The sequence below is a fragment of the Choloepus didactylus genome, chromosome 4 (assembly GCF_015220235.1).
Source record: "Choloepus didactylus isolate mChoDid1 chromosome 4, mChoDid1.pri, whole genome shotgun sequence".
NCBI lineage: Eukaryota > Metazoa > Chordata > Mammalia > Pilosa > Megalonychidae > Choloepus > Choloepus didactylus.
This window is the reverse complement of record NC_051310.1, coordinates 165,802,990-166,956,422: the sequence shown is the minus strand read 5'-3', so window position 1 is coordinate 166,956,422 and position 1,153,433 is coordinate 165,802,990. Positions and strand designations below refer to the sequence as shown.

The window sequence follows — 1,153,433 nt, the reverse complement described above, 5'->3', positions numbered from 1 at the left end:
TTCTTTTTCTTCATCCTCTTTCTTTTCCTCTTCCATTTCCTCTTCCTCTCCTCCTCCTCCTCCCCATCCTCCTTCTTTTTATCAGCTTCTGGCAATCAAGGAAAACTCTGGCATAATACTAGCTGGATACAAGCTTAAGAAACAGATGTCTTAGAGTCTAAATTCCAGCAACAACACGTTAATATATCTAATGTCCATGTTTCAACAAAAGGTTACAAAACATACAAAGAAACAGGAAAAGATATCCCAGGCAAAGGAGAAGATTAAAGCATTAGAAACCATCAATGAGGAGGACCAGGTCTGTAACATACCAGACAAAGACTTTAAAATAATGGTCCTAAGTTTGCTGAAAAAGCTAAAGGAAAATATGGACAAAGAACTAAAAGAAATTAGGAAAACTGCAGATGAACACAAAGAGAACACAATAGAGAGATGGAAATTACAAAAAGGAACCAAACAGAACTGAAGTCCATAGTAACAGAAATTTAAAATTCCCTAGGGGGATTCAACAGAAGATTAGAGCTGGCAAAAGAAAGAATCAGAGAACTTGATGATAAGACAATTGAAATCATTAAGTTGGAACAGCAAAAGAAAAATGAATGAAGAAAAGTAAACAGAACACGAGGAAACTGTAGGACACCATCAAGTGTACCAATATATGCACTGTGGGGGTGCCAGAAGGAGAAGAAAGAGAGAAAGAGGCAGAAAGAATATTCAAAGAAATTATGGCTGTAAACTTCCAAAATCTAACAACAGACATGAATATGCACATCCAAGATGCTCAATGAACTCCAAATAAACCCATGCTACAGCATATCAGAACCAAACTGTTAGAGATAAAAAGAGAATTTTGAAAGCCACAGAGAGAAGCAAAATCTCACAAACAGGGGATCCTCAATAAGATTAAATGCCAATTTCTCACTGGAAACCATGAAGGCAAGAAGGCAGTAGGATAACATATTTAAAGTGCCGAAAGCAAAAGATTACCAACCAAGAATTCTATATCCAGCAAAACTGTCTTTCAAATTTGAAGGAGAAATTAAGACACTCCCAGATAAACAAAAGCTGAGGGAATTCATTGCCACTAATCCTGCCCTACAAGACATGCTAAAGAGAGTTCTGCAGGCCAAAAGCAAAGGACAATAGCTAATAGATCATAACCACATGAAGAAATAAAGATCTCTGATGAGGGTAATGACGTAGGTAAGTATAAATGCCAGTATTATTGTAGCTTTGATTTGTAACTCCATTTGATACTTCCTACAGGATCTAAAAGGCAAATGCATAAAATGTTATGAGAAATCAGTGATTTTGGACTCATAAGGTATAAACATGAAATCTGTAACAAAAACTACATAAAGGTGGGGGTGAAGGAGTATGGGAATACAATGTGTATATACTATTGAAGTTAAGTTGGTATTAAAGCAAACAAGATTGTTATGGTTTGGGGATGCTAAATTTAACACTCTTGGTAACTACAAAGAAAATATCAGAATGTGCAAGTTTATAGTGACAGAAATTGGAGTACAGGTTCCCAGGGGAGGAGGGGCAAAGGGAATGGGGAGGATAATGCATAATTGGTGTGGGGGTTCTGTTTAGGGAGATGGGAAAATTTTAGAAATGGAAAGTGATGACGGTTCTGTAATATTGTGAGTGTGATTAATCCCACTGAATGGTATGTCTGGAAGTGATTGAGTTGGGAAAGTTTGTTTTATATATGTTCCCCCACTTAAAAAAAAAAAAGAAAAAAGAAAAAAAAAAAAGATAGAGCAACTAAAGTGACAAAGATAGTTAAATGCAATACATGATCCTGTATTGAACAGGATCTAGCAAGAAGGGAAAAAAAGGCTTAAAGGGACATTATTGGGACACATGAAAAAATTGGAATGTAGACTGTAAACTTTATATCAATGTTAAATTGTTCTACCTTGTAACTGCACTTACGGTTATTAGGAAATGTACATGGCAGTATTAAGTGTTCAAGGAGCATGATGTATAAAACCTTCACTCAAGTGTTCAGAAAATGAATTGATAGGAGACAAGAAGACTGATAAGATTAATGATGATGACGACAGAAAGATAGAAAGACAGACTGAGAGAGATAAAGAGATGATAGAATAATATGGCAAATGTGGTAAAATGATAAAATTGGTGGAACTGGGCATCTGGGGGAGTAAGGATATGTTGAAGTTCTCTGTATTGGGTTTGTATTATTTTTGTAACTGTTCTGTAAGTTGGAAAGTATTTCAAAATAAAAAGTAAAGTATAATAATAGGAGTGGGGATCCTGGCAAGCCCAGGAGAGGAGTCACCGCTGCCACTGGAGGAGCCAGAGGAAGAGGGTAGAGGCCTGGAGGACACCAACTTGAATAAGCTGAAATCATCACAGAAGGATAAAGTTTGTCATTTTATGATCTTCACAGAATCTAATAAAAAAACAGCATTGAGCTATTGATCCCAAAATTACTGGAAGACAGATGTTGCAATAGACAATTTTTTTTCAAAATCCTGAACTTTATATACAAGAGAGTATAAAAGGATCATTGGACAGAAAGAAGTTAGAACAACTGTATGACAGATACAAAAGATCCCCAAGATGAAAATAAAACTGAAATGGATGGTATACAACAGTTCTGTGATGACTGGGACTTAATCTCACCAGCATTAGGATGTTGATCATTGCTTGGAAGTTCAGAGAAGCAACACAGTGTGAGTTCTTCAAACAGGAAAGCATGGACAGCATGACAGAATTAGGATGTGACAGCACAGAAAAACCAAATGGACTTCCGAGAAGATGGTGGATTAGGAGAATCAGAGCAAAATTCTTCTCCATGAAAAAGATGAGATAAAGGGCAGAAAGCACTCCAGAACAGCAGCTCCAGGGTGCCACCAGCCAGGCAAGGACTTCTAACACCACATAGTGGGGACTTAGCCGGAGAGGCAGAGAGACTGCATTTGGAAGGACAGGGTATGTTCGGCCTGGACCAACACCAGGAACAGGAGGCTGGAGTTGGCTGGCAAGCACAGGAGGGAGCAGATTTCCACACTCCATACACCCATCTCAGCAATTGGCCAAGAGCTCTCATACCAGGGACTGGTGGTTGGAGCCAGCCACCAAGTGTGGGAGGGAGCAGCTTTCCATACCCCATACACTCTTCTCAGAAGTTGGCTGAGGAGATAACCCTTTATAGAGCTCCCATGAGGGAACTCAGAATTCAGTGGACTTGTGGTGACTGCATTCACTCTTCTTCCATGGAAGATCATGGTGAGCACAGCTGAGAGGCAAGGGTGCTGCACAAAAGTACCAGGAACCCCTCACCAATCCCAGGGACTCGTGGCACATGGCAGACAGGGACTACAGTGCATCCGAGCTGGAGGGCAAGATGTGCAGCTCCATAGCCCCAGAGTGGTCCACTCACAGCCCCAGGAACTGCTGGGACCACTGTGCCCTAGAGTGGACTCCCTGAAAAACTGCACAGAGCCCACCCCCCTCCCACAGGGCTGGCAGTCACAAATGCACACAGAAAACTGGTGCACTGATTGGATTTCTACACAGGTTGGATCCCACCTAGTGCACAAGTGATGTTGAGGTGAGAGCTGTGCTGAGAGTAAGAGGTGGTTCAAGAGTGCCATCTGCGTGTAGGACAGGGAAGTGCACTCCACCAAGCTGTAGCTCTGTCAAATTATAGATAAATGTTCAAATAATCCTGGATATTCCAAAATAAACCTTATCAAGATAAGCAAATGCCTTAGATCAAAACGCACATGAAGGATCTAGAAGATATGGACAACCAAAATGACCAAATTAAAAAGCTGGAGGAGACACAGAACTTGTAGCAATTAATCAAAGAAGCACACACAAATCTCCAAAACAACATCAATGTGTTGACTAAGGACATAAAGGACATCAAGAAGACTCTAGAAGAACATAAAGAAGAATTTTAAAAACTAAATAAGAAAATAGATCCTATTTAAATGAAAGATATGTAGATCAAATTAAAAATATACTTGAGACACATAACAGCAGATTTGAAGAGGCAGAAGAAACAATAAGTGAAATAGAGGACAGAGAAATTGAATGTGAATGCAAAAAAGAACAAATGGTGAAAAAAAATTGAAAAATTTGAAATGGATCTCAGGGAAATGATGGACAACATGAAACACACAAATATATGAATCTTTGGTGCCCAAGAAGGTGAAGAGAAGAATAAAGGGCTAGGAAGAGTATTTGAAAACATAGTTGGGGAAAACACCCCAACCCCTTTAAATGACATAAATATGCAAATCAAAGATGCCCAAGAAACTCCAAATAGAATAAATCCAAATAAACCCACTCCAAGACCTATAATAATCAGATTGACAAATGCTGAAGAGACAGAGAAACTCCTGAAGGCAGCAAGAGAGAATCGATTCACCACATACAAGGGAAACCACATAAGACTAAGTACTGACTACTTAGTCAAGAGGCAAGAGGGTAGTGGTATGACATTAAGACTGTGAAAGAGGAAAAATTGCCAGTCAATAATTCTTTATCCAGCAAATTTCTTCTTTAAAATTGAGGGAGAGTTTAAAATTTTCACAAACAAATGCAAAGAGAACCTGTTAATAAATTAGAGACCTGCCCTGCAATAAATATTAAAGGGAGTTCCACTGGCTGAGAATAAAAAGACAGGAGAGAGAGGTCTGGAGAATGGGATATTACTGAAGAGTATTAGTAAGAGAAAATTAAAAGGAAAAAAGGGGAGGGGACAGATCTGACAAATAAAAACCAAAAAATAAGATGGCTGATTCAAGAACTGCTTTCAGTAATAACATTGAATGTGAATGGATTAAACGCCCCAATTAAAAGATATAGATTGGCAGAATGGATCAAAAAATATGAACCATCAACATGTTGCATACAAGAGACTCATCTTAGACACACGGACACAAAGAAATTGAAAGTGAAAAGATGGAAAAAATATGTCATGCAAGCTACAGCCAAAAGAAAGCAGGGATAGCAATACTGATTGATCAGACAAAACAGACTTTAAACACAAAGATGTGATAAGAGATAAAGAAGGACACTATATATTAATAAAAGGGACAATTCATCTAGAAGAAACAACAATCATAAATGCTTATGCACCCAATCAAGGTGCTTCAAAGTACATGAGATAAACATTGTCAAAACTAAAAGAAGTGGAGGGTGGGGCAAGACGGTGGAGTGGTGAGGTGTGGGTTTTAGTTACTCCTCCAGGGTAGCTGGTAGAAAGACAGGAACTGCGTGGACCAGACACCGCAGAACAATTTGACTTTGGGCATTCATACAGCACTTACAAACACATGGAACAGCTGAGATCAGCGAAATCTGTAAGTTCTGGTGGCCAGGGGACCCACACCCTTTCCTGCCAGGCACAGTCCCATGGGAGGAGGGGCCGTTGGTGCTGGGAACCAGAAGGGAGAACTACAGTTGCAGCTCTGACTAGAAACTCAGACTGCTGATCAAAAACTCCAAACATAGATAGACTGAGACCAGACACCAGAGAATCTGGGAGCAGTCAGCCCGGCAGAGGGTAGATAGGGCTAGCAAAAACAGCAAAAAAAAATAAAATAAAATAAAATAAAAAACAGACTTTTTGGAGTTCAGGTGAACATAATATGGAAAAGGGCAGGGCTCAAACAGAATCAGTCGCATATGCAAATCCAGAGGGGGAGGACCCTTGTCTGAAGAGCTGGTTTCTTTGTTTTCTTGATTGTTCCTTAATGGCCCTCAACTCGTCTCTTAGCATTTCAATAGCCCATTAGATCTGCAAGGAGGGCCCCTCTTTTCCTTTTTCTTTTACCCTTTTTTTTAAATCTTTTTCTCTTTTTCTAAAACAATTACTCTAAGAAGCCCATTACAGAAAGCCTCAAAGACTTGCAATTTGGACCCAGGCAAAAGCAGAGCTAATATAGCTCTGAGAGACAAAGCAATAAGTCTAGTGGCTGAGAAAATTCTCTAAATACTAGAACTTCCCAAGAAATGGGGGGCATCCCCTCACAGCCATCTTCCCAGCAGGCTGCAAACACTCCTGCCTGGTGCCAGCGCCACAGCCCAGAGCTGCATCAAACAAACCAGTGTGACGGGAACTGTTTCCAGCAACAGTGCACATGCCACAATATCTAGCATGGACAATAGCCTTTTGTGCACCCACAGCTAACTGTCCTGGAGCTGGGAAGGTGGAGCTGTGTGAAAAGGGGGAAATTAACACACCCCATACAGCCATCCTTTCAGCAGGCTGGGAACGCCTCTACACAGCCCTGTGGCCCAGAACTTCCCTTGCAGGATAGTGGTCACTTGTGACGTAGCACAGTCTTCCCTCAGCAGAGGCCCTAGGAGGGCATGACTTGGAAAAGGGACCAACTCACAAGTCACAGGGACCATACACCAATACCAAGGACTTGTGGGTCAGTGGCAGACACAAACTGTGGCGAAACTGAACTGAAGGATTAGACTATTGCAACAGCTTTAAATCTCCAGGAACACCTGGGTGATTTTATTATTAAAGTGACCCTCCCTCCCTAACTACACAGACACATGCCCCAAATTCAGGGCAGGAAGCACCAACTACACACCCAAACTTGGTGCCCCAATTGGACCCCCACAAGACTCAGACCCCCACTCACCACAAAGACAAAGTTGGGGAGAACAGGCTTGAGGGGAATAGGTGGCTCACACTGGTTAGTTAGAGAAAGTGTACTCCACCAAGCTGTAGATCTCACAAATTAGAGATAAGTGTTTGAATCAGTCTGTATATCCTAAAAGAATCCTATCAAGTTAAGCAAATGCCAAGAGGCCAAAACAAAAGAAAAATTTAAAGCATATGAAAAAAACAGACAATATGGATAACTCAAACAGTACTTAGAGCAATTAATCAAAGAACTAAAGACAAACAATGAGAGCATGGCACAGGATATAAAGGACATGAAGAAGACCCTCAAAGAGCATAAAGAAGAAATTGCAAGGGTAAATAAAAAAATAGACATCTTACAGAAATAAAAGAAACTGTTGACCAAATTAAAAAGACTCTGGATACTCATAGTACAAGACTAGAGGAAGCTGAACAATGAATCAGTGAACTCGAGGACGACAGAATGGAAAATGAAAGAACAGAAGAAAGAATGGGGAAAAAATTGAAAAAATCGAAATGGACCTAAGGGATATGACAGATAAAATAAAACATCCAAATATAAGAGTCATTGGTGTTCCAGAGGGGAAGAGAAGGGTAAAGGTCTAGGAAGAAATTGTTGGGGAAAACTTCCCAAACCTTCTAAACAACATAAATACACAAATCATAACTGCCCAGTGAACTCCAAATAGAACAAATCCAAATAAACCCACTCCGAGACATATTCTGATCAGGTTGTCAAATACTGAAGAGAAAGAGCAAGTTCTGAAAGCAGCAAGAGAAAAGCAATTCACCACTTACAAAAGAAACAGCATAACACTAAGTAGTGACTACTCAGCAGCCACCATGGAGGTGAGAAGGCAGTGGTATGACATTTAAAATTCTGAGAGAGAAAAATTTCCAACCAAGAATACTTTATCCAGCAAAACTCTCCTTCAAATTTGAGGGAAAGATTAAATTTTTCACAGACAAACAAATGCTGAGAGAATTTGCTAACAAGAGACCTGCCCTACTTGAGATACTAAAGGGAGCCCTAACAACAAAGAAACAAAGAAAGGAGAGAGAGAGATGGAGAAAGGTTCAGTACTAAAGAGATTCAATATGGGTATGTTAAAGGACATTAAGAGAGAAAGGGAAAAATTATATCTGACAAACATAAACCAAAGGATAGGATGGCTGATACAAGAAATGCCTTCACAGTAATAACATTGAATGTAAATGGATTAAACTCCCCAATTAAAAGATATAGATTGGCAAAATGGATCAAAAAAATATGAACCATCAATATGTTGCATACAAGAGACTCATCTTAGACACACGGACACAAAGAAATTGAAAGTGAAAGGACGGAAAAAACATTTCATGCAAGCTACAGCCAAAAGAAAGCAGGAGTAGCAATATTAATCTCAGATAAAATAGATTTTAAATGCAAGGACGTTAGGAGAGACAAAGAAGGCCACTACATACTAATATAGGGACAATTCAACAAGAGGAAATAACAATCATAAATGTTTATGCACCCAATCAAGGTGCCACAAAATACATGAGACAAACACTGGCAAAACTAAAGGACGCAATGGATGTTTCTACAATAATTGTGGGAGATTTCAATACATCACTCTCTCCTATAGATAGACCAACCAGAAGAAGACCAATAAGGAAATTGAAAACCTAAACAATCTGATAAATGAATTTGAGTTAACAGACACATATAGAACATCACATCCCGAATCACCAGGATACACATTCTTCTCTAGTGCTCATGGAACTTTCTCCAGAATAGATCATATGTGGGACATAAACAAGCCTCAATAAATTTTAAAAAATTGAAATTATTCAAAGCACATTCTCTGACCACAATGGAATACAATTAGAAGTCAATCATCATCAGAGACTTAGAAAATTCAAAAATACCTGGAGGTTAAACAACACACTCCTAAACAATCAGTGGGTTAAAGAAGAAATAGCAAGAGAAATTGCTAAATATATAGAGATGAATGAAAATGAGAACACAACATAACAAAACCTATGGGAGGCAGCAAAAGCGGTACTGAGGGGGAAATTTATAGCACTAAATGCATACACCAAAAAGGAAGAAAGAGCTAAAACCAAAGAACTAATGGAGCAGCTGAAGAAGCTAGAAAATGAACAGCAAACCAATCCTAAATCAAGCAGAAGAAAAGAAATAACAAGGGTTAAAGCAGAAATAAATGACATAGAGAACAAAAAAACAATAGAGAGAATAAATAACACCAAAAGTTGGTTCTTTGAGAAGATCAACAAGATTGACAAGCCCCTAGCTAGACTGACAAAATCAAAAAGAGAGAAGACCCATATAAACAAAATAATGAATGAGAAAGGTGAGATTACTATGGATCTCGAAGAAATTTTAAAAATTGTAACAGGATACTATGAACAACTCTATGCCAACAAACTGGATAATGTAGAGGAAATGGACAATTTCCTGGAAACATATGAACAACCCAGACTGATCAGAGAAGAAACAGAAGAACTCAACCAACCAATCATAAGCAAAGAGGTCCAAACACTCAACAAAAAATTTCCCACAAATAAATGCCCAGGGCCAGATGGGTTCACAGGGGAATTCTACCAAACTTTCCAAAAAGAACTGACACCAATCTTACTTAAACTCTTTCAAAACATCAAGGAAAATGGAATACTACCTAACACATTTTATGAAGCTAACATCAATCTAATACCAAAACCAGGCAAAGATGCTACAAACAACGAAAACTACAGGCCAATCTCCCTAAGGAATACAGATGCAAAAATTCTCAGAAAAATACTTGCAAATCGAATCCAAAGACACATTGAAAAAATCATACATCATGACCAAGTGGGGTTCATTCCAGGCATGCAAGGATGGCTCAACATAAGAAAATCAATCAATGTATTACAACACATTAACAAATGAAAAGAGGAAAATCAAATGATCATCTCAGTAGATGCTGAAGAAGCATTCAACAAAATCCAACATCCCTTTTTGATAAAATCCCTTCAAAAGGTAGGAATTGAAGGAAACTTCCTCAATATGATAAAGAGCATATATGAAAAACCCACAGTCAGCATAGTTCTCAATGGTAAGAGACTGAAAGCCTTCCCTCTAAGATTAGGAATGAGACAAGGATGCCTGTGGTCACCACTATTATTCAATATTGCACTAGAAGTGCTAGCCAGGACAATCCAGCAAGACAAAGAAATAAGAGGCATCCAAATTGGAAAGGAAGAAGTAAAACTGTCATTATTTGCAGATGATAAGATCTTGTATCTGGAAAACCCTGAGAAATCAACGACACAGCTACTAGAGCTAATGAACAAATTTAGCAAAGTAGCGGGATACAAGATTAATGCACATAAGTCAGTAACATTTCTATACACTAGAAATGACCAAACTGAAGAGACACTCAAGAAAAAGATACCATTTTCAGTAGCAACTAAAAAAATCAAGTGCCTAGGAATAAACTTAACCAAAGATGTAAAAGACCTACACAAAGAAAACTGCATATCTCTACTAAAAGAAATAGAAAGGGACCTTAAAAGATGGAAAAATATTTCATGTTTGTGGATAGGAAGGCTAAATGTCATTAAGGTGTCAATTCTATCCAAATTCATCTACAGATTCAATGCAATCCCTATCAAAATTCCAACAATCTACTTTGCAGACTTGGAAAAGCTAGTTATCAAATTTATTTGGAAAGGGAAGATGCCTCGAATTGCTAGAAACACTCTAAAAAAGAAAAACAAAGTGGGAGGACTTACACTCCCTGACTTTGAGACTTATTATAAAGCCAAAGTAGTCAAAACAGCATGGCACTGGCACAAAGACAGACATATTGATCAATGGAATCAAACTGAGAATTCAGAAATAGACTCCCAGATCTATGGCTGACTGATCTTCGATAAGGCCCCCAAAGCCACTGAACTGGGACATAACAGTCTTTTCAACAAATGGGGCTGGAAGAGTTGGATATCAAAAAGAATGAAAGAGGACCCTACCTCACACCCTACACAAAAATTAACTCAAAGTAGATAAAAGACCTCAATATAAAAGTACCATAAAACTCCTAGAAGATAATGTAGGGAAACATCTTAAGACCTTGTATTAGGTGATCACTTCCTAGACCATACACCCAAAGCACAAGCAAAAAAAGAAAAAATAGATAAACGGGAACTCCTCAAGCTTAGAAGTTTCTGTACCTCAAAGGAATTTGTCAAAAAGGTGAAGAGGCAGCCAACTCAATGGGAAAACATTTTTGGAAACCACATATCTGACAAAACTGATATCTTGCATATATAAAGAAATCCTACAACTCAATGACAATAGTACAAACAGCCCAATTATAAAATGGGCAGAAGATATGAAAAGACAGTTCTCTGAAGAGGAAATACAAATGGCCAAGAAACACATGAAAAAATGTTCAGCTTCACTAGCTGTTAGATAGATGTAAATCAAGACCACAATGAGATACCATCTCATACCAATCAGAATGGCTGCTGTTAAACAAACAGGAAACTACAAATGCTGGAATGGATGTGGAGGAATTGGAACTCTTATTCATTGTTGGTGGGGCTGTATAATGGTTCAACCACTCTGGAAGACAGTCTGGCAGTTCCTTAGAAAACTAGATATAGAGTTTCCCTTCAATCCAGCAATTCCACTTCTCGTTATATACCCGGAAGAACTGAAAGCAGTGACACGAACAGATATCTGCACGCCAATGTTCATAGCAGCATTATTCACAATTGCCAGGAGATGGAAACAACCCAAATGTCCTTCAACAAATGAGTGAATAAATAAAATGTGGTATACACACAATGGAATACTACATGGCAGTAAAAAGGAATGATGTCATGAAACATATGACAACAAGGATAAAACTTGAAGACATAATGCTGAGTGAAATAAGCCAGGCATAAAAAGAGAAATATTATATGCTACCACTAATGTGAACATTGAGAAATTGTAAAATAAATGGTTTATAACATAGAATGTAGGGGAACTAGTGGTAGAGAGCAATTAATGAAGGGTAACGATAAGCCAGTAAGAACAGAAAAGCTATCATGGGTAAATTTAATGTTCTGGGAATGCCCAGGAATGACCATGGTTTGTTAATTTCTGGTGGGTATTGTAGGAACAAGTTCACAGAAATGTTGCTATATTAGGTTCTTTTCTTGGGGTAGAGTAGGAACATGTTGGAAGTAAAGTAGTTATTTTAGGTTAGTTGTCTTTTTCTTACTCCCTTGTGATGGCTTGTTTGAAATTTTTTTTATTGTATGTTTTTTTTTTTAATTTTTTTTGATATAGTTAATTTTTTAAAAAATAGTTAATTTAAGAAAAAAAACAATGAAAAAAATATGCAGAGCTCCCCTGAGGAGCTGGTGGAGAATGCAGGGGTATTGGGCTTCCCCACCTCAATGGTTGCTGATGTGCTCACAGACATTGGGGACTGACAGTTTGATGGGCTGAGCCCTCTACCATGGGACTTGTCCTTGGGATGACTGCTGCCACAAAGGAGAGGCTAGGCCTGCCTATAATTTTGCCTAAGAGTCTCCTCCTGAATGCCTCTTTATTGCTCAGATGTGGCCCTCTCTCTCTAGCTAAGCCAACTTGGGAGGTGAAATCACTGCCCTCCCCGCTACATGGGATCTGACACCCAGTGGGGAGGAATCTAGACCCAGCATCATGGGATGGAGAACATCTTCTTGACCGAAAGGGGGATGTGAAAGGAAATATTTCAAGTTTCAGTGGCAGAGAGATTCCAAAAGAAGCTGAGGTCACTATGGTGATTCTTACACACAATATAAATAACCCTTTTTAGGTTCTAATGAATTGGAATAGCTAGTAGTAAATACCTGAAACTATCAAATTACAACCCAGAACCCTTGAATCTTAAAGATGATTATATAAAAATGTAGCTTATGAGGGGTGACAATGTGATTGGGAAAACCATATGGACCACACTCCCCTTTGTCCAGTGTAACGATGGATAAGTAGAAAAGTGGGGGCAAAAAAAAAAAAGAAGGTACCCAATGTTCTTCTTTACTTTAATTGTTCTTTTTCACTTTAATTTTTATTCTTATTATTTTTGTGTGTGTGTGGTAATGAAAATGTTCAAAATAATTTTGGTGATGAACGCACAACTATATAACGGTACAGTGAACAATTGATTGTACACTTTATATGACTGCATGGTATGTGAATATATCTCAATAAAATTGAATTAAAAAAGGAAATATATCAAGATCAAGGATAAAATGTATATATTCAGAATAAGATGAATAAATATACCTGACAACACGAAGTAATGTATACCAAAAAAAAAAAAAAAAAAAAAACTGAAGGAAGCAATAGATGTTTCTACAATAATAGTAGGAGATTTCAGTACACCACTCTCTTCTATAGATAGAAAACCAGAAAGAGGACTAATAAGAAAATTGAGAACTTAATGAGATAAACGTATTATCAGACATATATAGAGCATTACATCCCAAATTAGCAATATATACATTCATCTCTAGCACTCATGGAATGTTCTCCAGGATAGATCATATGCTGGGGTATAAAACAAGCCTCAATAAATTCAAAAAGATTGAAATTATTCAAAGCACATTCTCTGACCATAATGGAATGCAACTAGAAGTCAATACCCATCAAAGAACCAGAACTTTCACAAACATGTGGAGGTTAAACAACACATTCCTAAACAATCAGTGGGTCAAAGAAGATACTGCAAGAGAAATTGCTAAATATCTAGAGATGAATGAAAACAAGAACACAACATATCAAAACCTATGGGATGCAGCAAAGGTGGTGCTGAGGAGGAAATTTATAGCTCTAAATGTGTACATTTAAAAGGAAGAAAGAGCTAAAATCAAAGAACTAATGGAACAACTGAAGAAGCTAGACAATTATCAGCAAACAAACTCTAAAGTAAGTAGAAAAAAAGAAATAACAAGGATTAAATCAGAAACAAATGACATGAAGAAACAAAAAACAATAGAATAAATAAAACCAAAAGTTGGTTCTTTGAGAAGATCAACAAGATTGACAAACTCTTAGTAAAAAAGAGAGAAGACTCAAATAAACAAAATCATAAATGAGAGGGGGGACATTACTGTAGATCCTGAAGAAATTTTTAAAATCATAAGAGGATACTATGAATAACTGTTTGCCAACAAACTTGACAATTTAGAGGAAATGGATAATTTCCTGGAAACACATGAACAGCCTAGACTGACCAGAGAAGAAATAAAAGAACTCAACAAACCAATCACAAGTAAACAGATACAATCAGTTATCAAAAAGCTTCCTACAAAAAAAAAAAAAAAAAAAGCCCAGAGCCCGATGGCTTCAGAGGGGAATTCTACCAAACTTTCCAAAAAGAACTGATCCCATGCCTGCTCAAACTCTTTCAAAAAACTGAAGAAAATGGAACACTACCTTACTCATTTTATGACGCTAACATCACTCTAATACCAAAAACATAAAAATGGTACAAAAAAGAAAAACTACAGGCCAATCTCCCTAATGAATATAGATGCAAAAATTCTCAACAAAATACTTGCAAATCATATCCAAAGACACATTAAAAGACTCATACACCATGACCAAGTGGGGTTCATCCCAGGCATGCAAGGGTGGTTCAACGTAAGAAAATCAATCAATGTAAAACAACACATTGACAAATCAAAGGGAAAATCTAATGATCACCTCAACAGATGCAGAAAAAGCATTCGACAAAATTCAGCATCCTTTCTTGATAAAATCCCTTCAAAAGGTAGGAATTGAAGGAAACTTCCTCAATATGATAAAGGGCACATATGAAAAACCTACAGCCAGCATAGTACTCAATGGTGAGAGACTGAAAGCCTTCCCCATAAGATCAGGAATGAGACAATGGTGCCTGTTTTCACCACTATCAGTCAAAATTGTGTTAGAATTCTAGCCAAAGCAATCCGGCAAGATGAAGAAATAAAAGGCATCCAAATTGGAAAAGAAGAAGTAAAATTGTCATTATTTGCAGATGATATGATCACATATTTGGAAAATCCTGAGAAACTGATGGCACAGCTATTTGAACTAATAAACAAATTCAGCAAACTGGGGGGATACAATATTAATGCACAAAAGTAAGTAATGTTCCTATACACTAGCAATGACCTAACTCAAGAGACACTCAAGAAAAATATTCTATTCACAATATCAAATAAAAAAATCAAGTACCTAGGAATAAACTTAACCAAGGACATGAAAGACCTCCACACAGGCAATTACATAACTTTACTAAAGGAAATCAAGGATATTCTGTGTTCACAGATAGGAAGACTAAGCATTGTTAAGATGTCAATTCTACCCAAACTGATCTACAGATTCAGTGTAATTCCAATGAAAATTCCAACAACATATTTTGCAGACTTGAAAAATCTAGTCGTCAAATTTATTTGGAAGGGAAAGAGGCCTCAAATTGCTAAAAACATTCTTAAAAAGAATGAAGTGAGAGGACTTACACTTCCTCACTTTGAAGCCTACTATAAAATCACAGTAGTCAAAACAGCATGGTACTATCACAAAGACAGACATATTGACCAAGGGAAATGAATTGAGTGTTCAGAAATAGACCCCCAGATCTAGGGTCGACTGAATTTTGATAAGGCCCCCAAATCCACAGAACAGTCTCTTAAACAACTGGGGCTGGGAGAACTGGATATCTATATCCAAAAGAATAAAAGAGGACCCCCATCTCACACCCCATACAAAAATTAATTCAAAGCAGATCAAACACCTCAATATAAAAGACAGTACCATAAAACTCCTAGAAGATAATATAGGGAAACATCTTCAAGACCTAGAATTAGAAGGTTTCTTCTTAGACCTTACACCCAAAGCACAAGCAATGAAAGAAAAAATAGATGAATGGGAACTCCTCAAAACCAAAAGCTTCTGTACCTCAAAGGAATTTGTCAAAAAGGTGAAGAGGCAGCCAATTCAATGGGAGAAAATATTTGGAAACCATATATCTGATAAGAGACTTATATCCTGCATATATAAAGAAATCCTATCACTCAATGACAATAGTACAAACAGCCCAATTATAAAATGGGCAAAAGATATGAAAAGACATTTTTCCAAAGAGGAAATACAAATGGCTAAAAAACATGAAAAAAGTTCATCTTCACTAGCTGTTAGGAAAATGTACATAAAACCACAATGAGATATCATCTCACACCAATAAGAATGAGTGCCAATAAACAAACAAGAAACTACAAATCTTGGAGAGGATGTGGAGAAATTGGAACTCTTATTCATTGCTGGTGGGAATGTATAATGGTACAGCCACTCTGGAAGACAGTTTGGCAGTTCCTCAGAAAACTAGATATCGAATTACCCTATGATGTGGCAATTTCACTTCTCAGTATATACCCAGAAGATCTAAGAGCAGTGACATGAACAGACATTTGCACACTGATGTTCATAATGGCATTGTTCACAATTGCCAAGAGATGGGAACAATCTAAGTGTACTTCAGCAGATGAGTGGAGAAACAAAATGGGGTATATACATACAATGGAATACTATGCAGCAGTAAGAAGGAACGAGGTCCTGAAACATATGACAACATGGATGAACCTTGAAGACATAATGATGAGTGAAATAAGCCTGGCACAAAAGATGAGACAGAGTATGTTACCACTAATGTGAACTCCCTGAACAATGTAAAATGAGTGTCTTATAATGTAGAATACAGGGAACCTAGAGATAAACAGAAGCTAGGGAAGGAGGAATGATAACCTAATATGTACAGATATGATAATGAGGGTGAACTTAAAGGTATGGGAATGGACAAGAGTGATGATTGTACATTAATGAGATTATAAGTATCAGTGCAACATTGAGTGAACATGATTGAAAGTGTTGTTTAAAGGCATGTAACCCACAGATTAGCACTACAAATATAAGTAAGTGTTTGCATGATGTACTTCTAAGGTATGACACTGGTACAAAGAGTTAACAACAGAGCTGTATATGGAAAAACTACCCATTACATACTACAGACTATATTTAATAGGAATACCTTACCAGCACTATACTAATACTAGGGATGAATAATTAATGGCTGATAAGAGCTCTGGGATGTTTTGTGTTATGAAAATTGTTTAAAATTGATAGTGATGATGCTTGTACAACTAAGTGAAGATAATGTGAGACAATGATTGTTTATCCTGGACAGAATATATGCTATATGAAATTAGGAATCCCCTTCTTAATAAGTCAAGCCCTCAATCATGAGGCTTGCTCTTGTGAAACTTAAGGCTGTAAATGAGAAGTTAAACCTTCCTATAATTATGCCTAAGAGGCACCTCCAGAGAACCTCTTGTGTTGCTCAGATATAGCTTTCTCTTTTTAAGCCCAACTCGGCAAATAAATTCATTAACCTCCCCCCTACATATGACATGTCTCCCAGGGCAGTGAATCTCCCTGGCAATGTGGGACACAACTCCCAGGAATGAGACTGGCCCTGGCATCGAGGGATTGAAAATACCTTCTTGACCAAAAGTGGGAAAATAAAGGTAACAAAATAAGGTTACAGTGGTAAGAGATTTCAAATAGAGTCAAGAGGCTATCCTGGAGGTTACTCTTAATGCAAGCTCCAGTTAGACATCTCAAATGGCCACAGTATGCCAAGCCCTAACCAATACTAGTCCTGAAATACCTAGGTCCCTATCTGAGACTCTATAAAATTTTGACTCACCAAGTTTCTCTCTCAGAAACTTAAATCCACCTGAGTGTTCCTATGCTAGACAAGTTCTAAAATCCAGAGGCAATAGCCTCTTTAAGAACAATAATCTGATGCAGCCCCCTTCCCCGTAACGTTGACACCTCTTTTCAATATGAACAGGTTAGGGTGGTCACTGCCTAGATACCCCTGAAGATCAAGAAAGTGATTAGATGGGAGGAAGGGGTAGCAACAGACAAGATAGGATTTAACAAAGGATTACAAAAACTGAATGTTTATATAAATTTTTTTAGATGCTAGGGTATTAGAATAGCTAGAAGGAAATAATTGAATTGGTGGAAATGTAACCCATAATATTCTTTGAAATTTGCTCTGTAGCTACTCATTAAATTGTACTTTGAAAGTTATCACCTTTCTGTATGTATCTTACATTTTGCAATAAGGAAAGAACTGAAACTGTGGAACTATAACCCATACATTCTTTGAAATTACCTGTACAATTGTTAAATCACCTGTACAACTGTTAAATTGTACTTTAAAGTTATCATCTTTCTGTATACATCTTATATTTCACAACAAGGAATTAACTGAAATTGTGGAACTGTAAACCATAGCATTCTTTAAAATTTGCTATTTGTTAAATCGTACTTTGAAAGTTATCACTGTTATGTACATAAGTTAAACTTCACAATAAAAAATGTATTAAAAAAAATAATGATAAAATAAGGAGATGACTCTGGTTTGTCCAAGTAGGCCCCATGTAATCACATGGGTCCTTAAAATGGAAGAAGGGAACAGATGTGGAGAGTCAGGGGGAGATGTGACTGTAGAAGAAAGGCCCAGAGAGATGTAACATTGTTGGCTTTGAAGATGGAGGAAGGGCATCAAAAGCCAAGGAATATGGGTGACCTCTAGGACCTCTATGACTAGAAGATGCAAAGAAATGGATTCTCTCCTGGAGCTTCCCTGCTGACACCTTGATACGTGAAACCCATATAAGACTTCTGACATACAAAACTGTAGGGTAATAAATGTATGTTGTTTTAAGCCACTAAGTTATAATGATTCATTATAGCAGCAGTAGAAAATGAATATAGCCCTATTTACAGTGCTGATACACTTGAATTCCAGAAATCAGTGGTAGAAATAGAGAGTAGGAGAGATTTGACCTACTGCTGGGGTCTTAGTTGACCGAAACGTAGTGTTCAAAATGATTACTAAAACAATTGTTAGACCACATTACTAGCCCAGAGTAACACTTCCACTAAACTATGCACTTATGGATTGCTTTGTACTGTTTTGAGTATCATGTTTGAAGAGGAATGCTTCCAAATTAGAGTGCTCATGTGAAACCCTAGAAAGAGCCAAGAGCCCTATAGGAGACATGAAGGAAGGTGGTAATATCTTCAAAACTTATGAGGCTGTAATGTGAAAGTGGAACTGAGACTGTTCTCCACATGACAGATTAGAACCTGTGGGTAGAAACAGAGAAATAAAAGTTAATCACAATATATAGAAGATCTTTTTATCATTCAGAGATAATCATCATTTATATGAGTTTCCTAGTTGTTAAAACAAATACCATACAATGGTTTGGCTTAAAAATGGGAATTTACTGTCTCACGGTTTTGAGGCTAAAAAAAGTCCAAAGTCAAGGCATCAGCAAGGTGATGCTTTCTCCGTGAAGACTATGGTGTTCTGGGGTTGGCTGCAGGCAATCCTTGGTCCTTGACTCTTCTGGCACATGGCGATGCACATGGTAGTATATTCCTTCTCTTCCAGGTTCTGTTAATTTCCAGCTTCTCGCAACTTCCCATGGCTTCCTCTATAAGGACTTTAGTAATAGAATTAACAATCATCCTGATGCAGTTGGATCATACCTTAACTGAAATAACACCATCAAAAGGTCCTATTTACAATGGGTTCATATCCACAGGAATGGATTAAGATTAAGAACATGGTTTTCTGGGACCCATAACTCCAAGCCACCACAGAATTAAAGGGTACTGCCTTTGCAAGTAGAGAGCTTGGTTTCACTGGAAGAGATTCCTAGATAGAATGGATCTCAATCACCTCTTCTAAAATCCCTTCTAAATCTAAGGCTTTATTGATTTTTTTTTAAATTTTAAATTAACTTTATCAAATAAAAAACATTTCCAAACAAAACAAAGCAAAGCAATGGGAAAAACAAATATCCTGAAATAACTTCATTCCTTCCTTCCAATGGGGTTTTAAAGAGTAGCACAGTGTCTAGCATAAAGTAGGCATTCAATAAATATTTGTTGAATGATTGAGGTAGACTTCAAGGCATAAGTCACAGATTGCAAAATTCCTTTCCGTCACAGCATGCCTATGCTGTGTAAGACTTCTCTGGCCTCTATAAACAGGTCTGAAAACACTGGCAGCTCAATTATCATTAGCAGTTCTTACTCCAGTCTTTCCACATCTCACAGAGAGCAACAGAGCTTATTTTGTTGCTCCTCAGGTGTTTTCAAATCAGTAGGTCACACATCATTTGTAGCTATTCATTATTCCATGCAATCCTCCAGTAAAAACAAAACTAAACAATGAATTGCTTAACAAGTAGTATTTGGTGATGATGAGGTTGAATAGTATCTTTGTATTTGCACCAATGTTAGAACCCTTTTCAAGCCTGCCATCTGGGGCTAAACTAAATGACAATGTGGATTTCTTGACTGCTCTACTCTCTGTGTCTTGTTTTGCCTTTTTAGTTTCTCTGATATCTAACCCAAAGCTTTTCCAACTCAGAGTCAAAATAAAATCTTTACCACAAAGATTTCTTTTTTTTTCTTTTGGCCCAGGCACCATTCTTATTTCCCTTGGACTATACAATACATTACACTTTACTATTTTTCTTTAAAAATGTCTACAGTTCCAGTTTTGGGGCAAGGGAGCAGTGGGAGAGGAACACATGGTCTGCTTTTCCTAGGTCTGGAGAAACTGGGGCCTGAGAGCTTTAGGCATTGAAAGGGGGAAAAGAGAAAAAGCTGGGAAGTAAGAAAACAAAGACACACTACATTACTCAGAGCCTTGGGGAGCACTAGGTATCTCCTGTGGTGTTGCAATAGACTGGGCAACAAATTTTCAAACAAATTTGGCTATGAGAAAACTCGAGAAACCCCTTGAGTGGACTCTCCTTAACTGTCTGCTTTCCTCAAAGTGGTGGATCTTGATCCTGGAGCCATTTTGTACAGTGGCAATCTGTCCCTTGATTGGACCAAGAATAGGCATGAAGTCTAAGCTGGACGAATCAGAGTCCACTTACCAATATTTCAATTAGAGTAGGAAGGGAAGTGAATACAGGAGAGACAGAGAGACAGTTTGGCTTAGTTTCTAGGGATGGCTCATTCAGTCAGCATAAATATAAGCTTCAGACCTGTAGGCTGGACATCTTCCACTTGCCAGGCAGATCAAAAAAGCAGAGGAAACAGGCATAGAGAGAGAATGAAGCAGCCATGCTGAGGGGCAACAATGAGAGTATCAGGTCCTCTCGAGGTCTGGCTACATTCCTGCTTGGGGTTACTTGAATTACTACTATACCTTGCAAATAAATTATTTTTTTCTTAGCTAATTTGAGTTGGAGTTTGTTGCTTGCCACCAAAAGATCACACTAGTACACACCCATAACAGCTTTGTAATGTATCAACTTGGCTAAGCAGAACCACATTTCCCAGAATTCCCTTTCCTGCATGTTCCTGATGAGGGTCAGCCCCAAGAAGTCCTTGAGAGATGTGATGGGCAGATATGATGCAGCAGCCATTTTGTAGCTCCCACAGGTTACTGCTTATCTCTGCTGGCTCACCTCATTGGCATGAGGCAGCAGCTGGACTGCTCTACCTTCCCTTGGATCTGCTTTCAGCATCTCCAATTCCTGGGCCAGGTATGCATGTTTAGTTTTGTGATGAATAACTCTAAAGAGTGCTTTTATCCATATATTATTTCATCCTGTTGATATCAGGCCCATCTTCCCTATTGTGATCATTTTGATTATCTGGCACCCTGCACATTAGCTACCTAAGCCTTGTTGTAGCTACAATCTGACCCCTAGCTCTCCTTCCCACACCCTTCTTACTAACATTCCCCAGGGCCCTTCCATCTTCCAGAAATGTATTAAAGGAATTAGGCAAAATGGAATAAGGTCTAGTATATTAATGTGCTGTACCTTTCCCATACATTTAAACAAGTGTTTCTGAAAATAATGACAACCCAAAAGAATGACTTTTGCAGAAATAGAAATTTCAGTTACTGGATCAGATTTCTGACAGAGATATCTGGAGGCAAAATAAAGTCTGCCTATTCTGACTACTCCCAGGGTGAACCTTGGCAATCACACCAGGAAATAGGAATTCCCAGTTTCTCCCATCTCTTACACATGGTGACAGTCCTTACTCTATCCTTTTCCTTTCTTGGAGAACTGTAAGAGGTCAAGAAAAGTATTTGTCCTGTTCCCAGCCTTATCCTCATATCCTACACGTGCCTAGCACAAGCAGGTGTTCAGTAGTATTTGGTGATCTCTGCTGCATAAGCTTGCACAAAGCCCACACTGACACTGAGGACTCAGGAAATCCTAGACAACCCAGAAAAACTGCAGCACCATTCTCCAAGTCCATAACAGCACACACATTCCTGGCACTGACTCGTAGCAATATTTGGCAGGAAGAAAAGAAAGATGGGATTTACTTCTTTCTATCCAACTCACAATTCCAACTTAAAGCCAGAGGCTAGCCAAATATTTTATCATCCTTAAGCCCTTTTAATTCTGAGTTTTTTAAAAATTAATTTAAACTAAAATGCATCCCCTGGGAAAAGCATATATAGTGTTTTAGTTTCCTTGGCTGGTCAAGCAAATACCATGCAGTGAGTTGGCATAAACAATGGGAATTTATTAGCACACGGTTTTGAGGCTGAAAGAGAGTTCAAATCAAGGTGTCATCAAAGACATGCTTTCTTCCCAAAGACTGGTACTCTGGGGCTGGCTGCCAGCAATCCTCGGTCCTAGGCTCCTCTGTCACATGGCAATGCACATGGCAGCCTCTCCTACGCCTCTCTGTTCTCGTCTGGGTTCTGCTGAATTTCAGCATCTGGCTGCTTCCTCTATGGCTTTCTCTCTGTCTGCATGAATTTCATTCTGCTTATAAAGGACTACAGCAATAGGATTAAGATCCATCCTGATTGAGGTGGGCTACACCTTAACTGAAGTAACTACATCAAGAGGTCCTACTTACAGTGGGTTCACATCCACAGGAATGGATAAAATTTGAGAACATGTATTTCTGGAGAACACACAGTTCCAAACCACTACACATAGTATTACTGTTTATCTAAGAAGGGAGAGAAAGGTATGAGAGAGGGATAGAGGGAGGGAGGGAAGGAGATGATGACAGATGATAGATAGACAGAGTTAGACGTCAAAATATAAAAAATGGCTATCTATAGGGGGAGGGAAGGAATAGGGTAGAAAGGTCAAAGATAAAAAGTTAGACTTCTTTGCATGTACTTTGTTCTATTGACTATGGACTCATGTAAATATTTTATATCCATTATAAAACAAAATTAAAATTTAAAAAGCAATCCCTTAGTGCTGAGAGGTCAGACTGAAAAAGCTATATACTATATGACTCCATTTAGATGATATTCTAGAAGAAGCAAAACTACAGGGAGGGAAAACAGATCAGTGGTTGCTAGGGATTGGAGAGTAGAAAGAGGGGCTGACTACAAAGGAACTAGGGATAATTTTTGGAGGTGATTAAATTGTTCTATATCTTGATTTTGGTGGAGGTTACATGACTTTATGCATCTGTCACAACATGTATGACTGTACACTAAAAAGAATGGATCTTATGGTATGTAAATTATAACAATAAAAACAGTGCAAAAAAGCAATTCCTAATAATAAAAAGTAGAGTGAAAAAGATGAATCTAAATATATGTCCAGTTGGTGACATGACCACCAGAAACAAATCATTCCAAGTGATTTAACTTTAAAATACAGACTTTTTCTGGTAATTCCTTTTGGGATATACTCTAATTATAAAAAGAACTACAAAACTTTAAGCTTTTTAAACTAATCATATTGTTGGGAGTACTGTTAGTAATATTATTCTCAGATTACTGTGTGCTTAGTATGGGATAGGAAAGTAAATAATTATACTGGTGTTATTAAGAACAGAGATTCTGATGAAGTAGGAAGACATGGATGTAAGATCAATGAAATTAAGTGAAACCTCTAAAGTCATGACTTTTAATTAGAGAAATTAGTATGAATTCATGATATATTTTATCTTAAAACAAGTTTCCTAGCTTTGTCCATTGGAAAGACCTAGAAATAATGACCAAGTCAAGAAACAATAAGCACTAAGTACCAATAGCACACCCATATAGTGGTCTCTAAATACTTCAGGGCTCCTTAGAGAAATGGCGGATTCAGACCTGGGGCAGGAAATGTAAAAGACGAACCTGGAACAACTTGTCATACCGGAAAGTAAGGAAGTTATTAAAGACTACTAAAGGACTCGGGAGCCAACTTGAATTAAGTTCTCACTGGTCAAAAGAGGGAAAATGTATGCACCAATAAGGATAAAAACTGCAATGGTCTGAAACACCTCACGTGTGTTTAAATCCATAAGTTCATAATGACACTAAAAAAAGTGTTGGTCATCATTGGAGAATGCTAGGGAACTACTTCATATTTGTTAAATGGTCAATAAACCGAAAGAATCGAGCATTTCTCCTGCCTTTCCTTTATGAACTGTACCTCAGGGAACCCTAGCAGTTGTCAAAGGAAAGTTTCCCTTTAGCTGGAAATCTTCCAGCTAATAAAGGAAGAAGTAAAACAGAATGTCGCCTTTTAGAATACCTTATGATGAATTAATGGATCTAGGAAATAATCATCAGTGGCTGATAATATCCCTGAAAGGGAGAAAACAAGATATTATGAACTTCCTGCTAGAGTACACAACAAAGCCTCTGACACAGTCTTGCCAAAATAGATTAAATCTAACTCTGATCAACTACTAAATTTAACTACCAATTTGCAGGAAAAACAAGGCACAGAGGAACGCATTGATCAACACCATGAAGATGCAATCCACAGAATACAGACTGCAAAAAACTCCGCAAGCCTTATTACTTCAACAAAAAAAAATTGCAAGGGTAAAACAAGAGATGGAAATGGAACTATATATCAAAAAACCTTAAGAAATACTATTTCAATGATTAAACTTTATTGGGATCCAGATTCTAACAAAGTGCTTTATATAACCAGTCAAGGAAACATGTGAACACTGGATATTTGATGGTATTCAATACTATTGTTAATTTTATTGTTTAATTATTAATATTTTATAAGAATGTATAAGAATGATATTGTGGTATCTTTATATTAAAAAGAAATGCTATCTTTGATGTTTCTAAAAAATAAATCTTGTCTTTTAATATTTACAGATGAAATGATATAATATATAGGATTGGTTCTAAAATAATTGCACGGGGGGTAGGGAGTAGGTAGGTCTAGATGAGACAAGATTGTCTATGAGTTGATAATTATTGAAGCTAGGTGATGGACATGTGGAGTTTCATTAAACTATTCTATTTTTGTATGTATTTGGAATATTTAGCTAGAAATAAATAACTTTGTATACTATTAAAATTATACCACCTAAACTTACACTATTTACTGCTCCACAAATGGTGCAGGTTGAGCTTTATCCCTCATAAGGAACAACACGATCTGGATTTATTTTGAAACTTGAAGAAACCAGAACAGATTCTATCAGGAGAAAGTGTAATCATCATTCAGAGGAATCGGCCTGATTTCTGAGGTAAAGGGAAAAAACTTAGGAGATAGAAAAGACACAACAACATTTTTCAGAAATAAGCACTTCATGATGAAGTAGTACCAATCACAGAAAGTAAATAGATTTTAAAGATGATATTTAATGTGAGGAATAATTATTTTTCTTGAGTCTTTGTTGCTCAAGGTGCGGAGAGTCCTTTTTAAAAGAGGACAAATTGTTTTATACTTCAAAAAATATAAAGTGAATGCTTCTTTCAGGGGGATAGTGCAATCCAGTTCTCAGGAACAAGAGGCATATTTAAGAATGTATCCTACAAAAAAATTAAAGAGCATGAGAAGATAGAGCAGGTATGTCTTTGGTCTTATTTTGATTGGTAATTTGACTCCTAGGCATTATGTTGAATAAAAACTTTTATTACCTAAAACTGGTTTTCTATCAGATAGTGTCAGAATAAGTAAATGGCTCCTAAACTTAACCAAAAAAAAGATAGGTAGGTGATGGATGGATGGATGGATGGATAGACGGATGGACAGATGGACAGATGGATGGATAAGAAATGTTTAAAAGCATGCGCGTGTGTGCTTTTAAACATTTCTTATTAAAGTTGAAACTGAGGAGTCTGAGCCTTTTATGGAAAGGAGAAACCACCAAAGTCTTCAACATGACTAGAGAAGAGAATTCTGCAAGCATCATTACAGTGTTCTGGTGTGCTAAGAGACAGGAAAAGACTTAGGGAGAAATTTCTAATTAAATTTTTTTGGAAAATCTAAAAGATTGAAATTAACTGGAAGAAGGTAAGTTGTCTAATTCAGATAAATTGATGAAACAAAAGCAAGCATCCCAAAACCACTTGATTATGACATTTTGAATGTGGTAGTTAACAAAGTAAGCCTCTCTATCATAAGAATATAGAGTAAGCCATCTGATACCCCAAAAGAGGAGGCAAACCCTGGAAAATCACAATTTTCAGAAGTGACTGCTTATATACTACTAAAGCAAAACTAGAAAATGGAATTTAATAAAATGAACCTACCAAAGGCACAGAGAGGGAGAGATGTTGGGAGCATTTTCCTAGAGTAAGAGGAGAAATCTGACATTTTGTCTTGGAATCATTCTTCCAATTGGCCAAAGATAAGTCAGAAAGAGGAAGGTTTTGTATCTTGCAGGAAGAAGACAAAAAAGTGAAAGGTGAAAGGAGAATGAAATGGAACTAAAATAAACAACCAGAAATGTGAAAATAGTAAAAGAGTAATGACAATCTTTCTTAGGAACATAACATGTATAGTTCTTTGAAATCTATTGAAAGACTTCTCCCACACAGAAAATTAGTGAAACCAAAAATATTTTGAGAGGTAAATTAACCATATTTCAGAGGGAAGAAAGAAAAGCGAAAATAGTGACACATTTGAACAGAAAGACCAAAGAAGACCAAAAAAAAAAAAAAAAAAAAAAATTAGAGTAGAGGAATCTGAGAATAACTTGATCTACTCAAAGGAATATTGAAGTGAGCTTTTAGAGTTTTTAAAAAGCAAGCTAGTTCAAATACAGAAAACAAATGTGGAAATGTCACAAAATGGTAGGACAATGAAATTTCTTATAGATTAAGAAAATGTTTTGAGAAACTGTCTTGAAAAAGAGAAGGAAAAAACATGATTGAAGAATATCACATTAAGGAGGAAGGGAGCTTGTCTTCTTTAGGGAAAAATGGAGAAATGAATAAAAATGGAGAATTTGGTATTTTAAAGAAATAATAATTATCATGTAGAGGTGGGAATATAGGTGTTTTTTTCTCAAAAGTGAAATCCTAACAATGTTTATTCTTTTTTTTTTTTTTAATTCAGTTTTATTGAAATATATTCACAAACCATACAGTCATCCATGGTATACAATCAACTGTTCACAGTATGATCATATAGTTATGCGTTCATCACCACAATCTATTTCTGAACATTTTCCTTACATCAGAAAGAATCAGAATAAGAATAAAAAATAAAAGTGAAAAGAGAATACCCAAACCATCCCCCCATCCCACCCTATTTGTCATTTAGTTTTTACTCCCATTTTTCTACTGATTTTTCTTCAATTTTTTAACTTTGTTTATCAAAAAATTAAAAACAAACAGGCAAACAACAACCAAAAAAACCCCACAACATTTCAAACAAAGCAATGGATTAAGGAAAACAAATAACCTAAAATAACTACTTTGCTTCCAATATGTTCCTACCATACCCCAAGAAAATTAATAAACCATGTCCAAACAGAGGAGTAAGAAAAACAAATAATCTAAAATAACTACATTGCTTCCAACATGTTCCTACCATACCCCAAGAAAATTAACAACCCCTAAGAAAACAAAGGAATAAGAGAAAAAAAAAACCTAAAATAACTCTATTGCTTCCAACATGATCTTACTATATCCAAGAAAGTTTACAAACCATAATCATTCCTGAGCATTCCCATAACATTGAGATTACCCTCCATAGTTTATCTGTTCTTATTAGATTATCATTCCCCCTCCACTAATTGGTATCTCTAGGTCCCCTACATTCTACAGTATAAAACATTGTACATTTTTCACAGAATTCACATTAGTGGTAACATACAATATGTCTCTTTTTGTGCCTGGCTTATTTTGCTCAGCATTATGTCTTTTTTTTTTTTTTTTTTTTTAATCTTCATTTTATTGAGATATATTCATATACCACGCAGTCATACAAAACAAATCGTACTTTCGATTGTTCACAGTACCATTACATAGTTGTACATTCATCACCTAAATCAATCCCTGACACCTTCATTAGCACACACACAAGAATAACAAGAATAATAATTAGAGTGAAAAGGAGCAATTGAAGTAAAAAAAGAACACTGGGTACCTTTGTCTGTTTGTTTCCTTCCCCTATTTTTCTACTCATCCATCCATAAACTAGACAAAGTGGAGTGTGGTCCTTATGGCTTTCCCAATCCCCTTGTCACCCCTCATAAGCTACATTTTTATACAACTGTCTTCGAGATTCATGGGTTCTGGATTGTAGTTTGATAGTTTCAGGTATCCACCACCAGCTACCCCAATTCTTTAGAACCTAAAAAGGGTTGTCTAAAGTGTGCGTAAGAGTGCCCACCAGAGTGACCTCTCGGCTCCTTTTGGGTTCTCTCTGCCACTGAAGCTTATTTCATTTCCTTTCACATCCCCCTTTTGGTCAAGAAGATGTTCTCCGTCCCACGATGCCAGGTCTACATTCCTCCCCGGGAGTCATATTCCACGTTGCCAGGGAGATTCACTCCCCTGGGTGTCTGATCCCACGTAGCGGGGAGGGCAGTGATTTCACCTTTCAAGTTGGCTTAGCTAGAGAGACAGGGCCACATCTGAGCAACAAAGAGGCATTCGGGAGGAGGCTCTTAGGCACAATCATAGGGAGGCCTAGCCTCTCCTTTGCAGCAACCGTCTTCCCAAGGGTAAAACCTCTGGTAGAGGGCTCAACCCATCAAACCACCAGTCCCCTATGTCTGTGGTCATGTTAGCAACCATGGAGGTGGGGTAGGCGAATACCCCTGCATTCTCCACAGGCTCCTGAAGGGGGCACTGCATCTTTTTTTTTTTCCTTGTTTTTTTTTTTTTTTAACTTTCCCTTCTTTTTTAAATCAACTGTATGAAAAAAAAGTTAAAAAGAAAACAAACATACAATAAAAGAACATTTTAAAGAGACCATAACAAGGGAGTAAGAAAAAGACAACTAACCTAAGATAACTGCTTAACTTCCAACATGTTCCTACTTTACCCCAAGAAAGTTACCTAATATAGCAACATTTCTGTGAACTTGCTCCTACTATATCCATCAGAAATTAACAGACGATAGTCATTCCTGGGCATCCCCAGAACGTTAAATAGCTTATCTGTTCTTCTTGGATTATTGTTCCCCCTTCCTTAATTGCTCTCTATTGCTAGTTCCCCTACATTCTACATTATAAGCCATTTGTTTTATATTTTTCAAAGTTCACATTAGTGATAGCATATAATATTTCTCTTTTTGTGCCTGGCTTATTTCGCTCAGCATTATGTCTTCAAGGTTCATCCATTTTGTCATATGTTTCACGAGATCGTTCCTTCTTACTGCCGCGTAGTATTCCATCGTGTGTATATACCACATTTTATTTATCCACTCATCTGTTGAAGGACATTTGGGTTGTTTCCATCTTTTGGCAATTGTGAATAATGCTGCTATGAACATTGGCGTGCAGATATCTGTTCATGTCACTGCTTTCCGATCTTCCGGGTATATACCGAGAAGTGCAATCGCTGGGTCGAATGGTAACTCTATATCTAGTTTTCTAAGGAACTGCCAGACTGACTTCCAGAGTGGCTGAACCATTATACAGTCCCACCAACAGTGAATAAGAGTTCCAATTTCTCCACATCCCCTCCAGCATTTGTAGTTTCCTGTTTGTTTAATGGCAGCCATTCTAACCGGTGTTAGATGGTATCTCATTGTGGTCTTAATTTGCATCTCTCTAATAGCTAGTGAAGCTGAACATTTTTTCATGTGTTTCTTGGCCATTTGTATTTCCTCTTCAGAGAACTGTCTTTTCATATCTTTTGCCCATTTTATAATTGGGCCAACTGTACTATTGTCATTGAGTTGTAGGATTTCTTTATACATGCAAGATATCAGTCTTTTGTCAGATACATGGTTTCCAAAAATTTTTTCCCATTGAGTTGGCTGCCTCTTTACCTTTTTGAGAAATTCCTTTGAGGTGCAGAAACTTCTAAGCTTGAGGAGTTCCCATTTATCTATTTTCTCTTTTGTTGCTTGTGCTTTGGGTGTAAAGTCTAGGAAGTGGCCGCCTAATACAAGGTCTTGAAGATGTTTTCCTACATTATCTTCTAGGAGTTTTATGGTACTTTCTTTTATATTGAGATCTTTGGTCCATTTTGAGTTAATTTTTGTGTAGGGGGTGAGGAAGGGGTCCTCTTTCATTCTTCTGGATATGGATATCCAACTCTCCCAGCCCCATTTGTTGAAAAGACCATTATGACTCAGTTCAGTGACTTTGGGGGCCTTATCAAAGATCAGTCGGCCATAGATCTGAGGGTCTATCTCCGAATTCTCAATTCGATTCCATTGATCTATATGTCTATCTTTGTGCCAGTACCATGCTGTTTTGGCAACTGTGGCTTTATAATAAGCTTCAAAGTCAGGGAGTGTAAGTCCTCCCACTTCGTTTTTCTTTTTTAGAGTGTCTTTAGCAATTCGAGGCATCTTCCCTTTCCAAATAAATTTGATAACTAGCTTTTCCAAGTCTGCAAAGTAGGTTGTTGGAATTTTGATTGGGATTGCATTGAATCTGTAGATGAGTTTGGGTAGAATTGACATCTTAATGACATTTAGTCTTCCTATCCATGAACATGGAATATTTTTCCATCTTTTAAGGTCCCCTTCTATTTCTTTTAGAAGAGTTATGTAGTTTTCTTTGTATAGGTCTTTTACATCTTTGGTTAAGTTTATTCCTAGGTACTTGATTTTTTTAGTTGCTATTGAAAATGGTATCTTTTTCTTGAGTGTCTCTTCAGTTTGTTCATTTCTACAATATGGAAACATTACTGACTTATGTGCATTAACCTTGTATCCCGCTACTTTGCTAAATTTGTTTATTAGCTCTAGTAGCTGTATCGTCGATTTCTCAGGGTTTTCTAGATATAAGATCATATCATCTGCAAACAATGACAGTTTTACTTCTTTTCCAATTTGGATGCCTTTTATTTCTTTGTCTTGCCGGATTGCCCTGGCTAGCACTTCCAGCACAATGTTGAATAACAGTGGTGACAGCGGGCATCCTTGTCTTGTTCCTGATCTTAGAGGGAAGGCTTTCAGTCTCTCTCCATTGAGTACTATGCTGGCTGTGGGTTTTTCATATATGCTCTTTATCATGTTGAGAAGTTTCCTTCAATTCCTACCTTTTAAAGTGTTTTTATCAAAAAGGGATGTTGGATTTTGTCAAATGCTTTTTCAGCATCTACTGAGATGATCAATTGATTTTTCCCTTTTGACTTGTTAATGTGTTGTAATACATTGATTGATTGTCTTATGTTGAACCATCCTTGCATGCCTGGAATAAACCCCTCTTGGTCATGGTGTATGATTTTTTTAATGTGTCTTTGGATTCGATTTGCAAGTATTTTGTTGAGGATTTCTGCATCTATATTCATTAGGGAGATTGGCCGGTAGTTTTCCTTTTTTGTAACATCTTTGCCTGGTTTTGGTATTAGATTGATGTTAGCTTCATAAAATGAGTTAGGTAGTGTTCCATTTTCTTCAATGTTTTGAAAGAGTTTGCGTAAGATTGGTGTCAGTTCTTTCTGGAAAGTTTGGTAGAATTCCCCTGTGAAGCCATCTGGCCCTGGGCATTTATTTGTGGGAAGATTTTTGATGACTGATTGGATCTCTTTGCTTGTGATGGGTTGGTTGAGGTCTTCTATTTCTTCTCTGGTCAGTCTAGGTTGTTCATATCTTTCCAGGAAATTGTCCATTTCCTCTACATTATCCAGTTTGTTGCCATACAGTTGTTCATAGTATCCTCTTATAATTTTTTATATTTCTTCAGGATCTGCAGTTATTTCACCTTTTTCATTCATTATTTTGTTTATATGGGTCTTCTCTCTTTTTTATTTTGTCAGTCTAGCTAGGGGCTTGTCAATCTTGTTGATCTTCTCAAAGAACCAACTTTTGGTGATATTTATCCTCTCTATTGTTTTTTTGTTCTCTATGTCATTTATTTCTGCTTTAATCCTTGTTAGTTCTTTTCTTCTACTTGGTTTAGGATTGGTTTGCTGTTCATTTTCTAGCTTCTTCAGTTGATCCATTAGTTCTTTGATTTTGGCTCTTTCTTCCTTTTTAATATATGCGTTTAGTGCTATAAATTTCCCCCTTAGCACTGCTTTTGCTGCATCCCATAGGTTTTGGTATGTTGTGTTCTCATTTTCATTCGTCTCTATATATTTAGCAATTTCTCTTGCTATTTCTTCTTTAACCCACTGATTGTTTAGGAGTGTGTTGTTTAACCTCCAGGTATTTGTGAATTTTCTAAGTCTCTGATGGTTATTGACTTCTAATTGTATTCCATTGTGGTCAGAGAATGTGCTTTAAATAATTTCAATCTTTTTAAATTTATTGAGGCTTGTTTTATGTCCCAGCATATGATCTATTCTGGAGAAAGTTCCATGAGCACTAGAAAAGTATGTGTATCCTGGTGATTTGGGATGTAATGTCCTGTATATGTCTGTTAAATCTAATTCATTTATCAGATTGTTTAGGTTTTCAATTTCCTTATTGGGCTTCTGTCTGGTTGATCTATCTATAGGAGAGAGTGATGTGTTGAAGTCTCCCACAATTATTGTGGAAACATCAATTGCTTCCTTTAGTTTTGCCAGTGTTTCTCTCATGTATTTTGTGGCACCTTGGTTGGGTGCATAGACATTTACAATTGTTATTTCTTCTTGCTGAATTGCCCCTTTTATTAGTACGTAGTGGCCTTCTTTGTCTCTCAAAACATCCCTGCATTTGAAGTCTATTTTATCTGAGATTAATATTGCTACACCTGCTTTCTTTTGGCTGTAGCTTGCATGAAATATTTTTTTCCATCCTTTCACTTTCAGTTTCTTTGTGTCCCTGTGTCTAAGATGAGTCTCTTGTATGCAACATATTGATGGTTCATTTTTTTTGATCCATTCTGCAAATCTATATCTTTTAATTGGGGAGTTTAATCCATTTACATTCAACGTTAAAACCGTGAAGGCATTTCTTGAATCGGCCATCTTATCCTTTGGATTATGTTTGCCATATTTTTACCTCTCTCTATTAATATCCTTTATTGTACCCATACCGAATCTCTTTAGTACTGAACCTTTCTCCAGGTCTCTCTGTCCTGTCTTTGTTTCTCTGTCTGTAGGGCTCCCTTGAGTATCTCCAGTAGGGCAGGTCTCTTGTTAGCAAATTCTCTCAGCATTTCTTTGTCTGTGAAAAATTTAAGCTCTCCCTCAAATTTGAAGGAGAGCTTTGCTGGATAAAGTATTCTTGGCTGGAAATTTTTCTCACTCAGAATTTTAAATATATCGTGCCACTGCCTTAGCAGCCACCATGGAGGCTGCTGAGTAGTCACTACTTAGTCTTATGCTGTTTCCTTTGTATGTGGTGAATTGCTTTTCTCTTGCTGCTTTCAGAACTTGCTCCTTCTCTTCTGTGTTTGATAGTGTGATCAGTATATGTCTCGGAGTGGGTTTATTTGGATTTATTCTATTTGGAGTTCGCTGAGCATTTATGATTTGTGTATTTATGTTGTTTAGAAGATTTGGGAAGTTTTCCCCAACAATTTCTTTGAATACTCTTCCTAGACCTTTACCCTTTTCTTCCCCTTCTGGGACACCAATGAGTCTTATATTTGGACGTTTCATATTATCTATCATATCCCTGAGGTCCATTTCGATTTTTTCAATTTTTTTCCCCATTCTTTCTTTTATGCTTTCATTTTCCATTCTGTCATCTTCCAGGTCACTGATTCATTGTTCAACTTCCTCTAGTCTTGTACTATGAGTGTCCAGAATCTTTTTAATTTGGTCAACAGTTTCTTTAATTTCCATAAGATCATCCATTTTTTTATTTAGTCTTGCAATGTCTTCTTTATGCTCTTCTAGGGTCTTCTTGATTTCCTTTATCTCCCGTACTATGGTCTCATTGTTCATCTTTAGTTCTTTGAGTAGCTGCTCTAGGTGCTGTGTCTCTTCTAGTCTTTTGATTTGGGTGCTTGGGCTTGGGTTATCCATATCGTCTGGTTTTTTCACATGCTTTATAATTTTCTGTTGTTTATGGCCTCGTGGCATTTGCTGAACTTGATAGGGTTCTTTTAGGATTTGTAGACCAATTGAAGTCCTTATCTCTAATTTATCAGATCTACAGCTTCGTGGAGTACACTTTCTCTAACTAACCAGCAGGTGGCGTCCACGAGCCACCTGTTCTCCACAAGCCAGTTCTCCCCTGCTTAGCCTTTTTGGTGAGTGGGGGAGTGAGTCTTGTGGGGTCCAATTGGTGTACCAAGCTTGCGTGTGTAGTTGGTGTTGCCTGCCCTGTATATGGGGCGTGTTTCTGAACAGTCAGGGAGGGGGGGGTGGCTCTAACAATCAAATCTCCCTGGTGATCCTAGAGTTTTAAAGCTGCTGCTATAGTCTAATCCTTCAGTTCAGTCCTGCCACAGTTTGTCTCTGCCACTGACCCACAAGTCCTTGGTATTGGCGTATGGCTCCTGAGACTTGCAAGTGGGCCCCTCTTCCAGGCCGTGCACCCCGGGTCCTCTGTTGAGGGATGACTGTGCTATGTCACAGGTGAGTGCCGTCCCCCCAGGGCAGTTCTGGGCTGCTGGGCTGTGTAGGGAGGCTCCCAGTCTGCTGAAATGATGGCTGAATGGGGCTTTGTTAATTCACACTGCTCTACCTTCCTAACTATGGGACAATCAGCTGAGGTTGCAGGGAAGGCTAATGTCCACGCCCAGTTTTGTGGTGTGTGCCTGTTATTTGAAGCACTTCCGTCACACTGGGTTGTCTGGGGCAGCTCTGGGCTATGGGGCTGGCGATGGGCAGGAGTGTTTCCTGTCCACCAGGATGATGGCTGTGAGTGGACACCCCCCTTTTCTTGGGAAGTTGTGGTGTTTAGTGAATTTTCTCAGCCACTGGATTATTGCGTTTTGTCTCAGAGCTCTCCTAGTTCTGCTCTTGACTTGACCTGCCCAAATAGCAAGTCTTTGAAGCTTTCTGTATTGGGCTTCTTAGAGTAATTGTTTTAGAAAAAGAAAAAAGGATTAAAAAAAACAAAAACAAAAACAAAAACAAAAACAAAAACAAAAAAAAAAACGGGCCCTCCTCAGAGATCTAATGGGTTATTGAAATGCTAAGAGACAAAGCAACCAGGGCCATTAAGGAAAGGTCCACAGGGCAGAGAGATCAGCTTTTCTTCGGGATTTGCATATGCGCCTCAGGGCCCTTCCCCTTTCTATGTTCACCAGAACTCCAAAAATCCTCCGCTTTTATTTTGGAGTTTTTCGTGTTGTTTTTTTTCTATGCCTGTCTCCTCTCTGCTGGGCTGGCTGCTCTCAGATTCTCTGGTGTCTGGTCTCAGTCTATCTATGGTTGGAGTTTGAATCAGTAGAATGAGTTTCTGATAAGGGCTGCCACTGCAGTTCTCCCTTCTCCTTCCCGGAGCTGACAGCCCCTCCTCCCCCGGGAGTGAGCCTGGCAGGGAGGGGCGCGGGTCCCCTGGCCGCAAAAACTTACAGATTTCGCTGATCTCAGCAGTTCCACCTTTTCATGAGTGTTGTATGAAGTATGCCCAAAGTCAGATTGCTCTGTGGTGTCCAGTCCACGCAGTTCCTGGCTTTCTACCTACTTTCCTGGAGGAGTAACTAAAACATACAGCTCACCAGTCTGCCATGTTGCCCCGCCTCTTCCTATTCTTTTTTCATTCAATTATATACATGGCTTTTTCCCTCTTGCAGACTAAGAATTGTCATCCAAAAGATGTATGAAAACTATTTTCCCTCAAAGTCACTGCAATTAATATAAGGTAGATACCTCCATCTATCTCTGCCCTGTTCCAGAGAAATCTGAGAGTTATCTCCATAAAATGGAAAGAATACTCATCTTTATAAGCTAGACTAGTGTATAGTAGGAAATCAACAAATATTGAATATATGATGAAATGAAAGAACAGGAACACAGACATGCACCCAAAACCCTGTTTTCCTTGGTGTCTAAGTCACATCAAAGACACAACAGCAAGAGCTATTTAAAAAAAAAAGTCAACTAAAGAAAAATAATTCAGTCAAACAAAGCGCAAAGCTTCTCAGAGTTGGATTCACTTTTCAAACATTATTTCTTGACATTATAAAAAGAAATTTCAGACAATTAAAATTTTGGCTACTACTGGATTAGACTATAAATACCTATTTTCTTTCCTATGATTGCAAATAGGTTACCACCTAATTTATTTTTTCTTTCATTATATTTACCAGCTTAGTTCAATTCTGTTTAGAGGCTTCTTTTCATGTAATGCTGCCAGCAGCAATTTTTATTTACAAATTTTCATGAAATCGGCATGGAGGTAATTAGGATTAGTCAGAAGCTTGTGTAATGACCATAATTTTTATTAATAGAAATGTCTTTACATTCTTAAATAAGTTAAGAAGAGCTAATAAGAGCAAAAAATGACATCTTTTTCATCTAGAAATCTATACTATTTGGTTAGATACAGAGTTTGGGAGGGAAGATTTTAATTCTAAGTATGATACCTGAAATAGGTTTCTACTGCATCTCAAATAAAGCCTGCTTGGACTAAATGAAAACAAGCGAAATCTACCTGGCCCTGTTACCACTCACTAGTTACCTTGCTTACCTCTAATATAAAAAAAGGATGACAAAAAGATAAGGTAGGACATGCATTTGTCTGCCTCCAGCCACAGAACTGAGTTTTTGAAGACACACTCTAAATAAACACGATTCCTCCTTAATCCTGTACCTGACATAGGATGCTTTTAATATATATTAGGTGAATGAATATTGGTTGAGATTCAACCAGATATTCAACTGTAGGTGGATTTGTACTACCAACCTATGGGATTAACATTCCCCTTAGTTTCCTATTCCAAAAAGCCCATTCCTTCATCCAGCAAATGCTAAGCATCTTTTAGGAACTAATCATAGCACTTGAGATACATCAGAGAATTAAAAAAAAACAAATCCCTTCCCCTCAGAACCTACACTATAGCAGAGGGAGAGAGAAAATAAGAAATAATTATAATAAGTAATTTATACCTTATATTAGGTGATAAATTCTACAGAAAAAGAAAATTATAGAGCAGGTTAAAGGGGATAGGTGTGCAGAGAGGAGAGTGGTTGCAGTTTAAAATAGGGTGGGCAGAGTAGGCTTCATTGAGAAGGGTACGTCTAAACAAAGACTTGGAAGCCGTGAGAGAATGAGCCATGTAGGGGGAGGGCAGACAGAGGTTTTTTGCACAGGCCCTTACAGGGCAGAGAACTTGGCCTACTTAGAGATTAACAAGTAGGCAGCCATAGCCAGGTGAGCAAGGGGAGAGTGTTAGGAATTGGGGTCCAAGATGGTAGGTGAGGAGGCACCTACAATGTGGGCCTTTGTAAAAACTTCGGATTTTACTCTTAAATGGAAATCCTCTGGATGATTTTGAGTTATAGAGTGGCATAATCTGATTTACGTTAAATGGATCATTCTTACTGCTCTGTTGGAAGAGGCTGCAGGGGAGCAAGGGAAGAAGAGAGAACAATGGGGAGGCTCTTGCAGTAATCCAAGTGAGAGAAGGTAGCAGAGACCAGCAAGGGTCGTGGAGGTAGTGAGAGGTGGTCAGTTCTAGATCAGATCTGAAGGTTTGGACATAGGTTATCTTGGCCGATTGAATGTGGGAAATGTAAACAAGACAAGAATAAAAGATAACTCCATGATTTTGGCCTAAGACACAAGAGAAGTTGTCATTAACTGAGATCTGGAAGATGACAGGCCAAGGATGTGGCAGACGAGGTGCTGTCCGATCTCCCACTGAGAGGCCAGTAGTTAACTGGCAGTCTCCAGCAGAGGCACTGTCGGGCTCTGCCTCAGCCCTGAGGCCAAGGCTACAGACTCCCTGGACTGCTCCTAGTCAATGACTGAACACAGCAGTGGGACTAGAGCTCACACTGGACTCTTGTAAAGGCACTCTTAGCTCTGGCTCCTCATAAGCCTGGAAGAGACTTTTTCAGAGCTGCACTGAGTCTGAGGCTCTTCCTACCACCTCCTCCTCTCTACTTTCTCTCTTTTCATAGGGTCAGACTGGCAGAGTCATCTAAAGGCTCCCTTCTACTAGTGTCTCTTCTCCCCTTTATCCTTCACAGGCATTTCCTCCAATAAATCCCTTGCACTTCTAATTTCATCCTGGCATCTCCTTCTAAAGAACATGAACTGACACGGTGGTACCAGAGTGGTCTGAGAAAGCAAGCAATAAGATAGGATTTTCAGACTGGATCATCCACCACTTATCTTGCAAAAAGGACCATGCCCCAAGTAGTAAATGGATTACAGTAGTCCCTGCACAAGGTAATGGGCCAGTTGCTGAAGATTTCAATGGTAGTTATTTGAGAGCACATTCAAAGTAAGGGAATGCCCTTGTTGGTAAGTTACAGGCTTTTCAAAGCTATGGGGGAAAAATGCATAAAAGGACAGTGGAATTGGCTGGTTCTTACTAAGTTGTGTGGACAATGAGAAACTTAAGAGCACTTAGTAACAGTTAAAGGCTAAGTGTGATAATCAGAAAGCCTTTTTGGTACTTTACAAAGAGGCCCTTATCTGCACAGCGGAAGAGTAGACATCGTATTCTGCCCAGGGCAGAATAGTCAAAAAGTTTCAGAAACATTTATAAGGCTCAGCCAAGGCAGGTCTAGCATACTAAAATTCTACCTGGAAAAATCTGGAACTCTGGAATATGAGATGGGAACATTTGAGTCAATGCCCCTGAGGATTATGGCTCTACAAAGTCCCCTGAACTCTCAGGTCCTAAAGAGATGGTCCACCACTCCCTATTAAGAACTGGCACATCACCCTTGCAGGAAGATGCTACTGAGTCCTCTCCCCCACAAGGCAACAGGTGCCATCTTCAGGAGCTGCCCCATCTTGTCCCCTGGCTAGCAAGTTAGGGGTGATAAAGGAGGAAAGAGATTACACCCCAAAGTAGCTGCAAGAAATAGTCAGTACATACTGACAGGATCCAGGGAAAGACCTCTGGGTGCTTCATCAAGGGGAGAGGAATGCAAGACTAGATAAGCAAGAATATATTGACTTGGGGGTACTCTCTTGGAACATGGAATTTAACATCCTGGCAACATCTAAGGAAACTGGGTGACGCTCACTGCTAGGATGGCTCCAGAAGCCTGGAGAAAACAATAGCCTATGCCAAACAAATGGAAATTCTTGAGTTGTCACAGCAAGAAGTAGAGAAAGGGATAAAGAAGCAGAGGGAAGTGGGTATACTGGAATGAATGTACCATATAACATGAGATGACCCAACTTAGGATTATGTTTCACAGGAGAGCCAAGAGGACACTTCATTCATCAAGGTTATCAGGAATTTGCTGATGAGGGGGTCACCAGCATCACTTAAGACTTCAGTGGTAGCCTCCTCTGCAGACCAACACTTATAGCAAGACTTGTTGATAAAGATGGAGTGGTGATGTCCAAAGCAATAGAGGAAAGATGGCAGCAGTTGATTGCCAGAATCCAGGAGGCCATGATTACTGCAATGACTGGCAAGGGTAAAGGGGAAGCCACTTGGTCAGATGACTGAAAGAAAAAATACCAGAAAATCAGAGACAAAAAGTTGCATATGATATGAATAGACATATGGTCATGAGCAAGAAGTGTGAAGATTTTTTTAAAGTAGTTGTATTCACACACCATACAATCCATACAACATGTACTATCAATCGCTCTCAGTATAATCACAGAGTTGTACTTTCATCAGCACAGTATTTTAGAGCATTTTCGTTTCTCTAAAAAGAAAAACCCCATACCTTTTATTGACACTTAGCATTGATCTGGTACCCTTGTTACAACTGATGGAAGAATATTATAATACTACTGTTAACTATAGTCCATAGTTTGCATTAGGTGTATTTTCCCCATATTCCACCCTATTATTAACACCTTGTAATGGTGACATATGTTTGTTCTCATTCATTGAAGAACATTCTTATATATGTACTGTTAACCACCTTTGTGGTCCACAACAGCATTCACTGTTATACAGTCCCATGTTTCACCCTCTAGCTTTCCTTCTAGTGACATACATGACCTTAAACTTCCCCTTTCAACCACAGTCACACACACAATTCAGCACTATTAATGACACTCATAATAATGTGTTGCTATCACCTCTATCCATTTCCAAACCATTTATTTAGATCTTCATTGATTTCTTTTAGCAACATTTTGTAGTTTTCTAACACAGGTCCTTTACATCCTTCATTACATTTAATCCTAGATATTTGATTCTTTTAGACGCTATTGTAAATAGAATTTTTTTCTTGGTTTTCTCCTCAGATTGCTAATTACTAGTGTATAGAAATAATACTGATTTTTGTGTGTTGAGCTTGTATCCTGTCACTTTGCTGAACTCATTTATTAGCTCCAGTAGCTTTGTTGTAGATTTTTCTAAATATAGGATCATGTCATCTGCAATAATAATAAAAGTTGTACTTCTTCCTTTCCAATGTGGTTGTTCTTTTATTTCTTTTTCATGACTAACTGCTTTAGCTAGAACTTCTATCACAATTTTGAATAACAGGATTGACAGTGCACATCCTTGACTTCTTCCAGATCTTAGAGGGAAAACTTTCAGTCCCTCACTGCTGAGTATAATGCTAGCTGTGGGTTTTTCATATATGCCCTTTATTGTGTGAGGAATTTTCCTTTGATTCCTTTCTTTTGAAGTATTTTTAGCAGGAAAGGATGCTGGATTTTGTCAAATGCCTTTTCTGCATCAATTGAGATAATCGTGATTTTTTGCTTTTTATTTGTTAATATGGTGTATTACATCAATTTTCTTGTGTTGAATCAACTTTGCATGCCTGGGATAAAATCCACTTGATCGTGGAGTATAATTCTTTCAATGTGTTGTTGCATTCAATTTGCAATATTTCGTTGAGGATGTTTGCATCCATATTCATCAGAGAAATTGGTCTGTAATTTTCTTGTAGTATCTTTATCTGGCATTGGTATGAGGGTGATACTGGCTTAAAAGAATGAATTAGGTAGTGTTCCCTCATCTTCAATTTTCTGGAAGAGTTTGAGCAGGATTGGAATTAATTCTTCTTGGAATGATTGGTAGAATTTACCTGGGAAGCCATCTTGTCCTGGACTTTTCTTTGTTAGTAGGTTTTTGATGACTGATTTAATATCTCTACCTGTGATTTGTTTGTTGAGCTCTTTTACTTCTTCTAGAGTCAATGTAGGTTGTTTGTGTGTTTCTAGGAAATTGTCCATTTCATCTAAATTGTCTAATTTGTTGGCATACCGCTGTTCATAGTATTGTCTTATGATCTTTTTTATTTCTGTGGGGACAGTAGTAATGTCCCCTTCTCATTTCTGATTTTATTTATTTGCATCTTTTCTCTTTGTCTTTGTCAGTCTAGCTAAGGGTTTGTCAATTTTATTGATCTTCTCCAAGAACCAACTTTTGGTTTTGCTGATTCTCTCTATTGCCTTTTTTGTTGTTGTTGTTCTTGATTTCATTTCTTTCTGCTCTAATATTTGTTATTTCTTTTCTTTGCCTGCTTTGGGATTTTTCGTTGTTCTTTTTCTAGTTCCTTCAGGTGTGCAGTTAGGTCTTTGATTTTATCTCACTCTTCCTTCTTAATGTAGGCATTTAGGGCTATAAATTTCCCTCAGCACTGCCTTCACTGCATCCTACAAGTTTTGATACGTTGTGTTCTCATTTTCATTCATTTCAAAGTATTTACTCATTTCTCTTGCAATTTCTACTTTGACCCACTGATTGTTTAGGAGTGTGTTGTTTAACCTCCATATATTTATGAATGTTCCCATTCTCCTCCTGTTTTGATTTCCAGCTTCATTCCACTATGATCAAAGTGCTTTGTATGATTTCAGTTTTTTAGAATTTATTGGGACCTGTTCTGTGACCCAATATGTGATCTATCCTCGAGAATGAACCATAAGCAACTGAAAAGAATGCATATCCTGCTGTTTTGGGGTGCAATGTTCTGTATATGTCTGTTAGGTCTAGTTCATTTATCACATTATTCAAATTTTCTGTTTCCTTAATGTCTTCTGTACAAATGTTCTACGGATTGATGACTGTCGTGTTGAAGTTTGCCAGTGTTTCCTTCATATACTTGGGGTGCTCTGGTTAAGTGCATAAATATTTATGATTGTTATTCCTTCTTGGTGGATTGCCCCCTTTATTAATATATAATGTCCTTCTTTGTATCTTAGAACAGTTTTGCATTTCAAGTCTATTTTGTCTGATGTTAGTAGAGCTAAACTAGCTATTTTTTGGTTACTGTTTGTGTGGAATATTTTTTTTTTTCCAGCCTTTCTCCTTTAGGAAGATTTGTTTGAACATTTTTGATTAGCTGATACAAATTTTACATCTCCTCCAACTCAATACTGGGCTGTGTCCCACTTTGTTCTTGGGAAGGAGGGTTTCCGTGGCCCTCCCAGTTCACAGAAGCCCACCAGGTATGGACCAGACTAACCTGAAGCTATGTGCCTCAAAGGTAGGGGATGGTGCCAGAAGCCTCAGCCATGTGAGTTACAGTTCTTCACCGCAATTTCTGTCTCTTGGGCCCACTCTTCCCTGGATGTTGTTTAGGACTCCCTTGGTCTCCAGAGCCCCAGAACTGTTATTTCAGACAGTTTCTTCCTGTCTGTTAGCTGTTTGGGGGAGAAGAGTGAGCCCTGAAACTCCCTATTCTGCTGTCTTTCCAGAAATCACTGTGAAGATTTTTGTATCACATGTTAATATCCACTAGAAGGCATCCATTATGTAATAGGAACCAAACAACCAAATATGCAAAATGACTTGGTCAGTTGACATGAGTCAGCCTTTGTCATCAACCACTCAGAACTAACAAGACAGGCACAAGACCACAGTGTCAAAAGTGGAGGCTGGACCCAACAGCATGATTCCCATTTGCCAAGGCTGATCTAGCTACTGCCATCTCTGAACTTTCAACTTCCAGGACCAATGCTGAGTGCCCCATATGGCATTGTTCCTTGAGGAGACCAGCCAACCACTTGGTGGCAAGTTGATGACATTGCATCCCTTCCATTCCAGAAGGGCCAATGATTTATCCTTATGGGAATAGATACCTATTCCAGGAATGGGATTGCCTTTACTATCTGCAGATCTTCAGGAATCACAGTGTGCCTCTTCCATGGTATGTAATCCCACAAAACATAGCATCCAACAAGGGAACCCCCATCATAATGAACGAGATGTGGAGTGGGCCCATAATCATGGACTACATTGGTCATATCACATATTACACCATCCAGAAGTGACTGGCCTGATAGAGCTCTGAAATGTCTTGTTGAAGGTGGAGCTAAAGTGCCAGCTTGGAAGCAATTATCTACAAGGATGGAATGCTCTCTTTAGGATGCAGTATTGGTACTGAATCTATACAGTGCTGTGTCCCAATAGGAAGAATTCACAAGTCTGGGAATCAAGAGGTGGAAACAGGAATGGTCCCACTTACTAAATTCAAGGAGAATTTAGGATTCATCCACATTATGGTAGTATTTGAAGCCACAGACTGAGAGATCACCAAGAGAGTGAGTGTAGATAAAGATATCCAAGGACTGAGTCCTGGGTATACCAAGTTAGGAGTCCAAGGAGAATAGGAACAATCAGCAAAAGTCATCATTCCCAGTGACCCACTATAGGAGTCTTTGTGCTTCCTGTCCTCATTACTGTGGGCTCTGTAGGGTTAGAGGTCCTGATCTCCAAAAGGGGTGTACTCTACCAAGGAACACAGCAAAGATCCCTTTGAACTACTAGCTATGGCTGCCACAAGGGAACTTTGGACTCCAGGAACCAGCAATTAAGAAGAGAAGTCACCACATTTGTAGGAGTAAGGCCCTGATGAGCAGAAAGAAGTAGGGCTGCTTTTATGTAATGATGCCTCATGGGTGCCTCTCAATAGTTCCTTGCCCAGTTGTAACTTTGAGTGGACACATGCAGCAGTCCTGGCTTGAGAAAGAAAGTTTGCCTGGGGCTCAGACCCTTCAGAAATTAAATTTTGCATTACATCATCAGGTAAGACATTAAGAACTGCAAAGGTAGTATCTGGGGATGAAGGGTATGAGTGGATAGTGACAGAGGAAGACAATCAGTACTAACTGTGGCCCTAAGAACAACTGCAGTGACTGCAGCTGTAGTTTGTCCTACTATCATCCCATTTATAAATGTCTCTTCAGGAAGAGAGGCCCCAATGGGTAATACGGATATGTGTAAAGAAGTAGAGCTCTATGGCCTAATGGGTGGACTGTGACAGCCATGCAGGTATGTCACTCAGCTGCAAGGCATGCAATAGGCTGACAGACTCCTGCAAACACATTTTTGGGATTCACTACAGTGGTCATGCCAAGGCTTCCACTAGTCAGTGACTAAGCACAGCAGAGGGATCAAAACCAAGCCATTTTGACCCAATGTGGAACTTCTCTAACAGGCAATTTTTGTTCTGAAACTCCTCACTTGCCCGGCTTAGGTTTCCTCAGAGCTGCCATACAATCTAAGGCTCTTTCTACCCAGTCTTTTTACCCAATCCTCCTTCCTTCTTTCTCTTCTTTCATAGCTGTCAGACTGGCAATGTTGTCTGAAAGGTTCTTCTTGGCTACCACTCCCCCTTTGCTTTATCTTTCATAGGTTTATTTCCCCCAGTAAATCCCTTGCACTTCTAATTCCATCTTGCCATCTACTTCCCCAGAGGATCTGAACTGACATAGGAAAAGAGAGAAGGAATTCAGTTTTTGACATGGTAATTTTGAGGGGTCTATTAGACATCCAAGTAGATATGTCAACTCTACAAGTAGACTTAAGGAGTGAGGTCTTGGCTGGAGACAAAAATTTAGGATTCATCCACATTTATGTAGTATTTGAAGCCACAAGACTGAAATATCACCAAGAGAGTAAGTATAGATAAAAATATCCAAGGACTGAGTCCTGAGTATACCAGTTTAGGAGTCCAAGTAGAATAGGATGATCAGCAAAAGCAACCAAAAGAATGACTAGTGAGGAATGTTGTGTCCTGGAAACCAAGTGAAGAAAGCATATCAAGGAAAACAGGAATCAACCACATCAAATGCAGCTGATTGGTCAAACTAAATGACAACAAGAACTGACCATCAGTTTTAACAAATTAGGGATTACTTGTGATCTTGGCAAGAGCAGTTTCAGTAGAAAGAGCAATTTAGGAGAGAAGACCAGGAGGAATTAGAGACAGCATTATAGACAATATTTTCAAGGAGTTTTGCTAAACAGGGAGCAGAAAAATCGGGTGATGCTAGAAGGGAAAGTGGGTCAAAAAAAGAATTTTTAAGATGGGAGACAAGTTTGTGTGCTGAAGAAAATACCCCAGTAGAGAGGGGGAAATTGATAATATAGGAATGAAAGGAGAATTTCTGGAACCATATTCTTGACTAGGTGAGAGGAAGCAGTATCTACTACAAAAGTGGAGTTCATGACTTTTGACAAGAGCATGGATAGTTTATAATAACAAAAGAGAAAGCCAAGTACATGGGTATAGGTGTTGATAGGTGGATGAATGGGAGAATGGTAGTCTGTGGATGACCTCTACTGATTTCCTCAATGTTCTCAGTGAAGAAAGACACAAAGTCATGAACCCAAAGTGAGGATGAGGGGGGGAATGTTAGCAGTTTGAAGAAAAGGTGTGAATCTTGTTCCATTAAGAATATATGAAATGTATAACAAACAGTATCCAAAGTACTCTTACCTTGTTCTGTATATATATCCTTAAATTCTCTTGCTTGTAAGGGCCTTTCTATTTTGTATGAATACTCAAAAGGACTAGATTATACATTTAGTACCATCTGAGGTCCCATCCCGTAGACAACCCTGGAAACCATTTATCTTACAACAGTGCTGCTAGAAGGGGGCTTTATTAGTAGACTTAAATATGGCTATTCTGCTATTCTCGGAAATTCTGAGATGTTTTCTTTTCCTGCTCATCCCTGGCATTTTGAAGTCCTCAGGGCGCCAGGTTAGTGACAACAATAATGACTGACGTATGACCTTAAGAAATCCTGAAGGTGTGTGTGTATGTGTGTGTGTGTGTGTGTGTATGTGTGTGTGCGTGTATGAATGCCCAGTTGATATAGGGCCTATCACTCCCTACTGTCTTACACATGGGCTGGTCCACTAATATGCCATCTGCCTGGTCCATGAAGATACTTAAATTTGCATCCCTTCTTTCAAAGTAAAGCAAAGGGAGTTAAGAACTAAATATTCTTAATTTTAATATAAATCTCAGCATATTTAATATTTGGTTTTGACTATTGTATTGTTCTGGTGTTAACAACCTACTCTACCTCACTGAAATATCATCATACATTCCAGCCCAACATTGTCTCCTTTCATCTTCCTTCCAATGTATCCATCCTCTTGCTCAGTGTCAACCTGATCTGTTCACATCTTGATTCCATGCTGGTAGCTTTCTTTGATATCATATGAACCTGCTAATTGCAGAGCCCCTCATATTACTCCTCGATTTGTGGTTTAAGACACAGGCAAACTACCACCAACTATACTTCCACAGCTCATTATTGGATAATATGTGCAATGCAGAAATCACATGTTTGAAGTCCCTTGTGCATCTTGTTCAACCACTACTTCATAAAATGTTTGGGGCAAAAAAGATTATCCTCTGGTTTTCATGCACACGTCTCAAAAAAACTGCCTTGTTTCTTAAACTGCCTTCCTCAAGGGCTGTTTCCTGTAGAAGTCCTAGTTTAGTGAGAGATCAAACGAACCACCTACTATCTGGGGCCAGGTCTGAGTTGGTTGATGAGTCACGGCTTGTCTATTGAACTCTTTCCAATCTGCCAGATATGACTGACAGTATCTCCCTCTTAGGAAACAGAAGAGTAAACATTGCATTACAATGAACATCTCAGACCACACTTGTAAAATAATGAGTATTTGCTGTAATTAATGTTAGAAATCATGTTCTTAATATATAGAGGCTAAAATCAGTTTTTCTGTAGTGAACTAGAAAGTGAGATTTTTTTTTATCCTTACAGGAGAAAGAAGGCAGCATTCTGACCTCACTCTTCCTCCTCTAAAACTCCTAGAGCACCTGTGATATTTTGTCATGGTAGGTAGCTAAGATATTTGAAGCATTGAGGCATGGGGAAAATTTAAGAGTTAAATTTCAATAGCTCACAGAACCAAAAAGAAAGAGAAATAGAAATCTTAGATATCTTTTCTTCTTCCAATATAAACATCACACAGTCAGGCATTTAAGAAACCTTCCTGTAAGGTAAATTTTTGCATAAACAGGGTCCAGAGTATGTGTGTTGTACAAAATTACCCCTTCTAGAAAACTCATGATCACGAAGGCAAAAAGTTCCTTCGTGATCATGTTTGTGAATCCTACTAGGATTCACAGTGCTAGTCCAAAAAGCATGCCCTTCTTAGGATAAACTGTACACCAAAATAGAATTTCTTAGTACAGGCTTGGAGTCTGAATAAGAAGGGCTATGTTTCCAACAATAAATGGGTTAAAAGCTGTGGAGTCCAAATGATACCCCCCAGGTTGCCATTTATTTGGCTTCAGGAACATTGAGTTTTTGAGTCAGAGCTATAACTATGATGTGAAAGAGACAGTTGTTGGTTTTAAGATCCTTCAGCTGAATATGAATTTCCTGGAATGCCAAGGGAAGAAAGTTGAGGCCAACCCAGCCAGTCTTTTCTGTGAGACTGCCAAACCCTAGTGACGATCTGATTTGGAAGCCAAGTCTTAGTTTTGATCTTCTGTAAGGAAAAGCTGAGATTCTGCCCAAATCAACAGCAAAGGCCAGGGTGGGAACGAAGACCATGAGATGTTGCCTGCCTACACACTGAGCAGGCGTGTCCAGTTTGAGGTCTCCTGCTTGCCTTCTTAGTTCTTAGGCAATTACTGAACTATTTACTGGGCCTTTACTCAAAGAGTATACTCATTTCTGCTTCTCTGTCATGCTGTTTTAAAACATCTTAGAAAGGTATCTTTCCAGTGACAGATGAGCTAGAGGGTAGGACCCTGTTGCTTCCCCAGCACCCTTTCTTAGGAGGTCTAAATCAACTCCTTGCTTCTCTGGATGCTGGTCATAGAGGAGACTAATAGGATAACTGGTCTGGGAGCCCAGTAATAGACAGCTGGGTTCAATTGGCTTGTGGAAGGTGGTTTTCCTATAGAGAATTACTGGAGAGGCAGTATGGTGTAATGGTTTCAAACATGGGCTATGAAGTCAGAACTGGGTCACTTTCCAGTTCTGCCACTTACTTACTGGCTGTGTAGATTCCAGTAAGTTTCTTAATCTCTGTAAGCCACTATTTCCTCAACATAAAAAACAGGAATATACCTACCTCCCAAAAAATGAAATAATATATGTTACATGAAATATATGGAAGTTTATGTTAAGGATAACAGTATCCTTGTTACCAACAGAACAATAGATTGAGGAAAAGGAAGCTAGGGAATTGATTCCTCATCTGTGACTTTGTTCCTCAAGCTGTAAAATAGAGGCATGATTACTATATCCATTTACCTTAAGGGATATTTGAAAGGCCAGTGAAATAACAGGCATGAACCCCCTTGGGAAAGAAGTACAAGATGGTGTCACTAACAACAGAAGCCTGTTTCCTGAGGAAACTGGTGCTTGGACTTGAAGTTTGATTGCTCCCCTTTTGGGAGTATTATTCCTAAACTCTACCTTTCTGTTTTCTAATTCCTTACTACATAGGAAAATTCACATTTTCAATTGTTGAGTCACATATTGAGATTTTTAAGATGCCGTGTGATGTTGAAATCACATAAGCTCTTTAAGGCCAAAAAAAAAAAAGTTTTTAAGAAAAAGAAAATACTAACAAGAGATGAAAAATGAAGCTGCCATATGACAAGACCTTACTGCATTAACAGGCAAACAGCAGCAAACTTTGACCAGGTCACCTTTAATGGAAGGTAACTAAAACTGACCTAATTCCATTAGAAATAAAAAAACTTTTTTTCCCCCTGGGTGGCAGGGAGGTATGGGGGGGAGAAAACAATTTATACTCTTAACAAAATTCTACTTCAAAAAGCTAACAATCCTGCAGTGTTTTGTTTTTGTTGGAGAAAAAATAAAGTTTCTACAGTTTATTGCCTTTCATTGAAGATAATATACACAAAGTCCTAAATATTTACCAGATGATACCGAATGCCAGGGTTTTCAGCCAAGTTTCAAAAGTTTTATGAAATCACTTTCTGGACATATTTCCAACAATGCGAGCAATGAAAATTTAACTGGGGGAGGATTTTTCCACCTTCTTCACATGGCCTTTAGGTCATAGCCTCTGTGTGTGTCCATAAGAAACCCATCCCCTGCAATCCTGAATGTCCTTGCTTGTTCAGAAGCAGTTGTTATAGATAGATAAATATGCAAAAAGAGTTTATTCTTTGGGAACATCTATTCCCAGTAAAGACACCATGTATTCTGGCTTCAGTACAAACTTATTTTCCCAGCCTCCACCTACGCTAACAATGATCTGCCCTCTTTAACTAAATATCTTCTCAAAAATACATTTTAATTCGGGTTTTCTACACTAGCAATTTTCAATTGAGGTTCTACAGGGCCAACCACCAAACTTGCCTCAATCAGAAAAGCTCCACTTTTTTTTCTTTACTCTTTTGTCATTTGTTTGAATAAAGGCTTTTTAAAAGTTTGTTAAAAAATCACACTCTTCTGTAATTATAACTGTTAACAAAGAAGTAAGTCAGTTTCATTACTTCAGTTGCTAAAATTTTTTAACTTAATAGGTATTAAAATGTCATGTTCCCATTTAAAGTCTTTCAAAAGTACTGTTTGCCTCTGAGAAATTTCAAAAAGGAGGCTGGGCTGCCACATCCTGTCCCTGCTGCCTTGAGGGTCTGTCTGCCAAAAATTCAAGTCTTCCCCCTGGGAGTCCCACACACACATCCAGCCAGGAAGGTCACATCCCATCCAGAACTCCAGAGGAAGAAAATGATCCGAAGAAGTGTGAAATCAGGCCACACATTTACTACAGACCAAAATTCATCTTTAAAGCTGCGACCCAGTTACCAAAGACACAATATCCTCATTCTACCATGCTATTATTTTTGTGTTTCTATGTGGGTCACAGCACAGAAAAATCCATGGAGAATTTGCCAGGGAAATATGGAAGTTACAATTGAGGATTGTTGACCCCACTTTTCCAGTCAAGTTGGCACATGAAAGGAAAGGTGAGACCACAGGGAATAGCAAACTGCATTTGCTCAGACTTCGGGATTTCAGAGACAGGAAAATATTTTCAAAGAATTAGGGAACTGACGGTTGCTAACTTTTTCTTTTGCTACACAAATATATATTAAAAGCGATAACTCTCATCTATCACCAGCATTTTGTAAAAGGCCCCCTTACACCGACATCACAACAAAGGCAGCCACCCTGCCCCCCACTTTGGATCTAACATTTGTTTCACTTTAGACCAGTGAAAAGTACTTCAGGGCAATCCCAGTCAACATACTGGAGTACTCAGAGGAAGGAGGCCAGAGGATGATGTGATCCAGGCTCCCAAAGCAATGTGGGACTGGGGGTGAGTGGCCATGAGCTCAGCAGGCTTATTGGAAATCCTTGGGATAATTCTAGCTGGGGTTAAGGCAATCCAACGGAAAACTAAGTGCACTGTGGCATTTTATGAGCTTTGCTGTACTTGCCCCAGCCCTGTGACTGGGAGTGCATACCCTGCTCCTTTTTGCCGGTCAGCTTTCCAAGTTTGGTGAACCTTTTCCAGCAGGTGGCAGAACACACACACAGAGAACTCCAAAGCCACGCAAGCTTTCAGCTTCTCAGTTGGTCCTTGGTGTTATTTCTTTAAAAGCCATCTGTAGGATGAAATTTTGCAAGTAAACTATCCCACCCATAGTCCATCCCAGAATCCTGTTTACACTGTACCTTGGTCTTCACAAAGAGGCTGAAACTCTTTACAAAGAAAAGGACCACAAATAAAGTCTGGCCAATAAACAGACTGCCATTCTTAGACCAGGAAAATAGACCAGGAAAAATATCTTCTAGTGTTATAGAGGCCAGCACATAACTCTTGCATTTTTTTTTTAGTTAAATTTTTAAACCTAACTAAAGCTTTCACTATCCTTCATCAAATGCACCTACAAAGGTATACTTATGAATTGTCTTATCTAAAGAAGTCCTCGGATTTTAAAGTGCCTCCTTCCACGAAGAGAAGTCATGCGGTATCCAAAGTTACACAATAGGTAAGGAGAACAGCCAAGAAAACCAGTCAGATGTCTCTCTATCAGAGTACATTTTCACAAAAGCAAAATCAGGTTTAAAGCTGAAAAAGTATTTCCTAAAATATACCCTAATTGAATATTTCAGGCACAATAGTAAGTAGGTCACTTGCTCTCTAGGATTCAAAGACTATCACCTGCTGTACTCTGTTCCTGCCCTGAACAGGAAAATTAAAGGGAAAACATTACACACAACAAGAAAATCCATACCACACAGCTCTTTACAGCTGCAGCTACAGCTTGGGGGTCAGGTCTATGACCATGTGCTCTTTGTAGATAATTTTTCAAACTCATTTGACCTGCAAAATATAATGAATTGGACTTCCCAAAAAATCTGTAACAAGTATACCCCCACTACCACCCTCCCTGCTAGGAAATTTCTAGTCAGAAATTGAACCCAGGAATAAATGCCCTAGAAACATTTTTTAAATAGCCCAGATTTGGCTGTCAAATTCTCCATCTCTCTTCATGCTCCCCCTTCTGTTTTCAGTATCCAGCCTGGCCCTGTCCCTACCCCCAAACAATTTTCCAGGGTTCCCAAGGGTGCCCATGCTCTGTACATTCTCTGATGCTGTCTGCCATCCAAAAATAGAATGTTAGAGCTGGAAGGGATCTGACAGAGGAATTAATGCAGCTGCTTCCATAGATGAGGAAACCTTAGCCTGGAGAAACACACTTCCCAAGTCCATCACTTGCCAGCCCCAGTGTTATAACTCCATCCCTCAGTGTCCCGGGTCCTCTAGGTCTTACAGGGTGATCATTTTCACCACACAATAATTCTGTGGGGCCAGAGTAACTGACTGCTTTATTACTCCTCTCAAGAAAAGAGATTTTTAACAAACAAGGGGTTTGGGTTTGGAAATTTCAGGAACATGTGTTGGCGGACACCACTTTGAACAGTGGATGATTTCCTAAGTCCACAAATCACCTTCTTCCTAAAAATAAACCACACTTTTAAGATGTACACCTCAAGTACTGAGCTATGGGTGACCTGCCATTGGCAACTGTAAAGAATGGAAACTCCATGAGGCACGGACTGTGTTCTATTCACATCTGCATCCCCAGTACCTAGAACAGAAGCTGGCACGGAATATCAGCTCAACAACAAATATTTGTTGGATGAATTAAATGAAGAAAGGAAGCATCCTTCTTCCCTTGTTTTTAAGTCTAAATCCACCCCCCTTTTTGCACCCTCTTCAACTTACTATTCTTCTTTTAACACAGACCTTGTTATCAGGATAAGATCATTCATTTATACCACAGAAGCCTTTAAGTCACTACTTGGAGTGCTTGGAATTTCAGTTTCACCTCTGAAAAAAGGCTTTGGCCATTGTTGCAGAAATCTCCAGTCTCAGCAATGGAAAGCCTTTGTGGACCAGTCCTGTAAATACTCCTCTCTGTGTATATGGCCAAGTTTTAAATTCTTGGGAAGAACGGCAAATTGTTCATAAGGAACAGCTCCCTTCCCTGGTGGCCTCCTGATTCCCTCCCATGGTTCTCCTTAGCTCTTGTCTTTGTGAAGTAATCTAAAACCCTTTCTTCCACCTGTCTCTATCTTCCTTTCTGAGCTGTCAAAATGTAGAAGACATGCTGCTGTTGCATATTTAGGCTCAGCTAAACTGTTTAATGCCAAGTTGTCTGTTTCCCACAGTAAATTGTGTGAAGCGAGGATACCTCAGCAACCAGGAGACCATCCCCATCCTATCACACACTAGGGGGTGCTATTGCTATATCCAGAACCAAGGAACTCAGAGACGGAGAAAAAGGAAGTGCACAGGAGCTTTCAGAGAGATTTCTAGCCGTGCCTCTCTCTGCACAACCCCTCCACCACTTCCTCAGCACCAAGGGCCATTACACCTACGAAGTCCCATAATTCCAGGATGAAGCTCACAAACGGTGCAATAAAAGGGAAGGCTGAAAGATCTCCAAACTAAAACTTTTATTGTAAAGGTCATTTAGGTGCACGGGCTCACACAATCGTATTTCTGATGACTGCTGGACATGAATAATTAATCCTCACTCTCCATAGGAAAAGAAAATTCTGTTTAGACAGACAAGTGGCAAACACTGTCAGGCAGAATTAGATGTATCAAAGACAATCAGAACAGCTGGGAAACACTTGAGTTTGTCCCTGCTTTTCATAATCATCTTTCTTGGTATGTGATGTCTAAGACTTGGGTAATGAAAGCTTCATGCCCAATGAATATCAGCCTCTTTCAGCCCCCAGCTTGGCTATTACACAAAGCTTTTAGCTGCCTGAGAAGCCTTCCTGGCCTCAGTTAACTCTTTGCTTGAAAGACTGGGTGAACCTGCCTGGCAAGGAAAACTCTCACATATCAGAAACGCTTTTAAAATTTCTGAACAAGTCATTAAGAAAGTATTGTGGGGCGGAGGGGAGGGGAATGCTGTGAACTTTTAAAGGTAAGTTGAGAAGAAATGTGTATTTAAAAAAAAATTCTCTGAATAAGAGTCTCACCTAACAATGTGAACATTAAACATTCCCACACAGAGAAGAATGGATCTGCACCAAGGGAAATAATTCTGGTATTAATCCAAGAAGAAACAATCCCACTAACCCTACCCCCTCCACAAGCTAGGGTTTCACACCCTTTGTTGGTGTGATTTGGGTACTCCTCACAAATGCTAATGAGCAACAACTCACTAATGCTAATGATTAGAATTCTTTTGGCTCTGAAAGCAACCCAGCCAACCTAAAGACTTGAAGAATCCCAAAGTGGTTTAAGAGGGACTCAGCCGGAGGTGCCATTTTAGGGCCAATCTTACAAAGAATGGCTTCCTTTTTGTTCTGAACTCCACCCCTAAAAGGGACAGAAGCTGCATCAAACTTTCAAACAAACTGCAAGGAACTTCTAGTCCCAGATGTTTCACAACAACTAGATTGACATTTCCACATAGAGATCTCAAGACAAGGATAAATATACCAAACTTAATAGAGTGTGTGGGGGGGAGGGGGGTTTTTTAAAGTGGTTCTCAACATAATTTCTGCCCAAAAGATACACTCTCATCAATTACCATGGCTGACTACTACAGTGTTACTTAACTGAGGCCCATGCTAACCTAGGGAGCAGAACAGAATATGGGGGGTTAAGGATGTGGGGGGTAGAAGGAGATGTAGTTTGAAAAAGCCCTGCAGTTAACTGTGAATAGCTCCCTAGGGCATTCTGCTCAACCTCACTGGAAATCACGAAAGTTAAAATAATAATAAGTCAAGAGTGGGTAATCCCAATATACTTACAGTTTATGGTAATGATTACAGGTGGGTGAACATTTCCAGTCCAAGTACCATGAAGTTTTATTCCTTAAAGTGAACAATGAAAATAAAGACAAAACCTTATAGCTATTGCTGCCCAAAACCCTTCATAGGCAAAACATTGATTGGTTCGAAAAAGTAACAGCAGAGAGCAAGTTTTAATTTAATGTAGTCAACTATATCAAAAAGAAAATTTTTAAGAGTCATTCATGTGATTTCCTAATCCAAACAGTGAAGTCAAAAAGTCTTGTCTCCATAGAAAATTCAGCAGTGACTCTCAACCCTGGTTTGCCCATTAGATTCACCTGGAAAGATATCTTTTAAAATACCTTTGCTTTGACCGCAGCCCAAGGAATTATCATTTTTAATTGGTGGGGTCAAACCTGGACATAAGTATTTTTCAAAACTCCTCAGGTGGACAGGCAAGTTGAGTACAACTGAACTGGTGTATACAGGCCTACCACCTCAACATAAATAACTGCCTTCTTTGAACTTCCCCATACTTGAATCTTATTCTGCAAAGTAAAGTTCCTTATGGGTCCTTCCTCTCATCTGAGTATGGTGAAGATAAGACTTATTACAAAGAACTTTGAGATAATGAAAAAAGAAAAAAAAGGAAGTGGTTACTGTTCTCTGGATATTTGAAACCCAATTGTGAGCACTGCTAACAATGAAGTCACAAGATTTTGATGGGATGGTGAGATTATATAGCAAATAAATAGCAAATCTGTAATTGTGAGGTAGAGATACACTGGATCTACCTATCAAAGAATGTATTGCATTGTAGACTTTACCATTAAATTCAAGGAAGCAGTAGATGCACAGAGAGAAGAAAGGGATGTGAGAAGCTTGGACCATGTAAATTCTATACTTGGAGCTGGATGAGGGGGGAGGAGACGTTCAAACCCCAAGTTGTGAGCTTCAAACACAGCAAAGTCATCTGAGGAAGAAGTCCTTAGTGCCCAGGCCTGCCTGTCCTTTGCCTTCTCTTCTCCTCTCACACCTCCCTACAAGGTTGTTGAGCCTAGTGGGGCTCCTGACTGAGACCACCCCTTTATATCCCTCTGCCCTGAACAGTCAGCCCATGTCAGCTGGCAGAGCTTAGAAGGGAACAAAGACCCCTCAGGGCCTAAAACATCACCCAGCACGAAATCAGATGTCCTGAGTGAGACTCGTTAGACTAAACCCTAGAAATCAGGACTTTCTAAGCCCAAAAGAGCTTCCAATGAAGTGGCCAGATACACAAGCTCTGCACCAGCAAATCTCACTTTTTCTGAGAATGAGAATCACAGAGCCTCTTGGCCAGAAGAGCTTGACCAGCAGAGGGTGGCACATCCTCACACCCCCACATCTGCAGCATCACCATGACAGTTACACAGCTGACTACAGAAGAACAAAAACGTGTGAAGCACTTTACATAATCAGAGATCCGCAGAAAGATGACGTGCATGGACCTGTGCTGGAATTTTACTTGGCAAAAGTCTACAGCTCCTTCCAATGTATTTTTAATGACCAAATGTGGTCAGGACTTTAGTGACACAGCTTTGTACAAGCACCAAGTGACTTCGCAATCCCTTCCTGCAACGTACCCACAGTTCTGGTTTTGATTTTTCTCTCTTGTCTTCCCAGTTATGGTGTGGGGTTTTCAGTTTCCTAATTAGGGCCTGGACCACTGCAATGATTCTTCTTACAGTCACCATCTTGTCTAACTCTTGCTTCTGGGCAACTGAAGCAGGCTTCTAATAGCCACCACTTATCAAGGACATACTGTGGTCTACGTACTTCTCTCACTGAATTTCATCTTTACAACAATCCCATAAGGCAGGTATAGTATTATACAGATAAGGAAAATGAAAAGCAGAAAAATTTAATAACTTCTGTCCAAGGTCTTACAGTTAGTACAGTGGAGTGGGCTTTGAACTCAGGTTTGTCTGATCCTAACCCTGTACTCTTTAAAATAATAATGGTGGCTCAAAATAAAACTTTAAAATTAAAAGAAAAATAATAATGGTGGGTTCTTTCATAGCACCATGTGCCAGGCATTGTTCCAAATGCTCTTATACTAGCTTACTTAATCCTCACAACAATCCTAGGAAAGAGGCCCTATTTTTACCACTGCCATTATTTAGACAGATGAGGAAACTGAGGAACGGAGAGAGTTGGCAACTCTCTTAGAGTTGCAGAATTCATAACTGACAGCTTCAGATTCGAACCCAGGCAGACCGGCTCTAGGATCTAGGCATTAATCACTTCACATTACCCCCTATTTCTCCTTATAACTTAGTTCCTTCTATATTCATTCATTCAAATATTGCTTAGCCTCTACTACGCACCTAACATCTTACCAAGCATTGTAGAAGGATAACCAGCATTGACAGATTCCATCCCTCAAAGAGTAGTGATCTTGGATGAAATCAGTGGAACAATATAAGAAAGGAGGCAGTTAGCAGAATGTGAGGCCAGACCATAAGGGCTCCAGCCTGAGGAGGACTCAAGAACTGAGACAGGTAGGAAGACTTCACTGAATACTAAAGGATGAGTTGAATTTGGAGAAGTGGAGACGAGGGTCCAGAAAGTGAGGATAACATGAACCCAGGTGAAAATGCAGAGAAGGACTCTGTACAGAGGAAGGTACCAACACATCCCTGTGCCAGACTCTGTACTGCTGTTTTTATAAGTATTCCCTCATTTAATCCTCATACTGGCCTATGAGGCATCCCCATTTAACAGATAGAGAAAATGAGATGCAGAAAAGTCCAACTCACTCACAGTTACACAATGACCAACTGACAGAGCTAGGTCTGGCTGCCTCCAACACCCTTTCTCTAAACTTGGGGCCTCTTCACACTTGTAAATACCAACTGATGAAGCCGAGGTATGGGGCAAAGCAGAATCTAACTATTCTGATTTCTAGACCCCTCTGAAGCAACTAGGGCTCTGTGTCTTCCTTCCCTACCCCAGAGGGGTACATGCATTTTAAACATAAATGCCTCTTCCTATGGCATTCCCACTCCAAATAAGCTCCCTCTCTACAGACTAACATATCCTGACTTGCCTTGTCCAAATATAGAGCAGCCCTCCCAAGCCAGCCAAGCTTGTGAGGGAAGGCCCTGACTGTGGAGGAGCCCTCTCTGCCCTGGCCCTGCAGTGAGGCCAGCTGGTAGGGACACAGGGCTAGGCATGGGGAGACTGCACGGGTTGTTCATCCAGGTCCCTTCTGTTAGGAAGGAAAAAAAAATGAGGCCCTGAGAGGAGAATGAGTCACTACAGGCTGCACATTTCCCCACTCCACCACCACCACCCCCCCCAAAAAAAAAAAAATTCTGAGCTCCATGGTGCTTTGGCAAGCAGAGGTCTGAAATTCCTGCAACAGCTGGGGGAGGAGGTAACTAAGGATGTATCTGCCTTCCCACAGAGTCCGTCTTTAGACTCTAGCGCTGCTAAGATTAAAAAGAGCAAATCTGTTTTCTTAGCAAGATTCGAGCTTAACTCAAATTCTGTATTGTCAGGAAGGGTATGGGGGCCGAGTTGCGGGGTGTGAGGCAGCTAAATGTGGATCATCGGCTCTTAATCAGCAGCCTGGGGAGTGGGATGTTCTGGTGAAGAGCTCTTTCTTAAGTCCTTGGATTCACTCTCTTCCCTCTGCAGAGCAAGTAGGCCCTGATGTCACCTGATAAAGGTCATGCCTTTTAAAGCATCCTCTGTTTAAAACAGGGATATAGGTGACCAGAGGCCTGCCTTGCACCCTCAGATGTCCTCTACACAGGCTTGAAGTAGCAAGCCTGATCACAGCCAAGAAGAATCTGCTGGTCACAGAGGAAAAGCAGCACCCATTACTTCATTGTCATAATGCTTAAAATGTCTATCAGGGTCATAACTCATCAAACTTTCCCTTTAGGAACAGATATAGCACATTGCTCTTTCAAAGGCCAATGAACTGTATGCTACCTTCCATTAATATTTCCTGTCACTCTTCAATTCCACTTTCACCAATCATCCTATTAGACCACAGCCAAAAGACATTACTTTTTTTAAAAATGTACTTACCTTAATATGCTCAGAGTATTTATAGGTGGTTTCCCTGCAGGCTAGTTTTGGTATAATTGTATAGTGTATAAAGGGTATTTCTTCTCATCTTCTTTAGCATTTGGTAAAATCCTCAGAGGAAGCAGAATCTAGATTTTTTTAAAATAAAATAGATGAATGATCCTGAGCTAATGAATGATAATTCATACAGAAATGGTTTGGCATGCAGTTTTGTTGTTGTTGTTTTGTTTGTTTGTTTGTTTGTTTTTCCCTAATCCAGCATTTATTGACCAAAAGTAATTTGAAATATTTGGAAATCTAGAGACTGGATGACCTAAAGGTGAGGAAGTTGGGCCATTCCCTCTTTTTTGAAGTTCTCTCTTTTCCCCTATGCATGCCTCTCTCTGCTTGCCTCCTCTGACCACCCCTAGTAACATTATTTTGTGGCCCGTCTCCCCCTGCCAAGCTCTAAATGTTCACATTTCCCTGAACAAACTCATCTATATACTGTACCCCCAAGTCTGTCTATTTATCCAACTGCCTACTACACATCTCTGGGATGTTCCACAAGCTCCTCAGATTCAACATATAGAAAACTGAACTCATTGTCTTCTCTCTCTACCCTCCCTCCCCACATCCATTTCTCTTCCTACATTCCCTGCACCACCTTCCACTATTGCTTAAGTCAGACTGGGGTCATGTCTGTCTGTCTGTCTGTCTCTCTTTCTCTCTCTCTCATTTCTTTTTCCCTTCCCCTAGAAACAATGAAGCAAAGAAAGAGAAAGGCAGGGGAAGGGAGAAGGGTGCCAGGGCAAACAAACTAGCCCACCAGGGGTCCTTGTAGTCAGCATCCTTAACTCTTTGCTCCTCCTCACCAAAATCATAATTACCCTAAATTGCTTTAACAGCCTCCCAACTGGTTCCCCTTTCCTTACTGATAGTTGAGCTCTTCCAATCCATTCTTCATGCTGCATCCAGTGATCTTTCTAATGTATATATCTAATCATGTCACAACCCTGGCTAAAAGCCCTTCTGTAGCTCCACTCTGCTTTTAGGATAAAGTCCAAAAGCCTTAATCTGCTGAAGAGATCCTGCCTAACTCTGCCTCCATTTACCTCCCTACCCTCATTTCTCACCAGAATTCCTCCACATTCCAACTCTCATACACAATCTCTTTCAGATTCTCAGGTCTGCCACTTTCTCTCTCACCTCCTGGGCCTCCAAGAATCAAAGAATTGTATAGATGAAATGGAATGAAAGACACAAAAATCAGTGCTTTCCATCAGCCTGCTCCTCATCTTCAGAAAATTCAATCCAATTCCATAAATTGTAACTGGGTGCCCACCAAGGGTAACTACCTTAGTAACTGCGAAAATATTAAAAGAGTAAGACACGATCCATGCCTATAGAGCTTAAAATTTCATTATTCCATTAAGCCTGAGTTTAAAAGTTCAAGTTCCTAAAAAACAGTTCTCTTCCTTGAATCCAAATTCAAGCCTAAGAAACTACCCATCCCTGACACAATTGACTTGTTATTGCCTTGTGCCTAAATTTACTTTTATCAGAATATTTCCCCACTTCTCTGTGTATGTAGGGCCCATATCTCCTCCCAATCTCTACGTCTCAAGGAAGCTTTCCTCTGTCCCACCCTCCCACCTGCTATTTATACCTATAGTAGTAAATGCTAAGGTTTTGTTGGCTTTCTCAGCTGTTCCTTAAGGCACTCCAATTGGCAACGATCACCAGGGATTTCCAGAAGCTGGACACACTGCATTTAAAAACTAGATAGTATTTTTGAGTTTAAATTTATAGGGCCCTGGGCAGAAGTAAAGGGAAGAGCCATCCAGAAGAAAGTTAATAGCCAGTATTTCTGAATTGCTCCTGGTCACACACAGAGCAAAAGGATGGAGTCAGACAAGGAACACCTATCTGGAATCAAGATACTATTTTCTAAGTTTTCACTGAGTCAGGAATGTGGTTTGATAACAGAGACATGGCTCTTGGTGATAGTTTTCCTTGTTCTTTGATGGAAGATAACCAGAAAGCATGGTATTACTACAATTGGAAAAAGGCACATGTTCTGGGCAGACAAATGACAAAAAGTCTCCCCCTTCCTCTGGCTGACTGAGGGTGAGGGCACATGCTTAGAGGTGGGCTTTGTGCACAGCACACACTACATGTCCATACGTGTTTGGCCCTGTATGACACCTCTTTACCTTCCAAATTCATGGCTTTTGTTGCATACCTGGGGGATACTAACTCAAGCTTCTCGCCGACTTTCCCTGAACAAGTGGGTGCCTACATCCCAGATAAAGTGGTATATAATACATTTGGGATACTTCTTCTCTATTTGGAAACTCATTTGAAGTTCTCTAAGGCATTGAACTTTCATCACCTGTTTACAAAGGCCAATCCTGACCCCCTGTCAGCAAGACAGAAATTTGGACTGTTCTCAAAATACACCATAGAGACTCCCAGGGGTGTAAATCTCCCTGGCAAAGCGGGACATGACTCCCGGGGATGAGACTGGACCCAGCATCGTGGGATTGAGAAAGTCTTCTTGACGAAAAGGGGGAAGAGAAATGAAACAAAATAAAGATTCAGTGGCTGAGAGATTTCAAATGCAGTCAAGAAGTCATTCTGGAAGTTATTCTTATGCATTATATAGATATCCCTTTTTAGCTTTTAGTGTATTAGAATAGCTAGAAGGAAATACCTGGAACTGTTGTACTACAATCCAGTAGCCTTGATTCTTGAAGACGATTACATAACTATATAGCTTTTAATGTGTGACCCTGTGATTGTGAAAACCTTGTGGCTCATGCTCCCTTTACCCAGTGTATGGGCAGATAAGAAAAATGGGGACAAAGAAATAAATTAATAATGGGGGGTTGACGGAATGGATGTTTTTGTTGTTCTTTTTTACTTTTATTTTCATTTTTTTTTTTGGAGTAATAAAAATGTTCAAAAATTGATTGTGGTGATGAATGAGCAAACTATATGATGATACTATGAAAAATTGATTGTACACTTTGGGTGACTGTACGGTACCTGACTATATGTCAATAAAATTGCAGGAAAAAAAAATTTTTAACTACACCATGGATAGAATTCCTGGCAACCAGAGTTTCTTGGACACCCAAACTCAGAAGTAGAGATGAAGCATAATAATCCCTGGCTAACCAGAAGCTCAATGACTATTAATGGAGAAATGCAATATAAAGGTGTCAAAAAGGGTAGAGAATATGCTACAGCTGGGTTGAAACATTAAAGAATTAGGAATAGGAAGTAGAGAATCAAGTGGCCATTTGTTCTATGCCTTACTCCCTCTGCACTATTAGGCTGGATTGATTCTGTCCAGATCAAGGTGGGGCACATCCTAGCCTACGTTTTGGAGCCAGCCTGGGGTTCTGGATGCTCCTTTTAAACCAGGCTCAGGACCTAGTTTAGCTGAGTATTCCTGGGTCCAGGATATCCTTCCCTTCCATCCATTAGAAAGTGAGCTTGTGTGCATATGTCAGTCAACATTAAGAGATTTATTATAGGAATTGGCTCATGCAACCACAGGGATTAGCAAATCTAAATTTCACAGGGCAGGCCACAAGTTGGAAACTCCAGTGAAGGCTTCAATGAATTCCCCAAGAGAAACTGGCTGGCTGAGGTAGAGAGAGAAATTCTTCCTGACTGCTGAAATCACCACTTCTCCCTCTAAAGCCTTCAGCTGATTGGATGAGATGTCTCTCATTACTGTTTGTTGATTGTAGATGTAATCAGTCATCGATGCAATCATCTGACTACTGACTGAAATACAAGAAGTATCCTCACAGTAACAATAAGACTAGTGCTTGCTTGACCAAACAACTGGACACCATAACCTAGCCAAGTTGACATATGAATTTAAACATCACAAGCAGTGAGCCATACACTGAAAATATTGACATGGCACCAACTCCAGGTTTCACCTGTATCCCTAGAGGACTAAAGATTCTGCATCTGGGGCAGCAAAACTTCCCCACAGGATTGCACACAGCATGATCTTCACACAGAGAGTTACCTTCACACCTGCCACAACCTTGGCATAGTCTCATGGCTCAATGAATATTAAACCATTCTAAGAACCTTTTGACGAGTCTTTCAGTCCAAAGGAAGAATAGAATAAGGGAATTACTGATTTGTGGGTCTTTTGCCAAGACATTTTATTTGGTAACATTTATCAAGTACTTGCTCGGTAGTAAACAATGAAATTAGCACTAGGATGAAGATGAAAACAAGCCTGAATGATGGCAAAGACCCAAGAATCTTCCCCTTAAAGGAATTAAAAAGGCAGAAATGGACATGTACACAAATAAATAAAACAAAGGAGGGACAGAATCCAATTGTCTTGGATTGTGATTACTGAAAGAGAATCAAATTGGGAACTTGCCATAGCCATTAACACCTTTTAAATATTTTTCATTCCTCCAGAGTAAAAACTTATCATATCTGCCAAGGAGAGAAACTACAATAAAAAGAAATATGCTCCTAGGAGAGGATTTGTCTATATGCCTATGCTGTCCCCCTTTGGCCTATTTTCAAGTTGATTTGGTTGTGATGTTATGAAAGACTTAGTAAGATAGCAAAATAGCCAGATAAATCAAAAGAATTAGTGAGACCCTCTGAAACAAGATTATGATCCATCTACCAGTAGGTTCCTGGGCTCCACAGCAGTGCTGGAGGAACATAGACCAACTGATCCAGCAGGCCATCACAACTGTGCCCCAAGGCTCTGTCAGCCCTTTACACCCTGGGGAGACAATAATTGTGGTCTTAGAAGGAGGACCTGGGAAACTAACTTGAGATCTCCCTAGCAAACTGCATTAAAAGCCATCAAAATAGGAGGCTTTGCTGATAAAAGCAGCAGAACACTAGAAAAAGCAACTCAGGATACTGAAAATCGTCAGCCAGACCCACTTCAGCTTGATTGTAATTCTTGACTCCAGGCCTATCTCTGAAAGACATCAAACAGAAAAGAAAGAAAAAAAAAAAAAAAAAAAAAAAGTCTGAGAAAAACCACAACTTATTCCATTTGGAGAAGCGAGAATGAGATATGTAACAGATGGAATAGGGAAGGGCAAAGGGCTTAATAAGATTCACTACAGGATTAGGCATTCATTTGATTAAAAGCAGCATAGGCAGAGACAGAAGCCGAACAAAATCACCCCGCTCTGACTCATCACGCTCTGAAGTAGGCAGCCACCACTGTGCAGGCAAAACCAGGGCCAAGCCTCATACGCACAAGCCCGGGTAAGAAGCATCCTAACTGCTGAACTGAACCATGAAGGTTTTGCTTTGCTCTTCAGCATCATGAAAGTCTGGGTCTATGAAAGAACAGCTCAACTAGGACAGAAACAGAAGAGGTCAGTTGTGTATCCTCAGCGCCTAGCACAGTGCCACACACATCAGTGCTTAATAACTGTATTTTGAATAACTGAAGGTCTAACCTCGTAGTTCTTTCCATGAGGTCTGGGAACGTGTATAGGTATAATGAGTGACCATATGTCTTGATTTGCCTGGCAGTCCCAGCTTACAGCTGTTCTATCAGCATAATCATTAGTGCACCCTTTCACTTGCAAAAGCATTTTGATTTGGACAGCAAATTATATTTTACCTTACGCATAATCCATCACCAAAATGGATGTCTTTCCATTGATCAGATGATCCCAAATACACACAGGGCCCTTTACTTTTTCCATCAAGTCACTTTTCAGTGCTTGCATAGCCCATCATGGGTGGGTGTTCCACTTTGCTAATGCTGCTGTTATGCAAAACATCAGAAATGGATTAGCTTTTATAAAGGACGTTTATTTGGTTACAAATTTACAGTTTGAAGGCCATGAAAATGTCCAAATGAAGGCATCAACACAAGTATACCTTCACCGAAGGAAGGCCAATGGCATCTGGAAAACCTCTGTTAGCTGGGAAGGCACATGATTTCCCAGGTTGTGTTCTAGCTCCACTCTCAGCTCCTGTGTATTCTTCAAAGTTTCTCTCTTAGCTGCAGCACTAAGTTCCTTCTGTTTGTTAGCTCTTTTATATGCTCCAGTGATTAAATCAAGACCCACCCTGAATGGGTGGGATCCATATCTTTATGGAAATAATCCAATTAAATGTTTCACTCACAGTTGATTGAGTCACATCTCCATGGAAACAATCAAAGGATTCCAACCCAGTCAACACTAATACATCTGCCCCCACAAGATTGCATCAAAGAACATGGCATTTTGGGGGACATAATACATTCAAACTGGCACAGTGTGCTTCTGTGAGACCCTTTTCTCTCCAGGCTTCCTTTTGTTTCTCTCCACCCATATCTTCTTCATTGTTTCTTCCATCCCTGTCTTTCTTCCAAGGGTCTTGGCTCCACCCCTTGGGAAGGAAGATGGAGAATCAGCTTCTCTGTGACCTGTGAGTCCTCCCTGCAGGCATTTTTAAGTCCTTCAGAGTCTTGGAAGGACACTACTTACACTACCATCTTTCCTTGCTAATATGCACCATCATTCTTGGCATGGCTTCAATACAACATTGGCTGACAGAGTCTCTCTTTTCTCTAACTTACCAAAGACGCTTCCTGAGAATGAGTGATAGAGAAGAGAAGGAAAGAAGGGAACAAAGGAGGAAGAAAACTCTCTCTTGCTATAAATTAATAAATGGACAAATAGCTTGAGTGAGGTCCTACATGTGGGCAAACAGTTAGACTCTTAGCCCTATGGATTTTTCTTACCTTCCAGAATGAAGGGACTGGATTACATGCTTGCCTTTTAAGCACACAGTCTGATTTATTCCTGGGACTTGTATCTATTTCCACTTATTTGGCTTAGAGTTTACACCAGCAGGATTGAACAAAGAATTCAATTTTGTTCAAGACAAATCATCATTCACTCCAGGAAGCCAAAAGCTGTCACAAAGATAAAGAAGTATAAGGAAAAAGTAATATTAGTGAGAATTGGATCCATTAATGAGATAGGGATTTTGATATTCCCTACATTTTATTTTTTATGCAAAGTGTCTCCAACTTTCCCTCAGACTGTAAGAGGGAGTTTTTACTCTGGTCCATAAACTTCTTGCAAGCTCTCGGTATCATTGCTAATAAGGAAATAATAATGAATCTATATCCTATTCCTTTATAAAAGCAAGCAAGAAATTCACTTGATCGGATCAGATGCAGGACTGCATTCGGAACCTTAAAAAAATAAACTCCAGCATAGTGTGATGTAAAATTAGAGTCTGAAGGCATGAATTCAGCTTTGTCCCTTCCTAGCTGTGTGGCCTTGGGCAAGTCTCTTACAGCCTCTCTGTTTCTCAACTGTACAATGATGAGCTTGTTTGCTAAAGCTCTATGCATCACTGAAGCTCTGCGAATCTGTGAGTTGATCTTTTGGTCAGGGAGAATTCCTCTTCCCCATGGGTCCTATGAGAAGGATAGCAAATGTTCCACTCTATCTCCTACTCCCACATTCTACCACTCATGTTCTAATACCCCTAATAGAAGACCCTGGTCTCTCTATGCTCCCTCACTGCACCCATCCATCTCCATTCTGATGCTCTAGATTTACATAACTTAATCAGGGTGATGTCTGGTCAATGAAAACCTCTATGCTCACAATGCCTGATTGTCTTTAGGTGGAAAACAGTTTGAATAACCAAATTTGCTAAAAATTGGCTGGCTCGGTCCATCACTGAGAAATCAATTGCTCAACCTTCCACATCGACTGAACCAGTGTATGTTCAGTAGACTCTACTATATAGCAATTTAGACACATGCTCCTCCTTGGCAAGGAATGTTATTTCTTTACACCTTGCCAGAAAAGTTCCAACATTCTCTGACTTGCTATCAACACCATTTGAGTCAAACCCTACTCTAGATATGTTTGGTCATTAAAAAGAGCCTAAGGAAAGCATATATTACTGATTTCCCCTTAGAGGGAGAAGATCTTGCAAGAAGGGTGCAGTAATCCTGGCCAACCTAGTTTAAAACAAGTGGTCACAATTTGCTAGTTCCTCTGTTCCTATGAGATTGGAACACCTTTACATAGTCAGAGCCAGGGGTTTTAAACCTCATTTGAAGATTTCCTCAAAGACCCTTATAATACTACTGTATAGAATTACTGGAACCATGAAATGAGATCATACATGTGAAGTGGATGTTTTTTTTTCCAGGGGGCGAAAAGCACCATTTCAGAAAGAAAGGCAGCATTTCAGAAGCTCTTTTAACAATGGTAGGGAAAGATTACCATGAGTAAGTAAAAATGGTATGGATAGGAGAAAAGGAATGGATACATACATAGATAGGAAAATGAAATGGATGTGGAGTAAACTGACCACCATCTGGGAAAATTCCCCAGATTCTGCCTTCTCAGCATCCCAAATGGTCACACTTATGAATACCTAGTTCTCTAGTGGTTCTCAGATTCCATCTTCATCACAAAGCTGTAATCCACCTACCAGGTTAACTTTCCCTTCCTGCCTTCTGAATGCAAGGGCCAAAAGACTCACTCTCTGCTTCCCATTTGTGCCAGTTTGGATGTATTATGTTCCCCAAAAATGCCATGTTCTTTGATGCAATCTTGTGGGGGCACTTGTATTAGAGTTGATTAGATTGGAATCCTTTAATTGAATGTTTCCATGGAGATGTGACTCAATCAACTGTGAGTGAAAGGTTTAATCGGATAATTTCCATGGAGGGTTACCCCGCCCATTCAGGCTGGGTGTTAGCTGTTTCACTGGAGTCATATAAAGGAACTCACAGACAGAAGGAACTCAGAGCAACTGAGCTGCAGCTAAGAGAGGACAAAACATCCCAAGAGCAACACTTTGGAGAACGCCATTTTGAAACGCAACCTGGGAGCAAGTGGATGCCAGCTACATGCCTTCCCAGCTAACAGAGGTGTTCCAGATGCCAATGGCCATCGTTCAGTTAAGGTACCCCATTGCTGATGCCTTACCTTGGACATTTTATGGCCTTAAGACCGTAATTTTCTAACCAAATAAACCCCTTTATAAAAGCCAAAACATTTCTGGTGTTTTGCAAAACAGCAGCATTAGCAAACCGGAAAACTCTTCTTATGTACAATTCCTACATCTCCCACATGGTATCAATACCATTCACATCTGTATGTTTGATTTCTGTGGTCTGAGTGGAAACAGGCACCTCAGATGTTTTACAGGTAATTTGATAAATCCTACAATGTTGGGATCCAGGCCCATTTAATTCACTGGGAATTGTATCCACCACTGTTCTGCTGCATTCAAGAGCCCTTGGTTTATATATTCTTTATAATAATCATGAAGGCATACATAGACTTCCAAAACTTCTCAGTGCCTAGCTGAAAACAGCTTCCCACCCAAGAAAGGACTGTCCTGATCCAAATGTCAATGCTACCCAGCTCCTTGTTTGTCTAGCCAATAAAATGCCACCCAGAAAAGAAATCTACCAAACGCCTACATGATTTCAAGCTTTATCCCTGCTAGGCTGTAAGACAATTCCTCATTTCCTGTCTCCCATTCCCATGTCCCTAGAGGCTGGTTTCAGGGACAGTGGCTGGCACAAGATATTCTTGACCTGAGACTTCCAAGTTTAATCTGCCAACCACAATGTGAAAAACTCCAATTGGACTCATTTCCAGTTTATTTTCCTTGATTTTATTTTTCTAGCTTCCTTTGTCCTTCTCATAATTACTGCTTGTCGTCCTCATTGCAAATGAGCCTTTCCTTGCTTCTATTATCTGCTAAATCTCCCTAAAGGAATTCTCTGGCAAGTTCTAGCAACTATAAAAATAGAAAGGATGCTGAAGACCAGTATAAAAAAAATGAAAGGAAGCATGCTTTTGGCTCTGGAAACCATATGTATTTATGCTATCTTAGGCACTAGCACAGAGGAGTCCCTTGAGAAGGAGACAGGCTATAATATTACCTAATATTGAGTATCTATGCATCACTACAAGGTGATATTTACCTTGACTTTCCTTACCTGGGGACCTGGATTTCTAACAACTCCTTCCCCGGGGCCAACTGCTAATAGTTTTATGGCCAGAAATTGCTACACAACTGTAAGGAACAGGAATTAGATCCAGGCCTCAAATGCTAGTGGCACTGTATACAAAAACCTGACCCCTCAAGGAAATACAGGCTAAGAGTACCTCTGGCCAATTGACAGTCTGAGCGAGTCACTAGTTGGAGACAATGTCTGAGGCCTAACCCTACTGAAAGGGGATGCTGGCACCTCAGCTGCCAGCTCTACAATGACATAAGACAGCAAACCCATCCTCTGGAGCTTCTTCCAGCAGCTGGTAGGGTAACATGACAACCTGGTGTTAGGCCCTAACCCTCTCTTTACCAGACCTTCAGTAGAAAAACAGCCCCAATATGAGGTTCAGTAGCATTCTTTCTATAAGAGTGACAAATAGGGGGTTACAGCCTGACCATATTGTCCAAGGTGAATAGAAATCTGGACCAGGACAGTCAAAGTTTCCTTGAATCACCACCACAGCCTAACTGACATCTATGTGACTTAGATGCTCTCACTCTGGGTAGACGCACCACCATGGGTGCACAACTTAGGTGGAACGCAGGATGGAATTCAGTTGCCACTGCTTCCTGTGCTTGGAATCAATGCACGAAGCACAGCCATATAGAGCTGCCTTAGCTCAGGGCCTAGAAATAAATTAGATTTCAGGCAGATTGTCAGAAAGGACAGCAGATGTCATGCTTGAGTCACCTAGGTCAAAATACAGACCCTTCACGTGCCTTTGCATGCTAGAGCATCAGTTTGTGCCTGGTTAGATGAGGAGAGAGGGAGTTAGGAAGAGCAAGGGTGGGGGAAGCACAGCGGCACTGCCAGGGCTCACACTCATGCCAGCTACCTCCTAACCTCAATTTGACACAACCACTGGAACCCAGTGCAATCCCATCATTAAGTACAATTATCACCTCAAGACTGATCAGTCTGTACACAGCCACAAAAGGATTAAGAAATAGGAAAATGGTCCTGAGAACATACCACCGAAAAGGAAGGTATGAACGAGCAGTTAAGAGACATGAAGAATATATGGAGAGAATGGCAATGGTAGCACAACACTGTGAATGTAATTAACACCACTAAATTATATATTTGAATGTGGTTAAAGGGAGAAATTTTAGGTTGTATATATGTGTATTAGTTAGGGTTCTCTAGGGAAACAGAACCAACAAGAGATATCTGTAAATACAAGATTTTATAAAAGTGTCTCACACAACTGTGGGGATGCACAAGTCCAAATTTCATAGGGCAGGCAGAGAATTGGCAACTCCAATGAAGGCAGTCAATGAACTCCTCAGGAAATGCCTCCCTGGCTAGCCGAAGAAGAAGTGAAGGTCCTCTCTCTTTCTCTCTTAAAAGTCTTCAACAGATTGGATTAAGTACAGCTTATTGAATTCTCTCACTGCAGAAGACAAGCCCTTTATTGATGTAATCAATCACAGGTGCAGGCAATTGACTGATGATTCAATACACCAGACTTCTGGTTTATTAATCAGCCACAAATGTCCTTGCAGTAATGGTTAGGCCAGTGCTTGCTTGACCAGATACCTAGACATCATCACTTTCCCAAGTTGACGCATGAACCTAGCCATCACAGTCCTCCCCTTGTCAACTTGGCAGTTATACACATCACCTTAAACCATACTTTATCTCTAAGTAGAGCAAAATAACAGACATATATTTCACCTAACAGTACTCAGCTGTCCTGCGTACAACCGGAAATGCACTAAATCTCTCCAGAATAGGTGCAAGTCCTTGGGTGACACTGACTCTTAAACTTTATTTCCTTTAACTTAAATACTGTGAAATGAACAATACAGCTTATGTCATATGACAAGGGCATAAGATAGAGAAAAAAAGGTTTTGCTTTATGGACAAATACAAACATACTCATAACAAAACAAGGAGGAAATATTCATGCCATCATACTCCTCGTTTCTGTAACTGGTAATAGATCATATTTATCACTACCTTCTCCAACTACCCATTCCATGTTCCCTTTACCCTCAGCAAGCACTTCAGCTGGCCATCGTTCTTTGCCTGGTGGGGTGACCCAAACCTTCATTCCTGAAGTTTCTTGGCCATAGGTAGTCCTGCCTGGATTGGGTTGTTGCAATTTTCCATTGACTTTAATCACAGGGCATGGCAGTGCTAAGAGATGCCCTAGGGATCTCCTGTATTCCAGGAAAACTCTTCTTTACCTCCATTGTGTAGCTGCAGTGCTATTTCCCATTGATCGTCAGGATCAATCACCCCAGCCAGTACAGTAATCCCCTTCCTTGCCTGTTGATTCAGAGGCATAAGAAGACCAAAGTGGCCAGGTGGCCATCTTAAATTCCAGTTCAATGGAATTATTGTTGTGCCTCCTGGTGGAAGCACTCATCCTTTTGGAACTAAGACTTGTAGAACAGCAGAGCTTAAGGTTTCAGGGACAGGAAGCAAAAATTTTCCTAGTGGATCACTAAGAGTGACAGTGAGTGGTGCCACTCCTGTTTCCAACCCTTGATTCCTGGACCCGTGAATCCTGGCTATGGGAGAAACAGCACCATAGAGTGGACACTGATTCAGAGCATACACAGCCTCCTGAAGAACACTGCCCCAGCCCTGCAAAGTACTGCCACCTAGTTGGCACCGTAACTGAGTCTTCAAAAGGCCATTCCACCGTTCTGTCAACCCAGCTGCCTCTGGATGATGAGGAACATGGTAAGACCAGAGAATTCCACGAGCATGTGCCCATTCCCTCACTTCATTTGCTGTGAAGTGGATTCCTTGGTCCGAAGCAATGCTGTGTGGAATACCATGACAGTGGATAAGGCATTCCGTAAGTCCATGGATGGTAATTTTGGCAAAAGCACTGCGTGCAGGGAAGGCAAGCCCATATCTGGAGTATGTGTCTATTCCATGATGGAAGTGGTCCAATGTAAGCAACCTGCCACCAGGTAACAGGCTGATCACCTTGGGGAATGGTGCAATATCGGGGACTGAGTGTGAGTCTCTGCTGCTGGCAAATTGAGCATTCAACAGTGGCTGTGGCCAGGTCACCTTTGGAGAGTGGAAGTCCATGTTGCTGAGCCCAGGCATAACCTCCATCTGTACCACTATGACCACTTTGTTCATGAGCCTATTGGACAATGACAAGAGTGGCTGGGGAAAGAGGGTGACTAGTAGCCACCGAACGGATCATCTTACCCACTTGAAAATTAAAGTCTTCCTCTGCTGAAGTCACCCTCTGGTGAGCATTCACATGGGACACAAATATCTTCATGTTTTTTGCCCACTCAGGAAGGTCTATCCACATACCTCTTCCCCAGACTTCCTTGTCACCAGTTTCCCAGTCGTGTTCCTTCCAAGTCCCTGACCATCCAGCCAAACCATTAGCAACAACCCATGAATCAGTATACAAACGCACCTCTGGCCAATTCTCCTTTCAAGCAAAATGAACAACCAGTTGCACTGCTCAAAGTTCTGCCCACTGGGAGGATTTCCCCTAATCACTGTCCCTCAGGGACATCCCAGAAAGGGGCTGCAGTGCTGCAGCTGTCCACTTCCAGGTGGTGCCTGCATATCACGCAGAACCATCTATAACTCAGGCCTGAGTTTTCTCTTCCTCAGGCAACTGATTATAAGGAACTCCCCAAGATGCCATAGTTGTGGGCTGGAAAAGAGAAGGTAAGATGGAAGGAGGGGGGCCAAGGGCATTTGGGCCACTTCCTCATGTAACTTACTTGTGTCTTCAGACCTGCTCAAGCTCTATCTCGTATATACCATTTCCATTTTATGATGGAGTGCTGCTGTGCATGCCCAAATTTATGGCTTGGCAGGTCAGACAACACTCAGCTCATGATAGGTAACTCAGGTCACACGGTAACTTGGTAGCCCATGGTTAAGTGTTCTGTCTCTACTAAGGCCCAATAGCAGGCCAAAAACTGTTTCTCAAATGTAGAGTAGTTATCTGCCTAGAATGATAAGGCTTTATTCCAAAATCCTAAGGGCCTGCATTGTGATTCTCCTACAGGAGCCTGCCAAAGGCATCAATCAGCATCTCTATTTGCCACTGACATGTCCAGCACCATTGGATCAGCTGGATCATATGGTCCAAGCGGCAGAGCAGCTTGCTCAGCAGCCTAGACCAGTCTCAGAGCCTAATCTTGTTCCGGTACACACTCAAAACTAGAAGCTTTTCTGGTCACTTGGTAAATGAGCTGGAGTAGCACACCCAAATGAGGAATATGTTGTCTCCAAAATCCAAAGAGGACAACTAGGCATTGTGCCTCTTTTTTGGTCGTAGGAGGGGCCAGATGCAACAGCTTATCCTTCACCTTAGAAGAGATGTCTCGACATGCCCCACACCACTGGACACCCAGAAATTTTACTGAAGTGGAGGGCCCCTATATTTTTGTTGGATTTATCTCCCATCCTCTGACACTCAAATACGTTACCAACACATCTAGAGTAGTTGCTACTTCTTGCTCACTAGGTCCAATCAACATGATATCATCAATATAATGGACCAATATGATGTCTTGTGGGAGGGAAAAATGATCAAGAACCCTGTGGACAATATTATGACACAGGGCTTGAGAGTTGATATACCCGTGAGGTAGCACAGTGAAGGTATATTGCTGGCCTTGCCAGCTGAATGCAAACTATTTCTGGTGGTCCTTACTAACAGTTATTGAGAATAAAGCATTTGCCAAATCAATAGCTGCATACCAGGTACCAGGGGATGTGCTGATTTGATCAAGTAATGATACCACATCTGGAACAGCAGCTGAAATTGGAGTCACCACCTGGTTAAGCTTACAACAATCCACTGCCATCCTCCAAGACCCATCTGTTTCCTGCACAGGCCAAATAGGAGAGCTGAATGGGGATGTGATGGGAACCACCACCCCTGCATCTTTCAAGTCCTTAAGAGTGGCAGTAATCTCTGCAATCTCTCCAGGAATCCAGTATTGCTTCTGGTTTACTATTTCGCTAGACAGGAGCAATTTTAGTGGCTTCCACTTGGCCTCTCCTACCATAATAGCCCTCACTCCATGAGTCAGGAAACCAATGTGAGGATTCTGCCAGTTGCTGAGTATGTCTATCCCAATTATGCCTTCCAGAACTGGGGAAATAACCAAAGAACGGGTATGGGGATCCCATTGGACCCACTTTGAGATGGACCCAAGCTAAAACTACATCGATCACCTGACCTCCATAAGCTCCAACTCTGGTAGACCAGAGTGATGTTTTGCATCTCCTGGAATTAATGTCAATTCTGAACCAGTGTCTAATAATCCCCAAAATATCTAATCATTTCCTTTCCCCAATGCACAGTTACCCTGGTAAAAGGCCACAGGTCTGCCTGGGGAAGTCTAGGAGGAAAATTAACAGTTTAAATTTTTGGCAGTGTAACAGGGTCCTTCCCCAAGGGTACCTGGCCTTCCCCTTATTCATGGGTCTCTGGGTCAGTAAACCTTCTCAAGTCTGGGAATTGATTAAGGGGCTGTCTTTTTTTTTTTTTTTGTAATTCAAGGTAAACTTTTGTTCATTTGACCTAGAATTCTGCTTGTAGAGATCAAACAAGAATTTAGAAGACTGCCCATCTATTTTACTTCTAGGTATTCCATGATCTACTAGCCAATGCCTAAGTCTCTGCAAGTCAGATTATTTTGACTGCTGCTTTGAGCCTGTTTTCCATTATGGTAGCCATGCTCACCTTGTCTTTGGTGATTAACTGCTGCCACATGGCTTCTGCTGACTCAAGATCTGATTATCCCCATTGTGTTTAAGGATTCCAGCTCAGTGATAGCAGTTCCCACAGCAATATCTGACCTACAGAGAATGGTGACTACAGAGCTCTTCAGGGATGATGGAGCTAGTCTCACAAATTTATTCTTCACAGTCCTGGTAAAAGGTGTGTCCTCTGGATATTCCAGGGGTGTGTGAGCAGGTCTTCTATGATAACAATGTGATAGCAATGTGGTATCATTGCTTGATCAAATCAACACATTCCAATCTCTCTAAGCTTTTGAATCCCCTCCTCTACATTATACCAGGGCAGTTTTGGAATTTCAAGCTCAGGTAATGTCAGCCACCTTTTGATTCGTGTTTCAGCCAATCACCCAAATTGTTAACACCCTTTCTAACCCTTCAAGCTACAACACTGAATGCAGAATCTCTGCTTAGTGGGCCCATATCAATAAATTCAGCCAGATCCAACTTTATATTCCTTCCACCATTATCCCACACCCTTCATATCCATTCCCACATATATTCCCCTGATTTCTGTCTATAGAAATTGGAAAACTCATGCAGTTCTTTAGGAGTATAGCATACTTCCCCATGGGTCATACTTTGTACCTCACCCTATGGGGTCTGTTGGGACTTTAGTTATAGGTCTTGAAGCAAACACTAGTGGTGAAGGTGGGTCATGAAAAGAATCAGAAGTATCCCTTAAGCCATTTAACTCAGGACATTCCATTACAGTTTCATCTTGTGAAACAGGAATAATCTTTCCAGACAGAGGAGTAAGGGTTGCTTCCTCAGGGGAGGTGGTTATAGCTTTAGCAGGTACTTAAGGGTTAATCTCTTTAGGTGGAGGTTGGATGGCAGGGTCCTCACGGCAGACTGGAGGTTAGGAAGCTGTTACCTCAAAGCAGGCTGGAGGTTGGGTAGCTGTCTCCTCGGGGCAGACTGGAGATGGGGGGGATGTTTCCTCAGGGCAGATCATTACAGGTATATCTAGGAAAGACTCAGCAGAATCCAGGGTTCCAATTTCCTCACTGCCATTATTATCAATCCATAAGTTCCCATCCCAAGTATCAGGATCCCATTCTCTTCCAATCAATGCCTTTACTGTAACAGCAGACATCCTGTGAGGTTGAGATTTGAGTTTACATTGTAAATCTGCCACTCACACAATAAAACTCTGGGTCTGGTTTTCAGAAACCTCAAGTCTGCAGCCACAGGAAATAATATTTTCTTTCAGGGCACACAAAGAAACCTTTACATCTGTCATACAGCACTTAAGTTTCATATTTGAGGCCTTTAATTCATCCCTTTCTCTTAAAACTTTATCCATCATATCTGAGAGCAACCAGCCAACATCATTATATCTCTTAACTTCACAAAACTCTGTTAAGGTGTCAAAAACACTGTCACTCAGAGCTTTGCTTTGTACACGAATATGATTAGGAGAATCAAATGGTGATATTTTGTGTATCTCCATTGCCAGCTCACACCATGGACTGTCAGTGCCAATTTGATTACTGGAAATAGTGTCATTAGTGCTTTTGAATCTGATCAAAGTAGAAAACCAATTGTAAAAGCTCATTTTAAGATTCTGTTTCTCAAGAACCACTCCTGGTACCAAGCTGTATTAGTTAGGGTTTTCTAGGGAAACAGAACCAACAAGAGATATCTGTAAATATAAGATTTTACGAAAGCATCTCACACAACTGTGGGGATGTACGAGTCCAAACTCAATAGGGCAGGATGCATGAGTCCAAATTCCAAAGGGAAGGCAGCGAACTAGCAACTCTGATGAAGGCCACCAATGAACTCCTCAGGAAACGCTTCACTGGCTAGCTGAAAAAGTGAAGGTCCTCTCTCTTTCTCCCTTGAAAGTCTTCAACAGATTTGATTAAATCCAACTAATTGAATTCTCTCATTGTGGAAGACAAGCCCTTTGTTGATGTAATCAATCACAGAAGCAGTCAATTGACTGATGATTTAATAAAAACCAGCCTTCTGGTTTATTAACCAGCCACAAATGTTCTTGCAGTAATAGTTAGGCCAGTGCTTGCTTGACCAGACACCTGAACATCATCAGCTTGCCAAGGTGACATATGAACCTAATCATCACCATATGTTACTAAAATAAAAATAATTTTTTTAAAAAACCCATAGTATAGGTCCGGGAGGAAGATGGCGGATTAAGAGAGACAGGGCAAAGAAATGTCTCCATGAAACATACTAGATAAAACACAGGAAGTGCTCCAGAATACCAGTTCCAGTGATGCACTGGCTGGTCAAGGTCTGCTAAATCCACAGGGACCATGCACTTGGTGAAACCCACAGTCTGCATTCTGAAATGAGTGAGTGAGCCTGCTGGAGAACCAGCAGCCATGTCATGGTCGGGAGAACCCAGGGGTTGGCATTCGCACATGGATGAGTTTAAAAACCCCAAAGTGGCTGCGGATCTGACAGCAAGAGCCACACAACCAGCAGAGCAAGTAGTCCTTCCCACAAATCATGCACACTCCTCAGTAGCTGGCATGGACAATAGCTTTTAACACACCTGAAGCTAATTGTCCTGGAACTAGAAAGGTGGAGGTCCACAAAAAAGAGGGAAATTGCCACACCCCATGCAGCCATCTTCTCAGCAAGCTGGGAACGCCCCTGCAGGGTGCCGCGGGCCAGAGCCACGCCGCACAGCCCAGTGCCGCAAAAGTGCTCCCCCAAAACTGCAGACACGCCACAGTATTTGGTGTGGGCAATAGCCTTTCACACACCCATAGCTAACTGTCCCAGTCTCAGGAAGGTGGAAGTCCATGAAAAAGGGGGAAATTGCCATGCCCCACACAGCCATCTTTTCAGCAGGCTGGGAACACCCCTGAGTGATGCACTGGCCCAGTGATTCCCTTGTGGACTGTGCTCACCTGGGACGTTGCTCTGTCTTTCCCCCATTGAGGCCTTTGGAGGCAGGACCCACATGGAAGTCCCAGGGACCATACACCAATACCAGGGACTTGTGGGTTAGTGGCAGGGACAGACTGTGAGGAGACTGAACCAAAAGTCTGGACCCCTAGAACAGCTATAAGTCACCAGGAACATCTGGGAGATTTGATTATTAAAGCTGCCCTCCCTTCCTAACCGCTCAGACACACCCCCCACATTCAGGGCAGGCAGCACCAACTACACATGGAAATTTGGTGCACCAATTAGACTGCCACAAGATTCAGATCCCCACTCACCACAAAGACAAAGTTGGGGAGAACTGGCTTGAGAGGAATAGGTGGCTTGCGAACACCACCTGCTGGTTAGTCGGAGAAAGTGTACTCCATCAAGTTGTAGCTCTGACAAATTAGAGATAATTGTTCAAATAAGACTACATATCCTAAAAGAACCCTATCAAGATAAGCAAATGCCAAAAGGCCAAAAACAACAGAAAATTTTAACACATATGAAGAAACCAGAAGATACGGATAACCCAAACCCAAACACCCAAATCAGATCAGAGGAGACAAAGTACTTGGAGCAATTGATCAAAGAACTAATGACAAGCAACCAGATCATGGCACAGGATATAAAGGACATAAAAAAGACCCTCAAAGATCATAAAGAAGAATTTGCAAGAGTAAATAAAAAATAGACAATCTTATGGAAATAAAAGAGACTGTTCATCATATTAAAAAGATTCTGGATGTTCACAGTACCATATTGGAGGAAGCTGAGCAGCAAATCAGTGACCTCAAAGAAGACAGAATGGAGAGTGAAAGAACAAAAGAAAGAATGGGGAAAAAAACTCAAAAAAATAAAAATGGATCTCAGGGATATGATGGACAATATAAAACACAAAAATATAAGAATCATTGGTGTTCCAGAAGGGGAAGAGAAGAGTAAAGGTCTAGGAAGAGTTTTCAAAGAAATTATGGGAGAAAACTTTCCAAACCTTCTAAACAACATAAATATACAAATCATAGATGCCCAATGAATTCCAAACAGAATAAATCCAAATAAATCCACTCCAAGACAATTCTGATTAGATTGTCAAATGCTGAAGAGAAGGAGAAAGTTCTGAAAGCAGCAAGAGAGAAACAATTCACCATTTACAAGGGAAACAGCATAAGACTAAGCAGTGACTACTCAGTGGCCACCATGGAAGTGAGAAGGCAGTGGCATGACATATTTAAAATTCTGAGAGAGAAAAAATGCCAACCAAGGATTCTTTATCTAGCAAAGCTCTCCTTCAAATGAGGGACAGCTTAAATTTTTCACAAACAAATGCTGAGATAATTTGCTAACAAGAGACCTGCCCTACTTGAGATACTAAAGGGAGCCCTACTAACAGAGAAACAAAGAAAGGAGAGAGAGATATGGAGAAAGGTTCAGAATTAAAGACATTCAGTATAGATATGTTAAAAGACATTAATAGAGAGAGGGGAAAAATATATACAACAAATATAAGCTGAAGGATAGGGTGGCTGATTCAAGAAATGCCTTCACAGTAATAACATTGAATGTAAATGGATTAAACTCCCCAATTGAAAGATATAGATTGGCAGAACAGATCAAAAAATATGAACCATCAATATGTTGCGTACAAGGGACTCATCTTAGACACACGGACACAAAGAAATTGAAAGTGAAAGGAAGGAAAAAATATTTCATGCAAGCGACAGCCAAAAGAAAGCAGCAGTAGCAACATTAATCTCAGATAAAATAGACCTTAAATGCAAGGATATTATGAGAGACAAAGAAGGTCACTACATACTAATAGAAGGGGCAATTCAACAAGAAGAAATAACAATCATAAATGTTTATGTACCTAATCAAGGTACCAAAAAATACATGAGAAAAACATTGACAAAACTAAAGGAAGCAATAGATGTTTCCACAATAATTATGGGAGACTTCAATACATCACTCTCTCCTATAGATAGATCAACCAGACAGAAGACTAATAAGAAAACTGAAAACCTAAACAATCTGAGAAATGAATTTGAATTAACAGACATATATAGAACATTACATCAGAAATCACCAGGATACACATTCTTACCTAGTGCCCACAGAACTTTCTCCAGAATAGATCATATGCTAGGCCATAAAAAAGCCTCAATAAATTTTTTAAAAAATTGAAATTATTCAAAGCACACTCTCTGATCACAATGGAATACAATTAGAAGTCAATAACCATCAGAGACAAAGAAATTCACAAATTCTGGAGGTTAAACAACACATTCCTAAACAATCAGTGGCTTAAAGAAGAAATAGCAAGAGAAACTGCTAAATATATAGAGATGAATGAAAATGAGAACACAACATATCAAAACCTACGGAATGCAGCAAAAGCAGTACTGAGGGGGAAATTTATAGCTCTAAATGCATACATTAAAAAATGAAGAAAGAGCTAAAACTGAAGAACTAATGGAGCAACTGAAGAAGCTAGAAAACAAAGAACACACTAACCCTAAACCAAGCAGAAGAAAAGAAATAACAAGGATTAAACAGAAATAAATGATATCGAGAACAAAATAACAATAGAATAAAAAACACAAAAAGTTGGTTCTTTGAGAAGATCAACAAGCCTCTAGCTAGACTGACAAAATCAAAGAGAGAGAAGACCCAAATAAACAAAATAATGAATGAGAGAGGTGAGATTACTGCGGATCCCGAAGAAATTTAAAAAATTATATGAGGATACTGTGAACAAACTTGCATGTATATTCATTAGAATATATAGGAAAATGTAGAGGAAATGGATAATTTCCTACAAACACATGAACAACCCAGACTTACCATAGAAGAAATAGGAGACTTAACCAACCAATCACAAGCAAAGAGATCCAATCACTCATCAAAAAGCCATGAATAAATGCCCAGGGCCAGATTGCTTCACAGGGGAAGTCTACCAAACTTTCCAAAAAGAACTGACACCAATCTTACGTAAACTCTTTCAAAACACTGAGAAAAATGGAACACTATCTAACGCATTTTATGAAGCTAACATCAATCTAATCCCAAAACCAGGTAAAGATGCTACAAGAAAGGAAAACCACAGGCCAATCTCCCTAATGAATATAGATACAAAAATTCTCAACAAAATACTTGCAAATCGAATCCAAAGACACATTAAAAAAATCATACACCATGACCAAGTGGGGTTCATTCCAGGCATGCAAGGATGGTTCAACATAAGAAAATCAATCAATGTATTACAACACATTAACAAATCAAAGGGAAAAATCAAATGATCATCTCAATAGACGCTGAAAAAGCATTCAACAAAACCCAATATCTCTTCTTGATAAAAATACTTCAAAAGATAGGAATTGAAGGGAAATTCCTCATTATGATAAAGAGCATTTATGAAAAAACAACAGCCAGCACAGTACTCAATGGCGAGAAACTGAAAGCCCTTCTTCTAAGATCAGGAACAAGACAAGGATGCCTGCTATCACCACTGATATTCAACATTGTGCTAGAAGTGCTAGCCAGGGCAATCCAGCAAGACAAAGAAATAAAAGGCATCCAAATTGGAAAGGAAGAAGTAAAACTGCCCTCATTTGCAGATGATACAATCTTTTATCTGGAAAGCCCTGAGAAATCAATGTCACAGCTACTACTACTAACAAATTTAGCAAAGTAGCGGGATACAAGATGAATGCACATAAGTAAGTAATGTTCCTTTACACTAGAAATGACTGAACTGAAGAGACAATCAAGAAAAACATGCCATTTTCAATAGCAACTAAAAAAATCAAGTACCTAGGAATAAACTTAACCAAAGATGTAAAAGACCTATACAAAGACAACTATATAACTCTACTAAAAGAAATAGAAAGGGACCTAAAAAAATGGAAAAATATTCCATGTTTGTGCATAGGAAGGCTAAATGTCACTAAGATGTCAATTCTACCCAAACCCATCTACAGATTCAATGCAATCCCTATCAAAATTCCAACAACCTACTTCACAGATTTGGAAAAGCTAGTTATCAATTTATTTGGAGGGAGAAGATGCCTCGAATTCCTAAAAACATTCTAAAAAAGAGAAACAAAGTGGGAGGACTTACACTCCCTGACTATGAAATTATTATAAAGCTACAGTAGTCAAAACAGCATGGTACTGGCAAAAAGACAGACATATTGATCAATGGAATCAAATTGAGAATTCAGAGCTAAAACCCCAGATCTATGGTCAACCCATCTTTGATAAGGCCCCAAAAGCCACTGAACTGGAACAGAACAGTCTTTTCAACAAATGGAGCTGAGAGAGCTGGATATCCATATCCAAAAGAATGAAAGAGGACCCCTACCTCACATCCTACACAAAAATTAACTCAAAATGAATTAAAGACCTCAACATAAGAGACAGTACCATAAAACTCCTAGAAGATAATGTAGGGAAACATCTTCAGGACCTTGTATTAGGAAGTCACTTCTAAACCTTATACCAAAGCACAAGCAACAAAAGAAAAAACAGATAAATGGGAACTTCTCAAACTTAAAAGCTCTGTCCTCAAAGGAATTTGTCAAAAAGGTGAAGAGGCTGTCAACTCAATGGGAAAAAATATTTGGAAACCATGTATCCGACAAAAGACTAATATCTCGCATATATATAAATAAATCCTACAACTCAATGACAGTATGGACAGCCCAATTATAAAATGGGCAAAAGATATGAAAAGACAGTTCTCTGAAGAGGAAATACAAATTGCCAAAAAACACATGAAAAAATATTCAGTTTCACTAGCTATTAAAGTGATGCAAATTAAGATCACAACAAGATACCATCTCACACCAATTAGAATGACTGCATTAAACAAACAGGTAACTACAAATGCTGGAGAGGATGTGGAGAAACTGGAACCCTTATTCATTGTTAATGGGACTATATAATGGTACAGCCACTCTGGAAGACAGGCCGGTGGTTCCTTAGAAAACTAGATATAGATTTACCCTTCGATCCAGCAATTGCACTTCTCGGTATACCTGAAAGATCTGAAAGTAGTGACACGAACAGATATCTGCACACCAATGTTCATAGCAGCAGTATTCACAATTGCCAAGGGATGGAAAAAACCCAAATGTCCTTCAACAGATGAGTGGATAAATAAAATGTGGTATATTCACACAATGGAATACTACATAGCAGTAAGAAGGAATGACATCATGAAACATATGACAACATGGATGAATCTTGAAGACATAATGCTGAGCAAAATAAGCCAGGCACAAAAAGAGAAATGCTATATGTTACCACTAATGCAAACACTGAAAAATGTAAAATAAATGGTTAATAATGTAATAATGTAGAATGTAGGGGACCTAGTGACACATAGCAATTAATGAAGGTGTAATGACAATCTAATAAGAACAGATAAGTTATTGTGGGTAAATTTAACATTCTGGGAATGCTCAGGAATGACCATGGTTTGTTAATTTCTGGTGGGCATGGTAGGAACAAGATCACAGAAATGTAGTTATATTACGTTTTCTGTTTTTCTTATTCCTTTCCTAGGATATAGTCTGTATATTTTCTTGGGGCAGAATAGGAACATGTTGGAAGTAATGTAGTTATTCTACGATATTTGTTTTTTCTTATTCCTTTGTTTCGGTTTTGTTGAAATGGTTTTTTACTGTCTGTTTTTTTAATTTTTTGATAAAGTTAATTTAAAAAAATTAAAAATGAAAAAAATATGCAGAGCCCCCCTGAGGAACTGGGGGAAAATGCAGCGGTATTGGGCTTCCTCAGCTAGATGGTTGCTAATGTTCTCACAAACACTGAGGGCTGGAGGGTTGATGTGTTAAGAAGCTGTTACTGCAACGGAGAAGCTAGGACTGCTTATAATTGTGCCTAAGAGTCTCCCCCTGAATCCCTCTTTGTTGCTCAGATGTGTCCCTCTCTAACTAAGACACCTTGGCAAGTGATCTCACTGCCCTCCCCCCTATATGGGACCTAACTCCCAGGGGTATAAATTTCTCTGGCAACACAGGAAAAGACCCCTGGGGATGAATCTGGACCTGGCATTGTGGGATTGAGAACATCTTCTTGACGAAAAGGGGGATGCAAAATGAAATGAAATAAAGCTTCAGTGGCTGAGAGAATTCAAATGGAGTCGAGAGGTCACTCTGGTGGACATTCTTACACACTACATAGATAACACATTTTAGGTTTTTAATGTATTCAAAAAGCTAGAAGTAAATACCTGAAACTATCAAACTCCACCCCAGGGGCCTTGATTCTTGAAGACGATTGTATGACAATGTAGCTTACAAAGGGTGACAGTGTGATTGTGAAAACCTTGTGGATCGCACTCCCTTTATCCAGTGTATGGACAGATGAGTAGAAAATGGGCAAAAAACTAAAGGAAAAATAGGGTGGGAAGTGGGGGATGATTTGGGTCTTCCTTTTTCACTACTATTTTTTTATTCTTATTATCACTTTTTCTGGTACAAGGAAAATGTTAAAAAAAATAGATTGGGGTGATGAATGAACAGCTATATGATGGTAATGTGATGATTATATATTTTGGATGATTGTATGGTGTGTGCATAAATCTTAATAAAAAATATAAAATAAGGAAAAAAAAAACCCATAGTATTATACAACACAAATAGCGAACTCTAATGTAAATCATGTACTATAGTTAACAGTGTAAGTATGAAAATATTCTTTTATAAATTGTAACAAATATACCACACTAATTCAAGTTGTTAATAATAGGGGGTGATATATGGGAATTCTCTATTTTCTGCATGATTTTTCATGATTTTACAGCTTCTCTAATGAAAAAAAATATATTTAAAAAAATAATACATGGAGAAACTTCTACATCTAGTCAATTCTAGAAGAAGAAAAGAGAGCTAATGGAAGAGAAGCAATGTTCAGAGTTAGTGGCCAATAATTTTTGAGAATTGAAGAAATATAAGTCCACAGACTGAAAATGCACTCTAAGAGGCAGGATGAGTAGACAAAAATAAATCCACAACCCAAGTGTATTGTCCAACCATAGAACATTGTAAAAGCTACTAGGGAAAAAAGACAGATTCCTATGAAGAAATGATAAGCTAACAATAGATTTGTCATGAGCAACAATCAATGTCAAAAGAAAATGGAGTAATATCTTCCAGGAACTGAGAAAAAATAATTATCCACCTTGAAATCTATACTCAGCTATTCCGGTACGACAGACTGAGTCTACCATCCAAGGCTCTCACTGAAAAAAATAACTGAAAAATGCACATCAGCAAGAAGGAATCCGGACGACAATGAGCATAGAAATTGATTAAAAATATAATAAGGTATATTTAATTCTTAACCACAAAAATAACTATTTTGTGGTTTTTTAAGCTGAAATAAACCCTAGATAACAAGACAAAGAGAGTTATGTGGAGTGTCTTTGGTGGGGGTGGGGTGGAGGAGAGAGGGTAGAACAGGAGATACTTATCTTACTCCAAAGGAGAAAAAATATATTGAACAACTATAGGCTTTATAGAAATTTTTCAGTTAAATATATATGTTAAAACTGTAAGAACAACCACTTAATCAAGAGAAATACATCACAGAAATTCCAAGCCACAAAAGGAATAAAGGGGATTAGAGAAAAAAACTATCAATCCCATAAAAGGCAGAAAATAATTATAATAGCAGCAAAACATTTGGTTTCCAGTCATCAAGATGGTGGAGTAAAGCCACTCCAGGCTTCCATTCACCTACAGAAGCTTTAAGCAACAAATAAGAGCTGGCAGAACCATCTTTCTCAAAGTTCTAGGAGACAGTTAAAGGGCTGTAGTAACAGGCAAGTGCTGAATCAAGAAAAAGACAACTTAAAACCAGTAGGATCTAGTAGTACCCCTCTCCCATTCTCTCACCAGCTCAGCATGGAGCCAGCCCATGTTCCCAACACTGGTACTTGGTCCTGGTTCTAGAGGGAGCACAGCAACCCTCATGTACATACAGAGATCACATATGTCTGTGCAAATCTGTCTGGTGGCAATATGAAGGACAGAACTAGACACTCACCACAGGCTTCGTGTCCCAGAACTTGCCCTGTGTGTAGAGGCAGTTCACAGAGCTCTCTTACAGAAAGCTGTAGGAGAACAGTCAAATTTCAACTGCCTGGAGCAAAGGTTTGCTGGCTGTGGGACATACTATGTAGTGCCCAAGACTGTGAGGAAACACCATTTCCTAGGGGAAATGGGACATTTGGATCCATGTAAACAGGGAGATGTCAAGGGCCATGCATGCATGCCCAGGATAAGAAGCATAGGCAGAAAGGAGAAAGGAGGACCTACTCTTTTGCCTGGAGCTATACTCTAAACTTATTGTTAGGACAGCTAAACTCTACAGGAGAGCACTCACACAAGCCAATTTGCAAAGACTGAGAATCTTTGTTGTCGTTAGCTCCTGGCATTTAAGAAAATCTCTGTCAAAACACAAGTTGGATAGAAGCTTAAGGAACAGATGCCTCTTATCTAAATTGCAGAACAAAGTACCTTAAAATATCAAAATGTCAGGTTGCAAAAAAAAAAAATTACAAAATATACAAGGTAACAAGAAGCAATGGCCCATGCAAAGGAGATTAAAGCATTAGGAAACATCAATGAGGAGGACAAGACTTGGGACATACCAGATAAAGACTTTTTTAAAATGGTCCTAAACATGCTCAAATAGCTAAAGGAAAGCACGGACAAAGAACTAAAGGAAATCAGATAAACAACAGATGAACACAAACAGAATGTCAAAAAGACATAGAAATCGTGAAAAGGAACCAAACAAAGCTGAAGACCACAGCAACAAAAACAATAAATCCCTAGATGTGGTTCAATGACAGATTGGAAACAGAAGAAGAAAGAATCAGCGAACTTGAAGGTAAGACAATTGAAAATATTCAATATGAGAAAGAGAAAGAAAAAAGAATGAAGAAAAGTGAACAGAGCCTGAGAGAACTGTGAGACACTATCAAGAACACCAAAATACACATTATGAGAGTCCCAGAAAGAGAAGAAAAAAAAGGGACAAAAGGAATATTCAAAGAAATAATGGCTGAAAACTTCCCAACTCTAACGTAAGACATGAATATACACATTCAAGAAGCTCAACAAACTTCAAACAGAATGTATTAGTTAGGATTCTCTAGGGAAACAGAATCAACAAGAGATATCTGTAAATACAAGATTTTATAAAAGTCTCTCACAGAACTGTGGGGATGCACGAGTCCAAATTCCATAGGGCAGGCAGCGAACTGGCAACTGTGATGAAGGCGGTCGATGAACTCCTCAGGAAACGCTTCACTGGCTAGCCGAAAAAGAAGTGAAGTTCCTTTCGCTCTCTTCTTTAAAAGCCTTTAACTGATTGCATTAAATCCAGCTGATCAAATTCTCTCATTGCAGAAGACATGACCTTCACTGATGTAATCAGTCACAGGTGCAGTCAAATGACTGATGATTTAGTAAAGCAGCCTTCTGGTTTATTAACCAGCCATAAATGTCCTTGTAATAACAGTTAGGACAGTGCGTGCCTGACTAGACACCTGGACACCATCATCTGGGCAAGTTGACACATAAACCTAACCAATCACACAGGATAAAACCAAGGAGATTCACACTGAGACATATCATAATCAACCTATTCAATGCCAAAGATAAAAGAGAATTCTGAAAGCCAGAAAAGAGAAGCAAGTATAATGGATATAAAGTCATATACAATGGATCCTCAGTAAGACTAAGTGCCAATTTCTCATCAGAAACCATGGAGACAGAAAGGCAGTGGGAGGACTTATTTAAGTGCTGAAAGCAAAGAACTGCCAACCAAGAATTCTATATCCAGCAAAACTCTTTCAAAATAAAGGGAGAGATTAAGACATCCTCAGATAAACAAAGGCTGAGGGAGTTTGTTACCACTAGACTGGCCCTACAAGAAATGTTAAAGGGAGTAATGTAGGTTGAAAGGAAAGTCATTAGACAATAGACCAAAGTCGTGTAAAGAAAGAAAGCTCTCCAGTAAAGGTAATAACATAGGTAAATACGAATGCCAGAACTATTATATTTTTAAGTGTAACCCCACTTTTTACTTCCTACAGGGTCTAAAATACAAATGCAAAAAAGTAATGATAAATTAGTGGTTTTGGACTTATAATGGATAAATATGTAATTTGTGACAAGAACTAAATAAAGGTGGGGATTGGAGGAGTATGGGAATATAGTGTCAATGCTATTGAAGTTAAGTTAGCATCAAACCAAACAATACCATTATAGCATTAAGATGTTAAATTTAAACCCATGGTAAACACAAAGAAAATACTGGAAAAATATGCACATAAAAGAAATGAGAAGGGATTCTAAAGAGTTCACTACAAAAAGAAGCAAAGGATTGAAAAGACATTTCTCAAAAGAAAATATACAGTGGTCAATGAACACATTTTAAAAATGCTCAATAACATTATCCATTAGGGAAACACAAATCAAAACCACAATGAGATACTACCTCACACCCACTAGAACAGTTATTTAAAAAAACAGAAAATGACAAGTGTGGTGAGGATATGGAGAAATAGGAACCTTACTACACTGTTGGTGGGAATGTAAAAATGTGCAGCCACTGTGGAAAACAGTTTGGCAGTTCATCAAAAACTTAAACACAGAAACTACCACATGCCCTACCCATTCCACTTCTAGGTATATAACCAAAAGAATTAAAAGCAGGGAACTGAACAGATATTTGTACACCATTGTCCATAGCAGCATTATTTACAATAGCCAAAAGACAGAAGCAAACCAAATGCTCCTCAGCATATGAATGGATAAACAAAATGTGATATATACATACAATGGAATATTACTCAGCACTAAAACAATGGAGTTCTGATACATGCTACTACGTGGATGAACCCTGAAGATTCATGCTAAGTGAAGTAAGTCAGATACAATCCTTCCTTTTCTATGGTAATCTTGGAGGCCAAATGATGACCAGGGCAGAGCCACAAGATGGAACATGCCTGGGTGCCTGAATGACTTTGTGGGGCAAACGATCTTCTCTGTGTCACTGGTTGGATTTTACATGAACAAAATATATATTTCTATTATGTTAAGTCACTAAGGTTCCATGGTTCAACTCTGTAACCTCAGTTTGCATTGCCCTAAGTAACACAGATGGCAAACAAAACAAAACAAAAAAAAACACAAAATAAGATAATAGAAATAAGTCTAAATATATCATCAATCACAAAAATGAAAATGAATTAAACCAGGTGTTGGCGAACTACAGGCAGCAAACCAAATCCAGTCATGTCCATTTATTTATGCATTTTCTATGACTACTATTGTGCTACAACGGCAGTGTTGTATAGCTGTGACAGAGACGTATGGCCCACACAGGAAAAATATATACTATCTGGACCTTTACAGAAAAATTTTGCCAACCCCTGGATTGAACTCACCTATCAAAAGAATGAGATAAGAAATTGGATCAAACTTTCTAGATTCAAATAATACTATTTGCAAGAAACATAATTTTTAAAAACCAGACCAAAAGTCTGAAAGCAGAGATGGAAAAAGATATGTCAAGTCAATATTAACAAAAAGAAACCATACTTAGCAATAGTAATATCAGATAGCATAAAATGTATGGAACACTATTAATAGGGATAAAGAAGTATACTACATAAAGATAGAAAGAAACACCCCAAGAAGATTTAACAATTCTGAACTTATAAGCACCTAATCATATAAAGTAATAAAAAAAAGGAAAATTTTTCAGAACCATAAATAAGACGTAAATTTGACCACAATTCTTTCAGAAACAGATAAAGCAAACCAATACATTTTAGTTATATTAAAGGAACCATTCAGAGATTTGAAAGCTGTGATTCCCAATGGAGAATGGAGTAGGGGGTATCAGAAGCAACTGAGGAACTTTTTCAAATAACACATACACTGCCAACCTTTGCCAGAGAGAGAACAAGGGGAGAGGACCTTTGAGAATAATTCATTTATAGTAATGCCCTTTGCTACTGTCAGGCAGAGGGGTATCCGTCAGGGGGTTGTCGAGGTGAAGAAAGGTTGAGAACCGTATCTTTTGCAAGGGGTGGACACTGGCCAACCTTGGTGCTAAGTGCTTGGAAAAGAAACATACTATGGTTTACCAAGTACTTCAACCATTTCCAAATTGAGCCTCTTTGCAGCTACATCAAGGATATTGACGAATGGGAATAAAAACAGCAAAAAATCTGTTGTGATAGTGACCACCTGAACTTCTGGATAATTTTCAAAAATTTCAGAACATGTCAAAGCGTTATCTTAGTACATAGAGTTTAACTAAAAGCAAAAATACTCAGGACGGCAAGTGTTAGACGTCTAAGTTGCTTGAAACAATCTATACACCAACTTAAAATCTGGCCATCCAGTTTTAGGGAAATTTTGCCAACAGAGAATGTATTGAAAGGTGGTTTGCCAACTTGAAAAGTTCCAGGTCCCCATTTCCATTCCTACCCAGCTGACATGAAATTTTGTTGACTTTCTGGAGAGGGCAAGATTACTGGGCAATGGTAATAAAAAACTAACTAGAGAAATAACCTAACAAGCAAAGTCCCAGAGATGCTCCAAATATAAAATTAGCAGTTATAGCTGTGAGGGACAGTATTTAGAATATTTCTTAACAGTTTTGTAGATTAAGACTCACCAAATCTCCTACTCAAAGGATTTCTTCATTCATGAGTATAAACAGATGACAGAAGATCATGCTATCTTCATCTTCTACCAGCCAGACAATGCTCCTTTCTGTTCTTTAAACATTCAGGGTCCATCACTGACTTGCAACCTTTTTTTGCTCCTGCTCTTCCAGCACTGAAATATTTTCCCCTGGCTCTTCACTGACTGGATCAATTTCATCCTTTTAGTTATTAGATCTGCAGTAACCTCTAAGTAACTAGCTCACTACCCAGTTTACTTCTTTTATTGGCCATTCCTACCTGTAATTATTGTGTTTATTTATTTACCTTAAAATTTTTTCCCATCTACCAAAACCCTTAGAATATAAGCTCCATGAAAGCAGGGAGCAATACTGTATCTTCAGTGTCTCAGATGGTGCCTGACACATACTAAGTGTACAATATATATTTATTGAATGAATGAATGAATGAATGAATGAAAAAATGAGCAGAGAATTGGAGAAAATTCAATGACGGAAAGACCAAGTTGGACAAAGAGAGCAACTGACTCTAGAAACAGAGTTAATAAATAGAAAAAAGTGTGAATCTTTTTTATCTCTCAAAAATACTATATACACATATATACATCTACATATATATTATATAGATAAGATACTATACATTATTATACTATATATACATATATACTATATGTGTGTGCATGTGAGTGTGTTTGTGTAAAGATATTGCAACCACAAAAAGTTACTTTTGAAAATAAACAATCAGAACAAGAATGAGTTTTCAGAAATTGCAAATATACTTGTAAAAGAATCAATGTAAGGACTGAAAGATAATGCTGAGGAAAAAGTTGAAGAGACACAAAAAAAAACAGAGGGAACATTTAAAAGGAGTGGATCATATCACAGGTACAACAGCCAAGCCAAAAGTTCAAGACAGAACCAAGGAGATTTAGGGGAAGTGATATCAATGAAATTATAGATCTTTCCCTAGCACTAATAAAGGAAAAGAAACATCAAGTTGTGATTACCATCAAATGTGAAGCAAAATAAAGGGGAAAAAATTCCATGCCTGGATAGCTCATGGTAAAATTTTATAGTGCCAAGGATAAAGGTTTTCTAAAGACAGGAGTTTTCTTAAGCAATGTTGTTTATTATCTGAAAAGCAATTAATATACCATATTGATATTGCTGAGAGAAATTAAAGAAGATCTAAATAAATGGTGAGACATTCCATGTTCATGGATTATATGACTTAGTATTTTTAAAATAGTACATTTCCTCCAGATTGATCAGTAATGTGTGTCTGTATCCCAGCAGGCTTCCACCCAACCACCCACCCTCCAGCAGTAATTGACACACTAATCCTCAAATTTAAAGGACCCAGAACATACAAAACAATTTTGGAAGAGAAGAACAAAGGTGACAAACTTAACTTCCCAATTTCAGAATTTACTACAAAGCTAAAATAAATCAAAACAGTGTGGAACTGGCATAGAACAGAAATATTGATCAAAGGAACAGAATATATACTCCAGAAATAAACCCTTATTTCATTTTTTTACAAAGATGCCAAGGTAATTCAATGGGGAAATGATATTCTCATCAACAAATGGTGCTGGGACAACTGGATATCCACAAGGCAAAAAAAGAAAAAAAATTTGCTTGTTACTTCACACCATATACAAAAAATTAACTCAAAATAGTTCATAGACCTCAAAGTACAGTAAAACTATAAAACCTCTAGAAGAAAACACTGAAAATCTTTATGACCTTGGGTTAGGCAGAGTTCTTAGATACACTACAAATAGCACTACTCATACAAGAAAAAACTGATAAATTGGAGCTCATCAATATTCAAAACTTCCATGCTTCAAAAGCAACCATTAAAAAATGAAAGGACAAGCCACAAGGGAGAAGATATTTGCAAATCATATATATGTTAAATAACTAGTATTCAGAATATATAAAGAACTCTTACAATATAAGAAGATAAGCAACCCAATTTTTTAAAAAAATGGGTGAAAGATTTGGATAGACTTTTCATCAAAGAAGATAAATGAATGGCTAATTAGCACATTAAAAGATGATCAACATCATTAGTTATTAGGGAAATGCAAACTAAAACCACAAATTAAAAAAAAGTTCAAGATCAAAGTTCAATGGGTAGGGGAGATCCAATTCAATCTAAGTGAACCACCAAACAGCATTTTAAATCCTTTAAGTAAATGAAATCCTCCTCCAATCAGTCCATTTTGTTTCTGTTTCTGGCAGGGGTGATGGAAAAGTTTCAGTGATAGATGGTGGTGATGATAGCACAATATTGTGAATATAATTAATATCACTGAATTGTATAGTTGAAAGTGGTTTAAAATGGGAAATTTTATGTTGTATATGTGCCACCACAATAAAATTTAAAAATCAGGCTAGCAGTTGGAGAACATGGTGATTCTCAAAGTGTAGCCCACAGAGCATGTAGCCCTGGGCCCCTCTCTAGACCTACAGAATCACAATCTCCAGAGTTGGGGCCGAGGAATTTGGATTAAATAAATTCAGAGAAGGGATAAGGCATGCACGCTGAAGTATGCCCTCCACCATACCAAAGATGTAGATACACACACTCTAGAAGACTAAACCCCGAGTGGCTGAGCTTACTCAGGGCTATCACAGGAAAGCAGGATCCAAGCATTGATTCTTGAGGGTCTCAACAGTTCAGAGTCATGGACAAATGGAAGGATACAGAGAAGGAAGGATACAGAGAATAAATAAGGAGTTTATGGACTTAGTATGAACCAGAATTATACATTATCACAAACATGAGAAGATTTCTGGCAGAAAAACTACATGGTATTTGGATGTTGTGTTTTCCCACTGAAATCCTAGATAATTACATTGGGAAACTCACAGCTGACTAAGAACAAGATTGAGCCTGCTCACATCCATTCTAGACATTACAAAAGACCCATAGGCTAGTGGTAGATACAAGTAGTAAGACTTTTTAAGTATTAACTTCCCCAGCATGACAATGGATTTTCTCTACCTCACTTCATCATGTATTTAACAAGGACATCCCAAATGTATATAGCTTTTGGTGGTTAGAAAAAAATTACTAAGAAACATGTTTAAACAGGTGCCTTATATGTCAAGCTTTCAGGAAATAAAGGCTATTCGCCCAAGAGTGCTTTTCTTTGCAGATACATTGTTTCCTTTCCAATGTTGTTGCTGTCCTTTTTAAATGATCACAGTTTCCAAGGTAATGACAGCCAATGGATTCTGGGTTGTGTTCTTGGCTTAAGAGTTGTACACAGGTGCAATGCAAATACCAAATACTCTTCTTGAATTACAGAATTACCAAGTTAAAAAAAAAAAAAAAAATCAAGCCTCTTCGAGTGACAACAACAATTTACACACCCACATAAGTTTGCAGTGCACAAGCCACTTTGCCAAGCATTTTTCACATTTCTCTTATGGCTTTGAGGTGGGCAGGGCAGATATTATTATTATCACTATTTCAGAAGATGGTGTAAGTTGTCCAAGGTGTAGAGCTGGGGTTTGAACTCTATCAGATCCTAGGATCTTTCCATAATACCCAAAACACACAATTAAAAAGAAATTCCTCTTTAGAAATATATCTCAGAGGCAGATTTGATTGAAAAATGTTTTATTTGCAGTTTATATTATCAAATACTACAACTGGTAGCATCCTCAGTTTTTCTGGTGGACTTCAAGCTTCACTTTCCTGGGAAAACAAAAACCTCCAGCTGTGTGAATGAACAGATGGGGGACGGGGAGTGAAACCACAGTGTGGATGAGGTGATGTGAAATGTAAATGCTTTATGCAGCTGGGGTCTTGGCATAAGAACCTAACTCCTATTCACCTTACAATCTCCTGGGATAGAGAACCATTCCTAGAAGCAAGTTAGGCTAGCCCACGGGGATCCTCTTATATGAGGCCCTGAAGGTCCTCCTGCAGAGGAAGTGACTGGAGGCTCATAATTTGAGTCCAGGGTGAGGGTGTGTGTTTGTCCTCAGACCCATCTTTCTGGAATGATTCAGGGCTAAATCCTAGCCAGATATTGCTGAGCTAAAAAGCGCAAGTTAAAACAAACAACTGTGTTACTAACATCTTCCTGAGACCCTGAGAACCCAAGAACACTGTTCTGTGGTACAAGTTAGGCTGCAGGGCAGGGTGAGAGCACACTGGTGCGCAGAAGTTATTTCTGAAAAGGCTCACATGTGAGCAGAGACCATTGGAACACAGAGTACAGTCATGGAAATATGTTGTTACAATATTTGTGGCTTAAACATTAATTCATCCAGAAAGTATTTATTGAGGTCAGACTTTGTGATACGCATTGGTGTAGGTAGTTGGGATACAGCAGTGAACAAAACAGATGAAGTCTTGTTCTTTGGAAGTTTTATTCTAGTAGGAAAAGATAGAAAACAAACAAATATGTGTGTGGTGGACACAGTCGCCATGGGAAAAAAATTGAAGCAGGATAAAGGGATACGGCTTGGCAAAACACAAGTTGTGTTTCTATTTTAAATCTGTTTCTATAAATCACCAAAAATCCATTTGACTAATATTCATAGTTGTGATAGCTGAGAGACATTTCATAATGGTAAAGGGATCAATTCATCAAGTAAACATAGCGTATAGCAATCTTACATGTGTAAATATGTTAACAACAGAGCTTCAAACTACATGAAGCAAAAACTGACAGATCTCAAAGGTCAAATAGACAATTCCACAATTATAGCTGGAGATTTTAGCAGTGCTCTCTCAATAATTAGTGGAAGAACTACAGAAGACCAGTAAAGATATGCATGATTTGAACATTATCAACTAACTTGACTTATTAATGTTTATAGATCAATCCAGCCAACAACTGCAGAATACACATCTTTCCCTATGCATGTGGAACATACACTAAAACATACCATATCCTGGGCCATCAAACAAGTCTCAATAAATTTAAAATAACTTAAATCATACAGTGTATATTCTCAGACTACAAGGAAATTAGGAAACAAAGTATCTGGAAAATTCCCAAATATCTGGAAATTAAAAACTCACACCTAAATAACCAGTGGGACAAAGAAAAAAGTGAAAGGGAAAGTAAATATTTTGAACTGAATGAAAATAAAATATAAAATAAAAAATAAAATCTGTGGGAAACCACTAAAGCAGTGCTTACAGGCAAATGTGTGACTTTTAATGCTAATATTAGAAAAGAAGGGTCTAAAATCAACAATCCAAGCTTCCATTTTAAAAAACTAGAGAAAAAGAGCAAATTAAACCTAAACTAGCAGAAACAAGGAAATAATAGATTAGAGCAGAAATCAATGACATAAAAAATGAACATACATCTATGAGGTAGAAACAGTAATAGAAAACAAAAAAATGAAAACAAAAACTGTTTTTTTAGAAAATACAATAAAACTGATAAAATTCCAGCCAGACTGTCAAGAAGAAAAGGGAGAAAATACAAATTACTAACATCAGTAATGAAAGAGGCGATCTCATTACAGATACTAGAGAGATTAAAAAAAATAAGAGAATAATATCAAAAGATGGCAGACTGGTGAGCTGTATGTTTTAGTTACTCCTCCAGGAAAGTAGGTAGAAAGCCAGGAACTGCGTGGACTGGACACCACAGAGCAATCTGACTTTGGGCATACTTCATACAACACTCATGAAAACGTGGAACTGCTGAGATCAGCGAAATCTGTAAGTTTTTCCGGCCAGGGGACCCGCGCCCCTCCCTGCCAGGCTCAGTCCCCGGGGAGGAGGGGCTGTCAGCTCCGGGAAGGAGAAGGGAGAACTGCAGTGGCAGCTCTTACCGGAAACTCATTCTACTGATTCAAACTCCAACCATAGATAGACTGAGACCAGACACCAGAGAATCTGAGGGCAGCCAGCCCAGCAGAGACGAGACAGGCATAGAAAAAAAACAACACGAAAAACTCCAAAATAAAAGCAGAGGATTTTTGGAGTTCTGGTGAACATAGAAAGGGGAAGGGCCCTGAGGCGCATATGCAAATCCCGAAGAAAAGCTGATCTCTCTGCCCTGTGGACCTTTCCTTAATGGCCCTAATTGCTTTGTCTCTTAGCATTTCAATAACCCATTAGATCTCTGAGAAGGGCCCTTTTTTTTTTTTAATCCTTTTTTCTTTTTCTAAAACAGTTACTCTAAGAAGCCCAATATAGAAAGCTTCAAAGACTTGCAATTTGGGCAGGTCAAGACAAGAGCAGCACTAAGAGAGCTCTGAGACAAAAGGCAATAATCCAGTGGCTGAGAAAATTCACTAAACACCACAATTTCCCAAGAAAAGGGGGATGTCTGCTCACAGCCATTATCCTGGTGGACAGGAAACACTCCTGCCCGTCGCCAGCCCCATAGCCAGAGCTGCCCCAGACAACCCAGTGTGACGGAAGTGCTTCAAATAACAGGCACACACCACAAAACTGGGTGTGGACATTAGCCTTCTCTGCAACCTCAGCTGACTGTCCCAGAGTTGGGAAGGTGGAGCAGTGTGAATTAACAAAGCCCCATTCAGCCATCATTTCAGCAGACTGGGAGCCTCCCTACACAGCCCAGCAGCCCAGAACCGCCCTGGGGGGGCGGCACTCACCTGTGACATAGCACAGTTATCCCTCAACAGAGGACCCGGGGTGCACAGCCTGGAAGAGGGGCCCACTTGCAAGTCTCAGGAGCTATACGCCAATACCAAGGACTTGTGGGTCAGTGGCAGAGACAAACTGTGGCAGGACTGAACTGAAGGATTAGACTATTGCAGCAGCTTTAAAACTCTAGGATCACCAGGGAGATTTGATTGTTAGAGTCACCCCCCCTCCCTGACTGCCCAGAAACACGCCCCATATACAGGGCAGGCAACACCAACTACACACGCAAGCTTGGTACACCAGTTGGACCCCACAAGACTCACTCCCCCACTCACCAAAAAGGCTAAGCAGGGGAGAACTGGCTTGTGGAGAACAGGTGGCTTGTGGACGCCGCCTGCTGGTTAGTTAGAGAAAGTGTACTCCACGAAGCTGTAGATCTGATAAATTAGAGATAAGGACTTCAATTGGTCTACAAATCCTAAAAGAACCCTATCAATTTCAGCAAATGCCAAGAGGCCAAAAACAACAGAAAATTATAAAGCATATGAAAAAACCAGATGATATGGATAACCCAAGCCCAAGCACCCAAATCAAAAGATCAGAAGAGACACAGCACCTAGAGCAGCTACTCAAAGAACTAAAGATGAACAATGAGACCATAGTACGGGATACAAAGGATATCAAGAAGACCCTAAAAGAGCATAAAGAAGACATTGCAAGACTAAATAAAAAAATGGATGATCTTATGGAAATTAAAGAAACTGTTGACCAAATTAAAAAGATTCTGGACACTCATAGTACAAGACTAGAGGAAGTTGAACAATGAATCAGTGACCTGGAAGATGACAGAATGGAAAATGAAAGCATAAAAGAAAGAATGGGGAAAAAAATTGAAAAAATCGAAATGGACCTCAGGGATATGATAGATAATATGAAACGTCCGAATATAAGACTCATTGGTGTTCCAGAAGGGGAAGAAAAGGGTAAAGGTCTAGGAAGAGTATTCAAAGAAATTGTTGGGGAAAACTTCCCAAATCTTCTAAACAACATAAATACACAAATCATAAATGCTCAGCAAACTCCAAATAGAATAAATCCAAATAAACCCACTCCGAGACATATTCTGATCACACTGTCAAACACAGAAGAGAAGGAGCAAGTTCTGAAAGCAGCAAGAGAAAAGCAATTCACCACATACAAAGGAAACAGCATAAGACTAAGCAGTGACTACTCAGCAGCGACCATGGAGGCGAGAAGCCAGTGGCACGATATATTTAAAATTCTGAGTGAGAAAAATTTCCAGCCAAGAATACTTTATCCAGCAAAGCTCTCCTTCAAATTTGAGGGAGAGCTTAAATTTTTCACAGACAAACAAATGCTGAGAGAATTTGCCAACAAGAGACCTGCCCTACTGGAGAGAATAAAGGGAGTCCTACAGACAGAGAAACAAAGACAGGACAGAGAGACTTGGAGAAAGGTTCAGTACTAAAGAGATTCGGTATGGGTACAATAAAGGATATTAATGGAGAGAGGGGAAAAATATGACAAACATAAACCAAAGGATAAGATGGCTGATTCAAGAAATGCCTTCACGGTTATAAAGTTGAATGTAAATGGATTAAACTCCCCAATTAAAAGATATAGATTCGCAGAATGGATCAAAAAAAATGAACCATCAATATGTTGCATACAAGAGACTCATCTTAGACACAGGGACACAAAGAAACTGAAAGTGAAAGGATGGAAAAAAATATTTCATGCAAGCTACAGCCAAAAGAAAGCAGGTGTAGCAATATTAATCTCAGATAAAATAGACTTTAAATGCAGGGATGTTTTCAGAGACAAAGAAGGCCACTACATACTAATAAAAGGGGAAATTCAACAAGAAGAAATAACAATCATAAATGTCTATGCACCCAATCAAGGTGCCACAAAATACATGAGAGAAACACTGACAAAACTAAAGGAAGCAACTGATGTTTCCACAATAATTGTGGGAGACTTCAACACATCACTCTCTCCTATAGATAGATCAACCAGACAGAAGACCAATAAGGAAATTGAAAACCTAAACAATCTGATAAATGAATTAGATTTAACAGACATATACAGGACATTACATCCCAAATCACCAGGATACACATACTTTTCTAGTGCTCATGGAACTTTCTCCAGAATAGATCATATGCTGGGACATAAAACAAGCCTCAATAAATATAAAAAGATTGAAATTATTCAAAGCACATTCTCTGACCACAGTGGAATACAATTAGAAGTCAATAACCATCAGAGACTTAGAAAATTCACAAATACCTGGAGGTTAAACAACACACTCCTAAACAATCAGTGGGTTAAAGAAGAAATAGCAAGAGAAATTGCTAAATATATAGAGACGAATGAAAATGAGAACACAACATACCAAAACCTATGGGATGCAGCAAAAGCAGTGCTAAGGGGGAAATTTATAGCACTAAACGCATATATTAAAAAGGAAGAAAGAGCCAAAATCAAAGAACTAATGGATCAACTGAAGAAGCTAGAAAATGAACAGCAAACCAATCCTAAACCAAGTAGAAGAAAAGAAATAACAAGGATTAAAGCAGAAATAAATGACATAGAGAACAAAAAAACAATAGAGAGGATAAATACCACCAAAAGTTGGTTCTTTGAGAAGATCAACAAGATTGACAAGCCCCTAGCTAGACTGACAAAATCAAAAAGAGAGAAGACCCATATAAACAAAATAATGAATGAAAAAGGTGACATAACTGCACATCCTGAAGAAATTTAAAAAATTATAAGAGGATACTATGAACAACTGTATGGCAACAAACTGGATAATGTAGAGGAAATGGACAATTTCCTGGAAACATATGAACAACCTAGACTGACCAGAGAAGAAAAAGAAGACCTCAACCAACCCATCACAAGCAAAGAGATCCAATCAGTTATCAAAAATCTTCCCACAAATAAATGCCCAGGGCCAGATGGCTTCACAGGGGAATTCTAGCAAACTTTCCAGAAAGAACTGACACCAATCTTACGCAAACTCTTTCAAAACATTGAAGAAAATGGAACACTACCTAACTCATTTTATGAAGCTAACATCAATCTAATAGCAAAACCAGGCAAAGATGCTACAAAAAAGGAAAACTACCGGCCAATCTCTCTAATGAATATAGATGCAAAAATCCTCAACAAAATACTTGCAAATCGAATCCAAAGACACATTAAAAAAATCATACACCATGACCAAGTGGGGTTCATTCCAGGCATGCAAGGATGGTTCAACATAAGGAAATCAATCAATGTATTACAACACATTAACAAGTCAAAAGGGAAAAATGAATTGATCATCTCAATAGATGCTGAAAAAGCATCTGACAAAATCCAACATCCGTTTTTTACAAAAACACTTCAAAAGGTAGGAATTGAAGGAAACTTCCTCAACATGATAAAGAGCATATATGAAAAACCCACAGCCAGCATAGTACTCAATGGTGAGAGACTGAAAGCCTTCCCTCTAAGATCAGGAACAAGACAATGATGCCCGCTGTCACCACTGTTATTCAACATTGTGCTGGAAGTGCTAGCCAGGGCAATCCGGCAAGACAAAGAAATAAAAGGCATCCAAATTGGAAAAGAAGAAGTAAAACTGTCATTGTTTGCAGATGATATGATCTTATATCTAGAAAACCCTGAGAAATCGACGATACAGCTACTAGAGCTAATAAACAAATTTAGCAAAGTAGCGGGATACAAGATTAATGCACATAAGTCAGTAATGTTTCTATATGCTAGAAATGAACAAACTGAAGAGAAACTCAAGAAAAAGATACCATTTTCAATAGCAACTAAAACAATCAAGTACCTAGGAATAAACTTAACCAAAGATGTAAAAGACCTATACAAAGAAAACTACATAACTCTACTAAAAGAAATACAAGGGGACCTTAAAAGATGGAAAAATATTCCATGTTCATGGATAGGAAGACTAAATGTCATTAAGATGTCAATTCTACCCAAACTCATCTACAGATTCAATGCAATCCCAATCAAAATTCCAACAACCTACTTTGCAGACTTGGAAAAGCTAGTTATCAAATTTGTTTGGAAAGGGAAGATGCCTCGAATTGCCAAAGACACTCTAAAAAAGAAAAACGAAGTGGGAGGACTTACACTCCCTGACTTTGAAGCTTATTATAAAGCCACAGTTGCCAAAACAGCATGGTACTAGCACAAAGATAGACATATAGATCAATGGAATCGAATTGAGAATTCAGAGATAGACCCTCAGATCTATGGCCGACTGATCTTTGATAAGGCCCCCAAAGTCACTGAACTGAGTCATAGTGGTCTTTTCAACAAATGGGGCTGGGAGAGTTGGATATCCATATCCAAAAGAATGAAAGAGGACCCCTACCTCACCTCCTACACAAAAATTAACTCAAAATGGACCAAAGATCTCAATATAAAAGAAAGTACCATAAAACTCCTAGAAGATAATGTAGGAAAACATCTTCAAGACCTTGTATTAGGCGGCCACTTCCTAGACTTTACACCCAAAGCACAAGCAACAAAAGAAAAAATAGATAAATGGGAACTCCTCAAGCCTAGAAGTTTCTGCACCTCAAAGGAATTTCTCAAAAAGGTAAAGAGGCAGCCAACTCAATGGGAAAAAATTTTTGGAAACCATGTATCTGACAAAAGACTGATATCTTGCATATATAAAGAAATCCTACAACTCAATGACAATAGTACAGTTGGCCCAATTATAAAATGGGCAAAAGATATGAAAAGACAGTTCTCTGAAGAGGAAATACAAATGGCCAAGAAACACATGAAAAAATGTTCAGCTTCACTAGCTATTAGAGAGATGCAAATTAAGACCACAATGAGATACCATCTAACACCGATTAGAATGGCTGCCATTAAACAAACAGGAAACTACAAATGCTGGAGGGGATGTGGAGAAGTTGGAACTCTTATTCATTGTTGGTGGGACTGTATAATGGTTCAGCCACTCTGGAAGTCAGTCTGGCAGTTCCTTAGAAAACTAGATATAGAGTTACCATTCGATCCAGCGATTGCACTTCTCGGTATATACCTGGAAGTTCGGAAAGCAGTGACATGAACAGATATCTGCACGCCAATGTTCATAGCAGCATTATTCCCAATTGCCAAGAGATGGAAACAACCCAAATGTCCTTCATCAGATGAGTGGATAAATAAAATGTGGTATATACACACGATGGAATACTACACGGCAGTAAGAAGGAACGATCTCGGGAAACATATGACAACATGGATGAACCTTGAAGACATAATGCTGAGCGAAATAAGCCAGGCACAAAAAGAGAAATATTATATGCTACCACTAATGTGAACTTTGAAAAATGTAAAACAAATGGTTTATAATGTAGAATGTAGGGGAACTAGCAATAGAGAGCAATTAAGAAAGGGGGAACAATAATCCAAGAAGAACAGATAAGCTATTTAACGTTCTGGGGATGCCCAGGAATGACTGTGGTCTGTTAATTTCTGATGGATATAGTAGGAACAAGTTCACAGAAATGTTGCTATATTAGGTAACTTTCTTGGGGTAAAGTAGGAACATGTTGGAAGTTAAGCAGTTATCTTAGGTTAGTTGTCTTTTTCTTCCTCCCTTGTTATGGTCTCTTTGAAATGTTCTTTTATTGTATGTTTGTTTCCTTTTTAACTTTTTTCCATACAGTTGATTTAAAAAGAAGGCAAAGTTAAAAAAAAAAAAAAAAAAAGAAAAACAAGGAAAAAAAGATGTAGTGCCCCCTTGAGGAGCCTGTGGAGAATGCAGGGGTATTGGCCTATCCCACCTCAATGGTTGCTAACATGACCACAGACATAGGGGGCTGGTGGTTTGATGGGTTGAGCCCTCTACCATAGGTTTTACCCTTGGGAAGACGGTTGCTGCAAAGGAGAGGCTAGGCCTCCCTATAATTGTGCCTAAGAGCCTCCTCCCAAATGCTTCTTTGTTGCTCAGATGTGGCCCTCTCTCTCTAGCTAATCCAACTTGAAAGGTGAAATCACTGCCCTCCCCGCTACGTGGGATCAGACACCCAGGGGAGTGAATCTCCCTGGCAACGTGGAATATGACTCCCAGGGAGGAATGCAGACCCGGCATCGTGGGACGGAGAACATCTTCTTGACCAAAAGGGGGATGTGAAAGGAAATGAAATAAGCTTCAGTGGCAGAGAGATTCCAAAAGGAGCCGAGAGGTCACTCTGGTGGGCACTCTTACGCACACTTTAGACAACCCTTTTTAGGTTCTAAAGAATTGGGGTAGCTGGTGGTGTATACCTGAAACTATCAAACTACAACCCAGAGCCCATGAATCTTGAAGACAGTTGTATAAAAATGTAGCTTATGAGGGGTGACAATGGGATTGGGAAAGCCATAAGGACCACACTCCACTTTGTCTAGTTTATGGATGGATGAGTAGAAAAATAGGGGAAGGAAACAAACAGACAAAGGTACCCAGTGTTCTTTTTTACTTCAATTGCTCTTTTTCACTCTAATTATTATTCTTGTTATTTTTGTGTGTGTGCTAATGAAGGTGTCAGGGATTGATTTAGGTGATGAATGTACAACTATGTAATGGTACTGTGAACAATTGAAAGTGCGATTTGTTTTGTATGACTGTGTGGTATGTGAATATATCTCAATAAAATGAAGATTAAAAAAAAAAAAGAATAATATCAAACACTACGCTGCTGCTTTAGACAAGACTGTCTCCCTTGAAAATCAGAAGCACATAAACAGTTATATTTCTCTGAAACTATTGCTTTTGAATGTAGCCTCAAACACTTATAATAATATCCCTTATACAATAATCCCTTATACAACTTCTCAAACTGGCAAAAATGAGCATTTTCATTAATGTGACCCCAAGACATAACCTTTTTTGTAACATATAAAAATTAGAAGCCAAGGCATATAAAGCATATTAGTAATTAATATTTCAGTGTTCCCTCTGACTTAGAAACTAGCTAGATATCCAGTGATTTTCCATTACTTAACCCAATTTAATACTAGTCCAAGGTTTTAAATTACCAATAGATCTTGGAAATTATCTTCAAGCTGACATATTGCATAACATAATTACTGTTGGAATAAAGTTTATTAAAATAACGATTCAACAATTTGGTCAAACATGAATTTATATTTTTTCATAAGCAAGCATTAAGTAAAAGTAATGCTACCTTATTTGATCTGTAAACCTGTGTAAGTTTAGGAGAAACATACTGAAGTATAATGAAATGTACACATGTATTATAAAGAAAAATCAGAGAAGACTTAGCTGTCTTTATTAAACTAAAATTAGTAAACTATAGTCTAGTTTGCCCAAGATTTACCTAAATTAAGTGAACTTGAATTATTAACATGTTTCTGAGATGATTTAAAATACTTTTTGAATCTAGCACATCTAAAGTTTTAGCAGTTCCATTTCTTATTTTCTGGGAATTACAAGAATATTATATAAACATTTATTTATCTCATAAGCCAATCAGAATAGAGCTCCTTTAATGAGGAAACTTTCTATAGGTATAGAAGATGTGCCTGGGCTTTAAGAAGCCCAGGGTTCTGTGAGAAGCATACCTGGTTCTTTTAGATGAATCCATCTGCCATCTCAGTGAAAGAGCACCAAACTATTAAAAGATAATTTTTTAAAAGAGGGAGAGTGATTAGGTAACAACATGCCTCTCATACAGATATAAAATGAACAAATGAGAAAGATTTTACTTAAAGTATTAATAAATGAAGGAGCAGATGTTATAACCAGTTCAAAGGTGGAAACAAAAAGCACAAATTGATACGGAATAAAGGAATGTTAAAATAAATGTGCAAATGGAAGCAAAACTAGCTCCTTCCACAATGGTAAAGAGAAGTCAATTGAACCGCTACTGGACAAGACAGAGTTTGCATGTCTATAGACTAGAATTATTTCACATTGCTATTTGTTCCAGTTTGCTAATGCTGCCAGAATGCAAAACCCCAGAAATGGACTGGCCAGTATAAAGGGGGTTTATTTGGTTACACAGTTACTGTCTTAAGGCCATAAGGTGTCCATCAACAAAGGGCACCTTCACTGGAGAAAGGCCATTGGCATCTGGAAAACCTCTGTTAGCTGGGAAGGCACGTGGCTGGCGTCTGCTTGCTCCCAGGTTGGATTTCAAAATGGCGTTCTCCAAAATGTCTGCATCAGCTTCCACAGGCAGTCTTCAAAATGTCTATGTCAGCTCCAGCTAGCTGTGAGCTCCTTCTGTCTGAGCTTTTATAGAGCTCCAGGGAATCAACCAAGGCCCATACTGAATGGGTAGGGCCACACCTCCATGGAAATTATCCAATCAGAGTAATCACCTACATCTGGGTGGGTCACATCTCCATGGACACAACCTAATTGAAAGGTTCCAACTTAATCAACACTAACATGTCTGCCCCCACAAGACTGCATTAAAGAATATGGCTTTTTCTGGGGGACATAATATATACAAACCAGCACAGTATTGGTTATTTACAATTTACAGAGTTGTAAAATCGCTCCCACAGAATCCGTATCTGATAGACAATGCAGTTTTCCACTGAAGCACAAGTTTTTGCTTTTCAAGGGACACTGCTCCTCTGAGACTAGAAGGGAAGAAATAAGGATGAGTACGAATATAAATAAGTTTGTGGTATGGACAAGAAATTGAGGAAGTTCATCTCTGACAGTCTCTTTTTTTTTCTTCAGTGAAAAAGAACATGAGGTTATTTGCTACAAGTTAAAGGAACTGGTTGCTGTGAAAGGGCTCTATACACAAAAATATCTCACACTAGCCTTACCACAGTGACTTTCATCTTTCATTAAAAATAGTTGTTAAAACACAAATAGGACATTAGGGAGCCTTTGAATGCCTTGGCACAGGCGAATTCTTTGGAGATTGTGAGAGGCGCAGCCTGGGAATCTATCCCTAGGCAATTTAGGAAACACTGCTCTAGGATATTTTAGTTTATGGGGTTAGCTAGCAGAGCCCTGAAGGAATAAAACCCAAGACTGGTGAGTTCTGAAAGATCCTTGGAGTTCTTTCTAGGTGAGACATTTAGGAAAGCTCTAGGGAGCCACTGGATACAACAGGAGGAAAAGGGGATATGATGATTATAAAAGGGAAGGAGTAGCAAAGGAAGGGCCCTGGTGGAGACCTTGAGACCACTTCACCTGGTACACAATGTGTTTGGTGGAAAAGAAAGGAGAGGGAAGAAGGAAGAGTGTTGACAAAGCTGAAAGCAGATCTGCGAAGGCAGGGAGTTCACAGGAGAGAGAGAGAGTATGCAGCAAGAAATCTCTGGGCTCCAGAACAGTGTCTTCTGTAACATATTAGAATTACCAGGAAATGTCACAACTCACAGATGCCAGGCCCTACCCAGAACAATTAAATCAGAATCTCCAAGGAAGGGCTCAGGCACTGGTATTTTAAAAAGCTCTCCCAGTGACTACTAAGCATAGCTAAGTTGAGAACCATTGCTCCTGCAGTTGGAGTTCACCAATTTCACACTACATGAAGCTGGTCATTGAAGCTGTGGTTCTAAGTGACTCAGCCTGCTGAAGAGGATATGAGGATTTTGGTTAAGTTTCTTCTTGTTTTTAATTAGAGCAAAATTCCTAAAGAGGAAATGACCTGACGTTTTTGCCTGTTTCAACTGTGTCACATTACTGAATGTTCCTTTCTGTGAATGAAAAGAAATAAAATAAGTTAGATTTCCTATTATCAGTATATGCTGTCCTGTTGCAGTCAAATGAGCAAAACTCAAAAATGTGGTTGTGAAATGGCAAGTTGGAAGTCTTCATTCTTTATCTCATGTAAACTTTTGCAAATGTTAGGATCTAATGAATAACCCTACAGGTAGTAAGTGGAAAGGAGCAATGGACTTGGCATCAGAAGATGGCAGAACAAATAACAAGATCACCTAGAAAGTCACCATGCTTATCTCAGCCTCAGTTTCCTTCTCTGAAAAATGAGACATCATATCTCTTTGACTCTAAGATGCCATTGATTGTAAGATGTACCACAGCTGTACACACCACTAAGAAAGGAAAGTTTTTATTCCACTGCTAATGAAAATATTTGGAATTATGACAAAATTTATGCCAATACAGTCTAAATGTTACAGAATATAAAAACAAACCTTCTTCTTATTAAAAAGTCTGATAAGCTGAGAAAAATCCCTTAACTCAATCTGTCCTAAAGTCAATTTGTTAATAATGCCTATTGAGACTCATTCTTATTATATGATTCAAATCTTAACTTGTAACACAAAACATTAACTAAAAAGTCACCTACCCATAAATTTCCAAAAGACATGATGAAGAACAGTTTCTCCCCTTAAAAACATGGTTGGAAATTTAGAGGAAATATCTTAAATTAGGGTGAAACACTATTAGAGCAAGAAGTGTTTCTATCAAAATGCAAATGTGGCATCTTAAATATTCTTGAGCTTAGCAAAAGCCAATAGTTTTTTAATGTTGCAAATATGTGGCATGAAGACATGAATGTAATTATAAAGGCATAATAAGGTGAACTGGGTAAACATGATCAGTTAGTGACTGTGGTAGTCTGAAGTTGTATATACCCCAGGAAAAGTCATGCTCTGAGTAGGTGTAGAACTATTGTAGATGGAAAATTTTGATTAGGTTATTTCAATTGAGATATGACGCACTTCATTCAAGTTGGGTCTTAATCCTCTTACTGGAGTCCTTTATAAGAGGACAAAACACCTACAGAAGCTATGAGATAAAATTAAGAGAAGCTCACAGAGAAATACCCAGAGAAGTTTAGAGAAAAAGCCACAGAGAAGCTGAGAGGAAGCCACTGAAGCCAGAAGATGGAAGCAATAAAACCCAGGAGAGAAGGACCAGAAGATGTCACCGTGTGCCTTGCTATCTCACAGAGGAGCCCAAAATCACCAGTGGCTGGTCTTCAGAGAAGGTATCATCCTGTTGATGCCTTAATTTGGACATTTTTCATGGCCTAGGAATTATAAATTTGTAAGCCAATAACTCTCCATTGTTAAAAGCCAGTCCATTTCTGGTATATTGCATTTCATCAGCTTTAGCAAACGAAAACAGTGATTAATACACAAAGTAGATGTGGTGGGGAGAGCAAGACGGGCAGAAGAAGAAACAGGAGGAAAAGACTGTAGGGGAGGACAAGGATTTGTGTTTACAATGACAACTGTGTAGCAGAAATGGAAGAATAGAGTAAGACTATCCAAGATATTAAGTTTGAACAGAACTTGGCCTGTAGCACATTGTCCTTCATAAATGAGCCCCTCAAATAAACACATAGCTTATCAGAAAACAACAATGAGTAAATATCCAGAAAACAACAACAAACAGAGATGGAGGAAGAGGCCAGAAGAAGGAGGGAGCTATTTTCTCTTATCCACTGATTATATGACTGAAAGTATAACTAAAAGTATGGCACACTTTAGTAGAGGTGGGGCCTAGAGACCCAGTGCTCAGGGTCAACATTAAGTAGCTCCAGAAAAACCTCTTAGCAGTGAGGAGACAGAAAGACTTCAATCTAGCCTAAATGTGCCAATTTGTATACATTATGTCCCCCAGAAAAAGCCATATTCTTTAATGCAATCTTGTGAGGGCAGATTGATTAATCTTTGTGGTTAGGTGTGACCTCTTGATTGGATGTTTCCATGGAGATTTGACTCTGCCCATCCAGGGTAGGTCTTGATTAGTTTACTGGATTCCTTTAAAGGGGGCTTGCACAGAGAACAGAGAGATGAAAATGCCCCCAGATATGCTAAGCCAAGACTCAGATGCTTTGCTGATGCTTTGGAGATGCTAGCCCAAAGTTTGCTCTGGAGAAGCTAAGAGAGGACAAAACACCCCAAGAGCAGCTAAGAGAGACCCAGAGACATTTTGGAGAATGCCATTTTGAAACGCAACCTGGGAACAAAGGAACAGCTAACGCCAGCCACATGCCTTCCCAACTGAAAAAAGTGTTCCGGATGCCATCGGCCATTCTTCAGTGAAGGCACCCTCTTGTGGATGCCTTAATGTGAACACTTTCATGGTCTTAGGACTGTAAATCTGTAACTTAACAAATCCCCTTTATAAAAGCCAATCCACTTCTGGTATTTTACATAATTGCAGCATTACCAAACCAGAGCACTAGGTAAGAAAGGTAATTTGTTAACTCATGTAACCAAACCATGGAAAGCACCTGGTCACAGGATGGAATGATCCAGAGACTCAAACCACATAGATACTTTCTTCACCTCTCTTCCTGGTCTTATTCCCCCAGTTCTCTTCCAGGAAGCACAGAACTTGGCCACCAAGAGCCTCAGTTTACAGCTCATGAGCCAGGATTAAAGACAAACCCAAAGCCCACCAGAGCCTCTACCTGGACAGCGTTCATCAGTGATTCTAACATCATTAAGCAAAAGACATATAGGATACTTTATAATGTGGAGGTCAGGCTGCTGACCCCACCCGAACCCACTAGTCAATGTTCTGCATCACTAACACCCACCGGCACTGCCAGCATTAGGTGCCTCATGCTGTGATGCAGAAGACAGCATACTTCTACCAATGAAGCTCACACGTTTAAAAAATTGAACTGGAATCCAAGGATAAATTTTCAAGTGGACAGAGAAACAAGTTAAATGACATTATGAAATCAGCCAAATCCAGGGTGTGACATTCCACGGGGCAAATGTTCTGTTCCCCCAATAAATCAAAGGCCTGAAAAGAAATGGCGGAGAAGACCACTAGAGGATAATAAAGACCTAAGACTCACAGGAACCAAATACAAGTTGGGGCCTTGTTTGGGTTCTGGCGACAATCAACCATGAAAAGGCATCTTTCAAACAACCAAGAGAATCTGAACGTAGACTATGTATTAAGCGACACTAAGGGATTACCTTAACACTTCTAGGTGTGATAATGGCTGGGTGCCCACATCTTTTTAAAGTACTCATCACAGCAAGTGTAAATGGTGAAACGACGTTCTTTAAACGAGTTGCGCCTTGTTTGGCCCGGTCCCCTTCATGAAGCAGCAGCCTCGCGGACCGCGCATCTGCCTCCAGGTCTTCGAAGGCACCACGCGCTGAAGGGCGCGGGCCATGCTAGAAGTTCCCGGCATGCTCCGCGAGCAAAGCGCCGCGGCCGAAGGACTTCCGACCTGGGTCCCGCGACCCTTACCCAAGGTGCCCCGGGCGCTCATTTGCCTATCCCATTGCACCGGTAAACCCGACAGGTCATTCGCGGCCGGGCGCGGCCTAGCGACAAGGGCCCTAAACGTGCGGGCCCCAGGCTGTCGTTCCATTCGATCCAGTTTTCCTAAATGTTCTGAGGTCGATGAAAAGACGGAGATTCGCTCACCATACGTGTGAAAGGCGAGAGGCTGCCGTGGTTTATATATGAGGTAGGAAGCCTAGAAAAACGTGTTCGCTTCGGCAGCACATATACTAAAATTGTGAACGATACAGAGAAGATTAGCATGGCCCCTGCGCAAGGATGACACGCAAATTCGTGAAGCGTTCCATACTTTCGCGCACCTTTGCCGGTTACCGTCGAGGAAATGGTGGAGCTTTCCCGGACATTTCAGATCTCTCCATCCGGTTCTGTAGTTCGAAGGGTGTACCTGCCTCGACTACTGCCCAAGACACGGTGCTAGACAATTATTAAGTCACCTAGGTAATCCTAAATCCATCCGATTTAAATTGGCTTTTCTGAGCTTTCTTAGACGTCTACAAAACCGGTATGACAAAGAAGAGTGCTTCTAACAATTTTCTTTGGATTCTGAACTTCAGAATTGCCAGCCACCGGCAAAAATTATTGATCTCATCCGATAACCAGCCCTTGGAAACAGTCTCTGACTGCAGCTCTGTAAGAGAAAAGACGAGTACGCATCCGAGCCGAAAATAACCGAAGAATGTCACAAAGTAGGCGCAAGAAGAGTTTAATAATAATGCTTTCCTCCTTTATTAACGACTCATCGAGCAACTGTCATGAGCCAGGCAAGTTTGTAGTGAATAAGGGCCAACCAACCCGGATCTCTGGAGTTTGTGTCGATGAATCGGGAGACAGGACCATAAATATTTCAGATGGTTATAGTTCAGTGAGGAAAATACAAGTTGACGTTTCCTCATATCCTAGATACGTGAAAAAGGACATACTCATTTCCTAGATATATTTTTAAAAAAGACATACATGCACGTAAAACCTACGGGCCAGAAACTCACAGCTTTAATATTAGATGCCACAGACGTTATTTTGACACATATCTTTTCCTTAGAGGTAACCAGCAAAGGATCGATGCTCTGGGAGCCGCGCGAAAATATGGAACGCTTCACGAATTTGCGTGTCATCCTTGCGCAGGGGCCATGCTAATCTTCTCTGTATCGTTCCAATTTTAGTATATGTGCTGCCGAAGCGAACACGTTTTCCTAGGCTTTCCACCTCATATATAAACCGCGGCAGCCTCTCGCCTTTCACACGTACGGTGAGCGAATCTCCGTCTTTTCATCGACCCCAGAACATTTAGGAAAACTGGATCGACTGGAACGACAGCCTGGGGCCCGCACGCTTGGGGTCCTGATCGCTAGGCCGCGCCTGGCTGCCAATGACCTGTAGGGTTTACCGGTGCAATGGGATAGGCAAATGAGCGCCCGGGGCACCTTGGGTAAGGGTCGCGGGACCCAGGTCGGAAGTCCTTCGGCCGCGGCGCTTTGCCTGCGGAGAATGCCGGGAGCCGCGAGCACGGCAGACGTCCGTCAGCGAGCGGTGTCCTCGAGGACCCAGGCGAGAGGGAGACGCGCGGCCCGCAAGGCTGCTGCTGCGCGAAGGAAGCCGGTTGGGGCACGACAATAATGAGGTGGCCAGACGGCCCGTCGAGGTCGGCCTGTAACACGCGGTGTTCCCCTAAAGTCTGCGGGGAGTTTGCAAATTGGCTGGCCTGCGGCGTTACCATAGCCTTGGGTCGACGGAGCTTGCCACCGATATTTCACCAGTGTCATAATGGTCTTGCGCCAGTTTCAGAAGGCGCTGCTAAAGCGAGCCCAGCCTCCAGTTCTAGCGGTGGTTGCTCCCAGTGACCCAAGCCGTTCAGCTCAGGAACGGGTGAGACCACACTGAAAGCCACGCAGGACCCAAAATGCATTCGCCCCAGCCTGTTTCAGGGCCTATTCCCTTCTACGCAGGCGCCGGTGGGTCGCGCGTGGAGGAGCGGGGAGGGTGGCCACGCCCCGCCCCTGCCGGTGACTCCAGCATGGCCAACTTGTGGCCTGGCTTGATCACAGTCCGGCTGGCCGAAACACTGAAGGGGTCGCCTAGACCCATCTGTTTGGCCTGAGAGGCGGATTTAAAGAATTAAATCTGTTCACTTAGAGTTGAACTGGCGAATCATTCTTGCACTTCCTTTAACCTTCCCCCACCGTAACCCCAGCCGGTTTATTATACAAACGTGGTGGAGAGGCCTACTGGCGGGAAAAAGTCAAATGATAGTGGTAACTATTCTGAGTTTAACTACAGGAAAAACCATGCTAAGTCATAGCATTGTATATTGTACATACTCAGGAATAAGGGCCAGGGGTCAAAGATTATGGGACTGTGTGGTTTACAGCATTCTATGTAATGAAGTAAAGTGAAGGACAAAGGTTTGCTGCGTTGTGTTAAAACGGTACCCTCAATAAGGAACAGGCATGCGTCCTTTCACTCCTTCTGTGGTCATTCTACATCCCAGTCCCCCAACTGTGATAGGATAGTCAGAAGTAAAAACCTGCTAAAGATAGTAACTTTGTGAAAAGCTTTGAATTGTGCCCAGTTTTCTGATGTGCCAAAAGAAAATACTGTGAAATCATATAAGAGATTTTTACATTGCTTAGACAAGCATAGAGAAGGGAACAGAAAAACCCTCAGTGATTATTGCTAAATCTTTCTGTGTTTGTGGTTATAATTCTTTACTTTCACATCTTGTCAAAAGCAATAAAAGCATTATGTTCTCTACCTTCTCTCCACCTTCCCATCCCACCAAAAAATTAGATGAAAATGACATGTATATTGAGTTAAATTGCCCAATTAGAAATAAATATGCTTTGATACGTCTCTTCTAATGGCTTGTCTTTCCAATAAACCATTTCTGACTTGTCAGCTAATAAGAAATAGTAAATTGAAGTTTAATTTTATGATTTGAAGAATCATATGGAAACCCTTTCATGTTCTCTCTCTCTTTAAAAGCCTTAGAACTATAACAGTTTATTAAAGGGTTAGAGGGATCTATAGTTGGAAGGATGTTCAGAGTTCCAGGGTCATGAATTTGATGTCCTTATACATCATAAGCCCATTTAGAGTCAGACTGTACTTCCAGAGGACCACCTGAAAACCCTTTGTATTCTGAAAAGAAGAAAAATTTTAACACATAGGGAAAAAAATTGGAGGTTGGCAGGAGATCTAGTCCTTGATGGAGATGGGGAATCTTTATAATTGTGCCAAATTTTCAGATGTGTACAGAAAGAGCCAAATTTTAAAAAAACTTAATTTGGGGTAGGACATTAATGAACAATGTGGTGATAAGAGGGCTAGAGCAGAATTTTTCACAGGTGATTTTCATATGGCCCCTTTTAAAACAAGAAATTCTTCTCAGACCTCCATGGTTGCTTAAATTTACTCCTATTATTTGATTATTTAACTATATATAAACACAAAGCTAGGTATAAACTCTTTATTATTAAAGTTGTTATACAACCCTAAAACCAAAGCAGATTTACTAATTAAATACAAAACTACAAAATCAATAAAATTCAAGTTAACATTAAGTTATTGCAGTAGGTGAGGTGTTTTGCTGAAACTGAATCATCATTGTTCAGTTTGATAGTGGAAAGATGTAGCCTCGGGTTCAGTTCTATATTTAATCTGTTATTATGTTTTGACTAATGCAGAAAATACCAACTTGCATAAGTATGTTATAAAAAAACTGAACCTTTATTTACTTCCAAATTGTAGAGCTACTGGAACACACATTTTTTCATATTTTAACATCACTGAAATCAGGATGCATTTAACAATCAATAGTGCTTTACAATCATTATCAGCCATTTTTTCCACATTTTAACATCTTTGAAATCAAGACACACACAATAGATGGAAATGAACTGAGGTAATTTAGGAAACTCATTCCTCTTAAGCAATATTGTTGGTGAGCAATCCTTGAATGACAAAATATTATGTGATAACTCTATAAGGATATATTATTTACTTCACCATGAAGTTACTAAAAGAGTATCAATTAAATATATATGTCTATATATCTATACACACACATATATATACATACACACATATTTTAGCAAAATGAAATCTTGCTGAAATTTAGAACAAGAGAGATTACCTAAAGTTAGTTCTAAGTTATTAGAAATATATTTTTTTCTTAAATTATATATTTAGTTTCACACTGAGGTCATAGACTGTTGAAGTTAAAGAAGGAACCGGCCAAAGGACTGTGGGAAGATGGCAGATTAGGGCGCTCTAGGACTCAGTCCCTCCACCAATACAACTATTAAACAGTCAGGAACTATCTGAAATGATTATTTTGAAACTCCAGAGGCCAGAAGAACACTGTACAACATACAGGGAAGAACAAGAGGAAGCCCGAAAACTTGTAGTAATGAACAGCAAATTTCTCTGTGCAACAGCTACCTGCAACCATCCCACATACAGCAGGCCACCATGAGGTCCAACCCATAGCTAGCTCACTGGTGACAGAAAGAGACAGAAAGAGATCTAAAAATCCTCCTCCTCAAGACCAGGGGTAGGAATAGATCATCACTGATCATGGCTTTTGATTAGTGAATTTGGATTGCTGGGGGCCTGGCTCTGAAGGCAGCCATTGTTTCAACCCTCTCCAGACGGGTTAGAAGGGTGGATACTCAAAGACGCTTTGCTTCCTCAGGGCTGCAGGGGACAGCTGAAAGCCTACAATGGCAGGGCAGGCCAGGAAAGCTGAATTTTGGGAGCTGTCATAGAAGCTCTTGGCACCCTTCCTGATGCCATCTCCAGGGCACTTTGGAACCAGTCTGTGCTTCCTGCATGAGTTCCTGGGCCTGTGTTGGCTTGGAAAGACTAACTTGTGAAAGCCCTCTCTGAGGTGCTCCTCCTCACAGAATTTCCCCCAGGCAAAAGAAGCTTCAGGCAACAAAGGAGTGTAAAAACTCTAGAAGCAAACAGTTTGAGACAAAGTCCTGTTGGCTTAAACACCCTGGAAAGGGAGGTCTCTCTCCTGGGAAAGAGGGGACAACAAAACTCCTATAAACAGGGGAACTCCAAAACAACTAACAAGCAAATGGACAAGACATAGGCCCAGAAAGACAGGGAAAACTGCATTCGCCTTGGGCAGACCTTCCTGATAAGAGAGCTGAAGCTCAAGAAAATCTCTAACCTATCAGCAGCTGGCTACAAAACCAAGAAATACCCATCTCAGAGATTAAATCCCAGAGTTACATTTTAATATTTTAAAATGTACCATGCCCAAAAAGAGAGTACAAGCCAAAGAAACAGGAAATGATGTCCCATCCAAAGAAAGAGAATAAAAGTCCAGAAAACACCAGTGAAAAAAATGAAAATGTGGATAACAAACAAAGCCTTTTTAAAAATGATCTTAAACATGCTCAGGGAAATGAAGGAAAATACAGAGAAAGAAATAAAAGATATCAGGAAGACAATGAATGGACAATATGAGAGGTTTAGTAAAGAGATATAAATTTGAAAAAGGAACCAAAGAGAACTAATGAAGTTGAAGACCACAGTAACTGAAATGAAAAATGCCCAGGAGGATTTCAATGCAGTTGGGAACCAACAGAAGAGAAGACCCAGAGAACTCGAAGACAAGACACTTGAAAGAGTCAGGCTAAGGAGCAGAAAGAAAAAAATAACTATTAAAAGTGAAAATAGGAGGGGGAGGGGGCAAGATGGTGACATAGAAAGGTGTGGAATTTAGTTAGTTCCCTGGAGCAACTAATACCCAGGAACAACTAGTAAATAATCTGGAACAACTTCTTGGGGACAACCATGACTGTCCACACATTGTACACCAACCTGGATTGGGTGGAATGGCTGAGGTCACAGCATAAAATCTGTAAATAAAAACTGTGGACCCGCAGCAGGAGCCCCTCCCCCAACAGCAGGCTTAGCTGCAGGACCTCACTGTGGGAAAAGAGCAGCATTCTGGAGCAAGCAAATATCGCTCAGCCCAGCTCCAACTGGGGTTTTAATTAATAATGTAAACTGCTGAATACAAGTTAGAAACATAGACAAGACAAACCACAGTGGAGAGGAGTGGGGCTGTTGGGAAGAAAAAAAAAAAAAAAAAAGGAAAAATACAGAGGCTTTTAGAGACTGACATTGGAGAGCCAGAAAACACCTGTATCCCAGGAAAGGGAGCCCAGAAGGCCAGATGCTCTATCTAACCAATGGTTGAAATGTGGGGGCCATGGACTGGCTCTGAAAGGGGGCTTTCTTTCTCTTTTTCTCTCTCTTATGTTTGGCAGTGCTCTGACCCAAACAGGGGTGTAGATAACAAAGTCAGAGACACAAAGGAGCTATTCAAATGCACAAGATAACTCCTTAGGGTATATTCCCTAAGCCTGCCCATCAGAACTCAGAACCCAGGGCCTGGGGGAAAACAGTCAAAACAGAAAAAAACTAAGCTAAGAATTGAAGGGGCCATACCTCCTTACACGAGTGGGAAGCAACAGGCTGACAGGTGCCACCTGCTGAGCAGGTTAAGAGAAGCACAGCAGCTAGAGGCCTCACAGGAAAGTCTGTCAATCTTCTAAGGCACACCCTCAGGGAAACTTGACTCTGAATATCTCCCCACTCTGAGATCTGAACCCAGTCTGGTCTGGGAAAATCTGATTGGGGTAACCAAGGAAACCAGATTCCTAGACAACAGAAAACTACAAATTACATTAGGAAAAATGAAGATATGGCCAATCAAAGGAACAAACTTACACCTCAATTAAAATAGGGTTGAGATATTGTTTCACTTTAATGAAACAATGAATTAAAGATTTTCAAAGAAACATGTTAAATAAAATAAAGAACCAAGTCAATGAGTTTAGAGAAGATATGGCAAAAGAGATGAAGTATATTTATATACTTCTTTAGAAAACACTGGGCGAACTTAAGGTAGAATTTGAAAGTTTGAAAAAACTACTGGCAGAATCTATGGAAATGAAAGGCACAACATAAGAGATGAAAAACACAATGGAGACATACAACAGCAGAGTTCAAGAGGCAGAAGAAAATACTCAAGAACTGGAGAACAAGATACCTGAAATCCTACACCCAAAAGAACAGATAGGAAAAAGAATGGAAAAATCTGAGCAACAGCTCAGGGAATTGAATGACACATGAATACTTGAATTACGTGTCATGGTTGTCCCCCCGGAGAAGAGAAGGTGAAAAGTGGCAGAAGCAATAATAAAGAAATAATCTATGAACATTTCCCATCTCTTATGAAAGACATAAAATTACAGAGCCAAGAAGCACAGCATACCCCAAACAGAATAGATCTGAATAGACCTATGCCAAGACAATAATCAGATTATCAAACTTCAAAGACAAAGAGAGAATCCTGAAAGCTGCAAGAGAAAAGCAATCCATCACATACAAAGAAAGCTTGATAAGGCTATGTGCGGATTTCTCAGTAGAAACCATGGAGGCAAGAAGGAAGTGGTGTGATATATTTAAGATACTGAAAGAGAAAAACCACCAACCAAGAATCCTATATCCAGAAAAACTGTCCTTCAAATATGAGGGAGAGTTTAAATATTCTCTGACAGACAATGAGAGAGTTTGTGAACAAGGTACCTGCTCTACAGGAAATACTAAAGGGAGCACTACAGACAGATAGGAAAAGAGATAGGAGTGAGAGGTTTGGAACACAATTTTGGGTGATGGTAGCACAATGTCAGTACACTGAACAAAGATGACTGTGACTATGGTTGAAAGAGGAAGGTTAGGAGCATATGGGACACCAGAAGGAAAGAGGAAAGATAAAGACTGGGACTGTATAACTCAGTGATACATAGAGTGCTCAATGATAAAATGTACAAATATGTTTTTACATGAGGGAGAATAAATGAATGTCAACCTTGCAAGTTGTTAAAAGGGGTGGTATGGTGGGGGTATTGGGGAAAAATACAATTGATGCAAACTAGAGACTATAGTTAACAGAACCATTTTATTATGCTTCCTTTTATGTAACAAAGGCAATACCAAAGCTAAATGCCTATAAGAGGGGGACATAAGGGAGGGGTATGGGACTCTTGGCATTGGTGATGTTGTCTGACTCTTTTATTGTACTTGAGTTTAATTCTATCTTTCCTTGTGTTGCTTTTTAGCTGTCATTTTTTTCTTTTTCTTTTTCTTTTGTCACTCTACCTTCTTTGACTCTTCCTCCTTCTTTGTAGAAAAAATGGAGATGTCCTGATACAGGTAGTGGTGATGGTGGTGAATGCATAAATATGTGATTATACAGGGAACCACTGATTGTTTACTTAGGATGGAATGTATGCTGGCTGAACAAAACCATCTTAAAAAACAAAAAACAAAACAAAAAAAAAATGGGTTGATGAAGAAACCTTGAGGGCACTATACTGAGTGAAATAAGTCAGACACAAAAGGACAAATATTGTATGGTTTCACTGATATGAACTAATTATAATATGTAAACTCACAGACATGAAATAAAAGTTACCAAGATATAGAATAAGACTAAAGAATGGGGAGCGGTTGCTTATTATGAACAGAATGTTAAACTAGGTTGAACTTAACATATCATGAACAGACATGATGGTAGCATGTTATTGTGAGAATAACTAACAGTGCTGAATGGTGTGTGACTATGGTGGAAAGAGGAAGCTTAGAGTCATGTATGTCACCAGAAGGAAAGTTGGGGGTTAAAATATGGGAATGTATAAAACAGTGAATCTTGTGGTGGGCAATGTCCATGGTTAACTGTACAAAAATTAGAAATCTCTTTCATGAACTAGAACAAATGTATGACACTATAACTAGAAGTTAATAATAAAGGGGTATATAGGGAAAATATATACCTATTTTAAAACTATATACTACAGTTAGTAGTATTTTAACATTCTTTCATCAACAGTAACATACTATACCAATACTATGAGTCAGTAATGGGGGGGGTGGTTAGGTGTATAGGAGGATGTGAGTTTTCTTTTTTGTTTTTATTTCTTTTCTAGAATAATGGGTGCATAGGTGTATGATGGTACCATGGGCAATTGATTGTGCAGTTTGGATGATTGTATGGTATGTGAACAATCTCAATAAAATTGAATTTTTTTAAAAAAGTGAAAACATAAGATGCCTCCAAGACACCATCAAGCACAGCACTATATGCATTATGGGCGTCCCAGAAGGAGAAGAAAGAGGCAGAGGGAATATTTGAAGAAATTATGACTTCCCAAACTTAGCAAAAGACGTGAATATGCATATCCAAGAAGCACAGACATCAAACAGGATAAACATGAAGAAAAACACACTCCATCATATGTTGATCATATTATCAAATGCAAAGGACAAGGAAAGAGTTCTGAAAGCTGCAAGAGCAAATCAATGTATTACATACAAGGGAATCCCAATTAGATTTCCTTCTGTTTTCTCACCAGAAATGATGGAGGCAAGAAGACAGTGGGTTGAAATAGTTCAAGTTCTGAAAGAAAACAACTGTCAGCCAAGCATTTTCTATCCAGTGAGACTCTCTTTAAAAAATGAGGGAGAGATTAAAACATGCTCAGATAAAAGCTGAGGGAGTTCATCACCATTTGACCTACCCTACAAACAAAGCTGAATGGAGTTCCTCAGACTGAAAGTAAGATCACTATACAGTGATTCAAAGCAGCATAAAGAAATAAAGACCTACAATAAAGGAAACCATTTGGGTAATTATAAATGCCAGCATTATTGTATTGTATTCTTTAGTATTTAACTCCACTTCTTACTTCCTACAGGTGCTAAAAGTCACATGCATAAAAAGTAATGATAAATCTAGGTTCTTGGACAGTGTTCAAAGATATAAGTGGTAACGAGTAAAAAAAAATAAAGGTGAGGGGGGAGTGGGGGTTATAGGAAAAGTATATGTGCATGGCATTGCAATTAAGTTGGTATCAGACCAATATTTAGGATGTTGAATTTTAACCCCTTGGTAACCACAAGAAAAATAGATGAAAAATATATCCAGATAGATACGATAAGGCACTCAATATGGTACAATACGAAAAATCAAAATAAATATAAAAGTAGGCATTAATAGAAGTGAGGGAGGGACAAAAAAGTATGAGAATTACAAAACCTAAATAGCAAAATGGCAGAAGAAAGTCCTGTGTTATCAATAGTTCAATAGTGACTTAATTGTAAATAGATTAAACTCTCAGTCAAAAGGCAGAGATTCATGGAATGGTTAAAAACTCACGAACAACTATAAGCTGTCTGCAAGAGACTCTCCTTGAAGTCAAAGATACAAGTAGGTTGACAGTGAAAGGATGAAAAAATATACATCCATATGTTCTGGTTTGCTAATGCTGCTGGAATGGATTGGCTTTTATAAAGGGGTTTATTTGGTTACAAATTTAGAGTTGTAAGGCCATGAAAGTGTCCAAACTAAGGCATCAACAAGAGGATACCTTTACTGAAGAATGGCCGATGGCATCTGGAACACTTCTGTCAGCTGAGTAGGCATGTGACTAGCATCTGCTGTTCCTTTGCTCCCAGGTTGCATTTCAAAATGGTGTTCTCCAAAATATCTCTGGGTCTCTCTCAGCTTCTCCAGGGCAAATTCTGGGCTTCATCTCTTAGCACCTCCTAACGTCCTTCTGTCTGCATCTCCAACAATCTCCAAGTGATAGCAAGCATCTGGGTCTGTGTCTGCTCTTAGCTTCTCTCTTAAATATTCTAGTGAACTAATTAAGACCAAACCTGAATGGGCAGGGCCACACCTCTGTGCTGGTTTGAATGTGTTATGTACCCCAAAATGACATTATCTTTGATGCAGTCTTGTGTGGGCAGACTTATTAGTGTTGATTAGATTGTAATTTTTTGACTGTTTCAATGGAGATGTGACCCACCCAACTGTAGGTGATAACTCTGTTTGGGTAATTTCCATAGATGTGTGGCCCTGCCCATTCAGAGCGATTAGTTTACTAGAGCACTATATAAGCTCAGACAGAAGGACTGAGCTTGCTACAGCCAAGAGGGATGCCTTGAAGAATGCACAGGGGCTGAGAGAGGAGATTCAGCTTACAGAGACATTTTGGAGATGGTCTTTGAAAGCAGACTTTTGCTCTGGAGACACTAAGAGAGGACAAACTACCCAAGAGCAACTAAGAGTGACATTTTTGAGGAGCTGAAGCCTAGGGAGGAACATCCTGGGAGAAAGCCATTCTGAAACCAGAACTCTGGAGCAGATGCCAGCCATGTGCCTACCCAGCTAACAGAGGTTTTCCAGACGCCATTGGCCATCCTCCAGTGAAGGTACCCAAAAGTTGATGTGTTACCTTCGAGCTTTTATGGCCTTAAGACTGTAACTGTGTAACCAAATAAACTCCCTTTTATAAAAGCCAATCCATTTCTGGTGTTTTGCATTTTGTCAGCATTAGCAAACTGGAAAAACCTCCATGGAAATAACTAATCAAAAGTATTACCCACAGTTGGTGTTAAGTCACATCTCCATGGAAACACTCAGTCAAAAGTTTCCACCCTAATCAAAGGACTAATAAATCTACCACCAACAGATTGATTAAACTACATGGCTTTTGGTGGGACATATATATCCAAACCAGCACACACCATGCAAGTATTAAACCAAAAGAGAGCTGGGTGGACTATATAGTATTGGATAAAATAGACTTTATGTCAAAAACAGTTACAAGGAAAAATATGGTCATTACATACTGATAAAGGGACAATTCAACAGGTAGATGTGACAATTATAATATAGATGCACCCAACAGCAAAACCCCAAAATATATGAAGCAAACACAGATGTTGAAGGGAGAAGTTGATAGTGCAACATTAATAGAAGATTTAATCTACCACACTCAATAATGATAGAACATCTAGTCAGAGAAGATCATAAGGAAATATAAGATTTGATACTCTAAAACAACTAGACCAACCACAGATACAGAGCACCACTCACCAACAAAACAGAATACACATTTTCTTGAGTTCAATGGATCATTCTCCAGCACAGATCACATGTTGGGTCACAAAACAAGTCTCACTATATACAAAAATACTGAAATTATACAATGTATATCCTCCAACTACAGGGACAAGGAGGAAGGAACCTAGAAATCAATACAAAGGGAGAGGAGAAAGGAAGGAAGAGGAGAAGAATCCTAAATATGTGGAAAATTAAACAATAATTTTTAAACAATCAATGCGCTAAGGAGGATATTGAAAGTGAATGAGGAAATATCTTGAGGCAAATGAAAATGAAATACAATACCAAAACATATGGAATGCAGCAAAGACAGTGCTGAGAAGGAAATTTGTAGCTCTAAATACTTACATTAAAAAAGACGCATTATATGGTATGTGAATATATGTCAATAAAATTGCATTAAAAAAAGAAAAAAAAAAAGAAATGAACAACTGGCTTCCAAATAGAGACGGCAAGTCACTGCCAGAGATAGCCCTTATTTCCTTCCTTCTTCTACCTTCATATAACACTTTCTTCCTTTCATCTAAGAAACATGGTCAAGTCTCCCATACACTTAAGAGCAAACAAGCAAAGACAAAAAATAAAAATAAAAAAGAAGACTTCAAATAAGAGACCTACCTTCAAACTTGAAGAACTAGAAGAATAAGAGCAAACTAATGCAAAGCAAGCAAAGGAAGGAAATAACAAGGATTAGAGCAGAGATAAATGAAATAGAAAACAAAAAAGCAATAGAATCAACAAAACCAGAAGTTGCCTTTTTGAAAAGGTCAATAAAATTGACAAACATTTAGCTAGATTGACAAAGACAAAAAGAGCATAGAAATAACTAAAACCAGAAATGAGAAGGTTGACATTACTACTGACCCTATTGAAATAAAAAGGACTATAAGAAGATATTATGAACAACTGAAACAACAATAAATTAGATAATCTAGATGAAACTGACAAATTCCTAAACACTAACTACTCACATTGACTCAAGAAGAAATAAAAGATCTCAACAAGTTAATTGCTAGTAAAGAGATTGAATCAGTCATCAAAAACCTCCCAACAAAGAAAGCCCAGGACCAGAAGTCTTCACAAGGGAATTCTACCAAACATCAGCAAGAAGACTTAACTAAAATTCTGCTCAAACTCTTACAAAAAAATTGAAGAGGAGGGAACACTCCCTAATTCATTCTATGAGGCAAACATGACCCTCATACAAAAGCCAGATAAAAGATACCACAAGAAAAGAAAACAGTAGACCAATATCTCTCATGAATATAAGTGTAAAAAACTCAACAAAAATATTAGCAGATCCGATCCAACAGCATTTTAAAAGATTTATACACCATGATCAAGTGGAATTTATGCCTGGTATGCAAGGGTGGTCAACATAAGAAAACCAATTATGTAATACACCACATTAACAGAATGAAGGGGAAAAAAAAACACATGATCATCTCCATGATGCAGAAAAGGCATTTTACAATATCCAGCACCACTTCTTGATAAAACACTTGGAACACCAGGAATAGAAGGAAACTTCCTCAACTGATAAAGGGCATTTATGAAAAGCCCACAGCTAACATTCTATATAACAGTGAAAGACTGAAAGCTTCCCTCTAAGATCATGAAACAAGACAAAGATGTCACCACTACCACTGTTATTCAACAGTGTACTGGAAGTTCTTGCCAGAGCAATTAGGCAAGAAAAAGATAAAAAATCCAAATTGGAAGGGATATAAATAAAACTTTCCCTATTTGCAGATGATATAATCCTATATAAAGAAAACCCCGACAATCCACAGCAAAGTTCCTAGAGCTAATAAACAGACTCAGCAAAGTAGCGGGTATAAGATCAACACACAAAAATCAGTACTATTTCTATACATAAGTTGTTTCGGTTTGCTAAAGCTGCATTATGCAAAATGCCAGAAATGGACTGGCTTTTATAAAGGGAATTTATTAGGTTACAAATTTACAGTTTTAAGGCCATTAAAGTTGTCCAACTAAGGCATCGAAAGCGGGTACTTCACTGAAGAAAGACCAATAGCATCCAGAACACCTCTGTAAGCTGGGAAGGCATGTGGCTGGCATTCTGCTGGTCCTTTCCTCCCAGGTTCTAGCTTCAAATGGCTTTCTCTAAAATGTCTCAGGGCTTCTGTCACTTTCAGCTTCTTTCTCTCAGCTCCTGTGCTTCCTTGCTGTTCTCCCAGGGTGTTTCTCTTAAGCATCTGGGGGGTCATCTCTTAGCTTCTCTGGAGCAAACTCTGGGCTTCATCTCTTAGCTTAGCATCTCCAAATGTCTGTCTGTCTGTCTGCATCTCCAAATGTTGGATCTGTGTCAACTCCTGAGCTCTTAAGGACTCCAGTAAACTAATCAAGACCCACCCTGAATGGGCAGGGTCACAACTCCATGGAAATAATTTAATCAAGAGGTGTCCCCCACAGTTAGGTGGGTCACATCTCCATGGAAACAACCTAATTAAAATATCCCATCCTAATATGTCTTCCCCACAAGACTGCATGAAAGAACATAGTCTTTTCTGGGGTACATAACAGTTTCAAACTGGCACACAAGTAATGAACAATCAGAAGAAGAATTCAAGAAACAAATCCATTCAAATAGCAACTAAAGAATAAAATATATAGGAATAAATCTAACCAGGGATGTTTGTAAGGTTTTGTACACCAAAAATTACTAAACATTGCTCAAAGAAATCAAAGAAGACCAAAATAAATGGAAGGATATTCTATTTCATGGATTGGAAGACAAATATTGTTAAGATATCAGTCCTACCCAAGCAAGTTATACATTCAATGAAAACCAATGAACATACCAACAATTTTTTGCAGAAATGGAAAAGCCAATCATCAAATTTATATGGAAAGTTATGGGACCCCAAATAGCTAAAGCCATCTTGAAAAAGAAGATTGAAATGGAGAACTCACACTTCCTGATCCTAAACCTTATTACAAAGCAACAGTAACCAAAACAGCATGGTTTTGGCACAAAGACAGACAATATGACCAATGGAATAAAATTGACAGCTCGGAAATCAGCCCTCACATTTATGAACAACTGATTTTTCACAAGATGGCCAAGACCATTCAATTGGGAAATGACAGCCTACTGGATCTCCATTTGCAAAAAAGAGAAGGAAGATCTTTACCTCACACAATATACAAATGTCAACTAAAGTGGACCAAAACCTTAGTATAAGAGCTGGAACTATCAAACTCCTAGAAGAAAACATAGGGAAGCAGCTTCAGTACCTTGTGGTAGGCAATGATTTCTTAGATTTTAAACCCAAAGCAAAAGCAACAGAAGGAAAAATAGATAAGTGGGACCTCATCAAAATTAAAACCTTTTGTGCCTCAAAGGACTTTATCATGAAAGTAAAATGACAACCTAGACAACGTGAAAATATATTTGGAAACCACATATCTGATAAAGTTTTAATTTCCAGAATATAAAAGAAATCCTTCCACTTAACAACAAAAAGACAAACTCAATTAACAAATGGGCAAAAAAATTGAATAGACATTTCTCCAAAGAAGATATAGATAGCCAGAAACACATGAAAAGATGCTCGACATCATTAGTCATCAGAGAAATGCAATCAGAACCACTATGAGATATTATTCCACACCCATTAGAATGGCTATTATTAAATAAAGAAGAAGAAGAAAATAACAAATGTTGGAGAGGATGCAGAGAAATAGAAACACTCATTCATGCTGGTGGCAATGTAAAATGGTGCAGCCACTGTGGAAGACAGTTGGCAGTTCCTCAGAAAGCTAAGTATAGAACTACCATATGACCCAGCAATCCCTTGCTTGGTTTTTACCCAAAGAATTTTAAGCAGGGACACAAACAGATATTTACACACCTATGTTCATAGTGGCATCAGTCACAGTTGCCAAAGATGGAGTAATCCAAGGTGCCCATCAACTGATGAATAGATAAACAAAATGTGGTGGATATATGCAATAGAAGATATTCAGTGGTAAGAAGAAATGAAGTCCTGAAGCATGTGACAACATGGATGGACCTTGAGCACGTTTTGTTGAATGAATAAGTCAGACACAAAGGAAATATTGTTTCATCTCATTGATTTGAAACAATTAGAATAAGCAACTTCATAGAGTCAAAATCTAGAATATAGGTTCCCAGGAGATGGTGTGGGTATAGGGAATGGGAAGTTAGGCTTAAATATACAGGGTTCCTATTTGGAACGATGGAAATATTTTGGTAATCGATGGTGTGATGGTAGCACAACATTGTGAATGCAATTAACAGCACTGAAATATATATCTGACTGTGATTAAAAGAGGAAATATTAGACTGCATGTATGGTAACAGAAAAAAATTTTTTTAAAAATCCATTGATCTTCACTAGACAAATATTGAACCATAGGTTAAACCGTGGACTTTAATTAATAATACAATTATAAGAATGTGTTCTCATCAATTGTAACAAATGTTCCACACAAATGCAAGGTGTTGGTGGTCGTGTGGTATATGGAAATCCTGTATTTTATGCATGATTGTTTGGTAAACCCACAACTTCTCTAATAAAGAAAAAAAATGAGGGAAACAAAACAACATAGAAAAAATATCCAATCTTGTATTTGACTAAAAAAAACACTGAAGAAATAGGTTTGTAAGTCAGAGATTAGTAATTTTTCAGTACTTGGATGGGTCTAGTCGTACTCTATGTTTTTGAACCAAAACTAAAAATATTGCTAATTTCATCAACGACAACAAAAAAAAGGTAAGAAAGAAAGAGAAGGAACTAGACTTCTCATTATGTTTGATTTATATCTGCTTGTAACTCTATTTGGCCAATATTCCAACAATGCTTCAAAAGAGGAAAGAATTAATGGAGAGAGTCTATGTAATCAAAAATTCCCTTTCAGTCCTAGAACAAGGCAGACAGGTTCCTACAGTGAAACAACTCTGATACAGGTATCACAGATATTGTGGTTGTTCACACAGGCTCAGCAAGTGTCCGGCGCTGCCCCGCTCGGTCCCCGGTTCCCGGCCGGCGAGGGGAAACAGGGAAGGAGAGAGAGAGATGCAGACTGCGCGAACTAACCTGGTCATGAATCACGACTCGAACCACACGGCAGTTGTGAAAGCAAGCCCTTTACTACAGCTAGATGAACATTCTGTGTTACTGGTTCCCACACGGGGCACGGCGCCTCGTGGGAGAGCAGCCTCGATGTGGCCGTCAGGCACGGCTCCTTGTGGGCTGTCTCACCCTACCCCGTCCGGGTAAGACCTTTTATACACAATTAACAACCAATAAGCTTCTAGGCTAGTATCGCGTATACAGGATTTCGATTGGTAGGAGCGGGTGGCGGATACATGCGTCACTATGCGGAAACAGGATGCAGGCGCCATCTTGGCTCACTCGATGGGCGGGGGTAACTCTAGAGCAGGCTGCAGCGCATACGCTAGGCCCGATTCGGGAGGCGGCTTTCCACATCTCCCCCTTTCTTATTTATTTTTGACCCAGTGTCTCCAGTGATGAGCGTGCTCCCGTGAACCCAAATGGTTCACAACCTCTTTGGTGCTTTGGGGAGTCTGGACTAGGCCTCAGCCATCCAGCGGCGGAGCCTCTAGCACCAACCAGAATGCTCACGTCATATGGAGACCGGAGAGTCCGTAAGCTGGAAGCAACGTGACTCTCCCTGCAGTGCTTTGCCTGGCAACTGGGGAACAACGACGGGGGCAGGAACAGCAGTAACCAGAGTCGGGGGTGTCACTAGGTGTCTCTGTGCAATGGCTAGGGTCCAGTCTGGCCACAACTAGGACTCTGCCCTAGAGACCCACCTGAGACAAAATTATGACTACTGGTGTCGCCTTTTACACCCGAGAAACAGCCATGCGATTCGCTACAAATTTTGCTCCAAAGCGCCCCACCTGAGGCGACCAGGAAGGGGTATGGTTAATAAATCGGTCACTATCGGGGGTAACAGAGGTGGGAGTCATAGCCATCATAGTGGTAACACGCAATTGCTGCTGCGCTTGAAACAGGCGTTCTAGCAAACATTTAACAACGACTAATCCCACCAATAATCCCACTGCAATGAGGATCCAATTAGTTAAATTGGGCCAAGAGAACCAGGAAGAAACACTGTGCAATAGTTTCTGTAGAACCTCGCCTAACCCGGAGAGATCGACTTTAACGGGTTTTAACTTGATCCCCCCAATTGTGTCTAAACTAGATTCCACCTGTTGGGAGAGATTAACAAATTCAGGAAAATATGACCTTTTCAGCCAATCAGAGACTCTGGAAATGCTTCCGGTCACGTTGGCCCTGACAGGAGTGACACAGAGTTTAACCGTAAGCCACCGGGTGTCACATGTTTGCTGAAGCACTCTCCAGAGTCCATCTATTTCCAGTCCAAGTTCATCTATCTCCGCTTGGAGTTTCTGAATGGCCTGGAAATTTAAGTTCAGCATCTGATTGTGGCGGCGTAGCACATCTCGGGTAAGGTTGACCAAGCCATTTACCGTTTCCATCGTTATGGCGAGCTGCCGATCTGTCCATGCTTGTAGCACAGCCTGCCCGATCGTTGGGACAAACAAAGAGGAAGCTACACTGGCAGCATTCGATAGCCATTCTTTTATGCCTCTTGGACGCCTAGACTTAGAGAAGAGGATATTGTTAAGTGAAACAACTTGAGAAACAGGGCCAACCCAGTCGGTTGCCTTGACGGGGAGCCAGACATAACTTGGGCGATACACTAGGATAGCGGGGCGGCGAGGCATCCGGGTCTTTGGAACGGTTGCAGACTGTAGGAGCAAGCCCTGGAAGGAAAAGGCACCTTTGAGTCTCCTTTTTACTCAAGATCCCTTCACAAGACTGGCGGCTCTTCCCTGTAACGTTAAGAAATTCAAGCAAGACTCCCTTACTTAACTCGCCATTACCAGTTTCACAAGTAGCATTCGCCGCAACTGTGGTGTTGACAACCTTGACAGAGAGGTTAGCAAAAGAGAGGATCAGTGTGTCATTGGTGAGGGGGAAGGACTCGTTGAAGCTTGTGGAGGAAATATAGTTCCACTAAAAAGAAAAAGGCAGATTAGAAGGATTGCTATAGGAGAGCAAAGAACAGAGTTACCGATCCTCTTTTTGGGCAACCGCGGGGTGGTCAGTCCTACTATTATCGTCTTGTCGGTCGTCGCCATCATCAGCAGGGTCGGAGGCTTGGTCTAATGGTTCAGGTTGTATATTCGTTGGCGTTTCTGACAGCTGTTCCTTGGCTTCTTCAGGTGATGTCACGGTTCTCACCAGTCTTTCCGGAACCCACACTGGTTGACGTCCTGGTTCCTGGGGAAAAACACAAACAGAGCCTCTGGCCCAGCTGAGCACCGGGTCAGGGCCTTTCCACTGCCCCGACAGGACATCCTTCCAACGGACTAGACCTCTATGCGGAGGACTCGGGGTGGTGTGTTGCAGGGCAGGTGTCATTCCTTGTGAATTTTCGTTTAAAAAATTATATGTGAGCAAGGCTACAGACAGTCGAGCTTTTGGGGACAGGCCGTGGCCTATACCCTCTTTCTGTTTTTTAAGCAAGTCTTTGAGAGATCTGTGCGCTCTTTCAATGATTCCTTGCCCCTGAGGGTTATAGGGGATGCCATGTTTTAATTGGACATCCATGTTGTCACAAAATTTTTGGAAGGATTTACTAGTGTAGGCAGGCCCGTTATCCGTCTTTAACGTCTTTGGCTTACCCCAAGCTGCCCATGCAGCAAGGCAGTGTGCAATGACGTGGGAGACTCTTTCTCCTGGTTCAGCAGAGGCAAATAAAACTTGGGAGCATGTGTCCACCGACACATGTAAGTACTTGATCTTACCATACTCTGAATGATGAGTGACATCCATCTGCCAAGTATCCCCTGGGGTGAGACCCCTAGGGTTGACCCCAACCGAGGGGACTGCTCTCTGCTCTGCACAATTGTTGCAGGCTCGGACAATATCTCGAGCAGCTGCACGTGGTATGCTGAACCGCTTAGCTAGGGTACCTGCATTGATGTGAAACTTGGCATGGAATTCTCGGGCTTGTTGATACGGTACCAGCGTCGGAAAGATGTGCAGCTGTCGAGTGGCTACATCTGCGCTATGGTTCCCCTGGGCCATAGGGCCAGGCAAACCTGTGTGGGCTCTAATATGGGTTATGTAAAAAGGGTGTTGCCTGGTCCATATAACCTCCTGTAGTTTGGCAAAGAACGTCCTTACTGTAGAGGAATGTTTAACAATGCCCACCGTTTCTAAAATTTGTACAGAGTTCACAACATAAGCAGAATCCGAGACGACATTTAAGGGCTCGGAAAGGCTTTCCAGGACTGCAATGATAACCTGCAGTTCTACCCATTGAGGCTTTTGTGGTTGGAAGAGCACTGTTTTAGGAGTGTCCCCCTCCACACAATACGCCCCTGTTCCAGAGCTGGAGCCGTCCGTGTATACGGTGGGGGCGCCTGCTAGTGGCCTAGGAGAGGTTACTTTGGGAAAAATCACTGGGTGCCGGGTGACAAACTGCAAGAGAGGAGCCTTAGGGAACTGATTGTTAATGGGACCAAGAAATGTACACCGGAGAATGGCCCATTGATCTATGCATCCGGTGAGTATCTCAAGCTGCTGGGAAGAATAAGGCACCCTGAGATTTTTGGGCTGCTGACCGAAATGCTGCACAGCCCTTTTAATGCATTCTAGGGCCAAGTCTGCAACCGCTGTAGGATAGTGCTCTAGGACTTTTTTGGGGGAAACTCCAGGGTGGACCCAGAGCAGCGGCCCCCGCTGCCACAGTACCGCAGTGGGCTGTAATTCTGTCGGCAGCACGCAGGCTTCAAAAGGCTCATCAGGGTCTATTCCCTTCAATGCAGCGCCACTGAGCGCCTGTTCCACCTGGCATAGTGCTCGCCTTGCCTCTGGAGTGAAGCTTCGAGGTGAGTTTATATTAGAATCCCCCTTCAACAGGTCGAACAAAGGTGTTAGTTTGACATTGGGTATTTTTAGGTATGGACGGATCCAATTGATATCCCCCATGAGTTTTTGTAGATCATTGAGAGTGTGTATATTGTCTAGCCTGAGAGACACCTTTTGGGGGGAAACATGAGTGGGTGCGACTTTCGCCCCCAGGAAAGTGGTAATGTCAGTCATTTGGATTTTTTCAGGGGCAATCTCTAGGTTAGCTTCTCTAAGACTAAGGACTAAATGTGACAAAGCTGTTTTAAGAAGATCTGTGTCTCTATGGGCTAAGAGAATGTCATCCATATAATGGATGATTTTCACTTGAGGGAACTGCTGCCGAGTGCTAGCTAGCTTCGCAGCGACATACAGCTGGCACATGGTAGGACTATTAGCCATGCCTTGGGGCAGGACTGTCCATTCAAAGCGTTGACAGGGCTCCTCTTGATTACTAGAGGGCACAGTAAAGGCAAACTTAGGGGTGTCTTCAGGGTGGAGCGGAATAGAAAAGAAGCAATCTTTCAGATCTATGATGAAAATCGACCAGTGCTCCGGTAATGCCGAGAGGAGGGGCAGTCCCATCTGAACGGGCCCTAAAGGCTCCATGCAATCGTTAATAGCTCTTAGATCATGTAGCAGTCTCCATTTACCAGATTTCTTTTTTATTACGAATATAGGGGTGTTCCACGGTGACGTGGAAGGGGCGATATGGCCCTTTTCTAGTTGTTCTGATACTAGGGCGTGCAACGCTGCAAGTTTTTCCTGTGGCAAGGGCCACTGAGGCACCCACACCGGAGCCTCGGTTTTCCATTTTAGTTTTATAGGTGTGGGTGGGAATCTCTCCTCAGTGGCCCCTATGAAAAACCCAAGCCTCGTCTGTCAGACTTGGGGGCAGCTTGTATAGGCTCCGCACGTCCGTGCAGTGAAGCTCCTAAACCCTTGCCGGGGGTATACCCCATTTCTTTTAGCAGTCGCTTAGAGGTTGGGGAGTAGCCGCTAATTAAAGTAACGACCATTTGGGTCAGAATGTCTCTTCCCCACAAAGACACAGGCAGGGCTAATACATAAGGCTGGAAACTGCCTTGGTGTCCTTCTTCATCGGCCCAATGAAGGGCAGCTGCACTGAGCATGGGCGCTGAAATTTGGCCTATTCCTCTAATGGGCTCTTCCGCCCTGCTCGTTGGCCAGGTGGGGGGCCATTCTTGTTGTCTTATGATAGACCGATCGGCCCCTGTATCGAGCAGGCCCAAGAAAGATCTGCCTTGCACCTTAATGGTTAGCATAGGTCGAGACTCCAGGGACATATGGAGTCCCTCAAAAATCGCTCCACTGGATCCGAACCCTTTTTCCCCTCTCTGTCTGATTCTGCTTGGAAAGACTGCATGTAAGCTGGGTAAGAGCAGGAGCTGCGCCAGCTTATCACCTTCTGCAATGACTAAGGTGCCCCGCTGAGATTGAACCATAACTTGGGCACGGCCTGTGAAATCTGAATCTACAAGTCCTGGTATAACTGTTAATCCTTTCAGGGCCGTGGATGCTCTTCCCAATATGAGCCCTACAGTACCAGCCGGTAAGGGCCCCTTGAAGGAGGTCCCTACTAACTGGACACCCATGGAGGGGGTTAGTACGAGTCTGGAGGTGGCACAGAGGTCCAGTCCTGCTGAGCCGGGGGACGCACGAATTTGATCGGATCCTGTGTTGTCGAATGGCATGCAAGGGGGTCCGTCGAAAGGGCGGACCCCCTCTTCCCGTTTTTTGGAATCTGCTCGGGGCGGCCAGAGAGGCGTCTACCCTGCGCATCGAAAACCGATTTACAGTCTTCTGCGCGGTGGGGGCCTTTGTGGCAACGGCCACACGGCCTGGTTGCTGCACCTGGTTCGCCAAACCGTTGAGTGGCAGGGGGTTGACGTCTATTGGGACAATCTCTCTTAAAGTGCCCTGATTGGCCACAGCCATAGCACCCGTTAGACTTTGCCCCTAAGGTTCTCGGGCTTTTTGTAGCCACCTGTAGGGAGCTGGCTAGCATGGCAGCTAGACCTGCATTAGTTAAAGGGCTGCCGGCATCTCTACAGAGCCTGACCCACTCTGTCAAATTTTTTGCTCTGTTTTGTGCCAGGATAACTTTGCACTCCTTGTTGCACTGCTCAAAAATCATTTGCTTAACCACAGTCTCTGCTACTCCTGGATCTGAGAAGATTCTCTCAGCTGCGGTTTGCATCCTGGCTACAAAATCCGCAAATGGTTCTGTGGGGCCTTGGTGTATATTGCTGAGTGAGGCCTGAGCCTCTCCCTCACCTGTTAGCTTTTTCCAGGCACCCACAAAACAGCGGAAGATCTGGGCATAGACCTCTTGTGGGAAACCCGTTTGGTTCTGGGCATGGGCGCCTCTCCCCAACAGCATGTCAGCATTCCACCCGCCACGTCTCCCCGCCGCATTCCTTGCGGCCTGCTCTTCAGCTAACTCCTCAAACCATGCTTTCCAATCTATGAATCGGCCTGACGGCAAGCAAGCACGGGCTAGCTGAAAAATATCTGCGGGTGTATGATTTAGAGCAGAGAGGTTCTCGATCATGTTCAAGGTATAAGGGGCATTGGGGCCATACTGATGGACGGCCTGCCTCAATTCCCTCAATAGTTTGTAATCATATGATTCGTGCCGATTGCCACCTTGGGGATTGATAATAACCGGGTACATTTCTGAGACTGGCTGCGGCTCAAGTGGCTGGTAGCCACCCAGCATGCCAAAAGGTCTAAATGTTGTGAAAGGGTTCCATCTCCAGAAATGTCTCCCACCACTACCTAATGGCAAAGGGTCCTGAGGGCCTGTATACTCGGGCGGGGGGTACGGCAAAGGTTGCCCCTCCCCTGACCGACCCATCGGGGTTTCCGGGTCTGGCAGCAAAGGATAATTACATTTACTGGGCATGGCCACTAGAGGGAGCTCTCGGCAAGGTCCTTTGGTGGGACCGCCCAAGGCGTCAGTTGGGAGCTGGGGTGTCCCTGGGGGTGCAGCGGTAGACATTGGCGGGGCGGAAGGCCGCACGGGTGTGGCGGGAGGCTCCTCCCACTCAATTAGCGGGGATGCTTCCGCCTTCTCGTCAGTATCGCTATCTGACTCTGAGTCAGAGTCACTGGACTCCGGCGGTTTGCCCTTACAGGAGCCGTCCGCTGACGAAACTGACTGGGTTTCTTGGAGCGCGCACCGTGCTTCTTGCAAGACAGAGGACGGGCTTAGGCCGGTAGCCGATTCTAGTTCAAGGACCGCACGGACGGTCTCCCATATGGGTACTAGAATCGGGTCCATACACACGCCCGTCTGGCGCGCTCGGTCTATGTCGCGACCGAGCTTCATCCAAGAGGGTAGGCTAAGGCTGCCGGTGCAGGCAAACCAAGGGGCAAAAGTATCAACATCATCAAGAAAACGCTGAAGGGAGCTTTTCCTGACCGAGATACCCCGTTGTTTCAAAAGGTTCTTTAAGGGAGCTAAGAGAGGTGAACTTCCGGACTGCCCCATGATTGCAGTCGGCACTATACTTCAGTCACTCGGAGAGCTCTTCCGAGTCCCCCGGGGTCACCTGAAAACCCACGGGCCCTAACTATCATGTAATAAGACGCACTCACCTTCTCGCGTTGATCAGGCGCGGGAAGTCCGCCGTAAGCTCGACGCGCAGCGCTGCTCTCCTCACAGAGGGACCGTCGAGAGCGAGGCAGGAGGAGGAGCTTCCCCGTACGGGCCACCACTTGTCCGGCGCTGCCCCGCTCGGTCCCCGGTTCCCGGCCGGCGAGGGGAAACAGGGAAGGAGAGAGAGAGATGCAGACTGCGCGAACTAACCTGGTCATGAATCACGACTCGAACCACACGGCAGTTGTGAAAGCAAGCCCTTTACTACAGCTAGATGAACATTCTGTGTTACTGGTTCCCACACGGGGCACGGCGCCTCGTGGGAGAGCAGCCTCGATGTGGCCGTCAGGCACGGCTCCTTGTGGGCTGTCTCACCCTACCCCGTCCGGGTAAGACCTTTTATACACAATTAACAACCAATAAGCTTCTAGGCTAGTATCGCGTATACAGGATTTCGATTGGTAGGAGCGGGTGGCGGATACATGCGTCACTATGCGGAAACAGGATGCAGGCGCCATCTTGGCTCACTCGATGGGCGGGGGTAACTCTAGAGCAGGCTGCAGCGCATACGCTAGGCCCGATTCGGGAGGCGGCTTTCCACAAGCAAGCATCATGTTTAATGAATGAAGCTTGAGAATGCAGAATTTCAGAAAAGCCATTAGTAAATACTGGAAGCAACTCATTTAAACCATTTCAAAATTAAATATAAATCAAGTTTATTATTCCCACTCTTTTTTATTTAGAATATTCAAATTACTGTAAAATCTTTATTTGTACAGCATGTTCTGAAAGCATTTGGGTTTTGCTTGATGCAAATACATCATTTACATTATTCAGTCTGCCTCTGTTCATTTCTCATAAACCCCTAAAAGTAGGACTTTACTCAGTGGCATGTCATTTTCACGATATGAATCAAAGCAATGATTCATTAAATAACATAAGAAACTAACCTCTTGGTTACTGAAAATGTTATTTATATGTATTATCACTAGGAAAAAGAAATTTTGCCTTCAAAGACAAAAAATTCAACATGCATATAATGACAGACACTAGCCATTACTGTCATTTAGACAGTAGGACATGCCAACCTACCAGCAGCCAGTTACACACACTTCACATTGATGGCCCCTTAGCTCAGTAACATGACATTGCAAACATAAATGAAAATTCATAGTGAAATCTCATGGCAATTCTTAGTTAGAAAGTGATTATTTAGATGTTTGAGATTGCTTATTTTAATATTTTAAGATCATCCTAATAAAAACATCTAAAAAGAAACCTGTAGAAAACTCTTTGACCCTTAAGAATCTGTTTGAAGACTCCAAGGGGTTTTTAATCCCAGTTTGAGAAACACTGTTTATAGGCTAATTTCTGAAGTATGTATAGCTTTATATGTTCTTTCCTTGAGAGAATAACTCAAGAATTAGAAATAGAAAATGGTTGAGGGTGGGGTGGGATTAACACTTATTGAACACCAACTACTTGACAGGCACTTTACTTGCAAGATTGCATTAAAATTCACAATAATTCCAAGAGGGAGCTATTCCATTTTACAGGTGAGGAAAGTAATGCTCAGAGGAATTATGTGCCTTGCTTAAATTCATGTGAGTATAAAGCTGGGTTGAGGGAGAGATAGCATTCAAACTCAGGAGTCATATCTCATGCTTCTTCTATTACTCTCTGCTTTAATTTAACATTAGAAATGTGCAAATATAGCTTTAACCAGGAAAACCTTTATCTTCTGAAAGTCTTGGGTAGTTAATACATAGAACATGATAAGATGAAAAACTTAAGTCAACTCTAAGTGTTCTATTTCTGGATTCTGAGGGAAAAAAATTCAGTCTCAAACCAGATCCCTTCTATCTTCAAAAAATGCTGCTGGACTAACTTTCTTAGATAACTGATGCTGATTCATGAAATGAAAGGTAACATAATTGTTGTAGTCAGAAAACAAACAAACAAAAAAACCAATAATAAAATGACCCAAACCAGGTCACCTGTGCCCATCTTGTCTTTTTTAAGAACAAGTGATTCAAAATTGCCTGTTAGTGTTAGTTCTTAAATAAAATAACTAAGTAAAAGTTCATTTATTTTAATGCACATTTTATAGACCAACATCAGCTTTCTGTTTTAGTAAATACCTTTGTTTCAATCGAATATTTTTCATCACAGAATCCCAGTAGAGTGAAAGTACTTCCAGCATTTCTGAGAGCCCCTTAAAAAGCTAAATAAAACTCAGGGTTTTTTAAGTGCACAGAAATTAATTCAAGATGGATATTCTAAAAGAAAACACAAGAGAATATTTTTGCTACCTTGGGGTTAGCAAAGATTTCTAAGACAGGACACAAAAGCTGAAACTACTAAAAAAATTGATACGTTGGACTTTTTCAAGAATAAAAGATTCTGCTCATCAAAAGACATCATTTTAAAAAATGAATAGACAAGCCAGAAATAGGGAGAAAATAGTCACAAACAAATATGGGGAAAGGGGCCTGTATGCAGAATACATCAAGAACTCCTACAACTCCAACAATAAAAAAGAGCAGCCCAAATAAAATATGGCTAAAAAACTGGAACACTTCACAAAACAAGAAATACAAATGGAAAATAAACAAATAAAAAGGTGGAAGGAGCCAACCACAAAAGAATGCATATCATATGATTCCATTTGTACAAAGTTCAAGAACAAGCAAAGCTAATCTATAGTGATAGAAATGAGAATAGTGGCTGTTGGGGGGGGGGCAAGAGGGAAGGGGAGAAAGAGGGAAATTGACTAGAAAAAAGGAACACAGGGAACTTTCTGGAATGACGTAAATGTTCTGTATCTTGCTCAAGGTGTGGGTTGCATGGGTATTCATTTGTCAAAACACATCAACTAAACACTTGAGATCTGTACATTTCAGTATTATAAATTATACCACATTTTTAAAAAGGACACCTAAAAAAAGAACGCCTAAAGAACGGAAGTGCTGTTGCTGAACGGTTTGCTGTTTCTAACCAATGTATCACAGTTTCTGGAACTTGATACCATACTCCGCTGAACGTGTATTGACCTCATCTGATAACAAGGCACTTAGTAAAACTGGTAGATATTGCCTTTGTGGAGGCTTCTGTCAAGTTGATTTGGGAAATATATACACATGTTTTTGAAGTAATGCACTGAAGCTTTTTCCATTTATATTAACTCCTTTATTTAATAAATATTTATAAAGCACCAATTATGTACCAGGAAATTCTAGGCACCACGGATACTGCAATGACAAAGACAGACTATACTCCTTTCCTCATGGGATTTCTGCTTGAATGCGGAGGAGACAGACAAAGAAAAAGTATACAAATAAATAAATGAGATAATTTCAGATGGTGATAAACGCAATGAAGAAAATGAAATATTTGACCACATTTTACTTATTTCTGAGAAAGGATGTGTGAATCACATATTTGCATGTCAACTTGCTTGTCAATTTTAGCTCCTCAGACAAATGCTTCTGTTCTCACTACACAGTGAAAAACACGCCTTCAAAATATGAGATCATGAAGCCCTTATTTCATCAGTGCACATTTATGTACATTTTGTTTTCTCACACACTCTTTTTAAAAAGACAGATTGACAATTCACTAGATAATTGCACACAAATTAAGAGTATATGGACTGTGCATTTAAGTATAGCATACTGTTAAGATCCACCATCACCCCTCAATTTAACTGGGAACTCTCACTTTCTTCTCAGAGCTTGAACATTTAAGGAGTTATACTAGCAAGTAACAGGATTTTCAAAAGCCATTGGTTTGAAATGACCCATGAAAATCAGACTACATACCAGCTCCTCATTTATCACATGTACAGCACAGTGTGTAAATGTTTCAGACTCTTAAAGTCCATTAGCACCTACTACATTGGAATCATTTGAGAATCATGCAGTTGAGTCACACAACTTCACCAGTTTAAGCATTTGTTGCCATGCAATATATTGTTATTTTCGATCTTCAGGTTAATTTTGGTTCTCATCAGTGAAAGAACAGAGATTCTAGCCATTTATGTTTAGGTTTCTTTGACATTGATGGAAAGCTAAAGTTGTAGCACTCTCCAACTATGGCAGATCAATTTGTCATAAAACCAGCTTTCTCAAAGCCAGGCAGACCTGTACATGCCAAAAGTTGGATGAGATTATTTCCTACAAGTTTAGTTTCTACAGTGTTTTATACCACTTTCAGAAATGATATCTTTCATTAGAAAATCCTATGAGCATTCCAGGGAAGACAAGGGGTGATGAGCATCCTTAGTTGCTACCTGCTTGGAAATAGAGACACTGCCTGGAGGCAACATAGTCTGCCTAGTGGCTTACTGGTAGAACTGAAATTAAACCAGAGAGTGCCGAGTTATCCATTTTAGACTAATCTTCTAGCATCCCCTCTATGCCACACAACACCTATGAAGACAAACCTTTGCTGATTGTTAGCTGAGTCGAAGCATGATGAAAACCTACATTTATGTTCAAAATGTTGATAACAGCAGTGACAGCTATTGAGAAACCATGGAGTAGGTATTTAAGTGAACACAAGCAATTAAAGAGCAGGAAAACTGAGGCTACAGTCACCTAAACAAAAAGATAATTAGGAATTCAAATAATAATTTAATTAAGTATTAATATAATTAGAATGAAAATAGACCCCTACAGATTGTACAGTGAGGCTGAGTTGCTTGTGTGTGGTTTTCATTTCTATTTCATGAAAATATGTGCTCTCATGAATAATAAAACTCAATTAGTTGTATCTCAAAGGCAGGGATTGAGGAGCTGGTAGAGGCAGGAGGGTGCCTATGGACCAGATCTGTTCAATGTCTTCCAGCTGAAATGCATCACACTCTAGAAAATAATTCCAAATCACTCTTGGACATCAACACATAATGATGTCTGAAGTCATCATAAAATGTTTTATCCTTCTCCATTCTTGATCCTTTCTCATTACTTAGAGATACACAATCACTGTAGATGGCATGGCTCTCAACCTGAGGGGGGTGTTAGGAATACATGCTTTGGGACCCACATACATCTGGATTTGAATTTCAGCTGTGCCATTTACTGGTGTGATCCTAGGTTAGTTCTTTGATTGTGCTTGCCTACCGTTTCCTCGAATTGAGAATGAAACCTACCTCATCACATTACTATAAGACTAAAATAAGGTGATGCCTGAAACATGCCTGGTACAATGCCTGGCACATAAAAGGTACTCAAATAACTATTAGTTTGTTTCCCTGCTGCTTCTTTCATTGTGTATTGCCTTGTATAATTAGTTATCTATGCACTTGTCTTTTATTGCTCATTAGACTATTAACCTCCCTAATGGTGGGGGTGCCATCTTGTTTGTTCAACTTTGGGGCCTTTGAAGCTACCTGCATAGCATTTTAGACAGAGTAGGCACTTGGGAACTAAATATTGTATTTTACTTCTTGTAACTCAGCATATACTCAGCAACTTAATGAACTAAAACCAAACTCAAAGTGCCCAGTTATTTTAGAAGTGTCTTTCTGTAGCATTCATTTAGACTGATGGCCTTTTGTTTTGAGCAGTCTTCCCCGGTTAGATTAGACTGTCAGTTTTTGCTATTCAGTTGAGGCTTTGCTTGTGTCCTGAATGAGTCTGTGATATGCATGTTTAGTTACGTTCTCCAGTGAAATGGGAGGAGTCCTAGAATGTGTGAATCAGCAAAACTATTCCTTCTTTTGTCTATTGAACATGCTTTAGTTGCAATGGCAGATTAAGGGCACTGCTGACCACGTATTTATACCTTTTTAATAAAACTCATAATAATTTTACTGGTCCCAAAATGTGTTCAAAATTCTTTGATCAAAAGAAAAAAAATTTTTAACCTTCTCCAGAGATAAGCCAAATGGCAATTTATAAACACAATTTGAAGAGGCAGAAACAAATAAAAAATCACTCACACTGGGCCATATCTTGTGCATTTTTCCCATGGGGAAAAAGGTAGATAAATTAATAGTCTTGAAAATTTATGGAATGCAACTTTTCTTTCCTTGAGCTCTCCCTTTGGCTCTTTAACCTTAGAGAATCTCAGTTTTCTCATCAGTAAAAGGGGGAGAGTAATAACCTTCTCACTGGCCCTGTTTTAAGAATTAAGTAAGTATGCATAGTGCTCAACAGTTCCTACCACACAGTATAGGCTGGAGTCCTGGCAGTGGGTTCTGTCATTCAAGGCACAGCCCAAGCTGGGCTTCCTGCAGTAGGAGAAAAGGGAGTTCAAACAACAATCCTGTGAGGCACTTACCTCCTGAGCTGAGTCCTGAGCCGAAAGATTTGAAATTCTGTGAGAATTCTGGTCATAGCAAATTTCCTTAAGAATATTACCTTGAAACAAACAAAGAAGAATATTATCTTGACAAAAAAAAGCAAGGAAGCAATTAGCATGGTGGGAGGGGCACATAGGGGTTTTCTGGGAGCTTGAAGTGTTTTGGATCTGGTGGTGGCTACAGGGTTTGTCTTTTTGATAATTAAATGATACATTTATGTTTTGTGCACTTTTCTGTATATGTGTCATATTTCACAATAGAAAAGGCTTAAATGATATGTGCATGTATCTAAAAAAAAAAAAAATACCTTCTTGGATTCTTTTAGAGTATCTTATGCTTCCCAGGATGTTTTCAAACAAATGATACACTGTGAAACAAGTAGAACTTTTTCTATTTGAGGCAAAGTTGATAAATAACTTGTCTGAGGTCACACTGCAAGTTCATGATAGGGCCTATGTTTAGGACTAAGCTGTCCTAAGTTGTTAATGTTCTGTTTCTCCAAACTTTCTTCCAAATCAAGACGGGCACTTTACACCATGTTAATATTGTTAAAAAAAAAAAAAAAAAAAAATAATGAAATATTAAATAATTTTTTATAATTATGAAATATTTCAAACATAAGAAAGTATTGAGAATAATATAAGAAAAAACTGTATATAACATCTTTTGTCAAATCTACTTCAAACTTTTAAAAATAGTAACACTTCACAGATTAAATCTTCGACCTACTGTGTACCCCCCTCAGATTCCATTCTTCTTCCTCTCTCCTTAAATTCCAATTTCCATGAATTTTTAAATTAATTTTCCACATGTGATGTGTATGCATCCATAAACAATGTATAGTATTCATTAGCAGGTATTTAAAAGTTTCTCTATGATATAATTCCAGAAGCTGAATTTCTGGGTTAAAAGGTGAGAGAATTTCCAACGATTCCATATATAGCTAAATTGGTCTCCAGATGATTATTCCAATTTATATGACCACAGGCAGAGTATGAGAATTCCTACTGATTTACTCACTAACCCTTGATATTATCATACTCTTAAGTTTTTGCCAATGTGATTGGTGTGGAATGGTATCTCATTGGAATTTCTTTTGCAATTGAATTTTTGCATTTGCATTTCCATGATTACTTGGCAAGGTAAGCATTTTTCACATATTTATGGTGAATTGTCTATTCATAAACTTTTCCTATTTTACTGTTAGGTTATTGTATTAGTCGGGATTCTCTAGGGAAACAAAACCAACAGGAGATATCTATAAATAGTATGAGATTTTATAACAGTGTCTCATGCAACTGTGGGGATGTGAGTCCAAATTCTGTAGGGCAGGCTGCAAGCTGGCACTCTGATGAAGGTCTTCGATGAATTCCCCAGGAGCCTGAAGGCTGGCCAAAGTAGAAAGGAAAGTTCTCTCTTCTGACTTCTGAAGCTATCACCTCCCCCTGAATAGCCTTCAACTGATTAGATTAAATGTCCCTCACTATGGAAGACACTCCCCTTGGCCGACTGCAGATGCAATCAACATACTAATGATTTAAGTACACGAAATGTCCTCACAGCAACAGGCCAGTGCTTTATTGACCAGACAATTGGGCACCATCACCTGGTCAAGCTGACACATGAACATAACCATCACAGTTGTCTATCTTTTTTTATTGATTTGCAGAAATTCTTTATGTATTCTGAAAGCTAATTCTTTGTAGGTTATGTTAGCTATTAATACATTCTCCTTATATTTCTGAGTCTTGTTTTTTAACTTTGTTTGTAGTGCACAAATATATAGTTTAACATAGTCAAATTTGTCAATTTTTCCTTTATGGATTGTTTTTCTTCCTTTAACAAAAAAGAAAAAACAAAAAAACAAAAAAAAATCTTCCCTATTCTATGGTCAAAGATAATCTCCTATATTTTCTTCTAAAACAAAATAAAATACTTGATGTGAAAAAAACTGCTTATATATCTAGCTAGGTAAAGTAGATAGACAATAGTTACAAACTTCAACCCAGCAGAAGCCTGAAGGAGGGTTTAGAACTAAAAAGGAAATACACTGATGACCTCGACTGGGGGAGTGGGTCAAAACGCAGCCAGATTGCAGCAGGATGTGAAGGACAGATTCAAAGTAGACACTAAATCATTTGTTCAATAAGACTGGCTGTAAAGGGAAGGAAATACATAGAAACAGATAATAAAGTAAAAAGGAGTTTTTTTATTTGTTTTGTTTTGTTTTTAGAGAAACTTGAGCTGAAGTTTATATGCTGAAGAAAAAGAATAGAGAAGAAATTGAAGATTCTGGCACAAGGGGAGATCATTGATGGAGCCATGTTCCTGAGGAGGTCAAAGAGATGGGACACAGAGGTCCAATGACATGGGAAATCCACCTCCACTCTTGCCACAGTCATGTTTTGCCTTGCGTGGGATACCTCTCCTGCTCTCCTCTGCCTCTTATTCTTACAGTCACTTCTGTAGACTTGTCTTGTTCTACTAGAAAATACAAGATTAGAAGCTGAGTGTTAATTCATTATCTTTTGGTTTCCTGAAGGCCTTTGCACATAGTAGGTATTTAATAAATTGCTGAATTGAAATGAAAAATGTTTTAGAACTCTTTTTAAGCAGTTTTAGGCGAACATGCCATCAATTATTACTGATTCACCCTTCTCCACCCACCGGTCCATCCTTTATAATGTCTTAGCATGAGATAACATTCACAAACTGTAAGCAGTTCAGTACTATTGCTTTGGAACATAAGTATTTCTGAACAAATTTGTTTTAATTTTAGAATATTTTTTCTGGGTCCTAGACTGGTATGTTTGTGATCTATGGGTATAATTTTCTCATTTTTAGAAGTCAGAAGCTGCAGCAAAATAATTTCTTTTCAATTGTGAGTATATTAAATTCACCTCCAAAAACCCTACTGAGGAGCCACAGTATCTGTTCATAAGAATAAATATCCTTTATCCTTTACTTAAAAATATGTTCCTATCCACAAAGCAGCAAAGGGACACCTGCTCTATTCTATTGATGTGTATAAATATATAGAAAGATGTTTTTGTGTACTTGCCCGCTGCTCTTGACATAGCTTTGTGTTTTTGTTTGTTTGTTTGTTTGTTTGTTTTTAACTGTGGGATCTATCCTATTAGTATGGTTGTGAAATCACCTACTCAGGAGGAGTAGTCATTTATGATCAATACTAAAAAAGTAGAAAATATTAAAGAGCATTGTGTATAAGAAGTGAACAGATATTTTTTGGTAAACTTTTGCATTTGTGTTATATGCATGAATATGAATGTGTGTGTGACTGTGTGTGCATGTATGCTAGGTCATAATGAAAAATTTATTTCTTAATCTGAGTCTTGGTCAAAATGAGAAAGAAAGCTGCTGTTCCATGTGAACAGGTAGCAAGGTTTGTTCCCCCATGTATGGGACAGAGCAGAGGATAAGAATCCTCTCCTGTGGTTATAAAATCTGAGAGGGGTAAGGGAAAGCCCACAACACACTCCCCCCCCACCCCAGATATGGGAGCAATGGTGCACTTGTAAATGTTTAACAACCTGCTCTCAAGAGGCAAAAAGTGCCCTAATTTTTATTGTTTGCTGATGTTTATGGTATAAAGACTTCCATCATGACTGATTCCAAGCTACCAACATGACATCAATTAGCTTGCAAAATTCCTGCAAATTTAACAAACAGATCCTATATGCTAGTATAAGCCAGCTATAGCACACCACTACCAATGGTGGAAGAGAAGAAAGTAGGATCGGACAGAAGGAGAAGATGGGCTGTCCCATAATCACAAAAAAGTTCCCAGCCAACCCCACCAGGAGTTCTGAAATAGACATGACCCTTCAGAGTTGCCCCATATTGGAGTGGGGGTGCTGGGCCTTTACATACCAATACTGACCAGTCATTGGATGCAGACTATTCCCCAAGGAAAGGGGTCACAGCATTGGACAAAGTAGCTCTTTTAGCCAAGGGTAATTCCCAGAGGGCTGACAACTGAGGCCTGTCATCCAGCATTAGTCTCAGAACTAGAGGATTAAGTATTTCTAATCCTAGCCATCAGGAGACTCTATGTGGCACAGTGTCCACTACAGTCCACCCCTTGGGCAATTCACATCCCCGTCTCCTTGTAGGTTCTACTTATAACCTCCTCTTGGTTTCTGGTAGGCCTCTTTTCCTGGGGAGAACTTGTAAGAAGTTTAATGGGATAAACTATAGTCCCTCTGCTACAGCTGTACTCAAAGCCTCAAATGACAGCCTCCCTCCTCTACATTCCATTCCAGTTTCCCCTCACCCGTAGCTAGTACCTCTGCATCCATGGTTGCATGGCTCACTTTTAACCTTAAAAGTCTGAGCCCCTGCATTTTGCAGACCATAGCTACTACACTTGTCTATTTATTGTCAAAATTAAGCAAGGAGTACCAAGAGATACCCAAGAGCATCACCTAGGTTTCAAATGTATTCCTCCTTGACCCTACCTCCTGATGATTAAAGTTAATTAAACCTGCCAAGATGGTGATTCTTGTCTCTCTTGGCTCAAGAAGTCTTATGTGACTGGTTGGCAGTGATAGGAGAAAATCCAGTAGTACTCTTATTGTATAAGCATTCCTTTATGGGAATGATGACCTCTAAATCCACAGAACCCAGAATTGTGGGCAAAGGAAACATAAATTCCCCCAAAAGGGTCACTGGGAACAACTCTGACTCCTGAACATATATATTCTACCTATTATGGGTGGATCAAACACTCTGTAGCCACCAGATAGTGAATTCATATCCAGAATATGTCTTTCCCAGTCAAAATGAATCACTATCCCTTCAAGAGTGGAAGAGGGAAGAAAATAGTCAATGTGACACCAAGTGGCTGATTATTTTCCTCTTTGTGAGATGGTCTCCTTAAACTAGAGACTTGTTGAATTCTGTTGCTGGAAGTTTGGACAGGTTGGACATTTGGAAATGGCACTAGCTGGCTCAGACTTGCTAAGTGGAAGCTAAGTGGAAACTTGTGCTGTCGGGCCATATCTATATGGCCTGTACCGCCATCCTGGCAACTCTGTGTGCCCACTGTGCCAACACTGCAGTGGCCAGTGACAGAGTCTGACTGATGTTAAACAGCCAGATCAGTTCTAATTTGTTGTTTAGTGCCTCTTCCATGATATATGCTTTCTGGTGGGTATTAACACCCAATATAAAGATCTTCGCATTTGGGCCCACTATACTAAGGGCATCCACATCTTTCTACACCAGACATCCTCATTCTTAATTTCTCAATCATTTTCCTCCAGCCCTTTGATCATTTGCCACTTCTCATGAGTCTATTTATGCCAACCTTGAGTCACTTCTTTTTATTAATGTGGATGACAAGGTGCATCATCTGAAGCTCTGCCCACTGAGAGAATTTCCTCTCACTGCTATCTTTTAAAGGCACCACTCAGTGAAGCTTAGATGTGGCTACAGTCCATTTTTGGTTTATACCCACGTAACAGTCTCCTAGGGCTGCCACAACAAAAGTACCACAAACTGGATGGCTTAAAACAATATAAATTTATTCACACAGTTCTGCAGGCTGGAAGTCTGAAACCAATGTTAGCAGGGCCATGATCACTCTGAAACCTGTCTAGGAGAATCCTTCCTTGCATCTTCCTAGCTACCGGTGGTTTTCTGGCAATCCTTGGCATTCTTTGGCTTGCAGCTGCAGCACTTCAATCTCTGCTTCCAATATCACATGATGTTTTCCCTTCGTGCCTGTCTTCCTGTATCCAAATTTCCCTCTTCTTGTAAGAACACCAGTCATATTGGATTAATTCAGTTTGGCCTCATCTTAATCACAGCTTCAAAGACTTTATCTCCAAATATGATCACATTCATGAGACAGGGGGTTAGGACTTGAATATATGTTTTTAGGGGACACAGTTCAACACATAACAGATGTTAAAGTACACCATTATTGAATGTCCATCTCTTTTGCTCCTATGGTTGCCATATTCTATCAACCATCTTCATAATTTCCAAAATTCTTTCCTTTCTTATTAGGTCCCTTTTCTACTTCTCCTTGTATTTCTAACTTTTTTTTTTTTTTTTTTGCTTTATGTATGGTTAAGACTATGTTATTAGGTGCTTACAAATTTAGAATTGCTGTATCTTCTTCCTGAATTGAACCTTTTATCATTCTCAAGGGTCCTGTATCTTTAGTTGTATTTGTTGCCTTACATTTTACTCAGATAATGGTATGGGAACACTGCTTAGTATTTGCATGATATATCTTTTTATGTAATACTTTTTAATCTATTGACACATAATTTTCTCATTTTGTAAATGTGATGAATTCCATTGGTTGAGTTTTGAAAGGTTAACAAAAAATATTTTCATTGAATACCTTGCTAAATACAAGTATTTTATTTAAGACATTTGCATCTATGTTCATAAATGACATTGGTCCTAATTATGTCCTTAAGTTTGGTTATCAAGTTGATGCTGGCTACATAAAACAGTTAAAAAGTTTCTATTCTACTTAATAATTTATAAGATATGTGTTATTTCTGCCTTAAATATTTAATAAAATTCACACTGCAAAGCCATTTGGGCCTCTGTGTATGAACTTTGAATTTACAAATTCAACTTATTTAATGGATATTTCCTACTTTTAAAATTTAAGTTTTGACAGGTTGTGCTTTTCTTAGAATTTTATTTTTCTCTCAAAATTTCAAATATATTTGTATACATTTCAAGTTATCTTTTTTCCAGATAACTGTTTAATCTTTCTGTGTACTTTCTTACTTTTTTGGTGTGGTCCTTGTAAATAACTTGTGGGTTTGTTGTTGTTTGAATCAAGTCTGGTATCTCTTATCATTTATTTATAGCATTTACTTTAAAAATGCATTTTAATTATTGTTTGAATTTAAAAGTATATTATGTCTTTGTTCTTTTCTTCTCTCCTGTTCTATGTTCCCTTTTCTCTCCTTTTCCCATTTTTGACTAAGAATTTTTTTTCTTTTCCTGAAATTTTATTGAGATATATTCACACACCATACAATTCATCCAAAGTGTATAATCAGTGCCTCACAGTATCATCACATAGTTGTGCATTTATCACCACAATCAATTTCAGAACATTTTCATTACTCCAAAAAAAAAAAATATCTGATACTCCTTATCTCCTCCATCACTGATGTCTAGCATTGGTATGGCACATTTGTTATGGTTGATGAAAGAATATTAAGATATTAGTTAAATATAATCCATAGTTTGCAATAGGTGCATTTTCCCCATATACCACTCTCTTATTAACTCCTTGTAATAGTGTCATAAACTTGTTTTACTTTATGAAATAACTTTTTTATATTTGTACTGTTAATCACAGTCATTGTCCAGCACAAGATTCATTGTGTTATACAGTCCTGTGTTTTGACTTCTAGCTTTCCTTCTGGTGACACACATGACTCTAACTTTCCCCTATCAAAAAAATTCACAGACAATTCAACACTGTTAATTATACTCACAACAGTGTGCTATCATCACCTAAATTCCATTCCCAAACTTTAATTTAACCTAGTTAAAAATTCTGCACATATTAAGCAACTACTTCCCATTCTCTAGTCTCATTCTATTTCCTGATAATCTATGTTCTAGATTTTATGTCTATAAGTTTACATATTATAATTAGTTCATATTCGTGAAATCATACAATATTTGTCCTTTCATGTCTGACTTTTTTCATTCAACATAATGCTGTCTCCTGCTTCATAATTCATAGTAGTATTCTTTCTTACTATTGAATAAGATTCCATTGTATGTAAATACATTTTGTTTATCCATTCATCAGTTGATGGACACTTGGGTTGCTTCCACCTTCTGGCAATTGTGAATAATGCCACTATGAACACTGGTGTGCAAATGTCTGTTCGTGTCCTTGCTTTCAGTTCTGGATGTGGATCTTAGGGCAACTATATACTTAGCTTTCTAAGAAACTGCCAGACTGTCTTCCACAGCAGTTCTACCATTTTACATGCCCACCAGCAGTGACTAAGTGTTCCTATTTCTCCACATCCTCTCCAACACTTGAAGTTTACTGTTTATTTAATAGTAGCCTTTCTAGGAGAGTCTAAACTTGCATGTAATTGTGCCTAAGAGTCTCCCCCTGAGTACCTCTTTGTTGCTCAGATGTGGCCCTCTCTCTCTCTAACTGAGCCATCTCGACAGGTGAACTCGCTGCCCTCCCTGCTACGTGGGACCCGACTCCCAGGGTTGTAAATCTCCCTGGCAATGCAGAATATGACTCCCGGGGATGAATGTGGACCCGGCATTGTGGGACTGAGAGTATCTTCTTGACCAAAAGGGGGATGCAAAATGAGACGAAATAGTTTCAGTGGCTGAGAGATTTCAAACGGACTCGAGAGGTCACTCTGGTGGACATTCTTATGCACTATATAGATAACACATCTTAGGTTTTAATGTATTGGAATAGCTAGAAGTAAATACCTGAAACTACCAAACTCCAACCCAGCAGTCTGGACTCCTGAAGACAATTATATAACAATGTAGATTACAAGGGGTGACAGTGTGATTGTGAAGACCCTGTGGATCACATCCCCTTTATCTAGTGTATGGATGAGTAGAAAAATGGGGATAAAAACTGAAGGACAAATGGGGTGGGATGGGGGGACGATTTGGGTGTTCTTTTTTCACTTTTATTTTTTATTCTTGTTCTGGTTCTTTCTGATGTAAGAAAAATGTTCAGAGATAGATTGTGGTGATGAACGCATAACTATGTTATCATACTGTGGACAGTGGATTGTATACCATGGATGATTGTATGGTGTGTGAATGTATTTCAATAAAACTGAACTTAATAAAAAAAAATAGTAGCCTTTCTAGTAGGTGTGAAATGATATCTCATTGTGGTCTTGATTTGCATTTCCCTGATGGCTAATGATGTTGAGCATCTTTTCGTGTGTGTGTGTTTGTGTGTGTGTGTGTTTAGCTATTTGTATTCCCTCTTTGGAGAAATGTCTATTCAAGTCTTTTGCTCATTTTTAAATTGGTTGTTTGTCTTTTTATTGTTGAGTTGTAGGATTTCTTTATATAAACTGGATATCAAACCCTTATCAGATATGTGGTTTCCAAATATGCTCTGCCTTTGAGTCAGCCGCTTTTTCACCCTTTTGACAAAGTTCCTTGAAGCATAGAAGTATTCAATTTTGAGGGTACCATTTATCTATTTTCTGTTTTGTTGCTTGTGCTTTTCATGTAAGGTCTAAGCATTATCTTTTTCTGGTTTTTGGTATTTGGGTGACATTAGTTTAATAGAAGTGAGTTAGGTAGTGTTCCCTCCTCTTCAATACTTTGTAAGAGTTTGAGCAGAATTGGAATTAATTCTTGGAATTGTTGATAAATTTCACCTGTGAAGCCATATGGTCCTGGGCCTTTCTGTTTGGAGGTTTTTGATGGCTGATTCAATCTCTTTACTTGTGATTGGTTTCTTGGTGTCTTCTATTTCTTCTTCAGTCAGTGTAGGTTGTTTGTCTGTTTCTAGGAAATTTTCCATTTCATATAAGCTATTGAGTTTGTTGGTACAACTGTTCATAGTATCTTCTTATGATCTTTTTTTATTTCTTCAGGTTTCATTGTAATGACCCCTCTCTCATTTCTAATTTTCTTTATTTGAATCCTCTCTTTTTTTCTTTGCCAGTCTAGCTAAGGACTTGTCAATTTTATGGATCTTCTCAAAGAACCAACTTTTAGTTTTATTGATTCTCTCTTGTGTTTTTGTTCTTAAATTTCATTTATTTCTGCTCTAATCTTTGTTATTTCTTTCCTTCTGCTTGCTTTGGGATTAGTTTGCTGTTCTTTTTCTAGTTCTCCAGGTGTGCATTTAGGTCTTTGATTTTAGCTCTTTCTTCCTTTTTAATGTGTTTAAAGCTATAAATTTCCCTCTCAGCCCTGCCTTCTCTGCATCACATCAGTTTTGATATGTTGTATTCTTGATTTAATTCCTCTCAAGATACTTACTGATTTCTCTTGCAATTTCTTCTTTGCTCTACTGACTGCTTTAGAGTATATTGTTTAACCTCCATATATTTGGAATTTTCCAGTTACCTGGTTGCTACTGATTTCCAGCTTCATTCCATTATGATCAGAGAAGCTGTTTTGTACAATTTCAGTCTTTTTAAATTTATTAAGACCTGTTTTGTGCCCCAGCAGGTGGTCTATTCTGGAAAAGGTTCCATGAGCACTTAAGAAAATATATCCTGCTGCTTTGAGGTGTAATGTTTTATATGTCTGTTAGGTCTAGTTCATTTATGATATTACTTAGGTTCTCTGTTTATTGATCCTGTTTAGATGTTCTATCTATTGAAGAGAGTAGTGTGTTGAAATCTCCCACTATTATTGTAGAGATGTCAATTACTCCCTTCAGTTTTCCCAGTGTTTGCCTCATGTGCTTTGGGACACCTTGATTAGATGCATAGATATTTATGATTACTTTTTCTTGGTGATTTGCCCCTTTTATCAATATATGGTGGGCCAGTTTGAAAGAGTCATGGACCCCAGAGCCATGATCCTTTAATCCAATCTTGTGGGATGGGAACTTTTGATTGAATGTTTCCATGGAGAAGGGACCCACCCAACAATGGGTGAGACCTTTTGATTAAATTATTTCCGTGGAGGTGTGAACTTGCCCATTCAGGGTGGGCCTTGATTAATTTACTGGAGTCCTTTAAGAGAATTCATGGAGAGAAGGAGCTCAGAGAAGCTGAGAGAGTCATTTTGGAGAGAAGTTTAGGTAAGTAATCCAGAGTTTGCTCCTGGGAGAAGCTAAGAGCCTACACAGACCCAGATGCTTGGGGACACTGGGAGATGCAGACAGAAGAACGTTTGGAGATGCTAAGAGATGAAGCCCAGAGTTTGCCCTGGAGAAGCTAAGAGAGGACCCCCAGGCACTTAGAGAGAAATGCCCTGGGAGAAAGAAGCAAGGACGTACAGGAGTTGAGACAGAGGAGCTGAAACACAATCCAGATGCCAGCCATGTGCCTTCCCAGCTGATAGAGGTGTTCCAGACACCATCAGCCTTTCTTCAGTGAAGGTATCCTCTTGTTGATGCCTTAGTTTGGACACTTTTGTGGCCTTAGAACTGTAAATTTGTAACCTAATAAATCCCCTTTATAAAAGCCAATCCTTTCCTGGTATTTTGCATAATGGCATCTCTAGCAAACCAGAACATATTGTGTCCTTCATCTCTTAAAAGGTTTTTGCATTTACAGGCTATTTGGTCTGATATTAGTACAGCAACTCCAGCTTTTTTTTAGTTACTGCTTTGTGGAATATCTTTTTCCATCCTTTCACTTTCAACCTATTTGTATCTTTGGGTTTAAAATGAGTCTCTTGTAAACAGCATATAGATAGATCATATTAAAAATCCATTCTGTCAATCCTTTTGACTGGGGAGTTTAATCCATTAACATTCAATGTTATTACTGTAAAATCAGTACTTACTTAAACTATCTTATCTTTTGGCTTTTATTTTTCAAATCTATTTTTTTTCTCTTTTTATACTTTTAGTTACTTTTACTGATAATCTTCATTCCTGTACTCTCCTCCAAGCCTCTCTCTCCTGTCTTTTCTTTTCAGCAGAACTCCCTTTACTATTTCTTGTTAACAAACTCTCTCAGCTTTTGTTTATCTGTCAATATTTTAAGCTCTCCCTCACCTTTGAAGGACAGCTTTACTGGATAAAGAATTATTGGCTAGCAATTTTTCTCTTTCAGTATATTAAGTATATCATACCACTGCCTTCTTGCCTCCATGGTGTCTGATGAGAAGTCAGCACAGAATCTTATGTGGCTTCCCTTATATGTGGTGAATCACTTTTCTCTTGCTCCTTTCAGTATTCTCTCCTTCCTTTGGCATTTGAAAGTCTGATTAGTATCTCCTTGGAGTGGGTCTATATGGATTTACTGTTTGTAATACATTGGGCTTAATTTGCATATTTATGCTTTATAAGTGTTGGGAAAATTTCAGCCATTATTTCCTCAAGTATTCCTCCTGGACTTTTTCCTATCTCTGCTCCTTCTAGGACACACAAGATGAATATTTTTGTATGCTTCATGTTGTCAATAGTTTCCCTGAGACTCAGCTCAAATTTTTCCATTTTTCTCTCCATTTGTTGTTTTGTCTGTTTGAATTTGCTTGTTGTCTTCTAGCTCACTGATTCTTTCTTCTGCCTCTTCAAATCTGCTGTGTCTAGTATATTTTTAATTTCGTCTATAGTGTCTTTCATTTCCATAAGATATTTTTCTATGTATTCTTTCAAATTCTTCATGTTCACCCAGTGTCTTCTTAATATCCTTCATCTCTTTAACCATATTCTTGAATTTGTTTAGGAAATGTGTTTCAACATCTTTTATTTGTTGTTGCATTTTAGTACGGCTTGTGATTTGTTACTGATATCTGGTCAACTGTTTATCTTGATTGGTTTATTCTGAAACCTGATTTCTCTCTCTTGTCTAGGATATCATTGGCTGCTTGCATTTGTGTTAAGGTTCTTCTTTGACAGTTGGATCACGAGAATTACCATGCAAAAATAAGCCTATGTACTCAGGGAGGGGGCATAGACCAGATCCAATGGACTCTGGGATAGGGTCCAAAAAGCCATCTTTTTTTCCTGCAATTTCTGGCCTGCCCAGAAGATAGCATTCTTTGGCTACCTATTTCACCCCTAACTCAGTTATACAGTGCCATCTTTCAGCACCTGACTGGGGGTGGTGGTGACTAAAAATGCAGAGATCCCATGTTCTCAGTTCACTGCCCAATATCTGGCTCAGTGTTGGACTATGACCTCCTCTGCTCTTGGGGTGGAGGACTCCTGTGGCTGTCTCATTCGAGAGACACCCATCAGGAAAGGATCAGCCCCCTGCGGCTGCTTCCCTCAAGGATGGGAGGATGGGCATCAGGATCCAAAAAGGGAATTATGGTCTATGATCATGGTTTCTCATTCTCTTCATCTCACATTTCCTGGGCACTGTACTGTCCTCCCTTGTTCCTTGAATCCCCAAACACTTGATTTGGACAGATAGAAACTCACTGCTCTTGGGAGAGAAGTAGGTTCTGCTGTCCCCTCCCTAGTTTTCCATTTTGGAAGCTACTCCTTGGGGCCCTTTGGTATTCAGCACTCCTCAGTGGCTTGTATCCTGCCCTGGGTCTTTTCAGACTTGGGTCCTTGTGTCTGGATATATGTGGAGATCTATCTCACTGCTGTGTTTTTATACTCTGTGTCCCCAGTGCGATGTGGGAGGTATCCTGGCACTGGAAAAAGTGAGGGGGAGAGAAGAGGACCAGTTGGTCCAGGACAGAAGTTTCCTAACTGATATTTTTCTATTTCTTTGATTTAGCATTTGTGGACTCCTTCTGCAGTCTCTACCTTCCTCCAGAGTGCTAAACAAGTGAGATTTGTTCTTTTTTTTTTTTGCTGAATTTCTTGGCTTAAGCAATTTTTATTATTCCATATATTTTTTTCTGTTGGCTTGGATGTTACACTCTTTTTATTCTTGTTATTATTTTAGTGGTTATCCCAGAAATTACAAAATGCATTCTTAACTTCCTTAACAAAGTCTAACAAATTAGCATTTTTACCCTTTTCTTGGACAAAGGACCTTCCAACATGAACGTCATTTACACTTCTTGCAATTTACATGCCTTAATTCCATATATATTTAAATCCATTGTTGCTTTTGTTTTCATATAAGTCAACATTAAATATATATATTGTTGCTTTTGTTTTCATATAAGTCAACATTAATTTAGACTTACCCACATGCTTACCATTTTCTTTGCATTGACTTCCTTCCTACATAACAACATTCCATCTGTAATAGTTTCCACCTGCCTGAAGTCTTCAGTATCTTTTGGTCAAGAGAATTTTCTATTTTGTTTGCCTGAAAATATCTTTAATCCACCTTATTCTTGTTTGGGATTGATTCATAAACCGGCTTTAATCTGTGCTTGCTGTTTTGACAGATGTGGAAATAGCTCAGCCATTCATTATCTATTCACCTATTACGTCTATTTCTTTCTCTGCTGCCTTTCTGGAGAGTTCATTTAAATGTACTTTATATCTCTTAACTTCTCTATTTTTTATTCTTTCAGTTATCATTACTTTATTCTGTTTTCTTCTATCAAGGCTTTCAGATCCTAAATACAATCTTCAGTTGTGTCTACTCTGCTATAAACCCATTCATTGAGCTCTTAATTTCAGTTAATAATATATTTCTGGGTTCTACAATTTCCATTCAGTACTGTTATATGTTTTCCAAGTATCTGCTGATACTTTCTATCTTGCCATTATTGGGGAATAGTTCTTTATTGGTCTGGAGTTTTTATGTCTTTGAGCAGTGGGCAGTTTGTTCAAGAATGTAAGCACTACACTGCAGTGTTGCTATTCTCTTAAATCAGGTGACTGTGTCATATGGGTCTTGTATCTGGACCCTCTTTTGTTTCCTTGGTTAGTTTTTCTATCCTCCACCAACACCACACTCTATTATAGTGTTTTTGCTTGTTTCTTGTTTTGTTTTGTTTTGCATTTTTAATTGTGAACTTTAACATATATACATAACAGTGATAAATTTCAAAGTACAATTTAACAAGTAGTTAGAGAGCAATTTCAAGGAATGTTATGGGTTACAGTTCCACAATTTCAGTTATTTCCTTATTGTGAAATATAACATATACAGCAAGGGGATAACTTTCAAAGTACAATTTAACAAGTAGATATATAGGTAATTTCAAAAAATGTTATGGGTTACAGTTCCACCCTTTCAGTTATTTTCCTTCCAGCTATTGTAATACCCTAGCAACTAAAAATAAATAAAACAAAAGATAAACATTCATGTAAAGATTCAGTATTCTTAATCCTTTGTTAAATCCTATCTTGTCTGTTGCTACCCCTTCCTCTCATTTAATCATTTTCTCAATCTTCAAGGATGTCTAGGCAGTGACCACCCTAACTTGTTCATATTGAAAAGGGGTGTCAACATTATGGGAAAGAGGGACACATGTGATTGATGTTCTTGAAGAGGCTGTTGCCTCCGGGTTCAATAAATTCTTAATTTTCTTCTAGACAAATGTCACTGTTTATCTGGAGTTATAATTTTAAAACAGGAAATATTGATATCTGTTATAGTAAATACTCCAGGTGTGTTTCAAAATTGTCTTGGCTATTATTGAGCCTTTGAATTTCCATAGATATTTTACAATCAGCTGTCATTTTCTAAAAAGGAAAACAAAAAAAACCTTTAAGATTTTGTTAAATGTAGAGATTAATATTTAAATACATGACAGCTTAATGATATTGCTTCTTCAAATCCACTCTATTTATTAAGATCTTCTTTAACTTCTCTTAATGTTTTGTGGTTTAGAGGACTTCCACAAATTTAATTAGAATAATTACTAGTTATTTGCTTACTTTTTATATTTCAAATGAATTTTATATTTACACTTCATTTTTCTTTGTTCTTGGTATAATTTTTGTATACTGGACTTTTATTCAGTGGTCTTGCTAAATTCTTTAGCTTAATTCTTTTCTTTGTGTGTGTGTTATTTAAATAGTTTTGTTTTTAATTCCTTTCTAAATTTTGGTGAAAATACTAAATGGTATTTTTAAGGAGTATTAACTATCATAAGTTAGTTAGATAGTAACTATCGTAAGTGTTTTTACTTACCCATGTTTGTGTCCATACCTGCCATGAACATATATACTACAATATTAAGATAATATTTAAGGATCATAATTTTGAGTTCTAGATGCTTTTGTAAACACTCAACATTATTTTCTAATTGATTCAAATCTTTGTGTTTAGAACTTCATAAAAAGAATACTAGAATGTGGCCAACATATTATATTTTAATCAACATTAGTACTTACTTATCTATGCAAGTACTGATCTATTGAATTAATCTCACTTCATATTACTTCTTACAAAATTCATCATCCAGCATGCCTGTGTCACTTCACACTGCTACACTGTTAAACTACATAATTTCTATAGTAAGCCTTGTTAAAAATCTTGACTCTACCTCTTTGTTGGTCAGATGTCGCCCTCTCTCCTGCCAAGCCAACCCAGCAGGTGAACTCACTGGCCTCTCCCCTACATGGAACCCAACTCCCAGGGGTGCAAATCTCCCTGGCAATGCAGGATATGACTCCCAGGGATGAACCTGGACCCAGCATCATGGGACTGAGAACATCTTGACCAAAATGGGGATGCAAAATGAAATGAAACAAAGTTTCACTGGCTGAGAGATTCCAAATGGAGTCGAGAGATCACTCTGGTGGACACTCCTATGCACTACATAGACAACACTTTTTAGGTTACTGGAATAGCTAGAAGTAAATACCTGAAACTAGCAAACTCCAACCCAATAGCCTTGACTCTTGAAGATAATTGTATAACAATGTGGCTTACAATGGGTGACAGTGTGATTGTGAAAACCTTGTGGATCGCATTGCCTTTATCCAGTGTACAGATGGATCAGTAGAAAAATGGGGACAAAAACTAAATGAAAAATAGGGTGGGATGGGGGGGATGATTTGGGTGTTCTTTTTTACCTTTATCTTTTACTCTTATTCTTTCTAGTGTAAGGAAGATGTTCAAAAATAGATTGGGGTGATGAATGCATAACTACATGATGGTACTATGAACAGTTGATTGTACACCATGGATGACTGTATGGTATGTGAATGTATCTCAACAAAGTGAATTTAATTTAAAAAATCTTGACTGCTAAAATTTCATACTAAAGGGTCCATATAAAGTATTTCATTTTGCATTATGAATTTTCTGATGTGAAATCAAGCTGCAGGTATTTCTGAATTGACATTGGGATTCTTGTTTATTCAGCATTATAATATTAACGCTAAAGGAATGAGTGACCACTGAAGACATGCCTTCATTCATGACACTAATATGAGTTTTATACAGTGTGAATTTTCATGAATATCATCTCCAGCATGAATTATTTGGCTCTTCCTCAAGGAACTTCATCTTCTGGTCAAGACCTGTCTCTGTATCATTTGGAATAGCAGATGAAAACCCTTCCACCTTCATTAAATGTATATCATGAGGTCTCTCACATTGTATAACATCAGATCTTATCAAAGTCTTTCCTATAAGGTGACATTGACACTGATTCTCCACATTATGAGTCAAGATGACTAAAACTCTACCAGATTAACAAATGGTGTCTTCAGTATGTGAGTTCTCTAGTGTTTAAAGGATAACTCAAACAGCTGAAATCTCTTCTATATTCAAGACACTTGTAGTGTATGAAATGTTATGTAATCTATGTCTGAACACTGAAGCCTTTCATATATATAGCATTGGTAGGGTTCCACTCTAGTTCTCTCATACTGCCTAACTTATAAAAATAAACTAAGGTTTCCACACATAGATGATATTTTTATGGTAATTCTCCTGTGAGTTTTCTCATGTTTATAAAGCCAGAACTATGGGTGAAGTCTTTCCCATATAGATAACTTTTATAAGGTTTCTCTCCAGTGAGTTCTCTTATGTTGTCAAAGGCTAGAATGACAGGTGAATGCTTTCCCACATGAAAGACATTCATACAGTTTCTAAACATTGTGAATTCTCTCATGTGCACTAAAGTTAAAAATTCTATTGAAGGCTTTCCATATAGATGACATTCATAAGGTTTCTCTCCACTGTGAATCACCTAATGTCTTCTAAGGTTAGAATAATTGGTAAAGACTCCCACATAGATGACACTGATAGGTTTCTCTCCAGCATGAAGGCTCTCATGTATTCTAAGATAAGAACAGAGAGTGAAGGCTTTCCCACATAGATGACATTCATAAGGTATCTCTCCAATATTGAGTTCTCTCAAGTTGTCTCAGGTGAACACATTGAGTGAAAGCTTTCCCATACATAAGGCATTTATAGTTTCTCTGTGTGAGTCTTCTCATGTCTTCTAAGGTTAGAATAATTGAAGACTTTCCCACATAGATGACATTGATTAGGTTTCTCTCCAGTGAGTCCTCACATGTTCTTTAAGGGGAGAACATTGAATGAAGGCTTTCCCACATAGATCACATTCATAAGGTTTCTCTCCAGTGTTGAGTTCTTTCATGTTCTCTGAGGGCAGAACATCGAGTGAAGGCTTTGCCACATAGATGGAATTTATAAGGTTTCTCCCCAGTGTGGGTTCTTTCATGATCTGTGAAGGCAGAACATTGAGTGAAGGCTTTCTCACCTAGATGATATTCATAGGGTTTCTTTCCAGTGTGAGTTCCATTGTAATGTGTAAGGCCAGAGCCTTGAATAAAGGATTTACCAATTAGATGACATTCATATGACTTACTTCTAGTGTGAAAATGCTTTTGTTGATTAAAAGACAACTTGTCACAGAGGGCTTTTCCAAATAGATTGCTGAAGTAGGGTGTCTTTCCCTTGTAAGTTAAGACATGATGAGTCACTCTGGAATTGTGAGTTAACATCTGGCAATTCACTATATACAATGCCATTCCTTTGAGAATTCTGCTTCAATGACATGATGTTAGATGTGTCTTTCCTGCAGATATGTTGCATGGATAGCATGTTGTATTTTTAAAGACCAGCTTCTTTGCCTATATTCTGTCTTGGAAAAATACAATTCCATCTTTCCACAGTTCCCCTCCTTGATCCAACTTAGAAGATACATCTGATTTGCAGCCCTGATGTCCCACTTAGAGCAGATGACCGATATTCTCCAGCATCACATCTCTGAACAGCTTTCTATGGGATGTGTCCAGCAGGGTGTACTCTTCCTGGGTGAAGTCTATAACTACATCTTTCAAGTTCACTAACTCCAGTGGCTGCACTGTCAAAAGCTCAGCTGATAACTGTCTTCCACTGGGTTTCCACTCACAACCAGATAAGTGGTAGGTGAGCAAAGCATGTGGATGTGGCCCGAGTACTCCCAGAGCCATGGCTGTCTCCTCTGTGGGTGCCTCTGCCATGGATCCCTCCTCCGGGGGTCTCTCAGGAATCTTAGGTTAATTCTTATAGTTTGTCTCTAGATTACTTTGAATTTTCTATAAACGCAATCATGTCGTAAGTAAACAATGATAGTTTCTTTATTCTCTTCCAATTCTTATGCTTTTTTCCTCTTTGTCACAGTTGATAGGATGTCCAGAGCAATGTTGAAAAGAAGTAGTGATACAAGGCATTCCTTATCTGGTGGGGAGTTTACATTATGACCATATAGTATTATGTTTTTGCTGTAGTTTTTTTTTTTTTGTTTTTTTTTTTTTTGGTAGAAATTCTATATGCAATTAGTATAGCTCTATAGAACTCCTAGTGTATGTTGAATTTTGTAAAATTATTTTTTTTTGCATTTCTGTGAATTACTTTTTTTCTGCTTCTTTTGTTACTATAGAGAATGAGAATCCTTACATTACTGGAATAAATATCAGTTGGTTTTGATGTATTATCACTTTAACATATGAACATATCAATGTACTTATATATTGTTAGATATTTCTGCATCTATATTAATATGAGACTGGTATGTAATTTTTCTCTATACAAATAATCTTAACAGATTAAAAAAAAAAAGACAAAACAAGCTTTATTCACAAACATCACCCCTTACAAAGTTAAAAACAAACACCTTCTTAAAAGTGTTTATAAGAAGGTAACTGATGATTTCACTTAGTTTTTTTTTTTTTTTTTTTAAGTGGAAAATACCATATGGCATATTTAAACCCTATACCAGATTCCTGAAAACTTCTAAGTGGTACATCCAAGGCACAATCCTTAATCAGCTACAGAAAAAGACACCAAGATCCCATTTATGCAAGTTAATAGCCACGTTTCCTCTCTCATGAGAGATCACATCATTTGATTAGTAAAGGAATGATCCAATGGTACATATTCAGATTCCTCAGCCACCTTGAAAAACAGATCTCTCCATCCTCTTTTGCCTAGGCTTGCAAATTTTTTCTTCCCTTTGGACTCCAAATTGAAGGCAGTTTTAGAAAATTCTCTTTTCTTTGGACTTCTGTAAGAATGACCTGGATGTGGGAAAGGTAGCTCACAGGTATCTCAATTTGGTTGTTTAAGATGGTTGAGATGTATAAGATTTTAGTTTTGTCTTGTACAGTATTCCCTGGGAGAATTGCTTCAATGCTGCATTGAGAAACATTGTAGAAAAACTCATGACTCATTTAGATGCATTGTGACAGGGCATTTCCCTCCTAAAAACACTTCATCAGGGTGTGCATAGAGTTTGTCACAAATAATTGCCTTAATCCTGAGCTGGATCCAAGAGGGGCCACAATGTACATGCACTTTCTGGCCTACAGAACTATTCCACATCATGGAAATAAGCAGAAACAGCCACCCAAATGGGAGAAGGCCCTTTATTTGGTCAGCCCCCAAGCCACTCAGGAAATAGGAATTTGTGGGGGTGGCCCTTGACAGATTTTTTTAAATTTTACTTTGAAATAAATTCAAAGTTAAAGGAACAGTTGCAAAAACAATACAAATCCCATACACAGAACTCCAGCATTCCCTGACCCCCCTCCCCCGATAACCCAATCCACCAACTTTAACATCCTGTCACACCATTTCTTTCTTTCCCTCCCTCCCTCCCTATCATCCATTATCTATTGCTCTCCTTGACAGATTTTGATATCAATTTCTGTTGGTCTCACAGAAAGAGGTGGAAAGAGTTGTAATTTTATCTTCTTTTTTGTTTTTTTTTTTTTTTTGTATTCTCTAGAAAACTTTTTTTGTAAGTTTGTCATTATTTCTTCCTTGGTATCTGAAAGAATTCAATAGTAAAGTTATCTGGGTGTGGAATAATATTTGTGGAAAAGCTTTGAATGTTAAACTCAATTACTTCTATATACAGACTATTCAGACATTCCAATTCTTGTCAGTTTTGATGGGCTATATTTTCAAGAAATTTATTAGTTTCATCCAAACTGTCAAATGGATTTGTGCAGTTCATGTTATTACCTGTATTATATATAGTAATATCCTTTTTCATACCTGATATTATAAACTTACTTCATTTCTTTCTTAATCCCACTAAAAGTTTATCTTACTAATTTCAAAGTATTAATTTTTAGTATTTGACTTTGTATACTGTTCGTTTTATAGTTCATTGATTTCTGCTCTCATCCTCATTGTTTCCTTCCATTCTCTTTGATTTGCTGTCTTTTTCTGTCATCTTGAGCTTAAAACCTTGACTTTCAGCCATTCTTCAATATACACATTTAAGCATCTTTGAGGTATAATTAACATGCAATAAACCATAAATATTTAAAGTATACAATTTCATAAATTTCAACACACATATAAACTTGTGACAAAAACACCATGAAGATAATGAACAAATCCATCAGCCAGTTCCAGCACATTCTCATTATTGCTTGGTAGGGGCAGTCTTATTATTAGGTATGTAGTGGTATTTTATTGTTTTTCAACTTGAATTTTCCTGAAGACCAATAATGTTAACAATCATTTGTTTAATTTCCATCTGATTACATTCTTTGGTGAAGGGTCCAAATCTTTCACACATTTCTAAATGAGTGCTTTCTTATTAGCTTGTCTGAGTTATTTATATGTTTTGAATACAAGTCTGCTAAACCAAATTGCAATTCCACTGTCATCCAAAGCAAGTACTGATCTGTTTTCTGTCACTATAGTCTGCTTTTCTCCAGAATTTTATTTAAATTAACTCATACAGTATGCACTTTTTTTTTTCTGGCTTATTTCACACAGTGTAATTATTTTGAGATTCATTTCTGTTGCTGTATGTATTAATAGGTCATTACTTATTATTGTGGAAACAAATTCTATTGTATGGCTATATTACAATTTGTTTACCCATTCACCTGTTGAAGGGCACCTGGGTTGTTTCTAGTTTTCATCCATTACAAATAAAGCTGCTGTTTTAGTTTTCCAGGACTGCTGAAACAAAGTACCATGGACACATTGGCTTCAGAACAACAGGAATTTATTTGCTCATAGTTTCAGGGACTAGAAGTCCAATACCAAGGTCTAAGCAGGAGTATGCATTCTTCAAAGTCTGCAGGGTTCTAGTGGTGGTGTGTTAGCAATCTCTACCTATCAAATGACCATCTGTCTGTCTCCTTGTTTCCTCTTCACTGCTACTACCACTGTGTTCTTTCATTCTTTTGCATGTTCATATCCAGATGTCCCAGCACCATTTGTAGAAGTCTATTCTTATTTTCATTGAGTGAACTTGGCATCCCTATCAAACAACTGGGTGACCATAAACTGATGAGTGGATAAAAAAAGGGGTGTATACATGCAGGGGACTATTCAGCCATAAAAAAGGAATGACATTCTGATAAATGTGACAGCACAGATGAACCCTGAAGACATCATGTCCAGTAAACATAAAAAAATACTGTATGATCTTGCCATGAAAAAATTAGAATAGACCAATTCAGTCAGAAATTGGAATACAGCTCACCAGGGGACAGGTGGGCTGAGGGGAGGTAATGTGTAGTTAATACTTAATTAGTATCGAGTTTCTGTTTGAGGTAATGGAAAATTTTTGGTAACAGATGGTGGTGATGGTAGAACACCATTGTGAATGTAATTAACAGCAATGAATTATATATTTCAATGCAGCTAGAAGGGGAAATTTTAGATTGTATATATGTTAGCAGAATAAAAATTTTCAAAAATGCCTATAGGACTCTATAACACAATCAGTGATCCCTAACGTAAACTATAGACTACAGTTAATCATATAATTATATCATTTCATCAATTGTAACAAAGCTATCAAACTAATGCAAACATTAAAAGTAGGGAAAACTGTGAGTGATGTGGTATATGGGAACGCTTAACGAATGAAAAAAAAAAAAAAAAAATGGCCATAGATGTGAGGGTTTATTTCCGAACTTGCAAATCTATTCTACTGGTCTGTATGTCTGTCCTTGTGCCAGTACTGCAGTGTTTTGATTTCTGTAGCTTTGTTACACTTTTTAAAATCAGGAAGTGTAACTCTTCCAATTTTGACCTTTTCAAAGTTATTTTTCTAGAATGTGTTTCTATTTATTAGTTCTTTAATTTCTTTCAGCAATGTTTGTAGTTTTCCATGTATGGTTCCCTAATCTATGGTTAAATTTATTCCTAAATATTTTAGTTCTACTGTAAATGAAGTTTAAAAATTTCTCCTTCAAATATTTCATTACTAGCATATGGAAAGAAAACTTGAGTTTTGCATGTTGCTCTTGTACCCCACCACCTTGCTGACTTCATTTCTTAGTTGTGGTGGCTTTGTTGTGGACTTTTAGGATTTTCTATATATAGGATCATGTCAACTGTAAATAGAGAACACGTTGCTTCTTTTTGTCCAACTTGGATGCCTTTTATTTCTTTTCCTTACTCAATTGCTCTGGCTAGCACCTCCAGTACAATGCTGATTATCAATGGTGACAGTGGATATCCTTGTCTTGTTCCTGGTCTTAGGAAAAAATTTTCAAGTTTCTCAGCATTATCAAGTTAGATGTGGGTTTTCCTTCTATTCCCTTTATCATGTCAAGGAAGTTCCCTTTTATTCCTGGTATTGAGTGTTTTTATCAAGAAAGTGTCGGATATTTTTAAATGCTCTTCTGCATCCATAGACATGGTCATTTTTTTTTTTCTGTTTCATTCTATTAATGTGGCGTATTTCATATGTTGAATCACCCTTGCATTCCTGGGATAAACCCCCTTTAATCATGTATTATCATTCTTTCTTATATGTGCTGCTGGATCCAGTTTGCTAGCATTTTTAAACGATTTTCACATCTATATTCATGAATTAAATCAGTGGTAACTTTTTGGTGATAGCTCTATTTGGCTTTTGCATTATGGTGATACTAGTCTCATAGAATGAAATAAGATTTTCCCCCTCTTCAGTTTACTGGAAAACTTTGAGCAGGATTGATATTAACTCTTTTTTGAATGTCTTGTAAAATACAAGTGAAGCCATCTGGTAATAGGTATTTCTTTGTTGGGAAGTGTTTATTGACTCATTCTGTATGTTATTGGTCTGTTGAAGCTTTCCGTTTCTTTATTCAGTGTACGTAGTTATTCGGTTTCTAGAAATTTGCCCATTTCATCTAAGTTATCTAATTTGTTGGCATACAACTGCTCACAGTATCCTCTTATTATCTTTTTTATTTCTGTGCAGTTGCTAGTGGTATTAGTTATGTGCATCCTCTTTTATTGGTTTGTCTACATAAAGGATTGTTGATTTCGTTGATCTTTTCAAAGAGCCAAATTTTGGTTTGCTGATTCTGTTGTTTTCTTATTCTCTATTTCATTTATCTCTGCTCTGGTCATTTTTATTTCTTTCCTTCTGCTCACTTTAAATTTAGTTTGCTCTTCTTTTTCTACACCCTCCAGTTGTGAATTTAGGTAAATGATTTGAGACCATTTTCCCTTTTTAATGTAAACATTTAGAGCTATAAATTTCCCTCTGAGTACTGCCTTTTCTGCATCCCTTAAGTTTTGGTATGTTCTATTTTTGTTCTTTCACCCAATATATTTCCTCATTTCCCTTGTGATTTCTTCTTTGACCCACGGGTTGCTCAACAGTGTATTTGTAGAGGATCCAAGATGACTGATTAAGGAGAGGGCTGAACTCACTTCTCTCCCAGAAAAAAACTAGGCAACAGGCATAAACTGTCTAGAGCAATAGTTCTGAAACTCTGGAGATTGGAGGGAGTACTGTGCAACACCAAGGAAACTGTGGTACGGAGATACTGTGGTGAGAGACTGTGAGTAACCCCACTCAGCCCAGGCTCTTTGCGCCCATTCCCCACTCATCGGGCAAAAAACTTTGGGGTCTCTAGTACCTGGCTGGTGGACTCCAGCAGATTGAAAGGGCAATTGAGGTCCCCTCTCCCAAGAACAGGGTGGAACATGGTCTAGCACCGTTCCAGCTTTTGGCCTGAGAATTTGGACTGCTGGAACTGGTGGTTTCAAACCTCCTGCCACGGCACAGTTACGCCATTGTCTGGAGCTGACAGCTAGAAAAAGTTTGCCTTCTGAGGGCTGAGAATAGGTTGTTGAAGAGTACCATCTGTTGGCAAGCGAGGAAAACGCACCTCCAGGAAGACATCCAAAATGATTTTGGATGAAGAGGACCACATGCTGGGCAGGCCAGGAAAACATACCTTTGGGCACTGGATTTAAAAGCTTCTATGGCATCTTTACCTGACCCTGTGGACCTAGTGTGCAGCCCTGCATGGGGCCCTGCCCCAACCCTGGTTGGGTAATGCTGACAAACCAAGCGTCAAGGAAGACCATTAATAAAAACCTAATCAATAACAAAAGGTTTGACAAGAGAGACCAGGACATTCAGTATAAACTCACCAAGAGAATCCATTTCCCAGACATCAGCAAAAAATAAGTCATATCAAAAAATAGAAAGACATAGTCAAAGGAGTAAATGAAAAAGCTGGAGGAGATACAAAATCTGGAATCAATTGAAGATGTTGAAACAAATCTCCTAAACCAATTCAAGGGATGACTAGGTACAAAGGATACTGACAAGACACTGGGTGAGAATAAAGAAGAATTTGAAATCATGCAAAGAAAACAACAGATCTTATGGGAATGAAAGTCACAACAGATGAAATTAAAAATACACTAGAGACACAGAAGAGCAGATTTGAAGAGGCAGAAGGATCAACATGCTAGAAGACAGGGCATCCAAATTTGAACACACAAAAGAACAGATAAAGGAGAAAAACTGAGCAGGGTCTCAGACAATTGAATGACAACATGAAGCAAACCAACATTCACGGTCATGGGTGTCCCAGAAGAGAAGGGACAAGGGGCAGAAGGAATATTTGAGGAATAATAGCTGAGAACTACCCAATCTTATGAAAGGAATCAATATCTAAGTCCAAGAAGCACAACGTACTCCAAAGCAAATAAACTGAAGTAGAACCACTCCACTAATCAGAATGTCAAATGCCAAAGATAGAGAACTCACAATGTAGCAAGACAAAAGCAATTCATTACATACAAGGGATGCCCGATAAGACTGAGCACCAATTTCTCATCAGAAACCATGGAGGCAAGAAGGCAGTGGTATGATATACCTAAGATACTGAAAGAGAAAAACTGCCAGCCAAAATTTCTCTATCTGGAGAAACAGCTGTTCAAAATGAGGTAGAGTTTGAGATATTCACAGATAAGCAGAAGCTGAAAGAGACCTGCCCTATAAGAAAGACTAAAGGCTGAAAGGAAAGGACAGGAAAGGCTTGGAGAAGAGTGTAGAAATGAAGAGTTATCAGTAAAGGTAATGAAAACAGTATAAAGACCAAAATAAGTTCTGACATATAAAAGCCAAAGAATAAAATGGTTGAAGTACTGCCTTTAAAGGAATAACATTGAATGTTAATGGATTAAACTGCCCAATCAAAAGATACAGACTGGCAGAAAGGATTAAAAAATATAATCCATCTATATGCTGTCTACAAGAAACTCATCTTAGACTCATCTTAGATACAAATAGGTTTAAAATGAAAGGCTGGGAGAAAACATTCCATGAGAACAGCATAGGGGGGAAAAAAAAGCTGGGGTTGCTGTATTTATATGAGGCAAAATAGACTTTAAATGCAAAGCTATTACAAGAAACAAAGAAGGATATTATATATTAATAAAAGGGGCAATCCATCAAGAAACAATCATAATTATATTTGCACCTAACCAGGGTGTCCCAAAACACGAGGCAAACATGAGCAAAACTGAAGGGAAAAATAGACGTATCTACAACAGTAGTTGGAGACTTCAATAAACCACTCTCATCTAGATAGAGGATCAATAAGGAAACATAGGACTTGAATAATCTGATAAATGAACTAGACATAACAGACATACACAGAACAATGCACACCAAAACAAGAGAATACAGATTCTTCTCAAGTCCTCATGGATCATTCTCCAGGATAGACTACATGTGGGGTCACAAAACAGGACTTAATAAATTTAAAAGGACTGAAATTTCCAAAACAACTTCTCTGATCATAATGGAATGAAGCTGAAAACATCACGCGGAGGACTGTAAAATCCCAAATTTATGGAAGTTAAACAACACACTATTAAATAATCAGTGGGTCAAAGAAGAAACTGCAAGAGAAATCAGTAAATATCTCAAGATGAATGAAAATACGTCAAAACTTATGGAATGCAGTAAAGATAGTGATCAGAGGGAAATTTATAGGCCTAAATGCCCACATTAAAAAAACAGAGCTAAAACTACACACCTGAAGGAACTAGAAAAAGAATAGCAAACTAATCCCAAAGCAAGCAGAAGGAAAGAAACAACAGATAAGAGCAGAAGAAAATGAAATTGAGAACAACAACAAAAAAAACAGAGAAAATCAACAAAACCAAAAGTTGGTTCTTTGAGAAGATCAATAAAACTGACAAACCCTTAGCTAGACTGGCAAAGAAAAAAAGAGAGAAGATGCAAATAAATAAAATTAGAAATATGAAGGGGACATTACTACTGACCCCAGAGAAAAAGACCATAAGAGGAAACTAAGAACAACTAACTACACCAACAAACTAGACAACTTAGATGTGTTTCCTAGAAACACACGAACAACCTACACTGACTTGAGAAGAAATAGAAGATCTCAACAAACCAAACGCAAAAGATTGAAACAATCATCAAAAACCTGCGAACAAGGAAAAGCTCAGAACCAGATGGCTTCATAGGTGAATTTTAACAATCATTCCAAGAAAAATTAATACCAATGCTGCTCAAACTCTTCCAAACAACTGAAGATGAGAGAACACTACCTAACTCATTCTATGAAGCCAACATCACCCTAATAGCAAAAACCAGGTAAATATACTAAAAGAAAAGAAAATTACAGACCACTTTAATATAGATGCAAAAATCCTCAACAAAATACTTGCAAATTATACCCAACTGCACATTAAAATATTTATTCACCATGATCAAGTGGATTTTATCCCAGGTATGCAAGGGTGGTTCAACAGAAGAAAATCAATTAATGTAATACACCACATTAACAAATAAAAAAGGAAAAACCAAACGATCATCTTGATTGATGCAAAAAAAAGGCATTTGACAAAATGCAGCATCCTTTCTTGATAAACACACTTCGAAAGGTAGAAACAGAAAGAAACTTTCTTAATATGGTGAAGGGCATATCTAAAAAACCCACAGTTAATGTCATATTCAATCATGAAAGACTGAAAGCTTTCCTGTTGACATCAGGAACAAGAAAGGATGCCCACTGTCACCACTGTAATTCAACATTGTTTTAGAAGTTCTAACTAGAAAATTTAGGCAAGAAAAAGGAATAAAAATGATCCAAATCGGAAAGAAAGAAGTAAAACTTCAACTATTTGCAAATGACATGATCCTATACCTAGAAAGTTCTGAAAAATCTACAATAAAGCTACTAGATCTAATAAATGAGTTCAGCAAAGTACTGTGGAATACAAGATTAACACACAAAAAATCAAGTGTTTCTATACACTACTAATGAGCAATATGAGGAGGAAATCAGGAAAAAAATTCCATTCACAAGAACTAAAAGAACCAAATATCAACAAATAAACTCAACCAAGGAAGTAAAGGACCTGTAATCAGAAAACTACAAAGCATTGCTAAAGAAATCAAGACCTAAATACAAGGAAGTTCCATGTTCATGGCCTGGAAGACTAAATGCCTTTAAGATGCCAATAGTACCCAAACTGATTTACAGATTCAATGCAATCCCAATCAAAATTCCAACAGCCTACTTTGCAGTATTTGAAAAGTCACCTACCAAATTTCTTTGTTAGGGTAAGAGGCCCCGGATAGCCAAAAGCATCTTGAGAAAGATAAATGAAGTTGGGAGGACTCTCACTTCCTGACTTGAAGAAAGCATATTACAAAGCTACAGTGGTCAAAACAGCATGGTATTTGCATAAAGAATGACACACCGACCCATGGAATTGAATTGAAAAGTTCAGAAATAGACTTCACATCTATGGTCAACTGATTTTTGGCAAGACTGCCAAGGCCACCCAACCAGGACAAAGTGGTCTCTTTCAACATGTATTGGGGAGAACTGGATATCTGTATTCAAAAGAATGAAAGGGGGTTCCTATCTCATACCTTATACAAAGTAATTAAAACTGCTTCAAATACCTAAATATCAAAGCCAGATCCATAAAACTACTAGAAGAAAATGTAGAGGAGCATCTTCAAGATCTTGTGGTAGGAGGTAGTTTCTTAAACCTTACACCCAAAGCACAAGCAACCAAAGATAAAGTAGATACATGGGATCACATCAAAATTGAATACTTTTGGGACTTTTTCAAGAGGTTGAAAAGATAGCCTACTCAACGGTAGAAAATATTTGGAAACCACATATCTAATAGAGAGATCCTACAACTCAACAATAAACAGACAATCCAATTAAAAATGGGCAAAACACATGAATAGACATTTTTCCAAAGAGGATATACAAATGGCTTAAAAGCACATGAAAAGATGTTCAACATTATTAGCTGTTAGGGAAATGCAAATCAAAACTAAAAGGAGTTATTTCATACCTACTGGACTGGTCACTATTTAAAAAAAAAACAAACAAACTGTAGGTTTGGAGAGAATATGTAGAAATAGGAATACTTACCCACTGTTGCTGGGAATGTAGAGTGGTATAGCTGTTGTGGAAGACAGTTTGGCGGTTCCCAGGAAGCTAAGTATAGAACTGCCTTATGATCTGGCAATCCTGCTACCAGTTATATACTCAGAAGAACTGAAAGCAGGGACATGAACAGACATTTGTACACTGATGTTCACAGCAGCACTATTTACAATTGCAAGATGGAAACAATCCGGGTGTCTATCAACTGATGAATGGATAAACTAAATGTGGTATATACATATGATGGAATATTATGCAGCTGTAAGAAGAAATGAAGTCATGATACATGCAACCACATGGATGAACCCTAAGGACATTATGTTGCATGAAATAAATCAGACACAAAAGGACAAACTGTATGACCTCACTAATATGAACTAAATATTACTAACAAACTCATGGTGTTACTGTCTAGAGCTTAGGTCATCAGAAGATAGAATGAGGGTAGAGAATGGGGAACTGATGCTTAATTTGTGCTGAATACATAGTAAGGTTGAAAGTAAAGGTTTGGAAATGGATAGAAGTGATGGTAGCACATTATAGTGAGTATAATTAACAGAAATATGTGGTTGCAATTGTGGTTGAAAGGTAGTTTAGGGACATATGATCTGGAAGGAAAGCCAGAGGATAAAATATGGGATTGTATAACATCGTGAACCCTATCTTGAGGGTGAAAATGTTCTGGAATTGTATTAATGAATGTACAACTCTGTGAATATAGAAGACATTGATTACACAGTTTAGATGGACTGTATGGTATGTAACTTTATCTCAATAAAATTTCTTTTAAGCATTGCTTATAGGCCAGGTCTATAGGTGATGAACTCCCTCAGCTTTTGTTTATCTGGGAATGTCTTAAACACTCCCTAATTTTTTAAAGAGTTTTCCCAGATAAAAAATTCTTGGATGACAATTATTTTCTTTAAGCACTTTCAATATATCACCCCATTGCCTTACTTCTATGACTTATGATCAGAAAGCAGCATCTAATCTTACTGTGGTTCCCTTGCACATGATACTGCTTTTGTCTTGCAGCTCTGAGAACTCTCTCCTTGCCCCTGGCATTCCGCAGCTTGCTTACCATGTGTCTGGGTATGGTTCAAGTTTTTTTCTGTATGGGGTTCCCTGGGATTCTTGAATGTGCATATTCACTCATTATATTTGCAAAGTTTCCTGCCATTATTCCTTTGAATATTCCTCTGCTCCTTTCCCTCTTCTCCTTCTGGGACTCCCATAATGCATATCTATTGATACACTTTATGCTGTCCTACAGGTCACTACAGGACTGGCCCTACAAAAAATACTAAAGAAGTTCTACAGGTTGAGAGGAAAGCACACAAGACAACACTGAAAGTACATGAAAAAATAAACATCTCCTGTAATAATGATATTGGTATATATAAATACCAGTACTACTGTATTTTTAACTTTTAACTTACAATAGTCATTTTTTAATTAAAGAATTGAACAAAATAGATTTTAGTTTGTATTTTAAAAGTATATTGTTGGAAGTAGTTTCTCTCACATCAAATACAGTAAACCAAAAATATTCAGCAGTTGTGTATGATTGCCAACAAGATGAAAAATCTGGAAATGAAATTCCCAAGAAGCAACTCTGAGAGGCTATCTAAAGACTATACTCTCTCAAAGATCTAGTTTTTTTTTAATGTTTTTACCTACATTTTAAAAAATAACCCAAGTCATATAAAAATAATTAAAAGGGGGACAGTGTGCATTCCTTCTGACTTCACTTATTTTTAGGGAGTTAAAGAAGTATGCTTATGAACACCTAAACTGACAATTATTTTCATAAAATGAAATACTAAGAATATAGAGAAAATAAAGCTGGTAAGATATTTTAAAAACTGATAGAGAATGCCTAGAAGATATTAAATGATAGGAAAAAAGCAGTCATAGTTCAAGGTTATAAGAAAATGATCTGTTGAGCAAGTACTGATACATAATTAAAACTTGGAGTAAATGAATCAATGAATAAATAGTTCAATTGCTAAAACCACATCACATACTGAAATAAAATTTAACATGACACAAATAAATTTGGGGAAAAAAAAAAAAACCCAGGTAAAAAATACGAAAAGAAGCAACTAAACATTAGGCAAACTATTAGAACAAGAGGGCTATTATCAAATTAATCTATAATTTTTTTGCTATTTGAGGCAATTAAAATTGAATACAAATCTGCACTGTGGGAATAAGCAAGTACTAAGTTGTTTCTCAACTACAAATTCTTAAAATACATATTACAGGTGGTAGCCCTCTTAACTACAGCAAAAATGACTAAACTAGAACTGCAACCGCTGCTATACTTTCACGGTTTATAATTTTATATCTTCAATTTAGTGATAAGAAAACGTTAACTTTACTATCACTGATTAACTTTTCAAAATCATTCCGAGCGCCTGCAAAGTTCCTATAAAAGAAAATTTAATTAAGATATGAACCATGCAAGAACTAGGGATCCCCCTCTTACAAAGAAATAAAACGAGCATGGGGGGTAGGGGGAAGAATTGGAATCATGCTCAGTAAAGACTGAATAATAGTTGAATAATCAGGAAATATTCAGGAAATATTCATCAGATTTTAACTGCTTTAAGAAAGACCATGGTACTTGGAACACATCTAATCATTAATGTTGGAATATGAGATGACATTAATGCTTTTACATTCTTACCATCTTTTCAACTACACAGTGATGCTACCATAAAAAAAAAAAATGATTTTGAAGAGTAGTCCCTTCTATTATTGATTCTTAGAAAATTTTATTCTGAGATAATTTGATAACTTGAAAAAATTGCTGAGAACTTCAAGAGTTCAAATACAAAAAAATTAAATATATCCCATATGCAAAAATTTTCAGTATTGAAACAAATCAGAAATTGACCAACTTAAGAATTAAGGTACTTAATAAATTATAGTTAAATTTAAGATAAAGACAAAGATTCAAGTCAGATAGACCTGACCAGAATCATAGAATCTGACAACACCCATAAAGTTTGGCTTACTAATCACAAACTATGAAGAGAAAAGACAAAAATCTTATGTTCTTCAAAGGTAGCAGCCCTGCTGTAACCAGAATAAACTTAAAAATATTTTTAGCATCCCAAAAGAATGTTTAGCCACAGCTCAAATTTCAGATCCAGTTAACATTTGTCTTAGAAATCTATGCTTTATTACCTTGTTTTCTTGACCATTTTTAAAATACAATTTTCATCTGTATATATCCAGAATGAATTTTGGACCTCCTTTCAATGGGTCAGTGAAAGTTCAGAATCTCTCCCTAATAAAGTTTTCTTCATATTGACATAAATTTAAATTTTCATTTTTCACATTTTACTTAAAAATAAAATCAGCTGATTTTTACCACTGAAATGGTAAAAATAGAGGCAACTAGAACTTAAAATTATACAGCTTCTTAAATGTTTTATTCATAGCATTCTTTATACAGAATAAGCTTCACTGATATTTAATTCACTGCAGCATCCTGTGGGTGAAGCACAAAATTACATTAATTATAAACAAAGAAACAAAGCACTTTTGACTTTTAAAAATTATATATATTTATATCCAGTTGACAAATAGCATCACAATTATTACTGTATAAAAAACTAAAATCACCATGGAAGCTAAGGCCTAAGTTTTTATTCCAATTGTTCCCTTCTGTTTACGTCTAAGAGCTTTTAGAAATTAAATCCCAGTACCTCGAAAAAAGGAGTCTTCATTATTTACATACAGTATGGAAAATAAAAGCTGCTTTTCAGTTAGGTTAGATTGCTGTTACCTACAGTATTTACATTGTAAATGCCCAACCAAAAAAAAAAAGCACTAACAAATACCATTTCAAGCTGAAATATATTGCGCCTGGAATTCTGTTCTTAAATTAACTGTATATGTTAATAAGTGTCTGTTGAACAGACCTTGATTTCCAATATATCTACTGAAATTTTGCAACAGAGTACCACTATGTTTCTTTATACTGCTAATCTAGATACTGTTAAGCCCAATAATGTAATAACTACAAGCACTAAACCTTAAATGAAACAATGGCAACATGTGTATAGACGGAATTTTATTCAATATTTTAAAATATAATGTCTTACTGTTTTCCCATAATTATGAGACTATCTAATATTCTTTTAATCCTTTAAGAAGTCTCATATATAATGACCCTAAACAGTGAAACCTTCCAGTAACTTATGAGAAAAAAAATTCATTTGATTATATATTCTGTTCTTAGAATTATTTTTCTAATATTTAAAAACATATCTAAATCCTTGGGAAAAAAAACACAATCAATTCAGTGTAACAGACTGAACTTTAAATTGTACTTTGATTTTCAATAACTGTAACCTTCTGGTTAACTGAACCAAATGTTGAATATTGATGACTCACCATGAAGTGTGTCAAATCAATGATAGAATGCATAGAAAAGTGGAGGTAAGTTTTGGGGAAGATGTAAGGTAGTTAATGTGAAAAATGGTAAATGCTAGTTTTAACACAAAAAATGGGACTATTTGCAATGGAAGTTAAATTAACATAGTATAAAAGAGAATAGCTTAAATAAACTGGGATTCACATATTACAATAGCAAAGTTATGAAAGAATGAACTGAAGACACAAACAGTTCTGAAAATTCTCTTTTCAGCCTACTTCCAAATAGAAATAGTCAGGCTTTTTTCCTGTACATAGTTTGATGCTTTGTCTATACCATAATATAGTAGAAAAATAAATTCTTTAGCAACCTAGAAACAGTTTATAAAACTCTTTAAGTTTAATTTTCTTAGCCAGACATGCCAATGTTAAACTGACAGCTATAAATTAAAGCTATATAGACAATAGGTATAAGTAATATAGAACAAGTTAAGAATACTACATTTACCGGATTTTATTTTTTTAAAAATTACTGTACTTTCTTAATTCCTGTGTGCTTTGCAATAGGAATAATAGGGGCTTTGTTTTCTTAGAAAAGATAATAACATGTAAGATTGTAACACAAATAAGATAATTTATAGTATACATGTACTTCAACAGCAGTCTGGTTTATGTCATCTTAATTTTGAAGTTAAAATTAGAAGTACAATACCTAGGACATTAACAGTCTGGAAAGACAATATTTATTTTAGGAAAAACTTGAGCAAATCAAACTCTTAGGAGCCTCATATCTCAAAATCATCTATTTACTATAAAACACATAAAACAACCTTAAAATTGCATTATGAATGAAGATTACAACATTGACCAAAGAATCTTTCTTTACTATACAAAATATATCCTAGCAATGGAAAACAAGCCATTTTTTCCCTTTCCAGAAAAATATGGCATGGTTTGATAATGAAAGAATTTTGAATAAAGCCTAACAAAACAATTTACCTATGCCACCTATTCTGAGAATTTTGTCCATAATTTAGTGTTCTGGTTGCATCTTCACTAACAAAATGTTTAACCCCAGAAGCAGCAGTCATTTATAGCACATCTGGTACCAAAATCAAAGGAAAAAACTGGTTTAAAAAATGGTGCATGAGTCATTTTGGATTTTAGTACATGTCACAGAAAAGAATATGAATACAAGTTTGTAATTTTATATATACACACACTCCAAAGAGGCTGTCAGTACCCAAAGTATTTTTATTGCTACACTAGCAATGGATTTTTGGATATGTTTTTAAGGGCCACATAAAAATAGATTCAAGGAACAGATTAAATTGAAGTCCTAGATTAAAATGTTTGGTTTAAAGAATTTTCTACAACAAATTTCATGTTTATGTATGAAAAGTTATATAACTTTATATGAAAATGCCATGAACTATTTTTCTACACTATACTAAATGTATTCCCCAAGAGGGAAAAAATTAAAATATCTAAAATATATTAGATTAAGATTACAAGACCATCAAAGATCTTTTGAACATGCATCTGTTAACAGAACTGACAGTATACAAAATGTTCACTTCATTATGGATCATGAAGAAATAAACTGGTGACAACTATCTTTTGCACAACATTATCAACTCACTTTTGCCACAAGCATGTCCTTGGTTTGTATGTGTATACAAGAAATATGTTCATTTACCTCTCATCAAATCATCCACAGGTTTATTTGGAAGTAAAGATGAAGATGAAGAAATGTGAAATACGTTAAGTGGATTTTTTTTCTTTCTTTTAAACAACATCCCAAGCATGGCTGAAGTAGCCTGAAATTATAAAATACTTAACTGGGCTTTTTGTTATCTACACAGACTGCTAGGATGTAAAATAAGTTGCCCCAATTAGCACATTAAATAACAAAACCAGCCATAAAGCAGGCTGAAAAGCATTAAATGTTTCATATATGTGAGTTTTTAAATTATTTAATTTCTATAGAAAAATTTTATTCACAATATAATGTGGCAGAAATTGCCACAGGAATGATATAGTAATTGCAATAAGGTTGCATGCAGCAGCAGCTTTGTTTTTTATAGCTATTTTTGTTTATAAAAATTAAATCTCTCCAGTCATGCTTATCACATGGTCTTAGATCTGTAATGTAAATGAATAAGGAATACCATATAGTTCAAAGAGATGTCTCATCATTTTGAGTTGAATTATCTGTAAGAAACATGAAGTATACTACTGAACCCTGAAACATGCATGTTTAGATTTGCTTTTTGTCCAATTTCAGGCTGTCTGCAATCACTTCCTACTTATATAATACCAAGAGGATCGGTCTGTAATTGTGGTTGTATCAGCTGAGGTTGCAATGGTGGTGGTAACTGAAGTGGTACCATTGGTTCCACCAAATGTCCTGGGTTTGAAGGTGGGGGAGGAGCCACAGTGTTCACAGTTTCTACAATTTCTCCATTGTAAAAGAAAAACTGACACTGTTGAATGAATGTTTCAACAACAGATTGATGGATCTTAGTGGTAGACAGAAACTCGCGATTTTCAAAATCAGGTCTCATCAAGGTTGGCCAAAAACAGATGGATAAGTTGTCTGCTGTCATTAAGTTGGTTTTATTTTGCTGACTAACCCTGAAATTAAGAACGGAAAGAACCACTTAGACGTCAATAAAAACTCATACAATTACAGAAACCTAGAGTTGGACATTATCTCAGATTATTTAGATGTTACTAATTTTATTTTAACTTCAAATTTAAAACATTTTTCTTCCTGTGCAGTCTACATGCAACTACGTTCTAATAACAAGAGGCAGCAGTAAACAAGCATTCCTCATGCAGATCAAAGATAAGTCTTTTTGAACAGTTGCATCTCGGGATTTTATAATTTACATATGGAGCCTTCTTAGTTTGTGCAGGAAAAAAACACTTATTTCTCATGTGACAAATTTTAGCAAATTTCCAGATATAGAAATACTACATTCTGATTGGATACCCAGATTTCTTGACTACTGTGAAGATGAAAAGACTTGATAAACCAGGGTATGCCATCTTTTGCAATCAGCTTTGAAAAAATGACTTCGCCACATCTCCCACCAGGAGAATTTTGAACTTTCAACCAACATTAGGCTTTAGTATTCCAAAAGCAATCTTTTTAATCATTAAGTATCTTGCACACTGTTACAAACTTCATTTGAAAGACAACCCTCCATTCATAAAAACAATCCACCTTGAAATTCTTGTGATTTAACAATAAATAATTTACAAATGATCTTACATTATTAACTAGTTTGAATCCAGTCTTTTAAACGTATGAGCAAGCATCTCTACCATCATCTATAATAAACAAGAAAAATAAGAGGCAAATCTTGGATTATAACCCAAAATCAATTAGAGGGGATCTTAGGAATTTTATCCAACCTCTTCATTACACACTAAAGAAATAGTCCAGAAGTGTTCAGGTAGCAGGAAAATCTTATACTTAAATGTACAGATCAAAAAATTTTTTGATTGAAACCAAAGCACTGAAGCTGAGGTAAAAAAATGTGGGCTAAAAACATACGTTCTGTGGTGAAAGTCATCACTAGTTGTTAAAAGAGCCTAAAAATTAAAATATTCAAAATACAATCAACCTTTTATTGAAATCCACTGGGAAGGTACTAGGCCCAGTTTGTTGTTTCTTGTAGTATTTAAGTGCTACGTTCTGAAAATACTCACAATGTTGAAGGACAAGGGGTATGGGTATCAAGTTTAACTGAAAGTCAAAAACTATAAAGGAAAGGTACTAAACCAATTTGAGATGAAGGTGACAGGAAATGCTTCCTTGAAGAAGTAATTTTTGAGCTGAGTCAAGGATGATGGTCATGGGAAGAATGGTAAAAAGAAGTAATTCAGTCAAAACAGTGATTTACATCAAAACCTCCTGGAAGACTTGTTAAAGCAGATTGGTGGGGCCTACCCAGAGTTTCTGATTATGCCTGGGATGGTGCCTGAAATTTTGCACTCCTAACAAGTTCCCAGGCGATGCTGATGATTTGGGGGCCATATTTTGAGAACCTCTGAGCAGTCATATTAAGATGTGATGAGGGACTAGGCACAACTTGTGTTAATTGCTATTAGTTCAATATAGTTGGAGCTTACTTGGTGTGTATATATACGGTGGTGAGAGGAGGAAAGGAAAGGTAACGGAAAAAGTTAAAACCAAACCACCTAGTGTTAAAAGAGCTGGATACTATCCTGAGAAAATAAGGAGCTATTAATTTAACTGGAAGTGATCTTTACAGAAGGATCTTTCAAGCCTAAGGATCAAGTGAGGATCAGGAGGGAGAAATTGGCAGGGAGAGATCAATTAAGAGTTCCCTAAATGAAAAATAATAAACCCTGAACTAAAGCAATGACAGAAAATGGAAACATAATTAGGAGAAAAAAACTATTTGACATGGTAACTCATAGGATGTGGTAGGTGAGAGAGAATATTAACAAAGAGTAAATAAATGACTAGTTTCGCAATCTTTGCAATTTGTCAATCATCCAGTATACAATTATTTGTTTATAGTTTTTCTCTTATACTAGAAGGTAAGCTCCATGAAGCTTATACTTGGTTCACTTACAAGAATAACGGGGTACAAAGAGGACTTACCCGTCTATGGCTATATGAAGACTACTTTTAAATATATGTCTGATCATGTTAATCCTCTGCTCAACTCTCTAGCAGCTTTCCATATCACTCAGAGTAACAGAATATAAACCAAGCAATACTTCTTTCATTGATAAAATCTTGCTCACCCCTCCCCCCGCCCCCCTAAAAAAGGGCAGCTGAACTCAACAGTGTGCTTAGTGACACAAGTGATTTATATTCTGAAGCAATCTCCTTATCTTGTCAGTGAAACATTCTGAGGACCAAAGCTGGTCAATGGACCACACTCTTGAGTAGTACTGTCCTATATGATCTGACACTGTCCCTTCCCTTTCTGACCTCATCTCTTAAACCCTACCCATCCTGCACTCTGCTCACTCCCAGCTTCTTTACTGCTCCTGAATTCATCAAATGTGCTTTTGTCTGTGCTTGTTGTACCACCAGAACCTATTATAGTTCTGTGACATGGCGTTACATAGTGGGTCAGCACTGTGATCATTTGAACATGCTCTTCCCTCTGAAACCTCTCCCTACCTTGTTTAGTGAAATCCAAATCGTATTTTGGCAGTTTGATAAGAAGAGACAATAATGACATGTTCACAAATCATCCCAACACTCCATATTGGGTAAGGTCTCTTATAGCACCCTATGCACATCTTTATCTTACCACCAACCACTCTCATGGTAGTGTAATTTCAAAAGAGGAAATTCCACTATTTAGACTGCAAAACTATGTATGTTGGTGTTTTTTCAGGGAAGGAGACTTTAAGGAAAAGCTATGAGAAATGCTAGTATGATTATATACTACATGGACAGCAACAATAAAATTTTAAACATTGGTTAATTTTCTTCAAACTTTGTTTGGGCCTTGAGGGTTTATTAGTTTAAAAAAACAAACTTCAGTTCATTAAAATGTCAATAGAAAATATTATGAGTAGACTTTTGAAAAATTAGTGCAAATATCAATAATCCCATTCAGTCCTCAGAAATGAGGTGTTATTCTTTTCATTTTTATAGTTGAGAAAATCAAGATTTGGCAAGGGTAAGTAATGTGCCCAAGGTCATAGAACTAGCGTGATATTTCAAACGCAAGTCAGTATGACTCTAGTCTGAGCTTTTAACCATTATACAATACTGTCTCTCTCTCACTAAAAGTTCTGGAAAGAGAATTTTTTAGAAAAAAGCATGAACATGAAGCTCAACATATTTAGGAATATTAGAATAATACAGGATTAGTGTCCTGCATTTCAGGTACTAGGTTAGATAGTAATATAAATTCAAATTTCTGATAAAATTCCATTGTGTGGAATATCCAAATGAAACAAGAAAGAACACACCAAAGTAACACATAGTAGAAAAAGGAAATCAAACTACTGACCTGGTTTCCAGTCATAAATGTGTCACTTATTAATTGTGTGACTTTGGGCATACTATTTCCCTCTTTAAGCCTCAATTTTCCCAACTCCAAATAAGTTGATTTGGCTAATTATCTAACTGACATTTCATACCAAAAATTCTAAGGTTCTATATAAGAGAAGTGTCAAAGCATAAGTGTGATTAAAAAAAGAAAATGTATATAATCATTACAAATTTAAATATAATCATTATACATAACAAACCAATCATATGTCTTTGAACTATCTGATTTTTTTTTTAATCAAGAAAAAATAATATTATCTGGACTAAGTGTATTACCATTAGTGGACCAAACACTGAATCATATGTTTAAATTAGTGTCCCTTTTTCTACCTTATAATACCCAATTCATAAAATTACATGCTTGAAATGTGTGGTACATTTTCTTGCAAAAAACAAAACAAAGTAAAAATACCTGTTTAGATGTGTAATTACATATCTGAATACGTCATAGTTTACAGGATGGAATTTCTTAACAATTTCTTTCAATGCATGAAGACGTTCTGTTTTATCTGGGGTTTCTGTAAAATTAAAGTAATGAATTCATGAAAATTATAACTTTAAAGTTTAATTTCAGAAATATCTGATGCTTCCTGCTACGCTTACTATGAGAGACCATAAGAGTATGTTTGAAGCGTATTAGGACAGGTAAACAAAAACAAAGAAAATGTTATAAAGAACATACTAAAAATATCTAAATTTAAAAGTAACTTAAACTAACAGAATATGATTGGTTGTCACTATCTATTACACTAGCCTTTTGGTAAGTAATGTCAATCATTAAATATCAAAGTGTCTCAGTGCCAATAAAATGGGAAATGGTATATTATCAATTTTACTTATGCAATTTACATAACTAGATACTGATTTAGAATTAGCTCATGACTTTTAATAAATATTAGGCTCTTAATATTCAAGCTACAGATAGCAAATATTTTAGGTTTTGTGAGCCACATGGTCTCTGTCGCAACTATTCAACACTGCAACTGTAGCATAAAAACAGTCGTAGATAATGGGTAAACAAAGGAATGTGGCTGTGTTCCAATAAAATAAACTATTTATGGTCATTGCAATGTGAATTGCATGTAATTTTCACGTTATGAAATATTATTCTTTTGATTTTGCACAATCATTTACTATTCTTGGTTCACAAAGCTTCCAAAAATAGGTGTCAGGCTGAATTTGGCCTGTAGTCCAGTTTGCTGATATTTGATTTAAAGGATCAACCCTATGTTTATTTATAATCTTACTTTGATTATCAAAAATCTTTCTTTTCAGGCAGTATATACATTGAACTTACTCTCCAAATTTATGCAAATTACGAAACAGGATAAGTGAAATGTGGTACTTCAATAAATGGAAGAGAAGAGAGTGTCTTCCTCCTCTTCCTTATTCATTTCATTCTTCCCGAAGGAAAAACCTGAACATATCAATTCCTTATAGTTGTATAACCAAGTACTAATAAATTCTCATCTGCCAAATATTACTTCTAAATCAGCCCTCAAACCAAATCAATTAAACAATTTCTCCAGTTTACATAAGACAGTATATAAGGCAACTATATCTTGAGACAACATAATGAAATAGTTCTTAATAAAAAACAATTTAACCATGAACTTTGACAGTCAAACTATAAAAAGTAGTTTCACGTTAGAGAAGCCTGATGACCTAAAATCAAAAGGAAATAGTAAATAGAAATATTAAAAAATGACATCAATTTTAGCTATTGACAAATTGAGGATTAACTAGCTACTACAATGTATAATTTCCAAATAGACTGTTTCATTACCTAAATAACAAATGAGTATCTGTTTACTGGAAACATGTGGATGAATGATGGCAAAGTAGGAATAAATACTGAATTAAGTATCCATTTACTGTCTTACTTATTCCAGAAAAAACCTGAGTTAAAAATGTTTAAATACACATGTGTAGACCATATTTGGGTTAATATTTGACTTAAGTACACTACAGATGCATTCATTTGAGGGGTTTATTTAATTTTCTTATAATGTCTTTGATTTCGAATTAAAAGCACAAGTCTCAAACTTCTAAGTACAATGATCCTCAAACTTCTAGGAGCATTTGAGTCACTTAGGAGGTCAGATAAAACTGAATATCCCTGGGTGCCAACCCCAGAGGTTCTGATTTTATTTAGATTTAGAGGAAAATACCATTAAGAAACCAAGTTCTGAAGAGCCGAATTTTTATTCAAGAGTGTGACTAATTTTAACACTTAGCAATCAATATCCAAAAACTGCCACCATCATTCCCCTCCAAAACAGGAGATTTATACTTACTTGCTGCTTCCAATAGCTCTGGATGAAGAGAATAGGGAATTAAAGGATCTGGCAGATCTGCAAAGAAAGCTTTAAGAGCTCCAGCTACAGCATTTACTGTTACTTCCATTGATACTAGATTGATATTATGATCTGTAAGGCAAAAATTAAAAATTGAACTTACAGTCTATATAATAAAATGTTAATTTATTATAGGAAGAATAAGCCAAACAGGTGTTTCTAAGACCCAAAGATATTTAAGTCTTCTTATTGGACATCATTGTTTTACTATGAAGTCTGCTAACAAACCCATAAATTTCAAGTAAACAACACAGATCAGGGAAAACAAAATCAAATTAAGAAGTATTTTCTGTTATAATAAAAACCTTTTAGGCTTATGTATATATGAAAAATTTTAACTTTTAGTAATACCTATACACTTATTTTGTTTACATAAGCTATTTAAAAGAAGCCAAATGGAAACAGAAAACAAAAAGTAGGAATTATACATAAAATTTCTAATTTAGACCTTTGAAACTTTATACTTAAATTTTTCATATCAAACAGTTCAAATTTTAAAAGTTAGCAGCTAAGTTCTGATTTAAAAAAAAAGAATGGAACTGCAGTTGTATCCTAAAGACAAATTTCATATTAAAGTCACTTGTTCTACTTATTGTAAATTTCCCCATCACTCACAGGTAATCATTGTTTACACTTTGGCATGTTTCATTTCAGCCCTTTTCTGTCCATTAAAAATAAAAGCCAAATCATATATACATTTTATATCTGATTCCATTTTTAAACATTATCCAAGGTTCTTATAAACTTCACAAGCAATTTTTTTAAAAGTATTTTGTTTTTGCAGGGTAACATTCCACTGTAATATAATTTCAAACTTGCAGAAATATTCCAACAGCACTAAGAACTCACATTGTTAACCTAGAATTACCAATCAGTAATATTTTGCCATAATAAACAATTTAATAGTTATAAAATATTACCTCAGATGTTACAATTTACAAACACTATTCTATTCTGAACATTTAGATTTATTTCATTTTAAAATATTATAAAGATACTATGATAAACACTTTCAAGTATTAAAGCTTATTTCCTTAGGTTACATTCCTTGTATGAGGTATCATATAGGCATTTTATGTGATAACTCCAACAGAAAATTCTTCATATTTAATATTTCATTATTCCTAAATTACTTTTATCATGCCCATCTAAAGATGAAGAAATTGAGATTTAAAAAGATTAACTCACCTGGAGCAAAAAAACAGTAAGAACCACGAAACAAAAACAGGAAGTCTAATTCAAGAGGCCCTGGTATTAACTACTACTCTGTCTTCAATTACTGGAATTGCACCAATTCAATAACATAAAGTCAAACATTTTTTAACATAATATATACATTTTTAAAAGGCCTATGTATAGCACTCAAACAATACTTCGCCAGTTTTGCCATTTCAATGCACACAAATCTTCATTTGACACAGCTACCTAGTAGTCTACTTACAGACAGAAAAAGTTCCCACTCCCCACCCCTTTTTAAAATTACAAACAATGCTCTATGAATACTCTTGCATATCTTAAGATATATTAAGCATATCTTAATATGCTTCTCAAACATAAAATCATAGCAGTACATTTTCTCTAGTAACTATGTATTATATTCACCAAGTGCCTCTCAAAAGGCACCCCCAAACAAGTGTACAAGACACCTATTTGCCTTTGCCATAACCCAACGAACTTTTTCACTCTGATAGAAACACAATTTTTTTTTTATTTCCAACTGATAGAGGCTGAATATCTTATCATGTATTTGTTAGCTGCTTTCTTCTGACGTGAACTGCTTAATCTAGCATAAGTATTCCATACCCTCCCCAAGTTTATAGTTTGTCTCCTGATTTTGATTATGTTTAACTATCTTCTCATACAGAATTTTTGCATTTTTGGGCAGCCCAGCTTATCATCTAGTTCATGCTTTGTAGGTTTCTCATCAAGTTTAGGCCTTTCCTTACTCCAATATTATAAAAATACTCATTTTTTCCGTAGTAGTTATGGTTTTCACTTTTTATATTTACATTTTTTGACATCGTTAAGAATTTACTTTGAGTAGGGCATCCAGCCTTTTCTTTTCTTTTTTTTTTTTTTAACTCCTAATAGTTTTCCCAATATAAAAAAAAAATATGTTCAAATAAGAATTCCCCATGGCATACAAAGACACTGACTGATCCATTGTTAAGTCCATTTATTGCTTTTCTAATTCTGGTGATGGATTGATGGATTTAGTCACAGTCTGGATTTGTTAGATAGCTTTTTGGGTTATGGATATGAAATACAGGAAGAAACTGAGTAAAAGTCTATGGGCATTAAAATAACTAATCTTGCTCAAAATATTTGTTTTATAATGCTCCCTGCAGTCTCAGGTTAAGAAAGTGTATCATTTCTAAAACAAAACCTATTTGCTGCATTCCATTCCTTCTGGGTCTATGAAGGACTTTGCCTGGATATTGAATATCTTGTTTTTCAGTACTTCATTTTTACACCTATAAAAAATATACAGTATTTTCCAGATTTGACTGCCTCTTCTTGTCATCTTCAATTGCAAACATATTAAAGAAGTTTTGTACTACATACTTCTATTCTGATACTACATACTTCCTATTATCATTTCCTAGTACCCAGACCTAAGTAATCAATGACTCTGTTGCTAGTATAAGGTCCACAGACTTCTACTAGCTCTCAATTTTCCTTGATTGTAATATCTATTCTACATATTACTTCTAATTTCACCCCCAAACTTTCCACCCCTACCATCCACATCTTTAGATTTTCGAATAAAAATTAATTTTCCTACCATGAAATTCCAATAAGGAAAACAATTAAAAAAAGGATTTTATTTTATATAATTATATTCCTACCTTGATCAAACTGCTTTTGAATGTTGTCTTGATCAGTTTTATTTCCACTAACACGGTAGAGTCCTTCAGTACATAACCCTAACAGAATAAAGAAATATACATGTTTTTATACACACACACACACACACACACACACATGACAATTGTACTCAATCTGAAGTACAACTAAGTATAACTTAGTGACTCAGAAAAACATAGTGATAAAATATTTCAAGAATAAATATTTTTTGAGCATTTCATTTCTAAATACATTCTTAATGAACTACTTATACTAGAGCATTTAAGACATCCAGTTCTAGACAATGAGTAGAACATGTCTCCCTACTCCTCCTACCAAGTAAAGCTAAAAACCCTGAACATAATATACAGAAAACAAACATAAGACTGAATCATGAAGACAAGAAGGTAGAATGCCTAGGGACCTTGGGACCTGAAGAATGACACAGCAACGAGTTCCATGGGTTTCCTTTTTGCCTCCAAAAAATCTTGGACTGGGCAATGGACAAGACCACAACCCAGAAACATCCATCGGCATCGAAAAAACAGCAGCAGCAAGAAAAGCCTGATTTCTCTAGTCAAAGGACTGGGAAAAGTGCAGCCTAGCAAGACAAAATTTTTTTGATAATAAACATCCTACTCCAACCAAACACCACGGCCCCAAACATGCCACTGGAGGCCAAGTGGGAAACCTGGACTTCCCTGCTCAGCAGTAACAAGGAGCCCCTCTCCCTGCCAGCAGTGTCAGCAGAAGCTAAGTGGAGGGACTGAGAAATACAATAACAAAAAACAAAAAAACAAAAAACAGAAAACCCACTGAATAGACTTGAGCAGAATGACAGAGGAAAGAATCACTGAACTGAAGATAGATCAATAGAAATTACCCAATCTTTACAAAGAGGAGGAAGAGGGTAAATATAAATGCCAGTATCATTGTATTTTTGGTTTGTAACTCCATTTTTCCTTTTACTCCTATTGCATGTAAAATGCAAATGCATACAAAGTCATGATAAATCAATGGTTTTTGTATTCATGATATATAAAAAAGTGACCCAGTTAAAACTACGTAAAGGTAAAGGTTTAGGAACATAGTTTGTGTATACTATCAAAGTTAAGCTGATATTAACCAAACAAGATTTTAGAGATTTAGGATGTTAACTTCAAGGGTCACGGTAGTAACCACAAAGAAGATACCAGAAAAACATTCAGAGAAGGAAACGGGTAAGGAATTCTAGAAGGTTCACTACAAAAAAATAAACTGAAAGACTTAAATTAGCAGAATGGTTAAAAAGCATGACCCATAACTTTTTTTTTTTTTCCATTTTTATTGAGATTGTTCAGATACCATACAATTATCCAAAGATCCAAAGTGTACAATCACTTGCCCCTGGGTACCCTCATACAGCTGTGCATCCATCACACTTAATTTTTGTTCAATTTTTAGAAACTTTTCATTACTCCAGACAAGAAATAAAGTGAAAGATGAAAAAAGAAAAGGAAACTCTAAACCTCCCCTATCCCTAACCAACCCCCCTCAATTGTTGACTCCTAGTATTGATATAGTACGTTTGTTACTGTTTACGAAAAAATGTTGAAATACTACTAACTGTAGTATATAGTTTGTAATAGGTATATAGTTCTTCCCTATATGCCCCTCTATTATTAACTTCTAATTGTATTGTCATACATTTGTTCTGGTTCATGAAGTGATTTCTAGTATTTGTACAGTTGATCATGGACATTGCCCACCACAGGATTCAGTTTCATACATTTCCATCTTTTGACCTCCAACTTTCCTTCTGGTGACATATATGACTCTAAGCTTCCCCTTTCCACCTCATTCACACACCATTCAGCACTGTTAGTTATTCTCACATCTTGCTACCAACACCCCTGTTCATTTCCAAACATTTAAGTTCATCCTAATTGAACATTCTGCTCATACTAAGCAAGAGCATCTACATTCCTTCCACAAGGCAGGAGGGAGAGTCAAAGAAGGTAGAGAGGCAAAAGAAAGAGGAAACAAAAAAAATGACAGCTAGGAAGCAGCAAAAGGAAAAATAACCTTAAAGTAGAATAAAGAATCAGACAATACCACCAATGTCAAGTGTCTAACATGCCTCCCCTATCCGCCCCCCTTATCCGCATTCACCTTGGTATATCACCTTTGTTACATTAAAGGAAGCATAATACAATGATTCTATTAGTTACAGTCTCTAGTTTATGCTGATTGCATCCCTCCCCCAATGCCTCCCCATTTTTAACACCTTGAAAGGTTGACATTTGCTTGTTCTCCCTCATAAAAGAACATATTTGTACATTTTATCACAATTGTTGAATACTCTAGATTTCACCAAGTTACACAGTCCCAGTCATTATCTTTCCTCCTTTCTTGTGGTGTCTCACATGCTCCCCATCTTTCTCTCTCAACCATATTCATAGTTACCTTTGTTCAGTGTACTTACATTGTTGTGCTACCATATCCCAAAATTGTGTTCCAAACCACACACTCCTGTCTTCTATCACCCTGTAGTGCTCCCTTTAGTATTTCCAGTAGGGCAGGTGTCTTGTTCACAAAGTCTCTCATTGTCTGTCAGAAAATGTTTTGAGCTCTCCCTCATATTTGAAGGACAGCTTTGCTGGATACAGGATTCTTGGTTGGTGGTTTTTCTCTTTCAGTATCTTAAATATATCACACCACTTCCTTCTTGCCTCCATGGTTTCTGCTGAGAGATCCGCACATAGTCTTATTAAGCTTCCTTTGTATGTAATGGATTGCTTTTCTCTTGCTGCTTTCAGGATTCTCTCTTTGTCTTTGACATTTGATAATCTGATTAAGTGTCTTGACGTAGGCCTCTTCATATCTCTTGTGTTTGGAGTACGCTGCGCTTCTTGGATCTGTAATTTTATGTCTTTCATAAGAGATGGGAAGTTTTCATTAATTATTTCCTTTATTATTGCTTCTGCCCCCTTTCCCTTCTCTTCTCCTTCTGGGACACCAATGATACGTACATTATTGTACTTTGTTTCATCCTTGAGTTCCCGGAGACGTTGCTCATATTTTTTTCATTCTTTTCTCCATCTGCTCCTTTGCGTGTAGGCTTTCAGGTGTTTTGTTCTCCAGTTCCTGGGTGTTTTCTTCTGCCTCTTGAGATCTGCTGTTGTATGTTTCCATTGTGTCTTTCATCTCTTGTGTTGTGCCTTTCATTTCCATAGATTCTATTAGCAGGTTTTTTGAACTTTTGATTTCTGCAGTATACATGTCCAGTTCTTCCTTTACAGCCTCTATCTCTTTTGCAGTATCTTCTCTAAACTTTTTGAATTGATTTAGCATTAGTTGTTTAAATTCCTGTATCTCAGTTGAAGTGTATGTTTGTTCCTTTGACTGGGCCATAACTTTGTTTTTCTTAGTGTAGGTTGTAATTTTCTGTTGTCTAGGCATGGTTTCCTTGGTTATCGAAATTGGGTTTTCTCAGACCAGAACAGGCTCAGGTCCCAGAGGGAAGAAATATTCAGTATCTGATTTCCCTGCGGGTGTGTCTTAGAAAACTGCTCCACCCTTTGATGCCTCGGGTCACTGTGCTTTTCTGCCCAGCAGGTGACGCCTGTTAGCCTATAATTCTTGACTGGTGTGAGGAGGTATGGCCCTGCTCCCCCAGGCTCTGGGGTCTGGTTCTGAATGGAAAGGGCCCCACCCCTTCCCTCCTAGAGAAGACAGACCCCCCAGGTGGAGGTCATGAGCATTTCAATGGTCTCGCTCTCTGCTTGTGGAGTCTCCACCCTTCCCAGAGTCACAGCCCTGGAAACTGAAAATGACTGGGGCTTTCTCCACTGAGCCAAAAAAGAAACAGATAGCCCCCTTCAGACCCAGTCCAAGGCAACCCTCCGGCTCTCCCAGGTCAGTCGTCACCCAAAGCCTCTGTCTGTTTTTTGGGGCTGCGTACCTGTAGTGAGCAGTTCACGCTTGCTACTTAAAACCTCAGTTGGAGCTCAGCTGAGCTGTATTCGCTTGCTGGGAGAGAGCTTCTCTGTGGCACCACGCGGCTCCGCAGCTCGGGCTAAGGGGGAGGGGGTCTTACTTACAGATTTTATGCTGTGTTCTCAGGCATTCCTCCCAATTCAGGTTGGTGTATGATGAGTGGATGGTCTCGTTTGTCCCCCCGCAGTTATTCTGGATTATTTACTAGTTGTTTCTGTTTTTTTGTAGTTGTTCCAGGGGGACTACTTAGCTTCCACTCCTCTCTATGCCGCCATCTTGCCCGACTCCCGACCCATTACTTTTTACAAGAGACTCACCTTAAATTCAAAGACACAAGTAGGTTGAAAGTGAAAGAATAGGAAAAAAAAATTCTATTAAAATAGTAATCAAAAGAGTTGGGGTGGCTATATAAATATCAGAGAAAATAGACAAGACAAAAACTGTTAAAAGGGACAAAGGTGAACACTTTTGATAAAAGTGTCAATTCCTCAAGAAGAGGTAACAATTATAAATATATATGCATCTAACAACAGAGCCACAATACAGCTAAACAAGTATCAAGAGATTCGAAGGGAGAAATAAAGAGTTCTATATTGATGGCAAAAGATGCCAACACATGACTTTCAATAAAGGATAAAATATCTAGATAAAAGATCAATAAGAAAACAGAGGACTTGAACAATACTATAAACCAACAATACCTAGTAGACATATATAGAACACTTCATCCAGCAATAGCAGAGAACACATTCTTCTCAAGTGCACATGGATCATTCTCTAAGGTAGGACATACAGTATTCATAAAACAAATGTCAATAAATTTAAAGAATTGAAATCATATCTTCTCTGACCACAAAGGAATGAAACTAGAAATCAGAAACCCAGAGGGACAGCTGGAAAATTCAAATATGTGAAAATTAAACAATGTACTCTTAAACTGACGGGTCAAAGAAAAAAATCAAAAGGGAAATTAGGAACTATATTGAGGAAAAATGAGAATGAACACAATATACCAAAACTTATGGGATGCAACAAAGTGCTCAGAGAGAAATTAATGGCTCTAAATCCTCATATAAAAAAGAAAGAATGATATCAAATCAGTAAGCTAACCTCACACCTGGAGGAACTAGAAAAAGAATAGTATACCAAACCCACAGTGAGCAGAGGGAAAGAAATAATAAAGATTAAAGGAGGGATAAATGAAATACAGAATAGAAAAACAGTAGAGAGAATATATGAAATGATGGTTCTTTAAAAAGATAAAACAGACAAACCTTTACTTAGACTGACAGAAAAAAAGAGAGAGTACACAAATAACAAAAACCAGAAATGAAAGTAGGGACATTACCGTCTATTTTACAGAACAAAAAAGGTTAAGAGGATATCATGAACAACTGCACACCAAGAAAACGGATAACCTACATGAAATGGTCAAATTTCTAAGAAACAGAAAAACTACATACACTGACTCAAGAAGAAATAGAAGATCTCAAAAGACAATAACAAGTGAAGAGATTGAATAGTTATCAAAAGCACCTCCAAGAAAGACAGGACCAGGACCAGAGGGATTCACTAGAAATTTTTAGCAAACATTTAAGAAAAAATTAACATCAATCCTTCTCAAAATTTTCCAAAAAATAATGAAGACGAGGAACTTTTTTTAATGCAATTTTATTGAGATACATTCACATACCAGATAATCATCCAAAGTGTACAATCAGTGGTTCATAATATCATCATATAGCTGTGCATTCATCACCACAATTTTTGAACATTTTTATGACTCCAAAAAAAAAAAAGAATAAAAATAAAAAAAGAACACCCAAAGCATCCCATACTCCTTACTCCCCTCCCCCCATTATTTATTTATTTTTTGTCTTTGTTTCCTTATTCATCTGTCCATACACTGGAAATGAGTGTGTCAGTTGCAAGGTTTTCATAATTACAGTCACACCTTTAAGAGCTATATATAGTTATACAATCATCTTCAAGAATCAAGGCCACTAGATTACAGTTCAGTAGTTTCAGGTATGTCCTTCTAGTTATTCCAATACCTAAAAACTACAAAGGGATATCTATATAATGCATAAGAATAACCTCCAGAATGACCTCTTGACTCCATTTGAAATTTCTCAGCCACTGAAACTCTGTTTCGTTTAATTTCTCTTACCCCTTTTGGTCGAAGAAGGCTTTCTCAATCCCTGTATCCCAGGGCCAGGCTCATCCCTGGAAGTTATGTCCCATGTAGGGGGAAAGGCAGTAGAGATGGCTTAAGAGAGAGAGGCTACAACTGAGCATCAAACGAGGTTCTCTGGGGATGACTCTTGGGCATAATTATAAGTAGTCTTAGCTTCTCCTTTCCAGGAATATGTTTCATAAGGGTAAGTCCCAAGATCAAGGGCTTGGACTATTAAATTGGTAGTCCCCAATGCCTCTGAGAGTATTAGGAATTCCCCAGGTGGGAAAGTTTAATATTTCCACATTTTCCCTTAGTTGGGGACAACTTCTTAATTCATTTTATGAGGACAGCTTCATCATAATACCAAACGCCAATACAGAGATTCACAAGAAAAGAATATTACAGACCAATATTGTATGAACATGGATGCAAAGATCCTCAACAAAATACTAACAAACTGAATCCAACAACAAATCAGTAGAATTATACACTATAATCAAGTAGGATTTATCCTCGGAATATATAAAGTTGGTTCAAAGAAAAGAAATCAATCAGTAGACGACAGCATATAAATAAAACAAAAAAACACATGAAAACAACAAATAGAAAACAAGGAATAGAAGGGCATTTTCTCAACATGATCAAGGGCATATATGAAAAACTCACAGCTACATTATACTCAATGGTGAAAGAATAAAAGCTTTTCCCCTAAAATCAGGACAAGACAAGGATACCCTGCTGTCATCACTGCCATTTAACATTGTATAGGCAGTACTACTTGGAGCAATTAAACAAGAAAAAGAAATAAAAAGCATCCAAATTGGAAGGGACGAAGTAAAACTATACCTATTTACAGATGAGGACTGGTATGTAGAAAATCCAGAGGAATCTACAAAGAAAGCAGTCTTAGAGGTAATAAACATTCAGTAAAAAGGTGGGACCATTATACAAAAATCAGCTGTGTTTCTGTATGCCAGCAACGAACAATCTAAAAAGGAAATCAATGGAAAAAATTCCATTTACAACAGAAACTAGTAAATATGAAATAGCAAATAGAATAAAACAGTAAAAATAGTAAATATAGTAAATATGGAAGAATAAAATAATGGTAATCAAGATTGTAAAGGACTTATGCAGAAAACTATAAATCATTACTGAAAGAAATTAAAGACAGCCTAAATAAATGGAAAGATACTTGGTTTTCAAAGAGTAGAAGACTTAATATTGTCACAATGGTAATTCTACACAAAGGGATTGACAGCTTTAACGCAATCCCAGTAAAAATTCCAACAACTTTTACTGCAGAAATTGAAATCATCAAAGTCATATGGAAAGACAAAGGAATCCAAAAAGTCAAAATTATCTTGAAAAAGAACAGAGTTGGAGGACTTACACTTTCCAATTTCCAAATTTATTATAAAGCTAGAGTAATCAAAACAGAAACCTCTAAGTTTTAGAAATAGTCCATTTCTTTATGACTGACTTGTAATAATGGGGCATTCCAGATTTGCTACATCCACATGCAAATATAATTTTGGCAAAGAGTATTAACTGACCTAGAATTTGGTCATCTGATCACCTCATCATCAGAACTGAAATTAAAAAAAAAAATCCAGGAGGCAAAAAGGATTATGAATAGCCAAAAAGATATTACAAAGCCCTTGCACTAAAATATGTTTCATTTGTATGAGGAGCATCTCAGGTTTTTCTACAGATTCTATTTAACCTAACCAAAAGAACAACTTAAAAGTGGTCTCTGCCATATGGTTTCCTAATTCACAGCAGATTAATAGACACAAAATAGAAAAGCAAAATAAGATTATCAGCAGCAGGAGGTACACTGATGACAAAGCAGGAGACTGAAAAAATACAAAATGCAGAAAAAAGTTCAGAAAGTGTTAAGTCTCTAACATTGGACATATCAACAGATTCTGAAGATAGCACATTTTTTAAAACCAGAGAAGACGGTCCTTAAAATGCCATTCTAAAGATGGCAACACTTCCTAACTCATTCTTTGAGGCCACCATTAGCTGATACCAAAGCCAAAGATACCGCAAAAAAAGAAAAGTACAGACCAATATCTCTTATGAATAATGATATAAATATCCTCAAAAAATACAGCAAACCAAATCCAAGAGCACATTAAAAAGATTATATGCTATAACTAAATAGGATTTATCCCAGAAATGCAAGGGTGGTTCAACATAAGAAAATAAATTAATATAATATACCACTTTAATAGAACAAAAGAAACCACCACACAATCATTTCAACTGATGGAGAAAAAGCATTTGACAAAACCAAACACCCTTTCATGATAAAAACACTGAACAAATTAGATGTAGAAGGGAATTTCTCAACATGATAAACAGCATTTATGAAAAAATATATAGCTAACATCAGACTCAATAGTGAAAGAATGAAAGCTTTCCCTCTATGACCAAGAAGACAAGGATGACCACTTTCATCATTGCAATTCTACATTGTACTGAATGCTCTAACCAGAGCAATGAGGAAAGAAAAAGAAATTTACAGCATCCAAATTGGAAAGGAAGAAGTAAAACTATCTCTATTCACAGATGATTTAAGCCTAGTTACAGAAAAATCCCAAGAAATACACACAAAAAGACTACTAGACATAATAAACAAATGAATTCAGCAAAATAATCAAGTTGGAACCCTTCCTTACACCATACACGAAAATTAACCTAAAAATCGATCACAGACTTAAATATAAGAGCTAAAACTATAAAACTCTTAGAAGAATAGGTGAAAACCTTTTAGATATCAGACTAGGCAAACTTTCTTAGATATGACACCAAACACACAAGTGACAAAATAAAAAATAAACTGGACTTCATCAAAATTTAAAACTTTTGTACTTCTTAAGCCATGACCATCAAGAAAGTGAAAGACAACCCAGCAAATGGGAGAAGATTCTGCACATGATTTCCAAAAAGTACTTGTAACCAGAATATACAAGGAGCTCTTATAATTCAACAAAAGACAAATAACTTAATTTTAAAATGGGTAAAAGGTCTGAATAGACATTTCTCCAAAGAAGATACACAAATAGCCAGTCTCATTAGCCATCAGGGATACACAAATCAAAAACAAGTGTTGGTAAGGATGTTGAGAAACTGGAATTTTCACATGCTGCTGTACAGAATGAAAAATGGTATACCCATTTTAGAAAACATTCTGGTAGTACTTCAAGCATTATACAGAGATATATATAACCCAGCAATTCCACTTCTAGCTGCATACCCTAAGAGAAATGAAAACATACATCCATGCAAAAATTTGTATGTGAATGCTCATAGTAGTGTTATTCACAACAGCTAAAAAGTGGAAATAACCCAAATGTCCATCAGCTGATGAATGGATAAATAAAATAGGGTATATTCATAAAGTTATCAGTAATAAAAAGGAATGAAATACTGACATGCTACAATATGGAAGATCCTTGAAAATTGTATCTAAAAGAAAGAAGCCAGTCACAAAAGGCTATACTATATGACTCTATAGGAAATGTCCAGAAGAGAGAAATTTTAGAGACAGAAAGTAGATTAGTGCTTGCTTGGGGAGGGGGTGGGGGAAGAGGAGTAACTGTTTAATATGATGGGGTTTCTTTTTGGGGTGATGAAAATGTTCTAAAATGGACTGTAGTGATTGTTGCACAACTTTGTGAACATACCAAAATATTAATTAATTGTTCACTTTAAATGGGTTAATGCAATGGTATGTGACTTTTATTTCGATAAAGCTATTATGTATAAAAAAATACATACCCCGGAAAGTATCTTTCAAAATTGAGGGTAAAATAAGACATTATTCAGATAAAAATTGCTGAGAGAATTCATTAGTAGAAACCCTGCACAGGTCAAGAAAAGTGATACCACATGAAAATCTGAATCTAAAAAAAGGAATGAAGAATATATAAAATAATAAATGTGTGGGTAAAACTTTAAGAAAGAAGTGGAACTCAATGAATTAGAAAATGGACAAAAGGACAAAAAAATTAAATGAAACTAAAAGTTGGTTCTTTGAAAAGAGCAATTACAACCTATAAACCTCTAACCAGACTGATGAAGAGAAAGCAAGTGAGAGAGAAGACACAAATCAGTAATATCAGGAAAGAAAGAGAAAATATCACTGCAGATGCTAAAGATATTATAAGGATAGTAATAAATTTATAAACAACCTTATACCAAACTCAGATGAAATGGACAAATTCCCCAAAAGACACAAAAACCAATGCTCACTCAAGAGGAAACTGAAAATCTATAGTCCTATCTATAGCAAAAGAATTTAATTCATAGTTAAAAACATCTCACAAAGAAAATTTCAGGCCCAAATAGTTTCACTGGTGAATTCTACAAAAAATTTAAGGAGCAATATTAGCGATTCTTTACATATTCATTCAGAAAATAAACTCAGCCTATGATGCAGGCTTTACCCTGATACCAAAACCAGACAAAGACAACACAAGAAAATTACAGACCAATATTACAGGAATTCTTAACATTTTAGCAAACTGAACTCAGCAATATATAAAAAGAATAATACATTATGACCAAGTGGGGTTTATCCCAGGAATACAAAATTAGTTTAACATTTGAAAATCAATTAATATAATCCACCATATAAACAGACTAAAAAAGAGCCATATGATCTCAATAGATGGCAGAAAAAAATGTGATAAAACCAATATCCACTTCAGAAAAAAACTCTCATCAAACAAGAAATACAAGGGTACTTTCTCAACCTGATAAAGAACATCTATAGCAAACCAACAGCTAACCTCATACTCAATGATGAAAGATCAGATCTTTCTTCCTAAGAATGGGAACAAGGCAAGGAAGTCTATTCTCTAGCATATCTACTTAACATTGTACTGGAGGTCCTAGGCGCTGCAAGAAGGCAAAAAAAAAGAAACAAAAGGCATACAGATTAGACATTTATAAATGCTAATCTATTATTTTATTATTTTCCAATCTCTAAAGAAAATTATTTTCTAACTGCTCTGTCATATACATAAGGTATAATTATACTACTAGAGAAAAAGAGAATTTAAACCAAAAGCAGGAAGCTAATATTGTAAGAACTTTTGTGTTTCTAACATGTTAGAAAAGATGGAGACAAATATAGGCAATGTATTTGCCTAAACCACATTTTTAAAATATTTGTTGAAAGAAAAAAATAAATGATTATGGGCATATCCAAATGGAGGTTTTATGAATTAATAATTAACAGGGAGAGGATATATGCTATTTCAACTGTACTAGTAGATAGCAAGTATTTCCCCACTATTGCTAAAATAACTACTGAAAGTCAGCATTCCTTGCCAGACAGACAACCCAATATGTATAGAACAATTGAGCTGACCATCTGACTAAAGAGTAAAGAGTACATCTAAATAAAGATAAGAACGATTTTTTAGATAGGACACAGGTAACCTAGTTTAAACAAAACAAAACAAAACAAAACAACAACAAAAAACCCTTGGATATCAAAGAACAATATTAAGAACAAATAAAGCTAAAATGGAATTAGCTCATGTTTTCAAATTACTAAATTCTGTAGTCCATTCAATCACATGAAATCACATCAAGCTGATGTGACTGAGCAAAATAGTAACATCACAAACAGAACAAAATGCCTTTCATAGATCTGTGGAAATCCATATGAAAATGTATTGGACTTTAACAATACTGAAGTCTTCTATATTATAGACTCAGATCATAGCTATCTCTTGATTAAATAGCATAATCTAATAATCAAGTTATTCTAAATTCCAGAAGAAGGTAAGTTTAACATCTTAGCATTCAACTTAGCCACTTTAAGGGTCAAAGAAAAAAACAAAATAGTATTTACTGGCTAACAAAAAAATTTCCAAATATCAGTATGTCAATACTAAAGGCAATCAGTCCAAATAATGACAATAACACAACTCTTTCAAAATTTAGCTTTAACAAATCACAAACATTTGAATAACAGTTAATGCAGCAAATATGAAACTTTAAATAAAATCTCTTGCAATGATACTTCTATCCTACCTGTATCTTCAATAAATTCCACACATTTTTCAACAAATAGTGGTATGGGCTTCTCAGCTGTAACCAGATCTTGGAGGGGCATCCCAAAGTAATTACTTTCCCAATTTCTACGTGTTGGTGGATTGAAGTTCTTAGTTTTCTTTTTCTGCTATAAGAAAACATATTCAAGTTAAAACTACAAAAATTAATTTTCTTCAGAATAACAAATATTAAGAAATGTTAATATATATTTTGGTTCAAAAGAAATATTCGAAAGTCATATTCAACCTAAATATCCATCAATATGGGACTAATTAAATACATTCTGCTACAAGCAGCAACTTGAACAATGGAAAGAGACAAAAGTCAACTGAGAAGAAATGACTGACAACAAGAAAATGTTCCCTTTAGGAAATAAGAAGCTAAGACTGAATAGGTAGGGAAAGATTAGGAAAGGTCATTTTTCAATGCCAACACAAGGGACAAACTAGGAGTAAACAATGTCCAATTCCATTTAGGTATGGTCTATTAATTTTATTTGATCTTTGGAACACGTCCCAGTGAGGTTTTTATGCATATCTATACTTGCAATTATTGATTGCAATTATTCATTAAATAGCATAATTTAATAATCAAGTTATTCCAAATTCCAGAAGAAGGTAAGTTTAACATCTTAGCGTTCAACTTAGCCACTTTAAGGGTCAAAGAAAAAAACAAAATAGTATTTACTGGCCAACAAAAAAATTTCCAAATATCAGTACGTCAATACTAAAGGCAATCAGTCCAAATAATGACAATAACACAACTCTTTCAAAATTTAGCTTTAACAAATCACAAACATTTGAATAACAATTAATGCAGCAAATACAAAATTTTAAATAAAATCTCTTGCAATGATACTTCTATCCTACCTGTATCTTCAATAAATTCCACACATTTTTCAACAAATAGTGGTATGGGCTTCTCATTATGCAACGAGACTATGTAACTCCACTGAATTTTTCATTATGCAATGAGACTACGTAACTCCATTGAATTTTTAGTCCCATCATTTGCCTCTTCACATTTTTCCATTTTCTTCCTATCTACCCCTTAAATGGTAAGATAATATTCATAAATAATATATAACATTTTCATAATATTAAAAACAAAATTAAATTAAAATTTTCAGAATTTAACCTCAATTCTAGTATTGGAGGGAAATGGGTCCTTAAGCAGGTCCTTAAACCTAAGGAAGTTTTTTCTGGAATCCAACCCTTGAGGTGATTTGGATTCAGTCTTTTTGGAGTAGGTTGTAGCAAGCATCTCCATAGATGATTCTATCAAGCATCCTAGTTAAGCATCTCTAAAGAATAAGATGAGAACGTTGTCAGAAACTCAAAGAGAACTTTAGACCACTTTTAAAGACCCTAGAAATGGGCAGCTCTGGTTCATTTTTCAGTATAATTTTATTTCAAACTTTTATTTTCTCTGGTATAAGTAAATCTTAAACCTACTTATATTTGCTGTAAGTATTATTACTGGCTTACAAACAGAACAAAAACATACCATTTCTACTCAGAAAAGTGCATATCTGCATAGGAGAGGGGGATTCAGGCAGTCTTCATCTTAGTTTCCTATTCTTTCTGTTGGAATCTCTCCTTCGGATGGATCCCTCAATGTTTTTTCTTCTAAATCTCTAGTTGACCCAAATACTTAACCAAGTCCCTTCTTAATTTTAATTTCAGGTTGCTCCACCTAGTAGACTGCCAAGCTCATGAAATCCAATGTCTAAATCCTCATATTCTATCCTAATCTACCAACTCAAGTGGTGTGACTCCTTACTCCTTAAAATCATAGCTCCACTATCACCATCAACAAAACAGAACAGTATAGTGGCTGAATTCTCTTTCTCAGGAGCAACAGGGTGCCAACCACTAAGCCGCCCTATCGCTTGACCAGAAAAGTGAAACTGAGGCAAAGATGGATGCTTTTTGTTTAAAGAGATAATAAAGTGGTGAAAAAAATTACTTAGGTAGACTAATGAAAGAGCAATCCCTAGGCTACAGCAGAAACAAAAAGAATGAAGAGATAAAGAGATCTCACCAGCCTGCAACGCCACCTGAGGAACACAAAGCTGTAAACAAACATATTCTAGCTAATTTAGTCCTAACTGCTTCAATCAGCTTTTAAGAACTATTCTTTTTTAATACTGCCCTTTAGAAGCCAATTTAAATACCCGGATGACTAAAATCATTCCACCCTACCCTTGGGGTCCTTTGGAGAGGAAAAAGTGAAATCTAAATATTTGATCCAGGATGTCCTGAATACTTAAAATTAGGGGGTGGGGTAGAAAGAGGGAAGCAGAGTAAAGTAACTCTCTGGCTCATGCTTAGTAAATATTCCCTCAAGTCCATAAAGTTGCAAGGCAAGTTACATCAAGATTCCGGGCTAGGAATCTAAGGTACTGCAAGTTAAGTGGCCTATACCAAAGAATTTCTGGCAAACTCCAGAGGAGCAAGTTACTAACACTGAGCTGCTCTAACAATCAAGTTATATCCAAACATCCAAAGCATGTGTGATTTTGCTAGTTTTTTCTACTAACTAACTGATACTGCTACAAAGGAAAATTCTATGCAGAAAAATAAACACTTTTGGATAGGCACTCCTGTATTAGCTTTTATGATGAATAAAAACATAAATTTTTATTTTAATTAATTTATTTTTTTTGTTATTCAATGGTTCTTAAGCAAGGGTACACATCAGAATCACATCAGGGAGACTTTTAAAACGTGAATTTTGAAAATTTCTCCAAATAATTCTGGATTATAACTACAACCTTACACAAATTCAAAATGACTTAAACAATTTAAAATCTATCTTACAAATTAAGCTAAGACTAGATGATTACAACTGCTATCAGATGAAGGCATTGAGGATCTCTCAAATGTAAGAAAAAAGATGAGGAGTATGGGTATTTTGTGGTTTTTATATATAGGTTCTCATGAACCTTTAGTAAGAAATGGAACCACCAATTAAATAACTGTGCCAAAGGGAAAACAAGATCTAATTCACAGTAATCCAACGTTTGACTCCTTACTACATATACATATACATAAATTTCTGCTTAAGTGCAAATGCCCATGGTCTTGTTTCTGTCCACTTAAGCAAATCTAATATCTGCAAAAGCATACCCATGGTAAAACAAATATTATACTCAAAAGTAATATAGATAATGTTATCAATTAAATATCTAATAGATATTTAGAAATTCTCATCAGTATTAAAGCAGAACCAGAAAGAATATAAATAACTCTTTTTAAAAAATTGCTCTTTTCACTTCAGTAGTACCAGCAACACAACAAGGGGTCATCTAAGCAACAGCCTAAAATACTGTAATCAACAATATTAAAAAAAAAATACCTCAACTGCTTCATTTGTCACCAAAAAATTGAACAAAACTTAAGGAGAGAAAGGCAGTTGACTAGGCTTTCAAAAACCAATACAGAAAACAACATTTAGGATTCTCTTTTCCCTTAAACATAAAAGATGGGATTCTTTAAATAAATTCCCATTATAGAAATGAAAACTTATTTAGAAGCAACAAGAATCAATATGACTGAAAAAATCAGAAGAGAAAAAAAAAAAGGAAAAGATCACAAGAATTCCCCTTTCTACTGTATCATTCCTATCATAAAAAGACATGCTGTTTTGCTCCCATTTAAAAAAGTCTCAATCTTAACCCCCCTGGCTACCTACGACCAAAATGCTACTTGCTTTTGGCTAAAAACTAGCCATCTATTAGTTTCTTCTTCCATTCTCTCTCAAATGCTCCCAAATTAGTCTATCACCCTCACTGCTCCACCAAAACTGATCTTATTAAGGTCAGCAATGACTGTTTTGCAATGATTGGTTCTCAATTCTCATCTTACTTGACATTTCAGCAGTCACTTTCTTCACCAGATTTTCAGGACACCACTCCTATTACCTCACTGGTTCTCCCCTCATTCTCCTTTGCTGGTCCCTCCTCTTCTCTTCAACTTTATAATGTTGTGAATACCCTAGGCCTTAGTCTCCAATTATCTTCTTTTGTCCATCTATACTCACTCCCTTGTTGTCATCCATATGCTGATAATCCAAAGTAATACTTCCAGCTCAGCACTTTCTCCTGAACTCTAGATTCATGTTCAACAGCCAACCCGACAAGTCTACTTTGAACAAGGAGATATTCTTTCTTAACATGTCCAAGCTGAACTCCTAATGCTACCCTCAAAATGTACTCTAACTGTAGACTTCTCGAACATTTCAGTTGTTGGCAATTTATTCCAACCTTTTAGATGCTCAGATTAAAATTCTTGGAGTCATCCTTGATACCTCTTTTTCTCTCTCACACTATTTCCAAACGTTTAACAAAATGTATCAGGTATGGAATCTAATTCTTACTACCTTTACTGCTAACTCCCTGGACCGTATAACCATCATCATTTCTCACATCTGGATTATTGCATCAACAGCTTAACTGTTCCCTCCTGCTTCTGCCACCCCACCCCCCACATGCCAATCTCAACAGGGCAGCCAGAATGATGCTGGTTCACCAAATAATGGCCTACAAAGCCTTATACCATTCTGCATGTCTTTGGACCTACATGATCTCATTTCCCTCTACTATGCTCATCATTTATTCCCTGGCACCCAGCCACACGGCTTTCCTGCTATTTCAGCATGCGAAACATGTGCCAACCTTAAGACTGCTACATTGGCTGTTGCTTTATTTTCTCAATGAGGCCTACACTAACCCCAATGCCTGCCTTCTCCTAAACCATCCTCAGTCAGTACCCAGCATTTTCTCCCCACAACACTAATGATCTTTTAAGGTACGGTATTATTTACTCATCTTTTTTTTTTTTTTTTTAATTATCTCCTTCTGCTACAATTTAAGCTCCACACAAGGGCAGGAGTCTTTACTATCTCAGAAAATTTACTCAGTTGCTTAAACCATAAACCTAGGAGTATGATTTCTCCCTTTCCCTCATTCTCCATAGTGAATTCATCAGAAGCCACTGGGGTATTACTTCCAAAATACTATGTAGAATCATTCCATTTTTTATCTAGCACATTAATAGAAGCAAACAGAACTACAGATAAAAACCAGAAAAAGCTTTTACCACGTAAGATTTCTGTTAATAAGTAAACAAAGCAGTGTTGATTTACCAGTTTATGAAAATAGCTTCATCATATTTAATTTTTTTCATTCATATGGGAATGCTTAAGCATTCCAAAATAATAAAACCAGGACTCACACAAAACAATGATTACTTATAAAATTACAAGATGGACAGCCAATTTCTGTGAATTCATTTGGACATAAAGTGATGTACTTCCAACAGTATATATCAACTGAGCAATTACTGTACGTGTAACATACTAGATATCATGAAGGATACAAAAATCAGTAGATGCATGTAATCTGTTAGGAAGAAAAATACCTCACTACTAGTAAATTAATTAATTTCATTAATGGCACAATAGAAAATAGCATGTGACTGACAAAATAATTAGATGGAAGGCTTAAATCTAGATTTCAAAAGGCTGTGGGATTTATGCAGAAGAAATGAAATAACGCACATTCTGGGAATTTAGAAAGGATCTAGCCTGTAAGTTATTTACTCATCTAAACATTTGAGTGCTTACCATATGTCAGGCTAAGGATTCAGTAATCATTAGAAACTGCCATTTATTGACTACTTACTATACATGAGGCACTGATTAATACTATTTGCATAATCTTAATCTGTGTAATAGCTCTGAGGTAGTTACTATTAATATTATTCATCCAAATTTTACAGATTAGGGAAAAGATACAATCGATTAGACGGTGGGGGTATAAAAGGACAATACAAGGGATCCCTGCGATGGAACTGTTCTGCATGTGGTGGTGGATACACTAACCTATACATGTGATAAAAGTGCATAGAGCTAAATACACACACTCAAATAAGTATATGTAAAACTGGGGAAATGGGAACAAGATTTATGGACTGTACTAAAGTTAATAGCTTGGTTGTTCCACTGTACTATATTTTTGCAAGATATTACCACTGGGGGAAACTGAACAAAGGGTGCATGGGATCCTCTCTTTTAATATTTCTTACAACTGCATGTGAATCCACAATTATCTCAAAATAAAAAGTTTAATTTAAAAACACACGTTCTTGCAGCAATCAAGGTAAGATGTGATCATAACCTCTACTAAACTGTGACAATGGAATGAAAGCAACAAGTTTACAGAAGAATAAAAAGCAGAGTCAAGAATGAAAAATAGCAAGAGCATGTAGCTCTAGCTGAAAATAGCTCCTGTCTGAAAATACATTTTTACCCAATCATGTTGAAGACAGGGAAGTAAAGGCTATGATCTGTGAGGTAAAACCTGCCTTTCCTATTGAGCAGGTACAAACATGCCTTGTATGACTGATTCTAGAACCTCATGGGAATTTCCTCAAAGACTACATTCTGGGTATACCAGGGTTTCTAAACTTCAGCATTATTGACATTTTGGGCTGTGTAATCCTTTGCTGTGGGAGGTTGCCTGGGAATAAATTGTACGATGTTTAGCAGCTATCCCCAGCCTCTAACCACTAGATACCAGCAGCAAGCCCTCCTCCCAACAGGTTGCAACAATTAAAAATGTCTCCAAATGCTGCCAAACGTTCCCTGAAAGGAAAAACTGTCCCTATCTGAAAACCACTGTGCCAGACTAGTAAAAACAAAAACAAAGGAATATTCTGGACCATGAGGAAACTATCCTAGGGAAAGGGGACATACCAAACTGTGTAAATGGGAGAATTCCTACGGTCATACAGGAAGGCCCCTAGAGCCTTGAATTATTCTCATACAACCCATTGTATAGATAAGCCCTGAAGGACAGCACTTGGATAGGTGAATCCCAAACACTGGGCAATGGGAAAGGCATTTTCTTTTTCTTTCCTTTATTTTTTTTTAATGTTAGCTCCTGGCATTCAAGGAAAACTCCATCATAACACTAGCTGGATAAGGAACAGATGCCACAAAGACTACATTTCAGTGATAAAATATTAAAATATCAAAATGTCCAGGTTCAACAAAACATAGGAAGAAACAGGAAATGATGGCCCAGGCAAGGTAGAAGATTAAAGCATTAGAAACCATCAACAAGGAGGACCAGACCTAGGACATACCAGACAAAAACTCTAAAAGCATGGTCCTAGACATGTTCAAAGAGCTAAAGGAAAACATGGACAAAGAACTAAAGAAAATCAGGAAAATGAAAGATGAACACAAAGAGAATATAAATACAGATACAGAAATTATGAAAAGGAACTAACAGCTGAAGACCACAGTAACAGAAATTAAAAATTCCCTAGAGGGGTTCAACAACAGATGGGAGTTGGCAGAAGAAATAACCAGGGAACCTGAAAATAAGACAACTAAAATCAGCCAGTCTGAGAGGCAGGAAGAATAATGAAGAAAAGTAACAAAGCCTGAAGACCTATGGGACACCATCAAGCATACTAATAAATACATTGCTAGAGTCCCAGAAGAAAGCTGCAGAGAAAATATTCGAAGAAATAATGGCTGAAAATTCCCCAAATTTAACAAAAGATGTAAATATGCACATCCAAGGTGCTCAACAAACTCCAAATAGGATAAACACAAATCGACTCACACCACAGCATATTATAATCAAATTGTTGAACGACAAAGAGAGAATTCTGAAAGCTGCAAAAGAAAAGCAATGTGTCATATGCAAGGGACCTCAATAAGATTAAATGCTGATTTCTCATCGGCAACCATAAAGGCAAAAAGGCATGGGATGACATATTTAGAGTGGTGAAAGTCAAAAACTGCCACCCAAGATTCCAATATTTGGCAAAACTGTCTTTCAAATATGAGGAAGAGATTAAGAAATTCCTAAAGCAACAAAAGCTAAGGCAGTTTGTCTCCACTAGACTGGCCCTCTAAGAGATACTAAAAAGAGTTCTGGAGGTTGAAAGTAAAGGACAATAGATCAAAGCCGCGTGAAGAAATAAAAATCTCTGGTGAGAGTAATGACATGGGTAAATATAAATGTCACACTATTGTAGTTTTGGTTTGTAATTCTACTTTTTATTTCCTACAGGAACTAAAAGGGAAATGCGCAAAACGTAATGAGAAATCAGTGCTTTTGGACTCATGATATATAAACGTAATTTGTTACAAGAACCACATAAAGGTGGGGGGACGGTGGGATAGATGAACATAGTTTATTGAAGTTAAGTTGCTATCAAAGCAAATGAGACTGTTACAGATTTAGGAAATTAAATGTAAGCCCCACAGCAACTACAAAGAAAATACTGGAGGATATGCAAGCTCAGAGAGACAGAAATTAAGAGTATAGGATGCCAGGGATGGGGAACAGGCAGAATGAGGAGTTAATGCATAATGCATTTGTTTGGGGGGATAGGAAAGTTTGAATAATGGTGGTGAGAGTACTGCAATATTGTGAATGCTATTAATCCCACTGAATGGTATGCTTGGGAGTGGTTAATAAGATGGGCAAGTTTATATTGTATATATGTTCCCACAATTAAAAAAAAAAAAAAACAGGAAAGAAAGAGCAACTAAAGAGACAATAACAATTAAATGCAACACATGATCCTGGATGGGATATTGCAAGGGAGGAGAAAGGCTCAAAGGGACATTATTGGGATATACAAAAAATGGGAATATAGTCTGTAAGGTTTATATCAATGTTAAATTGCTTGAACTTGATAACTGCACTTAAGGTGGTTACATAAGTGAATATCCTTGTTCTTAGGAAATGTACAAGTGTTAAGTGTTCAAGGAACATATTGTATAAACCCACACTCAAATGTTCAGAAAAGGATAGATAAATATACAAATAAACAGATGAATAGACAGAAAAAAGCAAAAATTTGTAGATCTCGGTATCTGGGTGGGGATGAGTGGGTAAGGGCATGTTGGAATTCTTCTTATGAGGTCGGTATTATATTTTAACTGTCTTATATGTCTGATGTATTTCAAAATTAAAAAGCTAAAAAACAAAAAGACTAAAGAACTCAAGTCTGAGAAATGGCTATAGATATTTATTACTGAGCAGTCTGAGAATTTTTACTTTAGAAAAGGTCCATACATCACTCAAGACTGAGAAACGTGAAGGTACATAAAGAGGAATGATAATCGTAATTGCCCTAAAAAAACTATGTAGTGAGAATAGCTAAAATGTACTAAAATACAGTATAAATTAATTACTTTAGGTTAGGAGGATACAGTAATACACCACAATATAGCACCTCAATGTAAGAAAGAAGCCTTTATTGGGAGGCAGGATATGACGGTTTATTTGATCCTTTCTTTTAAGCTTAAAAAAGCTCTATGTAGGTGCTAGCCAAGAGTCCAAATACACTTCGAGGTATTATAAAGTCACTCTCATACCCTGCAAGCTAACACTAAGTGAAACGAGGGAAAAGAAAACAACTGAGGGTAAATCAATGTCGTTTGGGTTCTTATATACACTAATCAGACAAACCAGTTCTAGCTTTGTTTCAGGAAACTTTATTCTGTAACATGACATTTTCCATTTTAACATGTATTATCTATCTGGCAGATGTTTTATTAATACCATCAACAACTTAGCTAATAAAAAATAAACCACAGAACTGTATGTACACAGAGTGAACACGAATGTAAACTACAGACTTCAGTTACTAAAAATGTATCAATATTAGTCATCAATTGAACAAATGTACCACACTAATGCAAGATGCTAATGGGGAAAAGGTGTACTTGGCGGTGGGGGTATATGAGAACTCTTTTCTGTAATCCTAGAAAATGCTATAAAAATAAAGCATACTATTTAAAAATAAATAAATAAATCTGGAGTCACAAGGAAAGGATCCTAGCAAAACATCCAATTATTTAAGTGAATGGGTGGATTTCTATCCAGCTTCCCCAAATATGTATTATAAGTGTATTCAAATGAAAGTAACATTTCATGTTGTTCTTAGAACTGCTGTTGTTCCCTTTGTTTCCCATCTCATCTGTTCGGGACTTTGTTACTCTAACAGATGCTGACTGGAGCATTAGTAAGGAGAAAAGAAAGGTTTCAGTGTGTCTTCCTCCTCCCTCATATATTACAACAGGGATTCTTAAGGTGGAGTCCAAAAGGCTTTAGGAAGACTGCAAAACCCTTAAAACTCTAGTAAAAAATTTTGTGTGTATTTTTCCAGGAAAAATACCTAAACCTTTCCTTAGATTCTCAAAGGTCAAGAACAATTTCCTCAAAGCTAAGAACAATTACTTTTATACAAAGTATACAAAGGTGTATCTTTTATTAGGACAGTTAAGTTAGATACAATCACTTTTATCACTCTCTTATTTTGCTCTAAGAATTGGAAACATCAAAAAATTAAAAGCATTAGTCCTTTATCCAAATTTTGCTTTAATGACTAAAGCAGCAGTCCTTTCCTCTGGGGTTTCACTTCCTTAAACAGTCATAGATAAACCCCTATTTACTTGAGTACTCATTCACAATACCAGTTAAGATGAGAAGAAAGCATTTCAGAGCTAGATATCATAAAACGATTTCTACTGTAAAAAGAAAAAAAATAGCCCTTCTAGGATTAATTGGGACAATTTACAGTATTATCAAATTGTAGAGTACCTAAAATTGGTAACCCTATGAACTTACCCATGATCTTGCAATAATAACAATTGTCCAATGGTATAATATTATAGTAAGAATACAATATTCTGTGTTATAGGACTTAAGTGCCTCCTTGATACATACTAACTAAACATATTCTAACAATTATGTGCCAGTTTGGATATATTATGTCCCCCCTGAAAAGCTATATTCTTTAATGCAGTCTTGTGGGGGCAGATGTATTAGTGGTGATTAGGTTGAAATCTTTTGATTGTTTCCATGGAGATGTGACTCAATCAACTGTGGGCAAAACATTTGATTAAATTATTTCCATGGAGATATGGGCCCCACCCATTCAAGGAGGCTCTTGATTTAATCACTGGAGTCCTATAAAAGAGCTCAAAAGCAGAAGGAGCTCAGTGCAGCTGAGAGGGACATTTTGGAGAGATACTTGCTGACGCTTGAAGATGTGGACAGAAGGATGTTTGGAGATGCCAAGCTAAAAGATGAAGTCCAGAGTTTGCCCCGGAGAAGCAAAGAGGGGACCCCCAGATGCTTAGAGAGAAACGCTCTGGGAGAAAGAAGCAATGACACATAGGAGCCGAGAGAAAAGAGCTAAGGCAAGAGCCCAGAGACATTTTGGAGAAAGCCATTTTGAAACACAACCTGGGAGCAAAGGACCAGCAGTCACCAGCCACGTGCATTCCCAACCAACAGAGGTATTCCAGACACCACTGGTTATTCTTCAGTATCATCTTGTTGATGCCTCAGTTTGGACACTCGGAACTGTAAATTTGTGGCCAAATAAACCCGCTTATAACAGCCAATCCGTTTCTGGTGTTTTGCATAACAGCAGCATTAACAAATCGGAACTAATTATAATTAATATGCTTCAGGAATAAGTAACTCCAATAACTTGTGCTGTGTCAGTTCTGCTAAACATTCAATAAGCTACTATGAATGCAAACGAACAAAAAAAAGTCTGAATGTAAGTTACACCTAAGAAAATTTACGTTTGCCAAATTACTTTTATATTAGTGAAAACAAGCATACCGTTGATACATTTGTTTTAAATTAAGTCTTACTAAAGCACATAAATCAGAAATAAACTTCATGGTCAAACTGATACCTGAGAACAAATTCAAAGAAACAGCAAATAGTAAAATATGGGCAGAAATACTTGCACATATATTCAGTTGTGTAACATAGAATATTGTATTCTTACTATAAGGGTGAATACTACTAAAGAATCAATTTTAACTTTATGAGAAATTATTGAAATACCTCTCAAACCAATTTAGCCAAAAAGCCAAAAAGAAAACAATAGATATGGTTACAGTAAATGCTTTCCATATATGAGATATGCAAGAACCAGAGGTTTTGCTAAGTATTACTATTTTTGTAGTAAGCTTTACGTATCAATTTTTAGTATAATTTAGATTTAATTAAAATTCCTTCATGAACCTAATTTCTTTCAGATGTGAACACTGACAGTCAATCTAATGGCTGTCAAGTCATTAAGTGATAAACACAAAAATGAAGAGCAAACATACTCTATAACTTATGCATTGTGATATGGACAAACAATTTAATGTAGACATATTTTCATGTATTTCATTGCTTTTATATCTGGGATCAACAAGTTTCCAGATCAAGAGAAAATTCTGGTCACCAATATTTGGTTACCAGTATTTATTTTAAAAAGGAATTTTACTTAATGAAGACTGTGGGGTTCTAGAAGTTAGAGGTCAAATACTTCTAGACCTAAGAATTTACTACCTTCTAAGGATCTATGCTATTAATGGCATAGTATCACTTCACTATTTGCTAATATCAAATTAGTATCTTGTGACTGAATAAACATACTGATATCGTCTTTTCAATTTTTTTTTAATTTAAGAAAACATACCGAAGAGAGACGGGGCAAGATGGCAATGTAGAGAGCTATGGAATTTAGTCATTCCTCTAGAGCAACTAGTAAATAGCCAGCAACAACAAGTAGTCTGGAAAAACTGTTTGGGGGACATCCATGACTGGATACACATCATACACCAGTCCACAATAGGTAGAATTGCTGAGATTGCAGCACAGAACTGTAAGTAAAGCCCCTGCATGGCTGGCACCCCTCCCCATAGGCGCGGCTGAGACGGAACACTTCCCTGTGGGAAAAAGAAGTGGTCTCTGTTGGGAGCAAGAGAAGGTCACTCAACCAAGCTCCAACTGAGTTTTTAAATTAACAAATTTGAACTACTGAATACAAGCTATGAGCACAGATAAACCCAGAGCAAGCAGGAAAGGAACCATGAGGTCTCTCCTGGCAGAAAGGAGGCAGGGCTGATGGAAAATACATACATACATACATACACACATACATAGGCTTTTGGAGTCAGCTGAGCTCAGAATACTGAAAAAGAGCTGTGCCCCAAGAAAAGGGGTACAAAGAACCGGGTACCAACTCCGGCTCTTGACTGGCAAAACTGGGGGCCTGGGAACCGGATCTGAAAAGGGGATTTCTTTCCTTTTTCTTTTTTTTCTCTCATTCTGATGTAGCTCACAACAGAAAGCCTCAGGCATTTTCAGCGGTCAGCACTGACTGAGGCAGGGGTGGAGTTAAGATAGTCAGAGAGATAAAGGAAGAAGTCAAGTGAAGGAGATAATTCCCTAAAGGGCATATCTTCCCTAAGAAAAGGGGGTGGGGGCAGAGCCCAGATGCAAAAATCCTCAACAAAATACTTGCAAACCGAATCCAGCAGCACATTAAAAGAATTATACACCATGACCAAGTGGGATTTATTCCAGATATGCAAGGCTGATTCAACACAAGAAAATCAATTAATGTAATAAAACAAATCAATAAATCGAAGGAAAAAACCACAAGATCATCTCTATTAATGCAGAATAGGCATCTGACAAAATTCAGTATCCTTTCTTGGAAAAAAAAAACTTTGAAAGATGAGAATAGAAGGAAACTTCCTCAAGATTATAAAGGGCACATAAGAAAAACCCACAGCTAACATCATATTCAATGGTGAAAGACTGAAAGCTTTCCCTCTAAGATCTGGAACAAGACAAGGATGCCCAGTGTCACCACTGTTATTCAACACTGTGCTGGAAGTTCTAGCTAGAGCAATTAGGCAAGAAAAAGAAATAAAAGACATCTAAATTGGAAAGGAAGAAGTAAAATTTCCACTGTTTGCAGAGGACATGATCTCATATGTAGAAAGTCCTGAAAAATCTACAATAAAGTTACTAGAGTTAATAAACGAGTTCAGCAAAGGGGCAGGATTCAAGATCAACATACAAAAATCAGTAGTGTTTCTATATACTAGTAATGAGCAATCTGAGGAGGAAATCAATCAAAGAATTCTATTTATAATAGCAACCAAAAGAATCAGATATCTAGAAATAAATTTAACCAAAGACATAAAGAATGTATACAAAGGAACTACAAAACACTGCTAAAACAAATCCAGAGAACTAAATAAATGGAAGGACATACCATGTTCATGGATTGGAAGACTAAATATAGTTAAATGTCAAGTCTACCCAAAATGATTTATAGATTCAATGCAATACCAGTCAAGATCCCAACAACCTACTTTGAAGAAATAGAAAAACCAATAACCAAATTTATTTGGAAGGGCAGGGTGCTCCAAATAGCTAAAAACATCTTGAGAAAGAAAAACAAAGTTGGAGGTCTCACACTACCTGACTTGAAAGCATATTACAACACTATGGAAGTCAAAACAGATGGTACTGGCACAGCTAGATATACTGACCAATGAAATTGAATTGAGATTCAGAAACAGACCCTCTCATCTATGGACAATTGATTTTTGACAATCAATTATGGCCAAGTCCACTCAACTGGGGCAGAAAAGCCTCTTGAACAAATGGTGTTCAGAGAACTGGATATTTACATTCAAAAGAATGAAAGAAGATCCCTATCTCATACCTTATATAAAAAATTAACTCAAAATGGATCAAGGACCTAAACATTAAAGCTAGGACCGTAAAACTCTTACAAGAAAATGTCGAGAAGTATCTTAAAGATCTTGTGATAGGAGGTGATTTCCTAGACCTTACATCCAAAGTGCAAGCAATAAAAGAAGAAACAGATAAATGGGATTTCCTCAGAACTGAATACTTTAGTGCCTCAAAGGACTTCGGCAAGAAAGCAAAAAGGCAGCCTATTCAATGGGAAATAATATTTGGAAACTACTTATCTGACAAGGCTTTAATATCCAGAATATATAAAGAGATCCTACAACTCAACAATAAAAAGACAAAAAACCAATTTTAAAACTGGGCAAAAGAACATGAACAGACACTTTTCTAAAACATATGGAAAGCATATGAAAAGATGCTCAACTTCATTAGCTATCAGGGAAATGCAAATCAAAACCACAATGAGATTCTATCTCATAGCTACTAGAATGGCCATTATTTAAACAAACAACAACAACAACAAAAAAAAAAACAGAAAACTGCAAGTGCTGGAGAGGATGTGGAAAAACAGGTACACTTATTCACTGTTGGTGGGAATGTAGAATAGTGCAGCCATTTTGGAAGGCAGTTTGGTGGTTCTTCAGGAAGCTGAGTATAGAACTCCCATATGATCCAGCAATTCCATCACTAGGTATATATTCAGAAGAACTGAAAGCAGGTTCACGAACAAAGATTTGCACACCAATGTTTACAGTGGCATTATTTGCTACTGCCAATAGATGGAAAAGCCCAAATGTCTATCAACTGACAAGTGGATAAGCAAATTGTGGCATTTACATACGATGGAATATTATGGAGCTGTAAGACAAAATAAAGTTATGATGCATGCAACAACATGAATGAACCCTGAGGACATAATGTTGAGTGAAATAAGCTAGAAACAAAAGGACAATTACTGTATGGTCTCACTAATATGAACTAACTATAAAGAGCAAACTCTGAGAGTAAAATCAGAGAGCACAGGTTATCAGGAAATAGAAAGAGGGCAAAGATTGGGCAACCGATGATTAGAGAATACAAAATAGTCAATCGTATTCTATAAAGGTTTATTGTAAAGGTTTGGAAATGGATAGCACAATACTGTGTGAGGTAACACAATACTCTAAGTGTAATTAATAAAGTTGAGTGTGAGTATGGTTGAAAAAGGAAGGCTAGAGTCATGTATGTCACCAGAAGGAAAGCTAGAGGATAAAAAATAGGATTGTATAACTCAGTGAAACCTAGAGTGGACAATGATGGTGGTTAATTGTATACATATGAGAAAACTAGAACAAGCATACATCCCTATTACATGGTGTTAAAAGGTGATATATGGGAAAAAATGCAATTAATATAAACTCAAGGTCTATAGTTAACAGTAACATTGTAATATTCTTGCATTAATGGTAACAAAGGCACTATATCAAATCTGAATGTCAGTAACAGGGTGATAGAAGTGGTATGGGATTTTTTTCTTTGTAAGAATTGAGAATGTTCTCCTATCAGCTACAGTGGTGAATGCATAACAATGCAATTATACCAAGAGCCATTGCTTGGACACTTAGGATGGATTGTATGGTCTGTGAAAAAAAATAATAATAGGAGAGGATAAAGGGTATCAGTTATTTTGGGTTTTCTTTTTTATTTCTATTTCTTTTTTTGGAGTAATTAAAATGTTCTAAAATTGATTGTGATGAGGAATGCACAACTATGTGATGATACTGCGAGCCACTGATTGTATACTTTGGATGGATTAATGGTGTGCGAATACTCCTCAATAAAACTGCATTTTAAAAATGGGTCGGAAAACTAATTGAGCAAAGGGGACAAAAGACTATTCTGGAAAAAAAAAAAAGAGTATACTGGAATATTTCAGGCCAGATGCACATTGTTAATAGTTAGCATTTACTGATTACTGCTACATGCCAGGCACTTGAAACAAATTATTTCCAATTTCTACCACAACCCCAAGGCTGAGTTACAGGTATAGGAAGCAGCTAAGAAAGGTACTACTCTTATTTCACCAACGGTTCTTAAGGATCACCACGGCTACACGGACATCCAATACCGGCAGTTCCTCAAGGCTCCATGGTAGGCAGTCCTCTGTATTCACTATCTAGCTGATTTCATTCATTGCCATCTTTACTTCACTATCTCCACATACAGATCTACAACCCAGACCTCTCCTCTAAGGACCCATATATCTAACTTCCTACTTGACATTTCCAAAATTTTAATTTCCACTCCTCAACTCCAAACCTAGTCAACTTCTAATAGAAAATCTCATGAACATTATCTTTGCTAACAAAGTTGAACAAGCTAGAAACCGAGGAGATATTTTTCTTACCTCATCATTATCCCTGTCTCACCCCCTTGCCCCAGACACCAACAATAAAATCCTATGGATTTTACCTCCCAAGTATCTCTCAAATTCATCCCATTCTCTCTCCCCAGCCCAACTACTCCAAGCTTTCATCATTGTGTGCTTAGACTGCTGTAACAGTCTGACTGGTCCTCCAATCCTCTCCAGCCCTCATTCCCAACCTATTCTCTACATTGAAACCAAGTGATCTCAAGAAACAAATCTAGTCACTATCTAGTTTCAAATCGGTCTTAGGCTAAACAACAAAAGTCCTATTATTGCCAACAAGGTCTGAGTCTGGCACATATTCTACTCTTAAATCTCTTCTTGTACTACTCTCTCCCCTAGATTAGGGGTCAGCAAACTATGGGCTACAGGCCAAATGCAACCTGTCCCATTTTTGAAAATAGTTTTATGAGAACACAGCTATGCTCATTCATTACCTGCTGTCTATGGTTTCTTTCGTATTATAACAGCACATTGCATAGTTACAACAGAGACCATATCCCTCCCAAGGCTAAAATATTGACTATCTGGCCCTTTATGAAAAAGCATGCCAACAACTGCACTAGAGATCAATGAACCAGCCACAGTGACCTACTTTAAGAATATACCATGTTCCCTCCCACCACCACATGCACATGCTATTCATTCAGCATTAAAAACTCTCCAATCCACCTCAACTTTCCCCTAGTTAATTCCAATCTTTCAGACCTGAACTAAAAAGAATACTTCTGAGGATGACCTTCCCTCACCTCTAGACAGCCCATCTCAATTTAGACTAGCCAGATTTCAAGTGTTTCAGTAGCTGTGGATACCAGCTACCATGCTGAAAAGACAGTTCTAGACCAGGGGTCTATGTGTGTTTCTGGGCTTTCTACTCAATTCTATTGGTCCATATACCCATGCTTATGCCAATGTCACACTATTTCAGTACTGAAGTTTCATATTATCTAACATAATAAGTACACACACCCCACCCCCATCTTTCTTCTTCAGAAGTGTTTTGGCTATTCTAGGTTCTTTCCTCTTCCATAAAATCAGTTGTGAAGTTCCTTGAAAATCCTTGAGATTCTGAATGAAACAGCACTGAATCTACGTATCAGTATGGAGAATAATGACCTCTTTAAGATATGCCATATTCATGGACAGGAAGGCAACAGCTCCATTTATTTATGACTACATTAATATCTTACAATAAATTTTATACTTCTCCCATAGAGGTTTGCACATATGATGTTGTAACTAGGAAATGGATAATCTATGATGCTTTTCAAATGCTATCTTTTATTACTTTCTCATTTTTTGTTGCTTATGTATAGAAATGCAATTGACTGTTTTTCCTTAAACTTTTTATTATGAAATAATTTCAAACTTACAGGACAGCTGCAAAAATATAAAACCCGTACAGAGAACTCCAACACACCCTCAACCCAGATAAACCAAGATCCACCAATAAACATTTTGCCACATTTGCCATATTCTATCTATCCAACTACCAATCTTCTAAACATCTGTAAGTAGGTTGTATCTATCTTAATACTTCCATGTACATTTCTTAAGAAAAAGGATATCCCCCTTAAAAGTATAGTATGTACTTTAAGAAATTTAACATTGACATAAAGCTTATAGTCAACAAGTTAATATTCCAATTTTTCCATATAATGTCCTTTTGAGCCTTTTATCCTCCATTATTAGATCCATTTTATAATCATGTATCGCATTCAATTATCATTGTCCCCTTTTAAGTCACATTTTTAAAAAACTGTGGAAACATATATACAAAATAAACATTTCCATTTCAACCACTGCCAAGCCTATAACTCAGTGGGATCAATCTCATTCACAATGTTGCGCTCCCTTACCACTCTCCACTACCAGAACTTTCCCATCACCCCAAACAGAAACCCTATACTTATTAGGCATTAATTCCCAAATCCTCCATCCCCCACTCCCACCCCTGTACCTATGAACTTGCATATTCTACCTATTTCATGTAAATGGACTCATACAACCTGTCTCTTAGTCTGACTTATTTTACTCAACATGTCATCACAGTTCATCCACTTAGCAGCATATATCAGAACTTCACTCCTTTTTAATGTTGAGTAATATTCCATTGTATGTATATAACACATTTCTCCTTTTGTTTATCCATTCATCTGTTGATGAAGCAATTGACTTTTGACTACTGCTCTTATATCAAGGTAATCTGCTAAACTCTTATTGAAACCAATAATTGACCTGTAGATCTTGTTTTATGTAGCGAATCACATTATCAGCTGATAATACAACTTTGTTTTTTCCTTTCCAATACGCACACTTTTAATTTCTTTGTCTTAGAGCTTTGACTAGGACTTCCATATAATACTAAATAGAAGTGGTGATAGTCTACATATCTTGTCTTGCTCCTGATTGAAAAGGGATTACTTCTAACATTTCCCCACTTAAGGATGACAGAAAATGTTTTCTGTGGATTTTGCCTGTTTCCATGTTTGTAGACACCACTTTCAAGTTAAGAAAGTTCTTATCTGTTCCTAATTTAGTGGTTTTCCCTGTGATTTCTTAAATTTTATCAAGTGCTTTTCCTGTATCTATCATCATGATTCGATTTTTTTTCTCCTTCAGTCTGTTCAAGGAATAAACTAAAAGTACAAATTTTCTGATATTAAGCCTTTGTTGTAATCTGGTACAAACCCAACCTGGGTATGATTTTCCTTTTATATATATATATTGCTGGATTTTTTTTTTTCTCTCATAGGTCTACAATCCTTCATCTATGAGACAAACAAAGTGTTTATCTAAATTGCTATCTTATCTACAACTCTTGGACAAGATATGTTTTAGAACTCAGAAGTTTTTAGTCACTAGCAACAATATACCGCACAAAAATGTGTATTATGTAACAACCCCAGCAGATTGTGTCATCACTGTGTTCTCAAATACAGAGAATGTATGAAATGTATAAATATGCACTATAAGTGAGATAAATAATGATTATAAACAGACTCACATTAGTTCAAGGCAGATTTTGCTGCACATGAAGGCCAGATTAGGTTCTGTCACCAATTTTTGAAAAAGCTTGGTTTATAGGTTACTTGATTTCAAAACTGTAGTTAAGGGTATGCAGACTTCTGTATTATTCAGGATTTTTGCATGCATACTTCTGAGTAAAATGGGACTATAATTTTCTCTTCTTATACTATCCTTGTCGGTTCTGGAATACATCCCCCTGATTTCTAATCTATGGAATAGTTTGTGAAATTGGAATAATTTATTCCTAGAAAAATAACCTGAAAAACTATCTGGGCCTGATATTTTCTTTGTGGGAAGATTTAACTACTACTTAACAATTAATTTAATAGTAACAGAGAAATTCAAGGCTTTCTTATAATTTTCTAGGGATTTGTTCATTTTGTTTAAATTTTCAAATTTGTTGGTATAAAATTATTGATTGTATACCCTATTATCTTCTATCCGATCTATCTATAGTTATGTCTCCCTTTCCATTCACAGTACTTATGCCTTCTTTTTTTTCTGATCAACCTTAACAGAGGTTTGTCTATTTTTCTCATCTTTGCAAATAATTAATTTTTAGCTTTGTTATTTCATTTGGTCAACCCTATCACTTTACAATTGAATGCTACATCTGCTCCTAGTCAGACTATATGGTGCCAATTCTTTCACCTATTTACAACCACAAGTCAAACAAAACTTTTCTTACTGCTTAAATTAACTTTTTGGATTTAAACTAGCTCTTCAGTTTAGCAAACACCCTTACAAATATAATGCTATTTCACAATACCCCAAGTTTAAGGCAGCTTTCTTATCATACCTTACACCTTACTTACAGTTTTATGCCTCTGTACAACAGATTTCCCCTGCCTAAAATACCTTTTCACCTTCTTGAAAACCAACTGCACTGCTAGAAACCGATGAATCACCTTTTTAATGAAGTTTTGTGAAACTAACTTCACACTCTATGGTTATCTTTCCTATGCTTCCAAAACATTTATGTTTGAATTACATTATCACAAAATAGTGTACGTACTTATTTTTTTAGTTAACAGACTATATGTCAGGCATTATTCTAAATATTAACATATTTCTCACAACACCCCTAAGAAGTATAACTATTATCTCCATTTGCTAAATGAGGAAATTTAGGTACAGAGGTTCATAGTTACATAGCTAGTAGATGGTAGACCCTAGATTCAAACCTAGAAGTCCTGCTCTAAACCATGTATTTTTAACTACTACATTATGCTTCTTTCAACTGTTGTGGTAGTACTTTTCTTAACTGTAACACAATCACAAGGTATTGTTTTTCTTCCAAACCATCATTTAAATGTTTTAAGAGATGCTAAGTCTTCAACTTTTTATATACCTCTGTAGCTTTTGTTGTTGTTGTTTTCTCAATAGCTTTTTGTATACACTTAAGTGTTTTGCAGGTTCTTAGTGGATGCTTATTGAATTGAAACATACCACAACTTCAACTACACAAGTCGAGCTTTCACTATGAAAAGAATTTTTAGGCAAACTAACCAGCACAGAAGTGCTCCAGCCATCCTGTAAAACTTGAAGGAAAATTACCATGGATAACTGTTACATAAACAACCTCGGAAAGATCCAAGGCATTTCACTGTGCATACGTAAATTCCAAGCCCTAAAATTTAATTCTGGCACAAACATGATCTATGAAGTTGCACTGTAATCTATGTTTATCTTTTTAAGATCATTGGTTCAGAAACCAAACATACAAGTGACACCAGATTAAAAACTACTTATAGATCTAAAAGCTTCTAAAATATTTCTCCGATTATCTTACAGAGTTCTTGCATAAAACATGAATCTAATAATTACAGCGATGTACATAAAAGCACACACAATTCTGAAACAGCTCTGAAAGTAAAACAACTATGAGACTACTAGGAATTAATCAACTAAAAGTAGATTAAAAGTACAACCCAAAGCCAATTCACCACTTGAACACAAGTGAGGAAAAGACAGACACCAAATAAAGAGAGGTGTACATACAGCGTACTGAATAGAATTAAATATATGAACCATACGCAAGGTGTGGAGGAAGAGAATCTAGGTCTGTTATTAGTTCCCATTTCTCTCTGTGGCTAGGAATAATACTAAAAATTAAAGACAAATTATTGTATTTCAGTGACTCTAAGATGCCAGGGATAGTAAAAGGTATGATTATTTTATGTACCACTTAAAAAGAAGAAAAAAACCCTTTGCCACTTAAACTATGATATGCCATAAAAATTTAAGGATGTAAATACATAAAAAATTGGATTTCAGAATCTGTGAAATACAGTATGTCACTAGGTAGGACAAATCAGATATAAGGGGACTGAATGCAATTCAAGGAATATTAACACCCAATTCAAGGAATATTATCATTAACAAACTAATTGGAATCAGGGCTATACTAAAATTTTGAAATATAAATATCAATTTATCACATTCTTTCTCCTTCAATGTGCTCATGATCAAGAACTTAACACTAGAAGAGCTGTAGTAATGATAAATATTGAGACACTGAAATACTTGTGCCTTTTGAACCAAGAGATTCCATGGTTGTACATTTATTTACCCTAAAGAAATAACCCAAAAGGAACAAATGTTTATGCAAATTGGTCATTGCAATAAAAATGATAGCAAAATTTAAAACCTGGAAACCTAACCATACAATTTGATACATTTGCTAAATGGGAAACTATGTAATAACTAAAATCATAATTTGAAAGACTATGTAGCAACAGAAAAAAATACTAAGTGGAAAAATATGCAGAATATATACACATACTATGACTATAACTAAATAAAAAATAAGGCAGAATTGGGGTTAAGTTATTAAGGACATTACTGGGACAAAATGACAAAATTTGAACATGAACTGTGGATTAAGTAATAGTATTTTACCTGTTAAATTTGATTTTGATAATTTTCTGTGGCTATGTTAAGAGAATGTTCTTGTTCTTAGGAAACACATAAAACTTAGTGGTAAAAGAGTCTGATGTCTCCAACTTATTCTCAAAAGGCTCAGAACAAAATACCAACCAATACATACAGACATACCACATAGCTAAAGCAAATATGGTAAAATCTAAACAACTGGTAAAACTGGTTAAAAGGCATATCAGGAGTTCCTTTTACCACTCTTGCAACTATTCTCTAAGTTGAAATTTATCAAAATATAGTTACCAAACAATTAGGTAGACTTGTTATAAAAAACGGAAACACAAAAAAGGCAATTTAAAAAGGAAAACATGTGGATGCTTTTTTGTTATTAAGTGCTTAGCTAATAATATAAACTTGCTAAGAGAAAAATACTAAAGTCTTTTGGCAGGGAGAAGATATGTAGATAGGACTAGTGATAATAGGGAGAGAAAAGATGTCGAAGATACTTACTCTTAGTAGCATGTGCTGTGAAGTTAAGAGTATATGCTATAAGTCTAGATGACTCTCATTTAAAAACAGTTTACAAACCTAGCCTTATAAGAATAGTTAAGGATAAAAATAAGGAAATACTATAGCTTAGACTTAAAAAGTAAAATGGAGCCTATCCAAAATAGGCAGTTACTATTGTAGGAAAACTATCTAGAATAAGTTTACCCAAAATACGCATATCTTTAATTAGGTATGATAAACAACAGACCGCAGCAGTAAATATATATTGATAATTTATAAGACAACTGATAAAACTGTCTATATGTTAGAAAAAAACCTATTGGATGCTATCTTAATATGATAAAAATTGTTAAATAAAAGTTTGTATACAATCAAGTGTCAAACGGTATTAGATGTGAAATGGTTAAAATAATACTGTGAAAAAGATTTAATAAAAAAATTAAGTACAACTTTAATAGTAAACATATTTAGGCTTCTTATGCTTAACACCATCAGATGAATTATCTATCGAAAATGTAAAACAAAAACTTGCTATTTGTTTAGAATTCTACAATTCAAATTTCAGAAACTTTTCTTAATGCATTCAGGCATGGAGGAAGAAAGAAGCTGCCTGGAAAAGGTAAGAGCTTGTTATTGTTTTATTTTTATTGTTAATATCCTTTAGCGAGATAGGTGAATAAAATTAATATTGCAAAACTGGTAAATCAGCAGGAAAAAACTAATGGAATGTTTATACACAAATAGAAAAAAAGTACAAAACCACTTCATATCTGATTTTCTGCAAACTTAGAACATATCCACCTAGAATTTTTATGCTGAAGAACACAAAATCAAACTTCTACACCAAATAAGGCACAAGTAAGCAAAATGCAATGAAAAAGAGCTGCCAATTATATTTACTGAATTTGACATAAGATAGCCTCCACTCTCATTTACACCAAATCCATTATCTTAAAAAAAATTACGCAGTAAAAAGGCAAAGACAAAATATCTTTATAAATATCTCTGACCATAAATTAAACTTACCTTTTTATCTTCTTTTACTTTGTGGGTTTTCTTCTTCATTTTCTTATCATCTAACTCCTGGTCTGAAGTGATTGCAGGATTATCAATACCACCTTTCCAAGTTTCAACTGGAGAAAGAAGTGGATCTTCTTCACTTCCACGATGTCTTCCCTTTCTTTTTGTTTTAGAAGTGGTGAAAGCCTCATCATCACTCGCATCTGAATGTGTTCTTCTATAGTATGACTTGGCTTTACTAAACAAGGTTTTAGACTTATATTTGTATTTTGAAGGCCTCCGTTCCCCATGACCTTTTGAGGTTCTATCAGAAAATCCATTTTCTTCATCTCCTTGAGTATTATTTACAAATGAGTTTCGAATTTTAGTGATGCGATTCTGACTATCATCTGGGACAACATATATCTCATCAGAGTAGCCCTTCTGCTTGAAAATTGTGTCAATTGGTTCCGCATAGTTATCGGAAGGATCCATATCTTCCGGATGTGCCAAAGGCACCCGGGAAGTCTGTTTCCTTGGATTTTTACCAATACCAGCTTCGATTGTTTTTAAAAGGTTTGGATCTAGTTTCTTCACATTTGTTTTAGGTACAACTGGTTTAGGTTTAATAGGTGGAGGCACTTTATGGTTGCGTTCATGGTCATGACAGTTTGGGGTGCTATGAATAGGATACTCATTTCCTTCCAAATCTAATCTATATCTGGAACGGTCACTAGGTGTTGGAAGTAACTGTACATCATCCCCAATTGGACTATAAGGAGGAGGTGCTTCTGTGTCATCATCTGAATCAGGGTAGTTGTTATAGGGAAAACAGTCTCTGGGAGATGGTAGAAAAACATCTTCACTCTGATGTGTTGATTCCCTTGTATTATAAGATAAATAGGAATTTTCTATCATATTTTTTTTCTCTAGCACATCACTGAAAAACAGAGTAAAGACCTCAGTTTGCCGATGATACTGAGATAAAGAATACAATGCTGTAAATTTAGCAGTGATCTCAGTTGCTATGTGTTCTCCTTCAGTCATTAACTCCTTGATGGCCTCATTTTCAAAAAAATCTGCTTGGCTATCAGTAACTGCTACCAGCTGTACAGGAATGGTGTCCTGAACTTCAGATAGAAATGCTCGAAGCATTCCCATTGATGCTTTCCGTTTGGCAGAGTAAACTAATATATACCCATGAACCAGTTCATCTTTCCTTACTCCAATTGAGGAATGATATGATAATATTGTGATCTGTATTCGCCTCCTCTTTTCACCAATGATTTTATCAAGCATTAAAGAATTATTCTGTCCAGCTTGAGCAGCACTGCAAGAATGAGAATCAAGAAAGGGTGAAAGAATAAGATCCACACTAAATGGATCACCACACATGGCACACATGACAATTCTCAAGTCAGCTTCTGATACATCCTTATTGGGGGGAACTGGGCTCACCACATCTAAATTGTGTTTAACTGATTCCAATACTCCTCTCAAAGCTTGCTTTATTTGAGTTTCATTAAATTTACGAGGATAAGTACCAGCAGGTACATCTACAAAAGGACACTGTAACTTGTTTGCCAATTGCTGCCCTTGGTGTCTGAGAATTGGTAAATTCTTACTAACGGAATCTCTCTGATTAGCCAGAATTAATGTAAATGGAAGATTAGCCATATATTTATCTTTTCTTATCTGAGAAGCTTCAGTTCTTATTTTTCCAATAAATTCCCCAATAAAATTCAGTGACTCAATGGAGTTAAAAACACAGAAGCACCCATGTGGTTTAAAGGCGGCAGTCCATAACTGACTCAAAAAGTAAGGCGATTTGGCATCCACTGGTCGAAGATCGAGTTCATAAATTTTTCCATCTAAGGCATACTCATCATCAGTGGACTGTGTCCTTATCTCATTTGCTAGTTCTTGGGCAAGGCCATCTTTCCCTAAAATGAAAAGGTTAACTTTATCTATATTAGTACTATCATGATACAAGCGCAAACGGCCATGATCCAACTGCAGAAGACTACTAGCAAGTAACTGTTCCACTTTAATGTCTGTGCAATTTTGGCCACTAAGACATGTTTCTTTAGTAGGGTGATAAACAAACCCTATATGCTTAAGTAGAAGAGACTCCCTATCAGGTGCAAGTTTCTGTAAAGCTTTATATCTAGGTTCTTCACTCAAAACTGTATGAATTTCACTCATTTTATCTGAACTAGGTGTTGCATTAAGATCTAAATCATAAAAAAGTTCAGAATGCTCAAAAAGCATTTCCTGAAACTCTTCTTTGGCTTTTTCAACTATTTCTCGCTGATGCCTACCATACACCTCTTTGCTATCAGCCTCAGTGATATATTTGAAGGCTTCATCCTCCATAACAAAGCACATAACTTCCTCCCACGGCTGTCCAGGTGAAATGAACTGAATCTTTTCCAAAGTCTTTTTGAATTTTTCCTTCATTTCTACTCTCCTCTTCTCTGATATTAAATGTTGTACATGGTTTTGATAGACTTTCTCAGCTTCTAAAGTGCTTAGGAGGTCAAATGGAATCCGTCTATCATTTACTTTGTCTATATGGTCAGTTTCATCCCAAGGTGTTTTCTCTAGCACCACAAAACATAACTGGAAATCTGCTCTCTTCTCCATTAACTTCAAAGCTTCTGACCAATTCAAATGTTCAATCTCTTCTAGATTTGGCAAAAGAGTATTAAAAGCTCTTGGTAAAGTATTTATATATTCTTCTCTTCTTTTTCTTATATGTTCCTGTTTAAGTTGTTCTATATGTTTTGAGAATGTATTTCTGGCCTTTCTTGTTCCCTCTAAGTTTATGAATTCTTCATAATCAGGATGATTTTTTAATTTATTACTTACAGTTTTCCAAGTTGCATGATAATCTCTTACAGTCTGCACAAGTTTTTCAAACTTATCTGTTGCTGTGACAACAAGTTGTCTCTGTGTTTTATAAGCATCCAGATAGGGAATGATTTTAGGCTTGCCACGAGTTTTATCCAACATTTGTACCAGTGCAGTGAAACATGTCTCAATGTTGACATTAAATCGGGCTGATGTTTCCACTACAAGAAGGTTCTTTTTGTTTGAAGCAAATGCTTGAACTTCTCTAAGATAATGATCCACACATTCATCACATTTAGTTGCTGCTATTATTACAGGTTTTTTTGATTTTGATAGCTGGACAAAAAGATTATTCACAAATTTCAGTTGATCATCAAACTTCCTATTGCATCCTTGACTTACATCAATGCACAATAAAAATCCATCTACACTGAGCTTCCCTTCAGGCATTTGCTTCTGTTCAAAATCTTGCTCCAAGCCTAGCTGATCAGTGCAAATGTACATTAGTTTTTCTGCTGACTGCAATTTAGAGGCAGCTGCACGTTTTATATATGGTTGCAAATTCGTACTCCGATGAGGCAAAAAAGTCTGGTCATCGATGAACTCTGTCTGCTCAATGACATGAATTTTGCATTCTACTCCATCTTCACCATTTTGTGTTATGTCACCCCAGTATAAAAAGTGATCATTGTTTACTACTCGGCCTCCAAAGTCTATCGTGCTAAGCACAGAAGTATGCTCTGGATAATATTCATCTGCTTTTGAGCGTACAAATCTATTGCACAAACAAGATTTTCCAACTCCACAGTTTCCTTTGTCTTTTTCAGTCCCAGAGAGTCCAACTACACTGATAGTATAGGATGGGGGACGAGGATCTTTGTTTTTTGCCATCATAACACTCTTCTCATGTTTCTACATTCATAAAAGTAACCAGATACACTTCTCATTCTGAAAATAAGATAATCTCAAAACAGATCCCAAATTTCAGAACTATATTTGGTTCTTTGTATTTCCCTCATTTCCATGCAGAAAGGTCTTCACGATCATACGGATCATCTTCCTAGAAAGAGGAAAAAAAGGACAAATCTTAATCATAAAATATATACACTGAGTTACACATATTAAAGATGTTCTTATCTAAGTATCATACATGTTAATAGCTCTCTAACTTTCAGTTACATATATTTTAAGAAACCACCATAAGAATAGTCTCTGATTTACCATTATAAATGCAAGATGAACTGAAAATTCAAGGTAATTCTAACAAAACTGTAAAAATTAAAAGTTAAATACAAAATTTAACATTATGTCTCACAAACTTTAAAATAAACGCCTATTTATGAAATGTGTGTTTTGCCTCTAATTACTGCTTCCTTTTCTCTCCCTTATGTTTTCTGCATTCTGTAAATGGAGGCTGTTTGGTGATAACTAAAATATGCTAGATGCTTTAGCAACTTCCTCACAACTTCTAAAACATAGAACAATCTGCCTTGTATTACAGGGTTCCTCAAAATTTGTTCCCTGAAATGGAGTACCATATGAATTTAACAAGATTTTAAAGTTAAAAAAAAAAAAAATTAAAGACATTTTAACACATGCCTGTGAAAACTATCAAATTCTATGTCCCCAAAGAATATTCAAAAACTTGAGGAAGTAGAAACAAATGAGCAGTTAATACAAATGATAGTATTTAGTGAGAGCATCAAACTATCTATAATGAAGAAGCAACTTTTATTTCAAAACTGCCAGACATAATTGTATAAATATACGAGAGTTTTTACATGTACTAGAATAAATGTAAATCACTAATACAAGATGTTAATACTAGGTTATTATGTAGGTAAAAAAATGCAATTAATGTAAACTAAGGTCTATAGTTAATAACAACATTGTAGTATTCTTGCATTAATGATAACAAAGGCACTTTATGAAAGCTAAATATTGGTAATGGAGATATAAGGGGCATGAGGAAGAAATGAGAATGGTCTCATACTGACCTTAGTGGTGAATGCATAACTGTGATTATACCAAGAGGCACTGATTGTACACTTAGGATGGATTGTATGGTGTATGAATAAAACTGTTAAAAAAAAAAAAAAAGCTGCCAGATTTTATAAAATACAATAAATGAAATAAAAAAAAATAAAATCCAAACTTCAATTTTTTATTAGATTCAACAAACATAAATTTACTGTTAAAATTCTTCCTAAATGCTCTCAATTTCTTGATTTATCTCCTGCTAGTTACAAGAGTTCAGGGACTACATTCTGAGTAGTGTCAAGCAAAATAATTCTAAGGTTATATCTCTGACACAAATCTTTAAGAATTATATGGTATACCAGCATCATTAAAAACCTTTAAGAATTGCATGTAATTTAATTTTGGTATTGACACATAGGCAATGAATCAATCTTTTAGAAAAACTTCATGTGACGATTCTTCACAGTCTTTTGACGCTGAATTAAAAGCAACACACCAATTCTACCATCTTAGTATTTCACAAGATAGAGGAAAAAAACCAAAGTCATGTATATCACCATATGTGAAAATAATCTTCAATCCAGACAAAATCAAAATAAAGAACATTAGGGAAAAATAAGATAAGAAAAACAAGAAATCCCCCCAAATTACCTCACCACTCCACTGACCTCAGCTGCAAATAAACATCTATTTAGATTATACTGTACCTCTCCTATACTAAAAAGCAAATGGTGTGGAGAAACTGTTTTGTACCTTAAAAGTTTTGACTAGTATTTCTCATAAAATTATAGTAATTTTAAAAATTAAATTTCAGATTATTTTTGTATTCCAGAAGTGCTATCCAGTTTCTACCTCAACTGTTAATTTTATCAAGCAGCCACATTCAAACAAAATGTGCATTAGGTTCAAGTCTGTAACAAAGAAAATATTAATATGTTCAAGTAGCAACACAGGAAGTAGAAATCATGCATTGACAGAACTCATTTCAAATCTGACCTCTCCCATTTACTAGTTCTTGACAAAAGTAAAAGCCCTTAACCTCTTGAGACATGGCTCCCTAGTCTATAAAATGAGGCTACATGGCTCCACATATATTAAAGAATGAAATTATTTTTAAAACATGAAATGCCCAGCAAACAAAAGGTAGTTAATAAATGTTAGTTCCATTTCTTAACTTGGTCCACGAGAAGCTGCTGAAGATACATCAAAAATGATGTGATCAGACTTGTAAATTACAAATATTATCTGGTAGCAGCATTACAATAACTAGAAGTAAAGAAAACTGAGGCAGTCCCATTCAATCTTATTAAAAAATCTTAATCTGGTCAAATTGGATATTTGCACCTAGCAATATCTTCAAAGGTCCTATTTACAAATGGGTTCACATGCAAAGGACCAAAGGTTGGGACCTGAATATGACTTTTGTAGGGGACATAATTCAGTCCCCAACACCCCAAGGTAGCTTTTCTGTGCTAAGAACAAAAGAATACCTTCTGTTTGTTTTTTTATGCTCCTACTGATCAACTATATGTGGGCTATCTGATTTAATTTGAAAATTTTCCTTTCAAATATGTTTAATAGTAATATTTGATAGTATCACTCCATGAACATCATTTTTTTGCATCACATAACTCTACTTTTACATAACTTGTCCTCATTGTCTCATAACATCTAGTAGTATGCTGATTTGAAGCTGTCATGTACCCCAGAAAATGCCATGTTCTTTTAATTCATTCCCATGGGTGCAGACCTATTGTGGGTGGGTGTTTCAATTGACATGTGACCCATCCAATTCAAGGTGGGTCTTAATCCTTTATTGGAGTACTTTAAAAGACAGAAAAAGCCCAGAGAGCTCAGAGAGAAACACCCAGAGAGTTTAGAGAGAAAAGCCCTGGAGATGTTAAGAGAAGACGCACAGAAGCTCAGAGAGGTGGTCACTGGAACCAGGAGCTGAAAGCAACAAAACCCATGAGGGAAGAAACAGCAGACACTGGTCATGTGCCTTGCTAGCTAATAGAGGAACCTTGGATGCCAGCAGCCTGTCTTCAGAAAAGGTTATCATCCTGTTAATGCCTTCATTTGGACATTTTCATGCCTTAAAACTGTAAATTTGCAAACTAATAAATCCTCTTTATAAAAGCCAACCCATTTCTAGTACACTGCATTCTGGCAGCTTTAGCAAACTGATATAAATATCATGCTTATTTTTACTGAAGAAGAAACTAAGACTAAAATATCAGTGATCCCACAATTACATGGAACTTTGAATAGGAAGTGAGATATGGTATGTTAGTATAGGTTAGAGTGAAATAGCAACACATCCCAAAGTAATTTGGGTGGAGAATAAAAATATATATGCAGGGCCTCCCTGAGGAATGGGCGGAAAGTAAAGAAGTATTGGACTTCTTCACCTGGATTGTTGCTGATGTTCTTACAAACATCGAGGACTGGTGGTTTGGTATGCCGAGCCCTCTATCTTGGGGCCTGCCCTTATGAAGCTCATTACTGTAAAGGAGAGGCTAAACCTGCTTATAATTGTGCCTAAGAATCTCCCCAAGTGCCTCTCTGTTGCTCAGATGTGGCCCTCTCTCTCTAGCTAAGCCACCTTGGCAGGTGAACTCACTGCCCTCCCCCTACGTGGGACCTGACTCCCAGGGGTGTAAATCACCCTGGCAACGCAGGATATGACTCCAGGGGATGAGTCTGAACCTGGCATTGTTGAGATTGAGAACACCTTCTTGACCAAAAGGGGGATGAGAGATGAAACGATGTGAAACTTCGGTGGCTGAGAGATTTCAAATGGAGTCAAGAGGTCACTTTGGTGGACATTCTTACACGCTATATAGGTAACCCTCTTTAGGTTTTAATGTATTGGAAGAGCTAGAAGTAAATACCTGAAACTAGCAAACTCCAACCCAGTAGCCTTGACTCTTGAAGATGAGCGTACAACAATGTAGCTTACAAGGGGTGACAGTACAATTGTGAAAACCTTGTGGATCGCACTCTCTCTATTCAGTGTATGGATGGATGAGTAGAAAAATGGGGACAAAAACTAAATGAAAAATAGGGTGGGATAGGGGGGTGATTTGGGTGTTCTTTTTTACTTTTATTTTTTATTCTTATTCTGATTCTGGTGTAAGGAAAATGTTCAAAAATAGACTGGGGTGATGAATGCATAACTATACGATGGCATTGTGAACAGTTGACTGTACATCATGGATGACTGTATGGTATGTGAATATATCTCAATAAAACTGAATTTAATAAAAAAAAAATCAGTGAGCTACTCAAAGATAAGGGTAGTGAGGATGAAGGACTCTTGATGCCTGTTCCAGTTTGCAAGAACTGCTGTTATACAAAATACCACAGAAATGGACTGGCTTTTTTGGGGGGATTTGCTTTTATAAAGGGGATTTATTAGGTTACAAAGTTACAGTCCTAAGGCCATAAAAGTGTCCAAACTAAGCCATGAACAAGAGGATACCTTTACTGAAGATCAGCCAATGGCATCCAGAACACTGTCAGCTGGGAAGGCACGTAGTAGATGTCTGCTGATCCTTTGTTTCTGGGTTCTGATTTCAAAATGGCTCTCTCCAAAATGTCTCTGGGCTTGTCTCTCTTAGCTTCTTCAGCTCCTGTGCCTCCAACCATGGGGGGTCCTCTCTTAGTTTCTCCAAAGCAAACTCTGGGCTAGCATCTCCAAGTTTCAGTGTCAATGTCAGCTCTTCGCTTCTCTCCAACCGTCTCTCAGCTGCTCTGAGCTCCTCCTGCCTGTGATCTCTCTTACAGGACTCCAGTGATTTAATTAAGAACCACCCTAAATGGGCAGGGTCCACATCTCCATAGAAATAATTTAATCAAATATTTCCACCCTAATCAACAGACTAATCAGTGTGCCCCCACAAGACTGCATTAAAGAATATGGCTTTCTGGGGGACATCATATATCCAAATTGGCACAATGCCCAATCTTTTATTTTCTTCCCAAGCAATAGTGCTGCTTTTAATAGCCTGCAATGCAGTCCCTCATTTTGCCTTTAAGATAACTGTATAAAATTACATTTTATTTCAAGGAAATATTTACATAAGTATCCTTAAAAAAAGTAATGACATATATATTTGGGTTAAATTGTCCTGTGATTGTCAAAATGAAGCTATATCTGTAAGCTTTCTGAGAAATCTTTACTAGGCCATTCAAACATAACATGTACATTTAATGGAGTTTTAGTAACATGATGTGTGTTTCTACAAAAAAAAACAGTTTTACAGGAACTGAAAACTGAGACAGTAAATTTTTTTAATAATTCAGAATTTAAACTAATTTTAATTTTTAATTTTATACCTTCTCACAAAACTGCTGTATTCATTAATTAAAGCTATAATTATTTAAAATATTTTATGCTTTTAAATGATACTGTTAGGTAACTCATATCAGCCCTATCTTCAAAACATATCCAGAATTTACCACTTCTCACTTCCTTTACTGCTATAATCCTGACTCCATCTACCACCATTTCCAGCTCTAGATTACTCAAAGCCTTAAAAATTGGTCTCCCTGCTTCCACTCCTGTTGTTCTTTCCCAGTCTGTGCATATCTGGGCAGCCAGAGTGCTCCTTTTAAAATATATCAGAGCCTCCCATTCTGCTCAAAACTCTCCAGTCATTCCTAAAAGGAAAAGGCAAGTCCTTTCAATGGCATACTGTAAGATCTGCCTTCTCCATCCCCCTTACCTCTATGACCTTCTCTCCTACTAGTCTCCTCATTCTCATTCTGCTCCATTCACCGAGGAACACTGAACTGTTCCTCAACATGCTCAACATGTGTCTGCCTTTGCACTTACTTTTCCCAAACCACCCAAAAATCCTCACTGCTAACTCCTTACCTTCTTCCTAACTTACTGTACAATTTACTTCTTTATTATCTGTCTTTAAATCTATCCTCTCCATCCCACTGAGGTTTAATAAGAGATCCACAAGGGCTTAGATCTTTTATTTCACTAGTATATCCCAAGAGCCTAAGAGTGCCTCCCACCTAATAGCTACTCAATAAAATACTTGATAAATGCAGAAAACCTGACAAGTATTAAAATCAAAGTGCTCTTAATGCTTTGGCATTAAAAAAAGCCATGATCTTAAAATTAGTCATTTTCATGAATTAGTCTTTAGACAAGAAATATATATATATAATCAGGTGAATGAAAAGAGAACTTCTTAAGAATTTCAACAACATATGTAGTGAATAATAACCTGGATGCATATTTTGGTAGGATCAGGATAAACTCAGTTAGGACAAGGACACTCAGCTCCTAAACTATTAAGCAATCCTGAAGTGACATTTGCAGTCACAATTAATAAAAATCACATATTGCTGTGAGGCAATCAAGTCTAACATAGCAAAATAGCCTTATAAAAAATATTCCATTTTTTTTTTTTTTCCAAGATTTACAGTCTTGTCATCAACACAAACTACAGGTTTATAAACAGTAAGCCTGATAGTTTGCGATGGAAGTACTTCCAGGAGGACCCAGGTAGGCAGCACTCCAGGACCTCCCTAAGCCCTACTCAGTGAGGTTAATTCTTTTACCCACTTTTAGCTTTATTTCAAGCCTCGCTGCTTGAAAATACCTGAAAACCAACAACCTAAACTATTCCCAAACAGGTTAACTGCCTACCCTATTATTTAATCTACACTCTTCCCTGATATGTTATGTTCCTGAGACCATGGTATAAAAATTACTCTAAACTCTTCCTAGTCCATTTCCTTACTCTGTGGTGAAAGACAGAAGAATCAAAGGTCATCTCTATATATCAACCTATGTAAACAACTCATAGTGTTTACTGTGCTTAGGTACTATCTGTTTAGCTTTATGTCAGAGGTTTTATGGGTACAAAGGTATGTAAACGGAAGTCCACTAAGTCACTGCTACTGGTATGTTCACCTCCCTTCCAGAGTCTGTGCTCTTTCTCCCCACTTTGAAAAACTGGAGAGGGAGGGGTGAGGGCATAATTTAACACTCAATATTATAATGTTATTCAAGAAGTGAACCATTATTTTTATTACATGAACTACATGAGGTAAAGTTTAACAATTTTCTTAGTGTTGAGAACACTCAGCAATAGGAACATTAAGAAGTCGAGGAAGAATTTCAAGGAGTATGGACTTAAAACGAGGCATAGATAAAAAAAAAAAATTTAAAGGCTGAAAAACACAACTCACACTATTTTTAAGCAGCTTTATAGTAGCACAGCTGAGGAGACATAGGCAATGTGCTATATTGTGAACCTGATAAATGCAACAGGAATTCAAAGAAATGATAGATCAGTACAGGGTGGAACAGATCAGCATTCAACATAGAAAATATTTTAGGCTTTGTGGGCCACACTGTCTCTGTTGCAACTCAACTCTGCCATTATAGCACAAAAGCAGCCATAGACAATACTTAAGTGTATATGCATGGCTGTGTTCCAATAAACTGTACTTATGGACACTGAAAGTTGAATTTCATGTGTTTTACATATCATGAAATATTAATCTTTAAATTTTTTTCCCAACCATTGTGCAATGTAGAAAGCAAGCCATTACACCAAAATAGCAGCAGGCCACAGATGGTGCATGGGCCATAGATATCAGATGCCTGAAACAGATTAATAGTTTCAAAGAAGAGAAAGGACTTGAGTAAAACTTGAAAAACAGACTGGATTTGGATTATAAAGAGAAGTCATTCCAGGTGTTGATTAGGGTAGAGTAGTTCCGCAGTGTAACCCTGTTGGAAAGCAGGGAGAAATAAGGTTGAAGATGTAAGCTGACTATAAGTCTCTAAGGGCAAAGGAGAGTCAGATCTTGTAAAACTGCAAGCCATTACAGATTAGTCTAGAAGTGGAATGGAAGACTGGATTTGGTGGGGCACAAAGCCCAAGAGATGGACAAATACCAGAGGTCGAAGAACCTGAATTGTCATAGTGGAACTGAAAAGAGTAATCCAAGATGAAGAGTTCGGTGACTAGCTCCTAGATGTAAGAAATAAAGACAAAAGAGTCAATGTTTCTCAATGAAAAACTAATCAGTTTCAGCAACAGGTGGGGTGGGGGTGGGGGTGTTCACCTGAATTTCAGGTGGCAGTATTTCCAAAGACAGATGAAAATTCGGTAGTAAAATGAGGCAAGGTAGTAATACAGAGATCAAACAATCTTAGAACTTTAGAAAATCATCTAAGAGACCATTTGATTTAATATCCTTATTTTATAAAGAAACATCCAAAGAACTACATATCTAGTTAATACAGAATTAAGTAGAAACCTAGGTCTCTCAATTTCCTAAACAGTCAACCAAAAATGAGACCTTATCTTGTCCCTGAAAAGGTTAAGTATGGAAAGAAATGTACAAATTTGGATCTAGAAGAGGACATGATCAGCAGGAAGAAAATGAACAAACTTTAGCATATCAGAAGGCAAGGCAAGAGTTTTTCCAAGACTGTCTGACAATGTCAAAAGCAGCAGTTAGGATGAATAGTAATTCCAACATATTTATGTTTATTTCTCCATAACCCCTTCTAGTACTCCAGTGTTAATACTTTCCCCCAAATCTTTCATTTTGTCTCACATGATAAAACTACATTTACATTTTTACCTTATATTTTCTCCTTACACACCAATCCACTCTGCTCTTCTCTATGCTTTTGGTCCACACTGCCATTAACTTCCTTAAATGTGTTTTCTTCTTCACTTATACCCATCCTACCCAACTTTCAAATGCTATCTCCTTTATCTAAATTCCTTTACATTAATTTTTTTAAAGCAGTATGTACTGCCCGATACATAGCTCTTCTATTCTGTCCTGAACTGGCATTTAACTATTAATAAGGTGCCATGCTCTTTGCCCATCAAAACCATAAGTTCTTTTATAGCAGGGAGCAATATTTTATACTTCTTTGTGTAATTCACAGTGCCTAGCTGCTGAATAAAATACTAGTCCAGGAAAATAGGCTAAATCTCATCTGAAAAACTTACAGAGTAAACTATTTTTCTTAATTTCTAATATGGTTTTTCCTAGTAGTCTAATGAAATGATCGAATGAATCCTCCAAGTTACCAAACAATGGTTCATACTTCATCAGTTTCTTCACAGTTCTTTTAGAAACCAAATTTCCCTGGTATATTTAAAATGTATCTCACAAACATCTTTCAGGAACATGAATATTACTAAAACAGAATATAATGCCTCTTGAGTCAATTATACTATTAGCTATAAAAAAAATAATCATGGCTCTTACAGCCCAAATAAGTAATTTTTGAAATAGTGTCTATGGAAGTTGAAATTGTGACATTTAAAACAATCCACAGCTATCAAGAAAATTTATATTATGCCATTTCATATTTAAGAAGAGAATATTAAAGGCAACCTGCAGTCCTGCCAGTGTGGTGAAAGGAAAAGTTTAGTAGTCTTCATGAGACATAACTTTTCCCTCAATTAAAAAAGTTGTAAAACTATTATTCTAAGCTATTCCACAAATTCATTTACAAACAAGGAATGCAAATAAAATATTTCATTCCTTAAAAATCCTAACTTTCAAAAGGTCAAAATTGTTTCATTTCATTTTTAATTTCTGAAGTAGTTTAAATTGGGAAGAGAAGGTTTTAAAAAATTGACAAAGATACCAGGATTCTGTAACAATTATTTCTTATATTAACATATAACCTACCCCACTTCCTATTGCTATTAATAATTAATGTACAAAGAATAAGACACACTTACTTGGGTTAAAAAATGTAGCCTAAGTATGACAACCAATTCGACTGTTATCACCGCAGCTATCAGGAAAATTTCTATTATGCCATTTCATATTTAAGAAGAGATTATTAAAGGCAACCTGCAGTCCTGCCAGTGTGGAAAAAGGAAAAGTTTAGTATTGTTAAGACTGATTCATCTGTATTGTTCAGACTGATTCTGCTTTAAGTCAATCAGATCAATAGTACTATTCTTTAAAGTTAAAAACCTAGGTAACACAGTCTTTCAATTCAGTATATTTAGTCAAAATTAATTACTTAGTTCTCCTGGAGACACACTTTTGCAAGTTTTTGGTGACCCACACTTAGCGCTCTCTTCCTCTGCTCTTTGTATTATAGATATAAGAAATGTGGGTCAATTACAAAGAATGGATGAAAAAGCCAAAAATGACGAAGTATTTAAAATGGAAGCAAAACCTTAATTTGAAAACTCTCTAGTAGGTTATCTATAGGATCAATAATATGTGTAAAATTACTAAATAAGAGCATTATTACAGTACAAATATACTGGAAATGACAGTAAAATATTTCCACACATTTTAATAATTAATATATCTTATTAAACAAAACGTTTTTCCAAATAGTTGCAACTAAATCAACTTTTTGTGAAAAGAACCAATTTAAATGGATATAGCTATTTTCCTTGACGTGAATGAAATCCTTAATGCACATAAACACCCCCTAATATTCTATTCAAATTTAATATTGGCTTTAGCTTTGTTTTAAGAAGAGCCAGTCTTCCTCCCTCCCCTCCTCAAACACCTGTAGAAGGCAGCATAGGCAAAGACTGATAAATACAGGGACACATTTCAGTTTTACTCCTCAACATTTTTAAAGATGTTGTCATTGTTTCCTACCTGACTACCACAAAGGACAAAGCAAATTATCGATGGGATTTAAACTTCAAAACGCGCGCACACCCATCTGAATGCCTCGTTTTGGTCTAGATTTAAACATTTAAATTCCCATTTATTAAGCATGGTCCAAAACTAGATTTTTAATCATAAAAATAAGTATAAGCATCTCCTCATAACTTTCTCTAATTTTACTAAACGTCTTAATAGTTTGCTCTTACTTCCCTGCACCTTCTAAAGCCTGAGCTACACCCAGAGCCTCCACTTCACTTGCATTTCCAAGAACGCTGTAGAGGAAGGGTGTGAGGGAGCCAGTGTGTGTATTTATGTGTGGATAAGTACGCGCGCGCTCCCGCGCGGTTCCCCACCCCCACCCCGATACTTTTCCTTAGTGGAAAGAGAGGGAGAATCTAGAGGTTATTCTGGAGAAAACTCAATATCAAAGCCTCAGCCCACTCGCAGCCAACCGATATAACTCTGGGATTTGGTTGCGCAGTGCAACTTCTTTCACCTTACCCTAAGCTTTAGCAGTAGAGCTAGGGAAGAGTGGGGGGGATTAGGAAAAAGTGAAAGGGCCGATCCCCTGAAAGGCGTTCAAGTTTGCAACCGAGATTGTGTTTCCGCGAATATGCGCCTACCCCTTCTCCCCCTTCCAGGTGGAACTCGTTAGCAGCAGCAACCCAAAGACACCGCCACCTTCCTCCCCCACGTTATTATACCAGACCAGGACAACTGAGAGCAGCGAACTAGAGCGGTCGCTTGCGGGGGCCGGCGCGATCCCCGGTCACCAGGCCTCCGTCGACCCCGGCCCCGTCACCTGTGGAGAAAGCGTCCCCTCCCCCCGGCCTCTCTGCCCTTCACGCCGACCGTATCACCACCCCCCACCCCCCGCAGCAGCCGCTCCCAGACCGGCCTGCGAAGAGGACGGAGCGCAGCGCCAGGCTCCCCTCGGCGGCCGCGGGGCCCCAACCCCTTGAACTGGTTACAACCGGCGGCGGCGATCGAGTGGGACAGCCGGCGGCTGGAGGGTCGCTGCCAGGGCTGGGAGGGGGCCAGTGGGCAGGCCCGGAAGAGCGGGGGCTCGCAGGGACCTACCTAACACCGTGGGTCTCCTCCGTCTCCTCCTCAACGGCAGCAGTCCCGGCGGTGGCGGCGGCAGCGACATTCCTGGGGAGCGCTCCCGCCGCCGCCGCCTCCTCCTTCACTCTCTGCTCGCCTCTCTTCCCCGGCGCGCTCACCGAGCGCCGCGTCCCTTCAGCAACCTCCCCCCGCCCCCCAACACACACGCCCCGAAACCCCAAGCCCTACGGCTCCCGCAATCTGACAACCCACCCTCCCTCCCTCCCCGCCACCAGTGGCGGCCCCGTCCCTCCCCCTTCCCCTGCGCCCGCCGCCGCACCGAGCTCAGTAATGGCGGCCACTCGGGCTTCCTCGCGCTGACGGATCTCTCTCCCTCTCTCCCGAACTTTACCTCAGCATCTCTCCCGGCGCGCACCGCCGGAACGCACGCGCACGCGCGCGCGCAGCCACACACACCCGACCGGGGGCGGAGCGGCGGCGCAGCCTCGACGGGGCGCGCACGCGCGCCCCCGCGCCGTCCACCCCATAATCCCCCGCCCCCCTCACCTCGCGACGCCTCCCGCGCCGCGCGCCAGTTCGGCCCCGCCCCTACCCTCGTCTCCCGGGAGCCTGGAAAGGCGCGAGCTATCGAGCCGGAGCAAGGGGAGCGAGCGCGCGGAGCTGCGTCTTCGCCCGCGCCCCGGCTCCCACATTGGCTTCTGCCCCTCCCCCTCTTCCTTTGCCTCTCCCACCCATTGGTTCACTTTCCTACTCCATTCCTTCTCACCTTTTCCCTTTTACCCATTGGCGTGAGTATTTTTCCTCAGCTTTCCCCTTTCTGTGTATTCTGCTCCTCCTCCGTCCCATCCTCCACGCTTCGGAAGCTGCATACCGTGCAGCCCGGAGCACGGTCGTCTCTGAACATTCCCTGCTTTCTCCCTTTTCTTCTTTCCGGTTTCTAGCTGTAACTCAGAGCAAATCACAGTACTGTAAAGGAATCTGATACTATGTAAGCCGTTGCAAAACATGGCAGGGGCATTGAGTGCTTCTCGACCCCCCCCACCTCACCCCACCCCCATCTCTAAGCATTAAAGAATTCAAGGGAGGAAAATACGCGCCCAAGCTCTTTCGCAGGGACATGTTCGCGTGTATGCGCTTGTGTGTGCAGCCAGTTTTCTGCCTAGGGATCGCTTGCCAACTAACAGACATCACTCTCCCGGGACCTGGTGCCATACTCACCCAGAAGGCAAAACTCCATCGGGGAGCAAGAAGAGTCCATTTCTCCGTGGACTCGGCAGAAGAATGCAGGCCCTTGATTCAGTCTAAGGGAAGTTGAGCGAGATGCCAAGACTTGGGGCGGGTTTTAGGGCGGCCCCAAAACCCCTACTATCACCACTACCAGTCCAATTATAGGAACTCCGGCCATTTGGGTTTTATTATACTACCTTAAATATATTCAATTTATTTTGAGACTTTATCTCTAGAAATTCCACAAGTTTGAGGGTACACTAGGCTTGCGGTATATTTTTCATCTGGCCATTGATTGAATGGTGGAGCGAGAAAGACTGTAGAAACCACTGCCTTTTGTTTTATAGTTGAAGAAATTGATGTCCTGTGACTTTCCCAAGGTCATAGAATAACACACAGGTCATAAAAAAGTTGCCAGCAAATAAAAGAATGAGCAAAACATAACCATCCGAATTTGTTAAGTCTAGAAGAAGTAATTGGGGGAGAATTTCCCTCTGGGATAAGATTTATTTCTTGCTTTGAAAACAGTTTATCTTCAATAAAGTTAACATATAAAAGGTCTTTTAAATCCAAGTTATTCTTTATTTCTTATATTACATAAGGTACTGAAGTTAGCCAAGGTTGCTTTTTAGCGTTATGATGATGCAGCTGCTGCCAACCAGAAGTACATTTACCGTCTGTCAGTAAAGAAAAACAAAGACTGCCTGTTAGTAAAAATCTGTTGGAAAATATTTTGTCAGTAAATCTGTCACAATATACCAGCAGAAATTCTTTTTGTTTGTCCCATGCCACCCTCCCCCCTCATCCCTCTACTCTTCATATCTTTCAAAGGTAAACTTAATAGACAAAAGCAGAAGTGACATTTCTAATTTCTCTACATACCTTTTACTCCTTAATTTTAAATAGGCACGCAACTAAAATTGTTTACTCCAGCAACTCCCTTGCATCCGAATGTTACTGAGTATAGGTTAGTAAGGTCTATAGGTATACTTCTTTCTCTCAGTAACAAATGGTAAGCAAGAAGGATGCTGAAGAAAACTTGAAGTAATCACAGACAGAGGAGTAAAGGAGACAAAGAGGAGAGGTGGAAATTGGGGAGAGAGGTCAAACCATGAAAATATGGGACTGATGCCATAGGTACCTACACCACTTATATAAGTTGAAAAATTCATACATCAGAAAAAAAGATCTCAAAAATACACAAAGCCAATTCAAAGGTGGAGCTATTTATTGACTGAAATGTTAAGTATTATAGGATGCCTACCCTAAAGATACTCAAAAAATTATTTCCCTAAATAATAAAAAAAAATTATAATTATGGACATGCAGCAACGTAAACCAAAATCAAATAAATCAGGTCTTCTAAAGGAAACACTAATATAAAGAAGGTGTGATTTCCAGTTACAGGACATGATACTGAGAAAAAAAAAAGACTTGAAATCTCATTTTCTCATAATAAAGACACTTAAAAATGGAAAAAAAACCAAGGATTTCAAATGATAATTTTCATAGCTGACATTATTTCCAGTTTTACATCATACATCTTGATTTAGGGACTTTGGAATTTTAGGACTTTGTTCTTCATTAATACTAATAGTCTAAAACTGCTTACCAGTACAAATATGTTCTCACTTTAATCCTTTTTAAATCATTTGCTTTTCTCAAAAAGTAGAGTATACAGTCTGTTATACAAATAGAAATCTGAAAAAGGGAATTGCGGACCAAAGCTATGTGGTTGAAAATGCTTAGAAATCTACAAATAAGAGGCAACAAAGGCAGAAAAATTTTAAAAAAACAACAAAGAATAAGATGGCATCTTTTAAAAATTGATCAGGAGCCATGTCTTCAAGGAAGTAACTTTAAACATCCAAATTTCCAAAGGGGGAAATGCTGAAAAACTAAGGAATTTATTTTATATATATATTACCAAGCCCTCTCAGATCGACTACTTTTCTTATCTAAAATAAAAAATCTAAGTGCTTGTTCTTCTGTGTTGGATAATTAAAATCACCCGAAGCTTTTTTCTTTGCTGGCTTTGAAAAAATTAACAAAATAAGATTTCTGTCAGGCACTTCAGGTTTTTAATTTAAATATTCTTCTCCACAAACTTCTAGTTCTTCAACACAACCTAATGAAGTATTAACATGCATGGTCTTTTAGGATCAAAAGGGAACACGGTCATAAAAAATGTTATCATAAGCCCAGCTTCTACTATCAGCAGTAGAAACTCTAAAACATTCAGATATTTGATGTGATATGACTTCAAAAGAACTTACCCTATAGAAGCAGTTACACCCCCTGCTGGAAATCCCTGATCATAACAAATTTGGCTTTTGTAGTTTCAACCAAGAACATAGGAAAAGCCAAATAAAGGACCTTTCCATCCCTGATAAAATTGACCAGAACTTTTACTTGTCTGATATAAGACAGGATTTTAGAGAACAAACTACGTCATAATAGCACCTTGATTACTGACAAAATACACAAAGAAGTTGGAGAATAATGGCAGCAGATAACAATAACCAAAGCTCTGAAATTTTATTATCTAATTTCCTACTGAATTTGACAATTTATTTCAATCCCCTATCCACAGCTCATCTCCCTGCCTAAATTTCTCTCTCCTTATCTCATACAGTTAGGACTATCATGGGGTGGGAGTAGTGGGGGAGGAGGGTAGAGGCAAGATTGGGTAGTATTCCAGCTAGTAGGCAAATTGTGGTATACCAATAGCCACCAGAGCCATTTGCTGAGTTAAGGTGCTTGAGAGCTTTCCCCAAATTTGTTTTATGGCTCACAATGATATTTTCAATATAAAGAAGAAGTGCTAATTATGTCTTGGCTTTTACCGGAGAAAATATTTTGACAAGAGTTAAGGTAATTGTGAGCATAGGACTGGAACAAGAGGAAAGTAATGCATTGACCTTCCTGGCATTATGTTCCGTAGAGCCATATTCTGTTGATTTTCCAGAATTGTATTTCAGACTGAAATCCCAAAGATGGTATCAGAGTCTAGCTTCAAAATGTCATGCTCTTGCAGCTCTGGTCCTAGGATATACTGAAATAGTGAGAGCAGCACTCTATTTGTGAATAATTAGTATTTTATAAAGATTATTTGTAATGCAGACTCCTTTTAAAGGAATAACAATTCATTCAGGTCCCACCGGCACAAATACTTTAATTAGACAAAAGTCTTCAAGTTATTTCCTCTCACAAAAGGAGGTATTGTTGGGCCATCTGGACACTCCATTGAGTTTTTATGAAAGATCGCAGCTTGAATTTAATCAACCCCAATAAGGTTAACCCCACGAAGCTAAAAAATAATTGCAAAGGTTGCTAACTGAAGGATTTGGATTCCCTCTTTGAAATTACCAGTCATTTGCAAATCACTACAATGGGAAACAGGAACTTAAATTGCTTGACTATTTAACAAGACCATAATTTTTGTGAACTTCCCTTATTCTCTCTTTTCAGACCATATTTAGATTGTGAGCTCCTCTAGATAGAAATCACAAATGAATTTTTGGCCCTATGCAATAACTAGAAGATAAAAGCTCAACAACTGTTTAATGATAATAATATGAAATACTCTAGGTTATGGATTTCTGTGGATTTATGGCTAACAGAAGGCTGTAGATTATACTTTGAAGTGCCAGCTGAGATAATCACTTTAGAAAACACAAATCATTTAAATAAATTGCTGAATTAGCCTGTGAAAGTTGAGTTAGGTGTCCTTCCCCAAGCATAACCCACACTTCTCCATATAACATATATAGTAAGTAAATGTGAGTTACTAGCAACAAATAAAACAATGGGTCTGAAACATCAGGGAACATTCTAAAGGAGTGGCACAGCATAAGAGTTTCTGGAATCAATAATAAGGTGACTAATCACTTCACAATTAAGTTTTGTCAGTTTTCCCTATTATGATAAACTACAATACATGGTAAATGTTTCCTTTGCCAATTAATGCTTCTGCATTTTCTTCAAAAACTTCTCAATTTTTTTTTTCTGTGATTTTTCTGATGGGCACACAGCTTATTTATTTCAAAAACATCTATTACCTGGTTGGGTATAATGGTACTCAACTTTCCCCAACTAGGTTTCCCATGCCCCTTCAGCACAGTCCGGGACAGGGCAGTACTATATATTTCTTTTGTTTCTAGCTCTGGTTCCTATAGGAATGGAAATTAAATAATTATTTTTATTCTTTCCCAGAAAAGCATTTAAATTAGGAATTTTGATATTTTACAAACACAAAACAACATAAAATAGAAGTAGCAAACACTCATAAAAAGCTATATCTATATGTATCTTATAAATGAAATTCTTATAAAATTAAATTTAAATGTAGGCAATTATCCAAAATGACATCTTAAAAATTATTTATTGAGGTGGAAAAATATCCATAATATTTTCTTTGGGAAAAAAAAATCAGGTTATAAAGCAATAAAAGCAGTATGATTCCATTTTTGAAAAAAGAAAATGTTTTGAAAGCAAGACAACAATATTATTGACTAATATGTTCATGGAGAGTTAATCTAGATGATAGGATTATAGCTAATGTCTATTTTTAATTTTTTTTCCATGAAATACTAAAATGATTATTGTTTTAAGCCACCAGATTTTGGGGTCATTTGTATTGCAACAATAGTTCACTTGAACAGGCAGCCAGGAGAGTACAACCTAAGCTGGTCAGTGGTAGATACAGGGTTTTTTTTTCCTTTTTAATTCTGTCTTTTTTTTTTTTTATTAGAGAATTTGTAGTTTCAGAGAAGTTATAGATTTGCAGAAAGTTCATGCAAAAAATACAGAGTTCCCATATAACCCCCCCTCCACATGCACAGTTTTTCCTTTAATTAACATTTTGCATTAGTGTGGACTTTGTTACAATTGATGAAACATTGTTATTATTACACTATTTAACTATAATCTATAGTTTACATTAGGATCTGTTTGTGTTGCACAATCCTATGTTTTTTAAAAACGTTTACTTTAAACATACAGCTAATGTATATTTTATTCTTTCTGCTTTTCTGTATTTTCTCATTTTTCTTGTGTAATGAAAGTTTGAATATAGAGGTGTTAAAAATTGAGGAAGAGAGACAATTGTGTAAAGCAGGCCAAGGTAAACTGTCTTGAAGCATTTCAACCTAACTCATATATCTCTTTATTTTCCTTTTTCTCTGCCCTTGTCTTTTCTCCTTTCTTTTTTCCCTCTTACTCCTACTTTAGATGTTTCTTCCTCTTTCCTTTATGTTTATTTTTTAAACTCTTCATCTTCTTTTCCTTCTCTTTTAATTATCTCTTGGGCCTTTTACAGGCCACCTTGGGCATTGCCTGGTTTCGTTGGAAGCAAATTCTGATGTAATGGAATGAAATGGTCTAGGCAAACGTATTACTGCCACCACTAGATTGTATTGCCCTTAATGCATTTTTTTTTCCAAGTTCTTACAGACCAAAGTCTGAGGCATATACCAAGCAAAAAAAAATACATTTTATTATACAAATGACTATTTTTACCCAGATATATCCACCAGTAGCATTGCCTATATTGCCACTGGTCTCATAGCACAGAGTCTATTTTTAAACTCCATTTTTGCACTGTGACTCTGTTTTTCAAAAACTTTCAGGTATAGACAACAGACAGTTTCTCCAACAGTGATAAAGCTGAGCTCTGGTCTTTCCCTTTGGGACCACAAGGTTTATGATAAAATGAGCTCCTTTTGGATGGTTTTCCATCTGGATTTGCTAACATTTAAGTTACCTTTGGCTTCCACCACTTTAGGGAATTGGAGGCTACTTTTCCAAGTTGGGGCACATCTCGTATAGATCTCTTTCTCCATCATATCCTCCTCAGCACAGCACAATCAATTATAGTTTAAAGAAAAGGTAAAAATGACCTTACTACTGTGCAAAAGAATGCTGGGGCACAAAATATGTGCAAATTAAACAGGGGTAGTGAAAAGACCATGGACTGGAAATTAAGAGACCTGAAATTTTATCTCAGGTTCTGCTTACTGTGTGACCTTGGGAAGTCATTGAATATTCCTGAGCTTAAGTTTCCTCATCCATCAAATGATCATTTTGCCAGTCTAACATTATTTAGTTTGAAGCTATTTTGCAGAGTTAGCACATAGGCCAGACTTCACTTTTTCCTAGTTTACACTTAATATGACATTTACCCACTCCCACCACCAAACCCAGAATGAAGCCATGTTGGCTTTTTCTGGGGTCCTTACTCTACCTCTTCTCTCAAAGAGAAAACAAAAAACAAAAAACAACAATACTTCAAATCTTGTTGAAACCAAGTTGATTTGCACTCCTCCAAACCCCATCCCTAAAATCTATGTCATTAAGTTTGAACCCCTGGCTTTCCTGGAACAGTCCTGCCCCATCCTTATTACAAGGTCAGCAGCTCTGAACCTCCTTTACCAAATGGTTGCCTTGTACTTTCTAAGCCCACAAGTTCCATATACTCCCCAAATTTACTCCTCACTTTGCCTCCTGAGCAATACAATCCAGAGTATCCAGTGGTCTACCCTGGGTCCCCATAACCCTGTTTAATAACCTATTCAGGCTACTCATGGCCTCAGCCATGTCTTTTCTCCCTTGGCCCTTTTACAGTTAGTCCTATTCCCACCCTCAGCCCCAGACAATCACTAATCCACTTTCTGTCTCTAAAGATTTGCCTATTTTGGATATTTCATATAAATGGAATCCTACAATATATAATCTTTTGCATACGGTTTCTTTCAATTAGCATAATCTCTTTGAAGTCCACCCATGTTTTAGTATGTATCGGCAGTTTATTCCTTTTTATTGCTGAATAGCATTACATTGTATGGATATACCACATTTTGTTTACCCATTCAACAGCTAGTGGATATTTAGGTTGTTTCTAGTTTATGAATAATGCTGTTATAAACACTGACATACAAGTCTTTGTGTAGATTGATGTTTAATTTCTTTTGAGTAAATAAATAGCTATGGGAGAACAATGGGCCATATAGCAAATTTATGTTTAGCCTTTATAAGAAATTGGCAAACTATTTTCCAAAGCAACTGTACCATTTTATATTCCCATCAGCAGTGTATGAGGGTTCTAGTTTCTCCACCTCCTGGCGAACACTGTTGTCTGTCTCTTTTTTTATAGTGTATAGCTATAAAGTGGTATCTCATTGTGGTTTGAATTCATTCCCTTAATGACTAAGGTGTTGAGCATTTTCTCATATGCTTATTAGCCATTGCTCTAACTTTTTGGTAAAATATCTAATCAAATCCTTTGTGTGTTTTTTAATTGGGTTGTTAATCTTTTAATAATGAAATTGAGTCCCATTGGATTTTAAAACTCTTTGAATGAATTTTGGAAAAAATTCTTAAGATTTTTATCTTAATGCAACAATGACTTTTATTTTAATATTTTCCCTGCAATACCTCCCAAGAAGCATTTCCTTGAATGTTAGCAGTACTTCTTTTTCCAAACTTGCAAAAATTTGTAAAAGACACAATGTCATTGATTAAAATACTATCTCTTTTTCTCTTCCACGTTTGACCTTCTTACAGCCAGTTTACTTCATTGACATGGCAAGGTTGTTTGGACTTCCTTTCTCCATTCCTCCTTACTCGAACAGGATCACTTCATACCAGATATCCTACTTGATTTTCTGGTAGAAACAGTAACTCATTCTGTCAGAAAATCTGGGTGAAAGACTACTAAATAGCAAGGAATATGCATCCTGATCCAAGACAACTGTGATCGCTATCTCAATAAGAGGAACTTTGGGCATGACTTCTGAAGCATATCTAACCTTCTTGTTCTTGGTGTCTAATTCATTTTCCGTTAGTGTTTTTGAAAGTGAGTTCTTTTAGGCCAAGGGAGTACAATTTCCGAGCACTTCAAAGTGATCTTTTCATTTGATATCTTGAAATAATACCATGACTTTTAATATTTTGCAGTGCAAGGTAACTTGTTGGCCCCAAAGAAATCATGTGCCACAGTGATTTAGGGATTAAAAAGAAAAGAGGCTACTGCAGTGTGGATGCTCACTTCTGATTTACTATGTGTACATCTGCAGTGTGGCCTGCAGGTTCATGTTACTGTGGAATGCATCCCAAGTGTCATTCTAATTCTAATAAAAGAACTCCGGTTTTGACAGTGTTCTGTATGTTTGCTTTGTGATGGAACAGGTTGCTGACATTTCTTTGAATTTACCTGAGGGTAAAACTCTTCACCCTCCCCTATCATCTCATCAGTTAACTCACTGTAATCTACTGCCCACAGCCCTCCATTCAGATATGTTTTGTTAGATAAATCATCACAGTAAGTTTAGCTGTTCACAATAACAGGTATTTTCTGATTAGATTCCGCCATGTCACCTGTAGCTTAGAGGGACTCCTTGCCAATCAAACATAATAAATAAATACTTTGTAAGTTGTTAAAAGGAAAAGTCCTCATTTGAAAATGGAAAGACCTGAATACAAAGTAGAAACATTTTAGGAATGCTGACAGCCTAGAGAGTCCAGGACTCTTCTTAGGCTCTCTATTCCTATTGCATAGACCCAAATCTTTAGTTCTAGTTTTTAGTTTAATTTTATTAAGAACTCATTGTCTAAAAGTGATATGTATTAAGAATAAGCTGGTTATAAGAATAATGATTTTTAATTTACTCTGGAACATTTTATATATGAGATAGATTGGTGATTTTATATATTCTGGAAGTTCAACATGATCTCAGATTTGTACAAATAAAAAACATATATATATTTAAATAGCCTGGAAGAAAATATATTAAGATATTAACAGTGGCTATCTTTGGGTGATAAAATTATAATTTTCTGGAAAAAAAAATACATTCATCATACATACTAACATATCTATAGACTTTCTTAAAATTTTAAAAAGAGGGCATTTTTAAAATACTTCACATACAAATCATGTCTTCTTATTCACAACATTCCTTAAAAATACACTGATTGGCAGAATACAAGCAACTATAGTTTTGGATCTTAATGGACTATCTCTTTGGAGTACTACCTCAAGACACTCTCTCATTCAACAACTATCAGTTTGCACCCACTATGTGCCAAATGCTATGCTCAAGCCAGAAACATAGATGAAAGGCATGATTCCTGCCCACAGTGAGAGCATTTTCATGTCCTAGGATTGAATCTTAACTGAGAAATGGGCCCATAGATGACATCTTTTAGTGAAATGCAAACAAGACTTTCAATTGCTGTTACACTATAATAGCTTCCTCATTTACAATTTCTTGTTTTAAACATGACAAGTATATATAAATTTATTTTTATGGGTATTATCTTATTATACATATTTATATATAATTCTTTTGGAGAGTGAAAAATTTGATTTGAGTGGACAATAAAGTCTCCTTAATCTAACTCACCAGCTAATTTGTTCAAATTACTTTTCTGATTAGGGTATTTTCAGAGCTCACAATCCAAATGTTAGAGGCACTTTAAATCAGCTCAGTCATTTTCTCTTCTATTGTCAAATTTTTAGTCTCTCATTTTTGTTTTTTGCAGTCTTTAGGTTAGCTCCAGGTGACAAAAAGATACAGCAGTCATTCTGAGACCAAATAAAGTCTTGTTTTAACTTGTTTTATTTGGGTTTCTGTGGAATTTGGAAGTCTGCAACTTATCCAAAGCAAGGGCATTCCACAAATTCCACTTCATAAAAGCCATCCCTCTTTCATTTACTGTTTCCATTTCCTTCAATGTAACTAAACTTTTAACAGGACATTCCAAGAACAGTGATGAAAAGAGGTGTTTCAAGACAAGCAAAACAATTCTTACTCAGTGAGTCCTCTTGGTGGTAGTCAATAGTAGTAGCAGTAGGAGCAGTATTGCTAGCAGTAAGGAAAATAATAACCACAATAAGTTCAACACTTATAACATTAACTCTTTTAAACAAGTTCAGAAAATTCCAGAGTTGAAAGCAGCAACATCAGTATTAGTTATATTCAATAAAAATAATATTTATTCGTAATTCTCTAGCAATGTGTGCTATTTCTTGTAGTGTTTAAGAAAAACTAGTTTTTTTCTGGGTTGCCAGACTTTTAGCCTAAAAATCTGAATTTTTCTTTTAAATGCAAAAATACATTGGACTCCAAGCATTTTAAATGTAAAGAGAAATTGCATTCTCTATGCTAGGAGAGGAGTTTTTAAGGAAGAACTGGGCTATATTCTGATGTAAGGTTATACCTGTGGCATCTTGTTTCCTAGGAAATACAGAGACTGGCAGCTCCCCACATATGGGATCAGTCTCTTTTGATGTGCGGGTAAAACTCATTAAAGTTAATGGGGATGAGGTACATACATCAGGGCAAACACTGAATCCACAGCTACAATAGCAGAGGAAACTCTGAGGACATTCTGAGTGTGAATGTTCAGTAGGATTTGCTGAATGGTAATAAGGGTTGTGGTTGCAGGTCCTCACTTCTCTAAGCTTGCCTTTGTGCAGATTCATGGCAGAATATTTCGCTCTAGTGATGTGCTGCTCACCATCCCTTCACGGAGCACAATTTAATGCAAATACTTCTGAGTTTGCTAATTTATGGGAAATAAGCACCTTAAGGGCTGAAGGAACTTGAATTCTTTTGCATTGGAAAATGAAAACTATTATTTTTAAGAATATACAGGGATGCAGTGAAGAATGAACAAAAGGAAATGGGCTTACAACAGCTATAAGACTGTAAAGAAGGAAAAATGTCCTGATGGTCCTGAGTTCAGAAATTAGATACCAGAGGGTTTTGCGGTCTTCTCTAGAGGTGTTTAAAAGCCAGAGAGAGTTAAGTATGGTGCTGTTGCTTAAGTCAGGGTAAAGGACTGGGTGGATATTCCTATGATACTACTCTTGTCAAGTAAAAATGCCATTAAAATAAAATGTTCTGTGTGTCTTAACATAACTATATACAATAAAACTACCTTTCATTTGGTAGATAGTAATAAATAATGCCCCAGTGGCACATTGTACCTACCAATACCAAAGCACTTATCATGTTGTACTGCCTCTGGACGACTTGTCTGAGCCCCAAGTCTCATGTCCATCTTCGCAACAACACTAGTGGCTCTTTGTTTCCACAGCTCATAAATAATAATAATAATAATGAAAATGTATAAGAGATTAAATCATTATCCCTTTCCAATATTTGTGATATTTGAATCATTCAGAGTTTTAATAGGAGAAGGGATAGTGTGCTATGTTCCCAGACTTTTCATATTCACTTCAAAAATGTGAATGATATTTTATATTTTGAGACTCTATTGATGGGACAAATACAAAACAACCAAAAAAACTCCCCCAAATTTCTTATCATTTAAAAATGAGCATATTTTGTTAATCCCAGAGGCGTGTATGTAAATTTGAAAAATAGTAAGTGGGCACTATATGTTAAGTCTCCAAACAATGCTTGGTATGCATATTCAAGGGTCCCTAGTAAAAGTCAGCCTCTCAGGGATCTGGGCCCACAAGCTGGAAACAACTGAGACCTGAATCTGTAGTAACTCATTGAATACATGGGCAAATAACTTTTTCCTAAACCTTAATTTCCTAAACCGTAATATCATCTATAAAATAAGGAGGTTGAACTAGATGCTTTCTTAAAAGCTGTTGAGATCCAAAACTTTTGTGATTATATCAGGTCCTTTATTTAGCAACCATCATGCAACGAGACTTAAACGTCATGTGGATTTAAACATCAATGTACCATAATATTAATATGCTTTTCATGCTATGTAAGTTATTCTTATCAAAAATTGATCAATATTCCTATACATTTATGTTTAGTGAACCCATTATAAATATCCAGCATGGCCATTTTTAAACAATGCTTTATCTTTTATGTTCCATTTAGTCAATTTATTTTTAAAAATTAGGTTTCAACATTTTTCTCCTTATAGAGAGAAACAGTGAAGTCTGTCCATAAGATCATATAGTAAGTCAGTGGCAGAGCTCAGAATGGAGCTCTTATTAGGAGATAATTACTGCTAAGAATGCTAAAAGAATCTGTTTATGTTCTCTTCATAATAATGAGTAAGTTATTGAAATAATTAATCACTGTAGGTGATTTTCCTCCCCCAAATCATCAGTTTCCTAATTACTGATGACTATTAACTCAGTATTTTTCTATTTTATGTGATTTGATTGTAATTGATTTAGATTGTAATGCTGCCAAATCAGGGTCTGTGTATGTTTTTAAATGTTGAAGTTGAACTATACCTTAAAATATTGAATATTAATATTACTGCTTATGTAAATGGTATTTGCAGGAAATTTTTGAGAATGAATGAATTAGTAAGATTCTAATAAGTGCTGTTTTTAGTAAATTTCAATAAATCACTGTGCTGTATAATTTAAAAATAAGTCACATTGTAATTGTAATGTTTATAGACCTATTTGATATCTTTGTTTCTTCAGTAATCTGATTCTAGCATTATCTTCAGCATTATAACTTTTCAGACCACGTTTTCCCTAAAGTGAGTTTATATACAAAAGTAACATGACTTTATACACACACACACACACACACACACACACACACAATCTTTAAATGCCATGAATATATCTTTCTCTTCTTGACTATTTTGAACTCTCGGTGAATATTTTAAGAACCTGCAGGAATAACTTTTATTCATAACTATATCATCATTTTAAAGCCTAATTATAGGAAAACATTTTTGTTTTAAAATACTGGGAGTCTAGAAATAAAGGGATTTCTACTTTAAGAAACTTGGGATAGCTGATGTTTTAAGAGCAACTGAGCACTTAATGTACTAGGGAGAAGAATAGCTTTCAATTTGAAACAATGGAATCACTGTCTAAAATAAATTGGTACCAGTTTAACAAGGGTTTGGTATGTTTACATTTTTCCCAGGTATGAAAATTACACTGAGTAAGAATCTAAGAGAAGCCATGTCAAGATAAGGTATGCATGATAGAGGTCCAGGGGTTTAGCTGGCAGTGGAAACGAGAAAAATATAGCCTAAAACACAAAGAGCTTAAGCCCAGAAAACTTCCCCAAAGCCATGGAGTATGGCTTTGAGGCCACTGTCAGCTCAACCCTTCCTTCTTCTCAACTGTCACACTGCTCAATGAAGTAGAGAAGACTGGGCCACCTTGGACACTCCTGTAAGGTGTTGACAGTAGCTCTGCTGTGTGGATATGGATGTATTCACAGAAACTAACTCTCCAAACTGGAGCGACTATTGCACCCTGGGTAAGTATTTACAGATTCAAGGCTGCTGATCAGTTTCTTCAGGAGGGCATCCCAAGATTGCTTGGTGGGGGAGTGGCAGAGGAAAATCTTCCTCAACAATATACCAAATAGGCAATGGTTCAGACACAAACTGAAAAGTCCTGCATTGAGTAAGTAGGGTCAGCAAAACCTAGACAGAAATTCACGAGTACAAATAGTCCCATCATTGGCCACTGCATTTGGGGAGGATACCAAACGGAATTCAGGACATAGCACAGATAAAAAGTTGAGAACTGCTGCTGTAGCTTTCAAGGATAAAAGGGAAAAAAGTTCAGAAATTAATTTCAGCTTTATATAATCACACAGGAAGCAATTAAATGAAACAAGACAAACTGCTTGTTTAGAAACTAATTTCTATGCTTATCTTGAACCCTAAATTTTTGCTAATCCTGTTTCAGTTTAATCACTTTTACAAAAGCACACACACTTAGCCATGCTTCCCAAATGCCACTATTAAGCAGTTTTACATTATATTTTGTTTTGATTCAGGTCTTATTCTTGCCTTCATCTTAACAGGTAAACCTAATGCAAATAAGCACATAACTTAAACAAGTAAACACAATCACAGACAAATTTTGGAATGCTTCTTGGTACCAATGTCTCAGAAAAATACAAATTTTTAGATTTCAGTTTGGGCCAATCCAATTCATCAGAGAGCCCCCTGCAACAAACCTCTACAATTGTTTCTATAGACTGTCAGAATCCAGTGATTTAACAAATCATGGATGGAAATTGTTGTCATACTGCCTTTGGCACATCAACAATAACCAAATCATGCAGTAGTTATTTTCCAAAGTAAGTTATAATCACCCTTAGCCACAAACTTTAAAGATTCTGAGTAAAATGACTATAGCTAAAATACAGACTCATAAAGTTGAGAGGGACCTCTAACCCATCCTTCTTCCTCTAGAATGGAATATACTTATAACATCTGAGAGAAGACTGTTTGTCCAATTGGTTTATTCAATCATTCATTTATTTTTTCACTTAACCAACATTTACTGAGAGCTAAATGGTGTGCTTGGTGTTGGACATATGGAGATGAAAGGTAAAACCCTCATGTTCACTGTTTAATGGGAAAGGCACACAGAAAAATCACATCAAATTATAGAATAAGCACAACAGAAGAATGTACAAGATTCTGCACTAGTGAGGGTGTGCCGGGTAAGGCCTCTTTGAGGAGATGACAACTGACCACTCTTGAAGAGGAAAAGGAGTGGGAATAGAGTACAGAGTGGGGATGGGCCAAGAAATGGGTACATGCTCAGAGGGTGTGCAGAGAGGGGAGTCGATTAGATTGGAATTTTTTCATTCCATGCTTTCATTATCCATGAATTTTTTTAATGATAAAAAAAATTAGAGAAAGAAACTCAGTAGGAGTCATTTAGAAGGACAGATGGCCTGAGACCGCACTAGAATACAGCTAATAGTTTTCTTGCTTCAGTCTCCAAGGTCTTTGGTCTCTCCTTGGTCTCCAAGGACCCCTTTTCCTCTTTCAAATTTTCTGAGTTTTGAAGCTGTGGCACAGACTTAACAATAAAAGTGATAAAGTCAACTTTCATTTGTGACCATAGCAGACAGGATAGGTGGAGGAGGGTGCAGGGAGAAAAGAGGAAGAAGTCAAGGAGACATGGCCAAATGGCCCATAACTTAAGTCACCATCCTTTCAAAACTCTATGGTCCTGGTTCCCCAATTCTCTTTGAATTGTATTCTACTCTCCTAGTAGTTGTAAATTTTCATTTGCAAGGCTATGATATGTCCTCATTCTTAACACTCTCTATGATCTTTTTAAAACATACTTCAAAACATGACCTATATAATTCTAGCCTAAACTCATTTTCAACACTTAAAAATTCAGAATTCTTAGTTGCTTCTCTTTCTCCAATACAAAGGAAATAATGGAAGCATTTGTACTAAAGAAAAAAAAAAAACGCAGAAAATTACATTAAATTTAGCAGCAATCACTTTGTGAAGTTTCAACAGAACTGGATTGCAATTGTCTAATCCATTGAGATGCATACCATTCCAGATTCATCTGTCCCTTCAAATCCATTCTGTGGAATATATTTTTAATTGACTACTCCATTTAAAAGAACTCCCTTGCATGTGGCTCAAAATAGAATAAATATAAAACAAATTGAACTCAACTTTAAAACAAATCTTGGTTTTGTGAGAACCCAAATATTAAGACATCACTAAAATTTTTATTAGATTAACATAAGAAGCTAAAGCTTCTTTATACTGATATCTCAAGGTATTTGAAGGATCAGTTAACCTGGAGCAGAATTCCAGCCTCAGAACAAACAATAATCAAACAAAAACAGAGTTTTACTAAACTTTGTAAAATATTGTTTTAAATGGCACTCAAAAATGGTATATCCTTTAAAACAGAAAATAAATATATAAGAATGTCTATTGCTGAACTATTTGTATTAAGGAAAAGGGAAAAACAAACTTCATGTTGATTAAAAAAGCAATGATTAATGTGTGCATGCACATGCATATATATTAAGAAGATACAACCAATTATCAAGTAGGGGGAGAAAAAGGAATGGTTAAATAAATTGTTAGAACCATGGTATGAAATACTCTGCAACCACTAGAAAGAATGAGATTTATCTATATGTACTAATGTGAAAAGATTTCCAAGACATATTATTAAGTGAAAAAAGCATTTTACTTAATAAATATATATATATATATAGTTGGATCCCATTTATGTGAAAAAATATATATGCATGTATATATACATATACATCTGTAAATTTAATATATGGGAAAAGGTTTGGAGGAATGCCTACCTGAAGAGGAAGCTGGGTGGGCATGGAGTGCAAGGGAAGAGGATAAGGAGATAACAAAAGGGAATTTGTTACTTCTTATGCTTTTATGCTAAGTTTTCACGATTAAAACTTTTTTTAAAAATTAAAAAAGAAAAAAGTATGCATCAATCCTTAAGCAAAAGAAAAGAAAAGAACCAATAGTCACAAAAAAAGCCTAAAATAAAGAAAGTTAGGGGCCATAGCACACATTGGGTAAGGGGTAATAGAAAGCTATCTGAGAAGACTTAAAACTATCTTGGAGCAGCTGCTTTTTCCTTTCTCAGTATCAGATAAGATATTTCCAAACTCCAAACCATGTAACCCCAAAGCGTAACATCTCCAATTGGTATGCATTGCAACTTTATGCTACACAGGTTGTATCATTTTGTAACGTGTGTCAAGCACGTCACTAAAAAGGCACGAAACATATGCTTTTTACCTGTGATAAATCACCTTGACTAGGTCACAGAGTGAACAGAATGCAGACTGCAGAGTTCTCTAAGTGCCAATATGAGCCCTGAAACATGGTGACATCCCTCTCATTTTGCTGACATAAATGACACACGCCATCAAAATCACTGCACCATCTCACATTTGTTACATTTTTGACAAGCAATTTTCATTCACTGATGCTTGTTCATGTATATTGGCACAAAACAAAAGAAGATGCTTCAGTTTCCTTCATTTCAAAAATACGAAGGCGTATTCAGCTATACTTTTTTTTATAATATTGGTAATTTCTAAGAATTGTTAGAATTAATGTAATAAAACATAAATAACTAAAACACCATAACTTGAATAGATATGGAGTTTTGTTCCATGGTACTCAACTTCACCTAGTGCTTAATTCCCTCCTTCTTTTCCTCCCTCTTCCCTTTCTTCCTTCTTTCTTTCCTCCCATTCTTTCTTCCTGTCTGTCTGCCTGTCTGCCTTTCATAAATTTTTATTAAATACCTATTATGTGTCAAGCAGTGTGCTGGGTACTAGAGATCCAAAGATGAGTATGACATAGTCCCTGCCCTCGATAAGTTCACAGTGCAGAGGGGGTAAAGCCACATGTAAACACATGTAAACAAGTGAAACAGAATAAAACATGGTAAGTGCTTAAACAAAATCTGACGAGAAAATAAATATATATTTTTTGGTATCTACTACATGCCAAGCACCATGTTAGATGTTTTACATCCATTACTCATATAACCTTCATGATTAATCTTCATACCTACACATAGGTATATTTACTCTCATTTTTCATACAAGGAAGCCTAATTGCAGAAAAATTACATAGTGCTAAAAAATTTCAAAGCATCTAAGGAATAATCAGCAGGTTACTAGGACCTGTTTCTGGACTAGAGCGCAAAAGTCTTGCTATCCACTGCCAAAGCTCACCTTTAGATACAGAAAGAAAATGGGCTGCTATAGTTCATTATAATGAAACATAGGGCTTGTTTTTTATCATTTTCTATAAATTTTAAATTTCAACTATAAGAAGACAACAGTATCATTTTATTAACTTAATTTGAATGGAAAAAATTTATAATTAGGCAACTGAATTCTTTTGTAAACAAAACTATTGCCACTATATACAGAAAACATAGGACTCTACAAATGTTATTACACGGCTTACTTGACCTCTATTTTACCAAATTTCTTTAATTTCACAGTTTATATGTATCTTAAAAATAGGAGATACTTTTTCTTTCCTTTTTTTTTGGACAGTATTTGTAGAGTTACTGTATCCAATAAGTATCCAGAGGCTTTAAAGGAATGTGATTTTTTATTTTTGCAGTGAATATGTTTTAAGCTTTGGGGAAGTGGGGGGGGGGGGTGCTTTTTACAGCTGTTGAGACTGAAGATCCAGAGTACTAACAAAAGGGTGAAAGAACAGGCAGTTAATTAGATTATGTTAACTGAGTCCCCCTCATAAATACTTTACAGTTCAACATTTTCTTTTCTGATATAGATGAATGATAGCTTGCTTGCATCCTTTTTTCCTTCCAACAAATACATATTGAATACCTTCTATGTTCCAGGCTTTGTGCTAAGTTCTAGGGATACAAAAATGAAGTAGCCCATAGTCCAACAAAGATATACATGTCAATATATTATTATTATATTATAGTAGTAGAGGTAATGTTCAGCAGCTACCATGTTCCAGGCACTGATGTATGTGCTTTACATGGATGATCTCATTTAATACTTTTAAAAACTCTGTCAGGTAGTTATTAATATTTTTTCCCATTTTACAAATGAAGACACTAAGGCTAATAGACATTAAGTCATGCATCCAAAAAGTGGAGCTGCTAGGTTGAACTGAATTTTGTTTACCACAAAATGCTGCTAGAATAGAGATATAAACAAAGGGCTATAGAAGCCAGAAAGGCAGAAAGGGCAATGACTGACTTGACTTCAGGCAGTCCAGAGAGCTTCTGTAGAGCTTTATCTTGAAAGTAGGAATAGTGGATATTTACCAGGTGGGAGAAGAGTAGAAGGGCATCCTAGGTTGAAGAAAAATAACATATGCAAAGGCATGGAAGTGTAAAAGGGCACGGAAAGGTTGAAGCAACAGTTCAGGACTGGCAAAAAACAAGTCAGCAGACCTAAAGCTAGATGAGGAAGGGTTTGCATGCTTCAACAAGGAGCTTAGGCTTTACCCTGTAGGCAGCAGAAAACTAAGAAGGGAGTGGAGTAAAAGATTGTGTGTATGTGTCTTTAAGATAATATTTGTGGCAATGTAGAGAGTGAGCAGCCTGGAGTACAGAGTCTACCTACAGCTGCAGCAGTGTAGGAGAAAGAAGGGGCTGTCCCGAGGCTCTAATTTTGGGGATGTCCACGTACTCCGGCAGCCTACACAGTACAGGATGGTGAGAAGGTAAATAAGATCAGGTGATAAGGGAAGCAATCGTGTATACACCTTATACTTGCTATGTAATTTGCTAAGCATTTGAAATGTATTATTTTGCTTGCACTTCACAACAGTCCTGAGAAGTCATTACTTCTATCTCAGTTTTACAGAGGAGACCTTTGAATGTTAAAAAACTTACCTAAGGCCACACAGGTGATCATTAGCAGCTCTGGAATCCAAACCACCCCAGTCTATCTCCGTCCAAAGCCCATGGCCTTCCCACATTATTTAGTGGTTCCATTCATCCCAGTTTGCCCTCATTGACTTTAAATAAAATGCCTTTGAAAGCCAAAGCATTAACACAGCAAACAGAGATGAGGAAATAAGAGCTACATAGCAGATCTATAAAATGCAGGCCTACTTAGGGGCTCTTTTTAAAAATACGCTCTATATTCTGCCTTTGTTGGCATACATGCTATTCTCCTAAAAGGGAAATTTCTAGAGATGCATGTGTCATTCGCATTCGTAGTTTTGCAGGCTTCCCAGAAAACTATGATCTGAATTAAAGGATTTAGTATTAAGGCAAAAATTGTACTTAACTTAATACAAATTCCAGAATCAAGGCTATTACCAAAATGATTTGGAGTAGGCTTTGTGCCTATATATATGCATACACACACACAAATGTACATGTGTACGCACATACGTATAATGTCTATTTAGAGACAAGGCTAGCCTGCTGCCCTTGGGACCTGTTAGCAAGATCTCATTCTAGAAACTAACTGCCCTTGATACCATATTTTATCAAATTCTACACCGTTGTGGGAAAGTTCCATTATAATCTTAATATCATTCATTAAGTTTTTCAAGTGAATTGAAAAAGATAATCCATGTGGCATAAAAATGTAAATTGCTGCTGTTGCTGTTGTTACTCATCATAATTATTATTATCACTATTTTTCTAATCTGAGCAGTCACCACCATTATCCACAAGGGGTAGACCCTGAAACCTTGTTTGGATGATCTAGCAGTGGCAGAACTTCAATGCCTTTGACCAAAGAAGTATCTTCTTTTATCTGAAAAGGGCACTTTTCTCAGATTATCAGATTGGCTCTCCTAACCCAATCATCATCATGTGATTTTCCTCTCCCATTTTCTTCTTCTTCTCTTCTTCATTTCCTTTAACAGACATTTACTAACTCTGATGACTAATTCATCTATTTATTCAACAAATATTTACTGAGGGTCTATGCTGTGCCAGACCCTGTTCCAGGTTCTGGGAACAGAGCAGTGGACAAAACAGACAAAAATACCTGCCCTCAAGAAGCTGACACTAGTGGATCAATCATGCCACACATCTCAGCCAGGATATCAGTCTATCCGGGGTCAGTGTCAGACACCCTGTCAGGATTCAGGACTGGAAATAGGCGAAGAGTGGGGAGAAGAAAAGACCAGGCCTCCACACATCCCCCCACCTCCACCCCCACCAGAGTCTGGGTACACACCAGCACTGTTAAGAAACATTCTCCCTCTTTCCACACTCACCTTCCTGTGATCCTTTGGGTTGTTACTACCACTGGAGTATAATAGTTCTTGTAGCTGGGTTATAACTCTTCTTTCCAAACAGCAGATGTCTCATACCAAGCACCTGGGATATAAAGTCTTTGATGAGGAAAAATCTGTAGGAACTGAGGGCATTTTACACTAAAATCAAAAATCCTGACTACTGGCCCTGCATGGGCACATTCTCATTGGTCTGAGAACTTAACTGGGGGGCAACGCACTCCAGGAATCCATCCATCTCCACCGGAGCCCGAAATGCACATCAACAATACCTGAAGGGCATGACCAGGGAGATTGAATTTGACCTACTTCATACTTGGGCTCTTTCTCCGTAGGATATTAATGAATTTTGTTAATCCAAATTTTCTGGGTGTTCCTAAAAACTAAGTAAGGAAACAAGATTCAAAATGATTCATTTAGAAATATGCTTTGATAATGCAATGCTGATTAAAATCACTACTTTTAAATGAGGGCATTTCAAGCAGATGACTACCACTTACCCATTACAAGAGCAGACACAGCAATCTAAAAAACAGGTAAATTAAACTCTCAGAAAACTAAAAAAAAGTGTTATTTTGGCCAGTGATTCAGCTTCTTTCCCTCAAACCAAACCTTTTACTAAAGGGAATAACACATGAGGAAAATGGATGTTTTGAGTTGCATTCCATATTTTCCTTTTCCTCTTTCTGGTGGAGGAGACTAATAAAAAGTGAAATGGGCAAAAGGTAGATAGGAAACACAGAAGTCAGGAGGAGGAGGACAGAAATAATCAACAAATGGATAGCTGGGTCTGAAACAATGTAGAATACATTGACTTTCCACTATAAAAGGTAAAGGAAGAAGCATGGAAAATAATAGTTATATTTGTTTAGGTAATGACAATAATTAATAGTTGCATGCTTTTACTATGCCAGGCCCAGTGCCTGCCAGGTATTTTATATCTGTTATCTCATAGCAGTCCTGCAAGGTTAGCATTTTTATTTTAAAGAAGAAAACTTGGAAGCTCAGAGAGTTAAGTAACTTTCCCAGGCCCACACAGCAAGGTGGTGGAACCTGGATTGGAACCCAAACTCCACACCTTTCCCTTTCACCAAAGGTCTCTTCCATACCACTCCTTTAAATCTACTGAAAAATATTACACATTTATCAAATGGGAATATGTTATGTCATTATGTCATTTTAACACATACTTAATGACATCCTAGTGAAATCTGTCAGATATCATTGGCCTATAAATGCCAAACTTAGTGTATACAAAAATTACCTGGAGACTTGTTTAAATTGCATATTCCTGGGTCCCACTCCTGGAGACTGAGATTCTGTAAGTCTGGGGTAAGGTCCAGGAATCTATGGTTTTAATAAGCACCCAGGTAATTAATCTAGGTAATCCTCAGATCTCACTTTGAGAAACAATGTCACAGACTTTACCCCAATCGCCAATTCTCAATTTATTATTCCCTTACCTACTCATTTGTTTCATTTCATTTTAAGAAATATGGAGCTATACCAATGAGATAGTAGTCTGGTATAGCAGGAAAAAAAATACAGTACTGTTGGGGAGATGCCTGGGTTCTAGTTAAAATTCCATTGCTAACTAGTTGGATGAACTCAAACAATACCCTTAAATTGTGTGGGCCTTTGTTTTCTCATATGGACTATGAAGAATTTCTGAGATTATACATTACACCCAGTTCTATGATTTTATTGGCTGAAGAAAGCCAAATTTTAAATGATAAGGATCTGTAGAGCCTGAACATTTCAATGGCAAAATGTAAGAAGCAGAGTCTTCTTTCTTTAAAAATGTGATAATACCAACACAGTTACTCCAAATTCCATGGGGCTGGGGAAGGAAATGGGAATCTAAAGATGGAAGCAGGTATAACTTAATTTTAATCTTTAAGACCATGCAGTTTTTTGCTTAGCAACTGATTTACTTCAATCAGGGAGTTACATGTGTCCAAGAATGCTTTGAGTATATAGTATTTCAAATCTTAGAAACTGAGTTTTTGCACAATCATTCATTCTAATTTTCAGTAGCATCTTGAAGTTCAATAGCATTTTGAGTTTGTTTTTAAACTACTAAAGAAACCCCTTGATTTAAATCAACACACCCCTGAACAGTGAAAACACAGGTTGATAATTGTTAATTTGCATATTGAATGAAGATGTTGAATGTATGGCATATGGACTGGTTATTGCTTATGGAGGCAAACTTAATAAGTGAAAGCCACACAAATGAAGTCACAGTTACAAAAGAGGAGGAAGACTGCTGGTGGAAGAACCAAGATACTAATGAAAAACTATGGCGGTAATTCAATGAAACCAACTTCAATCATGAAGCGAATTTGCTGCACCTTCAGAAAACTGTATATATATTTACCTCCCTTGAAATATCCCACTTTGCTCTGTGACTTATTAACACCTTCCCTAAGACACTAATTTGCTTCTTCAAACACCCTAATCTAGCCGCAGAATTTGATAACAAAAAGAGACAATGAAAAGGATATATGATTACATAGGAAATCTGAATCACCAGATACAAAAGAAACAATTTGTTCAATTAGGAACTAAGTTGAGATGCACTACTTATAGCAATGTTGAGGGAGACATTAATTTCACATTTTAGATAGTGCATAATATTTTATTCAGCATCTTGCAATGTAATTTAACAGCTCTTATTTAAAAAGGAACTTTTCAACTCAATCGATGCTAGTTTTATCTCCAAAGCTTTCAATTATACCACATTCCCAAAAGCATCATATTAAGTAATCTTAATGCATTCATAATCTTACCTAGCCTGCACAGCACAGTAGAGTCACTTAGGGAAGTATTATGAGATTATTGTATATGGATTGTAAGGATAAATACACTTTTCCTATGTATTTTCTAGCTATTTCCTTAGCAAGATCTCAGAGAGTTCGTAAATTGACTTTGATTTCTCTAGTTTATGATTTTGCAGCATATAAGAAAGATAAAATGTTTTCGGCTGCAGCTAAGGAGTACAATATTGCTACAGTCTACTTACTTATATTGCAAGGTAAGTGCAGAAGTTAAAATAAAAAGTTTCCTTTTTTAGGTCAAGAATTCTAAGGAAAACATTTTAAAAATATATTCCATACTAATTTTTAATAACATCTATGAAAGCTATGAACTAACAAACCAAAGGAACTGTGTTTCTTATTTAGGTTTTAAAAAAATTCCAGCCAATAACCTATAAATCCACACACAACCCAAAATATGAATCCCAAAAGCAAACCACTGATGAGCCACCAAAGACCAGGTGAGCAACAGGCTGTGTGCTTTAGGCTTAAGCACCTTCTCCCTTCACAACATTTGTCTGCATCTTCTAAAATGAAAACAAACAAACAAATAAAAAACAGTATGTGAGGCTGAAAGGGGTTGAAGGAACTACAGAACTCTCTCTACTAAGACAAATGAAGAGAATGACCTCAGCAGGCCAAGAGCTTCTATAATCTTTGACTTTCAGAAATCATCGGAATGCTACTTGGCCTGCAACATTTGCGTTTATTCACCTAATTTCTTAGAGGCTGTGGGCCCACTTACATAACATTGTGTATAATTATGGTCTAAGAATATCCTAGCAATGCTGAAAAGAACACAGAGAGTGATAGGCCTTGGTTGGAATTGTGACTGTTTTGTACTTAAAGAGTAAATAGTTTTTTATAGAATTGTTGTTTAGGCATTCTAAAATCTGACTTATGCTAAATAATTAAAAAAATAATAATTATTATTATAACTATGTAATTCTGGTGTCTGAAAGGCTAGGAGAAGGAATATCAAAGAAGATGAAATGAGTTAATAATAATGGCAGCTAAAACTTATCAATTGTTTGACATGAATGATCTTGATTAATCTTTACAATAATCTTTTGATGTACATATAATTATAGCTTCCATTTTATAGGATGAGGAATTGAGGCACAAGGAAGTTAAATAACTTGCCTAAGGTTCACAGCTGGTAATGGCAGAACCAGAATTTAACCCAAGCACCTGGGGTTCCATATCTGACATGTTTAAACAGTATGATATACTGCCTTCCAAAGGGCCTCTTTTGTTTCCAGAAACTCCAGTCCTGCAACAGTTAGCTTATCTCTGCCTACGTGTCGCAAGATACCAAGGAAATGAGATACTCTCCAAGGTAAGCAGCATAAAAAGTTCCAAGGAGATCTAAAAAAGGAACTTACATTTTTATTTTTGCTACACTGTGTTGCACTGAAGGCAATTTATTCTGTTCAGTACTTCAGGAGCCACACTATTAATTTTGGAATGTATTCTAGAATGGAAGATTTGTCCTGTCCAATCTGTTATTCTTTCCGATGGGAAATTCTCTGGCATTGAGGATAAAAAGTTTAGGTGAATATGCAAAGGAGAGGCTAAACCTGCTTATAATTGTGCCTAAGAGTCTCCCCCCAAGTGCCTCTTTTTGCTCAGATGTAGCCCTCTCTCTCTAGCTAAGCCACCTTGGCAGGTGATCTCACTGCCCCGCCCCCCACGTGGGACTGACTACCAGGACTGTAAATCTCCCTGGCAATGCAGGATATGACTCCCAGGGATGAATCTGGACCTGACATCGTGGGATTGAGAACATCTTCTTGTCTGAAAGGGGGGTGCAAAATGAAACAAAACAAAGCTTCAGTGGCTGAGAGATTTCAAATGGAGTCGAGAGGTCACTCTGGTGGACACACTCTTACGCACTATACAGATAACACTTTTTAGGTTTTAACATATTGGAATAGCTAGAAGTAAATACCTGAAACTGTAACTCCAACCCAGTAGTCTTGACTCTTGAAGACGATTGTTTCACAATGTAGCTTACAAGGGGTGACAGTGTGATTGTGAAAACCTTGTGGATTGTACTCCCTTTATCCGGTGTATGGATGGATGAGTAGATAAATGGGGACAAAAACTAAATGAAAAATAGGGTGGGATGGGGGGGATGATTTGGGTGTTCTTTTTTTATTTTTATGTTTTATTCTTATTCTTATTCTTTCTAGTATAAGGAAAATGTTCAAAAATAGATTGGGGTGATGAATGCACAACTATATGATGGTATTGTGAACAGTTGATTGTACACCATGGATGACTGTATGGTATGTGAATATATCTCAATAAAACTGAATTTAAAAAAAAGTTTAGATGAATAGAATTATGGCCACTGTGAACACATTCCCAAGTCATGAAGCTCCTTGAAAGGGGTTGGGGAAGACTGGATAATGCCCTACTTGAAATTGTGGGAAGTGGCTATAAAACAGATATCATTCTCACTCCAGTCACTTTGACTAGGCAAACCTCACTGCCTTGAGGTGCCCTAGGGAAACCTGTTGCTATCCCTGACCAGAGAGCCTGAAATGTCCCAGCAGTGCCTCTGTAGCGATGGGAACTTTGCAGTCCATCCCTCACTTCTAGGGACCAGCAGGGTTCCTCAGCCCCAATAGAGATTGTACGATATTCCACGAATCCTACACAATTTCTAACACAGGATGCATAGCCAAAGCCACTGTGTTCACCCCAGCCTTTCTATCCTGAATTTTGGGGTTCTGTGTTATCTGTACTCCACACAGATGTTCTGATCTGCACTCACACAGATCACCATGCCTTTGAAAAGTGACATTGACCAAATTCTGTTATCACCAATTCATTCAAAGCCTGTGGGCAAAACAGACAAAGGAATTGCTGGAAAAGTCTGTATGGACTAAGAGGGGTTTGGTAAATTATATAATATATAAAATTGCTGAAAAATAGTAATATCTTTTTAAAAGGCAGTATCCTAATTTGTAATCTCTTTTGTCTAGTCACAAGTTCATTCTATATTTCTTATTTCCTTATCCGGAAATCATCACTCTTGAACCTGTGGTAAGATTAGAAGATTGGGCAGATGCTACTTTCAATTTAAATGGATTTTTATGCCATTAAAAAGAATGTTTGCTCTGCCTAAGAAGAGTATTGACTATAAAAGTCACAGGCTCCAGACCATTCCCTATGGGATTTTTTTCCACTATCCTTCCAATTAGTCAGTCAATATGATGTTTCTCTAAACATGATCATTTATTTTTCTCTGGAGGGTTGCTTTCCATCCCGTTCAAGGAAGATGATCCTTGGAAAATAACGAAAGCTTTTTGTGTACCCAGTGCAATATTTATGATTAATTGCAGCCCCTCATGATGAATGACAAAAGAAAACACATTCAGTTTCCTTGCTTTTCTCACATAAAAAAGCATTTGTTGCAGTTTGATTCCCAGCCAACTTCCATTGTTTAGGCAATAATTAGTCAAATTATACCAATCACCAACAATCATAAGAGAAATTGCATAATTGTAATTTAGACCAATGACCTTAGACTTATGAAAATAGAGTGAAGGGTATTAAATTGCATAATGTGGCACCACAATTCTATATCTATAAATTCAAGGTTTTTATGTTAATTAATTTACAATACCTAAAAATTTCTGAGTGACAAAACTATGTAAGTCATAAAATATCCAAATAGCATCTAATTTCAAACAACCTGATCCATATTTAAAAAAAAATAGATTTCCATTCTCATTTAGATAATTACTTCAGATACCTCAGAACTTTGAATGTACTATGCAGCAAACATATATAAATTCAACTGTTTCAGGGACTTGATCTAGTTTAAAATTTTTGAATGACTAAAACAAATCAACATCTTTCCTAATCAGAGATATGCTGAATCTGTTCAATACCCAGTGTCAGTAGAGTTCACCTTAAGAAACAGAATGGGTTACGCATACAAAAACAAACCTCAAGTTGGATGCTTCACATCAACAGAACGATGAATAAAAGACTCTTCCAGCACAGTAGGCAAATTTCTCCTTTAATAAGCAGCCAGGAAAAAGCAATATTTCAATGTTTGCTTTCTTTCCTCTGAGGGAGAAGATTCACTATGACTTATTTTACTTCCTTTTTATTCTGCCCTATTTTCTTGGCTCTCACAGACAGCTCCAGTAGCAACATGACAAAACCACTTTGCACTTGCCGAAAGCGCCTTTTCTCTAAAACTCTCAGCTGTGGTCTATGCGACAAGAGTGTAAAACAGGGGAAACGATGCAAACACCGAAGTGTATCTTCTCTGCAACATTTTAAGAGACCCAGAATCATCTTAACCCGAGACTGGGAATGAGGGACACCAAAAAACAAAACAAAACAAAACATCCAACTCCCAAAGTTCATACATCGTGTCCTTGAAGCCTGAGACAGGACTTACTATTTTCTGAGCTTTGTGTCTCACATGTAAAATAAAGCAATATCAACTTCCTTAGGAGGACATGAAGAGTAACTAGATAGCATTTTCTAAAGATAATATTAATAATAAAACTTGGAAAAGAAGCAAATTCTTGGAATTTTAAAAATAAGCCTGAAGTGGGTACCTACAGAGTATCAATCTTGAAAGTGTGTTTCTGAGGTAGGCACACTTACATTTCTTTCTTTCTTTCTTCCTTCCTTCCTTTCTTTTTTTTTTTTTTTCATGAGAAGACTTACTTGTCCTGGGAAGAAATTCTTCCAAATAAGAAATACTTCAGAAGAAACCTTATTGGCAGATTATTGATGTTTTTTCTCCACACCTATGTATAGCTGTCTCCATGCCTAAGTATTTTTTAATGGAGCAAAGGAAACTTTCTTTACAAACTTCAGAGCTCCCTGATGTATATTTAAGACTATTTGAAGTTTATATCATAAGATAGAAATTTCAGACTTCCCAGACTCCTTATGAGTGCCTGGATTTCAAAGGTCCATGTTCATCCCATTGCTTTCAGCATTTAGAGTGGCCCTCAAACCTTAGACCAGTTTCCTCTTCACATTTCAGTCAAAGATGCAAATCATTCTTTTCAGAGTTTATCAGCTAATTAGAAGAGTGGTTTCTGTGGGCTGGAAATTTCTCATTCCAGTTTTTCAATCCAATGAACCTGAAACAAAATATGCATGGCAACTATCTACTCCCCTACCAAAAGAAAAAAAGTCTACTGACGTAATTAGAAAAATCTTTTTTTACAAACATGTACAAGAAATGAAATTTTTGCATTTGTAGACAATATGATTGTCTACATAGAAAATCTCAAAGAATCTATAAAAAAGCTACTAAATCAGTGACTTTAGCAAGTTGCAGGATACAAGGCCAATGTTTCAAAATTAATTGCATAGCAGTGAACAATTGGGAATCACATTTTTAAAAAAAGCACCAAAAAAAAAAAAAAAAAAAAAGCCCACCATGAAATACTTAGGTATAAATCAAATCTAACAAAACAAGTACAGGATATGTGCTGAAAACTGAAAAAGACTGATGAAAGAAAACAAAGATAAATGGAGACATATACCATATAAATGGATTAAAAGATTCTATATTGCTAAGATGTCAGTTTTCCCCAAATTGACCTGCAGATTCAATGCAATCCCAATCAAAATCCCAGAAGAATTTTTTGTTAGAAATTAATAAGATGATTCTAAAATGTATATGGAAAGGCAAAAGAACTAGAATAGTCAAAATTTCTTGAAAAAGAAGAAAGCTGAAAGACTCATATTCTCTAATTTCAAGACTTATAAAGTACAGTAATCAAAACATTGTGGTATTAACAAGTGAAAGGATAGACACACATCAGTGGAACAGAATAGAGTCCAAAACAGACCCATAAATGTAAGAAACAATTTTTGACAAAGACATAAAAGGAATTCAATGGAGAAAACAATCTTTTAAAAAAATAGTGCTGGAATTATTGGACATCCATAAGCAAAAAAAATAAACCTTGACCCATACCTCACACCATATACAAAAGCTAACTCAAAATGAATACAAGCCCAGCTCCACTCCTAGAATATACCCCAAATAATTGAAAACAGATATTCAAACAAATCCTTGTACATGAATGCTCATAGCAGCACTATACACAATAGTCAAAAAAGGTGGAAACAGCCCAAATGTCCACATAAAAGAATTGTGGCATATGCATACAATGGAATATTATTCAGCCATAAAAAGGAAAGAAGTATAGGTTCACAATACAGGTGAACCTCAGAAACATTATGCTAAGTGAAAGAAGCCAGACACGAAAGATCACATATTGTATGATTCCATTTACATGAAATATCCAGAATAGGTAAATCCATAGAAACAGAAAGCACATTGGTGGTTGCCAGGACCTTAGAGAAGGGAGGAATGCGATTATCTGCTTAATGGGTACAGGGCTTTATTCTGGAGTGATGAAAATGTTCTGTAATTACCTAGAGGTGGTGGCTGCACAACTATGTGAATGTACTAAATGCCACAGAATTGTACATGCTAATATGATTAATTTTATATTATGTGAATTTCACCTCAATTAAAAAAAGAATCATAGACCTATATGTGAAACCTAAAACTATAAAACATCTAGAAGAAAGCATAGTATATGCTTGGATTAGGCAAAGTTTCATAGGTATTACATAAAAAGCATGATCCATTAAAATTTTTTGATATGCTGGTCTTCATTAAAATTAAATACTTCAGTTCTCTTAAAGTTACTGTTAAGAAAATGAAATGAAAAAAACAAGCTGCAAACTGAAAGAATATACTGGCAAACACATAACCTGATAATGGGCTTGTATCTAGAATATATAAAGAACCCTCAAAATGCAATAATAAAGGAAAAAAAAACCAATTCAATTAAAAATGTGCAAAAGATTTGAACAGATACTTTAGCAAAGGAGATAAATGACTACATGCAAAGATGCTTAACATCATTAGCTATTAAGAAAATGCATACTAAATCCATAATGATATACCACTACATACCTATCAGAATGGCTTTAAAAAAATCACTGACCATAACAAGTGCTGGTCAGGATGTGGAACAACTGAAACTCTCATACTTGCTGGTGAGAAAGCAGAAATGGTATAGCCACTCTGGAGAACAGTTTGGCACTTTCTTATAATGTTAAATGTTTACTTACCATATGATCCAGAAATCGTATTCATAGGTAATTGCCCAAAAGAAATGAAAACTATGTTAATGCCAAAACCTTGATATGATGGTTTATAGTGGCTTTATTCATAATTGCTCAAAACCGAAGACAACCCAAATGTCCTTCAACTTATAAATGGAAACAAACTGCAGCACAGCCATTCAATGAAATCTTACTCATCAATAAAAATAAATCACCTCTGCAAAAACAACAACATTGTCCATGCTAAGTGAAAAAAAGCCAGATTAAAAAGGCTACATCTTGAATGATTCCATTTATATGACATTCCAGAAAACACAAAATAATAGGAACATAAAACAGATGAGTGATTACCAGGGTCTGAGGGTAGGGCAAGAAGAGGGGTTGAGGAAAAAGGAACAGCAAAAGGGAATTTTAGGAAAGTGATGGAACTGTTCTGTATCTTGATTATGGTAATGGTTACATGATGGTATATCTTTGTCAAAACAAAGGTAAACAGAAGAAATTTTAACACACAGAAACACAAAGATAAAAATCATGAAAGATATAGACCAAAATACTAAGGGTGATTATCTTAGATGTGAGATCATAGGTGATTTAATTTGCCTCCTTGTCCTTCTCTAAAATTAAAAAATATCCCCTATCAATAAGCATTACTTTTGTTTCTAGGGGAAAAAGAAGTCGCACTCTTTTCCTCTGTCAAATGTGAGCCTCCAGACCTAGTTCAGACTTGAATTGCCTCCTGGAAGGCTTCCTTCATACCAGGCTCCCACCCCTTCCTCCCTTCAGTCCTTTGCTCTTAATAACAGTTTCAACCTGTCAATCCTCATTTCAAGAAGCTGCAAAGGTTGTCTACTGTGTACTCAGGCAAGCCATAATTTCTTACTGCCTTTGAGTCTATTTCTGATACAATAATAATATTAAGGTTTTATTGAGCCCTTATTATATGCCAAACACTGCTAGCTGCTCTATGTGCAATATCTCATATAATCCTAGCACAGTAATCTTAAATGAGGTAGATATTTTGTTATAGACGTCTATAGTCACATGCTAATAGAGACAGAGGTGGGATGATTCCAGAGTCCAAATTCTTAGCCACTGCAGTAGAATGAGGTGGTTAAGGGGCAGGGCAATTGGAAGAAAGCTGCCTGGCTTCTAAAGCCTGGCTCACTGCTTTCTAACTGTGTTACCCTGGGCAAATTTCTTACCTCTCTGAGTCTGTTTCCTGAGAATAAAATGAGAATAAGACTAGTAACTACTTCATCGGTTGATTGTGAAGATTAATTTGTGTTTTATGTGTGATACACCTGCTATATAATAAGTGATGTCCCCCCACTACACACACAACTGTCCAGTTTTCTTTCCTCTTAGGCTCTAACAGGAATTGTCTGCTCCTGTTAAGGTGATCTCCTAATGTTCAGTAACGGTACCATCCTCTTCCTGCCTCGAGGTCATTTGTTTGTTGTTGCCTCAGTCCAGTATGTCCCCTTTCTCTTTTCCACCTTCTGTTTTACTCTTGTCTACAAGGCTCAGCTCAAGTTTCTCTCCATGCAAGAAAACATTTCTTTATATACCTCCTTATGGGTGGTCACTAATGGTTTTACAGGCATTAACTTTGTCTTTGACTTAAACGGCCATCCAATAAGGTAGTTGCTAGCCTCATGTGGCTATTTAAATGTAAACTAATTAAAATTAAATGAAATTAAAAATTTAGTTCCTCAGTTGTACTAACCACATTTCAAGTGCCCATAGCTACAGGTGGCTAGTGTCAATTGTATTGGATAGTGCCAAAACAGAGCATTTCCATCACCATGGAAAGTTCCATGAAAGAGCATTGTATAAAGTGTAAGCCTTCAGAGGGCAAGGACTATGGCTCAGATACTGTAGTTGACACAATGACCACAAAAGAGGAGCTCAGTTGAGTACTTGTGTTTTGTTTTATTGATTCACCAAGGGCACTCAGATTTGATGGTAATACTACTGCCAGCATGATCACTCAACCTAGGCTACAAAATACTGATTGATTATTCACACAATTTTAACATTAGTTTCAAAAGACCAAATTTCCAAAATATCCAGGTTGTCTTTCCCTCTTTAGGAAAATGGAATAATTATTCAGTCAATGACCTCTTTGTTTAGGAGCTGATCTCCTCCATGGCACATATAATTTTTATACATTTTTTTCACATGTGGAACTGCCTGTGTTTGTTCACAAATAAACAAAAAGCCCATCTTTTGCAAGACTTCTCTAAAATAAATCTCTAAAAATGAAGAGATGTCAGTGTGCTTGGAAAATACTGCCCTGATGACTTGCAGGATTTCAATAAAAGGAAAATGCATAGATTGACCTTATTTTAAAGGTGAAGAATTAAGGTCAAGTGATTTACCCAAGGTCCACATTTCAGTGCTACCACTGGATCCAGTTCCCTCTGACACCTGAGCCCATATCTAATTCTTTCTTCACTGAATCCCAGAGTTCTGTATCGTTCCCACACCCTTAGGGCATTTTACGCCCACTAATGATGCCATTTATTCTGAGTGCCTACAATTTGTAAGCTTTCTGCATAAGCAGCAAAAACTGAGGCTGCTGCAACCCAATCTGATCATGTAAACATCTCAGCTCCATCCCAGCTGAGTCACAGTCACAGAGTAAGGGACTCACAAAAAATCAGAACAAGCTTAAAACATTTCACTAAAACTGCTGCAGAGAAGTAGGTCATTAAGAAATAAAATATAAAATTAGCAAAACAGCCTTTTTTCCACCATATGCTTCAAGGTTTCTCCAAATGATAACATTAACAAAAAATCCATACATCAGATAGGAGAAGAATTGAGAAAGTGGCTTCAGGGATGCGTTGATTGAGATACTCAAGCAAGATGAATTGCTTTTTGATAATTAGATTTGAGGAAATCTTTTTTTTTCTTTTGTCTGACTCCAATGTTTTGTGTATTGCAGACTTAAAATTCCAAGTAGATAAGGTTTTTTCCATATGCTTTGTCTATATCTGAGGCATAATGAGAACATTCATAAAATTTCTCTAATCAGACTTATTTGCCAAATATTTTTAATGTTAAAATGGTTCAGTTTTTCAACCAAACTATGAGACTCGGAGAAAGTTATTCCAGGGCACATCATCAACATTCAAAAAGAATAAAAGGGAGGGATGGATGTGAATTTCAACAAATGAAATTAGCATAATAAACCTGATTTTATATTTTAGGTATTTTCTGATAGCAAAGCTCCTGGAATCATAGCATAAATAATGGCCCCAATTATTAAAACCGAGAAATTTAACAAGGCACAAGATCAAAGTGCATACACACTGGGTTAACCTCACACTCATTCAGTCACAATTACTATAAAATGCTTTCAGCTGGGCTTGCACTTGGAATTGGAGAGGATTTCTTAACCAACAGCAAATTTGCAGCCTCTCCTTATTGCAGCAAATTTGCTTGACTTTTGGTCTTTATGTTGACATTTTGGTAAACTAGTACTCCAGTCCCATCCGAGAAATAGCATGATAATAATCTATGGCAAACACTTGCAAATTAAAAATAAAGAAAAAAAAAAGGAGCAGAGATAGCAGGATAACATAGAACTCTCCTGCATTAGGAAAGATAATCAGCAGTAAGAACAAAAACCTTATGGCAGCCTAGTTGCTTTTGTCCATGTTGAAACACCGCCACCTCTCCATCCCCTGGGATGGTGTGCCGAATCTTTTTCATTAATGGTACTGGGATGGGGAGGAGGGGAGAGACAGAGACAGAAGGACCCAGTGTGATGAAGAGATAGAGAGAAAGGAAGAGACACAGGCAGGGAGACAGACAGAAGCAGAGAGAGGCCATGACAGATGGCATGGTCAGAGGGACAGAGAGAAAACCCAAGCTCTCTAAATTAGAGATAGTTGGTGTTAGGTTGGGAATTGAGTTTAAAGAGTGAAACAAAGGTGGATGTATTCAGCTTAAATTGACTTGCTCAATGGTCCAGTCTTATTTTCCCCGACCTTTCCATCACAATGCACCCCAGTTTGCACTCAGGGGCTTCTTTCTTTTGAGCATCACCTAATCTTAGAGTTTTCACTCAGGCTGTCCCCCAGGGTCAGTTTCCAGAGAGTGGAGAATACTAATTTGTAACCTCCAAGGTATTTGGATTGGGAAGTTATTTTTCATTTGAAACTCAACTGTCAGAGCCACACTCATCCTCTGATACCAGGACACACAGCTGCCCAGGCTGCTCTCAGGTATTGACATTTTATTAATTACCACAAGAGATGATCGCTTCTGACACTTGCATTAGTCAAAGCATCTTCTTAACCAGTGAAGCAGGAGGTAGAGCTATTGTAATTCTGGGGGGATTGGCAATACAAAGTAGGTCTGTGTGATCTGCTCTACATTAGGTGACATTGGCCCCATTATTATACTCACCAGAAGATGCTGAGTATTCTGGTGAACCTCATTTTTAAATGCAGAGTACTAACAGTAACTATGCCAGGGATTCTCAAACTTTAGCATGCATCCACATCACCTGGTCTGGAGATCTTAGAACACAGAGGGGAAGGCTGGAGGGAGAGCTGATAGGTTCATACAGGCAAGGAGGGAAGAGTATGCCTCCATGTAAGACCATTCTTTTCATCTTTAATGTGCATATGAATCACACATGGGCTCTTGTTAAAATGCATAGTCTTGTATGACTGCATGGTATATGAATATATCTCAGTAAAAATGAATTTTTAAAAAGTGCATAATCTGAATGAGTAGGCCTGGGCTGAGTCCTGAGATTCTGCATTTCTAACAAACTCCCAGGTGATGCCTGTGCTGCTGGCCCAAGAATCACAATTTGAGTATCCAGGCTCTGCATTGCCCAGTGCAGTTTCTTAAAGTATATCCTGAGCACCATCTACATGAAAATCACATAGTCGGCTGGGGAGGTGGGGATTGTTTCTAGTGCAGATTCCTAGGAACATCCCTAGACCTACTACATCAGAAGCCCTGGAGGTGGGGCCCAGGAAGCTGCATGTTAAACGAGAGTATCTATGATTCTTATGAATATGTATTCCAGTTTATATACATTCTTCATATAGACAGTACAATGGACTGCGGTGGGGGGCAGTCAACAGGGGGGCAGTCAGATATTTAGGGGTTCGATAGTTCCAGGTACTGACTACCAGGTACTGGTACTGATAGCTATTTTTACTCTTCATTTTACTGCCCATCTTTTGTTGGCGGTTGATGACATTGTCAGAAAAGGCAAATAGGATCCTAAACAAAGGAGTGGAACTTCTAACAATCTATTTTGTTCTACATTAGCCCAAACTTAGTAGCAAAAGAAATTGAAACTATAGGCCATATTTTCTCCATAAATTTAAATTACTCCTGCCTTACCTATCCTCTGTTTCTACAGACAACCACAAATTGTTGTCATAGGCTTCTTTTGTTAGTGGTAAGTGGAAAATGTTTCTGTAATGATTGCTTAATATGTTGCTAAATCCAGGAGACAGAAACTGTCTGCCAGCAAGTGCCATATTGAGGTTTCCTAAACACTACAAAAAATAGAAGTTATTTACAATTAGCATCCAACATTGGCAAACAAGTCATGCTATTAAAGATGTATTTGCATATGTTATATTAAGAGGCATGCAAATGTATGTGTAAAACCAGGCATAATTAATCATTTCCATCAATGATGAGTATCCCATGGCCCATTCTTGCCATCCAATTGCCCTTTCTTTTGAGCACAGACATGTATATTTCTAACCTCCTGGTTCCCAGCATCATGTGTACTCCCTCCCTCAAGTTCTTACCTTAACCTTAAAGGACTGAACCATTAGAAAGTGATTCCATATTCTCACCCAAAGACTAAGAATATAAAGTTTGCATAGCAGGAAATATGGGCAGTTGTTTCTAATCCTGACTGTTATTGTCAGGATCAGCTTTTCACAATTTCAGATTCCCCTAAACACTTTAAGTTTTGGATCCAGTAGGTCTGGTGTGGGGCCAGGACATCTGTAATTTTTTAAAACACCCCAGATGACTCAAATAATGGTTTGGGGACTACTGGCATAAATAAAAGAACATTGGACAGCATTGGGGAGATTTGGTGATACTGTCTTTATTATTCTTTTTGTTAATAATAACACTTATTACTATTTATTGAATTCTTCCTCAGTGAAGAGTTCCTAAGTGTCAGGCATTGTACTAAGAACCTTAGACGTACTATCACTGAATCATCACAAAGACCATAAGAATAGATTCTGTTTTACAGATGAGGAGACTAAGACTTGGAGAGTTTAAGTAATTTGCCTAAAGCCAGAGAGATAGTAAGTGGCAAAGCAAGAATTTGGTTTTATCACTAAGTAGTATGTATGTTACGTGAGTCTTTTAAGTCACAAGTTTTCTCAATTGACACTGAGGGGTTTTGGACTAGACACTAGAGCACACCTGAGGTTCCTCCAAGCTTTCCTGTTTACTTGTGGAATTAAGTTGAACTAGAAAACATGGTTTCTGGCCTCCTGGAGCTCAAGGGACTTTGTCCCTCAGACCAGACATCCGCATACTCCTTCCCATTTAAGGTTTAAAGAGCCCTTCATCTATGGCTCATTTTCCACAGAAAAAATTTCTTTCACCATCAACCCTAATTCTCCTCTTGAACCTCATCTCCCAGCCCCTAGGGCAGACCCCCAACCTCCAGCCCCACTGGACTAAAGGCTTATCTAACCCCAGGCCTTGCTTAGTTTCCTGTCTCAATGCTCTGCTCCTCTTGACTGCTTGATGGAATATTCCTACTTGTCCTTCAAAGCCAACCCATGTATCAACTCCTTTCTGAAGACATCCCTCTTTTCCTAATCAGAATTAATTTATTCTTTTAAGATTTTATTTTGTCTTGGGTAGGTAGAGTGAACTTAAGTTCCTTGTTCTTTGGCAATCTCAGTTTCAAATATTCTGTCATAAGCACACCAGTATTGGAAGTCTTGGTTTAGACAATGTGGCAACTGTAGTAACAGCATATACACCAGTAGGATGTAAATTGTTTTCTCTTTGGTGAGATTCTAGAGGGCAGAGGCTGCATCTAAGTCATCTCTAAAACCCTAATACCTGCCTTGTCTGATTGTCCCTCCATTTATATCCATCCATCCTTCCATCCATCCATCCATCCATCCATCCACCCATTCATCCATATAGCCAACTAACCATCTATCCAGCCATCTGCTCATTTATTTTCATATATCTTGAGCTATATATCCTAAATTTAAATTGCCCCTCCCTCGCACAGAGTAGACAACTTTACTGCATTTATGTAAATCTTTGCTTTGATAAATCCTCTGCAACCAGCTTCTTCTCCACCACTACCTCTGCCAGCTTAGATAAAAACCATTTCTTCTGAGAAGAAAGCACTGAAGTAACAAAAGAATGATATCTACAGAAAATGAATGGAAGGATGAAAATGTTACATTTGTTTAATGCAGGCTATCAGCATAATAAAAGAGACAAAGCTGACATTGTGCTTTGGTTGAAAGACAATGATGAAGGCCAAGCTCTTCAACTGGACCAGTGCCCATAACTGCCTTTGTACCAAGCCTGGAAAAGAATTCAGACAGAATGTAAGCAATGTGACCTGTAAGACTAAGTGAAGGTAACCAAGGAGCCACCACCAGGTCCCAAGGGCCATTTACCCAGCCCACCACAGCATGAGGTGGCAGTATTTGGGGACAAGAAATATGGTAGGCTTTTAAAAGGAGTTTCTGTGCACTTGGACACCAAGAGAATGACAAGCATAAAGGGAAATTTTTATTCAATTCTGAATCCCTTTATTATAAGTTGTTGCTGGGCAACTTGAAGCTTTCACTGACTTCCCAAGGTCTCTCTTCCATGCTCCCAAATCATGAATCTGCTCTATTAACTACCAAACTGCGGTTTCTTATGACTTTCTCTCACACACTAAACCAAACACTCCATGAGGACAAGGTGTAATTCACTTTGGTGCTTCCAAGGCCTGCTAGAGACATGGCAGGTACTCAATATCTGTTTGAAGAATTAATGAAGGGAAAAATTTGCCACCTCTACCTGCCACAGGTAGTTCCTTTTAATGATTCAAGGGAACTTTCAGCTTGGGAAGTATTCTGTTTGTGTCATCCTGAGATTGACTCAGACTAGAAGGAGGTCTTTGACTCTGGAGAGGTCCAAACTTGGTGGAAAGGTGGTAGAAAGGATCAAAGCCTGGGGGTCCTGTTTGGACTAAATTCCTTCCAGAAAAAGACAACACCAGACCTTTACTATCCCACTCATTGCTAGAAAGCAGTTCTGTTTATTCTAGTCAGACAGGCAAATACTTCCATTGTGAGGAAATATTTCTGACTTTGCATACGTATCCACAGAATTCTTATAAAGATAGCAATGGTGTCCCCTTTGTTCAAGATGAGAATTAAGACGTCATTTACTTCCCCATAACCAGGGCCCAGGAATCCTGAATCAATAATTTCAAAGACTAAATGAGATGACCTTTGCTTTATATTATATTTTTCTATCTCCCAATTCACATACTCTGCCCTTTTCTTTTTGTAATCATCTGCAATTTAGTTTTTCATTATGACCATTATCCATTTAGAATAGGGGATGCATTTCCTTTGATCATCTACTTAAATACTGTATATTTACTCCATGTTTGAGGAAAAGTCTGGGCACAGATTACCATATTTTATAGGAAGGCAGGGAACTAGTTTTTGGAATTGCTTGAGGAGTTAGTAGCAAATCATAGAAATCTTGGGGCTTCAACATTCTCCCAATGAAGCATCCAAAACATTCTAAGCCACCTTCACCATGTCTCAGTCAGAAATCAAAGACATGAGATCCTTGCCTCCCCAATAAAATAAGATGATATATTTAGAAACACATGGTATACAGTAAGTTGTCAATACATGTGATTTTCCTGCTTTATCTTCAGTTCCCCTTCCTTTCTCTAATGCATACCCCAAAAAATGACACAAATGAATGTCACTCAATGGAAGTGGGAGGGACAATTCTGCTATAATTTCCTGACATCCTGTTCCTGACATCCTGTTGGTGAGGGTGTGAGTTGTAAAGGGTCAGATGATTAGGGTCCCATCTTTCTGAGATTGATAATCTTGTGTTGTTTTAGTGTTTGTGACTGTTTACTGTGAAAATCTGTAGGAGCAATCTATCTCCCCTTTCTAGTCTTCATATTGTCCTCTTTAGTATATAAAAACAACGGTGTGTGTGGGGCTGTGTGTGTGTGTGTATGTGTGTGTGTATATGTGGGGGGTGTTGTGCGTGTGTGATGTGTTCAACTATGTGGGCATTTTATATAAACTGTAACTCTCCCAACTTTCTTTTGGTTGGGAAGATTTTAAGTCAGATTAGATCTAGATTTAGATCTAATCTAGTAATCTTTCAATGGTAAAAACATCAAAGCATTTAAGAAAGCATAATCTATTTACAAATAGTTCATACTTTCAAAGGATTTTTTTTAACATTCAACGATACTGACTGTTTCAATAGGTTGTAGAAAGTAAAATCCTCTTTTCCCTACTTTATTATTTCAGATATTAAAATATCAGACAAAAGGATCATCAAAATTGTGTCCTGGATATTTAATTTTCTTCAAAGGAAGGTGTCAAGATAAAGTATATGCCTTTCAAATCAGCTTATCACAGACAAGTCACTCCTTAGATTATTAAAGTTGAAAGAAGGTCCACAAACATCATTTACTTTTTATAGAGAAAAAATTTTATTATTATGGTAAGAAGGGAATAATCAGAATTTTTGAGAAGCATAACTCACAAGACACTCTGCAGAGCTCTGCAACACTGTCACCTCTCCATCCTTTGAGTTTCATTCTCCCGTGTGTATATGAGCAAAATCATTTACTACTGCTTGTTTCATTAGAGCTGGAAGGTCTGGTCTGTTGTTTCTCAAACTGGTGTTTTGCAGAACACTGACCTTCAGGCTGATGGAAGACACAATGGAGCAGAGTGGCTAAGACTACCATGGTTATGGGCATGAGCTTCCTGTGGACCAACGAGAAGGTATGTAATGGATCAAGGATACTGATGAATCCGATTCTATGTACCTGATATAAAAAAAAAAAATTAAAGCAGACTTTAATGTAGATATAGTCCTAGTTCTGGCATTTCCTCTTTTATAACTTTAAGTGCCTTTAATTCTCAGTCTCATTATTTGTAAAATACACATGATAAAAATAGTCCCTGTCTCACATGTTGTGAGAATGAGATGATGCATACCAATTTTTTGTTCATGCACCTGTTTACTTGTTTCTTGTTTACCTTCCCCCTACCTCATCCACAAGGTAAAACTCAGGGACCTTGTCTTGTTCCTGGAGCTATCCCCAGGATCATTGTGGTGCCATAGCAGGAGCCCAACAAATAATTTTTGAATAAATGAATGAATTAAAGAATACAGTAGATGTTCTTAGCATGATGCCTGGCAAATAGTAGGTGCTCAATAAATATTAGCATAAAAAGCAACCTAGTTCTGTGAGAGACTTCTCAAATAATGGATCTTGTGCAGTATTTATTATATTTAAAGGCTCTGAGACACCCTTCGGTGAAGAAATTTGTATAACTTTGTTTAGCTCCATTTACCAATTTTATTTGGCCACAAAACCCTTTCTTCCTAGCTATACCTGTTAATATTCTGAATGTTAATATTCTGCAACATTAGCTTATCATTGAACACATTTTGGGAAATAATGAATTAGTTTAATGTTCCTATTTTGGAGATAAAGAAACTGAAGGCCAGATATTGAAAGGTTTGCCCAAGAAAAGTAGCAAGCAGCAGCCATTCCGGAACTAAGGCAAATATCCTGATTCCCAGGCCTGCATTCTTTCCCTCAGGTCAGGTAAGCAGTGGTGTGGGCAGTGGCATTGGACACTGGCATTAGAAACTTTAGGACTCAAATCCTACGTATATTTTCTTGTATTTGGTCTGTGTCAGGCATCACTGGTACCCATCCTCATATTCTCTCTTTCCTTAATGGGGCCTCTCTAATTGAGTGTGATATAGCTGCTGGAACTGGCTCTCATGAACGCAACCTGGAAGTGCAAAGGCTTGAACACCCCACAAAGCAACCCTTGGCCAATGAGAGATGGAAGCCAGTGGGTAAATGCTCTCCCCTCTACCCTAAGGCAGATAATTCTGAGATGTAATCTGTCTCCCTAGAGGGTCCCAGTGGGATCCATCCCAGTTCCCCATATCAGTGACAAACTCCACAACCAGGAAACAGTAGTAAAGGCAAACTCGCCAAATTCCTAGCTTTTGTCTTTTCCAGTCATGCTGCCTTTCCCCAGGTGCGTTACTCTTTTGCTTTCTATTGAAAACAGCTGTGTCATCTCTTGTGGGCCCATTAAACAGGTGCTGTGTTTCACACCAAAGGTGGCTGCAATTCAGCAGGTGGAGGTGTAAAATAGGAAGTGATATCTAAATGTAAGTTGGACTAGAATGAAGGCCTCTAACAGATGAGAGGTGCTACTAGACTCAAAACTTTGTTGTTGTTGTTTTCAAGGATTTTGTGAAGATATGAGAACAATGTGTTTACAAACACACTCTGTGTTTATAACACCTTCTGGTTTTTCAGTTATGCTGGATAAAAAGAGGGAGATGCTCTTGATGTGGGAAAATGCTGCAATCTGAGGCAGTCTCCTTGGTCCTTTAGCAGTGTGTTGGGTAACCTACAGGACACCTGAGAGTTTCAAGCACGAAGACTGTTGTACTGCACTCGACCTCCAAGGCAAGAAAAGGAGGCAGCATGGTTGTTATACACAGACTCTGAAACAAATATACCCCCAATTCTCAGTTTATTTCTTGCTCATGTAATAATACAATACAGGTATTCCTGTTTGGATAGAGGTTTCCTTCCATGCTATGACTCAGGGAGCTAGGCTCTTCCACCTTGTGGCTCTGTTGTTCCCTGGATCCTGGCCACTATCCCCATTCCACTGGCAGAGGAGGAGAGTCTGGAGAAGGCGTGCTCTGCCCACAGGTGACACTCAACACCAAAGCTCCTATTCCATTGGAAAAGCCAGTCACATGACTCCCCAGGAGCAAGGAAGGCTGAGGAAAATGGTGACCAGCTAGGCAGGAACTCCCAGCAAAAACTGTGTTCTATGGAAGGGGAAGCATAAATTTGGGGGCACAGCTAGCCATGTCTGTCATAAAGGTATAACAGCCAAGAATGCCATTTCTAGAATCCGGAGGACTGGATTCAGATCCTAGTTCTTCCACTCATTAGTTGTGTGACCTCGGGCACTATTTTACCTCTCAGAATCCCTTTCTTCATCTGTAAAATGGGGATAATGGAAGAACCTAACTCATAGGATTGTGTGTGGGGTTATACAAGATCGTGTGCATACAACAATTGTCCTAGTGCCTGGCACATATTACTAACTGAAGAAATGTTATCATCTCACTCACTGAGATGTGTTAGTTTCCTTCAGTTTGTAAGAAACAAAGACAAGTTATCTCAGTTAATTTGAATTTATATTTAGAGATGCAGGAAGTCAGAGAGAGCAGGGAACCATTTGAGTAGTCCTATAGCAAGCTTCTTGGCACTGGAACCTGGTTCAGGCGACAAGAAGGGCTCTAATTGTGGGGCAACAGTCTTGGAGGCTCAGGAGGAGCCCTCAGGAGGGGCACTGGCTACCCTATCAGCAGGATTCAGCTCCTGATTGCCTCAGCCTCTTTCCTTCCTGCTGCTTCTGACCAGAATCTCTGCTCTTCTCAGTGCCTCCTGGCTCCTTACACACAGCTTCCGTGGGTTCTCTTTGTGCCTCTTGGCTTCTTTGCCATTGTGTTTTCAGAAGTCTCTCAGACTCCCTGAGGGAATCTCACTATTAAATAGCCCTTGTTAATAAAAGGCACCTGTTTATTGGCCAGAACCATAGACCCAGTCCACTCAGGCTATTGATGGCTGTTTTATTGCCTTGTATGAATCTCTGACTCAATTAGCTACAGCTATGGCAGTGGGAATATATCAAATGAACATAGTGGTCTGGGGGTAAAGAAACACTTGAAGCTATCTTGTCCAGAAAGGAATAGTGGTTGAGAGATTGAGACAGGCACTTGGAATATCAGGAATAGGGGAAATCATTGAAAAAAAAATCCACTGGTTAAAATCTTTGCATGAATTATCTGCCTCCAGTTTGCTATGGATTAACTTGGTTTCCCCTAAATCTTCTTATGAGTGAGGGCTTATGAGTGAAGTATTAAGGTAACTGTCACTAAACTGGTATTACTGGTTGAAGTTTATCTACATCTACCCTTCTTCCATACTGCCATCACAGTTCTTGTCCCAATATGTCTGATTATTTTAATTTCCTGCTTAAAAATCTAAATTTGTTCCCTTCTACCTGTAAGGTAAAGCTCCAACTTATTAGCCTGGCATGTCAGGTCCTCTCTATCCTGCCACCCCTGACTCAACGTTTAGCACTCCCCTTCACTCTTCCACCAGTGCCCCACCACAGTGGATTTTCTCCAACCTCTTTCAAACCTTTGTGACCACAAATATGCTATACACTGCTTGGAATGCCATTTCCTACCCCATCACCACGTTGCAAAAACCCGTTTATCTTTCAAGGCCCAATTCAATATGTATCTTCTCCCTGAAGCTTTCTCTGGATCTGCCATCCCCCCTCCCCGCCATGCCGCTTCTATTCCCATACATTTAGGTGAAATCAATTCCTTTACCTGCTTTCTATAGCTTGTAAACATACCTCTGTGGTGGTGTTTGTTATTTTATATCCTGGTTATCCAAGAGTCAGTATCCCAGGCACAGTTGTGAGCCTCCAAGATAGACCATCTCCTATGTATCTTTTACATTCTCAGGACCCAATAGAGCATCTGTCTTATTTAGCACTCAAAAGTTGTATGTTGAATTTTATTGGAATTCAAAACCCTGATACCACAGAAGAATCTGGAACATGGAAGCAAAATATACTGGTTCTCCTGCATGGAGTCCATGTATGTTTTCTATTATGCAGGAACTTTACATCTAAAAGGTCTTTTTTTTCTTTATTAGAGAAGTTGAGGGTTTACAGAACAATCATGCATAAGAAACAGAATTTCTGTATACCATCCTGCCATCAACACCTTGCACCAGTATGGAACATTTGTTAAAATTGATGACAGCACACTTTTGTAATTAATTAATTACTATTAATTACTATTAATTAAAGTCCATGGTTTAACTAGGGTTCACTGTTTGTGTAGTGTAATTCCATGGATCTTAAAAAAAATTTTGTTACCATATATACAATCTAACATTTCCCCTCTTAATCACATTCAGATATATATTTCAGTGCTGTTAATTGCATTCATAATGTTGTGCTAACATCACCACCATCCATTACCAAAACATTTCCATCATTCCCAATAGGAATCCTGTACATACTAAGCCTTAACTTCCCATTTCCTATCCCCATCCCATACCCTGGTATAACCTATCTTCTGGATTCTGACTCTATGAGTTTGTTCATTCTAATTGTTTCAAATCAGTGAAATCATACAGTGTTTGCCCTTTTGTGTCTGGGTTATTTCAATCAACATGATGTCTTCAAGGATCCATGTTATCGCGTTTACCAGCATTTCAATTTTTTATGGCTGAATAATATTCTATTGTATGTATATACCACATTTTACTTATCCATTCATCAGTTGATGGCTACTCAGGTTGCTTCCATCTTTTGGCAATTGTGAATAATGCAATGAACTTTGGTGTGAAAATATCTGTTTCAGACCTTCCTCTCAATTCTTTTGGGTATATACCCAGTAGTGGGATTGCTGGGTCATAGAATAGTTTTATACTTAGCTTTCTGAGGAACTGCCAAACTGTCTTCCGCAGTGGCTGCACCATTTTGCATTGCCACCAGCAATGAGTGAGTGTTCCTATTTCTCCGCATGCTCTCCAACACTTCTTTTTTTCTGTTTTTTTTTTTTTTTTTGTGATAGCAGCCATTCTAATGAGTGTGAAATGGTATCTTTGATTTGCATTTCCTGATGGCTAATGATGTTGAGCATCTTTTCATGTACTTTCTGGCCATTTCTATATCTTCTTTGGGGAAATGTCTACTCAAGTCTTTTGCCCATTTTTAAATCGAGTTGTTTGTTTTTAGAAATTAAGTTGAAGGGTTTCTTTACATATTCTGGATATTAAACCTTTATCAGACATGTGGTTTCCAAATATTTTATTACATTGTGTGGGCTGTCATTTTACTTTCATGATAAAGTATAGTGAGGTGCAAAAGTTTTATGATGAGGTCCCATTTATCTATTTTTTTCTTTTGCTGCTTGTGTTTTGGGTGTAGAGTCTAAGAAACCATTGCCTAATACAAGGTCCTGAGGATGCTCCCCTGCATTTTCTTCTAGGCATTTGATAGTTCTGCCTCTTATATTAAGGTCTTTGATCCATTTTGAGTTGATTTTTGTATATCATGTGAGTAGAGGTCCTCCTTCTGTTTTTTACAAATGGAGATCCAGTTCCCAGCACCACTTTTTGAAGAGACTATTCTCTCCGAATTGAGAGGTCCTTGCCCCCTTGTCAAAAATCAGTTGGCCATAAATGTGAGGGATAATTTCTGAGCTTTTCAATTCACAATTCAATTCCATTGGTCTATATATTCTGTCCGTGTGCCAGTTTCACGCTGTTTTGATTACTATGTAATAGTCTTAAGATCGGGAAGTGTGAGTCCTCCAACTTCATCCTTCTTTTTCAAGTTAGCTTTGGCTATTCAGGGCACCTTACCCTTCCCTATAAATTTTATGACTGGTTTTTCCATTTCTGCAAAGAAGGTTGTTGGAATGTTGATTGAGATTGCATTGAATCTATAAATTGCTTTGAGTAGTACTGACATCTTAGCAATATTTAGTCTTCCAATCTATGAACACAGAATGTCCTTCCATTTATTTAGGTCTTCTTTGATTTCTTTTAGCAATGGTTTGTAGTTTTCTGTGTACAAGTCCTTTATATCTTTGGTTAGATTTATTCCTAGATATTTGATTCTTTTAGCTGCTATTTTGAATGGAATTTTTTTCTTGATGTCTTCTTCTGATTGTTTGTTGCTTGTTTATAGAAACACTACTGATTTTTGGGTATTGATCTTGTACCCAGCCACTTTGCTGAATTTATTTATTAGCTCTAGGAGCTTTGTTGTGGATTTCTCAGGATTTTCAGTATATAGGATCATATCATCTGCAAATAGGGAAAGTTTTACTTCTTCCTTTCCAATTTGGATGCTTTTATTTCTGAAGAGTCATTTAATCTATTCTATAGAGTATGAAAGAAACAACTCTATGTTTTGCATATTGTTACATGATGAAAGTTTCAATTCTAATTTAATGTCTAGGAAAAGGATGCAACGAAATGTGTATGATTTTTTATAAGCTATGTGATTCTCCAACATTTGCTGTCATGTGTTTTTTCTTTTAATATAAGTTTCATCATCTCGAAGATGATGAAGTTGCCAAGGTGCATTAACTGGAAATGTGGCCAAAATGAGCGAAGCCAGATTTCTCCACATGCAGACCCAGACTTCTCTGGACTTTTGAAAACTAGCCATTTATTGCCAGGATTCCTAACTCCAAATGGGCTTCCCACTTGAGACATTTCAGAGAAGTTGGTGCTTGGAAACCTATGGGAGGTCGGTATGGCTGTCACAATGATTAGGGTGTTCTTCTGGTATTTAATGGAGGCTAAATACCTTGCACTGCATGGGACAGTCATGCAAACTGGATATTGCCCCACCTAAATGCCAACAGCCCCCTAGATGAGAACCACTGATTTAAGAGATATGCTGCCTTAAAGTTTATTTTTTAGAAGAGACAAGAACAAACCACAGGAATCTGAAAGGAAGTTCCTGCTTTAGTTTAAGGACCTTCTATTTAAAGAAAATTCAGTTTTTTTCTTCTAAGTGCAAATATGGGCTTATCATATGGCATTCCCTGGAAACAGGATATTTCTAAAAGAATCAATAAGAGAAAGCATTTAGCATGCCTCCTGCTAGTGAATATAATGCAGAAAAGCAGAATAAAGTGGTCATTCCTTTGAAATGCATTTAATCTAATAAAACATCAAATTAAAGGTAGGACAGTCTCATCCCTATTACAAAATGACCTGTAGAGTTAAAACTGAAGCATGCACAATTTCATTAAGCTTCCATTCATCAAGCATAATGTAGGAAGAATGTCATTTTAACATTCCACTGAACAAGGCTATTTCCATGTCTTAGGAGAGCTTCACATATTAACATTATTTGTCAGTGTGAATTCAGGAAACATTTAGAAGAAGATCTCAGTCATGCAAAGTATTTACAAATCTTTATTCTTTTAATCATCCATATTTTGAGCAAAGATATTGTCCTTTCCATATAGTTTTTTATCTGCTTTGTTACATATTCTTAGCAGCATTTGGAAAAGTGTGTCAGTTTATGCCTTACTTTTCTAAAATGTGAGGATTTTGTTAAATCCTAGCCAAGGGTGTGTAGAATCATAGAACTTTAGAACATCAAAGGTCCTAGAAATAACAGAACTCAGAGATCATGGAGTCCAGTTCCCTATTTTACAGATGGCAATACTGAGGCTCAGGTGGAATAAGGGAGAGTGACTCTCTCCAGGGGCAGACACAGAAAACAGTGGAGCTAGGTAGGATTGTTTTGTAAGCTGTTAGCGTCTTCCAGTTACCGACTGTCTTTGGTGTACCTTTAATTATTTTCTGAATAGATTATGGCAATTCAAAACCTTAATCATTTTATACCATTCTTTAACTGTTAGTACAAATAATACAATAAGCTCCTGACCAAAAATGAGAAAGAAGAATTGGGGGAAAAAACAAATAATAATACAATTTATAAAACTAAAATGTAACCACCTAACTTTTGAAGAACATGTCATGTTTCATTAAGATATTGTGTTTTGCATTCAAATACAATTATTACAGAAGGATGTAGCATCATTTACCTTCTTTGGCTGTAATGTGTTGGACCAAGTCAAGGTCATCTTTTGTTGCCCACCTCTTCCTCCCTCTCCTTCAGGTCATTTGCAAAGGAATCGTACACCTAACATTTGCTTTGTGCAAGTGAATTTTAAACCCAGGGAACAATACAGTATATTTTAGTATATTATAGCAGTAGATTTCAAGTTTGATGAGATTCGGATCTGATGTAGCAATTTGGAAGTTTCTTCAAGCTCATTAAAATGAGATTCTACCAGAGTTCAACAGTAACTCTGGAATGTGACCATGTCTTGTACCCAGAGGCTTTTTTGGGGTATATGTAAAGCAAATTGCCTATGTAACACTATTCCTTCCTTTCCAGAGTTCTATTCTATGACCATTGACACAGGAACAAAAAGTTCCCGTTTGACAGGTATTGTAGCATTTCTGTAATTAGCTTAAACATACAGCTGATTTGTCCTGCTGTTTTCCCTGAGGCAACCAGTATCTGAAAGCTTGTTTTAAAGCCATTCAGCAGGCAGGAAGAACCACACCTGTTGCATCCGATTTCCTCCCTATTAAATCAGGATGAATAATTTAATAAGAACTGCTTATGCACAGACAGACACTCCGGTGTCTAGTTGGAAGATAAGACTGTCAGGCTGCTGGCATTTTTACCATTTCTGGATGGGCTTGAGTGGGCTTGGTGTTTCACCTAATGGTGATAGGCCAAATAGCCCTGTGACCAGAAACTTTCATCTAAGTGCTTAGGGCACCAGAACCTTTCCCCTGTAACAAAGGCCATTGTATCTTTTGCAAGTGTGGCAGACACTGTTGGTTGGCTACTCAACAGACATTCACAACCTCCATCTACCTTATGGTTGAAATAGGCAGATGCTTGTATTTTCAGCCTCTCTTACAACCAGGGTGGTCATGTGATCCAGTCCTAGACAATGAAGTATAAGGTAAAGTCCACTGAGGGGCTTCTGGGAAAGCCTCCTCCCTAACTGAGAAGTGGTTTGGCACTATATAGTTGTAAAGGCTCTGGAGCCAAACTACCAGAGTTTGAATCTTAGCTCCGCCACTTCTTGTCTGTGTGACCCTGAGAAAGTTGATTATTCTCTCTGTGCTTTGTTTTTTCTTATCTGAAAAAGAAGATAATAATAGATATAGCTAATGAGGTTGCTGTGAGAATTGAAACATACATAGTGCTTAGGATAGTGCCTGATATATAGTCAGTGCTCAAAAAATGTTAGCTATTATTATAATTAACAAAAGGAGGAATGTGATGAACACCCTGCTTCCTGCCTTTAGAAATGGTTTTGTGCGGTCATGATACCCAGAGTTGTGGCAACCATTTTGTGACCATGAGGGGAAAGTCAAGAGAATTGTGACCACTCTGGCCCAGTGTCATTGCATTGTGGAGATGCTGACCTAATCCAGGGACTGCCTACTCCAAGATTTTCTTTAAGTAAGCAGTAAATATTCTTACAGTGGATTTCCTGTTACTTTGCTGTGGAACAATCCCATCTGATACACTAAGTGATTATCACAATTAAACCAATTTAATCCCTGCCATCTCTGCCTCCAGCTGCTCTGCTGGCTTTGCTCACCATGTACTGCTTCCTCCTCTGGCCAAAACTTTTAGGTTGCTCTCCCTTAAAAGCCTGAGATTGATCTTTTAATCTGTTCTGGGAGTTCTTTTATATTGACTTCAAGTCTGATAACAGCCTCCTGAGTGGGAATACAGGGATTAATGCAGGGGTTAGGGGGAGGATGGTAGTATTAACCCCTCATTCTACCTCATCTGAACAGGATCTCCTGGCTTCCATAAGGGCTGACTGCAGTGTGCAAACATTTTCTTTAGCTTCAGGGGTCTAAGTTTGGTTATGATTGAGGTGATTGTAGGGGTCCCTTCAACCTCCAGGTGCCACAGCATATAAGCAGTTGGGAATCAACCATGTGTGTGGCTATAGAGGGGATAATTGAGTGGCCCCTGAAGATCACTTGGTGATTCTTTGCTGAGTGCACTGTAAAGCTGCCCCACCTCTGCTCCCTCAGTGTACTTATGTTTCTTCTGACAGTGTTTATTCTCCATATGTCTTTGTTTTCCAGACCACTCCTGGGCAGACTCTTCTGAAAAGTATTGAAGACAATGCTCTTGTAGAATGACAGAGGAAGGAAGAAATACGAAAGTAGACATTCTGGGATTCTTCTCTGGATAACTATCTTCTTCCTGGGTGCCTTACATCTTTGTATCTATAGCCAACATTGATGATAATCCCCTAAGGATTTCTTTCATCTGTTCTTCACTGAAAGCATTGCAAAATTACAGTCAAAACAAGGATAATGAAAAGAAGGTCACTTCATAGCCTATCTGGGTTCTGCAATTAAATCCAGCTCAGGACAGGCATAAGAAGTGAGACTCAGTTATTATCACCTATCATCAGAACTCAATGAAATTATTTTCAATATTTCCAGTGCACTTGTAGATGATTTTTATATTATGTAAACTTCAGAAAGAGAAGGAAGTTTCTCCAGGGAAATTTAAAAGGAAGGCACATTCATCTATTGCCTGAATCTGTTTTCATATTTTTAAAGTATATCAGTGTATTTATTATTTAGGTAAACACTCACAAGATGTAACAAGTAAGGATCAAAACATTGCCATGGGCTACATTCTCAGAAGAGACTGAACCCCTCTAGAAGCTGACATAAATGATTTAGGTCATTAGGGTGGTGTTTAATGAATTGCCCAGTGCTTCAGCACCCTATGTTTTGTGAGAGCTCTCACAACAGTCTTCTAGCTGCCTCCTGGGATGTGCTTACTTGAGGGAAAAATGTACATAATGGAGATATCACCATGCACATTGCTATAGGATGACCCAGGGTTGGACAGAGTCCTGGGTTTGGAGAACTGCTGGAAACAGAGTGATGGAAGTTCCTTCACAGCTTTTCCCACCTCATAGTGTCATACTTGCCTAAGCACCCTTTCCAGCTAAACAAGCCATTTCTTTCCTATGCTTCCTAAGCCCTTAATCCTTTTACTGAGAAGCCAGAAAAAGAGGTCAGTGCAAATGAGTGTTGAAAACAAAAAAACCCTGGGCCTCTTTTAACCAAGAAAAGCAGAATATTTCTGAATTCTCCTTCTGACACAGAAAAGTCCTATCTCTGACTCCCTGCTCATGATGATTACCTGGAGACCTGCTGAAAAGTATTTTGACTAATACTAACTTTCCAGATCACATAACCCAGGAGAAACACTTTAAAGGTATCCAGAACTAGTTTTTTGGGAGTGAGTAGGCCAAGCAGTCTATTATACATTAAGTTTAAATGAGAAGATATATGGAAGGCGGCTTTGAGATCTGTAAAATCTTAGGTTTGTGCCTAGTCCAGTGCCAAGCTCCCTGAAGTTAGATTTGCTATCCTCCAAGAACTTAAAATCTGGGGGGTGGGGGTGGGGGTGAGGGTGGGGTTAGGGGAATGAGGGGTGGAGGATGAGGTGGAGACAAGACCAATCTATGCAAAATAATTAAACAATTGAGTGATGTTAAGTAGGGCTGTGCCAAGTGGGCAAGGGAGGCACAGGGGCTGAAGTTTTCAGGGGATGCTTGATGGAGAAGCCACGATCCCAGTGGCTGGTGCCCCATCAGGGAGATCATGAATTTAGAGATAATTGGGATGGGCCCATTTGTTTTATCCACAAAAGATGTCTGTGTAGGGTCAAGAATGCAATCAGACAACTTATGTTGTTCTGACTCAAACTCTGTGCTTAGTTCAAAGTATGATTTATAGCTCCAAACACTTTTACCTACAAACAGAAAGACAATGCTAACCAATATTGAATATACAAAATAAATATTTGAGGCCTGGTATTACTATAACACATGGCTACATCAGTAAAACTATGTTTGATGGCTCTTTCTTACTATCAAGATGACAAGTCAGGACTTGAGTTTCTAGGAAACAAGCTTTCATAACTTTGATCACCTCCTTGCTAAAGAGACAATAGGAGGAGGGAATGGATTCATTCCACCCATGTATCTCACATTGTCTTGATTACTAAGTAACAAATGAGTTTTTAAGCAGCTGTTGCTGAAGTCTTCTTTGCTTTGTCCTGACATGCAGACTGTTTAAGAGGAAAATCAAGTCAGGGAAGAATTTAGGGGCAAGAGTACAGATGTCTGCAAGTTACTTTGAAACGCAGCAAAAAATAAGATGGATTAATGGACAGATAGAGGATGGGTAGATATGCAGATATCTGATAAGACAAGAATAGTAAAATATTAATGGAAGAATCTGGGTGGTAGGTATAAGGGTGTTCATGTAAAATTCTTTTAACTTTCAACTTTATTATTAAAAATTGCATAATAAAATGGTTGGGAAAAAAGTCAGGGTTTTTTTTTTTTCCTTACTTTTTCTTCTAATAGTAAAAAATCATTATTTTATAGAACATAGAAAAAAATTGCTTGTAATAAGCACTAGACATAAATGAAAAATAAGAGTTGTATATGTGATTTTTTTTAAGGAATTGTCAAATCTACATCTACTAGTCAACTGTCGACACCAGAAATTCCACCATTAGGAACACAGTCCTTTGAGTTAAGGAATAATTCTGTAAAAACTTCCTGTGATTCTTGGAGGGCTACCAGATTAAGCCCCATTAGTCATTAATACTTGAGGGCAAATCAATTTAGTTGATTGTTTCCAAATAATATATAGCTAAAAGGGTTGGAATAAGAGAGAGGGTAAAGAGAACATAAGCACTGAATGTCTAGGAGAGGAATGGAAGATGCTGAAAGGAGCTCTGGAGAGGCATTGACGATTGCCTTCACCTTCTTTGCAAGGTTACGTTGTGCCAACCCAATTCCTGACGTCACTGTTTACTGCTCTTCGATTCCATATAAAGAATTTCTGAAACTCAAATTGTGACAAGCCCAAATATTATTCCTTTAGGGGACGGCTTGTACCATGGGTTGTTCCCCTACGGTTATGTTTAAGCTTTGACTTATGTTCCTTTTGCAGAAAAGAATATTTTCATTTTTGTACATTGCTCTATTCCTCTCTCTTCAGACACACCCCTTGTCACAACCTGATTTCTTCAGGGAGCAGAGACTGAGGCAAGGGTTTATGTGTTAATATTTTATTAGGAAGTTGTTCTAGTTTGCTAATGCTGCCGTTATGCAAAACACCAGAAATGGATTGGCTTTTATAAAGGGGGTTTATTTGGTTACAAATTTAGTCTGAAGGCCGTGAAAATGTCCAAATTAAGGCACCAACAAGAGGGTACCTTCACCAAAGAAAGGCCGATGGTGTCTGGAACACCTCTATTAGCTGGGAAGGCATGTGGCTGGTGTCTGCTGATCTCAGGTCATGTTCCAGCTCCTCTCTCAGCTCCTGTGCATTCTTCAAAATGTTGTTCTTAGGCGTTTCGTCCTCTCTTAGCTTCTCCAGAGCAAACTATAGGCTAGCATCTCCAAAGCGTCAGCACAAGTCTACTTTCAGCGGCCATCTCCAAAATGTCTCTCTCAGCTGCTCTAAGTTCCTTCTGTTTGTGAGCTCTTTTACAGGCCTCCAGTGATTAAATCAAGACCCACCCTGAATGGGTGGGGTCCATATCTCTATGGAAATAATTTAATCAAATTTTCACCCACAGTTGATTGAGTCATATCTCTATGGAAACACTCAATCAAAAGATTCCAACTAATCAACACTAATACATCTGCCCCCACAAGATTGCCTTAAAGAATATGGTTTTAGTGGGACATAATATATCCAAACTGCCACAGAAGTGTACATGAAAGATCCAGAATGAAGGATAAGGGAAATGAGATGGGGAAGGAGATAGTGCCAATGCAAGAACATGTATTGAGCTGGCCACCACTAAGCACAACTTTTGGTTATTATAGGACTGTCTTTCATCAAGCCATATAAACAACATCTCAGAAATGTCCCTCTGGGGAAGAAAGAGGGAAGGATTTATCTCCTGGCACTGGATCCTATTAGTTAAAGTTTCACTCTATAAGGTTATATCTCCTGCTCTTCCAGAATGTGAGGGGTGTTGTGAATTCCTACGTCTTGGTATCAACAGAGAAGTCCCAGAGTTAACAGTTGAGAGGTACACACCGTGGGCATGAGCTAAAGCATGGTCAGAATGTGCTTTTGTGAAACTGCTTGCTGCACGAAGGCTGGAGCAAGAGACAGGTGAAGCTGAGAGCTAAAGTGGTGCAAAAAGCAGTCTAATACAATCCATTCCTTTAACCACTTGGCTCTGCTTGTGCCCTCCATTATATACGGCTCACTGGGTATACTCCGGAGTCTCTATTTTTCTAAGAACAAGATGCCCTCACTTTTTATCTGAAAGGGCAGTATGAGTCTAATCAGTCACAGAGTTCCCCTTAAATGGTGGCAGTTGAAGTTTCTGAAAAGACCTAAGGCAAGAGGGTTAATGAAATAAGATGTAGTCCCACAGTTGCAGCTGGCTAAAAACAATTGACATTCATCATAGATTTCTATCACCTTTGGCCAGCACTTTGCCTCTCATCTCCATTGCCTGCCTAGTAGTATGCTCAAGGGGTATGAGCTATTTATTGCCTTGCCCTTGGGCTAGTGTTGCTACAATTACTAATTTTCCATCATCACTGGGCATGGATACACTAAAATACAGCCTTTTAAATCCTGTAGATTTTTGATATATCCTTCTTTCTCACATTGTGCAGAGTAATCATAGCTCCCAGTGGTATTCAGTACAATAACTCTTTCTTTGCTTGCTGACCCACCAGCATGAGGAGTTCAAAGTGACTAGGTGGTAGTCACAGTTTCAAGTTCAGTAGAAACCTTACTGTGACCTCTGGGATGAGGTCGTCTAAACTTGGAAAATTCTAAGCTTGTTGGAATGGGAAAGAAATTCTGTAAGAAGGTCAAGAAGAGTCATCCTAAGAGAAGCCAAGCCTATTTCCCAGACCCATGTAGTCTAGCTACTGGGGCCATAACACCATGTATTGACTGCTAATTAAGCATATATATTGTATGCCCAGGTAAGAGTGCCCCAAGCTGGTGACTTATCTGAGCCTTTAAAAGTCCATTCTATGCTCAGGAATGACTATGGTTTGTTAATTTTCTTGGGGTATGGTAGGAACATGTTGGAAGCAATGTAGTTATTTTAGGTTATTTTTCTTATTTCTCTGTTTTGCTTTGTTTGAAATGTTTTTTTTTTTTTTTTAATTTTTTTGATAAAGTTAAAGAAAAAAAAAAAGAAAGTCCATTCTACAACAGCTAATTCTGGATGACAGGGTAAGTGGAAGTTCTCATACTTATGTGCCTATTGCCACACCTCTTTTGCTATTGCTATAAAAAGGGTTCTTTTGGTCTAATGTAATGTTGTTCAGGCTACCATATCAATACAATAGGCATTATGTAAGGTTTCAGATGTTGTGCTATAGTAGGCCCTACAAGCAGGGAAAACAGACCTATGTACAGAGTAAGCATCCAGAAAAATGAATTGCTGCCTATCAGGGCAGAAAGGGTCCAATATAATTACTTCGCCATGAAGTAGCTGGCTGGTCCTATTGAGGAATGGTGATGTATTAAGGAAACAATATCAGTCTCTGCTTCTGGCAGTGACAGTAATTAGATCAACTTCAGTGAGCAGCCCATTCTTTTATGCCCATGCACAGGTTCTTTCCTTGCTACCTTGGTCACTCTGTTCATGAGATCATTGCAAAACACTGGGGTAGCTGGGGAGAGGCACTGGCTTATATTGAGAGGATGAATCATTGGTCTACCTGGTAGCTGAAGTCCTCCTCTGTGGTAGACTCTTTGGTGAGCACTGGCATGAGACACAAAGATCTGCACACTCTGTGCCCAGTCCCATAGGTCAATTTACATGCCTCTTTTCCAGACTTCCTGTTCCTGAGCTTTCAAACTTACTCCTTCCAGACCTTGGCCACAGCCAAAACCATTGGCCACTGCCCCAAATATCCATTCTTCAGGCCTCTCTAAATATGGAGGACAAAATATACTACCAGAAGCTCTGCCCACTGGACAGATATCTCTTCACTACAACCTTTCAGAATCACCCCTGTAGTGGAGCAATAGTACAATACCAGTCCATTTTCAGCCAGCACCAACCTATTCTGCCAACTCATCTGTGAACCAGGCCCAGTTCTTTTCTTCTCTTTTGTTTGGTTCTAGAGAATCTTTCATGAGGCCTTGTTGTTAGTTCAGGGTGAGTTCTTATTGCAATAGAGGTGGGTGACACTGGAATCTGGGTTACCTGTTTATATAATTTACTCATATTGTCTGGATCTGCCCAGGACTAATTCTGAATGTATGGTTTCTACTGTACAATGGATTGCCTGTCCAATCTTATAATTCAGTGATTTTAATCACTGAATTAAAGCTCTTGATGAATAGTTAGAAAAGGAAAAGCTGAAGGAAAGGAAAAACTGAAGGAAAGCTCCTGGTGAATAGTTAGGGTTTTAGTCTCTGTGGGCTAAATAGTATGCCAGAAAGAGCCTTTCAAAAGGAGAGTAGTTAGCTCTCTGATGCAGGAACCATGCTTTGCTTTAGAATTCTAGAGGTCTGTGCTGTGCCCTTCCTATTGAAGCTTCCAAAAACTCCACACAGCATTCTTCTCTACCAGGGACACCTTTAACAACATCAAATCTGCTGGATCATATGGTTCAAAGAGATGGACAACTTGTGCCATGGCTTAGGCTGTTGCAGAGCCCTCTCTTCTGTGCACTCTCAATACTGGAAGCCTTCCCAGTCACTCAAGAAATTGGTCAGATTTGTATTCCCAAGTATACGGTGTGTTGCCTCCTAAATTCAAATAGGCCCTCCAAGCACTGTGCGTCTTTCTTTTTACTAGGAGGTGCAAGATGCAGTAAACTATCCTTTACTTTTGAAGGAATGCCCCGATACTTCAGACAAATTGACCCTTAATATTTCACTGACATGGCAGGCCTACGAATCTTCATAGGGTTTATCTCTCCCTCTCTGGTAGGCATGTGGCTTATTAGAGCAAAAAGGGTACTTGCCACTTCCTGGTCATCGGGTTCAATTTTCATAATGTCATCAATACAGTGGACCAGCATAATGTTCTGCAGAATATCAAGACGGACTATGTCAGGGGTTGGAAAACTATGGCCCATGGGCCAAATCCATCCTGTTATCTGTTTTTGTACATGAAGTTTTATTTGCACAAGCCACATCCATTTGTTTATATTTTGTCTATAGCTGCCTTCATACTACAGTGGCAGAGCTGAGTAGTTGCAACAGAGACTGTATTGCTCATAAAATCTAAAATATTTCCTATCTGGCCCTTTACAAAATCTGGACAAGATAGTAGCAGAAAGCACTGCACTGGAGTTAATATAGCCTAAGGTAAAACTGAATGTATTCTGCTTTCTTGGCCATGTGAAAGTGAACTGCTTTTGTTTCTCTCTACTGATGGGAATTGAAAAGAACACATTCACTATCTCAATAGCCACCTACTAAGTACTAGATCTGTTCCAATAAAGAAACCATATCCATCTCAGCAGCTGCAATTGAGGCTACTGCTTGGTTAAGTTTATAGCAGTCCGCTATTATCCACCATAATTCATCTGTTTTTGCAGGGACTAGAGAGGTGCACTGAATAAGGTTATGATGGGAACTATAAATCCTGCAACCTTTACATTTTAGGGAATGTTGCTAATCTTTGGAATACCTCCCAGTATTGCTTCTTATTTACTATCTTGATTGGGAGGCAGAGTTCAGGGGCTTCTCCTTTACACCATTGTACCATAATGACCCTTACTTCACAGGAGAAAAAGCCAAGGTGAGGGTTTTGCTAACTGCTATGTCTGGCACTTCAATTACACATTCACATCTGAGGAAATAACCCCTTAGGATAAAAATCTGGACAAAAATTTCATTTATCACCTTCCTTCCTTAAGCCTCCATTCTTCTGGAGGACCATAAAAGTGGTTTAAGTCCCAAGTATCCGTGTCAGATTATACCTAATGATCCTCTACAATATGTGTGTTCTCTTTCTCCAGGGCACTGTTATCCTAGGAAATGATCACAGGACCTTAGGGGAATATTTATCATAACTACTTGCCATGTAGAGGCAGAGTCCTTCTTGAAGGAAATCAGGTTCAAATCTGGACAGTGGGTTAAGGACTACAATTTTCCACTTGATGGCTAACATCAGTCTTCTGCTTACCAGCTCTCAATTTTTGTTTTGTACAAGTCAAGCAACTTTCCAGGCAGCTATCCACCTATCTTACGTCTAGTAACACTTTGATCTAATAACCATCACCACAGATCCCTAAGACTCAAGGACCCTAATTGCCAATATAACCTGCTATTCATTACATCCACTTTGCCTCTTATTGCTAAGTAGAGGAACCCTAAAAATTAAAACTTGGGGCTTATTTTCAGCATAGTCTACCTGTGACAGGAGGAAATGAGAGGCTCTGTAGGAGCTGCCATAGAGATATTTCGACTTTCAAATTGTGCCTTGAATTTACTATTGGCTGCCTTCAGCCTGTCATTTTATTTTTTCAAGGCTTCCAGTGCAGTTAACTGAAGCCAGCCATCTCCACAATTATTGAAATTATTTCTGCCCACATACTGTTCAAATGCTACTATACCTCCTGCCAATTAAAAATAGGTGAAAGCCTTAGTAATTATGATATCATTGCTTGCTGGGGATTAAAATTACTCTGATGGGATCCTGATTGCCATCCAGCCAATGAGTAATCAAGCCTCAAAATCCCATTCTGAGAATTTGCTTTCTAGGGCCACTTCTTGTCCCAATCTTCTTAGCTTGGGGCATACATATTACTACTTTTTAGGATGTGCAATTCCAGAAATTGGGACTGAGAAACAAAGAAAGCCAAGCTGGGAAGAAGGAAGAGGCAACATAAGGATTGTATTGGCCACTGCTAAGTGCTACTGATTGCTCCATCTGGTGGGATCATCCTCCAAGAAACTAAACTGCATCTCAAAGACTCTGTTGTATTTGGTTGAGGGAAAAAGAGGGAAGAATTTCTGCATCAGCTTCTGTATCCCACTGGTCAAAGTTTTAACCCATGGGATGGTTACCTCTCTTGCATTTCTAGGTTGTTTTGCATGCACAGATATAATATGCGTGTCTTAGTGTCAACAGGGAAGCCCCAGTAAGAAGGTGAAGGGTTTGCAATGAGGCTATGAGGCTAGACAGTGTCAGACTGTGTCTGTGTAACATCCATTGGAGCCCATGCAGAGTTGGTCATTGTTGCAGCAGCCAGAGGAAGACAGGTGAGGCTGAGAATATCTGAAGTGGCACCTAAGTGTTTGATACACTCATCAAAAGCATATTTACAAAGAAATGTGACCCAAATGTCCCCAGGCTTATCCAGGCTGTAGGCATCAGTGACACAATTTTGTCCTTAATGTAGGGTTTTACTGGCTTGTATAACTCCATCTATTTTAGTCTCTCTCCGTAGCCCCTCACCCTGTAGGTATTTTGAAGGTCCCTAGGGAGTGACTCTGGGCCCATGCTGTGACAATGCCTCTGTCTGCGCCCTGTTCTCCACCCCTGCAGCCTCTGCCCTTCAGGTTGACAATCTTGCTGCTGCTGATCCTTCCCTCTGGAGGCAGAGCCTCGTCAAGCACCATGGCCACCTAGCAAACTGCTGCAATAACAGGAAATGATGGTCTGACTTGTGTTATGCTCTGTTTGGGGAGAGGCCTCAACCTATAGTGGAGTTGTTTGGGCTTCACAATGTTACAGAATTTGGTGACATTGCTTTTCCAGTTTTATTTATTCTCTCTAGGGCTAGCACACACCACCAACATAATTGGGCCATGCTGGGTTCAAATAGCAGCCTCCATGCCGAACCAAGGGTCATTACTCTCTTTGATTCTTACATCCTATTTCTAAGCCCAGCTTGCTGTGCCAGAATTTTTCTTCCCCTAAGGATAAATTTTCTCCCAAGGACCCCACAGCTCTTGCAATTTAAATTTAGCATTTGATACATTTCTCCCTCAAATCCCTTTCCTTTAGTTTTCTAGAGGACTGAGTTCAAATTACTTGTCCAAGATGCTCCTGAGGACTCTTGCAAACCAGGGCTATGGAGGAATGGGTGAGTGATGCTTACCAATCTCTCCCACCAGGCATTTCTGACTCTCAGCTTTGTTACAGCCCTTAGGCTCCCTAATCCTTAAGAACAGGAGAGCAGAGAAAACATCTCGTGCACACACACACACACACACACACACAAGTGCACACATACTCATTCTCAGGTTAGAAGCCATTTTTTAAAACTACTAAATTTTCACAAAGCTTGAACCTGCACAGCATCCTTTCCCTTGTGATTACTTTGGTGATCTCTTTCTCACTGGTACTTGGACCCCTCAAGTTAAAAATGTGAACTAATGCAGGCTCACAATTCCAATGTGCAAGAATAGGTAAAGAGTATAGATATGTCTTACTTGATATTTCATTTGTACACACTCTCATGCTTTACAGGTTAGAATATTAGAGCTAGAGGAAATCTGCCAGATATAAAAGCAAAGGCCCAGAAAAATTAAGTGCCTTGCCCAAGGTCATGCATTAGTTAGTAGTAGATCCTGGACTAGAGCCCAGATATCCTAACTCCTATTATGCATTTCCCCCTCTATTCCCTACTCAGTAATGGGGCGTTCTCCTTAGCTGTATTTTCACTACCATGTCATTTGAATATCTCCCATGTTAATTTTGAAGTCCACTGTGCCAGAGGTGAGACAGTCTCGCTTCTTGAGAAAGGCCGCCGAAACCAGTATTTATAATTCCAGGTTTTAGTCATTCTCTGGATTAATGACATCTCTGATGAATTGGTGGAGACCTTGCTGTCTGAAATATTTCCAAGTCAGCAGCCACCTCTTCAATTCACTATGCTAATTTTAAGAGGGCAATATTATTTTGGAAACAATTTGGTTAGAAATGACAAACGGTTTCTCTTCTCTTCCCTTTTATCTTCTTTTTACTCTAGGACTCTCTCTCTCTCTCTCTCTTTCTCAACAATTATTTCTTGCATTGAAGGGGCTGAAAAAGAGCCTGAGAAGTTATTCCGTTTGTTCCCCCTTAGCCATGACTAGACCCATCCATTTCAGATAGAAACAAATTTGGCTCTTTATATAGAGGAATCCTCCCTCAGAAGTGCCCTTTAGTTTCTAATAACCTGCTAGAAGACAGCCCAACATGTGTACATGCCGCACAGACACAAGGCGTGGGCAGCCAAGGGAACTCAGAGAGCAGCTTCCTTAACAGGTAACCCACAGCTACAGTTTCTACACACATATGCTGGTTTTGTTTGTTTGTTTTATCAGGGAGCTTTACCTGGGAGACATGCTCCAACACTTACACCCTCCTAAATGGTCTTACCCAAGGTGTGGCAGAGAGTTGGTACCTGGTGCGAGATTCTCTGGATTCCTCATCCCATCTCTTTATCAAGTAATATTTCTTCTCCTAGCCCTCACAATAAAGGCCATTCCTATCACGTCTCGTTGATCACTGCAAAGATGTAGAAGAGCAGGCAACCACCTCTGTATCACTGTGTCACTGCCCATATCACTGGTGACCCTTAGCTTTCTCTGGGCTTAATCATCATTCCATGAAAGGAATATCTAACCTTTTACCATGATCTGGCAGCTACTGCTATGAAATTCATTCAACAGAGTTTTGTTGAGAGTTTCCTATGTGTCGAGCTTTTAGTTTGTAAAAATATATAATATAGGCCCCGCACTTGAGAAACTTAGAGTTAAGTAGGAAAGATGACAGTATTGATGATGATGGCGATGATGCTTAGGATATGCCAGGCCCTTTACTAACTTACTTAATCTTCACAGCAACCGTATGAAATATTATCTCTAATTTTCATTCATGAAGAAGCTGAGGCTCAGAGAAGTTAAGTGACTGCCCAAAGTCACACAGAAAATTAGTGACAGAGCCAAACTGCCTTTCTCCAAAGTCCACAGTATCAAGTGCTAAGAAGAAAACAAAAACAAAAATAAAAACAAAAAACAGGCAAATTTCAGTAAAAGGTGTTAAGAACAGTAAAAGGGTGTGCACAAGATACCCAGGGAGTACAGAGATGTCACCTTGCTTGGTCTGAGGCTTCCGGGAGGAAATACAACCTGAGCAGCCTCAGGCCTCCAATCCTCAGTCCAGGAACAGAGTCATCAAGGTAACCATAAAAGTCCTTTGCCACCTTTACCTCCCAAGGGCCTATTTGACTCTCCACCCATTTTTCTCTCCTCTGCATCCTGGCTGACCATGATCTGTCCAAACTGTGGTTGGTCCTGGTAACAGACTCTTATTCAGAAAGAATTTAGCCTTATTGTTCTGCAACCTCTCCCCACCCCCAGCCCTCAACTAGGGTTGCTCAATTCCCATATAGTCTAAAGCAAGTAAGCGAATTGGTTGCTGCCTCCCTTTCACCATTAAGTGAACCCCGGGTGGCAGGCGAGGAGAATCAATGCATTGACTCCAAATGTATCTGGGATGGAGTGACTCCATTACAAACTCATTGTGTCATACTTGAACAATATAAGGATTCTTTCCCTCTCTTGGAGAGCTCACAGCTGCAATATTTCTGTGCTGCTTTGCAAACTCTTATCACAGTTTTAATGAAGTGTAGTTGGTTTGAAGTAAAGTCTGTCGGTTTTCATGAAAAGAATTAAATTTTGGTCTTGCACTGTGTATTCAGCTCTAAAGCAGGACTCAGGGCTCATTATTCAGAAAACAGTAAGTTATTTTCATCCCCAAATATTAGTTGTACTGCTGTATTTTCACCTGATAGGATGATGAGCTCATTATTGAGAACAGTTTGCCCATGGGAAATGATTGGTTACAATTATCTAGAAACTGGTTACTCGGAAAGAATTTGAAAGGGTCCGGAATGCTGAAGGGGCCCTTGGCTGGAAAAAGGAAACTACCACGCACAAATAGCAAGACGAACCAGTCTGGCCATTAGGATGTTTGCAACATTTGCACTTTTTGTAGCAATAATAGCTGGTTACAAACATAGCGCTGGGGAATAACACAAGGTCATATAATCTATTCCCTAATCCTCCATTAAGATTATATATCTAGATGGCGAGACTATTTCTCTCTCTCAGCTTAAAGATTGCCAGTATTTTTAATCTCAGGACTCTGGCACAAAGTAGCTGGTCAATAAATACTTGTTGAATGAATAAACAAATCTGAGAGCCTGTTCTTGACTTTCCTAGCCCTCCCAGAAGTGATTTCCAGTCAGGCTTTCTGTTGCAGATTCCAAGAAGCAATATAATTTTTCCAACCGTGGCTTTGGAAGGTGTTGCAGAAAAAAATCTGCAGAGAGCATGGCTCAGAAGGAAACAGAAAGAAAGAAAAAAGCAAAGCTATCAGGAGATGAGAGGAACAGAATAGTAAAGGAGGATGTAAAGAAGCAGGAGGGGCAGAGGAGACTGCCTACATAAAAGGAGGGTAGTAAGGTAGTCAAGCTGGAGGGAAGAGGATGGAGAGGAGAGCAGGAGTCTAGTAAAGTAGTTAATGGCCTAATCACAGCTTTAAATAGCTCTGGGTTAATAGAAAACAAGTGACATGTCTTGGTAGTCTCAATAAATGGGAGGCAAAAATAGCCCCCAGGGAAGAATTTGTGTCTCTGGTAGTTTAACAGACTAAATAAAAAGAGAGAGAGAGAGAGGAAGGAAGGAAGGAAGGAAGGAAAGAAGGAAGGAAGGAAAGAAAGAAAGAAAGAAAGGAGAAAGAAAGAAAAGAAAGAAACCCTCTCAGCTTAAAAAAAAAAATCTATATTCTTCCTAGAACTGTCAGCGAGTTCATATTCACTGTGATGAATAAGGCACTAGTTTGCATAAAGGGAATTTTCTGGGGAGAAACCCTAAAATAATTGCTAAGCCCATAGTTTAGAGTGCTGTCTGTGGACAAATGAAGACTGCTTATACCAGAAAATAGACCTAATTTATTTAAATACTATACACTCCTTTCTTGTGGGAAATTTGGTTCACATCACCACTTCCTATACTGTCCAAAGCCAAGATTATGGTTTTACCTACCCTGCTCAGCAACTTAAAATGCTCATGATCAGCAGTTCTTCATTATGTCTAACTTATATCTCTCTTGCTTTAATACAAGTTCCTTTTTAAAAATCTCTTCAGCCTCAATAGAAAAGACTAATTAATGCCTATCTTCCGTACAGTACATTCATTCATGTTCTTTATTCTTAGGTCATTCATTAGCCATCTCCTCCTAAGGCTTGAAAAATAACTAAATCGATAACAAGATGTGTTCTTGCTACCTTTCCCTAAGACATCCTAATATACAGCATCATAAACCTACCAATAAGAATATTTCAGATTGAGGATTAACTGCACATTTCTTTAGCATTTGACATAGATTATCACCCAAACGTTATACTCTTATAAACATATAAGACTCATATGGGGCAGGGATTATCACCTCCACATGAGGGAAGAAACTGGAGCTGCTTTTCCCCAGCAGGTTATCAGCACAGCCAGGAAAAACCTCCAGTATCTGGGTTAAACTCTATTGCCCTGTCCTCTGGTTCAAACTGTCCTTAAGAATGAAAATTCACTTTCAAAATAAATGTCTTGAAGTTAAAAATCTCAAGGAAAATCCAGGAACCACAGTCATGAGGAAGCGCTCGTTTCTGGTCTCTGCCATCCTAACGCTTCCCGGGACCTCCCGAATCATCCTCTGGCCATGCCAGGATTTTCACCCTGAAATTCTCTTTCTCCAGAGAAGAGCCTTGCAGGAAATGCTCCAGCCATTCGGTTCACATAGACAACTATCTGAAAAATTTCCATTAGGCACTGGTTGCTCTTTAAGTCAAAATGAAGAGAAAGGTCATCACTATCTTTCTCACTGCTTAAACTGGAGCAATACTCAGAAGACAAACAGGGAAGAGATGGCATTAATATCCCCATTATTTTTTAATGTCCCATGTGGTACTGGTGGCCCGACATAATGAGACTCAGGACTAAAGTAAGTCTATCTTTCTTTACATAACTGCTTTATCTTTGCACAGACTCCCTAATTCCCCCGGACAAGCAGGTGCCTATAGAAAAGGCACCGCATTCCCTTTCCCTCATTCTAGACAAAAACCCACCGGTCACTACTAACTTGCCCTGGGGTCAAGGAAGCAGATGGCCAGTCCCTGGTCAGAGCACTATGGGGCAGTAGGTGTGGAGCTGAGGGCATGGGGTGGGGGGCAGACCATTTCATGCTCCGGTTGTCTGGTGGGGACTGAGGGGGGATGGGAGGTCCTATCTCCAAACTGACACTCCCTCCCTGGCTCAATAGCATCTGTGAAATTCCGTCTTTAAAGGTTCCTTGCTCTTGTCCCGGGAGAAGACAACTAAACCACACAATGAATCATTAACAAGTCAGTGGGAATTCATTTATCAGATCACTCTCTCTGGAAGGAGGACTGGAGGTAGCAGGAGCTCCCAGGTGCCTGAGCTGCTGGGAGTGGGGAAAAGGAAGGTAGGAGGGCATGCAAACAGACTCTTCTGTTAACAGTGTCTCCCCAAGCCCCATCTCAGAGGATGCTAACTAGGACTACGTAAGGGGTGGGAGCAGGCAGTCCAGTTTCTCTCCTTTGCCCAGCCAGTGGTTTTTAAGACTCTGCCTTAGTTTTCTAGAGCTTCTGTAACAAATACCAAAAACTAGGTGGCTGAAAACAACAGAAATTTATTGTCTCACAGTTCTGGAGGCTAGAAGTCCAAAATCAAGTTATCACGCTTCCCCTAAAACCTGTCAGGGAAAACCCTTCCATGCCTCTTTCTAGCTTCTGATGGTTTTGCTGGCAATCCTTGGTGTTCCTTGGCTTGCAGCTTCAATTTCTGCTTCTACTGTCACATGGCCTTCTCCCCTGTGTCTGTCAGCTGTGTGTCCAAACTTCCCGCTTCTTATAAGGACACCCGGCATATTGGATTAAGGCCTACCCAATTCAGTGTGACCTCATCTTAACTAAACACAACTTCAAAGACCCTGTTTCCTAATAACGTCACCTTCCTACGACCAGGGGTCAGGGTGTGGACACATCTTTTACCAGAGACACAATTCAAGCCGTAACTGACTCCATGACTAACTTCCACTCACTGGCCTGCTAGCCCACTTTTTATAGCCACACTCAGAACAGTACTGCTCTCAGAATGGACCCCTCACAAACTTGACCTAGAGCCCTAGGTTTTCAGGATGGGTTTTCCTAGGCATAATATCAAGTTAGGTCAATAGTATCTCAGTATTGATACCCTAGCAATTCTGTCTGAGGGTAAAGGCTTGGTTTAAAACAAGAAAAAAGAAAAGTTGATACCTTTGTGTGAGAAGGAACTATTCACTGTGTAAAATGTTAGGAGGCCCCTGCCCACTCTATACTGAACAGGCTGTAAGGGCCAGGAGCGTTCTTTGTACCTCAAATCCCCAATAAGATAGTATCCCATTGGTGACTTCCAGAACACAGGATGTGAACGCTCTCTTCCCAGTTTTAAGACTGGAATTTCAGAAGTGATTTCAAGTTTGAGTGCTCAGTTCTCATTTTCTATGGATTTTGGCCAGCCAGTTGCCCATGACAGCATTTTTATCTGCCAGCCCCTATCCTCACTGGTGCCCATTTCAAACTGAAGTGATCTCATCCTGAGCCATGAGATCTCTTGCTTCATTTGAAAGAGCAAGTCTTCCAGGAATCACTCTGCAGCCACTCTTCTGGGTTAAAAGATAACAATTCCCCCCCAGCTTTGGCAGGTACTGTTATTGCCTCTCAAGCAGGGTATCTCCCACACAAAAATGTATTCTCAACCTCTTGTGACATGCCCCCCAGATTTTGCTGTGTGGCTCAAGTGACATTTCCAACCAGAGAGGAGGAGAGTAATAGAATGAGAAACACAATCATAATTATTTTCTTTGGCAATCAAGTTTTTTGAGGGATTGGCCAGTTATTCTTCTGGCTATGGCATGTCTTAAACAGGTTGTATTCACCTTCTTTGTGTGGGGCAAACTCTCAACATCTCAAATGAGGTATTTATCTGGACCATTCTGGTAAAATCTCACTAGCATCCTAATCATTTAGGTTAATTGAGGAACAGGCTAGAAATTTACCTAGATACTTGTCTCCATATTCTGTTTTACTTTGGACACCAGGCTTTTTAGATCTAACCGGAGTCTCTCAAGTCTTTCTTGCATGGATTACCTGATCCCAAAGGGTCACATTATGAAGTTAAGAAGGGACTGGGTTTTTGGTTCTTTTACTTTACTTTCTTCTTGGTTTCTACCCTATTTTAGGAGAGATGGAAGTTATGTGTCTTCTTTTATGCCCGTAATTTCCACTCCAAAGTGAAAAAAGAGGAAGTTAATGACCAAACACTTTTGATCATCTCTGTCTGAGAGCTTCCTTATTTCCAGAGAGGACAGAGGCTATGCTGATTCTGTCTGTGAAAGACTGAGACAAGTGGGTTTAAATAATGCATAGGTTTTCAATCCATTAAGGAGGTGGCTATGTGACTGTTTATCATAACTAAATGACTGAGAACTGTCAGAAGCTGACATTCAAATGACACCAGGATGAGGACACGGGATGGAAAGGAGGAGTGGTACTGGTGGGGGTGTGCCAGAACGATGAGTCATTAAACACTTGACTCCCAGTCCCAGCACATACAAGGCGCTACTGTTGGTATGGCTCCTCATTTTCATTATGCTCTATTTCTCAAACCAAAACACACACACACACACCTCTGGAGAATATGTAGCTACGTGTCAGGTACTGGGAGCTAAGAGACAAACAAGGTCCATCTTCCTGAAATATGAATTTTTTGTTAAAGATTTGGGGGTTGGGGACTACAAAGTAATTTAACTGGAAATTTAAATCATTTTGTCTTAAAAAATATATTATTGGGTAGAATACAATATTATAATATACATATATTTTTTACCTTGGAGCCTCTTTATTTTTGTTTGTGCTGAGTAGAAATGTGAAACAATTAACATTCTTAACGGGTAATTTGCTTACTATATAGACACGAATTTTGTTTTTTATTCCATTTTTTGTTTAACTCATGTGGTAGTGATGTCCTATGTATTTTTTTTAATTAAATTCAATTTTATTGAGATATATTCACATACCATAAAATCATCTGTGGTGTACAATCCACTGTTCACAGTACCATCATATAGTTATGCCTTCATCACCCCAATCTATTTTTGACCCCTTTCCTTACACCAAAAAGAATCAGAAAAAGAAATAAAAGTATAAAAGAACACCCAAATCATCCCCCCCATCCCACCCTATTTTTCATTCAGTCTTTGTCCCCAGTCTTCTATTCTAATATATTTATAACACAAAGGGGGAGAGTGCAACCAAATTTTCCAAGCATAGTGAGTATTTTGCTAAGTGCCACTTCCACGGAGATGCATTTTCTCACTCCTGCGGGAAGAGTTCTTTGTCAGGAACATTTGGGAAGCACATTCTGCCATATCTAACAAAGGCTACCCACTGGATGGGTGTTCTTAGGCTGTTCAGCAGTTGGGGGTCTGTTGGACAAGCCTGACCTACACACGCTGCAGTGTGGGATGGTTGTATGGGGCTAGGGCCAAAATGAGAAATTCCAACCCACTGCTCTAAATAAATCCCCAGTGTCTGACTATTGCTTTTGCTTCTCACTTGACAGTAGCTATGAGGCCATTAGTAGAAAAAAAGAATCTGCTCTTTCCCCATCTGCATATTGGACAAGTCCTGCACTATTTAGCTTGTGAGGCCTGATAAAAAGCCAGCACAATCTGCCCATTGACTGCTGGCCTTCTTTTCCAGTCCCAAGTACCAGAGCCTCCTGGCTTAGACTCTTATTTTGCATGTCTCTAGTTGTCTCTAATTGAATGCTTTTCAGTTGCACCTGCATGGTACTTGTAAGAGAAAAGATGGTCTTTGAGCTAATTCAAACTTGGGACCCTCACGCTTGTTCCACTCTTGTGTATCTTGGAGATCTCTGATTTGAGACTCAAACATGTTTAAAGAATGCTGTTTTCATGCCTCTACAATGTACTATTTATTTTGATCCATACTCCTATGAACACAGTGGGCACTGCCCTTGTACATTTTTTTCCCAAAGGAGGAAGCTAAGCAGTAATGACTGAGTTCTTTCTCCTCCTCCTTCTTGATGGCTCTGAGGTCAGCTATGCCTGTACCCAGGCCTTCAGGGAGAGTTCAAAATAATCTCCTCTGGACTTTGCATCTGAAATATCTCTTCTGGTTCTAGTTCTCTCTTTGTTGATTTTAAAGTACAAAAACTTACTTGGGACATGACTAGACCATTGCCATATTCCCATGAGTGCTTTACACATTTGAAATCACTACAATGATGACAGAATATTGGATGCATGATGAACTAGGAAGTTCAGATACCAATTTATAATGTAGTGAGGTTTAAAAAGAATTATTCTCCTAACCGTTGCTACTAGAATTTCTTTTGTAAAGAGTACCAATTGCTAAGTTTCATGAGGGAGGGATTGTATCCCTTTCGCTCCTTTTTGAATGCCCAATAGTTGGCTCAGTGGTAGGCAAATAACAGGTGCTCAATAAATACTTGGTTAAAAAAATGAATGCATAAAAAATATATTGATGGACCATTCAGGTACGAACAGACAGACTGGATACAGAGTCTGGAAGTACAAGGCAGAACAAGGAGAAGCTGAATTGTTATGCATAAGAAAATGGAAGAAATTAGCTTTTTAAAGAGGAGAGAGGAAGGAAGAATGAGAGGGCTGGACAACATTTCAGGAGGCATGAGCAGGGATGTTTAAGCACTGGGGTGTATTAAATTCAGTTTTAAGTTGTTGATGTTTCAGGGGTATAAAAATCTTCCATCCATCTCCCCATATTTATATAAAGTCTGCTCTATGCAAAGGTCTCGAGTCAGGGCTTTTTGCTGCTTTACTTGCTTTGTAGTAAGTAATGAAAGGTGCTGAGTTACTTGTGTGGGAAAATACATGAACAAGGACCGCACACATGGAGGGTCAGATGATCCATAAACTATTTCACCAAAGGAAGGGGCCAAGAGTCAGAGGTGCCAACACTCTCTTCCCCTTCCACCTAAATTCCAGGGAAGTCTGGGAAGCATGGAGGGATTCTGCACTCGAGAGATGTCACTGACATCTAGTCATGTTAAGAAATGACCGTCTTCATTGCTATCGGATGTTGAGCAAGTCTTGCTTTTTTTTTCAAATCTCCCCATTACCCTCCCCTCTCAATCTTTACTATGTCTTGAATAATTTTTGCTACCATTAAAAATGAGGAAAAGGTTCAGCTGAGAACAGAAAAAGAAGAAAAAATGAGAAATATGTTTAGTTATTCCCATAATTTCTCAGAGGCATTCAGGCTAGGAATTATCAGTTATGAAATCTATTATTTCCCTCTGTAATACTCCGCTACTGACTATAATAGGCATCCTTTATCATACCTCTTTATTTAAACTTTAAAAAATAAATTTGATTAAATGTAAATTTGTCAGAAACTTGAATACCAAGAGACAGTTTAAGGTTAGTGTTTTTTGAAATTATTTCAGGCTTTTCTCTAAATACTCCAAAGATATTTTCCTATAACAATATCTTAGGAAGTGAATGTGGAGGGCAGAACCTTGGTATTTGGGAATTTAACACTGGCATACTTGAAATCTGCACTTTCTGTTATTTGGGAATGACCCTGGAGTTCTGTAACATGTAAGAATGTGTCACTTTGAGTCTCATGTCAGTGTGGTGCTACTTGTTCTCTACTGCTTTGGTACTTAACAGCCCTCCAGAACTGATGAGCTCTTTCTATGAAAAATGGCCAATGAATTTCTGGAAAATTGAAAAGGTGGCCAATTCATTGTGTGAAGGAAGGCAAAAGAAACAAGACTTTTGTGGAAATGTGGTTCTATAAAAACCTGGATTTGCTTAAGTAAGGAGAAACAACTGTTTTCCTGTACTAAGGAGTAGTCTCTCCTGATGCTGAGTGAAGGATGAATAATTTTCATGACCAGTTTTAGCTCACACTTTAATATAGAGTCATAGTGTAGCAAAAGTGACATTGTATTCAGATTCTATTTCTCACTCACCCTACAGCCAGCTGTGTGAACTCTGGATAGTCACTTCACCTCTTTGGTCACTGTTGTCATCACCATCATCACTGCCAGCCTTCACTGAGTCCTAACCATGATCTAGGCACCATGCTAGGCTCCCTACATGGATTATCTCATTTAATGCTTACAACAATCTGAAGCAGTAGGTACTATTATTTTCTATAGAAACAAATAATATTGAATAACAACAGCTAACGGTTCCTGAGTGCTTATCATGAGGGGCAAGTGTTTCACATGGATCACCTCATAGAACCCTCATAATAACGAGTTGTGTACTATTAAACCTCTATTTAACAGATAGGAAATGGAGGCTTTGAGAGGTTCATTAATTTGTCCAAGGTCACACAGCTAGGATTTTTTTTTCTTGAACTTCAAACATTTTTTTTTCTTTTTGGGCACAGCTACTATGATGGTATTATAGGATTCAAAGAATACAAACAACAACAAAAAAATCTTTTCTTAAGGACCACTTCCATTCCTTATTTGAAATATAATCAAATCAACGAAACTACACAATTTCCACATAAAAGTACATGTTAGTAAAACAATTCCTCCACGTAGTGTTGCACACAAGCTACAACTCTACCCCAACTATTGTGATCATTACGAGCAGGGATTTTCTGGGATGCAGCAGCACTAGATTGGGCTGTTACTACCTAGCAAGAAAAAAAAATTGCCCACAAACACATGAACTGGGGTCATAGCTGCAATTTTTAAAGAATGTTTAGACAAATCAGATTGTTAGAAGGCAGGCAGAAAAATTAATGTTTGAGTTGCATTATCACCACCATGAACGATCGTATATGCAGGGTTCAAGCATTCTTGGTAAAAACATGGGTGAAGGATCTGTACTATAAATTCACAGTTAGGATTTTGAATGAAAAATTCTCTGATACTGGAGGCCAAGATTTTAACCACTGGGCTCTACTGGGTATGTAAATAAACTAATCATACTGGAAGGAAAAAAAAAAAACAGACATCGGTGTACAGATGTTGAGTTCCTTGTAGTTATGTGAGCACCAAGTATTAGCAACACACTGTCATTTAGTCATTATTTCATAAACATGCTATTTCCCATTGGCAGGGCAGCCTTTGAGCCATTTCCCTTGTAGTGATTTTTATCAAGCCATACTCAGCTCATGTGGCTTTCTGCGTATGATCAATGGCAAACATGAAAGGAAAAAAGGTAGAGGTTTGGGTGGTAGAAACACAGACAGTGAAGCCAGGTTTCATCTCTGTGCTACCCTAGATGGCCCATGAAGGTGGCCTCTGTGCCCTGCTAGCATTAGCATTGAACTTTATCCAAAGACACCAATTGCCCTCATCAAATCTAAGTGTTATCTTGAGCAATTTCATTTTTTGTACCCTGGCACACAGATTTGAAGAATCTTTGTTTCTGAAAATTGAACAAACTTTTATTTTGCATTTCTTGGCTTGCAAGAATAAAGGAATACAAAATGGAAACCTACTGAGATGGGTGGAAGGCAGATTTCTAGTGTAGATTCTCCAAACCCTACTACATACACTCACACAGGCATATGCACACAGAGATACACACAGAAACACACATGCACACACATACACAGAGCCACCAATAGCAGAATAGCAGAGATAATTGCAATTGGTGATTTGTCTATCATGAAAACTCAGTGGGAGGCAGGAAAACTTCATTTTCATGCATTTTCTTTAAGGGATCACAGGTCATCATTTAAACTTTTCATAGAAGACATAGAAACAAATACAATCTGTGAGATTGATTGTAAATCTGAGGAGCAGCCGTATCCAAATTATAGTTATTAATGTTATTTCTGTCTCTGGGGGAATGATAAATTACATTCAAGTCCATTACTTAACAGAGTTATTATGCATGTAGGAACTTAATTTGCGGATAGTTTCGATTTTCTTTGGAAGAGAAAAGGCAGAGTCATCCTTTGGCTGAAGGATTACTATTTTGGGTTCTAGTCAGATATCATCTTCTTGCAAGAGAGACTGACCAAATGTCACTCTTTGCCTTCCCTGGGTGGTGCAGATAGAAAGAGGATGCATATGCAGGGAATTTGTTCTCAGCTTCACAATGATAGTCTTCCTTTATCTGACATTCACTAAAAATAGCATTTGAATGAACAAATTGGATCACCTGGTGACATTTTTGGTAGTAGCAGAATATTAAGGGGAAAGCCTTTTTGTTTTCATGCAGAATTACACAAGTTCAGTATGTTGGGTTTGTAGAAGGCATTTCCAAAGAAAGCTATGGAGATTCCTCATTTGAATCTCTTCAAAGCACAGGAGAAGGGCTGCATTTCTGGGGCAACTTGGGGGCACTCCTTTATGGAAGCAGGGGGTGGAGTAGGTAAGTAAAACTTTAAAGTATTTTTTTTTTTTTCAAACCTGCAATTCTGTATCTTTCTCCATGTGATAAGCCGGCCCCAGGAAGTAAGTGAATCACTTAATGACTTTATCTCTTCTAATGTGTTTCATTTTCCTAGTACAGAAAGTGCAAGCTGCAAATTATTTTAGTGTCAGGTGGCTGGAGTCAAATTTGGAGCCTCTGGAGACAGAAAACACTTGTATCCCAATTCCTGATTCCAGGACTTACCGGGATACCTGGCACAATAAAGGTTGTTGAGTGAATAATAATCTAAAATTTCTTAGAGCCTCTCTGACAATATCTTCTACAGCTTTCACCCTCACTCACACAATCCAGCCACACAGGTCCTCTGATGGATTCCCAGATGCACTTAGCACGCACCTCCCTTTGCAGCTGCTGTAACTTTGGCCTGGAATGCTTTCTCTCTCGTATTTGTAAGACTGGCTCCCCCACCTCCTAAGATTTCTGCTCATATATCACCTTTTCAATGAGGACTTCTGTCATTTCCTTTTTCCCCAGTTCTTCCATTCTTCCATTGCACTGCCTAGTATCTCATAGAGTATATTCACCTGTTTATTTGTTTAGTGTCTTTATCTCCTCACTGGAATGTGAGCTCCATGGGCAGAGACTTTGTCTTTTTCACTGCTGGATCTCCAGAGCTTAGAAATAAATATTGGTTGAATGAATGAACAAATGACTGAATAAATGTTTTAGTTGTGACTCCTCTGGTTTCTAGGATCAGACACCCACTCAAGCAAACTCAAGCAAAGGGTATTTGCCTTTAATAAGAAGGAATCCAAGAATGGAAACCTTGGAAGTTTCCTTGGTAGGGCCAGGCAACCTGGAGGCAGAACTGGAGGGAGCTGCCAGGACTGTAGTGGCAGGGTAGAGATCTTATCCCCAGCACTTCATCATTACCACAGTTCATGACTTCTCTTCTCAGTTCCTTCTTTCCCCATAACTTCAGCTTGTACTATGCCTTAATGACAGCTCCAGCTCTGAGTTTACTGCTTCACCTCTTCATCAGCTCTTTTAATTTTGGTTTACCAACTGAAGAATCCAACAGTCTCAGATCACATTTTCAAGTCAGGCCAACAGTTCCTAAGTATCTGGCTTCTCAGCTGATGGCTGGTGCCTTCCCTGTGTCCACTTCCCTCTGATACGGAGTGGGCATCATGTGGTTTGCTCCCCATTCAGTAGAAGTCATGGGTGTGCCAACTCCTATCCTCCTATATACCCCCTTTAAAGGCAGAGGAGCTTAATTGCACCTTTTAAAAAAAAATGTGTTTTTAATCAGCCAATTGTATGCAAAATTGCCTTTAAAATTATGACATTTGTTAGTTTAAAGACTTACAGTTAATGCACAACCAGAAGTCACACATGTACTCCTTCTGTCTTGAGCATCTTGGGCAGATTAATGATAGAAGGCATCTGACAAATATAGCAGAAATGGCTGGTCCTGCACCATTCCTGGGTTGAGAAGCTCTCACAGACACAGTTGACTAGAAATGTTGTATCTAGGGGACATGATTGACTTACCAGTTAGAAGGAAAACCTGAACTTGGTAAGGGGAATATACCGAGACAGCCAAATTCAAAGCAAAGAGACTGGCAGGAGAAAATTATTTTGTTCTGCTCAAGCGCTGGAGGCTAAGACCCTTGAAAGGTGTGTAATTAATCCCTTACATACCTTCTTTAAATCTCCTCTGAAGCCCAGGATTTGTTTTCCTTTCTGGTCTCAGGTTTTCACAGTTGAGAACCCTGAGTTAAGCATATTGAGAGCCAGCATTGACCTTGGGAGGGAGGCAGTTGCCCTCAGCATTCTAGCAAAGGCAGGTATCCCAGGCCCGGGAAATGAAGAGCGTCACTAAGTTCAGCAGACCTGGGGCCAAGGCCAGTCTCTCCCAGTCACCCCTACTCTGTGAGGCGCAGCAATTTCATGCCTCTTGGAACAGTTTCCTTACCTCCAAGTCTCAGAGTTATGAGGATCAAAATCTAACTGACACAATGTGTGAGAAAATTTCTAGGTTTCCAGCTCCTCAGGTAAGAGACTTTCTCTTTCGGAGCAGGGATCAGCAACTACAGTTCATGAGCCAAATCCAGCCTGCTGTCTATTTTTATATGACCCCGAGCAGAGAGTGGGTTTTCCAAAAAAATCAAAGGAAGAATAATATTTCAATACATCAAAACTGTATGAAGTTCAAATTTCAGTGTTCATAATAAAGTTTTATTGAAACACAGCCTTACTTATTTGTTTGCATAGTTTCTATGGCTACTTGCACATTACAATGGCAGAGTAGTTGTGTCAGAGACTACGTGGCTCACAAAGCCTAAAATATTTCCTTTCTGGTCCTTTACAGAAGAAGATTGGAAATTCCTGTTTTAGAATGTAGAGGCTAAAAGTAACAAACCAGGTCAGACATATCAGGGTTCAAATCATAGTTCCACCCCTTACTAGATTTGTGACCTTGGAAATTTATTTTACCTTTCTAAGCTCCAGTTTTCTCATCTGGAAAATGGAGATGAAGATAGTACTTATCTCTGAGGATTGTTGGGAAGAATCAAATGAGATCATCGTATGAGGCACAAGCATAGATCCTGGCACAACTGAATAAACCAATGCATTATTACTAGTCTCGGTATCCTCAGCATCAAGCACAGTGACTTGCACAAAATAGGCACTAAATACACATTTGTGGAAAAAATAAATGAATAAATTGTAAAGTGTAAATCTGATATTATTTTGGCATATGCTGCATCACCCTGGAGGTGTCGGGGGCTGAGTATCCAAAGAGAGAAGTGGGAAAGACAAGCCAGAAGAGACCCAAGGATGAATCAAGACCAGGCACAGCCAGAACAGCCATGGAGTGTCCCTGTGCCTGCCACTGCTGCCCCTGGGTCAACCAATGCACAGGTGTGTCCCTCACTGGGCACTGAGATTTCTGTTTCTACTCAGATTCATCAATGTACTCCCTTCTGGAATTAGAAGGCATTTACTCACTTGCTCATTCACTCACTCACTCACTCACTCATCTGGAAATCTTGTTGTCTTCACTTTTCAAATATATCCAGAATCCTTCCGTCCTCCCACCCCTGCCCCTGTTCCTCCCACTCTGGTCCAAACCACAATCATCCCTCATCTTGATTATTGCAACAGCCTCCTAATTGGTCTCTTTGCTTCTACCCTTGCACTCCTACAGTCTATTCTTGATACAAATGCCAGAATGATCCTTTTAAAGTAAGTCAGATCATGTCACTTCTCTACTCACACTGCCCAGTAGCTGCCCATCAAGAAGAGTAAATGCCAAAGTCCTTACACTGGCCTACAAGTCCCTATCGGCAATGTGCCACCCCTTACCATTTGAGCTTCTCCGCCTTGCTCACTCTGCTCCAGCTACAAGGCTTCTTCCAAATGTACCAGCAGGCTCCTACCCAAGGGCCTCTGCCCAGTCTGCCCCTTTGATCTGGATGCTCTTCCTTCAGCTATCCCCATGGCTGACTCCCTCATCTCCTTCAAATCTTTCTCAAATTTCACTTCTCAAGAGATTTATCCTAACCATCCTGGTTAATTAATTAATACTATTTAAAATCACTGCCTGGACACTTCCAACTCTCCCAATCCCCCTGACCTTTATCATTTAGTTATTTAGTAAGTCTATTTTTCATTTCCATTAGAATGTAAGCTCCACAAGGGCAGGAATTTTTGTCTTCTTTTGTTTAGTGCTGTATTCTAAGCATCTAGAGCCGTGCTTGGCCTGTAGTAGGCCCTCAACAAAATTTGTTGACTGAGTCAATTAATAATTGAATATTCCAAAATCTAATAATCTTTCCCTAGTCTCAGAATCTGCCTCGCATCGAATCTGCCAGGAATCTGATCACCTCTTTGAAGACAATATCTTTGATTCTATAGAGGAAACTGTGGGGCTTTGTGCTTGATGCCCAGGGAAATCTGAGAGATCCCATGCTGCACCCCAACTTCAGCTGTACCCTCTAAGCCAAGAATGAGGGTAGACAGTCCAGCATTGAACTGTCTAAGGGCTTCCACTTTTTTTTCTTTTCCCTTGTCTTGTGTAAGGTGGCCATTTAAACTAGAGCAAAGGGACGGGAGGGAAGAGACCTAAACCTCCACAGCACTGATTTTCCACCTTGCTGCAGCTCCAGTCAAACATCTGGCAGGAAAAAGAGTTTGAAATATTGGCAAGAATTAGGAGTCTGTGTGTTGAGTTATCCCAGTTACCTCAGATAATGGTGAGATTGTATCATTTCCTCTGAGGAAGATGAAGGAGAATATGAGAAAGGATGCTACATTCTGAGGTTCCATACCCTGCCTGGCATCCCAGGAGCATGTCTTGGGTATTGAATCACAAGAAGGAGACTGTCACTCACTCACAGATACCCAGCTCACAGTTGTCACGGAATGAGAAATCCTGAAAAGATTAACAGGAAACGTCCCCAAGGCTCTAACCCTCTGGTCTACGTTCCATGAAATATAGCTGTGGTCAGAGTCGTCATATAGTGTAAGTAGATCTGAATCATAAATAACAATGAATAAACCACATTATACATTTTGTAGGCTTGTTTCACTGAGATGAGATTTATACCTAGAAATACTGGCAGTGAAGCCTCTCTCTACTCTTTTAAGGCCTTCAGATACTTGGCAATAAGCAAGGAAAGAAAATGGCATGAAGAATTTATTGAGGAAAGTCCTTGACCAGCCACAGTCAGGGGACACTCCTGGTGCTTCTCTCTAAAGAAGGAAGAATAGGCCCCCAAGTAGATGCATGGACCATTTCTTCATCTTCCATGAGTGTTCTTTCACTTTTCAAACTCATATCCAAAGGAAAGGGGCTGGGGGAGGAACACACTCATGGGAGACCGGACAGAGTACAGACCATATTTCTGCGTCTCTTTTTAGAACCTGGAGATTTGAGGTAAAGCTTCATCTGTTCTCTTGAATATACAGCTATTTACTGATGTAGAACAGGCATCTACAATTTTTTCCAACTATCAGTTTTATGGATGTGCTTTTTAAAAATGAAGCCAGGCTCCCACTCCTCCCTGCTCCTGCCCAGTCAGAATTTAAGGAATAAAATAAGTGAAATCAGTGTGCTTGACAAGGACCCTGCAGGAAGTGCTGCCCCTCACCCCAGGCCAATGAGTGAATTGATTTGCAAAGCTAACTTAAGATGAAAAGCGAAGGGGAGTGAACAAGCTGTATTCTTCTCCACTGACGGATATTTTCTGAGTGAAGTTTGAGCAGCCTCAAAATCCTTCACAAACTCAAAAGGAAAAGGCATTAGGTTCCTAAATGGCCTGGATCAGGTTTCCATAGTAGCTTGGTCAGACAACAGATCTTTTTCCAAAGTTATGCAGATCTTGTCAATAATGCTAGTGCACAAACAAGGACGCCAACAATGGGGTCTTGTTCATTTTAAGCTGAGTCATGAAAATAGTACTAAAACCATCCTTGGTGAAAGACCTGATTGGTAAAACAACAGCCACTAAACTTGGAAGGAATTTTCAAAAGGAAAAGCTACCCTCCATATTCTGAAAGCATTCAAAGCAATGAGAGATTTAAGAAAAATAATTTGACCCCACACTTCTCAACCTCATAAAACATTTTAAAAACTAACTCATTATCATAATTTATAGCAGGAATTAGTCTCTTAAGTCTCAATGGACAGTATATCTGACATCATGGTCCCATTTGTATGATTCATTTTTTAAAAAGGCAATCTTGCCAGACCACTAAAAAAATGAAACAATTAATTACTTTTATGATAGTTGGTTGCCTTCTGCCCTCTAGCCTTTCTCTTCATGGGAACATTATCATTTATGCAGTCTTGCCCGATATTTCTCCCAATGCATGCCTGAATGCTACCTGTGCATTACCATAGAACACCAAAGCCTGCAAAATGAGGCCCTTATTTCATTGGCCGTTACAAATGTAATACTGTTCTTGTCTGATGTTGCTTGCAGCATCTGCCTTCTACTCCAGGATCCTTCTATCCAGGATCCTTGAACAAGCAAAGCAATTGTTCAAACTGACCTATACTGCCATTACACCAAATGCCACCATGCATCCCAACAAATAGGAAACCACTAGGATAGGACAGAGCTGTTTCCACTGGTGTTCTTTCAAAGGGGAGAGTGAGAAGTTTGTGTTGATGCGGAGTAATGGATTAAGAAATCATTCCTTCTGAGATTCTTCTTATCTCTAGCTACCTCCAAGAGAAAGTCAGATGCCATCTAAGTCAAAGCAAGGCTGGCTTTCATTTCTCCATTCCCTCCTTGCTCCCCAACATCCTTCATGATTACAGAAAAAGCAGAAAAGCACTTCTCTCTTTAGATTCCCTATTGCTTACTATAATTATTGTGGAAACAGTTGCTAGGTGGATTTGTGATCTCTTATGTTTTCCCACAAAGAAGATATTAACTCCTCTTATGAACATGATTTCACTAATCCTTATAATGATACCCTGATATGAAGCAAGGACCAGCCCTTCAATACTCTGTTTCCTGGAGACTGACGTAAGGTGCTGGGAGGCCACAAGCGTATCCGCCAAGCTGGAATTAACATCTAGTGTTCTGATTCCCATTTTGTGCTGGTGATACCCTAAATGATTCTAATCTTAGAGAATAAGAATAAACACACGAGGATGGTTCTAGTTTGCTAATGCTGCCGTTAAACAAAACACCAGAAATGGATTGGCTTTTATAAAGGGGGTTTATTTGGTTACACAGTTACAGTCTTAAGGCCATAAAGTGTCCAAGGTAAGTCATCAACAATCGGGTACCTTCACTGAAGGATGGCCAATGGTGTCCGGAAAACCTCTGTTAGCTATGAAGACACGTGGCTGGTGTCTGCTCCAGAGTTCTGGTTTCAAAATGGTTTTCTCCCAGGATGGTCTTCTCTAGGCTGCAGTTCCTCAAAAATGTCACTCTTAGTTGCTCTTGGGGCACTTGTCCTCTCTTAGCTTCTCCGGAGTAAAAGTCTCCTTTCATCAGCCATCTCCAAAATGTCTCTTTAAGCTGCAGCTCCTCTCTTGGCTCCTGTGCATTCTTCAAAGTGTAGCAAGCTTGCGCCTTCTGTCTGAGCTTATATAGTGCTCCAGTAAACTAATCAAGGCCAATGCTGAATGGGTGGGGCCACACCTCCATGGAAATTATCTAATCAGAGTTATCACCTACAGTTGGGTGGGTCGCATCTCCATGGAAACACTCAAAGAATTACAATCTAATCAACACTGATACATCTGCCCACATAAGATTGCATCAGAGATAATGGGAGACATAATACATTCAAACTGGCACAAGGATCAGTCAGGATGGGTAAAAATAAAAAGAATTCTTTATATTTGTAATAGCATTTCTGTAACTTTTGACTATAGCTTTTTGCCTAGAATATGATACAAAACCAAAGGATAGTAGGGCATAAAGGAATAAAATTGTGAGACCATTCAAAGAACTAGATAGTTCATCCATTTACACAGGTAGCAAATAGAGGAGAAAGCATCAATACCTGATGGAAACACACTGCAAATTGGTCCTTTTAAGGCATGTGAAGGCCACCTTACTCATACAGTTATTCCTTTGAGATGAATTTCAAGTTCTACCTCCATGAAGCCTTACTTCTTCTGCTACAGCCCAGAGAAATTTCTATCTTGGCTAAACTCCTATAGTACTTTTCATCTAAACCATGATTCTAGTTACAGTGTATTTGGTTACAACTTTTTACTCAAGTAAAAAGGGGGTGATTGAAGGGATACTATGGACTATTACAGAAATTAAATATGAGAAGCACAAAAGAGGACTTAGCTGGAAAGTTCACGTAAGACTCTTTTTTCTCTCAGCTTTTGAAATATTTCTATTTCTGTCTGTACACTTATAGTCTTTCTGCAGGCTGCTCACTCATGTTTCTTGCTTCCCATACCCACAGATTGTCCATGACTTTGGCTTGCCATAATGCTTACTCTATTGCTAACTCTACATAACTTACTGATCAAACATTTCCACCATCAGACTGCAGTGTCTGAGCCTCTTAGTTCAAATTTTTAGAGAGAGATCTCACTGGCTGAGCCCTCTCTATGGAATGTTGTCTTTTGGGTTTGGTGTCCAATCCTGGTCCAGCTCTTGTGTCTTGGGTGTGAAGGAGGTATTATATGTGATGCAGAGGTTTCCCTCCAGCTGGGTTTGTCTCACCTGTGTCTTCCAACCAATCTTAGCACATAATTATATTCTGCCTTGTCTTTTTAACTTTTTTGCATGTGTGACTTGTCTCTCCTGGTATAACAAAAGCTTTTTAATGTTAAGAGTCTGTCTTATTTTCTTGATGCTTCTTTCAGGGTATTGTACATGGATTATCCAATATATTTATTGAACTGATTTGATCTTTCTTTGGTACACACCCAAAACACAATATAGTCACTTCTTAGTTATTTGATAAGTGAACTGATGGTGTTATATTTTCAATTCCAATATTTTTTAACCTTTCACTAAAGAAGATATGAAATACCATATTTTCCCCTACAGAGTTTGGTCTCTCATTGGCAAGCATCACATACAAGCATTTGTTCTTTTGCATATTTCAAAATTCACTTTAAAATGATAACTTCAAAAACCAGCTTCCAGCCATGAGAGAGTAACTGATACCTGACTTGCCTTCCCACTTAAATATATTATAACAGTTAACAAAATATATGAGGCAACTGCTTTCAGGCAAAGAACAACAGACAATATATGACTATAATTCTTAAAAGAAAGGAAACACTAGGTGAGCCTCACAATTGCCCCCAGCTTTCTGCCTGGGGCATGTTCCTGCCATGGCATAGGGAGATGGATCCAAAGCAAAGTGGTGTCCTCACCAAGTTGATGAGGCAGATATTGCATTTCCAGGCTACTAAAGCAGTTGGAATTTGTGAGACTGGGTGCCATAGAAGGAGCAGGCAGAGGGAAGGTCTCAAATTTTGGACTCAAAATAGCTCTTGGCCAAGGGCTGGGCCGGGCTTATACACAGCAGGCCTCCATGAAGCCTAGCAGAGACTGACTGCTGCAAGGCTGAGAGCCTAATGGTAAGACGAGAGGTTGTGCAGTGTTGAGAGATGCTGGAATTCTGGTCTAGAATATGAGACTCCAGAAAGGCTGTGCCTTAAGAATAAGGTCTTGGCCTTAGACGTAAGGACTTTAGGAATAAGGACCATGTCATAGAGTAAGGGCCACACTTAGGATTAAAAACAAAACCAAAATAGAGCTGCCATAACAAAGAACACAGCTGAGCCTGATGGAACAAAAAAGGATTTATTCGCGATTTAAATGCCCACCTGAATAAAGTTCGACACTCTTTAAACTAAAAACACAACAAATAATCCAGAGTTCCTATAATGTATCATTCACAATGACAAGCTACAATAAAAATTTACTAGACATGTAAAGGAACAGGGAAAGTGTGAATCAAACTAAAGAAATAAAGAAAAAAGTAGAAATAGTTCCCAAGATGATTCAGATTTTTGGAATTATCAGACAAGGACTTTATAGCAGCTACTACAAATATGTTCAAGTACTTAGGAAAACATGGTCAGGAAGAATGAGATGGGGAATCTCAGCAGAGAAATAGAACATAGGAAAAAGAACTACATAGAAATTCTAAAACTGAAAAGTAAAATATATGAAATGAAAACTCTATTGGATGGGTTTAGAGCACATTGGAGACCACAGATTAAATAATTAGTAAATCTGAAGAAAAAGAAATGGAAATGAACGAATCTGAAGAGGAGAGACGGGTTGAAAAATGTCCTCAATGATTTATGGGACAATCAAGTGGACTAACATACATGAAATAAAAGCTAAAATTTCCCCAAATCTGGTGAAAAAACATCAACTATTCATCCTACTTGTAAACCCCAAGTAGGATGAATACAAAGAGAGCCAGATCTAGGAACATCAAAATCAAACTGTTGAAAACCAAAGATAAAGAGTCAAAATTAAAAGTAGTCAGAAAAAAATATATATTATATACAGTGTGATATAATATATGATGATTAGCTTCTCATCAGAAATATTAGAGGCCAGAAGACAATGGAATGGCATCCTTAATACCAACTAATACCATCTAATACCAACTAGAATTCTATATCAAGCAAAAACATCCTTCATAAATAGGAATGAAATAAATTTTAAAAATAAGAACTGAGAGAATAGGACACCAGTAGATTTGCACTAAGAAGTAAGGTTAAAGAAAGTTCTTCAGTCTGAAGGGATATGACACTGAATGGAAATTCAGATCTGTAAGAAGGAAGGAATAGCATAAATATGTAGGTAAATTTAAAATGCTGTTTTTTATTTTCTTCTCTTAGTATCTTTGAAAAACCCCAGACTATTTAAAGTGAAAAACATTTATTTTTATCATAGGATTTATGTAATAAGTACATGCAAAATACATGACAAGAATAGCACAAAGGATTGGGATACAGAAAATGGAAATTTACTGTGGTAAGGTTCTCACATCTTACAAGTGGTACAGTGTTACTCCAAAGAGACTGTGATAAATTAAGGATTCATATTGTAATCCCTATAATGACCACTAAGCCAAACAAAATCAAATAAATACACACACACACACAAAGAGGTATAGCTTACAAGTCAACAGAAAAATTAAAATGGAATACCAAAAACTATTCCATTAACCCATAAAAAGTCAGGAGGAAGAAGGGAACAAAAAACAGATAAGGCAACTAGAAAAAAATAGTGGGATGGTAGATTTAAATCCCATAATGACATTAGATGTAAATGGTATAAATTCTCAAAGGGAGAGATTAAAATGTGCAACCCAATGAAACACTGTCTACAAGAGATCTGTTTTAAATATGAAGATGCAGAATGAAAATGAAAGGGAAAATATTACTATTCAAACAATAAGCACAATAAAATTGCTGTGGTTTATTAATATTAAACAACTTTAGGAGTAGTACCACAGATTTAAAATAGGACATTTCTTAATGATAAAAGTGTCAATTCAATCAGAAAGTCATAAAAATTCTCAATGTGTACTTAATTACAGAGCTTCAAAAATACATGAAGAGAGGGCAGAGCTGAGATGGTGGCATAGAGAGGAGTGGAAGCTAGTTAGTCCCCCTGGAACAACTAATCAACAACCAGGAACAACTAGTAAATAACCTGGAATAACTGGAGGGGGACAAACATGACTGTCCACTCATCATACACCAACCTGAATTGGGAGCAATGCCTGAGATCACAGCATAAAATCTGTAAGTAAAACCTGTGGACCTGAGTCAAGAGCCCCCACCCCCATGGCAAACTACAAAGCTTGAGAGCCCCCCCCCCCACAGGGCAAAATGCAAAGCCTTGCTGTGCTAGAGAGCAGCACTCTCCCAGAAAGCGAATATAGCTCAGCTGAGCTCCAACTGGGGTTTTACTTAATAAGCAAGGACTGCTTAATTCAAGCTATGAATCCCCAACAAGCAGACAGAGGCTTTTGGTGATGACTGACCTTGGAGAGCTGGAGGACCTCTCTGGGAGGCAGGGGGAGCCCAGAGGACCAGGTGCTGTCTCAGGCCCATGGGTGAAACTGAGAGTGGTTGCAGACTTGGCCCTGAAGGGGGGATTTCTGTCCTCTTTCAGCTCAGTGGAGAAAGCCTCAGACATTTTCAGTTCCCAGTGCTCTGACCCACAAAAGGGTGGAGATAGCACAGGCAGAGTGACTATTTGAATGTAAATGACCTGTCCCCAGGGGGTGTATCTTCCCTAAGAGGAAAAAGGTGGGGCTAAGCTCTACTACCCCCCTTCCATTCAGAACCAGACCCCAGAGCCTGGGGGAAAACAGCCATGGGCCACACCTCCTTACACCAGTCTGGAGCTTCAGGCTGACAGGCACCACTTGCTGGGAAGAAAAGCACAGTGACTTGAGGCTCACAGGGTGTATCAATCAAAGACACCCTGGGGAAACGGATACTATTGCCTCCTTTTAGATAGACCTGAGCCCATTCTGGTCTGGGAGAACCTGACTGGGGTAACCAAGGAAACCAGATGCCAAGACAACAGAAAACTATAACCTACACTAAGAAAAACAAAGTTATGGCCCAGTCAAAGGAACAAACTTACACTACAACTGAGATACAGGAATTTAAACAACTAATGCTAAATCAATTCAAAAAGCTTAGGGAAGATATGGCAAAAGAGATGAAGCGTATAATGAAAACACTGGGCGAACATAAGGTAGAAATTGAAAGTTCGAAAAAACAACTGGCAGAATCTAAGGAAATGAAAGGCACAACACAAGAGATGAAAGACACAATGGAGACATACAACAGCAGATCTCAGGAGGCAGAAGAAAACACTCAAGAACTGGAGAACAAGACACCTGAAAGCCTACACACAAAAGAACAGATAGAGAAAAGAATGGAAAAATATGAGCAATGTCTCCAGGAACTGAATGACTACACAAATTACAGGAATGTACATGTCATTGGTGTCTCAGAAGGAGAAGAAAAGGGAAAAGGGGCAGAAGCAATAATAGAGGAAATAATCAATGAAAATTCTCCATCTCTTACAAAAGGCATAAAATTATAGATCCAAGAAGTACAGTGTACCCCAAACAGAATAGATCTGAATAGGCCTATGACAAGACACTTAATAATCAGATTATCAAATGTCAAAGATAAAGAGAGAATCCTGAAAGCAGCAAGAGAAAAGTGATCCATCACATACAAAGGAAGCTTGATCAGACTATGTGTGGCTTTCTCAGTAGAAACCATGGAGGCAAGAAGGAAGTGGTATGATATATTTAAGATACTGAAAGAGAAAAACCACCAACCAAGACTCCTATATCTGGCAAAACTGTCCCTCAAATGTGAGGGAGAGCTTAAAATATTCTCTGACAAACAGACAATGACAGAATTTGTGAACCAGATACCTGCCCTACAGGAAACACTAAAGGGAACACTACAGACAGAAAGAAAAAGACAAAGGTGAGAGGTTTGGAACACAGTTTTGGGAGATAGTAGCACAGCAATGTAAGTACACTGAACAAAGGTGACTGAAAGTATGGTTTAAAGAGGAAAGTTAGGAGCATGTGGGACACCAGAAGGAAAGAGGAAAGATAGAGACTGGGACTGTATAACTTAGTGAAACCTAGGGTGCTCAACGATTGTGATAAAAGGTACAAATGTTTTCACATGAGGTAGAACAAATGAATGTCAACATTGCAAGGTGTTAAAAATAGGGTGGGATTGGGGGGAAAATACAATCAATACAAACTAGAGACTATAATTAACAGAAACATTGTATTATGCTTCCTTTAATATAACAAAGGCAATATACCAAAGCTAAATGCATATGGGGGGAGGACATGGGGGAAGGTTATGGGACTCCAGGCATTGGTGATGTTGTCTGACTCTTTATTTTACTTTAGTTTAATGTTACCTTTCCTTTTAGTGCTTCCTAGCTGTTATGTCCCCCCCCCCCTTCTTTCTCTTTTGTCTCTTTACCTTCTTTGACTCTTCTTCCTTCTTTGTGGAAGAAATGGAGATGTCCTTATATAGATAGTGGCAATGGTGGCAAATACATAAATACGTGACTATACCGGGAACGAATGATTGTTTACTTAGGACGGAATGTATGGTGTGTGAACAAAACTGTCTTAACAAAAATGGGTTGATGAAGAAAACTTGAGGACACTATATTGAGTGAAATAAGACAGACACATAAGGACAAATATTTCAGGGTCTCACTGATATGAACTAATTATAATATGTAAACTCATAGACATGAAATATAAGTTTCCAGGATATAGAATGAGACTAAAGAATGGGGAGCAGTTGCTTATTATGAGCAGAACGTTCAACTAAGGAGTACTTAAACATTTGGAAATGGACAGAGGTGATATTAGTTATTGTGAGAATAAGTAAGAGTGCTGAATGGTGTGTGAATGTGGTGGAAAGGGTAAGCTCAGAGTAATGTATGTCACCAGAAGAAACGTTGGAGGTTAAAAGACGGGCAGGTATAAAACAGAATCTTGTGGTGGACAATGTCCATGATTAACTGTACAAATATTAGAAATCTCTCTCATGAACTAGAATAAATGTATGACACTATAACCAGAAGTTAATAATAGAGAGGCATATAGGAAAAAATATACCTATTGCAAACTATATACTACAGTTAGTAGTATTTTAACATTCTTTCATCAACAGTAACAAATGTACTCAATACTATGAATCAATAAAGGAGGGGGTGGTTAGGGGTATGGGAAGATTTGAGTTTCCTTCTTTTGTCTCTAATTATTTTCTGAACTAAGGAATGTATAGAAATTGAATAAAAATCGTGATGATGGATGCACAACTTGTGTGATGGTACTGTTGGCAACTGATTGTACGCTTGGATCTTTGGACAATTGTATGGTATGTGAACAATCTCAACAAAAAAAACTATCAAGAAAAAAATTTCCTCAATTAAGTACACTGCTGCAAATTAAAAAAAATACATGATGAAACAACTAGCAGAATTAAAGGGAGAAATAGACAATCATAGTTGGAGATTTTAACACCTTTTTCTCAGTAATTGATAAAACAGCTAGACAAAAATAAGAATGGATAAGGAGGATTTGAGCAAAACTATCAAACAACATGACCTAATTTCATTTAGAAAACACTATACCCCACAACTGAGAATACACATTCTTCTCAAGAGCACATGAAATGTTCACGAAGATATACCATATGCTGGCCATAAAATAAGTCTCAATAAATTCAAAAGATTGAAATCTTATAGAGCATGCTCTGTGACTACAATGGAATTAAATTAGAAACCTATAAAATAAAGATATCTGTAAACTTCCCAAATATTTGTAATGAAACAATAAAACTGTAAGTAACCTAAAGTAAAAGAATAAAACACAAGGGAAATCACAAAATATTTCCTACTGAATGATAATGACATTATAAGATATCAAAATTATTGTGATGCCTCTAATGCAGTGCTTAGAATGAAATTTAATCTTAAATGCTTATACTAAAAAAGAAGAATGATTTAAATTCACAGGTCTCTGCCTTATAAAAGTAAGAAAAAAAGAGCAAACTGTAAACTCAAAGTAAGTTAAAACAATGAAATATGAAAGATAGCAGAAATCAATGAAATAGAAACAATCAAGAAAAACAGTAAAGCTAAATTTGTTCTTAGAAAAAAATCAATACAATTGATAACATCCTTTGCATGACTGATCAAGAAAAAAGAGAGAAAATAACAATTACCCATCTCAAGAATGAAAGAGAGGGAGTCACTATCAATTCTACAGACATTAAAAGAATAAAAAAGCAATATTATGATTGCTAATAAAGTCAACAATTTATATGTGCTGGACAAATTCTTTGAATAATTCCAACTGCCAAACAGATCAAAAGAAAGAGAAAATCTGACCCTATGTCCATTAAATAAATTGAATTCATATTTAAAACTATCCCACAAAAGAAACTTCAAGAGGCCCAGATAATTTCCTCGGTGATGTCTCTTAAACTTTCAAGGAAGAACTATTACCAGCATCAAGGACTTGGAAGAAGCCGGAGTGGTGATTCCCACCACATACTCATTCAACTTAACTATTTGGCCTGTGCAGAAGTCAGATGGATCTTGAAGAATTATTGCAGCTGCTGTTCCAGATGTGGTTTGTTGTTTAAGCAAATTAATATATCCCCTGGTGTTCTAGTTTGCTAATGTTGCTGTGAAGCAAAATACCAGAAATGGATTGGTTTTTATAAAGGGGATTTATTTGGTTACAAAGTTACAGTCTTAAGGCCATAAAGTGTCCAAGGTAAGTCATCAGCATTTGGGTACCTTCACTGGAGGATGGCCAATGGTGTCCGGAAAACCTCTGTTAGCTGGGAAGGCATGTGGCTGACGTCTGCTCCAGAGTTCTGGTTTCAAAATGGCTTTCTCCCAGGACGTTCCTCTCTAGGCTGCAGGTCCTCAAAAATGTCACTCTTAGTTGCTCTTGGGGCATTTTTATTCTCTTAGCTTCTCCGGAGCAAAAGTCTGCTTTCAAAGGCTGTCTTCAAGCTGTCTCTCATCTGTAGCTCCTCTTCTCAGCTCCTGTGCATTCTTTGAAGTGTCCCTCTTGGTTGTAGCAAAGCTCACTGCTTCTGTCTGAGCTTATATGGTGCTCCAGTAAACTAATCAAGGCCCATGCTGAATGGGTGGGGCCATACCTACATGGAAATTATCCAATGAAAGATCTGGCCCACAGTTCAGTGATCACATCTCCATGGAAACATCCAATCAAAAGTCTGCAATCCAATCAACACCAATACATTCCCTGCCCACAAAAGACTGCATCACAGATAATGGTGTTTGGGGGGACATAATACATCCAAACCAGCACACCTGGTAACTGACATGCAGCTGTTGATCTGGCAAATACTTTTTTCTCAATACTTGTTAGTTAAGGTCACCAGAAGTTTGCTTTCAGCTGGTAAGGCTGGCAATACACTTTCACTATCCTACCTCAGAGGTACATCAATTCTCCAGCTCTATGTCATAATTTAGTCTGTAGACACCTTGTTCATCTTTCCCTTCCACAAGACATCACACTGGTCCATTGCATTGACAATATTATGCTAATTTACCTAATGAGCAAGAAATAGCAACTACTATACACAAAATATTAAGACATCTGTATGACAGAGGGTGGGAAATAAATCTGAAAAAAATTCAGTGGCCTTCCACCTCAGTGAAATTTCTAGGAGTACAGGTATCCCTTCTAAGGTGAAGGATAAGTTGTTTGATCTGGCCCCTCCTAAGAGGCTTCTTTGGATTTTAAAGGCAACATATTCTTCATTGGCTGTGCCACTGCAGCCCATTTACCAAGGTACCTGAAAAGCTACTACTTTTGAACCCCAGAAAAAGAGAAAGTTCTGCAACAGGTCCAGGCTTCCTTGGGCTATATGATTCAGCATATATGATGGTTCTTGAAGTATCAGTGACAGAGACGCTGTTTGGAGGCCCTGATAAGGCCCTATAGATGAATCACAGTACAGATCCTTACGATTTTAGAGCAAAGCCCTGTGTAGATAACTACTCATCCTTGCATAAACAGTTTTTGGCTTGCTACTGGGCCTTAGTAGAGACTGAAGGCTTAACCATGGGCCACCAAGTTACAATGCCATATGAACTGCCCATCATGAACTTGGTGTTGTCTGACACATCAGGCTATAAAGTTGGGTGTGCACAGCAGCACTTCCTTATCAAATTGATATTGTGTATATGACATCAGTCTTGAGAAGACTCTGAATGCACAAGTAAGTTATATGAGGAAGAGGCCCTCATATAATTACCTTCTCCTGCTAAATTACCTTCTCTCTCCCAGCCCATATCTATGGCTTCATGGGAAGTTCCCTATGACCACTTGACTGAAGAAGAGAAAACTCACGTCTGGTTTACAGACAGCTCTGCACAGTATGCAGGCACCACTCAAAAGTGGACAGTTATAGCACTACAGCTCCTTTCTGGGATGCCCCTGAAGGACAGTTGTGAAGGGAAATCCTCCCAATGGGAAGAACTTTGAGCAGTGAGCATGGTTGGTCATTTCTCTTGTTGGGAGAAATGACCAGAGGTATGAGTCCATATCAGTTTATGAGCTGTTTGGCTGGATGATCAGTGACATGGAAGGATTGTGATTGGAAAATTGGCGACACAGTAATCTGGGGAATAGATATGTGGATAGACCCCTCTATTAAATGGGTAAAAAACACGAAGATATTTGTATCCCACGTAAATGTTCACCAGAGGATGACATCAACAGAGGAAGATTTTAATAACCAAGTATATAGGATGACCCATTCTATTGATACCAGTCAGCTTCTTTCCCCAGCCACTCCTGTCATTGCCCAATGGGCTCATGAACAAAGTGGTCATGGTGGTTGTGCATGGCTCAGAAACATGGGCTTCTACTCACCAAAGTCAGCTTGGCTACTGAACTCATAAGTGCCCAATATGCCAGGAGCAGAGACCAACACTGAGTCCCTGATATACCACCATCCCCTGAGGTGATCAGCCAGCTACCTGGTGGCAGATTGATTACACTGGACAACTTCCCATCATGGAAGGGACAGTACTTTGTTCTTACTGGCTTCCAGATATGGATTTACTTTCCCTGCACACAATGGTTCTGTCAAAACTACCATGATGGTATTCCACACAGCAGTTGTTTCTGATCAAGAAACACTTCACAGCAAATGAAGTACAGTAATTGGTCCATCCTCATGGAATTCATTAGTCTTTCCATGTTTTCTAATATCCTAAAGCAACTGGATTGACAGAATGTGGAATAGCCTTTTGAAGACTCAGCAATGTCCTCCAGGAGGCTGTATATGTTATAAATCAGCATCCAATATATGGTACTGTTTCCACCAAAGCTAGGATGCTTGAGTCAAGGAATCAAGGAGTGGACATGGGAGCAGCACAATTCACTATCTCTCCTAGTGTTTCACTAGCAAAATTTTTGCTTCCCGTCCTTGCAACTTTAGGCTCTGCTGGTTTAACTAGAGTCTTAGTTCCAAAGGGAGGAGTGCTTCTGCCAGGAGACACAATGATTCCATTTAACTGGAAGTTAAGACAGCCACCTACCCTCTCCCCTCTGGAGTCCTCAAGCCTCTGAATCAACAGGCAAAAAAGGGAGTTACTGGATTGGCTGGAGTGATTGACATTGATTACCAAGGGAACTTGGGCTGCTATTACACAATGGAGGTAAGGAAAAGTAAAACTGAAATATAGGAGATTCCTTAGGGCATCTCTTAGTATTACCATGCCCTGTGATTAAAGGCAATGGAAAACTACAGCAATCCTACTCAGGATTCTTAATGGCCCTGATCTTTTAGGAATGAAGGCTTGGGTCAATCCACCAGGCAGAGCCACAACCAGCTGAGGTATTTGTTGAGGGCAAAGGGAATATGTAATGGGCAGTGGAAATAGGTAGTTATAAATATCACCTACAACTATATAACCAGTTTCAGAAACAGGGACTGAAATTGTTACAAGTATTTTTCCTTCCTTATTTTGTTATAAATATGCATATACACACACACACACATATAACACACATATTTTTGTTTTCTTCCCTCTCTTATCCCCTTATCATTTAGCATAAGATGTATTAATAATAGTTAAATGTACATCACAGTATTTAAGTTACAGGATAACAAGAATGAACATCTCCCAAGGATTTTGCCTCCTTTTCTGGGGAAAGAGTTAATGTGGTTTTGGTTGTACACAACATAGTTGTATCATGTTAGGTTGAAGTATGATTTTTTTAACTATTTTTTTTTTATTAAATATGATTTACGTTTAGGTATATGGGTGCCAAGGTGACATGGGGTAGACTGTGATGGTAAGTTTATGCGTTGACTTGTCTAAGCTATAGTACCCAGTTATTCAACTAAACACGAATCTAGAAGTTACTGTGAAAGTATTTTATAGATGTAATTAACATCTATGAACAGTTGATTTTAAGTAAGGAGAGTATCTCAATAATCTGGGTGGGCCTTATCCAATCAGTTGAAAGGCATTAAGAGCAGAATCGAGGTTTCCTGAGGAAGAAAAAATTCCACCTGTGGATTCCAGCTTCAGCTCCTACCCTATCCTTCCCAACAACCTGCCCTACAGATTTCAGATTTCAGATTAGCCTATTGGTTCTGTTCCTCTGGTAAAACCCTGGCTGATACACTTTTCAACTTGTTTTATGAGCCAGAATAACCCTGAAGCCAATACTTGACAATAACATACAGGAAATGAAAATTATAGACCAACATCCCTCATGAATATAGATAGAAAAACTCATGATAAAATGTTAGCCAATCAAGTTCAGCAATATAAAAAGGATAATACATCATGACCAAGTAGGGTTTATTCCAGAAATAAAAATTGGTACAGTATTTGAAAATCAGTCACTGAAATTCATCACTTAAACAGAATAAAAGAGAAAAGATGTATCATTATCTCAGTGGAGCAGCAAAAGCATTTGAGAATTTCCACACCCATTTGTGGTAAAAATTCTCAGCAAAAAGAAGACTAGACAGGAACTTCCTGAGCATGATAAAGAATGTCTACAAAAACCTACAGACAAAAAAAATCATACTTATTTGGTAAATATTAGCTTCTTTTCCCCTAGGAATGGAAACAAGGCAAGGATGTTAACTTACCACTTCTGGTCATCCTGAACATAGAGGTCATAAGCAGTGCAATAAAGCAAGAAAAAGAAACACAAAGCATAAAGGTATGAAAAAAAGAAAAGAAAAACTGTCTTTTTAAGAAGGTATGGGAGGCGGGGCAAGATGGCAGACTGGTGAGCTGTATGTTTTAGTTACTCCTCCAGGAAAGTAGGTAGAAAGCCAGGAACTGCGTGGACTGGACACCACAGAGCAATCTGACTTTGGGCATACTTCATACAACACTCATGAAAACGTGGAACTGCTGAGATCAGCGAAATCTGTAAGTTTTTGCGGCCAGGGGACCCGCGCCCCTCCCTGCCAGGCTCAGTCCCGGGGGAGGAGGGGCTGTCAGCTCCGGGAAGGAGAAGGGAGAACTGCAGTGGCAGCCCTTATCGGAAACTCATTCTACTGATACAAACTCCAACCATAGATAGACTGAGACCAGACACCAGAGAATCTGAGAGCAGCCAGCCCAGCAGAGAGGAGACAGGCATAGAAAAAAAACAACACGAAAAACTCCAAAACAAAAGCGGAGGATTTTTGGAGTTCTGGTGAACATAGAAAGGGGAAGGGCCCTGAGGCGCATATGCAAATCCTGAAGAAAAGCTGATCTCTCTGCCCTGTGGACCTTTCCTTAATGGCCCTGGTTGCTTTGTCTCTTAGCATTTCAATAACCCATTAGATCTCTCAGGAGGGCCCGTTTTTTTTTTTTTTTTTTTTTTTTTTTTTTTTTTTTTTAATCCTTTTTTCTTTTTCTAAAACAATTACTCTAAGAAGCCCAATACAGAAAGCTTCAAAGACTTACTATTTGGGCAGGTCAAGTCAAGAGCAGAACTAGGAGAGCTCTGAGACAAAATGCAATAATCCAGTGGCTGAGAAAATTCACTAAACACCACAACTTCCCAAGAAAAGGGGGGTGTCCGCTCACAGCCATCATCCTGGTGGACAGGAAACACTCCTGCCCATCGCCAGCCCCATAGCCCAGAACTGCCCCAGACAACCCAGTGTGACGGAAGTGCTTCAAATAACAGGCACACACCACAAAACTGGGCGTGGACATTAGCCTTCCCTGCAACCTCAGCTGATTGTCCCAGAGTTGGGAAGGTAGAGCAGTGTGAATTAACAAAGCCCCATTCAGCCATCATTTCAGCAGACTGGGAGCCTCCCTACACAGCCCAGCAGCCCAGAACTGCCCTGGGGGGACGGCACTCACCTGTGACATAGCACAGTCATCCCTCAACAGAGGACCCGGGGTGCACGGCCTGGAAGAGGGGCCCACTTGCAAGTCTCAGGAGCCATACGCCAATACCAAGGACTTGTGGGTCAGTGGCAGAGACAAACTGTGGCAGGACTGAACTGAAGGATTAGACTATAGCAGCAGCTTTAAAACTCTAGGATCACCAGGGAGATTTGATTGTTAGAGCCACCCCCCCCTCCCTGACTGCCCAGAAATACGCCCCATATACAGGGAAGGCAACACCAACTACACACGCAAGCTTGGTACACCAATTGGACCCCACAAGACTCACTCCCCCACTCACCAAAAAGGCTAAGCAGGGGAGAACTGGCTTGTGGAGAACAGGTGGCTCGTGGACGCCACCTGCTGGTTAGTTAGAGAAAGTGTACTCCACGAAGCTGTAGATCTGATAAATTAGAGATAAGGACTTCAATTGGTCTACAAATCCTAAAAGAACCCTATCAAGTTAAGCAAATGCCACGAGGCCAAAAACAACAGAAAATTATAAAGCATATGAAAAAACCAGACGATATGGATAACCCAAGCCCAAGCACCCAAATCAAAAGACCAGAAGAGACACAGCACCTAGAGCAGCTACTCAAAGAACTAAAGATGAACAATGAGACCATAGTACGGGATATGAAGGAAATCAACAAGACTCTAGAAGAGCATAAAGAAGACATTGCAAGACTAAATAAAAAAATGGATGATCTTATGGAAATTAAAGAAACTGTTGACCAAACTAAAAAGATTCTGGACACTCATAGTACAAGACTAGAGGAAGTTGAACAACGAATCAGTGACCTGGAAGATGACAGAATGGAAAATGAAAGCATAAAAGAAAGAATGGGGAAAAAAATTGAAAAAATTGAAATGGACCTCAGGGATATGATAGATAATATGAAACGTCCAAATATAAGACTCATTGGTGTCCCAGAAGGGGAAGAAAAGGGTAAAGGTCTAGGAAGAGTATTCAAAGAAATTGTTGGGGAAAACTTCCCAAATCTTCTAAACAACATAAATACACAAATCATAAATGCTCAGCGAACTCCAAATAGAATAAATCCAAATAAACCCACTCCGAGACATATACTGATCACACTGTCAAACACAGAAGAGAAGGAGCAAGTTCTGAAAGCAGCAAGAGAAAAGCAATTCACCACATACAAAGGAAACAGCATAAGACTAAGTAGTGACTACTCAGCAGCCACCATGGAGGCGAGAAGGCAGTGGCACGATATATTTAAAATTCTGAGTGAGAAAAATTTCCAGCCAAGAATACTTTATCCAGCAAAGCTCTCCTTCAAATTTGATGGCGAGCTTAAATTTTTCACAGACAAACAAATGCTGAGAGAATTTGCTAACAAGAGACCTGCCCTACTGGAGATACTCAAGAGAGCCCTACAGACAGAGAAACAAAGAAAGGACAGAGAGACTTGGAGAAAGGTTCAGTACTAAAGAGATTCAGTATGGGTACAATAAAGGATATTAATAGAGAGAGGGGAAAAATATGACAAACATAAACCAAAGGATAAAATGGCTGATTCAAGAAATGCCTTCACGGTTATAACGTTGAATGTAAATGGATTAAACTCCCCAATTAAAAGATACAGATTCGCAGAATGGATCAAAAAAAATGAACCATCAATATGTTGCATACAAGAGACTCATCTTAGACACAGGGACACAAAGAAACTGAAAGTGAAAAGATGGAAAAAAATATTTCATGCAAGCTACAGCCAAAAGAAAGCAGGTGTAGCAATATTAATCTCAGATAAAATAGACTTCAAATGCAGGGATGTTTTGAGAGACAAAGAAGGCCACTACGTACTAATAAAAGGGGCAATTCAGCAAGAAGAAATAACAATCGTAAATATCTATGCACCCAACCAAGGTGCCACAAAATACATGAGAGAAACACTGGCAAAACTAAAGGAAGCAGTTGATGTTTCCACAATAATTGTGGGAGACTTCAACACATCACTCTCTCCTACAGATAGATCAACCAGACAGAAGACCAATAAGGAAATTGAAAACCTAAACAATCTGATAAATGAATTAGATTTAACAGACATATACAGGACATTACATCCCAAATCACCAGGATACACATACTTTTCTAGTGCTCATGGAACTTTCTCCAGAATAGATCATATGCTGGGACATAAAACAAGCCTCAATAAATTTAAAAAGATTGAAATTATTCAAAGCACATTCTCTGACCACAATGGAATACAATTAGAAGTCAATAACCATCAGAGACTTAGAAAATTCACAAATACCTGGAGGTTAAACAACACACTCCTAAACAATCAGTGGGTTAAAGAAGAAATAGCAAGAGAAATTGCTAAATATATAGAGATGAATGAAAATGAGAACACAACATACCAAAACCTATGGGATGCAGCAAAAGCAGTGCTAAGGGGGAAATTTATAGCACTAAACGCATATATTAAAAAGGAAGAAAGAGCCAAAATCAAAGAACTAATGGATCAACTAAAGAAGCTAGAAAATGAACAGCAAACCAATCCTAAACCAAATACAAGAAAAGAAATAAGAAGGATTAAAGCAGAAATAAATGACATAGAGAACAAAACAACAATAGAGAGGATAAATATCACCAAAAGTTGGTTCTTTGAGAAGATCAACAAGATTGACAAGCCCCTAGCTAGACTGACAAAATCAAAAAGAGAGAAGACCCATATCAACAAAATAATGAATGAAAAAGGTGACATAACTGCAGATCCTGAAGAAATTAAAAAAATTATAAGAGGATACTATGAACAACTGTATGGCAACAAACTGGATAATGTAGAGGAAATGGACAATTTCCTGGAAACATATGAACAACCTAGACTGACCAGAGAAGAAATAGAAGACCTCAACCAACCCATCACAAGCAAAGAGATCCAATCAGTCATCAAAAATCTTCCCACAAATAAATGCCCAGGGCCAGATGGCTTCACAGGGGAATTCTACCAAACTTTCCAGAAAGAACTGACACCAATCTTACTCAAACTCTTTCAAAACATTGAAGAAAATGGAACACTACCTAACTTATTTTATGAAGCTAACATCAATCTAATACCAAAACCAGGCAAAGATGTTACAAAAAAGGAAAACTACCGGCCAATCTCCCTAATGAATATAGATGCAAAAATCCTCAACAAAATACTTGCAAATCGAATCCAAAGACACATTAAAAAAATCATACACCATGACCAAGTGGGGTTCATTCCGGGCATGCAAGGATGGTTCAACATAAGAAAATCAATCAATGTATTACAACACATTAACAAGTCAAAAGGGAAAAATCAATTGATCATCTCAATAGATGCTGAAAAAGCATTTGACAAAATCCAACATCCCTTTTTGATAAAAACACTTCAAAAGGTAGGAATTGAAGGAAACTTCCTCAACATGATAAAGAGCATATATGAAAAACCCACAGCCAGCATAGTACTCAATGGTGAGAGACTGAAAGCCTTCCCTCTAAGATCAGGAACAAGACAAGGATGCCCGCTATCACCACTGTTATTCAACATTGTGCTGGAAGTGCTAGCCAGGGCAATCCGGCAAGACAAAGAAATAAAAGGCATCCAAATTGGAAAAGAAGAAGTAAAACTGTCATTGTTTGCAGATGATATGATCTTATATCTAGAAAACCCTGAGAAATCGACGATACAACTACTAGAGCTAATAAACAAATTTAGCAAAGTAGCGGGATACAAGGTTAATGCACATAAGTCAGTAATGTTTCTATATGCTAGAAATGAACAAACTGAAGAGACACTCAAGAAAAAGATACCATTTTCAATAGCAACTAAAAAAATCAAGTACCTAGGAATAAATTTAACCAAAGATGTAAAAGACCTATACAAAGAAAACTACATAACTCTACTAAAAGAAATAGAAGGTGACCTTAAAAGATGGAAAAATATTCCATGTTCATGGATAGGAAGACTAAATGTCATTAAGATGTCAATTCTACCCAAACTCATCTACAGATTCAATGCAATCCCAATCAAAATTCCAACAACCTACTTTGCAGACTTGGAAAAGCTAGTTATCAAATTTATTTGGAAAGGGAAGATTCCTCGAATTGCTAAAGACACTCTAAAAAAGAAAAACGAAGTGAGAGGACTTACACTCCCTGACTTTGAAGCTTATTATAAAGCCACAGTTGCCAAAACAGCATGGTACTGGCACAAAGATAGACATATAGATCAATGGAATCGAATTGAGAATTTGGAGATAGACCCTCAGATCTATGGCCGACTGATCTTTGATAAGGCCCCCAAAGTCACTGAACTGAGTCATAATGGTCTTTTCAACAAATGGGGCTGGGAGAGTTGGATATCCATATCCAAAAGAATGAAAGAGGACCCCTACCTCACCCCCTACACAAAAATTAACTCAAAATGGACCAAAGATCTCAATATAAAAGAAAGTACCATAAAACTCCTAGAAGATAATGTAGGAAAACATCTTCAAGACCTTGTATTAGGCGGCCACTTCCTAGACTTTACACCAAAAGCACAAGCAACAAAAGAGAAAATAGATAAATGGGAACTCCTCAAGCTTAGAAGTTTCTGCACCTCAAAGGAATTTCTCAAAAAGGTAAAGAGGCAGCCAACTCAATGGGAAAAAATTTTTGGAAACCATGTATCTGACAAAAGACTGATATCTTGCATATATAAAGAAATCCTACAACTCAATGACAATAGTACAGTCGGCCCAATTATAAAATGGACAAAAGATATGAAAAGACAGTTCTCTGAAGAGGAAATACAAATGGCCAAGAAACACATGAAAAAATGTTCAGCTTCACTAGCTATTAGAGAGATGCAAATTAAGACCACAATGAGATACCATCTAACACCGATTAGAATGGCTGCCATTAAACAAACAGGAAACTACAAATGCTGGAGGGGATGTGGAGAAATTGGAACTCTTATTCACTGTTGGTGGGACTGTATAATGGTTCAGCCACTCTGGAAGTCAGTCTGGCAGTTCCTTAGAAAACTAGATATAGAGTTACCATTCGATCCAGCGATTGCACTTCTCGGTATATACCCGGAAGATCGGAAAGCAGTGACACGAACAGATATCTGCACGCCAATGTTCATAGCAGCATTATTCACAATTGCCAAAAGATGGAAACAACCCAAATGTCCTTCAACAGATGAGTGGATAAATAAAATGTGGTATATACACACGATGGAATACTACGCGGCAGTAAGAAGGAACGATCTCGTTAAACATATGACAACATGGATGAACCTTGAAGACATAATGCTAAGCGAAATAAGCCAGGCACAAAAAGAGAAATATTATATGCTACCACTAATGTGAACTTTGAAAAATGTAAAACAAATGGCTTATAATGTAGAATGTAGGGGAACTAGCAATAGAGAGCAATTAAGGAAGGGGGAACAATAATCCAAGAAGAACAGATAAGCTATTTAACGTTCTGGTGATGCCCAGGAATGACTATGGTCTGTTAATTTCTGATGGATATAGTAGGAGCAAGTTCACAGAAATGTTGCTATATTAGGTAACTTTCTTGGGGTAAAGTAGGAACATGTTGGAAGTTAAGCAGTTATCTTAGGTTAGTTGTCTTTTTCTTACTCCCTTGTTATGGTCTCTTTGAAATGTTCTTTTATTGTATGTTTGTTTTCTTTTTAACTTTTTTTTCATACAGTTGATTTAAAAAAGAAGGGAAAGTTAAAAAAAAAAACAAGGAAAAAAAAAAAAGATGTAGTGCCCCCTTGAGGAGCCTGTGGAGAATGCAGGGGTATTCGCCTACCCCACCTCCATGGTTGCTAACATGACCACAGACATAGGGGACTGGTGGTTTGATGGGTTGAGCCCTCTACCACAGGTTTTACCCTTGGGAAGACGGTTGCTGCAAAGGAGAGGCTAGGCCTCCCTATGGTTGTGCCTAAGAGCCTCCTCCCGAATGCCTCTTTGTTGGTCAGATGTGGCCCTGTCTCTCTAGCTAAGCCAACTTGAAAGGTGAAATCACTGCCCTCCCCCCTACGTGGGATCAGACACCCAGGGGAGTGAATCTCCCTGGCAACGTGGAATATGACTCCCAGGGAGGAATGTAGACCTGGCATCGTGGGACGGAGAACATCTTCTTGACCAAAAGGGGGATGTGAAAGGAAATGAAATAAGCTTCAGTGGCAGAGAGAACCCAAAAGGAGCCGAGAGATCACTCTGGTGGGCACCCTTATGCACACTTTAGACAACCCTTTTTAGGTTCTAAAGAATTGGGGTAGCTGGTGGTGGATACCTGAAACTATCAAACTACAACCCAGAACCCATGAATCTCGAAGACAGTTGTATAAAAATGTAGCTTATGAGGGGTGACAAGGGGATTGGGAAAGCCATAAGGACCACACTCCACTTTGTCTAGTTTATGGATGGATGAGTAGAAAAATAGGGCAAGGAAACAAACAGACAAAGGTACCCAGTGTTCTTTTTTACTTCAATTGCTCCTTTTCACTCTAATTATTATTCTTGTTATTCTTGTGTGTGTGCTAATGAAGGTGTCAGGGATTGATTTGGGTGATGAATGTCCAACTATGTAATGGTACTGTGAACAATCGAAAGTACGATTTGTTTTGTATGACTGCCTGGTATATGAATATATCTCAATAAAATGAAGATTAAAAAAAAAAAAAAAAAAAAAAAGACATAATGCTGAGCAAAATAAGCCAGGCACAAAAAGAGAGATATTGTATGTTACCACTAATGTGAATTCTGTGAAAAATGTACAATGTTTTATACTGTAGAATGTCGGGGACCTAGAGATACCAATTAGTGGAGGGGGAATGATAATCTAATAAGAACAGATAAACTATGGAGGGTAATCTCAATGTTATGGGAATGCTCAGGAATGATTATGGTTTGTAAACTTTCTTGGATATAGTAAGATCATATTGGAAGCAATAGAGTTATTTTAGGTTTTTTTTTCTCTTATTCCTTTGTTTTCTTAGGGGTTGTTAATTTTCTTGGGGTATGGTAGGAACATGTTGGAAGCAATGTAGTTATTTTAGATTATTTGTTTTTCTTAGTCCTCTGTTTGGACATGGTTTATTAATTTTCTTGGGGTATGGTAGGAACATATTGGAAGCAAAGTAGGTATTTTAGGTTATTTGTTTTCCTTAATCCATTGCTTTGTTTGAAATGTTGTGGGGTTTTTTTGGTTGTTGTTTGCCTGTTTGTTTTTAATTTTTTGATAAACAAAGTTAAAAAATTGAAAAAAAATCAGTAGAAAAATGGGAGTAAAAACTAAATGACAAATAGGGTGGGATGGGGGGATGGTTTGGGTATTCTCTTTTTACTTTTATTTTTTATTCTTATTCTGATTCTTTCTGATGTAAGGAAAATGTTCAGAAATAGATTGTGGTGATGAACGCATAAAAAAAAAAAAAGACTCTTGTGTTGATTTGTCTTACATTTTTGAGTGTTCTTGTAGGTAAGCCACAAAAGACTGGCTTTCAGTGTCTTACAATAAAGAGTTGAAGTGTTTTCTTAAAAAAAAAAAAAAAAAAAAAAAAAGAAGGTATGGCTGCTTATGTTAAATAGTGACTCCACCATTTACTAGCTTTGTGATCTTGGACTAGTTACTCAGCATACATGCCTTAGTTTACTCTGTAAAATATCACTGTAAAATGGTGATATCATGTTATGAGGACAGAATGAAATTATAAACCTAAAGTGCTGAGTACCGTGTCAGATACATGGATCATTAGTATTGATGATGATGGTGGTGGTGGGGGTGATTTGAATAACATAGGACTTTGTCCAGAGTTTTAACATCTCAATGCCTCAATTTCCTTATCTCAGCAGCAATAATATTACCTACCTCATAGGACTTTAAAAGAATTGTAAGCAAATTTATATAAAGTGTTTAGAACAATGCCTGACACATAATAAGTGGTCAATAAGTATTAACTACTTTTATTGTTATCTAATTACGTGTTCCACAACTTAATCTCTTATTTTGTCATTGCCCTCTGAGCATCCACCTTAACAGAGAGAATTTGGGATTCAGTCTTCTTCGTGAGAAATTATAGTGATCTTCGCTGGAACCCTAAAGTAATTAGTAGCCAAAGACATTTAATCAAATTCAATAAGCATTTATTGAATACCAGTCAGTACTAGACATATTTATGTACTTAGTCTCCTTTAATTTTTTTTTTTTTTTTTTTTAATTTTTGACAGCTAGGAGGTAGTTTATTGGTGGGCACAAGTCGGGTGAGGGCAGAACTGGCAAAGCCTTCAGGAGTGCAGGGATCACCACTTATCCAAGGAGCCATGACTGGAGATGTGTTTGACCCTGCAACCATTTGGATGAGGTCAGCAATGTCTTTGAATTCGTCAGCAATATAAACTTGGTGGAGCCCCACTTCTTGGAGATATGGATCTTCTGGCCACCAGGAACTTGAACCTGGCCCTGCACAGTGTCTCAGTCACACGCTCCTTGTTCGAAGCTTAGTGTGGATAGACATGATGACTTGGACCCTGACTTGGACCCTGGCTACAGTACCATGGGGCTTTCCAAAGGCATCTTGAATAACTGTCTGGAGCCTAGATCGGGGATGGCCATGAATCAGACATGATCACCCACAGGAAAGGGCTGTCTCCAAGGTCTCTTAGGGCAACCCATACAAGAAATAGGTTGCTACACTACCAAGGAGGCGTCTATCTGCAGCTATCGCACACTGGTCCCCCATTTCTTTAATTCTTAAATCAATTTTGGGGTGGGTACTACCCTCAAACCCTTTTTTGGGAAACTGGGACACAGAAAAGTTAAATTATTTGCCCAAAACACACTGCTAATCACTGACTGAGTTAAAATATTCCAGGCTCCCAAGTCCAAGCATCCTCACTATTTCTTAGTCATATCCAACACAAATAGCTCTGAACTAACTTCACCAGATTGTGTTTATTCTTTTGTACAGATAAAATTAGTCATCAGCATTTATTCTAAATATCCAAATTAACACTGGAAGTGTGTGTCAAAAGAATCCAAACTGTTGCTGGGGGTGGGGACAGAGGGAGGGAGAAAGTTTCACTCCATTGAAGTGATTTGGAACCACACCAATGTTTCTGCCCCAGCTTTCTAGATTCTATGCTATGAGAAAGGGAAATCTGAGCCTGTAGTGAATGGAGTTTCACCAAACTCATGACCAATTCTTACCAGGAAAAAAAAAAGCGCAGCTAAAAATGTAACCTGTATTGTAGCCTTCATTACTTACTGCTACATGTTGGTCTAAAAGAAATATTTCATTAACTACACTTTTGCTGTAGATTTTATCTAGTTGCCATAGAAACTTTGGAGGAAAAGCTTGTTTTTAACCCTTGGACTAGGTTTGCCACCCAGTTTTATGGCTCTATTTAAAGAGCCCCCATGTTATTTTAAACTCTTCCCCTTCTGCTCGCCTGCTTTTTCCTCCTGTTAGACTGCTGGACAGTACTTGTTCATGGCCTTCAAACTGCCACTTAACATGATTTTCAAGACACAATTTCCGAGGGTAGATGCCTGCAGCCAACAGAGCTTTTCTGGGTTTATCTGTGAGATGGGTTCCAGTTGCAACAGAATTTTTTTTTTAAGCTGAAGTTTCACTTCATCAAAAATAAAAATGAACTGTCTTGTTTCTGTGGCCCCTATTGAGCAAGATTTTCCACCCAAACCAAATCTTTACAGAAGGCATCATGAACTCCCACCCAACTCCCCAGACAGCCTCCATATTGGTTTCTGGATGCTCCCAGTCCTCCTGTCCTCCCACTGGCCCCCTCCTCACTGCTCTTCAAATACTCCATTCGAGCTGTGCCTGCCTGTACAGCTTTCTCGTCCCTGAGGGACATAAACACGTATCTTAGAGGAGGAATCTGGGCTTAGTTTACAGCCAGCGAGCTCTCAGGATGTGAACTCCTGTCTGTCTCCTTACTGGGTAACATCTTTCCAACACTATCCCTTTGTTCTCCTGCCTAGGAGCTCATTTAGCGCATATGGAAATTCTCATCTTGTTACAATTGGTTTTGTTCCACAGGAGAGAGGAAGATGTTAGACAACTAGGTTGTTTAAGGGGATCAGTCAGGGTGGCCTTGCTTTGGTTTGGGAGGAAGGTTGAGAGCCAGATGTTGGGCATTTGCAGAAACTAGAAAATGTAACCTGTGGAGGATAGGAGGATTGCTTCCAAGTTGTTTTAAGTTTTGGTCATAGATGTGGGTGTGGTCAGGAATCATGCCTGAGAACAATTTCTCATAAACAACGTAACTGTCCTGCATAGCCAGACACAGCCTCCCAGAGAAGAAGTGGCAGACGGGATCTCATTTGTCTCCGTGTCATGACTGCCACTCCAGTGGGCTTCACTCCCCAAGGCCAGGATGGAAATGAGGTACAAAAGCCTATCAAGGAGCTTGCAACTGCCAGCTAATGCCAACTCACAGGAGTGCTACCCACTTAGGAGACTGTCTTGGGATGTTCTCACTACCCAGTCTCTGTATTATGGAGTCCCAGAGAAGGGCCTGGATGACTCCCACATGCATGAGGGAAGAAAAAGATTCATTGCAGCCTGTTCTGTTCCTGTGATTACTAACTAACAAGCAAGATAAGCCAGCTCATCAGTGAAATACTCCCCAGAGATAAAAGGGCTTTGGGTTGCCAAGATAGGCTGTATCTCACTGCTGTGAAGTCCAAAGGTAACTACTTTGGCTGAGTAGGTGTTGACAAATATTCTAGGCTGAAAAATATTCTAGGAGAGCCCTAGGCTTGGGCAAGCAGGAGTTTCATTGCATCTCTGGGTCATCTGGAGCTACAGATTCCTTGTTAGCTTCATTTCTGAATGTTTTTCATGCCTCAGACAAAGCCTGGTGCACAGTAGATGCTGAATAAGATTTTGTGAAATGTGAACACACCCCCCCCCTTTTTTGCTATAGATCATAGATTTCTTCTTAAAAAAATAACAGCTTTATTTAGACACAATTCATATACCATGAAATTCATCCTCTAAAATTATACAATTCAGTGGTTTTTATTATAGTCACAGAATTGTGCAAAGATGGCTACTATCTAATTTTATAATATTTTTTCATCTTCCCCCCAAAAACTCTGTACCCATTAGCAGGTGTACCCCATTCTCCATCTCTCCCTACCTTCAAGCCCTTGGCAACCACTAACCTACTTTCTGTCTCTGACTATAGATTTCTGACCACTGCATTCAACAGTTTTATGATTTTCTATATAAGCATACAAAACAAAATTTCCTCCAGGGTCACACTCTTCAAAAAGCATTCCTTGTATTATCCTGGTTCTAGCTAATCCAGTCACATCCTTTCCATCGTTTAAAAGAACAGATGGCTTAAGCCTTTTCCAGGCCAAGGCTGCATCTCTATTTTGCCAAACATGTTGATCAGCACTGAAATTCAGTCCAGAATCACAGTGAAAGCAAATGTGAAATACCTGGACATTGCCAAAGCAAGCACCATTTAGCGACTACACGGGTGACCTATTCTTGTGCAATGATTCTTAGCAGAAATGGAATTTGGGGCATGCTGGGGCAGTGATGGGAGCTCAGACTTGGTCTGGGAAGGCAGGCTTGAGGGCAGGCAGTGCCATCAGGCATGGGAATTTACATAAGGAGCACCAGGAAATATCTTAGGATAAAGCCCCAAACCTGAAGCCCAGGGGTGTGAAGTTCCACTGGAAGTTGGAGGTAGAGCCTAAAGATCTCAAGTCTAGGGCAAGAGGTGGTTCGGGAGCCAGAGTACGCAGCCAAGTACTAAAGACGGGAAACTGTGGGGGCTGCAGGGTGAACAGAGTGGTTCTGAGGACTGTTGCCAAACAGCTTGTTGCTACTTCAGTCAGGTTTATTAGCCCAGTATAGCAGTTTTTATATTTTAAAGGCATGATGGGATCTTTGACACTGGGAACGGAGGATCATTGATGGATAACAACATGGGGGACTTAAGTTCTTCCTTCAACAGCTTAACCACTTTAGAAAAGGAAAGTTGGTGAGAAAACTTTTTCAGTTCCAAGAATATCATGGCTTCCTAGAGAAAGTGGGTTTCATGTTATGTCTGTGGTCGGTTGTTATCAAATGGGTTCTCCAGCCTAGAACGGGAGCTCCTTGCAGGGCGAGTCCTTGTTGTTTGCATTTTTATATCCCTGGTGCTCAGAACAGTGCCTGGCACACGGTAACCACTCAGTAAAGTCATATTTAATGGGTAAATACATTTCTAGTACCTGTCTCCAAAAAGCTATGACCTCATTTCCCCCCCAACTCCTCAAGTATATAGGAAAGAAATAAAAGTAGCAAGGTTTTCCACAGAACTTAGTGGCAAAAATAGTGCCACTCCTACAAAAATCACTGTATTGAGGAAGGGGATTGTGATAAACATATAAGTAGTTTTAAATATGCTACTCTTATCAAGAAAAATGGTACTGCATTTTCAAGGGGGAAAATATGTGAGCTGAACAAAGATTAAAAAACAAAACAAAAAACAGTTGATGCAAGGCCAGAGAAACCAGCTCTTCCTGCTGGAGCAGAGACAGCAAATACCCAGCAAGCATGCTGACCCTCTCCTTTCCATGCCTGTGGCAGACGCTGCTGATCACTTCTAGACTATTCTTTTTCACCAAACTGAGGCTTAGCTGTAGAATACTTGTCAACACTGCATTTCAGGCAATCATTACCAGTTGGTGTCCACCCATGTACTGAAACCCACGAGCCATTCCTCAGCTAGAGTGTAGGAAAGAAAGGGCCCCTGAAAAAGCATGAGGCCATTTAGGGAAGAAGCAAAGGCGGACGTGGAAGGAGCCCGGGAGGACCGGCTGAGATCAGTGGCAAGCTCAAGTCTTCTAAGCAGGCTGCTGGGCAAATGCAGAACAATTGTAGTCTAACTTAAGGAATAGCCCTGAGGCTGGATCTGAGATCTGGACAGAAGAAGGTTCTGTTTTCCCTAGAGACCCAGGGGCTAGAAGTCAAGTGACCTGGCAAAGTCAGTTACCCCAAAGCCTGAGGCTGGAGGAGCAGGCAGCTGACTGGAAAAGGAGTGAAACAGCATGAATTCTGTGCCAGGCCCAGTGCCCAGAAAACTCGCCTCAACTATAACCTGCCTGCACCCTCATATTCCCTCTCCATGAGGAAAATACTAGGAATTACACATGCTGATAGAGCAAACTGCATCTGCATTTGTGTTGGGGGTGCAGATAAAGGAAGGACTTGTTTCAGAAGGAAAAGGAAGCTAGTTTAGAGGAGGGGACAAAAGAAAACGAGGTATAGCTTTGTATTTGGGAGTAGCTTCTTGGCAAACCTAAAATGCTTGCACCTATTAGTCCCATTTTTCTTCATAATTCAGCTATTCAGGGCTTGGAGTTCCAGTTTCTCTTTTTAGATGGGGAATCTAAAACCCAGACAGGTGGCATGACGAATTCTGTGACACACAGGGACTCAGCTGGGATTAGATTTAGGCTCAAGATTGCCTGACCCACTGAACAGTGCTGACTTGTCTAGGCTGACAATACAAAGGCTGCTGAATCTTCCAAAGCATTATGCCCAACAGTACACACAAGGTCATCAAAACAGCCTTGAAGAAAAAAGTGGTAGGGCCTACTATGAGCCTAAATTGTTTGTGTTTTTTTTGTGCGTGGCATTTTTCTTCTGAGAAGCTGGAGGCATTTTCTTGCTTTATTGAGGGACTCAATAAATAAAACAGTTTTTGATGCAGATAACATCTTTCTAACATGCATATTGACAATGGATTGGAAGGATCACCATATGGCTGGCAGTGTGGCATAGGAGAGAAAGTCTGGGTTTGCAGTTAGGAAGACCTTAGTTCAGTGTCTGCACTTACTTAGTACAATTGCTTTCATTCTCTGAGCATCTGAAAATTTAGGAAATTAAGAAGTACTAACATGTATTTAAGGGTTGTCTTTAGAATTAACAATATATATAAATATGTAAATAGCTTAGTACATCATACACAATTAATAATGATAAATCCATCCATCTTAGATAAAGGGGGAGGCTGGTGGTTTTTTCTTATAAAGTAGGCAACATGGGAGAAGTCAGTATAAGAGCTAATTCTGGATGCCTGGGCTTCCAGATGTCCAGGCCAAAGCCCTTCTTCCCTCTTCTCCATTCCTCTGCTGTCTCACTGGCCTGCAGGCTCAGGCTGTGCATGTGGGGAAGGCCCTTAACAGGATGAAGGGACCCTGTGGCTCCCAGGGCCTCGATCCTAAATGGAGGCAGGCAGCTGTACCCTGCCCTCAGGGCTGCTTTTGGGTTTCTTTCAAATGAAGCACAATTTGGAGTGAATTACAATTATTTTGTTGGGAAGTGACAACAGCATGAAAATCTGAGGGGGGAGTTGAAATTAAGGAGAGACTAGTAGGGAGCCATACCACAATGGAGAGACTTCCATCGATGCGTAATGTTCCAAAAGGGCATCTAAGCTGGCTGCTTGAAGAATCCCCTTCCTGACTCAGAAAGCATAAATGTTATCTCAGAGTTCCTTCCCAACCTCCCCCCACTTCCTCATAAGCCTGGGCGCTCCCCTCCACTGGGCTCAGCCTCTGCCAACCTCCTCAGCCAAGCCCCACAGCTTGCCAGGAGGTCAGGTCCAAAACACAATTGCAACAGCAATAGCAAAGGCTGAGCAAACAGCCTCGAAATAATGATGAAAAGCTGAATGGGGGGAGCAGGCAGGCTGTCTGGGAATGACACCAGAATGATAAATCATGGCAACGAGGCCCCAAGTTCTCCAGACCAGAGGCTTAGCTGACGGTGGTGGTGAAAGTGGAATGGTTACTTCTCCTGAGCGTATTCTTTAAAAAGCGGCACTTCTGTTTTTAAAGTAATATGCTGACATGATGGTTGTTAAGACCATGATGATGAGCCATTGGAGGAAGTGGTGAGAAAAACGAGACCACAAGGCCTTAGAGAAAGCAGTGGAAGGCAGGCGTATTTTAAAAAGTAATTCTTCCCCAGCAATCACCAGTACAGGTCCTGCCCACCCCTGCTAGGCCCCTGGAACTCAGCTAAGCCTCCAGCACAGCCTGGTGCTTTCTCCTGGAGGGATTCAAAGCTCTGCAAGGCAGCAGAGGACAACTCTCCTTAAGCCACCTGCTGACAGGAAGAGAAGCCTTCTGTGCTGGAGATGGGGATCCTTGGTGAGGAGGTGGTGAGCAGCAAGTCCACCATGAGCACAGCTCTAGGGAAAGCTGGCCTGCAATGCATGCAACGGGGGTTAGGACACCACTGCCTGTCAGTGTCAAGATTTTCCTCCTCACGGGCCATCCCAGTCTCCAGCTCTGGTCTCTAGGGAGCAGCCACTTGTACACTCAGAGGAATCAGGACCCTCAGGCCCTTAAAGAGTCTCAGGTGTCTGACTGAGGCCAGCCTGCCGTTTCTTTCTTCCAGATGTTTTCCTGGCTCACCCTTTCCTCTTTTCACTGGTGCATCAACCTGACCCAGCCCATGTAGTCTTGTTCTTGGATAATCACAATGGCTACCACTTGCAGTCCTCAGCACAGCTCTCCCTTCTGGTCTTCTCTGTTGTGACCATAAGACCTTCCCAAACTACTTTTCTATCATGAAATTCTCTTACACAAAATTTTGCATCCATGTCCTATTATGCCATCTTAAGCCCGACCCTTCTGCCCGGCTTTCCAAATCCTTCGTAATATAGCTCTGGCTCCTATAATTTGTGGAGAATCTGGACTCTCCATTCCAGCTAAGCTGGTCTCCTGTTGATGCCAGATTCCATCTTTATTCCCCCTTCCTGAAATGCCCTGCTCTCTCTGCCTATTCAAATTCTATCCCTCCTTCATGGCCCAGATGAAGGCTCATTTACTCCTGAAGCCTTACAAAACTTCTTAGGCTCCTGTATTCTGTCAGTCCTCTGAATTTCAGCGAAGTTTCTGATTGTCTCAATTGTCTAGCTAGCAAGCAAGTGCTTTTAGGACACAGCCACTGCCTGTACCTTTTAGTGCCCTCCATAGAACCAGGACAGAGCCTGGTATTCACACATAAGAGGGCTGCAATTCATACTTGTTCATTCTAGAAAGTCTAGGGTAACCTTGAATTAAAGTGAGGTTATTCATTCATTCAACAAATACTTATGAGTACCTGCTACGTACCATATTCTGTGCTGGAGATCAAGGTGTGAAAAAGACAGGTTTAGTCCCTGACCTCAGGGAACACACAAACTAGTGGGAAAGATATGCAGTTAAACAAGCAATTACATTACAGACCAGCGTGACAGATGCTTCAATAGGGAACAAATACCATGCCATGGGAATACATGATAAGAACACTTAGCCTCGTGTTAGGAGATCAGGAAAGGCTTCCCAGAGGAGTAGTTTCTTAAAATGAGACCTTGAGTTAGCTGGTTGAGGGTGCTAGGGAGCATGAAAAAAGGGTGTAACAGTGACTTTTTAAATATAATCTTAAAACTGTAAGCAAGCAGGAAATTGTCAAGTAGCCTTCAAATGTAACCTTCAAAGCTGAAAGCAGACTATAATGGAAGCTTTTATTCTCACAAAGGAGCAACATGTAAATGTAAAGTCTGAAGCAGTATGTAAATGCAAAGTCTGCACCCATATTTGAATAAGCATTCATCTATGGTCCCCAGACCTCCCAGATATGAATGAAGCCTTTTCATCTATCTTCCTGAACACCAGGGGTGGGGGTGGGGGTGGGGGTGGGTGGGTGGGGTGACACCTTTCACAAGTGTCACCTGGTTTCTAAAGGAAATGGGAAATGTCTAGATTGCTGGGATTCTCCAAACCTCTGTTACATGTTAACTAAAATGATTAACTGTCTTTGTCTCTAATGGGTTTTGCCCCAAACCTCCTAAATATAGATAAGCCTTTCATCTATCACTATTGTTACATGTTAATTAAATGATTAACTCTCTTTGTCTCCAATGGGCATAAAAACCAATTGAAGAAACACTTCCGGGGAGGCTGATTTGGGAAAGCTTCCCCTGTCCTCCCACTGTCATAAATAAACCCTCTTTTCCTCTTCAGCCTGGTTCAGTGTGACTTCTATTGGCTGCACTGAGTGACGAATCCAAATTTGGGGAGTGCCTCTTGTATAAGGGTACCTTCAAAGAACTGAAATAAATTCATTGTGGCTTAGTCATTTCCAGGAATGTCATCTTGGTTTCTGCTTTATTTATTTAAAGGACTTTTATGCCATAAATAGTTATTGAGTGAGAATGTAACTATCATCTAATCCCTATCTAGCTGTCTGTCTGTCTGTCTATCTATGTATCTATCTGATCTATGTATTCTCTACCTTGTTCCAAAAGGGGTATAAACTAACTTGAAGATATCTATTGCTTTACTAAAAGTCAATAGGAAAAATGAGTCAAAACAATAAGGGTAGAAGTGTGGAATGGAGACGAGATAAAGTAGCCAAATGTAAGCCATGAAGTCCTACGCATGGGATTCCTTTTTTGTAGGATCTCTGTAGGATTTCATTCTTAGCTTCCTAAGATGTTGGGGATGGTGCTGCTTACAAATGGAGGGTAGAGTAGAAGGGGGAGGAGAGAGGAGAGAGTTGGATGACCACTTACAGCACGTTCTGGTCCACTGGTTCCATGTGCTCTATTGCTATTCATAGTATTCCCTTTTCAACAACATCATGGAAATAATGTGACTGCCAAGCTATTATGGATAAAATGAAGAGGCTGCCCAAGTACAAATCTGTATTCCCCTTCTATGACTGAGAACCAAAGGCTAAGGCCCATCCCAGCTGGGTTTTCACACATGTAGATTAGCAGGGCAATTTGTTTTTTTGCATAGAAAGACAGCAAGATTTACTCAGCACCCATTTCTCAGAATACAGAGTCACAGCCTGGTTGTACCGGTGTTTTATTATGCTGCTTCTGGACTATTTATTTAATATTGCCTCATTAAACTTTAAAGAACACAAGTGGTCTTACAAATAAAACATGAAATGCCAGAGTGCAAAAATGGATGGCTAAATTCAAAAAACATTTTTAAGTTCCTGAAGGAGCTAAAGTATGATGTGTCTGTGTGTTTATGCAGAAGAAAAGATAATAGAGGGTGGACCCAGTCATGTTGTGTCCATGCTTTCTGTGGGCTTGTGAATACAGTGGCATCATGCTGCCTAGCAAACTGAGCTCTGCACCAATCTGTCAGAGCACCACAGCCTTCCATTCCCATGCACAGTAAATGGCCAGACCTCAGCATCTCAAGCCAAGTATTCAGGGCACAGACATAAAACTTGTCTTTGTTTTCCACGGGGATGGCAAAGGGCTGTGAAACACACTCAAGGCCCCACAACTCTATTGACTGGTTTGGAAACAGGAAGGCCCTGGCTGCGATATTCAGTCACATTAAATGACCAGCATTATCTGGAGCCCTGCAACATGAGTTAATTGTGCTTGCCAGGCTTTGACGCTGAGAACACTGAAGAAAGGCTGTGCGTAATTAGGAGCCAGCCTCGTGAAAAGGGCTTTGCTTGCACCACATGCCCAGTTTTTGTCCTCAGAGGAGGGTGCCAATCTGAGAAAGGGTGAGCCACTAGGGAGATAAGTTTATAAAGAATTTGGGGATGTTATCTTGTTATGGTGACTTCAGGGTGAAGAGGAGATTGATTACCAGTCAGAATTTAGGCCATGACACTTGCCATTGATGGAATCTTTGTAGAACTCTGCTATTGACAATTGTGAACAGTGGGCTATGAACTCTACGTTGGGGGACTGAGATGTGTTTTTCTAATAAATTCTTCCCAGTTCAATGTGAATTGTTTCCAGGTACTTAAAGGACTGAATGACTTAATATTTTATAATACTCTGCACAGGAAACATTGACATTATCTCATCCAGGTTGGTTTTAGAGTCTGAAGTGGCATTACTAAATATTACTTATAAGTTATAATAAGTAGCTCACATGGTTCTTAGAAAAGTAGAACCAATCTTTTCAATAGTTTGGAAGAGCCTTGAAATGAGGACAGTACGGACTCAAATGCAATCCCTCTGAATAGGTGGCCTTCTGCCCACATTTGCCAGCTTTCATTTGCTGGACCACAAAGTTCCTTTAGTTTGTAATGTTTTAAATTGCCAAATGTATTCCCTTTCATGAGGATCCCAATAATCTGAACAAGTTAACAAGCTTTATTTCTCTTTCCTTCACATCTAGTGTGGTTGTGATTTCCAAGTGGATTTTCATCTACCTCATCAATTCAGTTCAACTCAGTCTGGCTGGGCAGGCTTAGTTGCGCTGATACCAGCTACTGTTATTTAACCATGAGCAAACTCAGGATCTTAACATTTGAAGGGAACCCGAAAGTTATCTTGTTTAATGTCCTTCCCAGATACTCATCTAGTCTCTATTTGAAGTACTCACTACTTTGTAAGACAGTGTATGTGACATCAATAAATGACTCCCCACCCCATACCCCAGTGGTTCTACCTCTGCCATCCCATTTTCCTTAGATACCCTTCATATAGCCCTCTCTTTAATGATCATAGATAGTTATTTATATCTCTTTCTCTGCTGCGTTCTTGAAGGAAGGGGTCTTTTCTTATTTGTCTTCATATACCCACTGTCCATGATGAGCACTGAAAAGAAATGTCAATGCTTGTAACTTTCCACTTCAGCACTAATTCATCTCACTCTATCAGCCAACCAAACCAAACTATTTCATAATTCAATCCACATTTCTCCAACTTGTGTGAAAGAATATTTTGAAAGTTTCTGTCAAGTAGCCTTCTCAAACCCTAATGTATTTCCCCATTTTTGGGTTTAACGTTTCAATAAAAAATGGAAATGAACTGAGTTTGTGAGGATTTATTTTTAATGAACCCACATCAGAACCTAGTAGTCATGTCTCCTCTTTCTACATGTTCACAAACTGTTTGGTAATCCATTTTAGAAATTTGCTGGTTATGAATGCTAAGATTACCAGTCTGTATTTTGCAGAATCTATCCCTGAAATTTGGAGCAACAATTTTCCCCTCTGATCTGTGCATATTTATTCTTTGTTAACTTGTTCAAAGATTATGTTGTTCCTCAATCATATATATTTAAATGATTTTTATTCCCTAGAAAGTAATGTATCTGGTCCAAGAGACCCGAATGCACTTCAAATGGCTAGCTGCTCTCAATTTCTTTGTAACCGATTGGGGTTTCACCCCACCTTTCCAAGATGTGTCTACATTGATGAAGGGAAACAAAATTCAATTTTTCCTGCTCACTGGGATAGTGTAACTCTTGGGTATGTTGTGTGATGAGATCCTGGAAGATAGCTGCCAGAGCATTCCTGCCAGGTATTGGCAAAGGTGGAATTACTAAGAAGCTAATGAGGCTTGATCTAATTTTTCATTAATTTTGTATTTTTGTCTTAAAAGTACTCCACCAAGTTGTGTAAACTTCAAAGCACAGAAACCTGGATCTGCCCCTGGGTCTTGTGTAAGCTCATGTACTATGTCTCTATCGGAAGTATTGCAACAGTGATCCCATCAAAGCAAGAAACAAAAACGTAGAGGCATATTATGGGCTAATCAGGAAGCCTGAAATACGTAGTGCTGATGCTATCATTTTACCTACATCATGGGGATAACAATTCTTATTTTGATCTTGGCTGACATAAATTCAGTGTCGACCCATTATAAGTGTACCTCACCTTACAACAATTTGAAAACTAAAGTAAATATTTATTGACATATATTTATATAAACAAAAATTAACCTGGCAGCATGAGCATTTACACTACAAATGAATTGATTTAATTAATGAGTACAGAACAAAGAAAAGAATATAAGATTTGCATTCAGGAGAACTGACTTCTGAACACAAGCCAGAAAACAGCAGAAGGTTGAACTCACCTCTTAATCCCTGCAAGTCTTAGTTTCCTTGTCTGGAAAAATGGAAATGACAACACCTTCTCACAAAGATGTTGTGAAAATTGAGACCATATATACTAAAATGCTTTGAAAACTGTGAAGTGATTTATAAATGTATGCTATTATTGCCTTAAACCATCAAAATTATGTTTTGACTTACAAAAATTCAATTTCCACAAAATTTTCTAAATCACATACTGTACATATTATTGGCAGTCCTGCAAGGCATGGGTTAAAAATCTAGTGAATGACAATATACATATCAAATGCTATACAGATAAGTATCAATCTAAAAAATCAACATAATGCACAATCTCAAGAACAAACCACTCTAATCCAGACCATTCAAATCATTTTCCATTCTGCATGGTAGAAACACTAGTGATGTTGGGAGTTATATTGGGAATCTAGGATGATTGGACTTGTCACTTGACCTTATTACAGGATAAACATTCTTCAGTCCCTTCTTTAATGTGGCCTAAAGACCTGGTTATTATCCCCTTTATGTTGATATTCTCCAGCCCCGGAAAACATCTCTCTAGTTTACTGAAGTGCTTGCACATAAGAGTTCTGTCTCCTTTTTTAACCCCATAACATTACACGCTTCCAACCTGAGGATGTCCCACCATCAGGGAAACAACTTTGAACAATAGTTCCAGGTTGTCTGAGATGCTTAAGCTCCTTCATGGCAGAAGGAATTATGCACCTATTTTCATTCAGAGGTTGCTGAAAGACTTGAGGAGTCTCCAAGCTTCTTAGAGATTTCTGAACACCTAGCTTGCAGGCTTAATATGTTGATTTGGAAGGCTATTGCTTGATTTTGCTTTGCACAGTTTAACAGCAATTTAAACAGAGTCCTCTCTTTACAATCTGTTGTTCTATAAGGAAGCCCTCATTTCACAGAGCTCCATGCATAGTGGAGCTTCTAGGCTCAAGAGACAACTGCATTCATTATCTCCAGCCTTAACTTTCAATTCAGAGAGGAATCCTGTTTCAGTTCATTATCTCTCTGAGTTTCAGCTTCATCAGCCTCCATCAGGAAGTACCTTGCCTTTCTGCCAAGAGGCACCGAAGGTGAGTGTCCCAGTTCCCTGCCACAGGTGCCTGCTGCTGGCAGTCTCCTCCTCGCCAAGCACTTCCTCCTCCACCTCAGCCCTGTCTTCGGTAGCCAGAACCCACCTTCTCTCATCAGGGGGAATATGTTTTCTCTTCCAAGATCTCCCTCTATGACATGCAGAGCTGGGTCAGCAGGTTCTTTCTGGAGCTTTCCTTTCCCTTTCATATGTGCAATACAATTTTTCATTCCTGTCATTGAGGGTTAGCTCCCCAAGTCTCTTCTCACCTCTCCAAAATGACCCTGACTGGGTGGTCAGCCCACCTCTCCCAGCAGGCTCCCTTATCATTCACATAAGTAAAAGGGGGAGGGAAATAAAGAAATCAAGGCCAATTGGTGACAGAAGAGGGAGGAAGACAAAGACAAGGATAAATAAAGACATGGAGTGAGAGTCATCGGACACAGGGAGCACTGGACTGTGAATCGGGAACCTCTCAAAGGAGAGCAGAGACCACAGGCCCAAGGACATGACACGTGTTTTTAATTGGCATGAAAAATTCATCTTAGCAATCCATAATTTCATTTAAAATCAAGAAGGTGGAACAGAAGTGTATTTATGTCTGTGCCCTACTGGGATTTTTTTCCCACTTTCACTCTTGACATTTCTTGCTCCTCTCTGAATTTGGGAAGACAAAGTAAAGGAACTGAGACTCTGTTTAACATAAAACACATCATAGCATTGCAGGGATAAAGAATCCATGTGAGCAACAGAACAGCATGTTTGTTTTGTAGACTCTCTGCTCTGAAAGACCTAAAGTCTCCCTCAGCCTTGCACAGGGGGAGGTTAGGAACCAGAACCTGGGAGCATCACGCACCTGATGGAGCAGGCCCTTTTCCCCTCGGCTCTCTCCACCTATTTCATTCACACCATCCTGGGCTGTGCTTTCATTCTCAATGGCCAGCACCTGCTTCTCTTGTTAAAGGACTGCCCTCGGAGCTGCTCACAGACAGCTGGAAGTGATTGGGAAATCCCACATTTGGGGGAGAGGGGAGGTAAGGGGAGCTCTTAACAGTCAACAACTCTTGGTTGCAGGGTGTAAAATACTCCATCTCCTTGCCTACCCCCTTCCTGATGAAAACAATTCTGAGGTGTGAGCTCTTCTGTCTCCAAGAGCTCCTCTGTGGGACTTTACTTGACACCTCTTCCTGATCTCACTTCACCACTCCCCTACCAATTTTTCCTAGGAATGTTTCCTAAGAAGGCACACTCACATGATTCCTCAGCTCAGAGACATCCTCTGGGGAACTGAACTGACGCCATCTTAGAATGGAGCTAAGAGGCTGCAGGGAGGGGAGAGAGACAGAAAAATCCCCAATGGGTGGCAGGGCAATTGTAGGAGGGAAACAAGGAAGAAGGGCTGGATGGACTGAAAGGTGACTCAACAGGGAAAGTAAAGAAACAATTGCACTATCTTTGAGACCCTTATATCTTCTAATAATAAGGTAGGGTGTGTGTGTGTGTGTGTGTGTGTGTGTGTGTGTGTGTGTGTGTCTGTGTGCATGCACAAATGGGTGTATAGTTTTTCCCTTTCTGATAAAGGATGCATTGCATACCCTTCTGATATTATAGGCATAACTAAAGAGTTTCATACTATTTTATTCTAATATATTTTGTTTAAACTTTCCTAATTTTGGTAACAGCAAAATAGCTTTGACAGGAAATAAAATAAATGAAAACACAGTTTAAAGAAATGGCATTAAAGAAGCCTCTAGCAAAGTAACTCCAGGCTCTAAGACAGGAAGAGGATATAGGAATGGAGAGGCACCTCCTTTTGGGTTTTCAGAGGCGCACATTTGGTCCCTCCCTCACCCTTGCCCCTGAGCTCTGTGGTGGGTTTGGGGATCTAGGCTGAATCTCTTAACCTCTGCATCTCCTTTCTCCCTCTGTAATATGAGTGACAGTAATGAAAATAGCAGCCATTTACATCCAGCTTCCTGGATACCACAGCTTTATGGTTATCTCACTTCAGAGATGAGGCAACAAAAAGCAGATAAATAATCTGCTTTACCTATTTCATATAGTTGTGAAGATCAAATAAAATGCATTCACTGTGAAAGTGATTTGACAGTTCTAATGGACCACACACCTGGTGTACAGTATTATCATTACTGTTCATATTATTATTGACCCCATTAATAGTTGCTGTCAGGACCATGGACCTGTCCTTGGTATAGATGCTCTTTCCCTGGAAGTCTTAAAAACAGAAAAGCTGTATCTCTGGCCAAGGGTGCAGTGGAAATGTGTTTACCTACAGTTTACAATGCTCTTTTTGTCTGTAGTGAGGGCCTCACTTTGAATCTAACCTCTCTCTTTCTACTCTAGTAGCTAGTAATTTTAGAAGACTAGTAATGTGGGGTCTCTTGAGGAGGCCCAGGGAAAGAAACTGTAGAGATGTCTATCTCTTTTGGTCCTGCCCTTAACCTCTCAGTGATAAGCTGTCCCCACTCCGAGGCCCTGATGAGAGGACAGGATACCATGTAACTTCCTCCTTTGGGTCAAAGTTCATGGCTGAGGAGGGTGGGAAGCAGATCTGAGCCAAGGGCAACCAATTGGCAGGCTTGCCAGCACTCAGGACTGGTGTGGCCTGGCTCAGAGAGATGATTTGGGCCCATCACACTCCCTCAGGCAATAGGAATTTGTAATGGTGATGCATGCTAAGTTGGAAGACCATGGAAACCCTGGCTTGTGGCTGTCATTTACAGCTGTGTATAAGATGAGTATGTAGAGGAAACTGGTCAAGAGAAAGCAAGGAGAATGGAAAGAGGCAAAGTGGGAGAGGAAGAGGGAGACGGAGAGGGAAAGGTGGTGTTGGAGGGGAAGGAGAGGATGGCTGAGTCCTAGAGCTGTCTTGTTTCTGCCCTTCCTGAAGCCAGCTTTCCCTGGGTTCCCTCACATGCATATCCTTTAATAACCCCCCTCTTCTTTCATCTGGTAACTTTCATCTGTTCTTTCTCTTGCACCTAAAGTAGCCCTGAGTATGACAGCTCAAAAAATCTCAGTCCCTGGAGCAGAGCGAGGCTGAGGAAAGCAGTGACATGGACTTTCTACTTGATTCAGCTACCCATGTTGTCCTGTGTTAATCTGAGAAATAGCAGAGGTGGTGAGTTAATACTCAAGAAAGCTGCTTTATCTAAAAACCCTTAGACACTAGGCTTAGGCACAATGTCTTGGAACCCTGTGACACAGGAGAGAAGTGGTGCAGGGTAGAGAAGGAGTGCATTGGTGGGGCTGAAGCCTGGTGGGGTCATCAGGACCCCACCCCAAAAGGCCTTGTAGGGCATCCTAAGCAGTTTGACCTTTGTCTGGAGTAGGGGAGTGACCCAAACTGATAGGCATTTTAGGAAGATTAAGATATCAGCAGGGTGCAGAAAGGATTAGAGGGGGACAAGATTGGAGGTGGGGAGTGTGATTAAGGGGCTGTTGCAGGAATCCTGGCCATGAGATAGATGATGGCCTCAGATGAAGAGAAAACCCTGGAGGAAGAGTGGGGAAGGGATCAAGTCAAGAGACACGAAGGTGTTAACACTGAGAGGACTTGGCGGATGTGGAGCTGAGGGGAGGAATAGAGGAGGACATCCTCTGTGAGGTGCCTGCAGACAGAGGCCAGCCCCTGGGGCTGAGAACCAAGGAAATTCCAACCTAACAAACCCTTACCACTCTCAGAACCAGTTCCGGACATTTAAGACCTGGGTGCCCCCGGGTGGCCCCTCTCCCTACCGGCTGACAGCATACGCCAGCCCCCAGCAGCAGAAAAGCTGCTCTGCAGGTTGCTGCCTGCTTGGAGCCTCACACTAGAGCTCTGTGTTTACACATTCGGGAGAATCGAATCTCACATAATCATGTATATGGCAAAGGCCTCAGCTATAAGCAACATTAATGAAGACAAATGAATCAGCCAAATGCTGCAGCTTGCACAGCAGCTCCCAGGGAGCTCGCAAGGAGGCTGCTTTGAGGGGGAAGCTCATCTCTGACTGCAGCTCTTGCCTTACCTGATGGAGATGTATGAACCTTCCACCGAGGAGGGCACCTCAGCCTGGACAGCCCCGGCCAGGAGGCAAGCAGTCGCAGGGGGCTTTTGGAGTTTTAAGAAGGTTCTATGAGCATGTGTGCACATTTTTATGAAATGCCTCTTAGGGGAAAAATGCAAGTAGAGATTAGTTGGATACAGTAGTCTGATCCTCTTAAATAAACAAGCTCCCTGCATCCTGGTGGCAGCTGATTGGGAAAGTAGCTATTAGAATATTAATTCCACCCAGTGAGGAATCATGCCTCAAAAGGCATCTAACCATGAATAAGTCCTGTGTCCATGACGGGGTTGGGTTATTAGCTGAATTCCCTTCTTCCCATCCATTTCTCTTTGTGATGAAACAGAAAACATTCAACTTCAGGACCTTTACTCCAATCCCTCCTGAGGGGATCAAGCTCTCACAGCCTCTAGAGAAAAGGAAGGCATCTATAAATCAAGTGGGGTGAGGCTGGAGCTAGTGAACTGGTTGTAGCCCCTGATGGTGGGAGTGGATGGTGAAGAGCACCGGATCCCAACAGGCCATGTTTTGAGGTTTAGAACCAGCTCAGACAACCTCTAGAGGTGGAAAGACAGCAGTGAAATGTGTTTTGATGAGAAGACATAAAAATTCTGCCCCACTAATAGGCAGAAGTGCTTATTGTGCAAGCACTCAATACTGACGGTAGAGAGAATTCCACCATCGCTTCAGTGTTTGCTTCATGTAATTCAAGAGACTGCAGGGAGGAAAACCTCTCACTCCCAAGGGATGTCTCCAACATGACATTTTAAAAATGCCCTTTAACAGAGTCTAAATGAAAACATTCTCAGAAACTTCCCAACACAAATTAGCAAGCCAATTTTATTAGATCGATACAAAGGGGTTTGAAATTAATCAGTGTGTCTAGAGAGCAGCCAATGACAGTGAGACAATGGAATGAAAACTTGGCAAGTTGGTAAGAGGCCTGGGTTCAGACAGTGAAATAACATTCAGTCTCATCCCTCATGGAAGAAATTTCAATTGCTCAGTAAAAGAAAGCAAGTTGGGTGACAAATCTACTGTCACCAGCTATCTTCTTCCAGGATTATCCTCTAAATGACACTAGATTGATCTTCTATTCCTGGGGAGAAGAGAGGGAAGTAGAAGTGATCAGAAAACATAAATATCTTTTAATAAAGCCAGGCAAACTGCTGGAAGAATACATATATACAGAAGATAGAAACAGTAAAAATAATGCATTTGGGAAAGTGAGTTTCTAGCATTAATAGAATGACTATGAGTCAATACAATGTGGAGGATCAGCTTATATTGTTTAGCTAGCAGCCATGCCCTCTTGGTGGAGGCGGAGGGGAACTCCCAGGTAGCCCCTGGTGGCTCATCTCTCAGGTTCCCTTCCTCCTCTCCTAAAACAAAGGAATTGGACCAGAGGGGCTCTAAGATTCCTTCTGTCCTAAAGATGCCACTATTCATTATTATTCCAAAGCTACCCTAAGAGGAGGGCAGGTCAGCATTAAGTGAGAGCTGGTGACAAATGTGCTGTGCGAGAACCAGAATGGGGAGTCTTAAATCACTCTCATTACTTCATTTATCAGATTCTGCTCAGAACATCATCAAATTGTACCATATCATTTTATATTTGCATAAAACCACACCAGCCACTGTGCTAGCTCAAAATGTACCATCTCTCAAGTCTCCTGGAGTGGTGAAAAGCCCTTGGCCTTTGGAGCCAAGAACTGTGTTCAGATCCTTTCTGTGCCACCAGCTCGTTGTAGGATTCTAGACCTACTTACAACACAATACTAAGCAACCATTAGAAAGAATGAGGTGAATCTATACGACTCACAAGGAAAGATGTGCAAAATATATTCTTTAACAGTAAATGGCAGAAGAGTAAGTATAGCATGATCCAATTTTAGTTAAAATTTTTTTTGGATCTTCATATATTGCTGTTGTATGGAGGAATGTCTGGAAGGATACATTCCATGCTGGTTACAGGAATTACTTTGGGGGAGTGGGATTAGGAGTGGGTAATGGAAGATATGATCTCCAAGTTTCATGTGGCTTGAGGCAGGAGCATCTGTGTTAGCTTTTGACAGGGCAATGGCAATAAAGTTTGATTCTCAAAAACCCCTCAGTTTCAAAAGGAAAAAGATACTCATCATTTCTCTGTCATTCCCTCCAGGGACACTGTCTATGGGCTTCCCATTTTTTACCAAATAAAGTCCAAAATCCTTAGCCTGCTATTTCAAACCCTGAACAACTTGGCTTCAACAAGACTCTTATCATTCCCTTGTAGCTGTCAGCATGCACCAATATAGCCACAATTCAATATTCCCTGAGCAGTTTTTCACCTCTGTGACTTTAATCTTGCCATTCTCTCTCTAAACTGTCCTACCCCCAATCTTGCATCTCATCCATTCTCCAAGGACATGGTCTCTGATTCCCTGTGAGGAAATGATTTCTCCTTTCTCTCTCAAGGCAATCATCACATCTACTCTGGTTTTTATTTGTTTGGGTCTACAGTCTTCCTTCATGGACCCCGTGTTCCTTAAGAGACGGGACTGTGCCTTATGCATCTTGTTAATTCCCATGGCGCCTACTACATCATAAATATAGCAATGGCAACAATGATGATGGTGCAAGCACAACTCAGTGCAACCTGCATGACCCTGGGAGTGGGCGCTTCCTGCAATTTTGGACCCCAGGCACCTCACTCACCTCTCCTGGTCCCGATTCTGCTAGCATTCATTGAGCACCTGTGTGCCAAGCACTAGACTGAGAAATGCTATATATCATCTCACTTTATCCTCGCAAGAGTTCTGTGATATAGATGTTATTATGCACATTTTGCAGATGAAGAAACCATAGCTTGCCTAAATAACTTGCCTAGGATCATACTGAAAATCAGTGTCGGGGTGCAGATTCAAATTCAAGGCTGACAGATTCCAAACGTGTGGTCCCAATAACAGAAACAACCTCCCCTAGCCCTTGCACACAAGGTAGGCATTCGATATCTGTGTGTTTAATTGGGGAGAGGGCAGCATGCTGCTGCGAGAACACAATGACTGTTGGGCTAGTGCTGTAACAAACCACATGGTGCTTTGGTCTCCTTTGGCCAGTGTACACACTAGAAATATCAGTTTACTCCTGCTTACAGAATTTGAAAGAAAAGTCCATTCTGGTTCCACCATTCAGTTTAACCACAGTTCACTTTTCCTCAATCATTTTCAGACACCATTTCCCTCCAACAAACCATCATCCTCTTCTAGGGGCTTGGCTCATATTTATAGCTGGGTCAGTCAGTAAAGAAAGAGGAGGTGGCTATGAAAACCTCTCAGACCCAGACGTGAGGATACAAGCCCTGCTGAACTGATTTGGCAGGCTCAACCTTTTGTGCCCTCCAGAAGTGCCAAAGGTGAAGAATGCAGGAAAGATTCTCAGACGCTGAGAACAGATTCCAGGGGATCTAGGAGAGGTGGGAAGGAGGAGCTGCCTGCTGCCAAGCAAAACGGGGACCTCTATGCATCAGCTCTACTTCAGAGGCAGACACCCCAGTAATGGGTATATCGAGACCTGCTCTGTCCAGTATACTAACCACTAGCCCAAAGTGAGATGTGCTATAAGTATAAAACACATACCTGATTTCAAAGACTTAGTATGAAAAAAAGAATGTAAAAATCTCATTAACGATTGTTTACATTGATGATGTTAAAATATCTTAGATATATTAGATTAAGTATATTATTAAAATCAACCTCACCTGTTCCTCTTTTCTCTTTAAAATGTGGCTAGAAAACATGAAATTACATATGTGACACACATTTGTGGCTTGTATTATATATATATTTTTTTTAATCTTCATTTTATTGAGATATAGTCACATACCACGCAGTCATACAAAACAAATCGTACTTTCGATTGTTCACAGTACCATTACATAGTTGTACATTCATCACCCAAATCAATCCCTGACACCTTCATTAGCACACACACAAGAATAACAAGAATAATAATTAGAGTGAAAAAGAGCAATTGAAGTAAAAAAGAACACTGGGTACCTTTGTCTGTTTGTTTCCTTCCCCTATTTTTCTACTCATCCATCCATAAACTAGACGAAGTGGAGTGTGGTCCTTATGGCTTTCCCAATCCCATTGTCACCCCTCATAAGCTACATTTTTATACAACTGTCTTCGAGACTCATGGGTTCTGGGTTGTAGTTTGATAGTTTCAGGTATCCACCACCAGCTACCCCAATTCTTTAGAACCTAGAAAGGGTTGTCTAAAGTGTGCATAAGAGTGCCCACCAGAGTGACCTCTCGGCTCCTTTTGGATTCTCTCTGCCACTGAAGCTTATTTCATTTCCTTTCACATCCCCCTTTTGGTCAAGAAGATGTTCTCCGTCCCACGATGCCAGGTCTACATTCCTTGCCGGGAGTCATATTCCACGTTGCCAGGGAGATTCACTCCCCTGGGTGTCTGATCCCACGTAGGGGGGAGGGCAGTGATTTCACCTTTCAGGTTGGCTTAGCTAGAGAGACAGGGCCACATCTGAGCAACAAACAGGCATTCGGGAGGAGGCTCTTAGGCACAACCATAGGGAGGCCTAGCCTCTCCTTTGCAGCAACCGTCTTCCCAAGGGTAAAACCTGTGGTAGACGGCCCAACCCATCAAACCACCAGTCCCCTATGTCTGTGGTCATGTTAGCAACCATGGAGGTGGGGTAGGCGAATACCCCTGCATTCTCCACAGGCTCCTCAAGGGGGCACTACATCTTTTTTTTTTCCTTGTTTTTTTTTTTTTTTTTAACTTTCCCTTCTTTTTTAAATCAACTGTATGAAAAAAAAGTTAAAAAGAAAACAAACATACAATAAAAGAACATTTCAAAGAGACCATAACAAGGGAGTAAGAAAAAGACAACTAACCTAAGATAACTGCTTAACTTCCAACATGTTCCTACTTTACCCCAAGAAAGTTACCTAATATAGCAACATTTCTGTGAACTTGTTCCTACTATATCCATCAGAAATTAACAGACCATAGTCATTCCTGGGCATCCCCAGAACGTTAAATAGCTTATCTGTTCTTCTTGGATTATTGTTCCCCCTTCCTTAATTGCTCTCTATTGCTAGTTCCCCTACATTCTACATTATAAGCCATTTGTTTTACATTTTTCAAAGTTCACATTAGTGGTAGCATATAATATTTCTCTTTTTGTGCCTGGCTTATTTCGCTTAGCATTATGCCCTCAAGGTTCATCCATGTTGTCATATGTTTCACGAGATCGTTCCTTATTACTGCCGCGTAGTATTCCATCGTGTGTATATACCACATTTTATTTATCCACTCATCTGTTGAAGGACACTTGGGTTGTTTCCATCTTTTGGCAATTGTGAATAATGCTGCTATGAACATTGGCGTGCAGATATCTGTTCGTGTCACCGCTTTCCGATCTTCCGGGTATATACCGAGAAGTGCAATCGCTGGATCGAATGGTAACTCTATATCTAGTTTTCTAAGGAACTGCCAGACTGACTTCCAGAGTGGCTGAACCATTATACAGTCCCACCAACAGTGAATAAGAGTTCCAATTTCTCCACATCCCCTCCAGCATTTGTAGTTTCCTGTTTGTTTAATGGCAGCCATTCTAACTGGTGTTAGATGGTATCTCATTGTGGTCTTAATTTGCATCTCTCTAATAGCTAGTGAAGCTGAACATTTTTTCATGTGTTTCTTGGCCATTTGTATTTCCTCTTCAGAGAACTGTCTTTTCATATCTTTTGCCCATTTTATAATTGGGCCGACTGTACTATTGTCATTGAGTTGTAGGATTTCTTTATATATGCAAGATATCAGTCTTTTGTCAGAAACATGGTTTCCAAAAATTTTTTCCCATTGAGTTGGCTGCCTCTTTACCTTTTTGAGAAATTCCTTTGAGGTGCAGAAACTTCTAAGCTTGAGGAGTTCCCATTTATCTGTTTTCTCTTTTGTTGCTTGTGCTTTGGGTGTAAAGTCTAGGAAGTGGCCGCCTAATACAAGGTCTTGAAGATGTTTTCCTACATTATCTTCTAGGAGTTTTATGGTACTTTCTTTTATATTGAGATCTTTGGTCCATTTTGAGTTAATTTTTGTGTAGGGGGTGAGGTAGGGGTCCTCTTTCATTCTTTTGGATATGGATATCCAACTCTCCCAGCCCCATTTGTTGAAAAGACCATTATGACTCAGTTCAGTGACTTTGGGGGCCTTATCAAAGATCAGTCGGCCATAGATCTGAGGGTCTATCTCCGAATTCTCAATTCGATTCCATTGATCTATATGTCTATCTTTGTGCCAGTACCATGCTGTTTTGGCAACTGTGGCTTTATAATAAGCTTCAAAGTCAGGGAGTGTAAGTCCTCCCACTTCGTTTTTCTTTTTTAGAGTGTCTTTAGCAATTCGAGGCATCTTCCCTTTCCAAATAAATTTGATAACTAGCTTTTCCAAGTCTGCAAAGTAGGTTGTTGGAATTTTGATTGGGATTGCATTGAATCTGTAGATGAGTTTGGGTAGAATTGACATTTTAATGACATTTAGTCTTCCTATCCATGAACATGGAATATTTTTCCATCTTTTAAGGTCCCCTTCTATATCTTTTAGTAGAGTTATGTAGTTTTCTTTGTATAGGTCTTTTACATCTTTGGTTAAGTTTATTCCTAGGTACTTGATTTTTTTAGTTGCTATTGAAAATGGTATCTTTTTCTTGAGTGTCTCTTCAGTTTGTTCATTTCTAGCATATAGAAACATTACTGATTTATGTGCATTAACCTTGTATCCCGCTACTTTGCTAAATTTGTTTATTAGCTCTAGTAGCTGTATCGTCGATTTCTCAGGGTTTTCTAGATATAAGATCATATCATCTGCAAACAATGACAGTTTTACTTCTTCTTTTCCAATTTGGATGCCTTTTATTTCTTTGTCTTGCCAGATTGCCCTGGCTAGTACTTCCAGCACAATGTTGAATAACAGTGGTGATAGCAGGCATCCTTGTCTTGTTCCTGATCTTAGAGGGAAGGCTTTCAGTCTCTCACCATTGAGTACTATGCTGGCTGTGGGTTTTTCATATATGCTCTTTATCATGTTGAGGAAGTTTCCTTCAATTCCTACCTTTTGAAGTGTTTTTATCAAAAAGGGATGTTGGATTTTGTCAAATGCTTTTTCAGCATCTATTGAGATGATCAATTGATTTTTCCCTTTTGACTCGTTAATGTGTTGTAATACATTGATTGATTTTCTTATGTTGAATCATCCTTGCATGCCTGGAATAAACCCCACTTGGTCATGGTGTATGATTTTTTTAATGTGTCTTTGGATTCGATTTGCAAGTATTTTGTTGAGGATTTTTGCATCTATATTCATTAGGGAGATTGGCCAGTAGTTTTCCTTTTTTGTAGCATCTTTGCCTGGTTTTGGTATTAGATTGATGTTAGCTTCATAAAATGAGTTAGGTAGTGTTCCATTTTCTTCAATGTTTTGAAAGAGTTTGAGTAAGATTGGTGTCAGTTCTTTCTGGAAAGTTTGGTAGAATTCCCCTGTGAAGCCATCTGGTCCTGGGCATTTATTTGTGGGAAGATTTTTGATGACTGGATCTCTTTGCTTGTGATGGGTTGGTTGAGGTCTTCTATTTCTTCTCTGGTCAGTCTAGGTTGTTCATATGTTTCCAGGAAATTGTCCATTTCCTCTACATTATCCAGTTTGTTGCCATACAGTAGTTCATAGTATCCTCTTATAATTTTTTTAATTTCTTCAGGATCTGCAGTTATGTCACCTTTTTCATTCATTATTTTGTTTATATGGGTCTTCTGTCTTTTTGATTTTGTCAGTCTAGCTAGGGGCTTGTCAATCTTGTTGATCTTCTCAAAGAACCAACTTTTGGTGATATTTATCCTCTCTATTGTTTTTTTGTTCTCTATGTCATTTATTTCTGCTTTAATCCTTGTTATTTCTTTTCTTGTATTTGGTTTAGGATTGGTTTGCTGTTCATTTTCTAGCTTCTTCAGTTGATCCATTAGTTCTTTGATTTTGGCTCTTTCTTCCTTTTTAATATATGCGTTTAGTGCTATAAATTTCCCCCTTAGCACTGCTTTTGCTGCGTCTCATAGGTTTTGGTATGTTGTGTTCTCATTTTCATTCATCTCTATATATTTAGCAATTTCTCTTGCTATTTCTTCTTTAACCCACTGATTGTTTAGGAGTGTGTTGTTTAACCTCCAGGTATTTGTGAATTTTCTAAGTCTCTGATGGTTATTGACTTCTAATTGTATTCCATTGTGGTCAGAGAATGTGCTTTGAATAATTTCAATCTTTTTAAATTTATTGAGGCTTGTTTTATGTCCCAGCATATGATCTATTCTGGAGAAAGTTCCATGAGCACTAGAAAAGTATGTGTATCCTGGTGATTTGGGATGTAATGTCCTGTATATGTCTGTTAAATCTAATTCATTTATCAGATTGTTTAGGTTTTCAATTTCCTTATTGGTCTTCTGTCTGGTTGATCTATCTATAGGAGAGAGTGATGTGTTGAAGTCTCCCACAATTATTGTGGAAACATCAATTGCTTCCTTTAGTTTTGCCAGTGTTTCTCTCATGTATTTTGTGGCACCTTGATTGGGTGCATAGACATTTACGATTGTTATTTCTTCTTGCTGAATTGCCCCTTTTATTAGTACGTAGTGGCCTTCTTTGTCTCTCAAAACATCCCTGCATTTGAAGTCTATTTTATCTGAGATTAATATTGCTACACCTGCTTTCTTTTGGCTGTAGCTTGCATGAAATATTTTTTTCCATCCTTTCACTTTCAGTTTCTTTGTGTCCCTTTGTCTAAGATGAGTCTCTTGTATGCAACATATTGATGGTTCATTTTTTTTGATCCATTCTGCGAATCTATATCTTTTAATTGGGGAGTTTAATCCATTTACATTCAACGTTATAACCGTGAAAGCATTTCTTGAATCAGCCATCTTATCCTTTGGTTTATGTTTGTCATATTTTTCCCCTCTGTCTATTAATATCCTTTATTGTACCCATACCGAATCTCTTTAGTACTGAACCTTTCTCCAAGTCTCTCTGTCCTGTCTTTGTTTCTCTGTCTGTAGGGCTCCCTTGAGTATCTCCAGTAGGGCAGGTCTCTTGTTAGCAAATTCTCTCAGCGTTTGTTTGTCTGTGAAAAATTTAAGCTCTCCCTCAAATTTGAAGGAGAGCTTTGCTGGATAAAGTATTCTTGGCTGGAAATTTTTCTCACTCAGAATTTTAAATATATCGTGCCACTGCCTTCTCGCCTCCATGGTGGCTGCTGAGTAGTCACTACTTAGTCTTATGCTGTTTCCTTTGTATGTGGTGAATTGCTTTTCTCTTGCTGCTTTCAGAACTTGCTCCTTCTCTTCTGTGTTTGATAGTGTGATCAGTATATGTCTCGGAGTGGGTTTATTTGGATTTATTCTATTTGGAGTTCGCTGAGCATTTATGATTTGTGTATTTATGTTGTTTAGAAGATTTGGGAAGTTTTCCCCAACAATTTCTTTGAATACTCTTCCTAGACCTTTACCCTTTTCTTCCCCTTCTGGGACACCAATGAGTCTTATATTTGGACGTTTCATATTATCTATCATATCCCTGAGGTCCATTTCGATTTTTTCAATCTTTTTCCCCATTCTTTCTTTTATGCTTTCATTTTCCATTCTGTCATCTTCCAGGTCACTGATTCTTTGTTCAACTTCCTCTAGTCTTGTACTATGAGTGTCCAGAATCTTTTTAATTTGGTCAACAGTTTCTTTAATTTCCATAAGATCATCCATTTTTTTATTTAGTCTTGCAATGTCTTCTTTATGCTCTTCTAGGGTCTTCTTGATTTCCTTTATCTCCCGTACTATGGTCTCATTGTTCATCTTTAGTTCTTTGAGTAGTTGCTCTAGGTGCTGTGTCTCTTCTGGTCTTTTGATTTGGGTGCTTGGGCTTGGGTTATCCATATCGTCTGGTTTCTTCATATGCTTTATAATTTTCTGTTATTTTTGGCCTCGTGGCATTTGCTGAACTTGATAGGGTTCTTTTAGGATTTGTAGACCAATTGAAGTCCTTGTCTCTAATTTATCAGATCTACAGCTTCGTGGAGTACACTTTCTCTAACTAACCAGCAGGTGGCGTCCACGAGCCACCTGTTCTCCACAAGCCAGTTCTCCCCTGCTTAGCCTTTTTGGTGAGTGGGGGAGTGAGTCTTGTGGGGTCCAATTGGTGTACCAAGCTTGCGTGTGTAGTTGGTGTTGCCTGCCCTGTATATGGGGCGTGTTTCTGGGCAGTCAGGGAGTGGGGGGGGGTGGCTCTAACAATCAAATCTCCCTGGTGATCCTAGAGTTTTAAAGCTGCTGCAATAGTCTAATCCTTCAGTTCAGTCCTGCCACAGTTTGTCTCTGCCACTGACCCACAAGTCCTTGGTATTGGCGTATGGCTCCTGAGACTTGCAAGTGGGCCCCTCTTCCAGGCCGTGCACCCCGGGTCCTCTGTTGAGGGATGACTGTGCTATGTCACAGGTGAGTGCTGTCCCCCCAGGGCAGTTCTGGGCTGCTGGGCTGTGTAGGGAGGCTCCCAGTCGGCTGAAATGATGGCTGAGTGGGGCTTTGTTAATTCACACTGCTCTACCTTCCCAACTCTGGGACAATCAGCTGAGGTTGCAGGGAAGGCTAATGTCCACACCCAGTTTTGTGGTGTGTGCCTGTTATTTGAAGCACTTCCATCACACTGGGTTGTCTGGGGCAGTTCTGGGCTATGGGGCTGGCGATGGGCAGGAGTGTTTCCTGTCCACCAGGATGATGGCTGTGAGCGGACACCCCCCTTTTCTTGGGAAGTTGTGGTCTTTAGTGAATTTTCTCAGCCACTGGATTATTGCGTTTTGTCTCAGAGCTCTCCTAGTTCTGCTGTTGACTTGACCTGCCCAAATAGCAAGTCTTTGAAGCTTTCTGTATTGGGCTTCTTAGAGTAATTGTTTTAGAAAAAGAAAAAAGGATTAAAAAAAAAAAAACAAAAAAAAACGGGCCCTCCTGAGAGATCTAATGGGTTATTGAAATGCTAAGAGACAAAGCAACCAGGGCCATTAAGGAAAGGTCCACAGGGCAGAGAGATCAGCTTTTCTTCGGGATTTGCATATGCGCCTCAGGGCCCTTCCCCTTTCTATGTTCACCAGAACTCCAAAAATCCTCCGCTTTTGTTTTGGAGTTTTTCGTGTTGTTTTTTTTCTATGCCTGTCTCCTCTCTGCTGGGCTGGCTGCTCTCAGATTCTCTGGTGTCTGGTCTCAGTCTATCTATGGTTGGAGTTTGTATCAGTAGAATGAGTTTCCGATAAGGGCTGCCACTGCAGTTCTCCCTTCTCCTTCCCGGAGCTGACAGCCCCTCCTCCCCCGGGACTGAGCCTGGCAGGGAGGGGCGCGGGTCCCCTGGCCGCAAAAACTTACAGATTTCGCTGATCTCAGCAGTTCCACGTTTTCATGAGTGTTGTATGAAGTATGCCCAAAGTCAGATTGCTCTGTGGTGTCCAGTCCACGCAGTTCCTGGCTTTCTACCTACTTTCCTGGAGGAGTAACTAAAACATACAGCTCACCAGTCCGCCATCTTGCCCCGCCTCCTTGTATTATATTTTTATTGGACAGAGCTGATGCAGAACTCCCTGACTCTGCTTCAGGCCAATGGCTTAACCTACCAAACAGGGCTCTGGCTTCCTGGACTCAGCAAAACCCCAGCGTGGGTTTTCTACACAGTGACACCTATGGGGACGCATATGCTGTAACTGCTGTGACTTCGGGGGTGTCCCTGCCCCTGAAACCAACTGTCGAGTTTGAGAATAAAAAACAGCTGCACCTTCGTGCACTCACTCACATTTCCCTTCCCAGTCCATCTCCCTGGCTTGCTTTCTTTTAGGTCAGCAGTTCTCAAAATGCAGTCCTTGGACCAGCAGAATCAGCATCACCTGAGAACTTGTTAGAACTGCAAATTATGATCACCATCCCAGAAACTCTGAATCAGAGACTCTGGGCTGGGGCCCAGCAATCCATGTTTTAATAAGCCCCTCCCCCACTCCCTCCCCCTCATTATCCTGAGGGATACTAATGTTTGAGAGCCACTGTCTTTGGGTACTGTTTCTGAAACTTTCCTGCCTATTAAAATCACCTGGGGAACTTTTAAAGCTCCCGATACCCATGCCACACCCCACATTGAGTTTCAGAATCTCTGAGGGTGGGGCCCTGGCATAAGTTTTTTTTGAAAACTCTCCATTTGATTCCAACATGCAGCCAGGATTGATTCCCATTGTCTAAGACTAAAGGAATCAAGAACATCAGCTGGCTATTTTCTCCAGAGCTGGGCAGGCTGCAGCTCCTGGGCCGGGCAGCAAGACGCCATACCATAAGGAAAAAACAGTGCTTAAAATGAGGAGACAGACAGGCTGAACTGTGTACGCCTACATTCAGGAGGCTACTTTCTTTAATGTTCAGCCTCTATAATGAAACGGGGCATTGAACCCTAGATTTTCTGAAGTTGAAGTGACAGTGTGGAAAGGGAAGAACTTCTTCCCATGGACTGCAAGGAGGGGACTGGCCAAAGGGCCATTCGGAAGACAAGGGAAGCCTGGGCCATTTCCACTCTCTGAGGCTCTAGATACCTTAAAACAAAGAAGGGCCCAAAGGGGGTTGTGAAAGTTGTAACATATTTTAAAAGTTGACATACATTTAATAAATTAAGACTTTTAACGTGTAAAATTAAAACATATGCACAATGCAATGTAATCATGCTATTTACAAAACAATTACAGGATTTATTCTAAAAATTCATGGGTGTGGTACCAAAATGAGGCGTCAGTTTAAAGTTGTATGATGGTTATTTCCTTCTTTCAGTCCTAGCTTGTGACTACCAAAAAACCTTAGGACATAAAATTTTAAAAATACAATTTTGAGGCCTTCTATGAGTGTGAGATCCCTTCGCCATGTCCCTAGGATAGGCCTGCTGCCCAAGAGGACCCCTGGAAAGAGACCAGAAGTGTGGCCCTGGGACAGCTGCATGGTCAGGCGTGGAGGACAGCCAGCATCTCGGCGCCTTGCAGCAGCCTGCTGGGGGTGGTACAGAGGGGAGGAGCCAGGGCTCTGCAGGATTCCCAGCAGTGCTGCCCCCCCACACACACACAATCAGTGCCCATACCTGTGGCTCACCACCCTCCTGGCCTTGGGTACCACCTTCCTGTTACCTGGTGGCAATAGGAGGTAGGGTAGTGACAGTCACTGTCTTTCACTGTGTTAAGGTGATTCCTCTAGCTTGATAATAGGTATCTGTGCCAGTTTGGATATATTAAGTCCCCCAGAAAAAGCCATAATCTTTTAATCCAATCTCGTGGGATATTGGAATTAGGTTGTTTCCATGGAGATGTGGCCTACCCAACTGCGAGTGTCACCTTTCATTAGTGTGTGACCTCTGATTGAATGTTTCCATGGAGGTGTGGCCCCATCCATTCAGTGTGGGCCTAGACTGGTTACTGGTATACTTTAAAAAGAGCCACACAGGCCCAGATGCTTGCTGCAGTTGAGAGACACATTTTGAAGATGGCTGTTGGAAGCTGACACTGACATTTTGGAGAAGGCCATTTTGAAACACAACCCAGGAGCAAGCAGATACCAGTCACGTGCCTTCCCAGCTAACAGAGGTTTTCAGATGCCAATGGCCTTTCTCCAGTGAAGGTACCCTATTGGTGATGCCTTACCTTGGACACTTTATAGCCTTAAGACTGTAACTTGTAACCAAATAGACCCCTTTATAAAAGCCAATCCATTTCTGGTATTTTGCATTCTGGCAGCATTAGCAAACTGGAACAGTATCCAGGGAGCAAAGGGGAGGAAATGGGGAAACACTTCCTTTGTGTGGCACCTGTACTATTGTGGGTTTATAAAAGCACAAATTCTTCTGTCCCTCAGCTAGGATAAGCTCAGGGATCAGGACTCCATGTGAAATTATGCTTTAGGAAGAAGGAAAAACAATGGCAGATTGGCAACCATAATTGCCTGGTGGCAGGTGCATTAGAGAGGAGCTGCAGTTGATCCCAGCTTTCTCCCTGGAAGCTGGACTCAGAGATATGCCTAAACTAAAAGGACTACTGGCAACAAGTCTCTGAGATCACTTAGGAGGCCCATGGTAAGGTCTGTGGCATCCAAGCTGGGAAGGAGCCTGGACATCAAAGAGCAGAGGGGTGGAATGGGAGTAGTGCAGGATGGAAAGAACATGGAGTAAATAGCAGCCCTTGTTCCCACTGGTTCTGTCTGAATCAATGCCTGCCCAAGGCCGCCTTATTTCCTGGAGACACAACCCTAAACCTCCTATGGTCTTCTCCCTGAGAACTGAGCCTTCTAGGGAAGAAGGGCCACACCCAGGCAGAGGTGGGTGAGGCTGGGTTCAAAGTCCAGGCCCAGCCCTTATATCTCTTAGGCAGAAGGATTTTTTTCTCTAACCCCACAGTGGCCTCAATCAGGGCAAGGTCTGACTTCTCTGTCTCAATTGTCTTATTGCTCTCCCTCTGGTTCAGTAGGTCCCTGAGTTTCTCCAGACTAGGGAAAAATACGAGAAGGAAGGGGAGATGTGGAGGGGGAGGAAGGGCAGAGGGGAAGCAGGGAAAAAAGGAGTACACAGGCTACCCAGCCCATAGCCATATGGCACCAGGGTATAAACACTTGGAGGGAGGCCAGCTGCCTGGCGCCTCGAGTCTTCCCACATCTCCCCAGCCAAGATTCAGACCTATACATTCTGGGCTCTTTCTGCTCCATTTAATCCAGGCTTTAAATTACTCAGCCCTGGGTCTGGCTTATTATGTCCCAAACTTTCCCCTGGAAATCTAGATGGCCATGCGTGGTGTATATTCTCAGAATCAGATTTCTAAGGACTAAATGTGGGAGAGTGTGGATTTAACAGTCTGGTTGCATACCATTTCAGTCAGCCTACCCATGAATACACAATAAGGCACTCATCCCTTCAGCAACACAGGAGACAGCAATAGACCAGGTAAATCAGGACAACCAAACTGGAGCTCAGCTAGTCATAGCTAAAATAAACAGCATTTATTAGGGGAAATAAATGAGATGGCTTGTGGAATCATTCCCAAGGTTGTAGAATTGCTCCCTCATTGGTTGTACAATTACTGGTTCCAACATCCACCCCCTCGATTCTGTAGGAGGGGAGACCATTTAGGAAAGACAATTTGAGCCAAATCCCAGAGAGTCTCGGACCAAGCATTATAATGACAGTGGTAGTGGGAATAATAGTGATAGTTAACATTTGTCACTTGCCAGGAACAGTTCTAATGCTTTCCATGGATTTACTTAGGTAATATGATCTCTGGAGCAAGGTGAGGGTCACCCTCACTCCAAGGTGGCCCTCAGACAGCTACCATAGAGAACAGTCTCTGTCCACTCGCTAGACTTCTGACACAAACCCATTTTGACTCTTCAATTTCAGCATCTGAGTTCAAGTCTTGGCCAGTGGCAGTGCTGGGCCTACTTCTGCATCTTATCACTAAGACTTGGAAAGCGGCCTATGAAGAGTAGCATGCCCTCAACAGTTGCCGCTAAATGAGCTAGGCTTTAAGAGAAACACTGGAAGGAGTGTCTGCAAAAGTCACCAGGGAGCAAGTACTGTTTGTTAACTGCTATTGTTCCCCTAGGATGCCATACAGGGGGTCTCGGTTTGTAAAAAGCCAAAATTAAGATAATTCAGAAAATTATTATTGTCTTTATAAAACAACCTGCTCCAGGGATATATTCTGTACATCCTAGTTCATTTAAAATATAATTTTAAAGTTAGATACTGAAACCTCATCAATCCACATGCATTGCGTGACACACACTGGTGTAAGTACTCTTAAAATGCAAGTTTGCATGAACCTAGCTTTCCTAGAGGAGTGTGTCCTGGGTGTGAAAGGGAAAGAAGGAAGCAAAAATAGCATCATGCAGCTGCAGATTGTGTATCAGCTGCTTGCCTGAGCACTGGGTGCCCTGGGAGCTTTAGCAGCATCATCACATGGGATCCTCATATCACACACATGGAAGAGGCACCATTCGCCCAATTTCAAGATGATGAAACTGAAGCTCAGGAAGGTCAAGCAACAACCTCATTATCACACAGCCAATAATAGCAAAGCTTGGTTGGAACCCAGGCTTGCCTGACTCCAAAGACAAGGTGCAAGGCAAGATAGGGTAAGGATATTCTCCTAATTATGCCCTGTGCATCCCTAATTACAGATGTGATCATAGAATCCTGGCATTTTCTTTCTCTTTGGTCTTTGTCTTCCCAATCAAGTCAGACTGAATTTTAGATCTATCTAAAAGTGGAGTCTCCATTCAGTTATTCAGACACATTGAGCTAACCCAACTGGTAGGTCTGTGAATAACTGTCACTTCTGAACCATTCTCCCACAAGCCCAGCTTGACTAGAAAGACCCAAACGCCTGTACTGGTCCAAAGCAGCCATCACCCAAGGCTGCCTGGTCTGACCAAGAGGAGTCCTTGCTGCAAAATCACTGGCTCTTGCACTGAGATGGAGAAGAGCAGAGCAGGAAGTTGTCCAGGAAGCTTCCCCAAGTTCAGATAAGTTAATCTCTGCATGGATTCAGCATCCGGATGAGCCAACACCAACTCCAGGCCTGGCATGTCTAACAAATGCAGAATTCAAGCTCAAGACACCCAAATTGTTACCTCATGTTAAAAAGGACCTGAAGCTGCAAGCAATTAGCACTACATCTGTGAGACTAGGGAAAGACAACCAAGAGAGAACAGGGGCTTAAAATGACTATTTTAGTCCATATGGAAAAATGGTATGTTGGCTGTGTGGTAAAATCCTTTCAGATATGTTTTTAAACCTCACACTCTTTTAATTGGGGTTTTAAATGTTATTCTAGGAAAAGCAGCATGTTTCTTTTAACATCAGAAGATCTGTAAGTAAACTAAAAATTCATAGCTCTTGGAACCTTGGGTAAAGGAATTAACGCAATGAGTGAACCCTGGCATTAGTGCAAATTAATCAAACTGCGTAAATTTCAACTTTAATCAGTCAGTCATGGAGTTTCAATACTCAAAGGGACCTTAGGAATCATCTGCTCCAAGAGCAAGAATTATGAAAATAAATGGCCAGGTGGAGAAAAAACTCCGGAGTGGAGAGATGCACAAATATAAAAAGGTGGGTAGCAGTATGCATAGTGGTTTGAAGGCTCAGATATTTGCACAGTCAGTCTGGGTTCAAGGCTCATTTCTGCTTCTTGATGGCAGTATGAACCTGGCCGAGTTGTTCAACACTCCTAAGCAACAGTTTGTACTTCTGTAAAATAGGTAGGCACAACATAAGGGTTCCTCTGAGAATTAAGGCAGACCATCAACTTCAATGGCTTAGTATAGTGCCTGGGAGCTGTAGAAAAGGGAGCCCCACAGACAGAATCTCAGTGAGCCAGGAGGGAAAAATGCATATCACTGAGGTCTTTTTCTTTTATCTGTCCATGAAAGAAAAAACAAAATTCAGTAGACCTAAGCACTCAAATTTCAAACCACAAGAGCAGGACAGGGTACCCAAGGTCTTTTCTGTGAAGAAAAAATAAGTGATCTTCATAGTAGGGCCCCAGAGCTCAGCTATGAAAGAAAGAAAATGGACCCGTAGAAATGGTGAATCTCCTCTCTTATAAGGGTAAGTGAAAGCTGCCAGCAAAGATGCAAAGCTCTCCTGATATTATAGAACTCTGGGCAAATTCTTGGCCAAACGAGGTTCATAATGAGCTTCAATGGTATTTTATTTTAGTCTGGAGATGGACCCAGTACTGCATCAACAGTGACTGATGGAGAAAAGTTAAAGGTTGACAAGTAAGATATAACTATATATTTGTATGTCTTCAAATCTTTATATAAACTTAGTTTAGCCTTTAAAATAAAACATTTATTAATTATGCTGAGGGAGGAGAAATAGAATAGTGGGAGAATTGCAGGCTCTGGACCAGAACTGGCAATTGGTAGTGTGAGATCTTGGACAAGAGGCGTGTGCCAGTTTGAATGTATTATGTCCCCCAAAATGCCATTATCTCTGATGCAATCTTGTGTGGGCAGACATATTAGTGTTGATTAGATTGTAATTCTTTGACTGAGTCTTTCCATGGAGACATGACCCACTCATCTGTAGGTGATAACTCTGATTAATTATTTCCATGGAGGCATGGCCCCACCCATTCAGCATGGGCCTTGATTAGTTTACTAGAGCACTATATAAGCTCAAAGGAGCAAGCTTGCTACAGCCAAGAGAGACACTATGAAGAATGCACAGGAGCTGAGAAAGGAACTGCAGTTTACAGAGACATTTTGGAGATGGCCTTTGAAAGCAGACTTTTACTCTGGAGAAGCTAAGAGAGGACAAATGCCCCCAAGAGCAACTGAGAGTGACATTTTGGAGAGAAGCTGCAGCCTAGAGAGGAATGTCCTGGGAAAAAGCCATTTTGAAACCAGAACTCTGGAGCAGTCTCCAGCCACGTGCCTTCCCAGCTAACAGAGGTTTTCTGGATGCCATTGGCCATCCTCCAGCGAAGGTACCCGACTGTTGATGTGTTACCTTGGACACTTTATGGCCTTAAGACTGTAACTTTGTAACCAAATAAACTCCCTTTATAAAAGCTGATCCATTTCTGGTGTTTGCATAACGGGCAGCATTAGCAAACCAGAATAAGGTGTAACCACTTCAAATCTCAGTTTTCTCATAATGTAAAATGGGGATAACTGTCTGACTTTATAGGATTGTTAGGCCTTGACATAGCTGTTCTTAATTAGCATTAATTTCTTCTTTCCATTTCTTTCACCCTTGTTATATTAATAAGCAGCTCTATTTTTGAGTCGAACAAGAGAGTTGTATTTGCTTGACACAGTTTCCCACACGTATAGGAAGTACAGCTGCTCAGACCAAAGACAAGGAATAGACAACATTCTCTATTCTGCAATGATGCATCCGAATTACAGGTGTGGTGTTTGCAAGGGAATTAGCTCTGGAATACTAATTTCCTAAATTCGAACGTAGAGTGGCCGAAAGACCCTTGGACTTGGAGCAAGAGACAGCGTCTTCATCCCATTTCTGCTTCTAGCTAGTTCCTTGACTTTAGGCAAGTCTCTTAACCTCCTATTAAGTTTCGAAGCTGTCTCAGATTCCAAATCTATGAAATGAGGGCTTAGACTGGACAACATCCAAAGTCCCTTAGAGCTCTAAAATTCCATTTATCTATAGTTTGGTTCATGCTATTTGCTGAACTGTGTGACTACATTCTACTCCAAAAACCACAAAGGCCTTGCTCTATGTCCTCCACCTTGGTTCAAGTCATGATTTGTACCTTAAGTTAGTGGCTCCATATAAAAAGCAATTGCACAAACAATCTAAATGAACCAGGATGCCAGCTGTCACCACCATACCTTTTGCTTACTCTGGAGATCAGCTAAAGCCCTGTGAGCTGGGAATAAATGGATCTGCCATGAAGATAGGATTTTACTGTGAAAATGAGTTTTCTGATGAGTTTAAAGCAGCAAAAATATTCTGAAGACTGTTTTATACCTAAATGATGCTACATGAATTAAAAAACAAAACATAACCTCCCATAACTCAGCAGGTTTTAGTTCTCTGTGGCTCATGTAAATTTCACTTAATTCCAATTGATTCCCTACTCTGAACAAATTTGTAGTCAGAATTCAAAGGTGGTGGTGGGACACATGCCAATGAGAGTCATCTAGAGTCAGACCAATGTTAGGAGGAGGGCTTTGATTTTATAGAATGTTAGGATCTCACAAAATTATGAGTTTGATTTTTTCATTATAGCTTTATAGTTTCCCCAATGCTTAGACTGGAGGCTCTTTGAAGGCAGAGACAATATCTCATTCATATCCAACACAGTGTCCTGATATGATAAGTTTTACAACAATAAGCATAAAATGAGTGACTGGCTAGAAGGATGGAAGGATGGAAGGTTGGATGGCTTAATCAGATGGTCAACAAACACTTGATGAATTGAGTATATTTACATAATCATGTGTGGAAATTGGTTTTGCTATAATATCATCCCAAACGTTTTTATAGTACATATTTTAATCCACCCTTACAAGATGTATTTAAAAAATTATTACTCACTAAATACTATCAAGCTAAGAAAAAGTAACCACACCCAGACTTATCAATACCATTTCCCCCATCCTAATCACTCCCATCTTTAATGACTTCCTGTAGTCAAGAGAATATCAGTATTTGCCTACCACAAATAACTCCTACCCTTCCCATGAATACCTAAGCATGTAGAACTTTCACACTAGGGAAACAGGAAGAACTAAGAGAATCATTTTAGTTAGATCTGTTGCCTGAAATTTCATTGTTTGTGCCCATTTTTGTTTGTTTTTAATTGAACCTGGCAGGTAATGTAGTTTCCAGGTGGTTTTAGCTCTCTTAACTCCATTTCAGTGAATAAAGAAATGCCCTATGGAATTATAGGGAAGAAGGAATCTCCCCTCAGATTCACCTGGTCACTTTGAGTGCCTATAACATCTCTGCTGACAAAGAAATTCACAAGCCCACCCTTCATTGCCAACGTTCCTCCTCTGCTTTTCCATCTGGCTGGAGAATGAACCTGTTCATACGTAAAACTACCAAGGTGGGTGGTTGTGGATAAATGTCCGGATGGAGACAGAGAAGTGTCCAAGCTCCTTGCCCTGCCCTGCCATGCTGAGCCATGTTACTGGTTTTAAGTCTGATTCAGAACTCTCCTAGTGCCAGCCTTTGTCACAACAGGAAGTGCCAACAGAGGACACGCCCAGCTCTAATGAATGGACTGTTTGTGGTACAGTTAGAATGAGACTGATTCACTGGTGTCATGGGACCATGTGGGCACTCACTCATTCATTCATTCATCTCTCAATCAACTATTCCTTCCTGGAAATCTTGTTCAGTAGATAAGGTGTGGCTTAAGCTTCCCTTGAAGCAAGTTTGGTAATTAAAAAATTTTCACTATGATTTATGCCAATTATGTGCTCAAAACTAATAACATAGATAAAAGAATAGTGTGAATTCTGTTTAAAAAGTAAATTAGTTATTAAAATTTAAAGACAAATTTGTTGTGGTCCTTTGTTAATGGCAATGATGAATTATCTTGGCTCTGATCCTTGGGCAGATTGACTGCTCTAATCTTAGAATTAGCCTATGTGATTGTTCCTTTGCAGCCTTCTACTGAAGCTTCCCAAGGAGGGAGTATTAATGAATATGTCTATGGATGTCACTAGGGATAATGCTGTTTGATTTTGACTAGATGTATAGAATGGACCCTTGAGGTTCTAGGGCTTCCAAGTTCTTTTCCCAATCCCAGACACCTGGACATTTTTTCTCAGGAACTAATCAAACACCTTCATGTGCTATAAAACTTCTAAACGGGGATTTGAACTAAGTGGTTTCTGACCTTTCTGTCTGCCTGTCTTTTTAAAATGTTCTTTAGCTGTCCTGTTTTAGACATGTTTTATTGTAAATGACTTCACATTAATTTTGAGAGTTGGTGGCATGTAAATCATATTTAAAGAAAAACCTCCAAACCAAGATAATAATCTCAGAGCACATAAAGCTCAGTGAGGAAGGGACGAGACGGAGAGTCGATTCCCCTTGGACCCACCATGCAGGGCTCACTTGTCACTCCCATCGTCTGGCCCTGCCCCCCATAGGCTGAGGCATGATGGAGGGACCATCCAGGGGTGTTAGGAGCTCTCCTCTGCCAAAAGCAGAGCACCTCATTCACTCAAGCCTTGCCCTGCTGGCAATTTTACGTCACAGAGGAACAAGGAGTCAATGAAGAGAGCTGCTGCTTGGAGATACTTTTGGCCAATGAGGGAGAACTAGACAGGATGACAGCATGGAAGTGACTGGCATTTAGAGAGAAAAGGGACCTTGCCATCACACGATCTGAAAGAGCTAAGGAAGGAAATATGAATGGTTTGTGTTCCATAGACTATACAAAAGCAAAACTCCAGATCCAAAGAAAAGACGGTGTGAGTCCATGACTTAGACAAAACCAGAGGATAATGTAATGTGGAGGTTAACGTGCACACTTGGACATCTGGACAGACCTGAGGCTCCTGGATTTGCTCTTACTGCTGTGCAAATGCCATTTCCCCATAGCTCATTTGTCTCATCTGTAATCCAGAATAAGAAGACATACCTTATATGTTGATTAGGAGGATTAAGTGAGATATAAAGTCCTTAGGACACTGCCTGAACCATAGTAAGCACTCCATAATGGTTAGCTGTTGTTGTTACTGTTATTGCAGGCCTTCTCTGAGTGAGGCTCTAGGCTAGACGCTTGATGATCCCATGGTTAGAGACTCTAATCATGTAGAACTTGATTCTAGAAGGATTGGAGGCTCCATATAATATATCTGACTATCTATTCACACATAATTCTGGAGAGGAAGAAGAGAGGGAACAGTCCAAAGAAATCACTGTCTCCAATTAATTTATACTTCACAAGGACACTTATAAGGGCAGGAAGGAGGAATTTGTAGCCAAGAACAGACACAAAGGAGTGACATACAATGAAATAATCAGGGAAGTGGAAGGCCACAGTCAGCTGGGGCTGGGAATTAATGCATACACAGAACAACAATAAGAGCCACTGGCATATGTTTACAAAAAGGAAAAAGAACAAGAGAAGAGATGACCTATTGCTTGGGGGAGATGACACAGTTAACTTGGAGATAGACAGTGAAAGCAGAATTACTCAACCCAGTTTGTTCCATCTTCTTTATCAAGAAGAAACATCTTTGAGCCAGAAAGGAGAGTGAAAACATGGCCAAGAGGAAATTAAAGTCTGAGATAGTAAAGAGATAGGAAGAAAGCACCTGCCACATTTAAGTCTGGCTCAGATGAATTATATCTCAGCATCATCTGTACACGTACCCCCAAATATGGCAACAGGGACAGTAAAACAAATAGGGCTATCCTAGAACCCTAGAGGAATATTCAGCCATGATCACAATATCTGGCAGTATCTGAAAACAATGTCATTATGACAATATATAAGAGTTTATGAACTCTCTAGAAGTTCTCTTTGCTATAATATCATTTACCGAGGGGCAAATGACTCACTTTTTTTTTCTTTTTTTTATGCAATTTTACTGGGATATAATCACATAACATACAATCAAAGTGTACAATCAGTTGTTCACATCGTCATAGAGTTGTGCTTTCATCACCACAAACTGTGAACATTTTCATTACTCCAAAAAATAAAACAAAAATTAAATTAAAATTTAAAAAAATTAAAATGAAAAAGAACATCCATATAATCATCCAAAATATACAATCAATTGATCACATTACCATTATATAGTTTATTCATCACCCTGATCTATTTTTTAACATTTTCCTTGTACCAGAAAAAGTGATAATAAGAATTAAAAAAAAAATAGTGAAAAAAGAACACTCAAATTGTTCCCCCCTCCTGCTCTATTTTCCCTTTAATTTTTTGCCCCCATTTTTCTACTCATCCATCCATACAATGGATAAAAGGAGTACAATCTACAAGGTTTTCCAAATCACCCTGTCACCCCTTGTAAGCTACAATGTCATACAATCATCTTCAAGAATAAAGGCCAGTGAGTTGGGGTTGATAGTTTCATGTATTTACTTCTAGCTATTCCAATACATTAAAACCTAAAAAGGGTTATCTATATAGTGTGTAAGAATGTCCATCAGAGTGACCTCTCGAATACATTTGAAATCTCTCAGCCACTGAAACTTTATTTCGTTTCATTTTCACATCCCCCTTTTGGTCAAGAAGATGTTCTCAATCCCACAGTGCTGGATCCAGATTCATCCCTGGGAGTCATATCTTGCGTTGCCAGGGAGATTTATGCCTCTGGGAGTTAGGTCCCACATAGGGGGAAGGGCAGTGAGATCACCTGCTGGGGTGGCTTAGTTAGAAAGAGAGGGCCACATCTGAGCAACAAAGAGGGATTCATGGGGAGACTTACGCACAGCCAAGCAGGCCTAGCTTCTCCTTTGCAGTAAAAGGCTTCTTAAAGGCAAATCCTGTGATAGAGGGTTCGGCACATAAATCTGCCAGTCCTCAATGTTTGTTAGAACATCAGCAACAATACAGGTGAGGAAGCCCAACACCTCTGCATTTTCCCCCAGCACCTCAGAGGGGCTCTGCATATTTTTTCCCATCATTCCTTTTTTTAAATTAACTTTCTCAAAGAGATTAAGTAAGAGGAAGGGGAAGCAGCAAACAAGATAAGATTTAACAAAGGTCTATGAATGCTGAAACATATATATATATATATATATATATATATATTTTAGATGCTAGGGTGTGGGAATAGCTGGAAGGTGTAGCTGGTGGAACTATAACTTATAACATCCTTTGATATTTGCTCTATAGCTACTCATTGAATCGTGCTTTGAATATCTTCACCTTTCTCTATGTACCCTATACTGCATAACAAGGAAAGAACTGAAACTGTGGAACTGTGACCCAAACAATTTTTGAAATTACCTATATAACTGCTTGTTGAGCTGTACATCAAAAGTTAACACCTTTTTGTATGTATGCTATATTTTACAATAATGGAAATAGCTGAAATTGTAGAATGGTGACCCAAGACATTCTTTGAAATTTGCTGACTACTTATTAAATCATATTTTAAAAATTATCACTGTTACGTATAAATGTTAAAGTTCACAATAAAAAATAATTCAGTAAGTAGCAGAAAAAAATAAATTTTATTAAATCAAAAAAAATTAACTTTCTCAAAAAATTAAAAAAAAACAATAAAAAACCATTTCAAACAAAAACAAAGGAGTAAGAAAAAAACAAATATCCTAAAAGAACAAATATCCTAGAATCACTTCCAACATGTTCCTATTCTACCCCAAGAAAATATAGACTATAACCTAGGAAAGGAATAAGAAAAACAGATAACCTAAGATAACTACATTTCTGTGAACTTGTTCCTACCATACCCACCAGAAATTAGCAAACCATAGTCATTCCTGGGCATTCCCAGAACATTAAATATACCCAAAATAACTTACCTGTTCTTATTAGATTATTGTTCCCCCTTCACTAATTGCTATCTATCGCTAGGTCCCCTACATTCTACACTATGAACCATTTATTTTACATTTTTCAGTGTTCAATTAGTGGTAACGTATAGTATTTCTCTTTTTTGTGCCTGGCTTATTTAGCTCAGCATTATTCTTCAAGGTTCATCCATGTTGTCATTTGTTTGACAACATTGTTCCTACTTACAGCCGCATAGTATTCCATCGTGTGAATATACCACATTTTATTTATCCACTCATCTGTTGAAGGACATTTGGGTTGTTTCCATCTCTTGGCAATTGTGAATATTGCTGCTGTGAACATTGGTGTGCAGATATCTGTTCATGTCACTGCTTTCAGATCTTCTGGGTATATACCAAGAAGTACAATTGCTGGATCAGAAGGTAACTATATCTAGTTTTCTAAGGAACCTCCAGACTGTCTTCCAGAGTGGCTGTACCATTATACAGTCCCACCAACAATAAATAAGAGTTTCAGTTTCTCCACATCCTCTCCAGCATTTGTAGTTTCCTGTTTGTTTAATGGCAGCCATTCTAATTGGTGTGAGATGGTATCTCATTGTGGTCTTAATTTGCATCTCCCTAATAGCTAGTGAAGCTGAACATTTTTTCGTGTGTTTTTTTGGCCATTTGTATTTACTCTTAAGAGAACTTTCTTTTCATATCTTATGCCCATTTTGTAATTGGGCTGTCTGTACTATAGTCTTTGAGTTGTAGGATTTCTTTATATATGCAAGATATCATCTTTTGTCAGATACATGGTTTCCAAATATTTTTTCCCATTCAGTTGGCTGCCTCTTCACCTTTTTGAAAAATTCCTTTGAGGTACAGCAGCTTTTAAGTTTGAGGAGTTCCCATTTATCTATTTTTTCTTTTGTTGCTTGTGCTTTGGGTGTAAGGTCTAGGAAGTGACCTCCTAATACAAGGTCCTGAAGATGTTTCCCTACATTATCTTCTAGGAGTTTTATGTTACTGTCTCTCATGTTGAGGTCTTTAATCCATTTTGAGTTAATTTTGTGTAGGGTGTGAGGTGGGGATCCTCCTTCATTCTTTTGGATATGGATATCCAGCTCTCCAAGCACCATTTGTTGAAAACACTTTTATGTCCCAGTTCAGTGGTTTTGGGGGCCTTATCAAAGATCAATCAACCACAGATCTGGGGGGTTATCTCCAAATCCTCAAATCTATTCCATTGATCAACATGTCTATTTTTGTGCCAGTACCATGCTGTATTGATTACTGCGGCTTTATAATAAGCTTCAAAGTCAGGGAGTGTAAGTCCTCCTGTTTCATTTTTCTTTTAGTATGGTTTTAGCAATACGAGGCATCTTCCCCCTCCAGATAAATTTGATAACTAGCTTTTCCAAGTCTGCGAAGTAGGTTGTTAGAAGTTTGATAGGGATCGCATTGAATCTGTAGATGAGTTTGGGTAGAATTGACATCTTAATGACATTTAGACTTCCTATCCATGAACATGGAATATTTTTCCATCATTTTAGGTCTCTTTCTATTTCTTTTAGTAGAATTAGGTAGTTTTCTTTGTATAGGTCTTTTAAATTTTTGGTTAAGTTTATTCCTAGGTACTTGATTTTTTTAGTTGCTATTGAAAATGGTATCTTTTTCTTGAGTGTCTCTTCAGTTTGGTCATTTCTAGCGTATAGGACTATTACTGACTTACGTGCATTAATCTTGTATCCCACTACTTTGCTAAATTTGTTTATTAGCTCTAGTAGTTGTGTCAATTTCTCAGGGTTTTCCAGATATAAGATTATATCATCTGCAAATAATGACAGTTTTACTTCTTCCTTTCCAATTTGGATGCCTTTTATTTCTTTGTTTTGCTGGATTGCCCTGGCTAGCACTTCTAGCACAATGTTGAATAAGTGGTGACAGCAGGCATCCTTGTCTCGTTCCTGATCTTAGGGGGAAAGCTTTCAGTCTTTCGCCACTGAGTACTATGCTGGCTGTGGGTTTCTCATATATGCTCTTTATCATATTGAGGAAGTTCTCTCAATTCCTACCTTTTAAAGTGTTTTTATCAAGAAGGGATGTTGGATTTTGTCAAATGCTTTCTCAGTATCTATTGAGATGATCATTTGATTTTTCCCTTTTGATTTGTTAATGTGTTGTAATACATTGATCGAGTTTCTTACGTTGAAGCATCCCTGCATGCCTGGGATGAACCCCACTTGGTCATGGTGTATAAGTTTTTTAATGTGTCTTTGGATTCGATTTGCAAGTTTGTTGAGAATTTTTGCATCTATATTCATTAGGGAGTTTGGCCTGTAGTTTTCCTTTCTTGTAGTATCTTTACCTGGTTTTGGTATTAGAGTGATGTTAGCTTCATAAAATGTGTTAGGTAGTTTTCCATTTTCCTCAATGTTTTGAAAGAGTTTAAGTAAAATTGGTGTCAGTTCTTTTCCATGCATTCGGCAAGTCAGCACTAACATCAGTACCATCCAGAAGGGACACCTGGCATGTGATGATGGACTTGGAATCTCCAGCCGCAGGAATGTGGGTGGCAGCCCATTGTGCTTCTTGGAGTCATTCCTTTTCAGCATGCTTACGCATGGACTGATGGCCAAGTGTTCTACGGAAGTTCAGCATTTTTGTCACTGGGCTGGTGTCCGTGGTGCAGTGGCAAAGGGGGCTTGAGGCGCAGGTGACCCCAGGGAGGGATCCCGAGTGGGGCTGAGGAGGGTGCAGCCCCTCGGGAGATGCCAAGAAATGGCAGACAGGAGGTGTATGCCCACCCCGCGCTAATCCCCTCCTCACTTTTAAAAATGGAGACTTTAAACAAAATTCCAGCACAGATTAGGTGCCTTGTGTTGAACCAGGAAGATGAATGAGCCCATGTGAGCTCACAAAGAATGAGGTCATCAGACCCATCTCATCTCCTCTCTGACAGACATTACATAGTTAGGAAATGGCAACAAGCAAGCCTCCACAATCTCTTTGTGGACCATGAAGGAAAATACAGGCTCCATGATAGTATAATTGGGAGAATTCAGAGTGTTTCAACCATAATCCCCAAAGGAGACTGCAGAACAGGAGAGCATCAGTCTTGAAAGGGAATTTTATTGGCACATGACTCTATTTTCAGTGCCTCTCTATAAAGAGAGAGTGTGTGACATGCAAGACAAAGGAATTTTACTGATATCTGCTGGGAGGGAGACTAGGAGTTAGGTGGTAAGATGGAGGAGGGATTATGAATGAATGCTGTGGAATCAGGGAGGTGTGTTTGGATTCCAGCTCCACCACTTACTAATTGTTTGATGTTAAAGAAACTACACTCTCGAACTCAATTTCTCTATCTGGAAATGAGGATGATAATTATATCGACCTCATTAAATAAGTTAATATGTGTGACAACCCCTGGCCTGAGCAAAACAGGCCTGTGGAACTTGTTGTCGCATAGCAGTCTGCATGACCTGGGCAGCTAGTATTTAACCTATCATCTTTGTAAACCAGTAGAGAGAAAATGGTAAATTAACCTTAAAATGTAACTTTAAAACAGGAAATAGGCAGGAGGTGAGAAACTCTTGGTCTCACAAAGGAGCAAGAGGTAAATGGTCTCCAGACCTCCCATGGTCAAGTGTTAATAGCTTACTTCCTTTTTGACAATCTTGTGGTTATCTATTGATCACTACCCCACCCCCACCTGCCACATCACAAGACTCTGTTCCCATGCTTGTACCCTTAGGAATGTCTTTGTCTTAAACCCTTATAACTGGCTTGCCATCCTCTTTAATCTCAGGTCAACTTTCCTGTGAATGTGGTACCTGCCCCGCGTGAGAGAGCTGTTATGATCCCTATACCGACTTCTCATCCTGTAGGTATGCCCTGAATAAAAGTTCACATAACAGAAAATGCCCAGTGTCTTCTTTGGCCTCTGGACTGGCAAAGCCCTCACGGGGCGTGATAATATGTATAAAGCATTTAAAACAGTACCTGATTATAGAAGGATCCCAATCAACTCTGTTGGGCTAAAAAGGTGGTATCTTACAAAAAGATAAAATATTTACAATAAATTATAATTCTCAAAAAGGAAAACAAACTAAATGTATTAACAATAGGGGAGGATTGATAGTACATACAGATGATGGAATGTTACAGCCATCAAAATCATGTTATAGAAGAATGAATCAGAGTAAGAGAAAGGAGAGTGGTGGAGGTCTGTTTTGGTGGAGAGGTTATTTTGGGATATCTGATTGGGGGCTGATATGAGAGGGACTGAGCCATGATGGGGAGAGGGAGGTGCAAAGGTCCTAAAGCAGGAAAGGGCTTGGATTAGAAGGAAGCTAACGGGGCTGGAGCACAGTGAGCAAGGGAAGAGAAGAAGGCAACAAGGTTGGGGGGCTCCATGGTGTATGGCCATGCAGACCAGGGGCAGGACTGGAGTTTTATTTTATGTGATTATGGGAGGCTTTTGGAGGGTTCTGAGCAGGAGAAAGTTATGATTTTAGAGGTTCGCACTGGCTACATTTTGGACAGTAGACTGTATAGGAGCGTAAGAATAAAAGCAAGGAAGCCAATGCCAGGGGATAGTAGTTCAGTAGTTTGGCAAGTAGTTTAGGCAAGAAATTATGGTGGATTAGGCTTGGAGAAAGTGGTGAAAATTGGCAGACTGAGAATATATTTTGAATAGTGTGAGCCTAATTTTGTAAAAAGAAACACACTTACACTGGAAAGATACATATGCAGATATTAATCGTGGTTATCTCTGGGTCATGCTGTTCATGGTGACTTTAATTTCCTTTTTAGCACTTTCCTGCATTTTAAAAAAATTTCCAGAACCAACATATAGTACCTAAGTCATCAGGAAAAAAGCTCCACAAAAACAAGGACATTTTGGAAAAGAAAAAATCAATTCCACAAGGGTAGGCTGAATCAGGTATGAAATGGCAACAGCCTAAGTAAAAGGATGCTGAGGATTTGGCTGACAGCAATTTCAATATCTATTGACAGTGTACATGGCTAACTAAAAAAGTAATACCTCCTAAGACTGCAGGTAATAGGACATCATGCCCTGTGGGAGGGAGGTGATTGCCCCTTGCACTCTGCTTTATTCAACCCTACCTGGTGTATCATGTGCAGTTCTGGGCACCACAGTCTGAGATCTAAGTGAGCTAGAGGAGAACAATCAGGAAAGGCAGGGACTTCAACCCACACACTATAGTAATGGGAGTCATTACCACCCACTGCACAGCCACTCTGTATCAGTTATTTAAAAAATGTAAAGTAGTTAAGATATGAGATGCTTATTTGAATGGAAAGAAAAAGGTGGCAAATGAACATTTTTTTGAGCACTTACAGAGCCACTGTGCTAAACACTTTTTCATACATGATCACAACTAATCCTCTCCATGACATTCTGAGATAATCATTATCTCTGTTTTATCGACCCCAGAGAAGCTGCAATGGGCGATGGGCCCAATGCATTGTATGGGCCCTGGAGCCAGACTGCCTGAGTTCAGATTCTGGCAGCTATGTGGCCTTGGACATGTTAGTAAGCCTTCCTAAGCTTCAGTTTCCTCATCTTTACAAAGGGGACATGGTACCTATCACATGGGATTGTGTGAGGATTAAATTAGTTAATACATCAGAGCACTTACAGTGTCAGACATACAGTGAGCTCAATAAGCATTAGCTACTAATGTTTAGAATGTGCCTAAGATCACTGCCACTGGTAGAACCAGTGGAGAGAAAAAGAATCAGAGGGCTCTTACTTTCTAGTAGGTAAAGGTCTGTTATAAGGAAGAAGCAAAAGACTTGTATTGACTTTAAGGAGAAGAACCAGACACAGTGAACATAAGTATAATGAGGTGTCTGTTGGGTGCAACTTGCTATTAGTTAGCTAGATAACGTCAATCACTTTTCTGCCTAATTGGACATAGTCACACAGGAGTAGATCTTCCTTGTTCAGGGAAGTCATTAAGTGGTCACTCTTACTTAAGATGCTGTAAAGTGCTCATGTCCCTATTGCCCTGGAGGGACAATCTAGTAGAGCGATTTGTGGCCCATGAAGCCTGTCCCAGCAGTCCCCTTGTTATGCAGAGCAGGTCTTTGATGAGAAGTGGAACAATTGCACAGAGATCAAGATTATTAGAATCTCCCTCATGGGTTAGGATAGACCCCATAAGAACCCCTCTGGGAGAAAAGAAGGGTAAAGAACCCAAAAGGGGAACTAACCATGAGGAAAGTGTTGATCACGATTAATGATCTTGGCCTACCAGAAGGAGTGAAATATTATGGAGGGAAGGAGGGGTTGGTTCCAACACAGCCCAAGGCGGAGACAAACCCTTCTGGAAGTGGGTGTAATTTGAGAACAATGAACACCATGAAATGAAAGAGTTATAACCTTGGGGCCCAAGCACAAGGCACTGTGCAGAAGATCTAGGGCAATAAGAGAATCACTGCAATGGGGAAGTGTCTGCTGGACTATGTAGAATCAGTTTTTAACATTGCCAAAGGGTAAGAAGCAGCAACACTGGTGAACCACTCAGACTCCCCAGTTTTTTCACTCTGCCTGGCATTTGGAACTGGGATTGACCCTTTTGGATTGAATTAAGACTACACTGTTCTTGGTATTCTTGTATGATTAGAAGACATGGGAGGTGGTGGGGGCCTTAAGAGAGAGATATGAGACTTCCTGCTAAGGTGAGCAGAAGGATGCTCTAGCATTAATGGGGGAGAGAGAGAGAGAGAGAGATGCTTATTTTTTGTACCCCGAGCTGGTAAAGTGGGTTATATTAGTTATATACATTTCAGAAGACTGATTAAGCTTGACATTAAGGACTTTCTAAAAATCAAGAATTCATAATATTAACAACAATAATAATAACAGTTAATATTTATTCAGTGCTCCCTATATGCCAAACTCTTCACAAGCCTTAGCTCATTAATCCTCACAAAACCCTAAGAAGTGGGGACTGTTTTTATCACCACCTGTAAAAGTGAGGAAACTGAGGCTGGGAGAGGCTAAATTACCCTGTTCAAGGTCACATGGGAGAAACTGGTGGAGCAAGGATTTGATGACAGGAATTGCCTGACTGCAGAATCTATCATTTTCATCACCACACCTTTCCTCCTCCTTGTAAAGGGGAGATGCAAAGCGAAAGGGAAAGGGAGATGCAGTGTGAAATGGTGACACAGTCAATCGGATTGGAGTAGGTGGGTGGTTGGATGAAACACCTGTAATGTCCTTTGCAATGCTGCAACACTGAGATTTTACACTTCCTTGCAACCTCAAGAATCTGTGTGCTTCCTTTATCACAATAGTATTACTATCTAAATGAATTGTTTCTTATGGGTAGAAAACAAATTTAGGAACAAATTGTTAAAGGATATACAGATAAATCACATATCAAGAAGCATTCCAAATCCACAGGTCAAATAGCACAATGACAACTTTGCGAGCAGTACTGCCTGTTTATTTAGAAAATACTTGTTATGTGCCTGCTGTATGTATTGTTCCAAGTTCTTGGGACATAGCAGGGAAATAAAAAAAGAACACTGCCTTTGTGCATTTTACATTCTTGTGGGGGGAGAGAAAACAAGCACTACATATAATAACTAAGTAAATTCTGTCTTATTTTAGAAGACAAGAAGTACTTGATCACAGTTACAGTTTTAAATAAGGTGGGGGGTGGGGGTGGGGACCTCATGGAGAAGGTAACATCTGAGCAAAGACCTGAAAGAAGTGAGGAGTCAGCCACGTAGGCACCTGAAGGAAGAACACTGCAGGCAGAGGAGTATCGCAAAGGCCTGAGGCCGGAGCCTGCCTGGCTTGTTGGACAAGCTGCAAGGAGGCCGTGTGGCTGGGGCAGGGTTATCAGGGGTGAGGGGTAGGAGGGGAGGTCCAAACAGTGAGGGAGAGGTGACAGGCCTTTCTGGGCCTCTGGAAAGACTGGCCTTTTCACTGAGTGAGATGGGGAACCATCGGAGGGGTTGTAAGCAGGGAAGTGACATGATCTGACTTACATTTAACATATTAACAAACATTGTCTTTAATACTGTTTTGACTGGAAAATATTTTTTTTCTCACTGAGATCATTGCTCACGAGGAAATGGAGCTTACACCTAAATGAACGTCAGAAATAGGTGCCAAAACACCAACTCTCACAGAGGTCGCCCCAGTGATTGAAGTGGAAAAGGAGAGAGAGAGCGGAGCTGAGTAAAAATAGTTTTGTCATTTAGTTCAAAGAGCTGCTGGGAGGAATAACTAATAACAATACCAGTAAAGGTCACTGCAAATATTAAGTGCTATCATATGCTAACTACTACTTAAAAATAAAAAGCCTGCCATTATTCTTTGGCCCAGGAGTCAGGACCTCTGGTGGCCTGCACATCCCGGCTTGGCTGTTAACACTTTGCAGCCTTGAAAGGACTTTTCTGTCAGCCTGTGTTAGCTGGTGGCTGTATCTCCCTCCACAGCTCTGGTGGAAGGGAAGGAATCTAGCTGTTTACAGTGTGTACTCTACAACAAAACACAGTCCTGAGGGCAGTAGTTGATGAACATTTGTTAAAAATAATAATAATAATTCTTCAGCTATGCATACAAGACTCCCTGAAAAGCACTGGGCATTTGAGTGAATGACATGGGATAGACGTAAAATGCTCTTGCAATGACTTGTTTACACAAGTCCATCAGGTCATGGAAATTTTGCTTGCGATTCGTTTGTGTGGGAATAACAGTACTAGCTTGCCGGGGCCAGCTTTGAAGCTAGCACAATGAACAGCTATTGTTCTGGCAGAGCATCTGGCAGCTCATGTCTACATACACTGAAGATGACCTTCCTCTTTAAAAATAACTTCCAGTCATTGTATTTTTTTTTTAATTGTAACTGGTGTACCCAATGTTCTAGATGCCAGGGGAGGAGGGGGATAAAAAAAGACAGTTTCAGTTTCTTTCCTAAAAGGATTCCAAAACTCGCCTAAAATGATTCCACAACTTCTCTGTTTTGGTAAGTTGGGTGACCAATATTACTGTGTTCTTAGCATACTGAGATATGTTAAATGAGATCTAAAATAAAGGGAGGAAAATAGAAATAACTTAAACACTTATTAAGTACCGGGCTCTGTCACATCTCCATCACAACCCAGTGAAAATAGATCTTAGCCCTTATTTTGCAGATTAAGTAACTTGCTTAAGAATATACAGTTCATAAGTGTCAGAGCTGGGATTTGAACCTAATTCTGTTGACTCCAAAACCATGCTTTCCCATGTAGAGAACTGCCCTTGACAGGATTGTTATTTAGTAGGTGTGGCAAGACTTACATGCAGAAATTGGAGAAAAACACAAGCCATACATAACTAAATGCTTAATTTATGTGATCAAAACTCTCTACTTCAATTCTGCAAAACAATATAAATGCCTACAAAGAGCAAGGCCCTAACCAAAGAACCTGCAGAGTCATTACTGACATGGAAATGACTAAAGGAAGCATGAGTTTTTTATAAATGCCTTATATGCCTTAGACTCCAAGATGACTGAGAAGATAGGCATATGGTTGCAGGCCCCAGATGACACTGCCCTCCTGACATGCCCAGGCCCACTCACATCTTTCCCCTAAAGTTCCATGGTCTGCAGGATAGTAGATGTAGGGTGGAGAGTGTCAAGGAAAATGCAGTAAGTCCCCAGACATTAAAGAAAATGTGAATTAGCGGTCACAAAGACAGCTAACAACCCCTGTACAAAACTATGAAAACACACCTGGAAGGTGATCACCTACCTATGTTTTAGGGAATATTTAGCTTTTAGGATTTCTACCCCATTTCTTGTCATCCATTGATTGGTGTCTACTCTGGGAAGAGCAATTTAGTAACAAGCTATAATCTCTCAGCTCCAAACTTGCCCTTCTCTTCTCTGCTTTGTGGTTCTGGGCTGAGTCTCTGCAAACCAGCTGGCCAGCTGGCTCCCTCTTAGGTTCTGCCATGGACTGCTAATGGAGACAACCAGGCTAGAGAAGAGAGAAGAGACTTGCTGTTTCCTGTTTGCTTTCTGGTTTTCTTCCTATTTGTTGGCCCCTCTTCAGTTTCACTTATTCACCCTGGCAATGCCAGTTTCATCCCAGGAGCAGCAGCTGGTCCAAAACTCACAGAATCAGCCTCACAGTGCTCATGATCATCTTCCTCCCCCAACAAGCTTCTAAGTTTTGAGTTTTAATAATTCCAACCTTTCTTTTGTTCTTCTAGTCCTAGGGGTAGTAGCTTCCTCCTGCAGTTATTACTATTTCTGTGATAACTTACTGTATGTACCCTCTTTGTCTTTTCAGTTATTCAATACCTAGTTAACAGTTCTTTATGTTAAATTCTTTCTGTTAGAATAACTGATGTGGTTTCTTCTCCTGACTGGTACCTGATGGACAATACACTATTTTATTTATTTATTTTAATTAATTAATTTATTTATTTTTTGGCTTTTATAAAAGGGGATTTATTTGGTTACACAGTTACAGTCTTAAGGCTATAAACTGTCCAAGGTAACGCATCGACAATTGGATACCTTCACTGGAGGATGGCCAATGGCGTCTGGAAAACCTCTGTTAGCTTGGAAGGCACGTGGCTGGTGTCTGCTTGCTCCCAGGTTGCATTCCAAAATGGCATTCTCCAAAATGTCTGCATCAGCTTCCAACGGCTGTCTTCAAAATGTCTATCTCAGCTCCAGCTACTCTCTCAGCTCCTATGCGTTCTTCAGAGTGTCCCTCTTGGCTGTAGCAAGCTCGCTCCTTCTGTCTGAGCTTATATAGTGCTGTAGTAAACCAAACAAGGCTCACGCTGAATGGGAGGGGCCACACCTCCATGGAAATTATCCAGTCAGAGTTACCACCTACAGTTGGGTGGGTCACGTCTCCACGGACACTGAACCAATAGGTTCCAACCCAATCCACACTAATACATCTGCCCCCAGAAGAATGCATTAAAGAATATGGCTTTTTCTGGGGGACATAAATATACAAACCAGTACACCCATCTTTTCCCTTTTAGGTTTCAAAAATGTGTTTGAAATAGGTATTAGCCAGACAGCTTAGCTATTCAAATAAATTTAGTTAATTTATTCAAACAAGAATCATAATTCAGTGGCCCTATGACCTCTGGCCTTGATAAGGCACACAGCTTTCATTCAAAAAATCTCAAAGAATTTTACAATTATAAACTTTGACCACATCCTGTGATGGAAAGGTAAATTATTACAACAATCATCATGCTCTTCAGCTATTCAGAAACAAATTTGTAAAGCCATCAGATGAATTTCCTGATTTCATACAGTGAAACTTTGGAAAATAAGAAACATCTGACTTTTGGACAACCTCTCTCTGTTCACCAAATAATATTTCCTCTTTGGTTGCCAAAGCTAAAATAAAGTAGTGAGGGTTATTTCTTTTCTTTTATTTTTTCCTTTTTTTTTAAATAAGATTTATTCACATACCATACAATCATCCAAAGTATATAATCCATTGATTACATTACCATCATATAGTTGTTCATTCATCACCCCGATCAATTTTTTTTAACATTTTCCTTGTATCAGAAAAAGTGAAAGCAAGAATAAAAAAAAAACAAGAGTAAAAACAGAACACCCAACTTGTGCCTCCCCCCATTCTTCCTTTAGTTTTATTTTAATTGTTTTTTTGCCCCCATTTTTCTACTCATCCATCCATACACTGGACAAAGGGGAGTGTGGTCCATATGGCTTTCCCAATCACTTTGTCACCCCTCATAAGCTATACTGTTATACAATTGTCTTCAAGATTCAAGAGTTCTGGGTTGTAGTTTGATAGTTTCAGGTATTTACTACTAGCTATTCCAATTCATTAGAACCTAAAAAGGGTTGTCTACATTGTGCGTAACAGTGCCCACCAGCGTGACCTCTCGGCTCCATTTGGATTCTCTCAGCCACTGAAATTTATTTCATTTCATTTCACGTCCCCCTTTTGGTCAAGAAGATGTTCTCCATCCCACGATGCTGGGTCTAGATTCCTCCCCAGGAGTCATATTCCATGTTGCCAGGGAAATTTACACCCCTGGGTGTCAGGTCCTACGTAGGAGGGAGGGCAGTGATTTCACCTGCCAAGCTGGCTTAGCTAGAGAGACAGAGGGCCACATCTGAGCAACAAAGAGGCATTCAGGAGGAGACACTTAGGCACAGTTATAAGCAGGCCTAGCCTCTCCTTTGCAGTAACAGTCTTCTCAAGGGCAAGTACTGTGATAGAGGGCTTGGCCCATCAAACTGCCACTCCCCAATGTCTGTGAGCACTTCAGCAACCAGACAATACACTATTAATATCACTGCTAATTTAATTTATACCAAATTTAAAAGCCATTTAATAAATGCTAAAGTCCAAAGCAAATGTTTGGAATAGGAATATTTAATTCATCACTCCATCCACAAGAGGCTGATGGTTCTAAAATGCCAGTCCAGTCTGACTGGGCCCTTGCCTATTTTAAGGCCCTTCAATGGCTCCCCATTGCTAAGTAGATAAAGTCCAAGCTCCTGTCACCAGGCACTCCATGACAGCCTTTGCTCCCCCTCCCAATCCATCATCCCCACCATGTCCCACATACATTTTATCCTGCAGCAAGACCATATGACTTTCAGTGTCCAAACCCACCGTGCTGTTTTTCATACTCCATGCCTTTGCCCAGACTATTCCCTCTACTTAAAATTCATTCTTCAAGGTTTAGTACAGATGCCACCTCTTCCAAGGAGCCTTCCCTGCTTCCACTCTCCCTCGAACAGCTAAATATTCCCTATCCTGAAGCCCCAAGTCTAAATTTACTCTCCTACCAGACTACAAGCTTCTTAAGGTCAAGATAGACATCATATTCTATCATTGTGGTGGCACCTGGCCCAGTGCTGGGTGCTCAGTAGGCCCTTAGTAAATGTTTGATAACTTGGAATTACAGGTTATTTTTGCATTATCCAAGTTTCTCACTACCCACTGAGGCATACAATTAAAAGAGAAAACATCATGTTCAGAGAATTCTAAAATTCATTTCCTTTTCCCTCCTGTGTGGATGGAACATTTCTCCGTGTACAAAACTGTTCTTCTCTCTTTGCATTAGATTAATCCTTAGGAGGTCAGAACATTATAATTCCTTAGGTCAGTGCCAGGGACACACAGCATCACCACAAGGGAAAAACCTGCAGTTGACAAAGGAGTAAAAATGGTCATCCAGGATCTTGGCTAAAAGGAAAGCAGTCCCACTGGCCTGGACAGTTCCTCAGGCCACCACAGAGCTGAGTAGTGCTCACCATAGTCCTCTGAAGTCAAATATAATCCCTGTGGTATAAGAAGTTAAGTGATTTTCCTAATTAGATTCTAGAACTCAGCTCCTCTGAGTTACCGGCTGTGGGGATGAGGAAGTTCTTCCTGGGAGTACCTGGTCTAAGCATCCTAGTGTGGCCAGAGGACCCTCATGGATTAAGGCATAGGCAACTCCCTTAAGGTGACTGTGTCATTAGGGCAATAGGATTTTTGCGGCCTCACATCTCAAAAGCCATTTCTCCCACTGCTAGCTAGACATGTGTGTACTCTACCACCTGGGTGCACCCTTGAAGTCTGAGGTACCACAGGGATGGATGTGGTAATAGAAGGCTGTGGGGACCTGGAGGCAGGTAGCAGCCAGCGCAAACCCAACTCTGACCAAGGCCACTGTGTGCTCTTTTGGAGATGAGACTGGAAAGGAACAAAGGAAGAAAAGAAGCACAGTTTCTCCTTGGCCTATAATCTCTCTATTGATCTATCAATATGTAGATAGTAAGCACAGGCCCTTGCATGGGGAAGGAACATGAGTGGGATTGGTCAGAGACAACCGTGACCTCTCCAAGACAGATAGAATGATCTTACCCACAGAGTTGCTAAGAGAGTTGTATTTTCATGTTGGTAAACATCACAAGTACTCAACTGAATCTTACAGAGAATAAATGATTACATTGCCCTCCCTCAGAAGTCATTACATCTGTCAGAGTTTCTGTTGCTTTATTTTCAGGAATCTCTGCTGAACAATTGCACACCTATTTCTTTTTTATCATCCTAATATTGAAACCTGTGTAAACCTGAATGTGAAAAATCCATTTGAGAGACGCGATGTTGATATGGCACTAATAATAGCATGGAGAATGAAGCTAGTTAACGGAACAAAAAGAAATACATTTCCTAATCCAATGATATATATAAAGAAATAAGCTAAATCATTTTAAATCATCTTCTGCTTGTGGAGTGAAGAGACTGTATGAGAGCCATGTACTATTTTGGAAAATGCCATAGGAGAAAGACAGTGATTAGATGGTGAGCTAGGTGTCTTCCCTTTGCCCCTCCAGATGCATATTCCATCCTTCTTCCCCTGAGGCACGCATGACCTGAGGACCTGATAGAAGGTGTCAATGGACCCCTGTGCTCCCTGGCTTCCCACTGGGTTCTGTCAATGGGGAACTCACAGGAGATGGGAGCCTGCTCCCTGTCTTCAGGGTTGCTTTAGGCTGTGTCCCTCGAACTAAGGGCACTCCTTTCAAGGCAGCCTTCTCTATATTACAGCCACCTCTCCTCTGCCCACAGAGCCCAGGGTGGGGGCAGTTTTGCTGCTCCAAGCCTGGGGTTGCTGCACTATCCCTGTAGTTCCTAGCCCCTCCATATCATTATAAATTGTTCCCTTACAAATGAAATCTCATTACATTACCTTAATTTGAGTGTGCCATCTCTTCCCTGTTAGGACCCTAACTGGATAATGTTATAATGGTCAACTATTAAGGAGTAGAGACATTCCTATACTTTGTTGGAAGCTTGCTTTCCAAGAGAGTTGGATACTGTGCAGAAATGCTATTCAAAATATTTAACAAACACTCTAGGGTTCCTGGAGCCTCTGCTGTACTTGGCATTAACCCTTTAGTTGCTGGATTATAGAAGGTTTTGCCTGGAGGTTCCAGGGAAGGAATCGGTGTAGGCCAGGGCAGATAGCACTTGGAGGTCTCAGGTGCCAGCTATTTACCAACCATCATAGAAGGGTTTAATGTTTTAACAAGTGGTGCATCCCAGCTGAACATTAGCCCAGGTCATATGCCTACTTATCAATTTTCGCCTTTGGGTTAGCAAATTTCAGCCACAAAGTTCATTTCTATGGTTATTGAACACACTCTGAAGGCTGAAATGCAGCCAAAAAATTAGCAGGGAACAGATGTTGCCTTGTACATAAAGTGAACGTAAGAGGCAACAAACTTTGCATTCCCGCACTCCCACCTCAAATGAACCAAGAAAGAATCAATTTTAATCCTCTGGCAGAATGGGTAGTATATTGACAAGCTTAACATATGAATCAAATTTCAAAGGCTGCCCAGTGCTATCAGGCGATTTTTAGAACTGTGACATTTACATCAAAGATTGTGTCTGTGCTAAGCATTTTGCATTCCTTATGATAGCGCTTTCAATTGTGGACTTTGGTTTCCAAACCTATTTGTTGGAGTCTATAGAATATAGTACTGTTTAATCCTTAGCCATACCCAAGAAGGTTCTTGATTCTCTTAGAGCTGATCCTGAGAAATATAATTGGTTATTCTTCCTCTGAAACATAAGTATATCACATATTTTTATATTTCTTTCTGCTGCTTCTATGATGACACCATTTACGTATCACAAGTGATGAATCATGAGAAAGGGCCATATGCTTGTAACATACTATGAGTTTTTAATTCTATTAGCTGAAGCCATGGACAATTAAATAAATTCCTTTCTTATTCGCTATGTTGCACAAGCTGAATAACTAAACTATCTTGGTAATGAAGTATCCAGTTTAAGAAAATGAGACACCTAATGATTTTGGCAGAATTTAAAAGGTGATCTTTTAAATCTTACATGCCACAAACAATGGTTGTTTGTGCAGGGATAACATTTCAAATACCATTATTTCTTCTTTTCCCCATTAGCAACTGGAGGCAACAGGATAACATAACAGAAGTAGGGAGCAGACACAGAATGTTGTGCATCTATGTATGAGGGGCCAACAGATGGATATAGGACAGATTAAAATATTCTGATCACAAATTGTACAGTCTGTAGGTAAGCCCTGTACTTAGTATAAATGTCAATGTCAGTTAATATCTACAGTATAGTTCATAAATTATACTTCTGTTTAGTCTTTTATTCACAGGACTAACTGATCAAGGAAAATATTCTGCCATGATATGGAGGTAGGCTCTTCGAAGTTTATTGGTTGAGTTTGTTTCCTTATGTGGCATGTAAGATTTAAGAAATCAAACATTTGCTCCCATTAAAGAAAAACATTATATCAGCAGAAGCCTCTAACTAAACCTTCACTTCTGGAAACAGAAAGCTAAAAAGAAGTACAATTAATTCACTGTGCTAACTATTCTTCCCTGAGGACATTCACCAGGGTTTCAAGATTTAATTAGAATACCAATGAAACAGAATTATCAAGCTACATCTAGTACTTTTCCATCACATAAAACATTTCCAGAAAAGATGGGCATTGGGTCCAGTTAAATGAGCAAACAAATTCTTCATAGCGTTTCTAAGTAGACAGTATCAAAATTCCCTGAGAACCATGGAAACATCGCCTCATTGTTAGTATCGCCACTATATTCCAAAACCCACCACACACAAGATACCAAGTCATGGAAATAATAAGTAATCTGTTTGGTTTCTAATAAAAAGTTAGTTGTTCTGGGAATAAAACGTACAATTACCCAAACTTCAAGTGGGAAAACTCAATCAACTGCAGTAAAGTGCAATGTAAAACAGGCAGCCAAGTAAGCCCTTGACTTCAAATGCTGCGGACAAGTGGCTGCCAACACCCGCAAGGACAATTACAGAATCCCCCACAACACATTTCCTCAGTCGAGTGAATTCTCACTTACTACTAAGGAGCAGAAGCTATAAATTTTCCTCTAAATGTGCTGCCCTAGCAAATCTGTGACCAGTGGAAGCCAACAACATTGCTTCAGTGAACAGCTTTGGCTCCCTGTCCCACACCACTTCACACCTGGGTCTATCTTTCTGCACTTGCCTTAAGGGACTTGAAGCTGAAGCAGACAACAACCAGTTCAAAAATATAAAGGCATCAAACCAATTCATTCTCCAAGTAAAATAAAATACTGCTGATATTACAGTTTCAAAAAATCCAGATACCAAGCATCGGGAATCTCAGTGTGAACTGCTTACAACTGTAACAGATCATGGAGGCTGGGAAGTTAAAGAGACCTGCAAGGTCTTCTGGTGGGACCACCAACCCCACACTGAGACTGTTTCTGTGTCGTTTCTGGAAGATGATCTGGTCTCTTTGTGATTATGTACGCTTTTCCAAAGTAGTTCATCACTGCTTAGGTCAAAGTGGCAGAAAGTTTTTGTATGATTTAAAACTTCCATCTCTATAATATACATTTGGGTTCTCTTTTTGTTTTTCTCAGGAAGTAGAAAAGAGTCTAATCCTCTTTTCCCTTACAGCTCTGCATGTTGATGTCTGCTATAATGTCTTCTTTGAGCTTTATCTCTTTAATCCAAACGAAGAAATGCTTATTGGCTGCCTCTGTTAGGTTAGGCACAGGGGATTAAAAAATGAGCATGATGCAGTACCAAACATAATTAAACTCAGTACAGTGGGATGGCTGCTAAACCCCCAGTATAAATAAAGTCCTTCAGAAACTGCTTTATGTTAAGTATTTTTTTTTTCTTTTTCCCACAGCAATGCACATTTTTTCTCCACAAAGTCATAAAAAAAACACAATACGTGACTAAGACTGATGCAGAGTTGCTTTGGCTGAAGTTGGGGGGTTGTGGCTCAGAACTTCACCTGCTCAGCCTCCCTCTTTTTCCTTTGGACACTCCAGAAAAATCCCTGTGGAGCCCCCAAGGCCTGTGAAATACAGCTTAAAACTGCTCTAGAAATTCAGAGAAGGACAAAACTAATTTGCTAGTCAGATGTGGAGTGTTGGGGGGTGAAGGTATAAAGAGCAAATGATGGGAAACCTCCCCAGAATAAGTAGCACCTGACCTAGATCTTGAAGGGTGAGTAAGATGAGGCAGTCCAGGAAGAGCAGGCAGCTAAAGCAAAGGCAAGGAAGCTTGGTTTTTTCACTGTACTAGGGAGTGATTATCCCAGAGAGAGAGTGTGAGAGAGTAGTGTGAACCAAAGCTAGAAAAGTAGACTGTGGACAGAGAGAGGCAGGAATTTGTACTTTTCCTAAATAAAAAGTCATCAGCAGATTTTAGACCAGGGAGTAATATGTGAAGATTTGTATTTTAGCAAGTTAAGGATTGTGGTGATATGGAATTTATACCACAGAACAGACTAAAGTGATAGAAATAAAAAAATGAGGTTATTTCAGTTACTCAAGGTGAGATGATGAGAGCTCATTGGCAGGATATTTTGGAGACAATTAATAGATGATTCTGGCTGTTGGATTAGAGGAGAATTCAAAGGTAATGCTAAGGTTTCTTTATTCATTCAACAAACATTATTGAAAACCTGCTATGTAGCAGGAGGAATTGAGAGATGAACAAGAACAGATTTTGCCTTCAAAAATGCTACAGTCTAATCAGCTGAGACAAACAGTTAGTCAATTAAGTCAAACACGAGTGATAAGTATTAACCATGGAACTGCGTACATGATGGTTTGAGAGCACAGGGGAGTGAGAAGCAGATATGCATACTGGCTCCCTCTACTCTATTCCAACCTCCTTCTAGAATGTCTTACTTCAGCCAAACAGAAGCAAAGACTGAAAGATTTGGAACATGGATGTGAATATCCTGAGGTAGAGGCAACTCGTTACTGCTTCCACTGTTTATACTGACAGACACGGTTATAGAGACATTTGATTTTTCAGTGGCAGCATTGCCATGCCTAGTCCCAGCTTCATAGATGTCAAGCTGACACGGATCTTGGCAGAGGCGGTGTGGACCTAGAGCAAGAATTGTGGGGTAGTGTGAGTGAGAAGGCATTGTTGAAAGTGACACTCCATTTTCAGGCTTTGTCAATGAATGAATGAGATGCCATTTCTTAGATATGGAATAAGGAAAGAGGAATATGTTCAGTGGGGAAGATGAAGAGTTCAAATTTGGACATGATAAATTTAAGGAGCCTGTGGCACAACTAGGTAAAATAATAAGTAGGCCTTGGGATAGACAAGTTTGGAGTTCAGAGTTCTGCTTGAGAGTCCTTCCATGAAGGTAGACATTGAAGACTTTGGGGAGAAGGAACGCAGGGAGAATGCATAGCCTAAAAAGGAGGAGAGCTAAGGATAGAATCCTGGGGGAAAGAACCATTTATAAGATAAATATAGAAAAAGAGGGAAAGAAAGGGCCAGAGAGAAAAGAAAATGGTGTCTTGAAATGCCACAGGAGAGGTTTGAAGAAGAAAGAATTGTCCAGTGTGAGAAGTCCCACGGTGGTCAATAAAAGGAAATAAAAAAAAAAAGGTTTTGCAATGCGAGGCCTAAGCAAAAACATTTTAAAGAGAGAGAGTTGCACCAGGCCTATGAAGGAAAAAGACCAAGGACTAGATAGAGCAAGGGGGGGAGATAGCAAAGGCTATTTTTATCTCCAAGAAAGTTCACTGTGAAGGGAAGAGAGATAAGGTAGTTGCTAGGGGAAGACACAAAGATGAAAGTTTTATGTGGTTTTATATACTGGAAGGACTTACAATAATGTATAATTACTACGAACTTGCTATCTATGCCGGGCACTGTTCAATGTGCTTTCCATGCAATTCAGATTATCCTCTCAACCACACTATGAGATAGGTAACATATTCTCCCTGTTTTACAGGAGAGGAAACTGAGCCAGGGCTAGGTTAAGTAACTTGCCCAAGGTCACAGAGTTAAGAAGCAGCAGCATGAGGATCCATACCTGGGCCTTCTAGGCACAGAACTACAAGCATAACCTATGGCTTCACTACCTCTAGAATCTATAGGATAAGCAGAAGAAGTAGAGGGGAGGGAAAGGTTCAAAATGCCGGAGAATGAGGCATTCTCAAAGAGCCCAGATGAGATGGAGTCCTGCAGTGGGAGACAAGAAGTGAGGATGAGTATAAATGAAAAAAAGTCATAGCTGGGGGAGTCAGAAAGTACTAGATTTATTTTTCTAGATTTATTTTGGTTCTCTAAATGGTTTCCCCCTAGGAATACAGCATGCTGGTCAGGCTAATTAGAATGTCTAGTCCATGTAGCAGTCACCTTCTCATTATGAATGAGAGGTTAAGGATATTAATAATTTACTTATTCATTATACTACTGAGGGAATTTGAGTCATTTCCAATTTTTGGCTATTGCACATAAATATTCTTATACATGTCTTTTGGTGAACATGTATTTGCATTTTTATAAAGTATATGCCCAGAAGTAGAATTGCTGAGTCACAGACACACATATGTTCAGTTTTAGCAGATACTGCCAAACTGTTTTTCAAAGTGATTGTACCAATTGACATTCTCAATAGTTGCATCAAGTTTCCAGTTGCTTCACATTTTCACCAATTCTTGGAATCCTCTTTTTCATATCAACCATTTTGATGAGTATGTAGTGGTATCTCATTGTGGTTTTAATTTATATTTCCCTGATTACTAATAAAATTGAGCTCCTTTTAATATGTATTAGTCATTTGGATAGCTTTCTTTTATGAAGTGCCCATTCAAGACTTTTGCCCACTTTTCCATTTCTTTGTCTAACTTTTTCTTATCTGTAGGAGTTATTTATATAAAACAGACACAGGTCTTGTGTCAGTTATATGCATTATAAATATCTCCTACTCTGTGGCTTACCTTTTCTTTCTCTAAATAGTGTCTTTTGATTTACATTCTAAATCTTAATGCAGTTTGATTTATCCATTTTTTCCTTTAATTGTTAGCACATTTTATGTTCTGTTTAAGAAATATTTTCCTATGCAATGGTCATGAAGATATTTAGAAATATAAATTTGGGAATCATTAGCATATGGGATAAGGTCACCTCTGGATTGCCTGTAGAAAGAGAAGAAATCTCTGGACATATCCCCCAGAGTATGCCAATGTTTAGAAACGAAGGATTAGATGGCCAGTATGCTAAGAGGAGTCCTAACAGAGTGGAGTCCCAGAAGTTTTAAGAGAGGTTATTAACACTGATATGTGCTGCTGATAGGTCCAGAATGAGGAGACTCAGAATGGACCACTGGAATGGGCAGTGTGGAGGCTATTGGCGATCCAGGAGGGAGAGAAGAAAAATGAGATGGGAGCTGGAGGGAGCTGTGTGATCTAGGAAGAGAAAGGGTTTTTTTTTTTAATGAAAGATGTTACAGTGAATGTGTAACAGCTGATGTACATACAACTGGTGAGAAAGAGCCAACTGAAACAAGTGAGGAGGAGGTAGGAGTTGAGGAGAAGAGGGGGGAAGGTTAAATGCTAGAACCATGTCCTGGAGTTGGCAAGAAGAGTTGGGATCTAGTGTACAAATGGAGAGAAGATATAGTCACAGATGCAATAGGTTGGTAGATGTGATTGTGGAAGCAGGCAGAAGGTCTCTTCCAATTGTTTTAGTTTTCTCAGTGAAGTAAGAATCAAAGCCATCCCCCAAAGTGAGAAGCAGGAAGGGTTGGTGGTTGTAAAGATACATAACAGAATGGGTTTTGAGTTCAGACTGTGAGCCACGTTACCTGGGTTCATAACCCAGTTCTCCCACCTAACAACTGTGTGACCTTGGGCAAGTTATTTAATGTGTTTCTTCAGCTTCCAAACCTATGAAATGCAAATAATAATGATGCTTTCCTCATCAGGTCACTATGGTGATTAAAGGAGTCAATATATGTAAAGCAAGGTTTTACTTGTATTGCAGACAACATTGAGTTTCCGGACCTATTATTCATGGACCATAGCGAAGTCACCAAATTGGTGCCATAGACATTTAGGCCTTTCCTGGGACACATGCAGGTCAGGGGATAAAGAGGTCCCAGACAACTTGGGAATGCCTCGTGACTATTGTGCACAATGATTCTTAACTCTAGCTGTAAGTAACAGTCTTCTGGGTTGTGTAACAAAAGTACCAATGCCTGGGTCCCACCTTCAGAGATTCTGATTCAGTTGATCTAAGGCAGATCCTAGGCAGTATTTTTGGAAAGCCCCTGAATGAATGTAATGTTTAGTTAGAGTTGATAAGGGCTGGTCTACTAAGTATATTCATGCTGTGGAAATGGGTGCTAGGTCATCCAAGTCGTCTTCTATTAAACATTCCATTCATCAAATAAATTCTGATGCCACATCCACAGAGCAACTTTCTAGATTTATTTTGGTTCTCAGATGGTTCCCCCCTAGGAAGACAGCATGCTGGTCAGGCTAATTAGAATGTCTAGTCCATGTGGCAGTCACCTTTTCATTATAAATGAGTAAAGTGACTGCTGTCATGCAGTGATGTGACTCTCTGGAGGCCCAGACAAGATTGTGTTTCTGACTTACAACAGAAGGCACTGGCCATGGACCATAGGGAAGTCACTAAGGTGATACTATCTCAGATTCATTTGTAGGCACAGGTTATCAGAACTTTCCCTGAAGATACTTCCAACTCCAGGAAGTTAACACCCCAAACTGAACACCACATTTCAGATGTAGTGTGTTAGGAGCAGAAAATGTTCGTTCATCTATCATCTGTATGATTTTGGCAGTAACACGGGATACAATTTCTCACAGCCTCGAGTCGTGTCTTAGTGTATGGCCCATGGACCTGAATCAGAACCACCTGCTAAATTATAGCCTCTGGAGGTAGGCTCTCTTCACACATATTATGCACACTAAAGCAAGAGAACCCAGAGACTTGAACTGATTTTACTGTTCATAAAGATAATACATCAAAAGTCAAATAGTACAAAAGACCTACAATCTATCATCCCCTTCCCCATTCCCAGTTGCACTACCCAATGGCAAACTCTTCTAATATCTCTGTTTATTTTTCTGTAAGTTATTTATCTCCTCTGGATAGTTTGCTAGATAAAGTTCAGAAATATCTTTATTTCTTGATTGATCAACTTTAAGCAATTTTTATTCACTTCTTGATATAAAAGATAAGGATTTTGTTTATATTACCCTATTCCTCTCTCCTCTTCTCAATGTTTTATTATTTAGTTTTTCTATTGATCACCACTGTAACATTAAATATATTTAAACCTTTATTGCTTTTTACATAAAATTTGACCAATCTGTCTCGACTCCCCACCTTTCCTACTCCCCTCCACATTCCACCTTCTGTCAGCTACTTTTGGATGTTATATTAATAGGTTACTTATATTTAAATTCTGTTCTGCAACTACAGGGAGGTCTTCTATATTTTTTCCACAGGATGATGGTAAAAGTAGAAGACCAATTAAAATTATTTACATAGCTATGAAAATAGTGTTCAATGTTGAGCTAGGTAGTTTGATAAGATTACATTTCTTCCTTTTCTGGTACAATGCCCACAACTTCTGAGCTACTTAAAAGGAGAACATTCCTAGTATCATGGTCAAATGAATTATGTTTTCTTATATTCTACTAGTTGCCTAGATTTCTGCCACTTCAGTCTACATCACATTTGGATCCTTATAAATTTTGTTCATTTGCTTGTCTTTTTCAGAAGCTTCTAATTAGCTTTTTTTTTTTTTTTTTTCATTATTTGTATTTATCATAGATTCTGTTTTTTCCAAGTTCTTGATTATACTTTCTGTTCTACAAAATCCTCTGGGTACTTCCTCAGATTCTCTTTACTACCTCTTTGTCTCTCTTGGTTGGTAACCCATCTTTACCAGCTGCCCTTCTACTGCTGGACTAGGGTGAAACACCACACTAGGGGCATATGATTCCCAAGTGTCTGCCAAAAGGCCAGATGATGCAGCTCAGATGTGCAGGAGAGATGGGCTAAATGGGAATAAAGAAGTGGGAGGGAGTAGAGCAGATACATTTCTCCTTCTGTTTTTTTAAGGACTACTCTGAGATGTGGTCTCACCTTGCTTGTCAAGTGAACATATACGTGTTGAATGATCTGCTGTGTCTCTTTTCTGTTTGTTATGATTTGGTAGCCAGCATATAAGCATGATGGTGTGTCACATTGTATTGCTTTATATCTTTCCTTGCCTCACTTTCCTGTTTCCTCATCCTCATTGCCCTCAAATCTCATATCTCATGCTCTTGTCTCTCAAATAGAACATTAATACTTTAATACTTGTCTTAGGCTTTGCTTTCTTGAAAACCCAAAGACCCTTTTTCCCAGAAACCTCCTCACTGGAACCCTTCATTCTCCTACTCCAATGTGGACTGATAAATGCTGCTCAGCTGTCATCCTGGAGTGTCTCTTTACCACTGTCCCAAATAATTTCTACTGTCTCCTAATCATGTCTTCTTTTGTTAATTTATTACATCATTATGCTCCAGTACATCCCCAAGTAACTTTCTAAGTAAGGACTAGTGGGAACAAAAATTTCCCTAATCTGTATAACAAACACTGTCACATCCCATCAGCCCACCTAGATTTCAGTGACAGCTTCAGTGGACAGTTCCCTGAAAATTCATATTCAAGTCACAATGATAGTATCCTATCTCAAGTGCATGCTACGTCTTTCAGCTTTCTGTTCCAAGGCATTCTCTGCCGACACGGGAGTGCACTCTGTCTACATGCAAGGACACCCTGGATTTGACGGGGAATTAACACTCTTGAGGACGACCCTCAACCAATGGAGGGTGGGAACCAGTGATTTAGATAACTGTTCCAGCCTCTACTCCTTCACATGGACGTTTTAGGAGGCATTCTGTATGCATGTATGTGGTCTTGTATTAGTGTGATTATTGTTCTTTTGTAGATAACTAGTTTTTCTGTTTAAAATTTTTTTTTCATTATCCTTCTGTCACCTATCATTTTATTCTCAATTTATTATTTTATTTCTTCAACTTTATTTTCTGGTCTGTCTATTGAATTTTTAAATTTCATAAATATTATTTTTAATTGCTAAGAACTTACCCTTTCTTCAGATTATTCCCTTTTCATAGCATCTTGTTCTTGATCGAAGGCTGTAATACAGCTCAAATCTCTCTGAAATTATTTGAGTGTTTTTGTTCTAGTTTGCATCATATTCTTGATTTAACCTATTTCTGATTGACACATTTGGGTCCATTTCCCACATTGTTTGTATTGTTCATTCTTTTTCATGCTTTTGTTTCCCTTCCTAAACCTAGTACTTCTTGGTTGTCAGTTCATACTCAAGACAAAAAGACTTGGTTGCTATTCAGTAAGTAGATATGGCTAGGTTTCTCTTTTAGGATAGAATTATCACTGGCAGTTCTGTGGGGGGTGAGTGCCTGAGGGCTGGTCAGTTTCGCTTTCAAGTGAGAAGACAGAGAGCTCTCCAAATGACAGAATAATAATTCTATTTTGGAGAACCAATATCCACACCAGAAGCCTTACTTTTTCTTCAAACATTTTGCTACATTGCTTTAGAGAAGAGCTACGGGTGTTACACCAGCTGAAGTGGGCAGATGCAGTTAATCCATACACAGATACGTAGACCTTCAACAGATGCGTCCCAGTACTATTTTCTCCCCATTTTTGGTTTCATTACTCACGCCTGCTTTCCATGGGCACTATCGACTCTCAACCCAATGCCTCCTCCCCGGGGCAGATGGGTCCCTTGTCCCCTGCAACTGGTGCTGGGCTATGGCCTCTCCTTGCCTCTCATCTGTTAACTCACTCTTAACCACTCCTATCTTCCAGAAACTTGTTGAAATTTCTCATTCTTTCGTGAACCCCCATTCCATGCTTTTCCTTGAATTGGGTTTATTCCTTTTGGTACCTCTATAATTTTATTTCAGCTGGATCTTGGTTGTAATAGAAGGTAAATGTGTGTCTAGTCCACCTTCATGAAACAGGTGTCCTGGAACTCATTTTATAAAACAAGGTACTGTACTCTCATAGTTGTTTTGCATCTTATTCAGTTCCAATTCTCTCTTAATTATGTTTCTTCTGTCCTTTCTTATTTGAAGACCATTCTTGATAGAACAATTGTGTCAAGCAATTTTTCTTTTTCTTTGTCATCAGTTTAAACCCTGTTGTTTTTCTTGCATTTTTTTGCACATATGTCAGCTCATCCTAGCTATAATTCTTGGATGTCTGTCCCACTCTTAGGTATTTATATTTGGCCATGTAGCTCTCCTTTAATTTTTGAATCTGACTTTTAAAAAACAAGATAAAACCTAGATTTACAAGTAACTAAAAAAAAAAAAAAAGTAAGTAAAAGCAAAAGGTTGAGTATTTTATTTCCAAAGACAATGACTGTTGCTTTCTAAGCCAATAAGGGAGTCCATTTAAAAATTTTTAATCCTCTGTTGCTGAAGGTATAGCTCTTGCATTAAGATGGTCTGCTCTGGAATAGGACTGCCTATATTGAAATTTTGGCTCTATCATTACTTGGTGTGTAATCTCTAGCAATACCTAACATGGCAGAAATTAATGAGCTGGTCACCAAATCCTTACTCTTTCCTCATCCCAGACTATTTCTTGGCCTCCCCTATGGTTAGGAGGGACCATGTGACTGTGCTTGACTTCTGGCCACTGGAGTATGGGGGGAAATTATATGCATCACTTCCAGGACTGGCCCATAAAAGCTGCACAATCCTCCAAGATCTCAATTACCCTGGCTGCTGATTGGATATAAACATCCAGAGCAAACTTGGAACCCCTGTGTTGAAGGCAGCAGGGTCTTCATCAATGCATGGAGTGGGTCCCCCTAAATCCCTCCTCTGACTGGCAATCCAAATGGGATTCTACATAATTAAGAAATAACCTTTACATGATAAAGGAGTAATCTTCTTGCTAATCCAACTAGATTTCAGTTGTTATAGCAGTCTGTTTTACCCTAATCAATATACTTAACTTCTCTAAACAGCAGTTGCCTCCTCAGGATAAGTCTAGTACCTACCTTCATGGTGTTTTTAAGAGGATTAAAGGAAAAACAATGGATATAAAGTGTGCCTGGCAAATGGTAAGTGCACAGTAAAGATTCCTTATTATCTCTCTATGAAATCTGTTAATTACTGTTGCCTATTTAGTACAATAGAAGGCTCTCACACACAATAAAATGCCCACTCCCTGCTGCCAGAAATTCCACCATTCTTTTTTTGTTAATCAATGCCATCTTCTAATAGTCTTCTTTAAAGAGTATTTTTTCAAACCAGTAATTATAAAATTAACTATATTTATTGCAGAAACAATCTACAAAATACTGTAATGATTACCAAAAACCCATGTCAACAACTGCAGACACTACTGAGACAGTCGGTCCAATTCAATTCTAATTCTAACTGCCCGGGGTTAGGCCAGACCCCACAGGTTAAGGGCTGCCTTCTTCAAGATTGGCCTTCAGGCACCAGTCACAGATTTGAGGGTCCAGGCCACCGGCACTTCTGACCAACTGGCTACCAATTCCCACCACCCCCTTGGTTCCCACCACCCCCTCGAATTGGATAATTTACTAATATGACTCACAGAACTCGCTGAAAATGCCAAAAAGAAGAGACACGTCGGGTAAGGATTGGGAGGGTCTCAAACGCAAGCTTCCGTGTCCTCTCCATGTGAAGTCAGAATGTAACCAAGAAGTTAGGATGTAAGGGATGTTTATGGTTGCTGAATCATTATATAGACATTCCTGTTTGCTTTCTGGTATATTGAAGTAGACAGAGGGAAATACCTGAAATCTTTAAACTGTAATCCAGCAGCTTTGATCTGGACTGATCTACATTGATATAATGATTGTATAGCGTTTATCTTGTGCCTTTGTGATTGTAAAAGCTTTGTGACTGACCTTCACTTGTACCCATTTTATCCATTTTTTTGCCTTGGGAATCTTGTGATTATTAAAGACAGCCCTTAATGTTTATTAACAAAGGACTTTGGGTCAGTCCAAAACTAACCCATCCCAATTCCAAAGTTATCTTGATAACCGAAACTGGATCTAACCAAAATGGGCCCGCCTGACATGTGCAGTTTAGACTTTAACCTAAGTGCCCTATACGTCATTATAATACTAAAAATCATGCTCATCATCATGTTAAGGTCATCATTTTCTTATATACGTTCTGTGACTAAGCATATAATCAATCTGCACATGCTCAATAATTATATCACCTCTAATTACATCATCTGGAGCCACTGTGCTCATTATCCTAAAACCTGTTCTCCTTTAGATACTCTAAAACTATCAGAATTACTGTAGTTCGGGGAGACAGATTTTTGGGCCTGTAGGCCATCTGCTCTCCTCCTTTACACTTAGTAATAAACTCTTACTCTCTTTGAAAGCCGAAGAGAGTCTCAGGTCTCAGGAACTGGTCATTTAAATGCATCAGGCAAACAATCCACTGCCTTTGTCCAGTAACAAGAACGTGTCACCCTTCTGGCACATCCCAGCACAGCAGTGACATATCTTATCCAATCTGAAGGCTCATGGGAGCTTCAAGTGTTCCAAGTTATATGGGGCCTCATTGCATAGGCATTATGGACAAATCACTGTCTACATGTTGAACTCAATCTGCAGTCCCCCATTCCTCCCAGAGGTTGGGAGGTGGAGCTGAAAGTGGCTGTCCCCTCCTTGTTGTCTCATTAGCCTATGAACTACCAGACTTGGTATTGGGTCCAATAAGAACAGAAAACATTCCTATCACAGGAAATTCCAAAGATTCAGAAGTTGGTTCCCAGGAACTAAAGACAAAGACCAGCCAAATTTTTATTATACTGCAAATACAAAACTTATAAAGAACCAAATATTGATCTTCTATAATCCTGTAATGCAGGTATGTAGCATCTGAAGCCATTGTACTCATTATCCCAAAACCTGTCCTCCTTTTGATACTCTAAAACTATCAGAATTACTGTAGTTTGATATATGCCTTCCAATTTTCTATTTGTTAATAACAGGTGATGTGCTGGTTTGAATCTATTATGTACCCCACACAAGCCATGTTTTTTTAATCCTGTCTTGTGGGTACAGACTTATTGTAGGTGGGAGCTTTTGACTAGATTATTTCCAAGAGGACGTGACTCTGCCCATTCAAGGTGGGTCTTAATTAGTTTATTGGAGTCCCTAAGAGAGCTCATGATGAGAGACAGAGATCAGAGCCAACACAGACCAAGACACTTAGAGAGAAAATTCTCAGAGACATTTTGGAGACAGCTGTTGAAACCAGAGCCAGGAGAGAAGCTAAGAGATGAAATCCAGAGTTTGCCCTGGCGAAGCTAAGAGAGGACCCCCAGATGCTTAGAGTGAAATGCCCTGGGAGAAACAAGCAAGGATGCACAGTTGCTGAAAGAGAGAAGCTAAGACAGAAGCCCAGAGACATTTTGGAGAAAGCAACAGAAACCAGAAGCTAACCCTGGGAAAGGACGAGCAAACGTCACCGTATACCTTCCTATGTGACAGAGGAACCCCAGATGCCATCGGCCTGTCTTCAGTGAAGGTATCCAATTTTCTAATTATTAATCATAGGTGATGTGCTGGTTTGAATCTATCATGTACCCCACATGAGTCTTAGTTTGGACACTTTTCTGGCCTTAGAATTGTAAGTTTGCAACCTAATAAATCCCCATAGAAAAAGCCAATCCATTTCTGGTATTTTGCATTTCAGCATCTTTAGCAAACTGGAACTGGTGAGTATATATATACACATACACACACACAATCAAAATGAAAGTAATAGTAAACGTATAGTTATATAACATGCTTTTTTCACCTAATATTTTGTCTTGAACAGTTTCCCATGTGTTCAAATGTACTTTGAAAAGGTGATACTAGTAGTGTGCCTATATAAAAACTTATTTAACTATTGTATGGAAATTCGTGTTATTTAACTATTCTTCTATTGTAGGATATTTTTGCTTCTTTCACTAGAATAATCTATTCAAAAAGCATGCTGGTTTGAAACTGTTATGGACCCCAGAAGAGCCATGATCTTTGAACCCAATCTTCTTGGGTGGAACCTTTTGATTGAGTGTTTCCATGGAGATGTGACTCACCCAACTGTGGGTGAGATCTTTGATTAGATTATTTCCATGGAGATGTGACCTCCCCCATTCTGGGTGGTTCTTGATTAGTTCGCTGGAGTACTTAGAGACGCTAAGAGCCAACACAGACACTGATGCTTGGAGATGCTTGAAGATGCAGACAAAAGGATGTTTGGAGACACTAAGCTAAGAGAGGAAGCCCAGAGTTTGCCCCAAAGAAGCTAAGAGAGGACTCCCAGATGCTGAGAAACACCCTGGAAGAAAGGAGGAAGGACACATAGGATCTGAGAGAGAGGAGCTAAGACAAAAGCTCAGGGACATTTTGGAGAAAGCCATTTTGAAACACAACTGAGGAGCAAAGGACCAGCAGCCAGCCACCTGCTTTCCCAGCTGACAGAGGTGTTCCGGACGCCATTGGCTGTTCTTCAGTGAAGGTATCCTCTGGTTGATGCCTTAGTTTGAATACTTTTATGGCCTTAGAACTTTATATTTGTAACCGAATAAATCCCCTTTATAAAAGCCAATCTATTTCTGGTATTTTGCATAACAGTAGCATTAGCACACCAAAACAAAAGGAAACCTTCTTGTACACAACTCTTTGTCTGCCTCTCTGGTTATTTGTGCTTTTGCATCATTTTCCTTTATTTTGGTCCCTTACAAACAGAATTTAAAACAATAATTTTTGACCCAAACAAAAAGATATAATAATCAATACTTATTTCATCTTGATCTCTATTTTATATGTTTGTTTGCCATTTCTTTTTTTAAAAGAAAAAAAGGCCTTGGAAAAAGTCAGAGGTCTTATCTCTAAAGTAGTCATGCCAATACATTTATCAGATTGTTTTATTTGCAGAAAGAAAAAAAAAACAGGGCTGCATCTAAATCCTAGAAGGTAGAGGTAAAAGTTCTGAGAGGAGAAGTGGAAAAAGAAGTGGAAGTGAGGTTAGTAATAAGAAAAAATTCCCCACCTACTTGTACTTCCACATCGAGTACTGGGGATCCCTCTCCTCATATTGTCCCACAAGTCACTGCTAGATGAACTATTATTATTTCTTCCTTTTATACTCAGTCAGATGCAAAAAGAAAGTGAAACACTAACAAGCTGGGATCATGCTTAATTGAGTTTTTGCTGAGCATATAAATAGCATCAACAATGAAAGTAAGCAATGGCATCAATGAAACATTATCTTTCCATTGGTCCTCCTGTTTATTGAATGACCTGGGTCAGTGTTTTTAGATAAATTGATAATGATTCTGACTTCCTCTGTCTCTGGCAGACAAATCAATGCCCACTCTTCGGCACAAGGCAATGCAATATTCCTCCACTATATGTATCTTTGTAAATATGGTTGAAAATGAATAGGAGCACAGTTTGCAGCTTTCTTTGAAGGTTTCTATGAATCACATTTTATATTCACACAGCTGGAATGGACCATGTGAGCCAGTGACTGGCCTATGCGGAAGAGCCACTATCTCAGGTAAATGACCTTTTCTCTCACTTGCATTTACTTCTGAATTGTTATCTGTCCTCTTGGGTGAAGGTCTAGTCACAGATATTTATTGGAATGACTATGTGGCTCTGCTTTCTCCTCAGGCTTCCATCAAAGTTTAACATTAAAATGATGGACACACATCTGCCTTTCAAAATATCTTGACACAAAGGACGGACACTTTCAACAACATCCTTTTCAAATAAAAAGGGCACCAAGATGAGGTATATTCTGGGTCCCAGCAGTAAGTGGATGGCACACTCAATTTAGGATGATTCAAGGATAGTTTAGTGAAGGGACTATTTACAAAGGAGTGGGCAGGGTGTAGGGAAACTTCAAGTGTAATGCTCCAAGATCAGTAAACAGTGGGGCAGAGACCAGTCCAAAGCCTCAAGGGGCCAGTGGTTGGAGCAATTGCCAGACCTAGAAAGGAAAGAATCATGTGTAGGCCTTGACTTAATTTTGATAAAGGATGTAGCTGGCCCTAGGTGACACTGCGGGGAAGGAGCCCAAGGAATAAACACCCTGACCTCACTCACCTCTCTCCTGCTGGGATCTGCATTGGTTGAATCCAACTAGAAGCCAGAGGGTGGAATAGCCACTCTCCCAAGGCGAAGAGTGGTATGTAGGGGGAAGGTGAAGAGTGGATGTGAAGAGATACATGGACGATAGGTGACAAAGGGGGAAAGACAGAGCTGAGTTTGGGATGTGCTAGATATGAATTGTCTGCCATCAAGAGGAGGTGAGAGATAGGTAGATGGATCTGGTGAAAGGCCTGAACTGGAGATAAACCCTTAGGACTCAGCCTATAGATGCTTTTTAAAGCCACGAGATTGAATGAGATCAGGAAGGGAGGGGGCATGGGTGGAGTAAGGAGGACCAAGAGCAGAGCCCTGAGGCTCTCTAAGCTAAGAAGCTGGAGAGAAGAGAAAGCAGCAAAGTGACTGAAAAGGAGGGAGAGTGTGGTAGCTGGAGGACAAGGGAGCAAAGAGCAAATACCGGAAGGGAACGATCACCTGTGTTACCTGCTGCTCACACGTCGACTTGGATGAAAAGTGAGACACAGAGTCTCTGGTGACCTCAATGTTTGTGGCAGAGTGGTCAGGCCAAGGCTTGGAGTTAGAGAGAATGGGAGCAGAAGGATGGAGACTGTGTGCGTGAACAATTCCTCTGGGGAGTTTTTGCTGCAAAAAGGAGAAAAGAAATGGGAGGGAGTAGCTGGCAGGGGAAGTGGAGTCAAGAAAAGTTTGAATTTCTTGAGGAGGGAGAAATAACATCAAGGTTTGTGTGTTGATGGGAGTAATCCAGGAGAAAGAGAAAAAATGATAATAGAGGAGAGAGAGGGGACTATGCAACCAGGGGCACTTTGTCCCCTAAATTAGGGCACGGCTTCCCCTCAGCCCCAGCCAGTTGTTGCCAGGCCCCTGGTTTCTCAAGAGAAGGCAGAAATTCGCCTTTTTTCATTTTTAAACATGAAGCCTCCTGACATTTAAATGTTGGCAACTAACTTAAAAATTTTTGTTAACTCTCTGAGATTCAAACAAAACTCATGTGCAGGGTGCCAGTTAGCAACTTCTCCTATACTGCAAAGTTTTATCTCATCCATAGTCAGCAGGTGAGGGCTCCTGTTTTAGGAACCTCTGAAGGACACTGGCTGTTTAGTCTCTAAAATCTTTGAACTTGTAAGTGCCCCTGCAGTGGTACTTGTCCAGAGCAGCTAATGATACAGTCATTGTCCCCTTCATAAAGGGCAGCGGAAATGAGGTTGCCAGAGCCGGCCACACATACTATATTTAAGTCCTCACAGTTAATACCTAGGCTTCACATATGCTCTTTACCTCTCCCGCCTCCTCCTCACTAAGGAAACTTACTATTAACTGCAGGCCAATGCAAATAAAGGTCACCAAGAGACACTTTCCAGCCAAACACTGAATGCAGGCATGTGGTAGAAGGGCTGATTGTTTGTAGGCTCCTAGCTAATAAAGGAAATGCCACTCAAAGGGGGCCTTCCGGCCTGGTCTGAAATTCAGAAGGAGCTGTAGCTGACAGCGATGGCCCCAGGCATGAAAGCCTTTGGTTTTCCAACGATATCCCACACCTGCACAGAAAAACTGCAGAGCCTGGCTGGTTGACAGCCCTTCACTGACCTGGGGAGGGCACAGTGCCTGCCAGGCAAGGGGGAGGGAGTGCTGACTTCAAACATATCACCGCCTTCATTCCAGCGGTGGAGCGAGGAGGAAAGCCACAGTGGGTGGGCTTCTATGTTTATATGCTCGTGAGACTGGTCTTTGTAAATAGGGTTAAAATCCTAGACCCCTCCAATTTTCACCACATGAATAAAATATGCTTCTCAGGTCACAATGCTGCTTTTCCTGCTTTGGCTGGAAGGGTAATATCAGCCCCAATAAAGCTGTATTTTGATTGCTTTCCTCCCATTTAAGAATGAATCACCGAGACTCCAGTTAGGATGGAAACAGCTTTCACTCGGAAACACCATGTTCTAATGCACTCTTTGGTTCAGTCCTTCGGAGAGCAAGACAGTAAAAACGTTCCAACCACCCTGTCACACACTGTTAAGCTTTAAAGCATATATATTTTCCCCTCCATACTGCTGAAAACCACCTGGGTAGAATAAGGGAGGGTAAGGAGGGTCTTGAGTAGGTCGAGGAGAAGGGAGCAAGATCTCCTTCAAAAACAGTTTTAAAAGTCTCCACCAGGGAGGCTAACAGCTCTGTCTGCTCTAAGTGAGAAGGAAACTGGGGGAACACTTATCAAAAGTTCCCTGCTAGGGGAAGATTCTGGAAAGACAGCAGTAGTGGCGGCATATTTTTCAATCTCTGCAAATCTCCACATAAAAATAGAATAACAAGATAGCAAAACCAAAAACTTATGGACAATATTTATTAACAAGACTAGATGACAAAGTATCGCCACAAGCCCCAAAATACAATGGACAGAGACAATCTACCAACACTCATAAACCTGCAAGGAGGTTTGTGCAGCAGGAAGAAGAGGAAGCAATGTGACTCTGACTTACAGATCTGAGAACAGAAAAACCACAAAATAGTCAACAGGTATTCACTGGAAAACGTGGAGCACCAGTTTGAGAAAAGCAGCTGAAACTGGGAAGGTTTTTACTCTCCAACAGCAGGTGAATGCAAAGGGCCTGCAGTAAGACTTACTGACTCACTAGGGCTCCCTCTAGAACAGGGTCCACACTGGGGAGAAGCTGTGAGGAGTGGAATCAAAATTAAGCAGAACAGGGACAACAGAGATAAAGGAAATAGAAAGTTTACACCAAAGTGGGGAAGGCTGCCATATTTGAACACTACACATAAACAAAAAAAAGAGAAACCTTTGTGAAGGAATAAAAGCTTTCCTGAAACCTGCCTCATCTCAAGTTCAGAAAAACTAATTTCACTTAAAAATGAACCACACAAAAGCAAGAGTTGGATACCATACTAAGTTATTATAAGAAAAACAAAAAAGGGAATCTGAATAATATTGCACCATTAAAGGAAGCATGCAGGAAAGACATGCCCAGAAAACAGAACAAAATACTTCAAAATGAGTTAAAAGACATTTAAAGAAATGACAAAAGACTTTAAAAAGAATCAAAATTAGAAAACTCAGAAATGAGGTGATAGAATCCATAAAGTATCAGAAATAAAAGAAAATACCATTTGAGAAATGAGTAAACTAGAAGGAACAGAAGAGTAGATATACACAAGAGGAACAAAATGTGCAAAAGAAAAACATTTTAAAAAGAGATCAGCCTTATTGACAATAAGGATCCCTGTAGAAGAGAAACTAAAGTGAGGGAATAGAACAAATACTAAAAACTAAAATTTCTAAAAAACCTTTTCTCAAATTAAAAATATATATTTGAAATTACATAATGAAAAAACCCACACTATATACCTGACAATATCAACCAGAATGACCAATACCAAACCATAATCTAGTAAAATTACTAGACTGTTTAAATATAAGAGAGAGAGAGAAATCCTTTGGGCATCTGGAAAAAGAATATGACTTACGAGGGAAAGAAAATTAGATTGCCATGATTTTTTTTCCACAGCAATGCTCTTTGCCAGAAGGAAATGGAGTAATTTATTTAAAGATACTCAAGGAAAGAAAGTGTGAGGCAAGGATTTTCTATCCAGCAAAACTCACTTTCAAGTATAAAGGCATGAACTTACTAAGGATTCAAGAACTCAAGGAACATTATTCGCAAGGGCCTTTTGTGAGGACAAAATAACTAGGGTGACATTAACCTAAGGATTGGTGGTGGAAATTAAGTATATAGCTATCTGTATAATTAAGACTACAGAAGGGCTAAGACACAATGTCAACAAAGTACAATTATTAAAAATTGAGGGAAGAGCAGATGCAAAAAAAGAAATGTCTTTAGTGTTTTCAGTAATCACATTGGTGGAAGAAAATAAATGCATATATGTGTGTAAACATATACACGCACATATACATTTCCTTGTTCTATCCACTGAAAAGCTCTAGAAACAAAGACTGATCAAGTAGCAATGAACATACCTAACATCAGATATGGCTTTAAAATGCAATTTCTCACTAAAAGAACCTGGGGTTTATTAGAGAAATGGTTGATTCCAGGTGTGGAACAATAAGTATACAAGGCAAACCTAGAAAACCTTGTCAAACCAGAAAGCAAGGAAACTATCAAAAACTACTTGAGATAGAACCCATGATCTTGAAGACGACTGTATACAAATGTAGCTTATCAGGGGTGACAATGTGATTGGGAAAGCCATATGGACCACACTCCCCTTTGTCTAGTTCATGGATGGATGAGAAGAAAAATGGAGGAAGAAAAAAAAAAAAGGCACCCAGTGTTCTTTTTTACTTTAATTGTTCTTTTTCACGTTAATTTTTATTATTATTTTTGTGTGTGTGGTAATGAAACTGTATAATAGTACCATAAACAATTGAATGTATGCTTTGTTTTGTATGACTGCATGGTATGTGAATATATCTCAATAAAAATGAATTAAAAAAAAAAAAACTACTTGAGTCATATTTAAAAATTTAGGAGCCACATTGAAGATGCTTCTACTGACGAAAGATGGGATAATTTGCGCTTCAGAAATGATAATAAAAGTAATGGATTGAAACCAATTAAATGGGTTTAGACCATGAGTTCTTAAATTACCTTTTTAAAAAGAATTGGGGTTTTGTTTGGGGCTCCATGGGATTGTCTGCAGCGCGGTGGGCACCGGGGGGCTACCCCGCACATCGCAGGGGACAGCGGCCAGAAGGATGGGTCCCACTCCCCGCGCCCTTCTAGGACCCGGAGGGTTTCTGCTGGGTCCGCGACAGCCCTGCCGCCGCCTCTCCCGCCTGGTGCGATGGCCGCGGCAGCGCTGCTGGGCCCAGCTGAGGTGCTGGTGACCTTTAAGGACATGGCCGTGACCTTCACCCAGGAGGAGTGGGGACTGCTGGACCTGGCCCAGAGGACCCTGTACCGGGAGGTGATGCTGGAGTCCTGCAGGCTCCTGGCCTGGCTAGGGCATCTGGTTCCCAAGCCAGACTTGATCCATCTATTGGAGCATGGCCAGGAACTATGCATGGTGAAGAGACAGCTCTCCCAAAGCATCTGTCCAGGTGAAAAAGAAAAACAGACCAGAGAACCAACCCAATCTCAGTTGGTCTTGTCAAAGGGAGCCATGTTCCAGGGAAGCTTAACTCAGGAATCTTCAAGGAACTCCAGACTGGGGCAAGCCAGGGGTCAGGAAGGACTTTGGGAAATGCAGAAAAGGCAATTAAAGCCAGAGACAGAGTCCCACAAGGATACTCGTCCTGGGAAAATGAGCCATGAGGACGATGGTTTGGGAAGAGATTACATTCTGCCCTCAAGGGTATTACAGGAGAGGGTCTTTCCAGGATATGTTTTCCACGCCTGGACTCATACAGACCAGGTAAAGACTCCGTGATCCATGAAGGGAAGAATGCCTATGAATGCAAGGAATGCAGAAACGGTTTTAACAGGAAGTGGAAACTTGTTCGACATCAGCGGATTCACACTGGAACGAAGCCCTATGAATGCAATGAGTGTGGGAAGGTCTTTAGCCACAGTTTAACCGTCATTCGGCACTATGTTATTTATACTGGAGAGAAGCCATACAAGTGTACTGAGTGTGGGAAGACCTTCAAAAACAGGTCATGTCTCATGCAGCACCTTCCAATTTACACCGGTGAGAAGCCCTATGAGTGCAGTGAATGCAAAATGGCCTTCACCCATCGCTCTAGTTTTATTCGGCATAATAGGACACACACTGGAGAAAAACCCTTCGAATGCAAAGAATGTGAGAAAGCCTTTAGCAGTAGGGAATACCTAATTCAGCACTACATCATCCACACTGGAGAGAAGCCTTATGATTGTGGGGAGTGTGGGAAGGCCTTCAGATGCAGTTCAGAACTCATGCAGCACCAGTGGATTCACACTGGAGAGAAGCCCTATGAATGCATCCAGTGTGGGAAAGCCTTTCACTGGAGTGCAAACCTCATTCAACACTCTGCATCCATACCAGGGAGACATCTTACAAGTGCATTGAGTGTGGGAAGGCCTTCAGGCACAGGTCACACCTCATACAGCACCATCAGGTTCACACTTGAGAAAAGCCCCGTGAGTGCAGTAATGTGGAAATGCCCTCACCTGCCACTCTGCTTTGGTCTTTCAGAATAGGCTTCACACTGGGGCCAACACTTTTGAGTGCAGAGAATGTGGGAAAGCCTTTTATCACAGCTCTTTCTTAACTGACCATTGAGGAGTCACATGCAGAGAAGCTCTGTGAATGCAGTGAGTGTAAGATAACCTCCAGCCTCAGTTCAGCCCTCAAGAAACTTCAAAAGATTCATATTGGAGAGAAATGTGAGGGTGGCCCTTTACCAGTGGGCCAATATCAGTCAACCTCAGTGAATTCATACTGATGAAATTTCTGAATATAATTGCTAAGGACAATCTATAGCCAGAAGAAGAATCTTATTTGCCATCTGAGAATTCATACTGAAGAGTCATCAATGTCATTGCTGTAAGAAAGCCTTCTGTGATCATGACTTATCATCTAAAGAGTTGTATTAGAATCTGACCGCACTTGGGCTTCGCTCTACTTGTGAGAAAGCATACAGAGACGTAGACCCTGGTTATTATGAACTCATAAATACCTCCAGCCACTGATCTCTCCTTGGTTTATACTGGAAAGCCAACTCAGGAATATTTTTTAGAGAGAGAGGAGGAGGTGATGGTATAGAAGAAAAAAAGTAAAAAAAGCAAATGCTCTCATGAAGGATTCTCAACACCTTTGTTTGACTTTTATGTACCTTCACTCCTACCCTGTGTCAGGGGAGGTGGACAGTTCAAATTTCAACATTTATTGAAAGTCTTCTTTGTTCCAAACCTCATTAACCACGAGGAGCACAATTCTTTGTGAAAAATATGAAGGCTTGAGTCCTGAAGTATTTGAACCCATAAGAAAGTACAATACTGAAAATGCCATCATGGGACACTTAGCTCCTATTTTTTTTTTTTTTTTTTTTTTTTTTAATCATCATTTTATTGAGATATATTCACATACCACGCAGTCATACAAAACAAATTGTACTTTCGATTGTTTACAGTACCATTACATAGTTGTACATTCATCACCTAAATCAATCCCTGACACCTTCATTAGCACACACACAAAAATAACAAGAATAATAATTAGAGTGAAAAGAGCAATTGAAGTAAAAAAGAACACTGGGTACCTTTGTCTGTTTGTTTGCTTCCCCTACTTTTCTACACATCCATCCATAAACTAGACAAAGTGGAGTTTGGTCCTTATGGCATTCCCAATCCCACTGTCACCCCTCATAAGCTACATTTTTATACAACTGTCTTTGAGATTCATGGGTTCTGGGTTGTAGTTTAATAGTTTCAGGTATCCACCACCAGCTACCCCAATTCTTTAGAACCTAAAAAAGGTTGTCTAAAGTGTGCGTAAGAGTGCCCACCAGAGTGATCTCTCGGCTCGTTTTGGAATCTCTCTGCCACTGAAGCTTATTTCATTTCCTTTCACATCCCCCTTTTGGTCAAGAAGATGTTCTCCATCCCACGATGCCGGGTCTACATTCCTCCCCGGGAGTCATATTCCACGTTGCCAGGGAGATTCACTTCCCTGGGTGTCTGATCCCACGTAGGGGGGAGGGCAGTGATTTCACCTTTCAAGTTGGCTTAGCCAGAGAGAGAGGGCCACATCTGAGCAACAAAGAGGCATTCAGGAGGAGACTCTTAGGCACAAATACAGGGAGGCCTAGCCTCTCCTTTGCAGCAACCGTCTTCCCAAGGGTAAAACTTATGGTAGAGGGCTCAACCCATCAAACCACCAGTCCCCTATGTCTGTGGTCATGTTAACTTAGCTCCTATTTTATATCTAAGTAGAGAGGATTCACGTATGGATAGTCACATTTTACTGTGCCACTTAAGAATATTTAAGGCTTGGCTTTTATTAAAAACAAACCACACACACAAAAAAAAGAATTGGTCATATTTAAAGTATGATAGGGAACTAATTCATAATCTTCAGAATTAGTATATAAAGGGAAACAACCAAGTGTTTATCTTTCTTTCCCTACATGAACTATACCATTGATTAATCAATGGCAAATGAAGTATCTCTTTATAAATGTGTTTCAACTAATAAATGGAAAATAAGTGATAGAATTAGAGTAATACCATTTTGCAATCCTAATGAATAAACAGACATTAAGCACCAAAGCTATTACTATCATAAAAAGAGAGACAACCAGATATCATGTGCCTTCTATGGTCTTGCCAAAAGGAGTAAACACGAATCTGATCCAGTTTCTGGACCCGGCTGCCAATTTTCAGGAAATACAGAGGACAGGGGAATTTGTTGGACTGCGCCAAGAGGATACAATCAGCCAAATCCAGACTTTAGGAAATACTGAAGGCCGAATAGCCTGGATTCTTCCACATGTAAATTATAAGGAAAAGAAAGGAATAGACAGGGAATATGTAAATGAAAAGAGGCTTACGATATATTAAAAAAAAAAAAAAAAGAAACCATGGGCAAGACTAAATTATAGTGCTAGAGGTGTACATACAGAGAAAAACACCATAAAAATGCAAGATAGTGGTTACAATAAAGTCAGGATACGGTTACTTTTGCTGGTAGGCAGGGGGCTGTGATAGGATTGGGGCACATGGAAGGGGCTTCTCAGTCAGTGACAAAGTTCTATTTCCTAACTTGATGGTGGTTTCAGAATGGTCTCCTCAAAATAATTCATTAAATCATCCATTTGTTTTGTGTGATTTTCTATATCTGTTTTTTTTATTAAAAATATTTTTAAAATATAATAACAATATTGATTAAAAGTTCCCTGCAGCTTAATAAAATAGTTTGGTCAGAATGGCTGCCAAAAAGGCCTCTAGGATGAGGGTTAACTTTTAAAATTTGACTCTAATATTTGGCAAATAAACAGAGCTGAGGCCCCTCGACTTCCATAAAAGACCGCTAAGACATAGAAACATGGTTCCAAAGGATAAGGAATACAACAGAATATTCCATTTACTCAACAATCATTGGGTAAAGGAAATAATGTAATTCCCTCTATTGTGGGCTAGGGTTTAGCGTGCTTCTAAATGATAAAGTAAAAAGGGATTAAAAAGAGGAAGGGAAAAGAGAAGAAAAGAATCAGCTCTAATTTGGTGCCAGGATGGGCCTCTGCACTCCCACGTGAAGGGGCTTCCCACCCCTGAGGTAGGAGCTGCGACTGGTGTGAAGTCAGGAGATGTGAGCAACTGACCAAAGAGACGATATTGTCTAATCAGGAAGCAGGATGGCCCAGGATGCTAATAAACCTCCAGCATATTCTGTGATTTTCCTCTCCCTGTGGGGAAGACCAACTGAACTCTCCTGAGAGAACTATTAATTAATGCACTGGATAATTATTATTTTTGTATCAGAAGATACACAAGAAGTGCTTTAACTGAGTGAGATAGGTCAAGACAGCACAAAGTAATTTTGCAGACACCCTTTGAAAAGGGTTGTAAGTGGATGAAGACTGGAAAGCATGTGTGTGACTCTGAAAAAAACAGCAGACCTTGTTCCAGCCCTCTCTGTCAAACCCTTGTTTCATCTAGAGCTGTGGTCAAATTAACTGGGTATGCTGTGGTCAAATTAACTGGGTATACCGTGCTACGGTTATCTAATTCTTGATGGTTTAATGGCTTTTAAAAATCTGTAAAACTAAAACAGTTTGTCCAATTACAAAGAAAATTTCCTATCACAAAGGCTAATTAGGGACCAGAATGAATTCCCAAAGGAAGTTCTCTTATCTCCTTCCCATGAGAGCCTAAAGATCCATCTACTCAGAATCCTCTAAGGTGCAGGTGCATGTGGACACAGGTCAGATGTCCATGGGTGTCTCTGAAGGAGACAATGGTTGGGCTGTCCCATCACTGTACAGGTGTGCTAACCTTTCTGGGAAGGAACATGGTGGTTGAAGCACAGACATATGACAGAAAGATGTAAATTAAAATCCTGGCCTTTGTCGCTTACTAGCTCTGTGACCTTGGGCTAAGTAATAAACTTTTCCAAATTTTTGTTTCCTCACTTGTAGATAGTAAGCACACCTATTTCATTAGGTTGTTGTGAGAACTGAATGTCATGATGAGTGTAAAAGGCAAAATACCTAACAATCCATAAGAGCTCATTAAGTGTGAGCTATTCTTCCTATTATTGACATCATTATGGTCACTGAAAAAAGGGGCTTTTAGGGAACAAGAGATTTTAGATCAGTAGTTTTCTGTGTGTGGTCCCTAAACTAGAAACATCTGCATCACCTAGGGGCTTCTTAAAAATGTAATCCCTGCCACCACCACCATCACCATCACCACCCCCACCCCCACGACCTACTGAATCAGAATCTCTGAGGGCAGGCCCAGAAATCTGTATTTTAACAAGCCCGCCAGGTGATTCTGAGGCACTCTAAACATTGAGAATCACTGCTATAGAATGATAAAAATATCATACGTTGAAGCCTCTTACAAACTTTAGTAGCCAAAAAAGTGCTCGAGTTCTTCAGGAAGGCTGATAAAATTTTGCCCTTGTTAATTGACTGAGAATAGTGAACTTGAAATCTAGCCCTGACTTGACCAGCTAGTGATGCTGAAGAGAGTATCCTGTCTGATGCCCCAGTAGGCTTATAAGAACATGTGTTCCCCAGCATCTCAAGCACTGTCTGGCAGGTTGTAGACACTGGATAAATATTCATTGCCTGAACAATGAATGACAAGTCAGGAGAAAGGATGGGGATGACTATTGCATTAAGCCAACAGATAAATTCACATATAAGGTAATCTAATTTAGGATTTTGTTTAAAATACTTGCTTTTTTTGAACCGAGCGACACTCATTTCCTTGGCTTAATCAGCAACTTAAACATATTTTATTAAAATGTATGATTCCAATTGAAATAGGAAAAAAGATTAACAATGATTTTTAAAACCTCAAATAACCAAATCCACAATGAAATTGACTTTGGGACAGTATTCAGCCCTAGGGTAAAGAGCAACCAAACCCAAAACAAAACAAATTGATAGAAAGGATTTTAGTCACTGTTTTAAATGCATTTCTGAGGCTGGGTCCTGGAAATAAAGAGTGAAATTACTTTCACTTTCTCTCTCTCTCTCTCTCTCTCTCTCGATATACACATATATATTTATATATATATTTATATAATAGTAGAAGCACAAATGATTGTTCATATCCTGAAGAGATGAAAAAATCCAGATTAATCAAGGAAAGATACATAAAATACACTGAATATAATTTATTAAGGCAGGGAAATGTGAAAATCTGTTTTAAGAAGATTTCATATTTAGGAAATAGAAGTCATATTATCAAGTACTATACCTTCATATAGAAAAATATCTTTTCCTTTAAGAATTAGCACATAAAACTAACTACTGCTATTCCAGGAGGTATTGGAAAATTAAATGCAGTTTGGCACCCATCCACACTTACAGACAGTATAGAAAAATATTAAAGTAATAAAAAAAGTGCCAGAGGCAGTAATGCCAGGATCATCCATATTTATTTTGCTTCTTATATTTGACAATCTTCAGTGTGAATAGCTGTCAGTAAAAACAAATAGCTTTATCAATACTCTCAGCAAAACATATTTGGTTTCATCAATGTAAGATCTATTGCCACCAACCTTGAAAACTTGGTCTCCTGGCCCAGGGACACTATCTCCCTTGGAAGGCTGACAGAGAGAGTGAATGATAAGCATATATCATCTAGAGAAGCTTTATACATTAGAAAGCAAGAAGAAAAAGAAAACTGGGTGACTGACAACAATTCCTTGGTGGCATCTGATGAAATCGTGCAGAGTTAACTAATTACTTAATAGGGATGCTGGAGTCATAATTTTTAACCTTTGTCTTAGGAGTAAGGGGAAACCCTTCAGGAACTAAAGGAGCACCATGGCATTAATTTAAAAGTAGACCAAAGAGTTTAACTTACTCTCAAGGAGAACTTACTGACTTATTCATTCATTCCTTTTTCTCTAAGGTATATATTTGAATCTATTTTAGTATTTAAAAAGTAGGAAAATTTACTTGTCTCATTTTCATGTATTCTATTCACTTTTGTGGTGATTGCAAATTCTTTAAGAATTTCATCCTTGTAAGACTTTCAGCGGACCTCTGTTCACTCCCCAATTTTCCTGAAATTAACAAAAATAGTTTAAAATATTCCTCTTCTTAAATTTCACAATGTTCTCTTCCTTTATTTTCCCACCAAAAAAGGTTATTTATACTCTATAGCAGCGATGTTCACAATTGTGTGATAATGGAAACAATTGCAATGCTTCTTATTTAAGTCATATACCTGCTGACTCTTTGTAGAGTTAAGGAGTATATAATATTCTAATACTGAAATTAAGGAATTTGGGAGCTGAAGGATGCAACAGGTACCCAAGAAAGAACAAAACGTTTCAACCTCCACCAGCATGTCAAAGACTCCCAAAGCTGCACCCGCAGCCCAGCCTCCCTCTGAGCTTCCAGCCTGTCATGGAGCTGCCTTCTGACACTACAATTCTGATGTAGAATTCTGCAAGGCCTGTTTCAAATGCTCAGCATTCAAGTGCATGTGTTCTCACTCCTGCTCTCTGTTTCTTTATATCTCAGTCTCCCCATGTGCTGGAACGTGTATATACACGTGTGGGCACGCACTTTTGCATTCACGATTTGCCATCAGAAACAGCCTTTTAAGAGTTCACCTTTGTGCAGGAAATGAGTCAGGTTCTCAGTCTAGAGATATACTTGGGAGATGTCTCTGCACAAGTTTTCTTCTGTATCTGTTTCTGATTCCAATCAGTGTTGTAAATGACAGCTTACAATCCCAGACCATCCCAGATGCCTACAATGCAGCTAGGAGCAGTTCTCACTACCTGTTCCTTACTGGCTAGCATTTGAAGCAATTATATCAGATGTTCAGATTAATTGATAAATAGACAGGGTTTTTTTTTTTTTTTTTCTACTTTGATAGACTTACATTTTTTTTTTTTTATTAGAGAAGTTGTAGCTTTACAGAACAATCATGCATAAAATACAGAATTCCCATATACCACCCCACCACCGCTGCCATGCATTGGTATGGGACATTTGTTACAATTAATAGCACACTTTTATACTTGTACTATTAAGTAAAGCATATGGTTTAACTTAGGGTTCTGTTTGTGTAGTACAGTTATTAAATTCTTTTTAAAGTTTTTATTGTCACCATATATACAATCTAACTTTCCCCCTTTAATCACATTCAGATATATATTTCAGTGCTATTAACTACACTCACAGTACTGTGCTACCATCACCCCCATCCATTACCAAAACATTTCCATCATTTATTAAACCTTAATTCCCATTCCCTATCCTCACCCCATCCCCTGGTAACCTATATTCTAGATTCTGACTTTATGAGTTTGTTCATTTTAATTATTTCATATAAGTGAGATCATAGAATATTTGTCCTTTTGTGGCTTATTTCACTCAACATGGTATCTTCAAGGTTCATCCATGTTGCCACATGTATCAGGACTTCATTCCTTTCTATGGCTGAATAATATTCCATTGTATGTTTATACCACATTTTATTTATCCATTCATGAGATGATGGACATCTGTGTTGCTTCCACCTTTAGGCAACTGTGAATAATGTTGCTATGTGCATTGGTATGGAATTATCTGTTTGAGTCCCTGCTTTCAGTTCTTTTGGGTATATACCAAGAAGTGGGATTGTCAGGTCATAGAGTATTTCTATACTTAGCTTTCTGAGGAACTGCCAAACTGTCTTCCACAGTGGCTGCACCATTTTACATTGCCATCAGCAACGACTGAGTGTTCCTATTTCTTTGTATCCTCTCCAACACTTTCATTTTCTGGTTTTTTAATAGCAGCCCGTCTAATGGGTGTGAAGTGGTATTTCATTGTGGTTTTGATTTGCATTTGCCTGATGGCTAATGATGTTGAGCATCTTTTCAAGTGCTTTCTGGCCATAGGTATATCTTCTTTGGAGAGATGACTATTCAAATCTTTTGCCCATTTTTGCATTGCATTGTTTTTTTTGCTGTTAAGTTGAAACATTTCTTTATATATTAAGGATATATATATATAAAGCATATTAAACCTTTATCAGGTATGTGGTTTCCAAGTATTTTATTCCATTGTGTAGGTTGTCATTTTACTTTCATGATAAAGTCCACTGAGGTGCAAAAGTTTTATGAGGAGGTCTCATTCATCTATTTTTTTCTTTTGTTGGCTTGTGTTTTGGGTGTAAAGTCTAAGAAACCATTGCCTAACACAGGTCCTGAAGATGCTTCCCTACATTTTCTTCTAGATGTTTGATAGTTCCGGGCCTTCTCTAAAGGTCATTGATCCATTTTGAGTTGACTTTTGTATATTGTGTGAGGTAGCTCTGAATATGTATCAAGTTAAACTTAGGCATTGCTGTTCTAAAAGTAGCTATGGAAAGAAAGACTGTTCTTGTTCATTTTGTAATGTATGTTTTGCATGTCTGTGCAAAAATGCTTTTACCCAAATTAATCGTTAAAGTTCATTTATTGACCTTTAAAAAAAAAAGGAGATTCAGTTCCTAGAACCATTTGTTGAAGAGACTATTCTTTCCCAATTGAGTGGTCTTTGCCCCCTTTTGCTTCTTCCTTTCCAATTTGGATGCCTTTTACTTCTTTCCTTGCCTAATTGCTCTGGCCAAAACTTCCAGAGCTGACATAAATGTGTGGGTTGATTTCTGAGCTGTCAATTTGAGTCCATTAGTCTCAAATTGTGTGTACTTGTGCCAGTACCAAACTGTTTTTATAACTATGGTTTTGTAGTAAGTTTTAAGATCAGGAAGAATGAGTCATCCAAGTTCATTTTTCTTTTTCAGGATAGCTTTAGCTATTCGGGGCCCCATACTCCTTCACATAAATTTAATAATTGGCTTTTCGATTTCTGCAAAGAAGGTTGTCAGAATGTTGATTGCATTGAATCTATAAATTGCTTTACTTGTACTGATGCCTTACTGATATTTAGTCCTCCAATTCATGAACACAGAATGTCCTTCCATTTATTTAGGTCTTCTTTGATTTCTTTTAGCAATGTTTTTTTTAAAATTCAATTTTACTGAGAGATACTCATATACCATACAATCATCCAAAGTGTACAATCAATTGTTCACAATACCATCATATAGTTGTTCATTCATTACCCAGATCTATTTTTTTGAGTATTTTCCTTGTACTAGAAAAAGTGAAAATAAGAATAAAAAAATAAGAGTAAAAAAAGAACACCCAAATCATCCCCCCTGCTTCCACCCTATTTTTCATTTAGTTTTTTCCCCATTTTTCTACTCATCCATTCATACACTGGATAAAGGGAGTGTGATCCACAAGGCTTTCACAATCACACTATCACCCCTTGTAAGCTACATTTTTATACATACGTCTTCAAGAGTGAAGGCTACTGGGTTGCAGTTTGATAGTTTCAGGTATTTACTTCTAGCTATTCCAATACATTAAAACCTAAGAAGTGTTTATCTATATAGTGCTTAAGAGTGCCCACCAGAATGAACTCTCGACTCTATTTGGAATCTCTCAGCCACTGAAACTTAATTGCATATTATTTCGCATCCCCCTTTTGGTCAAGATGTTCTCAATCCCACCCCCCGGGAGTCATATCCTGCTTTGCCAGGGAGATTTATACCCCTGGGTGTCAGATCCCACGTAGTGGGGAGGGCAGTGATTTCACCCACCAGGTTGGCTTAGCTAGAGAGAGAGGGCCACATCTGAGCAACAAAGAGATATTTGGGGTGAGACTCTTAGGCACAATTATAAGCAGGCCTAGCCTCTCCTTTGCAGTAACAAGCTTCATAAGGGCAATTCCTGTGATAGAAGGGTCGGCACATCAAACTGCCAGTCCTCAATGTTTGTGAGTACATCAGCAACCATCCAGGTGAGGGAGCCCAACACCTCTGCATTTTCCTCCGGCTCCTCAGGGGGGCTCTGCATATATTTTTTTAGCAATGTTTTTTAGTTTTCTGTATATAAGTCCTTTACATCCTTGGTTAGATTTTATTCCTAGATATTTGATTCTTTTAGCTGCTATTGTGAATGGAATTTTTTTTTATTGATTTCTTCTAGTTGTTCATTGCTTATATATAGAAACAGTACTGATTTTGGTGTGTTGATCTTGAACCCCACCACTTAGCAGAATTCATTTATTAGTTCAAGTAGCTTTGTTGTGGATTTCTCAGGATTCTCTGCAAATACTAACATATCATCTGCAAATAAGGAAAGTTTTACTTCTTCCTTTCCAACTTGGATTTCTTTTATTTCTTTCCTTGCCTAATTGCTCTGGCCAGAACCTCAGTATATCTTGAATTACAGTGGTGACACTGTTCCTGATCCTTGTTTTGTTCTAGATCTTAAAGGAAAAGCTTTCAATCTTTTACCATCAAGACATATTTTTCATATATGTCCTGTATCATGTTGAGGACTTTCTTTCTATTCCTGGTGTTCTAAGTGTTTTTATCAAGAAGGGTGCTGGATTTTGTCATATGCCTTTTCTGCATCAGTTAAGATGATCATGTGTTTTCTTCCCTTCGTTCTGTTAATGTGCTATTACATTAATTGATTTTCTTAGGTTGAACCAACTTTGCATATACCAGGAATAAATCCCACTTGATCATGATATATAATTCTTTTTAATGTGCTGTTGGATTCAGTTGCTAGTACTTTGTGGAGTATTTTTGCATCTATATTCACAAGAAATATTGGTCTGTAGTTTTCTTTCTTGTGGTATCTTTATCCAGCTTTGGTATCAGGACAATGTTGCCCTCACAGAATGAGTTAGGGAGATTCCTTCCTCTTCAATTTTTTTTGAAGAGTTTGAACAGAGTTGGAGTTAAGTCTTCTTGGAATGTTTATAGAATTTCCCTGTGAAGCCATCTGGTCTTTTCTTTGTTGGGAGGTTTTTGATTACGGATTCAATCTATTTACTAGTAACTGGTTTGTTATTGTATTTCTTTTTGAGTCAATGTAGGTAGTTTGTGCATTTCTAAGAATTTTTCTATTTCATCCAGGTTATCTAATTTATTGGTGTACAGTTGTTCATAGTATCTTCTTATAGTACTTTTTATTTCAGTGGGGTTGGTAGTAATGTCCCACTTTTCATTTCTGATTTTACTTATTTGTATCCTCTTTTTCTCTGTCAGTCTAGCTAATGGTTTGTCAATTCTATTGATCTTTTCAAAGAACCAACTTTTGGTTTTGTTGATTCTATGTTTTTGCTGTTGTTGTTTTCTATTTCATTTACCTCTGCTCTAATCTTTGTTATTTCCTCCCTTTATGCTTGCTTTGGGATTAGTTTGCTTTCCTTTTTCTAGTTCTTGCAGTTTTGAGGTTAGGTCTCTGATTTGAAGTCTTTCTTCTTTTTTAATGTAAGCATTTAGAGCTATAAATTTCCCTCTCAGCCCTGCCTTTGCTGCATCCCATAAGTTTTGGTATGTTGTATTTTCATTTTCATTCACCCCAAGATATTTACTAGTTTTGCTTTTGATTTCCTCTTTAACCCATTGGTTGTTTAAGAGTATGTTGTTTAATTTCCACATATTTGTGAATTTTCCATTTCTCCCTCTTTTATTGATTTTTAACTTCAATGGGTTGTGGTTGGAGAATATATATTGCATGAGTTCAGTATTTTTTAATTTACTGAGCCTTGTTTTGTGACCCAACATATGGTCTATCTTTGAGAATGATCCATGTGCACTTGAGAAGAATGTGTATTCTGTTTTTGTTGGGCGAAGTGTTCAATATATGTTGGTTAGGTCTAGTTGGTTTAGAGTATCATTCAAATCTTGTATTTCCTTATTGATCTCTGACTTAGATGTTCTATCCATTATTGAAAGTGGTGTATTAAACTCTCCTACTACTAATGTAGAACCATCAATTTCCCTTTCAAGTCTGTCAGTGTTTGCTTATATATTTAATATACTTTATATAATTTATATAATTTATATAATATATATTTAATAACTGTTAGGTGCCATCTATATTTATAATTGTCACATCTTCCTGTTGAATTGTTCCCTTTATCAGTATGTAATGACCATCTTTGTCCCTTATAACTGTTTTTGACATAAAGTCTATTTTATCCAATATTAGTATAGCCACCCCAGCTATCTCTCAGTTACTATTTGCATAGGTATATTTGTTTCCTTCCTTTTACTGTCAACCTACCTATTTCATTGACTTTAAGGTGAGACTCCTGTAGACAGCTTATAGTTGGGTCATGCTTTTTTATCTATCTGCAAATCTCTGCCTTTTGATTGGAGAGTTTAATCCATTTACATTTAAAGTCACTACTGATAATACAGGTATTTCTTCTACCATTTTGCTATTTAGCCTTTGTAAGTCTTCTACCTTTTTTTGTCCCTCACTTCTTATAGATATTTGCTTTCTATATTGAGTGCCTTCTTATTTTTATCTGTATATATTTTTCATCTGTTTTCCTTGTGGTTACCACAGGGTTAAAATTTAACATCTTAAACAAAGAACAATTATATTTGGCTTGATACTAACTTAAGCTCAATAGCATGCAAATATACTTTTCCTATACCCCTTTGAACTCCATCACCTTTTTGTACTTGTTACCTCTTATATCTTTGTATAGTGTATGCCCCAAAACATAGATCTATCATTACTTCTCATGCACTTGCATTTTAGCACCTGTAGGAAGAAGTGGAGTTACATACCAAACAATACAATGCAATACAATAATATTGGCATTTATGATTATCCAAATGGTTGCTTTTATCACAGGTCTTTATTTCTTTATGCTGCTTCGAACCACTGTCTAGTGCCCTTTCATTTCATTCTGAGGATCTCCCTTTAGCATTGCTTGTAGGGCAGGTCTAGTGGTAATGAACTCCCTTTGCTTTTGTTTATCTGAGAATGTCTTAATCTCTCCCTCATTTTTGAAAGATCATCTCACTGGACACAACATTCTTGGCTGGCAGTTGTTTTCCTTCAGCACTTTAAGTATTTCAACACACTGCCTTCTTGCCTCCGTGGTTTCTGATGAGAAACCAGCACTCAATCTTATTGAGATTGCCTTGTATGTAACATAGTGCTTTTCTCTTGCAGCTTTCAGAACTCTTTCCTTGTCTTTTGTATTTGATAGTGGTGTATTTTTCTTCATGTTTATGCTGTTTGGTGTTCTTTGATCTTCTTGGATGTGCATTTTCACACCTTTTGCTAAGGTTGTGAAGTTCTCTGTCATTATTTCTTTGACATTCATTCTGCCCCTTTCTCTTTCTTCTCCTTCTGGAATTCTCATAATGCATATACTGGTGCACTTGATGGTGTTCCAGAGGTGTCTCAGGCTATTTTTCTTTTTAATAATTCTTTTTTCTTTCTGCTCCTCAGCCTGACTCATTTCAAGTGTCTTGTTTTTTATTTCACTGATTCTTTCTTCTGCCAGCTCCAAACTGCTCTTCATTTCAGTTATTATGATCTTCAAGTTCAGTATTTCTGTTTGGCTCCTTTTAAAAATTTCTATCTCCTTATGAAGACTCTTATATTACTCATTCATTGTTTTCCTGATAACCTTTAGTTCTTTCTTTGTATTTTCCTTCATATTCTTGAACATTTTTTTCCTTGAACATTTTCTTTTTCCTTGAACATTTTTAAAACCATTTTTTTTAAAAGCTTTGTTTCATACATCCACATTCTTGTATTCTTCATTGGTGTTTTCCAGATTTTTATCCTTTTCCTTGGGATGTGCCATTTCTCTGTTTGTCTTGTACTCTGTTGCACACTGTGTGTTTTAATATTTTAAAATGTAAACTCTGGGGTGAGTTCCCCAAGATGCCTGTTTCTTGATTTTGTAACCAGCTGGTAAAAATACAGATATTTCCTTGAGCCTCAGCCCTCCTATTAGGAAGGTCTGCCCAAGGTGAATGCACTGTGCAGGGTTTTCCCTGTTTTTTTGGGCCTCTGGCTTGTCCTGGCCTTTTGCTTGTTAGTTGCTTTGGAGTTCTCCTATTTACAAGATTTTCATTTTCCTCTCTTATCCCAGGACCTCCTTCTCCTGGGTGTTTGATGCTAGCAGGCCTTTGCCCCAGACTGCTTGCTTCTATAGTTTCTTACACTCCTTTCATTGTCTCAAGCTTATTTTGCCTGGAGGACACATTCTGGGAAGAGGGACACACTGGGAGAGGGCTTTCCCAAGTCAGTTTTTCCCAGCCAAAACAGGTCAGGGACCCACAAAGGGGGCAGATACCTACTCCTAGGTGTCTTAAGGAGGGGATCAGGAAGGGGGCCAGGAGATTCTCTGACGGCTCCCCAAAGCTGAGCTTTCCTGACCTGCCCAGCAAATGCAGCCCTTCAACTAACTATCCCCCAGATCCCTGAAAAAGTACAGATTCTTTGAGTCTCCACCATTGCCACCCCTGTCTGGGAAGGGTTGCAACAACAGCTGCCACTGCTTTTGTCCAGGGCAGTGAAACAATGGTTACCAACACCTTTGCCCATGGCAGGTTGAGACAATAGCTGCCCTCAGAGCTAGACCTTATAGGGGTGTTCTGAGGCACCTTATTTAAGTTCTTCAGCAACTATACACTTGATCAAAACAATAAAACTGTTGGTTAGTGACTGCAGAGGTGTATTCCCCTCACTGTTAGCTCACCAGCTTCTGAGTTCCCTCTTTTGGTTACTACTTCAGGGTTGAACTTCAGACCACCAATGGATATTACACTACAAAGAGACTGATAGACTGCTGAAACCACTGTGAGCTGGGATCTATAAATTTGATGGTGTGTATGGTATTCCTGCTGTAACAGTTATGCATACTAAATCTCCATTTGTTTAAGTAACTGGGATTAAGCAATCAGCACTTTTCCTTTTGTGCTAACGAAACTAAAAGATGAAAAGTGAACCCACATGGACTAAAGGGAAGAGAATAAGTCAAGCTATATGATCTAGTACTAATAAAAATTCCTCAAGAAGAGACAGTGAACCCACATGTTCCATAGGCTTGAGAAACATGGCCAAAACCATTTTTCATGTTCCTCCTAAAAATCACCCTTCTCCTCTATCTCTTGCCATCTCTCTATGACTGAACCATCTTCCCAACTGCATCCAGTCAGCCATCATGTCATGCCATTTCTCAGTCCTATTTAGGTTTCCCAACCTGAGTTCTTGGCCAGATGTAGGATTTGAAAAAGGACATTTAGCATGTGAGACAAGTTGAAAGATGGACTAGATTACCTTGGAGGGGACAGGTGGAATCAGAAGGCATGTGGTAATGAATTCTGCTTTTCAAACAGTACTAGGTGGTGAGCTAATCATTTCTAGCCCATATGGGTGGACCATATATGTCTGCAGGGGATCCAAACTACACCTGTCACTCCAGAGAGACAAGAACTGACTGAAGTACTTTTCAAAACAGTTTCTTCACATACCAAAGGGTGTCAAAAAGTCACTTTGGGGATTTGTAATTGCTGTAAGAATTGGCTGGCTGCTGAGAGGCCAGTAGTGAGAACTGCAGGGTGTCATGTTAGATATGGAGCCATCAAAGTCCCTAGGGACTCTGCAATTCTGAACAGCCAGTTTTTTGTAGCTGAGCTGTACCTATAGGACTTGAATACAGGTTTTTCCAGTCTCTGCCACCCTCTTCTGCCCTGAATAGAGCAGACACCAGAACATGTGATCCTGAGGAGTGTGAAGGTCAAAGCCAGCATGCTGAGTTTCTAAACTGAACCACTGGGTAAAGAGATAAATTGGTAAATGGAAGGTCAGAGAATGGGAAAATGGATCAAGGAATCAGCTTCCAACTGCCATCTTCAAAATGTCTGTCTCAGCTCCAGCTAGCTGTGAGCTCCTTCTGTCTGAGCTTATATAGTGCTCCAGTAAACTAAACAAGGCCCAAAGTAAAAACTGCAATGAGGCAGAGTTACTCTGGATGAATTCTGAAGACAAAGTATAAATGCCTCCCAATGTTCTCTTATATGGGCAAGCCAAGGTCATTTAAGTGGTTAGGACAGGGAGGAGGAATAGGAAGAAGGGGTAGATCATGCCTGATAAATCTTCACTTTTCACTGTGGAGTAACAGGCTAAGTTCATCTGCTGAGACAAAGAGACTAAGATGGGTAAGGGGCTCCACAGAACTGTTCAGGTCTGAAAGCTTCTGTGGGTATGGAGAGGGAGTGGACCAGGAACACACAAGTATTGCCCAAGAGCTCTAGGGCCCAATTAAGCTGGAGACCACACATTATTATACTTGGATATGTGAGTTTCTTCAGTGTTGCTAAGCAGTTTCAGAGTAGAGGAAGCAGACTGCAGGAGTGCTGTAGGCATTAACATTAACAGAACAGGTATAGTGGTTATACAAGAAGGCAACAGAGTGAGGGAGAAGCAGGTGAATCCTTCATTGTGTAGGTTGGTCTAGGTTGGAGAAGAAATGAAGGTAAGTCAGGAGAGTGGGAAAGACTGGGCGAAGAGACATCAAGGGCACTGGAAGTCCTGAAAAGCAAGTTTAGTGAGGGAAATGGAAGGTGGAAACAGTTAGGATAGTGAGTTACTACATTCAGAGGTTGAAGAGTTTCAGATTTCAGATGCAGAGTGGTTCTGGATGAGAATAAAATGAGTGTAAGTGGACAATACAGAAACTGAAAAAGCCTTTGAGGCTGGAGTGCTGAGTGGGCTGTCCACATGCACACTGAAGCAATGTACCCCAGCAGGCGGAGCTTGGAATGGAGAGAGAAGACTGTAAGACAGTGTTCTAGTTTGCCAATGCTGCCGGAATGCAAACCACCAGAAATGGATTGGCTTTTATAAAAGGGGGTTTATTTGGTTACGCAGTGTCTTAGTTTGCTAATGCTGCAGAATGAAAAACACCAGAGATGGATAGGCTTTTATAAAACGGGGGTTTATTTCACTACATGGTCACAGTCTTAAGGCCACAAAGCATCCAAGGCAACAGCTCAGCAACTGGGCACCTTCACCGGAGGATGGCCAATGGCATCCGGAAAACCTCTGTTAGCTAGGAAGGCAGCTGATGTCTGCTCCAAAGCTCCGGCCTCAAAACGGCTTTCTCCCAGGATGTTCCTCTCTAGCAAGCTTGTGCCTCTTCAAAACATCACTCCCAGCTGCATTCAGTTAGTTTCCTCTCTCTGAGTCAGCTCATTTATATAGCTCCACCCATCAAGGCCCACCCCGAATGGGCGGGGCCATGCCTCCATGGGAACATCTGATCAAAATCATCTCCCACAGCTGGGTGGGGCACATTCCAAGCAAATCCAACCAGCACCAAAAACGTCTGTCCCACAAGACCACAAAGATAATGGCATTTGTGGGACACAATACATTCCGACCGGCACACGCAGTTACAGTCTTAAGGCCATAAAGTGTCCAAGGTAAGTCATCAAACAATTGGGTACCTTCACTGGAGGATGGTCAATGGTGTCTGGAAAACTCTGTTAGCTGGGAAGGCACATGGCTGGCATCTGCTTGCTCCTAGGTTGCATTTCAAAATGGCTTTCTCCAAAATGTCTGCATCAGCTTCCAACCACCATCTTCAAAATGTCTGTCTCAGCTCCAGCTAGCTGTGAGCTTCTTCTGTCTGAGCTTATGTAGTGCTCCAGTAAACTAAAAAAGGCCCAAGCTGAATGGGCGGGGCCACACCTCCATGGAAATTATCCAATCAGAGTTATCATCTACAGTCGGGTGGGTCACATGTCCATGGACACTGAACCAATAGGTTCCAACCCAGTCCACACTAATATGTCTGCCCCCACAAGAATGCATTAAAGAATATGGCTTTTTCTGGGAGACATAAATATACAAACCAGCACAGACAGGATGTCAGTAGACATAGAAGGCTGCCTGCTAAAACCCAACAGAAGCTCCTTACCATCTTTAGGTTAAAATCTAAGTCCTCTGCAAGGCATGAAGGCCTTTCATAACCTGGCCCTTCTTACCTTCTCAGCTCATCTCTGCTCAGCCCCAGCCCACCTGGGTTCTAGTCACACTGACCTTGTCTGTGGCTTGGGAGCAGACAGCTCTCAGCCTTGGGAGCAGACAGCTCTCAGCCTTCAAGCCTCATTCCATTCTTCTTGTCTGCCATTCCACTCTTCTCCCAATTCCCCCCTTTCCCTTACTGGTGGCTTCAAATGGAGCTAAAAAGAACTTTCACCTTGACAAGTACTCCTAATAAACTAAAGACTCTCTGGGCAACAGTCTCCTAAAGGGTCAGGAAAATTTCTTCCTATACTCAGAATGAATTTCAGGCTGCTCATTCTCAATCGCATTTCAGGATTTGAGCTTTCTAAGTTCAATTCAGGCAGCATCAGAGAGTTGTATTAATCACTTGCCAAGGTGATGAAACTGCTGCAGGTGGCAATGAGGGGACTATCTCCAAAACACTCTTGGTGTTTTGGCATACCCTTGTCCACTGCCATTTCTCTGCCAGACTTCCAATTTCAATGCTTAGTGCAGATATATGCTTTTTGTACTGATTTCTTTTACTATTCTTGATGTTCCCCTGCAGCCACTCTTGAACTTAGTGCTTTATTTAAAAATTGGTAAATAAAATATGAGTCTGGTTTTAAGTTTAAAAGCATGAGGTGATTCAATAAATAGATGAGTGGATGGATGCTAATCAGTTATACTTGATTCATCACTTTCCAACTGATACTTGGATCTGAGACTCTGGCAGTAAACTTTAAGGAACCAGAGCTCTGATTTCTGTCCTTGGCCTGAGAAAAATTCACCTCTTTAACTCATTTTTTTTCCCTTCATAAAAATTATATAGGGGTGGGGAGATACTTTAGGGGACTGGAACAGCTCCATTCCAAGGCGCTACCCTTGTGTGTTTGTTCATCTTCCCAAACCATTGCCTCCAAGTGCCCCCTAGGAATATAGACATCATCATCATATAATTACTCTTATGGTCAGTCTCTCTTTTTTTTTTAATTATTATTATTATTATTTTTTTACAACTAAGTAAGCTGAAACTCTTAGTAGCAGAAAAAAAAAAGTATGATTCCATTTTTCCTTAAACTAAATGCCCCCTTCCTTATTAAAGTTCTCCTCATTCACTGTGAAATTGAAAACACAGCCTTTTCCTGATGACCAGATGGCCCAGGAAACTTAATCATTTCAAGCTCTCCACACTTCCTCTCCACTAACATCCACAGTTGGAAAGTCAAGAGGCAAATTTCTCATTCCTCCCAGATGCCAACCCCAACCACTTAAGCACCCCAATTACTTGTACAAAAACCAGATATGGATTGAGCAATGAAGTTAGGAGAAAGAAAATATTTCTTTTAAGCTATAAAATAAACAAGAAACTTTCCAGAAGAGGGACAAAGTAAATGAATAAATTACCAAGGCAAATTTATTATACTTTCCAAACCTGCTTCTTCCACCTGAAAAATGGGTATCTTAAGCTTGCCAGTATATGAAAAAATTTAAGGAAAGAAATTCACATTGGTAATGTACTTCCCAGCACAGATAAATTACACAAAGAGGAAATCAATCCTACAATTTGGTCTCTTGTATCATCAGGAAACCAACCCCCCTTCCTTGAACCATTGTTGGAGATAGTAACTAATGCTCTTATTTACATGGGAACTAAGAATTCCTTCATTTATCGCTTAAAATAGTATTTTAGGGCTCTTAGGAATTGTCAAGGAAAATAAGTTTGCAACAGGGATTTTTATTAGTGGAGTTGTGAAGCAAAAAAAAAACTGAAGTGGCAGAACCTACTTTGCACTTGAAAAACAAGCAAGTTACATATACATTTGTTTCTAAAAGCATTCTAAAAAGCATGCAGTAAAGCCATCATTCAGAAATAAAAGTTTAGGTTCCAGCCTAAATGCTTAGATAGCATATTTCCCCATCCTTTCAATACTACATTTGATAAAAAGTAACTTGACTAAATATCTACTGTGTGCTTTTCTTTACTAATAGGAGTGGTTATTACAAATTTTCACTTTTGATAATTCATTGTAAACTATAATTAATCAGAAGCTTTAGACAGACACAAAAACCTGTTTATATGAAAATTCCTCCCTAGAAAGGATTAAAGGAGATCTCCTTGATTCAAAGAAAAAGTTACTTAGTAATTCAAGATAGTAAAAGCTTTTCCCCATAATCATAAAAAGACATATAAACTAATAAAAGGTTTTAATATTTGTTTATTGGTGATTTTATGTACAATATTTACAAACAATGGTTAGTACAGAAGGAGGCTGAACTATGTAAATTGATTCAAGCAACAGTCTAAGTGGTAAATAAGAGTAAGGAGATAGGTTCAGAATAATAATATCCCCCTCACAAAACACATCCAGCCTGGAATTTAAACTAGAGGGTCACATAATATTTATTTTAAAACTTTGTAGTCAGTAAAAACAACATCTCCTTAATGCAAAAGAGGAAAGCAACACCCAATATTCCCTAGAAATTCTTCAGCAAGGGAAAGACTGTGTAATAGAAAGGAACTACAGATTTTAATTCTTAAACTCTAAGCAATCACAGGAAGTATTTAGATTCTTTTCTCCCCTCTTGTAGGAAAATAAAACAATTTCTGGGCCACAGGAAATAACCCAAGCGTTAGAAAATCCTTGTGGTATGAGATGAGAAACTTCAAGTGGATTTCTGAGTCCCATAAATGATGTAAAGGATAATAGATGTTCAAAGACTCAGGTACTCCAACAAGAAGTAATTGATTTGTTCTGGTAAGAGTGACAGCTCCATTGAGTCTCATGAAAACAGGACAGTGCTGACTCACACAACACTACAGTTGATAAGCCTAAACACAACAAGCCCCAGGCCTCATTTTGGCAAAAAGAGCTACTGCAAGAAGAGTAATAATAAGAAGGCTGAAGAAAGGAGGGATGAGAGGTGGGAAACAAGAAAAAGTGAATGGGACTATTCTGTTTTAGAATGCCAGCCCATACCACTAAAAATTAGAAATATAAGCATGTCAATAATTGCTGGGACAACTTAAGAAAAATGACTCTGGATACAATACTATAAATATGCAAAAATTCATATAATAATATAATTGGGTAGAAGAAAAAGTTTATAGCATTTTCATTAAATTTAATTGTAGATGTCAAGAGAATAAATCCTACAATATACACTTTCCACCTTAAAAGTACCTTTTCTTGGAATATCCAGTTGGAGGTACTTAGGGCTCATTAGTAGGCAAAAGTGTTTTATAATCTCAACAGACTTATCATTTAACTCCTTCTCAGGAAGAAAGATCAAAAAGTAGTTTGTGTAGAAAAATCAGGAAGAATTTCAGATTTTGTAGAGATTTCTCCCTCTGTGCTAATACAAAAAGAGATTCCTCAAAACCTTCTGAAAACCATCTGTGTCGTGACATTTCATGACCCCATCTTGAATTTAACAGGTCAAAAATAGGAGAGAATAAACTGTACTTAGTAGATTAGAAATGTAGTTTTACATGATTTTTTAGGTTTTTTGATTTTGGCAACAATAATTAGGCAAAATGAACATATGATCATTTACAATGTCAAAATTCATATTTCACTTCCAAATGCCTGAACATCTGTGATCTCACTGCCACCACTCTTTTCCAAGCCCTTGTTCCTTCATGGCTGTTTTCTTGTGGTGGTTTTCTAGCTGGTTTCCATGCTTTCCCTGGTTTTGTTACTGACTGCTCCATCCCTACCCCTACTGCCACATTTCCTAAATATGGCTGATTGAATCTTTTAAAAATACTCCTTCCCTAAGTCACTCCCAGAGTCAAGAACTCATGAGTGCCAATTTCTTGATAATCTTCCAAAGATAGCTGGTACTATGAGTGTTTTAATGTAAATTATAGCATTTCACACACTTTTTTTTTCTTTTATAAATATAACCCAATATTCATTTCATTTCAGAACAGAACTATACTCCATTGTTTGGATATTCTGTAATTTATTTTACAAAGCTCCGTGGAAGGGAAATGGCTGGTCGCATAGAAGGGGGAGGCACATTTTTTCTCCAAATTACATTATTAAAAATAATTATATTTTTAAGTTTATATACACAAACAAATACATGCAACAGAGTGAAGAAACAAAATAACATCTGTGACCCCTCCAACTCAAGTTAAAAAACAGAAATTTCTCAATATCGCATCTACCCTTTTGTTCCTTTCCTGCCCCAAACCTGTCTCTCACATCCTAGAAGTAACCCTTACCTGATTTTAATGTTTATCATTCTCTTATGTTTTAAAGAAAATTTTATCAAATATATATGTATGGCTAAATCATATATTAGATGGTTTTGGTTTTGAGATTTATAAAATAGCATACTGAAAACTGTCTTCTGTAATTTGCCATTTTCACCCATTATGTATCTAAGAATTCATCCATTTTTTAAAAGTAGTGGTAGTTCATTCCTTATCACTGCTGTGTAATAGTATGGTGTGATTATACTACAATTTATCCATTATTCAGTCATCAGACATTTGGGTTATTTGCTACTATGAACGGTGCTGTTATGAACAATCTTACATGTGTCTTCTAGGAATTCTAGGAAATAACCTAGGAGTGGAACTGCTGGGTTAGTAAGTTATATAAGTGCAATATTATGACAAAATGTTCTCCAAAATGGTTGCTGCACCTGACCACTCCTAGCAATATCGAAGACACAACTCTTCCAACACTTTGTATTATCAGACGTTTACACTTTTGCAATCTAGTGAGTGTAAAATGGCATCTCATTGGTTTTGATTTACATTTTCCTGATTGGTTTTGATTTACATTTTCCTGATTGGTTTTGATTTACATTTTCCTGATTACTACTAGGACTGACCTTCTTTTCTTATGTTTATTGGCAATTAATGTTTTCATTTTTACGTTAATGCCTGTTTCTGTTACTGAGTATTCAATTAAATCTTTATTTCCTTATTGATTTGTGGGAGTTCTTTATTCAGAATAACTAGTTTTTTGTTGGTTATAGGTGCTAAAGTATGTTCTTTCTGTTTGTGGCTTATCTCCTCTCTTTCTGTATGATCTTTTCCAATGAAGAGACGTTAATTTTGAGTAGTCAAATTTATCAATCTTAAAGAGATTCTTCCCTCCTAAGTCCTATATTTTCTTCTAAATTTTATGATTTTTGCTTTTAAAATTGAAGTTTTTATGGCATTAGGGAGTGTTCCCTTTCTTCCATATGAATAACCAATCATCCCAGCACTGTTTCCCCAGTGATAGCAATATCCATTGTCATAAATCCAGGGTTCAGATATGCACACTCTTTCAGAGATCTCTATTTTGTTGCTTTTCTATTACTGTATGAATAATGAACTGCCTTAGTCACTTTAGCTTTATGGTAAGCCTTGACATCTGGTAGGGCAAACTGTCCACCTTATTATTCTTTAGGAATTGCTAAGCTATTCTTGAACATTTGCTCCTCATTTTAAAATCAGTTTTAAGTTCTATTAAGACTTTTCATGAAATATCTTTTTGTACCTTCTAAATTTAGTTTGCAAGGTATGTATTATAAATTTAAAATTTTTTTAAAAAACCTATGATTGCCCATCGTGTCAAAGTCAAACTGTACGTCATGTCATTCAAGACTCTGTAACCTCATCAGTCCTCTTTTTCCATCCTATTACCCATTACCTCCAAATAGGAAACTACATCTCTAAATAGGCTGTTTATCACATAGCTCTCCCAGGTATACCATATATTCCCATATAGCCCATAACCACCCCCTCATTTCTTTGCTCCTATTATTTCCTCTAAAATTATTTTCTCGTCAATCACCTATTCTTCAAACCTGATTCCAGATCTTATTTCTCCATCCTACTTCCCTAAAACTCCAGCTGTACTTAAAATCAGAGTTTGGTTCTTATTTGTTTTATAATCTACTTTATTTGTGATAGTTTGGTGTCCTCAAAGTATGAGCTTGCTTGGGGCAAGTATGAATAGGAGAAAGAGTTGAAGATTTTTTTTTTTTTTTTTGGTTGGTGCTCCTCAATGATAAAATGGATTTTAGACCATATTGCCAAACTTCAGTCCAATCACCTAGTTCTGATATGTTGGGTTTCTCTTGCACTTAATCAAGATGAGTAACTAAGGTAGTGAATTACAAGAGAAAAGCCAGTGTTTACTGGAAATTATTTGCAAGGGACTTTTGCAACACAATTCCAAAATACCTTGATCTGCAGAGACAGCCTAATAACATGTTCTCTTGGTGGCTTACAATGCAGCTGTATCATTCTCCATCCGAAAAGATGATAAAGAAACAACTGTGTGAACTATAATTAATTCCATTAAGCATGGTGTGAGAAATAATGTTTAAACAACAGTTCAACAGTTGTTACAATGATATTTTTCAAAATGATTTTTTATGCTTGAAACAGAGATACTTGAAGATAATTTACTGTTCCTATCTTATTTCTCAGTTAAAATTATAAAAAATAAACATCATTGTTTGATATATTCCTAAAAGACAACTGATGCAACTGTAAAGGCCCAAACTAACCTGCAGTATAAAAAATTACCAAAGTCAAAGGGTATAAAAGAGTTGAAACAAAAAACTAACTATGGAACTTTAAAATATTTATAAAAGATTAAAAATAAGAATAAAGAGCAGGAAGGTAGTTTAAAAAAATCTTTGAATACCCAGCCATTTTTTGTTTTCTTTTTCATTGAAGGATATTCTTTCATATTAAACATCTTTTATCTATTAACCAAGTTATCTGTTGTTATAAACCTGATGTTTCCGGGGAAAAAGTCAGCTACTTTCAATTAATATGCTGAAAGTATGGCACACCACTAGTGATACTGGTCATTCAATTTCAGTGTATAACAAGATGCACAAAGCACTAATTCACTTTAAATTGAATGGGTTTAAATGTTATTTAAATAAGGTGTTCTTACTAGGAAAGTAGTCTATGACCAAGTTCTAATGTCACTGTACTCTGGAATCTTTAAGTTGAATGATTTAAAAATAGTTTTAAATGTGAAAACAATTTGCAGTCTCAGATCACAAATATAATGTGGCAAAATGAGAAAAGAAAGCAAATAATTGGATTGCACTCTAAGTTTCAATCTGAACTCCAAACATCAGTAGTCACTCAAACTGACTAGTAAAAGTGAAAATGCGTATCTAATTTTTCAATAAGGTATTGTTAGTTGGGATTTGAAAATAACCATATTTGGAAATTGCAAAATTTCAGGAATTTAAAAAGGGATAACTTCTTATAAAAATGCCACTCTGAAAAGTATACACCAATATCAGAAAGCAACACATTAATGCATCATGTTTTAAGGCTTTATTGAAGTATAATCAACACACGATAAACTGCACATATTTAAAGTGTAATTTGGTGAGTTTTGACCTATGTTTACACCCATGAAACCATTAGCATATTCAAGGTAATGGTCATTTCCATCACTTCCAAGTTTCTTCGAATCCTTTTTAATCCATCCCTCCCTCCACACCCTTTTGCTCCCAATATATGTCTCCATTACATGTATCAGTGGATCCCAATACAGGCATCCACTGATCTACTCTGTCAAATAGTTAAGTTGGCATTTTCTAGAATTGTATATATATGGAATTATACAGGTTGTATCCTGTTTTACCCACCTCTTTCATTCAGCATTAATAAGATTCATTTATGTTGTATCAATAATTCATTCCAAATACATCATTATATAATATTTCTATTATACATGACTCCAGAATGACGTTGACTAAAAGTGGTGAGAAGATATCATTGCCTTGCTCCCAATCTTAAGAGGAAGGCAGTCAATCTGTCATCATTAGGTATAATGTTAGGTGTGGGGTTTTTTAGGATGCTTTTTATCAAGTTGAAAAAGTTTTATTTCTACTTCACTGAGAATTTTTATCATAAATGACTAGTGAATTTTGTCATATGCTTTTTTCTGCATCTATTGAGATAAACATAGGGTTTTCCTTCTTTAGTCTGTTACTTTAGTCTGCTGTATACATTGACTGTTTTTTTTTAATTTAACAGTATTTTTATTTATCTCAAAATATCCAAAATACTGTCATTTCAATGTATAATCCATATACAAATTATTAATGTGGTGTTTTATTTTCTTGTTTGTTCTAAGTCTTTGATATTCAGTGAGTATTTTATACCTATATGTTAGTCAGGGTTCTCTAGGGACACAGAACTGATAGGAGATACCTGAAAATATTATGAGATTTTTATAAGAATTGTCTCATGTGACTGTAGAGGTGGGCAAGTACAAATTCCACAGGGAAGACCACAAGCTGAGAACTCCGATGAAGGTTTCATTGACTGATTTTTGAATGTTCAACCAAATTTGCATTCGCAGGATTATGCTCTCTTGGTCACAATGTATCATCCATTTTATATAATGCTGGATTCAAATTAAAATATTTTGATGAGGATTTTGTTTCTATGGTCATAAGGAATATTGATCTGTAGTTTTCTTGTACTCTGTATTGTTTATGTATCAGGGTGATGCTGGCTTCATAAAATGAGTTGGGAAGGGTTCCCTCCTCTTTTATTTTCTAGAAATTTGTGTAGAACTGGTATTATTTCTTCCTTACATGTTAGGTAGATTTTGTCAGTGGAGGGAGGGGCTGAAGTTTTCTTTGTTGGTCTTTAACTACAAATTACATTTCCTTAAGTGATTTAGGGTTATTCAGGTTATCTATTTCTTCTTAAGTGAGCTTTGGGAGTATCTTTCAAGGAATTTGTCCATTTCATCTGAGTTGTCAGTTTTATGGCCATAAAGTTAGTTACAATATTGCCTATTGTCCTTTTAATGTCTGTAGGATCTTAGTTATGTCCCTTTTTCATTCTTGAGATTGGTAATTTGTGTTGTCTTTCTCTTTCTTCTCTTAGTCAGCCTGACTAAAGGTATGTGAATTTTATTGATTTTTTTTTCAAAAACCAACTTTTCATTTCACTGATTTTCTCTATTGCTTTCTTTCTCAATTTCATTGATTTCTGTTCTTACCTTTATTATTTTCTTCTGTTTCCTTTGAGTTTAATGTGCTCTGCTATTTCTAGGTTCTTGATGTGGAGGATTACTTCACTGCTTTAAGATCTTTCTTCATTTCTCATATGAGCACTTAATGCTATAAATTTCCCTCTAGGCACTACTTTGGCTATGCTCCACAAACTCTGAAAAATGTGTTTTTATTTCCATTCAGTTCAAGTTATTTTATAATTTCCCTGATTCTTCCTCTTTGACCCATGAGTAATTTACAATTGTTTTGTTTTATTTCAAATATTTGGGGACTTTCCAGGTATTTTTCTATTACTGAAATCTATTTGTTATGGTCAGAGAACATACCTTATATGATTTCAGTTACTCTAAATATGTTAAAAGTATGTTTTATTGCTCGGAATATGGGCTATCTTGGTGAAATGCACTTTAAAACAATGTGTAACCTGTTGGTTCTGGTTGGAGTGGTCTATACATTGTTTTAGTGTTGTTCAGGTCTTCTATTCTTTACAGATTTTTGTTCTTGTTCCATAAAATACTGAGAGACGAGTGTGACAGTTTGTACATATTATGTCCCCCAGAAAAAAATCCTTTTTATATCCCCCAGAAAAAAATCCCCCAGAAAAAAATCCTTTTAATATCCAACCTCATGGGATATTGGGATTAGGTTGCTTCCATGGAGATGTGACACACCCAACTGTGAGTGACACCTTTGGTTAGGGTGTGACCTCTGATTGAATGTTTCCATGGAGGTATGGCCCCGCCCACTCAGTATGGGCCTTGATTAGTTTACTGGAGCCCTATAAAAGCTCAGACAGAAGGAGCTCATGGCTAGCTGCAGCTGAGACAGACATTTTGAACATGGCCATTGGAAGATGACACAGACATTTTGGAGAACAACTGAGAGTGACATTTTGAAGAAGAGCTGCAGCCTACAGAGGAACGACCTGGAAGAAAGCCATTCTGAAACCAGAACTCCAGTGCAGACACCAGCCATGTGCCTTCCCAGCTAACAGAGGTTTTCTGGATGCAATTGGCCATCCTCCAGTGAAGGTACCTGATTGTTGATGCCTTACCTTGGACACTTTATGGCCTTAAGACTGTAACTGTGTAACCAAATAAACCCCCTTTTAGAAAAGTCAATCCATTTCTGGTGTTTTGCATTCTGGCAGCATTAATAAACCAGAACAAGGAGTGTTGATGTTTCCAACTATAATTGTGGATTTGTCTATTTTTACACTTAGTTTTATCAATTTTTATTTCCTGTATTTTAAAGCTATTTTGTTAGGTGCATACACATTTGAGATTGTTATGTCTTCTTGCCTAAGTAACACCTTTATCATTACGTCCATTTTCATCCCCGGTAATGCTCTTTGTGTATGATATTCTTATAGCTTCTCCAGCTTTCTTTTAATTAATGTTTGCATCATATACCTCTTCCACATTTTTACTTTTAACTTATTTGTCTTTTTATATTTCTTTTAGATTTTTTTTAGATAGTATATAGTTAGGTCTTTCTTTTTTTTTTTTTTTTTTTTTGAGATTTCAGCGTTTTTATTTACCAAACAAAGGAATGTATTGACATGGAAAAAAATAGAGTTCTTTTAAGAATTTGTTGGTGAATTTGGTATTACCATCTGGAAGTAGGAAATATACATTGAACAGACAGACACAAATAGCAAGTTAGACACACAAAAAACAGAAACACAGAAATATAACATGACTAATTTGAATTATAATTTTTTCTGGTACTGCAACTGAGAAATTAAGAATTAACAAATGATTATGATTACTAAATCATTATACAGATATTTTTCTTTCTATATTGTAGAAGGGGCAGAAGTTAATTAATTACTTTTGAAATTACTGAAACTCAGCTAGTCTCACCCCTGTTTACAGTCATTCACCCTTGTCCATACATTCTGTTGTAATGGTTATTCTAGCCTGGTCTCAGCCCTGTGTGTACTTACTGTTGTCATGGCAACAACTCCATCCCCCTTTTTTTTTTAATCTTCATTTTATTGAGATATATTCACATACCACGCAGTCATACAAAACAAATCGTACTTTCGATTGTTTACAGTACCATTACATAGTGGTACATTCATCACCCAAATCAATCCCTGACACCTTCATTAGCACACACACAAAAATAACAAGAATAATAATTAGAGTGAAAAAGAGCAATTGAAGTAAAAAAGAACACTGGGTACCTTTGTCTGTTTGTTTCCTTCCCCTATTTTTCTACTCATCCATCCCTAAACTAGACAAAGTGGAGTGTGGTCCTTATGGCTTTCCCAATCCCATTGTCACCCCTCATAAGCTACATTTTTATACAACTGTCTTCGAGATTCATGGGTTCTGGGTTGTAGTTTGATAGTTTCAGGTATCCACCACCAGCTACCCCAATTCTTTAGAACCTAAAAAGGGTTGTCTAAAGTATGCGTAAGAGTGCCCACCAGAGTGATCTCTCGGCTCCTTTTGGAATCTCTCTGCCACTGAAGCTTATTTCATTTCCTTTCACATCCCCCTTTTGGTCAAGAAGACATTCTCCGTCCCACGATGCCAGGTCTACATTCCTCCCTGGGAGTCATATTCCACGTTGCCAGGGAGATTCACTCCCCTGGGTGTCTGATCCCACGTAGGGGGGAGGGCAGTGATTTCACCTTTCAAGTTGGCTTAGCTAGAGAGACAGGGCCACATCTGAGCAACAATGAGCAACAAAGAGGCATTCGGGAGGAGGCTCTTAGGCACAACCATAGGGAGGCCTAGCCTCTCCTTTGCAGCAACCGTCTTCCCAAGGGTAAAACCTGTGGTAGAGGGCTCAACCCATCAAACCACCAGTCTCCTATGTCTGTGGTCGTGTTAGCAACCATGGAGGTGGGGCAGGCGAATACCCCTGCATTCTCCACAGGCTCCTCAAGGGGGCACTACATCTTTTTTTTTTCCTTGTTTTTTTTTTTTTTTTTTTTTTTTTTGTTTTTTTATCCAAACCTGACAATCTCTGTCTTTTACTCAGTGTGCCAGTTTGAATGTATTATGTCCCCCAGAAAAAGCCATATTCTTTGATGCAGTCTTGTGGGGCAGACGTTTTGGTGTTGATTAGATTTGCACGGAAATGTGCCCCACCAAACTGTGGGTGATAACTCCGATGAGATGTTTCCATGGAGGCGTGGCCCACCCATTCCGGGTGGGCCTTGATCAATGGAGCTAAATGAGCTGACGGGCAGAGGGAACTGAGTGCAGCTGTGAGTGACATTTTGAAGAGGAGCTACAGCCAAGAGAGACACTTTGAAGAAAGCAGAGGAGCTGCAGATGAGAGACAGTTTGAAGATGGCCATTGAAAGCAGACTCTTGCTCTGGAGAAGCTAAGAGAGGACAAATACCCCAAGTGCAACTAAGAGTGACATTTTTGAGGAACTGCAGCCTAGAGAGGAACATCCTGAGAGAAAGCCATTTTGAAATGCAACCTAGGAGCAAGCAGACGCCAGCCACGTGCCTTCCCAGCTAACACAGGTTTTCCGCACACCATTGGCCATCCTCCAGTGAAGGTACCCGATTGCTGATGTGTTACCTTGGATACTTTTGGCCTTAAGACTGTAACTGTGTAACCACATAAACCACCCTTTTTTAAAAGCCAATCCATTCCTGGTGTTTTGCATTCCAGCAGCATTAGCAAACTAGAACACTCAGTATGTTTTTAACATTTACCTTTTTGTAATTTTCACTTTGTTTGAATTAAAATCCACCATTCTGCTAGTTGTTTTGTATTTGTTTCACCTGTTCCTTGTTCCTTTTTACCTCTATTTCGGCTTGTTTTTAGATTAAGTAATTTTTTATGATTCCATTTTATCTCCACTACTAGCTTATTATTTAATCTCATTTAAATATGTAAATACTTGTTTGACATCTATAATATATAGCTTTAATTAATCATAATTTACCTTCAAAAATATTATACCACTTCTTATATATACCTTACAACAGCATACTCCCAATATATCCTTCCCATTTTTTGTGCTTCTGTCATAATTTTACTCATAATGCTAAAAACCAACAATACATTGCTATTATTTTTGCTTTAGACAGTTATCTTTTTGTCTTTTTAAATGCAATTTTATTGAGATATATTCACACACAATACAATCTATCTAAACTATACAATCAATGGCTCACAACATCATCACATAGTTTTTTAATCACCACAATCAATTTTGGAGCATTTTCGTTACTCAGAAACAACCACCACCACCACCAAAACATCCCATACCCTTATTCTAGTTCATGAAAGAACTTTTTTACATTTTCACTGTTAATCACAGTCATCTTTCACCACAAGACTCACTGTGTTATACAACCCCATGTTTTAACCTTGAGTTTTCCTTCTAGTGACAAACATGACTTTAAATTTCTCCTTTGGACCACAATCACACACATAATTCAGTGCTCCTAATTACACTCACCATAATGTGCTATCACCTCTATCCATTTCCAAACATTTAAATTCAAGCTAGTTAAAAATTTTGTACATATTAAGCTTCTACTCTCCATACTCTAGCCTCCTTCTATCTCCTGCTAACCTATATTTTAGATGTTTTGTCTATGAGTTTACATATTATATTAGTTCATATTAGTGAGATCATACAATATTTGTCCTTTTGTGTCTGACTTATTTCATTCAACATGTCCTCAAGTTCCATCCATGTTGTTGCGTGCTTCAGGACTTCATTTCTTCTTACTAATGAATAATATTCCATTGTATGTATATACCACATTTTGTTTATCCATTCATCAGTTGATGGACACTTGGGTTGTTTCCATTTTTTGGCCATTGTGAATGCCACTATGAATAATTGTACAATGTCTGGTCATGTCCCTACTTTCAGTTCTTTGGGGTATATACCAAGAAGCGGGGTTGCCAGGCCTAACGCAATTCTATACTTAGCTTTCTGAGGAACCGCAAAATGTCTTCTACAGCAGCTGAACCATTTTACATTCACACCAGCATTGAATACGTGTTCCTATTTCTCCACATCCTCTCCAACACTTGTAGTTTTCTGTTTGTCTAATAGTGGCCTGTTCTAGTTTGCTAATGCTGCTAGAATGCAAAACACCAGAATTGGATTGGCTTTTATAAAAGGGGTTTATTTGGTTACACAGTTACAGTCGTAAGGCCATAAAATGTCCAAGGTAAGGCATCAACAACCAGGTACCTTCACTGGAGGATGGCCAATGGCAACCAGAAAACCTCTGTTAGCTGGGAAGGCAAGTGGCTGGCGTCTGCTCCAAAGTTCTGGTTTCAAAATGGCTTTCTCCCAGGATGTTCCTCTCTAGGCTGCAGTTCCTCAAAAATGTCACTCTTAGTTGCACTTGGGGTATTTGTCCTCTCTTAGCTTCTCCAGAGCAAGAGTCTGCTTTCAATATGGCTTTTGGGGGACATAACACATTCAAATCGGTACATTCCACTCCCTGGACCCTAAAATGACATTATCTTTCCATATACAAAATACATTCATCCCACAACAATATCACAGAAACTGAAATCATTCCAGTAACAATAGTTAAGTACAAGATCCCATCAAAATCAATTACAGGCGTGGTCAGTCCTAAGGCATAATTTTCCTTTAGCTTTGGATCTGTGAACTTAGAACAAGTTATGTGCTTCCAATATAGAAAGGAGGGACATTCATAGGATAAACATTCCTATTGCCATAAGGAGAAAGAGTAAGGAAAACAGGGTTAACAGGACCAAAACAGTTCCTAAAACCCGCAGGACCAACTCCATTAGATTTCAAAGTCTGAGAGTCATTAACAGAATGACGTTGCATCCTTGGGGCTTGAGAGAGCGAGAGTCTAACCCTTCCTAAGGGCCTTTTTGGCAGCCCTTTCCTCTCCAAACGCTTAGGTGAGTTCTCCAACGTATCCACACATTGGGGAGACCACCTTCTCGGCTCCACCCTCTTCAAACATCAGGGCAGCACCTGGATTCCCTTCCATCTCTGGGGCACACGCTCAACCCCTTCAGAACAGTGGCATGGCAGCCAGGCTCTCCCCAATTCCCTGGGAATGTGCTCCACCCTCTTTGAGACCTGGGGTGGCAAAACTCTTCTGGAGCATTGAGGCAGAATGCCCACCCTCAACCTCCGGGGCAAACTCACCCTTTCCATGCATGTGGGCCACTCCCCTCTCCCAGCCCAAGGCCTCTTGACTCCAGACCTGAACCTCCATGGCTCTGTCTTTGAAGAAATTTTTCCTTCAATTTGTTCCTTGTCTGTCTCCTCCAGTCCAGACCGGCAACAGCTCTGTCTATAGAGATCTCGCAAAAATTCTGTTGGCTTTGCATGAAGCACACAGGGGTCAAAGCCATCAGACAACAGGACTTTCCACAAATTCTTTCTGCTTAACTCCTTTTCCAATCTTGGCTTGTACTGAAATGGTGGCTGGGTTCCATGTTTGGTAACACCCTCACATTGGGCTGTAGCTTCTGGGACTCCACCCCCTGGAAGCCTGGAATTTTCCAAGCCATCAGCTTCTGGTTTCTTTGAACCCAAGAGTTCAGTTCTAAGTTTATCTCTCTCGGCTCGCATTTTACTATAAGCTGCAAGGAGAAGCCAGGGTACATCCTCCACATGTAGTCTGGGAGATCTCCTCAGCTAAGTATTCCAGGCTGTGGCTTTCAAATTCTTCCTTCCATCTGACACCAGGACTCAATTTTGCGAAAATCTCTGCCACTTTAAAACAAGGATTGCCTTTCTTCCAGTTCACAACAACACATTCATCGTTTCTGTTCAAGGCCTCATCAGAAGTATCTTTAATTTCCACAGTCTCTTCAAAGCAGTTTAGGCCTTTTCTATCAAGCTCTTCACAATTCTTCCAGAATCTTCCCCTTATCCATTTAAAAACCCGTTCCAACATGTTTGGTATTTGCAAACTCACCAGAAAAAGCACCCCACTTCCGGTACCAAAATCTGTTCTAGGTTGCTAATGCTGCTGGAATGCAAAACACCAGAATTGGATTGGCTTTTATAAAAGGGGTTTATTTGGTTACACAGTTACAGTCCTAAGGCCATAAAATGTCCAAGGTAAGGCATCAACAACCAGGTACCTTCACTGGAGGATGGCCAATGGTGTCCGGAAAACCTCTGTTAGCTGGGAAGGCACGTGGCTGGCGTCTGCTCCAAAGTTCTGGTTTCAAAATGGCTTTCTCCCAGGATGTTCCTCTCTAGGCTGCAGTTCCTCAAAAATGTCACACTTAGTTGCACTTGGGGTATTTTTCCTCTCTTAGCTTCTCCAGAGCAAGAGTCTGCTTCCAACAACCATCTTCAAAATGTGTCTCATCTGCAGCTCCTGTGCTTTCTTCAAAGTGTCCCTCCTGGCTGTAACAAGTTGGCTCCTTCTGTCTGAGCTTATATACTGCTCCAGTAATCAAGGCCCGTGCTGAATGGGCGGGGCCACACCTCCATGGAAATTATCTCATCAGAGTTATTACCTACAGTTGGGTGGGGCACATCTCCATGGAAACACTCAAAGAATTCCAAACTAATCTGCACTAAAATGTCTGCCCCACAAGATTGCATCAAAGAATATGGCTTTTGGGGGACATAATACATTCAAACCGGCACATGGCCATTCTAGTAGGTGTGAAGTGGTATCTCATTGTGGTCTTGATTTGCATTTTCCTAATAGCTAGTGGAGTTGATCATCTTTTCATATGCTTTTTAGTCATTTGTTTCCTCTTTGGAAAAATGTCTATTCATATCTTTTGCCCATTTTCAAACTGTCTTTTGAAATTGTTGCCTGTCTTTTCAATTGTTGAGTTGTAGGATTTATTTATATATTCTGGATATCAAACCCTTATCAGACATGTGGTTTCCCAACATTTTCTGTCATTGAGTCAGCTGCCTTTTCAGCCTTTTGAGAAAGTCCTTGAAGCTCAGAAATATTCAACCTTGAGGAGGTCCCACTTATTTACTTTTTCTTTCATTCCTTGTGCTTTGGGTTAAGGTCTAGGAAACCACCACTTATCACTAGATCTTGAAGATGCTTCCCTACATTTTCTACCATGATTTTTATGGTACTGGCTCTTAAATTTAGGTTTTTGAATTAATTTTGCATAGGGTATGAGATAGCGGTCCTCTTTCATTCTTTTGGATATGGATAGCCAGTTCTCCCAACCACATTTATTGAAAAGACTATTCTGTTCCAGTTGAGTGGACTAGGGAGTCTTGTTAAAAATTAATTGACCACAGATCTAAGTGTCTATTTCTGAACTCTCAATTCAACACCATTGATCAATGTCTATATTTATGTCAGTACCATGCTGTTTTGACTCAACTGTCTCTTAGAATGATTAAAAATAAGACAATAAATATCTTTTACATTTATCTTTATTTTAACCACTTCCAGAGATATTCATGTCTTTGTATAGCTCAACGTTTCTGCCTGGTATCATTTTTCTTCTGCCTGAAGAACTTCCTGTAACATTTCCTGTAGTATAATCTGCTGTTACTGAATTCTCTCAATTTTTGTTTGTTTGAAAGTCTTTCATTTTTTAAGGTTATTTTTGTTTGTATAAAATTCTGGACTGACAAGGATTTTTTGTTTTGTTTTGAAATTTCAGCACTTTGAAGATGTCACTTCATTTTCTATGGCTTGCATAAAGCAGGTCTGCTGTAATTCCTCTCTGTGTTCCTCTGTACAAGATATGAATTTTTTCTTGCTGCCTTTGAGATTTTCTCTTTATCTTTGTTTTGCAGCAGTTTCAATGATGTATCTAGGTTTTTAAAATTCCAGTTGGGGTTTGCTGAGCTTCTTGGATTCCCTGGTTTAATACCTTTTTTAAAAAATCCATGTCATTGTATCCTCAAATATTTCTGCTCCATTCTCTCCTCTTCTTTCTCTTGAACCGCAATTATATGTACATTAAACTTTTTAATATTATACTCAGAACTTGCATTCTTTATTCTTTTTGTGCTTTAATTTGGGTAGTTTCTGTTTGCATCTTCAAATTCACTGATTCTTTCCTCATTTGTGTTGAGTCTACAGTAAGTGCAAAGGTATTTTTCATCTCTGTTGGTGTTATTTTTTATTTTTTTATTTCTAGCACTTCTATTTTAGTTGCTTTCCATCTCTCTGCTGAAATTCCCCATGTGCTCAAGCATGTTCAACTTTTCCATTAGACCCTCTAACAAATTAATCATAGGTATATAAAATTTCTTGTTTAATAGCACTGACATCTAGGTCATCATTGAGTTTTGTTCTTTTGATCACTTTGTCTCTTGACAGTGGGTTGATTTTTTCTCGCCTGTTTTATGCATCATAATTGTCTTACGAATGCTAGGCATCATGTGTAGGACAGTAGATACTGAGGCAAAGAGCATGCCTAGAAGTGGGCAAGCCTCTTCCTCTGCTAGAACTTTAGTGTGGGGGGTTGAGATGATCTGGCCAGGAGTTAAGCATGTTTAGGTTATACTGTTTTCATGGTTACCTTCAATGTACCACTGGTTTCAAATTCCTCTGGTATTAGCTTGTGCTTAAGGTGGAAAGCTGATTGCCAAAGGAATTTTTGGTCTGAATGCTCCTGCCCCACCCTAGCTTTTGACCTTCCCTATTCACATTCTTGTCCCCCTTACTCCTCAGCAGTAGAATGCTGTTACTTGATTCTTAGTGCTTGCTAGCTTGCTGTGGGACAGGGGGTTCTCTGTTGTCCTGGTCCAGCCCCAGTCTTTGACAGGCCCTGTATTCCTGGGTCTTAGCAATTGGGGTTTTTCAGAGATCCTTCCCTGGGGTCAGGATGTCTTCCTTTTCCTCCCCTGGAGTACAGAGTTTTTCTATTTCCTTCCCTCCAGTCTCAATAAGTCCTGTGCCCTAAGGTGTCCTTAGCTGGTGAACCAGTGTGTTCCACAGGGAAGAATGGTCCAGGCAGAGCTTTGTGCTTTTCTCACAGCAGCATCTGCTCTCCTTCTCCAGGCCTGTACCACTAAGGGAGGCTTGCTCCAGTCCCATGCCTTGTTCTCAATTTTTCTCTTAGGCACCTGTGCCGATTTGTGTATATTATGTCCCCCAGAAAAAGCCATATTCTTTTAATCCAATCTTGTTGGATATTTGGATTAGGTTGTTTTCATGGAGATGTGACCCACCCAACTGTGGGTAATACCTTTGATTAGATTATTTTCATGGAGGTGTGGTCCTGCCCATTCAGCCTGGGTCTTCATTAGTGTACTGGAGCCCTATAAGAACTCAGACAGAAGGATCTCAGTGCTGCAACTTAAAGAGACATTTTGAAGATGGTTGTTGAAAGCTGATGCTGGCATTTTGGAGAACGTCATTTTGAAACACAACCTGGGAGCAAGCAGACACCAGCCATGTGCCTTCCCAGCTAACAGGTTTTCTGGATGCCATCTGCCATCCTTCATTGAATGTACCCTATTGTTGATGCCTTACCTTGGACACTTTATGGCCTTAAGACAGTAACTTTGTCACCAAATAAACCCCCTTTATAAAAGCCAACCCATTTCTGGTGTTTTGCATTCTGGCAGCCTTAGCAAACTGGAACAGCACCTAATGAGGTCCATGGAGAAAAGCCTATGACTAGATACAAATTCCTTTCCTATTAGCAGCTCCCAGGGATTCTAGATTCTCCTATTATCCACACTCGATTTTTGGCAATTTTTTAAAATTTTTCACTGAATTTTTCATAACTGTTTGTGTGGAAATTGGCATCTCTTCACCTGTGCTCTGCCAGAGGCTAGGCTGTGATTGTATCCCATCTCTTCTTGAAGGAACCTATCTTTCCTTAGATTTCAGGCTACATGGTTGCTTTGCAACTTCAGTTATCTGATGTATTTAAGAAAAGTTATGATTCTGTAGATTATACAGTTTGTTCTCGTTAGGGTAGGTATGATGCTCTCTCCAGTCTTCTCCATCCTAGTTGAAAATGAAACTCTCTAATAGGTTTTTTATTGTTGTTGTTATTGCTGTTTTCAAACTTCACAAACTGGCCCAAAAATTCATATGGAAATGTAAAGGATCAAGAATTGCCAAAACATTACTGAAGAACAAGATTTATATGGAAATGTAAAGGATCAAGGATTTATATAGAAATGCAAAGGATCAAGAATTGCCAAAACATTCTTGAAGAACAACACGATGATGATAAGCAAGACAGTGAATGACTGGTGCAAGGATAGACAAATATACCAATGTAATAGAATAGAGAGCCCAGAAACAGACTCATAGAAACATGGACATTTAATTTACAACAAAAATGGTACTTCAGAACAGTGAGGTAAAGGACAGTCTTTTCAATAAATGCTCCTGGGACAATTAGATATCCATAAAGGAAAAAAAAAAAAAAAAAGAAAAAGAAAAAGAAAGAAACTTAAAACCTACCTTACTCAATACCTAAAAAATAATTCCTGATTGGAAAAACTAAATGTGAAGGGCAAACAATTACATTTCTAAAAGATAATATAGGATAATACTTTTATGACCTTTGGGAAATGGCAGAAAAATCAATAAAGGAAAATAATGATAAATTTGAATACATTAAAATTAAGATATTCTGTTTATCAAAAACACACCATTAAGAGTGTCACAGAATGGAAAAAGATACCTGCAACACATAGAACTGACAAGGATTCATATCAAGAATATATTTAAAAGCTCAGACAAGTCAATAAGAAAATGTCATACAACCCAATAGAAAAAAATGAATAGGCACTACACAAAAAGGACATCCAATTCACAAACAGGTATAAAGATGCTCAACTTCATTTGTAATCAGAGACACAGAAGTTTAAATCACAATGAAATACCACTAAACAACTACCAGTAATTCCACACTTAGAAACAATTCAACAGAAATTCAAGCACATCAACAGCAAGAAAATATGTAGAGAATGTTTCTAGCAGAATTATTATTAGCAGCAATAAACTGCAAACAATTCAAATGTCCATCTACATTATAAAGGATATTTTGTATATATTCAAACAATGGAATGTTCTACATAAAAGAACATGAACAAATCATAGCTACATGCAATTGTAACAGAGATGGATCTCAGAAACATAACATAAAGCAAAAATGTTCAGACCAAAAACAAAATACACTGTGTAACTCAATTTAATATAAATTTCAAAAAAACAGGCGAACTATAATGTTTAGGGATGCAGGCTTAGGTGTTAAAACATTAGTATCTGGTTAACTTTGTAAGGGAAGGAGGGAGTAGTGATTGGGAAGGGACAGACTGATGCTTCGGGGATGCTGGCAATGTTCTACCTCTAAACTTTCTTGGTAGTTAAGTGAGTGTGTACTTTATGATAACTAATTGAGCTGTACATTTATGTCTTCTATGCTTTACTGTATATGTATATATTTTACATCATAATGAAAAAATGCCCCCCCCCCCAAAAAAAAAAAAACAGCTTCTAGCTATCAGGGAACTTACTTTGTTTTTAACTTTTTATTGAAGTAACAAATATACAACTCAAAATTTTCCCATTTTAACTATTTTCAAGTATACAATTCAGTAGTACTATTTACATTGACAATATTGTGCTCCTATCACCAATATCCATTACCCCAACTTTTTCATCACCTCAAACAGCAACTCTGCACCTATTAAGCAATAACTCCCTCTACCCTCTTCCCCTTCTCCAGACCCTGAACCTATAATCTACTATATGTCTCTATGAAATTTGCTTCTTTTAGGCATTCATTTAAGTGAAAGCACACAATATATGTCTTTTTCCATCTGGCCCATTTTACTCAACATGATGTCTTCAAGGATCATCCATGTCGTAGCATGTATCAGAACTTCATTCCTTTTTATAGCTCAACAATATTCTATTGCATGTATATACCACATTTTGTTTATACATTTATCTGCTGATGGACACTTGGGTTGTTTCCACCTTTTGCTATTGTGAATAATGCTGCTATAAGCAACAGCGTACACATATTTGTTCCAGTTGTTGCTTTCAATTCTTTTGGGTATATACCAAGAATAAGGATTGACAGGTCATATGGTAATTCCATTTTCAACTTTCTGAGGAACTGCCAAGCTAAATTCCACAGTGGCTGTACCATTTTACAATGCCACCAGCAAATTATAAGGGTTGCTATTTCTCCACATCCTTGACAGCACTTAATGCTTTCTGTTTTGTTTATTTGTTTGTTTTTTAATAATAGAGATCCTGGTGAGTATGAAGTGGCATTTCATTGTGGTTTTGCTTTGCATTAATTACCTTGATGACCAACGATACTGAAAATCTTTTCATGTGTTTATTGGCTATTTGTATAGCTTCCCTGGAGAAACGTCTATTCAAATCATTTGCCCATTTTTAAATTGGGTTAATTGTCTTTTTGTTGCTGAATTGCAGCAGTTCTTTATATATTCTGGATATTAAACACTTACCAGATATACAGTTAGTAATTACTTTCTTCTATTCTATAGGCTGTCTTTTCACTTTCTTGATAGTGTCCCTTGACATATGAAAGCTTTAAATTTTGATGAAGTCCATTTTATCTATTTTTTCTTTTGTTGTTTGTGCTTTGGGTGTCATATCTAAGAAATTATTACCAAATCCAAGGTTATGAAGGTTCCCGCCTATGTTTTCTTTTAGAAGTTTTATAGTTTTAGCTCTTACGTTTAGGTCCTTGATCCATTTAGTGTTCATTTTTGTATATGGTGTGATGCAGGGGTTCAACTTCATTCTTTTGCAAGTGAATATATAGTTTCCCCAGCACCATTTGTTGAAGACACCATTCTTTTCCCCATTGAATGGCCTTGGCACTTGGTAAAAAATCTGCTGGCCATAGATGTATGGGTTTATTTCTGAACTTTCAATTCTATGTCCCATTGATCTGTATAGTCTCTCTTTATGCCAGCACTACACAGTTTTGATTACTTTAGCTTTGTAGTAAGTTTTGAAATTGGGAAGTGTGATACCTCCAACTTTGTTCTTCCTTTGAAATAATGATTTGGCTGTTCAGGGTCCCTTGTGATTCCATATGAATTTGAGAATCAGCTTTTCCATTTCTCAAAAAAAGGCTGCTAGGCTTTTGACTGGTACTGTGTAGAATCTGTAGATCACTTTGGGTAGTACTGACATCTTAAATATATTGTCTTCTATCTATGAATACAGGATCTCCTGCCATTTATTTAGGTCTTCTTTAATTTCTTTCAGCAGTGTTCTGTAGTTTTTAGTGTACAAATTCTTCTGGGGAACTTGTTTTTGACTAGAGTTGCTTTAAATGGAGTGGTGGGACTATCTTAACTCTAATATACTCTTCAGTTCTAACTTTCTAGGATTCTATAAAGGTATTTTATGTTTTCATTGGGGGTGGGGGAAATTCTTCCCTGTTTGGAATTGAGAAACATAGAATTCAGAGAAAGGTCAAAATATTAGCTTTATTACTGACAAAAGCTGGAGTAGAGGATATGTGACCACAATGGACTACCAAATACCCTACTGATAAATTAGATGTATTTGCCCGAGCAGTCCAAGGCAGAGGTGGACAATTTCAGGCTTCCAGGTTGGGGAAGAGCCTGCCTTAGAAATCTTGTGATATGGCTGAAATCAAAGAAATACAGACAGAAAGAAATTCACCCATCAGATAAGTTACTCCTTATCACTGGATTGTAGTGAGCAAGGGAGCAGAGAGAATTTAAAGGTATTCCTTCTATAACTTTCCCTCTGGGATAGTGGAATGGAAAGTCTCTACATTCTGTGGAAACATGAAGAATGAGGAATAAATATTACACTCTAATAATGGACAGACTAGCTGTGCTTGAGAGTCTTTCTTTGAAGCCAACTCTTTGCAGCTTAACAAAATCTGCCATAGGCAAAATTTTAGAATAAGTTTAATTTTTGCTTTTCCAGCTACTTTCTCCTCCTTTACTTCTGAACCTGCACATATATACTCCTTTCACCATTTTTTTTCAGTGGCCTTCCTCAAAGTATCTGCAGAAACTAGTCAGGTGAAGGAAAAGGAGAGAAGGGCAGGTGATTTTATATATGGATCTTCTTTAATCATATATTTAGGAGTAAAGACTATCTCATTTCTCCATGAGAAATTAAGATTATGGCACACAATCTTAAGTGCCTCTTGGCTTATTTAAGTCACTTCTACCAGGTAAAGTTAATCTTGATTCAAATACGTGCTTTTTGGTATTCAGAAGGACACAAGGATCATCTGTATTGCCCCCCCCCCCCAAATAACAACAACAACCCAAATAAACATTTGCAACTTAAAGTCATCACTTACTTCTCAGAGTAATAAATAATGATTACAGTATGTGTCAATAAATATTTTTATTCATGAAATTAATTAGTATGGGTAATTTGGCCCAGGAAATTTCAGTTCAGATATAGCAGCACATGTATTAATTGATATGCAATTCTTAGCCTAATTTTCTGGCTGCTTAAGTACAGAGTAAAGGAGGTCAAGGCATTTGCCAAAGGTCATAAGCCACTTGACTATAACTGGGGGTTAACTAATGACTCAGTCTTATCAGTACTTGTATCTTTACAGCTATCTCTCAGAGCCGCAACTAGACTAGATACATGTTTTTCAATGAGTATTCTTTGAAACATGAATTCCAAGAAATACTCCTTAAAAAAAAATTCATGATCAAATAAGTTTGAGGAAATGCCAAAAATCATATCCCTCTTTTGAAATTAATACACTTGGTATACAAAAGAAGGGATCCATTATCCTCCAGTATCTAACTTCTGAAGTTCAAGTATCAACTCCATCACTTGCCAGAAGAGTAACCTTTGTCTCTCCATGCCTCAGTTTCCTCATCTGTAAAACGGAGATAACAACAGTATCCCACTCATATGAATGGAAGATTAACTATAAGGATACACAGAAAGCACTTGATAACTGTTTGCTATTCTTGGTGTTGCCATCATAATCTCAGTCATCATCAAAATCATCATGATCTGATTAAAAAACAACAACAACAACAACACATATCCAGGTCCCCACTCCTGGAGATTCAGATTTGTTAAGTCTGAGACCGAGCCTGGTCCAGATGAAGAAGCAGAGGCTTATCTATATTAAGACTTGTTCAAGATAGTATTAGATTCAAACTCAGACCAAAGAGCTTGGTGGGTAGGTGTCATACACATGCGAATGTACAAATTTAGTAATCCTTTCAATGACTAATTCTGAAGTCTAACAAAAAGAGTATAGTTCTCTCTAGAATCAAGGGCTAGGCTTTTAACATCAAAAAGTAATAATTTCTCAAGGGGTATCAATAAAATAAAATGTAGTTCTGTGCAGTTCGACTTGGCTCATATAAGCTTTCAAATAAGATTCCTGTGTGGTAGTTAGCACTGATATATAAAATTTTTATTTGTGAATCACTGCTTAGGAAATCAAACCTGAAAATAAGACATTATCTCTTCCAAAACACAAGAAAACAACTAATTGCTATTATTTCTAAAGGTTCATCATTACACTGCTGATATCCAAAGGTTCTCTTAATGTCAATACCAGAAAATTTTTCAGGATGCTTGGAGAATCACTCTGGAGGTGGTGGCAATCTTCTTACCACTTCTACAGCAATCCTCAGGTAAGCTTTGGCCTGCAAAAGAATAGAGTCATTTGTTCTATATTTCTCCCCAGCCAGAAATCAAATGGCTCATGAAAACTCTGTTTGCTATAGTTTTCCATTGAATTTGATAGTAAAAAGATTGAATGAAATAAGGAAATTCAGCAGTGAAAAGATGCCGTTGTGTACAGTGCAGGAGGGTGGGGGAAAGAAATATGTTCGCTCATTTGAAAGGTAACTATTTGAAAGGTGACTTTCTGAAAAATATTTACTGACAACAATTATGTTTTTTAAACTCTAATCCCCATGTCAGCAGACTAGTAACCCAGTCTAGTTGCAGAAAAATTACACCTTGCTCGGACAGATTGATATCCTGAGTTAGATACTGCCCAAACTTCTTTGGCATAGGAGCTTTCAGTCATTTCAAGGAGGAACTATTTATTGCCACCCTATGGTTTATCTCTGGAAATATTTTCTTCATTCCCCCTGAGAACACAGTGCAAAACTAGTATCTATAGGCTTCTTCACCTGGTAAATTGTGGGTACCATGCAAGGATTCTCCAGTTCAGCTGTTACACTTATCATCACCGGGGACTCTCAACACAGCAGAACAGTAATAGCAGGTACCAAGCCCACAGAGTGGGCTACAAACTAACCCAGTGCCAACATGTTCTAGTTAGAACAATGGTTACGATATTTTCATTTTACAGTTCTTTTAAACAATTGCAATGCAAATATTACTTATTTCCCCTACCTTATTCATAAAAAGTATCTGTAAAACACAATAGTAAGATATGCTAAAATCATTAATTTACACATTTATATACTTACAGTATGTATATATTGTCTCTACTACTACTAATGATGATAGATAGAATTTACTGAGCACTTAATATTTGCAAGTATTATTTCATTTATCTTCACAGCTACTCTATGGGTAAATTCTGTCATTATCCCCACTTCATTGACAAGAAAACCAACATCCAGAAAGGAAAAAGTCATGTCCAAATCATTGCAGCTAGTAAGAGATAAGCCAGTTTTTGAATGAGTTTGGCCAACTCCAGATTCTGTCCAGTAGAAAGAGTTGTTTGGGATGTTTATCCAATTTGATGAAGTGTTTTAATTGTGTTTCACACATTCTTCAGTTCTAAAGACCACACTTTAGCCCTAACAGCTGAATCATAAGTGTTAAAATTCCATTTAAAAGTGTATCTTTTAAGAATAGCTCTCAAAACATGAACAAAGCTTAAAAATTTTTAACTGAGTGCCTACAATGTACCAAGTACATCATATAGTAATCTCACGTAATCATGCAAAACAAGCTATATAGGCCCAATTTAATAAATAAAGAAACTGGGAGTGGTTAAGGAAATTCTGCTCAAGGTCAAAAAATTAGTAGGCTGGAAAAAATGCAAACCTGAGTCCAACAGATTCCAAGGCCCAGCTCTTTCCACCACACCACATATTACAGACTAAATCCAAAATACCAAGTAATTTTAATCATAATGCTTAGTCTAAAAGTGGTTTCACTATCTGCTACAGTTAACAGAAACAAGAGCTTTTGCTTAAAAATGAAATAACATGCATTAAATTTAATGTGCTGATTTTTACCCGTGCATCTTCATAAATACCTTTTATTTCTGAGTAACTTTTCTAGATATTAAAGCCTAATATTTTTGCTGAAAATTTATTACATTCACTAAGGCAAGCTGAGATAAGGCCATAATTCTGTAATTGTGTAAGTACCTAGGTTAAATTAGAAACATAAACCTATCAGGCTACAAAAAACACTGAATGATTTCAGAATAATCAAATTTGTTATACATTTAATTTTTTTTTTTTAATGGACTACCTTCAATCTTAGACTTCCAATATAACACACTCCAAGTAATGGTTAGACTGTCATTTGCTGAGAAACTACTAAAAGTGCTTAGTTTAGCAGTTTCAATTTCTAGAAAACTGTTGAGATTGAATTTTTTCAGCCAATGCAGTATCATTTCAACAAATACTTTTTGGTTCTTAACTGTGTGTAAGGCATTGTGCTGGGAAATCTGTGGGATTTAGTGATATTAAAGGATGAAGAGTTGGGGCCTTAAAGTCAGAAAGGCATGGTTTAGATCCCTAGCTCTATTACATATTATCTATGAAGCCTCTGTGGAAGTTCCTTCATCATTCTAAACTCAGTATTTGTATCTATATATAATGGTTGTAAATAATGCTACCTATCTCAAAGGGTTTGGGGGAGCATAAGTGAGAATAAAGCATATGAAATGCAGGCAGAGAGGACATAATTAATCTTAGTTGCTGCTGCTATTATTATTATGCCCTCGAGGAATTGACAATCTTACTGAATAGCTCATATGAATAAGTCTTTTTGGGTACTCTTCCTTCTCTGGAGAATAATTAAGTTAAATACCTTCCTCTGTGTAATCTCTAACTAGCAAAAAGTCAACAGACACACCATATGTAAAAGACATGTTTTAGATTTCTCAAGCTATTAATACTCTTTTATCCTCAACTCAACTGTAAATAGACTAACCCTTTTCTCCTGTTCAAAATTTGTTTATTGGGCCATCCAGAGGCACAGATAATACAGCTGGATCCTTATATATCTGCTATATCATTAACAAGCAACTATGATTGGTTGGTAACTGAAGTGCAGAGTTTATGGTGAACTTTTTCCCTTTGCCTTCGTTTTTGAATATTTGAAGTTCTAATTTATTATATACAGGCTTTCATATTAATACTATAAGGTGATAATTTAGAAATTAGAAGATAATAAAGTTTCCACTTATATTTGAAAGTCTTTACCAGGAATATTGTATAGCACATCTTTATGTATGATACTATTAAGGTTTTTACTTTATGAAGGAAAAAACACAATTATCAGTCATTCATGGTCCCATATCCTGGTCTCAATCCAATGCAAAAGGTAGTTTTAATTGAATCAACAATTATAATCATCCCAGCATGAGGTGATGCTATTAAATTTAGGAGTTCCGACTTCTAAATGTCCACATTTTCTACCTTCCCCCATTGCTTTCTATGGCTATTTTATACCACCCATATTTGGAGTTTCACTTATTCCACTTTCATCAGTGGTGCACATGTGCAGAAGTTTTTGTCTGTTGGCTGAATAGTCAATAGCCTGTTGGTGCTTTTTAGCTGGTATTGCAACCTCACCCAACTTTTTCACTGATGCCTCAAATTCACCAAAATTCATACCTTTAATTATTCATTGTCTATTTGGTTTGCCTCTTCTGAAAGCTAAATATTTCTGAGAGAGTTAAATCCCTAATGCCAAATTTTAAAGGATTTTATGGGCAGAGAATGAGAGCCTTAGAACCTGGTGCAGGAGGAGGGAGTGACGGAAGATGGAGAAGAGAAAGTGGAGTAAGAAAGAGACAAAAAGCTAAAGATGAAACCTTTACTGATTAATAATTTTGCCTGTGTGTTAATCCCTAAAAGCAAACAATACAAGTGTCAGCCAAAGGGGATAATAATTAACAACTAACTTTATAGGTTCCATCCCATTAACTTTTGCAGAAGTTTAACATGTTGGCAAATAAATGCTTTTTTCATTCTTTAAATGAAAACATGCAAGTAGAATGGACATTAAGCTTCCATAAATATAACAGAATCTGTTGAAAGGGCTGTGACTAGCTTCTAAAGGTACACTTCCATTCAAGTTTGTAGGGGAAAAGGGAAGAGGCATATCAGGAGTAAGTCATCAGAAGACTAATTAGGAAGATCCTGCTTCCAGGACTCATCCAGTTTCCTCAGGTCTAAGAGTTAACATATTTAATATTGAAACTGGGAACACCAGCCTTATGTCAGGATTAAAATTCTGCTATTCTGATTTTTAAATACCATGAAAGAGTGACATTTATTTGATGTTATACAAGAGGAAGGGCATAAGTGGACTCTGAATCCTTTATTAATGGGAAGAGGAAAGACATCCTACATAAGATGCTGTGACATCTTACATAGGAAGTTTCAGAGGGCAATTAATAATCATAGTTGTATCCTACTGATACTTTTCAAAGCATTTTCACAATAACCTCTCATTTAATCTTCTTCATTATGACATCAATTTATAGATGGAATAAAAGTTTCAGATGGGTTAGGAAAGTTGCCTAAAGTCACATTTACAAAGTGGCAGACTTGTTAATAAAACCCCAAGTGGACTCAGATTTAGTGCTTTTCTTTCTATGCATTAATTCTTAACATTTTTTTTTTTTTGGTGGTGGGGGGTTCAGAGACCCCTCTGAGAATCTAAAAGAACTCTTGTCTAGTTCTCCAGAAAAGATACAGAATCACACATTTTGGATATAATTTCAGGGGGTCTCAGGCCCAGGTTAGGATTCTTTGTATTGTGCCATGCTGCTGTGCACACCAATAGGATCTGAGGGACAGAGTCTGCTCACCTTTTTCTCTGATAAGGAGTTGAACAGAAAGCTAGCCTATATATATATAATAAACAGATGCTGAACAAATCTTGAAATTAATCAAGAACGGAAGCAGACATTGCATTGGAAAGAAAATGCATCAGTTGTGATATCGGAACTGGGTATAGATCAGGCCTCAAATACTATCTTGAAAAGTTCCTTAATGTAAATGAACCTCTGCTGCTTAATCTGAAACAAATAAACAAACAAACAAACAAACAGGTTTTTATGTCTTTCTCACAAAGGTGCTATGAGAATCAAGTAAATGTATTTAACACACTTAAGCACTTAAAGGAACTGAAGAAATGGTAGCTATGAGTATAGGACACAAAAGATATAATGGAAAGAGGCCAACATTTGTAAGTAGACTTGTCTTTTAATTGTGTCTTACCACTAATAGCTCTGTGACCTTGGGAAAATTATTTAATTTCCTTGAGTCTCAGTTTTCTCATCTGCAAAATGGGGACTATTTACATATAGCATTAAATATAAAATAGACATAATATATATGAAAATAGACATAATCGAAATAAAATACCTAATAGTGTCTGGCACATTATAAGTGCTATTATTATTATAAGGAGGATGATTAACAACAATGAATGCCTATAAACTAAGAGAAGGAAGTAATATATTACATGTAAGCAAATCAAATACAAGGCACCAGGTTTGTTTCCTTTTCATGCCATGTCTAAATCTTAAAAGTGATCAGAAGTCTTCAAATTCAAGGCTGATGGTGTGGTACATGAAATTCTCATTATTCTTTTATGAAACCTCACCAAATCGAATCTAGCCTAACCAACAAACTTGAGGCTGCCCTCAGACTCTCATAAATGTCATGGAGCAAAAGTAAAACAATCAATATAATATTTATGTAAATACAAATCAGATGATTAAAACATGCAACTTGAAAAAATTCCACAAACACTGCTATGTAGAGTTTAAAATCATATTATCCTTGGATGATTGTTATATGTTCTCTGTTATACTACACTCCTTTAGCTTTCTTGCAATGTTCCTTGCTTTTTTGAGAATCTAAAAGAAAAAAGCACCAATGTACTGGTGGAAAAAAATACTCAAAAATCTAAATTCTTAACTGAAACAAACCAGTAAGTAATTATTAATAAGGAATTGCTATGAATTTCTTAAATAGTCTGTTCTCAGGAGGCATTTAAAAGTGTGTACTTACCCACAGAAATAAAAAGGATCGTAAGAGGGTACAATGAACAACTATATGACAACCAATTAGATAACCTAGATGAAATGGACTAGTTCCTAGAAACACACAACCTACACTGACTCAAGAAGAAAAAGGTTTCAACAGACCAATAACAAGTAAGAGATTGAATCAGCAATCAAAACCCTCCCAACAAAGAAAAGACTAGATGGCTTCACAGGGAAATTCTACCAAATATTACAAGAAGACTTAACTCCAATTCTGCTCAAACTCTCACATAAAAATTGAAGAGGAGGGAACACTCCCTTACTCATTCTATGAGGCCAACATCACCCTCTTACCAAAGATGGAAAAAGATCCTACAAGAAAAAAACGCCCTACAGATCAGTATCTCTTATGAACATATATATATATAAATATATATGCAAAAATCCTCAACAAAATACTAGCATACTGAATCCAATAGCACATTAAAAGAATTGTACACCATGATCAAGTGGGATTTATCCTTGTTATATAAAGTTGGTTCAACATAAGAAAATAATGTAACACACCACATTAACAGAATGAAGGAATAAAACCACATGATCATCTTGATTGATGCAGATAAGGTATGTGACTAAATCCAGCATCTCTTCTTGATAAAAATACTTAGAAAACTAGGAATAGAAGGAAACTTCCTCAACATGAAAAAGAGCATATATGAAAACCCACTGCTAATATCATATTCGGTGAAAGACTGAAAGCTTTCCCTCTTACATCTGGAACAAGACAAGGATGCCCACTGTCACCACTGTTATTCAACATTGTACTGGAAGTTCCTGGCATAGCAACTAGGCAAGAAAAAGAAATAAAAGGCATTTAAATTGGAAAGGAAGAAGTAAAACCTTCCCTAATTGCAGATGACATGATCCTATATATAGAAAATCCCCCAAAATCTACAACAAAGCTACTAAAGCTAATAAATGAGTTCAATAAAATGGCAGGGTACCAAATCAACATGCAAAAATCAGAAGTGTTTCTATACACAAGTAATGAACAATCTAAAGGGAAATTAAGAAAAAAATTCCACTTACAATAGCAATGAAAAGAATAAAATATCTAGGAATAAATTTAACCAAGGATGTAAAGGACACAGAAAACTACAAAACATTGCTAAAAGAAATCAAAGAAAACCTAAATAAATGGAAAGTTATTCCACGCTCATGGATTGGAAGACAAAGTATTGTCAAGAAATCAATTCTACTCAAAGCAATTTACAAATTCAATGCAATCTCAAACAAAAGTCCAACAGCCTTCTTTGCAGAAATGGAAAAGCCAAACATCAAATTTATTTGGAAGGGTAAGAGGTCCTGAATAGCCAAAACCATCTTTAAAAACAAGAACCTAGTTGGAGACACACATTTCTTGACTGTAAAACTTATTACAAAGACACAGTGGTCAAAACAGTAGGATACTGGCACAAGGACAAATATATAGACCAATGAAATCAAACTGAAAGTTCAGAAATAGACCCTCAATATCTATGGTCAATTTATGTACATTTATTTATTTAGAATTGGCAGTTTTTGCTGAGATATATTCACATACCATATATTCTCCCCAGAGTATACAATAAGTGACTCACAGTATTCTCACTTAGTTGTATAGTGATCATCACTCTCAATTTTAGGCAACTTTCATTGCTCCAAAGAGAAAAATAACAGATAGACATGGCCACACAAAATAGAAAATCCAAAACACTCCATATTCCTTATCTCCCTGCAATTATTTACCCCTAGTATTGGTGTGGTACTGTTAAATATAATCCATAGCATGCAATAGGTATTTTTTCCCATATACCACTCTGTTATTAATTCTTTGTGCAAGTGTCATACATTTGAAGTAGTTCATGCAAGAACTTATTTACATTTGTAGTGTTATTCAGTGAGATACATGACTTTAGACAATCTCTTTCAATCATACTCACCTTCAATAGGCACTATCACTTATAATCCCAATGAAGAACTATGATCACCTCTACCCATTCCCAAACATTTAAGATCAACTTTGTTAACAAATCTGCACATATCAGGTAACTGCTTCCCCTTCTCTAGCTTCTACTTATCTCTAGTTCCCCTATATTCTACATTTTAAGACTCCTGAGTTTACATTTTCTAGGTGGTTCATATTAATGAAATTACAATGTCTGTCCTTTTGTGTCTGGCTTACTTCAGTTAGCATTATGTCTTCAAGGTACATCCATGTTGTTACATGTTATGCTGCTGCGTCATAGGGCAACTCAATATTTAGTTTGCTGAGGAACCACCAAACTGTCTTCCACAGCAGCATAACATTTACATTCCCACCAGCATTGAACAAGCGTTTCATCTTCTCCATATCCTCTCCAACACCTGTGGTTTCCCGATTGTTTAATAGTGGCCATTCTTATAAGTGTGAGATGATAATCTCATTGTGGTTTTGATTTGCATTTCTCTAACAGCTAATGAAGATGAACATCTTTTCATGTGCTTTTTAGCCATTTGCATTTCATCTTTGGAAAAATGTCTATTCATATGTTTTGCCCATTTTATAATTGGGTTGTTTGTTTTTTTGTTGTTGAGTTGTAGGATTTCTTTATATCTACTGGATATCAAACCCTTATCAGATATCTGTTTTCCAAATATTTTCTCCCATTGAGTTGGCTATCTCTTCATCTTTTTGACAAAGTCCTTTGAAGAACAGAAGTGTTTATTCTTGAGGAGTTCCTATTTAACTATTTTTTCTTTCATTGCTTGTGTTTTGGGTGTAAGGTCTAAGAAGCTACCTCCTATCACTATGTCTTGAAGATGTTTCCCTATATTTTCTTCTAGGAGTTTAATGGTCCTGGCTCTGAGGTTTAGGTCTTTGATCCACTTTAAGTTAATTTTTGTAGAGGGTGTGAGATAGGGGTCATCTTTCATTCTTTTGGATATGGATATCCAGTTCTCCCAGCCCAATTTATTAAAGAGACCATTCTGTCCCAGTTCAGTAGATTTGGGGGTAGTGTTAAAAATCAATTGACCATAGATCTGGGGATCTATTTCCGAACTCTCGATTCAATTTCATTTATTACTATGTCTATCTCTGTGCCAGTACAATGCTGTTTTGACCACTGTCACTTTATAAAAAGTTTTTTTAAAAGTTAAATATTTTAATATGTGTAAAATACTCAGAACTGTAAATAATACATAATGATATCTCAAATTTAGTTAGTATGGAAGATGACATTTTCTCACAAATGGGTATTACAATAACAACCTCTGGTTCTTAAAAATTAAGGAAGAACTCCAATCACTCTACTTGCATGAAGGCCAGGGCTTCCATGGAGAAACAGTCACAGGCAATGCAGCTGGTTGTGATGGTATGGGATATAACATGGAAAATGTAATGCCACTCAACAAAAAAAGAGAAATAAATCCCACAAATGTAATCACCATCAATGAACATTTTCTGCTTGAGGCAATATATATTCCATATATATTGAATGGAATTCTGAACCATGTTATTTAAAAACAGTCATTAGACCACAATTGAACTGGGGATGGTCTACATATTGTGAGGATGTAAGCTACTGGGACATGATCCATGCTGCCCAGTACTGTTGAGTGTTGGATGGCCAAGGGCTGAAGATTTGAACTTCATCTCCACTTCTGTTGTTGGTTTTCAGTTACCCGCATACTACAGTGAATGCCGGGGCTTTTATAACTGCAAGTTCTTTCTTGGCACTTCCCATTCTCATGGTGAAGGTGTTCAAATGTTGAAAATGTATGGCCTGCAGGCTCATTCCTTCCACTTTTGCTCAGAGAATGTGTAAACATTCACAGGAGACTCCTTGGATATGTATGTGTATTTTATGGCACCTGGCCGATTCTCATTGCTCCCAGCAGGGAAGGAGTGAGGTCCCTTACTGACAGCACACAGAGAGGAAGTATGCATGTAGAGTATCCCCCTATGGCTTCAGAGGGGACTTGCTGGCCATGGGGGACTGATACCCACTAGTGAAGCCGATCTTGCTTTGTCTCTTCTCTATGTGATGAAATAGCGCTCCATCCACTGCCTAAGTCAGGTCTTTTGTTGGCAAATCCATCTGAATGGAATGGGTTGATACCTCTTAGGTAAGACTTCTAGCCCCAAAAGGTTTGGTGCAGGAAGCACAATCATCAACAGAGCACCCCATGGCATAACGGAAGCATAAAGTTCTTCAGTTCAGTAATCCTGGAGTAGTTTTGGCATCTCGTGAGATGACAGGCTGACTGAGTTACCTGTCTCCTTCTAGCTGAATGGGGACAATTGGAATATGAGAAACCTTCCTGTTAAAAAGGATAAGCTGGTGTGATGGCTGAGGGTGGATATGTGAGAAGTGGGTCCTAGGAAGAGTAGGGAAACTTTACCCTGGCTCCTGGTTGCATCCTACCACAATACCCACCAACCACCATGGTGTCTCACGGATCTCAACTGTCTCTCAAGGATAAACTGAGGCTCTGATGCAGAGCGCTCCATCCAGTGCAGGTTGTTTGTGGGCCCCATATAATAAGTTTTAAAGTCGGGAGGTGTAAGTCCTCCCACTTCATTCTTTTTTAGGATGTTTTTGGCTATTCAAGGCCCCTTTCCCTTCCAAATAAATTTGATAACTAGCTTTTCCAAGTCTGCCAAGTAGGTTGCTGCAACATTGATTGGTATTGCATTGAAACTGTAGGTCAATTTTGGTAAAATTGACATCTTAACGACATTTAGCCTTCCTGTCCATGAACGCAGAATATCTTTCCACCTATGTAGGTCTTACCTGATTTCTTTTAGCAATGTTTTGTAGTTTTCTGTGTACAGGTCCTTTATACCCTTGGTTAAGTTTATTCCTAGATACTTGATTCTTTTATTGTGTATGGAATTTTTTTCTCAATTGCCTCCTTGGTTAGGTCATTACTATTGTATAGAAACATTACTGATTTTAGTGCATTAATCTTGTACCTGGCCACTTTGCTGAATTTATTAGCTCAAGCGGCTTTGTCATAAATGTCTCAGGATTTCCTAAATATAGCATCATGTCATCTGCAAATAAGAGTTTTACTTCTTCCTTTCAGATTTGAATGCCTTTTATTTCTTTTTCTTGCCTAACTGCTCTAGCTGGAACCTCTAGCACAATGTTGATCAGTAGTGGCAACAATGGGCATCCCTGTCTGGTTCTCAATCTTAGGGAGAAGGTTTTCAGTCTCTCACATTTGAGTATGTTGCTGGCTGTGGTTTTTTTGTGTATGCCCTTTATCATATTGAGGAAGTTTCCTTTGATCCCTACCTTTTGAATTTTTTTATCAGAAAAGGATGCTGAATTTTTTCAAATGTTTTTTTCAGAATCAATCACGATGATCATGTGATTTTTCCCTTTCAATTTGTTAATGTGGTGTATTACACTGACCGATTTTCTTCTGATGAACCACCCTTACATGTCTGGAATAAACCTCACTTGGTCGTGGTATAATTCTTTTAATGTGCTGTTGGATTAGATTTGCAAGTATTTTGTTAAGAATATTTCCATGTATATTCATTAGGGAGACTGTAGTATCTTTATCCAGTTTTGGTAATAGAGTGATGTTAGCTTCATAAAATGAGCTAAATAGTGTTCCTTTTTCTTTGATTTTTTGGAAGAGTTTGAGCAGGAGTGGTGTTAGTTCTTTTTGGAATGTTTGGTAAAATTCCCCTGTGAAGCCATCTGGCCCTGGGCTTTTCTTTGGAGGAAGGTTCTTGATGATTGATTGAATCTCTTTAGTTGTGATTGGTTTGTTGAGGTCTTCTATTTCTTCTTAAGTCAGTATAGGTTGTTTGTGTGTTTCCAGGAAATTGACTGTTTCATCTAAGCTTTCTAGTTTGTTGGCATACTGTTATTCATAGTATCCTCACATGACTTTTTAAATTTCTTCATGGTCTATGATAATGACCCTCCTCTCATTTCTGATTTTATGTATTTGCATCCTCTCCCTTTTTTCCTTTGTCAGCCTAGCTAAGGGTCCATCAACTTTTATTTATTTTCTCAAAGAACCAGTTTTGGTTTTATTGACTCTCTCTTTTGTTCTTTGTTCTCCAATTAATTTATTTCTGCTTTAATCTTTTTATTTCTCTTCTTCTACTTGCTTTAGGGTTAGTTTGCTGTTCTTCCTCCTGGTAAGCAGTTAAGTCCTTGATTTTTACTCTTTCTTCTTTTTTAATATAGGTGGTCAGGGCAATAAATTTCCCTCTCAGCACTGCCTTTGCTGCATCCCATAAGGTTTGATACATTGTATTCTCATTTTCATTTGTCTCCAGATATTTACTGATTTTTCTTGCAATTTCTTCTTTGACCCACTGATTGTTTAAAAGTCTGTTATTTAACCTCCATATATTTGTGAATGTTCTAAATCTTTGATGGTTACTGACTTATAGTTACATTCCATTGTGATCAGAGCATGTGCTTTGAATAACTTCAATATTTTAAAATTTATTAAGAAATTTTTTTTGTTCCCCAGCATATGATCTATTCTGGAGAATATTCTATGAACACCAGAGAAGAATGTATAAGCTGGTGTTTTAGGGTGTAATGATCTATATATGTCTGTTAGGTTTAATTCATTTATCACATTGTTTAGATTCTCTATTTCCTTATTGACCCTCTATCTGGTTATTCTATCTATTGAAGAGAGTGGTGCACTGAAGTCTCCTACTCTTAGCGTAGAAATGTCTATTGCTCCCTTCATTTTGTCACTGTTTGCCTCATGTACTTTGGAGCTCCTTAATTGGGTGCATAAACATTTATGGTTGTTATTTCTTCTTGGTGAATTGTCCCTTTTATTAATATGTAGTGTCCTTCCTTGTCTCTTTGACATCTTCGTATTTAAAGTCTATTTTGTCTCATATTAGTATAGCTACTCCTGCTTTCTTTTGGTTACAGCTTGCATGGGATATCTTTCACCATCCTTTTACTTTCAATCTATGTGTATCCTCAGGTCTAAGATGAGTCTCTTGTAAACAGCATATAGATGGATCATAATTTTAAATCTATTCTGCCAGTCTGTATCTTTGAATTGGGAAGTTTAATCTGTTAGCATTCAAAGTTATTACTCTAAAGGCAGTTCTTGAATCTACCATCTTATTCTTTGGTTTTTATTAGTCAGATCTTTTTTTTCCCTCTCTCTCTGTTTATCCTTCAAGTTACCCTTACTTTTACTCTTCAGTTCTGTGCCCTCCTCCAGACTCTCTTGCTCCTTTTTTTTTTTTTTTTTTTTAGCTGACAGAACTCCCTTTAGTAATTCTTGCAGGGCAGGTCTCTTGTTAACAAAGTCTCTCAGCATTTGTGAAAATTTTAAACTCTCCCTCACTTTTGAAGGACAACTTTGCTGGATAAAGAATTCTTATTCTTAGCTGGCAATTTCTCTCTTTCAGAATTATAAATATATCATACCACTGCCTTCCCATCTCCATGGTGTCCACTGAGTAGTCCAACCTTAGTCTTGTGTGGCTTCCCTTGTATGTGATGAATTGCTTTTCTCTTGCTGCTTTCAGGATTTTCTCCTCCTCTTCAGCATATGATTAGTATGTGTGCTGGAGTGGGTCTATTTGGATTTATTCTATTTGCAGTTCACTGGGCTTCTTTGATTTGCACATTTATGTCTTTTATAAGTGTCGGGAAGTTTTCCCCAATTATCTCCTCAAATAATCTTCCTAACCCTTTACTCTTCTCTTCTCCTTCTGGGACACCAATGATTCTTATATTTGTGTGTTTCATGTTGTCCTTCATTTCCCTGAGCTCCAATTCAAATTTTCCCATTTTTTTCACCATTTGTTTTTTCACCATTCAAATTCAGTTGCTCTACCTTCTAGTTCATTTATTCTTTCTCCTGCCTCTTCAAATCTGCTATTGTGTGTCTCTAGTATATTTTTAATTTGATCTACAGTATCTTTCATTTACAAAAGATCAGTATTTTTCTATTTATTCTTTCAAATTCTTCTTTATGCTCTTCTACTGTCTTCTTGATCTCCTTTATGTCTTTAGCCAACCCACTGAAGTTATTCAGCAGATTTGTATGAACATCTTTGATTTGTTGTTCCAAATTCTGAGTCTCCTCTCCTCTGACTTTTTAATTTGATCATTTGGCTAGGCCATTTCTTTTTGCATCTTTATATGCTTAGTGACTTTTTGTTGATTTCTAGGCATTTGATTATCTTGATAAGGTTATTTTGAAAGTTGATTTCCCTTGCTTGTCTAAGATTTTGTAGTTGCTTGGGTTTGTGCTGAAGATCTCCTTTGACACTTGGTTTGTTGGTAATTCACACTCATACCAAGGCCGGGGCCTCATGCAGGAGGTGCAACTTTATTTGAAGATCTGTTAAATGCTGGGCAGAAAGACAGTTTGCCAGAGTGCACTTTCTTTGTCTTCCCAGCAGATGGTGTTCTTCAGCCACCTCTTTCACTCATGCCCATCTCTCCCCTACTATAGCAGCCAGCTAAGCAGGATACAGACCAGGTTAAAGTCCAGTCAAGGCTGCAGGTCTCTTTGCATGCTGAAAGCTGCCAACTCAGGAATGGGTGATGGACACTGTGTACCTTGGCAGAGTATCTGTTTCTGGGCATGATGGGTCTGGTGATTCCCAGGCTCCCACTGGAATGACTTTGGGCTGTGAGACTGAGAGTTTCAACTTCCTTCTCGCCGCAGCCAGGCCAGGTGACTGGTGTTGCAGTGTAGCACACTCCCTTGTCCCTGCTCTCTGCCCATACATGCTGTGAGTGCTCAAGGCCTCCGTGGAGAAAGGACAGAGGTAGCAGGACCCAGAGCATCTCTTTCGCTGGCCAACTGTCAGATCAGCTCTTCTCTGCATCCTCCCATTCCCTCCTAGGGGAGGGCCCCCAGTTAACCTCAAAACCAAGCACCCACAGCAGCCTGTCTCAGGGGTGGAGGGTAGGTACTGTGCAAGGTCTCTGTATGTGGGCAAACCAAGTCTGCTGGTTCCCAGGCTCCCACACAGGAGTCCCGACTGCAGAGCTGAGAGGGAGGATTTTCCCAGCTGGCTGCAGAGGCTGGAGTGTGCAAGTGTGCCACTCCTTCGGCACCCGCTGCAGTCTGCATGCAGCAGCCTGCCCCAGGTGTGGTCACACTTGAATAAACTCATCCTGTCCTCTCAGTTGTAATTACTGCACTTTTTCATCCAGATTCTCCCTGGACAGCTGCAGTGAGGAAGAAATAGGCCCTTCCAGGCATGGTGCTGATGGGTGGGGACTGGGCACCAAGGCCTTCCAGAGCCACCTGGGAGGTGGTGGTGGTGGGATTCGGGTTTGGTTGGCAGTGCAGGAAGGGATGCAATGTGGGATGGGGGAAGAAGGCCTGTGAAGGAGCAGGAAGAGAAACTGCGTGTGCAAAACAAGGAGTGAAGGGCAGCCCTGCATCACCCTCCCCACCACACACTCCTCCTCCACAGCTCTGAGGAAGCCCAACTGATTTTTGACAAGGGAGACAATTCTCTTCAACAAATGGTGCTGGGAAAACTGGATACCCTTAAGCAAAAGAAAGAAGGGAACTCCTATTTCTTTCCATTAAAAAAAATTAACTCAAAATGGAACAAAGAATTAAATATAAGAACCAGGACTATAAACTCCTAGAAGAAAACATAGAGAAGCATCTTCAGGAGCTTGTATTAGGCAATGGCTTCTTAGACTTTATACCAAAAGCACAGCAACAAAAGAAAAAATAGATAAACCGGGTCTCATCAAAATTCACAACTTTTATGCATCAAAGAACTTCATCATGAAAGTAAAAAGACAACTTTCAGAAAGAGAGAAAATATTTGGAAGCCACATATCTGATAATGGTTTAATATCCAGAATTTATAAAGAAATCTTACAATTCAACATGAAAAAGACAAACAACCCAATAAAAAAAAATGGGCAAAAGACTTGAATAGACATTTCTCTGAAGAAGACATACAAATGACCAAAAGATGCTCAGCATCATTAGCCATTAGGGAAATGCAAATCATAACCACAATGAGATACCACTTCACATCCATTAGAATGGCTAGTATTTAAAAAAATGAAAAATAAACAAGTGTTGGAGAGGATGTGGAGAAATAGGAAGTCAATGGGAATTCATTGTTGGTGGGAATATAAAATGGTGAAGACACCATGGAAAACAGTTTGGTGGTTCCTCAGAGGGTTAAGTATAGAATTACCACATGCCCTGACAACCCAATTCTAGGTATATACTCAAAAGAGCTGAAAGCAGAGACCTGAACAGATATTTATGCACTAAAATTCATAGTGACATTATTTGCAATTGCCAAAAGATAGAAGAAACCCAAGCGTTGAATGGATAAGCAAAATGTGGCATGGAATACTATTCAGCCCTGAAGAGGAACAGAGTTCTGATACATGCGACAACATGGATGAAACCTGAAGACATCATGTTGAGTGAAATAAGCCAGACAGAAAAGGACAAATATTGTATGACCTCACGGATATGAAATAATTAGAAGACACAAATTCACAGAGTCAAAAAGGTAGAATACAGGTTACCAGGGACTAAGGAGAGGGATGGGAATAGGGAGTTGACACTTAATTGGTACAGGATTTTTGTTAGTGGTGATTAAAAAGTTTTGGTAATGGATGATGGTAGGACAACATTGTGAATGTAATTCACACCACTGAATTATATATCTGAATATGGTTAAAGGGTGAAATTTTAGATTGTTTATATGTTACTAAAATAAACATTTTAAAAAAATCTTCAACCCAGGGAAAAAGAAAAGAACAATATTGGGACAATTGAGAAATTTGGAATATGCTTTATATCAGAGTAAATTTCTTAAATACTTAAGGTGGTTCCAGAATGAGTGTCCTTGTTCTCAGGAAATGTACCTGGAGTGTTGAGTGTTAGAGAAGCATTATGTATGCAACCTACCCTCTAATGTTTAGATAATAGAAAAAAAGACAGACAGATTGAAAGAAAGATATAAATGTTGCAAAATGCTAAAAGTTGGTAAATCTGGGTATCTATCTGGGTTGGGGGTATCTTGGAGTTCTAGGTATTACTTTTGCATTATTTTTGCAAGTATTATGTAAGTTTGAAGTTATTTCAAAATAAAGGGCTTTTTTTTAAAAGTGTAATTAAAAGAAAAAACACAACGTTCATGCAACTTTTCATCTACTGCATAAAATAAAGCACACTTATGGTAGCTGGGATTGCCAGACTTTAATTATGAAAGAGATAAAGGGCTATAATTTTTGGTTACCTGAAAAATTTCTTAAAAAAGTCTGAAAAGGAAATTAAACATTTAACACCTAAAAGGCAGAGAAAAGAAAAACAGATAACTGCTATACTGTATTTTCTCAGAGATCATATTCCCAGCAACTCAACCACATGTACCGTAGCTACTGGCCCTTAAGAAAGGGAAAGGACCTCTGGGCCCCTCAGAGAGATAACTCGAAATGAATCTACTTTACTTAGTCAAGATTCCTGAAAGTCAATTTTCTCTGACTTTATTCAGAAATCTAATCAAGCTTGGCTCTTTTATTTTCCAGTTCACAGAAGATTGGAGGAAGTAAACCAAAATGAAAGAAATAATAGTTACAGATGGAAAATTTAACAGTATGATAAAGTTATACCATTAGCTAAGTAAAAAAAAAAAGATTAAAAGACTGATTGGAGCCATTCAGCAAAGGAGCACAAAAACTATATCAAAACTGGTATATCAGATGATGACTCAGTTTCTAACTTAAATAGCAAGTGTTACTAAGGAAAGAATAGATATATGCATAATGTTACTAAGGAAAGAAGAGATAAATGTGACTGATTTTATTTCTATTAAAAAAAAGATTAAATAAAATATATTATGCTTAAAATTGTAAAGCTTCAGCAACTTTGAAAATCTCTCTCTACATCATCAACAACATTGGCTAATAAAACACAACTACTCTTTCCCTACACCTCCCCAATCATATTTATTACAATAAATGTAATGAAAATTCCATCTCTAATGCTCTATGAAATTTCCCTATATCCAACTCAATATCAATACTTTCTACATTAGGCTCCCTTTTCCCAACAATCAGCTGAACTTCTAAGACTGAAATATAATAATCATGGGCATTTAGATTATTGTTGGCCAGCAAGATAAGAATTTTACAAACTCTCATTGTTCATTTTCTTCATAAGAAAACTGATTGGGTGACACTTCTTTATAGCTGAACTTATTTAGTTGATAGCTCAGAGCCAGTACTGACACGCCTACCTTATTAAAAAAATAGTGAGTAACTTAAAGATGCTTTGGACAATTAAACTAAGCTTTATTTACATAGGATTAGTAAATAGATAAGCTTGGTCTTCTCAATTTTCCTGCACATCAGAAAGTATATATACTGTAATTATAAAAAGAAATAAAAATATATTTAAAAATATAACTTACCTCATCACTTTCAGGCTGTGAAAACACAATCGGATGGCCCGTATCTGAAGCTTCCCTTATGTTAATGTGCAGGGGAATGTCTCCTAAAAAATCCCACCAGATACCCATTAGTACCAGAAAAGTTCATACAGGCATTTGGAATTTCACTATTTGAACTTTGGAAAGAAGCAAAATCTGAAGTTAAATCAATTCAAATCAACTAGAGTTCTGACTAACCACAAATTGCAAAATCTCTGAAAAGGGAATTTCAAATGAAAATTAAGGGCAAAATATTCCATTTGAGGGTAATGCGGTGATTGCATAGATATATATGAAAGTCATGTGGCAGCCAACCAACAGATTTATTTTTAGCTGGAGGTGTTCCAGCAAGGAGTAGCTTGGAAGATATTTGTAAATCATTTCTGTAATATCTTACATCATACCACATAATAAGAGGAAACTGAAGAGGAAAAGATGGGGAGGAAAGGGTCTAAAAAAAGCACAATAAAGTAATCTTTCTGATTTTGGCAAACGAGTGAACTGTCAAAATGTAACCCAGGGCTGTTATGTCAACTATCTGCCTCTTTATCAGATAGACTTATTCTCTTACTATTAATTTATGTAGCATTACACATAATTTGTGAGCTTGATGAGATCTTGGGAAGTATCTAATAAGAGCTTCCCAATACAGAGAAAACTGACATGAGAGAAGTTGTGTGCTTTTCCTCAGGATATATACTATGAGGTGGTAAAATCTAGGAGCAAAATACTCTGACCCATCATTCAATACACTTTTTATACCACACCATTGCAAATGAGGCCAAAATGCTGAGATTTAAAATGCAATAAATGAAACCTTAAGTATAAGAGTTGATTCCTCCCAGCAATCTTAGAACCACTCCAAATCCACACAAAGGTTATTGAAATGTGTGTGTATATGTGTATGTGTTTTATATAAATAAGTCATTCAGCACCATACTAGGCAATGTGAATATTACAGAGGAAGTAACAATTCAATTTAATTATTACAATTTATTATTCTAAAGTACATGGTGGAGAAACAGATCTTTTATGTTCCTCTTGTCAGCAAGTTTTGAGATCTTAACCCTTTAAGTCTTTTCTAAATATTCAATAGCCAAATGACAAAAATAAATGAATATTTCAGTAGCCATTTAAAGATGAGATTGAATTTGATGTCTATTCTTTGGATCACCTTAAGATTTTCTAGGAAACTAAGGGGCATGCAAGGGAAAATATGTTTTGGAAAATGCCTAGAAATCTATAAAAGTTTTTTCTCTTGATTTATGAACTGCCATAATAACAAGGAATACCAAATCCTTTCATTTCCACTGAAGTAATAGAAGAAGAAAAGAAGGAAAACCTTCTTTATATAGCCATCTATTGACATCATTTCTGCCCTCCAGAGACTTTATAACAAGAAATCTTGTTAAAAAACAATAGGTGGTAGAATGAGAGTGGTAACAGGCAAACAGTTGTAGTCGGAGAGGGATAAAAGAGAGTAATGGGGTGGGAAATGAGTGGACAGCAGTCTGGGTTTGAAAAGTATCTTTGAAGGGCTGGGTCTGTAGAAGTGAGAGTGTATTTCAGACACATAATAGGTTAAAGGGTTTTTAAGATGTGAGATGATCTGAGACCTTAACTATTTTACCAAATAATCATTTAAAACACAACCCAATCTATGAAAATAAAGAGGCTGCTAGAGTCAGTGAAGGACTCACGGGGAGGTTCAACCAATCAGGAGGCTATGGCTATGAGAGCTCTTTCCTTGTCTTCATCAACTCTCTCCCAACTGCAATCTCTTCATTATTGGAGCTCCTGCCCCAGTTCATGGGAGCCCTTCTGAGACCCCATGACTACGTTAAACACAGCATGTCCTAAAGTTGGAACTTTGAATTATTTTTCCCATATCACTATTAAACACAACAGTCTATAATATTATCCAGTTTTTGTGATCAGTAATCAGTGTTTCTGATACATTTTTAGGGTAATTATACATTTGTGAGCTGTTATTTGGAATGTAACTTCCATATGTGAGACTGTTTCTCTAGGAGATATGTTTCAAAGTCTAAATAACTGAAGTACAAAATCATACCACCCATTTATAAGTTAGGGAATCACAATATTGCCAGCTTAAGTCAATAATGCCATAATAATTACACATTTACTTTATTATATAAGTGAATGTCAATCTGTTATGTTATTATGCAGATTTAGGAAACTGAACTTTCTAGGTCAAATGAAAATCAGTTGCAGAATATAATTTGTGACTATAATTATAGCAATATATCAAAATATATCATTAGTATTCATGTCGTATTGTGGTGGCTGCTATAGTACAAATGTATAACAACAAAAAATACATTTAATTTCAACTTCTACAAACTAAATTATAATAGCAATGTTTTGAAATTCCTCAATCTCTAAGGGATTTTGACTTTTAACTACCTAAAACTAATAATTCACTCTCTGCCTCTCTTATTCAGCATCTAACATCTGCCTTTGCCCATAACAGAAACTCATTTATAATTAGAACGTTGTTTCCTATGGCCTTTTGAGAAATCATGTTTTATCCTAAATCTGTGTTTTCTCATTTAATACATGAATTGAGTCCTCCTTATAGCATTAATTAATTCTTCAATTCAGGGCCATGAACAGTGTACATAATACAAATTTCAGGCATTATATTTTGTAGACATGGCAAATACATATAAAAAGAAAACAGTAAATACTATCTTTCTAAGGCAGAAAGACTAATATAGAACTGATAAGGAAATCACTTTTACACATGCACCAAGAACATTCACATCCAGAGGTTGCTACAATACACTGAACAGATATTTTCAAATATACTTGCTTAAACTGAAACATGTGTCCACAACTTAGTGAACAAATGATGACTATCATTTAAAATTGGTCATCAAATCACAGTATTCAGACCACAAACTCTCTTCTAAAATTCAAGTAATCTGTAAGAGAAGTTATTATCATAGTTGACAGAGCAAAGCTCTTTATTAAATAAAGTTCCAGTAATGAAGTATTCTAAAAAGCTGAAGAAACGTTAGTACATAGGACTGTGACATACCAACTTAATTTAAAACACAAAACCCAAAGCAATTCATCATTTTCTAACAAACTCTTCATCACCATTCCTCATCCCATTTTTCCTTCTGCTACTTACTATGCAAAATAACATCCTATGGTCTTACCTAGAACATCAAGATCAAGAGTCTGTGCTAGCTTCCTTGCACCATCAGCACCAAAAATATGAGTTTGGTGTTTACATTTTGGACACTGGAAAACACTCATGTTTTGGACAAGGCCCAGAACCTAGAATTATAAAAACACATTTAAATCAAAACATAATTAAACCAGATCTTAAAACATTATTTCAGCAAGTTTTTACTGAGTGCCTACTAGGTTCTGGTAATACAGTAATGAATAAGACATGGTCCCTATTTTCAATGAACTCTCCAGTTAGAAGGAGAACAGTTTAACTTTAATAACATGATAAGTGCTAAGGAGAAATGAATAAACAGGGACCAAAATTTTCTGTCTGGGAAGAATAAGAGGAATCTTTGAGTTGCTCATAAGGAATTGTTTCTTCAGGTTAGTGTGAGAAGAGGGAACAAGGCCTACAGTGGGAATTCTAGGCAAAAGGAAGAGCACAAACTAAGTATAAGAGTATGTGGCCTATCTGAGCCACCACACAGTGGTGGTCAAGGTGGAAGACGGTTTGGTAAGGAAGGTCTGGGTTGGACGGTGAGTTGCTAGATACTCTGAGACTTTCTTCTTCAGACAACCGGAAACCCCTATGGGTTTTGAAAGTTGGGAAGACGGTATAGAAGAGGTAGTGTTAGACAATCAAATTTTGGAATTTGGCATTACAGGGAAAAATAAAAGGGATAACAGAGGAAAACAAATAGCTAAGAGGCTAACTGTGGAGAAAGTCTCATAGTAGTAACAGTTTATACTGAATATTTATACACAGGCAGTGGGATCAGTGCTTTAAATGCACTATCTTATTTACTCCCCACAACTTTATGAGATGGGGATTTTATTCCCATTCTATAGATGAGAAAACCAACACAGCTAGCAAAGGACTTAAAACGTAGCTCTTATCAGAATGTTATAATTTGAAACAAAATTTTGAAGTCTTACAGAAAATATTCACCCCTTTCTCCAAGTTTCCCAAGCTTCTGGCACAAAATGGATACTTAACAAACATTTGTTGAATAAGTAGACAGGCTTTGCAGATATAATCTTTATTCATGTTCCTCTTAATCTCACTTTCTCATTGATGAGTAGAGAATAAATATGAGGAATACTTTACTATCAGAGATAACAATGTCAGTATGACCCTATAAATTCCTTCAATAAGATTATCATTATAGGAGATGTCAATATTAGAACGCTTGCATTTGAAATGAAGAATAGCATGAATAGCCCATAATGGAAACATATAGACAAAAAAGTGATAATATTTGTTATTTTTTCTAAAAACAGGAACAGAAAAGACTAAAATTGCCCATAACATAAATGAAGACAAATAGTGAAGAATATAAATTTGTAGCTAAGTATTTTGCAAGCATCTAATATATGTCCTTTTTGCTGTATGACAAAAAATAAATCACACTGTAACTGTGTTTTGGTAATTCAGTACCATCTCCAGCTAGAAGAAAACACAACTTAATATTACAAAGCTTATTTCTTTAGTCTCTATATCTATATAATACACTCATTGCTTGGGCAGTTTTACTGTCATTTATGTTAAATATGATCTATCCCCTGACTGTATAGCTTTCAACTTAAAAATATCATTTAAGAAATGGGAAGAGGAAAATCACTTAAAGAATGTGAAAATCTAAGTGAGAATACATTCCAATCCAGGGAGAATGGGAAAGCATCCCTACCATGGAATCTCTTATTCTCCCCCAGATACAGAGGCACAAAGCAACAATACATTTGCAGTTTGTGTGATTCACTTCTACTATCAAATTCTTACTATCAAATTGCTTTCTATGGACTGTTTAAATGTCTCAGTGCTCTAGAGACTATATAAATGTCACTGGTATAAAATATAAAACTATTACCAAACTGAGAATTAACTGAGTGCCAATTATATGACAGGATCTGGGCTAAACACAAGGGCCAGAAAACAGTGGCAAGCAAAACAGACTTGATCCTTGCCCCCTTGGAGCTTGTGCGCTAATTGGAGAAACAGATTGAACAAATAATAGTGCAAAAAGATGCTTATAAACTAAAACAGCTTCTCTGGAAGGTGTGGTATGAGTGACATGAGGATAAGTCTGGAAAGGTGGGCTTTGTAGGCCATATTAAAGACTTTGGCTGACATAATGAATGCAAAAGAAGAATTTTAAGCAAGAGAGACTCTATGCCTGCAGGTGCAGTAGACTAATTTCTCAGGATGGTATGGTTTTAAAAGCAACATGGAAAAGCTAAAAGGACTTTGTCTTTGTGTTGCCTTGTTTTCTTAGACAAACACAAATTCAGGCTATGGGAGATATGAAAGCTTTTAATGCTGTCTAAAAAATTTCTGGTTCTCCTCATGGGCACAAGGTTAGAATTTTTCTTCTCTGCAATTAGGTTAGGATATGTAACTTGTTTTGGCCAATGTGCCAGTTTGGATATATTATGCCCCCCAAAGAGCCATATTCTTTAATGCAATCTTATGGGGGCAGATTTATTATTCTGTTGATTAGGGAGAGACCTATTGATTGAATGTTTCTATGGAGATTTGACCCCGCCCATTCACGGTAGGTCTTGATTAGTTCACTGGACTACTTAAGAGAGCTCCAGGCCCAGATGCTTGCTAAGGCTGAGCTTAAAGATGCTTGGAGATGCAGACAGAAGGACATTTAGCTAAGAGATGATGCCCAGAGTTTGCCCCGGGATATGCTAAGACAGGACTCCCAGGCGCTTTGAGAGAAACATCCCGGGAGAAAGAACCAAGGACACACAGGGAACTGAGAGAGGAGATGAAACACAATGCGGGAGCAAAGAAACAGCAGATGCCATCCACGTGCCTTCCAAGCTAACAGAGGTGTTCTGGACACCAGCAGCCATTCTTCAGTGAAGGTACCATCTTGGTGATGCCATAGTTTGGACATGTTTATGGCCTTAGGACTGTAAATTTGTAAACAAATAAACCCCCTTTATAAAAGTCAATCCATTTCTGGTAGTTTGCATAACAGCAGCATTAGCAAACCGGTATAGCCAATGAAATGTGAGCAGAAGTGGCATGTGTCACTTCTAGGATGAAGTTTTAAGTGCCATTACATTAATTCCCCATTACTTTCCCTCTCTCCCCGAACCAGTAACCCTCCAGAAGGTGGCTGCTCTGTCAGCCGGTGTGCCAGAGTTAGGACAATGAAGAGAAGCACTGCAGCCAAACCACAAAGGACACATAGCATGAGAGAGATAAACTGGTGTTGTTTTTAAGCCATTGAGACTCAGGGCACTGGTACTACAGTATAATCTAGTCTATCTTGGCTGATATAGGGGTGTAGGAAGAAAATATTAGAATTTTTATATCTAGTTTATGATTTCCTTTTTCATTCCTTTGTGTTTTTTAATGAAACAGCAGTATATGTATATTATATATAAGTATACACAATTTATAAATATACATGTATTGGGAGTATTTGCTCAAACATCCTTACTGATATAGGTGTATAATCAAAAAAGTTGAGATAGAGAATCTTTATATGTATGCTTTTTCTTTTTCTGGTTTTTAGGTTATGCATATTTAACTTTAATACACGATGCCAAAGTTTTCCAATAAAGTTCTACCAATTTACACTCTCACTAGCAATGTATGAGAATTCTAGCTGCTCCACATCTTCATCAACATTTGGTGCTGTCAGTTTTCTATATCTTGCAAATACTGTTAAGTGTGTAGTGGTATCACATTGTGCTGGATTGTTCAACTGTCAACCTGTTTATACTGGAAACTATATTTCCTGGAATCTTCTTCCCTATATGGTTCCTGGTTAAAGTTTGCCAAAAGTGAAATGGCATGAGATTTGGGAGGCAGAAGTGCAGCAGTAGACATTACGTTCTAAATATTTCATTGGTTATAGGTGGTGAAAGACAGGTACAGAGGTACAGATAAGTTTATTTGTCCTTACTCTTACCAACTCTGTGTCCAGCTCTATTTTGCATTGTAGTTTTAATTTGCATTTCCATAATTATTAATAAGGTTGAGCATATTTGAACATGTTTATTGGTCATTTGTATATCCTCCTCTGTGAAGTGTCTGTTCAGGCATTTTGCCTATTCTTTTTCACTGATTATCTGTTTTTTTCTTATTGAATTATAAGAATTCCTAGTATTTTTTTAATATAATTTCTTTGTTGGTTGATTCTCAATAATTGTTACATTATTTCATATTTACATAATATTTTGAATATATCAACTTAAGAATATTACTAAAATTTAATTTCACCTGTTTCTTTTAACTTTGTAAAATGTGGCTATTAAAAACTTTTAAATTGCATCTCATATTTCTATTGGACAGTGCTGCTCTAGATAATTAAACTCTGAATACAGAATCTATTAATTCTTCTACCTAATGTTTTTTAAGGTGTTAAAGATGCACAAAAATATTTATCAGGGTCAATGATTTATTATTAATGCTTTAAAACACTGAAATATGTTTAAAAATGTTTATATCTGTATGTATATGTACATATGCATATGTATATATGTTTGGTTAATTAAAAAGATAACACAAATTAATTGCTAATTAACATAAGCAGACAGTGCAGCAGACAACTCTCAAAATATGGGATTAGTTGGGGGATAATTTAAAAGAGAGACTTGGAGTATTAAAAACCACTGCCTAATTCATTTAAGAGCAATCCCCTTTAATCAATGAGGTTTTGAACAAGGTAAGATAATGTAATAATGAAAAACATTGCAATTTTATTCATAAAAAATTCTTCTCTCCTAAATAGGAAAGAATTCATGCTCATATGACCCCCACCTCCAAAAAAAACCTTACATCTTATGAATACTTAATACACTCATAAGCTATTTCTGCTTACTGTAGACCTATTTTGTCTATCCTTTGATAGCAGAAATATTTGGGAACAGAGGCTTTGCCATAGCTTAATTTACATGATACCATTGTGATACAGCTGTAAGCATGCTAAATACTTTTTTAATGTCTCACAAAAGTGCAAGGTCCTTTTTTCTTTTTACCTCAGCTAGTTTTATTGAAAGAGAGCAAATGCTATATGACTGCTGAATATCAACCACCATTAACCTAATGTTATTCCAGTCTATCATTGGTTCAGAAGGTATTACTTTAATTAACTTTTTAAAAGTTGACTCTCGAAAGAGCAACGTTGCTCTGAATACTGGATTTTTGTGTGTACATGTATTGAATTAAGGAGGCTCAAGACACCCCAGTTTTAATTTATTCTTGGCATTTTAAGCCTAGACTCAGATAAGTAAAAAACAAGATTTTCAGGCTACTATGTAATCCAATTTTCTCAAGGTTATAATCAGGTTAAATTCTTGCTGGTTAGAAGCTGTCACAAGGAATAAAAGTTATGATTTAAGAAAAAGGAAGGAGGAAAACTCTTTTTTAAACAGGGAATGAATAATATTAACTGAAATAGATTAGATTCATAAGTGACTTTTAGTTACCCATTAGCCTAGAACCAGTTTTTGGTATATTCCTTGAAGCATGTGTACAGATACTATAGTTTTTAAAAATGAGATGGCTGTTCTTGTGTCTCTTTCACAAGAAGTAGTTTGGCATGGAAAGAACAATGAATAGGGAGGCCTGAGTTTATGCTCCCCTCAAGTACCAACTAATTAGTTGTGGGTCTATGAGATATAATTCAACTTTGCTTTGAATTTTTCATCTCTAAACTGACAATTTATATGCTCTCTAAACTCTAAGAGTTAGTTAATGGCCAAGCCAAAATTCAAACAAGCTGGGTCACTGGTTTCTATATGGAAGTCACCAAACAAGATGACAAGTAATGGATTAGAGAATTTTGTGCATAGAACTAGGTGACCTGAAATAATGATGAGCGTTTTAGTTTGCTAAAGTTGCTGAGACGCAATATACCAGAAATTGGTTGGCTTTTAAAATGGGGATTTATTACCTCAAAGTTTACAGTTCTGAGGCTGTAAAAATGTCCAAATTAAGGCATCAACGGGTGATGCGTTCTTCCCAAAAACCAGCTACCTGAGAGCCTCAGCTCCTCTGTCACATGGTCAGGCACATGGTGACATCTGCTGGTTTCTCTCTTCTCTCTGGGTTTTGTTGCTTCCAGTTTTTGGCTTCTCTGTTTCTGTGATTTCTCTATGTTTTCAATGTGTCCTCTTTCAGCTTCTCTGGGTTTTCTCTCTGAGCTTCTGTGGCTTTTCCCTCTTCATATTCATCCCATTTATACAGACTCCAGTAAAAGGATTAAGACCCACTTGGGGCATCCTCAACTGAAATAACCTAATCAAAAGGTCCCACCCACAATAAGTCTACAGCCACAGGAATGGATTAGCTTCAAGAACATGATCCTTTCTGGGGTACATACAACTTCAAACAATCACAATAAGTCAATATATTTTGGTGGGGCAACTGCACGTAGTTATTAAGAACACAGGTATAGGGCCGGCCAGATTTGAACCGTTTTTTTACTCTTCTAAGTTATTAAGATATATTCACACGCTACACAATCCATCCAAGTATACAATTAATGTGAACCACTTTTACCACTTACTGACACAGCTGAGCCTTGGATTTCATCCCCTCGTCCAAGGTCCTGGGCATGGAATTTCCCTTCTTATGACCTCATTTTACCTCTTTTGGCTTTCAGCAGAACCTACAGCTCCTTAAATCCTCTCCATTCTTCCAGTCCATCAGTTTCCTGTGACTTCACTTGCCTGTCTGGACAATCAGCACCCCCATGGTAAACAAATTTGATGGAGGTTCCTCTTGTACCCTGGAATCTCTTACCCTGTGACATTCTATGATATCCACAGACTAAACTTCAACTCTGAATTACCAGAATTGCCAACTCTGGAAAGCAGACTGTTTAGGATAAGGAGCCCAAATGCCCTATTAAACAGACGGGTAATTTTATGTCAGTTACCAGTTTTCACATTTGTAAAATGGAGAAAATATTATCTAACCCACAGGGTCACTGTGTTAGACAAGTATAATACATGTAAATAACATAGAATAGCATTCTAGTATAAAGCATGAATGGACTTCTCAGAGAGCCTGAGAAAAACACAAACAAGCATAAATCTTCAGTCTCTGAGATATAATTATGGTCAAGTTGCAAAATACTACCCAGTCTTATAAAGGTTATCATTGAAGAAAAGTTGTTTTTCTAAAAATGGAAAAATTACCCAATTGTGAAAAGGAAGCAACATGTGATATGTCATATGTAAACCAGTTAATACATGTTACTAAAAAGAATTCAAACAGTACCTTGTAAGACCTCCACACCAATAATGAAAGATTCTTTGAATACATTAAAGGAAATAACTTCCCAGAGTATCAAGTGAGACTACATGATGATCTTAGAGGAAAAACTATGCTCTATCATAAAAAGTAGACAATAAAAGTGTCACTTTTACCCCATTTTCAAGAAAGATTATCTATTTCTAAATTGTTTTACAAGGCTAGTAGGCTACAGGTATTAAATAAAACAGGACTTTTGGAGTCCAATGGACAAAAAAGATGCTGAAAAAGCTCCAGGTCAGACATCATGAATACATACATTTTGAAGGCATTTAAGAAGGAAGGTGTGGAACCATTAGTCCAAATGGATGACCTATTGTCATATATTGTTACTTTGCTAGAAAAATAATAAACCACAACTTTGAGCCTCATTGCTAAGAAACGGTTCCACATAACAACCTGTTGAATCTTGTAACAAAAATGGAAACAATTGGAAAAAAGCATTGAAAAGAAACATACTTTGGGTTCTAGGATCACTTAATATTTCTTAGAAGACAATATAATTCTTAGTCATAACAAATAAATACTAAAAAGTTCCAGACCACGGAAGCCTTTTTTGCTTGTTTTTGTTTTTAACCGCAGGAAAAGTAAACCAGAAGAAAATAAAATTTCTACCTCTCTTTTTGAAATACATAACTATTTGTAAGACTGCAAAGTTACAGAATTTTTAGGAATCATTCATAAGGAAATAGATTTTAGCAACTGGCATTAGGTTTTAATCAGTTTCTTTGTTGCTAGATCAACTGTGGTATGGCTAGCTGTTCACCAAAATCTATAGTCTCATCTTTGTTGGCACATAGCTAACCTCATTTCTTAGGCTCCCCAATAAGCATCATGTGTGGCCATGTGACTGAGTTTTAGCTAGTGGGAAATGAGTAACAGTATGTGCACCACTTTCAGGCCTGGTCTACATTAAATTCCCATATACGTTCCTCGGCGCTGTCTTTCCCTTCTGGCTGGTGAAAATGAGGATGACCCCTTAAAAGTCACATTTAAAACTGACAGAGACTCCAACAGTCTAAATAACTGCATGGAAGAAGGCCTCCCTGCCTTCACCTGTTCATCTACCAGTACTGTTCATCTACAGTACTGTTTCATAAGCAAAAAACAAACTTCCACTGTGTTGGAATCATTATATATTTTGAGGTCAATTTTTGATAGCATTAGCCTACCCTAAATAATGCAACGACTACTGAATTTTAGACTCTAAATAACTACAACAACTTAATAAATCTATATGAAGAGAATATTTTATGGTCAATTAAAATATTCAAAGAATAAGGAAATCCCACTTTTAACTGTCACTTAAAGATTTTTAAATTTCTTATTAAATAAGAAAATTTGCATTTCACAAATACAGATAGTCAAAATACCTAGGCCAAATACATAAACAGCTGTAAATTAGAAATGTATCTGTTTCATGACAACATTATAAAAAAGTAATTATAATAATAAGCAACATTAATTATATGACATTATAGTAACATCAATTGAATGTTTAGATTGTGCCAAACACTATACTAAGCCCTTTACATGCATTATCTCATTTATTTCTCACCTGAAACCTCTGAGGGAAATTCTATAATCCCCATATTATGAATGAGAAAATTGAACCAAAGAATAACTCACCCACGTCATACAGTTTCAAAATGACAGAACTGGGATTTGAACTCTGGCATTCAAACACCTGAGCTCACACACTTCACTACTATATAAAAATGCCTCTGTAAGTAGTACCTGGGACCTAAAAATTTATAATAAAATTTGGGTAATAATCTAATTTATAAGCACAACAGAGGTTATCTATTTGGAGAATATAGCTAAGAGCTAAGCAAAATCTGTGTAAAGAGCTTACAAACATACAGACAAATAAAAGTAGGGTTCTGTGAGGAGAAGGGATGGTTAGCTATCGCGTGTGATGTAAATAGATCTAAGAAGATCAGCACCAGATTGTTTTCTCTACCTGTCTCTTTCTTCCCTGTATTAAATCACAGTCTTCAAAGAATATGGATAGGGCTTTGTGACTGAGAACCTAAACTCATTTTTCTAGTTTGTTGTCATCCTGAGCAGAAAAAAAAAAAAACAGCTTCTGGTAGATTTATTAATGATAAAATAATTCAAAATCACTTCAATTTCTGCCTTTTCTTTCCTAACCCTTCTACCCAATGTAATCAATTGCTAAGTCTGTCAATTCTTCCTTCAAAATGTCAATTACATTCATTCTCTTTTCCATGTTCACTGCCTTTTCTCAACCCCTTACTGCCCATCACTTAGACCAGTGTTTTTTCCAACTTTTTGACTATGTCTGACAATGAGAAATATTTTACATCTTGATCCCAAACAAACATCTATGTTTTATAACATACATGTGTTTATAACTAAGACCAAATCTTTATGAAAGAATACTTTCTCTTACTAAGAGCAATTAATCTTGAAACTGTTTACAAAACTTCTGGTTTCATCTCTCATTGAATTGATTTCATGACCCACTGGTGGGTCAAAACCTGAATACTTAAGACCACAGCAAACACTTTCTGTCTCCACACTTGCCTGGCTCCTGTCCTTTCTATTCATCTCTACCAGATGAAATCTTTTTAATGCTCCATTTTAATTATGTCTACTTCTTATTCAGCATTCTTTATGAACTCCTCCTATAATCTTAAGAACAAAGCCCAAATTCCCTAGACCAGCATTTAAGGCTCTACCATACCTGGCCCTAGCACAGATACTCCCAAACATACTATCTCAATTATAGGCAAACCGAACAACCTTGAACATAATGTTGGCTTTCCTGATTCTTTTCAGACTGAATTCTGTCCCTCTCTGTGTCCCCTGCTAATATGTACAAAAAATCCTACCTCATTCATTCAGTCAGTAAATATTTAGAGAGCACAGAGGGAGGGAGGTGGTCCCTACACTCACAGAGTTCACAGTATGATACTAAGAATGTGAAAGTACTGACAAAAGGTGAAGATGTTACAAAAGGATGAAGAGTGTTAGGAAGAGCTCACTTAGTTAATAAGGTCAAGGTCAGTTTCCCAGAGGAAACGGTTGCCTAATCTAAGTACCAAAGGATTAAAAGGAGTTACCAGGTGAAAAAAGGAGGGTAAAAGTAATGTGGAGAAACAGGATGCCCCAGGGTTCTGAAGAGAAAGGGAGAGAGAGTGAAAACTTCAAAAAAGTGAAAGAAAACCAGTTTGGCTGTGGCAGAGAGAATGCAAGGGAGAAAGGCTTGTGAGCTGGGGGTATAGGGAACAAAAGATTGTGGACTGCATTATAGCCCAGGTCAAATGCCAATTTGTAAGTATTTATTACATGCCTACTATCTGACAGGTAACTGAGCATTTAAGGATATCTAAGACATGTTTTTCTTGTCCTGCAGGAACTCATATTCTTCTGTGGAGAGTAAACCTGTAGTGAGATAGGAGCCAAACTAGATACATGCACAAGTAGTTCAGAGAAAGGATTATGAACTTTTTCTGACAGGTTGGGAAAAACTTCCTAGAGGAAGTAATGCCTGAGCAGGGATATGAAAAATGAATATGAGTTCCCCAAGTAGACAATGACTTACAGGCAAGGGATCAGCATGTGCAAAAGTACAAGGATATGGGGAAAAAAAAAATCATGGCTTCTCCTTGAAGTGCTTCTTGTGAGCCCCAGGTTGGAAAGTATCCTCAAACTCCTCAGAATTTAAGGCCCCTGCACCATAATTAATCTATCTATAGCCTGATACGGTACTTGAAAAAGAGATTTCCTCCTCCTTTTTCTTTTTGTTTTTAAATCACACAACGGAAGCATATCACAGTACTTTGCTTATAGAAGGCATTCAATATCAGTATAAGTAAATTAATAACTACTTATTGAATTAAAATTAATTAAGGGATCACTTATGTGCAGAAGGAATAAGAAAGGAAGTACACTTTAATATACTTTTCAACAGCTGAGGAGGAGATTATTTAAGAAGAAAAGGTTGGATAGTGAAACCTCTGTGGCTCTGAAAGTTCAAATGGTAAGGGGAAGGATTCCAAATCAAGGTGCCTGGTCTCCCTTGTATAAGATGACAACAAAAATAGGTGAGGATGACTCAATGAAAGATTTATATTATTTTTTAAAAAAACATTCGATCTAAAAATACTGTGATATTAAATGATTTGGCAGAGTTGATATCATTTCAGGCCAAGAAGAGAGAATGTAATTGTTCATTTCATCTCTTCCTTCCTGTAACTGAGCTTGAGGTTTAAAAAATCATTTAAATTAACTTCAAAATGTTCTTGTAGACATTACTAAACTCTGTCCATACCAATGAATTCCAGGGACATCATTGTTGCCATGGTAACTAATGCACTTCAGAAGGGGAAGAAACAGCAAAATTTTAAAAAACGAAATAAATTGGTATAAACAAAGCCTAACATTTCTCCTTTGCATTTATAGAACACTTTCTAATTTCAAATGCTTTACCATTACTTAGACTTACAAGGCTCATAAAAGCTAGAGGGATCTCAGAGGTCATCAAATCCACATTCCACTCATAGCAGAGATCCCCTTTACAATGTTACTGCACCATGGTTGTCTAATTGCTTACAGAGCTCAATGCTGGAAAGTTTTTGCTCATTCACTCATGAACATTACTGAACATATATTGCTCTGTAGGCTCAAGAGATGATTAAGACATTCTACTTCCTTTTAAAATTATTGTAATTTAGATGGTAAGATAGGCATATAAATTAACATCATAAGCATGTAAAAAGAGTGCTATAGTAAAGATATGAGAAGATGTCAAAAAAAAAAAAAAAAAAAAAAAAGCCAGAAAAAAGAACTATTAATTTCAACTACAGGTAAGATTATGCAGCTCCAGTGACTCATTTCCAGTTCATTTTAGCTTCACACACCCATGACCACATCCTGGACCTTGCCATGACCCAGAAATGCTCCAGCTCTGCAAACTTAAACTCAAACATTAACTTTCTGATCACAAACAGCTCGCTCACTCCCTAGCTAATCCCAGCACTGGTCCTGTGAGCCTTATGCAGTTCATAACCCTCCACTTGGAACACTTCCTTGCTAATATTCTCAACTTTTATTGTTTAGTTGCACCCACCTACCAATAGCCCAATCTGGACTGAATGACCATCACTCTTTCCCACTGCTGCATCTAGGTTGCTGAGGGCTGTTGAAGAAAATCACACATGGATCAGTGCACCACAAACTCATGGTCTCTCTCCAACTCAGCTAGAAGAACCACAGAACTTCCTGGTATTCCCTCCAATTGTTCACAGCCAACCATCTTTTCTTTCCTGATCTCTATTTCAAATCTTCATACTGCAAAGTTCTGTCCTTAAGCATTCCCTCTCACACTCTCAGAAGTCTTGCCTTCTACTTCAGGGAAAATACAGGTCATTATATAGGAAATCTCTTTTAACTTCACATCCACTTTCCCAATGCCTACCACCTCTGCTGACCAATATGTTCCTTCATCCTTACTTCCAATCTCAAAGGAAGGAGGGACACTCCTTCCTGTCTAAAGTTAACCTAGGTTTTGGATCCCCTCTTTCAATCTTTCTTCCCCACACCCTGTTAGGAACCTCTCACCTTCAAATACTTCCTCACTCTCCTTTTGATGTCAACTCCCACAGCTACGTTTTTCTTCTTATGAAACACTACTCATCCTTGGCTTTCATTCTACCTCTTAGCCTGCTCAATCTCAGGTTCTTTTCCTTTTAACTATAAATACTTATAACTCTTAACTTTTTCTTGCTCATAGATTTTTCTGAGAATTTTAGGTACAGTAATGGATCCTCTCCTCAGAAAAAATTTGCCTGTGCACATATCCACATTTTTTTTGCATATAATTATCAGGGGATTCACAGATCTCCCCCAATCCCAGGAAGCCTGTCAATGAACCCCAACTTAGGAGCTACTGCTTTGCTTAAACATTAAAGATAAACCTTGAATTTCCAAGTTTTCCTCAAAAGTCCTCTGGTCAAGGGTCAAAATAAAGAATAGATGGGTTCTGATACTCACTAATATATTAACCTTTTTAAGTCCACAAAGGTTAATATGGTCTCCTCTAGCTGGACCCTGAATATAGTTTATTTTTTAATAGACTATTATATAACTATACCCATTTTAATAAAAATAACTATTTTGAGAGTCATTTTTAAAAAGGCCTACCCTTTACTCTCCCAATGTACAGACTACAAATTACTAGGCATTCCACCTAACATATGTGCTGTTTTTGGTTGATACACTGCAAGTCTGGATTTTTCAGTCCAGAATTTTACAGAGCCAATATTCAACAAATATTTATTAGGCACCTACTATGTTCCAGGCATTGTTCCAAGCACTTTCCATTAAGCAGGCTTTATTCCTGGCAATGTTTCATTAGGATTCTTTGTACCACCCTCTTGCCTTAGAGTCTAAAGAAAAATCTGTCAGGGAACAGTATGAGATTGTTTGCCTCTTTATTTATAGACCAATAAGTCATAATAACATAAGGATTGAAAGATATATATATATATGTCAACTTCAACAGTTAAGGCCTTTAAACCCTCAACTAGCAAAGCCCATGTAGGACCTACTTCATAGCCATAGCTACGTTATCTAATTTTCAAAAGAAAGTAACATGTTTCAGCTGAAATTGTTTCTTGGGTATAAAAATGATCATTTACAGGGGAAAAACAAAAAGAAAAAGTTATGGCTTCTATTCCACAACCCCCTCCCCCCAACCTCAGATCTCTTTTGAAAACTTTTCCCTCAGGATTTTATTATATCTTTGAGGATGCTGAAGTAGGCCTCCAACTCCTCCCCCAACCCCCCTTTACAGAATGAGAAGTTGAACATTAACTTATTTACTGATGTAATCTCTTTTATCCTAACATGGAAGTGGCCTTAAGAGACCATTGGCCTTGTTATCTAATTTGCAAAAGAAAGAAAAAAATATGAATTACTTGTTTTTAACTCAACATGATACATTTTGTTAGATAACTCTAACTTTTTTTGGATTTGTATTTTAAAATCCCATATAAGAAGTAACCTTCGAGTATGCATTATTTGTTCATAGTTTATCTTGGAAGGCATAATTGGGAGTTACATTGTTCAAAGCTAGCAGTGCTAACAGGTGCTTTATTGAGACAGTTTTCTGTCTGAGGCGGGCATTTGGTTATAAATGCTTCAAAAATTTTCCAAGCTAAAATTCACAACAGAGAACACCATGGAGTTTTGATTACTCATTTACCCACGCGTAAAATACTTTCTGATTATAATTTTATCCGTTAGTGAGAAAACTCACAGATTACCTGGAAGGTAAGCAAACGGGTATCCTTCTTATCAGGTTCTTTAATTTTTACAAAAGGACACTGATCCAACCCAGAGCTCCCGCCTTGTCAATGCACATAGTCAATGCTAACCGGCAAGGGAGAAGAGCACACTTGAGGGACCTGTAGAGGAGGATCAACTCAACTCCTCGTCTATACTGTTTTATACTTTTCAGAAGCTCCCGAGAGAAAAACATTTATGGAAGTTTCCCTGAGAGTCCATTCATTCTAATACATCACTGGATCTTCTCCTGTTTCATGATCTCATTGAAGAATCTGATGTAAGTTATGAATCTTCTTCACACCAACACAAACACAAACTTGAGCATACAGTTTTGGGGGATTGGTGGAGAATCATGGACTGCAGGTAATTCACGGGCTGAAGTTTAAAAAACTCTGCTCTATAAATTTTAAAATCTACTCCTGAATTAAGCAAGAGAGAAACACCGATGGATAAATCACATTGGCCTTATACTTAAACGTTTGTTCTGAATTTTACACTGGCACAATTCTACTTGCTTCTGCTGAGACACACTAGAAGGAAGGCCTCCCTATTTACTGTAAAGAAGGTGATGAGGGTGTGTTCATTACATACAGAGTCTTCTTTATGAAAACTGAGGAGTGGTTTGTCTTTTTGGTCTCAGCTCTGTTTCTCCTGAGCATCCAACCCCTTTTTTTAACTTCATGGAAATGGAGTCTTTTTATGGTACTATGCTTCTTTCCCCTGGGCTGCTAGAAAATCCAGGGCCTACCTTTAGCTAGTATTTAAGTCCCTTAATGACATGCATATTTTTTACTCATCACTTCTGACTCCATCTAAATTTAATTGTTCTTATTTTTAATATTTACTTTTAACTTGTTTTATTTTGCCATATTGGGTAGAAAAATCCTTAAATATTTTCTAGAAGGTGAGTGACAAATGAGTTAAAATGTAGGAGACCATTTTACCTGTTTTATCACTGGTGATTTACTCAAGTCTATCTATCTGAATCATTTCCCTTTTTTATTTATTTTTTTTTTTTAGTGACAGTTGTATTTGAGAAAACTCATACTTGAAGGGCTGTAGAATTTTTTAAAGAATTCTTCTTAATATAACATGCATACATGCTTATACTTTTATATATGTTTTTTAAAGAAACCATAAACTAGGATTTTGACCATATTTCCATCTAGATTTCTGCACAGAACTAAATTAAAAACTGGATTATATTTTTCAAAAACTTGCTTCTTCACTTAGAAGAGTTTCATGTTTTTTATATTCGTGAAGCTGTAAGTGCTTACAGGTACGTGAACTTTTCGAAACATCTCAGCCCCCTTGTGTGCATCCATCAGTGCAATATCCTGGGGCGTGGAAACAATCACAGCACCTAAACAAAAAACAAACAGACTTTTAATTCTTTTTAAAATAATACTTCCAAATTGATGTTGCTTACATGCTAAAAGGGCTAGTTACATTAAGTATTTAGGTAATTCATACGAATTTTACATAATTGGATGGCAAAGATGAGGAAACATCTGCTTTGCTCTTGCCTACCTCTGACTCTTCCTTTCCAGAACCACAAGTTACCAGCCAGTGATCAAGATCACAGCTAAATCATCAGAGCCTGCTTCCCATTAAGACAATGTGCTAATTAAACCTATGGACAAGATAAGTCTTTCTTTCAAGAAGTTATTAGTCTACTTGGGGAGACAGACAAATCAAGGATTCTAACACAATGTGCTAAACATTATAGTAGAGATATGAATAGGGTGTTATGGACTTATAAAGGAGGTATAGGAAGGCAGGATAACTAATTCAACCTGAAGGAGGGGATGGTGAAGGTGACAGATAGGGAGGGGAAGAAATAAGGAGACACAACAGAGGAAAGTTTCCAGAAAGAGGTGATACCTAAGCTGAGTCCTAAAAGTCTCTATTAATGAAAACACACTGTGGAGAATAATTTGGTGGGGATCAAATTAGAGGTTGTAGCAAAAATTCCGATGCAAAATGATCGTGTCTTGAACAAAGGCAGCACTGATGTGGATACAGATGGAGACTTTCTTGAGTCTCTACTGTTTCCCTATCGTAACTCCATGGTCTCAGGATATAATATTGTGAAAGAAAAGTACAGTACTTTTTTTTTCTTTAAGTGGAAACTCCAAAGTCCTAGTTATGATTTCAGAGAATATGGATTTCTTAAATTATATGGTTTATTTTCACTAATAACCTGAAAAATAATAAACATGAGCATCTTCTAGAACACTTGGATGACCACGACTTTGTAACTAAATACACACTGCCATGATATTTCAGAGCCCAGACCATTAAGTGGTATAGTTTGTCACAGCTAATGAAAACAGAGGCAGAATTAACAATAAATAACAAATTCTACCAGGTAAAGGTCAAATGATACCAGAGGATTGTCTGAAGGTATATTTAGAAGAAGCGAGAATAGAGAAAAGTGGTGGGAGTATTAAGTTATCACAAAGCACGTGGTAATACAGGCATGCCAAACTCAAAAAGAATCTGTGCAACAGTAGTTAGCTACAAATTCAACTTGCCATTGGCATTTTTGTTTCAACAAAACCTTCATCTTTCACTTTAATGTCCTTAATTTGAATCTTGTTGATTTTATAAGTTTGCTTGTATTTAATTTGATTTTTTTTCATTATATAAGAGGTATACACTGAAGGAATTTATGGTATCTTAAAATACGTCAAGTCAGTATGGGGTATGAACCAGAAGTTCATTTTTCCTTTAAAAGGAGGGTATATTCATTACTCAAGTTTAGGAAACACTAGCTTTGCAATTCAAATAGACCACAATTCAAATTTTGATACCATAGCCAGTGACCTATGTGACTAGGGTAACTGACTTAACCTTCTGAGATTCAGTACCTGCATCTACAAAATGGCATAATCATACTTAGATCAAAGGGTTGAAATAATTAAATGAACTCATGTTCACAGGATGCTTGCCATGATGCCTGGCCACAGAATAAACATGCAATAAACGGTAGCTGTGATTGTTATAGCTAATAATATCATTATCATTATCTTTATGTTATTAATAAAATATATTAAGAATTGCTGGGAAGGTCATTTTCATATTTGCCATCAGGCAGCTTGTCCTACTTTTCAAACTGTTCCATGGATTACTACATCCTTTGTTTTTTATTTACTCTGCCCAAGCTAGTCCAATAGTTCTATCCCCTCTTTTAAAGACTGCTGGAAATCATATCTCTGCAAAAATTACCTTCAACTCTACACATTCAATACATTTCTACATTTTGCCACTGTCTAGACTCTATTATCAATCTGTTTACTATTTGTTTTTCATATCCAGGCATTTGGAAGGGATCCAATGCCACTTCTGACACCATCTAGCTGTGTGACTAACCTTGAACAAATAACTCAGAATCACTTCGGGTCTCAGGTTCCTCACCTGTCAAATAAAAGGATGGACTAGATAGTTCAAGTCTCATCTATAGCTCAAGGTCTGTATTTCTCAAGGTCTCATCTATATCTAGGATTTTATGATTTAGGATTCCCTCTTCTAGTTTCCAAAAACCCACCCTCTTCAATCTGACTGCCTCAGTAATCCCATTTAAGTGAATGTGAAGTATAATCTCCCATAAGAAGTGGGCTCCTCGATATCAAAACAATTGTCTTCAAATGTGAACAAGGAACTCCCTTGGCTATTTATTTCTTCCAGATTCTTTCCTTAACCATATATTGTATTAGCCCTGAAAAGTACCCTTAGCTTTCATATGGTATAAATATGTCATTGTTTTAAATATCATTTGTGGCAGGGGAGCCTAGGGTGGAGAGGCGGTGTGAGGGGGTGAAAGGTGAGCCGAGCTGAAGGAGGGGACGCGCAACCGGGCGCCCCCAGTTTATGGATCGGGGTAAGATGGCGGAGGCAGAAAGCCTGGAGACAGCGGCGGAGCACGAGCGGATCCTGCGAGAGATCGAGAGCACCGACACGGCCTGCATCGGGCCCACGCTCAGGTCTGTCTATGATGGTGAGGAACATGGAAGATTTATGGAGAAGCTTGAAACTCGCATCCGCAATCATGACCGAGAAATTGAGAAAATGTGCAACTTTCATTACCAGGGCTTTGTGGACTCTATAACTGAATTGCTGAAAGTGAGAGGAGAAGCCCAGAAACTCAAAAATCAAGTGACGGATACTAATAGAAAACTTCAGCATGAGGGAAAGGAACTGGTAATAGCAATGGAAGAGCTGAAGCAGTGTCGACTGCAACAGAGAAATATTTCTGCCACTGTTGATAAATTAATGCTGTGTCTTCCAGTCCTGGAGATGTACAGCAAACTGAGGGATCAGATGAAGACTAAAAGGCATTATCCTGCATTGAAAACCCTGGAACATCTAGAGCATACGTATCTGCCTCAAGTAAGCCATTATCGATTCTGCAAGGTGATGGTGGACAACATCCCCAAGCTAAGAGAAGAAATAAAGGATGTTTCTATGTCTGATCTCAAAGACTTTTTGGAGAGCATCCGCAAACATTCAGACAAAATTGGAGAAACTGCCATGAAGCAAGTAGGTCTTGGGTTTCTGATAGGTTGGCTGTTGATTTTACAAGTATTCAGTTAACACAGGTTTCCCTTTGCCAAGTATCTTAATTGTTGCTTATCTTGTCATTTTAGGGAAGTCCATCTTTATGGGGACATCTATTTAAAAATGTTCTTTTTAAAACATTTTCTTAATAGAGCATGAACTATGGATTAGTATATTGTTTTGATCTGTGGATGTTTAGTAAATACTAATCAAATGTGATGGTTTATATTGGGAATTTGAAGAGGTTTTCTAGGTTTTGAATACCTTCCCTGACTTTGAATGTAATTTGGAGAGCAGAAGGTTTTAAAGTTTCCTTCTGGTTAATGACCAAAATTGTGCTACATGTACATTTGGTTGAGTATTGACTATGTAAGCAAGATATCTGTTATATTTGAATATTTCCATAATTGTTTTTTCTGATATCAATGAAAAATGGCCTATTGGGAAAAACTGTGAATTTTCATCACAGAAAGGGATTTATTTACAGCTTATAATTAACAAATGTATTAGAAATGTTTAGATTTTTTTTTTCTTTAACTATCTTCATCTCTAAGTCACCAAAGCCACAAGGAACATCTGGATTTATTTTGTCATTATGAATAAAAGAACAGTAATGATTTACAGTACTATTTGCTTTTTTGAAATTTGTCACATTGATTTTATTGAAATTTCTTAGTATACCTGAAAAAAAAAAATATATCATTTGTCTACTATTTGTATTTCTACTACCCCATATAGCTCATGGGCAGATAAGACTTTCTCATCTTTTTATCAAACAAAACTAATAGCACAATGCCTTGTACAAAACTTGTACTTAATGAAAGACTGGTGATTTAAAGAATCTTCCTATATTTTCAGAATCATCTATTCTAGATTACTCCAGCATGAATTCTTAGTTTGGTAACTCCTTAAACTAAGAGTTAAGAGCTTGGAATTCTAGTTTTGTTGACTGTTAATATACTATATAGCTTTGAATAGTCCACTAAATCTCAATACATCTCAATTAACTCCTTTATAAAATGAACCTATTTCCATTGACCCTATTTATGTAATGTAAAGAGTTGTTCTATTAAAAAAGAATGTAAAAGCATTATAAAAATGTTCTATGACATTATTTTGATAGTTATAAGATCACAGAGAGAGGAATTAAAGTGACCTGGTTTTCTCTGTATTTAATCCTAACTCAAACAAGCATCCATGACATCTGAGTGTCTCTGTAGAGTAGTGTGAATGGCACCATTCATACATCAGTTAACAACTTTTGGGCAAGACAATAATCATCTTCCACGTCCCATCAAATGCTCACAAAAGATGCAAACATTCCATTATAACTATTACCACACTTACAGATTTTTTGGAGTAAGATTTTTTTTTGCTGTAACATATGTTCTTAACTAATGGTTAAGGCCTTAATCACACTGTCCTGAAAAAATTTTTTCTTGACCTTCCTGAAGAATGCAAAGATTGGCCCATAAATAAATCACTACCTCTTTTGTTGTACCAAATTTGATATATCTCTTGAGTAAACTATAAAATACCCTTATATTAAGATGGCCCTACAATGACCCTTAGAATTTAAATAAGTAAATCAAGCACAAACAAACAACAAACGAAACCTCCAGCAAAATTAGGTTTAATCATTAGATCAAAGTAAGCATCACAACCTGGATTTTTAAATTTTAAAGGAATCACTTTTTTTCTTGTCAATGTATCTCTCAGCTTAAAATATGGTCTCTAAAACCTAATATTACATTTTATCTTTATAGTTCTTGGCTTTCTGCTCGGTAAACTTAAATTTTTCTCATGGCTCATGGAACATGACCAATATGTAATAGCCTAGAATGTCCCCCCTTAACATCACTGATGATATCACTTCAGTTCTCCTGTGATTGAAGGTTTGTTAGAAAACTTGTGCTCCCTCTACTGACCATAAGGAGATGTCAACAGTAAAAAAAACAATATTTACTTGGCAATAAATGATATTGTTACCTAGGGAAAAAACACGATACCATAAAACACCAATCTCAAGAATCCCATAGGGAATTCTCTAGTCCATTTTCTAGGATAAATATCTAAGATTTAGCAATTAAATAACATCTTTTAAAATGCTATTTCCCAAGTTATAACCTTTTTAAAAGACTTTTTATCAGTTCAAATTTATTATTAAAGGTTAACTGTCTGGAGGATTCTGGCAAATCTGTAAACATCCCAAAAAATAATTATCTAGAGGATTGTCTTAATTGTTAATTCTCTTGACAATGAAGAGGAAAATCTATTTATAACTGCATATCTGGATTTGGGACATAGCAGAGTAGTTAAACATTTAAAACTGATTATTCCAGGTGTTAGACTAATTATAATTACACCATGTGGAAATATTAGACTATGCTGTTCTAAGTCTCTAGGGCATAAACTGTATCTAATTCCCTCGCTTGATTGAAAACTTCAGTATTGGTGCCTAACAAATATTTAAAACAAAATTGGCTAAGAATTAGGTGAGGGCTGAGAGAACCTAAGATGGCGGCTAGGTGAGACAGGGCAAAAAAACACCTCCATGAAAAATACTAGATAAAAACCAGAAAGTGACCCAGAATACCACTTCCAGTGATGCACCAACTGGACAAGGTCTGCTAAATCTACAGGGACCGTGCATTTGGTGAAACCGGGAGTCTGCATTCTGAAACGAGTGAGTAAGCTGGCTGAAAGTCCCGCGGCCCTGCTGTGGTGTGGGGAAACTGTGTGTTGGCGTTTGGAGACGGACTAGTTCTTTTAAAAAAAAAAAAAACAAAAAAAACCCGGGAGCGGCTGCAGATACGGCAGTGAGGACCGCGCAGTGAAGCACTGCAGAAGCTGTAGTCAATGCCTCGGTGTCTGGTGTGGAGGATAGCCCTCCCCACACCCACTGCTGATTGTCCCGGGGCCAGAGGTACAGAGGGGAGAGCCAAAAGGAGAAAGAAACCGCACCCCTTGCAGCCAGCTTCCTGGTGTGCTGGCAACACTCCTGCCCGGGGCCGAGCTGTGCGAAGCCAGGGGTGGGGGGTGGGGGTTGAGATGCCCCGTTCAGTCATTTTTGCATCAGGCTGGGAGTGTCCCTGCATGGCCCAGCGGCCCGGGGCTTCCCTTCAGGGAAGGCGTACACTTGTGATGTAGCATAGCCTTCCCACAGCAGAGGTCCTGGAAGATCACAGCTATCAAACAAAGCAAATGCCAAGAGGCCAAAAACAACAGAAAATCTTAAAGCATTTGCTAAAACCAGATGATATGGAAAACCCAATCCCAAACAACCAAATCAAACGATAGGAGGAGACACAGTACTTGGCGCAATTAATCAAAGGACTACAGACAAAGAATGAGAGCACGGCAAAGGATATAAAGGACATGAAGAAGAACATGGCACAGGATATAAAGGACATAAAGAAGACCCTAGAAGAGCATAAAGAAGAAATTGCAAGAGCAAATAAAAAAACAGAAGATCTTATGGAAATAAAAGAAACTGTTGGCCAAATTAAAAAGACTCTGGATACTCATAATACAAGATTAGAGGAAGTTGAACAACAACTCAGTGTCCTAGAAGACCCCAGAAAAGAAAATGAAAGAACAAAAGAAAGAATGGAGAAAAAAATCAAAAAAATCGAAATGGATCTCAGGGGTATGATAGATAAAATAAAATGTCCAAATATAAGACTCATTGGTGTCCCAGAAGGGGAAGAGAAGGGTAAAGGTCTAGAAAGAGTATTCAAAGAAATTGTTGGGGAAAACTTCCCAAACCTTCTACACAATATAAATACACAAAGCATAAATGCCCAGCGAACTCCAAATAGAATAAACCCAAATAAACCCACTCCAAGACATATTCTGATCAGACTGTCAAATACTGAAGAGAAGGAGCAAATTCTGAAAGCAGCAAGAGAAAAGCAATTCACCACATACAAAGGAAACAACATAAGACTAAGTAGTGACTACTCAGTGGCCACCATGGAGGCAAGAAGGCAGTGGCATGACATATTTAAAATTCTCAGAGAGAAAAATTTCCAATCAAGAATACTTTATCCAGCAAAACTCTCCTTCAAATTTGAGGGAGGGCTTAAATTCTTCACAGATAAACAAATGCTGAGAGATTCTGCCAATAAAAGACCTGCCCTATGTCAGACACTAAAGGGAACCCTACTGACAGAGAAACAAAGAAAGGAGAGAGAGATATAGAGAATTTTAACAGACATATATAGAACCTTACATCCCAAATCACCAGCACACACATTTTTCTCTAGTGATCACGGATCTTTCTCCAGAATAGACCATATGCTGGGACATAAAACAAGCCTCAATAAATTAATAAAAAAAACAATTGAATATATTCAAAGCACATTCTCTGATGACAAAGGAATACAAATAGAAGTCAATAATTTTTGATTTGTAACTCCACTATTTACTTCCTACATGATATAAAATATACAAACTCTAATGACAAATCAGTGGTTTTTGACTCAATGTAAAATATGTAATTTTTAACAAGAGCTATACAAAGGCGGGGGAATGGAGGAGTATAGAAACATAGTTTACATGTCCTATTGAAGTTAAGTTGGTATCAAAGAAAAACAAGATTGTTATGGATTTAAGAGGTTAAATTTAAGCCCCACAGTAAACACAAAGCAATTATCAGAGAATATGACCATAGAGATGAAAAGTAGAGTATGGGCTATGAGAAGTGAGGGAAACGGCAATGGGGAGTTAATAAATGAGTGTAGGGTTGCTGTTTGAGGTGAAGGGAAACTTCTAGTAATGGATGGTGGGAAGGTGATAGCATTACAACATTCTAAATGTGATTAATCCCACTAATGGAATGCTAGGGAGGGGGTGGAATGGGAAGATTTAGGCTGTATATATGTTTCCACAATTGAAAAAAAAAAAAACAGTCTCAATAGATGACAACTGAATGCCAAGGATGATCCTGGATGGGATCTGAGGGTGGAGGACAGGAGGCTCAAAGGGACACAGCTGGGACATAAGGGAACAAAAAAAAAGGAAATACAGAATTGCAAGCTTTGTATCAATGTTGAATTTCTTGAACTTCTTAGCTGTGCTTAATGGGATTGCATAAAAGAATGTTCTTGTTCATGGGAAATGTATATGTGAATTATAGTGTTTGTTCAAGGATGTGTGCAGCTTGCTCTCATATGTTCAGAAGACAGAGCAATAGATGATGGATGATAGATAGGGAGGGAGGGAAAGAAAGAAATGGTGTGACAGCAAGTTAAAGTTGATGGATCGGGATATTGGGGGTGGGGGGTCAGGGTATGCTGTGTATGGGGTTTGTATTGTTTTTTTTTGTTTGTTTTGTTTTTGTAATCCTCATTTTATTGAGATATATTCACATACCACGCAGTCATACAAAACAAATTGTACTTTCGATTGTTTACAGTACCATTACATAGTGGTACATTCATCACCCAAATCAATCCCTGACACTTTCATTAGCACACACACAAAAATAACAAGAATAATAATTAGAGTGAAAAAGAGCAATTGAAGTAAAAAAGAACACTGGGTACCTTTGTCTGTTTGTTTCCTTCCCCTATTTTTCTACTCATCCATCCATAAACTAGACAAGGTGGAGTGTGGTCCTTATGGCTTTTCCAATCCCATTGTCACCCCTCATAAGCTACATTTTTATACAACTGTCTTCGAGATTCATGGGTTCTGGGTTGTAGTTTGATAGTTTCAGGTATCCACCACCAGCTACCCCAATTCTTTAGAACCTAAAAAGGGTTGTCTAAAGTGTGCATAAGAGTGCCCACCAGAGTGACCTCTCGGCTCCTTTTGGAATCTCTCTGCCACTGAAGCTTATTTCATTTCCTTTCACATCCCCCTTTTGGTCAAGAAGACGTTCTCCGTCCCACGATGCCAGGTCTACATTCCTCCCCGGGAGTCATATTCCACGTTGCCAGGGAGATTCACTCCCCTGGGTGTCTGATCCCACGTAGGGGGGAGGGCAGTGATTTCGCCTTTCAAGTTGGCTTAGCTAGAGAGAGAGGGCCACATCTGAGCAACAAAGAGGCATTCGGGAGGAGGCTCTTAGGCACAATTATAGGGAGGCCTAGCCTCTCCTTTGTGGCAACCGTCTTCCCAAGGGTAAAACCTATGGTAGAGGGCTCAACCCATCAAACCACCAGTCCCCTATGTCTGTGGTCATGTTAGCAACCATCAAGGTGGGGTGAGGATCGGGGTATTGGGGGTGGGGGGTCAGGGTATGCTGTGTATGGGGTTTGTATTGTTTTTGCAACAGTTCCTGTAACTTTGAATTTATTTGAAAACAAAAATTAAAAAAAAATTGGCTAAGAATTATACCTGGAGGAATAATTCTGTACCCTACAGCTCTTGAGAAAATCAATGCAAAGTCAACAAAGACTTAAAAAAGAACATATTAATTGACAATCTTAATGCTCACAGTGCTCTAATATTTAGTGTTGCTGATTCTCCTTGATTTATTTAGAGATTTATCTGCAACATAAGAAAATAATATTTCAATTCTGCTGGCTTAATATAAACAAAACCATACATATTATACAATTGTTTATTAACTTTAAAGTAAACTGGCTTTGGTATATTTTAGTTCTCTCGTCTTCTCTGTCACCCCAAATTTCCTGGATTATAAACATTATTTGCTGAAGGATTAAGAAATGCACATTAATATTAATATCAACTTAAGCAAAAGATGATTTAAAAGGTGAATTTACCTCAAAAGTACCCACAGACCATGTTTCAACAGGAATATAAATAATACTTTGATGAATCACTGTTTTGGACTCTTTGTTCCCTTCCAACAGAGAATTGACTACAGTCATAAAGGGAAAGTGTTTTTTAATTTAAAGATCAGTCTTATTTTGTTCACTTCAGAAATGAGTTTTATTATAGGAAATTATGTCAATAGCTGCCAAAAGTAAGTATAAGAACACTAATGAGTGAAAACCACTGTATTTCAAAGTTACTGGTGAGAGTGAGAGCATGTACACTTTGGAACTTTTAAGAATTCAAATTTGTCAAAGGAATCTGGATAAAGATCTCCAGTTTAGAGACAAAATCTGTGTCTTCAATATAATGGAATCAACAAGTAACAGACTTCCAATAGCCTCACTTTAATGATACTGCAAAGAATGAACCAGGGTCATCCAGACTGTATTCACTAAGGAACCACTGAGGACAAGTGATGTATTCAGAAGTTTTAAAGAGCTTTGGTCCCTTTATCCAGTGTATGGCCAGATAAGTAAGAAATCAGAGACAAAATATAAATAAATAATGGGGGGTGGGGGTGGGATAAGGGGCATGGGGTGTTCTGAGTATTCTTTTTAAATTTTTATTCTTATTTTTATTTTATTATTTTTGGAATAATGAAAATGTTCAAAATTGATTGTGTTGATAAATGCACAACTATATGATGATACTGTGAACCACTGACTGTACACTTTGGATGATTATCTGGTATGTGAATATATCTCAATAAAATTGCATTTAAAAAAAAAAAAAGCTTTGGCTAGAACCAGGCAGATCTTCTGTGCTCTTTCTCACTCATTCATACTCTTGCTCATTTGTACTCTCTCTCTGATTCTTGCTTTCTCTCTGTCTCTCTATCTGATATTCCTAGTAAAGATAAAATCCCCTGTTTCTTTCCAGTTGAAACCATCTGTATGTTAACCATTAAACATCTCGGGAAGCCTTCTGAGACGGCCGTCTCTGATATTTCACATTTAATTTTATAAGTTTGAATTCTAATATAACAAGGACTGTGCTAGTTTGAATGTATTATGTCCCCCAAAATACCATTATCTTTGATGTAATCTTGTGTGGGCAGCTGTATCAGTGTTAATTAGTTTGTAATTCTTTGAGTGTTTCCATGGAGATGCGACCCACCCAACTGTGGATGATGACTCTGATTGGATAGTTTCCATGGAGGTGTGGCCCCACCCATTCAGCATGGGCCTTGATTAATTTACTAAAGTGCTATATAAGCTCAGACAGAAGGAGCGAGCTTGCTATAGCCAATAGAGACACTTTGAAGAATGCACAGGAGATGAGAGAAGAGCTGCAGATGACAGACAGTTTGAAGATGGCTGCTGAAAGCAGACTCTTGCTCCAGAGAAGCTAAGAGAGGACAAATACCCCAAGAGCAACTAAGAGTGACATTTTTGAGGAGCTGAAGCCTAGAGAGGAATATCCTGGGAGAAAGCCATTTTGAAACCAGAACTTGGAGCAGACATCAGCCATGTGCCTTCCCAGCTAACAGAGGTTTTCCAGATGCCACTGGCCATCCTCCAGTGAAGGTACCCAATTGTTGATGTGTTACCTTGGACATTTATGGCCTTAAGACTGTAACTTTGCAACCAAATAAACCCCCTTTATAAAAGCCAATCCATTTCTGGTGTTTTGCATTCCGGCAGCATTAGAAAACTAGAACAAGGACTGAAGTCTCAGGCTGAAATATCTGGAATTTCCTAAAAGATAAACCCCTAGAATATAGTTTCTAGTCTTCAGCAGTTAGCTGGATTTGTGTAACAACAAAACAAATTTATTTTGAAAAGTATTTTTATAATTTGATGAATAAACAATAATTCCCTTGTACACCATTTAATTCTTGCCAAGTATCCATTAATTATAACTCTGTTCAACATTTGTAAGGAAAGACAGTATACCCGGAAGAAGATCAAAACTGACTGTCACCTTAAGGTTCCATTTTGGAAACTGAAAACATAAATGAGTATGCAATATCCCTGAATACTAGGAAAAGGTATGACATAAGTCTTCCATCTTTAAAGTATACCATGTTTCTGGCTTTACAGTTTGAGGTCATTATAAATTGTAAAATTATTGGGGAAATGTAGCACTAAAATCCAAGTAGCCAAATAGTTAGATACCTTTCAAGAATCTCTCTTGTAAGTTTGAAAACATTTAAGAAGGAAAAAAATAGCAGTGATTTGAAAATACAAAGATTTTATTTCATTTACCTAAGAAAAATTACTATGTTCCTTTTGATTTGAAAGAATAGATACTACACAACCAAGTAGACTATTTCAAGTAATGGCCTATGATCATTCACTATCTAACATGGCAACAGTGGTTCTTATTCTCCATTTATAAATTTTCATATTATAAAAACCACTGTCCAAATTGGCAGTCAAAGAGAGTTAACATGAAAGAGATAATTGAGCAGGCCAAGGGAAGTTTTGATAAAGGAAAAATACTAGCATGGACATGTACAGATTTTTCTTAAGAATCTTTGCGGAGTAAACTAATAGAAGTTCAGACATTGAGGCAAATAGGTCCACACTTTCCATGAGCAATAAATGCCTTTCACTTTAAACAATAACTGAAATATCAAGATGGCTTAACTTAAAACTCCTACTCCATCACATTTAAATGAATGAGAAACAGGCTTCTGGTTTTCCAGACACAATTTTATGGGACATCCATCATTTTCATAATGTAACACTAGTCTTCCAGTGCAGCTTCTCGAGTCATTTATACTCAGGATATTAACTAGGTGACTACTTTGCCATACACAGTAGCTTCTACCTCTCCAGGAGATAAGAAATCAAAATGGGATCCACACTGGGAAAGCTGACTGCTTTCTGTGCCACTTTGTGATTCCCCAGAAGAAAAAGAGGGGATAAAGAAGGGACCATGATGGCTCCCGTGTCAGCCAGTCTTTGCCCCTATTAGTATAAGAATAATTTCCAAAATTTTCATTACTGTATCAATCTTTATTTAATAAAGTGAAGGGGACCTGTTTTTTCCACAACTCTATCTTATCAAAATAAATTCTTCCATCCATTACTCCCTACTGCACAAAATATACTGGCATCACTGCTTATTTTGTTCAAAAGTTTGATGACAATACAATTTGCCTTAAGATAGCATGGATTTTCACTAATTTACTGTACTACTGGTGTCTCTGTTAGCTTGCAAACTTTTAGAGGGCAGAAATCCTGTCCCCTTGCTTTGTATTTCATCTACCACAAGCCATTAATTACTAATTTTAATGACGGCTGTGAAGAAGAGAAGTTGTGCTCGTTATTTTCCTCTAGCTATTACCCACTCACTCCCACCTCCAGGCTTGCCCAGATCCATTCTCTACCCTTCTCTGTCCTGATCAGTATCGCTGTAGCTGACCTCTGTGGACTATAGCACCTGAGTTTCCTTGCCCTTTGGTTTCCAGTGGGAATCTGCCACTAGGAACTGCTAGTAGGAGATGAGACCGTGGAAGGAGAAAAAGGTTGTAGTATTAACACCCTTTTCACACACGGCTCCCTCCCTGCCTTGTTCTGGTAGCGGCTGTGTGCCTCTATGGCCACAACTCCCATCAGGCAGCCCCCTTACCGGGTCTCAGCAGTTAATTCAACTAACACAGTTCACTCCCCTTGTTCCTTCAGGCTAAGGGGCAGTAATAACTTCTATTGTCACTAGTCGTTGGGTGCTTCACCATCCCTTGTTGGTTTCCTTGCTGCTGCCCACACCTCTGTAAGTAGGCCCTTCATTAAATTCTCTTCTGTTAACTCCTTTTAAGGTGTGCCAACAGTTTCCTGTCAGGACCCTGACTAATATTATACCTTTCCCTTAACTTAGATAAATTATTTAAACTCTCCATTTCTTTGCTTATAATTGTGCCTAGGGGTCTCCCCAAGTGCCTCTTTGTTGCTCAGGTGTGGCCCTCTCTTTAGCTAGGCCATCTCAGCAGGTGGTCTTGCTGCCCTCCCCTCTGCATGGGGCCTGACTCCCAAGGGTGTGGATCTTCCTGTCAATGTCAGGTGTGGCTCCCGAGGATGAGTCTGGACCCGGCATCGTGGGTTGAGAACATCTTCTTGGCCAAAGGGGGGATGTAGGATGAGACAGAGTAAAGCTTCAGTGGCTGAGAGATTTCAACTGGAGTCGAGAGGTCACTCTGGTGGACACTCTTACGCACTACATGGGTGGCACTTTTTGGGTTTCGATGTGTTGGAGTGGCTAGAGGTAGATGCCTGAGGTTGTCAGGCCCCAACTCAATGGCCTTGACTCTTGAGGGCGATTGTGTGGTGGTGTGACTTGCAGGGGGTGACACTGTGTTTGTGGGGGACTTGTGGATTGTGTGGTGGTCATTTAATTGTTGCCAAGTATCCATTAATTATAACTCTGGGGGGGGGGTGGTTATGGGGGACTTGTGGATCGCGCTCCCTTTGTCCAGTGTGTGGATGGATGGGTGGAGGAATGGGGATGGGGACTGGGTGGGAGGTGGGGTGGGATGGGGGGGATGATTTGGGTGTACTTTTTTACTTTTATTTCTTGTTCTGGTTCTGATTCTTTCTGGTATGGGGAGGAGGGTCAGGGGTGGATTGGGGTAATAAGGGCATGATGGCTATGTAGTGGTGCTGTGGGTGGTTGATTGTGCACCGTGGATGATTGTGTGGTGTGTGAGTAGAATTGAATTTAATAAAAAACAAACAAACAAAAAACAAAAAAAACACAACTCTCCATTTCTTGCAACAAGAAAATATGCTTTACATGTTTTATGAGATGCAAACTCTTCACTTAATTCCAAGTTAAAATCAAGTTAAGACAGTCTTCAGATAGTCACACAGAGGACCTCGGTTGAAACAAAGAAAGAGATTTTGGGTAATATCTGTAAGAACTCAAATACTAGCCCAGTATATGTATTTTTGAAATTTTCAAGGAAATCATGATGCTCCTCAAAAACTATTAATCCTCATCTATTATAAAAGAGCAGTTAAGTGTTCAATAATTCCTAAGAGTTCATCAGCATGCATTAAAAAACACTCCAAAGTCAACTCTGGAATCTACCCAATTCAGTTTAAGGCAACAACAAATTTACAAGCTAAACAAAAAAACAAAAAACCAGTAAACTGTATTACAGACAAAAGAAAAAAAAAAAGAATAAGAAAAATAATAAAAGAAAGCCAGCAGAGCAAATTAAAAGACATTCTTTATTTCCTTTCCCTCCAGCAATTACTACTACTAGGTATGGCTCTAGTCTACAGTTGTAGTATGTAATGATTCAGTAGTCCATGTAAGCTCAAATTTAAACCATTAACCACTAACACTGCTGTGAACACATTTATTTCTTCTGTTGCTGTACAACGATTTTAACATGAATAAGAGGATAATTTTTTTTCCTTTAAATATCTTATAATGCGTTTATCTGTTGTCTATACCATGGAACAAAATGAAACACATACAAACAATTGCTAATCAGCAATTTAAAAGAGGATCTTTTTGCTTGTACAGGTCTGACTCCATGAATTTTCCAAAAAGATGTTTCTTTTCAAGTACAAAACATCTAATTTCATTCTCAATATGGCTTGGAGAAAGGCAAAGTTGATATAAAGGTTTTTCCTAATTCATAACATCTCCCCACCCCATAAAAAAAGCTCTTCTAAAATTTTCAAGTAGTTTCTAAAAAATACCATATGTTTAGATGGCAGTTTCATACTTATTATCTCATTTGATCTGTACAAGTCTGTAGGGCAGGCAAGTATTCCACAGGTAAGGATCTACAGGTAAAAAGGCAATGTTAGCACCTTGCTGAACATCACTGTAAGTAAATAATATAATTTCTTATTATCTTACAATGAGCAATGCTAGTGATTCTTACTAGTAATTTAATACAGAGCCTGCATATAACCAAGTAGCAAGCTATTATCTCAGACACCAAAGAAAGTTAATACTAAAAGGTATCAACTGACCACATGGATATTATATATAGTACAGGAAAAAAGATAGCATAAGGAAAGCATTTTTTCTCCCAGAGGGGGAGTGAAATAAAATATATGTTTTTTAAAAATGCTTCCTTTAACTTATACACAGAAAAAACATGTAGGTGAAAGCAGCAGGGGGCTACAGCAATGAGTTAGCATGATGGAAAGAGAGATAAGGGGGCAACAAATCTTTTCACAAAAACAGTAATATCTAGTCAGACCAGCTTTGTCATGTATTCAATAGATATTAGCTGTATATGCCACTGCCCATGGTGCTCTGAGATACGATGATGAATAGGAAAAGAAGCCGTGCATTCAAGCAGCTCACAGCCAAGTTCGGAAGATAATATACCCATACAGACAAAATACTCATTCATTGATTCAATATTTCCTGAGTAGTTGCAGGACAGCAATGAACTTGGGACTGTGAGAAGCACAAAGATGAATGAAACAGAGCCTAGTCCTCTAGGAAGTATGTGTCTAACAGAAAAGATAACACGGGTATACAGGATCTGAATAAGAATGGGATAAGTGATGTGGGAGTGGTCCAGATAAAATGCTATGTGACACGTTCTTAGCAAACTTTCTACCTGCTTACTCAAAAAAAAAAAAAAAATGCCATGTGAATTCTGAGGGAGAAATGATGCCCAACTGAGTGTATGGGAAGATGTCAAGGAGTACACATTTGAACCAGGTAGCTTTTAAATGGTATGCAGGATTTGGGTATCCACTGATCGGGGAGGAAAGACATTCTAGGTGATGGCATGTTTAGGTGCGATACTCCGGAAAGTAGAGGGAGGAAAAGAGGGATACTGTGTACGTAGTATTGTTGTTTTGTTTGAGGGAACCCAGGTGATATGAGGGAATTTAGTGAGAAACAGAGTGAAGTCAAATCACAGAGAGCCTCGAATGGGAGCGTAAACAGCTTATGCAGTTCATGGGACATAAGAAAAGGTAGAACATAAAGAATATTTAAAAAGAGTTTTAAAGTCAATGATAACAGAGGAAAGGAAAATTAGGTGCGAAATTAGAGAAGAGATCACTTAGTTAGTTAGGCCTTGAAGAGTAGACATGATTCTGACAAGCTGGTCCAGGTTATGTACATTGATGAGACCCATGATTCAGCCAGGTCCGCAACTCTCTAGTCAGCATCCTTCCCTCTAAATCCTAGGTGCTGGCTCCATATCTCCTTAGATATGTTAGCTGTGAAATAACATTGACCTGAATAAAACCAAACCTCAGGCACTAAGCCTTTAATAGACAAACACACAGAGACACATTACCCCCGCCTGCACCCCCACCACCACATGGACTTGTTTTGGTAGGATACTTTCACTAATATATGATTATCAAAGGAACATGTTCTTCCAACTGAACAGTAGCCAATTGGTAACATATAGGTACCCAACAACACAATTCCATAGTCCCAGAAATAATTGCAATTCTCATCCTTTTGCACAATGGTAGCCCAGTGTTACAATCTACCTTTCAGACCTATGAGACCAGCAGAAACCTAAAAGGATTCCTCTCAGGTATTTGTCTGGATCTTCCAAAATGAAAACAAACATCAACCAGTCTCCTAAGAAAGAGGAATAGGAAATCACTAAACAATTCAGAACCAGAAAGTAATTATTTTCATAACTTTTTTGAGGGGGCTGTTTTGTTTTGTTTTGTTTTGTTTAATAAATCCAATCCTTTAATCTAGACTATCCATAAGATATTCATCCTATGCTCCTTCTACCAGATGACAATCTTCTCAAGGGCAGGGACTAAATATCCCATTCCCTAATACAGTATCTGGCACATATAAGATGCTCAAGATGGATTTATTTACATATAAATGAATGACTGAATATTGTGTGACACTTGACTATTAGTATGCCTAAGACTATTTGGTCTTGAATCTTCCATTTCCCACAGTCTATGGAATCGATACTGTATTTTTAAACAACTTTGTTACTTTTTTCTAATTGTAAAATTGATAAATACTCACTTCAGAAAATCTAGAAGATACATTTTGGGGTATTTCTAGTCTTTTTATTACTATCAATTTTAATATTGACATAATAAGCCACAGTGTGAATGTCCTACCACTGACAGCTACAATTTTATACTGAAAGCTAGTGTGCATGGAATATAGCCTAACATCCAAGGCCAGTGTGGAACAGCCCAAAGATCAATACTGGTCTTTCCAAGAATCCCTTGAAGCTCTATTCCTGTTCTAAAGGTCAAAACAGACTACTTCTAGACTATATCCAAATATTTTCTGTATTGTGTAAGTTAAAGAGACCCAAAGTAGTTTCTCAGGACTCAAACAAAAGTAGGTTATTGAATACAGCAAACATCAATACAGACAGTTGGTGGATATTCATGCTATATCACCATATGGGGGTGCAGTGTTTTAGAGATATTCATAGACAAATTAATGGTTTTTCAGGGATCACCCAGGTTAGAATAATTTCAATCTAAATGGGTTTGAATGGAGTAGAATCGAACATTGCTTGGTTTTGTGTTATGGCAATTTGATATAGAGGTTAAAAGCATGAGCTATAAGCTTAATCAGAATCTATGTGGTATGATCTTGGAAAGTTACTTAACTTTTCTAAGATTTAAAGAATTCTCACAGGGGTAATATAACACCTGTGAGAGAATTCAATATAAAAAGAAATGTATGGAAGACTGTCATTAAATGGCAGTTTATTATTAGCAGGCAATCATCCTGGTACCATTTTATATGGAAATCTACTGTCCTTAAAGAATTAATGCTTTTTAAAATATTTAACTATAAAAATAAACATGTTCATTATAGAAAATTTAGAAAATACTGATGAACAATATTTTTAATTCTGCAGTCCAGAAATAACTAAGTTTGTGTATTTTCAAAAGCATTTTTAAATACCTCGCCCTATTTTTTTTTTTTATCAGATTGGTAAGTGAAATATATGTTAAGCTTGGTTTGATGGTAAATTGAATACTCGACAATATATTACATTTATACTTTAGGGCTCATTTCCATGAAGTGTTTTACAATTCCTCTCAAACCCACGATCTTTCCTTTCTTTAAGCCCTCATATCTTAGGGGTTTGGATCTCTCATATAATACTTCTCATAATCTGGATTAAGGCTATCCATGTTCTTTCCTTACCAGTCATACCCTCCCCCAACCCCTTATCTTGCACTGTATCCCACAGCTAGAGCTTTTTGAATCCCTTGAAATTATACATAAAATAAGTGTTTCTGTATGTATATATAAATGTATTTTCCAGGAGAAAATCCATAATTTTGGATTTTCAAAAAAGGTCTGACAGAATTAGGTAAAGAACTTTAGGTCTAGGGAAAAGATCTGTTATCTATTTATCCTTGGAGTCTCCACACTGCTTAGAAGCCACCTTGCATATAGGTAAATATTAGTTGATTTATTAAATTTACTAATCATAATATCGATTTTAAGTTTCGGTTTAACGTAATCTTTTAAAACATATTTTCCTTATTGTTCTTTTAATTTTAATGTAAAAAACACTTTCTTATTCTCATGCAACACTAATCACTTATTATAGGGCCGGCTCTTCATCAGATGAAAAGAATAAAGTAATGTACTGTTTAAGTTTCAGTACATAAGAAAGAAACCGTTAAAGAAGAAGCAAATCTCAACTGCAGTCTACACACTGTTACTTCCCGAGTATAAGTGCAAGTTAAAGTAGGAAGATTAAATCATAAATCTTATCCAAACAGAGAAGTTGTTACCTGAGTAAACAAAGGCAAATTGCTTAGAGATACTAGTTTACGTGTGTGAAGAAAATTAAGCTTTTTCAAGATAACAAAAGTCACTTCTCAGAGCATAAATGAAAATTTAGCCCAACTTTATCAATGTATTATCCATATGAGTCAAGTAAGCATTTTGAAAGCCTGCAGCAGACATTTCAAGGTGCCAGGGGCATATTTTTAAAAAATAAATATTTAATGAGTATTATTTTTAAAATTTAGAAATATAAAATTCCCAGAACTACTTTTAAAAAAATGAAAAAGCAGGCTATATGGTAACCTTGATTACAGAAAGGATTACTTATTTTCCTGTGTGACTTTACTCTGACCATAAACTTTACAGCCTGGTTCACCAAAGAGAATGTCTCAGACTCAAAAAAGGTTATAAATATATTAAAACATCAAAACTATTTGTATTAATTAGGCTATATTTGTATTTCCAAATAACATATATATCTTGTGAAAAATCTAGATTCTAAACCTTTTGATGATTAAACTTTAATGATACCTGCTGGATTCCCAATACCTGATTTGCAAAGACACTTAAAGTTCCATTATTTTCCCAGAGATATGTATCTATTTCTTCAGTGGAATCTAGAAATCTTTAACAACTGATTCAACATAAAAGCCGACCATTAATATTTAAATTCCATGATAAACAAAAGTTATTCACCACCACTGAAGTACTACATATTTTGATGTAAGCTTATTTTTATTGTTCTTTTGAGTTTAACACTAAATAATTAGAATTTTAAATTTTCCCACAGTTGTATTTATCAAAAAGCCAATTCTTTCTAATATTTACTCTTATTCAGTGTACATTCAATAAAAATTTGCTGAGAGTCTACCAGTCACTAAGCTAAAAGTGCTAGACAGCAGTGAACCAAATAGTCATGTTCTCTCTAAATAATACTTAAAAGCTACTACTTTTCTACAATATGGATTTATATTACTGCCTTTTCAAAGTGTCTTTACATATTTGCAAATATACTCATTCAAGTATATTTTTGAAAAATTCAATTTATGCCTCTGATCTCTAATAAATAATTTTTACTATTTAGCTAAAAAAGTTACCACAATCTATAAATGATTATATATTCCAAGACATAAAAATGTCTTCCTCTCATGGAATTTGTTTTTCTATATGGCAATATCAAAACATCAAAGTAATCATAAATCACTTTAAAAATTACCTGAAATGGGAATATTCTGAGAGACTGATAACTGCACATCTCCAGTTCCTGGTGGCATGTCAACAACTAAATAGTCCAGCTGACCCCAATCTACCTAAAACCAAGATGACATAATATCACTTTATAACAAATGCAATGAAAAGTGAATAAAAATAAATGTGTTAACATTGCAATTTTAAAGCTTATTACCAAGCAACAGTAATCAAAACAGTGTGGTACTGGTACAAGGACAGACATATAGACCAATGGAATAGATTCAGGAGTTCAGAAATAAACCCTCAAATTCATGGACAATTTTTTTTTTTTCATTTTCTCTTTATGTAATTGTTTTTCACTTTTTAAAAACTTTTAAAAGTTTGAAATACTTTCAAATTTATAAGACAGTTACTAAAATAACATAAACCCTATACAGAGAACTCCAACATACCCTTACCCCCCTCCCCAGATACATAGATCCACCAATATTAACATTTTGCTACATTTGCTGTATCATTCTATTTATCTATCTATCCATCCATCCATCCATTTATCAATCTATTTTCTGAATACTTGAGTGTAGGTTTAATTTATCACGCTCCTTGAACACTTTATACTGCCATGTACATTTCCCAAAAACAAGGATATTCACTTATGTAACACCTTAACTACAGTTATCAAGTTCAAGGAATGTAACACTGATATAAAGCTTACTGTTCATATTCCAATGTTTTCATATGTCCCAATAATGTCCTTTTGAAAGTTTTCTCCTCCCTTGCTAGATCCCTTCAGGATCGTGTATCGCATTTAATTGTCATTGTCTCTTTAGCTGAACTTTCTTCTTTTTCTTTTCTTTAATGTGGGAATATATATACAACATAAACTTTTCCATCTCAACCACTTCCAAGCATATCATGCAATGGGATTCATCACATTCACAATATGCAATACCCTCACTTCCACCCATTACCAAAATTTTCCCATTTCCCCAAACAGAAACATTACACTCATTATGCATTAACTCCCCATTCTCCCTGCCCACATCACTGACAACTTGCCCTCTAATTTCCATTACTATGAGCTTACATATTCTCTGATATTTTCTTTGTAGTTACCATGGAGCTTAAATTTAACATCCTTAATCTATAACACTCTCATTTGCTTTGATATCTACTTAGCTTCAATAGTGTACTCAAATATGTTCCGATACTATCCCCCCACCTTTATGTAGTTCCTGTCACAAATTACGTGTTCATACATTATGAGTCTCAAACCACTGATTTATCTTTACATTTTTTATTAGAGAAGTTGTGGGTTTACAGCATAATTATGCATAAAATACAGGATTCCCATATACCACCCTATTATTAACATCTTGCATTGTGTAGTATATTTGTTGGAATTGATAAGTCTCATTAAAATTTTATGCATTTGCCTTTTAGATCCTGCAGGAAATAAAAATCGAAGTTACAAACAAAAAATACAGTATTACTGGATTTATATTTACCCAGGTTGTTACCCTCACCAGAGATCTTTATTTCTTCATAACACTTCCATTTATTGTCTACTGTATTTATCTTTGAACCTGCAGGACTCTCTTTATAGCACCTCTTGTAGAGATGGTCTAGTGGTGACAAACTCTCTCAGCTTTTGTTTACCTGGGAATGTCTTTCTCTCTGCCTGATTTTTGAAAGACAGTTTTGCTGGATATAGAATTCTTGGTTGGCAATTTTTTGCTTTCAGCACCTTAAAGGTGTCATCCCACTAATTCCCGCCTACATGGTTTCTGATGAGAACTTGGCACTTAATCTTATTGACGTTCCCTTGTATGTGACCCATTTCTTCTCTCTTGTGGCTTTCAGAATTCTCTCTTTATCTTTGGCAGCTGGCAGTTTGATTATAATATGCCTTGGTGTGGTTCTATTTGGGTGAATCCTGTTTGGAGTTCAATGAGCATCTTGGATGTATATATTCATGTCTTTTGTTAAATTTGGGAACTTTTCAGCCATTATTTCTTTGAATACTGTGCTGGTTTGGATATATTATGTCCCCTAAAATGCCATGTTCTTTAACACAATCTTGTGGGGGCAGATGTATTAGTGTTGTTTAGGTTGGAACCTATTGATTGAGTGTTTCCATGGAGATGTGACTCAATCCACTGTGGACAAGATCTTTGATTGGATAATTTCCAGGGAGGTGTTACCCCACCCATTCAGGGTAGGTCTTAATTAAATCACTGGAGCCATATAAAAGAGCTGACAAACAGAAGAAGCAGCAGCCAAGAGAGACATTTTGAAGACAGCCATTGAAAGTAGACTTTTGCTCCTCCAGAGTTTGCCTAGGAGAAATTAAGAGAATATCCCCATATGCCTAGAGAGAAACATCCTGTGAGAAAGCCTTTTAGAAACACAACCTGGGAGCAAAGGAAGAAGATGCCAGCCACCTGCCTTCCTAGACAAAAGAGGTGTTCCAGACGCCATTGGCCATTCTTCTGTGAAAGTACCCTACTGTTGATGCCTTAGCTTGGACACTTTCATGGCCTTAAGACTGTAACTTTATAACCAAATAAACCCCCTTTATAAAAGTCAATCTATTTATGGTATTTTGCATAATGGCAGCATTAGCAAACTGAAACAAATACTCTCTGCCCCTTTCTGTCTTTCTTCTTCTGGGATTCCCACAATATGCGTATTATTATACTTGATGGTATCCCACAGGTTCTTCAGGCTCTGTTCACTTTTCTTCTCTCTGCTCCTCAGACTGGATGATTTCAATTGTCTTATCTTCAAGTTCACTGATTCCATCTTCTGCCAGTTCCTATCTGCCATTAAATCACTCCAGGGAATTTTTAATTTCTTTTACTGTGGCCTTCAGCTCTGTTTGGATCCTTTTCATAATTTTCAACTCTATATTGATAGTCTCTTTGTGTTCATCTATCATTTTCTTGATCCTTTAGTTCTTTGTCCATGTTTCCCTTTAGTTTGAGCACATTTAGGACTATTTTTAAAAAGTCATTCATATGTTCTAGGTCTGGTCCTCTTCAGTGATGGTTACTAAAGCTATAATCTTCTCCTTTGACTGGGCTACAGCTTCCTGTTTCTTTGTATGTTTTGTAGCCTTTTGCTAAAACCTGGACATTTTGATATTTTAATGTGTTATTGCTGGAAGTTAGATTGTGAGGCATCTGCTTCTTAAACCTGTAATCCAGGTAGTGTTATCACAGAGCTTTTCTTGAATGCCAGAAGCTAACAAAAAAGAAGAAAAAGGAGGAGGAAGGGAAAAAATACATCTTCCTCAGTCTTCGCAGATTGACCTGCGCAGGTGCTCTCCTCCAGGGAGTATCCGTAAAATGAGTTTGAAGGATAGTTCCAGGCCGAAGAATAGGGTCTTCTCTGGTCCTTGCTGTACATGCATCTTGTCTTGGGCATATGCATGTGGCCCTGGGAATTCCACCATTTATACAGTTCTGAATGTCCTATCTGCCCTAGAAAACAGTTTCCTTACAGTCCCAGGCACTGTACTGTGTGTCCAACAGCCAGCATCCCTTGCCCCTGGCAGCATGGCATGACTCTTAGCTCAGGATTCTATAGGAGAGCTCTGTGAACTGCCTTCTATGGGCCAACTGAATTTTGACAAGGATCTGAAATACACTCAATGGGGAAAGAATAGTCTCTTCAAAAAATGGTTCTAGGAAAACTTGATATCTACCTGCAAAAGACTGAAAATGGACCCCTACCTCACATCACATACGAAAACTCAAATGGATCAAAGACCTAAATATAAGAAGTAAAACTACAAAGCTCTTAGGAGACAAATAGTACAACATATTCAGGACCTTGTATTTGTAATGGATTCTTAGATTTCACACCAAAAGCATAAGCTATAAAAGAAAAAAATAGATAAATTGGACTGCATCAAAATTGAAAACTCTGTGAATCAAAGGGCATTATCAAGGAGTGAAAAGACAACCTCCAGAATGAGAGAAAATATTTGGAAACCATATAAATGATAAGGGTTTAATATGCAGAATATATTAAGAAATCCTACAACTGAACAACAAAAAGACAAATAACCCAATTAAAAAATAGACACAGGACTTAAATAGACATTTCTCCAAAGAAGATATATAAATGACCAAGGAGAATATGAAAAAATGTTCAACACCATTAGCCATCAGGGAAATGCAAATCAAAACCACAATGAGATACCAACTCATGCCCACTAGAATGGCTGCTATTAAAAAATGGAGACTAACAAGTGTTGCAGAGGATGTGAAGAAATGGGAGTACTTGTTCATTGTTCGTGGGAATATAATGCTGCAATCTCTGCGGAAAACAGTTTAGCAGTTCCTCAGAAAGCTAAATTCAGAATTACCATATGACCTGGCAATCCCACACCTAGGTATAAATGCAAAAATTTGAAAGCAGCAACTCAAACAGAAATTTGCACACTGATGTTCATAGTGATATTATTCACAATTGCCAAAAGGCAAAAGCAATCCAAGTGTCCATCAACTGATGAATGATAAAAATGTGGTATATACACACAATGTAATATGAATCATTCATAAAAGGAATAAACTTCTAATATATGTGACAATGTGCATGAACTTTGAAGACATTTTAAGTGAAATAAGTCATACACAAAAGGACAAAAATTGTATGATTTCACTTAAATGAGGTACTTGGAATATGTAAATTCAGAGTCAGAAATTATAATACAGGTTACCAGGGGCAGGGGGGTGGGTAGGGAATGGAGAGTTAACACTTACTTGGTACAGCATTTCTGTTTGGGTAATGGAAAACTTTGGGCAATAGATTATGGTGATAATAGCACAACATTACAAATGTAATTAACACCAGTGAATTGCATATTTGAAAGTGATTAAAACGGGAAAATTTATGTTGTGTATATGTTACCAGAATAAAAAAAAAAAACAACAAAAAAAACCTAAAAGAACTGTAAAAAATAAATATAAATAAATAAACAAATGTGTTTGTGGTGGCCCAGGGCCCGGAAACCCTTCTAAGTGGGAATGAAGCCCTAAGCACGTAGGGGCCTGCATGACCAGGACAAAGGTCAAGAAAGAAAACAATCTCCCTGGAGGGAAAAGAATGTAATCATGGATGTAAAAGGATGGGAGTGGAAGAGCACTGATTATACCTTAGCCTTAAATATTAATCTTAGTAGAACATCAAGTCTTAAGACCCTTTAATGATTATACTAGAGGCTCAATGTCCTTATACTAAATGGAATGTCTCTGTTCTAAAATCATATACATTTTGCCCCTTATACTCCTGCCCCTCTGTGGAGCACTACCCCTCTAGACCACCACCACTAGAGATTCTCTCTTGTTTGTAAGTCCTAATAAATCTATGTCTGCTTCTGCACCTGGTGTGTGTTTTGGTCTCTTGCAGCAGCACTGGCTCATACTCTTCATGAGCTCGGTCTAGGACAAATAATTGTCAAGCCAGGTAGGAGACTGAGACACTACTGGCAGCAGAAGTCCTGGGTCCAGAGAAGGGAGAATCGCTGGGGGAAATCCCAGGTTGGCCTGCATTGCCCATTAGGGAGGGGTGGCTATCCTCTTGGGTGGATGGGGACCATTGTGAGAATATGGAGATGCCCTAATAACTCCAGCAGGGTTGCTAACCTGCTTTGCAACAGATAGCAGGACAACGAAATCTTAGCAAAAAGAAAGGAGAATGCCAATAGAGGCAACCATAGCCTGGCTCCTTTTGGGAGCCTTATGTATGGCCACAGAGGCAGAACAGGTGGCAAAAACAACAGCCCACTGTCTAGAGGAAGAATTAAAATTAGAAAGGGACACATGTCTCGCTCAAGCAGACATGAAAGATGCCTTAACCAAGCACTTGCATCATATGGATGATCAATTAGAAATTTTAGCTTGTAGATATGGTTGCATTCGGGTTGAAAATTATCTCAAGTTGGAGTCCAGAGAATACTAACTAATCAGGGATGGAACCCAAAAGCTTGAGATCCCAAAGATTCTTCATCTGATGATGAAGAGGAGGAAAAGGAAGAAGTATGGGAAGTGGAGGAAGAGGAGCCACTCCAGCAGGTAAACCCAAGTGCTACAGAAAAAAATTTAAAACAGTGTAGGAGTGACCTAATTGGGTGGACCCCCAAACATTACAACTTCTTGAGTGGAAACTCCAGATTACCATAAGAGATTATACTGCTGCTGAATTATGTGATCTCAAGCAGCGTTACTGGCAGAAAATCAGGGAGTCATCCAATTGGCTTTTATGAGTATGGGACACAGGAGCCAAGGCCATAACATTAACTGGAATGGAGATGGGTAAGCTATTGTCTAATACAACTCACCCATTCCTGCGCCAGTGCCTGTATGCCACCCTAAATCATGAAGAAATGGTATCTTTGTTAGCCTGGCTAGCAGCCACATTCAAGTCTGCCTGGCCCAATGAGGGAGATATTCCACACCCTACTCCCCATTGGAAGTCTATGAAAGAACTGCAAGATGTTTTGCGGGGTCTTGGGATGAAACATGCAATATATATTCTGAGCATTTTGCAGAACCTGACAATGAAACTTTTATAGCAGGAATGAAAGGCGCCATTTTGCACACTGTTCCTAATCATTTTTATGGACTCCTCATGTCCATTTTGAGTCTCCTAGTGGGACAACCCATTTCAAGAGCTGCTCAAGCCATAGCAGATCTTGGGAAATCAGAGCAGCTCTGGAAAAGAGGAGTGAGAGCAACAGGAAAGACTTCCTGAGAACATGACAGCCCTAATCGGGTCTCACATAAGCAAATGTAGGCTGATCTAATTGCTGCAGGGACAGAACTAGAAACCATAGATAAACAACTAAATGCTGTTTTAGTTAAATTATGGAACAAATTACCCAAAGACAAAAGATTTACTCAAATGAATCCCTGAACAGCTGAAGGGAAGATAAACCAACTAAGAAAACACAGGGTATCCAACCCTCTGCACCCCAGATGATGATTGGCAAGCCCCCTTTCCCTTCCCATAGGGGAGGGATCAAGACCCCTGGGTATGAGTGATAACTGGGGACCCCAGGGAACAGACACCACATGTAGAATTAACTATTTATCGGTCCGGTACTAACAAACAGAAAATGTTAGCACTAGCAAACACTGGAGCTGAATGTACTTTGACTTATGGAAATGTAACCCGATTTAACGGACCCATGCTAGCCACAAATGGCTATGGGGAAAAACAATCAGAGCCAAATAACATAATTTATCTTACAAATTGGGAGACTGCTCCCCTGGGAATACACTATATATATTTCTCCTATACTCAAATATATATTAGGAATTGATCTCTTAAATTCCACATTACAAACTACCATAGGAGAATTCTGCATCCAGTATATAATAGTAAAGGTGGTTCTAAGAGGGCAGGAGAAATAGTCCCCTGTACAAGTACTGCAATCTCAGAGGACTGTAGCCATTAAACAATATAAGCTCCTGGGTGGACATCAAAAGATTTCTTCAACCATTAACAAACTAAAAAATGTAGGAACATTAGTACCAACCTATAGTTCTTATAATAGCCCTGTGTGGCCAGTAGAGAAACCTGATGGAACCCAGCACATGAAATTAAATAAAGTAACACCACCTTTGTATGCAGCAGTTCCAGACATTACTCTTTACTACAAGAAATAAGCACTTGTTTATGCCAATATCATTTTGTTTTAGATTTAGCTAATGTTTTCTTCAGTATTCCCTTAAATAAAGCAAGTCAATCTACTTTCACCATCTCCCACAAGGACTTTCATCATGTTCCCACAAGGCTATCTATACAGCCTGACCATTTGCCACACCCTAGTGGCAAAAGACTTAGCCAATCAGGAGAAACCCAAATTTGTGATATTATTTCATTATATTGATGATATCATGTTAACCAGCAATTCTCTTTCAGAACTAAGAGGTATCAGAAACTTTAATATCCCATTTCAAAAGCCAGGATGGGCAATTAATCATGTCAAGCTACAAGGCCCTGGATGTTCTGTAAAATTCTTGGGTTATGTATGGTCGGGTAAGACAAAAACTATTCCTTTTGCAATATTGACAAAGTGCAATGTTTTCCTACGCTGATAGGCCAAAGCAATTAATGGCCTTCCTAGGACTACTAAGATATTGGAGATCTTTTGTTTCCCATTTAGCTCAAATATTAAAACCACTGTATATGCAAATTTTAAACAGTAATACTTAGGAATAGGATGACCTTCAGCAGGCTGCTTCTGAAAAAGCAAAAAAACCAATAGCATAGACACAAGCACTAAGGGGGATAGATCCTGACTTACCCTGTGAATTGGAGGTGACTAGCACCAACATTAACTTCGGGTGGGGTTTCTGGCAAAGGCAACACTCTATAAACAAGTGTCCCTAGGGTTCTAGTCACAATTATGGAAAGGGGCAGAATTAAGATATAGCCCCTGTTCTAGTTTGCTAATGCTGCTGGAATGCAAAACACCAGAGACGGATTGGCTTTTATAAAAGGGGGTTTATTTGGTTACACAGTTACAGTCTTAAGGCCATAAAGTATCCAAGGTAACACATCAGCAATCGGTTACCTTCACTGGAGGATGGCCAACGGTGTCCAGAAAACCTCTGTTAGCTGGGAAGGCACATGGCTGGCGTCTGCTCCAAAGTTCTGGTTTCAAAATGGCTTTCTCCAAGGACGTTCCTCTCTAGGCTGCAGTTCCTCAAAATTGTCACTCTTAGTTGCACTTGGGGTATTTGTCCTCTCTTAGCTTCTCTGGAGCAAGAGTCTGCTTCCAACGGCTGTCTTCAAAATGTCTCTCATCTGCAGCTCCTGTGATTTCTTCGGTGTCCCTCTTGGCTATAGCTCCTCTTCAAAACATCACTCACAGCTGCACTGAGTTCCTTCTGTTTGCCAGCTCATTTATCTGGCTCCAGTGACTCAACTTAGATGCACCCTGAATGAGCGGAGCAACACCTCCATGGAAATTATCCAATCAGAGTCATCATCCACAGCTGGGTGGGGCGCATCTCCACAGAAACACTCAAAGAATTACAATCTAATCAACACTGATAACGTCTGCCCACACAAGATTACATCAAAGATAATGGCATTTGGGGACACAATACATTCAAACTGGCACAGGCCCTTAGAAAAGCAACTGTGTGCTGCATATGATAATGTATTACAAGTGGAAGATCTGACACAGAAATGTCCCATCACCTTGAGCAGTGCCCTCCCTGTACAGGAGTGGATTATGGTCATGGTCAATAAGCCACATTCTGGCAGTGTGCAAGTAAGTACCTCAGTAAAGTGGAAAGCTCGCTTGTTGCAGCACAGTGTTTTCAATACCAGCTCTCTTAGTGCCGAGATGCATGAGATTTTATGACCAGTATCATATGTAGAAGATTCAACAGCGAAAATTGTTACACCTGAAATAGCTGTTGAACTACCCACTATAGAGGACACAGGAACAATTCCCAAGTCCTCTTGGTACACTGATGGATCTGCTAGCAGGCAGCCTCCCACCTGGATAGCTTTGGCAGTATAACCCAGGACTGACACTAAATGGTAGGAGACTGGCACTATGCAAAACAGTCAAAGGGCTGAATTAAGAGCCATAAGGATAATTACAGTGCCATCAACTAGGAGACATGCTAACTATCTGTACTGACAGCTGGGCTGTTTACAAAGTCCTCACGATCTGGAAGGCAACCAGAAAACAAGTTGGCTCCTATGAGAACGAGAACTGTGGCAAGACATCTGGGACACCTGCCAGGGATGAAAAGTAACTGTTTGCCATGTCCCTGCCCATGCTCCTAACATGCTACCCAGGAAAATTAAGGCAGATGCCCTTGCTCGAGTCTGAAGCCACACTACTAAAGCACAAAAAATGGTCAAGTGACTTCATCAAAAGAGCAGACACCAGGGCTATCAAACCTTATAGTGTTCAGCCCAGCAGTTCCAACTACCCATCATGCACCAACAACTTATAGACATCACATGGGAATGCTCATCATGCTCCCTGTGACAGCCACATTGATTGCTCCACCAGATGGGACACATTGGCTGATCACAGGCTCCAGTGACCTGGGGGCAAGTGGATTATATTGGCCCCCTTCCGCTCTTGGAAGGGGCAGAGTATGCATTCACTGTGGTAGACACTGCCACGGGACTTCTGTAAGCTTTTCTAGTGGGAAAAGCTAATCAACGAGCAAACATACGCTGCCTAGAAAAGGTAAGTGCCCTCCTCGGGACACTTACACAAATAGACAGTGTTCAGAAAACCCCTCTCACAGGACAAATGACTAAGCATGGGCTTTAGATTATGATGTAATGTGGATTTTTCATTTACCCTATAACCCCACAGGCACAGGCCTCAAAGAAAAAAATAAACAGCCCCTTAAAGGAACAGTTGAAAGATAAGAAATCCCTACAACAATGGACTAAAAAGCTGTATCAGGCCCTAATCCACCTGGGCTGTAGCCCCAGCTCTAGTTGAAATGCTAATGGCAGGGCTAATGCAACTGCTAAAAATACAAATAAAAGGGCGAGCTACTTTACTGTCTAAAAGGACGAATAATAATTTATTGTTGCCTGTGCCTTAAACCATACAAACAGGAGAAAATGAGGTCCTTTGGCCTTGGTGCCAGCCTATGTAGTCATGTTGGCTAGGAATCTTAAGCCCATGGGGAACAGGAGTTACCCAAAACATTGTAAAACAGCCAAAATTTATTAAAAAAAAAAAAAAAAAAAAACCTGTTAAAATTTTTATTACCAATCTGGGGCCTCCTATTCCCATGGGAACTTTATATATAACTATGTGGAGCCTTCTTATGTCTAGAGCAATGACTGATCTCATGGTGGAGGATTCTTAAGACTTACATGGAAAGGATATCTAGTATTTAAAACATCCCCACAATGTCCCTCTGCCTAGTACCTTACTATCTACCCGTGGAACTCATGCATGTGTATTATTAAATCAACAGGTTTTATCCCTTATTGTTCTCCTTAAATATCTTTCTTTTTGCCTGTAGCACCCTAGCAAACACCTTGCTACAGTGGGCTTCAGCAGTAACTCATGCTCACAATCAAACCCAGTGTTGGGTTTGCATGGACTTATAATTTTTGGACGCTACCAGCCTTCCCTAGACCATAGCTCCTGCTAACTGGACTACGTGGAATGCCCTATTAACATGGCAGAACTTGCCACACTGACAAGCCTGGAGTGATATTTTCTCTTTTAAGACTGAAATCCAATGACCATCTGTGCTGGTTTGGATGTATTATGTTCCCCCAAAACTCCACGTTCTTTAATGCAATCTTCTAGGGGCAGATTGATTAATCTTTCTGATTAGGGTGTGACCACTAGATTGAATGTTTCCATGGAGATGTGACTGTAGGCAAGACCTTCATTAAATTCTCTCCATGGAAATATGAACCCTGCCCATTCAGTGTGGGTCTTAATTAAATCACTGGAGTCCTATAAGAGCCCACAGACAGAAGGAACTGTGCTGCAGCCAAGAGACATTTTGGAGACAGCCACTGAAAGTAGACTTTTGCTAGATCAGAGCTTGCCTGGGAGAAACCAAGAGAACACCCCCAGACACCTAGAGAGGAACATCCTGGGAGAAAACCATTTTGAAACCAGAACCCCTGAGCAGACGCCAGCCACGTGCCTGTGCCTTCCCAGCTAACAGGTTTTGTAGACGCCATCAGTGTTCTTCAGTGAAGGTAGCCTATTGTTGATGCCTTTGTTTTGAAACTTCTATGGCCTTAGGACTATAACTTTGTAGCCAAATAAACCCCCTTTATAAAAGCCAATCCATTTCTGGTATTTTGCACTCTGGCAGCATTAGCAAACCAGAACACCATCCTATAATGAGACTTAAGCTTATATTTTTCCCTTGTGAGGAAACAAGTAAATAAGTCTTGGCCTACATTAGGATATGCTGTATATGATGAGATAGAATGGCTAACAGCTGAAGCGGTAACCTTACACTGTACTGACCCTGTCTGCATGGACTGTCTTAATGGGAACTGAAATATGGGGTGGCTACCTTCAGAAGTACGTAATTTTACCATTAAGTTACAAAATAATAGCCTTTTCCAATGGCAAAATGCCTCCCACAGACACAGAACGTATGTCTCCCCCCTGGGGTGTCTATGGACTTGTGGGCAATATGAATGGTCCTATTTACCTTATGATTAGACAAGATGCTGCACATGGGGACAGCCATATGTCCCCACCACATTATACAATTCTTTACCACATACTCCTAGCAATTAGGACATGGTTAAATCTAAATATTGAGTGAAGCATATGTCAGGGTGGTTTTATCCTTTAGTTATTTTTGCCATGGGGGAGGGGACCCAATGGTCACGAAAAAGCATATAACTGCTTTAGCTAATCATACAGGTCATGTGCTTAATGATTCTAAATTGGCAATATCATTGTTAAATGACAAAACAACCTAATTATAGAAAGTAGTCTTACAGAATAGAATAGCTTTAGACATTTTGACTGCAGCACAAAGCAGGACCTGTGCCCTTACAAACATACAATGTTGTTTATATTTCTAATCATTCATATAATATTTCACAAGCTTTAAATCATATGCAAAAGCACCTACACAGCATTAATCAATTATCTATTGACCTCATTTCTATTTAGTTTAATTCTCTTACTCAGCCTTGGTAGCATTTTTTCTTAGGACTATCTTCCCTACGTGTTAGATTATTACTATTCTGTTGTCTTTTATACTGTTGTGGTGGTTTATGGATGCAATGCCTGTCCTATGGTCAAAGCAATCTGTTAATGGGGATGGACTGTGGCAGCCCAGGGCCCAGGCCCCCTTCTAAACAGGAATAAAGTCCCAAGCATGTAGCAGCCTGCATGACCAGGACAAAGGTCAGGAAAGAAAACCTCCCAGGAGGGAAAAGAATGTAATCATGGATGTAAAGGGGTGGGAGTGGGTCAGCACTCAATGTGCCTTAGTCGTAAACATTAATCTTAGTAGAACATCAGGTCTTAAGACCCTTTAATGATTATACTAGAGGCCCAATGTCCTTATACTATACGGAATGTCTCTGTTCTAAAATCATATACATATTGCCCCTTGTACTCCTGCCCCTCTGTGGAGCACTACCCCTCTGGATCGCCACCACCAGAGACTCTCTCCTGTTTGTAAGTCCTAATAAATCTATGTCTACTTCAGTGCCTGGCATGTTTTTCAGTCTTGCAGCAGCACTGTCTCATGCTCTTCATGAACTCGGTCTGGACCCGAACAGTGTTAGGAACAAATCTAAAATAATAGCTATTCTTTGAGCCATCACTAGGTGACAGGTGATATGCTGAGGTCTATGGATAAATAAGAGACAGTCCCGACCTCCATCAGATTTTCTTTGAATGATAAGTTTAAATGTCCAAATGACCTACACACATGCATATACATTAATGGCAAACCCATTTAAAATGTTCTGTTCTGGACCAATCATTTATTTTTACTGGGTAGAGTCATGCTTTGCTTAAGAAGGCCTCAGCCTTTCTGTCCCTTGGGTGTTTTTTTGTTCGTTTGTTTTGTTTTGTTACAGAATTTCCTATGGCAGGTCCTAATATAGTTTTTGAAAGTTTATTACTTTTTCCTTCATAAAAATGAAAGACTCATCATGAACACTAAAACTTAAGGAAAATTTTTAAATATATCTAGAATCCCAGTTCCATTAACATTTTTCTTTTTCTGTTTTTAAATTGTCTTTAATTGCAACCAGGAGGCAAGACTGGGACACACAGAGTTCCAGGATTTACACACATTGTGTTATATTTTCACAAGGCATTTTGAGTTTGGGAGAAAAGTAAGCCTTCTTTTTGGATGGGCCGGAGTTAACACAGGCCTAAATTTCTTACAAAAGCCAAAAATTAAGTTCAGAAGCAACTTTTTAACTAATTGATGAATCATATCTTTAAACAAATATTTATTATGCATTTTCAAGATACCAAGGCATCAAGGACTTATCCAAAGGAAGACCATGCCTCTTTTCTTGACCAGAGGTTATCCTGGCTCAGACCTGGGTGTACCTCAGAGAGGGAGGTTTTGGTTTTTGCCCATGAGTACCTGGGCTGTGAGCTCCTCTCCACAAAGCGAAAGCAGAATCAAGGGCCTGGGGAAATGCTTTTATTTCAGTGACAGGGTTCAGGCCCACAGCTACAATTTAGTCACAACATAACTCTTTGGTTGCTGCTCAGTTGTTACAGGACCAAGGCAGTGGATTCTTTTGTCTAATATGCTCAAATGATCAATTCCTGAGACACCGGGGTTTCAAAGAGAGAGTTTTATTGCTAAGCAAGAAGCAGGAGAACAGATGGCCTATCAGGCCAACCATTAACATTTTGATTATTTCTTTCTGGGTAATTTTAAACTATCTACAGCCAGAATATTAAGTTATAAAACCAAGTCCTTAATGGTTAGACTCAATTTAGGTTTCAGGGGTACCTCAGGCACTTTTCCCCTCAGATAGTTCCTCCCTGAGAGCCCCAGTCTTGGTGAGTAGCCCTAGGATTCTCTCAGTTCCTAAGGCAGAAGCTTGGACTCATACTTAACTTTTCCTTTTCCCTCACTGCTCCTCCACTCCAGTTAAGTTTATCCTGCCTTCGAAAAAAATCTCAAATGCATCTACTTCTCTCTCTTTCACTACAGAGGCCACCGCCATCTATTACAAAACCTCTCAACAAATACTTCTGCTCCAACATTGCCTCATCCACTCAGTTTCTAACATCACTGAAATGAAAGACTGATCATGTCACTTTTTTGTTTAAAACTCTTCTACTGGCTTTTAGGATGAAGTCTGAGTTTAAGTTCCAGGACACATTACCTACTGTTCTTCACTTGCTAACTCCTCCTCATTCTTCAGAACACAACTTAAAATTCACTTCCTTGAGAAACCTTCCTTAACATCCATTAGGTCAGATACAATGTTCCCATTAGGTACTTCTAATAATTCACTCACTTATTCATTCATTCACTCAACAATATTTATTGATTGTATGAGGCATTGTGACAGGTATTGATAAGTAAGTGGTATCATGGTCTCTGCCCTTACTGAACTTACAATATAGAGGGAGATAGACACTAAATAGATAGTCATCTAAATAAATATACAATTACCAGTTTCATAATATAAGAAGCACTGTGAAGACAGTGAAATAATCTGTGCAAAGGTAAGAGCTTAGCATGCTTGAGGAACTGAAAGAAGATCAACATGGCTATAGAGCAGTGAAAGGGCAGCATACATTTACTGTTGTTTCATGATCTCTTCCCATAAAACTGTAAGCTGAGTTAAAACACACAGCACAGAATGAGCACAAAGGAGGTACTTAATTAATTTCCTTTCAAGAAGGAATGAATAAATGAACACATGAAAGGTTTGGAGATTCTTTTTTTAACTTAAGTGGAAACCATACTGTGTATATAATTCCATATCCTGATTCTTAAATCTTAACCATGTGCAACAAGCTTTTTTCATATGATCATATATTTTAATTAAAGTTTAAATGATATTGAGTAAAACAGATTCACTCATGTATTAACACATTTATTCAACACATATTTATCAAGAATCAATTATGTGCCAGGAACTGTTCCAGGTAATGAGATAGAAAAGTAATTGAAACAAAGTCCCAGCTACCGTTTTAGTGAAGGAGACAGACAGATTAAGAAAACAAAGAGTAATAAGTGCTAGGTAGAAAACTACAAGTATCCCTTACTAGACAAAACCATTTGGTTCCTGATGTAGATATCCAGATCAAATAGCCACAGGTATTCTCCAAATCTCTTCAATTGCTGAATTTCAGACAGCAAATAGTGAGAGTTCAGATAGTAAGGGATTTATCAAAAAATTTCTTTGACTTTCTTCAGTTCCCAAGGTGAAACAGTGTAGAGCAGAAGGAAGAAAGAGTGGGGAAAGGTACTACTCTAGACAGGGTGGTCAGAGCCCTGAATGAAGTGAGAAACAATTGATGCAGATATCTGAAGAGAAGAATTTTAGGCAGAAGCAATACCAAGTGCAAAGGCCCTAAGATGAGGATATGCTTGGCACATCCAAGGAATAGCCAGGAAGTCAATATGGCCTTTCTAAAATAGCACCCCCACCAACATCAATCTCTCTCCTCCCCTGACTTTATTCTTCTTCAAAACATTTATCAGGACCTGGTATTACATACTTATTTGTCTTTTAGGAATCCTATGGTACTTTTCAAACACGAGTACTCGATGCTGAAATGACACACTTTAAGAGACCCCAGAAATCATGAATGTAAATTAGTTTGTTTTCAATACAGAGTTTCTTGGTTTGATAGTTACCCCAAAGACACACCATGGTCTTTGTTTCGGTTTGCTAATGCTGCAATTAAGCAAAATACCAGAAATGGATTGGATTTTATAAAGGGAATTTATTTGGTTACAAAGTTACAGTCCTAAGGTCATCAAGTCTCCAAGGTAAGGGGGTACCTTCACTGGAGAATGGCCAATGGTGTCCAGAAAACCTCTGTTACCTGGGAAGACACGTGGCTGGCATGTGCTCCAGAGTTCTGGTTTCAAAATGGCTTTCTTCCAGGATGTTCCTCTCTAGGCTGCAGCTTCTCTCCAAAATGTCACTCTCAGTTGCTCTTGGGGCATTTGTCCTCTCTTAGTCTCTCCAGAGCAAAAGTCTGCTTTCAAAGGCCATCTCCAAAATGTCTCCGTAAACCACAGTTCCTCTCTCAGCTCCTGTGCATTCTTCAAAGTGTCCCTTTTGACTACAACAAGCTTGCTCCTTCTGTCTGAGCTTATATAGTGCTCTAGTACTAATCAAGGCCCACACTGAATGGGTGGGGCCACACCTCCACAGAAATTATCCAATCAGAGTTATCACCTACAGTTGGGTGAATCGCATCTCCATGGAAACATGCAAAGAATTACAATTTAATCAACACTAAAACGTCTGCCCACACAAGACTGCATCAAAGAACATAGCATTTTGGGGGACATAATACATCCAAACCAGCAGAGTCATCATCTCTGAAATTCTCCAATAAAAAGAGTACATTTTATATCCTCTGCACTGAAACTCCTGGCACTGGCAGACAGATAAGTCTCTTTGTTTCTGAAAAAGTCAAATGACTGGTGCCAACAATTTATCATTGTTTTCCCTGGCATTTAATCATATTTTATCACTCTGGCTCCAATTTCTTACTTCTTTAAAGAGAACTCCTATTATGGTTCCAAGGAACTAAAAATGCTTCACTGTTAAGGCAATTAATTTAAAATGACTTGTTTAAATTGAATTTAAAGTATCTGAAAAAAGAACCTGACCAGCACATTGCATCTTCATTACACACTGTAAGCCTTCCATAAAGCCTTGCTTATTTGAACTAAACATATGTTAATATCTGAGTTTCAGTTTTATAGCATTCACTAATACTAACATTGAAATATACTGGCTGCCAGGAAGTTCTAGTTCTCTTAAAAAAGAGCCACCAACAGTATCCATGATTTGCAATGGGTGGAGGTGGCCTAAGGGTACACTGACTGAGGAACAGAATGGTGAACTGTGGTGTGTGCATACAATGAATATTGAGCAACTACGAGGGGGAGTGAAGCTGTCAGATACCCAAGAAGGTGAATGGATCCTGTAGACAGCATTTTGAGTGAACTACACCAGAAACAAAGGCAAATACTAAAATGCCTCACCAATATGGACTACAATATTTAACTACAACATGTAAACTCAGAATTGAATCTTAGAGCACAGCTTATCAGGGGAACACTTATTGTAATGGTCCCCAGATTGTAAGCAGTCACGTCTATTCCTGAATTGTAATGGTGATCTCCAGATTCTGAGATGCTGATCCCTTTGTGTATAACCTGATCGACCCTGGAACTTTGAGTATCTGCATGACACCTGAAACTCAGAGCTAGAGCTCAACAGATGTGAATGTCAGTATTAGCACATACAGCAACTGTTAAAAAAGCTGAAAAAGAGTCCAGACTTCAATTAGATATATGAATGAAGCAGATCTGGTTAGGACTAGGGCAAATCAGGCTAAAACTTCAACTTCTATGTGAGACCAAGGGAAGAGATGTTTACTTATATGCAAGATCTATATTTCCTAAACAGTTTAACTCATAAAGTTTGTTCAAATACCATAATTATGTGGAACTTTAAATAGGAAGTGAGACCTGGTAGGTTTGTATATGTTAGTGTGAAATAGTGACACATCCCAGAGTAATTTGGGCAGATAATAAAAATACATATGCAGGGTCCCCCTCGAGGAGCTGGGGAAAAATGCGGAAGTGTTGGACTTCCTCACCTGGATTGTTGCTGATGTTCTCACAAACATTGAGGACTGGTGGTTTGGTATGCCGAGCCCTCTATCTTGGGGCTTGCCATTGTGAAGCTTGTTACTCCAGAGGAGAGGCTAAACCTGTTTATAATTGTACCTAAGAGTCTCCCCCTGAGAACCTCTTTGTTGCTCAGATGTGGTCCTCTCTCTCTAGTTAACCCAACTCGGCAGGTGAACTCACTGCCCTCCCCCCTACACGGGATCTGACTCCCAGGGGTGTATGTAAATCTCCCTGGCAACACAGGAAATAACTCCCGAGGATGAATCTGGACCAGACACTGTGGGATTGAGAACATCTTCTTGGCCAAAAGGGGGATGTGAAATGAAGCAAAATAAAGTTTCAGTGGCTGAGAGATTCCAAATGGAGTCGAGAGGTCATTCTGGTGGGCACTCTTACGCACTATATAGATAACCCTTTTTAGGTTTTAAGGTATTGGAATAGCTAGAAGTAAATACCTGAAACTATCAAACTGAAACCCAGGAGCCCTGACTCTTGAAGATGATTATGTAACAATGTGGCTTACAAGGGGTAACAGCCTGATTGTGAAAGCCTTGTGGATCACACTCCCTTTATCCAGTGTATGGATGGATGAGCAGAAAAATGGGGACAAAAACTAAATGAAAAAATAGGGTGGGGGGGATGATTTGGGTGTTCTTTTTTACTTTTATTTTTTATTCTTATTTTTACTTTTTCTGGTATAAGGAAGATGTTCAAAAAATAGATTGGGGTGATGAATGCAAAACTATATGATGGTACTGTGAACAACTGATTGTATACCATGGATGACTGTATGATATGTGAATATATCTCAATAAAACTGAATTTTAAAAAAATCCTAAGGGCAAGAAAAGGTGTAACCAAAGAACAAACAGAGAAATCATGAAGCAGGAGAGATGGGGAAAAATCTAGATTGGTTCTGAACAATTTAAAATTGGACTGTGTTTGGGCAGCTCTATTCATATGATGCTTGAAATGTGCAATAAGTGATAGGGCAAATTCTTAAAGGAAGTTGGGCTGGGTCAGAAATCACCTCTTTCCTTTCTGTCTCCTCTTAATTACTGACTGAATAGTTAGCTTTGACTCTCATACCTACTTGAATCATAATTGGTAGATCTCAAGGAAGTGTCCTTATGTCTGACTCGGAACATATATCCAGCATTACTTCTATCCTATAACTCAGTTCTGCCATTTGTCCTGATATACTGATTCTCAAACCCAGTTAGGCCCAGTCCCAAACTGTTAGCAAATAGAACAGCACTCACGCTTTGCTCTGAACCCCACAGATATCAAAGCACACCACTGCTGACATAGAAGGTACTGCTAACCTTGTCCCAATCCCACGGACAAATTTTTCATACAAATTGCCAAACTCCTAGAATTCAACTAACTTCTAGGTTTGAAAGCGTCTTCCAGCTCTAAGAACATAGAATAATTATTTTTAAACATAACTATCTCCCCAACTTAAATGCAAGCTTCCTAACAGAAGAGCCCATTTTATATGCATTTCTGGACACTCCCTCCATACTCAAACCCCTCCATAATACCTTAACCAGTGTCATTCAACATCCACTGAACAATCATATAATTCAAGTCACCCCTTACAATTTTATTTTTCTGCTGAAATTATAATTATTGCCATGCATTGCCATATATGATATAAATCTAAAACAAAATACAGAGCTTTCTTTAAATCTGAACCATGTTTTTTGCTCTGCGCAGTCGTCTATTTATAAAATAATGCAGTATTTTATTTTGGTTGCAAAGAGAAAACTGCTGCAAAGAAACTATTTAAATATAAATGCCACAATAAAAATCTGAATAACAAAAAGATTTATACTTCAGTTGACATACAGACCAGTACCTGATACAATAAAATATAATAAAATTTATCCTGGCGATTATTTTAAGAGCTGACACAATTATGAAATGAGAACACATTATTCAAGTAATAACAATGATATAAGTGCTCTCCCTAATATTGCCATTTTTTTCAAATGATAAAAGTTTTCCAATCCATTTTCCAATGTCTTCCTTTCTATAGGAAAAGAGGGGAAGGGCTACTTGGATAAATCCCTTCAAAGGTATTACCAACACAAATGATAGCAGATAATTCTAAGAGAGAAAAGATGAGAACCTTTACTCCTTATCTTTCCTTTTATCATCGTCTCCTGTTTCCTCACTCATCCTCCTAACAGAGGAATACAGCAGGCTGACACTGACAATCTGCAGACAGCATCAACTCACAGATGGTGTTTTATCCAAAAGTTGATACATGAGTCACTCTTTGGTAGTTCTATACCTATTTTCTGAAATAACATTTAAAATACTATAGAGTTCTCAGGCCAGGCCACAGTGCCATGTAAATTCATAGTATAGCAAGACAGCAAAACTTCACAGTACAAAAATAATCAATAAACACTACCAGAAAAGGAACAGTCTTTCAGTTATTATGGGAACATGTCTGCATTCTCTAGAGTTCCACTTTAGGTCAGCTGCTTATATGTACAGAAGTTCATAAACTGGGAAGTAGATGTTAGTAAATGACTGTTATCAAAAAGGCCTAAAATATTATGAACCTGCCTGAGAATCAAGATATTTTTATTTAAAAAAAAAAATCATCAAAAAAAATTAAATAAATAAGAACCCTCCCTTTATATCTAAAAGGCTAAAACTTCAAAGCTTTTTAAAACTTCAAAGCTTTTTTTTTTTTTTTGTAGGAGTAAAAAAAAAAAAATCACTTTATTAACCTAATCTGGGACAGTTTAAAAAATATATTTAGAAGCATATCACCCTCTTTAATAAGTAAAACTATAACATTCTTAAAAAAAAAATCCTTAGAAAGAATATTTAAACGTTTGGGGAGATTCATGGTCCTGAAGAGGCAGCATTATAGATGTCATAGAAACTGCTTTCTGGAGTCTCATTAGAAGCATCTATACCCATCGTCAAGTGATTTTGCAGGTTCTTAATGGCATTCTAACACTGGAGAGACACTGTCAATCCAGAAGACAGGCCTATCCAACATACTGCATGCAAAGGATGATGTAAAGAACTGTCCCAGACAAGTTTTTTTTCTCTAGTTCTAGTTATCTGCCATCTGGGGCCACATCATACTTTTGAGTTTCAGGGCCTGTCAGGTGGAACTAGATTAGTGAATGGGGAAGAGAGGATGGTGGTAAGTGTGTATGTGTGTGTGTGTGTGGGGTGATAGGTGAGGGAGAAAAAAAGAAAATAATTATTACAGCCTATTAGAAGCTTGAACTGGAAATTTTTACATACATGATTGCACAATGTTGTGAGACAGGTAATACAATTCCTGTTTTACATATAAGAATACCAAGGACTAGAGAAGTCAAGAAACTTGCTTAAGGTCAGGCTGTTGGTGAGTGATGGAGCTGGGACCTAGATCTTGGTCTGTGTGACTCAAGTTACATTCCCAGTCTTCCAAAGTGGGGTACAACATCACTATCCCCCAAGCTCCTTAAGGGTTCTGCTAGCACAATGTTATAACCCCAAGAACATATGAGCTTTATTATATTAGTTCTTCATGTGTGAAGAAACAGATATAAAATACAGCCTGTATAGCCACATAAAATGATTTACAGTACTCAGATAATATAAGTAAGAAACTGAAGAATCATTCATATCTTTTAATTATTTTTAACTTGTCTGGTTCACTATAATGGTGTTTCTTTTATTTCTGAGTATTTTTTTTATTATGGCATATCACAGTATTCTTCTGTCCTTACATGATCCTTTAAGAGTTTTTTGTAATATAAAGCAAGGGTGCTAGTAACCATGAAAATCTTGACTGTAAATCTCCTGACTTTGTGCTGCTGAAGAATATTTTAGCTTTCAATAATCTACCATTTAATTCTTATTTTGTTTTAAATCATTACGTATCATTCTACCAACCTCCTACACAAGAAAATTATGTGCAATTATTTAAATACAAGTAAATAACCTATTAAGACTAAGAACAGAAAATAAAATACTTTAAAGATGTTTTAAAATACCTTCAACTTTTTGAACATGATATTTTTGTAAATGGCTAAGTAGATTTTCTTTTAAAAATTTAAGGATCTAAATCATATCAAAGAGGAAACCAAGCATGAGAAATTATAGCTCCATATGTAGCTATATTTTAAGTTATGAGCTATTATAACGTAACTTTTGGATTTTAAATTCTGATTCAATCATTAATTACCATAATTTATAAAAACAGAACAAAAAGGGGAAGTTTGGCAATAACCAAGACTATGAGTCTAGATGGTGACAGATGAGACTTCAGACACCTATCCATCAAATAGAGGAAAGAGAATTGGCATATCTAAAATCCAATAAGTCTTGTCACCAATTAGCTGTGTGATCATAGGCCAGCTAATTAACCTCTCTGGACCTCATTTTTCTCATCTGTAAAATACTGTATTTTAGATTAGATTATCATTAAGGTTCCTTCCAACTCCAACTATTTTTTTTTTTTTTAAGTGCAACTATGATCTGTTTGTGTGAATTGAAAAATATTTGTGAAGAATTTGCTTACCGGAAAGAATGAATAAAGGGCATTTTTATTTTTTAAAAAACAAGCTTTTAAAACATTTTTATTTCAGAAAAACAAGCTTTTAAAAATAAGAGCACTTCACAAAAGAACAAAAAACCTAAAAGTTACCTTGGTACATTTAACACTTCTATTTTATCAAATGATCGTATTTCTTTTGGAAAATTTGGTTGAATTTTGCAAAGAACTCAGGTTTCAATTCATAATGAGCTACAATATACTCTACCATCTCAAAATACCTCATTCTAGCTCATCAAATAATTAATGTATTATTATCAACACAAAATGTCATAATAAAATAAATGAATTCCTGGGAAGATGTTGAGGGGGCTGTCACTGAGTTGAGAAGTAGGGAGGAGATTCAGTCACAACTCCGTAAGGTTGAGAATTCTAACTTAACATTCCAGTGGTTACAAAACTTCTTTCACTCCTGACAGAAACATACTCAGCCAATAAAAGAAAGCTTGAATAATTCCGGTACTTACCACACACCAAATACCAGTATTGGATCAATAAAAGGATAGCAAAAAAACTGTCACCTAAGAACATTTACCTATTTTTTTCTTTTGCTACATGAGATTTGTTTACTTTTGATTTACTTTATTATTGATACTACGTAACTCAGTTATACTTTGTTTTCTTATTTGTTTCCAGTTGTCAGGAGAGCTGCTATTTAAAAGACCTCTTCTTTTTCTTCCCTTTTTAAAAAAAAATGTGAATAAGCCTCTACTAAATTACTGGAATTTAACTTTAAACTGTAGAAAAAAATTGAACTTAAAAAAAAATTAATGTGGGACATATTCATAGTTTTAAAAAGAACCTGCTCTTTTTCCAATAAGCAAAGGGTTCAGTAATAAGCATAAAAGTTGCATGAAAGTGTCAATAAACAGACTAATCAGAAAGGCAGATACAGAGATTTTATTATTAATTCATTGTTTGAACTTAATAGAGTTGCTTGTCTTTTCTGTGTCTGTTTCCTCATCTTAGAAAGGTACAAAAAGAGAATTTTAGGGCTAGAAAGGACTCTAGAGATTATCTTGTCTAATGCCTTTACTTTACAGATAAAGAAAATGAAACTCAGAAGTCAAATGATTTACCCAAAGATTACCCTGTACAACAGGGACAATAAGAACATCCTTTGTCTGCTTTGCAGTATTTTTTTTTCCTGAAGAAGGAATGTGATTGTGGATAATAATAAAAAAGCACCAAATATAAGTAGTAGTATTACATTGAAAAAAAAAAATACTTTAAAGGGAAGGTTGTAATATTATGCAAGTCAAAATTAAAATATTTCTCAATGAGCATATCATGTTTATTCTTATAACCAAATGCTAGGAAAATATTTGCCCATTTCTGAGATTATCCTGCTCCAATATAATCTGAAAAAGTAAATTTTTTTCTTACCTCTTTTTTAATATTTTTTTGTCAAATATATCATATATACATAAAAGTGATAACTTTCCAAGTGCAATTTAAACAAGTAATTAGAGACCAAATTTCAAAGAATATTATAGGTTACAGTTCAACAATTTCAGTTATTTCCTTATTATGAAATCTATACACAAAAAAGGTAATATTTTTCAAAGTATGATTTAACAAGTAGATACATAGGAAATTTCCAAAGTTGTTATAAGTTATAGTACCATAGTTTCAGTCATTTACTTATTGTGAAGTCTAACATATATACAAAAAGGTACAGCATTCAAATTACAATTGAACAAGCAGCTATAGAACAAATTTCAAAGAATGCTATGTGTTAACAGTTCCATCATTTCAATTATTTCCTTATAGCTATTCTAATGCCCTAGCAACTAAGAAAAAGAAAATTATATAAAGATTCAGTATTCATAATCCTTGAACAAGTAATTTTTAAAAATATATTTTCCATATACCTGGATGACTCAAGCAGAGTTAAATGGCTTTTTGCAAATTAAAGAAAAAAATTCTCAAGGGTAAAACTAAGCATGAAAACATACAGTCAAAGTACAATTTTAAAAATATTTAGATGACTGAAAAATAAGGGCTAAGAAATCAGCAGGAAAGAAGCGGCATCTGTTGTTAGAATATATTAGTTAGTAACCCTGTTAAATATACTTGCCACCTACCAAGTTGAAGAGAAAACAATAAATTTACTGTTATAAAGTAGCTTCCTAGTGAGAACTAAACAATGTAGCAGTCTTTATAACTACTTTTAATACAAAATATTTTGAGAAAGACTAAGGAATACATGTGTGAGAACAGAGATGGAGAGGATACAGCCATAGATGGAAAATAGGACTCAAGATTGGGAGAAAAAAAACATAAAACAACCTAATTTCCATGTCATCAATTTCAGCATTCTCCAACTTCTAAATTACATAATTACTTCAGAACTACCCAGAAGACAGTTAAGAAGCCTGAGATAACTAAATTGCAAGGAAATCGGAAAATGGATTGAATTTTATGCATCTCATTAGAAGACCATTAAATGAGCAGCTGTTCATTCTCATTTAAGCGTACTGGTCATTATATCTAGACACGTTCACAATAATCTTGTGCCCTGATGAGCAAGTGAGTGTGTAATGTATCTAGTAATTGCTCTGACTTAAACAGGTATCTAGTATCTTCATCTTATATTACAGATCATATACTAATATGCCCTCTGAAAGCCAGTGTGTAAATAACTGTGCCAAGCACTGTTTTAGATGACGGGAATACAGCAATGAATAAGTTACCTGAAGTACCTGCCCAATGAAATGGGGATCGGAAGACAATAAACAAACTAATTAGTATATCACTTATAATCTTGGTAAAAGCATCTTTTTAGACTTCAGTTTCTTATTTATAAAACTGGAAAACTAATATACTGGGTAAGTAGCACCACATCTTTCCTGAAAAAAAAAAAATTATATCAAAGCCCTATCAATCAGTGGAACTCATACTTTGATTTTCCCTGATCCATCAATGGCACATATATAACAGAATGCAGGCCAGAATTAAAGTGTAGGTTAGGCAACGAAAAAGAAGAAAAATAATTGGATCATCTTAGGGATCAATATAAACATACATTCTATATAAAAACTTACTAACTCTAGTTAGTAAATTGTGGTTTCCCAATTAAATTATAAGGACAAATATATGGTATTTGGAGCATATTTCTTCTGCCTTAGTTTCAGTTACAAGGTCCACCTAAATTGTTTTTATTTCAAATTTCATGGCGGTCAGTTTAAAAACCTTTCTTACTCACTAGACTAATGTTAGTGAGATCATGAAAGTCACATTTTCAGATGAGAATTCTTTTTTTCTCTTTCAGTTGAAATAATTTCATTTGATAAGATGAATGTATACATTTGAAAAATATACAGTATACAGTTTATTTTTCTATTTAAAACAGCAATAAAATTAAAGGTTGAAATTCTGACCAAACTCCTTTGGCAATACTATCTGGATGTAAGTAATTAACTCCTTCAGTCAGATACACTCTCAATAATTATGAAATACTGATGTAGCTGACAATAAATCAGATTAAAGAAATCATAAAATGTAAGTTGGCTAATGGCCTGAATCAATCAAACTTCCTTCCCTCTCCCTCTCAACTTCTCAATCAATGATACATGAAAACAAAGAAATAGGAAGAAAAAAAAAATTTACAACCAAACTAAAAACTAAGCCTAAAACTTGGGTACAAATAAAAAAAAATGGAAAAATGTCTATTAACAATAGAACCATACTGCTGTCTTCCTACTAAACAGCGAGCTCTGTCTTTCAAGGGCAGAGGACAAGTCTTATTCACTTTTATATCATCAGGCCAAGCATAGTGCCAGGCACATATGGACCCAATATTTAATAAATATATGACTGGGGTATTAGTTAGGACAAGGGCGAGCTGTAAGTAACAGAAAACGTCACATAACCAACAAGGTAAACATTTCTCTCTCTCTTAGGAAAAGTCTAGGCAGGTAGTCCAGAGGAGGTAAGGCCTTTTACAGTGTCACGCATCAGGATTCTTCTCTCTTATTGCTCTGTTGTGGTTGGTATCAAATTCATGGCCCAAGCATGTTGCTTCCACTTTCCAGGCAGCAGGATGGAAGAGGGGATGAAGGAGGTTGTGTGTGTACTATCTCTTTAGGAAGGCTCCTGGAAGTGGCATACCACACTACTAAGGCAGGTATCAGTCACTCTCCACCAAAATTTATAATCCTCTACCTCATTTTGGAACCCAAAAAGTTTACCTGAGTACACAACTACCAAGAATATAGACATTTCTCAGCCTACTTTGCTAGCAGGCTTCTCTCCATGTGACTAAGTACTGGTCAATGGGATTGAAGCAGAAATGGTATGAATGATTTCCAGGAAGTGTTCTTTTTTTTTTTTTAATGCAATTTTATTGAGATACATTCACATAACAGATAATCATCCAAAGTGTACAATCAATGGTTCACAGTATCATTATATAGTTGTGCATTCATCACCACAATCAATTTTTGGACATTTTCATTAGTCTAAAAAAAAAGATAAAAATAAGATAAAAATAAAAACAAAAAAGAACACCCAGAATATCCCCTACCCCTTATCCTGCCCCCCATTATTTATTTACTTTTTGTCTTTATTTTCTTATTCATGTGTCCATACACTGGATAAAGGGAGTGTCAGATGCAAGGTTTTCTCAATGACACAGTCACACCATAAAAGCTGTATAATTATATAATCATTTTCAAGAATCAAGACTACTGGATTACAGTCCAACTGTTTCAGTTATTTCTTTCTAGCTATTCTAATACACTAAAAACTAAAAAGGGATATCTATATAATGCATAAGAATAAACTCCACAATGACTTCTCAACTCTATTTGAAATCTCTCCCAGCCACTAAAACTTCATTTTGTTTCATTTCTCTTCCCCTTTTTGGCCCAAGAAGCCTTTCTCAATCCCAGAATGCCAGGGCCAGGCTCATCCCTGGGAGTCATGTCCCATGTTGCCAAGGAGATTTATACACCTGGGAATCATGTTCCACGTAGTGGGGGAGGGCAGTGAGTTCACGTGCAGAGTTGGCTTAGAGAGAAGGATCACATCTGAGAAGTGAAAGAGGTTCTCTGGGGGTAACTCTTAGGCATAATTATAATGTAGCTTAGCTTCTCCTTTGCAGGAATAAATTTCATATGGTCAAGCCCCAAGATTGAGGGCTTGGCCTGTTGAATTGGTGCTTCCCAATGCTTGTAAGAATATCAGGAGTTCCCCAGGTGGGGATGTTTAATATTTCTACATTTCCCCCTAGTCCCTCAAGGGGGCTTTGCAAATACTTTTTTATTCTCTGCCCAAATTACTCTGGGATGGATCAGGGCATCACACTAACCTACACAAACCAACAAGATCTCAGTCCCTATTCAAGGTTCCATGTAATTATAATGCTCAAATAAACTGACCATACAAGTTAAATTAGATAGTGTGCTATAGAAAATATAAATTATAAACATCTCTTCCTTTGGTCTCACACAGAAGTTGAAGTTTTAAAACACAGTCAGTATCGTCCTTTACCCGTTAGTCTGATTTGCCCTAGTCCTAACCAGATTAGCTTTATTAATATCTTTAATTAAAGTCTGATCTCCTTTTTTAACAGTTGTTGTATGGGGTAATGCAGACTTTCATAGCTGCCAAACTCTGTCTCTGAGTCTCAGGTGTCACACAGATAACAGAATTTCCAGGGAACGAGGAGGTTATACGAAGACCTCAATATCTCAGGATTTAGAAATAATCATTGCAACTCAGGAATAGATGTGACTGCTTTAAGAGTTTACAATCTAGGAACCTTTACCATAAGTGAGTTTGCACATTATATTTAGTCCATGTTAGTGAGGCGTTATGTCTTTTCGTTTCTGCTTATTTCACTCAACATACTGTCCTCAAAGTTCATTCACCTAGTTGCATGCCTCACAACTTCATTCCTTCTTGCCTCTCAATATTCCATTGTATGTTGTACACCACAGTTCGCGTCCTTCTTTTCTTCAGTTGATGTACCCTTAGGCTACCTCCATCCATAGCCAATTGTGAATACTGCTGCCATTCACACCAGTGTGCAAATGTCCATTCATGTCTCTGCTTTCAGTTCTTCCAAGTATATGCCTAATAACGAGGTTACAGGATCATATGGCAACCCTATACTTAGCCTCCTGTGGAAACACCACACTGCCCTCCAGATGGGGGGCAAGTGTTCTTGAAGTGTTCTTCTTTCTTGATAGTTAATATGGTTGTGATGGCTGCGAATGGAGCTAAAAAAGCCATCTGGGATCACAAAATGGAAGCCACGTGACAAGGATGGCAGCGCAACAAGAAGGAAGAATCCTGGGCCCCTGGTAACACAGAACGTCACACTAGTTTTAGGAAGTCTATGTTTATGTAAGAGAGAAGGACATTTTCTTTTGTTTAAGCCACTGTTATTTGGGGCCTTCTGTCACTCATTGCCAAATCTAATCCTAATTCAAATAGATAGGGAAAATTATCACTGAGAATGTTTAAAATTCCTTTTGAAATTGATTATTTCCTTACCTCTTGCTTTGAAAGTTATTTTGAAGTCTAGCTTAATTTCTGTAATAATATAAATATCTTACCATGTCTTTTTCAATCTCAACATATAGAAAAAAATTACTAGCTATCATATACAAGTTAATAACCCTTAAATCTACTTATTTTCTTCACTCCTGCTAATACCATAGATCAGCTCACCATCAGCTCTTGTCTGTGTCACTGCAAATGTTTTTAACTGGCCTCCATGACTCCACGCTTAACTCTCCAATCTATATGCTCCACAAAACAACTAGAGTCATTATTCTAAAATACAGATCTAAACAGGCCACCTCCTCCCTAGAGGCTTTCACTAGCTGCTCATTCTTTCATTCAACATATTTATTGACTGCCTACTATATGCCAGGCAGTACTGGAAGTGCTGGGGCTATACCAGTGAACAAATAGTTAGCATCACTGTTTTAATGGAGCTTATTACATCTTCATTCCCTCAGGAGGAACTCTAACACATCATTTGTGAACTGGCCCTAGGTTATCCCTCTGACTCCACCTTCAGTACTTCCCTACTCCTCATTCTACAGCCAAGTCATACCAAGCTCTCACTCTCATTTGCCTCCAGACCTTCACAAATCCTGCTCCTTCTGTCTGGAATTCACTTCTTCCCCCAGCTACTTACTTATCCTTCAGGATCCAAGTTAGGGGTAACCTCATCCAGCTTTCCATGACCTTCCAAGGCAGATTAATTGTCCCTCCTATTAACTCTCAGGATACTTTCACAGTACTTATCATATTGCCTCTTTATTTATCCTGCCTGTTTACTTGTCTGTTGATTCAAAGGGACTGTAACTCCTTGAGATAGAGAATGTGCTCTATACGTGGCATGTAATATGAATTAAACAAATATTTGTGGAATTAATGAATGATTTAACTTTAATTTTAGGCCTAAAATTAAGTTCCATACAATAAAACTAAAAATCATAAACTGCCCCTCCTTATCCAGCCCAAACACTAAACAATTAAAACAAACACTAAACTCTGAGCTTCCTCGACGCCAAGGAAAACGGGCAAATGGGATTGCTTATACAGGCTTTATTATCTTATAAAAGAAAACAAACCTGTTTCAAGACAGACTAACTTTTTTATGACCCCATGGCATCTATCATGTGAGGTGGCATAGGGTAAACAGAGTTTCACAACCTCAGCACTATGACATATTGGGCTGCATAATTGTAGTGGGGGATTCTCCTATGCACTGTAAGATGTTTTTTGCAACATCCCTAGACCACAATCCAATGATGCAAGCCAAAAATGTCTCCAGACCTTGCCAAATGAAGGGCAAAATTGCCTCCAGTTGTGAACCACTTGGTTAGAGGCTAAGAGCATGGTCTCAGAGCCAGTAAAGTCTGGTTCCAATCTTAGGTCTGCCATTTACTAGTCATGCAATCTTGGGTAAGTAATATCACTCTAAGTTCTAGTTTTCTCATATGTAAAATTAGGATAATAATAATGGTTGCTTCACAGGATTATTGTGAGAATTAAATTTAATAATTAAAAGCATACATTACTGGCAAACAGTAAGCACTCTATAGCTACTATACAATATATATGATGAAAATAAAAACTAAAGATAACTATAAATGTTTATAATGATAAAAAATAATAATAGCAGTATATTTTTTCTATTCAATTTACTCAATCTCCAAAAATATTTCAAACCTTCTCCTCTCTCCTCAAACCTCCAATACTCCCTCCCATCCATACTTTCAGCTTTTGCCCTTGCTTCTTCTTTTGTTGAAAAATAAAAATAAGAGACAATCAGAAGAGACCTTTCACTTCTTCCCACTTCCAAAGCTAATGACTCTTTGCCACCAAAGCCTACATCCTTTCCATATCCCCCATCCCCTCCTATTATCCTCCAAAGGAAGTACAGGCATAGACATTTCTTACATAGATCCTTGATGAAAGCTCAGAGTATAACATTTTCATGGTTTTGTGAGACTATTTAATGGGCTACACAAATGATCTATTAGTTAATATTCCTAAGTTAGGCTCTCTCAAACAGCAATCATTTTAAGCTTCTGATAGAAACTATTTGGACAAACATTATGAGTTAAGTTCAGCAGCAAGTATCCATGAATCAAAAATACATGTGCTCAAAAAAAAGAAAAATACATGTACTCCAAAAATTAGATATGCAAATGCAAAAATGTTTTGTTGTGAAAATAAAAGCATGAATAATATTCCTGCCTTCATGGTGGGCTACTCCACAGCCATTAGCAGTGTGGGCCACAAGAATACCCATAAACAGGACTGACACTTCCCTCAAAAACTGGATCTGGTTGTGGCTAAATTGTAAACTACTGTGGCAGTCAAGTTCTACACAAGAAACTTTCATCAATTCATCTAAATTTGCACTCTGCTTTCCTTAACAACTGAAATCACTGAAATCTGTCATCTGATATAGTCATTCACAGAAATACAAAGCACCCAAAATCAATACTAACACTTATCGGGTGATATGCAGGGTGAGGGTTCTACACTAGGAGGTCGCTACAGGCATGATCACCATGGAAGAAGCATACTTGTCTTTGTGATGGCTGTCAAATGGAAGTAAAAACCAATTACCTGTGAAGCCACACGTAAGATGTCTGAACTCTTTCATGAACTGCTCATGCCAAGTTGTTTCTACTAAATTTCCTACGTCCTATCACATCTTAAAAACCATTCAGAGTTCAGTTTAGTAAGAAGCTTTCTGAGGTATGAATTATTCAGCAGTATTCTATTTGCCTCAAGTCCTATCCATAATACCCTATGTTCCAAAAGAATTAGAGAAGATATTTATAGATTACCCTGTATTTTGAAATCACAGGGCTTCTGAAGAACCTCTAAACTTTTTCTCCCCCACCCCTCAAAAAAACAAAAAAACAAAAACAAAAAAAGCCAAACCAACTATGGCAATTCAGTTTCATCCCAGGTAATTATAGTATGACTAATTAAGCTTCCTGATATGTTTCTGCTGAAAAAATATTTAAGAACATGACTCTAAAAGACCTAGTACAATGTAAAGACACCTGGGAAACTATCAAATTCACAAAGACAAGAATTTAGTTCGCTTAAATACTCATCCATATTATATGCTCATAATCCATGCTTAGATTATTTAATGTATACAGAAATTATGCACCCAAACAGTGCTATCCTATAAACAAAGAAGTCCTGTGTGTATGTGTGTGTATACGTATATATATGTGCTCATAATTCATGCGTAATTAGATTATTTAACATATACAGAAATTATGTGCCCAAACAGTGGTATCCTATAAACAAAGAAGTCCTGTGCAATATTGTTTTTAATAAAGAAAAACTGGATCAAATTTAAATTTCCTGTAATGGGAGAATTATCCCCATTAATTAAATAATCATCCATCCACATTATGGGATACTATGAAGTCAATAAACAGAATGAGAACTATTTGTATGTACTGATCGCAATATATTACTAAGTGAAGAACAGCAATTTACTAAACTATATGATGGCTAAGATTTCACCACTGAGGGGAAAAAACTATACTGGGGTAAACACACACATACATACACTCTTATTTGTGCATAGAAAAAGTCTGGGAAAATGCTCACCAAGCAATTATGAGCAATTACTCCAAATGGTGAGAGAGTAGGTAGAGATGGGGGTTGGAAGTTTTTACTTTGTACAATTTACATTGCTATAAATTTAAAAACTGTTATCCTCCATAAAGTAGTAAGCTTGAGAAGCTATATACATAATTTAATGATGTGGTAACTGCTTAAAACATTTTTTGCACACCTCTTTTGGAAGTGCTTTCAAAATCTGCAATATTTTGAAATACCTTGGTAACAAATCTTATCCTACAAGAATGGATTTGATTTTTAAAAAAGAAAAGGCAGTTGGAGCCAGATATGGCAAATAGACAATCCTATAAGCAATATTGTTTTGAATCACTATAAGACAGGAGTATAAATATGTGAGTTTAACCTAATTTAAAAACCCATTCTAAAGTTAATTCCAAAAGAGAAGTTCCAAAAATGAAATTATCAAAGGCAACATTCCTGAAATAAACATACTGTGCTATGTTCATCTTTGTATCATTGCCAATAATCTCAAAGATAGTGTTTTCCACATGGTAATAAATCTATATTGAAATGCACAAAAGAACAAAGGAACAAGCAAATCTACTTAGAATACAATTTGCTTTGGCAGAAAACCAAATGGGAACAAGTTTCCAGATCCATGGGACTTAGTAGGAGGCAGTGAAAAGGGGAGTAGAAAGTGGTATGTTTCCAGTAAGAAGGCCATGATCTAAGACTCGTACGTGCTGGGCACAGAGCATGGTGAGAGAACCACATCAGCCATGGCAAAATGAGCCCAACTCTGCAGCCCACTTTGTCTAAACACGTGGTGTAAAGGAGAAGCTTCCATAAGACACAAGGAAGACATTCACTAGTCTGCACATTGAGTATGTATCTCCAATAGCAAATATCATCTCATCAGGGAAATGCATCATTTTATTCAATAACCATTATAAACGACTTCCTTAATTAGTTGTTTTGAAAGATAACATTTACCTGGAGATTACACACACACACACACAGCAACATTTATTTGCGTTTTTTTTTTTAAGAGGTCTCACAATTTCACAGTCTCAACTTCTCTGTGCATTCATCATATTTCAGTTGCTTCCTGATGAAAGATATAATTATAAGTGTTTCAATATTCACACGAGCCAAAAACGATTTGCTGAATTTTCATATCACACATAAGCACATACTTATCTAGATATGAAAAACAGCTTTCAGACAGGATATGACATTAATTACCCAAAATAAAAATATTTTTAAATTAACGCTAAGAGGAAATTTGACATTTTGTGGATTTTAAAAATCTTTCTAAAGCTTTGCTACAGTTAATTTTCCCTCACAAGAGTCTTTAAAAGCATTGATAATGAAAACACCAACCGAATTTTAAAGAAAACACCAACCGAATTTTAAATACTTATACTAAATAACAGTAGTGCATATTAAGTTAGCATATTTTCAATATTAAGAATAGTCTTAAAATTCAACAGCTTTACAAACTTTTAACTCATTTAATCCACAAACATTCATGAATGCCAACTGTATTTGCTAGGCATTTGTATGAAGTGCTGGGAACTTAATAGTGAACAAGATAGTCAATATCTCACCACACTCTCACATCTCCCTAAGGAGTTTACACTCTAATGGATGTAGCCTGTCAGTAAACAAATAAATATAAAAGGAAACATCAAATCATGGTAAGTGTTATGATGAAAATAAAACAAGATGATAGGATTATGACAGCTAGCTCTTCTGAGATGACATTTAAGATGAGACCTGGTTATCAAGAGGGGCCAGACTGCAGGAAGAAAGTTCCAGGTAGAGACAAAAAGCAAGTCCAAGGGTCCTAAGGTAAAAATGAGCTCAGAGTGTCTGAAGAAAATGAAGAAAGTAAATGTACCCTGAGCAAGGATAAGTGTGGTACAGATGAAGTAAGCAGAGGTCCGATTAATAGAACCTTGAGGCGAAAATAAAGTTTGGATTTTGGTCTAAGCACAATGGGAAGTCACTGGAGGGTGTTGTGTTTTGTTTGTATTTAATTATATGAAGTTCAAACACATGAAAATAAAGAAAAGAGCAAAATGAACTGTCAAGTACTGATCACCCAGTTTCAACAAATAATCTCATAGCCAGTCTTGTTTCATCTATACCCTTGATTATTCCTCACCCCACCCCACCCCTAGAGACAACACATCATTTCATCTACTCATATTTTAGTTTGTATCTCTAAAAGGTAAGGAGTCTTCTTGTAAATATAACCACTATCAATATTATCATCATTACAGCAAAATTTCCAGTCAAAATTTATTAATATCATCAAATACTTAGTGTTCAATTTTCTCTCAGTTTTTTTAAAGCTTACTGGTTAAAATCAGAATCTAAATAGAATCCATATATTGCAGTTAATTGATAAGTATCTTAAGTCTTTTTTAATGTATAGGCTACCCTTCACTTTTTTTTATCCCTTGCCATTGTTTGTTGAAAACCTGTGTTGTTTTGAACTACAGGACTTCCCACATTCTGGATTTGCTGACTGCAACCACATAATGTCAATTAATATGTTCCCTTGTCCTCTGTATTTCCTATAAATTGCTAGAAAGATCTAGAAGTTTCATCAAATTCAGGTTCAAATATTTGGCAAGATTAGTCCATGACTTTTGTTGTGTACTTCCAGAAGGAGGCAGATAATGTCTAGTTGTCTCTCTCTCTGCAATATTAGCAGTTAATGATAATTACTGCCTCAACTTCTTATCATACTTCATTAGAGTTGCAAAATGTTGCCACATGAATTCTACTATTCCTTCTTTATCAGCTAGAATGTTTCTGTCGAGAAAAAATTTCCCTCACTAACTATTTGGTCAATAGTACAGGAAAGGCAGAATAAATATAGATTCTCTTATTTTTGCTATATTTTATATTCTCTATTTATTATCTCTTTATTGTCAAGTTTTCCAAACAATGAGTTGGTTACCTAGCACACTGAAGGGTTTTAAAGGTAAAATCTAGAGAACCTGTTGATACATTATATATGTAGGGTAAGGGAAAGAAAGAAATCAAGAATGAGACCCTGAGCAACGTTAGTTATCCTGATGAAGGAGCAGTTTTAGAAAATAAGCTTATCTAGTTATGATACAGATAAAATTAAATCAGTTTTTACCAAATTCTTACTAGTTTTAGTTTGTTCTGACCAAAAAATAATTAACATTTTCAGGATACAGAAATAAAATAACACTTCCTAAAATTTTTCTATAAATAATGCTTTTTTACTATAACAAAAATAACACTGGGTAGGATAAACATTTACTTTTTTTTCTCAGGTAATTTTTTCACTTTTTTTCTATATATATTAACAAAGGACATACTGTGTATAAAATTTTAAAGGACAGTAATAAATATTTATTTTTAACCTAGATTGACTATCAGTTCCTCACATTAACTAATGTATCATTACAAATAGAAGAGGTACACAAACAGGATTTAGAACAAAGAAGAATCAGAGCTCAGTGATTACAATAAAAAATACTAAGTCATGTTGAGGAATATGGGAACTCCCATTCATTTTTTAGAAGCTATATTTCTAAGTGAGTACTAATAACTCAAACTACCCTGCTGGGTTTTCCTTTCCTCTCCTTACAAAGTAAAAGGAAAAATATAGAAGACTTAAGAAAGAAGGGAAATAAAAAAGCCTACTCTCAAAATACTATCAATAATTTTAAAAATGGTATAATCAGTGAGATAAAAATAATAAATAAAAAAATAACAAATCATTCATATATGAATTATATTTATGGATAATAGTTAACCAAATGCTACTGATATCAATTAGGCCTTAAAAATATATTTCTGTGCAAATATAGCTTATTTAATGGTAATTTGGTTGCAAGAGACAATGTTATTTTTTTAACAGGTGAACGATAGCTCTGGGTTATATCTCTCAACACCAACACTGCCCCTGTAAAGTGGACTCTCTTGAAGTACTCTGGAGATGCAAGAGAAACAGTTTTGCCCACGGAACACAAACTACAAAATGGGGAAACAGAATAAGCACAAATATAATTATAAAATTACTAATTCAGATCAAATGTAACAATAATTGAGACATAATCTAGATCTATAGAGAACTGTTGAAAGCAAGGAGGCTGAGTTATTGATTTCAAAGACTTAAAAGAAAGGGTGATATTTAAATACAGCTAAAGGATTTTTTTAAAAGAGTCCATAAGATCTTTCAACATCTTGGTGGCTACCAAAAGGCTTGCATACATTAAAAAATGTAAAATATTTCTATTGCATATGTATAGTTACAAAATATTTTGAATCCCAGGATACAGTTGATCTTTAAATACTACACGTTATCTTATTTTTAAATGCTTTCCTGACATTTATTTTTATTTTCCTATATTCAAGAAAGAATTTATTTGTTCTATCTATGTAAAAATATAATTGAGAAAATAAAATGGAATGATGTAATCAGGGCTGGTATTATGGGCATGCAACCAGCACAGTTTTACAGGGTCCTGCTCTCACAAGGGCCATACAATTGGTTTAATACCCTGCTGTCACAGTCTCGAAATTGTTCCTTTTTCTCTTTTTTTTTAATTGTGAACTTTAACATATATACATGACAGTGTTAACTTTCAAAGTATGATTTCACAAGTTGTTAGAAAGCAAATTTCAAAGAATGTCATGGGTCACAGCTTCAGTCATTTCCATTACTGTAAAATATAACATACATACAGAAAGGTGTCAACTCTCAATGTACAGCTTAACAAGCAGTTACACAGCTAATCTCAAAAATTGTTACGGGTTACACATCCAGTCTCAGTCCCTTCCCTATTATGCCATACAAGGTATATACAGAAAGGTGAAGACCTTCAAGGCACAATTCAATGGGCAGCTATAGAGCAAATCCCAAAGGATGCTACAGGCATCAGTTCCACCATGTCATTTATCTCCTTCCAGCCATTCCAACACCCCAGCATCCAAAAATATATATTTAATTATATAAAGTTTCAATATTCATAGACCTTTGTTAAATCTTATCTTGTTTGTTGCTACTCCTTCCTGTCAATCACTTTCTCCATCTTCAGGGGTGTCTAGGCAGTGGGCACCCTAACTTGTTCACATTAAAGGGGTTGTCGACAGTATGGGGAAGGGAGCTACATCTGATTGTTGTTCTTAAAGAGGCTGTTGTCTCTGGGTTTTATGACTTCTCTGGTATAGGAACACTATGGTGGATTTAGGTTTCTGAAAGATAAAATGTAGTGAGTGAATGCTTTATAGACTCTCAGGTAAGGAACTAGTTATTTGGGACTACTTTTGGTAAGGGCACGGCATACTGTGGCCATTTGGGATATCTAGCTGGAGCTTGCATAACAGAAACCTCCAGAAGCCTCTCGACTCTATCTGAGATCTCTCAGCCACCGTTACCTCAGCTTGTTACCTTTCTTTTTTCCCCCTTTTGGTCAAGTAGGCATTTTCAATCCCTCAATGCCAGGGCCAGACTCATTCCTGGGTGTCATGTACCATATCACCAGGGAGATTCATTCCCCTGTGAGTCATGTCCCTCGTGATGGGGAGGTTAATGAATTTATTTGCTGAGGTGGGTGTAGAGAAAGGCCACATCTGAGCAACAAAAGAGGTTCTCTGAAGCTGCCTCTTAGGCATAAAACAGGAGGGCTTAGCATCCTATTTACAACCCTAAATTTCACAAGAACAAGCCTCAAGTTGAGGGCTTGATTTATTAAGAAGTGGGATCCTAACTTAATGTAATCTATATTCTATCCCAAGATAAATGGTCAGTTTCTTACATTATCTTCACTTTGTTGTACAATCATCACACTCAACTTTAAACAATTATCATAACATAATACATCCCAGAGCTCTTCTAAGCTGCTAATTATTCATCCCTACTATTAGAATACAGTTGATAAGACATTCCTATTAAATATAGTCTTTAATAAGTAATGGGTAGTTTTTCCATTCCACTCTGTTTTTAAAGCTCTGCACCAGTATAATACCTTATAAGTATATCATGCTAACACTTATTTAGGTTTGTGGTGCTACTCTGTGGGTTACATGCTGTTCTAGTTTGCTAATGCTGCTGGACCACAAAACACCAGAAACAGACTGGCTTTTATAAAAGGGGGTTTATTTGGTTACACAGTTACAGTCTTAGGGCCATAAAGTGTCCAAGGTAAAACATCAGCAATCAGATACCTTCACTGGAGGATGGCCAATGGCATCCGGAAAAACTCTGTTAGCTGGGAAGTCACATGGCTGGCGTCTGCTCCAGAGTTCTGGTTTCAAAATGGCTTTCTCCCAGGACATCGTCTGGAAAAACTCTGTTAGCTGGGAAGTCACGTGGCTGGCTTCTGCTCCAGAGTTCTGGTTTCAAAATGGCTTTCTCCCAGGACATTCCTCTCTAGGCTGCAGCTTCTCTCCAAAATGTCACTCTCAGTTGCTCTTGGGGCGTTTGTCCTCTCTTAGCTTCTTCAGAGCAAAAGTCTGCTTTCAACGGCCGTCTTCAAACTGTCTCTCATCTGCAGCTTTTCTCTCAGCTCCTGTGCTTTCTTCAAAGTGTCCCTCTTGGCTGTAGCTCCTCTTCAAAATGTCCCTCACAGCTGCACTGTGTTCCTTCTGTTTGTCAGCCCATTTATATGGCTCCACTGATCAAGGCCCACCCTGAATGGGTGGGGACACGCCTCTATGGAAATATCTCATCAGAGTTATCACCTACAGTTGGGTGGGGCACATTTCTATGCAAACAACCTAATCCAAATGTTCCAACTTAAACCCCACTAATATGTCTGCCCCACAAGATTGCATCAAAGAATATGGCTTTTTCTGGGGGACATAATACATTCAAACCAGCACACATGCCTTTAAACAACCATTTACAAACACGTTTGCCTTTCATGCTTCACTAATACTAACAATCTCATTAACAAACCATAGTCACACTGACCATTCCCGTGCCATTAAGATCAGACTCATTATCATATCTGTACATATTAGATTATCATTCCCCCTTCACTAGCTTCTGTCTATCTTTAGGTCCCCAATATTCTACATTATAAGGAACTTGTTTTACATTTTTCAGAGTTCATATTAGTGTTAACATATAATATCTCTCCTTTGGTGTCTGGCTTATTTCACTCAGCATTATGTCTTCAAGGTTCACCCATGGTGTCATATGTTTCACAACCTCATTCCTTCTTACTGTTGCATAGTATTCCATTGTGTATATATACCACTCATCTGTTGAAGGACATTTGGATTGTTTCCATCTCTTGGCAATTATGAACAATGCTGCTGTGAACATTGGTGTACAAATGTCTGTTTGAGTCACTGCTTTGAAATGTTCTGGGTATATACCAAGAAGTGGAATTGCCGGATCCATATCTGAGAAAACGCCAGTTTCTCTTCCAGAGTTGCTGTACCATTATACAGTCCCACCAGCAATGAATAAGAGTTCAGTTTCTCCATATCCTCTCCTGTATTTGTAGTTTCCTGTTTGTTTGATGGCAGCCATTCTTACTGGTGTGAGATGATATTTCCTTGTGGTCTTGATTTGCATCACCCTATTAGCTAGTGAAGACGAACATTTTCTCATGTGTTTTTTAGCCATTTGTATATCCTCTTCAGAGAACTGTCTTTTCACATCTTTTGCCTATTTTATAATTGGGCTGTTCATCCTATTGTCTTTGAGTTGTAGGATTTCTTTGTATATGCAAGATATCAGTCTCTTATCATATACATGGTTTCCAAATATTTTCTCCCATTGAGTGGCTGCCTCTTCACCTTCTTGACAAATTCCTTTGAGGTACAGAAGCTTTTGATTTTGAGAGTTCCCATTTATCTATTTTATCTTTCATTGCTTGTGCTTTGGATGTAAGGAAGGCTTAAGAAACTACCTCCTATTACAAGGTCTTGAAGATGTTTCCCTACATTATCTTCTAGGACTTTTATGGTACTGTCTCTTATACTGAGGTCTTGGATCCACTTTGAGTTAATTTCTGTATAGGGTATGAGGTAGGGTCCTGTTTCATTCTTTTTGTTATGGCTATCCAGTTCTACCAGCCCCATTTGTTGCAGAGACTGTTCTGTCCCAGTTCAGTGGATTTGGGGGCCTTATCAAAAATCAGTCGACCTCACATCCCAAAATAATTTGGGCAGAGAATAAAAATATATAGGCAGGATCCCCCTAATGAGCTGGGAGAAAATGCGGAGGTGTTGGGCTTCCTCACTGGATTGTTGCTGATGTTCTCACAAACATTGAGGACTGGTGGTTTGGTGTGCCGAGCCCTCTATCTTGGGACTTGCCCTTATGAAACTTGTTAATACAAAGGAGAGGCTAAACCTGCTTGTAATTGTGCCTAAGAGTCTCCCCCTGAGTGCCTCTTTGTTGGTCAAATGTGGTCCTCTCTCTGGGTAACTCAACTTGGCAGGTGAACTCACTGCCCTCCCCCCTAAGTGGTATCTGACTCCCAGCAGTGTAAATCTCCCTGGCAACGCAGGATATGACTCTCGGGATGAATCTGAACCTGACATCATGGGATTGAGAACATCTTCTTGACCAAAAGGGGGATGCAAAATGAAACAAAATAAAGCTTCAGTGGCTGAGAGATTCCAAATGGAGTTGAGAGGTCACTCTGATGGCATTCTTATGCACAATACAGATAACCCTTTTTAGGTTTTAATGCATTGGAATCACTAGAAGTAAAAACTTGAAACCATCAAACTGCAACCCAATAGCCTTGACTCTTGAAGACGACTGTATAGCAATGTAGCTTACAAGGGGTGACGGTGATTGTAAAAGCCCTGTGGGTCACACTCCCTTTATTCAGTGTATGGATGGATGAGTAGAAAAATGAGGAAAAAATGTAAATGACAAATAGGGTGGGGGGCGATGATTTGGGTGTTCTTTTTTACTTTTATTTTTTCTTATTTTTACTTTTTCTGGTAAAAGGAAAATCTTCAAAAAATAGATTGGGGTGATGAACGCACAACTATACGATGGTACTGTGAACAACTGATTGTACACTCTGAATGACTGTATGTTATGTGACTATATCTCAATAAAACTGAATAAAACAAAAAAGAAATAAGAACAACTACAAAAATCAGTCAACCGTAGAGCTGGGGTCTATTTCCAAATTTTCAATTCAATTCCGTTGATCAGTATGTCTATCTTTGTGCCAATACCACGCTGTTTTGTCTGCTGTGTTTTCATAGTAAGCTTCAAAGTCAGGAATTGTAAGTCCTCCCACTTAGTTTTTCTTTTGAAGAATGTTTTCAGCAATTCAAGGCATTTTTCCCTTCCAAATACATTTGATAACTAGCTATTCCAAGTCTGCAAAGTAGGTTGTTGGAATTTTGAATGGAACTGCATTGAATCTGTAGATCAGTTTGGATAGGAGTGACATCTTAAGACCTTTAGCATTCCTATCTATGAACATGGAGTATCTTTCCATCTCTTTAGGTCCCCTTTTATTTCTCTTAGTAAAGTTATGTCATTTTTTATGTAGAGGTCTTTACATCCTTGGTTAAGTTTATTCCTAGGTACTTGATTTTTTTAGTAGCTATTAAGGACGGAGCCTTTTTCTTGAGTGTCTCGTCAGTTCGGTCATTTCTAGTGTATAGGAATGTTATCGACTTATGTGCATAAATCTTGTATCCCACCACTTTGCTGAATTTATTAGCTCAAGTAGCTGTGTTGTCAATTTTTCAGGGTTTTCCAAAAATAAGATCATATCATCTGCAAATAATGACAGTTTACTTCTTCCTTTCCAGTTTGGATGCCTTTTACTTCTTTGCCTTGCTGAATTACTGTGGCTAGAACTTCTAGCAAAATGTTGAATAACAGTGGTGACAGTGGGCATCCTTGTCTCATTCCTGATGTTGCAGGGAAGGCTTTCAGTCTCTCCCCATTGAGTATTATGCTGGCTTGAGTTTTTCACATATGCCCTTTATTGTATTGAGGAAGTTTCCTTCAATTCCTACCATTTGCAGTGTTTTTATCAAAAAAGGATGCCGAATTTTGTCGAATGCTTTTTCAAGCATCTATTGAGATGATCATTTATTTTTCCTTTTGATTTGTTAATGTGTTGTATTACACTGATTGATTTTCTTATGTTGAACCACCCTTGCATGCCTGGGATGAACCCCATTTGGTCATGGTGTGTGATTTTTTTAATGTGTCTTTGGATTCAATTTGCAAGAATTTTGTTAAGAATTTTTACATCTATATTCATCAGGGAGACTGCCCTGTAGTTTTCCTTTCTTGTAGCATTTTTATCTGGTTTTGGTATTAGAGTAATGTTGGCTTCATAAAATGAGCTAGGTAGTGTTCCATTTTCTTCAATTTTTTTAAAGAGTTTAAGTAGCACTGGTGTCAGTTCCTCTTGGAAAGTCTGGCAGAATTCCCCTGTGAAGCCATCTGGCCCTGGGCTTTTATTTGTAGGAAGCTTTTTGATGACTGATTGGATCTCTTTGCTTGTGATTGGTTTGTTGACATTTTCTGTTTATTTGGCCAGTCTAGGCTGTTCATGTATTTCCAGGAAATTATCCATTTACTCTAAATTCTCTAGTTTGTTGGAGTACAGTTGTTCATAGCATCCTCTTATGATTTTTAAAAATTTCTTCAGGATCTGCAGTAATGTTCCCCCTCTCATTTATTATTTTGTTTATTGCGTCTCCTCTCTTTTTGACTTTGTCAGTCTACCTAAGGGTTTTTCAATCTTGTTGATCTTCTCAAAGAACAAACTTTTGGTTTTATTTATCCTACTTTTTTTCTATATATCATTTACTTCTACTTTAATCCTTGTCATTTCTTTTCTTCTACTTGCTTTAGGATTAGTTTGCTGATCATTTTCTAGCTTCTTCAGTTGTTCCATTAGTTCTCTGATTTTAGCTCTTTCTTCCTTTTTAATGTATGTATTTAGAGATATAAGTTTCCCCCTCAATACTGCCTTCACTGCATCCCATAAACTTTGATACGTTGTTCACTGTTTCATTAGTCTCTAGATATTTCACAAATTCTCTTTCAATTTCTTTTTGACCCACTGATTGTTTAGTAGTGTGTTGTTTAATCTCCAGATATATGTGAATGTTCTAGACCTTTAATGGTTATTGACTTCTGGTTGCCTTTCATTGTGGTCAAAGAACGTGCTTTGAATAATTTCAACCTTTTTAAATTTATTGAGGCTTGTTTTATGCCCCAGCATATGATCTATCTTGGAGAAAGTTCCATGAGCCCTAGAGAAGAATCTATATCCTGTTAATTTGGGACGTAATGCTCCATATATGTCTATCAAGTCTAATTCATTGTCACATTGTTGAGGATCTCACTTTCCTTATTGGTCTCCTGTCTGGTTGATCTATCTATAGAAGAGGGTGGTGTATTGAAGTCTCCCACAGTTATTGTGGAAACATCTATTGCTTCCTTCAGTTTTGCCAATGTTTATATCATGTACCCTGCAGCACCCTCACTGGGTGCATATATATTCATGATTATTATTTCTTCTTGGTGACCTATTCCTTTTATTAGTATATACTGTCCTTCCTTGTCTCTTATGACATCCTTGCATTTAAAGTCTATTTTATCTGAAATCAGTATTGCCATCCCTATTTTCTTTTGGCTGCTGGTTGCATGAAATTTTTTTTCCATCACCTTCAATTTCTTTGAGTCTCCTGTAACAACATATTGATGGTTCGTATTTTGAATCCATTTTGCCAATCTGTATCTTTTAACTGGGGAGTTTAATCCATTCACATTCAATGTTATTAATGTGAAGGCAGTTCTTGAATCAGCCATGTTATCCTTTGTTTTTTATTTCTCAGATTATTTTTCCCCTCTCTCTTTTTATTTCCTTTAAGGTACCCTTACTAAAACTCTTCAGTTCTGTGCCCTTCTCCAGACCTCTCCTCTCTTTTTTTCTCAGCCATTAGAGCTCCTTTTGTATTTCTTGTAGGGCAGATCTCTTTTAACAAATTCGCTCAGAATTAATTTGTCTGTGAAAATTTTAAGCTCTTCCTCAATTTTGAAGGAGAGTTTTGCTTGATAAAGAATTCATGGCTGGCAATTTTTCTCTTTCAGAATTTTAAATATGTCATACCACTGCCTTCTCGCCTTCATGGTGCCTGCTGAATAGTTAGTACTTAGTCTTATGTTGCTTCCCTTGTATGTGGTGAACTGCTTCTCTCTTGCTGCTTTCAGAACTTTCTCCTCTTCAGCATTTGACAATCTGATCAGAATATGTCTTGGAGCAGGTGTATTTGGATTTATTCTACTTGGATTTTGTTGAGCATCTTTGATTTGCATATTTATGTCATTTAGAAGGGTTGGGAAGTTTTCCCTGACAATGTTTTTGAATACTTTTCCTAGTCCTTTACTCTTCTCTACCCCTTCTGGAACACCAATGATTTTTATATTTGTGCGCTTCCTGTCCATCATTTCCCTGAGATTAGTTTCAAATTTTTCGATTTTTTTCACCATTTGTTCTTTTGTGCTTTCACTTTCCATCACCATATCTTTGAATTCACTAATTTGTTCCTCTGCCACTTCAAAAATGGTATGACTCAAGAATATTTTTAATTTGATCAACAGTATCTTTTATTACCATAAGATCCACTATTTTTTTATTTACTCTTCAAATTCTTCCTTATTCTCTTCTAGGGTCTTCTTCATGTCCTTTATATCCTGAGCCATGATATTGTTGTTTGTGAGTACTTCTTTGATTAATTCCTCCAAGTTCTCTGTCTTCTCTGGCTTTTTAATTTGGAAGTTTGGGCTACTCACGTCTTCTGATTTCTTCACATGCTTTATAATTTTCTGTTGTTTTGGGCCTCTTGGCATTTGCTTATCTTGATAGGGTTCTTTTAGGATATGCAGGATTATTTGAACATTTAGCTATAATTTGGCAGAGCTACAGCTTGGTGGAGTGCACTTTCCATGACCTACCAGCGGATGGCACTCCTGAGACACCTCTTATGCTCCAGCCAGTTCTCCCTAACTTCCTCCATGCACTGAGTGGGGCTCCAAACTATGTGGAGGTCCTATCAGTGCACCAATTTTCTATGTGCACTGGAGACTGCAAACCTGGGGGGCGGGGGGGGGGGGAGATGCCCTGTGCAGTTTGGCAGGGAGTCTGCTTCAGGACACAGTGGTCCTGGCTGTTCCTGGGGCTGCTGGTGGAGAACTCGGGGGCTACAGAGTTGTGCATCTTACCTTTCAGCTCAAAGGCCCCACAGTCCCTCCCTGATGTGGGTCCACAAGTCCCTGTGATTGGGGAAGGTCTCCTGGCACTTCCATGTGGCACCCCTGCCTCTAGGTTGTGCATACTGCAGGATTCCATGGAGGAAGGGTGAACGCCATCACAAGCCTGCTGAATCCTAAATTCCCTCAAGGAAGCTCTCAGCCCCGTGGCTATGAAGGGTTGTCTCCCAGCTAGATGCAAAGATGGCTGCACAAAGCATAGAAAGCTGCCCTTTCAGTGTTTGTCTGCCTGCTCCAACCTGTAGTCCCTAGCATGGGGGCTCTTGGTTGAGGGTCTGTGAAGGGTTATCACCCAAGCCAGGCAGTGAGGAGGGGGCCAGGGAGTGCAAGGCAACTCCCCACCATGCTATTCACCAGCTACAGCTGCCCATTCCCCAGTGGTGTTCTGAGCTGAACTCTCACCCATCTTGAACACGGTCTCTTGGTTTCTCCAAGTACACACAACTGTGGTTACAGAAGTCCCTGTCCAGCCAGTGGAACCCTAGAACTGTTGTTCTAGAGCACTTTCTGTCCTACATCTAGTGTTTTTCATGGAGGAGAATTTTGCTCTGTCTCTCTTAACCTACTATCTTGGATCTCCCTGTCCTGTCATTTATTTTTGAAAAACTTAATTAAGAGCTTTGTGCTTCTGTGTATTTTTCTTACTCAGAATCATCATGAATGTTTAAATGCAAACATACATTCCAAATACCTTCAAAGATGACAAATTGTATTGTGAATATCAGTTACTAAAAAATGCATAGTCAGATGATTTCCAAATTGCTTATTTAAACACATAATGTACACACTTCAGACAATATACTTATTGATATTATTTGCAATGCAAAGTAGGTTCTTTATAATCATACATATGACATACAGGACTTTTACTTAACCTCAAATTCCTTTGCTAATCTACGTTCTCCCACCTGAGAAATCACACTTTTCCTCCATTTTCACATCATTCCCACTGCCTCCTCCTGGGCAGAAAACTTCTCTTTTTCATTCTCCCTATCTAGACGATTAGCTTTCCCCCAAATAAATAACTGACAGCTTATTTCTTCAACCTTCTAACAGATTATCATTAACCTGGGAAGGAGAGATACAGAGAGTTACAGCTTAGCCTGACAATAATTCCAGCAGCTATGATAAGATTAAGATTCTGCAAGGCACATACTTTCATTCCTTAATCTTATGATTGCTGCTTCCGGGACATCCTCTCAAAAATACTCTCCTTAGTTCTACTCTCAACTACAAGAATTAGTGTAATATAGTTTCTAAGGGGTTGCCTAGAAATAACTGCTTCAAATGAGTAGAGATATGCAGAGCTAGAATTTCAAGAATTCTCTTAATCCTGAGGAAACTTTCCTCACTATTCTAGATTGATTGATTCCAGAATGAAAATGTATTACCATGAGATAAATGCCTTTCAAGCAAACCAGACATTTCCATCAACAGGGCAAGATATCCAATTGTCAGAAGTATTTAAGAAACTAAAGTTATTTAATAAATTCAAAATCAGAACAAAAGTAGCTGACTGATATCAATGAATATCACATCGACCCATAGTAAGGAGCCTTTAGAATCAATCTCCTTACAAGAGCCAAATAAAATGACCACCATTTACTTAAGCCACTTGGACTCTCTCGGCCACTCATAAGAATTGATGAGACTTTCTCCAAATCTCCTTTTAGAAGGCATTAATCCATTTTGTTTTTACTTTATTCAGCATACTTCTATAACAGCTTAAAATGCCCATAAACACACCTTAAGTTGTATCAATCCTATTTTAAGGTAACAATTTTTATGACACTTTTGTAGATATCACTGCAAGTGCTACAATTGGATGAGAAGGCATGCTGCATGTAGCAATTCTCACTCAAAGACTGTAGAGTCTTATTAAACTTAAGACATTTAGTTTAAGTTTAATTAAGTTTTCCTTTTTTTTCTTCTTCTCAACTCTTCTCCCCCGTCTTCATGTCAAAGTAATGAAGGCTGGTAATCAACCATGGAAGATCATGAAGAAGTCAAGAGAAAACGTAATCATAAACAAACAAACAAAAAAGAACTTTAAATAACAAAAAAAGGGCTTCAAATAGGAAAAAGAATAAAGAGTTGCAAACTCATGCAGAAATAAATGTAGGAAGGTGTTGAAGTGAATGGGGGAAATTAAGAAGTTTCTGTCATTTCAACTCTTGAGGTTCCCTAAGGTATCACAGAAGCACTTGAGGAGCTAGGATTCCTTCATTTGTTAACTATTGTGACACCCTAAACAACAATGTTTTGTTTTCAGGAATACTTCATCCTTATATCTGTATGGGCTCTCACACAAAAATCCTCTCCCGGTTCCTCAAAGGTGTTTTTCCTCTAGTAGTCAGCCTTCCAGACCCATGCAAAGAATTCCTTGTTTATCCAGGAAATCTGTGGATCAGGAAACAGCAGCATTTAGAGCCCAGCTGAGAATGGGTACCATAAATTTGTAGTGGCATCCACCTGGACAATATGTGATTTCCTCCAGGTATATTCAGCAACCTGGCTGTGGAAATGGAGGAGATAAATTGCAATTCTGATACAGGGTTGAGTACCTGGAGGACATTTAGTATGGCCATACAAGAAAGTCAGAGAAAGGAGAACAATGGCGAGAGTCATTCAAAGGGTGATGATGAACTTGAGGTTCAGCAGAGAAAGATACACTGTCAGTAGGGGACTCACAGGCTCAGAGAGAGTAAAGATGCCAAGATCTGGAGGGTTCAGTGAGGTTAGAGAGCAAAGCTCCATGTGAGTGAGGGAGTAAGAAAGCTAGAAGACTATGTGTTAAAGTCAGATTAGGACCCTGAAATATAAGATTTAGAAGTAGGAGAGTTCTAACGATGGCAAATTCTAGGCACACCTGTGAAAATGGATTGCTGGAGGAGAATAGAGTGAAAACAAAAATAACAGCAGTTGAGATGGAAGAATGAAAAAAGATGGCCCATGATGATGTCACCAGTTGGGATGGAAAGACTGTATTCCATTTGCCAAAGTCTCAATAAATACTGAGGACTGGTCTAGTGCCTTGGTGGTACTTACTGTGTGGTTCAGTAGCATCACTTAGGAGTTTATTAAAATATACAATCTAAAGCCCCCACCCCAGGCCTACTGAATCAGAATCTGCATTTCACCAAGAATCACAGGTGGTAAGTATAAACTGTGAAATCTGAGAGTCATTGGTATACAGGTTTGTAGATAATAGAAAAGACAAAGGTAGGAAGTGGATGGTCCAAAAGCATGAGACTTGAAAGAGAAGTGCGATTTTTTTTTTGTACAATGGTTAAACAATATTGGTTTCATAGTGCCAGGAGAGGAGTAGGCAAATTGTAACAGTATCTCTGTTTTCCATGATCTCTGGAGCTTGGGAATTCAGAATAAATAAGGATCACATCTATTCTTCTAATATTTTGATATGGTTTTCCTACCCCTTTCTCTACATTTCTTCATACTTATGCTTATCTTTGTCTAAGGTTATTTTTGGAGGGGAGAGGTTATGTTATATTTTGGATTGCTTTAAATTTGTTTCATAAAGATAGAGGACATATAAAAAATAAAAAATAAAAGTATTCTCTCTCTCTCTCTCACACACACACACACACACACACACACACATATATACCCATACTCACATATCTCCCATTCTCTAGCTGTGGTATTTTGAAGTCATATGTACCTCAGAAAAGGTCATGGTTTTTTAATCCATTTCTGTGGGTGTAAACCTATTGTGGGTAGGACATTCTGATTAGGTTATTTCAATTGAGATGTGATCTCCTCTCATTCAAGGTAGGTCTTAATCCTCTTATTGGATTCCTTTACAAGAGGATAAATACAAACAGAAGCTAAGGAGATGAAATTAAGAGAAGCTAATGGAAAAAGCCCCAGAGAAGCTGAGAGACAAGGACACACCAACGAAAGCTCAGAGGGGAAGACACTGAACCAGAAGCTGAAGCAACAAAACCCGGGAGAGAAGGACAAGCAGATGTGGCCATGTGTCTTGCTATTTGACAGAGGAGCCCAAGCTCATTGGTAAACAGGTCTTCAGAGAAGGTATCATCCTAATGATGCCTTAATTTGGACATTTTCACAGCCTTTGAATTGTAAACTTGTAAGCCAATAAATCCCCATTGTTAAAAACCAGTCCGCTTCTAGTATATTGCATTTCATCAGTTTTACCTAACCAAAACACTAGCCCAATTTCCTGGCAAACTTATTTGCAAAATGTCTACTTATATCTACCCATTCTGAATAAAATACAGGTTTCTACTCATTCTGATTACTGTATTGGTTCCATATATAATAGAAATATTCTTTGCCTAGCCCCTGAAAACTTGAAGCTGATCATAACTGATCACAGATTCCATAACATATCCTTCCCCAGTTTCTCCCTGAAACCAAAGTTTATGAGAGAAGGAATGGATATACCAATTCAACAAAACATACTCTTAAAGATACCCCAATGATTGAACAATACATATAGTTAGCAACTTCTTATCTCTGCCCTCAAAATAACTTGACTTTTAAATTATTTTCTGTCCTGAATAATTGATAGGGCTTCCATTCAATTTGTTATAAATCCTGAAGGTGAAAAAAGTTGAAGTAATATAAGTGAAACTACACATATTAAATACCTTGTTCAGAATATGTGAGTTAGAACATAAGTAATGACAATAACTATTTTAAATACTGGCTACCAGAAAAATTAAAGCTACCAAATTATCATTTGTTATACTCAAATATAAAGGTAAAAGGGAAAAATTTGTAAAAGGTGAGCACTGAGCCACTACTTTTATTTCTTAAGTAAAAAGTGAGCTTGCCAGATGTGGCCCTCTCTCTCTAGCTAAGCCAATTTGAAAGGTGAAATCACTGCCCTCCCCACTACATGGGTTCAGACAACCCAGGGGAGTGAATCTCCCTGGCAACGCAGAATATGACTCCTGGGGAGAAATGCAGACCTGGCATCGTGGATGGAGAACATCTTCTTGACCAAAAGGGGTAAATGAAAGGAAATGAAATAAGCTTCAGTGGCAGAGAGATTCCAAAATGAGCCAAGAGGTCACTCTGGTGGGCACTCTTACGCACAATATAGACAATTCTTTTTAGGTTCTAATGAATTGAGGTAGCTGGCGGTAGATATCTGAAACTATCAAACTACAACCCAGAACCCATGAATCTCGAAGACAATTGTATAAAAATGTAGCTTATAAGGGGTGACAATGTGATTGGGAAAGCCATAAGGACCACACTCCCCTTTGTCTAGTTTATGGATGGATGAGTAGAAAAATGGGGGAAGGAAAAAAACAAACAAACAAACAGACAAAGGCACCCAGAGTTCTTTTTTACTTTAATTGCTCTTTTTCACTTTAATTATTATTCTTATTTTTTTGTGTGTGGTAATGAAGGTGTCAGGGATTGATTTTGGTGATGATGCACAACTATGTAATGGTACTGTGAACAATCGAATGTACAATTTGTTTTGTATGACTGTATGGTATGTGAATATATCTCAATAAAATGAATATTAAAAAAAGTGAGCTTGCATATGAAAAAGGAAGATTATTTTCAAAAAAAGAACAACAAAAAAAATCAGGGATGGACAGGTTATTGGGTTCAAATTGTCCATATTCTTTTCCATAAGGAAAGAAAGGAGAGTCAACTGAAACGTGAAGTGCAACTATCAAGTGCAACTAGTATGAGCAGATTTATTTAATCATTATTGTAGTGAGAGCTGTTTATATCCTAATATAAATGTGTACATATTGGATGCTTATGGAGATGGTTGTCAAAGGTTAGTGTGGTGACCACACATATGGTCACTTGATTTACAACCAAGGTTCCACTGTAATTAAGTGCTGAAACAACTGAATATCCATATGTAAAATAAGATGAATCTTGGCTCTTATTTCACACTATTCACAAAAATTAATAATGAGAGGGATCATAGACCTAAATGTGAAAGCTAAATACTTAAGCTTCTAGAAGGAAACATAGGAAAATATTTTTGTGAGTAGGAGTAGGGAAAGATTTCTGAAATAATACATATAAATATTAAAAAATTAATAAACAAGACAATTAAAACAGAGAACTTTTTACATCAAAAGATACCATGAAGGAAGTAAAAATACATGCCACAGATTGGAAAAAAAAGATATTTGCAACTCATCTGACAAAGGATTTATATCCAAAATATATAACAAGCTCATGTAGATCAATGTGAAAAAGACAATGCAATTTTAAAAACTGACAAAAAAAGTGCAAAGGCACTTCACAAAGGATTTCCAAACAGCTAACAAGTATTACTGAGCAGGAAAATGCATATGGGGAACACTGAGATATAGCACAACACACCAATAAGAATGGCAAAGAGACAGACCATACCAAGTGTTGATAAGGATGTGGAAGAACTGGAAATCTCCTATACTGATGGGGGGAGTTTAAACTGGTACAAACACCTTGGCAAACTGCTTGGCAGAACCAATTAGAACAAAACATACACTTACCCCAAAACCCAGCAATCTTACTTCTAGGTGTATATTTGTAACATAAAACATGTACAAAAATGTTTATAGAAGCTTTATTTATAATAATCCCAAAGTGAAAACAACCCAACTATCCATTGTATGGGTTGAATAGTGGCCCCCCAAAAGATATGTCCAAATCCTAATCCCCCAGTATCTGTGAATGTTAACTTATTTGGAAGATATAATTAAGTTAAGGCTCTCAAGAGATCATCCTGGATTAATCGGATAGACCCTAAATCCAATGACAAGTGTTCTTATAAAAGACAGGACAGAAGAAAATAAAGAGAGGATCATGTGAAGACGGAGGCAGAACTTGGAGTTATGCAGCCACAAGGACTGCCAACAGTCAGCAGAAGCTAGATGAGGCAAGGAAAGATTTTCCCCTAGAGCTTCCAGAAGGAGTGTGGTCCTACCAACACCTTGATTTCAGATGTCTGGTCTCTAGAACTGTGAAAGAATAAATTTCTGCTGTTTTAAGCCACCTAGTTTATGGCAATTTGTTATCGTAGCCCTAGGAAACTTAACATATCCATCAATAGGAGAATGGATAGATTGCAGTATATAATAAAATGGAATATTATATAGTGACAAAAAATATACCCACCACAGATATATGCAAAAACATGGATGGATCTCACAGAAGCAAGACCTAAAAAATGCTACTTACATAAAATTCTAAGAAAAAAACATTAGAATAAAAAAATGGATCTAACAACCACCATGAAAAAAAGTTCTGACATTGTAAGAGAATACTAAGTTTAACTTCATACCAATAACATTTTTAAACTAGATGAAATGGTTAATTTCCTAAGAAAATAAAAATAAAAACTTGCACAACAAAAGGTAGAAACCCAGAATAAAACAAGAACAACAGAAGAAACGGAAAAGATAGTCAAAGACCAGCCCACACTCCAAAAATGCATTTGGCCTGGATAGTTTTAAAGAAGAGTTCTTCCAATGCAGAGAATGTTAATACACAGAAAGAGAGAAAACTAGTAAAATCCTAAATTTTTAAAAATGGTGCACTGAATCCAGCAGTGTATTAAAGGAATATGATCCTAGAAATGTAACATTAGTTGAACACACAAAAAAACCTGTTAATGTAGTTCATTAAATTAACTGATTAAAGAAAAAATAGTTTGTCATTATCATAAATTTCAAAAGAAAGAATTGATAAAATTCAACTCTTATGCCTGATTGTTTTAGAATTTGAATGCATTTTAATTCAAGTTTTTAAATGCAGTCAAGATTTTTAAAAGTGTAAAAAAGTGTAATGTTGTCTCTGTTTTTGATATAAAGTACCTGAAATGTAGAATATGACTTGCCCATGGTCATGTGGTAAATTATAAGTGAAATTAGATCCATATCTAAGAAGTTCAATTCCCAGGCCTCAACATAAGTAATTAGACTACTTTGGAGAGGACATTACACTTTTAAAAAGTCCTTTCAAATACGCAGTTTCTTTTATTTCTGATTACCTAAGGTAACACATAAAAAGCCCTTAGCACAATGTCTGGGACATAATATACAATCAATGGAGGCCATTATCCTCTCAATAACCCTGTGAGGTTAAGTAGATAAGATATTTTTATGTTTACATTTTACAATTGAGTAAACAATTCCCAGAAGTTAAATACTACCTTGAGTGTTCTAATTCCAGCTGTACAATTCTTTATACTGTGCCAAACTGACTAACAACTCAGTCCAAATTGCCTTTTGTTTTTGTGTTAAAATCACTAAACTAGAAGGGACTTTTTAAAACTATCTTGCCCAACTGATTACTTTCAAAGCGGAAAAAGTTGAAGGAGAGAGGAAGGAGAGTGAGGTCAGCAGAACTGGAACCTGGGTTTTCTACCTCCATTTTCAATGCAAAGAACTAGAGTTCTGGAGAGCCATTTGAATCCCAAATTCTATCCTTAGCTTATATTATAAATTTGACTGAGACGTTATTTTTTTCTTTTTTTCCATCAGTAAGTTTTAGCATCACTTCTAAAATGGCTATTAGGTTAATAATATTTGTACTTATTTCACTTAATCTGTAGATTGCTCAAGTTTCCTCTTGCAATTTTTTCCTTTCTTCCATTCAATCATTTAATGAAAACATTTTCTAAGGTAGATGCCAGGAATGAATACAACAAACACTTTGGTCATATTTGAAAGACTGCTTTCAAATATAGCTTGCTACTGGACAGCTGAGAGGCCGATTTCCTAGAAATGCCCTGGGCTCTGAAAGCCCAGAGTCAAATAATCAGCACTATGACAACTACCCATTGTTGTGGATGACAATAGCATCTTCTGGGGACATTCTTTTCTGAGGAAGGCCAGAAAAGGAAGCAGATTTTTTTCAGGAGTGCAGGTACTATTTTTACCAGTTTTCTTTGCTCTCCATGTTTTCTTGCATTTCTAACCATCCTTCTAAAATCATGTCCCTTCTTCCTGAGGAACATCCTTTAGAATTTCCTGGTCTGCTCATGGAAAATCACACAGTGGTTGCTCTTATGAAAATGTCTTTTTCTGCCTTTATCTTGAAGGACAATTTTCACTGAGTATAGAGTTCTAGTTGGGAAATTATTTTCTTTCAGCAACACATTGAAGATTTCATTCCACTATCTTCTGACTTCCAGTGTTGATATTGAGAAGTAAGTTGTCATTCTAACTGTTTTTCATAGTGGTGACTTTTAACATGTACTTAAATTTAACCCATCCCTATGGGTGTGAACCCACTTTAAGTAGGACCTTTTGATAAGGTTACTTCAGTTAAGAAGGTATGGCCCACCTCACTTAGGATTGGTCTTATCCTATTACTGGAGTCCTTTATAAGCAGAGCAAATTTTAGATACAGAGAGAAAGCCACGGAGGAAGCAGCCAGAAGGTGAAATTAACAGAACCCAGAAGAGAAGGAAGAGACCAGGAGATACCACCATGTGCCTTGTACATGGCAAACTGAGGAACCAAGGATTGCTGGCAGCCAACCCAGAATGCCACAGTCTTCAAGGAGAAAGCATCACCTTGATAATGCTTTAATTTGCTATTTCTTTTAGCCTCAAAACCATAAGCTAATAAATTCCCATTGTTTAAGCCAACCCATTTCATGGTTTTGCTTTAGCAGCCTAGGAAACTAAAACACCTGTGAAGTTAGCCTGTCTTTTTTTTCTTTGCATGATTCATCACAGTTTAATCTAGGTTTAGATTTCTTTTGATTTATATTTTTCAGGATTTACTCTGCTTCTTGAACATACTGATGGGAGTTCCATGCCACATATCTTCTGTTTGTCCCTCCATTCTCCACCCTTATTTACCAATGGCTCTTCTTATGTCATCTAGCTTCAGTTGAGTTCAATCAATGGAAATCCCAGGAAGGAGATAAGAGGTAAGAAGAAGAATGAGTACAGGTTATTTATTCCACTGTCTCCTTCTATATAGGGTCATTTTGGATGGCTATACTCTTTGACAGATGGTTACAACACTTCTCACAGAGGGCAACTCCATACATAACTGTCTTTCTATGTTCCAGTAACCACTTCCTTCCCTCATCCCTTTGGGCCCAGGAGTGGTAATAGCTCCTTTATTACTTGCCCCAGGTTTCTTCAGGTTACTTTTAACCCAGAGGTTCCCCTATATCACACACACACATCATTTCAAATAAACATTCCTATAATTACTCTAACTTGGGTGTGCCAGCTGTTTTCTACCGACATCTTAACTCATACAATGCCTTTAGTCAGTTTTGGAAAATCCCCAGTCATTACCTTTTCAAACATTGCCCTTACCCCATTTTTCTCTTCTCTCCTTCTAAAGCTGCAATTAAACATATGTTCAAATATCTATATCTTTTACCCTCTTCTTTGGATTTTCCATCCTTTTACCATGCCACATGGCATTCTGGATAGTTTCTACTGACCTATCATCCACTTCACTAATTTTCTTTATAGTTGTAACAAACCTGATGTTAAGCCTAATCACTGAGTTCTAAATAGTGTATTTTTCAAGTTTAGAATTACCTGTTTCTTTTTCAAATCTGCTAGTTAACTTTTCTTTGTTTCAAGTTTCTTCCTGAATTTTCATTTTTGGCTTTTATTTCTTTGAACACAGCAAGCTTAGTTTTATAGTCTATATCTAATAACTCCAGTATCTCATCTTCCCTGAATCTATTTCTATTGTCCGCTGCTTCTGCTAGTTTTTACTAATGGTGATGTGTCTCTTTTTGTGCGTGACTATCTTTGTGGTGTGAAGGACAATATATTTGAAAAAAAATTATTTGAATAACTAATGCCTTGGATGATGGCATCATCCTTCTTCAGGGAAGATTTTCATTTGCTTCTGTCACAGCCTAAAAGAACTACGAATCACAGATCACCTTTATCCAATTAGGATTCAGCCTTTTGTGGTTGTAGTAAGGGGTGGATTATCAGAGTTCCTACCCATGGCAGATTCCAGGTTTTGATTTATGCCTCTCAGCTCCATGAGGAATCTGAAAGCAAACTGACCTTCAAAGCTGGTGGTCTATGATCAGCAAATATCCTCAGAACAAAAGAGGAGAGAATGTTTATTTCTCTGAGTTCTCATCTTCTCCTAGATGCCTATAAGAATTGTTTTTACCATTTTATCTAGTTTCTTTAGTTTTCCTTAGCAGGAATGCTGGGTCAAATTACCTAAAGTGCCATTTTATAAACAGAACCTTGTTTATTCCAAATTATTAAATCTCTGTGAACTGAGAATAAAAGGACATTCCCTTAGCTTTCTAAAAAGGATCTCCTAGAAACTTACAGAAAAAAATCATGCTTAATAGTGGAAGAGAAGAAATAATGCCATCAATATCATAAATGAGACAACGATGCCAACTATCACTATTACTATTCAAAATTCTACTGGCAAAGCTAAACAATACAATAAGAAAACTAAAATTAAGAGGTATAAACACTGCAAAATAAAGGATCACCTACCTAGAAATTCTATTGAAAAGCTATCAAATTAACACTGTTAAGGTGGCCAAATACAAGAAAAATACACAAAAATCAAGTTCCTAGCCAACAGCAATTACTAATTAAAAACATATAAAAGTGGACTGTGAGAAATGACATAGTAGGAAGCTTCGGGGATCAGTCCATCCACCAAAACAACTACCAAATTAGCAAAAACTATCTGAATCAAATACTTTAAAATTCTGCAGTCCAGTAGAACAATGTGAAGCTTCCAAGGAAGAACAGAAGGAAGAGGCTGGTAAATTGTAGTAAGTACTGATAAATTTCACTCTCTGTGCAGTAGCTTCCAGCACTCATCTTACTGCCTCATGGCAGGCAACAGTGAGATCCACAGTCCCGGCTCCTGATGCAGCTTGTGGGTGCCAGCGTGGGATAATAAAGATCTAGTTTCCCAATATCTGGGGGTATGCGGTCCAATTGCTGATCACTGCTTTTGATCAGCTACTTCAGATTGCTGGGGCCCAACACTGAGGACAGCATTATTCCAACAGAAAAGAGTTAAAGGGCAGCGTTAACTGGGTAAGCGCCAAATCAAGGAAACACAGCTCCAAAAGCCACAGAAGAAGTTTCTGGAGCCTTACTGTCCCCATCCCAGTACAATGTGGAGCCAGCCTGCACGGCCACTGTGAGTACCTGGCATTAATCTGACAAGGAAAGACTGACCTAGGAAACTCCTCTAGGGCTCCCCACCCGATAATTTGCACTTGAGGCAAAAGCAGCTTGGGACAGCTAAAGCAGTGTGAAAAACAATTAAATCAAACAGCTTGGGGCAAAGGCTTATGTGATTAATTGCTAAAATAGAGCACTTGGGAGAGGGAGAAAGTCTGTTTCATGGAGAGTAGAGGAGACATTCAAATTCCAGAAAATAGGTGAACTCCTAAGGTCACTAGCAAGCACACTCATGGAACGAGACACAGGCTCAGGAAAGACTGGGTGGGGGGACTGCATTTTGCATTCAACTTGGGCTGATATTCTTGATAGGAGGGATGAATTCTGAAGGAGAACAGCAGCCAATGCAAAGCCAGTTTGCAAAGTACGTGAAGTGTTTTTTGCCTTGGTTTGTTTGGTTTTGTTAGCTTCTGGCACTCAAGAAAATCTGTCATAACAAGAGTTGGATACAAACTAAAGAAACAAACAATTCAAGGTCTAAATCTCAGAGCTAACACTTGAAATTATTAAAAGAAACCAAACAGAACTATTGGAGTTGTAGACCACATAACTGAAATTAAAAATTCACTATATAGTTTCAACAGGACATTGGAGCTGGTAGGTGACAGAATCAGTGAACTCAAAGGCAAGACAACTGAAAAGAGGCAGGCTGAGAAGTGGAAAGAAAAAAGAATTAGAAAAATAGAAAAATGTCAATGAGACCTGTGGGGACACCATCAGGTGTACCAAAATACACATTATGGGAGTCCCAAAAGAAGAAAGAGAGAAAGGGGCAAAAGGAATATTTAAAGAAATAATGGCAGAAAACTTCCAAAACATAGCAAAAGATTTGACTATGCACATTCAAAAAGCCCAACAAACTCCAAGCAGGATATCTTGAAGAGAAATACACCCAGACATATTGTCATCAAATTGCCAAATGCACAAATAAACAAGAACATTCTGACAGCTGTTAGAGAAAAGCAATGTGTCATGTACAAGGGATTCCAAATAAGAAAAAGTGCTGATGTCTCATCAGAAAATCATAAAGACAAAGTTTTGGGATGAAGAACATAAAGTGCTTAAAGAAAACAATTTCCAACCAAGAAGTTTCTATCCACTGAGACTGACTTTCAAAAATGACAGAGATTAAGACATTCCTAGATAAACAAAGAGGGAGCTTGTGACCACCAGACCTGCCCTATAGACAATGCTGAAAAGAATTCTTCATATTGAAAACAAAGGACACTAGACAGTAGATCAAAGCCACAGAAAGAAAGACCTCTGAAAAGGTAACCATATTGATAACTATAAATGCCATATTATCATATTTTTGGTTTTTGGTATATAACTCCACAATAACTTTTTACAGGCTCAAAAATACAAACACATAAATTGTAATGATAAAGCTCTGGTTTAGGAGATACAATGTATAAAGATATAATTTATAACAAACAGAACTATAAAAAGGAAAGGGGACAGAACAGTAAAGAAACAGGGCAAGTATATGATTCTTTTAATGCAATTTTACTGATATATATTCACATACCATACAATCACCCAGAGTGTACAATCAGTTGTTCACAGTATAATCATATAGTTGTGCACTGATCACAATTTTTGAATATTTTTATTACTCAAAAAAATAAAATAAACATAAAAGTAAAAAAGAACACCCAAAACATCTCATATGCTTTCCCACTTTACTCATTGACTTTTTTCCCCATTTTTCTACTCATCTGTCCAGCACTGGAAAAGGGATTGTGAGCCACAAGGTTTTCACAATCACATGGTCACTCCATGTAAGTTATATAGTTATACAATCACCTTCAAGAATCAAGGATACCGGATTGCAGTTCAACAGTTTCAAGTATTTGCTTTTAGCTGTTCTAATACACTAAAAACTAAAAAGGGATATCTATATAATGCGTAAGAATAAACTCCACAATGTCTTCTTGACTCCCTTTTAAATCTCTCAGTCACTGAAGCTTTATTTTATTTCATTTCTCTTCCCCCTTTAGGTCCAGAAGCCTTTCTCAATCCAGCAATGCTCGGGCCAGGCTCATCCCTGAGAGTCATATCCCACATTGCCAGGAAGACTTACACCCCTGGGAGTCATGTACCATGTAGAGGGGAGGGCAGTGAATTTACCTGTCGAGTTGGCTTAGAGAGAGGCCACAACTGAGCAACAAAAGAGGTTCTCTGGGTGACTCGTAGGCACAATTATAAATAGGCTTAACCTCTCCTTTCCAGTAATAAGTTTCATAAGGGCAAGCCCCAAGATCAAGGGCTCAGCCTACTAAACTGGTAGCCCCCAGTGCTTGCAAGAATATTACCACATTTCCCTCCAGTCCCTCAACGGGGCTTTGCATATACTTTTTATTCTCTGCCCAAATTACTCTGGCATGTATCAGGACTTCATGCTAACCTGTACAAACCAACAAGATCTCACCCCCTAGTTCCATGTAATTACAGTGTTTGAATAAACAGACCATACAAGTTAAATTATATAGTATGCTACAGAAAATACAGATTTTGCACCAAATAAACACCTCTTCTTTTGGTCTCACATAGAAGCTGAAGTTTTAAAACACAGTCAATATCATCTTTTACCCTTTAGTCAGATTTACCTTAGTCCCAACCATTCATATCTCTAATTGAAGTCTGATCTGTTCTTCAGCTTTTCAACAGTTATTGTATAGGGTAATGCTGACATTCATAGCTGCCAAACTCTATCTCTGAGTCTCAGGTGTCACACAGATAACCTAAGTTATAGGGACTGACTAGGTTATACACAAACAGCTCAGCATTTCAGAATTTAGAAATAACCATTACAACTCATGAACGAATGTGGCTGCTGTAAGAGCTTACAATCTAGAGAACTTTACAATAAGCCTTCCCCTGATAATCGATGCTCTCAGACTCAATTCTCAGAGTTTGTATATTATAGTTAGTCCATATTAGTGAGGCATTATAATGTTTTTCTTTTCATTTCTGGTTTATTTCACTTAACATACTGTCCTCAAAGTCCATTCACCTAGTTGCATACCTCACAATTTCATTCCATCTTGCCGCCATTCAACATTCCATTATATGTATATACCAAAGCTCACCAATCTGTTTATCAGTCGATGTACCCTTAGGCTACCTCCATCCATTGAAAATTGTGAATACTGCTGCTATAAACCCCAGTGTGCAAATGTCCATTCATGTCCCTGCTCTCAGTTTTTCCAAGTATATACCCAATAACAGGGTTGCAAGACCATATGGCAACCCCTGTGGAAACACCACACTGCTCTCCAGATGGACTGCACCATTCTACTTCCCAACTAACAAGGAATGGGTACATAACTCTCTCCACTTTTTCTCCAGCACTTGATCCCTCTGTTTATTTTAAACCAGTTTTATTCACACCCCATACAATCCATCCTAAATAAACAATCAGTGATTCCCATTATAATCACATAGTTATGCATTCACCACCATAATCTATATCAGGATATTTCCATTTCTTCCACAAAGAAAGAGGAAGAGGAGAAAAAAACAACAAACAAAGAATAAAAAAAATAATAATAAAGAAGGAAGGAAAATAAAAGTAAAATGAAATAAAATACAATGAAAAGCTCAGACAACAACGACAACACCAAGAATCCCATACCACTCCCTTAAATCCCCCTCTTACAGACTTTTAGTTTGGGCATATTGCCTTTGTTACAATTAATGGAAGCATCTTACAATGTTACTGTTAAATACAGACTCTAGTTTGCATTGATTGTATTTTCCCCCAATACAATCCGATTTTCAACACCTTGTAATGTTGACATTCATTTGTTCTCCCTCATGTAAAAACATACTTATTTTTGTAAATTTAATCACCATCACTGACCACTCTCAGTTTTGCTAAGTTACACAATCCCAGTCTTTATCTTCTATCTTTCCTTCTGGTGTCATATATGCCCCTAACCTTCCTCTTTCAACACAGAACATGTGTATTTGTGAGCTTCATGTTGTCCTTCACTTCCCTGCAACCCTGCTCATACTTTTCCATTCTTTTCCCTACCTGTGTGTCGGATTTCTGATATCCTGTCCTCTAGTTCATGAATCCTTTCTTCTGCCTCTTCAAATCTGCTATTGTATGTCTCCATTGTGTTTTTCATCTCTTCTCTTTTGCCTTTTGTTCCAGTTTGCTAATGCTGTCATTATGCAAAATATCAGAAATGGATAGGCTTTTATAAAGGGGGTTTATTTGGTTACAAATTTACAGTCCTGATGCCATAAAAGTGTCCAAACTAAAGCATCAACAGAAGATAACTTCCCTGAAGAATGGCCAGTGGTGTCCAAAACACCTCTGTCAGCTAGGGAGGCATGTGGCTGGCATCTGCTGGCCCCACACTGTGTTTCAGCTCCTCTCTCAGCTCCTGTGGATCCTTAGCTTAGTATCTCCAAATGTCCTTCTGTCCACAACTCCAAGTCTCTTTAAGCATCTCTTAGCATCAATGTCAGTGTCAGGTCTTAGCTTTTCTCCAAAATTTCCCTCTTAGTTACTCTTGGGGCATTTTGTCCTCTTTTTAACTTCTCTGGAGCAAACTCTGGGCTAGCATCTCAAAGTGTCAGCAAGTGTCTCTCCAGAAGTCTCTCTTATAGGACTCCAGTGATGTAATTAAGACCCACCCTGAATGGGTAGGATCCACATCTCTAGGGAGATAATGTAATCAAAGGTCTAGCCCACAGCTGATCAAATCACATCTCCATGGAAACAGTCTATCAAAAGATTAATATCTTCCCTCACAAGATTGCCTTAAAGAATATGGCTTTGGGGGAGACACAATATAACCAAACCAGCACATCTTTCATTCTCGTGAGTTCTGCAATTTGTTTTTTCAAGCTTACAAATTCTTCTTTATGGTTATCCAGTGTCTTCTTTTATATCCTTTATCTCTTTTGCCACATTTTCCTTCAGATAGTTGATTCGACTTAGAAGATTTGTTTGAACATATTAAATTTGTTGTTTCAACTCCTGTATCTCATTTGAAGTGTAAGTCTGTTCCTGTGACTGGGCCATATCTTCATTTTTCCTTGTGTGAATTGTAATTTTTTGTTGTTTACACATCTGCTTTTCTTGATTACCCTGGTCAGATTTTCCCAGACCAGAGGGGCCCAGGTCTCAGGAAGAAGGTGTAATCAGTATCAGGTTTCCCTGAGGAAGAGCCCCAGAATATTGTCAGACTTTCCTGTGAGGCCTCTATAGTCTGTGCTTTTCCTATACTGCTCAGCAGGTCATGCTTGTCAGCCCACAGCTCCCCACCAGCATAAAGAGGTGCAGTGCCTTTAATTCATAGTGGACCCTGTCCCTGCCAGCAGTGGATGATAAATTAGAAGCCAAGCTAAAGCTGCTTCTGTTATTTGTTTTATTTTTACCTTTTCCCCAGGCCCTGGGGTCTGAATTCCCTGAGGAAGGGTAACCACTGAGCTGGGCCCCACCCTTTTCTTACGAAGATAAGCCCTTTAGCAAATTATCTCCTTCATTTGACTTCTTCCTTTGTCTCATTAACTATCTTAACTCCACCCTTGCCTGGGGTCAGTGCTGACAATTGAAAATGTCTGAGGCTTTCTCTAATGAGCTACTTAGAATGAGAAAGGGGGGGGGGTCTCCTTTTGAGATCTAGTTCCCAACCCTTTCACCAGTTGACCAGAGTTGGTACCTGAATCTATGTGCCCCTTTTCTAGGGACAAGCTCTTTTCCAGTACTCTGAGCTCAGTTGACTCCAAAAGCCTCTGTTTTAATTTATTTTTTATTATTTTATTTCCTTCAGTCTTGCCTCCTCTCTGCTGGGAGAGACCTCAGGGTTCCTTTCCTGCTTGCTCTGAATTTATCTGTGCTCGTAGCTTGAATTCAGTAGTCCAAATTTGTTAATTAAAATTGTGATTGGAACTTGGTTGAGCTCCAAGCAGAGATGCTTCTTTTTCCCACAGAGAAGTGTTCCAACTCAGCCTGCCGTGCTGGTGGGGGAAGGGGGAGGGGCACCAGCTCTGCAGTTTGGCGAGCTTTACTTACAGTTCTATGCTGCAATCTAAGCCATTCCACCCATACCAGACTGGTATACAATATGTGTCTGATCACAGATGTCTCCCAAAATGTTGTTCCAGACTGTTTTCTAGTTATTCCTGACTATTTACTAGTTGCTCTAGGGAACTAACTAAATTCCACACCTCCCTATGAGTTATCTTGCCCCACCTAGGTGTATGATTTTGAACTTATATTGGTATCAAATCAAACACAATTATTCTTGATGTAGGATGTTAAATTCCAAACCATTTCTAGGTAGATACCTACAAGAATTGGAAAACAGAAATGTGACCTGGTATTTGTATACCAACATACATAATAGCAAATTTACAACAGCCAAAACATGGAATCAACCCAAGTGTCTATCAATGGATGAATGGATAAACAAAATGTGGTATATACATACAATGGAATATTATTAAACTGTGAAAAGGAATGAAGTTCAGATACATGTGACAACATGGATGAATCTTGAAGACCTCATGTTGAGTGAAATAAGCCAAAAGGACAAATACTGTATGATCCCACTGACATGAAATAATTAGAAAAGCAAACTCATATAGTCAGAAACTGGAATACAGGTGTTCCGGTTTGCTAACGCTGCTACCATGCAAAATACCAGAAATGGATTGGCTTTTATAAAGGGGATTTATTTGGCTACAAATTTACAGTTCTACAACCATAAAGGTATCCAAACTAAGGCATCAACAAGAGGATTCCTTCACTGAAGAAAGGCCGATGGCGTCCGGAAAACCTCTGTTAGCTGGGAAGGCATGTGGCTGGCATCTGCTGATTCTTTGCTCCTGGGTTCTGGTTTCGAAATGGCTTTCTCCAAAATGTCTCTTTGCTTGTCCCTCTTAGCTTCTCCAGAGCAAATACTGGGCTAGCAAATCTAAACGTTTCCAAGCATCTCTAAGTGTCAGCATCAGTGTCAGCTCTTAGCTTCTCTCCAAAATGTCCCTGTCAGCTGCTCTGAGCTCCTTCTGTGAGCTCTCTTATAGTACTCCAGTAATTTAATTAAATTGAATATGAATTATGTTATATAATTATAGTATCTTATAATTAATTGAATGGGCAGGGTCCACATCTCCATGGAAATAATTTAATCAAACATTTCTACCCTAATCAACAGACCAATAAGTCTTCCCCCACAAGACTACATTAAAGAACATGACTTTTCCTAGGGGACATAATATATCCAAACCAGCACATATGTGAATGCGGTTAAAATGGGAAATTGTTCCTAGAATAAAAATTAAAAGATAAAACAGAGGACTTTACAACCCAGTGAACCCTACTGGAAACTATGGACTATAGTTAATAGTACAATTATAATATTCTTTAATCAATTGTAACAAAGTTACCACACTAATGCAAAATGTTAGTTATGGGGGGGTGTATGAGTGTATTAGTTAGGGTTCTCAAGGGAAACAGAATCAACAAGAGATATCTATAAATATAAGATTTTATGAAAGTGTCTCACACAACCATGGGTATGCACAAGTCCAAATTCCACAGAGCAGGCAGCAAACTGGCAACTCCAATGAAGATGTACAATGTACTCCTCAGGCAGCAAACTGTCAACTTCAATGAACTCCTCAGGAAATGCTTTGCTAGTTAGCCAAAGAAGCAAAGGTCCTCTATCTGTCTCACTTAAAAGTCTTCAAATGATTGGATTAAATCCATATGACTGAATTCTCTTGTTGTGGAAGACATGCTCTTCATTGATGTAATCAGTCACAGCTGCAGCCAAATGACTGATGATTTAATAAACTAGCCTCCTGGTTTATCAAGCAGCCACAAATGTCCTTGCAGTAACAGTAAGGCCAGTGCTTGCTTGACCAGACACCTGGACACCATCACCTGGCCAAGACAACACATGAACCTAACCATCATAATAGGTTATCAGGGGCCAAGATGGCGGTAGGGAATAGGGAGTTAATTTTTTTGATTGGTGCAGAGTTTTTGTTTGGGGTGATGGAAAACTTTTGGTAATGTAGAGTGATGATGGTAACACAACATTGTGTATATAATTAATACTCTGAAATACATATCTGAATGTGGTTAAAAGGGGAACTTTTAGATGGTATATATGTTGCTACAAAAAACAAAAAACAAAAAACAAAAAACCAACTAGAGCACTGTATAGCACAATGAACCCTAACATAAACTAGGACTATAGTTAATAGTACAATTGTAATAATAATCTCTCATCAGTTGTAACACATGCAATTAATACAAAATATTAACAATGGGGACAGGTATATGAGGACATCACAAAAAAATGCATGATCTTTCTGTAAACCCACAACTTCTCTATTTTTAAAAAATCTATCTGCAAAAAATATATATCTATAAAAGCAAAAATATTCCATTAATGTGGAAATAACAAGAGTTCAGGTGTAATGAAAATAATATGGTATTTTAATCTTTATGTTCCAACAAACAAAAAATGTGTACATTTAAATGTAGATTTCTATGTTACGGATCACTTATAAAAGGGTAGGCCTTTGGAATATTATTAAACGTGTCTAAAATAAATATGCTTGTTTGAGTGCTTACTTGCATATTACAGAACTTCCTTACTAGATCATGCCTATTTCTTCATCATTATATACAATACACATAATGCCTGGCACACATGAAGTAAGTTATAAATATATGTTGAATAATCGTTAGTGAATTAACTCATTCAATTTCTGACCCTTTATCTCCTTAATGCTTTTTATTTTATATGAAGCTCTACAGAAACTAACAGTTACCTTTTCTATAGGCAATCAGTTTCATAAGAATCAGTTTCATAAGAATCAGTTTCAAAATCTTAGGCTCAAAATCAGATAATCAATAAGTAATAACTTTGACTTTCGTGTGGTTTTAAGAGCAATCCAAAAGAATGATATTATAGAAGCATCTATTGATAGCAGCAATCATATCCCACAAAAAGGGAATGCAGAAATCAACTAAGTTAGTGACTGCAAAGTAATACCCAACAAGAAGGTACATGGGCAATAAAAACCCCAACTTGTGACACCAGACACTATCCACTTTCTTAACAGCAGAGCTGTCTCCAAAACTTCATTATAGCTGATGCTTTTGTCAATTTCTCTGTTTACACTAAATCTGTATCTAGTTACCTACTGGCTTTACAAAGATATTTTCACTTTCTAAGGTGCTTCTAACAGAATACTTAATGCATCTACTCAGTAAATAGTTTTCAAATACATCTATTAAAAACTTTACAGCACAATAAAGGAAAAGAAAGAAGTCCATTAAAGTGGCTGTCAGTTTCTATTTACTCACCTGGTTTTTTTGGAAATAAGTAAGTATCAAGTACAAAGCACCTGAATTTGTTAAAAATATGAGTATTTTAAATGTTGTGATACAATGTAGTCAAAAATACTAGCTTCAATTTATTCCCTCTATAATATATCAAAACTTGTATTTCAGCTAACAACTTCTATGCTAGGTTTCAGCCCAAAGCAATTTAGAAATGGACAAGTCAGAAACTCCTTAAAAATAAATTAGTGTTTATAATAGAAATGCTAACAGATGCTTCTTTATAATAATGCCTGGTGAGACCATTATATTTTAAATACGTCTACATGACAACGTGTATGAAAGTACTATATATTAAAATTCAACAATGCTTAGCTTATAATTAAATTGGGACCATGAACAGTTCAGTAAAATATGTTATAAAGGAAGTGTGATGTGACAAAAAATATATACTAACAAAATACAATGCAAGCAGATTTATTAGAGCTTGTCATTTAGAACATTTAAGCAAGAGGAAATATCAACGTAAATATCAAATAGAGAAAGGAGTACAACCTTGATCCAACCTAAAAATAACTGATTTTCAGTGTTGCTGGTATATACCAAAATTCTTTATGAAATTATATCCTCCATGAGATAATCACACACCTAATCTAAAACCAAAAAATAAATTTTAAAATATATGAAACTTTAAAAAATAATTTACCTTTCTTAAGTGACGCTCTCTTCTTTAATCTTATAAAATATTAGATTTGTCTGTTTTTAAAGAGGTTTTATTGTGATATAGTCACATACGATACTATCCATCCAACGTGTACAATCATTGGCTTTTAGTATAATCACAGAGTTGTGCATTCATCACCAAAATCAATTTTACAACATTTTCATTACTCCAAAAAGAAAAACTCTGTACCCCTAGCAGTCACCTCTCAATACCTCTGTATTTCCTCAGCCCAAGATAACCACTAATCTAATTCTGTCTCTGTAAATGTATTTATATGTATATTTTATATAAATGTAATCATATAATATGCAGTACTTTGTGTTTTGTTTCTTTTATTTAGCATAAAGTTTGTTTTAATTATTCTTTTTTTTTATTAGAAAGGTTGTAGGTTTACAGAAAAGTCATGTAAAAAATACACTGTCCCTGTTCTAGTTTGCTAATGCTGCAGGAATGCAAAACACCAGAGATGGATTGGCTTTTATAAAAGGGGGTTTATTTGGTTACAAAGTTACAGTCTTAAGGCCATAAAATGTCCAAGGTAACACATCAGCAATCGGGTACCTTCACTGGAGGATGGCCAATGGTGTCCAGAAAACCTCGGTCTGCTGGGAAGGCACGTGGCTGGCGTCTGCTCCAAAGTTCTGGTTTCAAAATGGCTTTCTCCCAGGACATTCCTCTCTAGGCTGAAGTTCCTCAAAAATGTCACTCTTGGGATATTTATCCTCTCTCAGCTTCTCCGGAGCTAGAGTCTGCTTTCAACAGCTGTCTTCAAACTGTCTCTCATCTGCAGCTCCTGTGCTTTCTTCAAAGTGTCCCTCTTGGCTGTAGCTCCTCTTCAAAACGTCACTCACAGCTGCACTGAGTTCCTTCTGTTATGTCAGCTCATTTATATGGCTCCACTGATCAACTTAGACCCACCCCGAATGGGCAGAGCAACATCTCCATGGAAATTATCCAATAAGAGTCATCACCCACAGCTGGGTGGAGCACATTCCAAAGAAACACTCAAAGAATTACAATCTAATCAACCCTGCTAACATCTGCCCACACAAGATTACATCAAAGATAATGGCGTTTGGGGGTACATAATACATTCAAACTGGCACAGTCCCCATATAACCCCCTATTATTGACACTTTGCATTAGTGTTATACCTTTGTTACAACTGCTGAAAGAATATTAAAATATTATTGTTAATTATAGTCCATAGTTACATAGGGTATTTTTCAACATATATCACCTTATTATTACCTCCTGGTAATAGTGTTACACATTTGTTGTAATTCACAAAAGAACATTTTTCTTTTGTACTGTTAACCACAATCCATCATCCACAACAGGGTTCACTGTGTTATACAGTCACATGTTTTATCACCTAACTTTCCTTCTAGTAACATACACAAACCAAAATTTTTAGTGCTTTTAATTACACTCACAATAATGTGCTAGTATCACCACTGTCCATTTCCAAACATTAACAATCAACCTAAATAGAAATTCTTCACAAATTAGAAGTCAGCTCCCCTTTCTCTACTCCTATTCTATCCCTATATTCTAGATTGTGATTCTATGAGTTTGCTTATTACAATTAGTTCATTATCAGCGAGACTGTACAACATCTATCCTTTTGTGTTTGGCTTGTTTCATTCAAAATAATGTCTTCAAGGTTCATCCATGTTGTCGCATGCATCAGGACTTCATTGCTCTTTACAGCAATATATTCCATTGTACATGTATATACCATGTTTTGTTTATACATTCATCAGTTGATGGAAACTTGGGCTGCTTCCATCTTCTGGCAATTATGAAAAAATGCCACTATGAATTTGGTGTACAAATGTCTGTTCAAGTCCCTGCTTTCAGTTCTTCTGGCCAAACTGCCTTCCAGACTGGCTGCACCATTTTACAATCCCACCAGCAGTGAACAAGTGTTTCTGTTTCTTCAGGTCCTCTCCAATACTTGTAGTTTTCTGTTTAAAACATAGTGGCCATTCTAGTAGGTGTGAAATGATATCCCATTATGGTTTTGATTTGCATTTCCCTGATAGCTAGTGATGTCTGAGCATCTTTCATGTGTTTTTTAGCCATTTGTATTCTCTCTTTGGAGAAATGACTATTCAAGTCTGCCCATTTTTAAATTGGGTTGTATGTCCTTTTATTGCTGAGTTGTAGGATTTCTTTATATATTCTGGATATTAAACCCTTATCAGATATGTGGTTTCCAAATATTTTCTTGAATTGTGTAAGCTGCCTTTTCACTTTCTTGACAAAGCCCTTTGAAGCACAAAAGTTTTTAATTTTAAGGAGGTCTCATTTATATATTTCTTCTTTCATTGCCTGTGCTTTGGGTGTAAAGTCTAAGAAACCACTGTCCACCATAACATCTTGGAGATGCTTCCCTACATTTTCTTCTAGGAGTTTTGTAGTCCTGGTTCTTACATTTAGCTCTTTGATCCATTTTGAGTTAATTTTTGTATATGGTGTGAGTTGGAGTCCTCTTTCATTCTTTTGCATATGCATATCCAGTTCTCTCTGCATCAACTGTTGAAAGATTATGCTTTTCCAGTTGAGTAGACTTGGTAGCCTTGGAAAATATCAATTGCCCATAGATGTGAGGGTCTTTTTCTGAATTTTCAATTCAATTCCACTGGTCACTATATCTATCTTTATTCCAGTACATTGCTGCTTTGACCACTGTAGTTTTGCAATATGCTTCAGAGTCAGAAAGTTGAATCTTCCGACTTTGTTCTTATTTTTCAAGATGATTTTGGCTATTTGGGGCCCTTTACCCTTCCAAATAAATTTGATAATTGGCTTTTCTATTTCTGCAAAGTAAGCTATTGGAATTTTGATTGGGACTGAGTTGAATCTGTAAATGAATTTGGGTAGAATTGACATTTTAAGTCCTCCAATCCATGGACACAGAATGTTCTTCCACTTAATTAGGTCACCTTTATTACTTTTAGCAATGTTTTATAGTTTTCTGTATACAAGTCATTTATATCCTTGGTTAAATTTATTCCTAGCTATTTATTATTTTAATTGCAATTGTAAATGGAATTCTTTTCTTGATTTTCTCTTCAGATTGCTCATTACTGGTGTATAGAAACACTACTGATTTTTGCAAGTTGATCTTGTATCCTACCACTTTGACAAACTCATTTATTAGGTTTAGTAGCTTTGTTGTAGATTTTCAGGACTTTCTATACATAGACTCATGTCCTCTGCAAATAGGGAAAGTTACTTCTTCCTTTCCAATTTGGATACCTTTTATTTCTTTTTCCTGCCTAACTTCTCCGGCCAGAAATTCTCATTGATTTGTTAATGTGGTATATTACATTAATTAATTTTCTTGGTTGAACCACCCTTGCATACCTGGAATAAAATCTACTTGATCATGGTGTATAAATCTTTTAATGTGCTGTTGGATTTTATTTCCTAGTATTTTGTTGAAGATGTTTGCATCTATAGTCACTAGAGAGATTGATCTGCAATTTTCTTTTCTTGTAGTATCTTTGTCTGACTTTGGCTTTAGGGTAATGTTGGCCTCACAGAATGAGTTTCGTAGTGTTCCCTTCTCTTCAATTTTTGGAAGAGTTTGCACAGCATTGGTGTTCTAGTTTGCTAATCCTGCCAGAATGCAAAACACCAGAGATGGATTGGCTTTTATAAAAGGGGTTTATTTGGTTACACAGTTACAGTCTTAAGGCCACAAAGTGTCCAGGGTGAGGCATCAACAATTGGGTACTTTCACTGGAGGATGGCCAATGGTGTCCAGAAAACGGCTGTTATTTGGGAAGGCGCATAGCTGATGTCTGCTCCAAAGTTCTGGTTTCAAACTGGCTTTCTCCCAGGACATTCCTCTTTAGGCTGTGGTTCCTCAAAAATGTCACTCTTGGTTGCACTTGGGGTATTTGTCCTCTCTTAGCTTCTCTGGAGCAAGAGTCTGCTTTCAACGGCCGTCTTCAAACTGTCTCTCATCTGCAGCTCCTGTGCTTTCTTCAAAGTGTCCCTCTTGGCTGTAGCAAGCTCACTCCTTCTGTCTGATCTTATATAGTGTGCCAGTAATCTAATCTAATCATGCGGGGCCACACCTCCATGGAAATTATCCAATTAGAATTCTCACCCACAGTTGGGTGGGGCACATCTCCACAGAAACACTCAAAGAATTACAACCTAATCAACACTGATACATCTGACCACACAAAATTACATCAAAGATAATGGCATTTTGGGGGACAGAATACATTCAAACTGGCACAATTGGTATCAATTCTTTTTGGAATGATTGTTAGAACTCCCCTGTGAAGTCATCTGGTCCTGGGCTTTCTTTGTTGAGAGGTTGTTGATGATTGTTTCAATCTCTTTACTTTTAATCAGCCTGTTGAGGTCTTCTATTTCTTCTACAGTCAGTGCAGGTTGTTCATGTGTTTCTAGGAAGTTGTCCATTTCATCTAAGTTGTTGAATTTGTTTGCATACAGTTGTTCATAGTATCCTCTTATGATCTTTTTTATTTCTTTGGGTCAGTAGTCATGCACCTCCTTTCATTTCCGATTGCATTTAATTGCATCTTCTCTCTTTTTCTCAGTCTAGCTAAGGTTTTGTAAAGTTTAATGATCTTCTCAAAGAACAACCTTTTGATTTTGTTAATTCTCTCTACTTTGTCTTTATTCTCAAATTCATTTTTTTCTGCTCTAATCTTTGTTTTTCTTCCCTTCTGCTTGCTTTAGGATTAGTTTGCTCTTCTTTTTCTAGTTCTTCCATTTGCACAGCTAGGTCTTAGATTTTAGCTCCTTCTTTTTTAAATTTCCTTCTCACCACTGCTTTTGTTACACAGTACAAATTTTGATATGCTGTGTTTTCATTTTCATTCATCTCAAGATATTTACTGATTTCTCTTGCAGGACTGCTTTGAAGAGACTGTTGGTAGAAATATGGACACTAAAGGTACTTCCAGTGAGGCCTTGGACAGAAACGATTAATATGTCATTGCAAACTGGAGGAAAGGATCATTTTAAAGTAGCAGAGAATTTGGCAAAATTGAATCCTGATGTTAGATGGAAGGCAGAATTTGAAAGTGACAAGCTTGGATATTTAGCTGAGGAGATTCCAAACTAAACATGGAAAGGGCATCCTAGCTTCTCCTTGTAGGTTATAGTAAAATGTGAGAGGAAAGGGATAAGCTGAGAACTGGGGAAACCAGAAATTGATGGCTTCAAAAATTCTGAACTTCCAGAAAACAAGTCCCAAAACAATAGTACCCCATGCAAGGATTTAACTGAACATGGAACTGGTAAGCCATTTCAGTGAAAGCCACGACTGGAGATGGAGTTATCCAGAAAGGACTTGTGGAAAGTCCTACTGTCTAACAGTAGGACCCCTGTGTGCTGCTTGCAAAACCAACAAGATTTTTTTTTGAGAAGTATATGAATGGAACCACTGCCAGCCATGACTAAAAGAGACAGAAAATGGACAAACTGAAGGAAAAATGACTCCAAAGGCAGAACCATGGAAGTTGAGGTCTGGAGCAAAGATAGATATCTTGGGCAAATAGAACAGACCTGCCCATGTACATGGAAAGGGTTAGCTTGCCCTGGAGCTTGCAGAGGGCAGAACTTCCACCCCATTGTTCAGGAAGAGTATTACCACCGCAGGGTTCTCAGATATCTGGGGAATAGGGGAGCGTCTGGCCACAATCCCACAGTAAGAGGAGGCTGAGCATGTGCCCCAGAGACTGGGGAGAGTCTGGCCACTACCCCACTGTTCTGAGCAATTGAGCCTGTGCCCCAGGGATTGCAGGGAGCCCAGCTGCCACCCTGGTGCTTGAGGAGGATAGGGCATTGAGTTCTGCTGCCACCCCGATGCTTGAAAAACTGGAGCCAAGAGTATGGCCATCTCCCTAATGCTTAGAGATGTTGAAGCCCTCACCCAGTGTTCAGAGAGAGCAGAGTCACTGACTAAGCCCTTGGAGAAGTTGGGGTTGCCACTCTATCAAGCCCTGAGGACAAAATGTCATTCTACAGATGACTCTCAGACCTGGAAATCTAATGGGAGTATGCCCTGCAGGGTTTCAGAACTGTTTAGGACCCTTGACACCCTTCCTTCCAATTTCTCCCTATGTTGATGGGAATTTTATCCTATAGTTGTATATTGGAAACAGATAACTTCTTCTAAGTTTCACAGGTCCATAGCCTGAGGTGAATTTTGCCCCAGAGCAGACCACACCTGTAACTGCTTTTGGTGAGACCTTGTATTTAATATTGTTACAGCCAAAACAAAGCCAGGGATCCAAAAAGGGGCCTTAGGCCAATTCCAAAAGGCCCTGGGAAGAGGGTCAGGAAAGATGACAAAAAGCCTTCTGACAGCTCCCCAAAGCTGTGCTTTCTTGGCCTGCCCAGTAGATGGCGGTCTTCAGCAAACTTTTCTCTGCACCCCTATGAAGGCCCTGCTTTTTTGTATTGCCACTGCCATTGCCCAGCAAGAGGCAGGGTTGAACAATGGCACAGCCGTTCATCCCCAAGATAGACAAGATATCTGCTCTCATGTAGCTTATGTTCTAGCGAATCTTAAGATTGGAGAAAATTTAAGACTAAATTTAAATTTTAAACTAAAGCCCTTAATGCCTTAAACACTCTGGAAAACTGATGTCATAACTACGCATAAACAGTTCCTACTGATAGAGCATCCATTCTAGTTTTGGAAATACTTTTATTTTAATGAATCAAAGTAAACTTTCATATACCTTTCACCCTTTGATCACAGCTATGGTCTTCTGAATCATGAAGAACAAATTCCTGTTGCACATGACAGCCCTTTACACATTTAAAGACAGCTATCATACATCTCTAAATTTTGTATCCTAAAGGATAAAACAATTCCATGAGTTCCTCTGGAAGCACTTCATAAGACATGATACTTAAGATACTTAAGACTGGAAGCAATGATCAAAAATACTAAGGTTCTATAAGAATTTAGGCTAATGAGTAATTGCTATATAAATTTTCTCAAACTATCATTCTCACACTCACAATATTGATTTTAATAAGAAATAACCCCTATGTACCAACCAATATCTTGACACTTTAGATGCATTATCACATTTAATTAACACAATTCTAAGAAATAATACTATCTTCACTTTAGATATGAAAAAGAGAGACTTAGAAAGATAAAAGAAATTTTTTCAAGATCATATCATTTTCCTAAGCCTATGCTTTTGTCACTATACAAGATTGCCTGAAATTAACACTGATTTTCAAATTTTAATTCAATTATTCAGTTTTCAATGATGCTGAATTTCAGAGTAGTTTATTCTCACATACAGAAGAACCTTGTAATAAAAAAGCATTATAAGATCAAGTGCCTTATAACAAAAGTATACAATTCTCATCCTATTCACATGACTCTCCTGTATAGATAAACTGAATTCTGTTTGATTAACAAATTCTCCAAAATATAAGTTTTCACAAGTTGCTATCTGTTAAGTAAACACTCTACTTAAGAAAGACAACATTCATTTGAAATTTATATATATTAGCTATATTGAAATACATATACTATGCCAAAAATTCTTAAAACTCAATCATTGGAGGCAGGCAGTATAACATAATGGCAGGGATTAATAAAACAGACTGGATTTGTAGCTTTGAAAAGTCTTTTAACCTTTCTGTGCCTGTTTCCTCACCTAAAAATAGACATAATAACAGACCATATATGATGATGTTGTGAGTACTCTAATAGGTTCTTAATTAGTCTCTTTGCTTCCATTCTCCTTGCCCCTCTCCTCCCACCCCACCTGGTTCTAGTCTCTTCACAAGCACCAAAGTGATCCTTTTAAAACAAAAACCAGATCATGTCATTCTACTGCTTAAAAACCTCCAGTAGCTATCATCATAGTTAGAATAATATCCAAAACCCTTAGCATAGCCCATAAGATCCTAGATGGTTTGGACCCTGGCTTCCTTGCTCACTCGGGACCTTTGCACTTGCTCCCTTCACTTTGAACATTCTTCCCCAGATAAACCTGCCCTAATCACTTTCTATTGTCTTATCTTACCTTTATTTTCATAACATCGATCACTAACTGACATTACATGTTTGTTTGTTTATTTCTGTTTCTCACCAAAAAGTATGACCCACAAGAGCAGGGTCTTTGTGTGGTTCACCATCATATCCCAGCACCTAGAATTGTGTCCAGCATATTGTAGGTGCTCAACAAATAGTCAATGAATTCATAAAGTGAAATAATGCAAGTAAATAATTTAGCGCAAAGCTTGGCAAACAGAAAGCACTCTAACATGTCGGCTGTTATTACTATCAATAGCAGTATCTCTCACTTTTCATATATTCATTAAACAAACCATCACAGAACACTAACTTTGTGCCAAACACTATACTGCATAATTTTTAAAATGTTGATGTTGGGCTTTGGGAAGTTTTCGAAAACTAGCTAGAGAGCTAAAGGTATAAGATAATTGCAATTCATAAAGCAATTAACAGTACCTCCAAAGGCTTCTGGAACTCTACTTAGAGAATTTGCGGTTTCTCATTTAACCTGATCTGGTCTATCAGATCTGGGATCCCATTAGTCCAAGCAAAGTACCAGTCTATAGCAGAGGATCACAAAATGTTAATAGTGAGGCATTACATTTTTCAGGCTGTTGATTTCTCCTAAAACCAACAGCCAAGACATATTCTGGCCACGAACAATTATAAAATACAATAATCACCTGGACTACCCATATCTAACTTTTAACAATTCAAATGAGATTACAGGAGAGGCAGCTGCAGTTTAATCAAAAGAGTACAGCAACTCCAGGCATATGTGACATTAAGAAAGCTACTAAGCTTCTCTAAGCTTATTTCCTCCTTCGCAAAACAGAAAAAAATACTATCCTATCTCATAAAAATCTTTTGAAAATGAAATAAGATAAAGGAGGTGAAAATTCTAGGCACAAAGTAAGCCACCATAAATATTTGCGCTTTCAGCTCATTAGGATATAAACAGGCAATAGTGTGGAATCTACTAGAAATACTTTATACTTTTGTGTAATGTTCACAATATCTGGCACAAACTCTGTAAATGTTGCTCTTAAGTCAAATTATATAAGGGAGGCATAACTAATTCCCCAATATTTAGAGAATCAGAGAAACAGAGCAATTTGTCTTAGGCTTTGTGTATTACTCAATGAAGTGAAACTGAAAACCATAAATTTCACAAAAGGTAATCAGCATTTCTCTAGACTTGAAGTCCCCTAATACTGTCATTATTCCATATGATTCTCATGTCATTTTTTTACTCCTTCGTTCATTCAGCCAACATATCTTGAAATTCAACTACATGCCACATTCTATTCTAGAGATGAAAAGAACAAGGCTTGGTCCCACACCTTCTGTCAAAGAATTCAAGGGCTTTTTAAATAGATAATCTTGATGTTATGGAAGCTCTGATGAGGATATCAATTCTTTTAGGGAAGGCTCTCTAGTAGCACTGTTGAAAAGAAGCTTATATGATGATAAAAATGTTCTATATCTATGCTAATACAATAGCCACTGGTCACATGTGGTGACTGAGCTAGCATGACTGAGAAACTCAACTTTTAATTTTATTTTAATTATATTAAATTTAAACACTTGCATGTGGCTATTGGCCACCATATTGGAGAGCAGAATTTATAGGATAGGTAACATTTGAGCTGAAGTCTTGAGGTTACCAGTGGCAAGGGGTAGGGAGGAAGGAGTGTACATTCTAGGCAATGGAAAGGGCACTAACTATATGAAGCGCTGTGAGAAGACCTTAATGTGTTCAGGGAGGGCTGCATGGGACATGTGGAAAGGAGAAGAGAAAAATAAGTCTAATGGGGTGTTCTGGTTTGCAACAACACATTCTGCTCAAGGCCTTGTTGGAAGTATCTTTAGAGTCCATATTTCTACTAACAGTCTCTACAAAGCAGTTTGGCCTTTTCTATCAAGCTCCTCACAATTCTCCAAGAATCTTCCCCTTATGCATTTAAAAAGCCATTCCAACATGTTTGGTATTTGCAAGCTCAGCAGCACCAGCATCCCACTTCTGGTACCAAAATCTGTTCCAGTTTGCTAATGCTGCCATTAAGCAAAATACCAGAAATGGATTGGCTTTTATAAAGGGGGGTTATTTGGTTCCACAGTTACAGTCTTCAGGCCATAAAGCATCCAAGGTAACATATCAACAATTGAGTACCTTCACTGGAGGATGGCCAATGGCATCCGGAAAACGTCTGTTAGTTGGGAAGGCACGTGGCTGGCGTCTGCTTGCTCCCAGGTTGCGTTACAAAACGGCATTCTCCAAAATGTCTGCATCAGCTTCCAAAGGCAGTCTTCAAAATGTCCCTCTTGGCTGTAGCAAGCTCACTCCTTCTGACTGAGCTTATATAGTGCCCTAGTAAACTAATCAAGGCCCATGCTGAATAGGCAGGGCCACACCTTCATGGAAATTATCTAATCAGGTATCACCTACAGTTGAGTCGGTCACATCTCCATAGAAACACTCAAAGAATTACAATCTAATCAACACTAATAAGTCTGCCCACACAAGATTGTATTAAAGAATATGGCTTTTTCTGGGGGACATAATATATATACAAACCGGTACATGGGGTTAGACAAGATCAGAATATGAATGCCCCTAAATATGAGGCTAAGGAGTTAAACTTTATCCTGAAGACAATGGGAAAACATCAACATTTTTAAGCCATGGGAATATATGACCATATCTGTGCTTTAGAAAGATAATTTTAACTATAAGGTGGGTACTACATAGAAAGAAGAGGCCAGAGGTAGAAAGAACAGCTATGTATGAGATTATTGTAATATTCCAATTTAAATGATTGAAGACTCAAACTACAGCACAGTGAGAATGGAGATGAAAGAATGAATTTGAGAGGTATTTTGGAGATAAAATTAGTGAGACTTAGAAAACTATGCGATTTGGGGAAAATAATCAATCAGGTGTATACTGAGATATCCAGCCTGGAAAACCAGGTAATCTAGGCACTTCCTATAATGAATAAAAGGATAAAGAAAGTTTACAGGCTCTTGCTCAGTGTTGTACCCAGGAAAAAAATCTAAATATCCAATAATAGCTAAAAAGTTAACTAAATTATGGAACAATTTAAGATGGATTATATAGTTATTAAAATCATTTTTAAAGAATATATAACAGGTTATAATGTTATGATATGATAAATGAAATAAGTAGCTACAAAGCAGCACATACAGCATCATTCCAATTTTGTTTTATCCATTCTTAAGACCCCTAAAAATTGGAAAAAAAAGTCATAAGTGGCTTACTTTGATAGTGGAGCAATGGGTTATTACAACTTCCTTAACTATTTTTCTGATTGTCCAATTATACTACTACAAGTATAGAATATTTTTTATTTACAAAAATAAATTTTTACTCTAAAGCACTGCACCTAGAAGCTTTGGGGTCTGTGGTAAATCTACTAAAGTCTGCAGTTATGTCATATTCAAGGGAATTTGACATGACCAGATCCCAGATCTACTACAGGTTCTTTATAGGAGTATAGGTTCACAGCAAATTTAATAAGACAGTGTTTTCCTTTTGAAAATTTTGACCTCAATTGCAAAGTACAAAATAGATTATTTCCCACTGAATTTATTTATAACATCTTATCACGCATGGCTTATGTCTATGTACATGCAACTACAGGTGGAAGTTTGGTATAAACCTATATTTTATTCTGCATAGTCATGCAAAATGAGATTTATTCTGCTCATACTCAATTTCAATTACTCTGGTTCATTTGATATACAGCAGACACTACAGCTGAAGAAGCAGCTCAACAAATACTAATCTTTTTTACACTTACATGCCAGCACATTTATGTACTTTACAAAACCTGGTTTTCCAAGTTCTAAATTTAGATTCACTAAGAAATCCTGATCTGGTACAGATAATCCTACTAAAGGGGTATATGGCTACAGAAAATATTCATACAACCCAGATGCGAATAAAATACACATTATATAAGCAATGTAATAACTCCTTTCATTAAATAAGAGATGGATTGAAATTTTTAACTAAAATTGTAATCATTTTACTTTGCCAAAAGGTGGATATACTTGTCTTGGGAAAACATATGAATATTAAAAAGAGAATCTTAGCTTTACATTCCTAGACATATAACAAGCCTTATCTGATCATTTTACCACAGGAGAAAACAAGGAGCTGGAATTAAAAGCATTTTTCTGTTTTACATGTTTAGAAACCAGGTTGGATTTCCTTAGCTGAAATTACTTTACATCTTATTTCTATGTTTTCTATTAAAACCTATTGGGAGAGAAGTGGTCTTTTCTCTGGGATACTTGTAAACAAGCCCCAGGGCTAGGAAGTAGTAATGGGGCTCATTCAATAAACAACAAAATTGACTGAGGTCAAACAGTGAGACAGTAGCACATCTGGGAATAGGGCCAGGTTTCCTGGCTTGATGTCTACGCTCCTATCTGACAAGATCACAGCTCTTAAATTAAATATTTTTTCCCTAAGAAATAAAACAGGGAATACAATTTAGGATACCAGTTGATGACACTTGGGAAACATTATCTAGCTCTCAATCTCAGAAACTGCCTTAGATGTTTTAAATAACTACCATATCCTATGCAATGGGCAAGAGTCACTAAAATAATCACTCCACAAACAAAGAGAATTCAGAATCTGCAATAGCAATTAACCACCAGTATCTTACTATGTTTCTGTGATCTGATGTCCATTTCCATGGAAACAGAAAAAGAAGTGAGAGGCAGCCAAGAGAAGAGATGTCAGAACTTGTCAGGTTCAGGGGCTAGGGCTGAAAGCTGCAAATGCCTTTTTTTTTTTTTTTTTTTTTTTTTTTTGTAAACAGCATCAACTGATTTCTGGCACATAATCAATTCTCAAGTTAGGCAATGTCAGCCTGCTTGAGAGAAGCATAAAACTAAAGAAAAGGCTGGGGTTTTTGTTTTGCTTCATTTTTGAGGGCTTGGATTAAGGAGGAAGGAAACACAAATTAAAAGCAAAACTGTTTAAAATTATAAATTTCTAAAACACAAGAATACAACAGAATTGTTCCAAATCTCAAAAAGTAAACTGTGAATTTGTTAGCCATGATGGGGGGGAAATGTGGGCCACCATGGAGTACTGTCTGGAATGAAGAGCAATAGGCAAGGCAAGGAAGACGGAGGAAACAACATATACAAAGACCCTGAGGCATAAGAATGTGTGGCCCTTTCAAGGCACTGCAAACACATAAGAAGACTTAGAGAGGGGTGAGGGGTTAATCAGAGAAGACTTTTCCAAAGGAGATGACATCTAAGCTAAGACCTACAGGACTAAATGGAGGTAAGGGCTACTATTCAAGCAAGAGGGAAGACCATGAAAGAAGGCCTGGGGCAAAAAAGAGAAGAATGAATTCAGCAAAAATAACAGTTTAAAACAAGTGAAAGAGTGGGAATGGGGAAGTGAGGCGTGATCATATTAAGAAGGACCTTATTTTCCATGTCAGATAAACTTTTGTTCAGAAAAACAAGGCACCACTGAAGAGCCTAAATAAGGTAAGTAACCTGATGAGATCCGCATTTAAGAAAGATTAGCCAGACTCTCTGAGATTACACAGAGATATCGAGTCTGTTACAGCCTTTCATGGGCAAGATAATGGTAGACTGCATTGGTGGAGGAGCAGCAGAGATGGTAGTTCAGGAAACAATGAATATGAGCAGTGGAGAGGAAGAAGAATAAGTCAAGGATGACGCCCAGCTAGGTAGATGGAGATGCCAATCAGAATTTCTGTCACAAGCAAAGAAGGAGGTGTTACAAAAATGTGTGGGACACTGATGAGTTCTAATCTGGACTTCGTGACTTTGAAGTATCCATGGACAGTCAAGTAAAGCTATCCATTAGGCAGTTTCATGTATGACGGGTGTATCTACAACTCACAAGAGATATGTGGGTGAGCATACATATCTGGGCTTCAGGACTGGATGTCATTGCCCAGGGAGAACAAAAAGTGAGAAGAGACTCCTAGTGATGAAGTGTAGAGGCTTCAGACTCTATTCAAAAGTGGCTGCACCACTAACTAATTATATGACCTTGGGTTACTTAGTCTCTCAATCTGTAAAATTAGGATAATTACACCTGTGCTGAGCACTAATATTTAAGAAACGAGCAGAGGAAGAGAAACCTATAAAGGAGAATGAGAAAGAGAAGATAAAAAGTAGATGGCACAGCAGAGTGTGGTATCACGGAAAATAAAGGGGAAAAGAAGTATTACATGATTAAGGTCAATATATCATACGTTGCAATTAAAATAAGGATTGAAAACTGTACTCAGGTTTTCTTAAAAAGACATCTCTAGTGACCCTGGCTAAAGCAGCTCAGTGGAATGGTGGCGATAAATACAGAAAAGAGTAGCCCGAGGAGTAAAAAGCATGTGAGAGAGCAAAGAGACAGATTTAGAAAATCATTTCAGAAATTCAGCTGTAAGGAAGAAGGAAAATTCAGCTGGTATCTAGTGGAGGTCATAGAGTCAAGGTAGAGTTGTTTGTGTTTTTTTAATTGGAAGCGACTTATACATCATATAAACTGAGCTGCATTCAGCTGCAAATAGCAGGAAACCTAACTAACAATGGCTTAAACCATTAAGGCATTTATTGTTTACTTAACAGTAGACAACTCTAAAGATTTTTTTCAAAAGCTGAGCCATGACATTAAGACCAAGGCTCTTTCTTCTTCCTGCTCTGCCACAAAACAGCTACCACTTCACAGGCATCAAGTCCTCATAATATATTCTCAACAGAAAGAAAGAGGAAGAGCAAACCTGGCCCTTCTATTAGGAAGCAAAACACTTTTCTTGGAAATCTCCCACTAGACTTTCTCTTTTGTCTCATTAGTTAAAACTGGGTCACAAGGCTAGTCTTAGCTATAAGAGAAGCTGGGAGAGCATCTGACTTTCCAAACTCTATCCTGAGGCACCAAAGGAGATGAGGGTTAGGAATGACTTTTGGGTAGCCAGCCAATACTGCCTGCCACATACATGTTTAAATGGCATTATGAAAGAGGCAGTAAAGGCAAAGAAGACAAAGACAGAGGGGAGAACAAGACAACAATGAGTTCAAACACAGTTAAGTTTGTAAGGAAGCTGGCAGAGAGTTAGATGAGAAGCTTCGTACTATATAAATTTAACATTCTTTGTGAAACAGAAAAGTGGGATTACCCATTAATAAAGAGAGGGGGTTTTCAGAACAACTAAGCAGTTTTAAATAGTTCCTAAGGAAAACGCAAGAAGAGGGCTGTGGCAAATTCCTAGATACACACAAATTACCAAAAGTGGCTTAAGAAAAAACAGAATGTCTGAATAGACCTAAAACAAGAGACATGCCTTATAAAGTATATTCATAGAGTTACAGAATACAAAAATGCTAAACGGTCTTTTTCATTGGAATATAGGTTTAAATAACATCAGTTGATCAACCTTTTTGAAGAAATCTGAATCTACTCCATCCTTAACAAACAGAAGAAACTTTTTAAAAAACCATAAATACAAAATCTACAGCCAAATCACTAAGTAAAACTTTACTATGTTATTGTCAATTAGCATTCATAGATGATATTGAAGGAGTGTTTTCATATAAAAATCTGAAACTCTTAAAAATTCATTTGTACAGCATGATTGGTTAAAATCTCAGCTTGAGAAATCAAAGAGATTACATGTGAGACACTAGCCAAGTTACTTATCCTCTTTGTGCCTCAGTTTCCTCATCTGTAAAATAAAAATAACTACATATTATACAGAATTGTGGATTAAATGAGATAATACAGGCAACCCAATACAAGGCTTAGCATATAGTAAATATTGAAAAATAGGTAGCTATTACTAGTAGTATAAAAATATCTAGGAGTAATACATTAATTCAAACCTATTTAATCTGATGCTTTCTAGATTCAGGTAACTAACACACACCAGAGTTAGACTCTACCAAAATAAACTAACTATAAAAGTCTAACATATTTGTTTACATGGACATATGTACAAGTTTGGCATAAACATAAAAAAGAGATACAAAAACAAAAGATGTTTTCATTCATCATGAAGTATTTCTTTTGGTGGACTTTTTACCACCATCAAATTAACTAAATCATGTAAAACAAGTATTAAAGACACATAAATGTCTATGAATGTGAATTAGTATTCATTATTTTCAGGCTACAAAAAATCAATTTATAAAGGTTCACAGAAACCAAAAGAATCTATGGGGAGAGGGGCAGGTTAATGCCTTTCTTATTTACAATTTCCCTAGAATCTAACTACTGAAAGAATGAATAAAGCCAGAGGGTAGGCTGCTTTAAAAAGTAAAAGGGAAAGACTGATGGTCTTTGAAAAATGACCAACATTATTAGAGTTATGCGTGGGAAGAATAATCTTGCAGTCTCTGGGTAAATAATAAGGGGGAGAATTAAATTAAGTGATGGGAAGATGGAATAAGGTGAACAGGTTGCCAAAACTCCAAAGTAGCAATTTAAGATAGTCTTTTAACAACAGAAAAGCTGATCAAAATGAATGATACAGAATCACTCTGTGCTAACTACAAAGTTGAGAATACAATTCAATCAGCATTAAAATAATCACAACAAAATTAATTCTCATATTTCATCAAATCTAAAACACCACTGATTTTGAGACACACATTTTATGCACCACCAAGAAAAATACTAATAATTAAATTGGCACAATGCCAAGGTGCTATTGATTATAAAACACTCCAATTTCAGAGATATTAAAATGTGAAAAATATGTTTGTTAAAAGCAATGAAATATAGTATCTGCCTAAACAGCAAAAAAGGTCATTATCCTATGAAATTTCCAGTAATATTCATAATTCTCCTTATAGCCTCCTTCAGATCTGTTTAAATCTCCTTGGAACCTGATTCACCAGCAGGTTTATAACACCTGATTCTGACCCCGTAATTCCCCCATCTGTACCTGAGAAGATAGAGAAAACCCTTACTCATTCAACAGGGATCACAGCTCTGAGAAGGTCTCATAAGGACCCAACAAGTAATCGTACATAGCTTCTATTAAGGCTCCTTAATTATCACTGCAGAAGGCAAGGCCCTACCTTTTATAATTACTCTCATCCTAGACTTAGTTCAAACACTGTAGGCTATTCATTATTCTCTGTATCAACAACAGAAAACAGTAAAAAGGTTTGGAATTCTTCTGGAGGTGTTCAAAGAAGAAATGGAATGTTGTAAGAGTATGGCAATTAGCCTCCTTTTAATTCACTCATTTTCAAAGGCAAATTATTTTAGCCTCACTGAATTTTGCTACGAATGAATTTATGTGTGACATCATTTCATCCCTCTTTAATCAAAATATTTCACTGGCTTGGCACATTTTCCTGTTAGTTTCCTTTGGCCTAATTTTCATTGCTGGCTTTCCACTTTCCAATGAGAAAGTGCCATTTTACCAGTCCTCTTGTAATCAAGCAAGCTTTCTGCATGCTTCCCATTATACGTTAGAACTACATTAGCCTGCTCTTCACATGAACTGCTGTCCCAGGATCTCTATTTCATTACTTCCCTCTGGTAGATTCACAAAGAAGGAACTGGGACAAGTTTCTATGCGACATCAGACACAAATGAATACCCAAGCATCTTTGTTTTGTCAGTGAAACAGTGGCCAAATTTAAACCACTATGATGGCTTCAATTTCCTGGTACCTTTGTGTCCCTGCTCTCTCTCTCATTACTTCCTTTTCTGCTCTCTTTAAAGATTCAGGCCTGGAGTTAAACCAGATGCTCTGTTTTTCCCTAATTTTCCTTACGTCTCTATTTAGATGCCAGAAAATTGTAAATGAAATCTGTTGTTACATGTTAATGTTAAGAATTCTAATTCTCTATGTTCACTTGTGGAGAATGAAAAATTAATATGAAGGGAGAAAATCAGGGCAAGGTCCCATTTCTTTCCTCAAGAGGCACTTGAGAAAATAACAGGGAAGTAAAACTGGTAACCTGAGGCCAAAGGTTACAAATGCCATCATTCAGAGCTCAGGTTAGCCTGCAAGTTGGCTGAGAACGTGTTTTTCATCCAGGAAAAAGATCCATCCCTAGTAAACAAGTCTTTGAACCTGGAAGAAAAGGGAAGATCAGAGATGACAAACCTAATACCATGCTGAAAATTTCTAGGGAAAATTCTAGCCTAGGTAGCTAGACTGGTGAAAAAGTCTAACATTGCCAAAGGGGAGAGCCAGTCTGAAGAAATGGCTGGAGATACATACTAAATGGAAGAATGTGAAATAACATGCTAGCTCCTACTGTGAAAACTCCAGGAGAGAACAAGATGTAAATGTGAAGCCTAGAACCTATGGAATTTATTACCAAGATATAATATACCTTCATCTTCCCAAAGTGCCAGGGCTAGGGTAGATCCAAGAAAGAGGCTCACTGATGTAGAACACAGGATCATCTAGCTCAGCTATACATATAATCAATCAGAGGGCTGCAGCATGAGGCCTTCCCTGGGGTTAGGTTAGAAAAGAAGCTCTGAGAGAGTCAGGGACCTCCCAGTTTACAAATTGCTCCTAACCAAAAGTACAAAGAACAAGAAGTGAAAGTATCAGTGGTTGACACTGAAGAACAATAACTCTCTTTTTAAAATACTTTTGTTGCTTTGCTTTATGACTAGCATTTCATTAATAAAAATATCCACTTAAAGCCTCAGGCCACCATTAGTTTTATCAGGTGAAGAGGTGTTTCTACACCTGTGTTAACAGAGACCAGAAAACAACAGTAGGTTGATGAAGTAGTGACACTGGCCAGGTCTACTCTAGCACTAGAGAAACTTGGCATAAATGACTTGGGGTGCAGGACTGAAGACAGTTATGGTTGGTCAGTCTAAAAAAACTGCAAAATAACTGCAATACCTTTCTGTCTTAGCTATCTACAATAGCAAAATGTAAAAAAAAAAAAATGCATTATAATGTTCAAAGCTGCATAGGTAAGTACTCAGTTATTACAGGGAGTTTAAGTTACTCATATAACTTATCTTCGATAATTAGCAGAAAACAAAGGACATTTTAATAGGAGGAAACCAGCAATAATATTCACAGGCAGTTTCTAATTTCTTCTGACAAGCCATTCTTTTTCAGTGTTGACCCCAGGTTTCCTTCTGTGTCATGCAATCTAAACAAGTCTGCAAAATATGATACGGTCAATACTATATAATACTCAGCCATAGTATCTAAGTTCCAACGTTGATTGCCTTAAATAAAACATTGTACAACAGTGTGGTGGGTTGAATTATATACCCCAGGGGTGGGGGGAACATTTCTTAATCTTAATCCATTCCTGTGGGTGTGAACTCATTGTAAATAGAACCTTTTAATGTTATAAGGTGTGGCCTAACTGAATGAGCTAGGCCTGAATCCTATTACTGGAGGCTTTATGAAGACAAAGCTGCACAGGAGAGGGAATTAGAACTCAATGGGAACCCAGAAGGGAAAGGAGAGGACTTCACCAAGTGCATTGCCATGTGACAGAAAAGCCAAGAACCCAAAAGTCATAGGCAGCCAGCACCAAAACATAACAGTTTTGGGGAGATAGCATTACCTTGCTGATGCTTCAATTCATGAGCCAAAAATTCCCATTGTTTAAGCCAATCCATTGTGAGGTATTTGTTTTAGTAGATGGGAAACTACGACAAACGGTATTTGAAAATCATAAAAATTTCTAGTTTATCTAAACTTCTTGCTTATGATTACAAGCCCAAAGTAAGCCTGTAACTAAAAGCTTTATTTTTACAATTTTGAAGACTAGAACTACCTCTTACAATCCTTGTGTCTTTAGTATCTAATCAATGTCCGAAACATAAGTAGCCAATAAATACTGCTGCTGAATGTGACATTTAAAATACAGTAACATTTTAAAAGTACAGCAACAATTATCTGATGTCAGCTCAATAAATAATTGTTAAATGAAGTAATAAATGCATGGTGGTCAAAAGGAACGAATGCTAGATTAATCAAACTAAACTACTTACTAGATAGTACTGCCTCATAAAAATATTTCAAAGAACAGGGCTTTAGTTTTATTATACCTTTAAGTCCTTTTTCACTAATCTATAGTTTTAAAAGGGAAAGCAAATTCAAAAATAGGCTTAACATACTTGACTCTTCTTAGTCTCAGACTAAGCTCTCAAAAAGTCTAAGAGCAATAATAGAATTTTATTATATAGAAACTGTGCTTCATCTTTAAAGGGTTCTTTAAGAAAAAAAATTATAAGTCTTAGGGGTCTGAAAGATGACTGCCCTGTCCATCTGAATCAAAATTAATTAGCATTCTTTGTTCCTTATTCTTTAATGCTTCATAGAGGCCTAATAAACTATTTTTAAATCTGAGAACTGCTAAAGTAATTGCTGATGTAAAAATCATAAAGAGGAATGAGTAGGAAGTTCACATGCCCAAAACTGACAATAAAGACATTCAATGACTTCACCTATAGTTAATGCATAAGACCATGAACCTTTTCCATGAGATGTAATAAATTTCTTTGGCGTACTTAGACACAGCTAACTTAGTTATCTTAAGAACATCATTTAATATTTATCTCATTGCTTCAGTGTCTAGGAACCTCTGAAATTTAGTATATCATACTATAAATCTGAATGAGGAAGGTAATTTATATTAGTTATATGTCAAAGGAAGAAAAACGGATAATTTCCTTAGAAAATGTTAAACTATGAATGTCTACAAAGAAGGTCATTTGAAGTAATTTTTTCAAGCCTCCATATATTTTAAGAGACAGAAGATCTCTGGATCTATCATGCTGCCAAATAAGGATTTAGGTATGATTCAGTTAAGTGCAGACGCCTTTTAACTACTAACATTTAAGGTTAAATACTCAATTGTTTAATAATTCATTTTAAAATTAACGATAAGAACCTGTTTAAAATCTTCTGGCATAATAATAATTTGTTGCATAGAATACTGTTTGAAATTAAATAGTTGCAGATTAAAAAATATGTATTTATCATATTGACTTAATATAGAAATGGTACGGATAGTAAAATTTTGTATATATTTATTTCCACAACACACTGGATAATACCTAATAGACCTCTGTTGCCAACACACATTAAGTACAAAAAGGAATTTGGTTGTTAATTATCGTGTTAAACACTGAAGGGAAAAATGCATCAATTATAGCTTCTTGTAGAATCACTTCCCATTTGAGAAACTATGTATCAAACTCTTTTGGCTCTTCCCATGAGGGGTGCTTAGGGGCTCAAAAAAAAAAAAATCTCATTTATACAGCATTAAAGAGAGCTTAACCCACACACAAAAGCAAAATTCTTTAGGAAACCAAAGGCTGAGAACATTCCTTATTCAAAAGTGAAATTCCATTGTCAGGGAAATCACTAATACCAACTATCAAGGGAAAATGTCTCATTCCTATTGCAGAATCAGCTAAAGTGAAACTGCTTCTTTAGTTGCTAGGAAACAACCAACTCATTATATGCCATTATCAGAACCCTAGAGAAGAAAACTGGCATGTGCTTCACGTTTGGGGATACTGGAGATTGAACTGAAAGCACTGCAACTGCTGCTCAAAATCCCTGGTCTCCCGAGTTTTACACTGTGACCACAGCAAGTGCTAACATCAGGCTAGCCTTTAAAGTTTTCCTTTCTATAACTCTTAAATAACTAAAATTGGTTTTCCAATACTCCACATTTTCAAACTCAAACACTCCAAGAAGACTTCCATATTTGAGTTTAATTATATCTATGCTGAGCACAACTTAGGAGAAGATAAAAAAAATAACTCAGGAATCTTAATAGACAAAATTTAAACTACAAGTTAGTTATCAAATAAGATATACTAGATATTTATGCCTTTAATTATTTAAAGTCAAAATGGAAATTAAAAGTAAATGGTTTCAAATATCAGGGGAATAAAAAGGAAGACACACTAATAAATCCAATACTCAAAACTGCATTCTAGCATTTATCTGCCTAGTTTTCCTAACTGATCCTCAAGTTTAACTTGCATTTCTATGGTCTGGCTTGCTTTTCACAATGCATCATCACAAAATGCATTCATGAATGCATACCACAGTTATTCGTCAATCTCTTCCCTACCTGCTAGCAGAAGAGATTGGAAAGAAGTAGGGTAGAAATTACAGACAAATTACTAGTCATTGACAAGGTAAAATCAAGCGACTTCCTGTAGGAACTGCTTTTGTATCCTGGAAAATAAGTTATCCTTCAAAAGATGCTGTAGATGTTGATAAAAGTAGTTGACAAACCCTCCTCCTTCACCAGTTTTCACAGAATAATTCTGGCAGGGCTTTCCCTGTCCTCCTCTGATGTTCACCTCATTTAACTTAGTCACACCTGCTACTCTCTGTTAACCATTGTTCCCTTGATCTTACCTCAAATTCTCATTCTCAAGCAACTCATCCCCTCCCCACCACCAGGCCTACCTTCTCTCAATCTGACTCTTACCTTCTTTCGTGTCTTCTGAAATAATACTTTGACCTAGGGTTGCCAGATTTGGCAAATAAATGCACAGGATAGCCAGTTAAGTTTGAATTTCAGGTAACACAGTTTTTTAGTATGACTATGCCAAATGCAATATTTGGCATTTTACCTGGCAACCCTACTCCTTCCTTGCTGTGAGATATCTTGATCCTTGACGTGTTTCTCACGTTAACAGAAACCTGATTTTCTTCACATAACACCTCATTTCTAAATTTCATCTTAAAAAAAATAAAGCCAACTTTTCTAATGACTCTCCTTCTCTGAACACAACTGTCGAGGCCCATGAGGGCTTTGCCAGTCCAGAGGCCAAAGAAGACACCGGACATTTTCTGATACATGAACTTTTATTCAAGGCTTACCAACAGGGTGAGAAGTCATGAAGAGATCATAATGGCTCTCTTATGCCAAGTGGGCATCGAATTCGCAGGAAGTTGACCATGCAATTAAAGAAGCCACCAAGCAGGTATAAGGGTTTAAGACAAAGACATTCGTAAGGGTGGGAGAGCATAGACATGGGAACAAGGTCCTGTGACAGGGGGATGATGCAAGCAGGAGAGGAGAATTATAGGATGGAGCTTTGTAGATTACCACAAGAGTGATAACATTTGGGAGCCAGGAAGCAAATAGACTAGATTAACATTTGATGGCCGAAGGTCTGGGGTACATTTACATCTTGCTCATTTGTGAGAACAAGTTTCTAACCTCCTGCTTACTCCCGTTTCATGTTTTAAAGTTACATTTTAAGGTTAATTTACCCTTTTCTTTTTACTGGCTTATAAAGATGATAGGTTAAACATTACCTGCCCAGGTCATGCAGACTGCTGTGCAATGACAAGTTCTGCAGGCCTGTTTCGCTCAGGCCAGGTGCTGCCACAACAACCAGTTAGTTTATCTGACACTTCACAATGTTCTTCCCACATCTGAACTGCTTCTTCCTCATCATATGTGATTTTCATTTCTTTTACCCCTCCAATTTCATCCATCCTACTGGTCCCTCCTAGGTACCTGCCTTCCTGGCAACCAGAACTTGACTTCAGTGTATCCTCATTAACATCCTGGATATCTTTTAACCTTGGACTTTCTGCCATACCAGTCACTAATCCTAAATCCAACAAGAAGTTTTCCCATATCTGCATTCAGGCTTCAGAGAGTTGCTGGATAAAGTCACAAAAACGTAGCCAAACTAAAAAATCATGATATTTAGCATCCAATAAGCTGCTACACAGGGGTTCTTTCTTTACTCTCATACTTTTATTCCTCTGAAAGCACTTAAAAAGCACTGCCTCTGTACCACATGTATCCAAACATGATTACAGAATCACCAGCATTAGTCAGAGTCACCTGGGATAATGTGTCAAGAAAGCAAAATGCTTGGCCCTACCTGGGTCCTACTTTAATGAGAATTTTCAAGGGAGGGGAGTGGAACAGGGAGGATATAAATTCAAATTTTCAAACAGCTCTCCAGGTAATTTTCATTAACACTGCAATTTGAGAATCATTGCTCTATTTAGTAAAGTCACCATCTTTTTCCCTCCACTAAGAAAATGAAGGAAATAATAACTTTGTTGATCTCTTTTTAGTGCCAGGTATGATAAGTGTTGGTTAATTTTATGTGTCATCTTGGCTAGATTACAGTGTACAGTTGTTTGGTCAAATGCTATCGTAGATGCTGCTATGGAGGTATTTTGTAGATGGTACTAGCATCTACAGTAAATTGACTTTAAGTAAAGAAGGTTACCCTCTATAATGTGGATGGGTCTCATCCAATCCAATGAAGGCCTTAAAAGGAAAGAACTCAGGGTTCTAGAAATAAGGAATTTTGCCTCAAGACTATATTCTCTAGTTCTCTCTGAATTTCCCACCTGCCAGCTTCCACTAAGAAACTCAGATTCAAGACTTCAACATTCAACATTATTCTTAACAGAATTTCTTTGACCTACGGAATTTGGCTTACCCGTGGAATTCAGAGTTGCCAACCCCCCACAATCACATTAGCCAGTTCCTTAAATTAAGTGTGTGATATACATACATATACATACACACACATCCTGTTGGTTCTGTTTCTCCGGAGAACCCTTACTAATACAATGATGTTCCATCATCTGCCTTTATTTCCATTCCATGTACCAAACTTGGAATTAGAGACCACTTTTCTAAAAATATTCATCTATTTGACTTTTAAACCCTATTCTCTTTTGCCTCTTCTATGATATTCCTCTTTTAATAATCCTCTCATATTCTAGAATCTTTAAAACCTCCTCACTGAATCCTATACCTTGTAAAAGGTATGGTTGTCCCTTTCAGAAGACAACAAAAAGCCTTTCATTTGATTACCATTCATCCTTAACCTATCATTCTATTTTCCTTTCCCTTTCCCTACCCTCACATGGCCTATACTACCTAATACGCAGAATATTCCTCTGCCTCCATGGCCTTGCCAAAATTCATTATTAAACCCCTATAAACTGGTTACTTTTATTCACAATTCTACTAACAGATCACAAATATCTAGGCCAGTGGTTCCCAAACTTATCTGCACACTGGAATCAGATGGGGGGCTCCAAAAAATGTCAATGCCTGGGTCACACCCCCAGCGTGTGATTTAATTCATCTGGAGGCTAACTTGCACTTTGAAATTTTTAAAAGATCCCCAGATGATTCTAATGTGCACATATGTTAGAGAACCACTGCTTCAAAATTTTATCTTCATGACATTAGTATCCTTAGTTCTCTTCCTACCTCTTGAAATACTACTTCTTTTCACTTTTCACCCTACCTTTCCCTTTCACAAAATCCCCTATCTCCAACTATAGATGTTTACCAAAGAAAAGCCCCCAACCATTACTCTTTTCTTATATAATTCAAGCCAGAGATTGAATTATAGTAGAAGAGATTTCTCAAGGAGGGTGGTGGTGATGCATCATTATTTTACATAGCACTAAAAGATTAAACACCCAAGATAGGAATCTAATAGAAGGACTCTACATAAAATTGGGATCCCAAAGGACCGCACCTTATTAAACTAACAGAAAATGACATATAAATCCACAATTTAGAAATTGCATGGAAACAATATCTCTACTTGGGTCCTGAAAGAGGAGGAGAAACTTCCTAAGAGAAGGCAGCTTTTCATTCTGAATTCATACCAGAAGACTGGTCCCAAAAATCTCAGGGAATTTAATTTAAAGGTGCCTCAGGCTGAAAGTTCTCCAGGTGACAGGAGAAACAACACAAAACCTCTCTGAAAGAACTTGACTTTAATCCAGGGATGAAACAATTCTAGGAAGTCATCAATTGTAAGATGCATCCTCATCTGATAAAGTTTAAAATGTGGGAGATTTATGACTAATAAAGTATAGCAACAACAGGGCACTCTTAAATAGTACTTGCTATGTTTCCTAAGCATTTTACTCATATTAACTTATTTAATCCTCATAATGAAGTAGCTACATTTTAAGGCTAAGAAACGAAAGGTCGTAGGTTAAGTCATTTGCCCAAGGTCACACACTATTAAATGTGGAATAGGAATTCGAACTCAGGCAGATTTGCCTCCAGAGTCCACACTTTTAGCCCTGAGCTATGGATATAATTCTGGAAAACATCAAAATAATGAGTAGGTAGAGGAAAAGAAGCCAGTAAGAGAGTCTGAAAGATATCAGTAAGAAAGGTAGGATGAAAAGTGAAACTGAAATGAGCAAAAAACTGATTGACCTTTCAAGAGATTTGGTATTAACACATAGGAAATAAATACGAAGGTAAAAGAGAGAAAATCAACATCAAGAGAAGTTTAATTTTGTTGTTTTTAATAGAAAGCCCTAAGCAGGGCTACAGACAGAGGAGGTGGAGTCAACATAAGAGAATTAACAGCTCTTAAGTAAAGTACCCTAAGACCCTAAATGTAAATATTCAAGAGGAAAAAGGATGTGAAAGCTAGCACTGGTTATTTTTACATCATATTTTCAAGATCCAGAATCCTGCCCATACACTGGGAAGACCTAGTTTTTAAGGTTGTAGGTCATTCCTTAAAAACATACAGTGAAAAAATATTGACAAAAATAAGAACTAGTTGGTGTTTCTAATCTCAGCAACTATGAGAAACTGTGAATGAATACAGGGCTTAAATAAAAAGAAACTATTCCTTCTCAACTTGATACAGCTCCATAAATAATACAGACACCATAGGCATTAATGTTTCAGTTCTCCACCATAATGCGTACTATACTGCCTGATTATATACCTACAAACTGTTGGATAATCTTTTGAGGCATATGTAGTCTGAGCATTTAATGGAGGAAATTATTACAGATCAGGCATTTGAATGCTAGAATTGGACATGGGGTTGTTGGGGACTTAACCTCATTTTAAATGAATATAGATTAAACTTGTCTCCCCAGTGGTTCTCTAAGTGTGATCCTAGATGGGTAGCATTAGCATGACCTGGGAACTTCCTAGAAATGCAAATTCTCAGGCCTCACCCTAAACCTACTAACTTGGAAACTCTTAGGGTGGAGCCTAATAATCCGTGTTTTAACAAGCCCTTAAGGTGAAATTATGAACTCTAAAGTTGAAAACCACTGCTTTAGAGAGTTGTGTGTTAAGATAACAAACTCCTAGCTCAACCATTTACAAATGCAACTTCTTATCATTGAATCGTCACTTATGACATAAGTTTGAGGGAATTGTGACTTTTATCCCCACTCTAAAGATCAGTGCTATATAGACTATGCAGTAACCTCTCTCTACTCACTACCATGCTCACCAGTGACAGGGTGAATTACTTAAAAGCAATTATTTCCCGTTAAACACATTACTCACAAAATGCTTCTGAAACCAATGACAGAACTGTTAAGATAAGGAGTAAACAAACCAGAGCAGAGACAAGGTTCTCTAACTGTATACCAGTACTTTATTGTCTGAATTTCTCTTGAAGCTCACTCAGTCTCTGCCTTCAGAAAGAGACTTCATCCCTCATTTCCTAACAAAAAACCAACCAGCTGTTTGTTGCAAAATGGGCCTCAGATTTCCTAATGTGGAAAGGACTGTTGAGAAGAAAAACCCTAGGCCACTGTTCTAGTTTGCTAATGCTGTCAGAATGCAAAACACCAGAAATGGATTGACTTTTATAAAGGGGGTTTATTTGGTTACACAGTTACAGTCTTAAGGCCATGAAATGTCCAAGGTAACGCATCAACAATCAGGTAACTTCACTGGAGGATGGCCAATGGCATCTGGAAAACCTCTGTTAGCTGGGAAGGCACGTGGCTGGTGTCTGCTCCAAGTTCAAGTTTCAAAATGGCTTTCTCCCAGGACATTCCTCTCTAAGCCACAGCTCCTCTTCAGAATGTCACTCTCAGTTGCTCTTGGGGTGTGTGTCCTCTCTTAGCGTCTCTGGAGCAAGAGTTTGCTTACAACGGCTGTCTTCAAACCGTCTCTCACCTGCAGCTACACCCTCAGCTTCTGTGCATTCTTCAAAGTGTCCCTCTTTTAAAGTACTTCAGCAATTCAATTAACACCCACCCTGAAGGGGCAGGGTAACACCTCCATGGAAATTATCCAATCAAATGTTTCACTCACAGTTGACTGAGTCACATCTCCACAGAAACACTCAATCAAAGGATTCCAATCTAATCAACACTAAATACATCTGCCCCCACAAGATTGCATCAAAGAACATGGTGTTTTGGGGGACATAATACGTTCAAACTGGCACAGCCAACATAGCAAGAAGCACACAAAGTGGACATGAAAAAAACTACTTGAAAACAACAAATTTAAATAATGCTGACTTATCAATTCTTATCAATTTATATATATACATATATAAATTGCTGTGGCTATCCCTAGACTTGGCAATTATAATCAGTGATAAAAGGAGATCTGAAGACAAAATCTTCACTGGTTATTTTTAAAGAGAAAACTGGAGACTAAGAAAAGAGATTAAAGGGGAGAATTGAGTAGGAATAAATGTTTTTGTAAGACAGCCTTGGGAAAGATAAAGTACATGCATTCCTTTTTGTTAAGGAACATTTCAGAAAATCTTGCCATGTTCTGATGATGTATTTTTAACATGTTAAAACCTGTGGAAGAGAGCTGCTTGTAATCTTCTGTGCCAGGGAAAGGGACAAATTTTACAGTGCACAGTTGTACAACTCTTAAGCCATATTAAGTCATATAAATTAACAAAGATTACCTAAAACCTTTACTAACTTAAACATCCCAATTATTTTGTCTCCAGAGTCATGACAAGACCAGAAAGGAGTTAATTACTCAAAGTACTGCTCTGCTGAGGGAACTTTTGGAAACACAGATTCTATGCAGTACTGGGTGATTTATTTCTCCCTCAGCGCCAGGACAAAGGTCTTACATTCCCTAAAACCCAGGGCCTCTCTCAGGCTAAGACTTAACAATACTTCCTCACATAGCAAGCTTCAAAATTACTAAAAGACTGATCTGATTAGCAGACTCTAATCCTTACTATTCTATTTCCTTTAACTATATCCATGATCCTATGTAAGCAACACAGTCAGACTCAAGGCACAACCCCTACAAAGGCAATCCACTACTTCTCAAAATTACAGATATTTTAATTGGGCTGATATTCTGTCAAAACATTGTATCAGGTTAATGGCAGAGTACTCTGTATCTAACTCTCTCAGGAGAACAATTGAGTCTGCACAAATTTTTTGAAACACAAATATTTGAAGGTATTGGGGAATAAATAAAAGCAGACAGGAAAATAAGAAGATTTGACTCTTGAAAGGAGGGAATCATACTCATTGGGTGAGAATCACATTTGCACAATTTTTCCCCTAAGGACACCCCCTCAATCTGAGTGGTACGAGATGGCTAGTACTCAATCAGAAAACAGTCTTCTTGTTGACTTAAAATGTCAGAGGGTGTTCTAGTTTGCTAATGCTGCCAGGATGAAAAACACCAGAAATGGATTGGCTTTTATAAAGGTTTATTTGGTTACACAGTTACTATCTTAAGGCCATAAAGTGTACAAGGTAAGTCATCAACAAATGGGTACCTTCACTGAAGTATGGACAATGGCATCTGGAAAACCTCTGTTAGCTGGGAAGGCACACGGCTGGAGTCTGCTCCAAGTTCTGGTTTCAAAATAGTTTTCTCCAAAGATGTTCCTCTCTAGGCCGCAGCTCCTCTTCAAAATGTCACTCTCAGCTGCTCTTGGGGCATCTGTCCTCTCTTAGCTTCTCTGGAGCAAGAGCCTGCTTTCAATGGCCATCTTCACACTGTCTCTCATCTGTAGCTACTCTCTCAGCTTCTGTGCATTCTTCAAAGTGTCTCTCTTGGCTGTAGCTGCTCTTCAAAATGTCACTCTCAGCTGCACTGAGTTCCTTCTGTTTGTCAGCTCCTTTATATGGCTCCAGTGATTTAATTTAGACCCACCCTGAAAGGGTGGGGCAACACCTCCATGGAAATTATCCAATCAGAGTCATCACCCACAGTTGGGTGGTGCACATCTCCATGGAAACACTCAAAGAATTACAATCTAATCAACACTGATACCTCTTCCCATACAAGATTACATCAAAGATAATGGAGTTTGTGGGGACATAATACATTCAAACCGGCACAGAGGGCAATGTTCCAAACTTCTGGAGCAGCTCTATCAAACATTTAAAGAAGAATTAATGCCAATTATTCACAAATTCTTCCAAAAATGAAGAGGAGAGAATAATTTCCACTCATTCTATAGAGCCAGTATTACCCTAATAACATAACCAAAGACATTACAAGAGAAGAAAACTAGAGACCAATATCTCTTATGAATTCAAACACAAAAATCCTCAACAAAACACTAGCAAACTAAATCCAGCAACATATAAAAGCTGGAGACAAACAAAGGAGTGTTAAAAAAAAAAAAAAAAAAAAGAACAGATCAAGATTCTGGAAAAGGAGCAGAGGAAAGGAAGCTTTTTCCTGGAGGTGAAATAATTCCACACCCACGAAAAGAAAGCTATCCAAAAAAATTGTACTGCAAATCCAGGACAAGAATCAGATGAAGGGAAGCTGAAAAAACTTCATTAGTCAAATATGGGCTATTCTAAGGTCCAGAATAAGTTGAACTAAGCATCAAAGAACACCTAAACTAAAACCAACCAACAATAAAACTCTAAGCAAGAGACAGAAAATGACCTTCAGAGTAAACTCATCAAGATAATCAGATGCCTAGACATCAGGAAAAAATTACAAACCATACTAAGAAACAAGAAGATATGGCCCAGTTAGGGGAACAAATTAAAACTTCAGAGGAGAAATAGAATTTGGAACTATTAATCAAAGATGTTCAAACAAATTTCCTAATTCAATTCAAGGACATAAAGAAAAATATGCCTAAAGAGATAAAGGACATTAAGAAGACACTGTGAGAGCATAAAGTAGAATAAGAAAGTGCAAAAAAGAAAATAACAAATCATGGGAATGTAAGGTACAATAAAGGAGATCTAAAATGCATTAGAGGCATACAACAGCAGATTTGAACAGGCAAAGGAAAGAATCAGCAAACTAGAAGACAGGACAATCAAAATATTGCAGTCAGAAGAAGAGATAGAGAAAAGAATTGGAAAAACTGAGGAGCATCTCAGGGATTTGAATGACACCATGAAGCATGCAAACATACATACCATGGGTGTCCCAGAAGAAGAAGAAAAGGGAAAGGGGGCAGAAAGAATATTTAAGGAAATAATGGCTGAAAAATTCCCAACTCTTTTCAAAGATATAATATGCACGTCCAAGAATTGCAATGCACCCCAAACAGAATAAATTCAAATAGACCTACTCCAAGACACATACTAATAAGAATGTCAAAAGCCAAAGATAAAGAGGGAATCCTGAAAGCAGCAAGAGAAAATTGATTTGTTACATACAAGGGAACAGTAATAAGATTAAGTTCAGAAACAGATGCAAGAAGGCAGTGGTAGGACATATTTAAGGTATTAAAAGAGAAAAGCTGCTATCCAACAATTCTTTATCCAGCAAAACTTTCCTTCAAAAATGAGGGAGAGTTTAAAATATTCACAGATAAACAGATCTTTATCAGAGTTGCCAGCTCGTGGCCTGCCCTACAGAATTTGGACTTGTACATCATGCCCTACAGAATTTGAACTCATGCATCTCCACAATTGCACTAGACACTTTTATAAATCTCATATTTACAGATATCTCCTGTTGGTTCTGTTTCCTTGGAGAACCCTGACTAATAGAGGGGTGCTGGTAGCACATTATCATGAGTATAATCAACAGCACCGAACTGTATAGCTGGACATGGTTAAAAAAGGACTCTTGAGAATGTATGTATTACTAGAATAAAAATTGAAAGATAAAAGATGGAACTGTACAACACAATGAACCCTACTGTAGATGATGGACTATAGTTAATAGTACAAGAATAAGAATGTTCTCTTAGGAATTATAAAAAATCTATGACATTAATACAAGCTGGTCGTAATAGGATAGTATATAGGGAAAAAGTCCACCTAATCTAAATAATGGACAATAAACTATTTTAATAGTTTTTCATCAATTGTACCAAAAGTAACCACTTTTCTTAAAAAGTACAACTGTTTTTAAAAGTGCTATCATCAGTAGTAACAAAGGTTCCACACTAATGCAAGGTGTTGCTGGTGGGGTGGTGCATAGAAATCTTATATTTTATGCATGATTGTTTTGTAAATTCAAAACTTCTCTATTAAAAAACACACTGCTATTATAAATGTGTTCACAATCTGAAAAGAAAAGATGAATATAAGGAATAAAAAGATGGAGTATTTCAGAAGAGGAATGGAAATAATAAGAATAAACATTAAATTTCAGAAAGTCTGGCTGGGTTTAGTAGGAAACAGAAGATGGCAGATGAAAGGAAGATTCAATTTGAAGAAAAACCAATAGAAACTATTCAACATGACGAAATATGAAAAGCAAAAATGTATAACACCTCAGTCACCTGTGAAGCAATACCAAGCAGTCTAACACTGGTGCAATTAGTGTCTGAGAAGGAGAGACAAAAGAGAGGATGAGGCTGACAAAATATTTGAAGAAATAATGGCTGTAATTTTCCCACAACTGGTTAAAAGCAAGAATGTACAGATAAGAAACTCCTTAAAAGAAAGCATGTTTAATACAAAGAATACATCATAGCCTAACTGCTGAAACCCAAAGATAAAAAAAAAAATTGGGAAAACTACCAGAGGGAAAAAACAGTCACATTATTCACTGGGCAACAACTATGGAAATTATGGCAGATTTCTCATCAGAAATAGTGAAGGCCAAAAGACAATGGAACATCTTTGGGAGCTGAAGGAAAAAACTGTCAACTTAGAATTCTAGATCCAGTGAAAACATGAAAGGAAAATAAAGACATTTTCAATAAATGAAAGTTGAGAAAATTCATCGCTATTAGGCCTGCATCACAAAAAATACTAAAAATTCTTCAGGATAAAGAAAAATTACATAGGATGAAACTCAGATCTAAAGAAGAAATGAAAAGCATAGAAAATAGTAAATGTGTGGGTAAACAAAAAAAAGACTACTTGTTTTCTTAATTTCCCCAAAAGATGGCTATTTAAATAAATAAATACTGCAACATTGTTTAGTGAAATTTATAATGTATACATATTTAAAATGTACCACAAATAGCACAAAGGACAGGAAGGGGTAAACAGAATTATGCTGGGACAAAGTTATTAATTTTATATGAAATAATACAATATTAACCTTAAGAAAACTTTGATAAGTCAATAAAGCATATTGTAATTCCTACAGCAACCACAAACAAAACATTATACAAAGAGGCATAGCTAAAAAGCCAACAGAGGAATACAAATGGAATTCAAAAATATTTTATCAAAAAAAAAAATACAGAAGAAAAACAAAGGAGGAAAAATAGATGGAAAAAATAGGGGGAAAAGTCAAAATTATAGACTTAAATCCAACATATCAATAATTTCATTAAGTTTAAATAGGCTAAATTCTGAAAAGAAAAGATTATTGGACTGGATATAATAGCAAAATTCAACTACATGTTGTCCACAAGAGACCCACTTTAAGTAGAATGGAACAGAAGGTTAAAAATAGAAGTATAAAAATGATATTCCATGGAAATGCTATGCATTAGAAAGATAATGCACTTATATTAATATCAGATAAAGTAGACTTGAAGATGAGGAGTATTAACAGAGATAAATAGGAACATTATATGGCTCACCAGGAAGACATAGCAACTGGAACGTGTGCATCTAACAGCAAAACTCCAAAATAAATGATGCAAAAGCAGAAGCAAAGGGAGAAATAAACAAATCCACAATCATAATTGGAGATTTTAACACTCCTTTCTCAGTAGTTGATAGAATAATTTGACAAACAATCAGTAAAGATACCTCAATAATTGCAAAATACACATTCTTTCCAAAGGCATATGGAACATTCCCCAAAAAGCATGCTACATATTATACACTGGTTCATACAGTGTCAAAATTTTTCAATAGATTGAAATCTTACAGAGCATGTCCTCTAACCAAAGCAAAATTATATCAGAAATCAATGCCATTAAGTTATTAAGAAAATCCCCAAATGTTTGGCCATCAAACAATATACTACAAATCACACATAGGTAAAAGAAGAAAAGGAAATACAAAATTATTTTGAACTGACTGACAATGAAAACATACCATATTGGCATTTATGGGATTCTAAGCAGTGCCTAGAGATAAATTTACACTTTAAATTAAAATTTTTTTCTGTATATATTAGAAAAGTAGAAAGTTCAGAATCCATAATTTAAGTTTCTAACTTAAGAAGCAAAAAAAAGCAGCACAAATTGAGACCAAAATAAATAAAAGAAAGGAAATTAAATGATAAGAGCAGAAAGCAATGAAAAGAAAATAGCCAAATGACAGGGAATAATTAAAAGGGCCAGAGTTGGATCTTTGAAAAAATAAATAAAATTGATAATCCAGCAAGAATGATGAAGAATAAAAGAAAGAAAACATAAATTACCAATACTAGGAATAAAGATGGAACATTACTATATTCACTTAGAAAGATAAAGAAATATTATAAACAAGCTTTATGTATATATTCTACAACTTAGGTAAAATGGACAAATTCCTGTACCAAACTTAACAAAACTGAAACAGGATGAAATAATTTGAATACAATTACTCATTAAAAAATCCCTCCTCCCCCCATAAAAAAGAAAAACGAAAACAGTTCCAGGGCTAGAATTCATTGGTAAATTCCATCAAACACAAGTACTTGAGCAAAAACTAATAATCTTACACAAATGCTTTCATAAAACAGAAGATGTGGGAAATATTTCCCAACTCATCTTATCAGGCCAGTATAATGCTCACACAACACCAGAAAAAGACATTATAAGAAAAAACAAATCACAAACCAATATACTCATAATGTTGCAAAACTCCTCAACAAAATATTAGCAAACTGATCCTAACAATATACCAGAATTATTAAAATACATTAAAATATCATGACTAAGTAGAATTCATCCCAGGAATGAAAGGCTGGTCTAACATGAGAATGTCACTCAATAAAAACAACCACATTAACAGAATAAAGTAGGAAAATCATATGACCATCTCAATAGATGGGGAGAAATGTGTGTGACAAAATTCCACACCCATTCATGATAAAAAACCTTTCAACAAACTAGGAAACAAGAATGAACTTTCTCAACATAATAAAGGGCATCAATGAAAAACCTACAGAAAACATTAATCTTGATGAAATATTTAATGGATCACACACACACACACACACACACACACACACACACACACACAAATTGGGAAGAAGTCAAGGATGTCTGCTCCCATCTTTTCTGTTCAATATTATACTGGCAATACTAGCTAGTGAAATAAGGCAAGAAAATGAAATGAAAGGCATAAATATCAAAAAGGAGAAACAACAATGTACAATAGAAAACAAAAGAAAGTTATAAACAACTACTAGAACTAACACAGAAATTCAGCAAGGTCACAGAACACAAGGTCAATATACAAAAATCAATACACTACCAGCAAATGATTTGAAATAAAATACATGAAACAATTCCATTTACAGTAGCATCAAAGAACATAAAATACTTAGAATAAATCTAACAGAAGAAGTGCAAGACCTAGCCACTAAAAACTACAGAATACTACTCCAAGAAATTAAAGAAAATCTAAATAAACGAAGAAAAATACCATTCCAGTTTGGTAATGCTGCCATTATGCAAAATACCAGAAATGGATTGGCTTTTATAAAGGGGGTTTATTTGGTTACAAAGTTACAGTCCTAAAGCCATAAAAGTGTACAAACTAAGGCATCAACAATAGGGTACCTTCACTGAAGAACAGCCCCTCTGTCAGCTGGCAAGGCACATGGCTGGCATTTGCTCTGGGGTTCTGCTTTAAAAATGGCTTTCTCCCAGGACATTTCTCTCTAAGTATTTGGGGGTGTTGTCTTGGCTTCTCCAAGGCAAACTCAGGGCTAGCAAAAGTCTCTCTCAGCTGCAGCACTGAGCTTCTTCTGTCTGAGCTCTTATAGGGCTCCAGTGATTTAATTAAGAACCACACTGAATGGGCAGGGTAACACCTCCATGGAAACAATCAAATCAAAGGTATTACCCACAGTTGGGTGAGTCACATCTCCATGGAAACAGTCAATCAAGAGGTCACACCCTAATCAGAAATATTAATAAATCTGCCCCCACAACAATGAATTAAAAATACAGCTTTTGGGGGGACATAATATATCCAAACCAGCACACATACCATGCTCATGGATTGGAAGACTCAATGTTATTAAGATCTTGATTCACTCAAAATTGATCTGTAAGTTCAACACAACTCCAACAAAAATACAAACATGCTTTTCTGTACAAATTGACAACTTGATTCTAAAATTTATCTAGAAATGCAAAAGAACCTAGAGTGGCCAAAATAATCTTGCAAAATACCATAGTTGGAGGATATATACTTCTTAATTGTAAGCCTCTATAATTTTACAACAATCAAGACACTGGTTTCAGTGTAAGGAGAAATTGATCAGTAGAACCAATAGAGAGTCCAGAGACAGACCCAGATATAGACCCAATTCAATGGGGAAAGGAAAGGCTTTTAAACAAACAGTGTTGGAATAACTGAATAAACTATGGAAAAATATATAGAGACCCATACTGTTCTGGTTTGCTAAGCCACCAAAAAGCAAAATACCAGAAATGGATTGGCTTTTACACTGGGGGTTTATTAGTTCACAAATTCACAGTTCTAAGGCCATATTCTAAATGTCCTAATTAAGGCATAGGACAATAACTTCTTTGAAGAAAGGCCAATGGCATCTAGAGTTTCTCTGTCACACTGGAAGGCACATGGCCGGAGTCTGCTGGGCCTCTCCCAGGGTTAGCTTCTGATTTCTGTTGCTTTCTCAAAAATGTCTCTGGGCTTATGTCTTAGCTTCTCTCTCTCAGCTCCTGTGCATCTTTGTTTTGCTTCTCCCAAGGCATTTTTCTCTAAGTGTCTAGGGATCCTCGCTTAACTACTCCTGGGTAAACTCTGGGTTTCATTTCTTAGCTTCTCTCCTGGTTCTGGTTTCAATGGCTGTCTCTAAAATGTCTCTGGGTGTTTTTTCTCAAAGCGTCTCCGAGCGCTCTTCAAAATGTCTCTTCCTTTTATCCTCTCAGAGGATACCAGTAAACTAATTCAGACCCACCTTGAATAGGTGAAAATAATCTAACCAAAAGTCCCATCCACAATTGTGTGGGTCACAGCTCCATGGAAAAAACCTAATCAATCAAAAGATCCCACCCACAATAGGTCTGCCCAAGAAGAGTGGATTAAAAGAATATGGTCTTTTATGGGGTACATAACAAATCCAAATCAGCACATCTATATTACTCTATAGAAAAAAATTGATTCAAGATGTAAAAGCCAAAATTATAAAGTTTGAGATGAAAACACAAGAGAGTATCTTTACAACCTTGGGGTAGACAAGTAAAGATTTCTTAGAAGAGAAAAACACTAAGCATTAACAAAACTGATAAACTTGGATCTCATTAAAATTTAAAACTTTAGCTCATCAAAAAGCAATCCACAGAATGAGAGAAAACATTCCTAATGCATATATCAAAGGACTCAGTCAGAATATATGAAGAACGCTACAACTCAATAATAAAAGGACAAAAATAAGTCAATAAAAAATGGGCAAAGGACTTGAACACACACTTCACAAATGAAGATATGACAATACAAAGTAACCACATGAAGGTTCAACATCATTGGTCATCAGGAAATGCAAATTAAAACCATAATAACATCCCATTTCATACCCACTAAAATGGCTAAGATTAAAGAGACTGTCACATGCTGACAACAATGTGAAGCAACTGTAACTCCTATGAACACTTGCATAATTATTTATTACGGCATTATTCATAATTACCAAAAACTGGAGACAATCCAAACATCTATCAACAGAAGAATACATAAACAAATTTCAGGTATATTCATACAATGATATACTACTCAGCAGTAAAAAGGGCCCAACTACTGATATATGCAACAAAATGGATAAATTTCAAAAGTTATTGGGCTAAGTGAAAGAAGCCAGATACACAAGGCTACAAACTGTTTGATTCCATTTATATGAAGTTCAAAAACATACAAACTCATCTATAGTGATAGATATCACCATGGTGGTTTTCTATGAGTAGGGAATTGAGTATAAGGGGGTCCAAAGGAATTTTCTAGGAGGATGAAAATGTTTTCTATACTTATTTACTTATAGAAACACATTGAATTGTACACGTAAGATTTATGCATCCCAGTTTATGTGCAATTGTGACTCAATAAAATGCCAGATAAAACGAAAAACAAAAACAAAAACCTTTAAAACAGTCTTGAAGTATCTATCTTCTCTCCAAAAAACAGTTACTGGGAAGAAATATGAAAGAAGTTTCTGGAACACTGGTATTATTCTATTTATCTTTCCCAGAACGATGATTATATTATATAGGTGTTTTCAACCACTGAATTGGGTATCCCCTACATACAATACACTGCTGTACAGAGCTCCTATTCAGCTACTTCATTTTCACAAAGAAAAACTTACCAAATACTGTTTGCTTTCTAAAGCAAACATAAAACATAACCTCAACTAGCAGCTCAGATGATGAGCACTAGTCAAAGTGCAGTCCTAAAATATCAGCTTTTGAGTTCACATTAAAATATGCAGATAAAAGACGCAACTTTACAAAAGACTATAAAGTAGATATACAGTCCATTCATCACTCTAGGTATCCTTTAGGTATCCCAATAAAATAAGTTAGAGGTGTGTTTTCTCATCTTCATATCAATATTTCCTGTATGTTTGCTGAAAATGTATCCTTAGCGCTTATCAGAATATAATGTTACTTCTATATGATTTATGTAGCAAGGAGGTCATTTTTTGCTAAATTTCCAGACCACCAAAATCTCTAAACATTTTTTAAGCTGAGCTTTTAATAAATGTTAAAAGGACAGGGAGAGGGAAGAAGATACAGCATGGAAAGGAATGGAAGCTAGTTTGTCCCCCTGGAACAACTAATAAACAACCAGGAACAACTAGTAAATAATGTAGAATAACTGCGGAGGGACAGACATGACAGTCCACTCATCATACACCAACCTGAATTGGGAGGAATGCCAGAGATCGCAGCATAAAATCTGCAAGTAAAAACTGTGGATCCAAGCTGGGAGCCTCCTCCTCCCACGGCCCAAACTGTAAAGCCTCACAGTGCTAGAGAGCAGCAACTCTCCAAGCAAGCGAATATAGCTCAGCTGAGCTCCAACTGAGGTTTTAATTAACAAATGTGGGCTGCTCAATACAAGCTACGAATCCCCAACAAGCAAAGGCTTTTGGTGATGACTGACCTTGGAGAGCCAGAGAATAGCCGTGGACTGGCTATGAAGGGAGCTTTCTGTCCCTTTTTCAGCTCAGTGGAGAAAGCCTCAGCCATCTTCAGTTCCCAGCACTCTGACCCAAACAAGGGTAGAGATAGCACAGGCAGAGAGACTATTCAAATGCTAATGACCACTCCCTAGGTGATGTTTCTTCCTTAAGAGGAAGAAGGTGGTGTCAAGCTCTACTACCCGCCTACCATTCAGAACCAGACCCCAGAGCCTGGCAGAAAACAGCCACAGGCCACACGTCCTTACACCAGTTGGGAGCTACAGGCTGACAGGCACCTCCTGCTGAGTAGAAAAGCACAGTGACTTGAGGCCTCAGGGGTGTACCAATCTTCTAAGACACCGTCATGGGAACCAGATACTATTCCCTCCTTCCAAGACCTGAGCCCGTTCTGGTCTGGGAAAACCTGATTGGGGTAACCAAGGAAACCAAATGCCTAGACAACAGAAAACTATAACCTACACTAAGAAAAACGAAGTTATGGCCCAGTCAAAGGAAAAAACTTACACTTCAACTGAGATATGGGAATTGGAACAATTAATGCTAAACCAATTCAAAAGTTTAGGGAAGATATGGCAAAAGAGATGAAGTGTATAATGAAAACACTGGGCGTACATAAAGTAGAAATCAAAACTTCAAAAAAACAACTGGAAGAATCTATGGAAATGAAAGGCACAACACAAAAGATGAAAGATACAATGGAAGCATACAACAGCAGATCTCAAGAGGCAGAAAAAAACACTCAGGAACTGGAGAACAAGGCACCTGAAAGCCTACATACAAAAGAACAGAGAAAGAAAAGAATGGAAAAATATGAGCAATGTCTCCAGGAACTTAAGGAGAAAACAAAAAGCAGGAATGTATGTGTCACTGGTGTCCCATAAAGAGAAAAGGAGAGAAAAGGGGCAGAAGCAATAACAGAGGAAATAATAAACAAAAATTTCCCATCTCTTATGAAAGACATAAAATTACGGATCCAAGAAGTACAGCATATCCCAAACAGAATAGATCTGAACAGGCCTATGCCAAGACACTTAATAATCAGATTATCAAATGTCAAAGATAAAGAGAGAATCCTGAAAGCAAGAGAAAAGCAATCCATCACACATAAAGGAAGCTTGATAAGACTATGTGCAGACTCCTCAATAGAAACCATAGAGGCAAGAAGGAAGTGGGGTGATACATTTAAGATACTGAAAGAGAAAAACCACCAATGAAGAATCCTACATCCAACAAAACTGTCCTTCAAATATGAGGGAGAGCTTAAAATACTCTCTGACAAACAGACAATGACAGAGTTTGTGAACAAGATACCTGCTCTACAGGAAGCACTAAAGGAAGCACTGTAGACAGAAAGGAAAACACAGGAGTGAGAGGTTTGGAAAACAATTTTGGGAGATAGTAGTACAGCAATGTAAGTACACTGAACAAAGACGACTGTGAGCATGGTTGAAAGAGGACCATGTGGGACACCAGAACAAAAGATGAAAGATAAAAGACTGGGGCTGTATAACTCAGGGAAACCTAGGGTGCTCAACAATTGTAATAAAAGGTACAAATATGTTTTTACATGAGGTAGAACAAATGAATGTCAACACTGCAAGGTGTTAAAAATAGGGTGGGACTGGGGGGAAATCCAATCAATGCAAACTAGAGACTATACTTAACAGAAACATTGTATGACGCTTCCTTTAAATAACAAAGGCAATATACCAAAGCTAAATGCATATTGGGGGAGGCACACAGGGGAAGGGTATGGGACTCCTGGCATTGGTGATGTTGTCTGACTCTTCATTCTACTTTAGGTTAATCCTATCTTTCCTTTTGTTGCTTTCTAGCTGCCATGTTTCTCTCTCTCTCTCTCTCTCTCTCTCACTCCTCTCTCTCTCTCTCTCCTTTCTTTTTCTTTGTCCCTTCTACCTTCTTCTTTGTGGAAGAAATGGAGATGTCCTTATATAGATAGTGCGGTGGTGCTGAATACATAAATAACGTGACTATACAGGGAACCAGTGATTGTTTAATTAGGATGGAATGTATGGTGTGTGAACAAAACTGTCTTAAAAAAAATGGGTTGGAAGAGTCATGGCGGTAAGGGGGCGGGGTGACAGTTTACTCCAAACCATGTTGTTGGAGGCGCCAACTGGGGTTTGGGGAGGGGGCTTCTGGACATCCAGCCTAGACCTGGGGTGGGCAGGGCTTTGTCTACGGCCTTTCATGCATAGGTGTTTTGGAATTTTGGATCCCAGCTCTGAGCCCCAGCTGAGGTCACGGCTGTCAGTTCACCGCCCTGCATGTCAGGCGCAGTGCAAAGCAGCGGGGGTGGGGGTTACTAGAAATGATTTGGCTCCTGCCCTTCAGGATTTACAGTCTAGAATTTGACCCGGTCACATTTTATTGGGGGGGCGGAAAGGGGATTCGGGAAAGGCTCCCATGAAGTAGCAGGTGGGCAGGATTTCAATTGGCCAGAATGAAAATAAAGGCGAATGGGCATTTGAGCCGAAAGAATGGCATGAGCAAGGTGGTGGGAAGGTTGCTTGCATATTTTTTGAATGAGTTGCATTCAAAGATAAGCCAGGAGAGGTAGGTGGGTGCCGTGTTACGAAGAACGGAGAACCTTAAGTACAGGCTGAGGAGTTTGTACTTCATTCAATAGTGATCTGTTGGGAGCTAGCTGTTGGACCTGTTAGAGCAGGGTAAGTCATAGGATTGGAGTGATAGGATTGATGAAGAAAGGTCTGATCCCCTGTGTAGCAAGTTGGTTAAGCAAGCAGTGGGGAGCCATTAAAGACCATTTCCAGATGGGAGGCAATAAGGTCTGAACAGAGCAGGTTCATTAGGCAACGGGCTTGAAAGGGGGGAGGATATGTGAAAGACATTACTCATGGTTACAAGAGTAACAAGGGAAGACAGTAACTCCTTCACCCTTTGCTGACTCCAGCCAATAGGCTTCTTTCTATCTCAACTGGTCCCAGGGACCACAAAAATTCTATCCATTCTATTATCCTGATGTGAAGCCATTTACATTACTTTCTTGGGTTTAAGGAATCTCCAAACAACGGTCCTCTGGCAGAAAACAGGTATGAGTAGGCTAATGAAGGGCAAAATGATATGAGGGGCCTGGAGTCTCAGTTCTCTGGCCCTTGCCTCTACCCGACAAAGGGAGGATATTGAAATGCAGTAATGCTCACCTGTCCTTCCTGTTCCCAGCCTCTACAAAAGGGAGTGGGGTGGGGGTGGGGAGATATTCTGGCATCCAGTTTCTAAGCTAATCTTGTACTTTGTCTCATCTCCACTGCTCCCCACCGCCAGGATTTGATAATGCCTCAGGAAGGCTGGGTGTTTCCCTTTCAAGATGCCCCTCTCAGACTTTATTCTGGCCCCGAAGGACAATCCCTATTTTGGGGCTGGATTTGGGCTGGCGGGTGTGGGCACAGCCCTGGCCCTGGCCCGGAAGGGCACCCAGCTGGGCCTGGTGGCATTCCGACACCATTGCATGATCACATTGGCAGTCCCTGCTCGAGACAGGAGCTATGGGTGGTTGCTTAGCTGGCTCACCCACCACAGTACCCGTACTCAGCACCTCAGTGTCGAGACTTCGTACCTTCAGCATGAGAATGGCCACATCTTTACCAGGTTTGAATTTGTCCCTAGTCCTGGAAATCACTATCCGGTATCAGGGGAAATAGATCCGGGTGGAACGAAGTCAAGAAATGCAGATGACAGACCTGCAGACCCGGACTCCTTGGGAATCTGTCACTTTCACAGCCCTGGGCACTGACTGCAAAGTTTTCTTCAGCATCCTGGAAGAAGCTCAAGAGCTAGCCTTGCGGCAGGAGGAAAGGAAGACAGTGATGTACACAGCCGTGGGCTCTGAATGGTGCCCCTTTGGCTATCCACATCACCAGCAGCCACTGAGCTCTGTAGTTCTAGAACAGGGTCTGGCTGACCAAATTGCCAGAGATATCCAGGAATTCATCGATACCCCCAAATGGTACATTGACAGAGGCATTCCCTACAGACATGGCTACCTGCTTTATGGGTCCCCTGGTTGCGGAAAGAGCAGTTTTATCACTGCCCTGGCTGGGGAGTTGGAGCACGGCATCTGCCTGCTGAGTCTCACAGACTCCAGCCTCTCTGATGACCAGCTCAACCACCTGCTAAGCGTGGCCCCACAGCAGAGCCTGGTGCTCCTGGAGGATAAGGATGCTGCTTTTCTTAGTCGAGACTTGGCCACAGAGAACCCAGTAAAATATCAAGGTCCAGGTTGTCTGACCTTTAGTGGACTGCTCAGTGCCTTGGATGGTGTGGCTTCCACTGAGGCATGCATTGTATTCATGACCAACAACCATGTTGATAGGCTGGACCCTGCCCTGGTACGCCCTGGGCGAGTAGACTTGAAGGAGTGTATGGGCTACTGCTCACATTGGCAGCTGACCCAGATGTTCCAGAGGTTCTATCCTGGGCAAGCACCTTCCTTGGCTGAGTCCTTTGCAGAACGTGTCCTTCGAGCTACAACCCAGATCAGTCCTGCCCATGTGCAGGGCTATTTCATGTTGTATAAAAATGACTCTGCAGGGGCAATTCACAATGCTGAGTCTCTGAGGAGGTGACCAACCAGGCTCTGCTCATCTCTCTTCCTCTAGGAAATCAATAAACACCTGCCACACTAAAAAAAAAAAAATGGTTGATGAAGAAATCTTGAGGGCACTATATTGAGTGAAATAAGACAGGCACATAAGGACAAATATTGCAGGGTCTCACTGATATGAACTAATTATAATATGTGTTCCAATTTGCTAATGCTACTGGAATGCAAAACACCAGAAATGGATCAGTTTTTATAAAAGGGGTTTATTCAGTTACAAAGTTACAGTCTTAAGGCCAAAAAGGTCCGAGGCAAGTCATCAACAATCAGGTACCTTCACTGGAGGAGGTACCAATGGTGTCCGGAAAACCTCTGTTAGCTGGAAGGCATGTGGCTGGTGTCTGCTCCAGAGTTCTGGTTTCAAAATGGCTTTCTCCCAGGAGTTCTTCTCTAGGCTGCAGTTCCTCAAAAATGTCACTCTTAGTTGCTCTTGGGGTGTTTGTCCTCTCTTAGCTTCTCCAGAGCAACAGTCTACTTTCAACGGCCATCTTCAAACTGTCTCTCATCTGCAGCTACTCTCTCAGCTTCTGTGCATTCTTCAAAGTATCTCTTTGGGCTGTAGCAAGCTCACTCCTTCTTTCTGAGCCTATATAGTGCTCCAGCAAACCAATCAAGGCCCATGCTGAATGGCCGGGGCCACATCTCCATGGAAATTATCCAATGAAAGATCTTGCCCACAGTTGAGTGATCACATCTCCACAAAAACATCCAATCAAAAGTCTCCAACCCAATCAACACCAATACATTTCCTGCCCACACAAAACTGCATCAAAGATAATGGCATTTTGGGGGACATAATACATCCAAACCAGCACAATATGTAAACTCATAAACATGAAATGTAAGTTACCAGGATATAGAACGAGGCTAAAGAATGGGAAGCAATTGCTTATTATGAGCAGGATGTTCAACGAGGGTGAACTTAAACATTTGGAAATGGACAGAGGTGATGGTAGCACGTTGTGAGAATAACTAATAGTGCTAAATGGTGTGTGAAGGTGGTGGAAACGATAAGCTCAGAGTCATGTATGTCACCAGAAGGAAAGCTGGAGATTAAAAGATGGAAATGTATAAAACAGTGAACCTTATGGTGGACAATGTCCATGATTAACTGAACAAATAATAGAAATCTTTCTCATGAACTAGAACAAATGTATGACACTATAACTAGAAGTTAATAATAGAGGTGCACATAAGAAAAAAATATATACCTATTGCAAACAATATACTGCAGTTAGCAGTATTTTAACGTTCTTTCACCAACAGTAACAAATGTACTATACCAAAACTATGACTCATTAATGGCGAGGGGGTGGTTAGGGGTATGGAAGGATTTGAGTTTCCTTTTTTTTGTCTTTGTTTCTTTTCTGGAGTAATGAAAATGTTCTAAAAATTGAAAAACATTAATTGTGGTGATGGATTCACAGCTGTATGATGGTACCATAGGCAACTGATAGTACACTTTGGATCTTTGGATACTTGTATGGTATATGAACAATCTCAATAAAAAATAAATAAAATAAATAAAATAAATAAAAAATAAAAAAGGACGGGGTGGGGATAAGGAATGGAGAGTTGATGCTTAAACTGTGGTTTCTATTTGGGCTGATCATAAAGTTTTGGTAATGAATCGTGGTGACAGTAGCAGAACATTGTGAACATAGTTAACATCAATGAATTAATATATGTAATGTGTTAAAGGGGGAAATTTTAGGTTGTGTGTATATTTTACTAGAATAAAAACTAAAACAAAAGCATATGACTATATGATACAGTGAACCCTATTGTAAACAATGAATTATAGTTAACAGAACAATTACAAACATGTTCTTTCATGAATTGAAACAAATATACCACACTAGTGCAGTGTTAATCATAGACTGGTATATGGGAACTCCATATTTTATGCATGATTTTTCTGTAAATCTACAACTTGTCTAATAAAATTATTTTTTTAATTTTAAAAAGTCAAATTACTGAAGAGTTGAGAGCCTGACTGAATTCAGAAATCAAAAAATGTATAATGCAGGTAATTAACACAACTATTTGATATTCTCTGACAGTATTCAGCAGTAGAGGAAAAAAAAGCCTGGGTTGATCCAGACAAGTAAAGGGCAAGGTCACAAAGGAATTGGGAAGGGAAGAGGGTGAAGGGCAGAGTGTTGTTGGGAGTATAATTGAAATAACCAACTACAGGATCTGGGGGAGAAAAAGAAGAAACACAGCTAAAAAACTTAAATGGCTAGGAGAATAGGAGGAGTCTGGAGCACATTTATCAGAACTCAAGCAGCAGAAAGTGATAGAAAGGCAAAATGTTATTTAAGGTCAAAAAAGAAGAGTTTCAGAATTCAAGACATATTTCATGTAACTACTTCCTCATCTGAAAACGAATACAGAAATACCTACCACTGGAATTGTCAACTTCTAGCATGGTGCTTCACCCATATTAGTATCAGAATAAATAAGGAGTAATTGTTGAAAGTTTGATAGAGAAAATGCAAATTTCTTGTAATATTTACCTATAACATAAACTCACATCCACTAAGAAAAAATACAATTCACACCAAGTAAACTATAAATAACACATGGCCCTTCTGATATTTTTAGATTCTCCAATCAACTACTCTCTTCCTTTCTTAACTATTAATTAAAGTTGACTGGACAGATATTATATATGCAAAAGCAGCCATATATACTCAGAAAAAAAAAATCCACTTTATTCTGAAGCAATTTTAAATCACAGATACCATGGTCTGTAATTTTTTCTTCATCTGAGGAATTTCTACACTGCCTTTATAACTCAAAATTGGCCACAATGTGAGTAACCACAAGTCTGAAGAAGGCAGATCATTTATAATATAGATTTCCTCTTCTTGTTGCAGAAGCAACAGAGCAACAAACCAATATAAAATAAGGCATTAGGATATTCAATACTCATCAGTAATGGGAAAGATTAAATCATGTAACGCTGAAATTTGGTCTTGGCATCATGTAAGTCACCATACATTCAGTGTATCAACTGGGTTCCTTTGCAAACCTGGTTGCAAATTTTAACAATTCTCCAATCAGCAAATGCATCAACCACAGCTTTGCAAAAATCAAAATGACATTTAATGCAATTTTCTTACCTGCCTCAACAGCTTCTCAATGGCTGACATTACCATAAGGCCCCTCCAAACAACTGGTACAGTCTCTTCAACCAGGAAGCCCATAGACATACTGCAACAGTAATCCAAAAATATAACTAATTTACAAGAGTTAGTCAATATTACTCTGAAAAGTAAAAAAAGAAAAAGATAAGCTTACCAAGCAATACCATAATTCAAAAGAGGCCTCATTAGGTTGCCTGAAATAAAAATAAAATAAAATAAAATAATTTTAGAAAAGTTAGTCATTATACATAAACATACTGACTTGTTTTCTTATCATAGCATGTCAAATTAGAAATTCAATTAGACTGTTATTATCACTGTTCTTTAACTTCCAAATAATTGGCCTCAATTTGCAAGCATACTACTAAGATTCCCACTAGATACAACATCTAAAAAGAGTTGGGATATAGTTTTTCTTTAGAAATAGTTCATCTTTGCATTTAGAAATATGTTTATTTCAAAAGTGTCAATAAGTAATTCTGCCTAGTGAAAGTCTTTTTAATCCAGTATACTTCTAACAATTTTATATATATATATATATATATATATATATATATACTCATCTAGTGTATATGTGTGTGTGTATAAAACACACAGATACCCAGACACCCCTAGTCAGATAAAAAAGGAAAATAGTCCTCCCTATATTGAAGCATTATTTCTCTTTATTTTTTCCTTTATCTTGAAGAGTTTAAAAAGAATGAAAATACAAAATGTAAAAAAACTGTTTTGTAATCTGAGACAAGAAATTACATTAACCTCAAGAGAAAAGCAATCTACTGCTTATGCTCAATTACGAAAAAAAAAAAAGAAAAAACATTTTGCACAGTCAAAAAAACCATAAAGTATAGTTTCTTTTATCAAACTATCTGTGTAGCCATATCCCTGCTCATTCTTGCTTCCAAATCCTACATTCCTACCACAATTACCAACAAACTACAGCAGAAACCATCTTAACTTATGCAACTAGACCAGTATTAAGTTGGTTAGTTTAGTCAGGAGTAAAGAGAGAAAGCATTAAAAAATACACATACCCTTAAGCGTTTTCTTTCCATCTAAAGCATTAAAATGCACCCTCATTCTCAATCTCTTATGAAGGACCATAGCCTTCAAAAAATCCAGTGAATGAGACTTCTGGGAATATGGAGAAGTAAGTGAGGCGAAACCAGCTTCTCTTTGGTCAGAGTAGCTAGAAAGGACCAGAGAACACCAAGGACCACAGTTCCAGTGTGCGACCAGCCACAGAGGGTCCCCCATACTATGTGGAGGGGACACCCAACAAAAACCAAGGACAGACAGCTGGAGGGTCGCACTGAGTGAGTTCCCCGACCAGACCGCCCCCCGACCCAGGCCACCAGGCACAGGAGTGAGTAGCGGCTCTCCACTCCCATCCACCTACCTTGACCGTCTGCTGGGGGAGGTGATCCTCTAGACAGAGAGTGGGGAGCTCCTGTGAGGGAGCCCAGCAGGCAGCAATTGCTCTCCCCTAACGAAAGTGGGTGGTGGAGGGTGCAACAAATCTGGGAAGGGAACAGGTGTCATACCCGCCATCAGGAGCCCCTCCCACACCCAGGAAATGTGCAGGGTGCCTTTGATCCAGCTCCCTGCGTACCTGCTTGGGGCCCACGTTGCAGCCCCAGGATTGGGATTCCCAAGACCACTTGGGTGCACTGACTGGCTCCCCAGTGGGTTTGGACTCCACCCATATCACAGGATAACTTTGGGGAAGACCTACTTGAGAGCTGAACCTGCTGGTAGCTTAGGGAAACTGCACTCAAGTAAAATGTAACTCAGGAGCTCCACTTGCTGGGAGAATTCGGAAACTACTCCAGCAAACCAAATTATATATAAAAGCTCAATTAATTCTATACTTCCCAAAATAACCCTATCAAGACAAGCAAATGCCCCAAAGCCAGCAGAAAGTTGCAAAGCACTTGAAGGATACAGAAGACATGGACAAGCCGAACAAACAAATTAAAAAGCAGCAAGAGACACAAAATTTGGAGCAATTAATCAAAGAGTTACACAAAAACATCAATATTATGGCTCAGGATATAAAGGACATGAAGAAGACCTTAGAAGAGCATAAAGAAGAATTTGCAAGAGTAAATTTAAAAAAATAGCAGATCTACAAAAATAAAAAATACTGCTGATCAAATTAAAAGTATATTGAAACACATAACACCAGATTTGAAGAAGTAGAGGAACAAATTAGTGACCTTGAGGACAAGGTGATGGAAAATGAAAGTACAAAATAATGAATGGTTAAAAAAATAGAAAATTTTTAATGGCTCTCAGGGAAATGATGGACAACACATGAAGCAGACAAATATAGGAATACTGGTGCTCCAGAAGGGGAAGAGAAAAGTAAAGGTCTAGGAAGAGTTTAAAAGACATTGTTGGGGAAAACTTCCCAATCCTAAATAACATAAATATGCAAATTATAGATGCCCAACGAACTCCAAGTAGAGCAAATCCAAATAAACCTACGAGACATATACTGATTAGCTTATCAAATGCTGAAGAGAAGGAGAACATTCTAAAAGCAACAAGAGAGAAGCGATTCACCACATACAAGGGAAACAATATAGGACTAAGTACTGACTACTCAGTGGGTAGCATGGAGGCAAGAAGGAGTGGTATGACATGCTTAAGATTCGGAAAAAGAAAAATTGCCAGCCAAGAATTCTTTATCCAGCAAAGTTTTCCTTCAAAATTGAGGGAGAGTTTAAAATTTTCACAGACAAACAAACGCTGAGAGAATTTGTTAACAAGATACTGCCTTGCAAAAAATACTAAAGGGAGCTCTACTAGCTGAGAAAAAAAGAAAGGAGAGAGAAGTCCGGAGAAGAGTACAGAACTGAAGACATATTAGTAAGGGTAACTTGAAGGAAAAAAAGAGAGCGAGAAAAAAAATAGAACTAAGAAATAAAAACCAAAGGATAAAATGGCTGGTTCAAGAACTCCCTTCACAGTAATAACTCTGAATGTGAATGGATTAAATTCTCCAATTAAAAGATACAGACTGGTAGAATGGATTTAAAAATATGACCATTGATATACTGTTTACAAGAGACTCATCTTAGACTCTGTGACACAAAGAGACTCAAAGTGAAAGGATGGAAAAAAATATTCCACGCAAACTACAATCAAAAGAAATCTGGGGTAGCTACATTAATATCAGACAAAATAGACTTTAAATGCAAAGATTTCACAAGAGATAGAGAAGGACACTATATGTTAATAAAAGGGATAATTCACCAAAGAAATAACAATTTTAAATGTTTATGCACCAAATCAAGGAGCTCTAAAATACATGAGACAAACATTGGCTAAACTGAAGGGAGCAACAGACACATCCACAATAATATTGGGAGACTTCAATACATCACTCTCTTCTATAGCTAGAACAACTATACAGAGGACCAATAAGGAAACCGAGAACCTAAACAATATGATAGATGAATTAGAATTAACAGACATATATAGATTATAACATCCCAAAGTACCAGGATATTCATTCTTCTCTAGTGCCCATGGAACACTTTCCAGGATAGATCCTATGCTGGGGCACAAAACAAGTCATAATAAATTTTAAAAGACTGAAATTATTAAAAGCACATTCTCTGACCACAATGGAATGCAACTAGAAATCAACAACCTCCAAAGAACCCGATCTTTCACAAATACATGGAGGTTAAACAACACACTCCTAAACAACCATTGGGTAAAAGAAGAAATTGAAAGAGAAAATGGTAAATATCTAGAGACAAATGAAAATGAGAATACAACATATCAAAACCTGTAGGATGCAGTGAAAGCAGTGCTGAGAGGGAAATTTATAGCTCTAAATGCATATTTTAAAAAGCAAGAAAGAGTTAAAATCAAAGTTCTAACTGAACAACTGAAGAGGCTAGAGAATGATTAGCAAACTAACCCTAAACCAAGTAGACAAAAAGAAATAACAAACATTAAAGCAGAAATAAATGAGCTAGAGAACAAAACAAACAAAAAAAAGATAGAGAGAATAAATAAAACCAAAAGTTGGTTCTTTGAGATCAACAAGATTGACAGACCCTTAGCTAGACTTACAAAGTCAAAAAGAGAGAAGACCCAAATAAATAGAATCAGAAGTGAGAAGGGGATAGTTACTACAGATCCTGAAGAAATAAAAAAAAAAAACAAAATCATAAGAGGATGCTATGAATAACTGTATGCCAACAAGCTAGATAATTTAGAGGAAAGGGATAATTTCCTATAAATACATGAACAACTCAGACTGACCGAAGAGAAATAGAAGACCTCAACAAACCAATTACAAGCAAAGAGATCCAGTCATCAAAAACCTACATACAAATAAAAGTTCATGGCCAGATGCCTTCACAGGGGAATTTTACCAAACTTTCCAAAAAGAATTGACACCATTCCTGCTCAAACTCTCGCAAAAAATTGAAGAAGAAGGAACAGTATCTAATTCATTTTATGAAGCTAATATCATTCTGATACCCCAACCAGATAAACACATTTAAAAAAAGGAAAACTATAGGCCAATCTCCCTAATGAATATAGATGCAAAAATCCTAAACAAAATACTTGAAAATCGAATCCAAAGGCACATTAAAAGAATTATACACCATGACCAAGTGGGGTTCATTGCTGGAATGCAAGGGTGGTTCAACGTAAAAGAATCAATCAATGTAATTCAAAACATTAACAAATCAAAAGGGACAAATCAAATGACCATCTCAATAGACACTGAAAAAGCATTCAACAAAATTCAACATCTCTTTTTGATAAAAACACTTCACACTTCAAAAGGTAACAATTGAAGGAACCTTCCTCAATATGACAAAGGGCATAAATGAAAAACCCACAGCCAGCATAGTACTTAATGGAGAGAGGCTGAAAGCCTTCCCCCTAAGATTGGGAATGAGAAAAGAATGCCCACTGTCACCTCTATTATTCAACATTGTGCTAGAAGTTCTAGACAGAGCAATTCATCAAGATAAAGATATAAGGTATCCAAGTTAGAAAGGACTAATTTAAACTGTCATTATTTGCAGATGATATGATCTCATGTTGAAAAATCCTGAGAATTCGACTGCAAAGCCACTTGAGCTAATAAATGAATTCAGTAGAGTGGCAGGACATAAGATTAATGTACATAAGTTGGTAATGTTCCTATACACTAGTAATGACCTAACTGAAGAGGCAATCAAAAAATAAAAATTCCATTCACAATAGCAACTAAAAAAATCAAGTACCTAGGAATAAACTTAAACAAGGATATAAAAGACCTTGACACAGAAAATTACAAAATTTTACTGAAAGAAATAAAAAAGGACCTCAACAGGTGGGAAAATATTCCATGCTAATGGATAGGAAGACTAAATATTGTTGAGATGTCAATTCGACCCATAGTGATCTACAGATTCAACACAACCTCAATCCAAATTCCAACAACCTACTTTGCAGTCTTGGAAAAGCTAGTTATCAAATTTATTTGGAAGGGAAAGGGGCCTTGAATTGCCAAAAATATGCTAAAAAAGAAGAACGAAGTGGGAGGAATTACACTTCCAGACTTTGAAGCCTACTATAAAGCTACAGTAGTTGAAACAGCATGGTATTGGCACAAAGATAGACATATTGATCAATGGAATCAAATTGAGAGTTTGGAAATAGACCCCCAGATATATGGTCATCTGATTTTTCATACTGTCCCCAAATCCACTGAACTGGAACAGAACAACCTCTTCAACAAATAGGGCTGGGAGAACTGGATAGCCACCACAAAAAGAATGAAAGAGGACCCCTACCTCACACCCTATACAAAAATTAACTCAAAGTGGATCAAAGACCTCAATATGAGAGACAGTACCATAAAACTCCTAGAAGATAATAGGGAAACATCTTCAAGACCTAGTAATAGGAGGCGCTTCTTAAACCTTACACCCAAAGCACAAGCAACAAAAGATAAAATCGATAAATGGGAACTCCTCAGAATCAAAAGCTTCTGTACCTCAAAGGAATTTGTCAAAAAAGCGAAGAAGCAGCCAATGCAATGGGAGAAAATATTTGGAAACCATGTATCTGATAAAGAATGATATCTTGCATATATAAAGAAATCCTACAACTCAATGACAATAGTACAAACAGCCCAATTATAAAATAGGCAAAAGATATGAAAAGACATTTCTCTGAAGAGGATATACAAATGGCTAAAAAAATACATGAAAAAAATGTTCATCTTCACTAGCTAATAGGGAGATGCAAATCAAGACCACAACGAGAGATCATCTCACACCAGTAAGAATGGCTGCCAGCAAACAAACAGGAAACTACAAATGCTGGAGAGAATATGGAGAAACTGGAACTCTTATTCATTGCTGGTGGGACTGTATAATGGTACAGCCACTCTGGAAGAGAGACTGGCAGTTTCTCAGAAAACTAGATATGGAATTACCCTATGATCCAGCAATTCCACTTCTTGGTATATACCCAGAACATTTCAAAGCAGTGACACAAACAGACATTTGTACACCAACATTCACAGCAGCATTGTTCACAATTGCCAAGAGACGGAAACAATCCAAGTGTCCTTCAACAGATGAGTGGATAAACAAAATGTGGTATACAAATACGACAGAACACTATGCAGCAGTAAGAAGCAACATGGATGAACTCTGAAGAAATAATTCTGAGTGAAATAACTCAGAGATAAAAAGAGAGATATTGTATGTCACCACTTCTATGAACTATCTGAACAATGTAAAATCAATGTCTTATAAGAAAATTGGGGACCTAGTGATAGATAGTAGGTAGTGAGGGGGAATGATAATCTAACATGTTCAGATATGTTAATAATGGTGAATTCATAGGTACGGTAAAGGATGGGGGTGATGACTGCTAATGGGATTATAAGTATCAAAGCTGTATGGAAGGTGAACAGGAATGAAAGGGGTTGTCTAAAGGCATGTTTCCCACAGATCAGCACCACAAATATAGATAGGAGCTTGCATGATATACTCCTAAGGTATGACACTAGCACAGAGAGTTGACAACAGAAGGGTATATGGGAAAAAAATCTACATATTGCATACTAGGGACTAATATATATATATATATATATATATATATAGTATACTATATATTTCCTATTATAGGTATGCCATACTAGTATTACACAAATAATAGGGACAAATAATCAAGGGCTGACAAGAGCTATGGGAATTGTTTAAAATAGAGTGTGACGAGGACTGTACAACTAATTGAGGATAATGTGAGATATGGATAGATTATTGTGGATATAACATATGCTATGTGAACTTAGGAATCCCCTACCTTTATAGGTCGAGACTTGATATTGAGTATAAACTAATGGCTGTAGAGAGGAGGCTAAGCTCACCTGTAATTATGCTTGGGAGTCACCCCCAGAGAACCTCTTTTGTTGCTCAAATGTGGACTTTCTCTCTCTAAGCCTAACTCTGCAAATAAATGCATCACTCTCTCCCTGACGTGGGAGTACCCCCAAGATGAATGAGCTTCCTGGCAATGTGCGACATGGATTCCAGGAATGAGCCTGACCCTGGCACTGAGGGATTGAGAATGCTTTTTGACCAAAAGCAGGAAAAGAAAAGCAACAAAATAAGGTTTTAGTGGCTAAGAGAATTCAAATAGAGTCAGGAGGCTGTCCTGGAGGTTACCCCCATGCAAGCCTCACCTAGATATGCCAAATGACGACAAGATGATAGGCCCAATTCAACAGTATTCCCGAAACCTTAAAGAGTCCCCAGATCCCTATCCGAGACTCTATAAAAGTTTCATTTATCAAGTTTATTCATCAGAAACTTAGATCCTTCAGAATGCTCCTATACCAGCTAAGTCCCAAAACCCACAGGCAATAGCCTCTTCAAGAACATCAACTAGATGTGTTCCCTTTGCTCATAAAGTTGACACCCCTTTTCAACATGAACAGGTTAGGATGATAACTGCCTAGAAATCCCTGAAGATCAGGTAAGTGATTGAACTAGAGGAAGGGGTAGCAACAGATAAGATGGAATTTAACAAAGGATTATGGATACTGAATATTTACATAATTTTCTTTTTCTTAGTTGCTAGGGTATTAGAATAGTTAGAAGGAAAGAATTGAAATGTGGAACTGAAATCCACAGCATCCTTTGAAATCTGTTCTATAGCTACTTGTTAAATGGTAATCTGAAAGCTGTATCTTTTTATATATATCTTGTATTTCACAACAAGGAAATAACTGAAACTATCGTATTATAACTCATAACAATTTCAGAAATTTCTTTTATATCTACTTGTTAAATCCTACATTGAAAGATATTACCTTTTGTATATATGTTATATTTCATAATAAGGAAATAACTGAAACTATGGAACTGTAACCTATAATATTCTTTGAAATTTGCTAACTACTTGTTAAATTGCACTTGGAAAGTTGTCACTTTTATTTACATATGTTATATTCTACAATTTAAAAAAAAAAAATCCAGTGAATGGTGTTCAGCAACAACTGACTTGCATAAAGTCATGCCTATATGCTTTATCTACAATTTTCAGTTTCAGTCTCTTTAAAAAGGAGAATTTAAACATGTGATGCATTCTGAATCCTGCCAGATTTTTGACTTTTTCCCAAACTTTTACAATTACCTCCCCCATGCCTAAATATTGATTTCAATATTTTTCTTCCATTTAGCTTTAAGTCTTTCCAAAACATCCCACTTAAATTTTCAGAGTAAGTTTTTCTGCACTATTTTTTTACTTTCCATTTTCTTCAATTACATAGGCATATAGAGCCAAGTTGTACTATAAAATTGCTACTGACAGTCAACAATCTCCCAACCCTCCCCCACTTCCTACTCCCCAGAGTCAAGCACTCTGCTCTTCAACTGATTTTTTTTAACTTTTTGTTTTGAATTCTTTTTAGATTCTATACAGAAAGTGGGACAAATAGTAGAGTCCCCATATGCCCTTCACCAAGCTTTGCCTAATATTAACATCTAACCATACTTAACCACAGTACAACGATCAAAACCAGGAAATTAACACCAATACAATACTATTAACGAATCTACAGACCTTATTCAAATTTTTACAGTTTTCCTACTAATATCCTTTTTGAGTGTCTTTTTTCTTGTTCAGGATCCCATGCAGCTTAACTGATTTTTTAACCTCCGTGGCTCTAAATAAGAGGCTTACTTTGGTCCTCCTGATTTTTCAGTGTTAATCATTATCCCTAAAAGACTGTAGGATTTAAATTTTTTTCACAAACACAGGCATATTTCTCATGCACCCATCAATCCAATATAATTATATCATAATTTTTACTACTGCTAGAATCATATAAATATAATCAAAAGCTGGACAGTATAGTTTACTTTATGATTATTTTTCCTTTGTCTCCCTGAATTTAATAACTATCTTTGGTGGCTGGGTGTATGCATATGTCTTTCCTTCATTTTCTATGTATTTATTAGCAATTTATTTCTAAACTCTTTTCCAGTTGTGTAAATAGCCTCTCAATATCAAATACATTAATCAAATACATTAGGTATTTGATTAAGTTCATTATCTTGAATAAGCCTCTGTTGGAGCCTTTTTGAATAACAGAAGTTCTTAATTTTGATATAATCAAATTAATTAATCTTTTTCTTTTTTGTTTGTCCTTCTGGGTCTTGTTTAAGAAGATTCTCCTAACAGATGGTCATAAAGTTATTATCTTATATTTTCTTCTAAATCCTTTATAGTTGCATTTCAAATTCAAAACCTCAAAGCATCTGTAATTAATTTCTGTATATAGTATGAGGATCCATTTTCTTTCTCTTTCCATGTGGGTATTAAATGATCTCAACATCTGCAATGCCAGCTCTGTCATTAATCAGGTTTCTAACAGGTGTAATTTGTATTCGGTTCCACTAGACTATTTGTCTATCCCAGGGCCTAACAGGGGCTATACTATAGCTTTGTAATAAAACCTCCAATCTGGCAGAGCAAGTCCCCTACCTGGTTCTCTGTCTTCAGTGGTGTCTCACCTATTCATGGCCCTTTGCTCATCTATATAAATTATAATACCAACTTGTCACTTTATAGAAATGGAATTTTGATTGATTTTGCATTGAATTTATGCCAATTTAGGGGAAACTGACATCTTCATACAATTCAGTCTTCCTATCCACCATTTACTGACATCTTCAAAGTCTTTCAATAACATTTTTTTTTATTTCAATAACATTTTAGAACTTGTTATCCATATTAAGATTTGTACTGTTTTTGTTAGATTTATTACCAGGTACCTTATATTTTTGAAGTTATTTGTATATTTTTTGAAATTTCATTTTCTAACTTTTTACCGCTGGTATACAGAAATTTGTCTCATATTAATCTTGCATCTACTTACCTTGCTAAATTCTCTTAATCATTTTAATATTGTATCTATAGATTCTTTTTTAGATTTCTATGCAAACAAGTATAGATTCTTTTTAGATTTCTATGCAAACAATTATAGTTTCCAGAAATAATGGCAGTTTTGCTTCCTTTTTTTCAACTCCTTATTTGTGTGTGTATTTGTGTTTGGGCTTATAATGCAGGCAAGGAATGCCTGTATGATGTTGAATAAAAGCTCTGATACCAAGCATCATTGTCTTATCCCAAATTTTAAATGGAATCTTTTAACATTTCACCATTGAGTATGGTGCATGCCATAGCTTTTTTAAGAGATATATTTTATCAGGTTAAATTCCCTTTTAGTCTCAGTTTAGGAATAGTTTCCATCACAAATACGTGTTGAGTTTTATAGGACGCTATTTTAGTTTCCTTAGTTGTTCAAGCAAATACCATGAAATGGGTCATTGGGTTAAACAATGGAAAATTTAGTGATTTTGAGGCCAAGAGAATGTCCAAATAGAGGTATTATTAAGGCATTGCTTTCTTACCCAAGACTGGCATTCTGGGACTGGTTGCCAGCAATCTTTGGTCCTTAGCTTGTCACATGGTAAGGCACATGGAAGCATTTCCTGCTCTCTCTCACCCTGCTCTTCTGAGTTCCATTAATATTCAGCTGCCAATTTCATTCTGCTTATAAAGGACTCTATTAACAGGATTAGGACCCATGCTGATTGAGATAGGCCACAACTTAAGTGAAGAGACCTAATCAAAAAATCCTACTTACAATGGGTTCACACTCTCAGGAATGGACTAAGTTTAAAAACATGTTTTTCTGGGGTACATGCAGTTGTAAACCACTACAGATGCTTCTATAGCATCTTTTGGAATTATCACCGTTTTTCACCTTTAATCTGTGTAAAATGATTATTTCATTAATAGATTTTCTACTGCTGAAACAAATCTGCCTCCCTGAATTAAACCCGAATGCTGAATTTGGTTTGTTAATATTTGCTTAAGTTTTTAACATATGTTAATTGGGGAGATTGGTCTTTTTCATTCTTTTCCTCTAAGGTTTTACTAACCTCATAAACAGTTGGTGTGGTAGGTTGAATTCTGCACCCCAGGGAAAAAAACATTAATCTTAATCTATTCCTATGGGTGTGAACCCACTATAAATTGACCTTCGAAGATGTTATTTTTAGTTAATGTGTAGCCCAACTGAATTAGATTGGGCCTTAATCCTATTACTGGAGGCTTTATGAAGAGAAAGCAATATGGAGGGGTAGAAGTAAGAAGCTGGAAATCAATGGAACACAAAAGAGAAAGGAGAGGACATCACCAAGTACATTGCCAAGTGACAGGAAAGCCAAGGAACTCAATGATTGCTAGCCAGTCAGAACACTACTGACCCCAGGATGAAGTAAGACTTCCAGCCTCTGAAACCATGAGCCAAAATCATGTCATGAAGTTAACCCACTGTGTGGAATTTCTTATAGCACCCAGGAAAGTAAGACAGTTGGGAAGTGTTTTATGTTTTTCTTTCTATTTTATGAAAGAATTTGCATAAGACTGAAATTAACAGTTCTTTGAATGTTGGTTTGCTACTTTTTTGGTGGGAAGATTTTAACTGATTTCAATTCCTTAATAGGTAAGGAATAATCGATATTTTCTATTTTTTGAGTCTGTTTTGGTGACGTATTTTGTCTAGGAATGACCTATTTCAAAAAAATTTCAAATTTATTGGCATAGTTTTCCAAATATTTTCTTATATTTGCAATCCATGGTTGCATCAGTTGTTAAGTCCCTGTTTTTATTTCCAATATATTTATTTTGCCTTCTCCACTCTGTCCTTTTTTTCTACCTTGCCAGACTTTTGTCTAATTTATTAGACAATATTTGGTCTTTACTTTGAATTTTCAAGTTCATTAATTTCTGCTTTATATCATTCCCTATCTTTGGATTTATTATGTTTTCTTTAGTCAGATGGTTAGCTCACTTATTCTCAGTCTTTTTTCTTTTTAATATAAATATTTCAGGCTATTCATTTATCTCCATATGTTATTTAGCTGTATCATAGTTTTCATTTCCACTTTAATTTCCATTATTTCCATTATTACTTCTTCTTTCAACCATGGGTTATTTACAAATTGTTTTTAATTTCCAAATGTGTAGAAATTTTTAGTTTTCTTCTTGTTATAAACTTCTAAATTAAATGTGTGGTAGATAGGGTTGTGGTCTGAAAGATACCAATCACTGAAATGCATTGAAACTTGCATTAGGCCTAATACATGATCAATTTTTAAAAATATTCCATGTGGGTTTGAAAAGAAAGTTTTATAACTGGCCATTAAATTAACCTTGTTTATATGTAGTAACTCTTTACCTTCAATAAAATTTTAGCTTTAGTCAATTTTGTCTGATATTAATATAGCTATACCTACATTCATTTTGCCTGAATACCTTTCACCTATCTGTATTTTGTTTTGTTTTTTCCTTTTGCTTTCTCCTGTCTTACAATTTTAACCTTTTAATTGGATAGTTGAGTATCTTATATTTATATTGCTGATATATTTGAATTCATTTCTGCCATCTTATTTTGTACTTTCTCTGCCTCCCATTTTTTTCTTTTGTAGACTTCTTTTTGATTAATATTTTCCCTCTCATTACATTTTCCCTCTTTTAACTTAGAAATCATATAGTCCCAGTAATTCATTCATAATGATTACCCATTAAAAAAACATATTTAAGTTCAAGGGTAAAATTCATCAATACCTTCCTCTCACACAATAAAAGGTCCTCTGAATGCTTCAAATTCAATCACCATCCCCATCCCCAGGCTATTGTTGTCCTGAATTTTAGTTATATCTCGATTTTTTCAAACACCACATATTTGCTATCTATGTTATACAGTTAATGCTTCCTTAGATTAACCCAAACATTTTCATTTTTCTCCCCACTTCCCCACCATTTCTTCTTATGTATCAAACCTTCCTTATGGGATCATTCCACATGAAGTATATCCTTTAGAAATTTATACAGGGAGGGTCTAGTGAGAGGGAACCATTCCATTTCTGTTTGTCTGAAAAATATCTTTATTTTACCCTCACTCTTGGAAGACAGTTTTGCTGGGTGTAGAATTCTAAGTCCACAGGTATTTCCCTTAGCATTTGAAGCTATAATTTCACTGCTTCATGCCTTCCATTGTTGCAGTGAAGAAGTCAGTTATCAATCTTTCCTATTCCATTGACAATCACCTACCTCTTCTCTCTGGCTGCTTGTACAATCTTTTCTTAGAATTTAGTGTTTTGATGTTAAAATGAACATTATTCTTATTTATTCTGCTGGAGATTACAGGGGCTTCAAAATCTGGAGATTGGTGTCTTTGAACAACTCTGGAAAATGCTGTTTTCCAGATGATTGCACAAATGTTGGATCTTCTCAGGCTACCCTTATGTTCCTCAAGCTTTCATTTTCTTCCCAACTCTGTCTCTCTAAGTACCACATTCGGGGTATTTTCTTTTAATCTACTTTCCAGTTAATTAATTTTCCTTTCATCTGAGTCTAAATCTGCTGTTTTATTTGTCCTCTGAGGTTTTTAATTCCAAATATTACATCTCCATTTCTAGAAGTTATATTGGATTCTTTGTCAAACCTGCCTAATATATTCTGATAGCCTTTTATTAACATACTTTCAATTTCCTTTTCCATTTCTCTAAACATATTATATGATTTTTCAGGTTCAATATTTGAAAATTCCAATATGTACATTCTTTTGGGGTATTCGATAGTTGATTTTCAGCTATTTTCACTCACAATTGCATGTTTCCTCATATGTTTCACAATTTTATTTATTTATTCATTCATTCATTCATTCATTCATTCAAACCAGGGATTGGCAAAACTACAGTCCACCTCCTGCTTTTGTAAATAAAGTTCCATTGGAACATGGCTTGTAGTTTTCAAGTCTCCCTTGAAAATTTCTGTTTTTCCATTTTCTATGGCCTCGACTAGCCCCTATCCCCAGTAACTAACAGGATAAGGAAGATTTCTTTCCTAGGACACCCCAGACTTTGCCTCTTTTCCTTTTCATATATAGGCCCTAAGCCATAAGAATCAATAGGTAACCCCTGGGCAAACATCAATTCCAGTGTATATCTTCACCAATGACTCACATTTCCCGGTTATTTCTAAGTTCTGAGAAATTTTCTCCCTTTTCTGCTACCTCAGTCATGAATTGAAAAAGCAATTTTTGTTAATATGCTGCCTGTATTTTAAGGCATACTGTTGCAGAAAAAATTTCTCTGAACAACTAGTCAATGCTGGAAAGAGAAGTTGAAAGCTGCTGATTTTTATAGTGATCTTATATCCCACCATATTTCAGAACTCTTCCCATTTTTCAAATTTATTTTTATTTCTTTTGGACTTTCTAGGTAGACAAGCATATTAACTGGAATTAGAGACTATTTTCTCTCTTCCTTTCTGTTTTTAATACCCTTTACTTTCTTGTTTTAGTGTATTGCTAAAACCTGCAGTAGTAATCCTTACAGTCAAATCTTATTTTGTTTTTAATATAACATGGCAAAGATTGCACCAATAAAAAGCGGAGGTAGAATATTTGGATATCATCTATTCACTTACTGCTCCATTTGAAGTGGGTGATCTTAGTAGTTTAATTCTGTTCAATACATGGCTTAAAGTTCAAACTGGAAATGGAAATTGAAACTCAGACTGTCAAAAGACTTTTCACAAAACTGAAAGCCAAAATCTTGCCTTATAATCTTTAAAGATTATAAAGGAATAATCTTTAAACTACTTTATCAGTACGTTAAACCCCAAATTAGAGAAAATAAGTATTTAAATACTTCTTGTAGTTAGTGAATGATAAATTTTAAATTAACATCTCAGCAAAAAGAGCAGAGTCATCACCATGTTAAATGTGTTTACTCAAAATTTAATAGGGAATAATGTAAAATGAACTCCTAAAAATGTACAGTGTATACATTAAAAAGAAAGTTATACGCATATTCTTCACTATCTTCCCCTCTGAATCAGAAAACAAAATTAATATCACCTAAATGTACTTTCATTTATTAATAAGATTACCAGAAATGGACCATTGGCATAGTCTGAGGCCATATTTTAAAATTAATGAGGACTCTGAACAGCAACTCATGATTACAGGTACCAATTAGTTTCTTTGCCTCAGAATTTTATTTAAAGGAAATGCGTACCCACAATTCTTCCACATAAACTTAATTGAAAAACTCAAAAAGTACAAAAAAGTACTATTGATAGAAACTTTGGAACCATCTGCATTATGAATGAGACTTTTTAATTTTTTTATTAGAGAAGTTGTAAGTTTATAGAAAAATAATGCAGAAAGGACACAGCTCCCTTACACATACAGTTTTCCCTATTATTAACACCTTACATTAATGTGGTACTTTTGTTACAACTGATAATATTATTATAACTCTATTACTATTCTCTGTAGTCCACAGTTTACATTAGGGTTCACTGTTTATGTTGTACAGTTCTATGATTTTTTTTTTAACTTTTATTCTGGTGACATATACAGTCTAAAATTTCTCATTTTAACCACTTTAAAATATACAATTTAATGGTGTTAATTACATTCACAATGTTATGCTACCACCACCACCATCCATTACCAAAACATAATAGCTTTTTGAAGAGACCATCATTAGCTGAAGTTATCATGACACAGATCATTATTTCCTACCTCCTCAAATCTTAATGATATTTCATGCATTAAAGTACAAAAGATTTTTACTGTAAGTCAAACCATTTAAATGGCCACAATGCCACTCATCGAATATATGATACTCTGCCACATCCTCCTTACTCTATAACCACAGAGTTCTATCATTTCTAACAGGAATGAATTTAATTAATGGATTGTATGTCACCAATGGATTTCAAACAGATTTAGGTATTGCCTTTATATTGTAAATTAATTGTCACACTAGAATGAATGGCACTGGAACTACATCAACCCGAAGAAGAAGGTAAAAAGGAAATAGGCATAACAAAGGTTGCTTTAAATATTTCTATTCAAACTGACATCATTAAATATTTCAAGAACAACTCTGATCTAGAATCAGAACTTTGCTTTTTAGGGATCCCATTATTCATGAATCAACTAAGCAGTAGACATTTCCAGTTACTTTGTATTGGCAATAAGCCAGAGAAACCACTTCTACTCTGTTCCCAGTTCCAAAATGGAGTTTTAAATATAATTGAACATTAAGGTTCAGAAATATATGTGTTAAAAAATATTATAACTTGAAACCATGTAACTAGTGGCATTAAATCCATCTTTTAAAATGAAGACAGAGAGTGTAGCTCTGCCAGTTTGAATGTTATTATGTCCCCCAAAACACCATTATCTTTGAAGTAAACTTGTATGGGCAGAGGTATTTAGTGTTGATTAGATTGTAATTCTTTGAGCATTTCCATGGAGATGTGACCCACCCAACTGTATGTGATAACTCTGATTGGATAATTTCCATGTATGTGTGGCCCCGTCCATTCAGCATGGGCCTTGATTACTTTACTAGAGCACTATATGAGCTCAGACTGAAGGTGCAAACTTGCTACAGCCAAGAGGGACATTTTGAAGAACACACAGGAGCTGAGAGAGGAACTGCACTTTATAGAGACATTTTGGAGATGGCCTTTGAAAGCAGACTTTTGCTCTGGAGAAGCTATGAGAGAACAAATGCCCAAAGAGCAACAGAGAGTGACATTTTGGAAGGAAACTGAAGTCTAGAGAGGAATGTCCAGGGAGAAAGCCATTTTGAAACCAGAACTTGGAGCAGACACCAGTCACGTGCCTTCCCAGCTAACTGAAGTTTTCTGGAAGCCATTGGCCATCCTCCAGTGAGGGAACCCAATTATTGATGCATTACCTTGGACACTTTATGGCCTTAAAACTGTAACTGTGTAATCAAATAAACCCCTTTTATAAAAGCCAATCCATTTCTGGTGTTTTGCAAAAAGGCAGCATTAGAAAACCAGAACAGTAGCCAAGACTATAACAACTTCATTTCATGGATTTCAAAGACTATTTAAACTCAGAGTAAAGTAAATAAAACATCTTTATAAAAGTTAGCCTTTATCCACATTCTAATGAGAAGATAGAAGAATGTTCAAAAAATAGGAGAAGGTATCTGGTACAAATTTTATAATTTCACTTTTTACCATCTACATTCCCATTTCTTCCTTTCTTTCTGAAATCAAAATTCTTTCTGATGAGAAATGAGAAGCAAGAAAGGAACTGCATCCACTATAGTTCTCTCAGAAAAACTTCAGATAGCAAAAAGAAAAAATAGTTCTACCAATTATTAATGGCATCCAGGAGAAGTTACCTACTTGTTTACCTAGAAGAAAAGAAAGAGAAGGATTTACAGATAGGAGGTAAGTAGAGATGGGAGAATGGAGTGGACCAAAACTCAAAATTTAAGTACCAATCTAGACAGCCAAAGGCATTATAATGACCCCGTATCTAAAACTAAAATGAGAGAAGGGAGCAGAAAGTAACAATATAAAGAGAACTCTTAACTCTTTGCAATCTTATGCCTGCTATCACTCTTCTTTTTAAATTCAGTTTTACTGAGATATATTCACATACCATACAATCATCCACAGTGTTCAATCAGTTGTTCACAGTACCATCGTATAGTTGTGCATTTATCAGAACAATCAATTTTTGAACATTTTCATTACTCCAAAAAAAAAAAGAAGAAAAATAAAAGGGAAAAAGAATACCAAAAACATCCCCCTCAATTTTTCATTTAAATTTTGTCCCCATTTTTCTACTCATCTGTCCATATACTGGATAGAGTGTGAGCCACAAGGTTTTCACAATCACTCAGTCACACCGTGTAAGCTACATAGTTATACAATTGTCTTCAAGAATTAAGGCTACTGGGTTGCAGTTTGACAGTATCAGGTATTTCCTTGTAGCTATTCTAATACACTAAAAACTAAAAAGGAATATCTATATAGTGAATAATAACCTCCAGAATGACCTGTTGACTCCATACATGGAGGTATGAGGAGCAGCAAAGTAGGCCAGCGTGGCTGAAGTAGAGTGAGTGAGGGGGGAGAGTAATAGAAGAACAGGTCAGACTAATAAAATGGGACCAGTTTTTATAGGGATATAAGCCCTTCTTGTAAGGCTTTTACTCTGAATGAAATGCAGAGCTATTGCAGGGTTTTTTTCGTTTGTTTTTAATGCAATTTTATTGAGCTATATTCACACAACATACAATCCTTCAAAGTGTATAATCAGTTGTTCATAGCTGTGCATTGATCACCACAATCTTTGGACATTTTCATTAATCCAAAAAATAAAATAAAAATTAGAATAAAAAAACATCCAAAACATTCCATTCCCCTCCTACCCCACTGTTCATTTATACTTTTCACTCATTATTTTTTTAACTTTATCAAAAAATTAAAAAAACAATTAAAAAAACATTTCAAACAAAACCAAAACAAAGGAATAAGAAAAAACAACCTAAAATAACTACATTGCTCTTCCAACACGTCCCTACCCTACCCCAAGAAAATAAACAGATGATAACCAAACGAATAAGAAAAACAAATAAAATAACTACATTTCTGTGAACTTGTTCCCACCATACCCCCCAGAAATTAACAAACCATAGTTGTTCCTGAGCATTTCCAGAGCATTAAGTTTACCCTCCATAACTTATCTGTTCTTATTAGATTATCATTCCCCCTTCGCTATTTGCTGTCTGTCACCAGGTCCCCTACATTCTACAATATAAACCATTTATTTTACTTTTTTCACAGTGTTCACATTAGTGGTAACATACAATATTGCTCTTTTTGTGCCTGGCTTATTTTGCTCAGCATTATGTCTTCAAGGTTCATCCATGTTGTCGTATGTTTCACGCATCGTTCTCTCTTACTGCGACGTAGTATTCCATCTTGTGTATATACCACATTGTGTTTATCCACTCATCAGTTGAAGGATATTTGGGTTGTTTCCATCTCTTGGCAATTGCGAACATTGCTGCTATGAACACTGGCGTGCAGATATCTGTTCGCGTCACTGCTTTCTGATCTTCCAGGTATATACCGAGAAGTGCAACTGCTGGATCGAAGTTTTCTAAGTTTTCTAAGGAGCTGCCAGACTGTCTTCCAGACGGTCCCAGTGACAATGAATAAGACTTCCAATTCCTCCACATCCTCTCCAGCATTTGTAGTTTACTGTTTAATGGCAGCCAATCTAATTGGTATGAGATATCTCACTGTGGTCTTCATTTGCATCTCCCCAGTATTAGTAGGCTGAAAATTTTTTCATGTGTGTTTTGGCCATTTGTATTTCCTCTTCAGAGAACCTTCTTTTCATATCTTTTGCCCATTTTATAATTGGGCTGTCCGTACTATTGTCGTTGAGTTGTAGGATTTCTTTATATATGCAAGATATCAGTCTTTTGTAAGATACATGGTTTCCAAATATTTTTTCCCATTCAGTTGGCTGCCTCTTCACCTTTTTGAAAAATTCCTTTGAGGTACAGAAGCTTTTAAGTTTGAGGAGTTCCCATTTATCTATTTTTTCTTTTGTTGTTTGTGCTTTGGGTGTAAGCTCTAGGAAGTGACCTCCTAACACAAGGTCTTGAAGATGTTCCCTACATTATCTTCTAGTTTTATGGTACTGTCTCTTATATTGAGGTCTTTAATCCATTTTGAGTTAGTTTTTTTGTACGGTGTGAGGTAGGGGTCCTCTTCCATTCTTTTGGATATGGAAATTCAGCTCTCCTGGCCCTATTTGTTGAATAGACTGTTATTTCCCATTTCAGTAGTTTTGGGGGCCTTATCAAAGATCAGTTGACCATAGATCTGGGGGTCTCTCTCCAAATTCTTAATTCGATTCCACTGATCTATATGTCTATCTTTGTGCCAGTACCATGCTGTTTTGACTGCTGTAGCTTTATAATAAGTTTCAAAATCAGGGAGTGTAAGTCCTTCTGCTTCGTTTTTCTTTTTTAGACTGTTTTTAGCAATTCGAGGCATCTTCGCCTTCCAAATAAATTTGATAACTAGCTTTTCCAAGTCTGCAAAGTAGGTTGTTGGAATTTTGATAGGAATTGCATTGAATCTGTAGATGAGTTTGGATAGAATTGATACTTAATGACATTTAGCCTTCCTATCCATGAACAAGGAATATTTTCCATCTTTTTAGGTCCCTTTCTATTTCTTTTAGTAAAGTTATGTAGTTTTCTATGTATAGGTCTCTTACAACCTTGGTTAAGTTTATTCCTAGGTATTTGATTTTTTTAGTTCCTATTGAGAATGGTATCTTTGTCTTGAGTGTTTCTTCAGTTAGGCAATTTCTAGTTTATAGGAACATTACTGACTTATGTGCATTAATCTTGTATCCCCCTATTTTGCTAAATTTGTATATTAGCTCAAGTAGCCATCATCAATTTCTCAGAATTTTCCAGATATAAGATAATATGACCCACAAATAATGGCAGTTTAACTTCTTCTTTTCCAATTTGGATGCCTTTTATTTCTTTGTCTTGCTGGATGGCTCTGGCTAGCACTTCTAGCACAATGTTGAATAACAGTGTGACAGTGGGCATCCTTGTCTTATTCCTGACCTTAGAGGGAAGGCTTTCAGTCTTTCTCCACTGAGTAATATGCTGGCTGTGGGTTTTTCATATATGCCCTTTATTATATTGAGAAAGTTTCCTTCAATGCCTACCTTTTGAAATGTTTTTATCGAAAAGGGATGCTACATTTTGTTGAATGCTTTTTCAGCATCTATTGAGATGATCATTTGATTTTCCTTTTTGATCTGTTAATGTGTTGTATTACATTGATTGATTTTCTTATGTTGAACCATCCTTGCATGCCTGGGATGAACCCCACTTAGTCATGGTGTATTATTTTTTTAACATGTCTTTGGATTTGATCTGCAAGTATTTTGTTGAGAATTTTTGCATCTATATTCAGTAGGGAGACTGTCCTGTAGTTTTCCTTTCTTGTAGCATCTTTACCTGGTTTTGATAATAGAGTGAAGTTACCTTCATAAAATGAGTTAAGTAGTGTTCCATTTTCTTCAATCTTTTGAAAGAGTTTAAGTACAACTGGTGTCAGTTCTTTCTGGAAAGTTTGGTAGAATTCCCCTGTGAAGCCATCTGGTCCTGGGCATTTATTTGTGGGAAGCTTTATAATGACTGATTGGATCTCTTTGCTTGTGATTGGTTGGTTGAGATCTTCTATTTGTTCTCCAGGCAGTCAAGGTTGTTCATGTGTTTCCAGGAAATTGTCCACTTTCTCTACGTGATCTACTTTGTTGGCATACAGTTTGTCATAGTATCCTCTTATATTTTTTTAATTTCTTCAGGATCCCCAGTAATGTCACCTCTCTCATTTATTATTTTGTTTATTTGGGTCTTCTCTCTTCTTTATTTTGTCAGTCTAGCTAGGAGCTTGTCAATCTTGTTGATCTCAAAGAACCAACTTTTGATGTTATTTGTTCTTTTTTTTGGTCCTCTATGTCATTTATTTCTGCTTTAAGCATTGCTATTTCTTTTCTTCTACTTGGTTTAGGATTAGTTTGCTGTTCATTTTCTAGCTTTTTCAGTTGTTCCATTAGTTCTTTGATTTTAAGTCCTTCTTCCTTTTTTATGTATGCATTTAGAGGTATAAATTTCCCCCTCAATACCGCCTTTGCTGCATCCCATAAGTTTTGATATGTTGTGTTCTCATTTTCATTCGTCTCTATATATTTAGCAATTTCTCTTGCTATTTCTTCTTTAACCCACTGATTGTTTAGGAGTGTGTTGTTTAACCTCCAGGTATTTGTGACTTTTCTAAGTCTTTGATGGTTATTGACTTCTAATTGTATTCCATTGTGATCAGAGAATGTGCTTTGAATAATTTCAATCATTTTAAATTTATTGAGGCTTGCTTTATGGCCCAGCATATGATCTATTCTGGAGAAAGTTCCATGAGCACTAAAGAAGAATGTGTATCCTGGTGATTTGGGATGTAATGTTCTATGTATGTCTGTTAATTCAAATTCATTTATCAGATTGTTTAGGTTTTCAGTTTCCCTATTGGTCTTCTGTCTGGTTGATCTACCTATAGGAGAGAGTGACGTATTTAAGTCTCCCACAGTTATTGTGGAAACATCTATTGCTTCCTTCAGTTTTGCCAATGTTTGTCTCATGTATTTTGGGGCACCTTGATTAGGGTGCACAGACATTTATGATTGTTATTTCTTCTTGTTGAATTGTCCCTTTTATTAGTATATAGTGACCTTCTTTGTCTCTTATAACATCCTTGCATTTAAAGACTATTTTATCTGAGATTAATATTGTTACTCCTGCTTTCTTTTGGCTGTAGTTTGCATGGAATATTTTTTTCCACCCTTACACTTTCAATTTCTGTGTGTCTCTGTGTCTAAGATGAGTCTCTTGTAAGCAACATATTGATGGTTCATTTTTTTAATCCATTCTGCCAATCTATATCTTTTAATTGGCAGTTTAATCCATTCACATTCAATGTTATTACTGTGGAGGCATTTACTGAATCAGCCATCCTATACTTTGATTTTTGTTCGCCAAATATATATATTTTTCCCCTCTCTATTTCCTTTAACGTACCCTTACTAAATCTCTTTAGTTCCAAACCCTTCTCCATACCTCTCTCTCTTCTCTTTGTTTCTCTGCCTGTAGGGCTCCCTTTAGTGTCTTAATGGGGCAGGTCTCGTTAGCAAATTCTCTCAGCATTTGTTTGTCCGTGAAGATTTTAAGCTCTCCCTCAAATGTGAAGGAGAGATTTGCTGGATAAAGAATTCTTGGTTCGCAATTTTTCTTTCAGAATTTTAAATATGTGACACCACTGCCTTCTCACCTCCATGGTGACCACTGAGTAGTCACTGCTTAGACTTATATTGTTTCCCTTGTATGTGCTGAATTGCTTCCCTCTTGCTGCTTTCAGAACTTGCTCCTTCTCTTTAGCATTTGACAATCTGATCATAATATGTGTCAGAGCTATAGCTTGGTGGAGTGCACTTTCCCTGACTTAGCAGCAGATGGTGCCCCTGAGTCACCTATTAACCTCAAGCTGTTTCTACCCAACTTCGTCTACGCGGCAAGTGGGGGTACGAATCTTGTGGGGGTCCAATCAGTGCACCAAATTTCCAGGTGTAGTTGGTACAGCCAGCCCTGAAGGTGGGAGGTGTGCCCTCTGCAGTTAGGTAGGGAAGGCAGCTTTAAGACTCAAATCTCCCAGTCATTCCTGGAAACTTAAAGCTGTTGCATGAGTCCAACCCTTCGGTTCAGACTTCCCACAGTCTCTCTTTGCCATGGGCCCACAGGTCTCTGGGATTGGTATAGGACCCTTGGGCTTCCTTACGGGACCCTGCCTCCAAGCTGTACCCTCCCCAGGCCTCTTCAAAGGAAGCCTGTGCAACATCACAGGCAAGCGGAATCCCCAAGTGAAGGTCTGGTTGCGGCGCCGCACAGTGGCGTTCCCAGCCCGCTAAAAAAGATGGCTGTACGGGGCGTGGTAATTTCCCACTTCCACAGACCTCCACCTTCCTAGCTCTGGCACAATTAGCTGTGGGTGTGCGAAAGACTACTGTCCATGCCAAATACTGAGGCAGGTGCCCAGGGCATGGAAGGCACTCCCCACCGCGCTCAACTGTGTGGCTCTCACTACGGGATCTGCAGCCGCTTTTGGGGTTTTTAAACTAATCCTTCTCCAAACGCCAACTCCCAGTTTCTCCCCACTGCGGCATGGCTGCTGTTTCCCCAGCAGTCTCACTCACTCATTTCTGAACACCGACTCTCGGTTTCACCAAGTGCACAGTAACTGTGGATGTACTGGACCTTGTCCAGCTGGTACAATGCTGGAACTGGTATTCTGGAGCACTTTCTGTATTTTATCTAGTGTTTTTTATGGAGAAGTATTTTGCTCTGTCTCTCCTAATCCGCCAGCTTGGATCCTCTGCCCTGCTATTACACTTAATATTAAAATTTCATTTGTCTTCAGCATACTTTCCCATTTTGTACCACCTTGTAACCATACTATCCCCTCCCAGGAACCCTACTATCTAAAAGCTGAAAGCCACTCAAGCATATCTTTCATACCATCCTACCTCTTTCCCAATAAAAAATTACCCCTCTCTTTTCCAATCCATCCATTTCCCAATCAAAATTCTCATTTTCTCAGTTTGGGTGAATTTCATTAGGAAAACAATCTGATTCAAGTAAATCACCCTGAGAACCTAACCTTTGCAGAAGATATAAGTACTTTTTAGTGGAAATTATTAGCTCACTGGAATATAAATGGAAGAATGCATAAGGGATATACCGGAGCAGGAGTGATATCTCAAGATTCTTGTCTACTTGGGGTTGACTTAGCTCATCATTCAACAAATATTTACAGAGTAGGAGTACAGAGATGAAAAATCTGGTATCCTATTTCTGAAATCTTTCCAATTTATAGTACAAAGGTTAACAAGAAGAGTAAAATGAAGGCTAGAAACAAATAGAAGCTATAGGATTTTAAGACAAGGATGATGAATACTTGGTTTATATACTGTCCAACAACCCATATACCACTATTCCCTGCCTCCAGCCCACTTTATACCTGCCATGACATCACTAATCACCACATTCTTTCCTGCTGAAACCAGGTATAGTCTCGGAAATTTTTCAACATAATGTTTCAGGTAGCTAGTTGGTATTTAGGATGAAAACTCTGCACCATCTGGAAAGGAAGAAATAAAAAGATAACAGAGAAAACAACTCATACTTAGTCTGGAAAAGTAACAAAAAATAACAGTTATATTACATACATGCAGCACTGCATGAATATTTTACAGATATTTTATTTGATTTAATCTTTACAACAACCCATTGAGGCAAGAACTATCTCTGTTTTACAGACGAAAAACTGGAAAGCTATCCCAAGCCTCCTCTCTGCTTATCTAGGCCTTCCTCTTCTTCCACAGCAGCCTCCAAACCAACACTACAAAATCACTCCCTCTCCTAAACTCCATCAGTATCTGACACCTAACAAATATTAACCTTTATGATTATTTACATTTTTATGCCTCTACATTGCCTCATCGACTAAATACCATAAGCCCCTCGTTTAGTGTGCAAAAACAAACGTTTATATAATGGCCAAAACAATTTTGTAAATAGCAGCTAAACAATCAAAAGTAAATAAATACTAACGAAAACCTACACATTCTCTTTGTGGTCATCCAGGCAGTTTTAGTGCAGTAAAATATTATTAATTGTAAGAAATTAGTCACTTACTAGCATGGCTTTGGACAAATTATTTATTCAAGCTTCATAAGAAGTGGTTATATAAGAGAATTAAAGTAATCTGCTCAAGGTTAAAAAGCTAACAACAGGAACAGTAAGGATTTGAGTCTGGTCTGTTTCCTCCAAAGTCTCACATTCTTTTCACACACACATCCAAAGAAGCAGGAGGTTTAAGGCCAGAAGATATTCAGAAGATAATGTAAACTGGAAAGATTAACTAACATGGGAGCAGGTTTTCCTTCTATTGCTTAATCATGCCCACACAAATTCCCTGAGATGATTTAATGGTGCTGTGGTAAACCAAGTAGTTCTTGACTTAAAGTAAATCACCTTCTAAGTAAGCAAAAAGGTCTTAGTTAGGGTTATTAGCTGTAAAATTGTAGCTGACATTTTTTGTTTTGTTTTGACATCTCTATTAACTCGATTTCTTTAATCCTTAATCTTTCTATTTATGTGGTGACATTTCCAGCCTTCTTATCAAACTTTTATGACATGTAAGACTGGTTTTCTCCTATTATTTCACCTGGCTTTCTAAAAATCTCAAATTCATTTTAAACAGCGATTATAGGCTGCAAACACAAGGGATTCAAGTGCTGGGATCTGAAAGTCAATAGCAGTGACAAAATAAGGGTGTTAGCTAAACAAGAGTGACATTATTAGAATGAGAAAAAGATATCTTAGCCATATGACAAGGGCTTAGTGCAAAACTGTACTTCTTATAGTGCCTAAAATGTCATTAATGTGTATGCTGTGAAGCAACAAAAAGTCTAAACATACAGAAAATATTTAGACAAAATTATGACTGCCAACATAAAAAGACCCAATTAAGAACATAAATAGAATATAATAGAAAAAATATATATAGATGTACAGCCAGGAAACGACACTGACTTCAGTGTGCCTTTATACCACTGTTGTCAATGAATTACATAAAGCCAATTTGTTTTTAGAGGAAAGGAAAAAATACAAAACATAAAAACATTATTTTAAGAAGAGTACTGCAAAAATTATGCAACACAAAAATGGTATAATAAAAAGATATAGCTGTAAAATGTAAAGACATATAAATTACAACAAAAACTATAAACTAAAAGAGAATACATTTACAAATACCCAGGGACCAACTCCTTTCCGTACACAATTTGTATATACAAGGAAATCCTTACTACATTACCCGTTTAGTTATACAAGAGGTTTGGGAGCTTATTATGAAAGCCCAATAAATCAGGGTATATAGATAAGAAATCAGAAGAAAGAAATAATAGGAAGCAGAGAGTCACTGGTATCTATGACCCCACAGCAAACTGGAGACTGTCCAGAAGAGTAATGAAACTTTGGAATGTTCGGTGGTTTTATGATTTTGGTTACAAGGCTATACCATTAAAGCATTTCTAGAATAGTAACTGCTTTAAAAATTCCATTTTGTGCCATTTAAGATTACAGGCAATTATCAACTTATACAATAACTACACCCCTAAAAAGAGTCTCTCTCTCTCTCTACACACACACACACACACACACACACATATATACACACACACACTACATTTCTATAAAATTAATTTTATTTTAAGGATGAAAGAGCACTCGCCACTTAGAATTCTTTTCAGCACTCAATGGACATACTGATTGAGCACCTACTATACACCAAGCATAAGGTATGGTACCGGGGAATCGATGGCAAAGAAAAACAGACAGTCCTCCCTCATGAAATATAAAATCTATGGGAGAAACATAAACTATCCACATAATCACATGACAAACATAAACTTGCAACCAAAACAGTTTGCTTGCAGAGGACAATTAGGTGCTGCTACAAGAGATTTGGCCTAGTCACAGGAGCCTTTGACACAAAAGAAAAACTCTTCATCATTAAAAGAAGTAACCCACAAACTTGACAGGTATGTAAATTTTGGTTTTTATATATTGGTGTCTTTAAAAATCAGGGTAGATACTAGAAACATTCCTACTGAAGAAAAATGCCATTGTTTACCTAAAGAGAAGGAAACTTTAAAGTGTATTACTCAATACCTGAGATAGCCCTTTCCTCAAACATATCATCATTCATACTAAAAAAATGTAAATTAAGATGTAGGAAATAATTTAAACAAATATCCAAAGATCTGGAATAATACTGCTATTTCAAAATATAGTTTTAAAACAGGCGTTTTTATGATATCTGGCTTTCCAAGTAGCCAGTGAACATTAAGTATGAAGACAGCATTTTTCAATGAAAGCCATCCCCCTAAAAAAGGTTAAGTTTTATCTTTATGCACATATTTAATTACTTGCACTTACACCAGTATCAACTAATTCATGTCTTTAAAGACTTCCTCTGTATAGGAAGGTAATATTTTTGACATTACAATCGTCATTGAAAAAGTTAATCTTTAATTTCAATCTCCCAAAAGCAAAGAGCTAAACTTGTCAAAGTCTAATGAAAAATGCTATTATACAGATATTAAAGAGATTATTTGCTCCTCCTTGACAACATAAAATGTACATTCACAAGTTAAAAAAATAACTTCAGCAGTCTCAACTCCATATGCATGATATCTTACCTCTTCATATCTTTACTTTCTGGAATGTCCACTTAGAGGGGACTTTATTACCCAAAGTTACCTACAGTTACTTCTATTTAATATTTATTAAATATTAATAAATTAATGTTTTATAAGCTTTTAAGTTAATCTTTAAAAATTTATTTTATATAAAATTTATAATTTTAGTTCTAAAACTAAACTATACAGAACTATCATATCAGTTCTGAATGGATTGCTCCAAACTCTTATGTGAAGAGAAGTAAACTATCTTCTTTAATATTATTAAGTTTGGTTTTCTCTTACTTATAATCAAACCCAATCCTAGTTAACATACACGTTTAATATAATTGAAACATTTCAAATCAAAATTACAAAGCTAACATGTCAGACTTCCTAACATGTTTCATTCTCTTAATGTTTCAAACACCTTTAATAACAAACACACAAATTTTATCACGATTATAAAACTCAATCTTAAACTCAGTACAGGAATGTTAATAATAATTTATTTGATCTGCTTCATAACTGAAGGTAGCACTACCTGGCTAGTGTGCTGAGTTCCTTCTTTTAGTACTGATTTTTCAAGCCAAAGCTTTTTCTTGCAACTCAATATTACTCATCCCTTCAATTTTTTAAGCAACCTCTTAATACAATTTTTAATTGCTGCTTTGAATTGATGATATTCTGTATACCCTATCAGATTCCACTAATCTCTTTACTGACTGATTGGATTCTGCTTTCTTATCTTTATCATCTGGCTCAATGTTACAATGCTACCTTCATTTTCTAGTTAGAGAAGAAACCAATGGGTAGTTTATTGCTGTTATTTTTACAAAACGATAACCAAGAATTAGGAAATATACAGATGATAGATAGAAAACAGAACCTTTCATGCCCAATATTATTTATTACTTGACTTTCACGGGTGGCTACTTATATAGCCTTATTAACCATAAAAAGTTAAAGGTAATCTTTTCAAAGGGTGCCAGATATCTTAGTAAAACCAAGAAACAGTCTACATTTCAATGGATAGCAATGTGCAGCAATGTGCTTCACAGCAAATAGTGATGATAAATGTCATATTAGTCAAATTGCTAGAACTATGAGGATTTTTGAAAATGAATCTATCTGAATGAAGGGGCAATGTGTAAGTACATTAAGTATCTCCCAATAATTTGCAACCTGTCTATTCCTTGGGATTGAGGAACAAGCAACAGGGAAACTAGAGAGTAAGGGTATCTGATAAACCCAGTTGGTATTTGCTTACTTACTTCTATAACCATGGAAGTTGGGAAGAAATGTAAAGAACTGATTCTGTCACTTTTCCTTTTTCACTGTATTGCTCTCCACTTTGTACTGAGTGACTAAAAGTAGATTCACTATATCCCTTCAGAATGTGCCTAGAAATAACTTTCAAATATGGGCAAACTAATTTAAGTTGGATACTGATAAAATGATCTATGGCCAGAAAGACAATCAGAATGGAAAGTGTACTCAAAATTGCATTATATGAGTAAAATTTGAAGACGTAAAGTTTTTTACTGAGAAAACTTAAGGCTGTGATCATAATATACAAATATTTCACATATTATCAAAGGAAAAAGAATTAGACCAGGAACTTCTCATGAGGGCAGAACTAGCAAAAACATGTATAGCTGTATTCAAAATAAGAGAGAACCAGATAATAAATAGAGCTGTCTTGAGAAAAGTAAGATCCCCCTCACTGGAGGTGTTTAGGCAGAATCCAGACTATCACTTATGCATTTGTGGATTCTGTAAGTTTATAATTCTGAATATCCACAAGGAGCAGTAGCTCTGCAAAATAAGGGTACTGAACATATCAGAAGATCTGGTTATTAGAGTGGTACTTCACTAATAAGCTATATGACTATCTAAACCTTGTAAGTTATGCAACTGTATCTAAATCTCATCTGTAAAATAAACATGTTAGTTGAACAATATATTCTTAAAGATCTCTTCCAGCTCCAAAATGTTATGAAATTATGACTTCTATTCAGGTTCTCAAAATGCTCAAACATGTTTTGTGAAACAAAGAGATCAATCTTTTATTTTTAGAATACTTTATATCTTTGGTTCTAACAGCACCATTACACCATGCTACCTCTCTCAGTTTCCAGTTGCAAGAGGTGGAGGTTGTTTAGAGATATTGCTGCACAGAGGTAGGCTAAAAGCCAGGTACTTTGCACCTAAAACCAGGATGGAGCTTCCACAAATTCAGTATTTTATACATAGCCAAAGATGCAAAGCAGCAGCAACTTTCTCCAGTGTTCCATACTTGTTGATAATTACCAAATATCACCCATTAAATGTTCTCAGTCTGTGTATAACAAGGAATGCCTTACTTCCTCCAAGCCTCTTCTTGATGACTTACTGAAAGACTGAATTAAACCTGAAATGACTCATCCATGTCTACTAATAATAAGTTAAAAGTAGAAGAGGCATGTAACATATATCTTACATACCAATGCCACTATTATCTTTCAGAGTTGAATAAACCACAATGACATACAAGGATATGTTCTTCTCTTTTCCACTGGACAATTTTCTTAAAATACATTGTGGATTATGGAGTACCTGGATTCTGGACTACTACCACCCTGGGTAAACTTTATTAATTTTTTTATATTAGCCTCCTTATCTGTTAAAATAATAGTGACCTGCTGATGAGTTTAATCTAATCCAGGTGATATAACATTATTTCTCCCTGCTTTCATCAGTTCTTTAGTGCATATATATGACTGTGTGTATAAGAAGAAAAGCAAGATGTCAATCCACGAGCTAGATTTCCTTTCATTTCGAGTCCTGAGTGGCTATGGCACTTATTGCAGTGAAAACAAAGTGACTATAAAGAATGTAAACTCATGTGATTTCTTACTGCCCTAGAAAGTTCACAAGAAAAAGAAAAGAAAAAAGTAAAGGCTGTAAACAAGACTTCCACTTCTGATCATAAAACAGTAACAGGAACAGGATTTTTTCCTTATATCCCCACACTTTAAAAAGCTAGAAAACTGGATAAAACATAAAACAACATTTTCAGACATGGAACAATAGGCAGAGCAGGACTATGACCTCTGAGAGAAGGGAAACAAGTGAGATAAAACCTATGCCTGCCCCAACTGACTGCCCTGAAGATAGTTTCCAGGCTGTAGCACAGGGAGGGAGAATCCAAACCATCTCCAGTGATCTCACTCAGTTGAGAAAACAGAGATCAGAGTTAGGGGAAATCAAGGCAGATAGAATTTATGGGGTAGAAGAGGGAGCACACAGAAAAATAACTCCAGAGAATTGCAGGAGGGACCTCTCAAGTCTTCAGCTGAGCACTCATCTACAAATGAATGACAGGAAATTACCCAGGACTAGGGAAAGCTAGCTGTAAGCTGTACAATTATTTGACATCACACAGGGTTGGAAACACTTTGTGCTCACACCAGTCATTCAGGAAAGATTTCACAATACATGGAGCACTGGGTAGAGTCTTCAGAAAGCTACCACCTGAATAGTGGGGTAAATTAACCCTAGAAAAAGGCTGCTCTGGACCCACCAAAAAAGCTTAAAGTAAGCCTCAAGCTAAACCTGCTTATAATTGTGGCTAAAAGTCTCCCCCTGAGTGCCTCTTTGTTGCTCAGATGTGGCCCTCTCTCTCTAACTAAGCCACCTTTGCGGGTGATCTCGCTGCCCTCCCCTCTACGTGGGATCTGACTCCCGGGCTGTAAATCTCCCTGGCAATGCAGGATATGACTCCCGGGAATGAATCTGGACGCAGCATCCTGGGACTGAGACCATCTTCTTGACCAAAAGGAGGATGCGAAATGAAACAAAATAAAGCTTCAGTGACTGCGAGATTTCAAATGGAGTCGAGAGGTCACTCTGGTGGACATTCTTATGCACTATATAAATAACACTTTTTAGGTTTTAATATATTGGAATAGCTAGAAGTAAATACCTGAAACTACCATACTTCAACCCAGTAGCCTTGACTCTTGAAGACGATTGTAAAACAATGTAACTTACAAGGGGTGACAGTACGACTGTGAAAACCTTGTGGATCGCACTCCCTTTATCCAGTGTATGAATGGATGAGTAGAAAAATTGGGACAAAACCTAAATGAAAAATAGGGTGGGGTGGGGAGGATGATTTGGGTGTTCTTTTTTATTTTTATTTTTCATTCTGATTCTGATTCTTTCTGGTGTAAGGAAAATGTTGAAAAATAGATTGGGATGATAAATGCACAGCTATATGATGGCACTGTGAACAGTTGACTGTACACCATGGATGACTGTATGGTATGTGACTATATCTCCATAAAACTGAATTTAAGAAAAAAAAAAGCAAGCCTCAAAAGAATCAAATTAATTCCAACTTAATCCCATAGGACAGGGCTTGGCAAACTTTTTCTGTAAAGGGCCAGACAATAAATACTCAAGGCTTTGTAAGATGTGGATGGACCTCTTAAACTGAGCACAGTGTGTGAAGATATTCATGACCCATAAATGCCAACAAGAACACATGCCCACTCTTATACCAAAGACTAGGTCACCAAGAAATGGCATTCACTGATCAGCTTAGACTAATCAATATTCTCCTAAGGGGCCAAACAAAATGGGAGTCAATTAATAAGAGGAAATGAATATCTGGGGGGACTCTGTTGACTATCTTCCCAAAACCATTTCCATTTATTATACAAATTAAGGTTTGGAAAGTTTAACTTAATCAAGGTAAAAAAAATTAATAATATAGACTGCAGTCAGGATATCAACTGCAAGTCTCTCCAACTCAAAGCCCATGCTAACCACCATACCTTATTGTCTCCCATGTCACAAGTCTTTAACTCTCTCAGTCTAACATAAATTCCAGCATAGCATGCTGTCATCTTAATCTAATGCATTCTCTGTTGCTATTCTTTGCTTGCAATGAAGAGGAAAGAGAATTAACATTTATTAGAACCTTTAAGAATATTATTTAATTTTCATACTGTCTTCGAAGTTGTGGAACTTGTCCACAAGTCCACAGCAACTCCAAATTCCATGGTCATCAGAATTTGGAGTTGGGTCAGTCTGACTCCAAAGCCCAAGATATTTCCACCACACCACACAGTCTTCAAAACAGCACAGTTCACAAGCCTTGGAGTAAGCCAAAGAAATGAAGTGCAAGACACACTATGTCCCAAACCACAAAATGACAGTAAAAGGAAAACTAGGAATGGTTACTTGTTTGGGAAAGGAAAAGCTTAACTGACAAACTTGACATGTTCTCTTTCCACCCTGGCACATATTATTTCCCCTTCTTGGAATGGTTCCATTAATATTCAAATTAAACCCCATCATCTTCAGGGAGCCATTTTCTACCTCTCCAGCCATCAACCAACCTCCTCTAGTCTCCTGTATTATAATCATTTAAACCAATTATGTGATAGCATAAAATACATTATGCTGCTATTTTTGTGTGTATATTAATCAGATTACAAGCAACTTGGGGGGCAACTTTTGCATCTTATACTCTATACTCCCAACATGACTACAGTGTCTGTGTTGATTACAATCACATTTGAGTATTATATTTTTGAAAAAACATACAGAAGGTTTACAAAACACAGATTATCAATTTCAGGCACCTTAACACAAGTACAATAAACACACTAAAGGGAGAGAAAGAACTAGTTCAAATCTCTACAGGATTAGTTTGCAATGTGGCACACCTTAAACAGTATTTCCAGACTTTACCTGGAAAACACAAACTACTTCACTTGTAAAGCACTCACTTCCACTTTAATAAAGGAAGAAGAAAAAGTCATGGGGTCAATAATTTCCTGAAATCTGTAACAAACATTACAGAGCTAGGAACCAAGACATCTGGCTGAAGAACTTTCCATTAAGCCAGCAGTTCTCAAAGAGTGGTCACTGGTCCTCTATAGATCCCCAGAAACCCTTCAGATAATTCAAGAGGTCAAAACTACTTTCAAAACAATATTAAGATATTATTTGGCTTTTTCACTGGGTTGACATTTGCACTGATGGTGCAAAAGCAATGGTAGATAAAACTGCTGACACCTTGGCATGAATCAAGGCAGTGGCACCGAACTGTATTGGTAATCATCATATTCTTCATCACCATGTACTTGTATTTAAAATAAATACCCATTTCACTGAAGAATGTCCTGGACATGAAACACTCTGATGACTGTCCTGATGAAAAGTGTTTAATTTTATTAAATCATAACCTTTGAGTACACTTGTTTCTTCTTAACATTTTGTGTAACAAAACAGGAAGTACACATAAAGCACCTCTGCTGCATAGTGAATTCCAATGGCTGTCTTGAGGGAAAGCACTTGTATGATTGAGGTGCAAGCTGAACTAGATGCATCTTCCATGGAATACCATTTTAATTTGAAAGACTGGCTGGCAGAAAAACTATGGTTATTCAGACTTGGGTATTTAGCAGACAAAATACAGTGAGCTTGTCAGCCTCAAAGAATACAACTGATAGTATTTGTTGCCTGACAAAATTAAAACTTTAAAGTGAAAAACAGAATTTTTGTAAAATATATCCACCACCATGAGTTTCACAGCTTCCTAATTCTTTAAGAATTTTCTGATGAGATCAGTAGGAACGCAGTATTAACAAATACCATTTTTTGTTATTGTGTAACAAAATGTGTTAACATTTACAAGATCAGCATAAATTAAAAACGTAATATTTTCTAAATCTTATAAAATCATGCATGGGTATAAGATCCAATACAAAGTCTAAGATAGACCAATAGATTTTAATATTACAAACTATGAAAAGTTCATTGATATGGTTTCAGTTTCTCCATTGTAACCAATCTTCAAAAAAACCATTTGCCAAATTTTGATATAATATCAAAGAAGAAAATCCACACTTACTTGAAAAAGCTATTAAAAACAGTCTTCCCTTTTTCCAACTATGTATCTGTGTGGGGCTATGTTTTTCTGGTATACTACAACCAAAATAACATACTGCAACAGATTGAAAACAAAAGTAGAGATGAGAAGCCAACAGTCTTCTACTAAGCCAGGCATTAAAATGATTTACAAATATGTAGTGCAATGCCACTCATCAATAATTTTTATCTCAGAAAATAGTTATTTTTCATTAAAATGTTATTTATGTTAACAAGTTTATTAGTTCATTGTTATTTTAATGAATTAATAAGCAGATTTTTTTTAATTTATCAGTTTTTATTTCTAATATGGTAAATATTGATAAATATTACACACAAAAACAAAAGCTCTTTGAGATCCCCAGTAATTTTTAAGAGCATAAAAGGCTCCAGAGCCCAAAAAAGTTTGAGAACCACTGCACCCTTTTATAATGGAATACTTGGTAGAAATTGAAGATAGAGTAAGCAGAAGTACAGTGCATTTCTTCTTTGAAAAGCTTTTAATTTCATTTATTTTTTTCCTAAACAAATGAAAATAATTTTATAATTCTCTTCAAATCTAAATGCCTTCTCTTGACCTTTACTTTAAAGAGAAATTAAGAACGGAGAAAAGTCATTCCAATTCTCTTTTTCCACCCACATTTCAGACTGATGTTATACTACTAATAAAACACTAATGAAAGTAACTAACATACTAAGTGCTTACTACTCACTAAGCACTGTTCTAAGTACTTTGTATGTATCTCAATTCTTGAATTATCCACTACTAATAAATATCTATCATTAGCTCTTACCAGATTTTTGATTCAGTAGGTGTGGGGTAAACCCAGAAATTTGTATATTTTACAGACACTGTAGATGATTCTGACACAGTCCCTTCATGATGCTTCACCAGGAGAGGAGGTTCCCAAGGAGATATCCATTCTGGGACCTTAAAACTGTCACTAACTTGTTATGTGACTCTGGGCAAATAATTTAACCCTGGTAATAACATCATCTCAACTAGATGATCTCTCTAAAGACCCTTCCATTTCTAACATTTTGTGTCCTTAACCTGAATTTATAATCTAAATTAGGAATCTCAGAGTAATACAAACTTGTGAGAAAACCTCACTCCCTTCCACTGGGTTCTGGATTAGGTGGTGTGGTTGTTTCAGAGGGAAGGGAAAGGTAAGGGGAAAAGCCAATTTACAGATTCTCCAGACAACCTCCCAAGTCTCTACAGCCCTCAATCACCACTACAATTTCCAGTCTCTGCCTGGGATTCTAAAGAAATGAGAGTGAGTAGTAGGCATTTTGCATATGACCAAAAGAATTAAAAGCAGGGACTCAAATAGATATTTGCACACCAATGTTCATAATGACATTATTCATAATTGCCAAAAGGTGGAAGCAACCCAAGTGTCCATCTGCTGACGAGTAAACAATATGTGGTATATACATACACATACATACAATCGAATATTATTCAATCTAAAAAGGAATGAAGTTCTGATACATGCAACAACACGGATGAACCTTGATGACATTAAGCTGGGTGAAATAAGCCAGACACAAAAGGACAAATATTGGATAATCTCACTAATATGAATTAATTTGATTATGCAAACTCAGCAAGTTAGAATCTAGAATACTGGTTAGCAGGGACTGAGTTGGGGGTAAAGATTGGAGAGTTAATGCTTAATTTGTACAGAATTTCTATCTAGTTTGATTGTAAAGTTTTGGAAATGGATGGGGTGATGGTAGTACATCATTGTCAATGTTATTAACAGCACTGAATTTATATATGAGTGTGGTTAAAAGAGGAAATTTTAGGACATATATATGTTGCTAGAATAAAAATTAAAAGATAAAACAGACTATATAATACAGTGAATCCTATTGTAAACAAGACTATAGTTAATAGTATAAATATAGAAATGTTCTTTCATGAATTATAATAAATGTACCTCACTGGTGCAAGGTATTAATAACAGAGTGGCATATACAAAGAAAAATCACCTAATGTAAACTATGGACTATAGTTAATCATACAACTTTCATGTTCTTTCACCAATCATAACAAATGTACCACTCTAATGCAAAGTGTCAACAATAGAGTGTATATGGGAATGCTGTAATTTTTACATGATTTTTCTGTAAACCTACAACTTCTCTAATTTAAAAACATGAAATAAAAAGTTTTCCTCAAGAATCATCCCTTCCAAGAAGCCTTCTCTAAGCCCCGACTTTGATTTAGATTCACCATCTCTGGGTTCACAACAAACCATGCTCTTACAGCATTTACTGATGTTTAGGTTCATCCATTAATGTGTCTACTATAAGCTCATGAGAACCAGGACTGAATCTTATTGAATCATGTAGCCAGAGAACCAAGTATTTCTCATGCCTACTAACTGCATAGAAGACACACAATAAATGTGTGCTAAATGAATGAAAATAATGTCTCCTTCAACATTTCACTTTTGATCCAACTGCAAATTTTAAACTAGGTTTAAAATATGCAAAGTTTATTTTTGAAGAACAACCATCTTTTATTTTAAACCAGTGCTACAGTGTTAAATCACAAGTAACAAAATTTAAAAACATGCCTTTATTTAAATATAGATATGTATATATATGTATGTATATATACATAGATATATAAACACATTCTTTTTCAGTCACTAAACATTTATAAGAAAAAAAAGCCCCAAATGTTCCTCCAATGACTATGATGTCTACTAACATAGCCACAAAGCAAACTGAACTCAGCTTATCCTGATTACTAAGACTGGTATCTCAATTTTTAATTATTATTTTTGTCCAAATCTGACAGTAAAAACATTCTTGCTATTGTGAGCTTCTGGATCAAATGTATAATAACACACTATCAAACTGTATGTACAATCACTGTTTGAAATAAGAAACTGGTTTACAGATGGACATGCCTCTATTCCAAATGACCATCAGTTAAAACTTAGCCATTACACTAGCATTCGAATCCCCACACAATGCTACTGTACTTAAAACTGATCAGTATTACAGGTCTCCCATAAGCCCCATTCATAAAGAAGCCAACTTTTTAGTTCTTGAGTTTGATGCTACCAAAATTTTCTGTTTTAAAAATCAAATATTATCAAATTAAAAGAATAAAATGAAGAAAAACATTTAACCCATTTTATTTTCTATACATAACTTATTGTATTAGTTAGGGTTCTCTAGGGAAACAGAATCAATGAGAGGTGTCTCTGACTATCAGATTTGTAAAAGTGACTCACACAACTGTAGGTATGCATGAGTCCAAATTCTGCAGAGCAGTCAGCAAACTGCCAACTCCAAGGAAGATGTCTGATGAATTCCTCAGGAAACGAACCAGCAACTTCGACAAACTCCTCAGGAAATGAACTGGGATCTTCGAAGAATCTGTTCGATGAACTCCTCAGGAAACGAACAGGTAACTTCGATGAGCTCCTCAGGAAATGCTTCATTGGGCAGCAGAAGAAGTGAAGGTCCTCTAACTGTCTAGCTTATAAGTCTTCAACTGATTAATTGGATTAAATCCAGCCAATTGCATTCTCTCATTGTGGAAGACATGCCCTTTGGTGAGTCATCAGTCACAGCTGCAGTCAACTGACTGATGATTTAATAAACCAGTCTGTTGGTTTATTAACCAGCCACAAACGTCCTCGCAGCAATTGTTAGGCCAGTGTTTGCTTGACCAGACAGCTGGGTACTATCACTTGGCCAAGTTGACACATGAACCTAACCGTCACAGTCCACCCCTTGTCAACTTGGCAGTTATACACATCACCTAAAACCATACTTTATCTCTCAGTAGATAACAATAACAGACATATATTTTGCCTGCCAATACTCCACTGTGCAGCATACAACTGGAAATGCACTAAAATCTCTCCAGAATAGGGTGCAAGTCTTTGGGTGACATTAGCTTTTAAAATTCATTTCCTTTAGCTTAAATACAGCAAAATGAACAATACGGGTTATGCCATATGATAAGGGGATAAGACAGAGAAGAAAGCAAAGATATTTGCTTTACAGACAAATACAAACATAATCATAACAAAACAAGGAGAAAAGATTCATGCCATCCTCGTCCTCGTTTCTGTAACTGGTCACACGACCATAGTTCATATTTATCACTACCTTCTTCCACTACCCATTCCATGTTCCCTTTACCCTCAGCAAGCACTTCAGCTGGCCGTGGTTCTTTGCCTGGTGGGGTGACCCAAACCTTCATTCCTGAAGTTTCTTGGCCATTGGTAGTCCTGCCTGGATTGGGTTGTTGCAGTTTTCCATTGACTTGAATCACAGGGCATGGTAGTACTAAGAGATACCCTAGGGGATCTCCTGTATTCCAGGAAAACTCTTCTTTACTTCCATTGTGTACTTGCAGTGCTATTTCCCCTTGATAGTCAGGGTCAATCACCCCAGCCAGTACAGTAATCCCCCTCCTTGCCTGTTGATTCAGAAGCATAAGAAGCCCAAAGTGGCCAGGTGGCAGTCTTAACTTCCAGTTCAATGGGATTATTGTTGTGTTTCCTGGTGGAAGCACTCCTCCTTTTGGAACCAAGACCTGTAGACCAGGAGAGCTTAAGCTTGCAGGGACAGGAAGCAAAAATTTACCTAGTGGATCACTAGGAGTGATAGTGAGTGGTGCCACTCCTGTTTCCATCCCTTGATTCCTGGACCCATGAATCCTGGCTATGAGAGAAACAGCACCATAGAGTGGACGCTGATTCAGAGCATACACAGCCTCCTGGAGAACACTGCCCCAGCCCTGCAAGGTATTGCCACCTAGTTGGCACCATAATTGAGTCTTCAACAGGCCATTCCACCGTTCTATCAACCTAGCTGCCTCTGGATGATGGGGAACATGGTAAGACCACAGAATTCCATAAGCATGTGCCCATTCCCTCACTTCATTTGCTGTGAAGTGGGTCCCTTGGTCCGAAGCAATGCTGTGTGGAATACCATGACGGTGGATAAGGCATTCCGTAAGTCCATGGATGGTAGTTTTGACAGAAGCATGTCGTGCAGGGAAGGCAAACCCATATCCGGAGTATGTGTCTATTCCAGTAACAAATCACTCCCCTTCCATGATGGAAGTGGTCCAATGTAAGTAACCTGCTCCCAGATAGCAGGCTGATCACCTCGGGGAATGGCGCCATATCGGGGACTGAGTGTGAGTCTCTGCTGCTGGCAGATTGGACACTCAGCAGTGGCTGTAGCCAGGTCAGCCTTGGTGAGTGGAAGTCCATGTTGCTGAGCCCATGCATAACTGCCATCCGTACCGCCATGACCACTTTGTTCATGGGCCCATTGGGCAATGACAGGAGTTGCTGGGGAAAAAGGCTGATTGGTATCCACCAAACGGGTCATTTTATCTACTTGGTTATTAAAATCTTCTGCTGAAGTCACCCTCTGGTGAGCATTCACATGGGACAAAAATATCTTCATGTTGTTTGCCCACTCAGAAAGATCTATCCACATACCCCTTCCACAGACTTCTTTGTCACCAATCTTCCAATCATGTTCCTTCCAAGTCCCTGACCATCCAGCCAAACCATTAGCAACAGCCCAGGAATCAGTATACAAACACACCTCTGGCCAGTTCTCCTTTCAAGCAAAGTGAACAACCAGGTGCACTGTTCGAAGTTCTGGCCACTGGGAGGATTTCCCCTCACCACTGTCCTTCAAGGACATCCCAGAAAGGGGCTGCAGTCCTGCAGCTGTCCACTTTCGGGTGGTGCCTGCATATCATGCAGAACCATCTGTAAACCAGGCCCAAGTTTTCTCTTCCTCAGCCAACTGACTGTAAGGAACTCCCCAAGATGCCATAGCTGTGCGCTGGGAAAGAGAAGGTAAGGTGGAAAGAGTGGGGGCCATGGGCATTTGTTTCACTTCCTCATGTAACTTACTTGTACCTTCAGGACCTGCTCAAGCTCTATCTCATATATACCATTTCCATTTTATGATGGAGTGCTGCTGTGCACGCCCAACTTTATGGCTTGGTGGGTCAGACAATACCCAACTCATGACAGGTAACTCAGGTCTCATGGTAACTTGGTGGCCCATGGTTAAGCGTTCTGTCTCTACTAAGGCCCAGTAGCAGGCCAACAGCTATTTCTCAAATGGAGAGTAATTATCTGCAGAGGATGGTAAAGCTTTACTCCAAAATCCTAAGGGCCTGCATTGATTCTCCTATAGGAGCCTGCCAAAGGCTCCAGACAGCATCTCTATTTGCCACTGACACTTTCAGCACCATTGGGTCAGCTGGATCATATGGTCCAAGTGGCAGAGCAGCTTGCACAGCAGCCTGGACCTGTTGCAGGGCCTCATCTTGTTCCAGTCCCCATTCAAAACTAGAAGCTTTCCTGGTCACTCAGTAAATGGGCCAGAGTAGCACACCTAAATGAGGAATATGTTGTCTCCAAAATCTAAAGAGGCCAACTAAGCGTTGTGGCTCTTTTTTGGTCGTAGGAGGGGCCAGATGCAACAGCTTATCTTTCACCTTAGAAGGAATATCTCAACAGGCCCCACACCACTGGACACCTAGAAATTTTACTGAGGTGGAAGGCCCCTGTATTTTTGTTGGATTTATCTCCCATCCTCTGCCACGCAAATACCTTACCAACAAATCTAGAGTAATTGCTACTTCTTGCTCACTAGGTCCAATCAACATGATATCATCAATACAACAGATCAGTGTGATGTCTTGTGGGAGGGAGAAACAATCAAGATCCCCGCGGACAATATTATGACATAGGGCTGGAGAGTTTATATAACTCTGAGGTAACACAGTGAATGTAAACTGCTGGCCTTGCCAGCTGAATGCAAACTGTTTCTGGTGGTCCTTACTGACAGCAATTGAGAAACAAGCATTTGCCAGATCAATAGCTGCATACCAGGTACCAGGGGATGTGTTGATTTGCTCAAGCAATGATACCACATCTGGAACAGCAGCTGCAATTGGAGTCACCACCTGGTTAAGCTTATGATAATCCACAGTCATCCTCCAAGACCCATCTGTTTTCTGCACAGGCCAAATAGGAGAGTTGAATGGGGATGTGGTGGGAATCACCACCCCTGCATCCTTCAAGTCCTTAAGAGTGGCATTAATCTCTGCAATCCCTCCAGGAATCTGGCATTGCTTCTGGTTCACTATTTTGCTAGGCAGGGGCAGTTCTAATGGCTTCCACTTGGCCTTTCCCACCATCATAGCCCTCACTCCAGGAGTCAGGGAACCAATGTGAGGATTCTGCCAGTTGCTGAGTATGTCTATTCCAATTATGCATTCCGGCACTGGGGAAATAACCACAGAATGGGTCCGGGGACCCACTGGACCCACTGTGAGATGGACCTGAGCTAAAACTCCATCAATCACCTGACCTCCATAAGCCCCAACTCTGACTGGTGGACCAGAGTGACGTTTTGGGTCTCCGGGAATTAATGTCACTTCTGAACCAGTGTCTAATAATCCACGAAATATCTGATCATTTCCTTTTCCCCAGTGCACAGTTACCCTGGTAAAAGGCCATAGGTCCCCCTGGGGAAGGCTGGGAGGAAGATTAACAGTATAAATTTTTGGCAGTGTAACAGGGTCCTTCCCCAAGGGTACCTGGCCTTCCCTTCATTCAAGGGGCTCTGGATCTGTAAACTGTCTCAAGTCTGGGAATTGATTAAGGGGCTGTGACTCTCTGTTTTTGTGATTCAAGGGAGGCTTTTGTTCACGTGACCTAGAATTCTTCTGCCTATATAGTTCAAACAAGAATTTAGTTGACTGCCCATCTATTTTACTACTTGGTACTCCATGATCCACTAGCCAACGCCGTAAGTCTCTGCGAGTCATATTATTTTGATTGCTGCTTTGAGCCTGTTTTCCATTATGGTAGCCACACCCACTGTGTGTGGCGATTAATTGCAGCCACTTGGCTTCTGCCAACTCAGGAGCCAATTATCCGCATTGTGTTTAAGGATTCCAGCTCAGTGACAGCAGTTCCTACAGTAATATCTGACCTACAGAGAAGGGAGACTACAGAGCTCTTCAGGGATGATGGAGCTAGTCTCACAAATTTATTCCTTACAGTCCTGGTAAAAGGTATGTCCACTGGACATTCCAGGGGTGTGTGAGCAGGTCTTCCATGATAAATCCATTCTAACATTGCAATCTCTCTAAGTCTTTGAATCCCTTCCTCCACATTGTACCAGGGCAGTTCTGGCATTTCAACCTCTGGTAATGTCAGCCACCTTTCGATCCATGTTTCAGGCAACCACCCAAACAAACTGTTAACACCCTTTCTAACCCTACAACGTTGAATGCAGAATCTCTGCTTAGTGGACCCATATCAGTAAATTCAGCCTGATCCAACCTTATATTCCTTCCACCATTATCCCACACCCTTAATAACCATTCCCACACATTCCCCTGGTTTATGTCTGTATAAGTTGGAAAACTCATACAGTTCCTTTGGAGTATAGCGTACCTCTTCATGGGTCACACTTTGTATCTCACCCTTCGGGGCCTGTTGGGACTTAAGCCTAGTTATAGGTCTTGAAGCAAAGACTGGTGGTGGGGATGGGTCATGAAAAGAGTTAGAATTATCCCTCAAGCCATTTACCTCAGGCCATTCTGTTGCATTTTCATCCCTTAAAACAGGATTAATCTCTCCAGACAGAGGAGTGAGGGCTGCTTCCTCAGGGGAGGTGACTACAGGATTAGCAGGCACTGAAGGGTTAATCTCTTTAGGTGGGGGTTGGGTGGCAGGCTCCTTAGGGCAGACTGGAGATGGGGAAGCTGTTTCCTCAACACAGCCCTCTACAGGTAAATCTAACAATGACTCAGCAGAATCCAGGGTTCCAGTGTCCTCACTGCCATTATTATCAATTCATATGTCCCCATCCCAAGTTTCTGGATCCCATTCTTTTCCAATCAATGCCTTTACTTTAACAGCAGACACCCTGAGAGGTTGAGATTTTAGTTTACATTGTAAATCTGCTACTCACACAATGAGAGTCTGCATCTGGTTTTCAGAAACTTCCAGTCTGCGGGCACAGGAAATAAGATTTTTTCAGGGCACACATAGAAACCTTTACATCTGTCATCCGGCGTTTAAGTTTTGAATTTGAAGCCTTTAGCTCATCCCTTTCTCTTACAATTCCATCCAAAGTATCTAAGAGCAGCCAGCGAACATCATCATACCTCTTAATACTGCAAAACTCTGTGAAGGTGTCGAAAACACTGTCACCCAGAGCCTTGCTTTGTACTAGAGTATGATTGGGAGAATCAAGGGGTGCTATTTTGGGTATCTTCTTTGCCAACTCATGCCATAGACTGTCAGTGCCCTCTTGATTATTGGAAATAGAGTCATTAGTGCCTTTGAAACTAATCAGAGTAGAAAACAAATTGTAAAAGCCCATTTTAAGATTCTGTTTCCCAAGAACCACTCCCGGTACCAAGTTGTATTACCTAGGGTTCTCTAGGGAAACAGAATCAATGAGAGGTGTCTCTGACTATCAGATTTGTAAAAGTGACTCACACAACTGTAGGTAAGCACAAGTCCAAATTCTGTAGAGCAGTCAGCAAACTGCCAACTCCAAGGAAGATGTCCGATGAACTCCTCAGGAAACGAAACAGCAACTTTGACGAACTCCTCAGGAAATGAACTGGGATCTTTGACAAACTCCTCAGGAAACACTTCACTGGGCAGCCGAAGAAGTGAAGGTCCTCTAACCGTCTAGCTTGTAAGTCTTCAACTGATTAATTGGATTAAATCCAGCCAATTGCTTCTCTCATTGTGGAAGACACGCCCTTTGGTGAGTCATCAGTCACAGCTGCAGTCAATTGACTGATGGTTTAATAAACCAGTCTGTTGGTTTATTAACCAGCCACAAACCCTCGCAGCAATTGTTAGGCCAGCGTTTGCTTGACCAGACAGCTAGGTACTATCACCTGGCCAAGTTGACACATGAACCTAACCACCACACTTATTAAAGACAACTTTTAAACTTAATTTCTATATATTATTCAAATATCCACTGGAATTTTGCACTCCCTTGAGAAAGGAAATTTTGAAATGTTTAATAGATTGGGAGAATCACTCTATATACTTTTAAGAATTCAGGATATCAAAATTTGGAAAGAATCCTGCACCTTCTTGGTTCCCCACCATTGTGTCCTACATCAGTAAATAAGAGATTACACTGAAATAGCTGCCTGGGTTAAAGAAGAGCTTGGCTTCCTGTTTCCATTCCCATACATTAGAAGCCTCACACATACCACTCCAGACCCTCTTGGCCCCACTCAGCTCTCATTCCAGCCACCACCACAGCTCTGCATGGGCTCTGACTAACTTCACAGAGGGTCTACCTGACAAGCACCTCACTTGAGGCCTGTACATTGCGTGCCTCCCCACTGTACCCTCCCTCTCCCTGAGCTTCCACATTGACGCCAAAGCACAAGACACCACTGAACATCACAGGACCTTGCCCAGCACCCAAACAAACACAACTCAAAAATGCAAGCAAGTTACTACCCTCCTGAGATAAGCCTGTGATCAATGGGAGACGAAAGGGATGGGATACATTCTTCCCCCATTCCCCCCATACTCTGTCCTGAGACGGTGTTTATACAGTTCTGTGTAGTCAAGTAATCTGTTACATTTAGCAACAGCTAACTTGATAACACTTCTTCATATTGGCTCTCCTTTTTCCCTCCTCACTCCTGGTTTTGTTTATACCCTAATAAATTAAGAGTGCTTAGGGCTCTGCTTTCTGGGGAACCCAGCTTAAGACACCCTTCCACATCAAAAAAAGTATGTGGTTTGTAAACTGCAAGGGAGATTCTAAAGTCCATTAAACTGTAAGCTGCTATTTCTTCTTTCTGTTCCTTAACTGAAAGACCTCAAGACTGCAGAATAAAAACAAAACCTTACTGTCAGTGCTTCTTTGCCCTCCACTTCTCCTAAAGCAATCCCCAGAATAAACAGCCTCAAATAAAGTATATATATTAGTGTCTACTTATTTTATTCAGTATCATTTTAGTTTGGCAGTGAGGATGTTCAGGGCAAAGAATGATGGTATATGCTGACCTACTGGTTCCTTCCTTCTTCCAGGCTGTTCAGAGTCCCAAAGCTGAGATTGTGAACACTGCCCACTGCATCATTACTCAGATTCCAGCCCCATAGGACTCAATCCCTTATAAGTAAGCAGAGCAATTCTGAACATTTCTAAGCTAAGTATAAGATAAGAGGGGCAGGCACGGTCCTATCATATTAAAACAATCTGAGAAATCATTTCACTCCCTATAACATAACTCTCAAAAGACAAATTACTAATCATATGGGTACTTACTTTCTTTCTTCCTTTTTCTAAGAATGGAAAAAAAAAAATCACTCATAGGTACATCAGAAAGATGAACTACTAAGATAGTGTCTTAAAGCTACCTTTATTATCCAGAAACAAATAAAGTATCATGTTTGCAAATTAAGTTAGCCATATATTCATAGCAGAAAAGAAATGATCAGCTAATGTACAAGAAATTTAAAAGGAGTAATTACCTTATTCACTTAATTACTATTTATTGAGCATCTATTCTGTACCAATCATTAGGGATAGAGAAACAAACCAGGCAAAAAAAAGTCCTCTGCTTTTGCTGGGGGAGAGGACAGTGGAGATGGAAGGCATTCCAGACAGAGAGAATAAAATACATTGAGGGTCCTGAGACAGCAAAAAAAGGGTTTGTTAGAGAAAAAGAGGCCACTGTGACTGGTGTTCACTGAGTGACAAAGTAAGCTTGTTAGAATCAAGACTATAGAAGTAGGTAACAGGTAAGGCTAGATTATGCAGGACTTTGTAATATTGACAATGATACAAATGGTAGTATTGGTAATGATAATATTAACATTAAGGATTCTAAATGCAGTAAGTTCTATAGCTTTTCAAGAGATGAAAAAGGATAACATATAGAGCAATTTCAGGATACAATTCATAATAACTGGTAGACCAGTGAAGTTTCCCAACTGAAATTTATAGACAACTTATAGCTAAACTTTCTAAGTCTTCCAATGAAACTTCACTACTCTATTTTTCCTCAGTTATATAATGAATGCTCTTTTAAAGAACTGATTAACGGAGTTGATACCCACAGTTACTACTGAAAAAACCCTGCACTGTTTTGTCCTGTACAAAATCTATCCAACCTTAAATGAACAAGATCCCATTTCAATTCACTATTCTGTGTGGATGTGTATCACACACAGAAAATCTAGATGGAATTCAAACCTTATTCCAGAGTGGGAGTCCTAAAAGAAAGTGAAAATGATGACCTATTTCACTGCTTTATTTTATTTTTTTTTTGCAACATGTCTAATTTATTCTCTCTCTAGTTAGTCTAGACCATCAAAACTTTTCCATGCATCTTAATACAATGTCCTTATTTATGGACTCAGGCCTTTCCCCATGGAGATCCCAATTTATGGATGAATATTCCCATATTTTCCATATTCCATCTTCAAAATTCATTTTAAATCCTACTTTCACCAAACTATTTTCCTTTTTACATTCTTTACTTTCTGTTAAGCTAAAAATAAAGAACAGCATAGGTTTTGTTAAAGTACCCCTAAAAGGTTTCTAAAGGACCCAGTGAATTATTAATGTAACAACGAATCACCAATATGGGATTTTTTAAAAAGCAAAAGTATCACAGGGCATATAAATAGAAAAAGAGTATTACAAATAAAATTGTAATCTAATCCTCTCATTACCTACCAATAGTTAAGTTCTTCTTATTTTTCTTATGTGAGAAAACATACTGAAAACTTTGAGAAACATTAAAAGTGACCAAAAGGTTAGGAAATGAGAAGAATGGGGTTTTTTGTTCTTTTCGTGTTTTTTTTTTTTTTTTTTTTTTTGGTAAATTTGGGACTAGACTGGAAAAGAGAAATGTGAAGTACAAACAGCCTTTACAGATATGGCCACATTACAAATGTACTTTACAACTAATTTATGTATCTCAAGGACAGCCCTCTGATACAATTTTTGAATTCCAAATTCAAAAAAGTCAAAGAAGAATAGGAGAACCACACCCACACCAATCTTTTTGTATGGTAGGGGCTGGGGGCTGATCACAAACACAAAGATCTATGACTGTTTGACACATACACAGAACATTTGGTCAACTCTATTTGCAAACAGGCAGAATCTACTAAAACACATTGAGTTGTTCCGTGGTTATATAAGGCATTCTTCACTGTCTTTACTTGCTGCAGCCCACGACTAAGACGATCTGCAGCAGAGCAAGTAAGACTCCAAACAGAGGCTGGCTATTCTTCAGCTCAGGAATGTTAGAGCAAAAGGAAAAGCGTTTTAGCACCCTTTCAGGCCTATACGATGTTCTATATGCAAGGAACTATGAGCGAAGCAGATAGATGGATGGACTTTTGTTTTGATAAACTAGGGTGAGGGGACTTTTCAAAGAATATAGATCTCATTTCTGAGATATTTCAGAGGTAACAGCACCTAAAGTCAGAGCAAACTAAAATAACTTTTTAAAGTTCCTTCAATCCTTGATTATGTTAAGAATATCACTTTGTCTTAATACACAAAATACAAAAGGAGGGAAAGTAGTGAGGAAAAAGCCATTCCTGTAACACTGTGATTATGGAATACATCCCAGAACCTTCCCCAAAGATCATCAGAGGAACTCCAGCATCATAAGAACACCCAAGGATCCATAAGACAATGACCAGAAGAAACAAATTATAAATCAGAAACCCTGGGACCTCCATCTGCTGGACTAGGCCTTAACCATTCATGCCAACAACTTCAGCAACATCACTAACTCTCTTCCCTAGAAGGAAACAATGAGTGATGTAAGAATAGAGTTCTTGCTCATTCTTCATACAATTAAATTACGTTTAAGAAATCTTAGTCCTTTCCTCGTAGTTCTTACCAGAGACAGTGCTATTATAAAAAGTCATTTGTCCAGACTGATTTTCTCTGCCTCATAAGCCCCGACACATAATCATTACTAAACTTGAAAAAAGCTTAATACTTTGCAACAGATAAAAAAGAATACTGTGATGAGGGCAAAATTACTAACCCACAACAACAGAAAAGATAAAGGGATCCTACTCAAAAAGTTTCACATTTAGTCATTAATCAGTACTGTGTCATTCTCAACAAAATTACCTGACATCTCAATTTTAGTAACCTCTTTCCACAGGCTTCAAGAACTTCCTATTTTATTAGCTAAGTACATTAAAAGACACTCTATGGTAAAACTAAGTAGTAATAAATTCAAAAGTATTCTGAAGGTGATAAATCATCACAAAACTGTGAAAGAGAGCAGATATTTCCACCAATAAGAGTCATTTTAGAAAGGTTACTGAAAACACTCATGTAGTCACAAAAAAGAATATTACATTTAGTGAAATATAGCAACACATTTCTGCGTCCAGCTACCATTTAACTGAAAACCTTCCTACTCAATAATTTCTAGCACTATAATTTGGCTGTACTGTAATATGAAAGTGGAATACTAAGTTATTTGAAAAATTAAAGTGGATAAAAATAACTGACATTAAAAAAAAGGTTATATTCATTATTACATGCTAATTTCCTCAAGTACACATGGGTTTCATTCTAAATTCCATTAGGTTCCCAAAGCAACTGGTCATTTGCAGGCATTACAATGTCAACATGTTGAGGTTTCTATATAATACCCCTTTCTACAAACTGGCTAGACTTTCATATCATAATTTTGTATGGTAAAGTGGACAACTCACTATTGTCATTTTAAGAGGATAGAAACAGTCTCAACCTAAGAAACCCAAAACTATCATAAACTTAAATTTGTATTCAATTACTGATTTCACTTCTCTAGAATCAAATATAAAATTTCTTTTGGTAATCAAGACTAAAATGTCATAAATCACCAAATATGTGGTTGTTTAGAATCCCCCCAAAGAGAAAATAAGATGAAAAGAACGTGACTGAATATAGGCTCTGCCAACCCTAACGAGGAATTTTTAAATGAACAAATTGACTGAAATTACATCACCATCTGCTTCTGTAAATAACAAAGAGAAAGGGACAATCCCAAAATCCAACTGCCCCTATGGCTGTCCTTCTTAGTCCTAGAACAGCCAGGACTTGGCTGAATGATCTGTCTCCCCAAAATCTTAACTGCTGAAAACAAATCTTTCACAGTTGTCTTTATTATTAATTAGAAAAATTCGGATCACATTGTGTTTTGAATCAATAGAGAATACAACAGGATAAATTAATATGATAAAATGTAGAAATATCAAAACGATACAAATTAGTATAATGGTGGTAAGTTTTTCTAAGATTCAAAAATAAGTTATAAGCTAGGCTTTTAACAATCCACATTCTTTAAAGTGAATGCCTTAATTGTTCAGTTTATTTCTTTGGGGACTTAAGATCAGCTTGTCAATGCAAAAAAAGTACTCTTCAGGCTTTCCAAGATTTCCAACATATCATCTTTACAAGAAAGCCCATTTAACGACAGCAAATTTGCAAACATCAGATTTAAGATTACAGCTTGAATAAGACAAGAAGAAAGAAATTAAAGTTCACTTCAAGTATTTATGTTGGCATGGACTGTACAGAACTACTTAAGAAAAAACTGACACCAAGGGTTCCATTTTGCCATCAATCATGTGCTTAATTCACCAGTTTTCAAATTCCCTTAATTAAGAGATAGACATAATGGGTCTATCATTTAAATTATGCAAATTCATTACTCCTTCTTTGTGAAAGTTTGACATCTTGTCTCATGTCACATATTTGTAAACTAAGTATGCATTCCACTTAAAAGGACAAAAAACAAAGAAACCAGAAAAACTTAGCTTTCTAAGTTTATGTTTTCATGAAACAAGTGGGTGTTGGCAATATAAGAATGCTAAGGTCAATTTTAACATCATTAGGCCTTCAAGTTTCCTTCAAACTGTTAGGAAGAATCTTTATTGCCTCAAAAAGAATTATTCAGAACTTAGCATTATAACTGACTCCAACAATTAAACCCCAAACACAGCTCCTTCAATAAAAAACAGATAATGCCTAATTAAGTTTTAATGACAACAAAAATAATACTCCCATTACCTACACAGACAATCCAATAAATACCTCTCAGTAAATACAGTCATTTTGTCTTATACCATGGGAAAAAAAAAAAAGACAAAAAGAAATTATTCAACTTCATATTTCCATTATAATTAGACATCAATTTTAATAAACAAAGTTCACTTAAAACCATTTTTCAAATAAAATCACCAGCTTTCCAATCCTTCATTTTTTGGTTACAGCATTTCCTCATTCTTAAAATTTTATATATGACAAAAGTAGTAATATTAAAGATTTACTCAAAGAAGTAACTCCTCCCTACTGATGGCAGTGAAGAGGGTGGGGAGAGAAACCAATGATTTGTTTTATTTTGTTTTAACACTTCAAATCAACTCTGACAAAATTCGGATTACAGAAAATAATTGTTATTTCTTATAACACAAACTATATTATATTCTTTCTATTCACATGTTTCCATTTATCCACACATTTAATGTAAAGGGACAATGATGATGAGCAAACATTTTTGATCACTTACTATGTGCCAGGCACTGTACTAAATATAGTATACTTATATTAATCCTCATAGCAATTTCATCTGGTAAGTACAATTTTAACTCTATTTTACACAGGGGGGACTGAGGTATAAAGAGATCAAGCAGTTTACTCAAGGCAACACAGCTAATCAGTGACGGAGCTGTGATTCAAATCCAGTCTAGGTCCAGAGTCTGATTTCTGAATCACTACACTACATTGTGTATAATGTATGCATGGTAGCTGGCACAATGCCTTATACCCAGTAGATACTAAATAAAAGTGTAACTATTATCAAAATATCTATCTCTACTTACTCTGTGATAATTCTGGATTTCCTTTCAGATTCATCATCTTTGGAATTGAAGGGCCATACACATCCACATCTAACAAACCAATGGTCTTTGACTGTAAGAAAACATAGTTTCCATAATATTATTCCCACTCTTCATCAAAGATAAAACACATAGCAAAAGTAAATCTGACTACAGAAAAGAAAATTTGCAAAACATTCCAAAATCACAACCCAAACTTTCAAAGCAACAGTGAGGAAAAAAAAAAAAAAGAACATAAACTGCTTAGGTAAAAACTTCTGGGTGTATGTTAGGTTTACTAATTTCTTCTAGGTAACTGACTAGAAAAATCTACCCTATATGCTTTACATATTGTGGTTTAAGTCTCCCATATAGTTTCAAATAGATTAAAACCTTTCTGATCTAAATATGATTTTGAGAACTAATAAATTATACATGCACACAGTGCTAAAATAATGATTTACAATGGCAAACAAATCCCAAGGAAGATAGAGCATTAATTTTTGGAAAGCCCAACTAACACACCAAAGAATAAATGAAAACAATCATGGGAACAAGACCATAATAAAGCAACTGAGAAATTCTAATAAGGAAAATGATGCAGACCTGGCATAATTGAGATGGAAGTGCTAACAAGGACAATGACAGACATAACACAGAGGTAACGTGCAAGTCACAGTAAAACACATAAGGGGTCTTTTGGAGAATTCATTAAACAACTGAAACTATTTTCTTTGATAACCCATCCAGCTGCCCAAAGGCAGAATATCCTGATTGGTCTCTCACTAGCTACCAGTTAATCGGCAGCTTACCCACAGAAAGGCAAACAAAATTCACTGTTCCTAAAAATCTCTTTTTTTTTCCCCTCCCCCTCTCCTCTTTCTACTTTGATAGAGGAAATCAATTGTATTGGATTTCTCTTCATATACAAAGAAACAGAATGTTAGTAACTAACTATATGTCCTTGAATTATTCTTTGATCAAGTCTCACAACTCCTGTTTCCCCATCTCCTCATACCTATGAGAGCTAGATAAAGCTCTCAACCTCCCATAAAGATAAAAAAAATCTAAAAACACCTCTCATCTTCCACCTTATCTACTTATTTCCAGGCACTAAATTATGTTTTAAACCTTTCTGTCTGGTTACTATAAATAAACAAAATAAGGTAAATTCAACATTTAAATTCCTAACTTTATAATGATGCAAACTACAGTTCTCAGAAAACTATTTAACATTCCTGTGTTACTCAGCGTCTGTAGGAAAAAACTGAGATTAATAACTGTCTCTACCATAATAAAATGTAAAATACATGAGAAAAAAGTAAAGATCCTTTACCTTTAAAACAACAGTGTTACATAAAAATTTAGGATTAGTATATTTAGGTATTCACTTTAAAGAGATAGGAACATTCAATGAAAAACATTGACCATTTTACCCCCTTCATAAACACCAACAAAAGAATTCAGTGTAAAATCCCTATGGAAAAAAAAAATTTTCATATGAAGGGCCTAAAACCTTTAGAAATGTGGCTAATACTACTGCTGTGGGTCTACTGATATTTTAACATATCAGTCTAGAATTTCACTTCTTTCCATATCTCTTCTTGTGACACCTACAAGAATTAAAAACTACCACAAAATAATAATAAATTCCAAAAAAAACAGACAAAAAATAATTATTTTTCCTTGTTCTTTCATTATTATTAATATTGATTTTACAATAACGCCAAGGAGTTAGGTCCCAGGTTTCAAATCAATCTTCTACATATACTTGTCATGTATAATCACTAAAAGAGAAAACCTCTTCTAGAAGAAAACCAGTCTGCCTAAAAGTAAACCCTTGGCACTATGATTCAAGCCAAAATCATGTTAACTGGACTATGGAGATCTGCCCTAAGATTTTCTGTGATAGGAATGAATTTTATATATACCTAGATGGCTGCTAATATACAACATCATCACATAACAATAAAGAGAAAGTGTGAAATTATAAGATTTTAGAGTTCCCCTGCTGCCTAGAGAATGGAACCAACAATAACAGAATTTTCTGTGTTAGGTTCTCTGCATACTCTCCCTAGGAGTGGTTACTGACTAACCTAAATTCATTCCCAGTGTTTGAATGCATCAAAAAGGAAACAAGGAGAAGGAAAGCATGAAGGTGGGGAAGAAGAGAGGAGGGTAGAAGGGAAGAAGCAAAGAATGAAGGATGGAAGGAAATTAGTCAGCAGTGTTATATTTAGAGCTGGGATAAAGTAGGCCTCTAAAGCCAGCTCTGTGGGCAAATCAGAATCTCTAAGAATACGCCATCCTAAATCACTCAGAACAAATGCCTATACTTTCCTCAATGAAATCTCCCCATTGTTTGAATTCTTCCTCAGTGCTAGACACTGTGCTAAGCATTTTATTAACATTCCTCATTTACTCCTTATAACAGCAAAATAGCATTATCCCTAGAGATGGATGAGAAAACTGGAAACTAATATTCAAAATGATCTTTCTTTTTTCTAAGTATGCTTTTTTGGAATGAAGCAGAATGGGAAAATGAATTCAAAAATACTAACCTCATAAACTTCCACCAGAACTTTAACATGTTCTGACTACATGGAGAAAGGGTCATCACACTTTTTCTTAAAGGGCCAAAGAGTAAATATTTTATGCCTAACAGGCAATACAATCTGTGTAGCAACTACTCATCTCTGCCATTAGAGCACCAACGCTTCCATAGACAATATGTAAATTGTTAGCATGGATATGTTTCAATAAAATTTTGTTTGCAAAAACAGGCAATGCTTTGAATTTGGTTCATGTGCCAAAGTATGCAAATTATCTGATTTAGAGAACAAACTTCTTCATGACCAACTTATTCAATCACCCAACAATGTAATTTTAGCAGAACCAAAGGTAGGCAGAACATAGTATCCTTTTTAGTGTCAGAGGAGTTACCTCAATAAAGATTTATTTCCTCATCCTTAATTAGCTAATTTTTTAAAATAATAAAAAGCACACTTTCAGGCTGTTTCACTGGAACTAAATTAACATGACTTCCTTAGATTTTATATATCATGAATAAAATCAGTGTCCATTAACACCAAAGCTGACATTAATTAAGGCATATTGTATTTAGAATTGGCATAGCTACTTGACCAGAACATTACCATAGTTACAAAAATTAGCTTAAGCAGATTTTCAAGTCTAGAATTCAATAATGTTCAAAAGGTGCCAAATATACTTGCTTTTCCTCATTTACTCTGTTATTTTTAAATAGGCTCCTATTTTATCTGTATAAATAGTCTTTCAATTTGGACTTCCAAACAGACAGTTTTACACTTTTGGAAAATAAATGAGCAAGGTAAAAGGCTATAAATAAATGTAGGCAGCTGGGTGTCTACCCAGCCAAGTTTTATGAATCCTTTCCACCTCACGCCTCCTAAAGTAATTAATTTAGTCAAGAAACTCTGTTTGGGATTTTCTTTAAGTTTCATTTCAGCCAGGCTCATAAGAATATTCACTATAAAAGCCTCATGAAATATATAAAAACTGATAAAGAAAATGATTATTTAAAAATAACTATAAACATACTATATTTATTGTTAACCATGAACTTAACTTAACCTAAAACTTTGGTAACTAACATTATACTCTTTTTCTCTGACGCTCCAGCTGTACTCCCAGCCTAGAAGATGACACAAAACAAGACTGCTCAAACCCCAAGATACAATTTAGATTTTTTGTAATTGTTTCTTTATAATTTATAATTCCCTGTAAATGCTGTAAAATGTGGCAGAATTATTCAGAGTGATTATACTCTTTCATTACTCTACATGAAAGCTGCAATTTGAGAGACTACAAGTCCTATTTTCATGTGCTGGATTTCAAAGGCACAAACGACAGTTTTGATACTGCTTTGTTCTTCCAACAGAATTTATACTAAAGAAGATTGTAAAGCTTCATGACATGTTCCTTTTATCCATGTCGGCTGCTAATAGAACACATCAAAACAACATCTTAGAGCTGTCCCTCCCAATTATTTGTAAGTAAACATCTATTTAAGACCTACCTAAAGGTTCTCCTTTCCACAGAAGTATCCAGTTAAAACTCCCATGATTTCCTGCACAATACATTCAATTTAATCTTGGACCTGTAAATAGTATTTATTCAATTCAGAGTAGATTAAATCCTCTTCTTTCTTCTCTTTCTGTCTAGCTTTAAGTCAAACTGTCATTCATAAGAATTTCATTCTCTTGGGTAAAGAAAAAAATATGTTTCTTAAATTCTATTAGCTATGATTAGATAAGAATCTGATGGTCAGAAGGGCTAATGGATGGACAAGGTAATAAAAGAGCAATTTCCTATTGCTTATCAAAGTACAGTCTAAATCTTCAAGTTCAATCAGGAAGGAAAGAGGAACAAGGGCAGCACAGAGGAAAAAGTTCACCTGGCTGGATAGAGCACAACCAGAGATGAGCTTATGAAAAGTACAGAAGAATCCCATATGATAAACTAATTGCTTGCAAAAGAGCTGAAAAGGTAGAAATGGAAGAGAAATAGGTTTTAAATCAAAGACTTTATTTTAGAGCACAAAGGAACCTAAGAGATCATCTTAGTTTTCTGCCCACTTTGCAGTGATGAAGAAACTGGGGCTTAAGAGATAATGTCTGTGGCCAGAGATAATGATGGGGTCTAGAACCCAAGTCTCCCTCCAATACACCATAAAGCCTAAACAATAACAATCACCAGTCACTCCTCTTTGTAGCTCTCATCTCCTCTCCTACTACTCTCTACCTTTCCACTCCACTCTAAACACACTGCCTCCTCACAGTTTCTTAAACATACCAGCATGTTCCTGCCTTAAGGCTTCTGCAGATGCTGTTCCCTCAGCAGGGAATACTATTACTCCAAGTAGCCACCACCTGGTCCACTTCCTTCGGGTCTTGACCCAAACATCACCATGCTGAGTAGGAACCTCACTGGACACCCTATCTAACATTGCAAATCCCTTGCCACCCCAGTGGACATTTTTGACCTTCCTATCTGCTATTTCTTTCTCCTTAGCTCTTATCAGTATTTAATATACCACATATTTATTTGTTTATTGCATCTCTCCCATTAGAATGTAAGTTCCATAAGAGGAAGGATTTTTGTATGCTGTGTTCATTACAGTATCCCCAGAACCTAGAATAGTAGGCCCTCTATTCTCTGCTCAATTCTAACAAATTCTGATTCAGTAGGTCTGAGCTAGAATCCAACAAACTGCATCTATAATACTCTAGGGTATAAGATGACCATAATCTGAAAAACAACCTTATAAATCATATAGGAAATAGAGAGATGAAATTTTGCTAGGAGGGCCCAAGCCAGAAGAATAGCGGGATAATGGTAATAGTAACCAACAGTAACACTGAAGGGCTAAAAAGGAAAGAAAAGAAAAAAAAAAAAATGATAAAAGGCTAGTGAACATTCTGCCATATGGTTGAATAATCAGTCAAATACCACATGGGACATATTTATACCAAAATATTATTTGCTATTTATCTGAACCTCAAATTTAACTGATTGTCCTACGTTTTTATTTTCTAAATCTGGCAACCCTACCCTAGCTTGCTGTTCTGGTTTGCTAATGCTGCCATTATGCAAAATACCAGAAATGGATTGGCTTTTATAAAGGGGATTTATTTGTTACAAATTTAAAGTTCTAAGGCCATAAAAGTGTCCAAACAGAGGCATCAACGAGAGGATACCTTCACTAAAGGAATGCCAATGGCATCCGGAACACCTCTGTCAGCTAGGAAGGCAAGTGGCTGGTGTCTGCTGGCCCTTTGCTCCCGGGTCATGTTTCAAAATGGCTTTCTCTAAAATGTCTCTGGGCTTTGTCTTAGCTCCTCTCTCTCAGCCCCTGGGCATCCGGATTCTCTCTTAGCTTCTCCAGGACAAATTCTGGGCTTCATCTCTTGGCTTAGCATCTCCAAAGGTCCTTCTGTCCACATCAACCATCTCTAAGCATCAGCAAGCATCTGGATCTGGGTCAGCTCTTAGCTTCCCTCTTAAATACTCCCGTGAACTAATCAAGACCAACCCTAAATAGGCAGGGCTACACCTCCATGGAATAATACAATCAAAAGTATCACCTACAGTTGGATGAGTCACATCTCCATGGAAACACTCAATCAAAAATTTCCACCCAACAAGATTGGGTTAAAAGATCATGGACTACAGCACAGTCCACCTACTGGAACCCAAAAAGACATGTTCTTTGCAAATGCAAAAACACATTCATTCCATTACAATATAGATAAGTACAAAGTCCTAACATTCTCCTCTAGCTGTGGGCCTGCGAAACTCAGAACAAGTTACCTGCTGCCAATATGCAAAGGCGGGACAGTCATGGAATAAATGTTCTCAATGCCATAGGAAAAAATTGGAAGGAAAATAGGGTTCATGGGACCAAAAGAATTCCTAAAACCCTCAGGGCATACTTCATTAGATTTCAAAGTCTGAGAGTCATTTATCAAATGACATTTTATCCTTAGGGCTTGAGAGACTAGCAGCCCAACCCTTTCCAAGGGCCTTCACGGCGGCCCTTTTCTCTCCAAACACTAGAGTGAGTTCCCCAACATATCCACGCATTGAGGAAGCCACCTTCTTCTCAGCCAGACCTTCCTCAAGCATCTGAGTGGCACCCAGAGTCTGCCATTTCCAGGGCACACGCTCAACCTCTTCAGAATCCTGGGGTGCAGCCAGGCTCTCCTAGTCCCCAGGGAATGTGCTCCACCCTCTCTGAGGCCTGGGGTGGCAACCCGCCCACTTCCTCCGGGGCAAACTCACCTTTCCACATGCATGGGTTGCTCCATTCTTCTGGCCCAAGATATCTTGACTCCAGACCTCACTTCCACGGTTCTGTCTTTGAAGAAATTTCTCCTTCAATCTGTCCCTTTTCTGTCCCTTTTAGTCCAGGCAGTGCTTCTGTTTATGCTGATCTTGCAAAAAAAATTGTTGGGTTGGCAAGCAGCATACAGTAGTCAAAACCATCAGACAATAGGACTTCCCACAAATCCTTTCTGGATAACTCCATCTCCAATCAAATCCTGGCTTGTACTGAAATGGTTGGATGGTTCCAGGTTTTGTTAAATTCTCACGTGGTACATCACCCTCTGGAGTCTCACCTTCTGGAAGCCCAGAATTTTCCATCCATTTCTGGTTTCTTTGTACTCAAGAGTTCAGTTCTCAGCTTATTTCTTTCTTCTCACATTTTACTATAAGCTGCAAGGAGAAGCCAGACTGCATTTTCCACATTTAGTTTCAAAATCTCTTCAGCTAAGTATCCCAGCTTGTAGCTTTCAAATTCTGCCTTCCATCCAATAACAGGACTCAATTTTGCTAAATTCTCTGCCACTTTAAATCAAGGATCACCTTTCTTCCAGTTGGCAAGGACACTTTCATCATTTCTGTTTAAAGCCTCTTTTCAGAAGTATCTTTAGAGTCCATACTTACTTCTACCAACAGTCTCTTCAAAGCAGTCTAGGCCTTTTCCATCAAGCTCCTCACAATTCTTCCAGAATCTTCCCCTCATCCATTTAAAAAGCCATTCCAACATGTTTGGCATTTGCAAACTCAGCAGCACACCACTTCTGTGGTACCAAAATGTGTTCCAGTTTCCTAATGCTGCCATTATGCAAAACACCAGAAATGGATTGGCTTTCATAAAAGGGGTTTATTTGATTATAAATTTATAGTCCTAAAGCCAAACAAAGTGTCCAAACTAAGGCATCAACAAGAGGATACCTTCACTGAAGAATGGCCAATGGTGTCTGGAAAACTTAAGTCATCTGGAAGGCATGTGGCTGGCATCTGCTTGTCCTTTGCTTCTGGGTTGTATTTCAAAATGGCTTCCTCCAAAATGTCTCTAGGCTTCTGTCTTCACTTCTCTCTCTCAGCTCTTGTGCATCCTTGCTTCTTTCTCCCAGGGTGTTTCTCTCTAAGCATCTGGGAGTCCTCTCTTAGCTTCTCCAAGGCAAACTCTAGGCTTTCTCTTAGCTTAGCATCTCCAAATGTCTTCCTGCCTGCATCTCCAAGTGTCTCCAAGCACCAGCAAGCATCTGGGTCTGTGTCAGCTCTCTCTCTTAAACAGTCCAGTGAACTAATCAAGACCCACTCTGAATGGGTGAGGCCACACCTCCACGGAAATAATTTAATCAAAGGTATCACCCACAGTTGGGTGAGTCACATCTCCATGGAAACACTCAATCAAAAGATCACACCCTAATCAAGACTAAAAGGTCTGACCACACAAGACTGCATTAAATAACATGGCTTTTCGGGGGTCCATAACAGTTTCAGACCAGCACATTTGTCTTCTTAACACAGTTGCCAGAATCCTTTAATTGAAACATAAGCCAGATCATGTTATTCCTCAGCTCAAAATCCTTCAATGGTCCCCAATTTCAGTAAAAGCCAACATCCTTACAACAATTCACCAGATTCCACACAACCCAGCCAGCTCTGAATCCACCTCTTGCTTTCCAACTTCATTAATTTTTATCACCTATTACTCTACTCCAGCCGCAATGGCCTTCTTGCTATTCCATGAAATGCTAGGCAGGTTTCCACCTCTTGGCTTTTGCACTGACTGTTCCTTCAGAGAGTACACAGGTGTTCCAGTTTGCTAATGCTGCCCTTTTGCAAAACACCAGAAATGGGTTGGCTTTTATAAAGGGGGTTTATTTGGTTACAAAGTTACAGTTTTAAGGCCACAAAGTGTCCTAAGTAAGACATCAACAATCAGGTACCTTCACTGGAGAAAGGCTATTGGCATCCAGAAAACCTCTGTTAGCTAGGAAGGCACGTGGCTGGTGGCTGCTTGCTCCCAGATTGTGTTTCAAAATGGGTTCTCCAAAATGTCAGTGTCAGCTTCTAATGGCTGTCTTCAAAATGTGTCTCTCAGCTGCAGCTAGCCATGAGCTCCTTCTGTCTGAGCTTTTATAGGGCTCCAGTGAACTAACCAAGGCCCATGCTGAATGGGCAGGGCCACACCTTCATGGAAATTATCTAATCGGAGTTATCACCTACAGTTGGGTGGGCCACATCTCCATGGAAACTATCTAATCCAAAGGTTCACACTTAATCAACCCTAATACATCTGCCTCTACAAGATTGCATTAAAGAATACGGCTTTTTCTCAGGGACATAACACATACAAACCGGCACAACAGGCAACTTCTTCACCTCCTAAAGTCTGCTCAAACGTCATTTTTTCAATGAGGCCTAGCACCCTATTTTAAATTGCAAACCCACCCCCTCCTTCAAGCACTTCCCCTCCCCCTTACCCCAGTCTAATTTTATCACCTCCTAACATATTATTCAACTTACTTATAGTGTTTATTGTCTATTTATTGTAAGCTCCGTAAAGGCAAGGATATTTCCAAGCATGTAGAAGAGTAAGCATTAAATAAATATTTGTTGAATGAATGAATGAACTAATGAACAAACAAGCAAACCTCAGTTTGTTCTTCTGCAGAATATCAGGACTGGTTACTATATGATCTGTAAGATCCCTTTTGCACTTTTAACATTGTATGATTTCATGAAATCATAGAATACTTTAATATCAAGATTTTAAGTTAAAGGACTCAAAATTAGGCAATGTATACAAGGCTTAAAATATTCTTATATTAAAGAAAAGACAAAAATTTCCTTGTAATCTATTCCTAATACTTTTCCCCAAGAAAATCTAATGTCAGCTTCATTTTCCTATTGATCTCAACTCCAGATAAATGGGACTTCATGGGAGAATATCTAGTGCAAAGAGTGGCTATGGTGGGCTACTATAAAAAATATGAGAGAGTATACTGTCTATATCTCTGTAAACTACAGCCACAGCATGGTATGAAAGAGCTCATTAAAAAAAGGGTGATTTAAACCTTCTTACTAGCAAAATTAAGTTCAATAGAGTTTCAAATATATAAAGGCTGCATAGCAGAGGTTTTTTTTCTTTCTTTCTTTCCTGAACAGGATAAGCAATATCTTTAACAAGAAGCAAATATCCCAAGTCCCACATTTTCATCTAATAAGTAAAAAAAAAAAAAGTAAATTAGGGGTAAAATAGCTAAGATTAGGAAAAGAAAAATCTTAAATCTTTGGCCTGTAAAATTAAAGAAAAAAATTACCAACGCCTTTAATAACTAGTCTCCAAATACAAAGAAAATTATAATGCTTTCTATCCCCATGGTAGTATGTAAAATGTAGAAAAGGATGCCTTCAGACACTAACCCCTAAAAGTATTTTATTTGTGACATTCAACCACTCATTTTGTTGCCAGAACGAAGCATGGGGACTTACAAACCTAACCAAACAAGATTCTTTTTCAAAACAGATAACAGGGGCTGAAAACCCTACATCAATTCCTTAGTAATGTCCTTAACTAGACTGCAATGCAGGGAAGAGCATTTCCAATTCTGATAGCAACTCTTCCAAAGCAAAGCAATGAAGCAATCACAGGAATTGGATGTGAATAGAACACTTCATCCACCCTCCAGACTCTAAGTCACAGAAGCCAAGCAGCTGGTTTTGAAACCCAGGTTCCATAGGTCCTCTGCTCTCTTCTTGTCAGAGAAAGAGGTGAGGAGCACTCCAACACTGCCCTGCAGAGGACTAAGGGCCCTCCTTATTTTCCTCAGGGAGATGATGAGAAAGATATGATGAGGAGGCAGGGGTGCAATTTATGAGAAAAAAAACTTGAGAGAGAAAAATGAATTGGTGAAGGCTGGGTTGCAAGTGGTAGGGGAGGAAAGAGAGAAAATAAAAAATGATTATTGTGTAAGAAAGATCAGTGTAACTTTTTATTGGACAGAGTCAGATAATGAAATTTAAAGGACTTGCAAAAGTTTTGCCATTAGAAATACAAGAAAACTAAGTAAGAATATACTAAATACAAAATTAGAGTCACTATTCTCTTTCTAACTCATATGCAAATTCAGCAACTTTGTCGAACAAACTGAGAGAATGAATTACTGGCAAAGAGCTGAACTTTACCAAAAGAAATTTAATAGTTAGGCCAGAGGGTACTGAGAAGGAAACATCCAGCCAATAGGTTCTTTAGAGCTACTCAAAACAAAATTGCTCCTGCTTCTAATTGGAAATCTCAAAGTATGTTGTGCATAATGCTCTCTACCTAAAACCACACAGAAAATACAAAGGAAAAAAAAAAGGCAGTTTGGGGCTTTTTTCCTTTCTGAAGATAATTTTATAATATGGTATTTTATTTTATTGTCTTGGCTGACAGTGGTATATTTGTGTGCTTACGAAGGAGAAAGAAAAACAGGTAAGAAGAAAAAAATGCCTGAAAGAAGATTAGGTTTGGGGTCTAGTTTAACACATTTCCATTCCTCTGTTACACATTTAATTATATACAATTATATCTACATTCATCCCTTTATCTTTCACTGTAATATTTGGCATTAAGTTCCTTATTCAGCACCCTGAATTATTCATATAAAAGACAACATATAAAAAGATAGACACACATATCTCAAGTCAATTAATACTCATGTTAAACAAATAGTTTTCCATTAACAAGCATAACTACTTACATTTTCTAGAAAATGTAAGAACCTTGAAGATTTAGATAATCTACTGAATGGCATATAAGTCACGAATACAGAGATGGCATGTAAGTCACGAATACAACTGTACTGTATTCAGGTACCTACATAACTAAACAACTATATCAAATTAAAATTAAGTTCAAAAACTGTGATAAACCCTTTAGGTCCCATTATGATTATCACCTACAAAATGATGTTATAAAAATACTATTACCTAAACCCAGGTAAATTATATTTATGAATTAATTTCAATTAAATGGCCACTGCAATACATAGAATATTATTAAATGTCTCTGTTAGGTGTATATTGATGCAATATTTTAAATTAAGGGTCAATAAGAAATTTTAAAAAATATATATTAATACCTTATTCAAAGTTCAAAAGTAGCTAGCCTATTAATTCTATTGCAAAGTAGCAAAAATATTTTTTGATAAATGAAAGTCAGCATTGCTTAATAGCACATGAGTCACATAAGTGATTACTATTTTTATGTGTTTTTTAAAAAAAAACCTAACATATTAAGGGCATAGTGGAATGCATGAAGAAGCAAACTTAGATTTACATAACTTAACAAACAGCTGATTATGGATAAATTACCTAGTTTCAAGGACCTCAGTTTCCTCACCTGTAAAATAAAGATTAAGAAGGTATCTTATTTACAGAATTTTGGAGAGGAATATAGAGCAGTGTGAATTTGTAAAATTAAAGAACAGCTAACAGCTATATAGCACTATGTGCTAGGCACTTTTTAATCACTTTGCATATGTTAACTTATTTAATCCTCACAACAACCCTGTGAAGTAGGTGTACAATAATCCTGGACAAAGAAACCTAGGGGCAGAGAGCTTAGGCACTTGCCCAAGGTCAGGCAAGGAACTGGGATAGGAACCAAAGCAACATGCCTTTAGAGTTTACATATAACCACTACAACATGCTGCCTCACTCCAATAAGACAAATTAAGTCAGATTTCTAGCACAAAGTGACTATTCAATAAATGTTAGTGTCTTTCTCCCTACTTCATTATGCAATGAAGCAGGGAAAATAAGTATTCATTATCTGTGAGTGGTTATTTACCACACAAAACAACCATCCAAAATAACATTCTAATTATTAACCTAGGCAACTGCATAACATAAGCTTTGAGAATAACAAAATATGCCTTAATGTGCACTTATAACTTTTAACTGAATTGATATTGTTTGTTTTTTTGTTGTTGTTTTCAGAGTAAGAAACATGTCTAGCTTAAGGTTTTATATAAGATCACTGTGAAAAATAACCTCTACTAAATATTAAGTGGCATACTTCACAGCTATTGGATTCAGGGTTTGGGGTATATTAAGCCAATTTTTAAGTTATATAGTTATATAGATTATTCAGAACAGACACAGTCAAAAATGGAGTTAAGAAAATAAACAAAGGCTCATATGCTTCAAGCCCAGAAGATTATTTGGCAGGCAAAAGGGAAATCAGCTATTGATTACAACAGATACTAGGCAATAAAAGAAGGTATTTACTATATTCTACTTCTTATTTTTTTTGTTAGGGTTGTATGGAAATCTGTGTTTCTAAGCTAAACCAAATGCACAGTACCTACTGCAGGCTAACACACTTAATAGCCAGTTACTGAATATCTACTACATGTTAGGCACTATGCCAGACATGTTATATATATAAATGTTTATATTTCACAATAGCTTTGTAAAATAGATATTATCATTATCACAGATTAGAGACCTGAGGCTCTCAGAGATAAAGTACCTTGCTCAAGTTCACACAGTTAATAAATGAAGAGCTGGGATTCAAATTCAAATATGCCTGAATCCATAGCCCACTCTTCCTATGAAAAGTACCCAAACCCAGCTGTGTGTCAGAATTCCTTGGGGAGCTTGTTAACAAATTAGACGGCCAAATCCCAGATGGAAAATTTGAATTCCCAGAGATTCTGATCTATTTAACAAGATCCCAGGTGATTCTTATGCAAACAGCTGGCATAAGAATGTGAGCAGCATTTAAAAACCATTGATGGAGGAGAGGGGCAAGATGGCGGCATAGAGAGGAGTGGAAGCTAAGCAGTCCCCCTGGAACAACTACAAAAAAACAGAAACAACTAGTAAATAATCCAGAATAACTGCGGGGGGACAAACGAGACCATCCACTCATCATACACCAACCTGAATTGGGAGGAATGCCCGAGAACACAGCATAAAATCTGTAAGTAAAACCTGCGGAACCAGGTTGGGAGACCCCCTTCCCCATAGCCCGAGCTGCGGAGCCGCGTGGTGCCAGAGAGAAGCTCTCTCCGAGCAAGCAAATATAGCTCAGCTGAGCTCCAACTGGGGTTTTAAGTAGCGAGTGTGAACTGCTCACTACAGGTACGCATCCCCAAAAAACAGACAGAGGCTTTGGGTGACGACTGACCTGGGAGAGCCGGAGGGTCGCCTTGACTGGGTCTGAAGGGGACTATATGTTTCTTTTTCAGCTCAGTGGAGAAAGTCCCAGTCATTTTAAGTTTCCAGGGCTGTGACTTGGGGAAGGGCGGAGACAGCACAAGCAGAGAGCAAGACCATTGAAATGCTAATGACCTCCACCTGGGAGCTCTGTCTTCTCTAGGAGGAAAGGGGTGGGGCCCTTTGCATTCAGAACCAGACCCCAGAGCTTGGGGAAACACGGCCCTACCTCCTCACACCAGTCAAGAATTATAGGCTGACAAGCGCCACCTGCTGGGCAGAAAAGCACAGTGACCCGAGGCATCAAAGGGTGGAGCAATTTTCTAAGACACACCCACAGGGAAACCAGATACTGAATATTTCTTCCCTCTGGGACCTGAGCCTGTTCTGGTCTGGGAAAACCTGATTTGGATAACCAAGGAAACCATGCCTAGACAACAGAAAATTACAACCTACACTAAGAAAAACAAAGTTATGGCCCAGTCAAAGGAACAAATGTACACTTCAACTGAGATACAGGAATTTAAACAACTAATGCTAAATCAATTCAAAAAGTTTAGAGAAGATATTGCAAAAGAGATAGAGGCTGTAAAGGAAGCATTGGACATGTATACGGCAGAAATCAAAAGTTCAAAAAACCTACTAGTAGAATCTATGGAAATGAAAGGCACAACACAAGAGATGAAAGACACAATGAAAACATACAACAGCAGATCTCAAGAGGCAGAAGAAAACACTCAGGAACTGGAGAACAAAACACCTGAAAGCCTACACGCAAAGGAGCAGATGGAGAAAAGAATGAAAAAATATGAGCAACGTCTCCGGGAACTCAAGGATGAAACAAAGTACAATAATGTATGTATCATTGGTGTCCCAGAAGGAGAAGAGAAGGGAAAGGGGGCAGAAGCAATAATAGAGGAAATAATTAATGAAAATTTCCCATCTCTTATGAAAGACATAAAATTACAGATCCAAGAAGCGCAGCGTACTCCAAACAGAAGAGATATGAACAGGTCTATGCCAAGACACTTAATAATCAGATTATCAAATGTCAAAGACAAAGAGAGAATCCTGAAAGCAGCAAGAGAAAAGCGATCCATTACATACAAAGGAAGCTTAATAAGACTATGTGCGGATCTCTCAGCAGAAACCATGGAGGCAAGAAGGAAGTGGTGTGATATATTTAAGATACTGAAAGAGAAAAACCACCAACCAAGAATCCTGTATCCAGCAAAGCTGTCCTTCAAATATGAGGGAGAGCTCAAAATATTTTCTGACAAACAGACAATGAGAGACTTTGTGAACAAGACACCTGCCCTACAGGAAATACTAAAGGGAGCACTACAGGGTGATAGAAGACAGGAGTGTGTGGTTTGGAACACAATTTTGGGAGATGGTAGCACAACAATGTAAGTACACTGAACAAAGGTAACTATGAATACTGTTGAGAGAGGAGGATGGGGAGCATGTGAGACACCACAAGAAAGGAGGAAAGATAACGACTGGGACTGTGTAACTTGGTGAAATCTAGAGTATTCAACAATTGTGATAAAATGTACAAATATGTTGTTTTACAAGGGAGAACAAGCAAATGTCAACCTTGCAAGGTGTTAAGAATGGGGAGGCATTGGGGGAGGGATGCAATCAGCATAAACTAGAGAGTGTAACCATTGATGACCAGACTTCCAGGAAGATGGTGGAATAAGGAGAGGCAGAACTCATTCCTCCATCAAACAGACATACAGAACAGGCAGAAACTGTCCAAAGCACCTGTTCTGGGGATTGAGAGACCAGGGAGGACCGTGCAACATACAGGGAAGAGCTGGACAAAGAAAGAGGGAAGAACTGGACAAAGAAACAGAGAAACTGATACAGAGAACCTACAATGGTGAAATGCACATTGGCCTTTTCCAAACAGGTGCCCATCCAGACCGAAAAACTGCATAGATGGGACTCATTCAGATGCACCTCTGAATGCCCATACCCCACCCTGGTGGCCAGCAGCTGAGAGAATTAAGGAAGCCCTTCCCCTGGGAACAGAGGCAGACACCACACAGTTATGCTCCAACCATTGGCCAGCAAAATTGAACCTCTGGGTCCTGCAGCCTTGGCCCTTTCAATACAGACGTGGTGGCACCTGTGATGCCATTAATTCCACATTTGGAGAAAATGCAATAAGGGACTCACTGGGCTGTGGCTCGCAATACCTCCCCCAGCCCCAAGGCCAGCAGCTTCCAGTTGGCCCTGTTCCTGCCTGGTAGGCTGCTGGGGACCAGGAGAGTCAGAGAAGCCCTCCCACCTGGAGAACACAGCACAGTTCTGCTCCAAATGTTGGTCAGCAAAATTGGACCTCTGGGTCCCACAGCCTTGGCCCTTTCCAAAAAGGTGTCCACGGCACCTGCAGTGCTGTTGTTTCCACCTGCCTCAGAAGCAGAGGGGACAGAGGGCTAAAAATAACCTTCCTTTGTAGAGCCGTGGAGAATAGGTTGCTGAAGAGTGTGCCATTTGCTGGGCAGGCTGGGAAAGTGCAGTCTTGGGAAGCTGTTATCTTGACATTCTCCCCCAGTGCCCTTTGGAACTGGTCTATACACCTGACATAGGACCCTGGCCCTGTTTTGGCTGGGAAATACTGATGAACCACATACTAAAGAAGAGCTTTTACAGGAACCTAATCAACAGCAAAATCTTAGACAAGAAGAGGGAAACCTACCTTCAGAATAATCTCATCAAGATAATCAGATCGCTGGACACCAGTAAAAAAATCACAAGACATGCTAAGATATAGCTCAGCCAAAGGAATAAATTTAACAGTCAGAGGAGATGCAGAATTTGGAATAACTAATCAAAGGTGTTCAAACAAATCTCCTAAATCAAGGAGATGAAGAAAATATGGCTAAAGAGATAAAGGCTATTAGGAAGAAACTGGGGGAGCATAAAAAGAATTTGAAGGCACACAAAGAAAAATTACAGATCTTCTGGGAATGAAAGGCACAAAAGATGAGATTAAAAATATACTAGAGGCATAGAACAGCATATTTGAACAGGCAGAAGACAGACTCAGTGAACCAGAAGACAGAACATCCAAAATCAATCAGACCAAAGAAGAGATAGCAAAAAGAATGGAAAAATTTAAGCAGAGACCCAGGGAATTGAATGACAACACAAAGCACACAAATATCATGGCTAGAAAGGGGCAGAAAGAATATTCAAGGAAACAATGGTCAAAAATTTCCCGACTCTTATGAAAGACATAAGGATATGAGTCCAAGGAGCACAACGTACTCCAAACAGTATAAATCCTAAAAGACCCACTCCAAGACACATACTAATTAGAATGTCAATGACCAAAGAAAGAGAAAATTCTGAAAGCAGCAAGAGGAAAGTAATTTATATCTTACAGGGGAACCTCAATAAGATTAAGTGCCAATTTCTCATCAGAAACCATGGAGGCAAGAAGGCAATGGTATGATATACTTAAGGTAATGAAAGAGAAAAATTGCCAGCCAAGAATTCTTTATCCAACAAAAATGTCCTTCAAAAATGATATTCAGAGATATATGGAACTGAGAGAGTCTGTTAACAAGAGTCCTCCCCTACAAGAAATTCTAAAGGGAGTTCGGCAGGCTGAAAAGACTAGGAAAGACAGATTTGGAGGAGAGTGTATAAATGAAGATTATTAGTAAGGGTAACTAAAAGGATAAAAAGAGAGACAAAAATAAGGTATGACATATAAAAGCCAAAGAATTCAATGGTGGAAGTAAACCCTGCCTTTACAGTAATAACACTGAATGGTAATGGATTAAAATCTCCAATCAAAAGACACAGATTAGCAGAATGGATTAAAAAAAAAATACGATCCAAATATATATATATGCTCCATCCATATGATAGGTATAAGACTCACCTTGGAACCCAGGATACAAATAGGTTATAAAGGAAAGGCTTGAAAAACATATTCCATGCAAACAGTAACCAAAAGAGAGCAAGGTAGCTACTCTAATGTCAGACAAAATAGAAGTTAAAAGAAAAACTGTCAAAAAAGACAAAGAAAGAACTATATATAAATAAAACAGGCAATCCACCAAGAAAAAATAGCAATCATAAATATTTATGCACCTAGCCATGGTACACCAGAGTACATGAGGCAAACACTGGCAAAACTGAAGGGAGAAACAGATGTCTCTAATAATAATACTTGCAGACTTCAATATACCATGCATGTCAATAGATAGAACATATAAATAAAGGATCAATAAGGAAACAAGAATTTCAATAATATGATAAATGAACAGACCTAACAGATGTATGCAGAATATCACACCCCAAAACAGCAGGATATACATCCTTCTCAAGTACACATAGATCATTCTCCAGGACAAACAATATGTTGGGCCACAAAACAAGATTCAATAAATTTAAAAAGATAGATATTATAAAGAGCACTTTCATTAATCATAAAGGAATGAAGATGGAAAGCAATAACAGGTGTAAAGCAGAAAAATTCACAAATATTTGGAGGTTAAACAACAAACACTTAAACACTCAGCGGGCCAAAGAAGAAATTGCAAGAGAAATCTAAATATCAAGGCAAATAAAGACAAAAACACAACATATCAAAACTTATGGGATATAGCAAAGGCAGTGCTGAGGGGGAAATTTATAGCCCTCAATGCCTACATTACAAAGGAAGAAAAAGCTAAAATCAAAGAACTAATGACATACCTGGAAGAATTAGAAAAAGAATAGCAAACTAATCTGAAAGCAAGCAGAAGTGAAAAAATATTAAAGATTAGAGCAGAAATAAATGAAATCAAAATTAAAAGAAAAAAATAGAATCAACAAAACCAGAAGTTGCTCTTTGGAGAAAATCAATGAAAGTGACAAACCCCTAGCTGAACTAAGACCAAAAAAAAGAGAAGATGCAAATAAATACAATCAGAAATGCGAGGGGGGACATTACTACTGATCCCACAGAAATAAAAAAGATAAGAGGTTGCTACGAACATCTGTATGCCAACAAATTAAACAACTTAGATGAAATGGACACATTCCTAGAAACACAAGAACAACCTGCACTGTCTACAGAAGAAATAGATGAACTCAACAAGCCAATCACAAGTTAAGAGAATGAATTCATCAACAAAAACTTTCAAAAAAGGAAAGCCCAGGATCAGATGGCTTCAAAGGTAAATTTCACCAATCATTCAGGAAGAATTAATTCCAATCCTGCTCACACTCTTCCAAAAAACTGAAGAGGAGGGAACATTACCTAATCATTCTATGAAGCTAACATCATCCTAATACCAAAACCAGACAAAGATACTACAAGAAAAGAAAATTACAGACCAATCTCTCTAATGAATTTAGATGCAAAAATCCTCAACAAAATACTTGCAAATAGAATCCCACAGCACATTAAAAGAAATAAACACCATGAACAAGTGGATTTTATTCCAGGTAGGCAAGGGTAGTTGAACACAAGAAAATCAATTAATGTAACACACCACATTAACAAATCAAAAGGGAAAAACCAAATGAACATCTTAATTGATGCCGAAAAAGAATTTAACAAAATTCAACATCCTTTCTTAATAAAAACACTTCCAAAGACATGAAAAGAAGGAAACTTCCTCAACATGATAAAGGGCATATATGAAAAACCCACAGCTACCATCATATTCAATGGTGAAAGACTGAAAGTTTTCCCTTTAGGTTCGAGAACAAGACAAGGATACCCACTGTCAACAAAACAACACTCTTATTCAACGTCATGCTAGAAGTCCTAGCTAGAGCAATTAGGCAAGAAAAAGAAATAAAATGCATCCAAATGGAAAGGAAGCAGTAAAACTTTCACTATTTGCAGACATATACGATCTTATATATAAAAAGTCCTGAAAAATCTACAATTTTGCTGCTAGAGCTAATAAACAAATTCAGCAAAGTGGTGGGATACATAATCAACATGCAAAAATCAGTACTACTTCTATACACTAGTAGTAAACATTCTCAGGGGGAAATCAAGAAAAACATTCTATTTACAATAGCAACTAAGATAATCAAATATCTAGGAATAAACTTAACCAAGGATGTAAAGGATCTGTATTCAGAAAACTACAAAACACTACTAAAAGAAATCAAAGACCTAAATAAATGGAAGGACATTCTGTATTCATAGACAGGGAGGTTAAATATAGTTGTCAATTCTACACAAATTGATTTACAGATTCGATGCAATTCCAATCAAAATTCCAACAGCCTACTTTTCAGAAATGGAAAAGTCAGTCATCAAATTTATTTGGAAAGGAAAGGTGTCCTGAAAAGTCAAAATTATCTTGAAAAAAAAGAAGAACAAAGTTTGAAAATTCATAATCCTGACTTTAAAGCATATTACAAAGCTACAGTGGTCAAAACAGCATGGTATTGGAATAAAGACAGACATACTGATCAATGGAATGAAATTGCGAGTTCAGAAATAGACCCGCACATTTATGATCAATTGATTTTCAACAAGGCAGCCAAGTCCACTCAACTGGGACAGAACAGTCTCTTCAACAATTGTGCTGGGAGAACTAAATATCCATATCCTAAAGAATGAAAAAGGACCCCTATCTCACACCTTATACAAAAATTGATTTAAAATGGATCAAAGACCTAAGAGGCCCATAAAACTCCTAGAAGGAAATGTAGGGAAGTATCTTCAAGATTTTGTGGTAGAGGGAAGTTTCTTAGTCTTGACACCAAAAGCACAAGCTATGAAAGGAAAAACAAATAAACGGTACCTCCTCAAACTGAATACTTCTGTGCATCAAAGGATTTTGCAAAAAGGTGAAAATGCAGACTACTAGATAGGAGAACTGCAAATCAAAACCACAATGAGATATCACATCTGCTAGGATGGCCACTTAAAGAAACTTGGAACTTCAAGTGTTTGAGAGGATGTGGTGAAATAGGAACTCTTATTCACTGCTGCTGGGAATGTAAAATGGTATAGCTGCTGTAGAAGACAGTCTGGCAGTTCCTCAGGAAGCTAGATATAGAGCTGTCTTTACAACTCAGCAATCCCACTACTCAGGATATACCCAGAAGCTGTGAAAGCAGGAACCCAAACAGACATTTGCGCAACAATGTTCATAGAGCATTATCCACAATTGCCAAAAGACGGAAACAACTCAAGTGTCCATCAACAGATGAATGGATAAACAAAATGTGGTAGACATACAATGGAATATTATTCAGTAGTAAGAAGGAATGAAGTCCTGAAGCATGCAACAACATAGATGAACCTTGAGGACAATATGTTAAGTGAAATAAGTCAGACACAAAAGGACAAATATTGCATGATCTCACTCAAATGAACTAATTATAATATGTAAACTCATAGACATAAAATATAGAACAGGTTTCCAGGATATAGGATGAGGCTAAAGAATGGGGAGCAGTTGCCTAATATGTGCAGAATGTTTAACTAAATTACACTAAATCATTTGAAAATGAATACAGGTGATGGTAGCATGTTATTGTGACAATAATTAATAGTACTGAATGGTGTGTGAAAATGGTGTGAAAATGGTGAAAAGAGGAAGCTGAGAGTCATGTATGTCACCAGAAGGAAAGGTGGAGGTTAAACATGGGAATGTATAACACAGTGAGCCTTGTTCTGGACTATAACTATGATTAAATGTAGAAATATATTTAAAAAAATTAAAAAGTTCTTTCATGAACTAGAAAATATGTATGATACCATTACAAGGAGTTATTTTAGAGAGGTATACAGGGGAAAACGTACCCAAACTATGGACTAGAGTTAACAGTAATATTTTAATATTCTTTCATCAATAGTAACAAATGTACCAAACCAACACTTTGGGTCAAAAATGGGGGATGGGTAAAGAGTATAGGAGTGTTGGGGATTTAATTTTTATTCTTGTTTCTTTTCTGGAGTAATGAAAATGTTCTAAAATTGATGATGTGAATGTATGCACAAGTATATGATGATACTGTGAGTCACTGATTGTATACTTTGTATGGTTTGTATGGTGTGTGAATATATATAAATAAAATAGAAAAAAAAGGTAAAAAACATGAATACCATTTTTCAAAGAGGAAATATAAATGGCTAAAAGGCATATGAAAACATGCTCAACATCACTGGCTATCAGGGAAATGCAAATTAAAACCACAAGGATATATCATTTCACATCTACTAAAATGGCCATTACTAACAAATAGAAAACTACAAGCGTTAGAGAAGATGTGGTGAAATAGGAACACTTATTTACTTTGGTGGGAATATAAAATGGTATAGCCACTGTGGAAGACAGTTTGGCAGTTCCTCAGGAAGTTAAGTATAGAACTGTCATATGACCCAGCAATCCTGTTACTATGTATATACTCAGAAGAACTGAAAGAGGGACACAAACAGACATTTGCACACCAATGTTCATAGCAGCATTATTCACATTTGCCAAAAGACTGAAACAACCCAAGTGTCCATCATTCGATGAATGGATAGACAAAATGTGGTATATATAAATGACGGAATATTATTCAGCTATAAGAAGGAATGAAGTCCTGAAGTATGTGCCAACATGAATGGATCACAAGGACATCACACTGAGTCAAGTAAGTCAGACACAAAAGGACAAATATTGCATGACTTCACTAATATGAGCTAATTATAATAAGTAAACTCATAGAGTTAATATCTAGAATATAGGTTACCAGAAGATGGAAGGAGGGTAGAGATTGGAAAGCAGATGCTTAATGTGTACAGAATTATAAGTAGGTTGAATTTAAATGTTTGGAAATGGACAGAGGTGATGGTAGTACAATATGGTGAGTGTATTTAACAGCAATGAATTATGTGTGACTGTTTGAAAGGGGAAGTGAAGAGTTATGTATGCCACTAGAAGGAAAGCCAGAGGATAAAACACAGGGCTGTATAACACAGTAAACCCTTTAGTGGACAGTGCATAAATAATAGTACAAATATAATAATGTTCTCTCATGAACTAGAACAAATGTACATCACTATTACAAGGAGTTAATAATAGAGTGGTATATGGGGAAAATGCACCTATTACAAACAAGAACTATAGTTGACAGTAATATTTTAATATTCTTTCATCAACAGTAATAAATGTACCACATCAGTGTTAAGGGCACAAACATGTGATGATACTGCAAACCACTGATTATACACTTGGAATGGATTGCAGAGTATCTCAATAAAACTGCTAAAAAAAGAAAAACATTGGTATGACCCCCATCTGCCTCCTCTGTGTGCCATTAGAAAGTGGGGATTGTAGGATCCCAGGCATATAGCTTTAGATTCAAGTACACATTGTTAATAGCATAAGGGCCCAATTTGATTTTAGATTGGGAAATACATTTTCATAAATGGCATTATCATCTTTTCATTCATCAATAAAACCTAAAGTCATCTTCAACTCTTCCCTCCCACTAGGTTGGAAGAGGTTCTCTTAAATCAGTCTCTTCCTTCCCCTTTCCACTACTAACTAGAGGCTTTTATCATCCACAGACAATTTTGGCTCCTTTCCAACAGCCTCTCTAACATCCTATTCTTTTTGCAGACAGAACCAATGTCCCTTTATAAAGGTGAAAAATGCCAGATTCTCCAATTTATCAGCCTCCCTTGCAGCAAAGATGTCAAAAGATTCAATCCTGGTCAGTTAAGCTAGAGAGTGCTCAGTGGAAGTTTTTTTCCCCTAAAACAAAACAAAACAAAAAAACATTTTTCCTACTGCTTGTTGAGTGAGGCAGCTATCTTATGACCATAAGCCAGGAGAAATGCAAACATACCACCCAAGAGCCCTGACATAGTTTAGATGCTTTTCAAGCAACTCTATAACTTCTTACTATGTGGAATAATAAATTCCTATTTTTAAGTCAATTTTAGTCAATTTAGTCAATTAGTAGCTGGCTACTGCAATAGCCTCCCTTACCTCCAATGTCTCTAATTCACAATTCAACATCGCTATCAATCTTACATTTGAAAAGCACTGATTTTTATCAAGAACTGTACACTATTGGAAAACTTCCTAAGAAGCCCCACTAACTACAGGACAAAATCAAAACTCCTTTATGCTGGCCAGCAGAAAACAGAGCACCACTGGAACCCAATAGATGTGTATTACCATACACACAGTGAATTTCCTGGGATGCCCAGTGCCTATCTCCCATCCCTGTGGCAGGACACAGTGGGTGCCTGATTTTTGGGAGAAGATTGAGGGACAGAGCCAATCTGACAACTGGACAGCAAGAGAAACAAAGAAAAGATAGAGATCAAGGACAACCAACAAGAAAGTCCTAAGCAAAAGAGAAAAAACAACTTCCAGAATAAACTCATCAAGAAAATCAGATGCCTAGACAGCAAAAATTCATAAGTCACACCAGGAAACACAAAGATGTGGCCCAATGAAAGAAACAAAGTACACCTCAACTGAGATCCAGGAGTTGAAACAACTAATTAAAGATGTTCAAACAAATCTTGTAATCAAATCAATGAGTTGAAAGAAAATGTGAAAAAAGAGAAGAAGGATAAAAAGAAGACACTGGGTGACCATACGGAAGAATTCGTAAAATTGAAAATACAAATGGCAGAACTTATGGGAATGAAAGACACAATAGAGGAGATGAAAAACACAATGGAGCTATGCAACAACAAACTTGGAGAGGCAGAATAAAGGATAAGTGAACTAGAGGACAGGCATCTGAAATCCTACATACAAAAGAACAGATAGGGAAAAGATGGAAAAATATGAACAGAGTCTCAGGGAACTGAACGACAACAGGAAGCACACAAATATACATGTTATAGGGGTCCCAGAGGAGAAGAGAAGGGGGAAAGGGCAGAAAGAATAATAGAGGAAATAATCAATGAAAATTTTCCAACTCTTATGAAATACAAAAAATTTAAAGGTCTCAGGCAGAGGGGCAAGATGGCAGCCTAGAGAGGTGTGGAATTTAGTTAGTCCCCTGGAGCAACTAACAAACAACCAGGAACAACTAGCAAATAATCTGGAACAATTGCTGGGGGACAACCGTGACTGTCCACACATCGTACACCAACCTGGATTGGGTGGAATGGCTGAGATCGCAGCATAAAAGCTGTAAGTAAAAACCGCAGAAAAATGTTGGGAGCCCTGACCCCCATGGCAGGCTGAGCTGCAAGACCTCGCTGTGGAAGAAAGCAGCATTCCTGGAGCAAGCGAATATAGCTCAGCCTAGCTTCAACTGGGGTTTTAATTAACAAATGTGGACTGCTGAACAAAAGCTACAAACATAGACAAACCCCAACAAGCAGCAAAGTACCCTGAGGTCGCTCCCAGTGGAGAGGAGGTAGGGCTGACGGAAAAAAATAATACTTTTTAAAAAAAATACAGAGGCTTTTTAGAGACAACTGACCTTAGAGAGCCAGAAAATGCCTGTGCTCCAGGAAAGGGAGCCCAGAAGACCAGGTGCTCTCTCTCACCAATGGGCAAAACTGGGGGTTCATGGACTGGCTCTGAAAGGGGGCTTTCTTTCCCTTTTTCTCTCTCTCAACCTGAGTGGCTCTGTGGAAAGAGCCTCAGCCATTTTCAGTTCACAGCACTCTGACCCAGACAGGGGTGGAGTTAACAGAGTCAGAGAGACAAACAAGTAATTCAAATGCAGAAGATAACTCCCTAGGGGGAGTGTATCTTCCCTAAGAAGAAGGAAGTGGGGCCCAGCTCTAGTGTCAGCCCTCCCTTCAGAACTCAGACCCAAAGGCCTAGGGGAAAACAGTTGAAACAGAAACAACCTAAGCTGAGAACTAAAGGGACCACACCTTTTCACACCAGTTGGGAGTGACAGACTGACAGGTGCTACCTGCTGGGCAGGTCAGGAAAAGCACAGTGGCTAGAGGCCTCACAGGAAAGTCTGTCAAGCTTCTAAGACACACCCTTAGGGAAACTTGACACTGAATTTAGCCCCATTCTGAGACCTGAACCCATTCTGGTCTGGGAAAATCTGATTGGGCTAACCAAGGAAACCAGATGCCTAAATAACCAAAAACTACAAATCACACTAGGAAAAACAAAGATATGGCCCAGTCAAAGGAACAAACTTACACCTCAACTGGGATACAGCTAAGATATTGTTTCACTTTAATGAAACAATCAATTAAAGATTTTCAAATAAATATGCTAAATCAATCAAAAACCCAAGTCAATGAGTTTAGGGAAGATATAGCAAAAGAGATGAAGAATATAAAGAAAACACTGGGCAAACATAAGGTAGAAATTGAAAGTTTGAAAAGACAACTGGCAGAATCTATCTTTGGAAATGAAAGGCACAACACAAGAGACGAAAAACACAATGCAGACATCCAACAGCAGATTTTAAGAAACAGAAGAAAACATTCAGGAATGGAGAACAAGATACCTGAAATCCTACACATGAAAGAACAGATAGGGAAGAGAATGGAAAAATATGAGCAAAGGCTCAGAGAACTGAATGACAACATGAAACACATGAATGTATATATGCCATGGGTGTCCCAGAAGATGAAGGGAAAAGGGGCAGAAGCAGTAATAAAGGAAACAATCACTAAAAATTTCCCATCTTTTATGAAAGACATAAAATTATGGATCCAAGAAGTGCAGTGTACCCCAAACAGAATAGATCTGAATAGACCTACTCCAAGACACTTAATAATCAGATTATCAAATGTCAAAAACAAAGAGAGTATCCTAAAAGCAGCAAGAGAAAAGTGATCCATCATATACAAAGAAAGCTTGATAAAACTATGTGAGATTTCTCAGTAGAAACCATGGAGGCAAGAAGGAAGTAGTGTGATATATTTAAGATACTGAAAGAGAAAAACCACCAACCAAGAATCCTATATCCAGCAAAACTGTCCTTCAAATATGAGGGAGAGTTTAAAATATTCTTTAACAGACAATGATAGAGTATGTGAACAAGATACCTGCTCTACAGGAAATACTAAAGGGAGCACTACAGACAGATAGGGAAAAAACAGGAGTGAGAGGTTTGGAACACAATTTTGGGTGATGATAACACAGCAATGTAAGTACACTGAACAAAGATGACTGTGAGAATGGTTGAAACAGGAAGGTTAGGACCATGTGGGACACCAGAACAAAAGACAAAAGATAAAGACTGGGACTGTATAACTCAGTGAAACCTAGAGTGCTCAACAACTGTGATAAAATGTACAAATATGTTTTACATGAGAACAAATGAATCTCAACCTTGCCAGGTATTAAAAATAGGGTGGAACTGGGGTTAAAAATACAATCAATGCAAACTAGAGAGTACAGTTAAGAAAACATTGTATTATGCTTCCTTTAATGTAACAAATGCAATATATCAAAGCTAAATGCCTATAAGAGGGGGATATAAGGAAGGGGGATGGGACTGTTGGCATTGGTGGTGTTGTCTGACTCTTTCATTGTACTGTATTTCAATTCTATCTTTCCTTTTGTTGCTTTTTAGCTTTCACTTTTTTTTCTTTCTTTTCCTTTTTCTTTTGTCTCTCTACCTTCTTTGACTCTTCCTTCTTCTTTGTGAAAGGAATGGAAATGTCCTTATATAGATAGTGGTGATGGTGGTGAGTGCATAAATGATTATACAGGGAACCACTGATTGTTTATTAGGACAGAATGTATGGTATGTGAACAAAACTGTCTTTTAAAAAATGGGTTGCTGAAGAAACCTTGAGGGCACTATATTGAGTGAAATAAGTCAAACACAAAAGGACAAATATTGTATGGTCTCACTGATATGAACTAATTATAATGTGTGGGCTCAGGGACATGAAATGTGGGATGCCAGGATGTAGGCTGGGGCTAAGGAATTGGGAGCAGTTGCTTTTTGTGGGTAGAATGTTTAACTTGAGTGTTTGGAGATGGACAGAGATGATGGTAGCACATTGTTGTCAGAATGGCTGGCAGTGCTGAGTGGTGTATGGGTGTGGTGGAGGTGGGAAGCTAGGAGTCACATGTGTCACCAGGGAGAGGGTTGGAGGTTAAAGGATGGGAATGTGTTGAACAGTGAACTCTGTGATGGACAATGTCTATGATTAACTCTATGAATATTATAAATGTTCTTCACGAAATAGAACAAATGTATGACACTGTAACTAGAAGTTGATAATAGAGGGGTATATAGGGAAGGAATGTGCCTACTGCAAACTATGTACTACAGTTAGTGGTATTTTAACATTTTTTTTCATCGCCAGTGGTGGGTGGGCTATACCAATACTGCAGGTCAATAGTGGAGGGGGGTGGTTAGGGGTATGGAAGGATTTGAGTTTTCTTTTTTGTTTTTGTTTCTTTTCAAGTAATGAAAATGTTCTAAAAATTGAAAAAAAAATTAATTATGGTGATGGATGCAAGGCTGTGTGATGGTGCTATGGTCAACTGATTGTGCATTTTGGATACTGTATGGTATGTAAACAATCTCAATAAAATTGAATTAAAAAAAAAATTACAGGTTCCAGAAGCACAAAGGTACCCAAAACAGAATTGATGCAAATAGACCTACTCTAAGACCCTTACTAATCAGATTGTCAAATGTCAAAGACAAACAGAGAATTCTGAAAGCAGCAAGAGAAAAGCAGTCCATCACATACATGGGAAACTCGATAGACAAAGTGCAGATCTCTCAGCAAAAACCATGGAGGCAGGAAGGCAGTGGTATGATATATTCAAGATACTGAAAGAGAAAAATTGCCAACCAAGAATTCTATATGTGGCAAAACTATCCTTCAAAAATGAAGGAGAGTTTAAAATATTTACAGATAAACAGGACACTGAGAGAGTTTGCGAATAGGAGACCTGCTCTATAAGAAATACTAAAGGGAGGGCTACAGACAGGAATAGACAGGTTTGCCAGTTTGCATATATTATGTCCCCAGAGGAGCCATGATCTTCTAACCCAATCTTGTTGAGTGAAACCTTTTGATTGTTTCCATGGAGATGTGATTCAGGTGATAACCCTGATTAAATTATTTCCATGGAAGTGTGAACCCCACCCATTCAGGGTGGGCCTTAATTAAATCACTGGAATTCCTATAAAAGAGTCGACACAGACAGAGATGCTTGCTGATGCTTGGAGATGCAGACAGAAGGATGTATGGAGACGCTAAGCTAAGAGAAACCCAGAGATATTTTGGAGAACACCATTTTGAAATGCAACCAGGGAGCAAAGGAACAGCAGATGCCAACCACATGCCTTCCCAGCAGACAGAGGTGTTACAGATGCCATCAGCCATTCCTCAGTGAAATGGCAGCTGGGTTCCATGTTTGGTTACACCCTCATGTTGGGCTGTAGCTTCTGGGGTTTCATCCCCTGGAAGCCCAGAGTTTTTCAGGCCATCAATTTCTGGTTTCTTTGAAACCGAGAGTTCACTTCTCAGCTTATCTCTGCCCTCTCACATTTTACTGTAAGCTGCAAGTAAAAGCCACGCTACTTCTATATTTTGCTTGTAGATCTCATCAGCTAAATATTCCAGGTTGTCACTTTCAAATTCTGCCTTCCATCCAACACCAGCACTCAATTTTGCCAAATTCTCTTCCACTTTAAAACAAGGATCACCTTCCTTCCAGTTGGCAATGACACATTCATCATTTCTGTTCAAGGCCTCATCAGAAGTATCTTTAGAGTCCGTATTTCCACAGTCTCTTCAAAGCACTTTTCTATCAAGCGCCTCATGATTCTTCCAGAATCTTCCCCTTATCCATTTAAAAAGCCTTCCAACATACTTGTTGTTTGCAAACTCAGCAGCACCCCACTTCTCCAGTACCAAAATCTGTTCTAGTTTGCCAATGCTGCCAGATTGCAAAACACCAGAAATGGACTGGCTTTTATAAAGGGGGTTTATTTGGTTACACAGTTACAGTCTTAAGGCCATGAAGTGTCCAAGGTAATGCATCAACAATCAGGTACCTTCACTGGAGGATGGCCAATGGCATCTGGAAAACCTCTGTTGGCTGGGAATGCACATGGCTGGCATCTGTTCCAAGTTCTGGTTTCAAAATGGCTTTCTCCCAGGATGTTGCTCTCTAGGCTTCAGCTTCTCTCCAAAATATTACTCTCAGTTGCTCTTGGGGCATTTGTCCTCTTTAGCTTCTCCAGACTAGAAGTCTGCTTTCAAAGGCCATCTCCAAAATGTCTCTGTAAACTGCAGTTCCTCTCTCAGCTCCTGTGCATTCTTCAAAGTGTCCCTCTTGGCTGTAGCAAGCTGGCTCCTTCTGTCTGAGCTTATATAGTGCTCCAGTGAACTAATTCAGACCCACCCTGAATGGGTGGGGTCACACCTCCATGGAAATTATCCAATTAAGAGTCATCACCCTCAGTTGGGTGGGTCACATCTCCATGGAAACACTCAAAGAATTACAATCTAATCAACACTGATACATCTGCCCACACAAGATTACATCAAAGATAACAGTGTTTGGGGGGGGACATAATACATCTAACTTGCACACCTTCTTTACCAAAAGGAGGAAGAGAAATGAAACAAAATAAAGCTTTAGTGGCTGAGAGATTTCAAATGGAGTCGAGAGGACATTCTGAGGATATTCTTATATAGAGATCCCTTTTAGTTTTTAGTGTATTGGAATAGCTAGAAGGAAATATCAGAAGCTGTTGAACTGCAACCAGTAGCCTTGACTCTTGAAGACAACTGTATAACTGTACAGCTTATATTGTGTGACCGTGTGACTGTGAAAACCTTGTGGCTTACACTTCCTTTATCCAGTGTATGGAAAGACGAGTAAAGAAATGGGGACGAAAAGTAAATGAATAATAGGGAGGGATGGGGAGATGGGATGTTTTAGGTGTTCTTTTTTACTTTAATTTTTATTCTTATTCTTTTTTTTTTTGCAGTAATGAAAATGTTCAAAAATTAATTGTGTTGATGAATGCACAACTATATAATGGTACTATAAACAAATGACTGTACATTTTGGATGATTGTGTAGTATGTGGATATATCTCAATAAAATTGAATTTTTAAAAAAAAGGATGAAGTTCTAATTCATGTGACAACATGGATGAACACTTAAGACATCATACTGAGTAAAATAAACCAGATGAAAAAGGACAAATATGGCATGATCTCACTGATATGAAATTAGAATAAGCAAACTCATAGAGTCAAAATCTAGAATACAGATTACCAGGGACTGGGTTGGTGGTAGGGAATGGGGAGTTAATGCTTAAATTGTACAGAATTTCTATTGAGGTCGATTGTAAAGTTTTGGTAAAGGAAGGTGGTGACGGTAGCACATTGTAAATGTAATTAACAGCATTGAATTAAATAAGTGAATGTGGTTAAAAGGGAAAAATTTAGGTCATATATATGTTACCAGAATAAAAATTAAAAGAAAAAACATAGTACTGTACAACACAATGAACCCTACTGTAAACAATGGACTATAGTTAAAATACAATTATAAAAATGCTCTCTCATGAATTATAACAAATGTACCTCATTAAGTGTGAGGTGTTAATAATAGGGTGATACATGGGAACTCTGTATTTTATATATTTTATGCATGATATTTCTGTAAACTTACAAAAAAAATTATTAATAAAGAATATTTTTTTAAAATAATGTTTAAAAAAGAAAAGTAAAAGAGTCCAATAAATGGCAGAGGTACCATGTTTATAGCTGGGCAACTTAATAAAGATGTCCATTCCCTTCAACGTAATTTTTTAATTCATATAAATTTTTTAAAAATTAGATTAGCAGTTGCCTATGGCTGGGATGCATAGAGGAATTGAGAGGCAATGGCTAAATGGTACAGGGTTTCTTTTGAGAGTAATGCAAGCGTTCTAGAATTGTAGTGATGAGTGCACAACTCTGAATAATACTAAAAATTGTTGAATTTTATACTTTAAATGGGTGCGTTGAAAGTCATGTGAATTATATCTCAATAAAGCTGTTTTTTAAAAAAACTGTTCAGACATCATTCAATTATGACAAACAAACCTTTAAGCAAAGATACAGATTACCTATTAGTAGGCAAAAGAGCACAAACTGAAAGTACTATGCTTTTTTTGTCTTGACCAAAAGTTGACTGGAAAAGTTCAACACATTTGCTGAATTTTTACAATCAAGGGAAATTCTGTACAATGAACTTGAAAATAAAGGAAATGTATTTTTTTCCATTCTAATTTTCTTCAAGTTTGAAAGTACTAAATCTCTTCTCTTATTTAAAGAAGCTTTCAATTTATGTCATGAGTTTATATTTAATATGCATATTATTTTTAAAATGCATTAGAAAAATGTATCCAGCCGGTATCAACTCAGTTGTACAATTAAGAAACCTAGACTGGAAGCCATCCTTGACCCCTCGCTCTCCGCTCCCATCATATCCAACCCATCACCAACATTTATCAATTCCACTTCCTTTGCCATCTCTGCTGCAAACACCCTAATAGAAACCATCAACACAATTGCTTGCTATTGTAATAGCCTAAACTAGTCTGCTCTAACATCCCCTCTGTTCTCGTTTGCTAATGCTGCCGGGGTGCAGAACACCAGAAATGGACTGGCTTTTATAAAGGGGGTTTATTTGGTTACAAAGTTACAGTCTTAAGGCCATAAAGTATTCAAGGTAAGTCATCAACAATCACATACCTTCACCGGAGGATGGCCAATGGTGTCCATAAAACCTCTGTTAGCTGGGAAGGCACGTGGCTGGCATCTTCTCTTGAGTTCTGGTTTCAAAATGGCTTTCTCTCAGGATGTTCCTCTCTAGGCTGCAGTTCCTCAAAAATGTCACTCTTAGTTGCTTTTGGGGTGTTTGCCCTCTCTTAGCTTCTCTGGAGCAAGAGTCTGCTTTCAATGGACGTCTTCAAACTGTCTCTCACCTGCAGCTACTCTCTCAGCTTCTATGCATTCTTCAAAGTGTCCCTCTTGGCTGTAGCTCCTCTTCAAAATGTCACTCTCAGCTGCACTGAGTTCCTTCTGTTTGTCAGCTCATTTATATGGCTCCAGTGATTTAATTTAGACCACCATGAATGGGTGGGGTAACACCTCCATGGAAATTATCCAGTCAGAGTCATCACCCACAGCTGGGTGGGGCACATCTCCACAGGAACACTCAAAGAATTACAATCTAATCAACGCTGATACATCAGCCCACACAAGATTACATCAAAGATAATGGCGTTTGGGGGGACATAATACATTCAAACCGGCACACCCGCCATTCTCCCTGCATCTAGTAAAGTAATTTTTAAAGAAATGTGATCATATGTAACCTCTGCTTAAAATTGCTTCCCATCACCCTTAGGATAAATCTTAAAATTCTTGACCTGGCCTCCAAGGCCTGTACAGTCTCACTCCTAACTAACATGCAGACTTACCTCTCACACTGACTGCCACCTCATTGACCTTATTTTAGTTCCTTCACCTCTCCATGCTCCTTTCCACTCAGGGTTTTTCTAGAACAAAGGTCACTGCTCTCAGGGAGCTTTCATTTTAAATGGGAGAAGGGGAGAATAGAGGGAGAAAAATAACAAATAAATAAGAATTGGGGGTAATAATAATTATTACCATGAAAAAATTAAAGAGTAATGTGAAAGAAAACAATAGTGATTGTAGGAAGGCAGATGTGATTAATATTACTTCCTCTGGGAAGTGTTCCCTCAACCTTGAATAGAATTGGTATCCTGTTATATGCTTTCCTCACACCATCATTTCTTTGCAGCACTTAATCGCAGATGTATATAAATAACCTGAACTAATTTGCCACTCTCTCGGTAATTCCTACCACAGTACCTGACATATAGCAGGTGGTTAATAAACATGCTTTAAAGGAATGCCTTAGGTTCTCCAGTTTCACAAGCCTAATCATAAAACCACAGGTCATGTGATGTAATCGGCTACACTACCCAACTCTCTGCCAGAGCCAAAACCAACAGTCACCAAGAGAAATAAGAGACGTCATCTGCCCCACCTGCAGAGGACCTGCCTGCTCCACGAGAGCCTCAGCAACCACCTCTCTCCTAACCTTGATTTACTACTTCCTATGTCATATTCTCTGCAATGTTTCATAAAGCATGCACTTAAGCAACAGCTGCCTTCCATTTTCTCTAATCATGTATAAAAATAAGCCATCATTTATATTATCAGATAATCATTTTCATGGCAAATATGAAAATGTCACAGCCATAACGAGAAGACTACACAAGAAGCAGGAGTCTTGCAGGGAATTTTGTCAGAGGCAGATGTTAGCTACTCAAGTTCCATTTACAGGACTTGTTTCTAAGTAAGTCTATTCTTTTCTGACTTCAATTTCCTACTTTAACAATGACAACTGGTATATTCCCTAGGTTCTCAAATTTGCCTTTTTCTTTTGATTACTTAAAACATCCTTAAGTAACATGATACCAAACCCCTTTTTTCTCCATTATAAAAACAATTTCTACTACCAGACTAGTTTTGCGAAGTAAGATTTGATGCTCAAAACATGTAAGTATTACTTATAGTCAGGAAAATTATTTTAAAAGAATTGATACTCACAAGCTCCATGGTGTGACTAATGTTAAGACAAAATTAGAAGCTAATCAAGTTGAGCAATTCTCATTGAACGGAGAAAAAAAAAGTCATATTAAGACTTGCCTCCTAAGTACTTGGTCAAATACCTATGAACCACAGGGTCTAGGGAAAGTTCTATCCCAGTATTGTTGCAAACATCCCTCTTGTTCCAAATACGTCACCTCACCTGACCAGAGAGGTCTGATCCTTCTTTTGAAACTTAATCCTTTGGAAAAGAAAAGCGACAAGTAATCTAAAAAGCCTCTCTGCTGGTGAAAAACATAAGCACACAAATTTTCCCCAAAATGTCCTTCCTCTGGATGGGTGCCACCCTTAGTCACACACAGCTGGTGTTTGCTCACTAAAATACCCCATTCATAAACAAGCCCTTTCTATCCCATTATCACTGGCATCTATTAATTTTCAAATTGTCCTTACCATGATAAAATTTCTATGCCACGTAGCTTTTAGAAATAACCATTCTAGTCAGTACCCAATTCATTCTGACACCATTTTTTTAATTCCTTAGAGAACTCCTAAAAGAAAGCTTGCCACTATTTTAAGCCAAAGAAAGTAAAGGAATTGGCTAACAAAATAGCAAGCAGACAACTGCATAAAGCCAATGTGTTATATATCAAATTAGAACATTTAAAACTCCACTTTTTTAGCTCTACATATTTAGCAACTTAGATAAGTCTTACAATTCATGTATTCCTTTATTCCAGCCTTAAAATGTACTGCTAGTTAAAAGACAATTTTCTCAAATATATCCTTACTTCCAAGGGGATCTTACTCTGATCCACAGCCTTAAATACTACCTATATTCTGATGACACCCAAATAAGAATCTCTAGCCTCACATCTCCTCTGAGCTCGGATTTTTTCAACATATCCACTCAGGGGTCTATTAGGCATTTTGAATTTAATGTGTGTAAAAGGTAACTCCTGATTTTAACCCCCAACCTCTCCTTCAGAAGCCTTCTCCTTCTCAGGAACTATCACTACTATTCACCCAGGTGCTAAGACCAAAACCAAGGAGCCATCTCTTTCCTTTACCATCCACATCCAATTCATCCCAGTTCTATCTTCAAAATATTTTTGGAACCTAACTATATCATTACCTCCACCACCACAATCCAAACTATCATCTTTAGCCTGGACTCCTGTGGTCGCCATTAACTGGTCTCCCTACTACCATTCTTGTTCCTCTACAACCAGTCTTCCACACTGCAGCCAAATCCTTTTATTGAATAAATTAGACCATGTCACTGCCCTGTTCAAAACCTCCACATTACGCTCAGAAAAAAAGTCCAAACTGCCACCAAGGCTTATAAGGCTCCATATGACAAACCTCCTGCTAACCCCTCCCTTAGTCCACTCTAGTCACTGTGGCCTTCTTGCTGTTCAAACAAGCCAAGATGAATCCACATGACCCAGTTTCCCAATTCATTCACATCTCTGCTCAAATGTCATGTTTTCAAAGAACCCCTCCCTAGTAACCCTATTTATTTAAAAATAGCATCTCCCATCCCTTTCTATTCCCTTACATTACTTTATTATTTTCCATAACTCTTATTACTGAGTATATATTTATTATGTCTCCTCCACTAGACTACAAACTCCCTGAGGACAGAAACTTTGAATAGCACATGGTAGGCGCTCAGTAAATTCTTAAAAGAATGAATAAAATTGTCCTTATTTATAGAAGCATTTATCTTCATTTCATATAGATAGACTTTATTGGACGTTAGAGAAAAATATGTTACTTAAAGCAACCAAATAAAAACAGATAAGTTATGGAGGGTAATCTTAATGTTATGGGAATGTTCAGGAACAACTATGGTTTGTTAATGTTTTTGGGGTATGGTAGGAAGATGTTGGAAGCAATGTAGTTATTTTAGGTTGTTTTTCTTATTCCTTTGTTTTATTTTGTTTGAAATGTTTTTTGTTTGTTTTTTAATTTTCTGATAAAGTTTTTAAAAAAAGAAAGCAACCAAGAGGAAATTTCAATTATCCAAGTTCCTATTTTGCCTTTTTCTCAGGGCCAGACCTTAAAAATAGAATAAATGCTTTATAAAGCAATCAGTGTGGCTCCTGACACAAGGCTTTTCTATCAGTACCAGGTAGCTCCCCAAAAAGTTTCTGCTCAGATATTCCTCCTCTGTTCACAAGTTCCCTACTAAGGGAATAATGAAGGATTGTCAAGGTTCAGACTTATAAAGATTACAGTAACTATAAAGCCCTCTCTGACCTTAGCTACAGACGAGTCATTTTGGAAGACATGCTATTAAATGTCTACAACATCTGAATACTTAATCACCTAAATTGCTTACAGATGCTCTTAACGTTTAGCTCTCTGACATCATCAATTAAACCACATTTCACTTGGCAATGGTTTAACAAAGTAATACCCATGTCTTAATTTCTATGGCAAGTCCCTCTCCACCACTAAGCAGGTAAATGGAAATTCAGCATTTGCTATTTTGCTGCATATATAAACAATGAGGCCAACAGTCAAAATCAACATCGAGATTCTTTTCCTCCATTAGAGAAAGAATGTTCATTAATGTTTCTTGGCCAGGATATTCTTCAGCTGCATAAAATGTTTTAAATAGCCTACTAGAAACATGATACAGATATTCTATTGTCCCTCAAGTAAAATGCATTTTTAGATCATTTCTAAAGGAAATACATATGTGGGGAATAGGGTTAGACATGTTGGCCATCTTTTATTTAGGCCACCCTAAATAGCTGAAAGGATAGGACCAGAGCTTTGGTTAGTTTCCATGGTGACTGGCAAAGAGCCCCATCACACTCCGGGTAACATTCCAGCAAAAGTTTGAGAGCAAAGGCGGTTTCAGGGTTTAGAGGAGGCTTATGCTTTTTGTTCTAATCAGGTAAAACCTAAATAGAGAGCAACCCTATCTCCATGCAGGGGATCTAGACCGCCTTCAAAGACTACCTGAGTCACTTTCTTCCCTTAATTCACAAATGTTACATTGTTTAAGAGCCACAGACAGTAATCCAACTTGCCATTTATTGCTCTTAGGAAATCCTAGCTGTTATCTGTCCTGACAGCAATAAAATCATCTTTTAAAGCAACAGAAGGATGGAGTTTCTTCCTTTCAGCTCAGCAGAAAAATAGCTCATTGTACTTTATCACTCAATGAAGTATAACATGCTGCCTCTTTTCTTTAAGCAGCCATTTATGGTTTTATATCCTTTTGGAAGACAAGAGAAGAGAAAGAGCCTTTCTGAAGAAGCATCTTAACAATAATGGCTAAAAAACTGACTATTTAAAAGGGCATTCCATTTTCTGTAAAATCGGTTGATGTGGTTAACTTGGCAAAGCATTTGAGAAAAGGAGGAAGCAAGAACATGGTGAGAGGTTCAAGCTTATAACTGCTTTGTTTTGTCTCATTACACCAACAATAAATAAAGATCCTTTAAAAAGTTTTTTTTCCCCTTTCATCTGAACATTCACTGACCAACTTCTGTTCAGTGGTGCTGACCCCAGACCTTTCACACAGTGCAACTGCCAAAAGTGAACTATCACATGTTCCTGACCAAAAAGAAACAGGCGAAATGAAAACCGTAATGTGAAATGTTTCAAGGCCAAAATTAAAGATTTAAAATGCCACAACTGAAAACAATACTGATCTAATTTCATCTTCATTCTCATAGCCTTTAATCTTACCACAGCTTGTTTTAAATCTAACACTTGCCCACCCCCTAAATTTTCTGACACAGGAATAACATTCAAAGATATGTTTTCAGGTTTTGTTGTATATGTTTTAATTGAAATAAAAATGTTGAGACACAGGTTGAAAACTGCCTTATTTAATGTTTCTCTAACCATAATTTTCCCAAGTCAAAAATGACTCCTTGATAATTTTATAAACACTTTAGAAAGCTCAGATTCAGTCAAAGCATAATCTGCTTTCAACCACTTAACAAGCATTTATTGAAAATGTAATGATGAGCCAGGCACTAGCAACAGATTTAACACACAGTCACTGACTTCATCAAGGCCACCATCACTCTAATGGCAGGAGTTCATAAACATATGAACAAATAGAGAAGGAAGTGACACCATTACTTGAAGCCACTAAGAAGACTTCGCAGAGTAAGATGTATGTCCAACCTGAGACCTGAAGGATGAAAAGGAGCTGGGCAAAGGAAGACAATTAATGAAAAGGAGCAGCAGAATCAAAGTCAAGGACAGAGTGGAAATTTAAGTCAAAACAGCCTTTAAGAACTTACATCAACTTGGTGAGGTAAGGTCCAGTTAATGTCATCACCTCTATTTTACAAGTGGAAAAAAACTCAAGCATAAAATTAAAGCATAAGTAGTCAGTGTCAGAGCCAAGATTTGAACTTGGGTAGTCTGGTTTCAAGGGCTATGGATTTAACTATTTTGCTATATTGTCTTTAGAGTTAGCTGTTTTCTTTTATTCCTGATGAGAATAATTAAACTTTATGCAACTCTAAAACATCAGCACAGGGTTAATAGTTTATTGCAACTACTTAGGAAACATTTCGATTGTATGTTATTTGGTTTCTATGATTCATGCTTTACTAAACAAATGGAAACTCTCTAGGCCAAGAATACTCAAACTTTATTGTCTCAGGACCCCTTTACAAGTCTTAAATTATTGAGGACCCTTAAAGAGCCTTTGTTTATGTTGGCAATATCTACTTATATTTACAATAGATATTAAAACTGAGAAATTAAAAATATTTATTTATTCATTTAGCAATAAACCCACTACATATTAACAAATATACCACATTTTTTAATGAAAAAAAAAAAAACTATTTTCAAAACCAAAAAGAAAATTAGTAATAAGAGTGGCATTGTTTTGCATTTTTACAACTCTTTTTAAAAATGTCTGGCTTAACAGACGACAACTGGATCCTCATATCTGCTTCTGCAGTCAGTCTTTTGCAATATCATACCTCATATAGCTTCCGGAAAACTCCACTCAAAATGTGAGTGAAAAAGGCAAATACTGTTAAAGTATTACAAAAGCAGTTTGAGAACACTTCACCCAACAGCAGCAGATGACACATTTTTCTCTGGTGAACATGAATTATTCTCTATGATAGACAATATGTTATGTCACAAAACAATAATCTTGAGGTGAATGAAAATGAAAACACAACTTACCAATACTTATGGGATACAGCAAAAGTAGTGCTGAGAGGAAAATTTATAGCTCTAAATGCTTACATTAAAAAAGAAGATCTCAAATCACAGACCCTATCTCAAAACTGGAGGATCTAGAAAAAGAGCAAACTAAACCCAAAACAAGCAAAAGAAAGGAAATAACAAATCAGAGATAAATGAAATAGAGAATAAAAAAAACAATAAAGAGAATCAACAAAACCAAAAGTTGTTTCTTTGAAAATATTGATAAAATTGACAAAGCTTTAGCTAGACTGACATAGAAAAAAGAGAGGACACAAGTAACTAAAATCAAAATGTAAAGGAAGACATTACTACCTACTCCACTGAAATTAAAAAGACTATAAAAAGATACTAAGAACAACTCTATGCCAACAAATTAGATATAGATGAAATGGACAAACTCCAAGAAACACACAAACTACCTACATCGACTCAAGAAGTAATAGAAGATCTCAACAGACCAATAAAAAAATAGAGATTGAATCAATAAACAAAAACTTCCCAACAAAGAAACACCCAGGATCAGGTGGCTTCACAGGGGAATTTTACCAAACATTCCAAGAAAAATTAACACCAATCCTGCTCAAACTCTTAAAAAAAAAAAAAAAAAAAAAAAAAACTGTAAAATAGGGAACATTCCCTAACTCATTCTATAAGGCCAACATCATCACCCTTATACCACAGCCAGATAAATATACCACAAAAAAAGAAAATTACAGAGCAACATCCCTTATGAATACAGATACAAAAATATACCACAAAATACTGGCAAATAGAATCCAACAGCACATTAAAAGAATTATACACCATGATTGTGCCGGTTTGAGTGTATTGTGTCCCCCAAATGCCATTATCTTTGTGGTTTTGTGTGGGGCAGGCGTTTTGGTGATGGTTGGATTTGCTTGGAATGTGCCCCACCCAGCTGTGGGCAATAATTTTGATGAGATGTTCCCATGGAGGTGTGGCCCCACCCATTCGGGGTGGGCCTTGGTCGGTGGAGCTATATAAATGAGCTGACTCAAAGGGAAGAAAGAGAGTGCAGCTGGGAGTGATGTTTTGAAGAGAAGCAAGCTTGCTGGAGAGGAACGTCCTGGGAGAAAGCCGTTTTGAGGCTGGAGCTTTGGAGCAGATGCTAGCTGCCTTCCTAGCTAACAGAGGTTTTCCGGAGGCCATTGGCCATCCTCCGGTGAGGGTACCCGATTGCTGATGTGTTGCCTTGGATGCTTTGTGGCCTTAAGACTGTAACTGTGTAGCGAAATAAATCCCCGTTTTATAAAAGCCAATCCATCTCTGGTGTTTTGCATTCTGCAGCATTAGCAAACTAAGACAGATTTTGGTACCAGAAGTGGGGTGCTTTTGCTGCTGAGTTTGCAGATACCAAACATGTTGGAACGGCTTTTTAAATGGATAAGGGGGAATTTCTGGAAGAGTTGTGAGGAGCTTGATAGAAAAGGCCAAAACTGCTTTAAAGAGACTGTTTGTGGAAATATGGACTCTAAAGATACTTCTGATGAGGACTTGAACAGAAATGATGAATGTGTTGTAAACTGGAAGAAAGGTGATCCTTGTTTTAAAGTGGCAGAGAATTTGGCAAAATTGAGTCCTGGTGTCAGATGGAAGGAAGAATCTGGAAGCAACAACTTGGAATACTTAGCTGAGGAGATCTCCAGACTACGTGTGGAGGACGTATCCTGGCTTCTCCTTGCAGCTTATAGTAAAATGCGAGCAGAGAGAGATAAACTTAGAACTGAACTCTTGGGTTCAAAGAAACCAGAAGTTGATGGCTTGGAAAATTACGGGCTTCCAGTGGGTAGAATCCCAGAAGCTACAGCCCAACCTGAGGACAAGCCAAGATTGGATAAGGAGTTAAGCAGAAAGGATTTGTGGAAACTCCTATTGTCTGATGGCTTTGACCCCTGCGTGCTTCATGCAAAGCCAACAGAATTTTTGCGAGATCTTTATAGACGGAGCCATTGCCGGTCTGGACTGGAGGAGACAGACAAGGAAAAAATTAAAGGAAAAATCTCTTCAAAGACAGAGCCATGGAGGTTGAGGTCTGGAGTCAAGAGGTTTAGGGCTGGGAGAGCAGAGCAGCCCACATGCATGGAAAGGGTGAGTTTGCCCTGGAGGTCGAGGGCGGGCTTTCCGCCTCGATGCTCTGGAAGAGTTTTGCCACCTCAGGTCCCAAAGAGGGTGGAGCACATTTCCAGGGAATTGGGGAGAGCCTGGCTGCCACCACACTGTTCTGAAGGGGTTGAGCGTGTGCCCTAGAGATGGAAGGGAATCCGGGAGCTGCCCCGATGTTTGAGGAGGGTGGGGCCGAGAAGGTGGTCTCCCCAATGTGTGGAAATGTTGGAGCACTCACCTAAGTGTTTGGAGAGGAACGGGCTGCAGAAAAGGCCCTTGGGAAGGGTTAGGCTCCCACTCTCTCAAGCCCCAAGGATGCAACATTGTTCTGTAAATGACTCTCGGACTTTGAAATCTAATGGACTTTGTCCTGTGGGTTTTAGGAACTGTTTTGCTCCTGTTAACCCTGTTTTCCTTACTGTTTCTCCTTATGGCAATGGAAATGTTTATCCTATGAATGTCTCTCCTTTATATATTGGAAGCACATAACTTGTTCTAGGTTCACAGATCCACAGCTAGAGGGGAATTATGCCTTAGAACTGACCAAGCCTAAACTGATTTTGATGGGATTTTGTACTTAACTTTTGTTACTGAAATGATTTAAGTTTTTGTGATATTGTGATGGAATGAATATATTTTGTATTTGGAAAGATAATGTCATTTTGGGGTTCAGGGGGTGGAATGTGCCGGTTTGAGTGTATTGTGTCCCCCAAATGCCATTATATTTGTGGATTTGTGTGGGGCAGGCGTTTTGGTGATGGTTGGATTTGCTTGGAATGTGCCCCACCCAGCTGTGGGCAATAATTTTGATGAGATGTTCCCATGGAGGTGTGGCCCCACCCATTCGGGGTGGGCCTTGGTCGGTGGAGCTATATAAATGAGCTGACTCAAAGGGAAGAAAGAGAGTGCAGCTGGGAGTGATGTTTTGAAGAGAAGCAAGCTTGCTGGAGAGGAACGTCCTGGGAGAAAGCCGTTTTGAGGCTGGAGCTTTGGAGCAGATGCTAGCTGCCTTCCTAGCTAACAGAGGTTTTCCGGAGGCCATTGGCCATCCTCCGGTGAGGGTACCCGATTGCTGATGTGTTGCCTTGGACGCTTTGTGGCCTTAAGACTGTAACTGTGTAGCGAAATAAATCCCCGTTTTATAAAAGCCAATCCATCTCTGGTGTTTTGCATTCTGCAGCATTAGCAAACTAAGACAAGTGCAATTTAGCCCTGGTATACAGGGTTGGGTCAACACATGAAAATCAGTTAATGTAACACAGTGAAGAAAAAAAAAAACAAAAAAAACACATGATCATATCAATTAATGCAGAAAAGGCATTTGACAAAATCCAGCACCCCTTCTGACAAAAACACTTATAAAACCAGGCAGAGGGGGAGACCTTGGCGAAGCTGTAGAGGCGTTTCACGGCAGTGAAAGCGTTTGCCGAAAGGAAAGTAACGTGGGAAAATGCAGAGCTGGAGTCGGGTGTACTCCTCCTCGGCCAAGAGAGGCCATTTGAGTCGAATATCTATCTCATGGCCTACAGGGAGTTTCTGCAGTGCCTTTGAGAACTTACACAGATCAACCAAATAATGCTGATGTAACAGTGATAGGTTCTGGTCCTGGAGGATATGTTGCTGCTATTAAAGCTGCCCAGTTAGGCTTCAAGACGGTCTGTATTGAAAAAAATGAAACCCTTGGTGGAACGTGTTTGAATGTCGGTTGTATTCCTTCTAAGGCTTTATTGAATAACTCTCATTATTACCATATGGCTAATGGAAAAGATTTTGCTTCTAGGGGAACTGAAGTGCCTGAAGTTCGCTTGAATTTAGAGAAGATGATGGAGCAGAAGAGTATTGCAGTAAAAGCTTTAACAGGTGGAACTGCCCACTTATTCAAACAGAATAAGGTTGTTCATGTAAATGGATATGGAAAGATAACTGGCAAAAACCAGGTCACTGCTATGAAACCCAATGGCAGCACTCAAGTTATTGATACAAAGAACATTCTTATAGCTACAGGTTCAGAAGTTACTCCCTTTCCTGGAATCACGATTGATGAAGATACAATAGTGTCATCTACAGGTACTTTATCTTTAAAAAAAAGCTCCAGAAAAGATGATTGTGATTGGTGCAGGAGTAATAGGTGTAGAATTGGGTTCAGTTTGGCAAAGACTTGGTGCAGATGTGACAGCAGTTGAGTTTTTGGGTCATGTTGGTGGAGTTGGAATGGATATGGAAATATCTAAAAACTTTCAACGTGTCCTTCAAAAACAGGGATTTAAATTTAAATTGAATACAAAGGTTACTGGTGCTACCAAGAAGTCAGATGGAAATATCAATGTTTTAATTGAAGCTGCTTCTGGTGGTAAAGCTGAAGGTCTCACTTGTGATGTACTCTTGGTTTGCATTGGCCGACGACCCTTTACTCAGAATTTAGGACTAGAGGAGCTTGGCATTGAACTTGATTCCAGAGGTAGAATTCCAGTCAATTCCAGATTCCAAACTAAAATTCCAAATATCTACACTATTGGTGATGTGGTTGCTGGTCCAATGCTGGCCCACAAAGCAGAAGATGAAGGCATTATCTGTGTCGAAGGAATGGCTGGTGATGCTGTGCACATTGACTACAATTGTGTGCCATCAGTGATTTACACACATCCTGAAGTTGCTTGGGTTGGCAAATCAGAGGAGCAGTTGAAAGAGGAGGGTATTGAGTACAAAGTTGGGAAATTCCCATTTGCTGCGAACAGCAGAGCTAAGACAAATGCTGACACAGATGGCATGGTGAAGATTCTTGGGCAGAAATCCACGGACAGAGTATTAGGAGCACATATTCTAGGACCAGGTGCTGGAGAAATAGTAAACGAAGCTGCTCTTGCTTTGGAATATGGAGCATCCTGTGAAGATATAGCTAGAGTCTGTCATGCACATCCGACTTTATCAGAAGCTTTTAGAGAAGCAAACCTAGCTGCATCATTTGGCAAGCCGATCAACTTTTAAGTTAGATTTTTTTTTCCTGAAATTTCTGGGAAGCTTTCATAAAGGTCACATTTCTGAACAGAAATTGCTCATGGCTGCAAGAATTTCTCGGACTGAATTAAGAAACTTTTGGAAGGTATTTAATAGATTTGGACAGAATGGAATAATCTCACATTTCTATTTTAAATAAATTTAATATTGTTTCAGTGCATCAGCCCATGGTTTCGTGCTGTTTATGAAAGGTTCAATGTCACTGAATTTATATTAAGCATCTTTTACCCCTTATACAGTAAAGTTGAGTTTACTTACTTGGATTTTTAACCACAGTTTTCATATTGGAAACAGAAGTGAAGTCATTCAGATAAGATTCAAATATGTATAAACTGGATAGATGTAAATTAAAAAATGGTCTCACTTACTTAAACCTCCAAATTCTTATAGAGGCAGAATTTATGTACTTGAGAGTTCTTAAGGTTCCAATGAAGCCTACAAGTATGAACGACAGTTACCTAAATTAATGAGGTTTATCTATGAGACTCAGCTATTAAAGGGAGACTCAAATGTATTACAATGGAATGAAGATATGGAAATAAACATGTCAAACATTAAAAAAAAAAAAAACAGGCAGAGAAAGAAATTTCCTCATGATAAAGAGCATATTATGAAAAATCCACAGCTAATATCATACTCAATGGTGAAAGACTGAAAGTGTTCCCTCTAAGATCAGGAACAAGACAAGGATGTTCACTCTCACCACTGTAATTCAACATTGTACCGGAAATTCTAGCCAGAACAATTAGGCAAGAAAAAGAAATAAAAGGTATCCAAATTGGAACTGAGAAGTGAAACTTTCCCTATTTGCAGATGACATGACACTATTTACAAAAAAATCCTGAAATACCACAACAAAGTTACAAAAACTAATAAATTAATTCAGCAAAGTGATGGGGTATAGGACCAATATGCAAATAAGCAGTAATGAAAAGTCAGAAGAAGAAATCAAGAAAAAGATTCCATTTACAATAGCAACAAAAAAAAATTAATTTTCTAGGAATAAATCTAACCAAGGATGCAAAGGACTTGTACACAGAAAACTACAAAACACTGCTAAAAAAAAATCAAAGATGGCCTAAATAAATGGAAGGACATTCCATGTTCATAAATTGGAAGACTAAATAGATGTTAAGATGTCAGTTCTACCCAAAGCAATTTACAGATTCAATGCAATCCTAATCAAAGTTCCAACAACCTTCTTTGCAGAAATGGGAAAGCCAATCATTAAATTTATATGGAAACGTAAGGGGCACCAAAAAGCCAAAGACATTTTGAAAAAGAAGACTGGAATTGGAGGACTCATATTTCCTGATCTTAAAACTTATTACAAAACCACAGCAATCAAAACAGCTTGGTACTGGCACAAGGACAGACCAATGGAATGAAATTGAGTAGAAATCAACCCTCATATATATGGCCAACTGATTTTTGATGAGGGTGCCAAGACCACTCAAAATGGAAAATAAGTCTCTTCAACAAATGGTGCTGGGAAAACTAGATGTCCATATGCAAAAGAATAAAGATGGATCCTTAGCTCACACCACAGAAAAAAACAATGAGCTCAACATGGAACAAAGACCTAAATACAAAAGCCAGAATTATAAACCTCTCAGAAAAAAATGGAGGGAAGCATCTTCAGGACTTTGTATTTGCGCTGATTTCGTGAACTTTAGACCCAAAGGATAAGAAATGAAAGAAAATACAAAAACAAACCAACAAAAAAAAAACACCATGTGCCAGAAAGACCATGAAAAGATGCTCAACATCATTAGCCATTAGGGAAATACAAATCAAAACCACAATGAGATACATTTCACACCCATTAGAATGGCTATGATTTAAAAAAAAACAGAAAATTTTAAATCTTGGAGAGATTGTAGAAAAACAGGAACAGTCATTCATTGCTGGTGAGAATTTAAAACAATGCAGTCACTGTGGAAGACACTTTGACAGTTCCTCAGAAAGTTAGGTATAAAATTACCATATGACTAAGCAATCCCACTTCTAGGTATACACCCAAAAGAATTGAAAGCAGGGAGTGAGAGAGATATTTGTACACAGATGTTCATAGTGACATTATTCACAATTGCCAAAAGATGGAAGTAACCCAAGTGTACATCAACTGATGAATGGCTAAACTAAAGGAGACATATACAAATAATGGAATATTATTCAACTGTAAAAAGGAATGAAGTCCTGATACACGCGACAATATGGATGAACCTTGAAGACATCATGTTGAGTGTAATAAGCCCGACACAAAAGGACAAATATTGTATGATCTCACTGATAAGAAATAATTAGAATAAGAAAATTCATAGAGTCAGAAACTAGAAAAAAAGTTTACCAGAGGCTGGGTTAGGGGTAGGGAATGGGGAGTTAATACTTAAACTGTACAGAGTTTCTATTTGGGTGGAAAAGTTTTGGTAATGGATGGTGATGATGGTAGCACAACATTGTAATGTAATTAGCAGTACTAAATTATATATTTACATATGTATCATGGTCAAAGGGGAAAATTTTTTAGGTTGTATATATGTTACTAAAAAAAAAACAAAAACAAAACATAAGACTGTACAAATAGTATAAACAGTGACCCCTAATGTAAACCAGGGAATACAATTAACAGAACAATTATTAAAATGTTTCTTCATCAATTGTAACAAATATACTACACTAATGCAAGATGTTAATAATAGGGCAGTATATGGGAACTCTATATTTTATGCATGACTTTTCTGTAAATGTACAGCTTTCTAGAAATAAAAACCTAAGCCAAGCAATTTGGACAGAGATTTGTATGAAGTAAGAGCTATCCTACAATTAATAGGAGGAATCATTAATTATCAACATTATATAATTATTAATCATTATAAATAAAAATAATCATAAATAATAATTATTTAATCATTATTAAGGTGGATGAGATTAAATGGACCTACTAAGAGGTTATAGAATACTCTCAAGTGAGAGATGACGAAAGTCTTATCTAGGTTCATAATAGAGAAAAGTGACTATTTTTCAGATAAAACAGGTTAGCACTTAGTGACTGATACATAAAAGAGGCATGTGATGGCAGAAATGAAAGACAAGGATGATGTCAAGGTTTCCAAGTAGGACACCAGCAGACCTGCTGTGGTGGTTTTAAAACATGACCACAAATTTCCTGGCACCTTCCCATCAAGAAGTGAGGTCTATGTCCCCTACCCTTGACTCCAGTAAGGATTATGACTACTTCAACCAAGAATCTAGCTGTAAGGGGAAGGTATCAGGGAGGGTGAATGACTCTGTGTGACTACCAAGGCTAGGTCATAAATGGTCATGAAGCTTCTTCGTTGTTCAGTGGGATACTAACTCTTGGAGATCTGAGCCACCATGCTGTGGGGAAGCCCAAGCCACATGGAAAGTCCACAACTGACAGTCCCAGCTGAGCTCAGCCTTCAAGTCATCCCAGACTAGGTATCAGACATGCAAGTGAATAAGCCTCCAGTAATTCCAGCCTCTACCATTTCAGTCTTCTCAGCTGAGCCCCAGACATTATAAAACAATGGCAAGCCATCCTTGCTATGCTCTGTCCAAATTCCTGCCCTACAGACTCTCTGAACATAATAAAATGGTTGTTTTTTTATATCACTAAGTTTAAGACAGTTTCTTATATATAGATAGACAACTGAAACAGGTGATAACATATAAGTGAATTATTAAGAAATACACAAATAGGAGGTTTTGAAGAAGAAATTATGATGGCTCCATTTATGTCATTTAAATATCTAAACATCAAATGAAGATGTTGAATAAACTGCTGAAAACAAGGTCCTAGATTTTTAAAAAGAGGTAGAGGCTGAGGAAGCAGTATATGAAAACAAAAGGAGGACATATTAGTGTGAGAGAGAAAAATAAGAAGGCTATAGGAATGGAGTAATATGAAAAGTTAAAAAGGAAACAAAAGATCAGAGAAAGAAAAGAATGAAGACAGAATGGTGATGTAAAAACCAGGCAAATAAAGATTTCATAAGGTGTCAACACCCGTGCTCAACAGTTTCAAATGCAGCAGAAAATCAAATAGGTTCAAGAGAGAAAGGGAACAAATAGATCTGACAGACTGTTGGTGTCTAAGAGAGATGAGATTCAATAGCGTGGTGATAAGAAGTCAAATTACAGAAGTTGATGAATGAATGAGAATTGGGTGAACTGATAAAATCAGTGTAGACTACTTTCTCAAATGTTGCTATAATGGGAAGTTAAGAGGGAAAGCAGAAGTTTAAGGGGAAGTAGAGGTTAAAGAAAGTCTGATTCACTCACTCATGCAATAAATACATATTTTTATATTTTATTCATCTTTATTATCAGAGCAAGGGAAAGGAATTAGTAAAGAGAAACTGAAGAAAACAGAAAGGAGTCAATGAGTTAAGGTCCTAGAAGAGACAGGGGAGTGAAGGATCAAAAGCTCAGGTAGATGAGGGTGATGTCATAAACATGGTGATATAAACAGATACTGAAAACTTCTCTCCAGAGATTCAGCAAAAAAAAAAAGTGCGGGACAATGCTGAATTGTTCAGAATTTTGGAGGAAAATACAGACTGGAGAAGGACCCTACAAATGCCAAATTGAAGAAACAGAAAACATTATCAGCTAGGAATCTTACATCCCAGACCAGCCAGTCCTCTCCCCTACCCCTCAGTCAGTCTCAGCATGGGAATGGCAGAGAAAGAGCAGCTGGGACCCCTCCCACCAGGGACACAGACAATAAAATTTCTCACAGCAGTGAGACATACCCCCACTGCTTGAAGAACTGGGGGACAGGAGAGGATATTTCAAGGCCCAGGTCACTGAGGGACAAAGAGTCTGAAAAAACATGGACAGAGACTGTGTTTCCAGCCCTTGGTGTGAAAGCCATTCCCCCAACCTTGAGGGAAACAGCAGCCAGCAGCTGTTTCCTTGCCTGGGGGACAGGTAAAAAACTGGGTCTGCTGGGGGAGCCCTGTGCCACAAGAAAAGTGGGGGAAACATCAAGCCAGATTTTAGTCAACAAAGCAAGGTCACAGGAATACCACAGTTTCAGCTCACCTGTGCAGATGCAGCCTGTGCTCAGAGGCAAAGCAGCTTCTGACGATGATTATGATAGCAAACAGCACCATCTGCTGGACAAACTGTAAAGTGCAAGGGCATCAAAAGGCTTTTATAAAAAGATACTCCAGACTTTTCTTAGAGCCACTGGAGCTGGTATACACCAACAGCATGGAAACCTGTCCCTGTTTTGGCTGAGAAATATGGACAACCCAAATGTTAAAGCAAGACTCTAAAACAAACCCAGGTCTTGCTGACTGGCAAAAAACAGAGCACCACTGGAAGCCAACAGGTTTGTTTTACCACACACAGTGAACTTGCTGGGGTGCCCAGGGCCTACTCCCCATCCCTAAGGCAGGCTGCTGTGGCTGCCTGATTTGGGGGGGACACTGGGGGGGCAGAGCCAATCTGACAATTGGCCAGCAAAAGAAACAAAGAAAAGATAGAGATCAAAAACAACCAACAAGAAAACCCTAGGCAAAAGAGAGAAAATGACCTCCAGAATAAACTAATCAAGAAAATCAGAAGCCTAGACAGCAAAAACTCATGAATCACACCAGGAAACACAAAGATATGGCCAAAGGAACAAACTAACACCTCAACTGAGATACAGGAGTTGAAACAACTAATTGAAGATGTTCAAACAAATCTAAATCAAATCAATGAGTTGAAGGAAAATGTGGCAAAAGAGATGAAGGATAAAAAGAAAACACTGGGTGTCCATACAGAAGAAATAAAAAACTTGAATAAACAAATGACAGAACTTATGGGAATGAAAAGCACAACAGAAGAGATGAAAAACACAAAGGAGACATACAACAGCAGATTTGAAATGGCAGAAGAAAGGATCAATGAACTAGAGGACAGTACATCTGAAATCCTACACACAAAAGAACAGATAGGGAAAAGAATTAGAAAAATATGAGCAGGTTCCCAGGGAACAGAATGACAACATGAAGCACATGAATATACATGTAATAGGTGTCCCAGAAGGAGAAGAGAAGAGAAAAGAGGCAGAAAGAATAGAGTACATTATCAATGAAAATTTCCCAACTCTTATGAAAGACATGAAATTAAAGGTCCCAGAAGCACAGCATACCCTAAACAGAATTGATCCAAGTAGACCAATTCCAGGACGCTTACTAATCAGATTGTAAAGTGTCAAAAGACAAAGAATTCTGAAAGCAGCAAGAGAAAAGCAATCCATCACATACAAGGAAAGCTCAATAAGACTAAGTGCAGATCTCTCAGCAGAAACCATGGAGGTGAGAAGACAGTTGTATGATATATTTAAGATTCCACCAGCTGCCAACCAAGAATTTTATATCTGGAAAAACTGTCCTTCAAAAATGAGGGAGAGTTTAAAATATTTACAAATAAACAGACACAGAGAGAGTTTCTGAACAAGAGACCTCCTCTACAAGAAATATCAAAGGGAGTGCTACAGACAGAAAGGAAAAGATAGAAGAGAGAGGTTTGGACAAAAGCGTAGAAATGAAGATTAGTAGTAAGGGTAACCAAAATATCCCAGGTACAGGAATTAGGACTCACATCTCTTTCTCTGAGGCAGGAAGGGAAGGGGTAATGATGACTGTGGAAAGAGATAACAGTTGACAGAGGGAAAGAAACTAATGAAAAACTTATTTTTCATGTGGAACAGGAGGCAAGACTACCTGCTGAGAGTGAGGAAACTGGAATAGGATAGAAGCTAGAGGAGAATGGGAAAGATTTGAAAGAGCATCTGTGCTGAACAAGAAGGGAAGTAGAGCGGAGATAAGTCAAAGGTTCACCATGTCACCCAAGAGTACATCTACTGATGAGCAGAAGGGCGAACTGTTGTGTATACATATGATGGAATATTGTGCAGCTGCAGAAAGGAATGAAGTCGTGAGGCATGCAACGAGATGAATGAACCCTGAGAACATTATGTTGAGTGAAATAAGCCAGAAATGAAGGGACAAATATTGTATGGTCTCACTAATATAAACTAACTATAATGAGCAAACACTGAGAATTAAATTCAAGAGTATAGGTTATCAGGAGATAGAAAGTAGGCAGAGATTGGACAATCAATGATTAAGGAATACAGAATGTTCAATAAGGCTCTTAGACTGTAAAGGTTCCTAGACTGCAAGCTCTTACAGCTGACCCATTTACTCCTGAGTTTTAACTGTTATCTCTAAATTCTGAGATACTGTGGGGTTTTTTTTATGTACAACCCAGTAGTTCCCTGGAACTTTGGGTATCTGTTTGACACCTGAGACTTAGGGTTCTGCAGCTCTGAAAGTTAGTATTACTCCATATAGCAACTGTTAAAGATGCTGAAAAAGAAATCAGATCTCTAAAATTAGAGATATGAATAAAGCTGATATTGTTAGGACTAAGGTAAATCAGAAACAGAGTAGAGGATGCTATTGTTTGTATTTTAAAACTTCAACTTTTTTGTGAGACCAAAGAAAGATGTTTATTTTGTCCAAAATTCAAATTTTCTGTAGCACACTATCTGATTTAACCTGTCTAGTCAGTTTGTTTAAACAACTTAATTACATGGAACCTAGAATAAGAAATGAGATCCTGTTATTCTGTACAGGTTATTGCAATACCCCAACACATTCCAGAATATATGGAGCAGAAAATAAAGAAGTATTTGCAAGGTCCCTTGAGGGACTGGAGAAAAAATGTGGAACTATTAAACTTCCCCACCTGGGGGATTCCTGATATTCTCTCAAACACTAGGGACTCCCAGTTTAATAAGCCAAGCCCTTGATCTTGAGGCTTGTCTTGATGAAACTTATTTCTGTAACGGAGAACCTAAGCCTACTAATAATTATGCCTAAGAATCACCCCCAGAGAACCTCTCCTGTTGCTCAGAAGCGGCCTCTCTCTAAGACAAACATTACAAATAAACTCACTGCCCTTCCCCCTATGTGAGACACGAATCCCAGGGGTGTAAGTCTCCCTGGCAATGTGGGACATGATTCCCAGGGATGAGCCTGGCCTTGGCATCATGGGATCAAAAGTGTCTTCTTGACCAAAAAGGGGAAAAGAAATGAAACAAAATTAAGTTTCGGTGGCTAAGAGATTTCAAATAGAGTGGAGAGGTCATTCTGGAGATTACTCTTATGCAAGCTTCAGCCAAATATTGCAAATTGCCACTGTATGCCAAACCCTAACCAACACTATTCCTAAAAACTCTAAACAATTCCCTGAGCTCCATATAAGAGTCTCTGAAAGTTTTACCCATTAATTTTTTTTTTTTTTCAGAAACTTAAAGTCTCCAGATGGCTCCTATACCAGATAAGCCCTGAAATCCAGAGGTGCCTGTCTCTCCAAGAATTTCAACCAGTTTCACTCCTCTACCCCTTAATGTCAACATGCCAGATACACCTCCATAGAAATCATCCAATCAGAGTCATCACCCACAGTTGGGGTGGGGCACATCTCCATGGAAACAGTCAAAGAATTACAATCTAATTAACACTGATAGGTCTGCCCACACAAGATCACATCAAAGATAATGGCGTTTGGGGGGACATAACACATTCAAACTGGCACACTGCCATTTTGCAAAACAACAGAAATGGATTGGCTTTTTATAAAGGGGGTTTATTTGGCTACAAAGTTACAGTCTTAAGGCCATAAAGTGTCTAAAGTAAGGCATCAACAACAGGGTATCTTCACTGGAGAAAGGCCATTGGCATCCGGAAAACCTCTGTTAGCTCGGAAGGCACGTGGCTGACATCTGCTTGATCCTAGGCTGCTTTTCAAAAAAATGGTGTTCTCCAAAACGTCTATGTCAGCTTCCAACAGCTGTCTTCAAAATATCTGTCTCAGTTACAGCTTCTCTGAAGTCCTTCTACTTCTGAGCTTTTATAGGACTACAGTAAACTAATTAAGGCCCACACTGAATGGGCAGGGCCATGGCTCCATGGAAATTATCTAATCAGAGTCATCACCCACAGATGGATGGGTCACATCTCCATGGAAACAACCTAATCCAAACGTTCCAACTTAATCAACACTAATAGGTCTGCCCCACAAGATTTCATCAAAAAATATGGCTTTTTCTGGAGGACATAATATATACAAACTGGTACACGGGGTAACTGAAAAAACATCAATATGTTCTTTATCGTTGCCTAAAAAGCATTTTAATAAATTAACATTTCTATTAAGAAACACTTACCGAATCGTTTGCTGCTAGTGCAAGTGCAAGGTTCACTGTAAGAAACAAAAATATAATTAAATTTAGTAACTTTTCTATTAAAATTCATTTTGCCTTTTAATACATTCAATGTAATAACCAAAGCAAAGAAAATATTAATATCTCTCTCTTACTTGTAAAGAAGAAGTGCAGGAAAAGAATACAGAAAGTAAAAATAATTTTTAAAAATATTCCAACATAAGCAATAGATCACTACACCAAATTAACCTCTTAAATAATCCATTTATAATTTATTACAATTTTGTTTAAATAATCAGCTTAGTTAAAAAACCTATCTTAATGGATTATATAGTTTCAATTATTTTTAAAGATATTTTGTAGAAAAATAATCTATGTCTGCCTTTTAATAAATACAAATGTTTATGGTCCTATTGCTTTTTAAAAATAAGTGCTTGTTGGAACTTTGAATAGGAAGTGAGATACAGTAGGTTAGTATAGGCTGGAGTGAAATAGTGACACATCCCAGAGTAATTTGGGCAGATAATGAAAAATATATTTACAGCCTCCCCCCATCCCAGCCCCGAGGATCTGGGGGAAGGTGCGGAAGTGTTGGACTTCCTCACCTGGACTGGTGTTGATGTTGTCACAAACATTGGGACTGGTGGTTTGATGTGCTGAGCCCTTGATCATGGGACTTGCCCTTATGAAGCTCGTTACTGCAAAGGAGAGGCTAAACTTGCATATAATTGTGCCTAAGAGTCTACCCCTGAGTACCTCTTTGTTGCTTAGATGTGGCCCTCTCTCTCTCTAACTGAGCCACCTTGACAGGTGAACTTGCTGCCCTACCCCCTACGTGAGACCCGACTCCCAGGGGTATAAATCTCCCTGGCAACGCAGAATATGACTCCCGGGGATGAATTGGACCCGGCATCATGGGACTGAGAGTATCTTCTTGACCAAAAGGGGGATGCAAAATGAGACGAAATAGTTTCAGTGGCTGAGAGATTTCAAATGGAGTCGAGAGGTCATTCTGGTGGACATTCTTATGCACTATATAGATAACACCTCTTAGGTTTTAATGTATTGGAATAGCTAGAAGTAAATACCTGAAACTACCAAACTTCAACCCAGCAGTCTGGACTCCTGAAGACAATTATATAATAATGTAGATTCTAAGGGGTGACAGTGTGATTGTGAAGACCTTGTGGATCACACCCCCTTTATCTAGTGTATGGATGAGTAGAAAAATGGGGATAAAAACTAAAGGACAAATGGGGTGGGATGGGGGGGATGGTTTGGGTGTTCTTTTTTTCACTTTTATTTTTTATTCTTGTTCTGGTTCCTTCTGATGTAAGGAAAATGTTCAGAGATAGATTGTGGTGATGAATGTGTAACTATGTGATCATACTGTGGACAGTTGATTGTATACCGTGGATGACTGTATGGTGTGTGAATGTATTTCAATAAAACTGAATATAAAAAAAAATAGTAAAAAAATAAGTGCTTGTATTGAAGGAGTTACAAGTGTCTAATGTACAAACATCCCTGTGTGCAAAAGGGGTCTAATGAACTGTGCACACAGAGGAGGGAGGAGGGTAAAACCTGTTCCCAAAACTGCCCTTGCCAGTGAATCCCAAAGACATACAGAAGGAAAGCAGGAGTCTTCAAATCACTATTACCTTTCTAACTTTATTTAGCCCAGCTACATAGGAAAAGAAAGAGAGGTCAGAAAGTAATGCATTTCCTATAATGATCAATAGACCCTCATGCTATAGATCACATTTCCTTATAGAAAAATGTTATAAATGATGCCCATGCTGTTTCCTTTAAAGTAGTTAAGATCATAGGCTTTCAAGGCAGGTCTGATTCAAATCCCAGCTCTACCACCTTCTATTGTGTCACCTTGAGCACATTATTTAACTCCTAAATCTATTTCCTCTATAATGGGGACAATTCCTACTTCATAACTGATGTCAGGATTAAATGAAGTAATACATGTAAAGTACTTCGCCTAGGGTATGGCACTTGATAAATTAGTTTTTGTAAATTATAAAATAATTCTGAATTTCAGGTACATGATAGTTAAACATAATCCAACATTTAGACAGAAACTTTCAGAGTTTTCATTTTAAATTAGGGACCTCTTGCATTCACACAATAGAATCACAGACCATGTTTGTATTAATCAAATTTCATCATTCTAATCCAAAATATCTGGACCATACTTATTCATATAGGAGGTATTTCGAGAAAGTTTTGGATAGGAATTAATAAATATCAGTCCAACAGAGTTAAATAGAAATAACCTATTTCCTAGGCTTATGTTTGCTGATAGAGCCGTTATAAAAATATATATAACCCAGCTGTATGGAAGAGACAGCACAATGTTAAGATGAAGAAAGCATGGAAGAGATATTCACTGAAGCACCTATTGTGTGTCTTACACTATACTTTCTCATATATTTTCTTATTTAATTGCTTTTACAATCCATGACAACAGATGGTCTCCCAGCTAAAATACATAAATAAACAAACTGAAAACTGGAAAAACAGCATCAAACTATTTTAAACGAGTGCTAGTTTACAGACCCAAAAATTACACAACACAAAACCCAAAGAATTTATGGATCTGACCATGAAAACACCTTGCAACTTGACACAGTCTGAGTAATTATGCAGAATATAAAAGGATTGAGACCACTGAAACAGGTAAATGGACTCCAAATTCTCAAATTTTGGGAAGAGGTAGATTCCAGAACCAAAGATGAAGAGCTTCTAAATTTTAAAAACAAAATATATCAAACAGATATGACATGGGCCCTTAAAAAACAAAGCAAAAATGTGTAGGATAAAGCATGAATTCATTAAGAAGAGACTACTAAACAATTTTTAATAATAATATAGTATCTTATAACTAGCAGATTAGCGGTCTATCACAAATACAGTGTTTGGTAAATCTTAGTTTTTCAAAACATTTTACACTCTTCCTAAATTCACTTCAGGTCAAAATGAGGAGAAAAAATGGAGTTAATGTAACACTTTGTAGTTGGATTTGTAACTGGCTAAACAACTATAAAACTGCTATACCCACCCAGAAAGTACTGAATATGTTCTCAATGTCAACATACAGGAAAATCTTTGATGACATTCACAGAATTCTATACCTGGCTCTTTTTATTTTAAAATAGCATTGACTTGAATGAAATTATCGAGTTTTATGGTAAACACACATGTCCCAACTTTAGGTTAATAATCTGGAAAAAAACAAGAATCAAAATTTAAAAGATCTTAAGCTAGAACTAAGCCAAAATTAACAAAATTATATATAAAGATAATCATTAAGCTTAGGGTTAAAAGGAATCAACTGCAAAAAAATAGGTTGGGCATGAACTTTAATTAATACTACAATTATTAAAATGTGCTATTGTCAACTGTGGCAAATGTTCCACACCAATGCAAGGTGCTGGTGGTAGGGGGTATGTGGGAATCCCGTATTTTATGCATGATTGTTCTGTAAACCAACAACTCCTCTAATAAAGAAAAAATAAATAGGTTAGGTAAGATATGATTTAGCAGCTATTCCTACTGAAATGACTGGAAATTCAATATGAAGAAGCAATAAGACAAGTGCTTTTTACAACCAATAGTTATCAAAATTACTGGATTTTTCTTTGTCGCACAAAAAATTATGACTTTATAACATAAGTTACCTCTGGTGAGTAGGATTGGGAGAAGGGAAGTTCCCCCCCTTTACTTTATTACAGTAAAACAATTTTTTTTTTAGAAATAAAAGATTTCTTCTGAAAATGTTTTGGGATATCTGGTTATTAGTCTTTGATGGTAATACTTCTATTTCTGATGTCACTTCTTTTATGGGTTCTGAAAGCAGCATTTCAATCATAATGCAATCTTCAATCAATAAAAAGAGCCATTAAAAAATTCTCTGCTCACAGTATATTCATATAAAAGATACAAAGATCAGATATTTTAAATAGCTAAAACAATATTATACCTTTTCAACAATTTTAAATATTAGATCTATGTCGACCAGAACTAGTAAAAATTATGTTTAAGTAAAAAGATGTCACAATAATGAAAACAATCTCATTACAACTACATAGCTCTATGTATGTTGATAAAGATTGAGAAAAGAACATCAAAGAACAAATATAATTTAGTATGAAAGTTACTAGATTATTTAAAATAAAAATAACAGCAACCTATTAGTGAGCATTACCATCTAAGAGACTCTGGGCTAAATGGTTAGATATTTTAATTTGCACAACCACCCAATTAAAGAGGTTATCATCATCCCCATTTTACCGTTAAATAAATAAAGAAGCTCTGATGGGCAACCTGATCACCTTTTCCTCAGTTAAGGAGTCAAACACCTAGTTATGTACCCAGTTTTGTCTAACTCCAAAATCTAAGTTTCTAACCACTACCAACTCCTCATACTGGGGAAGCAGGTATTAGGAAATTCACAAATACTGAACTTTTTAAAAAGTAACTTATTTTAATAGTGTGCACTTGACAATTGGCATAAATTCTTAATTAGGATCAGAATTAATATCTTGTAATACCTGCTGTAGTAGACTTTCCAACTCCACCCTTTCCAGAAGCCACAACTATAACTTGTTTAACACCTTCTATCGGTTTTTGCTTTGGAAGTCCTCGAGACATCATTTGTGTTCTTCTTTGTTTTAGCGTCTCACTTTCAGCTCCAGATAACTTCAAAAACAAAAAAATCAAACGTTTAAATAAGACATCTGTATTATCATGCTGAAAAGTAAAAAGAAATTGGAATTTGAGATTAAGAGGACTTTCTTTTCTAATCTAACTTTTCTCATCTCCACCACTTCGGCCTTGAGTGCTATTTACCTATCGCTACTGATCACAATTGTAAAGATACACTGCTTAAACTGAAATTTATCCTCTAAGATATGCTGATATTAAAAAAATTAAAAGTAAATAAGTTGCGTCTTTAGAAAATTAAACCCTCCCCGTTTTCCTTGACTTTTTCTTATTTGATAAATAACCCAAAATCAAGAAAGCAACGTGCAATGCACACTTCCATGTTGAACCATCTGTTTCTTGTCCCGTCACTCCTCAACCTGGCTCTACTGGGGGCCTGCCTGAAAAACGGGGAACGTCTGGACAACTGAACTAGCCAGTGCGGGGCTAAATGAGCAATTACCCACGAGGACCTGGGGCGAGTCCTTCGCAGGGGACAGCGCCAGGGCACCTGCGACCCCGTGCTCCAGCACCTCTGTCCCGCCCGCCTCCCCCGGCCTTCAGCACCACGGACCTGACGCCGACAAACCAATGCTTGGCTTCCCCCAAGTAGGGCAGTGGCCCCGCCACCACCCCGGAGCATCACCCCACTAAGCAGCAGTATGCGCTGCCACGACCCCATGGTGTGGAACGCTGCTCAGACTGCCCGCGGGGAAACCTTCGCGTCTGGCGCGGGATGATGACGTCACGTGGCAACAGTCGGCTTCCGCCCCCTAACAACCGGCCTTCTTTAGATTTCTTCAGTCCAAGAACCCAACTTGCTGTCGTGGTCTCGTTTGTAGCTGGTGCCAAATATTTTACCAAATGTTTGCGAAGCGTTTTCACATATATTATCTCATTTGGTTCTTACAGAAATCTTAGTCTAAATAGGCAGGTGACTCTTAATGGTAACTTTTTAGTAGTAAGAAAACTGAATTTGCATGACTCCCAGGGATGTAACTCTCCCTGGCAATATGGGACATGACTCCCGGGGATAAGCCTGGATCCGGCATCATGGGATTGAGAAAACGTTCCTGACAAAAAGGGAGAAGAGAAATTAAAATAGTTTCAATGGCTGAGAGATCTCAAATGGAGTTAAGAAGTCATTCTGGAGGTTTTTCTTGTGCATTATGTAGATACCCCTTTTCAGTTTTTAGTATACTAGAATAGCTAGAAGGAAATGCCTGAAACTATCGAACTGCAATCCAGTATCCTTGATTCTTGAAGACAATCATATAATTACATAGCTTATACAGTGTGACTGTGTGAATGTGAAAATCTTGTGGCTCACACTCCCTTTATCCAGTGTATGGACAGATGAATAGAAAAAAAGGACTACAAAAAGTAAATGAATAATAGAGGGGAAAAAGTATGAGATGTTTGGGGTGTTCTTTTTTACTTTTATTTTTATTTTTATTTTATTCTTTGGATTAATGAAAATGTTCAAAAAATTGTGGTGATGAATGCACAACTATGTGATGATACTGTGAACGATTGTACACTTTGGGTGATTGTATGGTATGTGAATATATCTCAAAATTGCATTAAAAAAGAAAGAAAGAAAGAAAACCGAGTTTAAAGAGACTTGACCCATGTTAACGGAAGTAGGATATGGTGGAATTTGAAAATGACTGCAGGTTTTCTTGCTGCATGGAACATGGTCACTGCGGCTGTTAAGGATTTTATATTTTTATTTTTTTCCTGCGTGGCCTACAATAATACACTGCTTTGTGTTGTTATTCACTGCTTGTGATCCTAACAATTCCCTGAGAGTCGGGTGTTTTACAAGTCTTAAAAAAGTTTAGCTAAATCAAAAAGCTTGTGTAATGAAGGAAGTTTTGATCAAAAAGGAGTTAGAGAGACAGAGCTTGAGGGAAAAGGTGGAATTCATCCAGGTGGAAGGAGTGAAGTATCTCTACAGCCAAAGTGGATAGGAGAGTGAAGGAAATTGCTTTAAGAAATAAAGCTCATAACTTGGTACAGGAACTGAGACCCTGCCAAAGGATCATTTGGAGGGTGAAGAAATTTGTCCTCGCATATTCTCCATAATACCTTCTTGGGCTATTTTAATTTCTTTCATTTGCTTCTTTTTATCTGTAGTTTGTTATGTTCTCATTTGATCTTTAATTTGCTTATCTTTAATATAGGGATAATATACCAACCTCACAAAATTATTGTAAGGATTAAATGGGATATTACCAGCAAAGTATCTGTCATTTAGTAAACTCTGAAAAAACAGTCAATTCCTTCCTTTTTCTCCCCATTCCTACCCTTACTGCTTGCATTCCACTCTCTTTATCTTACACTAGGTTTGATATGTTTAGCTTATAGTTTTATATCACTTTCTTAATACTTTAATTTTGTGATATGATTTCTCAGCTAATTTTGCCAATGTAAAATTTTTTTTCTACTCCACATTTATAAATTGTGAGCCTAAAGCATAGGGATAAAGGGTACAGTGGTCAGAATAGTCCATTCACTAAATAAGAAATGCTGAATATCTCTTTTTTCTCCAGGTAACTGCAAGTTCCTCCAGACTTCTATTGAAGATTCATTCATTTAGCAGATATTTATTGAGCAACTCCTATGTGCCAAGCACTACAGTAATCTCAGAGTATTCAACATTGAATGGAATATAATCCCTCCATTTAATGATTTTACAATCCAATGCAAGAGATGGAATAACTTCAAGAAATAATTACAGTAGGGTGTGATACATGTAGGAGAAAAGCACTGAGTGCTACAAAAGTACAGTTAATGGAGTGCATCCAATACAGTCAGGGAAAACTTCTGGATAGGGTAACAACTAAGCTGAATACTGAGTGTGGGTAATATGTATGAGTCAACCAGAAGAACAGCTGGAGAATTTTGCTGTGGTAAAAAATGGACTGTTAGAAGAACTGCAGATAAACACGTGACTTGAGAATAATGTGTGGTTCAGGGCTGGAAAAAATGATGTTGGTAAGTAAAGGCCAAATCATAGAAGGCTTTATAAGTTACATGAAAATATTAAGACTTGATCCTGAGAGAACTTGTGATGGTTAATTTCAACTGTCAACTTGGCTAGGTTATGATGTCCAGCAAGCACTGGCCTGATTGTTACTGTGAGAATATTTCATGGATTTAAATCATTAGTCATTAATCTCTGGCTGATTATATCTACAATCAACAAAGGAAATTGCTTTCAACAATGAGAGAAGTCTCCTCATCCAATCAGTTGGAGGGCTTAAAGGAGAATTTCTATCTCTAAGTCAGTCAGCCAGCATCTCCTGGGGAATTCATCATTGCCTTCAAGAGATTCCAACTTGCAGCCTGCACTATGGAATTTGGAGTTGCAAATCTCCACAGTTGCATAAGCCAATTTCTATAATAAATCTCTTAATATTTGCCTATATATTGGTTGGTTGTTTCTCGTTTCTCTGAAGAATCCTGACTAATACAGAGTTATAGAAGGGAATTAAATGGGAAAGTGACATGATCAGATTACTGGTAAAAAAAAAAAAAATGAATTGGGGATGGCAAGAGCAGAGGCAGGGAAATAGGAGGTTACGACAGTAATCCAAGAGAGATGCTAAAAGCTTGACTTATCTCTAAATTTCTCTTATCTAGAAAATAGATAATACCTACATTTAGGGTTGCTGGGAGGTTGAGTTGAATTTAAGATAAGGCATATAGAATGCTTGTCATATAGTACACATATACCCATGACCCCTTCTCAAAAAGAGTATTCTCCATTAACTCCTAAGAATTGGTAAGTCACTTGGCCCTATTCCCATGGTTACCAATTGAATTAAAGGTTGACACATAACCAGAATTGGACTAGTCAGTTTCCTTCTCCAGAGGAGTAAGAAAAATAAGAGATATTAGTCAATCTTAGTGTGCATTTGAACTAATAAGGCTGAAGTGACCATTTTCTGCTATGTGCACAAAGCAGCATAAAAAGCCCAATACCAAGAGAGAAGAATAAAGCAGATCATAAGAGATCATGTGTCCAGAAAGGAGAACAGTTGCACTGGTTTTTAACAAATTTCCTTTTCCTGGTTCTAGCCCACAGTGTGATTCAGCTACACTTCCTATCCTTGCATTCCATAGGTACACTTATACCCATCCAATAAATTATCTTTATGCCTCAGCCGAATTTATGTGGGTTTCTTATATTTGTAAGTATGGCAAGATGTATTTTGTCATATTTATCAAGGATTTCCCTCTATAATTCTTTATACCTCATTATAGTCTTTCACCATTTGGAGAGTTAAACTATGTGACATCATTTGCTGTATTCATTTGCTCTTTTCTCATGTAAGAGAAAAGAGACTGTTTCCTAGCTTTTGAATTTTGAAGCTCAGGACCGGACCTTTTAGGAGAATGGGTAGGGCTCTGACAAACACAATATATTTGGAGAAATACATGATGATGTAAGAACAAGCTTTCTTATTCATATTGCATTTAGCTGCAAGTTACAGAAAATCCAACCATTTTCATAAACAAATGGAAGCATATTAGCCTCAGATATTAAGTCCAGAGATAGATCCTAAAGATTTGATACAGTGGAACCACAGTGTCATCAATGTGCCAAATTCAATCTTTTTGTTCCTTCATCTTGTTAGTCACCTCACAGTTATAAAACGGCTCCTGTACCTTCAGGCATCAAGGCCACATTCCATGTAGGAAGGGAGAGTAATGACAAAGGTCATTACTTCAGCTAGTGAGCTTTTACCTTTTTTTATTGGCAAAAGGAAGTCACACACACACCACAGGGGCTTAGAAGCAGGTCACAAGACCATACCTAGAAGCAAAAGAAGCTGAGAAATCAAGCATTTAGATGTCTCTAGCCTATAAAATGGAGGAAATCAATGGAGAAGGTGAATGGGAATCAGTATGATGTGAGCCGACTTACAGTATCTGTCCTAGAGAAACTACATAAAAGTTCCTGAGATTATGGAGGATGTGGAGAATTAGAAGAAAAGTGAGAATTATGGAGGATGTAGAGAATTAGAAGAAAAGCGAGAACTTAGATATTCCTAGGTTCTTATACCAGACATTGGTAGTAGATAACCCAATAGTCATTCTCAACCTCCTGTTTCCTTGCCACCTTCAACTGTAGAGGTAGAAATTCATATACTCACTTTCCCAGTCACTCATGTTAGTTTTAGACATAGTCCTGGGCATATGTGACATAGTTCTGGGCAATGTGATACAAGGAAACTTTGTGGGGCCATCCTATAAAGCTTTAGCTTTTCTGATAGAGTGGAACATAGTTGTACCAGTTTGTATATATTATGTCTATTGTTGATGCCTTACCTTGGACACTTAATGGCCTTAAGACTGTAACTTTGTAACCAAATAACTTTGTAACCCTTTATAAAAGCCAATCCATTTCTGGTGTTTTGCAAAACAGCAGCATTAGCAAACCGGAACAATAGTTGTGTTATTCCTTCTTCCTACCTTGACCATAGATGTGATACATGGAGGTGGAAGTCATCTTGTGATGGAGTTGACAGGATAAGGATAACAGACTGCAAGGATCGCAGGAAGACAGATACTTGGTGGTATAGTTAAGCTATGGTACCAAGTCTTGGCCTGCATCTTCAGCCCTCTTGTTGTATCAGTTAATTAATTGCTTGCCACAGTTAGTTAGGATATGTATTTCTTAAAGCTAAAACAATTTCTACCTGTTATAGCTCCTGAGAAGGAACCCTATATCTCTCCCCTGCTCACCCAAGATTAAGCCTCACTGGGGAGAGGGAATAACAGAGCCCCAAATAAGTTTGGGGAATGTGAAAAAAACAGAATCAATGTCCCTATTCCCAGCTACAACTCAGGGCAGTGGCAGTACCACAGAATAAAAGTGCTTGGATGGTATGTTTGGGCAGACATATCTGAATCAGCCTCACAGGGTTTTCTCTACCACTGCAGGAGCCACAGGTGTGGCTGAGAGAAAGCTAATGCTAAAAACGCCCTGAGGTCACAAATGAGGGAAGACTTGGCAATAATCTGCACGTTTGAGTATGTGTTATTTCCACGGATGCTGATATGGATAAAGACATGGAGAATCAAATCCATACCCTCCACCTCACCATGTGGACACCTGAACATTACATAGGGTCCCATTGTAAAACCTATATTAAACGAGATTATGTTTCCAAGACTCTGTCAGAAGGTTATAAATAAAAACTGATCAAAACAAAGAGGGTTCTTTTGAATGTCTCCCGAGCTATATCTAGAATAATATCCAGTATTGTTTTCCACAAAGGAAACAATCGTACATGCAGATTATTCCCACTTCACCAAAAAAAAAGAAAAAAAAAAAAGACCTTTCTTAGATGACCAGGGACTATCTGAAAGTTCAGCTTCCCACACACACACAGATGTAGAGCCTGCTGATTTTCTGTCCATGAGCCTCAGACTGTGGTACTTTGGATATGTGTACCCCAGAAAAACATGTTCTTAAACGTACTCCATTCCTTTGGGCGTGAATTCTTATAAATAGGACCTTTTCATGAGGTTACTTCAGTTAAGGTGTGGCCCAGCTAAATCAGAATGGGTCTTAATCCTATGACAAAGACCTTATAGAGAAGGTCACACAGAGAGAGAGAAAGCCACAGACGAAGCAGCTAGAAGCTGAAAATCAACAAACCTGGAAGAGAAGAGAGAAGCCAGGAAAGGCAACCTTGTGTATTGCCATGTGACAGAAAAGCCAAGGACCATAGATCACTAGCAGCCAGCCTGGAAACACCACAGTCTTCTGGAAGAAGACATTGCCTTGAAAACATCTTGATTTGGACTTCTCCTGGCCTCAAACCTGTGAGAAATTCCTATTATTAAAGCCAAAGCATCCATCACATGGTATTTGCTTTAGCAACAAGGAAACTAAAACTGACTGCCTCAATGTCAGATGAGGACATGTTCTTTGCTCCTTTGCTCAACTCACTAAGGAAAAATAGGGTATCACAGACAGTTTCCTGTCTCTGTTGAATATACTGAATAAAACTCAAAACTGGTGCCAGTTCCTTCAGTTTAAGATTATTATGCCCAACTGAACCTCTCATCCTAGGGACTCACCCAAATGAAAACCCCATCCCATCTAAAGAAACCACGTAAATGGCAACCCCATTAACTGTCAGTACTTTGCCCCATGGCATGATTTGTTTCCAAATCTTAGTGCTCATGACTCCAAACAAGAACTGTCTCTCACCTTAATCCAATTCTAATTTGCACATTAAAATGCAGAGTAGTTCTGCTTAGGTGACTAGCTTCCAAATGAGCCAGTCTGAAGAAAACCCAGTCTAAAAACTTTGTAGACTTTTCTATATCAAAAACTTTGCTGGCATTTCAGTATCTTATCTCACACAAACTAAAATCAGTGGAAGAAGCTCCCCATTCTTATAATAAAAATTTACATAAATCAAATGGTATGTATAGTCTTAGAATGGATAATCTTCTAAGAATATGCCTCCAAATGACTAAAAATCCACCTATGACAGGACAGGTATCTAAATGCCAATATCCAAACCTGGATAAATTACAGTGATTTGACATTTGAATTTCTGATTTATAAGACTGAACTGAATCCTTGGGCAAAGGTCACAAGCCTCCTTTCAAAGCTGAATATAGTGTCTATTTAACTTGGAAAGCTTCAAAGAAGATTCTATCCTAAAATAGAAACCATACAATCAGAATTTGAAAAAAGTATTTGTCGCCCAAAGCAAATACTTGCTGCAGACAGAGCTTCAGCATTCCCATGCCTTTGCTTTCTGTTTGTTTCTTTTGTTTTGTTATTAACTTTTTCTTTAGAAATACTTTCAAACTTACAAGACTTGCAAAAATAATACAAACCCCATACAGAGAACCTCAACACACCCAAACCCCATCCACAGATATGCAGATAAACCAATTTTAACATTTTGCCACCCTTGCTATATCAGTCTACATATGCTACATCATTCTATTTATCCATCATCTCCCTGTCTATCTGCCTGTCTATTTTCTGAACATTTGAGAGCAGGTTGTGCACAGGACTCTGCTTGAACACATAATACTTCCATGTACATCTCCTATGAACAAGAATATTCACTTATGTAACTACTTTAAGTGTCTTTATCAAGTTCAAGATATTTAACATTATATATAAATACTATATTCTATATTCCAATTTATTTGCATATCCCAATAATGTCCTTTTGAGCCTTTTCTCCTCTCCATTTTTAGATTCCAACTAGTATTGTATCATGATTTACATTTAATTATCATGTTCACTTTAGTCTCTCTATTTTTTAATTGTGTAAACATACAAAACATAAATCTCCCCATCCCAAGCCCTACTAAGTATATCATTCAATGGGATTAATCATATTCACAATGTTGCAGTACCCTCACCACCATCCATTACTAGAACATTCACTTTACCCCATATAGTGACAGTTAGGTTCTAACAGAGCTTTCTTTAAATACCAGGAGCTAACATAAAAAGAAGGAGGAGGAGGAGGAGGAAAGAAAGCACCTTTCCTAGTCTTTGCAGATCGACCTGTGTCAGTACTCTCCTTCAGAGTTTATCCATACAGTGAGATCACAGAATAGCTCTAAGCCAATGCACATGGGCTCCCTGGTCCTTTCTGCCCATGTATCTTGTCTTGGGCATGCACATTTGGCTCCAAGAATTTCCCCATTTCTTCCCTAAGAAACAGTGTCCTCATAGTCTGGGCATTGCACTGTATGTCCTACAGCCAGCAATCCCTTGTCCTAGGCAGCACAACTTGACTGCTGTCCCATAGCATTCTGTAGGAGAGCTCTGTGAGCTGCCTTCTACACATAGGGCAAGTTCTGATACAGCAAGTCTCTCAGGCCACCACCACACAGATTGGGGCAGACATTTGTGCTCTAGTATATGCATGAGGGTTACTCTGCTCTCTCCAGAACTGGGACCAGGGATTCACTCTGGGAGCATGGCTGATTCAGTGCTGGGCTGCAGAGGGTTGGGGGAGGGGCCAGTCACAGCATCACAAGATCCTCCCACTTTTATATAGTCTTTTTCTTGATTCAGTGCTTGCTGGGTTGGCAGTAACTCTTTTTTTTTTTTTTTTTTTTTTTTTTAGTTTTAAGAAAGATGTTTCTTCCAGTTCAAAGCTACTGTTGGGGGGGGATGGAGCCCTGAAACTTCTCACTCCAAGCCTGTGTTGCTTTTTTTTTTTATTTCATTTTCTCCAAGTACCAAGCTTGAATGCTTTCAGGCAAGTCCTTCCTACCATTCAATTCTCTCCTAGAGATTAGAGGACAAAAGATTCTACAAGACGTTGTTAAAACTTTACTTCATTATATATTCAGAAGAGTATTTTCATGTTTGTGCTTTGGAAGACATACCAAGGGCAATGACAAAGCAGAATTCCATAAAAATACCAAAGCTTCACTTCAGCTAATGGGAAGTTCTATTTTCTGCAGGGAAAAGGAGATAAGGTGGATTTTTGTCTGTTTTACACTGCACCAACTGTAAGAATGTCCTCTATAATAATATGGTCTGGATCATATTTTAGTCTACTTGGTGTTCTAGTAACAGACATTACTGATTCATTTATTAACCTTTTAGATTTAGACTTTATTAATCATACATATAGATGTTATATATCATATATCATAAATATAGCAAGCACAAAATTTCTTCTGGATTGAATATAATGGATTTATATAAGTGTGGCTTTCCTACCAAATCACTGTGATCAAAGTACATTCTATATTCTCATTTAGAGCAATAGAGCAGAGGTACCAAAAATTAAGGATTATAACATCAATTAATTCTAGGTTAGACTAGCAGACTGAAAACTGTGAAGTTTATCTTTGTGTTCTGCCTTTCACCTAACCCCATCACTTCTTGAAGCACTTCATTTCATACCAACCACCTTGCAGGCAGTATTTGGTTCCTTTTCCACACCATCTTCATCTGGGGCCTATCTACATTATTTGTTTGTTTTTATTTTGGGGTTTTTTGTGTGTGATTTACTATCTTCTTAGCTACATTATATGTTAAGAATATACCTTATCTCTTTATCTTATATGCCTTATACCTACCTTATCTCCTTTTCCCTGCAGAAAATAGAACTTCACATTAGTTGAAGTGAAGGTTTGGTATCTTTATGGAGTTCTGCTTTGTCATTGCCCTTGCTATGTCTTCTAAAGCACAAACATGAAAATTCTCTTCTGAATATATAATGAACCACCCATGATACACGTCAATGAGCCCACTCTCAACTCCTATTAAAGGCCATCCACTAACATAACAACAATCCAAACACTATTGAAACAGTAACTACTATAATCTCTCCAATTTTATGCTCTTCTAGTCTTTGCTAGTCTTCATAGCTGATAAAAATGTTTTATCATAGAAAATGTTCATTTGGGGCATAACTGTTCTAAGTAGTTTGAATATCTGGTGTTTTGACCTGTTAAGGAAAACAGTTATTTTAGTTACCTGATGAACTTTTGTCAATTACTCTAAGTCAAAGACATTATTACACTAATGCCACATTTAATATCTTTTGCAAATTTACAATCACGTGAAAAAATTGCTATTTTACTTAACCAAGGCTATTTTTGGAGGGGATATGCTGGCAATGTGTTGTTGAGAATGCCACTTTTAATAGATATTACCAGTATAAGCAGATAACACCATGTGATGATGAAATGCACTATTCAAATAATAAAAGTATATATCATTACACACATACACACACACACACATTAATGGATTGTATTCTTCTCCAACACTTTCCTGAAGTGCAATTCTTTACCACTTTCCCAAAATCTGATATGAGGCCTTCTCAGTTCATAGGTGATAGCACTGGAAAAAGAGCAGAATAGTTTGGCCTAATTAGGTTAGTGACATTATGTAGGTAAATAGAAATTCTATTAAGCCATTCCACCAATTCCTTATGGATTACAGAATTAATTGACTATGATTTGTTAATGGCATCAAAGTTGACCCGCTCTCTTTCTAGCTTATGCCATGTGTCAAATTAATCAGTTACTTTCCAACAGACTCTTAAGATGACCCCCAGTGATCCCACCTACTAGTATTCATGCCTTTGTGTAATCCCCTCCCCTTGAGTGTGGGTGGAACCTGTGACTTCCTTCTAACAAATAAAAAGTGGAAAAAGTGAAGAAATATCACTTCATAATTACATTACATATGATTGTAATTTCCCTTACTGGCTTTGATAAAGCAAGAAGCTGCTTGTTGTAACTGCCCCATGGAGATGCCCAGGTGGCAAGGAGCTGAGGAAGTCCTCGTCCAACAGCCCACAAGGAACTGAATCATACCAAGAACCCCATGAGCTAGGAGGTGAAATCCTTCCCAACTGACCTTTCAAATGTGATGCCAGCACTGGTTGACCCGTTGATTTCAGACTTGTGAGAGATCATGAAGGAGAGGACCTAAGTTGTGCCAGATTCCTGACCCACAGTAACTATAAGATAATAAATACGTGTTGTCTTTAGCCACTAAATTTATGGATGTTTGTTATGCAACAATTGATAACTAATACTCAGTAACCCAGAATTCAATAAGAATATGATCAAGGTATAACTTTTTGTAAAACTATTTTGTGAAAAAATAGGTATATTTTGTTAACAAATTAAATCCTTTGTGAGTTTTGAAACTTCATTGAGTTATTAAATACTATTAAAGTGCTAATAATTCATATATTTTTATAATATTAATCATCAAAACCCATACTATAATATTATAATATTAGATATTTGAGAATAAGGACATGGGGGCAGTGTATTGAAGAATCTATTTGTTTCACAAATCAAATTCTGTTTCTCTTAGTAACAACTGAACCCACACTAGTCACTTCTTAGTAAAAGAAAAATTAGACACTATTACAGTTCTCTTAATATTCTGCTCTTCCCTCAATTATCAAATAATCTTCTCTTCCATAGTTATGTAAGAATTGTAAGAAACAGTTCCACCCTGCAATAATGTAATTTAGGTAAAAATTCCAAGAAAGCAATATTTTGTACTTAATGCACAAATAAAAAGGATTACAGACAAGAATTTTCTGTTGACACTCTACAATAACATCTAACTGCACAACTGCAAATCAGCCTACTTGATAAAAAATAATTCAGTAGATAAAAAGCATTTAATTGATCCTACACATATCATATAGTTATCTCCACCCCAGGAAAAATACAATAATGCATATTAGAATCTTTGGAGACACCCAAATCAATACTGTAGAGAATTCTGCAGAATGTACCCCTAAAAATATCTTCAGAGAATTTCCATTGAACCACAATCTGTAAAGTTCTCAATGTTTACTGAATCTCATACTTGAAAGATTTCCAAAGCATTTTGCATAAAACTTCCCGTTCAGTTTTTACAACTGTCCATTGGGCAAGCAGGACAATTATTATTAGCTCCTTTGCTGGATAACAAAATGAGGAAGGGGAAAGGTTAGACAATTTGTTCCAGGGCAAATTGTTGAAAACAAATAAAAATTCAAGTCTTTTATTACCTAAAAAGGACTACTGTACGTTGTTAAGGAAACAAGACTCCATTTGGGCTAGCTACCATAGGAGAAAACCCCTGGGAAAATAACACCCCCTGTGCAGAAAGAAATCCAATTTCCTACTCCACTACTTAATTCAGTAGGCATTTCCACCTCTAAGCTTTTCATATAAACTTAGGTTTTATTAGCTTTAGTTAAAAGTAATTTATTTCAAGGTCTATAAACATATTTAACAATCTTCCCTTCAATTTCATTGAAATCACACTTTCATTTATAAGGTACTCAAATTGTCTTTAAAATATTGTTCATGTCCCAATTATGACAATTTATCACCCCTCTCCCCCTCCTAATCCCATTATTCCTTGAAATTCTTATCTGAAGGAAAACTTCTCAGATAATTACATCAAGCATTAGTCTTCACCTTTCTTACCAACTGTTAACATTTTATTTAACAGAGCACTAATTTAAGGTAAAATCTAATTGCTTTCACTTTATACATTTAAGTTAGCAAAGCTAGCCTGTATCAGGTCTCTTTTATATAACCTACATTCTATTACAGTTCAATCTTACCATAACATAAGCAAGTTTATTTAAAATGAGACAGCAATGCATAGTGGAAAGATCAGTGAAGTAGAGAGGTTGAAAAGTCTGGGATATTGGCAGAACTCTGCTACTAAGCAGCTGTATGATTTGACAAATCGTTTAACTCTCTAAAATATCTCTTCATATACAAATGAAGTGATTCAGCTAAATTATCTGTAGGTTTATATTAAATTAAAATAAGAACTGAGGAGAACAAAGTTGTATAACTTCACTTTTCTTAAAATAATTTTGAGGAAATCAAGGCAAAATGATTTAGAGATGCTGAAGACCAGAAAAAAGCACAAAGTTTATTGCCTTTCTTGAATAGGATACAACTCAAAGAGTTGTTTGGATTTTTCACATTTGCCATCATTAGTTCATCTTGAAAAGAGTTTATATTTTATCTTTTTGGACCCAGATTCTTTATTTCTCATGCTCCAGAGAGTCTACAACGCTAAACCCAGGTTCTGCCAAAGAAGCTGTTCTCCAAAGTCCCTTCTGAAAAACAATTCAAAATGGAAGAAATACATACTATTATAGGGTCTCCTCTAGCCTAGATCAAAGTAGATTGAACACATTCTTTTTCGTTGTTGTTGTAATGTCAAATATATCAACCTATATTGATGGCTATTACTAAAATTCTCAAGTTAAAAATATCATAATAAAAGTTTCATTCATTATATAAAGATATATAGATTCAACATAATCCTAGTCATAATCCCAGCTATTAACAAATTGATTCTAATACTTATATGGAAATGCAAAGGACCTTGAATATCCAAAACAATCTTGAAAAAGAACAAAATTGGAAGACTCACACTCTTGATTTTAAGACTTACTATAAAACTATGGTAATCAAAACTACGTGTAATGACGTGAGGCTCAACAAATAGATCAATGAAAGAGAACAGAGAGCTCATAAATAGATCCACACTCATTTAAAAGGTGTCAAAGCATCCAATGAGGAAAGGAAAGTCTTTACAACAATGGCACTTGAATAACTGGATATCCATGTGGAAAAAAGAAAATAAACCTTGATTCTTACCTGTCATCATCAAGGTGGATCATAGACCTAAGCATAAAAGACATGATTTGGAGGTAAGCAAAAGTTTCTTAGATAGGTCACAGATAGCAATAACCATTAAAAATAAAATTTAAAAATTAGACTTCATCAAAATTTAAAGCCTCTCATCAACAATACAATTAAGAAAATGAATAGACAAGCCACAGACTAGGAAAATCATTTACAAAACATGGGTCTAAAAAGGATAGATATCTAGAACTGCACTGTTCAATATAGTAGCCATTAGCCACATGTAGCTATTTAAATTTAAATTAGTTAAAATTAAGTAGAATTAAATATCTAGTTCCTAAGTTATACTAGGCATATTTCACAATAACCATATTTGATGACATAAATATAGAAAAGTTCCATCATCAGAGAAAGTTCTATTAGACAGCACTGATCTGGAATATATAAAGAAATATCACAACTCAATAATAAAAAGAGAAAGAATTCAATTGAAAAATGGACAAAAATTTTTGGAAAGACATTTCATAAAAGTTAAGATATACAAATGTCCAATAAGCACATGAAAAAGTGCTCAACACCATTAGTCAACAGAGAAATGCAAATTAAAACTACAATGATATACTACTATATTCCCACGACAATAGCTAAAATTTAAAGGATTGACAAAACCTAAAGTTCATAAGGTTGTGGAGCAACTGGAACTTTCATACTTTTTAGGTGGACATTTAAAAGGGAACAACCATTTTGGAAAATGGTCTGGCATTTTCTCATAAGACTAAGTATGCACTTACCCAGTGACCCAGTTATGGCTCTCCTAGGTATTTACACAAGAGAGATGAAAGCATATGACCCTACAAAGACTTGAATACAAATGTTCATAATAGCTTTATTTGTAATAGCCAAAAAACTGGAAACAGCCTGATGTTCTGCAATAGGAAAATGGATTTAAAAATTGTGGTGTATTCATAAATAAAAAGCAATGAAAAGGGACCAACAAAAAATGTATAATAATATCAATGAATCTCAAAAACATGGTAGTGAAAGAAGCTTAATACACACTGTATGATTCCATTTATATGAAATTCTAGAAAAGGCAAAACTATTCCATGGTGGAGGGAAAAATATTAGAACAATAATTGTCTCTGGAGGAGGTGAGTGCAGGAATTATCTGGAAAGGGGCATGAGGGAATTTTGAGGGGTAATGGTAATAATGTTCTGTGTCTTCATGGTAGTTTGGGTTACCCATATGTAGGTATTTGTCAAAATTCAGTGAGTATAGCTATTAATATTTGCATATTTAATTGCATGTAAATTTTACATTTTAAAAACTGTAAACAAATATTGAACTCTCGTTATTGATATGCATGCTGAAGTATTTAGGGAGAAGTATACCAATGTCTGCAATTTATTTTAAAAGCCATCAAAAATAAGCTGGATTAATAGATGACTACACAGATAGATAGATGGATAGATATGTGATAAAGCAAGTAAAGTAAAAAGCTAATGGTAGAATCTAGGTGTTATGAATAAATTTCATTGTAGAATTATTTCACCTTTGTTATATGTCTGACTTTTTCATAACAAAATGTCAGTGAGGATAAAGGTATCCCAGGCCTTCCAGAGACTGAATTCCAGTATTCAATCTCCAAAATAAAAATTGAGACAAAAATCATGACGTTAAAATCATGTTTTCTCTCACTCTTTTCCCTAGCCTCATCTTGCAGCTTCCGGAGCTATCCTTTTCTATTTCATATTAGACTATTCTACCCCTTCAGGGATTGTAAGAATTATCAAAAAGAAAACACTTGGGGTCATTGCAACTGCGATTTTTACTTAAAGCTCCTGTGCAAGGGAGTAGCAGACTTTGATTTACAGTTCCTGTATCTTGGTAATCCCACCTAAATCAAAATGGGAATGAGCTCTGACTGGTTGTACTATTTCCAAAAGTAAAGTTAAAACAAAAAGGCAGGGAGGAAAGAAAATGATTTAAAAGAATGTAGGTACAGAAATACTATTCTCCAATAAAACAAACCAGTATTCCTTGAAGAAAGAGCTGATTCTAGAACCAGGGCCGAAATATGTACGATGAGCCTGGAGCATGTTGTGGTACCAGTATGCAAGTAAGGAAGTGCTAAACACACCCACCCCCCCACCCCACCCCACCCCCACACACACACACACGATGGGGTATGTCAAAGTGACACAGGATCCAACAGAAAAAACTCCCAATGACCAAGGCTGAAATGATTTGAGAAACAAAATAAAGTAGTATTAGATTGTAACCTGAGGTATAAGATATGATTCCATACTGATGTAAACAATTATTGAATAAATAGATACATCGGGGAGAAGAGATCAATTTTCCTTGCTGAAGAAGTCCAAATAATTCATGTAGATACTTCTCCCTCAAGGAGGTAGGGCATAATTCTCCACTCCTTAAATATGAGCTGCACATAGTCACTTTTTTTTAAAAGGGTAAAGTATTGAAGGTGGGGGGGGTGGTGAGGTGGGGAGAAGGAAGAGTAATAAACGTAATTGAACACATTTTTATCTGCTCCCTCCCACATTCCACTAAAATGGAGAAATGAAATACACAAGTTATTGGCCCTCAAGGACAAAAAGAAGGGGAAAAAAAGATAACCAACAAGTGATCACAACGCCTTCTTACAAAATAAGAAGCAGATGAAGCAGGAGCAAATGACACAGTAGGAGAGAGGCACTATTCCTAAGTGCCTAAAGAGAAACTTATTTTTCTGTCAGAGCCAAAGAAGGCCTAGGAACTTGTGGCACCAGGTAGTGTGTAAGTGTGTAAGGCAAGAGTTAGTTACGGGGTGAAAATAGGAATTGGTTGCAAGTCTCTACAGAAGCTGTAGATCCCTAGGTTTACTAACTCACAACTCATGTGATTAGATCATCACTCTATCTTTCACTATTCACCCTTGCAGGACCTGGGAGCTATATTCTCAGCAGACAATAAACAATCGAGTTTCAGGAGTCAGGAAGACCAGGCACAGTGAAGGGTGAGGGTCAGGCCTATGACTGGAAAAAAAGGAAAGTGCTGAAGCTGGCTTGTACCAGCTTTGAAAAACTAATCGTTAGATTTTCAGGAATTTTGCAAACCAATTGTTAAAAAACGAATATTTTTAAAAATTAAATTGCATAAGCTTACAATTAAATAAATTGTATCGAAATGGAGGTAATAAATATTCATAGCTTACCACTTTCTAATTATTCTTCTTTGGAGAAATTGAAAGACCTGAATGCAAAGATCTACAGATACTGCTACTTTGCATGTTGCCTAATCACTCTTCAAGGGAGCCCAACCACAACATAAAACTCCCAATCAACTTTTTAGGACCTTTTGAAAATATAAAAAAGACAACCTGTATCAACCAACAATTGAAGAAAGCCTCCAACCTAAAAGACAACAAACAGAAATAAGTGACTCAGAGCAAACAGAAGCAATGCAGGTAAAAGAAAACTTTCAAAACAATAATTAACAGCCTCAGTTTTAAAATGTTACATCCATGAAACAAAAGAAAATGTATTAAAAAAAAAAAAAACACTGTCAGAGAACAAAAGGTCTTGGAAATTAAGAATCTGACAACTGAAATGAGCAATTCAATAGAATGGTAGGAAACGAACATTGAAGAAATTTCCAAGAAAATTAGAGCAGTGAGCAAAGAGATGGGAAAAACAGAGTTGGGGAAAGGTAATAAAATTAGAGATTAAATCCAGAAGCTCCTGTTAATAAGAGTTCCAAAAAGAACAGAAAAAAATGAAAGGGGAAAACTTAGCAATGGACTATGCACCAGTTAGAAGTCATTGAGCTGTACTACAGAGAAAGAGCACATCAAAAATCAAACACAGTTTACATAGTTACTAGTATAAGTATAGTAATACTATTTCATCATTTGTAACAAAGGTACCACACTAATGCAAAATTTTAATAATAGGGAAAACTGGTGGAGCAGGGATGATATAAGAGAACTAGGTACTTTCTGCATGATTTTTCTGTAAACCTACAACTGTGCTACCGAAAAAAAAAGGGAGGGAAAAACAAAGCCAGCCACAATGGAAAAATCAAAAGATGAATACAGAAACACATCTTCTAAAAATTTCTTAAAGGCGCATACAAAGATTAGGGGATTAGAATGACACTGCAGTACTCAATAGAAACACAAGAAATTAGAAGATGATGAAGCAACATTTTCAAAATTTGGAGGGAAAAGCCATTTTCAACATAGTATTTTGGACCCAACTAAATTATCAAAGACTTTTTTCAGAAAATTAAGCCCTCAAAATGTTTATTTCCCTTCTTAGGAAGCTACTGTATTATATGCTTCAGCAAAGCAAAGGAGTAAACAAAGAAAAAAAAAATCATAGGATTCTAGAGATATTGATAGTAGGTCTATCCTAAATGTGATTGGAACAGAAAAATGGTAGGGTCTAGGAGGGAGGTTTTCAGGAAGAAATAGAATTTATAGAGTAAAGTGTATCCTGGGAAGAATTAGCAAAATTACATAGAAAACAAAGTAAACAGGAAAATGAGATAATAACTAAGTCCAGGAAAATAAACATCTATACCAGAAAAGAAATATACTTAGGGGACACTATGATATTTACAGTGTCATATGATTATAAACAAATATTGATTTAACAAAAACTTTTAATATTACTAAATTAGGAAGATTAAAGGAGATTTTATCTGTCAGTCAGATCCCAGCAAGTGGCACACAAATTAAGATAAATCAGAAGGGTTTTCTTACAAAGTTGTGGGTGGTGTGCAAGGGAATCACAGGGATAGTTAAGAATCCCCTAGAAACAGAGGAGGAAGGGATAGAGCACTTACCAAAGCCCCAAAGAAGAAGGTCATAAGGAGGCCACCTTGAAAGAAACAGTGATCTTTGGTTGAAGGATACTGGGAAAAGCTGAAATAATAAATATTTTAACCGTTTTTTTCTTCCCTCCCTCAGACCTCCTGCCTGTGCTCCCCATTGACCAAACCCAATAAGAAGCCAGAGGGCATGGAAGCCATTGATTTTGTCCCTACAGGTGAGACCCCTGGAAGCAAGAGCAGGTGGAAAGTGGATCTGGAAGGGCAAAGAGGAGATATGACACAGAGGCACAGTGGGATGGTATAAAAGAGTTACATCCTCATCTTCCACAAAAAGTCAATTTTCAGAACATAAATCATCATATATGAATATTGTTTAGCTATATGAAAGCAAACACCATAGTAAACAGCTGGTAATGAACGTTCCTGTAGAAGGTAACTGCATGAGCAAAACCACCAGTATAGAAAAGTCCAAAGAGTATTCAAAGAACAAGTAGTCCAATTTATTTGTACTATAAAGAATCTGTAAAGGAAAAGTGGGAGATAAAACTGAAGAGACAGATTGGGGTCATATTGTGATGGTTCTAATGCCATCCTGAAGATTCTATACTTAATAAGTGTTGAGTCTCAAGTAAGGCAGTGACATAACGAGAGCTGAGCTTCAAATGAGATGATCCTGCAGTGATATGTAAAATTAAAGTACAAAAACTTAGAGAACATGATGTCATAGTTTCTAGATCAAAGTCCCAGTTAGAATTTTTAAGTGTCTGACTTATAATGATGGCAGAGAATGGAAAAGGTGACAATAACCCAAAAGATATTTGAAAACAAATTGTTTACTGAATGGATGGGGAAGGAGGAAAGGGAAGAGTCAGAGATGGCTACAAGGATTTGAGTCTGATAAACTGGAAAATTATAGTACCATGAATACCAGAAAGAGTATCAGACCAGAACAGAAGCAAATTTTGGGAAAAGATGATTCTTACATTCAACAAGTATCTACTGACTACTCACCAGATGCCAGGCACTATTGCAGTCAATGGGGACACAGCAGCAAGAGAAACACACAAAAATTCCTGCCCTCAAGGAGCTTGTATTCTTGTAGAATAAGAGAGACAATGGTTAAACAAGTGCTATGAAGGTTAGAGTGTTCCGGTTTGGTAATGCTGCCATTATGCAAAATACCGGAAATGGATTGGCTTTTATAAAGGGGATTTATTTGGTTACAGATTTATAGGCTGACGGCCATGAAAATGTCCAAAGGCAGGCATCAACATGAATATACCTTCACCGAAAGAAGGCCAATGGCGTCCAGAAAACCTCTGTTAACTGGGAAGGCACATGGGTGGCATCTGCTGATCCCAGCATGTGTTCCAGCTCCTCTCTCAGCTCCTGTGCATTCTACAAAATGTTGCTCTTCAGGCATTTTGTCCTCTCTTAGCTTCTCCGGAGCAAAGCATCAGCAAACATCTGCTTTCAAAGGCTGTCTCCAAAATGTCTCTAAGCTGCAGTTGCACTGAGCTCCTATTTGAACTGTTACAAGGCTCCAGTAAACTAATCAAAGACCCACGCTGAATTTGCGGAGCCACATTTGCATGGAAACATTCAATCAAAAGGTTCCAACTTAATCAATACTAATACATCTGCCCCCACAAGTTTGCACCAAAGAACATGGCATTTTGGGGGACATAATACATCCAAACTGACACAGACAGTGATAATTCCTATAAAGAACCCAGAGCAGGAACATAGGACTGGGTGTATAAGGTTATTAACTTGCATTTAGAAAAGAATTTGAGTCAGACCTTGTGATGGTTAGGTTCATGTGTTTACTTGGCCAAGTGATGGTGCCCAGGTGTCTGGTCAAGCAAGGAATGGTCTAACTATTACTGCAAGGACATTTGTGGCTGCTTGATAAACCAGGAGGCTGGTTTATTAAATCATCAGTCATTTGACTGCAGCTGTGACTGATGACATCAACAAAGGTGTGTCTTCCGCAATGAGAGAATTCAATCAGCTAGATTTAATCCAATCAATTGAAGACTTTTAATGGAGAAAAGAGAGAACTCTCACTTCTTCTTCAGCTAGCCAGCCTCTTCTGGGGAGTTCAATGAAGACCTTCATCAGAGTTGCCAGCTTGCTGCCTGCCCTATGGAATTTAGACTCCTGCATCCCCACAGTTGTGTGAGACACTTTTATAAAATCTCATATTTACAGATAGCTCCTGTTGGCTCTGTTTCCCTGGAGAACCCTGACTAATACAGACCTGAGATATTCAGGTAGAGATCTCCAAATGACTGGAACTCAAGGAAAGTTAGAGCTAGAGATATGAAATAGAGATTTGGGAGTTAGAGTCAGGAGGAACAGATAACTTTAAGGGGTTGGCTTAGTGTTTGCAGGGTGAATCTCCTTCGATGTAGCCACTGGATTCCCCAGTCTAATCTCCAGTTTTGCAGCTCAAAAAATTTTCTATTTTGTCAGTGCCTCCAAAGATGGCTGAGCTTGGGAGAACTCATCCCAAAGCTACATAATAATAAAATCAGAATTTCAACTTTAATGTTAAAATGAAAGAACTGCAAACTGAAATGTAAAGTATACATCATTAGGTTAGTACCTATGAAAGTTTTACATGATAGCTCAGAATATGCTCTGACTCTTGCTTGCTGATCCAGGACCAAAACTAGGAGAATTAGCAGAACAATCTCGATGACTGTGATAGATAGCCTCATGCACTCATTACCATAGAGAGACTCTTTCCAAGGGACAGTAATGATTCTACCTGGTGATCTGCCCACCATCTCCCCAGATGGAGCTACAAACATAACGTCAAAGTCTTCCCTTTTGACTCTTTTTTTCTACGTTCCTTACAGGCAGTTTCCTGCAGTCCTTTTTACTGAGAATATTGCATAGTTCTTTAGGAGCTATGATACAGTTAGATAGTATTCTTATGATTTATGGAATATTGAAGTTTGATGGAAATTGGAGTGGCAATGGCTTCATCTCTAAGGTGTCTAAATCCATCTAGGAACTTTTCCAGAGCTGATAGGTGGATGCTATCTGTCACAAATCCTGAGAGAACTCAAGAAAACACTCTGGGCAAACCAGGTCATCTGCAAGCAGCCTCTTCCCATCCCCCTCTATTCATTTTGGCATGTGCCTTAATATGGTATAAGAGAGGCTGACCTGAAAAACAACTGAAATTATGTTGATACTGAGGATGTGTTACTCTTTATTTTTTAGCACCTACTATGCACCAGGCACTGTGTTGAATGCTAGAAATACAATAGACACCTCCTCGTTAAGCTTACAGTCTGAGAAAATATAAACCTTTGTCAAAGTTAATTCCCGTGAATTGAGCTTGAGATGACATGTCCATCTCTACTCCATAAATGCTAGGACTCATGAAGACAATGAAGCGTCCTAAGATTTTGCAATCCAGGTTGATCTGTTTCTTCTGTTACCCCAATAAGGCTGTGTATACTAATGAGGGGAAAAGGGTGTCATGAGAACTACTGACAACAGGGAGCATATGCAGAAATGAAACAGGTGAAATTATGAGCACGTAAAGACAGGCAAAGAGAGCCATGAAAAGAACCATGATCAACAACTACACCTAGACAAGAAGAGGAAAGGGAGTCAGTGAAAGAAATGAGAATAGTCTGAGGGAAAGTAGGAAAAACAATCTGATACAATGCCATAGAAAGCAAGGAAGATGGAGGGAGGGATCAGCAGTAAACACTAGTGAGCTATTGGCTTTGGTGATGAGGAAGTCACTGGTGATCTCTAACAGGCTAATTACAACAAGGTGGTGGGGTTTGAAACTAGAAGACAAGATGATAATGAGTGAGTGTGTGGTGGAGAAATGGCAACAATGAGTGTCTGATGGAAGACCAAGAAACTAGCATCATCTCAGTCTCTCCTGGAATAACTTTAAACAGAAGGAGAAAAGGAGGCACTCCTCTATCCAGGGAAGTCGTTTCCTCATAGTGTCAGGTGACCAACTCCTCCCAATTTGTCCAGGTCTTTCCCAGGTTTAACACTGAAAGTCCCACATACTGGGAAGCCTCTCAGTCCTGGGTAATGGGTACTGTTGGCACCCATTGACCATATGGGTGTTACACTATATTTTGTTGAAGTTTTATCTACCGGATGGGAAAAAAATTTTTTAAATAACCTTATTGAGAAATAATTTATGTACCATAAAATCTACAAGTTCCAGTGGTGATTGAAAGCAACAGTCCTCAACCCTGGCTGTACATTAAAATCACTGGGGTTTTTAAAAATATCAGTGATGACCCTCTACCTGCAAGTGTGCCTTGACCTCAAGTGTTGTTATTTTTAATAATCAACCCAGTTGATTCTAATGTGAAACAAGGCTTGAGGCCCACTGGTTTAAAATAAAGAACATGTTTTTTTAAATTTTCAAGGATAAATGAAACAAGCACTCAAATGGATTTGATGACAAAGATTGTCAAAATGGGCAAATTTTTGAAAAGGTAGAGAAAATGATATTTCAAATATTTTTTGTTTTGAAGTCTAGGGCCAAAATCAAGATCATGGACATGTTTTTAGAATTAACATAAAGTATAGTAATCATCTTGCTAGGAAAATTGTAATGTATGTCCACACATTGCATGAAATCCTGCTTCTGATTGCCCAACCATCCTACAAAATAAAGTATAATTTTTAATTTTATACAAACAAATGTTTCTTTCGAGTATGTAAAAGGGAATGTTTTGAGATTCAAATCTCCTGTCAGCTTTCCAATAGCTTTAACATGCTCAAATGTAATTGATTTCTGAGTAAAATGTGATTGTCTTTTCTATAAATGCATTATTATCTGACTCCAAATCAATTAAAATACTCTCATATCCACAGGGGCCTCCATAACAAACCAATCCTAATTCCAAAAAATGTATTAGCATTTATAAAATTTATTCACTAAGACACTGGATTAATTAATATTGAACAGGACAGGCATCCAAAAAGAGTACATCAGTGGAAATTATTATTTTATATGCCCATTACTAGTTAGAAATGAAAAAGGACCCTCTATAAAAGCTATTTACTGATTAATAATAACACAGTGATTATGAGTCTCAGTTCACAATTTGAGTAAACTAGAAATATAACTTTATTTTCCTTCAACTTAATTCGATTTCTATTTTAAACCCTAATTCTGCCTGTATGTAGCATGGCAGTTTGGCTTCTTCTCGTATGCCTGTAAGACCCACCAACATCTATTTTTCCGTTTTTTCCTTGCTGTCTCTATTCTACCCAGGCATCCCCGAAGATTAGGTAATCAATAGTAATTTTTAAAATCTCCCCAATAATTTTATGGTGCAGCTAGGGTTGAGACGACTACTTTACTCTTCATGAGAACTGTGACTTTTACACTATAAAAATTATACCTCAAAATGTTGTTTTAAATATTCATAAAACATATATAGATGATAGATAATTGGTAGATAGATAGATAGATAGATAGATAGATAGATAGAATGATATAGCAAATAAGGCAAGATGTTTAAATTGATGGATCAGGGTATCTGGAGGAGGGGAATGCTGCTGTTATTCATGCGGGTTTTCTATTATTTTTGCAATTGTCTTGTATGTTTGAAGTTACTTTAAAATAAAAAGTTTAATGGGGAAAAAAGTTGTTAAAAAAAATCTCCCCAATCCAAGGAATTACTTTTCTTGTCTGGAGCTTTATGCACAACCACCTTCGATATATCTCCATTCACTTTGGACATAGGCTTTTGAAACACCAAAGCCAGGGATGCTCTCTGTTATCACAACTCTTTCTTGAGACTATGAGCACAAAACTTCATTGGTATTTGTATGACAGGTGTGGAAGGGAAAGATAAAAATGGGAGAATTATTGGAGGTAGGTAACACTATTTCAAAGTTATCGTATCTCAATAATGTTATTTAATAATATACTTGTGGCCCTTTTATAACTCTATTAATATGAAATCAGTTTTACTAATTAATCATTTATTCATTTGTTCAACAATTATTCATATGTATATTACAGGAATACAGAAACAAATAAAGTATAACATGCTTAAAACACACACAGCCTAGTGGATATTATGACACTTTATGTTATTCTCACCCAGTCATTGTTTTATGTCATAAAAATAGTCATCTTGGGGAAATTTGAAAAATTTTAGTCTAAAGTTTAAACAATAATTATTGAAATACAGACCATATATACAATAGGAAAATGATTAAATGTTCTAAGATAATTCATACAATGAATGATTATATCAATGTTAATCAGGGAAAATACTGATATATTGATAAGTAACAAAAGACAAATATAAACCTGCATATATACTAGGATTACTATGCAAAATACACACAAATGTGATAAATAAAAACCAGAAAGAACTGGTTAAGGATGTTTATCACTATTTAGTATATTAAGGATGCTTATCAATAGTTAGTAGGATTATTTTCTTCTTTTTTTGCTCTTCTGTATTCTTCAAATTAACTGCAGTTAACATATATTACTTTTCTTTCTCACTGGCATTGTTTATATAATCAGGAAAAGAAAACACAAAAGCAGTTAAGATACTATCCTAAATAATGGGTGATATATGCAAACCAAATTTTATATGTGCCAGGGTTAAAAATGTATAATTACACCTCACCTTGTCCCAGAAAAGAATCAAAGCCACACATGGAAGGTAGTAATCTTATCAATAATTACTTCTGAGTATTTAATTGGCTAATTTCCCCCTTTGTCCTTTCCTTTGTAAGATACAATGGCCAGCTTTAAAAGGTGCCAGCAGAGCACAGAAGCACACAAGATAAAACCAACTAGAAAAGTTTGATAGAGTCTAGAACAAAGTAAATTAAGACTCTTTAACAAAGCATATTGTATAACATTTATTCTATCATAAAATAAAGTACTTTATTGGAAGAAGCTAAAGCAGAGCTTAGAGGAAAATTTATACTGAATGCTTACATTAAAAAAAAAAGATCTCAGATCAACTGACTAATATTCCATGTTAAGACATTGGAAAAAGAAGGCAAACTAAATCCAAAGCAAGCAGAAGGAAGGAAACAATAAAGATGGGACTAGAAATAATGAAATGGAGAATGGTAAAATAATAGAGAAAATAAAAACAAGAAGTTGATTCTTGGAAAAGATAAAAAATTTGACAAATCTTTAGCCAGACTGACCAATAAAAAAAGAGGGATGATTTAAATTATTCAAATCAGGAATGAAAGAAAGGATATTACCACCAACCTTAGAGAAATAAAAAGGATTATAAGGGAATACTATGAATAACTGTTTGCGAACTAATTAGATAACTTAGATGAAATGGAAAAAAATTCCTAGAAAGACCAAACCACCAAAACTGACTCAAGAAGAAACAGAAAATCTGAATAGATCTATAGCAAGAAATTGAATTAATAATTTATAAAACAAACAAACAACAACAACAACAAAAAACTACCCATGAAGAAAAGCCTAGGCCCAGATGTTTTCACTGGTGAATTCTAGCCAAACATTTAAAGAAAAATAAATGAATAAGTACTAATTCTTCATAAATTCTTCCCCCAAAATGGAAGAGTATGAAACACTTTCTAACTTATTCTAAGGCACCAGTATTACCCTGAAACCAAAACCACGCAAAGATATCACAAGAAAAGAAACTACAGACCAATATCTTTTATGAATATAGATACAAAATCCTCAGTAAAATGCAAAGTGAACTCATTAATATATATAAAGAATGATACACCACAATCAAATGAGATTTATCCCAGAATGCAAGGTTTATGTATGTAACATCTGAAAATTAATTGATGTAATAGAATAAAGGCCAAAAGCCACAAGATCATCTCAATACCCCTTCACAATAAAAATACTCAACAAACTAGGAAAAGGGCATTTATGAAAAACACACAGCTAGTATCATATTCCATCATGAAAGATTGAAAGCTTTCTCCCTAACATCAGGAACAAGACAAAGATGCCTGCTCTTACCACTCATATTCAACATTATACTGTAAGTAACGGCCAGGGCAAGTAGTCAAGGAAATGAAATAAAAGGCATCCAGATTGGAATGGAAGAAATAAGGCTATCTACTTACAGATGACATGATCTTCTATATAGAAAATCCTAATTAATCCACCAAAAACTATCAGGGTTAGTACGGAAGTTCAACAAGTTTGCAGGATACAAGATCAATACACAAAACTCAGTTGTATTTCTATACACTAGCAAAGAATAATAAAATAATGAAATTAAGAAAACAATTCCATTTAAAATGCCATCAAAAAGGATATAATTCTTATGAATAAATATAACAAAAGTAGTGCAAGACTGATACTCTGAGTACTATAAAACACTGTTGAAATAAAGAAGATCTAAATAAATAGAAAGATATCCCATATTCATGTATCAGAAGACTTAATATTGTTATGATATTACTCCCCAAATTGGTCTACAGATTCAATGCAATCCCTAACAAATCCTAACTGGCTCTTTGCAGAAATTAACTAACATCCTAAAATTCAGGTGGAAATCTAATGGACTCAGATGAGTCAGCACAATCTTGAAAAGAAAGAGCAAAGACAGAGGATTCACACTTCCTAATTTCAAAACTTACTACCAAGCTACAATAATCAAAATAATGTGGTACTGGCATAAGGATAGACATAGCGATCAATGGAATACAGTTGACAGTCCAATAATATTTGTATTTATTTTAGACAAGAATGCCAACACAGTCCAATGGGGAAAGAATCATCTTCTTGACTAATGGTACTAGGACAACTTTCTAGTTGTTTCTAGTTGTTTCTAGATTTCCCCTTGCAGAAGAATGAAGTTGAACCCCTTTAAGAACTTGAAAAAAATTTACTCAAAATTGAATAAAGATCTAAAGGAATAGCTAAAAATATAAAACTCTTTGAAGACAACAGGAGCAAATGTTCATTACCTTGGATTAAGAAAAGCCTTTTCAGAGATGACATCAGAAACACAAGCAATGAAGTATGTGGGTGCCATAAGGTTCTGCAACCTCAGTATGGGGTATATACTTGGAAGACCTCAGAGCAGGGACATGAACAGACACTTGCACACTGGTATTTATGGAAGCAGTATTTATGATTTGCAATGGGTGGAGGTGGCCTAAGGGTACACTGACTGATGAACAGAATGGTGAACTGTGGTGTATGTATACAATGGAATATTGAGCAACTGTGAGAAGGAGTGAAGCTGTGAGACACATAATGAGGTGAATGGATCCTGTGAACAGCATTTTGAGTGAAGTATGCCACAAACAAAAAAATAAACATTATCATGCCTCACCAACATGGACTAATTACAATGTATAAGCCCTGAGAATTGAATCTTAGAGCACAGCTTATAAGGAGAACACTTATTATAATGGTCCCTAGATTGTAAGCTCTTAACAGCAGTCACATCTTTTCCTGAATTGTAGTGGCAATCTTCAAATTCTGAGATGCTGATCTCTTTGTGTATAACTTGGTTGGTCTCTGGAACTTTGGGTATCTATGTGACACCTGAAACTCAGAGCTAGAGCTCGGCAGCTAGGAATGTCAGTATTAGTGCATACAGCAACTGTTTAAAAAAAAGCTGAAAAAGAGTCCAGACTTCAGAGATATGAATGAAGCAGATCTGGTTAGGACTAAGGCAAATCAGACAAAAGGGTAAAGGATGATACTGACTGTGTTTTAAAACTTCAACTTCTGTGTGAGACCAAGGGAAGAGATGTTTATTTTGGGCAGGATATATATCTTCTCCAGTACACTAAAAATTTAACTTGTACAGTCAGTTTATTCAAACACCATAATTACATGGAACTTTGAATAGGAAGTGAGATCTGGTAGGTTTGTACAGATTAGTGTGAAATAGAGATATATCCCAAAGTAATTTTGGCAGAGAATAAAAATATATTTGCAGGGCCCCCTTAAGAAGCTGGGGGAAAATGCAGAAATGTTGGACTTTCCCCCCTGGGTCATTACTGATATTCTCACAAACCCAGAGGACTGACAATTTGGCATGCTGAGCCCTCTATCTTGGGGCTTGCCCTTGTGAAGCTTGTTACTGCAAAAGAGAAGCTAAGCCTATTTATTATTGTGCCTAAGAGTCTCCTCCAGAGAACCTCTTTGTTGCTCAGATGTGGCCCTCTCTAAGCCAGCTTAACAGGTGAACTCACTGTAGAATTGCAACCCAGTAGCCTTGATTCTTGAAGATGATTGTATAACTATGTAGCTTTCATGGTGTGATGGTATGATTGTGAAAACTCTGTGGCTCAAACTCCCTTTATCCAATGTACAGACAGATGAGTAGAATAATGGGGAAAAAACTAAATGAAAAATAGGGTGGGATGGGGGTATGGAACGATTTGGGTGTTCTTTATTACTTTTATTTTTTATCCTTATATTTATTCTTTTGGGTGTAAGGGAAATGTTCAAAAATTGATTGGGGTGATGAATGCACAACTATATGATGGTACTGTGAACAGCTGATTGTACACCATGGATGATTGTATGATATGTGAATATGTCTCAACAGAACTGAATGTAAAAAAAAAAACCAGAAGCAAGGAAAGAAAATAATAATTTGGACTTCATCAAAATTTAAAACTTTTGTGTTTCAAAGTACAACAAGAAAGCAAAAATACAGCCCACAGAATGGGAGAAAAATATTTGTACAGGCTATATCTGATAAGGGCCTTCCCTCTAGAACACAGAATGAAATATTACAACTCAATAACATAAAGACAAATCACCTGAATAAAAAATGGCAAAGAATCTAAATAGAGATGCTCTAAAGATGATATACAAATGGCCAATAAACACATGGTCTGTGCTCAATATCATTAGTCATCAAAACCACAAGGAGGTACTACTTCACACTCACTAGGATAGCTATAATAAAAAAGAGAATAACAGGTGTTGGTGAGGATGTGGAGAAAATGGAACCCTCATACATTGCTAGTGGAAATATAAAATGGTGTACTCATTTTTGAAAACAATTTAGCATTCTTCAAATATTTAATGTAGAGTTACATGCCATATGAACCAGCAATTCCACACCTGGTATATAATCACAAGAAACAAAAACATGTCCACACAAAACTTGTAGACATATGAACCTGCATGTTCATAGCAGCATTGTTCATAATAGCCAAAATGGAATAAAAAAAAAAAATAAAAAACAAATGTCCATCAACTGAGGGATGGATAAACAAAATGCAGTATATCCATGCAATGGAATATAATTCATGAATAAAAAGAAATGAAATACTGATACATGAAACAACATGGATGAACTGGGAAAATATTATGCTAAATGAAAGAACTTAGTCACAAAAGACCACATATTTTATGATTCCGTTTAAATAATGTCTAGAATAGGCAAACCTATAGAGACAGAAAATAAATTAGTGGTTGCCTAAGACTGGGATTGGTGGGGGGTGGGTATTGGGGAGAAATAGTGACTCTACTGAGGTCAGGGCTAAGGACTTCTGAGGATGAAAGTGTTCTAAAACTGATAGCGGTTATGGCTGCACTAAATTGACTTGACAACAATGGACCCACTAAAAGTGGTTCCTCTAGAACCACCTGGTAACTACTGTTGTGCTACATTTCATAAGGAGTCACTAAAAGCACAGGATAAGAATATATTTCTGGTCCCTCACCCACCCAGCACAGAGCTGGCCCACCCTTCTAGTGCAAATTGCTGAACCTAGTTCCAAAAGGAGAAAAGTAACCCTCATGCTCATACAAGGAGCATATACGTATGGGCCAGTCTGTCTGGTGATGGCCTGAGTGACTCATAGTCCCAGAACTTTCCCTGCGTGTAGAAGGCAGCTAATGGAACTCTCCTACAGAACACTGTGGGTGAGCAGTCAAGTCATGCCTGGGACAAGGGATTGCTGGCTCTGAGGCATACAGTGCACTGCTGGGAACTGTGAGGAAACTATTTCATAGGGAAAAGGGGACATGCAGAACCACTTAAAAGCAGGAATCCCTAGGGTCTTGCACTCATGCCCAAGCCAAGATACATGCTCAGAAAGGAGCATGGAGTTTGGGGGTATTCCATGACCAGACACATATTGTACACCTGTGTGGAATGGGTGGAAGGGCTGAGATCACAGTGCAGAACTGTAAGTAAAGTCTCCCAAGCTGTGGAAGCTGGCACCCCTACCTCACTGACATGGCAGGCTGTTTTGGAGTCATTTTCTCCCTGGGAAAAACAAGCAATCTCTACTAGGAGACAGGGAAGGTAGCTCAACCGGGCTTCAATTGCAGATTTAGTTAACAAATTCAGATGGCCAAATACAAGCTCTGAGCACACATAAACTTGGAACAAGAATGAAGGGAACCCAGGGGTCTCTCCCTAGAGGAGAGGAGGTGGAGCTGATGAAAAAAACAAATACGGAGGCTTTTGGAGTCGGTTAAGCTCAGAATATTGGAAAAGGGCTGGGCCCCAAGAAAAGGGGCACACAGAGCTGGTTATCAACTCTGGCTCCTCATTGGTGAACCTGGGGGGGCTGGGGACCAGCTCTGAAGGTTTTTTCTTTTCTTTTCTTTTCTTTTCTTTTCTTTTCTTTCCCTTTTTTTTTTTTTTTAACTTTTTAGCAGCCCATTAAAAAAAGCAGGCATATTCAGTTGGCAGCAATGCCCCAGGCAAGGCCAAGAGACAAATTAACTGGTCTGGTGAAGGAGATAATTCCCTAAAGGTGTATCTTCCCAAAGAAGGGGGGGGGGGAAGCACAAATGATGCCTTTCATTGAGAGAACTCAGACCCCAGGGGCTGGAAATCAGAAACAGTTTAAGCCCACCTTCTGTCTCAGCCTCTGTCTCAACCACTCCCCTGGCAGGGACATGGTCTGCTGATAATTAAAGGCACCATACCACTTTACACTGGTGGGGGAGCTGCAGGCTGACAGGCATCACCTGCTGGGCAGGATAGTAGAGGCACAGAATCAGAAATTTCACAGGAAAGACTGACACCCTGCTGGGTCTATCCCCAGGGAACCTCGATTCTGATTACACCCTCTTCCTGAGTACAGGGCCTGTCTTGTATGGGAAAATCTGATTGGGGACAATCTTATCTGGGGAAACCCTCCTCAAAGAAGTTTCCATATAGGCAGGACAATAACCAGAAAAACAAGAGCTGAAAAACTCTGGTCAGTTAAACAGAAGCTATTCTAGGGGTCTAGAATGGATTGAACTGAATGCCAAAGAACAGATAGAGAACAAAGCCAACCAACAGGAAACCCCTAGGTAAAAGATAGAAAATGACCTCCAGAATAAACTAATCAAGAGAATCAGATGCCTAGACACCAGCAAAAAACCACAAGTCATGCTAGGAAGCATGAATATATGGCCTAATGAAAAGAACAAATTAACACTCCAAATGAGATACAGGAGTTGAAACAACTAATTAAAGATGTTCAAACAAATCTTCTAAATCATATTAGCGAGTTAAAGGAAAATATGACAGAAGACATGAAGGATATAAAGAAGACACTGGGTGACCATACAGAAGAACTGAAAAGCTTGGAAAACCAATGGCAGAACTTTTGGGAATGAAAGGCAAAATCGAAGAGATGAAAAACACAATGGAAACATACAACAGTAGATTTGAAGAGGCAGAAGAAACCATTCATAAACCAAAGAACAGGGCATCTGAAAACCTACACACAAAAGAACAGATAGGGAAAAGAATAGAAAAATATGAACAGGATCTCAAGGAATTGAATGACAACATGAAGCACATGAGTATACATGTCATGGGTGTCCCAGAAGAAGAGAAGGGAAAAAGAGTAGAAAGAATAATGGAGGAAATAATCACTGAAAATTTCTCAACTCCTATGAAAGACATAAAATTCAGTTCTAAGAAGCATAGAATACCCCAAACAGAATAGATTCAAATAGACCTACTACAAGACACTTATGAAACACACTGTCAAATGTCAAAGACAAAGACAGAATTCTGAAAGTAGTAAGAGAAAAATGATCCATCACACACAAGGGAAGCTCAGTAAGGCTATATGTGGATTTCTCAGCAGAAACCATGGATATGATATATTTGTGGTGGTATGATACTGAAAGAGAAAAATCACAAACCAAGAAATCTATATCCAGCAAAACTGTGATTCAAAAATGAGGGAGAGTTCAAAATCTTTTCAAACAGACACTGAGAGAGTTTGTGAACAAGAGACCTGCTCTACAAAAAACACTAAAGGGAGCACAATAGGCAGACAGGAAAAGACAGGAGAGAGAGGTGTGGGGAAGAGTGCAGAAATGAAGATTATCAGTAAGCATAAAAAGAGAAAAAATAATAAGGTATGAAATATAAAATGCAAGAGACAAAATGGTAGAAAAAAGTACTGCCTTTACAGGATAGACTACATGTTGGGTCACAAGGCAGATCTCAATAAATTTTTAAAAGATTGAAATTATACAAAACACTTTTTTTTTAATCATCATTTTATTGAGATATATTCACATACCACGCAGTCATACAAAACAAATTGTACTTTCGATTGTTTACAGTACCATTACATACTTGTACATTCATCACCTAAATCAATCCCTGACACCTTCATTAGCACACACACAAAAATAACAATAATAATAATTAGAGTGAAAAAGAGCAATTGAAGTAAAAAAGAACACTGGGTACCTTTGTCTGTTTGTTTCCTTCCCCTACTTTTCTACACATCCATCCATAAACTAGACAAAGTGGAGTTTGGTCCTTATGGCTTTCCCAATCCCATTGTCACCCCTCATAAGCTACATTTTTATACAACTGTCTTCGAGATTCATGGGTTCTGGGTTGTAGTTTGATAGTTTCAGGTATCCACCACCAGCTACCCCAATTCTTTAGAACCTAAAAAGGGTTGTCTAAAGTGTGCGTAAGAGTGCCCACCAGAGTGATCTCTCGGCTCGTTTAGGAATCTCTCTGCCACTGAAGCTTATTTCATTTCCTTTCACATCCCCCTTTTGGTCAAGAAGATGTTCTCCGTCCCACGATGCCAGGTCTACATTCCTCCCCCGGAGACATATTCCACGTTGCCAGGGAGATTCACTCCCCTGGGTGTCTGATCCCATGTAGGGGGGAGGGCAGTGATTTCACCTTTCAAATTGGCTTAGCTAGAGAGAGAGGGCCACATCTGAGCAACAAAGAGGCATTCAGGAGGAGACTCTTAGGCTCAAATATAGGGAGGCCTAGCCTCTCCTTTGCAGCAACCGTCTTCCCAAGGGTAAAACTTATGGTAGAGGGCTCAACCCATCAAACCACCAGTCCCCTATGTCTGTGGTCATGTTAGCAACCATGGAGGTGGGGTAGGCGAATACCCCTGCATTCTCCACAGGCTCCTCAAGGGGGCACTACATCTTTTTTTTTTTTTTTACATTTTTTTCTTTTTTTTTTTTTTTTAAATTACCATAATTTTTAAAAAAAAATGTATGAAAAAAAAAGTTAAAAAGAAAAAAAACAAACAAAAAAAGAACATTTCAAAGAGACCATAACAAGGGGGTAAGAAAAAGACAACTAACCTAAGATAACTGCTTAACTTCCAACATGTTCCTACTTTACCCCAAGAAAGTTACATAATATAGAAACATTTCTGTGAACTTGTTCCTACTATATCCATCAGAAATTAACAGACCATAGTCATTTCTGGGCATCCCCAGAACGTTAGCTTATCTGTTCTTCTTGGATTATTGTTCCTCCTTCCTTAATTGCTCTCTACTGCTAGTTCCCCTACATTCTACATTATAAACCATTTGTTTTACATTTTTCAAAGTTCACATTAGTGGTAGCATATAATATTTCTCTTTTTGTGCCTGGCTTATTTCGCTCAGCATTATGTCTTCAAGGTTCATCCATGTTGTCATATGTTTCACCAGATCGTTCCTTCTTACTGCCGCGTAGTATTCCATCGTGTGTATATACCACATTTTATTTATCCACTCATCTGTTGAAGGACATTTGGGTTGTTTCCATCTCTTGGCAATTGTGAATAATGCTGCTATGAACATTGGCGTGCAGATATCTGTTCTTCTCACTGCTTTCCGATCTTCCGGGTATATACCGAGAAGTGCAATCGCTGGATCGAATGGTAGCTCTATATCTAGTTTTCTAAGGAACTGCCAGACTGACTTCCAGAGTGGCTGAACCATTATACAGTCCCACCAACAATGAATAAGAGTTCCAATTTCTCCACATCCCCTCCAGCATTTGTAGTTTCCTGTTTGTTTAATGGCAGCCATTCTAACCGGTGTTAGATGGTATCTCCTAGTGGTCTTAATTTGCATCTCTCTAATAGCTAGTGAAGCTGAACATTTTTTCATGTGTTTCTTGGCCATTTGTATTTCCTCTTCAGAGAACTGTCTTTTCATATCTTTTGCCCATTTTATAATTGGGCTGTCTGTACTATTGTCATTGAGTTGTAGGATTTCTTTGTATATGCAAGATATCAGTCTTTTGTCAGATACATGGTTTCCAAAAATTTTTTCCCATTGAGTTGGCTGCCTCTTTACCTTTTTGAGAAATTCCTTTGAGGTGCAGAAACTTCTAAGCTTGAGGAGTTCCCATTTATCTATTTTCTCTTTTGTTGCTTGTGCTTTGGGTGTAAAGTCTAGGAAGTGGCCGCCTAATACAAGGTCTTGAAGATGTTTTCCTACATTATCTTCAAGGAGTTTTATGGTACTTTCTTTTATATTGAGATCTTTCGTCCATTTTGAGTTAATGTTTGTGTAGGGGGTGAGGTAGGGGTCCTCTTTCATTCTTTTGGATATGGATATCCAACTCTCCCAGCCCCATTTGTTGAAAAGACCATTATGGCTCAGTTCAGTGACTTTGGGGGCCTTATCAAAGATCAGTCGGCCATAGATCTGAGGGTCTATCTCTGAATTCTCAATTCGATTCCATTGATCTATATGTCTATCTTTGTGCCAGTACCATGCTGTTTTGGCAACTGTGGCTTTATAATAAGCTTCAAAGTCGGGGAGTGTAAGTCCTCCCACTTCGTTTTTCTTTTTTAGAGTGTCTTTAGCAATTCGAGGCATCTTCCCTTTCCAAATAAATTTGATAACTAGCTTTTCCAAGTCTGCAAAGTAGGTTGTTGGAATTTTGATTGGGATTGCATTGAATCTGTAGATGAGTTTGGGTAGAATTGACATCTTAATGACATTTAGCCTTCCTATCCATGAACATGGAATATTTTTCCATCTTTTAAGGTCCCCTTCTATTTCTTTTAGTAGAGTTATGTAGTTTTCTTTGTATAGGTCTTTTACATCTTTGGTTAAATTTATTCCTAGGTACTTGATTTTTTTAGTTGCTATTGAAAATGGTATCTTTTTCTTGAGTGTCTCTTCAGTTTGTTCGTTTCTAGCATATAGAAACATTACTGACTTATGTGCATTAATCTTGTATCCCGCTACTTTGCTAAATTTCTTTATTAGCTCTAGTAGGTGTATCGTCGATTTCTCAGGGTTTTCTAGATATAAGATCATATCATCTGCAAACAATGACAGTTTTACTTCTTCTTTTCCAATTTGGATGCCTTTTATTTCTTTGTCTTGCCAGATTGCCCTGGCTAGCACTTCCAGCACAATGTTGAATAACAGTGGTGACAGCGGGCATCCTTGTCTTGTTCCTGATCTTAGAGGGAAGGCTTTCAGTCTCTCACCATTGAGTACTATGCTGGCTGTGGGTTTTTCATATATGCTCTTTATCATGTTGAGGAAGTTTCCTTCAATTCCTACCTTTTGAAGGGTTTTTATCAAAAAGGGATGTTGGATTTTGTCAAATGCTTTTTCAGCATCTATTGAGATGATCAGTTGATTTTTCCCTTTTGACTTGTTAATGTGTTGTAATACATTGATTGATTTTCTTATGTTGAACCATCCTTGCATGCCTGGAATGAACCCCACTTGGTCATGGTGTATGATTTTTTTAATGTGTCTTTGGATTCGATTTGCAAGTATTTTGTTGAGGATTTTTGCATCTATATTCATTAGGGAGATTGGCTGGTAGTTTTCCTTTTTTGTAGCATCTTTGCCTGGTTTTGGTATTAGATTGATGTTAGCTTCATACAATGAGTTAGGTAGTGTTCCATTTTCTTCAATGTTTTGAAAGAGTTTGAGTAAGATTGGTGTCAGTTCTTTCTGGAAAGTTTGGTAGAATTCCCCTGTGAAGCCATCTGGCCCTGGGCATTTATTTGTGGGAAGATTTTTGATGACTGATTGGATCTCTTTGCTTGTGATGGGTTGGTTGAGGTCTTCTATTTCTTCTCTGGTCAGTCTAGGTTGTTCATATGTTTCCAGGAAATTGTCCATTTCCTCTACATTATCCAGTTTGTTGCCATACAGTTGTTCATAATATCCTTTTATAATTTTTTTAATTTCTTCAGGATCTGCAGTTATGTCACCTTTTTCATTCATTATTTTATTTATATGGGTCTTCTCTCTTTTTGACTTTGTCAGTCTAGCTGGGGGCTTGTCAATCTTGTTGATCTTCTCAAAGAACCAACTTTTGGTGATATTTATCCTCTCTATTGTTTTTTTGTTCTCTATGTCATTTATTTCTGCTTTAATCCTTGTTATTTCTTTTCTTCTACTTGGTTTAGGATTGGTTTGCTGTTCATTTTCTAGCTTCTTCAGTTGATCCATTAGTTCTTTGATTTTGGCTCGCTCTTCCTTTTTAATATATGCGTTTAGTGCTATAAATTTCCCCCTTAGCACTGCTTTTGCTGCATCCCATAGGTTTTGGTATGTTGTGTTCTCATTTTCATTTGTCTCTATATATTTAGCAATTTCTCTTGCTATTTCTTCTTTAACCCACTGATTGTTTAGGAGTGTGTTGTTTAACCTCCAGGTATTTGTGAATTTTCTAAGTCTCTGATGGTTATTGACTTCTAATTGTATTCCATTGTGGTCAGAGAATGTGCTTTGAATAATTTCAATCTTTTTAAATTTACTGAGGCTTGTTTTATGTCCCAGCATATGATCTATTCTGGAGAAAGTTCCATGAGCAGTAGAAAAGTATGTGTATCCTGGTGATTTGGGATGTAATGTCCTGTATATGTCTGTTAAATCTAATTCATTTATCAAATTGTTTAGGTTTTCAATTTCCTTATTGGTCTTCTGTCTGGTTGATTTATCTATAGGAGAGAGTGATGTGTTGAAGTCTCCCACAATTATTGTGGAAACATCAATTGCTTCCTTTAGTTTTGCCAGTGTTTCTCTCATGTATTTTGTGGCACCTTGATTGGGTGCATAGACATTTACGATTGTTATTTCTTCTTGCTGAATTGCCCCTTTTATTAGTACGTAGTGGCCTTCTTTGTCTCTGAAAACATCCCTGCATTTGAAGTCTATTTTATCTGAGATTAATATTGCTACACCTGCTTTCTTTTGGCTGTGGCTTGCATGAAATATTTTTTTCCATCCTTTCACTTTCAGTTTCTTTGTGTCCCTGTGTCTAAGATGAGTCTCTTGTATGCAACATATTGATGGTTCATTTTTTTTTATCCATTCTGCGAATCTATATCTTTTAATTGGGGAGTTTAATCCATTTACATTCAACGTTAAAACCGTGAAGGCATTTCTTGAATCGGCCATCTTATCCTTTGGTTTATGTTTGCCATATTTTTACCTCTCTCTATTAATATCCTTTATTGTACCCATACCGAATCTCTTTAGTACTGAACCTTTCTCCAAGTCTCTCTGTCCTTTCTTTGTTTCTCTGTCTGTAGGGCTCCCTTTAGTATCTCCAGTAGGGCAGGTCTCTTGTTAGCAAATTCTCTCAGCATTTGTTTGTCTGTGAAAAATTTAAGCTCTCCCTCAAATTTGAAGGAGAGCTTTGCTGGATAAAGTATTCTTGGCTGGAAATTTTTCTCACTCAGAATTTTAAATATATCGTGCCACTGCCTTCTCGCCTCCATGGTGGCTGCTGAGTAGTCACTACTTAGTCTTATGCTGTTTCCTTTATATGTGGTGAATTGCTTTTCTCTTGCTGCTTTCAGAACTTGCTCCTTCTCTTCTGTGTTTCACAGTGTGATCAGTATATGTCCCGGAGTGGGTTTATTTGGATTTATTCTATTTGGAGTTCGCTGAGCATTTATGATTTGTGTATTTATGTTGTTTAGAAGATTTGGGAAGTTTTCCCCAACAATTTCTTTGAATACTCTTCCTAGACCTTTACCCTTTTCTTCCCCTTCTGGGACACCAATGAGTCTTATATTTGGACGTTTCATATTATCTATCATATCCCTGAGGGCCATTTCGATTTTTTCAATTTTTTTCCCCATTCTTTCTTTTATGCTTTCATTTTCCATTCTGTCATCTTCCAGGTCACTGATTCATTGTTCAACTTCCTCTAGTCTTGTACTATGAGTGTCCAGAATCTTTTTAATTTGGTCAACAGTTTCTTTAATTTCCATAAGATCATCCATTTTTTTATTTAGTCTTGCAATGTCTTCTTTATGCTCTTCTAGAGTCTTCTTGATTTCCTTCATATCCTGTACTATGGTCTCATTGTTCATCTTTAGTTCTTTGAGTAGCTGCTCTAGGTGCTGTGTCTCTTCTGGTCTTTTGATTTGGGTGCTCGGGCTTGGGTTATCCATATCGTCTGGTTTTTTCATATGCTTTATAATTTTCTGTTGTTTTTGGCCTCGTGGCATTTGCTGAACTTGATAGGGTTCTTTTAGGGTTTGTAGACCTATTGAAGTCCTTATCTCTAATTTATCAGATCTACAGCTTCGTGGAGTACACTTTCTCTAACTAACCAGCAGGTGGCGTCCACGAGCCACCTGTTCTCCACAAGCCAGTTCTCCCCTGCTTAGCCTTTTTTTTGGTGAATGGGGGAGTGAGTCTTGTGGGGCCCAATTGGTGTACCAAGCTTGCGTGTGTAGTTGGTGTTGCCTGCCCTGTATGTGGGGTGTGTTTCTGGGCAGTCGGGGAGGGGGGGTGGCCCTAACAATCAAATCTCCCTGATGATCCTAGAGTTTTAAAGCTGCTGCAATAGTCTAATCCTTCAGTTCAGTCCTGCCACAGTTTGTCTCTGCCACTGACCCACAAGTCCTTGGTATTGGCGTATGGCTCCTGAGACTTGCAAGTGGGCCCCTCTTCCAGGCCGTGCACCCCGGGTCCTCTGTTGAGGGATGACTGTGCTATGTCACAGGTGAGTGCCGTCCCCCCAGGGCAGTTCTGGGCTGCTGGGCTGTGTAGGGAGGCTCCCAGTCTGCTCAAATGATGGCTGAATGGGGCTTTGTTAATTCACACTGCTCCACCTTCCCAACTCTGGGACAATCAGCTGAGGTTGCAGGGAAGACTAATGTCCACGCCCAGTTTTGTGGTGTGTGCCTGTTATTTGAAGCACTTCCGTCACACTGGGTTGTCTGGGGCAGCTCTGGGCTATGGGGCTGGCAATGGGCAGGAGTGTTTCCTGTCCACCAGGATGGTGGCTGTGAGCGGACACCCCCCTTTTCTTGGGAAGTTGTGGTGTTTAGTGAATTTTCTCAGCCACTGGATTATTGCCTTTCGTCTCAGAGCTCTCTTAGTTCTCCTCTTGACTTGACGTGCCGAAATTGCAATTCTTTGAAGCTTTCTGTATTGGGCTTCTTAGAGTAATTGTTTTAGAAAAAGAAAAAAGGATTAAAAAAAAAAAAAAAAAAAAGGGCCCTCCTCAGAGATCTAATGGGTTATTGAAATGCTAATAGACAAAGCAACCAGGGCCATTAAGGAAAGGTCCACAGGGCAGAGAGATCAGCTTTTCTTCGGGATTTGCATATGCGCCTCAAGGCCTGAGCTCCGCCCTTCCCCTTTCTGTGTTCACCAGAACTCCAAAAATCCTCTGCTTTTATTTTGGAGTTTTTCGTGTTATTTTTTTTTTTCTATGCCTGTCTCCTCTCTGCTGGGCTGGCAGCTCTCAGATTCTCTGGTGTCTGGTCTCAGTCTATCTATGGTTGGAGTTTGAATCAGTAGAATGAGTTTCCGAGAAGGGCTACTACTGCAGTTCTCCCTTCTCCTTCCCGGAGCTGACAGCCCCTCCTCCCACGGGACTGAGCCTGGCAGGGAGGGGCGCGGGTCCCCTGGCCGCAAAAACTTACAGATTTCGCTGATCTCAGCAGTTCGACATTTTCATGAGTGTTGTATGAAGTATGCCCAAAGACAGATTGCTCTGTGGTGTCCAGTCCACGCAGTTCCTGGCTTTTTACCTACTTTCCTGGAGGAGTAACTAAAACTTACAGCTCACCAGTCTGCCATCTTGCCCCGCCTCCTTATACAAAACACTTTCTCAGATAATAATGGAATTAATCTGGAAATCAATAAAAGACAGAGGACTGGAAAATTCACAAATATAGGAGGCTAAAAGCACACTCTTTAAAAACCAGTGGGTCAAGGAAGAAATTACAAGAGAAATAAGTAAATATTTCAAGGCAAATGAAAATGAACACACAACATATCAAAACTTATGGGATGCAGCAAAGGCAGTGTTGAGAGGGAAATTTATTGCCCTAACCACCTATATTAAAAAAGAAGAAAGAGTAAAAGTCAAGGAATTAACTGGTTACCTAGAGGAACTAGAGAAAGAACAGCAAACTAACTTCAAAGCAAACAGAAGGAAAGAAATAACAAAGATTAGAACAGAAATAAATGAAATTGAGAACATTAAACAATAGAGAGATTAAACAAAACTAGAAGTTGGTTCTTAGAAAAAATCAATAATGTCAATGAACTCTTAGCTAGGCTGACCAAAAAGAAAGAGAGAGATGATTAAAATAAATAAAAACAGAAATGGGAGGGGCATATAACTACTGACCCTGCAGAAATAAAGCAAATAATGAGAGGATACTATGAGCAATTATGTTGACAAATAGAAAACTTAAAGGAAATGGATAACTTCCTAGAAGAGCATGAAAAACAAACACTGACTCAAGAAGAAATAGAAGACCTCAACAAACCAATCACAAGTAAAGAAATTGAATCAGTCATTAAACACCGCACCACCACCACCACCAAACAGTCCAGGGCAAGATGGCTTCATATGTGAATTCTACCATGCATGCAAGAAAGAATTAGTGCAAATCCTTCTCAAAGTCTTCAAAAAATATATATTATATCAAAGAGGAGGAAAAGCTACCTAACACATTCTTTGCAGTCAACATTACCATAATACCAAAGCCAGGCAAAGATAGTACAAGAAAAGAAAATTACAAACCAATGTCTTTAACAAATATAGATGCAAAAATCCTCAACAAAATACTTGCAAATCAAATCCAGCAGCAAATTAACAGAATTATACACCATGACCAAGTGGGTTTTATTCCAGGTATGCAAGGGTGATTCAAATCAAGAAAATCAATTAATGTAGTACACCACATCAATAAATCAAAGCAGAAAAATGACATGATCAACTCAATTGATGCATAAAGGGCATCTGACAAAATTTAACATCCTTTCCTGATGAAAACATCTCAAAGGATGGGAATAGAAGGAAACTTCCTCAACATTATAAAGGGAATATATGAAAAATCCACAGCTAACATCATACTCGATAGGGAAATTCTGAAAGCTTTCCCTCTAAGATCAGGAACAAGACAAGGATGCCAACTGTCACCATTGTTATTCAACATTGTGTTGGAAGTTCTAGCTAGAGAAATTAGGAAATAAAAAGAAAAAAAGCATCCAAATTGGAAAGGAAGAAGTAAAACTTTCACTGTTTACAGATGACAAGATCCTAAATGTAGAAAATCCCAAAAAATGTACAGCAAAGCTACTACAGCTAATAAATGATTACAGCAAGTCACAGCATACAAAATCAATACACAAAAATCAGTAGTGTTTCTAATAAGGAGCAATCTGAGGAGGAAATCAAGAAAAAAATTCCATTTACAATAGCAACCAAAAGAATAAAATACTTAGGAATACATTTAACCAAGGACATAAAATACCTATACACAGAAAACTACCAAAAAATGCTAAAAGAAATCAAGGAAGACCTAAATAAAAGGAAGGACATACCATGTTCATAATCGGAAGACTAAATATACTTAAATGTCAATTCTATACAAATTGATTTATAAATTCAATGCTATACCAATTAAAATACCAACAAGTTACTTTTCAGAAATAGAAAAAACAATAATCAAATTTATTTGGAAGGGCAGGTTGCCCTGAATAGCTAAAAAATATCTTGAGAAAGAAAAATGAAGTGAGATGTCCTATACTACCTGACTTTAAAGCATATTATGGTGCTCAAAACAGCATAGAACTGGCATAAAGATAGGAATGCTGACCAATGGAACTGAATTGAATTCAGCACTCAGAAATAGCCCCTCTCATCTACAGACAATTGATCTTTGATAAGACGATTAAGTCAATTCATCTGGGATAGAGCAGCATCTTCAAAAAATGGTGCTTGGAGAACTGGATATCCATATCCAAAAGAATGAAAGAGTATCCCTATCTCGCACCTTATACAAAAATTAACTTGAAAATGGATCAAAGACTTAAACATTAGAGCTAAGACCATAAAACTTTTAGAAGAAATTACAGGGAAATATCTTAAAGATCTGGTGATGGGAGGTGGTTTCCTAGACATTACACCCAAAATGTGAACAATGAAAGAAGAAATAGATAAATGGGATATCTTCAAAATTGAATATTTTTGTGCATCAAAGGACTTTCTCAGGAAAGTAAAAAGGTAGCCTACACAATGGGAGACAACATTTGGAAACCACATACCAGATAAGGGTTTAATATCCAGAACACATAAAGAGATCTACAACTCAGCAACAAAAAGACAAACGACCCAATTAAAAAACAGGCAAAAGAACATGGACAGACACTTTTCCAAAGAGGAAATACAAATAACTCAAAAATGTATGAAAAGATGCTCAACTTCACTAGCTATTAGGGAAATGCAAAAAAAAAAACCACAATGAGATATTGTCTCATACCTGCTAGAATGGCCTTTATAAAAAACAACAAAAAAAAAAAACCCCACAAAAAAACAGAAAACTACAAGTGCTGGGAGAGGATGTAGAGAAAGAGGTACACTTATTCACACTGTTGGTGAGAATGCAGAATGGTGCAACCACTCTGGAAGGCAGTTTGGCAGTTCCTCAAGAAGCTAGGTATAGAATCACCATATGATCCAACAACCCCATTACTAGGTATATACTCAGAGGAACTGAAGGCAGGGACACAAATGGACATTTGTATGCTGATGTTTACAGTGGCATTATTCACAATTGCCAAGAGATGGAAACAGTCCAAATGTCCATCAATGGAAAAGTGGATAAACAAACTGTGGTATATATATGATGGAATATTATGCAGCTGTAAGATGAAATAAAGTCATGACACATGCAACAACGTGGATGAACCTTGAGAACATTATGTTGACTAAAATTAGCCAGAAACAAAAGGACAAATACTATATGGTCTCACTAATATGAATGCACTATAATGAGCAAAATCCGAGAGTTAAAATTAAGAACACAGGTTATCAAGAGATAGAAAGATGGTAGAGATTGGACATTTGATGATGAAGGAGTACAGAATGTTCAATAGGATTGATTGTAAAGATCCAGAAATGCATAGCACAATACTGTCTGATGGTAGCACAGTATTGTAAGTATAATGAACAAAGCTGAATGTATGGTTGAAAGAGGAAGCTAGCGGCATGTATGACACCAGAAGGAAAGATAGAGGATAAAAACTGTGACTGTATAACTTAGTGAAACCTAGAGTGGACAATAATGGTGATTAAATGTACAAATACAAGAAAGTTTTTACATGAGGGAAAACAAGTGAATGCCACCATTGCAAGGTGTTGAAAATGGGATGGTATATGGAAAAAATACAATCAATGCAAACTATGGTCTATAGTTAACAGTAACATTGTAATATTCTTACATTAATTATAACAAAGGCAATATGCAAAAGCTAAATGTCAATAAGAGGGGAATATAAGAAAGGGGTACGGAATTCCTCTTGTTGTTGTTTCTCCTTTTAATTTTTTATTCTCTATTTAAATATTTTTCTTCTTTCTTTGTGGAAGAGATGGAAATTTCTCATCCAGATTGTGGTGGTGAATGAATAATTATGTGAGTATACAAGGAGGTATTGATTGTTCATTTAGGATGGATTGTATGGTGTGTGAATAAACTGTTTTTAAAAATAAACAGAAATGCTCAGATGTGGCCCTCTCTCTCTAGCTAAGCCAACTTGAAAGGTGAAATCACTGCCCTCCCCTCTACATGGGATCAGACACCCAGGGGAGTGAATCTCCCTGGCAACATGGAATATGACTCCCAGGGAGGAATGTAGACCTGGCATCGTGGGATGGAGAACATCTTCTTGACCAAAAGGGGGATGTGAAAGGAAATGAAATAAACTTCAGTGGCAGAGAGATTCCAAAAGGAGCCGAGAGGTCACTCTGGTGGGCACTCTTATGCACAATTTAGACAACCCTTTTTAGGTTCTAATGAATTGGGGTAGCTGGTGGTAGATACCTGAAACTATCAAACTACAACCCAGAACCCATGAATCTTGAAGACAATTGTATAAAAATGTAGCTTACGAGGGGTGACAATGGGATTAGGAAAGCCATAAGGACCACACTCCCCTTTGTCTAGTTTATGGATGGATGAGTAGAAAAATAGGGGAAGGAACAAACAAACAAACAAACAGACAAAGGCACCCAGTGTTCTTTTTTACTTTAATTGCTCTTTTTCACTTTAATTATTATTCTTGTTATTTGTGTGTGTTTGGTAACGAAGGTGTCAGGGATTGATTTTGGTGATGAATGCACAACTATGTAATGGTACTGTGAACAATCGAATGTACGATTTGTTTTGAATGACTGCGTGGTATGTGAATATATCTCAATAAAATGAATATAAAAATAAAATAAAATAATAAAAAAACAGAAAGATACATGTGCAGGAGAAGATGTGAGGGGAGAGAGGTATACCTATTCACTGTTGGTAGGGGAAAATGGTACACCCTTCTGGAGGGCAGTGTGGTGGTTCCACAGGAGACCAAGTATAGTGGTGCCATATGATACCGCAACCCCATTATTTGATATGTACTTGGAAGATCTGAAAGCAGGGACATGAATAGACATATGCACACTGGTATTTATGGTGGCATCATTCATGATTTGCAGTGGATGTAGGTGGCCTAAGGGTACATCTATGAGTGAACAGAAGGGCAAACTACGGTGTTTACATACAATGGAATATTGAGTGGCTTCAAGAAAGAATGAAGTTGTGAGGCATGCAACTATACTAGGTGAATGAGCCTTGAGGACATTATGTTGAGTGAAATAAGCCAGAAATAAAAGGACAAATATTGGAAGGTCTCACCAATATAAACTAACTATAATAAGCAAACACTGAGAATTGAATTCACGAGGTTAGGTTATCAGGGGATAGAACACTGGCAGAGATTGGGCAATCAGTGATGAAGGAGTACAGAATGTTCAGTAAGTCTTATTGTAAATGTCCCTAGATTGTAAGCTCTTACAGCAGTCACATCTATTCCTGAGTTTTAACTATTATTTCTAAATTCAGAGATGCCATATAGCTTTTATCGTGTGACTGTGTGATTGTGAAAACCTTGTGACTGACGCTCCCTTTATCCAGTGTATGGGCAGATTAGTAATAAAATAATGACAAAAAATATATATATATAATGGGGAATAAAAGGTATAGGATGTTGTGAGTGTTCTTTTTTATTTTTTTTTATTTTTATTTATTTATTTTTTGGAGTAATGAAAATGTTCAAAAATTGATTGTGGTGATGAATGCACAACTATGTGATGATGTTGTGAACCACTTATTGTATACTTTGGATGGACTATATCATGTGTGAATATATCTCAATAAAATTGCATTAAAAAAAAGAAGAAGAAAGAAAGGATCAGGGAGGCTCATATGCTTTGGCCTAGAGTTATTTCCTAAATTCATTGTATAGATAAATCCTGAAGGACAGCACTCACACAAGTCAACCTGCAAAGTTTAGGAAAGGTGTTTTGTTTTGTTTTGTTAGGTTGAGGAAAAGATGTCTGGGAGTCTAAATTCGAGTTATAACACACAAAAAAATCAACATGTCAACAAAAGGTTAAAAAGTATTCAAAGAAACAGGAAGCAGTGTCCCAGGCAAAGAAGAAATTTATAGCATTAAAAACCATCAATTAGGAGGACCAAACCTGGGACACACCAGACAAAGACTTTTAAAAAAAGATCCTAAATATGCTCAAAGAGCTAAGGAAAACATGGACAAAGAATTAAAGGAAATAAGGAAAACAATAGATGACACAAAGAGAGTATCCATAGAGAGATGAAATTATGAAAAAGAACCAAACAGAGATGAAGACCCACAGTAACAGAAATTTAAAATTACCTGGAGGAAGTTCAATAGCATATTGATGCTGGCAGAAGAAAGAATCAGTGAACTTGAAGGTAAGACAATTGAAATCATCCAGTCTGATCAGCAGAAAGAAGAATGAAGAAAAGTGAATAGAGCCTGAGGAACCTGCAGATCACCATCAAGCATAAGAATATGCACATTGTGGGAGTCCCAGAAGGAAAAGAGAATAAGTAGCAGAAAGAATATTCAAATAAATAATAGCTGAAAACTTCCCAAATGTAACAAAAGATATGAATATATACATTCAAGGTGCTCAATGAACTCCAAACAGGATATACCCAAAGAGACACATGGCACAGCATATTATAAGCAAACTGTCAAATGCCAAAGATAGAGAATTCTGAGAGCCACAAGAAAGTCACACACAAGGGAGCCTCAATAAAACTAAGTGCCAATTTCTCACTGGAAACCACAAAAGCAAGAAGACAGTAGGGAGACACATTTAAAGTGCTTAAAGCAAAAAAATTGGAAACTAAGAATTCTATATCTGGCAAAACTCTCTTTCAAAAATGAGGGAGAGGTTAAGACATCTCCAGATAAACAAAAGCTGAGGGAGTTTGTCACCACTGGCCCTTCGAGAGATGCTAAAGAGTGTTCTGCAAGTTGAAGGGAAAGGACACTAGACAATAGATGGATCCACATGAAGAAATAAAGATCTCCAGGGCGGGTAACAATATGAGTAAACATAAATGCCAGTACTATTTTATTTTTGGTTTGTAACCCCACTTTTTAGTTCCGACAGGATCTACAAGGCAAATGCATAAAATGTAATGAGAAATCAGTTTATTAATCATAACATATAAATATAATTTGTGACAAGAACTGTGTAAAGCTGAGGGATGGAGGAACATAGTTTGTGTATACTACTGAAGTTAAGTTACTATCAAAGCAAATGAGATTGTTAAATTTAAGCACCATGGTAACTACAAAGAAAATATAAGAGAATATGCAAGCTCATAGAGACAGAAATTAAAGTACAGGTTGCCAGGGCAAAAGGAGAAGGAACGGGGAGTTACTGAATAATAGGTGTAGCATTTCTGTTTGGGAAGATGGGAAAGTTTTAGTAATGGAAGATGGTGAAAGTACAGCAATATTGTGAATGTGATTAATCCCATTGAATAGTGAGCTTGGGAGAGGTTGAAAGTTTATGTTTTATACATGTTCCCACAATTACAAAAAAAAAAAAAAGAGCAATTAAAGAAACAATGACAATGAAATGAAATACCTGATCCTGGCCAGGATATAACAAGGAAGGAGAAAAGACTCAAAAGGACATTATTGGGATATATGAAAACATTGGAATATAAACTGTAAGTTCAACTTTCTTGAACTTGCTAACTGCACTTAAGATGGTTACATAAGTGAATATCCTTATTCTTAGGAAATGTACACAGCAGTATTAAGTGCACAAGGAACACAAGATATATAATCTAAACTTAAGTGTTCAGAAAATGTACAGATGGAAAAACAGGAAGGAAGGAAGGAAGGAGAAGAGAGGAGAGGAGAGGAGAAAGAATAAAAGGGAGGGAGAGAGGGAGGGAGAGAGGGACGGAGGGAGGGACTGAGGGACTGAGGGAGGGAGGGAGGGAGGGAGGGAGGAAGGAAGGAAGGAAGGAAGGAAGGAAGGAAGGAATGGCAACTGTGGCTATATGTTAAAATTAGTGGCTCCGGGTATATGCAAACGGGTAGGAGTGTGTTGGGAGTTTTCTGTAGGGAGTCTGCATTATTTTTTTAACTGTCCTGTAAATTTGGAAGTATTTCAAAATAAAAAGTTTTTTTCTAAAAAAGAACACAGTCCAAGAACAAAAAAGAGTTAAAAAATAATGTAAGTCCTTTATGTGTGTTGTTCAAATACCAAGAAGGGAGCACATAGTTTATATCAATACTTCTCAAAATCCTCTTGTTTCCTCTCCCATTCATTGTTCTCACACATCACAAGCAGACTCTCACTTCTCTTGATACAAGCCACCTTCCCTAGCCATCTTATTTTTCCCCCATACCTTTCTTGGTCCCAATTTTTATCACCAAAATCCAAAAGAATCTGGACAGGGAAGACTGGGAACACATATATTAGTAATTTTTGTTCAGTTACACATTCCAAGTACTTTTTAGGGGTTATGAAGAAGCACAAACCCTACTTTTCTACCTTTTGCAAAAAGAGAAACTTTTAACATCATGAAATTTAAGATCTCACAGTTTTATTGAGCAATTCATGAATTGGGCAGCATCCTGTCCAGGAAATAAAGGGGAGCTTCTTCAAGAGGTAGAAAGGGCAGGGTTTGTATAGATAGGTTTCACAACCACAAAGGAAATGAGAGATTTAAATGACTACTGGCTGCATCAAGGTATTTATCCTTATTTGGCTAATGCCAAACCAGATGGTATGGGACACATAAGCTAAATAGAAGTTGGCAGACTATGGTTGGCCTTCGATTTTGGGTTCTGTGGAAGTTGAATGCTATAAGAAACAGGAAATAAGTAAAAATAATTTAGTTTGCTGATGTGGGGTTGAGCTTGAGTGACTCCATCTTGTGCCCACATACCTTATTCAACAATTACCTCTCTTTGATCTGGCTCTTGGCCACTGAGAGCTATGATCAAAATTTAAGGTATAGGCACTGGTCTCAGTTACTGCTTGGAGTGTCAAATCAGTATTCACAGGACCACAATGCTGGGCTCTAAAGTGATTGTGATGCCACTGTTTCCTTCTTGTTCATCCTTCTTTTGTCATTCTAGGCACAGGAAGATCATTTGCTGATTCACAGGCAGCTTGCTATATCCACATAAAACTCTTGAGAGAACACAGTGCACTAGCAAGACTATAATGATTACTATGAGCAATAAAATGCCCAGTGTTTGGAGTATGCTCCTAAGCCAAGGTCCCCATGAGCCAAACCAGTTGAAATCAAAGAGATCAAAAAATGACACTAAGGAAGGACTTACCTCTATGTGACCTGTTAATTATTTCATATAATTGCATTCGACTTCCCCAGAAGTGTTTACCCAAGTACAACAGGTTGTTTTGGCAACAATGCCAATGCCTCCTTATTCAGCTAACAAGTAATCAAGCACAATCCTATTGCTCAAAACAACCTTAGCTAATGAGTCTAATGATTTTTTGTTGTGCAACTATAGCTTTAGCAGTGGATTCAGCAATTTCTCCCATTGTGATTAACAGATTTCTAATCAACTATTCATTAGTGCTGACCCCATGCCAAGGCAACAATGATTTTCAGAAAGAAGCAAATCCAGACTCATGAACTCCCCAAGGCAAATCATTTTGTTAGAGAATGTAGATGAGGGAAGTAGTCCAATAAATGGTCTCAGATTGCTTATGAATATTCTAAGGGGGCAAAAAGAAGATCTAACTCACATTGCCCTGTCATATGCCAGCCATCCAGGCATTGGAATACTCAGGCATATGAGGAATAGGGGCGGTAGTCTTGAACTCTTCCACAGATAAATGAGTAGCCTAAGGGTACACAGAGAATGCCTCTGGGGGTTTGGTTGATTATCTGCATCTGCATCTTAGGATTGCTAAAATTGGTAGTTTGATACCATCCCTCTTTTATGGAATTACTACAAAATCCAAGAACTCCAATGAGCCCAAAATCTTTCTCTCTATAAAGTACCCAACATAGCAGAGGGATTCTTTTCCCTACCTGCATCCTATTATACCTGTTCATGTTTACTGATGTGTAAAATTAAAATGTTTGTAAGATCTGGACCAATCATAAGTAAGTATGTAACATTTTCATCACTAGGAAACAAAAGTGATCTACTTACAAGGGCTGATGGATTGAAGCAAGGCATAGGTGCTAAGAGCTGTAAAGTCTGATGCTTTAAGTGTAATCACAGTTAATGCAATTGGGAAACACAGTGCCATTTGGGACCTGGGAAAAACTGGTCACAGGTAAAAAACTGGGTCCTCAGCATCATGTACAGAATGGGGTTCATGATGACAAATCCAGCACTCTGTAAGAGTACCCTTTTTGCAATGGCCTGGGTGAAATGAACAAATGGCATTGTCTTTCCAGACCAGTGCAAGGACAAAGCATAAAGAAAGAAAAAGGAATTTATACATTACGAGAAAAAGAAAAAGTCATGTGAGGGCTTGATCTGTTGTATTGGAAACAAGCAGCCAACCTCATGATGTCATTTACTTCACTTCCTGGTTAGTTTGATTTTTTTTAGATCTCCAGTGTTGGAACTGCTCCAGGATTCTGGTGGAGCTGTTTTTAGTTTAGAAATGTAGACCTACAGTTCAACACCTTGTAAATTAACTGTAGTGAGAGTAGTCAGGAGCACTTGGTAGGGCCCTTTCCAATGAGATTCTAGAGCTATCTCATTGGTACCATTTCCAACAGACCCAATCTCCTGGTTCTAGGCTATGATTTATCAGATGTCTATTGTGTGGATCAGTAAAAGCACCCTTTACCTGTTGGAGACAATCTTTGGCATAATGCATTAAAGATTTGCAATACTGAGTTATGTATGTGACAACAAAGGATCATCCGTCAATTTCATTCCCAAAGATATAGGTCTACTGGTAACAATTTCATATGGAATGAGCTTATGTTTTCCAAAGGGAGTACTGCAGATAGTCATTAGAGCCAAGGGAAAACCATGGGACAAGAAAGTCCTGAGCATTCAGCTAACTTAGCCAATTTTAGTTCAATTATACTATTTGTTCTCTCTACCTTGCCAGAAGACTGATGGTAGGGGCAATGCCAATGCCAGTTGGTTCATAATAGCTTTGTCAGGGCTTAAACAATTTGTCCAGAAAAATGAGTGCCACGATCACTGGAAATAATGGCAGGAATGCCCCAAGTGGGAAATGCTTCAAGTATACAATTACAAGTACATAATTATAACTTATGCTTGCTGGTATCTAAATAAAATCAAGCTGTAGATGATCAAAAGGACCAGACGGAGGTGGAAAATACCCTCTGGAATCAGGTATTGTTTTTCCAGGATTATGAGTTTGACAAATTAAACATTTGTTACATACATCTTTAGCTGCTTTGTTTACACTTCCCCATCAGTCTTTGCTTAGAACATAAATAACTTTTTTCAACACGATGGTGGGTAAAAGACTAGAAACCTGACAGGGAGTTCTTTTAGAGAAACTGGAAGCATCAAGCAGCCATCTTGGCTTTCCCAAAACTCCGTTTCCAAATTAAAATGACAACCTCTCTTTATCCAATATTCTTTTTCAGATTTGGAGGCCATCTGTTTTCTATACACTAAATGTTCAGGATGACAAAAAGCAAAGTCAGTCAACAAAGCACACATCTCATTATTTTTGTGTCCTATGAACCAAGTTTCTGGGATCCAGGATTTAGGTAGGCCTTTATCTAAATCTATTGTCTCAGCAGTGCCTGTCTCTTCACATGGAATCAGCCAGGGAATTTCCTTGATATTCAGGCTCAGTTCTTTTACTGTGAGCTTCAATTTTAATTATGGCAACCAAAGTAAAAAGTAAAATAGAAAAGAGATCATTCATTTGCCTAGTGTTGATAGGCATACAAGTAAAAGTAAGGAACCCCATTTGTTTCCATAGCTTGTCAAAATTATGGACTACCCCAAAAGCATATCTGCTGTCATTGTAAATGTTAACAGTTTTTCTTTTAGACAGGAAACATGCCCAGGTAATAGCATAAAGCTCAGCATGTTGGCCAGAAGAAAACTGGGGAAGGCTATCGTACTGGATTAGTTCACACTGGAGACTGAATAACCTGCTTGGAACTTCCCATTATAATTTCTAGCATAAGAGCCTTTAACAACACGGTGTGACTGTGTAATTGTGAAAACCTTGTAGCTCACACTCCCTTTATCCAGTGCATGGACAGATAAGTAGAAAAATGGAGACAAAAATTAAATGAAAACTAAGGTGGGATGGGAGGGGGGGATGAAATGATTTGGATGCTCTTTTTTACTTTTATTTTTATTCTTATTTTTATTTTTTATTTTTTGGAGTAAGAAAAATGTTCAAAAATTGATTGTGGTGATGAATGTACAACTATGTGATGGTACTGTGAACAGTTGATTGTACACTATGGATGACTGTATGGTATGTGAATATATCTCAATAAAACTAAATTTAAAAAGATATCTACCTACAAAAAAAAAGAATCATTAACAAATAGAACTAGTTCTGGGTTGTTTAGAGGGGTATCATAAAATCAAGACGTGGGGAAAGTAATTGTGAAGTTACCATTTTACAATCGTGGAGTTCTCCTTTCTTGGTTAAAGGTAGCAGAATAGCAAGGCTGATAACACTGCAGAGCTTTGGGTGAAGATTAGGAAGTGCAAGTAGAGGAATCTCATAAGAGGTTAGTCTGTTCAAGGAAGTGTTGGGTCAGTTCAGAGTTCCAATAGGCATCATTCTTCCAGAGTTAAATCTGCTGAGGCTTCAACTAATTAGGCACTTTTTGTAAAGCTTTTAAGCAATTTGGGTATGCACGTGCAACTGCTTCAAGATGCAAGCTGTAATAGGCAATGGGTCTAGATTTTCCACCATGTTCTTGGGTTAACATTCCTAAAGCTTGGTTATCTCTTTACTGAATGAACAGTGTGAATTGCTTGGAGTAGTTTGGCAGTCCTAAGGCAGGTGGTGCTTGTAATGCTAATTTTAGTTCCCTTAAGGCTTGTTCCTGTTTATCTTCCCATGCCAAACGCTTACTTATGTGTGGCAGTGTTGGCTAATTCATAAAGGTGTGCAGCCATTAATGAAAAGTTTGGAGCGCAAAGCCTGCAGTAACCAGCCATACCCAAGAATATTCTCAGTTGTCTTTTAGTTGTGGGTCTAGGAAATTCCTGAATCAATTTTATTGTCTTTGGAGACCAGTGAATTCCTGCAGCACTTACATCATGACCAAAGTAAAGAATGGTTTTTTTGCAAAGTTGCAATTTTTCTTTTGACACTTTTGTGCCTCATTTAACTGCTGCAACAGATAGAGTCTTTTACAGAAACTTCTTTGGCTGGTGAGCATAGCAAATCATCTACATAGTGCAAGACAGTTGAGCCTTCAAGGAATTGAAGCATCCTTAAATCTTGATGAAGTACTTGAGAAAAATAAAAGGGTACCTCAGTAAAACCTTGGGATATTACAGTCGTAGTGTATTGCTGGTTGTTCCAAGTAAAAGTGAGTAAATATTGCCTATACAGGTCCATAGGGATGCTTAAAAATGCAGAACATAAGTCTATAACTGTAAACCATTGGAAATATGGAGGAATCCGAGATGGAAGGGTGTTTGGGTTTTGAACAACCCGGAAACCAAAGACCACTATTTTGTTGCTTGCCCTTCAATCTTGGACAAAACAAGGAATCACCATTTTGTTGACTGCCCTTAGATCGTGGGAGGATTGGCACATTGCGTGGACCTTGAGAGATTATGGGAGTGAAGCCTGTAAGAACTTCGGGTGTTAATAGATATTGGGTAAGTTTGGGAAAGGGTTTAGATGTATCCATCTCTATCTTTATCTTACCTCTATCAGTGCTGAAGTGGCCCATGAGGATTCAGGCACTACAGAAAGGTCAGGGTTATCATAAGTTATTTCTCCTTTCCTTCCTCCCTGTTTAGTACAGTTTGCAGAGAGCACAAAAGATCAGGTTCAATTTGTTCAGGGAATTCTAGAGTAAGTTCTCCATTTGGAGCAAACTGAATTAGTACTCCCATTTTGAATAAGAGATCTCTGCCTAACAAATTAATTGGAGCCAAATGCAAAGCAAAAAGGAATGTTTATCAGTAAAAAGTCCAAGAGACATTTGGTTCAGTTGGAAGAAAAATTTTCATTGGATCATATTTGATACCCCCACTATAGACTATTGACTCTGAGGAACTTGCTGTTTCAGGAAAGTGGGGTTTAAAGTAGAGAGAGTAGATCCAGTAACTACCAGAACTTTACATGATTCCTTTTTTTAAATTTATATATATATTTTTTATTGAGATTGTTCACATACCATACAAATATCCAAAGATCCAAAGTGTACAATCAATTGCCCATGGTACCATCATACAGCTGTGCATTCATCACAATTATTTTTTCAATTTTTAGAACATTTTTATTACTCCAAAAAAGAAATAAAGTCAAAAAAAAGAAACTCAAATCCTCCCATACCCCCTAACCACACCACTCCATCCATTATTGATTCTTAGTTTTGGTATAATATATTTGTTACTGTTGATAAAAGAATGTTAAAATACTACTAACTGTAGTATATAGTTTGCAATAGGTATACATTTTTCCCTATATGCCTCTCTATTATTAACTTCCAGTTATAGTGTCATACATTTGTTCTAGTTCATGAGAGAGATTTCTAATATTTGTACAATCAATCACGGGCATTGTCCACCACAAGATTCATTGTTTTACACATTCCCATCTTTTAACCTCCAACTTTCCTTCTGGTGACATATGTGACTCTGAGCTTACCCTTTCCACCACCTTCACACACCTTTCAGCACTGTCAGTTATTCTTACAACATGCTACCATCACCTCTGTCCATTTCCAAACGTTTAAGTTCACCCTAGTTGAACATTCTGCTCATAATAAGCAACTGCTCCCCATTCTTTAGCCTCATTCTATACCCTGGTAACTTATATTTCATGTCTATGAGTTTACATATTATAATTAGTTGATGTCAGTGAGACCCTGCAATATTTGTCCTTATATGTCTGTCTTATTTCACTCAATATAGTGCCCTCAAGGTTTCTTCATCAACCCATTTTTTTAAGACAGTTTTGTTCACACACTACACATTCCATCCTAAGTAAACAATTGTTTGTTCCCTGTATAGTCATGTATTTATGTATTCACCACTATCGCCACTACCTATATAAAGACATCTCCATTTCTTCCACAAAGAAGGAGGAAGGGTCAAAGAACACAGAGAGAAAAAGGAAAAAGGGGGGGGGGAGGGGAACATGACAGCTAGAAAGCAACAAAAGGAAAGATAGCATTAACCTAAAGTAGAATAGAGAGTCAAACAACATCACCAATACCAGAAGTCTCATATCCTTCCCCTATTTCCCCCCCCCCATATGCATTTAGCTTTGGTATATTGCCTTTGTTATAATAAAGGAAGCAAAATACAATGTTTCTGTTAATTACAGTCTCTAGTTTGCATTGATTGTATTTCCCCCCAATCCCACCCTATTTTTAACACCTTGCAATGTTGACATTCATTTGTTCTACCTCATGTAAAAACATATTTGTACCTTTTATTACAATTGTTGAGCACCCTAGGTTTCCCTGAGTTATACAGTCCCAGTCTCTGTCTTTCGTCTTTTGTTCTGGTGTCCCATATGGTCCTAATCTTCCTCTTTCAACCATTCTCACAGTCATCTTTGTTCAGTGTACTTACATTGCTGTGCTACTATCTCCCAAAATTGTTTTCCAAACCTCTCACTCCTGTCTTTTCCTTTCCGTCTGCAGTGCTTCTTTTAGTGTTTCCTATAGAACAGTTTTCTTGTTCACAAACTCTGTCATTGCCTGTTTTTCTGAGAATATTTGAAGGACAGTTTTGCCAGATACAGGATTCTTGGTTGGTGGTTTTTCTCTTTCAATACCTTAAATATATCACTCCACTTCCTTTTGCCTCCATGGTTTCTATTGAGAAATCCACACATAGTCTTCTCAAGCTTTCTTTGTATGTGATGGATCACTTTTCTCTTGCTGCTTTCAGGATTCTCTCTTTATCTTTGACGTTTGATAATCTGATTATTAAATATCTTGGCATAGGCCTATTCAGATCTATTCTTTTTGGGGTAAGCTGTGCTTCTTGGATCTGTAATTTTATGTCTTTCATAAGAGATGGGAAATTTTCATTGATTATTTCCTCTATTATTGCTTCTGCCCCTTTTCCCTTCTCTGTCCTTCTGGGACACCAATGACATGTATATTCCTGTTTTGCATTTTGTCCTTAAGTTCCCGGAGACGTTGCTTGTATTTTCCCATACTTTTCTCTATCTGTTCTTTTGTGTGTAGGCTTTCAGGTGCCTGGTTCTCCAGTTCCTGAGTGTTTTCTTCTGCCTCTTGAAATCTGCTATTTTATGTTTCCTTTGTGTCTTTCATCTCTTGGGTTGTGCCTTTCATTTCCATAGGTTCTGCCAATTGGTTTTCGAACTCAATTTCTACCTTATATACACCCAGTGTTTTCATTATACAGTTCATGTCTTTTGCCATATCTTCCCTAAACTTTTTGAATCGATTTAGTATTAGTTGTTTAAATTCCTGAATCTCAGTTGAAGTGTAAGTTTATTCCTTTGACTGGGCCATAACATCATTTTTCTTGGTGTAGGTTGTAGTTTTCTGCTTTCTAGGCATGGTTTCCTTGGTTACCCCAATCAGGTCTTCCCAGACCAAAACAGACTCTGGTCCCAGAAGGAAGAAATAGTCAGTATCTGGTACCCCTGAGGGTGTGTCTTAGAAAACTGGTACACCCTGAGAGGCCTCAGGTCACTGTGCTTTTCTGCCCAGCAGGTGGCACCTATCAGCCTGTAACTCCAGACTGGTGTAAGGAGTTGTGGCCCATGGCTGTTTTCCCCCAGGCTCTGGGGTCTGGTTCTGAATGGAAGGTGGGAAGTAGAGCTGGGCCCCACCTCTTTCCTCTTAGGGAAGATAGACCCCCTACGGAGAGGTCATTAGCATTTCAATGGTCTCTCTCTGCCTGTGCTCTCTCCATCCTTATCTAGTTCAGAGTGCTGGGAACTGAAAATGGCTGAGGCTTTCTCCACTGAGCTGAAACAGGGACACAAAACCCACTTTAGGGCCAGTCCATGGCCACCCTCCAGCTCTCCAAGGTCAGTCATCACCCAAAGCCTCTGTCTGCTTGCTGGGGATTCATAGATTGTATCAAGCAGTCCACATTTGCTAATTAAAACCCCAGTTGGAGCTCAGCTGAGCTGTACTCACTTGCTTGGAGAGAGCTGCTCTCTAGCACCATGAGGCTTTGCAGCTCAAGCCATGGGGGGAGGGGGCTCCTGGCTTGGACTGCAGTTTTTACTTAGAGATTTTATGCTGTGATCTCGGGCATTCCTCCCAATTCAGGCTGGTGTATGATAAATGGATGGCCACATTTGTCCTCCTGCAGTTATTCTGGATTATTTACTAGTTGTTCCTGGTTGTTTATTAGTTGTTCCAGGGGGACTCACTAGCTTCCACTCCTCTCTATGCCACCCAGGAGGAGGCTTTTTTCCTCCTTATTTATTTTAAACTCAGTTTTACCTTGGCATCTAAGGATATCTTGGGAAATAGGCCAGAGAGTTCCTCAGTTCCATCTATACTGTGAAATTGCAGTTGGAATTTTCCCTCTAGAGTAAAAATGAGGAGGCATTTGATTACTCACTGAGATTTTTCTCTGGGGGCAGTCCTTTCTCCAATGGCTGGGTCAACTGCAAATTAGGCATCTATTTCTAGGCCATTACTTTTGTGGTGGTCCTTCAGTTCTGTGGAAATGATTGGGTTGGAAAGACTTATTGTTGTTTGTCCTAAAATGTTGGCCTTATAACTGTTGCAACTGCAGCAACATTATTTTAGCAGGTTGTTTTAAAGCAGTTTTATTGAGATATATTCACACACTATGCAATCCATCCAAAGTGTACAATCAATGGCTTTTAGTATAATCACAGAGTTGTGCTTTCATCACCAAAATCAATTTTAGAACATTTTCATTACTCCAAAAAGAAAAACCCCATTCCCTTTAGCAGTCACCTCTCAATCCGTCTATCTTTCCTCAGCCCTACATAAGCACTAATCTAATTATGTCTCTATAAATTTATTTACATGTACATTTTATATATTGTACTTTGTGCCTGGTTTCTTTCACTTATGATAATTTTTTCTAACTATTATTTTTGGTTTTTCTTTAAATAGAGAAGTTGTAGGTTTACAAAAAAGTCAAGTAAAAATATGTTGCCATATACCCCCTATTGTTGACACTTTGCATTAATGTGGTACCTTTGTTACAATTGATAAAAGAATAAAATATTACTGTTAATTATAGCCCATAGTTTACGTTAGGTGTATTGTTTCCCATATACCACCCTATTATTAACATCTTGTAATAATGTCACACATTTGTTATAACTCATGAAAGACCATTCTTATATCTGTACTATTAACCACCATCCATCGTCCACAACAGGGTTCACTGTGTTATACAGTCCCATGTTTTATCTTCTATCTTTCCTTTTAGTAACATACATGACCCAAAATTTCCCCTTAGTGAGTATAATTAACAGTGCTGAATTATGTTCGATAGGTACATTACCTGGCTCCATAATTTTTGTACATGTAATATGCTGGGGAATCAGAGTGGAAAATTTAAGTTTTTAGAGTTTGAAGATCCCATTTTTATCTTATCACTTCTTATCTTGTGCACAAGACAAAGAAACCAGCAGCAGCAAAAATGAAACTGCGGACTGCACCAAAAGGCTAGAGAATTGTGCTCAGAATTTGACACTTTTCATCAATAATATTGACCCATTAACCTTTGGACTGAAAGCTAGTGAGACTGGAGAGCTTGAACACGAAAAGAATGGAGCTTGCATCCAAGAAGGACTCACCCATGACCCTTGGAGATGGTAGGGAGGACAGAGAATGCAAAGGGTTCTGTGGGTACTTTTGCCTGTCTTTCCCATTGTCGCCAGAGTCATCAGCATTTGTCTTTGGATCCCACCTTCACTGCTAAAACTAAATGTTCTAGTTTGCTAATGCTTCCAGAATGCAAAACACCAGAAATGGACTGGCTTTTATAAAAGGGGTTTATTTGGTTACACAGTTACAGTCTTAAGGCCATAAAGTGTCGAAGGTAACACATCAACAAACAAGTAACTTCACTGGAGGATTGCCAGTGGTGTCTGGAAAACCTCTGTTAGCTGGGAAGGCACATGGCTGGCGTCTGCTCCAAAGTTCTGGTTTCAAAATGGCTTTCTGCCAGGATATTCCTCTCTAGGCTGCAGTTCCTCACAAATGTCACTCTTAGTTACACTTGGGATATCTGTCCTCTCTCAGCTTCTAAGGAACAAGAGTCTGCTTTCAACGGCCATCTTCAAACTGTCTCTCATCTGCAGCTCCTGTGCTTTCTTCAATGTGTCCCTCTTGGCTGTAGCTCCTCTTCGAAATGTCACTCACAGCTGCAGCTGCTCTAAGTTCCTTCTGTTTGTCAGCCAATTTATATGGCTCCACTGATCAATGCCCACCCTGAATGGGTGAGGCCATGCCTCCATGGAAATTATCTCATTAGAGTTATCACCTACAGTTGGGTGGGGTGCATTTCCATGCAAACGGTCAAAGAATTCCAATCTAATCAGCACTGATAAAGTCTGCCCACACAAGATTACATCAAAGATAATGGCGTTTGGGGGACACAATATATTCAAACTGGCACACTAAAAAAGAAAAACTTTTAACAACATGAAATGTAGGATCTCACAGCTTTATTGAGTGATTCAAGAATCAGGCAGCATCCCATTCAGAAAATAGAAGGGAGTGCCATCAAGAGGTAGAAAGGGAGGGGCTTATATAAACATGCTTTCACAACCAACAAGGAAGCTAGCAGGATAAATGACTCTATTGGCTGTATCAAGATATTTATCCTTATCTGCTAACACCAACCCAGAGGGGCTGGGCATACAAGCTAACTGGAGCTGGCAGTAGTTGACCTTAGGTTTCTGGTTCTGGGGGAACAAGAAACAGGATCTAAGTAAAATTTTGGTTTGCTGATGTGGGGTTTAGCATGAGTGACTCCATTTTGGGCTCATGTGCATTATTTAACACTTTAAAAACCTATGGAGACCTTGTATTAGGCGGCCACTTCCTAGACTTTACACCCAAAGCACAAGCAACAAAAGAGAAAATAGATAAATGGGAACTCCTCAAGCTTAAAAGTTTCTGCACCTCAAAGGAATTTCTCAAAAAGGTAAAGAGGCAGCCAACTCAATGGGAAAAAATTTTTGGAAACCATGTATCTGACAAAAGACTGATATCTTGCATATATAAAGAAATCCTACAACTCAATGACAATAGTACAGACAGCCCAATTATAAAATGGGCAAAAGATATGAAAAGACAGTTCTCTGAAGAGGAAATACAAATGGCCAAGAAACACATGAAAAAATGTTCAGCTTCACTAGCTATTAGAGAGATGCAAATTAAGACCACAATGAGATACCATCTAACACCGGTTAGAATGGCTGCCATTAAACAAACAGGAAACTACAAATGCTGGAGGGGATGTGGAGAAATTGGAACTCTTATTCATTGTTGGTGGGACTGTATAATGGTTCAGCCACTCTGGAAGTCAGTCTGGCAGTTCCTTAGAAAACTAGATATAGAGTTACCATTCGATCCAGCGATTGCACTTCTCGGTATATACCCGGAAGGTCGGAAAGCAGTGACGCGAACAGATATCTGCACGCCAATGTTCATAGCAGCATTATTCACAATTGCCAAGAGATGGAAACAACCCAAATGTCCTTCAACAGATGAGTGGATAAATAAAATGTGGTATATACACACGATGGAATACTACGCGGCAGTAAGAAGGAACGATCTCGTGAAACATATGACAACATGGATGAACCTTGAAGACATAATGCTGAGCGAAATAAGCCAGCCACAAAAAGAGAAATATTATATGCTACCACTAATGTGAACTTTGAAAAATGTAAAACAAATGGTTTATAATGTAGAATGTAGGGGAACTAGCAATAGAGAGCAATTAAGGAAGGGGGAACAATAATCCAAGAAGAACAGATAAGCTATTTAACGTTCTGGGGATGCCCAGGAATGACTATGGTCTGTTAATTTCTGATGGATATAGTAGGAACACGTTCACAGAAATGTTGCTATATTATGTAACTTTCTTGGGGCAAAGTAGGAACATGTTGGAAGTTAAGCAGTTATCTTAGGTTAGTTGTCTTTTTCTTACTCCCTTGTTATGGTCTCTTTGAAATGTTCTTTTATTGTATGTTTGTTTTCTTTTTAACTTTTTTTTCATACAGTTGATTTAAAAAAGAAGGGAAAGTTAAAAAAAAAAAAAAGAAAAAGAAAAACAAGGAAAAAAAAAAAGATGTAGTGCCCCCTTGAGGAGCCTGTGAAGAATGCAGGGGTGTTCGCCTACCCCACCTCCATGGTTGCTAGCATGACCACAGACATGGGGGACTGGTGGTTTGATGGGTTGAGCCCTCTACCACAGGTTTTACCCTTGGGAAGACGGTTGCTGCAAAGGAGAGGCTAGGCCTCCCTATGGTTGTGCCTAAGAGCCTCCTCCCGAATGCCTCTTTGTTGCTCAGATGTGGCCCTGTCTCTCTAGCTAAGCCAACTTGAAAGGTGAAATCACTGCCCTCCCCCCTACATGGGATCAGACACCCAGGGGAGTGAATCTCCCTGGCAACGTGGAATATGACTCCCGGGGAGGAATGCAGACCTGGCATCGTGGGACGGAGAACATCTTCTTGACCAAAAGGGGGATGTGAAAGGAAATGAAATAAGCTTCAGTGGCAGAGAGATTCCAAAAGGAACCGAGAGGTCACTCTGGTGGGCACTCTTACGCACACTTTAGACAACCCTTTTTAGGTTCTAAAGAATTGGGGTAGCTGGTGGTGGATACCTGAAACTATCAAACTACAACCCAGAACCCATGAATCTCGAAGACAATTGTATAAAAATGTAGCTTATGAGGGGTGACAATGGGATTGGGAAAGCCATAAGGACCACACTCCACTTTGTCTAGTTTATGGATGGATGAGTAGAAAAATAGGGGAAGGAAACAAACAGACAAAGGTACCCAGTGTTCTTTTTTACTTCAATTGCTCTTTTTCACTCTAATTATTATTCTTGTTATTTTTGTGTGTGTGCTAATGAAGGTGCCAGGGATTGATTTGGGTGATGAATGTACCACTATGTAATGGTACTGTAAACAATCGAAAGTACGATTTGTTTTGTATGACTGCGTGGTATGTGAATATATCTCAATAAAATGAAGATTAAAAAAAAAAAAAAAAAAAAGGAAAGACAACCACCACCACCATAAGAATCCTGTATCCCTCCCTTATATCCCCCTTATTGACATTTAGCTTTGGTATTTTGTCTTTGTTACAATTAATGGAAGAATATTACAATGTTAACTGTTAATTATAGACCCCAGTTTACATTGATTGTAAATTCCCTGGATCCAGTGTATGGGCAGATGAGTAAGAAAATAAAGACCAAAAATATATAAATAATGGGGGGGAATGAGGGTTATAGGATGTTTTGGTGTTCTTTTTTATTTTTATTTTATTTTTTTACTGTTTTTTGAGTAATGACAATGTTCTAAAATTGATTGTGGTGATGAATGCACAACTATATGATGGTACTGTGAGCCACTGACTGTATACTTTGGATGGATTATATGGTGTGTGAATCTATCTCAATAAAATTGCATTTATAAAAAATACTTTTAAATCTCAAAAAAAAAAAAAAAAACCCTCAAAAAAAAACCCAAAAAACAAAAACCTTTTCTTGTAGTGAGCAACTTATTCTGGATTAAATACTAAGGACAAAATGACAGGGCTAGACAGAGAGTACAGAACCCTATTATATTTCTGTATCAGTAATCATCTAATACTGACAATGAAGAATAAAGAAAAAAAAGATCTTCAAATATTACAAATTTCCCCCATAAAATCTTTACCACCCTGTAAATTATTTCAACTGAAAGATTTACATGTCTAACGCTTTGCTGATTCCTACAAAGAAGTTATTTACTATGTGTCTGAGCCTTCAAAGAGCTTATGGTCTAAAATAAACACTACAGATATAAAGAACATATAGAAAATATGACAGTATCATGATTTAAGAAGCACATGATTTAAGTCAATAAAATTTATTTCACATAAATATATATACTAGCAGGAAGGCAGAAGTTCTTGCTGGCCAAAAGCTTCAGACAGACCTGGGTTTGAATGCTTACTCCTTCACTAACTAGCTGTGTGACCCTGGACAAATTATGTAACCTCTCTGAGTCTCAACTTCCTCATCTGTAAAAATGGATAATGCTAATCTCATAGGATTATTGTGATGATAAAACAAGATAAAGTACTTATCATCATATTTGGCATACATCAATTCCTCAAAAATGTTAACTATCACCATCCATTACCACAGGCACACTTCATTTTATTGTACTTCGCTTTATTGCACTTCACAGATATTGCATTTTTTTCCGCTTTTTTTTTTTTTTTTAACAAATTGAAGGTTTATGGCAACCCTGCATTGAATAAGTCTATCAGTGCCATTTTTCCAATGCCTGTGCTCATTTTGTGTCTCTGGGTCATATGTAAGGTATGTAAAGTGTTTTGTTTTGTTTTGTTTTTTTGCATAATGCTATTGCACACTTAAAGACTACAGTTGTGTAAACACAACTTTTATATGCACTGGGAAACAGAAAAATTTGTGACTCACTCTATTGCAATAATGACTTTGGTGCTTGTTTGAATGTATTATGTCCTCCAGAAAAAGCCATATTTTTTGATGCAATCTTGTGGGGCAGACATATTAGCGGGGATTGAGTTGGAACCTTTGGATTAGGCTGTCTGCATGGAAATGTGCCCCACCCAACTGTAGGTGATAACTCTGATGAGCTAATTCCCATGGAGGTGTGGCCCCACCCATTCAGGGTGGGCCTAGTTCAGTGGAGCCATATAAATGAGCTGACAAACAGAAGGAACTTAGTGCAGCCGTGAGTGACATTCTGAAGAGGAGCTACAGCCAAGAGGGACACTTTGAAGAAAGCACAGGAGCTGCAGACGAGAGACAGTTTGAAGACAGCCGTTGAAAGCAGACTTGCTCCGGAGAAGTTGAGAGAGGACAGTTTGAAGATGGCCGTTGAAAACAGACTCTAGCTCCAGAGAAGCTAAGAGAGGACAAATACCCCAAGTGCAACTAAGAGTGACATTTTTGAGGAACTGCAGCCTAGAGAGGAATGTCCTGGAAGAAAGCCATTTTGAAACCAGAATTTTGGAGCAGATGCCAGCCACGTGCCTTCCCAGCTAACAGGTTTTCTGGACACCACTGGCCATCCTCCAGTGAAGGTACCCGACTGCTGATGTGTTACCTTGGACCCTTTATGGCCTTAAGACTGTAACTGTGTAACCAAATAAATCCCCTTTTATAAAAGCCAAAAAAAAAAAAAAAAAACCTATGGAGAAAATGTTCAAAAATAGAATGGGGTGATGAATGCATAACTATATGATGGTACTGCGAACAGCTGATTGTACACCATGGATGATTATATGGTATATGAATATATTTCAATAAAACTGAATTTAATTTTTAAAAAACCTATGGAAAATATTCTTTTATCAGGAAAATATTCTTTTATCAGGCACCCATGATAAGTCAAGCACAGTGCCAGAGACCACTGATATAAAGACAAACAAACAAGAGTCTCTGCCCTGGGAAGTGGACATCCCAGTGTGGAGGTAGATACATGGATGGAAAACTATAATGTAATGTGGCAAATGTTAAAATAAACTTTATGCAGAAAGTGCTATGGGAACTTGACAGAGCTTCCTTTAAAATGATTCACTGTCCAGTACTCTTAGTTCATGATATTAGCTTTTTCCTTGTTACAGGAACTCTGATCTTAAAATTCACGTTCATTTTGTCATTCTCCCTGCTGTCTGCCTAACCAGCCCCCAGTTTAGCATCTTCCTTTCCATTTCTAACACTATCCTCATATGTGGTAGGGTTGGATAAGGATGGCAGAAGAGAAGTGGTAAAACAACAGCAACAACAACAGCAACAAACTCCTGATCCTTATCTCTCACGGGAAAGCAAATTTGAAACTAAAAAATGAGCTGTCAGAACTACCTGAGCTTGGCCTTATGAACTGTGAAACATATGGTCTGTTTTTATTGTGTTCCATGGCAGTATGAAAATCACAAAATTTTCACAAAGATTAAAAATTAAAAACCCACCACTATGCCCAAGTAATCTCTATCCACATTAATATTTTTACTCATATTCTTCCAGTGCCCTCCTCATCAGGTCTGACTCCTACAACTTCTTCCTAAGTGGTCTTTGCCTCTAGTTTCTCTCAATTCTAAATTATCTAGTCCACTTCTGGATTAATTATCCTAAATACTGTTTCATCATGTCACTCATTTAAAAAAAACTGTGATGGCTTCCCAAAATCTATAGGATAAAGTTCAAATTCTTTAGCTTCACATAAACATTCTTGAAAATTTGGCCTCAAACTATCATCTTTGTAACCTTATGTCTTTTTACCCCTAACTCAACCATATGGCTGGTCAATTCAATCTCCCATCCTCTCCACAGAAAGTCTACTTATTTATCTGCTTAGTAGCCCTTTTCCTGAGAACTTTTCCTCCTCCCTTTCAAAAGCATGGTTACAGTTGCCTTGTCTTTACAAGGTAACCCTGACTGCCATCATTCATTAATCCAGGGGAGACACCTGACCCAAGTTGGGCCACTGAGTCCCTCCCTTGAGGAATTTAGAATTGAAACTGAGAGAGTCCAGGCTCAACTGACTGCCATTTTTCTGCCATGTAGACAAGAAAGAAGAAAAAGCTGGTCTTCAATAAGAAATGAAGTAGACATGCAGAAGAAAATAAAGACAAGAGCTAGAAAAAAAGGACTGTAGTCTTGGTCCATTCTGGCTCATCCAACCCAGCAATATCCTTCTCTTGGGGCACAGTCATAATAATAAATTACACCTTTTGCTTAGGTTATTTTAAATGGGTTCTGTTATATCATCCCCAAAGAGCTGTAATTAGTCTTATCATATTTGCATTTTAGAGAGTTTAGTCTGTCTGCAGTGTGGAGGGAGGACAGGCTAATAAGGGAAGAAAGAAGAGCCATAGTAGGTGCTCCATAGGCATCATTTCCCAGTCCCCTCTTCCCCTCATGTTTTTGACTCCTGTGCTAGGCTATAAACTCCTATAGGGTAGGGATGACTTTCTATACTTCTCCATTACCCTCACAATGACCACCCAGTACCTGGTACATTTTACACACTTGGTATTTGTTGATTTCCTTTGATTTTATTCAAGACAGTTTTGTTTTGATTGCTTGTAATAATATATCTATCTTGTCAAAGTGAACAAGAAATAGTATTGTATAGACTTGATATTTTACACAAAGAATTGAGAGAATGCTTTTTTCACTATAATCTGATTTTGGAGTGGTCTTGAAGCAGTCTGAATTCTAATAGAGGGCTATTTTCTTTTTGATGAAAAAGAAATAAGTAAAATCCAGACCCAAAAAGCATAAATAAATAAGCTTTTCATTATAAATATGTATAAATCTGTAAGTGCTCAGTAAACATCAAGGCACAATACTCAAAAATAAATCTGAAAGCTGAATACAGATCCGGACTCCTAAATAAACACAAACTAATCAAAGCCAAGAATTTAGATTTGAAACAACTCCTCCTGTTGAATTTCAATATGTATCCCAGATATAACTATAAAGCCTTTCTGGGAATTCATTCCTTCTTAGTTCTCCATATAAAAGATTATTTTCATTATACATATACATACACACAAACACACACATATACATACACATACACACACACTAATTAATTCCACTGCAAAGGAGATATACAATCAATCCAGGAAAAGCATGGTTAGACTGCTTTCATAAACCTTAATTGAAGGGAAGAGAGCATGATCTGTGGTCCATGCTTAACTACTCTCTGGCCCAAAATACCTGCACTGAATCCTAGGCACTGGTGGAAGAGGACAGAACCCAAGAAGGAAATCTCTAATGTGGGAAATAAAGTCCATCATATATAAAATGTGATCCAAGAGGCACTGAAATGCCACCAACCATGGTGCCCAAAATTCTACTAATGGAGGCATCCTTTTCAGTTAAAGAGATTACCTGTAGGTAGTATTTCTTGGTTATAATGAATATATTCCCTAAAAGTGGTAACATATTGACCTACTGATGCTTACAAATACATTTCCATGACTGGTTTGTTCTAATAGTTCCCTATTACCTAACAGACCATGATTCTGCCCCTATCGACCTCCTCTACCTCATTTTTTTTCCCCCCATCCCACCCTATTTGTCATTTAGTTTTTACTCCCATTTTTCTACTGATTTTTTTTCCAATTTTTTAACTTTGTTTATCAAAAAATTAAAAACAAACAGGCAAACAACAACCAAAAAAACCCCACAACATTTCAAACAAAGCAATGGATTAAGGAAAACAAATAACCTAAAATACCTACTTTGCTTCCAATATGTTCCTACCATACCCCAAGAAAATTAATAAACCATGTCCAAACAGAGGAGTAAGAAAAACAAATAATCTAAAATAACTACATTGCTTCCAACATGTTCCTACCATACCCCAAGAAAATTAACAACCCCTAAGAAAACAAAGGAATAAGAGAAAAAAAAAACCTAAAATAACTCTATTGCTTCCAACATAATCTTACTATATCCAAGAAAGTTTACAAACCATAATCATTCCTGAGCATTCCCATAACATTGAGATTACCCTCCATAGCTTATCTGTTCTTATTAGATTATCATTCCCCCTCCACTAATTGGTATCTCTAGGTCCCCTACATTCTACAGTATAAAACATTGTACATTTTTCACAGAATTCACATTAGTGGTAACATACAATATCTCTCTTTTTGTGCCTGGCTTATTTTGCTCAGCATTATGTCTTTATTTTTTTTTTTTTTAAATCTTCATTTTATTGAGATATATTCATATACCAGGCAGTCATACAAAACAAATCGTACTTTCGATTGTTCACAGTACCATTACATAGCTGTACATTCATCACCCAAATCAATCCCTGATACCTACACCTTCATTAGCACACACACAAGAATAACAAGAATAATAATTACAGTGAAAAAGAGCAATTGAAGTAAAAAAGAACACTGGGTACCTTTGTCTGTTTGTTTCCTTCCCCTATTTTTCTACTCATCCATCCATAAACTAGACAAAGTGGAGTGTGGTCCTTATGGCTTTCCCAATCCCCTTGTCACCCCTCATAAGCTGCATTATTATACAACTGTCTTCGAGATTCATGGGTTCTGGGTTGTAGTTTGATAGTTTCAGGTATCCACCACCAGCTACCCCAATTCTTTAGAACCTAAAAAGGGTTGTCTAAAGTGTGCATAAGAGTGCCCACCAGAGTGATCTCTCGGCTCCTTTTGGATTCTCTCTGCCACTGAAGCTTATTTCATTTCCTTTCACATCCCCCTTTTGCTCAAGAAGATTTTCTCCGTCCCACGACGCCAGGTCTACTTTCCTCCCCGGGAGTCATATTCCACGTTGCCAGGGAGACTCACTCCCCTTGGTGTCTGATCCCACGTAGGGGGGAGGGCAGTGATTTCACTTTTCAAGTTGGCTTAGCTAGAGAGACAGGGCCACATCTGAGCAACAAAGAGGCATTCGGGAGGAGGCTCTTAGGCACAACCATAGGGAGGCCTAGCCTCTCCTTTGCAACAACCGTCTTCCCAAGGGTAAAACCTGTGGTAGAGGCCTCAACCCATCAAACCACCAGTCCCCTATGTCTGTGGTCATGCTAGCAACCATGGAGGTGGGGTAGGTGAATACCCCTGCATTCTCCACAGGCTCCTCAAGGGGGCACTGCATCTTTTTTTTTTTTCCTTGTTTTTTTTTTTTTTTTTTCAACTTTCCCTTCTTTTTTAAATCAACTGTATGAAAAAAAAGTTAAAAAGAAAACAAACATACAATACAAGAACATTTTAAAGAGACCATAACAAGGGAGTAAGAAAAAGACAACTAACCTAAGATAAATGCTTAACTTCCAACACGTTCCTACTTTACCCCAAGAAAGTTACCTAATATAGCAACATTTCTGTGAACTTACTCCTACTATATCCATCAGAAATTAACAGACCATAGTCATTCCTGGGCATCCCCAGAACGTTAAATGGCTTATCTGTTCTTGGATTATTCTTCCGCCTTCCTTAATTGCTCTCTATTGCTAGTTCCCGTACATTCTACATTATAAGCCATTTGTTTTATATTTTTCAAAGTTCACATTAGTGGTAGCATATAATATTTCTCTTTTTGTGCCTGGCTTATTTCACTTAGCATTATGTCTTCAAGGTTCATCCATGTTGTCATATGTTTCACGAGATCGTTCCTTCTTACTGCCGCGTAGTATTCCGTCGTGTGTATATACCACATTTTATTTATCCACTCATCTGTTGAAGGACATTTGGGTTGTTTCCATCTTTTGGCAATTGTGAATAATGCTGCTATGAACATTGGCGTGCAGATATCTGTTCGTGTCACTGCTTTCCGATCTTCCGGGTATATACCGAGAAGTGCAATCGCTGGGTCGAATGGTAACTCTATATCTAGTTTTCTAAGGAACTGCCAGACTGACTTCCAGAGTGGCTGAACCATTATACAGTCCCACCAACAGTGAATAAGAGTTCCAATTTCTCCACATCCCCTCCAGCATTTGTAGTTTCCTGTTTGTTTAATGGTAGCCATTCTAACCGGTGTTAGATGGTATCTCATTGTGGTCTTAATTTGCATCTCTCTAATAGCTCGTGAAGCTGAACATTTTTTCATGTGTTTCTTGGCCATTTGTATTTCCTCTTCAGAGAACTGTCTTTTCATATCTTTTGCCCATTTTATAATTGGGCCGACTGTACTATTGTCATTGAGTTGTAGGATTTCTTTATATATGCAAGATATCAGTCTTTTGTCAGATAAATGGTTTCCAAAAATTTTTTCCCATTGAGTTGGCTGCCTCTTTACCTTTTTGAGAAATTCCTTTGAGGTGCAGAAACTTCTAAGCTTGAGGAGTTCCCATTTATCTATTTTCTCTTTTGTTGCTTGTGCTTTGGGTGTAAAGTCTAGGAAGTGGCCGCCTAATACAAGGTCTTGAAGATGTTTTCCTACATTATCTTTTAGGAGTTTTATGGTACTTTCTTTTATATTGAGATCTTTCGTCCATTTTGAGTTAATTTTTGTGTAGGGGGTGAGGTGGGGGTCCTCTTTCATTCTTTTCGATATGGATATCCAACTCTCCCAGCCCCATTTGTTGAAAAGACCATTATGGCTCAGTTCAGTGACTTTGGGGGCCTTATCAAAGATCAGTCGGCCATAGATCTGAGGGTCTATCTCCGAATTCTCAATTCGATTCCATTGATCTATATGTCTATCTTTGTGCCAGTACCATGCTGTTTTGGCAACTGTGGCTTTATAATAAGCTTCAAAGTCAGGGAGTGTTAAGTCCTCCCACTTCGTTTTTCTTTTTTAGAGTGTCCTTAGCAATTCGAGGCATCTTCCCTTTCCAAATAAATTTGATAACTAGCTTTTCCAAGTCTGCAAAGTAGGTTGTTGGAATTTTGATTGGGATTGCATTGAATCTGTAGATGAGTTTGGGTAGAATTGACATCTTAATGACATTTAGTCTTCCTATCCATGAACATGGAATATTTTTCCATCTTTTAAGGTCCCCTTCTATTTCTTTTAGTAGAGTTATGTAGTTTTCTTTGTATAGGTCTTTTACATCTTTGGTTAAGTTTATTCCTAGGTACTTGATTTTTTTAGTTGCTATTGAAAATGGTATCTTTTTCTTGAGTGTCTCTTCAGTTTGTTCATTTCTAGCATATAGAAACATTACTGACTTATGTGCATTAACCTTGTATCCCGCTACTTTGCTAAATTTGTTTATTAGCTCTAGTAGCTGTATCGTCGATTTCTCAGGGTTTTCTAGATATAAGATCATATCATCTGCAAACAATGACAGTTTTACTTCTTCTTTTCCAATTTGGATGCCTTTTATTTCTTTGTCTTGCCGGATTGCCCTGGCTAGCACTTCCAGCACAATGTTGAATAACAGTGGTGATAGCGGGCATCCTTGTCTTGTTCCTGATCTTAGAGGGAAGGCTTTCAGTCTCTCTCCATTGAGTACTATGCTGGCTGTGGGTTTTTCATATATGCTCTTTATCATGTTGAGGAAGTTTCCTTCAATTCCTACCTTTTGAAGTGTTTTTATCAAAAAGGGATGTTGGATTTTGTCAAATGCTTTTTCAGCATCTATTGAGATGATCAATTGATTTTTCCCTTTGGAATTGTTAATGTGTTGCAGTACATTGATTGATTTTCTTATGTTGAACCATCCTTGCATACCTGGAATAAACCCCACTTGGTCATGGTGTATGATTTTTTTAATGTGTCTTTGGATTCGATTTGCAAGTATTTTGTTGAGGATTTTTGCATCTATATTCATTAGGGAGATTGGCCAGTAGTTTTCCTTTTTTGTAACATCTTTGCCTGGTTTTGGTATTAGATTGATGTTAGCTTCATAAAATGAGTTAGGTAGTATTCCATTTTCTTCAATGTTTTGAAAGAGTTTGAGTAAGACTGGTGTCAGTTCTTTCTGGAAAGTTTGGTAGAATTCCCCTGTGAAGCCATCTGGCCCTGGGCATTTATTTGTGGGAAGATTTTTGATGACTGATTGGATCTCTTTGCTTCTGATGGGTTGATTGAGGTCTTATATTTCTTCTCTGGTCAGTCTAGGTTGTTCACATGTTTCCAGGAAATTGTCCATTTCCTCTACATTATCCAGTTTGTTGCCATACAGTTGTTCATAGTATCCTCTTATAATTTTTTTAATTTCTTCAGGATCTGCAGTTATGTCACCTTTTTCATTCATTATTTTGTTTATATGGGTCTTCTCTCTTTTTGATTTTGTCAGTCTAGCTAGGGGCTTGTCAATCTTGTTGATCTTCTCAAAGAACCAACTTTTGGTGATATTTATCCTCTCTATTGTTTTTTTGTTCTCTATGTCATTTATTTCTGCTTTAATCCTTGTTATTTCTTTTCTTCTACTTGGTTTAGGATTGGTTTGCTGTTCATTTTCTAGCTTCTTCAGTTGATCCATTAGTTCTTTGATTTTGGCTCTTTCTTCCTTTTTAATGTATGCGTTTAGTGCTATAAATTTCCCCCTTAGCACTGCTTTTGCTGCATCCCATAGGTTTTGGTATGTTGTGTTCTCATTTTCATTCGTCTCTATATATTTAGCAATTTCTCTTGCTATTTCTTCTTTAACCCACTGATTGTTCAGGAGTGTGTTGTTTAACCTCCAGGTATTTGTGAATTTTCTAAGTCTCTGATGGTTATTGACTTCTAATTGTATTCCACTGTGGTCAGAGAATGTGCTTTGAATAATTTCAATCTTTTTAAACTTATTGAGGCTTGTTTTATGTCCCAGCATATGATCTATTCTGGAGAAAGTTCCATGAGCACTAGAAAAGTATGTGTATCCTGGTGGTTTGGGATGTAATGTCCTGTATATGTCTGTTAAATCTAATTCATTTATCAAATTGTTTAGGTTTTCAATTTCCTTATTGGTCTTCTGTCTGGTTGATCTGTCTATAGGAGAGAGTGATGTGTTGAAGTCTCCCACAATTATTGTGGAAACATCAATTGCTTCCTTTAGTTTTGCCAGTGTTTCTCTCATGTATTTTGTGGCACCTTGATTGGGTGCATAGACATTTACGATTGTTATTTCTTCTTGCTGAATTGCCCCTTTTATTAGTATGTAGTAGCCTTCTTTGTCTCTCAAAACATCCCTGCATTTGAAGTCTATTTTATCTGAGATTAATATTGCTACACCTGCTTTCTTTTGGCTGTAGCTTGCATGAAATATTTTTTTCCATCCTTTCACTTTCAGTTCCTTTGTGTCCCTGTGTCTAAGATGAGTCTCTTGTATGCAACATATTGATGGTTCATTTTTTTTTATCCATTCTGCGAATCTATATCTTTTAATTGGGGAGTTTAATCCATTTACATTCAACGTTATAACCGTGAAGGCATTTCTTGAATCAGCCATCTTATCCTTTGGTTTATGTTTGTCATATTTTTCCCCTCTCTCTATTAATATCCTTTATTGTACCCATACCGAATCTCTTTAGTACTGAACCTTTCTCCAAGTCTCTCTGTCCTTTCTTTGTTTCTCTGTCTGTAGGGCTCCCTTTAGTATCTCCAGTAGGGCAGGTCTCTTGTTAGCAAATTCTCTCAGCATTTGTTTGTCTGTGAAAAATTTAAGCTCTCCCTCAAATTTGAAGGAGAGCTTTGCTGGATAAAGTATTCTTGGCTGGAAATTTTTCTCACTCAGAATTTTAAATATATCGTGCCACTGCCTTCTTGCCTCCATGGTGGCTGCTGAGTAGTCACTACTTAGTCTTATGCTGTTTCCTTTGTATGTGGTGAATTGCTTTTCTCTTGCTGCTTTCAGAACTTGCTCCTTCTCTTCTGTGTTTCACAGTGTGATCAGTATATGTCTCGGAGTGGGTTTATATGGATTTATTCTATTTGGAGTTCGCTGAGCATTTATGATTTCTGTATTTATGTTGTTTAGAAGATTTGGGAAGTTTTCCCCAACAATTTCTTTGAATACTCTTCCTAGACCTTTACCCTTTTCTTCCCCTTCTGGGACACCAATGAGTCTTATATTCGGACGTTTCATATTATCTATCATATCCCTGAGGTCCATTTCGATTTTTTCAATTTTTTTTCCCCATTCTTTCTTTTATGCTTTCATTTTCCATTCTGTCATCTTCGAGGTCACTGATTCGTTGTTCAACTTCCTCTAGTCTTGTACTATGAGTGTCCAGAATCTTTTTAATTTGGTCAACAGTTTCTTTAATTTCCGTAAGATCATCCATTTTTTTATTTAGTTTTGCAATGTCTTCTTTATGCTCTTCTAGGGTCTTCTTGATTTCCGTTATCTCCCGTACTATGGTCTCATTGTTCATCTTTAGTTCTTTGAGTAGCTGCTCTAGGTGCTGTGTCTCTTCTGGTCTTTTGATTTGGGTGCTTGGGCTTGGGTTAACCATATCGTCTGGTTTTTTCATATGCTTTATAATTTTCTGTTGTTTTTGGCCTCGTGGCATTTGCTGAACTTGATAGGGTTCTTTTAGGATTTGTAGACCAACTGAAGTCCTTATCTCTAATTTATCAGATCTACAGCTTCGTGGAGTACACTTTCTCTAACTAACCAGCAGGTGGCGCCCACGAGCCACCTGTTCTCCACAAGCCAGTTCTCCCCTGCTTAGCCTTTTTGGTGAGTGGGGGAGTGAGTCTTGTGGGGTCCAATTGGTGTACCAAGCTTGCGTGTGTAGTTGGTGTTGCCTGCCCTGTATATGGGGCGTGTTTCTGGGCAGTCAGGGAGGGGGGGGGTGGCTCTAACAATCAAATCTCCCTGGTGATCCTAGAGTTTTAAAGCTGCTGCAATAGTCTAATCCTTCAGTTCAGTCCTGCCACAGTTTGTCTCTGCCACTGACCCCACAAGTCCTTGGTATTGGCGTATGGCTCCTGAGACTTGCAAGTGGGCCCCTCTTCCAGGCCGTGCACCCCGGGTCCTCTGTTGAGGGATGACTGTGCTATGTCACAGGTGAGTGCCATCCCCCCAGGGCAGTTCTGGGCTGCTGGGCTATGTAGGGAGGCTCCCAGTCTGCTGAAATGATGGCTGAGTGGGGCTTTGTTAATTCACACTGCTCTACCTTCCCAACTCTGGGACAATCAGCTGAGGTTGCAGGGAAGGCTAATGTCCATGCCCAGTTTTGTGGTGTGTGCCTGTTATCTGAAGCACTTCCATCACACTGGGTTGTCTGGGGCAGTTCTGGGCTATGGGGCTGGCGATGGGCAGGAGTGTTTCCTGTCCACCAGGATGATGGCTGTGAGCGGACACCCCCCTTTTCTTGGGAAGCTGTGGTCTTTAGTGAATTTTCTCAGCCACTGGATTATTGCGTTTTGTCTCAGAGCTCTCCTAGTTCTGCTGTTGACTTGACCTGCCCAAATAGCAAGTCTTTGAAGCTTTCTACATTGGGCTTCTTAGAGTAATTGTTTTAGAAAAAGAAAAAAGGATTAAAAAAAAAAAAAAAAAAAAAAAAAAAACGGGCCCTCCTCAGAGATCTAATGGGTTATTGAAATGCTAAGAGACAAAGCCACCAGGGCCATTAAGGAAAGGTCCACAGGGCAGAGAGATCAGCTTTTCTTCGGGATTTGCATATGCGCCTCAGGGCGCTTCCCCTTTCTACGTTCACCAGAACTCCAAAAATCCTCCGCTTTTATTTTGGAGTTTTTCGTGTTGTTTTTTTTCTATGCCTGTCTCCTCTCTGCTGGGCTGGCTGCTCTCAGATTCTCTGGTGTCTGGTCTCAGTCTATCTATGGTTGGAGTTTGAATCAGTAGAATGAGTTTCCGATAAGAGCTGCCACTGCAGTTCTCCCTTCTCCTTCCCGGAGCTGACAGCCCCTCCTCCCCCGGGACTGAGCCTGGCAGGGAGGGGCGCGGGTCCCCTGGCCGCAAAAACTTACAGATTTCGCTGATATCAGCAGTTCCACGTTTTCATGAGTGTTGTATGAAGTATGCCCAAAGTCAGATTGCTCTGTGGTGTCCAGTCCATGCAGTTCCTGGCTTTCTACCTACTTTCCTGGAGGAGTAACTAAAACATACAGCTCACCAGTCTGCCATCTTGCCCCACCTCCAACTCTCTACCTCATTTTTAGCACTCTTTTCCTTGCAGCAGCCTCTCCCCTCCATCTCCATGGTTGGTGCCTTCGCAATGCCTCAGGTCCCAGACTAAATGCAACCTCAGAAAAGCCTTCCCTCATCACTCTAACCAAAACAGGGACTGCTCTAACAGAGCTTTCTTCAGAGAATTAACAGCAATCTGCTATTCTTTTATCTGTTTTAATTTACTTGTTTTTGTCTGTTCCAGTAGAACATAAGCCCTGAGGGCTAGAGCCTTGAATACATTGTTCTCCATTACAATCCTAGTTTCCTACACAGTCCCCAACACATAGTAATCTCAATAAAGATTTTGTCAAATGGATGAATGAATGGTAAAGTGACATTATACTTCTGGAAGTTGGTTTGGCTATATGTTTCAAAAGACCTGAAAATATGATTGAATAATTCTTCTAGGAATTTATCTTAGAGAAATAATTACAAAGATACAGAATTTTCATCACAGCCTTATTTATAAAAGGGAGAAACTGGAAATTATCTGAATATCCAGAAATAATAAAAGTATTAAATAAGTGGTATTTTAAAGTAGTTCATTAATGCCATGATAAAATGCTCATGATACGTTAAATGGAAAAAGTAGGACAAAAGAGTTTATACTATATGATCCCAATTTTGCAAAAAGGAAAAGTGTATATATATGAATAGAAAAACTGTTGTACACATATTAATATACAAAAATATTAATGGGGTTTATAGGTGGTAGATAAGTGATTTTTATTATTAATGATATTCTATATTTTTAGGAATTCTCCAAAATGAATATGTATTACATATTAAAACAATACTTTTCTCTTTTTTTAATGCAATTTCATTGATATATAGTCAAACACTATATAATCCATCCAAAGTATATAACCAAAGGCTCACAGTATCATCCATAGTTGTGCAGTCATCACAATCAATCAATTTTAGAACTTTTCATTACTCTAAGAAAGAAAAAGAAAACAAAAAGGGAAAACCCAAAACATTCTATACCCTTTATTCCCCCCATCATTGATCCCTAGCACTGGTGTGGTACATTTGTTAGTGTTACTGAAAGAATATTGTTCCAGGTTGCTAAAGCTGTCATTATGAAAAATACCAGAAATGGATTGGCTTTTATAAAGGGGATTTATTAGATTACAAATTTATAGTTCTAAGGCCATAAGTGTCCAAACTAAGGCATCAACAAGAGGATACCATCACTGAAGAAAGGCCAATAGCATCCGGAACACCTCTGTCAGCTGGGAAGGCACATGGCTGGCATCTGCTGGTCCTTTGCTTCTGGGTTCTGGTTTCAAAACAGCTTTCTCCAAAATGTCTCTGGTCTTCTGTCTCTCAGCTCCTGCATCCTTGCATTTTCTACCAGGGTGTTTATCTCTAAGCATCTGGGGGTCCTCTCTTAGCTTCTCCAGGGCAAACTCTGGGCTTTATCTCTTAGCTTAGCATCTCCAAACGTCTTTCAGTCTCCTTCTCCAAGCATCTGGATCTGTGTCAGCTCTTGAGCTCTCTTAAGGACTCCAATGAACTAATAAAGACCCTTCTTGAATGGGCGGGATCACACCTCTATGGAAATAATCAAATCAAAAGGTCTCACACACAGTTGGGTGGGTCACATCTCCATGGAAACAACCTAATCAAAAGATCCCACCCATAATAAATCTGTGCCCAAAAGACTGGATTAAAAGAACATGGCTTTTGTAGGGGACATAATAGATTCAAACCAGCACAAATATTAAGATATTACTGTTAACTATAGTCCATAGTTTGCAATAAGCGTGGTTTTTTTCCATATACCACTCTATTATTAACTTCTTATAATAGTTTTGTACATTTGTTCTAGTTCATGGAGGACATTTTTTATCTTTGTATTTTTAATCACACACAAAAAAATCGTCCACCACAAGATTTACTGAGTTATACAGTCCCATGTTTTAATATCTGGCTTTCCTTCTGGTGACATATATGACTTTAAGCTTCCCCTATCAACCACATTCACACACAATTCAGCACTGTTAATTATACTCACACTAATGTGCTACCATCACCTCTATTTCCACTCATTTAAATTCAACCTAGTTAAATATTCTACATATCTTGAATAACTATTCCCCATTCTCTAGCATCATTCTATCTCCTGGTAACCTATATTCCAGATTCTATGTTTATATATTATCTAAAGTTTACAGAGTATAATTAGTTCATATTAGGGAGATCATACACTATTTGTCCTTTTGTGCCTGACTTATTTCACTCAATATAATGTCCTCAAGGTTTATCCATGTTGTTGCATGTGAAAGCAACACATGTCTAAATCTAAATTAACACCTAATATATGGAAAGCACTCTGTTAATTATGGAAAGATTCAAAGATGATCAACACTTTTCCCACTCTCCTGCAACATGGAATTTATGACATAAACTTATTTGCAATCCTGGACAGGAGCTGGCAAAGGGAGCCCTCAGCAAGCCAGGAGGTTGAATGAAGGTATAAAAATAGCATGATAGGTGGCAGTGCACACCACAAAGGAGAAAAAGGGAAACAAGTAGAGCAATAAGGGGACTCCAAAGACAAACTTCAACTGCATTCATCCACTCAAAAAAACATTTACTGAGTACCCACTGGGCCAGGTACTTTACTAGGCCCTAGTGTTTCAAAGTTGAATAAAACACAGTCGCAGCCTGCCCTGAAACTACACGTAAGAAAATCAATTACATTAGCGCTCAATTGTATGAACAAGATGTTCCGGGAGTATAGATGAGGGAATGGGAATGGTCAGAAAACATTTCCAAGCAAATGTAAATTCAAGCTAAATCCCAAAGGACAAAATACAGAATTCCAGGCAGGTGAGACAAAGCATAAGCAAGGTATGTCAGGATGTTTTTAGCCGCATGTAACCCTAAATAGGACCCCTGTTTGCAGTCAAAAGCCATTTGCTCTGGGCACCATAGAAAATGCAGTCATATAAATGGAAAGTTTGCAAACTTCCCTTAACAAGCTTTTATCATGTAAATCTTGATGTAATTAATATTTATGGACAGACCAATATGTCTCAGGCATTTTTGCCTGTTATTTCATTTACACTCTAAAAGATAAAACAAAAAAAGCTCTTTCTCAGCAACTGGTAGCACATCAGAGCACATGACTGCAGGTGGCAGCTGATGTGGAGCAGCCAGACACAGCAGAAGATTGGGAGGACAAAGACTTTCTTTTACTTCTATCACCAGCCTTTTTTTCTGAAAAGAGAGGAATCAAGCTGATTTACTATATTGGGTACATGGTACAATAAATACTACCCTTGTTTTTATGTCTCAATCTTTCTTCTTTTGACAGGCATTTAAATTCAGCTTGATGGATTATGTGGGCAAAGCTGTGCATAGTGAACAGTTTCTCACCCCCTTGCCTTAGGTAATACCCTGGAGCTACTCTTACAGGGAAGCCTGGAAGTAAAGAATTAGATATTTGCAGCCACTGCCTCTGCTCTCCAAAATCATAAGAGCCCATGTGGATCATAACAACATATGAAATGATGGTCATAAACACCAACTGAATGGATAGTTAGTAAATTTTAAAATATAATAAAATATTTATATTGTTTACCAAAAGATCCTCTAGGCTACTTTAAAAAAAAATCTTTCCTTTACTTTTAAGACTTAGTTTAAAGCTTGAATCCTGAATGTGCTTTTAAATCTTATTTTGAATAATTCGGAGCTTTTGGGAACAACCCATGATGCCCATATGCCAGTGCAATAGCTAAAGAAGCTTTCTCACAAAGTAATATATTAAAATCAATTCAGTTAGCTTCCTTTAAGGGGGAATCTACAATGTTTTTAACCTCTCTGTACTAATAAATTACATGACTCAAGTAACCTTTTGATTAAATTTATGTCTAGTACCATTGCCAATGTCCTCACTATATTTAAGACACTTAAAATATGTCTACATAAACATCATAAAGAATATATATTTTCTCTCCCTTGTTGATGACATAACCAGGCACAGAATACCAGATTACAAGCGCAAAATTGGGGTCATATTCAAAATAAAGAAAATATTCAATTGCTTAATTTGTTCAAATATAAACTTATTCTGATTGTCAATAAACAATGTCTTCAAAGAGGAAATTTTCAAAAAAGCAAATAAAATTAATAAAGACAAAATCTCAACTTCAAAGAAACATATATTAGAATAACAATAAAGAACCTGTCATTGACGACAGGTTATTTTAGCCTTTCTTCCGTGTTACAGCATCAACACTTGGCTCTTTCTTTGAGGAATTGCCCCTTCCCTGTTCCAATAACCTTGGTGGGGTTGACAATCACAGCTGTTCTGTTCTCCTCCCTTGGATGAGCTCATGACACAACCCTGGTCATTCAGAGTCCATTCCCAGGACTAAGATATGAACAAAAGCAGGAAGCCCTCTCTTTCTACTGACATTGGGCCAGCATCAGCCTGGAGCTATTTTTTGGCCAACTTCCTGAGTTGCATGGAAGAAGTCCATCTTCAGCAGGAGAGAAGAGGCCAAAGCATAGAGGAAAGTAGAGGGGAGATAGCAGAAAGAAGAAAGAGAGAAAAGAGGAAGGGGAGAGAGAGAGATCTAAACTAATAGTACCACTGACGCCACTTAATAAGCCTGAAGCTGATACAACCCAGCACATGTGCTTCCCATACTACCTGAACCAATAACTTCCCTTGTTTTGCTTTTTTTTGCTTATATTAGGTTTTTGTTATTTGCAAGCAGGAGTCCCAACACAGTCTCCTTCCCCCCATTTTAATGACAATACCCATTGCTGTATAGAAATAATTACACACATATGTTACTATTAGCTTACTTTTGGTTTCGTGTAACAGAAATATGACTACAGCTGCCTAATTAAATATGGATTTATTTTACTCATGTAACAAGAACTCTGGAGGAAGGAGTCCAGAGCTGGGGCAGATGTTCAAGGAAGTCACACTCTCCTTCTAGCTTCCTTTCTACCATCTTAACCTGTAGCTTTCATCATTATAGTTGCAAAAAGGTTGCCCTACTTGCTTTCAGGAAGAAGAGAGGAAGGGAAAAGAGGAAAAGGTGTGTGCTGGCCTGGCATGTTCTTTTTTAATTGTAAAACTAAAATGTTTCTAGAACCAACAAATTTCATAGGCCAGAACTCAGTCATATGAACACATCTAGCTGCAAGGGAGTCAGAGGAGGTAAAGTTTTTATAACAGGTCACAATCATACCTCAAAGAAAATCATTTAGTAATGAAAGTGAGAATGGATAGTGGGTAGGCAAAGTTTATCTCAGTGCCCTTATAGATTGGTACAGCATTTGTGGAAAGTAATTTAGACTAACTACTATACAAATGTTCATACTTTGTGATCTAATAATACTGCTTCTGGGAATTTATTCTAAAATAATTCAAAATATGAAACAGCTCTAACAAAGATATTTATATTGAAGAACTTAAAAATAAAAAATCTGTATAACAACCAAAATATCCAAAAATAAGGAAATGATTATGAAATTATAGTAAGTTGGTTAGAGCATATATTGTACAGTCAGTAAAAATTCTTAAGTTTATGAAACAATATGAGAAAACCTTAATGTAAAAAATACACTACATGATTTTATATACACTAAAATTTTACATATATTTAAAAAGTTAGTGAAAGAAAATATACCAAAAATGCTAACAATGACTGTATTAGGCTATTGGAGTTATAATTTATTTTTCTTCTTTCCTTGAAGCTACAATTTTTAACTATATTTCTTTTACTTTCATAGAGTAAAAGGTTTCTTTTAAATTGATTTGTTTTATCAGCATATATGTCTATTCTTCTTTGATAGCTCTCAGCTTTATTAGAATTCTATGTAAATTTATACTATTCTAATATTTGTCTCATGGTTTAGCATAGCACAGGTACCAAAATGGCACCTAATAAATATTTTTGGTAAACTATTAGATACTTATTTTTAAGCACTGTTGTAGTTACATGCTAGACTGAATTTATATCACATGTTGGACTAGATTTATGACTTTTTAGATCATCTATTCTCTCCCCTGTTTTATGTATGCATGGAAATTATATATTTTGCATGTGCCCAGCAGGCTTTTACCTCTGTGCCTTTGTCCATTCTGCTCCCTGAGCCTGGAATGCTTTTCCTGTAATTGCCACATTCCTAAATCTTACCTAGCTTTAGGCCCTACTCAAAAGCCACATCCTTCATGAAGCTTCTCTGACGTCTCCAGTCTTCATACCTCCTACTCCTGATCACACTCCTATACACACACAAGCTAGAATTAATTTTTCTATCTCAACTCCTACTGTGCCCTGACTTTGCTTTTCTAACAGGTCTCCCACATCTACCTTATTTTACAGTTTTTTATGAATAGGTTTTTTAGACTATAAATTTCTTGAGGAAAAGATTCATGTCCAATTCAGTCTTCAATCTCCCAAGTACCTTGCATTTAGTAGATGTTCATCATCGCTTTGTCAAATTAATATATTTTATATCTTTTCCTTAAAACTCAAGGAATCAATAATTTATTTATAATGAGTAGTTCAAAGATATTTTCTAATTAAGTAATAGTAATGATAAATTCATTTATTGAGTGGTTGAAGATAAACTCACCTCCAGTTGGTTAGAATTTCCACTACTCTTTACTGAATATATTCTATGTTTTTAACTACATATTAGAAGTGTTAATTTTCAAATGTACTGAATGTAAAGCATAGGAAAATTGTTTATGTTAGTATTTTTCCTTTACTGACACTTTCCAAACACCCAGCTATATACTCTGCTCCTAGAACGGTAAGTTTTTCCACCTTTGGAGTCTGAAGCAGTTAATCCTTCCATCATTCATCCTTATTAGATACATTTATTTACTGTAATAACTCTCTGGGCAAAGCCTCTGCTGAATAAAATTATAATTCATAGAACATGTTATATTCCTCACCCTTTAGAGAAGTTACATCATCTTTCTGTTACATTATGTCTACAGGATCCCGTAGAATCAAAGCCCTCCAACAACCAACAAAATGTCCCAGTGCCTTCCCTGAACCCAAATTTCACAATAATACATTTTACTGCAATCATTTAACAAATCTCACAGATGTACAAATATTTCAAAGCTTTTCTTGCTTTTCCCTCTAGTGGTCAATAATATTAACTGAAATGGAAAACTAGGCAAGGGTGAACATTCAATCTGGGTGTAAATAAATATGAAATGAATTCAAACCTATGTCTCAGAATCTGAGAAGTAATTTATTTGGGATATCATATCTTTATCTGCTATACATAGATACTCACTATATTGATTCTCTGAATAATACATATTTATATTTTATACTAATAATCTTTTAGACATATGCTATATAATTAATTTCCTATTCAGAAAACAATGTGGTTTTAATACAAAATTATTTCATTTATTGAGTAATAAGTGTGTCACTAGATAATTTTAATTTTTTGAATGTTTCTTTACAAGGCTATGCCATTAAATATAATAAGATATTGTACTGACTCTTCGCTATTATGTAATGGTCTTCTTTCAATTTCTGATTTCTTGCATATAAAATGTTATGAACATTTGTTTAATTAGGAATAATTTTTTAATTTCATGATAGTTTTTAAAATAATGAAATGGTCAAATGTAAGTGAGATAAAGAGGTAATGTGTGCATGTGTAATAAATTTTTATTTCAGAGGTAGAACTATTGTCAAGTAGTTCTCAATGGAAACACTTTCAGTTTTTAAAATTTCATTTTTTAAAAAAGGAGTAAATAGTCAATCATTTTTAAAGGAGCACTGTAAACATCAGGATATAAAGATTGGCCTGCTTGTCAAGAGTCACAAAATAGTACTCTTGTCTAAGAATCAGAACATTTTATTAAAGATGGGGTGATCATATAATTTATCATCCAAATCAGAACAATTTTGAGGAAAAGAAGGACATTATTATTATTAATGTGGGGGAAGAGGTGGGGCAAGATGGCGGACTGGTGAGCTGTATGTTTTAGTTCCTCCTCCAGGAAAGTAGGTAGAAAGCCAGGAACTGTGTGGACTGGACACGACAGGGCAATCAGACTTTGGGCATACTTCATAAAACACTCATGAAAAAGTGGAACTGCTGAGATCAGCGAAATCTGTAAGTTTTTGTGGCCAGGGGACCCGCACCCCTCCCTGCCAGGCTCAGTCCCGTGGGAGGAGGGGCCGTCAGCTCCGGGAAGGAGAAGGGAGAACTGCAGTGGCAGCCCTTAAGGGAAACTCATTCAACTGATCCAAACTCCAATAGATAGACTGAGACCAGACACCAGAGAATCTGACAGCAGCCAGCCCAGCAGAGAGGAGACAGGCACAGAAAAAAACTGCACGAAAAACTCCAAAATAAAAGTGGAGGATTCTTGGAGTTCTGGTGAACACAGAAAGGGGAAGGGCAGAGCTCAGGCCCTGAGGCTCATATGCAAATCCCGAAGAAAATCTGATCTCTCTGCTCTGTGAACCTTTCCTTAATGGCCCTAATTGCTTTGTCTCTTAGCATTTCAATAACCCAGTAGATCTGTGAGGAGGGTCCTTTTTTTTTTAATCCTTTTTTCTTTTTCTAAAACAATTACTCTAAGAAGCCCAATACAGAAAGCTTCAAAGACTTGCAATTTGGGCAGGTCAAGACAAGAGCAGAACTAAGAGAGCTCTGAGACAAAAGGCAATAATCCAGTGGCTGAGAAAATTCACTAAACACAACAACTTCCCAGGAAAACGGGGGTGTCCGCTCACAGCCATCATCCTGCTGGAAAGGAAACACTCCTGCCCATCGCCAGCCCCATAGCCCAGAGCTGCCCCAGACAACCCAGTGTGACGAAAGTGCTTCAAATAACAGGCACACACCAAAAACTGGGCGTGGACATTAGCCTTCCCTGCAACCTCAGCTGATTGTTCCAGAGTTGGGAAGGTGCAGCAGTGTGAATTAACAAAGCCCCATTCAGCCATCATTTCAGCAGACTGGGGGCCTCCCTACACAGCACAGCAACCTAGAACTGCCCTGGGGGGACGGCACTCACCTGTGACATAGCACAGTCATTCCTCAACAGAGGACCAGGGGGTGCACGGCCTGGAAGAGGGACTCACTCGCAACTCTCAGGAGCCATACACCAATACCAAGGACTTGTGGGTCAGGGGCAGAGACAAACTGTGGCAGGACTGAACTGAAGGATTAGACTATTGCAGCAGCTTTAAAACTCCAGGATCACCAGGGAGATTTGATTGTTAGAGCCACACCCCCTCCCTGACCGCCCAGAAACACGCCCCATATACAGGGCGGGCAACAGCAACTACATACGCAGGCTTGGTACACCAATTGGACCCCACAAGACTCACTCCCCCACTCACCAAAAAGGCAAAGCAGGGGAGAACTGGCTTCTGGAGAACAGGTGGCTTGCGGACACCACCTGCCGGTTAGTTAGACAAAGTGTATTCCAAAAAGCTGTAGATCTGATGAATTAGAGATAAGGACTTCAATTGGTCTACATATCCTAAAAGAACCCTATAAAGTTTAGCAAATGCCAAGAGGCCAAAACAACAGAAAATTATAAAGCATATGAAAAAAACAGACAATATGGATAACCCAAGCCCAAGCACCCAAATCAAAAGATCAGAAGAGACACACCACCTAGAGCAGCTACTCAAAGAACTAAAGATGAACAATGAGACGATACTACTGGATACAAAGGATATCAAGAAGACCCTAGAAGAGCATAAAGAAAACACTGCAAGACTAAATAAAAAAACAGATGATCTTGTGGAAATAAAAGAAACTGTTCACCAAATTAAAAAGATTCTGGACACTCATAGTACAAGACTAGAGGAAGTTGAACAACGAATCAGTGACCTGGAAGATGACAGAATGGAAAATGAAAGCATAAAAGAAAGAATGGGGAAAAAAATTGAAAAAATCGAAACGGACCTCAGGGATATGAATGATAATATAAAGCGTCCGAACATAAGACTCATTGGTGTTCCAGAAGGGGAAGAAAAGGGTAAAGGTCTAGGAAGAGTTTTCAAGGAAATTGTTGGGGAAAACTTCCCAAATCTTCTAAACAACATAAATACACAAATCATAAATGCCCAGAGAACTCCAAATAAAATGAATCCAAATAAACCCACTCCGAAACATATTCTGATCACACTGTCAAACACGGAAGACAAGGAGCAAGTTCTGAAAGCAGCAAGAGAAAAGCAATACACCACATACAAAGGAAACAGCATAAGACTAAGTAGTGACTACTCACCAGCCACCATGGAGGCAAGAAGGCAGTGGCATGATATATTTAAAATTCTAAGAGAGAAAAAATTTCCAACCAAGAATACTTTATCCAGCAAAGCTCTCCTTCAAATTTGAGGGAGAACATAAATTTTTCACAGACAAACAAATGCTGAGAGAATTTGCTAACAAGAGACCTGCCCTACTGGAGATACTAAAGGGAGCCCTACAGACAGAGAAACAAAGAAAGGACAGAGAGACTTGGAGAGAGGTTCAGTACTGAAGAGATTCAGTATGGGTACAATAAAGGATATTAATAGAGAGAGGGGAAAAATATATATGACGAACATAAACCAAAGGATATGATGGCTGATTCAAGAAATGCCTTCACGGTTATAACGTTCAACGTAAATGGATTAAACTCCCGAATTAAAAGATATAGATTAGCAGAATGGATCAAAAAAAATGAACCATCAATATGTTGCAAACAAGAGACTCATCGTAGACACAGGGACACAAAGAAATTGAAAGTGAAAGGATGGAAAAAAATATTTCATGCAAGCTAGAGCCAAAAGAAAGCAGGTGTAGCAATACTAATCTCAGATAAAATAGACTTTAAATGCAGGGATGTTTTGAGAGATGAAGAAGGCCACTACATACTAATAAAAGGGGCAATTCAACAAGAAGAAATAACAATCATAAATGTCTATGCACCCAATCAAGGTGCCACAAAATACATGAGACAAACACTGGCAAAACTAAAGGAAGCAACTGATGTTTCCACAATAATTGTGGGAGACTTCAACACACCACTCTCTCCGATAGATAGACCAACCAGAAAAAAGACCAATAAGGAAACTGAACATCTAAACAATCTGATAAATGAATTAGATTTAACAGACACATACAGGACATTACATTCCAATTCACCAGGATACACATACTATTTCTAGTGCTCATGGAACTTTCTCCAGAATAGATCATATGCTGGGACATAAAACAAGCCTCAATAAGTTTAAAAAAGATTGAAATTATTCAAAGCACCATTCTCTGACCACAATGAAGTACATTAGAAGTCAATAACCATCAGAGACTTAGAAAATTCACAATACCTGGAGGTTAACACACACTCCTAACAATCAGTGGTAAAGAAGAAATAGCAAAGAAATTGCTAAATATAGAGACGAATGAAAATTCAGAACACAACATACCAAACCTATGGGATGCAGCAAAGCCGTGCTAAGGGGGAAATTTTAGCACTAAACGCATACATTAAAGAAGAAAGAGCCAAAATCAAAGAACTAATGGATCAACTGAAGAAGCTAGAAAATGAACAGCAAACCAATCCTAAACCAAGTAGAAGAAAGAAATAACAAGGATTAAAGCAGAAATAAATGACATAGAGAAAAAAAAACAATAGAGAGGATAAATATCACCAAAAGTTGGTTCTTTGAGAAGATCAACAAGATTGACAAGCCCCTAGCTAGACTGACAAAATCAAAAAGAGAGAAGACCCATATAAACAAAATAATGAATGAAAAAGGAGAATAACTGCAGATCCTGAAGAAATTAAAAAAATTATAAGAGGATACTATGAACAACTGTATGGCAACAAAAAACTGGATAATGTAGAGGAAATGGACAATTTCCTGGAAACATATGAACAACCTAGACTGACCAGAGAAGAAATAGAAGACCTCAATCAACACATCACAAGCAAAGAGATCCAATCAGTCATCAAAAATCTTACCACAAATAAATGCCCAGGGCCAGATGGCTTCACAGGGGAATTCTACCAAACTTTCCAGAAAGAACTGACACCAATCTTACTCAAACTCTTTCAAAACATTGAAGAAAATGGAACACTACCTAACTCATTTATGAACCTAACATCAATCTAATACCAAAACCAGGCAAAGATGCTACAAAAAAGGAAAACTACCGGCCAATCTCCCTAATGAATATAGATGCAAAAATCCTCAACAAAATACTTGCAAATCGAATCCAAAGACACATTAAAAAAATCATACCATGACCAAGTGGGGTTTATTCCAGGTATGCAAGGATGGTTCAACATAAGAAAATCAATCAATGTATTACAACACATTAACAATTCAAAAGGGAAAAATCAATTGATCATCTCAATAGATGCTGAAAAAGCATTTGACAAATCCAACATCCCTTTTTGATAAAAACACTTCAAAAGGTAGGAATTGAAGGAAACTTCCTCAACATGATAAAGAGCATATATGAAAAACCCACATCCAGCATCGTACTCAATGGTGAGAGACTGAAAGCCTTCCCTCTAAGATCGGGAACAAGACAAGGATGCCCGCTGTCACCACTGTTATTCAACATTGTGCTGGAATGCTAGCCAGGGCAATCCGGCAAGACAAAGAAATAAAAGGCATCCAAATTGGAAAAGAAGAAGTAAAACTGTCATTGTTTGCAGATGATACGATCTTATACCTGGAAAACCCTGAGAAATCGACGATACAGCTACTGGAGCTAATAAACAAATTTAGCAAAGTAGCGGGATACAAGATTAATGCACATAAGTCAGTAATGTTTCTATATGCTAGAAATGAACAAACTGAAGAGACACTCAAAAAAAAATACCATTTTCAATAGCAACTAAAAAAATCAAGTACCTAGGAATAAACTTAACCTAAGATGTAAAAGGCCTAAACAAAGAAAACTATATAACTCTACTAAAAGAAATAGAAGGGGACCTTAAAAGATGGAAAAATATTCCATGTTCATGGAAAGCAAGGCTAAATGTGATTAAGATGTCAATTCTACCCAAACTCATCTACAGATTCAATGCAATCCCAAGCAAAATTCCAACAACCTACTTTGCAGACTTGGAAAAGCTAGTTATCAAATTTATTTCGAAAGGGAAGATGCCTCGAATTGCTAAAGACACTCTAAAAAAGAAAAACAAAGTGGGAGGACTTACACTCCCTGACTTTGAAGCTTATTATAAAGCCACAATTGCCAAAACAGCATGGTACTGGCACAAAGATAGACATATAGATCAATGGAATCGAATTGAGAATTCGGAGATAGACCCTCAGATCTATGGCCGACTGATCTTTGATAAGGCCCCCAAAGTCACTGAACTGAGTCATAATGGTCTTCTCAACAAATGGGGCTGGGAGAGTTGGATATCCATATCCAAAAGAATGAAAGAGGACCCCTACCTCACACCCTACACAAAAATTAACTCAAAATGGATGAAAGATCTCAATATGAAAGAAAGTAGCATAAAACTCCCAGAAGATAATGTAGGATAACATCGTCAAGACCTTGTATTAGGCGGACACTTCCTAGACTTTACACCCAAAAGCACAAGCAACAAAAAGAAAAAATAGATAAATGGGAACTCCCTCAAGCTTAAAGTTCTGCACCTCAAAGGAATTTCTCAAAAAGGTAAAGAGGGCAGCCAACTCAATGGGAAAAAATTTTTGGAAACCATGTATCTGACAAAAGACTGATATTCTTGCATATATAAAGAATCCTACAACTCAATGACAATAGTACAGACAGCCCAATTATGAAAGGGGCAAAAGATATGAAAGACAGTTCTCTGAAGAGGAAATACAAATGGCCAGAAACACATGAAAAAAACGTTCAGCTTCACTAGCTATTAGAGAGATGCAAATTAAGACCACAATGAGATACCATCTAACAACCGATTAGAATGGCTGCTATTAATAAACAGAAACTAACAAATGCTGGAGGGGAGTGTGGAGAAATTGGAACTCTTATTCATTGTGGTGGGACTGTATAATGGTTCAGCCACTCTGGAAGTCAGTCTGGCAGTTCCTTAGAAAATAGATACAGAGTTACCATTCGATCCAGCGATTGCACTTCTCGGTATATAGCCGGAAGATCAGAAAGCAGTGACACGAACAGATATCTGCACGCCAATGTTCATAGCAGCATTATTCACAATTGCCAAGAGATGGAAACAACCCAAATGTCCTTCAACAGATGAGTGGATAAATAAAATGTGGTATATACACATGATGGAATACTACACGGCAGTAAGAAGGAACGATCTCGTGAAACATACAACAACATGGATGAACCTTGAAGAATAATGCTGAGCGAAATAAGCCAGGCACAAAAAGAGAAATATTATATGCTACCACTAATGTGAACTTTGAAAATGTAAAACAAATGGTTTATAATGTAGAATGTAGGGGAACTAGCAATAGAGAGCAATTAAGGAAGGGGGAACAATAATCCAAGAAGAACAGATAAGCTATTTAACGTTCTGGGGATGCCGAGGAATGACTATGGTCTGTTAATTTCTGATGGATGTAGTAAGAACAAGTTCAGAGAAATGTTGCTATATTAGGTAACTTTCTTGGGGTAAGTAGGAACAGTTGGAAGTAAAGTCAGTTATCTTAGGTTAGTTGTCGTTTTCTTACTCCCTTGTTATGGTCTCTTTGAAATGTTCTTTTATTGTATGTTTTTTTTTTTTTAATTTTTTTTTTCATACAGTTGATTTTAAAAAGGGAAAAAAGTTTAAAAAAAAAAGGAAAAAAATATGTAGAGCCCCCTTGAGGAGCCTGTGGAGAATGCAGGGGTATTGGCCTACCCCACCTCGCTGGTTGCTAACATGACCACAGACATAGGGGACTGGTGGTTTGATGGGTTGAGCCCTCTACCATAGGATTTACCCTTGGGAAGACGGCTGCTGCAAAGGAGAGGCTAGGCCTCCCTATAATTGTGTCTAAGAGCCTCCTCCCGAATGCCTCTTTGTTACTCACATGTGGCCCTCTCTCTCTAGCTAAGCCAACTTGAAAGGTGAAATCACTGCCCTCCCCCCTACATGGGATCAGACACCCAGGGGAGTGAATCTCCCTGGCAACGTGGAATATGTCTCCGGGGGGAATATGACCTGGCATCGTGGGACGGAGACACATCTTCTTGACCAAAAGGGGGATGTGAAAGGAAATGAAATAAGCTTCAGTGGCAGAGAGATTCCAAAAGGAGCCGAGAGGTCACTCTGGTGGGCACTCTTATGCACACTTTAGACAACCCTTTTTAGGTTCTAAAGAATTGGGGTAGCTGGTGGTGGATACCTGAAACTATCAAAGTACAACCCAGAACCCATGAATCTCGAAGACAGTTGTAGAAAATGTAGCTTATGAGGGGGTGACAATGGGGATTGGGAAAGCAATAAGGACCACACTCCCCTTTGTCTAGTTTATGGATGAATGAGTAGAAAAATAGGGGAAGGAAAACAAACAGACAAAGGTACCCAGTGTTCTTTTTTACTTCAATGCTCTTTTTCACTTTAATTATTATTCTTGTTATTTTTGTGTGTGTGCTAATGAAGGTGTCAGGGATTGATTTAGGTGATGAATGTACAACTATGTAATGGTACTGTGAACAATTGAATGTACGAATTTGTTTTGATATGACTGCATGGTATGTGAATATATCACAATAAAATGAAGATAAAATTAAAATATAATAATAATAATAATGTGGGACAAACAGAAATAAACTAGGACGTGTCCCATACCAAATGAACATTTAGTTACTCTAAATGATCTCTAATTTGCTAAAAAATAATATATTTAGTTTATAATAAACATTAAGCTAATTGTAGCAAGTCCTTTTAAGAAGTGAGTGAGTCAGTTGTACAGTTTCATTTGCTATTACACTGACGTTGCTCTTTCTGGTACCACTGAAGTGGCCCATAATAATATATAGCCATATGTTTATGGTATCTTTTCATAGGGTTACCAACTTATCCCAGTTTTCTGGGAGACTTTCTCAGTTTTAAAACTAAAATCCTGGTCCCAGGCAAACTAGGAAGGTTAGTCACCCTAATCCCTTTTGCTTACCTTTTTTTTTTGTTTAATTTTATTTTGAAATAAATTCAAAGTTATAGGAAACAGTTGCAAAAACAATACAAACCCCATACAGAGAACTCCAGCATTCCCTGACCCCCCTCCCCCGATACCCCAATCCACTAACTTTAACATGTTGTCACAGTGCTATTTCTTTCCCTCCCTCCCTCCCTCTCTTCCTACCTATCATCCATCATCTATTGCTCTGTCTTCTGAACATATGAGCTAGCTGCACACATCCTTGAATAAACACTATAATTCACATATACCATTCCCATGAACAAGAACATTCTTTTATGCATAAGAAGTACGAGAGATTCAACAATGATACAAAGCTTACATTCTATATTTCCTTTTCCTTATGTCTCAACTGTGTTCCTTTGAGCCTCCTGTCCTCCATCCTCAGATCCCATCCAGGGTCATTCTTGGCATTCAATTGTCATCTACTTAGACTGTCTTTTCTTTTTTTTTTTTTTCCTCAATTGTGGAAACATATATACAGCCTAAATCTTCCGATTCCACCGCCTCCCTAGCCTTCCATTAGTGGGATTAATCACATTTAGAATGTTGCAATGCTATCACCTTCCCACCATCTATTACTAGAAATTTCCCTTCACCTCAAACAGCAACCCTACACTCATTTCTTAACTCCCCATTGCCCCTTCCCCCCTTTCTCTTAACCCATATTCTACTTTTCATCTCTAGGTCATATTCTCAGATAATTTCTTTCTGTTTACTGTGGGGCTTAAAATCAAACTTTTAAATCCATAACAATCTTGTTTTTCTTTGATACCAACTTAATTTCAATAGGACACATAAACTATGTACCTATACTCCTCCATTCCCCCCACTTTTATACGGTTCTTGTCAAAAATTACATATTTTACACTGAGTTCAAAACCACTGATTGGTCATTAGAGTTTGTGTATTTTGTATCATGTAGGAAGTAAATAGTGGAGCTACAATTCAAAAATTATTGACTTCTATTTGTATTTCATTGTGGTCAGAGATTGTGCTTTGAATATGTTCAATTGTTTTTTTGTTTTCTTGTTTGTTTGTTTTTTAATTTATTGAGGCTTGTTTTATGTCCCAGCATATGGACCATTCTGGAGAAAGATCCGTGATCACTAGAGAAAAATGAGTGTCCTGGTGATTTGGGATGTAAGGTTCTATATATGTCTGTTAAAATTCTCTATATCTCTTTCTCCTTTCTTTATTTCTGTCGGTAGGGCTCCCTTTAGTATCTGAAGTAGGGCAGGTCTTTTTATTAGCAAAATCTCTCAGCATTTGTTTGTCTGTGAAAAATTTAAGCTCTCCCTCAAATTTGAAGGAGAGTTTTGCTGGATAAAATATTCTTGGTTGGAAATTTTTCTCTCTCAGAGTTTTAAATGTCATGCCACTGCCTTCTCGCCTCCATGGTGGCCACTGATTAGTCTCTACTTAGCGTTATGTTGTTTCCTTCATATGTGGTGAATTGCTTTTCTCTTGCTGCTTTCAGAACTTGCTCCTTCTCTTCAGTATTTGACAGTCTGATCAGAATATGTCTTGAAGTGTGTTTATTTGGATTTATTCTATTTGGAGTTTGCTGGGCATTTATGCTTTGTGTATTTATATTGTGTAGAAGGTTTGGGAAGTTTTCCCCAACAATTTCTTAGAATACTCTTTCTAGACCTTTACCCTTGTCTCCCCTTCTGGGACACCAATGAGTCTTAAATTTGGACGTTTTATTTTATCCCTGAGATCCTTAAGATTTTTTCGATTTTTTTCTCCATTCTTTCTTTTGTTCTTTCATTTTCTGATCTGTGGACCTCTAGGACACTGAGTCGTTGTTCAACTTCCTCTAATCTTGTATTATGAGTATCCAGAGTCTTTTTAATTTGGCCAACAATTTATTTCCATAAGATCTTCTATTTTTTATTTAATCTTGCAATTTCTTCTTTATGCTCTTCTAGAGTCTTCTTTATGTCCCTTTTATCCTGTTCCATGGTCTTCTTCATGTCTTTTATATCCTGTGCCATGTTTTTTTCGTTCCTTGATTGTGATTGTTTGATTAATTGTGCCAAGTACTGTGTCTCTTCTGATATTCTGATTTGGGTGTTTGGGATCGGGTTCTCCATATCATCTGGTTTTATCATATGCATGAAGATTTCTGTTGTTTTTGGCCTCTTGGCATTTGCTTTGCTTGATAGGGTTCTTTCAAGTGTAAAAAGAAAAAATACCAATCTAATTTTTCAGAAATACAAGTTGGTGGCGTACACTTTCTCCAACTAACCAGCAGATGGCATCTGCGAGTCACCTATACCCCTCAAGTCAGTTCTCCCCAACTCTGTCTCTGTGGTGTGTGGGGAAATGATTTTTGTGGGGTTCAGTTGGTGAACTCAGTTTGGGTGTGTTGTTGGAGCTGTCCACCCTGAACGTGGTGCGTGTGTCTGGGTGCTCAGGGAGGCAGGGCCGCTTTAATATTCAAACTTCCCAGGTGTTCCCAGAGACTCAAGGCTGTTGCAAGGGTCTAAGCCTTCATTTCAGTTTTGCCCCAGATTTTCTCTGTCACTGACCCACAAACCACCGGCATTGACGTAGTGTCCGTGGGTTTTCCAAGCGGGCCCCCCTTCTCAGCTGTGATCTTCCAGGACCTCTGCTGCGGGAAGGCTGTGCTACATCACTAGTGCACATCATCCCTCAAGGGAAGCCCCAGGCCACCGGGCTGTGCAGGGGCGCTCTCTACTTGATGCAAAGATTAGCCTATAATTCTTGACTGGTGTAAGTTCTGAATGAAAGGCAGATAGTAGAGCTGGGCCCTACCCCTTTCCTCTTAGAGAAGATAGATGCCCTGGGGGGGGGGGTCATTAGCATTTCAGTGGTCTCTCTCTGCCTGTGCCACATCCTTGTCTGGGTCACAGAACTGAGACCTGAAAATGACCAAGGATTTCTTCACTGAGTTGAAAAGGAACAGAGCTAGTCCGAGGTTACCCTCCGGCTTTCCAAGGTTAATCATCACCCAAAGCCTCTGTCTACTTGTTGGGGATTCGTAACTTGTAGTGAGCAGTTCACATTTGCTAATTAAAACCCTAGTTGGAGCTCAGCTGAGCTATATTCGCTCGCTGGGAGAAAGCTTCTCTCTGGCACCACGAGGCTTTGCAGCTCAGGCTATGGGGGAGGGGGTCTTGCGACCTGGATCCGCAGGTTTTACTTACAGATTTTATACTGTGATCTCGGGCATTCCTCCCAATTCAGGTTGGTGTATGATGAGTGGACGGTCACGACTGTCCCCCTGAAGTTATTCTGGACTATTTGCTAGTTGTTTCTGGGTTTTTTTAGTTGTTCCAGGGGGACTACTTAGCTTCCACTCCTCTCTATGCTGCCATCTTAGGTCCTCTCTTTTGCTTACTTTTAATCAAGGTGGCATCTTCTCCTTGGCCTTGATGTAATGTGGAGCCGGACACTCAGGGCAGACTTCTGTCTCCTTCTAATTCTCTCTCCTGACCACTGCCGGAGCATCAGCCTGCTTCCAACTGCTCCAGAGCACAACCTTTGTCCCAAGGACACCACAGTCGTTGACCCTGCTGCCAGAGCATACTTAGCCTCCTGACACTGCTTCTGCTCCCCATTTACCTTTGACACCTCTGCTCCTGCTAAGAAGCCACCAAGCCTCATGCTACTACCTGGGATTTGGTGCTGCCCTGGAATCCCCCTCTGTTCAACCTCTACATTGGAGTTCAACAGCTCCAGACTTTTATTTGTTGTAGAAAATAAAACCAGTGACTTCATTTTTAGCATAAGTCTTCTTCTTCTACTAAAGTTTGGCATGCAGAAGGGAAATAAGAAGAGCAGTTTTATTCTCAACAAGAGGGTAATAGTATTAGGCAATCTCTTTAGGCTCATTAAGTCACAAGTCAAAGTGACTAAGGAAATTGTTACTTCATGAAATATTTTGCAGTGTTAACCATAAAAAAGCTATTGAAGCATAATTTAGCAAATTTTGAGAGCTAATTTCTGAGGCTGTCAAAAGTAAGTGTTTTGAAAAACCCACAGCCAGCATAGTACTCAATGGTGAGAGACTGAAAGCCTTCCCTCTAAGATCAGGAACAAGACAAGGATGCCCGCTGTCACCACTGTTATTCAACATTGTGCTGGAAGTGCTAGCCAGGGCAATCCGGCAAAACAAAGAAATAAAAGGCATCCAAATTGGAAAAGAAGAAGTAAAACTGTCATTGTTTGCAGATGATATGATCTTATATCTAGAAAACCCTGAGAAATCAACGATACACCTACTAGAGCTAATAAACAAATTTAGCAAAGTAGCGGGATACAAGGTTAATGCACATAAGTCAGTAATGTTTCTATATGCTGGAAATGAACAAACTGAAGAGACACTCAAGAAAAAGATACCATTTTCAATAGCAACTAAAAAAATCAAGTACCTAGGAATAAACTTAACCAAAGATGTAAAAGACCTATACAAAGAAAACTACATAACTCTACTAAAGAATAGAAGGGGACCTTAAAAGATGGAAAAATATTCCATGTTCATGGATAGGAAGGCTAAATGTCATTAAGATGTCAATTCCAATCAAACTCATCTACAGATTCAATGCAATCCCAATCAAAATTCCAACAACCTACTTTGCAGACTTGGAAAAGCTAGTTATCAAATTTATTTGGAAAGGGAAGATGCCTCGAATTGCTAAAGACACTCTAAAAAAGAAAAAACGAAGTGGGAGGACTTACACTCCCTGACTTTGAAGCTTATTATAAAGCCACAATTGCCAAAACAGCATGGTACTGGCACAAAGATAGACATATACATCAATGGAATCGAATTGAGAATTCGGAGATAGACCCTCAGATCTATGGCCGACTGATCTTTGATAAGGCCCCCAAAGTCACTGAACTGAGTCATAATGGTCTTTTCAACAAATGGGGCTGGGAGAGTTGGATATCCATATCCAAAAGAATGAAAGAGGACCCCTACCTCACCCCCTACACAAAAATTAACTCAAAATGGACCAAAGATCTCAATATAAAAGAAAGTACCATAAAACTCCTAGAAGATAATGTAGGAAAACATCTTCAAGACCTTGTATTAGGCGGCCACTTCCTAGACTTTACACCCAAAGCACAAGCAACAAAAGAGAAAATAGATAAATGGGAACTCTTCAAGCTTAGAAGTTTCTGCACCTCAAAGGAATTTCTCAAAAAGGTAAAGAGGCAGCCAACTCAATGGGAAAAAATTTTTGGAAACCATGTATCTGACAAAAGACTGATATCTTGCATATATAAAGAAATCCTACAACTCAATGACAATAGTACAGACAGCCCAATTATAAAATGGGCAAAAGATGTGAAAAGACAGTTCTCTGAAGAGGAAATACAAATGGCCAAGAAACACATGAAAAAATGTTCAGCTTCACTAGCTATTAGAGAGATGCAAATTAAGACCACAATGAGATACCATCTAACACCGATTAGAATGGCTGCCATTAAACAAACAGGAAACTACAAATGCTGGAGGGGATGTGGAGAAATTGGAACTCTTATTCATTGTTGGTGGGACTGTATAATGGTTCAGCCACTCTGGAAGTCAGTCTGGCAGTTCCTTAGAAAACTAGATATAGAGTTACCATTCGATCCAGCGATTGCACTTCTCGGTATATACCCGGAAGATCGGAAAGCAGTGACACGAACAGATATCTGCACGCCAATGTTCATAGCAGCATTATTCACAATTGCCAAGAGATGGAAACAACCCAAATGTCCTTCAACAGATGAGTGGATAAATAAAATGTGGTATATACACACGATGGAATACTACGCGGCAGTAGTAGAAGGAATGATCTCGTGAAACATATGACAACATGGATGAACCTTGAAGACATAATGCTGAGCGAAATAAGCCAGGCACAAAAAGAGAAATATTATATGCTACCACTAATGTGAACTTTGAAAAGTGTAAAACAAATGGTTTATAATGTAGAATGTAGGGGAACTAGCAATAGAGAGCAATTAAGGAAGGGGGAACAATAATCCAAGAGAACAGATAAGCTATTTAACGTTCTGGGGATGCCCAGGAATGACTATGGTCTGTTAATTTCTGATGGATATAGTAGGAGCAAGTTCACAGAAATGTTGCTATATTAGGTAACTTTCTTGGGGCAAAGTAGGAACATGTTGGAAGTTAAGCAGTTATCTTAGGTTAGTTGTCTTTTTCTTACTCCCTTGTTATGGTCTCTTTGAAATGTTCTTTTATTGTATGTTTGTTCTCTTTTTAACTTTTTTTTTCATACAGTTGATTTAAAAAAGAAGGGAAAGTTAAAAAAAAAAAAAAAAAAAAGAAAAGAAAAACAAAGGAGAAAAAAAAAAAAAGATGTAGTGACCCCTTGAGGAGCCTGTGGAGAATGCAGGGGTATTCGCCTACCCCACCTCCATGGTTGCTAACATGACCACAGACATAGGGGACTGGTGGTTTGATGGGCTGAGCCCTCTACCACAGGTTTTACCCTTGAGAAGACGGTTGCTGCAAAGGAGAGGCTAGGCCTCCCTATGGTTGGGCCTAAGAGCCTCCTCCCGAATGCCTCTTTGTTGCTCAGATGTGGCCCTGTCTCTCTAGCTAAGCCAACTTGAAAGGTGAAATCACTGCCCTCCCCCCTACGTGGGATCAGACACCCAGGGGAGTGAATCTCCCTGGCAACGTGGAATACGACTCCCGGGGAGGAATGTAGACCTGGCATCGTGGGACGGAGATCATCTTCTTGACCAAAAGGGGGATGTGAAAGGAAATGAAATAAGCTTCAGTGGCAGAGAGATTCCAAAAGGAGCCGAGAGCTCACTCTGGTGGGCACTCTTATGCACACTTTAGACAACCCTTTTTAGGTTCTAAAGAATTGGGGTAGCTGGTGGTGGATACCTGAAACTATCAAACTACAACCCAGAACCCATGAGTCTCGAAGACAGTTGTATAAAAATGTAGCTTATGAGGGGTGACAATGGGATTGGGAAAGCCATAAGGACCACACTCCACTTTGTCTAGTTTATGGATGGATGAGTAGAAAAATAGGGGAAGGAAACAAACAGACAAAGGTACCCAGTATTCTTTTTTACTCCAATTGCTCTTTTTCACTCTAATTATTATTCTTGTTATTTTTGTGTGTGTGCTAATGAAGGTGCCAGGGATTGATTTGGGTGATGAATGTACCACTATGTAATGGTATTGTAAACAATCGAAAGTACGATTTGTTTTGTATGACTGCATGGTATGTGAATATATCTCAATAAAATGAAGATTAAAAAAAAAAAAAAAAAGTAAGTGTTTGAAAGAAGCTACAAACTGTGTCCAAAGAAAGTAAAATACAAGGGCTGATGATAAGCAATTTGTCTGCTATAACTCTTATCTGTATGATAACCAACTCTGCCTGTTATGGGGGCTGATTTCTTCTCCATTACCAAACAGTCTACTCATCATCTCCAGCAGATGTCTGATGGGTACTTCAAATTCAACATGAGCAGAACTGAACACATCATCTTCCTCCACAAACCTCCTTCTCATTTAAATTATTGTTCATCTAAACAACCTATACCACCAGCCAGCCAGTTGCAGAAGCCAGAAATTTAAAGTCACCTTTGACTCCTCCCTCTTCCTCATGCCCATATCCCATAATCCTCCTCCAAAATGCTTCTCCAACCCATCCCCTTTGCTATATCTTCACAGTACATATCCTGATCAGGTCACCATTATCTCTCACAATACTGTCCTGTCTCCACTATTGTCCCTTTCCAAAGCATTCCCTACATTACAGTCACAAATATGATGTCTTCCCCCTTCTCATCACCCTTAAAATAAAACACACAATAATTAACATGGTCTATAAAGCCCAACAGGATCTAGCCCTATGCACCCCTCCCACTCCATCCCTCTCCCTAGCTCTCTGCCCTCTGGCCATACTGAACTTCCCTCAGTTCTCAAACACACCAGGAGCCTTCTCACAAGGTATTCCTTTTTGCTGGAAGTGCCACTCCCCATCCCTATTACCCACCTAAGTTCAAGTCTCAGCTCAAATGTCACTTCTTCAGTGAAGTCTCCAGGATTCTCTGGACTAAGTTAAGTTCCCCTTTATATCAGGAAACATAGTCATCATTGTTTGCCTAATAGCTCCTGTTTTCCCCACTAGTTTGTCATTTCCACACGAGGTGAACCATACCTACTTCACTATCTATAGTGCCAGCAGAATACAGTAAATATAGTTGACCTAATGACCAATGCTCTATTTCAATATTTACAGCTATCTCTGTTGAGAAATGGAACATCAGTTGGCTTAGTTGAAGAAGCCATTGGGGCAGCACCATAAGATGCTAAATAGGCAGCCCTCCTTCCCAGCAGATTCCATTTCTGCTGGCACTTACAGCTCAGAGTGTCCTTCCCAGGTATAGTATAAAAGAGAGCTAATAATAGACCTCAAAGTTCCTCTCTTAGAGACTCCTAATGTGATTTGAGGGACACCAGGCAAGCTGGGCCCCTAAAGGACATGTCTGTATCCCAGTGTAGTTGAGAACACTTCCATACAATGGTGTTCAGAGCCTAGCAAACATTATTGTGTTTTGAACTGCAGCCAAGATCATTTACAAAAATAATTCTCAGAATGTTAAAGGGGAGCATTTTAAAACTAGAAATGTAGTAGGAGGAATACATATTTTCAAATAGGAATCTGAAGTGTTCTTCATGTTCTTATAATCTCACTAAAGTGGGAGGTCATTAGCTGAGTTTTGTTCCATAAAGAAGGGAACAAACACCTTCAGGGTGCTAGAAATGATGAAGGACTTCACAGGGATGAGGATTAATTTTCTGCTCTGAGAAGCTACCTGTTAACGGTTTTTCTTATCTCTGGGGGTCTCCTGGTCTTCCAGTTCTTGACCCAGTGTTATACACATCTGCCTTTGCTAAAGAGCCTCAATATTCCATTACTTGCCATCAGAGAAAGTCTTTGTGGCCCACATTTTCTATGCTGGTCCCTGAGCAACATTCTTTCTGGTTTCCACAGTGATATCTAAGACACAAGATTCCTGATCTTGACATAGGATGCAATTCCATATGGAGGTGGCTGCATGATGGTGGCTGGCTAGCTAAGAGAGATGAGAAAAGGTCCACCAGCAGGCTGATTATGTGAAATCTGAACTTCAGTACCATTTATATTCTGCAGTTTTTAAAAGTTACTATATGCCAGGTACATTCACATATTTTTATCTCATTTAATCCTTAAAATAACCTGCAATGGAGTACCAGAAGCCATTAAAATAATGATATAGATGTTCATAAATTAATATATTGTTTTATTGACATGGAAAACATTAATAACATTATTAAATGAAAAAGTTTACCAAAAAGAATGCATAATGTGGTCCCATTTTCATTTATTTAGATGTATATACCACAGCAAAAGGTCTAGTGAACTATATGCTTTTTAAAAGGATCTTTAAGATAAATAGGGGACTTTGGAATTTAGAGAACATAAATAACAGATCTGAGGACAGATGAAAATAGAGTGGTACAAAGGCTAAGTCTAATGTCAAAAACCGAAAGGAGACTTCCTGTTCAAATGGCAAACAATAAGAAATATTTATTTTCAGGAAGCCACTCTTCCTACATTTTAAGGTCAAAATAGTGTTAAGTAACTTGTCTCTTCAGTTGTCTAGTTTTCATTAGTAGAAACCTATACTAAGTTTAAAAATTATATCTCTCTCTTGATTTGGTAACAACAAAATAAATACATGTGTAGGAAACTCCTCTTTAGAAAGTCAGAAATCATATTAATATTGCTTGTTACATTTAGTTTTAACATTTAATGCAAAAATGCAAAATACCTTCCTTCCAAGTAGTGGCTATTTATAGCACACTGTAAAATAAGAGCATACTTAAACAAACTATAACTTAGACCTGTGCTGTCCAGTATTACAGCTATTGAGCACTTGGGGCATGGCTAGTCCAAATTGAGATGTGCTGTAAATATAAAATGCACATTGGTTTTCAAAAACTTAGTATGGGCCAGAAGTCTTCACAGAGAGTCGCCATGGTTTTCTGCTTCAACAGTGCTTGAATGGAGCCCGGCGCTCAACCTCTATCGGCCCAACACTCCGAGCTGACTTTTGCTACTGCTCCAGCTCTGCGCAGCCGCCACCTCCACCTCTCCTCAACTGCCCACCATGACGACCATGTCCCATCACATGTGCGCCAGAACTACAACCAGGACTCAGAGGCAGCTATCAACCGCCAAATCAACCTGGAGCTCTACACCTCTTACATCTACCTGTAGATGTCCTATTACTTTGACCATGATGATGTGGCTTTGAAGAACTTTGCCAAATATTTTCTTCACCAATCTCATGAGAGGGAACATACTGAGAAACGTATAAGCTGCAAAACCAACATGGTGGCCAAATCCTCCTTCAGGATATCAAGAAACCAGAACTAGATGACTGGGAGAGCAGGCTGAATGCAATGGAGTGTGCATTACACTTGGGAAAAAGGGTGAATCAGTCACTACTGGAACTGCACAAACTGGCCACTGACAAAAACGACCCCCACTTGTGTGACTTCATTGAAACACATTACCTGAATGAGCAGGTGAAGTCCATCAAAGAATTGGGTGACTATGTAACCAACTTGCGCAAGATGGGGGCCCCAGATTCTGGCTTGGCAGAGTATCTCTTTGAGAAGAACATTTTGGGAAACAGTGATGATGAGAGCTAAGCCTTATGCTGACTTCCCCAGAGCCACAGGGTAACTTCCGTGGTCACCACAGCAGTTGCATGCCTGTTGGGTTTACCTTTACCTTTTCTGTAAGTTGTACCAACATCCACCAAGTTATTTCATGTGTACCATTCTTCAAATAAAGTCATTTGGTACCAAAAAAAAAAAAAAAAAAAAAAAAAAAAAAAAAAAAAAAACCCAGTATGAAAAAGATTTGCAAAGTATCTCAATTTTTATATTGATTTCATGTTGAAATGATAGTGTTTTGAATGTATTGAGTTAAGTAAGATGCAGTATTAAAATTAATTTTACCTATTTCTTTTAACTTTTTTAATGTGACTACTAGAAAATTTTAAATTAGTATTTCTATTAAGAGGCACTGCCTTAGATTTTCACCTTTAAATAATTAGTATCCTACATGATGAGTAAGAGTGTAGACTATTCCTGCCTTCTTGAGATATTTTAGGCTTACAATTAACTTTAAAAGAGAATCAAAAATGTAAAACTTTTACAAGTATGGTTAACAAAATGGGGAGCATGAAACTAATTTGCACAAAATAGCATATATCCTTCTCTTAAATCCTTTCATTTTTGTCCATCTTCATCACTACTATCCTAGTCCAAGCCACCTTTGTCTCTTGCCTGGACCAATATAATAGCCTTGTAAAGGATGTAGCACACCCTCTTTGATACCCACCCATAACTCCTTGCCTTTACTATTATTTGGGTGAATGCTGGCCAGACTTCCTTCTGCTGGAAACTACCTTTTCTTTTCCCCCAAAAAGTTTTCTCTGAGCACAGGATCCCACTCTGCCCATGCATGTGGCAGAGAGAAGTACCAAGAAACTAACACCCTCTGAGAGAATCCCTCAATCAATGACCAACATGAGTTGGTGTTTAAATACCCCAGCTTCCTTGCCCCTTACATGGGGTGACTCATAATGTGTTCTACACCATTTGCCAGAGTTTCACAGTGAGATGAAGCTTTAGTTACCCACAGCATTAACTTATTTAATAATTCACTCATTTCATAATTCACTCATTATTTGCTCCTACCCTTCCATATCTCTCTTCCCCACCCCCCACCTGGGTTTCCTGGGATGATTTCGCAAAGAAACTACTTGCACTAGAATCCTTGTCTTGGTATCTGCTTCTAGAAAAACTCAACCTAAGATAATTGGTCTCCCCACTTCTACTCTTACCCCTCACCAATCCATCCTCCACATCAAAGCAGGGAAATCTTAAACTATGACTTCCATCATATCACTTCTTATTTAAAACCTTTCCATGATTTCCCACTGCTTTTAGGATAAAGACCATCCAATACCTTAGTTCCAAGTTTCGATGTCTATTACAGACTGTAGTCTCTGGTTTACTACTTGAGTTCCTTTGCCACACCCTGGGGAACTTGCTGTTACACAGAACTGCTACACCTTGGAAATCTTAAACTCCAATATCCAAAACTCTAACCACAGTCTACTGTACTCATATACACACTCCTAATCTGCCTGCACTAAGACCTCTAGTCCTTCAACCACTCCCCTTCTCCCCATCTGTCAAATTTATCATGGCGTCACACTTCCCTATTCAGCGTAAACCCCCAGCAACTTCACTTCAGCTACCCTCTTGTCCAGTATTCAACTCAGCTGGCTTCCTCTCCTGGTAGAGTTAGCTTGAAAACAGTCCCCTCTGTATATTCAGGCAATCTACTTATACTTCTACATCCAGGCTGGAAGCAACTGTAATAGAGTGAGCTACTCAATCTAAAATGTGCACAATAAGGTAGTTTCCCTTTTCCCAGGAGGGTAGACCCACCAATAAATGGACCCTAATCTCAAACATATCCTTAACACCATTCAATAATACTTTAATATGTTTCTTACTACTTTCATGGAAATTCCAACCCTTTAACAGTATCCAACACCCTTCCTCTATTTACTCTCAAAAGATTACCTCGAGAATTAAGAAGATGGCAGCTAGGAGAGACAGGGCAAAAAAACGCCTCTATGAAAAATACTAGATAAAAGTCAGAAAGTGACCCAGAACACCAGTGCCACAAATGCACCAGCTGGACAGGGTCTGCTAAATCCACAAGGACCATGCACTTGGTGGAACCGGGAGTCTACATTCTGAAATGAGTGAGTAAGCCTGCTGAATATCCAGCAGCCATGCTGCAGTGTGGGGAAACCATGGGTTGGTGTTTGGAGGCGGACTAGTTCTTTTTTAGAAAACCCAAAAGCAGCTGCAGATATGGCAGCGAGAACTGCAAAGTAAAGTGCGGCAGGAACAGGCTGCGGGTACGCCTCAATATCTGGCATGGAAGATAGCCTTTTGTGCACCCGCTGCTAATTGTCTCAGAGCAAGGAAGGCAGAGGTGAACCTAAAGGGGAAAATAACCATGCCCCTTGCAGCCATCTTCCCGGCGGGCTGGTAACACTCCTGCCCAGCTACAGCACCACAGCTCAGAGCCGCGCCAAAAAACCCAGCGTGACAGGAAGTGTTTCCAGCATCACACTAACAAGCCACAATATCAGGCATGGACAGTAGACTTTCACACACCCACAGCTAACTGTCCTGGAGCTAGGAAGGCGGAACTGTGCGAAAAAGGGGAAATTAACATGCCCCATTCAGCCATCCTTACAGCAGGCTGGGAACGCACCTACATGGCACAGTGGGCCAGAACTTCCCGTGAGGAACAGCGTGCACTTGAGACATAGCACAACCTTCCCTCAGCAGAGGCCCTAGAAGGGCACAGCTTGGAAGAGAGACCCACTTGGAAATCCCAGGGACCATACGCCAATACCAAGGACTTGTGGGTCAGTGGCACAGACAATCTGTGGTGAGACTGAACTGAAGGTTTAGACTCTTGCAACAGCCTTAAATCTTCAGGAACACCTGGCAGGTTTGATTATTAAAGCTGCCCTCCCTCCCTAACTGCTCAGACACACGCCCCACATTCAGGGCGGATAGCACCAAAAACACACCCAAACTTGGTGCAGCAATTGGACCCCACAAGAATCAGACCCCCACATACCACAAAGACAAAGGTGGGGAGAACTGAACTTAAGGGGAAGAGGTAACTCGCAGACCCCATCTGCTGGTTAGTTAGAGAAAGTCTACACCACCAAGCTGTAGATTTGACAAATTACAGATTAGACTTTGAATAATCCTACATATTCTAAAAGAACCCTATCAAGTAAAGCAAATGCCAAGAGGCCAAAAACAACAGAAAATTTTAAAGCATATGAAAAAAACAGATGATATGGATAACCCATACCCAAACACCCAAATCAAAAGATCAGAGGAGAGACAGTCTTTGGAGCAATTAATCAAAGAACTAAAGACAAACAACGAGAGCATGGCACCAGATATAAAGGACATGAAGAAGAGCATGGCACAGGACATAAAGGACATGAAGAAGACCCTAGAAGAGCACAAAGAAGACATTGCAAGAGTAAATAAAAAAATAGATGATCTTATAGAAATAAAAGAAACTGTTGACCAAATTAAAAAGATTCTGGACACTCATAGTACAAGACTAGAGGAGCTCAACAATGAATCAGCGACCTCAAGGGCCACAGAATGTAAAACGAAAGAACAAAAGAAAGAATGGGGAAAAAAATTGAAAAAATCGAAATGGACCTCAGGGATATGATAAATAAAATAAAACATCCAAATGTAAGACTCATTGGTGTCCCAGAAGGGGAAGAGAAAGGTAAAGGTCTGGAAAGAATATTCAAAGAAATTGTTGGGGAAAACTTCCCAAACCTTCTACACAATATAAATACACAAAGCATAAATGCCTAGCAAACTCCAAATAGAATAAATCCAAATAAACCCACTCCAAGACATATTCTGATCACACTGTCAAATACTGACGAAAAGGAGCAAGTTCTGAGAGCAGCAAGAGAAAAACAATTCACCACATACAAAGGAAACAACATAAGACTAAGTAGAGACTACTCAGCAGCCACCATGGAGGCGAGAAGGCAATGGCATGACACATCTAAAATTCTGAGAGAGAAAAATTTCCAACCAAGAATACTTTATCCAGCAAAACTCTCCTTCAAATTTGAGGAAGAGCTTAAATTTTTCACAGACAAACAAACGCTGAGATATTTTGCTAATAAAAGACTTGTCCTACTTGAGATACTAAAGGGAGCCCTACCAACAGAGAAACAAAGACAGGAGAGAGAGATATGGAGAGAAGTTCAGTACTAAAGAGATTCAATATTGGTTCATTAAAGGACAGTAAGAGAGAGAGGGAAAAAAAATATCTGACAAACATAAACCAAAGGATAGGATGATCAATTCAAGAAATGCCTTCACAGTAATAATGTAGAATGTATATGGATTAAACTCCCCAATTAAAAGATACAGATTGGCAGAATGGATCAAAAAATATGAACCATCAATATGTCGCAAAGAAGAGACTCATCTTAGACACAGGGACACAAAGAAATTGAAAGTGAAAGGATGGAAAAAATATTTCATGCAAGCTACAGCCAAAAGAAAGCAGGAGTAGCAATACTAATCTCGGATAAAATGGATTTTAAGTGCAAGGATGTTAGGAGAGACAAAGAAGGCCACTACATACTAATAAAAGGGGCAATTCAACAAGAAGAAATAACAATCGTAAATGTTTATGCACCCAATCATGGTACCACAAAATACATGAGACAAAAACTGGCAAAACTAAAGGAAACAATGGATGTTTCCACAATAATTGTGGGAGACTTCAACACATCACTCTCTCCTGTAGATAGATCAACCAGACAGAAGACCAATAAGGAAAATGAAAACCTAAACAATCAGATAAATGAATTTGATTTAATAGACATATATAGAACATTACATCCCAAATCACCAGGATACACATTCTTCTCTAGTGATCACGGAACTTTCTCAAGAATAGACCATATGCTGGGACATAAAACAAGCCTCAATAAATTTAAGAAAATTGAAATTATTCAAAGCACATTCTCTGACCACAATGGAATACAATTAGAAGTCAATAACCATCAGAGACTTAGAAAATTCACAAACACCTGGAGGTTAAATAATACACTCCTAAAATAAATGGCTTATAATGTAGAATGTAGGGGAACTAGCAATAGGGAGCAATTAATGAAGGGGGAATGATAACCCAATAAAAACAGATAAGCCATCATGGGTAAATTTAACGTTCTGGGAATGCCCAGGAATGACTATGGTTTGTTAATTTCTGATGGGTATGGTAGGAACAAGTTCACAGAAATGTTGCTATATTAGGTTATTTTCTTGGGGTAGGGTAGGAACATGTTGGACTCCCTTGTTAAGGTTTGTTTGAAATGTTTTTTTTTTTATTGTATGATTTAAAAATTTTTTTTTAATATAGTTGATATAAAAAAAAGTTAATTAAGAAAAAAAAACAATGAAAAAAATATGCAGAGCCCCCTTGGGGAGCTGGTGGAGAATGCAGGGGTGTTGGGCTCCCCCACCTCGATGGCTGCTAATGTGCTCACAGACATAGGGGACTGGTGGTTTGATGGGCTGAGCCCTCTACCACAGGAATTGCCCTTGGGAAGACTGTTGCTGCAAAGGAGAGACTAGACCTGCCTATAATTGTGCCTAAGAGCCTCCTCCCGAATGCCTCTTTGTTGCTCACATGTGGCCCTCTCTCTCTAGCTAAGCCAACTTAGCAGGTGAAATCACTGTCTTCCCTGCTGTGTGGTATCTGACACCCACAGGAGTGAATCCCCCTGGCAACATGGAATATGACTCCCGGGGAGGACTGTAGACCCAGCATCCTGGGATGGAGGACATCTTCTTGACCAAAAGGGGATGTGAAAGGAAATGAAATAAGCTTCAGTGAGTGGCAGAGAGATTCCAAAGGAACCGAGAGGTCACTCTGGTGGGCACTCTTACGCACAATATAGACAACCCTTTTTAGGTTCTAAAGAATTGGAATAGCTAGCCATAAATACCTGAAACTATCAAACTACAACCCAGAACCCCTGAATCTTGAAGATGATTGTATAAAACTATAGCTTATGAGGGGTGACAATGTGATTAGGAAAGCCATATGGACCATATTCCCCTTTGTCTCATGATGGATGAGTAGAAAAATGGGGGAAGAAAAAAAAAAACAGGCACCCAGTGTTCTTTTTTACTTTAATTGTTCTTTTTCACTTTAATTTTTATTCTTATTATTTCTGTGTTTGTGGTAATGAAAATGTCAAAAATTAATTTTGGTGATGAATGCACAACTATATAATGGTATGGTAAACAACTAAATGTATGCTTTGTTTTGTATGATTGCACTGTATGTGAATATATCTCAATAAATATGATTTAAAGAAAAAAAAGATTACCTCGGGTTTGAATTTGTAGAGAAATAAATCTATCCAGTGCCTTCATTCTTTTGCTCCTGTTTCAAGGCCTATCTTTTAGTCTGTACTCCAAAGCCCAGCCCTGTCTCCCCTGGTACTGAATCTGAATCCAAGAACTTTTACGATCAAGATCTGGACCAACTTCCCAGCCTCACCTCCTGCCTCTCCTCCAGATACACCCTGCCTGTACTTCCAGGAATGCTGCAGACATGGAGAGGATCTGGGGCCTGTAGTGATGCATCATGTCCAATAAGGCCATCTTCTGAGAACAGATCCCAGGAAAGAGTCTTCTGAAATAAAAGCTGAATTCCTGTTTCCAGAAATGCTGACAAAAAAAGACCCTACCCAGGAGGAGAAACCAAGCTATAAACTGTAGAATGAAGTTGGAAAGTCATGAGCCCAAGATTCTAATGAATGAGAAGGTCCTCTTAGGAGGGCAAGAGCAGATAGGAAGTTGAGAGAGGAAACAGACATGGAGCAAGATAGAGTTAGGTCCAGGGCAATGCTCTTCATCCTGATCATTGCATGGTTGGCTTCTTGCTGTCATTCCAATCCCATTAAATGTCACCTACTGAGAGGCCTCTCCCTACTGTCCCACCTAGAATAGCCATGGAGTCACTGATCACATTTCCATGTCTGAATACTCTGCATTGCACGGTAGTGCTGATTTTTCTCTTGTTTATGTATTTATTTATTCATTTATTGTTCACCTTGTCCACTGGAATGTAAACTTCATGAGAACAAAGCTCTTCTTGTTTACTGTATATCCCCAGTGCTTCAAATTCAGTAAGCAACACAGTAAATACTGTATGAATGAATTAAATCTGACAAACATGCCACACTTTCAGAAGCTCCCCAGGTGATTCCACCCAGGAAGGGTGGAAACCACATGCACTATTGTCCCTACTATGCTGGGTGGTGGAGGGTGGTGAAAAGGGATCCTGAGAAGTATAGAACCAGATTCAGACAAATGAAGCATTGCTCTCTTTTGCTACCCCTTTAAGCATACTGTTGCCAAGGCCTAGAATATTCTCTCCCCAACATTCCTAAGCCATTCTGTTCAAGTATCATCTTCTTTAATAACTATAAACACTACGGACAATTATTTTGAATTTTCACTTTTCTTTCCCCAGTTTCAAACACTGTCTGGCACATGTTAAATACTCAATAAAGGTTTCCTGAATTCCATCGCTCAGAGATTTGATCCAGCCCACTGAGCTTTCTGGTGTTCTCTGCTACAACTTTCAAAATATTAATAATAGCTATCATTTATTTAGTACTTACCACCCACCAGGCACTATCCTAAGCCTTTACCTATAGTCTCATTTGATCCTCACACAAGTAATTCAACAGAAGTAATTGTTTTTTCATTTACAAAAGAGGAAACTAAGAGTCAGAGAAGTTCTATCTACACAGTGAGTAGCAGAGTTGAGCTTTCTACCCTGGTTTTTCTTTCCCCTACATTATCTGTGTACAATCAAATAAGCAAGCAGTGCATTAGTATTTTTAGTTTATGTTTTGGCAAATTTCTTAGACTAGGAGATGGAGATGCCCAACTCCTATATTAACCAATACTGGAATCTAGGACAAATTTTTAAGTATCTTATGGGTCTCTTTCTCTTCACCTGTAGAATCGAGGGTTAGATGAAATTATCTCCTTGGCTCCTTTAGTTCTAAAATATATATGCCTTTATGAGTTCCTAGACTTTCAAGCATTTGATTAAGCAAAGCCACCTGCTTCTATATTTCTATATATTTCATACAGTGGTTGCATCGAAACAACATAAAACAGTTTCCATTTCCATGAGTTCTTTTCTTGAAACTACCTGACCTAACTTGAAATATGAAAAGTGAACTGAATGTAGCCATATCACCAAAGCCACAAAAGAGAAGTTACTTCTTTAAACACAGTCTCTGTGTATTTCCTAACAGAGCTAATATCATTGATTTAATTACCTATTGAAAGAAAATATTCACTAATGAGAGTATTTCTGATTGGAGTTGTAGGAAAATTAAATTTTGGATTATCTAATAGTGATACTCACCCCTGTGCATGTTGGTTTTTGTTTTTTTTTTGGGGGGGGTGATGTAGAAAATAAGCACTAGTCCCTAATATATTTGTTATTTATGCATTTTACTAATTGTAGAGTTATGAAATAGAGAATTGAGAGAGAGAAAGAAGAACCTGGTCCAAATCTCTTTTTTAATTGATTAGCATAGGGCATTGTAAGGAGTCCTTGGCTCTTTTCTTGGTGAAAACCTATTGTTATTCGTTTAACCTCTCTGTGTCTCAGTTTACTAATCTCCAAAATTAGTGGTTTGGACCAAATAATAAACCAGGATGCTTCCAGATCTGTGAATTAACCCAAAGGATATGAAAACCTGTCTAGAAATCCCTTTTTAAATGTAGCAAGTTTAAAACTCATCCTTATCCTGAAGCAGAAATCAGTTCTTAGGTTGAAGGTCACAGCCACAAATAATTATGAACTAAAATTTAAGCCTATGTTTTAATAAGGCTACAGTTGAGCAGTGAAAGCTTTAAAATTCTAAGTCTAACATACAGAATAATGGTTTTGATTCCTTGGCTCCTCACCATGGTTTTGATATATTTTCTCCACTGGCAGTAAAGAGATGAAGAGGAAAGCAAGCAAGAAGAAAATCAGGCATTGACATCCATGCAGAGGCTGATCCTAAAAAGTTCAGAGATGGATTGGAGAGGGGAAAATAAAAAATGAAGGGCTCTGTCAGTAACAGTTCATAAATATATTACATGTGTTGTAAAATTTTGTTATAATGAGTTTGTCTTCTAGGATATGGTAACCAACTTGATGTTCTTCCAATTATTCGCAACAATTTTACAAATGCAGATTGTTTTGCCTGTCAGCCTTCATCTTTCTGAAATAATATTAATGTTTCTGATCTAATAATATTAATATCAATCAGTTTCTATTTTAATGTGAAACTCAGTGTTTAAGTTTTCCTTTCTGACCATTTTCTCTGCAGTAAGATTGGAGTAAGCTGATTTCCAGATTCTGTTTTTTCCATAACTGATATTTACCACCTCCCTATGTACCCAAAATCATCCGTTCATATGCTAATGAACACTCTAGAGGCAGAGTGGGTACCTGGTTGGATGACCAAATATAAGGAGATATTTTTTTAAATCAGTGTTTTAACTCCTGAAATGAGCTTATTCACCTTAACTAGAATGACTTCGTTTATGGAGCTTTTAAAATCCCTCTTAAAATGGAGAAATGATTTGAAGAAGTACCATGTCTCTAACTCCACCTCTGTAGCAGTACATTCCACAGAAATAGGAACCGAGAGAAAGCAAGAAGACCTCTCACTCTACATTTAAACAATAGGTTCAAGTTTGAGGTAACATTAGCAAGAAGAAAGGCAGAAAACTGCAACAGTGTCACTGATTTTGCCTCTGTTCCTAGAGAGAAGATTCCTGATATAGAATTCCTTTGGCCTGCCCAAGGCCATCTGGCATGAAGATAAAACTCTGAGGTAAGATGTCCTGGGCCACCAAGTTTATCCTAGTGCTGTCATCTGAATAGATGCTCTAGGCTGACTCCAGATCAGCGTCCAGAGGTTCCTATGGCCCCCACACCAGCTCGACATCCCCAAAACAAGGTAAGGTCTTCCTGAAAGCCACTTGTGCCAAAAGTATCACTATAGCAAGGCCTCAAAATAAATCTGAGAGCTTCTGCCTGATAGATAGATGTTTAGATTTTTCAGAAAGCCCTGGGGAGTAGATGATACTCTAGAATACAGTAGAGATGCTTTGGGAAGGAAAACACATGGCCTGTAGCATTAAAAGGGCAAAATGAGGCTCCTACTGGCCTTAAAACATTATAACAAATTGAAAAAAATAGTAGGCAAAAATTTATTGAACACTTACTATGTGCCATGCAGAGGTCTAAGTGATTTATATGCATTAACTCATTTAGTCCTCATAAAAACTGACTGAGGGTTAGAAGGTGAAACAGGGTCAAAGAGCTTAGTGTTCAAGATTACATGACTGATATGTGGGAGAGGTGGGATCCAAGTTCAGGTTTGTGCTGAGCCCTGACCTACTGCTTTATACTCAAGTACTTTAAAATCATTTTTAAAGGTCTTAAGGATAAGGAAATCTCCTGGTTATATGCAATAAATCAAAGTTCCTAGGAAACCTTATATGATATTCAGAACTTCTCCCAACATTGACAGGAAAAGGTTTACTTTGCTTTTTCTAAACTTTTTTTTTTTAAATAGAGAAGCTGGAGAGTTACAGAAAATTCATGCATAAAATACAGAGTTCCCATATATAACCCTATTTTACTTTGCTTGTGCTTAAGCCCTGCATTACATTCAGATGCCTTTCTAGAGCTCAGCCACACAATTTAAATAGAAAAATCTTCCCTATAATTGAAGTACCTAGTTTCTCATATTCACATGTACAAAAAGACCCCCCACACACATACCACAGATGTACAATCAATACACAAACACATTCTCCACAGATAAACATACACACACACAGATACCATACACACAGGGACCACACGCAGATACAGACACACAAACACAAAGGCACCTCAGATACACACGTAGAGAGAGACCACAAATACAACCACACACAACACCACAGATACACACACAAAGAAATCATACATACACAGTATCAGAAATTCTGCAAAGGTTTGTGTTTCTGCTTGTCTATTATACCCAGCTTTCATCATATTCACCATGTTAGTCTCTTCTTGCCTTCTGCTGTTGGCCTCTTCTCTCCATCCCACTCCAGCTCAAGCAGGAACACAAGCCCTCTTTTGAATACCCAGAGCAACTGCCAACACAAGCCAGTTCTGGGTTAATGAGGAGAAGGGGCACTACACCATACCAAAGCATAGCAATGGGTTAGAACTGAGTATTAAATATTCCTGTTTTTAAATCCCCTGTGTCATTTCTGCTTCTCAGAACATCTCATTGACCCTTTCTCCTCTTCAGGCCTCCTAATATCCCACCATGTTTTTCCCATTCTCCTTCCATTTGGACCTCCTCACTCCTCCTCCTCCACCCTCTTCTCAGGGTTCCAGCCTCTTCTTGAGGTTCCCACTCTTCCACTCGCCATTGCCTATCCATTCCACCCCCTGCTGACTTTGCTTTATATTCCCAGAGCAGATGACAATAGTTATTTTCCTGAAGAAAAGACAATTTATCATCCACTTTAGTGAAAACTTTTGCAACTCTCTTAAATGGCGCAACTAACTTAAGGCAGTCGTAGTTGTAAATGGCAATGGTTTTATTTCTTCTCTCTCTATATTCTTAGAATGCTTTTGCTTACTGAAAAAAAGCATCATTAATAATATTCCACTGCTTTATTCAATTTATCAAAAACCAATTTGTTGAGGTGACTTTGTTATAATATCTCTTATCATAGCTATTTTCCAAAGCATTCTCAGGTTAATGTTTTCAATACTGTAGGAACTATAACCCAACATAATCAAGACATGAAATATTTTAGATGATCAAATATTCTGATTCAAGGAGAATTATCAAAAACACTACAAATTACCAATTTTCAAAGAAGTAATAAAACAGTTGTGGAGTTCCCCACCTGCCATAAGTGAGGCATGATGAGGATGTTGATGGATGAGAAATGTAACCCTTCTAAGCCTCATTTTTTCCTTGGTTTACATATTTGCCTTATAGACTTTTCGAGAAGTAAAACAGATGATTTTATATAAAGCTTCTGCCATATTCCTTGACTTCTCTATGTGTCCTTTCCCCCCCAAGTAAGGAAGAACTACTACTATACTCTACAATATACTTTCCTCTTCATTGACGATTCTGAAAGCAGTTCACAATGTTATAATGGCCTAGGACTCCCATTATGAAGACCAGTTCTTACTGTTAGGTGCTGAGTATTAGAATATCATATAATAGCATTTACTATATATTTTTAGCTCACATGAAAAATCTAATTATAGATTCCTATATTAATTTGCAACATATACTGTTATTTTTGTTATTCAAATTAGCAGCATTTGCACCAAGCAAGTCTTAGTCAAATAAAACTGATTCTACATTGCTTTATTATTGAGAAGTTTGCCCATCAAGAAAGCTCATACTTCCGATTAATGTCTAAATAGATGACTTGTAGCCATCTAAGTTAATTGCTTAAAATTTGTCAAAATATCCCAAACTTTATTTCTTTCACATTTATTTCATTTCACCTGCAGTATTTCCATTTCTGATGTTCAAATTGATCTGATCTTAACTCCTCATACAACACAAAAATATGGGCCTTAGAAAAAATATTATTTGATTTGTGCTATTATAGAAATATGTTTGTCATTGTTAAAATATTGTCATTTTGGCTATTACAATGCAAAATTTTTCATTTCAGTCTCTACATTTAACCTTTTCTTTTGCTTCTTTTTTGTTCTTGTCACTGTTTGTCACTTCACAGGTAATTATGGATCTGATCAACTCTACTGATTACCTGATCAATGCCTCTACTTTAGTAAGAAATAGCACTCGCTTTCCAGCTCCTGCCTCAAAAACCAAGCCAATCATTACCCTTCCTTTATTCGTATCATTTATAATTGGTACCATCACCAATGGCCTCTATCTATGGGTGCTAAAATTCAAAATGAAAAAGACTGTCAATACTCTCTTGTTTTTTCATCTCATTCTTTCATATTTCATTTCAACATTGATTCTGCCATTTATGGCCACCTCCTACCTTCAAGACAATCACTGGAGCTTTGGAACAGCTATGTGCAAAGTCTTCAATGGAACTTTATCGCTGGGGATGTTCGCCTCTGTTTTCTTCCTCTCGGCCATCAGTCTTGATCGTTACCTTCTCACTCTTCACCCGGTGTGGTCACAGCGACACCGAACCCCACGCTGGGCTTCCAGCATCATCCTGGGAGTCTGGATTTCTGCCACTGCCCTTAGCATACCCTATTTGTTGTTCAGGGAGACACATGATGACCATAAAGGAACAGTGACCTGTCGGAATAACTATGTTTTGTCTACTAACTGGGAAAGCAAAGAGATGCAAGCGTTAAGGAAGTGGATTCATGTAGCCTGTTTCACCAGCCGCTTCGTGCTAGGTTTTCTTCTGCCTTTCTTCATCATCACCTTTTGCTATGGAAGAGCTGCCCACAAGATGAAAGAGAGGGGTCTGGTTAAATCCAGTAAGCCCTTCAAAGTCATGTTGACTGCCATTATCTCTTTCTTTGTGTGTTGGATGCCCTACCATATATACCAGGGTTTAATTCTCACTAAAAACCAGTCACTATTTTTACAGTTTATTCTGATACTTACAGTGATAACTACTTCTTTTAACACTGTCTTTTCTCCCACACTCTACCTATTTATTGGGGAAGATTTTAAAAGAGTTTTTAAGAAGTCCATTCTTGCTCTGTTTGAGTCAACATTCAGTGAGGATTCTTCAGCAGAAAGGACACAAAACCTAAATTCAGGGGCATGAATCTAAATTTAGAGCCCTAAGCAAACATGGGCACTTCTTCAATTATACAAACAGAAATATACCCTCTGTTTCATATATATAGCCCTGTATTAGAGAGACATCTAAGCTGTTATATTTACAAATATTAAATAGGGCTGTAAGAAACCAAGCTGTAGATGATGCTGCAAATGCAATTCTTAACCTTTGATTTTTGAGGCTATAGGAAAATTAATTTATAAATGCTAATAGCATCCATGGATCTGAATTTTCTGTCACAGAATCTTCTAGCAAACAGACATTTGGACAGAACTCCCTCTATATTTAGATAACACCTAAATTATTTAACTGGTGTGGACAAAATTTAAGATGGATATGACAAGGCACTCATCTTGTCACACTCATGTTAAAATATGAAGACAATTGTATTTTAATGTTTTAAGTATAAAGACACTTTTAAGGGTCTCTTTTCGACAACTATAGATTAAGCTGTTTCAGAAATATGGGACTAAGACAATTATGATGTTTAAGATTCTACCTGGTTAACGTCATAGTACTTTTAATTTTAGAATAGCAATAACAATATTGATTTGCTTCTTTGGTTTTCAAGTTTTGCTTCAAGCTTTTTGCAACACATTACAGCACCTAAATTAGGTGGTACCACATAGTATCACTGACCTGTATCTTTATCTTTTATGCAAAGTCATCCTATTTAGTTAATTCAATTGATACAGCATGGAAATATTTAGACCACAACCCACACACAGTCTCTAAATATGCCAGCTAACTTAGCACAAATCATTCCAAACCACAGGCATATATCCTACCCAGCAATCCTCAGAATGGATGATGTTAATTACAAGTGGTTACAGAAATGAAAGGAAATTAACCTCAATTGCCAATTTTCTTTTCTAGAGGGAAATTAACAGTGGTTTGATGCTGTAGAAATCCTGCTAATTGACTTGGCATCAGGGCTACCTACAGCAACTGGGGCATGGTCTCTCTCACTTTGAATATAAGGGACAAAATCTTTGGGTGGATGAAAACTTTCATTGCTGGCCATATTTCAAGCTTTTGGTACCCAAACAGTTTTCCTCAAGACAGAAGGGAGGGATTGAGCCAAGCTGTGGCTCTGAGTGTCCCTGCAATGAAAAGGGAATAATACTTCTTTCCTCTCCACATTCTCCCAGATCCTGAAAAACCCACTGAAGTTTTAAGATGCAAGGCTTAAGAAAGAAAGTTGTTGGATGGAACATATAATTCTCTGAAAAGAAAACTGTGCTTTAGAAATCTACCAGTTACAGAGAGGGTCTTTTGTCTCCTTCCGCGGACCTGCTACAGTAACAAAACAAGAAACTTGCTCTAGAATGTGTGGATTTTGTAGTGTTTGTTAGCAATATGCTGCTACTGCATCCTTTCATCCATATAAATTTATGCCTGAAGTTGTCTTTTTCCTCAAGTCAAGTTTTGGGGCTTTTCAATGTACTTTCATTTTCTCTCTTTAGACTGTAAACTCCTCAGGGACAGAAAGAAGCCTACGAATTACAATATTTCTTTTCCATAACTTTATGCACAATGGATGTCCATTAAAAGATATTTACTGAAAACTGAGTTTGGGCAATCACAATATATGATTTAGAAAACAATTTTAGGTATAAAATAATGGGATTAAACCAGATTTTTATTTTTAAAAGATTTATGTCTCATTTATCTTGTGCCCAGGCATGATTCTAAGTGCTTTACAATAGTACCTACTTATACAGCATAAAGGACCTATGAAGTAGGTCCCATTATTATCCTTATTTCAGAGACTATCAAACTGTGGCACTTGCTTGGGGTCATACAGTGAGCAATTGGAAGAGCCGGTACAATAAGCTCAAGCAGTCTGATGCTATAATCTTTGCTCTTAATGGCTATATCCACTGCCCAAGGTCACCACTAGGAGGCAGTGAGGCTGGCTTTGAGCCCAGATCCATCTAGTCAGTTTATTTCATCTGGAGTTCACCTTCTTGGCTGAAAAAATCAAACAGGAGTACCTAGAAAATGTAGGATCCACATAAAAAGTGAAAATAAAAATGGCATTCAATTTGTAATCAGGAAATTTGGGTGGTGCTCTGCCTTTGTATCTAGCTTGGTATTTTATTTGGGGAAAGTTATACAAATTTTCTGGGCCTCAATTTCCCCATCTATAAAATGGTGATATCTGCAAATGACATCATGAATATGAAATTACCTCTAAAATACAAAATACTATATAAATGTAAGATGTTATTAAGAGGTTTTTCTGTTAAAGAAATCACTTTAAATTTTTTAAAAATAGTATATAAATTTAAGAAAATTTCCCAAAATGTTTTCTTAAACTTCCACATAAAACTGTGGGTAACTTGCGGAAAATTCATTGGTTATACAGTTGTGTTGATCTCATCAACTTCCTCACTGCTGTGAAATTCCAGGACCCAACAGGTTTATAAACAAATAATTATTGGGTTGATCAGAAAGTCTGGTAATGGAAGGTGGTGATGGTAGCACAGCATTGAGAACATAATTAAGAGCACTGAATTATATATTTGAATATCGTTAAAAGGGAAATTTTTAAGTTGTATGTTATCAGAAAAAATTTTTTAAAATAAACATAGAACTGAAAAAAAACACAGAACAAGTACAACTCAAATAGTGAACACTATTGTAAACAATGGACTACAGTCAATAATAAAATTATAAAAATGTTCTTTCATGAATTGTTAACAAATGTACCACACTAATACAAGGTGTTAATAATAGCATGGCAAATGGGGACTCTATATTTTATGTATGAATCTTCTGCAAACCTATAATTTCTCTAAAAAACAAAACAAAAACAAAAGAATTAGTGTCTTTGCTTTGTGTTGAACTGACGTGTGGAGACAGTGTTTCAAAATAACGTGCCTACTAGCAACCAAATATGTAAATCTGCTTCCTTAAATCACTATCAAACTGGCTTAAGAATTAAACACAGGAGGTGATTAGAGATGTGTTTCAAATGCCAGCCTGAATTCTTTCCATAAGAAATGGCTCTTTGTTGTAATGAAATGAATGGGCTGTGAGAAGGGTTGGGTAAAAGGTCAGATAGTATATGCAAACCTGATTACATAATCTGGAGAAACTAGGAGTAACAACTATTCACTAATACAGCCCATGTACCTGGCCCTGTGGTTGGCTTTTGGGATATAATCCCTGCCCTCAAAACATCTATTACAGCAGTTCTAAATTTTTTGTCACATTATAATCATCTGGGACACTTTAAAAAAAAAAAATACCAGGGTCACAAATCACCAAAGGATCTTGTTAAAATGCAGATTATGATTCACTAAGTCTATAGTAAGGTTGAGATTCTTCATTTCTAACAGGATCCCAGAGGATGTCATTGCTGGTGGTGCAGAGCAGGCAAACAAGTGTGACTGAAACATGAGTGTGAGAAGAAGGCATGGTCCAGATGAGCTGGAAAGGTCAAAGAGGAGCAGATCCCAGTAGCCTATGCTAAGGACTGTGGACTTGATCCTAGAAAACACTTTATTCTGAAGGTAGTAGTAAACGGCTAAAGGGTTTTAAGTCAAAGAGTGATATAATCATATCTGCATTTTAGAAAGACCATTATGGCTAGTATGATGGAAAGGTCAAAATTGGAGGCAAGTGGGCAACTAATTATGGCAGTGTTGCAGTAATTCAGATAATAGATGATATGGTCTAAAGTGAGAAAGTGAAAGTGGGAATGGAACAAAGTAGAGACTGCCCATCTTGTCCTGTAAATTCTATTGGCTGTGGGATAGAGGGAGCAGAGAAGGTTGAAGATGACTCCTGTATCAATTAGTATTCTTAATTGCAAATGATATATTTCATTCTGGCCAGTTCTACCAAACACCAATTTATTAAAGGATACTAAGTGGTTCACAGAATTGTTGGGACAGCTGAAGAAACATTCAAGGCTAAGCTCCTAGGAACGATGCCCAAACCATGCCACAAAACTGTCAAGATAAGGAATCCATCACTGGTGTACCCTTTATCAGTAAAGGCAACAACTGCTTCTGTTGCCACCACTGAGCCAAACATACCAGCAACTTGGTTTTAAAGCAAGTGCCTCCAATGCCACTTCTGCATTAGGTCTTAAACCTTCCTGTGCCTGAAATTCTCTGGCAGCGCCAACATCTGTTTATTCACATTGCTCACTTCCAAATCTAAGTTTTTCATGAGAGCACCTGGTTGGCATTCCTGTATCAAAGGTGCAAAGGAGCCTGGGAATTTGAGTTCTTATTTCTGCATAGGCAGGGTGGAGTGGAGGTTACACATACTGTCAGAATTTCTCCAAATATAAAACCTATTCAAAAGATGAGGGCCAGGATATGACAAATGTCCAAGTTCCTGCCCTGGGAAGCCGACTGTGGTGGCATTTACTGAAACAGGGAACTGCTGGGGATTGAATCATGTCCGCCACAAAAATTATGCTCAGGTTTGAATCCCTGGTCCTGTCAATGTGAACCCATTTGTAAATAGGACCTTTGAAGATGGTGTTAGTTAAGATGTGCCCAAACTGAAAAAGGGTGGGCTTTAATCCAATATGGCTGAAGCCTTGTAAGTAAAGGAAATTGAGCAGGGAAGAGAAGCCACAGGGAGCAGCCAGAAGCCAGAAAGCAACAGAACCCGGAGGAGAAAGGAGAAGACATCACCATGTGCATTTCCATATGACAGAAAAGCCAGTAACCCCAAAGGTTTCTAGCCAGCCAAAAGTTACCAACCCCAGGAGGAAGCAAGCCCTCTAGCCTCTGGAAACAGAGAACCAGTAAATTCCTGTTTTTAAGCTAACCCATTGTGTGGCATTTGTTTTAGTAGCTAGGAAAGGAAAACATGGACACAGAATAAAGAGAAAGGGGGAGAGTGAAGATAATGAGTTCATTCTCAGGCATATTAAGTTTCAGGTGCCTGAGGGGACATCCAACTGAGATGTCCAAAAGGTATTTAGATATAAGGATCTGAAGTTCAAGAGACAAATTTGAGCCTTACAAGCATGTAGATCTCACACTTCATTCATACTCTGCTTAAGCTCCATCTCCCCAAGAAACACCCTCAACCACCCTATTGAAAAATTGCATCCTTACTCTGCTCTCTTTCTCCTCACAGTCCTTATCCCAATATCTTACATATTTGTTCATTTGTGCATTATCTGTCTTTCCCACTCAACTGTAACAAATTCAGTGAGGACAGAGACTCTCTGGTTTTATTCACCGCTATATCCCCATTGCTTAAAACAGAGTTTGGCACACTGTAGATGCACAATAACTATGCATGGAATGGATGAATGACTGAATGGTAACTGAAGCCATGGGAGTGGAGAGAGCCTCAGGCCACTGTGCACAGCAAGAGGACCAAGAACCAAGGCTGGATCCTAGGCAACACTGATGTTTGGAAGCAAGCAAAGGAGGTGGTCCTGTGGTAGAAACTTCAGAAAGAGCATCCAGAGAGAAGTAAATCTAAATTTCCTGTTAGAGAAGACAGCGTTTCAAGACAGAGGAAGTGCAGAGTGGTCAAGGAAGATGAGTACAAAATGCTCATTGATTTAATCTGAAAAGCTTTTCGGAGAAATTAGCTTCAGGAAGAGAAACAAAATTGCATTGTGTTGAAGTGACTGGAATGTGTGAATCTAGAGGCTCTGAGAGTAGCAACTCTTTCAAATTTAGAGACTCAAGGATTAACTCTCCCTCCTTCCTCTTCCCACAGAAAGTAATTCTCACACATTCTACCAATTAGAATTTAATTTGTGTTAAGGGACTGCTATTAAAATGCAAATATACCTTTTAAGAGAGTTAAGTTTCTTTCACAACTTAATGGGAATTGCTTTAATCAGATTCACACTTAGCATAGTGCAGCTAAGCACAGTTCTTAGAATATTAGATTTTTGATTGTGGCCTAAAGGAAGGAAACAATTGGAGTTGGAGGTCAAGCTTGGAGAGAATTTTTAAGACCCTGAAGGCAGCATGATAGATGTCTAGAAGCATCCCTGACTACCCTATTGAAAAATTGCGTCTTTACTCTGTTCTCTTTTTCTTTGTAGTCCTTATCCTGATATCTTACATATTTGTTCATTTGTGCATTATCTGTCTTTCCCACTCAAAATAAAAGAGAAAAGAGACAGAAAGGTATTCGGAGAGAAAGTCAGTTGGTGACCAATAAAAACTTTGCCTACAGGCATTATGGCCCTGAAAATCCAGTTTATGCCAAATGGGTTGGACCACAGACTTTATCTTCCCTCCAGGTAAAGCCAGTCACTCAGGTTTAATCCAGGTTTCCCAGGAGGTGGCTCCCTTTCCAAGTCTTTCCCTTCCCCCATTGGGAAGCAGAAGAGAGGGAAAGAATACAATGGTGGAAAGAGACACAAGTGTTTTTCTGGTGCTCCCCATTGTTTTCCTTTTTTCTTCACTAAATTCTGGGCTCCCTGAGAGTAAGACTAGAGTCTTTTTCCTCTGTATATATCCAACACCTAGCTCAGTGCCTGGCATGATGCATAAATCTTTCTAAACAACTGGATGGATATATGAATGCAGTTATTAGTTTCGGTGTTGGAATTTTCTGTGTTTGTGAGATCTTTAGAATGTCCTTAGACAAGCATGTTGAAGATCTTCATTTCCTTTGCTTCACTTGCCAAAGGGAGCAGCCAAGGGCTGTCCTCTGATAATACTGTTCTTCCTTCTCCATCTCAAGCAAACTCAGTTGAAGCTTTAGGTGTATATGAACAATTCATTACTGAAATCTCTATTTTTCATTTATTTCCTTCTGGAGTCAGACACATGCAAAAAAATAGTTTTGTTTTTTTTTTTCTGATTTAAAGCAAATATGATTCCAAGTCTCTTCCCCACAGTCCAGAGAATTCCAGGAGAGCCCTAAAGATTTAGGCACCCAATGTCCACCATTAACATGCCTCTTACCCAAATCTGCATGATCACTTGAAGGCAGTAGCTCCATTCCTTCCTACCATGCCAAATTTGGCCATCCAGGGGGCAGTTTCACCAAGGCTAGGACCCCCAGCAGCCATTCTCTTCTAATATCTTGCTATATCCCCAAGGGATGAAAAAATCAATGGGTCAATGACCTTGAATTATCTTACACTGATAGCTCAATGAATTAAACACCAGCTCTCTAAACTCTCAGGGAAATTAAGAGAAGTTAAGAGAATTTATCACTTTGTCTTTCTAGCTGTCATCTTCCAACAAAATGATATAAAAGAGTACCCACTGTAGCCTTAAAAGGCCTTTTAAATCAGTGTGCCAGATATCTTTTGCTTGCCCTCCAGATCCATGCTCAAGCACTCTCCAGGTAGCTTTCTTCCCTGGGAAGCTGAACTTTATGGACCTTACCAAGGGGTCCCCATACCTTCTGATTTCTGGGTGGGTTTTGCCAATGAGAGCTTTGGCAGGAAATGGAAGGAAGATGAAGAGTGAAGTCTGGTATTTATTCCCGAGGTCTCTCCCTGAAGCATCATCTGGAGATGTCTGTACTCCTTGGCAGAAAGTCAGCTACTCTTCTTAAGGCTCTATACAAATCTTTGTACAAGACTGTATGCAAGTTTCTACCTCTGGATTGCAGACTGCCTCCCCCTCTCCCTTCAGACCTAGGGAGTCATAACATCTTAGCTGCTATTCTGCCCCAAGGTACCCCACTATCCCTGATGGGTCCTCTTCACCCACACCTTTGTAAATAGTTCCTTTGTAAATAAACCTTTCTCAAATTATCCTAGTTAATGTGTACCATTTGTTCCTGATGGGCCCCTGATCTAACATAGTGTGATAAAATACATTTTCTCTTCAACTAAAAATAATATTCAATATTTTCTTGTCAAAAGAATGTTTGTTTATGACATTTTTACCCATGTATTTCAAAGAATTATATAAAAAATAATTCCTGTAACATTTCCTTCCAATGAAACAATAAATTTTAAAAGAGAATGAATCCCTACCTCACACCATATATAAAAATCAACTCAAAATGGATCATGAACCTAAATAGAAGAACCAGAACTATAAAATGCCTAAAGAAAATGTAGGGAAGCATCTTTAGGACCTTGTGTTAGGCAATGATTTCTTAGACTTTATACCCAAAGCAAAGGCAACAAAAGAAAAAGTAGATAAATGGGACCCTCATCAAAATTAAAAACTATTGTGCATCAAAGGACCGTATCATGAAAGTAAAAGGACAGCCTACTCAGTGGGAAAAATATTTGGAAACCACATATTTGATAAGGGTTTAATATCCAGAATATAAAAAGAAATCCTTCAATGTAACAACAAAAAGACAAAATGACCAAAAGACTTGAGTGAATAGACATCTATTCAAAGAAGATATACAAATGGCCAAAAAGCACATGAAAAGACGCTCAACATCACTAGCTATTAGAGAAATGCAAAAAAAAACCACAATGAGATGTCAATGGCTACCATTTAAAAAATGGAAAATTACAAGTGTTGGAGAGGATATTGAGAAATAGGAACACTCATTCATTGTTGGTGGCAATGTAAAATAGTACAGCCACTGTGGAGGACAGTTTGACAGTTCCTCAGAAAGTTAAGTATAGAATTACCATGTGATCTGGCAATCCCACTTCTAGATATAACCAAAAGAATTGAAAGTAGGGACTAGAACAGATATTTGTACATCAATGTTCATAGCAGCATTATTCACAATTGCCAAAAGATGGAAGCAACCCAACTGCCCATCAACAGAGGAATGGCTAAACAAAATGTGATATATACATACAATGGAATATTATTCAGCTATAAAAAGGAATGATGTTCTCATACATGCAACAAGAGGGTTGAACCTTGAAGACATGTTGAATGAAATAAGTCAAGATACAAAAGGACAAATATTGTATGATCTCACTTATATGAAATAATTAGAATGAGCAAACTCATAGAATCAGAATCTAGAATATAAGTTTTCAGGGGAAGGGGTGGGGGTATGAATTAAGGAGTTAATACTTAAATTGTATAGAATTTCTCTTTGGGTTGATAATAAAATTTTGGTAATGGATGATGGGTGATGATAGCACAACACTGTGAGTGTAATTAACAACACTGAATTATACATTTGAATGTGGTTAAAAGGAGAAAATTTAGGTTGTATATATGTTACTAGAATGATTTTTTTTTAATAGGACTGTACAACACAAATAGTGAACCCTATTGTAAATGATGGACTGTAGTTAATAGTACAATTATTAAAATGTGCTTTCCAGGGACACAAACAGACACTTGCACACACAGCAGCAATTATTCACAATTGCCAAAAGATGGAAATAACCCAAATGTCCATCAACAGATTAATGGGTAAACAAAATGTGATATATGCATATAATGGAATGTTATTCAGCAGTAAGAAGGAATGAAGTCCTAAAGCATACAACAACATGGATGAAGACATAATGTTAAGTAAAATATGTCAGATACAAAAAAGATAATTACTGTATGATCTCACTGATATGAACTTATACTATGTAAACTCATAGACAGAAAATATAGAATACAGTTACTAGGATATAGAATGAGGCTAAAGAATAGGGAGCAATTGCATACGTGCAGAATGTTTAACTAGGTTGAAGTTAAACATTTGGAAATGGACAGAAGTGATGATAGCACATTACTGTGAAAATAATTAGTAGTGCTGAATGGTGTGTGAAAGTGGTGGAAAGGGGAAGTTTGGAGTCATGTATGTCACCAGAAGGAAAGTTGGAGGTTAAAACATGGGACTCTATAACACAGTGAATTTTGTGGTGGACAATGTCTGTGATTAACGGTACAAATATTAAAAAGTTCTTTCATGAATTAGAACAAATAAATGACACTATTATAAGGAGTTAATAATAGAGGAGTATATGGGGAAAATGTACCTATTGCAAACTATGGACTATAATTAACAGTAATAGTTTAATACTCTTTCATCAATAGTAAGAAATGTACCACACCAATACTATGGGTCAATAATGCGGGCAAGTTCTCTGCCAGAGCTAGCTGGCTGGTGGCCATGACAGTCATGTTCCCTTACCTTCCCACATCACCACTGCTGCCATGCCTGGAGGTCTGCTTCTCTGGGATGAGGCAACCAATTTCAAGGCCAATACCACTGTCAGTCACCTCAGTTTCCACAATTATCTGGAAGACTCACAGGGCATTCTCTTCTTCCACCCTCGGGACTTTACCCCATCATGCACCACGGAGCTTAGCAGAGCTGCAAAACTGGCAACAGAATTTGCCAAGAGGAATGTTAAAATGATTACCCTTTTGAAAGATAGGGCTGAGGACCATCCTTCCTGAAGTAAGGACATCAATGCCTACAATGGTGATGTGCCCAGAGAAATGTTACCTTTTCCCATCATCGATGATAGGAATCAGGACCTTGCCATTCTGTTGGGAATCCTGGGCCCAGCAGAGAAGGAGGAAGAGGGCATGCCTGTGACAGCTTGTGGGGTGTTTATTTTCGGTCCTGATATGAAACTGAAGCTGTCTATCCTCTATCCAGTTGCCACTGGAAGGAACTTAGGTGAGATTCTCAGAGTAGTTACTCCAGTGATTGGCAGAAAAAGAGGGTTGCTACCCCAATTGATTGGAAGGATGGAGGCAATGTGATGGTCCTTACAACCATCCCTGAAGAAGAAGCCAGAAGAATTTTCCCTAAAGGAGTCTTCACCAAAGAGTTCCCATCTGGCAAGAAATACCTCCGCTACACTCCCCAGCCTTAAGTCTCTCTGGGAAGTTGGTGGTGGAGTTGCTCATTGAGCACAGTGAACCAGCGTTTGCCACCTGCCAATCATGTTTTCCTGCAGCAATCCAATAAAAACATGCAAGTGTGATCACAACCAAGATCTTTAGGTTGCTATACAACTGGCTTATTAAGTGAAAATGGCACTAAAATTTGGGGGGGATTCTTTACTCTGTGACTTCAACAGCTCTCTGTTCTGTTTCTGTATCTCAGCACTCTGATGGCTTTCTCCAATATATTCTCTATTTGGGGCTGGAATCTCATTTCAGGGTTTGTGATCAACAAGTGTAAGTATCATTGATGGTTTAAAAGGCCTTTTTTATTCCATCATAGAATGGCTCAGTTTTTCAGCTGTCCTAATCAAATCTCTTCTGTTAGCCATTTTGGGGAGTGACAGAACTTGAGATTCAACTTTCTCTGTAAATGCCTCAGTATATAACCCAAGAATGTAGAGTAACACAGATATTCTTCAACATTAAGTGTTTTAACCGCAGCTGGGGGGGGCGGGAGCTTTTCAATTCTGTACTTTTCCAACCCAAGTGGGAAGAGTGGGGGCAGAGATTTTTTTAAATATTTTGCTATAAAGAAAAGAAAATTTTGCAATAAATTTCTATCAAAAGCGGGAGCTACAGGAAAAAAGGTGTACCAGAAAGTGGGAGCTCCTACAACTGCCATGTGTTCTTCACACAGTATTTTTTGTGCATCAGTCTGCACTAAAATGATATACATAAAAGAGCACACCTTGGGAAGAAAGGAAAGGATGATTTTAAATGTTTTATTATAGAACTGTTCTTGCAATAGGTGGCTACTTCCTGAATTTTGCTCTTTTGGGACTAGCAAATAAAATCCTTTGCTAAAAAGAATCATAATGGGGACAATAAAGGATATGGGAAGATTTGGATTCTCTTGTTTGTTTTCTGAAGTAATGAAAATGTTCTAAAATTGATCATAGGGATGTATGCACAACTAAGTGATGATACAGTGAGCCAGTGATTGTATACTTCAGATGGTTTATATGGTGTGTGAATATATCTCAATAAAACTGCATTACAAATGTCTTTCAAGGAGAGGCTAAGCCTACTTATAATTGTGCCTAAGAGTCTCCTCTTTTTTTGCTCAGATGTGGCCTGTCTCTCTAAGCCCACTCGGCAGGTGAACTCAATGCCCTCCCCACTATGTGGGACACGACTCCCAGGGGTATAAATCTGCCTGCAACATGGGACATGACTCTAAGGGATGAGCCTGGACCTGACATTGTGGGATTGAGAAAGACTTCCTGACCGAAAGGAGGAAAGCAAAATGAAACAAAATAAAGTTTCAGTGGCTGAGAGATTTCAAATGGAGTTGAGAGGACACTCTGGAGGGCATTCTTATGTGCTGTACAGATATCCCTTTTTAGTTTTTAGCGTACTGGAATAGCTAGAAGGAAACACCTGAAACTGTGGAAATGCAACCCAGTAGCCTTGATTCTTGAAGACAATTGCATAACTATGTAGCTTACATGGTGTGACTGTGTGAATGTGAAAACCTTGTGGCTTACACTCCCTTTATCTAGTGTATGGACAGATGAGCAGAAAAATGGGGACAAAACCTAAATGAAAAATAAGGTGGGATGGGGGGGTGGAATGCTTTGGGTGTTCTTTTTACTTTTATTTTTATTCTTATTTTTATTCTTTTTGGAGTAAGGAAAATGTTCAACAACTGATTGGGGTGAAGAATGCACAACTATATAATGGTACTGATGAATGCAAAAAAGTTGATTGTACACTGTGGATGACTGTATGGTATGTGAATATATCACAATAAAACTGAATTAAAAAGTTTAAAAAAATGTGCTTTCATGAATTGTGACAAACATACCACACTATTGCAACTAAGGCAAGGTATTAAGAAGATGGTAATATGTGAACTCTATATTTTATGCACGATTTTTATGTAAACATAAAACTTACCTAATAAAAAAAGAATGAAATCACAACTCTATTACAAACATAAAATCAACATGTGTCAAGAGTTTTTATCTCACTCATATTCAACTCAAGAAGGAGGAAACCAGTAATACGTTACAAGCAGTTCAAAAGAGAGCTCAAATCTCTAGGACTGAAGAATTAATTCCAAATAATTTAAGCAGATTCTCCCCCTCAAAGAGGTAGAACTGAACTCTCCAACCCTTGAGTGTGGGCTGTACTTACTAAATTGTTTCCAAAGAGTAAAGTTTGGAAAGGTGAGGGAAAAAGGAGTAACTTACAGTGGAGAAACCTGGAAAATGCCACCTTGGCCAGGTGGTCAAGATCAACATCATCAGCAATAAATTACATTGATAGCATATGCTCTTGACATGATGTGATAAGAATAGCACTTTATCTCTGTCATCTTCCTCCCCAAACTCATTAAGCCAGTCTAATGAGGAGAAAATTCCAATAGAGGGGCATCCTGCCATACACCTGACCAATACTCCACAAAACTGTGAGTCATCAGGAACAAGGAATGTCTTAGAAACTATCACAGCCAAAAGGAGCCTAAGGAGACAGGACCACTAAATTTATATTTAATTTACATATGGTATCCTGGATGGAATCCTGGAACAGAAAAGGACTGTATTAGTTTTCTAAGGCTGTAAATCACTACAAATCTGGTGGCTTAAAACAACAAAAATTTATTCTCTCACAGTTCTGGAGGCTAGACATGCAAAATAAGATGCCATCAAGGGCCATGCTGTCTCTGGGGAAGAACACTTCTTTACCTCTTCCTAGCTTCTGACAGTGTCCAGTAATCACTGGCAATCCATGAATTTTAAGCTGCATAACTCCAGTGACTGCCTTTATCTTCATGTGGCCTTCTCCCCTGCTTGTTTCTGTCTCTGTGGTTCTTCTCCTCTTCTTATAAGGATACCACTCATATTGGATCAAGGGCCCACCCTACTCCACTATGACCTCATCATTTTTCTTTTTTAATTTGTGTTGTAGAAACAGATATATAACATAAAATTTCTCATTTTAAACACTTTCATCAAGTGTACAATTCAGTGATATTAATTCTATTCTCAATGTTGTGCTAACATCACCACCATCCATTACCAAACCTTTTCCATTATTCCAAACAGAAACTCTATATCCATTAAGCATTAATTCTTCACTCCCAAGCCCTCCCCCAATCTAACAAAAACCAATCTAATTTCTCTCTATGAATTTGCATATTCTAGTTATGTCATATAAGTGAAACAATATTTGTCCTCTTGTATCTGGCTTATTTCACTCAACACAATGTCTTCAAGGTTCATCTATGTTGCTGCATGTTATCAGAATCTCATTCCTTTTTACAGCTGAATAATATTCTGTTGTACGCATATACATTTTTTATCCATTCAACAGTTCATGGATACTTGGGTTGCTTCCACATTTTGACTATTGTGAATAATATTGCTATGAACACTGCTGTACAAATATCTGTTTTAGTCCCTTCTTTCAATTTTTTGGGTATATACTTAAAAGTGGGATTTCCTATTCATATGATAATTCTAAACTTAACTTTCTGAGGAATGTGAAACTGCTTTCCACAGCAGCTGCACCATTTCACATTCCCACCAACAATGTACAAGCATTCCAATTTCTCACATCCTCAGAAATACTTATTTTATGTGTTTTTAAACAATACCCATTTGTATATCCTCTTTGGAGACACCAAAATTCAAGTCTTTTGCCTATTTTTAAATTGGGTTGTTGGTCTTTTTATTGTTGAGTTACAAGAGTTCCTTATATACACTGGTTATTAAATCCTTATCAGATATATGGATTCCAAATTTTTCTTACATTTGGTAGTTTTTTTCACTTTCTTGATAATGTCCTTCAATGCACAAAAGTTTTTAATTTTGATGATGCCCAATTTATCTATTTGTTTCTTTTGTTGCTTGTGCTTTTGGTGTAAAGTCTAAGAATCTGTTACCTAATATAAGATCCTGAAGATATTCCCCTATGTTTTCTTCCAAGAGTTTTATACTTTTAGTACTTATTTTTAGGTTGTTGATCCATTTAGAGTTAATTTTTGTATATGGCATAGGATAGGGGTCCACTTTCATTCTTTAGCATGTGGATGTCCACTTTTCCCAGCATCATTTGCTAGACTACTCTTTCCCCATTAACTGGATGTAGTACCCTTGATTTGTTAAAAATCAATTGGCCAGAGAGACATCGTCAACATGGGGACATGACATCCCCTGGAAAAGTCTCCTCTCGGAATCAATAGATAAAAGGACCAATCCCACTTGATTAGAACTCTGGAGGATGATACAGACTGGAGAAGGACTCTACAAATGCTGAATTGAAGGAAAAGAAAAACAATCTCCAAGATCAGGTAGATTCCCCTCTCAGACTCAACAGTCAAGACCCCTCCCCTTCATCTGGTCCACATGCAGTTTGGGAGTTGCAGAGTGGGCACGGCTGGATGCAGACTACAGAGCCACTCACAGCAGTGAGTCCACACATATCTGAGCACAGGGAACCAAGTACACAGAGGCCCACGGAGGAAAACAAGCTGCAAAGGAGTGCCACATACAAAGGGCTCTCAGAGGAAAATACAAAAGAGAGAGACCACAGCAGAACATTTGGCAAGAGGTGCACACACTCAATCCAGTCTCTGTTCACTGAACCACCTAAATGCAAAATGGACCTTTCTGGATTGACCCCATCTGGGTACCCAAGGCAGGATACTCTAATGGGGAAGAAACAGGAGGCAGAAAAGCCCCCACAGAGGGAAAAAGAAAAGGGGAGACTGACCTGCTAAAACACAGGATGGGTCCTAGAAATGAAAAGTATAAGGAAAAGGGGGTGCTAAGTGAGGGAGAGAATTAAAACAACTCATAGGAGCTGGGGGAAAATTTTGCACATAAACCAACAGAAAAGATCAAGATTCCCAGAGACTACAAATGCTGGAGAGGATGTGGAGAAATTGTAACTCTTATTCATTGCTGGTGGGACTTTATAATGGTACAGATACTATGGAGGATAGTTTGGTGGTTCCTCAGAAAACTAGATATCAAGTTACCCTATGATCCAGCAATTTCACTTCTTGGTATGTACCCAAAAAATCTGAAAGCAGTGACAGGAGCAGATATTTGCACAGCAATGTTCATGGTGGCATTGTTCACAATTGCCAAGAGATGGAAACAATCCAAATGTCCTTCAACAGATGAATGGATAAACAAAATGTGGTATATACACACAATGGAATACTACATGGCAGTAAAAAAGAATGAGGTTGTGAAATATATGACAACATGGCTGAACCTTGAAGACCTAATGCTGAGTGAAATAAGCCAGACACAGAAGGAGAGATATTGTATGTTACCACTAATGTGAACTCTGAAAAATATAAAATAAGTGTTTTAAAATGTAGAATATAGGGGACCTAGAGATAGTCAGACCCTAGTGAGGGGGAACAATAATCTAATATGTACAGAGGTGATAATGAGGGTGATCTTAATGGTATGGGAATGGTCAGGAGTGACTGTGGTTCATTAACAGGATTATAAGTATCAGTAATGCATTGGAGGTGAACATGTTTGCAAATGGTTGTTTAAAGGCAAGTAACCCACAGAGCAGCACCACAAACCTAAATAAATATTAGCACTTATAAGGTATGACACTGCTGCAGAGGGTTAACAACAGAGTGGTATGGAAAAACTACCCATTACATATTAATAACTATATTTAATAGAAATATCTTACCAACTCTACACTAATACTAGGCATGAGTAATTAGCAGCTGATAAGAGCTCTGGGATACATTATGTTATGATAATTGTTTAAAGTTGAAAGTGATGATGATTGCACAACTAAGTGAAGATAATGTAAGAAACTGTTTATCTTTGGATAAAATATATATTAAGTCAAGTTATGAACCCACTACTTAATAAATCAAGCCCTTGGCTTGAGACTTGCTCTTGTGAAATTTAGGGTTGTAAACAGAAGGCTGAATCCTCCTATAATTATGCTTAAGAGGTACCTCCAGGCAACCTCTTTGTTACTCAGATGTGGCCTTTTTCTCTCTAAGCCCAACTTGGCAAATAAATATATTAGCCTCCCCACCATGAGGGACATGACTCCCAGGGAAATGAGTCTCCCTGGCGATGTGGGACATGATTCCCAGGAATGAGGCTAGCCCTGGCGGTGAGGAATTGAAAATGCCTACTTGACTAAAAGGGGGAAGAAAAAGAAAGGTAAAAAGCTGAGGTCACAGAGGATGAGAGATCCAAAATAGAGTCGAGTGGCTATCCTGGAGGTTTCTCTTATGCAAGCTCCAGCTAGACATCCTAATTGGCCACAGCATGCCATGCTCTTACCAAAAGGAGTCCCCAAATACCTAGGTCCCTACCTGATATTCTATAAAAGATACACTCACTAGGTTTTATCTTTCCAAAACTTAAATCCACTAGAGTGTTCCTATACCAGACAAGTCCTAAAATCCAGAGGCAACAGCCTCTTTAAGATCAACTTTATCATATGCAGCCTCCTTCCCCATACTGTCAACACCCCCTTTATTAAAAGGGGTGCTCACTGCTTACACATCCCTGAAGATGGAGAAAGAGTTTGAAAAGGAGTAGCAACAAACAAGATAAGAATGAACAAAGGTCTATGAATACTGAAACTTCCTATATAATTATACACATATTTTTAGATGCTGGAGTGTTGGAATGGCTGGAAGGAGGTAAATGACATGGTGAAGCTGTAGCCTATAGCATCCCATAGGATTTGCTCTGTAGCTGCTTGTTGAATTGTGCCTTGAAGGTCTTCATCTTTCTATATATACTTTGTATTGCACAATAAGGAAAGAACTGAAATTGTGGAAAGAACTGAAATAACAATTTTTGAAATTACCTATATGACTGCTTGTTGAGCTGTACATCCATAGATGACAACTTTCTGTATTTATGCTATATTTTACAGAAATGGAAATGGTTGAAGTTGTGGAACTGTGAAAAAAAATATTCAATTGGACAAGTATTAGAAAGAACTTGGATTTCTAAATGCAAATCAAAGTGCTGGATAATCATTTTGACTCTGTTTCTAATTAAAGTGAGCATCTAATAAAATGATCATTGTGATACCTTAAAAAAAAAAAAGATTTCCAGAGAAAGAACAGAGGAAAGGAAACTTTCTCCTGGAGGTGAAACAATTGCAGAAAAAGCACAATCTTAAAACTTGTACTGCATATCCAGAGCAAGAAACAGATGAAGAAGAACTGAGAAAATCTGAACAGTTAAACATGGGCTACTCTAAAGTTCCAGAATAAGTTGAGATAAGTGTCAAAGCAGAGCCTTAACACAAAACCAATTAATGATAAAACCCTAGAAAAAAAGGAGAAACTGGCATCCAAAGTTAACAAATTAAAATAATCAGATGCCCAGACATCAGCAAAAAATTACAAACCAAAGAAACAGGAACATATGGTTCAGTCATGAGAAGAAACAAAATTTCAGCAGAAACACAGAATTTGGAACAACTAATCAAAGAAGTTAAAACAAGTCTCCTAAGAGCATAACCCTGGCATTGAGGGATTGAGAATGCCTTTTTGACCAGAAGGGGGAAAAGAAAGGAAACATAAAAAGGTTTTAGTGGCTAAGAGAATTCAAGTAGAGTCAACAGGTTGTACTGGAGGTTACTACTAGGCAAGCTTCACCTAGATATGCCAAATGACCAAAATATGATAGGTCCAAGTCAACAGTAGTCCCCAAAACCTTAAAGTATACCTGGATCCCTATCTGAGACTCTATAAAAGTTTCACTCACTAAGTTCATTCATCAGAAACTTAAATCCTTCAGCATGCTCCTATGCCAGCTAAGTCCTGAAACCCAGAGGCAAAAGTTTCTTCAAGAACATCAACTAGATGTGTCTCCTTTGCTCATAAAGTTGATACCCCTTTTCAACATGAACAGGTGAGGGTGGTCACTGCCTACACATCCCTGAAGATTGGGAAAGTGATTAAACTAGGGGAAGGGGTAGCAACAGACAAGATGGAATTTAACAAAGGATTATTGAACTGAATCTTTATATAATTTTCTTTTTCTTAGTTGCTAGAGTATTAGAATAGTTAGAAGGAAAGAATTGAAATGGTGGCACTGTAACCGATAGCATCCTTTAAAATTTGTTGTATAGCTACTTGTTAAATTGTAATTTGAAAGCTATATCTTTTTGTACATACGTTAGATTTCACAATAAGGAAATAGCCGAAATAATGGTACTATAACTCATAATAACTTCGGAAATTTCCTATATATCTACTTGTTAAATCATACTCTGAAAAGATATTACCTTTTTGTATGTGTTGTATTTCATAAGAAAATAACTGAAACTGTGAAATTATAACCTGTAATATTCTTTGAAATTTGCTCTCTAATTATGTGTTAAATTGCCCTTGGAAAGTTATCCCTTTTATGTATATATATAATATTCTACAATAAAACACTATGATTAAAAAAAGCAAGTCTCCTAAATCAATTCAAGGAAATGAAGGAAAATGTGAATATAGAGCTAAGGATATTAAAAAGAAAATACGTGAGCATAAAGAAGAATTTGAAAGTTTAAAAAGAAACAACAGAAATTATGAGAATGAAAAGGAAAATAATGGAGATTAAAAATACACTAGAGAGGAACCTAAGATGGCAACTAGGTGAGACAGAGAAAAAAACACCTCCGTGGAAAGCACTAGATAAAAAACCAGAAAGGACCCAGAACACCACTTCCAAAGTAGCACCAGCTGGACAAATTCTGCTAAAGCCACAGAGAACGTGCGTTTGGTGAAACCAGGAGTCTGCATTCTGAAATGAGTGAGTGAGTAGGCTGAATCCCTCAGCCACGCTGCGTTGGGGGGAAACAGTGGGTTGGAGTTTTTAAAAAAATAAAAGAAGCCCGGGAACAGCTGCAGATAAGACAGGAGCGGTCTGGACTAACGCCTTGGTGTCTGGGGTGGAGGATACCCCTTCCCACACCCACTGCTGATTGTCTCGGGTCCAGGGAAACAAAGGGGAGACGCACAACTTGCAGCAGTCTCCCCAGCGGGCGGGGCTACTCCTGCCCGGGGCTGAACACACAGCACAGAGCCCAGCCGAGAAACCCAGCCTCCCAGCCGTCTCCCCAGCGGGCGAGGCTATTCCTGCCTGGGGCCGAACACACAGCACAGAGCCCAGCCAAGAAACCCAGCCTCGCAGCCATCACCCCAGTGGGCAGGGCTGGTCCTGCCCGGGGCCGAACACGCAGCACAGAGCCCAGCTAAGAAACCCAGCCTCCCAGCCATCTCCCCAGCGGGCGGGGCTGCTCCTGCCCGGGGCCGAACACACAGCACAGAGCTGAGCCGAGAAACCCAACCTGACAGGGAGTCTTTCCCACAGCACTGCTCACACGACACAATGTCAGCTGTGGACAGTGGCCTTGAATACACCCATAGCTGACTGTCCCGGAGCTGGAAGAGCGGAGCTGTGCGGAAAGGGGGAAGTTAACGCGTCCCATTCAACCATCTTTGAAGAGGGCTGGGAATGCCCCTACACAGCCCGGCGGCCCAGGGCTTCCCTGGAGGCCAGCGCTCACTTGTGACATGGCACGGCCCTCCCCTCCTCAACAGAGGTCCTGGAAAAGCACAGCAGGGAGGGGGGAACTGCTCGGAAATCCCAGGGAACCTGCACCAATACCAAGGACTTTTGTGTCAGCGGCAGAGAACAGCCTTAAATCTCCGGGAACACCTGGGAGGTTTGATTGTTAAACCTGCCCTTCCTCCCTAACCACTCAGGCACACGCCCCTCATTGAGGGCAGACAGCACCGACAACGCACCCAAATTAAGTGCACCAATTGGACCCCAAAAGAATCAGATCCCCACATACCACAAAGTTGGGGAGAACTGACTTGATGGGAATAAGTGACTCATGGACGCCATCTGCTGGTTAGCTAGAGAAAGTGTATGTCACCAAACTGCAATTCTAACAAATTAAAGATCAAGTAAAGCAAATGCCAAGAGGCCAAAAACCACAGAAAATCTTAAAGCATATGATAAAACCAGACAACATGGAGAACCCGAACCCAAACACTCAAATCAAAAGATCCGAAGACACACAGTTCCTGGCAGAATTAATCAAAGAACTACAGACAGGCAATGAGAGCATGGCACAGGATATAAAACACTTGAAGAAGAGCATGGCACAGAATATAAAAGACATAAAAAAGACCCTAGAAGAGCATAAAGAAGATATTGCAAGAGTAAATAAAAAAATAGAAGATCTTATGGAAATTAAAGAAACTGTAGGCCAAATTAAAAAGACTCTGGATACTCATAATACAAGATTAGAGGAAGTTGAACAACAACTCAGCCTCCTCGAGGGCCACAGAACAGAAAATGAAAGAACAAAAGAAAGAATGGGGAAAAAAAATTGAAAAAATCGAAATGGATCTCAGGGATATGACAGATAAAATAAAACGTCCAAATTTAAGACTCATTGGTGTCCCAGAAGGGGAAGAGAAGGGTAAAGGTCTAGAAAGAGTATTCAAAGAAATTGTTGGGGAAAACTTCCCAAACCTTCTACACAATATAAATACACAAAGCATAAATGCCCAGCAAACTCCAAATAGAATAAATCCAAATAAACCCACTCCAAGACATACTCTGATCAGACTCTCAAATACTGAAGAGAAGAAGCAAGTTCTGAAAGCAGCAAGAGAAAAGCAATTCACCACATACAAAGGAAACAACACAAGACTAAGTAATGACTACTCAGCAGCCACCATGGAGGCGAGAAGGCAGTGGCATGACATATTTAAAATTCTGAGAGAGGAAAATTTCCAACCAAGAATACTTTATCCAGCAAAACTCTCCTTCAAATTTGAGGGAGAGCTTAAATTTTTCACAGACAAACAAATGCTGAGAGAGTTTGCTCATAAAAGACCTGCACTACTTCAGATACTAAAGCGAGCCCTACCAACAGAGAAACAAAGAAATGAAAGAGAGATATAGAGACTTTTAACAGACATATATAGAATATTACATCCCAGGTCACTGGGACACACGTTCTTCACTAGTGATCACGGATCTTTCTCCAAAATGGACTGTATGCAGGGACATAAAACTAGCCTCAATAAAATAAAAAATAAAAAAATGAATTTTGTTCAAAGCACATTCTCCGACCACAATGGAATACAAATAGAAGTCAATAACCATCAGAGACTTGGAGAATTCACAAACTCCTGAAAGATAAAAATGAGGGGGAGATGAAAACATTCCCAGACAATCAAAAACAGAGGAACTTCATCACCAGTAGATCAGTCCTAAGTAGGCTGAAAGGAAGGGACACTCAACAATTGACTGAAACCACATGAAGAAATAAAGATTTCCAGTAAAGATCACATGGTAAATATAAAGACCATTACTACTGTATTGTTGATTTATAACTCCACTATTTACTTCCTACAGGATCTAAAATACATAAACTGTAATGATAAATCGGTGGTTTTGGACTCAATGTAAAATATGTAATTCTTGACAAGAACTACATAAAGGTGGGGGAATGGAAGAGTACAGTGTCCTATTGAAATTAAGTTGGTTTCAAAGAAAAACAAGATTGTTATAGATTTAAGAGGTTAATTTTAAGCCCCAAGGTAAACACAAAGAAAGTATCAAAGAATATGACCAAAGAGATGAAAAGTTGTGTAGGGGTTCCAAGAAGTGGGGGAAGGTGCAATGGGGAGTTAAGTAGGGGTTTTGGTTTGGGGTGAAGGGAAACTTCTAGAAATGGATGGTTGGAAGGTGATAGCATTGCAACATTCTAAATGTGATTAATCCCACTAAGGGAATGCTAGGGAGGGGTGGAATAGGAAGATTTAGGCTTTATTTATCTTTCCACAATTGAAAAAAAAAAAATAAGACAGTCTAAATAGATGAAAATTAAATGCCAAGGATGATCCTGGAAGGGATGTGAGGTCGGAAGAGAGGAGGCTCAAAGGGACACAGATGGGACACAAGAAAAGAAAAAAAAAAAAAGAAATATAGAATGTAGGCTTTGTATCAATGTTGAATCTCTTGTACTTCTTAGCCGCGTTTAATGAGATTGCATAAAATACTGTTCTTGTTCATGGGAAAGGTATATGTGAATTATATTGTTTGTTCAAAGATATGTGCAGCTTGCTCTCATATGTTCAGAAGACAGAGCAATAGATGATGGGTGTTAGGGAGGGAGGGAGGGAGAGAGGGAGGGAAAGAGAGACGGTGGTGTGACACGATCTTAAAGGTGATGGATCAGGGTATCGGGGGAGGGGGGTCGGGGTATGATGGAATTCTATGTAGGGGGTTTGTACTGTTTTTACAACTGTTCCTGTACGACTAAATTTGTTTCAAAATAAAATTTATTATTAATAAAAAAAATACACTAGAGGCAATCAACAGCATATCTGAACAGGCAGATAAAAGAATCTGTGAACTAGAAGACAGGACAACTGAAATCATACAGTCAGAAGAATAAATAGAGAAAAGAATAGAAAAAATTGAACAATGTCTCAGGGACCTGAGTGACAGCACAAAGCAGCCAAACATGTGTCACAGGTGTTCCAGAAGAAGAGAAGGGAAAAGGGACAGAAAGAATATTTGAGGAAATAATGGCCAAAATTTCCCAACTCTTATGAAAGACATAAATATACAAAGTACTCCAAAGAGAATAAAACCTAATAGACTTTCTCCAAGACACATACTAATCAGAATGTCATATGCCAAAGATAGAATCCTGAAAGCAGCAAGAAAAAAGTGATCTGTCACATACAAGGGATCCATAATAAGACTAGGTGCTGATTTCTCATCAGAAACCATGAATGTGAGAAGGCAGTGGTATGATATATTTAAAGTAGTGAAAGAAAAAACTACCAGCCTCAAATTCTGTATCTAGCAAAAACTGTCCATCCAAAGTGAGGGAGAGTTTAAAATATTCACAGATAAAGAGAAACTGAGAAAGTATGTCAACAAAATACTTGCCCTACAAGAATTACTAAAGAGAACTCTTATAAAAGGAAAAGATAGGGGAGAGTGACATGGAGTAGTGTGGGAAAAAAATGAAGATTTCAGTATCAGTAACTAAAAGGGTAAATGTAAAACTGAATATTACTGTATTCTCAATATCCAACTCTACTCTTTAATTCCTCTAAGAATCATAATACAACTGAACAAGAAAAAGGAATATATCCTGATAATGTACATGCAAAGTATAAAGATGTAGTATGGGACAAAAACAAAATAAAGAGGGGAAACAGGGATATGGGAACAGAGAACATGTATGCTATTGAATCTAAGTTGGTATCTTTTCAAATTAGTAACTTATAGATGCAGGATTTGTAATATAAACCCCAATGTAACCATACAGACAGTATATTAAAAAAATACAGAAACAAAAATGAGAAAGGGATCCATCAGATACATTACAACAGATTAACTATACAGAAAAGGAAGTTTCAATAAAGGAAAAGAGAGACAAAAAAAGATATGATGTATAAAAACCAAAGGAAAAAAATGGCTGAAGTACTGCCTTTACAGTAATAACACTGAATGTTAATGGATTAAACTCCCCAATCAAAAGACACAAATTGGCAGAATGGATAAAAAAGCATGATCCAACTATAAGTTGTTTACAAGAGACTCACCTTGGACCTGAAGACATAAATAGACTGAAAGTGAAAGAGAAGGAAAAAGATTTTTCCAGGCAAATAGTAACCAAAAAGAGCTGTGTAGCTTTACTCATATCAGACAAAAGAGACTTTAAGTCATAAGCTGTCACAAGACACAAAGAAGGACACCATAAACTAATAAAAGGGTCAATCCAACAAGAAGAAATAACCGTCATAAATATTTATGCACCTAACCACAGTGCCCCAATATGAGGCAAACACTGGCAAAAAATGAAGGCAGAAAGAGACACTTCTTCAATAGTTGAAGATTTCAGTTCACCACTCTCATCAACAGATAGAAGACAGAAGATCAACAAGGAGACAGAGAACTTGAATAATATGATAAAAGAACCAGACTTAATAGACATATACAGAACTTTGTACCCCAAACAGCAGGATATACATTCTTCTCAAGTGCACATGGATTGTTCTCTAGGATAGACCAAGTTAGGTCACAAAATAGTAAATTTAAAAAGACTGAAATTAAACAAAGCATCTTCTCTGACCATAATGGAATGAAGCTGGAAATAAACAACAGGCAGAGAACTGGAAATTTCCAAAATATATGGACGTTAAATACCACACTCTTAAACAATCAGTTGGTCAAGGAGAAATTGCAAGGAGAATCAGTAAATATTTTCAGATTAATGAAAACAAGGACACAACTTATCGAAACTTATGGGAAGCAAGGAAGGCAGTGCTGAGAGGGGAATTTATAGCCCTAAATGCTAACATTAAAAAAAGAAGAAAGAGCTCAAATCAGAGACCTAACTGCACATCTTGAGGAACTAGGAAAAGAACAGTAAACTAAACCCAAAGCAAATGGAAGGAAAGACATAACAAAGATTAAATCAGAAATGAATGAAATAGAGAATTAAAAAGAGAGAGAGAGCATAAAACCAAAACTTTACTCTTTGGAAAGATCAAGAAAATTGACAAACCCTTAGCCAGACTGACAAAGAAAAAAAGAGAGAAGATGAAAATAAATAAAATTTAAAATGAGAGGGGGTGGTATTACCATTAACTCCACCGAAATAAAAAGGATCATAAAAGGATACTATGAACAACTGTATGCCAACATATCAGACAACCTAGATGAAATGAACAAATTCCTAGAAAAACATAAACAACGTACACAGACTCTAGAAGAAATAGAAGACCTCAAAAAACCAATTGCAAGTAAAGAGATTGAATCAGTCACCAAAAACCTTCCAACAAAGAAAATCCCAGGACCAGATGGCTTCACAGGTGAATTCTACCAATCATTTCAAGAAGAATTAATACCAATCCTGCTTAAAATCTTCCAAAAAAATTAACAGGAGGGAACACCACTTCACTCATTCTACAGGACCAACAGCACCCTAACACTGAAGCCAGACAAAGATACTACAAGAAAATAAAATTATAGACTAATTTTTCTCATGAATTAGATGCAAAAATCTTCAACAAAATATTTGCAAACTGAATCCAACAGCACATTAAAAGAATTATAAACCACGACCAATGGGCTTCATCCCATGTATGCAAGGGTGGCTCAACATAGGAAAATCAATTAATGTAATACACAACATAAACACAACGAAGGGGGAAAACACACGATTATCTCAATTGATGAAGAAAAGATATTTGATGAAATACAGCATCCTTTCTTGGAAAAAAAAAAAAAAAAAAACACACTTAGAAAACTAGGAATAGAAGGAAACTTCCTCAACATAATAAAGGACAAATAAGAAAAACCCAAAGGTGAAAGACTGAAAGCTTTCCCAATAAGATCTGGAACAAGACAAGGATGCCCACTGTCACCACTGCTTTTCAACATTGTGCTTGAAGTTCTAACTAGAGCAGCTGGACAAGAAAAAGAAATTAAAAGCATCCAAACTGGAAAGGAAGAAGTAAAACTTTCACTGTTTGCAGATGACATGATCCTATATATAGAAAGTCCCAGAGATCTACAACAAAGCTACTAAAGCCAAACAAGTTCAGCAAAGTGCCAGGATACAAGATCAACATGTAAAAATCAGTAAGTGTTTCTATACCCTAGTAATAAACAATCTGAGGAAGATATCAAGAAAAATTTTCATTTACAACAGCAACTAAAAGAAACAAATATCTAGGAATAAATTTAACTGAGGATGTAAAGGGATTATATACTCAGAACTGGAACACTTTGCTAAAGAAATCAAAGAAGATCTAAATAGATGGAAAGACATTTCATGCTTACATTGGAAGACTAAATATTGTTAAGATGCCAATTCTACGCAAAATTGTTTACAGATTCAATGTAATCCCAATCAAAATTCCAACAGTCTTCTTTGCATAAATGGAAAAAAATTCAAATCTACTTGGAAGGTAAGGGGTCCTGAAGAGCAAAACCATCATGAAAAAGAACAAAGTTGTAGGACTCACACTTTCTGATTTTAAGCTTATTACAAAGCTACAGTGGTCAAAACAGCATGGTCCTGGCACAAGGATAGATATATAGACCAATGGAATTGAATTGAGAGTCCAGAAATAGACCCTCATATCTATGGCCAATTGATTTTTGACAAGGCTGCCAAGTCCAGTCTATTGGGAAATAAATGTCTCTTCATTAAATAATGGGAAGAACTGGATATGCAAACAAATGAAGGAAGACCCCTATTTCACACCACATACAAAAATTAACTCAAAATGGATCAAAGACCTAAATATAAGAAGCAGGACTGTAAAACTTCTAGAAGAAAATATAGGGACGCACCTTCAGGATTTTGTGGCAGGCAATGGTTTCTTAGACTTAGATACCCAAAAACACAAGCAATAAAAGAAAAAAATAGATAAATGGTACCTCTTCAAAATTAGAAATTTTGTGCTTTGAAGGACTTCATCAGGAAAGTGAAAAGGCAGCCCACTCAGTGGGAGGAAATATTTAGAAACCAGACATCAAATAAGGGTTTAATATCCAGTATATTTATATATATATAATATATAAATATATATATATATAAATCCTACAACATAACAACAACTAAAAGACAAACAACCCAATTTAAATAAAGGCAAAAGACTTGAATAGACGTCTCTCCAAAGAGGACACACAAATGGCTAAAAAGCACACATAAAGATGTTCAACATCACTAACTACTGGGGAAGTCCAAATCAAGTGCATCACTTCATACACACTTGAATGACTACGATTTTTAAAATGTAAAATTTCAAGTGTTGGAGAGGATGTGGAGAAATAGGAACACATTCATTGCTGGTGGCAATATAAAATGGTGCAGCTGCTGTGGAGGACAGTTTGGCAGTTCCTCAGAAAGCTAAGTATCAAATTACCATATGACCTGGCAATCCCTCTACAAGGTATATACCCAAAAGAATTGGAAGCAGGGACCCGAACATATGTTTGCACACTGATGCTCATAGTGGCATTATTCAAAATTGCCAAAAGAGGCTAGCAACTGAAGTGTCCATCAACCGATGAATGGATCAACAAAATGTAGTATATACATACAATGGACTATTACTCAGCTTTAAAAAGGAATGAAGTTCTGGTTCAGGCAACAACATGCATGAACCTTGAAGTCATCATGTAGAGTGAAATAAGCTGGACACAAAATATTCACTGATGTGAAATAATTAAGACAAGGAAACTCGGAGTTATTGTCTAGAATATAGGTTACCAGGGACTGGTTTGGGTTAGGGAATGGGGAGTTAATGCTTAAATTGTGCAGAATTTCTCTTCGGGTTGATCATAAAGTTTTGATAATGGAAGGTAGTGATAATAGCACAACATTGTGAGTATAATTAAACAGCACTGAATTATGTGGATAAAAGGGGGGAAATTTTAGGTCATATTTATGTTACTAGAATAAAAATTAAAAGATAAAACAGAGGACTGTACAATAGAGTGGACCCTGTTTTAAACAATGGACTATAATTAATAGCGCAATTACAAAAATTTTCTTTCATGAATTATAATAAATGTACCACACTAATGCAAGATGTTAATAATGGGGTGGTATATTGGGGAAAAAAATACACCTTAATGTAAACTACAAACTATAGTTAATAGCATAATTTTAATAATCTTTATTAATTGTAACAAAGGTACCACACTAATACAAGGAGTTAATAATTGGGGGTGGGATATATGGGAATGCTATATTTTTTACATGATCTTTCTATAAACCTATAGCTTCTGTAATTAAAATAATTTTTAAAAAACCAATTGTCCATAGATGATGTGAGGGTTTATTTCTGAACTCTTATTCTATTCCGTTGGTATAGATGTCTGTCTTTGTGCCGATAGCACACTATTTTGATTACTGTAGCTTTAAAATTGGGATGTGTAAGTCCTCCAACTTTTTCTTTTTCAAAATGTTTTTGGCTTCAGGTTCCCTTGATCATCCATGTGAATTTGATGATCAGCTTTTCGATATCTGTGAAGAAGGCTATTAGAATTTTGATTGGGATTGTGTTGCTTCTATATTGTGTTGAAACTGTAAATCACTTTGGGTAGTATTGACATCTAAAGAATATTAAGTTTTCCAATCCATGAACATGGAATGTCTCTACATTTATTTAGGTCTTCTTTAATTTCTCTCAGCAATGTTTTGCAGTTTCCCAACTACAAGTGCTTTACATCCTTATTTAAATTTATTCCTAGATATTTTATTCTTCTATTCTTAGTTGCTATTGTAAATGGAATCATTTTCTTGATTTCTTTTTTGGATTGCTCATTGTTGGTGTATAGAAACACCACTGATTTTGTGTTTTGATCTTAGCTTTACTTCGCTTAACCAATTACATCTGCAACAACATTATTTCCAAATCAAGTCAAATTTTCAGGTATTGGAAGTTAGGATTCCAATACGTCTTTTTGGGGTACGCACTTCAACCCATAACAAGGATATTAAAGAAAAACCTAATGAAATCTGAATAAAGTATGGAGTTTAATCAATGTACCAGTGCTGGTTCCTTAGTTGTGACAACATACCCTAGTAAGAAAGATGTTAACAATAAAGGAAACTGGGTGAGGTGAATGAGAACTCTCTGTACTATCTTTGGAAATTTTGTGTAAACCAAAATTGTTCTAAAATAAAGTGCTTATTTAAAAAAAAAAAAAGACAGTACTCAAGATGCCACGTATTTATGGTCAGGTAAGGAATGCTGAAATGAATGTACAAATGGATGCAAAACTGACAAAAATGTCAATGAGCAGAGAATAATAACTAACTGGGTTCCACTGGACACAATTTTGCATTTTTACAGACAGGAATGATTCTTACCAGTTTACTAAAAGTTAACTTCTATTTCTATAGAATTGTAAGCTAGCCTAGCAAAAGACAAAGAAATCCTACATAACCCTATAGGACCAGATAATCCCCAGAGGCTCCAGCACTACACTGAAAGGATCTTTTTTGCCAGAAATCTTTTTTGCCCACTTCAAAATCTTCCAGTTGTTCTCTATAATGGATATAGGTGCCAAAAATGTAAAAAGTCCTAAGACATGCTGGGCTGACTTGGCAAAAGGGCTGATAGAAGTATACAGATATTCAAATGCTTTGTTAGAATGCTTTGTTCAGTTATCACAACCCTATGAACTGGAAAAAAAAAAAAAACAAATAAATATCCAGATCATTTATCAGCTTACCCTGGGGAAACTCTACAGACTGCTTCAAATATACATCACTGCCTTAGAGTTAAAAGCACTTGTCACCTTATGTTACCTAGGCAACATATCAGCAAATGGTACAGTAATAAAATAGGAATTAGAAAATGAAACTGAACAAAAGAACAATCAATATCTAATTCCAAACTAAACTTAATCTCCTACCTGTATGTACAAATTATTCATGTTAAAGATAGACTTAGCTGTTAGGTGAGAACTTTATCATTTTCCTGGGCCTCATATTTCTAACATGGAGGGGCTTCAACTGGAGTAAAACTCCTGGCCTCATTCTCTGCCTCTGTAAGCAGCAGTTCCGTGACAAAATGTGTGATTGCAGTTTAGAGAATTTGCCCTTGGAAATTTGATTTCAAGCTGTTATTGAAATTTGTTTGGTCTTTCCTCAGAGTCTTAATGCTTGCGACTGGTGACTTGAAGTCAGAATTCACATAGGCCTTTCACATCTCAGTTTCAGATGCCCTTGAGGAAGACCAACTACCTTTTGGTACCTCTACCAACCTACCACCCTGTGCTGGTTTGAATGTATTATGTCCCCCAGAAAAAGCCATATTCTTTGATGCAATCTTGTGGGGCAGCCATATTAGTGGGGATTAAGTTGGAACCTTTGGATTAGGTTGTTTGCATGGAAATGCGCCCCACCCAACTGTAGGTGATGACTCTGATTAGATAGTTTCCAAGGAGGTGGTGCTCCACCCATTCAGGGGGGGTCTAAGTTGAGTCACTGGAGCCATATAAATGAGCTGATGGACAGGGGGAACTCAGTGCAGCTGTGAGTGACATTTTGAAGAGGAGCTATAGCCAAGAGGGACACTTTGAAGAAAGCACAGGAGCTGCAGATGAGAGACATTTTGAAGACGGCCATTGGAAGCAGACTCTTGCTCTGGAGAAGCTAAGAGAGGACAAATACCCCAAGTGCAACTAAGAGTGACATTTTTGAGGAACTGCAGCCTAGAGAGGAACATCCTGGGAGAAAGCCATTTTGAAACCAGAACTTTGGAGCAGACACTGGCCACATGCCTTCCCAGCTAACAGAGGTTTTCCAGACACCATTGGCCATCCTCCAGTGAAGGTACCCGATTGCTGATGTGTTACCTTGGACACTTTATGGCCTTAAGACTGTAACTGTGTAACCAAATAAACCCCTTTTATAAAAGCCAATCCACCTCTGGTGTTTTGCATTCTGGCAGCATTAGCAAACTAGAACACACCAAGTGAAATTTGCACAGGCCAAGGCAGAGGATCCCAAACTACCGTAAGATTTTAGTATGATGCCATTATAGACAGAGACTTAATTTTATTTTTATAATTTTGTTGGAATAATCTGGTTGGCCTCAAAAGATAATTTTCCTGTTATTTTACAAGTATTCTAAAACTAAAATAATTAATTTTGACAGACGTCATCTAAAATTTAATTGTTTAATAAAATAACTCCTGGCAATTAGAGAAATGGGTAAATAGACCTGAAGGGTATTTTTTTTTTAATTCAATGTTACTGAGATATATTCACATACCATACAATCACCCAATCAATTGTTCACAGTACCATCATACAGTTGTGCATTCATCACCCCAATCTATTTTTTGAACATTTTCCTTGTACCAGAAAAAGTAAAAATAAGAATTAAAAAAAAGTAAAAAAGAACACCCAAATCATCCCCCCCACCCTATTTTTCATTTAGTTTTTTGTCCTCATTTTTCTACTCATCCATCCATACACTGGAGTGTGATCCATAAGGCTTTCACAATCACACTGTCACCCCTTGTAAGCTAAATTGCTATACAATAATCTGAAGGGTATGTTTTGCAACTAAATAGTCCTGTAGGAGATAAGATAAACACTGATATGTTTCTCTGACCATGGAAGGATGCTGGAAGCAGCTGCTTGTGTTGTATATTCGTCATAAGTCCTTCCAGATCCACTCTTCACCTTTCCACATTGTACTTTGTGCCTATGGTGGCTGTTCTTTCTATACTGCATCAACCCTTGCTCTCTTACTTCCAGCTGGTTTCTGCCAATGGGAGCAATGGCAGGAAATCAAAAGGTGGGAGGAGAAGGAAAACAGGCTGTGGTTTGGCAGGGGCTGTACTTCCTTATGAAGGCCACATGTCCTGTCAAGTGGTCTTTCCTACAGCTATAGCTCTTGCTGGCTCTGGACACCATTGCTACCCTTTTCCCCTTCAGAGTGCTACCTGCTTCCCGCTGTTGAAGCCCTCGATCTTTCACTATCCCCTGTTGGTTTACTCGAACCTTGCCCATACCTAGTTAATAGCCCCTTGATTTAATTCTCTTCAGTCACTCTTTTAAAGTATACCATCTATTTCCTGTCAGGACCTTGACCAATACAGCTGCTCCGACACTTTTCCAAGACAAAATTGTATCTGCCACTGTAGAGAACTCTGGGAACCTAGCTGTTATTCACATTATAGTGGACATAGAACTGTTTCTTCAAACTCCTGGATGCACTTTCATGTGGAACTGGTATAGTCATTCATCTGATGAGAGTCCTAGTTAGCCTTTCACTTTTCAAGAAAAAATGGAACCTCATCATTTGCTCCTCTGATCTCTAAATTATAGTGTCATAAGTAAATAACATAGAATATCCCTTGACAAGGACTAAACTTTGAACTATTCCATTGTTCAACACTTTTCAAAAGCCCAGGTGAGAAAATTGATCAGAATTGGGTGAAACATACAAAGTTCATGCATTTATATTCAGTAGAGCAGGACTGTCAGATCAGCATATTTAGACTATGTTGCTTCCAAAGAATTGTTTTCATTTCTGGGTTGCACAGAAATTCTGCAAAGGGATTCTGAGTTCACCAGGGACAATTCAAGAAATTGACCTAGAAAATCTAATAATACATTTGTGTTAGGATGTTGCTATAGTGACAGTTACTACTGCTACTTCATTTACTATAGGGACATAGTATAACATATTTTTTTCACTGTCTCCTGTGGTTAGTATTTGGGGTCATATTTAAGTGACCCCCACAGAAATTCAGTTATCACCCCATTTGTTCTGATTCTTCACTCACAAAGAAATGTCCTGATTTCCATGTTGCTCTGCCTACATAAAAAGAATACGCTGGTCATACGAACTGAATGTTTCTCATAATAATTTAATAAAGAGACTTATGAGTAAGATCTAGAATTCTATGTTCCACTCTGTGCCACAGAAAAAGTCCTTATGATAAATGAATAAATTACTATTCTGGCTGTATCCAATCTTGACAGCATTTTAGTTAGCGTGAACCAGCTTCTCAGAATCTGATCACCTTCCTAAGCAATAAAAAAAAAAAAAAATCTCTGAACTTTGAAATATGGAGTTATTTCACCTTCCCTAAAATGAAACGCTTACCTCTTCCAGTTTCACTTCTACTGATTAACATTCCCTATGAAAAGTCTCAGGTAAAGAGACTCATTTTAGAGCTAAATTTTGAGGAAAAAGTCTGCTAACCCAAGAACTCTGAAAATGGTTTGCATCTTCCTTCTCTTCCCATTTCTCTTTGCAGTCAGGAAGCTTCGTGTCAAATGTAAAGGATCCTTTAGAAATGGTTCTCAAACTTTTCATGTTTGTGAAATTCTTTCAAATATTAGAATTTTGAGCATCGAATTTGGATAAATTGAACAACTTAAAACAACTCCAATCAATTATTGTGACATCTCTAGGGGCCTAAAATGTATCTTCAGTTATCCATATACTCACTTTCAGCATTGTAGCTATTGAACAACTATTCCTGCCCAGACAGTGCTTTCTTAAATACTTACAAGGCAAAGCTTTCTCACATTCCAGTGAACCACTTCTTCTAGGGTCAAGTAACATGATGCTTTGCTTTTACTTGTAACTTGAAGGAAACTGAATGATCTGCTCCACCTCAAGATTACATATGATGGACATGGTTGTTTTACAGCAAAAATTAAAGTTATCTGTAAAAACTTTTCTACACACTGTATCTTCTCAGCACTGCAGTCAAGAATCACCATCTACTTGTGTTCAAATTCCCCCATTGTGACTTACTGACCTAATTCTATTTTCTTCCCTCAGAATGCTCACTTTTTATTCACATTTTACTATTTTATCACATGCATGTCCTGCCTCCTTAAATCCTTCGTAAATGAGACTGGGTGTTCAAAAAATAAATAAAATACAGAAAGGAAATGCTTTCTATTCTTGCTGTCTTGTCTCCATTGCCCTCTACAGGTGAAAGGAAAGAATAAGCAAGTCCCAACCTATTAAGTATAGCATGTCCAGGAGATCCTCACCTAGGAGAAAAGTTTAAAGTAATTAGTGTTTTTTGAACTGGTAACTCTTACCAACCAGACTCCCTCTATTCTACAGGAAAGGTTTCCCAATTTGCTATAGTCCCCTGAACTATATACCCTATTTTCAATAGGCATCCTTATCTCCTGCACTCATTTACAAATGCACACCAAAGTCCTCTTATTCTGTGTCAGGGCTAAGGGCCGCTACATCAGTCCCTTTCGGCCCTTTAAAACTTGCATCCAGGAGAGAGAGATTAAGAAAAGACACCCAATAGTTATAATGACATAGATGTAAAGACATTAACAATGCAACTTAGCTGTGTCCTGCAAATATCAACAAATGTACAAACCCCTGCAATGCCGCAACCAGAGGCAATGTGAGATTTAGCTTTCAAGATAACTAGAAAACAGTAGAAAGGACTGTTGATCATGCATGGATTAATTTTTCAGTCACACTACTTTGTATGGATAGCAACACTCTCAATGATGTCATCTTCTAAAACAACATACCCTAAGTATAAACATAGTGTGCCAACTGAGCCCAAATCAATGATCTGGGTAATGCAATCAGGGTAACGCTATTATTCCTCTTCTAAACCCCCCAAGACCACATGGAAAAATAAGGGCTAATCTGATGCATGTTCAAGGAATAGTTATGTAGGAAGGAAAATCAAGTGCTTGTTTAATTTTATTTACATTCCAATATGTACTTACAGGAAATGCATCACAGAATTAATGTCACTATATGCATCAGAATCTATCATTTTCTTCGTGTTAGTAGCAGATTAAATAATTTATTAACAATCACACAACTTTCTTGAATATTTTTAGTGGGAAATTTTTTCTAAAGGATTTATCACCAAACGTGTATTCACATAGATAGCATCCTAATACTTTTCTGCAACTGCGGAATCAGCATGATTTGTAGCATTCAAAATAGAGGAGTTAGCGTTGTTTTATCGATTGGGGTAAGGAAAAATTTTAAACTATTTATAGCCTTTAGTTCCATCTTTACCTGCTTTGGGCCTCGGTTGATTCACTCCGTTTACTTACCTGCATAATGGGCATAATACGGACTTAAATAAGCAGATTTCAAATTTTTAATACCTGGAAACCTAAGCTTTCGGAGTAGGAAAAAGAGGCCCGATGAGCCTTTCTCACTCATTTCAAAGTACCAATAAGCGCCTTCTACTGAGCTGGGTACTCCCTGCTGAGGGGGTTAAAATACTCTTTCGGAGGAAGCACATCCGGGACAACCGAGAGTCAGGCAGAGGCCCCGCCCTGTCCATACGTGCACCGGAAGCGAGCCAGCGTGGCGGTCGGCTAAAAGTGGTTGGATAGCTCCGCGGTCTCGAGCCATGGCTGATGGCGGTAGGATGCCGCAGGCCCGGGCACTCCTGCAACAGTGCCTGCATGCCCGACTGCAAGTACGCCCAGCGGAGGGGGACGCTGCGGCCCAATGGGTGGAGGTAATGTCTGCCCCGCCTCTGCCGTTTCTCTCACGCGCCGGACAGTTCTTTCCGCGTTGTATCCGTGACGTATCCTCCTGGGGTTCCCTGTTGGCTTGGCCCACCCTGCCCCGTGGTACCCGGCACGTGGTGAGGCTAAAGTGGGACTGCAGACCCTGCCTACTGTGATATTGTTATGGGACCAAGGAGGTGGATTCTTTTGCTTGATGGGCTCAAATGACCAATTCCTGAGACACCAGGGTTTCAAAGAGAGAAAGAGTTTTATTGCAGTCTGGAAGCTGGAGAACAGATGGTCTGTAGGTCCAACAATCTGTCTCCCAGAACTGAGATAATTTTGATAGTTTTATAGTATTAAAAGATGGGCAGGTTTTAGGATAATGAGTACAGTGGCCCAAGATGATGTAATTAGAAGTGGTTTAATTATTGAGCATGTGCAGATTGATTACATGCTGTCACAGAACTTGTGTAAGAAAATGCCAGCCTTAATATGATGATGGGCTTAATTTTTAGTATTCTAATGTAGTATAGGTGACTTGTATGTTAAAGTCTAAGCTACTGCACATGTCAGACTGGGCTCATTTAGGTTAGATCCAACTTTGGTTAACAGCTACAGATAACTCTGGATTTGAGGTGGGTTAGTTCTGGGCTGACCCAAGATCCTTTATTAATAAACATTAGGGGCTGTCTTTAGATATCATAAGACTTTAAAGTGGAAAAACTGGATAAATGGGTATAGGTCACAGTCACAAGGTTTTTACAATCACAAGGGCATAAGATAAAGGCTGTACAATCGTTATCAGAGATCAGGGAAGCTGGATTACAGTTCTTGTTTCAGGTATTTGCCTCTGTCTACTCTAATATACCAGAAAATAACAAGGAATATCTATATAATGATTCAGTAATCATAATCAGTCCTTAAATTTTAACTTCTTGGTTATAATGTGCTTGGCTGCGCTTGTCTCTATGGTCTTGCACCACCATTCCAGGTGCCTTCTCTACTGCCTTCTCTCATCCTCTCATCCCCCAGAGGATGAGCTTGTACCTTGCTTGGGAGGTCCTGGGAGATTTGAACCTCCTCCTAGAGTCTGCCTACTAGAACTCGCTGGACTTTTGTCTCAGACCTCTTGCTTCAAAAGCAAAAGGCCTTGCCACTCTCTTTGCATTGCTCCACAACTCGTGGCATATGCAGATCCCTTTCAAGCTTTCTAACTAGATTTGCTGCCATTCAGATCTGTCTGCCATGCTCCAGATTGCATCAAATTCCCTGTTATGTTGACTGCAGGTAGGTCTTAGTGTAGGAATGAGATTTCCCAAGAAACAATCCTATTTTAAAGAGACTTTTAAAATTTGACTTATTTCCAATTAGAAACAAAGGCTACTATTTTTACAGTAACGGAACATTGTTATCAAACACATTTCCTCCAAATAATTAAAAACATTTTCACTAGTATGATTTCCTTTTACTTGCATACTTACCTTTTTAAGACAGCCTTCCCCCACAAAAACAAATAAAAGTCCCTTGGCTTATTTCTCGAGTTAGTTGAAATATAAGAAAAAAAAAATAGTGCCTAATTAAGACTTTGGAGGTACTCAGAAACTTTAATGTAGGAGAATCTCGTTCACTCACTTCGTCTGAATTCTGTCCCAGCTCTAACGTTTCTTGGTACAATCGTGGTCATTATTTTACCTACTACTGTCCTATGTGGGTGATTATTTTTAAATACTATTACACCCTGCTAATTTGGAACTGCTTTTAAGCATAAACATTCCTATGTGTTCTTCTCTCTCCTTTTTGTCGTCAAAAAGTCATTTTTCTTTCTCCTTTTTTGTTATGACTCTTTATTGAGGTTTTGATTTCCCCTTCCATAATATAAAAGGAATTATATTCCTTTTATAATTCCTATCCTATCTAAAGAATTAGCTTGCTTTATTGTTGCCTTATGTATATTCTTCATGCCAAATTTTATGCAAAATCAGCACATTTTGTTTTAGCCTTCCAAACTGTTTGTGTTTATAAACTTTAAAAGCTATTTTTAAAAGTATTCCCTTCCACTTCTGGCTAAAAAGTAATTATTATTTCCTGGCTGCTAAAACAAATACCATATGATGGATTGGCTTAATAACAGATATTTATTGGCTCAGGGATTCCAAGGCTAGATGGCTTGCTTCCTCCAGGCAGGTATCTTCTTCTGGCTAGTGGGCAGTCTTTAGGGTTCCTTGACTTTTCTGTCACATGGCAGTGCACATGGTGGCATCTTCTCCTTTCTGTTCTTGGTTTGCTTGACTTACCTTGCTTCTCCATTGGCCTCTCTCTCTGGCCTTTTCTATAAGGTCTCCAGTAATGGGATTAAGACCCATCCTGATGTATTTGGCCACACCTTACATAAAAGTAACCTCATCAAAAGGTCCTATTTACAATGGATTCTCACCCACAGGAAATGGATTAAGGTTAAGAACTTGTTTTCTTGTGGTACATAACTCCAAGCCACCACTGGAAGTATAAGTGTTTTGCTCTTTCTCAAGCATCCTTTTCCTTAATCTTTTTCTTAAAGGTCTTTAAAAAAAAAAAAAAAAAAAAAACTAGCATTTTAATATGAAGACTGGTTACTTTCTTTGTTCTTAGTTTCATGCATTTAGACTTTTGTTGTCACCAACTACTGTTTTTCTTCTTGGGAAGTGAACTTTTCTAATCTATAATGAGAATTATCTATACTTTTCTATATGCTTGAAATGTTTTATACCAAAAAGAATGAAATGAAAGTGATTTTGACTTGAAGAGAGGAAGCTGTAGGTCATAAGTTAAGATCTGTTATTTGGATAAACTAAAAGACAAAGCCTTAATGAGGACAATAGGGATCTATTTCTGCAAATAATTAATTCTAACATTGCAAGTGTCTGAATATGGCTATGCTTAAGATTTCATTCTTGCTGACACAGAATCAGTAGAGAGGCCTATGATAGTGGTGCATATCATTCACCTTGCCAGCTCTTTATTATGGGTGTGCATTTGATGTGCTTGTTGTTGTTCCAGAAGCACAGTTCACTTTTTACAAATGACTTCCTTTCTAGGTAAATCAGGTGTGAGTGGAGAGCTATATTTACATTTACATATAAAACCAGCTAAATGACACATAGACCCTAGAAGACACAGTTGACCATTAATGCAATTGATGGATAAATTGTGTCCCTATCTTACAAAAACAGTCTATAAAGTAAATTGTGCCTCTGCTCTTATATTTATTTTTACATACTCATATAATAACACTTACGTAGCACTTACTATGAGCAAGGCACTCTTTTAAACACATTAAAAATATTAATTCATTTAATCTTCATAATAGCTCTTGGAGCCAACAAGGTTAATATACAAAGTCAAAAAATCTAATGATTTACTCAGTATTAAAATAAAAGTCCTTTATCAAGTGGCCCTTTTCCATACAACTGTAAGTATTATACTGAGTGAAATAGTCTCTGTCCTATAAGAGCAATAAATAAGCATAAATACAGATACCATACCCTGTTAACAAATAACCTTTGATGTAGAACTTAATATAAATGCAATTTCTAAGCTTTAATCACTGTTTATTTAAAGAATTAACAATAACAAGAGTAAGTGGACAGATTCCTACAATTTGTTGAAATAGAATCAGACTCTCACTATATGCAAGTAAACGAATTAAGGGGAATAAAGAGTGATAATGTCAAAAGACATAGCCACATTGTTGCTTAACACCAGCCATGTCTGATTCAATGAGAATTCAACTTGTATTAATTAAATGGGACCCTGCAAAGTAAATGTTTTTAAGTTTGCCTTACTTAGAGGGGACAAAGCTTGTTGATAGTCCTAAATATTTTGACAAGAAGTAAATGTTGGAAGGAATGCTTGTGGGCTACTCTACTCTTGGCTGTATTTTACACCTAATTTTTGAAAGAAATTGTAAGTGAGGTGATTGAAAACTGCAAAAGATTTTGTTTTCTCAAATATTTATGAAATCAAATCTGTAAAATATTTTTCCTTTTCATTTAACCTTTATGTCTATAGCAGTGTAATAAATGAAATTTTATTCATTTAGTTCTGTATCTATATATAGATGTTTCTTTCTAATATGAGTTCACTGTGGTGATTTCTTATAGGTTCAGAGAGGATTAGTGATCTACGTGTGCTTTTTCAAGGGAGCGGATAAAGAACTTCTTCCCAAAATGGGTATGTGTTTGATGTTTCTTTTTTTAAGACTGTAAATGAATAGCAATACACAGGGGAAAAAAGCACAATCTTAAATTGTGCTAGGGTGTAAATTTTAAATTACCTGGCTCTGTCTCCTGTTGTTGGCTTTAGCTAGTACTTCTGCCAATTTCAAAGTAAGCAAGTATGGTGGAATTCTTTTCAAACATCCTGCAGCATTACAGATGGCTTATAGATGCTTTAGAAGAGTATATATGCACACACACACCACACTTTGAGATTCAGCCAAGGATATGAAAAGTTGTTGGAAGCAGGGTGGCCACATAGGGAGAAACAGATGCCATATTTCTTAGTATCATTTCCCTTAGCCCTCAAGTACCAAAGAGGGTGTGTAACTGCCAGTAACTCTGTGCAAGGTGTAGGTCCCATCAAATCTGGACAGCTCAGGTTTATATCATTATTATAGAACAATTTACACTAACCATTTATGGACTCCTTTGTAGGAAATGTGTATAAATATAAGATTCTCTTGGTTCTTGAGCCAAACTCAGTGTCATCCAGAGAAAGAGAAGGCAGTGTCAGTGATCAGGCATCTCTGAACAATTATTTTTTTGCTCATGGAACTTTTCAGTATCCTAGACAGTCCATAGCACTGTACATTCCTTATAATAATTACATATGTTCGGATATACCAAACCAAATTGTACTATCTCAAGACTAATTATGTTTTTTTAAAAAATCTGGATATAGTGGGGCTATCCCTAAGGTCTGGGTTGGGTTATAGCACCCATTAAGTGGATTAATGAGAAATATGAATTATACAAATGGGTAGTTGATGCATTCAGAAGTTAACCTAAAAGAGCTTTAAGTAATGGGACTCAAGGGTGCATAACCTAATAAGGAACAGATTGGACAACGGGCTAAAGCTCCTGGAGGGAATTCTCTACTGGGATGTCAAACATGTTTGACTAGTTTTGTCAAAGGGTAAAACCTGTACTTGAGAAGGGTCTATGATAGGTGAGAATGGAAAGCCAGTAACTATAATAGTTTGAATTTTTAATCCAGAGGATAATAGGGAGCCATTCAAGGCTTTCAGGAGAAAATGAAATGGGGGCTTCTTTCATAGAGGATGATTTTCCAGGTCCTTAATGCTTGGGTATTAGCTATTTTGTCCACTTAACTAAATTAATATTTGCTTTGGATTAAATCTTAAACTGTAAAAAATATAATAGAAATCTTCAAAAACAGGAAGAGTATTCTTGTCATTTTGACTTAAGATTGACTTCCCCAATTTGTTTCATGAATTCTTAAATGGATCTTAAACATTATTGGATGAAATAAACCAACCAGCATAAGATGGTAGTGAGTTTAAAACACTGATGAGGTCTATCTCAATTCTTTTAGTGGATAGTCTAGTACAAAATTTTGTATCTTATGATTTTCAAGAACTATCTGACTCTTAAGAATCACATTCTCCTGGTATGAGTTACAAGCAAATTAAATCCATCTATTTTTTGATAATGTTAGCTTGTACATCCCTCTGTTCCAGTAGGCAAAGTAAACCAGTGTGGTAGGATTCTCTTAATTCTCATGAATTCAGATCTTTCCAATAAAATCATATACACCTTGGAAACATAACAACCAGTTGTATACATGAAGTCTGAAATAGTGTGGCTAGAATGGAGATGTGCAGAATCATCCTCAGTTCATCTTTAGTATCATTTGACTGAGATCCAGGGATCTATCAAAACTTAACTTCCCATATATAATATTAGAAATACTTGATTGATAACCTGTCTTAGGATGTTTGAATTTCCAACATACCATTAATTCACTGTCTCATTTTAATTCTACTTACTGATTTTGTGTTTGTATTCTATTTACTTCTGCATTCTGACATTTGTGTACCAATAGCATTAATTGAATTCTCAGATATAGCCAGTAGAGGGAAGTATATGAAATATAATATATTGTCATTGCTTCTCTGTCCTGTTACCCAAAATTGCATACTTAGTCTGTCGCTGTCCTGAGGTATGGACAGCTGGACAATGATTTTTAGTGGAATGAAGTACTCTGGAGAGATACAATTTCTTTAGAAGTAGGCAATAAAATGGCTGGCTGTATAGTAAAGTCCTATTTGTAATAGAGAAAATTAGAGATATTTAAAAATAGATGTTAGATAAGTGAAAATTGATAGTGCTTAATGAATAGTTAGGAATTCATTTTTTGTCCACCTTGGCAGATTTTTACCATGTTAATTCCCTGATTTGTAAATTGAGGAAAGCATGCTAAATCCTTACTACTATTTCCTACGTGCTCTAATAATTGAAACCTTTGACTACTCCATCAGCCAGCATGCCTTTTCTAGCCTAATTTTTTGGACAGTAGTGTGAGAGTGTGAAGTTTGTATGGTTTCTGTCTTTTACCACTTGTCCTCTCAGAACTACTCTATTCTTTGCAAGCAAAAGTCGTTTATACCTTTATAGAAACCCTGTATATTAGATATTTTTGTTTGTTTGGTGTTTCAAAAATGGTTAATGTTGAAGTTGTAAAGGTTTTCTAAGTTTAGGTTTTATCTACACATAGATTTTTGTGGTGGTTTTGACACTTCTTATTAGCTATAAGATTATACTTTCATAAATGCTGTAAAAATAATATCTGTTTTCTTGTAAGCATATGAAGATATTGCCGGTAATTCTTCATCTCTTTATTTACTTTTGTAATAATAGCAGTAAATTTTTGAAAATTCTTCCCTTCAGCTTTACCCTTCTACCATGGGTTACATTTGTATATACATAGTCCATGTTAACTGTGCCTTTGAAGTTAAGAAACTGCAAAATTAGGTGGTATATAATGGAATTGAAACTGTAGGCTTGGCCTCACTAGTATAAACTTTAGACAACTAAGTTTAAAATAATAAATGCCATAAAATTTTGATTTAATATTCTTTGTTATAAAGCAGAATTTGGTGTGACGAGGATTTATCATGATCTTTTCCCACTCGGATATGCTTATGAAATATAAAAAGGAATAAGAAGGCAAAAATCTTCTCATGTTCACCCCTGGGACAACAATATTTTAATGTTTCAGCATACAATTAATTCTTAGATCTTTCTGGATGGACTGCTGTTTGATCTTAACTTCCAAGTGATACTCAAAGCATCATGCCGTTTTCTGCATTACATTTGCCTTGTTTTTACCTAGATCACTTAGTTTAGTGAAATAGTTTTTTAAATCAAAGTGCACACTTTGGGTTTCAAACATTAAATTTGCTGACTAGCTAAAAGATTGAAGGTTTTCTTCATGTTTGTTTCTTACTTCAGAATGTTTTCCCTTTCTTCCCCACCCAGTTAATACACTTTTAAATATGAAATTAAGTGAGACAGAAAATGGCAAGCACGTCTCTATATTGGATCTACCTGGCGACATTCTTATCATCCCTCAAGCCACCCTTGGGGGGAAAGTAAAAGGAAGAAACATGCAGTATCACTGTAACTCTGGAAAAGAAGAAGGGTTAGAACTTTATTCCCAATTTGTGACTCTGTGTGAAAAAGAATTGGCTGCTAACAGCAAGTGTGCTGAAGCTGGGGTTGTGGTGGAACATGGCACTTACGGGAACAGGCAGGTGTTGAAGCTGGATACCAATGGACCATACACACACCTAATTGAGTTTTGAAAAATTAAAGTTGGTTTTTATAATTGTTTTCTAGTATAAAGCGATCTGAACTGAAATTAGATTTTCTTCGTCTTCATCCTGAACACACTAACGTCTCCAGATTCTGCCGCATTTTCTGCCAAGAAAAAGCTTGGGTCCCACATACAAACAACTCTGCAACCTCCTAATTGGATGACTTGCCGAGTCACCTAAACTCTGGATCTTAGTTACCTATCATCCTGCTTTCCCCCCACCCTTCCACTTGAAAATTTGAAAAGTGCTTTTGATTGATTTCATAGTCTTTGTGAAAATGTTCTTAGAGAACTGTATTTAAGATGTTTACATACATTTGAAATATTTTGCAGTGAAGAGTTTTGTGCAATTAAGAAAAAGACATTTCTTACACCCTCAAGTTTTATGCAGTATGTAATGAAAATAACTGCTTGTATTAAAAATCCAGCACAAACTGACCACAACTTTGTCAATTTTGTTTAACTGTTTGTTTTCCACATTTTGAGTGAATGAATATATGGTTTACTATTCCTTTTAATAATATCTGTGAAATTTTAATATAAAAATGTTATCGTGTGTTCCGGTTTACTAATGCTGCCGTTATGCAAAATACCATAAATGGATTGGCTTTTATAAAGGGAGTTTATTTGGTTACAGATTTACAGTCTGAAGGCCATGAATGTGTCCAAATTAAGGCAACAACATGAGTTGGCCTTAAGGAAGGTCAGTGGCATCCAGAAAACCTCTGTTAGCTGGGAAGGCACATGGCTAGCTTTTGCTGATCCTGGGTGTTCCAGCTCCTCTGTCAACTCCTGTGCATTCTTTAAAATGTTGCTCTTGGGGTGTTTGTCCTCTCTTAGCTTCTCCGGAGCAAACTGGGTTAGCATCTCCAAAGTTTCAGCAAAAGTCTGCTTTCAGCGGCCACCTCCAAAATGTCTCTCTCAGCTGCTCTTCAAAATGTCACTCTCCGCTGCTCTGAGGTCCTTCTGTTTGTGAGCTTTTTTATAAGACTCCAGTGATTAAATCAAAACTCACACTGAATGGGTGGGGCCACACCTCCATGGAAATAATCTAATCAAAGGTATTACCCACAGTTGGAGGGTCACATCTCCATGGAAACAACCTAATCCAAAAATTCCAACCTAATCAACACTAAATACGTCTGCCCCCACAAGATTGCAGTAAAGAACATGTCATTTTGGGGGACCTAATACATCCAAACTGACTCATTGTGCATTAAAATATTACTTTCCAAGGACATTCAAGAGCTTTAGATGATTTGAAGAATTTTTAGTTGAAATAGGAACAAGGTCTAAGGGATTAAAAGTTGTTTTTATTTAATATTAAGCAATAGTCTGTTTCTTAACTTTTTACCAATGCCACATATTTCTCATTTTCTATCTGGTTTTTAGAAGATACTGCTTCATGAAATTAGTGTTAATTCATAAGCTTTTTAAAAAATTAATTTCCTGTTGAATTAGATTGCTATAAAAGGAAGAAAAGCGGGAAGCTTTATACTGGAATTAACTTGAAAACAAGTTGATTTGTTCATTTCCATATTATCTATGTGATTATTTGGAGCCAGTGTTTATTTTTCTATTAGTGATATGACAGACAATTAATAAGTAGCTGTTTCAAATGCAAGAGAGGAAGATAGAGAATATAAGAAATGGAAAGAATAAGTGAGTCAATAAAAGGTAATTTCCAATTTTTGCAAACTCCTCTGTTCTGATTTTAAAAGGTATTTTTAAGAGTAAAAAAACAAAAAATATTTCTAATTACCGAAAAGATGAAGACATTAACTTGAATAAACATTTAAAGTAGCTACTGAAGGTGCCTTTGTGTCTTAGAATTTCTTTAGATCTTTAAAAATTTTATTATCACAAAAAGTTCTATTTTCTCCATACCCTTCCTGTACTGTTCTATTTTGGAACTTCAGAATCAATAATTGGCTTGGTGATGAGTTCATTGTCCTTAACTTTTGCTTTATTGATTCCCAGTGCACTTATTGAAATGTAATGAACTATTCATAAACTTGCAAACTCCAATTTTCTCAGAGCTTCTCTAAGGAGGTATATATGTCTTAAAAAGATTAGGTGTTACCTATTTTAAATCATTTTGATTTTGTGTCTAGATGAAATGCTCGCTCACAGCCCTAGATTGCTGTTTTATAGTTCAGGCAATTCTTTTTTTAAAAAAATTTCTTTGAGGTACTTGGGGAGAATAATGGTTTCAAGTACATGAAGGATTATTAAGCAGAATGTCACAGACAATTTTGCTTCATTTCCAGGAAAGCTAGAACAAGAGGGAATAGGCAAGAGAAATAATGTTGTAACTATCAAAATTTTTTCTGTGCTGCTTCAGCATCCATCTTACTTTGGCTAAGCCACTTGCCTCAACACTGACCTTAGGCCTAGTTAATAAGCACCTTTCCAGCTGGGGCAGAAACTACCCCAGAACACAAACTCACACACGTCACCCAAAACCCACAGCTGGTCCAAATGAAAAGCTAAACATTCCACTCCCCTCGGTCCCCCAGCCCCTTTCCCTTTATGCAGCATTTGCTTTAAGCTAACTGATCCTTGACTCCCGAGGAAAGTTTACTAACCTCCACCCTTGGACCACAATAAATTTAGGCCCAAGCCAACAGATCCCTCTTGCTCTGCCTATGTGCCTTCCACCAGCTGGTTAAGCTACCCGAGCCGATTGCACTTCCTGGCCAACCCTCATGGCACCCCCCCACCCCTCTCTCTGTGGGACCCGTGAGTAACAAATTATCTTTTCTCATGTGTTATGGCCTTGGTTCCCCATTGTGTCACACCTGACCTCCACTTGGGCCCAAATTTAAAATCCAACTTAAAATCAGAACACCCTGGTTTTCTGTAGCTCTTCTGGGCCAAAGTGCTCATGAACCTTGAATATACATCTCATTTTATTTTCACAGTATAACTAATGAGGATTGTTCTGTGGAAAGTAAGACAATGCTTAAATAATTTTCTCAAGGTCATACAATAGGAAAGAATACTGCTAAAAACTATGATACCCTAATTTTCATCTTTCTGACTTTTCTTATAGTGAGTTGTTAAAGATGAAATTGATCTTGATAGAAGTTTAGCATCTCCCAGTGTGAATCATTAAGAAAAAGTAGCTAATAGATTGGTTTACTTACTAAATTAGGGGCAGATAGGGTTGTATCTAATATGGGTGCCTTCTGTCTCTTTTTCTAAGATTCTAGAATGTTTCGAATAGTACTCATTTTGGAGTATTATTTTATCTGTCAGTTTAAAATACCATGAATTCAATTATAAAAAAATACTGTGTATAAGACGTGAACTACCAATGAGTATGGTTTAATATCTTGAGTACACTCCCGTAAAGTAAAATCAAATACATTTTTACCACTCCTATCTACATTAGTTCAAGTCATGAAAGAAGACAGCAAATATTAAAATCAAATACTATAGAATTCTATGCCACTTGTCTTGGAGAATAAGAACTCACATAGTGTTATAGGGGAACCATATCATGTAATGGTTAACATTGCAGAGAATTTGATTTATGTTATAGCTAAATTTGTATAACAAAAAACAAACAAAAAAGCATATGATAATGAAATTAATGTATTTAGAAGTGCCTGCTTGTTTCTAAAAGGGAAGAACTGCTAGAAAAGTAACATTTTCATTCTAATGCCATACTGTGGTCATTACTTTAAACATCTGTTTATTTTGATGGTTTGCTAATTAATTTCCCTTCCTCCTCTCCTATCTCTAATCCTTTTTGCAGACCATCTCCAAGTTAATGTTCCTAGAACATGTTGTTCTAAATGCTATTCCACTCCTTAGAAAGTTTTATAACTTCTCTTTATCTATAGGACAAAGTCTAAACGTCTGAGTTTGGCATCAAGACTTTCCATACACCTTAGGAGTGAATGAAATCACCAAGGAGGGCTGTAGAGAACCAGTCAGAGTTTTGTAAAACAACATGTAAAGAAAGGGCAAAGTATGAGAGAGGCCAGAGGAGATTTTAGAGATATCTGAGAGGCAGAGAGAGAACCAGAAAAATGCATTGTTAACCAAAGATAGTTTCAAGATGTAAACAGTGACAAAAACAACAAAAATCAATACTGAAGAAAAATCAGATAACACGAGGACTAAAGAGAGACCTATAGGCCTAGCAGTTAGATGTTTCCAGAGTTTACCAGGAATTGGGGCAAAATTTGCAAGAGTTAATAGGGATTCTTAATCTTTTGTCCTAGAGCAGAGTGTCACATGCACCAGAATCACCTCTTTAAAAATGCAGTTTTCTGGGACCCATCCCAAATTTAATGAATCGGATCTCAGTAGTTAAAATGTATTTAGTCGACAATCTCTTCCAGGTGATTCTTGTGTACACTGGAATCCCAGAACCACTCTTACTCAGAATGAAGCCCAGACGTCTAAGGCTGGTATCAAGATTTTATAAGCTGGCTCCAGCTCAACTTTCCAGTCTTTTCTCCCACTGCTCCCCTATAGATATTCTCCAGTATAGCTCTGTTTCTTTCTGCTATCATGCCCTCACCTAAATTGACCATCTGCTCTCCTCTAACTCCATCACTATTCATGATTCAGCTCAAGTCAGTCTCTTCTGGCCCCACAGTAATTTCTCCTGCCTCTACCTTCCTCCACATTATGGTTGTGCCACTCTTTACACTTGTGCTGTGTTTTATGAGATTGAGTACTTTGGCTTTATATTTTTTTGTGCTTGTATGTCTTGACTACAAGAGCATAAATAATATTGGGCAGAGATGGTATATATACATTCTTCTTATCTCCCACAGTACTTCTGTTGTACTGTGTAGGTTGCACATGTTCAATAACTCTCAGTATATATTATCTGAATTAATATAGAGATATATCAGTGGCCAGAATACTCTTGACTTTGGTTCAATTATGCCAGGGTTTCACATATTGTTCAGTTATGCCAGAGTTTCAAATACAGACTTCAGAGCTGTTAAGGAATAAAGAAAGTTTGGAATGTACAGGAGCAAATTAGATGTAACTACACTTTGCTTTAATTTGATATATAACACAAGAAAACTTGGAGACAAACTAAAAGGAAGGATTTTTGAGTTTCTATACAAATTGGGCATTGCCATTCCTATTTTTACTACTTTATGATATCAGAGTGGTCACTTTATATTTTCTTAAGATTCAATCCATGATATATTTCAAATATAGTATACCTGGCTTTATGTCATAGTTCTGAACCTAAAAAGGTGTACAAAAAACAACCGTTCTTAAAATGCAGAAAGGAAAAGTTATTTCACTTAAGAAAACCTGTATTTGAATCTTTCATAAAACAAACTATTTGTGAAGTAAATAAAAATGTCTTAATCTTTTTTATAAATATGAATTGTGATGCAACATGCATTATTAATACCCTTCTGTATTTAATTGCAAAATAAGGGAATTCTGTGGGATGTATCACAGGTAACCAACTTCTTGATATGACCCTACTTCTTTTTACTGGATGTTTCCATATGAAAGAATCTTAATAAAATTTGACCTATTACATCAACCTTTTTTTCTGAATGTGAAAAAAAAAAAGAATTTGTAGACAAAGCACCACACCCTATATAACAGTGTCTGAGAATCATTAACTAATACTGTTAAAAACGGGGGGGTGGGGGGTGGGTTGGAAAGTCATTGGGGACCTTTTTTGATGGGAAGGTTTTGAATTTCTTAAAGGGATCATCTGACCATACAAGCAAAAATACCATCCTTGGTTCCATCTGTGAGATTTTGTGTCCTTAGCTTTGTACTTAGACAGATAAACAAAGGTTCATATTCTGTTCCGTTCCTGGTATTCTTTTGATTTTCTTTGCAGCCCTAAGATAAGTCACTTTATGAGCAGATATGATTGTCTATAAAGTTTAATTTACTCAGTGCCTGGATTACCTTCTTTCCTGGTTACATTCAGACAGTCCCCAAAGATTTTATTTCTTTTCTTTGTACACCTTTTCCCCCCAGATGTTGAAAATGTTCTTCTAACACTTGTTTGAAAATGTTCTTCTAGCACTTGTTTAATACTGCATCATAGATAATTGCTCTGCACTAAACATTGTAAATCTTTAGAAGCTGCAAATCAGTAGTGGAGCTGGGGGCTTTGTAAAATACAGGTTGTTCAAGATATGATCCCTGACTCCAAGGAACTTACCATCTAGTAATGGACATAATAGACACAGAAGTGCACTAGGTAGTGTATGATCAGTGATGTCTGGGTGATGCAATCTAATAGCAGCAGAGGGAGAAGTGGAAATACCAGTGTCCTGTAGTTTAAGGTTTCAAGAATTGGGGAAGGGAGTGTGAACATACAGAAAAGTTGAAAGCATTATATAATTAATACCCTTATATCCATCACCTAGATTCCACAATTAGCATCTTGCTGCATTTACTTTAACACCTATCTACCAATCTGTCCTTTCCAAAAAGGAGATTGTTTGCTAGGGTTTTCAATTCATTCCTATTCTTTCCTCCTATTTTGCCTCTACTGGTTAGCTTCCCCTCTCAGAGGGCTATGTTTTGTGTGAGCCTGTTGCATTTCACCAATGTGCCCAGATTCACTATACTTACTTTAAAGAAAAGCCTCCCAACTCAGTGTGCCTTTCTGCTTTAAAGAAACATCCCAAAGGATGGATCATGAGAGGAATGATTCTTCTACCCTTCTAATTAGGTTAATTAACAATAACTGGAAACCTAGACCTGAGACTAGGAAAGAGCCTATTTCTAAGTTACCCTTTTGTCTAGCTTTGTCTAGCTTTGCAGCAGTTTTTCAAAGTATGGTCTGAGAATGCCTATGAATCAGAATTACCAGGAAAACTTGTTAAAAATGCAAATTCCTGGCTCTCACTTCAGACCTACTGAGTCAGAATTTCTAAGAGGAGGCCTGGAAATCTGCATTTGTAAGTCCAATTCCCCCACCAGTGATTCTTAGACTAGCATTTGAGAACTGGTTGTAAAGTGGTAATATCTCTGAATCAAGAGTCAAGAGGCCTCTGTTGGAGTCTCAGCTTTCCTATAGACTGTGTCATCCTATCCTGGGGTAACTCAATTAAACCCTCCAGGATTCATCATGAACTAACAGAAACATATTTCCTGAAGCTCCAGAAAATGGTTAAAGGACTCCAATCACAAGGCAAGTGTCAAATCAAGGGCTACTTAAAACAGGATCTTATGGTGCCCTGACTGCCCGCCATCCCTCCTCATTGGCTTGCACTGAGTGGGCCATGCTCCTAGTGCGGATTACTGGTCCCAGTTCCAGAGGGAGCAGAGTAACCCTCCTATACATACCGGGAGCATGTATGTCTGGCCCAGTATGTCTGGTACTGGTCTGAGAGACTTGCTGTCCCAGGACTTGTCCTGTGTGTAGAAAGAAAGTGGCTAACAGAGCTCTCCTAGAGCAGTCAAGTGGCTGCCTGGGGCAAGGAATTGCTGGCTGTAGTACCTACAGTTCAGTACCTGGGACTGTGAGGAAACTGTTTCCTAGGGAGGGGGGATATTCAGAACCCTGTTGTTCTAGTTTACTAATGCTGCTGGAATGCAAAACACCAGAAATGGATTGGCTTTTACAAAAGGGGGTTTATTTGGTTACACAGTTACAGTCTTAAGGTCATAAAGTGTCCAAGGTAAGTCATCAACAATCAAGTACCTTCACTGGAAGATGGCCAATGGCATCCGGAAAACCTTTGTCAGCTGGGAAAGCATGTGCCCAGCATCTCCTCCAAGTTCTGGTTTCAAAATGGCTTTCTCCCAGGATGTTCCTCTCTAGGCTTCAGCTCCTCAAAAATGTCACTCTTAATTGCTCTTGGGGTGTTTTGTCCTCTCTTAGCTTCTCCAGAGTAAGAGTCTGCTTTCAATGGCCACCTTCAAACTGTCTCTCAACTGCAGCTTTTGTGCATTCTTCAAAGTGTCCCTCTTGGCTATAGCAAGCTCTCTCCTTCTGTCTGATCTTATACACTGCTCCAGTAATCAAGGCCCATGCTGAATGGGTGGGGCCACACCTCCATGGAAATTATCTCATCAGAGTTATCACCTACAGTTGGGTGGGTCACATCTCCATGGAAACAAAGGATTCTAAACTAATCACTAATGTCTCTGCCTACACAAGATTACATCAAAGATAATGGAGTTTCAGGGGACATAATACATTCAAACTGGCACACCTATAAACAAGGAAATTCCTAGGGTCAACCTCACAGGCCTAAGACATAAGGCAATTATAGAAAGGATCAGGGTAGCCCCTTTGCTTTGGTCTGGACTATTCTCTAAACTCATTGGATGAGTAAGCCCTGAAGAAAAGCACTTGGATAGGTCAGTATGCAAAGTCTGGAAAGGTTTTTTTTTTTTTTTTTTTTTTTTTTGGGTAACTACCAGTAATCAAGGAAAGCTCTGTCATAACACTAGCTGGATACAAGCTTAAAGAACAGATGCTTCGGGGTCTAAATTCTAGCCATAACACATTAAAATATCAAAGTGTCCAGTCTTTCACGAAAGGTTACAAAACATACAAAGAAACAGGAAGCTATGGCTCAGGCAAAGGAGAAAATTAAAACATTAGAAACCATCGATGAGGAGGATCAGACCTGGGACATTCCAGACAAAGACTTCTTTTAGATGGTCCTAAATATGCTCAAAGAGTTGAAGGAAAACATGGGAGAAGAACTAGAGTAAATCAGAAACACCACAGATGAACACAAAGAGAATATCAATAGAAAGATGGAAATTATGAAAAGGAACCAAACAGAGCTGAAGATCACAGTGACAGAAATTTAAAATTCCGTGGAGGGGTTCAACAGCAGATTGGAGCTGGCAAAAGAAAGACTCAGAGAACTTGATGATAAGACAATTGAAATCATTCAGTTGGAACGCAGAAAGACAAAATAATGAAGAAAAATAAACAGAACCTGAGGAACCTGTGGGACATCATCAAGTGTACCAATATATGCATGTGGGACTCCCAGAAGGAGAAGAAAGAGAAAAAAGGGACAGAGAGAATATTCAAAGAAAGAATGGCTATAAACTTCCCAAATCTAACAGAAGACATGAATATACACATCCAAGATGCTCAATGAATTCCAAATAGAATAAACCCAAATAGACCCATGCTTACAGCATATTCTAATCAAACTGTCAAAGAGAGAATTCTGAAAGCCACAAGAGAGAAGCAACATGTCACATACAAGGGAGCCTCAATAAGATTAAATGCCAATATCTCATTGGAAACCATGAAGGCAAGAAGGCAGTGAGATGGCATATTTAAAGTACTGAAAGCAAAAGATTACCGACCTGGGGGAAAATGTGGGAATATTAAATTACCCCACCTGGGGAATTAATGATACTCTCACAAGCATTGGGAACTACCAGTTTAGAAACCCCAGCCCTTGATCTTGGGACTTGCCGTTATGAAGCTTGTTATTGCAAAGGAGAGACTAAGCCTACTTAAAATTGTGCCTAAGAGTCACCCCCAGAGAACATCTTTTGTTGCTCAGATGTGGCCTCTCTAAGCCAACTCTACAGGTAAACTCACTGTCTTCCCCCCTACATGAGACATGACTCCCAGGGGTGTAAATCTCTCTGGCAACATGGGATATTACTCCTGGGGATGAGCTTGGCCCTGGCATCATGGGATTGAGAAAGCCTTTTTGGGCCAAAAGGGGGAAGAGAAAGGAAACAAAATTAAGTTTCAGTGACTGAGAGATCTCAGAGTCGAGAGATCAGTCTGGAAGTTATTCTTATGTATTATATAGATTTCCCTTTTTAGTTTTTAGTGTATTGGAATAGCTAGAAGGAAATACCTGAAATTGTTGAACTGCAACCCTTTATTCTTGAAGCCTTTACTCTTGAAGATGATTGTATAACTACATAGCTTAGATTGTGTGATGTGAATGTGAAAACTTCATGGCTCCCACTCCCTTTATACAGTTTATGGACAGATGAATAGAAAAATGAGGACAAAAATTAAATGAATAATAGGAAGAGATGGGGGTTATGGGATGTTTTAGGTGTTCTTTTTTACTTTAACTTTTATTTTTATTCTTTTTTTGTGTGTGGTAATGAAAATGTTCAAAAATTGATCTTGGTTATGAATGCACAACTATATAATGGTACTGTGAACAACTGATTTTACACCATGGATGATTGTGTGGTATGTGAAGATATCTCAATAAAATTGAATTAAAAAATAAAAAACATAAAACAACAACAACAAAAGATTACCAACCAAGAATTCTATATTCAGTAAAACTGTCTTAACTATGAAGGAGAGATTAAGTCATTCCCAGATAAACAAAAGCTGAGGTAATTCATTGCTGCTAGTCCTGCCTTGCAAGAGATGATAGAGAATTCCACAGGTTGAAAGGAAAGGACAATAGCTAATAGATCAAAGCCGTATGAAATAAAGATCTTTGATAAGGGTAATGACATGGGTAAGTATAAATGCCAGTACTATTGTATTATTGATTTGTAACTCCACTTTTTACTTCTTACAGGATCTAAAAGGCAAATGCATAAAATGTAATGAGAAATCAGAAGTTTTGGTCTCATAATATATAAACATGTAATTTGTGATAAAAACTACATAAAGGTGGGGGGGGTAGAGGACTACAGGAATAGAGTATGTGTATACTATTGAAGTTAAGTTGGTATCAAAATAAACGAGATTGTTATGGTTTGGGGATGCTAAATTTAAGGCCCTTGGGAACTACAAAGAAAATATCAAAATATGCAAGCTTACAGTAACAGAAATTAGAGTACAGGTTGCCAGAGGGAATGGAGTAGAGGGAATGGGGAGGTTAATGCATAATGGATATGGGGTTTCTGTTTAGGGAGATGGGAAGGTTTTAGCAATGCAAGGTGTTAAGGGTACCACAATATTGTGAATGTGATTAATTCCATTGAATGGAATGCTTGGGAGTGGTTGAAATAGGAAAGTCTGTTGTATATATGTTCCCACAACTTAACAACAACAACAGCAAAAACAAAGGACAATGACAATTAAATGTGATACATGATCCTGTATAGGATCTAGCAAGGGAGGAGAAAAAGCTCTAAGGGATATTATTAGGACTTATGAAAAAATTGGAATATAGAGTGTAAGCTTTATATCAATATTAAATTTCTTGAATTTGATAACTCCACTTAAGGTGGTTACATAAGTGAATATCCTTATTCTTAGGAAATGTTCATAGCATTATTAAGTGTTCAAGGAGCATGATGTATGCAACTTACACTCAAGTGTTTAGAAAATAGATTAGATAGATAGACAGACAGATAGATACAATGATACAGCAAATGTGACAAAATGTTAAAATTGTGGATCTGGGTATCTGGAGGGGTAGGGTTATGTTGGAGTTCTCTGTATGGGGTTTGTATTATTAAACTACCCTGTAAGTTTAAAAGTATTTCAAAATAAAATGTTACAAAAAGAGTGAGGGAATTATATTTGGTAAATTCTAAGATCTCTTTCAGCTCTACAATTTTGTGGAAGTATGAAAACTTAATCTTGTAAATTAGGAGATATTGGTTAAACTTTAGTCAGATGAACTGAAAAATGTTTAGATTTGTGTTCATTTGAGCTACAGTGTCTTTTAATTCAATCTGTATGTGAGTTATTTATCAAAATAATTAAATTTTACTTGCATCTTTTGAGTTTTCATTTGCTTTCAAAAAGCTGAACATGGAATGAGCTTCAGGCATTTCACAAAGCCCATTGCCATTTCATAGCACTGTATTTCCTTGGTGATTCCAGTGTGCATAGTCTGCCAGGTTTGAGCTGTTGCCACTTTGCATTCTTTTTCCATTGCTGATAATATACTTTTTTCCTTCCTATAAATAAAGTGACTTATTTTCTCAAGGTTCTGACTTGGCAGAAGTCACTACAAGTTTTAAAATCATACTCACTAGTGAAAGAGAAAAGTGCCTTACTGTCTGTAAGCATGATTAAATTCTGTGACCTCAATCACCTTGGTATTAGATAGCTTTTTTTCCGTTATACATTTGGGCCTAATTTTAGTTTCAAGCTGATTTCAGAATATTGTTTAAAATGTTCCACAGCATTCCTGCTATCATCTCATAAATAATGATGAGTGTCTACATCATTTAAAAAAAGCCTTTGTGTGTGTGTGTGGTGGTGTAATTTACTATTTGGTGAACTTTTCCAAAAATTTTATTGACAGACTCTAATTTACTGGGGTTATAAGATTAGAAAAAAGGTCACCCAATAAATAAAAACATATATGTTTATCCTAAAGTATGTATAGGATTTTAGTAATGCTCTACTAATTCCCATATTTTCTCCCCCTTTTTCCCCTGATATTTTTCATTTAGAAACAGGAAAGAGAGATATTATGCAAGCATTTAAATACCAGGCTACTGTTAGTTTCATTTTGATTAATATTTGAGATTACATGATTTTGTCAATCAGAAGCTACTATATGCAAAGCACAGATAAGCATTATAAGCAAATAAAGTTATCAGCAGAAAATTTATTTGGACTTTAGCTCTTGTTCTAGTTTGCTAATGCTGCCAGAATGCAAAATACCAAAAATGGATTGGCTTTTATAAAAAGGGGTTTATTTGGTTACACAGTTGCAGTCTTAAGGCCATAAAGTGTCCAAGGTAACACATCAACAATCGGGTACCTTCACTGAGGATGGCCAATGGGGTCCGGAAAACCTCTGTTAGCTGGGAAGGCACATGGCTGCCGTCTGCTCCAAAGTTCTGGTTTCAAAATGGCTTTCTTCCAGGATGTTCCTCTCTAGGCTGCAGTTCCTCAAAAACGTCACTCTTAGTTGCACTTGGGGCATTTTTCCTCTCACAGCTTCTCCGGAGCAAAAGTGTGCTTTCAACGGCTGTCTTCAAACTGTCCCGTCATCTGCAGCTCCTCTCTCAGTTCCTGTGCATTCTTCAAAGTGTCCCTCTTGGCTGTAGCTCCTCTTCAAAATGTCACTCACAGCTGCACTGAGTTCTCTCTGCCCGTCAGCTCATTTATATGGCTCCACTGATCAAGGCCCACCCTGACTGGGCGGGGCCACACCGCCATGGAAATTATCTCATCAGAGTTATCACCTACAGTTGGGTGGGGCGCTTCTCCATGGAAACACTCAAAGAATTCCAATCTAACCAACACTGATAGGTCTGCCCACAAAAGATTACATCAAAAATAATGGCATTTGTGGGACATAATACATTCAAACTGGCACAGCTCTCCTGGGGAGTTCTTTGTTAAACACACTCAAAATTCAAAAGGCATAGTCTTTCAATAAGAATTTATTTGGAACCTACCGAATACCAGTTCTGGGAAACACAGGAGATAAAAAGATAAAACATTTTCCTTTCTTTTGTGGGCTCATATTGTTACATACATCAAAATACAAAGAGATTGGGGCAGGGAATACAGATTTTGGAGTCAGCTGCACTGACCTGGTAGTTGAAGTCTACAAAGTGTATGACATTGCCCAGAGAGAGTGTGTAGGAAAGGAACAGTAGGAAACAATGTTTAAGACATGGGAAGATTAAGAGACGCTATCAGGGAGGCCAAAAAGAAGTGGGAAGAGAGGTAGGAGAAAAATTGGAAGAGAATGATCAGTCACAGGCAAAGTCAATTGGCTGGTGATTTAATAAACCAGCATTCTGGTTTATTAACCAGCCACAAATGTCTTTGCAGTAATGGTTAGGACAGTGATTGCTTGACCAGACAGACACCTGGACACCATCACCTGGCCAAGTTGACACATGAGCCTAACCATCATAACAGGCAATAACTTATAGAGCAAAGTCGCATATCAGAAGTATAGGTGGAGAACACTTTTGAAAAACTGGTTCTCCTTCAGAGTCCCATCTACTTTTGCTGTAAATGTAAGACTTGATCATCTAGGAGAGAGGAAGGTGGAGTGGAATAGCAGCTTGAGGAGAGTGGTGAATGTTTGACATAGCCACGATGGAAAATGTGAAAGAGAGCCAACTAGCTAAGGCTAGAAATCATAAATAATGCAGAACATTAGAAAGCATGGTTATGCAACTTTCCTGGCAGTTCAAGAGCAGAGAAGAAAAAGCAGATGGTTGGGTTGATTCACAGTTGGGGTTGTTGGTAGAGCAGATGCAGTGTGCTAAGGTCATGGTGTGAAAGGATTTGGGAATGCTAGTAAGAAGGTGGGCAAGGAAGGAATAAAACCAGAGAAGAGCTAACAGACTAGATTAAGGGAAGAGATCAAGAAAACTAGCGGTTTCAAGAAGTTAGAAGGGAAAGTTCAAAAGAAAGTAAGAGAGTAACAGAAGTGGAGAGATCTCTAAGATAGAGCTATTCTGAGTGAAAAGATCTAGGATGAGGCCATGGGAATGTATAGCTACTGTGGAGTGTGTCAAGGAACAAAAAAAAAACTAGTATGCTGGATGACTACTCCATGTGGACAATAAAGTTAATCCAGGATAATAAGACTCAGAACAGGGAGAAATACTTAACCCTGTGCCTAAACTTTAATTGCTGTGAAAGTGTGATATGAAGTTGAGGATGGTAGAGAGTGTTGTTTTAAAAGGATGTGAACTTCAGAGGGGGAGGAGAGGGGCCCCATAGTCTGAAAACCCTAACAGAGCCAGGGGAATGTCAGCTCTTAAAAGGACCTGTGTGGTTATGAGAAAGTTAGTTTTCCTTTATGGCAAAGACAGCAAAGGATTATTAGGGAAATGTTAGTGGTATAGGAGTGTTTACTAGAAGAATGGTATTTTAGAAGGTAATGTGGGATTAGTAGGAAAATCAGCAAGCTGAATTGGATTAGGAACAGAGAGCAAAGAACAACTGACTAGAAGGACTTACATTATGAGTAATAACTATTGATCATAGCAGGAGAGACAGGACATTGAGACGTACTGTATACGTGAGTGGCAGAGAGACCAGAGATAGCAGGAATTTAAATGGAATTATACTGATAATTTTTGCCTGAATATTGTTTATGAAAGATGAAGCAAAAGAAAATTGGGAGAAATAAGGGACGATAGTAGAACCAAAACAACTAATTTGGGCTTCATACTATTTAGGAGAGATGAAGCAAAATGGAGATGATCTGAAAGTGATATGTAATATTAATATAGTCTTTCTGTCAGAGTTAGCCAACTCAACAGTTAGAGGGAGCAGTCCCACAAGACTGCCCTCAGTTCTTACACTAATTGCAAATTCAGGGAGTTCCCAAAACCACCCTCAGATTTGAGAATTCACTAGGAACTCACAGAACTCACTTAAAGCTAATACATTCACAGTTATAGCTTATTACAGCCAAAGGAAGAGACACATACGGCAGAGTCCAGGAGGTATCAAAATGTGGAGCTTCCAGTTGTACTCTCCCCTGTGTTACTCACATAGTATCACTGTGACAATATACATGGAGTATTGCCAACCAGAGAAGCTCATGCAAGCCTGAGTGTCCAGAGTTTTTTATTGTGATTTTATCACATAGCATGACTGATTGCCCACATGGCTGATCTCAGTCTACAGCCCCTCTAGAGGTTGACTGATATCACGTGACCCAAAGCTTCTACCCTAAGTCACATTGTTACTACCTGACTTTGCCCAAGGCCCCCTGGCGAACAAAGACACTTCTATCAGGCATGACATTCCAAGGGCCTGGAGACTACCTGCCAAAAGACAAGAGCAAAGGCCAGACCTCTCCTTGGGTAAGGTTAAATTATTTGCTATATACTTTCCTTTAAAATTTTAGATTTTAGGTTTAAACATTTTGGTCTGGAAGAAAACATCTAGGCATCTTCTCTAACCCTAACTTATTACAATTCTCTCTTTTTTAGGATTGGAAATACATTGAGTGCCTGATATAGGATTACCAAACATCCATTCCAGTTCACCCCCATTGCCCCAGCATATTTCTTTATTGATTATTGATATATAATTCATATACCATAAAATTCACCATTTTAGTATATAATTCAGTAGTTTTTAGTATATTCACAAAGTAATGCAATATTGCTGTATTGTACAATATTTTGCTAAGGTTGTACTATTTAATTCCTTAACATTTTTATCATTGCAAAAAGAAGCCTTATACCCATTAACAGTTGTTTTCTATTTTCCCCCTACTCCCAGTACCTGGCAACCACTACTCTGTCTCCATGGATTTGCCTATTCTGGACATTTCATATAAATAATATCATATAATATGTGAAGTTTTGTGTTTGTCTTCTTTCACTGAGCATACTGTTTTCAAGGTTCATCCATAATGTAGCATATATCAATTCTTTTTATTGATGAATAATGTCCTATTATATGGATATACCGTATTTTCTTATCCATTCACCTGTTGACAGACATTTTCCCCCCACTTCTTGGCTATTATGCTGCTATGAACATTCATATACAAATGTTTATGCGGATATGTATTTTCATTTTTCTTGGGTATATGCCTAGGAGTGGAAATGCTGGTTCATTCGGTAACTCTGTAACATTTGAAGAACTGCCAGACTGTTTTCCAAAGTGGCCATATCATTTCACATTACCACCAGCAGTGTATGAGGGTTTCAGTTTTTCTACATCATTGTCAGCCATTACTTGTTATTATAAGTATTTTTTATTCAAGCCATTACTTGTTATTATATGTCTTTTTTATTCTAATGTGTGTGAGGTGGCATCTCATTGTGGTTTTGATTTACATTTCCCTAAATATCAACTCTGTTGAGCATTTTTCACATGCTATTGACCATTTGTATATCTTCTTTGGAGAAAGACCTATTCAAATCCCTTCCCCATTTTGTCTTTTTATTGTTGATTCATATATATTATATATTCTGGATACTAGACCATTTTCAGATATATGAATTGCAAATATTTTCTCCCATTTTGTGGGCTGTCTTTTAACTTTCTTGATAGTGTCCTTTTAATCACAATAGTTTTTAATTTTGATGAAGTCCAATTTTTCTTTTTTTTTTTTTTTTTTGGTTGCTTGTGCTTTAGTTGTATCATCTAAGAACTCAACAAATTTATTAATAGCTCTCCTTTTCACTCGCAATAAATTAATAAATCGTATAGATACCCTACTACTAACCCTTTAATTCTAGCCCTTGGAAGCAGGAAGTAAGCAATTAGAAGCCCCTATGTAGGTTGATGAGTAAATACTGACTGGTGGTTTGGAGCTGTATGTACCCTGGAAAAACATGGATGTGAATCCATTGCAAATAGGACCTTTTGATGAGGTTACTTCAACTAAGGTGTGGCCCACCTCTATCATGCTGGGTCTTAATCCTATTACTGGAGTCCTTTAGAAGCAGAATGAAACTGAGACAGATAGAGAGAAAGCCACAGAGGTAGCAGCCAGAAGCTGAACATCAAAGGAATCTGGAATAGAAGGGAGAGGCCTCCATGTGACACAGGAGCCCAGGACCAAGGTTCACTGGCAGCCAGCCCCAGAATGCCAGTGTTCCGGAAGAAAGAATCACCTTGATGATGCCTTGATTTGGACTTTCTCTTAGCCTTAAAATCTTGAGCAAATAAATTCCCATTGTTTAAGCTGACCCATTGTATAGTATTTGCTTGAGCAACCAAAGAAACTAAAACACTGACTGATTTTATTTCTTGCCCCACCATAGCCAGTGCCATCATTTGGCTTCTCCCTAAAGGAAATCTGCCAGCAATTGTAGTTTCCATTTTATAAATGTATTCAAGAAGTTTGTGTTGAATGTTCACTATGTGTCAGGTACCTTTCCAAAGGGGAAATAAAATTACAACCAGAAATTATAAAGAGAAAACTTTAAAAAATGCTTCCCCTTTTTCTTTTTGGTAAAAGCAGTATAGCAAAATACAAATTATTTCATTTTTATTTATTCCTGTATAGTCTTTATTCATAACCGCACATATTTTAACACAGTTCAGTTAGCATAAAGGAATTTTGTATTTTGCTTTTTAAAAACTTAACATTTTATCTTGTTTTTTCTCAGAGAGAGTAAGGGAGAGGAAGCAGACAAAAGGATTAAATGTATAAGGCAGTGAAATATTAAGATGAGCAAGTATGGCCTATAAATGGATTTGTGCTCTGGTCTGCGAATGCCTGTAGGTTGTTGGCAAATTGAGTTCAAGAGTAAATTCTATTCCATATTATTCCATATTATTAACATTTTTCTTTTTCTTCCTGATTTATGACTCAGGTTCCATGATTACCTTAACCATATGTGGCAACCTGTGGCTTGAGCAAAACAGGCCTGCAGATCTTTGGTGCACAGCAATCTGCGTGACCTAGGCAGCTAATGTTTAACCTATTATCTTTGTAAGCCAGTAAAGAGAAAAAGAGTAAATTGACCTTAAAATGTAACTTTATGAGAAGCAGGCAGGAAGTGAGAGGCTCTTAGTCTCACAAAATAAGCAAAATGTAATTATTCAGGTGTTATTCTAGTCCTTCCTGCACCGCCTCCCAGGTGGAGCGACCTGTTCCTGCATCTATGCTCCCCCCACCCTTAGGAAGGCCTTTGTCTTAAGCCCTTATAAAAGGCTTTCTGTGCTCTTTGCATCACGTGGTCACTTCCCTGCGAATGTGATGCCTCCCCGGCCTGAGAGAACCATCATGGTCTCTCCACGACTTCTCACCCTGTAAGTAAGCCCTTAATAAAAGTTCATGTATCAGAAAATGCTCATTGTCTTCTTTGGCCTTTGGACTGGCATGGCCCTAATGGGCTGCAACACCATACTATATGGCTAATTTAATTTCTGGCTATTGTTCTTACTGGGCAGTTAAATATTTACATCTAGATAAGTTTATCTCATCTAAGTTTGTAGCTAAACAAGAAGCTTGACATATAAACTAATTTTTATTAGAATTTCTTTAAGAAAAATGTGCCCCAAAGAGGTTAAAAATAGATCTATATTCATATATATAACTGATAAGTATTTATATAGGTATTTTTATAATACTGTATATAGTTTTTTCTCAAAAATATTCAACATGAATATTATTCATTGACTATGTAGAGTTTTATCCTTTTAATGTATTAGTTCAATTTCTTGAGCTAACCAAATAATCTTATATCATGAATTTTATAACAAATCATTTTGGCCTTAATATTATCTTGTGTGATTATTATTACAACAGATTTGATTTTTAAGTGGATAAGCATCCATCATCAATTTTTCTTTATTAGAGAAGGTGTGGGTTTATCGTGCATAAAATACCATCATAAGTTTTCACATTCAAAATATATCTCCAATTGGTGAATAAGATTTCTGTGGAATGTCTTATTTGCTACTTGTAAAGGATGACATATCCCTAAAGGAAGCTCTAAATTATCCTGTTACTTGTCTACATACAAACAGTTGACTTGCCTAAAGAACTTGCAGCTGAAGTTTAAAGTTTGGGTATTATTTAATGAGCATAGCTTTCTTAGTTTTCCAGGTCTGCTATAACAAATAACACAGGCTAGTTGGCTTAAACAACAGGAATTTATTGTTTCAGTTTCGGAGGCTCAAAGTCCAAAATCAAGGTGTCAGCAAGATCACACTTTCTCTGAAGTCTGTGGTGTTCTGGCTTGCTGACAATCCGTAACTCAATCTCTACCTCTGTCACATGGCCATCTGTCTCCTTCTGTCTCCTCCTGACTCCTACTCCTGTGTCCAAATTTCCTCTGTTTGACTCTAGTCATATTGGATTAAGGCCTACCATAATTCAGTTTGGTCTTATCTTAATAGGATCTTTGAAGATTCCATATACAAATGAGTTCACATCCACAGGACCAGGGGTTAGGACTTGAACATGTCTTTGTGTGGGAGTGGGTGGGGATGGGGTGGAACAGGGGGTGGGGGTGGGGGTTGTGGCATGATTCAATCCACAACAGTAGCCCTCCTCCTTTGCCCTAGTTTTGGTTTGACCTATTCCATTCCTTGGGTCTTTACTCTTGTTTAGAACTGAGCTGCTAATGTTTTAGTTTGCTCCTTCACCTTGATAGATTAACTTTGTAATTAATTTGGCTTAGGATGGTGTTTACTGTGGTTCACATCAGGGACCTTCTGGCAGGGGAAAAATTGACAAGCAGACCAAGAACTCTCTTCTATTTCCTCTCTGCCCCACTTTTATTGATTCTCCACAAGTATTCTCTCCCAACTTCCTGGAATATGCTCTGGATCCTATCATCCACAGCCCACTGTTCTTCGCCACTGCAGGTTTGTTGCTGCATGATCCTTCCCCTTGCACTGAACCCTTCCTGTCCTGCTGCTCACTGTTCCAAGGTCACACTCTCCCTGTCTTCCAAGGTGAAAGCTGTATAAAAGGAATAAGCCAGAGGAAATCTCCAGGGCTTTCTCTCTCACCACAGGTTACAGCATGTTAACATTGACCTCCTGAAATCTCTCTCCCTCTGTTTCTTGTAAAAACCAGAGCAATGATTCTAAACTTGAGATTATAAAGCCAGTTATAAAGGGAAAGAGACATCATAGCAGATTACAGAGAGAATCCTTTTGTTAGTTTAATATATTTAATTATAGAGTTTTGAATATACGTGATACTGTGATAATATTGAAAAGACATTGGACAAAGATTCAGAAGGCCTGATTTAAAAATCTTACTTCTGGAACCTTGTTCCAAATATGGGCAAATCACTTAGCTATTCTGGGCCCTGACTTCTATTTCTTCAGAATAATAGTTACTCTATGTACTTTGAAGGGATTTTATAAGAACAACAATTTAATAATTGAATTTTAAAGCTGGAGGGCATCTTAAAGACACTCTAGTATAACATGATCATTTTCTGCAAAAAATTGAAGCCCAAAGAAGTTATGTGTTTATTTAAAAAATATATGACAGCAACTTTGAAAAAAAAAAAAAGTATATATATATGTAAGGCACTGTGTTTCTTAATCTGATCAGAGAATAAAGACTTAGAAGGAGACTTATGTGTCATATAGTCAGTATAAACATGCCATCACATATTGTATAAAGTAAAATAAAATACATAGTTACTAATTTACCTTTGTTCATTATTCCTGCTTAGAAGAACCAGCCCAAACTTTAACTGCTCTGAGGTTAAATGGCCTGATGTTACTTATCACTGGTTGTTTTGGTTTGCTAAAGCTTCCGGGATGCAATATACCAGAAACGGTTGGCTTTTTCAATGGGAATTTATTAGGTTACCATGAAAAGTCCAAATTAAGGCATCAAGAGGAAGATACCTTCTCTGGAGAAAGGCTGCTGGCATCCAGGGTTCCTCTGTCATATGGAAAAGCACATGGTGATGTCTGCTGGCCTTTCTCTTCTGGTTCTGATTTCAGTGGCTATCTCCAAATGTCTCTGGGTGTTTCTCTTTAAGCTCTCTCCAAAATGTCTCTGCCTTATACCCTCTCATGAAGGACTCCAGTGAAGGATTAAAACTCACCTTGAATGGGCTGGGTCACATCTCAATTGGAATAGCCTAACCAAAGAGTCCCACCTGCAATAGGTCTGCCCCCACAAGAATGGATTAAAAGATCATAGTATTTTCTGGGATACACAACAGATTCAAACCAGCACACTAGTCAAGATCTATGTGCCATGTTTTAAGCTATTCTTGACTGAATATTTATAGTGGTATTTTGCCTACTGAAGGAAATATTACTCATGGCCAAAAGTTTTTATTGGAAGTTTAGTGCTAAAAGCTATCACATATTACAGCAAGTTCAGCAATATACATTGACAAATGATGCTTGATAGAACAAAAAGTGTATAGCTGCATCAAAACAACCAGCAGATCTTTTGTCAGAGAGGGGTGTCAGTGTCATTTCAGACTTCAGATCACATTGAAGTCAACAGAGTAGAAGGTATGCCCAACCCATGAATTTTGTGACATGAACTTGCCACATGTATACCCCACACTTTTCGATGGTTCTGAGAACATCGAGCAAGCTGACATGACCAGAGTGGATCGCTGGTAACAAGTGAGGAGCCTGCAATAAAGGCCTGAACTAAAAAAAAAAAATTACAGAATACATTACTACCATCTAGTCTTTAGACCCCATTCAAGTTTTGTCAGTTGTCCCATTAATGTTCTTTATGCATATGTGAGTACACATATATAGATGTATATGTGTATGAATGTATAAATATTCCGTAGCTCTATCCACTGAAAACAGTCTGAGCATTGACACTCCAATAGCAGTGAGCACACATAGTCTTTCCAAACACCATTCTCCACTAAAAGGAATGAGAGCTCCTAGAAAAATGGCTGTCCACGGTTGGAGCAAGGAAAGTACAAGATGAGCCTATAACATCTTGTGCCAAAAAGAAAGGGAGTGCTGGAAGGAAGATGATGATATCAAAAGGACACAGAAGAGTAAAATGTTAATGTTGAATCTGGTTAGTAGGTATGTGTACATTCACTATAAAACTCTTTCAAATTTTCTGTATTTTAAAAATGTCTTACAATAAAATGTTGAGAGAGAATTTAAAAATACACAAAGGCACGGAAGCCAGCATGAATGGGACTCCCACTGACCAAACTTGGGAAAACTTGAAAGTCAAAGTAAATAAAGATAGAAACAGATTATAACCTAGTTAATAAAATAAGAAGCTCTGAATCCATACTTAATTTGCCAGGGCTGCTATAACAAATATCACAAATTAGTTGGCTTAAACAACAGGAATTTATTGTCTCACAGTTTTGGAGGCTAGAAGTCCAAAATCAACATTTTGTCAGGCCATGCTTTCACCAAAATCTGTAGTATTGTGATGGTGGCTTGCTGGCAATCATCCACCATATGCTGATCTATCTCCATCTGTCTCCTCACTCTGCCTACTGTGTCCAAATTTCCTTTGCTTATAAAGACTCCTGCCTAATTTGTATTAAGGTCCACCATGATTCATTTGGCTTCATCTTAATAGGATCTTCAAAGATTCCATTTACAAGTGAGTTTATTTCCACAAGACCAGGGGTTAGAACTTGAATTATGTCTTTGTGGGGGGTGTGATTTAATCCACCTCACATACTAATATTAATTAATTAATTAATAGAAAGTTTGATGAGAAACAAAATATTTACATTGTTTCAAAGAATTTCACTACAAAATAATAATTATAAAGGAGAAAATGTACTTTAACTTGGCAGACACCATTGTATTAAAGTAAACATCAGTAATGGGATAAATTAAAATCATGTGCCATCTGGTAGAATGCAATTAGATACCTAATCTGAATCTAATCATGAGTAAATATCCGACAAACTTAAACTCAGGGATATCCATAAACTGATTGGCCTGGGACCTTCAAAAGTGTCAAGAACATGAAAGTCAAGGAATGAATGAGGAAGTGTTCCAGATTGAAGGCAACTAAATATAAATGACAAGTAAATAACAATGCTTGATTCTGAACTGAATCCTTTTACCATAAAGAATATTATTGGATCAACTGACAAAACTTGTGTTCTAGTTTGCTAATGCTGCAGAAATGCAAAACACCAGAGATGGATTGGCCTTTATAAAAAGGGGGTTTATTTGGCTACACAGTTACAGTCTTAAGGCCATAAAGTGTCCAAGGTAACACATCAGTAATAAGGTACCTTCACTGAAGGATGGCCAATGGCATCCGGAAAACCTCTGTTAGCTGGGAAGGCATGTGGTTGGCATCTGCTCCAAAGTTCTGGTTTCAAACTGGCTTACTCCCAGGACATTACTCTCTAGGCTGAAGTTCCTCAAAAATGTCACTCAATTGCACTTGGGGTATTTATCCTCTCTTAGCTTCTCTGGAACAAGAGTCTGCTTTCAACAACCATCTTCAAACTGTCTCTCATCTGCAGCTCCTGTGCTTTCTTCAAAGTGTCCCTCTTAGATGTATCTCCTCTTCAAAATGTCACTCTCAGCTCCACTGATTTCCTTGTTTGTCAGCTCATTTATATGGCTTCAGTGATTTAATTTAGACCCACCCTGAATGGGTGGGTAACACCTCCATGGAAATTATTCAATCAGAGTCACTTCCCACAGTTGTGTGGGGCACATCTCCACAGAAACACTCAAAGAATTGCAATCTAATCAGCACTGATACCTCTGTCCACACAAGATTATATCAAAGATAATGGAGTTTTGGGGGACATAACACATTCAAACCAGCACAACTTGAAAGGGGTCTGAAGATTAGGTGATAGTAATTTTTTTTTTTTTTTTTTTTTAGTTCTAGCCATTATTCCAGGTTCCTCTCCTGTCAAATGGATTAGTAATCTTTATCTCTACAAAACTGTTATGCAAATTAAGCATGAGCACTCCTAGCATGGAGTCCAGCATATATAGTAGGTATGCAAAGAATGTGAGAAGGCATGAAAGTTTCATAGTTTGGATTGAATATCAAAGAACTGCTCAGGGGAACATTATTACCTCTCAGCCTCAGTTTCCTCATCTGCAAAACGAATATACTAAAAGATAGTGTTTATAAAGCACCCAGCAGAGCACAGAGCAGGATCAAAGTGGGGTCATGATTTGTGTGTGAATAAAGGAATACTGTTATCTTCCATATTAGATTTTCAGAGATTTGCATTAAGTCCCACTGAAATCAGTTGTTGCCTCGAAACCAAAGAATATGTGTTCTTTCTTGGAGGACAGAGGTTAGGCACTTTCAATCGAATTGTTTTGATTTTTTTATGTGATTATGTAGTTCTAGAGGGTCCTTATTTGTAGGAAATATGCACTAAAGTATTTAGGGAAGATGTGGCCTCGTGTCAGCAACTTAAATCTTCTATGCCTCAGGAAAAAAATTCTTTGTACCACACTTGCAACTTTTTTGCAAGTTTCGGATTGTTTCAAAATAAAATTGAAAAATTACATTCAAAATGCCGAGCATACTGGAAGAAAGGACTGACCCAGAGCCAAGAGGCTGCTACTCCCAGTTCTGCCATTGACTCAGTGTGTGACCTTGAGTAAGTCACTTTACCTCAGGTCCCAGAGTCTCAGATAGTAAAACGAGGCAGTAGGACTACAATGCTCTTTCTGGGGTCCCTTCAGTGTCTAACATTCTACAACTATACCCACAGCACTGACCCTGCCTGAACTCCAGGCTTCAGCTGTGTTTTTGCCTTCATCTGCCCCAATGGTGCCGCCACGAATTGTGGCTGGCGATAAACAGACAAAAATAATTGTGGCCGGAATCTCGTCTGCAAAGCCGCTGTCTCAGCCTCAACTTGGGCCGCAGTCTCCTTCATCCGCTCTTTCGACGGTGAAGCAGTTGCGCCTGCCAGAGTGGGCGCTCGATGGCTCGGCGGCCGGCTGGCGGGGCCTCGAAACGGCGGCGCGGCGCAGGGCGCGCCCCCAATCGCGGACTCCGCCGCGCTCGCCACTCCAAGCTTTCCGGCCCCGCCCCGCGCGCGTCCCTCTCTCCCACCTCATTGCTAGTAGTCTTCGCTGCCAGGGAGTTGTTTGCGCTGTCCTGCGGTGCTGAGGAACCGGTAACGTGGCGGGACTGAGTGAGTGCTGAGTCGTGGGAGACGCTGAGGATGAGCAATAGGGGATCCCGGGATAGGGAGCGGTGTCCGGGCTGCCAGCTGGGGAGAGGCGACTTGCGGAGCCCCGCACAATGAGTTGCGCGTTCCGGAGGTCCCCTGGGTGTCTAGGCAGTGGTGCAGTCGGAAGGGAAGAAACTCTGGCCCAGGGTGCGGGACCAGATCCTAGGGGTTGAGTGTCGTGGCCGAAGGACCGGATCTCGCCGAGGAGGGGTGCGGGGTCGGCTCGTACGGTCGGTCCTTCCTCAGTGCTCGGGTAAAGTCTGCTCTCACCAGAGCACAACAGGTAGCCGGTGGACTCTACGTGTCCGCGGGAGCACGGGACGCCCGGCATGCGCGGCTGTCCTGGAGGTCGTAGTCGGACTCGCTGGCGCTCTGCTCTAGGGACCCGCCCTGGCGGCGCCGGTGGCACCCAAACCCGGCTTCGGGCGAGGTTTTCCGAACGCCGGTGCCTTTTCTGCAGGCAAACCTGCAGACTAAAATTGACAAACCCACACCTCAGTTTTACGTCATTCCAGAAGGAAGCAGTGGAGAGTGTGGGTATTGTCTCCTGTGTGAAGTACTATTTCCACATCTCCTCTCAAGGAAAGGAAGCCTTTGGTGTGGTTAGCATTTGCTTACTTGTATGAGGAAACATTACTTCTTATGCTATCCTTGGTCAGTGCATGCCATTTCAAGTGATTATGAAGACTTTAAAAACTTTATAAAGCGTTTTGTGGTATTTTATTAGTCACAATAATGTATACTTCTGGCTAGTTAAGATAACTTTTTTAACTGTCAAGTCAGATAATAACTCCTTCATTCAAGGTCAGAATTATAAATTGTTTTTATGTGCATTCGTATATTCAACATATTCAGTACCTTTTATGTGCAGGCACGGTGTGTTTAAGGAATCTACAACCTAGGGGATACAAGCTGAAAGTTTAAGGAGGAAAAAGGGGCCTGCAAATACAGTTTAGAACTTTCAGACCTGTGGGAGAAAATACTTCTGGCGAGATTATTTAAGGGGTAAGAAAAGCGAGAAAAGTGTCAGAGCTAAAATGTTAAGGATGAATGGTCAGGAGATTTTCCCTGTTCCATTTTGCAAAAAAAAAAGTGATTTTAGATAGGCATTGAAGCTAAGATTTGTCTTACATTTAATACATTTTAATACCAAAGTTTTATTTTTTTTTCTCTTAATAATAAAATGACTGAGTACATAGGTAAGGTTTATAAGAATAGTGACAGTTGGAGAAAGTACTAGAGGTTGGATTTGTTGGCCCTGAGGGTACAATTATTTTACATAGGTAACTAGAGAATTGTGAAGAGATTCCTGCCCTGAAAGTCAGGAAACCTGAATTCTGGCTTAAGCTCCTCCATTATTATTTATCGAATCTTAGGTAGGTCACTTTTCTTTTCCTTTTTCATTAATATTGTATCTGACTTTAGTGACAGAAAACACATAACTACAAAGTACCTTTTTAAATTAATATTTTAATTACACAGATAATGAATACATTCTCTGTGGAAAAAATCAGAGTAACTTTTCTCTTGTTTTTAACCAACACGCCCATCCTTCCATCTGGCTTTATTTCAAAAAAGGGGTTAAGCCTTTCTTGCTTACCTTATGAAGAAAATAAGTGACTAAACTCTGGATTTTTTTAGAACTCTTCATATTCTAAAAGTCTTTTATTCTAAATCCTCGTTAACAAGTTTAATGACAGCTGCATGAAAAAAAAAGCTAATCTTAAATGTGTTTCATAATAGAGGTTGAACAGTCCTTGGGACCATAGTCCTTTTATTTTAGGACTCATTTGTGCTTTTTAAGGAAAAACTGTTAATAAACTTTATTTAAGAAACTAATTAACTGAGGCCTAAGGAATTAGTAAAGACTTGCCTATCCCTTTTAATTAGGTGTCTGTAGACCTTTTCTGGAAATAAATTCTTTGGCCCAGAATAGGGTTTGACACATTATAGCTGGCAGACCAAATGTGGCCTGCTGCCAGTTTATGTAAATAAAGTTTTATTGGAACACAACAATACTCATTTGTTTATGTATTGTTTATAGCTGCTTTAAATAGATGCTATATGGAAGTAGTGTAGTTATTTTAGGTTATTTGTTTTTCTTATTCCTTTGTTTTATTTTGTTTGAAATGTTTTTTTTTTTTCAGTTTTTGATAAAGTTAAAAAAAATAGATGCTGTAATAGAGTCTATAACAGCAGAATTAAGTATTTGTGGCTAAGACCATACAGTCCACAAGGCTAAATTATTTACTCTCTGGTCCTTTCAAAAAATGTTTGCTGGTCCTTGGACTAGAACATCTTATTTATTAAATCTTTACAGGAGGAAATTGGTGAAATTCAGTTTTAATTCTTAATCTTGTTTTTCCATTATGCTTTTGTAAACTGTAGAATTCCATAAATGCTTCTGGATCCTATTTGTGTAATGATGGAAGAAGGGCATGGCTTTTCTGCTACATCTGTCTAGTATAAAGTTTTATAATTTTTGCAATTCTAGTCTTTTGGAAGGCTGAAGAAAGGAAAGGATTATTATGTTTAACTATTCTACAAATTTTAACTTTTAATTTAGATCTGGTGTGGTAGATTTTTAAAATTTAGTAAACATCTCACTCTGAACATGAACTCACACTTGTAACTACTGTAAGAGTAGGAAATAGGAAATTAGAATTGGCTAAAGATAATCCATCAGATTGAAACTGGAGCACACATCCTGAATAATGCCTGGGTTTTTTGTTTTTGTCTTTTTTTGTTTGTTTTTGTCTTTTTTAATAGTTAACAACTTAAAAGATTTTGGTTTCTGGAAAGGGAATATAATATAGCCATAATAAAGCACTATTTTCTGTTAGCTGTGTAAGAAATTAAAGCTGGTTATGTGACATGGAAAGAAGGACAACTTGGCAGAGGTGATAATTCTAAATACTTAAAGATTGTCAATATGCTTTTGTTAATCTTAAAACCACGGAATGTTGCTAATGTAAAATAAAATGTTTTATATATGTACTTTTTTCAGTAACTTAGTTGTCCTTATTTCCAAGTAATACTCTATGGTAAATATACCACAACATTTATATCCTTTTCTGTTGGCATGTGTAGGATTCTGTATGTGAATGAGATGTATGTTTCTGTTGTATGTACACAAAAGAGTACCTCCTTTATTCAATACAGGTAATATATTTTTTTACATAAATAAAATTATCTGTTGAAACACCAAAATTTATATTTGTGCATGTGTATGAAGGAAATCTGGGGAAACAAAGATACACAGGTACAAATCCTTTAACTTAATTCCAAAATCCATTTAGCTCTGAAAAGTTTTTTTCTTAACTCATTTGGCAGCAAAACATGACCTGAACTGAAGTGAGGCTATTTACAGTTATTTATCCCACCTTCTGTGAATATGTTTATTTTTTGCTACAGAAATACTGACTGTGATTATGGGGTGCTGCCCTAGGTCTTTTGGGGGGTTTGAGATAATAGATAGTATGTGCACTGTATCAAACTGTAGGCAAAATTAAGAGTGAGAAGCATTTTCTGCCATGAAGGTCAGAAATTCTAAACTAGGTATTCCATAAGGTATATTGTGAATTAAGAGGTAAGAACCATGAAGAAGAGCCAGATGCTGGACCATACTGTGGATTAAAAGTGAATCTATGACCACCACCAGGATGTAAGAGCCATGAACATTTAGGGAAAGGTGAAAAGGTGTTTCTAAAGCAGGCAGGGTCTAAAAGCTAAACTAGGAAGTCCTAGGTGGCAGATTGCATGAGCAGCAAATACAAGAGAGAGTTCTTTTGCAAAATTGAGTGAGGGTTCCTGTAAACCCTACTGTGCCAAGAGAATGATGGCATCCTGCATACTTTGCTCCTGTACTAGATGGCCCCAAATTGCTTTGCTTTTAGAAGTATCTATATTAAATAGTATTCCTCCATCACTGTTAGCTGCCTGCACTGACTTCTTCCTCTCAATAGTTTTGCCCCTTCACTTCACTTTTAATGTAGTGCTCTACTATGCCCTAGCTAGAATCGAGATAACTAGAAAATTAGTCATGTCTGTCTAAGAATGAATTGTTTTTGAGGGACCAAGATACTTAAGTCAGTCAAGTCCATGAGCTTTTAAAGAACTAATTGCTGCATAGGTGTTTTGTTTGTTTGTTTGTTTGTTTCATTTCCTGTTATCGGATTTTCACCTGTGTACCAAGTAGTGAGATTATCAGTGACTTTCAGGTGAATGAGGTGGGAGATGTAAGGAGAGTAAAGCTTCTTTTATCTTGAAAGCTGCCTTCTGGCATTCCTAAATGTCCAGAAAGATCCCTTCCCAGGGAGAGATGGGAGAGTTGGTATGTGGAATGAAGAATGACAAAAATTGTGAGGAGTAGCCATAGGCTATGCTAATACTGTTAGTTCTTAATGATTTGCTATCTAGATTGAAAGGATCCACTGGAAGCTGATGTCTCCAGAAATATAATACTTTAACAGAAAGCCTTAAGTACTGAAGACATGAGAGGAGAGCAGAGTGATAGAGAAGAAAATAGCAGCTATGGCAGTAATAGTGATTAGAGACTGTATGCAGTAGTTGAAGAAGGAACACTGACATTGAAACTAGACATGCATGGGTATTCTCTCTTTTCTTCCAGTTAAACAGCATTTTTGCCTTGTACAAATTTCTTAACTCGTTATCTGTAAATTGAGGATAATAGTACTTAAGATTCAGTATTGTGAGGATTAAATGTGATAGTGAATGCAGAGGATCTAAGTAAGACCTTCAAAATATGTTAGTTTTCCATTCACTCCCTTAATAGGGTTGGTTCCTATTGTTCTGTCTTCTCCCAGAATGCTTTCCTTTTTTTAAATACAGTTTTACTGAGATATATTCACATACTCTACAGTCATCCACAGTGTACAATCAACTATTCACAGTACCATCATATACTTGTGCATTCATCACCACAATCAACTTTTGAACATTTTCCTTATTCCAGAAATAAATAAAAAAGTAAATAAATAAATGAAAGAATGAATGAATGTAAAAAGGAACACCCAAAACATTCCATCCCCCCTTCCCACCCTATTTTTCATTTAGTTTTTGTCTCCATTTCAGAACACTTCCTTTTATACTTCATGGGTTTTCTCTTTTATAATCTGAGAGGAGAATTGCCAGAAACAGCTAGACTTCATTTGGGCCCCCGATGGCAATCCCTCCTTTACTCTTCAGTTTTTGCCATCCTTCTCATCCCTAGCACTAACCTGCAGTACTTTGGGGGAGAAAAAAAAGAGGAAGGTAAAGTATAGTCTACCCCACCTCTGGTTCTGTTCTCACCTCAACTTATAAATTCCATGTCCTATAATTCCTGCTTCTTTCCCATACCATCCTAAATTCTCTACCATGTAGGATGTGCTCCCCACAGGTTCTTGGGGCTGTGTGTACCTGCTGTTGCTGTTGGCTTGTATATGCTGTGGTGAGAAGTCCCATTCTCCCCATTGCATCATCAAGTTTGCAGGAAATTTTCTTGGTATCCTTCTATGCCGAATATATTTTCATTATATGTTAAAGTATTAGTGCTATGCCTGGGGTACTTAAGTTACTTAAAAGTATGAATAATGCAAATGTTTATGTGAACTGATGAGTCTTGAATGTACAGTTAATTAAAACTGTCTTTTCTTTCTGTACTTATGCCCCAGGGTAGCTAACAAAAGATTCCGTCTGCTTATATTTTAAATTCTAAGTATTGGATAATTCAATCCAGAATATTAAGCAGAAGTGGATTCTTTTAAGTAGAAATGTGACATTGACTTGTTACATGTTCTTTTACTTATAAATCTTATCATAGTATGAACAAAAAGGAAAATTAAAACTTTTTAAATCTATAGTAGACTTTAATGTTTTGTTTTTGATTAGCATTTCTAAGATTCTAAGAATTTACCAATTCTAGAAGATTCCCTGTCAAAAAAAGAAAAGGTGGGGATTGGGGAGAGATCGATAGTCAAAATCTGTTAAGAAACATCAACTGCTATATCTTAATGCTCTCTTGGCAGTACACAGGCATATAACCATATTACATATATGGAGAAAAATAAATTGCCAACTTGGCATTTCCCAAAAATATTTCGGCTTGAATACTTGGATGAATTATAGGAGAGGAGTGAACACTAATCTGCTATTTTTTTTTAATTCAATTTTATTGAGATTCTTCACATACCAATCATCCAAAGTGCACAATCAATTGCCCACATTACTGTCACACAGCTGTGCATCCATCCATCACCACAATTAATTTTTTTTCAATTTTTACAACATTTTCATTACTCCAGAAAAGAAATAAAAACAAAAAGTAAACTCAAATCCTCCCATACCCCTAACCACCCCCCTCCATTACTGACGCATAGTATTGGTATAGTACATTTGTTACTGTTGATGAAAGAATGTTAAAATACTGCTAACTACTAAATAGTTTGTAATAGGTATATTTTACCCCTCTATTATTAGCTTCTAGTTACGGAGTCATACATTTGTTCTGATTCATGAAAGAGATTTCTAGTATTTGTACAGTTAATCGTGGACATTGTCCACCACAAGTTTCACTGTTTTATACATTCCCATCTTTTAACTTCCAACTTTCCTTCTGGTGACGTACGTGACTCTAAGCTTCCCCTTTCCACCACATTCACACTGTTCAGCACTGTTAGTTATTCTCACAATAACATGCTACCATCACCTCTGTCCATTTCCAAACACTTAAGTTCACCCTAGTTGAACATTCTGCTCATAATAAGCAATCGCTGCCCATTATTTAGCCTCATTCTATATCCTGGTAACCTGTATTTCATGTCTATGAGTTTATATATTATAATTAGTTCATATCAGTGAGACCATAAAATATTTGCCCTTTTGTGCCTGACTTACTTCTCTCAATGTACTGCCCTCAAGATTTCTTCATCAACCTTTTTTTTAAAGACGGTTTTGTTCACACACCATACATTCCATCCTAAGTAAATAATCGATGGTTCCCTGTATAAACACGTATTTATGCATTCACCACCATCACCACTATCTATATAAGGACATCTCCATTTCTTCCACAAAGAAGGAGGAAGAGTCAAAGAAGGTAGACAAAAGAAAAAAAAAAAGAAAGAAAATGACAGCTAAAAAGCAACAAAAGGAAAGATAGAAGTAAATTAAAGTAGAATAAAAAAAGAGTCAGACTATATCACCAATGCCAGAGTCTCATACCCCTCCCTTATATCCCCCTCTTATAGGCATTTAGCTTTGGTATATTGCCTTTGTTACATTAAAGAAAGCATAATACAAGGTTTCTGTTAACTATAGTCTCTAGTTTACATTGATTGTATTTTTTTCCCCAATACCACCCCATTTTTAACACCTTGCAAGTTTGACATTCATTTGTTCTCCCTCATGTAAAAACATATTTGTACATTTTATCACAGTTGTTGAGCACTCTAGGTTTCACTGAGTTATACAGTCCCAGTCTTTATTTTCTCTCTTTCCTTCTTGTGTCCCACATGCTCCTAAGCTTCCTCTTTCAACCATACTCACAGTCATCTTTGTTCAGTGTACTTACATTGTGCTACCATCACCCAAAATAGTGTTCCAAACCTCTCACTCCTTTCTTTTCCTGTCTGTAGCACTCCCTTTAGTATTTCCTGCAGTGTGGGTATCTTGTTCACAAGCTCGCTCATTGTCTGTTTGTCAGAAAAATATTTTAAACTCTCCCTCATATATGAAGGACAGTTTTGCCAGATATAGGATTCTTGGTTGGCAGTTTTTCTCTTTCAGTATCCTAAATATATCACACCACTTCCTTCTTGCCTCCAGGGTTTCTACTGAGAAATCCACACATAGTCTTATCAAGCTTCCTTTGTATGTGATGGATTGCTTTTCTCTTGCTGCTTCCAGGATTCTCTTTTTATCTTTGATGTTTGATAAACTGATCATTAAGTGTCTTGGCATAGGTCTATTCAGATCTATTGTTTGGGCTATGCTGGGTTTCTTGGATCTGTAATTTTATGTCTTTCATAAGAGATGGGAAATTTTCATTGATTATTTCCTCTATTATTGCTTCTGCCCCTTTACCCTTCTATTCTCCTTCTGGGACACCCATGACATGTACATTCATGTACTTCATGTTGTCATTCAGTTCCCTGAGATGTTGCTCATATTTTTCCATTCTTTTTCCCTATCTGTTCTTTTCTGTGTAAGATTTCAGGTGTCTTGTTCTCCAGTTCCTGAATGTTTTCTTCTGCCTCTTGAAATCTGCTGTTGTATGTCTCCATTGTGTTTTTCATCTCTTGTGTTTTGCCTTTCATTTCCATAGATTCTGCCAGTTGTTTTTTTTTCCAAGCTTTTGATTTCTACCTTGTGTTTGCCCAGTGTTTTCTTTATATCCGTCATCTCTTTTGCCATATCTTCCCTGAACTCACTGATTTGGTTTTCTAATTCATTTAGCATATTTATTTGAAAATCTTTAATAGATTGTTTCATTAAAGTGAAACTACCTCAGCTGTGTCTCATTTGAGGTGTATGTTTGTTCCTTTGACTGGGCCATATCTTTGTTTTTCCTAGTGTGATATGTAGTTTCTTTTTGTCTAGGCATCTGGTTTCCTTAGTTACCCCAATCAGAAATTCCCAGACCATGACAGATTCAGATCGCAGAATGGGGCTATATTTACTGTCAAGATTCCCTGAGGGGGTGTCTTAGAAGATTGACAGATTTTCCTGTGAGGCCTCTAACTGCTACGCTTTTCCTAACCTGCCCACAGATGGTGCCTGTCAGCCTGTTGCTCCAGGCTGTGTAAAGAGGTGTGGTCCCTTTAGGTTGTTTCTGTTTTGTTTCTGTTTTGACTGTTTTCCCCCAGGCCCTCAGGTCTGAGTTCTGAAGTCCTCTTAGGGAAAATACACCTATGGAGTTATATTCTGCAACTGAATTACTCCTTTGTCTCTCTGACTCTGTTATCTCCACTCCTGTCTGGGTCAGAGTGCTATGAACTGAAAATGGCTGAGGTTTTCTCCACTAAGCCACTCAGGTTGAGAGAGAGAAAAAGGGAAAAAAAGCCCCTTCTCAGAGCCGTCCACGGTCCCCCAGTCTTGCCCGTCGGTCAGAGAGAGCACCCAGTCTTCTGGGCTCCCTTTCCCGGGACACAGGTGTCCCCTGCACTCTAGGGTCAGTCATCTCTAAAAGCCTCCATATATTTTTTTTTAAGTAAATTTTTTTTTTCCGTCAGCCCCACCTCCTTTCCACTAGGAGTGACCTGAGGATACTTTGCTGCTTGTTAGGGGTTTGTCTGTTTCTAACTTGTATTCAGCAGTCACCATTTGTTAATTAAAACCCCAGTTGGAGCAAGCTTGTGCTATATTCGCTTGCTCAGGGAATGCTGCTTTCTCCCACAATGAGGTCTTGCAGCTCAGCCTGCCATAGGGGGAGGGGACTCCCAGCATGATTCTGCAGTTTTTACTTACAGTTTTTATGCTGCAATCTCAGCCATTCCACCCATTGCAGGCTGTTGTACACTGTTTGGACAGTCACGGTTGTCCCCCAGCAGTTGTTCCAGATTATTTACTGATTGTTCCTGGTTGTTCATTAGTTGCTCTAGGGGACTAACTAAATTCCACACGTCTCTATGCTGCCATCTTGCCCCTTCCCTCTGTGGCCAATTCCTAATTTGCCATTAAAATCAGTCTAAATTATTTAAGTCTTAGTATTGCCATTTATAAAATAGAGTTAATGCTAGTAGTTGTTTTATGGTGGTGGTATGAGGATGAATAGCACCCTGAGCCCCAGGGATTCTGATTCATTTGGTTTAGACTCAATTTTGGAATTTTTTTTTAAGGCACCAGCATTGAGGACCACTTGTTGAGAACCCCTAGTCTTTATTGATTGATATTGGTCTGCCATGCTGCCATTTTTAGTTTCCTATAATTTTAGTTTCAGTTTACCTACCTCATCTGTATTGTTTCCTTTGCTGTCTTTCCAACACTCCCTTTTTATTGTTTGACTATCATCCTTGGAGGGGTTGAGAGATGAAGCTAATTTTATATTTGACTGAAAGTTGTAGGGGAAAATATGTAGAGAGAGGGCCCAAATATAACATAAACACCCTTTTTTTCCCCTGGAGCCCTGTTTGTTTGACACATTTTGCCCCTTATATTTTAACATCAAAGATTCTGGTTTTCCTTTTTTCCCCCTCTTTGGAAAGGCTGCCTAGTATTGAGGAAAGAAAAATAAGCTTTATTGCTAAAGTGACTTACTGGCAACTAGTTTCCTCATCCTTAAAATGAGGACCAATAATACCTTCCTTGCTTCCCTTCTTGTGATGATTAGAGATGATAAGTCATTTGTGATTTGGGAGTCTGTTGGGAAAGTGAAAAGGGTAACAGGTTATACAAATGTCTTTCCCATCTGTGATGTTACCAAGATGATGGTGATAAATGGTACCATGAATTTTTGAAGTTAGGAATCTAATGGAAGCTTAGTTTGTCCATTGATTTTAATTGTTTCATTTAAAATAGTTTTACATTCTTTTGCTAAAAATTTGTAGACTAGAGAAAAGAAAATATTACCCATAATGCTGTTACCCTAATAATCATTGTTACGGTTTTTTTTAAATGTAATTTTATTGAAATATATTCACATAGCATATAATCATCCAAAGTGTACCACAGTTGTTCACAGTATCATCATATAGTTGTATATACATCATCACAATCAATTTTTGAACATTTCCATTACTTCAAAAAATAAAAATAAGAGTTAAAATAAAAGTGAAAAAGAACACCCCAAACATCCCATAACCCTCCTCCCCCATTATTATTCATTTACTTTTTGTCCCCATTTTTTACTTATTTGTTCATACACTGGGTAAAGGGATTGTGAGCCATAAGATTTTTACAATCACGCAGTCACACCATATAAGCTATATAGTTATATAATTGTCTTCAAGAATCAAGGATACTGGATTGCAGTTCAACAGTTTCAGATATTTCCTTTTAGTTATTCTAATAAATAAAGACTAAAAAGGGATATTTCTATAATGCATGAGTTACCTCCAGAATGACCCCTCGACTCCATTTGAAATTTCTCAGCCGCTGAAACTTTATTTTGTTTCATTTTGCTTCCCTGTTTTGGCCCAGGAGTCTTTCTCAATCCTATGTGCCAGGTCCAGGCTCATCCCCAGAGTCACTTCCCTTGTGGCCAGGGAGATTTATACCTCTGGGAGTCATGCCCCACATGGAGGGGAGGGCAGTGAGTTTACCTGCTGTGTTGGTTTAGAGAGAGAGGCCTTATCTGAGCAACAAAAAGTTCTCTGGGGGTGACTCTCAGGCACAATTATGCATAGGCTTAGCCTCTCCTTTGCAGTAACAAGCTTCATAAGGACAAGCCCCAAGATCGAGGGCTCAGCATTGTTATGGTGTTTGAATCATGATTTGGAAAAATACTAGAAGACACTCACAATCTGATTGATGGCTAGAGAAGCCAACCATCATTTTAAGAAACAAAGACATAAGAATGGAAAAAAAGAACTGTACTAAGGAGATAGTCGCAGAATAGGGGATCAGTTGTGAGGGGCTTCCTGAAGAAATTGAATTTTTAGCTGAATTTTAATGTAGTAAGTTTATTGTTGAGAGAAAGAAGCAGGATATTGATATTTCAGATTGAAAGATGGAATAAATACAGATAAGATTCAAAAATAAAGAACCCGAAAATTATAAATGTTTTACTTCAGTATCCATTTTTCCCTAAAACCAGTAAAATGGTTCAGTGTGTCTGCAAACCAACTTTAAGACAGTAAATACCTAGAGGAATTGAAAGTAGGGTAATAAAATATAATATCTTATTTTCTCACTACCAAGGGCAACCTTTCTTAAACAACATCTAAAGGGTAATCTAATGCTGTGTAACTTATGAGTTCCTATTTTGTAATCTATAATTTTGCATACCTCAATCACAAATGGAACTCTTAGGTCAAGGTGGAATTACCCAGCTTCTTTCTAAGTTAAGAGCTAATTACAGCACTTTTGAAAGATTTGGATTTTAAGATTTATGTTTTCTGACATGGGATATTCTTGAGAGGTTTTTTATTTATTTGTTGCTTTCTGAACAAAACCGAGAAACTAAAAACTGGCAGCCAAGTTGAAATTGTTATGATGTCCTTTGAAGAAATGAATCAAAGAAAAGTAATTGAAATTTAAGTATGAGACGTATCAAAACTTCAGGTCCTTGATACATTCTGAAATTAGTTCCATTTGCAAATTGCTTAGTGTCTTGATCATGTTATGAATTGTTCTTTTCCTACTCTGGGAAAAAAAGCTGTCAACCAACCCAACGAATCTGTCTTATCTTGTGTTCTCTTTTATTTGTGATTTTTATCTGTTTTCTCCTCAAAATGACATAATAGATCATTTTAAGAAACTAAAATGAGCGAAAAGAATAGGAAGACGTTTCCCCCCTTAAATTTCAACAGATGTTCTCACCTCTACCAAAGTAGTTCTGTAAACCCTAGATAAAGAAAATTACATTAGCTCTCTTGGCTTTGGAGTCAATTACTCTGTAGAAAACTCTGGTCCTAGAAATTTGGCTCCCTGCTGATTTCTTTTTCTGTCAGCAGTCAACTGTATTTATACATATGTATTACTCTAGGTCAAGAGGCTCTGGGATTTGGAATAGAAAGCCATTTGAAAGTGCAAAGTGCAGACAGAGTATCTTCTCTCACACTACTGATGCAAAAAGCAAAGTATCCTCTTTCGTACTATTCCTGATCTTGAAATGTTTTATTGATTTTGCCTTCTATTGCATATTAATGCATGTTTTTATGCAATTTTATTGAGATAGTCACACACCATATAATCCATACAAAATATACAATGACACAGTATCATATGGTTGTGCATTCATCGCCACGATCAAGTTTTGAGCATTTTCATTACTCCAAAATAAAGAAAAAAAATATTTAAAAAAGAATACCCAAACCATCCCATGCTCCTGTCTCCCCCTATTATTCATATATGTTTTGTCATTATTTTATTACTCATCTGCCAATACACTATTTAAAGGGAGTGTCAGTCATCAGGTTTTCAGTATCACATGGTCACATGATAAAAGCTATATAATTATACAGCTAACATCAAGAATCAAGTTAACAAATTCAGGTATTCCCTTCTAGCTATTTGAATACACTAGATACTAAAAAGGAATACCTATAAAATGTTTAAGAATAGCCTCCAGATTGACCTCTCTATTTGAGATCTCTCAGCCTCTGAAACTTTATTTTGTTTCATTTCTTTTCCCCGTTTTTGTCAAGATGGCATTCTCAATACCACAATACCAGGGCCAGGCTCATCCCTGGGAGTCCTGTTCCTCATTGCCAGAGAGACTTACCCCTGAGAATCATGTCCCACGTAGTGGAGAGGGTAGTGAGTTTATTTGCCGAGTTGGCTCAGAGAAAAAGCCGTATCTAAGCAACAAAAGAGGTTCTCTGGGGGTGCCTCTTAGGCATAATTATAAGTAGGCTTAGCTTTTCCTTTGCAAGAATAAGTTTCATAAGGGCAAGCCCCAAGATAAAGGGCTTGACTTACTAAATTGAGGGTCCCTAATGCTTGCAGGAATATCAGGAATTCCCCAGATGAGGAGGTTTAATATTTCCACATTTTTCCCCAGTCTTTGAAGGAAACTTTGCAAATACTTTTTTATTTTCTGCCCAAAGTACTCTGGGGTGCATCGGGGTGTCACATTAACCTGTATAGAATAACACAATCTCGTTCCCCATTCTAGGTTCCACGCAACCAAGTTGTTAAAATAAACTGATCATACAGGCTATATTAGAAAGTGTGCTACAGAGAATATAAATTTTGTATCAAGTAAACGTCTCATAAATAACAGAACTCAGAAATAGATGTTACAGCTGTAAGAGTTTACAATTTATGAACCTTTACAACAAGCCTCATTGATCACTCCACACTCCTGCATTGTCGATTGCCTGATCTCTGTCCACATTCTATCCCCAGGTGCCTATGCTCTTGAATTCAATTCTCAGCATTTGCCTATTATAGTTAGTTTATATTAGTGAGGCCTTACAATATCTGTCATTTTGTTTCTGGCTTATTTCACTCAACATAATGTCCTGAAGGTTCATTCACCTGGCTGCATGCCTCACAACTTCATTCCTTCTTGCAGCTGTTCAATATTCCATTGTATGTATACACCACAGTTTGCCCTTCCTTCACCGTGGATGTACCCTTAGGCCACCTCTGTTCATCATTGCACATCATGAATACTGCTGTCATAAGCACCGATGTGTAAGTGTCTATTCATGTCCCTGCTTTCAGTTAGTCTAAGCATATTCCAAATAACAGGGTTGCAGGATCATATGGCAACCCTGTATTTAACCTCCTGTGAAACACACTACCCTCCAGAGGGGCTGCACCATTCTTCTTCCCTACCAACAGTGAATAGGTGTATCTTTCTCTCCATATCTTCTCCAGCACATCTATCTTTCTGCTTATTTATTTTTTTTAAACTGTTTTATTCACACACCATGCAATCCATCCTGAGTGAACAATCAATGGGCCCTGGTATAGTCACATAATTATAAATGCATGTTTATTTTTAATATAAAATAATGTTTTAAATTAAAATCAGGAAGAAAATCTTTAAGTAAAATTTGAACTAATGGTAATTTGTACCATGTTTATTCTGTTGGCACACTGCTGGGGTTATTTCTCCCATTTGGAGAAGCATGATTTGAGTAGTACCTTACCCTTAGGTCTAGTTCACAGTGCCTTCTTTTCTCAACCTAGAAAACCTCTGGGATGACAATTAAGACTGAGTCACTTTTTAGTTTCTAATGAATTGGAATAGCTAGCAGTAAATACCTGAAGCTATCAAACTACAACCCAGAACCCTTGAATCTTGAAGATGATTGTATAAAAATGTAGCTTATTAGGGGTGACAGTGTGATTGGGAAAGCCATATGGACCATACTACCCTTTGTCCAGTGTATGGATGGATGAGTAGAAAAATGGGGGGGGGGGAGGCACCCAAGTGTTCTTTTTTGCTTTAATTGTTCTTTTTCACTTTAATTCTTATTCTTATTATTTTTGTGTGTGTGGTAATGAAAATGTTCAAAAATTAATTTTGGTGATGAACTCACACCTATATAATGGTACTGTGAATAATTGAATGCGTGCTTTGTATGACTGCATGGTATGTGGATATATCTCAGTAAAACTGAATAAAAAAAAAAGACTGAGTCACTGAGTCACTAGGATTATCTATTTTACACATAGTACCTAGGCATTTATTCCCAAGAAAGTAAACAGTGCCCTGGAGACACATTTAGTCTAAAAACCATTGAAGGGCTTTTCTAACTCAGTTTGATTATTGGGATTAGGGTAAGCACATATAATGCTTGACTGTAAAGTAATGTAACTAATAATCTTGTGTTGTTTATAAGCCCATACAGTAAGTGATCATATACGTTAAACATTTCTTCTTGGAGTAGCTTACTTAGGTCTAGAAGTTAGTACTGTGCTGGCAACATTTTAGTTAATACTTCATACAATATTGCTTTCCTGGAGATTCATAGTTCACAGTAACCTTATAAATACCCTGAAAAAATCTTGTAGGTAAAACTCCCTCACTTTGGTTTTTTTTTTTTTTTTTAAGAGAAATTTTAAAAACTTTATTAAAGTACAGTGAGCATATTGAAAAGTATACAGATCCTAAGTATATAGCTTGATGAATTTTCACAAACTGCACATAAACATGTAACAAAACCCAGATCAAGAAACAGAACATCACCAGCATTTCTGAAACTCTGCTTGTATCTTTTGTAGATTTCTGACAATATGGATTAGTTTTTCCTGTTTATTTTATGTAAATGAAATCATACAGTACATACTTGTTGTGTCTGGCCTCTTTTGCTCAGTATTATGTGTATGAGATTCATAAATATTGTTGTAATTTCTTGTTTTAGAGTATACCATTGTGTAAATATACTAAGCTAATTTATTCTACTATTTTTTAATTATTTATACAGTTTTATTGAGATATATTCACACACCCTACATTCATCCACAGCGTGTAATCAGCTACTCACAGTAACATCATCTAGTTGTGTATTCATCATCAGAATCAACTTTTTTTTTTTTAGCCAGGTACTGTAAACTACCACAGTATTCCAAGCTTCAACCAACAGTATTCCTGAAAACCCTAGGGAGTTCCCTGAGCTCTAAGTTTTTTTATCTTTTTGAAATTCATTTTTATTGAAATATATTCACATACCATGCATTCATACAAAGCGTACATTCAGTTGTTCACAGTACCATTACATAGTTGTGCGTTCATCACCAAAATTAATTTTTGGACATTTTCATTACCAGACACACAAAAATAATAAGAATAAAAATTACAGTGAAAAAGAACAATTAAAGTAAAAAAGGACACTGGGTGCCCTTTTTTTTTTTTTTTTTTTTTTTTGCCCCATTTTTCTACTCATCCATCCATAAACAAGACAAAGGAGAGTATGGTCCATATGGCTTTCCCAATCACATTGTCACCCCTAATAAGCTACATTTTTATACAGTCGTCTTCAAGATTCAAGGGTTCTGGGTTGTAGTTTGATAGTTTCAGGTATTTACTGCCAGCTATTCCAATTCATTAGAACCTAAAAAGGGTTATCTATATTGTGCGTAAGAGTGTCCACCCAAGTGACCTCTCGGCTCCTTTTGGGATCTCTCAGCCACTGAAACTTATTTCATTTCCTTTCACATCCCCCTTTTGGTCAAGAAGATGTTCTCCATCCCACGATGCCGGTCTAGATTCCTCCCCAGAGTCATTCCACATTGCCAGGGAGATTCAGTCCCCTGAGTGTCTGATCCCATGTAGTGGGGAAGGCAGTGATTTCACCTGCCAAGTTGGCATAGCTAGAGAGAGAGGGCCACATCTGAGCAACAAAGAGGCATTCGGGAGGAGGCTCTTAGGCACAGTTATAGGCAGGCCTAGCCTCTCCTTTGCAGCAACAGTCTTCCCAAGGGCAAGTCCTGTGGTAGAGGGCTCAGCCTATCAAACCACCAGTCCCCTATGTCTGTGAGCACATTAGCAACCATTGAGGTGGGGAAGCCCAACACCCCTGAATTCTCCATCAGCTCCTCAAGGGGACTCTGCATATTTTTTTCATTTTTGTTTGTTTTTTTTAATTAACTTTTTTTAAAAATTAACTATATCAAAAAAAATTTTTTAAAAACCTACAGTAAAAAAACATTTCAAACAAACCATAACATAACAAGGAAGTAAGACTAAGACAACTAACCTAAAATAACTACTTTGCTTCCAACATGTTCCTACTCTACCCCAAGAAAATAAACTAATATAGCAACATTACCAGAATCAACTTTTGAACATTTTTCTTACTCCAAAAAATAAAAAATAAAAATAAAAGTAAAAAGAACACCCAAAACATTCTATCCCCCCCCATCCCACCCTATTTCTCATTTAGTTTTTGTCCCCATTTTTCTACTCATCTGTCCATACACTGGACAAAGACAGTGCCTCACCTTGTTTTAATACGAGATTCTCAAATTTAGTAAACCAGAGAACCTGCTGTTCTGTGTTTGGGAAATATTACAATGATCTATAATTGTATCCTGCCCGCAAATTTTCTACACGTTTTCAGGTTTTAAGATATGACTGGCTTCTAGGATGTATGAGGAGTGAAAGAACATAATTTGATTTGATGAAAAATGTGGCAGAATAGTATAGTGCACGTAAATCTGGAGGCATATTCCGAGGTGTATGACCAGGTTATAACCCTTGCTAGCTACAAGTTTCCATGTCTGTAAAATTGAGCTAATAAAAATAGTTACCTCATTGGTCACTTTTGCAGATTATTCCAGAAAATAAATGTAAAGATTACATAGTCTGTACAGATGAGTTGCTGTGAGAAGCACTGGCTGGCATTGCAGTTGGATCAGCAGCTGCTGCATAAAATCTTTTTCAAGACGCAGCTGACTGTACTTTGAAGCATACATATTGTACTATGTCTGCTTTTTAAAAGCTAATCACTTCATGATCTCAAGAGATAAAAATTGAAAATAACAGGAAAATTAGAAGAATAAGCATTCTTCAAGGATACATTGTCATAGGATTTGGTTATATACAGTAGATAACATTGACTGCATTTATATTCATCTTCCTAAAGTGAGACTTTGGGTAAGAGTAGGAGCATCTATATTTGCAAAGTATATTTCCTTATCACATTGATAGTGCATATGTGGAGATCTTAGGGATTTAGATGTGATGTTACATCACATCTAAATTGTCTAATTCCTTTAGGAGTGATTTATATGAGGAATGTATTGAGGGCATTAGAGATAACTTTATGCCTTGTCTATGATTTCAACCTTTTTACTGAATTATTTATTATTGCATTGTGTTAGCTGTTTTTCTTCTTGATAGATCATTTTACACCCCAATATTGCTGCTGCCTAAGGAAAAAAAAGTCTTTTCAGCAGTCCCAATGATGTCTATACAGGGTAATTTGATTCTTAATATAGGACTTTGACCTGCCTTGGTGGTCATAAGAAATTTTCTGTAAAGGTTTTTTTTTTCCCTCCTCAAACAATCATAGATATAAGTGCAAACTTTTCACCTTCTATATACTTAGTTGGTTTCTTCTGGAAATTATTTCTCTAGTATTTATTGAGTTTATCCTTAACTGTGACCAGTTTACTTTGTTATTTCTTTATTTAAGAAAGGAAAGGAGGGTTTTATTTTTTTAAAACAAGAAGCTAGAATTTGTGTGGTCGCGGTAAAAATGAATTTGTTGACAACATTGTTCTTTGTTCCTTAAAAGTGACATTTAGAGAAAAACTAAGATGGCGGCTAGGTGAGACAGGGCAAAAAAACACCTCCATGAAAAACACTAGATAAAAACCAGAAAGTGACCCAGAATACCGGTTACAGTGATGCACTAGCTGGACAAGGTCTGCTAGTACCGCAGGGGCCGTATACTTGGTGAAACTGGGAGTCTGCATTCTGAAACGAGTGAGTAAACTGGCTGGAAGACCCGCAGCCGCGCAGCGGTGTGGGAAAGCCAGGTGTTGGCGTTTCGAGACCTACTGGTTCTTTTAAAAAAAAAAAAAAGGGGGGGGGAAACCCAGGAGCAGCTGCAGTTGTAACAGTGGGAACCACGCAGTAAAATGCAGCAGTAGGGGGCTGGGCTGGCCTCTCGGTGTCTGGCCTGGAGGATAGCCCACTGCAGATACCCTTGGGACCGGGGGAGCAGAGGGGAGAGCCGGAAGCAGAAAGAAACTCCGCGGCTAGCAGCTGGCTCCCTGGAGGGCTGGATAAACTCCTGTCCGGGGCCATGCCCACAACCCAGAGCCCCACCAGTTGTCCCGGAGCTGGGAAGGAGATGCTGTGCAGAGAGGGGGGATTGAGATGCCCCGTTCGGCCATCTTTGCATCAGGCTGAGAGCGCCCCTGCACGGCCTGGAGGCCCGGGGCTTCCCTTGAGGGACGGCGCTCACTGGTGACGTAGCACGGCATTCCCTCAGCAGAGGTCCTGGAGGATCGTGGCTGGGAGGGGGGGCCCGCTCGGAGAACCCAGGGATGCTCTGCCAAGTCCGGTGGTTTTTGGGACAGCAAGAGAGAGGGTCTGGGGCTGAACTGCAATGAAGGCTTAGACTCTTGCAGCGGACTTGAATCTCTGGGAACCTGGGAGATTTGAATATTTAAGCTGCCCGTCCTCCCTGGCCACCCAGACACACACCCCACATTCAGGGCGGATGGCTCCAGCAACACACCCACACTGAGTTCTCCAACTGAACCCCACAAGAATCATTTCCCCACACACTGTGGGGACAAGGTTGAGAACTGACTTGAGGGGTATAGGTGACTCACAGATACCATCTTCTGGTTAGTTACAGTAAGTGTATGCCACCAAATTGTGTTTCTGAACAATTAGATTGGTATCTTTTTTTACAACTTGAAAGAACCCTATCAAGCAAAGCAAATGCCAAGAGGCCAAAAACAACAGAAAATCTTAATGCATATGATAAAACCAGACAATATGGAGAATCCAATTCCAAACACCCAAATCAAAAGATCGGAAGAGACACAGTACTTGGCACAATTAATCAAAGAACTACAATTGAGGAATGAAAACGTGGCAAAGGATTTAAAGGACATCAAGAAGACCATGGCCCAGGATATAAGCAACATAAAGAAGACCCTAGAAGAGCATAAAGAAGACATTGCAAGAGTAATTAAAAAAATAGAAGATCTTATGGAAATAAAAGAAACTATTGACCAAATTAAAAAGACTCTTGATAGTCACAATACAAGATTGGTTGAACAACGTCTCAGTGTTCACAGGACAGAAAATGAAAGAACAAAAGAAAGAATGGAGAAAAAAATCAAAAAAATCAAAATGGATCTCAGGGATACGATAGATAAAATGAAACGTCCAAACTTAAGACTCTTTGGTGTCCCAGAAGGGGAAGAGAAAGGTAAAGGTCTAGAAAGAGTATTCAAAGAAATTGTTGGGGAAAATTTCCCCAACCTTCTACACAATATAAATACACAAAGCATAAATGCTCAGCGAACTCCAAATAGAATAAATCCAAATAAACCCACTCCAAGACATTCTGATCAGACTGTCAAATACTGAAGAGAAGGAGCAAGTTCTGAAAGCAGCAGGAGAAAAGCAATTCACCACATACAGAGGAAACAACATAAGACTAAGTAGTGACTACTCAGCAGCCACCATGGAGGCGAGAAGGCAGTGGCATGACATATTTAAAATTCTGAGAGAGAAAATTTTCCAACCAAGAACACTTTATCCAGCAAAGCTCTCCTTCAAATTTGAGGGAGAGCTTAAATTTTTCAGAGACAAACAAATGCTGAGAGACTTTGCCAATAAAAGACCTGCCCTACTTCAGACACTAAAGGGAGCCCTACCAACAGAGAAACAAAGAAAGGAAAAAGAGATATAGAGAATTTTAACAGACATGTATAGAACCTTACATCCCAAATCACCAGGACACTCATTTTTCTCTAGTGATCATGGATCTTTCTCCAGAAGGGACCATAAGCTGGGACATAAAACAAGCCTCAAGAAATTAAAAAAAAAAAAAAAAAAAATTGAATATACTCAAAGCACATTCTCCAACCACAATGGAATACAAATAGAAGTCAATAATTTTTGAATTGTAACTCCACTATTTACTTCCTACATGATATAAAATACACAAACTCTAATGACAAATCAGTGGTTTTGAACTCAATGTAAAATATGTAATTTTAGACAACTATATAAAGGTGGGGGAATGGGGGAGTATAGGAACATAGTTTGTACGTCCTATTGAAGTGAAGGTGGTATCAAAGAAAAACAAGATTGTTAGAGATTTAAGAGGTTAATTTTAAGCTGTACAGTAAACACAAAGAAGTTACCAGAGAATATGACCATAGAGATGAAAAGTAGAGTATGGGTTAAGAGAAATAGGGGAAGGGACAATGGGGAGTTAAGAAATGAGTGTAGGGTTGCTGTTTGAGATGAAGGGAAATTTCTAGTAATGGATGGTGGGAAAGAGCATTACAACATTCTAAAGGTGATTAATCCCACTAATGGCATGCTAGGGAGGGGGTGGAATGGGAAGATTTAGGCTGTATATATGTTTCCACAATTGAAAAAAGAAAAAAAAAAAAGACAGTCTAAATAGATGACAATTGAATGCCAAGGATGAACCTGGATGGGATTGGAGGATGGAAGACAGGAGGCTCAAAGGGACACAGTTGAGACACAAGGAAAAGGAAATATAGAATGTAAGCTTTGTATCATTGTTGAATCTCTTGTACTTCTTAGCTGTGCTTAATGGGATTGCATAAAAGAATGTTCTTGTTCATGGGAAGTGTATATGTGAATTATAGTGTTTGTTCAAGGATGTGTGCAGCTAGCTCTCATATGTTCAGAAGACAGAGCAATAGATGATGGATGATAGATAGGAGGGAGGGAGGGAAAGAAATAGCGATGTGACAGCATGTTAAAGTTGGTGGATTGGGCTATCGGGGGAGGGGTGTCAGGGTATGATGGAGTTCTGTGTATGGGGTTAGTATTGTTTTTGCAACTGTTCCTATAACTTTGAATTTATTTCAAAAAAAAAAGTGACATTTAAAAAAATAACCTAAGATATACTTCCACCCACCCCCACTCCCACCCCCACCCAAGGATTGTTATTGTCGGGTCATGAGTGATACTGGGCAAGTGAACAGGTCAGGTGGGGAGATAACAACCCAGAATGGCTAAAGCATCATACAGGTTGGAGAAGATAGTGGTGGTTGGGAGGAGGCTAGTAATTGTACAGAAAATGTCCTTTGGCCTCTGGATCAGTATCATAGTCAGAATCTAGAATATTGGCCCAAATAGAGGACATAAATAGGATAAAGAGTAGGAGTTGGCAAATAACATAAATAAATAAGGCATGATAAGTGGCAACTGTGGGCTGCTAGAGAGTCCATACTCCCTTAAGAATCAACCATTTGTTGCTTGTCTGGGAATGTAGACCCAAATTTTCATGTAAAAGCTTCTGATGTTTATGTGTTAGTAACTAAATTTTTCCCAATACATTGCAAGCTGTATCTGACCAACATGGTACCTGTTTGTGACCACTGTCTTTTAAATTTAAGAGGCTTTTTTCGATTACATAATAATTATAATGATCTGATACCCCAAATAATTATATACCAGTAAACACTGTGGAAGAAAAAATGAAAGAAAGAAGAGCCTTGCATGTGTCTCCCATCTGATTTTCTAATACATCTTTACTTACTTCTCTGTAAAAGACTGAGCTTTGTTTAGGGATGTGAGCTATGTATTTTAAATGTTTTAGTTTAATTACCCATAGCATTCTGTTCATATTTTTATTGAATTCCAACTACCTGTTTCTATTTAGCTTGGAGTTTTACCCAAATTTATTTTTGATACATTAGTGAATAGGAGTACCTATCTTTTGTGTATATGGTTTTCTCCCTGTTCATTGTTCCTAATGATAACTTTACTCCTGAAGTAGTAGTAATGATTTTTCATAAGGTGAAATTGTCCTTCTTGATTTCTTTTCTAAACTTAAATAATTTTTCCAACTTTTTATTGTAATTAAAAAAAAAATACATAGGAGAGGGGGCAAGATGGCAGCATAGAGAGGAGTAGAATTTAGTTAGTCCCCTGGAGCAACTAATGAACAACCAGGAACAACTAGTAAATAATTTGGAATAACTGCTGGGAGACAGCCATGACTGTCCATATATCGTACACTAACCTGGATTTGGAGAAATGGCTGAGATTGCAGCATAAAATCTGTAAGTAAAAGCTGCGTAACTGTGCTGGGAGCCCCTTTCCCCTGTGGCAGGCTGAGCTGCAGTACCTTGCTGTGGTAGAAAGCAGTACTCTCTGAGCAAGTGATTATACCTCAGCCCAGCTCCAACCAAAGTTTTAATTAACAAATGTGGACTGCTGAATACAAGCTACAAAAATAAGAAGCAGACAGAGGACTCATCTGTCTCCCAGAGGGGGAGCTCTGTTTTCTGTGGCCGACGAGTGAAACTGGGGGGCCATGGACTGGCTCTGAAAGGGGGCTTTCTTTTCCTTTTTCTCCCTCTCAACGTGAGGGGCTCAGTGGAGAGAGCCTCAGCCATTTTCAGTTTGCAGCGCTGTGACCCAGATGGGTGGAGATAACAGAGTCATAGAGACAAAGGAACTATTCAAATACAGATAACACCCTAGGGGGTGTATCTTTCCTAAAAGGAAGGAGGTGGAACCCCAGCTCTACTACCAGTCTTCCCTTTAGAACCAGACCCTAGAACCTGGGGGAAAACAGCCAAAACAGAAACTAAAGGGGCCACACCTCCTGACACCAGTCAGGAGCAACAGGCAGACAGTCACCATCCCCTGGGCAGGTTAGGAAAAGCACAGTGGCTAGAGACCTCACAGGAAATTCTCTCAATCTCTAAGAAACACCCACAGGGAGACTTGAAACTGAATATAACCCAATTCTGAGATCTGAATGCATTCTGGTCTGGGAAAATCTCATTGAGGTAACCAAGGAAACCAGATGCCTAGACAACAGAAAACTACAGTTCTACACTAGGAAGAACAAAGGTATGGCCCAGTGAAAGGAACAAAGTTACACCTCAGTCAAGATACAGTTGAGATATTGTTTCACTTTAATGAAACAATCTATTAAAGATTTTCAAAGAAATACACTAAATCAAATAAAAAACCAAATCGAGTTAAAGGAAGATATGGCAAAAGAGATGAAGGCTATAAAGAAAACACTCGGCAAACATAAGATAGAAATCAAAAGTGAAAAACAACTGGCGGAATCTATGGAAATGAAAGGCACAACAGAAGAGGTGAAAGACACAATGGAGACATACAACAGCAGATCTCAAGAGGCAGAAGAAAACAGTCAGGAACTGGAGAACAAGACACCTGAAATCCTACACATAAAAGAATAAATAGGGAAAAGAATGGAAAAATATGAGCAACATCTCAGGGAATTGAATGACAACGTGAAGCACATGAATGTACATTGCGGTCGCAGTTGATTCGTTTGGGGGAGGGTGGCGGCCGGTTGCTAAATCCTAGGCTCCCAGGATTGCTCCGAGGGTACCGGCGGCGGGGGCTCTTTCCCGGAGGCGAGGGCGAGGCGGGGGACTTGGCCAGGTCCCCGGCGGGAGGCGTGCAAGTATGGAGGGCGGCGAGAAAGGAACAGGCGGGACACGATTTCTTTTAGGGATGATGAAAACCAAGAGAGAGTTTATTAGGGGAGAGTACAAGTTTATATCGGGCATTTAGAGGGCGGGGTAGCTGCAAGGGTTAAAGGCTTGGATTGGTTCTGAGAGGGCGCGGAGGTTGATTGAAAAGGGGCGGGAGTTGCTCCGGTAACAGGGAGTGGGTGGGCAAGGTAAAGGGGGCGGTTTTCTCCGGCAAGCCCTCCCCAATGGTTTTTACTTTGGGGTGAGGAAATGGGGCCTGCATTCGGCTCCACTTTCTCAGGCCCGGGGGGCCGTGGAGGGCGCAACCACCCGTGCCCCACTACCTTTCCTAGGGGCTGATCAGTTCCCCTGGCCCAGGCCCGCCAAGTCAGAACTCGATAACAGTGTCCCGCAGTACATGTCATGGGTGTCCCAGAAGGAGAAGAGAAGGGTAAAGGGGCAGAAGCAATAATAGAGGAAATAATCAATGAAAATTTCCCATCTCCTATGAAAGACATAAAATTACAGATCCAAGAAGCCCAGCATAGCCCAAACAATAGATCTGAATAGACCTATGCCAAGACACTTAATGATCAGTTTATCAAACATCAAAGATAAAAAGAGAATCCTGGAAGCAGCAAGAGAAAAGCAATCCATCACATACAAAGGAAGCTTGATAAGACCATGTGCATATTTCTTAGTAAAAACCATGGAGGCAAGAAGGAAGTGGTGTGATATATTTAAGATACTGAAGAGAAAAACTGTCAACCAAGAATCCTACATCTGGCAAAACTGCCCTTCAAATGTGAGGGAGAGTTTAAAATATTCTCTGGCAAACAGACAATGACAGAGTTTGTGAACAAGATACCTGCGCTACAGGAAATACTAAAGGGAGCACTACAGACAGATAGGAAAAGAACGGAGTGAGAGATTTGAAACACAATTTTGGGTGATGGTAGCACAGCACTATAAGCACACTGAACAAAGATGACTGTGAGAATGGTGAAAGAGGAAGTTTAGGACCATGTGGGACACCAGAAGGAAAGAGGGAAGATAAAGACTAGGACTGTATAACTCAGTGAAACCTAGAGTGCTCAACAATTGTGATAGAATGTACAAATATGTTTTTACATGAAGGAGAACAAATGAATGTCAGCCTTGCAAGGTGTTAAAAGTAGGGTGGTATTGGGGAAAAAATACAATCAATGCAAACTAAAAAAATAAAAATACAAAAGAATTGAATAGTAAATAAAGTGATCACTTTCACTACCTACATTCAACTGTTAACATTTTGCCATATTTTATGGTTGGTTGATTGATATTACTAAGACATTTGAAAGAGAGTTTTAAACATCATGAAACTTTATTGCTGTCTACTTCAGCATGGACCTTCTAAAAATGAAAAAATCACAATTCCATCTTATAAATTTGTGTGTGAATGTGTGTATGTACATAATGCACACACACTTATAGGTTGTTTGTATGTCCTGGAAAGACACTTGGGTGTGCCCAGGAGATGCTGATAAATTAAAAAAAAACACCAAAAAACTTCTCTGCCTTCTGTTGATTATTTGCTACAACACAAGTGATGCTAGATGGGATCTGGGTCAGAGCAGATATGATCTCTATTGCTGCAAGCCCTGAGCACCATTCATCCAGTACCCTAAAAAAATAAAAGAGTTTGCTTTCACAGTGAGGCTCAGTAACAGAAAGAGAGTATCTACTGGTAAAGATGAGACTTCTTCCTGGGCAGCCTATTATCAAACAGTGTCGTTACTAGGCTTGAGGTACAGATACTAATGGGAATAAGTTTGGTTTCCATCTCCAGATGACAGGGCCTATTCTTAACGCAAAGGCCCAGGAAGATGGCCAGCTTTACTAAAGAATTTTAGTAGGTCTGAATGTTTGTTCATTTGTTAATATGCACCCACCCATATTAGTAAAAGGGTATTTAGAATAAAGAAAGCTGAAAACCTAACACCGTAGTCTAACCTTAATATTTCTAGAATTTTAGTGGAATGCCTATTCTTTATTAACAGATTTTTGCATATGAATGTCAGTAATGCTACTCTAATTCTGCTTGTCTGTTCTCTATAAAAGGAGTACAGACTACAGAGGAGGATTTTATATCAAAGTTAACCATAGCCCAATATTGGGATTTTCCCAGTTTCATCCTAGAGCAATTATAAAAGATATATACATTTAGTTATGCTTTCTGCTCTTATGTGAGATTTCTAGTATTATGATTGCCTTCATTTTACACTCCTTTTAAAATGTTATTTTCCTCTATTGAAGATTTTTGTTCTTAGATATATTGATTGAAGTTGGAATCGTGGCCAGCTAGGATAATTTTCTGCAAGGAATGGAATTAGCACACACGTTATTGCTGAATGAAGAAGCATACAGTCAACTAGGTGAAGTTCAGAAGGCAGAGTTTATTTTTGAGTGGCTGAGATATTTGGAGAAGCTCTTAATAACAACCAGCAGGGTGGGTAAAATTACAAATTTTTCAAATTAAATGCCAGATAATGTTATTTTCTTTGATTTACTTTTCTAGTTCTGTGTAGAATAGCCTAAATTAGCTTTAAATGCTAGACTTTGCCAAGACTTTATAATGAAATATAGTATTTTTTGCCCCCAAAATATGTTTTTAATATAACAAGTAGAAGTTTGCCACATTCAAAAAAGCAAAAAGAAATTAGCCAGTGTTTTTGGTATTAATTAACAAAATTCAAGAAACACTAACTACAAACTACTTTTATCTGATTTCACTTCCATTGTCTTCTGCACCTTGTGTTCCTCCACAAGTCAAGCCCTGGTGTAATATGGTGCTAACTAATGTAACAGAGTTATACCTAAGAAAGAAAGGTGAAGACGTTAATGGGAATATGAATTGAAGTGGGTTTTAATCAACAGTCCCTTATTTTAAAAGCTCATGAAAAAAAGAAAGAAAAAAAAAGGCTCATGAAATGGGTACAAAAAAAGAAAAACCTTAACTCAAACCCTTCATGTACTATGAGCAGTTGTTAACATTTTGTCATATTTGATTGATTGATTTACTGAGCCATGTGAAGTAGGTGGTAGTTCTAAGTATTTTAAAGTACTTATCTAAAAAATAAGGACATTTTCCTTATTTCCTACATGATCAGGGTACCATATGTAATGCGAATGTGGTGTAAAAACATTGCTCATGGAGACATTTAAAATTTAGCAAAGGACAAGAATCTGTTCACTAAATTAACTAACACTTCATTGTGGAATTTTAGGCCTCAGTGAGCACATGAATACCATTATCTTTGTAATTATATTCTGTACTCCTTTTTCGGAGAGTAGATAAATAAGATAAAGTAGCGTTACTGGCATTTGTATGCATACTTTGCAATAGGAAGGAAACATTGCAGTAAACTTAGGAAAAGGTCTGAGTGAAATAGGCTACCATTACAAGGTCAACTCTGATTATAGATTACTGCTTTATTTATGCAAATATATACCAACTATATTTAACATTTTACTTAAAATACATATTTGTTCCACCTTTGAAACATAAGAAGGATCTAGGAGACATGGAACCCTTTTATACATTAACAGAGACACCAGTATAGTGTGGTCCAGAATTTATCCCGTCAACAGGTCAGCAAGCTGTTTGTTAGTGTGGCATTAGATAACCATGTCACCAACTTATTTGTAATATTTAGTCAAAATAATTACAAAATACTATCAAAATATTACAAAATACAAAAAAACCTTACATTTTTTAGGGATTTTATAGTTAGTTCTTAAATATAGGAAAGAAAAATCATATTACAGCATTACATTTAATTATGTTGACTTTGAATTGTTTTTTTGTTGCCTTCCTTTCTAGAGGGATGTAAAGGAGAAACAGAAGAGTCTTGTTGAACAGCTACTGTCTTTGTTGAATAGCTCTCCGGGGCCTCCTACCCGCAAACTGCTAGCTAAGAATCTAGCCATTCTTTATAGTATTGGAGACACATTCTCTGTTTATGAGACCATCGATAAATGTAATGATCTTATTCGTAGCAAAGATGATTCTCCAAGTTATCTTCCCACTAAACTGTAAGTTAAACATTAAAACTGAACAGAAAACAAAATAATGCTTTCCTGTATCATTTTTGTGAAGTATCTAAACTATTTGATACTGTTTTGAAACTGAATACAGATTTAGTTTTACTCATTCTTACATTTTTAATCTAATATTTTTCTGTTTTCTTTTTAAAAATATTTTAGACATATTCAAAGTCTACATTTGGAGTTCAGACTATCTCACTGAAATTTTAGCAGTTGAATGTTTAAGAAAAAGATATTTTAAGTGCTTCACATTTCAGATGTTCTTTTAGTTTGGCAATTCTCGGTAGTGAAAATAATAATAAATATCATATGGAAAATACTCTTCTGAGATCCCAAAACAGAACAGTTTAGTTTCTTTCTCCATAGGATTGAGTTCATTTTATCACCTACTATTTTAGAGAAGACAGTGAGCCTTGTATGGTTCCACAACTATAACTCCATAGAATTTTTTGACAATCTAATTTTTAGCTTATTATAGAATATATTTTCCCATGACATTTTCATACTTCAAACTTGATGAGAATGATATTTTCTTGTTTTTCTTTTCTTTTATCTTCAAATCCAGCTTTGATTATCTATTATATGAAGTTGAGATCTATTAAAATATTTTGCAAAACTTGATTTTGTAAAAAAAATTGAGAGGAAAGAATCTTTCACTGAGATTTATATTAATTGAAGATTGAGATATTCCTGAAAATTCTTATTATGAAAGTGTAATTATGTGATACTTAAGTGTTAAAGCCTTAGGATTTAACAGTGGAGTAGATTCTGGAAAATTTTGCCCTTTTATTCCTTAAAATTAAATAGTCACCTTTATATATTCTAAATTTTTTTTTATTCGTATTTTTTCAGCCATGACTGATTTCTAATTTAAATGTTGTTTCAGTGCTGCTGTGGTATGTTTGGGTTCCTTGTACAAGAAGTTGGGTAGAATATTGGGTAACACCTGTACTGATACAGTGGGAAATATTCTTAAAGCTATGAAGATTGCAGAGGTAAGTAACTATGAGTACAACCAAAGAATAAAAAGTTAGCATTTTATAGGTTTTATGATTTTTTTAGCCAGTAAAAGACTTTACATATGACAAGCATACATAGGTGTATATATAAGCATATCAGTACATTCATATTTCTCCACAATGTACATTTGAATTTTGTATATTGAATCCTTATTAAAAAGTAATAATGCAGTAGAATTTCATATATTTAGATAAATCCAGATGGACAAAATCTAAGGTATTCCTTTGGCAGTTCCATTCCTGTTACCCCATTTCATACCACCTTTTCTATCTGGTACTACTCCCTTGTGCCAGAGCAGGTATTTGTCACCCTGACCCAGATACATAGTTGGTAATCACTATATAGCTGACGGATGGATTAATTATTGTACCTGTATCAGAAGGAAGTAAGAAATATAATAAAGATGGGAAAGGTCATGGAAGATGTAAGTATGACCAGGATCTGTGTGATCTCTTCATTGCCAGGGGAGTGTTTCATTCTCCTTGACTTGTTTGCATAATAGAACATTCTTTGTTCTCAAAGCTGTCCCTTCATTTGACTTCAGCATACTGTAATCTCACCAACTTCGACTCCCACAATACTGTATTCTCTTGCCAACTATAATTTTATATTAGTTTTGAAATTAAAGTATTTTATGTTTGTATAGCAAAAGTTTTAAATATCCTTACTATATAAGAATAGCTCAGCATCTTTAAACATGAAAACATCACAACAGTTATACCTTAGAAAAACAGTCAGTAAACAGCTCTGAAATAATTTACAGAAATGCTGGGTAAGTTACACACGCATTTTTTTAAAATGTACCAAAATAAATCATGGTTCTGAAGTGTGAAAGATGTTAAATTTCAAGAAGGATGTAGCTGAATGAAGAACCTTAAAGAGTAGTAAAGTCCCCATGGTTAGAAGGGGATTATTCTATAGTTCTCAGAAAGTTTAAAGTTATTGCTTCTCTATTTTTTCCTTTGTATTTTAGTTGGTTGGGCACCACAACATTTTAGAGATATCAAAATAGATTCCCACCAGTAATATGCAATATTTGAAACTGGGATAAAAGAAAGTTGGGAAGTTTCTCTTTAACACCCATTTTGTTATGTCCACCTATAGTTACTCACTGTTGTACTCCCTTGAACAAAGATAAATTAATAACATTACAATGAAAGTGATACTTGATGCTGATTTTTGTATTCCTCCAACTTTACTTACCATTAGTGGCTCTTAACTTTGTGAGATATAGAAATCATTTGGGGTATTTAGAAAAATATCAATAATATAAGCAGCTACTGTTTCTTCAGTGTTCACTATGTTTCAGGAATTGTGAATGTTTTACCCACAGGAGCTTATTTACTTCTCCCACCAGTTATATGAGGTTCATCTTATCCTTATTTTGTTGACGAGGAAATAAGTAAAAACATCTTAACATCTCACAGCTATTAAGGGTCAGAGCCAATACTGAAACCCAGAACCTTTTAATTCTAAAGCCCATACTTTTAACCTCTAGGTAAAACTACCAAGATCAATAAATGATTTAAAAAAAAAAAAAAAGCCATAAATCTATTGAGCATTTATTGTATAACAGGCACCATTCTAAGTATTTTGCATGTATTAGTTCATTTGATCCTCACAACAACCTACAAGGGCCTCCATTTTACAGATAAAAAAACAGATTTGCCCGAAGTCATGTCGCTAGTAGGTGGCTGAGCTTTACACTTTTTATTATATAACTTCATATTAAGCAACCGTTTATTAAATGCTTAACAATATGCAGGCTTTGTGCTAGGCACTTTTCCTGTAATCTCATTTAATCTTCATGTCAACCCCTGTGAAATCTGAATTGTGATGAAATGTGATGTATACAAATAGCACTTCAAATTGTGAGTACCTCATTAAAATAGCAACTATTACTATTTCTTGATGTCAGGATTAGTATGTACAAAATCTAATATTTCTCATCTATGTGAAATAAATATCAATACTTCATTTCTTCACAAAGCGATTTTTATTTATCTCCTTATTCTCTAAATTTTTTCTTTTTGGTAGTCTCAAGGCCGATATGAGATTATGCTGAGTCTACAAAATATATTGAATGGACTAGGAGCTGCTGCTACACCTTGCCATAGAGATATTTATAAAGCTGCTAGATCATGTTTAACAGACAGATCCATGGCAGTTCGTTGTGCTGCTGCAAAGGTAAAGTGGTCTAACAAGCTGATGTTCTAAAAACTAATATAAAGAAAATTAATCATTTTATCCTTATGAAAACATTAGTAACAGCTATATGACCTTAGAGCTGCAAACCTGCTAATCAACTAGGACTAACTATCTCATTTTGACATATGAGGCCTAGAGAGTTACATGAATTTCCCAAAGTTCTTCAAGTATTTGGCAACACATTGTCAGAGAGTTGAGAGTTCAAGTTTCCAGGATCCATGTTTTCTTTCCACTTTGTTATGCTTCCTCTCTGTAATTGTTGAAACTAAAATTTATGTGTAAACCTTATGTTATTTGAAAGTGATTTTTTTGTTTTTGTTTTTGTTTTTAACCATGCCTTAACATAGTTGGTTAGTTAATACAATAAAGCTGTTTTTTATGTTATAATTATTCTCACAGCTGCTCGTAGCCAGTAGAGTAAGTCTATGGACATTTTCATAGCCTATTGAGTTATAAATGGGTCCTCTGCTTGTCCCTTTTGGCCGCATTGCCTTATGTAGTATAATCTTTATGACTTTTAATAAATATTCAGTTGTCCTCACATTCATTATTTAGATGCCTTGGCTTTACGTATTATTTTTGTTAGATTTTGATAGTTTCTACCACTTATATGGAACTGAACCTGACATTTATGTTTTCATTTTCATTAATTTCCTTTTTTTTTTCTTTCATTTGAGTAGTGTCTCCTTGAACTTCAGAACGAGGCTATCTTTATGTGGAGTACAGACCTGGACAGTTTTGCTACACTGTGTTTTAAGTCCTTTGAGGGTTCCAATTATGATGTGCGGATTTCAGTTTCAAAGCTACTGGGCACGGTATTGGCTAAAGCTATCATTTTTAAACATTCTGAAACAGGTAAATATTCATATAGCTATTTTCAGAATAGCCTCTATAATTTTTTTCCCATTTGACTTAAAAAAACACATAGCATTACTGCTACCCATTATTACTTTTGAAAGAGGCAGGATGTAAATCAGTTTCAGTTTGTAAACATTGCTATAGGTTTCATCTTAAAAGATTTCTGTAAAGTTTTGAGAAAAAAAGAATCTAAATTTTGAGAAAAAAGAAAAAATCATACTACTCTTTAAGTAGTGTGTTTTATTCAATCATTGTCTTCCTTTATATCTTCCTTCCTATTTTTTTTAAGTAAACTGTGAAATGTTATCCAGTAAGAGATAATACCTAAATCTTGAGACTTTTTAAAGTAATGTACATCTAATACGTATATTTGCCTTGCCATTTTCTGGGTTAGTGTAAGGGAGCAGTGATGTAGCTAATTCCAGACAACAAATATTTGAAATTCACTAGACAGTTTGTTTTTATCAGTTTTTATTCCCTGTTTATACACTTCTAGGCAGTAAGCAAGGATGGCGTATTCTTTGAATACAAGAGCTTACCTGAGTTTAGTTTACAGTGTATATAAAACAGTGATGAAAAATAAAAAAAAAACTTATTTTATCATTATGTCTCCAAAAATTAAGCCATCTCACACAGATGAGAAGGTTATTGTTCTGTAGAACCTCACTGAGGAAACATTCTTAGACCAAATGCACTGGCATCACCTGGGAATGTGTAAGAAATGCCCAAGTACAAGCCCCACCCAACTTAACTAAATCAAAATTTTCAGTTTAACAAGATCCCCAGATAATTTGTTTGCGCATTATAGTTTGAAAAATATTGCTTTAGAATCTGTTCATTACTATATTAAAGAAAATTCTAGTGTTTTCTGAAGTGTTTCTTAATCAGAGATAAGATGACAAAGGGGGTACAGCCTGTCAGAATCACCTAGAGAACATTAACAAACTGTATTGCCCCCTCCTTCTCCAGTTGACACCCACAGGTTTAACATTTATTAGAAATTATTTTTATTTTTTGTGTGGTTTTATAATTTTGTAACTCACTAAGACTTTTTTATCTATTTGGGGGAGGAAAATCCACAAAGAAACACAAACAGCGAGATAAAAAAGAAAAACAGTTGTTCAGGCCATCTAGGAGGTTAAATTTTAAGCTACCTAAGAAATTGAAATTGGAAGACGTTTACTAAAACCTTGAAAATGTGAATTGCTTATTTCTATAAATGTATCTTTAGCATTAGCACACAGTTGCAGTAAAAACAAACTGTAGAATTACATAATTAATGTGCATAATATTTAAGTGTATACTCTCTTATATGATACCACTAAACTAATACCAACATTTGTGTAGTCAGACTAAGGAAGTCGAGGAATTGGCTTCACCCACTCCAAAACTTTTGGCTTACTCTTCTGTTAGAAATTCTATCATTTGCATCTGTAAGTTCTAGCTGGTGTTACAATTGAGTTATTTTCATACAGCTAAAATGTGACCTAGATGTCGTATTAAGTTTTTTTTTTAAGTAGGTCACTGAGAGCCATGTAGTACCCAATAATTTAGAAAGCACACACATTGCTAGTTTGTACAAGTCAACCACAATGTGTAAAGATTATGAGGTAAAGAACTGGAATGATTTTCCTAGTTAAGCTAACAGGCTTACAATAGATGGTATATCATACCAAGGCGCTTGCAAAGCAGAGATTGAGTAGAGACATTTTCCTAACATTGAGATAGGTTACCAGGGATTTATGTAATCTTTTAAAATTATTTACTGACCATGTACTTGAAGTGGGTCCTTAATGATGCCTAGTATCCATACTCTTATTTCCCTAGTTCATTCACTGTTCTACTTTACTACTTGGTTATTTTAAACGTTCTTCTCTACTCACACCTCTTCCCCCATCTCACTTTCATTTGGTGGCCTATCTCCTCCAAAAATTAAGCTGTCTCACACAGATCTCATCACATCTACCCACCTACCAGCATCTGTACCCAAACATTCTGACTTCCCTGTTGTTACTGAAGATAAATTATCTTGTCTCCTACTAAAGCCAATCCCTTCAATGTGTATCACCTGCTGAATAGCAATGCTATACGAAATTTCATTTCTTTCTTCTACGTCAATTTTTCCCTCTCTTCTAGATTATTCCTTACAGCATGCAGACATGCTTTTGTTTCTCCCATCTCAAAAAGAAAAACCAGACTTCTTGTATTTAGCCTTACAAAGCCAGTTCTCAGTTATCTTACTTGAGCTTTCAGCAACATTTAATTCAGTTGATTTTCCTACATATACTTTTTATCACTTGGTTTTTAGGACCCCATGCTCACTTGGTTTTCCTTCCTCCTCACAAAGTATTCCTGTTCAGCCACCTTTGCTGGTTCTTCCTCAGGTCTTCTAGAGGAGTGCTCCATGTCCTAGTACCTGTTCTCCTCTTCTCTGTGTATGCTCACTCTCTTGTGAGCATATCCTCATGGCTAAAATGCCATCTATATATCAGTGATTCCTAGATTTATATCTTTAGCCAAAATTTCTCTCTTGGACACGAGACTCTCATATCCAGGTGACCATTGACATCTCTGTTTGAATGTCTACTTGATGTTCCAAACTTAACTTGTCCTAAACTGAACTCTTGATCTCCCCTCCCCACACATACACACACCTGCTTTAAATGTGGTCTAAGTTGATGAAACTCCATCCTTCCAGTTGTTCAGACCAAAACCTTTGAAGTCATCCTCGACACCTCTCATTCTGTCACATCCAATATCTGTTCCTCTTGACTATCTTACAGTATATCCAAAATCTGGAATCCTTGAAAAATGACTAACTCTAGGGTTGGGGTAGAGAAAATTCCAAATGAGTATGGAACATCTTGTACCAAAAAGTATGGAACTTCTAGCTGGTCAAATCCAGGACAGTATTAGAATAAAAATGAGTAATGACAGAAATCGATTATAATCTGTTAAGTAGAAAAAGAATCCATGAGTTACATATTGAAAATAAATAAATAAAGGAGGAGAAAGGAAAGTTCTTTGTTACAGAATGCTGAGTAATGAATGTAGAAGGAATGATCATTAGAAATGGCCATTTCTGCAGTAATTGTAATAATAATAATTTTGCAGATAGGAATCAGCAGTGGGTTCTTGGGTGAAAGTTTGATGAGTTATTAGATATTTATGCCTTCTTAAAATATTGTCACACAGATTACCTGGTAATTACAAGGGGAAAATGGTAATTTTATAGTAAAGAAACCTAGCAAGTGTTCAAAGTTATTATTCGCGTATTCAAAGTTAATGTCACTAATGTAGAGACAGACTAACACCTTGCCTGATAGTGCCTTTTGATGTTATGCATTGAGAAGCATATAACATTACTTAGGTGGTACTCCTACAAAAAACTCTGAGGAGATACCAGACAAACTCAAATTGAAGTCCATTCTGTAAAACAACTGGCCAAACCTTTATTCTTCAAAACTACCAATATCATGAAAGACTGAGGAACTGAACTATATTAAGGGAGACTAAAGAAGCATTACAATTAAATATAATACATAATCCTGGATTGGAATAAAATGTGTATATTGATAAGATTTGCCTGTCGTTGCATTGCATATTGATAAAAATCTATCGATGTTAAGTTTTCTGAATGTGATAGTTTAAGAGGGCAGTTTATTTTTGTTTTCCCCTATTCTAAAGTATGTAGACTGTTAGCCTTTTAACTTCTTTGTTTTATCTACATCTATCTGAGGAAATGAGAGCAAAAGGGCATGATCTTAAAGTGTCATAGACTTTCATTGTCATATACTTCAGGATCCATTATATTTGATCCTTGAGCCCTTATGTGATATTTTTTGTGCATTAATGTATGTTGTGTCCTGTAAATTTTTCATTTTGTTTGAACTTTTAGTGTGTTTTTATTTCTATCAACATGATGCCTTTTTGCAAATCAAGATCATACATTAAAATTTAGTCTGTAAAATATGAATCACAGTTTTGTCTTGTTCTTCATTATAGCAGCCTCACGGCAAAACATTCGCAAAGTATCTCTGGAGGAAGTTCTGGAATTACTAGGAACAGGGTTTCTACGTGGAAGTTCAGGATTTCTTCGAGCCAGTGGTGATATGCTGAAAGGAACCAGTTCAGTCAGTAGGGATGTTCGAGTTGGAGTTACTCAGGTTGGAATCACAAATCAGTATCTAAATGTAATTCTCACTGGCCTATAATGCGAGTTTTAGTATCTGAATTCAGGCAAAAGTGCTACCATGCAAGACCATCAGTTACGCTTTTATAAGAATAAATTGATATGGTGAGGCCAAACTTTTTTTAAAAACTTGGTTACAAGTAAGAGACCCTTATTTATCCTAAACAAAGCCAACTAAATAAAAGGTTAATTTCCTTCGATATCTTTTAAGTTCCTAATAATGGAGGATTTTTGTTTTTTTCCTTTGAAACACAAACAACATTTTTGGCGTTGTTTCTAGGCCTTATGCTGATTTCACGTCTTGTCATTTAACTTGTTTTCCATTGTCTATATGTCTGTATCATTCAAAATTAAGCTATTAGGTATATATTATTTATCACAAACAATATCATGTTTCTGTTTTACATGATTTCAACTCCTAAAGAAAGATTACAGCATGTACTTTACTTAAGTGCTTAAATTCTTCATCCTAAACACAATTTAAACAGTAAACCCTCGGAAAAAGTATCTTAGAATAAAACAACACAAAGGTCTTTGTTCTTTCCTTGAACTGTCTTTTTCTCCCGAGTGCATTTATGGTATAGTGCAAGCTTGTATTTTGAAAATTCACGAATGTCCTCATTGTTTTATACTGGATGATTTTAGACTTCATGAAAATACAAGATGCCCTAGTATAATTGTAATTAAACTATGTGTTATTAGGAAACATATAACATAAGAAAAGTACTTGTCTTTATAGATCTGGAGTAAGACAAATAATTGACATTCATGAAAAGAAAGAGCAGTTATTCATCACTGTAAACATTCCTTTCAAATTTCTAAAACTAAATTCCCTTAGAGTTATGGTGTTAGAATAGTTAAATCTTATAATGTGTTGATATATTTGACTTGGGTTTTCTTTCTCAGAATGTTAAATAACTTGAAATTTTTGTTCAGAGAAGCCACAGATATGTTTTACCTATTAGCTGGCTGTGCTAAAACTTCTCACAGTCTGAGCAAAATGAAACAGCGAGGCAGCATTAATGAAATCTCAGTTGAAAGACCTATGCATTTCAGTTTTGGCTTTAAAGAAATAAAAATGTTACTGCATTTATATAGCTAAAATGGCTGTAAATGAGGAAAGGAAACATTTGGGGGGGGGAGAACAAGAAGTACTAGTTAGTGCAGCATCTTTTATGGAAAAGAAAATATTAATACTTAATTGAAATGATTTAATTTTGAAGATAAAAATTCATTCTTTTTCAGGCTTATGTGGTATTTGTTTCAACACTAGGAGGAGCCTGGCTAGAGAGAAATTTTGCTGCCTTTCTTTCTCATATCCTAAGCCTTGTGTCACATTCGCACCCTAAAGCCACCCAAAGTCAGATAGATGCTGTCTGCTGTCGCCGTTGTGTTTCATTTATACTTCAAACTGCTGTAGGAGGCCTTCTTGGAGAAAAGGCTCAAATTGCTGCTGCTAAGGATATTTGCCAGGACATCTGGAAGCTAAAGAAAGTTGTGGGTATGGATTTAATAAGACTTTAAACAGTGCTGAAGGAATTGTCCCTTTGGAAAACCTAGACTGGTATATTGCTATATTAATTTTTTTTAAAACCATACTTTTTTTTTTTTAAATAATAGAGGTCAGTTGTTTTAGGGTAAAGAAGTTAATATAGGAGATATATAAATTATGTAACTTGGTAAGAACTGTCTTTTTTTCTTTTTGGTAAAATTTACAATTAGTGAAATTCATAGGTCTGAAGTTTAAGTTCACTATGTTTTGACAAAAACATACATTTCTGTAACAAAAACCAAAAACCCAGTCAAGATATAGAACATTTACCTTCTAGAAAGTTCCCTCATACACTCTCCCTGCTAGAAGTAACTTGTTGATTTCTATCAACAAGAGCTAATTGTTAATAAGATTCTTTTTATATAACCCTGTATCCCTTGAACAGCAATCAAAACCGTACCCTAAAATGCAACCCACTCCCAAGATGCTATCATTTATTTACAACTTAGTATGAAGGAAGGATTGGAATAAAGCTATTTTTTGAGAAAGGCGGAGGTAAGATTGCAAGGACTTAGAGTATTTTGTAGGAGAAAGATGTTCATATATACCTGGATGCTCAGGATACGCCAGGTTGTATAGCTGAGAGTGGAATTGCCAAGGGGAAGAGAACAGTGAGAACAGTTTCTCCTACCCTATCTGTCAATAGCTTATCAAAAACTTAATGCAAATCCATCTTCTCAGGAATATCTTTCCTTAGGCTATAGAATTTCTTTCCCCTCTGAATTTCTGTAACAGTTTTGACATATTCATTTAATAGGTCATAAACTCAATTGTAACTTTATTTTTCAAAACTGACCTTCATTTATATGTCAAGCTCCTATTCCTCTTGGCAGTAGAAAACTTATCATTTCCAATTTAAGGTAAATACAGTCACTTCTCTGTTAATTCAGTAATTTCAAGTTTATGCTTAATTAATTCAGGCTTTTCTTTGGCATTCTTTTTTTTTTTTTTTCTCTTTTAACTTTTATTTGCGTTTATTTTATGCTGAATTTATTCTCAAGCCCTACGCTTTTGTTTCTTCAGTTTCTTCTGGGATAGCATTTTCTTCTGTGCAACCTTCTCTTCTGATGTAGGAAACATTTTTTCCTTTTCAGTTAAGATAATTTCGGTGTGTGCAGGGAAGCTTATGTATGGGTTAATGTACGCAGCACATCTTAGGGGCTTTGTTCATCTGGATGTGCTCAGTGACCAAAGAACCTACATCTAAACTCTTAAGTTCAGTATTACTTTCTGCATTTTTAAGCATGTGCCACAAAACTTCAGCCTCTTTTGGGGCCACCAATCCTGTTTCCAGCCCCACTATTTGGCCCAGGCACACCTACCAATGCCACTGTTATAACAACAGAATGGCATATGTTGTTTCTGTAAAGTGACATCTTTCAAATACATGGTAGCTTTTCAAATATGCATACCCTTGATGGCCCGGGCAGTTTCTCAGATGTTCTTAAAGTGAGCACAAAGATTTGAGCATCTTGATATACATGATTTTGTGGGGTTTTCGAGGTTAAGGGAATAGCGAACCACTTTCAGAGATAACTTTATTGGCATTCCATCTTATTTGTAAGAGCTATCTTAAATGGTAAATAGTATAAATCTTGAAGGCTAGTAATGATGGTTCCTTGGAATTTGTAATCTACTTCCTATAGAAATTAAGATAAATTGCTTTGGAAACAATTTAGTCTGTTTCAATTCCTGTACCATCTTAAGTCTAATCTGCTTGTCTTAAGTATCAATAAAATTGAAATATTTTTTAGTTTCCTGTGAGTTCTCCCTTTCAGCACCAGTAGCTTAAAGAATAATAAAGGATCTATGATCAGGTTGCTTGAACTAAATTAGGTTACATTATTTGTTATTATATTCTTCCTCTATTGATGTAGGTCCCCATTTAGTATTTCAATTACTGCTTCAGAGCTTTCATATAGATAAGTGAGTGCCTTTATATTGTTCACCTAACACCTACTCCTACAATATATTTTAATAACACAGTAACTGCATAGTTAATTCTTGGACTTCACTCAGATGCCGTAATGACCGATGGTAACTTGGAAACACGGCTTGGCTTCACAGATGTAGCAGCCAGCCAGCATATGCTGGTATGTGCTTTACAAGAACTTGGAAACCTAATATACAGTCTCGGAACCACAGCTGCACCTTTGCTACAGGATTCAAGTGCAGGTATGGCTATTATTTGCTACTGGTCTGAATACCTTGTTTTTACTTTTACTATAGACAACTCTTTTCAAAGAAAGGAAATCTCCCTCACATGGTTTACTTTTTATAGATTCCACTATAGATTAATTAGGGATGCTTTATGAAATATATATAATCAAGATTATTTTAAAAATATATATTTGAGTAATTTTGCTTCCATAATTAAAGGTTATTCTTTAAGTCCTCCCCTTTCTGGGGATATTTAATATAACAGAAAAACCTACAAAGTAGTAAACCTGAACTCATACCTCTTGTTTGTGGTGGAAGCATGTTTCTATATGATAAAAGTAATTCAGTTCCTAAAACGTCTTTTCAAACAGCCTTTATTTTATTTTGTCTTTCAAAATTATTAATCTAACATTTTTTGAAACAGTTTTTTGGGTATAATCTACATATCATAAAAATTCACCTTTTAAAAATATACAATTCAGTGCTTTTTAGTATATTCCCAAGATTGTGCAACCATCAAGTACTATCTAATTCCAGAACATTTTCATCACCCAATAAGAAACCCCATTCCCATTAGCAATCACTTCCTTTTTCCTCTTTCCCCCTAGGTCTTAGCAAGTACTAATCTACATTCTGTCTGTGCATTTGCCTGTTCTGGACATTTCATATTCATGGAATCATCCAATACATGGCCTTTTTTTTATGACTGGCTTCTTTTGTTTAATCACTTTTTTGTTGTTTAACCACTTTTAATTTAAAAGTTATTTTTAAGGCTTTGTCCTTTTACTGCTATGCACATTTTTTGCTGATTGAGAAACTTTATACTATGATTGCTTGTGTAAGATATTTAAACCTAGGACATACATTATTTAAATAGCAGCTGACATGAAACTATTGTATGTTTTGATGAATGTATATGTTGGATTATAGCAAATGCTGGCTTTTTTCTTACTGGTAGGGATACTCTTCACTGTTTTCCTAGTGGGTTAGGGGCCCAGTGAGGACCCAGCGAAGCCTCAATTTCATTTAACATTTTGTTCTCAGATAAGAACAATATGAAAGATAGAAAATATAGTAAATAGATAGATAGATAAACTATAAGTGAGGGGAAAAAAGACACGATGGGGCAAGGTGTGATGTTTCTTCTCAAAGTGTATTAGTTATTTATTGATAATTTTTAATTTATACTACCAAATTAGTAATGATCTCAAGAAAAGTAAGCAGATCATTGGATCATTTTAGGAAATTAAATGTTTCTTTTGTGTACTGACTTAATTTAAGCCAGTTTTCATGAAATACATTAGAGGTAATTCTGAGTTTTATCTCTATGCCTAAGTTGTCATTTGTCTATTCTGTCCTTCCAGGCATTCTTGACAGTGTCATTTCAGTTATAATTCATCCTAGTGTTTCTGTTCGACTAGCAGCAGCTTGGTGTTTACGCTGCATTGCTGTGGCATTGCCTTCCTACCTAACACCACTCTTAGACCGTTGCCTTGAACGGCTTACTGTACTCAAGTCATCACCTGAAGCAGTGACTGGCTTTAGTTTTGCTGTGGCAGCTTTGTTGGGAGCAGTGAAACATTGTCCTTTAGGAATTCCTCATGGAAAAGGCAAGGTAATGATTTCATTTTCCATATACGATAATGATGTTTCAATTTCTTCCTAAAAACATTATAATCTTTTGCATATTCCCCAGTCAAAGCCAAGCAGGGCAAATTCTGAACAATCAGCTATACTGTTTCTTAAGTATTAAATGTAATTGGCATAACTGCTGTGAAAAACAAAGAGGAATCTAAGATGGTGGCATAGAGAGGAGTGGACGCCAAAGTCCCCTTGGAACAACTAAAAAAACCCAGAAACAACTAGTAAATAATCTGGAATAATGGCAGGGGGCAAATGTGACCGTCCACTCTTCATACACCAACCCAAATTGGGAGGAATGCCCGAGATCACAGCATAAAATCTGTAAGTAAAAACTGTGGATCCGGACTTCCGGAAGATGGCGGTTAGGAGAGACAGGGCAAAAAACACCACCGTGAAAAATACTAGATAGAAGCAGGAAAGTCACCCAGAACACCAATTCCAGCGATGCACCAGCTGGACAAGGTCTGTTAAATCCACAGAGACCGTGCAGTTGGTGAAACTGGGAGTCTGCGTTCTGAAACGAGTGAGTAAGCCTGCTGAATATCTGGCAGCCACACTGCTGTGTAGGGAAACCATGGGTTGGCGCTTGGAGTCAGACTCTTTCTTTTTAAAAACCCAAAAGTGGCAGTGGATACGGCAGCGAGAACCGCACAGGGAAGCGCGGCAGGAACAGCGTCTCCACAACCTATGAGTACACCTCAATATCTGGCATGGACGATAGCCTTTCACTCACCCACTGATAATTCTCTCAGAGCTAGGAAGGCAGAGGTTAGCCAAAAGGGGGAAGAAACCATGCCCCTTATAGCCATCTTCCCGGCGGGCTGGGAATGTTCCTGCCCGGTGCCAGCGCCACAGCCCAGAGCTGTGCCAAAAAACCCAGTGTGATGGGAAGTGTTTCCAGGAATGCACACACACACACCACAATATCTGGCATGGACAGTAGCCTTTCGTGCACCCGCAGCTAATTGTCCCAGAGCTAGGAAGGCAGAGTGGTACGAAAAGGGGGAAATTAACACGTCCCATTCAGCCATCCTTTCAGCAGGCTGGGAATGCCCCAGAACGTCCCTTGAGGGTTGGTGCGCACTTGTGACGTAGCACAGCCTTCACTCAGCAGAGGCCCTAGAAGGGCACGGCTTGGAAGATGGTCCCCCTCGGAAATCCCAGGAACCATACGCCAATACCAAGGACTTGTGGGTCAGCAGCAGAGACAATCTGTGGCAAGGCCGAACTGAAGGTTTAGACTCTTGGAACAGCCTTAAATCTCCAGGAACACCTGGGAGGTTTGATTGTTAAAGCCACCCTCACTCACTAACCACTCAGACACACACCCCACATTCAGGGCAGACAGCACCAACTACACATGCAAAACTGGTGCACCAGTTGGACCCCACAAGAATCAGACCCCCACACATCACAGAGACAAAGTTGGGGAGAACTGACTTGAGGGGAATAGGTGACTCGCAGATGCCACCTGCTGGTTAGTTGGAGAAAGTGTACACCACCAAGCTGTAGGTCTGAGATATTAGAGAGAAGTCTTTGGATTAGCATACATATCCTAAAAGAACCCTATCAAGTTAAGCAAATGCCCAGAGGCCAAAAACAACAGAAAATTTTAAAGCGTATGAGGAAACCAGACGATATGGATAACCCAAACCCAAATACCCAAATCAAAAGATCAGAGGAGATGTAGTACTTGGAGCAGTTAATCAAAGAACTAAAGACAAACAATGAGCCCATGGCACAGGATATAAAGGACATGAAGACCATGGCACAGGATATAAAAGACATGAAGAAGAGCCTAGAAGAGCATAAAGAAGAAATTGCAAGAGTAAATAAAAAAATAGATGATCTTATGGAAATAAAAGAAACTGTCGACCAAATTAAAAAGGTTCTGGATACTCATAGTACAAGACTATAGGAAACTGAACAACGAATCAGCGACCTGGAGTGTGACAAAATGGAAAATGAAAGAACAAAAAAAAGAATGGGGAAAAATTTTGAAAAAATCAAAATGGACCTCAGGGATACGATACATAAAATAAAACATCCAAATATAAGACTCATTGGTGTCCCAGAGTGGAAAAGAAGGGTAAAGGTCTAGAAAGAGTATTCAAATAAATTCTTGGGGAAAATTTCCCAAACCTTCTACACAACATAAATACACAAAGCATAAATGCCCAGCGAACTCCAAATAGAATAAATCCAAATAAACCCACTCCGAGACATATTCTGATCAGACTGTCAAATACTGAAGAGAAGGAGTAAGTTCTGAAAGCAGCAAGAGAAAAGCCATTCACCACATACAAAGGAAAAAACATAAGACTAAGTAGTGACTACTCAGCGGCCACCATGGAGGCGAGAAGGCAGTGGCACGACATATTTCAAATTCTGAGAGAAAAAAATTTCCAACCAAGAATTCTTTATCCAGCAAAGCTCTCCTTCAAATTTGAGGGAGAGCTTAAATTTTTCACAGACAAGTGCTGGGAGATTTTGCTAATAAAAGGCCTCCCCTACCTAAGATACTAAAGGAGCCCTACTGACAGAGAAACAGAGAGGAGAGACAGACATGGAGAAAGGTTCCATAATATTAGATGAAGACGCATTTTTTAAGCCATATAATGACCACTGAATATAAGTTTGGCTTTATTATCATAGTCATCATAAGACACAACCCTATATTAAATTATTTTTAATTCCATATTTCAGAGAGGAATAAACAGACATTGCAGAATGGTGACATTATGAAGGAGAAAACATACTTGGTATCACATCCTATTCCAAGCTACCATTTCTTTCACTCTATTTCAAATGGATAACTCAGGTTTATGGTATGGCATTCTTCCTGAAACACTAGAAGTCAGAAGATGAAGATACTTGCCTCATTTTTCTGACTTGCTGATTGTAAATGTGGTCACCTCACTTAACTTGTAAGATGACTCTTAGTTTCCTAATTGATAAAACAGGAATTAGACTAAGAATAATTAAAAACTATTAAATTTAAGTCTGAAAATATAGACTTCCTTTGAAAATCCAAAGGAATACTCTTATACTTTTTGAGAGCATTGAAAGATGTGTATTCTCAATTATGTTTTATTGGTTGGTGTAGATTAGATGCCATTGTCTGGAGATAGGCATGGGATATATAGAGCAAAGGCATATAGGGAGCAGTGTTGGAGAAAATGTCTATTTATATCTGGAGAGACATCTGTTATTGTAGTCATTGAACCACTAAATTTAAATGGCAGTTATTGATTTCTATTTCATACTCTAAAACAAAAAAACATTAATTGTGGACCCAAGATTTGCTAGTTACTGCATAGTTAATGGAAAACACTGAACCATTTTAGCTTCTGAATTCAGATAGAGGGTTTGGCAAAACAGAAAATCTATTTACTCTCTGATCCCTAAGCTTGTATAGTTTATAGTGAGAATTCCTATTAAAGAAAACAAAATTATCCCAATGCGTTTAGTTCCTTGGTTCAGATAAAAATAATTTGAATAGCAAGGGTTATGTATAGGCATGTTTGTAAATATACAAAGGAGGAAGAAGGGGAAGTATTGATCTGTATTTAGATTTATTCTGCAACCTATGTATGGTGAGATTAGTGCAACAGTATCCTCATCTGTAATATTTATAACACGGCCGCTATTTTGTGATATCAAATAAGATGACAGTAAATAGCTGAAAATTAAATAGTATTCTGAAACTTAAAAAAAAATAATGAAGGGACATATAGGGAAAAAATACACCTATTGCAAACTAATTACTGTTAGTAGCATTTAAACGTTCTTTCATCAACAGTAACAAATGTACTACACCAATACTATGAGTCAGTAATGGAGGAGGTATAGTTAGAGGTATGGGAGGATTTGAGTTTCCTTTTTTTTGTCTGTATTTCTTTTCTGGAGTAATGAAAATGTTCTAAAAATTGAAAAAAAAATTTAATTTTGGTGATGGATGCACAACTGTATGATGGTACTGGGCAATTGATTGTACACTTTGGATCTTTGGATAATTGTATGTGAACATTCTAAATAAATAAAAAATTTTAAAAAAAAACAAGGGATAATTAAAGAAATGTTTTAGCTAAACTTAAATAGAAGTGCTTTCCATGATTTTTTCTAGAAATATCTCCATTTACAAAATTTAGTCTTGGAGACTTTATTTTTCTGTATATGTAGCCCTGCCATACAGGCATGTTTAAAATTGCACTTTAAAGGACAAATAGAGCTACAAAAAGGAATCTTAAACTTCATTCAATAATCTTATGTTAGTGGTATTATTGACATTACTATTTTAAAATTAGTTTATATATATATAATAAGATAAAGTAAATAAATAATTACATTAATGTTAGGAACCAAAATTTTCCATATAAGAAAAAAAGAGCTACAGCTCTAGAATCAAGAAAGTTATATAAAGGCCCCATATGTTAAATTTGAATTGGAAATGTCAGTAAGAACTCATAATTTTTTTTTTCCAAAAATACTTATATTTTCACTATCCAGTGCAAAGCCCTTAAAGCAATGACAACCCAGTAGCCGCGAATACATCTAATACCCAGACTGTGGTCTAAATACCATTTCCCACCAAAAGGAGGCAGGGTTCTGTGGAAGAATAGCTGGTTCCATGTCTGGGGAAGGAAAGACACAATGTAAGCCTGGGACATCTTGTTACGCCAAAAGCAAAGAAGCCATCAAAGACTACTAAAGTAGTTAATGTTACAAATATGCAGGAGGCGACTTACAGGACTCCCACTGACCAAAAATGGAATTATTTGATTATCTAAAAGAATAATGACTATGTGGATTAAAACACACCAAATAAATAAAATAAAAACCCCTGAAATCATAATGATACTTAAAAAAAAAAAAAAGCCAAAAATAAAATTGCATCGCTACATTAAAAATGTGGTTTTCTATATAAATTTTGCTTTTGAATATGGCTCTTACAGACAGATAAGTGATACAGAGCCTAATGAATAAATTACCTAGTTTTAGTTTACAAAGAATTTTGAAGAGAACTACAAAAGTTTATATTAAAAAAAAAAATGAAGTACAGAACAGGTAAAATAAGCAAAGCGTAGTGTGGGAATTTTTTTCTTTTTGGATAACTGGGAAATGCAGGTAGGTGATCTGAGAATTTTCTACAAGGAAACCCCTCAGCCCAGATCTCACATGCATAAAAGTATTTTTGAAAAACTAAATCACCATTGTTCCTTTATTTCTCATTTTCACTCCTATGTCATTATTGAGTGTTATCATATATTCTCCATAATTTAGATTATACAAAAGAACATACATGACTTCTGACAATTCCAAAAATATATTGAGTATTGGCAACACCATTGAAATAAGGTGACTGACAATTTTGAGAGGTGATGTTATTCATTTAAATTAATTTTTTCGTTATATTACATCACACCTTGCTAAGCAAATAATTATCTTTGCATGCATTTAAACAATATCTTCAGATCTTATTAATTCAGGCAGACAATATTTACATCTCCCATATTATATATGAAATTTCATTCTGAGAGCATATTCAGTTGTCATGATGTAACCTAAATGATTTGTTTTTTCTTTGCTCACTCTTTTGGAGTATTATACATTAACTGTATAGCTGCAGTAAACAAATTAGTAGTAAGTACCTTAGTTGTTTTAAACTACACTGGCCTTCCTCTTTAGAAATATCATAAAGTTGCATTTGCAAATCATTTCATAAAAACCTTTATAACTTAAATTATACTGGAAACATACCACTAATCTAGTAATATTGTAATTAACTTGCAGTAGGTTTAATATTTCTCTGTATAAATGATTTTAAAATTCCAACTGAGGGTAACTGCTGCCAACAAATAGCTTAAAGACATTTAGTTAATCATTAGCACACTATTACTTATATTGTAGGGAGATCAATCTTTAGATTGATTTCATCCATCAAAGGCAAAAATAGAATTTTTATATAAAAGAAAAAGGAGTAGAGAGGAGAAAGATAACTGCAGCTAGTCTGAGAACAGTAAATCTTTGCACATTTTTGGTTAAACTGGTTAGCTGGCAACTAGCAATGTGATCCGTCTGGTCAATCCATTTTTAAGTAGGCTGACTAGGTTTATCAAAGAAAAACATTATCTGTTTACTTCTTCTCTGGAAAACTTTGAGATTTCACCTGTAGAACTTAGGTGATGGGTTGTCTTTCCATAATGTCTGCAAGTTTCTTTTCATCTGTGCTTCCATTTTGGACCAGATCTGTACCATTTTCCTCATCACAATTTCTCACCTTAATACCCTTCAGAGGTGCAAAAACAGGGATTGCTCTAGCTCCAAGCAGTTGGTGTTGATTCCAGTAATCTTGGTAGGGATGCTGGCAAAATAGAAACCAGTGAGGTCCATGACTGTTCCAAGAGATTAAAAGACTCCCAACTTCTTGGGATTTGGGCCAATAGAAAGTGACTGTTGCCAAGTTGGTGGACACAGATTGAGAAGATATCACTTTAATGCAATTATATCTAAGGTAAAATACTATGATTTTGTGTGATTCCTATATACTGGCTGTCCTTATAGATGCTGATGAGACTGACTATAATTTACTAAAAAAAAAAAAATCAAACTGCTTGCTTACACACATAATGTAATAAACAGACAATTAAATTTATATGCCAACTCATAATACTTCCTGCTTTTCCAGAGGTGATTGCTAACTGATGTTTTCTCAAGCATATTACGTGCCTTCTGGCCTTTGGACTGTCCAAGCATATGTTATTTTTATATGTACAATATCTGATTTTTTCCTCTCTGTTATAACACTGCCTATTTCATAGTCTTTTAAAATGTAACATTTTAGTGAATCCCACTCTGTTGTGAAACATTTCAATGTGAGATTATTTTGACTACTGTAGTATACAGTACAGCCTTTGGAAATACTTTTCATTCACTCATATATCCAAGTGGTATGGAAAATTTTTAAATGGAAGCTATAACTCCTGTAATGAAACTTTTTTCAGTTATTTATGGATCTAGTAGTAGAGTTGCTTAATACTAAAAATAAATTCAAATTCTATACAACCATCTTGAACAGTCTTACAGTGTTGTCACATATGCTGTATGAACTACTACATTTTAAGTTTGTCATGTACTACCTAATATAACAATATTTAACCTTGAAAAATTAATTTTTTTATGTTTTTCCTGTTTGACATAAAACATAGTCCCACAGTAGTCCTCATGAATGAATGTAAGGCCTTTATCACTTTTATTTATATGTAAGAGTGAATATTGCAAGAGATTATTATTAGTTGATGTAATTTGTTCAGTAACCTAAAAGTTTTTTTTTTTAACATTGTTCTTCTGATCGTAAATAGATTATCATGACATTAGCAGAGGATCTGCTGTGTTCTGCTGCTCAAAACAGTCGCCTTTCAGCTCAGCGCACACAAGCTGGATGGTTGTTGATTGCTGCTCTGATGACCTTAGGTAACAGTCTTGTGGAAGGTTTATATAACTACAAACTACTTTTTGTTTACTAAATATAAAGTATTCTAATATATGATTTGACAAGATTAACTTTTAATGTGTACCAGAATTTAAATATCCGCACAAACATTTTTCTTCTAGGCACCTTAGGAAGCCAAATAGTTACCCTATTGCTCAATTGTTTTCAGAGCTCCTCTTTTAAATTTCTCTTCAAAACCAGTCTATGTAAAAAATAAAACAAAATAAAAAAACTGGCCTATATGCCTTAGGTAGGCTAAGCCACTTGATCATCTTTAAGAATAGGCAAGAGAACATGCCATGTTCTCTAAAACCCATTCTATTGTTTTGAGAATTGGTAACCCCAGTAAGGTGGCCACATTGAAGGGGATGGGGCTCATTTGAATTCTGTTCATTAAAAATCAGTTATTTTATGGTCATGACTATTATATTTACTTCCTATAACTTTTTAACTTGATTTTATTATTTTATCAAACCATATTTCACTCTAAGTCTCTTTTATGGTCATAAAAGCTTTTGCTACAATATAAAACAAATGGGCTAGATTTGGCCAATAAATCATTTTGATACCTGTGAAGTAATTTAATCTAAAAGGAGCTTAAATTGAACTAAACAATCATAAATTAAGAACCACTTTAATAATGTTATTGAGATGATTGAACAGATTTATCAGACTGTATCAGTGGGCAGTAATCAGGCTTGCTGCCTGTTTTAATTGGTCTGTGAGTTGAGTGGTTTTTACATTTTTAAATGGTGGGGGAAAAAGAATATTTTGTGATACATGAGAATTATATGAAATTCAAATTTCAGTGTTCATAAATATAGTTGTTTTGGAGCATAGCTGTACTCATTTGTTAATGTATTGTCTGTGGCTCTTAGGCTCTACAATGGCAGAGTTCAGTGATTCTAACAGAGACTCATAAAGCCTAAAATACTTACACTGACCCTTTACAGAAAATGTTTGTTGAGCCTTGGCATAGATCATTATTTTACAATGTGGTGAGAATAATGTGGCCAAGCTTTCCTTTTGGCTAGGTGTTTCATACCTTCCATATTCTTGATGAATAAAAGAGGAAAATAAATTATTTAATAAATACAATATTTCATAAACAAAAGCTTTCAAACAAGGTAGTTCCAAGGGAGGAAAACACTGAGAGATCCTATCTCCTTTAGAAAAAAAAAAAAGGAAAAACCAGTACTCATATTTTAGTGCATATTCATAATCAACATATATAAAGGATTAAGATTTTTTAATTAATATTTTCATTACTGTGTTTTCTCAGGCTTTATTCCATTTTTCTTATGCATTATTCTTTCCCTTTGTTATCAATTAGTATCCTACCGACTTTCAAAGGAGAACAGTGAATTTTTCCTCAAGTATTGTTATGAATTCATGAATTGTTACATATTTATGTTCAGTTAATCTTTTTGGTGCTCAAACTGTCTCACCTTTAGTCAGTGTAAGCTCCTTCATGTTGGTTCCTATGTCCTTTTTTTTTTTTTTAACTTTATCAAAAAATTAAAAAAACAAACAATAAAAAAAAAAAACATTTCAAACAAAACCAAAACAAAGGAATAAGAAAAAACAAATAACCTAAAATAACTACCTTGCTTCTGACATGTTCCTACCCTACCCCAAGAAAATAGACAGACTATAACCCAACCAAGGAATAAGAAAAACAGATAACTTAAAATAAGTACATTTCCACAAACTTGTTCCTACTATACCCCCCAGAAATTAACAAACCATAGTCGTTCCTGAGTATCCCCAGAACATTAAGTTTACCCTCCATAACTTATCTGTTCTTATAAGATTATTGTTCCCCCTTCACTGTTTGCTATCTGTCGCTAGGTCCTATACATTCGACAATATAAACCATTTATTTTACATTTTTCACAGTGTTTGCATAGGTGATAACATACAATATTTCTCTTTTTGTGCCTGGCTTATTTCACTCAGCATTGTGTCTTCAAGGTTCATCCATGTGGACATGTGTTTCACAACATTGTTCCTTCTTAACTGCTGTGTAGTATTCCATCGTGTGTATATACCATTTTGTTTATCCACTCATCTGTTGAAGGACATTTGCGTTGTTTCCATCTCTTGGCAGTTGTGAATATTGCTTGCAGATATCTGTTTGTGTCACTGCTTTCAGATCTTCCAGTTATATGCCAAGAAGTACAATTGCTGGATCTAAGGATAACTCTATATCTAGCTTTCTAAAGAACCTCCAGACTGTCTTCCAGAGTGGCTGTACCACATTATACAGTTTCACCAACAATGAATAAGAGTTCCAATTTCTCCACATCCTCGCCAGCATTTGTAATTACCTGTTTGTTTAATGGCAGCCAGTCTAATTGGTATGAGCTGATATCTCATTGTGGTCTTAATTTGCATCTGCCTAATAGCTAGCGAAGCTGAACATTTTTTAATGTTTTTTGGCCATTTGTATCTCCTCTTCAGAGAACTGTCTTTTCATATCTTTTGTCCATTTTATAATTGGGCTGTCTGTACTATTGTTGTTGAGTTGTAGGATTTCTTTATATTTGCAAGATATCAGTCTTTTGTCAGAAACATGGTTTCCAAATATTTTTTCCCATTCGGTTGGCTGCCTCTCCACCTTTTTGACAAATTCCTTTGAGGTGCAGAAGCTTTTAAGTTTGAGGAGTTCCCATTTATCTATTTTTTCTTTTGTTGCTTGTGTTTTGGGTGTAAGGTCTAGGAAGTGACCTCCTAATACAAGGTCCTGAAGATGTTTCCCTACATTATCTTCTAGGAGTTTTATGGTACTGTCTCTTATGTTAGCTTCATAAAATGAGTTAGGTAATGTTCCATTTTCTTCAATGTTGTTAATTTTTGTGTAGAGTTTTATGGTACTGTCTGTTATGTTAGCTTCATAAAATGAGTTAGGTAGTGTTCCATTTTCTTCAATGTTGTTAATTTTCATGTAGGGTGAGGTAGGGGGTCCTCTTTGATTCTTTTGGATATGGCTGTCCAACTCTCCCAGCCCCATTTGTTGAATAAACTGTTATGTCCCAGTTCAGTGATTTGGGGAGCCTTATCAAAGATCAGTCGACCATGGATCTGGGGGGTCTATCTCCGCATTCTTAGTTCAATTCCATTGATCGGTATGTCCATCTTTGTGCCAGTACCATGCTGTTTTGACTACTATGGCTTTATAATAAGCTTCAAAATCAGGGAGTGTAAGTCATCCCATTTTGTTTTTCTGTTTTAGAATGTTTTTAGCAATTAGAGGCATCTTCCCCTTCCATATAAATTTGATAAATAGCTTTTCCAAGTCTGCGAAGTAGGTTGTTGGAATTTTGATAGGAATTGCATTGAATCTGTAGATGGGTTCAGGTAGAATTGACATCTTAATGACGTTTAGCCTTCCTATCCATAAATAAGGAATATTTTTCCTTCTTTTTAGGTCCCCTTCTGTTTCTTTTGGTAAAGTTATGTAGTTTTCTATGTATAGGTCTTTTACATCTTTGGTTAAGTTTTTTCTTAGGTACTTAATTTTTTTAGTTGCTGTTGAGAATGGTATCTTTTTCTTGAGTGTCTCTTCAGTTAGGTCATTTCTAGTGTATAGGAACATTACTGACTTATATGCATTAATCTTGTATCCCACTATTTTGCTAAATTTGTTTATTAGCTCATGTAGCTGTGTTGTCAATTTCTCAGGATTTTCCAGATGTAAGATCATATCATCTGCAAATAATAACAGTTTTACTTCTTCCTTTCCAATTTGGATGCCTTTTATTTCTTTGTCTTGCCGGATTGCCCTGGCTAGCACTTCTAGCACAATGTTGAGTAACAGTGGTGACAGCGGGCATCCTTGTCTCATCCCTGATCTTAGACGGAAGGCTTTCAGTCTCTCGCCATTGAGTACTATGCTGGCTATGGGTTTTCCACATATGCCCTTTGTGTTATCATACTGAGGAAGTTTCTTCCAATTCCTACCTTTTGAAGTGTTTTTATCAAAAAAGGATGCTGGATTTTGTCGAATGCTTTTTCTGCATCTATTGAGATGATCATTTGATTTTTCCATTTTGATTTGTTAATGTTTTGTATTACATTGATTGATTTTCTTATGTTGAACCATCCTTGCATGTCTGGAATGAACCCCACTTGGCCATGATATATCATTTTTTTAATACGCCTTTGGATTCTATTTGCAGGTATTTTGTTCAGAATTTTTGCATCTATATTCATTAAGGAGATTGGCCTTTGTAGTTTTCCTTTCTTGTAGCATCTTTGCCTGGTTTTGGTATTAGAGGGATGTTAGCTTCATAAAATGAGTTAGGTAGTGTTCCATTTTCTTCAGTGTTCTGAAAGAGTTTGAGTAAGATTGGTGTCAGTTCTTTTTGGAAAGTTTGGTAGAATTCCCCTGTGAAGCCGTCTGGTCCTGGGCATTTATTTGTGGGAAGCTTTTTGATAACTAATTGGATCTCTTTGCTTGTGATTGGCTGGTTGAGGTCTTCTATTTCTTCTCTGGTGAGTCTAGGTTGTTCATGTGTTTCCAGGAAATTCTCTATTTCCTCTACGTTATCTAGTTTGCTGGCTTTCAGTTGTTCATAGTATCCTCTTACAATTTTTTAAATTTCTTTGTGATCCATGGTAATGTCGCCTGTCATTTATTATTTTATTTGGGTCTTCTCTCTTTTGACTTTGTCACTCTAGCTAAGGATTTGTCAGTCTTGTTGATCTTCTCAACCATCTTTTGCTGTTGTTTATACTCTCTATTGTTTTTTGTTCTCTATGTCATTTATTTCTGCTTTAATCCTTGTTATTTCTTTTCTTATACTTGGTTTAGGATTAGTTTGCTGCTCATTTTCTAGCTTCTTCAGTTGTTCCGTTAGTTCTTTGATTTTAGCTCTTTCTTCCTTTTTAATCTATGCATTTGAAGCAATAAATTTCCCACTCAATACTGCCTTTGCTGCATCCCGTAAGTTTTGATATGTTGTGTTCTCATTTTCATTCATCTCTCTATATTTAGCAATTTCTCTTGCTACTTCTTCTTTAACCCACTGATTGTTTAGGAGTGTGTTGTCTAACCTCCAGGTATTTGTGAATTTTCTAAGTCTCTGATGGTTTTTGACTTCTGATTGATTTCCATTGTGATCAGAGAATGTGCTTTGGATAATTTCAGTCTTTTTAAATTTATTGAGGCTTGTTTTATGGCCCAGCATCTGACCTATTCTGGAGAAAGAAAGTTCCATGAGCATTAGAGAAGAATGTGTATCCTGGTTATTTGGGATGTAATGTTCTATATATGTCTGTTCATTCAGATTCATTTATCAGATTGTTTAGGTTTTCAGTTTCCTTATTGGTCCTCTGTCTGGTTGATCTATCTATAGAAGACAGTGATGTATTGAAATCTCCCACAATTATTGTGGAAACATCTGTTGCTTCCTTCAGTTTTGCCAGTGTTTGTCTCATGTATTTTGAGTCACCTTGATTGCGTGCATAGACATTTATGATTGTTATTTCTTCTTGTTGAATTGTCCCTTTTATTACTATATAGTGACCTTCTTTGTCTCTTATAACTTCTTTGCATTTTAAGTCTATTTTATCTGTTATTAATATTGCTACTTCTGCTTTCTTTTGGCTGTAGCTTGCGTGTAATATTTTTTTCCGTCCTTTCACTTTCAATTTCTTTGTGTTCCTGTGTCTAAGATGAGTCTCTTGTCAATAACATATTGATGGTTCATATTCTTAAATCCACTCTGCCAATCTGTATCTTTTAATTGGGGAGTTTAATCCATTCACATTCAATGTTCTTACTGTGAAGGCATTTCTTGAATCAGCCATCCTATCATTTGGTTTATGTTTGTCAGATATATTTTTCCCCCGTCTCTTTATTTCCTTTAACTTACTCTTACTAATTCTTTAGTTCTGAACTCTTCTCCTTACCTCTCTCTCTTTTCTTTGTTTCTCTGCCCTTGTTTCTCTGCCCACAGAGCTCCCTTTAGTATCTCAAGTAGGACAGATCTCTTGTTAGCAAATTCTCTCAGCATTTGTTTGTCTTTGAAGATTTTGAGCTCTCCCTCAACTTTGAAGGAGAGATTTGCTGGATAAAGAATTCTTGATTGTCAGTTTTTCTCTTTCAGAATTTTAAATATGTCATACCACTGCCTTCTTGCCTCTGTGGTGGCTGCTGAGTAGTCCCTGCTTAGTCTTATGTTGTTTCCCTTGTATGTGGTGAATTGCTTCTCTCTTCCTGCTTTCAGAACTTGCTCCTTCTCTTCAGCATTTGACAGTCTGCTCAGAATATGTCTGAGAGTAGGTTTATTTGGACTTATTCTATTTGGAGTTCGTTGGGCATCTGTGTTTTGTATATTTATGTTGTTGAGAAGGGTTGGGAAGTTTTCTCCAACAATTTCTTTGAATATTCTTCCTAGACCTTTACCTTTCTCTTCTGCTTCTGGAACAGCAATGATTCTTATATTTCTGTGTTTATGTTGTCCATCAATCCCTGAGATCCATTTCAAATTTTTTTCTCCATTTTTTTTGTACTTTCACTTTCCATTCTGCACTCTTCCGGTTTACTTATTCTTTCCTCAGCTTCCTCTAATCTAGTATTGCGTGTATCCAGAATCTTTTAAATTTGATCAACAGTTTCTTTTGTTTCCGTAAGATAGTCTGTTTTTTTAATTTACTCTTGGAAATTCTTCTTTGTGCTCTTCTAGAGTATTCTTCATTTCTTTTATATCCTGTACCATGATGTTGTTTGTGATTACTTCTTTGATTAATTGCTCCAAGTACTGTGTCTTCTGATTTTTTGATTTGGGTGTTTGTGTTTGGGTTATCCATCTCTTTTGATTTCTTCATGTGCTTTAAAATTTTCTGTTGTTTTTCGCCTCGTGGCATTTGCTTATCTTGCTAGGGTTCTTTTAGGATATGCAGGCTTATTTGAACAGTTATCTACAATTTTTCAGAGCTACAGCTTGGTGGAGTGCACTTTCTCTGACATACCAGCAGATGGCAAGTGGGGGTCCGAATCTTGTGGGGGTCCAATCGATGCACCAAATTTCTGTGTGTCGTTGGTGCAGCCAGCCCTGAATCAGGTAGGGGGTGTGCCCTATGCACTTATGGAGGGAAGGCAGCTTTAAAACTCAAATCTCCCACCCGTTCCTGGAGACTTAAATTGTTGCATGAGCCCAACCCTTCAGCCCAGACTCCCCACAGTCTCTCTGCTGCACGCCCACAAGTCCCTGGGATTGATGTAGGGCCTTGGGACTTCCAAGCAGGACGCCGCCTCCAAGCCATGCCTTCCACGGGCGTCCGTGGAGGGAATACAGCATGTCACAGGTGAGCGAAATACACCAGGGAAGCTCTTGGCTGCTGCGCCATACAGGGGCATTCCCAGCCTGCTGAGAAGATGACTGTACGGGATGTGGTAATTTCCCCCTTCCGCATACCTCCGCCTTCCTAGCTCTGGACAGTTAGCTATGGGTGTGCAAAAGGCTATCGTCCATGCCAGATACTGAGGCGGATGCTGGGGGCATGGAAGGCACTCCCCACCATGCTTGACTGCAGGGCTCTCGCTGCCGGATCCACAGCCGCTTTTCGGTTTTTTAAACTAATCCGTCTCCAAACGCTGACCCCTGGTTTCTCCCGACCATGGCATGGCTGCTGTTTCCCCAGCAGCCTCACTCACTCATTTTTGAGTGCAGGTTCTTGGTTTCACCAAGTGCACAGTCCCTATGGATTTAGCGGAATTTGTCCAGCCAGTGTAATGCTGGAACTGGTATTCTGGGGTACATTCTATCTTTTAACCATTGTTTTTCACAGACAGGTATTTTGCTCTGTCTCTCCTAGTCTGCCATCTTGGATCCTCCTATGTCCTTTTAACCCAAACCTAGCATTCTTTGATGACCTGCTTATTTTTGGCGGGGCAAGATGTCCTAGGCTTATATTGTACATTTCCTGTCCCAGACTTGCAATCAGCCTTTTCTCAAAAGAGCCCTGATTCTTTTGTTATGGGAAATGGTATTTAAATAACAAGTTGAGTGCTTCATTAATTTTTGCCTTTCGCTTTTTCTTTTTTTAAAAAAAAAAATTCAATTTTATTGAGATATAATCACATACTATGCAATCATCCATGGTGTACAATCAGCTGTTCACAGTACCATCATATAATTGTGCATTCACAACCTGGCAGATTTGCATTAGATGCTGTTTTTTGAGATGTTATCATGCTGAAATGTATATGTTTATGAACTACCTGCTTCTCTTATAAATGGTAAACTGTCCTAACTATTAAAAAATAAATAAAAAATTGTGCATTCATCACCCCAATCTTTCAACATTTTCCTGACTCCAAAAGAATGCAAAACGAATAAAAATAGAAAAGAACACCCAAAGCATTCCATTCCCCCCATCCCACCCTATTTTTCATTTAGGTTTTGTCCCCATTTTTCTACTCATCTATCCATACACTGGACAAAGGGAGTGTGAACCACAAGGTTTTCACAATCACAGTCACACCATGTAAGTTACGTAGTTATGCAGTCGTCTTCAATAATCAGGGCTACTGAGTTGCAGTTCAACAGTTTCAGGTATTTCCTTCTCGCTATTCCAATACACTAAAAGCTAAAAAGGGATATCTATATAGCACATAAGAATGCCCTCCAGAGTGACCTCTCGACTCCATCTGAAATCTCTCAGCCAGTGAAACTTTATTTCATTTCACTTCCCCCTTTTAGTCAAGTAGATTTTCTCGATCCCATGATGCCAGATCCAGACTCGTCCCCAGGAGTCATGTCTCATGTTGCAAGGGAATGAAGTTGGAAGTCAATAACAGGCAGCAGGTCAGAAAATTCACAAATATATGAAGGTTAAATAATATACTCTTAGACAACCAGTAGGTAAAGGAAGTAGTTGCAAGAGAAATACCTCGAGGCAAATGACAATGAAAACACAACATATTGAAACTTATGGGATGCAGCAAAGACAGTGCTGAGAGGAAAATTTATTGCCCTAAACGCCTATAGTAAAAGAGAAGAGAGAGCAAAAATTGAGGAATTAACTGTTCACCTGGAAGAACTAGAGAGAACAGCGAATGAACCCCAAAGCAAACAGAAGGAAAGAAATAACAAACATTAGAGCACAAATAAATGAAATTCGAACAGGAAAACAATAGAGAGAATGAACAAAACCAGAAGTTGGTTCTTTGAGCCTTTCACTTTTAACACTTCTTTTGTATATTCACCATTCCCTTCACCATTTACAATTTCCTTCATTATTTTTTTAATATATTCACTATTCTGAACTAATTTAAGCAGAAGTAAACCACATTCAAGTCTATTCCTTGAATGTGAACTAATTCTCAGATTATCTGATGTCATATTAAACAACTTTGATTCACCTTAATATGTCTACATGTAATATTCCTGTGGATACATCATAAATTATTGTTTCTGTTAAAAACAATATTCTTGGGTATAAATACTCTTATTTATGTTTTAACTTTGTAAATACTGTAAACTCATTTCTAGTAATTTGGTTCTACTATGTCTCTGAAATGACATTATTTTGACATCTCCATAGAAAAGAGATGCTACCCTGCCTACTATTGAGATAGTAAGATATTTTAAGAGAACAATGTTAAATATTTATGAAACTTTTCTCAACTATGTCTATCCCCAGTAACTCCACATTTATTATGTTTTTTGATATCTGACTTCTGGATTTTTCTCTATTCCCACACCTGCTCTACTATATGTGTCTGTGTGTCTGTGCACGAGTACACACACGTAAATCCTTACTATCGCTTTTTCTTATTTACCTCACATCTATTTCCCTCTTTTAATCCAACTCTAGTGATTTTTAGTGTTACTGATTTAAAGAAAGTAGCAAGCAGGGAGTGTTGAATTAAGCTTATTTTGCTCCTAAGAATTAGGTTATGACCTCTTCGTAAGAAGCACAAGTCAGAAGAAAAATGGAGAAATTATTTTTTTAATCTACTAAATTATATAAGTTTTAAAAAACAGCTAGGCTTGCAGTTGCCATTTAATTTTGCCATTAGTCTCACCTCTTCCTATACAAATAAGGCAAAATTTTGAATGATAATTGTATAATGTCCACTATTATATAAATGCTTGCCATGGGTCAGGCATTGTTCTATATAAAAAGTCATATATGCTTTGGTAATGGGTGGTGAATGTAATTAACAGCAATGAATTATATATTGAATGTGGTTAAAAGGGGAAATGTTAGGTTGTACATATGGTACTAGAATAAAAATTTAAAAAAAAATCCATGAAACCATGCAACACAGTGAACTCTGAGTTAAACCATGGACTATAATTAATACAGTATAGTTATTAAAATGTGCTTTCATTAATTGTAGAAAATGTACCATACCAACATAAGGTATCAATAATAGGGGGTATATAGGAATCCTATATTTTATGCATGACTGTTGTGTAAACCCACAACATCTCTAATTTAAAAAAAAAATTGCACACACACACAAAAGATGACACCAGATCAATATGGAAGTGCCTGGAACTGCCAGCCCCAGCCCGTTCTGTTTCCAGTCTAGCCAAGGACTGGCCCTTAGGTAGCAAACAGTGGGTTTCCAACAGTCCCTGTCCTCTACCCTTCCTATACACAGCTTTCCTTAGTCTCTGTCCTAGTTGCCTCCAAGGATTCTAATAGCTTCATTCATTCATTTAACCTTAACTGAGTACCTATTTTGAGACAGTCTGTGATCTCAACTTAATATGCAAACTATGTAACTGTAGTATTATATTGTTGGAGTATTGTAACTGAAGAATGAGCAAAGTTAATTAAGAAAAAAATTCATATAAGCCCCAGAAACCATACTATGAGGTAGGTACTATGATTTATCCCCATTTATGGATGAGGAAATTGAGGCACAAAAAGGTTAAAATAGCTTATTCAAGGTTATGCAGCTATTAAATAGGGGATCTGGGTCTTAACTTAGGCAGTCTCCCTCCACAGCCTAATCAGCACTATGCTATGCTGTCATACTACAGAAGAAAGACATTCAGCAAAACTAGGGAATAAGAAGTAGGGAGTACTTACAGGGGAATTTTAATGTAACTCCAGAATTTTAAAGAAAATTTCCTGGGGAGAAGAGCTATGGATTTTGGTTTTTATACTTATTTTTCTTTTATTAAAAAATCAGTAACGTTGTACATTGCCTTTCATTACTGGATTTGTGTGTTAGTGATTCCTCAATTGTTAATGTAGTTGCACTGAGATCTCAAAAAAATAAAAAAATAATCCAGTTAAATTTATCACACTTGATTTTTGGCCTGTAGCGAGTTGCTAACAACAGTTAGCATTATCCTCAGGATCAGGAATGCAATATTATTTGTTACTGTAATAATGGTACCTTGCATTTATATGATGCATTACAGTTTTTTCAAAGTACTTTAAAGTGCATTCTGTCATTTAGATCTCACAAACCCTTAGAGAGAAGCAATACAGGTGGTACAGTCTTCATTTTATAGGTAAGAAGAAACAACTGAAGCTTCAGGGCATCTTAGCAGTAGTGGAAGAGTTGACATTAGAGCCCAGGCCTTATGTTCTGTTTTGTTTTTTTAATCATATTTTTTTACTGTGTGGAATATAACATATATACATAGAAGTGCTAACTTTCCAAGTGTAATTTAACAAGTAGTTAGCAAATTTCAAGGAATGTTATGGGTTACAGTTCCACAGTTTCAGTTATTTCCTTATTGTGAAATATAACATATATGCAAAAAGGTAATAACTTTCAAGGTACAGTTTAACAAGTTAAATAGGAAATTTCCAAAATTATTATGAGTTACAGTACCATGGTTTCAGTTATTTCCTTTTTGTGAAATATAACATATATACAAAAAAGTGATAACTTTCAAATTACAATTTAACAAGTAGGTATAGAACAAATTTCAAAGAATGCTATGGGTTACAGTTCCACCGTTTCAGTTCTTTCCTTCTAGCTATTGTAATACCCCAGCAACTAAGAAAAGGAAAATTATATAGAGATTCAGTATTCGTAATCCTTTGTTAAATTCCATCTTGTCTGTTGCTACCCCTTCCTCTAGTTTAATCACTTTCCCGATCTTCACGGATGTCTAGGCAGTGACCACCCTAACTTGTTCATGTTGATAAGGGGTGTCGACATTATGAGAAAAGGGGACACATCTGGTTGATGTTCTTGAGGAGGATATTGCCCCTAGGTTTTGGGACTTAGCTGGCATAGGAGCTCTCTGGAGGATTTAATTCTCTGAGTGAAACTTTTATAGTCTCAGATAGGGATCAAGGTATTTGTCAGGGTTTGGGGAACTACTATTGACTTGGGCTTATACTGTGGCCAGGCCTTATCTTTATATCAGTGTTCACCTCTGTAGTGCAGTGTATTCCAGTAATAATTCATTCAATAGTAGATTCTTTTGGAACTACAAGGGAAGAAAATGGACAAAGTATTGTAGTAGCGGATTAAAATGTGTTTATTTTATGAGGGAAGTGTCTGCTGAGGGGAGTGTCTGTTTAATGATAAAAGTTCTAAAGAGTAATGACTTTGGTTCTTTTCCAAGTGACGAGTTGAATAAATTACAGGTCCTGCTGTTGTCAGTCATCATCTTGCTCGAGTTCTGCTCTTGTGGAAGTGTGTTTTTCCAGTATCTCCTAAAGATCTAGAAACAGAAAAGAGCCGAGGAGATTCATTTACATGGCAGATAACCTTGGAAGGACGAGCTGGTGCACTCTGTGGTAGGATGAGTTCAGTGCTTTCTCTCACTTTCCTTTGGCCTTTCCCCACCCTTTGTCTTAATATAAAGGGGGAAAAGTCTGCCTCTAGTGATTTTTGTAACTGAATGTAATTGATTAGTTGGGAATGATAAACTGAAGTTTGATATAATAAGCCAAATTTAGAGTTCTAATCCTTAAGATAATGCATGTTTTATTAGATACAATCCAGCTGAGAAATGTCAAGATTACTTTGTCTTAAGTAGGCATTCCTTTTTTCAGAAATTCTAGAGTTTGATTTTATTAGCATTGCTTAGACATGGTTTCCATTTGGTCTAGAAAACAACGCTATGCCCTTCTGTAATATATAGGCCATTAAAATTAGTATTTCTTAGTAAAATGTGTACAAAGAAGGGATGGGAATCCGTACAAAGACATGGAGGCATTGGTGTTTTGGTTTTGTTTGTTTATAGAACTGGCATAATTGAGAGTCTCAGCTGATTTTTTTTCTACTTCTGAGCTCAAAGGCTGACTAAAATCCCAGGAAAGCAACTTGGTAATTGGTCTCTTTTAGTAATCCTAGGGAGTTTTATAATATGATTAGGAGTAGAATATACATGTTCCCTTTTTATGCTCGAGTTTCAAGAATTTTTTGTTTTTGGCACATTTCTTATTCCTATAATAAAAGTACAAATGCTGTACCATAATTGAATGGTCTTTTCATGTTGATTACATTATATTCTCTTTTTCAGCTATCAAGAGCTTTGTTTCCCACTGTGGTGACCTCTTTACTGAGGAAGTAATTCAGCGTCTTCTCCCACCACTTCCTTGTGCTGTGGATTTGCTAACTCAGTAAGGATTGGCTATTGAGATTTGATAAAAAATTTTTTTAAAAGCAATCAGTTCCCCTCTGATTATGTATATTGTTTAAGAATATTAATAGAGCCAAGTTTCTGTGGTTTGTGAATGATTTTCCTTTTGTAGAGGAAAGCTATCATTTAGTTGTGTGATTTTTTTTTTTTTTTTAGGCCAGTATCTTAAAAGTGTAATACATATTAAAGGAAAGGAAAATTACTTGTGCACATTGTACCTTCCTTACAGTCAAATTTAACCAAGAAATTAAAATTAAGCCTGTTAACTTTTTCGGGTATGCATTTTACTGGTTTCTAAGTGTTGTTCTGTTTTTGTAAGAACCTGATGCTTCTTAAAAGTTTCACAGATTTTTGTTTATATTTTTCAGAAATGTGAATTGCACAAACAAGAAAATATAGAAAAAAAGTCAATATATATCATGAGCATTTGTAATATCCAGATTAATAAAATGTATAGTTAGGGAAAGTCTTTGCAAAAAGTGTTTTATGATATAATATTTTATGTATACAGGAAAATACATTCAAGATATAATGGCTTATAAAGCATGATAATAAAAATTAACACCTGGGAGTCTAATATAACTAGAGTGGAGATTGGCAGACATTTCCAGTAAAGAGCCAGATAGTGAATATTTTAGGCTTCGAGGGCCATAGTCTCTGTTGCAACTACTCAACTCTGTCACTTAGCTTGAAAGCAATCATAAATAACATGGAAATGAATGTGTGTGACTTTTTCCAATAGAACTTAATTTACAAAAGCTAGCAGTAGGCCAAATTGGGCTGACCCACCCCCATCCCCAAACTAGAGAATTAATGATACTATTGGAGTTATCTGTGTGCTGCTCTCCAGTACCATTCTTTCTGCCTTCTTTTAGAGGTAATCACTATCTTGAATTTTATAATTATTGTTCCCCCTATTTTAAAGAAGTTTCATCATATATATATATATATATACATATATATATATATGTATGTAATTTCCTTAGGCAGTATATTGTTTAGTTTTGCTTTTTTGCTTGGTTTTGATGAGGCAAATGGTATAATACTATAAGTTTCTAGGACTTACTTTTTCTCCCACTCAACATTATCTTTCTAAGCTTCATCCCATTTGTAAATTCATTCATTTATTTTGGTTTTATTTATTCTGTCATTTGACTTTTGGCTTGTTTCCACTTTTCTGCCATTAAAACCAATGTTAATATAAGCATTCCTATTCATGTCTCCTGGTGTTCATGTATCAGAGGGTCTGTAGGGTATGTACCTAGTGGTGAAATTGCTGGTTTAAAGGTATTTTTATCTTCAGCTGCATTAGATAATACCAAATAATTCTCCCAAGGTCTTGCGTATTTCTCCCAGTAGTATATATGAGTACCCTTTGATCCACATCTTCACCAGCACTTACACAGGCATCAATTTAGTCATCTAGTAGATGTAAAAGGGTGTCCCATCATGTCTTTTTTAAAATTTGTATTTCTGATTCCTAATGGTTTAAGTATCATTTTATGTATTTATTGTTTCTCCTCAGTGTTTCCTCTTTTGTTAAATGCCTATTCATGCATGTCTTTAACCTTTTTTGTCTTAGGTTTTCCTTTTTTATTGATTCGTAGAAGTTCTTTACATATACTGAATACTAATCTTTTGCTGGTTGTGAAAATATTTAAAGTATCTTCTGGGTGTTTTAATTAACAGACGTTCTTAATTTAAATGTCAAGTATAACAATCTTAATTTTTTTGACCAGTAGTTTTTGCATTTTGATTAAGAAAGTCTTCCTTACTACAAAATTATAAAGATATTTTCTCATATATCTCTCTAAAATTTATAAAGTTTTGTCTTTCACATTTAAGTCTTTAATCCATCTGAAATAGATATTTCTGTTCGGAGTGAGTTAGGGATCCAGTTTCATTTTCTTTTTTTAATATGGATAACCAGTTGTCCCATACTTTACTTAAAAAATCCATACTTTTTCAGTGATTTGCCATTTACCTCTGTTATGGATTATACTCCTATATATACATGGTCTGTTTCTGTTCTCTCTTATGTGTTCCATTGGCCTGTTTGCCTGTTTCTGTGCCAACACCACCTCATCTTTATTAATAATTTAAATTACATTTTAGTGTCTGTTAGAGCAAGCTTTTTGACCTAATTCCTCTTTAGGCATATCTGGACCCATCTTGCAATTTTGATCCTCTCCTGTTGCGATTTTAATTGGTGTTGCATTGATTCTGTACATAAATTTGAAGAGAATTGGTGTCTTTATAATGTCAGTGAACATGAAGCCTCTCTCCTGATATTTAGGTCTTGTATATAAAATGTAAAAATTTTTCTGCTAAAGGTCTTACATGTCTTTTGTTAAATTTACTCCCAGGTACTTCATATTTTTTGTTGCTATTTTATATACAGATATAAGATATTTAATAAATAGAGATAAATGTTATATTCTGTTTATTGCTGCTGTGTGTAAAGATGCAATTGCTCTTATATCCAGCCACTTTGCTGGATTTCTCCTATACTAAACATTTATCTGTAGACTTCTGGATTTTTCCAATTGTCATCTTTATTAATTGATATTCTTTCTTCCCCCCTTATGTGCTCACTAGAGAACTACTATTTTAAACTGAATTGAAGTGATTAAAGGAAATGCTTCTCATGTTTTACTAATAAGAATGGTATCTGCTACAGGCTCTTTTTGGTAGGGATTCTTTTTCAGGTTAAGAAAGTAACCTGTTCCTGCATGACTAAATTTTGCTTTTTGTTTTTAATCATGAATGGGTTTTGATTTTTACAAAATGCTTTAATCTGATAACGTTAATATGACAATTTCTTTGACCAATTTTTTAATTGGTTGCATTCCTGGGATAAACCAAATGTGGTCATACTTGTTTTTAAAAAAAAACTTATGGATTTAGTTTGTTAATATTTGTTCTTTCCATATATATTCATCAATGACAGTCCTGTGATTTTCTTCTTTTGCAGTGCTGTTGTAAAGTTTTGGTATCAAAGTTATACTGGCCTCAAAAATTGAGGTGGAAGGATGTTTCATTAATTCTGTTCTCTGAGAGAGTTTATGTAAGACTTAAGACTGGAATGATCTGTCACATGAAATTTTGTTAGCAGTCACCTAGAAAACAATCTGGATCTGGTATTTTCTTTGTGGGAAGACTTTAACTACAAATTCCATTTCTTTAATTGTTTTTGACTATTTGAGGTCTGGTTTCTGGGTTTATTTCTTTTGCTTGTTGGTTGGTTTGTTGGTTGGTTGGTTGAAGTCAAATTGACAAGGTGCATTTTTCCAGGAATTTTCCCATTGCATCTGCATCTTCAAATTTTTTTGGCATAAAGTTGTTCATGCTGTTCTGTTTATCTCTACTATATCTATAATGTCCCATTCCCCATTCTAATATGTTTTCATTATGCCTTCTCTTATTTTTCCCCTGATCTATCTCACTAGAGGTTTATCTGTTTTATTAGTCTTTACAAAGAACAACTTGATTATGTTTGTATTTCTTTTTTTTTTCAATTTTATTGAGATATATTCATACACCATACAAATTGTCCAAAGTATACAATCAGTGGCTCACAGTAGCATCACATAGTTGTGCATACAACCCCATGATCAATTTTAGAACATTTTCATTACTCCAAAGAAAAATGTTTGTATTTCTTTTTTACTTCATTTGTTATTGTTCTTTATCTCCTTTGCATTTTCTTTTTTGTTGTTGTTTTTATAAACTTTTGCTCATTGAATTTATCTTAATTCTCTTCTAATGTAAGCATATAGTGGCTTTAAATTTCCCTCTAAAGTCCCAGTTGTTCATTTCCCAAAGTATCAATATGTATTATTTCCATTATTGTTCAGTTTTAAGTATTTTTAAATTTTCATTTTAATTTCTTTGAGTTGTTTTAGAAGTACGTTTTTTAAATTTTCACCATGTATGGGATGGTTTTTGAATTTATAGTTTTGTTATTGATTTTCATTGCATTATAGTGAGTGAATATGATCTCTATGTCAGCTGTCCTTTTTAAATTGATTGAGACTAGCTCAATGGCAAATATGTTTTCTTTTCTTTGTTCCAGCATTTTATCTGCTTAACCTGTCAATAATTGAGAGTGATGTGTTAAAATCTGCTCTGACAGTGTATTTGTTAGCTTCTCCCTATAGGTGTATTAATTTTTGCTTTTTCACATTTTGAGATTATTTATTGTGAACTTAGAAATTTAGAAGTTTAGAATTATATTTTCCTGGTGAGTCTTTTATCAGTATATCCTAATCTTCTCTTTATCCTTAATAATACTTTTTGATTAAAGTCTAATCCTTATGCTTAGTACTTGTTTGATATATCTTTTTCCATGTCACTATGTTTCTAAATGTATCTCTTATAAACTTCATATGGTTGAATTTTTAAAAATCAACTCTGACGTTCTCTTTTAACTGATTTATGAATATCTTTATCCTACCTGGTATACATATTTTTGGATTCATGCCTTTGGAAAACTGGCTCTCTCTTCAAATATTGCCTATTCTCCATTCTCTGAAAACTTTCCTTTTTGGGCTCTGGTTAGACAAATCTTAGACCTTTCTACTTTGTCTTCCATGTTTCTTTATCTCTTCCTCATATTTTTTATTTCCCTGTCTGCTGCATTCTGGATAATTTCTCTAGCTCTTTCTTCCACATCACTAATTCTTTTTTCAGCTGGGTATTATCTCATGTCTTTGCCTCTACCAGTACTTGGGACTACTTTAGCCTCCTTCAGTAGGCATCGCTTTATTACTCCTACCTTGCCATGGATGCATGCTCAGTCTCAGGTCCTTGTGTTGGTATTAGTATTTGTGTTCGCACTCTGATTTCATCTCATGTTTTGTTTCATATTTTTATTTGTTTGTTTTTATTCAGACAGGGATAACCTGGCCTTGAAAAAGTCCCTTTCTGCAAGCCAGGCGATGCAGAGTATCTTTTATCCAGGATATCAGTATATGGTAGCAGAACGGCCCTTCATAGACTCTAATCTGCCATCCAAAAGGAAGCAGAAACCTCTAAGAATGATTTGCTTCCCCTACACTGCCTAATATATGCTTTCTTCAGTTCTTATTTTCTTCTATTCATGTTACTTTCTTTAAACACATACACACCCCTCTGAGCTAAACTTTATTGTGTTTAAACCAGATGAATGTTGAAGGATTTTAACAATAGAATTTATAATTTCTTAGCATCATATAAGTATGATTGAAATAATTTTTATATGTTAGCTGTACTTTTCTTATCTGGTTTTAGAAAAACACAAAGATACAATGGATTTACTCTTAACTTCCATCAATAAAATATTCTGCCCAGGTTTTGTAAATATTTTCTGTACCATGTTTATCAAACTGATATATAAAGGGAATCAACTTTTTTTTTTAAATAAAATGACTAGTCAGTAGAACTCTCTTCTTCTAGAAACTAGAAATCACAAGCAATATTATTTTCTAAAAAATACAATTGATTAAAAATTGCCAGTATTTCTTTGAGAACCTGGAGACCTCAGGCACTTACAATGGAGGGGATTTATTCCAGTGGCAGAATGAAAGTAATTCCATTGAATTTCTGTATTGCTAAAAGGGGTGAATGCTACAGCCCAGCTTTTTAACCTAGCATGATACTCTTTCCAAAAAGTAGGCCTTCAATAAATATTTCTTAAATGAGTGCACATCATTAAAATGATGCTTTGATACCAGTACTGAGGGTGAGCAGAAGGGAAAGAAGAGTATATGAAAGTAAAAGATAGAGTGTAGAAAAGAGGAGATAAGAAATTTTGTGAATGGGACTTTTGGGAAAACATTGACTTAAACTGCTTTAGTAAAAGAGAATTTGCTTGTTTTATGATTTTGCGTATGTTGAGGATTCATTCTTATTTATTTGGTAGTGGCATTTCAGATCAGGTTTCTAATAAATGCTTGGGTTTTTCTCTAGGTATTTGTTTTTCCTTTTGTGTGTGTGTATGTTTGTGTGTTGTTTGTTTTACAAATGCCAACTTGTAAATTTAAGGATTTAGTAAGTTTTGATTGCTAAACAAAATGCTCATGGCACTAAAGTTAAGCTGAGTCTTAGCTGAATGTATAATTTTGTTTTATGAAGTATGATAGAAGAGTTAGCAGCATGATTTTCATGTTTGACACTTACAGTCTCTTTTATATCTTATAGTCACACTTTATTTAAAAAGAATACATAATATAAAGCAGCACTAAAGTTCACTAGTAATGTGTATAGCTAATTTGTGTATATGTCATCCTGTTCAACATTTGTACCTTGTTATATAACTTACATACTTAAGATTTACTTTTTCTTTTATTTTAAGGCTTTCTTCAATATTAAAAACATACGGAAGTCCTTTGAAAACACCATCAGTAGTTTATAGACAAAGGCTTTATGAGCTATTGATTTTATTACCTCCTGAAACCTATGAAGGTATGTACCTTAGACCAAAATGTTTTACTGTTTGTGGCTAGTACAGTGCCTAGAAAATAATATTTGCTCTATATATACATATTGAATGAATTAATCATATGGAAGTTACTGACTTGTTTCTAGGAGGGCTAGGCAATTTTATTTAATTCATATATTCACCATTTTATAATAAATAAAATACATTTTTAAATAAAAACACCACTACTTCATGTCTTGCTTTCTACTCTTTCCTGGGAAAAAAGTCTTGAAGTCTTTACTGTGTTAAACTTGATTCTATTCCGCGATTTTGTGCAAAATATGTACTGCAAATCTATTAGAAATTTGGCCATTCCTAGTTTCCTTCTAGAGTGATTACTGTACACATTCCATTATTCTAAACCCCACCTAGACTAGAGTTTAATATTGAACTACCAGGGTATAATTTATTATATAAAGTTAATGTAGTTTTCACACTTATGAGGCTCAAAGGTGACTTTGGGTTACTGGAACACTACAGTTGGTAAAAGACATGCTCCTAATTAAAAATTAGTCCTGAAATCTTTCTAGCAAATTTAAAATATAATTGTAGGAAAATATATTGCTCTTAATATTGAATAATTCAAGTTACTAGTTTTCTTTAGCAAATATTATTTCTTTCATTTGTTATAAAAACATATGATTTATAATATATTTTCTTAATTTCAAAATAATTAAATTTTCAATACTTGTGATATTTGGTACTAGTTTTAAGAGGTAAAAGTTGAAAATTGTCTTACATGGGAACTTCTATTTTTTTAGTCTTGATTATTTTCAGCCAAGTGTATTAAGTTGAATATTATTTTAGACATATTTCTTGTAAAAATACTATATTTATTTGCTTATATTCTTTTTCTGCAAATAAATACAGTATAATATATATCATATTAATTTAAAATATTAATATATTACCTGTTTCCTGGACTTTATGTGAGTGATCCTGTTTCCATGTCTCTCTTCTTGGTTCACAGGTTTATCTAGCAAATGTTTGACATAACATAAACAGTTAGTGTATGCTTCTAAAGAATTGAATACATTAAAACATGGCTGTTTCTCAGAAACTAAATCGAAAGAACTATTGCTGTGTGTCAGACACTGTGCTAGATATTGTATGTAGTATATCTCATTTTATTCTTAGGATAATACAATGAGCTAGTTACATTTTTCTCATTTGACAAATAAAGGCTCAGAGAGATTAAAAGCCAAAGCAAGTAAATAGTGGAATCTTGATTAAAACATAGGTCTATCTCATGCTGTGCTGCCTCTCTATTTAGAAGTAACCTGTTAGAGACCTAATAAAAAGTCAAAACTTAGTGATAGGTCTGTCTCATTCTATGCCATTTTGCAATATAAAAGTTACCTGCTAGATATTATTGCTGACAGGGCAACGCAGGAATGAGACACGGACACAAAGCTAAGAATTAAGGGAGCGGGGGCCCACTTGCATCTCGTGCTAAGTGGACGACAATGCAGCCTTGCTCCAGCTATTTATTTCAGAAGATCACATGTATCCAATCTAGGTTTACGATAATGGTAGTTACAAGACATGCCTCTTTACAGGGCGGGCCTGCATGGCATTGGATGCAAGCCTGCGGCTCAGCATTCCAAGCCACCACCCCAGATATGCCTCAGGCAATATGGAAGACTCAGTTTCCCACATATCCCCCTTTTTATTTTAGCTGCTGGCCAGATCTCTGTCTGCCACTTGGGCTCCGATCTGAGCCGGGCATGGGAAACAAAGTAGCCACGGGGGCAGGAGACCTCCCTTAAAAAGGGGTGAGGGTTCAGACCCTCACAAAGCTTGGGGGGGGTGAGGTTCTGTGCCCCACCTCTGTTGGCCCCCAAGTTTTCTCCTGATGGCCCCTCTGCGACTGTGGCTGTCTTAGGTTGTTCCTTCCCTGAGGAATCTTACCCATCTCTGGCTAACCAGCCATCCTCCAGGGCCATACAGGGTGATGTAAGGGAGGGGCAACGCCCCCCAAGAGGGTTAGTTTTGTCTCCTTGACAGCCTATACCCCGTGGCCTCCATGCCCAACAATGGTTTAGACCCAGGCAGCCAAAATGAGGAGGGAAAACTGAACGAACTGTTGCCTTGTTGGAGCAATGGGGGGTTAGGAATATAAGCCCAAATAGGTATAATTTTCAGAATGAGCACATGCCAGAGATATACTCACAGCAATAGCAATAAGAGCCAACATTGCTGCCATCAGGTTAGAACCTGTCATAGGCAGCTTGTCTCATTGGACTTGTTTTTCAGCATCCTGACATAATTTCTTTATCTGCCCCCAAGTTGGATGTCGGGCTTCCCTAGTTCGGGGTGTTGGCCCAATCACTGTTGTCTTCAGTGTCAGACCCTGGAACTGCATCACTGGTGGCTCGACGTCCCATAGGAATTTTCTTTTCTTTGCTGGGTTCATGGTATGGCTTCAGTCGTCGGGCCAGTATCCAAAGTGGTGCTCGTTCGTCACCTGGGGAAACACAAGCATAACCTCTTCCCCATCTTAATAAAGTACCCATTGTCCATTCATTAGTTAGCATGTCCTTCCACCATATAGGAGGTGCTTTTTGGAAATAATGTTTTAGTGTTGTTTTTTCAGTTGGAAAATGTCGTTCTGCAGCAGTGCCACCCAGTTTTTCATAAAAATTTAGAAAATTTAAAGTAAATAAAGCTTTTGATAATCGTTCATGGGGAGTTCCATCATCTCCCCCTTTTTATTTTGTTAACATAATTTTTAAAGTATGATGGGCACGCTTAACAATAGCTTGTCCTTGAGGATTATAAGGAATACCAGTGGTATGACGAATGCCCCAAGTTGTAGTAAAAGTAGCAAATTTTGTAGATGTATAGGCTGGGCCATTATTGGTTTTTAAAGCACGGGGCAAGCCCATAGAGGTAAAACAGGTAAAAAGGTGAGTACGAATATGTCGAAATGTTTTACCAGTTTGTGCTGTGGCCCAAAGAAAGCCAGAGTACGTGTCAATGCTGACATGAACAGTGGCTAAGCGGCCAAAGGAAGGGATATGAGTAACATCCATTTGTTATAAGTCATTAGGGGCTAGACTACGACGGTTAACACCAGGATCCTGCAAAGGTGGAGCAGTAAGCAGTTGACAATTAGGACAAGAAGAAACAATATCTTTAGCTTGTTTTTTAGTAAGGGAAAATCGAGTCATGAGTCCTTGCACATTAAGATGAGTAAGCAAGTGAAAATGAGAAGCTTCTGAAATAACAAGCAGTAATAATTTATCCGTAGCAGCATTGCCAGCTGCTAAAGGGCCTGGGAGGTTGGTATGGGAACGAATATGGGTAATATAAAAAGGAGATACACGAGCACGAATAGCTGATTGTAGCTCAAGAAAAAGGTTAAATAAACAAGGAGGCAACTGTTGCTTAATGGATGCTGTTTCAGTTTTACTAACTACATGAACAACATAGGCAGGATTAGATAAAATATTAACAGCCTTAGAAAAATCTGTTAAGACGGCTATTACAGCAGCCAGTTCAGCTTGCTGGGCAGAGAAATGAGGAAGATCTAAAACTTTGGACTTAGGGCTAGTATAGGCAGCTCGACCTTTAGATGACCCATCAGTAAAAACAATGGGAGCATTGATTAAAGGCTCACAAGAAGTATACTTAGGCAGTATCCATTGTGTATGTCAAATGAACTGGAAAAGATCATTTTTTGGATAATGATTATCCACCTGGCCAACATAGTCAGCTAGAGCTATTTGCCAGGCTAGATGTTGTTGCAAAATAACTGAGAGTTCTTTAGCACTTACAGGGAGCACAATTAAATGAAGGTCAAAACCATTGAGTTGTTTTGCCTTTTTTCTGGCTTGAGCAACTAAAGTAGCTAAGAGATCTAGATAAGGGGAAATGGATTTTACAGAAGAATTGGGTAAGAAGATCCATTCTACAAGCTTATCATTTTGCAAAAGCAAGCTTGTGGGGGATTTGGGAGTGGAAAAGATAAGTAGAGATAAAGGTTGTGTAGGATCAACACGGGATATCTGAGCTTGTTGAACTTTAGCTTCCACTAATTGTAATTCCTTCTCTGCAGCTGAAGTTAAAGATCTAGGGCTGTTTAATTTAGAATCTCCACAAAGGAGAGAAAATAGGTTGGAAAGCTCATAGTTAGCTATACCTACTTTGGGGCGAAGCCAATTAATATTCCCTAGTAGTTTTTGTAAATCATTTAAGGTGGTAACAGCATCTCTGTGGAGTTGTACTTTTTGGGGTTGAATTGTAAGTCTATTGATACTAGAACCCAAATACTGTACAGGTAAAGTATGTTGCACTTTGTCAGTAGCAATATGCTGTCCTACATTTTGTAAAGCTTTTTGAACAGCATAGAAGAAAGCTTCTACTTCAGTCTCCTGAGGTGCAGAGCACAAAATATCATCCATATAATGGATTATATAAGCTTTAGGAAAATTTAAATAGACAGGCTGTAAAGCACGGTTGACATAATATTGACATATTGTAGGAATATTTAGCATACCTTGTGGTAAGACCTTCCACTGATATCGTTTAGAAGGGGTTTTATTGTTAAGGGACAAAATAGTAAAAGCAAATTTTTCCTTATCTTGATCAGCTAAAGGGATGGAAAAGAAACAGTCTTTAATATCAATGACCACTAAAGCCCAGTTTTTAGGAATCATGCTAGGATTGGGGAGCCCAGGTTGTAAAGGTTCCGTGGGCTGAATGACAGCATGATTTATTTTTAAAGTGACCACATTCTTTTCTGGTATGACCCACTTTTTCACAGGAAAAGCATTTTCCTGGGAAACGAGAGCCAACTCTCAAATTAGCCATGGCTTCAGCCATCATTTCTGCTTTATAACCTTCAGTCCCAATATCTTGGCATAAACAAATATAGCCAGTAAGATCAGCTTTACCTTTAAATGGGGCAATGGCTCGTTGACAATCTTTATTAGCATTTTCATATGCTAGCAGCTGCAAAATAGTATCGGCAGCCTCTGAATTAGTAATCTGCCGGTGTATTGCCTCTTGGAGTCGGGCAATGAAATCTGGATACGATTCTTTCGGCCCTTGTAAAACCTTTTGAAAGGATTGTGCAGCTTTACCCTTAGCTTCAATTTTGTTCCAAGCTTGCAAACAACAACGGCGAATCTGCTCGATTGCCTGATCATTATAAACAGACTGATTTTCAACAGTGGAATAAGCTCCTTGGCCCAATAATTGATCTAGATTTATATTTACTTTCTGTTGCCGATTATGTGCAGCCTGTCGTCCTGCATGCTCAGTCCACCAAGTCCTAAATTGTAGATATTCTCCTGGGCTAAGGACTGTACGGGCTAATGTGGTCCAATCTATGGGAATTAGATGAGAACCTTCAGCTAAATTTTGCAATATGCCAACTGAAAAAGGGGAATGAACCCCATATGTTTGTACAGCTTTTTTCAATTCTTTAAGAACTGCAAATGGGACATGCTCATGGAAGTAAGTATAAACTCCATCAGGATAATTAGCGTCTTGTCCAGGAGGCACTTCCTCACGAACCGTAACAGGGAAGGCAACAGGACAACATATGGCCTCTAAATCTCCTTGCCGCCTGGCTTCTGCCAGACCCTGCTGTACACCAGAGAGGCGGGCAGGTTTAACTACCGGGGTACAGCTATGTGCAGGAAGAGGCGGCGGAGGCGGCGGGGGCCATTCCTCCCAGCAAGGCGGAGAAGGAGGTTTGGGGCATTGACAAGAATAAAAAACCTGAGATTTTACTGGATCTTTTTTACCCTTATCATCATTAGAAAGAGGATTGGGACCAGTATTGTCATCAGACTCATATTCTTCTTCATCATCATCAGTTTTAAAAGTTTTAAGAACAGACTTAATTAAAGACCATGTAGACCAAATAGTAACAGGTAAATTAACTCCTTGCATATGTTTTTGTTTCAGTTCCCTACCTACCCGCTCCCAGTCATGCAGTTCAAGGGAGCCAAGGGTAGGGAACCAAGAGCAGTATTTTTCAATAACCTGTAGCAATCCTAAGATTTCTGTCTCCCCCACCTTGGCACCACTGGCCCGCAGCAGCTGCCATAAGAGGGAAATACAGAAAACATATTTATTGTGTCCTTCAACATTACCCATTACCCTGCTTATAATGCTCGGGAGTCGTTCTACAATGGAACACATACAAACACGGCCGTTACCTCCACCCGAGTTCCAGCGCCGCCGTACCTCCTTCGTTCAAGCGATTCTTCTGTCAGGAACCAGGTCCAGTTCTTGAGTCCCTGTTCGGGCGCCACTTATTGCTGACAGGGCGATGCAGGAATGAGACATGGACACAAAGCTAAGAATTAAGGGAGCAGAGGGCCCACTTACATCTCGTGCTAAGTGGACGACAATGCAGCCTTGCTCCAGCTATTTATTTCAGAAGATCACATGTATCCAATCTAGGTTTACGATAATGGTAGTTACAAGACACGCCTCTTTACAGGGCGGGCCTGCATTGGCATTCGATGCAGGCCTGCGGCTCAGCATTCCAAGCCACCACCCCAGATATGCCTCAGGCAACATGGAAGACTCAGTTTCCCACAAGATATCTGGTAACAAGCTTAGAGATAATTTCTGTGTTCCATAGCTCAGACAGCTTTTAGGCTGTGGGAAAAGCAATTCCCTTTAGGTTTTTTGTTTGTTTGTTTTTTAGTTATTTTATAATTTTATTTGATAGCTGTTATTTTCATCCATATTGACTGTAGGTTTTTGAAAGTAATGACAGGTACATAAATAACCAATATATAGACTTGTTTGGGGAATCTTCATCCTCATTACATTTTCTGGCAACTGTACACAGATATAGTATGGGACATTCCTTATCCCTTTGGCCCAGACAGCCTTGTCAAGCCTCATGTCATTGTGCACATCTGGCATTCCCATCTCCTTCACGGCAAATTTCTGGATGTCTTTTGAGTGCCCAAGGGGCACGTTTCTTGAAACACATTCCATGGATGTGCTGTGAATGTTGAAGGTGTGCTCCTTGGTCACCACCTCGTTGATGGCAGAATGGCCCTTCTTCTCGCTACCCTACTTTGTGGGAGCCATTCCTCCTAGACCAGGTCAGAAAGGAGGAGGCAAGGATTGAGGGAGAAAGAAAGCACTGGTGGCCCCCTTTAGGTTTTTATATCAATTTTTACTATTAGTATGTTTGAAATTTATTTTCAAACTACAAATGAAAAGATAGACTTTTTTTTCAGGTCTTCATGAAGCATGTAGGCGTATTTATAAGAATACTTTTTCTCTGTAAGTCAAACACAAGAAGATCAACTTAAAAGCTGTAGTGTATCTACTGATAAATGATAATATAAGTCCCTGAAGGATTTAAATTTGGGAGAGGAAAAAACAGCTCATACTGTTTTCTCAGAATTGGAGTTTGAGAATGCAATCAAACAGGAGCCCTATAGGAATAATGAATATGCAAGCATATATATTCAAATCAATTTCAGAGTGTTACTTAGGAGACAAAGTCAGCACTTAAGAACTTCTTGGAAAAAAAATCTAATTTCACCCTCTGTCTTTTTCAAATGTATTTATTTTTCTAAATCAATTAAAGAAGACAGATTAAAGGAAAGAACAAATCAAAGAAGAAAAATAATTTATAGAAAAATGAATGAAAATATGAATGTATTAATGTTTTTGTGATTAGACAAAAATAACTGCCAGTTTCTAATTTTTTTATCATTCCAATTATGGAAATAGATGCCTAGTATGGGAATTAAGAATTTTTTCTTAAGGACTTGAATTTTTTAAAAGTATTTTTCTATTCAATAAATTTATATATTGTGCATGGAGCATAACAGTCAGAACTTTACCATTAAAACATCAATTGACGTTTAAAATAACATAGCTGATAATACAGTAACAACCTATAGCAACTTCTAAATCTTTAACTCAAAAGGAAATGGTAGTCTTTACATTTATTCTTTGGTAAATATGGCTAAGTAACAAAACAAGTTTAAAGTTCTAATGCTATTAGTTGTCGAAAGTAATTTTACAAGATATGGTTAGAAATTGCTTTTGTGACAAGGAAATATTTAAGAATTTAAATAAATTCTCCATGGTTGTCCAGCAGATAATCAATTTTGTCCTAATAGTGAATTTTTCAAAGCTTTTGTAGTAAATATTGGGTTCTTAGTTTGTATATACCATCTTAATTTTGGTATGGACCTCCTTTGAAAAATTTTAGCATTATCTATACTGAAATATCATCTCGTTACCAATAGAAAGTTAAGGATGAATTTATACAACAAACTTATTTGCATTTTAAAATCTAATCTTAAGTACTTTGTTCAGGGATCAGGTACAGTTAGGTGAGAAATCACTTTAATTGAGAAATAGAGATTTATAGCTATTTTCACATTTTACTATAGTAACAAACATGCCTTGCATATTGTACTGTCAGCAAAATTATTTTGCTGAGTATCATAGACTGGTAATTAACCTTATAGATGTTACTTCGAGCAACTCTCACTTGCCTCATTAAGCCTTCACAGATCCCTGTCTGTCCCTGCCATTCCCCCAGTTACTGTATGTAATTTCTCCTTTTTCAGAACCTAGCAGCACTTTGTTTCCATCTTTTATGAAACAGAGTACTTCCTACCTTATTATTATTGTTGTATGTAGGTAGTTGTGTCTCATTTTATAGCTTCTAGAAAGGGAGGGCTTAAATACAATCAAATTTTTTTCTCTTTAAGCATAATACACACAGTTTGAATGAAAGAACGAATGATGGAATGGGTATACTGGTTAAAAGCTCAAGTTCTAGAGCCTGACAATATGGGTTTGAGTCTTACTCTGCCATGTAATTGCTGTGTGGTCTGGGGCAAGTAACAAACTCTGTCATGTTTCCTCATCTATAAAAAATGACAGTACGAAGCAATAGTACTAAGCTCATGAGATTGTTATGAGGATTGTATGTAAAATTTTTAGAACGTTTCCTGACACATATTAAGTCCTATTTTAAAAAAAATTATTTGTTGTTACTACTGGTACTGCTACTAATGGTACAGAAAATGATGGCAGGTGAATGCTTCATAACTCTTCTTACCACTTCTGATTAGTAGACATCATCCCAGTTCTTATTTCATCTTAATGCAGTTGCTCAGAGAAACACCTGTGAAAAAATGTTTCTCTAGGCCATTTTTACTCACTCCTAAAGTACTTAAATTACAAAGTAGCAGAGGCCATTTATGCTCATGTAGAGAAAATTTTTATTGAAATATCCATCAGAAATTAAGATAGAACATGTCTGAAATGATACTTTAGGTCAATGTGATAAATGAAACAATTTTTCAAAAAGTATTTATAAGAGGCAACTATATGCACATCGTTATGGAATACCATAACACTGCCCATGATGTGGCCTGCTATCCCCTTAACACCCCCCAAAACTTCAAACTAATCCTCTCTAGATCCAGCTACCAATTTTAGAAACATACAGACTATAGAGCACAAATTAAACTACACCAGAGAGTGTAGTCATAAAAATCCAGGCTGTAAAAACTTCCACAGTACAATTAATATCACTTCAAATAAATTGCAAGAAAAAAGGAAGAGGGGAGAAATTTAGATTAAAAGAGACTTAAGATATATCAGCTAGCTACAATGTGTGATCTTTTACTTATCTCTGGATTCAAACATACAAGCAAACAAAAAAATAGGCATTTAGGGGACAATTGGAAATTTGAACACTGAATATTTGATGTTTAGGAGTTTTGTTTTTTTTTTTAACATGGGATAATGATAGTGGGGATATGTTTAAAATAAAGAGCCCTATCCTTTAGTTATATACAATAAAATATTACTTGGTGAAATGTTTTCTAGGGGTTACTTAGAAATAATGTGGGGGAGGGTGGGATAGTGGCTAGGGATACATGTGAAACAAGATTGATCTCCAGCTGGTGAGCTAAGTGACAAGCATATGAGAGGTCCTAATAACTGTTACGTCTCTTTTTGTATATGTTTGAAATTCTGCATAATAAATTCTTCATGCTTATAAATCTTGTTCAAATATATGCTTTTTAAACAGATATAATTCATTTGTAGGACAGTTTTCAGGGAGGATACATAGAATCTTTGGCTATGATATATTAAATTGGCCAATGTGTGGATTAATGCCTCAACCTTGTCTTTTTAAATCCCAGACTCTAACCAGATAACTGCTAGTACTATATTGGTAATTGCTGTTTTTCTCCAACTCAACAGGAAACTTCTGTACTATCCTCAAAGAGCTGGCTGCTGACTTGACTGCCCCTGATATCCAGGTGGCAGCATCCACATTTTTGCTTCCACCCCTCTGTCATCAGGATGATCTTTTGATATTGAGTCCTTTGCTACAAGAGACTGACCATAGATTTATTGAAGAACAGGTATGGTCATTTTTCAATAACAATTCAAGCTGTGAACAATGGTTTTAAAACCTAATATACCATTTTTTTTTTCCTTTTAGCTCCTGCTTGGTAATGGTGTTGCTTGTGGAAGTCTCGAGTATGACCCTTACTCTATTTATGAGAAAGATGTAGAGGGAAATTCAGTGCCTAAGCCCCTCCCTCCAACTCTGTTAGTTATTAGCTCTGCAGTCAAACTCTTTGGAGTTGTATGTGCTCATGTGGGAGAAGCTCAGAGGTAAACATCTTCAATAGTTCATTTATCCTGAAGTATAAGACGTAATTGGTTCAGTGAATGCGTGATAGAGAACTGGGGGATAAGAAGAATATTGTCAGAAATTCTCATTGATTTCATAGATTTCTTAGAGATGACAGTCATGATGAGATAAAGGCTCTTGTTTAATTATTTACTTGGCTAGTATCTAATAAAAAGTTATTAAATGCCTAAAACCCCTAGGCACTATTGTGGATACAATACTTTGCCCATGATTAGTTTGTCATCAAGTTGGAAGAACAAATGAAAGAGTCAATAATGACTCAGTGACATTGATTTATGAGCTATTGTTAGGGCTATGAGGAAAAGTTCGCTGAAGAGCGCCACCTGCCAGGAAGGCCAGGAAAGCACAGCTTCAGGGAGCCATGAAAAAGGATTTGGGGAGTCTTTCCTGATGCTTCACCAGGGCTCTTTGGAACTGGTCTGTGCCCCCTTCATGGGTTCCCTGGCAGTGTTTTGGCTGGGAAATACTAACTTGGGAAAGTCATTTCTGGGTTGACCCTCTTCCCAGAATTTGCCCTCCAGGCAAAAGCAGCTATAGGTAAGAAAAGAAGAGCTAAAAAATAAATAAAAAATTAAAAAACAGAACAGATCAAGATTCCTGGAGAAGAAACAGAGGAAAGGAAGCTTTCTCCTGCTGATAAAACAATTGCAGAAATAGTGCAGTCTTATAAATTGTACTGCATATCCAGGGAATAATCAGATGAAGAAGAGCTGAAAAAATCTGATCATGGGCAATTCTAAAGGTCTAGAATAAGTTGAACCAAGTGTTAAAGAAGAGCCTTAACACAAAGGCAATCAACAAAAAAACTCTAGGAAAGAGAGAAACTGACCTTCAGAGTAAACTCATTAAGATAATCATACACCCAGATATAAGAAAAAATTTAAAACCTTACAAAGAAACAGGAATATATGGCCCAGTCAAGGGAACAAATGAAAACTTCAGAGGAGATACAGAATTTGGAACAACTAATCAAAGATGTTCAAACAGATCTCCTAAATCAATTCAAGGAAATGAAGGAAAATGTGGCTAAAGAGATAATGGATATTAAGAAGACATTGTGTGAACATAAAAAAGAATTTGAAAGTGTGAAAAGAAACAGAAAAAATCTTATAGGAATGAAAGGCACAATACAGAGATTAAAAATTCAGTACAGGCATATGACAGTGGATTTGAACAGGCGGAAGACAGAATCAGTGAATTAGAAGACAGGACAATCAAAATCTCATAGGCAGAAGAACAGATAGAGAAAAGAATGAAAAAATTGAGCAAGGTCTAAATTACAAAACAAAGTGCAAAAACATGGGCATCTTGAGTGTCCCAGAAGAAGAGAAGGTTCAAGGGGCAGAAAGAATATTTGAAGAATAGTGGCTGAAAATGTCCCAACTCTTATGAAAGATGTAAATAAAATGTCCAAGAAGCACAACATACTCTAAACAGAGTAAATCCTAATAGACCTACTTCAAGACACATACTAATCAGAATGTCAAATGCCAAAGATAAGGAGAGAATCCTGAAAGCAACAAGGGAAAATCAATTCATCACATAAAAGGGAACAGTAATAAGATTAAGTGCCTATTTCCCATCAGAAACCCTGGAGGGAAGAAGGCAGTGGTATGTCATATTTAAGGTACTGAAAGAGAAAAAAATGCCAGCCAAGAATTCTTTCTCTGGCAAAACTGTCTTTCAAAAATGAGGGCAAGTTTAAAAGATTCACAGATAGCCAGAAACTGAGAGAGTTTCTCAACAACAGACCAGCACTACAAGAAATGCTCAAGGGAGTTCTGCAGGCTGAAAGGAAAAGACAGGAGAGAGAGGCTTGGAGGAGGGTGTAGAAATGAAGATTATCAGGTAAAAAGAAAGACAAAAGTAAGATATGACATATAAAACCAAAGGATAAAATGGTTGAATTAAGTACTGCTTTTGCAGTAATAACATTGAATGTTAATGGGTTAAACTTCTGAAGCAAAAGATACAGATTGTCAGAATGGATAAAAAAGTATGATCCATCAATATATGTCAACAGTAGACTCATATTTGACCCAAGGTTACAAGTAGGCTGAGAGTGAAAGGTTGAAAAAAGATGTTCCACACAAACAGTAACCTAAAAAGAGCTGAGGTGGCTATTTGAATATTGGACAAAATAGACTTTAAATGCAAAACTGTTATAAGTGACAAAAGGAGTATGTTATTTATGAATTAAAGGGACAGTCCACCAAGAAGAAATAACAATCATAAGTAACATGCAACTAATCAGGGTGCCTCACAATACATGAAGCAAACACTGCCAAAACTGAAGGGAGAAACAGATGTCTCTACAATAATTGTTGGAGACTTCAATACACCACTCTCATCAATAGATAGAAAGAACATCTAGACAGAGGATCAATAAGGAAACAGAGAAATTGGATAATATAAATGAACCAGGTCTAACAGGCATACACACAATATTGCACCACAAAATAACAGAAAATACATTCTTCTCAAGTGCTCATGGGTCATTCTCCCAAGATAGACCACATGTTGGATCACAAAACAAGTCTCAATAAATTTAAAAGGATTGAAATTATCCAAAGCACTTTCTCTGACAATGTGGAATGAAGCTGGAAATCAGTAACACCAGGAGAACTGGAAAACTACATGCTCTTAAACAATCAGTGAGTCGAAGAAATTGCAAGAGAAGTCATTGAATATCTTGAGACAAATGAAAATGAGAACACAATATTTCAAACTTATGGGATGCAGCAAGGGCAGTGTTGAGAGGGAAATTTGTAGCCCTAAATGCCTATTTTAAAAAAGAAGAAATCAAAAGCTTCAGTACTTCAAAGGAGTTTGTCAAAAAGGTGAAGAGGCAGCCAATGCAATGAGGGAAAATATTTGGAAACTGTGTATCTGATAAGAGACTGATATCCAGCATATATAAAAAAATCCTACAACTCAACGACAGTAGTACAAACAGCTCAACTATAAAATGAGCAAAAGATATGAAAAGATATTTCTCCAAAGAGGAAATACAAATGACTTAAAAAACACATGAAAAAAATGTTCATATTCACTAGCTATTAGGGAAATGCAAATCAAGACCACAATGAAATATCTCACACCAATAAGAAAGGCTGCCATTAAACAAACAGGAAATTCCAAATGCTGGAGAGGATGTGGAGAAATTGTAGCTAATTGCTACTGGTACTTTATAATGGTACAGCTGCTGTGGAAGACAGTTTGGCAGTTCTTCAGAAAACTAGATATCGAGTTACCCAGGATTGAGCAATTTCACTTCTTTGTATATACCCAGAAGATGTGAAAGCAGTGACACAAACGGACATTTGCACACAGATGTTCATAGTGGCATTGGTCACAATTGCCAAGAGATGGAAACAATCCAAGTGTCCTTCAGCAGATGAGTTGATAAACAAAATGTGGTATATACATGCGATAGAATATTACATAGCAGTAAGAAGGAACAACATCTTTTAACATATGACAACATGGCTGAACATTGAAGACATACACAAAAGGAGAAATATTTCGTGTTACCGCTAATGTGAACTACGTGAACAATGTAAAATAAGTGTATTATAATGTAGAATATGGGGGACCTAGAGATAGAAGCTAGTGAAGAGGGAATGATAATCTAATATGTGCAGATATGATCATGAGGGTGGACTTTATGGTATGGGAATGAACAGATGTGATTATGGTTCATTAATGGGATAATAAGTATCAGTGCCACATTGAAGGGGAACATGTTCAAAAGTGGTTGTTTAAAGGCATGTAACTCACAGATTAGCACTACAAACGTTAATAAGTGTTAGCATGATGTATTTATAAGGTATGACACTGGTACAAAGAATTAACAACAGAGTGTATATGGAAAAACTACCCATTACAAATTATAGACTGTATTTAATAGGAATATCTTACCAGCACTACACTAATACTAGGGGTGAATAATCAGTGACTGCTAAGAGCTCTGGGATGTTTTATATATGATAATTGTTTAAAATCGAGACTGATGATTATTATACAACTAAGTGAGATAATGTGAGAAACTGACCGTTTTTCTTGGGACAGAATATATGTTATGTGAAATTAGAAACCTACTACTTAATAAATCAGGCCCTCGATCTTGAGGCTTGCTCTTGTGAAACTTAGGGCTGTAAATGGGAGGCTAAGCCTTCCTGTAATTTTGCCTAAGAGGCACCTCCAGAGAACCTCTTTTGTTACTCAGATTGTGACCTTTCTCTCTCTAAGCCAGACGCAGCAAATAAATTCATTAACCTCAATCCCATGTGGGATGTGACTCCCAGGGGAATGACTCTCCCGGGCGGCGTGGGACACAACTCCCAGGAATGAGCCTGGCTCTGGGAGTGAGGGATTGAAAATTCCTACTTGACCAAAAGGGGGAAAAAGAAAGGTAACAAAAATAAGGTTACAGTGGCTCAGATATCTCAGAAAGAGTGGAGAGGCCATCCTGGAGGTTCCTCTTATGCAAGCTCCAGCTAGATATCCCAAATGGCTGCAGTATGCCATGCCCTTACCAACAGTAGTCCCAAAATACCTAGGTCCCTATCTGAGATTCAATAAAAGATTCACTCACTAAGTTTTATCTCTCAGAAACTTAAATCCACCAGAGTGTTTCTATGCCAGACAAGTCCTAAAACCCAGAAATAACAGCCTCTTTAAACACAACAATCAGATGCAGTCCCCTTCCCTATAATGTCAACACCCCCTTTCAATATGAACAAGTTAGGGTGGTCACTGCATAAGCACCCCTGAAGATCACGAAAGTGATTAAATGAGAGGAAGGGGTAGCAACAGACAAAATAGGATTTAACAAAGGATTACGGATACTGATATACACACACACATACACATTAGATGCTAGGGTATTAAAAGAGCTAGAAGGAAATAACTGAACTGTGGAGCTGTAACCTGTAACATTCTTTGAAATTTGCTCTAGAGCTCTTCATTGAATTGTTCTTTGAAGGTTTTCACCTTTCTTTGTATATATTTCACAATAATGAAAGAAATGAAACTGTAGAACTGAAACCCATAACATTTTTGAAATTACCTATATAACTGCTTGTTAACTGTACTTTAAAAGTTAACATGTTTCTGTATATATGTTATATTTTACAATAATGGAAATAACTGAAATTGTGGAACTGTAATCCATAACTTTCTTTGAAATTTGCTAACTACTTATTAAATCGTACTTTGAAAGTTGTCACTGTTGTGTACATATGTTAAAGTTCACAATTAAAAAAAAAAGTAATTCATGTCTGTTTTTGAAAATAAAATGAGAGATATACATAAAGGAAATAATGAGAGCTTCCTCTCACATATTTCTCCAAAAGGTCGTCATTTTTATCAGATTATTGTATCGTTGTAGATGGCCAATGAGTAGGCAAATGCTATATATATATATAAAACTACATATGTAAAGATATATAATCCTTTAATTCCATAAATAATTAAAATAAATAAATAAATAAAATCACTTAATTTTTTTACAAATATTATGTCATAAAAAAAAAAAAAAAAAACAGAAGAAGATAGAGCTGAAATCAAAGGCCTAACTGCACACCTGCAGGAACTAATCCCAAGGCAAGCAGAAGGAAAGAAATAGCAAAGATTAGAGCAGAAACAAATGAATTGAGAATTTTTTAAAAGTAGAAAAAAAATTAAGAAAACCAAAAGTTAGTTCTTTGAAAGGATCAGTAAAATTCATTGACCTTAGCTGGACTGACAAAGAAAAAAAGAATAGATGCAAATATATAAAACCAGAAATGAGAGGGGGAACACTACTACTGACTCCACAGAAATAAGGATCATAAAAGGATACCAGGAACAACTGTATGCCAACAAATTAGACAACTTATATGAAATGGACAAATTACTAGAGGCACACGAACAATCTACACTGACTCTAGAAGAAATAGAAATCTCAGCAGACCAATTACAAGTGAAGAGATTGAATCAATCATCATAAACCTCTCAGCAAAGAAAAGCCCAGGACAAGACGGTTTCACAGGTGAATTCTACCAATAATTTGAACTGGAGGGAACACTACCTAACTCATACTACAGGGCCAACATCACCCTAACACCAAAGTCTGATAATGATACTACAAGAAAAGAAAATTACAGACTAATTTCTCCTATGAATTAGATGCAAAAATCCTCAACAAAATACTTGAAATTGAATCCAACAGCACATTGAAAGAATTATACACTATGACCAAATGGATTTTATCCCAGGTGTACAATGGCCATTCAACACAAGGAAGTCAATTACTGTATTACACTACATTTACAAATTGAAGGGGAAAAACCACATGATCATTGCAATTTATGCAAAAAAGGCATTTGACAAAATCCAGCTTCCTTTCTTGATAAAAACACTTGGAAAAGTAGGAATTGAAGCAGTCTTGTCCAACATGATACAGGGCATAAATGAAAAACCCACAGCTACCATCATACTCAATGGTGAAAGACTGAAAGCTTTCCTTCTAAGATCTGGAGCAAGACAAGGATGCCCACTGTCACCACTGCTCTTCACCATTGTGCTAGTTCTAGCAGAGCAGTTAGGCAAGAAAAAGAAATAAGAGGCATCTAAATTGGAAAAGAAGAATTAAGTTTCACTATTTGGAGATGATATCATCCTATATATAGAACGTTCTGAGAAATCCACAACGAAGAAACTAGAGCTAATGTACAAGTTCAGTAAAAGTGGCAGGAATCAAGATCAACATGCAAAAATCAATAGTATTTCTATACACTAGTAGTGAGCAGTCTGAGGAGGAAATCAAGAAAAAAATTCTATTTACAATAGCAATTAAAAGAATCAAATATCTAGGAATAAATTTAACCAAGAATCCAAAGGACTTGCACATAGAAACTACAAAACATTGCTAAATGAAATCAAAGAAGACTTAAATAAATGGAAAGACATTCCATGTTCTTGAATTGAAAGATTAAGTATCATTAAGATATCTGTTCTACCCATATTTATTTACCTATTCAATGCAATCCCAATCAAAATTCCAACAGCCTTCTATACAGAAATAGAAAAGCCATTATCAAATTTATTTGGAAGAGTAAGGGGCCCCAAATGACCAAAAACATCTTTAAAAAGAGGAATGCAGTTGGAGGACTCACACTTACTGATTCTAAAGCATATTACAAAGCCACAGTGGAAGACAGCATGGTGCTATCATAAAGATAGCTACAATGACCAATGGAATCAAATTGAGAGTTCAGAAATAGACTCATATCTATGACCAATTGATATGTGAAAGGCTTCCAAGTCCACTCAACTGGGATAAAATAGTCTCTTCAACAAATGGTGCTGGGAAAACTGGACATCCATATGCAAAAGAATGAAAGAGGACCCTATCCCACACCTTATGTAAAAATTAACTCAAAATGGATCAAAGACCTAAATGTAAGAACCAGTACCATCAAACTCCCAGAAGAAAATGTAGGGAAGCATCTTCAAGATCTTGTGGCAGGCAATGGTTTGTTAGCCTTTACACCCAAAGCACAAGCAATGAAAGAAGAAATAGATAAATAGGAACTACTCAAAACTTGAATCTTTTTGCATTAAAGGACTTTGTCAAGAAAGTGAAACGGCATCCTACTCAATGGAAGAAAATACTTGGAAACCACATATCTAATAAGGGTTTACTATCCAGAATATATAAAGAAATCTTACAACTCAGCAAGAAAAAGACAACCCAATTTAAAAATGGGTGAAAGAATTGAATAGACATTTTTCCAAAGAGGAAATACAAATGCCTAAAAAGCACAGAAAAAGTTGCTCAACATCATTAGCAATTAGGGAAATTCAAATCAAAACCACAATGAGATACTTCACACCTATTAGAACTGCCAATATTTAAAAAAGAAAAACAGGGAATTACAATTGTTGGAGAGGATGTGGAGAAATACGAATACACATCACTGCTGGTGGGAATGCAAAATGGTGCAGCTGCTGTGGAAGACAGTTTTGCGGTTCCTCAGGAAGCTAGGTGTAGAATTGCCATATAATCTGGCAATTCCACTACTAGGTATATACCCAGAAGAACTGAAAGCAGGGGTGGACCAGAAATTTTCCCACCAATGTTCATAGCAGCATTATTCACAGTTGCCAAAAAATGGAACCAACAACTGTCCATCAACCTACAAATGGCTAAACAAAATGTGGTATATGTATACAATGGAATGTTATTCAACTGTAAGAAGGAATGAAATCCAGATGTACACAATAAGATGGCTCAGCCTTGAGGACATTATGTTGAGTGAAATAAGCCAGATACAAAAGGACAAATATTTTATGACCTCATTGATATGAACTAATTATAATGGGCAAACTATAGAGTTAGAATCTAGAATATAGGTTACCAGAGGATAGAATGGGGGTAGAGAAATGTCAGCTGATGCTTATTTTCTGCAGTTTCTATTTAGGGTGATTGTAAATGTTTGGAAATGGATTGTGGTGATAGTCCATTATTGGGAATGTAATTAATAGTGCTGTAATATGTTGGTGAATGTGGTTGAAAGTGGAAGTTTTGGGTTGTATATGTTACTAGAAAGAAAGTTAGAATTTAAAATATGGAACTGTATAACACAGTGAACTTGATGGACTGTGGTTAATAGTATAAATGTAAGAATGTTTTATTTTATTATTATTAAAGCACTTTTATTCCCACATCATACATTCCATCCAACATGTATGATCAGTGACTGTTAGTATAATCACACAGTTGTGCTTTCATCACCACAGTCAATTTTAGAACATTTTCATTGCTCCAAAAAGAAAAACCCCATACTCCTTTTACCCCTCTATTATTGACACTTAGCATTGTTGGGGTGCCTTTATTACCATTGATGGAAGAATATTATAATATTACTGTTAACTACAGCCCATAATTTGCATTAGGTGTATTTTTCTCCTATACCACCTTATTATTAACAACTTGTAACAGTGACATATTTGTTCTACTTCATGGGAGAACATTCTTACATTTGTACTATTAACCATCTTAATTGTCCACAGCAGGGTTCGCTATGTTATACAGTTCCATGTTTCATCCTCTTGCTTTCCTTCTAGGTGACATACAGTTCCCTAAACTTCCCCTTTAGCCACAATCGTATACATGACTCAGCTCTGTTAATTACACTCATAATAATGTGCTACCATCACCTCTATCCATTTCCAAACATTTACAATCAGCCTGATAAAAAATTCTGCACAAATTAAACATCAGCTCCCTGTATATGAATGTTCTTTCATGAACCACAACAAACGTATGTACTGTTACAAGGTGTTAATAATAGGGTGGTATATGGGAAAACATATACCTAATGTAAACTATGGACTATAGTTAACAGTAATATTTTAATATTATTTCATCAGTTGTAACAAAGGTACTACATGAATCCAGTGCCAACAATAGGGGAGTATACAAAATGTTGTATTTTTTATATGACTTTTCTGTAAACCTACAACCTCTCTAATTTAGAGAAAACAATAAATTTTTTAAGTAAGAAAAAGTGGGAAAGGAAGTATGGAACTTAAAACAATGTTTAAAGAAGGAGAAATTCATTGAAAAGATGGGGTGGTTCATTTCATGGTTATACATAGTCAATCTTAACGTAAGTGTTTAAAAGCCCTGTAATGTGAGGACATGAAAAACATTTCTAAGAAGATATTCAAATATAGACATGTTCATCCTCAGACTAAAAATAATGCATATGTTCATCATAGTTAGAATTGTGAGAATTGTAAAATTCTTCTCCACTAGTAGAATAAATTATAAGTGCATGAAATCAGGTTCATAAAAATGTTATCCAACAATAAAAATTATTTGAAAAGTGCTAAAGAGTTCATGTTAAGTAAAGCAAGGGTTAAAATTGTGCATGTGTATATGATCCTAAGTGTACATTTTAAAATTATAGTTAGGGGTTAGCTAATAGGTGACTTTTATTCTCTTAATATTTTTCTGTGTTTTTAAATTTTCTCCAGTGTATAGTAATTTTAATAGAGCAAAAAATGTGTGTATTTTAAAGGGCAGCCTTGCTTCTAATTAACCATAAGTGACATAAGTTGATGCTAACTTTAAAATGAAGCAACATATTTGAGTCCAGTGAGTCCTGGTATTAAGAGCAAAAGAGTTGATGCAAGTAACTTTTAGAAAGTTTTTGTTTAGAAAATACTTACTAAAATATTTTAGTTTGTCAAGGAAAATCTTTAAGTGATCTGTTTGTTGCCTTTTTGACAAAATAATGCTTCTCCCCGCTCACGACATATAATCTAAATGTATTTCTGTTGGTCATACTATGTTTTCTTTTCCTAAAAATAGGATTGTTGAAAATAGGTTTTCAACAACATTTTATCTCATTTTAATAGTTCCAACAAAATAATCTAAGAAAACCTTAGCAGTAGATAGGTAGTACTGCCCTTTGGATTATTGTCTCTATTTAAAAATCCAATATATTATCTATTTACTTTTAAATCTTGTTGCTTTTGATTTTAGGCTTCATATATTGGAACAACTTTTGGACAGTATAAAGCACACAAAAGGAGCTCGTCAGCAAGTAGTTCAGTTACATGTTGTTGCTTCATTTTCTAGTTTTTTGAAGGTAATTCTATTTTTTAAATATTTATATATTTGCTTGTTTTTTGTTTTCTTTTTTCAATGTATGGCCAAAATAAGGGAACAGGAGAATCGTCTTTCAAAGGCTTTTGTTTTTTGTTTTTTGTTTTTTCATTTTTCTTAATTCTCCTTTTGCTTTTTTCTCCATATAAAAGTTGTTAGTTGGGAATCAGACCGGTAATCTTGGCTTTGAACCATCCTACTGAGCTTAATATCCTAGACCAGGGATTGGCAATCTGATTTAAGGACCAAATCTAACTCGCTGCTTATTTTTATACAGCTTGTGAGCAGGAAATGGTTTTATATTTTTAAATGGTTAAAAAAAACTAAAGAGGATTAATATTTTGTGACATAAGGAAATTATATGAAATCCAAATTTCATTGTCCATAAAGTTTTATACAGCCACACTCAATCATTTATATGGAGTTGCACTGATGCTACAATGACAGAGTTGAGTAGTGGCGGTAGAGACCATTTGGTCCTCAAAGCCTAAACTATTTACTTATCTGGCCGTTTGCTGACCCCTGTTTAAGTCTAGTGGTTTTTAAAGTGTGGTCCCTGAACCAGCAGTATAACCGTCACCTGGGAACTTGTTATAAATTGAAAATCTCTTCCACACCTCAGACCTACTAACTCAGAACTTCTCTGTATTTGGTAATTATTGGAAATAGATGGGGAAAAAAACTAAATGGACTTTAATTTGGACCTTCCCTTGGCTTAAATAACTGAATATATGAGGCTTGTATTTCTTGTAGTATTCAGTTCTTAAAATTTTTTTCTTCATGAAAACCCTTATCAGCTACTTTCTGTAGGCACTCTGCTAGGGATTTAAATCGAATATAATTAACATTTCCGAACCCTCATTGAGTATCAGTAGTGGCAGTTATAAATGAAAACGGTTTCTCAGATTCCAAATAGCTAAAGAAAACAAAAAGGAAAGAAGCTCAGCAAACCACCATAAGTGAGCGAGATTTAAATGATTGTCATGAATGTTATTCTCAATCAGTAGCATTAATAATACAAGTTGTTATGTATATCTATATTTTTCATAATTATTTCCACTTGATCCTAATTATAATGCCTTCAGTGAAATTGATGAGATTTTGTATTTAATCAGATGCTGTTCATAAGTTCACAGTATGGGACTAAATGAGTTTTAAATTTTGTCAAGTTGTAACTGTCCTGAAACTTTTTACAATTAATTTTTTGAGTGTGTTGTCATATTTGTTGTTCTCATATTTGATTATTTAGCTGATTCATTTGAAAGTAAAATTTTAATTGTGACAAAATATACATCACATACAAATCATTTCTAGTACCAATCTAGTTCCAGTAGGATACAAACTTTATTCTTGTATATCTTCATCCCTTCCCCTTTATATTATTCTTGTCTCAGATTACATCTTTATGCATTGTATGCCCATTAACATAAATTTTAAGTATTTTTTTTTACACATTTGCTTCTTAGGGGAGAAAAGCAGTTATAAACCAAAGGGTCAATGATACAGGACTTTATATTTACCTGGGTAGTTACCATTACCAGTGTTCTTTATTTCTTCTTATGGCTTTGAGTTACTATCTTAGTGTCCTTTTATTTCAGCCCAAATGGTTCTCTTTAGCATTTCTAATAGGGCAGGTCTTCTGGTAATGAACTCTCTCAGCCTTTTTTTGTCAGTAGAGTCTTAATTTCTCCTTCATTTTGGAGTATATTTTTACCAGATACAGAATTCTTGGTTGACAAATTTTTCTTTACGGATTTTAACATCCCACTGTTTTCTGGCCTCCATGGTTTCAGATGAAAAATCTGCTGATAATCTTATTGGGGAGTCCTTATATGTGAGAAGTTACTTCTCTTACTGCTTTCAAAAACCTTTCTTTGTCTTTGGATTTTGCCAATTTCACTTTAACATGTCTTGGTGTGGATCTCTTTAGAATCTATCCTGCTTAGAGATCTTGAGCTTCCTGTATGTGTATATTCACATCTTACATCAGATTTAGGAAGTTTCAGCCATTATTTCTTCACATACTTTTTTCTGCCTCTTTCTCTCTCTCTTGTCCTTCTGGGACTCCTGTGACCATGTGTTGGTATGCTTAATGGTGTCCCATGAGTTCCTCAGCAATGTTCATTTTTCTTCAGTATTTTTTCTTTCTTCTCCTCACTGAATAGTTTCAGTTGTATTATCTTCAAATTTCTGATCCTTTCTTCTACCTGTTCAAATCTGCTGTTTGAATCTATTTTTTCATTTTGGTTATTGTACTTTGCAGCTCCAAAATTTGTTTGGTTCTTTTTTATAATATCTATACCTTTATTTTGTTCAAGCATTCTCCTAATTTCCTTTAGTTCTTTATATATGGATTCCTTTAGCTAATTGAACATATTTAAGACAGTTGATTTAAAGTCTTTGACCAGTATTTCCAATGTTATGAGCCTCTTCAGGGATGGTTTCTGGAAAATCCTTTTTTTTTTCTTTTTTTTTTTCCTGTGAATGGGCCATATTTTCCTGTTTCTTTGTGTGTTTTGTAGGTTTTTGTTGAGAACTGGGCATTCTAGGTATGAACTTGTTTTAACTCTGGAATTCTTGCTCTGTCTCCTCTGAGATTGGTAGGGGTTTCTTTTGTTGTTGTTTTGTTTTTTAGTTGGTGGTGTTTAGGGCTGGAGCCATTGTTTTATTACTTTTTCAAATTATTTTTGCTCTCAAATGGGGAATAGAAAGAGAAAAGAGGGGGTAAAGAAAAACCAGGTTCTGTTTCTTTACGATTCCTGTGCCCTTTTTGCTGGTGTGGGACTAGAACAATGGCCACCTTCAGGGTTGTCCCCTCTGCCATCTGAAGTAGCTGATGAAAAATTGTGATCAGCAATCAGACCACATACCCCTGGATTTTGGAAGACTGGGTCCTTATAGCCCACTTTGGCACTACCAAGCTGCATCAAGAACCCAGGCTGTAGTCTCCACTGTTGCCTGTTACCCAGTGGGTGGATGAGGATGGTAGCCACTGCTGGGAGGGTGAAATTCACTGCTGTTACCACATTTTACCGTCTCTTCCTCTGGCTCTTGCCTGGATGCTGCAGTGTTCCACTAGACTCCAGAGTTCCAAAATAGGTGACACAGACAATTCCTGCCATTCCAATAGTTGTTTTGTTCGAGGGACTGATTCCTGAAAATTCCTATTCTACCATCTTCCCATAATCCTCGAATCCTTATTTTTAACTAGTAGATTATAAGAATTTTTAGGACACCTTACACACACTATAAAAATTTGTTTCATTAAGTTACATTTCTTTTTTTGAAGGCAAGATTTATTATGAATATGGTTTTAGAAATGTACATCCTAACTAAACTTTTAACCTATTTAGAAAATAAGAGTAATTATAATTTTTTAATACTGTATTTTGAAAATTAGCTTGGTTTTGTTATATCAGCAGTGCATTTGTCAGCTGTGATCACTTCACTCTTTTGGACAGAAGTTCCAAATGTTAGAGAGTTAATACAAATGACAATTTGAGGACATGAAATTATTCTTTAAAAAATCCATTTTTCCTTTTCACCTGTATTCTGATTTACCTTAGTCCTAATCAGATCTGCTTCATTCATATCTCTAATTGAAGTGTGATCTCTTTTTCATCTTCTTTAACAGTTGCTATATGGAGTAATGCTGACTTTCAGAGCTGCAGAACTCTAACTCTGAGTCTCAGGTGTCACACAGATACCTAAAGTTCCAGGGAACTACCAGGTTATACGCAAAGAGCATAGCACCTCAGAATTTAGAAATAACATTAAAACTCAGAAATAAATGTGACTGCTCTAAGAGCTTATAATCTAGACACCTTTACAATGATCCTTATTGAATATTCTGTACTCCTTAATCATCAATTGCCCAATCCTTGCACTCTTTCTATATCCTGTTAACCTATGCTCTTGAATTCAGTTGTCAACTCTTATTGACGTTTAGCATTGGTGTATTGCCTTTGTTGATGAAAGAATATTACAATTTTACTGTTGACTATAAACCCTAGTTTGGATTTACTGTATTTTTTTCATATTCTATCCCATTTTTAACACCTTTCAATGTATGAGTAGATGAGTAATAAAATAAAGACAAGCATTAAAAAAAAAATAGGTGGGAATATGGAGAAAAATATCCCTACATAAACTGTGGACAATAGTAATAGTACTACTTTAATAATCTTTCATCAATTGTAACAAATATAACTACTGTTAAAAAAAAATAGTAGAATTACAAAAAAAGTGTTATCATCAATTGTAATATTTTCCATACCAATGGAACTGAAGGTGGTGGAGTGGTGTATGAAAATCCTGGATTTTTTGCATGATTGTTCAGTAAACCCTCAACTTCTCTAATTAAAAAAAAATCCATTTTTACCCCAAAAGATCATATAATCTTCAGTATTTATGCCTTTTGTATTTAGCCATCCAAGCTTCAAAACAGTAATCTTTCCATATGTATATGGACCAAGACTGGTAAGGAATCAGAAAAAAGAACTTTAGGTTCTTGGGGTGGTGTGTTTGTCAATGATTATCTTTTCCTATTTTATTTTGTCCTTTAAGAATTTTTTGTGTAGAAAATAACTGAAAGTCAAAAAGTAAGCATGCAACTTAGCATGGATTTAAAAACTGAAAAATCTACAAAGAAGTCAGATAAGTGGTGATCCAAAACAAAAAATGAAAAGCCATTAGGATGTTATGCCTACATGGACTCTTAGTATTTACTACCTTAAGACTTTTTTAAGTGCAAGAATAGTATAGGAGAGGCGGGGCAAGATGGCAGACTGGTGAGCTGTAACTTTTAGTTACTCCTCCAGGAAAGTAGGTAGAAAGCCAGGAACTGCGTGGACTGGACACCACAGAGCAATCTGACTCTGGGCATACTTCATACAACACTCATGAAAACGTGGAACTGCTGAGATCGGCGAAATCTGTAAGTTTTTGCGGCCAGGGGACCCGCGCCCCTCCCTGCCAGGCTCAGTCCCATGGGAGGAGGGGCTGTCACCTCCGGGAAGGAGAAGGGAGAACTGCAGTGGCAGTCCTTATCGGAAACTCATTCTACTGATCCATACTCCAACCATAGATAGACTGAGACCAGACACCAGAGAATCTGACAGCAGCCAGCCCAGCAGAGAGGAGACAGGCATAGAAAAAAAACACCACGAAAAACTCCAAAATAAAAGCGGAGGATTTTTGGAGTTCTGGTGAACACAGAAAGGGGAAGGGCGGAGCTCAGGCCTTGAGGCGCATATGCAAATCCCGAAGAAAAGCTGATCTCTCTGCCCTGTGGACCTTTCCTTAATGGCCCTGGTTGCTTTGTCTATTAGCATTTCAATAACCCATTAGATCTCTGAGGAGGGCCCTTTTTTTTTTTTTTTTTTTTTTTTTAATCCTTTTTTCTTTTTCTAAAACAATTACTCTAAGAAGCCCAATACAGAAAGGTTCAAAGAATTGCAATTTGGGCACGTCAAGTCAAGAGCAGAACTAAGAGAGCTCTGAGACAAAAGGCAATAATCCAGTGGCTGACAAAATTCACTAAACACCACAACTTCCCAAGAAAAGGGGGGTGTCCGCTCACAGCCACCATCCTGGTGGACAGGAAACATTCCTGCCCATCGCCAGCCCCATAGCCCAGAGCTGCCCCAGACAACCCAGTGTGATGGAAGTGCTTCAAATAACAGGCACACACCACAAAACTGGGCGTGGACATTAGCCTTCCCTGCAACCTCAGCTGATTGTCCCAGAGTTGGGAAGGTGGAGCAGTGTGAATTAACAAAGCCCCATTCAGCCATCATTTGAGCAGACTGTGAGCCTCCCTACACAGCCCAGCAGGCCAGAACTGCCCTGGGGGGACAGCACTCACCTGTGACATAGCACAGTCATCCCTCAACAGAGGACCCGGGGTGCACAGCCTGGAAGAGGGGCCCACTTGCAAGTCTCAGGAGCCATACGCCAATACTAAGGACTTGTGGGTCAGTGGCAGAGACAAACTGTGGCAGGACTGAACTGAAGGATTAGACTATTGCAGCAGCTTTAAAACTCTAGGATCATCAGGGAGATTTGATTGTTAGGGCCACCCCCCCTCCCCGACTGCCCAGAAACACCCCACATACAGGGCAGGCAACACCAACTACACACGCAAGCTTGGTACACCAATTGGGCCCCACAAGACTCACTCCCCCACTCACCAAAAAGGCTAAGCAGGGGAGAACTGGCTTGTGGAGAACAGGTGGCTCGTGGACGCCACCTGCTGGTTAGTTAGAGAAAGTGTACTCCACGAAGCTGTAGATCTGATAAATTAGAGATAAGGACTTCAATAGGTCTACAAACCCTAAAAGAACCCTATCAAGTTCAGCAAATGCCACGAGGCCAAAAACAACAGAAAATTATAAAGCATATGAAAAAACCAGACGATATGGATAACCCAAGCCCAAGCACCCAAATCAAAATACCAGAAGAGACACAGCACCTAGAGCAGCTACTCAAAGAACTAAAGATGAACAATGAGACCATAGTACGGGAGACAAAGGAAATCAAGAAGACTCTTGAAGAGCATAAAGAAGACATTGCAAGACTAAATTAAAAAATGGATGATCTTATGGAAATTAAAGAAACTGTTGACCAAATTAAAAAGATTCTGGACACTCATAGTACAAGACTAGAGGAAGTTGAACAACGAATCAGTGACCTGGAAGATGACAGAATGGAAAATGAAAGCATAAAAGAAAGAATGGGGAAAAAAAATTGAAAAAATTGAAATGGACCTCAGGGATATGATAGATAATATGAAACGTCCGAATATAAGACTCATTGGTGTCCCAGAAGGGGAAGAAAAGGGTAGTCTAGGAAGAGTGTTCAAAGAAATTGTTGGGGAAAACTTCCCAAATCTTCTAAGCAACATAAATGCACAAATCATAAATGCTCAGCGAACTCCAAATAGAATAAATCCAAATAAACGCACTCCGAGACATATACTGATCACACTGTCAAACACAGAAGAGAAGGAGCAAGTTCTGAAAGCAGCAAGAGAAAAGCAATTCACCACATACAAAGGAAACAGCATAAGACTAAGTAGTGACTACTCAGCAGCCACCATGGAGGCAAGAAGGCAGTGGCACGATATATTTAAAATTCTGAGTGAGAAAAAGTTCCAGCGAAGAATACTTTATCCAGCAAAGCTCTCCTTCAAATTTGAGGGAGACCTTAAATTTTTCACAGACAAACAAATGCTGAGAGAATTTGCTAACAAGAGACCTGCCCTACTGGAGATACTAAAGGGAGCCCTACAGACAGAGAAACAAAGACAGGACAGAGAGACTTGGAGAAAGGTTCAGTACTAAAGAGATCCGGTATGGGTAAAATAAAGGATATTAATAGAGAGAGGGAAAAATACAGCAAACATAAACCAAAGGATAAGATGGCCGATTCAAGAAATGCCTTCACGGTTATAACGTTGAATGTAAATGGATTAAACTCCCCAATTAAAAGATATAGATTCGCAGAATGGATCAAAACAAATGAATCATCAATATGTTGCATACAAGAGACTCAGACACAGGGACACAAAGAAACTGAAAGTGAAAGGATGGAAAAAAATATTTCATACCAGCTACAGCCAAAAGAAAGCAGGAGTAGCAATATTAATCTCAGATAGAATAGACTTCAAATGCAGGGATGTTTTGAGAGACAAAGAAGGCCACTACATACTAATAAAAGGGGCAATTCAGCAAGAAGAAATAACAATCGTAAATGTCTATGCACCCAATCAAGGTGCCACAAAATACATGAGAGAAACACTGGCAAAACTAAAGGAAGCAATTGATGTTTCCACAGTAATTGTGGGAGACTTCAACACATCACTCTCTCCTATAGATAGATCAACCAGACAGAAGACCAATAAGGAAATTGAAAACCTAAACAATCTGATAAATGAATTAGTTTTAACAGACATATACAGGACATTACATCCCAAATCACCCGGATACACATACTTTTCTAGTGCTCACGGAACTTTCTCCAGAATAGATCATATGCTGGGACATAAAACAAGCCTCAATAAATTTAAAAAGATTGAAATTATTCAAAGCACATTCTCTGACCACAATGGAATACAATTAGAAGTCAATAACCATCAGAGACTTAGAAAATTCACAAATACCTGGAGGTTAAACAACACACTCCTAAACAATCAGTGGGTTAAAGAAGAAATAGCAAGAGAAATTGCTAAATATATAGAGACGAATGAAAATGAGAACACAACATACCAAAACCTATGGGATGCAGCAAAAGCAGTGCTAAGGGGGAAATTTATAGCACTAAACGCATATATTAAAAAGGAAGAAAGAGCCCAAATCAAAGAACTAATGGATCAACTGAAGAAGCTAGAAAATGAACAGCAAACCAATCCTAAACCAAGTACAAGAAAAGAAATAACAAGGATTAAAGCAGAAATAAATGACATAGAGAACAAAAAAACAATAGAGAGGATAAATATCACCAAAAGTTGGTTCTTTGAGAAGATCAACAAGATTGACAAGCCCCTAGCTAGACTGACAAAATCAAAAAGAGAGAAGACCCATATAAACAAAATAATGAATGAAAAAGGTGACATAACTGCAGATCCTGAAGAAATTAAAAAAATTATAAGAGGATATTATGAACAACTGTATGGCAACAAACTGGATAATGTAGAAGAAATGGACAATTTCCTGGAAACATATGAACAACCTAGACTGACCAGAGAAGAAACAGAAGACCTCAACCAACCCATCACAAGCAAAGAGATCCAATCAGTCATCAAAAATCTTCCCACAAATAAATGCCCAGGGCCAGATGGCTTCACAGGGGAATTCTACCAAACTTTCCAGAAAGAACTGACACCAATCTTACTCAAACTCTTTCAAAACATTGAAAAAAATGGAACACTACCTGACACATTTTATGAAGCTAACATCAATCTAATACCAAAACCAGGCAAAGATGCTACAAAAAAGGAAAACTACCGGCCAATCTCCCTAATGAATATAGATGCAAAAATCCTCAACAAAATACTTGCAAATCGAATCCAAAGACACATTAAAAAATCATACACCATGACCAAGTCGGGTTCATTCCAGGCATGCAAGGATGTTTCAACATAAGAAAAACAATCAATGTATTACAACACATTAAAAACTCGAAAGGGAAAAATCAATTGATCATCTCAATAGATGCTGAAAAAGCATTTGACAAAATCCAACATCCGTTTTTGATAAAAACACTTCAAAAGGTAGGAATTGAAGGAAACTTCCTCAACATGATAAAGAGCATATATGAAAAACCCACAGCCAGCATAGTACTCAATGGTGAGAGACTGAAAGCCTTCCCTCTAAGATCAGGAACAAGACAAGGATGCCCGCTGTCACCACTGTTATTCAACATTGTGCTGGAAGTGCTAGCCAGGGCAATCCGGCAAGACAAAGAAATAAAAGGCATCCAAATTGGAAAAGAAGAAGTAAAACTGTCATTGTTTGCAGATGATATGATCTTATATCTAGAAAACCCTGAGAAATCGACGATACAGCTACTAGAGCTAATAAACAAATTTAGCAAAGTAGCGGGATACAAGATTAATGCACATAAGTCAGTAATGTTTCTATATGCTAGAAATGAACAAACTGAAGAGACACTCAAGAAAAAGATACCATTTTCAATAGCAACTAAAAAAATCAAGTACCTAGGAATAAACTTAACCAAAGATGTAAAAGACCTATACAAAGAAAACTACATAACTCTACTAAAAGAAATAGAAGGGGACCTTAAAAGATGGAACAATATTCCATGTTCATGGATAGGAAGGCTAAATGTCATTAAGATGTCAATTCTACCCAAACTCATCTACAGATTCAATGCAATCCCAATCAAAATTCCAACAAGCTACTTTGCAGACTTGGAAAAGCTAGTTATCAAATTTATTTGGAAGGGAAGATGCCTCGAATTGCTAAGGACACTCTAAAAAAGAAAAACGAAGTGGGAGGACTTACACTCCCTGACTTTGAAGCTTATTATAAAGCCACAGTTGCCAAAACAGCATGGTACTGGCACAAAGATAGACATATAGATCAATGGAATCGAATTGAGAATTCAGAGATAGACCCTCAGATCTATGGCCAACTGATCTTTGATAAGGCCCCCAAAGTCACTGAACTGAGCCATAATGGTCTTTTCAACAAATGGGGCTGGGAGAATTGGATATCCATATCCAAAAGAATAAAAGAGGACCCCTACCTCACCCCCTACACAAAAATTAACTCAAAATGGACCAAAGATCTCAATATAAAAGAAAGTACCATAAAACTCCTAGAAGATAATGTAGGAAAACATCTTCAAGACCTTGTATTAGGCGGCCACTTCCTAGACTTTACACCCAAAGCACAAGCAACAAAAGAGAAAATAGATAAATGGGAACTCCTCAAGCTTAGAAGTTTCTGCACCTCAAAGGAATTTCTCAAAAAGGTAAAGAGGCAGCCAACTCAATGGGAAAACATTTTTGGAAACCATGTATCTGACAAAAGACTGATATCTTGCATGTATAAAGAAATCCTACAACTCAATGACAATAGTACAGTCGGCCCAATTATAAAATGGGCAAAAGATATGAAAAGACAGTTCTCTGAAGAGGAAATACAAATGGCCAAGAAACACATGAAAAAAATGTTCAGCTTCACTAGCTATTAGAGAGATGCAAATTAAGACCACAATGAGATACCATCTAACACCGGTTAGAATGGCTGCCATTAAACAAACAGGAAACTACAAATGCTGGAGGGGATGTGGAGAAATTGGAACTCTTATTCATTGTTGGTGGGACTGTATAATGGTTCAGCCACTCTGGAAGTCAGTCTGGCAGTTCCTTAGAAAACTAGATATAGAGCTACCATTCGATCCAGCGATTGCACTTCTCGGTATATACCCGGAAGATCGGAAAGCAGTGACACGAACAGATATCTGCACGCCAATGTTCATAGCAGCATTATTCACAATTGCCAAGAGATGGAAACAACCCAAATGTCCTTCAACAGATGAGTGGATAAATAAAATGTGGTATATACACACGATGGAATACTACGCAGCAGTAAGAAGGAACGATCTGGTGAAACATATGACAACATGGATGAACCTTGAAGACATAATGCTGAGCGAAATAAGCCAGGCACAAAAAGAGAAATATTATATGCTACCACTAATGTGAACTTTGAAAAATGTAAAACAAATGGTTTATAATGTAGAATGTAGGGGAACTAGCAGTAGAGAGCAATTAAGGAAGGGGGAACAATAATCCAAGAAGAACGGATAGGCTGTTTGGTGTTCTGGGGATGCCCAGAAATGACTATGGTCTGTTAATTTCTGATGGATATAGTAGGAACAAGTTCACAGAAATGTTGCTATATTATGTAACTTTCTTGGGGTAAAGTAGGAACATGTTGGAAGTTAAGCAGTTATCTTAGGTTAGTTGTCTTTTTCTTACTCCCTTGTTATGGTCTCTTTGAAATGTTCTTTTATTGTATGTTTGTTTTCTTTTTAAGTTTTTTTTTCATACAGTTGATTTAAAAAAGAAGGGAAAGTTAAAAAAAAAAAAAAAGAAAAACAAGGGAAAAAAAAAGATGTAGTGCCCCCTTGAGGAGCCTGTGGAGAATGCAGGGGTATTGGCCTACCCCACCTCGATGGTTGCTAACATGACCACAGACATAGGGGACTGGTAGTTTGATGGGTTGAGCCCTCTACCATAAGTTTTACCCTTGGGAAGACGGTTGCTGCAAAGGAGAGGCTAGGCCTCCCTATATTTGTGCCTAGGAGTCTCCTCCGGAATGCCTCTTTGTTGCTCAGATGTGGCCCTCTCTCTCTGGCTAAGCCAACTTGAAAGGTGGGATCACTGCCCTCCCCCCTACGTGGGATCAGACACCCAGGGAAGTGAATCTCCCTGGCAACGTGGAATATGACTCCCGGGGAGGAATGTAGACCCGGCATCTTGGGACGGAGAACATCTTGACCAAAAGGGGGATGTGAAAGGAGGTGAAGTGGGCTTCAGTGGCAGAGAGATTCCAAAACGAGCCGAGAGGTCACTCTGGTGGGCACTCTTACGCACACTTTAGTCAACCCTTTTTAGGTTCTAAAGAATTGGGGTAGCTGGTGGTAGATACCTGAAACTATCAAACTACAACCCAGAACCCATGAATCTCGAAGACAGTGTATAAAAATGTAGCTTATGAGGGGTGACAATGGGATTGGGAAAGCCCTAAGGACCACACTCCACTTTGTCTAGTTTATGGATGGATGAGTAGAAAAATAGGGGAAGGAAACAAACAAACAAACAGACAAAGGTACCCAGTGTTCTTTTTTACTTCAATTGCTCTTTTTCACTCTAATTATTATTCTTGTTATTTTTGTGTGTGTGCTAATGAAGGTGTCAGGGATTGATTTAGGTGATGAATGTACCACTGTGTAATGGTACTGTAAACAATCGAAAGTACTATTTGTTTTGTATGACTGCGTGGTATGTGAATATATCTCAATAAAATGATGATTTAAAAAAAAAAAAAAAGAATAGTATAGGACCTGTTATTAAGGTTGAGACATAAAGGCTATCGCTAAAACCTTGGAGTTGGGGAAAGAACCACTAGGCCCCTGTTGGATTTGGTTTTTCTGTTTTGTTTTTTTTCTCACTTTGAAAACTACTGTCTTAATGTGCATGTTTCTGTACAGAAAAAGAAAAAGAATTTTATTAAAAATAATTCCTTTCTGTGTTTTCCTCATTGTAATATCTTTTTCATTGATAAAATAATATAAGTGAGATGAGCCTTTATTCACACAAAGTTGCAATTATGGCTTATTTTTTCTAAGTAAATATAATGCACTCCTTTGGTCGTTTATTTTATAGAAATCTCTTAATATGCTTCTGAACACATTTATACTAATAATTGATTGCTGTATTGTTTGTTGGAGGTTTAGAATTCTAAAGTACTTTGTGAAAAAAATCAAATTGTATTTGTATATTCAGCATGGATTTTTTTTTTTATTGTTCGAATATTTTTTAAAGTAGTAATCCAAGTGTAAACATATTTGGTTAACCAGAATATACATTCCAAACTGGATAAGATAATTTACCATAGATGTAAATTTGGATTGGTCTTCATATATTTCAGTACCTGGCTGGCTCCAAGGGAAGTTTAGGTCCAGAAGAAATGAGAAGACCTGTCCTAACATTAATGATGGGAGCCCTAGAAAGTCCCAACCCCTTGTTGAGATGTGCAGCTGCAGAGGCATGGGCTAGATTAGCCCAAGTGGTTGATGATGGAGCTTTTACTGCTGGATTAGCTCAAATTAGCTTTGACAAGTAAGTGAATTTCTTATTTAATACTAATGGGCTATGTGTCAAAACTGTGTATTGTTTGCTGGTTTGTTGGAACTAGTGAGGTCTTTGTTCTGAGATTTAACTCAGAAAAGAAAAATTGATGAGTGTAGATGTTTTAAAATAAAGGAGAATCCCCTTGGTGTTGCTGATCTTGGAAAATCAAACGAATACTTATTCAATTTCAGTTTTTATATAATGAGAGAAAAGGCACCATCTTTACAGGGCATACAATTGATCATCACTGGAATGGACTCTGGTGTTGTGAGATGCTTTAAAGTTTATCATATAAAATTATAATGATAGGTTGTAAGAACAATCTACTGGAAAGGGAAAGAGTTATAGACTGAAGATCAGGAAACAAACTGTATTTTCATTTCTACCACTAACTAGTTCTGTGACCTTTGGGGGTTACTTAATCCTCTCAGCCAAATTCCCTTTATTCCAATAGGAGATTGTTAATACTTCCGTAACTGCTTAAGAATGTTAAGGTTAATGAGGTAATAAATATGAAAAAAAAAAAAACAATTACCAATATAAATTTATGATAGTTGCGTTAGTAGCGGTGGTGTTATAAGTAGCACCTTGACGTCTAGTCAACTCAATATGTGTATCTGATTTTGGTTAAGAGCTTACAATCTGGAGTCAGATTACTAACATGTTTCATGTCCCAACTCTCCCATTTAAAAGTTGGTGACTGTGTGTGAGTTACTTAAGCTATCATTTTGGTTTCCTTGTCAGTAAAAGGGGACTGATAATAGTGTAAAGCTCAGGGTTGTTGGGAGGGTTAAAGAAGTAATTCTACATGGAAGGGGCTTAAGTTAATGACAGTACATAGAAAATTTCTAGTAAATATTAACTTGTTATTTTTAATTTTAAAATCAAATTTCAAATTTTAAATTCTTGAGTTGAAATTTATCGTTATTTAGAATTCAGTTATATCTGCAATGTGGCAATTTTTTAAATCCAGCATAATGATTAATAATAATCCTGCCTTTTAAATTTAGCTTTGTATTACAGTCAATTCTCCTTATTAATGGTAGTTATGTTCTGTAAAGTTACTGCAAACCATTGCTCCTAGATGAAATACGGGGTTAGGTTCCTGTGAGCTCTTAGTCACAACAGTTTTGTCAGCTGATCAGTGCAGTGCCTTGTTTTATGTGTGTTTCTTTTTAAAAACACCTTATTTAATATATGTTGTTGCTTCATTAATATTGAATTCAACAGCCCTATAACTCATGCCTGAATGAACATTATCTAACACTTTTATTTTCTATGTAAGGTATATCACATCCTTCTTGCACTTAGGAACTCTGGACAGCACTTCTGTACTATGCTTGGGGACTCTTTGAAACAGAGAAATCACTAGCAAAAAACACAAAAATGTGAAAAACATGGCACTTGTTCTAGTTTGCTAATGCTGCGGAATGCAAAACACCAGAGATGGATTGGCTTTTATAAAAAGGGGGTTTATTTGGCTACACAGTTACAGTCTTAGGGCCATAAAGTGTCCAGGGTAACACATCAGCAGTTGGGTACCTTCTCTGGAGGATGGCCAGTGGCGTCCAGAAAACCTCTGTTAGCTGGGAAGGCACGTGGCTGGCGTCTGCTCCAAAGTTCTGGTTTCAAAATGGCTTTCTTCCAGGACGTTCCTCTCTAGCAAGCTTGCTCCTCTTCAAAACGCCACTCACAGCTGCACTGAGTTCCTTCTCTTTGAGTCAGCTCATTTATATAGCTCCACTGATCAAGGCCCACCCTGAATGGGTGGGGCCATGCCTCCATGGGAATATCTCATCAGAGTCATCACCCACAGCTGGGTGGGGCACATTCCAAGCAAATCTAATCAGCACCAAAACGTCTGCCCCACAAGACTACATCAAAGATAATGGCGTTTGGGGGAGACAATACATTCAAACTGGCACAGCACTTAATATATTTCAAAAAGGACACTTATTTACAGTATTAGAGCTGAACGAAAAGGCAAAGTGTCACCTTGTTCGATCTCAGCTAGGGACACGTGCAGAGAGTGACTAAAATTTTTCACTGCTCTGCACATAGTCATGAATAGCCATGAAAGTACTGCAAGTACTGATTTTGGGTTACAAATAACTTTTAGGAAGTAGGCAAATTTAAAAATACAGAAATGGAATAATCAGGATCAACTGTATATGCGTGTCTGAAAGACATTATAACTGTACATACTGAAATAATCATTAAAAATTTCAAGACATTTTAATTTAAAAGGTTTTTCCTTTCAAGATACCTTTCAGGTATCTTTTATCAGTTAACAGAAAATATAATTCTGAATTTTGCAACTATTCATACAAAAAGTTTGACCTACTTGACAGTTTACCTCCATTAGTTTGTTGAAGACGTTTATTTTTATTTCCATAATTACAGGCTGAAGTCAGCAAGGGACATGGTTACCAGAACAGGATACTCATTGGCTTTGGGATCCCTACATAGGTATTTAGGAGGAATAAGTTCTTCTCAACACTTGAATTCTTGTGTTGGAATGCTTTATACATTATCTCAAGACAACACTTCTCCTGATGTGCAGGTAAGTACCTCATGGGACCCTTTCCTTGAAATTCATGATAATGTGGATGATGCAGGTAATGTCTTTATTGACCACTAATACTTCATGAATAATGTCATCCCCACCTGCGTAATATTACACTGTCACAGCCATTGCTAACCTTGATAGATTTATAAAATTTAAATTTGACTTTCTTCACTTTAAATGGTGTTTACAGTCAAGTTCAGTATCTTTTTCTGAAAATTGATCTCCCTTCTTTCTTAACAATAACATCTACTATTTTGGAGAGTTCAGTAGGTGCCAGGCATTATATTACATTCTTTGAAATATATTAGCATATTATCCCACACAGTAATCTGGGGTGTATATTCTCATTTACAGAAAGAAAACTGAGGTTTATAGAAATTAAATAACTTGCTCACAGCTGAAAAACTAATAAATCATGAAATTAGGTTAAGAACATGAATCATGGACTCTAGATCCTATATTTTTAACTCTTTTATCATATTGTTGTACATATCTTCCCAATTTCTGTCAATAAAATTGTCAATTTCCTGATTTCTTTAATCTGGAATATTTTTTATTCCTCCTCCTCTTTTACTCCCCTTATTTCATCTTATCATTGCCCCCCTTGTAAGTGTATCCCTATTTATTATAGTAACCCTTTAACTTCTCTTTCTGTTTTTCTCTAAATAGGACGTCAAATTTGTTTTCCTTAAAGACTTCAATCTTGCCACTTCCCTGCTGAAAAGCTAGGAAAACTGCTTACTGCTTCTTAAATCAACAACTCATTCAAGTCCCATCAGCTAACCTAGGAACCTTGTCTGTTATTATCTGGTTTTATCCTGCAGATGATCTACCTATTTTCCTTTCACATGTATCATTCTCATATCTGCATTTCCATGTTTCATATTGCTTTTTTCCCTTCTCATTCCTCTCTGACAAGCCAGATTTTTTAGTATTCTGAGATCCAGTCTAATCACCTTTTCATCAAACCTCAACCTTTCCAGTCCACAGCTAGTTCTACTAATAGTCTCCTCCACATCATTGATTAAATTGGCTTAGGTTTTCCATTTTCTCATCCTTTTTGAAATACGGTACTTTTTTGCTTCTGTTGATTGTATTTCTCTTCTTTTTTTAATTCAATTTTATTGAGATGTATTCACATACCATGCAGTCATACAAAGCGTACATTCAGTTGTTCACAGTACCATTATATAGTTGTGCATTCATCACCAAAATTAATTTTTGAACATTTTCATTAACACACACATAAAAGTAATAAGAATAAAAATTAAAGTGAAAAAGAACAATTAAAGTAAAAAAGAACACTGGGTGCCCCCTTTTTTTTTTTTTTTTTTTTTTTTTTTGCCCCCATTTTTCTACTCATCCATCCATACACTGGACAAAGGGGAGTGTGGTCTATATGGCTTTCCCAATCACATTGGGAAAATGTGCCGTATAAGCTACATTTTTATACAATCGTCTTCAAGATTCAAGGGTTCTGGGTTGTTTGACAGTTTCAGGTATTCACTGCTAGCTATTCCAATTCATTAGAACCTAAAAATGGTTGTCTATATTGTGCGTAAGAGTGCCCACCAGAGTGACCTCTCGGCTCCTTTTGGAATCTCTCTGCCACTGAAGCTTATTTCATTTCCTTTCACATCCCCCTTTTGGTCAAGAAGATGTTCTCCATCCCACAATGCCGGGTCTAGATTCCTCCTTGGGAGTCATATTCCACGTTGGATTTACTCCCCTGGGTGTCAGATCCCATGTAGTGGGAAGGGCAGTGATTTCACCCACCAAGTTGGCTTAGCTAGAGAGAGAGGGCCACATCTGAGCAACAAAGAGGCATTCAGGAGGAGGCTCTTAGGCACAATTATAGGGAGGCCTAGCCTCTCCTTTGCAGCAACAGTCTTCCCAAGGGTGAGTCCTGTGGTAGAGGGCTCAGCCCATCAAACCACCAGTCCCCTATGTCTGTGAGCACATCAGCAACCATCACGGTGGGAAAGCCCAACACCCCTGCATTCTCCACCAGCTCCTCAAGGGGGCTCTGCAAATTTTTTCATTGTTTTGTTTTTAATTAACTCTTTTCTTTTAAATTAACTATTAACTATATCCAAAAATTTTTTTAAAAAAAACATACAATAAAAAAACTTTTCAAACAAACCGTAACAAGGGAGTAAGACTAAGACAACTAACCTAAAAAAACTACTTTACTTTCAACATGTTCCTATGCTAACGTATTAGAAAATAACCTAATATAGTATTTCTCTTCTGTACTTTCAAGAAGTCTGCTCTCAACACATGTAATTCTATCTTAAATGCTTTTTTTTTGTTGATTATTTTAAATGCTTCCTTTCCTGGCTTCAAATTGGACTCCTCTTGATTGCTGTTCTCTCTCAACTAACAGATAGGAGTTAACTTTTACACCATTTAAAGTACTGTAAGCTTTCTTATAAATCCATTGATAAGGGGGATAAAACTTTCAGGTTATTTCCTCTAGGGAGAACTTTTTTTTTTTTTTTCCCCTTCATTTTTATTGAGATTGTTCAGATACCATACAATTATCCAAAGATCCAAAGTGTACAATCACTTGCCCCTGGGTACCCTCATACAGCTGTGCATCCATCACACTTAATTTTTGTTCAATTTTTAGAAACTTTTCATTACTCCAGACAAGAAATAAAGTGAAAGATGTAAAAAGAAAAAAAGAAAAGGAAACTCTAATCCTCCCCTATCCCTAACCAACCCCCCTCAATTGTTGACTCACAGTATTGATATAGTACATTTGTTACTGTTTATGAAAAAATGTTGAAATACTACTAACTGTAGTATATAGTTTGTAATAGGTATGTAGTTCTTCCCTATATGCCCCTCTATTATTAACTTCTAATTGTATTGTCATACATTTGTTCTGGTTCATGGAAGTGATTTCTAGTATTTGTACAGTTGATCATGGACATTGCCCACCATAGGATTCAGTTTTATACATTCCCATCTTTTGACCTCCAGCTTTCCTTCTGGTGACATATATGACTCTGAGCTTCCCCTTTCCATCTCATTCACACACCATTCGGCACTGTTAGTTATTCTCACATCTTGCTACCAACACCCCTGTTCATTTCTAAACATTTAAGTTCATCCTAATTGAACATTCTGCTCATACTAAGCAACTCCTCCCCATTCTTAAGCCTCGTCCTATATCTTGGTACCTTATATTTCATGTCTATGAGTTTACATATTATAATTAGTTCCTATCAGTGAGACCCTGCAACAATTGTCCTAATGTGTCTGGCTTATTTCACTCAGTATATTGCCCTTGAGGTTTTGTCATCAACCCTTTTTTTTTTAATATGGTTTTGTTCACTCACCATACATTCCATCCCAAGTAAATAATGGATGGTTTTCTGCATGGTCATACATTTATGTGTTCACCACCTTCACCACTATCTATATAAGGGCATCTACATTTCTTCCACAAGGCAGGAGGGAGAGTCAAAGAAGGTAGAGGCAAAAGAAAGAGGAAAAAGAAGGACAGCTAGGAAGCAGCAAAAGGAAAAATAACCTTAAATCAAAGTAGAATAAAGAATCAGACAATACCACCAATGTCAAGTGTCTAACATGCCTCCCCTACCCCCGCCTTATCTGCATTCACCTTTGTATCACCTTTGTTACATTAAAGGAAGCATAATACAATGATTCTATTAGTTACAGTCTCTAGTTTATGCTGATTGCATCCCTCCCCCAGTGCCTCCCCATTTTTAACACCTTGCAAGGTTGACATTTGCTTGTTCTCCCTCGTAAAAGAACATATTTGTACATTTTATCCCAATTGTTGAATACTCTAGATTTCACCAAGTTACACAGTCCCAGTCGTTATCTTTCCTCTTTTCTTGTGGTGTCTCACATGCTCCCCACCTTCCTCTCTCAACCGTATTCATAGTTACCTTTGTTCAGTGTACTTACATTGTTGTGCTACCATCTCCCAAAATTGTGTTCCAAACCACGCACTCCTGTCTTCTATCACCCTGTAGTGCTCCCTTTAGTATTTCCTGTCGGACAGGTGTCTTCTTCACAAAGTCTCTCATTGTCTGTTTGTCAGAAAATATTTTGAGCTCTCCTTCATATTTGAAGGATATCTTTGCTGGATACAGGACTCTTGGTTGGCGGTTTTTCTCTTTCAGTATCTTAAATATATCACACCACTTCCTTCTTGCCTCCAGGGTTTCTGCTGAGAGATCTGCACATAGTCTTATTAAGCTTCCTTTGTATGTAATGGATTGCTTTTCTCTTGCTGCTTTCAGGATTCTCTCTTTGTCTTTGACATTTGATAATCTGATTATTAAGTGTCTTGGCGTAGGCCTATTCATATCTCTTCTGTTTGGAGTACGCTGCTCTTCTTGGATCTGTAATTTTATGTCTTTCATAAGAGATGGGAAATTTTCATTAATTAGTTCCTCTATTATTGCTTCTGCCCCCTTTCCCTTCTCTTCTCCTCCTTCTGGGACACCAGTGATACGTACATTATTGTACTTTGTTTCATCCTTGAGCTCCCGGAGACGTTGCTCATATTTTTTCATTCTTTTCTCCATCTGCTCCTTTGCGTGTAGGCTTTCAGGTGTTTTGTTCTCCAGTTCCTGAGTGTCTTCTTCTGCCTCTTGAGATCTGCTGTTGTATGTTTCCATTGTGTCTTTCATCTCTTGTGTTGTGCCTTTCATTTCCATAGATTCTTCTAGTTGTTTTTTTGAACTTTTGATTTCTGCCGTATACATGTCCAGTGCTTCCTTTACAGCCTCTATCTCTTTTGCAATATCTTCTCTAAACTTTTTGAACTGATTTAGCATTAGTTGTTTAAATTCCTGTATCTCAGTTGAAGTGTACGTTTGTTCCTTTGACTGGGCCATAACTTTGTTTTTCTTAGTGTAGGTTGTAATTTTCTGTTGTCTAGGCATGGTTTCCTTGGTTATCCAAATCAGGTTTTCCCAGACCAGAACAGGCTCAGGTCCCAGAGGGAAGAAATATTCAGTATCTGGTTTCCCTGAGGGTGTGTGTTAGAAAATTGCTCCACCCTTTGATGCCTCAGGTCACTGTGTGTTTCTGCCCAGCAGGTGATGCCTGTTAGCCTATAATTCTTGACTGGTGTGAGGAGGTATGGCCATGTTCCCCCAGGCTCTGGGGTCTGGTTCTGAATGGTAAGGGCCCCACCCCTTTCCTCCTAGAGAAGACAGAGCCCCCAGGTGGAGGTCATTAGCATTTCAGTGGTCTCGCTCTCTGCTTATGCTGTCTCCACCCTTCCCAGAGTCACAGCCCTGGAAACTGAATATGACTGGGGCTTTCTCCACTGAGCCGAAAAAGAAACAGATAGTTCCCTTCAGACCCAGTCCAAGGCGACCCTCCGGCTCTCCTAGGTCAGTCGTCACCCAAAGCCTCTGTCTGTTTTTTGGGGATGCATACCTGTAATGAGCAGTTCACACTTGCTACTTAAAACCCCAGTTGGAGCTCAGCTGAGCTATATTCGCTTGCTGGGAGAGAGCTTCTCTCTGGCACCATGAGGCTCCACAGCTCGGGCTATGGGGGAGGGGGTCTCACGACTTGGATCCGCAGGTTTTACTTACAGATTTTATGCTGTGTTCTCGGACATTCCTCCCAATTCAGGTTGGTGTATGATGAGTGGATGGTCTCGTTTGTCCCCCCGCAGTTATTCTGGATTATTTACTAGTTGTTTCTGGTTTTTTGTAGTTGTTCCAGGGGGACTACTTAGCTTCCACTCCTCTCTATGCCGCCATCTTGCCCGAGTCCTGGGAGAACTTTTTTAAAATTTACTTTTTGTTATAAAAAGTTCAAACTTATTTAAAAGAAGAATGTATATGATAATGAACCTATTGTACCCATCATCCAACTTCAGTGGTTATCAGTATATGAACAGTCTTGTTTCATCTAATCCAGGGGTTAAAAGTTTACTCAATAAAGGGCCAGATAGTAAATTATCTAGGTTTTGCAGATCATACAGTTTCTTTTGCAACTATTCAATTCTGCCATTGTAGCAAGAAAGCAGTTCTAGTAAACTAAGAGTAAATTAATAAGCATAGCAATGTTCCAAGAAAACTTCATTTTTAAAAATAGGTTTCTGGGCAGATATGGCTTACAAGCATTTAATATGTATATTTTATATGTGTGTGTGTTTATATAAATAAAATAAATGTACATCTTTGTCAGTGAAGTATACAAATAAATATACTATGTAACTTATACCTAGACCAAGAAACAGAACATTATCAATACCCCCCAAAACCTTCCTCATCCTCTCTTCTAAGTACTACCTGCCCCCCAAGGGTACCCATCTTCCTAATTTACAACAGCATGGATTAGTTTTGCCTGTTTTTATACTTCATATAAAAGGAATCATACAGTATGTACTCTTTTATGAGTGGCTTTTTTCACTTAGCATTATGTTTGAGAGATTCATCTATATTGTTAAATGTAATTGTAGACTTTGTTGAATCCTTTTTAAAACTTTTACTTTCATTCTTTTTATATAAATAATAAATACTTTTCAACAAGCTGTATTTAGTTCAAGCCATTAACTAAAATACTAGACATTATCTTGGAATTCTTACTGCCCGGATACGTCTAAATATAAATCATCTAAATTAGATGATTGTCTCTGAGTTTCGTTTTGTTTTGTTTTTGTGCGTATGTGTGTGTGGTCACCAGTATTTTTTTATTGCAATGGAAAGCAGCCACATTGAAAATGGAAAGCAATACCTATTTTATACCAACTGTATATTATAATAACATTTGCTTTGGAAGACTAAGCAAATAGTTTCCTAAATATAACTGTAAGGAGGATAAGGAAAAAGTTCAACTTGTAGACATCTCTAAAACTATAAAGTTAATTTGGGGCACCAAAAAAAGCATTTAAAAATGTATCACTTTTTTTTTTTTTTCCATAAAGGTAACAGCTTCTATTTTAAAGAGTATGTAAAATATACATAAATTATTTAAAATGAAAAGCAAAATTTAACATACTCTCACTCATTGATTAAGTCTGAATTGTTTTTTTACTGGATATTTAAGGAGAAAAATTTTCTTAAACTCCTAAAATTCTCCATTTCTCTTTTCAAATTAGTAGTAATACAGTTTACGTTGCTGTTACTTTATTCTTTGCTTCAACAGAAGAACAATTTAGTATATTTTATGTTTCTTAATGCTGCTAAAACATTTTAAAACGTTTTCTTCTGTCTTCACAGACCTGGGCACTACATTCTCTATCATTGATAATTGATTCTGCTGGCCCACTCTATTATGTGCATGTGGAACCTACCCTTTCTCTTATTATAATGTTGTTATTAAATGTGCCTCCTACTCATGCTGAAGTTCACCAAAGTCTTGGTCGCTGTTTGAATGCCCTTATTACCACATTGGGTCCAGAGCTACAAGGTATGAAAAGCTGCTTTTGTGATATTTTACATTAAAAATATACACATAAAAATTACTGGACCCAAATACTTTTCGATGAAGTGAAGTTTAACACGATGTTATATTCAAATATATGAGCAAAATGTTAAGAGTAGTCTTGTAGAGACTTTGGCCCTGGATGATGGTGTAAAAGGAAAAACACAGAAACTATAAAACATAATCTTAGCTCCATTGCTATGTAATTGGGTGACTTTGGGAAAATCTTTTTACATCTCTGAGCTTCAGTTTCCTTTTCTATAAATGAGGGAAAAGTTAAAAAGACTTTGTGCTTGGCACATGGTAGGTACTCAGTGTGTTTTGTTAAATGAATGTATAAATGCCATTGCTGTTATTTCTTTTGCCTTGAAAAGACAGAGTACCATTTTTAGAAAGATTAGATATGTCCTAAAGAAGCTTCCTTTAACAGTTAAAATGACAGACATGAAGTGGAACAGTTTTAAAGAGCTCTGATCTCTTTTTAAGAAATAAGTCTCAAACTCAAATATTCTGAACTGTTCAAATTGCAAAGTATATTATTTTAATATATGAAATTAATTCTCAACTAATAAAAGCAGAGCTTAAGTTGATTAGCAATTTTTAATTCCATTTTTCTTGAAAGTTTATTGTAGCTTTTAGATAGACTTAGGTTCTTCTTGAACCTTCCAAATTAACTGTAGACTATGCCTGCTTTTGTAGAACAAATTTTTACTTCAGAGATCCCTAAGTTTAAAATTGAAAACAAATTTTAAGAGCCATAATATATATTTAAAGAGCAATAATTTTATAGGCCAATTATTAAAAGCTTTCTGCTTTCATTTTAGGTAACGGTAATTCAATTTCTACCCTAAGGACTTCCTGTCTCTTGGGTTGTGCAGTGATGCAAGATAATCCAGACTGCCTTGTTCAAGCTCAAGCTATCTCTTGCCTTCAGCAGCTTCATATGTTTGCTCCACGACATGTCAACCTGTCTAGCCTGGTCAGCTGCCTCTGTGTGAGTATAAAATTATAAATGAATCCTTAGTGTTTAGGATATTTGAAACTTATATTTATTCCAGTACACATTTTAATTATCCTTTAGTCTGTGTACAAAGTTATATGTTATATACATAATTATTTTCCCTCAGTTCTAGTCCTTGAAGGGAGGGGAGAATCTTTCATGTAATCACTTCTTAAATCTCTCATGTATGATTCATTTTTCTCCCATCAATGTTGAACTAAACACTTGGTATTTGGAATATTTATTTATTAATCAGTAAACATATATTGGGTGCTTATAATGTCCAAGTACTGTATATATGCTATAGGAAAAAAATTTATAAGATGTGGTCACCTGTCGTCTTCCCCTATTCTAAACTATTACATATAAACTTCTTTCAGTTCCAGAAGGAGAAATAACACTTTTCCTTTGTATTCTAGCAGCATATGCATCAATATCTGGGTTCTAATAATGTGTCTAATGAATATAGAAAGATGAAAGCAGTCGACTAAAACTTCTGATGAGGTGGTTCATAATCAAGCTTAGTTTTAAGATTTACTTGCATGTCAACCAATTTCTGTCTGGACTTGCCTTAAAAATTGGATTACATTTGAAGTTATAACCTAATGCCATTTCTTTTCAACTTTTTTCTTTCCCTGCAATGTTCACAGCACACTCCTGTTAGTAACATGACAGTTGAGAATCATTACTTCAGACAGACCTTTCGTTTTCAAGCTTGAGGCAAAATATGCAACTTTTCTGAGTTTTAAAGAACCTCAGACATCATAAAACCAGGCTTCTCAATTAAAAGATAAACTGGGGACAAAAAGACAAATAATTTGCCCAAGATAACACTTCTGGGTAGTGGGAGCTCTAAGTCTAGAATCCAGGTTATGAACTCCTTTTTCTCATTCCATTATTTCACACTGCCCTTGTAAATTTTCTGGATAGACTTCATCTTAACTCTGCCACTTCGTAGGTAGGGTGGCCTAAGGGAAGTCCCATAGCTTCTTTCAGCCTCAGCTACCTTGTCTATAAGACATGAAGTTTATAGGAGATACCATATATAAAGACATATGTGCCAGACACTTAAAAAGCATGTAATAATTAGATGTTTTTGTTGTCATAACACATCTTATACATGTAGTTTATTATTGCTCTTACTGGTTTTGATAGTCATAATTTTCTAAGACTTTAAAAAGGGTGATGTGGCTGACTTTTCTGACAGAAATTTTTGTTCCTGATTGTTATAGATCTGAGTCAAAGACATATTAGAGAAAGTAAAACATACAGGAAAATTTCTTTTGCCACTCAAAGACTTTTTCCTCAGGAATATTATTCTTTATGTTTGAAGAACTACTGCCAAAACCAATCATTGAAAAATTTTCTATTGCTTTGCAAATTAATCTAACTTTCTCTCTCCATTTAAATATAGTGATACTGCCATTTTTTCTTCTTGAATTACAGTAGAAAATTCCCATTGATGGCTTTTTAAAATTTCTCCTTTAACTCGTTCATGAATTAATTTATTAAGTAAAATTTGCCGAGAAATGAAGAGTAAGACTAATTGCTAATTCATGATGAATAAGACCTGATCAAACTTGTTACTTTTTTTCCTTCCCCAGATTGAGAAAGGTTTAATATGAAGAATAATAGAGATTATTACATCATTGATTTTTCTTCTGGGTATTTTCAGAGCAGTTGAGAAAATCTGAAGTAACAGTTACAAATCTTATTCATGTTACTCATAATATTAAAGCTGTATAATGTTTTTTCCTTCATTCAGAAAGCATAAATTAAAAAATCACTACCACTATAGTGTGTTGATTTCATGTCTCAATATTTTAGTAAGGCTTTTTACTCACTTTATGAGATTGGATTTATTATATTTTAACAATAATACATATAGTAAAGAAATTGCTTTTGCTTTCCTTTTTAACAGCTTTATGATCATGTTTTCTTTTTCTCTAAAGAATTTAATTATTAAGCATGAAGTGTTTCATCTTAATTGAAACTACTTGAATATTCAGGATACATTTCATTACGAAAGAATATTACTGGAAAAGGTTTTCTTCTAACAGCATGTTATTTAACTTCCATCCTGAACTTGGCCTTAGCTACACTTGCAATTCTGAATACTTTCAGTTTTAAAACTTGGCTCCCTAAAGTAAAAAAAAATCTATAATTAACTTGTGATGAAGTAAACCATTAACTTTATCCCTTGCCAGACACCTGTTCATCTGAATGCAATCCAGATAGATCACTCCTCCCACGCTCATGTCTATTTGATCTGTTTTTGATACCAAAGCTTAATAAGATTCTAGAGGAAAACCTAATCATACAAATGTACATTTTTAATTATTGTATATTTTATCGTGTATCTTTACATCATGGAGTTCTTGAGTTGACTGTTTTTAAGATCTTGGCTCAACTCATTTTGTTAAGTTGGAAAATAAAATATTTATGGTGCATTTTCTAAGCTGAAGTTAAGTCAATTTGAATGATTGTTCTATCAACATTTAATGTTTAGCAGACTGTTGTCAACTATTGTAAAAGTCATCCTAGAATTTATCTTTTGGTTTTGTCGTGACTGGTCTGTCATTTGTTTTTGTGCAGGAGATCTTGTTGGATAATTCTGTGTTGGTAGGTCTCTGACCCTTGATTCCTAAATTTTTTTGAGGTTTGCAGTGCTATTTCTTTGTGTTGTTTTTTGGTTGTAGATTTTCTTGTTTTCTTCTGCCTTTCTTTGTTTAAGCTAAACGTTAATACAAAGTCCAATATGTGTAGCATGTTACATGGTGTTTATTTAATAGCAATGTAAACAAATCCTTCCTAACCTTCTCCAGTTGGTGCCCTCACTCATTGCATTAATTTTGCCTCAGTTTGATTTAGTATATTCATTTCAAAAAGAAGTTACAGTTTGACTTAGTTTCTATATTTTGCCTGCTTTTGTTTGTTTGCCTTAACCCACTCTATTCCTCTATCCTATTATAAATGCTGGAGAATGACATGGAGATATTAAGCCTCCTATTTTGCTTTGTGTGGCAGCTTTTCAATCTTTTATCTACCAAACCAGTAAAGAGTATCTTTAAGCATGCCTTTTCTAGATGCCATTTGACCAGCTTGAATAAATGCTGTGCCTTCCTGGTAGTATATGCTTTTAAAACTCAAGTTAAAATAACTAGTAGATCCATTGATTTTTCTTTAAAATTGTCTCATAGAATACTTTTTGTCATTGTTGTTAAATACAGCAGTAATCTTGGGCATGAATAAACTTAATTTATTTCATATTTTAACTTCTCTGTTATCCTGTGTACTAGTTTCTAACAACAGAGTTCCTAGACATGACTGGAATGACATTACCTTGAGGTTTTTCTGTGAATGGCATCCTCTCTATCCACTTTTGAGTTTACAATGTGGTGTGTGGGTATAATAAAACATTTATAAAACAATTCCGATCCATATATTTCACTGATGATATATTCACAGACTTTCTGACTTCTGGCTTCTGATGAAATTTAGGATTTAGTTTTCTTTGCATGTATTTCTTCTTATATATCTAAAAGTAGTTGCCACCACCTAATTTAGTCTCTACTCTTTACAACAAACTCATCCACCTCAGACTTGTTTTTCTCACATACACCAAATCTGAAGATCTCTATGAGTATTAAGACATTACTTCTCGAATTTTGCTTTGAAAATCACTATCATAGTACACATACTTGTAGACTATACCAAACTAGTCTTTATTTGTATAGTTAGAATAAAATAAATTTCAGAAACTGTAGGCTTTTACCCATTTATGAAACCACTAAGTAAGAATTTGTATTCAGGAACCTTTGACTTGTAATTGCTTATTTGAAGTATATCACCTATTGAGGTTTACCTATTTTAAATACTTCTAAATAAAGAGGATATGTATTGAGCCTGTCATTCTGAGCAGAAATATTCCATATCTCTGATATGTGTACGTTTATATGTATATATACATGTGTGTATTATACATACATGTATATTTGTATAGGTGGATATACATATAAAATTTTGCTGTTTTCTAATGTTTGTCACTAGAGAGCATTTTTGGTGAATATGTTTCCTGAGTAAAACTCTTTCTACCTTTATTTGAAAATGTATTTACTTAATCTACATGTCATCTGAATAAAATAATATTGATAGAGACTACCTTAATAATAACTAACACTTATTGAGCATTTACTATTTGCCAGTTACTTTGCTAAGTATTTTATATGTTATCTTGTATTATCTTCACAACAGTTCTGTGAGATAGGGGTTGTGTTATCTCCATTTTACAAAGGAGGGAACAAAGGCACAGAGAGGTTAAATAACTTGCCCAAGGTCACGCAGCTAGTAAGTGGTGGATCTAGGACTCAAATCAAGACAGTTTGACTCCAGAGCCTCCATTTTAACCAATATGCTATACTGCCTAAAAGGATTTGTATAAATTTCTCCCTAGAGAATCACAAAACTTTATAATATAGTTGTATTAATATAAATATATAAACTGCAAATATATTCTTTCGATGGTATTTCTTTTATCTCTCAAACTATTTTTACTCATATAAATTCTGTTTTCTAACACTGTCAAGAGGCTTTGCTTGGATTTGTTTAGAAATATTGCCTAATCTATGTATCAAGCTGTTTCTAAGTTATATAATCAGAATATATACTAGAATAGTTTGAAGAAGTTTCTGTGTATTTAATATATTGTATCCAGCCCACTGATGGGCTGGATAGGATCAAGAGGAGATCTGAGTGCCACCAAGAATTATAGCTTTTTCATTCCCCAAATGATATTTTTCAGGTGAATCTCTGTAGTCCTTACTTGTTGCTGAGAAGAGCAGTACTGGCTTGTTTACGTCAGCTTGTACAAAGAGAAGCAGCTGAAGTTTCAGAACATGCTGTTATGCTTGCTAAGGATAACAGACAAGAGTTGACTCCAGGTAATTCATTTTACCAAGATTATCTCCTGCTCAGGTGATTGTTTTAACCTTAAATTTCCATTTGTGCATGAGTTTTAAAATAAAATTTCAACATTAATATATGATATGCCTTAAACTTGCTGCAAGAATCAATTGCTAAAAATTATGATCATTTCAGCCTGTGAGGTTTCTGGGTTAAGGCAGTGATTACTTAAACTGAAGTTCCTGAACCAGCAATATACACATCACCTGAGAACTTGTTAGAAATACAAATTATCGAGCCCCATCTCAGACCTACGGAATCAGAAATCTGGGTGTGGGGCCTAATAGTCTGTGTCACAATCCCTCAAGGTGCTGTTAATACTAAAGTTTGAGAGCCATTTGTTTTGAGCAAGTTTTTCACAACAGACATTTGAACATGGATTTAGCCCTTAAGTAATTTACCATAGAAACCTTCCTCTTCCCAAAATCCCATGAGTCTGCTATAAGGTAAAGAGTTTTTATGTCCATTCTTCTGCTTTTTAGAGCTGAATTAAAGGACTTTTTAGCCAATAAGTTAAGTGTATAGCCCTTCCTTTTAAAATTGTCATATGAGTAACCTAAACTTGCATATAAATTCAAAGAAACTATAAGCCCACAAATTATAGTAATGATAATATTTTACACTTGTATTTGTAGGGTTTCCAAAGTGATATCACACTTTTAGGTCACAGACTTCACAAAATTTTCCAACATTTAATGGTTTTAGACCCATAATATGTTTTACTGTCCATGGTCTGTATTCTGTAAATTACAGTTTTATTATTAAATTAGAAATTTTGCTTCAACCTGGGTTAGTCAGCATTGTTGGACTAGTATAGTAAACACCAAACAGGTTGCAGAAGATATTTGAAAACTATTCTGTGATAACTTATTCAGTGACTTACCTTAGAGAAATTGTAGCCTTCTAACAATGTGAGACATTTTCCCCAAAGTGACTTTCAGTTTATGTGCACCATTGAAATTATCTGTATCTGTTGCTTTATGCTTTGGGTAGATATGCTGATATATGTTCTTAGAATTATTGTATTCACTCTTTGAGTACAGTAATAATAAAATGAGATTTTCCCTTTTCATCTCAAGAACTCATATAACTCATTTTTTAATTTTATCGTTTTTCAGACCCATAGAAAAAGTGAAAGAATTATACAATGAACGTATAGATTCACCTACCATATATCTTTATGACATTCATTTTATACATCCCTCTGTACACATGTGCATGCAAGCATATAAATACATACACTTCCCTTTTGTCAAGCCATCTGAAACCAGACTGCAGTCATCATAACAGTTAATCCCTGAATACTTCAATTTGCCTTTCCCAAGAACTAGGATATTCTCCTGCGTTACCATATACAATTTCCACACCTAAGAAAATCAGCATTGATTTAATAGTATCATAAAGTATACAATCCTTGTACGCATTTCCCAGCTATCAAAAAAGTGTCCTGAATGACTCCTTCCTACCAGCCCCCCTACCCAAATCTAGGAACCAATCATGAGTCACACATTGCATTGGCTATTCTGTCTCTTTAGACTCCCTTATTCTGGAACAGGCTTATTGCCTCCCTCTAATCTTTAAAAGGTAATTCCTAACAATGAGATACCACTACACACCTATTAGAATGGCTAAAACCCAAAACATTGACAACAGTGAATGCTGGTGAAGATGTGGAGCAACAGGATTTCTCATGCATAACTAGTGGGAATGCAAAATCATACAGACACTTTGGAAGAAGTCTGGCAGTTTCTTACAAAGCTAAACATACAGTTAACGTATCATCCAGCAAGCATACTCCTAGGTATTTATCCAAATGAATTTAAAACCTCTGTTTACACAGCATACACAGATGTTTATAGCAGCTCTATTCATAATTGTCAAAAATTGGAAGCAACCAAGACGTCCTTCATTAGCTGAATGGATGAACAAACTGTGGTACATTTAATACAATGAAGTAGTATTCAGTGATAGAAAGAAATGAGCCATCAGGCCTCAAAAAAAGACATGGAGGAACCTTAAATGCATACTGCTATGTGAAAGAATCCACTTTGGAAAAGCTACCTACTGTATGAATCAAACTATAAGACAGTTTGGAAAAGGCAGAACTAGAGAGACAGTAAAAATATCAGTGATTACCAGCGGTTCATGTGGACAGGGAAATGAAAGAATAGGTAGATAACAAGGTATTTTGTGGGCTGTGAAACTGTTCTCTCTGATGCTTTAATGGTGGATATATGACCTTATGTATTTGTGTAACAAAAAGAGTAAACCCTATTGTAAACAGTGGACATTAGTTAATAATAATATTGCAAGATGTTAATAATAGGAGAATCTGGGGGCAGAGGGTAGAGGCAAGAGTGTAAAGAGTATATGGAAACTCTCTACTTTTGAACAATTTCTTTGTAAGCCTAAAACTGCACTTTAAAGTCTATTAAGAAAAAAAGATAACTTCCCATTTTAAATAGTCTAATAGTAGCATAAGCTTTAGAATATAAATGCTTTCTTAACTGCTAGATGAGTTAAATCTTCAAGAGAGAATTCATTTGTTCTTTTGGCATTTCCAGAATTAAAGGAAGCAGCTGCTAGATCCAGGTTTGTAATTCCCCTTTGAGATGCTTTATTACTTTGCAGTGAGAATATTGTGTAGTCATTTATATTAATTCATCAGTCTTTAGTCCTCCAGCAGCTTAGTTGTATTAATTAAACACTGTTCTCCATACAAGAGTTGTTTTCTGTTTGAGATTTACTCTCATCTCAACAAACTTAAAGCCTTTTACCAGAGTGAGGAAACCCTAATTATGCTTATTAATTTGAAGTTGATTTTAGAGAGAAAATGAAACAATCATACCAAGAAACACTGGATAAAATTTATAAGTATTGAATGCTAGTTGGGTAAAAATGTTTACCTAATTTAAGAAAACATTAATAACTCTTAATAAAGACTTATCTTTCAGTGACAATGCATAAAGAATAACTGTATAGGATCATGAATAATCCCAAACTTTAACCATGAATGAAAATAAAATAGACCTCAGTAGATTAAGGCAGAATATTTGGACTAGGTCTTTAAAATGTATTTGCACATAATATTTTAATAACTACTGAGTGTATGTGCTTCTCATACGGCAGTTTTGTTTTCTATATTACTTAGATCATTGATTTTCTTCTTGTCAGATGCTAACATCAGAAAAGTGGGCCTTGAAGGGGCATTACTGACCTTATTAGACAAAGAAACAGATCAGAGATTATGCCGTGATATCAGAGAGACTTTAAACCATATACTCACATATATGGCAGTGGAAAAACTCTCGTTTTGGTTAAAGCTTTGTAAAGATGTACTTGCTGCATCAGCAGGTAAGTACTGGTGATTACCCATTGAGATAATATAATCAAAAGTAAAAACTTTATATAAAATTTTGCCACTGACAATTCATCAATTTTGTTTGGATATTTAGATTGAAAGTGTTTGCTGCTTTCTTAAAATGAGAATCAACTAGTATTCTCTTGATTGGGATGATATAAATCCAAAATATAAACATGTTTTTTTTCCTCTCTCTTTTGATTGTCTTAGAGGACTTTCCTGTAGAGAATATAAAACAAACTAAAAAGTAGGCTTGTTATTTATGCCATAAAAGGTAGCCCCATTATTTGTTTCCATACATATAATAAACATTTAAGGAATTTTCCCTAATAATCAAAATAAAAAAACTCACCAAAGCTACGACAATTTGAACAAGCCAATTTCTCTACACTTAATATTGTTAATTTTATAAGGTGTTAGAAAATATTGTTTCTCTAATGTCTTTGCTAGTACAAGATAATTGTTAGTGTGAGTTTTTAACATTTGTACCCTTGGAGTAAGAGAGAATAAATGAGAGGGTTAAAGAAGATAGAAACTCATTCTCTGCCAAGTACTGTACATATTTTACTTTATTTAATCCTTTAAAACATCTTATGAGTAGGTATATTATTCCTATTTTTCAGAAGAGAATACAAAGTTGGATAGTTATATAATGTGCCCAGATACGCACAGTTGGTAGTTACTTAGATGGATTCAAACCTAAGTCTGTATGATTTCAACATCCATGAACTTTCCATTATATTTCAGGAGCTCTAACTCACTTCCTCAAGCCTTATAATTTAATGTGGTTCTGATCCTGAATTATGTGAAAGGAAAAAAGATACCATGTAATTCCTTCTTTAAAAAAATATTCTCTACTGCCCACCTTGATTCCTACTGATCCTCTTCTCTTCCACTGATTTATACTGCTCTTTCAACCATATGCTCTACATCTTGTCCTTCTTTAATAATTTTTTCTATTCACACTATTTAAGAACTTACAAAGACTTCTCCTTTAAAAGAAAATGTGTATGTGCATACATAGGTAGATTTATTTCACTTTTCTGGTGTCTCATCTATCTTCTTTTTAACTTTACATTCATAGTCTCTAAGCTTGCTAGCTCAATTTATTTTGCTATTTCCTCTTTATCCTCTGTAGTTTGCCTCCAGACCTGCTTGTTGATAAAACATCTTTTGGTCAACTTCATAAAACAGGACTTTGTTATAACTTTATTTGTAACATCTTTGCTATCATAATACACCCTACACACTCTCACACATACACACAAATGTTGCATACAAGATAGTTTTAGTTTAAGAAAAGTATGTTGGTTTAAGTAACTTCAACAGTTAATAAGAGAAAACCATTCATTCATCAGTGATTCCTGCCATCAGTAAAACTTTGAGACTATAACAGCAGTGGGTCTCTCCCAAGGAAAATGTTTTCAAAAAGTTTCAGTGGGTTCAGGAACCTCCTTAAATACATTCACGGCCCTAGTTTTAAAAGAAGATCCAGTGCACTCCACACCACCCACTCTCCTTAGCAGAAAATTTCTCACTTCTTTAAGTATGTCTATCTACAACTGGGCCTGTACCTATATTTTGTTCAGTTTGTCATTTTGAATATAATTTTAACAATTTTGTCCATTTTAACCTGGAGCAGCTTTTCTAGCATTTCCTTCAGGCAATGCTGTTATCATCCAGTCATTTGACATAATTATTTGATGTTATTAAAAAATGTATAATGAATAAATAGTAAGTCTAGTCTAAATTTGAAATTAATTGTATTCCTTTATAAATATATTTTCCAATTGATTGTAATTACATGTATTCTTTCTTCTTAAGATTTTACATCTGTAACTTGTGTGGATACAATGCAAGAGGAAGAAGGAAATAAAGGGGATGATGCCTCAGTTCTCACCACCAGAAATGACGAAAAATCACATCCTTTTACCAATCCCCGATGGGCTACTAGAGTCTTTGCTGCTGAATGTGTTTGTAGGATAATTAACCAGTGTGAGAACGCAGACAGAGCACATTTTGACATTGCTTTAGCACAAGAGATGAAAAAAAGGGATTCAAGAAGTAAGTGGCGTAATAATGAAAAGGCCAAATGATATATGTAGAAATGCCATCTGCTTATAGTTTAATATTATTATAAAAATAAAACTAAAAGGTTGTTTTTATTCTTACAAGTCAGTTATGAAGCAATTACAATATATATATAAGCTATGAGGTTAATACATTTTTTAATGTTTAAGTACAATTTTGATTGTTTCTTAAATTAGTATTCACTTGCTTAAAGGACATGAATTGAATAAGTTTATAGAGAATACTTCTGTTCTTAGGTAATAGTATGTGCATTAGCTAGTTCTCATAAATTATATTCTGAATTACAACTTAGCAGTTATTGCTTACAGATTTTTTCATTTCATAGATATTACATAGAAAACATTAGAGCCTATCTAAATGTATGAAATGTACAGTAAACCTGATTTTAAGACCTTTTTGACCACTTATTATTCAGTTTTGTTTTTACCTAAATAAGTATGTTTTCATGGTTTTTATATCTGTTTTTTTTTAATTAACTTAAACATATATGTTCAGAGACATAATGAATAGTTCTTAAATACCTTAGAAATATTCTTTACAGGACAAGAAAATTAGAAAGCAAAATCTTGTTATTGCCAGTCTGAAAGTATGAATTAGATATCTCTGTTTTTAATTTTTTTCCAAGCAAGTGTTTACTAAGTCTCTTTATTTGTGGTGAGCACTGAGCTAGGTACTGTGATGTAAAATTAGTATATCAAAGATAATTGTCAGTTGCTGTGCTACTGGTTAAAATTGTAATTGGCTTTAAGATGAGTTGGTTTCTTCAGTTTAAGATATAACAGTTCTTAGAATTAGTCTCAAATGTATTCTAGGCAAAGGTTACTTGTACCTCTAGACATTTTATTAATTATAATAATGTTAAATGATTGCCATATGTCTTTCACCAGTAGAATTATTATACTAAAGAATGAGGATCCCATTTATCATTTCTATAGCTAGACATGCTTTTTATACCTCCATCATTTGTATGTGTAGCAAGACATGCAAAAATATAATCTAATTTATATAAAGAGCCACATAAAACTTTTTCTTTTAAAAAGGAACATTAAGTCTCTTAAATTCAACTTGAGATAAAGAAAATAATTAAATTACCATCTACTTTATCAAAGCTCAAAGTCTCCTAAGTACTTTCTAATGTACTTTTATCAGAAAATCTCAAGTACTATTAGCACGTTTTCAAAGGCTGCTAATTCTGCTTTTGGTTTTTGAATAGCTACAAACAATTATTTGTTTTCAGATAGGTTCTTTTTTTTTTTTTTTTTTTTTTTTGTATATTTGCAGTGGTGCGGTATGTTGAGACCAACATTTCATTATATCTAGTTCTAAAGTCTATATTTAACAAACAATAAATAAAATCAGAGGTACTTAAGAAAATGTATGTTATGAAATTAAAGAAATTAGCACTTAACATAAATCTTAGTTTCAGCTTCTTTATAAGGTATTTCTTAATCTTGCAGATGACTTTTTAGTACTACATCTTGCTGACTTAATTCGCATGGCTTTTATGGCTGCCACTGATCACAGTGACCAGCTCCGTCTTTCTGGCCTTGAAACACTGTTAGTTGTTATTCGGCGATTTGCAACTATTCCAGAACCAGAGTTTCCAGGTCATGTGATTCTGGAACAGTATCAAGCCAATGTAAGCATTTTCTATTAAAGAATTTTATTATTTAACACCCAGATTAAAAAACCTTAAACTAATTGGCAAGTCACCTCAATTTATAAATGAGTATATATCTCTGCTAACGTATCACCTTAGTATCAAAAAAATACATTTGTTTCAAGAAGAAATCTGGCAGCTAATATTTTATAAAGCATCAAGTAAAAGCAAAATGGTAAATGAAACAGGTCTTCTATAACTGTACAGTTTAATTTTCATAATTAAAACCTCCTTGGTAATTTGGGATAATAAATTACTTTAATAATGAAATCCTTTACAAAATGTGTAAATAAGCGACATAACACTAAATCATTACTTAATCTTCCATTTAGGCTAGGTGCATGTTTTATCTTCATATCATTACTCCTAAAATAGTAATATTATATGCAACCTTTTTAATTTTTTTTCCTGGACTTAAAAAGTATAGAGGTTTTCTATTACTGGTTCTATCATCTTTTTAATTGATTGTGTTTTGACTGGTATATTGAGCAGTCTAGGAAGAGCAGGGAAGATAAAATCATCACCTGTCTTGAATATAATGCTCTGTTAGCATTTATGCACAGTTACCTCTCATTATGATTTAGAGACAGCCTCTGATGTCTAGCAGTTAGGGAACAGAGTAGTCAACTGTAGATTAGCAGTCCATCCCTTCTTCCCAGAAGGTAATGTCAGTATATACTTAGGGAGAAAGCAAGGGAAGGGATTGATGTAATTAAATTATGCCACTGAATTATGTACTTAAAATTGGTTATAATAGCTTATTTACTGTTACATATTTATAACAGTTTTTAAAAGTGAAAAAAAAAGAGATTGAATTTACTTGGAACTACCATGTTAGACTAAAATATTTTAATTCAGGTTAAGGAGATCCCTGTTATATTTTTAGGCTTTTTACAATTTCAAGTGAAAGGAATACAATTTCAACTCACTTAATGAAAAGAAAAATTGTCAGGAATCTCTTAGTTGGTTCTGCTTTCTTCTACACTGGCTTGAGTTTCAGGTTAGTTTATTACCTAGAGTCTTATAAAGAGAACTGCTCCTTTTCCAGTACTCCTAGAAAAAGTCTTAAAAGAGAGCTTTCATTATCTCAGCATGTGTCCCTGGAGCCAGGCTGTTTTGTCAGCTCAGGAGCAGCAACGTGGACTAAGAGTAAAGGACAGAGATGGTTCCCCAGTGAAAATCGAGATGATATTATTTAAAGAAGGGGGAATATATGTTGGCAGGCAAAAACAACAAGTGTCCAGAATACCTATTATAATTAAATAACTTTAAAATAACATTAAAAAGCATGAGACTTATGTTGTCTTAATTATTGATGCTTGATATATATATAATTTCTTGCCAGGTAGGAGCAGCACTTAGACCAGCCTTTACTTCAGAGACGCCACCTGATGTCACTGCCAAAGCATGTCAGGTAAGTGATTTAAAAGTTATGTCTAAGAAATAAGATTCTCCTATAAAGTACACAAGATAGGATTTAATAAAGGTTTATGATACTGAATCTTTATATAAATATAAATATTTTTTAGATGCTAGGGTGTTAGAATAGCTAGAAGGAAATAATTGAAATGGTTGAACTGTAACAGCATTCTTTGAAATTTGCTCTCTAACTAGTTAAATTATACTTTGAAAGTTATCACTTTTCTGTATGTATGTTATATTTCACAATAAAAAATATTTAAAAAAAGTTGATACTTAGAAATAAAATTCTCATATGAAGTAGTTCTCCAGTTAGTATTTGTTACAGAGGTTCTTTATTATAGTTGTCTAGCCATTGATCTCAGCTTTACCATTTCCTTTTCTTTATAAATTTAGAGAACTTCCTCTTCCTTTTTTTACAACTACATGGTAATCGTGGTTGTCGGAAATAAAGTGGTACCTGTAAGGGAATAAACGCTCTCTCGGTTCTGGAGGAGAAAAGAATTTATTTACGATCTTGCAAGATGGGGCATCCAGCCAAACACGCGGAAGGCTGGCGCGCCAGAGGAAGAGAATGGCGATCTTTAAATCTCCTACTCCTAATTCGCAAGTCCCTCCCGTTTCCCCATTGACTGGGTACTACAGAGGTTACAGCCTATCCGAGAACACTAACTAATTCATCTTTTGAGATTTTAATTTGTACAGCCAATCCCAGAGAGCCAACTAGCTCATTATTGAGATTTTGAACTGATTAGCCAATCCCCCCCCCAAATTTTTTTTTTTTTTTTTTTTTTGCTGTGAGTTCCCGCCTCTGATACTACCTCATGTCTCTTTACATCAGGCAGATTCTCTCTTCTCTTTGTCTGGGGCTTGTTTAAACTGGTTTTGCCTCCATTTCCCTTATTCCATGCTGTCTCTATGTGAAAACGAAACTTATTCCTTTCTTACAGTGGTAATCCAATATATAGATATGTCATAATTTATTTAGCCAGTTCCCTATTGATAGACATATGGGTTGTTTCATCTTTTGGTATCATACATAGTACTGGATATAAATAATTTCACTGGGTACAATCATATCTCTGAGATAAATTCCACAAAATTGAATTGCTGGTTAAAGAGTATATTGTAGGAATTGTATCAATTTAAACTCCCAACAGGAATGTTTGAGTATCTGTTTTCCCACAGTCTCAGCAGCATTGTGAATCATCGAACTTCTGGATTATTATCTATGTGAGGGATTAAAAAGGGTATCTCAGAATATTTTAGATTTGCATTTCAAGTTAGGATGAGCATTTTTTCATATATGTGAGAGCCATAGAATATGTAATTTTAAACAATTGCTTGTCTCAGAGTAAATTGCCAAATACTTAGTATCCATCCCTGAATGACCTAAAATAGTTAAAAACAGGACTGGGATGAATAAATTAAGCACAAACATAATAGAAAAAAATAATTTTACTCAATTCTTTCAACTTTATTTTATTCTGTTATATTTCGGAAATATTTGAGTATCTTCAATATTCAGAGAGCAGAAAGAAGTAAAACACATTTCCTGCTCCTAGAGAGTTTATAGTCAAAAAGGGAGGATAAGACAAGTACTTATAATACAAAGCATACTGATAAATGTCAGTGATATCAACACAGTACTGTGATTTTAAAGGAAAATGGGTGTAGTTTTAGGACATGCGTCATGTGGTAGATTGCATTTGAGGTGGGCCAAAACAAACATGGGATAGGCATTCTAGAAGAAAGGCTTATTATATGCAGTGGTAAAGAGATAAAAAAAAAAAAATTTGTGTTTCAAGAACATCATGTTTTCCAGTTTGTCTTAAATGTGGAAGAACAGCAAGAGGAAAAAAGATGGATAAAGTAGATGGGAATGACATTAGGATAAACCAAATGCCTGGTAATGCAACTGTACTCATTTGAATAGGCAATGGGGATTCAAAGATTTTTCATTAGGGAAGTAACACTTTAAGAAGTGTACATTCAGTCATCTTCTGGGGAAGTTGGTGGATTAGGGAGCTCCAGGACTCAGTCCTTCTACCAAAACAATGATTAAGTTTGTTGAAACAAGTCTTTTGAAACTCCAAAGGCCAGAAGAACATTCTGCAGTATCCAGGGAAGAGCAGGAAGAAAAGGCTGATAAATTACAGTAAAGCAGAGTAAATTGCTCTCTCTGCTCGGCTACCAGTGCCCATCCCCCACTTTCACTGCAGTCTGCCTTGGGGTTCAGCCCCTGGCTAACCTGCTGGTGTCAGAAAGGGATGTAAAAATCCTATTCCCCAAGACCAGGGGTGGGCAGAGCCAATCACTGATCACAGCTTTTGATTAGCAAATTTGGATCTCTGGGGCACAGCTCTGAGGGCACCTATTGTTTCAACCCCCACCCCCAGACAAAGGTGGTGGCAGCCATTGTTTCAACCCTACCCAGACAGGGACAGAGGTGGTGGAGATTTAAAGACACAGCACTACTTCAGGGCTGCAGGGGACTGTTGACTGAAGAGGGTGCCTTTGCTGGGCAGACCAAGAAAACACAGCTTTGGGGAGCCAAAAAAGAAGCTTTTAGCACCCTTGCTGACCCACTCTCCAGGACACTTTGGAGCCAGTCTGCACCCTCTTTGTGGGTTGCTGGCCCTGTTTTAGCTGGGAAAGACAGACATGAAAGTCCTCTCCATTGTGACCCTCCTCTCAGAGTTTGCCTTCCAGGCAGAAGCAGCTTGAGAAAATGAAAGGAGTACATTCACTTTGGGCAGACCTTCCAGATTGCAGGGCTGAAGCTCAAGAAAATCTCTGTCTTATCACCAACTGGTTGTGAAACCAAGAGACAGACATCCGAGGGAGTTAATGGTTTAAAATATTAAAGTGTACACTGTGCAAAAAAAGATAAGACAAAGAAACAGGATATGATGGCCCATCCAAAGGAAGACAATAAAATTATGGAAAACACCAGTAAAGAAAGGAAGATTGCAGATACACCAAACAAAGCCTTTATAAGAGTGATCTTAAAAATGCTCAAGGAGATGAAGGGAATACAGAGAAAGAGCTCAAGGATATCAGGAGAAGAATCAATGTTCAGTGCAGACATACCAAACAAAGCCTTTAAAAAGGTGATCTTAAAAATGCTCAAGGAGATGAAAGGAATACAGAGAAAGAGCTTGAGGATATCAGGAAAACAATCAATGTTCAATCAATAAGCAATATGAGAATCTACATAGAGAGATAGAAATTTTGAAAAGGAACCAAACAAACACATCATACACCAACCTGAAATGGGTGGAATGGCTGAGATCGCAGCATAAAAGCTTTAAGTAAAAACTGCAGAACCACACTGGGATCCCCTTCCCCACATGTCAGGCTGAGCTACAAGACCTTGCTGTGAGAGAAAGCAGCATCCCCGGAGTTATTGAATATAGTGCAACCTAGCTCCAACTGGGGTTTTAATTAACAAATGTGGATTGCTGAATATATGCTACAAACATAGACAAACCCCTAACAAGCAGCAAAGTACCCTGAGGTCACTCCCAGTGGAGAGGAGCTGGAGCTGACAGGAAAAAAAAAGTAAATTAAAAATAAAAATACGGAGGCTTTTAGAGACAGTTGACCTTAGAGAGCCAGAAAACACCTGTGTCCTGGGAGAGGGAGCCCAGAAGACCAGGTGCTATCTCCCTTTTCTCTCTCTCAACCTAAGTGGCTCAGTGGAGAAAGCCCCAACCATTTTCAGTTCACAGCACGTTGACCCAGACAGGGGTGGCATTAACAGAGTCAGAGTCAAAGGGGTAATTCAGGTGCAGAAGATAAGTCCCTAGGGGGTGTATCTTCCCTAAGAGGAAAGAGGTAGAGCCCCAGCTTTAGTGCCTACCCTCCCTTCATAACTCGACCCCAGGGCCTGGGGGAAAACAGTCAAAACAGAAACAACTTAAGCTGAGAATTAAAGGGGCCACACCTCTTTACACCAGAGGGGAGTGACAAGCTGACAGGCACCACCTGCTGGACAGGTTAGGAAAAGCACAGCGGCTAGAGTCCTCACAGGAAAATCTGTCAGTCTTCTAAGACACACCCTCAGGGAAACCTGATACTGAATATCGGCCCCTTCTGAAACCTGAGCCCCTTCTGGTCTGGGAAAATCTGATAGGGGTAATCAAGGAAACCGGATTCCTAGACAACAAAAAACTGCAAATCACACTAGGAAAAACGAAGATATGGCCCAGTCAAAGGGACAAACTTACACCTCAATTGAGATATTGTTTCACTTTAATGAAACAATCTATTAAAGATTTTCGAATAAATATGCTAAATCAATTCAAAAACCAAATCAACGAGTTTAGGGAAGATATGACAAAAGAGATGAAGGATATGCAGAAATACTGGGTGAACATAAGGTAGAAATCAAAAGTTTGAAAAAACAACTGGCAGAATCTATGGAAACAAAAGGCACAACACGAGATGAAAAAAACAATGGAAATATACAACAGCAGGTTTCAAGAGGCAGAAGAAAACATTCAGGAACTGGAGAACAAGACACCTGAAATCCTATACACAAAAGAACAGACAGGGAAAAGAATGGAAAAATATGAGCAATGTCTCAGGGAATTGAATGAAAACATGAAGCACATGAATGTATGTGTCCTGGGCATCCCAGAAGGGAAAAGGGGCAGAAGCAATAATAGAGGAAATAATCACTGAAAATTTCCCATCTCTTATGAAAGACATAAAATTACAGATCCAAGAAGCACGCTGTACTCCAAGCAGAACAGATCTGAATAGACCTACGCCAAGATACTTAATATTCAAATTATCAAACATCAAAGACAAAGAGAGAACCCTGAAAGTAGCAAGAGAAAAGTGATCCATCACAAGGAAAGCTTGAAAAGACTATGCAGATTTCTCAGTGGAAACCACGGAGGCAAGAAGGAAGTGGTGTAATATATTTAAGATACTGAAAGAGAAAAATCGCCAACCAAGAATCCTATATCTGGCAAAACTGTCTTTCAAATATGAGGAAGAGTTTAAAATATTTTCTGACAAACAGTGAGAGAGTTTGTGAACAAGATACCTGCTCTACAGGAAATACTAAAGGGGGCACTATAGACAGATAGGAAAAGACAAGAGTGAGAGGTTTGGAACACAATTTTGGGTGATGGTAGCACAGCAATGTAAGTACACTGAACAAAGATAACTGTGAATTTGGTTGATAGAGGAAGGTTAGGAGCATTTAGGACACCAGAAGGAAAGACAAAAAATAAAGACTGGGACTGTATAACTCAATGAAACCTAGAGTGCTCAACGGTTGTGATAAAATGTACAAATATGTTTTTACATGAGGGAGAACAAATGAATATCAACCTTGCAAGTTGTTAAAAATGGGGTGCTATTGGGGAAAAATGCAATCAATGCAGACTAGAGACTATAATTGGTGGAAACATTGTATTATGCGTCCTTTGATGTGGCAGGGTATGTACCAAAGCTGGATGCCTGTGAGGGGGGGATATAAGGGAGGGGTGTGGGACTCTTGGCATTGGTGATATTGTCTGACTCTTTTATTGTACTTTAGTTTAATTCTATCTTTTGTTGCTTTTTAGCTGTCATTTTTTCTTTCTTTTTCTTTTTCTTTTGTCTCTCCAGCTTCTTTGACTCTTTCTTTGTGGAAAAAATGGAAATGTCCTTATATAGATAGTGGTGATGCTGGTGAATGCATAAATACCTGATTATGCAGGGAACCATCAATTGTTTACTTAGGACGGAATGTATGGTGTGTGAACAAAACCATCTTTAAAAAAAAATGAGTTGATGAAGAAACCTTGAGGGCATTATATTGAGTGAAATAGGTCAGACACAAAAGGGCAAATATTGTATGGTCTCATTGAAGTGAACTAATTATAATATGTAAACTCATAGACATGAAATATAGGTTACCAGGATATAGAATGAGGCTAAGGAATGGGGAGCAGTTGCTTAATATGACCAGAATGTTTAGCTAGGTTGAACTAAAGTGTTTGGAAATGGACAGAGGTGATGGTAGCATGTTATTGTGAGAATAACTAATAGTGCTGAATGGTGTGTGAATGTGGTGGAAAGGGGAAGCTTAGAGTCACTTATGTCACCAGAAGGAAAGTTGGAGGCTAAAAGATGAGAATGCATAAAGCATTAAATCTTGTGGTGGACAATGTCTGTGATTAACTGTACGAATATTAGAAATCTCTTTCATGAGTCAGAACAAATGTATGACGCTATAACTAGAAGTTAATAATAGAGGGGTATATAGGGAAAAAATATACCTACTGCAAACTATGTACTACAGTTAATAGTATTTTAACATTCTTTCATCAACAGTAACAAATGTACTATACCAATACTATAAGTCAGTAATGGTGGGGAGTGGTTAGGGGTATGGGAGGATTTGAGTTTTATTTTTTATTTTTTTCTGGAGTAATGAAAATGTCCTAAAAATTGAAAAAAAAATTAATTGTGGTGATGAATGAACAATTGTATAATGGTACCATGAACAACTGATTGTACACCTTGGATGATTGTATGGTACGTGAATAATCTCAATAAAATTGAATTAAAAAAAAAAAAAGGAACCAAGCAGGAATATTGGAATTGAGGACCACAGAACTGAAATTAAAAATGCCCAAGAGGGATTCAAGAGCAGTTTGGAGCTGGCAGAAGAAAGAATCAGCAAACTTGAAGACATGACACTTGTAATGAGTCAGGCTGAGTAAAGCAGAAGTAACAAAGAAGGATTAGAAGTGAAAGTAGCCAAAGACAGCTATGGGACACCATCAAATGCACCAGTATACACATTATGAGAGTCCTAGAAGGAGAAGAAAGAGAGAAAGGGGCAACAGGAATAGTCAAAGAAATTGACAGAGAAATTCCCAAACTTAGCAAGAGATGTGAATATACACATCCAAGAAGCTCAGAGAACACCCAACAGGATAAACATGAAGAAAAATACACCAGTCATATGTTAATTTTGCTATCAAATGAAAAGGACAGAGTTCTGATGGCTACAAGAGAAAAGCAAGGTGATACGTACAAGGGAGTCCCAATTAGATTTAGTGCTTATTTCTCATCAGAAACCATGGAGGCAAGAAGGCAGTGGGTGGTAATACTTAAAGTGCTGAGAGAAAACAACTGCCAGCCAAGAAAATTACATCTGATGAGACACTCTTTCAATACTAAGGGGGAAGAAATGGACAGCAAAGCTACTTGAGCTAATAAACAAATTCAAGCAAGGTGGCAGGATACACAAGATTTGTGCAAAAGCCAGTAATGTTCCAGTACACTAGTAGTGACCTAACTTAAGAGGCAATAAAAAAAAAAAAATTCCATTCACAATAGCAACTAAAAGAATCAAGTATCTAAGAATAAGCTTAACCAAGGAGGTAAAAGACCTCTACACAGAAAATTACAAAACTTGACTAAAAGAAATCAAGGAGGAACTAAATGAATGGAAAGATACTTCATGTTCATGGATAGAAAGGTTAAACGTCATTAAGATGTCAGTTCTAATGAAACTGATATACAGATGCAATGCAATTCCAATCAGAATTCCAACAACCTAATTTGCAAACTTGGAAAAGCTAGTTATCAAATTTATTTGGAAGGAAAAGGTACCTCAAATTGCCAAAAACATTCTATAAAAGAAGAACAAAGTGGGAGGAGTTACACTTCCTGCTAGAGTGGTCAAAACAGCAGGGTACTGGCACATAGATAGGCATATTGATAAATGGAATCGATTCTAGAGTTCAGAAATAGACCCCTAAATCTATGATCAACTTATTTTTGACAAGGTCCCCAAATCCACTGAACTGGGACAGAAAAGTTTCTTCAACAAATGGGGCTGGGAGAACTAGATATCCATGTCAAAAGAATGAAAGAGGACCCCTGCCTCACACCATATACAAAAATCAACTCAAAAGTGATCAAAGACTTAAATATCAGTGTTAGAAGTATCAGACTCCTGGAAGAAAATGTAGGGAAGCATCTTCAGGACATTGTGTTAGGCAATGGTTTCTTAGACTTTACACCCAAAGCATAAGCAACAAAAGGAGAGTGGGACCTCATCAAAATTAAACACTTGTCCCTGAAAAAACTTTGTCATGAAAGCAAACAACAACCTATACAATGGGAGAAAATACTTGGAAACCACCTACCTGTTAAAGCTTTAATGTCCAGAATATATAAAAATATCCTTCAACTTAACAACAAAAAGACAATCCAATTAAAAAATGGGCAAAAGATATGAAAAGACTTCTCTCCAAAGAAGATATACAGATGGTCAGGAAAAAACCTGAAAAAATGTTCAACATCATTATCCATCAGGAAAATGCAAATCAGAACCAAAATGAGATACCATTTCACACCCATTAGAATGGCTGCTATTGAAAACTCAGAAAATTACAAGTGTTGGAGAGGTTAAGGAGAATTAGGAACACTCATTCATTGCTGGTGGCAATGTTAAGTGGTGCAGTCGCTGTGGAAGATAGTTTGGTGATTCCTCAAAAAGCTAAGTATAGAACTGACGTGTGCAATGGCAATCCTATTACTAGGTACATACCCAAAACAATTGAAAGCAGGGACTTGAACAGATACTTGCACACCGATGCTCATAGCGGCTTTATTCACAATCGCCAAAAGATGGAAGCAACCCAAGTGTCCATCAACCAATGAATGAATGGATAAATAAAATGTAGTATATACATACAATGGAATATTATTCAACAGTTAAAAGATATGAAGTCCTGATACATGTGACAACATAGATGAACCTTGCAGCCAGGCACAAAAGGGCAAATATTGTATGATTTCACTGATTTGCAACAATCAGAATAAGTATGTTCATAGAGTCAGAATCTAGATTATAGGTTACCCAGGAGCGGGTTGGGATAGGGAATGAGAAGTTAAGGCTTAAAATGTACACGATTCGTATTTGGAATGATGGAAATGTTTTCATAATGGGTAGAGATGATGATAGCACAATATTGTGAGTGCAGTTAACAGTGCTGAAATATGTTTATCTGGAAAAGATTAAAAAGGGAAATATTAGATTGTATATATGGTAATAGAATAAAATTTTTTAAAGAATCAATGGTAGCACACTTCACAAACATGAACCCTAACTTAAACCATGGAGTGCAATTAATAATACAGTATAAAAATGGGCTATCATCAGTTGTAACAAATGTGTCACACCAGTGCAAAGTGTTGGTGCTGGGGTGGTGTATGCATGATTTTTCTGTAAACCCACAACTTCTCTAAGGAAGACGAAAAAGCATACATTCAGTGATGTCAAGATGTACTGAAGTTTGAAGAAACCATACATTCAACAAATACATATTGATTGACTATGTAAAGGGAAGTCACTTAGAAGTTATCATTGGAGTTGAGTTTCTTAATTAGTTTGCTAGCTCTAGGACCCATAAATGTGAAAACTAATACATGAGCCATTTCAGCAGTAGTATCTCCAGTGTCTAACCACTTAAATGGGGTAGGAGACTGAATCTTGCCAGGGGTGACTCCAAACCCACACGTTTATGGCCAGTTGATTTTCAACAAGGGTGCCAAGTCTACTCAATGGGAAAGAATAGTCTCTTCAACAAATGGTTCTGGGAAAACTGAATATCCAAATACAAAAGAATGAAAATGGGCCCCCATCTTATAACATATACAGAAATTAACTCAAAATGGATCATTAGCTTAAATATAAGAGCTAAAGCTATAAAATCCTTAGAAGAAAACATAGAGAACTATCTTTAGGACCTTGTTTTGGGCAATGGATTCTTAAACTTTATACCAAAAGCTCAAGCAGCAAAAGAAAAAATGGATAAAAAGGATTTCATCAAAATTAAAAACTTTTTTGCATCAGAGGATGTTATCAAGAAAGTGAAAAGACAACCAGAGAATGGAAGAAAATAGTTGGAAACCATGTAACTGATGAACAGTTAATAACTAGAATATGTAAAGAACTTTTGCAACTCAACAACAAACATCCCAATTAGAAAATGGGTCAAGGACTTGAATAGGTATTTCTCCAAAGAAGATACACAAAAGGATGAGTCACATGTTTCCAGCCTGAATGACTACAGTAGTAGTGGTAGTAGTGTCATGCAGAAAAATATAAAAGAGTGAAGGAACAGGTGTAGAAAAAAAAAAGGTGAGATAAGTTGGAAACATGCTGCATATGGACTACCAGGGATAAGAGGAAAGTTACGAAGATTTGGAAATTATCTACACAGAAATTTTAAGGTAGTTAAATGACCTACCTAAGGGAATGTATAGAAGCAGAGAATTAATGACAACCCTCTAACTTCTTTCTGATAAGGAGCAGTGCTTAACATCTTATTCTTCCTTTTCACTTTAACTGGCAGGAAAACTAGAAGCAATTTGAAGGGCAGCTGTTACAAATTACTAAATTTAAACTTTTAGTCTATATGAACAGTACTTAGCCTTCTGAAGGGGGGCCATATATTCCTTTAAGAATGGTCAAAAGGCCCTCTCCACAAGAAATTGCATGCATGGAGATGGAAGAGAAAAAGAAATTCTCTCTAGAAAAGGAGAAATATCTTGGCTCCCAGAAAACCATAGATAGCCCCTGGAATTGAATAAACTTTTTTATTGTAGCATTTTAGTGATGTTTTATTTGTTTTAAAATATTAAAAATATGTTGTCTTGGAAAGAAGATCCTCATCCGAGTTTAAAAATGTGTGATGCTTCATCTTTCAACTGAGTTATATCAGTTAAGCCTACAATCTCTAGTTTTAAAATAATGAGCTGAAATTATCAAGATGCAGATTTGATTCAAATGTTAATCCAAATATTTATGAATGTGATTCCTTTCACAGCTTCATTTTTCCATATGAATGACATCTGAAACTCATCATTTTATATTGTTATTAGCACTGGTTTCCTTGCTTCAATCTTAAAATGTTAGACTTTATTCCATTTTGAAATGCTCCCTTTTGGCTATCATTATCTTGATAGCAAGATGTTTTCAGTGACTTGATAGCAAGATGTTTCTTAATAGCAAGATGTTTTCAGTGACTAGATTCCTGTGGTATGGATGAATTCTGCTGAACTCACAAGAAGGATATTTATAATTTTTAAAATATAATCTTTGATTTTCCTAAAAACCAGGTTTGCAGTGCCTGGATAACAAGCGGAGTTGTCAGTGACCTAAATGATCTTCGAAGAGTTCATCAGTTGCTTGTTTCATCATTGACAAAAATACAGGCTGGAAAAGAAGCTCTAAGTCACTTATATAATGAAAGTGCATCTACCATGGAGATCTTAGCTGTGCTAAAAGCCTGGGCAGAGGTTAGTACTTCTCAGTTTATAACTGGAATTTTGAAGTTGTTAATAAATACCTTAGGCTATAAACTGAAATCAACTATTTAGAACACATTAAGTCCATTTTTACAGTTAACAAGACTTCTAACATGAGATTTATTTGTGTCAGCTGATGTGTAAGGTGGTTTGGAGCTATGTACTTCACAAAAACATGTTCTTAAACTTAATCCATTCCTGTAGGCATGAACCCATTGTAAGTAGGACCTTTTCATGAGATTACTACAGTTAAAGTTTGGCCCAACCGAATCAGGATGGGTCTTAATCCTGTTGCTGGAGCCCAGGACCAAGGATCCCCAGCAGCCATCCCTAGAACATCAGTCTTTGGGAAGAAAGCATCACTTCGATGAAGTCTTGATTTGGACATCTCTTAGCCTCATTACCCTGAACCTTTAAATTCCCATCATTTAAACCAACCCATTGCATGGTATTTGCTTGACTAGCCAGGGAAACTAAAGCAATAAGTTAGACATGCATTCTTTACTCCTCCCAATTTAAAGCATCAGCAGTAAGTTTTAAAGAGTGCACCATTGTTTGTTACCTGCTGCTGCAAGCAGAAGCAGTCATAAGCCAGAGAGGCTTTATGAATAGCTGGTGGAAATGAACTTTCATTAAAATCTGAATTCTTGGAAATGTGAGTCTGCCTATTTGTCTATCAACTTAACACATTTTTTCCATGTTCTTTCATAGAATGACTTTTGAAAATTAAATAGCAGCACTTTATTTTCTTTCCTAGGAATAGAGAAATCTTATAGGAAAATGCCTCTAATGTTTCATTAAATGTATAGAAAAAAGATTAAAAATACATAAACCAAACTGTAGATATTTGTTCTCTCTGGATATAGAATTATTATTTTTTTAACATTTTCTCTTTTTACTTGCCTAATCAGGAAGAAAGCTGTATCAATTTTTAACTTACTAAAGGAATAGTTAAATATGTACCAAAATAGATAATGGTAGTATAACGAACCCACATATACCCATTGTACAGCTTCAACATTTACCAAACTTGGCCAGTCTTGGTTTGTATATCTTTTTATTTTAATTGTATTTTCATTGAGATGTATTCGCATAACATACAATCATTCAAGGTGTACAATCAGTTGTTCATAGTTGTGCACAGATCACCACAATCAATCTTTGAACATTTTCATTACTCAAAAAAATAAGATAAAAATTAGAGTAAAAAAGAACATCCAAAACATTCCATTCCCCTCCTCCTCCATTGTTCATTTACTTTTTTTTCCACACTCATTCAATTTTTTTTTAACTTTATCAAAAAAAAATTTTTAAATCAATAAAAAATAGCAACATTTCAAACAAAACCAAAACAAAGGAATAAGAAAAAACAACCTAAAAAATTACATTGCTTCCAACATTACCCTACCCCAAGAAAATAGACTATAACCCAACAAAGGAATAAGAAAAACAAATAAGCTAAAATAACTACATTTCTGCATACTGGTTCATACCATACCCCCCAGAAATTAACAAACCATAGTCATTCTTGAGCATTCCCAGAACATTAAGTTCACCCTCCATAACTTATCTATTCTTATTAAATTACTGTTCCCCCTTCACTATTTGCTGTCTATTGCTAGGTCACCTACTTTTACAAAAGTAATACAGTATATATTCCATGTATTGCATAATACTTCCAGAAAGTCTGGGGCACTACTATAGAATCTATAATCAAACATCAAATTGTTGGAAAATGTTTGACTATGGAGGGGTGGAGATAGAAACTATAAATATCCTCACATAAATTCAGTTTTGCCACCAGATTAGTTTGCCACACACATTTTTCAGAGCTCTTTGGATTTTAGAGTTGCGTGTAAAAAGATAGTGCGCGCTATGTATTGAATGCATATATTTATTTCAAATTCATTTAAGTTTAAATAGTTATTTATGTACTATGTGGAATACTTCAACATTCTGAAGTCCTATAAAGCCTCCATGTTAAATTGTTCATGTAAACTTCTATGTAATTCAGTGCTAAGTTTAAAAGAAAATATTTTCAGTATTTTAACTTATTTCAGTTCAGATATAACTGCATGGAGTCATATGCTGAGATGGATTATAAGGACATACCCAGGTCTAGTGAGTCAGTGCCATGATTAATTAGTTATAGCTGTCATGGCTGCCAAGTGGCACTATGGTGTCTAACATTGGAGGCAATAATGTTGGATCTTTCTACCTCAAATTTTTGTGTGAGACTATACATGTATGCCTGCTTGATATCAAAATGCATTTCAAGACTGATATGCTCAAAGGTAAGTCTGCCTCTTCAGGAATAGAAAAATAGTACGGCACCTTTTCAGTGGATGCAAGCTATTCCTATTTGCAAATTAACTTTTAACAGGTCTATATAATCGCTGTAGAAAGACAGAAAAACCACAACCAACCTTTGAAGACTGCCACCTGTCCAGAAGATAGTGTCAGAAATGCATCATATTCACCAGATGGACTGCTTGATTTAGTCAACATAGATCTTGGCACATTAAGTAGACTCTGGCTTGCTGCACTTCAGGATTTTGCTCTCTTAACTTTGCCTTCAGAATTTGCCTCCCAACTTCCTGTCGAAGGTATGGATATAAAATATATGGATACTTCCTAGAGTACCAGTTAATAACTTATATTTTCAAGACTTCTCCTTTAACAAGTGATGTTTATCTGAAACAAGTGATGTTTATTCACAAAATTAGCATGCAAGAGGTAGAGGTGCTTCACATTAGACACCTAGAATTTAATTCACTAAGTTTTAAGGCATGCAACATCTTAATCTCATGAGATAGTGCCAAGTTACTCTTCAAAGGGTCATAACAATTTACACACCCAACGGCAACATGTTGCTATTTCTCCACATCTTCCCAGTATTATTTGTTATCATACTTAATAATTTTTGCTAACCTAGATGGGTGCTAGTATTTTATTGTTTTATTTTTTATGTCCTCAATTGAGCATCTTTTCATAGGTTTTTTAGCTTTTTATTCTTCTTCTTCCATAAATCACCTAAATAAAATCTTTATCCATTTTTTATTTGGTGTTTCTCTTTTTCTTATTGATTTTTAATTCATGATATATTCTTAATATTATTCTTTTTTGGTTGCATATCTTGCAGACATCTTCTCTTGGTCTACAGCTTATCGTTTCTTCCACTTTTTAAAAATTAATGTAATCATTTGTTTATGGTTTGTGTTTTTGCATGTGATACATTTCTTTTTTACTTAGAGATTACAAAGACTTACAAACTTTACAGTTTTGCTTTCTGAATTTTGAATTCTAATCCAGCTGGAATTTGTTTTGTGTGTGTAGAATGGGGATAGTATCTCATTTTATAGCCAGTTACTAATATTTCATTTTATGGGTTGGATATTTGGTAGCTAATCTTATTATTCTCCATGTTCTTCCAAAATGTCTTTACTTTTTCTTATGAATTGTAGGGTTAGCCTATAAAGTTCTATTAGAATTCTGATTGGAATACTACAAAAAGAGATATGTAGAGTGACATGGGACTTTTTAAGAGCTTACAAATGGAAACAAAATGGAAATAAACTCATTTAGTCACAATTTAATAGATATATATCAACATGAGTGAATCTCACAAAACATAATATTCGGTGGAAAAGCAGGTTTAAAAAGGATGGATACAATATAATGCCTTTTAAGTAAACTTTTAAACACACCAATATTAGTACATATTATTTAGGAATGCAAACATCTGTTGTAACAGTGGGAAACTGAACATAGGCATGATTCACCCCAACTTGAGGACAGTGATTACAGAAGGAGGGGCAAGAATTAGGGATGTAACAAACCTGTAGATTCTTTTTAGAAAAAAACAAGATAGATTTAAGAAAATAAGGCAAAAAGTTAATATTAATCTCTGAATGACTGAATGGGTAGCAGAATTTGTGTTGCACTCCCACATATATATAATTTGCTTTAAAATTCTTTATGATTCAGAATAAAACTTTAAGAATTGGACTGCAAGTTTCTTGTAAAATAAAAGATATATCTGGCCCTATGACCCAACAGTTGTGCTCCCAGGAGAAATAAAAACACAGATAACAAAATATTGATAACACAGCAGAATGGATGAATCTCTAAAAATTGTTAAGCAAAAGAGGCAGTCAAGAATGAGTGCAGGATGTCATCCATATGGTGACATAAGACATCTCAAGAAAGTCTGCCCTCAGAATCACCTAAGAAAAGGACAAATCCCACTTCCCTAGAACTCTGGAAGATGACAGAGACAGGAGAAAGGCTCTACAAAGGCTGACTTGAAGAAAAAGAAAGCTAATCTCCAAGAACAGGTAGGAAATTTCTGTCCTGGACACACTAGTTGTTCTGGTTTGCTAAAGTTGCCAAAATGCAAAAGACCAGAAATGGATTGGCTCTTATAATGAGGGGTTATAGTTCACAAGTTTACAGTTCTAAGGCCATGAAAATGTCCAGATTAAGGTATCAAGAGGTAGATACCTTCTCTGAGGAAAAGGCCGATGGCATTGGAAACACCTCTGTCAGCTGGGAAGGCATGTGGCTGGCGTCTGCTGGTCCTTTGCTCCAGGGTTACATTGCTTTCAGGTTCTGATTCCAGTGGCCTTCTCTTTAAGTGTCTGTGAGTTCTCCCTTAGTTTCTCTGGGGCAAACTCTGGGTTTCACCTCTTAGATTAGCAGTGCCAAACATCTGGGTTCAACGACTGTCTCCAAAATGTCTCTGGGCATTTTTTCTCTAAGCATCTCTCAGGACTCCAGTAAACTAATCAAGACCACCCTGAATGGGTGGGGTCACATCTTCATGGAAAAAATCTATCAAAAGATCCCACCTATAATAGGTCTGCCCCCACAAGATTGGAGTAAAAGAACATGGCCTTTCTTGGGATACATAACAGATTCAAACCTGCACACTAGTTCATACCCCTTCCCCTCGTTCAGTCCCACACAGCTTGGGAGTCACACAGAGGCAGCATGGCCTGAGTCCCTCCAGCCACGGATGCAGACTATGGAGCCACTCATAGCAGTGAGTTAGAAACCCATGCATATTCCACACACAGTGATCCATGTCCACAGAAACTCAGGGCAGAACTCAAGCTGCCGAGTGATGCTGTGTGCTGAATATAAAAGGAAACTTTCCTGAAGGGGGAGAGGGATGGGCGGGCGAGGGACCATGGCAGAACTGTTGGCAAGAAGTGCATGCATTCAATCAAGTATGTGTTGACTAGAATACCTAAACACAAAATGGACCTTTCTGGATTGATCCCATCTGACTCCCTGGGGTGGGATACCCTGAGAAGAAACTAGAGGCAGAAAAGCCTCACAGAAATAGAAAAGAAGGAGTGGGGAACTGAACTGCTGTGAAACAAGAGGGGTTCCAGAACTGAACAGTGTAAAGGAAAGGAGGCAATGAATGAGGGAAAAAACTTAAACAAATCATAGGAGCTGATGAAAAAATTCTGCACAAAACCATAGCAGATCAAGATTCCCAGAGAAGGAACAAAGGAAAGAAAGATTTCTCCTGGTGGTGATTCAATTGCACAAATAGTGCAATCTTAAAAATTGTATCGCATATCCAGGGCAAGATATGGATGAAGAAGAGCTGAAGAAATATGAATAGCTACTCCAAGGTCCAGAATAAGTTGGATTAAGTGTCAAATAAGAGACTTAACACAAAGCCAATCAATAACAAAACCCTAGACAAGAGGGAGGAACTGACCTACAGAGTGAACTCATCAAGAGCCCACATGAGCAAAAAATTATGAGTCTCAACAAAATATAGGAACATATGGCTCAGTAATGGGAACAAATGAAAACTTCAGAGGAGACACAGAATTTGAAACAACTAATCAAAGAAGTTCAAACAAATCTAAATCCCTCAAGGAGATGAAGTAAAATATGGATATAAAGCTAAAGGATATTAAGAAGACACTGTGTGAACATGAAGAATCTGAAAGTATAAGAGGAAACATAACAAACTTTATGGGAATGAAAAGCACAAAAATATAGATTTAAAAATACACTAAACGCATACAACAGCAGATTTGAACATCTAGAAGAAAGAATCAGTGAACTAAAAGATAGGACAATAGAAATCATACAGTCAGAAGGATAGATAGAGAAAAGAATAGAAAAAATTGAAGTGTGTCAGGAATTTGAGTGACAGCATGAAGCGCACAAACATACATGTCGTGGATGTCCCAAAAGAAGGAAAAAGGGGCAGAAAGAATATTTGAGGAAATAATGGCCCAAAATTTCCCAACTTGTATGAAAGACATAAGAATATATGTCCAAAAAGCACATAGGCCAAACAATAAATCCTAATAGACCTACTCCAAGATTCCTACTAATCAGAATGTGAAATGCTGAAGATAAAGAGAGAGTTTTAAAAGGAGCAAGAGAAAAGCAGTTCATCACATACAAGGGAGCTTCCATAAGACTTATGTGTCAATTTCTCATCAGAAACCATGGAGGGAAGAAGGAAGTGGTATGATACATTTAAGATACTGAAAAGGAGAAACAGCCAGCCTGAAACTCTTTACCTGGCGAAACTATCCTTCACAAATGAGGGAGAGTTTAAAATATGCACAGATAAACTGAAACTCAGAGAGTTCATTTAAAAAAGACCTGACCTACAAGAATTATTAAAAGGAGTTCTACAGGTTAAAAGGAAAAGACAGAAAAAGAAATGAAGATCTTCAACAAGGGTAACTAAGAGGGTGAATGCAAAAGCCAATAGCACTTCATCTCCAACATGCAACTCTACTCTTTAATTCCTGTAAGAGTTAGAATAAATGGAACAACAGAAAGGAAAAAAAAAAAAAGAATTCGCTGAATAAGAAAAGACCTATTTCCTGATAATGAACTTGAAATATAAATAGGTAAAGGGGGGAGACCTAAGATGGTGGCTAGGTGAGACAGGACAAAAAAACACCTCCATGAAAAATACTAGATAAAAACCAGAAAGTGACCCAGAACACCAGTTTAAGCGATGCACCAGCTGGACAAGGTCTGCTAAAACCACAGGGACCGTGCACTTGGTGAAACCAGGAGTCTGCATTTTGAAATGAGTGAGTAAGCCAGCTGAAAGCCCCACGGCCACACTGCGGTATGGGAAAACCAGGGGTTGGCATTTGGAGACAGACTAGTTCTTTTTAAAAAAAAAAAAAACAACCCAGGAGTGGCTGCAGTTAACAACGGTGAGAACTGCGCAGTGAAGCATGGCAGGAGCGGGCTGTGCCAACCTTTCGGTGTCTGGCGTGGAGGATAGACCGCTGCTGATTCCCTCAGGGCCGGGGGGCAGAGGGGAGAGCCGAAAGGAGAAAGAAACAATGCTACTTGCAGCCGGCAACCCAGCAGGCTGGAGATTCCTGCACGGGGCCATACCCACAGCCCAGAGCCGCGCCAGGAAACCCAGAGTGATGGGGAGTATATCCCACAGCACCGCGCTCACGCCACAATATCGGCCATGGACAGTGGCCTTGGGTGCATACACAGCTAGTTGTACCGGAGCTGGGAAGGCGGAGCTGTGCGAAAAGGGGGGGATTTGAGACGCCCCATTCACCCATCTTTGCATCAGGCTGGGAGCACCCCTGCACGGCCCAGCAGCCTGAGGCTTCCCTTGAGGGATGGCATGCACTTGTGACATAGCACAGCCTTCCCTCAGCAGAGATCCTGGAAGATCACAGCTGAGAAGGGGGGCCCTCTCAGAAAAACCAGGGACACTACATCAATGCTGGCGACTTGTGGGTCAGCGGCAGAGAAAATCTGGGGCAAAACTGAAGTGAAGGCTTAGTCTCTTGCAACAGCCTTGAATCTCCGGGAACACCTGGGAGGTTTGATTATTAAAGCTGCCCTGCCTCCCTAACCACCCAGACACACGACCCATAAGTTGTATTTTTTACAACTTGTAAAGAACCTTATCAAGCAAAGCAAATGCCAAGAGGCCAAAAACAACAGAAAATCTTAAAGCATATGATAAAACCAGATGATATGGAGAACCCAATCCCAAACACCCAAATCAAAATATCGGAAGAGACACAGTACTTGGCGCAATTAATCAAAGGACTACAATCAAAGAATGAGAGCATGGCACAGGATATAAAGAACATGAAGAAGACCCTACAAGAGCATAAAGAAGCAATTGCAAGAGTAAATAAAAAAATAGAAGATGTTACGGAAATTAAAGAAACCATTGGCCAAATTAAAAAGACTCTGGATACTCACAATACAAGATTAGAGGAAGGTGAACAATGACTCAGTGTCCTAGAGGACCACAAAACAGAAAATGAAAGAACAAATGAAAGAATGGAGAAAAAAATCAAAAAAATCAAAATGGATCTCAGGGATATGATAGATAAAATAAAAAATGCAAATTTAAGACTCATTGGTGTCCCAGAAGGGGAAGAGAAGGGTAAAGGCCTAGAAACAGTATTCAAAGAAATTGTTGGGGAAAACTTCCCAAACCTTCTACACAATATAAGTACACAAAGCATAAATGCCCAGCGAACTCCAAATAGAATAAATCCAAATAAACCCACTCCAAGACATATTCTGATCAGACTGTCAAATACTGAAGAGAAGGAGCAAGTTCTGAAAGCAGCAAGAGAAGAGCCATTCACCACATGCAAAGGAGACAACATAAGACTAAGTAATGACTACTTAGCGGCCACCATGGAGGCAAGAAGGCAGTGGCACGACATATTTCAAATTCTGAGAGAGAAAAATTTCCAGCCAAGAATACTTTATCCAGCAAAACTCTCCTTCAAATTTGAAGGAGAGCTTAAATTTTTCACAGACAAACAAATGCTGAGAGATTTTGCCAATAAAAGACCTGCCCTACTTCAGATATTAAAGGGAGCCCTACCGACAGAGAAACAAAGAAAGGAAAGAGAAATAGAGAGAATTTTAACAGACATATATAGAACCTTACATCCCAACTCACCAAGACACACATTTTTCTCTAGTGATCACGAATCTTTCTCCAGAATAGACCATATGCTAGGACATAAAACAAGCCTCAATAAATTAAAAGCAAAACAAAACAAAACAGTTGTATATATTCAAAGCACATTCTCTGACCACAATGGAATACAAATAGAAGTCCATAATTTTTGATTTGTAACTCTACTATTACTTCCTACATGATATAAAATACACAAACTCTAATGACAAATCAGTGGTTTTGGACTCAGTGTAAAATATGTAATTTTTGACAAGAACTATATAAAGGTGGGGAAATGGAGGAATATAGGAACATAGTTTACATGTCCTACTGAAGTTAAGTTGATATCAAAGAAAACCAAGATTGTTATGGATTTAAGAGGTTAAATTTAAGCCCCACAGTGAACACAAAGAAATTATCAGAGAATATGACCATAGAGATGAAAAGTAGAATATGGGTTATGAGAAGTGGGGGAAGAGGCAATGGGGAGTTAAGAAATGAGTGTAGGGTTGCTGTTTGAGGTGAAGGGAAATTTCTAGTAATGGAAAGTGGGAAGGTGATAGCATTACAACATTCTAAATGTGATTAATCCCACTAATGGAATGCTAGGGAGGGGGTGGATGGGAAGATTTAGGCTGTACGTATGTTTCCACAGTTGAAAAAAAAAAAAAAAAAAAAGACAGTCTAAGTAGATGATAATTAAATGCCAAGGATGATCCTGGATGGTATCTGAGGATGGAGGACAGAAGGCTCAAAGGGACACAGTTGAGACATAAGAAAAAAAAAAGGAAATATAGAACATAAGCTTTGTATAAAGGTTGAATTTCTTGAACTTCTTAGCTGCTCTTAATGGGATTGCATAAAAGAATGTTCTTGTTCATGGGAATTGTATATGTGAATTATAGTGTTTGTTCAAGGATGTGTGCAGCTTGCTCTCATTTGTTCAGAAGACAGAGCAATAGATGATGGATGATAGATAGGGTGGGAAGCAGGGAGAGAGGGAAAGAAAGAAACGGTGGTGTGAGAGGATGTTACAGTTGGTGGATCAGGGTATCGGGAGGGGAGTCTGGGTATGCTGGAGTTCTGTGTATGGAGTTTATTGTTTTTGTAACTGTTCCTGTAATTTTGAATTTATTTCAAAATAAAATTTAAAAAATGGTAATCCGGGACAAAAGCAATATAAATAGGGGAGATGGATATGGGAACAGGGAACATGTATATTATTGGAGCTAAATTGGTATCTTTTCAAATTAGTAGGTTATAGATGTAGGTTGTGTAATATAAGCCCCAGGGGAATCACAGAGAAAATATTTTAAAAATATACAGAAACGGAGGCGGGGCAAGATGGCGGACTGGTGAGCTGTATGTTTTAGTTACTCGTCCAGGAAAGTAGGTAGAAAGCAAGGAACTGTGTGGACTGGACACCACAGAGCAATCTGACTTTGGGCATACTTCATACAACACTCATGAAAACGTGAAACTGCTGAGATCAGCGAAATCTGTAAGTTTTTGCGGCCAGGGGACCCGCGCCCCTCCCTGCCAGGCTCAGTCCCGTGGGAGGAGGGGCTGTCAGCTCCGGGAAGGAGAAGGGAGAACTGCAGTGGCAGCCCTTATCAGAAACTCATTCTACTGATCCAAACTCCAACCATAGATAGACTGAGACCAGACACCAGAGAATCTGAGAGCACCCAGCCCAGCAGAGAGGAGACAGGCATAGAAAAAAAACAACACGAAAAACTCCAAAATAAAAGCGGAGGATTTTTGGAGTTCTGGTGAACATAGAAAGGGGAAGGGCAGAGCTCAGGCCCTGAGGCGCATATGCAAATCCCGAAGAAAAGCTCAACTCTCTGCCCTGTGGACCTTTCCTTAATGGCCCTGGTTGCTTTGTCTCTTAGCATTTCAATAACCCATTAGATCTCTGAGGAAGGCCCTTTTTTTTTTTAATCCTTTTTTCTTTTTCTAAAACAATTACTCTAAGAAGCCCAATACAGAAAGCTTCAAAGACTTGCAATTTGGGCAGGTCAAGACAAGAGCAGAACTAAGAGAGCTCTGAGACAAAAGGCAATAATCCAGTGGCTGAGAAAATTCACTAAACACCACAACTTCCCAAGAAAAGGGGGGTGTCCGCTCACAGCCATCATCCTGGTGGACAGGAAACACTCCTGCCCGTCGCCAGCCCCATAGCCCAGACCTGCCCCAGACAACCCAGTGTGACGGAAGTGCTTCAAATAACAGGCACACACCACAAAACTGGGTGTGGACATTAGCCTTCCCTGCAACCTCAGCTGATTGTCCCAGAGTTGGGAAGGTGGAGCAGTGTGAATTAACAAAGCCCCATTCAGCCATCATTTGAGCAGACTGGGAGCCTCCCTACACAGCCCAGCAGCCCAGAACTGCCCTGGGGGGACGGCACTCACCTGTGACATAGCACAGTCATCCCTCAACAGAGGACCTGGGGTGCACAGCCTGGAAGAGGGGCCCACTTGCAAGTCTCAGGAGCCATACACCAATACCAAGGACTTGTGGGTCAGTGGCAGAGACAAACTGTGGCAGGACTGAACTGAAGGATTAGACTATTGCAGCAGCTTTAAAACTCTAGGATCACCAGGGAGATTTGATTGTTAGGGCCACCCCCCCTCCCTGACTGCCCAGAAACACGCCCCATATACAGGGCAGGCAACACCAACTACACACGCAAGCTGGGTACACCAATTGGGCCCCACAAGACTCACTCCCCCACTCACCAAAAAGGCTAAGCAGGGGAGAACTGGCTTGTGGAGAACAGGTGGCTCGTGGACGCCACCTGCTGGTTAGTTAGAGAAAGTGTACTCCACGAAGCTGTAGATCTGATAAATTAGAGATAAGGACTTCAATTGGTCTACAAATCCTAAAAGAACCCTATCAAGTTCAGCAAATGCCACGAGGCCAAAACAACAGAAAATTATAAAGCATATGAAAAAAACAGACGATATGGATAACCCAAGCCCAAGCACCCAAATCAAAAGACCAGAAGAGACACAGCACCTAGAGCAGCTACTCAAGGAACTAAAGATGAACAATGAGACCATAGTATGGGATACAAAGGAAATCAAGAAGACCCTAGAAGAGCATAAAGAAGACATTGCAAGACTAAATAAAAAAATGGATGATCTTATGGCAATTGAAGAAACTGTTGACCAAATTAGAAAGATTCTGGACACTCATAGTGCAAGACTAGAGGAAGTTGAACAACGAATCAGTGACCTGGAAGATGACAGAATGGAAAATGAAAGCATAAAAGAAAGAATGGGGAAAAAAATTGAAAAAATCGAAATGGCACTCAGGGATATGATAGATAATATGAAACGTCCAAATATAAGACTCATTGGTGTCCCAGAAGGGGAAGAAAAGGGTAAAGGTCTAGGAAGAGTATTCAAAGAAATTGTTGGGGAAAACTTCCCAAATCTTCTAAACAACATAAATACACAAATCATAAATGCTCAGCGAACCCCAAATAGAATAAATCCAAATAAACCCACTCCAAGACATATACTGATCACACTGTCAAACACAGAAGAGAAGGAGCAAGTTCTGAAAGCAGCAAGAGAAAAGCAATTCACCACATACAAAGGAAACAGCATAAGACTAAGTAGTGACTACTCAGCAGCCACCATGGAGGCGAGAAGGCAGTGGCACGATATATTTAAAATTCTGAGTGAGAAAAATTTCCAGCCAAGAATACTTTATCCAGCAAAGCTCTCCTTCAAATTTGAGGGAGAGCTTAAATTTTTCACAGACAAACAAATGCTGAGAGAATTTGCTAACAAGAGACCTGCCCTACTGGAGATACTAAAGGAGCCCTACAGACAGAGAAACAAAGAAAGGACAGAGAGACTTGGAGAAAGGTTCAGTACTAAAGAGATTCGGTATGGGTACAATAAAGGATATTAATAGACAGAGGGGAAAAATATGACAAACATAAACCAAAGGATAAGATGGCTGATTCAAGAAATGCCTTCACGGTTATAACGTTGAATGTAAATGGATTAAACTCCCCAATTAAAAGATATAGATTCGCAGAATGGATCAAAAAAAATGAACCATCAATATGTTGCATACAAGAGACTCATCTTAGACACAGGGACACAAAGAAACTGAAAGTGAAAGGATGGAAAAAAATATTTCATGCAAGCTACAGCCAAAAGAAAGCAGGTGTAGCAATATTAATCTCAGATAAAATAGACTTCAAATGCAGGGATGTTTTGAGAGACAAAGAAGGCCACTACATACTAATAAAAGGGGCAATTCAGCAAGAAGAAATAACAATCGTAAATGTCTATGCACCCAATCAAGGTGCCACAAAATACATGAGAGAAACAAGGCAAAACTAAAGGAAGCAATTGATGTTTCCACAATAATTGTGGGAGACTTCAACACATCACTCTCTCCTATAGATAGATCAACCAGACAGAAGACCAGTAAGGAAATTGAAAACCTAAACAATCTGATAAATGAATTAGATTTAACAGACATATACAGGACATTACATCCCAAATCACCAGGATACACATACTTTTCTAGTGCTCATGGAACTTTCTCCAGAATAGATCATATGCTGGGACATAAAACAAGCCTCAATAAATTTAAAAAGATTGAAATTATTCAAAGCACATTCTCTGACCACAATGGAATACAATTAGAAGTCAATAACCATCAGAGACTTAGAAAATTCACAAATACCTGGAGGTTAAACAACACACTCCTAAACAATCAGTGGGTTAAAGAAGAAATAGCAAGAGAAATTGCTAAATACATAGAGACGAATGAAAATGAGAACACAACATACCAAAACCTATGGGATGCAGCAAAAGCAGTGCTAAGGCGGAAATTTATGGCACTAAACGCATATATTAAAAAGGAAGAAAGAGCCAAAATCAAAGAACTAATGGATCAACTGAAGAAGCTAGAAGATGAACAGCAAACCAATCCTAAACCAAGTACAAGAAAAGAAATAACAAGGATTAAAGCAGAAATAAATGACATAGAGAACAAAAAAACAATAGAGAGGATAAATATCACCAAAAGTTGGTTCTTTGAGAAGATCAACAAGATTGACAAGCCCCTAGCTAGACTGACAAAATCAAAAAGAGAGAAGACCCATATAAACAAAATAATGAATGAAAAAGGGGACATAACTGCAGATCCTGAAGAAATTAAAAAAATTATAAGAGGATATTATGAACAACTGTATGGCAACAAACTGGATAATGTAGAAGAAATGGACAATTTCCTGGAAACATATGAACAACCTAGACTGACCAGAGAAGAAAGAGAAGACCTCAACCAACCCATCACAAGCAAAGAGATCCAATCAGTCATCAAAAATCTTCCCACAAATAAATGCCCAGGGCCAGATGGCTTCACAGGGGAATTCTACCAAACTTTCCAGAAAGAACTGACACCAATCATACTCAAACTCTTTCAAAACATTGAAGAAAATGGAACACTACCTAATTCATTTTATGAAGCTAACATCAATCTAATACCAAAACCAGGCAAAGATGCTACAAAAAAGGAAAACTACCGGCCAATCTCCCTAATGAATATAGATGCAAAAATCCTCAACAAAATACTTGCAAATCGAATCCAAAGACACATTAAAAAAATCATACACCATGACCAAGTGGGGTTCATTCCAGGCATGCAAGGATGGTTCAACATAAGAAAATCAATCAATGTATTACAACACATTAACAACTCAAAAGGGAAAAATGAATTGATCATCTCAATAGATGCTGAAAAAGCATTTGACAAAATCCAACATCCCTTTTTGATAAAAACACTTCAAAAGGTAGGAATTGAAGGAAACTTCCTCAACATGATAAAGAGCATATATGAAAAACCCACAGCCAGCATAGTACTCAATGTTGAGAGACTGAAAGCCTTCCCTCTAAGATCAGGAACAAGACAAGGATGCCCGCTGTCACCACTGTTATTCAACATTGTGCTGGAAGTGCTTGCCAGGGCAATCCGGCAAGACAAAGAAATAAAAGGCATCCAAATTGGAAAAGAAGAAGTAAAACTGTCTTTGTTTGCAGATGATATGATCTTATATCTATAAAACCCTGAGAAATCGACAATACAGCTACTAGAGCTAATAAACAAATTTAGCAAAGTAGCGGGATACAAGATTAATGCACATAAGTCAGTAATGTTTCTATATGCTAGAAATGAACAAACTGAAGAGACACTCAAGAAAAAGATACCATTTTCAATAGCAACTAAAAAAATCAAGTACCTAGGAATAAACTTAACCAAAGATGTAAAAGACCTATACAAAGAAAACTACATAACTCTACTAAAAGAAATAGAAGGGGACCTTAAAAGATGGAAAAATATTCCATGTTCATGGATAGGAAGACTAAATATCATTAAGATGTCAATTCTACCCAAACTCATCTACAGAGTCAATGCAATCCCAATCAAAATTCCAACAACCTACTTTGCAGACTTGGAAAAGCTAGTTATCAAATTTATTTGGAAAGAGAAGATGCCTCGAATTGCTAAAGACACTCTAAAAAAGAAAAATGAAGTGGGAGGACTTACACTCCCTGACTTTGAAGCTTATTATAAAGCCACAGTTGCCAAAACAGCATGGTACTGGCACAAAGACAGACATATAGATCAATGGAATCGAATTGAGAATTCAGAGATAGACCCTCAGATCTATGGCCGACTGATCTTTGATAAGGCCCCCAAAGTCACTGAACTGAGTCATAATGGTCTTTTCAACAAATGAGGCTGGGAGAGTTGGATATCCATATCCAAAAGAATGAAAGAGGACCCCTACCTCACCCCCTACACAAAAATTAACTCAAAATGGACCAAAGATCTCAATATAAAAGAAAGTACCATAAAACTCCTAGAAGATAATGTAGGAAAACATCTTCAAGACCTTGTATTAGGCGGCCACTTCCTAGACTTTACACCCAAAGCACAAGCAACAAAAGAGAAAATAGATAAATGGGAACTCCTCAAGCTTAGAAGTTTCTGCACCTCAAAGGAATTTCTCAAAAAGGTAAAGAGGCAGCCAACTCAATGGGAAAACATTTTTGGAAACCATGTATCTGACAAAAGACTGATATCTTGCATGTATAAAGAAATCCTACAACTCAATGACAACAGTACAGACAGCCCAATTATAAAATGGGCAGAAGATATGAAAAGACAGTTCTCTGAAGAGGAAATACAAATGGCCAAGAAACACATGAAAAAATGTTCAGCTTCACTAGCTATTAGAGAGATGCAAATTAAGACCACAATGAGATACCATCTAACACCGGTTAGAATGGCCGCCATTAAACAAACAGGAAACTACAAATGCTGGAGGGGATATGGAGAAATTGGAACTCTTATTCATTGTTGGTGGGACTGTATAATGGTTCAGCCACTCTGGAAGTCAGTCTGGCAGTTCCTTAGAAAACTAGATATAGAGTTACCATTCGATCCAACGATTGCACTTCTCGGTATATACCCGGAAGATCGGAAAGCAGTGACACGAACAGATATCTGCACGCCAATGTTCATAGCAGCATTATTCACAATTGCCAAGAGATGGAAACCACCCAAATGTCCTTCAACAGATGAGTGGATAAATAAAATGTGGTATATACACACGATGGAATACGACGCGGCAGTAAGGAACGATCTCGTGAAACATATGACAACATGGATGAACCTTGAAGACATAATGCTGAGCGAAATAAGCCAGGCACAAAAAGAGAAATATTATATGCTACCACTAATGTGAACTTTGAAAAATGTAAAACAAATGGTTTATAATGTAGAATGTAGGGGAACTAGCAATAGAGAGCAATTAAGGAAGGGGGAACAATAATCCAAGAAGAACAGATAAGCTATTTAACGTTCTGGGGATGCCCAGGAATGACTATGGTCTGTTAATTTCTGATGGATATAGTAGGAACAAGTTCACAGAAATGTTGCTATATTATGTAACTTTCTTGGGGTAAAGTAGGAACATGTTGGAAGTTAAGCAGTTATCTTAGGTTAGTTGTCTTTTTCTTACTCCCTTGTTACGGTCTCTTTGAAATGTTCTTTTATTGTATGTTTTCTTTTTAATTTTTTTTTCATACAGTTGATTTAAAAAAGAAGGGAAAGTTTAAAAAAAAAAAGAAAAACAAGGAAAAAAAAGATGTAGTGCCCCCTTGAGGAGCCTGTGGAGAATGCAGGGGTATTCGCCTACCCCACCTCCATGGTTGCTAACATGACCACAGACATAGGGGACTGGTGGTTTGGTGGGTTGAGCCCTCTACCATAGGTTTTACCCTTGGGAAGACGGTTGCTGCAAAGGAGAGGCTAGGCCTCCCTATGGTTGTGCCTAAGAGCCTCCTCCTGAATGCCTCTTCATTGCTCAGATGTGGCCCTCTCTCTCTGGCTAAGCCAACTTGAAAGGTGAAATCACTGCCCTCCCCCCTACATGGGATCAGACACCCAGGGGAGTGAATCTCCCTGGCAACGTGGAATATGACTCCCGGGGAGCAATGTGGACCTGGCATCGTGGGACGGAGAACATCTTCTTGACCAAAAGGGGGATGTGAAAGGAAATGAAATAAGCTTCAGTGGCAGAGAGATTCCAAAAGGAGCCGAGAGGTCACTCTGGTGGGCACTCTTACGCACACTTTAGACAACCCTTTTTAGGTTCTAAAGAATTGGGGTAGCTGGTGGTGGATACCTGAAACTATCAAACTACAACCCAGAACCCATGAATCTCGAAGACAGTTGTATAAAAATGTAGCTTATGATGGGTGACAATGGGATTGGGAAAGCCATAAGGACCACACTCCACTTTGTCTAGTTTATGGATGGATGAGTAGAAAAATAGGGGAAGGAAACAAACAGACAAAGGTACCCAGTGTTCTTTTTTACTTCAATTGCTCTTTTTCACTCTAATTATTATTCTTGTTATTTTTGTGTGTGTGCTAATGAAGGTGTCAGGGATTGATTTAGGTGATGAATGTACAACTATGTAATGGTACTGTAAACAATCGAAAGTACGATTTGTTTTGTATGACTGTGTGGTATGTGAATATATCTCAATAAAATGAAGATAAAATAAAATACACAGAAACAATTGAGAAAGGGATTGGTTACATATACATCACAAAAGATAAACTATACAGAAAAGGAGGTTGCAAGAAAGTAAAAGAGAGACCAAAAATAAGATATGATATATAAAAGCCAAAGGACAAAATGGCTGAAGTAAATACTGCCTTTACAGTAATAACGCTGAATATTAATGGTTAAATTACCCAGTCAAAAGACACACATTGGCAGAATGGATAAAAAAGCATGATCCAAATATATTTTGTTTGTAAGAGACTCACTTTAGACCTAAGACAGAAATAGGCTGAAAGTGAAAGGATGGAGAAAAATTTTCCATGCAGATAGTAACCAAAAGAGCTGGAGTACCTATACTAATATCGGAAAAAAACAATTTTAAGTCAACAACTGTTATAAGAGGCAAAGGATAATATATATTAATAAAAGGGGCAATCCACCAAGAAGATATAACAATCATAAATATTTTTGCACCTAATCAGGGTGCCCCAAAATACATGAGGCAAACACTGGCAAAACTGAAGGAGAAACAGACATCTCTACAATAATAGTTAGACTTTAACTTTCATCAATAGATAGAACATCTAGCAAAAGAACAATAAGGAAACAGAACTTGAATAATATGATAAATGAACTAGACCTAGAACCTCCCAACAACAACAAAAAGACCAGGAACAGATGGATTTAGAGGTGAATCTAACAATCTTTCCAAGAAGAATTAATACCATTCCTGCTCAAACTCTTAAAAACAATTGAAAAGGAGGGAATACTCCCTAATTCACTCTATGATGCCAACAGTACCCTCTTACCAAAGCCAGATAAAGATACCACAAAAAAGAACTTAAGACTAATATGTCTTACGAATATGTTGCAAAAATTCGTAACCGAATACTAACAATCTAATCCAGCGGCGTATGAAAAGAATTATATACCATGATCAAGTAGGTTTTATCCCAGGTATGCAAGAGTGGTGGTTCAACATGAGAAAAGTAAGTAATGTAATATACCACATTAACAAAAGGAGGGGGAAAAAAACACATGATCATTTCAGTTGATGCCGAAAAGCCTTTTGACAAAATCTAGCAACCTTTCTTGATGAAAACACTTTGAAAAAATAGGAACAGAAGGAAATTTCCTCTACATGATAAAGGGCATATATGAAAAACTCATAGTTAGAATTGTACTCAGTGGCGAAAGACTGAAAACTTTCCCTGTAAGACCTGGAACAAGACAAGGATGCTATGCTGGTTTGTATATATTATGTCTCCCAGAAAAAGCCGTATTCTTTAATGCAATCTTGTGGGGGCAGATGTATTAGTGTTGATTAGGTTGGAATCTTTGGATTAGGCTGTTTCCATGGACATATGACCCACCCAACTGTGAGTGACACGTTTGATTAGGGTGTGACCTCTTGATTGAATGTTTCCATGGAAATGTGGCTCTCCCCATTCAGCACTGGCCTTGATTAGTTTACTGGAGCCCTACATGAGACCTCAGACAGAAGGAGCTTGCTGCTGCAACTTACAGAGACATTTTGAAGACAGCCATTGAACGCAGAGTTTTGCTGATGCTTTTGAGGTACTAGTCCAGAGTCTGCCCCAGGAAGCTGACACAGAGACATTTTGGAGAACGCCATTTTGAAACACAACCTGGGAGCACACAGATGCCAGCCATGTGCCTTCCCAGCTAACAGAGATTTTCCAGATGTCAATGGTCTTTCTCCAGTGAAGGTACCCTGTTATTGATGCCTTACCTTGGACACTTTATGGCCTTAAGGCTAACCTTGTAACCAAATAAATCCCCTTTATAAAAGCCAATCCATTTCTGGTGTTTTGCAAAATGGCAGCATTAGCAAACCAGAACAGATGCTCACTGTCAATCACTATTATTCAACATTGTGCTGGAAATTCTAGCCAGAGCAGTTAAGCAAGAAAAAGAAATAAAAAACATCCAAACTGGAGTGGAAGAAATGAATCTTTCACTATTTGCAGATGACATGATCCTATATAAAGAATGTCCTGAAAAATCTCCAAGAACACTGCTAGAGCTAATAAATGACTTCAACAAAGTGCAGGGGTATAAAATCAGCACCCAAATATTAGTAATGTTACTATACACTAGTATGAGCAATCTGAGGAGGAAATCAAGAAAAAGAATCCGTTTATAATAGCAGCTAAAAGAATCAAACATCTGACAATAAATGTAACCAAGGATGTAAAGGACTTGTACACAGAAAAAGCTACAAAACATTGCCAAAACAAATCGAAGAACACCTAAATAAATGGAAAGACCTTCTGTGTTCATGGAATAGAAGACTAAATATCCGTAAGATGTTAATTCTACCCAAAATGATTTAAAGATTCAACATAATCCCAATCAAAATTGCAACAACCTACTTTGCACAAATGGGGAAACAGATTATCAAATTTATTTAGAAAGGTGAGGGACCTGAAATCATCAAAAATAATTTGTAAAAGAAGAAGGAAGTTGGAAGACTCACACTTCCTGACATTAAAGAATATTAAAAAGCTACAGTGGCTCAGATGGCATGGTACTGGCCCAAGGATAGATATATAGACCAATGGAATTGAATTGAGAGTTCAAAAATAGACCCTCACAACTATAACCAATTGATATTTGACAAGGCTGCAAAGTCCACTCAACTGGGGAAGAATAATCTCTTCAACAATTGGTGCTGGGAGAACTGGATAAGCATAAGCAAAAGAATGAAGGTGAAACCCTATATCACACCATATACAAAAATTAATTCAAAATGAATCAAAGACCTCAATATAAGAACCAGGACTATAAAACTGCTAGAGGAAAATGTAGGGAAACATCTTCAGGATCTTGTGTTAGGCAATGGTTTCTTAGACTTTACACACAAAGCACAAACAATAAAAGAAAAAATAAATAAGTGCAACCTCATAAATATTAAAAACTGTTGAACATCAAAGGACTTTATCATGAATGTAAAAAGGCAACTTACACAAATTTAGAAATATTTGGAAACCACATATCTCATAAGGGCTTAATATTGAGAATATACAAAGAAATCCTACAACTCAAGAACAAAAAGAGTAACAAACCAATTTTTAAAATGGGCAAAAGACTTGAATAGACATTTCTCCAAAGAGGATATACAAATGGCCACAAAGCACATGAAAAGATGCTCAATATCACTAGTTATTAGGAAAATGCACAACGAAATACCATTTCACACCCAACTAGAATGGCTACTATTCAAAAATATATAGAAAATTACAAGTGTGTTGGAGAGGATGGGGAGAAATAGGAATGCTCATTCATTGTTGATGGGAATGTAGGATGGTACAGCTGCTTCGGAAGACAATTTGGCAGTTCTTCAGGAAGCTAAGTATAGAATTACCATATAAGCTGCCAATCCTCCTACTAGGTACATACTGAAAATAAATGAAAGCAGGGACAGATATTTGTACACCATTCTTAGTGGCATTATTCACAGTTGCCAAACAATGGAAGCAACCCAAGTGTCCATCAACTTACAAATGGATAAACAAAATGTGGTATATACATACAAAGGAATATTCACCCATAAAAAGGAATGAAGTCCTCATATGTGTGACAACATCGATCAATCTTGAAAACACTATACTGAGTGAAATAAGCTAGACACAAAAAGAAATATATTGTCTGCCCTCACTTATATGAACTAATTATAATGAGCCAACTCATAGAGTTAGAATCTGGGATATAGGTTACTAGCACTAGGTTGGGGGTAAAGAATGGGGAGTTAGTTCTTGATTTGTACAGAGTGTCTATTTAGGTTGATTGTAAACTTTTGGTAATGGATGATGGCGTTGTTAGCACAAAATTGTGAATATTTAACTGTACTGAATCATATATGCAAATATTGTTAAAAGGGGAAATTTAGGTAGAATATATATTATTAGAATGAAAATTAAAAGATAAAAAACATGGGACTGTAAAACACAGTGAACCATATTAAAAGTAAGCGATGGACTATAATTAATAGTATAAAAATGTTCTTTGGTGAATTATTACAAATGTACCACACTAATGTAAGGTGTAAATAGGACGGTATTATTAACCTAATACCACCTAATGTAAACTATGGATGGTAAGTAATCATACAATTTTAATATTGTTACACCAATTGTAACAAAGATACCACAGTAATGCAAAGTGCCACCAATATGAGAATCATGTATTTTTTACGTGATTTTTCTGTAAACCTACAACTTCTATAATTTAAAAAAAAATTTTTTTGACACACACGAAGCAGCCACATATTAGGATATATAGTTAAAGCTCTGAAAAATACCTTCACTAAGAGAAAACTCAAAAGTCTGAGTTACCAAACTATGAATGATATATATTTCCCTGTCAGTTGCATAAAGGAATGTTTATTGCAAACACTATATCAATAAAATAGTTGAAAGGGAATTAAAAAAAAAAAGCATGAGTGCATTCTATGTATTTCCATTTATATCATGTCCAAGAACAGGCAAAACTAATCTGTGGTAATAAAGTAGCTGCCTTGTAGTATAGGGGACTGACTGGAAAGGAGTGCAAAGGATCTTTTGGAGGAGATGCAAGTGTCTATATCTTGTAATATAGAAGAGACAAAATGTATCAGAAGCTAACCTCTTGTTTTATTCATCCTGAAACTGTTTTCTTCCTTTTTTAATAGGAGGTGCTTTCTACACAGCGGAGACTAGTGAAAATGCAAAACTGCATTATTACAACTCCTGGGCACTTATCCTCCATGCTACAGCATTGTGGCTTACGGGCACAGACTTCACTGCTGACCCACATGAAGGAGCATCTCATCTCTCAAGGCCTGTTACACCAACTTCCATGTGTCAGGATTCATCATCTGGGGCTACAGTGAAATCACCTGAGGATGTCTACACTGATAGATTTCATCTTATTTTAGGTCAGTAAAGTGCTCATAGGGTTATCCTATCCTTCAGTTGTGTTTACTACTTAGAAGCTCTTGGTGACCATCACCTCATTCTTTTTTAGGTGTTGGTGATATTCTTGATTTAACTGAATAAATGTACATACATTTTATAAAATTACAAAATTTTTAAGTCTAGAATCCTGTTATAAGTTGGCTTCAGCATCAAGTGGAATGAATTATAGAAATTACAGAATTGTAGGAGAAGCCTAGCCTTTTCCACATGATTTTTAAAAGATCCGTGTGGTGTCTACAAATGTCTGAGTTTCTCAATGTGTATGTCTGTGTGTGTGTATTTTAAACTCTTGTGCTTGTTTAACCTGTGTGTTAAAACAGTAGTATAATTACAGATGTACTTTGTTTCTAATTTTCAGTAGGTAAATGTTCCAGTTTACTAATACTGCCATTATGCAAAATACCAGAAATGGATTGGCTGTTATAAGGGGGGGGGGGGGGGGGATTTTGTCACAAAGTTACAGTCTTATGGCCATGAAAATGTCCAAACAAAGGTATCAACAGTAGGGTACCTTCACTGAAGAACACTGATGGTGTCTGGAAAACCTCGGTTAGCTGGGAAGGCATGTGGCTGGTATCTGCTTGCTCCCAGGTTGCATTTCAAAATAGTGTTCTCCAAAATGTCAGAGTCAGCTTTCAAGGGCCATCTTCAAAATGTCTCTTTAAGCTGCAGCTCCTCTCCAAAATGCCACTCTCAGTTGCTCTGAGGTCCCTCTGTTTGTGAGCTCTTTTTATAGGACTCCACTGAACTAATCAACACCCACCCTGAATGGGTGGGGCCACATTTCCATGGAAACATTCAGTCAAGAAGTCACACCCTAATCAAAGATGTCACTCACAGTTGGGTGGGTCACACTCAATCATAAGGTTCCAACCTAATTAACACTGCTTCTGCCCCTACAAGATTGCACCAAAGAACATGGCGTTTGAGGGGACATAATACATCCAAACCATTACAGTAAACCATAAATCACTACCTGTAAAGAAATTATTTTTCAAATGATATGTGAGGATTATAAAGGTAAATGATTGAATTAAGTAAGATTTATGATTCTTAGCACTTCTATAATTATTCCTGTGTATGCCAGGCATGACCAGATTTCCTGTATACTTGGGTATATTAATATTTTGTTTCTATTTGCCTTGAGATGAGAGCTTTTCAAAACCAAACTATTATAGAATGAAGATTGCAGAGTTATTAAGCACACAAGATGAGCAGTTTGACTATCTGAGATCAAATTCTTGGTATGTCACATTGTAACTGACCTTGAGCAAACAAAATTACCTAAGGGTTCTGTGCTGATTTTACTGTCTCAAAATGTGTGTTAATAATATTACCCACTTCATCAGGTACTGTGAGAATTAAATAATATATGTAAAGCACAGTCCCTAATACACAGCAATCACTAAATAAATTAACTCAAAAAATTACCTTATGACATGAAACTCTTCATATTAAGTTTCTGATACAATTGTATTGTGATATATGCATCTTTGAACTATTTCACAGCAGCTAAGCAATAGTGCCCAAAGCCTAGTTGAGTTTATTCCTTATATACCTGTAAACAAAAACAAACTTTTAGGGGACTTGCCAGATGGCTTAAATGGTTTGAGTGTTAAGTTCATTATGGTTCGTTATGGTTTATTTGGCTTGACTTTTTACTAAATTTATTTGTACATCTTATTGTTCAGATAGTAGATTAAGTATCTAACTTCATAAACTAAAAATCTAAATGACACCAATTTTCTTTTTCTGCTTTCTGCAGGAATCAGTGTGGAATTTCTATGTTCCTTACGCTCAGATGCAACCATGGAAAGCCTTACTGCTTGTTTACATGCTTTACAGGCCCTTCTAGATGTTCCTTGGCCCAGATCTAAAATTGGCAGTGACCAGGTGATTTCTTGTTTTTTGTTAGGCTCCTGAGGATTTCAGGGAACAGAAACACAATCAGGTTACTTCAGTGAACAGAGAATAAACACAAAGAAATAAAAAAGAAAATTAAGCAGCTGCACAGCTAGGCCTCAGAACTGGAAGGCCATCGGCATCAGCAGCTGTGATGACCCAGGAGAAACCATGCCTCTGAATAACTCTGCCACTATCTCTCTGCTTCTGCTGTAATCAGCTAACCACTCTATAGCAGCTCTGTTCAGTTAAACTTTCTGAGATTATGGGAAGGTTCTTTATCTTCATTGCCCAATACAGTAGTCACTTGTCACTTATGGCTTTCCCTCGGTGTCTCTCTCTGCTTCTGTGTACCCTCCTCTTCATATAGTTCTATATATTATTTTCCATTTCCCCAAGAAAGGATCTGTTGGTTCCATATGGTTATTGTCCATTACAAATTATTCCTACTGGGCTGAGTTCTCTCTCCAGGTCTTTTTTTTTTTTTTTAATTCAGTTTTATTGAGATATATTCACATACCATACAGTCATCCATGGTGTACAATCAGCTGTTCACAGTACCATCATATAGTTGTGCATTCATCACCCCAATCTATTTTTGAACATTTTCCTTACACCAGAAAGAATCAGAATCAGAATAAAAAATAAAAAAAAAAAAGAACACCCAGATCACTCACACACACACACACACACACACACACACACACATACACACACATTCCACCCTATTTTTCATTTAGGTTTTATCCCCACTTTTCTACTCATCCATCCATATACTGGATAAAGGGAGTGTGATCCACAGGGTTTTCACAATCACTCTGTCACCCCTTATAAGCTACATTGTTATACAATTGTCTTCAAGAGACAAGGCTACTGGGTTGGAGTTTGGTAGTTTCAGGTATTTACTTCTAGCTATTCCAATATATTAAAACATAAAAAGTGTTATCTGTCTAGTGCGTAAGGATGTCCACCAGAGTGACCTCTCAACTCCATTTGAAATCTCTCAGCCACCGAAGCTTTATTTTGTTTCATTTCGCATCCCCCTTTTGGTCAAGATGTTCTCAATCCCACGATGCTAGGTTCAGATTCATCCCCAGGAGTCATATCGTGCATTGCCAGGGAGATTTACACCCCTGGGAGTCAGGTCCCATGTAGAGGGGAGGGCAGCATCTCTCCAGGTCTTTTTAAAAGATTGCTGGCCAGCCTATAAATGGAGTCAGACACTAAATCTTTGACCCATTTAAAAGCCATCATAAAAGGATTACTGTGCCAAGCATGGCACTTCTTTGACTGCTTTTCTTAAGGACAGCTATGCATTGACCAGGCACCCTTAGCATTATGTATTGTCCCGTATATTAATTTTTCATCACTGACTCCTGAGTGTTAAGAAAAGTGGTGATCTGATATTCTCTCTTGTAGACTACCTGCAATTTAACTAACTAAACTGTTCTTTATGAGGTTTAAAACATTGGGTTCCTACCTGACTTAGTGTGGGCTTGAATAAATTTTAAACTCTTGTGCTGGTTTACCCTGTATGTTAAAACTAATATTATAATAACAGCTGTACTTTGTTACTTTCAAAGGTAAAAGAAAGCAACCAGACTGAATGATAGGAAAGACAATGGAAAAAGGAGTGAAGTACTATTATCCCCTGTATTTATTCTTCAGAGCAATATACATTCTATTTATATTAATTTAAAATACACCTTTATTGTCATACTTCTTCATTTTTATTATCTATTATTGGAAAGCCTTAATATATAAATCTTGGAATCTACATGGTGGCTCTTGTAATCTTTTAGCCAAAATTTCCATCTTGTTTTGGCAATTTCCTTTTCTTTTTTCCCAGTTATGACCTGTGAGAAAATGATCTTTTCTCATAGTGCTATCTCCTACAACATTGGACTAAAGAGCAATCTGGAGTTGATTTAAAGTGGAGCAAGTGTTACATAGCCCTATTTCAGAAAGTAAACATTCCCAAAGTTTAGCTGCTTTTTTTGCGAAATATAAGAAAGAACATTAAATGAGATAGTGTATATTACTGTTTCTAGAATTTACTATAGGAAAAATTAGCCAGTATTTTTTTAAAGACTAATGATTTAAGTTCACCTGTTTGTTGTAAATGGTTCCTTGTGAAATGAGTGGGTTTTTTTTTTTTTAATTACTTTACTAATGCAGTTTTAAGTAGGAACTTTATTAGATACTATTAAAATGAACTAACACTTTGATTTATGTTTTGTGACCAGTTTATATTTTCTTTTTCTGAATTTTGTCATGGCATTTAACACTGTCATTTTGAAACCCCACTACCTTCCCCCCAGAATAGTATTGGTTATCCAATACAGTTGTCCTCCCCCCCTCAAAAAAAAGTAGTATGGGGTATCCAATAGTTTCTCCTAAATGTTTTCTATGATAGGACTTGGGTATCGAGTTATTAAATGTGCTGCATCGAGTAATTTTGACCAGAGAATCACCTTCCATTCAATTGGCTTCACTTGAAGTGGTAAGGCAGATTATCTGTGCAGCTCAAGAGCATGTGAAGGAGAAAAGACGAAGTGCAGAAGGTAAGTGTTAACTCTTAGTGCCTAATTGATTACATACCATCATTTTTTTAAAAGGCATTACTTATGTATCTATGTATTTATGATAATCTATTGTGTATAATAACAAATATAATCTCTCTGGCCATGGCTTTAAGTCCTCTCACTCACTCTACATGGTAACCTCGATAATTGACAGTAGCTAACTACTGTTGTTTGAGGAAATTGGAATTTTAACAGAGCTTGTCATGGGAATCCTTTAAACTGATAGAGTACTTGCTAACTGATAGAGTACTTGCTTTGGCCACAACTACTTACTAATGAACATGGGAAAACACTACTACCATTGTAGCTTCTTAAAGACATCAGGAACCTAGGCGTCTATCCTCTGCTTCACCACTATCAACATTTAAGGTTACAGGGGAACTGTTGGAGCTCCAGCTATCAGGTTCGCATTCTGTATAGCAAGGAGGTAACCAGACAATATTGTAAGGCTGAGAGGGTTACCAAGGTTTTCTGTTGATCCAGTGCAATAAGAAATCATAATAATAAAGATAGTAGCTTTTACCTCCATAACTGCTTTCTCTTTCAGGCTTTTAACACCCAAGATAGCCATCTAAATGTGTTACCTGTAACAGAAATGAACTAAATTATCTTCTACCAGAAGCAAAGTAAATGCAAAATATTTATTAAACACTTTTTTTTAACTTTATTTATTGAAAAATTAAAACAAAAAAAAAAAAACACACTTCAAACAAAACAAAGGATTAAGAAAAACAAATAACCTAACCTAAAATAACTACATTGCTTCCAACATGTTCCTACCATACCCCAAGAAAATTAACAAACCACAACCAAACTATGGAATAAGAAAAACAGGATAACCTAAAATAACTACGTTGAAGCTAATTTTTTTTTAATGCAATAGCTTTTTTTTTTCTTTTGATAAAGTAAACACTGTTTTTTCTTTTAGTTGATGATGGGGCTGCTGAAAAGGAAACCCTACCAGAGTTTGGAGAAGGAAAGGACACAGGAGGACTTGTGCCTGGGAAGTCTTTGGTCTTTGCAACACTAGAATTGTGTGTATGCATTCTTGTTAGACAACTCCCAGAACTAAATCCTAAATTGACAGGGAGCCCAGGAGTAAAAGCTACAAAACCACACATGCTTTCAGAAGATGGAAGTAGATTGGTTTCAGCTGCATTGGTTATCCTCTCTGAACTTCCTGCGGTGTGCTCTCCTGAAGGTACGCTGTGGTATACGATTGCTTTACTTGATCTTGAAGGAAGAGAAATAGTTATGGCAGATAATGGATTCTAGTTGCTAATCTTGTTCTTGTTAAATTAACGTTAACTGAAAGATTTGGGTATGGTTTTTAATCATCTAAAATAAACATTACATTTTACTAACTTGTGTTATTAAAATCATGAAAATGGATAGCAAGTACTATAGATAGATGTGTTTTTCTATAATGAAAAATGTTTTACATCAGTCACTGGCAATTATTAAATCTTGGGCATTTCTTGGTATAAAAGTTCTAATGAACTTACCCTGCCTCAGTGATAACAAGTTTGTCACAATAGCCAGTTCGAATACAAAATTTAAGGCTCTCTTTATGTCTCGGTTGAGTCATTACCTCCTCCTGACTCTTTCTGTGAGAATCTTATACCCAGAAGTCTCCATGCTCGTTCCTGTTTCTGTGCTATCAACCATGGTTGTTACTTGATCTGAAAAGATCCCCATCCCTTCTCTACTTTTTAAAATTCTGCCTTCCTTCAAAGTTTAGCTCCAGGCCTACCTCATCTGTAAAGCCTTCCCTAAAATTTCTAGCTCACTGAATTTTGTTGCTACACACACACACACACAGGTTGCTTCTGTAAGTCAGATATATAGCTTTTATAAGTCATATAGAGGCATTTTATGCAATTAGATTATGATAAAATTATATAAATATAAATAGAGATGTAAATACACATATATACATACCCAGAGAAAGACACGCCTTATTTCCAACTTAATTTTTTGTACTCTAGGGAATCTAGCATATAATTGGTAAGTATATTTCTGCTTAAATATGTCTTGACCAATTTATGTGCTATTTTATGTGCTATTTCATGATGTCAAGGTTCAATCTGAATTAAAATCTATTCTCCTTATTCTCACACCTGGCTTATAACAAGAGTGGCAGAAAAAAATCAATGTCCGAGGAATAGGATTGAAAATATATGGCACAAGTTTTGTTGAGTAATATCTGAGAAAATTAAATTGACCGTTTTAGCTTTATTCTCTTCCCTTTCATTTTAAATTTACACCTGATTTAGCAACTTCTTTGTAGTCATGAAAACTTTAATATTTTGCACTTGGTAGATCTCTATAAATTCCTTGAAAAGAGTTTTTTTCTTTTTTTTTTTTATTTTTTATTTATTGAAATCGTTCACATACCATACAATTATCCAAAGATCCAAAGTGTACAATCAAGCCCCTGGTACCATCATACAGCTGTACATCCATCACCACAATTAATTTTTTTTTCAATTTTTATAACATTTTCATTACTCCAGAAAAGAAATACAGACGAAAAAAAGGAATTTCAAATCTTCCCATATCCCTAACTACCCACCCTCCATTGGTGTTGACTCATAGTATTGGTATAGTACATTTGTTACTGTTGATGAAAGAACACTAAAATACTCCTAACTGTAATTAGTTTGCAATAGGTATATTTTTTCCCTACGTGCCCCTCTATTTTTTTTTAAGTTTCCGAATAGTAATTATTTTTCTGATATTTATAGCCACCATATTTGATATCACAAAATAGTGGCCATGTTATAAATTTTACAGATGAGGATATTGTTGCACTATTCTCACCATACATAGGTTGCAGAATAAATCTAAATACAGATCAATACTTCCCCTTTTTCCTCCTTTGTATATTTACAAACATGCCTACACATAACCCTTGCTATTCAAATTATTTTTATCTGAACCAAGGAACTAAATGCATTGGGATAATTTTGTTTTGTTTATAGGAATTCTCACTATAAACTATACAAGCTTAGGGATCAGAGAGTAAATAGATTTTTGTTTTGCCAAATCCTCTATCTGAACTCAGAAGCTAAAATGGTTCAGTGTTTTCCATTAACTATGCAATAAATAGCAAATCTTGGGTCCACAATTAATGTTCTTTTGTTTTAGTGTATGAAATAGAAATCAATAATTGCCATTTAAATTTAGTGGTTCAATGACTATAATAACAGATGTCTCTCCATATATAAATAGACATTTTCACCAACACTGCTCCCTATCTGCCTTTGCTCTATATATCCCATGCCTATCTCCAGACAATGGCATCTAATCTATACCAACCAATAAAACATAATTGAGAATACACATCTTTCAATGCTCTCAAAAAGTATAAGAGTATTCCTTTGGATTTTCAAAAGAAGTCTATATTTTCAGACTTAATAGTTTTTAATTATTCTTAGTCTAATTCCTGTTTTATCAATTAGGAAACTAAGAGTCATCTTACAAGTTAAGTGAGATGACCACATTTACAATCAGCAAGTCAGAAAAATGAGGCAAGTATCTTCATCTTCTGACTTCTGGTGTTTCAGAAAGAATGCCATACCATAAACCTGAGTTATCCATTTGAAATACAGTGAAAGAAATGGTAGCATGGAATAGGATGTGATACCAAGTATGTTTTCTCCTTCATAATGTCACCATTCTGCAATGTCTGTTTATTCTTCTCTGAAATACGGAATTAAAAATAATTTAATATAGGGTTGTGCCTTATGATGACTATGATGATAATAAAGCCAAACTTATATTCAGTGGTCACTATATGGCTTAAAAAATGTATCTTCATCTAATATTACGAAACCTTTCTCCATGTCTCTCCTTTCTTTGTTTCTCTGTCTGTAGGGCTCCCTTTAGTATCTCAAGTAGGGCAGGTCTCTTGTTAGCAAAATGTCTCAGCATTTGTTTGTCTGTGAGAAAGTTAAGCTCTCCCTCAAATTTGAAGGAGAGCTTTGCTGGATAAAGAATTCTTGGTTGGAAATTTTTCTCTCTCAGAATTTGAAATATGTCGTGCCACTGCCTTCTCGCCTCCATGGTGGCCGCTGAGTAGTCACTACTTAGTCTTATGTTTTTTCCTTTGTATGTGGTGAATGGCTTTTCTCTTGCTGCTTTCAGAGCTTGCTCCTTTTCTTCAGTATTTGACAGTCTGATCAGAATATGTCTCAGAGTGGGTTTATTTGGATTTATTCTATTTGGATTTTGCTGGGCATTTATGCTTTGTGTATTTATGTTGTGTAGAAAGTTTGGGAAATTTTCCCCAACAATTTCTTTGAATACTCTTTCTAGACCTTTACCCTTCTCTTCCCCTTCTGGGACACCAATGAGTCTTATATTTGGATGTTTTATTTTATCTATCACATCCCTGAAGTCCGTTTCTAATTTTTCGATTTTTTTCCCCATTCTTTCTTTTGTTCTTTCATTTTCCATTTTCTCATACTACAGGTCACTGATTCATTGTTCAGCTTCCTCTAGTCTTGTATTATGAGTATCCAGAATCTTTTTAATTTGGTCGACAGTTTCTTTTATTTCCATAAGATCTATTTTTTTATTTACTCTTACAGTTTCTTCTTTATGCTCTTCTAGGCTCTTCTTCATGTCTTTTATATCCTGTGCCATGCTCTTCATGTCCTTTATATCTTGTGCCGTGGTCTTGTTGTTTGGCTTTAGTTCTTTGATTAATTCCTCCAAGTACTGCATCTCCTCTGATCTTTTGATTTGGGTGTTTGGGTTTGGGTTATCCGTATTGTCTGGTTTTTTCATATGCTTTAAAATTTTCTGTTGGTTTTGGCTTCTTGGCATTTGCTTAACTTGATAGGGTTCTTTTAGAATATGTATGCTAATTCAAAGACTTCTCTCTAATTTCTCAAACCTACAGCTAGGTGATGTGCACTTTCTCTAACTAACCAGTAGGTGGCATCTGTGAGCCACCTTTTCCCCTCAAGCCAGTTCTCCCCAACTTTATCTTTGTGGTGTGTGGGGTTCTGATTCTTGTGGGGTCCAAATGGTGCACCAGTTTTTCATGTGTAGTTGGTGCTGTCCGCCCTGAATGTGGGGTGTGTGTCTGAGCCATTAGGGAGCAAGGACGGCTTTAACAATCAAACCTCCCAGGTGTTCCTGGAGATTTAAAGCTGTTCCAAGAATCTAAACCTTTAGTTCAATCTCGCCACAGATTGTCTCTGGCGCTGACCCACAAATCCTTGGTATTGGCGTATGGTCCTTGGGATTTCTGAGTGGGTCTTTCTTCCAAGCTGTGCCCTTCTAAGGCCTCTGCTGAGGGAAGGCTGTGGTACGTCACAAGTGCACGCTGACCCTCAAGAGAAGTTCCGGGCTGCCAGGCCATGTAGGGGCGTTCCCAGCCTGCTGAAAGGATGGCTGAATGGGGCGTGTTAATTTCCCCCTTTTCGCACTGCTCTGCCTTCCTAATTCCGGGACAATTAGCTGCAGGTGTGCGAAAGGCTGTTGTCCATGCCAGATATTGTGGCGTGTGCGTGCATTGCTGGAAACACTTCCCATCGCACTGGTTTTTTTGGCACAGCTCTGGGCTCTGGCTTCGGTGCTGGGCAGGAGCATTCCCAGCCTGGAAGATGGCTGTGAGGGGCGTGGTTTTCTTCCCCTTTTGGCTAACCTCTGCCTTCCTAGCTCCAAGAGAATTAGCAGCAGGTGCCCGAAAGGCTATCATCCACGCCAGATACTGAGGTGTACTCATAGGCTGTGGAGACACCATTCCTGCCACACTTCCCTGTGCGGTTCATACCAACCCATGGTTTCCCCACACCATAGTGTAGCTGCCGGATATTCAGCAGGTTCACTCACTCGTTTCAGAATGCAGACTCCCAGTTTCAAGCTCACGGTCCCTGTGGATTTAGCAGACCTTGTCCAGCTAGTGTATCGCTGGAACTGGTGCTCTGGGTGACTTTCTGGCTTTTATCTAGTATTTTTCATGGAGGTGTTTTTTTGCCCTGGCTCTCCTAACCGCCATCTTCCGGAAGTCTGGATCCACAGTTTTTACTTACAAATTTTATGCTGTGGTCTTGGGCATTCCTCCCAATTCGGGTTGGTGTATGATGATTGGATGGTCGCGTTTGTCCCCCCACAGTTATTTCGGATTATTTACTAGTTGTTTCTGGTTTTTTTCAGTTGTTCCAGGGAACTACTTGGCTTTGACTCCTCTCTATGCTGCCAACTTAGATCTTCTCAAAAAGAGATTTTAAAATAAAATAAATTCAACATTTATCAGCTACCAAATAAAACAAAATAAGACAGCAAAAGCATAATGATACTAAGTGATGCATTTTGTGTCAAGTTTATTTTGGCTATTTATCTCTTTGATTTTAGGTTAACATATAAACAACAGATGAAGTGTTACTCAAATATCATTGTTTTCCATTCAGTTTCCAAGGAAATATTTAACTTTTTCTAAATAACCCCACAAAGTATAGATTATATATCAGTTTCAAGAAACCTAATCAGATATAATCAAAATTTAATCCACCCAAAGTGAATGGTAAACAGGGACTCAAACAGATACTTGTAATACCAATCATTATTCAGAGAAGTATTATTCACCTTAGTCAAAAGGTGGAAACAACCCAAGTGTCCATCAAGAGATGAATGGATAAGCAAAATGAGATAAGTAAATACAATGCAATATGATTCAGCCACAAAAAGGAGTGAAGTTGTAATTCATGCTAAACATGGATGAATCTTGAACATGTTAATGCTATGTGAAATAAACTAGGCACAAAAGGACAAATGTTATATGAATCCACTTATATGAAATATCTAGGAAAGGCAACTTCATAAAGGAAGAAAGTACATTAGATTACCAATGGCTGGGAGGAGAGGGGAATGGGAAGTTATTGCTTAAGGGGTATAGACTTTCTATTTAGGGTGATGAAAATGTATTGGTAAGGGATGGTTGTGATGGGTTGCGCAACATTGTGAATATAATTTATGCTACTGACTTATACTCTTAAAAATGGTTAAGTTGGGTAGAATCAAGATGGCATACTAAGACACTCAAGGACACTGACCATCCACAGAAGGTTTAAACACCAAACAAGAACTGGCAGAACCATCTTTCTCAAAGCTCTGGAAAACAGCCAAAGGGTTGCAGTAACAGGAAATCACCGAATCAAGAAAATGGCAACTTAAAAATGTTATGATCTCATTGTATTGTTGCTGGCCACTTCTGCATCACATCTGTGATGGTTAAGTTCACATCTGTGATGGTTAAGTTAACTTAGCCAGGTTATTGTGTCCAGTTGTTTGGCCAAGCAATTACTGGCCTGATTGTTACTGTGAGGATACTTCATGGACATAAATCTTCAGTAAGTTGATTGCATCTGTGGCAGAATGCTGTAGGAGAACAAACAGATGGCAGCATCTTGGGGCAAAAGATTAAAGCTCCAGGAAATAGCTGAAGGACTGCAGTAACAAGGTGGGCACCTAATCAAGAAAAAGGCATCTTAAAAGCGGTAGGATCTCATAGCACCCTAACTGTTCCCTTCCCCCAACCTTCACCAGCTAAGAGCAGAGCCAGTCTGCAGTCCCAGTATGGATCAGTGTTCCCAGTTCCAAAGAGAGCAGAGTTATCCTCATGCACATACTGGATGCATGTATGTTTGGCTCAGTCTTTCTGGTGGTGGTCTGAGGGACTCACTGTCCCAGAATTTGCCCTGCATGTAGAAGGGGTATCACAGAGTTCTCCTACAGAACACTGTGGGAGTACAGTCAAGTGGTTGCCTGGGGGCAAGGGATTGCTGGTTGTAGGACATATTATATGGTACCCAGGACTGTGAGGAAACTTCTCTAGCGAAGAGTGAGCATTCATCCCCATATAAGTAGGAATTCCTAGGGCATGTGGACAGAAGGGACCAAGGAAGCCTCTATGCTTTGGCCTGAAGCTATTCTCTAGACTCATTGTATGAATAACATCTGAAGGTCAACCTACAAAATCTGGGAAAGGTGTTTTTTTTGTTTGTTTGTTTGTTTTTAATCTTCTGTCATAACACTTCAGACTCTATGTTCCAGATATAATTCATTAAAATATCAAAATAACCAGGTTTTACTAAAATATTACAAAACATACAAAGAAACAGAAAGTGATGGCCCAGGCAAAGGAGAATATTAAAGCATTAGAAATCCATCAAAAGCAAACTGAGAGATTTGAATAGAAAAAATAATGAAGTTAACAACTGTAAAGGTAAAATTGAGCTGCTTGGGAGCTGTGATCCACAAAAACGACTTATTACCGAAGATTCCCATAATAGGAATGACTCCGACTTTGAAACTGTACCAGCAGTGCATTAGGTGCTGCAAAGCATTTTTTGAAAAGTCACAGTAAAGCTGCATCCATTCATTGCTGATGGCTAACAATTATTAACACCTTTACAGTAATGTTCTAGGTTTTTCAATCAATCTTTGTATTAAAGTGTAATGTTTCATAGCTCAAGGCTGCAACTTTTTCAATTGACATACTGTTTCTTTTTTTTTTTTTTTTTAATCATCATTTTATTGAGATATATTCACATACCACGCAGTCATACAAAACAAATTGTACTTTCGATTGTTTACAGTACCATTACATAGTTGTACATTCATCACCTAAATCAATCCCTGACACCTTCATTAGCACACACACAAAAATAACAAGAATAATAATTAGAGTGAAAAAGAGCAATTGAAGTAAAAAAGAACACTAGGTACCTTTGTCTGTTTGTTTGCTTCCCCTACCTTTCTACACATCGATCCATAAACTAGACAAAGTGGAGTTTGGTCCTTATGGCATTCCCAATCCCACTGTCACCCCTCATAAGCTACATTTTTATACAACTGTCTTCGAGATTCATGGGTTCTGGGTTGTAGTTTAATAGTTTCAGGTATCCACCACCAGCTACCCCAATTCTTTAGAACCTAAAAAAGGTTGTCTAAAGTGTGCGTAAGAGTGCCCACCAGAGTGATCTCTCGGCTCGTTTTGGAATCTCTCTGCCACTGAAGCTTATTTCATTTCCTTTCACATCCCCCTTTTGGTCAAGAAGATGTTCTCCATCCCACGATGCCGGGTCTACATTCCTCCCCGGGAGTCATATTCCACGTTGCCAGGGAGATTCACTTCCCTGGGTGTCTGATCCCACGTAGGGGGGAGGGCAGTGATTTCACCTTTCAAGTTGGCTTAGCCAGAGAGAGAGGGCCACATCTGAGCAACAAAGAGGCATTCAGGAGGAGACTCTTAGGCACAAATACAGGGAGGCCTAGCCTCTCCTTTGCAGCAACCGTCTTCCCAAGGGTAAAACTTATGGTAGCGGGCTCAACCCATCAAACCACCAGTCCCCTATGTCTGTGGTCATGTTAGCAACCATGGAGGTGGGGTAGGCGAATACCCCTGCATTCTCCACAGGCTCCTCAAGGGGGCACTACATCTTTTTTTTTTTTTTTTCCTTGTTTGTCTTTTTTTTTTTTTTTAACTTTCCCTTCTTTTTTCAAATCAACTGTATGAAAAAAAAAGTTAAAAAGAAAACAAACATACAATAAAAGAACATTTCAAAGAGACCATAACAAGGGAGTAAGAAAAAGACAACTAACCTAAGATAACTGCTTAACTTCCAACATGTTCCTACTTTACCCCAAGAAAGTTACATACTATAGCAACATTTCAGTGAACTTGTTCCTACTACATCCATCAGAAATTAACAGACCATAGTCATTTCTGGGCATCCCCAGAACGTTAAATAGCTTATCTGTTCTTCTTGGATTATTGTTCCCCCTTCCTTAATTGCTCTCTACTGCTAGTTCCCCTACATTCTACATTATAAACCATTTGTTTTACATTTTTCAAAGTTCACATTAGTGGTAGCATATAATATTTCTCTTTTTGTGCCTGGCTTATTTCGCTCAGCATTATGTCTTCAAGGTTCATCCATGTTGTCATATGTTTCACCAGATCGTTCCTTCTTACTGCCGCGTAGTATTCCATCGTGTGTATATACCACATTTTATTTATCCACTCATCTGTTGATGGACATTTGGGTTGTTTCCATCTCTTGGCAATTGTGAATAATGCTGCTATGAACATTGGCGTGCAGATATCTGTTCGTGTCACTGCTTTCCGATCTTCCGGGTATATCCCGAGAAGTGCAATCGCTGGATCGAATGGTAGCTCTATATCTAGTTTTCTAAGGAACTGCCAGACTGACTTCCAGAGTGGCTGAACCATTATACAGTCCCACCAACAATGAATAAGAGTTCCAATTTCTCCACATCCCCTCCAGCATTTGTAGTTTCCTGTTTGTTTAATGGCAGCCATTCTAACCGGTGTTAGATGGTATCTCATTGTGGTCTTAATTTGCATCTCTCTAATAGCTAGTGAAGCTGAACATTTTTTCATGTGTTTCTTGGCCATTTGTATTTCCTCTTCAGAGAACTGTCTTTTCATATCTTTTGCCCATTTTATAATTGGGCTGTCTGTACTATTGTCATTGAGTTGTAGGATTTCTTTGTATATGCAAGATATCAGTCTTTTGTCAGATACATGGTTTCCAAAAATTTTTTCCCATTGAGTTGGCTGCCTCTTTACCTTTTTGAGAAATTCCTTTGAGGTGCAGAAACTTCTAAGCTTGAGGAGTTCCCATTTATCTATTTTCTCTTTTGTTGCTTGTGCTTTGGGTGTAAAGTCTAGGAAGTGGCCTCCTAATACAAGGTCTTGAAGATGTTTTCCTACATTATCTTCTAGGAGTTTAATGGTACTTTCTTTTATATTGAGATCTTTGGTCCATTTTGAGTTAATTTTTGTGTAGGGGGTGAGGTAGGGGTCCTCTTTCATTCTTTTGGATATGGATATCCAACTCTCCCAGCCCCATTTGTTGAAAAGACCATTATGGCTCAGTTCGGTGACTTTGGGGGCCTTATCAAAGATCAGTCGGCCATAGATCTGAGGGTCTATCTCTGAATTCTCAATTCGATTCCATTGATCTATATGTCTATCTTTGTGCCAGTACCATGCTGTTTTGGCAACTGTGGCTTTATAATAAGCTTCAAAGTCAGGGAGTGTAAGTCCTCCCACTTCGTTTTTCTTTTTTAAAGTGTCTTTAGCAATTCGAGGCATCTTCCCTTTCCAAATAAATTTGATAACTAGCTTTTCCAAGTCTGCAAAGTAGGTTGTTGGAATTTTGATTGGGATTGCATTGAATCTGTAGATGAGTTTGGGTAGAATTGACATCTTAATGACATTTAGCCTTCCTATCCATGAACATGGAATATTTTTCCATCTTTTAAGGTCCCCTTCTATTTCTTTTAGTAGAGTTATGTAGTTTTCTTTGTATAGGTCTTTTACATCTTTGGTTAAGTTTATTCCTAGGTACTTGATTTTTTTAGTTGCTATTGAAAATGGTATCTTTTTCTTGAGTGTTTCTTCAGTTTGTTCATTTCTAGCATATAGAAACATTACTGACTTATGTGCATTAATCTTGTATCCCGCTACTTTGCTAAATTTTTTTATTAGCTCTAGTAGGTGTATCGTTGATTTCTCAGGGTTTTCTAGATATAAGATCATATCATCTGCAAACAATGACAGTTTTACTTCTTCTTTTCCAATTTGGATGCCTTTTATTTCTTTGTCTTGCCGGATTGCCCTGGCTAGCACTTCCAGCACAATGTTGAATAACAGTGGTGACAGCGGGCATCCTTGTCTTGTTCCTGATCTTAGAGGGAAGGCTTTCAGTCTCTCACCATTGAGTACTATGCTGGCTGTGGGTTTTTCATATATGCTCTTTATCATGTTGAGGAAGTTTCCTTCAATTCCTACCTTTTGAAGTGTTTTTATCAAAAACGGATGTTGGATTTTGTCAAATGCTTTTTCAGCATCTATTGAGATGATCAATTGATTTTTCCCTTTCGAGTTTTTAATGTGTTGTAATACATTGATTGTTTTTCTTATGTTGAACCATCCTTGCATGCCTGGAATGAACCCCACTTGGTCATGGTGTATGATTTTTTAATGTGTCTTTGGATTCGATTTGCAAGTATTTTGTTGAGGATTTTTGCATCTATATTCATTAGGGAGATTGGCCGGTAGTTTTCCTTTTTTGTAGCATCTTTGCCTGGTTTTGGTATTAGATTGATGTTAGCTTCATAAAATGAGTTAGGTAGTGTTCCATTTTTTTCAATGTTTTGAAAGAGTTTGAGTAAGATTGGTGTCAGTTCTTTCTGGAAAGTTTGGTAGAATTCCCCTGTGAAGCCATCTGGCCCTGGGCATTTATTTGTGGGAAGATTTTTGATGACTGATTGGATCTCTTTGCTTGTGATGGGTTGGTTGAGGTCTTCTATTTCTTCTCTGGTCAGTCTAGGTTGTTCATATGTTTCCAGGAAATTGTCCATTTCTTCTACATTATCCAGTTTGTTGCCATACAGTTGTTCATAATATCCTCTTATAATTTTTTTAATTTCTTCAGGATCTGCAGTTATGTCACCTTTTTCATTCATTATTTTGTTTATATGGGTCTTCTCTCTTTTTGATTTTGTCAGTCTAGCTAGGGGCTTGTCAATCTTGTTGATCTTCTCAAAGAACCAACTTTTGGTGATATTTATCCTTTCTATTGTTTTTTTGTTCTCTATGTCATTTATTTCTGCTTTAATCCTTGTTATTTCTTTTCTTGTACTTGGTTTAGGATTGGTTTGCTGTTCATTTTCTAGCTTCTTCACTTGATCCATTAGTTCTTTGATTTTGGCTCTTTCTTCCTTTTTAATATATGCGTTTAGTGCTATAAATTTCCCCCTTAGCACTGCTTTTGCTGCATCCCATAGGTTTTGGTATGTTGTGTTCTCATTTTCATTCGTCTCTATATATTTAGCAATTTCTCTTGCTATTTCTTCTTTAACCCACTGATTGTTTAGGAGTGTGTTGTTTAACCTCCAGGTATTTGTGAATTTTCTAAGTCTCTGATGGTTATTGACTTCTAATTGTATTCCATTGTGGTCAGAGAATGTGCTTTGAATAATTTCAATCTTTTTAAATTTATTGAGGCTTGTTTTATGTCCCAGCATATGATCTATTCTGGAGAAAGTTCCGTGAGCACTAGAAAAGTATGTGTATCCTTTTGATTTGGGATGTAATGTCCTGTAGATGTCTGTTAAATCTAATTCATTTATCAGATTGTTTAGGTTTTCAATTTCCTTATTGGTCTTCTGTCTGGTTGATCTATCTATAGGAGAGAGTGATGTGTTGAAGTCTCCCACAATTATTGTGGAAACATCAATTGCTTCCTTTAGTTTTGCCAATGTTTCTCTCATGTATTTTGTGGCACCTTGATTGGGTGCATAGACATTTACGATTGTTATTTCTTCTTGCTGAATTGCCCCTTTTATTAGTATGTAGTGGCCTTCTTTGTCTCTCAAAACATCCCTGCATTTGAAGTCTATTTTATCTGAGATTAATATTGCTACACCTGCTTTCTTTTGGCTGTAGCTTGCATGAAATATTTTTTTCCATCCTTTCACTTTCAGTTTCTTTGTGTCCCTGTGTGTAAGATGAGTCTCTTGTATGCAACATATTGATGGTTCATTTTTTTTGATCCATTCTGCGAATCTATATCTTTTAATTGGGGAGTTTAATCCATTTATATTCAACGTTAAAACCGTGAAGGCATTTCTTGAATCGGCCATCTTATCCTTTGGATTATGTTTGCCATATTTTTCCCTCTCTCTATTAATATCCTTTATTGTACCCATACCGAATCTCTTTAGTACTGAACCTTTTTCCAAGTCTCTCTGTCCTGTCTTTGTTTCTCTGTCTGTAGGGCTCCCTTTAGTATCTCCAGTAGGGCAGGTCTCTTGTTAGCAAATTCTCTCAGCATTTCTTTGTCTGTGAAAAATTTAAGCTCTCCCTCAAATTTGAAGGAGAGCTTTGCTGGATAAAGTATTCTTGGCTGGAAATTCCTCTCACTCAGAATTTTAAATATATCGTGCCACTGCCTTCTCGCCTCCATGGTGGCTGCTGAGTAGTCACTACTTAGTCTTATGCTGTTTCCTTTGTATGTGGTGAATTGCTTTTCTCTTGCTGCTTTCAGAACTTGCTCCTTCTCTTCTATGTTTGACAGTGTGATGAGTATATGTCTCGGAGTGGGTTTTTTTGGATTTATTCTATTTGGAGTTCGCTGAGCATTTATGATTTGTGTATTTATGTTGTTTAGAAGATTTGGGAAGTTTTCCCCAACAATTTCTTTGAATACTCTTCCTAGACCTTTACCCTTTTCTTCCCCTTCTGGGACACCAATGAGTCTTATATTCGGACGTTTCATATTATCTATCATATCCCTGAGGTCCATTTCGAGTTTTTCAATTTTTTTCCCCATTCTTTCTTCTATGTTTTCATTTTCCATTCTGTCATCTTCCAGGTCACTGATTCGTTGTTCAACTTCCTCTAGTCTTGTACTATGAGTGTCCAGAATCTTTTTAATTTGGTCAACAGTTTCTTTAATTTCCATAAGATCATCCATTTTTTTATTTAGTCTTGCAATGTCTTCTTTATGCTCTTCTAGGGTCTTCTTGATTTCCTTCATATCCCGTACTAGGGTCTCATTGTTCATCTTTATTTCTTTGAGTAGCTGCTCTAGGTGTGTCTCTTCTGGTCTTTTGATTTGGGTGCTTGGGCTTGGGTTATCCATATCGTCTGGTTTTTTCATATGTTTTATAATTTTCTGTTGTTTTTGGCCTCGTGGCATTTGCTGACCTTGATAGGGTTCTTTTAGGGTTTGTAGACCAGTTGAAGACCTTATCTCTAATTTATCAGATCTACAGCTTCGTGGAGTACACTTTCTCTAACTAACTAGCAGGTGGCGTCCACGAGCCACCTGTTCTCCACAAGCCAGATCTCCCCTGCTTAGCCTTTTTGGTGAGTGGGGGAGTGAGTCTTGTGGGGCCCAATTGGTGTCCCAAGCTTGCGTGTGTAGTTGGTGTTGCCTGCCCTGTATGTGGGGCGTGTTTCTGGGCAGTCGGGGAGGGGGGGTGGCCCTAACAATCAAATCTCCCTGATGATCCTAGAGTTTTAAAGCTACTGCAATAGTCTAATCCTTCGGTTCAGTCCTGCCACAGTTTGTCTCTGCCACTGAGCCACAAGTCTTTGGTATTGGCGTATGGCTCCTGAGACTTGCAAGTGGGCCCCTCTTCCAGGCTGTGCACCCCGGGTCCTCTGTTGAGGGATGACTGTGCTATGTCACAGGTGAGTGCCGTCCCCCCAGGGCAGTTATGGGCTGCTGGGCTGTGTTGGGAGGCTCCCAGTCTGCTCAAATGATGGCTGAATGGGGCTCTGTTAATTCACACTGCTCCCCCTTCCCAGCTCTGGGACATTCAGCTGAGGTTGCAGGGAAGGCTAATGTCCACGCCCAGTTTTGTGGTGTGTGCCTGTTATTTGAAGCACTTCCGTCACACTGGGTTGTCTGGGGCAGCTCTGGGCTATGGGGCTGGCGATGGGCAGGAGTGTTTCCTGTCCACCAGGATGGTGGCTGTGAGCGGACACCCCCCTTTTCTTGGGAAGTTGTGTTGTTTAGTGAATTTTCTCAGCCACTGGATTATTGCCTTTTGTCTCAGAGCTCTCTTAGTTCTGCTCTTGACTTGACGTGCCCAAATTTCAATTCTTTGAAGCTTTCTGTATTGAGCTTCTTAGAGTAATTGTGTTAGAAAAAGCAAAAAGGATTTAAAAAAAAAAAAAAAAAAAAAAAAACAAAAAAAAAAACGGCCCTCCTCAGAGATCTAATGGGTTATTGAAATGCTAATAGACAAAGCAACCAGGGCCATTAAGGAAAGGTGCCCAGGGCAGAGAGATCAGCCTTGCTTCGGGATTTGCATATGCGCCTCAAGGCCTGATCTCCGCCCTTCCCCTTTCTGTGTTCACCAGAACTCCAAAAATCCTCTGCTTTTATTTTGGAGTTTTTCGTGTTGTTTTTTTTCTATGCCTGTCTCCTCTCTGCTGGGCTGGCTGCTCTCAGAGTCTCTGGTGTCTGGCCTCAGTCTATCTATGGTTGGAGTTTGAATCAGTAGAATGAGTTTCCGGTAAGAGCAGCCACTGCAATTCTCCCTTCTCCTTCCTGGAGCTGACAGCCCCTCCTCCCCCGGGACTGAGCCTGGCAGGGAGGGGCGCGGGTCCCCTGGCCGCAAAAACTTACAGATTTCGCTGATCTCAGCAGTTCCACGTTTTCATGAGTGTTGTATGAAGTATGCCCAAAGACAGATTGCTCTGTGGTGTCCAGTCCACGCAGTTCCTGGCTTTTTACCTACTTTCCTGGAGGAGTAACTAAAACATACAGCTCACCAGTCTGCCATCTTGCCCCGCCTCCCGACATACTGTTTCTTATCTTTAAAAAAAAAGTCATAGGTGGAAATCAATGTTGTTCTTGGTAGAAGAATTAATAAAAATCTTTGATTCAAAAAAAAAAAGAAAGAAATCCATCAATGAAGAGAATATAATTTGGGACATTCCAGACAGTGACCTTTAAAAAAATGGTCCTGGATATGCTCAAAAAGCCAAACTCAAATATGGATGGAGAATTGAAGGAAATCAACCAAACAATGGGTGAGCACAAAGATAATACCAATAGAATGATAGAAATTATGAAAAGGAATCAAACAGAGCCGAAGACCATGGTAACAGAAATAAAAAATTTCCTTGAGGGGTTCAGCAGCAGATTGGAGCTGGGAGAAGAAAGAATCAGTTAACTTGAAGATAAGAGTATTGAAATTATCCAGTCTGAGTAGAGAAAGAGGAAAGAATAAAGAACGGTAGGCAGAGCATTGGAAACACGTGGGGCACCATCATCATACCAATATACACATTGCAAGGTTCCCAGAGGAAGAGAAAGAATATTCAAAGAAATAATGGCCCAAAACTTGACTAACTTAACAAAAGACATGAATGTACACATCCAAAATGCTCAAAAAATCCAAACAGGATAAGCCGAAATAGACCCGCTCTGCAGCATATTACAGTCAAACCGTTGAAGCAAAAGATAGAGAATTCTGAAAGCTATGAGGGAGAAGCAACATTCACATACAAGAGAGCCTTAATAAGATTAAGTGCCAGTAATTTATGGGAAACCAGGAAGCAAGAAGGCAATCAGAAGACATGTTTGAAGTGCTGAAAGCAAAATATTGCCAAACAAGCATTTTATATCCAGCAGTACTGGCTTTCAAAAATGAGGGAGTAAGGGGTGTAAATCTCCCTGGCAACCTGGAATATGACTCCTGGGGGAGGAATCTAGACCCGGCATCATGGGATGGAGAACATCCTCTTGACCAAAAGGGGGATGTGAAATGAAATGAAATAAGCTTCAGTGGCAGAGAGATTCCAAAAGGAGCCAAGAGGTCACTCTGGTGGGCACTCTTATGCACGTAATAGGTAACCTTTTTAGGTTCTAATGAATTGGGATAGCTAGCAGTAAATACCTGAAACTATCAAACTACAACCCAGAACCCTTGAATCTTGGAGACGTTGTATAAAAATGTAGTGTATTAGAGGTGACAGTGTGATTGGGAAAGCCATGTGAATCACACTCCCCTCTATCCAGTGTATGGATGGATGAGTAGAGAAACGGGGGAAAAAAAACACATCCAGTGTTCTTTTTTACTTTAATTGTTCTTTTTCACTCTAACTTTTATTCTTATTTTTGTGTGTATGGTAATGAAAATGTTCAAAAATTAATTTTGGTGATGAACACACAACTATATAATGGTATTGTGAATAACTGATTGTATGCTTTGTATGACTGCATGGTATGTGAATATATCTCAATAAAAGTGAATTTTAAAAAAATGAGGGAGTGATTATCACCCACCACTAGACAGACTCTATGAGAAATGCCAAATGGAGTTCTCCAGGTTGAAAGGAAAGGATTCTGGACAATTAATTGAAGCCACATAATGAAATAAAGATCTCCAGTAAAGTAATGATGTGGATAAATATAAACATGGGTACTATTGTATGTTTTACTTTTAATCTAAGAGGGAATTTAAATGTAATGATAAATTGATGGTTTGGGGTTTGTAATGCCAAAAATTTGTAATTTGTGACAACATTACATAAAGGTGGTGAGACCAGACTGTAGGAATATAGCTTATGTATGCTATTGAAGTTAAACTGGTATTAAAGAAAACAAGCTTGTTATAGATACAGGACCTTAAATTTAAGCTCCATGGTAATCATAAAGAAAATATCAGAGGGTATGCAAACATATAGAGACAGAAAACAGTGTGCAGATTAGCAAGGGGGTGGGCAGTGGAGAGTTAATGCAAAATGAGTATAATGTTTCCTTTTGGGTGACGGGAAATTTCTATTAGTGGATGGTGGTGAAAGTACTGCAATATTATGCATGTGATTAATTCCACTGAATGGTTTGCTTGGAAGGGCTTAGGGTGGGAAGATTTATGTTGTATATATGTTTCCATAATTTTAAAAAACATAAATATAAAGTAAAGAGATAATGATAATTAAATGCAATACATATGCTTGATAGGATCTAAGAATGGAGGAGAAAAGGCTCAAGGACATTACTTGAACATCGATGTAAGCTTTATATCATTGTTAAATTTCTTGAACTTCATAACTGCACTTAAGGTGATTACATAAGTGAATATCCTTGTTCATAGGAAATGTGCGCATGGAATTATTATGTGTTAAGGAGAATCATATGTAACCTGCTCTCAGACGTTCAGAAAATAGGTAAATAGGAAAGAAGGGAGGGAGTGCAAAGTAGGCAAAGTATTAAAATTAGTGCTTCTGGGTATCTGGGGGGTGGGGGTGTGCTGGAATACTCTGTTTAGGGTTTGTATTATTTTTGCAACTGTTCTGTAAATTTGAAATTATTTCAAAAAGGAAGGGAGGGAGGAGAGAAGGGTAAAGGTGGCAAAATGTTAAAATTGGTAGATCTGGGTATCTGAGGAGTAGGGGTATGTATGTTGCAGCTCTCTGTATGAGGTTTATATTGTTTTTGCAACTGTCCTGTAAGTTTGAAATTAGTACAAAATAAAAAGGTGTTTTTTGTTTTATTCACACAAAATGGATCAATAAGAGCAAACACTATAAAATTCTTAGAAGAAAACATAGGGGAATATTTTCAGGACCTTGTTTCAGGTAGTGGACTCTTAAGCCTTAAAGCACAAGAAAGAAAAGAAAAAAATAGATAAATAAGGTATGCTGGTTTGAATCTATTATGTTCCCAGAAAAGACTATATTTTTTTAATCCATTCTTGTGGGGGCAGACCTATTGTGGGTGGAACCTTTTGGTTAGGCTATTTCAATTGAGATGTGACCCAGCCCATTCAAGGTGGGTCTTAATCCTTCACAGGAGCCCTTTATGAGAGGATAAAAGGCAGAGACATTTTGGAGAGAACTTAGAAAGAAATGCCCAGAGACATTTGGAGACAGCCATTGAAACCAGAACCAGGAAAGAAAGACCAGCAGATGTCAGCATGTGCCTTCCCATATGACAGGGGAACTTCAGATGCCAGCAGCCTTTCCCCAGAGAAAATAATCTTCTTGATGCCTTAAGTTGGATATTTGCATGGCCTTAGAATTGTAAATTCCCGTTGAAAAAGTCAACCCATTTCTGATACATTGCATTATGGAAGCTTTAGCAAACCAAAACACAGGGCTTCATCAAAATTAAAAACTTGCACATCAAAGGACAAGATCAAGGAAGTGAAAAGAAGCCAACCAAATGGGAGAAAATAGTTAGAACCTATATATCTATCTGATAAGAGTTTAATATCCAGAATATATAAAGAATGCCTATAACTCATAACAAAAAAGACAACCCATTTAAAAAGTGGGTAAAGGACTTGAATAGAAATTACTCCAAAGAAGGTATGAATATAGCCAATAAGTATATGAATAGAGACTCAATATCATTAGCCATTTGTAAAATGCAAATCAAAACCACAATGAAGTACCACTTCACACCCACTAGAAAGGCTATTATTTTTAAATGGAAATAACAATGTTGGTGAGAATGACGAGAAAAAGGAACCCTCGAAGTTGGTGGGAATGCAAAATGGTGCAGCCACTGTGGATAACAATTTGGTGGTTCCTCAAAAAATTAAGTATAGAATTACCACCTGACCTGGCAATGCCACTCTTAGGTATATACCCAAAATAATTGAAAGCAGGGACTCAGACAGATACTTGTACATTAATGTTCATAGCAGTATTATTCACAGTACCCAAAAGGTTGAAGCCACTCCCATGTCTATTAGCAGATGAATGGTTAAAAAAAACATTGCATATACTTTCAATGGAATATTATTAGCCCTAAGAAAAGGAATGAAGTTCTGATACAGGTTTCTACAGGGATGAACTTTTCCATCATAAAGACATCATGCTGAATGAAATAAGGCAGACAGAGGGGCAGATATTGTATAATTCCACTTACATGAAATAGCTAGAATAATCAGATTCTTAGAAAGTACACTACAAGTTACCAGGTGGGTGGTGGGGAGAGAGAATGAGGAGTTAATGGATACAAGGTTTCTGTTTGGGGGGTTGGGAAGGTTCTGGTAATGGATGGTGGTGAGGGTTGCACAACATTGTGAATGTGATTAATCGCACTGAATTTTGTGATTGGGAATAGTTGTGATGGGAAATTTCACATAGTATGTATGTTTCCAGAATTTCAAATAAAAGACTAAAGAGACAGTAATAAATAAATGTAATACACGATCCTGGACTGGGTCTAATAATGGAGGAGAAAATGCCCACAAGGACATTATTGGTACATATGAAAAAAATTGGTATATAGAATGTAAGCTTTATATCATTGTTAAATTTTCTGAATATGATGATTGTATTTAAGGTGGTTACATAAGTGAATATCCTTGTTCTTAAGAAAGTACATGGAAGTATTAAATGTTAAAGGAGCATGATATACACAAACTACTCTCCCATGTTTAGAAGAAAGACAGGAAGAAAGAGACTGAAAGAAAGAAGGCAGAAAGAAAGAAAGACAAAGGAAGGGAAGAAGAAAGGAGGGGAGGGAGGGAGGAAAAGAAAAGAAAAACCAAATATGGTAAAATGTTAAAAGTTGATGGATCTGGGTATCTGACTGGCATGGTCTGTTGGAATTCTGTGTGTCCTCTGTGTATTACGTTTGCAACTGGTCCTATAAACTTGAAATTATTTCAAAATAAAAAATTTGTTTAAAAATGCTTAAAATGGCAAATTTTGTTATAAATGTGTTGCCATAAATTTTTTTAAAAATTTAATTTAGGCTAGAAGTATTTTTAAAGTTATTTAAATTATCTAACTGGTATATTCCTTTACAAGAAATAATTTTATAACCTAGAAACTGTTGGCTTTGTCTTATCTATTAATGTACTGTATATATAGGTTGAAATCCATAGTGTTTTCAAAAATCTATCTTTTACAGGAAGCATCTCAATTCTCCCTACTATACTGTACCTCACAATTGGGGTTCTCAGAGAAACTGCCGTGAAGTTACCTGGCGGCCAATTATCTTCAACTGTTGCAGCTTCCCTGCAGGCTCTGAAAGGAATAGTATCTTCTCCTATGGCCCGAGCAGAAAAGAGCCATACTGCTTGGACTGACCTTCTCCGCAGTGCTTTAACAACAATTCTTGACTGTTGGGATCCAGGTAACTTAAAGCTTTTTGGAAGTAATTGTTTGATTTGCCTTAAAAAGAATGAGAAATAGTGTTTTGAGGCTTAGCCATTTACTCGATCATATTTGGCAGTCAGTCATCTGGAGGAGACTCTATTCAGTACATGTCGCTAGGGTAAATAGAAAACATATATGTTGTAATTTTAGTATATATAACCTTTAATACTATTAAATGACAGCCTATAGATTTCTCTCATTTGACAATGAGAGACCTTCAAATATGTAATTATATGTTTATTAAAAATATAGTATGATCCATGCCTAGTTAACAGAACTTTTTAATAGACACAATATACTGTAAAGTATATGAACTATATATTATAAAATGAGATCAATCTAGATAATATCCTCATTCCAGCATTTATTAGCTATGTGATTGGTTAAGTTACCCTACTTCTCTGAGCCTTAGTTTCCTCATTAACAAAATAAGGATATTGTGTTGCAGAAATCATTTAGAATAGTAACATAATATATGAAAAGCATCTAGCTTATTATCTGGCATATATCAATAAATGATAGTATTTTCAGTATCATTAAAATTCTTCTCTTTTCTTGTTTCTGTCATGTTTTCAACAGTATGTTATAAGCATTTTAAAAAGTCTTTATATATATATATATTACAAATTATTCCTGCCTTCCTTGTTCTGTCTATAAACCATACCTGATTTCATCTAGTAAAATTTTTTCCATTGAATTCAATATTTATTGACTATCCACTTTGTGATAGAAATTGGGAGTCTAGTGGAGTCTGTGCATATAAATTTCTGTAGGGTGTGATGAGTACCATAAGGAGCTCCTTGAAGACAATAATATCTTAATTGTTTCTGTATTTCTTGTACAATAAAAAAGACTATAAACTGGAAAAATGGGAGTAAGCAGCTTCTTTTTTTAGTGGATCGGGGGAGTGTCACAGGTGTACTGCATTCTCCAGAAACACATGCCAAAATGGAATTTAAGGGGCAAGAAGTTTATTAAGGATCAACACTTGCAAAGGGAAAGGGAAGAAACAATATTGGGTAGAAGAAGTCAAAGTACAATGCAGTCTCCCAATATAGCAAACCTGTCAGAGGAGCTCTAGAGCACGTTTTGCCCATCAGAGTGTCCCACATAGGACAGAAATGTCCTGGCCTTTACATTTTACTTCAGATGTGGTCTCCCTCAGGAAGGGTGTGACCTCAGACAAGGCAGATCCCTGTGGCTGATGCCAACCCTGATGGAGCTGACAGCTGACCCATTCTGCACAGCTGGACAGCACAACCTCCTTTGAAGGGTATCTTAGTGGTACATCCTCTGTCTACCCCAAGAGGTTTCTCAGAAGGGTCTGTTTCTTAAAGGATTAGAAAGCATTCTTTACATGAATGTCATAGAATTGGATTTTAGGCATAATGGTTTGATGAAAGGCCTAGAGACCTAAATAGTATTCTAATACAAAATGGATTAAAATAGTGATTTATTTTCAGTTATAGGGGATCTGCTGGTTAGTTATGGTGGTTCTGCTGGTCTAGGCTGAGCTCTGCTAGGTGGTTCTGCTGGTCTAGGCTGAGCTCTGCTAGGCAGCTCAGCTTCAAGCTGCAGGTCCTTGGAGTGACTGGAGCAACTCGGCTCCATATATCTTACAGTTGGGGGTAATATGTAAAGTGATGAGAGTGTCTGAATAGCAATAGAAAGAGTAGGAGGGTGGTGAGTGGTGTTTAGAAGACAGAGAGGAAGCTGGATGGTACATGGAGCAAGATTTATAGAGAGTTGGGCATGCTTTGTAGTGTAGATGCATTAGCAGGCTATGTGGAATCATTAAAGGGTTTTTAAGAAAAGGGTAGTAAGTAAGATGGAGTTTCTATTTCTAAAGGATCACTGGCAGCAGTATAGAGAGGAAAGCAAGCTTATCAGAGAGAGACTAGTGGCAGTAAGGGTGAAGAGGAATAGAATGATTAAAAAATAATAACAATAACATGTTAAGCCAGTATCAGCAGCATTTACTGATAGTTTGGGTTAGGAATTGAAAGGGTAGAGTGAATCCAGCCCTCATGGTGCCATTAGCAGATATACCAAAGCAAGAGTTTTCAGGGGAAGATAGTGAGTTGAATTTGAAATGCCTAGAGGATAGTCAGGTGGAACAAAATACATAGATGTCTGGATTCAAGAAAGTGGTCTGGGCTAGAAATTATCTTGAACTAGAAGTATTTGAGTATTATCAGTACAACATATGGGATGGTTGAAATCATCCAGCTTGACGTTATAGAGCAAGAGGAGAACCACAATCAAAATGGGAGAAGAACCAGAAGATAGTACAGTCACAGAAGCTAAAGAAAAGAGAATTTTAATACAGTGGAGTGTAAAATGCTATAGATAAGTCAGGTAATATCGGGAATAGAGCTTACAGATCAATGTCCAAATGAGAGGTAAGGATGGGAAAAGATGATGAATAATTTCCTCTTAGGAAGAGAAACAGTCAAAGGAAGATGTAGGATCCAGGAATAATTTTTTTTAAAAGATGACACTGTAGTATGTGTTCATTCATACTTATGGAAAGAAAAAGGTAGAGATGGGGTGAGAGTTAGAAGTATTAGAGAGGAAAACAGAGACCCTGTCTAGGCAGGAAGAAATTGAGTTCACAATTTAGAATTAACCTCTGCCAATGTGAGAGGAGAAAAAGAGGTGAGAATGGGAAGTAATAGAAATCAGTTTTTAGGCTGAGGATTGTGATGACCTTGCCTCTTTAATTACACACACACATAACACACACAAATAACAAGGCAAGTATTTCATCAAGAAAAAGGCATCTTAAAAGAAGTAGGGTCTTGTGGTGCCCTGGCTGGTATGGGAGATGATTCTTTAGGAGAGCTCAGTGAGCCGCCTTCAACATGCAGGGCAAATTGTGGGACAGTGAGTCCCTCAGACTACCACCAGAAAGACTGGGTAAGTCATACATGGTCTCAGTATGTGTAAAAGGGGTATTCTGCTCCCTCTGGAACTGGAAGCAAAGATCCACACTGGGAGCACAGGCTGGCTTCACACCAAGCTGGTGAAGGGTTGGAAAGGTGCCAGCCAGGGTGCCACAAGACCCTACTGCTTTTAAGATGCCTTTGTTGATGAGGTACCTGCCTTGTTATTGCCTGGGGCAGGGGATTGCTGGCTGTAGAACATTCAGTATTCAGTGCAGTGCCTGTGACCGTGAGGAGACATGTTTCCTAAGAGGGGAAATTCGTATAAACAGGGAAATTCCTAGAGCCAAATGTGCATGCTCAAGACAAGATGCATACCCAGAATGATCCCTATGCTTTGAACTGGAGCTATAGTCTAAACTCACAGTATGGATAAGCTCTGAAGGAGAGTACTCACACAGCTCAATTTGCAAAGACTGGGAAAGGTGTATTCTTTTTTCCTTTTTCTTTTTTTTTTTAAGCTCCTGGCATTCAAGGGAATCTCTGTCATAACATTAGCAGGATACTAGTAGCTGTTTCAGTCTGCTAAAGCTGCCAGAATGCAATATACCAGAAATGGGTTGGCTTTTAACAACGGGGGTTATATTAAGTTGCAAGTTAGAATTCTAAGGCCATGAAAATGTCCAAATTAAGGCAACAACAAGAGGATACCTTCTCTGAAGAAAGGCTGCTGGCATCTGGGGTTCCTGTGTCAGATAGCAAGGCACATGGCCGGTGTCTATTGTCCTTCGCTCCCTGGTTTCATTGCTTTCGTTTCTGATTCCAATGGCTTTCTCTCTGATTGTCTGTGGGTTCTCTCTTCACATCTGCAGGGCATTTCTCAGTTTAAGCGCCCTCAGATGTCTCTGACTTTTATCTTCTCATGAAGGACTTCAGTAAAGGATTAAGACCCACCTTGAATGAGTTGGGTCATATCTCAATTGAAACAGCCTAATCAAAAGGCCAACCCACAATAGGTCTGCCCCACGGGGAAGGATTAAAATAACGTGGCGTTTTCTGAGATACATAATAGCTCCAAACCAGCACACCAGTTTAAGGAACAGAAAACTCAGAGTCCAAATTCCAGCAATAAGACATTAAGATATCAAAATGTCCGGGTTTCAACAAAAGATTACAAAACATCAAAAGAAACAGTAGTGATGGCCCAGGCAACGGAGAAAATTAAAACATTAGAAACTGTCAGTGTAGGAGTACCAGACCTGGCACTCAGTAAACATTAAGTGCCAGTTCTCATTAGAAATTATGGAGTCAAGACACAAGTGGAGTGACATATTTAAAGTGCTGAAAGCAAAAGATTGCCAACCAAGAATTCTGTCTCCAGCAAAACTGTTTTTCAAAAATGAGGGAGAGATTAAGACATTCCAAAATAAACAAAAGCTGAGGGAGTTCGTCACCACTAAACTGACCCTACAAGAGATGCTAAAGAGAGTTGTGCAGGTTGAAAAGAAAGGACACTAGACAATAGATCCCCTGCCTTTGCCACCTGCTCTGTTTGAGAAAGTCAGACATGAAATGCTGCTGAGAGAATAAGGGATTCTCACCATCCCCCCCCACCAATTGTTGAAACAAAACAACAACAACATAAAAAGCCACATGAAGAAACAAGGATCTCTATTGAGGGTAATGACATGGGTAAATATAAATGCCAGTACTGTTATGTTTTTGGTTTGTAGCTCTACTTTTTACTTCCTACAGTATCTAAAAGACAGTTGCACCAATTTAATGATGAATTAGTGGTTGGGGCTCATAATATATAAACATGCAATGTGTGATGAGCTATGTAAAGGTAGCTATTTAAAGAGCAGTATAGGAACATTATATATACCATTGAATTAAATTGGTCTCTAAGAAAATGAGATTGTTACAGATTTAAGATGTTAGATTTAAGTCCCATGGTAACTTCAAAAGAAAATACTGGAGAATATGCAAACTTATACAGACAGAAATTAGAGTGAGTACAGGTTGCCAGGGGTAGAATTGGGAGGGAGACAGGGGGAATGGGGAGTTCATGCATAACAGTGTGTACCAGTTTGGATGTATTATGTCTCCCAAAATGCCATGTTCTTTAATGCAATCTTGTGGGAGCAGATGTGTTAGTGTTGATTAGGTTGGAATCTCTGGATTAGGTTGTTCCCGTGGAGATGTGACCCACCCAACTGTGGGTAATACCTTTGATTAGATTACTTCCATGGAAGTGTGGCCCCGCGTGGGTCTTGATTAGTTTATTGGAGTACTTTAAAAAGAGCCACACAGGCCCAGTCTTTTTCTGGCTTAGCTTAGACATGCTTGGAGTTGTGGACCCCTGACATTGGCTACAGCTTAGAGAGACATTTTGGAGAGGGCCATTGAAAGCAGATTTTTGCTGACCCCTTGGAGATACTAGCCCAGAGTTTGCTCTGGAGAAGCTAAGAGAGGACAACATGCCCCAAGAGCAACATTTTGAAGAATGCACAGGAGCTGAGAGAGGAGACGGAACACAGCCCAGGATCAGCAGATGCCAGCCATGTGCCTTCCCAGCTAACAGAGGTTTTCCAGACGCCATTGGCCTTCCTTTGGTTAAGGTATACTTGTGCTGGTGCTTTAATTTGGACATTTTCATGGTCTTCAGACTGTAAATTTGTAACTAAATAACCCCCCTTATAAAAGCCAATCCGTTTCTGGTATTTTGCAAAACAGTAGCATTAGCAAACTGGAACCCGGTGGTAAGGTTTCTATTTGGGGAGATGGGAAAGTTTTAGTGATGGAAGGTGGTAAGCGTTCCTCAACAGTGTAAATATGAGTAATCCCACCGAATGGTATGCTTGAGTGGTTGAGATAGGAAAGTTTGTGTTGTAAATGTTACCACAATTAAAAAAGAAAAAAAAGAAAAAAAAAAGAATTAAAGAGACAGTGATAATTAAATGCAATAAGGATCTAATAATGGAAGAGAAGAGGCCCCAAAGGACATTTTTGGGGCATATGAAAAAATTGGAATATAAACTGTAAGATTTATATCAATGTTGAGTTGCTTGAACTTGATAACTGCACTAAAGGATGCATAGGTGAATATCCTTGTCCTTAGGAAACGTACATGTCAGTATTAAGTGTTCAAGGAGCATGATGTATACAACCTACACTCAGAAAATGATTGTGAAATAGACCAGTAGGTGGGTAGATAGATCAGTTGATTGGTTGATGGATAGATAGAATGATTCGAAAAATGTGGCAAAATCTTTAAATTGGTAGGTCAGGGTATCTGAAGGAGTAGAGGTATGTTGGAATTCTCTGTATGGGGTTTGTATTATTTTTGTAACTGTCCTTTTAAGTTGGAAAGTATTTGAAAATTAGAAATTTTTTTAAAATGATAAATCATTTTTTAAAAAAATAATTAACATGTATTGAGCATTGTGTGCCACGTGCTATTCTAAAATGCTTTTACATCGATTAACACATTTAATCCTTAGAACCCTATAAATGTAAGTACTGTTGTGGTTCCCATTTTACACATAAGGAAACTGAAGACAGAAAGGTTTCCTGTCCAAGGTAACATAACTAGTAAATGTATATTCCTAGTAAATATACATATACTTCTGTTATCTTTGCCTTTCATCATTATAATTAATTTGGTAATTCTTGGCTCTAGAATTACTTTATACTGCACATCTTAAAACCTACGACATTTGTCAAGGTTGCAGTCAGTCAGTTGGTGTTTATTATCTGCATCTGTTATGTACACAAAAGAAACTGTTGCTACCAAACTAAGACAACTGTTGTGTACACAAAAGAAACTGTTGCTGCCAAACTAGAGACAACTTTACATAGATGTAGTCTAAAACCAGGTACACTTTGTCCTGATGTAAAGCAGTAATTATGGTATTACTGAAATCTGTTTCTAATAGATCGTTTCTCTTTAGTAGATGGAACACACCAAGAACTTGATGAAATCAGTCTACTTACTGCTATGGCAGTATTTATTTTGTCTCCCAGTCCAGAAGTAACTACCATCTCTTGCCTTCAGAAGCGCTGTATTGAGAAATTTAAGGCTACCCTTGAGATAAAAGATCCCATGGTAAGTCTCTTTAGCAGAGATATTTTTATTCATAGGAATATATAGAGGCTTCTGCAAAACTTTTTCTTTGTGATTTTGTTGGCTTCAGTGATAAGCACCAGACTAAAATTTTTTATTTTTAGGTTTGGGATTAATTACTTTTCTTAGGTTGACGAAACAAAATAGTGGTCTAATTCTTTGACCCTGAAGATAGAGGATGGTGGGACAAAGTTAGAGAAAGGACATATTTTTAAAATAAATTTAAAATCTGGCATTTTAAAATTGATATCTCTTTATAACTTTGTAAGGGACTTTAACAAGCCACTTTTTTTTTTTTTTAATCTTCATTTTATTGAGATATAGTCACATACCACGCAGTCATACAAAACAAATCGTACTTTCGATTGTTTACAGTACCATTACATAGTGGTACATTCATCACCCAAATCAATCCCTGACACCTTCATTAGCACACACACAAAAATAACAAGAATAATAATTAGAGTGAAAAGGAGCAATTGAAGTAAAAAAGAACACTGGGTACCTTTGTCTGTTTGTTTCCTTCCCCTATTTTTCTACTCATCCATCCATAAACTAGACAAAGTGGAGTGTGGTCCTTATGGCTTTCCCAATCCCATTGTCACCCCTCATAAGCTACATTTTTATACAACTGTCTTCGAGATTCATGGGTTCTGGGTTGTAGTTTGATAGTTTCAGGTATCCACCACCAGCTACCCCAATTCTTTAGAACCTAAAAAGGGTTGTCTAAAGTGTGCATAAGAGTGGCCACCAGAGTGACCTCTCGGCTCCTTTTGGAATCTCTCTGCCACTGAAGCTTATTTCATTTCCTTTCACATCCCCCTTTTGGTCAAGAAGATGTTCTCCGTCCCACGATGCCAGGTCTACATTGCTCCCCGGGAGTCATATTCCACGTTGCCAGGGAGATTCACTCCCCTGGGTGTCTGATCCCACGTAGGGGGGAGGGCAGTGATTTCACCTTTCAAGTTGGCTTAGCTAGAGAGACAGGGCCACATCTGAGCAACAAAGAGGCATTCGGGAGGAGGCTCTTAGGCACAACCATAGGGAGGCCTAGCCTCTCCTTTGCAGCAACCGTCTTCCCAAGGGTAAAACCTGTGGTAGAGGGCTCAACCCATCAAACCACCAGTCCCCTATGTCTAACAAGCCACTTTTTAGCTTATTATAGCGAACTTCCTAAAAAGCCCAAAGGAAAGGAAAATTCCAGTACATGCCTTCAGTAATATGACTGTGAGATAATGGGACCTATTCTAAAAGCAATACATAAATTGATTCTATTCTTTATGGCCTCTTCATTTGCTAGATTAATTTCATATTCTTTGTATGTGCTACAAACTCATTTTGTAGCACATAATCATAAATGTATCAACTCCTATACATACAGAAACCAGCTTTTCCCTCTGAAAAAAAATAATCATTCAAATACCATTGCCATTAACTGAGTAAAAGATGGCATATATTTGATACGTGGTCATTTCCTTTTGTCCTTCTGTTCCACTTTTGCAGGCTCCCACACAGGAGCTTTTTGTAGCAGTCTCCAAGTGTTGGCTCCGGTCATGGTGATATGTAATTATTACAGGCCAGACATGGTTCCTTGAGACTTCAGGCCATGATATTTGAATATCAAATATATGTAATTTTTGCCTTAAACATTTTCTAAAATCTCAGAAATTTTTTCAAGTTGTTTTTGGTGTTTTTTGTTTTGCTTTGTTTTATTCTTACTTTGTAAAATCAAGAACATGAAAGGGGAAATGGGAACTAGAGAAAAGGAAAAGGAAATAATCACGAATAGTTATCCTTCAGTATTGTACCCATATGCCTCTATCCCCACTCCTAATTGTCACAACCACTGTCAGCAACCAAGCTTGAATACCTATCAGCACTTGGACTTCCAAAATTAAAGATAAATTAGAAATAAATTTAAATAGCTTTGTTGCTTTAGCTATAAGGAGTCTTCAGAGACCTTTTTTTTAAAATCACATTTACAGTTTATACTGTTTTTATCTCTTACCTGATTAGGTACAAATCAAGACCTATCAGCTACTACTGTCCATTTTTCAGTATCCGAACCCAGCTGTTTCCTACCCATACATTTACTCTTTAGCATCATATATAGTGGAAAAACTTCAGGAAGTAGACAACAGAAAGCCTAAAGACACTACCGAGCTTCAACTCTTTCAAGAAGGCATAAAGGTCTTAGAAGCACTGGTGGCTGTTGCTGAAGAACAGCATCGTAAGTGTCAACACTAAATTCATACTAACTCAGAATCGCCAGCCTTTGCAATTCTATTGTTTTTGAAATAGCTATTAGAAATCAGAATTCTAATGTTATTGAAATGAAGTACAATTTAAAACATTTAATTAGTCACGTGACATTATATCTGTAATTCACACTCTTTGAAAGGTAGGTGTTATGTTAATCCCAAGTATTGATATTATTTAGTATTAATTTGGGAAAAGAGATAGAAAGAACTATTTTCCCCTAAAGGGAAGAATGTATAGATCAACTACTTTATGTAATGAACATTTATGTCCCTGAACCTAGGACTTAAATCATTTGTTTACATTCTAGGCTCTCAGCTGGTGGCCTGTCTTCTGCCCATCCTCATTTCCTTTCTTTTGGATGAGAACACTCTGGGCTCAGCAACTTCCACAATGAGAAATTTACATGACTTTGCTTTGCAAAATCTCATGAAGATTGGGCCTCAGTATTCCTCAGTTTTTAAAAGTTTAATGGCTTCTTCTCCAGCCCTGAAAGCCCGCCTTGAGGCTGCTATTAAGGGCAATCAGGAAAGTGTCAAAGTAAAGATACCAACATCTAAACATAGTAAGCACCCTGGAAAGAGCTCAAGCATCCAGTTAAAGACCAGTTTTCTCTAATATATATATATATATATATATATATATATATTTTTTTTTTTTTTTCTCTCTAATATATATATATATATTTTAATAGTAAGCACCTTAATATAAAACTTGATCATCTCCTCTTTGGGGACAAAAGTGACATTTTAGATACAAGTGTACTTGAAGGTGGGGCTGATTGTTTTGACTTAAATAGCTTTAACTTTTCAAAGTGACAGTAAACTAACATTTTGGGGGGCATTTTTTTCCATTTCATAAAGCCAGATTTTAAATGCTAAAGAACATAACTTATTAAAACAGTTCACTGCTTTAAAAATGAAATGAATTTCTTCTCACAATCCATACCCATATGGTATACTTAATACTGTGACAGGTAGGGATTTGATTGTAGCATAAATTATCTTCATTTGTATTCTGTCCCAACTACTAATTTAAACACCTGCCTTATTAAATAATTCACTAAACTTTCTTGAATTTCTCAAACAAAATAAATGATTGGAAAGCTGTTTGGAAACTTGGTCTTGAATTATGCAGTATATTAATATAAATCAATTACATCCCTATGCTGTGACGTAAGATTTGGTGTCTATAAATATAATGGCTTTTCAAATATAATGGCTTGTCACCATTATATTTTGGTTTAGTTTGTATTGGATTCAGAAAATGAAAGTTTTACTCCTTTTAAATTGAGTAGAACATCTCCAGTTCGCCTGTTTCTCACATGGAATCTCTTGTTACCTCTATTCCTAACAAATTTTGTTCATTTTCATTTGTGGCAAACACTTATATCAATGAGTTTAATGTACATATAGATTCATATCTATATTGTATTTAGATTAATGAATGCAAGTATTTTTTTAACATGAATTATATTTTAATAAAAAACTAATGATTAAGTCATATTGGTTGAAAACCATTTTTTAATTGTTGGTCATCATCGACTCTCCTTCCTCTTAAATATTACACTGTGTAAATCCTCTTAAATGCTATGTAAAAACAAAGCATTTCCTTGTTAAAAATTAAAAACCTAAATGAGGGGGCATGTTCAGAATTGAGAAAACACCTTGATTCGAGCAAGAGCGATGTGATGTACTGTATTTTATTATTTTGTATATAAATAAATACTCTTGTGAATTGTTCCAAATTAAAACATTTGACAAATTGTAACACTATAATCAATTTTCTGATTTACATAAATAAAGCTAATTTTCTTTATCATTTGTATATTTTTAATTATTTTACCAACAAAAAAATGAGTAATAACCCTTCTCTGTAAGAACTTGCCTTTTTTCTCAAAGAAACCTCTTTGTAGCATTCCTTGTAGTAGTTTAGATTCTATGTCTTTCTAAGTCTTTAGGAATTTGAGTGTGTAAATTTCTTATTGTTCCCCTCACGTAGAATGCCCTTGTCTCCCTTGTTCTACCTGGCAGAGTCCCACTCCTTTAGCTTGGTTTAAATATCACCTCCCCTTGGTTTGGCTATACTTAACGTGTATTCCCTCTTCTTAAACCAAGCAAAAGTATCTGCCTTCTCATCTGTTTCCAGTTGTACTGAATACATTCTTGTATGTATGAAACATCCCATTGAAATATAATGTCTTATCTCCCCCATAAACTACACCTCCTCTTTAAGTAAACTGTATTAGTTAGGGTTCTCTAGGGAAACAGAATCAATGAGAGGTGTCTCTGATTATCAAATTGTACAAGTGACTCACGCAACTGTGAGTGTGCACGAGTCCAAATTCTGTAGAGCCGTCAACAAACTGTCAACTCCAAGGAAGATGTCCGATGAACTCCTCAGGAAATGAACCGGCAACTTCGACGAACTCCTCAGGAAATGAACTGGGATCTTCGACGAACGTGTTCGATGAACTCCTCAGGAAACGAACCGGCAACTTTGACGAACTCCTCAGGAAATGCCTCACTGGGCAGCCGAAGAAGAAGTGAAGGTCCTCCATCTCTCTTGCTTATAAGTCTTCAACTGATTAATTGGATTAAATCCAGCCAATTGCATTCTCTCATTATGGAAGGCACGCCCTTTGGTGAGTCATCAGTCACAGCTGCAGTCAATTGATGATTTAATAAACCAGCCTGTTGGTTTATTAACCAGCCTCAAACGTCCTCACAGCAATTGTTAGGCCAGTGTTTGCTTGACCAGACAGCTGGGTCACCTGGCCAAGTTGACACATGAACCTAACCATCACAGTCCACCCCTTGTCAACTTGGCAGTTATACACATCACCTAAAACCATACCTTCAAAATGAACATTACAGCTTATGCCATATGATAAGGGGATAAGACAGAGAAGAAAGCAAAGATACTTGCTTTACAGACAAATACTAAGATAATCATAAAGCAAGGAGGAAATATTCATGTCATCATAGTCCTCGTTTCTGTAACTGGTCACGTGGCCGTAGTTCATATTTATCACGACCTTCTTCCACTACCCCTTCCATGTTCCCTTTACCCTCATCAAGCACTTCAGCTGGCCGTGGTACTTTGCCTGGTGGGGTGACCCAAACCTTCATTCCTGAAGTTTCTTGGCCATTGGTAGTCCTGCCTGGATTGGGTTGTTGCAGTTTTCCATTGACTTGAATCACAGGGCATGGCAGTACTAAGAGATGCCCCAGGGGATCTCCTATATTCCAGGAAAACTCTTCTTTACTTCCATTGTGTACTTGCACTGCTATTTCCCCTTGATAGTCAGGATCAATCACCCCAGCTAGTACAGTAATCCCCTTCCTTGCCTTGATTCAGAGGCATAAGAAGCCCAAAGTGGCCAGGTGGCAGTCTTAACTTCCAGTTCAATGGGATTATTGTTATGTTTCCTGGTGGAAGCACTTCTCCTTTTGGAACCAAGACCTGTAGACCAGCAGAGTTTAAGCTTGCAGGGACAGGAAGCAAAAATTTACCTAGTGGATCACTAGGAGTGATAGTGAGTGGTGCCACTCCTGTTTCCACCCCTTGATTCCTGGACCCATGAATCCTGGCTATGGGAGAAACAGCACCATAGAGTGGATGCTGATTCAGAGCATGCACAGCCTCCTGGAGAACACTGCCCCAACCCTGCAAGGTATTGCCACCTAGTTGGCGCCGTAATTGAGTCTTCAACAGGCCATTCCACTGTTCTATCAACCCAGCTGCCTCTGGATGATAGGGAACGTGGTAAGACCACAGAATTCCATGAGCATGTGCCCATTCCCTCACTTCATTTGCTGTGAAGTGGGTTCCTTGGTCCGAAGCAATGCTGTGTGGAATACCATGACGGTGGATAAGGCATTCTGTAAGTCCACGGATTGTAGTTTTGGCAGAAACATGTCATGCAGGGAAGGCAAACCCATATCCAGAGTATGTGTCTATTCCAGTAAGACAAATTGTTGCCCCTTCCATGATGGAAGTGGTCCAATGTAATCAACCTGCCAGCAGGTAGCAGGCTGATCACCTCGGGGAATGGTGCCATATCAAGGACTGAATGTGGGTCTCTGCTGCTGGCAGATTGGACACTCAGCAGTGGCTGTGGCCAGGTCAGCCTTGGTGAGTGGAAGTCCATGTTGCTGAGCCCATGCATAACCTCCATCCCTACCACCATGACCACTTTGTTCATGAGCCCATTGGGCAATGACAGGAGTTGCTGGGGAAAGAGGCTGATTGGTATCCACCAAATGGGTCATTTTATCCACTTGGTTATTAAAACCTTCTTCTGCTGAAGTCACCCTCTGGTGAGCATTCACATGGGACACAAATATCTTCATGCTGTTTGCCCACTCAGAAAGGTCTATCCACATAGCCCTTCCCCAGACTTCTTTGTCACCAATCTTCCAATCATGTTCCTTCCAAGTCCCTGACCATCCAGCCAAACCATTAGCAACAGCCCAGGAATCAGTATACAGACGCACCTCTGGCCAGTTCTCCTTCCAAGCAAAGTGAACAACCAGGTGCACTGCTTGAAGTTCTGCCCACTGGGAGGATTTCCCCTCACCACTGTCCTTCAGGAACATCCAAGAAAGGGGCTGCAGTGCTGCAGCTGTCCACTTTCCGGTGCTGCCTGCATATCGTGCAGAACCATCTGTAAACCAGGCCCGAGTCTTCTCTTCCTCAGTCAACTGACTGTAAGGAACTCCCCAAGATGCCATAGCTGTGGGCTGGGAAAGAGAAGGTAAGGTGGAAGGAGTGGGGGCCATGGGCATTTGGGCCACTTCCTCATGTAACTTACTTGTACCTTCAGGACCTGCTCGAGCTCTATCTCGTATATACCATTTCCATTTTATGATGGAGTGCTGCTGTGCACGCCCAACTTTATGGCTTGGTGTTCAGACAACACCCAGCTCATGATAGGTAACTCAGATCTCATGGTAACTTGGTGGCCCATGGTTAAGCATTCTGTCTCTACTAAGGCCCAGTAGCAGGCCAACAGCTGTTTCTCAAATGGAGAGTAGTTATCTGCAGAGGATGGTAAAGCTTTACTCCAAAATCCTAAGAGCCTGCGTTGTGATTCTCCTATAGGAGCCTGCCAAAGGCTCCAAACAGCATCTCTATTTGCCACTGACACTTCCAGCACCATTGGGTCAGCTGGATCATATGGTCCAAGCGGCAGAGCAGCTTGCACAGCAGCCCGGACCTGTCCAGCCTCATTTTCCAGTCCCCACTCAAAACTAGAAGCTTTTCTAGTCACTCGGTAAATGGGCCGGAGTAGCACACCTAAATGAGGAATATGTTGTCTCCAAAACCCAAAGAGGCCAACTAAGTTGTGCCTCTTTTTTGGTTGTAGGAGGGGCCAGATGCAGCAGCTTATCCTTCACCTTAGAAGGAATATCTCGACAGGCCCCACACCACTGGACACCTAGAAATTTTACTGAGGTGGAAGGCCCCTGTATTTTTGTTGGATTTATCTCCCATCCTCTGCCACGCAAATATACCAACAAATCTAGAGTAGTTGCTACTCTTGATATCATCATATAATGGACCAGTGTGATGTCTTGTGGGAGGGAGAAACGATCAAGATCCCTGCGGACAATATTATGACAGGGCTGGAGAGTTGATATAACCCTGAGGTAGCACAGTGAATGTAAACTGCTGGCCTTGCCAGCTGAATGCAAACTGTTTCTGGTGGTCCTTACTGACAGCAATTGAGAAAAAAGCATTTGCCAGATCAATAGCTGCATACCAGGTACCAGGGGATGTGTTGATTTGCTCAAGCAATGATACTGCATCTGGAACAGCAGCTGCAGTTGGAGTCACCACCTGGTTAAGCTTACAATAATCCACTGTCATTCTCCATGATGAAACTGTTTTCTGCACAGGCCAAATAGGAGAGTTGAATGTGGATGTGGTGGGAATCACCATCCCTGCATCTTTCAAGTCCTTCAGAATGGAAGTAATCTCTGTAATCTCTCCAGGAATCTGGTATTACTTCTGGTTTACTATTTTGCTAGGCAGGGCAGTTCTAGTGGCTTCCACTTGGCCTTTTCCACCATAATAACCCTCACTCCATGATTCAGGGAACCAATGTGAGGATTCCTGGCAGTTGCTGAGTATGTCTATTCAAATTATGCATTCCAGCACTGGGGAAATAACCACAGAATGGGTCCGGGGACCCACTGGACCCACTGTGAGATGGACCTGAGCTAAAACTCCATCAATCACCTGACCTCCATAAGCCCCAACTCTGACTGGTGGACCAGAGTGATGTTTTGGGTCTCCAGGAATTAATGTCACTTCTGAACTATTGTCTAATAATCCATGAAATATCTGATCATTTCCTTTTCCCCAATGCATGGTTACCCTGGTAAAAGGCCATAGGTCCCCCTGGGGAAGGCTGGGAGGAAGATTAACAGTATAAATTTTTGGCAGTGTAACAGGGTCCTTCCCCAAGTGTACCTGGCCTTCCCTTCATTCAAGGGGCTCTGGATCTGTAAACTGTCTCAAGTCTGGGAATTGATTAAGGGGCCGTGACTCGCCATTTTTGTAATTCAAGGGAGACTTTTGTTCACATGACCTAGGATTCTTCTGCCTATATAGTTCAAACAAGAATTTAGTGATTGCCCATCTATTTTACTACTTGGTACTCCATGATCCACTAGCCAACGCCGTAAGTCTCTGCGAGTCATATTATTTTGATTGCTGCTTTGAGCCTGTTTTCCATTATGGTAGCCATGCCCACCTTGTCTCTGGCGATTAACTGCAGCCACTTGGCTTCTGCGACTCGGGACCCAATTATCCCCATTGTGTTTAAGGATTCCAGCTCAGTGACAGCAGTTCCTACAGTAATATCTGACCTACAGAGAAGGGAGACTACAGAGCTCTTCAGGGATGATGGAGCTAGTCTCACAAATTTATTCCTTACAGTCCTGGTAAAAGGTGTGTCCTCTGGACATTCCAGGGTTGTGTGAGCAGGTCTTCCATGATAAATCCACTCTAACATTCCAATCTCTCTAAGCCTTTGAATCCCCTCCTCCACATTGTATCAGGGCAGTTCTGGCATTTCAACCTCTGGTAATGCCAGCCACCTTTTGATCCCTGTTTCAGCCAGCCACCCAAACAAACTGTTAACACCCTTTCTAACCCCTGGAGCTACAACACTGAATGCAGAATCTCTGCTTAGTGGGCCCATATCAGTAAATTCAGCCTGATCCAACCTTATATTCCTTCCACCATTATCCCACACTCTTACTATCCATTCCCACACATATTCCCCTGGTTTCTGTCTGTATAAGTTGGAAAACTCATACAGTTCCTTTGGAGTATAGCGTACCTCTTCATGGGTCACACTTTGTATCTCACCCTTTGGGGCTTGTTGGGACTTGAGCCTAGTTATAGGTCTTGAAGCAAAAACTGGTGGTGGGGGTGGGTCATGAAAAGAGTTAGAATTATCCCTCAAGCCATTCACCTCAGGACACTCTGTTGCATCTTCATCTCTTAAAACAGGATTAATCTCTCCAGACAAAGGAGTGAGGGCTGCTTCCTCAGGGGAGGTGATTACAGGATTAGCAGGCACTGAAGGGTTAATCTCCTTAGGTGGGGGCTGGGTGGCAGGCTCCTTAGGGCAGACTGGAGATAGGGAAGCTGTTTCCCCAGGACAGCCCTCTACAGGTAAATCTAACAATGACCCAGCAGAATCCAGGGTTCTAGTGTCCTCACTGCCATTATTATCAATCCATATGTCCCCATCCCAAGTTTCTGGATCCCATTCTTTTCCAATGAATGCCTTTACTTTAACAGCAGACACCCTGAGAGGTTGAGATTTTAGTTTACGTTGTAAATCTGCTACTCACACAATGAGAGACTGCGTCTGATTTTCAGAAACTTCCAGTCTGCGGGCACAGGAAATAAGATTTTCTTTCAGGGCACATATGGAAACCTTTACATCTGTCATACGGCGTTTAAGTTTTGAATTTGAAGCCTTCAGCTCATGCCTTTCTCTTACAACTTTATCCAAAGTATCTAAGAGCAGCCAGCCAACATCATTATAGCTCTTAATACTGCAAAACTCCGTGAAGGTGTCGAAACACTGTCACCCAGAGCCTTGCTTGGTACTAGAGTACGATTAGGAGAATCAAATGGTGCTATTTTGCGTATTTCCTTTGCCAACTCATGCCATGGACTGTCAGTGCCCTCTTGATTATTGGAAATAGAGTCATTAGTGCCTCTGCATCTAATCAGAGTAGAAAACAAATTGTGAAAGCCCATTTTAAGATTCTGTTTCTCAAGAACCACTCCCGGTACTAAGTTGTATTAGTTAGGGTTCTCTAGGGAAACAGAATCAACAATAGGTGTCTCTGATTATCACATTGTACAAGTGACTCACGCAACTGTGGGTATGCACGAGTCCAAATTCTGTAGAGCCGTCAACAAACTGTCAACTCCAAGGAAGATGTCCGATGAACTCCTCAGGAAACGAACCAGCAACTTTGATGAACTCCTCAGGAAATGCTTCACTGGGCAGCCAAAGAAGTGAAGGTCCTCCACCTGTCTTGCTTATAAGTCTTCAACTGATTAATTGGATTAAATCCAGCCAATTACATTCTCTCATTGTGGAAGACACGCCCTTTGGTGAGTCATCAGTCATAGCTGCAGTCAATTGACTGATGATTTAATAAACCAGCCTGTTGGTTTATTAACCAGCCTCAAACGTCCTCACAGCAATTGTTAGACCAGTGTTTGCTTGACCAGACAGCTGGTCACCTGGCCAAGTTGGCACATGAACTTAACCATCACATAAACTATACCTCCTCTTTAAGTAAAACATGCCCCCTCTTTAAAGTGAGAAATTTTGTCTTCAATAACTTTGCTGCAGCAGCACCAACTGCTGATAACCACTAAATTGCACTGCCCTGGGTGGATTACGGCTCAGAAATCTCCTCCCCTGTCAAGGAAAGTTCTGGACTAGGTAGTGAAGATATAATATGTTAATTGGATTTGGGTATTTTGGGGTTTTTTTTGTTTTAATTGTTTCATTTAGTTCTTTCCCAAACATTGAGATATCTTCTCAACAGTTAGTAGCCTGGTGTCCTTAACTGTTTTGTTAAAGATGTTATATGAATGTCAGTAGTTATGAAAAAATATTATGTCTGATGTGGTAGAATTAGGAACTTCAAGTTAGGCACTATTCTGTAGCCTTTTTTAATATATCATCTTATTGAATATAGTTCTGAACTAGTAGAGGTATCCTTACTGGTAAGAAAATAGAAGCTTAACACCTGAGATTTGAATCCCTGACTTTCCAGTCCATACTGGAGACAGAAAAAGTGCTCTGGCAGCCCTGATTCTAGTCTAGGTATAGCTCTTCCCTTCTTTACACACTCCAGGCTCCCTGAGGAGCCTTCCTCACTCCTTGAGCTAATAAATATCCTTTCTTGCTTCAGATATTTTGAATAGCATTCCTCCAGGTTGCAAAGATGTCTGGCTAATACAGTAGAAGTTTTTTTTAAAAAAGTGTTGTCTACAGTTTCTGTGGGAATAGAGTATATGTTATTGATATAAGTTCTGAACTTTCTAAAGGTGATGGTTAAAACCAAAAACTACTTCAAAAACTTTTACCTCTTTTTTTAATGAATTTCCAGTTATGATTAAGCAGTTGCACTTTAATTAGCTTGGTAATGCTTTACAAATTAAATGTGGCATATGATTTGTATTGAGTTTTATATTTCCCTAAGAGGAGAGAGAGAGCCAAAATACTAGTTGACTCTCATTCTATTTAACTCTTGCTTATCATGGTATATCTTAAAAAAACTTTGGATATAAGAGATTTCTATCAAAAAAAGTAAAAGCATAGTGCTATGGGAGGCCGGAAAAGAAAACTGGGGCTTCCAAAATAGATTTAGTGGAAGGAGTAACATATGATACAGACTTAGAGAACAGCACTTATTTAATAGAATAGGTGCATAACCCAAGAGCCTATTGTAACATTAATTTCAAAAAGAATTCCCTCTGTGCTTTAATTTTAATATTAGATTTGTACTATGAGGGAAGAAATTCAACCCTCCAGCTAATAAACCATGATCATGTTAATATAAAGACTGACAATATGTGAAATAAATTCTATACTCCCTCCAAAAAACTATAAAGCTGAAACATTGAAAGTGAAAATGATATAGAATCACGTTTCTTGGCAGTATAATGATTGTATCACCTTGCATTAGGCAACAGTCCTAAAACTTCCAGAATCTGACAAGTGTTATCTTTCTAGCACTCATTAACATTTATAATTGTAGAATCAAGGTAATTAAGAATTTTGCATTTTTCCCCATTAAGTGAACTTACTTTCTTCTTTACAAATATCATGTTAACTCCTGCAAGACTTAACTTAGGAGAAATTTATCTTCATGTTTACCGAGAAATTTAGTTATCCAGCTGCTAGCTGCCTGACCTTGATCAGCCAGTTAATGAATTGTGTGTGTATTGATTTTTCTGCTTACCAGTCTTTAACTGATGCCCAGGATTTTAGCTTTGAGAAAATGGGAAAGTTTTGTGTTATGATAATAGAGTTGGAATATATCCCAGTGCAAACCACAAATACAATCCTAGGCGCCATAAGTTCAAAGGAGTTAACTTCCTTTAATTGCATTTCTGTTTGGTTAGGATTCCTGCATTGTTCTGTTGGGGTGTTGTAAAATGATGACTCCACAGGCTACTTGGGAAAAGTTTTCATTACTTGATAGCCATAACTTAGTACACGTCCATATGTCATTCTTTTAAATAATGCATCTCAAAGAAACAAACTTTTTTTAAAAGATTTTAACTATTTCAAGATTTCAGTATTTTTTAAGAAAATAAGAGGTTATTGAGGCCACTGAGAAACTAATGTTGACAATGTTTTATTTAATGGGATCAAAAATTAATATTTTAATTTTTTCCCTGAAAATAGAGGCCAAATTTTAAAACTCTTTACAAGCAAAAAACATGTGTTTTTATATTTAGAAGTAGCAGGCTGCTATAGAAAGTAAAATAGTCCAAAAGAGAACAAAACCAGTATAATATTTTTAAAAGCAATTTATAGTATACCAGTCTCATAACATAAGAGCCATTTTGTTTGGTGCTACTATTAGAGGAAGTGATAGTGTCCTCAGGGTAAAAAAAGAAAATGTGCAAGAGATCAAAACTGAGGCTCTACTGAGAAATGCAGTCTATAAACCTCAGTAGTTTTCTGATCTTGACTAAGAAAATTTGGGGCCTTCTTTTTATATTCAAAAGCCGGAGGAGTGCTCACCAATCCCTGAATTGCCAGGGTGCCTGGGATTCCTACACCCTTTTCTGCCTAGTAGTGTCCGGTACTAGAAATACACTGTCTAGGCCTTTGTTTAAACATGAAAGCTTCTTAAAAATCGATTTTCTAAATTGTGGAAATGCTTTTGTTTCAGTGGTCAATAGATCTATGGTACGTGAACATCAAATGAGAAGTAGTTAGATATGTCCTTCCTCTTCGCCGGTCACCTTTGTTGTTACTCTGCCACTTGCTACAGTTTTCATTGCAGATGCTTTCACTTTTCGTTAAAAATGTAACAATTCTGATTTCTCAATGTTCTATTAAAAAAAATGTGTAGAATTTTCTACAATATGCACAAGATTTCCTTAGTTACTTATATTCTTAAACCTAGTGATGGGGATTTCAGAAATCACACTGAAACTACACTCTGGGCAAAGACATGCCTATATCAGCCAGAATATTGTATTCTATTTTTAAAGGTTGGTAGCTTCCATGTTTTTCCTTTATAAACTGCCTATCATATTTCATAATCGTGATTTCTATAATCATTTAAAAGTGTCTGTATTAGTTTCCTAGAGCTGCTATAACAAATCACCACCAACTTGGTGACTTAAAACAACAGAAATTTATTCTCTCACAGTTCTGGAGGACAGAAATCCAAAACCAAGGTGTCAGCAGAGCCTTGTTCCCTCCAAAGGCTTCAAGGAGGTTGGCTTCTTTGCCTCTTCCAGCTTCTGGTGGCCACAAGCATTCCTTGGCTTGTGACTGCTTTACTCCATGCTCTAACTCCATCTTCATATGGCCTTCTCTTCTGTGTATCTCATATAAGGACAATTGTCATTGGATTTAGGGCCCACCCAGGTAATCCAGGACCATCTCATCTTGAGATCCTTTTTTTCCAAATATGATCACATATCCTTTTTGGGGTCCCCATTCAACCCACTACAGTGCCTTATGTCCTGAATTCCAAACCTAGCATTGCAATGAATACAGCATTAATTCATCAAACATCATTTATTCTCATTTGCATGAGCAGATTTCAGCTGAGCTATTTATCAAGAATTCAGTTACATGCTAAGCCAAATAAATAGCCACATGGAAAAGAATTGAAGTTGGATTCCTAACCTCACAGCTTATACAGAAGTTACTCAAAATTGATCATAGACCTAAATGTAAGAGCTTGAACTCTAAAACTCTTAGAAGAAAAAATAATACAAACCTCTGTGACCTTGGATATAGGCGTGGTTCTTCTCAGATATGATACCTAAAACAGCAGTAACGAAAGAAAAGATAAATTGATTCAAAATTGAAAGTTTTGTGGCTCGACAACCATCAAGAAATTGAAAGGACACCCCACAGGATGAGGAGAAAATGTTTGCAAATCTTTTATCTGATAAGGGTCTAGTATTCAGAACATATAAAGAACTCTTACACAACAAAACAGTAGTAGACAGACAACCCAATTAAAAATGGGCAAAGGATTTGAATAGACATTTCTCCAAAGAAATACACATATGGCCAATAAGCATATGAAAAGATGCTCAACATAGACATCTTTAACCATTAGGGAAATGCAAATCAAAACCATAATGAGATCAGACCACTTCACACCCACTAGGATGACTATAATAAAAAAAACAGACAATAACAAGTGTCAGCAAGGACGTGGAGAAATTAGAATACTCATACATTACTGGTTAGAATGTAAACTGGAGCACCTACTTTGGAAAACAGTTTGGCAGTCCTCAAAAAGTTAAGCATATTATGATATGACCCAACAATTCCACTTCTAGGTATATAAGATAATTGAAAACGTTCACACAAAAACTTACACATGAACGTTCATAGTAGCATTATTCACAATAGCCAAAAAGTTGAAACCACCCAAATGTCTATCAGTTTATGAATGGATAAACAAAATATGGCATAGCCACATAATGGAATATTATTAAGCCATAAAAAGAATGAAATACTAATACATGCTACCATGTGGATAAAACTTGAAAACATTATGTGAAATGAAAGATGTCTTTCATAACCTCTTATTGTATGATTCCATGTATATGAAAGGTCCACAATAGGCAAATCCATAGTGACAGAAAGTAGGTTAATGGTTGTCAGGGGCTTGGGGGAGGGGTGAATGGGGAGTGACTGTTAAAGGGTATTGGTCCCTTTTTGGAGTGATGAAAATGTTCTGGAATTGATGATGATGGTACAACTTTGTGAATATACTAAAAACCACCCTTTGAAATGGAATTATAACTCATTTTTTTTAAAAAGAATCTGTTACAAAGAAGTTAAGAGACCAAGCTATACTTGGCACATAGCAGTTGCTCAATAAATAAAGTGAACACAGTACACTTTGATGGAAGTAAAGGGTACTAGGAACAGTGTCTTGCTTATGTAAGTCATATTTATTATGGTAGATAAATCTTTATTGCTCAAAAATCAGTTTTATTGCACACGTTAGTGGAATCAGTGCCACATACTTGGGGAGATGGAGATGTCTGAAAGCCTATAAGCAAGAGGCCAGAAACTCTGGGCTTAGCTCACTTAGCATCCCTGAAAGGCCACCTTGAGTCTTACACAAGCTAATCCCTTAGGAATACTGAGCCAATACAGCATGTAATTCACAAGCAGTACTAGCTGCATAAACTGATACGAAAATAGTCATTGATTTCCTTGCCAAAAAAAAAAAAATTGTAATGATCCTGGATTGGATCTAATAATGGAGGAGAAAAATGGCCAAAAGGATATTATTGGGACAATTGTAAAAATTGAAATATAAACTGTAAACTTCATATCAATGTTAAATTTCTTGAATTGATAATTGTACTTAATGTGGTTACATAAACGAATATTCTTGTTCTTAGGAACTATGCAGTGAAGTCTTAAGTGGTATAGGAGCATGCAACCTACCCTCAAATGTTTTGAAAACACATAATAGATGATTAGAGGTGATAAATATAGATAGATAGATAGATAGATAGATAGATAGATAGATAGACAGATAGATAGATAGATGATAGAGTGATATAATGTGGCAAAATGTTAAAAGTTGGTAAATCTGAGTAAGGGGTATATTGGAGTTCTCTGTAGTATTTTTATATTATTTTTGCAACTTTCCTATAAGTTTGAAATTATTTCAAATGAAAGGTTAAAAAAAAGTTAGTCTCATCAGCTGACCAGCTTTTAGTTATCTTACTTAATGCTGTGTCAAATCCCAAAACACAAAGATTTTGTGTAGCTTTTCTTCTCTGCCCATACTCAATCAACTATGTGATCTTAGGAATGTCACCTTACTATCT

The 1,153,433-nt window shown here is 37.7% G+C and overlaps 7 protein-coding genes, 1 long non-coding RNA gene, 3 other non-coding genes and 3 pseudogenes across 28 annotated transcripts; 9 read left to right on the top strand and 5 right to left on the bottom strand.

Moving 5' to 3' along the window:
- The first annotated feature begins 110,196 nt into the window (after positions 1 to 110,196).
- LOC119533773 lies at positions 110,197 to 110,304 on the top strand. Its single transcript, XR_005216877.1, has one exon. It is a non-coding gene; the product is annotated as a U6 spliceosomal RNA (small nuclear RNA).
- A 784-nt stretch (positions 110,305 to 111,088) lies between these two features.
- LOC119533765 lies at positions 111,089 to 111,195 on the bottom strand. The gene has a single exon (XR_005216870.1). It is a non-coding gene; the product is annotated as a U6 spliceosomal RNA (small nuclear RNA).
- Positions 111,196 to 174,152: 62,957 nt separating this feature from the next.
- On the bottom strand, positions 174,153 to 238,925 carry ARHGAP5 (Rho GTPase activating protein 5). 5 transcript variants are annotated; one of them, XM_037834772.1, is made up of 7 exons: positions 238,821 to 238,925; positions 222,908 to 226,793; positions 198,468 to 198,615; positions 186,253 to 186,330; positions 183,344 to 183,475; positions 181,459 to 181,564; positions 174,153 to 177,625 (listed from the first exon to the last, which is right to left on the bottom strand). In XM_037834772.1, exons 2-7 carry the CDS (start codon positions 226,625 to 226,627, stop codon positions 177,298 to 177,300), a joined length of 4,512 nt encoding a protein of 1,503 aa, XP_037690700.1. In that variant the 5' UTR covers positions 226,628 to 226,793; positions 238,821 to 238,925; the 3' UTR covers positions 174,153 to 177,297. The 5 variants fall into 5 exon arrangements, with proteins under 5 accessions (XP_037690700.1, XP_037690701.1, XP_037690698.1 ...); XM_037834773.1 differs by lacking the exon at positions 238,821 to 238,925 and adding an exon at positions 238,749 to 238,818; XM_037834770.1 differs by lacking the exon at positions 238,821 to 238,925 and adding an exon at positions 238,445 to 238,600.
- Positions 238,926 to 240,257: 1,332 nt separating this feature from the next.
- Positions 240,258 to 267,053, bottom strand: LOC119533508. Its single transcript, XR_005216642.1, has 3 exons — positions 266,941 to 267,053; positions 260,141 to 260,243; positions 240,258 to 240,333 (listed from the first exon to the last, which is right to left on the bottom strand). It is a non-coding gene; the product is annotated as an uncharacterized LOC119533508 (long non-coding RNA).
- A 12,818-nt stretch (positions 267,054 to 279,871) lies between these two features.
- On the bottom strand, positions 279,872 to 906,398 carry NUBPL (nucleotide binding protein like). 9 transcript variants are annotated; one of them, XM_037834762.1, is made up of 13 exons: positions 906,065 to 906,398; positions 767,044 to 767,070; positions 764,264 to 764,366; positions 752,724 to 752,871; positions 748,162 to 748,196; positions 693,971 to 694,061; positions 641,961 to 642,000; positions 641,783 to 641,873; positions 525,943 to 526,036; positions 504,968 to 505,053; positions 489,076 to 489,196; positions 485,870 to 485,952; positions 466,542 to 467,836 (listed from the first exon to the last, which is right to left on the bottom strand). In XM_037834762.1, the coding sequence occupies exons 4-13, from the start codon at positions 752,824 to 752,826 to the stop codon at positions 467,774 to 467,776; spliced, it is 807 nt and encodes a 268-aa protein (XP_037690690.1). In that variant the 5' UTR covers positions 752,827 to 752,871; positions 764,264 to 764,366; positions 767,044 to 767,070; positions 906,065 to 906,398; the 3' UTR covers positions 466,542 to 467,773. The 9 variants fall into 9 exon arrangements, with proteins under 9 accessions (XP_037690686.1, XP_037690688.1, XP_037690689.1 ...); XM_037834758.1 differs by lacking the exons at positions 466,542 to 467,836; positions 764,264 to 764,366; positions 767,044 to 767,070; positions 906,065 to 906,398 and adding exons at positions 279,872 to 280,195; positions 448,439 to 448,508; positions 753,449 to 753,595; XM_037834760.1 differs by lacking the exons at positions 466,542 to 467,836; positions 764,264 to 764,366; positions 767,044 to 767,070; positions 906,065 to 906,398 and adding exons at positions 361,908 to 362,157; positions 448,439 to 448,508; positions 753,449 to 753,595.
- LOC119533667 lies at positions 343,669 to 343,800 on the bottom strand. Its single transcript, XR_005216786.1, has one exon. It is a non-coding gene; the product is annotated as a small nucleolar RNA SNORA70 (small nucleolar RNA).
- On the top strand, positions 361,026 to 424,315 carry LOC119532996 (zinc finger protein 550-like). The gene is given in 6 exon segments (XM_037835186.1): positions 361,026 to 361,087; positions 364,442 to 364,591; positions 374,045 to 374,308; positions 422,865 to 423,567; positions 423,570 to 424,215; positions 424,218 to 424,315. Coding segments are annotated over 6 exon segments (1,923 nt in total).
- Positions 637,362 to 638,619, top strand: LOC119532380 (annotated as a pseudogene).
- Positions 737,314 to 738,951, top strand: LOC119532383 (dihydrolipoyl dehydrogenase, mitochondrial-like). The gene is given in 3 exon segments (XM_037834766.1): positions 737,314 to 737,403; positions 737,405 to 737,971; positions 737,973 to 738,951. Coding segments are annotated over 3 exon segments (1,533 nt in total). The 5' UTR covers positions 737,314 to 737,340; the 3' UTR covers positions 738,876 to 738,951.
- LOC119532995 lies at positions 856,021 to 856,730 on the top strand (annotated as a pseudogene).
- Positions 869,565 to 870,587, top strand: GPR33 (G protein-coupled receptor 33). The gene has a single exon (XM_037835184.1). It carries the CDS (start codon positions 869,565 to 869,567, stop codon positions 870,585 to 870,587), a length of 1,023 nt encoding a protein of 340 aa, XP_037691112.1.
- On the top strand, positions 880,652 to 881,322 carry LOC119532384 (annotated as a pseudogene).
- DTD2 (D-aminoacyl-tRNA deacylase 2) lies at positions 906,260 to 930,444 on the top strand. 2 transcript variants are annotated; one of them, XM_037834769.1, is made up of 4 exons: positions 906,260 to 906,426; positions 910,561 to 910,630; positions 929,879 to 929,977; positions 930,107 to 930,444. In XM_037834769.1, the coding sequence occupies exons 1-4, from the start codon at positions 906,316 to 906,318 to the stop codon at positions 930,121 to 930,123; spliced, it is 297 nt and encodes a 98-aa protein (XP_037690697.1). In that variant the 5' UTR covers positions 906,260 to 906,315; the 3' UTR covers positions 930,124 to 930,444. The 2 variants fall into 2 exon arrangements, with proteins under 2 accessions (XP_037690697.1, XP_037690695.1); XM_037834767.1 differs by lacking the exons at positions 929,879 to 929,977; positions 930,107 to 930,444 and adding an exon at positions 913,960 to 915,123.
- A 9,128-nt stretch (positions 930,445 to 939,572) lies between these two features.
- On the top strand, positions 939,573 to 1,140,643 carry HEATR5A (HEAT repeat containing 5A). 5 transcript variants are annotated; one of them, XM_037834752.1, is made up of 37 exons: positions 939,573 to 939,688; positions 966,797 to 966,989; positions 968,364 to 968,575; positions 969,474 to 969,582; positions 971,645 to 971,794; positions 972,496 to 972,670; positions 976,679 to 976,839; positions 978,111 to 978,366; positions 980,437 to 980,592; positions 981,942 to 982,192; positions 989,583 to 989,694; positions 1,002,296 to 1,002,448; positions 1,003,177 to 1,003,276; positions 1,009,631 to 1,009,740; positions 1,019,981 to 1,020,144; positions 1,020,225 to 1,020,400; positions 1,030,981 to 1,031,086; positions 1,044,288 to 1,044,478; positions 1,046,894 to 1,047,053; positions 1,054,286 to 1,054,475; positions 1,055,315 to 1,055,484; positions 1,058,086 to 1,058,112; positions 1,060,292 to 1,060,430; positions 1,063,627 to 1,063,806; positions 1,065,638 to 1,065,877; positions 1,067,362 to 1,067,543; positions 1,068,910 to 1,068,978; positions 1,080,129 to 1,080,308; positions 1,082,701 to 1,082,923; positions 1,103,090 to 1,103,335; positions 1,105,141 to 1,105,268; positions 1,107,694 to 1,107,841; positions 1,108,791 to 1,109,063; positions 1,129,303 to 1,129,527; positions 1,136,389 to 1,136,543; positions 1,138,578 to 1,138,791; positions 1,139,131 to 1,140,643. In XM_037834752.1, the coding sequence occupies exons 2-37, from the start codon at positions 966,864 to 966,866 to the stop codon at positions 1,139,436 to 1,139,438; spliced, it is 6,165 nt and encodes a 2,054-aa protein (XP_037690680.1). In that variant the 5' UTR covers positions 939,573 to 939,688; positions 966,797 to 966,863; the 3' UTR covers positions 1,139,439 to 1,140,643. The 5 variants fall into 5 exon arrangements, with proteins under 5 accessions (XP_037690680.1, XP_037690681.1, XP_037690679.1 ...); XM_037834753.1 differs by having other exon boundaries at positions 939,598 to 939,706; positions 1,136,392 to 1,136,543; XM_037834751.1 differs by having other exon boundaries at positions 939,598 to 939,706.
- The last annotated feature ends 12,790 nt before the right edge of the window (positions 1,140,644 to 1,153,433 follow it).

Excerpts from the sequence above, each read along its gene's own strand:
- GPR33 (XM_037835184.1), top strand. The coding sequence starts at position 869,565 with ATGGATCTGATCAACTCTACTGATTACCTGATCAATGCCTCTACTTTA.
- HEATR5A (XM_037834752.1), top strand. The coding sequence starts at position 966,864 with ATGGAATTAGCACACACGTTATTGCTGAATGAAGAAGCATACAGTCAA. Across the intron at positions 1,003,277-1,009,630 it reads GCTGTGGATTTGCTAACTCA|GCTTTCTTCAATATTAAAAA; the intron begins GTAAGGATTGGC and ends TTTTATTTTAAG. Across the intron at positions 1,080,309-1,082,700 it reads TGCTAAAAGCCTGGGCAGAG|GTCTATATAATCGCTGTAGA; the intron begins GTTAGTACTTCT and ends AACTTTTAACAG.
- NUBPL (XM_037834757.1), bottom strand. The coding sequence starts at position 753,556 with ATGGGGTCGTGGCAGCGCATACTGCTGCTTAGTGGGGTGATGCTCCGG. Across the intron at positions 642,001-693,970 it reads AAATCCAGAATTATCACAGA|GCAACCTAATGAGGCCTCTT; the intron begins GTAAGTAGAGAT and ends TTTTTATTTCAG. Across the intron at positions 641,874-641,960 it reads TTGAATTATGGTATTGCTTG|TATGTCTATGGGCTTCCTGG; the intron begins GTAAGCTTATCT and ends TTACTGTTGCAG.
- ARHGAP5 (XM_037834772.1), bottom strand. The coding sequence starts at position 226,627 with ATGATGGCAAAAAACAAAGATCCTCGTCCCCCATCCTATACTATCAGT. Across the intron at positions 186,331-198,467 it reads GGAATTTATTGAAGATACAG|GGTTATGTACTGAAGGACTC; the intron begins GTAGGATAGAAG and ends TTATTCTGTTAG. Across the intron at positions 181,565-183,343 it reads AGAGCTATTGGAAGCAGCAA|AAACCCCAGATAAAACAGAA; the intron begins GTAAGTATAAAT and ends TTAATTTTACAG.
- DTD2 (XM_037834767.1), top strand. The coding sequence starts at position 906,316 with ATGGCTGATGGCGGTAGGATGCCGCAGGCCCGGGCACTCCTGCAACAG. Across the intron at positions 906,427-910,560 it reads CTGCGGCCCAATGGGTGGAG|GTTCAGAGAGGATTAGTGAT; the intron begins GTAATGTCTGCC and ends GATTTCTTATAG. Across the intron at positions 910,631-913,959 it reads AGAACTTCTTCCCAAAATGG|TTAATACACTTTTAAATATG; the intron begins GTATGTGTTTGA and ends TTCCCCACCCAG.